Source organism: Oenanthe melanoleuca, chromosome 1A (assembly GCF_029582105.1).
Source record: "Oenanthe melanoleuca isolate GR-GAL-2019-014 chromosome 1A, OMel1.0, whole genome shotgun sequence".
Lineage (NCBI taxonomy): Eukaryota > Metazoa > Chordata > Aves > Passeriformes > Muscicapidae > Oenanthe > Oenanthe melanoleuca.
Window position 1 is genome coordinate 58465722 of NC_079334.1, and position 1100323 is coordinate 59566044.

The following is a 1100323-nucleotide window of genomic DNA, read 5'->3' on the forward strand; positions in this document are numbered from 1 at the left end:
CTGGAGTTGCTGCTGGAGGGCAGGGGATGGTGTGTGCTCTCCTCTCCCAAGCACCAGCCCAGGCATTTTACTTAAATAAATTAATTATCTTCAGAAATGTAATCACTAAATATTCTTTCTTGCTGTCCCCAGGACTTGCAGAGCTTTGTCATGTTTGATAGTTCATCTTTTTCAGTTTTTAAGCTTGAAGAAGTTGAAAATAGAGCAGGTCAGCAGGTGGCCATATCACAGAAAGTCTCATCACTCCTCTTTCTTCCTGCACCATTTCTCGTTTTTTTTCTGTTTGGTTTGGGGTTTTTTTTTTTTTTTTTCTTTTTTTTCCAGTTTAAATGTCTTTACACATACAGGAGTTGGTCTCTGGATGAGCAATGGCTTTTGGGATTAGTCTGCATTCCTATGTGCTTTTTTTTTTTTCCTGAGGGGCAGCCATCCAACTCAAACATGGCTATTTGGGCAGATCCTGAGTGGGAATGGAAGATGGTGTTCCAGGCCCCTGTGTGTGAGTGGGTCTTTGTGCATTGGTGCTCCCCCAGCTGTTTAAAGGATATATATTTGTACCTTGTAAGCAAAACTCTCCTTATCGATTAATTGAACTGGCAGAGTGATTTACTGCCATAGAGGCACTAAAGACAGGAAGGGCACAACATAATTTTTAGATTGGCTATAATTCAGATATATTGCTTATGTTACTGTGTCTTGACAAGACATTTAAAAAAAAAAATTGCTCTAAGCTGAGGTGCCAGCTATGGAGATAAATGTATGATCATGTCATTGCTGTTAGAAATACTGAGAAAAATATTCCAGAACCCTCGAGGCTGGACTGAGCATGTGTGCCTTGGCTCCAGGAGGGTGGGGGCTATGTAGAGCCTGCAGGTACATATTTGGGTGGTGGGGAAGGGCTGTTCTGGGTGTCCCTCTCCAAGGGAGAGGACAGCTCTGGGTGCTGAGCAGGGGACCTGTGAGGGGCTTGGGGTGCTGGTGATGTGTGAATCCTGGCTGAAACACAGCTCTTTCTGTTCAATAATGCACAGGCTTTCCCTTTGGGAGTGATGGCTAGTTAATCACTCACTGTTTGGATGACAGGTGTGAAGGTAAAGGTGTAGGTGTCCACTTTTCTGGGGCCCTCCACTGACAAGGTGAAGGAGCCTGGGGGATCCTGGAGTCTGATGGCTGTGGAGGGTGGGAGTCCTGTGGGACACAGCCATGAGTTCTCTCCCAGCCCCTTAGCAGTCAGGAGAGTAGGCAGCCTGCCATGCTTGTAGGGCCTTTTTAGCAGCAATTAGAGAAAATATCCTAGTTTCCAGGGGACAGGAGAGGGCTCTTTTGGTTACTTATGTGAAGTCAGTTCCTAATAGAATTAGACATCTCTGGGCAAGTCCAAAGCCCTCTCTAGCTTTGAGCTCCATGGCAGTGTACCAAGAAACTTTTCCACTTCACAGCAAAGCTTCCTTCCAAGCAAGGCAAAACCTGGAGGGTGGCATCCTCTTTTGCTGAGGTGTGCTCTTCCTCTTTTGCCTTTGCAGTTCTGGCCCCAGGTTTCCGTGGCAGCAGTGATGTACAAAAAGAGCATAGTGGCTAAGACAGAAATGTGCCTGCAGCTTTGCCTGTTCTAGCCTTTGTAAAATGAATTTGGAGACCTCCAGTAGAGATCTTGGTATGTTGCATCCATTTGAATCATTATTGGTACAGACTTTCAGCAAAGATTAAACATTCTTTGTATTTGCAAAAGTAGTTACTGGCTGCATGTAGATTTAGTATGCCTAATAAGTAAGCACTGGTGGTGTCTGGAGGACAAGGGAGGTGATTTGGACTTCAGTGCAAGGTGTCTGGTATGTCTTTGCATTAATGGCCCCCAGGAGTGGATTAATGACTTGGTGTGTAAATGGTCATGACACCTCTTAGAAGAGGAATCTCTTGTTGAGCTGCTGATACACATGAGGTAGAGGCTGAGAGATGCCACATGGTGACAGAGGGCCAAAAGAATGAGGGAAAAAGAGAAAGGCAAGTTCTGAGGGACAGAAGGAGAAAATGGAGAATTGAAAATTTGATTTACTGAAAGGCAGCAGCACTTATCTCAGAGGTAGCATTAAGAACTAGAGGGGAGCTGAGGAGGAAGAGAAGAGATTCAGAATAAATCTGGTGGTGATGAAAGCACATGGGATGTAGAGAGGGCTAAACATGAGATGTTTGTGTTTAGCAGAGAAATCAGATGGTATCTCATCTTTGGTGGAGATGAGAAGATTTTGGCAGTGGTGGCTGGCTACACGTTTAGATGAAAAGTATCAGGGAAGAAATGGGTACATGTTTGTACTTCTGCATCAATTCCTAGCAGGCAGCTATCCACACCAGGGCAAAATTTTTGGTAGTCTAATCACTGAGGCCATGGAATAAATAGATATATGGGCTACAAATGCCCCTCCTGTTGACGGGAGCACAGTGTAGTGAAACCAGTGCAACATAAGCTCTGTTGTAACTAAAGGAAGAGTTCTCTCTGTCCAGCAGCTTTCTGGAAGATAATATGGCATCTCTGGTGAGATCCTGTGGGAGCTATTAAATTTCCTGGCTTTTAAATTAAATTTGTTCCGAAATTCTGTTCTTCCAGGCTCTGGAGCTTGTGTGAATGGCCTAAGGCAGAGAAGTACTGGAGAAGGAGTGAACTCCAGAGCCCACATTTGCCACTGGTTAAGAAAATGGCTACTCTGACATCTGTCTGTGGTGTTTTTTGTCAAAATTCCTGCCCAAATGTGCATTAGTGAACACAGGCTCACAGCCTTACTTACACTGTTGCACGGCAGTTTGGACCAGAGAATTTGCATCAAAGAAGGCATCTATATCCTTGTTTTGTTGCTTACATATGAAAAAGAGATATTAATAGGTGTTATAATAACAGCAGTGCAATCCAAATGCTGTAATACTATGTTTAAAAGACAAGCAACATGTTATTAATTGAAAAAGTTAGACTGGATGAAGCCATATGGCTTCATCCCTGTGATACCTCTGGGTCTGAACCAGGCACACACCCAGATTTCCAACCATGGAAATAGTGGCTATTTAAACAGCAGCAAATTATTTTTGAGTATTAAAGATGCTTCATGTTTTCTATATGTTTATTGTAATGCAAAATGATGTAATTAGTTCAGCTAACCGAAATTTTCTATGGGGAACATTAATCTGAAAAAACAAGGTTCTTCAGAAGTTGACTCAGGCTGTATGAAGATAAATTATTATTTTTTTAAGAAAATTGTATTTTAAGGAAACAGGAAATACTTATTTTAAAAAATGTCATATTTGTGTGAAAAATATTGCTTGTTTTTCATGTAGACATCTCACGGTGTCTAGAGTCTAAAAACTGATGATTTGTTTTGTCTAACTGGAGGTAAGGAGCATTTAATGAGGAGTGGACTTGGTCCCAAAATAGGCTGGCTGGTTACCAATATTTTTACACCATTATGATGTTTTTTGAGACATTTTTCTTCTGTAAAATAAATTGAAAATGTAATTATGCCCCCTTCCCGCAGCTTGTCAACAAAACCTTTCTAGGGCTAGTCAGAACTGCCTGATTTCTGAGGCAAACATGGTTTATGCTCAGGTTAATTCTGTATATGTTGTGTACTCTCAGAGGTTGTCTCTCAGTGCTGGGAGTCTGGCCACTCTGATTCTGTGTCTCCTGGCACAATAAGGATTTAGGCTTCTCCCCCAAGGACATAATTTCCCTATGTCTGTGTTGCCTTATAAGCCTTAACTTGCCATTATAAAATTTGTTTGGTGACCTACATGTTTATTCATAAATTGGAGTAAGAAATTAAAATTGCCTATTTTCTTTTTTATAAGGCTCGTAATTAACTCTACTCGTATGCAAGAAAATGATTGTTTCTCAGGGTAACACTGAAACCTGTTATTCAAAATTAACACAAACTATATACAATTGAAAAAATGAAAGCTTTTTGGATATATATTTTATTTGACAGTGGTTTAGAATATCATACAGTAAACAAGATTTCTGTAAAAGTTAATTTATCCATAGTGGTGCGTTTCATAAAAATAGTTGCTCACTTACAGCCTTTCTGTGACTATTAATACATGGAATTATATTTATAGAGATAGAGCTGTACAAGGTAAATTCACAGCTAACACTACACAGAAATATTATTTGGAATGGGGTTTAGATGATGTGCTGTCTTCACAGGTTATCGATTACAGCCGCATAAAGCAATTACTGCACAAGGAGTAGCTGTGAACTGTGCAAATTAGAGTTTATGCAAGCATAATCTCAACTGTTTTTCAGATTTCATTGTTTGCTTTCTTTATACATAAAAATAAGATACTGGGACGTGCATCTACACTACAGAAGCATTGTCCAAAATCAGATTCAATAAATTAATGGCAAATTATATTGGATTCTAGTTCAGGGGATAAAGATTTTTTTTTTCCGTTAAATAAGAGTTTTATAAACAGCTACATGGATTTGTGCTTTTTTAAAAATTATAAATGGATTTTTTTTTCTAAAAAAAAAAATAAATTTTGAAAGCTGCAAAATCCTTGACTTGAGGCTTTTCAAATAATTGGACAGGAAGTAACACGTCTATAAATTTCGCAGTCCAGTGCAATGTTTGAGACATACAGTAATGTGCTAATTTCTTGGAACAAAGCCAATCTCAATCTAGTTTTTCAGCAGAGCATGTGAGGAACTAAGATTGCTAGTGAACAATAATTTTTAAATATGAATTTTTGACAGTACTTTATGATTTCTTTTTATAATTACCAATGTATTATTGCCCAGGATTTTGTTTTAATTTTGACAGACAAATAAGCATACGCACATTTACACAGACACACACACATCTTTTTGAAACAAGATAATGACTGATTGACTAAACTTGGATTTATTTCCTGTGAAGGCAGACTGGAATGTTTACCTGGCACTTAAGGCTTAAAATTCAAAACAGACAAGCAAGAAAGATAAAAACCAAAAAGAAAAAAAATAAAGGAGATGGGGGAAAAAATGGAAAAATGGAAATCATTCTAAAAATGGAAAAATACTGAATTTATTGAATGAGGACACCAACAACTGTATTTCAGAAACCAGTCTAATTATTGTTGACGTGTGCCTGAAAGGCACCTGCTCTGCCAAACTGAGGGGATGAGAGGTGAGAGTGTCCTAAGTAAATGGGGATGGGTATGAAACATAGCACTGTTGATAAGTGATGCTATCATCTTCTGCAGGAAGGAAAGGCCTTTCCTTAAGGAAACTGCAGCTTTTTCTCTGTAGCACTCCTCCTTTCATTGCAAGGGCCTTGCAATGCCTGGGGTTTGAGCCTGACCAATTGGTTTGTGTGCTACCTCGCAGGACTTGGGGAACCTGTAATAAATCACTTTTGAGAATAATTTGCAAATACAACTCCACCTTAACTCCTTTCCAATGTACAGAAACATGGTTTGTTCACAAAAATGGCAGTAGAAATGGTATCACAGAAACTAATCCACTGGATTCCCCACTCCTCCCGTAGCGCCCAGTGGACTATGCTACAGGGTACCACGTGGACTATCCCAAAGTGTTAACAGTGGAGACGTGTCATGGGTGTACAGTTCCAAACAATGCTTTAAAGAAACCCTTTAACCCCTGTCTAGATATGTCGAGAACAATTTATTTACAACATTTTAGCTCCATGAAAAGATCCTCTCTCGGTTTCAGCTTGCTCCGTGCAGTTTTATTTAAGGCGATGTTCCAGTTTGTGATTGCTCTAACTTGTTCCAGTTTCTTGATATAAAGTTTGAATGAAATCCAAGTCCTTCATGCAGTGGGAAAAAAATGCTAAAGCTACACTGCACTATCCTTCTCTGATGTACTGTCCTTCATATTGTTTTGGTTTCTTCCATAGCTGCCAAAGTCCCTAAAATGGAACTGGGACTTTAGGGTCGATTTTAAATCTCTGTGTTGACTATATGCTTTTGAATTATTAGATACTGTGCACATTGTCATGGAATTACACACTAATGTTTTCATTCCTCAATGCTTTGTGTATATGTGTGATAGTTAAAATAAATTAAAACAAACCAATGTGAGACAAAAAACTAAGAAGAATGTTCTGCGTCAGTTTGAGACAGTTAGAGGGCAACAGTCCCTTGCTTATCTGCTCATGGCAGAAGTACCAGACTTCAGGACGCTGGGTAGCTTATCTGAGCCAGGGATTTTCCAGGGCCCTGGAGAGACCGTTGCCTTTCGAACTGTGGTGTTGGTGCTGCGAGTGCTAATGGAGTGGAGATGTCCCTTCCTGGGGAACTCGCTGGGTTTCCCATCAGGGTCCCTCTGGCTGTGGTCCATATCACTTCCAGGCGAGCTGCAGCGGTTGCTACTGTATGCCTTGGTAGCTCCTGTATCGATCTTGACATGGTCAGGTGCTGCAGCTGTCTTCTCACTGGTGTTTGTGGATCTGTGATCTTTTTTGCCAAGAGATCCTCCTCTCTTGCTTTCTGGCTTCCTCAGCCTCCCGAACTGTTCCTCACTGGTTCCAGCACACACGTGCTCTCTCATGCCAGCCTCGATCATAACGCTGTGTCCCACCACTTTGCTTTCTGAGGTGGGCCTGCCACCATCACTGGTCTTATTTTTGCCTTCTGAATATCCTTTCCAAGAAGCCTCTTCGTGCTTTGACCTGTCTACCTTTTTAGGACTTGCTGACCTTTCTCTTTGTTCTCCTAACCTTTTCTTTTTGTGACCGTTCACCGAAAGCTCCTTTGGTTTCCTTACATCGTGTTCCCTCTTGATATCCCATGTTGGCTCTGGGCTTATCTGGTGAGAAGGGTCAGAGGGTGGGGCTATGTGTGATGAAGATAATGGTGAGATTATGTCTTCGAGGGAAAGAGCTACTTCCGGCAGACCTGGGGAGGTGGCAGAGGGAGCACTCCAGGAGTTTGGTTCGTCTGTTTTAACAACAGAGAGAAGAGAGTTAGGGGCATATTCAGCAGCACAGAGTGTATTGTACAGGCACATGTATTCTGAGCAACACTGACACCCAAACCATTCACCATCCTTAAACCCCTCTGTTTCAGGTGAACTCCCTCAATTGTGGAACCAATAGGGAGAAAACAAATAATAATCTCTGCACAAAAAACTCAAAAACCAAAAAAAAAAAAAACCCCAAAACAAACCAAAAAGCACAGGAGACACAAGAATCACAAAGGTGGTAACTGCAAGTGCTAGAAACTCCAGTCTTTTTTTCATACAGATTCTGCTTTCCTCTGCCTATGCTAAATTATTCTTAAAATAATAAAGGCACATGCTCCTGAAATCAAATAGCCACTTTTGTAGCTGTATAATGGATTTCTTAGCTGGGCAATATCAGTGCTGTCTCTGAGGACAAATGAGAAGGAATTTCTGCCATCTATTAAACATGTCCCTACAAGCATGTAATAATTGACAAGAATTTGTAGCTCAGATAAAGTCATCATTGAATTCTGTCTCATATTTTTTCTAAACAGATATAGTATTGCAGTGTTTATGGCCCCACAATTCTTACAGGGTACTTACACAGCTCTGCCTTTATATCACAGTGTCAGCTGCTGAGTCTCCTGGTTGTGCATTTTGAATTTCTCCTGGTTACTTAGCCTCAACACAATATGGTTGGATTGTGCAGATCCTGTTTAATTTAGCTAAGTAAATGTCTCCTTTGCTAAATCACAATGATTTTTCTAATCCAAACCAGAATATTCTGGGATGCCTTTCTCTTGCATATACATCCTCATTTCTTATGATTAACCTCCTGGCAGAAAACAAATCCATCATGATTAATGACAGCATGGCTCCTATTCTTACCTGTCTACTTAGAGGTTAGAGAAATCACTGAACTTGGCTAATGCCATTCCCTATTTAGCACCATTGCCTGGCTTTGAACAGTATGAGGAATAATCTGTCAGAGATGAAGGACTGTCTCAGGAATCCATGGAAATGAGGAAGAACTTGGTAAGAGCTGCATATTTTATGGGGGAGAAAATGTAACCTTCTAGCTGAAACACAAGCGTGGACATCTTCAGGTCAGGACTAGTATCTCTCAGTTGTATCAACTGCCCTTTAAAAAGTAACATGCGTTTTTCTCAGTGCTATGGCTGCTTTCAAATTATCCTGGAGATGCACATCATCTCGAAAAATGGAATAGATTCTACTGCTCAGCCTGGGATCTGCAGCTTGCCTGACTAAAACAGCACTTTTAAGTTAATAGCAGGATTGAGTGATTGCTGTCTTGCAGATAAAAATAGGAGAGACAATAGTGAGGTGGGTGACGTAAAGGGAGGGAGCAGCACAGTTAGCTGAGGAGCTATTTATTTTCCCAGATGGTGTTTGTCATATGCTTTTGCATAATGAGCATATGTGTGGAGAGGATTAGCATTTGAGAGGGGTAGAAAGTACAAGTTCTGTGTAAGACAAATAAACATTGAGCTGGGAATTTAAATGGGCTGAGGGTCTCAACTGAATTTAAAAAAAAAGAAATCACACTTTCTTACCCTCCAGTTAAGGGTGACTAATGTACCATCTGCTCCCAGCTTGGCACTCAAGCAAGAAAAAATAAGAGGAAGACTCGTGCATGTAGAGTGATCAGCTCCTAGGAGTTTGCCTACAAAAAGCATTGACTTTGATGGGCTTGTTCTTTACTTCTGTTCTTCTGCACCACCAGCCTGCTACAGGACCACTGCCTGTGCCTGAAGCACAGACTCCACCCTGGCTCTTCTTCAATCTGAAATCCAGGGGATCTCATTTAATTTAATACTTTAGCCAGGGACCAAATGCAGGAGTCCAAATCACTAAAACTCAGCATAAAACTGCCTATATGCACCAGCAACGTACCTGAGCAAATCCTGAAGAAGCCACCCTGAGCTTTGAAAAAATTAAGTTTATACTTTTCATGGCATTGTCACTCCTACCCAGGGTAGATGTGGTGCCAAGGGTTGGACCAGCATCTTTGTCTGAACTACAACCCTCTTTCCTAGTTGTCCATGAGATGTTGTTTTTCACAGTTTTTTCAGTGGCAGTGAAGAGCAGTGGGCCATTATCCAATCTCGTGAGAGATTGAGCTGTGAGAGCTTCTGATCACAGAAATAGCCTGTTACTTTGAGTAGTGTCAGCTGCACACCAGTAAAAACACCAAAGAGCCTGGAGCAGCAAGATGCTTTTGGGTAACAACACTACCTCTGTGGAAAATGGACCACTATGCTCAAATCAGCTGCTTCTCCTCCAGGAGGACAAACCAGGGGGCACCATTCAAAATCAAGGCTGCAAACACCTCCTGTGGCTCCTCTGAGGCACATAGGATAATATGGTACCAGTTATTTGTGGGATGCTCTGGAGAGGAGACCTGGGGGTTTGTGGCCTACTGCTTTATTCCTTGGAGATGACAGAATTTCTTCTGCTTTCTTTTTAAAAGGGGATGAAAAACCAACCAAATGCAGTAGTGAGAAATCACAGTGGGTTAGAATGTACTTCCAAAAAAGTGAATCAGCATATCTCTTACATATACTGATATATGAGTATAGGTGTCTAGAAACTGGGACATGCCATAGTATATGCATTACTGGATTTTATCTCTCACCCAGAAAACCCTAATGTAAAAGACAGCTTGGCCAACTAAGCAAGAAAACTTGTAGCCACAGCTTTTTAAGTTTGGCTATGTGACAGCCCCAGGTGGGTGACTGGCTGCACTATGTTTGAAGTACTTGCTGGGAAAGCACCTATACATAGGCTGTATTTCCAGTGGTTATGGAGCAATGTTGCCATGGAACAAAACTATAATTTATATTCTTTGGCAATACAGCATTTGCAAGTAAGAAAAAATTACTTTTTTTTAAGGTTTAAGTACCATCAGTCTGAGACAGCCAAACCCAACCTAACCTGCTTTTCTTTCAAATGGAATGACAATATATAGAAAGTTGTCCTCAGCCTTGGTAGATGTTAATGTCAACAAGCCATTGTTGCAATAAGTCACAGGCCAGTGAGGAGAATACTCATGTGAGGGTATTAGAGCCAACTTCCCACTAATGTTTGAACATTATGGAAAAATATAAAAATTACTAGAGTAGAGCAAAGTGAAGGAATGTAAGTAATTTCTTGCTCAGAAAAAAAAGCTTTTAAAGAGCTGTGTTGAAACCATAAGGGTTCATTTGGATTTGTTCAACCAGCACTAAAATGATTGCTTCTCCATAACAAATATAAACAGGAGAAAAATGTAAAATTTTATCCTGCAGAGCAGTTAAACTAGTTATTTATTTTCATGATTATACTCAGTTTCTAGCTACATTTGTGAGAGAGTTATTAATATTTCTGAATATTTTTTATTCTGTTGGTCTAAGGCTTTTTATAAAACCTTTGTGTTAATTGGGAACATAATCTGCTTTTACTGACTATTATTCCAACGTATCTCAAAGCATTTTGTAAACATACTTAAACCCGAGGCAGAGCACTGATTTTACTTTTTTTCTTCCTTCACCTCTGGGAGGAACAGAAAACAGTATTTGCTTAACAGAGCATGAACTACTAGTGCCCAAACAACTTGCAAGAAGATGAGAAGGATATTGCATTCAGTGGCAACTGCTGGAGAGATTCAGGGACAACATAGTTTTAAATTTGTTTCTGACTTTGTCACCATTGATAACACCCTTACTGTAAGAGAAATTGTTTTTCAAAAGTATACCTCTCACTGAACGTTAATAGATGCCTTCCTTCTTCCTTTGAAGGGAGAAAATCTCCCTTGACCTACTAGTTTAGACAAGACAAAGGAGCTGGGAGCAGCACTATAATCTGTCAGTGTGATGGCAATTCATTTGGTGTCATTTAGTAGGTGTTTACTTTGTGGCTTTTAGTTTCCACAAGCTGCTATAACACAAGTTGGGGGCACTTCTCCACGGGATGCGTAAGAATAACTCACCTACAACCAGCTTTGCAAACTCCCAGGCAAAGGAGTAAATTGCTCACTGAGTAAGAGCCACCACAGACACCAGATCTGCAGTGTGTGGGAGGACAAGTGGGAGATGAACATAGCCATTTTGGGGGAAGAGTGACACAGGGAAAAAACCATCAGGAGCAGAAATTTTCTGTCTAAAGGCTTTTTTGTTTGAGGTAGAGCTGCCACATCCATGAATTGTTTGTTTTGCTCTGTCAGCTCTCACACATTCAATGAAGTGGAAATGAGGGTACTACTCTCATGAGTCTATTTGCTCCTGTCTTAACTGCACTACCTGCATCCAGTGCTTGTTGATGGCTGAACCATGAAAAAAGAACCCTGGCTTTAATCCTAATAGAGAGGAGAGCTCATGGACCTCTGATCTATGGCTCTGATTTGTCGCATCAAAATATTTTAGATAATTGTATAGTAATTTATCAAGAATGTGTGATTTTTTCATCAGATATAATTATCAATAAAGTACTAATATTAATTTAATTGAATATTTAGTAGCAAGAGTAGAAATTACATCACATTTTTTTACTTTAGTACAATAAAATCCCAAAGCTTTTTAAATTTTTGACTATTATGAATAATGTACAATATATTAAAGCTTTGAACACTTTCATTATTCTGAATGAAGTGTCTTCTGAAATGTCTAAGCAGCTGTTCTCATATCTTCCAGAATTATATTTCTAGGGAATCAAAGAGGGTTTGATTGAATAAAAAGTATGGTGTTTTATTTTTTTCCCCCCATTTTTTTGTCTGAAATTATGTATTGCCAGGAGGTGGCAAGCATTCTTACAGATGCTGCTATTAACAAAAATGGGACAAATTGTCCCCTGGTGAGTATCCACTAATGTTGGCAGTGCTACATCAGGAGTGCATTCGGGTCTTTCTCATTATAGCTTGACATGTCTTTGATGTTCCTGATTGCATTGGTCTCCTGAAGCTTTTCTTTAATGCTCTGTAAGGAGGGATATTTCAAAATATATAAAGAATCTTTAATATTTTATCCTGACATTTCCACAACCCAAACACACAGCACCTTTTGTCCCCTGAAATCAATGATTCTCTGAAGATTTCATGGTTAGAAAAGCTCTTGGTACTTTCTGTTCAGCTATCAGCCTTATGGAAATGTGACACAATATGCCACCTTTTCCCCCAGCCTCTTCCAGAAAGTGAGTGGCAATGGGCTTTGCCCCCACCTTATGGCCTGCCTGTACTTCTAGGTATAAGTTGTAATTCCTGTTAATTATTCAATATGCTATGCAAATGTTTTCTCACAAATTGCACTTGGCTTAAAATTACACTTTGCTTGTCTCGCCTTCCACTGAACTAATCCACATTCAGATCCCTGAACACCAAGAAGCCCTGGAAGCAAACACCCATGTGTTCAGGGGCCTTGTGCTGTGTTGTGCTACTTCCAGGTGGGATAGCCTTTCCATCATTAATACTGCTCTTATGCTTTACAAAGGTATGGATGGCAATGTGCTGTGGCTGCAAAATGTTAATTCTATGTATAGGGATTACATACATGCCATATACATTTATAAAAATAAACCCAGGTTATACTCAGTTATTTTGGTATATGAACTACTTCTCCTTTCTCACACATGCAGTTGAGTGATCAGCTTAGTATTCTGAAGTCTTGTTTCTGATGTAATGAAAACCTAACCTAATTATTTGCCATCTTAACATGGCCATACTTGTTAAACCACTTGCCTGTTTGTACTTAACAATATCATGGTGACTCTGAATGTTTAGAGTACATTATAAATGTAACTTTAAATATAGCTTTGCTCAATAGTGGAATCTTTCTACTTTTTAGTAATTAGTTTTTTTGGCTTCACACATTTGTTTTTCCAAAGTTTGAGGATGGTTGCTCAGGGTAATCAGTTAATTTACAAGTCACAAAAGCCCTGACATCTTTCACTTCTAAATTTTGTGCTTGGCATTTTCAAAAGAGCAGAATGATTCATTAAGAAAGACTTATATTTGGGGTACAAAACAATGCCAGACCTAGTTTTTCTGTCCCCAAAGTTGTGCGTTTTTGTTTCTGTCACTATCACATGGAGCTGAACTCAAGAATCACAAGAAGAGATATGAATGTAAGTGTAACATAAGTGATGAATACTTCTATCTCCTTCATAAACTTGAAATGTTTAATTTTACATCCAGAAAATTCAGCCACTGTCCTATTCCAACACTGGGAAGCACAGCTCTACATCCTGCTTGGCTCAGATCCTACTGCAATTGATACTCAGATGCCCTACTTCTTTTCATGTTCTTGGTCATTACTGATAAGCAACTATTTCGTTCCTTTGGGTTAATTATATCCATCTACCATTGTGTACTTTATTTAGATATTAAATGGAAGATGCCCTAAATATTTTTGCAGCAGACACAGTGTTCATAAAGTTCTTGCAAGGGCCATTTAATGCGACTTTGAATGATCTCATCTCAGGTAAAATTCATTTTCATCACCTTTTCTGTACTCTGCTTAGAGGTTTGTTAGAAAAGTGCTTTCATGTTCAGAGATCTAATTTTAGAATTATTGCAACACTTCAGAAAGAACAGATTGCTAGTTATGCTTGAAGACCAAATCTACAGAAGCTCAGGTCATGATCTTGCTTGGTATTGGAGCTAAGGGAACAGAGAGAAATGGAAAATATAAACTTCAGTAAGAGAGGGAAAAACTGTATATTGCAAGAAAATGAATTTTAAAAATTCATTAGAAAAATGCTGAATGTTTTCTGGAAACAAGAAAGCCACACACATTGATTTGTGTTTGCTTTAATCTATAGCAAGCACTATAGATGAAAGCACTTCTCAATTTTTTATGTAATGTAGTCTTTTAAATAGGGTTAACAAAGAAACATGGGAAGCAACTGATCTGACTTGGAGGGTTCCTATTATTATTCTGCACTGGTTTTGATCCTACATTATTATACCCAGGGCATCATCAGTAAATCCCTTTCCTGAGTTAGTTCTTTAATTATGGCACTGTTTCACCAGTATTTTACTTCCCTTGCCACTTGAGATAATAATTTAATTGACTCACAGAGTCAGAGAGAGAGGTGTCTCAAAAGACCTCTGAAAATAGATGTCTGCTCTTTTGTTGAACATGTACACAACCAGTTTTGGGGAGTTCCTTACAGAAAACCCTTTTGGAGGCTGTGGATCAAAGCTGAGTGGATGAACACAAGAACTTTACACCCATCATCCCACATCAGGTCCTTTTAGAAGACACAGGGCATTGCAAGTAAGTGGCCTGAGACCTTTCAGGCTGACACAGGAGATAACTAATGAATTCAGAAAGACTCAGACTTTCTGCAACAGAGCAGGTGGCCTGGATTCTCTTGGATGATCTTGGGGTGCTGCTTTAGCCCTTTCCTGGTTATTCTGCCATTGTTCACCCCTTAAATATAAATCACATCCATAAACAATTCACTGTGATTTTGTAACAGTGCCTAAGCTCTGCATCAATTGGCTCTCTCCAACATCACTCACATCGTACAACAGGGTTGAGACTTTGACACTGCCCTTAAAATAGCAAGAATAAGAAAGGGTCATTTTCCTATGCAGAAAAAAGCTATCCACAGCACAGGATGGGAGAGGGGGAAAAATAAGCAGCCACACCTACAAGCAGGTGGTATTTCAGGAGCAGGTACATTAATTTAGTAAATCAGTTTACTAATTGAAGGCCAGGTAATTATGGGTACACAGTTTACCTCTCATTCCAAGACCCAGTTCAGTTCATTCTATAGATATGAGTTTAATAATCAGTCCTATCAACTAAATATTTAAATCATTGTGATCACCAATCTGGGCAGACGTGGTGTGAGAGACTGAAATGTTAATGGCTCAAACAATTATCCATTTGCATAAGCAGCAGGTGCAAGGTCAGAGCCCAGGAGCAGAGCAGGTGTGCATGAACTTTTGTTTAGGGATAACCTGGGTTTTGAGCCAGATAGGAGAAGAGGCTGGTATGAGGCAGATCCTGTGAGGTGGGTTAATACTTTTTATCATCCCAATGTCCTCCCTTAAACAACTGGCTTAGCTGTAAAACTCCTCTGGGGAAGGTATCAGGACATTCACGTTATTCATCCCTTCTGATGGGGCATAACTGGCTCAACTACAATGACATAAGGTGGCTGTCATGTCTTAGAACCAACCTTCCTTCCTTCCTTCCTTCCTTCCTTCCTTCCTTCCTTCCTTCCTTCCTTCCTTCCTTCCTTCCTTCCTTCCTTCCTTCCTTCCTTCCTTCCTTCCTTCCTTCCTTCCTTCCTTCCTTCCTTCCTTCCTTCCTTCCTTCCCTCTCTCCCTCCCTCTCCTTATATATTTTCTTGAGTGATATTTTAATGCATTTATATTGTTACATTATTATAGGTAATAATAAGCAAAATGGCTACAAGCCTGCTTTCCATTTCAACCAAGTTGTTATAGAATAAACCCTTTACATACATATATACATATATATATATACATATATACATATATATATTTTTTTTAAACACGGATCATTCAGTGTTCATTCACACTAATCCCCCCCCAAGGCATCTATTAACAAGAACTGCAGTTACCCTTGCCTCCAGAAAAAGGAGGTAAATCAATTTTTCCTTGAATCAGCCTAATCCATCTGCATAAATGTTGCAGCACTATTAATACTGAAAGAGCTGAAGTGAAGAGTAGCAGCCTGCATGGGGCCTTTGCCCTCCACAGGAAGCTCCTCACTGTTATGTCAATGTTAAGTCTGTGGACAGCTTAAGTACCAGTCGTGAATGATGCTGCTCTAACCACACATTATCATTCAATAGTCCTCCAAGAGGTTTGGTGCCCTTTTTGAAGTGCTGAGCATCTCACGTATTTATCAGATCAGAGCCACTCAGGCAATACTGGTCCTGTCAATAAAGAAGGTTTTATTTTTTCCTGTGTGGTCAGGCAGAGGAGTAGAACTGCAGAAACCTCATCAGTTCTCTCCCAGAGCAATGCTGGAGCTGAAAAAACTACATTGGAAGTTACTGTATAATTAAAAAAGATAATGACTTTCAAATTAGTTTTTATTAATAGAATTAAGCCACATTAAGTCATAAAAGGTGTTCATAAATATGTTAATAAAATGTGTGGCATTAATGAAAAACATTCTGCAGAGACTGAATAATTTAAGAGTTGGATATTACACACTTAATTAAAGTTAAATATTAAAATTATTAATTACCACAGCTAAAAATGGGCGTTAACAGTAGGCATCACATTCAATCAGGTCAACAAATAGCTGTCATTATTAAAACCACGTAGATAATAAATTAAATTTTCCTAATAAGTTAGGAATTCAGAGCATTTTGACTGTATGAAATGCTCCTAGAAAGTTGTTTCTGGTTGGCACTGAGTGGTTTGAACTCAGTCACAGAGCTCATGAATAAGTAGTCCTGGTCTGCTTAGGCAGAAGCTGAAGAAGCAGTTTAGTATTGCTTCAGCAAACTCTTTTCAGTCTGGGGGCCTTTGGGCAATGAAGGTGCAGAGCTGACTCTGGGACCACCCCCTGGGCTGTTGTACTATCTGATCTCTTTGGGATGCTGAGACAAATTTATGTGAAAATTCTATAATGAGATGGAAGTGCGCCAATAAATGATTTTTACACTGTAATATTCAGCTCCTAATAAGTAAACACAAACTACATGTTCTTAGAAAACCCAGATGTTCAAAATTCTGGGTTGCATATCTGTGTTGCTCTTGCTCAACAAAAGTCAACACTCTCTATAGTGATGTCAAGCATTGGTTGGAGAGCCACGGTTACCTCATATTGTCAAAGTGAAAAAACCCCAATATTTTTTTCCTTTTTTTTTCCCTCCAAGCTAGGAATAAGGAGCTCTAAGAAATCTGACAAAAGCCATGACATCTTCTAACCTTTCCCTGTGGCTGGGCCACAAAGCATCATCCAGGAGTTGCACCATGGGATGGTGGAGCCAGGACAGAGGCAGGACCTGCAAGTTCCTCTGGATGGGTGATACAGGAATATTCCTGTGTGCCCTCACACTGTTCCCTTTGGTACACAGCTCCCTGTGGCAAGGACACCATCACAGACACGTGGGGAAGCTAACTCTGAGTAAGAACAAGCTGCAGCAATGCTGTCTTGCTATTAATTGGGTTCTGTGGCAAATGAAAGGGACTGTGAGATGAGCAGCAGGAAAGGGATTTTCTGGGATATTATGCTGCAACAGCAGAAGACTGGACTTAGTCCTATGGCAAACTGCAGAGACACAGTAAGTATTATTGAATTCCTATTTTACCTATGTATCTGGACTAACTGAGGAATGGAAAAACTGATGTTGTGGAGACAGAGGTATGGCTGCATTCTTTTAGGTCTTGTATTTTGGGTACTTATCTTCCAATAAGGTCAACTGGATGGAAATACAGGAAGCCATGAAAATAAATGTTAGAAAGACATCTGCAGGTGGGACTTTCCCCTTCTTTGAGAAGTCTGCTTGCCAGTTTATGTGACCCAAACCTGGGATACTGTTTGTTCATCTGTTTTATTCACTGTAGTCTAGCTGTAATTATCTACACTTTACACCATATTAGTAAATCTACTCCAGAATATTATATTAGAATAATTAAGCTTTAATTATAAGTGAACTTGCTCAATAACCTTATTAATAAATTTTGCTCAGATGTGGAGGGACACTGCCAATTTTGGTGTGGATTAGTAAGGTTCTGCTTTAGTAATAGTACTGAGTAGTCAAATAGGAATTTTAATCTTTAAAGTGCTTCTCAAGCACTAAATAATTAATCCACATAACACTCCCAGGAGATAGGTAAGTAAATATTACTATCCCTGTTATAGAGATGGGGTTAGACTATTAAGCTAGACTGGCCTGAATCCACTGGGAGTGTAATTACCAAAGCAATGTTTAGGATTCAGTATTTTTGCATTTAAAAAGTGAGGAAAAGGTATTGCCTTCCTGGAAGCTCAAAGTCATTGCCACAGAACTGAGAGTGTCATCTCATGTGTCCCTGTTTCTTTCAAGACCATGTTTTCTGTTTCCATACCAGGGGATAAAAGGTCTGCATATCTTTTGAAATAGAAATTTGCTATAAGACAGAAATAACTGTATGTTCCCACTTACACATCCACATCCACTGCTACTTAATAGAAGGATGTTCTACTTTTCTGCTAGCTGCCACATATTTATTAAATACTAAAGACATGTTTGGAAAGCAGTTTTAATATTCAATTTTGCCCTTGAATAGTTTTTACCCATAGCAATAAAACATTCTAGAACCTTTGGGAGCCCATATTCAAATTGCCTGCTGGTTTTAGACCAATTTTATTAACCAGTATATTGGTTCATTTAGTTAGTATTTTTTTTTTTTCTTTTTACACACCACAGGTTCCTCAAATTAAGTTGGTATTGCTAGAAATAAGGAGGTGGTGCTGGGAATGCAGCAGGAATATGAATGAATGTTTGCAGTTCCACCAAGGTGGTCACAGGCAGAAAGGGCACTTTTCCAAAATGACTATTGATTTTTGCACTTATATCAGATAAATGATATATGGGGTAATTCAAGTTTCAAATAACACTCAACCTCAGCTCTGGAGATTTATAAAATGAGCATTAAAAATAGGATGAACTGGATTATCTGATCAGTACTCTGAACAGATAGAAGTATCTGGCTTCAAAGTATAGGCCAAATGCTTTAGCCATTTATTAGACAAATGTAAAAGCTTCAGACATTGTAATAAATAGAACTAGAAAAATCAGTTTGCAGCAGACTGCAAACTGGAGACTTCTGAAGGATATAACAATATTCAAACAATAACCTCACAGTATAAGCTCCCAATTTTTAATCTATTTTTTGCAAATATGCATGCAGTGGTCACTAGTAAGGGCTACCAAACCCATGGTGCAAGGAAGCACAGGAATGTATCACTTGATCTGGAGGCACCTTTCAAACTACCTTCAGCTCTCCTGTGCTGTGTCTAAGTTCAAGTAAGCTGCTGATCATCTTCCAGAAGTGATTATTTATCACTTCTTTATATATCACAAACAATTCCTTTGGGTGAGATGTGGTCTTATGGCAGACTGCTCTATGATGCTATGGTATCTCCTAAGGCACCCTAGAATGGTCAGTTTATCTGTTCTGCTTCAGGAAATTTGACTCCTTGCTCAGTGCTCTAATGAACGGTACCACAGCCACATTTATGACTGGGATAAGCCCCATCAAAATGGGCTCTTTAGGAAATCTCTTCTCCTCCAAACTCTTTCATTAAAAACACCTCAAATAGAGACATTTTATACCAAACATGTTTTCATTTGACATGACACTGCATTTTTTATCAAGCAAGTATTTCAGTTTTGGTCTTCACCAGAACTCAAGTTCTTTTGATTTTCTGGATACATTATACTGAGAAAAAAATTCTGTTGCAACACTTCCTGTCAAATAAATGAGAACCATTCACAGCTGGGTGACTCTGCAAAACTAACTTTAGCTATATTTACAGAGCATTTACATTTCTACTTATTTCAGGAAAATGACTTATTTCCTGTGTATGTTTTTCTGTAGGAGCAAAAGTAAGATGATGCCTGGAAAGTTGAGGTTATAAATATGTAGAATTTATGTTGGACCTGCAGTTCATTGAGCTGAACACTGAGACTTGTGACATGGCCTTAATGGCAGCCTGGATATCCAACCTCCTGAGCTATGTTTAGTGAAGAACAAAACAGAGGTGAGGGGACAATACAAGGAATGGTGGGATTTACATTTCTATATGATGCAGGAACTTTGCAGCTAGGAGGTCTCTGATGGTGACATACACACTTGAAATACATAGGAACATTTCCATATAGCCTCTAAATGTGTCCAGCTCTGCAGCAGCAAAGTATATGGATGTGTCTGTGTTAAAAAAAAAACACCTTATTTATAAATTGAAGGGAAATAAGCTCTAACTGGAAACACACTGGTTAGATTACCTGGATCTGCATGCACAAGACTGGTAACTTAAGTCCAGTTTAGTGCCTGGTTGCTGGGGGCAGGAATTCTGTGAGCATCACGCTGGAGGAGCTACTTGAATCTCAGAGGCTGGAAGATATCTCTGGATATTTCTCCCTTTCTATTTCCAATCTGTCCACTTCAATGTGTGAAACTGTCCTTATAATTGTATAAAATGTATTACATTGTGCAAAGCCAGCAGCAGACAGAGCTGAATGCATCTGGACACTGCTGTGTTTTCTGTGATGACAGCAATCAATAGGAAAATAGAAAAAATAAGTTTTTCTTTTCCTTTGCTTTCCAGGCATCATATCTGGGCCCTGACTCTGTATTACAAATTAGATGCATCTGAACAATCTGTGCAGTTGGATCTGATTCTGTAAAGAAAATTGCTTGAAATCAAGAGCAAAGAGCTTTGTGTAAATTCAGCATAACCACAGGGTTTAATAAATGAGTATTGCCTTACAGCACATTTCAAAATGTGTTCCATTTTACATTTGTTATTTCTTCAAGAGGCTGCACATAAATATTGTTTGAGATCAGCACCTAACCTCTACCGTCATATTTTTAATATTTTTGCAAGCCAAGTGCCATAAAGAAGAGGAAAAAAGTGTAAGACTTTCTACCTGAAAGGTCATATTCAGAATATAAAGTTTTGTCATGAGAAAAAGTGGATACATAGCAGACCTTTGCATTAGCAGCAATGTAACATGCAAACCTCATTATTTAGGATATTAAAATACATTTGTAGAATGCTTAGCTGCTTTGATGTCTTAGATAATCAGTTACGAAAGAAAAGTTGAATACTGTAGAAACTATTAAGTGAGCTAGCATGTAAGCAAAAGTTGGAAAATACTCTATCAACAGTTGTGAGAAACAAAATGTAGTAGAAAGATAATATACATGCAGAGTTTACAAACCGTGTCTTTAGGGTGGCCCAATAAGTAGAAATATGGGGACCCATGCTTGTCACTTTTCATGCACATGGAGAGACTGGAAGGTACCATTCCTAAAGGAAGGGGAGGAACAGCCTAGGACCAATCATTAGAATTAACAGAACCAGTGACATACAGACATTTTACTATTGTTAGAGCAGAGAATTCTTAGTAAGTTTAGAAAAACTGAGTGAAAAGCTTATATGTAACAGGAAAGAAGTATTTCTGTAAAGCTAGGACAAATAAGCATGCTGTAAGTCTAAATATTAGTGGATTATTGAAACTACTGTACATATATATTCAGGACATAGATTCACCTGGTCTATGGATATGGAGTACATCTTGAGGTGCTTCCTGAAGGAGTCACAACAAATCAAAAGCAAAGGGTTTAATGCATTTAAGAACTGTGCCAATTTACTTGTATGAAATATCCTTGTATTGGTATCAACTCTGACATTTTTGTGGGTTGTTTTGTTTGTTTGTTTGTTTGTTTTTTTGAGGGTAGTGCTGAAGCAGGAAATTTCTTTGAGATCCTTCAAAAATGACTTATTGCTAAGTAACTTGTCACTTTTATCTCTTAACCAGCAATTTGCATATACTGAAACTTCAATCTTTCTCCCTTAAACAGCCCAAATTGAATCTGACCTCTAGTTTTGTAAAACCACCTGTGTGTAATGAACCCATGGGGTGAGCTGTGTACACAATTTGGCATTGTGTGAAGGAACAGAGATTCCAAAACCACACAGTGCAACCCCAGGAAATATCTTCTAATAAAGCCAAACAAAGCAGGGGAAGAGAGGGGAAGGGACCATCATTGTGTAGATCCATAAAGCACCAACCATCACCACATGATGCAAATTCCTTTTTCTCCAAACCTCAGTGATTGCACTTCCCACAGCCCTGTGTACCTGTGAGTATCACAGTGTGACCTAGAATGCTCAGGGCCATATCCAGATCTCCAAGATAGGGCAATGGAAAGGTTTTCCAAATCTCAGTGTAATTGGGCTGGAGTCTCTAAAACTTGTAACTTCCTGCAGGAGTTATTCAGCAACTTAAAACTAAGTGAAACTTAATAGAAACCTTATATCAAACAGACTGATGATTTTATAGTCGTAAAAGTAGGAAGGGAAACAAATTAGTTTGTTCCAGATGTTCCTTACAGGTGAAAATCAGTGTTTTTGCTCCCTCTGCACCAGCAGACACAAAGCAGCTTGGGCAGGAGGTTATGCCTTGCTGGAGGGATGAAGTCCACCAGGTGCTAACCTGCCCCATCCTCCACCTTTACACCCTGTTGGCAGTCATCTGATTATAAGACTCATTGCTTTCAGAAACTTCTAGGAACTTATATTTTAATGTACTGTGAGTAATAAAATCTCCAGTCAGGAAAGGCCAGGAGCAGTAAGCCAGAAAAAAACAAGCTGCCAGGACTGCTGGGACTGAGAGTGAAACATCACAGGCTTTCCTAGGGAGCTTCCTCCAAAGACATCTAGAGAAAGGACTTGGTGTTCTCACAAAAAACTGTAGTTTCCTGGGGCTGATCAATCATTAGAGATAACTTGCTTCTTGTAGAACTCACAGCTGGGTAGAGAGACTGATTTGTCAGCTTTACTTCCTCTTGAAAGTTACTATTTTGTGAACAGTTTTCCTGCATTTTGCCTCTAAGGATGATACTTCATCCCAGTGTTTGGCTATGCAAAGCACATGTCCTTCTCATGGTGTTTCTATAGCTATGGCTAAGGCCTGAAACACATAAACATCTCCAATGAGGCTCCCATTCAGTGAACAGAGATTTTGAGAACTGCTGCACACCCAGTAGCTCCTGCTGAAGTCAGTAACCCCTTAGGTAGGTGCACACATAGGAAATTAGGCAACCACTGCAAGAAACGTCCTGATCCATGACTTTATTAAAATTGTTTTTAATGCTGGTGGGAGAAGTGCTCAGTTCTGCAGTGATGACTCTGGGTTTTGTGTCCAGTGACATGAATGAAACCTCACACTCTGCAGCCAGACTTCCCAGGCATTAAGTGCTTTTTGGGATCAGGATTCCCAGCAGTATCTCTAGTCTCTCTTGCACATTAATATGATTTCTTACTATGACTTGTTTCTCTGGAGAACTCAGCTGGCAGGCTATCTCCTATGAAACACGATGCTGATGTTCTTTGGGTTTGGATGAGCTGTGATAATTCACCTCCTGTGGAACACAGTTCCTCTGGCTATCCTTATCCTCAGCAAACATGTTCTGAGCTGCTGGGTGATAAAACACCTGTTTTCAATGCTTCTTTGGCTGCACCCTGCTGTGAAATCAGCTATAGTTTTGAGGCATTAATCATATCTGAGCTCCTTTGCTTACATTCTGATGGTAGTGTGCCTGCTACAAGGGGATTTCTGCCTCTGAAATGATCTGGGATCTTTAGCACTTGTTTTCAAGTAAAATCAGCAGCTGGAATGGAGGGAAATGATGCATTTGCAGCACACTTTATTTCTTACCCTGGGTTTGAACAGTGCTTCAGCTCAGCCAGAATTCTCCAAGATGAAAATGGACAGATTTCCAGGCAGTGTAAAATGACATAACTCATTCAGGAGATTTACACCCTCGCAGCAGCTCGTTCTTTGTTTCTTCACTAAGTGCTTTCTTCTTTTCAGTACACATTCTTTTCTTCCACAAATAATTTCCTTATTATTGATTAATTTTCCTTAACCCTGCTTTTACAGATGTCAATCACATCATCATTCAAACACTGACATTTCTTGCACATAAGTACATACCAGCATATTTTGTACTAAGAGAAACATTGCACTGGGGTTTAAAACACAAGTTAAATCAAGAAGCTGAAGACCGAGGACAATAATGTGATAGTTTTGGCTGGCTGATTTAGGTAGCTCTAGGTAAGTTTTCTCCTTTTTAGTGCTGTGAATCTGAGGTTGTTGCTGTTGGAAAGGTCTTTAATCACAGCATTACTAAACCTGACTTGGGAAGTCTCTGACCATTTTGCCTGTCAGGGACATATATTTATCCCTAAGCTTCTGCTGCACACCACCATTGCAGTCCCAATGTACTCTAGCCCTGCATTTTTATACTCAACTAAGTCTTATTTCCCACTGATGCTCTCCACAGCTGGACCCTGATGAGTATAAGAAATATTTTTGGCATGTACTTGCTTAAAGAACTCTGATTATTTAAGTAAAAGAGCTCCAATTAATCTTGTTACATCTCAGCTGTGAAATTCTGCTTGAAGGAAGGGGGAGCTATTAATATTGACTAGTTTATCTGCTGTCCTCAGGACCACTCTGTCTTCAAGCCTACTGTTGCAATCTTCTCTGCATTCAGTTTTACATCAATTGGAAAAGCTATTTCTGGGGGTTTCTGGCACATGTTCTTTGCAGCATGATGACTTAACCTTGAGATCTGGCCTGCTTGAGATGGGGCCTCCCATTTTAATTGGTTCTGTTTGTTAATTTCTGTTTTTAACTTCCTTGGCAGGCTGCTGTTGGAACTTAGGTGCACCTTCTGCTTCTTTTAGACTACTTCTTACACCTTTGGGAAATGACCTAGGGAGGACTTTAATTATTTCAGTTAATTTCAACAGGCATCTTCTTATTTTGCTTCCATTCTGCCCCCAGACTGGATGCAATTCTAACAGTTCTCTGCCTGCATAAAGCACAGATTAAGAACTGCAGACATGCAGATGTTTTCCTTTGCTGTGATGCTTTCTGCAGCTTGTGTGTGCACTATGAAGTAACTCCTGAACACTTTTACTCCTTTGTCAGTGCAGTAGAAAAAAGGGGCCTTCAAGCACAGACACTTAGTTCTTCTCCTGTATGGAGCTGTATGCTGGAGATGCAGCTTGGAAAATGGTCTGATTAAACAGCACTTCTTAGCAGCAACTTTTATTTCTCACTAATCTGCACTTTTAAACAACTAATGCTAAGTATTCCAAATGCCTTCACAAATGGTGAACTTGGCTTTAAACAACACTGTGAAGTCACCTTGTTGCTTTCTGTTAGCACTAAAAGCTGTGTCTGGATTTCTAGTAGTTCATATGTATTTTCTGATCAACATCTTCTGTGGAACGGAAGACCAGTGCACATTTTGGAAGATTTGGTTTCCCTAAATCAGTGATACTTACACTGAAGATTTTTTTGTGTTTGTGGTTTTATTACTGTTATTTTTTATTAATATTTTTATTTTTACTGGAATAATGTACAATTTTATAAGATTATATAAATAACAGAAATTTATTTTAGATTTAAGTGCCATTTGGAACTGGGACCTTAAGAAATTCAGATTTAGAATGGGTTTGAACTGCTACTGATTCTTTGCTCATCATAAACCCCTGGACCTACCTTAGATTAAATTGTTTTCTGAGGAGCCAGAGAACTGCTGGTATATAGTTCTGCTATTAGAGAAGGATTACTACCACTATATCAGTCCTGGATGTTTGTTTATTCTTTCATTAAAAATGATGCACCTCACCCCAGAAAAAAAACTTTCGGAGGTGATCTGAATTTCTGTTGGAAGTCTCTCTGAAAGGATTGTACACTAGTTAAAATTGATATTAAATATCTTAGTATGATTTTATCAGAGCCCCTGGAAGCCATTTTGGCTTTGTCTCTACTCACTAAAAGTATAAATCACTAAATTTATTACCAGATGAGTGGGCTATGGCCCATCTTTTCTGCCTTTATTCAGAAGCTCTTGAAGGTTGTAAAAATGCAGCACACACTGAGTATTGGCTTAGCCATAGAATTAGCTCTAATTTAGAGAAGAAAATAGTGCAATTACCATGTGTATTGACAGCTGGGAAAGAACACTTTCAGTGCAGCTGACTTTAACAGAGGTATTGAATTTATGTTGGCAACAAAGGCTCACCTGAACCTATATTAAAGCCTAAGTATTTGAATTTTTATGTGACTCTAATTTCTGATTGTAATGGGAAAGCATTCTGGAACTTCAAAAGTAAAAGTAAAAATGTTTAATAGAGTTTTGGACCTCCTAGCATAAAGAAGTTAAGAACTTTTTATTAAAAAATAGCCCTTTTCCCAAGAGATTTAAGGCCCAGAGGGGCACATGATAGAACTTTTATAAATACATGAAATTGTTGCACCATACTATATAGTAAGCCCTGATTTCAGTTAAAAAAAAAACCTCTTTGTCTTTGAAATTACCTTTGGTAATTTTTTTTTTTTTTGCTTTTTGTAATTTCAGTTATGAAATAAGGTTTCTATATTGTCTAAATGATTCACACTTCTTGAAATACTTAAAAAGTCCCAGAAGTCCCTCTGAAAGAAAACATAAGAAGAATGGATCCTGTTTTCTCACCACAATGAGCAAAATTTCATTTTTTAAATTCAGAACTGGCTTCTAATTGATCACCCATGTATTTTGTCAGAGAGAATACAATGGGTGAAGCTGTCAAAGAGAGGAGTGCATTTTTGATAATGCTTAGAGTTTCAACCTGAGCCACTCCACTGCATGGCAATAAGATCATCTGCTGTGACTCAAAATGTGCAGAGAAGTACCAATAAGGAAGAAATTCCAATAAAGGATGAAAAGGAGAGTTTATGGGCAAATCAGCAACTCCCAGCACGCTCAGAGATGTCCCCTAGGAGGTTCATAGTGCTTCCTCCAATGCACATCTTAAAAGCCACTGCCTGTGCCAGGAGGGCAGCAGATGACAGCTATGTACACACCGTGAGTTAGTCCACCTCTGCTCAGGTAAGCACTTAAGCTGATACTTAATGTGCTCCAGAAATTACAATATGGAAATATCTGCAATTGCTACTGAATTCAAAAGCAATAGAATTAATTTACATAGAGTCATGCACATATAAAAATATAAAGATGAAAACCCACCATATTCTGGGACCTGGCCTGTTCCACGTTTCAACAACAGTCGCACTCTCCTGCCACCAGACTTGATTAGCTCTATTGCTCTGGCATGTGTCATGTCCCTTGTGCTTTCTCCATTGATTTCAATTATTTGATCTCCTACCTGTCAGGTAAGAAGAATATTGAGTCAGACAGAATTGCAGTAAAATGAGTGTTTCAGGAAGAGACATATTCAATGGATCACAGGTTACCCGAATGACAGACAGACACGTCAAGGTAAATTTGTTCTTGTCTATCTGAGGAATATTACTGGCAGATCAAATAATCTCCAAAGTGGATTCTGAATATGGTGTATCAAATGCTGCTTGTCTTCTGCTGAAATCAGTGCAATGCCTTTGTAACTTGCTCATCACATCTTCTGCATGTAAGAGGCTTTGTTGAATCGCTTGATATGGTGGAGTCACTGGAACATTTTCTGTGCTACTCTGTAACATGCAGTGTTGTGTGAGCCTGAGAAGAACTTTGTTGCATTCACAGTTTTCATAGAGAAAAAAGAGAGGTTCAAAGCACAAATATAAACTTCCATAATTTGAACTTCCAAACGTTGGTAGTAAAGTTTCACACCAAATTAAGAGTCGTTAGGAAGCTATTAAACAAAGAAAGGTTAGTGCTATGACACAGGAGTTCAAAGAGCATGCCTCGAACCATTTACCACAGGAGCTTTTTGCTGGGAGAAAGAATGCTAGTAGAAGTACTATGGCAGTGCTCCTCAATAGGAATCCATAGAATTCATACTTTCTCAATAGGAGCTGCATCCTCCCAGGATCCTGTATGCAATCTGTGCTGCTGCTTTGCATAGCTAAAAAGCCATTGATCCAAATAGAACCTATTAGCCCTGCTACTACACTTTGTAAATGCTGCAGTATTAGCAGTGGGGGAAAAAATTCAGAATTATCTTGTGCAGGATTATTTTTGCAGTGCAAATTTCTTCCTCAGCAGATTTTCTCTCCTATAAAGAATGCATTTGGTTTTACGATGCAGTGCAAAATTTAAAATATTTCTGACAGCCTTCAGGCCACACTGACACACAACACAGGTGCTCTCAGGATCATGCTGAGATCTCCCCCAGATCTGGCCATACAGGGCTTTCTGCACCCCCCTGCATTTTGGAGAATGCAGTTGCTGCACACACTTGGAGCAAAAAGAGGAAATCTGTGTTACCACTCCTATAACACAGACAGAAGACAGATTTGTAGCATATCCACAAGGATATTAGTCAGGCCAAACACAGAAAAAATTCAATGAGTTTGGGAGCACCTGTTTCTAAATGTTATGAAACAATTAACCCCACAGAAATCCTGTAAAAGTAAAGTCAGATTTTCAGAAGGCTTGAGGACAGCTCTTTTTCTTTTGTGCTACATTGCCTGGGTAGACCATATTTTGCAGAAGGTATTTAAAATGTTCTTGTTAGCATATCTTGAGAGAAGTGCCAGATTAGATCAAATGAAAGAGGTGTTTTTAACACTCCTTGATGAATAGCTTTTAAAATTAGTACTGAAAGTTGTGCAGAGAATGTACAGTCCTTCAAATAAAATCCTCTACACTCCAGAGCAGTAGGACAGAAATATTTTAATATAGTTTAATATGTAAAAAGGTTAAGTTAATGTCACATTTTTCCCTTGCTGTTTCCCCTCCTGTTTTCACTGGTCACTATGCAGGAACTATCTTGTATTAATGTAACCTTTTCTTATTTCTGTGAATTCAAATTTTTTTCTCTGTAGGCAGCACATAGCTCATTTGGTATTTTCTTTCATTATAAAATATTGTAGTTGATTTGATATTTCCTTTTCTTATAAAATATTCTGTGCAAATAACTTGAGAAAGCTTAAAAAAGAGGCCAGAATCTTGGGTATGTGACTGAAGGAGGGGAGAGAAACAAGTTGGCAAAAATTAGGTGCTCTGAAATCTACATCAGAAAGGGTAAGACCAGAGGTATAATGAATAGTTGCAGGAGCAGTGGGTTAATTGTGTTCCTTGCTTTTGTGTCTTGTGGTTGACTGATGTACAGCTGAATTATGCTGCCCTTGCAGCACAAGCCCAGCTCTGATTAGATGAGAAAACAACAAGGAAGAGAAAAGTTGTCTGCACTCTTACTTTGAGAATAGCTTCAATTAGACTTTACACTCATATCTGGAAATTCATACAAAAGAGAAAACCTTGGCTGAGGAGTGGTTCCCCATGTGTCAGTAAGGTACAATTCTTGTTTTCTTCCTGCAGTTAAACCTTGACAACCTTCCCTTCCTTTCCCTCCACATTTTCTTATGGGAGGAAACCCTGCTGTATGTTTTCTCTTTGTCCAGGCATTCAAATATGCTTTCTCCCTCAACTTTTGTATTGTGGAATCAATGTTTAGATTTGTGGAGCTATTTCTGTCTTTTCTAAATCCAGTGATTTTTCAAGAGGATCTTAGATATACCCACATACTGAAGATACACCAAGGTGAGGCCAGAGGTACTTGCAAGCATAAAATCAGTCTCTGTTACATGGAATCCTCATTTCTCTTTTAGGGTCAAAAGCTGATTCCTGCAGTTTATACCACATGGAATTTCTCTACACTTCTCTTCTGGATGCTTCCATGTCTGTTCACAGTGTCCAATCTGGAGACATTATGTAGGGGGTAGGTAGAACAGATCAAAATGATAACATTCTTTCCACATTTACTAATAATTTTCACATAACAAATTCTTTGCCTTTTTGTAACATGTCAGATTTATAATCCATGGTCAGTTTGGATTCTAAGCAGTTATCTCACATTTTTCATTGTGCATTTGATTTCTCTGCCCTAAACTGAGCACTGTGCACCTTGGTGAATTTTATCAGATTGACTGCTTTAGTCCAAAATTTTTATTTTGAAGAGTTTCTCAAACTTCCTATGAATAGTAACATAATGGCATCAGCAAATTTCATTTTATTATTTATCATAGGTCTCCAGTTATTAATGGAATATTGAACTGAGTTGGTTTCATCCCAGACACCTCAGAACCACACTTTTAATTACTATTAAGGAGCAAATCATTCAGAGCAGCCTTTGAAAGGAATTATTGCCAGTAACCATGTTAAAAGGGATTCCACCTAGAGCCTTTTTCCTCAACCTTTTATGTGAATTTCATAAAAGGTAGCGTTGAAAGATGAAAGGAAGATTGTACATTCTCCTCCCCCTTTTTTCACATAGAAATAAGAATGAAAATCAGACATAAGAAAGGATAATTAAACTGGCGTGACAAGATTTGCTTTCCACAGTTCATATGTCAGTGAACTTTCTCAACTCTTTGACAACTTGTCAGAGATTATTTCTGATTACAAAAGTTAAAGGAGATTTTCTTTATTTGACTTTAAAAATAGGGTATATGTTTTGCCTCTTCTAATTTAACTTTCTTGTTCTCCATGAATTCTTAGATATAATTATTAATAGTCTATAAATTTACTTACCTTAGTCATTGAACATACATGAACATCAGCAAGTTCTGCAAACCTGAACCTAAGTATGCTTTAAACAGTTTTCTCCTTATTCTGTTTTATTAATTTCTCTTTGTTTATGTTTCTTCTGAACATCTCAATGGAGACTGAGACAAAGAAAACACTGAATATTTCAGCCATCTCCACATTCTCATGAGGCAGTAGACCTCTTTTTCTTCTTCATGTTTCTTTAAGCACATGAAACAGATGGATATACCCTTTCCCAGCCCCAACAGGCAAGCCCTGCATCCCCAAACTGGCATCAGCTCTGGCTTTTAATCCTTCCTGGCAGCCTTCAGCAAAGACTACAAAGCAGGAGTGATCTAACTCTATGTCCTCCAGATGTTCTCAGCAGCTTAAGGGTGAAGCATGTTGGCAAGACAGCCTGGGAAGCTTGCCTGGCTGCTGCCTGAGCTGGATTTGTTCTGAAGAAATGTGCTCTTTGCAGCTATTAATCTGGAAATTTTATACACATTGATTTTGCATTGTGTTTCTTTCTTCCTGAAGAATATGACCATTGCTGAATTTGCATGCTGTTTGGGATAAATACCTATGCAAGCCCACTGGTTCTCCTCCTAACCCAATGCCACCTGGTAAGCAGAATAGTCCTCTATTGTATTCTCACAATGTGCAAGCACAAAGCAAACACTGAATTCTTCACCCTCTCAATGTTTTGAAATTTGAATATTAGTGCTTAAAATGTAATCATGAAAGTAGTTCTGTGTACAGAAAGTGTTTCTTTAAAAAATCTGTTTCAGTTCAAGTTAATTCAGATGCTTCATCCATGTGTAAGAACAACTGAGCTATAAAATTGGGCAACATGTTTTCTGGCAATAATGAGAAGATAATATTCCTAAGGAATGTTTAAGTGACATCACTATTGATAGGTTAATTAGAAAGAAAATTGTAAAGCTTCTCCAAATCATTAGAATAAAGTGCCTGAAGCACACGTGGGTTTATCTGCAGAGCCTTTGTTCTTGCCTTATTTTAAAGCAATTATTACTGGTCTTGTTAAAAAAAGCCAACTATACACACAAACAGAGTTTCAGAAACAGGGTGAACCAGAAAGGAAACAAATATAGCTTTAGTATAGCAAAGAGGTTTTTCCTTGCTTGAATGTGCTTTTAAACTATGGATGAGAGCCTTGTGCATGTTGCCTCCATTGGCGTGTAAGGAACAGTCTCTAAGCAGGTGTATGGCTCCTAGTTGCATGAAATTAAATTAATTGTGTATGCACATTTTCAGTCTGTGTTAAATCTAATGATAAAAGCAGCCTCAAATGATTTGTGTGGAGGGCATTGCTATCTGACATTTTATTAATGCATTTTATAATTACACCTCAGGAAAGAGACTAATCACATTTAATTATTTTTTATATGGGCATTCTATTTTTATAACTGAAACATTCTGACATGTTATTTGTTGTGGTTGTTATTGTCAGTTGGTCCAAAAGGCTGAAAAATTGTCTGTACTTGAAGACTAAAAGGCAACTCCAGAGTATCTATTTTGGTGAATTTCCAAGTACTGTCAAGCTCTAGTGTAATAGCCTGGAGTTAGGCACAGGCTGGATGTGTGCTGTGCAAATTTCCTCACAGCAGAGAACCTGTACTGCCTGGAAATCCCAGGTGTGATACACAGCCTGAGCAAAGCTGTGGGGTTTTGGTAATCTTGGACTCCCTCCAGTGCATTTTAGATCCGTGAGCTTGGATGCCTCAGCAGGAGACCTGGTATTTCTCTTTGGGGGAATTACAATAACATGTCTTGTGCTAGTTTTGAACAACCACATAAAAGTTTGGAGTGAAAAAGTATTTTTTTTTCTGTGGCCAACCAGCTATTTAAGCAGCTAAGGCTTCTCACCCCTTGAAATTCCAGACCCTTTGTTCCCACAGGGAGACAGTCTTGACTCCTGCCCAAAAGAAGGGGGAAAGAGGGGACATAGGACATGGTGCAGAGCAAGAAAAGGCCTTCACACCATTCCTCAGCAGGAGTTCTAGCTTCTTTCTTTTTCCTTTTTCATGCTTTCCTGAGAGAGAGAGAAACAGCAGTGCTATTTGAGAAAGAGAGCTTGGAAAGAGGAAAATGTGCATGTTTGCATGGGGAGTGTGAGAGGAAAAATGAAATTTTCAGGGCTGAAAAGACAGCAAAGTGGATTTCTGGTACACTTGATGCCTTTCACAACATTGCTGCAAAAAAATCCATATATATGTGAAATAAAGGTGTCAAAGATAAAAGGAAAATGCATTGTCCTACTGTATTTGTTAGACTATTACTTTTTGAAAACAGAGGTGGGATAACTCATTGTAGCATAATGTAGTATTAAAAACATGTACTTCACCTTTACAATCAGGGATGAGAACCAATAGAGACTAGGAAAAGGAAGAAAATTTTCTGGTATCTTCCTGATGCTCTCAGGCAGTTCTAATCAGGCAAAAGCAAAGCAAATTCAAGATCTGACCAGCTGGTTTTATAGATCCTACAGAGAAACCTGAGCATGGAGACTCCTTCATCCAAAGTTGCATCCATGTAGCAAAAGAGAAAAGAACAAAAACTCCAACAAGATAAAGATGAAACCACAAAAAGATTTTGACGAGGAAAAATGCTGAAATGTAAGATCTAAAAAGACATTTTCAAGCGTACTAGAGGCATGGAGTCTGTCAGATCTCAAAAGAGAATTTTGAGAGGTAGAAAAGACTGCAGAAAACAGATTAATTCTTTGCATCAATGTTCACTGAAGAGGAGGGCAGCAAAACTCCTGCAGAGGGTCTGCTCACTGCAGGGTTGAGTGAGGAACTGACTCCAACAGCAGGGTTAGTGGCAAAGATTTTATAACAGACTGATGAAATGGACAGAGAGAAACCACCAGAAGCAGATGACTTTTAGCCTCAGTTCTAAAGGAATTTGGATATGAAGCTGTTCAGCCAGTAGCTATAGGATATAATCTACTGCTTAAATCAGTAAATTGCTGAATTTCAAAGGAATGGGAAGTGGCAAGTGTGACACCAGTCTTTAAGAATGGTCTTGGAAAGTAACCAAGCAAGTCTCATGTTCAATTGAGCAGATGGAAGGAAGCAGTAAGGATGGTGAGGCTTAGCTGGCACGTGAATAATGATGATATAGTGGGAAAGGGTCAGTGTGGCTATTGTAGAGGGAAGCCATTCCTCACAGATCTATTGCAGGTCACTGGACCTCTCAATGACTATATATATTAATGTGATCTGGTTAGTATACTGACATTTTCAGAAAGCTTTTTACAGTAAAGTCTTCAATAGAGGCTTTGCTGTGGGATGAAAAAGAATATGGTCTTCTAGGCAGGAGATTAAATTCTAGGAAAAAATGCTTTAAATAAGTGGTCAATTTTCACAATCAAAAGACTTTACCACAGTGATTATTCTGCTCAGCCTACTTGCAAATGGTGTGGGGAAGAAGTGATAGGATTTGCAGACAGCACATTACCATGCAGTATTGTCATATCTAAACTTAAAAGCTCTAAAAAAAGATAGCACAATCCTGTGTGCTAAAGCAGCATGTGAAATCCAGTGGTGCTGAGGGCCAAGCACCAAGTATAGTACATGTGGAAAACTACCTACTCCATCACTCTGAATCAGCCATCACCCCTGAAAAGAGATCCCACAGTTCTTGTGCTTAACTCCCTAAGCTGAAAATGTCAGCACAGCCAAAAATCCAGACTGTTAGGGGGATACACCTGCTGTACAGTGATAATTGTTAGAGGGAAAGTGAAGAATAAAGGAGAAGCCATTGTTGAGTCATTTAGGAGTACCAGTATCCTCAAAACTGCAAAATGTTCTGGTGATTCCACCTCCAAATGAGTCTGATTCATTGAGAAATGGTTTGGAGGAGGCCAGTGAGGCTGGTCAGAGGTAGCAGCTCCCTTTTGATGCAAGATGCAATAGACTGGTAAAGTTCAGAGGGGAAAAAGTGCATATGATACAGATCAATAGAATAAAGAATGATATTGAGAATGATGAAGTAAGGTTATTATATTGTAACTATAAACAAAATAAAAGGAGTTTTTTTCCCAAACAATGCAGGCACCTAGACTTGGCATCCATTGACACATTCTATCTGAAATGTCAAAAGCATGAGTACATTCAAATAAATGGTTAAAAATAGTCCTAACACTGAGTCCTAGAATAGAAAAATCTATAAACTTATGACTGCCAGGGTCTTGGATGTTATATGCAGTTAAGAATAATTTCATACTTGTCCTACATTCCTTTTCTAAGCATCCTTTACTTGTCCTTGTTAGAATGAGGATGCCAGGTTGGTGGGCCAGAGCAATGGGCCTCATGTCTATCCTTTTACTTTCAGAGAGGACCTCTCCCAGTTTCCACTTGGGAGATTTGGGAAGACACAGATGACAAGTTGATACCTGTTGCTGGATAAAGTGTTTTAGGTAACAGAGCAGCATTACGTGTTGTGCTAATTTTTTTTTCCAGCATTTGATTCTTAATTTTTAAGTTAGGGTTAATTATGAAAACCCTCATAAATATTCCATAAACTCCAGATTTAAATACGATGCCTGCCTGCCAACTATTTTAATCTTAAAATTTAATACTCAACTATTTTTATCAAGATTATTAACTTGATTCTTTTTTTCACAGCTGGCTTGAAAGATTTTGCTACTAGGCATAGAGTTAGAAGGATGCTTTGAATGTGCCAAGCTGGATACATTTTTGTAAGAAGGATGTTAATTAAATGTGTGAGAGGAATACTCCTTTCTCCTTACCTTTCTGCAAACAAATTCTAAAAAGCACACACAGATTTTTTGAGAAATGCTGAATAATAGTTCACCTACAGTTAATGTGCTCTTGATTTATTAAGTTTTTATACTGTCAAAATATATTCAGGATCCCTGAGGGCCTCAGTTTGCATTTCTTTGTTGTGCAGACAGTAGAATGTTGATCAGCTTTATGTCTGCATGTCAATATATTCTTCCTTGAGTTCTGCCAATTACACTAACCCAGCATTGAGCTCCTCTTGCCACAGGCTGGCATCCAGCTCATGTGCTTGAGCATCCCAGTTGAATTCTCTGAGTTCAGATCAATCACACCTAGCCTCACTACAAGTGAGGTTGGACAGTGATGTATGTAGTAGGGAATTGGAGTGTGAGTTAGATTACCCCAAAGGGACATGCAATTCGGTGGGAAAGCATAGCTAACATCTTCCTGCTCAGATGGATCACAAATCACAGAATAAATGGATGGGACTAGGAATATCTTTGTCTTTTTGTTCCATTGCAATGACAGCATTGACATTCACTGAATGCTTATTATGAAGGTAAGATTTATATTACTGCATAAAGTAAGCCAGGTATGCTGCAGGATTTAAGAGTAAGTGCTACTTGTGTAGAAAAGATGGGCTACTTAACTGGCATGAATCACTCTGTGGGCATTTGTCTTCCAGATGTGTGCACAAAACCTTAGTTAAGCTGCTGCTGGTGGAGCACTGTATGCTCCTGGAGTGTAGTTCTGCCCCTGAAGTGTGGGATTATTCCAAATATTAGTGACTTTTCAGTGGGGTTTCTGACAGCCTTCTCCAGCTCTCACTCGTGTCAAGGGTTCAGCAGGTGAATCCCTGCTGTGCCAGCACACCTTGTGGAGAAGATCTTTCTGGCTCTTAGGACCTATCACTGCTCCTCCTACCTTTGTGTTTGCTGTGATTAGAGTAAACTTGCAAAGAGCCTTCCCAGCAGCAATAGCCACTTTCCTCCAATATTCTGAACATAAACTTCACTGCTTTTTAAGACCTGGAGAACCTCAGGATTTTTATGAGTCACTCAGCAGTATGTCAGTCTTGTGCTTTCTCTTCAATCTAAAATGGGATTGCAAAGTATGCTATAACAGAAATTAAAGATTAATCTGGTAAATCTTTCATTAATTTTTGGATACTGGGATTGACTTAAATGTTTGTAAAAACTCATGACTGATCAAGCTATTCCTGTATTCTTCCTATTTCTCTGCTGCAGCTTTCTTGATTGGATAAAGAAATGTCTGTATCTGTCAACTACTCTCTTTACCATGTGACAACTGTTCCTCTCTATTTTTAATGCTTTTTGTTCTAATCACCCTCAAGCTGAGCTGAACTACTTCTTGCTAACTGCACTTACTGATTGCAACCTTAGGTGTTTTCCACTGCAGACTGTAGGAAATCATCCTTTAATGTGGGGCTAATCACTGATGGAGCATCCCAAATAGCTGCTCTGTCCTTCATTAACAAGAAAACTTGGAGAGGCTTTACACAAGTGAGGAGTCAGTGCAGATTGTGGAGTCTGCATGGCAAAGTGCTTTCAAGGATTTTCATTTACTGTAGACTAAGAAATTGTTCATTCTTTCTTTTAAGATTTGATTTGATTTGATGGTCACTGACAGAAAACAATCAGTGCTGTTGATGATCAGTGGTTTTTCATATTTACCCATTTTCCATATTCCTTTAGCAACAGGGCTACAAACAGCTGAGATAACCCTGCTAAGACTTTGTTCTGGACAGACTGAAGAAATACAACATAATGTATGGAGACCAGAAAATGCTAGAAGGTTCCTATGGATAAAATTACAGAAAGTGCATATGGTTTCTGGTGCAATATTTGGTTGTGCAATAGGAATCCAGGAAAATGGTATGTGGTAGTTCAGGTATTTCTGTTGGATTTTGTCATGTGCAAGATGCAAGACAACAGCAACTGAAAAATAATTTTAAAAAAGAATGAAGATATTTTGCACATGTCAGTATGGACTTAAAAAAAAACATGTCTATGAAAGCTGTATGATGTAATAGCCTCAGAAAGGGAATGATTCCTTATTTGGTGGAAACAGACGACTGATCTCATAAGAACCTAAAAATCAAGGGCTGCAAAAAAGAGATACAGTGATTAAGTGGCTAGATGACCACCAAGCTAAATGTATGCAACACCTAGCAATAAAGAAAGGTGAAATGGAAAAATCATCATGATGAAACAAGAGAGAGATTTCTGTTTTGGATGGCATAAAAAGACTTTCCAAACACTGTAGGGTCCTAATTAACTCATCTCTGACTATCTATTCACTGAACCCAGAACAACTTAAGTGATTTCACGGTGCCCTGACTTGAGGTGTTTGGAAATGTCAAATTCCAGGGAGACAGGTTTATGTTACCTTGTTAAACTCCACAGTTGCACAGCATCTAGAGAGCCCAGATGGTTGCATACCAGCTGCTCCTTTGAGAAGCCTTAAAAGTCTTCATGGTAGCAAACTTATTCTGTGACACATAGTTAGCAATAGCCAGCTATTACATGCCACCCTACTGCTCAGAAGCCTGCACTCCAGACTTTTCAGAGGAGCTTAAAGCTATTTCTCCCATGGCTCAAGAGAGGGTTTTAATATCAGATTATGAGTTGGATAGGAGCCGTGCAACTCTTTTTCAAATATGATTTAGGACACATACAAAGAGGAAAATGTCAGTTTTGCATGTTGCTGAATGCTCATACCTGGGTTTGACAGCAGTTTTCAATATAATTTAAAAAAAATTATGTACTCTGTGATTTGAAACCTTAATTCTGTTTCCTTCCAAATAAGAGACAGAATCCTTCTTTCTGCCTGATTTTTTGACCCTTGGCTCTTGAACATCCAACTCCTTTTGCTAGAAATAATTCTTGGTGTGGGCGGATGAAGGTTTCCAAATAACCACAAATAAGATTAGTGTGAACTGTATTATTATGGGGAAATTATTAAATACACAAACTGTTTTGCAGAATACCATGAACCTGATCACAGCATTTTGGTTACTGGTGTGAGCATCACTGTGCTGCTCACTCAGCAAGCTGGAACAACCAAGCAAGGGCACACAGGCTCTTATGCAACCACACAGAAGCTCATAATTCACACTATAGGAGTAGGAGCCTCCTGTCCATTGTTTTATCTCCAGCAGGGTATGACTGAAAGAAAAAGAGAAATGCAAACTACAGAAATGCAACAAACAGGAAAAAAGGAGAAGGAAAAGCAGAACTGCAGAGCATGAAAGATATAGAATTCTGCTGTGTCTGGATTTCAGATGTCTGTCCTGCCAAAATATAAGAAAAATATACATTAAAATGAGAAAAATAATGTAGCATAAGGAGATATGAGGAAGCTGCAGATAGGGCTAAATGGTACATGAGGACTGAGAAAAATGAGTTGACAAGACAATGAAACTAGAGATGTCAGAGATGAAATGTATGGCTTTGTGGAAGATGTGAAAAAAAGGATGCAGCTCACGACACTGTCTATAAAAAAGCACATTTCACCCTCATTCTTCAAGAATTTCATGTTATTATGTACCTTTTCAGCCCTCAGCCACAGGCTCTTTGTTTGACACTGATTTCAATAAACATGCTGGCTGCTGGAGATATCATTCAAGGCAATAAGAGATCTGTTGATCATATCTCATGTCTAGCAAACACTATGACCATGTTTAACAATCCCCCTGAGAGCAGTAAGGAACTTATCCCTTCCTTCTAAGAGAGGAAGGGATAGAGATCTGCAAGCAGAACTCTGCCAATCATTGTCCTCAGCATAAGGCTAGCATAAAATCCAAAGTTAGCATGAGCCTTATCTAAATAGACCTGTAAAATTGTTCCCAGTAGTGTCTGAATCTTCAAAGGCTGTGGGGACTGTGCTCCACATTGTCTGTGTTTTGTCCCTCATCTCTGGTGACAGATTCAACTCACTGTGACTGTCACTGACAATGTGTGTGCCATGTTCTTGCCCTACTCTGAGACTGCAGCTTTATTCTTAATATTGTCATCACCAACTAATTTCCCTGATGTTAGGATTGCTTGAGAAATGGAATCCTGATGTGCTGAGACATCTGCCAGTCTAGGAATTGATAACAAAGCCACTAACAGTTCTCTGAACTTTTTTATGGTTATTTTAATACATCCTTGCTTATGGAGCACAGGCAGATAGGTTTTCCAGAATTCACCACTGTAGCTTGCTCTCTGCTCAGCTGTCAGAATTAAGTCAGTATTTACATGCATTAGATACATTTTATACATCTATACACTGTCAGTATTTAATTCCAGTGTAGTGATGAGGTTCTTCCTTACAGCAGTCTCCTGTAAGGAGCTGCCATATATCTTATTCATAAATTGCAATAAAATCTTGCCACAGTTAATTGGGGTGTATGACCTGACATATGATTTTATACAAAGCTGCACTCATGGCTGTGGGTGCACTTATGGCTGTTGAGGATAGTTTAACAACCATGTGGGCAGAGGATGCAGGAGAAGAATCAGTTTCCTGTAGACCTCTGGGCATTTCCTTCCCATGTCTAGTGATAGATGAATCCAAGTTAAACCAGGATATATGCTTGGGCTTTCTTCAGAGTCTATGGGCTCAAATAAAAGTCTCAATGTATGTGAAGGTGCCATGACAAAGTGCAACAAGATTATGAAAGTTTAAACCTGCTTTTAAGGAAATAATTTGTTGAACCTCAAGAACTTAATGCAGTGTCCATCCAGGCTGAAGAAAGGGATCCCTGAGCAGAAGAGCAATAGGATTGGAAAACTGATGAACTCTGTATGACATCAAATCACTGCTCTTCCACCTTTCTAGTTCCCAGAAATATTCAGCAGAAAATCAAAGTAGAAAGCTTTGTCTGTCATGAAGTGCAATTAAGGACTACTTTAGATCTTGTAATCCTAAAATGGGGTGTTCCTTGGTGAATTTGCTTCCAACAAAAACATAACAGGGTTGTGTGGATGGCCTAGCATGCCATCCCAGTGGGGAGACCAGAATAATAAACCAATTATGATTGGAAATGGTGATGTGATAATAAACTTCATAAAATGTTTTTCCTTCTTGCATCAATATTTACAATCCAGACAGTTTTGGCAGGGGCAGTGGAAGATCATCACTTCCTGGGCTTGTTCTATGAGTCTGTTCTTTGCCTGCTCCCAAGTCTCACTGAAGAGCAAACTGAAATTTTCATAAGGATGTCCTGATTTTGATGTCACTTTCTTCATTTTGTTTCATCATTGCTTTGTTTAACTTCTCTTTGCTATTATTAGCATATTGTACTTCTTCCATACTTACCTTTCTCTGAAATGGATCTACTTTTCTTTTCTTTTACAAGAGATGGCTCCATTCCAGTTCTTTATTTACATCTATTTTCCTGTAATCATAGCTTTTACTTTATTATAGTCTCCATTTGTAATGCCTAACACTTTTACATGTATTTAGACCTTAGAACCTTTTGAATGTGTTGTGGTGGACTCAGATTATTGCAGTGCCCACTAATAGAGTAAACATACAGACTTTGGTTTCCCTACCCAAAGCTGTTTTCAGTTAGAGATTTCATTAATTCAATTATACTATTTTATAAAACCACTAGTATAGTTTCAGCTCTATTACTTTAAGGTAATTATTGTATTTATTTCTGCAAAATAGGGAGCTTTGTATCAATATGGATAAGTCTCTATCAGGGCTTTTCCTGGCTATATGTAGATTGAAAACAAAATGTTATTTGTGGAATATGTTTGCTTACTACATCTAAGTGCCCTACAGGTAACATGTTTATTTAATGATCTATTTTTTGCAACAGTCTATCTGTTTTTATTTTTCTTTTCTTGGTTTCATGAGTGGGAATAGGGCTGGAGTTATGTGCATTATTTCTTTTCATAAGCATGATTTGCACCATGCTTAACATTTGTCGGTAAAGCTTAAATTAAAGATGGGTGTTCAAGCAGGAGGAAACAGAAAGAAAAAACAATAATGGAGACAAGTAGGTCATCAGAATGACTCTTAGCTGGAAAGTGTTCTGATAAGATCCCACCACAAAAGCATGGATTGCTATCCTCAGTGCTGAAAGCCTAGGATCAGAGAATTGTGCAAGTAGCACTGCCCTGGTTTTTGCATCTTTTGCTGTAGAGATGCACCTGTGAAACAGAGAGATAGAGATGCAACAACCAGCCAAGAAGTGTGAATGAACCTGCATTGCTAACAGCTGATCTAAACTTAGGAAAGGAGATGTGGATACAGAACTCTGCTTCCTTTGCCCACCTTCTTATGTAATATATTTCTTTTGACAATTTTTTTGTTTGTTTCTATTTTTCTATTTTTATTTTGAAGCTGTTTCTGGAGCTTTTGCTGTCCATCAGTTACAGGTCACTGAATATAAGAATCTTTCACGTTGCAAACCCATTTGTCAGGTTAAAATGTCTGTGAGATAGGAGAATAAAAGAGAAGACTCAGTGACAAGGATGCACGGTAGAACTGGTTACAAAAAATGATGCTTTTAAAAGGGAGAAAAAACTCCACCTATCTGGTCAGAATAACACCTGAGTATATGTTGTGGCCATACAATGAAAAAGCTTTAAACCAAATTATTTTAGAATCTATATTAGCAGTATTCATTAAAGCACACAGAACTTTTCCTAATGCAATTGAAAAAAGCCCCCATATTCACATGAATAACCTTCTATATATTGGCCATTCACAAAGTGAATAGTCTAACTTCATTCATTAGTACTAGTTTGTTTAAATGATGCACAGATTTTAATGTTCATTTTCTACCTAAAAAATACAGGCTATTATTTGAAATGAACCCTCTTCAAAGGTGTCATTTTATTTTTTTTTTCTGTATTCTTAGCCATATGCTTTCAAATATGTGATTCCAGAGCTTATTAAAAGCACAGCTTTTTCTCCATCTTTAATCACATTATAGCTACTAATGATAGATGTACTAATGCACATCTTGCATATGGCTTCTCATTAAGAGCAACTGACAATGATAATACTAAAGTAAAGGAAAGAATGAAGACTGGAGAAGAAATTCTTAAGCTAAAGTTCTAGCTGCAGCATGAAATCACCTATATTTCACACAAAAAAATGCAGTGGGAGTATATCTCAATTGCCAGTTGCCTGCCTGAGTGCCCCACTGGCTTTCCTGACACAGGGACTGCTTCTGCCACCACTGCCAGTGCCAAGGCTTGCACTCCATGATACAACTGAGGACTAAACTGAATTGAGCAATTCTTCCAAGTGGCCAAGTTAAGAGTCATTTGAAGCACAGCAGAACTCCTGAGCTATACACAGAAAGACAGTGCTCTTTCAGCAAGACATCAAATTTGATCAGATTGTTTAGACTGTGAAACAGAATAAGTAACAACCATGACATTTGTAATCTACTCTTACCACTATACATAACATTATTTTCAATGCCCATCTTTGAAATTAAATATTGGTTGAACATGACTGCACTAATTAGATACATAACCAACTTTTTATGTTGACTCTTGCTAGTCTTGCCTATGTTATTTTCTTCTCCTTTTTGTGTACTTACAACTCTGCAAAGTATCAGCAGGCCTGGATGAGTTTATGTTTATCTTCATCACAACTGGGCAGATTAAATGTCTCTATTTTTGATTAGGTTTTTTCTATCTAGACCATGTGTTAGGTTTTTTTAAAATCATGATCCCTACAAACAAGATTAAGATCAATAAATAAATTTATCAAGCACTACAAAGGTGACTGGCTTAAATTAGTAAAATAACACAGATGAAGTCTTTGGTTTCATAGTTATCTAGGACATGCCATACAGTGATCACTTCGCTTTTGTGATTAGAGACCCAAATGTTAATTATGTTATTATTATCAAAGAAACATCAAACTTTGTCTGAGATTTTTAAGTTACTTAATAAGACTGAAAATAATAATGACAAATTTTTTTAACAAGGTAAAAGGTATTATCAGAAGTAATACATTTATTTGTGAAGAAACTAAAGGGATCTATGATATGTATCAACTAATTTCTTGAACTCCTATGCAATGTATTTTATTTTAGTTTAGTTTAGTTTAGTTTAGTTTAGTCTATTTCATAAGAGGTATTTGCCATTATCTCTTTAAAACATGCTCAGAGGTGAAAAAAGAGCTTTCTCCTTGACCCCATCACCAAACATATCTGTAAATGTTGAAAAAAATTGCACAATGCATTTTACTCACCCTCATCCTTCCATTTCTTATTGCTGGTCCATCTTCTGCTAACCTCAACACATACAAATCCATTTTGTATTCCCTTCCTCCTCGAATACTAAACCCAAATCCTTTGGCTCCTTTCTCCAAATCAACGGTGAAATAATCAAAGTCCTGTACAGACAAACACAAAATGAAAGACAATTAATTATATGCATATTGTGGTATGCATTCAAGAAAACTTCAAAATAGATCTCTTCAAAAATGTTTTGATCCACTTGATGTAAGCATAGGTCCATAGAGGGCCTGGGAGGGAAATGGCATTGTAGCTTCTGATCCAGTGTCAGCCAAGAGTGCAAGATCCATGGCAGCAGGAGAAAAGAAAGAGCAAGCTCAGGTTGTGCAGTCTAGTGGTTACAGAATTAAAACTGGAGATGCTGGGAAACAGCCAACCCAAGAATCTCTCTAGATGCTGAGAAGTGTCTTAAAAGGTGTGCACACATAGAGATTTGCTATTTAGACACTGAAAAGCACAATATTTTCATAGGATTCTCTGGATCCCATTTAGGAATTTCAGTATTTTTCTTGATATGGTTTACGTGTCTGGTTTTGAATATATGGACGTACAAACCACCTATCTGTCGTTCCAGCATATAGTGTCCAGAAGTTCACAGTCTCTTATTTAATAATTTTTGATCTCTGTTTTTCCTGCCTTTATGTAAGGGAAAGGAAGATCTTTTTCAAACTCTGAACTTTGAGCTAAATCCTCAACCTTCAAAACTGTCAGTAAATATCTGTCATCAGAGGAGACCTGTCCAAGATACCATAACTCTTCACCATACTCATCATCTCTTTGAATTTGTCAGACCATGCTTGATGTCAAAGAAATTACTCATCCAGACCAACAGAAATTTAATTTTATCAGTCGGGCTTTTAATTCTAATCACCACATTCCTTTATTTATTTATTCTAATTTGATAAAATCTTAATTTTCAAGAATACGGTAGAAATGCAGTCTGACCTTAGTATATCCACTGTTTGATGACTATGTGCTAAGAATGAAAAAAATTCCTCTGCAGATGAAAAGGCTTTTTATGTTGGAATTTTTATTTCATCTCTCCAGTACCTCAAAAATGGCATTTATTTAACACTGCAGTCGCACGATTATAAATGTAATGTTAATTTACAGATCACACAGTTATACAATAATAGTAATGGTTTGGAAGTAATTTCCTCTACAGAGTACTAGTAACTCAGAGTAAAACCCTTTGATGTGTCTTTTCCTTCCATAGTGGCATCTTCCTGACCCATCCCCACGACCTGTCCCTGCAGACCCTGCTGCCCTCTGTGCAGGGTGCTCTGCTGTACCTGGGGCTGCCTGTACTCAGACAGGGGGTACTGCCTGGTGTCAGGGGAGTGCTGCCTGTAGTCCATCAGGGGGGGCTGCCTGTAGTCCAGGGGTGGTGGCTGCTGGTAGTCCATCACCGGCGGGTGCCGGTAGTCCAGCGGGGGCTGCCGGTAGTCCGTGGAGGATTGCCTGTAGTCTGTGAACGGGGGCTGCCGGATATCAGGCTTCACGTCCTGCCTGGCTTTTACTTCTGACCTGTAGCTGAGGAAGGCACAATGGCTTAGTTTCAGAGCAGCAAACCATTAAGAATATGCATTGCATGCAATACTGAGGAGTGAAGCTGCCTGGCTGCAAAATTGCATGGAAGAAATTTTGGCGGAGAAGCAAAACTCTCAAGGGTAAATAGTCGAGGCATGCAAAAACAGTGAGTGCTTTTGAAACATGGGCATAAGCAATTTTCCATCAGGTCATACAATGCAATTTTCCAGCTTGAATCAGTGAGATCAGGATTAGACTGAAAGGGACAGGAACATAAAAAGCATCTTGATTCCCACTTACTTTGCCTATTTCAAAGATGAATCTGCATGTGATAACACCCACTATACTCACTACAAAATATTTCAGAATTTATAAAGTACGTTTTCCCAAAATTATTGTTTCTATGAATAAGTGGAATATCAGTGCAGTTTGTATCCCTTTTCATTGACGAAAAATATTATTGTGAGCTTCTTAGGGCTAAAAAAGGATAAATTATTTGTCTTAGCTGTTACCTTTTTAATGAAAGATATTCTTTGATATAACATCTGTCAATATAGTGTGTATTACTTTTATTATACACTCCCTATGATGCTCTCTGGCTAAAAGCTATGTCAGTAAAATCACGTCAGCAGTTATGCACAGGAACAACACAAGGCAAAAAGAAAATAAATTTGGTTATGAGGAATTAATAACAAGTAAAATATTGCTTTAGCTGGTAAATGGTTACAGGGAGATGGGTCCTAAAATTTGAAAGAAATTGTGACTTTCTGAGGTACAGGGACTAGTTATTTACTTTATTCAGACTGGAATTTCCCTTAGCATATGGAAATTAGCACTTCAGGGTGAAGTAAAGAACATGTGCTAAAGAGACACAAAAAAATCCTGAACTCTTCTAGCAATTAATTCTGTAATGGTGGTTTGGGTAATATTTTAACAATAGTGTCCACAGAGTGGACTCTTCCCTAGGTGCCAAAGGAAATATTTCTTTCCTGTATGGGAAATAGACATTCCAAATTCTGCTTTAATAATGGACTGGAAGTTTTCAGTCAATCAAGTGATGTGTCAGTTCATTGTCACATACAGATACAAAGACACAAAAAGACTTTGAAAGGGATTTTGAAATGTACTTATTGATTACAAAAATTACTGAAAAACTGACAGCATTGCTTTTTATTATGTTGGTTTATATATAAAAAGGTATTTTGAATCTAAATGTTTCAAATTGTCTGATATGTTTCAAAACTTCATTATTTTATTAATGTAGCTACAGTGACATTATGGCTAATCTTCCTACACAGTAGTTTTAATAATCTGAATGTCTAACCAGACACAAAAAAATCAGAATTTTGGCTTTTCTGAAAATATTAAAACAGACTGCTACCACACTTAATAAGACCTGCATTCATACATGCAAGCCTCTTACTTTCTTTACTCAGTATTATGATCCTGTAAAAAGAAGAGAGGACAAACTCACTGTGAAGCTTACTGTGATACTGAGCCTTAATATTGGAAGTAAAAAACTAGTTAATATTCCTAAGAGTTTTAAAATCTTATTTTAGTAAAGAAACAATGTATGTGGTTATACAAACAAGCTGTAACTGAAGCTTATAAAATGTGAAAAATAATACTATATGAACTAGCAATAGTTGACCTTTTTCTGAAATGAGTCATCTTTAGGCAGGTTCCCAATATATGGCCACAGCTGCATATCAGAAGATGATGTTCTAATTCACAGATGGAGGCACTGTAATTTTTGTTGAATTTGTAAATGGTGACATGAGCAATTAGAGCTTATAGTTTTCAGTAAAATTATTACAGAATTACTTTCTGGAACTTTAATTAATATCATTTGCTGGTCCCATCTGAAAATTCCCAATTTACCAGACATTTGATACTGACTTCCAACAGCACAGAATGACTTTTGTGAAAACTTTGTACTGAATTTTGTCAGAAACATATAGGGTTGTGATAGGAGGTGATCACATTTGGAAAAAGTATTCAATGAAATATAAGGCAAAGTAATTTTCCTAGTATGACTAATTGAAAGAAAATAATTCTGGGCAAGTGAAAGTACTACATCTGTTAAGCAAGGAGAATTAGAGGGTGTAGTGTCTGAATCACAAGTGACTTGAAGTATTTTCAGAAGGGAAAAGTTACAATCCTGCAAGCAGCATCATTTGGGGAAGAGGGTCTTGATGATATGTGTTAGTTACTGAAGATTAGCATGAAGACAGTCAGTGTAATCAGGCTTGTTTAACACACTAAATAATAATACAAAGACTAAATAGTGTTGATTGGAGGTCACAGAAAGTTGTATCATCCCACAGCCTGTGTGTGCTTTTTATATAAACAGCTTTTAATACAGCTGGCCACAAAATTTCTGTCCCCCTACCATTCGATTTCCATTATAGATAAATTCTCTAATGTACATGCATAAATTACACATGAGAAATTGACCTGTAAATGATACACCAGACATTAAATGAACCATAAAAAAAAATCTTCCTGACTCCAGACTAACACACAAGGGGAAAAAAGAAAAAGAAGAGCATTGAGGAAACGCCAAACCTGTTCTCGTGCCCCTGTGGCTGGAGGGGCTGTGGAGGTGGAGGCTGGGCCACGGGGCTGTGCTGGGCCACGGGGCTCTGCTGTGCCAGGGGACTCTGCTGGGCCATGGGGCTGTGCTGCTGGGCCATGGGGCTCTGCTTCTCCGAGCTGGGAGCTGAGGCTGGGCTGTTCAGCTCTGCATCGTGGGGAGATGGAGGTTACAGACCTGTCACAGTGCAGCACTTCGTAAAGGGCAAAGGTACACAATGATCATTTTTGGTCACACACTACCTCTGCAAATTTGTGCTTTGTTGCTTTTATTCCTTCAGGTTACAATTCGATTTTAAGACATTTGAACCTAATGATACTAAAGATACTCTTTTTGATACTCTGTAGGGTCCAAAATCTTGGTCACTCCTACAATTCTGGTTGACACTATCATTTAAAACAAAATTGAACAAGGAAAATTGATTCTAGGTTTCAAGTATTCTTTCAAAGCATAAAAATACTGATTTTGGACTGTTCCAACAGGTCCAGAGGACCCCACAGCTGGATTCAGGACTCCAGGTCGGGTCTCATGAGAGAAGAGCAGAGGAGCAGAACTACCTCCCTCAACCTGCTCATCCATTGAACAGTCCCCACACCAAATTTATCTCTCTCCAATTTAGAGAGAAGGATGCTGTGGGGTCCAGACAGGTAAGATCTAGAGCTCCTCCCTTGTCCATTGTTGTCCACTGGTGTAGTTACTCCATTGTAGAAAGCAACTAGGTTGGTCAGGCAGGACTTACTCTTGGTAAAGCTGAGCTGGCTGTCCTGAATCATCTCCCTGTCCTGCATGTGCCTTAGCACAGTTACAAGATATTTGAAATGCTTTCCATTTAGAAAAAAAAAAATCATTTTGAGAGAATGAATATATTACTGCTTTCTCCACTGTTTGGGATGATAGACCTGTCACAAAAACTAAAACACTGGTGTCCTTACATTAGCTCCTGCTATCTTTGAGCTTATCAAGAATTTCTTGTATTTAAAAATTTTTGGGGACTGTGAACAGTAAAACAGTAAACCCAATCTCAATAAATTATGACTATCCACTTAAATCAACGTTTTATTTCACTGTATTATGTCAAATGACTAAGGTTTCACATAGGAACAGTGCAGAAAAACAGAATCATTCTTTCCAAACAGGCCAAAATTAAAAAAGACAGCGAGATTGGCATATGAAATATGGCTTTGTTGCTTTGTTATAAATAAAAGACGCCAATCTTCATTTAGGCTTCCTGCTGGACTTGAGGGGAGACACACTTGGTACTGAGCCATATCAAGCATATTTTTCCCAACACACTAGCACAGTCCTGTTCACCATTTACCTATTAGGAAGCATAAATGAGAGAGACTCTGCCCACAGGAGGACGGAGCACAGCAGAAGTTCCTGCATTATCAACAGCAAAGGCAAATATTATATTTTTTCTATTCCTGCTTGGAACAGAAGGAATGAGAGCAGTGTGGCATGGTGCAGAACAAACAAAATGGACTGTCTGAGCATCCCCAACAGCAACAGCTACACATGATATAGATCTTGCCTAGTTTTATATTTGAATCTAGTTTTAATTTTTATGTGTTTTATTTTTAAAATTTTAAACGTGAGTTTTTTCCTATGGGTGCATATCCTCTACTAATCTATTTTATGCTCACAATTATTATAAAAATTTTGGCTACTTTATAAAAAATATTTTCAATGTAGGATTAATTGTCAAAAAAAATTTGTATATTTGCACTTAAAACACTCCTCACACAGGCATAAGCAATACTTGTCTGTGTAATTACTATGCTTAAGGCTGTAATTGCCCATTTTCCATCTGTGAGTGTCTTTTGTATAGCAAGTTTTAGAGAGGAAGATTGGAAATGTTGTCCCTCATTTCTACATTACTCTCATAACTATGGATGAACGGGTCAAATCATGAGCTGCTTCTAAAACTGCTTTGCATTTATATGGTATTTTTTACCTGAAAGTATATTATAGAGGTATTAGATTTTTTACCAATTTTTATAAGCTGGGAAGGCAATATCAGAAGGCAAATGAGCTGTCCAGTGTCACACAGCCACACAGGGAAGCTGTGCCTTAGGCACAGATCATTTCTCACCACTAGCACCTGAGAACATCTTGTAGTACTACAGCTCAGCTGCACCTCTGCTTTCCTTCTAATTTAATGTACCCATCTCTAACACTGAACTATTAATGATGTTATTTAATCTGGGTACCAGCGAGGCTTAAACAAACTTCATGGACTGTATGAAGGATCACACTTGTTTTACAGGCTTGCAAAGCTGACCTTCAGCAATTACACGGGTGTTAATTGATGTGAATTCTAAATCTGTGTATGTTTGTGTTTTTCCCTTCACTGAACTCATTTAACAAAGTAGATGAGTTCCCTCAGTTGCAGTCTATGACCAGTGCCAGACTATTTCCCTGTCCCATTACTGGATGCAGCAGCATAAGGTGAAGGTCATCTAACTGGGCTATGGATCATTAAGTAATTCCATTACTTTCTGTGTGTCATTCCCAGATCTACTGGTATTTGTTGCTGAGATATAAAAACAGAGTCTCATTAATGGGGTACAATTCATGCAGCAGTGCAGCACATTGTTAAACAGAAAAAAGCCCTGAAATCAACCCCAGACCCCATGGAACCAACATCAAAAGATCTTCCCCGATTAGATGTGGAGTAATGACCAGAATAATGAGTCTATCCCCTTATCCTGACCCTAGAAATGAGGTAATTCAGGGTTCAGTTCTTTCCTGCATTTACAGTGATATATCACTATATGATAGTGATGGAGGAAACTGCCAAATCTGAACACTTCCTTCACATTGCAGTCTCTTGTGAATCACTTTGTCAAACTTTGGCTTGGCTTATAGCAAGATAAAAGGGAACAAACTCAAAACTTGGCTCTATTGTAGAGTGCTTTTCCATGTAGAAGACAATTCTTGCAAAAGACCTTAACATCCTTTTTCTCTCCCTCTGTCAAGTTTCTCCAGGTTTGCTTTAAATACTCCTTTCATAACTTGAAACCTTTTCAAGAATTCAAATCCTATCTGAGCTAGTTCTAAGCTCGTAATTCTGGTGTGCTGCACGTTACAGCAGAGGAAGGAGAACAAAAGATGCTCTTTCAAGTGGTGACATAATTTAAGCTAATTGGAGGCTACTTAAAATTTTCTTCCTGTTTTTAAGGGCCATTGACTTACCCTCCTGAGGAATGATGCGAAGAGTTACACTGAGACCTGCATCTTTAATTAGCTTCACAATATCTGCATGAGGCATGTTAATAATAGACTGGCCATTCACAGCTAAGATCCGGTCTCCAACTTTAAGTTTTGCACAGCGATCCGCAGGACTTCCATCAATTATCCGCCCTATTTTATGGGGTACAGCTAGACAAGAAACAATAGACACAGTTAACAGATGCTGAAACAAGTGGTGGTGCTCACAAAGAAAGAAAATGAGTTCATTTTGGAAGAAGGTTCTATACAAATTAAAAAACAGCTTGTGTAAAAGCATATAACAATATAAATTCATATGCAATGTCATTTTCAGTAACACAGTACTGTGCTTTTTCACTAAAAATTTAGAATCCAGATGAATATATACACATGGCATATACATATATGAAGCCCAAAATAAGTTTATCATTCACTTATTTTGCAAGTTTGGAATGAAACAACTTAATAAGAAGATCAGGAAAACAAAAAGGCATTAAAACAGGGAAAGGGGATAAATTTGCAGAATAAGTATCAGTCATAAATTGTGTCCCATCTCCTGGTTTACAAAACTTCTTTATTTATATGTTGCCATAGAGGCACCAAAAACATTATTTATTTTATATACAAAAATGGTTACTGAATATGCCCACGGTACATGAAATTGTTCTTCTTCATTCAAATTTGTTTATTGATAAGTAGAAATAATAATGAAGATTCATTGAGATATGCATCTCTATGATTAGATCTTAATAATAAATGAATGGAATAGAATTGATAGTTAGCTATGAGTACATAGATATGTACTACATCAAAACATCTCACCCCTCTTCTCAAAACATTACAGAACAAAGTTTCTGCTTTTGCTCTTCTCTTTTCTGTTTACTCCATCCATGCTCTTGTTCTGTCTCTTCCCTCATTTTCCATTAAATTTTCTAAATATTGCTTTTGATTTTTTTAGCAGTGTTTCTACTCTATTATCCTCTGGTTTTTAATTAAGTGCATATGCTATAGCTGAGTTGTTTCCCCAAAGAGCATAATACTTTTCTTTCTCCCAACTACTCATAAATATGCTTATCCCAATTAAATGACTATATAGTCTATTAATAGCTTAATGGTGTTTGAATGTTCCTCCACAGTCCCATACTTCAATCCTGGAAAACTTAGCACAAGACAGCTCAGCCTCACTATCCACCTTTAAGCTGGTGTTTAAAACCAGTGTGTTTCTTTTTTCAAAAATAATACAACCTTAATATTTAATTATATAACTTTGAAAAATGAAAGAAAAGATTGTTCAAACACTTTTTGGGAAATATCTAGGCTATCAGTGCTCACATATAAACCAAAGCTCTAACAGTAGATGTGCTCAGAATACATTGCTGCAGAACAAATTTCTCAGCCCCCTGATAAACATTTACTGAAGGTTTTGGTAACTAATACAGACGGCACATCTGATATAAAGTCCTAACAGACATACCTCAAAGTGACTTTTGTTTCTAGTATGGATATAAGTGTTGTTTACAGCGTTAAAAATTAATTTTTGATACACTTAAAATATAAGTGAATACGCAGAAGTGCAAGCCATAATCAAACTGCATTCTTCTTTACCACTATGGCTCAGGCAAGAATATAAATTAAAACACAGCTTTAGTAGTACAGAAACAATGAATGTCTTCAGAAATGTCTCGTTGCTTAGGAAATAAGCACCTAATTTATGTTAGAAATGTCTAAACATTCCTATGCTTTAAAATATTCTAAATATGTAGGGCCACACTTTCTACAAAAATTATGTTTATTTTGCCCTTAATGCGGACATATAACTGCCATGCATACATATCATTGAGCAAACAAATAAAAGAGTAACTTGCCTCTTAAACAGTTTATGTTTACAAAGGACTTTTTACATCAAATCAGTTCTTAAAGCATCAAGAAGAATCTTAAACTAATACTAAAATGTGCCTGTTTCTGCATATGTAATAAAGTATCTGTCTAAAATTGTCATGCCTTTACTATATATTAGTGGTGATCTGAAAAGAAGACTGTCTTATGTAAAAAAGTAAGAAATTTGGTAGTAAGAAAGAAGGGGAAATGTGGTAGAAATGCCACAACTAAAATTTCTACACTTGCCATTTCTAACACTAAAGAAGTTTTTGCTAGCCTAAATATTTAGATAGAGACATCATTTCAGTAGTAAGGGATGTGGGAGGGTGGAGGTGGGAAGTCCTATTAATTTGCCAGAGAAATTTTTTGTTGGACTTCTTGTACCTGACAAGTGAATACAGCAGATGTCTGCATGTTTGAGATGTCTGCTGAAATCAGAGCTGGAGGTGGGAGAGCCACGAGAGTCTAACTCAGATCCAAATCCTGAGAAAAGGGAAGGGAGGGAGAAAGAAGAGGAACTTGGTGTTCTTTTTGTCCTCCCTGTAAGCCTAATGGTCTTCACCTTCCTGATAAAGGTACCTACTCTAAATATTTTGGTATCCCTGAACTCCCTTCATTCTATTGTGTTATGAAAGAATCAACAGTTGGTGACCATCAGAAAAAAGCTTGTGTGTGTCAAGGTACCTTTTCTACTCCACTTTGCTATCTGAGCATTTAATGCTCCTCTTCTCAGGTTGTATAGATGCCATATGTTGCCATTTGATCTTGCTGCAAAGCAGGGTGTGGGGAAATTTCGCAGAACGAATCTGAATCTCTGTTGGATTCAATGTTACACTGTTATTCTCTAAAGGGTTTCGTGGCCAAATCTAGTGACTTACTAGAGGAGCTCATGGCCACTCAGCAGAAACTGCTTTATGCACATTTCTGCATAATATAAGGAGAAGTTTATCTTCTGGCTCCTTCCCTCTCAGTAATATTATCCTGAGGAGTTTCTGTTCTTTGCTTCTCTTCCCAGTGGAACTTTGCCTAAAGCCCTCCTAAGCCACAATATCCTGGCTGCCATGGTCCCAAATGCTTCGTTGGGAAGGGAGGATTTATTTAGTGCATTATCTGATGTATAGGTTGTTCACAGAAAAACAACCATGTTAAAATATGTTAGAAAACTTCCAATTTTTGGAGAGAGCCTTTGGTGGTGAAATACTTACTTTGAAGGTTTAAGAAGGAGTTACTCTCATAGGGTATTAATTAGGCAAAAGCTAAGGAACAAAGGTAGAAATTAACTGTGAATTTCCCTAATGCAGAATTTTTATTGTTCAGAATGGTCACATCTAAAACAAGTGTGGATGAGCTGTAAAACTGTCAGTAGGGAGTGGGTTGACTGAAGTGGCAGACGAGATCTCATGAAAAGAAATGCAAGATGATGCAAGCAAGGAAAAAATAACCCTGTCTAACATTAAGCAGAGATGAGCCCGAAATTAATAATTATCACTCAAGAGACCTTGAAATGTGTGACTACTTCTCTAAAAACATAAACTCATTAAAACAGTCAATATGACACTAAGAGTTTGAAAAATAATAACAAGCGAAACAAACTATTGCTAGTTACTGCTGTGCAGTGTCTGAGTATTGCTGATTGTTTCAGTATCCTCATCTCAAAAATCACAGCAATGAACTCACAAAGATCAGAGAAGGGAAGCAATGAAGTCAGAAGCAGAAAACAGCCTCTGCTCAAAGGAGTTGTCCATGAACTCAGTGTCTACACCTTGAGAAAGAGAATTTGGGGCAACATTCTGGAGGGGCAGAAGAATAAAAGGATTCAGAAAGGGATTAGACCAACTTATGGGGGTGGACTCATTGCTAATTAAATCAGAAAATCTTGTCTGTGAAAGCTGGCACAATGCCTGGGAAAGGTCTTGTCTGCTGAAGGTTCTGTCCTCTCTGCTGCTGGTCACAGTAAAGGGACAGCAAGGAGCTGTGTGCCTACCTGTGTCTCTCTGTGGCTACTTGGTCTCCCTCAGCATGGCAGGTCTCTCGGAAAGAAACTTCTCATATCTGGCATTTAACTAATGTTTTGCTAACATACACTATTTTTTTTTTTCTAAATTGCATCTTCAGTGTTTTATTTTTATCAAAGCAGAGCATTTAATGATGTAACCTTTCAATGCAAGTCCCAGATCACCCAACTAGTGGTAAATGTTTCCTATAACCCTTAAAATTTTTTTACCAATCTATTCATGCCTCTTTTAACAATTTGCCACAAGCTGATCTCCAAACACATGTATATATTGAAGAGTGACAGCATGTGCCTGGATGAGACTGCAGAGGATCTGATCCACTTATTTCAAAATACTGAGTTATCTGAGCAGCATTTAATATTTGCAGACTATACAAAAATCACTTGGATTTGTGACCTTTTTTCTTTTCCAAGAAACCCATTAATTTTGCTAAAAGTGAATGCAGAAAACAAGTTGCCCCTTTGCAGAGCAATTAATTTCTTGGCTCTTAGACTACACAATGAATGAGACTGCAAGGGAAAAATTACTGTAAACAAGGATTAATGCATATTTTTTAACTGTTGAAAATATGGGAAATTAGTAAGATTTAAGTTATATGCATACAAACCACACAGCCCTGCAAAACACATATGCAGGGTCTTTTTCTCCAGTACTATCAAGTCATGCAGAATGGGATACTCATGAGTGATATAGTTGAAAATCTTAAGATAAAAGAAATCCAAGACAGAAGGCATAGTCCTAGACCCAAAATAATCTAGCAGAGAGTAGCAATGCTGCAGAAACCCTATCTAGGAAAAGATCTTACAATGGAATGTAACTTTTCTGCAGTATTTTTTCAAGTTTCTTGACTTGGAAAAGATTTGAATCCTGAGAGCATCAAAGCTTCTGTGATATCTTCTGTTAATCTGTTAATCTCTCCTCCTATATCTCACTCAGATATTTACAACATTACAATACAAACTGACCCAGAGTTGGCATGTAGCAGCTGAGGCTTTCTCAGAACATATTTAATTGTGCAATGATCAGCTCTCAGCTCATTAAAGGAAAATTATATTAAAAAAATAAAAGACAAAATGATTCAAAGGAATTCTTTGCATTTAGAAAGTGGATAACATCTGCTTTCAGAGACCTACTGATAACTATAAATTTACATTTTTCTCTATATTAATATTTTAATTTGGTACAAATCACCCACTTTTGCTCTCCGTGATTCAAATTAATATCCTTAACACACCTGCATGTCACAGAATAGAGAACAAATTTTGTGTTATTATACCTGAGTGACCATATGGGTGGGTCAGCTGTACACAAACCCAGAGTATCTGCTGAATACAGATACTGCTGAATACACAGAATATCACAGAAACACAGAAGGGTGGGGTTTGAAGGGAACTTTGGAGATCACAAAATTCAATCTTCTGCTACAGCAGGTTCACTTGGAGCAAATTGCACAGGATTGAGTCATATGGACTTTGAATATCTCCAGAGAAGGAGACTTCACCATCTTTTGGGGGGTCCAAAAGTAGGCAGTCACCCTCAAAGGAAAGAAGATTTTCAGAATGAACTTTCTGTGTTTCAGTCTGCCCCAAATGCCCATTGTCTGCCTCTACTCTCTTGACACACACCCTTAAGATATTTGTATGCAATAAGAGCCCCTGTCAGTCACCTCTTCTCAAGGAGGAGCAGGCACAGCTCTCTCAGCCTTTCCTCTAATGGAGATGTTCCTGTTCCCTGCTCACCCTCTGAGTCCTCCACTGGGCCCTCCCCAGTCATTTCATGTCTTTCATGGCTGAGGAAGTGGACACAGCACCCACTCCAGATGTGGCTTCACTAGGGCTGAGTAGGGCCAGGATCACCTTCCTCAGCCTGCTGGCCATGCTCTTCCTAATGCTCCCCAGGACACCACTGCCCTCTTGGCCACAAGGACACAGTGCCAGCTCATGGACAGCTTGTTGTCCAGCAGGACCCTCAGCTCCTTGTCACAGAGCTCCAAGTCAGCCCCAGGCTGTGCTGGTGCCTGGAATTATTCCTCCCTTAATGCAGGACCTTGAATTTCCTGTTTGATCTTCATTAAGTTCCTCTCCCCCAGCTCTCCAGACTGCCCAGGTGTGGCCAGCAGAGCTTTCAGGTGTATCAGCCTCTCCTCCCAGTTTTGTAACATCAGCTAACTTGCTGAGGGTACACTCTGTCCTTTCCATTGATGAATAACTTAAACAAGGTATTCCTATCAGCTTCTTGCTTTTTGAATATGAAAAAATTTCTCCTCATTTGAAAGACCCACAAGCTAAAAAGAGTGAATTCTAAGAAATCATTACTATATATAAGGCTTTTCTGATTTACATGTAACTGTTGAGACTATGATTTTAGACAGCAACTTTGTTGTCTTTGCTTTTTCCTCTCTATATAGTAGCTAAATATAAAAAAATATCAATTAAGGGGAAAAAAAAATCAAACCTCTGCTTTATCTATTAAAACCTTCTGGCAGATAAATTCTTGCAATGTTTTCTGATGTTAATAGATATCGACAGTAAGCCAAGCAAATCAGCCTTCCTGAGCCAGCTGTCCTTTTCAATGTTATACAGTGATCAAATGAGTATTTATTATATTCTCAATTCTCTAAACATGCAAGAGTTGTCTTTCAACTGGCAGTCTCCAGCATATCAGATTTTAATTGGAAGAATATATAAAATATAAACACCTGTAATTTCATTGCTATGGAAAAATCTAAATTTTGGAAAATTTGAGTATGGTGGACTTTCTATCAGGGCTAAAAAATATTTTCCTGATATTGATTGGATATTTTATGTGACACTTACTTGGAATATAGAAATCTGTGACATGCTGTATACGTGCATGTGAAAATAATCCCTTTTCTTCATAAGATTAATGAATCTATGAATGGAAACATCCCATTTTGTGCTGACATGGAGCATATTTGTTTGCATAGCACAGGCAAAAGAAGCTAAATGGGAAGGAGTGCTCATACCTTAGAAAGCTGAAGATCTAAGAAAAAATAATATAACAAACTTTAATTCACACTTCTAATGAAAGCAAGTGGGCCCTGTGGAATTACTAGAAAAACCTTGGTTCCTTTGATGGGTTTGTGCTACGAAAACTCACAGTGTTTGTTCCTTGAAAACACATGAGCAGCACCTATAGGTCCAAATTATGTATTCAGAAATACACTGGAGGACAGAAATCATCTAGAGAGGGGAGTAATGCAGTTAAGATCCTTCCTCATTTATCTGCAAAAAATATCAAATAGACAATTGAGTATTTCATGCGAGAAAACTGCAGCAATGTATTTTGATTACATGAAAAACCTTTTTTATCTCTTAAGGTTATTTCACTATGATTAATTGCTTACGTTGATTCGAAAAAACTAAATCATATAGAAATTTCTTTCAGCTGCAAGTTTCACTATCACTTAAACATAAGTAGAAAGTGTGCTTTTGTAGCTGAAGAGACAGAACAGCTCAAACCTGAATATCAAAGCTGCATAAAAATGTGAATCCAGATTCCTTGCCCACAAGTTGCAAATATCTTCCATTGGGGATGCACACTGTGGGTGGGTTTTCACTGCTATGCTCCAAAAATATCCTAAGTGGGGTAGACAGACATCCTGATTCCCAAAGCTCTGTATCATATAGAATTTGAAGAATGGTCACTTAAAATTATGTCCCTAAGCACCATCCTTCCCAGGAAAAGCACAGGTGAAATGGCTGCACAAACAACTCAGATCACACAGTTATCACTGATTGATAAATTGGTTTTTATCTCTAAATTGTAAGGAGTTCAAAGAAACTCTGGGTTGAATGGGACTTATACAGAATGCTGTTTTCTGCAGTCAGCAGAGGCTTATCTTGGATTTATGTCTTTTAGTTAAAACTGCATGTTTCGAGAAATGAAAGAAACTTCTTTCATTAGACTCTGTTTTATCACGTTTTCAAAATCCAGCAGGCACTGGCATATGTAGTGTAGGGGGAAATTAAATCTACAACTCTTTTGTGAAGCAGGAGGAAGATCATAACAAGTATGCAGAGTCTTTAATTTTTTGAAAATTGTTTATTGATTAGGCCTGTATTTTCAGTTTGTTTGCACTTTGTAACTGTGCTAATTGACAGTACCTGCTACAGCAAAATTCCTGGAAATATTGACAATTTTCCAATCTTATTGGAAGTTGCAAGTTAACAAGGTCTGTTTACAAGACATGGTTTCTCTCTAAAAAAATTACGATGTAAAGAGATTTACAGGGGATTTACAAACCCTTATTCTAGATGAAGCTGCATCCCAAACACAGAAAGTAGAAGTGTCAGGAAGATATGAAGCAGGACAAGTTCACTCCATAAAACTCTGGGACACTTCATGCAGAAATCTCATTCTGGCCACCTCCAGAAGTCTACAAGTGTTTTTCCATAGGCTGCAGATAGTGAAATCGTCTTGATATGCTAAAAAAACTTCCCTAAATGCAATGCAAAGTGTAGATTAATTACTTAAATTCAAGTATTTTAGCTGTAATTTCTCATGTATGGAGAAGGGATGAGAGCCACATACCCCTTTAATGTTGGAACAGGATCTGGGGGAAGGCACAATAATATATTTTAGAGGCATGGAAGTTAATCCTTGCATTGGAAATAGGTCAGGAGCCTGGACAGGTGTATTTTCTTTTCTTAATCTCTTAGCACTCTAAGATCCTCTGCGTGCTGCACTAGGCAAAATGACTTGCTCCTGGATATACCACTCAAGCACAGCTCTTTATTTATCCACTTTATCTCCTTTTACTGATACAATTTTGAAGCATGGCTGACCTTTTCTATGCCCCTGCTTTGCCCTGTAAAATCTCTTCATTCAATCCTTGTCATTCGTTTTCCACTCCTGATCTCCTCACATCAGAACTGTAGTTCAGTGCAAGATAATCCCCTGTGCTGGATTACAGAACATCCCAAGCAATGCTTCAACAAAGGGGAAACAAAATTTCTACCATTATAGACACAGGAAAATAAGTATGCCACAAAAATTGGATGCTTAAGCAAGTACCAGCAAGACAAAATGACATTCAGATCTAAAAGCTGGCTCCAAAGTACTTAACGTTAATTTATCAAAATGACAGCTATTACAGCGCTGCCCATCCAAAAATGTGAAAAACAGTGTTTCCGAATTATGGCTATAGTCTGCCCTCACTCTGTGTCTACATTAATACTGAAAAAAAAGCATTTAGTATTTTGAAAATTTCTGCATGGCAAAGGCAGGCCCATAAATCAATGGTAACAACAAACCCCTTGCAAACCATACTGAGAGAAAAGCTGACCAAGACCCTAAAGCTCTTGGAAAAAGAGTTTCATCTCTAATTTTGGGAGCTCCTGAGCCTTTCATGGCTTATGCTCAGGTCAGAAGGAGCATGAAGCCCTCCTAAGGAGCTGTGTGGGAGCAGTGTAGCCCACATCCCACCAGAGAGTGGAAAAGGGATTTGAGACTCAGCAGGAGCACTGCTACTGTGACTTCATGGGATTGTCCTACAGCTTCACAGACAGAGCAAACTCTCCTGGCAAACAGAAGGTCAGCTTGCACACACACCTAGTGAACAAAGTGCTTGCTCCTGTACTCAGCAAGAACTGTTGTAACCTGTTGGACTGTAAAATAGAGTTTGTAAGTGTGATTTCAACAACAAGGAAAATACTTTCAGTGCATAATTAATTGCCTTCCTGAGTAAAAGTGGTGATGATACTTATTCTTCCAAGACCTCAAGTCTCTTGCTTTTGCAAGAAAGTAGAGGAGGGAATAGAGTTATTGAAATAAATATTCTTAAATCAAAGGAACCTTTCTTTACTTTGCCATGAGGATGCTCCCAGTGAGACAACTTCCTGGGCACTGCTCTTCCTAACAGTCTGCCACTACATGATACTCCCTTTTTTGACCTATTTTGCCCATTTTGATTTTTTTCAGAATTGCTTGGCAATTACAACAATAACACTTAACTGTGCATGCATGTCTGCATAACATCATTCTGTTGCACGTGGGGATACAGGAGCTGGCAACAGGTGCCTCTGAAACAAAGGAGCACTGGAACCAGAGCACAACATTTCCCTCAATTAACACATTGCTGCTATGAGAAGGAGTAACTACCAAGGTGTTAGCATGGTGCTGTGCAGGTTCATTCACATTTTGACAGTGATGTAGCATATATTTTGGACATTGCACTTCCTATATCCATTTGATATTTTCCTACAATTGTTATGCTTTCTACCCCTGAATGTGAATTTCAAGAAAAGGATTTTATGTTGTTTCAAGCTAGGAGGTACCTCAGGAGAGTTTCTCTGTTCTGTTTTCTACCAAAGGGCCCAAAACTTAGAGGCTGTATTCTGAATGGATGACAGTGAGTGCTGAGTAAAAGGGGACAATAATTTCCCTTAATCTACTGGCTCTGCTTCTGCTAATAAAGCTCAAATTACTTCACCCAAATAAATATTAATTAAAGGAATAACCTCTAATACCCTAGAAAGAGTCAATAACTTTTAGAGTGTTTTCATTACTGATAACAGATGATGTAATTTTCAGGATATTTTTTCTACTACAGTTTTGCAGAAAATTCATATAGAAAGGATATTTTCTTCTCTTTTCTGTCAGTCTATAGCAACTGTAATTTTTTGTTCACTGCTGTTCTTGTAAACTTAGGATTTGGTACTTTTTGGGATCACTGAAATTCAATGCAGTTATTATTTGAATAAATTCTCTTGTCACTTCCACAGCAGGCTGTCTTTACCTTTACTACTGGAGATGTTCAACTGAGCATCAAAAATGACTGCTTACATAGTTGCTTGTGGAGAAAGAAAAGTACTGAAAGAACATGTTGGAGGGTAGGAAGCATAGCTGGATCTTGAACCTGAATCCTTAGTCTTCAAGAGACTATTCCAGTCACAGAATTTTTGGTTGCTTGAACATTTTCTCTTCCTCTCCCCTTTCCCTCTCCATCTGCCCCAACAAAAAACCCTGTCTATAAAATAATTTTCTTGAAAAAATCATGACTGACTTAACTGATTAACATGTATCTACCTCAATGGACTATTTTTTTCTTTTCTGATCTTCTCCAAAGAACTTACAGTTCTTTGGCTATTATATTCAGCAATGTGAAAACTCAGAGTCCCAAGAGGCTAATTAGCTATGGTTTTGTTACAATATTAATTCCAGCAATCATGGAGTTTCAAAATTCAGCTGAGGTAGCATGAAAAGCAACTCTTTTAATAACTGCATGATCATGAAATACTGCAAAAAAGTTTTCTGAGATAACTTGCTATTGTGAGATAAGATTTTCCCAGAACTCTTTTAGCTGCTTTTCAGGTAAGAATTTAGAAGAGTGATGTTTGGCTCTGAAGTTGAAATTGTAATTTTATTTTGTAATTTTATTTTATTTTATCAGGAACCGGTTTCAGGCAAAAGAACAGTTCCTTCAAAACATATTTTGCTGTAGGGAAAGCATTGCATTAGGATACAACTTGCAAAATGATAAATGAAAAACCAGCTTCTCTTGGTTTTTCAGCTGTGGTTAGTATTATTTGATGGGACATGTGGATGCCTCTCAATACAAAGCCTTTTTTCCCTCCTTCTTCCAGAGGGCTCAGCTCTCATTGAGTCAAATGTCATTGGAAAATCCCAAAGGTGCACCTGTGCCTCCAGCTGCCACTGGGTTTGAGTCTTCTGTAGCTCCTATGTCACATGTCTGGCCTCTCCCTAGATGTACCCAGGACAGCACAAGTGGCACCAGATGTCTGCATTAAAGCAATAAAATTGACCCACAGAAAAAATTAGTTTTCTGAACAGAAAGTGGCAGATCTTGCCACCTGAGTACTACTGAGTACAGAGAGATATACCTATGCCCTGTACTCAGCTGTAATTTTCATGCTGTCAATACTACACCCAGTTAAATCAGCCTATCTGCATCTAACAGGTTCTCCCAATTTCCAGTTGCTTTTGCAGTCCTATAATTGGACAGCTGTTGTCATAGGGCTTCCTGTGATCTAAGCTTTTTTTCAATTTGCTGAACTTCATCTTGGTTTATTAAAAAAAAGTCTAATTCAGTTGCATGTTTATTCACATAACCCTACTTGTTACTTACAGCATCTCTCAGACATAGTAACAGAAAATCTACTTTGTGGGTGAATACTCTACTACTCTGATAGTCAAAGAAGTGTGGGAAGCACAGAGCTCAAGAGGCCAGAACAATTTCTGGTTTGTCCAAGACAAAACAGACAAACAGTGCCCTTGAATAAACATTGAGAGTTATCTTCAGTTTAAATCTCTGCAGTGATAAATTATTAGCAGACAGGTTTAAATTCTTTTTTTTTTTTTTTTTTTTTTTTTTTTTTTAAATTTGGGGCAAACTTAGAGAAATATGAACTGAAAAACACGATCTCCTTACTTATTGTGGAGCCAGACTCGGGCCTGTTGAGGGAGCTGATGATGACAAAGCCGAAGCCCTCGTTCTCCTTGCGGTGGATCACCACGTCGCTGGTTTGCAGGCTGTGGCTCTCGGGGGGCGTCGCGTTGCTGCTGGAGACGGCGTGATTGCTGTTGGCATAAGTCGTGTAGTCACTTCTGGGAGAACTGTGGTGCGTAGACACCGAGCCTGGGCTTCTGCCATTCTCTGGGCAGGGCTCTCCTACAACAGAAATCACACTAGTGTCACAGCCTGACTCGCTCAGTGGCTCTGTGCCTTACAGTACATTTACTAATGCAACATGAATACAGCTGTCTACAGACCAGACTACCCCAAGTATTAAACTAGGAGCTGTAATAGATGCAGAGAGACAGGAATCTACACAATTATGCAGAACATTCAAGGGCAATCAGATAAAGCAAGCATGAACTGTGTGAACACTGACTGCTACGCTAGCTACAGGAAAGGAGAGGAAAGTAAGAAGTGGTGTCTATCTGGATTGTAAAAACATTACCAAGTGCTATTCCCTTGTCTGCTGGTGGATCTGTCATCAAGAGGAAAATGTGATCGTCTAATCCAATAAAAATTATTTGTGTTTGGATTACAAGAATTTAAGCAGGGAGCTAACAGAGTAATTAGGATTAGCTGCATAATGTTCTTCTTACAAGTTGCTTAGAATGTTCAAAAGATGTTCAAAGAGCAGAGCTGTTATACAATGAAAAATGATCACACGTAGTTTTCCGTGGCAGAAGCAGCGGTCATTTAAAGGTTTGGAGATGCTCTTGTTTGGCAAGTTCAAGAGAAGTGAAAATGGAGTCCATGCACATTTCAGTATTGCTTTACAGTAACAACAACAGGAAACAAGTTAAATCTTGTGGGATTACACATTTTTTAGTGTGAGCATTTTGGCAATTGAAAACAGTAAATCTACACTTCCAGATGGGGAAAAAAGATTTATATTCTTTGCAGATCTAAGTTGTTTACACAAATCAGCATTTATTGACAGTTTTAATACAGAACTTTCAGATAAATGTAAGTATTATGTTTTCTGTTTGGAACAACAAGAGTGGCAGAGTAATTTTACTGAACACGTGAGGAGCTCCCACGTATACACATACATCCTAGGTAGAGAGCTTGCAAATTAGACCTTCAGTATGTGTATATATTAATAAAATAAACAGCATCCAAGGACAAGCTGTTGTTTTCTCAGTCAGGTGTGTCCTTTAGCAGTCCTTCTGCAACTATGAAATAAAGTAATTAGAGAGTATAAAGAGGAAGAAAAACAAACAATTATCATACTCCTGAAAATCTCTAAGAGTTATTGAACCAAATCTGCAACTAAATGCCATAGTCAGTGACAAGAAAGTTCTCATTTTCAGGCTGTCGTGTTTCAGAAAGCTGAATATTGTTTATGTCAGTATGGCTGCAACAGAAAGGAAATTCTCTTACCCTGCAGAATGACCAAGAGCTGTCTTGGCCGTTAAAAAATGCAATTGAATGCCATTAAATATAGGAGAAAGAATGATAAAGGAGGAAAAGCTTAAGTGGCTATTCGACTGTCAACTGTGCAATAGATATAAATCAGAAAAATTGCATTTTGCTCCTGCCTGAGAAAAAACTATATTTTAATCCATGTGGTTCCACAAATCACATTTTCCTAATAAATTGTTTTCCAGATTTTGTGAACTGTGATTTTCTGTTCCGGATCTGGGTAAGTACATATACAAAATGGTAATACCAGGTGAGGGCTAAGATATGTATATCAGCTACAGACAGGTAAGGAAAAACCCAGATCCCTCTGTTGTATACATTCATGCTAGTGAGAAATTCCCATGAAATCAATTGGCCTGATGTATTAGTACAGCATTTTTCAGTCACGCCCAACATCGGTTGTTTTAAATGTTGTAACACACCACATTAAAACCCTGTCCAGCTCCTGAAATGCTTAAACATTAATGAGCTACATGCTACATTCCCTGGTGTGGCACTCTCAAGGCCGGAGAGTAACGTCAGTTGTTTTACCAGCGTGCTTATTGTGTGCACCAGGAGCCCAGCAGACCCTTTGATATTTAACGAGCAGCACGAAGGCGGCAGCTCTGCGCCGGCTCTGCCTGCGGTGCGCAGGCTGACGCGGGAGCGGCCAGGAGCTGGCATTACCTTGGGTATTGGCCATTTTCCTCGCGCCGGGGGAGCTGCGAGGGGGCGTCGCACCAGGCGCGGGGGCACCTTTCTGGCTGGAGGAGTCTGGAGTCAGTAACAGAAGAAAGTCAGTCCTGCAGGAGCACGGCTGGCAGGGAGCTGCGGTGCCGCGGTGGGAGGGGGACTGCGAAGACGAAGGTGAGTGGGTGGGCGGCTTTGTGGCACGGGAGCGAAGGGGAACGGCGCAGGCAGCGACAGTGGATCTGGGGCACGGGCAGGCAGAAGACAGGACAGGCTGGGAATGTGGTTTTGCTCATTTCTGGTACCTCAGTGAAGTGTACTCACCAACAATGTCTTAAAAGTTCTTAAAGAAACTTCTTTCCTCACGTAAGCAATGGAAGGCCATCAAATTCTCCCATTAAAGCGTTTTTCAAGGTTCCGATGTTTTTCAGCAATTGGGACTGAGCTAGTCTAAACATCTAATTTACTGCATATACTTCATATTGGTTTAGATTCCTTTTCTGAATCTGTCTGCTTGACAGAAGAATCTGGCCCTATTCATATGAGCCACTTGTTCCCTACAGAAGATTTTCAGCCACCTTGCATTGCGGTTCAGTGGGAAATTCCAGATGACATCAGTGGGACCAGAAATGGGCTTTTAACACATACAAGAGTGAAATGAGTTCCTGCCCTGGACAGTTAACAGTCTTTGAGCCTTTCTCTTATTGACATAGTCAGCTCAAATGGCTTTAACTCAGGTGAATGTTTAGTCCCAAAAGTGGACAAACGGAGACAGCACAAACCAAGACAGCATGGAACAAACCCAGAGCACTTATGATCACCACACCAGGGTTGCCAGTATGTTTCCACTTCTGAAGGAAACAGCACTCAGTTGTAGTATTTTTGCCAGAGAAACAAGGGATACATATTTACAATTCTTTCCTAAAAATGACACAATCACTTTGATTTCCTCTATTTTTTTTAAAACAGCACGAGTTCGTGCTGCCAGCATTGGGATCTCTTTGTCCTTTCACCCTTCCCAGCCTTCACTCACCCGTGGGTAGCACCTTTCTCCTCACAGTAAGATTCACCTGCCCGTTTCGGGCGGCGTTATGCATCAGATCAATCACGTATCGGTGGGTTTTCCCGGCCACTGGAATCCCATCCACGTACACCAGCTCATCCCCAGGATGCAGGCGACCATCTCGGTCTGCTGAGCCCATGGCAATTACTGCTCCGATGAGAATCTAGGCAGCAAAGAAACAAAGTCCTGTCAGATATTACACTGAGCCCCCAGTTTAGTCACATGAATATTGCAGTGATTTTCCCTTTCTTCTGAAATTAGGCTAGTGATAGAGCACAGGTGAAGGGTGTGTCTGAAAGCTGTGCTTGTCCTCTCATGGGTATGACTGAAGATGCTTTCTCGCCTTTGGTAAGAGGGTAAGGTGTTTCCTACCTGCAAATGAGAGATACACCAGAGAATCCTAATCTGAGTTGTGCTTGATATGTTCAAACCAAGATAATCTGTCTCTAAGGAGTTTTGAGTTTCTACAGACTACATTATACAGAAGACTTAAAAAGATTAATTCCATGTAGGGATCTTTTTAATTTAAAATTAGCGAGCCTGTGTATTTCCTGTCAAAAGTTCTTCACTGCTGTGTGATTTAAGCACCTGGAGTCATATACCTGAGGTCAGCACTGGAAGTGACCCCACCACACAGAGTTCGCTTTGGGACTCTTTAGGGGAAAAGAAGTACTACGTTAAATGCTATTGCTCTTAATGAATGATTGCTCAGGCAGTGCTTGATTAAAATGGAAAAAAGAGGAAAAAAATGTCAGCTTGTTCTGGGCAGATGTTGTTTTCCCAAATCCACAATAAAATGTAGTTTGAATTGGACATAAAAACTAAAAAATCTGTCCAAAACCTTTTAATGACTTTCTCCATTTTCTATGCAGAGAATTTGACATCATTTATTAGAAGAAGATGTATATATTTTCCCCGTGGAATAACTTGTAGAACAGTCGAGATTAATTCAAACAAAAGCTGCTTTCTTGGAAAGAATATTAAAGCACAGAGCGTGTTCCAAATTTTCTGTTCTCTTTTTCAGTGTGAGACTGAGCACAAAATGATGGATATGAAATGCCATGTGGCAATCTGCTTTAAAAAATAAAAGATAAAAGCTATGAAGCATTGCTTTTCACGATGAATTGCAAAGGCTAGATGTGGTAGTCACACAGGTGGGCCTGTGGTTTTTTTGTGGTCTTAGCTGCAGAGTTGCAAGTATCTCAGCATAGTGTTTGAATGAAATCCCCTGTGGAGCCCGGAGAATTTTCCCCAGTTTTTAGCCTCCCTTTGGCTTACTTTTGCTTTCAAAACTTTGCAAAGAGAGAACATGATGTGGCTTTTTCCTGCTTTCTGGTGTTCCTGGGATCCTGTTAAGCAGTGCCAGGCTGAGTGGCTAGAGAGGCTGTTTCAGGTTCTCCATTCTGTTTTTCAAATGGTGAAAAAATATACCTCAAAGCTTTGGAAAATACTTTGTGCAAAATTCAACTATGAAATATGTATTTATGCTTCTTTACAGATGGAAGTAAAGCTCTCCAAGGCTACGTTTAGTTAGACATCCACAAAGTATTCTCAAAACATTTGAGAATTAGGCATCTCACATGACTAAGAATTTCTTCCTAGTTATTTTGAGAAGAGATGGGTGATAACCCTCTGTAGCTTGGGAAATTGTAGGGACTGGCTTCCTTCTCTGGTTTTGTTGATCATCTGTAGTTTTTTCATATTTTTCTGACAAAATATTAAACAATTTAGCATCTTTAACCTTTGGAAAAACAAAGTGCAGATCACAGCATGGTGGGTCATCAGCATACACAGCAAACTTGAAAACCTCTTTCTAGTTCTGACTGAGTAACTATTGCTGGTATTTCACATGTACACCATGCACTGTGATTGTGTTACTCATCTCAGTGTTGGACTCCTAACAAGCAGCAGAGTCATACTTTAAACACTTCAGCTAGGTGTGTTTGTCAAGATGATATCTGTTATTTGGTATATTTAATAGACAAAATAACTTAATTTCCCTACTTTTTCATTTTCTGCGTCTGAATTTGTTTCTTATGCACTATCTGCTCTCATTTCATGGCTGAGAAGTTGCCATAATAGTTATCAATTCTACACGTAAAGCACAAATTGGAAAAATATACATCAGGATTATATTACCTCTTAAATGTGGTTTCATACTGGCATGAGATTGCTTTGAATGCGTGAGAAGAAGGATGATGGCATGTAAGCAATAAAGAGTGTGTTGTACAGAAAAAAATTCTCCTATTGTTTGAATTTAAACAGGACAAATTCTGAGATTAGGATGACTGTGGCAGAGCCTAATCTGAAATTAAAGCCTGTGTCTATTAATTTATACAGGTTAATCTGCTTTGATACTGACTTTCTTTGTGATTCCTGGTAATTATCTGAATTTGCATTTTAGTTTCTATGAATATAACACAGTAGCTTGACAGGCACATAGCAAAATTTAAGTACAGACACATAAAAGGTGATTCACGTAATTTTAAGTGTCAGTGATGTCTAAATCTGAACTCTGTCTAATCACTGCTAAAGTAGGACTTCCTAAGCCATGTACCCAATTTAGCATTTTGCTCTATGAATATCTATGTCTTAGAAATGTAGAAAGATACTTACAATGTATCCTGGCATTGATAATAAAAAGAATACCAACACATATCTTGAGGACATTTTTAAGAAAAATACCAGTCCCCCTGTGTTGAAAAGGTAAAACTCTTAGAGAAATTATGTATATGTACCTGTGATTCTGAGTTTGAGCTGCGCAAATGTATGCAAAATACATCTCCCCTTTGAGACAGCAATTTGCAACTTCAGTAAAGTTCCAATTTATGTGTTTTTTGCAACCTTTCAGTAATATTATAATTCACCATAACAGTCAGATAATCTCTAAATCCTCAAGTTACTGGGAGATGTTATTAATAGCTGTTGTAGTGCAATATTGTAAGATTTGAGAGATCATTTAACCTGGCACAACTCACAGTCTTGATATTAGAAATTTCTCAATAATTTTAAGCATTTCCTTTCAAAAGCATTTTTACGCTTTCAAATATGGAAAGTAGAGCAGTACAGCAGAATTTTCTCCTTCTAAGGTGCCAGGTAGCTGATATAACCAGAAGGAAACTAAGTTACAGTCCTTCTATAGTGTCAGTTATTATCCTTCCAAAATAACTTTATTTGGATTCTGCTTCTTTGAAAAAGTTATTGTGTTATGCAGTAGAATCCATATTCCTTTTCAGAAATCAAACCACAAAGACAAAAGCTGCCTTTTGTTCTCTGTTACCTGACTGCACAGCAGGAGAGCTGAAATAAAAATTTCAAAGTGTCTCAGTTCTTGTTTCATAGGAAAAGCAGGGGTTTGGAGAACAGGCAAAAACTGCTTCTCCTTTTCTGGAGGTGAAAGGAATGGGAGGCTGCAGGTGGGCTGCCCATGGGGGAGCAGGGAAGCAGTGGAGGAGAGAGAACAGAGCTAAGAATTAAGAAGTCTTGTACTTTGAATACAAAATAGAGGGACGCTTAAAAGAGTACATCTGTCCTGTTTATTGATGTTGAATTTGAGCAGTGAAAACAAGATGGGCAACAATAAGGGAGTGAGAATTGAAAACATTAGCACTGCAACACAATTTTTTGCCTTGTACAATTATCAGTTTCGAGTTAGGCTCTTCTTAACTACTGAGGACTTTGAGAATTTTTGCAAAGATACACAGAGCCCATTGGATTGATAAGTCTTGGAAAAAACCACTTTTTTACATGCAAACCATGGAACAGAGATAGGAACCTTGAGGCTAAAGGCAGGCTGAGAGCAATTGTTCAAGAAGACAGAACAATGTGTTAGAGGGTGGTTCACAGAAGGCAGCGTTTTTGGTGCTGCTCTCCAAAAATAGCAAGGTGCTTATCTCTGCACTTAATATCCAACTATGGCTCTGGGACTTCAGACAGTAAAGTCAGGTCAGTCCTTTGCTGAAGAGACACTAGAAAGAGCTGATTCTCTGTAATACTCCAGTGCATAATGCATGTAGCTGCAGGGCACAAGGCTTGTTTCAAAATTTCTTTTCTACTGGATTGTTGAGCAGAGACTCCAGTCTCTCACAACTCTGGCATGTATTATGGATATGAGCTACCAGAATATCAGATATTCTACATGAGTTTTCTCTTAGTCCTTTATGTTGAAATTGTTCAGTTTTATATAAATGATCATCTTTTAGATGAGGAGTTTGAGCTGCACTTTTCCCCATGAGATTGTCATAAACCTCCAACAAGCAGAGCCAGTCAGATGATTTGTGACTGCTTAATTATCCATTTGTAATGAAAAAAACACTAACAGAGACACCAAGAGAGCCTCTCACAAAATATTGAGCAGCTCTGTAACCAGGGACACTTTCCTGGGAGATAGGAAATGCCATTAGACATTACTGTCCAGACCTGGTAGGAGATTTCCAAATCTTCATAGAATCACAGAATGGTTTGGGATGTAAAGGACATTAAAAATGCTTTAGTTCCAATCTCCATGACATGGACAGGTTACTCCTTCCACTACACCATATTGCTCAAAGCTCCATCCAACGTGGTCTTAAAGCTTGTGCCTTTCTAGTGCCATTTCCTAACAGTTCAAAAAAGATAAAATGGAACATTTCCACTAACACCTCACAGATTTCCTTTTCAGCATCACCCAGTAGGTGTACTCTGAGAACTTATACTGGCTGGGCTGCCCACAAAGGACAGGAAAACTTAGCTGGAGAGTGTGCAGAGCATGGCTCAGTGGCCTCATTTTATGTGCACTAGGACCTGTTCCACAGAAGGAAGTTATATATCAGAGGGGCTTCAGGGACACTGCAAGTGTAGGGGATGAAGCAGAGTTGTCTTGGAGTCCTTCTGAGCAGCTACACTTTATATTTGGAAAACCATTGAAAACACTTATTCTAAATTAGATTGAATTTCAAACAGCATTTGAAGCATCTTTTTTAGAACACTGCATTCTTTTCTTTTTATGGGAGACATCAGTAAACTGTTAAGATTTATCAGTACTTTGACAGAGTTGACAATTTTAAAATCTAAGAGCTTCCTTGTTTTTCAAAGCCATGTGCTGGTTAACCTTAAGGCTTGAATGAAAAATACACTATTCTGTATTAATTTGAATATGGAATATATAAATTATTGACTAGGGCATATACACATCTAATACTTAATTATACATTATCTCAGCCATGTGGTTACACAAGACTCAGACTGTGCTTAAATATGGATAGTAAAGCACTATCATTATTGACTTGAGATTAGTCCTAGCTGTCAGACTATAGTTACACCATTGAGTTTTTTCTGAAAGGGTACTAATTCTGCCTGCTCTCAAAATTACAGTATTTAGATAGATCAGTAATTTATCAAAATGTGTGCACATTTGTTGTGTGCCATGCACATTTGACTTTTATTTTCTAGGTTTCTACACTGCTTCTTTTAAATATTGTGCATATGGTTTCTTTGATATTATATTTTATTAGCAAACCATCAATGTTAATTTTGTAACCTGTTCTTTGGTTACAGGGGTGCCTCCCTCCTGATGGTATAAAGCTATCATTTTTTTGCCTGTTGCCTCACATGATGTTGCCATTTAACCTGGAATATTGACTATCACTCCCTGGGGAGGTCTTCTGTTTCTGGAAATAAACTGCATTATTGACCATGTCTTTTAACCACATGAGCACACTTTGCATACAAGTTACCTACTCTGAACATGGTTATGGACAGTCTAAAATAATTGGATTTTTGGAATCTTCTGCTTAAACTCGATTTTGGAAAGTCCAGTTTTAGAGATGCCAGGTTACACTCTGCAGTAATGGGATGAGTGATGCTCTGTTTCCACCTTAAGGCTTTCTTATTCTAACTTAATTCTCTGTGACACCTTTTAGATGTGAACAACTGAGAGTTCTACCTTTTTCTATGGATGAATAAAAGTCATTTTACTTGTAGCCTTAACATGATGTTCATTTGGGTTCAGTTATGTAGTAATATTTTTCTGACCTTTACACAGATATAGAACATGGAAGGAAAAGAAAGATCAGGAAGAAATAACTCACAGGCTGCCCAGGCTCATCTCCTCCCAGGATCCTGAAGCCAAACCCAGACTCCATCCTCCGAAGGTGAACATCCAGCTCCTTGTAATCAGGACCTGGTTTAAAGAGAAATCCCATTGAGCAAAGGATTTTGGTCTTATCTTGAGAATTTGCACCAGCTTCCCTCCCACCTTGTGTTTATTGCATGTGACTAATGGCATCCTGGCTGGACCTGGTGGAAACGAGCGGGCCACAGACAAGGAGGAGGATTGAAAATGTAGGTGTCTCTTGGAAGATGGTTATGTTCAGTAGAATACACTAAACCAAACTAGAATACATTCACAGAAGAACAGTATGGAAAAATCTGTCCAAAATAGAGGTTAAAAATGTGCCTTCTTCCTAAAACTGACTGTATAATGGATTGCTGTTCATCTACTTCTGGTCTTTAATTTGTATTTCCCTTGAAGTTCATTACACCCTACAAAGAATAAACTGAAATGGGAGACAGAGATACATCAGTCCAACTCACAAAATATGAAAATCCTTACAGACCATTTAAGTTCCAAATACGGATATATAAATATAAATATAAATATAAATATAAATATAAATATAAATAATATAAATATAAATATAAATATAAATATAAATATAAATATAAATATAAATATAAATATGTCTTTTTATGTAATGTAGCTTTTAAGAATTCCACTTCCAGGTAATACCCTCAATAAGGAGTTTTGATGAAAATTATCATTATAAACCTCTTAGTCTCAGAGTTTAAATTGAAAGCTAACATCATTAACTTGAACTCCTTAATGCTACTCAATTAAAGTCTCAACAGCTTTATGAATCAATAAGGTTGCATTTCCATATGCCTGCCTAACTTGACTTTAGACATATATTATGTTCAGTAATATATCAGTTGAGGAATATAGTCTTTTAAAAGTCAGTTTCTTATAAAAGACTACAGTTTAAAAAGTCTTTAGTTTTACTTGAAAGAACACAGTGTTCTGGGATATTATCATTATTATTATTATTATTATTAATAATAATAATAATGACAATAAAATATTATAAAGTGAACATAAGCACTTAGAGGACTAAGAAGTTGTCTGCTGTCTGTTGTGACTCTTGCTTTGTCTGCACGCTCAGAGGAGCTTTAGGCTCATCATCTAAAGCAGTGATTGGTAGGAATGGCATTTCCTATGGATTGCACTCAGGTCTATACATTTTAACACAAAAGCTTTTGGTCAATGTCAGCTTGTTGCTGACTCCAATAGAAAAAAGGAATGATCAGGTTTATTCCAGCAAACTGCTCAGAAGTGTCTCCAGTTGTGCCTTGCTCCCTCAGGATGGGAGGGATTACAGATGGCTGAAATATGGTACTTCAGCACTCTCACTTATAGATCTCCCCTCAGAGCCATCAGTGGACACCTCATAAACTGGAATTTGGCACATACCAGGTGTAGTCAGGAATTAAAGCTTGATTTGTTTCAGTCAGGTATTATTGCAAAGACAGATACAGAATGACATGCACTGGCTTTACACTATGACTGTGCAATAAAAATCCTCTGTAAACAGCAGCATAATGCATTATTTCAACAATCTGTATTAGTGAAAGTGAGACTAAATTACAAATATTTCAATTGGTAAAATAAAACTATTACCTTTCCCTATGAACTTGCTTCTCATATATTGAGAAGACAAAGCCAAACAGAACCAAACAGCTTATTGTACTGACTTTTTCCATTTATTTGATGTGTCTCAACACTAATTCTGGGTGTATGCAGCATGTTGGCTTAATGCAAATCATTTAAAAGTTGTGAGAGGCAAAGGAATTTCAGATGAAAGCAATACTTTACCTGGTTTGCTGTGCCTACAAGGATGGGGCTTAGCACTAGGGAGATGGTTTTGTAGACAGACAGTGTGATCACCATTTGTAACCCAGGTTTAGCACTCAAAGGCACTGTCTCCAGCAGTCTGTCACAAACTGAGCAGTGCCTTTATTGTGCACAAGTGAATGAATATGCACAGTTGGGAATACAATGAGAAAATATAAGAATGTCAGGTTCTGAAGAATACTTGCTCTGGCAAACTGAGATGAAAATGTCCCTCAGATACATTGACAAAGCTGAGCTAAACCAGAGCTGGTAAAAGACTCTAAAATAAGTCATATAATTTATTTTTTAAAACCTGTTTTTCTACCCCATTTAGAATGATATAGATAAGCCAGGTTGACCATGAAAAAGTTAGGGTAAAAAAAAATGCATAGGGGCATACTTTTCTATGAGCCCTAACACAATTTGGAAGCCTTTGGATTAACTGACTGGGCTATAATGTTCATTAATAAGAGCCTTCCTTCCCAAAGACTTGGAATTCTGTGGAGCCCATTGTCTGCCAACAGGTCACTGAAAACTGCTTTTAAAAAATAATGTTCTTCTCTGTCGCGCTTGATGACCCTGGCTGATCAAGTCTAGCTTCCTGTTATTGCAAACCTCTGCAGGCAAACAGCACACAGACCTTACCAGTAAAGACACAGGCAAAGAAGGCATTGGCAACTGAGCTTGTTCGTGGCCTTTTTCACTGGGTCACCTGCCTTGCAGCAATATCATAATCTCACAGTATCTCCAGTGACTGACTGGTACCCAAACCTGTGTGCTGTTTCAGCTTCCATGCTGGCTGTGATCTGACTCCACTGGCTGCAGTGATCACCTTTCCATTGCTCTGGAGACAGCTACATCATAGATTCCTGAATTTACATCTCTGGAAGTGGACCTGACTTCTACCCTTGGTTTTTGTGCTTAAGTGATTCATGAAATAAGACAGAAGACTTATTGCAAGACTCTCCAATAATATTAATGTTTCAGTCCAGATTCTTCTAGTAGAATGCCTTAGCTGCTTGCTGCTTTCAAGCCATTTGTCTTTACCTTTCATGCTAAGCACTGTCTTTTCCAGGCTAACATGGAAGTGTTACAGTTATAACTGGCATTTCGTAAAATGTAAAGTATAGATTAATTAAGCATATATCACTTGTTTGGTGTAAAAAATCAGTTACCAGGTTATTTGACCAATCAACTTTTGCTAAACTCCCTTTGCACTGTTCTCAGTGTATCTCCATATTTGCAGTTAGTCTTTGATCAAAAACATGTTCTAAAGCCTTGTTGTTGTTGAAATCCTTTTTTCTTGTTTCTGAAAGAGAGGTAAGTTGTTCACTACTTTGTGCTTTTCCAAAGGAGCTCATGTTTGGTAGATTTACTAAAAGCCCCCATGATTATGTAGCAGCAGTTTAAATATTCCTGAATATACATTGATTAAGTATTCTTACACATGCAAATGATTACATTTCATCTGATATTCCTCTAGTGCTTGCTTTTCCAATACTCTGGCACTTTTTTGTTCCTCACAAAGGATTGTTAGACCAAATTTTGCTGTAATAATTTTAGTCTTTCTGGGTATACTAGCTACCTACTGAAACGAAAAACTAATTTGGACTCCTTTGCTGAAGATAGTGAAGATTTTTGTATCATACAAATAATTATAAATTGTGAATTGTGATCGACACAAAACTACAATAACTTCATCTGAGTTTCAGATGTTCTTGAAAGATGTGAAAAGCTTGAAAACAGTAATGGATTTGCTGCTCTGCAATGTTAGTAGCTTTTTAAAAAGCATACATACTCCCTCTTGATATTTACAGAGAGGAAAGCTGGCAAATAAAAACTTCAGTACAAAAATCACAAAAGAAAAGAAAAAAGAACTGGTGTGCTAACAGTTATTCAATGTATAAACCCTACTGGGTTATGCAAAAACAGTCCAATGTTATATTTAATTTAGGATCTCTGTCCAACTCGTGAAGGACTAGAAAGACTTTGATAGGATTGTCAAAATAGCCCTTTTTTTTTTTTTCTTTTTTTTTTTTTAGTATGGGATGCCTGTTTTAGCTGTTCATATAGCATGATAACACTGGGAAATCAAATATTGCTATTTTATAAAAAAAGTCCACTGCCATTTTACAAGACCAGTGCTGACTCAAATATCCCAAAAATCTCCTGATTGTGAAAGTTTTTGCTTTTACATTTTTGCAGCAGAAGTATGGAAGAAAGGAATTGGTGATAGGATTAAGATAGAATTAAATTCAGATTTTAAAAAATGCTTAAGCTTAGATTTGGGCATGAGCTATAGAGATACACTTTCATACTAAAGAGTGAAAACTAATATGAAAGTACACATAAAACACAGTAAAACAGAAAAGAAAACTGGCTGAGGAAAAAGAAATAGCTTTCCTTGCTCACATTGCAAATCTATTATAAAAAGATTTGGATAAGCATTCTACAACCCCACAAAGATCATACACAATAAAATGGTGACTGGGCAGTCATGACTGTCCATCATCTTTAGAAATGATTAAAAAAAAGAGAATAGCTAAAACATAAAATGAAGGACAACTAGTTTACAGAAAACAAAGGCTGAAGAATACTTGCCAGAGGAATCCGCTCGAAAACCAGTCCTGGGCAGCACTTGTTCTGAATAGGAAAATGGGGAATTAAAGGTGAAATACATTTCTCAAGTTATTTAAAGATGCAGCATCAATTTCTCTGATGTCTTTTTAATTACTAAAATGCATTTCTATTTTTTGTTGAAGTTTTGCTTTCTCCTCCCCTCCTTCTTTGCTTTCTATGTGGAACATGTACATATTCCTGCTAGATTAAGACCTCCCAGGCCACTTTTGTGCAAATGAAGGATATGGTGAGGTGGTAATGTTTCTTTAACACAATGTAGGTTCTGATGAAGGTAAAATTTTTAGTTTGATTAAAACTGTGAAAAATAGTGACAATATTTGAGCTTATTCAAGTACAGCAATAAAAGGGGAAGTTTAATGGGTGTATTTGGGTGACTTGACCTCAGATGACTTGACCCCTGCTTTTATACAAATCAATTGCAAAATGTCACCATCAAGAAGAGGAAGATTTTTCTAGAGGGATGTATATTGCCAATAAGAACAACAGATTCTACATGAAGGTAAATCCCTTTAACATAATGCTTATTCTGGTAGCTTCAAATTATTTGTATTTCACTATATGAAGTGCAGGAAATAACTGTGTTGTTTTCATATAAAGATACTTTACATGCATTAGAGAAATCTGGATGACTCCACAGCTGAATTCAGTCTCCTGAAGAAGAATGCCTCCTCTGCTAATTTTGAAATGTTCTAAACAAGAATTTCTGTTTTATTATTTTGGCAGCACCCAGAATGAATGGCAAAACATTTCAAACCAGAGGTGATTTCTATCAGCCTATACACAACAAAAGAGCAAATAAGGTATCCCATTTATGTGACTTTAAGCCACATATCATACCATGCATATCTATGCTATAAAGGAGTTAAGGTCTTTCACAAGAGCATTTGTAGGACAATTGTGCACCTTTTGAGTACATACTATCTTCCTAAGATAGAAGGGTATAGTGGGAGACATAATACAGCATTTCCTCTGTGGGAAGCTGTGTCCCACTTTGAAAGGCCACCTGCCTTCTGGTGGAAAGGCAGCATGGGCTGCAATGGCAGCAGCTGTGTGATTCCCAGTTCACTTGAGGTAATACTGAATTGGTTGTTGCAGGGCAAAGATATATTCCAAAAATCTCCCCAGAATGAAGATGTCTTAAATTTTTTTTGGTAAGGGTATTTAGATAACAGCCTTGACCTGTTCAAATCCAGGTCCACTGAACGGGGACATCCATTTGGATTTGGTGTTCCTGTTGCATTTCTGTTTACTGTCTGTGTTGAGTTGTGTCATGTGGGCTTTGCTGTTTGACTTCATAGGTGGCTGCATGTTTTTGATAGCTAAAGGAGACAATTCCTTCACACACTTCAGATTTTGTACAGTGATTTGGGATTCTTCAGGAGAAAAGTGCTATCTAAATGTAAAATATTCCACCAGCACAGCTCCTAAAACCCAAAACCTTTGAAACTGATGCTGCTCCACTGCAAACTTGGAGAAATGATTTTTTTTTTTTTGCTCACAGCCTTTCAAGATTTTAATGGAACTCTTAAAAGAGACAAAATGATTTTAATGTAGAGAAAGCAATTTCATCTTGATAGTCTCAATAAGCTTTTAGGTTTGAAGGTACATAAGCTCTTTTTTTTTCCTTGGTCACTCAGCTGGAATTGCTCTTTGGAGCTGCTGTAAGATGGGTTCATTCTGTTTCCATTTCTGCTTGCAGTCACTCTAATATCACCCAGAACCAGCCTCAAGCAGCAAAGTGAAAGAATCCCCACCATTCTCAAATTGTGACCAATTAGAGAACAACTTGCTCTTTTAAGACAGATAGCCCTACATTTTAAGTAAGATAGCAGTATCCTTTTTTGGGAACTGTTATTTGTGGTCAAGCAAAAGTGCCTGTCAATGAGGTGGTTTCCCTCAAAGCTAATCTCATGAAGTCTCATGTGGATTTTATTCCTTTGCCTTGCAGAACTTCATGTAGATTCTCACAGAGTTAATTACCATCTTGTAATCAATCATTCAACACCTAGCATGTGTTTTCACTGAAGTTTAGGAATTCACACATGAAAATTTGAACTGTTCTATGCTGAAGATGTTGAATCAGGCCCTAAAGTTTTTAAATGTCTGATCACCAGAAGGATAAACCCAGGTGCAAATTTGTGGTTTTGGTAACCATAGGAAAGCAATGTTCATATTAGGAGGAGTCTGCTGCCAGCAGGATGGGTCTCTGTGCAGTACACATAATTGTGATAATGTCACTGACACTTTGGAAAACAAAATATATCCTCTAAATAGCTGTGCTTATGTGACAAGCAAACTGTTAGCAAATAGTAGAAAACTTCAAAACAAGAAAGATCTGTAAAGAACCTTTAACATAGAGGAAGTGACTGAATTAGCACTGTCTCCATCTGTCAAATGCAGAGATAAGTAGTTTTTTCCCAAACTAATTTTGTGCTCAAAGACCCTACAGAAAAGCAACTTCCAATAGAGGAGGAAGGACTGCTGAGCCTGGTCCTCAGCTGAGCAGAACATTTGTGCACTCCCTAATGCCTCTATGTGCTAATGACAAATTGAATTCATAATTTTACCAGAATACTGAGAGACTCTAGTGAGCTTTGTTTTATGGAAATCTGCCAATTAGGTTTATAGGAAACTAACCTTACACAATGCAATTTGAAACTTTCCATTAATTTATTATTTAATTAATTTGGGCATTTTCTAAACATTTAATATTTTTTCCCAATATATTAGATATCCTGCTCCACCTCATAGGAAATTACATAGAAGAATGAAATTTGTCAGGACAAAGATACAAGTCTACCCAACACTGCCACCATGAAGAGGCATTCAAAGTGCTGAAAGTTTTAAAATTATGACATAAGATTTCTGTATTCTCCCTACGATGCCTTTTTGGTTGAACCTCTGAAACTGCATTGCCATGAGTAGTTGTAGTCTTTCATGTGAAATAGGAATGAAGTACTTACAAAGTAGAGCTTGCAAATATAATAAAATACTTGCTAAATTCACTGATTTAATTTTTTTTATTTCACCTAACCTGTCCTAGAAACAAGAATCAGGAAAGTAAAACTAAGAAATCATCTGAAGTGTTATTTGTATAAAACTACAATTAAAATAAATCTCCACCATGGTGATGTCTCCCTGTGCTCTGGAGAATGAGGATGCAGCTGTGTATTTTTAGAAGTCTTGCCATACATCAAGATTTAGAAGAAGTAGATGCCTTCCAACCCAAACCACTCTATGGAAATCATTCTGTGATTCTTTGCATATCAGATGAATGCAAAGCCAAGATTAATTTTGCTATTAGAAGGTAGAACAATAAAAATCTTGAATACTGCCTTCTTGTTTAGTCTAAAATAAATTGCTCTCATAGATTTATTTAATTTTCCCTCATCCATTTTAAGCTGAAAACTGCAAAATATTTCTGAAAACAGATAAGCAATAAACAAGACCTGGGACATAATCCTGATTTATATGAAATCAATGGTGAAAACAGAAGGATTCTTTGCTTGCAAGATACAGCCATAGGAGCACAATTCACCCACAACGTGGCACAAGGGTATTTTTATTTACACCAGCAGAGCCAGTGGTATTCTCTGGAGGAATTATTATGCTCATGAAAGGCAGGGACAATATTTGATATTTGTTTTTCATATTCTGTTGTTTTCTGGATCAGTCTTTGTTGAATGCTAAATACATGGAACAAAACCAGCACAAGGGAACATCTATATTTCAGCACCTCAGTACTAGCCATGCTTTAGGTAAACAGGAGTTTCACAAGTGAGAAGAACGAGTGTGATTATGGTGCAATGTCTTTTCCAGAGCTGTGCAAGCAGCACTTTGACACAGCTCAATGCAGCACCCACCTGTCTCATGCACCTGTGGCCAACTCCCCTATGCCTACAAGTCAGCTCTTAAATCTTTACTTTGACTCTTAAGTACATGCTGCCACTTTGCAGATCAAAATCTCTGTATACCTTTTAGTAAAGTGTAAGTCATTAAAGAGAAAGAAATACTGCATCTTTAGCACTGCCATCAGCTGTAAAACTGACACTTCATATTAGCAGAGGTCATTAGGGACCTACTTTGCAATCCAGCAATCAAAATCATTTCACATCCATGGTACTGTGATGACTATACACTCATAATTCCATCTGAAAATGCTTTTGGTTTCACTGTCATTTCATATAAGCAACAAATCTATTTTGCCATGGTAATTCTTTCTGCAGTGATGAACAATACAAAAAACCATTTGACATTAGTCTGCTAAATTTCCTCTCCTTTTATTGTATAGCATCTCTTATTAACAAGGGTTATATTAATTTAGTAATATAAGTTCTTAGACCACCTCCATGCTGTTGCTTAGGGTAGCAATAGATGCACAGAAAACACCAACATGGACTGTTTGGCAATTGCTTTGAGAAATTACCTTCCTATACCTTAGTTGTTCATTCTCTAGGTGAAAAAGTAATTTGATGATAATAGACCTTAATTAGCAATTTCTCGATACTTTTATTTACTAAGTGAAGGCAGGCATGACTTACTGACATAAAGGGCACTAACTGGTGAATAAAAATATTGAAAGATATGGTAAACTGAGTGCAAGGAAGGTTTGAAACTAAAACCTGATTTTCTGGTTTACAGTCCCAAACCCTTTACTTGTACAAACCCTCTTTTATACAATACTTCAGAATATTATGTATTTAGTGCTATCATAGCTCAGCATATATATGTATCTGTACACAGATGTGTATATAGATATGTGAAAGCACCATAATCAAAATGTGATTTCTTTTTAGACTAGAAATGAGAAAAATGGGAAAAAATATTAGAGGAATTTTTTTTTTTGGTCAGGAAAATACTGTCTGGAAAAAGTGGTAGTACCAATTACGTGAAACATTTCCTTCAATTTTTAATATTTTCAATCTTTAATTTTTAGCTGTAGCTCTTCAGCCAACAAGCACTGGCAGGAAAATTCTGCTTAGCTGTAGACTATGTCATAAAACCCCCTCAGGTGGTAATGCATTCAGTGCTAGATACCTAACATTTTATTTTTATGTTCCATGAGTATCAAGTTTAGGAAACCCTGATTGCCTTAGTATTTTTCTGCAAGACTGGTATTCTTGTAGTTACACATTATGGATCAGTATAATGCTGTCTGACAAATCTTTCCTACTTTAATGCATATCTGTGCTGGAAACCTGGAGGGATGCTCCAGAGGAAAGGCAGCCTGTGAATATGAATTGAAGTGCTTATCTGTGACCCTTACAGAAAGGTATTTATAAGTCTGCCTAAGAAAACACCTTATTTTGTGGAAGCTAATTAAGCAAATGCATTTGCTATTTACATGTTTCACAGGTGTTGGTGAACTTTGCTTTTTGGTTATTTTCCAATCTTTTAAAATATCTCGCAGTAAAAAAAATAAATTATAAAACAGCTAATATATTTGAAAGGGACTTGAGAAATTCAAAATACTGTGGTCAGAGGAGAAAATAACATGGGTGATTTTGAAGAAAGTAACCTTTGTCCTTCCAGCTAAAGTGGAACTCTAACTGTTCAGATTTCACTTTTAATGAGAGCTTATCACTGGATCATCTCATTCTTCCTACTGGCATTTCTGTGTCACATCACCAGCCTTGGCTATCACACTAACTGAAGGATGAATGCAACCCAATAAATATAAAAAATGTTTTATTTTACCTCTTTCCTTAGAGGTAAATTATAATTCATTCATATAATTCATTATAATTCATATATTCAAAATATAATTTCAATTATAACTGGAGAAATATTATGGGATTATGATTCTCAACAGTTTTTGTGACTCCTGGTTGATTAATGTCTGCCTACAGGGGTGTCTGAACAAAGTTTTTTATAAACTGTGAATCTACAATAAATAGTGCTCAATATAAAATATAAGATAGGATAAGGAGAACTTACGAAAGCAAAAATTTAAAATTCAGGTGAATGAGGTCTCCTAATGATAACTCCAGGGCTCCAGTTACAGCTGTAACAATCTTCTGAATATGAAGTAATAATTTTTTCATTAATAGGAAATTCCTGATCTGATGTTCCATTTTCTACCTTCTGTACCTAACTTGGTTATCAGGAGAGTCACACTGTCACTTACAATCTAACAGTTTTTGTGAGGAGAAAGGAGTTATAGGTTTTGCTTTGGATGAATAGTAGGAGAGAAAAAAGAAAAATGTATCCAGTTGAGAAAATTATGTCACAGCAGAAAGTCAGGTAGGTATTTTTCACCATGAAGAAGAAATAAGAGGGGGGGAAGAGGGTAAAAAAACCCCAACAATCCCAAAACCCAGGGCAAAAAGCAAAGAAAATCCCAAAACCCAGAGAGCCACAGTAAAGAAAGAAAGCATTGAACCAATTTCCCATCTTTTGTTTTTAAGCAGTTGTTTTAGATGATGTGGTAGTCCTCCTCAGTTTTTGGAAACCCCTCATGCTCCTTTTTTATCTACTTTGCTCTGAGCAAAGGTGACAGGAGAGGCTGGTGACAGCTAAGAGGGAAGAGCTGAGAGATAGCAGCTAACTCACAAAAAACAATTTTCAAGGGTACTATATTTCCAAAACAGAGTTGCATTCTGTTTTTATACTAATGCATCATTTGATTGCCTCTATGAAACTATTTCCCAGCAGAAGTGATAGTGCTTTGTAATTCATATGTAATCATTACAAACTGAAATCTTCCCATCACACAAGGTCTTGCAGGTTCTTCATGTTCTTTAGGTGGAAAAACATTCCTGAAGAATGAAACTCCTACCTTTTCATTCAGACTTCCAGCTTGAAACCCTGTTCTTGCTATCATTAGATAGGGATGAGATAAAGGCAGCACATTGGTCCAGTTCTTGCCCTACTTTTAGTCATGTTGCTTGTGCTCCCCACAGAACTACCCTGCTCTTCACAACCTGCTTCACTCCTTCTCTGACTGGGAAGCAGGAGGCTTTTATGAGGTCCTGGTGAGTGCTGACTTTGGGGAAACCCTATGATAAAAGGCTCTGTAGAAATCCAGAGCTACAGAGGTACAAAAATGAGCTGTTTAGTAACAGAGTCTCACAGTGAGAGAAACAAAATTTTTGCACTATCTCTTTCATTTTTACTTTTCTGGGTCACGAGTGTTCACTTCTTTGCCCTACTTTTAGAAGATGAAGTTGAAAAGAAGGTTTTGCCAGAAGATAAGGCAATCTTGCTTTGAGATAAGAAGTATTTAAAAAAAACAACTAGCTGAACTTTTCCTGTGCACTTTTAGGGTATGTTCTTCCCAAAGATAACCAACCTGACACTGCCATATGGTAGGAAAGAGTGTTGTCTTGAAACTCTCCCTCCTATATACTCAAATTAGATGACAATTACTTGACTCAGTAATGGATTTCCTTGCTGCTGTTTCTGTCTTCAGGAAACAGGCCAACTATGTGGTGCTAAGGCTTGACAATGTGTGCTTATGGCATTCATGAAACAAAAATGTCAGGGAGAATAGAGATCTTTGAGGCAGCTATTTATAAATAAGGAATATGAATGAATGCAGACAAAATCTGTTTTGGAACTGTGGAATCAAATATTAGAGAAAATGTTGAGGGGATGGTGGTGAAAGAAGATTAAAAATTTAAGTTTCCCAGATCAGCTGGAAGATGGGATACTGCTAGAAATCTAGGATAAAATTACTGTAGTCTTATTTTTCATTCCTCACTTTCTTGTTTTTGGCCTAGCTGTATCACAATTTTTAATTCTTCATTTTTCTAGGCAGCTGGCTGAAAACATCTCACATAGTCTCCAGTTGCCTTTTGCACAGAACTAAAATGCAATTATATTATTTAAACACAGGCTTTAGCATAACTCCAACCCATGTGGTAGATGCTCATCCTGTGGTAAAGCATATACTCCTTAACACAATAGATCATATAAGTAAAAGACAAGAGTTCATGTTGGTCAAAGACACGCTCAGAAAACTTGAAGAAAGCACCCATGAATATTGAATGGTGTAACATATCTTGTAATGCAGTATATAATCTTCTGGGGAGTAAGTGTATCTTTGTAGTTGATGTCAGATCTACATTCCCACAGTTTTGTGAAAGGCACACATGGATCAAGTCTATATTGCCATATAAATATGTATGTCATATATCTGTACGGAATTTACAATATTTTCTTACTTGTCTCACAGAGGTATTTGTTTCAATGCAGGAAGTTTGCACTCTTGGCCTGATGACTTTAACTACAGAAGATGGTTCTGACTGTTGAGTGGAAAGATTTTTGTTAAACTACATCACTTCTAAAAGCTGTTGATAGGAGAAATGATTATTTGCAAAGGGTTTTCTGTTTGTTAGAGCTCTATACAAAGCCAAGAGTTTTTTCAGTAGAGTTGCTGAACTAAATAAAATCCTTTCTAACTATGGAAGGGATTCTTTTCCTTTTAATTTATCATAGAACAAATTCTATCACTTTGGGGAATAACATTTCAGTTCAAGCAAATGTTTTTATCTATATATTAATCTAGCCCTTAATGCACATGAGAAAGTGAAAGCGAGAGGGGAGATGCCTGAAAACTATTTCCAATCTTTACTCAAAACTAGCACTACTTCTTTCAAAGCAATTTGGCCTACTACTACACAAAATGGATCCTGACCTGTATTTCAATGAGTTTTTAAATTTCAAAAATTACGATCTTTTTTTGCACATTGTCTTGGGACTACCAGGCAACATGTTTGTAAATATACTGGAAAGTTTAGCTTCTATGCCTAATGGTTTATAATTGAAGATTAAATACATTTTTTTTACAGGGGTCTAAGTAAGTTCTCAAATACGTATTTAGGGTGAGTAAGATACCATGTATTCCTTAAAAAAAGCCAGCAATTTATTTAAGTACATAGGGCTAAATTTAGGATCTTAATTTCAGGCACTTGGTAAATAAATAGGAAACCTCAACATCTGTCTTCCAAAAAAAAAAAAAAAAATCTGGATTATGGAGACTAGTTTTAGGGTGACAATCTATACTGAAAAGTGTTCCAGTACCAGGATCAGTGTGACAGAAGATGGTGGCACTGGCCACAGTAGGAAAGAACTGAGGAATATGAAATGCAGCTTTGAGACTGGATCAGGGTTTGTTTGGAGTTGACGTAAATTGAACTCTGGTGTTCCTCCAGCATTTCCATTCTTGAGAGGACCAAAGCCAAAGATGAGATGCTGATGCTGTAACTAATGTAAAGGCCAAGGCAGCTAAGAATGGTCTGAACCCAGTGCTGGGGACAACAATGTATTTCCTTCAGATTATCCCTTTGCATGCTGAAGAAATGTGAATATTCCAGGTCTCTGGGCCAACTAATATTAATGGGTTGGTCAGAATCAGCACCAATATTTTATATGTAATTTATAGCATATTTTGATCTATAGGCTCAAGAATTTCAAAAAATGAATTGAAAGGTGGCATGTGCAACTAATGGCAGTGATGAAGAAGCTTTCAGTAAAAAAGTAAACTTTTTAAAATAATTTATCTTAATAAGTGGAAAAGCTGCAGAAAATTTAGAACAATATTTTTTAGCTACAATGTTCTTTACAAAAGGAGTAAATAAGTCTAAGCTCTTTTATTTTTGTTGTCAAAATTATGGGATGCATTCCCAAAAACATGAGAAATTAAATCAAGATGAGCATCTTGATAGCTCAGTACCTTTTCCTTAGGTCTTCAAATAGTACTTTATGGTATGGGTTACTTTCTAACTAGCAAGGACAATGTGAAAACCTAAAGACATTTTTATAAAAAAAAAATACATTTGAAATTTCTTAAACAAATGTCACTTTGAAGTGAAAGTAGGTGAAACTCTTCTTTTCATTGATAAATTCTCATCTTCCTATTAGCTGACAATGAAGAAAAGAAACACAGTAAAATGTGGTGGTACATATACTGTGCTTCACCTAGGATTTAACAGTCAAAATGGGGAGATCAAAAATATAGAGAAAAAAGCAGCGATAAAAAGTCAAATATGAGAATCTAGGCAGGATCTAAGAAAATATGTAAGTGTACAATTTTCCAAACATTTACAATGGCCTCTATTTACTGGAAAGGAATGTAATTTCTTTCTATAAACTACAAAAGATAATTACAGAAAATTATGCTAACAGTGACACATGCATAGGCAAAAGTTTAAATACTAAATGGTCAGCAGGGTCAAGAGAGCTTTCACTTACGCCTACTTTCATAAATAGCTCTTGATTTCTCATACAGCTCATATGGGTCCGGTTTTCGTGGATCAAAGGCCTCTGTTGAATCAGGAAATGAACTCCTGTGAAGAGTGGGTGGATAGGGAATATTCTGTGGCATAGCTGGAGCAGACACACTTGTTTGAGGGCTGCCTTGATTCTCCCATCGTTCCATCATCTGGAATAAAGACACGCAGAGAATAAAAGAGAAGTTTTGTAAAAACTGTGGCTTGCACAATGAAACCAAAGACAGTGATTTCTGTTGAAGATGTATTTCGTAAAATTAGTAAATCTATTTGCTGCCTTTTTAAATGAAAAGTGTGTTGTGCTGTTTATAAAATGACTTGTCTAAAAATTTACTTCTTAATTTGTTGCTCATGGCAAAATGTGACCTTTCTCAGGTTAGATTAGGCCCAGCATTACCTCTGAAGCATGTGGAGTGCCTCTCACAGAGTGTGCTGAGCTACTGGAAATTATTTGCTAAAGGTGGAATCTGTGGGTGTGTAAAGACACAATTATCAGATTCATCAAAGTACATAATATACATGAAGGTAGTGCTTAACAAAGAAGGGACAGACTGTGCAGTAAGTGAATGACCTTAACTCTGTATCTTCTGAGAATACATGAAAATAACTAGCTGCCCAGGGAGAAGTAGGTAACTGTAACTGGGAGCCGAATTTGAAGCTCCAACGAAGATTTAAAAAACCAAAATCAAAACCAAAAGAAAATCAAAACAATTCAAAACTGAAGAGCAAATTATTACAGCACATATTCAAGCATCTAGTGTTCAAATAAACCAAATAAAGTGGTGTTATGCAACCAAGTTTCCAAGCACAGGATAAGGCTTTCAACTCTTCCAGGCCATTTATAGGAAAGAAGCCTACAGCAGCCTATTGTCTATATGAAAGACACCTCAGTTCACACTTTTTTCAAGCCTGTCTTTAGCAGTCTTACACATACATCAAGCTTAAAGATATGATAGGCTGTGCAAAAGAAGACTTGAGGATCTGCCTGCTTTTTTGGTTTTTTTTAAAGAAGCTGGCTACTAATCAAATTGCATTAGCAGATTTCTTTGAAGACACTAAATTAAACAAAACACAAATGTTTATCCCAGGAAATGAGTACTTGGCTATTCCTATAACCCCTCCTGAGGACAAGGGTGGTAAAGCCTCCAGAACAGTGTGTTCTCACACTTAACCAAACAATGGTAATTACACAAAAAATGCCTCTTGGAAACAAACTGATCTGTAATTAAATTTCACTGACTTCTATTGCTGTATCAGAGAAGCTCTATCAAAGATGATTGCAGGTTTACAGTGAGCTTGCTCTACAAATTCTGTGACTATCGTTTGCCTTTAGTTCCTTGATTTCAGAAGGTGTTTGGGTCACCAGGCAGGCTTTACTCTTTGTTCTGATGATTAATTGCACTAGGCTTTTTTCACACCAAGAATGTGTGGACTACAGATGTTTTAGTGTCCTCCTGGTGAATATGCTGAATAACTACCCTGCTGCATCTCCCAGGTGATCTGACCTTCTTAGGTTCATACTTAAGAACAAATGGATTATAGATATTGGCCATTTTTAGTTGTTGAGGACCTCATTCTTTTACAAAGTATTATTATAATTCAAGCTGTGTTTCTGTCAGAATTTCAGCAGTGAGTAGGGCTGGTTCATTCAAAACTATAAGTATGTGCTTTCTGTGCAATACAGTGGCATATGGAAATATATGAGCTGCCATTGAAAGAGCACATACTGGAATGTACCTTGGGTACCTTCAGGTACTCCTTACACCAAGATAAATTTATCCTCTGCAAATAAATGCCCTTTGGGTAAATTAACCTATGAGGTAAGTCATATGAATAGTACAATACTACTTCTGACAGCCCTAAAGAAATTAGGGCTACCTCCAGTAGCTATAAACACATATACAGTATATAATTGCATTATGGAAGTGCAAATTCAAAGGTCTCTAGAAACACACCTGATACGACCCCTATGTCTAAATAGGAGAGAAGAACTAAGCTTAGTTCAAGCTTCTTATGATAGAGGAAATTACCAGAAAAATATATTTAGGCTTTACCTTCGCTTAGGAATCTAAAAGAAGAACACAAGCCAGTGAAACCAAACTATCTAATCATTATGAAGATGAAAGACATGCAGGGCCATGTCTGCCTAGAGGTGAAAGATGCCTAATTTTTTGGAAAGTATTGGGGAAATAGATCACTTACCTCTTTCAAAAGGCAAAACTGGACAAAATTAAAATACTTGAAAGATTTTAAAAAAAAAGGAAAATATAATTATCTTTGATGAGCAAACTTTACCCTGGAGAAAGGACAGGAAACTGGAGATCAATTGGCAAAACCCTACTGGGTCCCATATGTCTAATTCTTGCTTGCTGGTTAGCCCTAAATCTTCAAGTGTGAAGTTCAACCAGCTAAATAAGCAGATAAACAGAAGGGGAATTATATCTCCCAAACCCATACCTTCTAATTAAACAGTCACCTAGTGTTCAGTGATGGAAGTTATCATAAAGCTACTTCAGAAAAGAAGGCATTCTTGAAAGTGAGGAAGCACAGTAGTGAGTACAGGGCATCAAATCCAAATTGGGGCAATGGTGTGGAGACATTGCTGATTATTGGGAAGTGCTATTTGAGCATGAACTACCATACTGCTTATATAATGAAATGTTGCAGAAAATGATCAACAATAAATATACTGATATTTATATATTTGATGTGTACATGAAAAGGTTGAGTAGGGACAGGAGGAGGTCTTCAAATGTGGATTTTCAACAAGTGAGATCCAAGCTATCTATATCCTCACTTTTTATCTGAGATTAAAGGTGGAACACTCCAGCCATTCAGGAGTCTTAAACTGGTGAGAGCAAGCCAGCCTTTAATAATCTGATTTGTTTTCACAAATGTCCTGCTACATAGATGAACAAAGTAATTTATGCAATACTTATTTCAATATATTATATGCAGGCTCCATCCTTTTACAGCAGAACCACCATAAGCTGAAGCAGTCAGACACAGTTGTATCAGCTGATTAATTGCTATTTGTACTTGGCAGGGTACAAAAATCCTTTTGGCAAAATTTACCCATGCCATACTCCAATATAAGAGTATGTAAAGTTGTTCAGATTTAATGTACTTCCCCTGCCTGCTCTCCAATAAGAAGGCTCTAAGTCCTTTACAAGGTACTGCTGTTGTTATTCCTATTGCTCTTAGGAATCTTCAGGATCTATTTTCCTCTACACACTCCTGATGTGAGTTAAGAATTGCTCCAAGGTCTGCAAAATCTCAATAAAAAAGCCAAATTAAAAAAAAAAAAAAAAAACAAACACAAAAAACCCCCAAACAAGCAACACCCTACAACAATAAAACAAACCAGGCAACCAAAAATAGTAGCCTACAAATTCTTTTTATACTGTGAATGCTGTCACAAATCTAAAAGAAATATATTGTGTTTTGTCAACAGAATAAATACAGACATTGCTTACAGTCTTACAGCAGGAAGTCTTTACACTTTGGGTTTTACTATCAAAATCATAGAAACACAGAGAAGTTGATTAAAAGGCACCTCAGTTACCTAGCTCAAGCTCTTATTTGAAGTGTGACTATTTGCAGCTCTGATGTCCTAATGCAAGAAAGAATAAAAATCTTTTTCAGGGTGTTAAACTCAAGCTACTTGTAACCCAGAAAAAGTGCATGTTGTCCATTGCAAAGAATTTGCCAAGTAGAAGATTGGCCTCATTTCTGCTGCCTTCTCTTCCAGACCTTTTATTTTCAAGCCACCACATTTCCAGTTCTTGGCACCCATTTTTACAACAAGGTTTTCCTTTTTCCAAACCACTTCTGGCAGACTCCAAGTCAACAGACCTTCAGAGCTTATCAGTGGGGCCACCCCTGGTGCTGTGCCACTTGGAGCTGGGCTCTGCTGAGAGGTGTCTCATGAGCTGGGGACACGATGAGGAGATGAAAATCTACCAAAATTTGCTTTGCATGATAGTCATCTTATCAACTCAATGTGTACAATTTTGAAATGGAACTTACAGGCTTTGGAGTTTTCCATGGAGAAAAGAAACCTGAAATAAACAAAAAATAATGTTAGCAGCTTTTTCTGAAGCATAAAGAATGGAGGCTAAGTGGTGTCTATGCTCCCATTCTCATTCAGGTCTGCAGATAATATTGATAGATATGAAAATTCTCTACACAAAAGGGGTGAAAACACAAAACACAAGGGATAATTTCTAAGAAAAAACAGATAGAAATATATATATATATACATACATATACATATAAATATACATATACATATATATATATGCAAGTGGAGCTATTGAGATCATTGCCATACTTTACAAACAGCATGGGATTAGGTTGAAATTAAAAGAACTAATCAAAAGGACTTCCAAATGTCTTGGTGGACATTGGATAAGACACCAAATGACCTGGTATTGATGTGTCAAATGCAGTCGCACCTTTAGGAAGAAGCATTCAGAACATCCCATCAACAAAACCTAATAATACAAGAGATTTTTTTAGAAGAAAAGCCTGAAGAAAAATAACTGTTTCATCAGTCTAGATAAGGTGACCAAGTCTAGAGAGGATTGCTTATTTTGATACCGTCTTGGTTTTTGGTCTCAGCAAGAAGTCATGACTACCTCTTTTACACAAGTGGTTATCTCATTTTCCTTAGTTATTGACTGATTGATAACTTGCCTCAGTGACTTTCCTAGATTTCAACTCTCATAGCTTACAAATGTTTAAAACTCCAGATATGTCTTTTTCATAAAAGGAAATAATTTGAAACACTCTTTGTAAACACTGTTCCTATTTTATGCAGTACAATGTTAAAAACCTTTGCAAAGTATTAAATAAAAAGAAGCCTTACAAAGGGTATTGGGCCAGGTTTCTTAAAATACCAGCTTTCAATACAGCTTTCATTGATAAACACATTCTCTGTTTAATAGCAGGTAAAGAAAGTCTGTGGACCTTCCTAGGTAAGATTAAAAGCCAATAACAAAGAGCTCTTTTCTTTTGCCAGAAACAGAAATGGGGCTTTAACTGAGATATTTAATAGTAGAGCTGCTCTTTCAGTCAAAAAATGAATTCAGCTGAAAGAGTAGTACTGACTTCATTATTTCTTTTTCTAAAGTGAGTCTAAAAAGAAAATTTAAATTATGAGAGCATTGGGATAGTATCTTGCTATAGACAAATCACAACAGGAATTATACTTGCACATATATTTAAAGTTTGTAGAATTCTGTGATAATGAGGTAATCTTTTCTGCCCTGATACCTAATTAATTTCAACTGAAATATCTTGCAGTGCAAAAGCACTTGAGCCATTTGTAGAGAAACACTGGCAATTCAGTAATGCTGATCTGTAAGCTGATAGTGCTCTTTTTTTTACAAAAAGGGTATTGGAAAAAGTAATCCTGGAAAGGTTATGTTTATTGACTCTACAGTGCCTGGATAAAAAGTGCTTTATTAACAAGTGGACAGATTTCTTTCCATCTGCAAACTCAAGCTGAGATAACAGGCATCATTGACAGATCTGGCTTGTACACCACTTCCAGTATTAAAGAATCTGTAGCAGAAACTTATTAAATAACTTATTGGATGGCAGATGGCTATCTTTTTATTGCTCACTATGTTTCTGTACTGCTAATAAGAGTGAAAGCTAAAAAGTATTTTCTGCTCTAATAGATAATAGAAATTTGCTCAAATCAACTTATTACCCTGATTTATTGATCAGAAAATATTGGTAGAGGTAACACTCCTTACCCATTGCTACTGGTGCACCTCTCATAACTTACTGTCATCAAAAATTACTACTGATTAAACTGAAAGATTTTTTCCCCCTATTTATTTACTGTCTCCACCTAAAAATAAGTTATGTTGGTAATATAATAAAAAACTTGCTATCAATTAAAAATATAATAAGTATTTAAAAATCAAATAAACAGTGACATATATCAAGTCAAGATTTTTTAAACAAAGCCCCTCAATTAAAAAAAATAAATTATTCACCCAAAAAAAGAGAATATTATATTTAGTTTGGAGGTTATGGGCACAGACTGCAACACACAAATGACAACATCTACACTCAAAAAAAATAAAAGGCAATATTTATTCACACAGCATGAAATTATGTTAAGAAAAATAACGGATATAGGATGCCAGAGAAGTAAAAAATCCAAAGGAAAATTAAAAACAAAAGAAAAATTGGAGATCCATATGTGTACAGAACAATGCTATAGAAGCAACAGTCTCTAAAGGTAACAAACCTTGGGACTAATAGTGAAATCTATTCTTCTGATTTAATTTCATCTGTTACACCTTGACCTCATGGAAGATGAGAATCTCTCACCTCTCTCAAAGACTACGTGCTAGGCTAAAGGAGTGAAGCCTAATTCCATTAAGCAAACTTTACATTACATCTTTTACATATTTCTTGATAATTTTAATGTTGTCTCACATAAGACCTACACTCACAGCTGAATTAAACATCCTTTTCCCCACCTATATAAAACTGACTTGTATAGAATATATGGCATTATCAGTTATTCAATATGAGACTGATCGTGGATAATTGTTGTGCACCAAACATCCAGAATTATCACGGGTATTCAAACACATGCAACAAATCCTGGAAATCCAAGAATTCAAGAGAATATTGCATATGTAGCACACTGCAAGCATAAAAGAAATTTCACATGAAAAGACATAAAAGCAAAATGCACTTTCTTGGGCATGCTGCCCCCCTCCTTCTAATTTTCACTTTTAAATAGTACTCTGCATGAGTACAGGAACAAATTCTCTACATGTAGTAAGCTGAGGCTTCAAATCTCACCTGAAGGATATACCTTAATAATGTATATTCAGTGTCACTCAACAGATGGTTGACTGCAGCCACATGTGCAGCAGGCAATGAGCAGAAGTGGACTTTCATTTAGTTGGACCTCATTTCACACCACATTTTCCCTGGACTTTCTGGTGCTCCTTACATGCTGTGTGGGCATTCCCCAGGGACAGGGAGATCCCACCTGAATGACAGCCACCAGCAGACTGGCATCAGCTCATATACAGATACTGATTTATCAACAGGGCTGAAATTTGTTCTCCAAGAAATGCAGCTTTTGAGTACTAATACAATAATAATACTGCTCAACCTTCTAATCAACTCACATCTAACTAGAAACATACATTGGATAAGCTCTTACAACCTCATTCCACCTCCAGATTTCTGCTTCTCCCTCCCCAAACTCCAGCCCCCTGCTGTCCAACTTGCAATGTCTTCATAAAAACTTGAGCAGCTGAGTATTATATACATTTACATATAAACACACCTCACCTCCATATCCACATATACATTTTAAAATTTGAACTAATAAAAGTCAGCTTAGATTCACCTAAAAATACTTGCATGCAGCCTGTTCTTACCATGAGTGGCTTTAGGCTCACCCATGTGCCTGACAGCCACCCCTTCTCACAGCAACCTCACCACACCAGCTGCAGCCCATCTTTTGAAGATTTCTGTACCTTTTTTATTAGCATCCCTTGTAAAGGCAGCCAGTCTGCACCAGTTTCAGAAAGGAGAGTGGAGCTCCTGGCTTTTGTTAAAGAGCAACCACCAATACTCAGCCAGGTGCTAGCAGGAGAATACATGTAAGCATGCAACAGGAAAAGCATATAACCTCATATGCTTCTGCAAAATTAGTTTTGTGAATATAATGATTTCATATTCAAAGTTGGCTATTTAAACTGTAATAAGGTACAGCAGCTGGTGGCCAAAACATATGAACATTTATATTTATTTAACTTCAAAAAAATAGGCTGAAAATATAACCACATTTTCTAAAAATCAGAATTACATTTTCTCATAAAGCAGTGTTACAAAAATTCTTTTCGAAATTGCTCTTTAAGTTGTATTTACCACCTTCCAAACTGAGCTTCCCTGGAAATCAGAGCTGTGATGGTTTCTATGTTGTGACTTAACTAAAAAAAAACACTGTGAGCTGAAAACAGATTTTGGATTTAAATATATTAGGAAGAAAAACTTTTTTTCCTTTTTTTTTTTTTTTTTTTTTTTTTTTTTTTTTTTTTTTCAGATCAAGGCAAATTCCAGCTTCAGTTTACTGTACTTCTCCTTTTTGATGAAGATGTCCTGCAACAAAAGACAAATCACATCATACTCATTGTATCTACTCCTTCTTATATCCAAGGTTAAGTATGCTTTTGTAGTAAAATATTCTTACAGATATTATATGCCTTCCACTTCAGCAAGGATTTATTGTTGAAAAGTTTAGTTTTCTAAAAGCAGCTTATCTGGCAGGACTTAGAGCATTTGCAAGACAGAGTTCTGATTTGTTTCCTTTTCAGTTGTTTTTTTTTCCAGTAAAAATCATGAATTTGGCAAATTCCATAATGTCAGTAATACAAAACCAGCCCTTGGTTATTAGTCTGCTCCTTGGTGATGATTTTTGTTTCATTTCCATTTTCATTATTCTCACTTTTTTGCATTGTTTCCTGGAAAAGTTCTTCACACCTTGTAGAATCATAAGTAACACAGCTATTCTAAGTCTTTTCTAAGACTTTTAAGGATGTTCACCTCTGTGGCAGATGTGCATGGATAATTAAACTGGGAGCAGTTGGATTTCTGCAGTGATGGTGTGTGCTGCAGGGAGGAACTCAACAGCATCAAACACAAAGCCTTTAATCTAAAGCAATGTTCAGGGTAAATCAACATCCCTCCACATCACTTGTCTCACTTTCACTTTTAATGGGTGAAAGCCCACCAGCTTTCACCAGGCTGCTTGGGAGTTTTTTTGTTCTTTAATATCCTTGTTGCATATGGCTTCCTGAGTAAAGCTGTCTTAAGCACTGAACAGACCTTTCTCCTTCCTAGATGCTTGGAAGTCACTGAACAGATGGCTGATGAGCATTCCCAGAGCATTAACTGACTCCATGGGCATCTTATCAACATCCACCTGACAACACTTCAAGCAAAAGTTTTTCTTTCTAGAAAAGTTACTTTATAAATTTACTTTAACAGTAGATTTTTCCCCTGTGCTTTTTTTCTTTCTCTTACTGGAATCCCTGAGATGTCTATCAGTTGTCTATGTGGGCCTAATTTCCAAAGGTATCAAATACTCATTAACTTCAAATGGGTGTGTCAGGGGAGAACACTGAGAGCTCAGACTCAGGGGTTCACCTTTAGCAGGGTTCAGGGAACTGTTCCTTACCATTCACAGTACACCTGGTTTCTCTCTGTATGTTTACCTGTTGTTGAGCTATGTTAGCTATGGTCAGATTGTGTTCATAGAACTAATGCTACCATTGAGCTGATTCATTGAGATCCTACAGCTAAAATTCTGAAAATACTTGCGGGAGAGGTAATTTTTTGTGTGTATATAGAACAAAAACATAACATTAATTCCATTACTCTTCACATATTTTCCCCTTTTAAGGAAAAGAAACACGATCAATGAGAAGTAGTACATTCAATTAATTTATATACTGTAGCAAACAAAATCTAAAAGGAGGCAATGAATGAAAATAAATGGAAATAATACTTATGAAAAAAGCAGGTAATAAAAAGTTTCAGTTGATCATGTAATATTTAAAGCATCAGATGATGTATAGGGAATGGCAATTAGTAGTTCCATTTCTAATGAAATCAATCATAGTTACATAATATTTTTTCAAAGGCCCATATTTTTCAAACAGCTCTAAATATTGAGCTCTTACTCTAGCAACAACAAAAAGTTGATTTACCTTGAAATAAAGAGTAGGTGTAAGAAGGCTGGGAGCTCTAGCTCTTCAAGCATAGTTAGCTAGTCCTGCTGTCAGCTGTCCTTCAGTGATGGTGCCATGCTGTGGAGGATCCATTGGGTCTTTAGCTGGGATGGCACCTGATGCAATGGGTCGAAAATCAACACATCCCACATCAGAGTGGGATGAATGACCCACTACCTCTGATCAGGCCACAACATTCCATCTGTTTAGGGCCAGTGCCTTTTCCCTTGCAGCAGGCTGCACACAAGCAGCACGGCAAGCAAGAATACAGCACTGTGTTGCACTAAGATGAAGGCTGGTTACAGTCATCAGTTGTTGTATCAAATGCAGGTTCACATTAATAACAGTGAGAAACACATCTGTCTTCTTTATGACTATAAACATATGCTCAGATGCTGCTGAACTCAGTTTTTCCTGAAAAAAGACTCACAACTATACAAAGCAGTTGCTTGTGCTGGCATTTTGCTTCATGCTCCACTACTTGATTGCTCTCAGTCTCAACCCAAGTGAAACTGCAACAGGAGTACTGCTCCAGTTTAAATCATCACTGGTTTTCACTCTATGGCCTACTACACCTATGAAAAGTGATCCCAAAGAATGAATACATTCCTGCCTACAGACAATCTATGAAGGTACAGGCAAAAAGCAGGGACTGTTCCAAGGAAGGTCAGTTAGATCCTTACCCCATGGGGGTACCACCCTGCCTGGCTTATCTCTACTGCAGATGACTTGGGGGCATCGTGAGTCCAAGTCTTTATTTCAGCTTTTCAGAGTTTCAGCCTTCTTGACACACAGCATAAGGTGTGAGACAAAAGCTTATTAGAAATTATGTAGAGGTAGAGGAGCACCTTAGGAAAATGTACCTGATCTCATTGTCCTGAGGTTGCTGAGGTGAGTGGTCTGTGCTGTGGATGCTCTGGTGAGGTGCACGGGGCAGGGGTCTGAACTCGGGAAGCTCAGAGGAGAGCCAGCAGCAGCCTACAGTGGCTGACAGGACCAGGAGCCTGTAAGGATCTCTAGGGCCAGGAGCACCACCAGCAGGGTGGGCACACAGGGCATGGGGTGGCATCAGGGGCATGGTGTGTCAGTCTGGTGGCAGCTGGCACAGAAGGGCACACAGGAAAGGTGCTGAAACCTGCCAGCTACAGGAAGAAAGACATGGCCTCTCTAACTCTGCACCCACCATGAGGGACACAGCTGCCCAGGTGGAGCTCCAGAGGGAACACACTTGTCCAGGGGTCTGACCCCAGGCCCTGAAAGCCACACAGGCTGCCAGCCTGGGGCCAGGATTTGTCCTTGTGCCAGGACTGCTGGCACAGTGAGGAGCTCCTGTGCTCAATGACACCTCTGGGATGAAGTGAGTAATCAGGGGGAGTGCAAGAGGATCAGACTGCTGGAATCAGAATATTGTGAGTTGGAACAGACCCACAGGGACCATCGAGTCCAGCTCTTAAGTGAATGGCCTATCCAGAGACTGAGCCCATGACCTTGGTGTTATTAGCACTGTGCTCTAACCTTCATTGCCTGCCTGCCCTGAGGCTCCCCAGACAGACAAGACACGTGATAGAATTTGTTATCCTCTTCCCCAGGCTGAACACTGAGACTTAAGGGATTGGTGGCAGTGGTGACAAGTGCCTGCCAGTGCATGTCTCCTCTGGGACTGCCTCAACTCCCCAGGTGTCCCCAGGGCATGGCAGGCATGAGGCTCTGCTAGTGGAACCAAACACAACAAGGGTGGTGCTTCTCCCAGCATGGGCATGATGCTGTCCTCAAGTTGGCCTGGTCCCTGTGCCAAAGCTGCCTTCCAAAACAGAGATGGGTCATTGTCACAGGAAACTCCTTCTGAAGGGAACAGAAGACCCAATATGCAAGCCAGACCCACTTCTCATGGAAGCCTGCTGCTCCCTGCAGCCTTGGTTAAAGGTATGAAGAGAAAGCTTCCTACCCTGACACAGCCCTACTATTCATTTCTCAGGCAGGCAGTGATGAAGTTGCAAGAGGTTAGAGGGAAATTAGGAGAGACTTCAGGGCCTTGGGATGAGTGGGTAAGGGATCAGAAGCACAGGTCATGTTGTCCTCTATTTTTGCAGTTGTGGATGATTATGGCATAAGAAACAGGAAGAACCAGCAGATCAATCCTTGGCTCTGAGCCTGGTGCCACCAGCACAAGTGTGGGTTTTGTTTTTTTGATTGTGGGTTAGTTTAGAGAACACCAGGACTTCAGGGAACAGATAGGGTAGAGTTGTCTCATAGTAGGGAATCTATGCACAGGCGTCAGCAGGACTCATTGAAACAGACTTAAACCAGATTTGAGAGGGGTAAGGGATAAAACCAGGCTTGCTAGAGGTAACCCTGGGGCTGCATGTCACTGTTTGAGGGACAGTGTGCTAGCAGTGTCCTCTGGCCTGCTGTCTCATTGAGGTAAGGGGATGGAGATCCATGCAGCAGCAGAGACATGAGGGCTGTTGATGTGCTAGAAACCATGAAAGCACCTGGCAATGGTCACACATGAATTAGGGCCTCTTCCCCCCAGAAAGGTGGCAGGATCAACAGCCCAGCTGGGGCATGTCTCCACTACTGCACACAGCACAGGCAACAAACAGGAAGAGCTGGAAGCACAGTTCTTGGTACTGCTGGAAAGCTGTGATACAGCTGCCATCAGAAGAGTGGTGGATGGCTCACATGACTGGACTGCTGCAGTGGATGAGTATAAACTCTGCAGAAGAGACAGGCAGTGAAGGAGAAATGGTGGAACAGCTCTGTATGTTAGGGGCTGTCTTGACTGTAGCTTAGTGATGTGATGACAGGGTTGAACGTTTAAGAATCAGGGGAAAGGCCAACATGAAATATTCTGTAAGCAGCTGGGAGAAGTCTTACAGTCACTAGCATCAGGCTTGTATCAGCAAGAGTGTGGCAGCAGGGCCAGGGCAGTGACCTTCCCCTGTACTCAGCAATGGTGAGGCCACACCTTGAATCAATTTTGGACCTCTCAGGACAAGAATGATATTGAGGTGCTGGAATGAGAGAAGGACCTGTGAAGGACCTGGAGCCCAAGTCTGATAAGAAACAGCTGAGGAGCTGGGAGTGTTTAACCTGGAGAAAGGGAGGCTCAGGGGGGACCATTTTGCTCTTCAGGTAGGAGGTTGTGGTGAAGTGATCTCTTTTCCTAAGTAACAAGAGACATAACAAGAGAAAATGTTGCACAGGGGATGTTTAGATTGTATATTTTGAAAAATTTCTTCACATAAAGGATTGCCAAGCAGTGGAACATGCTACCCAGGGAGTTGGTTGCATCACTATCCCTGGAGGTATTTAAAAGATATGTAAATGTGGCACTTCAGGACATGGTTTAGTGATGGACTTAGTAGTGCTGGGTTAATGGTTTGCCTTGATGATCTTAAGGTATTTTCCAACTGAAACCTTTTTATGATTCTGTGATTCTAAGTTTCTATGTTTATAGAGCTGATACAAAAGCTTAAATAACTGTGAGATCAGGTACTATCAATATTCAGCTTTTTAAACACAGGAGCACTTTTTGTGCAGTTCCTGAAGTTTCACTGACCTAGTTTGCTTAAGCAACAAATTTTCTGCAATATTCAAATCTTCACAAATAATTAGAAAAAGGATAACTATTCAAAGTCATGAATACTAGAAGTATTTGCTGTTCAAGCTGGAACCCTCACCGGTCACCTGAGTCTATCAGAATGTAATCTAAAATACACCAGAGAATCTCAAGCTACCATTAAATTTCACTTTCATGAATAGCAAAGAGTCTTTGTTAGCAAGAATACAGCCATCAGAAAAGGTCAGAAGCTGGCATAGTAATGAGTTAATTTGCATTCTAATGGACATACAGGTACTTATTTTCCTTGGCTGCTACAGCTCTGTGAATTGCTTGAGTTGGAGATTTAAAATAATTTATGAAACCAGGAAAAAAACCTGACAAGTACCATGTCCTTCTAATTAATCTGGATGTGAGGCAGAGAATTTTTGTATCATATCTAAAATAGTGCAGAGGCAAATGTAACAGTTAGTGACAGTTTCTGATGCGTAAATGTACTAGAGGTTGAAAAAAAGAATAAAAATCTCAATTTGCGGAAATGAAAAAGACATTTTTGGAACAAACCTTGTATGTGGTCAGCAAGAATGAATTATTTTCCAAGGGCAAAGTTAGATATTAAACACCTATAGAATGTCTCATTTTTACACAAACTGTCTTTTCAGACACCAATTACCAGAACAGCGTTACTCTGTCACAGATTTATTTCCTTGCTGATAGCAAACTATATTATCTGAAGGACAATCATGGCTTGGAATAGAGATAATGCTGCTGCAGAACAGATTTTACTGGGACAACTTGACCTGGAGTAGAAAAAATTATCTTATGGAATTGAAGAGCTTCGTCTCTTTTTATGACAGAAGTTTCTACTAAAAGTTCAAATCCTTAGCTTCATATCCTAGTTTTTGACTTGGAGATGCAGGTAGTCTTGGATGAACTGTTATTTTGTCTCTGAAGTCTAAGAATATGTATTTTCATTTAAATACAAACCCAAGTAGCAAAAGTCTGCATGCATAGGTACTCATACATGATGAGCAAGATATTTTATATGTTTGCTCTCAGGTTGTTGATTCTATCAACATTTTGAAAAGGTCAAGGGTATATTTTTGTACAGACATGAAAAAGAACCTTTTGTTTGGCTGAAGGGAAATTTTCCCTGAAGAATCTCCAGGTTTGCTCACATGTGTTGTCCAATGACTGCTGCTAAAAACAGTGTCACTGTTCTCTTTCCACATTAGCAATTACAGTCTTGACTGTACTGCTCTAATGCTGAGGGAACTGGTAATGAAAGCAATGCCTTGTCTTGGGCAAAAAAGTATTATTGAATGCAATTCCCCCTGAGCAGAGCAAACCCAGCAAGGTGAAAAGCCTGGTATGTGTCATATGCACATAACCAGCAACATCATTTGGAATATAAATTGAGACTTCAGAACCCTGACAGCTTGTGGCTGTTGCTTCTAGAAGGGCCTGCAAGTGCTGCCATACCCATAAAGACTTTGTATGCTTGCTAAGAACACGTCTGACAACTCAGCCTGGCTTTAGCAAAAGCTAATTTAAGCCTCAAAAACTTTTCAGGAATACTGCATCAATTTTCGGAGCTCTCTGACAGTCAGAAACTCTGTCTAACTCTCTCTGCTCTTTCATGTGCTTAGATTCTGCTCCCATTTAAGCTTTAACACTTTCTAAGCCCAATAAAGAAATCTCACATTGCATTATAGTATGTCACGTTGATGCATATCAAGGCATGTTCCAAATATTTTCTGTTAAAATGTAGATGGCACATAAGTTGTTTTCATACAGTGTCCTAAAATCCTCTTCCTGAAAATACATTCACAAAATGTCATTGGCAAGTGTGGGGGAAAAGTACACAATAATAAATCCATTCTTTTGCTTGCATGTGTATCCTCCTAGTGTTTCCAGCTGTGACAAAAGGACCTTCAGTGGGAAGTGAGATGGAATATCCACAGGTATCTCAATAGAATAGGATATCTGTATGTCAGCAGTTAATTAAAGACCCCATCAGTTATAACAGACACACAAGCACATATGCCAGATTTTGATATTGATATTCAGACAAGTAAATTTTCATGTCATAGTCTGTGAATTAGGAACTTAACACAGATGCAGAAACATAGGTCTAGTATCCAGGGTGCCATACCTAATGTTATTCAGAAACCTGTCCTAGATTGGCAGATATGACACAGACTCTATGGAAAACTTCAGAGCTTCAGCTGTCATCCTTACTCTGCCATTCCAGGGAAGATTTCTTGGTATGCCAATGCATCTCAGATGGCCCTGGATGTTGCTAATGAGCTCAGAGTCTCCCTCCTCCTGATTTCTCTGAGATTTGGGAGCACTAGACAAAAGTTCATCATAAAGCAACAAATAAGTGTAATTACAGAGACTTAGAGAACCTCCTGGCTTCCTCTGACTGTTGTCAATATTAAATTACACAGCAGTAACTTCACTATTTGGTGTTTAATATACATCAATCTGTCTGCATGGTTCTAAATTTTATTAATTTGCTTTTGAAATCTGTTCTGTGGAAATGGGGAGCTCAGGTGTTAATCATAATAGACTCATTTTAATACCACATGGTGGAATGACAAACACTCAATGACAACATAATAAAAAGGTAATCATGCCACTTGGCCACAGTGGTGAAACCTGGGATAAGCAATAGCATGATTATTTGATGCTTTGGATCCAGATATTATTCAAAGGAATAATTAATTTCCAATTTCCTGCTCCTTCACACCAGCTTGACAGATAAGTTTATTCCTGGCTATAAGGATTCAGGTAGAACAGAAAGATTGACAAACAGTTGGAGACTGTGAAAGAGAATACAAACTGGAGAACCAAAACTTATCACAAGACCAAGGTTTCCATGGTTAAGTCTTAGATGTGAAAATACAACATTTAGTGTTGAAAAGCAGAGTATTTGGCAAGGGATGTTAATGAAAGGCCTGTGTACAAAGTGTAACTAAACAGCTAAGAACAGCTAAGCTCTAAATTTGCAGTTGCCTGGTTGAACCTCCAGGTAAGACACTTTGCTTTGAGCTACTGAAGATTTGATATTGTCCATTCTGACATATACCTAGTAGAGATAAATGTCTTTGCTTTCACATTCCCACTCAGGAGGTAATTCTCAGTATACAACTTGCTTATCAAGAAGAACATAACTCTGCTGATCATTTTAGTGATTTAGATTATACTGGTTAAAATGACATGAAGTTCAGATGGTTAAGCATAAGACCACAGGAGCCTGAAAGAAAAAAAATTGAGAGAGTAATAATGATCGATGGGCAGGATATTATTACAGTACAGAATACTGAAGGGTATAAAGAATGATAAATTGACCAAGATGACCTGGCTTGCAAAAAAAACCATTAAGGAATGTCATATCTTTATGAATTCCTGAAAGTTTGGAGTTGAACAATTAACATAAAGAACAGCTGCGTCCTGAAGTCTAGTGAGAGAGGAACAGCATTGATGTGAATTTTATGATGTTTAGATTATGTGCTGGTCACATGTAATCCTGCACAGTACTTTAAAAATTTAATGAACAGAACACTAAAAAATGATGCTGAACAAGGATCCTGACAAGACAGTTGGGAAGTGACAAGTATTAAATGAATGTATTACAAGGAAAAGGAAGAAAAACTGTGAATAATTTTTTTTTTTTTTTTTTCCCCTTGTGACATTGCTGTGTCTCTCACAGGAATGCAAATAGGTTTCAGACTTGAGTTAGATGACATGTCCAACATAATGGAAATAAACCCCTCAATACTGAGAAAATTGGAACAGTACATAAACATGACAAGTTAAACAGAGGAGATTATGGTGCTGACAACCGTGAAGCACTTTGTGGACCTTAAAAATTACCATTTTCAGAAAGACATGCTAGGGTACATTGCATGTATGTCCTTCCTTATTTAAAATCAGAATTACTGTTTAAGGAAACAAACTTGGATGTAGCCTTTAGATCCATAAACCATCTTCTTTCTCAGTCTACCCTCATATCTCAGTATCCCCATTTGATCACAAGACAAAATTTGAATTTATGCCTGAAGAACATAGCTGGCTGAAGGAATTGGGATGAACAGCACAATTAATCTATGATGGTCATGATATTTTCTCCTTGGGTGTTCCCAAAGAACAGATAAATAAAATGACACTAAGGGTAGATCTGTATGCTCTTTGCCCAGTCACCATACAGGTTTACTGGTGTATAATCCCAATCTGATAGGATTGGAAATAGCTTGCAGAGGAAAAAAAAAAATTAATTTGAATGAGCTAATTTAAAGAGTCTAATTCATGTCCCAGGGATCAACAACAAAGGGTCTACTTCAGAGGAAAGGGAAGGAGAAGGTTAATTCAAATTAGAGCCTGTCCTGGGGTGATTTTATCAAAGGGGAACCTTTTTTTAAAAGGTGTTTTCATTGGCTAATGGCAATTCTCTAACACCATTTTTGTGAAAAGCAGCTGCATTTCCAGAATGCATTGAACACTTAATGGTTAAAAAAACATAATAAATCAGATCTCAGATGAATTTCTATTCACGTTCTAGACAAAATACCTACTGACCATCTAACATTTAGCAGACTCATCTAATATTTAGCAAGCACTAAATATTAGATGTCCCTTATAACATGGAGCCTGAAGTAATTTACCCTGTTATAAGCAGGCCTTTGCTTTTCATACCATCAAAAAGTTTTTGATCTATCAGGCAACCAGGAGTTCTAGATGAAGTTGCTCTACTTCTCAGCGGATATTCTCTTTGGTGATTTTTTTTAAAAGCTTAAAGACTCATAAGATAGAGGGAACAAATTACAAATCCATTCTAATTAAAAAAATTACATTTCCATCTACTCAGACGTTAGTAATTCAGAAATAATTACTGCAATTTGAAAATAAAATCATTATGCAAGAGAAAACAAAAAGAATTGTTTTCAGACTCTCCACAGAACAATTTTTTCCCTGAAGAATGTTCTGAAAATTGTGTGTTCTGCCATACAGGGAGACCTTAAATGGGAGACCTGGCAAATACCTGTAATTCTCCTTAATCTGGTAAAGTTTATTTACTGTTGAGGCAAATAGAAAAATAAAACCAACAAACCAGTGTGCAAGTAGCTATCACATATTAATGAATAAAAATGGGTAGCTCTGTAGCAACGCAAGTAATTAATTTTTATTCAGCCCTTTCCTAGTAAATGTAACTGAATTGTAATTCTATACCAGTAATCTGCAATAGATGCATCTATATTTAGTGACAAAAGTATATGTTATTATACTGCAATTCTTTGTCATTTAGACAATGGAGAGGAGCAAAAAATACAAAGCTTTTGGGTACTTCAGAATTAATACTCACTCTCAAGAGACTAGGCCTGATCCCCCATCTGCAAAATTTCAGAGGCATTAATTTTTCTTTTCTAAATTTTTCTTTTTTTTTTTAAATTCCAAAATTATTTTCAATACACAAAATTATTATTTTCATATTATACTGCATTCTAAACCATTATTTTTTATTTCTATGATATCTCTGCCTTTTTTCCCCAAATATAAATTTCATAGCTTTAAGATGCAAAAGAGAAAGTCATAGCAGCGTATTTCAATTTGAGTCTCTTTGTTTCTGACTTTATAATTATATTAATGCATATTATTTTTGGCTTTATCACCTCAAATTGTAGAACTAGTGCAGTAGAACTTTCCTTTTCTGTAAAAATCTCTGAAATCCCTAGAATTTCTGTGTGATTTTTGTTTTTCATTATTAACAATTAAAAAGCCACAGAAATTATTATCAATTCAGAAGTAAAAGCAACATCAGTTCTCAGTTCCAGAATTCAAACCTTTAATCTGCAAGGCAAAGGATATACTAAAGCAGTGAAGAAATTACCTTCTGTTCTGTGGCAATATAGTAGGTTTTGATTTGGTGTTTTCTTCCCACATAAGCTTGATCCCAGGCTGGCCAAAGATTTTACCTAGACTTGCCTAGACTCCTTCTTATAACAGGTCCAAAGGCTTGGTTATATATATAACCAAACAAAAACCCAGACCACTGAGCTTTATCAGAATATAACTAAAATACATATGTTTTCAAATAGGGAAGATGTGAAATCATCAACTGGAGAACACAGAAATCAAAAAAACTTTGGAACAGCGTGTCCTGCTCATGATGTCCCTACATTAGAGGGGTGAAATCAATGACTCTTCACTAGCTGATTTCTATTCTTTCAGTTCTGTTTTAGACTATTTTTCCCAAGCAAAGTCCTTTAATTTTTACAAGCTTTTAATGAACAACAACTTGCAAGATTCCTCACAGGAAATAAATCCTGAAATTACATGCCTGATTGTCTGCACAGGAAATGAGATCTATTATAGGAGTCAGGTAGTAAGGAAATATCTTTCCATCTATCTTTCACATGGACATTTTGCTAATGAATCACTGTATGGAAAATCCTATAGAAGTCCCATATTTCAGGTCAAAAAAAAAGAAAGAAACTTTAGTGAAAGATAAGACATCTACAAGATGGTTGACCTTTGTGTAGTACATGGAAGAGTCACAAAGTAACTTTGAAGTAAAGGGGAAAAAAAATGGAAAAATAAGTATGAAGAAGCAGGGAAAGACAATATGGAACAAGATCTCATTGATTTTCCTAACATTAATAATAAGTGCAATAAAATAGGTTACCAATGGCATCTTACTGAAAAAAATATAAACAAAACTTTTAGTTTTAAGAAGCTCTGCTGAATCTGCCTTTTTTCATTGTGATGTTATACTCAGAAAATCATAATGATTATATGTAATGATACAAAAGCATTTTTACAAGTTTGAGTGGCATTCCTTGCTCTCTTTCAGGAATTAATTTGTAATGACTGGATACAAACACTTCTTGTCTGCTGATGCTTAATTTATTAAGCATTCCATATTGCTCTTTATCAGTAATGTCTTATCTGTTCAATCTTATGGACCAGACTCTCTGCCAACTGCAAAGTTTATCAGTATTGATTTTATGTTTATGTTTTCTACAGGATTTTCAAAGAAAGTGCATTAAGTCAGAAGCCAAGAGCTTTTCCTAGAGATAGTTCATTGAAAATAAATTCTCTCACTGATTTCCTACTTATAGTTATGTTAAAAGTAAAACAATTTTTCAATCCAATGCAAGCCATACTAATTTTAATTGTTTCCATTTTTAGGTAAGGAGTGGAGTTGTTGCATGTAAAGACTTACAAAAGTCCATTATATAAAAACAAATAAATGTTATAAAAAACCTTGAAATATTCATAAATATAGTAGTATATATTTAATATGCAATATTGTATGCAGTCTACATTTTTAACATCACTTTTAAAAGAAATCTAGACTCTTTTCTATAGTAGTATGAATGAGATTCCAGATTTAGCCTCAATGCATGAGATAGCTTTCAGCTTTTGTGGTAATACAGGGGTTTTAAAATAACTTTGATTATTACCTATGCTTGCCTCTGGTGTGTGGGCAGGACCCTTCCCATATTCAATATGGTCTAATAAGGAGACAAGATTAAAAAGCTTCTCTTTCTCTCTGAGAAGTACTGTGGAATAAGTTTAAATTATCCAGATGATGATTTGTTCAGAGACCCTCTCTTTTGGCGTCCTGGGGCTAAAAGTGGGAAATATGGAGAACCACAGAATATTCTAAGTGTTTAGCTTGGAAGGGACAGTTGGAGTTCAGCTAGGCCAATTCTTGCTCAAAGCAAGGTTAAGTTCAAAGGCTGGGCTGACATTCAAGAATGGCAGCTTTTATGAATTTCCAAACAAAGAAAAATGGAGCCAGAATGACAAGCAATAAACATGCAGACTGTGGAAGGACTGGGTAAAACATGGAAAAAGCTAGTGAAGAATAGCAGAAATTGTTGGAGCTGACTATCTTTGCCACAATTGCTGGCTCTCACTGGCCACAGACCAAAGCCCTGTGGACTCTCCCCAGAATTCTCTCTGGGCTGCTCTAGGGCCTTCCATTGGTGTAATCATCCTGCATTTTGGCTAAACAGCTAAATCATCTGCCAGAACCTTTCCATTTTCACTAAGTACTTATTCCAGAGAACATCAGATGTTAAAGCATGTGAGGCTTAAGAGTGATGCAAAAGACAACCTGGTCTCCTGATCCTATTCCACTAGGACCATATTTACAGCTCCTCACCTGGTCATTCTTTTTTTCCCCTGAAGGAACAGATTAAGGTGTCTTTTGCTGTATTTCAGAGATATCACAGTGTTTATATTGCAGTAGAGAGGCACTGCTTGGCCCCAGATGCCTAAAATAAATATATTTATTGAGAACAAATTAAAATACAGAAGTTATGCAGGGGTTGTAAGAAAAAGATATTGGCTTTATATTGATGAGTGAATTTAGTGAAACTATTAAAATAAAGATAATACTGAGGTATTTCCATAATCAGCAAACCTTTCCTATGATGTGAAACAGTCCCTGAAGTATTACTTAATGATTTTAAAAAATTATTTAAGAAAAATGGTATTCTTATTAGTATTATTATTACTACTACTACTATTATTCTCATCATCATAATTTATTAACTTAAAATATTAGCAAATTTTCTGCTATGAAAAAACCCTAATTATAAAAATAGAAATGAATTGATAAAATGGATGTAAAGATCATTAAAATATTTTATCATTCAAAGATTTTGCATCCATGCTTGTCTTCATGCATAGAGATTATTTTTTTAATTATCTGAGAATTTTTAGAAGTGCTCAATCTAGAACACATGAAATACAATTAAAAATGCTCACATTATAGAAAAATATTCTAAAAAGTCCATTGAGTATGATTTGAAATATACATGAAAAATAAGGTGACCCTGGGAACATGTGTGAAGAAAGCTTGCCTTCTTTTAGCTTATGGCAATAGAAGATACCAAACAAATAAAAGTCAAGGTTTTTATCATTTACCAAACAGGAGCACTGCGCAGTATGTTTCTTCTGTGCTGAAATACTGTTCCAACTTATAAAAAATTTGGCTTTGGAAAAGAATTTGGCTTTTTCCTTTAGAAAATCTGTTTGGACATACTTGGGAGTCAACTTCCAGAATTTGTGCCTGGCAGCTTTGACTACCATGTCCTTTTTTTTAACTGTAAACTGAAGGTGGCACAACAAAAGTATATGTAACCTGCTGCTGGTTTTAATTGTGTTTTAATTATGAGTCACCCAAAGAGAAGGCAGTGTTGTATTTAATAGATATTATAATCTTGGTTTATAAAAAATAAATCTAAATGTTGAGCATGAATCATAGAGGGCAAGCACAGCCATTGTTAAAGCCTTCCTTTCCTTTTTAAGAATGTAAATGAAAATTGCTCAAAGAATTGTACAGGGATTGATACCTCATTTAGAAGACTAATTTAGTTCCTGCATTTTTACTAGATATGTAAACCATAGGGGCCAAGAGGGTTTTTTGGTTTAGGAAGTGCCTGAAAAGCACACCTTCCCATCTCCCCAGTGCTGTGTCTCAAGTCTGTAGCACAATAGATAATGTAGTCACTTGTTTCATAGTGTATTAGCTTACTTTATTACTATAAAATATTGCACTATTTTACAAATCACCACATCACAACGTCTACACAATGTACTTTGACAACAGATTTGGAAGCCCAACAAATGCTGTTTAATAGGACATTACATTATACTGAACCAACAAAAACATTGTTCAACACATTTAGACTAAACTTTAGACATGCCTCAGTACACAAGCACAGATTGTATGGTACTTTTAAAGAGTTCAGCTCTGTAGTTCTCCATCCTTAGGCTGAGATCTCCCAAATCTCCTCTGAAGAAGGTGAGATTCACTCAGAAACTAACCTATGGGTGACTGGGAAAAAAACCCAAGTTTCTTCATGCCCCAGTATTGCAGTAGGCACTCCCATGTACCATGCTTGGGAGGAATTTGACTTCAAAAGATGTCATCTTTCACTGAGATGCACAGTCCAAGACAATACCATTAAGTTTTCTCGTAATACTGCTTGCAAATGCAGAGGAGAAACTTCTCTGGCCTGGCCAGATTCCAAGGTAGACAAACCAAAATCTCTGTTTTCTCAAACAAACTGTTCCTCAGTTGGTGTGAATTCATTCACTTGCACCAGTAAGACTGCAGGCAGTCTGCAGCACTGCCAGTGGAGCTCCTGGGCTCCAGCAGGGACGTGGGCTGTAGCCATCGGACAGTAGCGTGCCCTGTCCTCCCCAGGAGAGACAAGCAGCTGCCTGTCCTGAAGGCAGAGTTCCTGCAGCTCTGCACAAATCCTCTGTGCACAGTAAGTCTCTTTGTAGCCCAAATAACTCTGTCTGACTGCTCACTGTTGTAGCCTCTTGGGTGTACGAAGTGGCAGAATAGCCACTGGAGCAAGGGTAGTTATCTCTTTATGGCATGCAGTGATGACAGTATATGTCTGTACACTTGTGTTTCTTCTTGCTAAAAGATTTTCTACAGGGACTTATTTCTCCAGTGTGCAAACCAATTCCTCCCAATGTCAGCAGGAGTTAGGCACACACATCCCTAGGAGAAGTGTCCCCAAGTTTTAATAGAAGCACTGTTCAAATTTCACACAGACCATATAAGCCTGTGTTAGAAAACAGTTTCAACAGTGATAAAAGCAATTTTGAAACAAAATGCTTTCTAATAGTCATTAAAAAGCTTCTGTGTAATATATGTAAAACATATATCTAATGCTTTGCAAAATTATCCACAAATGTACCACACAGTGCACAAACATTAATAAGAAGCAAAACCATAACACTATCACTTTGAAACACAATGCATTAATACTACTTCCAATAATACAGTGTAAGAACTACTAACTATTATTAATGTCTATTTTTCCAAGAATCCATATTCATTGAGGACATCTATGGTTTCTTTATCTTTTATTCAGAAATATGGAAGCAATTGCACACTGTTTCAATGCTAATCAGAGCTACCCAAGAAAAGATATGAAAGTTTCATTAGTGCAAATTTTAGGATAACTGGTCTCCTTCCCTAACTCCTCCTATTCAAATTTGCCATTCCCTGTGCTACTGAAAGGTTACAGTTTCTCTCAGTAAAAAGATTTAGACTGAATCCCTTCATAAACAAGGCTCTATATGTAACTTTTTTTTTGTTTACTTGCTATAACGTGCAATATTTATTGAAATAGATTTTTTACCAGAGAATTAAGAAGATGCTTAAAAAGTATTCTATGTGAATCCAAAGTATTAAACAGTCTCAATGTGTAGGGCAAAAATGATGTAAATAATTGGAAGTTTACTAGGAGAGTACATATCTTACAGTTAAAAATATGATACTCTGCAAAGTGAACATACCTTGTAAAAACAAGTCAGGAAAGCAGTGCTTCAGGAATTTTGTTAATGTAACAGCAGGTTGTTTTTTTTTTTTGTTTTGTTTTTTTTTTGGTTTTTTTTTTTTTTTTTATGTTAACAGTATTTTCTAAAAATCCTTCAACAATTTTATTTCTGGAATTAACAAAGGAAAGACAGCTGTTCTTCTCACTAGGCTGTTAGGAAACTATTTTGCACAAAATACTGATTTCTATGTAGGAAAGGTAGGAAGGGACAAGTGTCCACAGCTGGGAAAAGGGCAACATGACATCTAACAGAAAAGTCAGTGAAGTGAATATTATAGCATGACTCACAATATTTTTGATCATTAAATGGTTTTGGCTTTACTAGCTAAAAACAGCAACAAAAAAGAACATGAAAAAAAGGGAAACAACTCAAAAGCCAGCATGAAAAGAACATGTTCACAGAGAAATCATGTTGAGGAAACTGTAGAATTTATGATGTCATTAAAAAATGCTCATAATTTTGAGATGGAAAGGAAAAAGGTCAGCTATGAACCTTTGTTTTCCATCATTTTTAAAGCAGATGGATCCAGGAACAACAGAGCATGTAGAGAGATGACAAGGCAAAACAGTGTGGCAAAGTGGAAAGAGAAAATTGTGAGAGGATGCTGTCAGCAGCATGTTCAACAGAAGGCATTTATGTCTCCAGTTTCTAGGTATCAATGGATCATGTGGTACCTTCAAATGGGTCAGTGGTTCAGTGTCAGGTTCATTTGCACACTCCCTTTGCATGATCAAATGTCCCTTAAGCTCATAAACAAGAGATACGTGACATTTAAGGATACAGGAGGCTAAAAATGCAGATATTGCCAAATATCCCTCTCAACATTAGACTATTTTCAGGAAATAGGAGGAAATGGATCAGGAGCAAATGTACAGTTGAAGTAAGCATATGGAGGGGAGGAAGCATATCAGGAAACAGGAGAGATATGAGACCCTGTCTGTCTCTCAGAAAATCTCCTCTCAGAAACAATGAAAGAAGCAGAACTTTGTGAAAACGACGAGTAGGAAAAGACTACTCTTAATTCAGAGTACTCATAGAATGCAACTAAACCAAGATTGGGTTCCTTTAGGAAGTGACTGGAAAGGAAAAATTTGCCAATGACTCAGGGATGTAAAACAGTAGGGACAGCAGAATGATGGAAAACCTCTGTAAGTCCCAAATCAAAAACCTACAACATACTTCCAAGAATTTAATTTCTTTAAATCCTCAGGACTGTTGAGTAGAAAGTCCTGAACTGGGGATGAGCAAGCCATGAGATACAGGGTCTCCAGTTTGCAACAGGTATTCTGTTAATATTTTGAATGAAGAACTGCAGAATGAGAATAAAAGCCATAGACCTCAGTGGTGGGATGAGCTTATGGAACCAAGAGATCAGAATTTCCTGGGCAAGACTAGTGCTAGCAGGGTGACAATGCTGCCTCAGCTTTATCATGTGCAGATAAACTCTTCCAAAAGACAACAACCTGGAGATAAAGAAGAATGAGCTTTCCTGACCAGAGGAATTGAAACACATGGCAATCCTGGCAAAAAACCAAACCAAACCAACAAAAAACCCAAAAACCCCTAAAAAACCAAAAAACCAAAGAAAACCCAAACCCCCAAACCAAACCAAACCAAACCAAACCAAACCAAACCAAACCAAACCAAACCAAACCAAACCAAACCAAAACCCTCACCTCTATGGGAGAAAGGCAAAACTGGCAAATTTGAAATAAGTCCATGGGAAGGGTACTGAGGATGGAAGGTTCCTTCCACTGAAGTCTGCTTATTTTGAGGGATTTATGTTTTTCACTACAATATTCAGAGATTTTTTTTGGTGAAATTTCTGCCTGTTTTTGAAATTGCTAATGCTGTGTGTGATTTACTGGTATCTGTTAGTGGTTTTAAGGAGTTACACACTTCTACTAAGATATATCTAAGAAAGATACTTTGCCTATCTTTTATTCACACAATTTACATTAAATTCTCCCTCCTCACCTTGCCTGTGTGTGCACTGCATGTGGCCCTCACTATTTCCCACAGTGTCATGGTGACTCTGGCTGCTGCCAGCCATCCCACATCAGGACTGGGCTGACAATTCAACAGTGCCAACACTGGGTCAGTTCTCTGGCTCAATTTCGTACCAATATTCTCAGTTCCTCAGAGCCAGTTTGGATTCTACCATTCTCTGATTCCATGATTATAAAATAGCCATCTGATGTAGGAATTTTGTCAGCCTCCCACTATTTGCATTTAATGTTTCACTCTCAAAACCTGTTATGAGTTGCCACAACTTCATGAATCAGTTCTGGGCTGTCTGCAGGTTTCCTTAACAACAGCATTTCAGAATAAGCCTTGATGGATCTAGATTTGAATCTATCAGTTCTTATTTAGACAGGAAAAAAAAGGTCTTTTAGAAGACCACTTCTGGAGCTGGCTATAGGTTAATATAATTCAAAGGTACTTTCCAAAAGAGATGGCATATGTCAAATACTTGGATAGCTCAATTAGTAGAACATGCCAAACCTAGTTTTTGAAGTCCTCATTACTGAATATTTTGCTCTACATGAATTTGCTACATACCACTTCAAACACTAAGTGCTGTTTTTCAGCAGTACTGGACTAATTCAGAATTTATGCTCTGTCTACACTCAGAAAGACTGATTTTTGAGAGCTCTTTCACACGATTTCAGTAGCCTATACTCAATGAAATCTACATTGATTGCATAAGCTGAAATAAAATGTAAAGGCTGAAGCAAAGCTGGAAAGGAGTAAATCTCTAATCTCTTTGGGTATTATTTTCTTTCTTTTATATCAATTTTTTATTTTCGTCTTTTTTTTTCCTCTTTTTTTTTTCTTTTTCTTTTTGCAACATATTTCCAATAACTATACCATTAATTTTAGTTTTTGTTTTTCAGTAAAAACACATCTCTCAGCTCACAGTAATCAATGAAAACAATATGGCTGTTCAGCAAAAACAGATATAAAGGTACTGAACTATTATGGTGCATCTAGTTAGCAAAGAACTTGTCCAATAAACAAGAAGAAGACAGTAAGATGTCTACCCATTGCTACAGAGATGCTTTCCTTTGATAGATAATTATATTATTTCCATTACTATTCTTTAAATAAGCAGATACATTGCTACTTCTGCTTTAGAAATCTTAAAAGGAATAGACTATGAGTTGTGGGACTTCCTCCAGCTGCATTGTACCCCATGGCAAGTCTCTGTTTGGTGATGGAGAGAGAGATATTAGTGGCCTCTTTAAATTTGAGTACTGCTATTCCCTCATCCTTTTGAAACATGCAGCCCTTTCCTTCTCCTGCATACTTTGTCTGTTGACCTTTTCAACTTGAGGGACAATGGTTTTTAAAGGCTGTAGCATGCATACTATGTGCATCCAAGGGAGTATTTTTTCCAGTATGAGATACTTCTTCCAAGAGTGAGAATAAATATCAGTCAATGTCAATCTGTTTCTTGTCTGCAATGTAAATAAGATTGCTGAATGAGAGAGAGAAATCAAATCACTTACAGAAATGGATTTGCCACAATCAGGTGTGCAGTTAGGCCATATTCATATCAGAGACAGAAACATTACAAGGCAACACACAACCCTATGCAAAACACAGCCTTCCTCCACAGGCTGGAACATCCTTTTGGTCTTAATCTTAAAAATGAGACATTAAAGACAGGATGCATAGGGAAATGATGGAAAAGGATGGCATAATTCTAGTGTCATTATACATCAAAGTTAATAAATTAAAAATTGGATCCATGAGTAATGAGAAAGGATGCTGTGCTTTACTGGTGTCACTGACTAAATATTTTAGAACCAAAGAAATTTTCTCTAAGTATTTGGTTTTGTATTCAGATTATCTCACATGACCAAATCTTATCACCTGTTTATTATTCATAACATGTCAGATAGACACATACACCTGAATCAGTCATCCTCTACTCCCTTTATAATCAATCAAGCAGCAAATATAGTTTTAAGGTATACCTAGATATACCTGACTTATTTCAAACATCTAGAGTGGAATTACATTAATTACATAATAGAAAAACCTATTTCTGCCCAGGGACTATAAAAAGAGACATTACTACTACCATAGACATAAAACCCCAAATTCTAGGTGTATATTTAGTCACATAGATTCCCTTTTCCTATGAATAGATGAGAAAAAAAATAAACAAAACCCTGGTTTTCATCTTAAAACGGTTTTTGTATTTGTGTTAAGATTTGATTTAGCCATTTCTTAGGTAGGGTAGGTTTGATTAATACACTATTTTTTCAGTTCTTTTGAATCACTCAAAGAAGTGAACTTTTTTTTAAATTTTAATTTAATCTCACAACCTTAAGATATTTCTTAAGTATAAGTTATTTCTGAAGTACAAAAATTTATGGTAGAAAACTTAATCACACTAATCATACTGCAGTACTTCCAAACATTTGCTTTAGTCCTGGTCTTATCACAAAGAAAATCTGCTCTCTTTCTCTTCTTTGCATTCTCTAAAGCAGCCAAGCACTTCCTGGCCCAGCAAGGGTTAAATGTTACTGCATTTGGACCAGCACGTTGTGTCAGCTGAGCCTGGGAACGAACTGAGCCTCGGTGTTTGGCCTGAGCTGAGAGCAGATGGTGTAAACTCACAGCGCTTTTATCGAGCCTGCAGCTCCCTGTACTGTCTCCTACCTGCCACAGAGATGTGCAGAAAATAACCACAGCTCAGTTAATGTACCAGAACGTGTTAAACTGTCATGCTGATCAATGTTAAACTATCATATTTTGATCATGAATCAATGATCTAAGACGAAATTCTCCTCAGACAGAGCAATTATCCTCAAGGGTTTGAGTATGTTGCTGCTTCAGTTTTTTTTTTTTTTTTTTTTTTTTTTTTTTTTTTTTTTTTTTTTTTTTTTTTTTTTTGCTGCTGTCCTGCACTGATTGCTGAAATATCTATTTTGTTGTCTGTTATCACTCAGGCTTGTTCAGCATACTGGATTTCATACTCCACTTCTCTCTGAAGACTGGTGTCCTAAATTGTTTTCCTCTAGAGGGTGATTATCTTGCCTTTTTCAAAATAAAATTCCACCTTTTTGGGGTTACACTAACCCTTCTAATCCTCTTTATGCTCTTTTTTGGTTATGAAATTCTCCTTAATTTGTCAACTTCTTAATAAAAAAAGTGTTGTTTACTCCATTGGCATTTAAGTTGAACCAGATTTAATACCAATGAATACAGCTTCTCTGCAACCATTAATTTTATCCAAGTTCATATACTATAGTGACTCCAATTTAATTATCATCCCAATTTGGTTTCATTCCAAAGAAATATCAGATTCTGTCTCTTGTAAATAATTCTTTTATATATATACAAAAAAATCCCTTTATTGACTATGGATCATCTATAATCACCTTATGTTTATTACTTCTGCAGTTTGATGTAATGTTAATAAATTCCTTATTCTAAGTATTTTCAGGTATTCTAATGATAAACATTTGGCATATGCAAACACTAAAGCTTCACTTCCCAATTTCTATTCTTCAGAAGGAAAGTAGACAGTATTTTTGCATCTTTGTGCATAGAATACGTTTCTTTTTGAGCACAGAATGATGTACATTAAGTGACATATGAATGCCTTTAGAGAAACAAAGATTTTTAATCTAAAAAATCCAATCATTATTTATTTCAGGTGATAATAAATTAGGATGGATGCTCACCTCAAATGACCAAAGAAATTTTGTTTGGTTAAAATAATAAAAGCTATGAAATAACTTATTCCTGTCAAATTTTTAAGTCTTTTTCTGTTCTTCCCCTTCCAATGGTGAACATTCAAACTTACTGTGTCAGGCTGGTGAGAAAAAAACAAGTTGCTAGAAGCTATTTTTTAAAAAATTAGAAAAATAAATACCATGGATCTCTGTTCAGGAAAGAAAATAACCCCAAAAATATTGCACAAATTTTTTACCATGAATAAAAAGGAGGCAAAATGGCTTAGGAAAACCAGTAATCTTGTAAAGGGCAAATAGATTGCTCTGATTTTGATCTACATTAATGAGCCAATACATACAGCTATATCTAAAGCTTGCAGCACTGCTTTGGGACTACATGAGTTTGCTGCAGACAACACAGAAACTATTATGGGGTGAAAAGTCCAGAACTGCCCTAGTTTTCCTCTTATACAGAGATAGGACCATTGACACTCAAAACACATAAAGAATGTACAACAAACTGTAAGATTTTGCCTAGGATACTTAATTACAGACACACTTTTCCAGAACCAATGTTACTTCCCACAACATGGAAATTAATTTCCAATCTAGCAAACAAGGATGTAGTGAGTATATGTATGTCTTATGGTTTAGAACCTTTTACACACATTTTTGTAATTGTACAGACTTTCCAAACTTACCTCCTCTATGGATAATCAAAGAAGTTTCACTTCCAACAGGACATTCTTTAAGTATATCCACTACTTCTGCATGGCTCAGGTTCTGTACATTCTGCTGGTTGATCTCAACAATGAGGTCACCTTCACACAAACCAGGACATCCCTGAATGTCTAGAATTTGCTTCACCCTCTGTCCTGTAGGACTGTCTGCTATAGTGAAGCCAAAGCCCTGGGCCCCTTTCACAATGGTTAAGGTCATGAGTTCAGCTTGGGTGGCCCCAGAAGAAGCCATTGATACATTATCATCATGGGCAGGTGGTGGGAATGTGCTATCAAGCTGACTATCTGCTGGAATGGAGTGCAAGGAGTGTGGTGGTCGATCTGTTACGTCTGGAACAGACTGAGAAGTCCTAGAAATGTATTCCAAATAAGTTTCATAGTTATGTCTTCCATTTACCACTACCGGAGGCCTCTCCATTACTGCAAGGGGTGGCACCATGCTGTTGGCAGGATCTTCAGGATCAAAGGGCAAAGGGTATCCACGACATAGCACCAAGTTGACACTCTGACCAATAGGAACAGACTGGAAGAGTTTGACTACATCTGCGTGAGTATGTCCAAGGACACAAACTTCATTAATATAGACAATCACATCACCTAGAACGAGAAGAACAAACAGCGACAACATGAGACAACTTCAATTGCTGTATATGCAGTGCAGTTGTTAATAAAATGAGAATAGAAGTCTAATTAAAAAAATAGGAGAAATTCAATCAACATATTGACTCGTATAGGAGAGACAAAAAAGTAAAGTTTGTCTGGCAGCAAATGCAATACAAAGACACAACGACAATACCAGTTATCTTCTGTGGAAGCTCACAGATGGAAAATTAAGATGAATCCAGACATTCACCTTTTCTTAACATTTCCTCCCTATTTTTCCAACTCCTTTCAGTGTAGTCTCCCTAGATTACCTTTTTTATAAGGTAAAATAGATGATTATTTGGAGAGTGTGTTGTCAAGAAATACCATTGTTTGGTGAAGAGTAAAAGAAAAAAAAAATATTCCTGGACTTAAGAATCAATGAATAGCAATGCAAGACTGTGTATGCATGTGCATAAGGAAACACTTTTTGCATTGATCATGATATTGACACTTTTCTGTTAAATGTGATTACTTGCCATCAGCCATTCAGAGGTGCTACTGTCATTTCTTATTCTAGGCATGAATTATCTATCTTACATAACATAGAGATGTTTCATGGCATTTTGTTGTAGCCAAAAGACTCAAGGACAATGACACAACAAATTTGGTTTTTGTAGGTTCAATAGCTTTACATTACAACAATCTAGGCAAATATATGAAACTCAGTGTAATATTTTCACCTAGGCAGCTGGTCAAATAAAACCAAATATACTAGCTTTATCTTAAAATCTTGTCTCATATATAGCAGACCTTCCAGTCTGAGAATATGGGAACAGAATACTTTAAGTCAACAGGCTGTTTATGGGTCTCCTATTGCCCATGCACCAACGACCTGCTGTTACTGAAAAGTTCAGAAATAAGTTCAAGATTCTTCTTGGTGTTAGAATAGATCTATATATTTATAGCCATAAATAATTTTTAGTGCATATTTTTAAGGTGCATATTAAAATAAAAAGGAGTTATCAATGCAAACAATATTCAGAATAGTTTGATGACCCACAGTCAATTTTCACTTTCATAAAAATGACTGCATCTTTATAGAAAAAGAAAAGGATATTTGGTTAGAGAACTCTAGAAGCTAAAATATTTTTCTAAGTCAAGACTCTCTTATTATCCTATCATTAATCACCAGGATACTGTGAGATGTCTACAAGGTACACAATTCAGAAATTGATACATCATAACACAAAGGTTTTTAAAGGTATTTGAAAACTCAGCAATAAAATGAGAATGTTTTAGGGAGAATGAGGTGGTTTGGGTGGGATGGCTTTAACTGTATTTATAAAATTATGTCTTTCAAGTACTTCAATCAAAATATCTAATACAGCTAACTGAGGATCAGAGCATCATCAAGATGCCAGTGCTGTTTCTAAGTGAAGACAAAAGGCAAAGGCTGTTTCTATGTGAAAACGAAATGGTCAATTCCCACATGATCAGTCTGTGTAACAGCCCGTCAGTAATTAATTGCATATGCACAATGATTCAGAGGAATATTTCTTCAGAGGATGCCTAGGGAAAAAATGCTAAGGAAGTTTGTTTAAATGATTGTACTACACACATAAACCTTAGGAGCTGCAAATGCTTTCTTAAATGTGCATCATAAATAGATTCCAAAACAAGCACAAACAGTAATGTCACTTCATAGGCAGTGCTGAAAAAACTCCAATGCTTTTGTCTCAAGCAGCTGAAAATAAAGCAGTTTTCAAAAGCCAAAATTTAAAAGCAAATATGCACTGTACAAATTACTGTGTCAATGGCTGCGATTCATCATGATTTGCTCATGCCCTGGCATAGAAAGATCTTACCTGCATTCTCATCCCTGGCTCCCTCGTTAGCTGTGAGGTTGACATTGCTCACAAAAGGACTGCTTCTGCTGAACTGAGAGCTGCTCAGTGCATGCTGCTGTTTCAGTAGCTATGCTTTAACAGTAACCTTGCGACTTTTTAATCCATGCAGTCTTTATTTCCCTGAGTGCTGGCAATGCAGCTATGTGGTGGGAGGAGACCAATCTGTTTGTTCATCCTCTCTTACAATACATTAGCAGAGTGAAAAATGAAAAATGCAGTTTTTGTGTTGGGCAAGTAAATCATTGCCTGCTCAGAGCCCTTCACTTACAGTATTTGGACAGGACTAGCTGTGATATAAAACTTAAATCAATATGGTTTTGATAGATCAGAAAATGACATAAACTAGTTGACATTATATAGATGTCTAGTGAAAAGAAATTAGCTTTTGCAAAAGAAGAGCAGTCAGGAAATGTACAGGCCAAGCAGTCCCTTTCCCCAGTCACTAAACAGGCAAAACTGAGCACTAGAAGATCTTGGGTAAGAACTTCTTCAAATAAAAACCTTCCTTTATCCCTCACAGACTAGTAGAAAATCTTTGAGCTTTTCCTGAATCAATATCTTTAAAGCTTTTTGCTGTTTCTGAGGTATAACATGAACAGCATGCCTGGGCAGATGCTGAAGCTGTAACTCAGTTACAGTGGGACCATTTGGGACCCACCTGCTCTGCTGTCACCTGGAGAATGTACAGCCACAGGTTAAGGGCATGGGTTACTTAGTTCAGCTCAAAGAAAGGAGTTACAGTGGGGCTGCAGTGGGGAGAAACAGTTTCAGATCATGAGACAGGAAGGAGGTAAAAAAAGGGTTAATTTTAGAAATCCTTCAAATTAATCTCTCAGCTGTACTTTCTCCAAACCTAACTCATTTTTCCAGGCTGAGAGTTCCTCATTGCTGACACAGAGAGAAGTACTCAGCATTTGGTAGGAAGAGAGAGATAAGTTAAGAGCATTACAGAGCCAGTGCCATGATAATGCAAAGTTCAAAACCTCTCTTCTTTAGGAAACCTCACTTAAAGGTTCCTGTAGCATCTCTTCTGCCTGTTCTCTCCTGCTGCTTCTAATAATAATGGGTGCATATGGACAAGCATAATAGTGATCACTTTATAACTCCTGTCTGATTTTCTGAGCAAGCTATAGTCTGCCTCCAGAAATCACAGTTTCACAGTGAGTGGGTATCTTTGAAGCTAAGCAGAACATTTATATTAAGCATCAAACTTTGCCTGACTTTTAGAATTAAATTTACTAAAATGACTAGAGCTTGCTTATGGAATGATTGAGCTTGGCAGGGATTTCTAGAGGTCATTTTATCCAAACCCTGCTCAATCAGAATCCCTTAGAAGCAGTTGCCCAGGATCATGTCCAGGTGGCTTTTGAAAACCTCTAAGGAGGTAGATTCCACATCTTCTCTGGTCAACCTGTGTCAGTTCTCAGTCACTCTTCCAGCAGGAAAGTGTTTTCTGATGTTCAAAGGGAACCTGTGTTTGAGTGTTTGCCCATTGCCTCTTTTCTTGCCATTGGAAAGAACTTGGCTGCATCTTCTTTGTACAGGTATTTATTTTATCAATCCCCCTGAGCCTTCTCTTCTCCAGAGTGAACATCCTCTCTATCAGGTGCTCTCCAATTTCATCTTCCTCACTAGCCTGTACAAACTGTACACATGCCATACCAACCTCATCTTACTTGAGACTGCTCAGGGATGAGGGAGCTCAGAGGGGCTGGTCTATGGAGAAGGCATCTGAATCAGACTCTCTAGATGAACTGGCAGGTTTGATAGACACCCAGCAGACAACAGATACCCTGGTCTACATCTCAAAAATCTACACTGCCACAAAAACAGAATCCTCAACGTCTAAATTCAGCACTGAGTTGAAGAATCTTAAAGAATACTGACAGCAAGCAAATTTGTGAAACTGTCCTAAAGTTACCTCTGATATAGTTAAGGCTCTTGAATTTAACTGAAAAATTTAGGAAAATTGGTCTGGAGGGGACTTCCTGAATGGCTGAACTTAGTCTCCTGTTGTCAGATATAACACAGTATGTTACACTTGATGAAATTTGATGTCTTCTTCACAGAAACAACCATAAACCCCCATAATGTTTCATATATTTAACTAGCTTGTTTTGCTTATTAAAGTCTGCTGAGCATTACTTATTGTCATGTAATGTTAATTGACTCATTGCCTGAATGTTTGATTAGAGGTTACATTTTGTTACCTACATATTTCAAAGCAAAATCAGATCTATACTGTCATTATCTTTAGTTGGATTAGTGAAAGAAGAAATTTCTTCAACATTTTTAATGACAGATTCTGTTTTACATTCCTCTCTACAATAATGTTGTAGAATTAAATCTGACACCCTGGGGATCTTCCACAAGCAGTAATTCTGAAAAAAAACACCAACTTTCTTCATGCTTGAAGTGCTTGATCCAAACAGAATTTGTTTTATTGACATAACTACTTTCATCACAAATTAACTTACAGTTTCAGGCAATGTTACCAGCTCTATTTACCTCCTTTCTGAAGAACCTGTACTATTCAGTTGAATATTGTTTATTTAGTTTATTCAGTATTATTATATCCAGTTATTGTTTCTGATAGGTTTTTGTTACCCCTAGATTATTTGTGTAAACATCCTGCACATGTAGGTAAAGTTTTCTTACCTATGTTCCCACTGTTTATATACATTTTGCCTACTGCTTCTTATTATCTTTCTTGTGCACTAAGGTTTCTGTCTGTACTTCAGTGAACTGAATTGTCTACTAGACTGCCATTCTCATTATTAATTAGAATTCACTAAACTTTGAAGTATGAATACAGAGAAAAAGGTGCAGATCAGATCTTTGAACGAAATTTAGCAGAAATGTCTCCATCCTTTCTGACAGGTTTTTGATCATGCTCTTAGTGCTAAGTTTATGTGCTTAAAATATGACAGAATGCTGTGATTTGGGGTGGAGACAGCTCTGCTACCCCCCTGCAGCCTGTACAAGCCAATAGCAATGGAACTAAACCAGCTCATGGTTTGGCAAGTCAGCACAGGACACCAGCTCTGCAGGACTTGGGCTGCATAATTTTTTTCTGCATTTATAGCCCACATAAACTCTGCTAACTTCTCCAGCATTACATATTCCCACTTGCATTTCTCACCCATATAATCTAAATTCTGCATATGCATACTTTGCATCAGAACTAGCAATACATGATTACTTCATCCTTGAAGCTTTCCCTTCACCTGCCCACCCACACTCTCTACTGTCATTATCAGATATTTCTGTCACTTCTCAGCAGTGACCTTGTCTTCTCTTTCTGCAGAGTGCTGCAAGATTGCTGGCACTGGAGCCTATTAATAATAAATTCAGAGCACGTTTCCAGTATCAAAATACAAAACATGGGGGTAATTTTAATAACAACAGCATGTGATTGATGGTCATGAAAGAAGCAAAGATTGTAAGAAATGAGCCATTTTTACATTCACACATACACTTACAAGCAGCAGAACAGAGAACTAGTGTGTGAGGGATCCTTTAAACAGTAGCAGACAAACTACATTCTGAAACTTTGAAATTCAGCTTCCTTCCACTTGCCAGAGGTGTTAATCCAGTGTGTGAATAAATAATTTCCATTACAAATGGCTAGAAGAATTTTTTTGGCTGCAAAAGATTTCAAAAAGTTCTGCATAAACAGAAATTCCCTGATTTCTTGTGTTTGTGACTTGCCACAGAACCTTATAAAATCTAATTGGCTCTAGCTGCTAAGATCTGATGGCCTAATAAGACAAGAGATAAAACCTAGGGTCCTGTAGCCTAATTTGGTCATGGTAGCCTAATTTGTCTTAAAAAAAAGAAAAAAAAAAGAAAAAAAAAAAGCCCTAATTTTGTTAATACACAATATAAAATTACCCTTATTTTTAAATAAAAAATTTGGAATAAATACAACTTCTTAAAGGAGATTGCAGTATAAGATGACTATTGCATATTAGTACATATTAATACAATACTATTGCATATTAGTACTGAAATACTTAGAACACCTGCCACGAAAATACTTAGTTCTTCTAAAGGGGAATATTAGATTGACTGCTAAAATATATCAAAAAGGCAACCTGGGGAGAAGTACATGCATGCAATAACTCAATAACTACAGCTACTGATCAAAAGAGCTAAATTTAAAACTGACCACATTCTTATCAGCTTTATAACAACTTTCTCAGATAGACAGTACAGCAGCAGCCACAGTGAAATGAAAAGAGCTCCTGGGAGACATAATGGGCAGCTGCCTCTGCATCCAGAAAGGGTTTCAGGACCACTTGCTGGTATGTGGAACACTAAATAGTCCATTAAAATATCACTGCTCACACTGGCACGGAAGAACCATTTCCAGTCTTCATCACATACAGAAAGTTTTACCCCTGTGTGACAAACTTAGCAAAGCTGACAGGTAACCACTATCCACAGCTCCTTCTTTCACTCACTGAACTCTGGGAACTGAGGTTCAGGGGAGAAATCAGGGTAATACAAATGATTATTTATTTAATCAATCATTAATTATTATTATTATAATTTATTATTCCTTTAAATTGGACAAAAGGTCAAGCCAACATATACTCCTAGGCATTCAGGCACTCAAACTGGCATAAAACAGGTCTAGATTTTCCTCTTTCTGAAACCTGAGCAACAGATATAAGTCATCTGTTTGTCAGATTTGAGTCAGTACTTGTACAAACAGTTTTGTAGGGATGATAACTTGGGTTTAAATCTGTTCCCGTCTTTGGACTTCACCATTCACATCATGAAGGACTGAGCACTGGTTCTGAACTTTGCTTCAGGGGCCAACACAAATATGTGACACAGACACTTGTCTGCAACTTTACCCAAGACTCAGATCTGTTGAGTAAGCAAGTGCCATTTTTATACAATCAATTTTTGAGAACCCATTTTAATTCTACTGTGACCCAATGCATATGCCTAATTAAAAAGCTGTCTATTCAAAAATTTTGTGCTTAACCAGCATGTATCATGCAATTACACTCAAGCAGATGTGGATTAGTAGAAGAAACTATTTCCATTTTATTTGTATTTTGCATATATTGGTAAAAGCTATTTAAATAGAGGCATTTATTTGGGAGAGAAATAAAATACATTCCAGAAAAATCTAAAGATCTTGATTATTTGCTGATCTAGTAAACATGAAACATTGCAGCTTAAAAAATGTAAGTAATGCAATAGCAAAAGCATACTTAAATGAATGCTGGTCATAAAGCAGTAAAGAGTAGGCAAATTTTCTTCCCAGAAACAGTTTTTCACTTCTTCAAGCATCTGAAAGCATAGCATGGATGTTAAAACTGCTACTTTACAAAAAAAATAATTACTTAAAAGATGGTAAGTATACTGGAGGCAAGACCACATAAAAAGAAAAAGGTCCAATTTTTAAGGTAGCATTTTATTTACAAATTATGTAAGCTTGTTCTGTCTAAGCTTTGCTTGCAGGAACTACTTGTGCATCCCGAAATGCCTGGTGTGAATGAACTGCGTGACAGAGCGTCAGTGGATCTGAAGAGTGAGATAAAAAATGTGTGCCATGTTTGCATAGCTTTGGGATCACTTTGAAAGGTGTCATTGTGAGCAGAGGCTCATGAAGAAATGAAACCCTTCTTTTTCCTTAGAAAAAGGAGGTCAAAATTTACAACACATTTGCTTTTGTACGCACATTTTATTTCTGTAGGCAGAGCATCACATTTATCTAGGTAATGGCTCCCAGGAGGAGGAAAGTAGCCCAGCCAGTCTCCCAGCAGCCTAAAGGCATAGAGGTATGGAAAAGCATGATGTAAATACCAAGCAGCCCCTGTGCCCCACTGGGAATCCTGGCCATGTGCCACCTGTCCCTGGTGGAAGACACTTTCAGCAGCACTGTCAACTGCACACCATTGCCACTGCTGATTCCTGACATAAACTGCCAGGAAGAAAAAGAGAGATGGATGAGGTGAGGAATTAGATGGAGCATTTATAAAGATGCTGCAGCACAGTGACAAATACCTTCATATGTTGAAATATAAATATATATGTCACTGGGAATTTTTAGTAATAGGCAGTCATGTTGTGAACTGAAATGGTTAATAGTGCTATTTTATTTCTTTGAGTAATGCTAGCACCATGAGGACAAGAATAACTAGTCACATACTAAATTAGCAATTTGTGAAAGCAACAGCACTTTGTTGGACACTTAAAAAACATATACAAAGATAGATGTGTAGGATTCATCTCCATTTAAAATCTATAGAGGTACAATTTGAAAATTCATTTCTATTTTAGACATATTATGGTTTCCAAGGAGATTCCTTGTAACTGCAGTGGGCATTACTGCCAGAAGTGGGTCAGTTTTATAACTCTGTTATCTATATGGTAAAACTACAGTTTTCATAATTGTTTCATCAATACTTTGTTATTCCTGCTACACTCACACAGTGCCCATCCAGGTGCCTAATTCCCCAGCTGACTCTCTGAGACCAGTACAAATGTGATTTGACTATCAGCCAGCTTATTTATTTAATTTAGGACTAAGATGTAAAGCCTTGATTTATGGATGTTTTGTGTATTTGTTGCTCAAGTCCACATTCTGCTGACTGAGATCAGCGTGAGCTGCCAGCAGTCAGTGTGCTTATTCCAGATCCAAACCATGGATGTGGAGCCAAATCTGGAGGTGTTGCTCTGATGTATTGATTAGCAATGATAATCTACAATAACAATAATATGCACCCACATTCTCCCCAAAAGAAACATTTACTGTTGTCCCAGATGCTACCTATTATGCTACAAATTCACTACCAAACTTTGTGCTGAAGAATCTGATTGATTAACACCTTAATCATGCCATTAGTTGTAGTGAAATGTGTGCTCATTCACTGCTTCACCCTAGTTATTGGAACTTCTCCTGTCATGCCAAACCAGAAATTCAGAATATATATGTGCACTCCTAGTTGGGGATATATATATATATATATATATAAATTCTCAAATCTTGCTCTATCTTTAAAATAGTAAACTGGGTTTACAAGCACCTTTCAGAGACAGATATTTCAAAAGAGGTCTGGATCACTACAAATTAATGCTTTTAATCAAAATTAAAGACAGGAAGCATTTTATCAAGCAGAAATTAAATGTATCAAAACAGTGAAATAATTTCCAGCTAAATAAAGATATTTTTACTAATAGTCTACTACATATAAATACCTCACTGCATTTGAAATGGTATATTTGATTACCAATTCATTAAGAAATGCTTATACAAAAGTCTGGCTAGTATATAAGTAATTTTCTACTCATAAGTTTTATAAAGGCCATTCAAATTTTAGTTTAAATGTGCTGATCTTATGTATTACCTCTATATTTTCTTTTTTTTTTTTTTTAATAGAAAAATCATCTACAAAAATAATTACCTTAATTTTAGAGAGCTTCTCACATAATTTCTACAACAAAAGATCTACTAAATAGTTCTTCAGGCATGTATGAATATATTACTTGCTTTAAAATTGCATTGTAAAGATAAATAAAAGAGTTCCTTTGGGTTCTCTAAGGTTTTACAGTATTTTTCCAGGTTAATAGAGGGTAATGTATTATCAAACTGACCTTCCTTCCAAGCAAATGTTGGTTTCCCTATTATCTCTAGAGCCTCTTGCATTGCCAAGCACCCATTTTCAAGGACAATATATTTTTACTCTTTGCAAAACAAATTTAACACCTTCACCACTGAATAACTATTCTTTCAGTTCATTTCTGAATACTACACCGAGTATAAACTACGAAATTCAGCCTGCATTTTTTTTTTTGTAAGGAGGCAAAATCATTAACAAGGTCCCACCAAGTTCCTTTTTTAAAACTGCTTTATAACACACAGAAAACTCCAGCCTCATAATAGTTAGGAAAAGGTCACTTTCTACCCCTGTAGCTTTACGGCTAAGAATCACATTCCCCTCTTATGAGGATTATCCAGTCTCCCACTAGCTATTCTTCCTCTGTTTATGTCTCATCCACCGTTTCTATTTTCTGTTTTGGTTTCTGAGAGAGAATTTTTGGTGCTCTTATATGGTTATAGCACTGAAAAGTCACAATATTATTGGGACTTCATTTCCACTGTAGTAAATACATGACCAATAACACCACTGCAGGGCAAATATTCCATCATTTTCCACTGCACTGTTTTGGATCCCAATACTTGCCACAAACTGCTGCAATATGGATACATCAATTGCTGTTCAGTAGTCAAATACCAGATTTTACATATAAAGGAGCATTAACCCTGCTGTGCATGAGAACAAACATATCTTCCTCTTTAGAAAATAATTAATTTTCTGGATGCCTTTATTTATTAATTTTTTAATTAGCTAATGAATAAAAGTAAATTGAAATGTGTTATTATGAATGACTGTGATGCCACATCAGACTATTTGTTCAGACAATGAAAAAGCAGTCTCACACTGTGTCTGCCATCTCCCAATGTTCCCTGTGAATCATCCCATGGTGATTAAAAAGCCCTTCCCAAAATTATCATGTCTGATTTTTCCTCAAAAGGCTACCACTTAATGTCATTTGCTTCCACACAATATTTCTGTCCTGCTCCTGACAAAGTAGGTGGCACCATCTGTCCTGAGAATGTGCTGCTTCTATGTCCACCAAAAAGTGAGATGGAGTTGCAGCCTCCCACTGGAGATGGTAGCCATGGTGGTTAAAGGTGATTGATGGAAAAGTTCTCTGAAGCATTTTATATGCACAACTTCCTCCTTTTTTGGGAAGCCTGTAAAAATGGTGGGAAGTGGGACAGCCACTCCATCAACTTCCTTCTAAGAAATGCTGCCTGAAAAGTGCACAAAGAAGAGCAAGAGTGCCATGTGTTAATGGATACAGCATACTGCAGACAGGATAACTAAGGGTGAGCAATGCATGAGTGTGTGCTGTGGGCTGCAGAATGGAAGGAGCAGGAGGAATGTGGGGCTGGTATCCCAGAAGCAGAGTGAGAGAGAAAGCAGAAATTGCTGTGCACTGGTGCTTTGTTTTCCCTGTCTTTGAAAACCCCTAACTGCCTGCCTGTCTAGGAGCCCTGTCCTGCTCCAGGAAGGCACAGACAGACTGGAGTAGTGAATCCTGCTCCAAAAGCTGATGTTTTTAAAATGGAGGGCAACTTACATTAAAACTCCTGTTCTTTCTGCTTCCTATGCCATTTTAAGTATGAAATTATTTATTTTTCAGACTTGCATGCAAGCAATGCTCACATACAGGCACTGCCTGAAAATGGTTTCCAGACAAAAAATATAGTCAGGTGTCAAGAGCTTATATGTCAGCTGCAACTCTCAGAAATACAGTGAAATTACACAGTCATTATTTCCAATGGGGGTTATAATGAGAGAAATTCAGGTACCTAAGATCAAACTAAAAATCACAAACAACCCTGGGTATAAAAATGAAAGTATAGGTTCTTGTCCATTTTAGCTCTCTCTGCTTTTACTACAAACTACAAGCTCAGAAAAAACCTCAAGATTGTCTTTGTCAATCACTCAAACCTGAGTCTGCTGACACTAACAAGAGAGACACCACCATAAACAACACTGTCCTAACAGCAAAGTTAAATGTTGCTGGGTGACTGAAATCAGTATTTGTTTAGTGCATTTTGATTTCATGGATTTTATGATGATATATCAAAGAGACTTTATACCAGTTCAATACAATAAAATTCACAAAATAGAACAAGCTTTTACAATAATTGATAAAAATGTACTAAATGTTTTAAGAACAAAATATAATTTGCCCCTAATTTTATTCCATTAATAGTTGACACATTATGCTTTCAATTAATATTTAGAAGAATGAATTGCATAATTTTGAAACTGACAGTTCTTTAGCTGCTCTCAGCAAGGAATCCTCAAATTGCTTAGCCTTGAGAAATTTTACATACATAAAGATGAAACAATCAATCAATGCATTAAATGTCTAGTGAGCCTGTAATACTGTAAACTGATTTTGAAATATTTTCAAGGCTTTCAGCGTTAATGAGTAAGTGGAATTACAATTAAACACGTGAAGAAACAAATTCTGAAGAGTTCTATAATTTTTTTTAATTGACATTGAAACTATCCAGTCTTTTCACTATCACTACAAAAGTACATATATTTGTATCTGTTATGGCAAAACTATTGCAACAGCACTCCCATGGCAAGGAGTATTCTCATTAACTGGGACTGTGGAAGGGGTTTATGAAAAAAAAATTGATACCATGTTGTAATGTCCCTAAAGCACAATTTCTAACACTACTTCTATGAATTATTCAATATGCTTGGGATAACTAGTGTGAATGCTTCTCAGCGTGCTTATTTGTTATGTGACAGATGACATAAAAAGAGAGGACAGGAACTTTGATATTAGCAGTGACCACATTTTCCTTATCTGACTTCACTGTCCTCCCAGATTTATTGCAATGAGCTGGAACCTAAACACTGAATACCACAGCTCCACCTAGTAGAACTCATCTAAAAGGTACTTTTGGAAAACAGAAGAGCTAAATATTTTCTCAGTTCTCTCTTACCCACTCTGTACATTTCTTCTATCAAAAATCTCTTGCTTGCCCTCCCCCCAGCCATGAAAAGTAGAGTGAGCACTTGTCTGTATGGTTATTTTTGTGTAGTTCTAGGGAAACTGCAAAAGCAAGACTGCTTAAGATGAATGATAATATATTCCTCTTTTTCACTTGCACAAATAGAATCCTTTTGGGAAGGATGCTCTTGAGGCATAACAGGGATTTTGAATGCCTACGTAAGACCCAGATGTGCTTAGATACCAACAAGATGTGAGAGATGAAGAACTGTTGTCATTAAGAGAAAAATTAGTTACATGAGTATTCTGCAATTTCCTCAAACCTCTCACTCTCCCAAATTAAAAGACAGATGCACTGCCTAATTCAGACACAAAAATACGAGGTGTGCCTTTGTCTAATGGAAGGATAATACTGTCACATTAAATTGACTGAAATGCAAAGAAATGAAAGAAAAAGGAATGAAAATTGTATGAGCCTAATGTGATTTTTCTCTTTTAGAGATAAAATGGGATATAAAAGAATATCTAACTCCATCACTAATAGCAATAAAATAGTAAGACCATGGTGCATGAGAAATTTAAATTGCTCTGAAGGAGTAGGTTTGATATTTAGCCTGTGCCTAAACCCTGCTTTTGCAGAATGCAAACAGAGGCCACAAAAAAGTCATATCTCATGTAATTTCTAATACTTGGGAGAAGGACTTGCTGTCACTGCAAGAAAGAGTAAAAATCTTGCTGCAGTCTGTTGAAGTGGATGTAATTATACCACACAGGTATCATGCATCAATCTGCGTGTCAACAGGACAGGGCTGCTTGCATTGCCATGGGATGGCTGTCAGAAACTAAACACACTGACTTTCTCCCTCCAGTCTTGACTCTGAGAGAGGTTGCTTCCAGTGTCTTCTATAATTTCTATCATATACTCCAAATTTGAGGTAATCTTTTGGAAAATGACATATTAAAGGTTGTCTACATTGTCTCGATTGTGTCTGCATTGTGCAAACAGATTTTGATACAGTCTTTATTGAGATCACACTTTGTATTTTATTCTTTGCTATAGATTCTTTGTTCTAGCCCCTCCTTTTCCCCATATTGGCCTGGATGTTTCTCACAGCCAAGTTTTCCATTAAGTGAGAGAGTGAGTAAGAGAGAGAGAGAGAGCCAGCCCGATGTAATTGCTGTGGCCACTGCCAGTACTGCACAACTTCACTGCACACCCAACCAGGGAAAGCCTGGCCTTTTCTGTCAGCCCATGTTAAAGCATGTTCAACACAGAATTCATACTGGAGAAAAAATTAGCTCCTGATTCTGACACACACATGCAAAATGAGCCGAACATCTTAGTGTGGTTATATTTTTATGTAGTAAAAGATGAAATCTTATATACCTGGGACCAGGCTGATCACACCTAGCTTGGGGTTAGGTAGAAAACTTTCTCAGTCAGTGGCAATTTTTCTGGAATAGGTAAATTAAAAAACACTCTAAAAATTAGAAATATTGTGATTTTATTTTTTCACTGAATGTTTTTAAGGTCATAATATTTTCAATTTGAATTTTTTTTTTATATCCCCCAACATTTTTTGAAAAATATTACTTCCAGTTGATTTGAGAATACAAGTATTATGCCCTAGCAAAGATGAAATCATTATTCTTATAGCAAACAAAATGATTAAAGTATCACAATCCTGCTTTCAAAACTGAACGGACTATTGAAAGAAGTATTTACAACACTGCACAGTTTAAAAAAAAATCCATCCACTCAGCACCTTGGCTGGAGGGGAATTTTTGGCATAAACAATTGCTCAAGTACAATTCTTATTATCCCTATTTCCCCAAACAATACAGAACTATTTATTCAACTGTGCTAGTAACACTTGAATCTCTTACATAATAGTCAATGGCATTTTCTTTTGATGCAATCAAGTCTGGTCTAAAAAAATATACTCTTGTCTGATATGCAGAAAATAACTGGAACAAGACAGACTAAAGAGATTTAAAAAAAAAATCTGCCTAAAAAAGGAAGCTTTTTTTTTTAATTCTGGGTAATGATGCTGTCATTGTGTCCTGTCTAGAAAATGACCAGCGATTATATGAGTGTTTGTGACTTCTCCCATCTGTGTTAAACAACTCCCTCCCATTAAAATAAAACCTCCTAGAGTGATATTAAAAGAATAAACACACAAATGTGATCAATATTGCCATTCCACATGCAGCACTGCAGTGTTGCATGATTTTCCTGTGGAAGCTGACAGAGGAATCTACCCCCAATCCCACTTGCCAAATGAACAAGGTTAAACACACCTTGTGTGGTTTCCAGTGCAGGTACAAGGTCTGGCAGGAGGCAGTGTCCTGCTGTGGATGGATGTGCTCCTCCTCAGCTGCCTGAGAAACCTGCCTGAGCACACCAGGCTGCCAGAACTTTAGTGCAGGTTTCAGTGCAAGAGAGTCTACCAGAGTACAAGAAACAAGAGGCTGAGGCTCTGCCCAATATCAGGAGAATAATCCTGGTAACATGCTAGTGAGGGAGGTTTGATTAATGCTGCCCCACACATCTAGTGTGTCTTTCAGTCCCATGCAATGGTGTTTCTCCACTTCTCCCTTACCAGAAAGTACTGTTAGGTTCTCATCACTACCTCAATTTCCACATTATCCAGTTTCCCACCTCTTTCTGATGCCTTTTTTCATTACCTCAGTGCAAAACAACCAGTTTGGTTTTTTTTTTTTCAGTGCTCTTTCAGCCCTTCATCATGTTACAAGCTTAGCTCTGACAGCTTCTTCAGAACTGATAAGTTTGCAGGATTCAAAGGCATGATTTCAGGCCAATAATCACCAACTTCTGATAACCTTTGCTTACTGAGACTTGCTATTTTGCTAATGTAAAGGTGGAATAGAAGAGATCACAAATAACAGAGCAGCAGCATAATCCAACATGATTCATGACTGCCTTTTAACCTATGAATAAATTCTTAAGGAACACTATCAAGACAGGGTGTGCAATATTATCTGACTTTTTCCCAGCAGTATTACAGGTGATGCTCAGTATGGCAAAGAAGGTCTCAGTAAATACTGCATAAAATGATGTTGATTTTAATGCTGAAGAGATTAGTTTAATACAAAGAATTTTAATTTACTTCCATTTGGAGCTAAAGAAGAAAGCATTACATCAAAAGGAGTGAAACTGCCAGTGTTTAAAAGATCTATACTCACATCAGTGCTCTCAGACTTTTCTTGCAGAACTGCTTTCTTCTTTCCCTCAGAACCTTGCCCACCCCCTCCTGCCTCCTACACACTCACACATGCATAGAAACACCCACTCTCCAGCCATTTCTAGCATGAAATTACTGCCTTTTCTCCCTGCCTCCCTGCAGAACAAAAACAAATTATGTCATCCTCCAGCATATCCTAGTCCAGACAGTTTTCTCCCTGTTCTGCACCAATCTCTGGAGATGGGAGCCTCTTCTCCCCTCTCCACCAGCCAGTCACCCCTGACAGCCAGACCTGGCAGAACACCAGAGCTCCAGACACCAAGAATTTCTCCAAGCTCCTGTCCACAGCCCTCACTTACGTGGGCATGGCAGCAGAGCAGGGTTTAGGGCACCTGGCTCTGCCTCCCTCTGGCTCCTGCTCAGGAGGAGCTGAGGAGGAGCCCAGGCAGCTCCACTGCTGCACACACAGAGCTTTGGGGAGCAGCAGGCACCTCCAGCTGCACCCACCCACTCAGAGACATCATCACACTTATGTGACTGCTGGAGGGGAGAACACACTTGTGGGGCAGAGAGAGAAAAGGCTGAAGGATTTTTCCAGGGGCTTCTCGCTTTCCATCAGGATTCACTTCATGCCTGCCTGGTTGGAAAAGTGCTCCTTATGTCGTTGAGAAATTCTCATTACAGGTCTTTAAACAAACAAGCTATTTTTTAAATGTCAGAATCATCAATTACAAAGAGGCAGTGGCATAAGAGCTGGAATAAACTTTGCTCTTCTTATAAAGGCTATGTGAGCAGCTAAACAGGGTCAGAGGAGAGGTGCATCTGTGCTAATATCCTCATTCTGGCAACAGACAGTGAAAGATGCTTTTAGAAGTGAACTTCTAATAAAATTGCCTCTAATGTCTCTGTAACTCCCCATTAGCTAAAGGTTCTCAAAGCTCCTCAAATATAATTTATATGCCTGGAAATGTTTTGTCATCTCTAATGCAACTCTAGATAGTTTAACTTCATGCCATGCATCAAATGATAAAACTGAGAGCACTGACAAAAATATTGATCCATGTGAGATTGAGCGAAGATTTCTCTTTCAAGATAAATTTCACACTTGGAATTTGACAGTATTTGGCCTTAATATCTTAAGCTGAACTCCATTAGGCTTCTCTTTGCTTATGTTTTTAGCAGTTATGATGGGAGTTCCTAACTTCAAGAATTATTGGACTTTACTAAGTCTAAAATTACTCCTTTTGAATGGGGAAACTCAGGTGTACACAGATGTAAACTAATTTGTTCAAGCAAAATATTTGCTAACTGTCAAGACAGATATCTGCCATTCTAAATGTACAGCAGATATTGTATCTTAAAATTAATTTATTTATTCTTAAATTCTCGAAGAATTAAAAATTTGTTCTCAAAAGTGATTAAAGGCAAAAAATTAGTGGAATTTTTGAACACTCAGATTTTAATATAGGTACAGAGGTGCATATACATCAATCTATTAATTTTTTAATACAAAATTAAAATAAAAATCTAAAACTCAGCTATATATTTACTTTTTGTTTTGATAATTGAACGGTAAAATAAAGCCCTATATGCCAAAACAAAAGAAAATAAAACGTGGCATGGCTGGCAATATTGAAAAGTACAGTTCTAGATTATTCTAATCATGCAGTATGAAATTCTCACTTTCCCTGTCATCTTTCTATATAGTGAGAATCTCTTTCTGACCTCACAGATCATTCTTAAGTAACAAAATATCATTATTTATTGAATGAAATGGAGAACATGAGAAGATTATAACTATTATTTTCTATGTATATTTTTGTCTGTTCATACAAATAGCCAAATCATGAGAGAGAGATGTTAATTACATTTGATTGGAAAAAAGTCATTTCTGCAACTGCAGCATTTTTGGCAGCCACTGAGTTCAGTGCACACTGCTTACTCAAGTGGCAACTTGCAAAACTTACAAAAACTGTCCTAATACATGTGAGGATTATGACAATATATTTATAATTTCTTGTTCTATGTTAAATGTCCTAGTAGCATAATCTGAAGATTTCACATGATGAATTTCAGATTGAAAAATGAATTTATGAGCTTCCTAAAACTTCCATACACAAAACAAGTATTTATTTCAATATGAACACTCAAATTGGATAAAGATGCATTAGGATGTGACAGTGGACAGAATAAATAATTTAACATTTTTTCTGCCTTTGTATTTTACATACTGAAATAAGTGTAACATAGTTTTAGTATCCTTGTCTATGCTTTTGGCCTTTGTGGCCATTTCTCCAGAGTTAGACCCTGAGTTAATAGGAATATGAGACTGCACATACTTGACTAATTTGTGTCCAAACAGTCCCTTTGCTTTTTTACCTTTACTCTTTCACATTTTCTTTACCATATTTCTTGACTTCTGTATGATCTCATTTTCTGCTAAAGATATAGAACCTTTGAGCACAAGAATGTCTCTTTCTTAAAGAGACTGAGGCTGGTGTCTTAGGTTAAACAGGGTGTGTATGCCTTGTTGTTTACAGTTTGTGTTGCATTTGTCTATAAGAGACAGGATTTTTATATTTTCATAGATCATTTTCCATTATGGCCTCTCTTCAGCCATTGGTTTCTGGGTTAGGCAAAAGCACAACTGCAGGGAGAATCTGGTCCAAGGTGAAACAGCAGGATTAAAGTAAGTGCTGTACATGTGGAGTCTGGCATGGCTGGGCATGTTCAGACCTCAGCCATCTAATAAAATATCTTCAGCTTTCTATAGCTGGTGCTGGGAGAGCTGCTCTGATGGCTTAAATATTAGAAAAAATGCACCACATATAAGCACACCTGCTCATATACTGTCTCCTGCAGAAGAACATGTGGCACACTTACATAACCCAGAAATTCACCTATATACATGTCCAGAATTTTGCTGTTTCAGGTAACAAGCATGTGCTATCATTCTAGGGACTGATAATCATAAATCAAAATAGAGTTGTCATCATGTGTGAATTTCTTTCAAAATGAGGTAAGTACCATAAACCATGAGTATTGAGAGTTGTTGTCTGTGTATAAATATGGATTTTATCAAAGCAAAATGAAAGAATGTCAAGATTGAAAAGCTACCACCAGAAATAAAACAAGTTACATATACAATATTCAATCCCAATTTTGGCATATTCTTTATGCGCACCAATAATATATGAAGCAAAATATTTTAAGTGCTGGAGGTGAAAATTAATTTATAATCTCCAGTATATGGTTGAAGTCAATCATCAAACTTCTTATAATGTTGTTGTTTGAAAAGTTAAATGGGAGAGAATTAAGCCTATTAATTAAAAATGGCTTTCGTTGCTTTTTTAAAGCACAAATGTGAGTTTTGAATTAGGCTAGGGGAAACAAACATCCTTAAAATTGTCAGAAAAGGATTATTATTACAGAAATTAATCAGTCACTGCTAGCTCTAATAGATGATAAGGAAAACCAAAAGAGTCTATTAACACACTCCTTGCTGAAGGAGGAATGAGGCTGTTTAAGAAGGTGTCTAATGTCATTTGCAACAGCCTTTGGCATTTGAGATATTTCTATGTGACCTGCAGGTACCACACAGGACTTACAGGAGGACTTTCCTCCTGGAAAGGCAGGAGGAGGTTTGCTGGATCCCTGGAACTTTAATGGCACTGGACTCCTCTGTTTATGCAACAATTGCACCCACATACTGGCAGTCTCAGTCATCTCCCTTTTCCTCCCTATTGTCTCCCTATCAGGCAGAACAGATAGTGACACATGGATTTTTTGCAACTCAGAGAGAACACAAGGATATTGAATATCACACCAGCCAACTGAAAAATCTGACAAGGTGCACACAAAGATCTCAGATATAGACAATAATACTGTGTGGTATAAAAAAATATGGATTTTTTTTTTTCTAGTCTAGGCTAGTCCCTGTCCTGGTTATCATTCAATGAGTACCTCACAATATAGTGAATATCATAATAAGGAAAATATGAAGAAAACACTAAAATAAGAACCTCATGGAGATTAAAATTCAGTAGCTTTGTGACAAAAGTATACAATTTTCCTAGCCCTTTGGTCAACACAAGGAAAAATTTACAAATACTAATGTGATCACTGTACCAAGTTATCCAAAATCCATAGAAACACAAAAAATACGATGGAAAATTAATCTTAGAAAAAAGTACCACAAGTACAAAAAATTTCTGTCAACCTAAATACCTTTTTGTCTTCCTATTTGGATACAGAAATTAATTGCATGTCTTAAAATTTGAAAGAACAAGGGATAGAAAAAGAATATCTTAATTGCTTTTAATATTCCTAAGACACAAGTATTTTACTGTTCACCATCACACATCAAAAACCACAATTCATATCTCTTTCCCCAGCTAAATTGAGTCTTAATATATGATATCAAATAAATAGTAAAACAGGCATTTTTTCCTTTGCTTTGTGTTTGAAACCCCTTAAATATAATGTGGTCATACTTCAGCACTTTCCTCTGTGACAGGGGAACAGAAGACTTATCCTGTAAAATTCAAATAAGATTCAGATTCAGTCCCCTTTAAACAACAACAAAAAAGATTAAGATTTTTTCTTTAAATAATTCTGGTTACATAGAGACTCAGGATAAAATTGTGAAGGCTAGCAATATTGATAGATTGTTAAAACAGGGTTAATTTAAAGTCTACACCCCTTCCATAGTTTTGGCATTAATTCTATGATGTGCAAGTTTTTATGGTGAAGAATATAAAGTGGATTAAATTAAATGGGATGCTGTGTACTGCAAAAAGAAAAAAAAATAGGGTTATATCAGTTTGGCTCAGCTATGAACTAGCAAGGCATCTATTAAGAGTGCCTCATGTCTGGTGCAAAGACCACAGCACTCACGTTGTGGTTCCAGTCTCCAGATCCTCATAATCTCCTTAAAAAGTCAAATTGACTTGTGAAATGAAAGAAGACTGGAAGTGCAAAACCAGGCTGAGGTTTTAGCAAATAGTTACTCTTTGTATGTCTCACAAACAAGAAAATGCAACCAGCACTGCTGGTGGAAGGAACTAGAGGTTTTTGTTGCACCTGATGCAAATATAGAGCTTCTGCTGTGCTTTGCACCATTTCATCACCAACCTGGAGGATGCTGGAATACAAGCAGTAAATATAACATAAATTCACACTGACTGGCCTAGTATGTGTGGGAGAAATCATTCTCCATGATGCCTGGAGGAATTTCTGTTATTGCTGTTAGTTACTTTCCAAACAGTTAGTTTTCTTTCTCTGAACTCCATGGGATGATTAGCAACATATGGAGACAGAGAGGGAGACGTGAAGTCTCAGCTAGACTGAAGCAACACATGAAACATCCTAGCTTCCAAATAAAGCAGGGGTAGTAAGGGAAGCAGAAAATACAAGCTGGTTTTATATGTGCTGCTCCTCTCTCACAGTCCTGCTTCACCTGGCATCAGTTTCCAGCTGCCAGACTGACACTTCATGAGGCCTTGGTGCATATAAAAAGAGTGTTTTAGCAAGGAGATGCATAAGACAAATTAAAAGATAGTCCTCCCTCAGCAGTCCAACTAATAGCACAGATTCTCACTTTCCTAACACTATGCCTTAACTTTGGGAGGTGTTTTCCTGGAGCCACTGGCTGAGAAGGCGTCAGGAGGTGAGATAACTAAATTTCAGCCAGCTTCAGGTACTGTGGAAATCCAGCCCTACATGTATGTGACCAGCTGCTGTAAGTGCACCTCCTGAGATGGCAATTGTGGTAAACAGTTAGCTAGCAAGGCAAGGGAATGTTGTAAAAGAGAAGATTATCAATTGGGTTTTGACTGAGAGCACTTAAGAAAGCCATGACCTGTTTGAAAAAGAGCATAGGTGCTGTGGTGTGTGGTCATGATACACTGAGTGATGTTCTCAAAGTGTTAACATTTCCAGATGACTGCCAAAATATAGATTTTAATTTTAACACATTTGCTTCTTTGTATTGAAGGCATTCTTTGTGCATACATGGTTCATCTTTTCTGTTGCTCAAACTAGACAGCTTGTATCTCAGCTGAGCTCACATTAGGTGAGATGATGGTTTGTTCACATGATCTGACAATGGATAATCAGGGAACAGAATGAGGCATCTGTTTGAACTTGTAAAAATGCATCCTTTTGCAGATATCCTCAATTCCTTCTATTTGAGTACTCCACTTTTTATAAAGGTTGCAAGATATTAGCCTTACTGTGAAAAAATATGCTTTAATGAAACTAGATAATTACTTCCTAAGCCTAGTGACATTGTAGGATCAACCACCTGATAATGGCTTTGGGTTTGCTCTTATTCACTTAAATAAAAACATTCATGGTTTTGTAGATCAGCAAGTATGGTTTTTCCAATTTTCTTGCATTTAAAGTAATCTCAGCTTCCTGAAAATTTCATCATATGCAGAAGACTGTTATGGGTCTTGATGGTATGTCCATGGAGAGAAGCAAAACCATGGGTCACTCCTTCCTGCCTTTCTAACAGCTCATTCCCTTTGGATATCTCTAAGGTGCAGTAGTAATACCAAGTGGTAGATGTGGGACCAATCTAGTCTTCTCTATTACAGTCATACAAAAATAACAGATGTCTGTTTATACAGTGGGTGTAGACATCTGTATTGTAGACAAGTGTACTTCTTAGCTGAAGTCTTATCTTTAATTTATTAATTTCTATCTCTAGACTACACCAACCAATATAGAAAAGCTACCATCCCTGAGAGAACAACGTCTAAAAAAGCCCAAGTTTGCATTGTTTACAGATGATTTAGCATCTTAAAGCTGGCCAAGTGCATGTTCAGCAGCTGAAATGAAAGAACATATTTCCCCTTTCTTGATTCACACTGTTGAGCTATGACATTTCCCCACAGATTTATGTTTCTGGAAAGTTCAACCTGCAGTGACCAAAGATATTCATCAGTCAGAAGGGTCATCACCAGACTCCAAGAACCACTTCTGCACCACTTCTGTCTTTGAGCTGTTTCCTGGAAACTTTCACCAAAGGAAATGGAGCTTGCTGAAATGCAAAGAGTGAGAATCTTTCCCTGAGCTTGATTATGTGGGAGTGTTTCAGTTTATCCAGTCCATTGAATAACCTTGAGAACTGTAGGAGAGTTTTTGCCTTTGCAGCTTGAGCTTTTATCTGACTCAGCCGCAGGCCTAAATCTTTGTTTGCCTTAGAACAGCAGTCAGTCAAAATCACTCACTGTATAAAAATCTTTTCATGTAGATGCAGTCTTTTACCAGTGATGTTCACTCAGCATTTTAATCGAATGCAGGGGCATCTTAAATACAGACAGTTTTCTGTTGGCTGCATGAGGCTTCAGACAAGACAAAGCTATGTAACCTCCCAGAAAAGAATGTGGTGTCAGCTCCTAGGCTGTCCTGAGACAGACAGAGATGCTGTGGAGTGTAACGTTCATATCCAGCAGCTTGATTGAGCTCCAAATGCTAAAACATGTCCTGGAAAGGCATTTTCAGGATTATTAACAATGATTAGCACACAGATGCTAGATTTACATGAGGGCATAATAGCCCCTATGAATTGTGAAACATCTGGCAAATGGGATCAGGAATGTAATTTTGGTTGTTTTTGACTCATCCACTGAGATTTGGTTCCCCTGAGTCTGCTTGTGAGGTTTATTGTGGGTCTAGGACAAATAAAAATACCTCTGAGTGCCCAGCACTGGGCACCAAGTGGTTCTGATAGCTTGTCAGGATCTCAGATATCTCTTGTTGCATCTCAGTGCACTCGGTTTGCCTCATTGCTTTGTTTCACATCAATGCCAAGCCGCAGTCAGGCAGCTCCTTCTGTGTTCCCAGTGGCTTCCAGGCTTCCAGCAGTGTTCCTCAGGGGTCAGGACTGGGACAGGCACCATTTAACATCTTTGTTGGTGATTTGGACACAGGGGTTGACTGTACCCTCAGCAAGCTTGCTGATGACATCAAGCTGTGAGCTGGATGTATAGTGGTATAGTGGAAGGTTCACTTCTTTCTGACATGGGAGGTGGGACTGGGTCATCTTGGAGGCCCTTTCCAAACCATTCTATGGCTCTATGCTCCAAAGGATGAAATCCAAAATTGCTCCAATTTGAAACCTTCAGGTCAAACTGCTTTGTTGTGATCATACTGAAGGGTGACAATGTCTTACACAGACTCACTCTTTGAACAGCATTTGTATCTGACCCCTATATTAGATTTTGAGTGGAGAAATAAACCAAAGTTACAAAGGTAGTTTTCTATGAGCTTGTTTCTCTAACAATTAGCTTCAAGTACAGTTTTGGTGTCTTCAGCTTGTGGCCAAAGTTTATGTAAGACAAACAAGATGATGTCTTTTCTTCATATTTCCCCCAAATCTGATGCAGGTCTGAAGTTTGAAGATTTAAATAACCACTTGGCCAAAAATAGTATCAGCTTTGTAAGGGACAGGGTCCAGAATCATATTAGAGCTGGGGGCACCAGTGCTGTGGTTATGCCTTACACTCAAGCTACTTCACATTGTCACTGCTCTCAGACTTTCTACTGTGATGCCCTAGTGCCACAATATGATGTTTTGACCATTAACCAAAATTTCCCATTACTCTGATCAGACTTGGAGTGCACATAAATCTAACAACTACTACTACAAACTAATAGTTTGTATTAAAAGAATAAATAAAATCTATTTTAAAAGCTCTATTTATTATCCAGTGATGCTTAACTAACAAACAAAAAGAAACAGATGCAATTTCAAGTAGTTTTCCAACATAAGACTTTAACAGTTTTACGAACAAAAAGCTATTGATGGAATCTGGGAGGCTTTCATATCTTCAGTTGATTATATTGTAAAATAGCTTAATAGTGAGAGAAATTCTAATTCAGGAAATGTGAAAAGGATTTGATATCAGGAAATACAAGCACTTTATTGAACAGTGCTTTTATAAACATTCTGGCCTTAAATGTATTTTTTCAGTTTACCATTAACATATTTAAAAATTACTTTATTAATAGAAACCAAGTTAGATGCCACAATCACTAGTCTGAGATTCTCCAATTACTTTACATCAGAATCTGTCACTCTCTTTAAAAATTAAGACATTTGACACCAAAATTTGTTCTGAGATCTAATTTTATATGTTTTGGGGTCATGTAATTGTAGAGTAATTATATATTTGAGTGTACATTTCTTTTTTGCATTCCTAATGTAGTGGAATTAATTACCTGAGGAAAAAAAACAATGCTATTTCTGTGCATTTTAAAGAACATTTTTCTTACATGTTCTCATCACAATCCATGACTAGAATAATGACCATAAACAGTATTATGACAACTATATTCAATTTCAGCCTAAAAATTCAAGTAAATTGCCCTGTTTTCCAGAGAAAATAACTCCATATGACCAAGTTCACTAATAACCAGCCCACACTTCAGAGGGATTAGCAAGCAACTATATTTGAGTTCTGCATCTGAGAACGCTAAAACATGACAAACAAGGAAAAGTTCTCAAGCCATGTATTAGATAGTATGAAAATATTAGGAAAAAAATAAAGTCATAGAAAAATGAAGTAACTTATCACTGAAATCTTCTGAACGTCAGGAAGTCTGTTGTTCACCTAACCAGCTAATTAAATAAATTTTGCCTTTGGGAACTAAACTGCATTAAGTTAAAATGGCAACAAGAACTGAGAATTAAAAAGCTGTTAGACTCATGTTTTTTGTAATATCAGTGCCAAAAATCTATATTCTACTTCTTTCTGACATTTTGTTTCTTCATCTAAAATTTTTGTGTCTCTATTTGGCATTAGAAACATCATGCCAACTATAACGTTAGCTTTGAAGAAAATCCTTTTTGAGATTTTTTTAAAAGAATATTTCTCACAACCTTTACACTTCCTGCTTGGTGAGTCCTGGAGAATTCTACAAAATAAACTAGAATCCAGGGTGATTTATTCTGACATACGAAAATGACTATGATTAAAAAACTGACTACAATAACAGAAGGATGAAATGAAATTTCCAGAAAAATCAGTTCAGACTATTCCACTCAAGTAATTTGTGCCTGCATGTGTTTCTGTGACTGCCCTGTCTGCCTGTAACACAGTAAAAGGATCTTCCTCTGCTGCTATGATCCATCCACAATGATCTGTTATCAAAGTTTAGAAAATTATCTTCATAGTTACTCTGGCCACCATGAAATGGGGTTTCTACAGAGGCAACAAAAATCCCAAACTAGCATTTCTTTATTTCAATGTCTTAGTGAGAAATGGAAGGATCAGTGATGCTCATGGGATAAATTATGCTGGTGAGAGATTGTACAGAGTGACAGAGGGCTGCACAAACACAGCAACACAGGAATTCAGTCCCTAGTAACCAGCTTTAATTGTGGAAAGCTCAACTGGACCTAAAGAACAAATATCATAAAACAATAGAATGGTTTGTGTTGAAAAGGACTTTCAAGATCATCTACTGCCCTTGCCACCCACTAGACCAGGTTGCTTAGGGCCCTGTCCAATCTGGCCTTCAACATTTCAGGAATGAGGCATCCACAAATTCTGGGTAAAAATCTTCATCCTTAAGAGTGGAGAAATGCTGGGACAAGAGTCCAGAGGCTGTGGAATCTGTGTCTTACAAAATTTTCTCAAGACCCTGAGAAACCTGATCCAATCACAAAGTTAGCCTTGTTTTAAGCAGGGGGGTGGTGACTGAAGTTCTCTGTGAACTGAAATAATTCTATTGTCCTCTGACTGTCTTTTCCTAAAGAAGATAACAACTGCTTGGAAACTGAATTTATCTTCCTCCAAAAGAGTTTCATCCATATATAGACGTGGTGTAACCTTTCAGACAGTGGTTTGCAATCCTTATCAATCTGTGAACATGAAAATGTTTGCAGCAGTGGTCTACATCTTCAAAGAAGCTTTAAATCTCTTTAGAAGTTTATTTTATTTCATTATTTTTTCACAGATTCTTTTTTAATAGGACACAAATGCCTATGAGTCCATATGCCACACTGAAAACTCTTGTTATGATGGCTCTAATGAGAACAGTCTTGGATCAGACTCAACTGATTATTTTGCAAAACCATCCTTTCTAAAGAAAAAAAATAGCACTTAGTAGTTTGTGCTCTCTTTTTCTTTTCTTTCCATGTAGATTTCCCTTAAGTAACAGCCTATAAACCATATCCCATTTTTATGCAGGGAAATGCAGAGATATTTTCTCCCTCAAAATACTGTGAAATGGGAAAAATAAGCTACCTGGCTTTTTAAAAAATTAATTAATTAATTATTTTTTTATTAATTAATTTTTTTATTATCAAGAAATTTTTACCAAGAAACTTACCTTTTCTACATATCAACACAGAAAGTCATATGGAAAATGTATGCATTCATGGAGAGAGTGAGACTCAGAAATATATTTCTCATTCTATTTCTCATATAAAAGAACTGAGGAACATTATAATTACAGAGGAACATTATACAACAGAGGAACATTGATAATTACCTGTTTCCATTTTCCCATCTTGCGCTGCAGGCCCATCAGGAATTACACTCTTCACCTGGAGAAACTCATCTGGCTCGTCCCCACCAATGATGGTAAATCCAAAACCCATGTTGCTTTTCTTAAGAGTTGTGCTGAGGAAAGTCCCCTTCAGCTGTGATGCATCACGGGTGAAGAGTGGTTTTTCTACATCAGTCAACACAAACAGGAAAGACAAAAGTTCTGATCTAGTCACAACACAGCAGAGAGAGCAGATAACAATACTGGCTGACATCAAGTGGAAGTGAATCAAAGGCAAGAAAATAAAGAGTGCAGGCATTCCAGGAAAAAATATTTGTGGGTTCTTGTGCTAATACAAAGCTTAAAATGTATTTCTTATCTATGGCAGATCAGCCATAAATAACGAGATATAAATATCCTTTGATATTAGAAATCCACTTGAAAGTGGATATTGTGTAGCTAAAATAATTACAACAATAAAAATGATCTGTGAGGTAATTTAAAAACCTCTTTCCTAACCTATAAATTCAGCTTTGTCTGCAAAGTAATACATTCGTCATCATTTCCCTCCCAGCCGCAATGAGGAAAATCTCCCCTGTGAGTGTCTCATTCCATTTGTTCCAAGAGGAGATAGATATTAGATGAGTTTTCTCTCTGAACACGCAGGGTTTAGGCATCCAACAGGTGACACACACATGACAGCTGTGCAAACCCGTGTCCCCTCCCCGCGTGCCGCGGTGCAGTGCGGTGCCGGGGGTCCGGCGCCTCTCTCGGTGGTGCTCTGGGTGAGGAGGGGGTGGGTGTGCAGGGTTGGAGAGCCCAGTGGCCCCGGGCAGGCTGTCCCAGTGGCCCCGGGCAGGCTGTCCTTGCCCAGCTGGGCCGTACCGTGCAGCCCGCCGGCCCCGGCGTCGCGCCGGCTCTGCGACAGGTCGCTCACGCTGCGGGACCTCCTGGGAGCGGGGCGCACGCGGGCAAACTGGGGTCTAGGCAAGGTCGATGAGGAGCTTTCTACTGTTACAAAGGAGAAGAAGCCTCACTCTCTGACTATTTACATCAAAGTTCATTTGTCCACACCAGTACCGTTCGCTCTTACACAGATCCTTTGCAGCGCGTTAATTTTTATGTTACCGCGTGGCTGCATTCCTGTAAATTCCTGTAACATTGTGCTTGAGGCTTTTAACTTAAGTGATGCTTGCTAGATGAGCTAGCTTAGAAACATACCAAACATCAATTAGAGCAATTTAGAGAAAGTACAATTAAGTATTTCAGTGTTGCCAACCTTGGGAGCTCAAGAGAGAGTCGTACCTTCCCAGGAACAGAATTCCTGATTTTATTTAGAAAATGACTCTGGGAATCTTATTGTGCTTTCAGTTTCTCAGCCTTTAGGAAACCTTTTCTGCTTTATTTTCTGCACCTCTGAAAGTTTTAGTTGGCTGGCGAGTCCTTCAACTATTGGAACTCAGACATTTAAGGGAGAAAATTGCTAAGATGTAGGTGATAACGTTTTGAGCATTGGCAACACTACTCTTTTAACCATACTATGACAAAATCATTGTCACATAAACAGGAGAGCAGGATCTTTCATCTTAACTAAGACAGCTGACATGGTACTGTACCTCGGAAACCTTGGGCCTGCATAGGCTTTGTTCCAAGTTCTGCGTTGGGCATGTTATGCTGCTGTAGCTTCCTTTTTGCTTCTAGGACAGGGTTTTCAAACTGAGTTCTTCTATTTATGTGGCTGGAAAAAAATTGGCTTTGATTAAAAGCTGGGTTCAGTTGGGTAAAGTAATAATTTTCACAGTAGGGTGCTGTATGTGGCTAAGGTGTGTGGTTAGAGAATAAAACCGTGAGGAACCCCCAGTGGGTCTGAGCGTGTCCCTTACATTCCACACAGTTTTGCTGGGGATGAAAATATACAGCCAGTGCCCTGTGTAATGAACAGCACTGAGCACTTCAACATGCTGAACTCTGCTACAGACAAATTGTTTTTGATCTATGGGACATTAAACAGCAGCACTGCTGAAAGATGCTACAGCAACAGTTTTCATGTCTTCAGCATGACCACTGTTCTGTGTATGATTCAAAGGATCTCAACCAGTTTTGTACATTATTAGCAATTAGTTGTAATTGAATTTACTCAATCACTTACAGAAAAAGAAAAGCCTAGACAACAGAGTGCTTTTATGATGGTCATTTGCAAATAAATCTAACATATGTAATAAATTGAAGATGATTCCTTTTTAGTACTATGGTGTGTGTCTGCTCAGTTGCATATAAAAATGAGATGCAGAAACTAAATTAGATGGCAGGTTAGAACTACATAGATCATACATGAAATATAAGAAAAGTTAGTGCACACATTTTTTTCTTGGAGATTTACATTTCCTACTACAGGTCATTAAGTCCATCTCTGGCATTACACCATTATTTTTCTGCACTGTGTTTAGGACTATGATCTTTAACACTACTGTCACCATACCCTTGATTTTAATTCTTTAAAGCACACATTTTATCAATCACTGGGCCATCCTTCAACCCTGTCCTGGGATATGTTTTGCATGTTTTCTGAAGGAGTCAAAACAATGTAGTAGGCTGCATGGAACACAGCTGTAAGACAGAATCACAACAAAGGGAAGGGGCTTGTGCTTCAAACACTGTTCTGGGGAAACAAATACTTATACACAGAAGGGCAGGCTTATGTCACTCCTTGTTTGTTCTCACTGGGTTACTGTCTTCTGAGGTTTTCTGAAAATCTAATCTCAAACTTGGTTTTAAGCACTTGGACAGGTTACCTGGTAACTTTCACAATTCTAAGATCCTAAAGGGGTCTTTTTTTATTTACATTGCAATGACCTTTTGTGCCACATTAAGAACTTTTCAAGTCCTTTGAGATTTTGATCCTACCAAGTAAGTGGAGTTGCTATTAGGAAGTGAGGAGAGGCAGCAAGCCCTAAGGGACTGCAATACACTTGCAGAATAGGATTTAGTGGCCAGTGTTCAATGAAATGAAAAGACTTTCATTAATGTAAAAGAATATTTGATTTAATGAGATGAAGTAAATGTGATAAATCCTTAAGTTGCTACTTTGTTCACATGGCTATAACTCATTCAAGTGGCTGCTAGTTTACTCTCATACTCTAAAATTTTGACTAATAGCTTTCAGTAAATTTTGGTCTATGCTGCAGACAGAGAAAGTCCCTCTCTTTTCTTTCCTTCTTCAGACAGGCTGTTTAAGATTGCAGATGCTCCTTTCCTGGACTTTTGTTTTCTGTTATTTCTCATAAATAACAGTCAGGGTCTTCAGCACCTTACTATTGCAAACCTAGAAAATTATGATGAAAGGGAGAAAAACTTCACTAGTTAAAAATGGAGAAGGCAAGACTTATGTGCATTAACAAGGCAATCATGAACTACTAACATAAGCATGAAAATAGTAATTATGTGATGTGTTTATCATTTAATGTATTTTCATGTTGTAAAGGAAATACTGCTTTTGCCTTTACACAAGACAGTGATGAAACTCAAACACTACATAAAGTTCTGAGCACCCATGATCAAATGAAATTAATCTATATGAAAAGTTTTACAAGAAGACCAGTGAAATAGAGTATTCTATTATAGAAGATCAAAGGAATTTTAGCTTTTTATTCAAGCAGAATTAATTCTGATATATAATTGCCTTCTATGAATATATTTTGAAGTAAATACTAGAATGTATTTCAGACTTGAAGTCTGTAGGCTTCTCACAAGAGAAGTGTGAAGTTAGAAAGCAGCTTCCAGTAGGAGGTATAGAGTACAATATCTAGCTTGTTTCATGTTAGCATTTGATAGGATTGAAACCAGCATTGCTACACACATGGGTTAATTGCTTCAACATAGGGATCATCTCTCACTTTAGGGGCTCCAAAGTATCCTGCCCTGTTCTCCAGCTGCCCTCCACAAGAGCAGAGGTTTCCCATGGCTTTTGTGCCCTATCACGCAGATGTAATGGATATCCAAGGTTACACTCCAGACCTTCATTCAGGACCTTGCTTTAAGCTTAGGAGAGCCCCTGCAGACCTAAGATTCAACTTATATGTGGTTCTGTGATATAAAGAAGTTGGGGTTTTAGCTAATCTGTGTTCATGGCTGAAGAAATATTAACTACTGTGCTAGAATCCTTTTCTACTGCCTACCTACTGTTTCTAGGTAGAGTTTAAGTTGTGGTTTGGTCCTTTTATACAGAAACATCTTTGATAACAGCTATCTTGAAAATGACATTCTGTCCTATCAGATAAAATAGGAAGACTAACACAGGTTCTTGAAGCATCTCATGCTGTTGGTAAAATTTTAATAATTCTCAGTTCCAATTTATCCCCATATTTTAATTGTTTTTTGGTAGTGTGCAATCTTAAAAGCACAGTGGAAAATTTCCAACTAATTAAAAAAAACCTGCATTAAATATTGTATCTAAGAGGAGTCAAAGAAAATAAAATTATATTTATAATCAGTCATTTTTATCAGTCAGTAATATTGTATTATGCTTCTACACTGATGATACATGAAACACATCCTTGTTATGTAATTTTAAGTGCTATACAGCTTCATGGCTAAATCAGAAAAAGTGCTGATGAGTTTACTTGAGAAAGAAATGATTAAGCTGAGTAATTCTCTTGAAAGGACATTCTAGCTTTTCATCTAGCTATTTCAGCAGCACAGAAAATATATATTACTAGCCTAGGCCTTCATAAAACAAGCCAAATGTGAGTTTTAGAGTTGTTACAAGTAAGTGCTTTTGTGGTTAAAACAGATTTTGGATGGTAGCCAAAATGTATTGTTCATTGCCCATAGGATCTAATTCAGTGAACAATTCTAACTTCAATTTTCTTCCTTTATTTTACACAGTATATATGAAATCAAAAATCCTAATCCAAACCCTAATCCAACTGATTTTTTCTAGTGCCACTGTGGCTGTGCAGAGGAGTGGCTGATGCTGCTGCCCCCTGTCAGCTCATTGTATCTTCACTGGGGACAAACCCTCAGAGGGAGGATTTTCCATTGAGCTGTGTTTACCTGTGATGCCAAAATACGTCTCTGTGTGATGAGGGGGTGCCATCACCACCAGCCAGCCCGTCAGACACTGCACAGTTCTGCCCTCTCAGCAGCCAGTGGGACCAGGATGTTGTTTTTGTGATGAGTTTCAGGTTAGATGCACTTAAGACAAGTGAAACACGTGCTTAGGAGGTCTGCAGGCTGTAGTGCCTAATTTGCAGACTTTAGTTGGTGGCCAAGGCACTGAGCTCTGACAAAATGGCAGAAGGGTTTTAACCTATTTCCTTTTCTTAGCTATGTTAGTATATGAGGTGGGTTTTCTTTCAGGTTTTGCCTATAGCTTTTGAAAATGTTGCCTATTACCCAACAAAGTAATTCTGGGGATCAGGATGCCTATAAAATGGATATTCTAATGCATAACTTGTTAGTGTCTATCTACTCTTTATATTCACATTTGTTCGGTTGGTAACACTTTATACTGACAAAAAGACTGAGATAACGTTTTCTATTTGAGTAGTAACAGAGTGTTGTCAGAAGCTGTAAGTCAAGGAGGTTTATTTTTCCAGAATAAATACCTGTATGGCTAATTTAGCTGTTCTATTAGAGAGCCCATGTCTGGAAATTGAGCTCTGTGTTGTAGTTAATCATCCTTAAAGAGGGAAACAATCTTTTGGCAATTAGAAACCTGAAAGACCCAGTGCACACTAATGACTACTTTCTCTCCATAGTCCTGCACATCTCAGTGCTGTTAGCTCTTAGTTTACAGATTAAGATCAGATTGCATGAAAGTAAACATAATAAACACTTTTCATTTGTGTTAAATGTTTACACATTCCAAATGAAGTCTGGACCTGCATAACAAAGCAAATGAAAATTATAATATTATCTCACATCTACATTAATGCATGATTAAGACAGGTATTTATAGTGAAGAGTTGTTTTTTTTTTAACAGAATTTGAAAATATGTTGTGATTCATCTTTAGGAACTCAACTAGCAAAGAGGTTTAAGTTCCTTTGTTTTGGTTTGTTTTCTTTTTCAGCTTTTTCTCTGGTCTCAGAATATTTGACCTGTACATGGCTGCTCCTTGTAAGGTGAAATGGAGCTTGCCTGCCTCACTGCTCAACCTTACAAACTTCCCATGGGACACAAGTACCTCAGTGAGCAGAGAACAAGCCCTTCTTTCATGAGGATTTTGCAGGCCTGGAAGTAAACTTGGACTTCACCTGCATGTGTGGAAGTTTGTAATCTTGCTTTTCATAATTTACCTACTTTTATGACAAAATTAAGAGAGTTTATTGTAACCTGATTTTATCTAGTTAGAAATGAACTCATCTGTTGAATACTGGTAATAAAAAAGCTGTGGCTATTATATATTGTAGCAGGAAAAATTGAAAGCAGTCTTTGTTTCAAACTTACTGAGCTCAGACAGCAAATTAAACTACAGCTACATTTTACTGACTATAAAACTCCATGTGAATTTAGCAGGGCTGCAGTTTTAATGCCCTACCATGAGCATCCATTCCACTTCTAAAAACCTCAGAGACTGCAGTAGGTTTGATGTATCTGTCCACAAATCTTATCTGTGGTAGGATTAATAAATTTGGCACTAACAGCCTTAAAATATGTAATTGCACGATAACATCTGGCCCTGGTACCTTGCATCTGTTTACCTGTGGTTGGACATGAAATGCAGATAAATTCCTTTGACTGCAGTGGAGTGTGAGCCTTGCTGGTGCCAGAATGCCTCGGGTGCACCAACAACCAAGCACAGCTTCAGAAAGAGATTGATGCACAGAAATTGCACAGCACCTGTTACACCCCAAAATACACTAAAAACCACTGGGCAAAAGCTTTACTTACACTCAGCAGCTGCATAATTGCACGTGCAGAAATCTTTGGCAGGGGTTAAGTACAAAATGATGTGAGAACTGCAGCCCCTACCTCCTTGTGGAAATCATAAAAGAACTGAGGCATCACAAGGGGGAGTAATTTAATGGTGTTACACAGGAAATTCAAAACTTATCCTTTTGCTTGAATCTGGACTAAAGGGACTTGAGCTGAGCAGCAAAGTAGGTGGAGCTGCTGCCTCTTTCACCTGAGGGCAGGAAGCAAGCAGGGGACAAAGGAGAGCAGGTGCTCTGGCATTTGGAGAATGGGACAGAAGGAGTCAGCAGAACAGCAAGCAAATGCCATTTTCTGTTGATTGTTTGCTTTGGAGAAGGCTGAGGATCATGCATGGGCATCCACAAGCTGCTGTGGCAGCAGGTATGAAAGGGGCATTTTACATCTCCTAGACCTCCAGAAATCAGATGATTTTTTTATCTCCCTGCACACCTGCATAACAGAAGCATATCCTGAAGTCTGGAAAAGCTGCATCTCCAATACCAGGGCAATCCTGCAGTCAGTGTGTTGGTAAGGATTCAAGACACCAAGTGAAAAATGTGAGACAAAGGAAATTTTCTATTTGCTATGAAACAACTAGATAAATATACTGCTTGGGTGTCAGGACTTGAAATTGAGATTTTAGGTCAGGGGCCATATTCTCTAGAGATCTCTCTTGTTTAATAAAAGGCACTAATGGGTAGTTGTTTCTCAACCTTTCAAGTGCTACCTGCACTTGAAACCACAGGAGTGGTTTTCAGTCTCCTCTCCTGCATACTCTCAGTAGAAAGCAGAGTGAAAATTGACCCCTCCCAAACAAGTATCACAAACTGAATCTAGATTCATTTACCATAAATCTCATTCACTATGTTAAGCTAAAAAGCAGAGGAAATCATCTCTCAGATTTACTTATTTTATGTACAAACTGGCCAGGTTCTACCATTACTTCAAACAAAAGCATTTTGTTGGCCTTTGAACAGAGAAGAAGCTTTTTTCTTGTTTCATAACTAAAATAGAATCTGAAGAAAATGAAAGCAAGGATTGTGCTACAAAAATAGAATTTATATTGTTTCCAGCTGCACTTTTAAATACAAAATAAAACATAAAATTTTATATGCAGCATATAAATAACTTTACTTCTGGTACAACCAGTATAAACATCTGATTTGCAGCAAGTGAGGACTACCAAGAAAAGGATCTTAACTGAGCTAAACTGATTATGCTTTGCTCTTTTCATTGATTAACAAGATTTGTATCTCGTTGAATATCCAAAGCTTAGATAGAAAATGCAACATCTCTTTAGTGGATATGTTCTTTCTACAAGTGTCAGCCGGAATGGTACCATGAAACCAGGCCCTGGGTAAAGAGAGTGACTGAATGCCTGAATCACTGATTTGTGACACTTGGAATTTATCTGGATACATTAACTGCATTGATGACTGACAATTCCTGGTATACCCTAAGTTTAACATGCCAAGTAATTGTACCCATTCCTTGCCAAGCTGAGCATTGCAGAGGATACCAGTACTAGGTCATGACATATTAATAGCAACTTAATATTGAACATGGGAACTTACTCAACATAATAAGTGCCATAAATGGGATCATCAATTTTCTCCCAGCCATATGGAAGCTCTGAAAAACAAAGAGTTAATCCCTCTCAGTAAATGCAGCACAGAATGCAAAGATTTCTAATAACAAAATTGTGGATCTTTGCCAGGTGTTGAGGGAAATAATAGTGAAATTAGATACAGTGACTAAAGCAAATGCCAGATCTTGAACACACCCCATGGCAGCCACAAGTACTAGTAACTTGGAAATTTGCATATAAAACCAGCTCTCAGTTTCTAGAGCAACGCATTTTGGTTGAAATTCTTTATTGTTCCAGCAGTTGTACCAGCCAACAACTGTAGCTCATCTTATGTGACATCCGTGCCAGAGGAAGTGAGGGCATTCTATTTCCACAAATAGGTACACACAAAAATATTAATTTGCTTTTTGAGCTTTTTTTTTGTAGGAATCCTGGAAAAGTTGGTCTAGAAGGAATGAAAAGAGTTTGTCTCCTGCCATATAAGTACAGTTAGTATGCTGAAATGTTTGCATTATACTTCATACTGTGATGGCAATTCCACAATCTCCAAGTGCATCCTGTTCCAAAGGTTAGTTATATATCAGGAACACAGGAGCACAAAACTACATGAAAGTACAAACCAAAATAAGATATTGTAGCATCCTCTGGACATAAAGCTAACTACATTTTTCAGAAACAGAGATCCCTAAAACATTCTGGTCTCAACAATGAAACTGTTATAAATATTAATTCAATAATCTCGAAAATCTGCATTCATTTACACCCAAACTGCCACATATATATTTGTGTACATCCATACTTATTTTATTATCACTTACACTGAATCCTTCAAAAAATACTATACTGCTAATAGAATTTCATCTTGTGTTTAAAAGGCACCAGACAGAGGCAACAAGTATCTGAACAGAGCTGAACAGAGTAAAATCCTCAGTACCAGATGTGGTCACTTGGATGGAGGAGACTCACAAAGGGATGGGCATTCCCATTATGCACAGGTATTGATTTCTCTGCAGTTAAAGAATATGACACAATGTATGTGGTACTGAGATTCTAAACGTAAATTTGACTCTGGAATTCCTTATCTCAGATTTTTTTTTTATTTTTAAACTCTGTTGCACTATTTTAAAGTAACATTTTGAAGACCATGAGTACTGAACTAGACAGAACAGAACTGATGTAGATCATATTGAGCAGTCATTACACTGGTCATAAAGAAGTACTCATAGATGACTTGAGATTTTTTTTTTTTTTCACTGACAATATGAATAGATAATTATTGACTTGCTCAAAGGGTCAAATAGGAAAGTAGAGCCTGAGTGGCAAAATAAAGGCTAAAGGGTTAAAAGGCTACGTTAATCTCTGCTTGTTACTTCTCCTTTTAATGCATCTGTAGTAGCTGATCCTTTCTTGAGTGAACCTGTTTATACTGCTGTGATCTTCATGTCAGATTGTCCCCAGGGGATGTTCCTGCTCAGCCCATTCTAATCATGCAATGAAGGATACAACCCTGTGCCAGAGACAGGCACATGAGGAAATGCCACATTACTTTTTTTTTAACAGAAGGATTAATGTTGATACTCAATTTTTCCTATTATTCTTAGAATACTGTTAGTTTTGAAATCTTCCTAAGTCCACACTCTGAACTACTTTAGTCAGGGCTATCTTGTTATTGTGACTTCATAGGAATAAAGGCAGCTCACAGAATTACAGAATGGTTGATGTTGGAAGGGAACTTTGTAGGTTGTCTAGTCCAACCCCTCTGCTCATAGCAGGGTCCTCCAGATCAGATTGCTCAGGACCATCTTCAGTCAGTGCTTGAATATATCCAAGGATGGAGACTCCTCAACCTTTCTAGGTAACTCAGTTTGTACCCTTTTGCCTCCTGTCCTGTCACCAGACACCACTGCACTGGTTCTGTCCTTGCACCTCCCTTCATGTATTTATTTGGACTGACAAAAATCTCCCTTGAACCTTCACTTCTCCAGGCTAAACCATCCCAGTCCCTTGATCATCTCAGTGGCCAGTTACTGGACTCTTCTTTATGCCCATGCCTCCCCTGTGCTGGGAGCCCTGGATCCAGCCCTCAGCTGTGTCTCACCTGTGCTGAGCAGAGGGGCAGGATCATCTCCTTCATTGCCAACTCATGCATGATAAGCAAGGCAAAAATCTGCTATGAAAAATTATGCTCTTACCAAACACTATGTCATGGAATGAATATAAAATATTAGCTTAAGTACTATTAGTGCATTTTATTTTCATGTAACTTTGCAAAGTTTTCTTCTTCTAATTACCTTGATGTTGCTTTTGTATCTGTCCATCTAAAACTATATTTCCTTAGAGAAAACACAGACAGGTACCAGTAAGACCTGTACATAAAAATGCACACAAACTGCACACATCCCCCATATACATTCACACACAAGTATGCATAGGTTCCTCTCCCAAAGTCCATTAGTAGATGCATTTCTTTCCAAGTATGAAATAAATAAATAAATAAATAAATAAATAAATAGATAGATAGATATTTTGTCCAGCTTTGAAATTGGGTATATAAGTAAGTATATACACTACAAGTATATAGATGCAGATAACATATTTCATGTATTCATAAAAACCTCAAATAATTGAGGATTCACTATTAACCTATTGGCCCATTTTTTTCCTTAAGTAGTACTTAATCGTACTCATGAACTAGCACAACTACTGAGAAGGAAAAAAAAATCCAATTTACTAGTGTAAAAGTCTGTAAAAATTTAATGTATTTGCCTTACTAAGGAGAACCCACTTTTAAATGCATTAATTGAACGACTGAGTATTTAATATCATCAGAGGAAAGAAAAACAAGATTACCTTTGTGTAGCATAATACAATCTATGTAAGGTTATGCTCTGATTTTATTATTCCATTTAAGATTCGGCCTATAAGCTATGTTTAATTAAAATTCTGTGTTGACCAGTAAAACAGAATTGCTAGAACACAAACCCCAGGCCCTGCCTGTCAAGAGTGGCAGATAAGATCAGTAGAGTGTAGTTTACTACAGAGGTTCTCTAAGCAGAATCTTCTGCTACATTAGCTTTCAGGAGCACTGTGATTATTTTTCATTACATTAAATAGTGGCACCTATTCCTTTTTTCACTATTGAAATGAAAGATTAAAGGACAGAAATACTTTACTGCTGCATAAAACAGGAAGCTAAGCATTTGCCAGATTAGAAGTGAGGACATTACAGTTTCTCCTTTTGATTTCACTGTACTCAGGGATGATCATTAGGGATAAAAGTGAACAGTAAATATTTGTTAAAGAGAATTGTAAAACACTAGTGAAGGAGATTGCTGATGCCCACCACGATGTGAATAGGGAAAGGAGCTATATCTTACAGCTGATATTCATTTGGTAGCATCAGCATGCTCATTTGTGTGCAATTTTTGCAAGCACCAGTTGATGGATACTGTGTTGATGGATATGACAGATATCCTCATCTTTAGGAGCTCAACACTTCTACCACTCGTGTCCTCCAAGTCTATAGACTGATGAAGGCTTTTTCCCCATAGAAGGAAAAAAATTTAAAATCTACCTTTTATTTTTTAATCTTAAATATATAACTTCGTCCTATCATCCAGCACTGGGTCTGCTCAGGAATATTTACAAAATCACCTTTTAAAAATCAGTAATAGTTTATGCAGTGGTTGGCAATGCTGACGCCAGGAGTGGATGTAAGGGTGCTGGATAATCTGCATGGTATGTTTATATCCTCCAGTTTTGCAATGCATGCTTCATTCCTTACAAGAGAAGCAGCATCTAACCAACACCAGTCATCCAAAACAACCTTGGCTCAGTAAGCATCTGGGTGAGCTTTCATTTCAGAAGATACTGCCTTTCTAGAAGTTAAATGTCCAGTGGTAATGAGAGTCAGAAGAAAGCAAGAAAGTGAAATAAAGCAAGCAAGAAAGCAAGAAAACAAGCAAGCAAGAAAGAAAAAAATAAAAAGAGAAAAAGAGAAAGAAGGAAAAAAGGGAAAGTGTAATATGAATTGGAGTGGGTCACTTTAATAATCAATTGTAGTGCCTTCTCATCACAGACTGCTTATGCTAATGGTGCAGATGCTCTTACTCTGCCTTCTGAAAGCTGTTGCACTTCAGAATGATTTTTAATGGTGCTACTTAACATTCTCTGGGGATGGAGGAAAGAGTACATTTTGGATCTCAATGTGCCAAGATGAAAAAGCGTTCTACCAAGCCCGGAGATTAATTTTTCTGAACTTTATCATTTACTAACTGAGTTGAGGGGAGTCATCAAAACTTCTCAAGGTTTCAGAACAACAGACATTGTTCTTTCTAGCCTGCTGACAGGCTAGAAAGAAAGATGAGAGCATATTTCCTGATTCAGCTGCAAATCAAAATATTTGTATAGTTCAAAGGAATATAGCATTAGAGAGAAAAAGAAAATATAATGCCTGGTGTTGTTGAAAATATTGTCAATGAGCATGTGGAAGCTGTAGAAGTCCACAAAAGTTTGGTTCACCTGCCTTGTTAACATCCAAGCACAGGCCAGGAACAGTTTTCTAACCTAGCTAGGAAATTTTTCAGAAAAATTCTGTATCTTTCCATTCAAAAGCCTGTGTTTTTTTCGTCTCTTGCTTTCTCCCTTATCTTTCCTTTCTCCCTGTTTCAAATTCAGTTTTGCCTTTTCAAGTCAGGTACCCACTACAGCAGGTATCAAAATGGTTGGATTAAAAGTTCCAAAACAGAGCAGCCCCACAGTCCAATGCAGTGTCACAGTCTTCCAGTTTTTCTAAGAGATAAAGTCTTTGCAAATATTTGTCTGTCACTGCATAGCTTACACAAACATTGTTTGTAGTACCCTAAGGCTCAGCACACAGACTCCCAGGGGGTGGATGCTGCTCCAGGGATGCTGTGCTGCTCCCTCAGGAGCTCAGGGTTGGAGATATTTCGTTTGGTTGCTTTTTTCTGTGCAAGTCCACACTGATACATGAACCACATTGTGGTTGTGCTGCTGCTCCTGAAACCTCTGACACAGGCTGCCATAAGGAAAGAGAGGATAACACTACCCAGTGAAAATCAGGACTTAACCTACTACCCCACACCTACGTGAATTCTGCTAGGTCACCTATCTGCATTCCATCTGGAGCTCAAAAATTGAACCAAATCAACAGGTATATGCTATGGTAACAGTGAGTCAGTGGGGACAGAAAAAAAATTGATAAAAATTTGGAAGTTAGATTGTTCACTCTCTCAGTGAAAATAACAAAGGCAGGACTGACAATTCCACACTCACAAAAAAAAACCCCAAATTGATTATTCCTTTCATGGAAAATCTGGATAACCATCTCCAAATCAAGCCATGTAAGTTCAATTTCAATGAAACTCGTGCTGTTCAACTGCCATTCTCATATCAGCAAATTTCACAGAATCATGACTGTTTATGTTCTGTCTGAAATCAAAAAGCATTCATGTGAAATTTATTCTCACAAATAAAATGTCATTATGCAAAATTTCTCCTTGAAGAATGGAAAGAAATGTCTAAGTAATACATCTGATAAATCTTCTTCCTTCTGTGCAGCTTATTGTGACATGCTCCATCCTTAATTATGTAGAACATAGATTACTTAATATTGCTAAAAATGAAATAATAGTTTTCCCCCAGCGTTGTTACCAAGTGAAATACTGGCAGCAGTACAACATTTTTGAACATTAGGTGCACTTGACTCCTCTGACATGCAAAACTGTGCAACTGCTAATTAAGATTTACATTAACACAGTGAAAAAGTGTCAATGGAATTACTGGGTTTATTTTTGGTTTTTATTTATTTATTTATTTATTTATTTATTTATTTATTTATTTATTTATAAATAAAAAAGAGTTTATAAAGGGCTTGTTAGCTTTTCATTCAAATAAAAATTAAAACCCCCAAACAATTAGAAATAGATAAGGGGGAAAATAACTTATATGTTGAGAACTTAGCTAGATTACTGTAGGCAGTGCCTGAGATGGTTTCATTAATAAAGATTTAATAAGGAACTCTGCTCAAGAAGTAATCAGAAAATAGCTGAAGCTGGTCAAAAGTACTCTCCATTATCAAGAGAAAGCCAAGAGTTTCTGTTTAAAGATTTCAAATAAATTACAAAATCCTGTTTTCCACGTATTTATAAATAATAAAATAATAAATAAATAATTAGCTGCTGCTGATTCTTGCTGTTGGTTCATAACAGGTCCAGGCATGCATCACCACTCATTGGCTTATCCGGTCCCTGCAGCAAGATCCTATTCCCCAGAACTGTCAGAAAGCTTGTTGCCTGCTTATCTTCTCCCTTTTGCCCCTGCAGCAGGTGTCAGGGAGCTTAGAGCTCCCCATGGAAGCCAGAATCTGTGATCAGAGACCTACTTGAGTTGTTTCAAGTATGTTTTCTCACCCTGATCAGGGGATCTGTAGCAACAACTCAGCATGGTCTCCTTTACTGTCCTCTCCTCTGGTCCTGCCCCACGGGCTCTCCACCAGCAGATATATATTACTTAATTATAATTACTTAATATTACTTAATATTATTTGACAGGCCAGTGATGCAAATGGATAGATGTTTTATAAAAAAGAACAGAAAAATGTAGCATCTGTAGTGATAATGAAAAAAAAAAACCAAGTATTACTTTGAATGCTTACCATGAACTGATTATCTGTGGGTGCTCTAGAAATAAAAAGCTAATCTGTTCAGACTGTAAAATTTCAAAGGTGCATTATTTATTTGTGATGAGCTGCACCTGCCTCAGAATCACCAGATACTGACCCTGGATGTAAATCTGAAAGCAGGTTAAATAAACTAGTGCTCTGATCAAGTATAACTACATTTCTCTGTTTTATCTACAAGTGGCCAGTGAAGTTCTACACAATCAGACTAAAAAATCCTCCTCAAGGTACTTTCTATATGATGTTTCCATGACTACCATGCTTTTTAATAACATGTTCTTACAGTTCTGAACTTGGCTGCATATGCATAATACAGTAGTTGTTTAAATTTGATGAAATAGATAAATCAATACAATTGGGGAAAATTCATGTTGCTGAAGCAGCAGGTAATTCTTCATTTATACTAGTGAATAAGATTAGAGTCTGGTTCTTTCTTCTCAGTGGCTTCACTGCTTTGTTGAGGGTGAGAACTTTAAGGACCCATTTTTATTACTTTTTGCTTTACTGTACAATCAATAAAAAGCTGCTTGATTGCATGGAACTTCTTATGACTTATTCATCATTATACATTAGTGATATTTATGGGGAAACTCACTCCATGCTTTAAACATTATGTTAAAAAAACCCTTGGCATTTGAGTGACAAGCAAATGCATATGAATTTACAAGCTTATTTTTCTTTATTTGAATTGTAATGCCATCTGTCAAAACTCACTCTCAGTATGGTTCTGTGGCAGCTTCAGAAAGGAACTTTGCATGAGAAACAGGTGTGTGGTCCTTTGTTAATGTATCAGACACAATGTGCTTGCATTCATAAGGGTACTTTGCACTTTCAGTGTCAAATTAATACATCTATTTGTGTCAATGACAAACTAATTAGGTTTCTAAGTCACTTTTCCTTCAACAGTTTTAACTGTGTGGGATAATAATACAATAAAGATCTACCCATGTTTTCTTCATGTTTCAATGTTCATTGATGTTGGCATGTCCTAACACGGAAGAAAAGTTATAGAAAGAAAGAAAAATAAAAGGAAGGCAAAGGGAATGCCAAATATGTGCATTGTCACTTTTTATGACATTTCAGCACATAAAAATAAAAAATCATTACTATGAAAGAAGATGAAAGAGCTACTTTGCCTTCCTTTTATTTTTCTCTCTTCCTTCTCGATATAAAACTTCCCTCAGAGAGAATAGAGCCTAAACATTAGAGAGGGGACTGAGAGGACACTGTGCTAGTGGGATGGAGATGGAAATGGGGCAGAGAGATGGAAAAAACAGTTATCAGAAGAAGAGTGTCTGCTCACATTCTTCATGTGTGTGCAGCAATAATAATTTGCATGTCAGGGAACTCTCAGGTTACTCAGTCATGGCTGCCTTTATCATAAACACCAACCCAGAGAGATGAGGCATCTGCCTTTCACAACACTGATACATGCAATTTTGGAATCAGCAACTGATCTACTTAATTCCAACAGAATGTAACCTTTTCCTCAGTGTGTGCCCTGGCACGGGTATTATATAAATTGGCTATTTAAATTCAATTAATTAATTTTAATTGCATTTGTGCTAAATGGTTGAAGGTAAGTCTCCAAATTTAAGCTGTACCAACTCAGTGCAGAATAAACAAATATGATTTCCTTTTTCTGCCAGTCTTTTAATTTCTGCTCTTTACTGTACTCCAGTTCCTTCAGCTTCTTAAATATCAAGGTCACTACAAGTTCTTTAAATAAAAGAGACCTCCAGATTACTTCTCCTACAACTATCCCAAAAGATGTATGGTCTTATCCCAATGTTACTACAGAATATAGGAACATGAAACACAAAAATGGAACATATCTCCCACTGCACTATTTCATTTCAGCCTAGTTTTGACTATTTTATGCCTTTCTAATTGTTTTGAAAACCAGCTTAGAAGTAATCAGATAAAGGCACACAAAGACATGTCTTTTACAGACTAACCTAGTGACATTTGACTGAAATTTTTTGAGGATTTGTCCCTATGGCTGAGGAGAAAAATTCAGACAGAGTGATTAGGCTGAGTGCCCTCAATGTCAACATATCCTGTTCAGAAAGCCCAGTAAGAAAGAAAGCAGCATTACAGCCTCAGTTATTTACAAAAACACATGTATGAGGGCCCAAAAATAATATAAAAAAGTGCTGTTCAACATAGGCTGTCCTTAAATCACTAGAGAAGAGTCTGACTACATCAGACAAATAAACTGCAGAAACTGCAAGCAGAAGAAATGATAAGATTGATTTTGTTGTCATTGTGTGTGACTATGCATAGCTGTATTATAACTAGGGAAGAGCAAATAAGTACAGAACAGAACAACTTTTTGTGGCTGGTTATGTTTCTATTCAATCATTTGCAGTGTTCATGAAACTCAATAAACTGTGCTGACCATCTGCAGACAGAGGATGAAAATTTATTGAGACTTCTATATTGGACAGGTGTAGAGACTATAATCCTAAAGGCAAGCAGAGCTGGAAGAGACTTGATTTTACATTTTTATTGATAGGCACTCTACTGATACATAAAGTAAAGGTGGAATTATCAGCCATAGCTTTCAGATGCAGGAGAATGGGAAAAATTAATTTTCTTCATAATTTATGATATATCCACCCTGTGCACTTACCAAAAGCCAGTTAAGTTTGTCCTTGGCCAGCTTTAATTATTTTGAGCAAAATGTTATATGCCTACTGAATATGAGTGCTCAGTTCCTAAGTTTGCCATTTGGGCTAAGCTACAGTGAGGACTTGTGGATTTAAACTAGTGTCTACTTTCTTTCTCAATCTGTATTTAGGTGCTTGCATGTCACAGGCTTGGTTAACATCTGGTTCACTGGTCTGTGCTCACAGAAATAGATGATTTCTGTACCATGGGAAAAAAATAAGCCTCTAATCTTTTAACAGAAGCCTTGAAAATGCAGGGGAATTAATGCTACATGCATTTTAGGTGAATGTTTGTCTCTGCTCCACTGACAAAAATAGTTGTGCAGGTGCCATGTTTGTAAACTGGTTGGGTTGGAACACTTCTAACACCTGTGGCAATGGCAGGCTCTGCCAGCCTTTTAGCACACAGTGAAATGATAAAAATGTATTAGCTTTCCACTTTTCAGCTGCAGTGCTAATTAGACAAGGCAGCTGGTGCTGCAGGAAAATCTGCACTTTTAACAGTAAAGGAGTTTAAGTGGAAGGAGGGGACGTGGTGTTCTTCACAACTGTCTCGTTTTTGTCTTTAATCTCTTTTTTCCTTCCAGCATTTTAAAATGACTAGGTGATGAGAAAGGATTAAGGGACAGGAAGACTGGTGGAAATATTGGGGGAAACCAATGGTGTGCCTGTAAGGAGAGGAAGGCACGGCATGATACCTGGGCTAGAATTGCTTGGATTGGCCCTGAATTGCTCATTTCCCTCCATATATTATGTCTCTCCTTGAATTGTCAATCTCTTCTCATTTTTGAAATTGTCTGAGTCAGTAATAAGCAGGATACCCTTTGGTCTCCTAAAAGTGACAGAAGACTGGTGTCTGCTGCAAATTAAAATACGAACAACTGTTACTACAGTTTGTACATATAGCCTAAAGAAGAGAGAATGTCTACAACTTCTAAGTTTGAAGAAGCTGAGTCTGCATATCTGTACAAAGTCTAAAAGAAAAGGGAGGTTGTATAATATTTTAAAATCATGTGCTGGTTGTTCCTTTAAACACAAAGCCCCCAGTGATATGAACATATAACTCACCAGTGAGTGTTTAACATCCCAAGGATTTTATAAAATTAAAACTCATTTAGATGTCAGTCTGAGGTCCTCCTGAGAATATTTGCATTTCCTTGTCTTCCTATATATAATAAAGGCAATTAATGCCACTTAGTTTTCTTAGGATTACAACTGTGAACAGGATAAATATGGGCTGTATCAGGCCTGGCAGGTTTACATTGTCCCACAGTCTGATGTTCACACCACGTAATTGTTACGTGGTGGGATGACCCTGACTGGATGCCAGATGCCCACAAAAGCCATCCTCTCAATCTCCTCCTCAGCTGGACAGGGCAGAGAAAATATAATAAAGGTTCCTTATTCTAGCATGGATTCCTCCAGGGGCTGCAGGTGGATCTTTGCTCCCATGGACCTCCCTGGCTGCAGGGGCACAGCTGCCTCACCATGGGCTGCCCCAGGGGCTGCAGGGGAATCTGCACCTGGAACATCTCCTGCCCCTCCTGCTGCACTGACCTGGGTGTCTCCAGGGCTGTTTCTCCCAGATATTCTCACTCCCCTCTCTGGGTGATGTAGATGTTTTTTGGGTTTTTTTTCCCCTTTCCCCCTTGCTTCTTGACTGTGCTATCCCAGAGGTGATGCCACTGTCACGGATTGTCTTGGCCTTGGCCAGCAGTGGGTCCATTTTGTAGCCAACTGGCATTGGCTCCATTGGACATGAGGGAAGACATCTGCCACCAAAACCCTGCCATGCAAGCCCAACGCACCTTGTTTTCTCAGATTTCCAATATCCTGCACTCTTGTGTTAGGCATGATGATATCTAATTACCTGCAAAATTGGGGGTCTCCTGAGCAACTGCAATACTACAAACATCAAGGTCACTCTCATGTCCCTTCAGAACAGGGCAGTTAAAAGCAATTGGTGTCAGTGTCTCTGAGCTAAACTCTGCCAATTTGCAGGTCAGACTTCTGCTGTCCAGACATTACTAAGGTTCTGAAATAATTTAAAAAAGTGAACTAAGAAACCAGCTACTCATAGCAATCAATCCCAGGCATTGCCCTCCAACTTGGTGACAACATACTGAAATAGCCAATGAAAGTAATGAAAAACACTGTATTAGTATCAAGGTCCCAGAAATCATCAATTCTCAATTCAGTGTGTTCACACAGCCAAATTGGAAGTCTGGAGGCTGTTTTGCCCTAAAAATGGCAGGCAACAGCACCTTCTTTGCTGTAGCAAAAGTAATTCACTGCAACCAGACAGCAATTAAACCATTTCACAGATCCAATTATCCTTGACTGATGGGAGATTATATTCAGCCCTGCTCATGATTCTACATGGTTCTCTTTCTTATGAAAGTTTTTCCATAGCCTTTTGGGATTTTTCTCTTAACTGCTAATAGGAATAGGTTTATTTATTTTTATTACAAGGACTAACATTGAAAGATTTTTAAAAGACTGGAAATTTTCTGTGGGTCTATTGATGATTATGGGAAGCAGCACAGTTTAACCCCTGGTAACTGTCCATTATCCACTGTGGTATCTTAATAAACAGAAACTCTTTATGGAGGGTTTTCTTCTGTGTATTAGCTAATCTAATGGTCGGGGGAGATCACTCCCCAAGGGAAACTGCTGCTATTGCCTCACAAGGCCATTTATGTTTTAATTTGATAAATTGCTAAAAATTTCTGATATTAAGGACAATTAAAGACTGTGACAGTAAAGGAAGAAAATATAATAAAAAAAACCAAAACCAGGGACATCAGGACTCGATCTTGTGAGAATAAAATATTGGATTAAAGAATGGGAAAATTAATTCAGTTATTGCAATATAAATGATCTTGAGATGCCAACTATGAATAGAAAATTCAATTTTTAATCCATCTAAAAGTGTATGTCTGCAGTCTTTGATTTAAACTCATGTCTAATGCAAATCTTATTAAATAGATGAAAATGTTTGAAAGAAAAGAGAACAGAATCAACTGCATAACTTTTCCCCTTCTCTCTCAAAACAATATCTTGATCTCTTCAGGATAGCACACAAAGGCCTTTAATGTTTTCCCTAGACTAGTTTTTGCCCTTTTTATTTTTTTAAAAATCTTACTGGCTATTTTTGATAAACATTGTGTTATCTAGAGGCCAGAAAATGGGAATCTCTGCTAATAGTTCTACTTCTAGCACTTCATGTTCCTTTTCTAAGTGGTAGAACCTTATTAAATGAACAGAAATAAAACAAATGTGCTTAAGGAGATTTTGAAAACGTCAAAGTGCAATTTTCAGTAAGGATAGCCTCATTTCTGATGTCCATTCCAAACCATGTAGTAGACTGACAGCATCCACAGATGATTTTTCACATTTGCCAAAGGAAATGCCTTCTAACTCCATTTGTATGCAGTTAATGCAAGACAAAAAAGATGAAGATAACAAAACCAGACAGTGTTGCCATATGTTCCAGTATAGAAGGAAATTATAGTACACTAACACCCCATCACTATCATATAAAAATGCAGCAAAGATAAATGTATCCTAAAACATCTACTAAAGAATTAAAAGATGGGCAAATTAGCAGTTTTAAATTAAATGAATCAAATTAGCCCCTTTTCCCCTTCAACATTCCTATTTTTTTTTTAATTTTTCTTCCCATTATTAATATAGTTACATGTTCTTTCAGCACTTGCTCTCACTATCATTAGAGATCTTAATGTAATCTTTGACCAGCATCTTCATATTTACATTTTCTTACAATTAAATCTTCCAGGAACTATAGCTTGAATAGCTTAAGAATATGTAAGCTTCTTATGTCTGTTATATCAAAAAAATCTCAGCCCACACATTACTGATCCTCATAGCATCAAGTCATACTGTTATATATGCTGCTCTGTCAAATTACTTTTTTTTTAAACTTGAAACATGTAACTTGACTAGTTTAGTGTTTTAATACAAGTCTAGATCTTCTCATTTCAGCCCTCTTTCTTTTTCCCATCAAAATGTATTTCCCCTTGAAAGAAGTTTAGGATCAAGGTAGGCTGTGCTTTGCTTTTCTATAGTTATCTCTATGTGTGGGTATTGTTCTGGATGGAGGGTATCTTTTACTAGGTGAGCCTTCAGCTGAGTTCTGAACACTTCATGTACACCCAGGGATGGAGCTGGAAATATGACAAAAGATGGGAAATCCCTGTATTTAAGGTTCTGCTTCCCAAGTATATAGATTTACTGGATTCTTCAGTTTCCCTTTTATCTTTGGAAGAAGGAATAATTACCCATGGGATATAATCACATTAAAAACTCCAGTGGAATTGCAATCTTCAGGAGAAATGAGGAGGGCTTTGAGCAGCCTGGTCTGGTGAAAGTTGTCCCCATGCATGGCAGGAAGGTTGGACCAGATGATCTTTGAAGGTCCCTTCCAACACAAACCATTCTGTGATACAAAGGACAGTTGGCAATGTGCAATGTGGACAGTCTGTCTCCAGGAATGGCAATTTCTCTACAGACAAGCTACTTCTTTTGCTGCTCCTTCCACCCCCTCTCTTCTCTCTACAGCTTCCAAGCAGTCCCTGTTCAGAGAGACTTTTTCCAGATCCTCAGTTCTGTTTTCATATACCTTCTCACAAATGTGTTCCCTCTTAATAACTTTTTTTGCACTTTGCCACTAATAATTTGTGTTGATTCACCCTGAATTAGCATTTGAAATGAATCAGAAATCTAAAGAAGTGCTGTGACTTACACAAAATTTGTCAAAAAGTGGCTTTTCTCAGGGCTGCTGGCTCTTGATGATGGTGTAGGTGGGTTTCTCAGCCCAGCAAGGTGTCATTGCCACAACTTTTTTGAAGCAGACACAAGTCTAATAATAAATTAGTCATTCATATGGCATTCTTCCCCCAAAATAATCATCTTGGAGCATCTGAAGGTGTGTGAACTGATCCAGTGCAGTCTGCAAAACCTGACTGGCCTGACAAAAACCAATATTCTAGGTGGGGAAGGAAGGGTTCTTACAAACTCCTTGGGAAGCACAGGCTGGGAAGATGAGGAGGTAGAGTTGCCCTTTATGGGATAGAACAGCTGGAATGCATGGAGCTGTGCTGGGGCTGGATGAGGAGCCAACTGACACCTTGTGGATGAGGATTAAAGAGAGGTAAGGGTTGGTCTGTGTTTCCTATGGGCTGTCTGACCAGGAAGCACAAGTGGATTAGACCCTCAACAGAAGAACCAAATTAAACTCTTGACAGAAAGATGGAAGCAGCCCCACATCTGGAGGCTCTGGTCATCATGGGGTACTTCAACCAGCCCAGTATCTGCTGAAGGGACAACACAGCAGAGGTTCCTGGAGTGCAGCAGGAACTTTCCCATTCAAGTGAAGACAAAGAGATCTGAGGGATGCCACACTCACTCATTGGGGATGGGAAGGTCAAAGCCAGCCTTGGCTGCAGTGACCATGAGTTAGTGGAGCTCAGAGATCCCTCCCAACACCAAGAATTCTGTGATTCTGTTAGGGCAGAAGACACTGGCAGCATCTACAAGATCTGAGGTAGCCTAGATAACTGGATCATTATTTGCCAAAAGTATTTTAAAAAATGCTTAAATAACTGCATAGACACAGGCACAAGAAAGACAATGCAAGTGTAAAAAAAACCTTAAATGTACAATAGTATATAATGGGTGAAGTAAATTTAGACTCTGTATTTATTCCTCCATTTCAGCTTCAGCCTTTGATTCTTGTTCCAAGATATGTTTCAATACAGAGCCTACTCAGGAGGCTCACACCTTCTCAAAAAGCTTAGGTGTTTTTGAATGTTTGCTTTTGCTGCCTAGATATTTTAAATCTAAATCCTTTTCATTGAAATTAATTGAGTATTAAAGAGAAATTTGCTTTTCTGTTTCACAAAAGTATTCCTTTAATCCTTAATTGTACATGCTATACATTCCAATCTAAGCTGTAGGACTTTTAATCATAATTACATATCCAGCAGGTTCTCCCTAATCACACAGATAACATTTTATTGACCTATTTGAGTTCCAGCTCACTAAATACAGCTGTTCTGATGCTTAAGAAAAGGGCAGAATGTAAACAAACACCCCCCCCCCCCACTCCTCCCCAATTAAGTGCAAAGGTGTAAAATTCAGAAAAGCAAAATGGCTGATGTAGATTCTCTCATCTGAATTATCTTCTCAGGTCTAACCAAGCCATCACAATGAACTGAGGTGCAATTGCAGGATTTCCATGGAACAAAAGGGACTAAATGTTGCCCCCACTGCAGCCATTTACACAATTTAGGTCCCAGAAACAGTCTAGCAATAGACTTGGCAGCACAGAGCTGCAAGAAAACTAAATTTATCTTGCTACATCTCATGCAGAATAAGACCTATAAGAGCTAGTCAGGCATCCCCTCAACACGTTTTGAAAGCTGATTCCTAATTTGTTTGCTGCACTGGAGTTGTCAAGAGTTTTCATAGATTATAAGTTGTTCTGGGTTGAGATCAGCTAATACCCATTTGTTTGGTAAACTCAAAAAAAGACTCTCTTTTATTCCATGTGACAGTACATATTAATAATCATAAAGTCATAGTAGCAACAGGTCAAGGAATGGCAAAACACAGTGTTTTCAGACTAACTGCAAATTATTTATTCTGTAAAACTTCTAAACAAACAAAATAAGGGCAGGACTGTTGAAAAAGTTTTATCTGAGATATAGAACGAAAATGTTTTATCTATGATAAACAGCAAATTAGAAAAGAATTCTATATTCTTAGCAGGCTGAGATGGAAGCAGATGGAGAAATTGATAAAAAGGAATAGATGGCATTTTAACTTCTGAGCTATACTGTTGAGAATTTTTGCTTTTCTGAGATTTCCAGGATAACAGATATGTTTCTATTCAATTAAGCCTGAATTTGCCTCCAGTTACAACTCGGCATTTATTGAATCACAAGGATCCTTATATTCAAAAGTTTATGTGCTGACTTCAGGTAGATCATGATTCTCAGCAGCATCATCCACACTACTGAGGTATTTTATGTTTGTTCTTTAAATTACTTGCTCAAAGCAATACTTGCCTTCCCAATGTGTAGTTGAATAACTAATTCTCAACAGCTTAGCAGAATCTTTTCCATATGAAATGCTAAATTTGGTTTCTGGCTCAGCTTTCTTTTTTCACAAGACTACTGATATATGCTTACACACTACTCCAAAATATCAGCAAAGTACAATAATATTATGTTAAGAAGCATTTAGATAGTTTAAACTGGGCTTTTGATTCATGATATTTAAACCAAGAGATTAGCTGATCAAATCTGACAAAATAATGGCACCTGTTTCTGAATGTGGAGCTGTTATTACTGGTGGCATAGTTAAAGTTGCTTTGAGATTGGTAGCTACAGCTTGTACTGAATCCCTTGGACCCGGGCCAGCACACATTAAAGTCAATAGAAAGGAGATTTGCTTGAGCTGAAATTAATCAGAAATGAACTCATGACATTTAGAGCTAGCAAAATTGTATGTATTGTCTACTTAGTTTCCTGGATGCATGGTTGTTTTACCTACAGAAGCAATGGCTGTCATAATAACTTCTGGAATGCAGAAACAGGGATACTTTCAAAGGCACAATGTCAAGTCCTTTGCTCCTAATGAAATTATCTTTAAATACTCCCTTTAATAACATGTTTTGCTCAAGCAAGAGGCTAGAAATACTCAAAGGAAAAGATGAAAAAATTTTTTTCACAGGAACAGCATTAGCTTTATAATATATTTTCCTCAGAATATACCAATGTTTTTAAATCTCAGATAAATTATGCCAATACTATTATGCTCATTTTTGCAGATGGGGATGCTGAAACACAGACGCAGTTTCTCATAGTCACACATTAAATTCTTGGCAGTGCATGGGACAGAGTCCAGGACTGCTGATTCTCTGTAAACCACTAGACTACATTACTCTCAGCATGATTTAAAGAGCCACCTTCAGTCTCAGAAGACAGCTTTGTAAAATATAATTTTGCAAAAGATTCTCGGCTGGATTTAACATGCAGTACTTCTAAGTCCAACTTTTTCCACTCATCCTATTTCCCAGGTTTTTGAATTCACAATATGTTTTGGGATTAGCTTCTGAGAGCCTTGAGTTTCAGCCAAACATGGATTATGGATCAGATAATGCTAATTACAATTAATAATGTGGGCAATACTATTGTAAATTGAGAAATTATCATGGAATTAATTCTGTCACTGAAAGTTGGAGTGATGCTACAAGAACACAAATCCATAACTAGGGACCAAAGTATGATAAAGATTTATCTTTAAAATATTTATTCTGAATGGAGTTGGATAATAAGTAAATTTATCTACAGACCCATAACTATTCAGAAACTGTGTATAAGATTTGGAAATATTTGGCTGGTGCTATTTTTTCTGGATGAGATTAGTGAGAATAATACTTGTTTAATTTAAACACAGTGTGCAATTACTTCCCATCATGGCCTTCATGTTCAGAGAAGATTTGAAGGAAATTCACCCTTTCCCAGAAGTATAGCCTTACTGGCATCCTCAGTCTAAAAGCAACTGTTTTCATTTGCTTTTGCTTTTCCAGTTCTTGTGGTTATTTGTTTAACAGATTAGAACCTGGAGTTCACATATTTTCCTATAAAAGGAGCATCCTTCTCACTTGATTAAAAAATTACCCATACTCTGTATTTTTTACTGGTTGGCTGTGCACAAAATGGAAGGGATAAAGCACAGGATGGATTAAAAAAGAATTGACACATGAAGGTCTGGTGCATAAACCTGTAACTGGTAAACCTCTTCCCCAAATTATTATGACAATTATGTTACTTTCTAAAAAATTCCTGTAAAATATAATGTGATTTTTTTAAATTTGAGGTGAAATACTGACTAGTATAAATCTTTTAATGATGCTATCACAGATGTACTGTAGAGTGCATTGTGGAAGTAGAAAATGTTGCTGGATATAAAAATTGCAAATTTGAGCAAGGTTGACCAGCATGTTTAATAATCTCTTGCACATCAACATCTGAAAATACTGAATGGTGCAATAGACAGCAATGCCTTTGTGACAAGTTTTTTTAGCTCATCTGTAACTTTTAGCTATTGAAATGTTCTATTCTTGGATCAGGCATCATAAGTACAGAGCATCACAGAATGTTTCAAACCAGCAGTCGTGGTGGATGCTTTGAAAGCATAGTACAAATATAGTATTTCACTTCTTTTCAGTATCACAGTGACGTAATAAAGCACCAGTCAAAAAAAGAGCAGAGATTTTGGAAAATGGCAAGTGACCAAGGAAACTATGACAACAGTATTATAATAAATTCATCTCTCAAAGGGCTGTGACAACTGTGCAGGCACTTGGATTGTCAGTGTAGCATGTAAAATATGGAAAGAAGCCCCACATTTTCATACCCAAAGGATGGTGTATTAAGTGGGCTCACTGCCCCATAATGCTGTGACACAGCTCCAGGAGCAGACTGAAGAGCAGCCAGACTGGAGTCTGAACAGAGCAGGCACCCAAATATACAAATACACACATCCCATTTTGTGCATCTACAGGCACACTCTGCTCTGGAGGTCTCACTCTGGAACATTTAGACATATCAAGCATGATTTCATAATTCAGTGGATGTTTTCACAGTTATCTTTTTAACACTGACATAGTTTTTTCCTCTTGCAGAAATAACATGCTAGCAGAGAATGGCTCTAAAATAAATGGAAAACCAAGCCAAAAGGAAAAAAAAAATCTTTGTAAGGCAGTGATTGACTCTCTGCTATCTTACTGAAGAATATATCAAAGTTAAAGGTGCAACATTGCATTACCAACTTTAAAACCTTAAATAACCTCAGCTAAAAACAGCACTTCCTTTTTTGCAGGTTTTTTAAAATGAGAAACCATGCTGGAAAACAATCTGATTTAAAGAGTTTGAACTCAATAGTTTTAAACTTCTTTGATAAAGAACATAGAAAAAGCCAACAAAAGAAATAAAATCCTGCCAGGGTATCTGATGCTAACATCTCTATAATTCAGTTTCTCAGAAGACAGAAATCTACCTGATTTGTCTCTTTAAACTAAATTCAGCTAGATTTCCTCAAATACACTTAAAGCCTTAAGTGTGACTCACTTCAATTTAGGATCTAGAGAGCAAGGAGAAATAATTGATCTTGGAGAAAAAAAAACACACAAAAAAAATCAAAACAGAAACTTCAATGCAGAAAATCAGAGTTATAAAATGGGAGTTTCAGCCCATGATATTCTGGAGTGGAGGTCAGGTGAGTATGAATGATCACATGAAGGAAAGTGGGGATGGTATCTCCTGCTTGCAGCCAGGTCTGGTGAGTCTCAGATGTAACCAATTATTGTGGTTAGTAATTGTGGTACCAATGACTTCATCACTCTCTGATCAAGCAAAGAGAACTGTCCAGAAAACTTGTAATATGAAGAAGTATGTCCATTTTACCAAGGCCATATTTACTCTCACACAGCTGGCAACCATATTTTAAAGCAACTAGCCCATGATTCTGTAGCAATTGTGATTATTCAGATGTGTGCCCAGAAGCCAGGTGGTTTTCCTGGCTATGCTGGAGGCAAACAGGAGAACACTCCTGGGTCAGACATACAAGCTCTCCATGGAGTTGCTTTCTGGTGGATTCAGAGCAGGACCCTGATGTTGTGGGCAGTGCTGGTCACAATGATTGCCACAAGCTGCTGGAAAACTCCCCTCAAAACCTTCCTTCTACTTGAACTTCTCATAGAAAATTGAAATGAAAGTGGTCCAGCTATTTCCTAGATAATGCTCAGAAAAATATATTTGGGAGAATGATAAAAAAATCAATAGATCTTGATTTTGAAATGCTAGAAGAAAATTTCTGCTTGGGAACAGAACTTAAAGAGAATGTTTTTTACATCAAGCAGGGCCTTTTATAGATTAAAAAAAAAAAATCTCTAAATGTTTCAAACCCTGGTAAGGAATAATTTCTGCAGATCCTATCCTTTCTGAGCATGCATAAATGTGTCAGCTGATGAGATAGAAATGTGCACCTTTTTATCACATCTGCACTGCAAACATATCTGCATGAGATAACAAGTGACAATATCAGGCTTTGTAAGCACTTAGTACTTGTTCTTCCCAAGATCCTGTAATCCAAGATACTTGAATTGCACATCCCTTGTCTGCTGGGAGCACTTGTGTGCCCAGTCTGTCAATCCCCCTGCTAGCAGAAGGTCCTACAGACCTCACAGAGCAGTCTACAGCCACAGCCCAGCCACTCTGCTGTTTTCTCACATGAAGGAAAGTCTGTTATTGAAGCTGCTCTTTGCAAAGTTGCAGATAAACCACATGAACAGAAATAGCTCAGTGTCATTCCCCCCCACTTTTTAAAAATTATTTTCAATAAAATATATGGAAACTAATACTAGGATTTTATAATTAAAACTGAAAATTTGAGTTCCAGAGTCTTAAACCCACCACCCAAAAAATGAATACCACCAAATTGCAGTTTAAGAATGCAGGTCTTCAAAGCTAGATGCAGCAAGAGCAAGTTAAATCAAGATTCAAACTGCCCCACTAGGCAATTCTTCTGGCAATTCCTTAAATCAAGAACTTTACAAAAGAAGCAAAAACATCCCACAGTCACAAGTCTCTTCTACAGAGCTCTGACCCATGCCAAAGCACACAAAGTTCTGTCCTTTGTACTCAAGGAAGAAAGAGCCTAAGAAAGCTACTCATACCCACCTACCAAAACCACAATATCACAGTCTATATGAACAAAAGACCCAAAATCTCACAAACCTGAATTTTAATGTGTTTGGATTTTCAGGACTATGTTTCTATCATCTGAACAGTATTATTTAACTGTCTCTTTTTCTTTGTGTGTGTTCATGTATTGAAATATATTATCCAGGCCAAAGTTTTGTTCTGTCTCCACATGTATAATAAGATTCAGGAAGACAATTACCACATGGCAATTTTTTCATCCCTGAGGTTTATTTCACACTGACATGATCACAGAAAAACCAATCTACTTATAAACCTACTTATAAAAATCTTAGTTTTCCTCAAAGCTGAAATGGAATGCAGTGTGAGATTAAGATTTTAGTTTCTGGTTTTGATTACTTGGTGGCATAACAATAATGGTGTAAATTAATTTATATATCTACAGCAATATGCAAATCACATTATTCTGAGCTAGGACATGAATTTTCCAGGTAAGTGGAAGACCTGAAGGGTCTCTGAAGGGACCAGAATATGGAGTCAAAAGCAAAACAGCTTTAATATTCCTATGCACTGTGACAGAAAAGGAAACTGGACAACTTAATACCTTGTATGTGTATATTAAAACTGGCAATTGATGTTTAAACAGATTTAAACCAATTTGAACTACCACACTACTACAGAGTAGTTGAAACAGCTAAATAAAATCAATAAGCAGGTTGTAGATTGTAACTCTAGAGATTCCATCTGATAGTAAACCCAAATAAACCAGCTAAATAACAAGGTTTTACTACAAAAGGTGACCTGACCTGTGAGAAGGAATGCTGTTAAATTAACTCATTCTGCAATATGCTTAGCAGTTACACAGCAGCAAGCATTCAACCATATAAGTGGAGTTTGCAACTTTAGTATATATGTAGCTCCAGCCATAAATTATTATAATTCTTAATACTATTCCAGCTTCTTTTCTGCTACTGAAGAAATGTATAGGCTTAAATAGTGATTTCATAGTACAGTTAGCTAATAAAATATTTTTCTTGATATCATATTTACTACTCAGGATAGGTGCAAAAGTATACAATTGTTATAACAGTTTTCACAGCATTAAGGAGACAGTTTCCCTTGAGCTGTGGCAGTAATATTTGTGGTTATTTTTGGTTTTAGAACATTACAGAAAGATTTTTAGTTTACATTTTTGCAGAGGTTAGCAAAATCACTATGAAGAAAATCAAAATACCAAATGCTTTGGACAACAAAGTTTTTTTCTTTCCATCTTATCTAGACACATGGAAAAAAGCAACCCCAAGTGCAGCCAAACTTGTGGTCATTGGCACATGTACTTGGTTTTGGAAGCTGATCTGAATTTCTTTGAAAGCTTCATAGAACTTTTCTGTAACAAAAGTTACTAGGAAATCTGGCTTAGGCAAAATGTAATATTCTCAAACCCACACCACTTGTACTTTCAATGTAGTGTAAGAGCATGCTTCAGGCAAGGTCTGATACTGAATTCACCAGCCACCCATCTTGCCTCAGAAATGCTCTAAGTGACTGCTCTGAGGCAGCTCAGGGGGAGCTTCAGATACATCTCGTGCTTTTGAGCACTGCTGATGCTGTAACCCTTAGGAACAGGAGTTAAGAACAGGTCCAGGAGCCTCCAGCTGTTGAGGAGCCACCAGCCCTGGCACTGCAGCCCAAGCCAGCTGGGCAGGCACACTGCACACTGTCCTGGGGACACCAGACACAGCAAAGCCTCCCTCCTTCTGCTCCAGACTCCTGCCTCTCTCCTGTGTACACCATGCACCATGGCATCCACTATGACACTTCATCTGGGAAAAGCTCTCCTGGGAACCACTGGCTGCAGCTCAGCCAAGTGCAGCTCATCAGCTCTGGAAAGGGCACTCACCCTGAGGAAACTGCAGGTGCCCTCTTCCAACCTTTCTCCCACCAGCACCAGTGCTCCTGTAAGCAACATTCCTGTAAGAAACATCCTGAGAAGCTGGACTGGGAGCCAGCCAGAGGATGGTCCTGTCCCTGGAACACCTAAGCCTATCAACGAACCAAGTCTTTAAATAAAAAGGCAAATTAATTCTACAAAAGGGAGGTTGAAAAGATCAGAATGGTTTTAAATGTTTGTTTTGTTTTTTTTTTTTTACAAATTGAACATGGTTATCTTCTGTCCATTTAAATATGAAATCTAAAGCCAGTGAATTTAAGTAATGGAAATAAATTTTTTCTGTAAGACCTGATTAACTAAGCACCACAGAGTATCACCAAGACAGGATTTAAAACAGGCTTAGTAATTTGTAGGTATAATGAATATTTGGGATAATAACTGAAGGAAAAATGTCCTTCAGATTGAAGTTCTATCACAAGCTCACGAAGGTTAAGAGAAAACTTCCTCTAATTCAAATTAAACTTTAATTGCCACTCCTGGGCTTCCTGTGCTTCTCTCTGGAGCAGCTGACATTGTTAGGGCTGATCAGCAACAGGAATGCCTGTGTTCATAACATTCTGCAAAGCAACTAACTAAACCCTCCACAGATTTCTGTACAGGTGCTGTGATTTCTACTGCAAGAAACAGCCACTAAGAAAATTGTGTGTGTGTTTTTGTTAACTCAGTGATTTGGCAGCATGTTGTGGATTGTCTGTATCAGTCTTTTGCTGATGGATTCTCCCAGGCTGCAAAAAGAATATTCACCAGTATCACCCCACCAGTCACAGCAAGTGGGAAAAACAGAAAGGCAGCATACAGGGAGACAGGATACATCCCTGCAAATAAAACAATAAAACAAAATACAGAATTGTGGGCCTGATTTTTCTTTGATATACTGTCCTCAGATAGTCCCAAATGATTGTCTTTAACAGCAACAGTGCACTGGAAATCATCCTTTAATTTTCAGAATAAATTAGACAAACCAGGACATGCAGTTTAAAGGGTTCTATAGCAGAGTATTTGTTGTGTATGCAATTTTTAAATAATCACATTGAAGTTGCTCCCTGATAGCTGTCCTTTGCAAGTGACAGAAACTACATTCCAGAATCTTTTTCTTCAAACAAAATTTATATATCATATTTCAGTCACTGGAGATTGGCTGCTTGTAGTCTTATGACAACATGAATGCACATTATTCAGTGGAATTCCTAGTTTGGCAAAGGGAAAATTCACTGTTACCCCAAATTCCTCCTACCATTTCAGTAGATTAGCATTATTCTTTTAACTTCCTATTATAAAATGTTTCTTTATTAACATTTCATTTCAGTAAGATGTTCTAAAATACTTTACCTTCCAATATTCAACCAGAATCAAAATCTATTTTGTTTTATTAATCACTGCTAAAATATATAAAGCACCCAGATAAATGGTGCAACAAAACTACAAAAATAATATTATTAGTACCAATCAAATGCTGTAGTTATGACTAATAAATTCACAAACCACTTGCACTAAGAAGTTTGAGTGTGCCTGTTTATTTTCTCCTTTACAATGTTTTTCCAAAATCAGAATTTTAAAGCTTAAAATAATTTCTTCTATAAGAACAAATCAAGAAATTAGCAAATCCCAGTATATATCAGTGTTTCTATTTTTGAAACAGCTCACTAGAAGCTGATGTTTGTAGTTCCAGGATGTCAGAACAAGGTTTGTTTTTTTTTTTTTTTTTTTCCTTAGTGACAGTTTTACTTCCTGATAAAAAAATACATTTTATTACTTAAATAACTGCAAAACACATCATGTATTGACTCTAATCTGAAAGCTAAAAAAGAACATCCCATTCTTGGGAAAGCAGGGCTCATGTATCTTAGGATACTTTCAGCCAAACATTTTACAAGCAAGCCATTTGAGTTTGACTTATTACATACTGAACTGCTTTACAGGAGCTGAGCAGAAACTCCAGAGACAGGCACTAATCTATTAGTGTACACACACATCTTCTCCCACAAACTTTTATGCAATTAGGCCAGGCTATAACTTTAAATATAAGTGCTCATTATCTTAGCTACACAAATCTTTAGTTAATTTTCATACGCTATTACAGAATATGGGTCAACCTCATTATTTCCTGTCTACTGAGGATAATTCCTCTTCCTGTTCATAAAAGCTGAATGTCATAACCTATGAATTAAAATACTTGCCTTGTATCCTAGCTTTTATTATTATTACTGCTTATGCAAGTTCCACTAGAAACAGGACTTTTTGTTCCATGCCTACAGGAAAGCCCAAGGTGAAACTTCACACTAAAAATTATATGTGATTAAACTGGAGCCTGGCAGAGACACAAACCCAACATGAAGAGTTCAACTCATTAAAAAAACATCAGGCAGGCAGGTGCTTGGCAGTTCTGGTAGGACTGAGCCCCACAGCAGATGGGGGTGAATAGGAAGGGGCAGATCTTGGCTGGTGTGTGTTGCCTGAGCTCTGCTGGCTTCAACAGAGCTGCCACACTTCACACGAGGAGAGAGATGCCCTTGACTGCTGCACACAAAAAACCAGATACCCATCCATGCATGTGACTTAAAAGCAATGGTAAAAGGCACAATACTATAACATGAGGCACAAAATTCCACAGCATCTGAATATTTCATGAGGTAACTCAGTCAAATGCCAGAATTTTTAATTTCTGCTTTTTAATTTTAATTTCTTTTACATGTAGATTTTAATTAATAACTCCTTGTTTGGCTGGAAAAAGTAAAGACTTCAGGATATAAATGCATTAAAACCAGTGTCACTCCTCTGCTGTTACAAAGTTTTATTAATAATCAGAAGAAAACAGTGTTTACTACACACAGACGTGCAAGAACATTCCACCAAACCCTGGTACCTTTTTAGTGCAGTGTATGGGTGTGTGTAGGCATTTACAAAATGAGTCTTTTAACTCCTTTTCAAAGTAAAACCTAAATTTAAAAGCTAATTTTCTGCAGTTTTAGGACCAAACACATATTTTCCTTGATTTTCATAGGATTCTGTCAGCTATAACAATCCTATATACCCTCTGAGAGGGCTCTTGATTTTAAGATTTTGTCATCCTGGTAACAGCATGCATGCTTCATCTTCCCAAAGTGCAAATATTTGGGGTGCTAAGTGCCATATCCTGTGAATTTGGGCTCCCAATGTTAGGTAAGGGGGCACATGGGCACAGAATACTGGTCCTGTGAGGAGGGATGCAGTATAGCTGGTCACCAAAACACTGCCCAGGAGGACCCATGGCAGCACAGGGCTGTGTGTGACCCTGAACTCCTGGCTGCAGAGCATCTCCACAGCCCTTCCCTGTGCTGGGCTCTTGTGCATCCCAGATCCAGCAGCTGGGTGGGCTTCCCATGGGAACACGGTGGGGCTGAGCTGGGACAGCCAGAGAGAGGAGCTGAGGTTAGTAAATGCATGGCAAGAACATGTGAGACTCAGCACATCTAAAGCTGCTCACAGAGGAGAAATCCCCGCCCAGCCTGGGCTGTGCTGTTCTAATTGGAGTCACAGGGTGTCTGACAGGCAGAGCCTCCTGCAGCTAATGGCACTTGTAGATGAAATATGATGATTCAACTGTGAAATTTCATCACTGAGCAGGATCCTGCACCATACCAGTCCAAATGACAAACTCTGAAAAACCAGTAAAAGTCTTGGAATATGTCAAGTTTTCTTCTCAGTAGGGTAAATTGGCACTGCTCCTGGTCACAGTAAGCCAGAGCACTCTGGTCAGTATGATCTAAAAGCAGATACTGCTCATGGCCACATAATGAGCCAGGGCTGCTGTCACATTGAACTGATCTGCAGCAATTTTTATTTGTGCAATGATCTTGTCCTACAAATTGTCAATATTACAAGGATGAACACAAACCTGGACTGATTGTGAACATGGTGTTATGCAGCATTGGGCCCACTGTTTGTACTAACTGAACCTCTTCTCACTGACTTACTGTGCTTCTTAATTAACATGACCTTGTAGGTCATTATTTTCATTTAAGGGAAATGCTTAATGAGCACTCTCCTTAGTCGTTCAGAAATAATTGGAGCCACTTAAAAGCACAAGAGTTCTTAGAGAAATACCTGCCCTGCTGTGCCCTATAGGCCTGAAACACTAATACCTTTCCTGCAGGATCAGGGATTTGTTTTACTCTGACAAGAGAAAGGAGTTTGAAGCCTCAGATGTTACCTGTGGGGGCTAATTCCTGCCTCTCAAATGATGTTAAGGAAGCATCACTTAATCAGAGGCTGAGAGGTCCAAAGGCTCTCTGCTCACTCCCCTCATCTTTCCACGTACTCCTCTAGACTCTGTTTAGATCATTTTGTTGACAGCAGAATCGTGATGCCACTAAGTTCAGTCAAGAAAGCCTTTGGAACCCTGGCATCCACTGGGAATGAGTCTTATTTTCCCTAGCAAAGCTCCCAACAGCCCCACCAGCCCAGGTGTGGGATCTGCAGGCTGCCCTGACACTGACAACCTGCAGTGTCTGGAGCTTCCATGGCAATGCTGCTCCTCATGCCCAGCTCGCTCTTCCCTGCCTGACTCACAGACTGCCTCAGCAATACTCAGTCTACCACTTAATTAGTGGCTTTTCTTTGTTTTCTTCTGTCTTCACTCAGCGTCAGGATAAAAAACACGAAGGAGAAGAATTTCTCGTGTTTGGGTTCAGTGGCTTATTAAATATTATCTGAAGTACAGAGAGTTCTGCAACACTTCCAGCTACCAGCTAAAAGCAAGCAAAATGGAGATGAATCTAGCTAGTTACAAGGTCTTTTAAAGCTATGCAGTCCAATAAAGAACTAACACCTATATTATTTAATAACCAAATACCTGTAACCTGCACTGTGGGATTTTCTATCCAACCAGAAACTACTACCTGAAATCATGAAGAAGAACCTCCATCTTGTCCCATACCTGTTACTATATTCTAAAAACCCAAAATTCAAAACCCTTCACCATGTGAAAGCACACACTTATTTAACTACACACCTGTGACTTTAACTCTATCACTTAAATTTGGGAGCCTTCTCTAAGTCCTCAGGTCAAAAGCAGTGCTCTCCAGGGGGTCAGTGTCAGAAAGCACAAAAAGCTCAAAAATCTCAGGTTTCTGGGTTCCAACAGATTTTTAGTTCCATACAGCTTCCAGCTGCTGCACGTTTGCTGCCCTTCCTGGGAACTGCTGGTCCTGGTCACAAAACCCCACACAATTATGAAGAGGGATGCTGCCTTTCCAGCTCATTTAGCCCTCAGTACGAGGAATGCCAAGGCCAGAGGGTGGTCTACCCTAAGTGATTTCTTTCTCGGGAGCTCTCCAATTCACAAGTATACCCAGCCATGTGCAATTCACACAGTGGACACAGCAAGGCCAGGTGTGGGGTGTGCCTGTGGGGAAGGACTGGCCAGTGTGATTTTACCCTATGATATTTCAGCTGCAGCAAGGTAAATCACCTTTCATTCATAAGCTCTGCTTGTTTTGTCCATATTATGCAATTTCACATGGAAGTCCATGTCTTGTTTCTCACATTTAACCTCAGCTAATGCCTGTGCACACACAAGCAGGAACATCCTGCTTCCCTTCACCACAGCTGAGAGCAGCAAGGGGAGCCAGGAGAGCCCAGCTCAGACTGTGCTGGCAGGGCTGTAACAAATCATTACTTCCTTTATTCCCGCCCAAGCCATTTATTCTGTCACCAAATATACTCTGTTCTTTAGGTACCTCACCAAAACCATCCCATGGCTGTTCACATCTCTGACCCCAGCTCTGCTTCTTCTGCTGCTCCTCAAATTCTTACTGAAGAGGAGAGAGAATGCAACAAGTCACAGTCTTGGCTTTCTCTGAGAAGAGCAGCCTTACCTGAAACTGCACCTCCCAAGTGAATAAAGGAGAGGAAAGGACAATACTCCTCAATCAGAGCAGAATTTCCCCCTCCCAGAAAAGTTCATGTTCAGAGACCAACTCAATGGCAAGACATTTAAATTTTCAAGCTTTTAACAGGGAAACCTATCGGCATCCATCCTGTCTATGGTGATGACCACCATCATCTCAGCTACAAGATTCAAACAATGTGTTTTTATCCCTCGCAATTCCAACATCCTTCTACAGCCAAGAGACTAAAATGCTTTTTTCCATATATAACGCATTCATTCTTCCCGTCCCCATGAATCAGAGATGATGCCATGCTAATAGCCTCTGTTGGAACTGTAAGATTGAAATCAGACAGTCTGTGGGAGGAAAGGTTGAAGGGTCAAGCACATTACTCTCAAATGATTCCAAAATGGCTCCACCAGGTCAATTATTGCAAGCTATTATGGTACCTGTCTCCTCTGTTCGGTTAGAGTGCAAAGCCTCATTTAAATTATAGATTCAAACAGCACAGTAGCTACAGACTCTGCACAGAATTAATGACATACCACTATGCTTAAGTAAATGAGTTATTTTGTGTTCAATTATAAAAAGAAAAGAAGGAATCATCTAAGAATTAAGCTACTCAGTACCCTGAGCAAACAGATACTTCTCTTCTGAATGTTCAGCTAGTCTATACTTTCACTAGTTGAAAACCAGGCAGTACACACACTTCAACACTTATTTGAATCCTAAACAGAAGTATACTGCAGCCAGTCTGACAAAATGAAACAAAGCTGATAATTGCTTCCTGATAGCCTATTAAATGATAAACATGAGGCTGAAAAGGAACCGTCTGTACAGCATAAACAACAGCTCTGACCAATTAAAAATGTATATTACCATAGACACGGACTTTTATGTGGTGGAATAACTTAGTGGGTTTCTATCAAAGTCTGTCTCACTAGAGATCTGATCAGAGACAGAGATCTGATGAAGCTAGACAGAGAAATATGAGTATCCTGTGCCAAGACAGACCTTAAGAACATCAAGAACAACAAATATTAATTAGATGTCCATAATGAAATTTCAGCATTTTGCAGCCTTCCGCAGGTTGAACTTCAATACTGTGTATGCCAATTTGCATTTCTCACTTCATCTTTTTCACTTGCACTCTTTTCATGATATCCCTAACTTTTAGGCATGGTGATTTTTTCCAAATGTCTTTACAGCTAGTCAGTAAGGAAGACATCATATAATATTCCAAGGTGCATATTTTAAGGTAGCAGCTGACTTTGCTCTGTGGCTTAGCATTTCCATCTGCTGACATATTTCTCTTAAAAAAATATTATGAACTGAAAGAACAGAAAACCCCATCAAGGCAAAAAAACCTAATTCTGATCTTGCCTTCATGTTGACCTTGACTTCAGTGCAAGGTACCCAAACTCTCTGGTCATTTCATGCCCTCCAGCCTCACTAAACAGAGCTCTTGGTGGTGGAATCGCTTTCCTCTGCATTCTTGGCAAACAGTCAGACATGATTCTGCTTCCCTTCCTCGCTCAGATGCACTCTCAGAGGTGACACGAGCCTCCTGCAGGGTACTGGGTTTCTAGATGGCAGATAATTATTGACATTTCACTGAGATCTGGGTGGGGAAGGTTACTAATGTATTAGAGGAGTGATGTGAAGCTGTCTGAAGGGCAAAGAGATGAGATCAAATTTTACTGCTCTAAAGGATCACAGCCTTTGGAAGAATTTTTCCTTTGCAGGGGTAACCAGAACCATACATTAACTAGCATTACTAGCATTACTTACTTTTCAAAGAAAAGCAGTCCCTTGCCTTTGTTAAAAACAAAAGCAATTCTACAGCTTTTAGAGATTTAATGTAACCTTCCCTAAAAATGAACAGCTCCATGGAAAGGACTATGGACCATAGCTAATGGTTTCCAAATCTGGAATACAAAATATGCAATAGAGAAACAGCTTCCAGGGAAGTTGGATTCACTGTCAGGTGTAAATATCTTTAACTAGGAAGTATCTAATTGATGGGTTTGGAGAACATGGGATAGAGGTTACCAGGGATTGGGATAGGGGGATGGTGTGGGGTAGGGATGCCCAAGGGATCTGATTCTCATAAATATTTTTGCAACCCTTTCTGGGTATGTAAAGTACAAAAAAGTAGATCAAATAAGTTTCTCTGTAATTTTGGAAGTTTCATAATGGTGATTTTATTTTTGGCTATATAACCTCAATAGATAAAGGGTTGCATAACTTTTTCCATTTCTCCATTTTAGTAGCTGGTGTTTTATATTGGTGCTTCTGATGTGGCTTTGTTAAAGCTGTAAATATGGAGATGGAGGCACACTTTTCTTGAGCTACATTTATTAAATCTCAACTGAGACTTTCTCAAAGGATCAAATGGAACTCAGGAGCTGGGGAGACATGACCCTGCTAGAGCTGGAAGGCAGAAGGGAGACTTGGGAAATGGGAGAAGTCCCAGATGCACCCAATTAAAATTCACCCACCTCTCTGAAGGGAAAGCTGACATGAACTTATCTCTGAAGGGAATTATCCTCCCTTGGGATCCTGCATCCTCAATTCTGGGACTTCCAGGCTGAAGAAATAAACGCTGCCTGCCAATAAAACTGAGATTTGCTAAGAACTCTGCAAATGTTACTAATTTTGCCTTCAGAATGGGTACTTCAGAATAACATGAAAGTTGTCCAGCTCACATCAGTCAGACTATTGATGAGTAATGACAGCCTGGAGGAGTAAACCTGAAGATTAAGGACATAGCACTTCTTGATGATTTTTCATTTCTTCTCTTACAGTTTTGAAACTGACATTGACTTCAAAAGGCATTAAAGCCCCCCCCAAACAAACCCAACCAGAACTGATTTTATTTTGTAATTACATATTTACATATTAAGGTTTTGTCTTACATACTTTCAAAGTACATTCTCACTTAGGATCTTTCATTTTCTTCCTTATATTACTGCTTTCTTTTTCTATGCAAGACTGAAAATGCAAGCAATTGGCATATGAAGCCAAAATACTAGTGAAGGCACCTCAGTTCTATGACAAACTGCAATTAAGTGTTTTGAAAAACATGGTGCCTCCCAGTAGTGCCAGAAAGATGGGGCACACAGTACCAGGGAAAATGCTCCTCAATTGCTAGAACAATTTTAGTAGTGCTCTGAATCTCTGATAGGCTGACTAGAAGTTTAAAGAATTTAGAATTATCTTTCAACACGATTGCTGCTGTGGAAGTTTTGCCAGATGCTGAAGAAAAACTGCTTTCCTTTGACCATAACTCAGCTGTAAATTAACTCAAAGTCTATGATCTTCCTTTCAAATTACCTTGCAATATTTAGTCATTGCTCTCACATTGAGAATTCTTCCCTGTCTTTCAAATGAGCAAAACTTGTTCCCACATTCAAGGAAATGCTGTTAGGAAATTCATTTTCTTTCAAAGAAGTTGGACACATTAAAATGCACACATAAGTATTTGTTAAGATCATTATTTAACCTGTTAAATCCCAATTTCAGTGGTCACTTGAAGCTTAAATTTGAAGGAAGATTATTTGTAAAGAAGTGGGCTGAGCAAGTGATAGCACAAAGCACAACTTACTGAGCTTAAGACAGCCAATACATCCCATTTAAAAATAAACTTTAATTGCTTTTGTAAATCTTTAGCCACTTAACATAAAACTTATGTGCTGGGTGTCTGCCCTACTAAATGAGAACAGGAATTCTTTTTAAGAAACTCATGCAGTTAACACATATATTGATTCACACAAAAAAGATTGGACTAGAATGGGTAATGCTGCCTAAATTTTGGTGTTTCCTCATCCCTGGGTGTTTAATGTTGAAAAAATGTCTTTATTATTTGAATGCATTTATCTTGGGCACAGCTGAGAATTTAAGAGCTATATAAATTTACTAAGAGCTTTTAGAGACACATCTGCCAGAATTCTTCAAGGAACTGAAATTAATTTTGGGATACATGGTGTTCAGAACCTGCACTGGGATTTTACTCCAAACAGCAGCAAAGGGCCCAGGGTGCAGCCTGGAGAATAGAACGAGGCTTAAGAGCAGTTTTCAATTTTGTGAAGGGGTAGAGTCCATTGAATTTAAAGAAAACTGGGTTGTGCAAACTGGCTTCTCCCCCAGAGCACAGTTTCCCAAGGAGTGTGTGGGGTTTCAGCTGGCATCCAGCTGCCTGGGAGCTCCCATCCAACACCAACTCCTGGGACAGCCCTCAGCTCCTTAGAAATAAACAAGGTGCTCCCTCAATGTGAAAATGAAACAGATACTTTCCCCCTAGAATTAGAATTACTGAAAAGTTATTTGTAGTCTTTCTAAAAGACTTCTAATTTTCGTTAAAGTCACAGTAAATAACAGAAAAAATACATTTATAGATGATAAGATAATAGCACTGCAAAGAGACCCCAAACATCTGATAATTACAAAGCATTAAAAAGGCATGATGAAAACAGGAGTAGCCTTTCTAAAATCTGGGCATATGCCATAAGAGGCAGTTTTATTGGCCTCAAGAGGCATTTAGAACCATAGAATCATACAACTTCCAACTTTCCAATAAGTTGGAAAAGACCTTTAAATTCATCAAGTCCTAGCATTACCTCTGCACTGCCAAATCCACCACTAAAGTGTGTCTTTTAAATAACTTCAGGGATACCTCTCAAAATTTGTATCAAAAAAATTACAAAAAAGGAGAGAAGGAGAGAAGGAGAGAAGGAGAGAAGAGAAGGAGAGAAGAGTAGGAGAGAAGGAGAGAAGGAGAGAAGGAGAGAAGGCTCTAAGCACATGAAAAATAATTTATGGAAAACTTGGCTTTCTTTTAAATGCATAAATTTTACACTACTCTCTAACACCTATAGACTGGTTTTCTCCTTTTTTATTTGGTTTTACAAAAATTATTTCTTATTGTTCATATAAATTGAATTGTACAAAAGGAACATGCATGCAGTGAGGAAGACAGTTCATACCACACAAATGCTAAAACTGTCTCAGCTGTAAAAAAGAGAGTTCTTTTTCAAGAGCATGGTGCTACAGAGTGCATGAGAACTTGCACTGCTGACCTTCTGCACCTACAATTCTGTCTTCTGGAAGATGGAAATGGATTTTCTTTTTTTAAATGTATGAAGTACTAGAGTGCTGTTTGTTCTCTAGCTTGTAAGATTTACCAGAGCAAAAGAAATGAGAGCTTTAGTCAAATGGGAAGGCAGGTGTCCCTCTTGAGATTACAAAATCAATCAGCTCTTGTTTACTGTACAGTGACAGAGTCTCCTGCTGTGGCTGAGTTGCAGAGACTGTTAAAACACTGAACAACATTGCCACAAACCTTATCTAGTTTGCTGAGTGAATTCGGTTGTCCCTTGACACACGAGTTCCTTTCTCATTGCAATAGCTGAGCCATCAATATTTCAGTCTGGGCTGAGAAAGGAGATGATGGGAAGAAGTCCAGAAAGGCAAATGTGGATCCTTAAGGCATAGCACTGCTTTCCTCAGGTCTTTAAAATTCACTGCTTGGAGCCTGGAGGAATGAGGGCCCAACACAGACAAGGAGCTAGTGATGTCCATCAGTCATTCTACACTCTTTGCAGCCTCCTCTGAATAACTCCAGTTTTTAGGGAGTAACTGAAGATGTTGTAATGGGTGGAGAGCTCTTTCACACTTATCACTTCACCTGTACTGCAGTGGGTGGGCTTTGAGTGCAATGGTGTGCCTTTACCTGTACCATAAATGCTGTGGATTCAAGGGGAGTCTCATGTCTCTGTTACAATCTCAGCAGAAATTATCACTGGATCAGGAGTGCCTGAAAAAAAATCATGTGTCCTCTAACAAATCATCAGGATCACCTTTCACACTGAGATTAAAAACCCCTCACTGACCTATTTTATATGGCAAAAGTGGAGACCCCTGACTTAGAGATTTGTAGGGTTGCACGGCCAAGCAGCTCCATGCCAACTCTAATCAAGGTGTGTGTACTTCATAATGCTCTTATTTTTCATCAGCCCCTTTTAAACCCAAATTTAGCCAAAAATTCCACGGAGCATTTTTCTTGATTTAATTTTATTGTTTGGAACAGTAGATGAGTAATATTTTCTCAAAGACAATATTTTTGTGAGGAAAAACGGCTTCTATGCTCAGTGGATTAGCTAATGCAGAAACACTGGCATCTATCACTCAGGGAAAACTGTAATTCTTATTTGCTCTCTTAACTGGTTTTGGTCTACTAAGTGACAAGTTCAGGCAACATATAACAATTATCCTTTGTGAAGGGTATTAAGACTGAAAAACTCAATACAGCAAATCTACCAAAGCACAGCAGTAATGCTTGTAATGCATTTACTTAAATGTTTTTTTTTCCTATTATTGACAACATAGCATACCACCAAGTGCTAACAATCACAGTGAGGAACTAGACAGGATTTGTTTTCAATTTCCAGTTATTTCCAGTCATTTATTTCTCAAGGAAGACTCTAACCCCAGTGTTTTTAACAAATACACAGGTTTTTTTTTAAACACACTGAATTCTTCACTGAGAAGTCCACTGTATGTGCTTTTCAGATAGAAAATTTTCTGGTTTTGATGTCTGCTTAAACCAGAGCTGTTTATAATGCCAGAAGAATTCTCTTTTGTTATGATGTGTAACTAACCTAGAAGCATTGGTTATGAAATATCCCATATGCCTAGGCAAGGAGAGCTAGGTCCATAAAGCAGGATTTAAGAAAACATGTTGTTCAGGGATACAGAATCTAATAGTGTGCATATAGTGCTTAGAGCAGAATGCATAATGCAGTTTAAACACCTGGCATTGTCAATATTTCTGTGTTCAGTGTTCACTGGGCATTCCAAGGTGCTCTGCCCCAGAGAGAAAATCCAAACAGCAGGAACTACCAGCTGTCTGTCCTCTCAGTCCAGCCCAGGACAGCAGAACTAGAACAGTATCTGAAAAACTGAACGTGCATACAGAATTAAACTAGCTCAAAAAAAAAAAAAAAAAAAAAAAATTATGCAATTTCCAATTAAACATAAAACCTTTAAACCCACTAATTTTCAATCCCACAGAAAAAGGTAAATTATAATATATTTTCTATAAAATCAGCATTTTCAACAATATAATCAGGAACAAAAATGAGCTATTCAGAGTATTGTTTTGGTTTTATAAACCAAAAATAACTATTTTTTAACTTTTACTAAAAAAAAAGATGAAACTTTTTTTTTTTTTTTATTTAATCCAAAGTAAGCTTTTCCTGCACAATTAGACAAATAGCTTGATCATTTGTTTTGGCATACATAAACATAAATATTCTGTATCTATTTATGTATTATTTTATGTCTTTTTTTCCTTCAGTAGTCTAAATCACTGCATTCTGAACTGATCTACAGAAAAGTTATAAAGTCTTCTTTTCTACTTTGCAGACTCTGCAGGTTTCAAATTTCAAAATCTAAAATGAGCACTAGAAGAATCATAGTGGAAAGTCTGCTTTAATTTTTCTGAACTGGAGAAAGTCCTTCGATGTTTTTGCTCTAAAATTTCTTCCCAAAACTATTAACAAAGAAGACAGGAGGTCTTTTTAACTAATAAACTGTCCTTTACACAGTTGCTGTCCATCATCTTCCCTAGCATTACTGGATCCTGGCCTTTTCCCCAGGACTTCCACAACTTGATTAGATTGGGGGTTCTGAGACTGCAGAGGAAAAGGACATCTATCACCTCCAGACAGCCTATGCAACATGTATTTTAATGTTAACAAAGCTGGCTGTGGAAATGCTATCCACAGTTCAATGACAGCTATGCAGAGGAATAGATGAATTCTTTAGACAGAGGAAGCTGTAAGAGTGGTAAACAAAAAAACCCTCTAATTTTAAGAATAATGCCACTTTCCTTATTTCAAAACCATTGACAGTACCAGGATTTAGAAACACCTTGTAATTTTTCCCTATTTTCTTTTATTATAGAATGCATTTTGTCTCACCTAAGCTAAAGAACATGGAAGGAATTGTGAAGGGGCACCTTATACTCATAAATGCTTCTTTGATGAAGGAGGAGTGTAAGAAGTTAAGATTCTAAGTACTAAAACTATTCAAAGAAGCCTAGGGATTATTTATAAACCCTATGAAATAATCTGGAAAGACTATGAATATACTATGTAAATTTTTTATTTTTTTTCTGAAATCTAGTAGAAATAAACTGTATTTGCCACATGTAATCACTATGGTGTTTATCTTGATCATTATTAGCTACAATTTTGGCATAAATTAGTGGCTGTATATTGTGGTGAATGAGATACAAATAATATCCTTCTAATGCCCATGCTCATCTCTGAAATAGATTGTTTCAATGAAGTTTGTGTTTCCTACAGAGTTAAAACCTAGTGGAAAAAAATTTAGAGCCATTCCAAATATTGGGTGACCATGCAGTATAAAGTACCAGCTGGTCCAGAGGTAATTTAGAACCAGCTGGCATATATTGACATGATCTTGCTTGATCAAGGGTCAGATTATTCTCAAGGAATAAAGGGAAAAGCTACACATCTCCATTGAAAAGCTGGGTTTCAGTAGCAGAAGGTGAGGTGGAGGCTAACACTCCATGGGGTGTTAGCAGCAGGGTTAAGGGCAAACAGGCACATTAAATTCAAAAGCAATGATTATTTTTGTAGAATAGACTGCAAAAAACATATCAGACAGCCTCATTATATGTTCTGTATACAAGGTAAGCATTTGGGTTTACTGAGGCATTGATCAAGGATGAGGGAGTTAAAATACATGTTCCTTTTCCCAGTTTGGAGATCTGGGGTGAGACACTTCAGCTGAATTATAAGCTTATTTTTGGTCATTAAGTTTCTTAGCATTCATCTGGCACTAAATAGCCAGAATTTTAAAAGTCATAACAACAACATTGTCATCTGCTCTTTAAGTTTCATGCCTCCTTTCTTACTATTTCCCAGACCAAGGCCTTAGGTCCCACTCATGCTTTGCTTATCTGGATTTCCTTCCTTCCTCTGGACAGGCCCCTCTAAGTTTGTTTAGCCACTTCTCCATCCCATTTTCCTCCATCCCATTTTCCTTAAAAGAAGGGTGAAATTATGTGTCAAGTGTACAAGGAAATATATCTTAGTTTATATTTATTAATAATATTTGTTTCAGGTGTATTTCCATCAGGATTCCTTGATCTTTACTGAGATAAGTGACAGGGAAAGAAATCACTGATTTTGGGATTCTCTTTGCAATCCACATATAGAAAGCAGGCAGGATCCATTCAGATTGCCAGAAACTCTACAGATGCTTTTTTCCCTCCCATGTAAATACAACCAGACAGCCCATGACAACTTGAAGTTCACAGAAGAGAGCAGAGGGATAGGCTCATGCACATCCAGTCAGGCCAGGGTGAAAACTGAGGGTCATACCTCCTCTCTCTACTGAAGGCTTAATCCTGCTGTATCAGAGGTGCAGTGGGTACCAGGTAATGGATGAGATGAAGGTTAAGTGGTTTACACTTTGGAGCATACTGAAACCTTCCAAGAGAACTCACAGACATACTATTTCTTGTGGAGTATCAAATTTGGTGGCAATAAATTTATGCTACTAATTCCACCTTTTCCCACTAGGAGAAATAGAAGAAGGCTAGCATTTAAAGAGAAATAGGTTCAAAATGTTGCCATAGTGAAGCTCATTTTTGTGGCTTATGGAGAAAAAATTACTACAAGGTGAAACAATATTCTGTGTTTGTGGTATGCAAAAATCTATGCCTGAATGCACTGCAACTGAAATACACAGGATGTCTGATGATGATTTCAGCAGGAACACAGCAGCACTTTCTCTGGAATTCTGCCAGACCCTAGAAAAATATTTGGCATCAGAAAAAACCCAGCAAGGTGAAGGGTGACAGCTTCAGGAGCATGGTTACAGAATCAGAATGGGAACAGTCCCCATCTATATCAGTGAAAGAAATAATCACATTTCGACAGAAACTTCCTTGCTAGGCTTTATTCAAAGAATAAAAGCTGTCAGCATTATGGCATACCAGTAATAAAAAAGAAAAAAAACCTGACAGGAGTGTCACAAAGTTGACAGAAATGGTATGTCTATGGTTCCTGCTGGAAGCACGTGCATCTATTTTCAATGAGAAAATTGAAAAGTTCCCATTTCATTTAGGAAAAGGTCAGAATCATACAAAACAGATGATGAGAAAGTTCTAGTAATCAGTGAAACAGGTCTTCCTCCCCAGCATAAGCTTCAGTCTATCGACTCTTGAATGGGATTGTAACAGAAACTTACTGAATTGGGCTTTTATGTATCTTCCTGGGAATCCCTCCAAGCATCCCTTGTGTAGGTGCCTGCATAATTAAACTCCCCTGATTTCTGCCCCCCTTGAATGGCTGCAGCTTGTGGGGTCTCTCCAGCCCCAGCCCACAGGTGCAGTCTGCCCTTTGGGTTAATAACCCATCCCCAGGCTGATCCCATCCAGACCATGGAGAGCTGTGATACGAAATTATGAACTCATTGCCTTCTGATTTCAGTTTCTGCTTCCACTGAAGCCAAATAGCTGCTTCCATCTTGCACATCACTTACTTTTTAATATCTTAAAAGACCTCTAAACCCTTGCTGATTCTTTTCATTTTTTATAAGCGGGAGTAGATGGAATAAGGCTGCTTATCTACTTTCCTGTATCTGAAATACAGAAGTTCTGTTTGGCCTAAGTCAAGGAAAGGCCATGGCACACATATGGGTGATTTTGGATTGCCTGTGATTGGCATAGTGCAAATGTGCTTCAAGGCAATACTGATTACTACTGAGACATAAAAACTCTATTGCTTTTCTTCATTCTAATCCCAAAGGCAAATTGTTCATAAATAATATTTGAGGTTAATAAAGCTATGTGAATCTCTATACAAATATTTAATCAACCACCAATTCAACTACCAGATAGTGCTGGTTTAACTGCTGCTATTTGGGCACGACTGGAGACTTTCCCTTGAAAGTCATATTTTCATTAGATTTAATATAGAGATATAATTAATGGATAGTTGTCACAGCTGCTCTATCTGGTGATTCACTAGAAGATGTCTGAAAAATAAAATGTATTGCAGAAGATGCCAGCTGCAAGTGGCAAATGGGAAAAACGACACGTTACATTACTAAATGACAAATGATTGACTATCCATTGTAGTGTGCATTCAGATGAACATGAAGTTACTGAATTAGAGTTCATTGTGATAAAGAACCTGGTACAAGAGGCCTGGTTTTCCAAAGTGTCTGTACTTCCCTGTCAGAAGTTTTAAGGACAGGTCTGTGCTGCAAGTCTAGATGAGAGCCAACAAAATATGTTCTGTCTGTGCACATAATAAAGCTGTTTCCTTGTGCCAGGATGCCTTTATCAATCATCTGATGAAGTCCTTTCTCTCAGGAAGGTGACATCCTGCCTAACTGTATTTTTAGACACTCCCTAGAGAATAAAGCACTGGGCACTCCTGGTGAGCTAAGAAGAAACTCAAGGTACAGTCAAATCTTTGCTTGTGGACCAGCTTCAGACACGATTCTGCCAGCACTACAGTTTCCCACATCCAGGTGAAAAGTTTAGCAAGCTAACACTCACCATCTTTAGCAGGGAGTAGGACTTTGCACTTTTAAATGAATAAAAGCTGATTATTTACTGAGTAGCCCAAGTTAAAGTGACAGTGCAAAGGTTGATATTGCTGAACAGTGGTATTTGTAGTACCAAAAATATTTTGGAGCAGCTTTCTACTGCTAAATCCCTCCAAGGTCTGACAGTAGCCACAAGATGCATTCTGGAATAGCAAAGACAAAATCATATGTGGGTTCAGATACCTTGGGTGTGAGGAAACTCATGTAAGGGATTTCAAACTCCTGATACACATGAGCTTAAGGAAGGATGAGATGGTCAGGGCTAGAGTTTAGATCCACACAGCAAAGTAAATCTTTCCAGTAAAAAATGATAGTGCTTCCAAAATTAAATTTATGCAAAAAAAAAAAAAAAATTTAGAAGCAAAAAACATAATACAGACATCACTTCCCCCCTCCCCCCAGATTGCACAGCAAATTTACACACGTATTAGTGTATTGATTATCAGCACTGTAACAGGAAGGGTTTAATTTAACAGCTCAATAACTCTGGACATGTCATTGCAGAACAGCCAAGCAGGTGACTCACTTTTGCCAATTGCCAAGCTCTAAATTTAAATTTATATTGTTAATTTTGTAAAGTAATACTTTAAGTGCCTGAAAAGTTGATTTTAATAAGATGATGGATTTCTTAAATGATATTTCAAACTCCTAGGCTGACATGTGCCTTTTTCAGAGTGATGATTTTCAACATTTTAAACAAATAAAAGGTACTGGTAAGGATATCTTCATGCAGTAATGCATTAATCTATCTTTTGTTAGAGCAGGACTATAGGTTTTCTTTTCTTGGAAGGTGATAATCCTGAAACTAGAACATGTAGCTTGATAAACAATGGTAAAGTTTTTGGTTTTATACACCCTAAATCCAAAACATTTCCTTGAAATGATGGAATGGGAAGCTAGCAGAGCTAAAATCATGCTTTAATTTTTCATTTGGTCCACTGAATGGAAATCTACCCTATATGCCCAACACTGTAAACATGCAGCCTCCTTCCCTAAAGAAGGATTTTATGGCCTGTCTAGTGAAGACTCCTCTGTCTGAGGAACTCGATAAGGAAAAAATCCAGGATCTAGGGGAAAAAATAATTACAGAGAAATCAAAACAATTTACATACACACTAAATAATTGCAGAATAATGACATCTGCAATTCTTTATACCTCACTGGTTTGTGCCTAGGCAGAGGCACCTGCCTGCAGAAATCCAAGGGCAGACTACAAAAATAGGGTCTTAGATTCTTGGATAAAGTCCACAGAAAGAGGGATGATGGGAAAATGCCTAATTAAAAGACACACAAGAAGAAAAGGGGAATTTAACAAAGAAAAAAATTAAGGAAACGCATAGGCAGAAGCTATTAGAAAAAATGCAGGAGAAAATAGACCTGGTTTATGACATACAGCAAAAGGAAAATATGTAAATGTTAAACTGTTATAAAAACCACTGTTTCCTTCGTTTTTCATTCTGTCTAACATTTTTCTAACTATCTCAGGATTTGTGGCTTTCAGTTTTGTGCTTTTAAATGATTCATTTGTAGTGGGTTATCTGGGGCATTATGTGGTACAAATACTAAATAACCATGATTCTAATTGGTTAATAGCCCAAATGCCATCAAACATGGAACTTCTGACACAATGACAACATGCAGAGTAGCATACACCTGTTACATACTAATTCATCATCAGTGGTCAATCTGGAAATATTTCAGCAGTCACCACTGAGGAAGATAAAGAACATAGTGTATAGATTTTCCTTCTCTAAATAGGGGTCTGGGTAAAGTCCATGACAGATAATCTGTGATATAGGACTGGCATTGCTTACTCCTGAATTAACAACATCTGTAAAGTCTGATAAAGAGTCTGTATCTGCAGAGCTATCAGCCTGACATCTTTAGCATCTGCTAAGATCACTTAAAGGGTGAGGAGGGGAAGTGAGATGGAAAAGGAAATAGGATGAATAGAAATGAGGTAAAGGAAGGTTATGAGGATGATAAACAGTTTAAGAGTTGAAGTAGCCCTCTAGTCTAAAGGAAGAAAAGTTGGGCTTTTGGTACACATTAAATTACCTTAAAAGAGACAGGTTTAAACCCTGTTTCTGAAGATATATCTAATAATACTTAAAGAGAAAAAATATCCTAATAAATCCATGACTAAGAGTATCTGTAGGCACATAAAACTGTTAAAGCTGCAAAATCCTCTTTAAAAAGCCCCAAACCAGACGTATTAATAGCATGATGTAGTGTCCTTGTTGTTCCTGTAACCTTGTGATTGCAGTGACATTGCCAGAACATAAGCAAAGGCAGCTATAAACTTCTCCACGTTGAATAAATTTTACATTGTCTGTTGCCGTGGGGATTTCCCAGTCTGGAATCAGCAGGGTACAGGTGACCTGGTTTTGAGCAGGGGGTGGCTGAGCCTGCTGTGCTCAGCTGGCAGCACACAAACCTGGCTGCTGGAGCTGGCACAGCAGCTCCCATCTGCAGGGCAGGGAGAGCCTGCAATGGTCCAGCACTCCAGGAAAACAGGGGTCCCTCTGAGCCAGGCAGCCACACCTGGGACCCCAGAAGGAGCTCTTCTCCTCCATGGCTCCAGTGTGGGAGCAGTGCAGGTTACTGAACCTGGAGTCTGGGGTACATCCCTGGGAAAATACTCACAGAATTCACAGGATGTCTAGATTGGAAGAAACCTTCAAGATCATCGAGTCCAACCCATGCCCTAATACCTCTACTAGACCATGGCACCAAGTGCCACATCCAGCCTTTTTTAAAACACATCCAGGGATGGTGACTCCACCACCTCCCCAGGCAGACCATTCTAGTACTTTATCACTCTTTCTGTTAAAAACTTTTTCCTCATATCCAACCTGTATTTCCCCTGGCACAGCTTTAGACTGTGTCCTCTCGTTCTGTCAGTGCTACCTGGAGAAAGAAACCAACCCCCACCTCACTACAAACACCTTTCAGGGAGTTGTAGAGAGTGATAAGGTCACCCCTGTGTCTCCTTTTCTCCAGGCTAAACACCCCCAGCTCCCTCAGCCATTGCTCACAGGGTTTGTGTTCCAGCCCCTCACCAGCCTTGTTCCCTCCTCTGGATGCTCAAGCATCTCAAGGTCCTTCCTCACTGAAGGACAACTGAGAGGTGAGAGAAAAAAGACAGCTGGGAATAATCAGAAAGTGCTTCTTGAAAGACAGGACAGAATGGGAGCATCATCCACAGCTAAAGTGGGAATGGGGACTTTTAAGTATAAAAATCACTGAGATGTGTCCTTTAAGCTGAGAGCATCAGCCAGTCTGAAACACAGGAAATCTATTGCTTTTTCCATTTTTAACTATACCTCCTCTTCAGCAGTCAATATTCTACCTTGGAAGAGCACCAGCTCCTCTATGCCAACTTTCAAAGTGGCATATATTAAACCAATGGAGATAGGCATCTCCAGGAAATTGATTTTATAATGAAAGTAGTGCAGCGCTAGCTCTAGTGGAACTCCAGAATGGCATTCAAATTGATAATAAATAACTCAATTTTCAGCCCAGTGGTGATAGAGCATTTAACACTAATAATTCCAGGAGCCAGCAGACTATGTTGTATCTTTGTTTTGCCTTGCCTTTCCAGGGGAGGGAGTGGAAATCAGAGAATACTTAGAATCCAATTACTGGAAAAAGAGATAGTACAGAACAGTACCAATGGTGTGGTCCAGGAGGAAAACAAAACAGGCAAAAGCTCCTCAAACAGGAACCACTACAGCAGCTCTCTGCAGAATAGACAATGTGCTCTAACAGAGGTGTTGCAGAACCACTTACCAACCTCACCTTTCACAAAAGGGAAGTTGGCAGGGTACTTTGTGGTTCTTGGGACAGTGTGCTTAAAGCTCCTGTAAAAGTATTTATTCAAAATGTGTTATTGAGCTTTGTCCATCTATGCTAACTGGTAATTTGACAAATGAATTTCAAGATTTCAGTGGAGGTTTGAGTGTCACAATGTGCTTTTGATGGTTAGCTGATGTAAGCTCTCTTAAAAGGCTAATGGATGATATTCACAAGGCTAAATTAAAGCTCTCATCACAGATTTAGCAATTTAACTAGAATAATTAAAAATATGACATTCTAGAAATCACAAGAATGTGGACTTCACTACAAGTATCTATGTTCATGTAATCATGTCCAAAGCCTGTAGGTCAAATAAGATTTTGTAAGAGACTGCTTTTGTCCTTTTCATTTTGACTCAGTTATCCTTTATGACAAAAAAAACCCCAAAAGAATGAAAATAGTAAAATGCTTCCTTCATTCAGCCTGTAAATATTGTAAATTGCTTTTATGAACTGGTTTTCTTTTAATTTTGCCTTTCATCACTAAATTGTAAACAAGTTCACATACTGATGATGAACACTTCTGTACACATATGTGGAATGGGCCATTTCACATTAAGGTTAGGGAATTTGCTAATATTTATTCCTTTAGCAAGATATTAGCTAGCAAAATACAATAAATCATAAGAATGTTCCAATATACATTTGATGTTTTTATGATGTTTTTAGCAAACTGAATTTTAACAGAGAATCAGTAGGTCTTTGGATACCTAAAGATTCCACTTTGTCATTATTAATGTCTGTCAAACAGTGTTATCATTTGAAAATAATATTTTTATAAAATATCTTTCAGTGAAAAGAAACAAAAGCACTATCTCAATGTTATTTTATACAATTTAAGTGTCATTGCTTTTGTTAGTATATATAAGAGAATTGTTATGCAGCCCTCCCCTTTCAAATTCCTGTGTAATAATGATGCAATATACACATTTCATGTACTATAGAAGGGTCCTTTTCTTGCTTTCATATACTGCAGACACGTACCTAAATATATATTAAAAAATTTGCCTTTCCATGTGAACTGCTATAAAATTTTTCTGATTTTGGATCATATTTGAATTAACATATTAAAAATCTGTTATTGCAAATGAAAGTCTTTTTGGTTTATTTTCCTCCAAAAAAAGACTTGATTTAAGGTCAACATCACACGACAATGCATCCTTTAGAGAGTTCCCCACTGCAATGCAGAGTTTTGCTAAGATCAGACAGGCTGTGCCCTTGGCCATTTGGGAATCCCCAACTGGTAATTTGGCTTACAAGCCATTCTATTCATGCCTTTAATCAATGGCCTCTTTTTTCTCAGGCTAATGACAACCTTATGAAGCAGTATTTCTCCCATGTCTCTCAGAAAAAAACAATTAGCCATAGCTACAAAAGCCATTGACACAAATAGATCCTCAAATTGGTTTTGTGATTTCAAACTGTGGATCCAAAAGGTGTCATTGTTAAACCACTCTAAGATTTACTAGGAGACCAGGAGACAAGTTAGTAAAAGCAGTTAAAATGTTTAGAGCAGGGCTTGATCCTGAGAGATGCACACCAGCTGCAGCAACAGTTGACACTGCTGAAAATTCTGCAGGTCTGCCCTCTCAGTTCTGCACGTCACATTTCTGAATTCCTGATCAGCATCAGGCAGAGTGGGCACAAATGGCACTTTCAATAGACCTGCCTCATAAAAGCATCAATCTAATACTTAACAGAGCTGTGCATCTTTCCTTAGCAAATCTCTTTTGTCAGCCTCTCCTGGATCTTGTATTTGAAGCATTTACTTTTAGTGAGACTGTATAAAGCCTTTGGGAAACAACCCAAAGTTTCTGTTGGGCACAAAATGAGTCCTTAGATTTTGAGCCAATATTCATAAAGCTGACACAGAAAAATAAGTACATCTAGTACTCATCTCATACTTTATATATTTTTATGTCCATGCTGTATAAACAGGTGTGTGTATGTAGACATGCTTTTCTCTTCTAACACTACAAAGCTTTGTAAATAATGAACTTTCACAGATTTCACACTAATCAAATTACTTCTTGCTAATAGGTATCCACGGAGGCTGCTCCCCAGGTTTTCTAATTTTGCTCATTATGTTCTCTAATTTTTCCAGAGAGACATCTCCAGCAGCTATTTGATATACCACGGCTGTACCCAGCTGGCTTTCACTTGAGCAGTTGCTTTGATACAGCGTCACATGATGATACTCGTTACTTCAGATAAATTATTCACAAACTCCCAGATGCAGTATCCTGCAGTTTACCAAGCTATAGGAGAGTTCCACTAAACTGTGGTGCTGGCATATCATAGATGAATATGAATTTGTGAGTATTATATAAGCCAAAATAACCTGGGTACTGGATCACCAAGTTGCAATTAAACATTACATTATTTCTCAAAAGGTTCCCTTAATGCAAAGTTCTCTTTTTCCTCTTCTCTGAGCTGTGTAAAGTTACTTAGTAGATATAACACAGTAGCAAAATCTTCTAAAGCTACAAGTTTTATTTCCTGAAATTCTTAAAATTATTAATCTTGAAAAACAGTGTAACCTTTAAAATGATATTACAGCACTGATGCATCACATTTCAAAATTTGGATGAAATGAATTTAAACTTAGCCTCAAATTCTTATCCTTTCATTCAAGTTCTCCAAAGCCCTTAGATGGATAGATAATACCACAGAAAATTATTTTTAAAACTGAAAATTGCATGTGTTTATATATATATTTACAGAATTTCCCCTTTACCTGCAGTTTTTAACCAAACACAGTCTTGACACCATGCTCTATCCAAGCATAACTGTATTTCCTTTAAGAACAAAACACACAGTAGATTCTAGACAACATTCTCAAAGCAATGAAACCTATTCCCTAGCAAATCTGGCTGCTGTCCACCTCTTACACAGCACAGCACCATCAGGAGTTGCACAGGAATAAAGGACAAGTGTAAAAGGCTCGATGTGCCTTGCAGAAGAAAAGGAAGGTAATGCCTGCTGTTGCTGCTTTGTCAGACAAGTTTTGCTGGAGATCCCACACTAAATAAATTTCTCTGTCAATCCCCCAAAGTAGTTGCCTCAGAATCTATAAAGAGGAAGGCTTGTCCTGGAGTGTGCCAAGACTGAAGTGAAAAGCATCTCATGTGCTTCAAAGACCTCCATGTCCCTCTCACCCAGGTCAATCCCCTCTGATTCCCTTCAGCTCCACCTGGACAGACAGAGTGTCAGAAGGAAAGTCCACCTCACTTAGCATAAAAGCTAAGGGTGGGGTGAAACAGTCTTTGGGGGTGTCTACAGACACAAAGAGTCCCTGCTGTCCAGCTCTGGATTTCAATACCCCACTTTTCCATTCCTAACTTGGGCCATTTCATTTCTGTGAGTAATTAAATTCAGCTAATTAAATGGAGCTGCTGTTACCATGCATTCCTACAGCCTTCGTTTCAGAAACAAGAGGATTGTATTAACTCTCTTTCTGGCTCTTTTAGCACAGATTTAGTCCATTTTACTGGTGAATAAAATAATCATCTTAAGGGATCAAGCATAAAGAAGGCAAATAAAAATTGCCACACATTCCTTCTCACGATTTTTTCATTCTGAAGTCACTTTCCTGATTTTGAGATATTGATGAAAGACTCAGAAAGCTTTTTCTGGATAATCAAATTAAAACTGCTTGTGAGAACCTGAAGAACAATCTCATAACATTGAGTGTTAAAATGGACGATTAATTTTAATCTCCATAAATACAAAGAAATGTAGAAAGCAAATAAAGAATGCTAACTGTGCATACACACATATGTAATGATGGGCTCTAAAGTAGGCATTAACTCAGAAAAAAGATCTTCAAAACACCAGATTAAGCCCATGGGTAGTCAAAAAGAAAACACAATGCCAGCAATGTCAGGAAAGGAACTGAAGCTAAAACAGGAAACACCATTATGGCATCAACAGTGCAATTATACCCTGAGTACTGTGTGTAGTTCTGGTCATTCAACCTAAAAACAGGTAGCAGCACCTGCAGAGGTACAGAGGGGACAGACAATGCTGCCAGAGATTTGGAAAAGCTCATTTGACAATGTCAGATTTTGTGGGCTAGGGCTCTCCTGCTGGAGAAATATCACATAAAGACACATGATAATGGCATATGAAACCTCTCCCAGAGGGTGGAAAAGTTTAAGTGGCTCTAAAAAGGAATTAGACACATTTATAAAGGACAGTTAGAGCACAGTGATCCTGAAACCATCACCATCTCAAAGGTTCTGTAATATAGTGAGAGATAAAAAGTAGGAAGGTGCAAGAAGGAGATTATGACTGCATTGTTTCTTGTAGCCTTTACTCAACCAAGCAGTGCTTAGAGACAGGATACATGTTAGACAGAGAGCTATTCTGAGCCACTAAAACAGATTTTGTGCTCTTACTACTTGCAAAGTAGGAATTTATTCAGCATAAGATTCAACTTTCCTTCAGCTACAGAATTACAATAAAAGACTCCATTATTCTGTTTCTAAATCTAACATGCTAACATAATCAAATAGCCCTAATTCACTTAATAATGTATTTTTTTTTAAAACAACTTAAATAGTTGCTAAGATAGAAAGAAAACTACATTTCTTTTTTCCAGGAATAAAAATTGCTTTCAAATAATGGGAGTGTCTAGTTTTTCTGGTCAAACATCACACATAAATTTAGACCAAAAAGATTCCTACAGTTTGTAATCCAGATATTTAGCAAAACTTTTTGTATGCCTATGCTTTCCCAGTCCTGACCACAGTTCATGAAAAATTGAATATTCTTGAAAGAACTGCAATGTAGAGAATTGCTTTTAGACAACCCTAGTGCATTATTCTGGTGCTGAAGGTTTGAGGCAGTTGACTTCCTGTATCTTAAAAAAAAAAAAAAAAAAAAAAAAAATGTAAACACTTTGCAAAGAAAAAATACAACTTAAAACTATATTAAAGCCTAATAAAAAACAAGATTCTATACAATTCAAGCTGAGGTAGCCATACATGTTTTTAATTTTAACGATAGCAAAGTATTTCTCATCTCTCATCAGGGACTCTCATCACAGCATGACAAAAATCCCCATTGTATGAACTAAGCAGCCTAGGAACACCTGATCACAGCTCTCCTTTTAGTTTAACTCCTTTGATGAGCAACTCCCAAAGGCAATGTTTAAAGTTAGTGGAGAAAATAGATCTCTGGCATTAAACTCAAAGACTTACAGTGCTGGAAATACATTACACAGAAGGAGAAATTCCAAGCAGAAACCCAAAATTCTTTCAACCAGTTTAAAGCTTATCTTTCTTTGCTTGGTGTTGCAAAATCTGTGTGTATGAATATATGCAAAGCTGAAATAGAATTTGGCTACACATAATGTTTGAAAAATAAAAGCTGTGGCTCAGTTCTCAGAAGGATAAAATCCACAGTGGCATTATTTCAACCTCAAATTCAAATTTCTATGAAAACTCAGCTGATGGGCACTCAGTCATGTGAAAGGCAATGTACAACAGCAAAAGCTGATGGGCAATATTCCCCAGTTCAAACATCTCTCAGCTGCACATGATACTAATGAATATCAATATTCTTCTTATCTTATACAGCTCCCTGCAGCAACATCAGTGGGAGATCTGTACACATAAGGAGAGCAAGGCAGCAAAACACAGAACCTGCAGCTCAGAAGCCCTGGTGATTAGAATGGTAGAAACAGCTACATTATGACAATAGAATGAGATAAGCATGCCCTCACTATAGCCCAAAGTATAAATACTAAATGAACCACACCAACAACAGTGAATGCACTCTGAAGTTTGTGCAAATTCACTACCCCTCTGTAACTTGCATCAGGAACACAAAGCACAATTAACCTTCCTGGGAACACAGGTTTTATTCTGCAAAGAAGGACATTATATAAATATCAGCTTCACCTTTCCACCAGACAAACATTTAAAAGGTTTTCTTATTGATTTTTCAAAGCCTTCTCTATTTGTAACAACAATGCCTAACTTAATTACTCTGGCAATAATGAGGCATATTTACTATCCCAGGAAAGGAGTAAGAATCTGCCATTATGTCTCTTTCTTAGATTAAGAACTAGGCAACAAAAAATACCCTGACACACCAAATATTCTAGCTGGGCTCTTTATCAATCTGGTCATTACTAAAAATTATTCCAAGGAGAGAAAATTTATGAATTTTTTTCAAGCTCAAGAGCAAATGAAGGAAACATGAGCAGATCAGTTACTCAGAAATGATGATTTGTAGAGAGAAATGTGGGGGTGAGGGTGGTGTTAATTTTAGTTTTGCAAGTGTCCCAGTAATCATGGGAACAAAGCCAGGACTTATGCAATTTGCCCATCAGTCATTAATTGTCAGTGACCTCTGCCACGGTCATTCAAAAACAATTAGAAGTGAGAGAAGGAAAATGTATCACAAAGGCACAAACAATCCAGAATAACCACTGCTGGCACACACATTTTAAATGAGGATTTCACTGCCACAAGGATGCACATTGTTCTCTCTGGAATAAATATTCATGAGGGCATAATTACAATATTTGGTGTTGCATAAACAAAATCTCAAAAAGCACCCTCCTCATCTGAATAGGGAACCCTTCAAGTCAATCAATGACGGGAGCTTATGCTGAGAAAAAGGCAAATCCTCCTTCTTATAGATGTATTATCTTCCCACTTAATCCAACACTCTTCAACAGAAGCCATTCAGTGGATTTTGAAGAAGTCCCCTATCACCTTTCACTAACTGAGAGTTTGTTCAGGCTTCTCTAAATAAAAAATAAATCACTAGGGCTCTTTTAAAATTAATCTAAAAAAAATAGCAACAAGAGGATTTTCTGCCTTCTTCTCTTGTAGTAGTGTCACTTATAGTCTTACTTGTGCTTAAGTAAGAGATTAAAGTTTGTTTATTAATGTTCTTTATCCATAACAATTTATTCTAATTTGGCTTTTGCCTACCTAATGATAGTGAGGTAGAAAAAATTATTCAGTTCTTTACCAAGGCAAATATTCCTCAACCTCAGAACTGTATTTCTTGCATGATTAATATTGGGGGGGGAAAGATTATTTGCTTTTACTCCTTGCTAGACCAAACTGAACTTTTTAAACCATGTGTTAGATTCAGTTATTTAAACAATATAGAATTTAAGCTGGGCATAATGAAATTTTAATGAAATACCATTTATTGAAATAGATCTAAGGCTATATTTTTCTATCCAGCATTACCTGTCCAATTTATTTATAGAAATTTACATGTTAATAAATATATTCTAGTTACAATCAGGAATTTTATAAACAAAAATTGTTGTGCAAACTCCAGCAATCACTGTAGCAAGCAATACTGCAATTCTTGCCATGATCTTTTCACTAGACCAACAGAAGTCCAAAACTATAATTCAGGTTTTCAAAAATTAACACCCACATTTAATGAATAATCTAAACTACTCAGATGATGTTAAATATGGCAGTATGAGACCAGACAGTGTAGGGAAGTGTGAGAAGAAAAGGGTGGTGAGACAAAACTAAAGGCGATAAAATCCTTCAAGAATTTGAAAAACAGAGATTGGAAGGGCACTAGCCTCAGAAAGTTCAAATAAATGTGAAAGTCACCTATGCTGTGAACAGGTATTATCTGCCATATGTTTAATAGTTTGGAAGACACACTCTAAGGTTTTTCCATAACATTTTTCACTACTCATCAGAGCAACATTTTATAATCTTGTATTTTAATGCAGAACTTGCAAATACAGGCATATTCTTCAGTTATGAAGAGACCAAGTCAATAAAACAGTGATGGGGACACAAGGCCCAAGCAGAAATATCATGGCACAGAAAGTGACCATAGAGAATTGAAGGGTAGAAAGTATGAAAATATCTGTATCTTTGAACAAAGTGGACCACCAGAAAAAAATTGACAAGTTTAATGAATATCAATGGAGCTACAACTGGCAACAGCCCAATGGTCCCCACTAAACCCACTGAATAAATGATGAGACTGAAAACTCTGCAAAAACATCTGCACCCTAAACCACCAGTGAGGGCAGCCCTTTCCTACTTCCATAGCTAAAATAAATTGAATGATTCCTCTAGTCCAGTGGAAGAAAGTAGAGGAACAATTGAAGACAGAAACCCTTAAAATATGAAATATACAAAATATAACAGTCCCAAAATAGCTAATGATGAGTTTGTCCACCCTTTGTCCAAGGATGAAAATTTCTATAAAATTATTTATGCTGAAGATAATATGGTGGTCTAGCAAAAGCCACATTTTGAAAAGCATGAGGTCCATCCTGAGAGAGCAGTGGCAGACAGTTTCATATTCACTAATTGCACATGACCACAATGAATGCTGAAGTATCTAACTGTTTAATCATCAAAGTGATATTCACTCATTCCAGACACTTTTTTGAACAGAAGGAACAGGAATTTCAGATGCAGCTCAAATGTTTCTATTTCTGTCATTGGAAAAATGGAATGACTGAAATTTTGTTAAAGGAGTGAAAATTGTGAGAATTGAGTTTCTCTGTAAGGAGAAACCTTGCTCCCTCAAGTAAATATTCTGTCACAGAGAAGGTAAACTATAACTTTAAATTCTCCAGGCAAAGATTTTTCTTGTAAAAAGGAGAACTCACAGACTACTTAAAAGAAAATAGATAAGAGAAATCCAGCTGGGATTAAAAGAGGAAAAAGTATTTTAAAAATATAAATCCAACCTTCCTTTAACCTTTGCTCCCTCCTTGCAAAACAACAAAACTTTTGGACAGAGCAATTCATGTCTTTCATGGTGATGTTGGAGCTGAAAAATTAAATAAAAATTTCTATAATTAAAATATTTCTCAAATTTTTCAGTCTATTTGAGCAAAATTACACTAAAACAAGTCTAATGTCCAGTACATTTTAATATATAGACAAAAGAAGTTGTAGCTTCTGTTACCTCCAGAGTGAAGCAGAGCAATGTTATCACTGCAGGGTCAGTATAGGAGGGGTGCAGGTTATCAGTAGTGAGATGTTAACTAAACAAGGTAATTTCTCAGAAAAAATTGCTAGTTTGAGCTATTGTTAATAGTTTTGATAGTAAGATACGACTTCTTTCCCCTCATATGAATCTTCTCCCCTCCTCCATGCACCAGAAGGAAGAGGATCCAACAGAGGAGCTCTGTGCTTCATCTTTGTAGGGGAAGATCCCTGGGCAACCTCCCAGCCTCAGGAGTTACCAGAACCTGGCCTGGATGGCTGCAGAAATATGCACACATTGATGTGTAAGGCTCATTTGTGTTTATAGAAAGTGACTACATTCATCTGGAATCATTTTATGGCATTTTAATTTTTACAGTTGCATAAACAAAAAATCCAGTGCTTCACCAGAATGTGTAATCAGGAATTATTATTTTGATTAATCATTAGACTGTATTCTGTAATTACATATAAAGGTTTGATGTTTAACAGAAACAAATTCTACATTTCTTGTCAGGATTCCAAAATTCTGCCTGCTTGCCTTATCTATCCTTTTACCAGGTCTCAGGATTTCCTCATATCCAGAGATACTTTTCCCTCTTCATGTTTCTATGCTGAAATAATTCTAATGCTTAAAGACATCACAAAACCAAATATCTTTTTCTATAGGCAGCAACACATTCTCCACATCTCTGCTTTTTATACTTTCCATCTTTTATAGCCACTTATTATATTCCAAAGCCTTCTACTATGAATTCTGCAAATGCAGCTCCTCCCTTCTCGACAATTCTGCAGCATCTACCATCCACACACTAAATACTTGTGCCTTCCTCCCACTCAGACAGATACACTTCTCAAAAACTTGAAGTGTTGCCACGTTTTTTCCCCTGTCCCACAAACAGTGATTATCTGCCACTGGGTCTTTGAGGGTATTAGTCATGAAAGACAGAGGCTTTTTAAAGTGCTGCATTATCTGTCAAATCTTAAATACAGGATATCCGTGCTCAGACAGGATTTCCAAGTTCCACTTAACAGGGACTCCAGCACTCACTTTGAGGATTTTAGGCTGGAATCAAAGACCAAGTGCCACAAAAGGAAAATAACTGAGGCCTTTTTTAAAGCATACTGCAAAAGAAAAAGAAAAGGAAATCATAAATACAAGGAATTCACTTAATATTAAGACAAAACCCCGAGGTAACTGTATTTGTGAAGCTCAACTGCTAATGAAAAGGTTTGGATACTTCTTCTCTTTAACTGTAGCACCTTGTAAGCAAAAAACTGTCAAGGAATGTTTGGAATTAATGACAAATACCCTAAAGCTATCTGCAAAATAACAAGTGTTGCTAGAGATTTCAGCAAGTCATCGTATTTCTTATTTGGCAGCAATGGACTTCAAAATGATTGCCAGGAAATAGCCAACCACTCTTTGGAATAAGTAAAAATTTCCATCAAGAGCATGAAACTGGTCTTTGGCTTCCAAATTTGATAAAATTTCTGACTTTCTAGATGTAATTCAAAATGAGATGATTATGAGAAATAATTTTTAAAAATGAGAAGACTGACATTCCTTTTTCATTAATGACCTCTGTTAAAAACTGAAGCTTTCAAAGAAAATCTGAGGGAGGAGAATTATTAAAGCCAAAGGTAGCTGATATATTGTAATAAATATAATCCTACATGCCCCTCATAGTTAAATCTTAAATCAAGCTTTGTTGCCATTTAGAAGTCACAGACTGAAGGATAAAAGCTATAGAGAGAATTAAAAATCATGAATGTTGATTTCTACCTATGATTAAACAAGGTGCATATTTCAGAAGGAATTTCCACATTTTGCTCCTTACTGGCATCAAGGCAGTGATCTTTACATAATGTCGTGGTGTGAATACTTTTCTGTGTGAAAAGACAGGACCACTCCTTTCAACAGTCCTTGTAGGAATACTTCAGGACACCTCTGTTCTCATGCCACACGTTGTTTGCATTTTAGTGGCAAAAACCAACCTCGTGCTGTCAAGGAGAATTTTGCTACTTGCTTCAGTGGTGAGTGGAATCCAATTTATAACTCATTGAAGATGTGAATTGTTAAAACTCTGGTCCTGTTTCTCCTGATGAGTTTACAAAATCTCTCTCCCTCCCTTTCTAAATTTCATTACACATTCCAGCTGAAAACTACTTAAGCTTAGCCATTTATCTTGGCAGCAAAATGAAAAAGAGATGCTCTCAGAAACTAGATGTGAGTAGCTTCAGCAGCTCCAGTAGGAACTCAAGCTATCATAGCCATTCTGTGATGGTCATGTAGCCTTGGACCACCTTTCAGTAGTAGTGTAGTTTAAACTGTATTCTCATTTTAGCTCACATTTTAGTGTGCTGTCTCTCTATTGTGGTATGTCACTGGTGAATGTGTTTATTTTATTCTGAAATTAAATTATAATTTGAAAAAGTCTAACAAAATAATAGCAAACCTTTATTGCTGTTAGAAAATGCATTATTCACTGTATCTCACACCACTGAAGAACATGCTGTGTTCCTTATAGGGGGCATTTGTTATACATGTTATAATACTTTACACATAATGGGCTATTAGCAAAAATAATATTTCATATCTCTGTGAACCTTTTCAGCTGTGAATCTCAGTGCACTTTATAAGCAAATAAGCTTCACAGGCACATGAAAGGTGTGTTTACATGGCCCCCTTTCATAAAACTCAGAAATTTGAGGTGATTTGTTTTCATATCATCATGAAACAATTAAAAAGAAAGCCTGTGGTTTTACTCATGAAAGACCATGGGACAAGTTAGTAACTTCCTCAACCTGCACTTAGCAACCCTTAAAATCCTCAGGTTGCTGGAAGAGTCACTGTGGGCTGCCAACATCTCCAGAGACAGGGATCCTGCAGGCAGCTGTGGGGTGTCTCTGGGTCTGGGATCTCCCCATTTGAATCTGGGTGAGCAGGAGTGCAGTGAGTGCAAGAGAGACAAGTGCTAGCTAAATAAACAAGGAAAATATAATTTTTTTTCTCCACTTTTACTCCTTCTTTTCCTTCCAATTACCAACTCTATTTAAGATTAGTGTTAGCACTCTACAGGGATTTGTATGGCTGAGACTGTGAGAAACTGTAATGGTTCTGCAGGCAAAGTAATACTTAGTAGTCCATTACAGCTTAAAGGACTTATCCCTTACACTGATAAATGTCCTCCAAGGAAGCTTCACTGTATGCAAGACCTACCCCAGGAGATACTAGAATATTGCCCAGGGCACAGCCAGCCAAGGTGTGTACATGTGGACAGCTATTTTGTCTTAAAACTTATCCAAGGATGAAGCATTACTCTCAACCAGGTTGGCCAGAGAAGTGTCTTCTGAACTCCCAGAAAGAAAATTTAATGAGGTGACCCTTTTCTTATTTTTATTATCATTATTGTGAGTTTGGCATGGAAGGGTGTTTTGGTCAATAAAGGCCCAGATGGTATTGCCAGCTTGAAATGCCCTTCCAAAGGTCATAACAGTTCAAGATATTTTGTTGTGGTTTAATTAACCCAAAATTGAAAATGCAAGCTGGAAAAACCATGTTCAATATGTCAAAAAATGACAGGAAAAAAAAATTGTGATCAATATTATTACAAGTAATGCCAGCCCCATTACAAAACTGATTAAATAATACTTAAAATGGGGTTAATAATCTGAAAAAGGGAGTTCTAAGTAAAAACAAACAAATAAAAAACGATTTGTAGGCAAGTATTTACAGATTGCCATTAGCAGGCTTCAGAAAACACAAACAGATAATAACATACAAGATAAAAGTTTGCTACATGGCTTCCAGTGAGAAATATGTGTAAGGGAATCAAGAAGTAATGTTTTTTCCCATAAAACCAATATACCTATATGCCCAAATGCATCTATAAAACAGAAATATGCAAGGTTGGTACATCTTACTGCAGCACAGAAAGGAATCAGGAAACCAATGACAAATTCTGAAGAAGAGTTGTGTGGGGCAGTGAGAGCATCAAAGCTGTGATTGCAGGGATGGGAAATACACAACCCAGCAAAAGGGGGTGGGGAGGGGTGCAGTTCAACATGAAGAGACTGAAATGCAGCAGCCTGGCTGCATGCAGGTGTTCACACAGCTGAACCAGGTGTCCCCTAAGTGCCAAAGCAGGGCTGACATCTGCAGTCAATGAAGTATAAAGGCAACTCAGCTCACCCCACATAAACATCTATAATTTGCAGTCAAGTTGGTGGGTGGAGAGGAGATGGAAAGACAGATGATGGATGAATGCTAGGTGAAAGCAAAGTTTTATTTATAGTTGTAGGCCTACTTGTGTTTGAAAACTAGGGGATAGGAGAAAGGAAGTTGACATAAAAAGAAAGAGAGGGTTAAGAGTGATAGAGACCATGGCTTGGGATGGATTAGTAATGACGTTAGTGAAATTTGTAGAAGAAATCAGTGAAACTTGACATATCTGATCCTAGGAAATTTCAAGAGCTGTTTAATCCCCTAATTGGATATAGAAGAAATTGTTGATTTTTCTCCAGAATAAAAGATCTCTAAAATGAATTAAAGAATCTGAAAAAATTGCTGCACTTCTTAATGAAAAATGAACTTTTTAAAACCAGTGATATTTCATGTCATTACAGCTGATCTGCCTTTCAATATTAAACTGCATTTCTTACTGCTGTATGGGACTTAACATTCTTTTCCATATTCTCTCCTGAAGGACAGACTCAGTTTGAAGACCACTCACATAATATACCTGTAATCATGCAAAGCCTGTGAATCTGCTGTTATGTGTTATATGACTTTACAGGAAATTTATCAATGAGGGAATCTAGCTCACTGATGCAAAGGGGGCAGAACTATAACTTCTCTAGTACTCTACATATAATAATTGTTTAACCAATTCTGATGTGAAAAAAAAAACTTAAAACAGTATTTAAATTCAGAAAACAAAAATATTTAATTTATATTTTCAGCAGGGAAAACACAATTACTTCTATTAAGTTCAAGATTTTGTGGAGGAAATCAGAAATGTGTAAACAATTGCAGCTGTTATTGTAGACCTGTCAGCTATTTCTACTTATTGCTATTATGAAACTCGGATTGGCACCTTAAAAACAGAGAGTAAGAGGCAGTTCTTGCTTCAAAGTCCGGCTAGCTGAGAAGGTCTGACAGAGCAAAAGTCAAAGTAATTTGCTGAAGCTCACATAGAATTTCCACGACAGAGAGACAGAAATAAAGATCAGCACTTAAAATCTCCTGACCTACAAATGGATTTGGAGCAGCAGGTGTCATTAAAGACAACCAGACAGAGTCCACAGCATGCAGGTGAAGAAAGCTTGGCTTGGTAGAGCTTGTCAATCTCTTGGCAAAAGCATGTGCAAGTTTTGCAAGAGGAGGGATGTGCCGAAGGTTGATATGGATTTTGTGAAAGGAAATGAGCAAGCACTGGGATTTGCAGCTACAGAAGCCAGAGATAATGAAGAAATCATGTTTGTCAAAGGAGTGTTGAAGAGCAAAAAGTGGGAGAGAGAAATGCCTGGAGCAGAGGGGGCCCTCAATATGACCAGCCCAGAAGATCAGGACTCTGACATCGTGCTCTGCTGGGACAGGTCTGCTGTGGGACTGTGAGCTGGTGGCAGAATGAAGGAGGAGTTGGCAGGATTTGCACTGAAAGGAGAACATAAAAGTTGGGCTATTCACAATGAAAACCTGATAGCAGAATCTGGTAGATGATAAAGACATCATAATGTATCTCAGAGAATCAATACAAGTTTCAGATGGGACAAAATGAATGTCAATGAAAACCAAGAGTAATGCATGTGGTGATAAAGCACCAAGGTAAGTATCATTTCCTATCTAAACACTGATGTCTTTCTAAAATTTTGTATCTCTGAGTAAAATATGCCAGAATAAATCACAAAATGTAACAGAAAAGATGCTTGGCATAAAAGAAATCTACCAAGCCATAGCTGAAATTAATTCTTGAAGGTAGCTTAAATTTAAACAAAAATTCCAAATCCCTGTGTGCTATAGCAAAGTCCCTTGTATTGGACCTCCATAGGAAGGAACAGTCATTTTAAGGCATATAAGTGATTTTGAAGAACTTTTTTCTCTGCAGGTATTGGACAAAAAAAAAAAAAAAAAAAAAAAAAGATGAATGGCATTTTTGAAAAACAAGAACCTTAGAAAAAAAAGGATGTTGGAAGAGCAATCACTGTAAGAATAGAAAATCTCTCCCTAAAGTCTTTTATGCATCACTTCAAGTACTTTGCATTAATGAGCTGAGCAACCTTAAAAGAACAACATGACCCAGCATACTACAGTGATTCAGTATTCCAATACTCAAAAAACTATAAAATAATGTTTTTTCTTTAATGCACTGATCTTCACTTTAAATTGTTTCAGATACCTAGGTATTTTTTAATATCTCAGTGCTGTCCTGATCTCAGTATACAACAGTTAACAGAAAAAGAAAAAAAATCCCAAGACATATTTACTCCAAGTAACTCTGTGCAATGTTACTCCGTAGATATTGGAGGATTTTTTTCCTGCTTTTTCCATTAGTATTATATAAGGAGCAGATTAAGATATAGGTTCATATAAGTAATGTGAGAGATTCATGCCCTTGTTTTGTTTCAGTATCAGACCTCTGTTGTAATCACTGTAGAATTTAGTCTGGAAGCTTGTGCTGTCCGTGCTAGAATAAGCATCACAAAATCATTCACACATGTAATTTCTGATGTCAGAAGAGAACGTCAGAATCGCTGCTGAAATAAGGAAGCTATTTTTGGAGTATAGCAATCTCTCAAAAGAAAGCCATTTACAAAAAAATCCAACCCAGAAACATTTTTTAAGCAAACCACTGACCCTGCAATTCATACAGCCAGAGACTCCTCTGTGACCTCTTAATCAGCCTTGAGTTTTCTTTCTGTTAATACTATTCACATTAACCAAATGAATGTATTTTGGAAAATTTAAAATAAATCAGATGCAGTACATGACAACTTATGAATACATTTAAGATATTTAAAAATGCTTTGAATCAATGCACGTAGCATGCATGCATTTAATGCTCTGTATCTCACAACAATAAAAAAAGTAGCAGTCTTTAGAAATCATAACATCTTAACTGACTAACAGAACTGACATGGAAGCATAAAACAATGAAAAAAACCCCTTATCAGAAACAGATCGATTACAACATATTTTTGCCTTGACTTTATTAAATGATTTTAAATACTGATAAACTTTACCAGAGAAAAATTAGAAATTATACTGCTATGGTTTGTATTATTTCAAATCTCTGAATCTGTCAATATAATAATCTCTCCTGCACAACAGCTACAGCTCCTTTAAGCATCCTCAGCAGTATGTATGCTTTAAAATTTTAAAGCATTAGCAATGTAGTACCCCCCAAATCCAGCCTTGAACTCTGACAGACGCTGATATCTTTTCTCCCTCCCACACCCTGCTTTATCAGACACTATTTTGTTTAAATTGGCTACTAAATAGCATAGCACTGTACCTTTAAATACAAATCAAACAATATTCATATTCCCACGGTGCTGCTAGTTTCCCTTATGCATTGAATCGCCTGTAGATTAAAAGCTCAGAATCTGAAAAGGATTCTGTTCTGCAGACCAAAGTTCTCTGTAGGAGATGAGGGAGAGGGTCAGTCCCGGAGTCACACACACAACAGGCAGAAAACACACTTGTGATCCTCAGCTTTGGATAGCATCAGAAAGGGGAATAAAAAGCAGAAACACATGGCACACTGAGAACTGGTATCACTTATGGCTTCTAACCAAAGCAGCAATTAAACACCTTTCATCATTCCCCCAAACGCCTGATTTTTGTAAGAACTGAAAGACACACACACACACAAAGGAAAATCCCCTCTGAGCAGCAAGGAAAACTTAATCACCTACCATTTTCTTTGCACTCTTCTGGAGGTTTAGCCTTTTTCGCAAGTCGTGGATCCAGCCATGATGTTGTCTTTGTGTTATGGCTGAAAAGAAAAGAGATCACTCTGAGCAGACACATACTGAAAGGAATCAAGTTTATTCCTTAAGAAAAAAGGGTTAGTCCAACAAAATTGCAATCGATACACTTAATTTGCTTACTGGTTCTAAGTAGCCCTGAAGGAGGTGTAAGAGTAATTGTGCAAGGCAGTTGTAAATTTGGCAACCTCAGCTCCCTGTCCTCAAAGCAGCTATTTTTATTAAAATCAACTAGAATGTTGCCAAGTTAACCTCATTGAAAATGCAGAACTCATCCAGAGCAAAAGGAATTTATTACAAATACAGTGTTCTCCCGTTGATCGAGTGCAGGCGACAGGATTCTGTACCATTCTCGCAGTTTTCGGATAGAATTATTTTCGTCTTAAACCTGTCCTTTTCATAAATACAGGTTTGTTATTTCTCTCCAACAGCAGTGACAAGGCACAGCAAAAGTGATGCAAATTACAGCATGCTCCTGCAAAGTCTACATTTCCGGACAGGGTGATTAATGATACTTTGTTTAACAAACCTTTATCTCTCCATATATAATCCTTCCATAGAGATAAAATAGATATGCACAAGCTGAATGAATCATGTGGCTCCTTTCTATACTCAGAATAGATCTTTGAGAAATCAGCTATCAAAGAGCATTGAACTGGCACAAATTGTTTTCTGGGAGATTATTTTGCCAAATGAATTGATACTTAGCACAGCTAATGAGACTTAAAGCCAGATTCTTTCGATGTATACCTTACCCATAAGCAATTAAACTTGGAGCCAAATATTGTAAATATATTAAAGAAGACTGTAAACCAGAAAATGATGTGATCATTACTCCTCGATTTTTTGAGATGCCTTTCCTACAATACCATCATTCAGAGACACTTCTAACCCATGTTTTATTTATCTGATACACCCTGGGAGGAAGCTCATTCCATACAATACTGAATTATTTAGTTTATTATTAATTTGCTGTGTCATTTTAAAGTGTGCTTACGACTTCTCTTATAAACATTGGCATAAGGTGTACAAAAACAGGGGACCTGGCAATAAAATGGATTAGGATGTAATTGTTTGTGAGTTTGTTAGTTACTAATACAGTCCATGTGATCCCACCACCACTGGTTCCCCTAGGGAAAAATAAATAAATAGAATCAATTCCTTCTCCCACTTGTCTTCCATGGCAGATAAATTTTCCTCTGCCTTGATTTCTCTCTCTCAAAACAGTGACAGTGTCTGCTTCTCAGCATAACTGTCACCATGTTAAAGCTTCCTCCACATTTTGAATGGAAAAGAAGGTAGATCAGAGTAATGTATGGATAAAATAGCAACTAAAATGAAAATTGAGGCATTTAAATTACTTTTTCTTAAAAGCATTATCTAGTTTACAGCACCATTCATGACAGGTGAGGATGATAAACAAACCCTTTCCTTTGAGAGCTGAGCTATATTTGCAGCATATGAAGAACGATGAGCCAAAGGTAAGGTGAATGTGAAATCATGCCAGCAGCCTGTGCTTGATTGCAAGTGTAACTAAGACACTTTCTCAGAAGCTCTGGCTGCCTGTGCTCTCCTGTAGGGTGCATTTTTATGATGCAGTCACAGCCCAACCACAGCTTGTGCAGACATACTTGAGCTAGCTTTAAATTAACTGGGGGAGATGCTGCAACAGTGTCAGTGCTGCAGGATGGAGCTCATCACCCCAGCACCCATGCACAGAGCTGCTGGGGTGCATCCAGCAGCACATGCTGAGCTCCACACCACCAGGACACCCTGTCAGCAGTGCCAGAGCTCAGAGAGAGCTTGGACAGACCTGTGGGAGCTGCAGCAGCATCTCTGGAGTGTGGGCATGTCTGGACAACAGCCACTCTCTCCCAGCTCTTAATCCTGAATTATTTTAGGGACCCCACTGTCTGCAGGGACTAAATTAGAATCACAGATAGTTTCCTATGGCTTCAAAAGAGCAATAAATATGACTACTACTAGCAACGTTTGCTGTGGTGTAGAGCAAATCTCAAAGCATTTTATAAAGGAAATGAAAATAACCATCCCTGTTTTAGAGGCAAGAAAATGGAGTCACAGAGTCATGAAATTACTGTCCAGAGCCATCCAACAAGCCAGCTCTGTTGCAAGTCAACTGGCCAATGTCCACCCATCAGACCAGGACAATTTACCAGCCCTGAAAACACTCCTATAAAGTTTTTAGAATGAGTTTTCAAGTATCTGCAAAGACAAGTGCCAAGCTGAAAACAAGCCCAATTCAATAATATTTAAATATTTAAAATGTGAATTAGTTGAATTACAACCTTCAAGGCTTTTGGTGAAACTGAGAACAGGAAGCAGTTTCCCTTCCCTTTAAGTGTAAATGTGGCTTCTACAAACCCAGCAGGATTGATGTTCCAGTTTTGTGCAAGATGACCATATTGAACAAAACCATTAAAAACCTAAAAAGATCAACAGCTCTTCCATCAGAAGAGTGATCCTTCAGTCTGCAATGAAATTTCAGAGAATGGAGATGATATTGCATTTAGATCAGCTCTTAGTGCACTCAATCTCCTCTTCTAGGTGATACCTGTCAAACCTGTTCAGATACTTAGTAAAAGCAAAACTCATCCACAAGAACTTTTGTTTATAACAAATAATTGCAGGAGCAAAGAACCTTTTGAGATTCATCCCTCTTTTCCTTGCCTGTATCTGTGCCTTTTCTCTTGCCCTGCCTCTCCACTTTATAATCTATACCAAACACACAATGCAGTGGGACTAAACAACTCTTGCAATGGGACTTTAAAGGCTTCTAGACAAGTTCTTTAGTGGATAAAAAAATCCTTTCCTGCTCTGAAGGCAGGACTTGAAAGAAGGCAGAATCAGCCCTGCCCAACTTCTAACACCTCCACAGTACCATCCATGTCCTCTTATCCTCTCCCTAGTGCTGTTTGCTTGGATCATCTCAGCAAACAGGTACACAACACACAACACTCCTTCAAGGAGGACAGACACAACTACTGTCACATTGCTCTCAGTAAAAGAGGGAAATGAGTAGCCCTGGAGTACAGCATTGTGTTTTTCATGCATGCCTACTTCTGTTCTGCATAGGAGGTTTACCTGGCAGGGTATTCTTCCAGTCTCCCTTGTGTCAGCTATTTCCTCTTCAGCTGTGCAAAGGACTAGAACCTGTAAAAGCTTAAGGGACACTTTTATCTCCTAAACTGTTTTTAAGATAATTTAAAGGAAGTCTTGATAGGAAAGCTTCAGCTATGGAAGTGAAGACAGAAGGAACAGTAAATTGGTCAAATTAACACTAATGGCAAAAGTAACATGAACACATATCTGCTGCATAGGCTGTGCACACTGAATGCTTTTTAAGCACTAAAAATCTTGTAGGGGGCATCTGCCCACCTTACCACTAGGTCTAATCATGTGGGTCAATTTGGGAAATATTATAGAGAGCACAGAAGGAAAAGGGGATGGAGATTTACAAATTAGTTATGACTGAACTGCAGATGAATTGCATCAGCAGTTGTGGAGTAAATACTCAGACATTTGGAGTTGCCAATGAGAGTGAAGTGATGCAACAAGAGCATCCTGTGAGAAATACAGCCGTGGCTCCAGCAACATTTTACACTGACCAATGCTTCATTACTTGGCAATAACTGTACTTTATCACTAAAAACATGTCTAGAAAGCCCATTTTTACATAATTTCAATGACTTTCATTGCTAGTTACAACTACTGAGATAAGTGCTGGCAAATCAACAATGCATGTCTAAGAATCTCTCTAAAAATTGACTAAAATTCTAATTTCTGAAACTTTGAAAGAAAAGTTTTCTTAACAAAGGATCACTTTGGTCTTGCTTCAAGCAGGTGGAACATGGAAAGAGCATAAGTTTTTAAAACTAATCCAAATTCGTAACTTATGCACAAAATAGAAACTGCATATAGGCTTGAAATGTATTGCAGTGTTTTTTTTTTAAAGGTCATTCAGTAAAACTGAATATGGAGCTTAAAATATTAAGTGGAGCTTAAAATTTTAGCTAAAAGTCAATAAAATAATTATAACTGAACTAACTTAAATCCTCTCTCTTTGCCAAGTATTTGCACCTAGCAGAAAGTTTATAATAATCAGTCATCTGTGATTAGTTGCACACAATTTTAAATATATGTGGAAAAAAAATATGTGTTCTTCAACTGGTTTAAATGGACTGAAAGAAAGCACAGAATACTTCCCAGAAGCCTTGACTCAACCTCATGCTCTTCTCCAGATTTTCTTTGTAGCTCTGCTTTTAAGACTTCACAGAGAATGTTTAAATGCCTCTGTTCCCTGTTAATAGCTCTGGAGCTGGGTTCCAGGACAAGAGGACAAGAGGCTTTCTGGGAATCTCACTGCATAACACTAGATATCTTTATGAAGTAAAAAAACACTAGGAGTGAGGCTTTTATCTAAAAAAGGATTATCTTTTTTATTATAATTATTTGTTAGATAGTATATTATGTTACTTAAGATTTGAATATAATGGATTTGTGTTAACAATCTGTCAGTTTGAAACAGTTTGACAGAGAAAGTTTCTTGTACTAACAAAGCCTTCAGGCAATCTCTTGAAACGTTTTTGAAAGAAACATAGAAAGTACTTACTGACAGGAATAGCCTTAATGTCTTTTAAAAGCACTGCAAACCTAATCTAAATTGTGCATTTTGCAAGGTATGTAATCTGCATGATATTGTGAAAAGCATTTCAAATTGGGCATTTACCAGTGTGCTGTTTCAGTGTGTTTGGGGGCAGCACACATGGCTTTGTTTGGGTTTTTATTGACATTTAAGCTGGTCCTTGATGTAACAACTTGAGCAAAGGGAAGCATATGAGAAGGAAACCACAGTGCTCTGCAGCTCCCTAACTTCAACAATGCTAACTCCTCCCAAGTGGCACAACAATGACCTTCAGGTAATTTGTGTGTGCAGGGACATGGAAAGGAAAACAGAGCATTAAACCAGCAATTCTGCAATCCATCCAATTTAGGCAGTGTTGTGGGATGCTACCTAAACATTTTGCACACATGTAGAGCAGATACAAAAGGAAGTTGTCCTCTGGCAGTGGTTTGCACGGCAGCAGCTGTGACTGCCAGCTTGCCTTGCATTTCACAGTGTGCCCAGCTCAGGGTCCTTAAGAGACCCGTGTCTGGGAGTTCCTATCCTGTGAATCTTAGATGGCCTTGGGCAGTAGACAAGCACTTATCCACTCAGCCCAGAGACACTGGTGCTGCCTCTAGGCATTCACAGCAGCAGAAGATGCTTATGTAAGACTTTTTGGGGAACATATAAATGCCTAAAGTCTCCTATGGTGATTTCTGCTGTTGAAGTAATTCTCTTTGACTGAGGCAGTTTAATTTTTGACAAAGAATGGGCTTCATCTCATGTGACTACAAAAGTTACACAGCTAATTTTGTAGGATTTCTCTCCAAGAGAGAGACACATATACAGAATAATTTATCTTACCTATCATCCAGCAGAACCACCTAACCATATGCTCTTAAGTGACATAATGCTGGTATGTCATCTCCCAAATGGCCTCTGGCTGTCACTCCAGAAGGGTCCTGGTTTTGACAAGTTCTGTGTCATATCTGTCACAATAATGGAGATGTCTTGGACTGTTACTGTGCTTCTACAGTGGTGCTTTTGCTTAGATCAGGAGGTCACTTTTCAAATGAATCTCTCTCTCAGTTATATTCTTTTCCACACTATGTGCTCTCCAAGCTTTTCAATTGAAATTAAACCAAAAGATGCACAGCAGGAGCTCACCTACTGCACTACAGTCACAGGCATGCAGCCCAAGACACCTGAAAAGACCTAGGCGTTGTGCCTGATGGGTCATCAGCACCAAGAGTTTCACTCTGCAGTCTCCTGATATTGCTAATTTAGCTATGGAAATGCTTTAGATCAGAAGGAGCTCAGACTGGTTTTAATTCAAATCTGGTCTCATGGATGGAGTTCAGGATCCAGAGGTTGCAGAAAAGTAAGTGAACTCCCAGAGATCAACTTTCTTTTCCATTTCATCTGAAAGGAATTTAATGTGGGTACACTGAAATGTGAGCCAAATCAAAGTGTGTGAAGACAATCAAAAGATTTCCTTCAAAAGTGTACTCCTGACACAAATTACAGACTATTGCAGACACAGTTTTGGATATCTGGAGACATATTTACTGGTAGAAGCAGCTATATTATGGCAATTTTATTCTACCCTTATATAAGGACAGGATGAATCAGCCTCTAGAGGTAATTATCTCTGTCCATTGACCACAGAAGAAGTCTTGGCAACTGATTTATGTTAGATACCTAATGCTATATGGCAAGGCAGGTGAGCTGATTCTTCTAGTTCAATAAATACAGAGGAAAAAAGTTATAACAACACTACAAATATCAGAGGAAATGTGCTGGAAGATTAATTCTGCAGAGCAGAGACCTTTGGGGGAAATAAGAAAGTGAGGAAAGGCAACAGGAGTTAAGCTGGCAGTTTGACCTGGATGTCAGCACAGATAAAACCAGCAAGTGAGAGCAAGGGACAGCACACCACTAGTACAGACTGATAATATCTTTGTAACATCAAGAGACAAGAGAAAAAAAAAAAAAGAATTCAGCATTCCACATTCTTTCCAGTTCTACCATCTTCATGTTTCTAATTAACTTGTCATGAGACAAGGAAGGGGTCTCAGGAGAAAAGATCCCTCTTGGTTTCTTTCAGCTGCCTGTCTTGCTTTATGTCATGTTGCAATCCAAAGTGCATTAGAAATCTTGATTTGTTATGCTGACCAAAACTGACAGTTCCAATCCAACAAATAAACAAAGAAAACTAAGTACAGACAATTGTAATGGTATTCATAAGACCCCTGATGGATCAGAATTGTCTAACAATGTATCATACTGATACAAGATGGCTTGTTTCCCAAGGAAAAATCTCACCAGAAGTGAATATTATAACAGTGTGTGAAAAAAAAAAAAATAAAAAAAAATCCTTCATCCTAATTGCTGCTTAATTCAAGGAGCAGAAATGTCCAGACAACCAGAACATTTCATATTATGGACTGATACTCTGATGATGTAACATACTCACAGAAGTGCCAAACTAACTTTTAAAAGTTCCCGTAGTTCCTGCAGGGATGAAAGAAATCCTGAGCAGGTAAAGGGTATACTTCTACCCAGTACTTTTAGTATCTTCAAAATGTAATAATGGTGCATCCAGGCTTAACTAAAATATCCTGGTTTCTGATGGTGAACTGATGGAGCAATCAGGAACGACTAAATATATCATCATTCTTCAGGTAAAGAAGATGTTGGGATAAATGTTATTCCTACAGTCAAAAAACTTTCCCACCTTAAAAACTATTATGAAGAAAAACTGATCCCAGTGAAGTCCATAGCAATATTCTTGTAGCTGTACTCTTCAGATATCACCTGAAATTGCACCTGCTGTATTAAAAAACTTAATGGCTGTGTTTTACAGTGAAAAGGAGAGTCCTTGGGAAGGGACTACATTATAGCTGTTTTTCAGTCTTTTATGGTACTTTCATAAAGAAAAAAAAAAATTTAACAACTAGAAAAGGTACTGCAACAGGTCCAAAAAGCAATGCTGACTATGCTGTTTTAAGGAGTAGGTGTTGAAGTAGTAACAGACTGAATGTCTGCAAGAAGTACTGGAAAGTGGTTTGTTAAAACTTATGTTTAATCACATTTTCCTAAAATTCATCAGCTCAAGTCAAAAAAGATGATCCTTTAAAGATGTTCTGTGGTGGTTTGTGTTTATTCTAGAGTCTTCTCCACTAAGAAAACAATTAATGTAGTATAAGCAAAGGGAACCCATATATGCTTTTGAACAGTATAGAGCCAAACAGCTTTAGGTTTCATGTCCTGCTCTCCCTGCAGCCATTTCAGAGTTCTGCTGCCTCTGCATGGAGAGAAGGTTGGAGAGAGAGAGAAAACCAATTATGTCTTTAATAAAAAGTATTAAAATGTGTGTTCAGCTGTACAGGACAGTCTATGATGTAATAATGTATAGGCTGGAGCTGGATAGTTGGGTGAGAGCCACATTTAAGGCTGACTGCACATGAAAGCACATGCACCTAAAATCTTGGTCCTTTTTTATTCTCTGCAGCATTGCACTGGACCAACACAGCAAACACTGATTGCTTGGGATCTAACAACCAGCACCTGCTGACTTTGTGAGGACAACACAAACCTGGGTCGCTAGGATGTAGTTTGAGAGTTGATGGAAGGCAAGGTCTGAAAGCAATGGGGAATCACAGCCTTTCCTTAGCCCTGGGAGAGGGAAAAGCTAAAAATCAGTGAAGAATATGATTTATTTAAGCATGCCAAAATATGCCACATTTATCAGCCATATTTAAAGCAGGAAAGATGGAGCAAAACTGAAGAGTTTTTTCATGGCATTCCAATTTATATATAGTCTGTTAATTATTGCATGTTCTCATTAGCATATGTTCTCAGTGAAACCAAATGTAAGAGATGGAGTCCTATTTGTGTAGTATGTGCCTGTATTTGAAAATTCAGATTCATATGTAAGGAAGGCTGGAAACAGCCCAAGAAATGTGCTTAAGTAGCTCATCCTGAGAAACACTGGTAAGTATCATGTTGCAAGGAGAGATGCTCTTGTTCTGTCTGTAAATGCTAAAATAGGTAAACATAAGGTCATGCACCTATGTCAAAAAGGGAATGAAAGGAAGAAACAGACCAAGACATGCTCTAAAATACAACAGTCCTCTGAATCATTCAGTGAATCTGGTAGATGATTTTTTTTTTTTGTCTTTGTAGTCACTGAGGCAGAGGAAATTCCTTCCACTGTGCTTTACAAAATGCTAACTGAACCATTAATGATGAACAAATAAATAACCCTGTCTATAGACAATTATCTTTCCCCTTATGAAGTCACTTCCTCTCTCACTGTAAACCTGCCACACTATTCTGATGGCAGTTTTGATAAGTGAGAACACATTTGAATTTTAGAGGCTATTTTGAGGGGAATGAAAGAAAATGCTGTCATGAAATCTAAGACCTTTTGGTATACCTGTGACAACCTGGAACTTGAGATCATTTGCTCCTGGAAGGCTTTAGTGTTTAAAGGCACAATTCACATGAGCCTCAAATAAAGCAGTAAAAGATGCTGCCTAGTGTGACTTTTTTTTCCCCACTCATTGTGATGTACACTTTAAAAACGTTTGTTTTTCATCTATTATTTAATAATCTAGTACAATCTTTACTACTGTTCAGGGAGATGTTGTTAGACAAATAGGTTTTTGTTGTCTTTTTATCTTTCCGTTTTTCTGTGAAAGCAAATGGAGTCTCTTCATGCCATTAACCAAAGTGACTTGTAAACAAAGAGGCAATTTAACAGCATCCCCACAGCATTACATTCCTACTTAACCCTGCAAAGACTGTGCAATGTGAAAACTCAAATGATCAGAGAGTTGTTCCTTTTGCTAGGATTCTAGTAAATAATCTAGTATTTTTACAGATGTGTAATTGCACTTTTTTGCAATACATTGTTCAAGAATATAATCCCAAAAGCAAGAAGCCCTTACAACAGCCCTTCTATCTAGTCTGCACCTCTGATTGATTTCTTTGCTTTACATAACATTCATTTAGTGGAAGTGAATGATAAGCATTGTCAGAACTGCAGTGTGAACCAGGACATTTCCAGGAAAGGAAGCAAGCTGTAACATCAAAGGAATCTGAGGAGTGCAATGGTTGCTCTGTAGAGTGTCAGGGCTATTTGTGTTCACTGTATTTGTTACAAAATATGTATCCACTTTCTATTAAATTATCTCATGCAGTATTTACTACTCTTACAGTTTGCTCTGTTAGTCATCTACCCATCATCCCTTCCCCTGTCCCCTAAATGTACCACAGGTTTTTGCTACAAATAAAATAAAAGTGCCATATAATTCAGACTGCTTTCTGTCACAGCATACAATATGTACAGAAAAATGAAACATGGGAGAAAGGTAGAAAGGAAACAAAGGTTTCAACTAGCCCTGAGGTCATCCTAGTTCTTCTCTCTTTGCTTGAACAAAGTTATTATAATTATTCTTTTTCCAGAATAAGCATATTTTAGCTCTTTTCAGCAAACACGTTTTAATAGTTACTGCTATTTTCAGCCTTGTATATGCCAGAAGCTATAGTTGGTCATGCCAGTATTCATTAAAAAGTCACATGTACAAACTTTATTCTTATCATTTGCTTACACTTCATGTGATAGTCACAACATTTTAAATTAAATACAGGATTTAAAGCATAATTGACACCACCAAATGTTATTTTTACCTACTAATAATCAGAATAACAGATAATGCTTCAAACTGAGGCAGTTCCTTAAAGCAAACATAAATGCTCCTTCCACCTCTGTAGTAGAGTTCTACTTATGAAAATGTTGGTTTTTCCATTCTTTTTTTTCCTTTGAAGAAAAAAATGTTATGCCAGCTCAGAAACTTGCTGCATTTTTATCCTAGTATTGCATAGTAATCATAGAATCATAGAATGTGCTGAGTTGGAAGGGATCCATCAAGATCATCAAGTCCAACTCCTGGCCCTGTGCAGGACACTCCAACCACACCCTGTGCCTGAGAGCATTCTCCAAACTCTCTGAATTCTGTCAGCCCTGCTGCTGCGACCACTTTCCTGTTCCAGTGCCCAACCACCCTCTGTGGGGAATAACTTCTTCCTGATATCCAATCTAAACGCCCCTGACTCACCTTTAGGCCATTTCCTTGAGTCCTGTCCCTGGTCACAAGAGTGAAATCAATGTCTACCCCTCCTGCTCCCCTCAAAGGGAGCTGCAGACTGCAATGGGCTCTCCCTGCAGTCTCCCCTTCCCCAGGCCCTCAGCTGCACCTCATAAGGCTTCTCCTCCAGACCCTTCACATCCTCATGGCCCTCCTTTGGAAGCTCTCCAGTAGCATAAAGAACTTTCATATCCATTACTTCAACAAGTTTACTAATTAGTAACAGGTATGTATAGTATACCAACAGGGAAAAGTATCTACACACAGCTAATTCTCCTTATAGTCTACACATTTATTTTACTGTTTCTATATACAGCATGGTCTCCCTCTACTGTTCATTAACTTGTTTTTGGTCCACTCATTTTCCTTTCCTTTAACTGGCAAAAACCTTCATGCTCTCCACCTCTGTCCACATAAGGAAGGGCAAAACCAGTGATTGTGTTACTTTCCCAGAAAGTAACAGAAGAAAAAAAAGGCCTTGCTTTCAACAGAAGAAACAAAAGCTTTAATTCCTGCCATCAAAGTAAGCAGACCAGCTACCTATCTTAAAACCCAGCAGGCTTCCATCTAAATCACTATCGCAGGAATTGCCACTAGCCCTCAGGAGCCCTGACAGCCAGAACATTCCTGCTGCTTTAATGAGGAGGAGTTCAATGCTCCACTTCACCACACAAACCATTTTCCCACCCAGTTAAATAAAATACAGCTATTAAAAAAAGAAGAAATAAGACTTACTCTATAAAGTAGACCTCCCCCTTTTCTGTATAAGCCATTTCCCAGTTATCAGGCAGTGGGCCCAAGTCATCATTCTCTTCAGGTTTAGTTTGTTTTGTTACATCCATATCCTCCTTTGCTTCTTCAGGCTGACCATATCCTGTTGCAGGACAAGGCTGGCTGGTAGATGCTTCTCCTGACACAGCTGTACTCTTCTCTTCATGCTCACTTGATTCTACAAGAGAAGAAAAATTACAGGTTTTGGATATCCAAGCTAATGGTGAAGAATTTACTGGGTTCCAGTCTCTGTGAGCTGTAAGTCTTTAAGAGAAAAATTCTGTCTGGTTTACACAAGGGTTCCTCTGATGATGCATTTTATTTGGAACACAACAAAAGAAAACAAAGCAATAAAACCAATCTGAAACAAGAAACTAGTAAAGAGTTCTGGCTCATTCTGTCCCAGGAGTCCTTCCAGACTAGCAGTAAGCACTGACAGGAGGAAGCTTCATATCCAGCAGCTCTGCTGTCTCATGTCTTAACTTTTCAAACTACACTCATAAACACATACATATACATATAAAACACCTACCCTGCTGTTTTACTACAGACATCCATATATCAAAGGAACCAATGACATCCATCAACTCATAGCAGTATATTAACCATATAGAAAGTGGTTGTGACTTCATTGCTGATATGACCTGTGAGAGGCTTAATTTCCACAGCCAATACCAAATGTTTCAACGTGTCAACACTGTAGCCTACAGTAAAGTTCAAGAAGATGACAATTTATTAAATGATCTAACAGTGCACCCAGAACAAGGAACTGTGCAGATACCTGTGTGAAACATGTAGGAAGGTGGAAGACAGCTTGGGTGAAATGTTCTAATTAGTGATGCTCACAACAGCAAGAGAGAAGAGCAACAGAAAATTAATAAAAAACTGTTTATAAGGGCTTAGATTTTAATTAACCCACAGAATCAATAAAAGTGATATTATGGCAAGCAACGGTAAAGCGATAAAAAGTTTAGAAGAACTAGTAAAGATTGAGTAAGCAATACTCAGAATGCAAGTACAAATTGTTCTAATGAAATTAAATAATAAGTAAAATCAAAGATTATTTTAATTAAGTTATGAATTTACAATGGTCTGCTGCTCAAGAGAAAAGGTGAAAACTAGATTAAATTGTTAAGGATGGACACAGAAAAACAACATGGGCATCTAACAGCAAAACAGAACAGTCAGTCTAGAAAGTGGGATACAGCCAGGACATTAGGGCTAAGAAGAAAACTTTCTGTAAGTGTAATAATAATAATAACAATCATCATCATCATCCCAAAAGCAGATTCCTTCTACTATATGGGAAGATAGGAAAGCTAATAGTTTATGACACATAAAAATGCCAAGGCAATTAGTGCTCTTTTTGCCTCAGCCTACACTAGTAAAAAAAAAAAAAAAAAATCACTTGTGATTAAATTACTAACATAATTAATATCAGCAATAGGGCTAAAGAAGGTGGAGTGGGCAGAGAACAGGTCAGGTGAAACTTAGATGAACCAGCTGTTCTCACTGGCAGAGCTGGATGAAATGGAACCTGGGGTGCAGAGAACCACGTAAGCAGATTCATGGCAAGGAAGAGCAACACCTTCCAGAGCTCATGGGGTAAAGAAACTTGGCAAGGACAAACACAACCCTGGTTTCAGCAAAATATCTATGATTTATGTTTTTAGATAATTTTATATTCTTGATTTCTGAGTACCTGTTTCCTCTGAAATTATCTGCTCAATTAGGCCATTTTGTCTTTTTGTAAAAAAAAGAAAAGGGAGGAGGAAGACCCATGAAACTGTAACTGTACACCTTTCTAATTCCTAGGATTGGAATAGGAATCAAACTACCTACATGTAAACTCTTCAGAGGTCATAAATATTTGTCAAGACTTTTCAGAAAGAAATTGTGTGAAACTAATCTTTTTTCCTTTACACGACATAGTAAAAGGTGTTGCTTCTTGGGGATAAATGGTTTATACAACTTTCATGATCTTAAAAAATACTTTTGATTCTGACACATCAACCCTTCAGAACAGTATTAAAAACCACCAGATTCAACCTAGGAAAGAGTAATGATCTACAGCTCTACATCCACATGCAGCTCATGGTGCTAAAGCTTAACTCATGCTTGAACTATGTGGAACTACAATCATTTTATGCTGTTTGGAAACATGAATCTATCTGCTTCCTGCAAAGCAGAGATGCTATAAAGTCCCCACTTCCCCTGAGAATAAGGCAAGTAATAATTGTAATAATAATTCTTGGGGTGTTTTGTTGTTATCTCTGCAAAGCAAAAGTCCTCATCTGCTTCAGGCATTACTAACAGATCTGTGAGTTGCATTCCTGAGCCTGCCTGCAGCCTTGACCACTTTTCTACCACAGGAAGGAAGACATGCAGATTAAACTGAAGATAAGACAAAAGGTCACATGGCAGATATGAGCACAGTAGAACAAATTCATTTGGGGAACAGGTGCATCACACACTGACTACTGATCAGCCAATTCATCTGATAGAGCACAGATGTGATGACACTGCTGTGTCTTGGGATTTTACCATGGTATCTCTAATGTGTGTTCTTCCTCAAGATCTTATTTTCAACAGGACTGAAGATGCCAGATTCATGATTTTCAATAACTATATTAACAAATCTCAGCCATCATGATGACAGAAAGAAAAAGTGAAAATTGTTTCCATTATTTACAGTCTAATTCTTGAAATTTGCCATCTAAACATGTAAGATGATCTTGTCACATTATTCCTTTATTTTAGTGCTTCAGATTATTCATGAAAGTTCATGAACTTTCAGAGAAGTTCAAAAACTTAATCTCTTCATCCAAAAAAATCAACTATTATGACTCAAGTAGTATCAGCAAAGAATAAAAAATTAAATAGTAATTTATGGGGTGGTTTTGGAAGTTCTGAATAAAAATATTTCATATATTTATATTCTTATTGTATCAAATGGCTAATTTCTTAAATTCTGAAAAAGGAAAGAGTCCATCCTTTTAAAAGAACTGTTGGATACAGGAGTAGTTTAACTCATGCTTGCCAATCTATGTGTATGTATTCTCTTGTAAAGATATAACTTTGCAGCCTTGGAGTTCTTCCCTTTCCCATAGAGCTGGAGCCATATTCAGGGCTTGGTGCTTCTGTATGGAGGCTCCCACTCACTGACTCCTGATACAGAGAGAACCAGGAGCTGACCTGGGCAAGGACAGCAGGAGTCATGGAGACTGGGTGAGCACAGGGTATTCTCTGGGTCATAGGATGTGACTTAGCTGTGATAAATTGAGTTTAAAGAACACACCTAGAAAAATCAATGGCTACCAGTTTTTGTATGTTTTTAAAGCTCATGGCTCTTGGAAGCTTTGTATGTTGTTTTCATGCCTCTGGCTGTCTTTGCTGTGTAATAATAAAACAATCAACTCAACCTGTTGCCTGGGACTAGTGCATCTTGCATGGTGATTGATAGCATTGGGACTCTGGTCTTCTGTTCATTCCTAAGGCCAGGAATGATAATTTTGAAACTTTATGTCATATCTTCTGCCTCAATTAATTTGAGCCTGACAGTACTTCATTCTCCGGGTGGAACTTACCATTGCTCAAGTACTGTCAGAATAATGCACATACATTGTGCATTGAATAATGCTCTTTAACACTGAAAATATGCTTTCAATGTTAAAGTGATTCTTCTGGAGTTTGGATGATAAACTTCATCAGTCAGCAGGGGAAAGCAAATGTGACATGACCACCACAGTGTCAAATACTGATGCTGGTTGTGAAGGAGACTGACTCAAACTGTTGCAGACATAAACAGTGACAGCAGTAAAAACTGCTGAATGTCTGACAAGTTTCTGGTTGCAATTTGATCAAGACTCTTTTTACCTCTTTGGTCAAAGCATCAGTTTTGCAGGAATCATCGATTTCAACAATGTCCATCAGGAAAATCTTCTCAGGTGCAATATCTCTCACCCAGTAATGTGGACAATTGCATTAACTGTAAGAAACCCAATACTAAGTCTAGACTTGCCCATCTTAACAGTTAATCTACAGATTATGTCTCTCATAGGTTTCTTGGCAAATAGTAAGCTTCTTTATTTAAATTTAGCCATTTAGGCTCTTCTGTATCTGTAGGCTGAATTAATCAAAGTAAATTGTAGAGGTGATCCTCTAAAATGTGTACCTAAACCAGCTACGCTCTCTTACACTTCATTTTTTTTTTTTCTTCTTATTTTATATCAACAGGGCAGAGAAAAATAGCTCAAACAAAAAAGTAAGGCATTTAGGCATATAATTTACTAAAACTGGATGAGATAAATTCAGTCTCCCAAATCATACAATTTTGCCCTGAGAGAACTTGATCCAGGATGAAGGACTGAGAGTGCTCCATCCTAAAAGGGCCAAAAGCCCCATTCCCAGGCACTGAGAAGGATTCCTGGTGGCTTCTGGGCTGAGGACAGGTGACACAATTCAGAAAGAATAAACATATTGGGCAGAAAATTATGGTCACTTTGTCCATATACAACTGTGTCAGGGAAATCTGATGGACATGAAGCAAGGCATATGGAAGGTATTAAAGAAAAATTGCTAAAGCTCAACACTTGCACACATTTTGCCAACAGTCACTGAAAAGTTGCCTAAAAATTCAGACCAAAAGCACAAGGATCTCTGTAACCACAGATATCACTTAATTGGTCTGATAAGGACAGGTTTCTTTTCTTCAGAATCTTCAGATCTGTTACTATTTCAGCCTCGTGGTCTTATGTGCTAGAGCAGTCCTTTGAGTTGACAGGCTGGGATATGCAGTTAATAAACCATTAAATTGCTGAGCATCTATAAAAAATGAATCAATGTTTCAGATGTCCCAGGAGTCTTATAATTAATAAAAGCCTCCTCCTGGAACTGAAGTATTTAAAATGGAACACACTTTCTAAAAGAATTGGCAATAATACATGTCCAATCTTTGCTGTCTGTTTATGAAAACTAAAAGTCTCTCTCCACCAAGAGTTTAAAAGTAAATAAATTCATTAAAAACTCTGTTTTTCCTGATTGTTTAAAGACACAAGTACAAATGCACTGACATTTTAGAGGTGACTAAGCCTCTGTCAGCTCACAGAGAGAATGACTGCAGGAACAGAGTCTGTGGGAGCCACACTGCCCAACAAAGGCAACACAGCATGTACGCACAGAGCTGCTTTGCTACAATCCCCAAAGTCCTCAATCAGTGTAACTGAACAACAAAACCCTGCTTATAAAACCATGAGAGCCAACACAGGCACTGCTTGTTCTGCTGGCCACACCGACAGGATTTACTCTGGGGAGAGGAGGGGGAAGGGGGCTGTCTTACACCCATGCCCATGTATTTCATTTAGTTACACAGCACATGCCAGTGCCTGCTTCTTGGGTGCTGCCTGGTCATTGTTCACACAGAATTCGCCTGGGAGAAGCATATTATAGGTGTAGAATTCAAGGGAAAATGCAGGTAAATATTGCCTCTTGATCCACCTGGAGCTGAAACACATCATCCTGGAAATTGCTCCTCAGCAATGGTCTCTCCTGTGGCACATTTTGAATAACTACAAAGAATGATCTTCCTAACGATTTCTACAATGCACATCAGAGACCAAATCCTGCCTTTGCCTCTCTCACTGTGCCAGTATCCTGGCAACAGCAGCAGTGCTGATGTGAGGATCTCTGGGCTTCATCCTTTCCTGCTTAGCTGTGTAGGAGAGGCACTGAGTGCCAGAGCAATGCCAGCAGATGCAATCTTGTGTGGCAGGGATGAGCAGGGCTTGTGCAGCATGTGGTGGCAGTGGCAAGGCAGCAATAGTGCAGCCCTTTGGGGAGCCAAGGGAAGAACCAGACCCACTCTCACCCCACTGCTCCTTGACACCCCTGGTGAATGGGGATGGAACCTGCACAGGAATTTTACCTTAGACATAATGCTAGGGTACACCATGTGGCAAAATCATCCTGGATGGGAAGATATCAAATTCAGTATACTTTGTAATGAAGCAGGAATTAAAAGGGTATAGACGGACTTTGTAGCATAAAAATCCTTTTACAGAGCTCAGAAGATTAGATAATAGATCTTTTGTTTCACAGTAACCTGTACATTTCAAGAACTTGCAATATTTCGGTTTATATTCTCATCTGTGTGATTGTCACGAGACTTCTACTTCAACAATCTGTTTCTGAGTTTCTAAGTTTACCAAAAAGGATACACAGCACTATTCCTCAGAGATATAAAAATCTGAATTCTTTAATTTTCTACACGAACAGCAACAAAATAATTTCTTAAATTCTATTTCAGGATAAGAATTATTAAGTTCTGTAAAATATTGTCTTGCTGAGGGAGAAGCTGATTACCTGCTTCAGAACAGGCTGGAGTGCACTCACTCAAGATACCAGTCAGTACCAAGAACCCCATTTTTTCCTGAAGCACTGTGATCCAAGCAGGACAACAATTCTTTTAGGACTTGACATCTGAAGCCCTTATCAGCTTTATGCAGGCTCTGAAACATTCCTGAAAATGTCCCCCAGATAGTATTGCCAGCTGAATTTTAATGGCACTGCCACACCTTTGTTAATGTAGTGACTTTAGTCTTCCACTATATTGTTAAATCTTCATGGCAATTTACAAAAGTTCATTTCATAAAGCAATAAACAATCTCGTGAGTGTCACTATTTGAGAACAAGACTCAAAACACAGAGACTATTTATCTGAACAAATTGCAGTTCTCTAGACTCCCTCTATAGTCAGCGGAGAGGAACAGGCATTTGTGAATGATTTCCTAACCTAGAAATCTAAACCAGGCCACAATCCATGCTCAGAAAGAAGGTATTTTTCTCTTTGGTCTATAAAGAGGGTTCAAAGAGACTAGTTCAAAGACAAAGATCTTTACAGTAGCTGAGGTAAGTGAGATGGCTCCCAAAATAGAGGTTAAGTAATTTTTTTTAGGCTTTGCAGAAATCCTAATATTCAGGACTCCTGCCTTTCCCTCTTGCAAGAACACCCTCACCTGAGCGTGCATATTGTCACTGCAGAGGGAGGTAACTGAGGCTCTGAAAAACAGACACCCAAAGCAAGAAGGAAGAACAGACCTGGCGTTACTGTCACGTCATTCCCATTGACCACAGGTCTTTCTTCCTCTTCCTCCTCAGGTGGCTCAACGCCTGTCTTCTCCATATTGCTGACAGACTTGTTCCTTTTGCGCTTGCCTTCGGCCCCGGGAGCGGCGCCTGGGAGCAGCTGGTCGGTCACATTCAGCAGCAGCGGCGCCGGCTCTGCGGGCGGCTTCGGCGTGCCGTAGTAGTTGTCTGGGCAGGAAAGAAAAGGAATAGCACCTAAGAGTGCAGAAATACACAGGCTGCTGCTGCTGCTTCTTTTGTCTTGGATTAATGGATGTGTGAGGTAGGATCCGGCTCATCAGCTAAAACAAAAAAACAGTTCAAAATGTTTCCTGCAAAATGGAATGTTTACCTTTCCCGAAATGGTAATTGATTGTCTTGGTGGTAGCACAAGTGGTCCAATCATGCTCACAAACATGTATTTAATTACCAATTTCTGCAACTGTAACAGCTGAAGTTTGCATTCCTCTCACCCAAATACCTGACCAACTAGTAGCATGCCAGAGATGTTCTCTTATTGCAAATCATTAGTTAGGACAAATTAGTTTTGCAACATTTATGCCACAAAACAAGAACTTCTTAAGAATCAAAATGATGATAAGAATACTGATTATTTATTACAGTTTATCATTTTCATTCCCTCAAATTATCTCACCTGCTTAGAAAGCAAATAATCATCCAGTGATTCAGAGATTGCAGTTTTCAGTAACACTTTCACTATCTTGTTTTTCATATTTGTCTAATTTTTGCTGTTCATGACTTCAAAATTTGTAACAGTTAATGCTAATGTATTTTCAAAGAAAGTTGAAACCTTATGCTTTAGGGCTTAACATTATCTCAAAGTACTAAGGAATTCTGAGAAGACTTAAGGTGGCTGACAGATTACCCTCTATTGGTGTCTCCTGAAATTTCTGGCAACTTCCTCTGAGTCATCCTTTCTGTCAGAAGGATTATCAGATTAGATGGACCATGGTCCCTTCTTATCTATCAATATCCATATCTTTGCATTTTTAGTACATCTGATCTCAAAATTAGTGTCTTGCTGATACCACAAAATTTTCATAAAAATATGGTTACAAATAGATCAGTAACATAATTGAATAATATTTTTAATATTATATTTAATATTTTTAAAAGTGTGCACTTTCTAGAAAGAAACATAAATAGTGATATAAGATGTAAAGATGAAAATATGTATTTATGCAGCTATCTTTTTTTCATCTGTAAGCTGTACTGAAGGGCAAGGAAAAGGTTGCTTTATAAGGTTTAACAAGAATGGCAATGAGTTGTGGCTCTGTGGGTCACTGTGGGAGCTCTCTGACTGCCAGAGGAAAGCAGGGGAGCAGGACTTGGGGTCTAAGGGGGAAAAAGGAAATCTACATTGATCCACTCACAAAACTGTACCTCCAAAAAAATGTCAAGATCAGATCTGTTTGCAGTCCAATTTCTGTGCTCTGTACAGGATGTTTTGAGAGTAGCTGAAAACCAACTATGCACAGCTGGAAATCTACTTTTGTATTGCTCTAAGATCATGATACCTTTATTGCTGAGATTGTGTGTCTGAAATATCACATATTTTGAAAAAATTATTCTCAATTACAAAAAGCTCCCTGGCCTAAGCCATTTTACCAGTCTCAGTCAGTGCCTCAGAGGCCTAAAGCTTGACAAAACTTGTCAAATATGCACTGAATTCCACTGATTCCATAAATATCAGAAGATATATCCCAGGGATATCATACCAGTGTGACACAAACTGTGAAACTAAAGTGCAATACCCTGACTTTTTTCCCTTTTGTTCTTAGTTTTGTCAAAATTGAGTGCAGCAGTAATTAGCAGTAATGCTAATATCCTGAATAGTAGATGAGGTGTTCTAATTGAAGGACACTCTCATGCTATTTTAAAACATTAGACACTTTTTCACTTTGACTGACTGTATGCATTACTGAGAGACAGAGATAAAATTCACACACACAAAAAATCTATGAATATCACATATATAAAAAGATAAGAAAAAATTGCACATGAAAGATCAGGGGCCAAAGAGGATGTAACTCATCCAGTTTCAAACTGAAAATGCTGTAAAATTTCCAGCTTCTGTCCTATAACATAACACCTTATCTGCTTTATGATCCAGTAACCATTGATTTAAAAGTGAATTTTAAATTATTTATTGCTACCTACCTATTGATTTATACCTTTAATTCAAAAATATGCACAAACAATGCAAGTAAAAATAAGAAACTATATACATATTGATACAAACCAGAGTGTCATTAAAAAAAAAAAAGTTAAACTCCAATGGAAAAAATATATATGGTGAGAGATCCAGCCATTTCAATGAAGGAGCAATATTCCGTTACAGAAAGATTAGAATCAATGTAAACTTTATCTTTTATCAAGAAGAGATTCTGAGTGTCTTGAAATTCCTTACTTAAGACTTGGGACATTAGAAATAATGAGAGACTCTCATAAAGCCTTGGTAAATGTCATACCTAGGCATAACATAGAGGCAAATGTTTAAAAACCATAATTTTGTTGCTATTAAATTTTGAAAATCTCTGATCTATTTTTAATCTTCCCTGAGCAAGGCCAGGGCTGTTTCAATAGGTTATTGTTGAAACACTAATCACAAGGTACTGAAATTCATTTTCCAGTAGGTAAAAAAAGAACACCAAATAAACAATTTCAACTTCTGTTAGTTTTAAAAAAAGAATTATTAAAAAAAAAAAGAAATAAAGAAAAAAAAGAACATATACTAGAAAAAAACATAAATCCCATTCTTGTAGGCAGCTAGAAAAACCAACAGTTAAGAGTTTTTTTTAAAAATGAATGGAGCACAAAACAGACAACACCTTTATACAAATACTATACAAAACCACATAGTAGCCTCTCTTACATACTGCCTGCTGTTCTGGTACTTGCCTCTCAGAAATTACATGGGAGAACTAAAGAAGGGCAATTAAAGCTTGGAACTGCTTAAATTGATTTTGAGTTTTCAGCTTGGAAATGGGACAACTGAAGGGGGATATGGCAGATATGTATAAAACCAGGAAAACTCTGGGAAAGTGCCTAGAAAACCAATGAATGGATGCTTGGCTTCCCAGTGCTTGAGAACAAGAGGATACCCAATGAAATTAGCAGGTTTAAAACAAGCAAAAGAAATGGGTGTGGTTTTTACACAGCATGGGAGAATAGTGGTGTTCACTGTCAGATGCTGCCAGTATCAAATGCAGTCAAAAAAGCAATTATACAAAGTCATAGAAGAAAAAAAGAACCATGAAAGCCTATTAAAGGTAAAGGTACAAATTCTGAATCAAGAGTTCTATACAATCAGATTGGTAGAGTGCAGAATGTAACTTTGCATGTCTTCCCTGGTCTTGTATTTAACCTCTTACAGATCTCTTCCAATCCTGGTGATTCTGTGATCTACCAAGGGGCAATAGAGACATTTTCCTCCATTTGACTAAGTGCAGCTGCTCTATTACTCAGCTCCCTCCTTGTCCTACTCAAAAAAATGGGTGTATAGCCACCTGCACAGTCCAGAGGTCAGTTTAAGCCCAAGTGAAGTTCTTTGTGCTGGGCCTGAACCAAAGCCTCAGAGCAGACAGGCAGTGCAGAAAAAGCACTGCTGGAACCATCTGGCTGCTGCTCCTGATTGTTCAGTGCTCCCAGCTGCTTCTGAATGCAGCTCAATGCTGAAGATGTGGCCAAAGTGGCTTGGAAGCCATGGCACAGTGACAATTACCAAGTATCCCTTGCCACCCCTGAACTGCATGAGCCCTGATCAGCACCCTAAATCTGCAAGGAAGAGTCAGAGAAATTAATGGGAAGGCTTGGCTCTGATGACAGAGTCCAGATCAGGAAGTCAGAAAGTCACAAGAAGCAGAAAAACAGAAATAAGGAGTTCAAAACAGCTTACTTTCTTTCCCTTAACTTTAGTTCACCTATGTCAGGATGTAGTAAGACTTTTATTTTATCCATAAAGTGTTTGATGATGAAGCAATATCCTAACTTGCTTCCTGAGAAAAAGCAAGCCTTTGTGGAAGAATAAAAGAGCATTTGGGTGGTAGTAAATAAGCAGAGAAATCCTCATGCTGAAATGATAGCAGGACTCAGATAAACTGGCAGTGCCAATACTGGTGTGCTGGACACCCAGTGATCCTGGCACTGGGCACAGTTAAAAATGTGTCTCCCATGTTGAGCTCTGCTTTGTGCTCCACTGCAGGGACTGACCTGCATGCATTTCTACTGCCTCACATTCTGAGCCCAGAGCAGAGACACATTCCTTTTCACACTTATTTTTAGAGTGGGATGAAACAACACCCAGCTACAGATACACACCTGCCTCTGCTTATTCAGCACCCTCATTTAGATTGATCTGTCTTTTTTTTGTTTACACAGCTTTGAATTGCTGAAGTATCAGTCAAAATTGTGTGAGTCAGCCACAACTCTCGGCAATGAAAGACAAACCTTATTTCTCTGTTATAAGAACAATAACTGTAAATGTTATGATGAATGTTAAACCTCTATATATTTGTTTTTGTGATCACTGATTACTAATAATAAATTAAGGGGAAGTACTCTGAAGCCTAATTGTTTCCTAGATTTGAGTTACATTTGATATTTTAACAGTTCATAAACAAATCCATATGGAAATGCAATAGATTACAATGGTATAGAGAGTTTTAGGTAGGCAGAAATTAGCTTAATTTTCAATAAAATAATAATGTGAAAAAATATGAATATTTTATAATTTGATTAAAAGAAGATGGCTGAATTTATTTATGACTAGAAACCAACTGCACACAACAAGAAGCATCTGTTCATGATTTATGTTTGTTTATGATCAGTATCCAGATGAAGACTGGTGACAAGTGGTGTCCCTCAGGGGTCCATATTGGGAAAAACAGTGTTTAATATCTTCATCAGTGGCATCACCAGTGGGACTGTGTGTACTCAGCACGTTTGCAGATGACACCAAGCTGAGTGCTTTGGTTGATGCACCTGAAGAACAGGATGCCATGCAAAGGGAGCTGGACAAGCCCCAGAACGGGCCCATGGGAATCTCATGAGGTTTAACCAGACCAACTGCAAGGTGCTGCACCTGGGGTGGGGGACAAACAGATGGAGAGCAGCCCTGCCAAGAAGGACTTGGAGGTGCTGGTGGGGGGAAACCTGGACATGACCTGGCAATGGGCACTCACAGCCCAGAAAACAACTGTGTCCTGGGCTGCATCCAAAGCAGAGTGGCCAGCAGGGCATGGGAGGGGATTCTGCCCCTCTGCTCTGCTCTCCTGAAGTGCTGAATCCACCTCTGGAATTCTCGGCACAAGAAAGACAGGGACCTGTTGGAGCAAGTGCAGAGGAGAGACACAAAAATGATGCACCACTCCTATGAGGACAGGCTGAGAGTTGGGTCTGTTCAGCCTGGAGAAGAGAGGACTCCAGGGAGATCTTATTGTGGCCCATCAATACCTAAGGGAGGCTTAAAAGGATGACTTTTTAGAAAAACTTGTTGCGATAACAAGGGATAATGGTTTTAAAGAGGGTAGATACAGACTCGATAATGAGGAAGACATTTTTCTTATTGTAAAGATGTAGAAACTTTGGAAGTTTTTCAGAGATAACAGATGTCCCACACCTGGACACACTTAAGGTCAAGTTGGACAAGGCTCTGAAAAACCTGATCTAGCTGAAGATGTCCTTGATCATTGAAAAAGGTTGGACTAAGGGGACTGGACATTTGAAGGACCTTTCCAACTCAAACTATTCTATGATTCTATGAAAATCAATGATCTTTTTGTAACAAGTTATTTATTTTTTAACCAAAATTCCTGAACTATTATGGTCTATATTCACTCTATCTAGCTCTAAGTGTTTAACTGATGGAGTGTTTAATTGGTATTAAGTAAAGCAATCATCTTCCAGGAAGTGCCCAAAAAAAAAAAAAAAAAAAAAAAAATCTCCATCTGAAATGATCCCCAGCCTGCAACCCTAGGACATCAGGCTGATGTCTGCTGCTGTATGGAGTCCACAGCCTGTGCAATCTTGGGATGTAAGCCAAGTGTAGCTTTCTGTTAGCCTCCAGAAGAGAGCAAGAAAAGAAGCTCATGGTTTTGGTGCTGTTTAGGGCAGCCCCCACAGCAGCACAGCCAGCAGGGTGAGACCGGATGAGGTTGGTTGTCTTTCAAATTTTGTGTGAGGTTTTCCTGGACAACACATCCCAGGAATATGGGTTGCAGAAACCTTCTTTGAAGGATTTAGTATTAAAACCATGGAATTAAATTTTGCAGTTAAGACTGCAGAAGACCTCTAAGATCATCGATATAACTTTCAGCACAGCAGTGCCACAACTACAAATTTATTGAACGTTTTCAGGGATGGTGATTCAACCACTTTCCTGAGCATGATTTGTATGCAATGGATGTCAAAGACAGGGAGGAGCTCTCAAATGCAGGTTCTGTGGACTCCCATGAAGCACCCATGTGGTAATCACCATGCTCTCATTCACTGCGCCCACACATCACTTTGCTGTAGAAGTGTGTCCAATCAATTCTCATCTTCTTGTGAAATCACTTTATTCTAGCATTTCTGATCATCTGTATCTGTTACTTAGTGCATTTTTGTATGTTTGTTGTGTTCTGCAATAAAACCACACAAGTATAGAATATTCTAAAACTGAAAAATCCCCTTGTCTGTATTCTTACAACCATCTTATAACATTCCTAAAGAGGAAAAGAGTACATAGACTTTATTAAAATATAATTAGTGATGTATTTTAACAAAATTCAAGACAATTACCACCTCCTTGAGGAAGTCTAGCAAACTTCTTTTCACCCACTCACCCTGAGTAATTTATTTTGACGGGTGACTATACTATAATTAGAGGTTTTTTTTAATCATTGCTGTGAGGTTGGGTGAGTAGATTTTGTTCTTGGGTTCATACATTTTCATGACGGTTTTGCAAAGCTGCTTGATGGATTAAAGTTGCAGAACTCTTACTGTGACTCCAGAGAAAGTGGAATTAAAAAATGATGCCTTCTGAAGCCTTTTGATTTTAGGTTTATACTGGTATTATTTTTACTCATGAACTTGTGTCATTGAAATGGCAAAGAAATAGGAAAGGTTGTAGTCCAGATCTCCTAGAATTTAGAGAAAGAAAAAATTATTAAATATAGATTTGCAATTATGGTTTTGAACAACAGCTTTAAACTTATATTGTGTTCTCTAAATTTTCACAAGCAAACTTATACTTTTACTATGACCTTTGTGGCTACTTTTAGTTTCGTTTAGACAGAAGACTGATGGTCCCAGAGATTTCTTTGCTCTTCTTTTACTAACTAAACCTTTGAATCCAGATTTCTTCGTTCTCTGAGCCTTGTTGTTAAATTAAAGTCCAAATTAAAAATACAGATTAAAATTCATTTACTTTGGGAGTGCTGTCTGAATGAGTTACACATGATACACAGAACTAATTCCATACTCATTGGATATTGACATCCCCAGGGCTACTCGTTACAAAGTCTGTTTTTTCTCCCCTTTCTATTCCCTAACTGCATTGGGCTTCATCTATAAATCAAGTTATTCTAAAGAAATACTTTCTGAACAGCCCAGGACTCTGCCAGAACAGAGGGGTCAGAGTTATTGCCTGTGCATTCCCAACAAACACCTGAGTGTTTTCTGGCAGGGGCACTTGTGATGCCTCGTGTTGCTGTGCCTCTTCCCCAGGCAGAATTCTCATCTGGGTTGGTCTCTGCAGCTTCTGCTAACAGACACTGGGCAAATATGCTAACTTCTGTGTCAAGTAGTGACATTTTAATAACTGGCTTCAGGATTGTCTATTCATCTGCATTAAAACTAAGTCACTAATTATAGCTGTGGATTTTTGCCCAAGAGTGTTCTGGCCCCCAGTGAATGCAAGAGCAGAGGAAGTTTCTAAATTCACAAATACAGAGATGGAGACAAGACATGTTGGAAGGGCTGTCAAGCCTTCCAACATGACAAAACTGCTGCTCTCCTACTGTTGGACACCAAGTGCTCCCAAGAAGAACATCTCTTTTCCATCCATACAGACTGGGAAAGACTTTATAAGTGAGGATATACAAGTTTGCTTTTTATTTCTTAATTGGTATTTTTCAAGATAAATACCAGTAGCAAATGAATTTTCATAACAATAAGGTAATGATAGAGAACACCAGACATGCACAGGGCATGGTCTTATTTTGAAAATTTGAATACCCCCAAATTAAGGCACACATAAGTTAGTTCACATTTTTAAAAATATATTTTCATCGGAGATATCATTTCACACTTTAGTGTATTTCAGAGTGTTCAAACTTCTAAGTTTTCTTCAGCACTGTTTTCATAGTTCCATTTTACATAGCTGCTTTCCCTTTTAATTATTCTTTTTTTCTCCCACCTTTTTAAGTACTAGGGTGGCTTTATCCTATAAATACTCTGCAATCCTTAGGTTTTGGTAATTAATCTTTTAGCTGTTTGCCCATCTACATATTTAGGCACATATGCAAGACTAATCCCTAAAGCTCTGTGTAAGAGTACAAGAAGCAAGTAGAAAGAACAATTTCACCTTTACAAAATCAGGTACAGCCTGAGCTGTTTTCATCATCCCTTTAATTTCTTCCAAGACCAAACCATGTGAACAGGTACAGTTCTCTTGAGCACTAAATCTCTCACAGCTGGGAAATAACAGTTCTCATGTCAGGTGTGGGAATCCCACGGGTTGAAGGTGTAAATACCTTTCAGATAAAGTGACTATAAACCATCCTGTGTTAGGTTCCAGGTGGGAACTGTCTTGCTTTAAGATTCCTCTAAGATTAAGGTCCTGACCTTATTTCTCCCAAATATTCTTCAAGTTTGTATTTCTTTCTGACGAGCAGAACACATCAGTTTTAGATAATGGCCTAGAAGAGAGAGGATTGCTTATCAGATGCAGCAGAGTGCTGCACACACTGCACATCATCACACATCTCCCAAGCACCAGAAAAAATGAAATGACCTTTAACTTTCATAATTTGATCTTCTGCTACTACCAGAAGTGAAAAATCTAGATGGACCTCTTGAAAAGGCTACTCTTATATACTTAAGAAAAATCATGGACAAAGGGGCAGGATTGAATAATTAGTACAAAATGGAATTTGGACTTCAAAAGTAGGAATCACAAAGGTATGAATGCAGGCTATTGGACCAAGACTATGAACAAATAAATACATTAATAGCTGTTTTATAGTGTTCTGCACACTTTAAAGCAATTCTGTCCTCATTTTCTAAAAAGCAGTAATATAATCTGAAATCTCTGCTTTCCCAAAAAGAGACATGGTTCAATTCCTAAACAGTGTGTTCTTTGCTGCAGCTAAGCACAGATACCAAGATACTTCTTCCCACCCCATTTACTTTTTTAATTGTGACCTTGCTGTTGTTGTTTGTATAGGACCTGTCCCTAAATGTGTATGATTCCTAAGTGATATAGAGGGTGGGTTTTTAGCTAATTTAACTTTTCTTGTTTAGAAGTTCAGTATCTAAAATAATGAACTCTCTCTCCCCATCTGCCCTGGCAGTGATCTTAGATTAGGTTAATTGACCTCTGGAAGCATACTTGGGTTTGGGTTGTTACTTTACAAGAAGGTCCAGACACCTTTAAACTTGCTAATGATAGAGGACATGATTCAGACCCTTAATGGCCAAGGTCCCAACACACTAAATCATGCTATTACTTTCTTTCTTCATTTAAAGATTTAGCCTAAGCAAACGATAAGATTTTCTGCTTCCCCTTGTATATTTTATATATTATGGCTCAGATTCTTGTAGAAGTAAAAAATCCCTTGCCATATTAGAGAACAGCTTGCAGCAGAGTCCCTCCCTTTTGACAGTAGTGCCTACATGGTTTTACACCTTTACAAATTATCTGGAAAGATGAGAAAAGTCTGAGAACATTTCTAGGCAAAATTTTATCTAGTTCAGTCTGGGCCACAGAAATGAATGTTTCTGAAGCTTCAGAAGGCTTAAAACAAAGAAAAAAAATATAAGTGTAGGGGAAGTTATCATGCTAGATGAAATTTATTACTCGTTAATGCAAATCAGAGAGCCATTTTGTTGCAAATTACTATTCTTTCTAGAGTGATACTGGCATTACTGCAGACATCTCCCTGTATAGTAGCAGCTTCCTTCTGCTAAATAATAAGAAAAGCTAGAATCATTAACTGAACTGAAGGAATAGAATGTCAGGCAGTCTCATCCTGTGGTTAAGAATTTTATTGCATACAGCATTGGCCTAGACTTTTTTAAGGAAAAAAGGTTACAGAAATGAAAGATGTTCTAACAAAAGAAAGTAAAATGATAAAGTGCATTTCAGTTGTAGAAATTAACTATACTTCTATAAAAGGTGCTATGGAGGAAAGGATATGCTAAATTTTTCAGATGAAGTTTTGGTTAAAAAATGGAACAAATTTCAAGAACATAGAGTCACTACACCAGAAGTTTCTGAGAGATTACCATATGTTAAATCAATTCATAGTTGCTACAGATCTACCTGAAAATGCCATGTGTAGGAAAGCATGAGCCAGGTGAAGTTTATTCAAAAACTGATACTGCAGAGGTCTTACAGTCATGAGAATTGTCTGATCTGTCTTTTGCCTGGCATAAGAAGCTGGATGAATGCCCCCACCCCCGATTTGATCAGTACTATGTCTCCTTTTTCTTTTTTTTAATAGGACTTTAAGCTTATTTTAAAAGTTTCTTTATAGACGCCTTCTACAATTTCAGAGTGGCATTTTCTCTGTGTTATAGTTGGAAATCTGTCTCCAACTGCCTTGACAACCTCGTGAAGCCACTCTAGACTGTTAATATCATCTGACAGTTTCTTCAAACCTGAGGAAGAAAAGGGATCCCTGTAGTCAATCAGATTTTGTATTCATTTATTCAAGCTGCTACCAGAGAAAGTTATTTTGCCAATTGGAGGGTTGTGTAGGGAATCCTTCCCTTTTGTGACTGAAAGGGCATCTGCAGATTGTCCTGGATAGTCATCTTGCACAACATGAATAAATCAGATATTCCCTATTGGACTTCCCTTAAGGAGTTGTCAGAATAAATAAAAATACTTCTCAGAGACTCATAGTGATTCCAGGTACAAAAAATAAACAAACTTCCAAAAAACCACAAACCTCAGAGAAAAAACTACATAAATTCTGTTTTCACCAACAGATTGTTATTTTGCTATATTACTGTGAATCATCACTTTTTTAAGGTAATTTGGAATTATAAACCCAAAACAGTAAGCCATAACTAATATCTAATGGAGGCTCTGCATTCCCTGTTTTCCTTAAAGCCAGTGTGATAACTCTTTCTAAAGTGGCATTTTTTACCTCAGTATTCTGTCTACTACCTTGCTCCTGGGATGACTGAGATACAGAGCTTTACCTTTCTCATGTGAGTTTCAATCCCAATTCTACTGCCAATGAGGTCCTGTGCCACAAAAAGACATTTTAACTCCTCCAGAGCTCAGTTACTACATAATGATCTAAGATGAGGAGCCTGTCCTAAAACCTGCCCACACAACCTACCACTGTTAAAACACAACATTAGGCCAGGAAGAAAAAAGAAGGTTTAAAAACTAATTATTTTTGAATAATTCAGAAATTTTCTTATTAGAAACAAGCTAAGAGATACTGAGGAATGAAGTAATTGATATTGCCTGGGGTGAGTTAATCACATACTAGTAGAAAAAAAAAAATAGAGAAAAAAAAGAGTCCTGAAGTTTGTAAGAAAAAAATCTTGATCATGCTTGATGAGCCTTTTCTCCTAATTCTTGCTTCTAAGCTGTATAATGAGGCATTCTGGCATGCTCTTCTTCAGGACCCACAAATTACAAACTTCACACTGCCATTCTCCCAAAAGAAGGATGGAGACTCACCTTCATTCAGGAGCTAAGCCACTACTGGGAGGGCAAGGTGAGACATTAAATAAACTCTGACCTTCTGTCTATTCTTTTCTTTGGACATGAGGCAACCAAGAAAGTGACCAGAGGTTGTAAAGAAAATGTCATTACCACCATCACAGCTTGGGTGTTTTGCCATTTGGCCAACTTGTATTATTCAGTCTCTGAGTGTGGATAGGACTGCTGGGGAGGTGGGGTAAAAATAGGTGCTTTCCACTCACTTATTGACTCTGACAAGATTTAGGCACCAACAGACACTTTGGTGCCAAGGTCATGGAGGTTTCTATGTGCCTAGTACTGCAGAGGTGCAGCAGCTGCCAGTGCTGACTGAATCTAGGGTTATTGGAGTTGATGGTGGCAATGTTGCTCTTAATTTACACACTAGAGGAATACAATGGAAATGTTGTTTGAAACAGTGAGAGTTGTAGATCCATCTGACCAACAGCAGAAAGAACAGTTGTAAAAAGACAAAGACTTTTCATTTTGTCTCTCAACAATGATATCTGATAACTACCTGAAGGCCATTAAACAAATAATTAAAAACAGAGGTAAAGGAAGTAAGGTAAATTAATTGCTATTCACCAGGTTGACTGTGGGAAGAAAAAAAAAGGAAAAAAGAGAGGTAGCTGAAAAATCTGTGCTCTTTTCATTCTCTGTCAAGGACAGCCAAATATTTTTGATGTGTGGTCTGCACAGTCATTACAGATTGAAGCCAACATGCACAACTGTCCAAGTGTTTCTTATCTCTCTCTTTCTCATTGACACAGTGTGTTGCCCCAGGCTACCTTTTGTTGGCTGTCCTTGTTTTGCCTGCCTGCTTGTTTCATTTCTGATCCTAAAATCCCATTCTGGGGTAAAAGCCTTCTCTACTTTGTCATGGATAGCTCTTGACTCTGCCCAGTGAGCCAGCCAAAGCAATAAAAGAAATAAAATGCATCTGTCTTGTTTTGACTTTATTTTTTGAAAACTGCACCTAATAAAAATTCTCTGGTAATAATAAGCACTGGTCTGTTCCTAAGAAAAAGCTAAAGGGTTAGTGCTCCATGGAAAAAGAAAAATCAGTTTGGTATATGTATATTATTTAGGTAAACTATGCATCTGTGAGTAAAGGAATCTTCCAATCTGTAAAATTCTGGTACAACTATACAAATTCCTCATGTGAAATAAACACCTCATGATCTCAAATTCTAAGTTTATCAAATGTCCCAATGTTTTAATTATAGATAAATCTTCAGAGAAGACCTGTGATTTCCACAACTTTCATTCTACCCTGATACTACCCTACCCTCTCACAGATATCAGGGATCTGGTTCTCCTTTTGTGTGTGTAAATCAAGTATTTCCACTGAAGCTAATGGACTTACTGTGTTATGAAGGAAATGCAAAGTTCAAGCACTTAAGAAGTGCAATTCTGTGAAACAAAGGGGCCTTTTTGGTGATCTTTGTGTGATTACTTATGACAAGATTCACTATATTTACTCTTGTAAATGGCAAATAATTTCTCTTTAATTTTCATTCTGGACAGAAATGGTTGGGAAGAGTCACAAAGTAATAACAACCTTGAGCACTTACGCAACACTTCACATTTCAAAATGTAAAATGCTTCAGAAATGTAAACCAATTAGGCTGTCATTATGATTTATGCTAAGGGAGACAAGAAATATAGAAACAAAGTCAAATAGAAATGCAGGGCTCCAAACTGCAGTTCTCTGAATTCCAAATCACAGAAAGAGCCTTCCAGGGACTTCCTGGAAAATGGAAGATAAAACTCTGGAGTAGATTGAGTACCAGCTAAGACAGTGTAACCTAGTTAGTGTTGAATGGTCACGTCTCTCCATATTGGAACACAGAACACATAAGCACACCATTTGTCTAAATAAGCATCATCAGCTTCCTCTCACAAATAACTATAGTTCATCAGCTCATTAGTGAATTTCTTGAGATATCTGATTTACAAAGCAATTACCCCTGGCAGATCAGTCTAAGCTGATAACCAAAGGGCAATTAAAATCAGTACCCACGCCAGACCATTAGATGGTTTAAAGAGTAATATCTGTGCTACTGGTTCCTTTTACAAGTACATTGTTAACATCAGGAGCATAAATGTTAATTAGAGTAATGACTTCATTCACCAATTTCCTTTCTACGAGGCCATTTGGATCAGAATTCAGCTCCTCTGTTTGAAAGGGCAAGTTCTTTTTAATTAGGACAGCTACTCCATTGGTACTAGTAATAAATGAGAGGAGAGATGAAGGTCTCACCCACCAGGATTTTTCCATTTTTTTGTTTCTGAGTAGCATTCAGTACTTCAAAAAAAAACCTCCAGTTTTAGTCAGGAAAAAAATTAAAAAATAAAGTCCTCATTCTTATAACGTTAATGTAGATCTTTAACAAACATTTCTTTGCAGCCCAGATATATCATCATGCTTGAGATAAATTTTCCTCCCTGCATGTTTCAGTAGGTATACCAGTAGCTTTAGGTCATTGCTATTCCACTGGGTCACCCCCCTGACGCAGGGGTCTGTGCCAGAGTGAGACTAGTTAAGAAAAAGCTTCAAAGACTATTTAATTTCAAGCCTTCTCTGCTTTTGTGCCTCTCTCACTCTTCAGTCACGCTCTGACCCTGTCCAGGCTCGCACATGAACTGGAGAGGATGGGCTGCTCTGAGCAGCAGCAGTGCCCAGTGCTCTGCCTGGTGCTGACCCAAACTCCACAGCAAAGCCCCTGATCCCAACCTGCAGACATCCCAGCAGGAGCAGGCAGGCAGCAAACACAGCCAGGAGCCACTGCACTCACAGGGCAGGAAACATTTCTCACCATTCCTGCCCAGACTGGCAAAGCCTTATGGACTTTCACAAGACTGCTGCCACCTTTCCTTCCTTAAAAGTTTGGTACATTATTGCAGAATAGGTTGGATTCTTATGAGTTAATTTCTGGCAATATTTCTTAAATCAAGCCTTAAATCTGGCTGGGCATCTGCCTGCATATGCCCTTGCAGCAGTTGGTGGCCAAGGATGGTCTTGAGTCAAGAAGGGGCTGCAGTTACATGGTTAACACACATGCCAGAGCAGCAGAGTGCAAAGGCTGAACTTCATGTGCTCAGAGCCTCTGAAGCAGTATGTTTCTGCAGGTTCTGAGAACCACATTTCACATTCCTGTCCCCAAAAGAGCAAAGAATAAGAAGGAACAAACATAACTGGGAGTAGATATGGGTATCAGTCTTCAGCCAGTTCTGATGGGTACAAGTTCCTTCAGGACTCTAGTGCCAGTCTGTGAGCTTGTGGGAAAATTATGTGTACAGAATCATGAGGTACATTCCTCCACAGAAAGTAATAACTGGCAGATAAGATAATGATACTCAGTGGAGCAACCTGTACTGCCTTTCAGCATCTGTAAAGATGGCAAGCTGTGCAGCCAGAGATGTGCACAAGAATATACATTTACATGCACACTGGAGTAATATCATGCTCAGGCAAGGTTTCTCATACACTGATATGAGAGAGAGTCACATCTTAGCTTGACCCTGCCTAGGTCATTAGAAGCTAATAGTGGGCCTATGCAGAGGCCCTCAAAGAACAATTTATTTGGGCAATACCAACAGCCCCTTCCTAGAGATTAAACATAGTAAGGAACTGTCTTACTCTGATGCATACCCAGAACAGCATTGCTAAAACCAGTGTTTTTATTCCTATAAATGAAAGCAAATAAGATTAAATATTAAAATAATAATAATAATGATAATAATAATAATAATAATAATAATAATAATAATAACAACAACAACATTTCTTCCATATGTCTAAAAACAGTCTACTCCTTCTACATAGTTAACACTTGTTCCAACTTGTTCATACTAAACACCATTATAGCAGGCTAAAATTGCACAATTAATAATTATGTCAAAATCTCCTCAGTTCTAGAGTTTTGATGGTATTGTGGCCAGCTGATGCTGCTGAACTTAGTACATCTAAAGAGCAAAGTTTAAAAGACTGCAAATTTTGCCATGTTGAAGCTACATCACTGCAATGACAAGGTGATGCAGACATTTTCCCTGTTAGGGCACTACATGTATTATAATTGAAATTTATATTAAGTCAAAGGAATATGTAGTCACCACTACAAAAGAAGCTTGCTATTAATGGTTCACAGTGTCAGAAGATCAAAGGTGACCCAGGCATGGAGAATGCACAAGAATGAGATCCTCAGACAGAAGGCAAGATTAGATGATCACTGAGCAGGCTGCAAGGAAAAACTTACAGAGCTACTGACAGTTCTGAATTTTAAGCTGGATGTTCCACATTTAAAATGTCATTCAGAATGATCCTAAAACTTGCTGCTGTGTGCCATTAGTTCAAATGCTGTGTTAGCATAACAGTGCTGAGTTAACATAAGTACAAAGTTTTGTGTTTTCTTTGGAAATGCTGAATTTCCATGCACATTTTCTGTCCAGAATTAATGATGTCATTGTCACCATATTCACCAACCTTGCTGAGCAAGACCTATTTTTGTACAAAGTTCCCAAAATAGCTTTTAGACTGCAGCAGTGACTTGGAATAAATCTAAGACTTGTGAAAGTTGTACCTGATCCTCCTCATCACTGCCCTGTTATGGACCATCACCCTTACTGATAGCTCACTCTGGTGCTCCTAGGTGATTTTGTCTGAAGCAGATCAGAGGGCTGTTGAGTACAACCTGCTCTTCTGGCAGATAAATGGGAGCTACAGGACAGAGAGGGATGGGGGAAAGCAGTGAACAGCCACATTGGCCAGGTCTCCACCAGCTGGTGCTGGGTGGGATGTCTGTCAGCGCCCCAACAGAGGAGTGAAATCCAGCTGTCACACTGACATAACCAATCCAACTCAAACACTGCCCAATAAAGGATGTAAGGATCTTTTAACCCATTAAAAAACCCCTTTTCAGGCCCTAGCATTAGCTTAATATCCAACTCTCTTCTGTTCTATCTCTATATCTCCTTTAGTTTCATGTAAGCCTGGATTAAATACAGGTATTTAAAGCTAGTAATTAACTTTCCAGATGCAGAACTCAGTGTCCTTCAGATGACTGTAAAACAAAGACTGCTGTACCCTGAGTGCAGTGGAGAAATGACAAACTGGAAATTAAGAGCCCTGAATGGTAGTAAGTGGATGTAAAGTTGTATTAGGTAGATGAGAAAGCAAAACAATCATAACTGCTTCAGTCTGCCAGTACCTCTGCAATCTGGAAAGAGGTTTGGGTTTGACCAAAGGTCAAGCTGACCATAGGTCAGACTGTCTGTTCACAAAACAGCACGACTGTTTATGGGAGACAGTTTTAAAACATAATTACCTTGAACAAAATCCATTCACAGACTTTATTTGAAGAAAGTAATGTATGGATAGCCATGAATATGGATGCTTTTTTACCCAAGTGACATGTTTTATAAATTGCCATGCTGATTAATCACTTGACTCTCTTTTTCAGGAAAAATGAAGATAATTAATTACTTTAAAGATTACTTTCCCCTGCATTTTCTTTTTTTTTTTTTTCCTTTTTAGTTGTTGTTTGTTTTTTTCTTGCATAAGAATGTTCTTCACAGAAGTTTTTGAGCTAAATTTAACCTATCTGCAACCAGTGCAGATATCAGTCACCAACTGAAAAGCAGACACAGCCACATGTTAATTTCCCTTTTCTTACTACTCCTGACATACCATTTCCTTAAATCAAACTGGAAAGCTAACATGCCAAACTATTTACTCTGAGGAAAGCTAGAAGGTATTTGTCATTCAGCTGATTACATTTTGAGTCAAGCAAAAATTGTTGAACTGAAAATATTTTTTGAAAGTATAGAAAAACCGAAATGTGAATTATTTAGCCAAGCATTCCTTACGATTTCATATACTTGCATTCTGGTATTTTGTCTGTCTAATTTGGATTAGCTTCTTAGCAAATGTATTATAAAAGAAGACATCTGAGATTGAGAAACATATTTTTTAAGAACTGTGCATGCTTTGAAACTTACACTTTTCTATACACACTGTGAATGTTTAGTTTCCAAACCGTTGATACTTAATTCAACTGACTGAAAATGAAGCCAGTTCCTGGCTGATGATGCTCTCTGCAGAGTGGAACAGGACAGGAAGGACAGGAGGAAACTCAGATGGAGCTTTCCTGGATGGAGGGGTGAATGCCTTGTCCCAGTCTGACAGACACCTCTAGCAGTGCTGCTGTGCTGGGCAGTGCTGCTCTGACACTGCCAAACACCCTGGCATTATAAAAACAGGGTGCACTGCAGATTTACCATGGATACTGTACATTTATGGAGGAAGCAGACGGTGTGCTCTCCTGGGACAGCCCTGCTCTGCAGTTGCTAAGCAGCCAGAAGCTCACATGCACAAGGCCCAGGCAGAGCTGCAGCATCACACCTGCCTGTGAAGCACCTGCACAGCCCCTGGCACCCAGCACTGCTCCCAGAACCCGGCTGGGGGGCACACCTGCACCTCACAAACAGCCTTCTGGCAAAGCCACTAACCACACAATCCCCTAGGCACAGCCAGGGCATCTCTCTGGGCACAGATCTGCATCCCTCATAGTGCTCCAGCAGCAGTGCTGCAACTCTGGGAATGCCAAACTGTTAGATGGCCCCATCTGCTGTGAATGCACAGGATGCCAGAAAGAATTCACCTGGGATGATGTGCAACAGCACTGGCCCAGGAAAGGCTCAACCACAGCCTGAGACAGAAAAAGGACTCCTGCCTCAGGGTGACTCACACCCTGACCTCTCCAGCCTGGTGGCATTTGTCTGTGTTGGGAATGTACCAACAGAATCTTCTAGCAGCATTCTGCAAGAGCTAGTGTGATCCAAACCAAGCCTTCTTCCCTACAGGAACTTATTAATTGGTAAGAGGGGATAATATCCAGGTTCTCAGACTATAACATATGATGGTAACTTTGTGAACACATCCATCTCTGAATAAACTGACATTTGAATTGGTGACTGCAAAAAATAACCTGAGTTTTATACATTTAATACATGGTAAACCTGAGTACCTCATTATTTGCCTCCATTGCTAAAAAAGTGCTTCATTTCTAATCTGAACAGGTTCACTTTACAGCCAGGGCATTGTATTTTACTTCGGCTGCAAGACTGAAGAACTATCTATTACCTGATATCTGTTTCTACAAACACTGCAGAAATACTTGAAAAATGTGACAAAGTCACCTCTTCACCTTTATGGGTCTAAACCAAACAGATTCAAGTCTGCCTTCAATATTTCTTATTAATTCCTCTCCAACTTTTCATCTTCCTGCTTGCACTGCATGCATGCCAGCTGGACAGAGACAGCCAGGAGAACTTCAAGCAGCTTCATACACAAAGATGATGCAACCTCTCAGATCCTACAAGCCTACAGACACCTTATCTCTTTGCCCTAACACTGCAGCAGGAGCTCACACCCATTTAAAGTGGTTTGCTATGCTCTTTAGCTACCACCAATTATGAGAAAAAATGTCACGACCTGTATAAATATGTCCCTGAATAATCATCCCTTCATAAAAAAAACTTCATGTTTACAACCTACCATCATTTACCAAGCTCTTCTAATGCAGAACTGGTCATCTGCCTTTCAGCACCCAGCTCCCCACTCAGTAAAACATCTCTTCACACGTTTGGGTTTTGGTTTCTAAGACAGTGTAGCATACAACCACCCTGAAAGCTATGGTGTCTGCCTATCAGAAAAACAGATTTTATATACCATTTTTATACCTCCTGAAGCATAAGAAAGATGTCTGTGGGGCTGTTGCACAGATGGAGCTGTGAGAACAAAAAGAATTAAGCTTAACAGTGACAAGCTAACACAGACAGACAAATACTTTCTTGAAATAATTTGCTTCCCAATAAGTCGTTATGACTGAGAAGGCTTCAAGAGAGCTGGATATCCACAAGTTTACATAACAGGAGGACCTGTATTAAACCTTAGGAAACAAAGAAATGTGTGTATGTATAAAGGTATGGATTTCACCCTGTTACTGACAGAAACTCTGTGACAAACTGCTGGAGCAAAAATGATACATGAGAAGATATTATTTACCTCTACAGGTTTGGAACTAGAGAAGAAAGAGAATAGAGAATATACTATGCAGTGAATGCATCACAGACCACTGAAATGCTGTAACCTTGACCAAGCAAGCACAAAGCCAAATTTCAAATTATCTGGATTTTAACTAATGTAAATATGATTCTTCACTCTCGCTTTAGCAAACTTTTTTCAAGTGTTCAAGCAAGAGGCATATTCTTATCAAGACTTTAAAGATTATTTCACATTACAGAAGCTCCCTAGATATTTTGACCCCTAGTTAGGCTACCAAAACAATTAGCTGTTCATCATACATGATTTATTTAAAGAAACTAATAAAAATAGTAAAATATGCATATATCCGTAAGTTATACAGTAAATTATATCTAGTTTCCACTCATCCCAGGTCATAACATACTCATATTGGTTATAGCTATAGTATGTGCTGAGGTGGAAGAAAGATTTGAATTGGAATTTTAATCCTCTTGACTGGCTGCAAGCTACACTGATGTACAGTTTTTATCTGTTTAATGTGACTGGTTAAGGAACACACCCTCCTAGATGATGCTTAAAACACTCTGTGTCACTCACACATCAATAAATATGAAAAATGGCAAAAAACTGAAAAATGGCAGTTTTCTCAAAATGACTGAAGAAAATCTGAACATATAAAATTTTCTCAGACTGTAACCTGATTTTGATACTCATCCATGAAAAACTGGCTTCTACTTCTCATGAGTGGGAAACAGAAAGAAGAAATTTAAGAAGGAGATAAAACAAATGTGAAGACAGCAAACTTTGATGTTAGGAACATATTTAGTTTTATTTAGGATTCATTGCCATTCTCACTCTCTCTAAAAAGTTTTGTGATTTTTAGTGTTCCAAAAGATCAATCAAAACTTATTATTTATTTAGTACCATTCATCTCCCAGGTGCTTTAATGACTAGAACATCACAAATGAGTGGCAGAAAGAACACATAGTATTATCTACTTCAGCACCTACCAGCATAGATCTTTTTTTCTTGCCCTGCAGTTATATTGCTTTCCTGTGTCTATTTTAAATATAATTAAAGTATAAAATCAATCTTAATTAATTCCCTTTTTTAATCCAATGCCTTCCAAATAAGAAACGTATATAGTTAAGATGAATTCTTCTGAGAAAAAAGAAATCAGAATCTCACAAGTATTGCAATTTGAAAAGAGCACTTTACACATTATTTATCCAGCCACCAGCTGAATACTCCAATTCCTCAGAGGAGATGAGGGGATGTTGCAACTTTATTGTTGCACTGGTTCTTTGCTGTCAATGCTTTCTTCCTTTGAAGAATAAATATTAGTTTTAGAATAATTTTACTGGCACTTCTACAGTTTCTTTTTATGTATAGTTTAATTCTCAGGAAGATCTGACCAAAATGAAAATGTCAAATGAGTTTTAAATGACATAAGGCAATCCAGTGATGGAATTTTTCATTTTATATAGACTTCATAGCTATAGACTGTATTTGCATTTATTATGTTTTTTTATTTCCAAATTAATAATTATTGTACTTAAAAAATACCTATACAGTTTTTCTTAGAAGAAATGTGGCCTATTTAAATGATAGAATGGTTAAAGTCTGTTTAGATTAAATCAGGAAACCCTTCCAGGCATATGGGGGCACAAATGAGTTTGTACAGGTACCTGTGAGCAGAGGACAGTTCTGGAAACACTGAAATATTCCTTGTCATTCCAGACAGAAATTCACCATTCTGCTTAAATGGTGATGCACCACAATGATGGAAAGACACGGAATATTATCTAAGACATGTCTGCAGAGACCAAGAAGTCTCTCCTATCTGTCATTAACATTCCCTTCAAAATTCTAGTCAGATTGATAAAAAAATCCCCACACATTCAGGCCATTCAGGATGCTTCCAAAACAATTGGTATAAGTCTTTTTCTCTTTAAAATGAAAGTTTAGGATTGCTTTAGTTCTGTTTTACATCCCTGCCTTTTTCCTCTGAAATTGTCTTTCTGCAGCTCAAAGTGACACCAGTGTCCCATGCCCTGAAATAAAAAATGGTTCCCTGGCAACAAATCGACACAAAAGTTCTCCTGATTTTTCTGTCTTGCTCCTGTGTCTTAATGGATTGAATAATCTGAATAGCAGAGAAAATCAAAATGCATCTGATCTTAATGAACTGTAATAGCTAGAGACAGCATGAAAGCAAGTGAAGGTATTTGTGCTATTTATAAACTGCTGCATCAGCTGACTCAGCTTCACCAGCCTTTGGAATAATACACATTATATTCAGTGAGTCATTTAATGAGATACTTTAGTGTGTCAGGCCATGTGCAAAATATTCTTACACTTCATTTTTACCAGCAGTTTGATCTGATAGCTATAAATACATTGGAGATTAAGAGAAGCATAGGTTATACCTTCAATATGATCAAGAGATGGGGAAAAGACTGCAGTTAATTAACAGACCACAGAATGGAGTGGTCATTTGGATCCAGTGCTCTGAAGAAGGCTTCAATCAGTTTGTGACTGCTTAACCCTCAGATAAATTCTCCTCAGATGTTACCCTTCCCAGAATTACAGAATCAGTCAGGGTGGAAAAGACTTCTGACATAATTGAGTCCGACCTATGACTGAACACCACCACAACAACTTCACCAAGGCACAGTTTTAACCATTTTGAGTTTCTCTGGTCACTTCAGTTCACTCTACAATAGTCATTCATCAGCAAATGGATTTTTCCCATGGCTTTCAATGTAATGGAAAATAAAAGGGAAATAAAATGAGAAAACCAAACTGTAATTGTTTGGAAGGAGTCATTTTCAGTCTGCTTTTGTCAGGTAGCATTCACATCATCTATTCAGCATTTACATTTACAGATTAGTGTCACTATTTATAAGATGGCATATCCTACACAGTTTCATATATATGTATTTGATGTAAGGATAGGTCCTTCTCTTCCCCATATTACTGTGGGGATATGTACCACACTGGGGATGCTAACAGTGGATGTGGTCTTGTCTGCACAGCTACTTTTACACCAACCTGTTTTTCATTATTCTTTTTGAGAACATCCAACTAAAGAGAAAAAATGCTATAGTCTGTGTAAAGGAAGCTTTCCCATACTCCAGCCATGACTAACAAACAAAGTTCACTCCAGACTCTGGCTACTAGATGCTGAATAAAACAAAGTGCACAAGTTTACCAACTAAGGAAACTGGAAATATTTGTCTACAATAAAGCAGAAAACAGAGAACTTCCAAACCTTCCACAATTTAATTCTACAGTTGTGATCTAGAGGCATTTGACACACAGCCAAATACTTGTCTGAGATTTTATGTGATAAGCAATGTGTAATTTAGACAATTCTTTGCTGGTTCTTCTGGGACTGAGAAAACAACTAACTGTTCTTAGTATTCACTGGATGCCAAGACCAAAAGTATAAATATTACATTACTCAAACATGAATATAAATGAAAAATGAAGTGTGTGAAACTAGAGCATGAAGTGAACCTAGAAACAATTGGCAATGCCAGAAACATGGGGAAAAAAAAGATTCAGCTGCTGCAGTTGGAAGTTCATTGTCAACATTAGCAGAGACTGGCTCTGAATCTTGTAACTTCAGTCTATATCATTGTATGGAACTGGGCAATTGATAATAAATCCTCAACCCACATGTCCACCTTTAGTGTATAATCTTCCATGATATGGAGATCAGTTTTACAGGCCAGCTGATCAAGTACAAGTCCCTCTGCAGCTTTGGAGTCAGTAAGAGGTCTGGGGCATTCACATAGGACTGGGAACTTGAAACAGGACTCCTGGGAGACTTGTGCCCTTCTGGAGCAGCAGCTGAAGGTCCAGTGAGATACACCACGTCTGTACATACATCTGGGCATTTAAGTTTGGATCAGAAGTGCACATGGGATGCAACCCCCATTGTTCCTATTTCCCATGCATGGCTGTGCATGTGGAGCCATCTCAGAGGCCACAAGCTGTACCTTTTTCTGTTGGAGTTAACACACAAGATGTCCCCTGCCCCTAAGTGTGTTCACCTGCAGGACTAGGATAGAGCCTAACCTGCAGGACTAGGATAGAGCCTAACCTGCAGGATGCTCACAGTGACAGCTGGGACCAGAGCACGTGAATGGCTCTCCTGGCAGAGCTGCTCCCACATTCCTGCACTACCTTCCAGTGCAAAGGAGGCTACACTTTCCCAAATGATACTGAAGGCCTTTGCTTTAAGCAGCTGAAATCCCCTGGCCTGAAATTGGAGGGAATGGCTCATCCCAGCTGAAGCTGACATGCAGTGACTGATGGCTGAATCCAACCCCAGACTCCCCTTGGCTAATTAACTGGCTCTCATTAACAGACAGCAGTGGGACATCAGAATCCTAGACACAAGTGTCTTAGCATGGAACTGACTCCCACCATTTGTGTCAGAATCACAAAATTAGGGACTGCAATTTTGTTACCTAGAAAATTCAGCCTCCCTACAGACCCATCCTCTGCTGGGTGTGGCTGATCTTGGATATCTGGTAGGCAAGCAGAACTCTTTGATGCTCTTGTACCCATCCAACATCCTTCAAAACCTCTACACTAAACACCAAAAGAAAGCCTAAAAGTCAAGCACTACTAGCATCTTCAGTTAATAGAGAACAAATTGCAATTAATATATAAACAAGAGGCATGGGGGCAGGTTACTGCCTGTGAAAACAAAATTTTTGTTATCTGTAGACAGATGTTAGTTTCTGCTAATTCTGTGAGTTTTCCTTTCAGCTTTAAATAGGAATTTTAATTCATAGCACTAATCAAAAGCTGCTCCAATATTTTAAAAAATGTAAACCAGCAACACCTATTCACCATGTGAATACTAAGATGTGTCTTGGAAAATAAACACATAAAAATTAGCATTTTTCGTCAAAAGTACAGATGGGAAAGATTTATTTTGTTCTTAAAGCTGGATTACAGGGACACTTAGGATAAGAATTTTCCCCAAATAATTTTCAGTCTGTGCTTTACTTTACTTTTGATTTCCAGAAAGAGAACTTTGCTGCTGCTTCTTTTCAAAAACATTTTGCAACACAAAGGGTTTTGCTGTCAGAAATTAACCCTGAGAGCTAGATGAAATCCTTTCTTTTTAAATTTAATCTGGCTATTTTACTAATACTGCTCACAACATCCTAAACAACCTCTCTTCCCTGCTGACATTTACACATTTCAAATATTTGAGAGCATGTTTTGCAATCACTTTTTCACTGTAGTTATATAAGTCATTTAATCTTTTCATTATTCTGGTCTCTCTGTGCTTGATAAAAATTAAATTGAATAAATACATAAATACTTGGAGTAATCAGGTAAAAAATTCTAAATCTGCTTTATCCACACTATTTACAGCTTACTCCTTTGTCTAATTTTATTTCTCAAATAATATTATAAACCTTACCTGGAATGCAAACTTTAAACAGCATGCAACACACTTTAAACATCTAACTCACCTTGGCACTTCTAAGATTTTTGCCACAAGTATTTTCAATCTTCCTATATAATTTTCAGCCTAAAGTAACTGGATTCAAAAGTTAGATAAATCTTCAGAAATTATAGCATTATTTCAGCTAATGCTGAGATAATGGATAACAAAACTGCTTAATACCAGAGACGTGACTCCCAATACAGGGACCTGTTTATACAGGCTCCTGTAATAATGAAAAACTCTGAAGATATGCAATTAAATGTGAAAATTTATGAGCCCCATTAATTCTGTAGACAATAAAGACTTTCTCCTAAGCATTTTCAGAATGAGTTTTTTTACTCACTATGCTAATAGTTCATATGCATGTGAAGTAAAATAGAGAATGTGATTATAAAGATGTGCTTTTCTTTTCATTTTACAGTTTCTCAAATCTACTCATTCTTAATGCTTGAGCTCTGTCTGGGGGTAACTAGTTTGTGGATAGTTCATTTCAAGGATTATTAAAATTCTGGGCTGTGATTAGTCATTTGATTGGAACAGAGAAGTCACATGGTTTTGGTTATCACAGGAATAATAATATAAAAATCCTAAATGGAGAACAATCATGAAACAGCATCTTTATGGGAACACTGCAACTAATATTCACAGTGATTATTGATGTATCTGCTTAGATTCAAATAAGCTATAATAGAATCAGTAAAATGAGAGTAGAAACAAGCAGTGTACTAGAGAGATGGGGTATTTCAATTACCAAAGTAATAAACACTGAAAGAGATGTCATAGTATTTACTGCATTTTCATTTCTTAACACAACTCATCTCAAACCCATGGACTAAATAATATGCATTAAGATAATTTTTGATAACTAAAAGTGAAAACATAATTTTAAAAGATAATGGAACACAAATCAGGATCTTTAGATTTTGGCTTTTCCAGCTTCATCAGCTGACCTGGAGGAGTTCATCCTAACTTTATATTTGGATAGCATGGTGATTTATAAGCGACTTAAAGATGAGAAAATGAAGGCTTAGAATATAAAAACCACAAACTTCTAAATGTATCTCATAAGTAATTTTCATGTTTAACTACCTTCTTAGCCCTATTATTGCCTAGTGGAAATGCTTCTAATCCTGTATTTTTCACATTATTTCATGTAGACTGCATTCAGGTATATTTCTCAAAATGGTCAGCTATCTCATGGTTACAAAATTTACTTTTATAGTGTCATGGTATGTTCACCAAATATATATCCCATGATCTGATTTCTAAACTCAATCCATTCCTTGTTGGAATGTGCATGTTAAGCATAGGGCAACACAAAAAAACTTAAGTATTGGATTTGGAATTAATATTTTAAACATATATAGCAAAAAATTTAAATTAATGCAGGATGATTTTCAATTTCTTTTTATTGAGTGTATTGGCCAAATGATGTGTGACAATTTTGCCCCAGTAATAAGATAATAAGAGACACAATTGGGAAATGTTATTATGCTGGTGATGCAACTACACCTTACAATCAAACATGAAACTTTGAACATGAATCACCTGAGTGAGACTGTGAGTCTCCTGAGGACCAAACCCCACTTCCCACTCAGTCATCCAGTTGTCTTCACTATTACAAATTAATTTTCTTTGCTGATTTATAAAATTCATTATTTAATAAAAAGGCCTGCTAATTAGCCAGGACTTTAACCACTTTATTGAAATTGGTGACAATGAAATTATGAAAGGCAATACACAATTTTTCTAGCTTTAGATGTTGTACTCTATTCTTCCTAATCATCCAAAACATCAGAGATGCCCCTGTGCTCTCCTTAGAACAGACATGGGAAGATCATCAAGATTTCCAAATTTTGTCCTTAATTCTTAAATGGCTGAGAACTAGTCAGGATTTTTATCAGCAATTTCTTTGGAAGTGTGAAAAAAATATCCCTCACAGCCTCCTCAACTAACACGACTGCCTTGGCAAAAGCCTCAGAGTGGACATATTTATACTGGCAAAAAACGCCTCTTGTTGGGATAGTTCATCTTATTCATGGAACCAGTGGGAGTTCTGTCCTTACAAAACCTCTCTTGTTAACATAAGGCACATTTTCTCAGGAATGTTTTACTGATGTAAATATATCAGCAAATATGTCTTAGTGTAAGAACTCTTTAATTCAATTAGCAATTAATACTATTCAAGCCTTAATGCTTTTACTGGATAAATTAATTGATATTAACTTATATAATAATTATGATGGCTGATATGAAAATTTTACCTCATATTCAAACAAAGGTTTAATCACATTCCTGACATTTCCAAAGATATTGTATGTATCTCAGAACTGTCTTGAGATTTGGTATTTTTTATCTTGGCTTTTTTAGTAGACAATTTTTCTAATATTGAACGTCCTCACTAGACCTTTTAGAAACCTTCTAGGTTAGGTTTTCCTTTCTGTCTTTTGTTACTTTCTTGTCTTTTATCCTACTGATGTAATTTTAAATTAAAAAAATGATATTGCTTGGTGGCCAAAACAGAAGTATGTTTTCCTACTAAGGTAATTTTGCTTTACCTGGTGCCTACATGGATATCCTTGGATATCAGGAGACAAAGTGATCAGATATAGTTTCTTTTTCACACATACGTTTGAAATCTAATTTTACTGCTGTGCTTCAGAAGCAATATTATCTCAGCCTCATGCATGTCTATTTTTCTGAACTTATTGCTATCACAGTTAAGTGCAATTGCCATCCTTGCTTTCCAATTATAGGTGAAAGATACTCAGTTTCAGTTATTTACTCAGAGTTCATGTGGGACCATTCAGGAATGTACCCGTGGTGTAAAAAGACATCTTAAACACAGATCTTCAAAAACACTCATAATTTTTCTAAGGAAAAGATATCATTACTTAATATATCACAAAATGAACAGATATAAAATGCAGACTCTAGAAATTAACAATAATAATAAGTGTAATAAATAAATATCTGTCTTATTAGAAACTATGAAATAATCAATGACCTGACAAACACTGGAATATTGGGTGAAGATGATGATGAGTATTTCATTGCAATTATTAATAAATGGTTTCAATGAAGGCAAAAACAACTGTTGAGAAATAAATTCTTTGGTGATTTAAGTTCCTTATGGTTCTCCATAAGGCACCACTGAAACCTTTTACCCCAAATAATGGTGGGGAAGCTTAAAAGGTGCAGATAGGTAATGGGCACCAGCAAGCATCATCCCAGAGGGACTAACAAAAAGACAAGAAAGCTCCTTCAGGAACAATTTATATTTGCTGCCATGAAAAGAAGAGCAATAACGTGTCTAGGAAAGAGCCACAAGTAAGTGAAGCATTCAGGAAAAACAGCTCACTGGTGAAGGACAAAATGAACTAATTCTAGCTAAGAGAGAAAGCACATATGCTGTGCTTGGTCTGGCTTGAAAATACAATGTATCAGGGGAAAATTTCTGGCATAAAGCAAAACTATTAATAATTAATGATAGCTGGTACCCAAGCCCCACTAGAGGAACAAGGAGGTCCTAGTGGAGAGTGAGAAGCTTCCAGGCTGCCTCTAAGGACAGGAGCTCTTTCCCCAGCCTTTTTGAAGGGAAGGAGTGGAAGTCTTGCTGCAAGACCCCATTCCTCTGAGCAGCAGGGACCAGAGCATCATTCACTTGATTTTCCTCTGTACCACTGAAAATGAGGCTTTTCTAAACCAATTCTAGTGAACTAAAGCAAAGATGTTTTCTGTGCATTTTTCCTCTGAAAAAAAAAAATTGCTTTTTGCTGTAGTAAGAATTGTCCAGATTTCACTTTTTTACCCCTTATATTATATACTTAGCTTCCAGTCATTCTGCATAAATTTGTGGTACCTCAAATTTTAGTTTCCTCCAGGCTAATACCGTGCAATTTCCCATCTCTACTAAAGGATATTTAATTTTAATAGCACCTCACTCCCTCTCATTTAATCTGTAAATACTCGTTTCTTTCAGGCTTTCCACTTTCAGCTTGATTCCTCTTCTCCCTTCCTGTGATGAGGTCCCAGGTTAGACCTGCCAAACCCATCCAGGTGCTATTGAGGAAAGTGTAAAAGCAGTGAAGCTGGTGGAGAAACAACAGTGAACACTGACTGCAGGAGCTGCAGTGAAGTGGCATGTTGATAACTTACACCTTGGATCCAGAATTTGACACATTTCAATGCCAAAAAACAAGTGGGGAAAAAAAAAAACCATGAAAGAATAGTATCAGACTACATGCAATGGTTCTAGGAACAGTTAGAAAGTATTTAGGAATAGTTTAGTTAGACTGAACTAATTACAAGTCAGAATGCAGTGTGGGAAAAATCAGGGGGAAATATGATCATTACCTCTCTTAGGAGGGTCAAACCCAGAGGAAGAAGAAAAATGATTTTGAAAGTCCTCAGTGGATACAAGAAGGAACAGTGGATTAAACCTGTGCACTGTAAAACCTCCAGCCAAACATCAGGAAGCATTTTCTCCCTGTTAGGATGTCAGATCACAGAGATGCCTCCCAAGGGAGGTGGTGCAAGGAGCCTCACCATATGAGTCACTCAAAATTAGACTGAAACAAGGCACCTGCATATACCTCAGGCAACACAGCTTCATTGGCAGGCAGACAACCTCAATGACCTGACAAGACTTAACCAGCTCTCCTTTCTGTCATTCCATATATTAGTCTGTTCATATTAAGCAAAATGAGAAAAAATAGCATTCTGCATAGCACTCATATATTAGTTTCCTCAAGTGACTGATTACAAATGAAAAATACATAAATTGTCATAAATATTCAGCCATCTGATAGGTAAATCTAATGACTATTTCAAAACATTCCCCCTCTCCCCCCTACTGAAATGACAAATTTTCCTCGCCAGAAGGTGAACCAGCCAGGGGTAATCAAATACATAAACAGATTTAGTAATACCTGGGATGATTATAGTTAGAGCATTTATTTTTGGACTCCTACTGCTTGAAATATCTACCTTTTCAGACACTTCTTAAGAATGCCAAAGCAAAAATGGTAGCAGCAGAAAAGAAGACAGTGCTGAGAAAGAAAACATTCATATCTGAGCAGCAAGACATTCCAAATTTGCTCCCCTGAGTTTTTCAGCATGTATTTCAGAGGACTGAATACCTCATTTTCTTTTCTTTTTTTTCCAATTCCAGCCACCATGGGTTATCAGAGAAAGAAGATTTAGCCTTCAGCTTTGGGGGAATTTACAGGAAAAGAACACAGAGAAAAAAAATGACTAATTGATTCTTAATCCACTTCTGATATTGAAATTCACTTCACTCTCCTCTTTAATATTATTTACAGTTATTTTCCAAGACTGAAAAGGAATTAACATATCTGTAATTATACACTGCAGGATGTGTGGGAGAATGCAGAATGGCAAAGAAAATTTCAGTGCTCTCAAAAGAGGGATAACAGGTAACTTCCACTGCAGAAACCCAGTACCTGACCTCTTCGACTGGCAGTGAGGATATTAAATGTATATATCAAATTTTATGTTTGAAGAAAAGCAAATAAAATATCAGCATCAAGAAAAGAGGGGAAAATATCCAAGCAAACAGTGGTCTATTATTCTGACCTCAAAATTTGACACTCTGAAGTCAAAAAATAGGAACCTGATTTCTCTTCAGTTTGAGTTTTATATAAACCCTTGCATAGGAAGTGACTAAACCAACATGGGTTCATTCAGCTTAGCAGAACAAGAATGGGGTGGAACAAAGATTCTAGATTTGCAAGAAGTGATGTAAGAGTAAAATGAAAAATTAACTGGCACTTAGACATAATTTTTAATGTTTCACACATTGTAGCCTGTCCTGTGTAGCCTCTAGAAACTATTACAGAAAAATGCAATACTCACAGGTCATAGTAATATCTTCCAGTCCTACGTGGGAGCTATGTTGGATATCAGTCACACTCAAGGATATATCCAAAATGAAAAGGGCAATTATGTTTAGAGCATTGATTAGCTGCCAAAGTAAAGAGTTGTAAAAGAAATCCAGTACTGACATAAAAGTGAATGATCCTGGCTTATAAGGAACAAAATCCAGAAATTAGAGATAATTTTCTATGTCGATGAGGAGTGATGTTATAGAGTAATATTTTCCTATGAAATAAGAACAAGATATTCTATGACTGTGAGATAGAGCTTGGTAAGTTTACAGTAGCTGAAGTCTGGAATCCCTTTCTTAGTAAGAACAGAATGATGCAGAATGAGGGAGGAGGTTCTTATGTCCAAAGCAAATGACCAGAAGCACACAGTGCTGTCAAGGATGGCCAAGCTGAGAGCTTTAAACTGTAATTACAGGAGATTTGAAGATTCCTCAAAAAGCAAGTGAGCAAATTGAGGATGGAATAGGCAAGGTAAGAGCCAGGGGAGATGGGAAGTGACATAGAACAAAACCAATGATGAAGGGGAATCACTTTAAGCATAAAGAAGGTCCATGAAACAATCTTGAGACCATTCTGCTGCCTCTCTGAAATACTTGACAATGATGGATATGGCATGGGGAAACTAACAGGAGGAATCAGAAATCCACATGCTGTTACAGTCATTGAGCTAACAGGGACATGATGCAACTGCAACTAAATTTCTGAAATGGCTGGGTACAGACTCTCTTGGAAAGACAGGCTGGGAAGGTGAGGTGACATTTTTGTGAGACGGCAGCATGCCTGGAGCTCTGCCTGGGGACAATGCACTGGTGCTTTGGTTATTCTTCCCCAGTTTTGCTGAACTTCATGAGTTTACTCTCAGCCTAATTCTCCAGCCTGTTCATGTCCATTTGAATGATAACACAACTGTGTCAGTATCAGTCTCTCCCAGTTTTGTATCATCTATAAACTTGCAGAGAGTACACTGTCCCATTTTCTGGATCATTAATGAAGATGTTTGAGGAAGAGTGTTGGCCCCAGGATCAGTCCCTGGCATAACACCACCAGTGTCTTACCTCCAGATCTCAGCCCTCTGGACCTGTATGCTCAGCCACTTTTCAATCCATTTTACTGCTCTCTTGTCCATTTTTTTGCCAGCTTGTCCATGACAGTGTTGTTGGAAACAGTGTCAAAGGTCTTGTTAAGGCCCAGGTAGGAAACATTTGCTGCCCCCTCTCCATTCACAAAGATGATCACTAGATGATCTGAAGAGGCACCTTCCAGTCTGTGAGCCTGTGATCTTGAGGGTGACCATTTCTGTGTGCCAGACAAGAGGAGCAGACAGACTGTGGCAATCTGTGTGTCAGATCTGAGAAAACCACTGCAGCACCAAAGGGCTTGGCACTGAGTAATATCAGGTTTACTGATATGAGCAGACCTGGAACCTGACCCCCACCTGTCAGGCTTCTTTTGCAATCCTAGGGAATGTTAGAACTGACATCCTCTGAATTTATGCTCATCAAGGCTATGGATGGAAGTGGTACCTCATCTCTGTATCTGCAGAGATATCAATCAACAGATTGAAACACTGATGCATCTTCCTGTCCTCTGTTTGACCATCAGCCCTGGAATACAGTCCCTGTTCTGCTAAGGGCCTTTTCTGGGATCTTGAACAGGTCTTCAGCTGTTCAGGAGCATTCACCTCATCTCCTTAACTCCTTCAGCAAGTGCCCTGTAATTCAGTGCACCCAAAGTTAAGCACTGAAATTCTCAATACAGAGAATGCAGAGAATTGAATGCCTCTAGGGGATGATTAGGAGCACTGCAGTTAAAGACTTTAGGTTACATAAATAAGTAAATAACCTTTGAGTAACATGCAGTTTTTCCTAGTGAATTCCTGACTCATTCATACAACAAAAATAGACAGAATGAAATGAAAAGAGGATATCAAATATTTATTTTTATCTGAACACCATGTGCCTTCATAACATGTATCATGCAAACTTTTGCAGTTGATAAAGTGGAGGTGCTGTGAAGAATTTTTCCAATATCTAATCAAAAAATACATAGAAGGCATTGGAAGTAGCTGATTGTTTTACCTTCTTCTGCCTTGATGACTTATTTGGAATGTCACTTCTGAAAGTAAATGTTATCTCACAAACCAATGTGTTTCTGAGCATCTTTGGAATGAGGAATGGGAAGAATGAGATAAAGCAGCAAAGGAAAGTAATTATTTTGTAAATTGCTGGTCAGCTGCATGAAGACTGCTATAAAATATATCACTATGCTTTGCCCAACCCTTTTTTTACAAATAAAGATTATACTTTGAAGTTGAAAAGTTATGGCAGTGATGAAAACAGTGGAAACTGAAACCTGTGATTCAAGCAAAAAAACCAACAAACCCCATTCAATAAAACAACCCCCATTCAACAAAACAACCCCCTTCCCTCCTCTCCCCCTCCCTGCCCCAGTTTTTCTATACATTAACAGCATTTTGACAGGACAATGCATTTCTATGGGGAAAAAACCCATCTCAAAAAATTTACTGTCTGTGTGATGCATGTTTCTTCCTGAATCTTGCTTATCTAATTGGATTCCTACCCTCCAAAAAAAGGGTCTCTTGAGCTCATATAAGCAGTTTCACCATTAGAAGACACGTGCAAAAATTAGGCTCTGTATAAGCCATGTACCATTAAGATACACACTTCAAACACACTATCTATGTGCAATGAGGAGAAATGATGAAATTTTCAAAAACCAGAATGATTTTCCTTAGGAAAAGACACTGTCTTTTAATCTACTGCTTGGAAGGATTTTCTTTTTTCCCCATGTGACTTTCACTGATAAAAGCAGTAGTACTAAAGGTCAAAAATTGTTTAGGATGCAGGAAATTACTCATAACTGAAAAAACTAAAAAAGCATACAGAATTTGGGCAAAGACTGCTTAAAGTCCAGAAGGTCACAGATGCAAACTCTGCTCCAGTTGATTCAACCCAAGCCTCAGCATAGAAGATAATCCCAAATATTCACCTTAGAGTCCCTAAAAATATTTTTCTCTGAGCTTGCATTAAAGGTGAGGCAAGAGGGCTGTGTGCTGTGGTCAGCTCAGCCTCCTCACAGAGCACCTCCTGTTGACTGTGTTCCTGTTAGTGGTTTCTGCCTCACCCTCCAGTACAATCCCAGTAAAGAGATGGCAAAAGCAGCACCCCTCCTATGGGTGGCAAACCACACTTAAGCTTTACCCCAATCAGCCCTAATAACCCTGCCTTTGTCTCAAGGTTATTCCTTCAGGCAGAACCCTCCACTCTAGCACTGTTGGTAACCCCTTAATGTGGGGGATGCTGTGAGGCACTGAAGGCTGGGAGCTGATACTGGAAAGGCACTGCCAGGTGGGATTATGGAGGGAAATTGTTAAATAGTGCTATAGGGGCAGCTCCTTCATTTCTTTCACTTTGATTTCCTTCCTTTCTCTTTCCAGCTAAATTTTGCCACTGAGCATATAATCATGCACATCTTCATACCATCTGTCTTCTATCATATTTTTTACAGCTGAGTCAGTCAGGGTTTTAATTTCAATTTTCATCGATCAAGAGATTTTTATCCTGTCTCAGACAGAGAGGTAGAGGCTTTCCAAAGATAATAACAGTTTCAGTAGCCTGCAGAAGATTTTATTTCTATTTCTTTTAGCTGTGGAGTTTTCATGCTCAGCAGACTAGTATCCAAATACAAATGGGAACAATATGACAACAGAACATGTGCTAGGGATTACCAGCACAAGTACCTGCAACCAAAATCTCCCCAGGGAGGTGAGACAGAATTTTTCTCAAAGGACTCTCATTTATGAAGTTACAATAGCCAGAGGCTTTTGGTTAAGGCTAACTCGTAAAGAAAACTTATGTCTGACATATCCCAAGTGCCAGCTTGGGGAGGGGGATGCTCTTTCCCTTGTCACACTCAGTCTATCCACAGCAAATGAAGTGCTCCTCAAAACTGTGATAGTGCAGGATCTGCTCCAGAGCCTGAGCCCTCTGCCAGTCTCCAACAGGCCTGGCACACACTGGGCAAGGGAGGAGGAAAGACTTGCACATTCCTCCTTTGTCTCTGTGAAAAGCCTTTCAAAGCCTTATCATAGAAGACTGTTAATGAGATATTTTGTGATAGCATGCACCCTTTCCTGTCTACTGTAGTAGAAAATAGGAAACCAATTTGCTTTGGATAAATCCTTTGGAGTTATTATGAACCACACTGAATATAATTCTCTTTAACAAAATGTGTTAAAAATGTTGACAATAATATTGTTCATGCCAGAATCTGTGCTTTAAGGTTTTTCAGTTGTGAATTAACTTTCCTAGTGAAGCTTTAAATGATGAAGTCATTCAGCTGCTCTCATTTTAACATGTGGTTATTAAAATAATATAACATGTTTTTTATTAAATTAAGCAAGAAAGCAGCTGTGAGCTACACCAGTACCAGATCTTCCCAGCAGTGGGATCTTCCAGCTCCTCAGAGTGAGAGAACACTGCACTCCCAGCTGCAAGAGTTGCTCAATCCTCACTGTATTTACCCACCTTTTAAGCACTTTGTCATTTGTGAATAGTTTACCAGCAGCCTTTTATTCATCATAGCACCCATCTCTTTCCCTTCCTCACTTTTTTCCATATCAACATTATTTTCCCACTTGCATAACTCCTTACTCAACTCAGCATTTACCTTTTCTGTTCTTTTTAGCACTCTTACAAAATCTCTTTGTATCTCCTGCTGTTCCTGATGTGCCCTCAGGAAGAAATATTTATAGCCACACTATGATGTCACCATCTCAGGCAGATGAAGCTGGAAGGGACTTGCAGGGATCATTTTGTCCAACCTTAAGGAGGGTCACTCAGAGCAGGGTGCCCATGGCCAGATGGTTTTGAATTCCTGCAAAGATGGAGACTCCACAACCTCCTTGGGCAACCTGTGCCAGCACTTGGACACTTTCACAGTAAAAAGTGTTTTATGATATTCAGAATGGAACATGTGTTTCTATCTGTGCCCTTTGCCTCTTCAAGACGTCTGTATTTACCTCTTTCTCACTTCTTTCATCTCTAATGTTCCAATGTACAGCTGTGATAGCAGTCAAAGTGCTGGTCCATGGACATCCACTGCTTGCCATTCAGCTGGTTTCCTTACTGACTGCTTTCATCTATTGTTCTTTATGTTACAACATCCTCACAAATTCACAAAAGAAAATGCTTTCTCTGTTTTTTCTCTGCCTCTGAAGTACCTAGGCAATGATTTCCAGTCTATGCCTAGGGTTCTCTGACACCACATAAATACAGATAGCAGCAATTCTTTCATCTAGAGCTCCTGAAACCTCATTAGGGAAGAGCATTCATATGCCCAAAATATGAAGGAAGAACAAGAGTATAATTTCCCTAGAATTGACCTCAATGTTTCTGGAAGACCCCACAAATGTGTCTACCCATGGACAGTAAAAGTATTTGATTCCCAGCCACCAATTTGAAAGTTCAGTATTCTTATCAGGCACATTGTTATGCAGTTCAGAAGGCCTTCAAGATTATTTTTGTTTAAACTGTAGATTTTTTTCTCCCATAGTCCTGAATTCACTGATAGAGTATGCAACATAATTTGGTGGTGAACTGAGATCAAAGCAAGATTCTTTTTCTTTGCATTCCTCTGATCTTCAGCAGCCTTGAGGATGCTCTAAACTACCTCAGACACCAACCTGCCATGGTCATGGCTATCTTGCATCCTACCTCTTCTTAGACTTACCCTTGGCTGAGTCTAGAAACACAAATCCCTGAAGAGCCACTCATTTTGCACACTGTGACACCTCTCCTGCACCAGTTTCAGGGCTGGTGAATTGTCCTTATGCAGGAGGAGTTTTCTGCTGCATCAGTAATATATTTTAAAACTTATTCTATATTCCTGGCTATTTTTTTCTCTATGCACAAAATAAAATAACTGTAAATGTAGGTCATCACCTGTGCTTTATATTCAATTCTCCAGCAGCATATTTGACCTTGATTTCTGATTGCTTCCCAACTGTTTTTTTTTTTTTTTTGGAAATACAAGGAGAATCTTGCATTGGCCAAAATCCCCTGTAGTTCTATTTATGCTTTCATTTTCACACAGTAAAACATAGAGCCATTATTTTTTAAAACAGTATAAACCAAATATACAGATTTCCCTACACTTGAAAGGTTTTGTTCATTTGTTTTTAATATCTTCAGGGTTTTTTTTTGTTTTGTTTTTAATCAGAAACTCCTTGCTTTGAAACACAAACACTTCTTTTAGTGCTTGTGGTTTTTTGGTCTTTTATCTTGCTTTAATTAGCTCACTTGGGAAGTAATGTAACTCTATTGCAGAAAAAGCTGTATCAGTAGCTGAATCCTTCTTTTCAATTAACCATACAAATCCAGGCCTTCTTCCCACACTCATACTGCATTATTTTGTACTTGGCACAGCCTACTTCTCTCAAAGTCCTTCATTATTTTAAGGTCATCTTGACAGGATGCTTCCTGTCTTATTTTGTGCCAGCAGAAAGATGCACACTTTTTCTCACCTGTCTGGAGTCCACCATAGCAACCATGGCCAGGGCTGCATGCAGGACTGCAGTCTTACAATACCTTGCTATTGAAACAGAGTAATCAAAGTGAGATTTTAAAAAACCCCACAATTCCTTCCAAGGCCAAGGAATTTTTTATGTCTTACTGCAAAGCAATTTCTGCTGAAAGGTTAGAAGTACAGAAACTGCAATCCTTGATAATATAGAGAGGCCTTACACTGATTTTATACAACATTGTGCAAACAAGGGAAGACTTCAAGGGCCAGTTCTGCTTCCAGGAAACTCCTCACCACAGGTGTGTCAGGAAGGCAGAAGCAGGAACAGGCAAACAAGGAGAAATTTTTTCCTGGGTACACAGGGTGGAATTGGGAAGGCCAAAGACAAGGTGAAATTGAGATTGCTGAAGCACACCAAGAGCAACAGGAGAGGTTTCTACAGCCACAGCAGCACCCAAAGGAAGACTGGGGAGAACATGGACAGTGTGATAGGTGACCAAGAGATAGGGAGTGTAGGAAAGAATAACCTAAGGCAGGGAAGTGTGAAGGACTCAACATCTTCCTTTCCTCAGCCTTTACTGGCAAAGTCTCTGCTCACTCCCAGGCCATTCAGGTCTTTGCTTAGGGCCAAGGGATGGCAGAGACAGGTACAGAAGGATCAAATTAGGTACTAATTATGTCAGCTAATGTGCAAGGCATGTGTGAGTCCATAGGACTGGACAGGATGCATCTGAAAATGCCAGGGAACTGGCTTGTGGTTGCTTCAGGACCATTCTCTATCATGCTGGAAAAGTCATGACCAAGAGAGCAAAGACTAGAGAAGGCATTATTAGTCCTCAAAAGAGGCAAGAAGGATTTTGGAAACATACTTGGAAAAAACCATAATCTTTTGATTACTAGGAAAGGTATTGTGGAAGCTTCAGTATATCTTGAGTTTGGAAAAAACAACGGCTTCAATATTTTTTGAAAATTCCGAGATTGGGAGAAGCAGAAAGGGGATTTTCTGCATTTGTTTCCAAAAGAACCTCCTAAACACTTTTTGGATTGCAGTTTATGGTATTTAGCAGAATATTATTTGATACAGAAAGGTGAGCTGAAGCTTAATATTGAGGAATATCACAAATATGAATATGTAGTGTCTGAGAGGATATAAAATCTAAAGCAGCTTCACAAAAGCATAACAACATGAGAAATACATGTAAACTGCATATAACATAAATATATATAACAGATATCATGTCTTTCCAGTAATGTAGCAAAAAATGGAGATCTCTGTAACCGAGCATTGTAGATAATAAACATTTCCACAGAGTACATCATAATGATTTGCAATTTGAATGTTAAATTCTTTTATATCTTTTGTAATTCCTACAGGTACATGTGGCTTATCAGTGTGCTAGCCTGGTAAATCATGCTGTACAGTTTTATTTTTTTTTTTTCTAACACTGTTTGCATTTAAACTAAAGCTACACAATATATACTGCAGGCAAAGTTCACTTGGAAATGTAACTGAAATGCAAACATGAACTGGTTGTGACCTGTTTTATAAAAAACCCCCACAATCAAAACCTAATGTGTCACACAGCCAGCATTAATATATATTATACTGAAGCATACAATACTATACTGCAGCCTTTAATTAATCCTTCTGCTAGTGCAGGAATATTTCTACTAATAACTGCTTTTAAAATTTCTAAGAGATTAAACTCATCTACATCTCTGGAGGTTATTTTAGCTTTTAAATCACATCAGTTTGAGAAACTTTTTCCCAATATTAAATTGAAATGTTCATCTTTTCCAGCTTCATCACATTAGCCCTGGTTACTTATTTGCCCAACTTTGAATTATCTTTATTCATCCATTAGGTTCACACATTTAAAATTCTTTGAGCTTCTCAATCATTACTCAACAAAGTCCTATCTGATGAGTTCTCTAAATTTATTCCCTACAGTTCTCCTGGTAATTTGCATTACTTTTGCCTGGACACTTCAGTTTGTTAATACTTTTCTCGTAGTAACTGCACAGAATTCTAAATATTAGGGCTGAGGCCTTGGGCTGAGCTTATACATGTCAAGACAGCTTGGGAAAAGGCATGAAGCCAAAATTCCTTTCTAGATTTCCCCACAATTGGTGCTGATCTAGGTTTGATACAAAATAAAGTATGTTGAAAGCTGTTTCAGTGACCTGTTCAAGCAGACAGGGTTCCTGAAGCCTTCAGACCCTTATAATTTGTGATCTGACCTTCCTGGTCCTGCTTTACATTCTGGGAACACACATGATCAAAAAAGAGTGTTGTCTGCCTGGTGAACATACCTCCTTCTGATTTTCTTGGGAAAATTACCAACCAATAATATTTGAAGCAACTCTGAGCTGAGAATAAGTTTCTGCTTGTAGCAGTCACAGAATCTCAGCAAATCCCAAGTCAGATGAACTGAGTGTCCATGCAGCCTCTGCTGAGATACAGAGCCCCAGCCAGCAGAACTACGGGTTCTACCAAGCCACATGTGACAGTGGCTCGGTCTGGGACCTTGTGCCTGGCACGTGTGATTGAAAGGAGCACTGGACAGTGACTCAGGAGGAGCACAGCCAGCCCCTGGCATGGCCAGAAGGTGCTCTGGGGTCTGGCAGGCCAGGCTGGGAGCTCAGCTCTTAGCTGAGATGCTGACTGCACCTCATCTCAGTCAAGTGCATCCCACTCACAGCCTTCCACACTCACACGCTGATCAAGTGTGTCCATGGCTCTCTGCTGGGGGGGGATGGAGCTGACAGATGCTCCTGGAGACAGAGATAATCCAATGACTTTGTTTTCTTTCAGTTTAACCCTGTTGAAGCCATAGGGAAGCCAGTGATCTCCTGGATCCCCCTGGAAGCACAGGATGAAGGAGCTGTCAGATCTTTGGGTGAGGATGCTTTCTGTTTAAAGGCTGAATGGCTCCACTTTGAATTTTAATCATAAAAAACAGATTTCTTAAGCTTTTATTTCCTGGATGCCTGTGGGAATGGGCTTGACCTATACTGGCACTTGTAGCCCCCAGGTGACATTTTCTAATGTGCATCTGGATGTTATAGTTTCTTATTGGTTGCATTCTTGCAGTAGATCAAAACTGCCCATATCTTAAATCTTTATGGAATTACAGTATTTGTGTATTGACAGGATCTGCAGCCTCAGGTATCTGTGAGCTTCCCAGCAATGCCACCAGTGCTGTGAAGGATGATGACCTGCCCTGGACCCACACAGGGCAGGACCTTCTAACCAGAAACCTTGTTGCTAACCACACACACAGGAATATTGATTATCAAAATAATTAGCATTTATGCAGCCTCAGAGCAGACAAGTATAAATTCTGCAACACTACTCTCACCTTTCAAAGTTTAAAAAGACACTGTAGAAATTATGAAAGTCGCCCATTACAATGCAAAAGTAAAATTTTTAAAATCAGCTGTTTTCATACAAAAAGGAAATAATATGTATTCAATTTTGATTCCTTCCTTATCCCTTCCCTGTGAAAAAATGCTTAAAAATTTTAAAAATAATAAATGTTTTATGACTTAAAATGAGATAAAAATATAATACATTTTGATATATTTACTGCCATTACATTTTTGAGTGTCTGACCATTTACATTCTTTGCATTTCATATTTATTGTGAAATCCAACTCCTGCCTCTTCCCTAAGAGTAAAAGAAGAAATAAAGCCCATAAAATCTAACTAATAAACTAATAAAGAACAGGTGCAAGAACCCAATCAGATCAATAAGTCACTGCCTCTACCTAAGATTTCTTCTCCTATTTGTTGACCTAAATGTTGAAATATCCACAGTTACATGTTCTCTGAATATGGGGATGAAATGCTGACATCATATTAATATGAGATCTACCTCTTCAAGAGGCATTTTCAACAGGAATATGATTTTACTATCAAGTATCTCTTTTCATTCTTCTATGCCCTTGAAAACCCTTTCTGCTGTTAAAAGACATGGCTTTTGAAGGACTTCTATTTTTATCTCTATGCATCTATCCTCATGAATGCTTTGTTTTACATTTTAAACCAGAATATTTCATTAAGTACTGTGCTTAGGTCTTAGGAGGGTAGCATTTTATTATCTTTATGTTGATTAATTTCCTTTGTATCCATCTGCTGTGGAGTGCTCAGGATGTCCTGCACACAAGGGAACACTGCATACAGTAAGTGGGTGGAATTTTGAATACCTTACAATTTTTACAAGGAAGAATGGAATCAAAACTACTGGAATCAAACACCAGCACTTTATAAAACCATTATCACCACAAAGCAGTAATTAAAATCTCCATTGCCTACATGGAACAGTCCTTAACTCGTTTTTAAAATTTACAGATATTAAAATGAAATGTTAATTGAAAATGCATTAGCTGAACAGAAGGGTTTTGATCATTTAGGCTAAATTAGGCTTGAGAGAATAAATGAAAGCCTATGTAAAACTTAATGTCTTCAGGAGACAGTATGGGGAGTGTCTCCAGGTGAATGGAATCAGAGCACCTCCCAGTGCTGCTTATGTGCCAGTTGTTGGAGGGGTCACAGGCAAGACATTGGCTGTGACCCACATTCTCTTCCCCAGTGGAGCTCATTATAATGCTGATCCCTTAAAAATGTGCCTGCAACAACTCCAAGTTTTGTCCTTGAATAATCAATTAATACAAAACACTAAGGTTTCACCCATGGGATGTATTCAACCCGTTTTTCAAAGACTTAATAATCACAGATTTCTGGAATGCTAGGCAAATCCCAGTTAACTCTCACCCTTCTGCCAAATAATACTCCATCAGTGAAAAAAAACAGGGGTGAAGTTCTGTTTTCATTTAAGCCAGCTGGAAACTCACCATGGAATTCAGTGGGGTCAAAGAAAGTCCATGATCATGTAAGTGGTTAAATAGCTTCAGTAATCTTGGAATTTTCACCAGTGAATGAATTTGAGACAATTCCAAACAATCAAACAAATAATAAAAAGTGGATTTTTGACAAAACTAATGGCACAGTAACTAAAATAACTGTTTTTCATGAATAAATTGAGGACTGTTATATTAAAAGCAAACAAGATGTCTTTAACAAAACAACTATTATGGAGATTTTCTGAGGAAAACAAAAGTTTGATAGAAAAAAAGAGTTCTACTTAGTGCATTATTGGTATGTGTACTGGTCAAATTAATTTATGTTCTTATTTTTGCCAAATCTAACAGATATGAACAGGCTTTTCACATTTTAATTTGTTCTAGAGCTCCAAATTGCTAAAATACTTCTTGCTTTAATGTGTTTGAAATACATTTCCATCCTTATAGATTGCCAACAACATGTTTCTTTTTCTTACAGTATTTATACACTGAACATCTCTTTTTATTTCTGGTACTGCCACTACATATGTCACTTTTAAGAGGCAATTCTACCCAAAGCATGCATTGCACTTAAATTCTTACATTTTTAATACTTCATAATGATGATCTTTGATCATATGCCTTAACATATCTGGGTTTTGGAAATATTGAAACTGTTATATTCCTGCTAATGAGTGTTAAGCAATATACAGTTCAAGTAGATGTTAATTCTACTGATACATTGCACTGGCTAAGAATTTTGCTGATCTAATGTGGAGATGGGAGAAACATTTGATATCAGTGACCCATGAAGTCTCCATGCAAGTTTTGACATATTGGAGAGGTGACAGTGTGCTGAGCCAAACCTCCTACCAGAGAAGTTGTAAAAGCCTGTACACAGACAGACAATTTGTCTATTCATCCCAGATTTTGCTATTCTGCATATTATAGATTGACACATGATGTCAACTCAAGGACAATCTTTGGTCTTCACCCCAGAAACAAGGAAAGGAATATTTTTGCTGGGGCATGTCTTCCTGTGTTACAGGACTCTGCATGACAGTGGTTTTCATTCTGCACAGGAACACCTCCCCCTCTGGTTACAGAACCACAGTTATGTCATCTAAATAAGTGTGTTGGATAATGAAGTTATCATTTTGAGCCAATTCAGGATTCCTTTAATCAGTACAGTAAATTGAAATTCTACTAAAAAACAAAGGGAAACCTTTAGGATTTGATTGTGCTATTATACAAAGACCTTGAAATAAATGTTTGATGTGCTTCAGGCAAACAGCCCCTGCCTCAAAAAGCAATCTGATGGTGTATAATAAATTTTTAATTTCATACAAATGTGCATAATAAAATTTTTTTACAAATTCAAAACTCAATGACAATGTCATTGTAGTTAATGTGACTTCAACTGCTAATGTGAGTGAGAGTGGAACTGCCTCTTGTATTCTTCCTCTTGTTCTGCATTGAATAATGTTACCTGGATTGACAGGGAACTTAGCCACAGGTAAGCTGCAAAACACAGCAACTGTTTATGTAACATAATGTATGCTTAAAATAATTAATATTTATAAAGATAGCTTTCTTATCAGCAGTTCCTCAAAAAGACATAAGCAGAAAAGGTCAAAATAATAATGCATTTCTCCCTACAGAAATGAAATATTTTCATATTTTCAAAACTGCTAAAAAACAGATTTGTAGAGTTTTTATCATCAACACACCATTGCTTTTCTACAGCACTTTGGAATATTAAAGTCATTCACAGTGGTCACACAAGCAGTAGACAAAGAAAGGCATATCCAAAGCTTAAAGCAGTAAGGAGGTCACAGAGTATCCTATTTTTCATTCTAAAGAATTTATAATTTAAAAATCTACTGTAAAACTGAAAAAAAAGAAAAAAAAGAGTGCTTCAAAGAAGAGGAAAAAAATCAATTTTACAACTCTACCTTTCTAAGAATATATTTTGCTTTCATTTTTAGATTATATCCTGTCCAGGTTGTAATCACAACTTTTATTTACTGCAATAGAACAAAACATTTCTGATTGTTTCTAATGGTTTTGTCATTACTATAGGAAAACATCCCTCTCCCAACAATACCAGGTACTACAATGAACAATACAAACACTCAGTCTCAGGTAAGTCTGCACTTGACCTCCTTCTCCTCTGGCTTACCTGGATGTTCCTGATTCTCTTTGGAATTCACACAGTAGAAGGTAAATTGGCAGAAACAAACCTTCTACTCAAAAAGTAATGAAAAACAACACACGTGTACAGTCTGAATTTTTACCTCAGCTGAATGAGAAATCCATTCTTTAAAACATTTTTCTGGTAGAGATGAACTGGTTCATAGTTGTGGTTAGATAATCAGCATAGACTGACTCAGCTACTCTACATAGAAACTTAGCTAAATATTGAATTATTTTCTTAAAAAAAAAAAAAAAAAAGAAATAAAGAAATCTTCAAACTAATCTATTCACACTGAGAACTATTAAAAAGAAGGCTGATTTTTTCATAAATCTACTAAGTAGCATTGATAAGGAGAGAAAAATTCATCTCCCAGAGTATGTATGCTCAAATAAGTTGCTTGATATGTGCAAGAATTCCAAAATCATCTCCTCATGAGGGAAATTGAAAATTTCTTTGCTTTGGTTGGTGTCATTTCCACCAGTAAACTTAATCACTGAAGTTCTAATGTGCTCAGGAAAACTTGTGACAGGATGATCAGTAAAATTCTTCTCCAAAGGCATTACAGTCAAGAATTAACCAGGAAACTGGAGGTGTAACTTTGTATGGGTGTGTCCAAAAAACTTTGAATGGGAACAGGAGAAATAGCATCTGTGAAACAGTTATGTTTTCTCATGTGTTACCTGTTTTTTGTCATTAGGCATAAGCAGATAATATGTTATCTGTTTTTTGTCAGAATGCGCACCTGGTGATCAGAAAACCTGGGAATCAAAGACAGGATTTAGGCAGAATGGTCTGTTGAGTTTAGTTAGTTTAGTTATGCTTAGTTTCTGATTTCTTGGCCTCAGTGAACTTGTCACCTGTGATAAGCAGATGATGTGACAGACACAGTCACCACTTTGGACCTCCCTTCAGCTGCTCCTCAGCTGCTTTGAGGAGTTGTGCAGATTTCCTCAGCCACTATTTCACCTAGCTGTCCACTCAGCTCTGGTAGCTGCTGTTAAAAGACACATCTCAGTATCCCTCGAGGGACAGAAGTGCACTGTGAATTAATTTAACGTAGCAGTTCAATCTCTACAAACTTGCTGCAAACTAATGAAATTACATGGTCAAGCAATGACAGACTTGTGCTCCACTTAAGCTCCTCTAATGTTAGTTTCAAACACCTAAGGTAACAAAAAGACACTTCAAGAAAGGCTTGTTATTAAATTAACCTGTGATAAAAGTAAAATTGTGGTGTTGCATTAATGTTTGGGCAACTTCTACATGTCAGACCGTGAAAAAAGTAGAAACCTGAAAGATGACATACTTTCCTTTATTTGACCTTCTTTAATGGAAATCTTTGTTACAAGTCCTGTATTGATATAACTTAATGAAAATTTATTTACTGGACAATGGGTACTTGGTGCTGATTAGGTGGGGAAAATTACCTTCTTTGCTGCTATTTGTAACACAGCTAATGATTTTTGGGGTGAATAGCTTCTTATTTATCAGATGCTTTTCTTGGCAAGGACGAAGTAAGGACAAAAAGTCTTCATTGTTTTTTTGCAACAAGGTGAAAATGTGGGGCTGATTTCTGTAAAATGGATCTACTTGCCCAGGTTTTCTCATATATATAGGTCATATTTTTCCTATAAAGGGTGTTCCCTCTAAATCTGAATATTGCAGTAAAAAACCACTATCCATTACCCAGTTATTTTGAATACTAGTGTTTGAAAGAAACATCTGGTTTAAAATAGTGTATCATTATTCTGGTTTTATTAAAATACCTTGCTATGTAACTGCCCACCTCTTTACAACAGTTTCAGTTTCAGGACAGCTGAGTTTTGGAAGAGATTTAGAATCAGATGAATCATTGGTTCTACTGGGAAGCATAAGCTGCTGGCTCTTTGCCCCACAGACAGGCATTTCTAACAGAGCCATTAGGCACAGCCCCTATCCCTCTGCCATATCACAAAATTAATGAGTTCTTTGCAATAACTTTACAAAGCCCATTAGGTACAACACAGCAAATTCTTCCTCTGTTACTTAAGTAAACTTTAACTTCTGATTTTGATGGATAATTGCAGGATCCCACAAGCAAAGGAGAAGTTTCAGCCTTATACCTGGTTTCTGTTGTAGAACATATTTGTCCAATGTTAGAAAAGCACCTTTTTGCTGAAATTCTGTGGAAATGTCCTCAAGTATTTGATGTAAAGGACTAGTGTTTCTGTCCTGTAAAGGCAATGCAGTACCATGTTTCTCTTCACCACTATAATATACTAAAATTACAATGAACCCGTCTGCATTCAGCTCTTACAAATTAAATTATTTTCATAATGGTCTATGACTCTTCACAAATTTCTGATAACAGCAGCAATGACATATTTGTGACAGGATATCCCAATGCAATTCCATTGAATTAGAGAAGAGTACAATGGAAACATTACACAAATTTAGCAGTACAAGTGTGCTTACCTTCATACGTTCCACTTTCTAGGAGAGCACCACTTTTCTCCAATTCCATAAAATCTTCAACAGTGATGAAAATATAGTCCACACCAGGGACTTCCCCCTCCTTATGTGGCCTTGTGGTGCCTATTAATAAGATGAAAAACATACTGTCAAGCACATGGCCTAAATGTAGAATGATCTTTTTGAAAGCTTTGGAAAAGTCACAAAGTGAACCATTTACACAACATCTTACATAGCACATCTTCCTTGTGAGGATGCCTTTCAAAGCAATCCACCTGTATTTGCTGAAGCTGACAGAGGTATATGAGGTATATGTTTAATATCATGCCAGATACTATTTGGATCTACATTAATTCTCGCTAATGAAAAACTATCATACTGTTGTCCTTTTTACCTTACTAGTAAGACCCTTAGTGACACCAGGCATTCAGAGGTAACACAAAACAAAGTCTTTTCTACAATTAAACTGCTTCATTATATTTTAAACATTTATTTAGAACACAAAATAATAGTTCTTTAAATAAATGTGTAAGGGTTACATTCACATTGCTTGTTTCAGTGCCATAAGTGGACTTGACAAATGGTTAGGCCCTAGGGCCCATGGGATTAAAATCACCTGCTAACCATGCTGTCAAACTGCAAAGGTGTTTATATTTAGTTATTGCCTCTGTTGTCATCTCTGGATGTCAGAACTCTGTAAAAGCTGACAGTTAATATTACACACAGCCTGACAAGTGACTTGGCTCACCTAGCAGAAGTTGAGATGTTACTGGGGAAGAGTCTGAAACTGACCTGATTTCCTGGTGGTCCAGTTTATTGTGGCCAGACTACCCCTGCTTCGACTGACACCACGAATTAAGTCTCAAAATTCCATTTGGAAATCGAAGTGTTTTTGGTTCTCCTCAGTCTCAGAGTGTTTGAAACACCTTAATCAATTCTATATCAATACTGTACTGATTACATCACACTGGCAGGGTTTGGTTTAAAGACTGTTGACTTTGGGAAGTGGCTAGAAACCTGTCCAATCTTTTCTGGTTCTTGAAGACACAGAGACACAAAAGTGTTAGGTGAACTCGACTGCCTAGAGATCTTTTTCTCCTCAGACACAGCCTGAAGTCCATGGCAAAAACTGAAGGAGACTGTCAAGACAATATTTCAGTAGTTATCATAGGGAATATATTTTGATAAATCTATAAGACCTCTCCCTCTTTTTGTCTGATTCCAATTCCCTCCTCATCTCAACATTTAGAACTAAAACTGGCTGTTAAATTCTTGGAAATCTCATACTATTATCTGGAGTATTCTGTCCATCTGCAGTACTGTGTGCAATTCTGGGCTGCTCAGTACAAGAGATGTGAAGCTCTTGAAGTGGATACAAGGGAGGGCAACGAGGATGATTGGGGGATTTGAGAATTTCTGACGAGTAAAGGCTGAGGGAGTTGGACCTGTTCAGCCTTGAGAGAAGAAGGCTGAGAGGGGACATCATTAATGTGCATAAATATCCAAAGAGGGGATGCCAAGAGGATAAAGCAGGCTCTGCTCAGTGGTGCCAACCAGTAGGACACGAGGCAGTGTCTGATGCACAGGAAGGTCCATCTGAATATTTGGAAGAACTTCACTGTGCAGTGCCTGAGCACTGGAACAGGCGCCCAGAGAGGATGGGGAGTCTATCCTGGGAGGTATTTCAGAATCATTTGGATGCAATCCTGGGCTCTGGGATGACTCTGCTAGATTAGGAGGTTGGAACAGATGCCCCACTGTGGTCCCTTCCAACCTGACCCACTCTGATTTTGTGATTACTCTTGTGTTTTGGAGATGGTGTGGTTAAAGCTATCAGACACTTGGATTGTCCATAAGCTGAATTTATTTCCCATGGATTATCTGACCTCTGGGGATGCAGCAGCACGCCCCAAAATCTCCAGCCCTTTGTAAGAACTATATTGGAGCACAGGGGTTCTGGTGTGTCCCTGAGCTCCAGGGAGCTCTGCTAGCAGCACAGACATCAGATGTTTGTTCTGTATGCTCTCTACTGAGAAATTCTCAAAGAATATTGACAGAATATTGACAGAAACTGCATTTCCTCACAAAACACCCTGGCAAATCAAGGCTATTCCTCAACACAGCACAGGCAGGAAGCTGGCATATTAGATGAGTATCTCTAGCTTATTATTTCTTCAATTTTTTTTTAATGTAGACAAGCTTGGATTAACAAAAGTACAAGTTAAATAAAATATTAGCCCTGCTTTCAGTGAAAATTTGGACCAGATGATATAAAAAGCTCCCTCAAAACTGAAATTTTTAATTATTTTAGTTATTTGGTGTTAATACACCCCAGTTTGTTTAAAACACATAGATATTTAGCAGTCATTCATGATGAATGATGGCAAAGCCTCACAGGAGGTCCAAAACCAGACTTGGTTATTCCTGTGTTTCTCTACTTTGGCCAGTCTTCATTCAACTTGCTTAGAAAACTAATGTAATGGACTAAATTTCAGATTCTGAAGTTGGAAGCTAAGACCTAATCTTTCTGCCCTATATTACTTAGTCATGTTTTTTTCAGACATAATACGGATATGATATGATACAAATGTGATACCTTTGTATATGCCTTGCATTAATTAACAATTAAGTATTCTGTCTAATCTGATTAGACAACAGCAGGAGATGACACTTGGATGGTTCCACCCTCTTTGCTCCCAGAGCCCTGCACTGCACTGAGGGCTGTAGACCTACAAAAGATCAAGTAGTCACTTCCCACAAAAAAAGTGTAGAAAAGAGCAAACTATGATCAACAGCTGCTTGAATTCAGGGTGACTCTCACCCCAGGAACAGCAGCTTCCATCCCCAACAGAATTTTATTGCTCTTGATAAAATCTTGCTGAGTCCTATTTCCTTCCTGCATCTGTTCTCATTCCCTCAGGCTGGAAGACCTGAGATCTTGGAAATGGTTAAAGCAACTCCCTGGCTAATGGAATAATCAATGGTTATTGCCTCTTTTACTCTTCTACCCTGAAGGAACTGAGTTGTTGCTAATAATACTTCTGTCATCCTTCATAGTTTTTTGCAAGCACTATGAACTTTGCAATGTGCATGTTTACAGAGATGGACACAGTTACTGGAGCATCTTAAACATCCATCAAGTGCTGAACACTGAGATGTGTATATTGGAATCTTACACACCACAGGCAAATTCTTTCCTTGCTTTTAACTTAGAGCTACCTCTTAATAGATTTTGTCTTTAATTACATTCATGCAGACAGATAAACAGGCCTAAAACTTATGGTGATTCAAGACTTAAAACAAAGGACTAATTCCAAGCCTCATCTTTTGCAGAAAATAATCTTTTGTTATGCAGCACCAAGTTTTAATAGGACACAGTTGTTGCTACTTATCATATTTAGCCCTTTATTAATGCAAAAAGGAAAAAAGAACTCAGTTACAATTTTGTTACCAAGGTAACCTATGAAAAAATTATCTTTGAATTCCATAATGAAAGAATATTATACTTTTAGATCTTTCAGGACCAAAACCAACAAGGGGTATTTGCACTATGCATATTCCTGACAAATGCAATTTATTGGTGCTGTTGAAGACACAAAAATGAGAAGCTCTCAGGCAATCATGACCAGTCCAATCACACAACCTGTAGGTACCTTAGAAGTTACAGGACCTTGATCTATAAAATCTGGACTGGTGTTGACCTTCCTTGACTTCATGACCACTTATATCATTCACCAAACCATCTGCTCTCAAAACCAGTATTCAGGTCATGCAGTGAGCAACTATTTTGTTTGCATTTATCACTTCAAGGTGGATCCTTGGTAGAGTTTAGAGATATTTAAGGTATGTGATGCATCTTTTTATTATTATTTTGTTTTAAAAAGACCCTTTGCCTTTACAGCTGGTTTCTTCTCTTCTACAGGGGAATTATGGTATTTGCCATATTTGAGTCCAGGCTTTCCATGCTCATGTGTGTTGTAGGAGGGTGCTGTATTCCAGAAGAGAAATTAAGGGCTGTTTGCATAAATAGCCTCTGAAAGAGTATCTAAAAGATGAGTTTAAGACACCTGAGGGCAGGAGTTTAGATACGCAAGAAATCTTTACTTCTATAAAAAAAGAGGAGTGTGTTAATTTAATAGCAATAAACTATTTTTGAAACACTGTTTTTATGAGCTTGGAGAACAATAAATAAATGGCACTTTTATGTTGACTTCTAGTGCAGATTGGAAAAATGGTCAGTCCATATAGTGTTCAGTCCAGATTACCTTTATTAGTAAAAAAGTATAGAATTATTGATTCTAGAAGAGTTCCAGGGTTGGAAAACTCCACACCAGTTTGTAGAGGTAGGAGAACAACTAGGAATTTATGTCTCTTTTAAATCTCAGAATTCAATTACATACTTATAACATTTCAGTGCTTATTTGGGAGCAAAGTGCACAGTCTTGTTTCACTGAACATATTTCTACTACTTAGAGGCACTGAATCTTCACACTCTCTGTCCAACTCTGCTACTTTCAAAAGCAGGAAAAGTGCTCCCTCATTTTTTTTTCCTTGCTAACTCCATGTAGTTATGGAAAAGAAAAAGAGGCAAGTTTATTTATTTATTTGTCAGCATAGAAATATGAATACTAGTTAAAACTCCCAGAATTATGACAGGAAAGACTCACTCAGTACTTTAGGCATATTTTAAAACTTGCAGTAAATAATCTGTATTTTACAGTCTAGCAGCATCACAAGGCCTTACTCCCTGAATGGTCCAGTCCCAACTCACAGACTGGGTTCACAGGTTTCAGTGCTCCCATCTTACAGCCATGTTATAAATATTTAAATTATTACTTTTTTTCTTTTTTTTCGGTAAGTTAAGGGTAAACCTGGCACACCACTATCCAAAATCTTCACATGCATTTAGCTGATTTATATTTGGATTCACAGATTGATTCCTACTGCATGAGGTCATTTCAAAAGCAAAGGTGTGTCTTTGCCACAAGGATTTACAGTGTAAGTGAAGCACATGGGAATAACTTAAACATTTTCACATAAAGACCTACTTCTAGAGTAATTTTCCAAATGTATGGAAGCAAATAATGTCTTGTTTTGCTTATCTGTTCCAAATGTAACAAAATGCAAAGAGAAAAATGTCTTTAATATATGAAGCTGTTTTATTAGACATTCTACTGAGAATTTGTTCTGTAACTGCTCTGTACAACAGCTTGCTGTGGAACATGGTCTGCCAGGCTGTCATACATTACAGTAGCTGGAGGGATCCCTCCTGCAGAAACAGGCTGCTAATCTTTAATAAACTTCAGCTGAGCCCTTGCTCTGACCTTGAATACACTTTGCCTTAGAAAAATTCAACAATACTTAATTAGGTCTTTTGTTTGTTGCCAAATTACTCTGGAACACTCTTACTGTGAGGAACTGAAATGTATGGGAAATTATACCTATCTTGTCAAATTACTAACTGCATTAAGCAGAGAAGTACCACATTTGTCTTGATCTACTGAATTTCCAGCTGAAGAGAATAATAAACATAATTTTCAAGTAAAGTGATTTTAGATGTATTACAAAGCCAGAAGCTTCAAGTGTTTATGACAATTCTCATAACAACATAAACCATGATGGCATAAGTCCCTTCTTGCCAATGGTCATGAAGAATAAAAGTGTTTCCCTTTTCCAAGTGTGCAATACCAGCAATTTCTCTGATGTCTTTCTATTTAAAAAGAGCTGCAGAAGCAAAGGAATTAATTCCAGATTCCTGAAAATGGTTTTTTGGGGGTAATAGTTTCAAACTGCCCTAGTAGTTGGCAAATGTGATCCTGAAGAAGATCTGAATGTGAATCAGTTCAAATTTAGGAAAGGTGCTGAATGCTCTAGTGAGGCAAGAACACAGCTGAGAGGGGAATCTCATCAGTGCACACCAATATCTTAAGGGCAGGTTTAAGAGGGTGGGGTCAGATTCTTTTCTGTGCTGTCCAGTGACAGGACAAGGATCAATTAGCACGGATTGAACCACGGGAAATTCCATCTAAATATGAGGAAAAACTTCTTTACTGTGAGGGAGACAGAGCAGCTGCCCAGGAAGGCTGTGGAGTCTCCTCTGAAGATACTGAAAACCTGCCTGGACACAAGTGTGTGCAGCCTGGAGTGGTGAATCCCTCCCAACCTCAGTCATTCTGTGAAAGGAGGCATTTAGCAGCTGCTGAGCTCCGAGACTGCAGCATTGTTTACAAAGTTACTTGTACACAGAGGGAAAAATCAGATGCTCTTTTGAAGAAGCAGTGTGTTTTTACTATCTCCTGGATCATCTGATTAAATTTTAGTAAAAAGTTAAAAGAATTTAGACATGCTTCATCACAGAACTAAAAACTTCATGTACAGGTGCTTAATTCATGTGAACTAAAAAGGAAGTTCTGCAATCTCTGTGGATAATTAGCATCCACTGAGAGTAGCAGAAATAACACATGAACTACATGGCTCAATCTGCTGTCCACTGAACTTAGGTGGAGAATTTGATTCATATCAAAAGAAACCTTTAAAAAGAAAATAAAACCCTCACCCATGGTTTTCTAATACCAATACCCATGGTATTACAATTTATGATTCATGACATTGTTGGATAATTTTGATTTTTGCTGAAGAAGCAAAACATAAGATTGAGAGGCAGTCTTAAGGGACAGTGCACACATGCTACAACACCACATAATTCTTAGGACAAATATTTTATATTTTATAGTGTAAAATAGAAACAAAATCCTGAATTTGAGACTTGAAATGCACACAGAAACAGATAAGCATGTCCTTTATGGAATATGCATTATTTGAATAGTTCCTTAGATCTTCACTGTTTCCAAACTTGAGACATATGCTTTGGGTAAGCTAGATAAGCTCCTGCTTGGTGGTTAGAAGGATTATTAGATTCCAGATGCATACATCCTTTCAAATACCTTTTTGAAAATTATTTTTAGATTCAATATGCAGTCAGGAGCCTCTGATAAAGCACAGCTTGGGTTTTCTATTTGTTCTCTTGGTTTTGTGCAAGGTGACAGACAGTGAACAGCCCTAAGATAATTTATGCACTGTAAAATAAAGTCATATTGGAACTGAACAGAAAAGTAAAACTGAGAGATGCAAATGACAGTAGTTATAGCTAAGGACTGTGGGTAGGAACATTATATATTTGTTTATTTATTTGGTTAATTCTGAGAGGTCTATTGGAACCAGCAAGAAGAACCCAGAGAAGAAATGCAGCACAACAGCTGTGCTCTCAGACAGATATTGGAAACTTTTCTTTGAAATGTGGCATATCCAGAGTTACCCTTCCACAGTGCAAGGATTTGAATCTTGCACTTGTCCTGTACACTTGTCCTTTGTTAGGCACTGATTCACTGTCTGTTCCCTCTTCAAGGTATGTGACATTGCTAGTTCTTGTGGCATCAGCTGGGTCACTTTCCTGAAGAATTCTCATTAAGTACAAGGAACCTTCTTTTGAGAAGAACTCTGATCCAGCACTAAGCCAGATATCCAAGTTTCATTGCCAATACAGCATTTGAGCAAATAAAATAACTTCTTTTTCATTATCTTTGCCAATAGTAGTTTTCGCAATAAAAATCAAAGCTAATATCTAATAACAGAGAAGTATGAATACTTTGTGTAAAGTTTCCACACAGATTTACAAAAATCACCTGCTAGTGGGATCCAGACAGAAATTTTTGATGTTACTAATATCTCTCATACATCAATAACTTCTAGTCTTTTCTGGGAAATGTCTGATTTTTGCAGCTCTTCAAGAGGACAGATGATATAGTTAGAGAAGTATTTGCATAGTAGTCAGTTGGCATGGGAATCTCTACTAAATAGAGATATTACGGATGAATTTTTGTCCAGCATTAGCAAATTTTTTATTCCTGCTGACGGTTCAATAGGTTGGATCATCAGTGGAAATATTATTAAGTGAGATTTGGGATGATTTGTTTAATTGTGGTGCCAAAACATCTATTTATACTGCACATCATTCAAATATACCTCTATAAATCCTGGAAACACACCACTTCTAATGGAAAGGACAACATTTCTTCTATAAACAACAGAAGTTGCTTTTTTACCACTTGATTTTATTAATATTATACATAAACAGTTATGGATGACTTCTGTTATGCACTTTGCATTTATTATCATATAGAGCTGAAGAGTTCCCTTAAGTCATACACACACCACCTTCAAAGGCTGCAATAATAATTTTCAACTAAAAACACTAATATTCTTATTTGATTTTTATATTTTATTCAAACACAGGAAGCCAACCACTCTGTATAATGTCTATTTAATAGAACATTTTAAAAGGATTTGTGAAGTTGTTAGCTGTTGCTACTAAATCTCTGGAAATATTTAAAAATGGATTTTCTAAATCTGCAGTCTTACTTTCAGAGGCATTAAAAGAGGGACTGTGAAACAGGCTACCATAGAAACCATCCACACATGTATTCTTAACCAAACTCACTCAGCTGTTTAAATTTGTATCAGTGATACAGATCAATTAATAATGAATAAATAGTATGAAGCAATAATCGGATTTTAAGAGTATCAGGGCAGATGACTAACAGAAAAATGAGGGGAGTTTATGCTTAAAATAGGCAACTACTTCGTATGTGTGAATGAAAAAAAAATCTGTATTTAAAATGTAGCACCCCTCAGTTATGTCTATTCTCTCTCCATAGTCTTCAGATTTATTTTCTGATGCACCTCTGAACTGGCATGCCAGCAAGACCCAATCCAGAGCACTTCTTCTGAATCAAAAAGTACTTTCAAAAACTACAGTGGATGATGTCTGAATGGTAGAAGAGAGTTTCATTTTCCTTGGGCTTCCTATCTTCCTGTTCATAGCAGTTCCAATGATTGTGTTCTTTGGCTTTCACCCCAAAATTGATATACAGAGCCAAAACTCACCAGACACGGACTAGACCTTGGTCTGGTGACAGAAGGATGCTCAGATGTAACACCAGATAACTGTTGCAATAATTTTTAGTGAACAAGTTTGAAGAAGAGAATGAGTGGCTGTGCAGTACTGTGTGACTTTCCAGGAGATTCCCAGCTGAAATCCCTGGTGGCCAACAGACACAGGGAATGCCAGCCCTCACAGGGATCCCATCAGTGCTGGACAGGGTTTCCTGCTGTGGGATGCCCCACATGCCATGGAGGGTTTGAGCAGAAGGAGAGGTCAGGCTGTGGCACTGCTTCCCATGGCAGCACTGCTCTGTCCCTCTGCAAGCACATTTCCCATCTGAAGTCACAGACTGGGGAAGGCTGCACCTCTCAGGCACACTGGCAGAATAAGCACATGTTTTCTTCTCTGCTTCTAGAGTAAGACAAAACATCCTTTTTCCCTCTTTCCTCCTCTTGCTTTCCAGTACAAAGAGCAAAAGTAGGATATACACAATAATGGTATGGAACCCTGTGAGAGACTGAAATGTTATGATTAATAGCTTAAACATTGTTAAAAACACCTGAGGACTGAATTCTGTCCATTTTAGCAAACTGCTCACCTGTGCCCACCAAAGCCAAATCCCTCCCAGAACATGTCTCCTGACTGGAAGTGCAATGTGAGTTAAGCCAGCTGATGGGAACTCAAGACAAGATAAATCTGGTACTACTGGCCAGTTATCTCAAGTCTAAGGAGAAGTAAACAAGCCTGGAGAGAGAAGAATGTACCCACAAAGGAGCCTTTCTCAGTAGCTGTGTTGAAAAACATCTCTGGTGGGTTCAGTGGGGGGAGGCCAAAGCCCACAGACATTTGCTGAGGCCAGGTTTGCACCCTGAAGGAGAGCCTCAAACCCTGAGCCCAACATGGCTCTCTTTATAATGTTCATTGTCCTCTGCTCAGGTTCTCTTTGTAATGCTCATTTTCCTCTGCTCAGGCTCTGTTTATAATTCTCATTGTCCTCTGCTCAGTTTCTCTTTGTAATGCTCATTGTCACCTGCTCAGGTGTTTCAGGGGTTTCTTCCCCCATCCCCTTGGATCAAGACCATCACTTTGACCAATGGTAAACTACACTGCAACAAACAAATCTCTTCATGAGCTGTGTGGGTGGTTATCTCTTTCTTTTTCCTTATACATTTTCATAAGTGATATTTTTATGCTTTCATATTGCTTTACTGCTATAGACAATAATAGCCAGAATGGCCAGATACATGCTTTCCTTTATAACCAAATACAACCAATTTGTTCTAAAATAAACCCTATATATATACATACATATATATATATTTATTTTTTTTTACAAACACAAATCATTCAGTGTCGTTTCACTCTAGTCCACCCCAAGGGATCTACTAAGAAGAACATGGTTTACCCATGTCATGTGTGTAACAACCCCTAAAAAACCATTTTTGTTTCTCTTTTCCTTCCATTGCTCCTCATAGAGAATAAAGTTTTCATTGAACCAAGACCTTTGCAGTAAATTCCAAGGAAACACAGTGGGTTTTTTGACTGTGCTACCAAGTCCAGTTTAAAATAGTAGCAGAGAAAATCTATTCTTCTTTCACATCAATGAATGCATCATGGAACATTTCTACCATGGTATTCAGAAAATAAATCTACTATTTTGAAATCATCTCAGATTTATATTAAATTATTTTCCCTAAAAATATTACTTCCCATAAAACACAAGTATTTGAAACAGATTTTTTCCCATCTGTTTTTAGGAAAAAAAACCTATTTTCAGTTTAACTCACATTAATTAAAAAAAAAGCATTCCTCGATAACAAGTTGAATAAAGTATTTATACAGAAGTGATTATTTTATAGCATACTCACAAACTTAAAAGTGTATGATGTAAACTCAGATATAACAACTATCTTCAATTTTTAAAAATAAATATAGAACACCTGTTCATTCTTCTTTTGAAGGTAGATTAAAAAAAAGCTTAGATTTAACTTCAGATGAGTCAAATGTGGTGAAATTGGGAAGCCCATTGCTATTTTATCTCCAACAGGAATTATTTCTGAGGTGTAACTAAAGCACTGGTGAAGGTTGTTTCATGAGGACTACATGATCCAACTAATGGGAAAAATCCTTATTCCAGAAAAACATTAATGTGATGTCTGGATGTAGAAGGGCTAGTAACAATCTGAAGGATTTCAGTCCCAGGTGTGACCTTGATGTTTTTCTTGTATTTGACAAAGCTTAAAAAAAAGTTGCTGGTGAGTAGCAAGTGTTACTCTGGTTGGATAACAAAACCGATGCTTTTCATCTACAGTGAGACTTCCTTTCCTGATATGATGAGTTCTAATAATCAACCTTGCAACACTCAATTCAGTGGTCACTAGAGAGCAGTTATTTTAGCTCCAAACAGCAAAAACTAGCATCTGTTCCTTCTGATGATAACTGAGCAAATAAAAGTACCTGTCTCAAACTGAGGCAGATCTAATTATCCTCTTCTTATTTTTATATATGCAATTAATTATTATTTCGTAATTTACGTTGTAATAATTAGTATTAGAAAACCAAATTCTCTGAAAAGGGTTGGTCAATGATTCTAGCTCCCCAGCTATCAGAGAATATAAGTATTCTGTATTTTTAGTGATACTCTTTCTTTCCTTCTAAGCATTTTAGGATTTCTGCTTCTTCAAAGTTCAATTCAAGAGTTCTGTATGCCTATGTAGAATACCAATATTGCTTTTTCACATTAACCATCTCTCTGATCCAAATACTGATCCGTTGTGGGTTAGTTTTTGTTTACTTGGAAGGGTTTTTTTTCTGGCACCACTTGCCATTCATACAGTAGTTCCATCATCCTAGTATGTAACAATGCCCCTTGCAGTTGATAGTTGTGAGATTTGAGATGAATTTATAACTTGTCAATTTACTTCAAGTAGTGTACATGGCACACATACATTGCCTGCTCCTTCACTTGCTCTGTGTTTGTCAAATCCACAAATTTGTGCTTGTCATGAAGCATGGCTCAAGTTCAGACTTCACTTCCAGGAGTCATCAGGCCACCCAAGCTTCTCCTTTTTGAGCAGTGGTCAGTCTCTCTAGCTGGGCAGGTTTTTATCTCAAATAAAGTGTAGGGGAGAGTTTTCTCCTTGGGACACTTTCAGCACTGTGACCCCTCTAGGAAAAGGTGGTGTCCCCACACTTGCACTGCCTTGCTGCCATGGTGTGGTGAACACCAAGCCAGGGAATTTGTTTTGGCTCCAGCTCCTTCCTTGTGTTTTTGCAGCACATGACATTTGTCACTGAGCTGTTCAAACATGAGTAGTGCTGTGCTCACTGGGTACTAGTCAGGACATACTGCTGTACTCAGACTTGCCAAGCCTCAGCTAATTCTGCTGCTACACTTATTTATGCAGGGGAGAGCAACTGTGAGCTCTGGAAGGACAAGCCATTGCTGCAGTTTTTATGGGAACACAGCACATGAACACATCGATAGTGCCATCATCAACCCCTGTGCCACAGTGCTCAGCAGAAGGAAGGACTCATCTGCACCATGGGAAGTGACTTTTCTCCTCATTTACCAACAAGCCTCAGGTTTGCCACTCAGTAGGACTTCTTCCATACAGCTGTAGAGCCAGCTCACAGGGAGTAACATTCAAATAATGAACTTTCTCTGATGGGTTACCACACTGAACTTCAACTCCCACTCTGTAGGACTAGTTTACCACAAACAGGAACTCAAGAAATTATGCAAACAAAACTATTAGCCCATGGGAAACACAGATGTACCACTGGTGGAGCATCTTTGTCAACCACTTGACAAAAACAGTGTAGTAAATACCAAGTAAATACAGCTCACATAAAGCTGTGACTTTAATGTCTAATCCCCACAGTTTAACACTAATTTTATTGATTTATTAACTATTTTCCTTGTTTTTAAAATGTTTGCTTGGTTCTATTTTTGTTTTAAAAGAATGTGTTTCAAAAATTTAATTTGAATTCCAGTATAAAAGGCTCCCTGAATGAAAAAATAATAAATCTAATACCACTTTTTTAGGTTTTGAAAACCTAGTCAAGAAAAAGTGGCTATATCAGTTGACCTTGAGGAAGAAAAATAATGAGAACCAAGGCCTCTTTTCTTTTAGCTATAGTAAACAGCTTTTGAAAGTAGAATAAAACAATGGCAGCCATAACAGAGTTTAATGTTTGCTGAACTCCATAGGAAGAAAACTTAAAAGAAAAAGAGAGCTTTCAATACACTCTGTTTGCTTAAGGCATGAAGCTGTCAAGGGCAGCAAGCATATTTTTATTAAAGTAGCAGATCCATTAAAGTAGTAGTAGTGTATCTAAGTTGTACTGGTTGGTTAAAATACATCTAATAGAAATAATAATTATAAATGAAATAATGCTATAATTACTGCATGAACCCACCCCCTTGCATATCCACTGAATCTAGTTTTTGTGATATGTACTGCTTGCACATCAATCTGTATAAGGAACATTGAATTTTAATGACACTTTATGAAGATTTAAGATGTTAGAATTATGAGTGCAAATTGGCCTATTTATTATTTAACTCACAGTTGTTCTTTATTTTTATCTTCATAGAGAAAATTAATTCACCACTGATAGATTCTGTGATTCACAGGAGCTTAAAAGAAAAAAAAAAGGAACTAATGATGATGATATATGTCCAGAAATCTTGCATTCAAGTACATCTAATGAAACATTTCAGCTTGTTGAGATATTTTTCAAAATACGTATGCAGTAAAGCATACATATATTCATACCATGTGCCACCAGAACATAAAAGATTGCTTACAAATTTTAATAGTCAACAAAATTTTAAATGTCATCTTACAAACTTGTGAAGATTTTGAAAATGATCTATTAATCACTAGAGGGAGTATGTTATATTTCTATCTGAAGTAATCTATTATTAATCTACCTAAAGTCTGTATCCCTTCCATAGTTTTCTCCTGTAATGTAAGCCAAGTTTTAAACAAATGCACACCCATCTCTTGTCTTTTCAGAGCAGACCCAACTGCCACTAGGTAAGAAGGCAGTGGCACAATACAGGCTGTTGAATTTTTGATCAGCTACAAATAAAGAACAATCAAGTTAAGTGGGTTCAGCTGATGCAAATCTCCCATGAGAAGCAATTCTTCAATTCCTGACAGTCTGTAAGTATGGTTGTGGGGCTTTTCTTGTGAAATACCTGAGGGAAAGAACTGAGTTATGAAGAAACTAACTATATATAATCATACCTGCAACTAGCATAAATAACAGCAATTTCATTGATTTATACCAGCCAAGAAGTCGATCTGTGGCTTTAAAAAATTGTATGTAATTGAAATCAAGCTTATAAATCACACATTACAATTTCCTCATACTTTAATATTAATTTAAATCTAAAATTTTGCCATAAATAACAATCTCTTACTGCTGCTTTTTCTATCTTAGACTCCAATAAAGTCAAGGAATTCTCTGCAGGTGAATTAGTTCTCTCATATCACAGAGCACCACTGTATCACCTGATAAACCTTCATGGATCCTTGTGTGGAGTATTTTGTGGGCTGTTGTTCTTTTAAAAACAATAGGTAAACTGTATGAGATCCATAAATGTGCCCTCTAATTAAAATGTAGACAAGACAAAGACACATTGCAAAGTTTGGAAAAGGAGAGGCCTTCACAGGGAAAATGGTAGGAAGATAAAGCAATTAGTATTGCAGAAGAAATTGGCCATCTCAATAGAAAATGTGTTTTGCTAAGTGCAAACACATTTTTCCCAATGAAGAAAAAGCTGAAAGAAAATCTCCTAAGGTGAAATGTAATGGATCCTAACCCCTTTCTAAAGTGCCTTTAGAGGAAGAGAGAAGAATGGAGGACAAATGTACAACCCCAAGTTCTCTGCTGTCACCCCACACTTCAACATCCCAGAAAACCTTGTTTTACAGCAATGTGGATATATCTTCATTCTTTGGTTCTCTAACCTGGGATGTTACCATGTCGATGTGGTTTTTTTCTGATACTCTTGAATTTATACTGCTCAGATATAATTACTATTGAACTGGGCATTTTAATAGTAATTATGACTGTCCTTCTAACAAAGTAAAACTGAGTGATATAAATGTCTCGTTTCTCTTTCTTGAAAGAGCTGAGACTCATAACGTTGCAAAAGCTGAAATGTGTGTCAGTCATACTTAAATTTGCTAACTGCATTTTGGTAATAGCAATACAGGTACAGGAAAACCCAATGAATAATTATGTACTAAAAATAAATGTATTAGCCATTAGGGAACAGAAAGAAAAATGCAAGAATTACATACACATTCTTTATCCAAATGATCCTAGAGTCCCTGAAGGTTTTGTGCTACTGCAGGAACACATTTAAACACACATAAAGCAAATGAACTCATAATATGTTGACTCTTACAGCAACCAGGGTATAAAGAGATAACAGGAATAGGAGTGAAATCAGATGCAGGTCCAAGGCATGTATGTTCTATGATCTCACAATGGAAGGATTTTAATAATTCAAATTTTACATTACGGAAGAGTGATTGATGTCTCCAATTATACAGTATTTTTAAAGCAGGAATTTGGTTTAATGAATAATTACGTGCTTCATAAAATGTTTAGTACCATGATCTATCCAGTAGCAAGAAGGTGAGTGCTCATGCACAGAGACTAGAAAAAGGTGCATGTTTTTAATACAGAGGCTAATTAACAATTTGAATTATCATCATGTAGTAGATTCTGTGTATATTTAAGGTTATTTTCATAGGAATTTTCTTAATTGTTAGAAATGGTTGAAGAACTCAATCCTTTATGTAACACAGGAGGTCAGACAAGGTGAACATAATGACCCCCTCTGGCTATAGAACTTATGACTCTATGAATTCAGCATGAAGTTAGTGATGATTTTAGCTACAGAAGTATTAGCACATTCATTTCTAGGTAGTGTACTCCTACTCTTCCTCAAGCTGCCTCTCATCAAAGGCAGGTAACTGGATGAGACAGCCACAGAAGCACCAGCTTCCAATAATATGGATAACATACCTCCATCCATCCAGAGATAAATTATAGTCTCTAGAAGAGATATAACACTTATATTGCATACTTAGATCCCAGGGATTTACAATCCCAGAGTTTAAAACCTTCTCAGTGCTGATCAAGAATTGGTGACCCATATCAAATATTTTATAGAAGCAGACTTCTCACTGTCACTCTCCAGCCACTCTTCCTTCACTTAAAAAAAAATATCCACTGCTTCCAACTGAAACTGGATCTACTAATACAGTGGTTTGATTAAGAGACATCCTAGAATATGTGGGAAATCAATTTTCTCAGCCTAAATTCTCCCCTAATTATTCTAAATACACAGAAAGAAAAAGTAGCAAACACTATCAATTAAAATATTAAGATGGGAAAAAAATTACATCAAAATTAATCAGGTGTCCCAGAAAGACTGCATATCATTGTAGATTCTCAAAGTTAGCTTAACAAAGTCTTGAGCTAGATGATCTACCATCCAAGATGGTTACAAATTTGCAGTTGTTCCAGCTGTGAGGGGAATGTTGGACCAAATGATCTCCAGAGAGACTTTCCAGGCTAATTATGAGATGATCTGTGATAAGTGAGTTTATCAATAAAAGAAGTGGCCACTGCAACTCAACTAGAAATGCCCAGGAGAGTGCTGCCTTTCTGAAAGCAAAGCTCAAATGCACCAGCAGCACCAGGTTTTGCTTGAGATTTGCTTTGTGCTTTTGGATCTAGAATAAAACCCACACTTAGCAGGGAACACTCCTATTCCCTTCAGTTCCAAACTTGAGAGTGTCTGACACAACTCCCAAAACATGTAGCAGTTGTCAGTACTAACTATGCCATGTGCCCTAGAGTCCATCCTGAATGTTCAATTGCATCTCTGCTTTCTTGTCCTCAGCTGGCCTGCAAACAGGAATACTTAAGAAAGTGTTACCTGATGTAAAAATGGAGCCAAGGAATATAATATATTTTGGTTACAGTAAACCAGTCACTTGGAATTAAAAATGGGAAGTTAAGTATTTTATGTTTTAAAGAATGATCTGTTTCTTTATGAAAAACAGTGTCTATTTTCCTTCTGCTAACAGATGTGTTGCTATAATAAAAAGCTAAATGTTACATAAAAGTAATGGCAGTAATGTTTATTGAACAAAGAAACATAAGATATTCAGCAGCTCGCTTTTCTAAAGCCCCACAGGAGCCCTGAAGGAACTCATCCTTGTTAATTGGAACTAACAGAAGGGATGTTTCCAACACAACAGGCTGTACACAATGCATAGCTCTGTGTTTTCTGAGGAATGGTGAAGTTACATGATCCTCATAGCAAGGAACAGGACACAGATGAACCTGAAATCTCACCCTGTAAAGCCATGTCCCTTGTGCTGTGCCATAATGATTCAGTTCTGTTTATCAGGAATACAAAACTAACATAAGCAGGTTTATTGAAGTACTATGATATTTTTTTTCTTTTTAGGAAAATTATTTTATGCTGTGAAAAAAACCTAATGACTGGATTTGTGTTTACCTGATATGGAACTACAGCAGACTGGCATGAAAAGACCTTAGAGGAAATTTGTAATTTCTTTATTTTCCTTAACCTGCATGATGGTACAGATGTGAAGGACACATAGATTTTCCCATCAGCAACACACTTTTTTTACTTTGCTTTAATTAACAGATTAGAAATTAACTTTTCATTCTCCACGGACCTTTTGATTCTGCAGCTTATTTAACGAGATACTTTGATGAAGAACTAAAGAAGGTTTGCAAAAGTTCATTATTGAGAAATCTATATTTCTGTTAAAAGATTTTGAATGAGATACCCATCATTATGTTACTTGTGAAAAAACTTCTAAAGAGCTGCTTTTGCATAAAAAACATATCCCATACATGAAGAGGTACTTTTTCAAGTGCACCACCTTGTTTATTTTTAAATGCTAATACATGGCTATTATGTATTTCCAAGTGAAAATATTTTTGCTGACATTTTATACTGGAAGAAAACAAATATAGTATGGCTAATCCTATAAAACTTAACATCATATTATATTTGTTTATTGAATTATTTTTATAGATTGGCAACTAGTGAGTGTACTATTTCTCTTCTGATTGGGAATTACATTCTACTTAAGAGAAAGGAGACCTTTTTAATTTCATCTTTCTTTCTATTTCACATTCCAGAGTTTTTAGCTGCCTGACACAAAGTGCCATAGAATGATTTTACTTCACATTGTCACATGAACAGCAGGCAAAAATGTAATTAATATCTATAACTTAATGTTTCACCACACCTGAGATTAAGATCCTTAATCATTTTATATAGCCCTGTTTATAGCTTTTAAAGTTAAATAAAGGCAATAAGCAGAAACCATGTTAAGTACACAGCGTAGATCTACCAGCAAAATCAGAAAGCAGAAAATGGCACAAAGTTGGCAACAGAAATTCCAGTGCAGGTGATAGTTCATATAAAATATGGAGAGTACAACCAAAGTAACTGTGTTCTTAGCAATGCAATATTGAATGTAAGAAGTTATTTTAAATGTAGCACCTAAACCATTTAAACTCCAGAGTCCAGAGGAGTGTAGTTAAAGTAGTAGAAGTTTTTCAGCCTTGAAAGGTGAACAATACAATACCACCTTATGCCTGAACTAAAAACCTTTCCTCTACTGTGTTTAGAGGTACCCAGTGTTCTTCCTTGATATACTGGGCTGTTTCATATCATGAGTATTTTTTCCCTTAACATCTATTCCTTCAGAAACATAATGGCTATTCATTGTATAAAATTCCTAGGCCAGTTGCAATATGATCTCCTATACTTGGTTCACAGCATGAAGGGAAATCATTGCACCTTCATGAAATAAAATGCACGATTACACCAATTTATGTCATGGAATCAAGAATATTCCAGACTTCAGATTGCTTACCAATATACAAAAAGAGGTAAAATTAACTCCAGCTTTTAATCTAGTTTATTTTAAGATAATTTATGGTAAAATGAATAATGAAATGTTGCTTCTGATACTTCAATTTTTTTAATTATTGTTTTTACAATACTTTGATAAAATATAAAAAATACTGGGTACAAATTCCTTCAATTAAGAGTTCAAAAGTGTTCTTAAAAAGTCATCCTACAGTGCACCTTGACCTGAAATAAATGCAAGGTAGGAAATTATGCACATACTGCAGCTGTTATGGAATTACTATTTTTACCCTGTTTTCTTATAAAAATCTCTCCTTATTTAATACCTGCCCTGAAAACTACAAATGCAATGCTCTTTGACACATAAGAAAACAGGAAAATGAAAATTGCAGAAGAAATGTCTTGTGGCTTTCTGCTCACATGTCCCTGAAAGATCCAACTCTTTATATATGGAGAGAATTCAGTCTCCTCTCACTGATGTGTTGATTTGTTGCTCCAAAAGTGATGCTCTATGTCCATCCAACAGGAGCTGGAATGAGCTCACCCATGTCAATCCAATGCACACTCACTGTGTCTCTCTAATTAGTGAAGTGCTGACCCAGAGGTGGCATCCTCATTTTGGATTAGTGAAACAGTTAGAATGTGCCACCTAGAGCCACCACTGCAGATTTCAGCTGAGTCTGAGAAACAGGATAAAGTCTGAAACAAAGTACTCAAAAATCCTGTTTTTTGTATTTTAAAGTTGTATTTTGAAAACACAGTCCATAACAGTCACTGATTCAGGGACCTAATACCTAAATATAGCACAAATACAGCAAAACTTCGAACTTTACTGAGATATTGCCCCACACTTCAAATGCACAAAGCTAAGTTAAGGTTTCAGGTAATCTTTAGGATTTAGGACCCTCACATCTGAAAAATCTTTTGAAATTCTGTTATATTGTATTCTTCTCTAGTTTTGTTCATCTTTATACAATGTCAGTAACAGTGGCAAAATTAATAATTCAGTACTTATTCCCACAGCATGAAAGTGCTTGGATACATGGAAAAATTATTCAAGCTAAAAATTAACAATAATGAATTCTTGATATCTTCATGTTATCATGCAGTGATAGAGAAATGATGGGTGAGAGGTAGCAAGCACAGAAGCTGGAGTATTATCATGAGAAACATCACAAAAACCATTCTTTCAGCTCCAGAAGCATTCTCACCTGTTTATGTGCATTGTGATGTCCAGTCTGCACCCAACATTTAAGAAATGCATTTTTTTAATTGTCTAGAGTGACTCTGCTCATGTTAAACTGACAGATCAAGTTCCACCTGCTGCCTAACTGTGCAAATAATTTGGGGCTGGCTAAGTTTTGTTCAGATTACTTTTCCCAAGAATATGGGAGAAAAAAATGAGCTCAGGATAACCATGAGGTCTGACAGCAGAGTAAAAGATGAATATTGAGGACAAACACAATGTCCACAAGACAGGCTAACAATTTTCTAAATAAAGTACGAAGAGGTGGAAAGGGTGCAACAATTCTTTTTGGGCACTTTTGCAGAACAAGCAGAAGAAAGGTTCAAAGCATTTTTTAGTAAAACTTAACAGTTGGACTACACATCTCATCCCCAAGACACCTCAGCATTGTCTGCTCACTCCACAGCAGCATATTAATTCATTAAGGATAATTTAGAGAGACAATTTGGAAGAATATTGTTACTTCTGTCACCCTTTGCAAAAATGTATACAGATTTTTTTCATTCACTGTCATCAATTACATGAGAGAGTCTGGTGAAATAGCTGTTTTTGCATTTTGCATATTATTGCTGGTTTTACTGGACATATTTTTATGCAATTCACAAATGCACACACATATGAGTATTTACTAAGTGTGCATGTTATAAAAATATGTAACATATAACAACCTTTCCTTATTCTTGATTTGGTTTAAAACACAAACTCTGCTGCTCTGTCCTGAACCTTTCCCACTGTGTACATGATTGTCTGCTCTCATCAGGTTGGATTTTAAATATTTAATCAATTGAAACATACATGAATCACCCTGAAGGCAATTCCATTTAGGGACTCTTCATTTGCTATGTAAAAATATTTCTCCTGAGACTTTTTGACTGCTCTGAAAATAATTCCACCTACTCAGGAAGAGAAGGAGGAGTGACCATGTCTATGGTCAGCTAGAGCAGCAATAAATACACTGGTTTAAGGCACAAATAGCTCACACTCCTGAGGAGGGGTGTCTTGAGCATGCTGTAAGGAGAAAAGAGTTCTCTCTCCTCTAGTGCAGTTCTGCTGACATTTACTGTCATTGCTGTAATTTTTAAGGCAGTGCTGCTTCACCTCCTGTCTGTGACCTCTTTCTTCTGAAGGAATTAAGTATCCACGTGCTTGTACATTCTCCAGCTCACAGAAATGAGAAATTTAAAACACTGACATTATCTTCTTCTGCAGAAAATGTTCTGGGGTCAAAATCAGAAACATTTCAAGCTAGAGATAGAAGACAAGCATGGGACAGTAAAAATAGCAATAACAAGAGAGACTGTGCATTTACAGGGTTCTCATTCTCAATTATCACTCAGATCTTTGCAGACTAGCCAGGAAACTGCTCCAAAGGTGCAGCTTGGGCAGAACCCTACTTTCATCCTGCTTGTTTGCATAAAATAACATTTTAGAGTTTGAGATGTCTTCATGTAGCCACAGACTATTACAACTGCCTTGGTCCTAAATATTTGTGCTACCAGTTCTAATAGACTTGGGCAAACAGCCTAAAGAAATGGCAATACAGAAAATTCCTCTCTAAATAGTGATGGACAATTAAATCTTTGTAGATCATGTTGTCTGGGTTAGACTAATGTTGAGTCTCTGTGTCAGCAACTCACTTTTACTTATAACAATCTCAACCCAAATATCCTACACCCCTACTTACCCCATTTCTTCACAATCCCCTCCTCCTCCCTCTCTCACTTAATTCTTATGGCCTTATCATTTTAATTTGTAAAGCATCTGGGGAAATAGTGTGCAATAAAGACCATCAACAACTTTGTTTTGTTTTACACTTACATGAGTTCTTACAAAATTTGCACACTCATTTTTAAACACCCATTCTGTAATTCCAAAAGCACACAAACATTTCATAAACAGTCTTCAGGAGATGAATAATTGCAAAACATTGATGGATTACTGCAGAATAAGAACTCAGTAAAGGCTAATACGATACTGCTAAGAGCAGTACCTAAAACATTTACACCAAAATTAACTGAGCAGGCACATATTCAGTTTCATCATTCCTACTGCTCTCTTATCCCTTAATAGAGTCTCTGAGACATACAAATATCACTCACAGTGGCTCAGATTTCTTTTCTTTACATTGGCAGTGTCAGAACCATTTTAGAGACTTGCAGAAGCTCAGCTCTTTAGCTTTAGCTCTTTCCTGTCTTGTGATGCTATTTCCATTTATTTACTACTGACTGAGGAATTTACAAATCTATTTAATCTACTTGCTAAAAAGAAAGAAGTAACAATTATGCCATTCCCCCTGCAGAACCAAAGACATTTTCCTAGATGTACTGAAGTGCTGATTCATGCCTTTATATATTGGCCTTATCCTATATAGCAGACATAAGGTTTTTTATTTCCTGGAGAGGCAGGAAATCAAACTCACAGTCTGGTATGGAAGAGATTACATGGTTTGTGGGAACCTATTGCTCTGGAAGTAGAATCTAAGGGCTGTGACAGCTTCTAAATGATAATGTATAAAGGCCAAATCCACTCCAATGTAAATCCACTAGGTTCAAAACAACAAAAATTATTTAGTCTGTCAATCGTGGTTTCCTTAAATATAAATTATATTTCACATTTCAAACAACTGCAGTAAGTCCTCCTGTGAGTTCAGCTCAGTGCTTTCAAAAGCATTTGCCATTCACTGAGATTCAGGCAGGCCAGATTTTCACAGAAGGCAATATATATATATATACATATATATAGTTTCAAACACCTGACAATATTTTACATTAATTACAGACTGCATCTGCAGACCTCAGCAGAAGACATGACAACAAAAAACTTCAAAACCACTTTTTCCCAAACAGGTGCATGTATATCTTTAGGTTTTATTCTCAAGGAAGCCCAGTGTTCTTCTGCTCAGAAAACATTGTGTATAAACCACTGCAGAAGAGAAGATACCAGTATCACAGATCCATGTGCAGGGTACAAAGCAAGGCATTAAAGGGTATTGAAGAAAGGCAGAAGTCCTTTGGGACAGGTTTGACTTCTCCATCTCCCACACAGAGTCCCATCCCAGCCACTGTGGTGACCCAGTCTGGGCTCTGTGTTCATATGGTCCGAAAAGCTTTGGAGCTCTTATGTCCACTAGCACCTGTCTGTGCAGCTTGTGGCTGTGTAGGACTGGAAAGCATCTCTGGAAAGGTTTCTGAAGGAGTAAGCACTTCAGTTTGAGCTGTGGAGAGACAGTCAAGTTGGCAGCACTGTGAATTTCCCAACTGAATTCTTTCACCTTCTCTCATTAGAGATGTATGTTGATATTGATAGCTGTGGGTCAGACCCCTGCAGCGCAGAGCAGAGAGCACAGGCAACAGAAAACAGGAACTCCATTCCAGAACTGAAAAAATTCCCCTCTTGGACCTCAGCACATGTTATGCCCCAAATGCTGGGACTTGCTTACAGCTGCTTCCATGAAGGAAAAGTTCAGCAATTCAGGAAATGAATGCAGGTGCAAACACACACCCTGCATACAGACACACCTTTCTTCTCCATCCTTCTCTATTCTTTTCTCTTTACCCCACACACTTAAGACACCTTACAATGTCTAGGTCTAACAGCTGGAATGTAGGCAGGAATAAAATACCATCATCCCTCCTGTCACCCAGCAGCTCAGGGAGACTGCATGGAGAACAAGGACTCTGAGCCCCTGCTAGAGCTTACAGGACTCTTTTACAGCTGTTACCTATGGCTAGATTTGAGTTCCTACACTTGGAATTTTCAAAGCTGGATATGTCTTGTCATGATGAAACTTCTTCTACACATGTATTACAAAGCTCAGCTTTAAATACCTCCTGTACCAAAAATTAAACAATTTCCACTGGCAGAATATTTCATAGTAGAATTGTGTTCTATAAAGTCTATTTCTACCATTTAAGCTTAAAAGACTAAGCCCATTACTCATAGTTATGTGTTTATTAATTAAGAAAAATAATCAATCATTTTTATGGTATTTTTATATATTGGTAGGTAATTTTTATGATTCTCTGCATTTTCCTCCAGTGAAAATGGTCAGATCTATAACCATCCTTGTTAGTTCCTACTTTTCAAATCCATTCTTCTACATAATGTTTTTCTAATTTACACTCCTTCACCCTCTTCTATTTTTTGAAAACATTTTAAGTATATTTTTTAAAAAATACAACAAATACTCTTAGTCAAAATAGTTACAAAAACAGTTATATGCACAGGATAGTATTTTAAACAGGTCATTACTGCATTTCATTTCAGGGCTTGAATTAAAATAAAGACCCCTGCATGCTATTTTGTGGGCTTATTTAAATAATGGATTAGGATAGCATTTAAAAAAATATCTGCTCCACACACATGTATGTATTTTTATAAATCCTGCAACAGAAAGTTCAGCTAAAACTATGTCTAGAGCTCATTGACACAGCAACTGAGTTCTCTTCCTGAAAAAAGGAAGAAGAAACAAAGAGAACTGTTGCACAATCATAAAGTAACCTGGCAAAACCAAAGACTTAACTTCTGTTTGTTTTTTAAAGTCCTCAATATAATGGATGTCCTAAGGGAACAGACAGGACTTTACTATCCATGCAAGCCTACTGATTCCAAACAAAAGGGAAATTTGAACTCAGGATGCACAAAGACAACTCAAATGATCTCATCTGACCAGACAGGATGTCAGACCATGGCTCAGTCTAGATTACTCACAGATTCTGTCAAATATTCGAATGTCATTTATTCATTTGTTAATTATTGTTGGATGATTGAAATGCAGGGTCACCCTCCATGCTAAGATAACAAGACAATAAAATCCATATACAATACCAATTGAATCTGCAACTAGAAAATTGCCATCGTCTCTCTAAAAAGAAAGGCTGTGTTTACAAAAAACTTGTTTTTCTCTGATATTATAGTGATTAAATATATGAATGCACACTTTGACATTTATGATGTATTCTTTCTGATCTATTTGTGAAAAAAAAAAATGCACAGAAGATGTAATATAATTTTTAAGCTTTAAAAAGTCTGCACAGAAATGCAGTGAATACCTGGTATTAGAAGTAACAGATCCCTCAAAGAAATTAATACAATTTATCAGATGGCTTCAGTCTCCATAAGATTTTGCACTGGATATGAATACTTTCTTTGGAATGAGTTTAAATTAATTTCTCCCTGTTTTCATTTAAATCCCATTTAGATTTGATCCATACTGTTAGTGACATTAAAATAGACCTCACAATTGTGTTTTATAAGTAAATGGAAAAGAGAAACAAATTCAGTCCATTCAGTTGTAGATTCTAATTCCCTAGACATAATTCACCTCGATATGGTTGGAATAATGTACAGACTGGCAGACCTAAAATACAGGCAATTCTGTCATTCCCATACTCCATATGATTATTTCTTATCCATAACATTCATTACAGACTATGCTCTTACTCTACACCTCATTCAGCACTCTCCAGGATGGGTTAAGATCTATTCCTTCTATTCCCAGAACTGCTATATAAAGGCACAGACAGATGAAACGAGCTGCCCAGTGTTATTCATTCTCTGAGCAGCTAGAAATAGTCTGAAGCCTGTGGCAGAAATAAAAAGAGAATTTGTGCTTTTGATAAGCGGGTTTTGCACCGGAACTGGAAGGACAGAGATTTCTCAAACATGATGAGAAGGAGGGGAAGAACAGGAGGTAACAGCTACTTTGTTGATGGGTTAAGCTAATTTAAAAAATGCTAGCATTTGTTGCAGAGGAATATTTCTGAAATATTGTGGTGGAATGGCTGATTTTTTAGAAAGAGATGTTTCTATTAGCAGCAGGACAAGGCAGGCTCTAATGCACTGGTGAACCCAGCTGACAAAACAGCCAATTAAACTCACATCACATATTTCACTTACTCAAACCGTGAGCATACAGCCATAATAAATCTAATTACAATGTGATGATGTAACAGACAAAGGCTATTGTTTATATAGGAGGCCAGAGACTCTCTCTTTTTTCTTTTTACTTTTTTTTCTTTTTTTTTAATTTTTTTTTTTTTTAAATTTCCTCAATTTCATTTAGGCAACTGTCATTTTACAGCTTTGTTTATAAAACAAAAACTGTCTATTCTCACACACTATATTTCTTTCTGTGGAAGCAAAAATATAACTGGAATAAAAGAATCTTTTAATTTGTAAGCTATATCACGCTTCTTTCTAGTATAATCTCCTAAAACAGGTTAGTCCTCTTAAATCCAAATTGTCTTTCAAATTAAACTTTCAATGATCAAATAAAACTTTCCCACAAATGACAAAGCTAGCATTGGGACAGAGCACTGCCTGTTAATATTGCAGAAATTATATTTTAATCTCCTTTGTGAGCTTTTCCCAAGAACACTAATAAGGGAAAAGAAAATGCTAGCATTCTCTCTTGAAGTTCCATTTCGGGAACAGAGTGAAAAATTTGTTAAACCAGTGAAGAAATAAAATGTAGTTCCTTCAGTTTAAGTGGTGGTACTCAGTTCCATCTATTTTCAATATTTCTATTTCTCTGTTATGAAAAAATATTAGAAAAGAAACATGGATAAGTGTAAATCAGGGTATCATAGTTTGCAAATTTTCACAGCTAAAGCAGCTAGTGTGTGGATGGCAAATTGTTTTACAGTCAGATGATTGAATGAAGTATATAAAGGTCTTAAGATTTAGTTTAAAATTTTCTTTAAAAACTCTCAACAATAGAACTCTCCAGTCTCAAGTTTCTCTCATGCTCCAATAATATTTCTGGAAGGATGTTGATAAGGTGAGAACAGTTTATGTTTTGGATTTATTTATTTGGGTTTCTGGTGATTTCTTTGGGGTTTTCTTTGCTTTGTTCTGTTTTTTACTAAGAGCCATTAGGAAATCATCCTGATTTCATCAAAGAATTACTGATCCCAAGTTATATTTAAGACAGAAAAACCTTTTTTTTTAAAAAAAAAAACTATTATTAGGCTTTTTGCTTGTTTGTTAAGTTTTTTGGGGTTTGTTTTGCTTTTCTCTGACTAAGAAACATTTTGAAAGAATAAACAATTCTCTAGAGTACTTTAACTGGAAAACTAAGAGAATCTTAATTACTACAGTGGAAGATTCTTCAACTGGAAAGACAGCTTCATTTTAATCAAAGTACATTGTCAGAACATGTCAATTTAAGAAATTGTAACAAATGTGTGTAAATGAGGCATCAGGATTTTACTATTTCATCCTTATTAATTTTTGCTTATGCCTTATAATATTATGTACTTAATACTCTATATTTGCTGTTGAAATATTCCCAAATACAACCCACAAACTCATCAACTTTGACTATTCAGTCCAACTGGAATGAATAAAAACATCAGTATCTTTAGTTTTACATGTGAAAACTTCTGTGACTTGCTGTGCACTAGCACTAACAAATAATTAGCTCTCAATTTTAATGAATATGTTTTCATCTCCAACTTATATGTGATTATGTAAAAATCCAAATGATCCATTGATTAGTTTAATTCATTTAAATGAGCACTGTGCCACCTGCAGATTGCTCCCACCAGATGGGAGGCAGATTGGTGTTTGCACAATCCTGATTCAGAGCCCTGCTTGGAGTCCAGCAGGATTTTGAGCAGGCTTCCTAATGCATTCCCAAAAATCCTGTGAGAAGAGAGCAATAAAATATATGGCAACAAAGTGGGAGTGCCCTGTCCCTGAAGGAGGATATTAACCACCTCCACTTTCTTTAAAAACTAGTAAGGTGCTGAGTATTGCTCTGGGAGAGCTTCTGGCATGGCTAAGGCAGGAATTCTTGAACCTGAAATCAACTTCACTATTTACAAATGGTGTTTTTCTCAACAGAACATCTTTACTTCAGAAGCTTGCATGGTGCCCTGATATCACTCAGTCCATGGAGCACAAAAGAATGTCTTTATGGTAATAAACACTGTCTGATCTTTCTGTCTCTTCCTCTCCTCTATTTTTCTACACTGACATCCATCCTTGGGTACTTGCTTTCATATGTCTAAGATTAATGAGGCATTTACATTCAGCTTAGATGCTAAGGAAGTTAACATTGTTCCTCTTGGTATGGAACAGAAATGAGCTAATTAGTGACCTTCAGATTTTGGATTAAAAGTGATTTTTTTTTTCTTTTGTAATTGTAAAAATAACAGAGCACACAGAGCCAGCAACAAAAAAAAATGTTTAAAAATTAATTGATGTATAACAAAACTGTAGCACAGTTCTCTGGGAGGAAAGAAAGGAAGGAGGGGAAACTGAGAAAGGAATTAAAGACAGAATTCTATTAGAGCTATGAAAATAAATTGACTTTTCATGGGTGAATTTGAAAAATAAATATAAAATAATCCATTTTAACATTGTGTGGATTGAGTACTTATTGTTAATCAAAATTAAATACATAATTTTGCCTTCTAACTTTATAATAGTTTTAAGAATATCACTGTGATTAACTTATTTTCCTTTCAGTTAAGCATAATTTTGGAACAGAATCCTTCAAATATTTTAGTTAAAATTGTTGATTTTTTCCCTATTAGGCTAAAAGCTTTCTGTATCATTTCATAAATGGCTAGTTTCAAATTAAGAACTATGTAAGTTAAGTTTCTATGTAGAACTAAGCCATAGGACAGCTAAAACCAACCAAACAACTGACATAGATAGAGAAAGCAAAAGAGATGGTGAAAGTAAGAGAGATGGAAAGAAAAAGAAGAGATGAAAGAAAAAAAGAAAAAGGGGGAAAGAGAGCAAAGAAAGTCAGGAAGGAGAAAGACAAGGAAGGAGAAAAAGAAAAATCCACTCCAACCTCCTCTTCAGAGCTTGTTGCACTGTTTGTCCCTGTGCTGTGTAGAATGTGTGAGAACTGCCAAAGCAAGACCTGCAGTGTCCAAGGCAGCTTCAGAAGCACTACTAAAGAATGTGTTTTGATTTCCTCTCTATGGACAATTGTCTGAGTAAATTTGATGAAGAGCTACAGATTTTAAAAATGATTATTGTGTGGCTTTCCAAATTCCTCCTTTTGTGTAAACAGCATTTCCAAGGACAGCATTCTGTTTTTTAAAAAGTTATATAATTTTCTTAGCGTATTTAATTTTTTTCTTTTTTTTTGCAATATTTTTTTATAAGCAATAAAGTGAAAAGCAATTTTATGGCTTATAAAGTCCCATGTGAAAGAAGTTTTGAATACAAGTTGATAGAAAGTTATACACCTCCTATGTGCACTGCAGGGATGAATAATTTCAGAATCTACAAAACAGTGCATAAATCTTCTAATATTACTGAGACTAATTGGGTTAGCTGAGATGTCTTAGTCTGACTCTGCCAGGCTGAAAACCACAAGGATTATTGACCAGTATCTTCAAACCACAGGACTCATAGACTGAAAACAGCAAAACTGTTTGCAAAAGGAAAATTATAGAAGTCTTGGAGAACCTCTGCTGGACCTGTTCCCTTCTTACAATCTCTGGTTTTTATTTTGTGGGTCACTGGTTCTTTCATTAGTTTGCTCTGGGTGAGATTGGAGGAGAGAAGCATTCAAATTTGGGGGAAATCTCTGGCTCAGCCTGCAGATCTGAGCACATTTGTGTTGGGTGTTACTGGCACCTGAAACAGTGACACTCCAGCAATCTCCTCTGTGGTCATTGAGCAACTTTGGAGACAGTCAACCAGGTGAGGTTACAGTAATTCTGGAGGAAAAAATCCCAAAAGCAAAGCTTGAGAGCTCAGCCAGGTGCTAATAAAATAGAACTGCAAATATATAGGACCAGTTCAGCCTGCACAGAACCAGGTTATATGTACCTCACAATCTTCAGGCTTCTGAGGTCTTGCTTTAGGGATTCAGCTAATAACTGAGTGCTTCATTCAATGATTTATCACCTTTACATCAATTTCAGTAGACTTGAATGAAAATTTAAATAGCCTGGTATTACAGGAAAAGTCAGATGGCATCACATAACTAATTTCTGTCTTCAACAGGCTCCAACAGTCTATTTTTTCTTCAAGAAAAAACTCACTTCAATATTGCTATACTAATGGCATTTTTTGTGACAAATTAGCTTACTATTTTTGTTATAACTGAAATGGGCAAAAATCAGTAAATGTGCAGCATTAATCTAAATTTACTTCAAGGGTGAAAAATCAAAAATCCAGGGCAGAAAGGCCAAGTTTCATGTTGGAGGCTTTCTCTGATATGAAGCCTTTAAAATGAAATTAGGACGTAATACTATGAGAAGATGAGAGTTTCAGGCAAGAAACATTTGTAGAAGTCTTGGTTTTGTGTCATGGCAGTCATTACTGACTACATGATGCTTAAAATGACCACTTCTGGTTTGCAGATCAGTGAAGAGTGGGTCTATGAAAATTTGTAGCAAATGGACTTAATCACAGAAAAAGATCCAAGAGAGGATCCAACAAGCGTGAATGACAAGGACTGCCACTGCCTGTCTGAACTATCTTAAGTATCAGATATGCCAAATATCTCAGACTATTAAAACCAAAGCAAACCAAACCAAACCAAACCCACCCTCACAATTTTTCTATAATTTCAATGTATCTCTTTCTTATTCAATAGCACTGTTAAACACTTCAGTTATTTCTGCCAATGTTGAGGGAAATACAGGAGATAGATCAATTCAAAGTTCCAGGAACTAACTTAGTTGGTTAATTTTAACTTTGAGTTGATGTTACATGCTCACTTCTGTTTCTTATTTCCAAAATGCCATTGCTTCTCCTTGAGTAACAAGAGTAAAACATGCAATTGTGTGAATTTATCCAACAGGTTCTGCTTTCATGGTTTCAAGGAGCAGGGTTAGCTCATCTTAAGAAATTACAGCTTTTAGATGAAAACTGCCAGTGCTTGGATGACATGCATCAGCTGAACATCTGGGTGTTCCCAGCCTGTTGCAGTAAAAGAAGAGGGGTTAACTTAAGCCATTGGTGTGCTCAGTACTGATAAGCGACATTTATTTCCTCCCACATAGAAATTTCTCAATCACACTCTTGCATCATGATTAAATTCTAATAATAATGCATTTCATTCCCATGAATATACTTTAAACTTACTTTAATATCCCAGTTCCCTTAATTACCACAGCAAAGCAAAACCTTCTCTCTTAACTAGGACTGAAAATAATTTCTTGCTTAAAGGTCAACCATTCTAAGCAGTCTAAAATCTGCAATTATTACTTTGCCATGGTTTGGAGAAGGGAGAAAGGGACAAAATTACTGATCCTGATGTGATATCTTTTGAGAAAGTAAAACTGAATCAATATATTCTAAGAACCCTCATTCCCACCTTCAGTCTGACCTTAGACATTAAAAAAAGATCTTACACAGAGAAGAAATATCAAGAGTACTATCAAAGGAAGATACAGGTTTTCTGAACTGCTTCAGGATAGCCTGTCCTCACCCCACAAATCCCACATTTTCAGAAAAAAATATTCAATTTAAAATTTGAGAAGCTAGGACCTTCCACCTCTGCTACATCCAGTCACACTCTGTTTGCCATCACACCTGGCATGTGTTAGAGAAAACCCTGAGCATTTTGTTACTATTCAGTCAGGGGAAACAGAAGATCAACACACTGGGGTGTGTAGAAACTAGGGAGACATATATTCTATAGACTTTAATTGAGTTGCTCATTTTGCACGTCAGAACAGCCACATAAAATTGAGAGACTAGATACATAAGAGTGAAATTATATATATATTTCCATATCTTGACTTGTTTAGAAGTTTTTTCCATGTATCCAGTGACCTGTGTGGCTCAGCAAGGAACTCCTAGTACAATATTCAGATGAATGCCTTCTCTCTCAAGAACTATTACAATCAACCCAAACAATTAGTTCAATTATCCCAGCTCTATTTATTTTTTAAAGACAAAAAATAATAGTTTTGTCTATACGTGCTGTAAATGGATTCTGAAGGTAAATGGAGAAAGAAATAGTGAATAAAGAAACAGGTTTAAAGCAGAACTTAAAACCTCATTGTAATGCTAATCTGTTCTGAAGTGCTCACCAGTGACCCTTAGGGAAGTTTAACTCTGCAAATAAATGACATGTGGTGTTAAATAGCCACTTACATCCTTGATGGCAAATATGAATTCATACTCCTATCATTCTGCACTGAAAGACTCACAGAGGTATGAAGAAAAACTTTCCACTCTGTAAGTATTTAACATGCTTTTTTTGGGTTCTGAAAAGTGACTAACTCCCACAAGTTGCTCTCAGGCATGGTTCTCTCTTCCAGGAGAATCAATACCCTGGTGCCTCTGTAACAAGTGTTTGTACAGAGGAGAGCTTTGTTTACTTGGGGACCTCACACCATCAGACACTACCCTGCCTCTTCTCAGGCTACACCAGTCCCAACTAATAAAATAATTCGAGTTCACAAACTGTGAAAATAATTTTAAAAAATGACTTTTAAAAATAAATCCACAGTACTTTAGCTTGCATTTTAGACTTTGAAATTTAAAAGTCTTCATTTTTGTTATATGAGGAGAATTATCAATCTTTCCTCATAATCTAAATTTATGAATAATAATGATAAATAGAATAAAGTCACATTTGCCTAAATCACAGGACCTGGGAATCTGGGGAAAAAAACCCCTGTTATTCAGCATATTCTTTGAATTTAAATTTGAGGAAATGTATATTTGACCATCTGTTTAGTCTGGAAAAAGTCACATGTAATAACAGACTAAAATTCCTTCTTCAATGCAGTTCATGAAATTAATGCTACCTAATTTTTAGAATTAACAACTTGTATATATTAGTGCTTTGTCTTGTCCATACTTTCACAAAAACTAGACTCTATATTGCTTTTAATTGTTTTGCTGCTGATTATAAATCATTCCCCATTAGTCTTTTCTATGTTTAGAGCCTGAAACAGGATTCACAATCACTTGTGGCTTAATAGAAGAGCCCAGTATGTGAAATTTGAAAATAGATGAAGTGTTATTACTACTCAATGTTTCATTTTTACTGGATAACTACTTTTTGTCCAAATAAAGTTAGGGTAGTCTTCTGAGCCCCACAACCAGAAGAATACCAACTTCAGAGAGCTGCTAGAATAGAAACATTGCTTCAGAAGATGCTACACAGGCATGGGCAAGATTCCAAATTAATATCCTCTGGTGTAAAATTCAAATAGGCCCATTGTCTTATCCTAACTCCACTGGAGCTTCCTGCTGGAGTGAAACCAGGGTGAGGTCAGAATCTGGCAGCTCCCTATTGAGTGCAATCCATGCCACATGCTGACAATTTCTAAAAGTAACCCCACTGTAATATGGTCAGCAGTGTCTAGTACAAAATATAAATACAAAATTCTGTCTGTCTACAGTAAGCTTTGTGATGGAGCTGGTTTGTAACTTCAGACTCAAGATTTGAAGTGAGGCTTAAAGGTGCTTTTGAACATTTGCCACCCAGAAAAATAATCTCAAATATTCATTTTAATTGTCATTATGCTCTCTAGTCCCCAAAAATTAAGAAATATGTTGCCAGGCCTTTTCACGTGGTCTCACTATTTTTTTACTGTGAAGCATCTCCCCACCTCCACCTGCATATCACTAGAACAAGATCAGATTACAGCAACAGATCAAGCTGATTGCAAGACATCTAGATGTTACCATGATTTAAAAACTGACTAAAAACCAAACTGACCTAAGTGTGAAGCAATGTAGTTTAAAGAATGACTTAAGATCAATTAATGTAAAAGGAGTGCAAGAATTGTTCTGCTGTTTACCAGCTGCTCTGTTTTGCCTTGTGCCAAACCCCCAAGAAGTCTTCTTTAAAACTAATAACTAAGGGAAAGTAGCAGAAGGGAAGGGAAAGATAAAAAGATTTGCACCTGACATTTCTCTTCTACATCATTTATTCCCTTTTTGCTGAAAAAGTGCTATTGAGGGTGATCTCCAGGCCAGGACTAGCCAGCATGTCTGGGAAACAAAGTCAGAGCAAGAGTCACCATCCTGCAGGAACCTGGGCCATTGTTAAATGCTCAGTTTGCAGTCATACTAACAACTGAAACAAGTGCTAAACACTCTCACTGCCTGCTTTCCCCCTGGAGCCCTCCACAGAATGATACCACACACAGTATCCAGTGAGTGAATAACACTTCATAGTGCTTATTTCCTATTTCCTTTGACTGTCTGCAGTTAAGAGTGGAGCTGCACATACCCTTTCATTGATTCTTTGGATACAAAGGGTTAAAGCCCAGCAAACACCTTCTTGTACCTTATTCTTACATATTGTCTGTATATAATAGAAACTTACTCAGGGACAGTAATTGCTCTTACACATCCTAACCCACTCATTCCATTTTCCAGTATGCTTTATAAGTTTCCATGCCAAATGTGTTTTCTACAGAAAAGACAAATAAAACCCACCAAGCCAGAATGGACTGCTGGAGAGGGATTGTCCATATGGCTGTAGGACACAAGCCTCAAATTTGACACAAAGACACTACCAGCCTTTGGGGAGAGATACACAGGACATTTTCCAGCACTGAAATATTCTGACAGTCATCCTAAAATACTAATTAAGTAAGATCTATGATAGTCATAAAGGGATGTTCAAAGTAGCCAGTTTTTCCAGTACTGCAATATTATTTGCATAAGAAGAACAGATGGATTTCTAAAACCAGTATGATGGCTCTTTCTGCACTTCACTGCCCAGATTCTGGCCAGATCATATCATTTTGGCATGGTTCCTACTACCAAAGCTTGATAGAGACAGATAAAGGGAGAATAATGGACACTGACTAAACAAGAAATCTCCAACTGATCTGTAGTTATCCATAAGTTCTTTAATATTCTACAGATGAACTGTTCAGCAAAATACTTTCAAGTGCATACACGTAAATAGGTACAGAGCATCTGAGAAGCTGCAGACATGTTAAATGTGAAATTTTGATTCCACACATCATACAAAGTTTGACATTTTCCACTGAATCTTTGCATAAAAGAAAATATTTCCATACATATTCATTAATTCAGAAGCCTTTGAAGTATATCTATTTCGAAATTGTGATTTCAATACAAATACTTTAACAGATTGTATTTTATGTATATATCTTTTTATGACATAAGGAACTACATTCAAATGTGGAAAAACTCTGCTCTGGGTAATTTGCATCCTTATGTTCCATTATAGATTTTCCTATTTGGAGTTCCATCTGGTCTTCAATATCCTTCTGAGTTTATTACTTTAATGAGATCATCTTGGGTTTACATACCTATAATTTTATTACTATTTGGAATTAGTGTTGCCTGCTTACCTATCCACAGACTCTTTAGTCTTACCTTCTAAGCATAACAATGAGCAATGCTTGGGTAATGGTGATACAGAATGAACAAAAGGACTATAAGTGAAATAATCTTGTTTTGAAGAACCCCTAATTAGGAAAAAAGAGTTCAAGCCAACCTCTTTCTTAACCATTCATACCCTGTTCTGGAAAAGTAATGACACTTTAGGGTTTACAACTAAAAACTGCCATTTCTGTCTAATGGATCTCCACTGTGATCTTTGCCCTGGGCTTTTAGTATAACCTTGAGGAAGCTAATGTGTTTGGGAAACTGTTGGAATGTCAGAAATATCAACAGAATACTTTGAAAACCTAAGCATTATATAGCTACCGTGCATAAATAATTTTAGGAATAATTTAATGCTTCTGCTTTGCCAAGTTCAAAGCAATTTGGAATAAAAACACTGGCAAGGCATACAATCAAGGCAGACAATATCCATCTGCATTTATGGTTGCATATGTAAAACAAGAAAAACGACTGCAAGTGTTACCAAATCCACACCACTCTTCCTGGAACACAGGTCCTATTTTCACTACCAATTTCATTTCAAAGGAAGGTTTTACCCTTACACTTCCCCCAGAAAAACTGGTCAGGCACCTTTGAGTAAAAAGACCTATCTTCCAATTTTCAGCCAACATCTGTTCATGGCCAATTTATTCCCATTTATCCGTGTGCCAAGATTGCACTTACAGTAAAGTACCTTTTACCACCTTTGTGTTTGCACCTTGGAACAAAGTGATCATTTATCAACACATATTTTTTTTCTCTGTATTAAGCTCTTTCTCTTTCCTGTCATGAAACAGGCTCTCATTGGAACTGGTAGAACAATATCCTTTTCTGTTTCTAACACAATTTCAATTTGTCTTCTCAAAAATTCGTTGTCACAACTATGCATAAAATTCTAGACGTGGTCACATCAGTTCAATTAATCTGTGCTGTTTTACCTCCATCAACATTTCATGTTATGAGTCTCCAAATTATAGCAGAAATATTTAGTGCAAAGCTATGTGATTTTTTAATAAAATATTCTTAGGTTTCATTTTACTGGTACTCTTCTATGATATTCAATTCATCCTTTGTACTGAAAATTCATCCATATTCTGGATTTCACACTAACACCACTGAAGGAATCATTACATACAATTTGTTCTAATAATGATCCTTGTAAGTTCTATTTATAAAATCCATTTCTGACCAATAGTGGCCTTTTAGCAAAGCCTGCTGCTAGCTAGATTCCTTTATGGTCAACTACCCCATAATTCTTTTATTAATTCTCATTTTCTAATTTACCTAATAATTTCCTATGGGACACCATATTAAATGCTTTTCTGAGATGCTGACAGATTAAATTTAACTTTGTTTGTAGTATGTTATTTTCTCTTGTTTTTCAGAAATATCAGTTATCTTGCAAAAAAGACAACCTTAGCATGATCAACATGAAAAAATCCATGATGCATTTCTCATTTAACCACTATATCCCTAATTATTCCTTCTTTTCAAAATTTGTTCATAGTTTTTGTATGCACTCTAGGTCAGCTTTCTCTACATTCCAGATCTTGTCTATATTAAAATTCTTAGCTCTTCATTCCAGTTGACTTCCCTAATTAATTTTCTTAATCTCTCAGTCTTCCCTATTCAAAATTAGAGTGTTTAACTGCAGACCTATTTTGTTTGTCCTTCCATTCAAGTTAAAATGAAAAAACTCATGAACATTCAGTCTGTTTCCTATAGGAACGTCTGTAACAATTTTCTTTAAGTAAAATCAAAGACAATAACTTCTTCATGGCTTGTTGACTATTTGTTGACAAAAGGGGTGTAACTGGAGTTTATTGCTGTTAGTAAGGACATGTTATAGCCGGACATTTACCATATTCCATTGTAATCAATATTTTTGCAGTTTTCACCCCCATATTGCATGACAGAACTTCTGCTCTGTGCACATTTTGTTTCCTAAAAAAAAAGTAGGGATTTCCTCTCCAAACATATGTACATTTCAGAGCAACTACTGTAAGTATAATAATATTCTGATGTGTGTGGGCATCTCTAAACAATACTGGTATAGGAGGGAATAAGCAACTCCTGAAATAGATATATTTTTCAAAGAATGTTATAAAGAAATCAATATAAAATAAACAGTACAGAGTGACTACAAAGCATCATGAGATTCACAGGAAACTTGGATTTTTCTCCCTTTTCTCAAAAAAAAAAAAAAGATTTCTTATTAAACGCTCATTGAAGTCACTGAAGGAAGTTTGCTGTTTGATAGGATAAATTATCTTTGCTGATAACTTCATTTCAATAAATAAGCATATGACACTTGGACTTAGATCCTTTTTTTACTGATACTGTAGTGTCATTTCACTAGATTCTTTTACAAATTGCATTAAAATGTGGACTGTTACAATTGGAGATACTAAATTACTGTTTTGAACCATAGTCTCAAATAATTTTGCTTTCAATGCGCATATTTCTAAAAAAAATAGATAGTAACTGCAAATAAGCTACTTTTGTTGTGCTCAGAAAGCCTGTGCCCTGAATTGTCATCTGCCACACTGCATCCTACAGTACATCAGCATGAAAAGGAACCATCTAACCAAAATAACTCCAAGATGTCTTTGTTTTCAACAAAAAGCTGTCCTGACTCTCTGCAGCTGTTCTTCAAGGACTCCGTAGAAGCTGCTTCTTAAGACTCCCCTGAATTGTATAGGGCTTATTATAGAGTGCAGTGAAAAGTAAATATAAGATTGTGCTGCTGAACCCTGCATTAAACAGAATGTTACAATTTTATGGAATCTTTGTCAGGTAAATCAGCTGAGAAATGAGTTTATGGAAGAGAGAAATGTGCTTGTGCACCCCATCCCTCCAGTTGCTCTTCCATGAGTCCCCTCAGGAAGAAGTTCAGACTCCTGGGGGAATCTGATGGGGGTGGACTGCCCTCCGTGCTGAGACCCCCAAGGACCTGCCCACCACTCCAGAACCAAGGACAAAATTCTATTTCTGGGAGAAAAATCTACTTGGAAATCCTGTGGCCTTACTGATCCACAATACAGGTAAATGGAAGGGAAAAAGAAAGGCAAGGGTCCTGGAAAATGTGCCTGACAATGTGTAATCTTATCAGTTGTAAATTTTATAGGAAAAATGACACTTCCATGCATGTCTTTCACTCCAGTCCTCAACCTCTTACAAAGATCTTCAGAGAGAGAATTTGCTGTTCCCGTCTTTCCTAAAAAGAAGGGGGGGAAAAAAAAAGAAAAAAAAAAAAAAAAAAAAAAAAAAAAAGCCTTGCAGGCTTTACTATATACTAGTGCCTCTTGCTGTATTTAGTACTTCAGCTTTTCCAGAGGAGCTTGTGTTTCCCAGTCCACCATAAAGTGGTTTCAATATTAAATCGAAATAAGCTAAGTACAGAATTAAAGTGTAAGGATGGTAAGGAAATGTGAGCTTTCAGGCTTTCAGGAACATTTCTTGAAGCAGCTAAGGTTTATTTTGGGGGATTGTCATACAGCAAATATATTCAGAATGGCTTCCATTGTTTCAGACAGCACAAATGAAGGGGGATAAAAATGAGTCTATGAGTTCACATCATTCAGCCTTGCAATGTGAACTGCAAATAGCAGATTATTTGTTACTAGGCACAAGACCAATTACTGTGTGAACTTGGCAAGGATCCAAGTTTCTAAAATAGAATAAAATCTTCTGAAATAGGTATAAAATCTACTTTAAACAGATTTTAGAAATCCTTAGGGGATAACACTCAAAAGACAAATTCAAAAATAGCTGAAATGTACTGCATTAGGATCACTGATTTAATTATGTTACTAAGTTGATAGGAAATACTTAGCATGATCTATTAAAATATCTTCTAAAAGTATCTTGCTATTGTTAAAAACAAAAACATAGAATAAAAATGCAATATACCTTAAAAACAGGGAATAATTTAATTCTAGATAGAATTATTGGCACATGGAAGTGCCCATTTTTTTTTTTTTCAGAAGATGCTCTCTTCTAAATGCATCTTTGTCTCAGGCAAATCTTTTGGAATATTGATAAAAGCAAATCTTGGTAAAGAGCTGAATGCTAAAATAGGGGGGAAACCATATAAAAAATAGCAACAGAAGTAACAGAGTAGAGGATTGCAGAAGCATGAAGTATGAAAGATGGTAGGGGTGAGATAAGCTTTCATTCATCTGCCATAATGTATTTTATTTAAGATCATTACATTCTTGAAAGAGCAAATTAGTGTTGATAAAGTATTCAGATACAAAACAAGTACCTCATAAAAATATTTCTGAGAATTTACTGAAAACCTGAAGCATCAAGGTCTGAGACACCACTTACACTAAATAAAATATACAACTTGCATTACTTGGCATATTATAATCTTCATACTGGTATTGAATTTTACTCATCTTCAGTGAACTCCTTTGTACTTTGCAAATGTCACCAAGGACATGAGACTATTCTCAAGAGGAAAGTCTGTACTGATAAGGAATTGATTAGCAGTACAATAATTTCATAATTGCTAGGCCATTTATCTAGTCAACCAAAACAGATCTGCAAACAAGAAAAAAACCTCCCCAAATAGTGTTATTTTATTTTTCAATAAAAAAGTTTCCACTCAATTATTACAGCAACTTTGGATATTCTGTTTTTTGTTGGTTTGGTGTTTGCTTTTTTTTTACCTCCTGCAAAATTAAGGATAATAAATCGTGACATGAAAACAACTTTTGAACTCTTATGTAGATAAATTAATTAAAGTCTTTCCATTAGTGACTCATGTTTTTCAACAGAAGAAAAATAGGTTGGAAACCTGTTGTGAAGATTATTTTTTTATACCAGGAAAAGAAATATTTGTTATAAAGAAACTTCAGAAATGTGCTCCAGGTACATTACTGCTGTATTTCATTCTAAATAACCTTTTCTACATTTCTGTACCCCCATATCACCTTACCAAAGCACAACCAGAAAATAATAAGAAAAAAAATCAATATTTTGGCTGTTTGAAGAACACATCATTCCCTGCAAGACACCTATTCAAGAATAAGAGCCTCAGGGCAGGTGTTGATCTCAGTTCACCAGTATAAATGAAGTGTCCCTTTCTTGACTTTGGCAGATTTGCAGTTAACTGTGATCAGAATAAGACCTTTAAAATTCTCTTTTGGACTGGGATGAGCAGCTGCTGCAGTTCTCCCTGCAGACAGTGTTTGAGCACTAGCACAGGTGGCCCAGGGAGGCTGTGGAGTCTCCATCCTTGCAGGAAAGGAAAGAGTGCACTGGAAATCACACTGGGGTGTGATTCCCAATCCAGAGGGCTGGAAGAACTAATGGTATTGAAAGAGTGAATGTGGACTAAGGGAGACAGGGGTTGTTCATATTTAGGGTAGACTGAGTGGGAAAGCAGGATAAACATCCAGATCAAATAAGATTTTTATACTCTGTCTCCCAGTTGAACAACTTGTTTAATTTTTTTCTCCTTGGCAGCAGAGACATGTACTGATCCATGCTAGTTCCCCATAAGAGCTAATATTTCCTGAGGGTTGTGCCTTGAAAGGAAGAATAGCTCTTAATGACAGTACCTATTATCCAATACTGCAGTACAGACTGTTGTATTGAACACACTGAGTAAAGGAAAAGCTTCAGAGATCAGTCATTTCTTTAACACTTACTTGCCTGTCCTTGCTTACCTCCTGCCATTTACCAATCCTTTTCTAATGTGCAACTCAAATGTGGCCTTGGTCACTGCTGTCCCTGTTAGCATGTGGATGGAATGTCTGGCTGGTCTGGGGGAAGTAGCAGACTCCAGGGATATAAACCCCAGGATTTTAGGTGGTTAAGGTCTTTTTGTATGTGGAGAAAGTGAGATAATGCTGATAAATGTAAATCTAAATCTCAAAGACACATGCCAGAAAAGATTTTTAAAATGTTGTCACCTATAATGAAAGTATAGAAAAAGGAGTTACATGTAAACACTAAAGTTCCCAAGATATATCTCACCCTGCCCCAGCTCCCCTTCCCTTGGTCCAATTCAAATAGCTGTATAGAGGAGAGAAAAAGGAAAAAAGAAGGGAGAGAATTAATCAAAGAAACTCAGAAAAGCAAGGACATTCCCATAAGCTTCTGCTTTTATCCCTGGAGATACCTTCTCAACCATTCATCCATCCAAGTGTTAAAAGAATTTTCTTTAATGCTTTGCTATTTACAATCAGCTTTTCTATCATAATTTGGGTTTTTTACTTGTTTGTTTTCTCAGCACGAAACCACAGCAAGGTTTATGCTGGTCTTACAATTGACCTACCCTCTTTGAACATGCCCAGACAACAGAAAACTGGTTTCTTTGGAAACAGGAGCTATGTGAAATCCTTTAGTATTTGTATTCATTTCAAGCTGTTCACACATATGTAATAATAAGGCTCCAGATCTTTAGCACGTGATTCAACTTCTCCAGGCAAGGCAATTAAGGGGAACACCACAGTGGCACCCCTGGCTGATAAAACAAATTGGTGCAATTTGTATAGGAGCAAAACAAAAATCCCATCACCTAAACGACTTTTTCTATGTATGAGGGTTCTTAGTGGTCATAACAATACAGACAGCATCAGAAGCAATCTGGGTGACATTTGTATTGTGCAATGTGAAGATGTTACATCACCTTTCTGATGACCTGGAGGCAGCATGGACACAATTACTGAAAGCTGATTTATGGAGAACAACACATTAGTCACTGTTGGGTCTAATAAAGCTGGTTTAAAAATATTCAAGCCAAACAGAAGACTTCCTAATTTCCCATTAATTCTGCTTTTGACTTTTAAAGGCTGCAGCTGGACACTGACAGTCTGTCTTGGGTACAGCTGGGACAGGGAAGGTGATACCAGTACTTTCAGTCCCCTTTGTGCTCCGAAAGCAATTACTAGTCTCAAAACTGTCATGTCAGAAGAACTACATACTGGTTTCCCAGGCACTGCCATTCATAGGGTGGTATTAACCAAAATCTCAGCTTAAGGTGCTTTAAAACGAAGTATAGGACTGTGAATAGCAGTGACTGAGGAATCAGCACAAGAATACTGCTCCTCCTTCAATTGCTGCTGGAACTATAACCTTTAACAAAGCTGTGGGCAGAAAGCAAAGATAGAAACATCTTATTTTATGTCTCCTAAATTTAAACCCCCCCATCTCTCAGAGCTCATTTTCCTCACTTCCAAATAACTTTTCAGCTGATAGCAGGTTTCCTGAATTTGCTGACATTTCCCACAAAATTCCACCACATTTGGATGTGCATAAATCAAATTGTTCCTGAATTGTCTTTGGTCAAGAATGCATAGAGATTCTTCATGGTGTCTTCACACTTACATTAGATCAGCAGGACTATGCACAGCAGGTAAAAAGGAGATTGTAAAGTCATCCTTCCCCATGCTTTCCCATTGAGGGATTCCAGGAGGGAAGGAAAGTTAGAGATTTTGAATGAACCTAGCAGAAATAATCACATTTCAATCAGTGAAGACCAAAACCAAAGCATTTAGTGATGAGATATTTTAATTATGACGACAGAACTGGATTTTGAGAGGTTGCAATTATTTAAGTGTTGAGATACAAGGGCGGAGAGGGACGACAACTAAGGAGAAAATAGGAAAACAATCAAAAGTTATGTCCACACATTTGGTACAGAGAAACAGAGACAGTCAGTATTCAGACACACACATACATTCATGATATTTAGAAAAAAATGGTAAACAACCATGGTTCCAAATTCACAGGTGAATACTGCTTAAGAAGAATGAACTTTTTTTTTTCCAGTAATACTGCCTGGGTTTCTATTTCAGGGTAGGATTCTGTTACAATGGATGAATACTTCAGAAAAATGGGACCTGGTAAAGGGACACTGACATGAGAATGCCTGGCAAGAGGAAACAACCACTCATCTCAATAAGAAGAGATAACATAATCAGCTCAATTAGCTTTGTTTCCGAGCTCCTCTAAGCATTTTAACATCTCTTGATGAACCAGGGTGAAATCTGCTGTAGACCTAAAAGAATATATATTTTTCCTTAATTGTTAAAAGAATACACGTTAGTCTAATTAAAATATATTCAAAAGGTTCTTGATTTTTTGAGGGAAAAGCAAGGCAGCTACCTTACTGAAGTAGAAAAGATTAGAACTAGGATAACAGTTGGCAAGACTACTAGTTTAGAGTGATATTTTCTTGAGCCATGGCCAGATTCTAGACTGTTTTAGCATTGTCAGTAGGTTGCCAACATTGAAGGAGGTGTTGACAATCACAGCTGATTGGAGTCTCAGTTACTTTTCACCATTTTTTCATTAACTAAGGAAGCCATGTAATCACTGGCAATTTCTCCATTGCTTTCAGGGCATATGTTTGCAAAATGTCTCAATATAGTCAAAGCACAGGTACAAATCTGAAATGAGGCAGTGGCTTGGGGACTCAAAAAAGCTAATGACAACTGGGAAACAAAGTCAGGTATGCCCATTGAAAAAATGCACTGCTCTGCAAAACTACCTCTGACAGGAGCTGCTGTGGTGTATCTGTGGTGTATTATCTGTGGTGCAGCTACCACAGAAAATAGCCACCACAGAGCAGAGAGTTCTGCCAGTCTGTTCTTGGAGACAGGGTTTGTTAGTGCAAAAATCCTTTCTTACCAGGACAAAAGGCAGAGCATTAAATCTTACTGAAAAATCCCTTCACCTGATTTCCTCCACTATACAAGAGTGTAAATCTTGTGACCACAAAGGATCTTTACACAGAACCAGGAAAGATTTGGAGGTATATAAAACCAACCAGAAAGAGACATAAACCTCATTAATTAATGGTGCTTTTTCTTGATTTGGTGACAACTGCAACCCCAGGAATTTTATACCAAAATGTACTTATAGCCTGAGGCTTTATTTTTGCCAATGTGAGTACATCTAGGGAGGTTCTTTCAGGCAGCCACAGGGAAAGGATCATGACAGCATTTTTCTACCATATCCTAATGCAGGGACTCCAGAATTTCGTCAAGAGGCCTTCAGTCAGACCAACTGCTACTGAAGGAGAAATTGCTTATGTCCTTATTGCCTCCTGCCAAATAACCCTGAACATCCAGTGATCAAGCCTTCAGATGAAAGCTAGCAAGTTCTTGACCCTTATATTGGAAGCTTATTTCAGATCCTCATTCTTTGAATAATTAAAACCACTTTCTAATCCTTTTAATCCTCTGACTAAACTTCATTCTTCCTAAGTGTCAGCAGCAACTCCTGATCAGTGCTTAGATGAGTCAAGAATTCAAGGAGCATGATGCTTGCAACACAATTACCTGGAAAAAAAATCTTGATGAGAGCAAAGCTGGAGTATTTACTTTGCATTAAGGACATACTAGTTAGTGGGGGATAATCTAGGCCATAGGTGTTCACCAAATCCTATTTTATACTATGCACTTAACTCCCTGGTTCATTTTCTGCTACTTGTAAGACCTGTCTTCCCTAAGTCACTCAGTCTTCTCCTTTACAGACTGTTAATTTTATAAGCACAATTATATTAATGTACTCCTGTCAATAAACTGGAAGGTTGACTTGTCTTTGAACAATGATTACTTGACATTAATGACAATATGTACTGTTTTTTTCTTCTTTGTTTTAGATGGCACCATAGTTTGCCATCATGGTCCAGAATATTCTAAGGATTATGCTTTGCATGCCTTTTATTAATGAGCTCTCATTTTTTGAGGATTTAGGAGCTAAATCCAGGAAGACATTAAGAGACAAAGCCCAAGAAGGGTGGGGGACATATGGCAAACGTGATCAGTCCTGAGTTATGGGCAACTGCAACACACAGAAGATAATTCTCATTGTTTTAGACAATGATTAGATAGCAACAGGAACTGAAAGATCTTAATTGAGTTACTACTACAAGGAAATGTAATCTTTAAATCTTCATCCTCTGGGTGACTTTATCCACAGTAAATCAAACAAAAAATCACTAATGATGAAGAAGAAATAATTAGTTTTTAATAAAACATTCAGCAGTTAAATAGGACGTAATGACAACACCTCGTGTGCAAAAAGTCTGTATCAGCACACAGATTCTGCTCATGCAAGATGTTTTATGAATAAAGCTTAAAAAAGATCATTACTAAATCATAGAGCTCTGAAGAAGGCAGAATATGACATTTATTTTTTTAATTATTTCTTGTATTTCTGAAATAGAAATGTTCATGGATGTCCAGAGAGACATGAAATTGGATTATTTAATTTCTCCAAAAGTATCATCCTTGAATTTATTCTCTAAGAGAAAAAGCAAATTGTTGTTTTGTGTTTGCATTTTATTCCATAGTAAACTGATCCCTTTTTAATTTACCTTGTACATATAGGATCCTTCTGAAAGTATATGGAGTCTATTCTTCTCTGTTATATAAGAGTACACTAAGTCTCTGAAATTTAGTGGAATGGGTATCATTGGAAAAAAGTGTTCTTGAAATGTGATCAGGAAGTAGAAATTAATAAATTTATAAACTAATCAAAGGTTCTATATCTTTGTATGACATTTCTTCTCATAAAAATTAAGACTGAATTATTTCTGCAACAGAAACTATGCCTGATGTTTCCAGTACTATTTGTTCTGAGCTTAATGAATTTGTGAGATTTTAATAAAACACAAGAGAGACATTTCTACTGTACGCCCCAAGAACTCCACATACAAAACAGAATAACTACAAAACAAGACATTTTGAAAATGAAAATGAAAACCAGGGTGAGATTTGCCGTATCCTCATTTTCATGATACAAATTTGATGAGAAGTTTGCATTTGTTCTGAGAAATGCAGCTGTACTTTGAAACAGAAGTCTGCCACTGATTCCTGCAGTGCCCATGACTGGCAAAATGTCAGAGGCTTTCATGCATTCTCCCATGTTTGATCCTGACTCAAATGCTTAATTCTGCACCCTTGACTAGCCCCAATACTTTAATGGTGGATATGGAGTTAAGCTCACAGATGGATCCTTGTGGAATTGCATATTTTTGTGCTATAGATATTTCATCTGAAGCATGGGAGATGTTAACTGCCAGCTTTGCAGTGCTCCCAGGGTGGCCATACTAATATCAGTTTGCATGTTTGAACTTGCAATGTAGCTATGGCAAAAATCCTTACAGCAAACAATCCCTGCAATGAATTAAAATTCCAGTCCTGTGCAGCAAAAATTGTCCAGCAGCTCTATAAATTTTAGTCTAGGTAACAAAAAACCCTCTACTTATTAAATCTCAACAAAACACTAAACCATTACTTATCTGTTCTTTCTTTTACTCTTACTTCACAGTATATATCAGAAATCTCTGCAATACTTAAGAGCAAACAATTTCATTTTCTGAATCCTGAGAAATATTATAAAACAGGCAGGAATACGAGTAGAAATTATTTAGGTTTTTAATCTCCTTAATAATTCTAAAATCAGACATTTAAGATTTGGAATAAATTAAAATATAGTGTAAATATGGTATAATATAGAACAGACTTAAATTTATTTCATTATTGATAATTTTTTCTTATTTATCTGCTCCAGCTGGCTTTTGCTCAGAAAAAAGAAGTTTCATGAGCCCTCCAGTCAAGGCTTGAGCTGATCACTGGCAGTCATTCAGTTCACCTTTAAAGTCTGAGGCGTGTGCAGCAAGGCCACACAAAGCTCAGAGGCTGTCTGGAGGCCAGAAAGCTAAATTCCCATTTTCCAGGCTGATTTCAGTGTGTCTGCTGTAATTCTGCCCCAAACCTTGCACTGCGCTGCCTCCCCGGGATGAATTCTCTGCTCCTCGACATTATGCAGCCCTTCAATCCACTCTCCTTTCCACTGTGCTATATTTGACACAAAATGTTTAATCAGGTTCATTTATCATGACTGGAACAGCATGACTCATTCCCCATTTATAATTAGAAAGGATTTCATCTAATAAATGTTGAGTGCTCTCAGCTACCAAAGTCAGTGAATGAAGAGTTTGCTCACCACCATGCAAGACCAAGGGTACATAAACCTTTTTTACATGGAATTAGAAGATTCATAGATTTCTTCAGAAAATTTTCAAACTTTGAGGCAGTAAAATGCTGCATATGTTCTATGTAAAAGGCCTCAGCCTGGAAATATGGAGGTAGCAGGTAACTTGCTCATCCTTCTGCCTTGGTCAGTCTCTCCATAAAATGGTGCCAGTGAGGGCTTTCTTCCTTTGTTAAGTACTTCCAGGGAAGCCTAATTACTCATTCTATATCTGCAGAATATTTAATAACAATTTATTTCCTAAGCAGCTAATATCTTGAACTCATAAGAAAAAAACTGTAATAATAAATTTAATGCAAACTTAACTTAAAAGGACAAAGTAAAAATGCCCAACCTGTGGCAAAAAGTTCTAAATAAAGTGAAAGATTAAAATGTTTGAAGATATTGAGGCAGACACATAGAAATCTGCCCTTCTTTGTATCTGCAGTCTAAAGCCACTTTGCATTTTTTTGTACTTTTATGGTGCTGTGTTTGCCCTATATAATAACACTGAGCAGTGCTGATTGCTTTGACCCAACTGAGAAAAGGTAGATCATAAACCATTGCCAATTAATTTAAACACTGCATGGCCAGCCTTGAAAAGACATGCCTTGATTCCCTAAAACGGAGAATCCTCATCAGCTCCCATTGTAAAATAAGAGAAAGAGAACTAGAGTGGAAAAAGAAAAGCATAAAAGAATAATGCAAGGAACAATGGGTGAATAATAATGAGTAAAATGTCCCCACTGCTGTATTCTCTCTGCCTGAAGGCCTTTACTAGGGAGGGAAAGAACTTGAAATGCATGTGCTAAATTTTGACAGCTAAAGCTGGTTAAATGAGCTGAACTTCTTTGCTAGTAGGTATTTAACATATATGGGGCCATAACTTTAGCAATGAATCTTATGAAACAGGAAACATTTAGTAAGAATTCATATAATGAAAAGACAAATTTATAGAATATGAATACCTAGTAAGACAATAAAAATGAAATACATATGCTGGGAGGGAAAATTCTTCCTGCTAAGACATTCATTTCTTGGATACTTTTAAGGAGTTTAGGCACTTCTTGGAATATGATTGCTTTACTAAATACCAATTCATTATTTAATTTTGGCATTTGACCTAACTTAATGCATCAGTTAAATGCTTAAAGCTAGGTAGGGTGAATATAGGCTATATTACTTCAGATTTCAAAATATTTAAAGTTAAATAATAAATACCTTGTTATTAAAAAACACTGATCTTTGTAGAATCATACAATAATTTGGGTCAGAAGGAACATTTAAAGGTCACCTAGTCCTCTGCACAATAAGCAGGGACATCTTCAACTAGATCAGGTTTCTCAGAGCCCAAACATTCAGCCTGGCCTGGAATGTTTCCAGCAGTGGGACATCTACCACCTCTCAGGGCACACTGAACCAGCATTTCACCACCCTCATTGTGAAACAGTTCTTCCTTTTCTCAAATCTGAACTGACCTTATTTCAGTTTAAAATGATTAACTTTTGTCCTATCACAAATGTGTATCCCTATCCTTCTAGAAGGCTTTCTTGTGGTTTCACCCCAGATGGCAACCAAGCACCACACAGCTATTCATTCACTGCCCCCACCCCTCACAGTGGGATGGGGATGAGAATCAGAAAAACGTAAAACCTTGAGATAAGAACAGCTTAATAATTGAAAAAAAAAAAATTAAAATTTAATAATAAAAGTGTCAATAGTAATAGTAATGAAAAGGGAGATAACAAAAACAGAAGATACTTGTTTCTAAGAGAAACAAGTGACACACAGATGTGATCATCCCCTTCCAGCCAACTCCACCCAGTTTATACACTGGACATGGTATAGTATGGTGTAGATCTTTGTATCCCTTTGGCCAGTTGGGGTCACCTGTCCTGGCCATGCTCTCTCTGGGCTTCTTGTGCACCTGCATGTTGGCACAGCCTGGGAAATTGAAAAGCCCTTGACTTAGAACAAACAGCACTGAGCAATAACTAAACCATCAGTGTGTTATCAAAATTATTTGCATACTACATGTAAAACACAGCACTGTGACAGATAAAGGCAGAAAATTAACTATTCCACCAAAAAGGAAGACTCCAGTGTTTCAATGGCACAATAAGGTCTCCCTGGAGCCTTCTTTTCAGGGGAATCAGCCAAAACAGTGTCAGCCTGTCCTGATAGGAGAGGTGATCCAGACCTGACCCCTTTGGTGGCCCCTCTCTGAAAGGTGGGGTAGTGAAATTGGACCTATCCCAAAAGGTCCATGTCTTTCCTGTGCTGAGTACTCCAGAGCTGGGTGCAGCACTCCAGGCAGAGTTGTACCAGGGAGGAGCAGAGGCAGAATCCCCTCTCTTGACCTGCAGCCCATGCTGCTTTTGATGCAGCCCAAAACAGGGTTTGCTTTCTGGGATGTGAGTTCATTGCTGCCTCATGTGCACCTTTCAATCCAGCCCCCAAGTCCTTCTCCATAGGGCTGCTCTGAATCCCCTCATCCCAAACCTGTATTGGTACCAGGAGCTGCCCTGACCCAGGTGCAGCACCAGCACCCAGCCTTGTTCAACACCACAGAGCTCCATGGGCCATTCCTCAGGCTTGTCCAGGTGCCCCTGAGTGGCATCCCTTCCTTCAGGCTGGTCAGCTACCACTCAGCTTGGGGTCATTTGCAAATGTCTATTTCATTGATGAAGATATTAAATGTTCTGATCCCAATATGGATTCCTGAGGGACACCACTTGTCACCAATGTCCACTGGGACATGGAGCCATTGATGGATACAACCATCCAGCTGTTTCCACTGAACTTATCAAGTTCATATCCCTCCACTTTAGAGAGAAGGATGTGGAGGATTGTGCCAAAGGCCTTACAGAAGTCCAGATAGAATAGAGAGCTCTTCTCTTGTCCACTGATGTAGTTAAAGATATTTAAGTCTGCTATTCAACCAATTTGTTTTATAAACTTAATGCAATATTATATAGTTATTTTCACTGACTGGTATTCTAACAAGGCAATTATACCCTGCTCTTAAGTTGATGCAGTTATGTCCCCTACTTTAACTGACTCTTTGACCATAATAACTTCTTCCCCACCTATGGCTTCTTACAGGTTCCTGATCTTCACTTCAAAAGATCAGTGTTTCATTATTGCCTCCACCCAGGAAAATTATCTATCCTTTCCTGACCTCACTTCTCCCACTTTTTCTTCCCTTTGCTTTTTTCCAGCTATTATGCATTGAACACATTTCCTGCCCTCCTTCACTGCTGGCTCTTGTCTCACCAAAGTCAGACAGACCTCTTTTCTAATTCTCAGTAAAAATCTTTCATCCCCATTGCACTGAATTCAGGAGGCAAAGAACAGAATCAAAACCCAACAGCCAGACAGGTTATGGTGTCTGCCAACCATTGTGCTACTTCCCAGCTCAGTGCTGCCCTGTGTTTGAACAGTGATTTCCGTAAGTGACACCACCCAGAGGGCCAGCTGAATCTAACTCATCACATCCCAGGGCATGCAGGAGTGCACAGCTCTTCCCAGGCTCTGCAGTGCTGATCTGCCTTGACCCCTGTCCTGGGAGGGTCAGTGCAGATGGGGACCAAGAAGGCTTCTTTCTGCCATCCCAAATCTTTAACACAGAGCAAACCACAATAAAAACTTGCCATGTATGCTGCATACAGTTGCTGCAAAGCAGATTATTCAAGAAGAGTATAGAATAGTTATCTAAATATTTCATTTTTGTGGAGTAAAATAATCCATGCAATTCATAATTAATACAGCTATGAATTATATACTGCAGGTCATTCCAGTTGACAAAGAGGATTTTAAATAATTTAAGACAACAAATCTATGTATAGCCACTAGAATACACAAATTAGCCCTTCATTTGAATGTATTGCTTAGCATTATAAAGCTATGCAAAACATTTTTAAATAAATAGAAGTACAAAAACTTGCACATTTTGCTTTGCAATAAGCACCAAACAAGCAGAGACCAGAATTATAAGTGAGAGCAGTGACATATTCTAATGGATTTGTCATCAGGAGATAATGCAATGCCATTAACTCAACTCATTTCAGATTCTAGCAACTGCATGTCACGGTAGGTAACACAAGCTGCCTCAAGAGCTCAGAAAAAGAATTCAGAAGGAGAAAAAGAATTTGCAAGACTATGGCTCACGGGTATATTGCACCCATGGTCAGCAATGTCTATTTTAACTTTGTTGGATTTCATGTTTAATGAGCATCATATTAAAGAATGAGTAACTTGACTCACTAAGTCCTCTTAACTCTATTGAAAATGAATAGGATTAGCTGAATCCCATTATTTTTTGTATAATAAATATGCACCAGGAGGAAAGAATGCTTATTTTTAAGTGTAGAAACTCAAAGCTGTCAGGATTACAACAAAACTTGAAAAAAAATTGCCTTTCATACAGCCTACACAATCTATCCTTTAGGCTGAATCTAATAAAAGCAGTTCTGACAAACATTTAAGGAAAAGAATAACTGAATTCATACACATTCTCACTAAAATCAATAGTATTAAGCACAGGTAAAGATCTGCTCTTCACACAATAAAATTAAAGATAATTTCCTCTTTAGTATTTGCCTTAATGGCATTATTATTCATTTAACACAAGTAGTACAACAGTCTAGACCATAAATACATGCATAATATTGATTAAAACTTAAGCTACTATAAATGTTCTCCACAGAAATTTGTGACAATTTACAGCAGCTAAAGACCTTCCTCACTGATACCTCTACTATATGTTTATCTCTGTCTCTTAAATAATGTAAGCAATTATGTACTTATCCAATGTACTGGCATGACTTGCAGCAGTTCTAGCCTGCTGGATCTCAGTTCAGTTCAGTTTAATATATGATAAATATAGGTTCTATAAATTCCTTTACTTACTGTGTAAATGTGTTAAAATCAGCTATTAGAAAACAAAGGTTGCTGGCATTGCAAGTGGAAAAAAAGCCACAGATGTCAGTGTCTTTGTCTGGGTTTTCAAACAGAAAACTCCCATGTGGATGATTCTGCTGACTCCCAGATGAGGTTCAGTGATAAAGTAAATCCAGCTTTAGAGTTCCTACCACCAGATCAAAGATACCATAACCATATGCCACAGAATACTGATTCTGTTCTAACACTTTATAACACAGTTGTATTTGAAACATGTCAAAATATTTTTGATAGTTAATTATAATGGGATGCACTCCCCCCCCCCTCCCCAGGTCAGGCATTGGCAGTCTGGGTATCTCTCTGCAAGTCTAACCTGTTTTAAAAGCAGCATAAACTCTGTAGTGATTGCTCTTGCTAAACAAGCATAAATGCAGTTGTGTAGCTCCTCTGGATCAAATATGAGTTGTCAAATGACCTGAGAAAGCACAAATCTGACAGCAGGTAGCAAGTGACTCTTCCTCTTAATTGAGCCATCCCAATTGTCTCCACTGAGTTATTGACACCAAGCACCAGCAGGCTGAGGTCTCACTGCATGAACAATGGCCAGCCTCAAAAGGATCTCATAAAGAAAAAGCAGTTTTCAATAACTAGTTTAAGCCATCATTTTCAAAAAATGTCTCCAATTCTGCATGATTGGCAAAACATGGGATTTGGAGACTTTATCTGATTGTAACATATTTGGACATATTTAAATACAACCATAGGTTTTCAGACACCTGAGCCTGTATGCAGGAATACTAAATTGAGCCTTGATTTCAGGGTGTTTATCATAACTCAGACTCTATTTTTCCAATGTCTCAAAATTTTAGTCCTAGCGATTTTAAAATAGTAAAATGAAGTCTATCAGACTAAAAATGTCGTGGAGTTTCCATTCCCATTTCAGGTTTTACTCATTTCAAACCAATGCAATTAGGAGAATATTGCTGAAAATCAACACAAGAAACTATGTTCATTTTTAATTAATTAATACTTGGTTAAACATGGGTATCTGAAGGCACAAATATGGAACTGTATTTAGCTGCTAATTATTGAAATCAGTCACTAGTGAAAGCAGATGCGCAGAAACCTTTTCAGCATATTTTTCTAATGCAATTTTCTTGGTTTTATTTGTAAATGCCTTGTTTTTAGATTCAGTATGAGGAATAGTAACTTGATACCAATGTCCAGGTCAAATAATAGCATGACAAGAAATTATCTCCTTCCTCAGCAATCTTCCAAGAACTCATTTCTTTGGAAGAGGTCTATGAGAGCTGACATATAGAACAGTGAATTAAAACCCAGACCCACCTGAAGCCAGGGTGTGTCTAAAGCCTGGATAAGGATATAATTCTGTGCATCAACACAGATGCAGAAAGCTTTGGAAGAATGTTTGAGATCTGTGTAACTCAAGCCCAGCAGCCAGCAAGAAACAGCCACAGCCACTCCAAGTATGAAACTCTGGCATCTGGCATCCAGGCAAGGTGAACCCAGCACAGCTGCTGAAGACAGACAAATGTGGGCTAAAAACACACAGGCAGCTAACACAAGGAAGAAAATACCAGTTTTGCTTTATGGGCATCTGAAGAACAGGACAGTGGAGTCTGGAGCTTGCAATGGGCATGTAGGAAATGGTTTGTGCTGGAAAGCTGAGAGGTAACTGGTCCAAGGGCACAGAGAAACTTTATGCCCCTGCTTGGTTTGTAGTGCCCTTCTCCTACACAAAGTTACATGAATCTTCTAACTCTAACTCATGCAACTGACACAAAAATTGTCAGACTTTTCCAAACACTCAGTTCCTATCATTTAATCAGGTATTTTTAGCTGGAAATAATATTGCTGCTACATGGAACCTCTTTCATATCCTTTGCCTATGTTTTTTTAAAAGTCACTTAATGTGTAAAAACATGCTGCTTGAACTGATGCAGGAAGAGGAAAAAGCTCTATTTTGGGTTTTTTTTTAATAGTTGAGACTATATTACTTTCTCATATACAAGTAATTACATAATCAATATTATGTCATGGTATAGGAGTTATGATCCTGAGTAATTAAGCATAAATTTTTTCATACTAACACATGGAAGTCTCTGTGGAATCAGAACATTTGGTTCCCTGCTCACATTTTACTTGTTTCTATTATAAAAGCCCAAATCCCCTAAGTAAGTAATGAAGAGCAAGGAATAACTTCTTATGTGGCAGTAAAAAGGAGACATAAATGGTAGGTGTCCAAGTAGACCTTCAGATCTTTAGAGTCCTTTAATGGTTATTACTGAAGTGCTTATCTAGGTCCTTACAATTTTCATATCTTACAGGTTACAGAAGAAATGCTTCTAATGCCACAAGGACTCAATAACAAATGCAGTATCATTTTCCAATTTATTATGAAGTTGTATTTTAACAGTGCTGTAAACACAATGTGTAAGTTCAAACCTATAGGAAAAATGAAAAGAAGGTGATGTTTTAAAGATCAGGTCAGCAATAGGTAATATTCTTGAAAAAACAACTTACTAAAGACAGGGAATGTAGAGTAGATAATACACAAAAATAATTATAAATAACAATTCTGTGCAGCAAACTGAAGACAATCTCCTCCTTAGTGTTCTCAACTACAAATGCCACAAATATATGCCATTAGAAAATCCTCAAATTGTTAAATACAATTAAAAAATAATTTGATTTCATTTAAGCCCTGGGTTTGTTCAACAAGGCCCTGGTTCTGCATTTGCACACAGCTGGACAGGCTTCTGGACCTGTGAGCACTCCCTAAGTCTTTAAAAAGGGATCTGATAGGTGTAGGTGTCCTTCCAAATAACCATCACTTGGAAGACTGAAGCCCAAACAGGAATAAAACACAACCACTGAAAATAGTGTGAATGTCATAATGCTGTGAGATTATTCCAACAGTACTTTTATTGCTGCTACACAAAATATGCTCTAAAAACCAAGATACTATTTTATTACACAGCCCCTGCAATCACAGGCTTATTGAGACTACTATGATTTCATGCTACATGCACCTGAGCTCAAAAAGACTGATAGAACATAATTTAAGTAAGCAGTAGATACACTGAATTGCAGTAAACACCAAAAACATTGAGATTGATTAGTCCTTAAGTCTACACAGAGATGTTGAATCATCTCACATAAGTTATTGAATATCTCTGTGCCATTATTTGATGTATGATTGTATATTTTAAGTGTATAAGCACTTTTCATTATTAGTTTCTGTGGATCTAATTGTGAAATGTTGACCTAAACATCAAATTTATTTCTCAGTCTTTCTTCATAAAAGTTATCAGGTTCCCTCATCAATTAGCACTTTTATTTAAATAATGCTGTGATGTAATAAATAGATTTCCTGTAAGAACAAAAATTTATTGAAAAATAAACTGGAAATTATGAGAATGGGTATACCTGTGGGAATTTTTGGTACTTCATAATATATTTTATTAATTAAACACTTTTTTTCAAGGAAAAATACTACTAATAATAGTAGTAGTAGTAGTAGTAATAATGATTTTATTATTATTCTAAATACAACATAGGACACCAAAAAATAGAATAAGCAGTTAATTGCAGAAAATGGACCCAACAATCTGGATTTGCTAATGACAGCACTGTAGAACACCGTAATGGGTCTCACTTAATTATGAATGAGTTCAATAATGAAAGGAGACAATTTAAATAATTACATGGAAAATGAATAAAATCCTAATTTTAAAACACACACCCTGCACACCAGAGCAAAACAGAAGCACTTCACTGAAGAAAAAGTTGAATGAAGTCAAAGAATTTTTAATACAGCTTTTCCTTTTGCAGCTGAACTGAATGTCTTAACAAATCTTTCAAACACCCATTCAAATGTTTTTGTCACAAATAGGAATGGTACATCATAATTCTGTTAAAAATATCCTTCAGAAAGAGAAGGAACAAAAGTTTCATTTAGGATGACTGTGGTGCATATCTTTCTTGAGAAACTACCATTGGAAAGCTTTCAGAATCATTCTATTTAGACTAAACAATGTCTGAGTCATTTTCCCTGTCTATTTATGCTTCTTGTTCTCCTAGTACATTATTTGGGACATTTTTATCTCGAGGAATATTGAATAAAAAGGTTTAATTCTGAAAGAGTGTCTCTCTCCTGTAGCTTGCCTGTAGTTCATTTCCCACATGATAAGATTTTCTTTTTGAAGGAAATACTAAATTCTGTTTTATATAATGTGATGATCTAAATATTGCTGCGAAATTTGGTAAGGAGGAAGATTTATTCTCATTAAAACATTATCATTAGCCAGAAAAAAATATATATTGAGAAAGAAGATAATACTACTGGGTTTTTTCCTGACTCCCCAGAAGATAAGGAACATTTTTGTCTCTATTTACAGTCAGGGTTTTGGTGTTGCAGTGGGGGCCCTGGCCCACAAAGAGACACGTTAGCTGCTATGATCAGACACAGAATGCATGCAGACACACTCTGCCCACATTCTCCTCAAAGCACTGTGTATTCTGCTGTTAACAGCCTCCCCTGACTCTCAGGTTTGTGAACCACACTGTATGATTTTGTTGACATGAATTCTTTAATCCAACTCAGTCATCCCTACACCACGGGTTTTTGTGATGGACGTGGCTTTAAGCACAAGGAACAGCATTTTCACCTTTAAAAGACTGCAAACTGATGGAAAACCATTCCTTCTTCACCTTGTCTTGTTAACAGGGGATGAGTCAGAAAAAAAGATAGAACAGGCTACCAAGTTGGAAATTATTTTGTCACAGCACTTTCCAAGTTTTCCACATGGTGTCAGTGGCTCCTCTCACTTTTTTGAAAGGAAGAAGTTAGATTAACATTCCAAACTCATCTATGGTGTCACATTTTCAGTTATATATTGATTGTGCAAAATCTGCTCAGGTAATACATTTATCACTGATGCCATGCACCTTAAAAATTGCTATGTTTGCACTCTAAATTAAGAATTTGTTATTATGTGTTTGACTAATCACTTCCCTTTAGTGCCTAAAACACTTCTCTTTAGTGCCTTCCTCTTAACCAAATTTCCTTATTTCCTAAGATAGGCAAACATGCAAAATAACAAATATCCTTCTTTAATAATACCAGCCTAGAACTGAACTAACCTTTTATACAAAAGACAATCCATTGACAAAAGCACTACTCTTTTCATGTACCCAAGAAGTCCAAAATAGAAGTTTTACTTTAATTGCACTAAATCAATAGACTGTCTTGCAGAACACACTTATTGATTTATGACTCATGACATATATTACAGCCACAGCTATTTTTAGTGTCTCAGTAAAAAGGAATTATGACTTTGTTCAGAAGACAAGTAGTACAAGAATATGTGCATTGCAAATGTTAAACTTGAATTTTAGATTTATTTCTTATTGGAAATTAATCACCCTTGTTTACTTTATATTAAAAAAAAACACAAGTTGCCTTTTAAAACTAGCATTTAGAGTGTCATTCAGTAAATATATTGCACCTTTATTATTACTTGAACTTTCAAGAACTCGTATGACATGAAAGACAAGAGGATTGCAATATCATTTACTGCTCCACCTGCACAGACACACTGAGCCACATAAGCAGTGTCCTGCTGCCATATTTTCCTGCTGGTGATGACCAAGTGATACCTGTAGCTGCATCAAGGATCTACCTGGCTATGTAGATGGACAGCAAAACTAGTTTTAACCACCACAGTTTTAATATGTCCTCCAAAAGGCAGTTCAGGCACATATTAATAGCCCATATTCCCTGTTTATACAGTCCTTACTAATATTAAAAGTATTACTATTACTAAAATGCTCTTTATTCTTCCCTTTAGTCACAGGCACTGGTGAAAGAAGAACAATGGTCACCAGACAGCACAGGGAGGAGGGAGAATGTCCTTTCCCATAGATAAAATCTTTAACAGACTCAAGAGCTTCCTGTGAAGAAAGATTACAGATACACTTCCTAAGGCTTTTTATTTTATTTCCCTCACTTTTTTCTCCTCTAAGGCAGCTTTCAGTGAAATCTCTGAAATCAAATATGTACAGTCACACTTGCCCAGATTGACAAGAAAAACCTTAGCCATAATGTCCTTTGGTTTGGAAAGCTCTGCCTAGCCAGTCATCACTACCATAACACATGAAATACATCTCCTCTCAGGTGTCTGAGGATTTCTCATGGGAAGTGAAGAGCACAGAAAATGTAGACAAAGTGCAGGTGTCACACTGGCACCCTGCCAGTCACATTGAAACCTTCAGGTTGTTCTTCCAGGAACTAGAAGTTCCAACTGGCTGCAACAGATAGACATTTGTTGTTGATTTTTTTTTTTTTTTGTCACATCCTCATGTCAAGTGGCTTCTGGTCCCTTCAGGAAATCAAATACTGACTGTCACATACCAAAGTCATGCACCCCCATAGCAGCAGCTACTCCAACAGACACAGACAGCCCCAGCTGCACCACAATGAGCTACAGGCTGGCACTGAACCATCAGAGAAGCTTTCAGAAGTCTGTACTACCACTAATTTTGGTTTTTCAAAGGCGAATGCACTCTGATTAGAGTCTTCTTCTGTGCATAATATGTTTTAAATAAAACACATATCTTTGCAGTTTCTGCAGCTGGAAATTATAACAGGGGAATCATTAGTACTACTTTTAGTGTACAGAATGTTCTATTATGAAGTATAAATATAACCTACACCTTTGATACTGTATGCAGTACATCACTTTTTACATTATTTTTTTAAATAGACTATCTGTCACTTTTTGAGAACTAAAAGACATAGATTTATGAATTGATAACAGATCACAGAGTATTTTTCTTCTAGGGTAGTGCTGGAAAATCACTTCTATTCATAGCCTGCATGAAAGGAATTAGTGACCTCAATAAGTTACTGAAAAATCCATCCAGTGCTGAAAAGTCACTACTGCATCTATTATTATAATTAGCCTCACCATTACAACACATCAGCACTGGCACATGAAGAGATATGAAGAGCATGATCTAAAGCCAGTAAAGGAAATATAACAATGCTGATATCAATGACCAGTATTTACAAACAGTGGACATATTTTTCAGAAGTAAGCACCTAAAGGAAGGCATCTTAGTCTGTATTCACATTTTTCTATAATTCTGAGCATTTTCAACTACTGAACCTGAAGAGATTTAGTATAAGGGAAAATCAGGGGTTCATTGAGGAAGGACTACTGATATTCAATTCAAAATAACTATTACTGAATGGACAGAATGTTTTAGTATCTTTTACTTCAGATTTTTTTTTTTTTTAAGAAAGGAAATTTCTGAAAATAAAAATGTGTACAGTATAAATTAACATCTTCAGTAATACCATGGAAGGTGAGCTGTACTCTGTATTTCACTGCAATGTTACCTACTTTTAGACATTATTTTACTCAGTTTCTCAGGTATATAGCTTGACTTTCATTTTATAACAGAAAATAATTACAAAGCAAATCCCCAGAGGTATAGATATTCCCAAAGGTTTTTGATGAAAGGAATAACTTTATGAAAATTGAGCTGACACTGTAGCCTTGCAACCTTTAAATCCATAACACAGATCAATTAGTCAGAAGGTGGATACCACTGCTATCAGTACAGCTTTCCAACAAAACTGCTACTAGCAGTGGCATGAAATTTCCTGCAAAGAGGGAAATGCAAAGTGAGTGTAAAAGGATGGATTAACTGTCTAAAGTAAAGTTAGTCTCTCATTTACTTCCTATACATAGTTACATATATTTCACTATGGATATGATGATGATAACATAGAAGAACTGTACCAAAGCATGGATAAGACAAGAGAAGTCACTGCCTTGGAGTACTCTCAGTTATGAATCCAGCATGACTGCAGAGTGAGGAAAAGGGCAACAGGAACACAGTGAGAGGACACATCACACAGATCAGAGTTCCATGAGAAAATACGTGGGCACCACAGTTTCCAATTTGCTCTCTGCAGCAAATGTGGAGCAATTGGAAAAAAATCCTCATTCCAGGAATTAGGAGAGGCTGTGCAATCACAGTGCAGATCATCCCCTTTAACCAGAAATGTCCATGTAAAGAAAAAAATAATCTAAAGCTTTTCAAAGGACGCTGCAATATTCTTATTTCCCCACCTTTTCTGAGGGTGAATGTACAGAAAACAATTTGAATTAAAATAAAATAATATTCAGTAGCTTTTTCATCTCATTATGCACTGAAAGTGCACTAGAATAACAAAGAAGAAATCTACATTATTTTAATCTCATTTTTTTTGTGTGTGCAGCTCTGCACACTCATGTGTACAGCAGAAAAAACATCATTTTGGAGTGTGTCCTGAACCAGCATCAATTTAGAACTGCACATTCATAGGATGTATAATTTTACATTCATCCTGTGTTTGCAAATGGAAGCAAAAGAAACAAACCAAAGAAGAAAATGTGATTCACTAAAACCAGATGCTGGTCTTAAAGAGCTCACAATTTACACAGTAGGTCTTCCAGGCAGTGAAGGCTATAATCTACCCCAGGATCTTGGGAAAGGAATAAAAATCAAGGTCTCAGCAAAGAGAGCTTCACATCTTTGGAATGTATTTTCCAATTTTAACAAGCTCAAATTCACTGCAGAAAATACAACAGGGCAGCACAAGTTTTCATACAGTGAAAATATGAACAAAATAGAAAAACTAGCATGCTAGATTATTGAAGTGGCTGGATCTGCATTAAAAATAGTTTCTCTGAAGCTGGGGAAAAAAAGGCATGTTTCAGTCCATTTCTGCTATAAACCAGAGTACTCAGAAGCAATAATACAATGTGCTACTGCAGGTTGTGCAATCAGATTATGACTGCCCCTTATGCATGGCTGGGCTGTTTCTCTCACTGGTACTTCTCCACAAGCAAAGATGGACAGCTTGGAAAGACTCTAGGCTTTGTGTTTATCTCAAATGAGTGGAAATCAGGAAAAACTGCTGCAAAGTCAGTGGGATTATTGCACTGTAAAATGGATGGGAGAGCAGAACACAGCTTCCTGCCTGCCACACACAAAGCAGCATCTTAAAGCAACACTTTTAATTCAGCAATTCCTTTTGCTAATCTGGGATCATTTAAAGATTTTTTTCCCTGCCCTCCCCTAAGCCTGACTGTGTGACACCTTACTTCCTTGCTTTAAAGTCTGGTTGAGCATCACTGAAGCTTCATTACTCATCATCTCCACTGAGCCACTCTGCCTGCGAGGTGCCACACGCTCCCACTGGCACTCCAGATGTGACCTAACAGCACCAGCAGTGCACAGAAGTGTTTCTGTGCCTGGTCCCAGCACAGCAGCAAGGTCAGGGAGTGGCAGAGGACCCTGTCGTGTCCTGGAGGTCCCTGCACCTGGATGTGTTCCTCTCTTCTGCTGATCTTACAGGGGCTGGGGAAAAACAAACAATGTAGAGATTTTAGTGAAGAGCATGGAGTGGCAAGAGGGCAACGACACAACTGGCATTGCAAGTGCAGTGAACAAGGAAAAATTGCATTTTCATATTAATGACATTTTAAGGAAAAAGAAACAGGCAAGAGAGACAAAGAAAAGGGCATATTTTTGCCTGTTTTTGAGCTTCTAGAAGACACTCTTCCATTTAAAGATGTGACACAAAAAAGAAAGGACCATTGTATTTTCTACTAATGATCCTACGTGCCCACTATTCTGCTGCCTGCAGCACTGGGATGGGCTGGCACCAGGAATGCATCCTCATCTTTAAATCATCCTTAAATCATCTTTAAATCAGGATACAAAGCCTTTCATAAGGATATGCTCAAATTCTACCAGAGGTTCTTAAAAAGTTAACGTGTGAAGTGCCCCTGGGACCTCATCCTGTATGGGCACATGCAGTGGTTGCTGGTTTTAGTGATTTTCCTGCTTTCCCTTCCCTGTGCTACCAGCAATGGCTCAGGTGGCATCTTGGCCAGGGAGCTGGAGGAGTGTGGAGGCTGCTGTGCCTGCCAAGCCCCAAACATGCTGGAGAGCAGGGCAGTGGGGCCAGCCAGCCCTCTGGGGTCTGCAGGCACAGGTGGGCACAGCCAAAAGAGGAACAGCTGATGGGGACTGGGCTGTGTCCTGTGAGGGAACGTGCGACAGGGCAGGAGCTGTGCTGCAATAAAAGGGTTTGTTTGTGTTTAGATAAGGACAACATATGGCTTGGTAATTGCCTTCAAATCCAGTCCTGACTTGGCAGAGTTTAGCTAAACCAAATCAGTCTTTTGGAGGTTAGGCCAAGAGCTGCTTCAATTTCACAGGCCATGTTGCATTTCATATGATACCTATTTATAAAATCCTAGCTACATTTGTAAAGTTGGTGTAGAAACAAAACTTCTGGAGAAAAACCAGCTTTACAGGAGCCATCTGTGTCCCTTCCCCCTTTTAAACTCAGATCACAATATCAGCAAGTTTCTTAGCTCAGTGTGAACCATCATGAAACTCCAAAGTTGAAGGCCTCCAAACTTTTGTTGACATTTTGTCTAATGAGAAAAGACAAATTCTGAAATTTTTACTACAAATATGTAGATTTTTTGAAGCAATGTTATTTCATGCCATCCTATTGGCCCACAGAGTTTGCTCTGTAATTATTCAAATAAAACTTGTCCTGGTGTATCTGATATAAAAGTAAGAAACATTTATTCATCCAAACCCATTCTTGTCTACAGGCTAGGAGCTGTGAGCAGAGCTGAATGCTGTTACCAGAGGTACTGAGCTGAAGTCATTGCTCTCAGAAGATCTGACCAAGCAGTTCTGTTTTAGTCTGGGATTTATGTACACATCATGCTCTTCCCATCCATATTTGTCTGCTCTGTTTTCTTATTATGATGATGAGGTGAAATGTTTCAACATTCTGTCTTTGTGAGAACTTCACAGGACACGACTGTAGGATTTTTGCATATCCCACTTAGCTGTCTGCCTGCAGTAACAAAGGTAGAGGGCAGCAAGGGAGCAGAACTGCTTATGTGCATGCACTTGCTGTCATTAAAACAGTCAAGCAGTTTTCTGCAGAGAGAACTTTAGAAAAACAAATAAACCATAACTCTATCTAAAATTGAGCTCATGCCATTTCTGCACACTGCTTGTGAGATCCCTGATGAACCCTCTCAGCAGTTTTTGGATATGCTGTGACCCCTCTTTTAGGAAAAGGCAATTGAGGCAACTGCTTAGAGCTTGTCTGATAGCTACATGATTTTCCACTAAATAGAATGACCACCCCAGCTTGAGGATGTCATCTCTATGATGCTGTTGACATCAGCATCGGATCTTTTTGAAGCCTGTATGAATTCTATCACTCAAATTCTCTGCTGAAAGGACTAGCTCTCTCAAGAACAAGAGGCTAGAAGTGGGAATAGACTGCCTTCCCCATTGGCCATCAAAAATGAACAGGAAGTTCTTACCTTCTGACAGCTCTGAGCAGTTAAATAACTAGACTGATTTGTTATTACTGCTGCTATTCCTTCAAAAAATAAAGCCCTTTGCCTCTTGAACCTTTTCCCTTTTCTTTCTCCATTTAAGTAAGTAAAAAAATGAGGAAAATAAGGCTTAAGTAGGAATGCCTGATCTACAGTGTCAATAGTACTAGGAGCACATATTTATCTCCTGCATTGTCCTGGCATTTATCCATTAGAGAACATTAAGGAAGAGATCTGTGGAAGCCTGGGGAATATTAAGTCCTCAGGCAGCCAGACCTGTTCAGCCACAGACTGGCAGTGGCAATGGCAGAGCTGCCTCAGGTGAGGAGCTCCCTGAGCCCTGAGTGCAGCTTCACACGGATCTCTGGACACTGAGCATCTCCTCACCACGCCCATGCAGGTGGCAGCTGCTAAAACAACCATGAAATGCCCTTTCTCCCTGTGGCCTCTTGGCATTCTTGTTCCATGAGTCCTCTTCCCCTTGATTATGCCTTAAACCTAAAGCTAAGCTCTCCTTGGGATCTCCAAAGCACACCTGATGCTGGCAGCTGCTGCTCAGTGGAAGAGCTGCCTCAGAACTGCCAGCAGAGAGGGGTAGATGTGTGCACAATGGATAGAATACCAACCAATTTCCAAGGTTTTGCAGCTTCAGGATTGTTTTGCTTACTAAATAAGAGTAATATTCTCAGCTTCAGAGCTTGCATGAACTGTCAATCACTGGCTAATGCAAATTTCCTCTTGCCCAGTGCCCTTCCTTTCCAATACTTCTCCATGCCTATGAATAGCTAATGTATTTCACAGGAGCAGCCACAGGAAGACAAATTAATTTTAACACTAGCAAGTATTCCAAAGAAAGAAATATAGTCAACAAGGCAGAAATTCACACCTCAGTCTTCTGTTTCCCAGCACTGCATGCTCACCCCTGAGTTTACCCCAGCATCCCACCAGCAGTGCCCTGGCAGCCAGGAGGAACAGCCCTGTCCTGGGGGATTCAGGGAGAGCATCACAGCTGGGCAGGGGAGGGGACTGTCCCCTCTGCTCTGAGCTGGGACACCCTCACCTTGAGTGCTGGGGGCAGTTCTGGGCACTACAATATAAAAAAGGCAATAAAAAAATTAAACTATTAGAGAGTTCCAAAGAAGGGCAACAAAGATGATGAAGAACCTTGAGGAGGAGCCATATGAGGAGTGGCTGAGGCCACTTGGTCTGTTCAGCCTGGAGGAGACTGAGGAGAGACCTCACTGCAGTTACAGCTGCCTCATGGGGAGAACAGGAGAGGCAGGCACTGATCTCTGCTCTGTGTGACAGTGACAGGACCTGAGGGCATGGCCTGAAGTTGTGTCAGGGAAGGTTTAGGTTCAGTATTAAGAAAAAGTTCTTCCCCAGAGGGTGGTTGGGCACTGAACAGGCTCCTCAGGGCAGTGGCCACAGCACCAGCCCAGCAGAGTTCTAGAAGTGCTTGGGCAGTGCTCTCAGCACAGGGTGTGACTCTTGGGATTGCTGCTGTGCAGGGCCAGGAGCTGGACTCGATGATCCTGATGGGTCCCTTCCAACTCAGCTTGTTCTATGATTCAGTGTGATTTCTTCCAGCTCTCCTTTCATCCTAACCTAGTATGAATCGTTTCAACTCCTTGCTCTAGCATAATTCTGTCATATAAAAATCTGTTTCCTGTTATTTAAAGTTTTCACACAGGGAAGAGTGTGCAGAAATATTCCCTATTTTTTTCACAATTACAATTTTTGAGTCAGTATTTCATTAAGAGTGCCTTTAAAAATTATTTTGCATTTTCCAATCTTGCTGACTTGCTGAGTTTTTCAGCCTGAGATGTGATGAATCAATACTACTAGCACCTACAAAAACATAATTAGAATGCTAAATATTATTTCAATGCTTTGGAAACATCATATCCATTTCCATCAGCTGCCAGCTCATGAGAAGGGGGTGGTGACTTATTGGGAGAGCAGAAAGGGCAGCAAATTTCTCAGAGTGGCTTGGAATGATTCACAGGAGAGCAATAGTGGGAATTGCAGGGCTCACAAATGATGATCAATAGACAATCTTGAGAGTGAAGTCCTTTGTGCAGCCACAAGATATCTGTATCAGCTGTGGGAGTGCTCTGTGTGAGGCCATGAAGCAGAGTGTGAACACTGGGTCACGGGCTGAAAGGGGTGTGAGCCCAGAGTGTGTGTCCTGTGGACACACTGTGCCAGAAAGCAGCATGGATGGGCTGAGTAAAGCTTGCTGTGCTCCTCAGTTAGTTTGGAGTATCTAGACAGGTAGGCTAGATTTGAGGCATCCAAAGAAAGTGTGCTGATGGCCCTGTGTGCTTTTGCAGCTGTATCTGGACAACCTGCACAAACCGAACTCCCAAAGATACTAAAAAAATGATTGGAAGATTTTGCAGGAGCTACAGACCCATTTCCTCAGCCATTTGTCCCTCTTTAAAGTTTGAATGCCTGTAAAAACAGTCAGTTAGCACTGATTTGTCTCAGTGCAGCCTGTCAGAGTCCCTGCAGCCAGGGCATGGCAAGGAGTGTTTGCTCTGGGTATCTCCATCTCCAACTGCACACAGGAAACTGTGTGAGCTGCTGTGAGTTTAATTCCCCCTCTGTTTCCACATGCCTGAAGATGAGTGGGATGGTGGCCTCCTTTCCACATTGCTGGAAAGGAGATGATAATCCTTCTTCCTCTGGCCAAATATAAACTGACACTGCTTGAAAAGCCTCCCCTCTAGCACCAAGCATCCCTCAATGCACTAAATTAAGAGCCTGGCCCTAAACAGACAGTGTTGACCTTTCAATGCTCTCATACTGTCTTGCCTTTAAGAAATATGACTCTCCCCCTTTCTCTGTACTCTTTTTTTTTTTTTTTTTTTTTTTTTTTTTTCCCTAATCTTTCTGGTTTCTTTCTCCCTAAGCAGCTTTTTGCAGGTACACTGAGGTAGTGAGTGCTACTGCCTGCTCCAGATGCAGCTTCTGTTTCAGGCAGAGGAGCTTCAGGCAAAGGTTCAGCCTCCTAATAAAGCAAGTATATTCTAAGATAAGTGCTGCATTAGGAATTGTGGATTTTCTCTTTCTCAAAGTTGATGGTTAATACAGAAATTCTGTGGGGTTTTTTTTCCAGCTAACTTTGGAGAGAAAATGCTGGGGAAGTTTTGGGTTTGGTTCTGAAGCCTGAATCTTCCTAATCCTACACCACAGGTCCTTGAATATTTTGTCAGGCTTAAATATTAATTTCAGATAGCAGCAAACTGTGCCAGGGCCTCATGTGGATCCCTGAGTGTGGGACTATCTGACTTAACAGACTTTAGAGAGAGGGAAGAAGTTCCCTAATCACCGAGACCAGACCAGCACAGTGGATCACAGCTGGCTGAAGGATGGAAATGCTTTATAGAAGTTATTTATAAATGCTGCAAGGACAGAGCTGGGCCAAAAATTACATACAATTTATTAAAGTTGAAGGACATTTCCATACCAGAACATAGGAATAAACAAGTAGAGACTCCAAAGTGAGTCTGGGAGCTTTGGGAAGCATCAAGAAAGGGAAGGCTGAACACCTGCTTATCTCCATTGCAGCCCTGTGAAGTGCAGAAAGAGTTCATCTCAGGGCAGCAAGGAGACAGCAAGGGCAGGTTTCACATGCCAGTGCACTCAAAGAAGGCATTTTTGTGCATGTTTTGTCTGTGGCAACACTGAAGGGATACAGTGATTTATCTTTGCAATACAGACATTTTCTCAATTACAACCTAATTTGTAGCAGCATCCCTAGAAAAGGGACACTGGTTCAGGAACAATGTTTCTAGTGATCCCTGCTTGCTGCAATTTTAAAATGCCTAGTCTTTGAAATGCTTGCTTGACTGCAATATCTGTATATGGGGAAAAAATTGTAGGATTGGCTTGTGTGTTTTTAGGAGTTCAGATTCCTGGTCTGTCAGGCTGGCAAAAGTCCCTTTAATGAACTCATGTCATCACACCTACACAAGTATTTGCACTGGATGGGTAAAAGACAAGCAGAACATTTTCAGAGCTCCTCCAAGACTGCCATTTCTATAGGCTGTAATTGTTATTTTAATAGGCATCCTACCAAGACATTCTCTTTTAAAATAAATCTCTTCCTTCTTTTAACAAATAGGCTTCTGTCAAACATTAATCCAGGCACTTTTGTGAGCTGAGATGGTGACTGGTGACTAGACACTTCTGACTGCATCTTACTGCTTTGTTCCTCATAGGATCTTTTCCCAAGCTGAAAAGTGGGATGCCAGATTTAGTTTCTAAAGCCAGAAGAATAACACTAATAGACAGTAAATGGGTGTGAGTTGTCACACACCAGCATCACAGAGTTAGTGCTATGTCTCAATTAGCAGCAGACTGAAAATCAGTGGGAGCAGGCAGAATTCTTTCTGGTTTCTGTTGAGATTCTTGAGCTGTAGAGAAACTAAAAAAAGGGAGTGTATGTTTACTGGTGAGGAGAGAAAAAAAAGAGAAGCCTGTGACTGCAGTGCAGCAGTGAGCAGTGTCCCTGACCTGCCTGCTTGGCATTTCTGGATACTTGCAAGGATCAGTTTATCCACACACAAATCTGAACACAAACATGTAGATAACTGACAAAGGCCTGTTTTCTAATGGGAAAAGCCAGTGTAATTCCTGCTGGATAACAAATGTTAGGTGTGGGCAAAGTATCACTTCTGGATATTCCTAAACTTATCAGATGTTGCAGCTTCTGCTGGTCCTGTTTCATATGTGTAGGAGTGTGTCAGTCACAACTCTAGAAATCATCTGAAGTTTTACTACTGATTTCTGGGGAACAGAATTATATTTTCTCAGTAGTGCACTGTTTTCCAAAGTACACAATGAACTCATTTGCCTGTTAAGTCGAAGCAACAACTACCAGAGATTACAGGGAAAGTGAAATTACAACAGTTTGCTGGTTCACCCTTGTACAGTGCATTGGCAAGGACCTTCCAGGAGGGATGCTCTAATTCATAAACTGCTGTTCCTTTAAATGTACCTGAAACACATTTTCATATAGTTTACACAGGCAGATTGCTACATATAAAGATGAAATAACCTGTTCTATAACTGAACTATCATCTTAATATTAATACAAGACTTGAAATCAGTAAAACCATCAAGTACTAAGAAAATATGTACCTCACCCAAGAACAATATTTAAATATACTTCTACTGAGTCTGGGTTAATAGAAATGTTTTTAAAATTTCAATATTTAATTACTTTTAATCACAGTCTCCATAGTTCAAAAACTCCTATCAGCCACACAGCATTTCTGTTGACTAAAGTCCAGCAATATCAGACAGGGAATTGATAGTCATTCTGTTTAATACATTTCACAATTTCTAAACATCCCTTTTATTCTCTGAAGCAAGCCATGGATAAAAGTGCATTTCCTTTGAGAAGCACATGCATGTCACTGGCAAAGCTGATAAAAGGGCCTCCAACAGCTGAAAAGTTCACTCACATCATCCAAGAACAAAAGCTGAATGGCTGAAGTTAATAACAGTGAAAATAAAAATAATTCTACAAAAATATTTAATTATTATTTGTTTATTTGACCCTTATCTGAGACACTGAGGATGTATATTCATGAGAATGAAAAGCAATGAGTTAAACAGGCAGCTGCTATGTATTGCCTATGCATATGTGTCCTCTTAGGCACTTTTAAATGCATTGATACACTCCAAGATAAGCAGAGTAAGCATTAGTGAACATCTTTCACATCACATATCCATGCAATATGACCTGAAAATGAAGAGAAGCAATTATATTAACAGAAAAAAGATTCATGGACCAGCAATCTGTGGTTAAGTGGAACAGTCACTCCCAAGTCTGGCTTTGTCCTCACTTAACTCAGTTTTAATTAAGCACACTAGAAATAACTGTTCAAATTATTCTTAAACTTAGACACTTTATGGCTTTGTGTAAAAACTGGTAACAACACCAAGTAAAAAAATAGCATACTTTCAGGTTTTGGGGCTAAAGTGAGAGCTAAACAGACCTCACACAGAAAAATTCTTTTAGCAGGCTTCATCCACAACTCAAAACTTCAAAGGAAAGATGCCCAGAGCCTTTGCTATATCCTTCATACCATGCCTTTGAAGCACCTATGTTTACATGACTACTGTAAATATTCACATGCACTGGTGGCATCAGCCAGGGCTGAGGGGTAACGTGCCATTTGTGTCTGCTGGATAGATGCTGTCCCTGAGGCTGGGAGGAGATGAAAAAACCATCCACAGTGGCTTTCACAACAGCTTTCCTTCACCAGCTCAGGTGCATGAGCACACCAGGGATGCCCCAGTGCAGCCCTGAGCCTGACCTGGCTGGGGAGGGACAGCACCACTCAGCCCTTCCTGAGTGCTGCCTTAACAATCCCCAGGGATCCTGCTCTGGGTCCTGCTCTGGATCCCCAGGGATCCTGCTCTGGACCCTGCTCTGGATCCCCAGGGATCCTGCTCTGGACCCAGCTCTGGATCCTGCTCTGGATCCCCAGGGATCCTGCTCTGGACCCTGCTCTGGATCCCCAGGGACCCTGCTCTGGATCTGCTCCCAGCCCCAGGGTCCCTGCAGGCTGTGCCATGGTGGTGCAGACACCCCCAGCTACCAGCACAGTTATCAGCCAGTGCTGCTCTACAAGTCCTCTGGACCAGCCCTGAAAAGCTTTTCTGGACTCACTCCATCCTGCAGCTGTGGGGAATCTTGCTGGGCACAATTTGGCTCTATAAAGAAGTACCTCAGTGTCTCACTTGCTGTTGAAATTTGACCATATGTATAATTTTAAAAACTGGAAGGAAATATAATTTTCCAACTATTTTAATGTGACATATAAATGATCTTTGCTGATTTTTTTTAGCAGATGCAAACATCATTATGATGTTACTCCAGTTAAAAGTCCATCTAGGACATATAAATACTACCACTTAGTACCCTAAATACTAAATGTTTTATTGGTGTTTGGATGAACTAAAATACATTTTAGAGGAAAATTAACTGGTTACATTTTCCCCAGTTTTCTTTGTAACTATATCTAATTGTATTATCACCTCTTTTTACAACTTACTCATGTCAGCTTGCACAGCATGAAGAAACCAAATGAGTGCTGCCAATATAATATGCCAGCTTATCTGGTGTAGTCCTAAATCTTTCTCAGTTTTGAGAAAAGTTCATCTTTCAGTTCATAAAGGAAAAATAACACTTTTTTCATATAAGAATCCCAAAGTATGCTCTTTCTTTGGAGTTAGAAATTGGAGACTCACTACTATCTCACTGATTTCTTTAGTTGGTGCCTGTACTCTTAGGGCACTGAAACATAACATAACTTTCCCCTTGATAAGGTGTAGCAACATTACCAACACCACAATAATCACACAGTAATGGAACATGAAGTAAGAAACATAAAAAAGTGACATCCAATTGGAGATGTTTGAGTTTAGAGAGATTTGAAAGTTATTAACAGTAGGACTTCACATTTTTAATTCAGTATAAATTGATTTTAAAAAAAACCCTGTGAACATTACTTCATAAACATAATTATCTTTATATTACTGATACACAGAAAAAAAATAATGTCCCATGACCTTCCCCAAGTTAATTGGAGTCAAGGAAAGTCTTCTAGAGAATTCTGATCCACTAATTCAGCATGTGGTTTGAACTCTTCAGACAGTTTGAAAAGCAATCAGTGCATTTGTGATACTGGATTTACTTGTTTTGATTTAAAGTTTTAGGGCAGTATCTTGAAAGAAGAAAGACACTGCAAGGAAATGAACACCTTGGTACGATGCTTTACAGACATATGTTAGGTAATTCCTCACTTTGAATATGAATTCAGATACATCAATTAGCTCTAAGTTCTCTTCTGAGTATCTTCAACACATTGAGTTTAGGCATAATTGGATTTTTTACCCCTGAAACACTTAATCAAGGCTAAATCAAAGAAAAAGTTCGCTTTCAGAAGAATTCTGCATTATACAAAGGAAATACTTCTCTATTTGCAAAAGATCTGCCAGCTTTATTAGGTTTCCTTCATTTAGAGACTTACTTGTTTTTCCTTTTATCCAATTAATGCATTAAATCACTTTGATGTGTTGCTTTTTAAATATGCAGTATCTGCAGTTATAAAAAAGTACTAGACACATCAGCACCATTCATTTTCCCAAACTGAGACAACACTGTGCTCATCTCAAGTACAGAGATGATTTTAAGGTGACTTGATTATTCCCCCAGTGTTTAAACAAACCTTTCATCAGTTTTAAAGCTACACAGCTGAAGTGTTTTCTTCCCTATAGAGCAAGGATTTCTGTCATCAAGTTAGCATGAGTCAAAGAGATCCTGAGGAAAAATCAATGGAGAGCAAGTCTCATAAGATGAGTGTATTTGAGAAGTGTAATCCTTTTCTTCCATCTTACACATGTTTTCCAATACCTTCCAATGCAGAAGAAGCTAACATATGTGAAATCTGAGTGCAATTTTGTTATAAGTAAGCTGTCTTCTCTCTAGCCTTGCACACCCAGAGGTGGATATAAATGGAACTTGTTATGCACCTGACAGAAGTGCCAACATTCTCAGGAAAGATATAGACAAAAATAAGCTGTCAAAAGAGTATTCAGCAAGAAGCCCTTAAAAATGAGTTTATCAGTATTTATTTAAAGTAGACATCAAATATAATCTATAAGAAGCTGTAATTATTATTATTGATAATGAAAACCAGGTCACTTAGGAAAAATGCATAGTGCATAATCACCCAAAATCACATCCCTAACTGTAGGCATGTTGCATAGAAGGATGGCATGGTTATTAAGCTCTGTATTTCATTGTCAAGAGATCAAAAAGATTAGGGACTTAGGTATGAATAAAGACTAGACCACTATTAAAAAGAAATCCAGTACTCCTTGGAATCCCAGCCCAATCTCCAGTGTTGTCTTTGCTTCTAGGAAGCCAAGTCACAGTTTATTCTGCCCAGCAGTGCTCAGCCAAGTCACATCTGTCAGGGACACAATGAAAGGACTTGTCTCAAGTGCCCAACTTTGCCACAAATATCTGTATCTGTATCTGTATTGGTGTATTTGAGATCAGTAATAACAATAATCCCCAGATTCAGGAGAATACATTTAGCATAGCATAACCTATTTGCATGGAAAGCTGGTGAATTCTGCTATCCAGAGCCTATGTGAACACATGCTGTCAGTTTTTTACTGATATAACTTCACAGGACACACACACACAGATTCCACAACCCATCTCTACCAAAAGTAGTTTATGAAGAGTCCAAAATCGGATGCAGTGCTCAACCCGTGTTTGGCACCTTTTGGGAGCTGCCCTGGGTGGAGGAGGCTCAGCTGGGAGAACCTGTTGCCTGTCACTGCCATGGCAATGGGGACGTGGCTCCCAGGATGATGCAATCTGATCCCCCAACTGCTCCGTGAGCTCCTGTTCTGCCTGGAACTAAAAGCCATGCTGAGAAGGATTAGTACTTTCATTTCTTCAACTGCATGGTTGAAGAAATGAAATGGGAAAAGCTGGGACAGCCTTAATTCTTCATGAGAGGCTTTAGCCTTAAGTAAAACCCCTAGCTAAGGTTATATGAAAGGTTCAAGAGCAAATATTGGATGCTTCACAATGAATCTGAAAACAATGTATCTCTAGAGTTATAACATTTCTGTCACAGGCTATGGTTAAGTCTTAAAGGAAAACAAATAAAAGGTTTATATGAAAACCAGCATTTTTTCTAGGCTAATAAAATGTATTTTGAATCTTTTTCTGTCTTTCTGAGATATGCTTCCACCTTTTGTAAGCTTTTTAGTGCATTCTGCACTTGATGTATTTGAAAAATAAACTTGCTTTATGAGTGACTCTCAGCTTGTGTCAGCACTTTCACACTGTAAACACAGAAAGCTTTATATAATGTAGATTATGTTTAAAGTAAAAGTGTCTTTCTCAAACTCCCAAGCATGCCTTTTTTTTTTTTTCATTAACTATATGAATCTTAATGAGATCAGAATCACTGTGTAAAACAGCAATAACAATGAGCTGAGCCATCCCAGTGCCTGCTGCTTCTTCCCACTCTCAGTTTGGACTGAGCTCTGTTTCAGTTGACACAGTCATACACCCAAATATACTGCCCCAGTAAGGGCTTGGCAATCACAGTGTAAAGTGCTGGCCACTGAATCCTTTCCTTGTAATTTCTAAAATACTGAGTTAATCTTTAGGGTTTTTTTCCTGATTTCAGCCTGTTTAGAAATGTATGTCAACAGGAGGAGCAATTTCCACTCATTCCTCCAGTTGCTTAACAACCTTTTTCAGATTTTGTTTTCACAATAATAATTCCTTTTCAGATTTTGTTTCTGTACTAACCTATCATCAGGTTAATGTGAAAAAATAATAATATCCTTCTTTTAGCAATTACACAGCTTCCTACTATGTCAATCCCTTTGTTATTTCCTAAGCAAATGCACAACATTTTTCTTTATTATTTCTCCATTTACCACAAGCTGTTTCACAAGTCCTAACACTTTTCTTGGAATGACTTTGTACCTCTTTGATTTCTTTTAGTTTTGAATCAGCACTCATAAATGTGGGTGTAAAATCCTTGGGTTATTGTGTTTTGGTTTCTCAGCAAGGCACACACTCCTCCTACTGTATGTTACATGTATGAATAATTTTTCAAACTTATTTTTAATTTCTATTTCTAATGTCAGCTACAGAAACCTCCCAGTAATATTTTGTGTGTGTTTACCAAAATAGCAGCTTTCCAGGGCTTATCAAGCTATTCTGTTTTGAAATTCTTATGTGAAAATGTATTTCTCATGAAGAATTCACTGGTCATACTGCTACTTCTACTCCTCAGTAATCTCTTTACAGGTCATACAACATCTCTCACAGGAAAAAAAAAAAAAAAAAAGTAAAAAAATAAAAGTGTTTCAGGAAGCTAAATATCTTCACCAACCAAATGGGAAATAAATTAATTTTCACTGTGATTATCTTAAGCATTGTGGCCAATAAAAGTTTGTCATCTGCTTTTATGTATAAATAAGTCACTCATCTCTGTCATGAAAGGCTAGAGAAGCCAGTCCCCCATCTGTGGCCATTTCTTTCTTCTGTTGTACCTGATTTTAGCCTGCTCTCCCATCTGTCAGTCTCTTCTTGTCACTTCAAAAGCAGAATCTCAAAGCATTCTGGAACGTGGCTTTTTCTCAAGTGACATCTCAGGGTTGAGAGACACTTGTGAATATAGCTGAAAGTTACCACTTCACTGCTGAGTTCAGTCTCTAATTTCTCTGCAGGTGATGCTGCCTGTAAACCGACAAGTGGTTTGAATCCTCCTTGACAGAAGAGTCTAGAAATGGAACAGCCCAGAGCCACAGCAGCTCATCATGGCCAAAGTAAAGAGCTAGAGAAATCTTCAAGAAACAAAAGCCACCTCACCTACACTGAATAGTTTGTTTATGTAATAAGATTCATGTCACAAATTGCTATTTTAAGAGCAGGAAATACTATTTTTTTTACCACAGGATTGTGTTAGCACAGTACCTTTTACCTGCTGTCTAGAAATCCAGATTTTGTTTTCTGCCTGTCTGGATCTTTAGCTGGGCAAGTCCCATATTGATGTAAAACATGCTTTTGCAATTATCTCTCTCTTTTTTTTTTTTTTTTTTTTTTATTAGAAGAAATAAACCCTGAAAATTACCAATTTGCTTCCTTTCTTGTCAGCTCCAGGAGGAGATCAAAGAATGACTATTAATATAAAGTGTTGGGTGCTCTACAGACAAAAAATTGTTTCTTCATTGATGTTTACCAATACTCAAGAATTTATTCTAGCAGTCTCATGGAATATTAATTTCAATTATCAACTAAGATTATTTGAGATCCTTACAACACAACAGTGTAGAATAAATGGCCTGTATTATTTTCTAAGGAAGTCCCTTATTGAAAGTCTGGACCAAGCAAGGTCACAGGAAGAATGATTTAAGATAATGTTGAAATGTGGAAGTACAAAAAATAAAATAAATAAATGGGATGTGATTAAAGGGGTGTGACATTTTCCCTTTAAAGTCATGTAAGATTTAATAAGGACAGCAAAACTCACAATTAAAGGAGCCATACCTAGTGATATGTCTGACATCCAGAACTGAGAGTGCAGCAAATACAGCAATCATGTTTATACATGAAGGTTGTTTCACTGATCCATCATTACCACACATACAACCAGGAGTTCAGAAGAACATTTGGCATAATGGAAGTCTCACCATCAAGCATTTTTAGCAGCTTCATGATCTCCTCTTCTGTGTATTACATGCTTTGATTCAAGCACCAAGGACAATGCTTGTTTGTGTTACTAGATTTGTGCTATTAGATTTGTTTGACACAAACTGGATCTGCACTGTGGCAACAAAAGTTAAACCAATCTCTATTGTGAGCAAAATTTAAAAATAAATTTATTTTTGAAGCATAAATCAGAAATTATTCTCCCCTGAACTGACTGACACATCTAAAAATCACCCATTACTTAATATTATGACTATGACTTTAAAGTAACAAATAAAAAGGAAAAGAATTCAGTAGAAAAAACTATGATCACAATGCAGCTAGACAGGTGGAAGAGTATAAAGCAGCAAATCTGGCTGCTGGATGAGAGATTATTCTGCAAAATGTCTGTATTTGGGTCAGTGAAGGTGATATGCCCAGTTAATTGGTGAATAGAGCAGAGCACTGAAATCAATGAAGAACACTGATAACTGATGAGAACATAGTTTGTGCTCCACACATTGAGTACAGAAAAACTGATTTGCTTATCTAGGAGATTTTATGATGCAGCTGCCCATCATTATTGGGGAAAACTGAAATCAATAGCTGAGAGGTCTCCAGTTCTACATTTCTGAAGAAATGGTACAGGTATCCTAAATGAAAAGAAAATATGCAATCTCTGATACAGGGTTATAACTCTACTAATTTCAACAGGTAGTCACTATTTTGCTTCTCATTAGCAGGAAATTGTAAAATAATATAATTTGTATGCAGAAAGGCTTCAGGTTTGGTCCTTCCTAGGCAAAAAATCAGTGTAAATCTCTAATCTTGTATATGAACCTCTTAGTGTCTATTATGGATGGATGTATGAGTGAGTTCTTTGAAATGCTTTAATACTGCATGGTTTACACTTCTAAAAATAACCTTTGTAAAATGTGCTTTTATGTTAAGAATTCTGAAATCCTTGAACAGTAGAACACAGTTGTACAGCTACAGAACATGTCAAATGTAGAAGTGCATGTTCACACTCCCTTTAAGGCAGACACTGAATTTCTGTTTATAAATGTGTACAAATGATACTGATCAAGATCTGTAGTACCCATTGCATCAGAGGCAATCACTAATAAGTTAATAGTCATCTTAATGTGGAGAAAAAGGAATTATTTGTGAAGGGTGAGTAAAGGGGACTAAAATAGTGCATGATATTAGTGTTTAAAAAAAAAAAAGCTGATGAGAGGATTAGGACTAATGGTCCTAGGAAAGAACTCTTTTAATTATTTCCTGGAATATCCTCTCAGTTTGACACTACCACCTGGAATGCAGAATACAGTGTCTAAGCAAATGAAATTATTCACCTCTCTTGTGCATATTCAATCTTTGCCTCTTGCCACTTTAATATAAATTGCAACACTGACTCCTCATTAACCACCATCTACACCTCTTCTCTGATAAACACAGCACTTCTGTCAATATTACAAACTGACAAACCTTGGACCATCGTGACATTTGATGCATCTCTACCAAATACTGGTAGCAACATTTCAGAGACAACTAGCTCTCCATGTTTTTATTATGCATTCCCATGTTTTGGGAAACACCCCTGGGCATAGAATTTAAAGTAAAATAATAAGTATGAGTTTTAGCAGAAGTGAGTTTTCTACAGTGCAACAGAAGGTTTAAAACATAATGATTTAACTTAATTTGCTATAATTATAAAATGAAGGTGATACTTAATTCTAATCTTCCAGCTGAAAGTAAGTGCCAGCACTGTATCAGAAGTTTACAGTGCCAACGATTTAAAAGAAATTTATCCACCTGCTTGGGAGGAAGGGGTGAACTTCCTCTCTTCCCCTGCTAGGAAAATACCACTGATTTTGAGCAAGTAATTGCAGATTTACCCCACAGTGCCTCAGATCAGAGTATGGTTTGTAATAAAGCTTCAGTGTGTTTCAGAAGTGAAGACACTTCTTCAAAGGCTTTAAGATAAAGAACATGCTTTAGAGTTTTATTTAACCAGGTTTCATTCAGGCTGAGCTTCAAGGAACCTGAGTGTCAAAGTGCTAGAAGGTGACTTTCTGTCAAAAAGCACAGTTTTCTCTTGCTCTCATATCACAAAGCTCCCAGGATTTTGGACTGTTTCTCTCACATTACTTCCTCTGCCACAATGACTGGGTTTCTCCATCCTTCCACCCTCTTCTTCTTCAACAGCCTATGGTTCACCAGGATGCTGAAAACCTGCATAAGACTTTTTGCCCCACTGAAAGCTCTGACATCAGCCCTTCCCCAAACTGCAATGGTGGAGAGGAGCCTGGTACAACACACCAGACACTGGGTCCTTCTGGAGGGAGGAAATTGTGATGGTGGGATGTGGATGCTTTAGAGCAAGAGGGGAATGGCATGAACACCAGGAGCAAGGAAGGAGAAGAGCCTGGAGTGGAAGTGAAGCCCCCCACTGCCCTGAAAACCTTACCACCTGGGGAAGGACACTTTTATCACTGGTTTAAGTCTCCTTGGACACAATCCAGCTCACAATTATTTTTCTTTTCAAAGACATTTTTCTCCTTACTCCCCAGGTTCCAAAAGGCAAAACCATCAATTTCTGTTAAGTAGCATGGTGTGTCAGTTTTCTGGCATTTGAGTTAAACAGCAACCATAAAGAACACTTATGAGAGACAATATCTGTTCTTATGTCAAGTCTTTCCACAATGGGGAACTGCTTTTAAATAACTTCTTTGAAGAATAAAATAGAATAGTTTTCTGATAATTGGTTTATTTCCATGGAGAAGTGAAGGAAAAGTTGTTGGGCTTATATTCTTTACCATGACAGCTTGAGGATGTGCATAAGAATTCCTGTTTCTGCCATCATTCATTTTATTTTTTCTTTCTCATTTCTCTTAATTTTGTTTTTGGTTGCTTTCTCTGTTTCTCTGTGAATTGTTTGATTTATTTGAAGATTTATTCCAAGCCCTCTGCTTCCAGCTCCTCTCCATGCCCTGTTTTCCTCTGTGCCACTCACTCAGCTTGTTAAACACTCTCCTTCCCACTGACTTCTTGGTTATAAACCTTTGTGACAATGGCCAAAACCTTTGACAGTGGCCAATTCTCTCTGTCAGTGTAAGATGTTCAAGCCAAGGATCAAGGATGGCCATTTTCAGACAGAGGGTCAGTAATTTCAAGGGCAAACAGAGGCTCTCACAGACAACTGTACTGCACTCAAAGACAAAAATGCATTTGTTCTTCAACATCTATTTCAATCCAGTCTCCCTTCACACCTTTGGGGAAGGGTGGTAGAACCCTAAAAAGGAGGAATAGGCAAACAAAATTCATATGCAAAGTGATAAGATGAACTGGCATTTCAAAGGCATTCCTGTTAAAAAAAAAGGGGGGAAATATTCCAGTAACAGAGAAGAGGGGATTTGATGGAGAATACTATGATCCCAGAAGTGGAGGCACATCCTATATCAAATACTTTCTTAGATTTTTTGATAGTAATTTCCTAAAAAAGAGTTTATTCTGATTCCATTTATTTTCTTCTATTTTTTTCTTTTTGGATTACTGTACTTTGCCTTTGCCAGGCATGACTCATATGCACAGAAATGTCTTTATCACAAATGAAACACATTTTCAGATTTACATGCTGACTTAGCCAAAACTCAAAGCTTTTGACTTTTAAAGTTTTAAAGTATTTCTAATGATGGCAGGAAGGTCTGATGTGCTTGAAGATATAAGGCTCATCACCAAGGCAGCAGCAAGCTCAGTGAAGGCATAACAAACCAATTTTCCTCCCTGACTGGGTCACCCTGTACTGAGGTGCAAAGGTCTGGTTACATACACACCACTGAGTGTGTATCCATGGGACCAACGCTGGAAATGACATTTCTTCTGCATTGTGTGGCCACATAAATATCAATTTGTGCTTTAGAACAAGAATGTCATATCACTTGGAAAATATCCTAGTATCTTGGCAAGTTATACTGGAAACTGGGAGGCATAAAAGGAAATTATTACCCCACATGGCCTGGTGCAGCTACTCTTTCTCAGTTTGAAAAGCAGAATGCTGGACCAAATAATCTGCTGTTACTCCAGCTGAGGAAGCAAATTCCATATCAAACATTTAAGATATTTTGACAGTAATTTTCGTATTTGCTGTTGAGGTGGAATCTGGACTGCCTGATCACATATAATTCATGTATACTAAGCTTTATACACAGAAGTGATGGAAAAACACAGAGTCCATCAAAAAATAATGTTTGGTAGGAGGTAAGGGTGTGTCCTCTGCCTTCAAGAGTTATCACACCTGAGTGGGTGGGTCTGATGCACCAACATTTGTAGCAATTGTCACAGACTCTATCATCTGATGTGGGATGAGAACCTCAGACTGAGAGCATCAGTGCTTCTTTAAAGCCATGGTCATTCCCCTGAGAGACTGTGGGGCCATGTGGAACTTCCCTATCAAAATGAAAGTGGGAAGAAGAAATGAACAGGACAAGAACATATTCAAGAGCTGGTCACAGTGCAGTGTGCCTCCACCAAAGACAGTCTGCACCTTATCTCCTGGAGGTACAGAGCAACAAAAACTTTCTCCTTGCTCTTAGGGCAGCTGTAAGCTACACAGCTTTCTCCATGGACTGCTGTGGCAAGAGAACAAGAGCTGTGGCAAAAGAAGCACACTAGTAATGCTGAACTAGCAGACAATACCAAAACACCTACTTTTCCTTGTGCTCTCTCTCCTTTTATTTCTTTCCTGCTTGTTATCATAACTATGCCATGGAGAGTTTTCTTTGAAGCATTCTTCGAAACACAATAGACAGCATACATTATTTATCCTAATGGAATAGTGTGCAAGGCATCCCCCTCCCCATATCTTACTTCCTCTGAATAACTCTAGGAGAGAACAGAGCAAGATAAAAACAGGCTACATTTTTTTAAGCCAGAAAGTGATGAAACCTAGCAGAGGGCAATTTTTATGTGGATGAGGTTGCAAAAGTAGGAGCAGCAGGAGACAGAAAACCAACTTTGTTTTCTCTTGTGCTGCTGAGTCACTGGAGGAGCCAGGTGCTGGTACTTAGAGACTGACCCACACAGAAGTCCAAGAGCAATGTGTAATTGAGACAACTCATTGGGAAGGGCCCTGAGAGCCTGAATATCTCTACAAAGACAACCAAAAGTTACTTCTGTTAAAAATGTTGTGTACTTTCTCTGTCTCAGCCTCCCAATTTATTTTCACACGTACAAAGGGGTGAACCTCTATGAATTTTTTTATAAAATAAACTATACAAGTGTAAACTAGGAGATAACTGTAAACACTTTACTTATCAGCAACAAGGTATTTTTATACAGGTTCCACCATTTAAGGGGCAGAGAGCATTGACTAGTGTAAATGAACAGTACTATAAATGAACACTGCCATTATTCTGCTGGCATGAAACAGCAGCAAACATGCTTCCTCAGTTTAGTTTTGAATTCTGAGCAGACCTCGTATTTCACACAGTAATAGTCAGTAACTTCCATGGACAGGGAACATAATTACAGTGTCCTAGCTCCAAATGGCTGAAGGTTGTAAAGGATAATATATAGCACCTGCTGAATCTGCAGAAGGGAAAAAACCTAACACAATAAAGAGCTCCCTACTGGCACACTCCTCCTTTTTCAGAAGGACTTTCCAATAGGCACACAGGCAGGTGTTTTTTGATGGTTATGTCACTGCAGTTCATTCGACAACAGCCTCTGACGGCTGCAATGACAGAATGGGAACAGAATATCCCCTCAATTATTCCAGGTTTTAAAATCCAGCCATGCAAAAGCTAGGAAAGTTTGGAGTTACCCTTTCTTTTTGTGCAGCAAATTCCTCCTAGTGCTGTCTGAGGGATAGCTACCACTAATCCCAAAAGGATTTCTGGGGTGCAATGACACTCGCATTTCCACAAACTGTTTGCTTGTGTTTTCCAGAACCTCTTTCACATCATGAAGAAGAAACACCAAACTGCAGTCTCCTCCTGTCAGTCAGGGGCTGCAGAGCTCTGAAGACAGAGGCACACACAGTTCTAGTTTCCCCAATCAATTATGTGATCAAACAGTGGACAATTATGATCTGATCATGCTCTTTATTCAGCCATCTGCAATTCTCCCCAGATGTTCTAGACTGATGGAATATTCCAGTGGCTGGTGTCATAATCAAGCTTTGTTTTTAGATGTTCTTGATCCCAACCATGTGATAGAGAACCTTAATTTAGTAAAAAAAAGGCACTGTTCCTCACACCTCTTTGGGTTATGAGCACTGTTAAAATACAACATGCTGGATTGTATCTGACTGCACAGCATTACAGGGCAATGCCAAGTTATCTTTCAGAATTTCTTCCAAGACACTGATTCTGAAGGTGAAAAATCCTTTAATGAAAGAGAACTCTGCCCTGAAGGTCCTGTCCCTGCAGAGGCTCTGCTCACCAATGTTTCATTGCAAATGTTATCACTCCTGGACTCACCGTGGCTTCTGCATCACAGAGATGAGGATAATCACTCCAATAACTTTGGCCAATGTCATGAGCAATCCTGAAATTTTAAGCCAGGACCTTGGAAGAGGAGACAGGTGGAGAGCAGGAGCAGCATAGGAGTGCCAAGGCTTTGTGCTCCCATCAGAGCAGGTTTCTCAGCAGATGACCAAGACTGAAGTTACACAATCCATATCCAGTTAGCCTGCTTGAATCAATCCAGACTCTAAGAGTTCCTAAATATTTACAAATTTCCAGAAATCTTGAATTTCTGTTATCTAGGACAGACTTATAGTTTACATCATCTCTTTCATCAGAAGAGCACTCTGGTGGCAATAATTCTTCACACTGTACTTCACTGCAATTTATTTATTTGACTGAAAAGGAAAGGATAACTGAGAAAGAGAGCTTTTATTGTGATGTGCTCTCTATTGCAATGCTTCCCACATCCATGCCCATTTGTATTCCATCACCTCTGGGTTATGAGCAATTCTGTCAATGGGGATTGTCATGGCTGTAAAGACTTAACTCCTAATACCTTCAGATTAAAGAACTTTTCACAGACACTTTTTTTCTGTTTTTCATAATTTCATAATGTATAACAGTTAGGGGATTTAGAGGTTCAGTGATCGCCCACTGTCAATCCTATTTGCTTGTTTTCTTTGCCAGGAAGGTGATAAAATGTATTTTCCCTGAGCCCCTCTGCAAGATCAGATTTTCTCCACTAAATGTTCTCTTGTCTCATCTCTAGAGTGAAACTTGGCACCAATTTCAGCAGAGGCAGAACTGAACCATAAATCCCACTCTCCTTTAGTACCATTCATATGATCATACAGGTATTCAGGACACACAAATTGTCCCAAGAAGGCCACTAGCTTTCATTGCTCCCTTCAGCAGTTTGAACCACGGGAACATTGGCTAAATTCTTTATGGTATACTTGGCTGATGTTGGGATGAAAAATAATTTCCTTTTTGTTGTAGAAGACTGGTGAGATTGAGAGTATTGTGTTCTGTAGGCATCTGGATATGCACCTCTCTATAACCCAGTTCCCCAGCACCAAATTCTGGCTTCACTAAAGAAAGGCCTGGTGGCAGAAACTGCTTCTCACTGGCCCAGAACATGGAGTTGAGACAGATGGGAAAAGTCATAGATGGTTGGTAAGGTTAAATCAAAGAAGGTTTACATCAATAAAGAAGTTTGTGGAGAGTCAGAAAGAAAAGTATGAGAGAAGAAATACAAAGAAACTAGAAGAGTGACAGGGAAAAGATTGTAATGTTGGGTTAGAAGCATCTGGCACATTTCCAGGTAAGAGTGGTTTTCTTTATTTAGTTGAAAAAGTCAACCTAACCTTCCATGGTTAGAGAAAGAACAAACCCAGCCAGCTTTCAGCTTACAGTTTTCAGCTAACTCTACTATTGATGTTTCATTTTCTACAAAATAGTGGGCAGTCTAAACATAGGTATGCTTTGTAGACAAACACCAAAGGTCACTTAAAGAACCATCCTCCTCTTTATCTTACAGCATAATGTAGTCAGAAAACAGCTGCTACTGTGATCAGAGAGATGTCTCTGAAATTTTTGTCTGGTGCTTTTATCAGATATGTGGGTCTGGGGTATGCTATATACATGAGGAAGCAAGGAGAGAGGAATAGGAATAGGAATAGGAATAGGAATAGGAATAGGAATAGGAATAGGAATAGGAATAGGAATAGGAATAGGAATAGGAATAGGAATAGGAATAGGAGGGATGTTCTTACAGTGGGGAAAAAAAATAATTATGCTGACCATACTCTTTTCTTGGCCCTATGGGCTACAATCAATTCTGCTATAGTGACATCATTTACAACAAACTGGATTTAAACTGGTTGCATTGGGGCAACTGGGAATAATATATGGCCTTTAATGTTCTTAAGCTTATTTTGCAGTGAGAGCATGATGGTTTCTGTATAGGCATTTGCTACAGAAATGGGAAATAGGTGGGCTGTTTGATGAGTCTGTCAGCTGGAACACTGGCAATTCTACTTGGACTGCTTCAATGTAAATATGATTTTCTCAGACTTCAATACTCTGGCTCTGAGGCTTTTTTCCTGTTAGTATATACTAATCTATCTAATTCTTGTTATTATTTATTTTCACCACAGCCAGAAGACAATCTTGACTTTTATCCTTATCCACAGGATGTATTACACAGCTTTCAGAAAGTGATGGTGAAAAATTCTCGTAGTTCCACCATTTTATTTCTGTTCCCCTCCCCCTTTACAGAGGTCCAGTGTGTCAGTGCTGCACCACAAGAAAATGTGCATTTCCAAGCAAAGTCCCTGAGCAATTTTCATTTTGACAATAAAAGTCAAAAGCCATGCTTAATTTCTTAAATCATATTTTCATTGTTAGATCCCACTTTAAATAATGTTGAAGTTAATAAACACATAATCAATGGACAATGCTACTAGTTGGATGTGTGTGCTTCTTTAGGGTTAAATTTGCTCATTTAATTTCTTCTGGAAACTTTTCTGCCTATAGTGATCTTCAATCCAGTTTTTCTTAATGTTTAAAGTTCTGAAATCTAATTTGTTCCTGCTCAGTATTAGACTCCTTTTTTATTCGGATTATCTATGTACACACCTGAAAATCAGCCTGGTTTGGTTCACCTTCCAAATGCAGCTGCATTCCAGTGCTTTGTAACTACGGTCAGTATGAATAAGGTATCTTGAATTTCCATCACTCAAAGCTTTTAAACTCTATTTATTTGAACATCTCTCATTGACATTTCTGCTTGTCTGATGGTTTGCAAGATATTTGTTTTCTTTTTCACAATCCCACTGTGCAATTGTGTCACTTTCCATGAAGCAAGTGTTTACTACTGTCAAATTATCTACCTGTGCAGAAGGAGCAATGGGATCTGCATGCAGTGTGAAAGTTCCTTTTTTGCTCCTTCCCGGTGGTAGTGGAAGCATTTAGGTCTATGAAAATGAATCTCAAAAGACTGCTACTAGTCTGGCAAGTGACATTTGGGGGTTTTATAAGTACTGCACACGACATACTTTCTAAGCACCAACAAAAATAGTAAACACTATTAAACAGCCACAAAAACACTGGCCACAATTTCTGGAGGAGATCCATACTACTGACAACTTCTCACAGCTACTCTTCTGCCTCCTGCTTGCTCTCCTGTTGTGCTATGGAGCCACCTTATCCGAGGGAACATTTAAAGAAGCAGTTTTCACTGGAGTGAAATTCCCAGTGGCCCCATGAATCCCCTGGCACAGACCCCACTGGAGAAACAGGGTCCCCATCCTCACTCCCCTGCAATCACCCCAAATGTGGACAGACAGGCTGCTCCCATGTCTGGGCTGCAGCTGCTGCTCAGAAGGCTGGAGCAGAGCTGTGGAATCAGACTGAATGGCCATTCCTTGCGGGGCTCTTTCCACCCAGCACACTCATAGTACAATTAAAGCAGTGCCTCCCCTGCTCCTCCTCCCCCTGCTCTTGTAGTATCTGAATGTGAACTTCTCCCTTGGATAAACAAACACTTGTACCCATACATATACTTCTGGCCTTTAAGGACTTTATTCCAGTGCCTTTTGTTAGGATTTTCAGTTTTACCTGACAATTGCACTCACCACCAGCTGGCATTTCTTTCTCACCTGTATTGTGGGTGGCACATTATTAAAGACACATGTTTTTCAACCCACTTACCTAATTCCAGCAGAACTGGCAGAATCTGCTTTATTAGCAGTATTTAAACAACACATTTGCAATACACACTTTTTAAGATTATTTCTTTTTTGTAAGCAGTAGTATTGGCATGAGGTTCTGATTTCGAGTAAAACAACCACAGCCACTCAGCCAGTCAAACAGTCAAAGAAAGCAAAGCAAAACAAGCCAGTCAGACATTACCAGAGAGAATGGTGATTATAAGTAACAATACAAGGGGAGAAGGCATGGCTATTCAGAAACTGTCTTTTGGGGACTGAAGAAGAGATCTGGAGCCATTTTTCACTAGGTTCACAAGAAAATGTCAGCACACAGATGCTACTGTACTGTCAGATTGCATCTTAATTTGGCCAAAGGGGACCCAGGCAGTCACCCCTCACAGACATTTTTAAAGGCCCATTACAAATCTGATTTATTGGTTGCTAAGAGTCTCCCTGCTATAGTCTGCAGATTTTGCATGACATGGAGCTGAAATCCAGTTACAGATAAATGTCTGCTTCTCTGTATGATCTAAATCCATCTGAATTCAGTATTTCTTGGGCATCGGTCAAGCCTCTCCCGGTTTGCCCACCCCCTCTCCTCCTAATACCTTAAGGCAGTTTACTTCAGAATGAAGCAGAGCATTAACCTGTATAAAATTGCTAATTTGTACATAACTCTCTGTCTGCCATTAAAAAAAAAAAGAATAAAAGGAAATGCCTTTTGTTCTAAAGAGGCAGGGAAAAAATTTCAGGAACAAAAGAAATGCATCTGCCCAGCAAAAGAAATGAGAAATTGCTAGGATATATTTTAGATGTTAAGGCATGCTGGTGTTAACAAGCACCATTCAAATAAAAATGCTAATTTGCTCCTGTTCTTTGATATTTTTAAAAAATCTGTTGGCTTTTTCCTCAAAGAAAAAAAAAGAAATTCCTTGCCTTCTGTGAAAAGCCAAAGATCATACGAGCGAAATGCATTTGGTATCGCTGAAGAAACACCATTCAAACTTGCTCTACTTGAACTGCCCATTGTTACAATTCAGACAATGTACAACAACAAGCACAGCTCAACTTCTATCCATGCCCACATCACAAGGAATTCAAAGTCAACAGCTCTTCCTATTTCCATAAACTCACCTCCAAAGCCTTCATTTGCAGCTTCTCTGGCAAAAATCTCCTAGCATTGGAACAGTCATCTGACAATTTGCTACAGAGGCATGCAGCTCGTCCTAAAGCCTCGTATTTCGCAAAGGAACTATTCTAAACAAAGACAACATCAAAAGCTACACAGAGATCGCTCACAGCGAGTCGAACTCAGCCCAAGTTTGGGTTCAACATCTGTCTGAACACAGTAGTGCCTCCCATTTTGGCTTTTGTTTTGTGGGATTAAACCCCATCTAATCCCTTTAAGTGACCCTGACTCAGGTTCCAGCTATACCTCTTTACAAATCCAGAGAGAGGGAAGGAAAAAAGGCAAGAAAGAGAAGGCAGCGCCTTATCCCACCTTTGCATGGCTCTCAGCCCGTCTGTCTTCGCATGATCCGCAAACCACCTGTACTGGATCCAGCCCATCCTGGGGACGGAAATTATCTTCCCGGTAGATGTAGTCTCAGCTGCGCTTTCATTTTTCGGCACGAATGTCTAGAATCTTCTGCTTAAGCCAGACACAGCCACACAAAACTGCAGCTGAGCTCTTTTGTTTTCCCTCTGTGCGGGCTGAGGCAGCGGCGCTCCCGGTGCTCCCGCTCCGCTCCCGCTCCCTCCGCCCCCGGCAGCGCCCGGCGCAGCCCCCGCAAACACCGCCGGCCCCGCAAACAAATAAATACTGCCGGCCCCGCAAACAAATAAATACTGCCGGCCCCGCAAACAGCGCCGGCACCGCACACAAATATTGCCGGCACCGCACACAAATACCGCCGGCACCGCAAATACCGGCGGCCCCGCTCACAAACCCCGCAGCCCCCGCGGCCCCGCACACGCCGCCGCGGTGCCCCCGGCGAGCGGCAGCCCCGGGGGGCGGTCAGGTGATCTTCCGGTTAAAAACCGAGAGGATGCTCGCGGATGGAGCGCACGGATCCGCGGTGGGATTCGAACTGGCCATTTACATTACAAAGCAGGGAGGGGAATAGGGCTCGGAGGAGATCGTCAGGCATCCTCCTGCTTTCCAGCTCTGCGCTGGCAATCCAGAAGGCACAGCGCAAAGATATGCAATTAAACTTTTCGGTGGCAGTAATCATACATAGCTTGGATACCATGACACTCCTAAATATTCAAAATTAGGGCTTATTCCTAAATAAACAATATATTTTTTAGATGCTATGCTGGTTCTGTATCCCTCACAGATTCTTCCCAATAGTACATTTTTTACAATACAATCTTTAAATATTTATGCTGAAGCCATATTTAATTTCTCATCAGCAAATGGACCGTACTCAACTAAAAACAATTATTAGTTCTTTATTCATATTATTATATTGCAATACAAAGTGTCTTTGATGTAAGGGCCGTTATATTTAAAACTGACTTTCTGAATTGTAGGCTATCCAATGGCCCTGCTCCCTGGAATTACCCTGATTAAAGCTACCATATGGTGCGGGGCTTTGCAATTTAGGCTCTAAAAGACTGAAAGAATTCAGATTCTGTGAGAAACCTAGTTATTGCCAAGTAATAAGAAATACCCAAATATTGTTGCAGAAGTCAGAATTACTTGAAAACAACAGGTTATAAGAAAATCATAAAGGAAACAGACTGTGAGTCTTGACAAAATACTGCAGTTTTAAACCCAGTTTCCATTAAATTTTTTCTCTCATGTTTGATGAGACCACAATTTCACCCAAAATGCATTCATTATAAAATGATAACAAAGAGGAAACATCTGCAGAACTAGGCACAAAGGGTAAAGTAGGCATCCCCATTTAATCAGCCTTTCTGAGAAACTAAATGTGTAGATGTAATGTATCATCCATTCCAGAAGAAATCTAAACCCATTTTCCTATGATCATGTTCTTAAAGACTCAGGTTAAAACCAGAGAGCCTACTCATCCATGAACCATCCAACACAGACACTTCTAATATTTCCAACAGTACAACAAACAACCACCTACTTGTGTTGTATTAACAGTGGATCTGTCCACAGACACCTCAGTTCCTCTGGCACTACACACAGAACGCAGATTTCCATTTTTTACTTTCCATACTATCAATCTTATGATGTAAGGTAATTCTTTTGATAAGTACACAATGGGGCAACCTAGATTTCTTTCTGAGGGGAAAGAGTTATATGAGAGATAATGGATTAACTTCACTATATTATTAGGCTACTATTACATCTTCTAGATTGATGCTCTATCTTGCTCTGTCTTTCAGAGTTAAGGTTTCTAACCCTGACATATTCTTTCCATGCTCTAGTAAGAGTGCTTCATATCAGTCTTATCATAGCCAAAATTTTTGCCACGGTCCATGAGCTTTTGGCAAAAGCCAAGATCGATTCCAAGGGGCTGGTAAAATTCTCATAACTATTATACATACATACATATATATATATATATATATATATGAGGCATTATTTCAAACCAATTTTCAAGGGAAAAAAAAATCACTGGACTTTTTCTTTGCTATATTTAATTTCATTATATATTGAAAAAAAAGTCACGAAGTGGGACACTTGTCATGCCCAGGTAAGCATATCCTTGTAGAAAGATATCTAACAACTCCTGCACATTTAACACTAGAACACATTTAAGAAGACCTCAACAATGAAGGCCATAGGAGCCCACACAAGACAGGAACTAAACTTCACCACAGTTGTCAAAGTTTCTGGTTGCAGGTGGAATTCTGCATTCTTTTGGGCACTCTGTGTAGCCACATGTAGTTACTTTATTAATAGTTTTTTCATTTCACCCTTCTGAAGCCACAATGTTGTAAGCAGAGTAGTGACATTTACAGGCAGCAATGGCTCAATTTGAGTAAGTCACCTGGAGAGACGAGCAGGGCCAGCCAAGCTACATCTTTAGAACTCAGAATTGCATATACATCAGTGTTTCCTAACTTAGATACTGTCAACCTTTTTATTATGTTATGAAGTCAACATAAAACTTCTTTTTAGTAAAAAATAGGCCTAAACCATCATTGCTGAAAAGGAAAATAGACACAAATTACCCTGCCTGGTACTTAGAAGTAGTTACAATAGTGTGTAAATCATGGGACTGTTCAACAAAAATTCCAATGTAGTCAACTGCTAGAATGCAGTTGTGTCATTCTGCACAGGACTCCCACTGAACACGATGATAAAAGCAAGAGGATCACATCTTATGCACACTTATTACAGTCATCAAAATGTTCACTTTAGCAAAGCTGACTACAGTAGAGCTTTTCAGCAATGAAATGCTGTGGTCACCCATCTGTTGCAAAGTATGGTTTGACTCTCAAAAGAAAGTAATTTCGTTTCTAAGAAATAGAGCAATGATTTTAGGCTTCCAAAAAAAAGCCTTTTATAATGTCTGGACTGCCATACACATTGACAGAAACAAGATATTCAGACTTTACATGTTGATGCTGTGAAAGGTACAGGTCAAATCCACTGGAAGAAACTGGAGGTGAATCTTCCATCTAAAGGCTGTATGCATACATGCAAGTAGGTATGTACATAATGTGTACAGACATGTATACATAATTAATAAAACCATGCAATAAATATGGATGAAAACCTGTCTCAGCCATGCAGATAACAATTATGTTTTGGAAATTGTGTGCAGTAATATTTATCAAAATAAAAATTAGTACAAACTGATAATTTACACAAGAAATAAATACATGTTTTTTAATCATTAAGTTTATCTCCTGTATTCTTTAGAGAGGAATTTGAGAGTTTCCCAGAAGAATCGCTAGTTTTAAATCATACTCTTAAAAATTAGAGCTTAAATTCAAACAACAACACAGACATAATCAAATTATTGAGGCATGACAAAAATAAATTAATGGTCTACTTTGTGATAGAAACAGTCTCAATATTTGCAATGTTAATTTCAAAACAGTAAAAAAATGCATACATCTACATAAAACAACAATAAAAATCCCTATTTTAGTTATAATAATATCAGCCTTAAGGCTGGATTTATTCCTGAAAAAGCCATAGAAATAGGTTGCATCTTTTTTAAAGTTCATTTATATGCAAGACAAAAAGTTATATCCTTAAAAATGAAACTATATTCAATCAGTAAGAAAACAGGTATTTTATGTATTTATAAAGTCTTTTTGAATTTGTGCAGCAAACAGGCACAAATAGCTTCTTTTTCCATTAATCTTCAGATGTAGAATTTGCAAAGTGGTGCTTCAAAATAGTGCTAAAGGAAGAAAACAGCTATTGACTTCAGATCCTTTACATCAGTATTATTGATGAGTGAAAATAGCTGCATACAAGTTACACATGTAATTCATACAATGGGGCAAACCACAAAAAATGGCATTTACAGTATTTTGAGTATCTTCCACCCTTTAAAATAATGTAAATTATAATCAGTAATTTTAGCAATTTTGAGGTAGATTTGGTTTGGGTTTTGTCTTTACCTACCTTTATCTTTGTCATCACAGGTTAAAGATTGCAAAGAAGTGAAAGAAGGCTGAGATAGAGATGTGGTCTGAATGCAGTTACATTATAAATAAGCCATTTGATGGGTGGTCTGTGACTTGTTCTAGAGAAAGCCCCTATAGAAGGCCTTTCCATGGATTAGTCACTATCTTTGACTTTAAAACAGGATTAGTTGTTATCTTTGACTTTAAAACAGACAGAAAGAACTGAGAGATGACTAGCTGCATTAGCACAAGTATCCTTTGGAACTCATGACCTTTCCTTCTCAAATTATGGGAAGACACAAGAAGAAATTATGGAAACTTTCCAGTCTTTAAAAAGCAGGTGAATGATAAAAATAGAAGTAACAAAATTCCTTTGACAGTGAGGAGGAGATTCACCATCAAGTCTGCTGGAATGTCCATGCTTTTTTTCCTTTGTGGGTATGCTGCACATTGCACAGGATTGCATCCAGATTTTTTTTTAGTATTTCCAGTGAGGGAGACTCCACAGCCTCTCTGGGCAATCTGTTCCAGTCTTTGGTCACCTACACAGGGAAGAAGCTCTTCCTTGTGCTCAGGTGGAACTTGCTTCTGCCCATTCCTCTTTTCCAGTTGCTTAGCACCACTGAAAAGAGCCTGGTCCATCCTGCTGACACTCTCCCTTCAGATACAGACATTCTTAAGGTCCTTCTCAGTCATCTCTTCTCAAGACTGAACAGGCCCAGCTCCCTCAGCTTTTACTTTCCTTGTAAGAGAGATGCTCCTGTCCCCCAGTCATCTTCACAGAAGTGCACTGGACCCTCTCCAGCAGCACCAGCTCTCTCTTTTACTGACACAGCACACCAGAGGCAGCCTCACTAGGGCTCAGTAGAGAGGAGACTTATTCCTTTATACAAAATTTGTACAGGGTTCAATTAAATTCCCTAAAATTCAACTAGTGGAGTATTTGGGGAATGGAATGTACAGCTTCCAGAAAAAAAAACTTTAACAAAACTACTTTGCCAAGCAGTTCTGAGACTTGTATTTCAGAGAAGACTAAGTGCCTTCATCTAACTGCTAAACACAGTAGCCTTAATAACTTTGGCAGAAGCCAGCAGATAGCAATGGGAAAAAAAGCCCCATAAAAATGTCTGGTTACTTTTTTGATGGTATCAATTTAACTTTCTTGGGACAGTTCAACTGTTTCTCCTTGAGCTTGTAATATTGCCTGTTCAGGCTCATGATGAGAAGGAGAAGATAATTATAGTCCTCTTCAGACAGTGTGTTCATTAAGTGTGTTCTTTTGGATAAGTAAGTTTTTTAATTGGTTTCCAGTGCCTGCCAGTAGGATGGTCTATGGTAGCATGGCAGTGAGGATCTGTGCCCCTACTGCTTTTGCCTGTTGGAATTCAATACAGTTTAATTGAATTACAATAGGTGTAACCACGAGATGTCAATTACTGGTTTATTCACAGTGTTCACTCTTCTTCCAATGGCACTTGATTGACTCACTCAGCACACTTCCCTTATTAGAGGACCTCTTCCCCTCTTCCCAGAGAATAAGTATTGTACTAAGATGCCACATTCTTTATTAAACAGCAGCATAATCACACAACTCTTATGGTACTGACTGCAAAAATTAAAGCTCTACCTAGTCTGAGTTTATAGCATGTGCCCTACTTTATTTGAAGCTAGAGCTGTGATGTCTCCCTGCACCTATGACTTGGCCCATGTGTTGGTAGCTTCCCTCTCTGGAAAGGGGAAGATGCAATTTTCTAATTATGCAAAGCTTTCTTTTGTCCAATTAGAAAAAAAATAAATTTTCTTTTTCATTTGAGAAAACAGACAGAATATTTTGGAAAGAATCTTTCTAGATTTTAAAGGATTAAGTTATGTTAAAGAATAAAAACCTATCTTAACCTTTCTTTCTGACTGCTTCCTAGTCTCTGTCACCAAATTTAAGACCTTAAACCATAGACACCAAATGTTCTTGCTAGAAGTACTTAGTATTTTTTCCTCTATTAAATCACCAAGCATAATAATTTTTGTAAAACTTTTTCACAGAGAGAAAGAATTTCCTGATCTGTAAATGTCATTTAAAGTGTAAATTTGAAAAATTATTGTGGTTGTATCAACATTAATATGACATGACTGTGTTTTTACTCAAATTTTATTTCACTATGATTTAAGAAGAGTTAAATTACGTTTTAGCAAACACTCTTTAATCCTGTGTACTACTACTAGTAGGAATGAAACAGAAAGAATAAGAAAATTTAAATTTGCAGGAGGAATGGATGTAATATTACAAAATAACAAGACTCTTGACTGAGCTTTTTTGAACTAGGTTATTGCAGTGTGCTTCCAAGTCATTACCTGCTAGAGATTATTTGTTCAACTGCATGTTTGCTCAGTCCTCCCTAGTCTCTGTATATGATACAACCCTCTTCTAAACCACTTCTCAAAATTTCTATTGCAAATTTTGGATTAAGATAATGCTAAAAACAAATTTAAAAAAACAACTTTTAAAGTCTTAAGTCTACTAATTTATAATATTAATTTTAACTATAAAAATGTTCTTTCTTTACTTAACATCATATTAAAATAAAGAAACCAAAAGAAAAAAAAAACCAAAATATATTTTAGTATTCTGCTTGTATATGCTTGTTTAAAATAAGTCATGTTTTTATGGAGTTGCTATAACACCTTTGCAAAAGAAAATGGAAGGTCTATACTTTTTTCACAAATAGTCCAACTCCACAGCTTGGTATTTCCAGAAAGGGAACACATTCACTATTGTAACTCCTAATGGTTACCGACCAAAGACTATAATACTCCTCTGAAGGCAACAATATTTTGCTGGGAAGTAGCTGATTTTAAATTTCATATATGATTTTTCTGGGGAAATTCAACATTTGGAAATCATGACATATTTTTCCATCCCCCCCTCCTGCTGTGTTGTATGGGAAGAGGAGGTAAGTATTTTTCATACAATTGCTCTTCCACTCTGAAACTTCAAATGTGGGGAACTCATTGGGGCTTCCATAGGCTAGGAGTTTAAAATGAAATTCTGGATTTTATGTTTCCTATTAACAAAAGATAATAATTAAATTACTCAGAATACATATCAAAGAATTGTATCTATATATGTAAGTATGATAACTGTAATTTTAATTATTTTATTTCATGTTTATTTTACTTTCATTATTTTTACTAGGTGTGATAATATTTTCTCATTAATAAGAATCTGCTATTATTCTTAGTAGTATCCACCTCTGTATTCATGCAGTGTTTTAAATGTTATGCTTGCATGTTATGTGCATTTTAAAAGTCCAAAGAATTATATCACTTAATTCCTATATGCAGACATAAAACTGATAGTTTTGTATTTAAATCAATTATTTGACAAGTGTGTATAAGACTTTTCTGGTACCATTTTGATTTTTTTTCTTTCTAGATTTTGCCTAAAAAAAGAAAGAAAACCTCATATTCATAGTGTGCTTAGTAATATTCCATCTAGTCATTAATAGTCAAACACTCACACAGTGGCACATCTGACACAGGCAGCTGAGTTGGGAATTGAAACCATAATAATTAACAGTAGATTTCCTGATCTCACCATGACAAGTAAATGAAACACTCTGTGGTGTGCTTGCCCACTGGAAGAGGGAATTAACTCAGTATGAAAAGCAGAATGGAAGCATATCTCTGATTAGATCTAATGCACAAGGAATGCAACAATGGGAAGCTCGTGTCAGCAGAACACATCAAACTCTTTTCTAAATATTGTGTATGAGTATGCAAAAACATGCACATTCCCCATAAGAACTATAGTGAAATGCACAGGATGTACAAAACACAATCCCTACTGCAACCAGTAAATGGATAAATACATGGATAAATAAATTAATTAATAAATAAAATTGCTGGATTTTCTCAAGCAACCGATTTAATCCAACATTAAAATTTCTTCAGTAATTTTGGCCCCATTCACGTCAAATTTTCTATTTAAAGCACTCCTTTCGCTGTTGCTCCTGCCCGCCCCGGCGCTCTCAGCGTTCAGGACCCTGGAGAGCAGCAGCCCCGAGCCCCGCCGGCCGCTCCCGCGGACGGGCACAGCCCGGCCCTCCCACGCTCTGCATCATTCCCCTCTCCTCATTCCCTGTCCCTTATGGCTGCTCCATGCTTCCCTTCTTCTTCCTCAAACTGTCTTTTTCTCTTATAGTGACATTTACATTACAACAACTTTTTGTCTGAAACAAAATGCTCTCCCTTCCATTCTTCAAAGTGCGGGGGTTTATCAGTTTTGTTTTTTGGCAGTTTTGACTGGTTTTGTTTGTTTGTTTGTTTGTTTGTTTGTTTTTGTTTCTTTGCTTGCTTGGGTTTTGTTTTTTTTTTTTTCTTTTTGGTTTGGTTTGGGTTGGGTTTTTTATTGTTTTTGTTTTTGTTTTTGTAAGGCCGCCTTACCTTTAATGTTGACAATATCATCAAGGGACATTTGATATCATTATTGTATCAAACATTACAGTTTTGTTGTTTTAATATGTACATGGCTGAATTCACTGCATTCTTTTACACTGTGTATCGTCAGAAAATTACTTTATAGATATCCTGAATCAGAAATTACTGTGTTTGTAGTAATATAAAGTAGTGCAGCCATAACAATGCAGTTATAGTTACTAATCTTCTTGCATGTATTAAACACATTTTATTATTTCAGATTCTCTTCAAAACTTGAAAGAAAACCTAAAATTTAAAATTAGAACTAAGAACCTGATTCTGCAAAAACTTACAAGGGTGAATAGTCCCAGTCCATTCACTGGACCTATTCACCTGCACAAAGCCACATGATATGTCCTTGCAGATCTATTCCTAAATGATGTCATTAAGCCTCAGAGTTTAATTAACTCTCAGAGAGATATAAATCGAGACTGATTTCCAAAAGTCACTACAGACTCATTGGTGTAACTTAGTGAAATTTCTTTTATTTTTGTTCCTGAAAGAGAATCAAGTTTCTGTAATGGCATTATGTGACCAAGGTGAGAAGAAAGGAGAGGATGTGGATATGGCACATGCTTTTGTCTGTGTGTCCTTCAGTCTCCCTGACTATGTTGGAGAACAATGGCCAATTTCAAATGATTTTTATAATGCAAGAGTCATCTTCAACCTATCACGCTTTTGGAATTTTTGCAAAGATACAAAGGGCTAGGGGGAATCAGGAAGGCTTAAATAATGAGCCGTTCTGGAGATCAACCACAAGATTCATAAGAGACCCTTTTTGTGGATTTGGCATTATGGAAGCATTCTTTCTTTCTAAAACCATGAGAGTTCAGACAGGATATTTCATGTCTCTCAATATGTGGCTTTGTAGGTTTACTCTGCTATATGGAATTCAGAATGCATCCTCAGCACTGGCCCCTCCATCAGAATAAGAAATAGCTCCTTTTTCCTCACAATAAACAAAAACACTCAGGCAATGTGCTTTGGAAGATTCAGACACACACAAAAAAAATCCTCAAAACAAAAGAGTCAAACTGCTGGCATGCCACAATGGACTGTTTATCATGGCTCCAAGGCACCTTTTACCAAAGATCCACTTTCAGTCAAAGCACTTATCAATACATAGTAGAAAAATCAGGTGATATGAAGTGGAGGTCTCAAGGGTAAACCCCAGATATTTGCCAGAATAAGGACATGTATCCTTTAGAGAAGAATAAGTCGAAGGTGCCTACAAATGCAGTCACATTCAAACACCATTAACGAATCATGGCCTTACTCTGGATCACTCAGAACTCAATTTGGCTAACATACAGGTCATTACATAACCTGGCAACTGAGGATAAAGAACAGTGTGTCTGGCAGACAAACTTCATAGGACTGAAGTGAATTTTAGTCTCCACAAAGCTCATTGGGCTGAAGAAGCTCTTTCTTCAGCACAAAATCACAGGTCCTACTTCCATATGCAGTGAAAGAGGAAGGCAAACCATCCTCATAGCAAGGCAGGAGCTGTTATTATTGCTGAGATCCCATGCCTTCAAATTTGGAATCAGAGCAAATTATGCCGTTCACTCGGTAGGCACTGAGTGAATGTCAAACGGAAACCAAAACCGGTACAGTATGTTCTTAATAAATAATATTTTACTTCTAAAGGTTTGTTTTTTTTTTTTCCTAGCACAAAAGAAAATCTTTTCTGTAGAAGAATCTTTGATAGACTCTCATGGACATCGCAACTTGTTTAACATCCTAAAAAAGTGGGAGTTTTTTCAGTAAGGATTCTGGAATTAAGAAGTCTCACATTTGGCAAAATAAAGTTTAGAAGTAAAGATTTTAAAGGAAATCTGTGAATTCAGTTGTGAGCTAAAAGTTAGAACTGGCAATAGGTAGTGACTATTATCAAAAGGAATTCCTAATGTACAACTACAAAAAAAAGGTTTCCTCAGTCTTATATCCTATGAAGTGACAATATTAGAAACAGCTAAAATACAGACAAACAATTGCAGTTGCTATATGTGAAAGTCTAAACACCTAATCTTTAATGATACTTTAGGTGTATGATTTACAGTTATGAGCAGGCATCCCAAGCACACAGCTTACAGTCTCCTTAGCAGGTAGGTTACTGCAACAACTCATCTTCCAGAGTGTCAGGCCTGGATCCAGTTGTCAGAATCAACACCAAGAGCCTAATCTTACTTCTTCTTCTACTGTATTTTTCTGTATTCTGTGCAACACCTTCACACATGAAGAGAAATCCATTTTTGACATACATGTCAAGATTTCTGATATCAGAGTTTCCCTCACTGTTCTCCACTGACAAAAAAATTCTTGTGAACAGATTACACATACCAAAATTCAGTGGATATTCATCCAACCCTTTCAGTTTCTTATATGGAATTTGATAAAATAAGAACTAACTTTTAAGTATTGTCAAAACCTTGTAGCCTAGCAAGCAAAAAATCCAAACAGAATACTGTATTGCAAATATCTCTAGCTTGCTACTCCATTAAAATGTGATACAGAAAGATTTTTCATTTCATTGAAATAGCAGAATAGGAGCAACTTATACATGGCTCTTCCAAAACAAGGGCTGAAACTTTGACTAGATTATAGACCTTTGTTGCTGGTCTCATGTTCCCTAGAGGAGTCATAAGAGGACTTGTGGAATTTTGCCTTGCATCTGATTCCAGTGATGGTACAGGCAACAATTTTCATTTGTAGAATATTAAGGGTATTTATAACTGTGAATAAAGATGAATAGTTATTCATCAGTACTGAGATGTACTGCAGATGCTACACTGAGCTTTTGGAATTATTTTTCTGCAATTCAACTTTTCCACATCACAGCAAAATATTCTATTTTACAGATAGTCCTAGATAAGGAAGAATTCCTTAATCAATACAATGATCTTATTGCCAGTAGCACCGGCCATTGAGTGCTATTGGCATTTCATCACAACAGCAAAAACTGATTACTGAAATGGGGAGAGCTCATTTCTTTTAAACCAGGCTACTGTCAGATACAGTGCATTCTGAATTGAAAACTAGGTAATGAATGGCTGGATTGCTTCTGTCCTCTCTTCCAGAAGAGATATGTGCAGGACGTATCAGGAGGAAATGCCCTCCTACTTAGGGCAGGGTTAAAACTTCATCTATGCATCTCATTTCATGAGATATGTATTCCAGAGGGAAGGAAAAGAACAGTCAGAGATGAGTGATGAGCTGGACCATCACTTCTAGAGAAGTGACAGAAAGTATCACAACAAGGCTTTTCTGAAAACTGTGGATCTGTACATCGAAAATATGCACATCTCATGATTCTGTGGTTAGGATTTTCAAAGTATGCACTGAGGAGCAATAGAAAATCCATGAGACAAATCATAAGAAAAAATTTCCTCAAGTATATACTAAGAGTAAAAAATAATCCTATTTATTTTTGCTCACATTCTGGACAGGTTCTTCTCAGTTCCTTCCTTTAGAAACCTACTTTCCTTGAAATCTGATCACCATGCATGCTTCTACTACAAAATGTATTTATATTAATAATTTAATGATAACTGAGCCGCACAAGGTCATTTGTGTTCTGTGAGGTAGAGGTTATTTTACTAGATTTAAAAATGAAGGATAAAAGAAGCATGACATGACTCAGTAAAAAGGCTTCTTTTACTTTAGGACCTAAATATTCTAATCAATAACACTGTGGAATCATTGTTCCCTGAGGAAAGAAACAAATTAATAAATACATTTATTTAATTGGCATAATAATCCCTTAGACTGTTACAATTTCAAGACAGAGTTTCTTTGGCATAATTGGTCTTCCTTGTTTTCATTCTCTGACTTTAATGTCCATCTTTCTCCCTTTCTGGAGTATTACCAACAGATTAATAATTTTGAAAGCCAGCCAAGCTAACAGTGGTGGTGGTGACAGTAGATTTTTGTATTTCTTCAGACCATTGAATTGTGAAGCTAGTTAAACTGATTTGAGAGATTATAAAATAATCTAATGGTCTGTAGTCACTGTAGTTTCTGATATCTATATCCTCTCTGAAAGTAAACAGAAATAAAAACATATTCCTGTCAGAATATACAAAATAGTGTCAGGAAATGTCTCAGGAAATAGTTAAAAGTCTGTGTAAACAACAACAACAACAACAACAAAAATCTATCAAATAAAATGATTATATCTTTTAGGTATTCAAATCTCAAAGCAGAGCACCTAAGCCCCAACAGTCTAATAACTGAAGTACTGACAGCATAAAAAAGAGAACACCCCTTCCTCCCATCAAATGAATTCAGATTCAGGGATTGCAATTACTAATTCCAAAATTAAACATTACAAAATGAAGTAGACATTTGGACCTCAGTTAGAAAATGTACAGCAGAACAGACAACAGTATTAGGCATGACTGGAAATAACAGACCTGACATAATTACAACAGAAAAAAATAAAGAAATAAAAAGCACTCATGTACCATGGAATTTATGCTTCAGCAAGTATGAGATCGATGGATTATGTGGCTTTCGAAGGCTTTCATTTACAGTTAAATCCAAACTGAAACACCAGAGCATTAAAGCCAGAAAAATCCGAAGGTCAGCATTTTTTTCAATGAACAAAGTATTAAAAGTACTCTCTAAGTGAGCACTTCTTTTGTTATATAAAACCCTGTTCACTGAAGCGATTTCCTGTTAGTAGACTGAACCATGGATTAGGTACATTTGATTTGAAGAATGTCACTAATGAAACAAATCATCAAGAAAGGAAAGAATTCTAAAGTGTGCTTAGCACACTGCAGGGTCAGTGATGAGGTTTTGCAGAGCAGGGTGGAAACTCAATGGAAAGAAATAAGGGAAAAATTTGAGTATAAAAAGGGATTCATGATGTGGCTTTAGAAAGCTGAACCTTCTGAAAAAGATACTTGGAAATGTGTAGCTGATGAAATATAAATGTCAACAATCATTATAACTTAATGCAAGTGAATCATTTGTAGTACAAAGTTATAAAGAAGTGTGGCTGTAGTTGAAGTTGGTCTGGGTTAATGCATGCTGTATGTTCTTACAATTCAGATCAAACAATTGCTAGTCAGAGTTCCTAGCTTGCACCAATAATGTTAGCATTAAAATGGTGCAATTTTAAGCAAGTCATGACTGCAATACCTAAGTTACCTGTTTATGAAGCCAGAATGGCATTTAACTGTGCTGCAAGGCCTAATTGTGCTCATAAGGTACAGGGGATCATTGTAGGAGACATCTGCATGCAAATTTTTATGAGCATAACCTCTGTATCAACAGTTCTTTGGATAATAAAAGACATGTAATCTGCAGGATTGGAGGTGTAAAGATGGTGCTCCTTTCCATCATTGGGTAGTAAATTTCACATAATTAGAAAAAAACACAAAACTTTGATAAAATAGGACAACTTTGAGCATTCAACACTTATCATCTCACATGGAAAAATCCATAACATTTTAGGACATTTTTCTGATATTTGTCTGGAAGAGAGTCAAGGTTGTGCACCAAAATCTAAAAGCCCATAGTTCATAGTGGTGCCAGACACAAACCCTGAATGGATCCTTGTTCCTATGCCAAATGATAGCTTTAATAATTTTATTATCACATATACACATTTACATTACCATCAGGACAAAACAGTTCAGCAAACTATTTCACTATTGACCATAAAAAGTTCAAAACACTGCTAGATATATCTTTTTCTGAATACTGTCATGCTGAAGAGGCAACTGCATCCTCAGAACCTTTCTAAATGTCCTTGCCTCTCCAGATAGGGAGAAATTTGCATGTGAGGTGCTTTTGACTTGCCAAGCAGTCCTAATTCAGTTCTAATATCTTTGTTTTTTATTTTTTATCTTTTAGTTTAGGTTAATTTTTGGGGTTTGTTTTGTGGGGATTTTTTGGTTAGGTTTTTCTTTGTTTTGTTGCTGTTGCTGTTGGAGGATCCTATGCTTTAGTTAGGCTTTCAATCTTAAGACATTATTCCTGAATGGCAGAAATCAGATATAAATCTATAAATCTATAATTCCTCCTACATTAGGAAATTACATTCTCGGTAAAAAAACAACAACTTTGTTAACACACATTTAAGACTCTCCCTAGTATCTTTTACAGAGCATCACTTCACAAAAATTAAACCTTCTGAAAAGCATAAAATAAAGAGTTACAGTACATGACAGCTCAGTCTAACTCACTCCAATTTTACCTCTGCAAAAGCCACTGGGAATATCTGTGACAGCCCATCTCCAAAAGCAGTGCATGACAGGGCAGAGTGGTAAAATATAGAGTGAGTTAAAGGGGGGGAAAAGAAGTGTTTCTGTGAAGTAAGCCAAGTGCTTTTTCCATGACTCTTTTATATTATCTGCAAAAATAGAATGCAAAATATATATGGCAGGTCATAGATTACCAAGGGCAGAGCTAAGGTTAATTTTATATTTCCTCATTTCCCACAGTTTAAATTTGACAGGTCAAAGCAGTGGTGGTTAGATTGTGAATCAGGCTACAGAGGAAAATTTAGAGATGTGTAGGTAAGTCATATATTTCAATTAATACATTGGACTACTTTCCATAAACATAAATTTTGTTTTTGTGAAGATCTGTGGATGCTAAAATATAAAAGCAAATCCATTTTTATACAAGATTTGAAGCTGATTTAGGTGGATATAGCTATTGCAGAAGTTGAAAGCTGAGTAACTGTTGCAATTAGGCAGGAGGAAGTTGGTTTTTTTCCCCACTCCTGACTACATTACTACAGCAGAAGAGCAATCATCGTTCCCATTATTCCTATAATTCCCATCACTGGATGCTGGAGTTACTAAGATATAAGAGAGATGGATTGTTGGTTTTTCTCAAACCTAAATAGCATCAATCTCTCCGTGTTACACTGCCTCTAAGTACAAAAAAAGAAGGCAGATGTTTTACAGATCTCTAGTTTTCAAAGAATATGTGCAGGGCCAAAATTTCCTGACCTCAGGCTCCTTGCAGGGCTCTTAATGATCAGCATGAAGCCTGGATGGTGAAGGAGTGAGCTGGGTTGCTGATTCTTTGTGAAAGAACGTGCCTCATCCCTGAACAGGGAAAAATGAACTGCTTGTTATTTAAGTTGGAACCTGAGCTGGATGTTACAAAGCAGTGAAAAATATAAATGTTACTTGATTTCCCCCCACCCCTTGCATTCATGACTGAACTGCTTAGTTTCTTTTCACTGATTTTATGTGCCTGCCCCTGGCCATCCCTAAATCATTGAACTTACCTTTTAATTGCAGCTAAAACAAATAAAAAAAGATCATCAGACATAATATAGACAGAGGTTGGAAAAGAAACTTCTGGACAAAATTTAAAATAAATGGGCAAAATGTATAGCATTTACGTAGCAAAAAATTCCTGTATTTTATGAGAGCTATCTCAAAATGCTTCATCCTGTTAGTTTTTTACCTAAAGACAGATAGTGCAGAAGTACTGTACTCTTGAAAGAAGAGATAAAAACTACAGAAAAATGTACTGGGGGGGACAGATATGTTCTCACTATTGTCAGTTTCTGCAGTCATGAAAGGAAATGGGGAGTACTCAGAAGGAGACAATTTCTCTAAGAAAATTGTTTTTACCATAATAGCAACCAGTTAAGAGTTTGTCTTTTAGAAAGTCAGCTCTGAGTTCACTCCCAACTTTTGCTGGATTTAGGGATAAGATTATTTGGAATAAATGACATAATGCAAATTGAAACACAGGATCTAGGCTTTAAAACCCATACAACTTAAGATGGAAACCAGCAAATCATTATGGGCCTTCTGAATTAAAGACAGAGCTACATGTCTATATGTACTCACAAGAGCACTCAATTAGAAGTACCTAGTCTACAGGAATTTTAGAAGAAGAAATTCAAGTATTTGAGTTTATCTAAAGAGGTCTTCAATCACAGTATTTGGGTTGCTATATTCAGCAAACTGGGAGATGATTTGAAATGGAAATATATATCTTTAGAGTAAAAGGAATGTGCAGATGGTCTTGGATGACTGAGAAACAAAATGAGTACTAGCACAAAATGAGCACAAACTGTTCATTTTATGAGTTGTCATGGAGAGAATTATGAATGGAAAATATTCTTACACACTAATGAAGGCAGGAGAGCCCTGAAAGCTGCATTAATTATACTGTAACTGCATTACTCCAGTATGGACAATTTGTTGTACAGTATTTCTTGTTTCAAGTGCTGAAAAACTCCTGTGTTAAATTTCATGCAAACACATCAGTTTTCTGAAGAGCAAAACAAAACATTTAGATTTGAAGGAAGAAACTGGCTATATGGAAAAAAGTTTGCTCATTCAGCAGAACTGAACATGCCAAACCTGAGAAAAGATAAGAAAGAAAAGGAGTGCATTTAATTTTCATTCCAGGGCAAGAGTCTAAAGGACAAACAGAGATCTCTGTGTTTCTTTCTGTAAAGACAGAGGTGGAGAGGTGATGAAGAGTAAGTTAACAAATGCAAGTACTTACAAAAGTGACCAACTGAGTGTAGTTTGGGAGGTTGGGTGAACTAGCAGTTCAGGTATGATATCAATATATTTCTGATTAAGGAGGATTCAGTGATTGAATAAGTTGCTAAAGTTACTACTAAGTAAATTTATAATGTGTCACATTTCCAAATTTATCACTAGAGGACTTGCAGAAGATGATTTGGGATTAGGATTTTGTAATTCCTTCCATAACTAGGAAGGCAAATGCCACAGGAAACCAACCTTTGAAGTGCTCTGTTACCTACTCACTGCAACAAAAAGTGAAAAATTACATATTTAAACACTTGAGATACCATTTAAAATGAGGCACCTTCAGCATCCATTAAGATCAGTAGGAAGAGATGATGTCAAATTGAATATAGCAGCTTATGTCTGAGACAATACTGAAGTTAAGGTAAACAAAAAAATCCAAATCAACCTTGCATTTCAGTCACCAACTGTGAGCACCAAAATCACACTTTTACTGGTCATCTACATCTCAAGATGTTCCTCACCTTCTGTCACTGGGCTGGCAGGAGAATAGGAGTACAGGAAATAAAGTCTGATTCTCATTTGATAGTAAAAATACACCAAACCACTTGGGATGCAGCATAATGCTGGTTCCAGAGGCAGTTCTCACATGTAAGGTGGTTTGCAGATTTTAAAATAATTCTGTTTAAAGCAAATTCCTTTCAGATTGCCACAGTCTATAGTCATAATTTGATGGATGCAAAAATAAAAATTCAGAATCTACTTTAATTAATGATACTGCCATCAAGAGAGGTGTAAAAACAGGTGTGTATATTGGGAGCATGCATTTTCTTTATTAGAATCAATTCACTGAGAGGTTTGGAGCTTCAAAAATAGTGTAACATATAATATAGTGTTATTTCTGAACAAGGAATAATGCTTGATTTTCTTACTCTCCAAGCACCTTCAGAAGCAGCTTATTTCTCTAGATAAACTTGAATAAAGTCATATACACAATAAAATTAAAATTCATGCCCCAAGATTATCTTTCTGCATCATTTTCTTCAGCTACTTTATTCAGCCTGAATAAAATTCAGTATTTTCTTTCTTTCTCACCCTGTATATGAGAGGTTGTTATTTGCAGTGTCTGCACCAAAAGAGAGATCAGAATTCTTAGATGCATATATGTGGTATACAGACAATACAGCATGAATTTAATCTCAGTATTTGTAAAACCTTTCTTGTTCACAAAAGAAATGTTTTTTCTTTCCTTTCTCAGTCTGCAGTTTTCATGGCAAGTAGCCAGCCAGTAACACACAGTGGGTTTTACTGGTTAAACTCACCAGGAGCAGGTGCTTTATTTATGTCCATATTTGCAATAAGTCCCTGTTTTGTGATATGAAAACATAAAATAATTTCTTTTGATTCTAGCAAATGTAAAATGTTTATAATTGTTGTATATATAAATGCAAAAATATAGGTATTTGTGAGATAACTAAAGGACTGATTTTGAAAGTTCTGGTTTACTATACTTCACACCACAAAATTATTTCTCTTTTTTGTAGTTTTTCTTTCCTTCCCCCCCCCACCCCATTAATTATTTTTAGGAATTTATACAAAATTTGTAATGTTTTTTATGAAGTTCTTTCAAACCTACTTGCTTATATTTAATTACCAGTCTTCACAGGTCTCCTTTTTGTGGCTCACTGGAGGAAGGAAGCAGGTGTTTTGGCCTTACATTTGTTTTTTTTTAAACCCAAGAAGTCTGAGTGAGGCTCTCTCACCCACTGCCTGATCAAGGCCTCTTCAGTTGTTCTATGAGTGGTTGAGCAATAATGCTTTCCTCTGACTTTAGCTGACACTTTGGATGCTCAGTTTTGGTTTACAAAAGCAAAATTAAGCATTCACTGCTTTTTTGTTTCTTTGGAATTTTTTTTTGTTTTGTTTTGTTTCGGGGTTTTTTTTTTTTTTTTTTCTTTGTTTTTTGTTTTGTTTCTTTTGGCAAATGTGCCAAGTGATTCATACCATCACATAATGAATAAAGCCCAAAAGAATTGCATGGTTCCTCACAACATTCCCCCAGACTGGCTCCTATCTGGTCAGAGAACTGCTTGACAAAAAGTGGAAGTGCAGCTCAGCTTCCACACCAGGTTTAAAATTTCACAATATCTTCATATTGCCAGTCCACATGAGTGCCAATGACTGATTATCCAGCATGATTGTAATTTAAGAGTGATAACTGAGAATAAAGAATTGAGATTTAATTTTTGCTCTGGTATCTTTGTAAACAAATGTAGAAATCTCCCCTTTAAGCAAATTTTTCTAGAAAAATGAATGGATAAGGTTTACAAAGATACTGACATTCTTTAAAGAACAAGCATTACAGTAATAATAGTACATTACAATATGATGACTCTATCCTGATTACTCTTCCAATTTTTTTAGGGGACCTGTACTTTATTCAATTATTTTCATTCACCTACCTCCAAAAAAGACCAATTCTCAGAATGCAAATGAATGCCTAAACCCAGTATCCCACTACTTAAAATTCTAAGGAATATGTCAGGTAGAAACACCTGCATTACAATCTTAGCTTTCATCCAGAATGTACTACATGACAGGGGCAAAGTCAAGTAAATTCTGGACATCTGTGTCTCTTCTAGCATGAATAGTTCTTATTTTTTGTGATACTTAATTGAGTTATGTTCCTTTGCATCCACGTAACATCATCACCACCAAGTCTGAGGTAACCTCAAAACAAAATATTTTTTCTCCAGTGCATTTAACAAAAAAACAAAAAAAAAACCCAAAAAAACAAAACCTCACTTTTATACCCAATGTTATACTTTAGAATAAAAAGCTGCAATATTTAGTTTCAAAAAAGTTGAAGGAGATATTTCCTTCCCCTCTCTCTTAAAGCAAAGATCACATGGAGTTTAATCCCTGAACCACATTTTTCAGGAAACATACTATTATTCATAAAAAAGTCTCCAAAAGCAAAGCCTATTACTATCACTGCCTTAACATTGCCCTGTGTTATGGATGTGCACATTTAAGTGAAAAAGAAGAAAACAAAAAGATTTTGTGCTCTTACAGTTTTATGTCTATACTTGAAGATTTGTGGTTTTTTTCTAAGTCACAAATTTTAAAAATATGTATTCTAAAATCCTAAATTATAGTATGCAGGAAATTGTAAGCAAAAGTAATACCTAACTGCTCTGAATTGCTCTCTTCAATCAAAGATTTGCTTCATTTTGTTAAAAAAAAATCCATTCTTTCTGAGAAGTGTTCTAATTAACAGCTTAGCCACAGTTAGAAAATACTTTCCATGCCAGTTGCTTTTCTCTGGAACAAGACAGATAAGGAAATAAATAGGTTTGCCCTTCCAGAAATGCAGTTAACCCTTTTAAGTCAGCTGATCCATTCCAAAGCAATTTCCCTTGATATAGCTAGTATCCAACAAAAGAAAAACAAACCAAATTCATTTGAACATTAATATAGGTTTCCTCCTAGCTACAACTCTAATTAATCACACAATCGATAATGAAATATTTCTAACCATGTTTGTAACAAAATATAGATCTATACACACTACTTCAAGGGGAATATTTCTCTGCTCAGTAAAATTTAAAACTGATATGCAAAAAGTAAAGCTAATGGGAACATTTCAAAGCAGTCCCATTTCCATGTGAGAAGTGTGACTTTGCCTAAACTGCTGCTCCTTTCAACATTATTGTATAGTGTCAAATGATTTATACAGTGAAAGATAATCACTCTATAAATACATGAAAGATAATTTAGGGTGTCTTTGCAGTAGGAAAAAATCTTCTTTGCAACTGTGCCCACATACAGGTCTAGTTCCTGAAATCCTGCTCTTTGATTTATTCCTATTGTTTCACATTGAGAAAGGGACAGCAGTTTATGTCAGGACAAGGCAAATTTGCCATGGCTTCATCCTCTCTCTCTCCCTCCATTCATTGTGCTAGTGCAAGATGCTGATTTGTCCCAAAGCTGACCAAGGTACTTTTACAGGAAAAACCTTGTCCCACAACCAGTTCCCAAGCTTGCTTACAAGCCACAGAGCCCCCATGCCAGCACAAAAGAGTAGGTGCTCTTTAAGATCTGACTACTCAGAACTTAAGTGCAGCTGAAAAGTCTATTCTGTATTGCAGCAGCCTGTCCATAAAGTGTGCTTTGAATTTCACAGACACCTGCTAAGCAGGATGCTTTTGTTGCTTCATTATTACCCTGCACATTACAGATTTACCTCAAAGGCTGGACTTTGGGTGGCTTATCACAACTCTGCACCAGCAGTTTGAGAAATCTTCAATCCACCTTGCAGTCCATTTCTCTAACCTCTACTTTATCAGTTAGTCTATGAGATAATACAGGAACCTTGCTAAAGTCAAGATGTACATCATCTCCTGCTCTCCTCTCATTCACCAAGCTAGTTATTTTACTGCACCAAAGGATGATCAGGCCTGATTTCTGCTCCATAAATTCACACTGATTATTTCCAGTAACCTTCTTGTCCTTAGTGCATCTAGTAATGGCTGCCAAGATTTTTCACTCCAGCCCCTTCTCAAGGACTAAAGTGAGGCAGACAAGCCTGAGGTTCCCTTGATCCTCCTCCTTTCTCTTAGATAGAGGAGTAATGTCTTCCAGTCCTTAGGAATCTTCCAGACAGCTGTGACCTTTCAAATACAACCAGCAGAGGCCTTTGGTGACTGGCCAGCTCCCTCAGTGCTAGTGGGTAAAACCCTTCAGGGATGCACTCATACTTCTGTATGTCCTATCCTGCCCTACCTGTTTGAGTGTTCCCTTATCTGGTCCTTCTTCCCTAAGGGTAATCCCTCCTCTCCAGATTTCTCCTACTGGAAATCTTTCCTTCAGGGACCCAGAATTGCTGAAAGCAGTCTTACCAGTAAAGACCAAAGCAAAGAAGATACTGGGCATCTCATCCTTTCCCACATCCTCCATCACCAGGTACTCTGCACAGTTCAGCAGCATTTGCCCTATTTTTGTTTTTTTTCTACAGATGTACCTGCAGAATCCTTCTTACTGCCCATCATGTTCCCTACTGGATTCAAATCCAGAAGGATTTTGACATTTCCTGTTCCCACATGTTTGCACAGTGTTTCTATACTGCTCCCAGATCACATGTCCCTGCATTTACCGGTAAGCACTGGTTTGGTGCAAACTGTGTACACATAAACTTTAATTCTGAGTGTACGTAAACTTTAACTTATTTTATATTTAGTACTTTAGTACAGTCTTTTTCCTGATGTTGAAAACATTGTTGTTTTGAAATCCACTCTCTTGGAGAGTTTTACATTTCTAAAAAAATAATAATTGCAAAATTCATAACTCATTATAATTGCCAAGTTAATTCTGACTACAAAGCAAAATGCCTCATTGCCAAATCATGGCTTTCCTTCATCCAATATAATAATTTGATTAGGCATTCTGTTCCATATTTCCCTAATGGTTTTAATTTTTTCCTCTGGAGACTGAATTTTTAGTCTTGTTTTTCAGATGAATGTCATAGCTGATAAAGAATCAACTTACTTCTAACTTGTTCACAGATAATGATAATAAAATGGGGAAACATCAAGGATGATTTATTATACCACATCGAGCAGTGAAGGAAAAAAATGTCAGTTGTGCTCACTTAGTTTTATTTAAATAAATGTGATAATATCTTCCTTCTCCATCTTTTCCACAGTAATGTTTATTTGCATCTGATTTCCCAACAATACATCACATAAAGGAAAAAGAAAAGACATTTCTGAAAGCAGAGTTGGTAGACTGAGTATGCAGTGGTGTTTGCAAGTTAACTGTCTTAAACCCCTTGTTTGCTATATTTCTAGACACCATTGATATTGCTCTTTAAGTGCCTTCTAAAGTGTGGTGTACACTGTCAGGAGAAATTAAATTGCTGGGGACTGATAAGCAGTAACAGCACGTGCCAGCAGGAGAGATGTAGCTCTGCAGGGAGCAGAGCACCTCTGCTCTGCCTGGTGCACTGCTTTGGCACCAGCTTCTACTGTGACTCTCCATGGTTTCCACAGCAAATGTGTTCAGGATTCCCACTGAATCCAGTAGAAACTGCATCCACACTTTCCCCCCATGTTTCTGCAATCCTTTGCTGGACTGACCAAGGGATACTGGCTTAGGGTCTAGTTGTTGCACAAAAGGAATAGCATCCAGTTCCATTTCTCATACCTGCAACATCTCTGTAGGTCTTGGGATAGTTTTTATAAAAGCCAAAACAATCCTGCAAATTGAATACTACTTTCCTTACTAAATTCAGCCAATGTAAATTAGTAGTATAAAAATACTTTCACAATAGATTTATATTTCACTAACATAGGCATTTACTTCTATTCTTACACATTATAGTATAAAAGAAATAAAATACTGGGTAAATAACAATTTTTTCTTTATTTTTTTTCCAGAAAAGTAGATTTCCAGTGACATATGGGACCCATTTCTATTTTTGCTGCTTTACAAGATACTGCAGTGACCTCTAAGACCAGGCAAACCCACCTCCTGTTCAGCAGAATCTGAAGATGGCCCTTCCTGTCCTGTCATCCAGAAATATCAATTGTGGGAGGAAACATTGTGTTAGTCCTTGAAAATGTCTTGATAATGAGCATAAGATTAATGATATAGGGGGGAAAAAGGAACACCTGACAGGCTTACAGCTCTGTCCCTTAAAGTGTGGCCAGTTGCCAGATCTCCGTGGCATGGGGGTGGCCATGAATGATATTCATGATTCTGTGTGAGCTGCATCCCTCTTTCCTCGTGCTTCCAACAGACTTCTGGTGAATGAATAGCAAGCAGGAGAGGAGACTTCACCCTCTGCCAAGCTTGGAAGCTCTCTTTGCCTGAATTGTCACTGGTGTAATAGGACATCAAGAGCTTACAATTAGGATGACACACTATTGTCTGTTTTTAGGAGACAAAGTGGCAGAAACTGCCAAGAGTGAGTCCCTTGTGTGTCTGTGTGTGTAAGGTGAGAAAAAAGGGAGCCTGGAATAAAAGCTTTATTTAGAAGCAGCATGTGCATTGCTTGCAGGCTCATGGATCTTTTAGACTGAGAGAATTTAAAAGGAAATTTAATACATTTTAAAAAAATTAGAATTTGTCCACATTCTCAAGCCTGAGATTATGAGTGGAAACAATGAATTGCACACTTCCCAGAAGAGGACATGTGGTTTTATTGTGGATTAGGAGAACAACACAAACTCCTCACAAACAATCTAAGTGATTCTAGGACTGAATCCTACCTAGTGGAATTTCAGAATATATTTATAGAGAACATAGATAAATGGCCATCTTTAGTATTTCTTAATAACTTGCAAAAACCTCTCAGCTCAGCTTTTACCCAGAATGTTGAGCTGATTATCCAGTTTATCTGTCAATGACAAAGATAAATATTTCAGAGACTCTGTGATGGCATGGATATGATTTTAGACTGGTCAAGGTAAAAAGCTCCCAATTAACAAGACTTTAACTGCAAACAATGGGAATCAGTAGTTTAAATGCTTACATGATCAGGACCAATCTCTGGGTTCTAAATCAGATTAAGGACATTTTGAAGTTGCTTCAGTCTCTGAAAAGGTAAAAATTCAGAATTTATACTCATTTCTGAATACTGGCCCTCATTTTTTAAGTTTTAAATATGATGACAAAAGTATAATGATGAATCACATGAAACAGAACAGAGGATTTAAAAGAATATTAAGGGGAAGAACTTACCTGCTTCACATTGAGAAACACTTTTACTTCACAGAAATTGATATGTCAATTTGCAGACTAGATGGGGCTATAATTTTGGCTAATTTTAGCAACAGAAATGATAGATTTCAAATATAACCTAATCATCTAGTCTGCCTTACAAAAAGATACAGGAATGTCCACAGGGCAATGTTTTCCACTTAGCTTTAGTACTTATCTTAGGGGGAATTAGCCTCCAGCATCACCTATCTCTTTCTGCAGACTGGCAGGAAATCCTAGGCAACTATCTCAGATTTATATGCTTAGCAGATTATTGCACCTTGCTTGTGAACATTTTGAATGCACCTCAGGAAAGGAAGATGTCTGCAGATAATTGACTGAAAAATCTGAATATTTTTTTTTAAATTCTATCTCCCTATTTTTGTTTGTTTGTTTGGATTTTTTTAAAATTTCCTTGTCCATGTGCATAATTTAGTGAACCAGAGAGGAATTTGGAAGTCAGAGCATCAATGTTTCCTAAAAATGAGTACATCAGTGGACTGAAAAGGAACCTTTGTTGCTCATACTTACAAAAGTATAACAGACATGCTCTCATATGCTTGCAAAGATACATGGAGACTTTTAAAAATGCTTTGTTACTTAACACCCAAGGTTTCCATACATGAAAATCCCTGTTAGGTATTTGACATTTTATTGGATGTTCAAATACCACCACAATTGCCTTTAAATAAGTTTGAAAATCTGGACTGCTCAAAAGTCACAGATTGCACAGCCATCCACATCTATCATGTGTGTTTACACATCCTCTAGCACCAAAGCAATTGAATGATTAATGAAAGACAACAGTAAGATCTGACATCACTGGAACTAATAAAACAATTTGTTATAGAAGTGTCTTGTGACTGATTGACCTTGGTGTCCAACGGAAACATTTCTAAATCTGTGGAAATCAAATTATTTAATTAATTAGACTCCTCTACTTCTGTCACATTCAGTTTAAATGCACCAAGTTCAAAAGTTTTTGAAGGGAACTCAAAGACACAGACACATGCAGGCAGGGGGGTTCTGTGTTCCTTCCCTTCTGTACAAATGATGCTACAAAGAAAAATCTCTTCTGTGCTGGCAGAAACTTTGAGCTATTCAACCTAAAGCTCTAATTGATCTCATTCAATTTTTTTCTATCTTATTCAGCTTGTTTCCAGTCTTATTCAACTTGTTGAAGATCAATGACCTGGATGAAGGGATAGAATGCACCTGAGGAAATGAATATGGGGTGAGTGACTGATACACCTGAAGGCTGCACAGCCATTTCACCAGACCTGGCCAGGCTGGAGAGCTGGGTGGAGAGAGCAACGAGGTTCAACAAGGGCCAGTGATGGGTCTGGCACCTGGGGAGGAATAACCCTGAGTACCACAAAAACCTGTGACCAGCAAGCCGAGCGTGGTGATCCTGGCCCTCCACTCTGCCCTAGTATTGAGCTCAATTCTGGTCTCCACAGCTCAGGAAAGACAAGGAGCTGCTGGAGTGGGTCCAGTGGAGGGCCACAAAGTCCATTAGAAATCTGGAACATCTCTCTTATGAGGAGATACTGTGGGAGCTGGGCGTGTTTTGTCTGGAGAAGAGAAGACATTCATGCATATAAATATCTCAGAGTGCCAAGGGGCTTGTGCCAGACTCTTTTCATTGGTGCCCAGCAACAGAAAAAGGAACAATGGCTGTAATCTTAAAGACAAGAAATTCCACCTCAACATAAGGAAGAACCTCTTCACACTGAGGGTGGCAGAGCATTGGATAAGGTTGACCACAGTGGTTGTAGAGCCTCTCTCTTTGGAGACTTTCCAAACCCACTTGGATGCATTCCTGTGTCACCTGCTCTGGGTGACCCTGCCCTGGCAAGGGATTGGACTGGATGATCTCTAGAGGTGATTCCATGATCACAAGACAGAGAACATACAATAAATATATCTAAAACAGGACTTTGCACCTTTCTTTAGGTACTCTCCAGGTAAAGGTTACAAAAGAAAAGTGTGGAGCTTTGGGCAGGTGTGAGGAGTTACCAATGGAAATGGACACATAAAAGCAGAAGCAAGACCACAGCTATTGAAGTCTCCTGCTGTGAGACTCCTACAAACAATGGCATTATGTACTCTGTCTGTGGCAGTTATGTCAACTTATCCAATAACAAAAGAAGAAATTCGTCAGGAGGCAAAGAAATGTAAACATGTGGCTCAAAAAATATATATATTTATCCTGCTGGGTAAAATATTTTTCATGGTTTTTCACATATAAAGTAAAAAAAAAAAAAAAAAAAAAAAAAAAAGAAAAAAAAAAAAAAAGAAAAAGACTGTTCCAACAAGAAAAACTGTGCCTGTGCAAGTGACAAATTTCTGATGTGACCTCTTTCAGCTGAAGAATTACTGTGCTTGGCCATATAAAGTGAAGAAAGGTGATGTCAAGTTCAAATGAATTTAGAAATGGTTGATATAAGGGATGTCTAAATCCTCTGTCAGAAATACTCTGGGAGTATCTCTAAAGAGTCCTCATAGCAGTGTATGGGTACTGAGAACATCAGAAGTCTCCTCACCCAGCTTCCCTGAACATTTCCAGGTACTAAAGCTGTCTCTGAGGTACACAGCATGGTAACCACACAGCCTATTCCTCTGCTCCATTATATAACAGCAAATCAGCAGGTCTAAGAAAAACAATCCTTTTCTCAGTGCTTTTCAGGTCAAGCACTAAAACCAATCACTGGTGATCCATGGGGTATCATTCTGTGCCTTTTTCAAACAGGCATAACAGGTAATACCTGGCCACAAAAATCCCCTAAGTAGAATTGTGAGAGAGAAACTGATGTGAAAGTGATGGACAGTAGCCAAGCTGTATGGGAATGCTTCTCAGTACCCACTGTGTCTGTGTCATTGTTACTGGCTCCTCCAGATCTATCTCAATTACACCTCAGCTGCAGCAAGTTGATAAAGTGATACATTAATGGGTAAGATGGCATTCTAATAGCAAGGGCACAAGAAGGCAACAAACCTCCAACTAAGCACAGGCACAAAGAACAGACAGTGAAATCCAAGCTCTGTTAGGAACTTCACCAACAAATCAGAATAAAGAATGTAAGAAAACTGTGCACTGAAAGAAGGATCTCAGACATGAGGCTAAATAAATTCTAGTCTACCCCCATCCACCCCTCCAATTAATTTATAATTTAAAAAGAAAGATGTAAGAATTCCTGGAGTAATCCTTTATAAAGATAAGTAGCTTTGGCTGTGGTCTAGGAACTCTATCCCTTTTCAGTGAGGCCTGATCACTTGGACATCTAGCCAAGCACATCCAGGGATTTCTGATTTGTACCAGGGCACCAACACAACCCCATCCAACACAAATGAGATTTTGCTCCATTTTCCCTTCTTGTCCTGACTACCTATGTTTTTTTCCTCCCTTCCCATCTCTCAGTTTGAGTGACCCTGAGCCTCCCTACACTCCACAGCACTGGCACAACAGGCTGCAGCAGCTCCTGCTGAGAAGGAAACAACTTGCCTGGTGGCGCCTTAAGCTGTGAAATAATCGAAAATAAAAAGAGGTGTTGTAGAGGACAGATTGCAGCAGTGTTGACTACAACTGTGGGTACCACATTAGGGTGCCTGTATGTGGCTGTCACAGCCATTTACACTGAGAAGGTATTCTGCTCTTACTACTATGGGTAGCTTTGACAAAATTGGAAAAATAGCCATTATTCACACTTGCCCACTCAAAATTCAGAGACAGGAGTATTCTATTCAGACTTCCACATGTGCATGTCTAAAACAGAAACTCTAACCAATAATTTCAGTCTGAAAAAGAGATTTATATAATTTTTGCATTTATCTATTTTGCTTTTGCATTTTGATTTTCACCTTTTTCCCTTTCATCCTACATAGCTATAGCATGGGACTAAACTGTCTAAGATCTCTGTACTTAAAGACAGAAACTACTGAAATGTTGAAAAGCATATTGGTATACTGAAATATTTCTATTATCCTGGGTAGAGTTACATTACAGATATGGCCAATGCCAAATGGTCAATGGTCTAAATTAATATTGTGTCATATTGCCTTTTTCTTTTCTGTATTCAAACAAATTGAAATAAATTCAACTATCAGCTAAGAAACTGGTCAGCATTATACAGATAAAAAAATACAGCCCCTCATCTTTCAGAGGTTATTCAATGCAATGCTCTTTAAAAATAAAATGCAGTAATTATTTATGTAACATCCTCAATCATCATACAAGTTTTTTTTTTCTACTTTGATTCATGAAAATATGAGTGACTTTCACATTGGCTTGTGGGGTGCATACAGTAACAAAGTAAGATGAGTTCAAAATGGTGTAGAAGGTAAAGGATCAAATTATCTGGTAGCAAATATCTACTTGGCTCCATGGATTTTGTTGTCAGACAACTTTGCTGCATTCACAGTTTGAAATGCAGTTTGGAATAGAACCATGTAGGAAATGGGGACAGAATAAAATCAAATTACAGCAGGATGCTAATGTATATCTCTCCTGTAATCAGGTAACACCAAACTGGGTTATTATGCCAAAAATATACCAAATCACAAATACATGCCCATGAACATATTTCAGATTTTTTTTTCTCTTCCTTCTATGAATCCAGATGGACAATGCAAATTAAATAGAAACTGGATGAAAAAGAAAAAAGATGGTCTCCCTGTTTAATCATAAAAGTCAATTAAATTAAAGTGCCTACTGATCATTCAAATATCCAGCTGAAAAGACTGCATAGCTACTTGCAGGAAAGACAATCTAAATACAAGGTTACTACCATATCCTCTGTTATCTCAAACTTTTAGTAGGTTTTTAAACCTTTTTTTTTTTTTTTTTAATGCATTGACAGCAAGAATGCCTTTAAATAAAAATTACTCTATTTCAAGATAACACCTATTCAACCAGATGTCTGTTCACTACCACTGAAAGAAACCCAAGTTCAAAGAACAGGTTGAAAACAGCTGGTTTTCCCAATGTATAAAAAACACAAGTGGAGATTAACTTTGTTAAGTGCTCACAGCAAGATTTGATTTGGCTGTTTAAGTAAATTAGATTTAAAATATCATTCAGTTTTTCATTTGAAAATTGGGAATGCTAACTAAACTACCAACCAATTTTTAGAGATGTTTAATTTTACTCCAAATGGTCAAATAATTAAGGGCTTAATGTTGTAATTCAGTTTATTCTCAACTTAAACAATAAACCTATTACATGTTCACTCAGAAAGAAAATAGAGCAGACAAAAGCACTTTACGAGCTCTGCTATAACTAAGGAATTGCAGTGTTTACATTAGTTTTGTAACTTAATTACCAAAGATATCATTAACTTTGTAGACTGGGACACTTTTCTTTTATAGTTGCTGTAATTTTATTTGTCAGGCACAAGCTTTCATTGCAGGATAAACTACTGTATATTTTAAAATTTTGGCTTTAGTAACTTACCCCACTGAATCTCTTTCTTTTTGACAAAACTAAAGGTAGTTAGAGCTCATACAAATGTAGGATGAGAGTTTGTAGAGGTCAGTGACAGCAGTGGTCCAAGAGGTCATGGGACATAAGCAGTCTCAGAGTGGTGGGTTTCAGGAAGATATTTCCCAGGCCCACATTTAGGACATTAACTCTTGAACTTGTAAAGAAAAATTAGATGCTCCTTTCTGTCTCTGCCTGAGGGAAAAGCATCAGGCCACTTATACCGGTGTGCTAATTAAACACTGAAAATTAAATAGTTCAAATTATATTCACTCTCTATAATCCAGGAATATAGAAAAGAGAAGAGATTAAACAAGAGTAAAGGAGAGTAGTAATGACTATGTATACCCTGCAAAAATGCCAGTTCATGTTTGCAGCTGTCTCCAAAGTCTCTGAGGAATCCCTGAAGTAGAGTCCCAAGAGAAGAGAGCCTTCTGACTCAGTTTTTTTCCTACAGCCAAATGACACTTGTGGACAAGCCTTGTTAACATGATTTTCATGTTTCAGACAAGGACATTTTCTTTAAAATCAGAAGCTAAATGAGGCTGCCCATAATGAATAAATCCCATCTATCCACATAAAAACTTTCTTTCATGATGAGATTTATTCATACAATTTCTTTGAGCTCTCAGAAAGATTAGCTCCTGAGCCTACAGCTCCACAATGATGCCTCAACCTTGACTGTGTGATGATGACAGCTTTAGCATTCAGTGTTTTCATGTTTAATGTAAGAAGAAAAACCTGCAGTTTACCAGCTGATCTTACTGGCTCCAATCTCCTTAAATATGTATCTGGACATATAAATCTAAATCCATTTAAGTGAGTACTCAAATAAAAAAAAAGAGTGATGAATCAAACTGTACCTATTGCACTATGAACATGGCCAGAATTCAGAGCCTATAGATAGGATACATGTAACATTTCAGAGCTTACCTAGATGGAAGAAAATAAAGAGGAAAATAATGCTGACTGGACTGTTCCTCTACTCAAGCCGTTTTTTCACACTGGGTATTTGGTACAGCTGCAATGACATCCCCTTCAACTCCTTAGCACCTCCCAGACTGAGTTTCAGTCATGGATCAACTTGTCCATTTACCACTTGCTCACCCTTGTCATCCTTCTGCTTTGTTTCTCTCTCGTGTCGATGGATGCATCTGACCTCCTTCAGAATCATCTCTTGTCCTCCATCCCTCTCTGTAAACCCATGATCCATCAATGTCCAGTACTTATTTACTGTTTCCAACCTCATTTTTGCCCATCTTCTGCTTTAGCAGCTCAGGTTTATTTGTCCACCCATCACAAAACAACCTTTACTCCATTATTCTCTATTACGACTCTTCAACATTCAAATGACATCTCTTACCTTTCTAAAATTAGAACATTGTTGAAAATCTTGTAAACTTGTGAAACAAGATCACAAACAAAAAATCCCAAATAATATTTTAAGCTGTTACAAGTGATTGAAAAATGATATTTCAATGCTTTGAATGCACGAACTGTAGGTAATTCTCAAAACTCAGATTATAGAGAGATATCTTGGAAATAAATATATTCTCCAGTCTCCTTATCCAGTCTAAGCATTTGTTGTCTGACTGGGGCATTTAATAATTGACAAAGATTTCTTCCTTTCTGAGAATGTCTAATAAAGCAAGAAAACAAAACTGTATAGCCTAAAGGTTGTATTACTGGTAAGCCTGTGCTTGTCCAGGATTACTCATTACTGTCTGCCACATGAAACTGTTTACTCCATGTTTTGGTCCACAGTTTAAAGCATCATATTTGTGCAATGTGCATCAGTCAACCTTAATACCAGCACTTGCAACCAAGGATAATGAAAAATACAGAATCAGCCATTTATCATGATTGTATCTTTTCCTAAAAATGCAAGAAAAACATGCTATCATCGTTTGAAAAATGGGCATTTAGCTACATTGACATAAACACCTTTTTATTTTTTCTAGTCCTATTAATATTTGCAAGATTAAATACAGTTCATTCATTTAGAATAAATCTAAATCTTGTCACATGAAGACTTTATTATCTCAGAGAATCCTGGGGCAGCATCATGGTACAAGTTGAACAACTTCTAATTGCAAATACTAGATTTTTAACATTTACCTATGGATGTTGTGTGACTCAGACACAAAAGATATGTATACAACTATATGTAAAGTAGATATATAATTCAGTCTATGCATGAAATGCCATTTTTGGTTACCCAGTTGGTCTGATCTGCTGTTTGACCATCCCTGCACTAAGACATGTAGGGGAGTCTGTGGAACTGTTACATTTGATAAATTCATTTGTCTGAAAAGCTGAGGCTCATCTGGTTGCTGTGTGGGGCAGGGAGTGGTACCAAGCTATGGACACAGTATGTTCTCTTAGGTAATGCACCTTTTCATGGCAATTTCCTCTTGTGTGAGTATGTGCCAGGCACAGCTGGCCACCCACGCAAGCTCAGCCAGCCAGCTGCTCCTCACACCTGGGACCACAAAATGAGCAAGGCTGCATAAGAAAGGACTTAATTATGAAACTGTGGAAATCAGTTTTTCACTCAGTGCCTGACATTTGAATTGCCACTTTCAACTGCATGAGCTAAGCAGCCTTCCATATCACTGCAATTCCTGCTCAAAGTTTCCCAGAAAAACCCATGCACTTAATGGAAGAATATGAGCAATCAACAGGAAGATTTGTTTCAATCACTAGCACTATAAAGTCAGAAAACTCTAAAAATAAATCACTGAGAAATGAGTGCATTAAATGAGTCCAAGACACCTTTGTGTAGGGAGCTATTGGCATATTTTGTACTTACATTTCTTCTTGGAACTGACTGTACTTTGGGTATTGGAAAATAATTCCAGAGAAGCTACATCTTGAGCAAAGCAAAGCAAAACACTACCATCTTCTTGCTTAGAGGACTCTTTACCATTTTAACTTTTGTAGATACACTATTTAGCTGAAGATATGACATAAACAACTAACCAAAGTGCTAGAAAAACAAAAACCAGCAGACTTTACATAAAGAAGATGGGAAACCCAATGCATAAAATTTACTCCATCACTCTTGCATGCCATGCAATATTCTCAGACTTCACTGAACACAAGAAAATCCATCTAACGTGTTTCTGATTTCACTGGTCCCCCAGCAGGACTGTTGCTTGTCAGCTGACCAAAGAGCTGATTCAGTGGACCCTGTCTGACACCCTGGACAACTTGTATAACTTAGATGTGGTTTAAAGATGCCCCAGGTGCCCCATGGCCCCAAGAAGCACAGGGCTGAAAGGGCCATCACACAGCTATCCACAAAAATGCACACAAGAAATTGATGGCTTGCCCAAGATCTCACTACATGTCTGGCATTAGTGATTAGGAGCTAAGTGCTGCTCTGAAAGCTACTGCTGTAAATTCATGGTGGTCAAGACCATTTGACCTCATAGTTCTACAGTCTCACTCCTCTTCTTCTGCTGCTTGACAAGCAGCCTCTCCAGAAAATGTTGTTTTTCTGTTATTTTTCCGCAGCAGTCTTTTACTAACCAAATCGCACTGGAAATTTTAGAAATAGTCTAAAGTAGCTAATCAACCTCTATCAAAAGGGTAACACTAGAAGAGTGCAGAACTCACAATATTACTCATTACTGAAAACATGAGATACATTGTTTTGAGAATGAGTCTTATCATTTTTTTTACCCATACATTTTTTTCCTTGCAGAAACACTGTCTCCTTTTCTGTTTCTAAGCTTCCTTCATCTTGTGATCAGCATTTTGTCCTTCCAGTGACCACAGATGCCCCAAACAGCTCGAAAACAGACACAAAAAAAGCAACAGAAAATGGAAGAAAAACAAAATGTTCTCTATGTTCTGATGTACTTGTTTAGCAATAGAGATTGCATGGAGGAAAAGTTTGTTGTTGCATTCATTAAATATAACTCAGGGTTGTTTGTGCATACTCTCCTTGAAAGCCAAAAGCAAGACAAGAAGGAAGGAAAGGACTCTTTCTTTCAAGCACCCTTCAACATGAAAAGAACTGCTCCTGCTATTTCTCTAATGAAGAGATGACTTCATTATACAGATCTGGTAATCATGTAGATATTGAAAGGTAGCTACATCTATTTTTATCTTGTCAATCTAATGGACCCAAAAGGCTTAAAATGCCTGTAGCTGGTCTAAGTGGCCTGTGATGTTTGTTCCACAAGGATAAGTACTCACAGCAGAACATGGGATCCCACACATATATTTCAATGGTCAAAGGCAAGCATGCTCATTTTGGTGCATTTTGCCTGGGTGAATGAGGCTTGCAGCATAGCAAAGAACATTACCACAGGCAGAAAGCCATGCTCATACAGCTGTAAACCTTTTCCAAAACTTAAATTAGCACAACCTAATTCTGCAAGGAATTGCATTTTGGAGCAATCTCCAGAAATTCTCACTTCAGTGTTATTTAGGTGTAGCAGAAATGCTTGCAAGAATCAGCCTCCCCACATAACCCCACCACACTAGACAGTTGCTTTCATCTTCAGACAAAAGTATGAGCATGATTTTCTTCTCCTTTACTTTGAGTTTACATAGAATCATTTGACCTGTCATGAGGAATCAGACCAATTATCCATCTAATCCACTATCCCATCTTTGACAGGGGCCATCACCTCATGCTTCAAATGAAGGTGAAGGGAACTCTGCAGTTGACAATTATGAAACCATCAGCCCACAGGCAAAAAAATGCCATTAGTTGATGTTTTGTCCTATACTCAGAAATTTGTGAGTCTGTAGCCCTTCTCAAAAGGACATGCTTTATCTGATATGACTATGGGTATTCTTCAGTCACATGTATCTCTTTTTGTGTTTTTCAATACTTTCAACTCTGAAACTCAATTTATTCAAAGACAAATTAAGTGTCATACAAAGGAAAAAGCAATAGAAAATAATTAATCATTTTATCATTCAATATTAGTGACTATCTTCAATTTTAATAAGTACTCCTTCTGTTTGGTATAAAGGTAAAAGAAACAATAGGGGCTATGGTTACATTGCCAGTACTTCCAATTTATTACATTTTACTATTAAATCTTACTTGTGTACACAAGTTAGTATCAGATAACTCAAGCTCTCTTCATTATTTTCAAAGTCTTCTGCTCCCATTTATTTTGCTCTTCAAAATTCTTTCAATTTTTCTTAAATGAGGTGATTAAAATTTAGCATGGGAAATTTAAACTGATAAGACGATGCTGAATGCTCTGCATTTTATTTTCTACTTAGCCTTTGATCTCTTAAACATCATTGTCTATCTGAAAGTTCCTGTGATCTAAACAGAATTATTAGAAAAACTCCCTGAAATGGTACCTTGTTCCTCAGCAGGAGCAATTTCCATATCTTTAGGCTCAGTGAGGTATATATATATTTTAGTATTCTTTAGTTTGCATCTGCCATCTCCTAATTTCTTCTGCTATCATGCCAACTATGTAATAAAGGTTCATTAAGTCTCTCAGAAGATAAGTATGTCTAACCCTTAACTATTGTGATTTAATTTGCAAACCCCTCTGCTGCTTTTGATCTTTCCTGGAGAGTGTTTGAAAAATTTTGCTCAAGCAGTATGACAGACATTGTCAAATCAAACAAAATCACTGTTTCTATAGCCTTCTGATCCAGAAGTTGTGTGATTTTGAAACAGGTAAATAACCTCAGGCTCAGCACTCTAATACAGCTCCTTGGCACCTGGACCACAGCTGACCCATGACCAGGATTGCAGGCAGAGTGAACAGATGACTGATTGTCTCTACTCATTAAAAGATACCTGAATCAGTGGAATTTCAGTGCAATTATTTCTGATTTACAGTATACCAAGGTAAGAATCACAGTAAGTGTCTAGTGGAACTTCAGTGTCTGATTGTAGAGATTGGATCTTTTGATTACAAAGATAGTATATATGCTTGTGTCAATCAGACTTTATCACAAAATGCCAATGAACTTCTGACTTGGAAGCTCTCACAGGAACTCAAGACCTGTGAAAACTGCAAGTTAAATGAAAGCAGCAACACATGTCTGGTATATATTGTGATTACAGGAACACGGGGCTTATCCAAAATACATTCTTGTTTGACTCCTATGAGCTCTCACACCAACTTCCACACAAATATCTTTCCAGGCATATCAGGTTTCTCTTGTCCTATCTTTTGCAACACTGAACATTGCTATCTGAAGTTATTTAAGGACAGGTTTACATTTGCTTAGCAGAATATAGGGATTTTAAGAGTGATGCATTAACTTCAGTGATAACATTTCCATTAAAATAATTAATACCACAATTCCAAAAAATCTCCAAGAAACAAGCCAGGGAGAAATACCACTTCCAAGTTTTCATTTCCAGTGTGACTTAGGGTTTACAATACAGCCTCTAATGCAATTCCCAGGCAATAGGTTGTACTGAAATCTAAAGCAAAGAATTTCCAGCAAAAGGTAAAACTTTCTATTGCTTGAAAAGACAGCTGACACAAAACCAGAGAGATCAGTTAGGAAATACTGAACAAACATCATCTTCTTAGAGTGGCCAAAATGTATTGTCATTTCTACTTCATGTTCTATACTTAATCCAGAATGATTTTAATCTACTGCTCATGTGTTCGAATCATGTCAGATGCGTGGGCGTCCTGTAATTCTTTATGAATAATAAGAAATGCAAATAGTGCTATCTTCACACTCACAGTTAACTGCACTCTGTTGGCTCCCCATCAGCACCTAATTTATCAGCTACTAATTTTCAGAGAGATAATGTCTAAGGCTAGAAGAGTATCTTTGTGCACATAGCATTACATTGCTGAGGAAGAATGTTAGAAGCATCTAACCAATTACGTGTGCATTAAGACAGTCTTATTTGATGGATGCAATTTTCTAAAGTTTCCTTACCTTATTTATCAAGATTTTTTTATTACTATAATCAACAGAAACTAACAATGATTTTTTCCAGTCTCACAAAATATTCAGTTTCCTCCCAGTTAATACAGATTTTTTTTAGGTGATTATATATTGAAGTGTGAATGGCAACAGCCTGTAAAAGAGGACTGTAGAAATAAATGCCTAATATGATCTGAAATTATTAGTAAACAATTCATAAATCTAATATGAAAAGAATTTATGAGAGTACTAGTAGTATCATCAAGCAATGTTAGATGACTGAGATATAATGCATTTTCCACTATTTTCCATTTCCTTCTTTTCCTACATCACATAGACATTTCTGCAGAGTTAAATTGGAATTTAAGTTTACCTTCCTTGAGAAAATTGATTTAAAACTTTTGATGCAATAAATAAATGTTTATGCTTGCAGTTTTTAGATTCTATAATGGATGAAGAATAACATAATTAAATACAAGTTTCATTTTGTCAATAAGCTTCTACCTTTCTTCACAAGGATTTTTCCATCCAACTCGTTTCATATACAAATAGCATTTCCTCACAGAAAATAAATTTTGAAATAACTTAGGGAGTTACAGAACCTAATCATTCAGGTTGCATTAGCAAGTTTCCATGCTCATAGATTTGAGCCCTGGAGGAAATTTGATACACAATTCATCTCTATGTTTATTTGTTTGGATGTCATATTCCAAGACACTGCTCTCATTTTCTTATATGCCTTACTAGAAATTAGTTTTTTTGGGTCAAAAGGTTTCTATGCTTTGATAAAAAACAACAAAATAGATTTTAAAATCTTACTGGAACTTTATTACTCTTCAAATATTGGATTATTAATACCTCAACTGACACTTAATGAACTAACAAAAATAAAACCTAAAATCTGTCAGCCCATGAACCATAGAAAGTCTTTTCTAGTATTTAGATTCCTTTAAATTGCTGATAGTGACATGCAAACTACTTTAACCTTCTAGGATCCAAGAATTTCTATGATGCTACAAAAATCTTCATGTCTCATTAAAAAAAGAAGAGACTTTTGGAAAGTCATAAATTGCACTGAAATTACTTTCCCATCTACATAGAAAATAATTTCTTTCACAAAAACTGGGGGAAATCCTATATCTAATGAGCTTAAAATGAATTTCTGGTTGCCATTAATTTATGAACAAAATGTGTGGTCTGCTCCTAAGTCTTTGACTAGCTTTTCATGTGTCCTCAGGAAATTTATGTGACTTATTACATTTTCAGGCTCACATCTTCACAAAGGAATCCTGTTTTAAGTATTTTTACAGTATTTTGATTGCTTAAGAAGAAAATATTCTATAGATACTTGAAAAATATTATTTAAGCCTTATCTTTGGAGATGAAAATACTCTGGTTAAAAGTAAAAACTTTCTAATACTATGAATGACTATCATTTTTTGCCATTTTATTCTCACAGAAGTTTTGGGGGGTGTTTACTTGTTTGCTTTTGTTTGTTTGTTTGCTGTTTGAGGTATTTTTTCAGTACAACAGTAGGTTTTAGGTAACTGAAACATACTGGAAGAAAATAGGGCGTCAGAAATATATATCAATATATACTGAATATGAGGATTCATTTTAGTCTACTTATGGATAGATAGTAAAAGAAAAAATAATTAACAGCATTCAGGGACAACATGGAACACTATTCTGTGATGCACCTTTCCCATTATTGGAAAATCATTGCAGTGATGCTTTGAACTTTAGCAAAAATTGTTGGTTCTGATTGGTTTTGACACATTAATGATTTATCAAACCATTTTTTCATCATGGTGTCTTTCCTATGATGGTCAAAGAAAGGGTGATATTTTCCATGCTCTCTTTGGTGTCAATACTCAATTATGCCCTGTCCAAACTCTGCCTGGCTGCTGCCAATCCAGGCACTGTCAGTCCTGGGGTTTTTGCAAGACTGCATGAAGCCCATCCTTCATGTAACTTATCTGAAGAGAAATTATGCAATGCCTATAGTTCTTTTTTTCCCTTAAGCTTTCCCTGAGTGGAGCATGCCATTTCAGTCTAGTCTGTAATGGTTTTGTTATATAAACCAAGCCACTGACAAAATCTGATGTCAAATCCTATTCACTGGGGACTGTACATAGCCAAAAGATCAGAATGACTTTCAACCCATTTTGTCAGGACTCACTGTCTGGCCTCCCTTATAGAGTTAGCTGAGGTTCATATCACTTTTTCCTGTTGTTATAATTCTAAAAGAGTTCTTTCCAAAAAAAACCCATGAACAGCACTGGAATTTTAATTTTATTCTTTGTACCACAAACAGATATTTTAATATGGGATCACTGAATCTGAATTTTTGTTGTTCCATGTTTCAGTTGATTTCAAATGATACTTGCAAATATTTTTCATTCTGTATTTAGTTACAATAAAACGACAGAAAATTAAGAGGTATTTTCCCTACTAACTTCAAGTTTATAGTACTGTAGTTGCATTAATTATGTAATTTCTTGTTAATTTTTAACAGCCTCTTATGCCAAGTAAGATGTTATAGAAAAATTATAAGACAGGGTTTTGGGGCTGGATTATTTTCTGTCTGCATGCCTTGTCTGTGGAACCCACTGATTAAATCAATCAAACTGCTGGGCAGAATGTCATTAATCTTTGGGGAGAAAAAAAAGCTATTATTTACTCCTCTCTGAGAAATACAGATATAATAAAATGTGATCAGTAAACACTCGCTCTTACAACTAAATTATGTGTATAGATATTTTAAAAACATCATTATCTTGGATTTAAGCTCTACTTCTTTGCTTACCTGGTTTTGCTTGAATGGGAACTACTGAGTGGATTATTCAAGACCTAGAGACACAAATTCATCATACAGGAATCAATAGAAATTTTAAATTTTAATGAATTAACTTGGAATTTTTTTAAAGCACAACTTTTTAGGTGTTTTAAATGGGTACTCAAGCTTTGGTAAATAAAAATCTTTTTCCTTATAACTCTGGGTAAGGAAGATACAGATGAATGGTACTCAAGCAAGGGAATTCACAGTTAACCAAAATCTAGTTGGATGATGCTCCAAATACAGAGTAGAAAATTATGACCAGGAAAAAAAAAAATCTTACAAATTTACCTCTGATCTCTAAGTTATATAAAAAACATTCAAAATTGCCATCTTTTAATGACCTTTAAAATGCTAGATTCATTTCTCAGATTGCAGGAAGGTATGAAATTTAGTTATCTGTTTTGCTGTTATTTCACAGGGGCTTGGCTCCAGAGAGTGAACTCCTACAGGCAGATCCCCCTGGACACTGGCACAGGAACAGCAGCTGGTGCTTGGCCAGTGGTTTTGCCCTCCTACAGTTTGCTCTCAATCTGTCACAGCCAAGGGTCAGCATTTACACTGATCACAGAGACATTTCCAAAAAAACATGGCTAACACTTTCATCCAGTTCTGACATTACATCACTGGAAGAGTAATTTCCACTCACCTTCCTTTCAGGGAACACATGAACACACCTGCACATGCAATTATAAATATATGCAAATATCTGCACAAAATGCGAATTTTGATGCTTATTCTTACCTATAGTACAGTTTTGCAAGACTTACAGGAGGAGAAGTTAAACTTCACATGGACTTTCCTGGTCTTTATTAAGAAAAAAACCAACTGAGTTATGAATATGCAAGTCTAATGGAATGTACTCATCCATTTTAAAGTATTTTTAAAATTTTATTCCAGAATGTTGGAATACCTGATGAAAAACTTATGGGAAATAGATGGGTCCTTCCTGTTAGGTTTCATATTATAGTCCACATTTAATTAATTAGTTATGATAATGAAAACTTACATTTTTTAATTGACTCCCAATTCAGTTAATAAATTTTCTTCAGCACTAATTTTCTGCTTGGAAAATTTACTCCTATCTTTGTATCCTTGGTTAGCAAAAGATCTTGAGTTTTAGCAAAGGACAGAGTTTGTATCCCTTACCAATACAGAAATATATAACTATGCCAGATAAACATGAAATCTATCTTCTTTTCTATTCATATTGCAACTCATTTTATTCTGAGAGATAAAAATATAAGTGTTTATATTCTCCCACACTTACATATGTCTAAGTTAAAAAATGAAAACACTTTGCAGTGATGTATTGCATAGCTTAACAATGGAGAGCAATTCTTTTAGCACAACTATGTGTGGTTGCTTCAAAAACTGCTGAAATTCAAGGGACAAGCTTATGATGACTTCAAAAGGTTTCAAAGGTTTTTGAACAGGCCCCCTAGTGTCTCATCCACTCTAATTTTTAACACTCCAAGCAATAAAACTCCCTCTAGTCTTCTTTAATTAGCTCACACAGTAATTTTGTGAATTATTTTAAATACGGAATCTATTTCACATCCTTGTTGATTTCACAGTTACTTGTGTAGAGCTCTCCTATTAGTGCATTCTCAGAGAATTTAATTTTTTTTTTATTTTTTTAATCTGTTCATAATGCCTTTCTTCCAGATGTAATCTCAGTTTCCACAATCACAAGGATAGCTCTTTTATAACCTAGGAAATCCTTTGATGTCTGTTTGTGTGACTGTGGTGTACCAGCAGATACCTAGACCATTAATATTTCATTTGACTTGGATAGACCGCACTTTAAAGCATCTTGGAAACATTTTTTCCTCTTTTTCCAGTAGACCTAAAGGTTTTCAGTAGATGTTTTTAGTGCTTCTATTCAAGACAAGATAAAACAAAATAAAATGAACCACCTTATTTGTCAAAAAAACAGTTTGCTGGATTTGTGATTATTTTTGATAAACTGTTGACATATTATTGCTATTTCCTTGTAAGAAGAAAATACTTTGCCAATATATAGTCATTGATGTTCCATCTATAAGAAACATTACGCAAAACTTATATTGGACCATTTGGTCTTTGTACATTGTAATTTGCATTATATGTTAATTCCTATTCAGAGGTAGTGATAAAAGAGTATATTGCCATCATCTTAAACCCTCTAGCCTTTGGTACTTTTGGCAGTGGTTTCCTACTTTGATACCAAGCCCTATGAGTCAAATTCACAAAAAATAATTTCTCAGTAAAGTTAGATAAGAGAAATATATCGATTTTTTTATAAGTGCAATACTAAGGATGTAAACCACTTCCACACCAACTAAAAGGAAAAATCTATGCTTTAAAGATTACAGGATTGGATTGGATTGGATAAAGGATTGGATTTGAAGGGACCTTAATGATCACCTCATTCAACCCCCCTGCCATGGGCCACTGGACCAGGTTGTTCAGAGCTCCATCCAACCTGGCCTTGAACACTTCCAGGGATGGGGCAACTGCAACTCCTCTGGGCAACCTGTCTCAGTATCTCCAGTCATTTTTTACCCTCATAGCGAAGAATTTCTTTCTTATATCTAATCTAAACCTGCTCTCTTTCAGTTTAAAGCAATTGCTCCTTGTCCTATCCCTTGTAAAATGTTCCTCTCCACCCTTTTTGAAGTCCTCTTTAAGTATTGGTAGGTGCTCTGAGGTCACCCCAGAACTTTCTCTTACCCAGACTGGACAGATCCATCATTCTCAGCCTCTCTTCATAGGAGAGGTTCTCCAGACCTCTGATCATCTTTGCTTTCTCCTCTGGATTCACTCTTAGAGGTTCATGCCCTTCTTAGGTTGACGACCCCAAACTGGATGCAGAACTCCAGGGAAGGTTTCACGAGAGCAGACTACAGGGAGAAAATCACCTCCCTAGACCTGTCAGTCATGCTGTTTTTGATGCAACCCAGGATGGATGCAGTTGGTTTTCACGGCTGCAAGTGCACATTGCTGGTTCACGCCAAGCTTGCCAACCAACACCCTTAAATCCTTCTCCTGGGAAATGCTCTCAATCTGTTCTCCACTCAGCCTATATTTGTGCTTGTGGTGGCTTCAACTCACCTGCAGGACCTTGCAATTGGCCTTGTTGAACCTCAAGGGGTTCACTCAGGCCCACCTCTCAAGCCTGCCAAGGTCCCCTGGATGACATCCCTTCCTTCCAACGCGCCGACAACATCGCGCAGCTTGGCACGGTCGGCCAGACTGCTGAGGGTGCACTCACAAAAGATGACTAGATTCTTCCTGACTATGAATGACAAATTCTCTCACACAAGTAAGCAGTATTTCTTTAACATCTATGTTCAAAACTATTGTTCTGGGTGATGGATAAAAAAAACCTAGAAAGAACTCTGCCTCCCATAGTCTCATGCCCTTAGTGGACCAATATAATGAGTGGCTCACAGAGACACATCTTCTCATGTTTGGTGTGTTCCACTGCCCACTTATTTAATGATTTATTTTTAGATTTTAGACACATGATACCCATGCCAGGATTTAGTAAGACTCCTGTGGTGTAGCAGTTGGTGTTCAAAGAGTCATAGTTTTTTATTGTAATCTCTGAGTACCAGAGCAAGATTTGATTTGCCTAAGAAGCATATGCATAAAGTCTTCAGTGATGTCTATGCAATAACAAAAGAAGTTAGAAATCACAAGACACTTTTTCTAGATGTCTTTAAGACATCATAGTCTGAAAATACAGAGGAAAATATTATTATCCTTTTGGTATCTTATTTATAAAGGCAGTTATTTATTTCTTAAGAACATAAAAAAAACCCAAACCCCAAGGAGTTAATATCCTGTCTTAAATTGTTATTTGATTTGAACTGATCTAAATAGGAAATTTTTCATAGTCTTGTTGGAATGCTCCTCTCAAACAGACCAATATATTCCTGAAAAAGAATCCTCAGCCCTCTTCTCCTCCCTATACGACTGAGATAAGATTTGTTGTAGCACCTACATCTTCCAACAGCTGTCATACTATTTAGACATTTATATCATACCACATACCGAAAATACTTTACCCTTAGTTGCAGGTTTTTTATTGACAGTCCTTTTCACTCTCACTTAAAACTGCCTCTAAGACTAGCCAAATTCCCATTAACTTTAGAGGAAGATTTTGGTGATACAAACAATATTCTTTCACTTCTTGAAAAGAAATTATTTTTAATTTCTCTTCACTAAAATACCTTTAAAAAATCTGATATAAACTTACTGCTTGGAAAGAGAGAAATTGCAGTTGTTTTCGCTGTTGAATATAGAACCTAGAAGACATGGTACATATAGTTGGTGGCAGTTTACAGAAAAAAATCTGCTTTTTAGACACCAAAACTTCTCAAGAAACTTCTCTCACCTTTCTGACATTATTGAGTTTTCACCAGATGATTGACGCATGAGTCCAAAGAGAGGTTGAGAAAATGCAGTCTTAATCAGCACCCTTAATGACTACAGAAAACTGAAGTTGCTCATGTGTTTTATTAAGACTTCTCTTATGTGAGATGCTCTATTTCCTGTTCTATTTAAAATACAGGTGAGGTTCAACATCAGAAGAAAATGTTATCTGAAATCATGTTTAAAACAAAAAAAGTGAAAAACATTATGTTCTACACAAATAATGACTGTCCAGAGGAAAGCAGTCTGTACAGGGTTGTACTGCTCTCTGATCAGTAACTACAGAATCTTGTTATTGGGGTGGGGTTGGGGGTGATGTTTGTGCATGCATGTTTACTGCCCTTTTTCTTTTTTTCCTTTTTTATTGTTTTAATGTCAGGGCAGATAAACAGCCCTTCCTCATCTTCTATCCTTATCTGGAATAGAAATGGTGAATCTGACTTGGAGCAATTCCCAGGCATATACCAGCCTTTTTAAACAGCTTGCCTTTGATGTTCATTGCCTTCACTGCACCAACTTATATGAGTTATATGAGCTGTGCCATACACAAACTGGAACTCCCTGCCTCCACAAAAGCCTCTCATGATTTCTCAGCTGCCTTTGGACACTCCAGTGTATATGGCACAGCATTTTTACCCATCCATCTTGTCCTTAACATACCTCATTAAAACCCATTGCTCTGCTTACACTGGGTCTGGAAAAAGAGACCAGAAGATCCCAGGGTAGTTGTACATTTTGAAGCCTCATCCAAGCTGGCTCATCTCATGGTTTAGCCTACTCTGAAAAGGTTTAACCTACTCTGGAAAATATAACAGTCTTCTTTTGGTGGTGGTGTTTTATTAAGAAAGAGACTGAAGTCTAGGGTCCCAAAATACATTTGCTTACCTAGAAGAAAAACTTTTGAGAAGCTGTGTTCTGCAAAAAAACCCCATCCCACTTGTGAAGATGCAGTGGAACATTACGTGACTGCCAATCCACTACATGGTCTTTTAATGAAAGCCTTGTAGCTAATGAGTCACCTCTACTGACACTTGACTTGCAAACCACAATCTCAAAACTACAGCACAGTCAGTGGTATTCAGTCAAAATGTTGGATGCTATTTTGTGTCCTTGACAGCTTTAACATCACAATGGTACACTAGAGTAGCTCTGCTAAGAGTGACTCCTGTTTTTAAAGCCCTTTCAATAAAGAGTAAAATAAAATCCTTAAAAAAGGAATAAAACAGCCAACAGTTTACTTAGCAGGAATCTGTAACTTCAAAATGGTAAAAAAGTGATTAATATAATGAGAAAAACGATGCCATGACATTATCAGTTTTTCAGCTTCTGCAGTCAGTTGCATGCAGCTCTATGTATTTGGACCACAGCTGTGCATGCTCTGCACTGCAGTTTGTAACAAGGCCATTTGCCATGTAAGAAGAGATCTGCTCAGATGGAACCTCAAAATATTTACTTAAAACAACAGGGCTCATTACAATCAGTGTTTCACCACAGCAAGCTCCAAACATTCAAAGGAAAATAGACGACTGTGTATATTTTATGGAAATACCATATTTTTGATCCATGCACAAGAACACTTCCACATAACACTGGGAAAATGTCCAGAAGATGAGCACAACATCATCTTTAGCGTGGTACTGTGAGAAGCACACAAATTGAATACAGGTACAAATGTTCAGGACAGCTTCTGCAAAACTGCTGCAAACCTGTCCAAAACTAGTCACCATGTGAAAGCAAACAATAAGCAATCTGTAGTCATCTATCAGAAAAAGCTGCATTTCTATGTGGTGTTCTACATTTGATATTTTTTTCTGTTCTATTTTTACACAATTTTCAGAAACATCTAAAGACATTTTGTTTGTTGAAAAATTCATACTGGAAGATATTTTTAACTTTACTATGCTATTCAGCAGAGCATACAAAATATGGAAATATAAATCCTCCACAAAATATTCTTCTTTTTAAAAAAAAAAAAAAATACATCATATTCAGACTCCTCATAAACTTATATGAAATAGCATTTGAAGCATAGACCAGCAAGAGCTGTGGGTAACAGTGAGAAAACAAAGGCAGAACAAAGGAGATTCTTGAATTATTCCATATCTGAATTACAAAAAGACAACAAGTCATGTTTTGTGAAAAAAATTTGAAACTCTTCCTGTTGGCAGACCAGAGTTTTACTTTGACCCTCATTCCTATGACAAAGAATATAACTGATTTGCCATGTCTGAGGGATCTAAAAGTTAAACCTATTACTCTAGGTCAGTCACAATCACTTCTCTTCATTGTTGTCAAAGAGAAACAAGCACCTCCAAAAGATAATATTTTTGATCCTAAAATAGCTTCTAAAGTAGGCCAGATTATTTATCTTTCAGCTATGCCTATTTATTCCATTTACTGGAAAGGAACCCTTTGTGACTAGCATGAAATTAGACAACTCACTTTAACAGGACTGAAGTTACATAAAAATAAACCTGTTCAAATAATCTGTCTTTTATTTAAGGATTGGCATGGGGATATGTGCATTTAATACTGTATTTATTTTTATATCTGCTAGTATTTTTAGACAGTAGTTAATGTTTAACATGATGTTAACAGTAATGCACAGATCCTCTACCTGGGTGTAAATTCATAGATCAAGTAAATGTTGAGCCTGCAAACAAGGTCTATTAACAGAACTTTGCATTGGATCAATGTCCATTACTTTCAGTTAAACATTCATTCACCATCATGCTGGTTATTTACTTAGTTTAAGTTTTTCCTCATTTCTCTGCAAGGAAAATTTTGAAGTATCTCCACTAAAAGCTTGAGGAGTGCTCTACAGCCTTTATTTATCAAGGGCCCCTGGCAAGAGAGATCATCTAAAGAAAAAATGTCACCACACCAACTGAGCCTGGGCTACCAAGCAAATGTTGTCTTCATAGCATGGCTCTGCAAAAGTTGTACATTGATAAAGGTACTCTAGCTTTCTGTACTATGTCAAGCAATTTATTAGATTTTTTTTAAGCTAACATATATTGACTTTCTGTAAAACACAAACTATCTTTATTACTTTACCCCATCTCTTTTTTCCTTCTTTCTGCATTTTGTCTATAAAGCTTTCCTTCTTTCTCTTAATTTTTTTTGGTTTTGATTTTGCTTTTTTTTTTCTGCAACTGTCTTCAAACTTTCTGCTTGTTCTCTTTGCCCAGTCTTTTAGAAGAGTGGGCCATTCCCATAGTTCTTAACATGGTATATAAACAATTCACCACCCAAACCAATTACATCACACAGAAAAGCCATATGTTAAAAGCTACAGGTCTTCAGGTCCTGAAGGTAACCTCCAATGCTCTCCCTACCTCTCCTCTTCCCTTTCACAATTAAGCTCACACTTTTATTAATAGACTATCCTGTATGGGTGAGTTTTTCACACCACAACTGTATTTAGTGACTAGCTGTATTTCAAAAGTCTATTGAGGCACCCATCATCTTCAGTACAACCCAGTGGCAGGGTGTAATTTCTGAAGATTTATTCTGGTGATATTTTCTGCAGCAGCTAGCAGTGTTGTAGAAGCAGAGAAACAGGCCAGGGAAGCATTTATAAGGCTTGACAGTTTTCTAAGGACAACTGAATGTGCATCTAAAGCAGCTTCCAACCCTCTGAGCTTGGCCAGTCATACAGCATTTCCATCTCTCTCCATTTCCACCCACGATTAAGTTTTCTACGGGCAGCATAATTTCTACAATGAATGGATGTCTTTAACTGATTTTCATCTGATGTTTCTGTCTTCCAGCCTGATAGGGCCTCCTGCCTCTAATGCAAAAAAATAAAAACCCACTCATGCTGGAAGAAAATGGCACAGGCACTTGGATTTTAGTTGTTGCAACTGTATGAAGCATTCTGGGTATATTTGTTGGCAAAACACTTTCTGATGCTCAAAATTATTTTTCTTTATGGTCAAATAAAGAAAACTGCCTTAGGAAATAAGTGATTTCATTCAGCCTGGCTTTGAAAAAGGCAAAACCCTGTGGTTTTCTAAGTTTTTCTGCAGGAAAAAACAAGTTGCTTTTTTAAGATTCTGTTGTGCAACAATTTAAGGGGAGATTATGTTTATCATATTAGTACAATCATTTAAGGCTAATTCTACCTTTAAAATATACAGCACAAAGCTAGATTGACATCTAAATGAAAACATAGATCACTGGTCTTGCAGCAAGACAATTCTCCTGGTGAATGGGTTAAACTGTTGCTGTCAGATTGAATACAATTAGTACAAGTGATATGCAAAGAATTGCTCTGTCAGGAAATGTCACTGTCATTGAGCACTGTTCCCAGGCTGCCTTCCATTTTTTGTCTGGCTCAGAAAATTTTAATAACAGGTCAGAATTCAAATGGAAAAATTTAACCAAAGTTCATAGCTTCTCCCAAATTTCTGTTTCAATTTCCATTTTCTGCTTTGTGCTTCACAAATTTTTTTTGTTACCAGGAAACTATTCTTAAATGTCCATTTTCTGGTTTACTAAACTCTTCCTCTCTAGATATTGTTAAGTGAAACTACGAGTCTTTGTTGATACTGCTTAAACAACTTTGGCTTTTGATTATTTTTTTCAAATAACCAATAAGACAGTGAAAGATAAGTGCAGAAGAAAAAAAATAAATGTTTTCTGTAGAATATCACTTGGAAGCTATTCACTGTAATGCCTACCCATACCCTGTGATCATTCCTTTTCCCACCCTTTCTTTATTGCAGTCCTCCAAAGGTTGCTTTTTCTGCTAAGCTTTTTTTCTCTCTACATTTTTGCCCTCAGTGAGGGATTTTAGGACCTTGTACTTCTGTGCTAACTCCTCCAGATCCTCCTTTCTATTTTGGAGAAAACAGCCACCTTTTCAGTGCTTTCCTGTTATTTTTCAGCAGGTCACAGATTCCTGCTGGTGCTATGCATGACACTCTGTGCAAAATCTTTAAGTGAGTTTGCAGAGTTCTAATCTTGCAAGGCTGGTGGCTGGGGAATAATACAGTGGGAGCAAAAGTGCCCTCAGGAAACTGGGTTGGGGATGGGTCAAAGGGGAGGCTGAGTGCCTGTTCCTGGAGTCACACCCTTCCACAAGCCAATGAAGCAGGAGGGTGAAATGCTGCAGTGATGGCAGGTAACTAATTATTGGCTTAAGGAAATGGGCCATCAACAGGGTACTCAGCTTGACCTGTCTGGGAATTGTCTTTGGGTAACTAAAGGACAGCAGTGCCAGAGCCCAACCCACGGGATTTTGGGAATTCCTTTTTCCACCCTTGCTAAAGAGCATCTTTTTCTATGTAAGGTGCTGTCCCTCATGACCCCAGGAGGCTCAGAAAGGGGCTGACTTGCAACTTGTCCAGCATCTGTGACCCTTGTGCCCCTGCAGATGGGAAGAGCAAGGGCACCTTTCCTGCCAGCCCCCAGAGGCTTTGCTGACCCGTGGGGCTGGGTGCTGCTGAGCTGAGCCCTGGCACCTCAGCTCCTCCTGCCTTATGTGACCTCTAGAGACCCAAAATTGTCACTTCCCATCTCCTCCCTCTTCCCACCGCTCTGAGCAAAGGCATTTCCTCCTGTCTGACTCAAACACACAAGTTTGCCAAGGTCTGTAACTCCATTTTATTATCAGTTTGTTGTGAAATTACAGATCCTGACCCTTTAGCCAGAATCCTGCTCCAGGTAAGAGCTGGGAGCTCCAGGCTGCTGGGGGTGTTTAGCCTGGAGAAAAGGAGACTCAGAGTGACCTTCTCACTCTCTACAAATCCCTGAAAGGTGGCTGTAGCCAGGTGGGGTTGGTCTCTTTCTCCAGGCAGCACTGACAGAACGAGAGGACACAGTCTAAAGCTGTGCCAGGGGAAATACAGGTTGGATATTAGGAAAAAGTTTTTAACAGAAAGAGTGATAAAGTACTGGAATGGTCTGCCCAGGGAGGTGGTGGAGTCACCATCCCTGGATGTGTTTAAAAAAAGACTGAATGTGGCACTCAGTGCCATGGTCTAGTTGAGGTGTTAGGGCATGGGTTGGGCTTGATGATCTTGAAGGTCTCTTCTAACGCAGTAATTCTGTGATTCTGTAAATTGCCTCTCTTTAGGGAAAACATCACAATGCAAGAATTAACCCTACTTAAATTTGCCTCCTGGTGTGCTGAGGCAATTCTTTGTGCAGGTTCTTTTAGCTGAAGATACATTACCTTTCTTACTTTTAGCTTCTTGTAATAATTAAAAGAGTTTTTTAAACACTGATTTCTACCAAAAAATGTGATGACAGCATTATTTCATCTCATATCCCTGCATACAGTCATCCTGAGAAACATCCCTTTTCTTTCTTCCCTCATCTAATTTTCATCTTCTCAAATCTCTTCAATTTTCTTAACTCAGGAAGTTTAAAGTTCACCTACTGTTCACTGAAACCATTATCTCCTTTTTGCTTGAGAGCCTTGTATGTCCAGAAAAACACAAGGCAAGATGAGGGAGCGTTATTGTAGTGTCATTGCCATCTAATTAAAAAAGATACACTGCAAAGAAGTGTCTAAAATTTCAATTAACTCACTAAAATATATATCTCCAGCTCTTTTGTAGGTGAAGAAAACACTAAAACTGACTACAATGTCTTTCTGAGAGTACTGGCTTCCTGAAATAAGAAGTCAGAGGCAAGCAAATTGTTCTAATCAAAACTGCTACTTTCACTTACACTATTGCCAACCATAATACTCACAGCATTTTAGTGGAATGATTGAACTGATGCTTTGTAAGTGGATGTAATGGCAGATAACAGGGCATGGTCTAGGGAAACCAGCTGTCATGAAAATCTGCAGGAGCTGGGGAATGAGGTAATCCTTCTTCCCAGAATAAAGAAAATTGCTTCCCCTTTCTCAAGATGGGACAGAAAATTCATCTTTTCCTCAATATTAAATGTTTCAATAAGCTCTAGATGTGTGAAATACACATCCTTCATGCCAGAAGTCCCAGCTGTCCACTAATCACTTGCCAATATCTCTTTTTAAAATATGCTGCCATATTCATATGGAAAGTGCTAAAAAGCATAGTATAACATGATATACACATTATATATATATATGATCATATATATGTAATTATAGATAATTAAATGTTGTAGGTTAATTTTAATTAAACAATAACATGCTCATTTCTTTTTTTTGTCTTTCTAGAACTTTTATTTCTGTTTCACCAGCTCACCAAAATTTGAGTAAATCAGATTGCTAACTATACTAAATCCATACAAGCCACTCACTCCTTTATAATATTTAGACCAAATGTTTTTCTTCATGAGCCATTGTAAGATCTGACTACATGGAGAAGGTGAAATTTTCAAATTCAGTTTTCTCATTCAGATAAAGGACTCCAAAGTAGTTGTCCACAAAGAAAAAAGCACTAAATTTGTATTTTTTTAGAAGCATGTATTTTTCCCTCATGTTTGACTGTGTTTGAGAAGGAGACCTTCCATTTCTACCTTATTCATCATCCAGTCAGCGACAGGTAAGTAAATTAAGAGCAAAATCATATGTATAAACTGATTTTCTCATTAAAATTATAGGCCTTGATATCTTTTCAGAAGCAGACTCCTCTGAGTAAGTAAAAAGTGTTAATGATATTGCATGAATTTGTTTTGGAAAAATTATTCTTACTAATATTAAATATTAGATGCTAAAAGGAGAGTGAGTAATTCTGCATATTCTAAATGTTTTCTTATTTATGTATAATCCATCTTTAGTAAGGAGCCAAGAGGCTTTTGCTGGTGGATTGCTATGAATCAAAACATCTTATTAACAATGTTCTTATTTTCAGGACTATCACCTAAAATAATAAGCAGATTTCATTTCTTTTTAAAGAAGAATACGATCACTCCTTAAATATATTCTCAGTATTTTTGATAGCCTTAGATTTTGAATGCTAATTTCCTTGTAGATAATTTAAAACCTGGAGATTGATTTGTTTAAGTGCAACAACCACTCCAGCCTAGGACAAAGAAAATATGATTGCTTAAATCTCATATATGCATCTTCCCATAGGAGTAGAATACAGATGAGCTGCAAATGAAACACTCTCATCACCACACTGCCCAAAGCAATTTTCCAGCATGCCCCCTCCCCTCAGGACATATTTTACTCCACCTTTACCATGTTTATAACATGATTTACATGTTAATGAGAAGTGACAGGGACTAAGTAATTAGGAAGCAAGACTGTAGCTCGTCATGCATTTTAAATACCGTAGACTGCAATTCTGAAATAAATATTCAGCCCCTTTCCTCATTTTCTTCTTAATTAGAAAACACAATCAATTTAGTCTTTATAACCCAAATATACCTTCCAAAGGTAAATAATAGAAAAAAAATGCATTGCTACAGTAAGCATGTCTGATCAGTCTAGTTCTTGTATATTTGGGAATTTTTCTTATTACATTCTGATTATTAAGCTTGGACGCTACAGTGAGAACAACATAAAATCTGGAGAACAGTCCTTCCTCTGAGGCTGTGACCTCTGTAAGGCTACAGTGGTTTGCACTGGATGGATGTGCAGCTGTGTGTCTTACCTGGGTAATTCTGTGGGTAAAGAACTTTGTGACTGGGGAGAACATCTCTGCATGGGGCTGTCGAGGCCCTACAACAGTCTGAAGGCTTCTGTGCTTGGACAGAATGTCTTTCTGATGATGCACAGGAGGGAAAGTGAAGAAATTCTGGACAGCTGACAATCCCCGTGCATGTGTAGAAGGCAAGGAGTGGGAAATCCCTATCAGGACAACCATTTCCACAAGAAAGTGGTGCCAATCAACCACAACCTCTTTCACCTGCTTCATCTCCTTCCACACCCCTTCCCCACACACAGTGACTTTGCTCTTTCCAAGTTTTTACATGGTGCTCTTTGTAAGATCAGGACCTCAGAAAATAATGCTTACCATTTCAATACTCATTGTCTATGGTGCTGAGGGAATTAAATTTCAGAATACACTTCTGAGCTATGAACACATTACCATTCTAATTATTCAGGTCAGGAGAAAACTCAGAGCAAAAAAAGTAACTTGCTTCAAAGTATTCTAATTGAAAAAAAAAAAAAAAATCAAATCATTCTCCTTGCTGATCTTCACTGTTCTTTGTGCCAAATATATAACAAAGTTTGAAGACCTCTGAAGCTAAAAACTCTGTTAAGTTTGTTACCATTCTATGCATTTTGCTTTCAAACATGAAATGCTTGAGTACATCATAGCAATGTGGTGCTTTTTTTAGTAACAGATGCTGCAGGAAACAGGATGCATATTTAGTAATCCTTATTTTATTACTTAAAAACAGTTATAAAAGGTGCAGGCACGATGGAGATTTCTTGGTAGAGAATTGACCAAAATGGAGCTGATAACTAGTAGATATGTGGTGATAGGCATAGTACCCTTTCTCTGAACAAGAAATACTTTCTGTCAGCCCCATTTACAGTTCCTGACTGCCTGGTAAACTCTGTTCATTCACAGGACTTTCAGGTTTCCAGATGTGTGCTGCTTTTGGTTCAGATAAAATTTTCTTGATAGTATCTGTTATGGGCTATCTTTTGGATTTGTGCTAGAAAGAGTGTAGATGACTCAAGGATATTTTAGTTATTGCTAAGCAGAGGTCACACACAGTCAAGGTCTTCCCTGCTCCTCTCCCCACACCACCAGCAATGGGGCAGGGGCTGCCCAAAGCTGGGAGGGCACAGAGCTGGGACAGCTGACCCCAAAAAACACCATGGCCTCGTGCTCAGCACAAAGAGGGGAAGAAAGAGAAAGCAGGAGGCTCTCACTGTGGTGGAATTTCTCTTCCCAAGCCACCACTGTGCATGATGGAGCCCTGCTTTCAAGGAGGCTGCTGAACACCTGCCTGCCCATGGGAAATGGAATGAATTCCTTGTTTTGCTTTGCCTGCACACACTGATTTTGCCTCACCTACCAAACTGTGTCTCTCCCAGCCCATGAGTTTTCTGACTCCTGCTCTTCTGATGCTCTCCCCATCCCCTCCAGGGGCACTGAGTGAGCAGCTGAATGCAGCTCAGTTGCCAGCTGGGGTTAAACCATGACAAGATGCTTACATAGTACTAAGAAATCTAAGTGTTCTCTAGGGGCATATTATGTATAATTGCTATACATGCAAGGTCTTTACAACCATTACCATGGAAAGGATCTTGTTGATACAGGATTTGAGAACTAATCATGCATATACTATAAAGATTGCAGTATAAATAGATTATACCCAAACTGAAGTGCTGACAGACCACAATGACACATGCAAAGAAACCCCAAACTAGTGTGAATAGTTAATTTTTGTCTCTTTTTCCAAAGAAATATGTTCACAAATTTTCTCTCAGTAAGACAATTTACACTCTAGTTATTGTGATATATTTGAATGTCCATTCATACAAATATTTAAATATGAACATTCATGTCAATTTGAGAGCTACCCAAAGGTAAGCAAAACATGGCAGTGATTGTTTTTTGTTAGCAATTTTCGTGGGAATACACTCTAAATATCTCAGCTTGAGGTACTTGTCTCCCTCATCTATAAAATATGCAAAATAGTTAATTAAAAAGGGACAGCCAAATTATTTCCATTTCTATGTTACCTGTATTGAATACATATGGAAATAAAAGAGCCAGAACCCAACACTGAAAGGTAACTGGCAAGTACAGGATTTCCTTGTAATTCCCTCTGAACTCAGCTAGCCAGATAAGCATAAATTGCAGTCTGTCTAGCCAATGAATATAGGAAGATAAAAGGTGAATTATTCCTTTGAAATAATTTTTGACAGGTGAGGTGCTGGCAGTATAGTGAGACAGACTTTCTCATCTTATTAAAAAAATAATTAATAAGCCAACTTGACCATCTGTTTACATACTGTATTGCCACTACTGTATCTGAAGAAGTGTGAAAGATGAGACAGAAAAATGCCCCTCCCTAGTAATCTGTTTAGTAAATTAGTTTTTTAAAAATGAAGGACAGTTTGAAATGCAGAGATTGTAAAGGGGCAAAATAAGTTCTGAAAGCTGAAGCAGGTATAGTCAACAAAGAAAGGTGGATTTACTCAGCACTGGTGCAGGAGCATTTCTATAAATTAACCCAAGGCCCATGTCTCATAATTCACTTGACAGTTTATCAGCCCTGAAAATGAATTCAGGCAATTTAGATGAAGGATGGAAGCAGTGGTTTCAAAGCTCTATGAGGCAGCTCAGAAATATTCCCTGAGCTTAAGCTTTTTGTGTTCTAAAGGTTAATGGTCCCCAATCATGCCTTCCACTGGGTTTTATTAGTCTAAAAACCAGCCTGCAGGATACTCTGGGTGCAGCATAAGAAAGGTAAATAGCATGAAAGACAGTTGTTTTCAAATCAAGTTGCCTTATGTTTGGCTAAGGGAGGATGGGTTTATGAGTCCTCAAAGACACCCTGAGGAACAGCCAGGACTACAAGAAAAGCCACACATTGTAGATGGGCTTTTACCATGGTTTGCTAGGTCCTATTGCTGTCTAGGTGGTTGTATTTGGAACAGGACTTTTCAAACATGCAGTAGACATGTTTAAGTCTTCTAACCAATCCATAATACTGATGAAATCTGGCATATGGTCATTTACAATTAGTTAAAGTTATTCTCAAATATTATGCTTATTATGCTGATCCTCTCTGCACACATCTGCAGTTTAGGAGTCAGAGGTCACAAACCTATCTTTCATGAATTGAGCAGCTAGATGCACAATGGACACTTTTGTTGGCACTGTGGTTTTCATATACACAAAAACTAAAAAAGAGGATTCTTTAATTCATGTACTCATAGCATTAAAGGGACAGATCACACTTTTGTGAAATAAAATTCTGTCAGTAAAAGAGGTTTACTAATTGTAAGCAAAACTGACAATGTTCCTGTTATCTTTTTTTCCTTAGTTCCCATCATGTTATGAAAAAGGCTGTCTCAAGAAGGAAACACAGACTCTTAAGCCTGATAAACATGACGTTGGATGATTCTTAAAATTATTAAATACTTATTATAATGATATGGATTTTCAACTTCTATGTTGTTTGTTTTTTTTCTGTCTATCATGCAGTGGTGGTCTTTTTGCCTTGGTTCCTATTCTACAGCAAAATTCTGGCTAGAATTTAATGTAATTAGGGCAGTCTTTATTCCTGCTCCAAATGGGTTTATAGTATTGCTATGCCCTATTAAACTGCCTTATGCCATGCTGAGAGAGTGCATGAATTGATTCCTGGCTGTGGGTTCAAAGATGTAACACAGCAGTCATAGTGCTTTGTGAATGTCACTGCATGGTTCTGCTAGACAAGCCATAAAAGTTACTGCACTTAATCTGTTTAGTTAATCTTCCTGGCAGAGTCCTTCTGTCCAAGCTGGGGGGAAGTTCCCTGACTTCACTGCTGTGCAAGAAACTGAACTGGAAGGAGCTGTTGTGAGCACCAAAGTTGATCACCTGTTGCCTTGGTCTTCCAAGAAGAAAGAAACTGAAACTGAAGTTTCAGTTAAAGAAACTGAAGTTTCTTTAATCAGGAGAAACTCATTCTGAGAGTCAGGTTAGACTGAGAGATCTCTGGAAGGGAAGATGTACCTGTCCCAATCCTACAAGAACCTGGAGGACTGTTGGGAAAGAAAAATGTAAAGAAGTCTCAACAAATTAGAGTTCCTTAACACTACTCTTCTTTTATTCACTAAAATGATTTACAGGTCCTTGATATTTTTTACCTTTCCTCAGAAGGACAATAGCAGCACTGTCAAAGCCACAATACGGGCTTTGCTTTCAGTTCAGCTTCACATGTTGCCTTCTGTATGAAACACAAAGAATGTGAAGGAAACAACAGGTACTCTTTGTATTTTAGATGGCTGAGGAAAGTTTGCATAGCTTAACCTTTTAAAAATGTAGCTAGATTTAATATTGCTGCAATCGAGGAAAGTGTTGGTATCTTTAATTTTAATCAGGGTATCTATTTTAAACCAACAAAACCTAGAAGCTTCCTGATAAAAAAATGAATGAATGAAAAACCCTACACTGTGAAGTAGCATTTAAAATATATATGCCCATCTTCCTTGTAAAGTTAAGCCTGTAGCCTAAGTTTTAGAGCATTCACAGCTCGTCTGAGAGAAGGGTTCAACACTTCAGCTAAGTAACGGGGTAGCCACTTCTAAATTTTTAATCCAGGTAAATTTTAATCATCTGATAATATCTTGTGATAAGATTTTTGACTATATTTTTCAGGCTTCAGATTCTGAATAAATACTAGTAATTTCACAGTAGACAACAGAGGTTATAGCTTGAGGATGTTTTTCCTCCTGCTGTAAAAACATGTTATATAAATGATTAGTGAGCACTACAATGGTTTTCTTTAAAATTAGGAGAAATATATTAAAGTAAACACAATATTGATGAAATTATTCACTTGCCCTCCTAAAACAGAATAAGTAAAATTCAAAGAGATGAATACATAGACCTCATAAGTGAAAAGAGAACGGCAATTTCTCTCTAACTTTATTAGAAACAAACAAAAAACCCCACACCCATGCAATACTTTTCAAATACTAAACTAGTGTTTATCTTTTCCCTTATCCACAGAAAACTGCTAGTTATTTAGTCTTAGATTTTTTTTATGGCCCAAGGGAACCATTGTGATTAGGCAGTCTGACCTCCTTGATAATCTTTGGAACAACTTAGGAAATGTGTGCATAGAATTACACATAACAGAATATAACTTTTTAAAAACATTTCTTTAATACTTAACACATTTCAAAGCATTTTACACAGTACTAAACAAAAACTGATCAAGCAGTTTCCAGAAAATATCCACCACTGCTTTGGTGGTCTACAAACCTTTAGTGCTCCAGTGGAATTGATTACATATCTCAGAGAGAGATGATATGCAACTTTAAAAGGTGATAAGCTTCTTAACAAATGTAAAATTTAGTGCTCATTTACAATCTGAAATATTTTACAGCCTTGCAGAAAACACATTCAATATTTATTTGACCCTAAATTGTTTTTTTTATAATATTCAGTACTTTTTACAGAACACTCTAAGTTTTAAGCACCTAAGTTTTACTTATGAATAGAAAAAAATATTTGTTTTGATACCAGGAAGAATATAAGTGCACTCTGGCATGACCAAACTAGAGCGACAAATTTTGAAGTTTACTGCAAGTCATCTATAAGAAAATAATATTATTCACAGATAGTGAAAATGGCATAGCACTGCATTAATATGAAAGAATATGCACCATTACTTTTAAAGTAATTAGAAATATTTAGATATGTAATTCTCTGATTACTTGGCATATTGAAATCAGCATTTGCATAGTGCAAAAAATATAAATGCAATGGCTTCTTTACTGTTTTTTATTTTATTTTTTAACCTTTTAAAAGAAGGATTTTTTTATTCAGGTTAATGAGCAGATGTGAATTATGGGATATATATTTTATACCTAAATTTCTTCCTATCTCTTCACTTGCCTTTATTCAGCTGCATTTTAGATGCTAACCTCTAATGCAGAAGCAACCTTGACCACTTCTGATTGGCTTGCAAACTCTTGTCATTGTGTTTGACTTGCCCACATCATCCAGGACTCCAAGTGGAACATCAGAGCAGCTTGTGGCTTCTACACAATCTCATGGGATGCATCAGCACTCAGGAGTCCAGCAGGTCCTTAGAACTACCCTGTGCATTCCCCTGTGTGTGCAGCCCCTGGGGGATACACACCAGGCACCTGATCAGGAGATGCCTGAATCGAGTGCAAGGTTCAGTATTTAACCACAGGATAAACCAAGAATTTTCTTTCTTTAACATAACTGCAGAAACACATGATCATTACCAAAACCATCCAGAAATACACAGAATAACCTGAAAGCTCTGTTGATATATTGGACAAAGCATCTAGAATATTCTTTATTATTTCTACTACTGATGTAGGCACAGCAAGCAATTAAGGAAAGCTCCAGGCTGTAAGAAAATGCTTTTCACAGGGTGATGTGATAGATTAATCTGACCTTTCCAAAGGCATGGCCCACACAGGATTTCACACAGTGAATCCTGTCTCAATCTTGTCTCATTGACCTTGAGACTTTCAAGAAAAACATGAAGGGAATGACTTGCTTTTAAGAAACCTGAGCAGAGGTGTCTCCACTTGAACCCAGTGCTTTAACTACCATTATGTTCCACAATCAATTCAACACCAGAAAAGTTTAGAAGTCTGAGCAACCAAGTGAACCATCACTGATCTCCAGAGTGAGCTGCAGCACCACTTGCTCTGCTTTTCTTTTCAGATGTCTCCACATCCAGTCCCCAGCTATGGCTTTTATTAGTCTTTGTCTTCTAAAGTAAAATGCTTCTGCTCTCAGAAACTACTTTTTCCATAACTATCTCATAAGTACTTTCTTGCATGATCAAGTGAGATCTTAATTTCTCTTTTTTTCTTTATACTATATATGTTCAGATTATTTGGATTCTCTCAGCTTATCTAGAATTAGAATCAGTCTTGTCTTACTGTTATTTGCTGAATACTTTCCAAATATGCAGATTTTACTGAACAGGATATATCTCTTACTTCTGTCATGAAACTTCTATTCTCTACATTACTGAAAACTCAGAATGATGCTTTTCAAGTAACTCCAGATGACAACTATTATAGGCATTGGAAAATGTAGTGGCATAAAGAAGCATGGTTAACTCTTCTATTTTGCTTCAGGTAGCTTACAAGCCTCATTAAACTGTTTTTCAGTTTTGAATTAAAGGCATAGACTGGGAAAACAAAAAGCCATATGTTTAATTCTCTGTAAAGTTAACTTCAACAATTTCAGCAGGGCCACTCATGCCCTAAACCCAGCAGGTACACAGACCTATGGTAAGGATATAGTTTTGAATCACCACCTCAAAATCAAAACAAAACTAAATTGTGTTGTCAGTATTTAGCATTTAATTCCTACATATATGTTTAGGAGTATTGATTCTAACCTGAAACCTTCTGGCACTGGATATTTAGGCTAAAAACTTCAGTTAGGCCCTTTCATAAAAAACAGAAGATTTAAATTCCCCAACTAATCACTAGTCAGTAATGAACAGGATGGATTATGACTCAGAATGAGTGAACTGGGTCAGATGGGCAATTGCTCTGCTGGCAATTCCTGGTTGGTTTCTCTCCACTGCTGAATTTTCATGGAGAAACAGGACAGGAAAGGGAAAGAGGAAAGAGATATTCATTGAGAGAGCTTAAACTGAAAATTTTTTAAAGTTTCACTAATTTGAGTTGAAGAATGAAAAAAAAAACTCTCTTAAAAAAATGTTTGATGGAATAATTTAGTTAATATGGAAAAGAAATAATTCATGCAATCTGTTCATTTGGCTTGAATACAAAAAATGAAAGGTAATAAATTATTATAGTGGAAGAGGTTACCAACAGAAACCCATGAAATAATGTTGAGTCAAGTTGGGTGAAAATAGAACAAATCCTATAAAATATGCTATTAAAAAAATATAGCTAATATTGCAAGGAAAGCTCTTTTAAAGTTCTTACGGATCAGTTGGTGACTTTTTATGTTAGAGAAAGATACGAAAAATTCAATGTTGCACATAACATTAATGCTTGAATATTGTATTGCATATCACTTCCATTTTCCATCAATTTTCAGTCCAAGACTATGAAACTGAAAGCTAAAAGGTAAAAGCTATTAATATCTTGTAAATACATGTATTTCCTTTGAAGTAAAGAATCAATTAATGAAACATCTATGTCATTACTACTTAAAATATGGCAAAGTGTTCTGCCATGAATATTATCATTTTGTTAAGTGAATCTATCAAAAACAATAGTGCAGCAGCAGCTCAGAGGAGTACATGCTACAACTATTCTCATAGACCTAGTTGTATCACTAATAACTGTTTAATAAGCAAATGTTTCTCATTTACCACATATGAACATAGATTTTATTTGAAGACACTCTTGTTATACAACTTAGGTCAGACAAAAGAGAAGTAAACAGTTTGGAAAGAAATTTCCTCTGACTTCATGAAACCAAAAATATTATCTCAGAGTGTATCAGTAAGGACATGCTACATACATGCTGAAAAATAATCCCCTATAAAATGACAGAAGTTGAAAAATAGAAAACAAAAAGACTGAAAATTCACATGAATGTGTACTGACTCAAACAAGGGATAATGTTGATGTGGGTATTTTCATCCTCCTCATCCATCAAACTCACCAAGTATTTCTCATCAGATCTCTGGTAGTAGAGTGGCTATAGAATGTTTGACTAAATATGTCATTGACATATCCTGACTAGTCTTTTCATCCAAGTTGAACTGAGTCATTTGCTTGTGGTTCTTCTATCACCTGGCCATGTAAAATATTGCTGTCATACTGTCCTATCAGCTCTGTGAGCACAGGTAATTTGACAGCTCTAATGAGTTCCATACACATAGTCCTGAGAATTCAGGAGAATTTCTATTCTAATTCATTCAAAGAAAAGGTCAGTTTGCATATTCTGTCTCATTGCTGTATAAAAAGTGTATAGTACATAATGACTAAAGGCCAATTCCCTCAATCATGAAAAATACAGCATTCATAGTGTTAATATCATGGTTAAAAATGTATATTTATGGACATTTTTCCATCACATTTATTTCCTAACAACCACCTCATCAATAGAAACATCGAACAGCTTCTTATAAGTTTTCTCTAACTGTTCATTATTTGAAGTTAAGAGGCCTTGCTTTGACAGAAACAAATTTTGTGTTCACTAAGGCACTGATATAATTCCTGGATAGCTAAAAGCACAGAATTCTCAGGGGCAGGGAACATACTTATGTCCAGACTTAAATATATGTCTCAATATATTTTCTCATGCTGTAACTCTATATTTTTGAAAAAATGCACTATTTCTTCTTTAATATTTAGAGAACTTTTTTGAAGAACCATATTTTTTGTTGTAAAATATGTCAGAGAGAAATTACTGGAATATCCTGAAAATATGAAAAAAAGGTTGATGATATATTCTCATGAATAAATGGGCCTTTATTCCCTAAACAGTAAATTACTCAATGACATCATTGACAGAAGCTCTGACTATGTTGGAAAGTATTGATTCCTGTTACTCTACAGTATCTGATTAATTTGGTGGATTTCAAACCATTACAGAACTGACTGAGAGATGAAAATGACCCAGTTGAATGGGGGAAAAAAAAGAAACCTTTGCACACACAGCTGCAGCAGAGCTGACCAGGAGCAAACACTGCACAACCACAGACATGCAGGGAGCTTTTGCAGGAGCCCTTCCAGTGCATTTGGACATTATAACATTCCAAATCCAACCCTATGTTCTCTAAACACTTATTTCTTCTATCAAAAACCCCCAAGCTGCAAAATATTATTAAAGTTAACAGTTTGCAAGGAAAGCATTCAGAACTGAGTTCTGTGAAAAGAACTTTCTAGTAAATGGTTGAAGCATAGTACAAAACCACAAAAAGATTGCAAAAAACAAGTGTCCAAAAACAGTAAAAAAAGGCTTCTTTTTATTCCTTATGTAATGGCTTATCAAGTAAACCTGTATTCAGTGTCCTCTCCACAGGTTTTTGAAAAGGGAAAATGTCGCTATAAACTGACCTTTTCCTGAAGCATTTGCTAAAACTCTGCAAATGTCAAAACAGCAGTTCAAAATGAAGACAGCATCATCAGGAAGGAAAACTCCAGGGGTACTTGTGCATGTAATTTGACAAAGTAACTCAATGTATAAACTGTTTTTAGTTTGACTCATAAGATCCCCATGAAACTAGTAGACTTCGAGCTTATGTGAGAAAAAAATGTAGCAGCTTTCTTGGCATTAAAAAAATGCAGTTAAAAAACATAATGAGAAAAGCAAACTAATAAGGTTTATTTGCCACTGAATAGCATGCAGGAACAAATAACATGATGAAATTTCAGGGCAATCAGGCAATAGTACACATTGTCCAGGTCTTTTTTATCCTTTTTCATGTTCTATTGCATCACAGTCAGTATTACCACATTTCTCTGTCACCACAGTAAATGAATCCTCATTTTGCTTTTGATTGAGTATTCACCATGCACCAGGAAGACCAACCAGTTGAACTGAAAGGCTGAGAAACAAAAATGATTAGGAGTGAATACCTAATGTTTAATCCAATCTTACTTTCTAAAAATTGCATGACCCTAGGATTATGACTAAGATTATAGTTTTGTTTTGTTTTTTTTTTTAATTTGACTATCAAAATGTCAGAGAGCTAGAACAGAGAACAATATAACTGTATTTGAACCTAACAAAAATGCCACTGCCTTTGGGATTACTGGGTAGCTTTGAAAAACAACTGTCGTGAGAGATTCTCACAAACATCATTGATTGAATGAATCAAACAAAAAACCTCAGTGTTAATCCTAACCTCATTCTTCTGGACACTTATCCATCTCTTGCCTTTTAAATCTGTTGCCACATGCTTGAGGTTCACCAGCCATTACAACCACACATTCTTCTGTGTTATTGCAGGAAAAGGACCCATCCCACCTCATTCAGGAAAGCCTCTAAAATCACTGAAGTTAATCAATCCACTTAAGATGCAGGAATAAACCACATGAATGAAAGCCAGTCTTAATGACTGAGCCTTGCAGACAAGGCAGCAGACAGCACAGCAGTCTCAAAATTACTAATGCTAGTGAGTAGAAGCACATCTATGCAAATGATTTTGTGCAGTGAGTTTGTGGAAGGTACTGTTTAAGAGCATTTATCTCACTATTACTCTAAAAGATTAATTTACTGCAGAGATGTAACTAGTAAAATAAAATACCCAGTACCTAGAACAACAATGATCCTTATGGGTTCCTTCCAGTTTGAGAATGTTCAATGACATTCTACTCTATATCACAGATTTTTTGTAGACCATTGGAGGTGAAAGTAGGTATTCCTAGGATAGCAGTAAAGATTTTGTGACTGGTGGATGCCCAAGTTTGACTATTGAATTTTTTTCCTAATGACTCCAAGGAAAAAAATATATTTTCTGCAAAGCATTTATAGACCCCCATCATTTTCCTCATGTTCCCTTTTACTTGGGCCTAACTAAAATTAAATTATTGACCTGCAGCCAAACTTCCTGAAGTTGCTGGGTTGAAAAAAATGTTGCAGAAAGCCAAGTATGACCTTCAAGCAAACTGAGAGCATGAAATAAAATAATTTCTTGTTATGGAAATTGAGAGGGTAGTTGATAAAGTACAGATTGATGGGAACTGATAAATCCTCACAGTATAACATAAAGAAAGATATCCAAACTGGTAAATGATTCTATTAGAAATATATCTTGTACAAAAGTGTGAAACACTGGAAATCTGTAGAGCATCACACTGAGCTGGATAATCAAGAAACACACTGGATGCTATATCCTGGTGGAAGAATTATGGCTGCTGCTCAGCTTTATGGCTGTCTAGAAACCATTAAAGTGCATTTAACTGGAAGTGAAACAATATTTTTCAGTGTTCAAATGTGGCAGTTTTGAGTGTGAGACAGAAGACAATCGAGGAACACTCGTTGGTGTAACAGCAGCGATCCATCCTCCCGAAGCAGCAGCTGATGCTTTAGTTTTCTCCTCCCTTTAACTGGCAAAGTGCTCACATGAGCTCTTGTTAAACCCTGCTTTTGACCCAGCTGGCTTTGCTGGTCATGACTCTTAGGATTTTTGGAGGCTCACCTGCTTTGCACAGCGCTTCATCCCCTTAATTCATGCATTAAAAAGCATTTCCTCTGCCTCATAAACAAAGTGGGAGTCTGTTTCCATAGAAACTACAAAAAACCTGGAGCTGTTTCTGTTTCCACAAGTGTGAGGCCCTGGTTTTATTCCTTAGGAAAATTTTGCACAAGGATCCCACACCATGCCCCTCTGTAAAGGGGATACAAGACCAGCACCTGCCCAGATAAAGTACAGTTCTCTCAACTCTGAAATGTAAACTGACCTCGCTACTCTTCTGTTTATTGAGATGTAAGCCACAAATGTGGTATTTCCCAAAGCTATTATCACCCCATCACTGTAATGTAGCTTTTGATTCCAGCTAACATTTTAATATCATTGCATGCTATTTAGATCTGGACCGTATTATATTATTTCCTTAGCCAAATAAAAAAAATCATTCAATTTTTACCAACATTTGGCACAAAACAATGTCAGAACCATGAGGTTTCCATGTAATATAGAAGGTGACCTAAATAAAAGGAACGGTAATTTTTATACAGCTGTTTTCATTTTCTTTTGCTTTTTTCTCCCCATACTACACATATGAAATATCAATTTCTGTTTGCTGCAGCTTCACTAGTATTGCAGTAAAGCAAATAGTGAACACTTTAACTCCTTTGAGTCCTCAACAGTCAGCATTTGGTTCAGATTGGAATTTTCTAAGGGCTACAAGATTCAAGTTCTTCACTCAAGTTTCTGATAATTTCATATTTAGTGGCTAGCAAAACTTTTTTTTTTTAAACCATATATTTGCCCTATCAACTCCTTATTATGGAGCTTCTACCAGTGACCAAAGTTCTGAATTCTTTCCTTCCCTTTCCCATATGCACCCAACATGTATGTACCTTGTTTCTAACACAGACCTAATTGCTTGTACAGCTAGATTGTTCTGACAACTGTATTCATTAGAAACACAGATATTCTGTGTCTTCATCAGCAAGTGACAAGAAAAAGTACAAAGAAAAGGGAAATCCTTAAGGCTTTGAATATAAATATTACAGCACAGCTTGCAAATTTCATTTTTTTCTTTGACTTTCTTTATAAAATAGCTATTTTGATAACAGCATTAGGCTTATTCTCAAAATGAGCAAAAGCATCATCATTCCTGATCCCATTCCCTTCCTTTTTAACTCTTCTGTTGTTTTTAATATCATTCTCTCTTTAGGGGTTTTTTTTTTTTTTATTTATTTCCTTGCAATAATTACTCTTTCATTTCTACTCACTGGTATTATAACTTACCTGAGTTCCCTGTAATGTCTGTCCTGTTGACATCTGTTCTTCTGAAAGTTTACACTATTACTCAGCTGAGAGGTTTCACTGACTTCAGAGGGCAAAAAGAGTAGGGGTGATTAATAAGCACTCAAAAGAAACCCCAGGTGCAGAAAAATCACTCCACTTATCATTGTTTTCTTGTCCCCTTCCAAACTAAAAATATTTCCAAACCTTTATGAGCTGTCTTTGTTATTCTCTTCACAGAGGTTAAAAAAATAGGCAGTCTGAAATAAAAAAGCAGGTCATATCTCAACATTTCCAAGCCTCAGAATTTGCAGTGAGACTCAGAGATAGAAATGGGATGCAGAGAAAGAATTCTGCTCTTTTTAGGGCTTGAATGAATGAAAAGGATACTCAACCCAAAATCTCTTTGTTGGTTTATATGTTGAGTCACATAAAAGTGTACAAGACTAGCCTTTACTAAGTTGTAAATCTCAGCCAACCAGAGGCTTCCCAGAGATATTCCCAATCACATGATTCATCACTTTGGTTGACCTAAGGTCCTTCATGAAATACAAAATCTCTTGTCTCAAGACTTCAATATGATTTCTAGAACTACAAATAAAGAAAAGAAAAACAACTTGGCATCATGTTGAGCAGATTCTCTAGAAAGGAGCACAAAAACTATAAAACCTACCTGTCTATCAGATTTACATAGAATTTACTTTCAAAGTACAGAGCATGAAGTAAAAAAATTCTGGTAAGAAAGCAGAGAACATTCTGTATTCTACAGACCTAATTTTATTGGATAAATTAGGATAATCATGTCAAGAGTACATGAAATTCTGCTTCTTTCAAGTTACATCAGGAATATAGATCCTGGTTGTCAATAACTTCATCCCAGTGCTTCAATTGCACATAAAGAACAGAACCTGTGACATCTAAGACATTGATAATAACAAGAATGTAGTCTGAAAGTATGATATGTATAAAACCCATACACAAATGCTTTTCCACAGCAACTACTATTCTCAGGAAGAAAGAATGGGATCAAATCCCAAACAGTGGCATCAATAGAAAGCTGAAAAAATCATGCCATGAGACTCTTGCTCAATTTTTTTCTGGATATTTGAAATTAATTAGTGTTGGGTGTTTTTTCTCCCAAATGTCTGGTTTCTCACTTGCCTTCATCTGTTCTTTATGAAATGAACATTTTGTGGCTACAAAAGCTCAAACTCTTTGACAATGAGAACCTGCCAACATTCACTTTTTTAGATAATCCTCTAATCTCCAAAGACAGTCAACAGAATAAGTACCCCAATGACACATTTTTAATAAGCAGAGCCTAAAGGGAGTAGTACTTGTACTGGTGTCCACATCATAGGCTTAGGAAATTCAGTGGGAGGAATTTCACTGTATAATTTGTGGCTGTACAGTGACAAGTACTAAGCCCAGGAGATAAGAAGGCAATCAAGGTCATGGAAAGACAGATTGTGTCAGAGGGTAGGACACAGACCTAGGAATGGTGAAATACTACTGCAGCTTCCTGTTCTGATCTTATGTGGTCTTGCCCAAGTTATCTAGCTGCTTTAAGTTAGATTTAGATTAATTGGTCATCTTCTCTGTAGATACCACAGCTAGTTATCCATTGGTTAATAAGACACAATGACTCATGCCCTCAACACCCAGCTCCTGCTGAGGGCCCACAACATGAGTTTAGCAACTAGTTCAAATGCAAAATTTGCATTATAAAAGTACAAATGTAGGTGAGAGCAATCTTGTTCTGCATTAGAGATCTGGCTAGACTACACAGACTAGATATAAAAAAGTTTCCAGTTTATCTGAATTTTAAAGCCATTGCAAAAAATGTTAGAAAAGGGAAAAAAAACACTTTGAAGCATGCTAGATCCACTATTATTTCCTTCACCTTTCCCCAATGGTGTGCATAAGTTCCTAATTGAATAATGGGTCCAATTACATTTTCTTGCTTGCAAAGATGCCATAAATGTACAGAATAAAATTTGCGAAATGCAATTTTTACAATTACAATAACACAATAATGGAATTATGTAAGTACCTGGGAGAGATGTATACAGCACTACCAGTATATGATCTTGTAAGGGTGCAAAATGAAATTAAACAAATCCCCTCTACTATATCATGCTGAGGCTAAACATAGTAAACATTTAAGGTCGGAAATTGAAAAAAGGAAAAATTTAAATTTTCTTCATGCATATTTTTGCTTCCGGCTAAGGCACAAGTCTGCAGATACATGTCTAGAAAATTCACTGTCTATTTATCATCTTCCATGAAGCAAACATTTGGGAACAAGCAGACTGGCAAGCAGATAAAGTGAATGTAATCAGCTATTTTTAAAAAGGCCCTTTTGATTTTCACAATTCATTGATCAAATGCTGATTTTCTTCTTCCTATTTTTTATATAGGAAATTTGCACACCTCTTTAGGCTGCTTGGTTAAACCAGCTGGCATAGATTAAAGATTACTGAATCCTCTCTCATCTGTTATTCAAAAGAGTAATCCCATTGCACACTGAAGAAAATAATTTTACAGTAATGGTTAGACACAGACTTGAAATCAGCTGGGGATTCTGGAACATCATGCTAATGCATTCCCCATGAGCTGTACTTGCAGAGTTCTAGACCCACTGATCCTGGGGCTATGGTGCCTTTCTTCAAGGGCCAAAGGGAGAAGATATGTCCCTTGGATTTTCTATTTGAGCAGGTCCATTGCTCAAGGCATCACAAGCTCTAAAAATTTACCTTGTGGTTTTAGTGCATCTTCCTGGCTCATGTTGTATAGGGGAGCATTCAAAGTGAAGATTAACTATGGCTGCAAATGGATACCAAACACCGAGAACTGCTTTTGAGCTGCTGCTTGGAACACTTAGCCCACACTCTCCAAGAGAGGTCAGTAAACCACAGGCAAAATTGTTCCCTAATCAGGAAATTCAGTCACTCAGGTTTTGGTTCTGCAGTCACCAAGGTGAGAGGCCAGACAAGCACTTGGTTTACCTCTTACATTGCTCTTCAAGAAGATAAGAATTGTGGACCTGTTCTTTGGTCAGCATCAGTTATCTTTTGATGCAGAAGATTCAATGAATATTATGTTACAAATATAACGTAGAATATAAACTCCTTCAAGGCAGTCATGATACATTTAATAAACTATGATATTGTGGGTTAATGCACTGGATTTAATTTTAGCTTCAGTGACAAATCTGCTAAGAATATCAGCTTTAAAAAAATGCTTTTTGAATATTTTCCAATAAATCAGTCCATCCATCCTGCTGTCTGTATCACTGACAATCATTGCATATTAGGTATAGTACAATCTACTAATTAATAAACAACTCAAGATAGCAAAAATTTTTAAAACATATAAATGTTTCCTTCAAATATAGCATATTGATGTCCTGAAAACATTAATTAAAGGAATCTGTCATTCCTGAGGTTCTGCTAGCACTGTATATGACAGAAGTACTACCAATAAAAAAAGGAAATAGAATGTTTTAGCAACTGTCCTTTTGCCTTTTTACACATGTTTGCACTGGAGACCTAAACATCAACTCTCATTTCAATATACAGAATATAAAATTATCTGTTTACAAGAGAAACCCTGCAAACTTGCTGAAATGTAATCACCCATGTGAAATCTTTCATACAAATCCATAAGTCAATGTGCAAATCTTCACCTGGTTGCTTATCATTAGCTCCTTACTTAAATGGAAATATGTTCTAAATAATTTAACAGAGATAAAATTACCTTCCTGTCTTATACATGTGTCCCTCTACATATTTTATTTAATATTGTATGATATGTTCTGCATTTACTTTAGGAAATTATTATCCATTCCATCACTTAGAGTAATGTATTAACAACCCAGATCAATTTCTAACATGCTAAATGAGAAATATTTTAGATTTCAGCAGTATCATGAAAACTAGAACATAAACTGGCAATGTATTTGCACAGACCTGCCTTGCACTGTATATAGAGAAATATTTATCTCAAAAAAAAAAAAAAAAAAAAAAAAAAGAGCTAAAGCTTTCTATGCATTCAGTGTAAATGCCAAGAAAAGGGAAATTTTATAAAAATGTAAGAGCATATAAGCAATCTTGCATCCTTATAATACCACTCTTACAAAGAAAAATCAATTTTTAACAATTAATGAAAATAAGTCATCATACCTTTTACCTCTGTCAATACCAATTAGCATTTACATTGCACAGCATCTTGGGGAAGGGACAAAATTCAAGGTAGTTCTTTTCCTGCAGAAAAAACCTGCTTATTTGATCAAAAAAATCCTATGTAGATGTTTAGCACTTGTTAATTGCCTCTAGATATAGATCAGAAAACAGAGGGCAAAAAAAATCAGTAAAACCTATTCTGAACCAACTCCAAAAGTAAACACACACAAGACATGGTGTGTCAAGGTTCTGCAAGTATTATCATCTAGAATTTGTTCTTCAGCAGCTAGAGATATCTGATTCAGATTGCTTAGGTGGATAAATATGCATTTACAGTTTTCTATTTTTGAAACTGTTTTCCTAAACAAAGCAAGCTATCCTGCTCTGCCATCCTGAATGACCAGAGAATAGAAAACCCAACCTGAGAGGAACATATGGCACAAGTATCCTGAATAAGGGCATATTCTGACTGTCCACTTTATGCCTCATTTAGACATGTAATTTATATAATGAAATAGCTGGCATTAGTGTGATTATTCACAGAGCCCAAGTGATGTTCTCGAGTCTGACACCACTGCAGAATTCTGATTAATTGAGGCACCTATTTCTCCCCCTTGTGTTTAGACACATTTCAAGGAAGACTTGATGCATTTAATGCAGGATACATTGCATAGGAGGATTGTCTACAGGAAGTTAATACAAAATACTAAACAGGGAATTTATGCAGGCACACAGCCTGGAGCTTCAGAGATATCTTTTTCTGTATCTGATATCAAAACATATTCAAGAGTGACCATGAATTAAAAGGTAAAAATGAAGTTAATTCCTCCTTATTTTTGGCATCCTCAGGATATTCTGAATAGATCTCTGGAATGCATGGCTTCATTTTCTCCTAGGTTTTGTGCTACAACTTAGAATTAGCATTTTAGACTTATTCCTAGGGATGCAGGAAAAGATTTGAGTAATGAGAACGACTAGATATCTATATTTTATTTTGCTCCACTTTTCTTGAAAATTTATATTCCCCCAAAACTACAAAATATTACTGGTAAAAATTGCGAGCATTCCTGCAACTTTTTGCCTCTTGGTTCTGCAGAAGCTAGAAAATAGCTTTGTATTGACTTTAATAGTATTAAAGATCAGGCTTTTCACAGAATCACAGAATATTCTGAGTTGGAAGGGACCTAAAAAGGTAATTGGGTCCAACTCTTAAGTGAGTCTCCCAAATAGAGAGAGAAGCCACAAACTTGGCATTATTGACATGATGCTCTAACCAACTGAGATAATCTCTTTTTGTAGGTATGTAACTGAAATAAATTCAGTATCCTAAAACTTCCTTTATTAACAATCATTTCTAGATGATCCATAATGATTCCCTCTCAAAAAAAGCTACTACTTAAATATAGTGAAAAGTTGAGTTTCATCTGAAAACCACAATAGTCAGGGCACTTAATGGGAAAGGCAGATTAGTTAGCTAATGAGCCTGTCCTTCTGCAAGTTTAATTCTGGAAATGCATCAAGCAGAGCAGAGGCCACTGTTCTGTGCTTGAGAAGCCACAGTTGAGCCACTTGTCGAGTCCAGAGCAGATGCTGGGGTAGATTTTTGCTCTGTTTCACAGCTGTACTGGATCTGAAATGCTGCCACTGGAAATGCCAACACATCATATGTGCAGGGATATTTTCCTTTCCATAAGAACAAATACTTGTTAAAACCATAGGATTCAATCCCTTTCCATGTGAATACTGAATACCCAACTCTAAGTGCACATATTTTGAAAAAGCTTTGAAAAATATTCAGTGATGTAGGAGGTTTTGCATTTTTTAATCTTTTCTTTATCTTTTATAGAAGATCACGGAACACCTCAATGTAGTGTAGGAGAAAAACTAAGGCTCTTTGGAGAAATCAGATCTGGGAAGGATCTTAAGTTAAAATTGCAACAGAGAAATGTTACATCCATTTCTGACTTTTAGCAGTTTGGAATAAAATAAGAAACAATTTTCCCTAAGAAGCCTATTTGGTGATCAATTTTGTCTCTAAGGACAACAACAACAAGAAGAAAGCAGTAAATGACAGATTGATGACTGAAGACACCAAGCCTTAAAAACAATGAAACAGTGACACAACAGCTGAAAGCATATTCAGGTGATAAAGGTCAAAAAGAAAGGAAAAAAAAAAAAGAAAGTGAGTGAATTCCTTTTTGGGACTTTCTATAGAAAGGCATCTTAATACAACATTGGGGTTTTCTGGTGACTGTGTCTTAGGGTAGTAAACTGCTCCTCTCTCCTGATGTGTGCAAGGATGTATGCCAGTCATTCCAAGAGAAACTACCATCTGCCACTTTGACATATAATTGTGGGATCTTAAAAAACTAACAATTTTTTTTTTTCTGGCCAAATTTCAACTAAATGGTCAATGGTACATAATCTGTAATATTTAGGAATTTACTGTCATTGGCAATTCATCCCTTAAATCTGGCAGACATATATGAACTTTTACCACAGAATATGAGGAAAAGAAGGAAAGGAAATAAACAAACTGGAATAAGCTTACTAAAAATAAAATGGCACATATGAAGTAGGTACTTTGCTTTATACATGATATATAGCATAAATAGATTTTGCACTTTGCCTTGTATTTGTGATCTACTCTCCTGCAGCCCCAGGTCACCTGCATGTACTGTATTAGAGTTCCCTCTACTGGATGAGTGACTGAAGATGTTCCTTAAGAATTTGCAAAGTAAACTTTCAATTTACTTTTACTCAGTTTGTTTACTGACCTGAAGTTATCATGCTGAAAAACAGAAGTCTTCTCTGGGTGACATATTGAACTAGAAGACCAAACCACATATAAACAATGATAGATTTCCATGATGACTTGTCTTAGAAGGAACTTAGTGTTCAGTTCAGTAAGTGTTCACAGCTCAATACAAATAGTATTGTCCAGGGAATGTAGTCCACAGAACAAGCTTAAGGAAATTTCATAATCTGAAAGCCTCAGGAAAGTGTTAGGATTTGAAATGGAAACAGCATCCTTAATGTCAGTGATGTATAGGTTGTCTATGCACAGATAATTGCTTAGTCAACAATGTAGAAAGTTATGTTGGTTTTAGTTTTTGCATAAGAATTCATTGAGGTAAAGGAAGATTTAAAATCTTATTTCCTCAAATAAATCTGCAAGTTTAATTAGACCTAGTCTAGATGCATTATAATATGAAGAGTAACTTCTTGGCCATGGTATTTTGCTTTTACAGCTGAAGGTTTCAGATCCTCTGCTATTACTCATCTCTTTGATCTTTAGTAGCAATTCACCACTTTCAGAACATATTGTGACAATTGCTTAACTGGAACTCAAAATAAAGAGTGAGCCAGATGACACTCACAAGCTTTGCAGTATTCATCACTTCCTCAATCACAGTTCATTGTGCCTTATGATAGTGGATGAATTACTAAACTTGTTGGAACTTCATCTGGTACCTGAATGTTGACACAGAAATACATGAGCATGCTTATAATTTCCAAAGGCATATGAGAACCACTGCCACATTAGCAGGAAAAATCCACTTATTAAACAATGACAAAAGAAATATCCTGCTTTGAATATTAACTACTGGAAAACTGTGAAATACCAGGCAGTCATAAGGCCCTTTTAAATCTCATTCTGCTGCTAATTTTTCATTCAGCACAGAAATTAGACAATGAAATTGAAACTAGGCTCAATTTCTATTTCATATACTAGTTGAAATCTACTGCCTTATCTTTGGGAGTTTGAACATCATGGCCTAATTTTAGAGCTTTATGCATTTCCATGCCCAACTCCTCTATAGGAGGACATTCACACAGTTTGAATGTCAAATGTGGAGCAGCAGAGGTGAGAAGGAACTGCACAGGAATTACACACCAGCAAAGGACCAGCTGAGAGCACCAAGGAGGCTGTGCCATTCCTGTGGCCTTAATGAAGAAAGGATAGATGGCTAGAGATGCACATATAAAGGTTTTTCCTCAGACTGGGTGTGCTCTTAAAATAAACATGCTGCAGCAGATTTCCAACTCCATTTGAGCTGCATGTCCAAACACTGCCAAAGTAACACATTATGCTTGTACCTGCAACTGAGTCAATCTCTCCTGACTGGTTATGTCACATGTGACAGTTCATATCTTAAGAACAATTAATGAAGATATTTTGTAGTATTTTGCATTTTTAAGATCTTAAATGCAGTCCTTGTTGATAGCATGGCGGTTGTATACCTTACACGTGACCATTTACAGATTTTATCCATGAAAACTATTTAAAAACTATCCATGAAAACTATTCTCCATGTACTTATCTATGGTTTCATTAATATCAATAGGACAACTCACAGATTTCCACTGAACTGTTTCTCTTACATTAAGATCTTAACTAGTATTTTTAAAGGATTGATGTATTTTCTCAGGGTTTGGTTCACCTTAACATTAGTACAGCATGAATTAAACAACCCAATGTTAATCTTAGCAGCTGAATCGATTCTACTTAGATATGCCTATCCATTCAGGTGGATTTAAATTCACACAGTCCTCTGTGGAGGCAATCATTTTAACATTAAACAAAAATGCTTTATGCCTAATTAATCTTGATGCTTAGATTTCTGAAATAAAAGTGTTGTCTAAAGCTAAATTTGCTGTGTGTGATAAATGGCAAAAAAAGCACTAGAGAAAAAGCAGAGGCACATCTAAGTTAATTGCCATATACAGGGATTCAGATGTTTTAGTCTAAACATTTAAACAGTAGAAAATTTGAAAAAAAAGAAAAATAAAAAAGAAATTGAATGGCTGAACCAGATGCCCACTTTCACTCAATTTGCTTCTGACCTGCAGTGGAGACAGTCCTAAAATATTTGGCAATCTAGTACATGCATTGTCTTTGAGTCTAGTGGCTGTGGGAGAAGGAACTACAACTGCATTGAAATCTCCCTTGCTCCTGGAAAATCTATGTTGTATATAACCACAATGAGTAAATTTAATGTCATGGATTTTTTTGGTAGTGTTTTATGAAACGTGACTATTTTTGACATTTATTCAAAACAAGTGTTGATGTATGACCTTCTGCAGTATCAGCATGAGTTTATACCTCCTAAATGAAATATAATACCCTATAGTCCTCAAAATGCTTTTCTTTTTCCCTGTGCAGTTCTAGAGAATCATTATGATGTATGATATACTGGGTTTCAATTAGACCAAGATGTGCTAGTACAGCATTAACATTTCATAGAACAACCAGATTTGGCTAATTTATTTCACACCAAACTTCCTAGCTTTAATTAGCAAAAGGAAAATAGCCATTCAATTTGATTAAAGATCCCCAGGTACTCCCATGTCCGTCTGAGGAAACTCTTGTGAAGATTATGATAATGAGTAATTACCTTAGGGTAAAAGCTGTTTTTATTCCATTATCTGGAATGAAGAACTTGAACTGTTTCCTCTCAGGAAATAAAAAAAAGAATGAAATATTAAATTATATTCAAACTCTGGTTGGATAGTTAAATTTACCTCTGCATTTTCCCTCTAACAGTTTTCATTTAAAAAAACACTTTTCCATAATACGTGCTCATATCCTTTTTGGTGTATGACAGAACCTCTCTCCTGTTTAAGACTGTCAGTGATGGCATCCCTGGAAGTATTCACACTCTGCAGTGATTTTTTTTTCCTTTTTTTTTATTTTTAATTTTTTTCTTTTACAGGCTTCAACTCTTTGATAGGTACTGACATTTTTGACCTAGATCTAAAAGGAAAAAAAATGCAACTGCACCCTTAACTTCTCAGGAAACATGAATACATTTTTCAGATATTAAATTTCGTGGCACTGAGCTCTTACACCAAGTCAGATGCTTTATTTGAGGTTTTGTATAACTGAGAAGTAAAGTCATTAAAAGGCTCTTTCAGATGACCTTAGTTTAATCTCAAAGATTTTTAATCCCTCATTACTTAGAACAAAAAGATGAGAGAAGCTCTCACAGAAGCAAGGGTACACTGGAGGCAGGCTTGCCATCCAACACAGCCCATGGAGGAAAGGACACCCTGGCTAGCACAGATTGTCTTCACACAGGCTGAAATACAGATGCACTCCATGGTCAGCCCTGGTGTCTTGTCCATCCCAACCAGAGATCAATAATTCCCTTCTAGGTTATGCTTTTGGGCATCCTCCACCCCAAAAATTAGGGGAGGAATGTCTGCCTAGGCCTTGCCCTAGTGTGGTATTTTGACAACATTAAGTTCCCACCTGGATTTAGGAATGCCAAAAGGGACATTGTTTCATCAGTCCAGACAAAATCTGAGTGCTACCCATAATTCTATTCTTATTTTCTAAAGGGAATATTCTTTACCTTCCCAGCAGAGCTGGCCAGGAGGCTGGAATGAGTGTGAGTGTGTGCAGCCAGGAAGAGCAGACAAAAGGCATTATCCAAAGTGCTCTTCTCACAGACATTCACTTTATCTGTCACTTTGGTGGCATGAAGAGTTAGTCCCCAGCTTTAACACACATTGTTTGTACTAATGTCCTAACTGGTTCCATGATTTCTTACTACCATTCCTTATTACCAAGGCTGTACTCTCACAGTTGAACCACTTTACCTTAAAATGGATCATGTCATCCTTAGGGAAAATATCTAGCAAGTACTTTAAGTGAAAAGAAGATATGTGGACACTGGAATATTCATTTTTAATGAGTTTTTCACATCATGCCAACTGAAATTATTCTGGGATGCACAGCATGTGTTAGATAGGATAGCAGTGGGGAAAGAGCTGAATGAGAAGTGGGGAGAGGATTGTTTCTTAAAACTACTTGCTTTCAGAACTTCAATTCTTTGAAACTGTAAAGTATATCTAAAGTTAAGGAGTCATTAAAGACACGCACCCTTCACTGCACTGTGCAAGCACTATATACATTAGCACATTTTTAAGATATGTGCTATCAATGGGACAGATAGAAAAAAAAATTTGCTAACTATAGACCCACCTTCTCTTTGTATTGGTTTTAATTTACTTGTGATTTAAGGAGCAAATTATATTTTAATGTTATCAGGTCACTATCAATGTCACTTAGCTTTGCATCAGGATAAAAAATGTTCATTACGGAAACTGCTGTTTCCTCAAATGAAAATACCCTCCCTGGAGAGATATCCTGCTGTGTCTAGTTTCCTTGAGAGCACAGAGGCTGATGAAAACACTGCTCTATCCACAAAGGCACTTTCTGATCATCAACAGCCAAACTCTTGCTCATGGTGCTGAGTTTGATCACAAATAAGTGCCCATGACAACTGTGCTGCAGGGCTCAGAACAGCTGTGGCCAAAATCCTTCTATGGAAGGGCATTTTTAACGACATTTTAAATTATAATAATTACAGGATTTTAATTTTTCTGAGGTGAAATGCTGGTGTATTGGCTTCGATGAAGCTGACGTCTCTGGTTACATTGATTTATTTAGAGTAGACTCGTGCCTGAGTTGCCAAAATCTGCAGCTGTTTTACCCAAAGAAAAAACTCCTGTGGAAGACTGGAATTTGCAGGTTTAGTTATTCAGTCAAGTGGATATAGAACTTTTCAGAATTCTTCAGGCAGATCCCTATAAACACAGAAAACCAAAAAGCAGCATTGCCATGGACACAGAGACCTTAGTGCACAACAGACGTGTCCATGGAATCAACACTTTCAACCCCAAAAAATCCTGTGTTGATTTGCCTTCTTCTGATCTAAAGGCCTCCCACTGTGCACTGCTATCTCTTATCAAACAGACATTCTTTCCAAATAAAAATAATCCAGTTCAATTCTGAACACTAATTTAAAACCATTTCTTTGAAAGAAGCGAGATTTTCCCACCTAAGCTGGTGAGAAAGAGGAAAATTATCTGAGTAAAGGCATTATATCAAAGGCATTATATCCAAAGAACTGTGCACTTTATTCCCCACTTGGTTCTCTGAAGGGATCACTTGCTGCTGGTACCAGACTATAACAGAACAGCATTTCACTTGGGAAAAAAAGAATTGGTGATTGCCATGGCAGCAAACTCCTTACAATCAACCTATGAGGAACTTTAAGGTGTCTAGCAATTGCCTGGCTTCCTGCAGGAGGAATCATTTGTAGTTGCTGAATTCTAAGCTCTTTTAAGAAACTCTCTAAGTAACTTTACTTCATTGAGTTAAAATGGTTCCCTGGTCAAAGAATGGGCATAGTTTCTGCAAGTCACAACCCTTCAACTCATTGGAGGTGATCAGAATCTATTGGGCTAAACTGGGTACCTGCCAGGTAAACTGGAATGGGAAGCTCATTAAAAAGCTTTTTGTAAAATACTCTGTCTAATTACAGCCATTGAATGAAGACAGCAGGAAAACCCAAAAACCAATGCTTTGGGTAATTACCCAGAGACTTCTCATAATCTCCCTGCACCTGTGGTTTTGTTGCTCTTTGGATTATGGATTTTTACTGCACAGACTATACACATGTACAGAAAAAAAACACAACAGAACAGCCCAGCTTGGACTGTTCTTCTTTTGTATCATTGCCCTGACTGGAATACAGCTTTAGCAAAGGAGTAGAGAAGTTTTGGGTTGTTTTGCTGAGGGATTTTAGGGGAGGAAGGTTGTAGGGGACTTTTACTTGGTTTGTGGGTTGTTTTTTTTGGGTTTTTTTGTAAGAATTTGGCCTTTTTTTCACTTTCTTTTTCACAGGAATACTAAACTGATCTTAGCAATTTTCTAAAAAGGGCAAGCGATGCAAGAGAAGAGATGGACAAGAGCAGAACACCTCGGCTCCCCTGAATAGACCATTAGTGGTTATTACAGGGCATTCACTGTTGAGCAAGTTCATGTCCTTCATGACCTTCATGGGTCAGTTAGCAAACTCTCTGAGTGCAGCTTGGGCTATGCAGGTCACTCTGAGGAACAGTTTCTGTGGTTCAATATTCTCAGCTGGCCTCTCAAACAGCTAACTACTTTCTACAGGAAAAGAAAAACATGCAGATATTACTCAGAAATTGCCAGGATATTTCATCTGATAGACAAACAGCAAAGAGCAAAAAAATTATGAATGTAATAAGTTCAGTGAAGACACAGTATCACACATAATTGCTTTTTCACCAAATACTTTTTCTTACCCATACTATAAATAAACTGTTCCTTCCACTTTCACATTAGTAAAGATCAAATGACAAGCAATCCTTGTGAATGAATTACCAGAAGGTACTGCTGCAGCCATGAAGCAATGTGTTCTGCAGGAAATGAGTTGTTCTAAGGATGTCCAGATATAGCAGACCAATTGGGTATGCAAAAAACTTGATTAAAATTAGCAATAATTCCTTAGGTCATTTTCTCTTAAGTAAATATTCTGCATCTTTCACATTCCTGCATGATCTACTCTGACAGTTTTGGAAGAGCTGCTCTTTTTAACAGATTGCAATCTAACCTCAAAATAAACATTTATTAAAAAACCATTTTTAACGGAATATTTCATTTCATCTTCTAGTGGAGCTTATTAAAAACATGTTCAGTTTAAAACCAAATAAAAGGACATTACTGAAGGCTTTATCTTAGGAATTAAAATTTTTCAATAATTTTTCTTTAAAAAAAATGTAGTTATTCCATTTGCTTTAATTAAAGTATTTTTGGTACAAACCTGTGGGTTTTTTCTATTCCTCACAAGTTTTATAATTCTTTTTACTGCTTGTTTTTTTCTGCACTACTTTATGCACAGTGATTATGATAGTACTGGGTCTTATCAAGAGGATGGTAGGCACCAGCTTGCATAACTTTTTTCTTACTATCTGGGTACAAAAAGAAAGGACCTGCAAACTGTCTAGTGGCATCAGTATTCTGTGGTATTTCATCCAGAAGGCACTGCTATTCCCTTTAACTCAGGAGATACCCTTTATCTCACTTTTCTCTAGCAGTCTGGCCAGGGTAACCAAGGGAGCACTTTTACAATGGAAACACTTTACCTTAAGAGACATTTTAAATGGGAAAACATAAAAAGTACTATATTCTACAATTCTGTACCTCAGACATTTCTAGAAAACAGTACTTTTAACACAATTTTCATACAAATATTGTTGAGATAATGGTGTTTCCATTTAGGAATTATTGAGAGAAGACAGTTGCCACACATGTAATTGCCCCTATGAATAGAGCTTTCTCAGAGATAGCTGAAAGCAGAATTCAAGCTGTTAAAAGCTCCTTAGAAATGTCATAGGCACACAAGAAAAGAATAAAGGCAAAGTGCTCTCTGAGAGGAACTGTGTGTTTCTGTGAGGAAAAAAGCATCTTGAATTGCATGAGCACATCTGGAGTGGACAGAGACACTGCAGCCTCCTTTCAAGTACCATTGTCAGACCTAAGAGTGGGTCTGGGTCTTTTTGGAAGGGATCCCTGCCCAGAGCACCATGGAATGCCCACATCCACTGCTTCTGACTATCATCTCCCTAGATAATATCACTGCTTGTGTGACCCCATGTCCCTTAAATGAAGCTTCATGCTACCTTTGAAGGGGAAGAGTCACTTTACTCATCAGTATACATCTCAGTGATGTGAGTTGAGAAGGACTAAAAGGACCAGGAAGCCTTAAAAAATATTATTAAACTACATGTCCCACTACCATAAATATGGAAAATTCTAAATAAGACTTCACCACAGATATTTGTCCAAGTAGCTCTAACTTTGCAGAAATGCAAGAACAAAAAACTGTCAGACATGTCAGAAAAGACATTTTAACATCTCGAAACTGTGAAACATTTTGTTCACTTTCCTAAGGAAGCAACTTAAAATGAGAAATCACTCAGTGTAGATGAGTTTATTTAGAGTTTATTAAGTTCTTTAAACTTAGGAGAAAGCAAATAATGTCCCCACTCAAAACAATGTTGTTCTTTCCACATGGATATGTTCCTGTCTTACCTTCGTGACCATTTTAAAGTTTGCTCACTTGTGACATTTCTATGACTATGATTAACTAAACACTGAGTTCTCATTTCTAGTATAATTTTTAACTCTTCCCCCATTTCCTTGACATCCCTATTTTTAAAAATGAGGCGACAGATAGGAAGTTTTAACTTGTGATTCATCATAAAGGGAAGTTAATTATTTTATGGATACTATGCCTCACACTCAATTATTTTTCAAGGCCTGTATTTTTATTAGGATTAAGTCAATACTAATTTTTCTTCTGATGTATTGTAGAAATCAGGTGTTTTAAGTCACTTAAGGCATGACAGAACTGCATTTTTACAAACTCAATAATCTCTTTACTATCCTGCACCACACTGTCCTTGCTCCTATTAGTATGCAACTGGGGTACTTGGAGCACATATTCCTCTGGTTTGAGAATTTTATGCACATAGGCACAGATACACCACACCAAGAAATTTCATTTCTTTACAACAAGGAGACTCTCAGTATTGCTTTTCTTGTGTTTCTGCAGCTCAGTTCATAATAAAGGTTACATCACACACACAGGTTGATCATTAAACCCATTGCAGGATTGCTCATTTCATCTCCCAGGGCACCTATTTAACTCACCTTCTTTGCTCCAAGGCCAGGTTACATGCCAATGCAAAGTCAGGAAAAGATGAACTGTTGTATCACAAGGACTGGGAGAACTGTTTGACATGCAGTTATCTCAGATAATGCCCTTACTGCACTTCTGAGTTGCTTTCTCTCTCAAGTAGAATAACTGAATTTTACAAGTTTGTCTTTTTAACTTCATCATTTACCTAGCCTCTCACTGCTCTTACATGCAATTCAATTTCAAACTGTCCTGCTGCCCATTCAGTTCATATTTATTTTTCACTTTCCTGGTGACAGGATTATCTTTATACATGTTTAGTGGACATCTTTCACTGACCTGGAAGAGCCATAGCTGTTGTTGAAATCCAGTTCCTCACTCAAAAAATTGTCATTCCCTCTGCCAGGCACTCTGTTGCATTTCAACTAGGGTTCAGATTAGAAAGCAGAATACTAGTTTTCTTGCAATTACTGTTCAGGTCAGTAATGGGGTCACCAGTAATTAAGATTTAGAATGCTTCTGATCATTTCTGTTTTCATTAAAACAGCTAAACCTGACATCCTTCTGTTTCAGGGAGGATTACATGTTCTTACATACTTAAAATCAGAAGACTACTTTTACACTACTTCTAAACTAAGTGTAAATCATAATTTTCTGCTTTTAGAATGAGAGCTTCCATGCATTGCCTTCAACCCTTCCAGTCTCCTGGAAGGAAAAAGACAGGGTAGCATATCATTAATTTCCATCTGATGGATACATTTTAATGAAAATTGAAATTTTAAAAGTAAGACCATGTGTCAACTGTAATAGGAGTATTTACTTATTTCGTGAGATATAATTAACATAATAAAAAAGTTGAAACCTAGTTTATTTTTTTAACATTTTTCTATAAACAGTTTGTTTATAATGATAATCCATTTAATGCTTACCAACCATTTAAAACTTAGCAATACCTAACCATCTGGTCATTATTGTTCTGCCTTGAACTACATGATATTAAATGACAAACTAATTTAGAGATTTAGATGGTAATATCTACTTGATCTATTTTTTGAACATGAATGAAAAGTAAATCAGAATAGTACTAAAATGCAGTCATGTTTCTAAATCTCATCTTACTCTTGCTGATTCATTTTGGGCATCTCACATTTTTGGCATTTAATACTAATCTTGTACTGACAAACCTACACAGTGCACCCTCAGCACCCTGCCTTGCCTGAGCAGGGGCTCTGGAGGAGATGAACTCCATGAAGTCACTCCCAACCTCAGCCATCCTGTGATTCTGCTGCTACTGACTGTGAGTAAAGACAGATTTCTCATTTTCTCTGATCAGTTATTCTAAGAAATCACAGAGGCATGTTGCCCTTATTGTTAGGGAACAGCATTTTATTTCCAGTCTGAATATTTCAGATTTCTATTTCAAGCAGTTGGATCTTCAACTATTTCTTTTTGTACAGACACAAAGACGAGTTACTTGGGTTTCTCTCCAGGAAAAGAGAAAACTAATTAGTGTTATTACTGATTCTGAAATGCTCATATAATAAATCTGTTCCCTAATTGTGTTTGCTGGCACAGAGATGCCAGCCACCACACTGAACAGATGAATGACCAATCATCTCTTTATTTTCTTCCTTAGAAACAGTGAAAATTACAGAGAAAATTAATGCTCTTAACTTTTTTTTCCAAGGAGATTATTTTGAAATTATTCCTAAATTGAAATCATAAGCAGAAGTAATTTGAAATTTCTCCAGTTGTGCCATAAAAGAGTCCAAATAAGGATAATTTTACATTTTTCAGGTTCAGAGATGTAAAGAATAAGCCTCCCAGAGTGGTGACATCTTCCACACAGTATATAAGGACTGGGGTATCAATGGAGTGATTCCTTCCTCACCATTATTACACTGCAAGTTGTCCAGCAATTACCTTTGACAATGTATAAAGCAGAAGGATCTCACCCTCCAGTGTTCCTAGTACTGGGGTTATGATGAAAAACAGTATCTAAAATATGCAGAGACTATGCCAGGTTGTCATTCACTCACAAACATTTTCTATATGGCTCTAACTCACATTTTTTAAGGACCACTGAAACATCATTGAATTAAAAGCTTTCTCATCAGATTCCTTTACCATGACAACAGCTTGAAGAAGATTTCAGAACAATTTTATGATACAATTTTTGTGCTGTGCTATATTATTTTCAACTCCCATCATGGCCAGTTAACAAAGAGTAGAAAGTCCATAACAGACCCAATTGTCTAAACACCTCATAACCAAATGAGTTCTTCACAAAAAAAACCACCACTGTATGTAAAAATGCAAGTTGTCAAAAAAGGTCCCAAAACTATGGAATTTCTTACTTGAGAAAAGTATGAACAATTTCCATATATGACAACATGGATGTTATAGACCATTGTATTTATTTTTGATATTTCAAATTAAAGCAGTAAATATATTTATGCTATTATTCTAGCTCTACAGGAACTTATTGGAGATATCACTTAAACTTACTGGCAGCAAACTGGGCATCCTGCTTCACACTTGTGAAAGACAAGGGGTTATTCCATACACATCAGTTTAGGAGCTATGACCCAATGACTCTGGGCATTTTGTGTGTTTGGTAATTGCACGATCCATTTCATAGCAGGATACCATTTTTGACCATTGAAAATATTAGGAAAACAAAGCAGAGTTTGCTGTTGTTAAAACAACAAGCTGTGTTTTCTTTTTCTATGCTCTGAATTCTTCTGCACCTGTATGTTTGATAAGTAGATGCAATGTCAGATAATTTGCTCCTTAGTTCAATAGGAGTTCTCATACTACCCAAACTTACCAAGTCACATAGACTAATGGGAAATCACCATGCTTTCCAGCCAGAGAAAAGTGATGCTCTCAGATTTCTTATTATGAACATATTTCATCAAAATTTTATTTGTGGCTCACAGCAAAGTAATTCTGAGTTGCAGCATGTGCTTTTTAAAATTATAAGAAGTACTATGAGACTGTCAAGCTTCAACTGCTTGCTTTGAGGGAAGTGTTAAGTCACTATTTTAACTGTACTGTCAGGATACAGCCCTAGTGCATGATAAAAAAAAAAAAAAAGTAAAAAAAATCAGACTGCAAGAGTTCATAAAACTAAGACAACAAAATTTGAGAACTCCATGGGTAGAAATAGAAGCATTCACTGTTACACAGCTGTCAGCAGTTAATATAGGACCTTAACAAGGGGATATCTGTGGGGGACTGTCAAGGTGTTTTCTCAAAATTATCTTAAAGAAGAAGATGACTAGTAGCTGGAATAAACTGAAATGGGGAGTTAAAGGGACTTTCAAAACAACAAAAAGAAAAGCATCAGATTTAAAGAAGTGCAAAACTAAAGTGGAAAATGGCACTCCCTGTCTAATTTAGGTTCAAGTATTCAAGTGGACATGGTTTTTCTCATCCAATTTAACATCCAGTTTAACCTTACCTGAGATCCTTTTGCTTTCTGTCTTGACAAAAGGCACCCACAGGACTGAGATTCAAGTAGGGTACATGTAAAAGTCAACTGGCTTTTCACCTAAGGTTAGGTGAAATGAATGAAGGTCTTAGTGCAGAGAATGTCTAAAATAATTCTAATGCTACAATCTTATTTAGTGGGAAGTTGCCCAATGAATGCCAACAGCTTCTGATTTTAGTGAAATCATTGGCTTCAATTTAATGGAAGGCTTTGTTTTTGAGGCATTTGCTTTCAGTGAGCAACTGAGAAGACTGCAAAAATGCCAGTGAAAAATATAAAAACTGTGTATATAGTCTGCTGATGTGACTTGGTAAGACAAAGCCAAGTGTGTTACACTTGAAGCAGCACCTGCTCTCCCACCTCATACACTTCAGTCTGTATATCAGAATTTCACATGGATGTTGTTAAGTCCTGAGACAGTGGAGATCTTCCTCAGAAAACCTGACAGGCACTTAATTATATATGTCCTGGAGTACACTGGTACAATACCAATTTAGTTTCCTTGGTTACTAACTCATGTAATAGCAATGCATATATTTTACCACAGCCTTATTATGACATGCCAAAGAAAGCATGTCATTATTCAGGCTGGCAAACATTTAATAAAAAACAGCTGTACATAACCTTAGATTATTTAAATTATTTCAAGCATTCTCTTTTCTTTTGACTCAAAGAAAATGGCAGCAGTAAATCAGGGTAAGCACAGAAGAAATCAGGATTATATTAATTATAATTTTGGCAGTGTAATCTTTATGATCAGCTGTATACAGTGGACTTGGGAAGATGTAATAAATGTCAATGTCTTGTTTTGAGTTCTGTATGAGCACAAAAGGGATTTGGTTGGACAGAAGCAGCTTGCTGTGTTCTTCAGGTCCTCTCTAGGAAAGAAAAAAGTGTCTCAGAGTCGGAACTGAAACATTTGCAATCTCAGGCTATCATTAGATACAATAAGATACTTAACTCAGCTTTTCCCCCTGTTCATTTCTACCTCACGGTAAAAGGATGACAATTTCTTTTTACTTGAATATGACAAATGGATTTTGTCAATGTCTCTTTAGCTATAGGGTGTTTTCTGACACCCAAACTAAATATCTCTGCAAAGGGCGTATCTCAGAAAAGCCAGACTTAAAGGGAGAGCTTACCTCAGGTTTTATAGCTTTGTAACTTTATCACATTTGGGGAGCTATGAAGAAGTGTAAAATGAGTTAAGGGTTAAGTATGAGCCATGGACTTTGAGTGCGTGCATGTGAGAGCAGACAAACTCCATTAATTTCTACTGCAAGCAGTTTCCATTGAACAAGAGTCACGGGAAAACAGCACTAGTGAGGGTTTTTGCATTTTTTCCAATTTTTTTCCACCTTATTGGGGCAGGGAAGCAGTGGTGAGTTGTTCACCTGAGGAATTGTCCACAAAATAGCTCTGCCTGGTCTCTTGTGCATTTGGCAGTGCTGCATGCAGTTCAGTCCTTGCCTGATTTTCAACATCAGCTCTGCTCCTTTCCATAGGTTTCCCTCAGCTCCCTTTGGAATTAAGTTAGAAACAGTTGAAGATCACTCACATAATATATACAAAAGGTGCCATATCAAATGCTGAATGCAAAAATCACTACAAGTAAGGCACTGCTTTGCTGCAGGGTTTCTTTTTTGTGTCCAGCCTCACCTTAGAGAAAAATGTCCTGAAAAGGAATCAATTGTAATGCAGTTTTCTTCGTATGTTCTTCAAAGTGAATTAAGTTTCCTTGATAATTTAGTGGATAAAAGATTTTAACTTTTGAAAAAACTACCTTTGTCAAAGATTTTAAAATACCAGCAGAAGGAAAAGATCAAAATTTACAAATGAAAAGTGAAATTAGCATCACGAATGCAAGAGGTGAATAAATAGAATAGTGATTTTGGAAGGAAACTCTGATTTTACCTAGACATCTGTGTTTAAAATGCTTACTTGGCCAGTGTGTATAAATGTTGAAAAGAAAAGAACATTTTTTCCCAGGGTAGATGTCGGAATAGATCAAATGCATGGCTTGGAATATGCTCAGAAATAGATCAAAGCAAAACCACAGCTCTGCAGTGGTGCAGCCTCGTTGGCCACAAGTGAGACCAAAGCAACATCAGGGCTCCCATCACTGTTTAATGGGATGTGACCAAGGAAATATTTTGGTATATTTTGGTACTCCATACATATCATATCAGCACATAAACACTCAGCTCACAGAGATATTTACACCTCTGATACTATAAAATTTGGTTTATATCATGGGTTAACATCAGCACTGTTTTGTTGGCTGACATGAACTGATGACAATCATGAAGCTGTGAAATAGGTCAGAGGAAAAGCTTTTTTTTATAAGAAGAGCTGAGAAATCTTTCAACATTTCTCAGAGCTTGCAGAGTTAAAATTCTGTCTTTAGTGGAGTTATCTATATCCAGGCTTAAACAAAATAAAAATAAAAAAAAGGCAGTTTCATTCTTTGAGTATTGTTCTAGAGATGTATGTTTTAGTAATTAAATTCAATAACTCATGACTTCACTGGCACTGAAGCACATACTGACATGCTTTGCTAATCTGTACTAAAACATAATCTCACATCAAGAATTCCAGTCCTGCCAATGGGGCTGCAGCACACAAACCCATCACTGAAAGTGAATGGCTGTATCACATACAGGATAGGAATGATTAGCTAAAAAGATATTCCTTTTATAATCTAATTCAGTTTACAATCCCAGTGAAAATACAACCTAGCTTCATTCACATATTTAAAATTAGTTTCAATTTCCTCCCTTAAAACCAAAAGCCATCAGATTTTCCAAAGTGCCATTAATTTCCAGTCTTAATAGATTAATATTCAGGTTTTATCCCTTTCTTCACTTCTTTAATCTTAAAATTTCTTTTTATGACTCTAGTATTCATTCCTGAGACTTTCTATAGAGGTTGAATAAAACTCCTCCTATGTATTGATCTTTACTTTGCTAAAGTAATTAGGCAAATCTATTCCAGTAAGACAAGAACTTTGCTCTGCTGAGCAGCTTTTTATGCTTTCTAAGTTCTTCTTCCAATTTTACATTCCTCTTGGATGTGCAAAATAACACAGAAAATTTCAGGTGAGAAAATTTCCAATCTACTATACAGCAGCTTTGCTCTTTCTCATCCCTCCATACGAAACATCAGAATGAATTATAGAGTGATTAATTCTGTGGTGCACTTCTTCAGCTGATAAAATCAAAAATTCCATTGAAGAACTATCAGATTAGCTTGACCTTTTAAACCCTTTTTTCTGTATTTTTTCTCATTTTCTATTTATCTCTCTGACTTTCCTTTCTCAACACTACAAAATTATTTTTAATTTTGATGTCTAAAGAGGTGAGCCAATAAAGAAATAGTTTCCAGAAAGGTGTTTTTCTCCTAAAATAACCTATATTTGCTATTATTTTATGTATTTGCTATTATTAATGTCACTTGTGATGTTATAAATAAACCAAACATTCTGGATGTCAAACTTCTAATTTAATATTAAAATTCTATAGATATTCTGTTTTGGAGGTAATCTGCTCCCCTACAGCCCAAGTAAAGTTCCTGGGTTTGCCCATATCTCAGATGCAATAAGGTTTTTTTAATTAATAAACAAAACCAAAACCACTCACAAAACCCAACAAACCAAACAAAAACCCCTAAAAACACCCACCCCCCCCAAATTTACACTTTCCTCATTTGCCATTTCTCCTCTATATCTAGGTTCTAATGATCCCTACTGATTTTTATTTGTGTGAAATATAGCAAATCCTAGTCACACCCCCCAAGGAGTCATCTCTCCTCTTTCCTTATTCAATTTCTATTTATGTGGTCAAATAATTAAGTTTTTTGTTTAGTTAATCTGGAGGTCTAATTAATCTTTATTTTTCTCAGTCTTACTTTTCAACCACTAGAACAGAGCTTACTTTCTTGTCCAATAAATATCTTTGCTGTTCCTTGTGAATTCTTCACTTTCTACTAATATTTTTTATTTTTTGTTGTTAGCTAAGCATTGAATCTCTTTCTGATTTTCTTTTCCCTTTGCCTGGAAGAACATTCTGGATGGATTTACATATTCATCTTACAGAAACTTTACCCCAGTTATGAAATTTCCCAAGGTAACTGGCTCAGTACAGCTCATCACTTTTTCCAGAAAGAACATTTTTTCCATAAAACCTGTAAATAATAAAATAATAAATAATACACTTTTGTAATTGAACATACACTACTTGTTTCTGTGCTTGTTAAAGCATCCTTCAGCCTGGCTTTGCTTTCTAGTTTCTTGTTTGCATCAACCTGTTTTAGCTTTACTTGTTGTTGAGTCATGCACTCCTCTTAACAAAGGAGAAAATAAAACTGGAAAAATATGAAAGGCAAACTTCCTTTGTGGAATTGACTGGCATTTTTCTTACCCCATTGATCAAAACACTATTATCTCAGTGCTTGCTGAATGGAGAGCTAAGAGACATTATCTGAAAATGGATGTTTTGAGCTTAATTCACATATATGTTGTACCCTGCTGAAATGATATGTCATATTTTGCTCAGCTGTTACTTTCTCCTAGAATATAAAAGTATAATTGAGGGCCTTGACTAAGTCACTGAGTTACCTCTAATGCTTTTTTTTCCATAGTCCAACTGGAGATGTTTTTATCTACACATTAAGCATTATTTTCAACACAAATTACCAAAATGAAAGAGGAATGCTTTTTGTTCATATAAATTGTGTTTGCATGTGCAAGTGACAATAACTGGATACTTCATGAAATATTTCTCAGGGCAATGAACACACAATAAATCCATAACACTTCTTACAGTTCCATCCACCTCTGTTTACATATATAAAATTATAAACAAGAAATTAAATGAATAATAATCAGAGATGCTCTCAAATGACGCAGAAATCTACTAAGGTCTGTAATAAACTCACAATCACCAAATTTAATTTCATATCTTTAACTCAGAATTGTGCAAGAGACAGGAACTAGACCTTGGTCAAATATAATGCAGGACTTCCATTTAAGTGAACTTCTATAACCCAAAACTAATATTGAGCTATGGATTATTCATGGACCAAGATCTGTATTGAAAGCAAGTCTGAAATTTTGATATATTTTTCTTTTTATCTATCTGGGTTTTTTTTTAACCATCCTTCTATGAAAAATAATCAAAATCAACCACCTAATATAGGCCTGAAATACCTCCTCCCCAGAGCTCTCCTCATGGCATTAGAACACCATGAAGCTGAAGAATTTACTCATATAAAGAATGTTTTAGCATTTATCTCCATAAATGTTCCCCCTCTTGAAAGATATGAAATCATATGTTTATTAGCTATAACCATTAAAGTAAAAATCATGGTTTTAATTCAAAAATAATGAAAAAAGTCCTCCCACAGTATTATGAAGTCTTACAAATTTAGGGTTTAACAAAAATACCCTGTTCAAGGATTGTAGTGCGTATGTATTGTGACTTAAATTAAAACACATAGCAAGAAGTTGTTACAGAAAGAGGGTGGAAACAAAACCTAAAACAACTGGGTGTTGTAATATGTCATTATCTGAATTCTATATGGATATGGGGTTCTTTTCTCAGATTTGAGCAATTTCTTAGACTTTGATTTTGACAATACTAACTAAACACATTTTACTTGATAGTATGTTCCATTTCACACAACACTTGGTGATAGGAAATCATTTAATGAGTCTTCATTATTCTGCCTTCACAAGAAATTTAAGAAGTCTGTTATTTCTCTTGGTCTGCATATAAAGAAAATGATTTTGAAGTAAAAGTTTAGTGCCTTAATTAAGTTTGCACAGGAAGAAAGAGACATGCTAAATGAAAGCAAATACTTTTTAACCCTAAATAACTTTCCCTTCTAACTACAGGATGACCCTAATTTTCTATAGCACATATCTCTAGATTCAGCATAAAATTCTTGGTCAAATTTGGTTTTCATTTTTGGCATCTGAAATCAGAATATTTCAATTTGCTCCTACTTTATCTGTCTTTCTTGCACTAAACTGATGCTTGCATTTTGTCAATAGCAGAAACCACTTTCATGATCACTTATTTGTGTTCAAATTAAATTAAATAGGTTTAAGTCTTCTCACTATTCATTAATTTCCAGACTCTTGGTACATCAGTCATTCTGTGACTAAAATGAACACAAAATACCTTCCAAGAACATTCTTCTATTGGGTCTTCTGACATATCATTAACAGGAAGCTGTTCCAGCTCCTGGCTGTAACTTGTGAAGGTGAGACTAAAAATACTTATTGAAAAAAAAAACAACAAAAAAAAAATCCCCAAACCAAGAAATTATTCACATGTATGTTCTTATTTTGCTCAAATGCTGATATATTCAGTGAAGAAAAATAGAGACACGTATATTAGAACCAAATGTAAATGCCAACTAATGAACAAGATTCAAGATTGATTTTGTTGTAAATATTTTGCCAATGTAGAAAGTTTTAAGCCTCTAAAGATACAATAAATACTGCAATAATTTGGTCAAAACCATCTCATTTCTCAAGGAACATCTCCTATACCCCACTTCTTTCCTTCCTCCAGCGTCTGGAGTATTCCTGGTTCCTCACAAGAGCCATGCAGAGCCAGGACATGTCTGAGCATCTCTGGCTGTGAGTTCATTCCTTGGGCAGGAGCACTGTGTAGTATTGCTGCTTGCAGAAAACTCCTTGAAAGATCAGTTCACATCATCATTTAGACAAAAACGTCTCTCATTTTAAAAAGGATATCACTGCAATGTATTTCTGAGCTACCCCAGCACTCACAATGCACCTCAAATGCTTCTGAGTTTAAGAGAAACCCTGGAGAAATGTTTGGGAACAAAAGAGCATAATCTACATCAGCTGACAGAAAAAAATTTAATTTTTTTCTTCTCCTTTGACATAGCTTCACTGTTAAAGAATGCAGCTGACTTTTCCAGCTGATACCTAAATGCCTGCTTGGCACAAAGACCAGGAACTAGTTCTCTCATATGTTATTAATTATTTCATGACTCACATAAACTTAACAGAACTGCTGTAAATAAATAAATAAATAACATAATCTCAATTTTATGAACACTGGGCTAGATACAATCTTAGCAAGCTTTCATATTTCCAGAACCTTTATTTATCTTTGTTTTCTGTATCACTCAAGGTTTCTAGCTGCAACTGCCAACACGTATTTTAATATTTTTCTTTCCTCCAACAACATCAGAATGATTGCATAAAACTAATTAACGATTTGAAAAAGTGTAAATTTATGGGAAGTCTCTCTGAGAATGCCAACTAAATTTTTTCTTTTAATATTTAAAGCAATTCTGAATTTTCCATCAAGAAATTGTTTCAGTCTTCAAATTTACTGTAGTTATTTTACATTAAAACGAGCTTGAAAACTTCTTTTTTTCCCAGAGTACTTTTTAGCAGAAACAATAAGACAAAAATAAACAGAAGCAAAGTAAGATAAAAGTCTATTTTTTAAAAAAAACCCTTAATATGTTATTATTTCCTGCAAGGAAAAAAATGAAAAAATGTTTTATGGCTATCTCTGCACTGTAAATTAAAACACAAGAAAATTACTACACTTATAAACCACAGCACTAAAAATTAGAAAATGTCATACTTTAGCAGTTTTAATTCATGTTCTTTCTTATTTCTATCATAATGAAATCTTTAATAACCCTGTCACACATTACTTTCCCCACAACTCTTCCATTTCAATCACTCTTGTGAAAAATATAGCATCTTTTTTTCATTTACCACAGAGAACCCTGTGCTCCCCTTGTCCATCTTCCCTGCTGCTGTCTCTGGACCCATGATCACTGTGCAGCCTCATCTCATACATTCCTTGTCCTTAGTCCTTATGCAGAAGCCCAACATGAACGAGCATAAAAAAAAAAAAAACAACAACAACAACAACAAACCCACAAAAAAAAACAAAAAACAAAAAACCAAAACAAAACAAAAACAAAACAAAACAAAACAAAAAAAATAAAACCAGCAAAAACCAGTGTTCACTCCAATATCTACTGTTCTTTCTTTCAAGGTACCTCTTGCCTACATGAACAGTGCTGGCCCAGGGTTTTACTGCTCTGCTTCTATTTTCAGAAGCACATGTAGGCTAAAATAGCCCCATCAAAATAATGTTTATGAAAATGAGACCACACAGAATTTCAGTTTTCCCAATTGGCCCCAATTGTGAGCAGAGCACTGGCTTTAGCTGTGAAGCCTGCACCAATTTTGCAAAGGGAAGAACAGGCAGATCCTCAATAACAGCTGCACTCAGGCATGCTGTTGCTTACAACAGTGCTCAGGCCACAACATGACATTTATTTTCAGAGGTAAAGGTCAAAGAAACAAATAAGGAGAAGTGACAGAAACAACCTTGGCAAAGGTGTCCCCTCCTAGGCACCAATTATGACAATCTTCACCATGCTGCAAAATTAGCCTGCAAAGTGAATTATTTCACAAACATAAAAATGAATGAAAACAGTTCTCTTAATTGGGTTAACTGGGTTTTGGGATTTCTTTCTTTGTTTTTAAACTATGCAAATGGCAATAACAGTACGTTATTTAAAGAAAAAAATAAAGCTGCTCCTGCTTTTCAGATTTGCAACCTTTTACAGTTCTGTGATCAAACTTTCAGCTAATATCTTTTTTAATTCAGGAGAACAAGGCAATTTACAAGTCTCTACAGAAAAATGCTACAAAACCTTAATTATTTTGATATTTCAGGAACATATTTAGCTCAGCATTGAACAAAGCTAGTTGTGCCAAACTACATAAGTAACATCCAGAGAGCTGTTAGCATTCAGTACTCATTTGGAAAAGAAATTTGATGTTTCCTGGCTATCATAGCAAGGGTAAAACATAAAACTGTGCTAATTCCTGAAAATCTTCAATAGTAATGAAGTTATACTGATTGACATCAGCAGAGAAATTGCTGCTGCTGTGTGTTCAGACTACTGGAAACTTAGGATTAACAACTTAAAATTCATTGTACAGAGTAAGTTGCAGAAGAGGATGAGGAGAGTTCCACTTGCAGATCTAATTCAGCTGTTACATCAGTAAGGCAAAGCTTTAGATCCTGCCAAGTCCCCTGCCCCACCAAAGTCCTTGTGAGCACCACACTTCAGACTTTAGACTTGATCTCACAGGGTGCTGTGAGTGGCCCACCAAGGACATATGGATCCCTTCACATCTGCAATCCAGGCAGGCACTGCATGGTCTCAACATGCATGAATATAACAACTGCATAACTCCTGGCAGTATCAACAGGAGCAGCATCTATCATCATTAATATAACATTTTCATAGATTGAGGCACCAGGGGATGCATAGAAAATTCAGCCTTTTTAAAAAGAAATACAATTGTTACACATGCTTTAGCTGCCATGCACTGAATTTTCATTTGAATAATACAATTTAGGAGGAAAAAAAAAACCAGATTAAACGAAAAAGAATATTAAGAAGTTAAGAAGGAGTTTATCTGATTGCCAATCCCTTAATTTACATTAATGTTAAACAGGCTGCTTCCTCAAATCACCAAACTGCTCTAGTAACAATTATTTTTACTTTCCTGGCATTACCCATCTAAAACATCTTAAAGGATCCTGACCCATCATTCAAGTGTAAGCCATGAACAATGTATAATAGCAGGATTCTCCCCAATCAACAGTATTATTGCAGCATTACTGGATACAGTGACATTTAGACAATTAATCCTTGGCTCTGTGGAAAGCAAACAAGCTCAAATTTGTAGCAGAGTGGCACTGGTACCTGCAGGGAATGAACAGGGAAGTCCTGCCCATGTACTCCTGGCCTTGATGAGGGAACCCATGAAGTGAGAGCAGACTGATCATCAATACTCATCTCTCCCCCATGCTAGTGCAGAATTTATGGAGGAGCTGGAGGGCGAGGGGAAGGTGAGGGCAGTGGGCCAGGATCCCAAATCTAACAAGGACAATGAGAACAAAACCAAAACTCCCGACTCCTAAAATTTTAAATAATGTTACACAGAAGACGCAAAAAGCCCCAAGAACAAAAAAAAAGAAAAAAACAACCCCCCGCCAAACCCACCCCCCCCCAAAAAAAACCTAAAAAAAAAAAAAAAAACCAAAAAACAAACAAAAAAAAAAAAAAAAAAAAAAAAAAAAAAAAAAAAAACCCCACAATACCCACCAGAAAACTAACAAAACACCCCAGTAAAAACCCCAAACAATTCCAAAACGGACAACCACAACAAAAACCTAAACAGACATATCCCACCCAAACTCCCAAAACCACTTCAAAAAATCTGAGTGCTAACAGACACAGATTAACTATTGCCCTGATACAATAGCACAGAATAGTCTTTTCCAAGTTGCTGTAGTATTCTCCAACTTCCAGAAGTGAAAATTGGGCTGTATCATTCAGAATCAGTTTTCCTATCTTAAACTTGGAAGCACATGTCATTGGTAGATAAGCTTGAAGTACACTCCTGCAGGAGAATGATGGAGTAATGCTGACAAACACATGGAACATTTAACTACATCATATGTTTATATAAGTGGAGGTGAAGGGAAAGGAATCCCTCCACTGATTTTTCTGGCACAGACACAGCCCTCCCCTTGAAATGCTCAGGACTCTGCATTGTCAATCAGGACACTCCACACTGGCCAAGGAAACTGTGTTCCCACATTTTCTCTATGTCTCTTTGGGTTATGAAAAGAGAGCTGGGATGTGAAGGGAGACTAGCAGCATATGGAGTATTGCTGGAGACAGATTTCTCTGTCACATGCTGCAGTACTGCACAATTCTGTCTGAACAGGGACAGAACACAACCATGGGAACTGAGCAGCTCTGCACAGTGAGGAACACACATGGTTTGAGCCAAAAAACCAGAGCAACACCTTTTAAATGTTCCTCTCTCACTAAAATCCCTCTTCTCATATGGCACTAAATTAGAAGCAGTTTCTGTGAACTCATTTAAAACACCTCTGCTGGATCACATAATGGGAATAAAAGATATTTTTGATCCTGTGCCATAATCTGCACCAGAATAAAAGTGGAGTGGAAGAATACAGAGTCTCCTGTGAATTACTTCTGGAATAATCAGGTTGAGTCTAGTTTCCATAATTATTCACTGATTTCTTATTTTTGTGTACTCTTACACCTTTATTAATCCTTCTGTCCAGGAACGTGGTGCACTTTGTAGTTGAGTTTAATGGACCTGAAGACATTGATTTGTTCAAGCTTTAGCTGTGAAGGATTGTTAGTGTTGTGCAGATTACATCTTTATAGGTCCTACATGGAATCATATAATGAAATAAATTTAAGCTGCTATAAACCTCACTGTATTATCTGGGGAAGAGGTGCATTATTTTCTAACCTGCAGAATGCTAAGACCTGCAATAATTTAACAAAATTCTACAAGAGACTTAGAGAACTAAATAATTAAATTAATCCTCACTTCAACTCAATGAAACTTCATGATGATATTTCACTTGAACAGTAAAAACTCCAAGTTATGAGTGTTCCTCTGTACACTTCTAAATAATTTTCCTTATGTTCTTACCCAGTGGGTTAAAACCATCCCCCAAGTGACTTACAGTTTATTTTCACTGCTTAAGCCAAGATAAGGTAGTAGTTTTCTAGTTGGTCAGAGCAGAAATGGGTAAATAAATAGTAACCACATCAGAAAAGAATTCAAGAAATGAAATACAAAGCTTTTCTTTTGAACTACGTGTATATTTTTAACTGGATTTAAGATGATCTTCTGTTTCAAACAATGATCTGGTTTCAGACTATTAACAAAAGTCAGGAAACTGTAGAAAGTTTTCTATTTATCAAATTGAAATGCCTATAAGTTTACCTTCTACAGTTGCCTGTGGTATTCCCTCCACCACACAAATGGCTTCAGAGGTGACTGCCTCATGTACCCTGAGACCTGTGAGGTGTCAGTCCATGGGAGGACAGGAATTTTTGGTCAGAGATTACTTTCTCTCCAAATCCATCATTATCCTTTTACAATTCTTAAAACTTCTGCCTAGTCTTTAGAAGGGTGCAGTGACTAATGAGCTGACTCAGGTGTAACTTTGCATCGACCAGGACCACAGGTCCTTTCTGTGGCACTGCTTTCCATCATCTTGCTCCCCAGCCTGTCTGTACATCCAAGGTTTCCCCATCCCTTGTGCAGATTCCATCACTTTCCCTCGCTGAAAAAACCTTCTGCTTTGCTTTGAAATTTTCCTTTATGTTCGTCTTTCAAGCCTCCTCGCTTTGTAGAAGAGAAAACTTAAATTGGAAGCCTTTGTCTTTTTAAGAAATAAACCTTTATTCTTTATTCAGAATTCTCTTTTATGATGGTAATGGAGGATTATACAAGAACTAACATTTTCTCATGTTTATTATTGTTGCTCAAATCTTCCACATTTAATAAAGAGGGACAAAGAGAGACAATATAATTGCATCGTGCAGAAGCATTCTCTTTTAGATTTTGCTGCTTTTTCACAGTTTTAGAAGAATTTAAATAGAGTAGGAAGTACTTAACAGAAATAAATTTTTCAAAGCTCAGAGCTTGGTTACTTTCCTCAACTGTGTAGTGAAAAATGCTCTTAGAAACACAGTGCCACATGGACTTCGAATATTTTTTTTTAAACGTGTAACCTGGTGGAAGCAAGGTCACAATGGAATCCCTCAAATATCCTAGGGTTTTCTCCACTTGATTTCTCCAGTTCAGACTGAAGATATTTGATTCAGGACAGAAATAACCCCATATCTTACTCAGAAAATTCTGAAAACTAAAACTCTGTGCAAAAACCTACCAGACATGCCAGAGCTGGGCAATGCAAATTGAGCATAATGACAGGAAAGGAGCAATTAGATGCTTTCCTTTTGTGAAGATGACAAAAGAAAAGATTTTCTCCAAAATTCATCACTTTCTTCCAGGCCATTGCACTATAAAGTACAAAAACAGAACAACAACTATTCTCTGACAATTTGCAATCCAGATTACTAAATTGCTTCTGGCTCCAAGTGCCATATTTCTGAATCAGTGCAATGTTAACTGTCTATTTAAATAGCAGTTTGTTGGTGCCCAACTCTTAATACAAGTACAGATGCATTTGCATTGTAGATAAAAGTGATTGATGATCTCATGGCAAATTTTGAAGCTTTATAGGAAATACTCATTATTTTTGAAGTACAATAAGATAAACTAAAGATTAGATAATATATATTACAGTTAGCCTCATTCTGTATGATACACAAGGGGGAATAATGTTTGTTAATTGATGGGGACTTTACATTTCCCATATTTGTCTGAATAGTAGAATGACTCACTACTCAGCTGTACCTTTCTCCATGTCCTCACAGGACTCAAAAGAGAGAAAGAGAGAAAGATGAAACCAGCCTGATTTTTATCCCATTCTTGAGAAGGTAGCTGCACTAGCTTATCTAGGGAAATAAAACTTGAAGTATATTTGGGAATGAGCCTTGCTTATTGAATGAACTAAATTTACAAAGGTCCATGCCCAGACCAGCTTTGGTTACAACCACTTTCTGCAAGCTGTGTAAAACCTGAACTCATAAGCTTCCTTTCCCTGACCTAGACACCAAACCAGGAGCTCTCTGAGCAGCCAGGGCTTAGAAATATGGAGCCAACAACGTGCAGAGGCTCAGAACTACTCAGCTTTTTAGTGAAAGTCAAAGCAGGACATCTCTAAGGAAACAAGAGAATTTTTTTACAGGTTCTGCTACTATGAGGATATTGTATATAAAAGTGACTTCTAAATTTATGTAAGAAAGGAAATTTTGAGTGCTCCCTAGCCTATAATTCCCAATGAATTAAAGGTAATTAAACAACAGCCTTTTCTCTGGGTTCTAAGAGCTCTTCAGAAGGAGCACAATGCAATGTGCATTTCCCAATTAAATGAAGTGTTTTGTGAAATGAATGAATCATAGAGGGCAGAGCTTTACCACAAGATTTCTGACACACCTGCAGTCAGGAAAATTCTTCTGCAGAAAAAAAATTAATTTTTGCAAGAAGGCGTATAATGGTTTTGATTTAAAGCTTAAAAAAAAACCAAACAAAACATTTCTGGGTTTCTCTGTATTAGCAAATGGAAAATTAAATAACTGGTCAAGCATCTATGCAAGTCAGTACCAATGAGGTGAAGAAATCATAGCAGTACCTAGGTGAAAAAGAAATCTCAATAACCAGTCAAAATCAAAAACAGGAATTACAGATGAGTTAAACTGAGTGCTGGTGTGCATTTTGTCACTAGCAAAAGGCCACTACAGCACAGGTGGAGACCACACCTATTTTTCTGAGCAATGTGAAAATATCTGAGTAATGTATAACAGGTATTAATGATTAGTTTTGACAGACACATTGATAAAATAATAGCAAATGTAATTTATTGTGAAATTTAGTACTAAAAAATCTGGTCTCTTAACTGAAAAGCATAGTGTTTTCTAGACCCTGTAATACATGTCAATGCAAGCTTTTAAAATTCAAAGACAAGAACTTAAAAGCTGAAATTACAACACTGTTCTTTTAAATCCAGATTCCTGCTTTCATTTTAAATACAGAGGTCTGGAACCTCTGCATTATTCTAATTATTTTTCCCTAATCAAAATATATTTCTGCCATCCCCAAGTAAGAAATTTTCTCTATTCAGACTCTTGAAATAAATTTGACAGAATTATTTGAATAATCCATAATAGATTGATAGCTAGGCAAGAGGTTGATGTGCTAATAACAGTAATACATTAGAAAAAGAAAAATGCATTAGGTAGAATCAAAACCTGGAGATAAATCAGAAATATAAAGTTTTGACAAACTGTCATGGGTCAAAACCAGGACAGCAATATCCTCAGGACACAGAAAAATAAAAAGAAAAGGACTTGCAGGAAAGGAGTTTCCTCATATCATTGTTTCAGCCAGTAAATTAAAATAAATCTCACCCCTATTGATGAAACCCAAGTTTGATTCACTCTTCAGGTCTTAAGTACCTCTTCAGGTGTTACAGCACCTCTGTATCTTCATTTTCTAATGATTTTTCTTCTCAAAGGGATTTATTCTAGCTGTACTTTTGAATCTAAAAGATGGCAACAGTAGCACACTTGTCCACCGAGCTGGGCTTATCATGCACAGAAGGTTGAAATTCTTTCTTTTGTAAGACACAGAAAATATGCAAAAAGGTGTGCCTTCTTTTCTACAGGTGGGAACATCTTAAATCTTGGAAGAATTTCTAAAGTTGTACAGTCTCATTAATATAATTAGTGACCTTTTGAAATGAAGGGAATGGTGGCACAGAGCACAGTGTCCAAATAAACCAATTCACATAAATTTCTCAGTATGCACCAGATTTCTATTATTCATGAGGACATCCATCATCACTACCATTGATTTGCTTTTGTTATGGTTGTAGATGGAAGTCACAGAAGAAAGGAAAAAACAACAACAAAAAAAAAAACCCCCAAAACATAACAAAAGAAAACAAACAAACAAAAAAAAACCCCAAAAACCAAAACAAAATAAAATAAATAAAATAAAAAAAAACCAAAAAACAAACAAACAAACAAACAAAAACCCACAAAAAAACCCCCAAAACAAACAAAAGAAGCACATCCTCCCAAAATTGATATTGGGCCTTTTTATTCAATGATGCTAATATAGATTTAGTAGTTTAACTGGCCATTCAATTCAGAATATTGATTATTTTTACACAACTCTTTTTTTTGTTGATATTGTTCTGAATTTCTAAGGACAGCTGTTGGTGTTCCATGTTCACTATTCAGTTGTTCTTCAGTTAAAAATCACCAGGTAAAGATTATCCACTGTCTCTTACAGTTTATCTTCTTGACTGAGAGAACATAGATATTTAGAGTATCTCAGATTACCTTAAGAAAAAAAAAATCAAATTTTGACTGCAGATGGAGGCCAAATTTATCTAGAGGATATATTTAAAAATATTTTAAAATCAAAATGCAATTTGGAAAGATCATGTAGGAAATAAAAAATGCTTTAGGAATCATAGGAGTGCTTACACTCAACAATGCTGCAAAAGATTTGTTCATCATATTTGTAATTCTTAAATTTCTAAAACACTTTGGTTATTTAAGGAGAAAGGTCAGTAGTATATCTAAGACCTTCAGGCTTGAAAAGCCTACTGTCAGAGAGATACAGGCTCTGCAGAAACTTCAAGCTGCTTTAGGCTACTCAAGAACTATGACTTGTACTTGTGAAATAAGTTATTTGTGGCCTCTTCTATTGTATGCTGTTCTTGCTCTGCTGAGGCAAGGTATTTCATCAGAGTCATGCTACTGCCCTTCTAGTTTGCTGCTAGTAATCAGTAAAAATTAGGGCTATCATCAAAATTCATTTAAAACTGCCACTATCCTTTATCCTTTTAGCATCCCCCTGAATTAGAAAACACATTTTGCAGCACTAGAGAACCTCCCCAAAGTTTAAATAAACATATACTGACTCCTGGGGACAATCAGCACAAATATTGCAACTAAACTCTCATCTGGAATTATGCATTTACTATATTACATATTAGTAATTCCAGGCAGATGTGATGAGAAACCCAAGATGCTTGACATTAATCTTTAAATCACATGCCAGGTAACATCAGTTAAGGAAGATGTTTGATACACTTTTGTAGGAAAATCACTTTAGAAAGATTGGGTTTGCAATTTCAGAACATTTTCTTATACTTTTTTCACTGCTAAAACTTTTAGTGACTTTAGTGGTACTATATCAACTTTCCAGTTGGCATCAGGGCATCAGATTACCTGTTAGAAAAATAATTTATATTGGCATTGCTTTCTAAAAAAAAAAAAAAAAAATTATTTTGGATTATTTGGTTTTTAAAATGGGAGAAAAGCATGATATTTAAAACAGCAGAAAGGAGGGAAAAAGGAGTGGGAAGAATGGGAGTAGGGGACAGAATGTTCAGCCTCAGTGTCTTGCAGATGTGATTTGGGTGCAAAGATCTCTGAGAAGCAGAACTGTTGTAACTGTACAGTCAATTAAAGCATCTTCATGTCTTGATACAACCTTTGTGAAACATTCAAGTTGCAGTATCAGAAGTGGTGCACAATTACTGCTCTTCATTTTGTTACCACTGTTCTCATTTCCTACTACAGTTATACCACATCAGACACATTCCTTTCCCTCTTCTTGAGCTGTATTTATTTTCTTTGCATACATGTTATTTTAAGGTAAGTCCTTAGTCACTGAATACCTGGAAGCTGATGTCCCCAATATGTAGAACTGAGAAATTTCTGAAGAAAAGCAACAGAAACGATTTACATTTTTTCCAGTTGTTCCAACTAGTGTTGTTATTTGTAGATATAGTTTGGACATCTGTTTACCCTAGCCCTTAATTAAAACTGGGGTTCACTTTGATAGATAAGTTTTAAAAATTGGTTTTTATCCACTTCCTGCTGAAGGCAATGCTGTCCCTGCAGCCTGAAGATGCACAGGGCACAGGCAAAGCTCTGTACAAACTGATGGAGAAGAAGCACAAGTACCAACTCCAACCTTTACTACCCTGCTGTGAAACAGACAAAAGGTCTCATAAAATAACATGAAAAGTCAATACAAAGATGCATAAGCCAAACTCTTTTGACAGTGTCCTCAGAAAAACAGGTCATTTTCCTGTGTGCATTTTCAGTGGATAATTAGAAATAGTGAATGCAGCAGTGGAAAAAAAGGCAAAGTCCACAGGCAACAGTTTAACCATTGCTCCACCTCACACAGGACAACTTAGGCACTGTTGGTGCTCTGTGGTTTTTTGCCAGCTGCTCTTTTCCTCTTCCCTTTAGGCTGCTGGTTATTGGAAGCAGTGACGTCTTTCTCATCTTCTGGGGCTGCACTGCAAGCAGCACAGTGGGGCCCTCATCTCACATAAGTACCTCATTTTACTTGAAATGTCAGTGATTTCACTTTAAGTACACTTTGGAGGTGTGCTCCATGAGATACACAACAACAAGAACATTTTTTTAAGAGCTCTGCATTGCTCTATTCTGAATCAAAGTCTAAGCAATAGCTAACACAGGAAGAATGAAGTAGTCACTAAAGTTAGGTACTGTTATTTCCAGTGATGCAGACATTTCTTGGCAGTATGGCATGCTAAGCACAGCTTATTTTATCCTACAATGGTTCCATATGACGTCAAACTGGCAGCTCTTTCACTGACAATACCTCTTGTAAGAGACTTCTGACATGAACAAACTCATAAGAAAATGTATTATATCATTGGCAAGTCTGTTTCACACATTTCCCTTCGAATTTTCTTGGCTATATATTTTTTGCAAGAAAGGTATTTTTCAATGTGATGGTGTTCTTATTATCTGACTATGAAAAATCATTTAGCTAACCACAAATCACCCTGTCTGCATTTGAGCATTTCTTTTTTTTTTCTAAATACCCACTTTTAAGAAGGATTACTTTCATAGAATTTTTCAAGAACATTTTGAAGAAAATATATCAATTAGTCACTATGGAGTTTTTTCTGGTTCCCTTTTTTTTTTTTAATTTTTCTTCCTACCACTACTACTGAAAAGAGTCCTCCACTCTCCAAGAACATTTGCCAGCTTGCCTGGCAAATCAACACCTGCCATCTGTAATGCTATATCATATTTCAAAATGTAGTTTTTACTTAGTCAAATATGCTCACTACATAATACAATAATCACCTAAGAATTTAACCAACTAAAGTGACACAGAAGATGGAGAATCCACAGCAGAAAGAAAAGACTGTATTGTCTATAGATTCCAATTTTTAGTCTTTGTGGTTGCAGTGTTACATTTTGAATGACAAATTTGATTTGGTGAGTAGTGTATTTTACTTGACACATGAGAACACTTTATTATTGCCTTGAATGAAAGCAAAACAACCTCAAAAAATACTTATTGTGCCCATATTTCTGACAGATAGTGTCTGTCATACACAACCTGTGTACAGTAGTTGCAATATTGTATTTTCCTTCTTTAACCTGGACCTGTGGCACTAATGAGCACAGACTGGGGCTATAAGAAGAATATATTTAGGCTAATGATGCTCCCTGACATCCTTAGAAGTGGGATTTAGTCTCAAAACTTTTTTTGTACTTGCATTTCCACTTCAGCTGTAACGTTTCTCAGCTTTTTCAGACAAACCTAATTCATCACAAATCTCACAAATATAACATTTTTTGTTTTCTGCATACAGGTAATTTTAATTTTTTTTCTCCACCTTCCTTTCTGATCAGTTGCAAATGGAACATCAGAAATTAGGAATTTATATTTATTTTTTTAAGAGGAGCTTTTCAGAGCTCTATTCTTTAATATTATGAAAGAAAAAATATACAGTAGCATTCACAACAACTCAGCTTTCAAAAAGCATTCACTCATTACCACACAAATAGCACAGCCACTTACTCAGCAGACTTTCCTCTGCCTATCATTCCAGTGTCAAGACTGTAAGTTCAAAAGTGCACCTGTTTTTTGCCAAAACCAGAAGACCCATTTTATGTCTGCTAAGCAATTATTTTATGAGGGAAGAATAATGGAACTTCAGTCCATTTTAAATGATATATTGTCTGTCAGCCAAGTAGATCTGTCCTGAAAGGCATGGCCCTGACAGCCTGACACAGCTGGTGTGACTCTGCTCAGTTTTGTGTCTACTGTCAAAATAGCTGGATATTGTCAACAAAACAAAAATTGTTTTAGAGGTTTCAGAATATTTTGAATATTGACATACATGGTAACAAGCACATACTCAAGACAGTACAAACTTTCATTGCCATGCCTGTTGCAGTTAAACAAAATTGAGTTTATACATTTCTTCTGTTGTCCTATTATTTTCTAAATCCAATGGCATTATTACACGTGAAACATGAGGCAGATCAAACCTCTCTGTTAGACATCCACTGAACCAGCCCTTTTTCTGTTTAAATCTGTGCTTTCTGAAGCTACAGAAGAAACAAGATTATTACTATTCTAGAGACAGACTTAATGGAATTACAACTTTGCAAACATCAGCATTGCACAGCAGAATTTCTCAGCAGTAACATGGAAGAACCCAGGCACAAATCTCTTTACAGGAAGGCTGTTTCACTGAGACCATGCATTGCAAAGGGCCCACCCAGAGAGTCCATGTCCCCCAGAAAGGCAGGCTTGCCCAGCTGCTCCCCACTCACATGGCACGGTGCGGAGGTAGAGGTTGTCTCGTATGATCTGCTGGAGCTCGTGGTCCACCGAGCCCTTCTGGAACCGCAGGTTGAGGTAGTGACGAAGGTCCTTATCAACGATGCCTCCTGCCAGGGAAAGACAAATGCAAGAACACTTTAAAATTATACTGCATAGATGGAAGCAATGAATCACTTGTGAAGTCTTTGTGGCTCGTTTTCCTTCGTGTTTCTGTCATGATGGAGAACAAAACACACAGTGATTTCTGGTTAAAGCATGTGCTTGGTACAGTATTTTTTACTATTGGTAATTGTAAAGCTTAAAAATAGCTAATGGCAAATAACTGACTAAATCTGGACAGGTCAGAAAAGAGATATAGAATTATAGACAGAGCTGTCAATTTTTTTTTTTTGCACAAAACTTGAACATATTGGTATTACACAACTACTTACCTAAATAATAAAGTGTTAGGTATTATGTTTCCAATGACCTTGTACCAATTCTCCATTTCTTATTAAACCAAAAAGCTTGGTTCAAAATCTCTCTGCAGTGCTCAGTATTTTTAGCCCATGTGTAACCAGAATAAAATGTGGCTGTTCTTAGCAATCAAACAAATGTTATATGTTTTATTTATTTCTGATAGAACTCACAATTGAAAGAGACACTATCAAAAACAAAGGTTCATTTTATTTCCACCACCAAAAATGTCACTACAACATTTCAGCAAAGCAATGCAAGTGTGGAAAATAACTATGTAAAAAACCTTGTATTTGCCACTTTTACTATAACTTTAGGACAAAACAATTTAAACTACTGTTTAGCCACTGGTGTATCATTTTCCACTATGAAAGGCATATCTATAAATCTAATCTAACATGATTAATAAGCATTTCCCAATACAGTTTACCCCATTTCTTTTAACTTTAGATAGGGATCACATTTATAATTATGGAGCAATCCATAAATAACTCAATTTCTTCTCTGAAATTCTGACATAGGAAAAAAATAGAAAATATTTACTTCATTGAGTTCTGACATGTATTCCCAAGATGAAAAATTGCAAGTAGATAGGTCCCTAACTTGTTACTTCACACATGCAACCTTAAAACATTTTTTCAAGTGGCATTTGCTATTGAACCCTCTGCCAAAAGTCTTATTGACTTAGACTATATTAAGATTTTCCTGTAAATAGGAACATATCATATCCCTATCCAATTTTTGAAAGTCACTGCAGAGCACAAATGGTTATAAATTAAAATATATTTATTCTTGCAGCTATTCCTATTTATCTGCCTGTTATAAGTCCATAATGTTATTACTGTTACTCTTTGTCAGTAACTTAATAAGTTACAAAATACCTGTATGCCTGGTTCCCTGAGGCTGAGAACGTCCACATGATCTCTGCTCTTCCAGGATCCCCAAGCTCTAATTGATCCGCTTTGTACCACTAACCCTGTTTCTTGCAATAGGTTCAGTCTGCAGACAAGACCATCCTTATTTCTAATTCCTTGTGAGATTGCTGAGGAGGCTGTAGAGGAATTCTGAGCCTGCTGTCCTTCATGATCAGCTGCAGAGAGTAAAGGTCCTGCAGCTCTTGCTCTTCTCACTCTATTATACAGAACCTGCCCAGTGATGCAGATGCTTTTTGGCAGCCTGAGAAAATGTCAGCTCGAGACCAGCAGCTGCAGCCTGCCCACTGACACAAACCCAAACCATTCCACTCAGAACATCAGTAACTTCAGGAACCCACACAGGTTTCTGACCCTCAAAGGGCATTTTTTATTTACAGGCTCTTGTTTCAAACACAGCCATTTAGTTCAACATGTGTAATGAATGCACTAAAACCTCCTAAGCACATCATAAAAACAGTCACCTGATATTTTTGGTAAATTGCACATTCCAAACTAGATATAAAAACATGTATTTACAGGAAGAGATGCCTACAGCCTTGCATTTGTTGCATGCAATTCAAAAGCAAATTTCTAACAGAAATAAACAGAAATAAAATCATGGTGCAGAGGAAATAAAATTTAGCAGCTTCTAAGCACAATGGAAACAATTAACCTTTTCCTCAATATCTGAGTATATGCAGTCAGATTACCTACAGTCAACTCAAATACAATTGCAAATTTTCTTCTTCAAAAAAAAAAAATCATTCTGTTGTCTGAAATAATTCATGTTTTTCAATTCTTTGGGAATAAGGTACCTTTTTTTTTAAAATATGGCATAACAATTTTTCCTCCTGGAAATTGTAAAAAATAAAATAGTTCTAAGAGCCCTGAAAAACAGATGCAGTAAATTTTTAGTTCATCCTTTCAATTGTCATTCTTCTGCTTTTCTCCCCTAAAAAGTTTTTTTTTACCTGATGCTTTTTAAAAGCATATTGACTGCAGACATGCTTTTGAGGTATTTATAGTACCTGAGCTTTGGAGCAGCCTGATCATTTTGAAATACAATTAGTAATTCACTATATAACATCTTGTGTGTGCAGTTATGGGTCCATAAGACTTTTTGCAAGACAAATATAGTGAATTGTAAACATGTAAACCAGCCTTGATTCAGCAGCAGCGAATTACATTTTGTGTTACAGACTATATAAATCAAGAATAACATGAGTAATAATAATAGGTCTGTGTCCTCCAAAAGGCTGGAAATAAGACAGAGGAACTGTTATCATTTGGTTTGCTTTGGAGGGAAAGAAGAACAGTGACATTGACAGTAAGTTCATAGAAGAAGAAGAAACAGGGAAAAAGCCTTTTTACAGTCAGTAACTACTATTTAATGGCCCTATCCAGCCCAGTTAGACAAGTGACTGACTTGGTTTCTGTAGAACTCAACTTCCATTTATTTTCTCTTTTTGTAGTACACTACAAAAAAATTCAGAAAAAACTCAGAATATTACTGAGATGTTGAAAAACTCCTGACATGAACCTACCCCCTCCTTTTCTCTCATTCCCAGGCCACCCACAGTGGAGGAGTTTGGGACTGTGCTCAGGGACCACCGTGCCCACCCCAACTTTCCCAAATCCCCAGCACCGCCCTGGGCTCCCAGGCTGGAGCTCCCCAGGCACATCCTGCACATCACTGCTTGTGCCAGCAGCAGGAAGCACTGCTGAGTGTCACAGGCACTGCAAGCTCAGGCTTTACACAGACCATAACTTAAAGGGCTCCTTGGCCACTGCCACAGGAGGAGGCTGGCAGCTGCAGGATGGAGCATCCACTGGCTTGCAGCCATGCTCTGCTTTTAGGGATTTTTGCTTTTCCTTTTTGCTGGCTTGAGGCCTGTGCTCTGTTTCAGTTTCATTTCACTCCAATGAATCCCTCTGCTTGAAAGCTGAGAAACATAGGATGTGGATTAAATAGTCCCAGTAATGATCTCTTGCATAATGTGTATGTGGTTTAGGTACAGCTACCAATCATGACAGCAAACTCATAACCATGGCTGAAGTTGATTCCAGACATTATGAAACAGGACACACTTGGCCAAACTAAATCTGCTCTGCTTGCATGTTATACTTATGAATTTAATGAGCAAAGTATAACTTTTTAGCGTTCTCTCATGTTTGCTTGTCTTTATAAAATCTAGTAGAAAAGAACTAGAAAAGAACTTCAATAAAGAACACACAGACAAAAGGGTACTGAATAGTTTTTGTTCATTACAAGATTCAAACCTGAAAATAATTGCCATTTCCAAGAAAATGGCAGGGATAAAGGCTTATAATTTCCTATAATTCTGAAAATTGCAACAGTTTTTTTGTAACTTCCTATGTGGTAACTCACTGATGCTCCAGCTGAATTCTACACTTGCCTTGTATTTTCCATGAAGTACATGTAAACATGAACAGCCCTCTTGTTCCTGCAATGGCAGCTCTAAATAATTTGTTTTATCCTTAACACATTTTTAGTGGTGCAAATTTTCAACACTTCAAGTATTCACCCATTAATATTTGCTCATCCTGTATCTAATCCTTCACTGAACTGATTTCTCAAAATGTGGTGTGGTATATTATTTGGATTTTTTTAACAGCAAAATCAGTTGCCTCTCATCTGAGAATAATTTGCCTTAGATATTTTATTTGCTGGGATTAACATTTAAAATATTTTAGTTTTCCTGGCTTCTATAAATAGTCCTGGTTAGAAATATCTATGTGCAAGAAAGACTTTTAAATCTGTATTTGCATCTGTACATGATCTGTGTCTGTGGAAACTAAAGGAAATGTCTTAGTATTGTTCCTCTGTGAAAGCAAACAAGCTCATAAACTTTCAGTATAAATTGCCCCCTCTCTTCTACTGCCTTACTTTAATCAGATTGGCTCTCCCTTTGTTTTTAACAAGCTTCTGACTGTATAAGCCATATATTTGGCAAAATCAAATGCCTTCAATGACATGGATTTCACCAGCTTCAGCAGGAGTATTCCACTAGAGAGCCTCATGCAAATTATTTATTCAGGTGGTATCTGGAGCTTTATAGCAATACCATGGCATGGGTCCACAGCTATCTGACAACAGCTAAAGTTTCTTCTGCACCTCTTCAGTAGAATACATGCAGTTTAGTGCCTGCTAGATTAATTTATCCTTTGCTGTTCACAGTAATTTAATTGACCTTTTTATAAGTAGCCTAAATGATGACCTAAATTCTTTAAATCAGCTATATCAGAAATATCTGATGTATTACTTCTTTTCTCTACCAATGAGATAAAAAATTATTTTACCCAGAAAGTTGAGTGCAACAATATTTCTCTTGTGACTCTCTTTGGGATATATCAAGAAAATCACAGTGATCACAGGTAAAAAGTTGTGTGCATGGTCTAACTGCTCATTTCTGAATGTCTTTTTAAATGGCTGGATAAGAATCCAGAATACCTGAAATTACCCTGTAGAACCCACCTTCTTAGCCACTGCAATCATTTTAGTGACACCATTACCACTTATCTTTAAGCATCTCTATCACTTTTTTCATTCTGTCACATAAAACCTAATGTGAGGTGACCTGCAATTTCCCTCTTCCTGTCCTGTTCTCCAGACCCACACACCTCTGGCTGATGCACAAAAATCAATGAGCAGCAGTGAGGGATGGGCTCCACATACCTGTGAGAAATCCCAGGTCAGCCACAGCTCCCAAACACTCCCTGTCTTACATCCTGAAAGATTTTAAGCATAAACCAAAATTTCCTTCTGTATCCCCAAGCTTTTTTCCCCAGATGATCCTCTCAGAAGAGCACCATAATTCCTTTTCCCCTCCCACAAGTTCAGTGATATTTTATTGTAATAAACTTAAAAAAAAAAAATCTTAATTAAAGAAAAAAATTTATGATTACCACCTTTCATATGAATTCCTTCCATTTGTAGTTCAAATAGTACATTTTAAACAAATGAAATAGGTCTTATTTTAGTCCTTGATTAATAAAGATCTCAGGCACTTAAAACTTTTATGTCAGTATAAGATGATTTACTTTAATAGTTTCTTTAACTGGCAATAGTTAACCAGAAAAATCACTTTTGAGAATATGAAAATTCCAGGTAGAATGAAAACTCTTGGTTGGATTTTATAAGGATTCATTATTAAAATACAGCCTGTAGTTAAGCCTATTATTCAAGGGAAATTATTCTCAACAAACCTATCTAGTGCTCAGTTTAGTATAATGTGGAGTGTTGGCATTTCACCAGTTATGGTATAATGGGCATATTCAACAAGAGATGTTCCTTCAGGTCTCCATGTAAAAACCATAACAGTAAGAAAAAAATTTGGGGTTATTCCAATAAAGAGTATTCCACAATCCTTTAATGGATATCTAAACAAATTGTAAGGCTTTGGAAAAAATTAGATCTTGGTATTCTTCTATGTACTATATACAATGAAAAACATTTTAAGATATAATTTATTGATGGGAAATTACCTTCTCTTTCATACCCTGCTATTTTGAAGTCTTGCTCTTTGGGTATGAATTATATTATTAACCTTGTTGCTTATGGATCTTTTATACTATGTATCATACACATGTATCATATTTATAACACCTGGACTTGCTCCTTAGCTTTATCCTTTGATTTCTTCTTCCTGGCATTTTATATCCAAAATTTTCAAAATTTTAAAATATAGGATTGTAGGACTTACAAGTTGAACTGCATGGGGATGACACTACATACAGACAGTATTAAAAAACCTGCAATAAATTCTAGGCAATGGCTGATTTTTCTCCAATATGAAAATTTATATTTGGATGTATGTCTGTACAAATGTGTAATTCCCTAATCTGTACAGCTGATATATTCCACCTGCTCTCCTCAGACCGAGTGACAGGCTGAGGTTTGCACTCTTTGATTTTCTCAGTGGAGAAAGTTTCCATTTTGTTTCTGGGAGCAGAGGAGTCCTCCCTGCCTAAGGACACCCTGGGTTCAATCCATCCCTGTTACACCTGCCTTGGTGGTACCTTCTGGGGCAGTCTGAGGACCAGATGAACAGGACACCCTGTGTTCAATCCATCCCTGTTACACCTGCCTTGGTGGTACCTTCTGGGGCAGTCTGAGGACCAGATGAACAGGACACCCTGTGTTCAATCCATCCCTGTTACACCTGCCTTGGTGGTACCTTCTGGGGCAGTCTGAGGACCAGATGAACAGGACACCCTGTGTTCAATCCATCCCTGTTACACCTGCCTTGGTGGTACCTTCTGGGGCAGTCTGAGGACCAGATGAACAGGACACCCTGGAGCAGCCACAAATGAGACCAGCACCACAGGAAGGCTGACTCTAGGAACAGTGTAAAAGCACATCATTCCCTGGGTTTATTTTCTTAGTTTTTGTGGCTAGCCTCAAGCCTCTGTTTGAAATGTGAAGACAAGTGTGCACTGCCCTGGAAGCAAAAATGTGGTTTGTAATGATACAGAGAGGCTGTGTCAGCAGGAGAATCAACTGAGCCAAACACATCTGTATTTTGTACTTTACCTCAGATTGCTGAACTTCAGCTCTTATTACAATCCAGACCTCCACTCTGGCTACAGAGACAGGCTCCCACTGCAAAGCCAGCAGCAGCACCTTCCAAAGGCTGCTAGCAGCCTGAAACATGCACCTCCTAATCCCAAAGTCAGCCCCAAAAACGGACATTTACCCAGTAAAATCATTTTGTACCTTTGCTATTTAGAGGTACTTTGTTTTCCTCAGTTAATTTACTACTCAGCACAGTTCTAGATAGAAGTTGGTGGGAAGTGCCATGATTTAACTGGTTGGTAAAAAAGCCAGCTAGCTGTCATTCCTGTAATAGAGAAGACAGTTGGGGGCACTCTGCTTTCAGAATACTCATCTTTTATGGGGTTTTCCATTTAATAGGTGAATAAATAAAGTGATGTTCAAACAATGCTGCTGCTCTCTACAAAGCCTGTCTGGAAACAAACTGTGTTGTACTCCAGTTTTGCAAATTTGCTAAAGCTAATTACAAACCAGGTGTTTGTAGATGCCTCCGGTTTATCAATGATTTGGTTTTTTAACTTATATAAACTTTAATGACTGCTACTGAGATTTTTTTAGACTCATATTGTTCCTACAAGACTTGCTACAAGGCAAATAATTATATTTACAGATGTTTTTGACAAACATTAAATTGTAAGAGATGACACATTTACTTACAAAATGAGAATGTCAAAGCCCACGCTCATCCTGTGCAGTCATACAGAAGCCAGCAATGTTTGCACAGATAGGTTTCTCTTGAAATTTGTACATATTTACAGAAGTCTTTGCTAGCAGTCATAGCACCTGGCATTCAGATGCTCCCACTTGGAGAAATCTCCTGTTTGGTCAAAGGGTGTCACAACAGAGTATGAAATTTGCTAACACCAATGTTTATGTAACTGAGCTCTCAGATACAGCTCCCAAAGAAAGTTCTAAAAACTGACTTCAATAACTCAGTTGGCAAAGGGAAATAATACATTTTATTGGTATTCTTCTGAAGACAAAGCTTCTTCAAAAACTGATGGCACATAAAGATGAAAACCCACAGAGACTGACTGTATCATGCTAAAAACATTTGAACAGGCTAGTAAGGCTGGTTTTAGCTTCAGAACAACATTTATATTGTTATTTGAGTTGGATATATTTCCAGGAAGATATTATGTATTCTGGGAAAAATCTATATTAGTCAGAAATGCCCAACAGACAAATTTAATTGAGGAAAAAAATCATAAAGCAGTAAGAATTTTATTTTTTATTAAAGTGTAGCAAAATGGTTATTATGTGTATACTTGGAACAAAAAACCACCCACGTGCTGCTTACTGACATGTTTATTGGAAAAAAAGAGACAAATTGACTTCTCTGAAAAATGCAGCATTAATCAGCAATACACAGTAATGGTGATAATGGGAACCTCATTTGTTCTGGCTGGATACAAATTATGCCTCAGTGTAATTCTCTGTGCTTTAAGGGTGACTCACCCAGCTCTGAAACCCTGCAAGCTCTCCTGGGTCAGCTGGTGGATGCCCAGAACCCCTGGAAGAAAGGCTGCTCAGGCAATATTCCTCAGGAGCAGCCACACAGAGCTCACCTGCCCCAAAGCCTCCTCTGCTGCCACAGCCAGAGCCTCTGCAGCCCCTCTGAGCCACTGCCCCAAAAAATCTGTGCTGGGACCTACATGGGCAGACTGTCAGAATCTTCATGAAGATTCTGCTACAAGTTGTATTATTCAAGCAAAAGCAGAATTATGTTCAAATTTCTTTTTCCATAGACAAACATTCTCCTGTCCCTGCTTTGCAATGGGTAAAGCCAACTCCTCACAAAAGCAGACAGAAATCCCCCCTCACATTTAATGGAAAAGTTCCTGCTCTGTTTAATACTCTTTTTCTATTAACATCAGTACAACTGTTCATCTGCAAGGGACACAAATATTCTTTTTCTCTAATACTCTTTTCATTTTATCTCTGTGGAAGACAACTGTGATGGAACTTTGAGGTCTGACACGTATTTAAATAAAATATGAAAGACTGAATTGGAATGGTGGCATAATTTTACCAGACTTGAATTATTTGAAAGGTATTTTACTTAAATCATAGCTGCACAATTTTAATTGCTTGAGATAGAGACTTATTTTCCTTACTTCTGGAAATAATATTGCCATATTAATAGGCTGTGAATTATGTGCTGACACTTTGTAAAAAGAAAAAATTAATCTGGGTAAAAGAATCCCAGTAATACACAATTTATGAGGGAAGTAAGCTCACAGAGGTTACCATTGTAAGGGTTCTAATAATAGTTTAAAAATATGATTTAGGTTGGTATCTGAATCATGGCAGCCCAGTTTTTTAAAGTCTTTGTAGCATCTCAGTCTGAACTCATAATTTGCCACAAAAAAATCACTACCATAATACATTACTTTCTTGCACTCTGATAGTCATAAATACCACAACAGCATTTTGCAGACTTTGTACTCAAGAAGTTTGTCAATTACAAACTCAATTTTGCAATAGAGAATGGTTTTTTCAGAGGTCACAAAATTACTGATAATCTCTGAGACTGAATTGCATATAAGTTATTAAATGTGTCTCCTTCCCTGAAAATGCTATTTTCCTGAATCAAGTGTCATGGCATTCATATCAAGTCAAAACAAGAGTAAAACTGATAAAAATTAAAAGGGGAGATGCTTTGCAGCTATTTTTCAGCAATGAGAAGTTAAGGCAACACAACACATGGAACTAAGCCTGAGGCTGAGAAGGTACCCTGCAGTTTTATGAGCAGCACAGTACTCAGCACCAGTTAAGTGTCACAGCTCTCCGTATTCCATCTGGGTGGGGTGTTCCTCTCAGCCTGCAGCCCACAGTGGCACCACCTCACAGCCATCACACAAGCTATCCAGGACAGCCAGAAAATTTCTCAGCACACAAAACCAAAATAAGTCATGCTGGCAATTGAGCAAGTGGCACTTCTGCCCCCAAGCCAAGTGCAAGTGAGCACCTGGGCATGTTGATGTTGCAATGATGTCAAGATGGGCTGGACTGGCATCACCACCTGTCCTTTATTAAAGCTTCTCATGCCTTCTTTCAGTGAACTTCTCTCAAGCAACTCTGACTCCTTTCCTCATAGGCAGCTCCACACAGCACTGACTCCTCCTCTCCTCTCTGCAAGTTTCCTTCTTCCTCCTGCACCACTGGCTAACCCCAAGCTGTCCCTTTCCCAGCCACCCAGCCCTGTCTGTCCCTCACACAGCATCTTCTTACCTTGTCTGCCCCTTGCATGGCTGCATGTCCCTTATCTCCACAGAGCACAGCCAGCTGACTCCATCCCAAACTGCACCTTACTCCAGACCAGCTAGCCCACTCTTTTATAGCCCCCATCCTCACTGGGCAGGCACAGATATTTCCAGTCCCTGGCAATCACTACAGCTGTAATTCATAGGGAAAAACTTCCTTCTGCACTAAATTTACAAACTACCTTCCCTCATGCTAAGAGGCCACTGGACCAGTGGATGCCCTGTTTAGCCCTTGCAGGGTAACACTGAAGTGGTGATTCCTGCACCCTTAGAAACCTGCATTTCAGTCAAGAAGGGAGTGAAGACAGTGAAATGCTTGAGGTCACCTCTAACAAATTCTCCCCTACTAGCAGAACAGGTCATTATTAGGCTTGAAAACAAATCAAACAAAACATAACTAGACTAGCAGTAGATGTAATATTTAGAGATTTACAAGACAAACATACTGTTAATTCCACTGAAAGGGAATTAACTCCCTACTTAGATGTTAATTAAATGTAACAATATTTGTCATAAAAGCACTCAGCTCCAGGTACCAGAACATTTCACATCAGAGAACTATTGCTCTGGATCACACTCTGGGTCATTATGTTTGGTGGTCTCTGACAAACATTAAATCAAGGCAAAAAAAAGAATCACCAGAGTCTGGGTGTTGTGGCTGCTGCAATGTGTCAGGGCAGACACCCTCTAATTCTGCCTCTGAATCACTCCCACTGAGGATACAATTCCTACAGTCACTCCTTTTTGCACATTTGGAAAGGAAAATCTTCCTACTTGTCTCAGAGATAAGCTGACAGGATGAAATGAAAGCAAATAAAGAGCCACAAAATACAACAGAGTGATTTGTAGATGACAAAGCAAACGATTGCCATGTACTTACTGCTGACAGAGTTTTCCAAGCAGTGCAACACTGTCCTTCACTTCTGGGCACAGCCAGACTGCATCAGCCCATGTCTCTGGGTCAGACAAAAATAGTAGATCCCCAGCACACAAACACAATGTAGCTTCAAATTAGCCTGTTCTCAAAAACCTACAAAAATGGGACTGATCTTTTAAAACAAAAAAAAATTGAAGTCTTTTTAATGCCACTCAATAAACACTTCAAAATTACTGTACGTGTAGCCAATAGAGGAATGTCTTTATGCCATCAAAGGTACTTTTTGTGTAGAATGGTACTTTAGCATGAAAGGCAGCACTTGGTCTTGGAGCACTGAACCAGCTGCTCAGTACATGAAGAGGATGTTATATTCTGGGACAGTCTCAGTTGGTTAGCTGAGTCCCCTCGTGCTGATTTAATTAGCACTGCTGGAAAATGCAAATGACCAAGAGAGACACTGTGTATTGTGGAAAATTAGATTGTGAAAAATATGTGTGCTTACATAATATGTTTCAGCAGAGAAATAAAAAGCTCCTGCTCCCAGGAGCTGCAGGCAGGCAGATGGTGGGGACTGCAGCAAGATCCTGCACTCTGCCTGCAGAGACACGGTGCCCTGCACCTCTGGGGAAGAGACTGCTGCTGCCTTTCTCCAGTGCCCCAGTCTGAGCCACAGAACAAAACACACAACTACAGCTGGGGTAGAACTGCTCACTCTGCATCCCCAGAAGCAGAAAGGTGTCACATCAGGGGAGAAAAGTGAGATGACAGAGCTGTGGGTTCACTTTATCACCCTTCAGGCACATTGTCCCCATGGCTATGATCTACTGGACTGAAATCAATACACTCTGTAGTTCAGGAGTATGCTTAGTTGTTATACAGAGAATTTATTACATTTTCACAGTTGTTACTTAATTAAAAGAGAAAACTAGAGGGCTAAAATCATAAAGAATTTGGCAAGCCACTGAGGTGTGGATTAATAGTTACATATTTCCAGTTTTATCTGTGCATGTTAAGGTCAATATCAGCCTGCATATGGCACAAAGCCATTAAAAGGAACTCAAACAGGAACATTATCAAGCAGGATGTGCCTGTAATTTCACCTGCCTTTCTTTGTTAAGATTTTGATGCATACCCCATAAAATATTAGATCTGTAGTTTCCCAATGTCATTTCCTTCATTTAATGCTACAGGCCAAATATACTGTAAGTAAATTTTATACCTTTCTTTACATATAAGAAATGCCAGCAGTCAATTTACCTTTTTCTGTTTCTGATATGCTTGTCAGTATTAAATGAGCATGCAAAGATAATGGAGAGATTTATGGTTTTAAATCAGGAAGCTAGTAAAAAATTTCTGTTTCTCTAAGACTGCAATAAAAAAGGAAATTAAAACAATAAAAGGCTGGATTCTTGGATGCAGCTACAGTAAAGAAGATTTCTGTTCATCTCCTGTATTCTCTTCTACGTACTTGAAGACTGAAAGGAAACAGAGTAACTTCAGTACTTGGCTTGAAGTATTTTACCTTTATCCATTTTGAAACACTACTGTGAGACCTCTTGGACAAATACTGGTGAACTTGGGGCTCATATGCAGAGCAATGCTAGTGTGCAAGTCAGATTCTTTTACTCATCCTATACTAACAAGCTCAAATGCTAATGCCAGACTAGGTCTGCATTCAGATTTTGCAGTATAAGGTGTCAGAGCAGAAAAAAACAGATGGTTACATTTAGGGACTCTGCAAATGTCTCTTGCTTTAGGAAGACAGGCAAAGCATGATGGCACAGGATGAAACAATGACTTTAAAATGCATATTTCATGCAATCAATAAACCATATCATCCACTGCACATTTGGAAAAAGGTTTTTTATTTCAGGAGTCCCGTCAAACTAAAACATGCTAAGGGCTCAATCTGAATGCTGAGGTTGCTTCTGAAGGCTCCTTGAGCTGCCAAGTGATGCCACAAAACTGTTAGTTAGTTTACATGACAGAAGAACTAAAGGTTGGACTTGCTCAATGTGAAGTTCTCAGAAACTGCATGGATAGCTGAAAAAATAATGCAGCTTGGGGATCAGTATTAACAGAGAGCAGTAGAGATCACTGTTACTTATTGGGGATCAGTATTAACAGAGAGCAGTAGAGATCAGTGTTACTTATTGGGGATCAGTATTAACAGAGAGCAGTAGAGATCAGTGTTACTTACTGGGGATCAGTATTAACAGAGAGCAGGAGAGTTCAGTGTTATTTATTGGGGATCAGTATTAACAGAGAGCAGTAGAGATCAGTGTTACTTACTGGGGATCAGTATTAACAGAGACCAGGAGAGTTCAGTGTTATTTATTGGGGATCAGTATTAACAGAGAGCAGGAGAGTTCTGTGTTATTTATTGGGGATCAGTATTAACAGAGAGCAGGAGAGTTCTGTGTTATTTATTGGGGATCAGTATTAACAGAGAGCAGGAGAGTTCAGTGTTATTTATTGGGGATCAGTATTAACAGAGAGCAGGTCCTATGGCCCTGCCAGCCACACTGAGTCTTCAGAGGAAGTGAACCCCACAGGACCAAGGCTCTTGATCTCTCAAACAAGCAAGTATTTGGTCTTTATAAATCTGCCTGAACCTAACACCTCTGTATCTTTATCACTCTTTCTTGCAACAGACATTAGATCTGTATCTTTATCACTCTTTCTTGCAATAGATATCAGATCTAAAAAAATACCTCATAAAAATGGGAGTAACTATATGAGTCTGTATCAGTATAGCACAAGTCCTAAGGACCTTCAGATTCTAATATTGAGGGGAAGAAATATTTTTGCTTGCAGCCAAAGAACATTACAAACAAAAAATAATTTAGACCCCCTGCTAATGATCAGCTTTCTTTGCACAAATAACAAGTTGCAATGCTGTCAGAATGTCAGTTTAACTCAGATTCAGAATTATTTTCTACATTAAAATAGTGGACTCCTGAGAGGGGACATCTAGAGCAGGGGAATTCTCTTGTTTTAACTGAGACAGTGAGAGGAGTGAAAATCATGTTCATCCCAGCAAAATGAAACCGAAACATTTCAAAAAAGTTATGAATGTGTGATGTTGGCTGAAGCTTGGAGCAGAGCATCCATGGCTGGCTGACTTCAGTTGAAGCTATGATCTTACTCCTGAGGTGAATTCAGAGGTATTCCACAAAGGCATCTGATTTTTAGTCCTTTAATTAAACAAATGGAGGAGAGACATTTCAAAGAAAATTGAGTAGAGCAGTCTGCTCTGTATTGCAGTCTGGAGGCATCTTTTAATCAGCAATAGACCAAAGACACCTTGAAAAGGGGATCTGGGTTTTGTTCTTAAGGAACATATAAAAGATGTACTAGTTCACCAGTTGTCAAAGAAGAGCTGGCAGATGCCCTTATTCAGAAAGGGAATAGTCAGTGCATGGAGATATCAACTTCTTTTGGCTGGAGATATTTCAACAACAAAGGAATGCCACACATCAAGGAAAACCAAGAGGAAAGCTAACTTCTGAGGATGCTTCCAGCACTATAGAAACTCCTAAAAAGTCCTAAACTAGTCTAAGCCCATGGACTCATGGTGGTCCCCTGAGAGCTGGCACTATCTGGTTTGTCTTCAACCAAAATGAATCCAGCCTACATCTTGTGATACTGATCTGGAGGATGAACTCAGGTATAAAATTAAATTCTCACTGCAAGTATGTTTCTCATACTAGAAACTCTTTCTTTTCATGCTATGCTAACTTATGCTATGTGTTTTGTTTTTGCTTCTGTTCTGCAAGCATAATGGTTATCTGTTGCCCCAACAAGTAGCCAAAAAAATACTCATTACTATTGAAACTTTCAGTACTCAATATTACTGCTACTTTCATCATCATCATCATTATTAATATTAATATTAATGTCTGTATTAATCTGTGCTAAAAATAGAACACCACAAAGGGAAAAAGATGCATTTTGGGATAGCAGCCAACTATTACACCACAAACAAGAAAAAAATGTTACTGAAAAAATAACCTAGGTATTAGAAATAATTTATTCAGAGTTTCAGATTCAAACTAGCCAGGCTGCCAAAGGCTGCTGAAACAATGACTGGGTTAGAAAAATGTCACTGAGCAATATTTACATCTCTAAACATGGAACCGAGCATGAGATGGATTTAAGATTACTTCTTTTCTGTTGTAAGAAAAAAAATTACATTTTCTGAATTTCTGCATCAAAAATGTGGGGAATTTAAAAGCATAACACAGAGGAGTCATATCTGTCATTTGGTGGCTGCTGACTTGGAGAGATCAAAACCCACTGCAAACACAAGCACAGGTATGCAGCTATATATTCAGATTACAGATACTAATGCTTGATGTTCAAGGTCAGAAAAAACTCTCTAAATCCTTTAGTCCAACTTCTATGCTATTTCAACCCATAAAGGGACCCCTATACTAAAACTATTAATTTATGCTGCTACAGCTGTTCCTAGAAACTTCTACAGGCTTGAAGATGAGAAAAGCTGGAGACCCTTCCCTCTTTGTGTGGTGATTTCATTGTCCTTACTCATACCTTAATTTTAATTTTAATGTCTCTGACTTCTGTTTCTAGTTCTTGGCTTACAGTAACGCTCTCTCCCTTCAAGAATGAAATACCCATAGCTGCTCTGTGAAAAAAAGTTTATGTTGCAAATTAAATCACTTTCTCTTTGGTCCTCTTCCTTTTCCTGTTTGGTTTTTTTTCCCCATTAATGTTGAGCTGAATAAACTGAGGGAAAAAAATTCTCTGTTTTCACAAAACAAACTCTGAATTTTACAGCAAAAAGATGCTATGGTAGATAAAATTTATTGCTATTACTGAAAAAAACATTTTCTTAAATCTTTGAAATTTAGGAAAATAAGAAACTGCAATTTGATGAAAAAAAAAATATTTTTAGCTGTGCTGATCACTGATATTCCCCATCCCTAATTTGTTGTTTTTTTTTTTTTTTTTTTTCTGTAGTAGATATTTGAACAAATTTTAAATGAGAGTAAAAAATATTTAAAGTCTTACTCACTTTCAGCTGTATACATATGGGAAGGCCAACAGAAAATTATCTCCTTTTTAGTATTAACAATTCCTCGATTATTGCCCATGTTTAATAACAGACAGGTCTGGTGCTGCAGATGAAAAATATGTGAGATTATACAATATTGAGTGATAAACTAAACAATTATACCTCTAAAAATACCAGGAGGTACCTGTGCACAAGGGACAGTTAAGACTATTCAATAGTTAATATGCAATATAAAGTGGCATTTCACTGCTTCTGAAGGCTTAATTGTCTGACATTAACATTTTTCTTGCACTCCAGGGACGTTTTTACACCACTCCTTTAGCTAAGGCAAATGTTATTGCAGCTAGCTAGCTTGCTCCTCCCTCTCCCCAAAGCACTCTGTCCATGGCTAAACAGCTGCTGCACTTAAAAAGCAAAATATGTATTGCTCATGAGCAGGACAAAATAATGAGAAAATTATTCTGATGAACACAAGATGTATGTTGAAATTTCCAAACCACTTTTGGTGCACCGCAGAAGACAGGACACCATTTTGCTGGACAGGATTATATTATTCCTTCTACTTAAAATGATTTTTCAAATGAAGTATAATTTCATTTTCACATTTATTTTCCTGTAGATACAAGTCCCTCAAAAATTGAAGATACAGCAGACAGTGTCCACAGACCACTGACTATCCAATGTGATAATTCTTAGTTTTCTCTCAAATTCTCTCAGTTTACAGTAACAATAACCTTTCTCTGCTTTTCCTAGATCATGCCCTAAGCTATGGCACATTTCTATAATGATGGGTATGGCACATCACTCAGGGCTCCTCCATAACTAAGATATTTTTCATAACCAAGCTCTTCTAGGATAAACAGGTGCTCTGATGTCTTCCTGCATCTGGAAGGCTCTGACCTGCCCAACTAAAGTGTCACTTCTCTGATTCCTATGGCAAAACATGTAAAAAATGTAAAACTCATTATACTCCAGCTTTGTTTTGTACAGCTGTAAGCTTGTCTTGCTTGTACACACTGTGGTTAAAATTTTCCTCACTCAAAGCCTCAAGATGCCTTCCTCCATCCTCCAGAAGTTTCAGTGCAAAATGAATCAATTTTCACCCTGACCTTCACAAACAGGTTGAATCCTTTGTGACTGGTATGATAATTTTTACATTCCAAACTAGATACAACACAAAATACTCTTAGCTGCAAATAATTGTCTGCATTTTAAAGACAAGCATTTTGACAGGTTCTTTCTCCAAGAAATGTGAACTGTCATTCCCTTAGAAAAAGCTTGTAAGGGAGACAGATGTTTTAGGACTTTTTGAGCCTGTTTCTCAACAAGGAATTTTTGTTTGTTTCCAGCACTGGTATGCCAAAGAGAGGAAATACCAAATTTCAGTTCTAGCTGTTGCATTTAAAATTCTCAAGAAGGAAAGGGTAAATATGGCTTCCTTGCTTTAACTACTTAAAAATTTTACAATCTTTATTTTAAAAGAAATTTATGTTTGTGTATAAAGGGTATTTTTACTTGGTAACAATTGCCAATTTATTCCAATGCCATATTGTTATATTCCAGTGTCATATCTTCATTTGAAAGTTATTTTGGAAGATGCTTTTCTCAGAATAAATTATCCCTTTACAGGATATTTTCATTAAAGGATACAGAGTGAAATGTGTAACAGGTTCCTTCTGAAGAGTAGGATTTCACATATTGTGGTGCTGCAGCTGGCATTAGACTTTGAAAATAATTGTTTAACCAGGGTTTCCTGGAACAGACTCATTACAGACACCAGATTTGCTGCTGCAGTGCATGTCAAGTGCATCAGAGGTGGAAGAGAGCAGCTGAGAAGTGGTGGAACTTCTCTTTCCTCACTGTAATATGACTGACTTGGAGAACAAACATCTATCAGGGGATAAAAGTCTATAAAAAGCCCAATAGAGCTCTTCACTTAATATTTAGGCTACCTTAAAAATGTTAGATGCACCAGAAAGCTGAAGTATCTGGTAAAGAATATACACATTTAAAATAAAGCCTTGTTCTTTTTCCGTGGTTTATTAAGTGGTCTAAAAACCTACTTTGATTTTATGTGCCAAGAGTCAATCAGAATAATGCTGTCCTCCTGTTAATAGACTGGAAGCAGTTTGAGTACACACCTCCAGGCTAATAAACTCTGCTGGGGTGCTGTTGTAGAAGATCATTCAGCAGCCTCTGCCTTTGAAACCACCATTTGAAACCCATTTGTAAAACCAGCAGATCTATGAAGTTGCATTCTGGATCAGACAACTACTAAATTTACTGTGTTTGGAAATTCTAATTCTACATACCTACAGAAAATGAGTAAAATCAGATTTCACAGCTAATCTGCTGTTGTGCTTCACTACCTGCAATTTGTACATAAACATCTTTGCAGAAAAATATCTCAGTAGTGTTTTCACATCAGTAGGTTTTAGCCACAGCAAAAATCAAATTATTGCACTGGTAGAGAAGGACTTTTAAAAATGTATTGATAAGTCTTGCAAAATGCTTGAGATTGCTTCCAATAGGATTTTTACTATGATTACAGAAAAACAGTACTTGGTTTTAAAGGAAAAAAATGCTTAACAAACTCATAGATTCAACTGCATGAAATAGAGGTATTATGTTGTTACTACTTATTCCCATCCATTGATTTGCCTCTCCCCATACTCTTTTTCCTGACACAAGGCAGCAGTGTAGCTCTTACACTGCATAATCCTGAATAAAAATACTGCACTTACAAAACAAGGGAGTTGCAGTGACAGAGGAAAGGAATGCCACTAAGTCAAATTCTTTATATTTAACTTATCCATCTGCTTTTGTCCCCACTTCCTCTATATTTCTCATCTTTCACTTCTCTACTAATACTATGAAGCAGAACTCTGTGTGTCTAGTATCTGCAAGGGTATAAATTTCAGACTCCCCTCAAAAATCCCTTTAGGTCAGTTGCAAAACTGAAGGCAATTTTTTTTTAATGCAAAGGAAAATACCTGTGTCTGATCTTCTGAACTTGCAAACTCCAAAGAGGCCACAGAGGGAGAGAGCTGGCCATGTCTGGCTGCCCTCAGGTACCCTGGGGCACCACCTGGGCTGCTCACAATTCTTACAGAGGTCCTTACTCCTCATCCATTTTCACCACCAAACACTGCTTGCTTCCACTGGCTTTCAGATTTTAACTTCTTAAAGGCCTCCCTGATGCTGTTTTGAATTGTCAGGGAATTAATGCTACAGATACCGGAACATGAAAATTAAAGTTGAAAGCACCCAAACCACTGAAGCTGAAAGATTCATGACTCTCACTGCTCTGCTCATTTCCCATTCCTCACTTACTGGGGATAAATTAAATGATACCAGAGAACAAATATGATTCATCTTTAGCTGTCTAAGAATCAGATATCCAGTCAGAACTAGTCATTTGCTCTCCCTTGGCAGTTAATACAATGACTAACAATGTAGACATGACTTAGAGAGGGCAAAACAGAAGTAGAATCATTAAGGAGAAAGAGGAAAAAAATTATCCTAGACTGGTTCAGGAAAACATGACACTAGCTTTGAGAACACAGTGTCTCATAAAACTTCCTGTTCACCTGCAATCTTTCCACCAAAAGCCTTGTCACTCTTTGCCATGCATTTCCCTCCAACCCAAACATTTTGGCATAATTCTTAATTAGATTATTCCTAGGCAAACTAACAACCAAAATTTGCTCAAGTATCTATCAAGCTTCATTGTAAACTTTGTTTTACGATGCCATATCGAAAGTGAATAAGCTTACAAAGTTTGTTTTTTTTTTGCATTGTACTAAGAATATCACTTTGATTCCTTGTCTGACTAAGGACACAACATTGATTAAGCTACATAGAAAACAGGATCTTTTCATTCATTCTTTTCAGACACTTATTGAAATGTCAAATCTGCACATTATATAGCAGTGCAACCAGAATTAGAATTTAGGGCTAAATCTGTATGGACTGGTCTTCCAAAATGTTTAATTGAAAAAAAAATAAATGGCAAAAAAGTATTGCTGTCAACAGAAGAACTATTTTCCAGAGAGCACTAGAAACATTCAATAAAGCAGACATATTGATGCACTTTATTATATAAAAAAATAATATTAAAAATCATCTCTAAAGACTTGAGAATCCATTAGAAGCTGTCTTGGTAGGGTGAAAAGTGAGGTATTAAAAGAAATAAAATATGTATGAGTTCTAGTAAGTCATCTCTCCAGTTCCTTAACTTCTAACCTCTTCCTCAAATCTTAAATCCAGATTTTTTTCTACAGAAGTCTCTGGCAGAAAGAATTACTTTCAGATCAAGGTGTTCAGCATTGCTATGATTAGCTGGTAATATTTTTCAGAAGTGTTTCTGTAGTGACCCATGTGTGACACAACCATAGTTCCTTGATTGCAAACCTGCTTTCAGGGCTGTGTGAGGCTCAGGGTGCCCAGCACAGGAGGGTCCTGAGGTGGTCCAGGGGCTGCAGCCCCTCTGCTTTCCAAACAGGCTCAGAGAGCTGAGGCTGCCCAGCCTGCAGCAGAGGGCTCAGGGCAGAGGGGGGATGCAGATTGGAGATAAGGAATTCTGTCCTGTGAGGATGCTGAGGCACTGGGAACAGGGAAATTGGGGACTCTCCTTCCCCAGGGAGTGTTCAAGGCCAGGTTGGATGGGGCTTTGAGAAAACTGGTCCAGTGAAAAGTGTCCCTACCCATGGCAGAGGGATTGGAATGAGATGATCTTTAATTTCCCTTCCAACCCAAACCATTCTGTGGATCTCTGAGTATTGCAGTGTCCTTCTGCAGGAGTATGCTGAGTTAGATGACCCAGTTTAAGTTAACAGGAACAACTTCAGTCCATGGTCTGCTGCACTAGGAAGACTTATTCAGATTACATATCAGCACACAGAAAACCTGCTGAAGATTTACTAAAAATCCTTGCCTGAATCGTTGCTTTCTACTTTCTGAACAAACACCCAAAATAGCTATATCCTTTATATTAGGCTTTTTATTTATATCCTTTATATTTTATGGGTGCACAGCATGACCTGTGGGTACACAGTGCTTAACTACATTCTAATCGTTTCTTTCAGCAAGTACTTAACACAGGAAGCATTCTTAACTGAATGCCTTACAAAAAAAATCTTAATTTTTATGCACAAGCACAAAACACTAGTAACTTCCTTAAACTGTCAAAAAAATGAATGACTACTTGCAAAGCATTTCCAAGCCAGACAGAAATACGTGAGACTATGCATTAATGCATAAAACACAGTCCTGTGAATGGACTGACTGATGCTATCATCACTTGACCCTTCTCCTGGTGTCCCTTTTTCTAGCAGGTGCTACCAGAACACCTACACAGCACTACATTAAACTACATACAGGTCCTTGTTCTCTTAGCAACTGCATATGATGTGCTGGGAGCCCAATGCAAGAGAAAGATGTCACACACCTCAGTCTGCTGCACTTTAGGTCCAAAAAACCCCCAAATGAGATTCTGGCTTCATGGTTTGAAAATTCCTCAGACACATACATTTGCTTAATGACCAGTGTGGCTGTGGCTGAGCAGAGGACCCCGAGATTCTGGCCAAACTACATCTAAATCTAGAAATTGGATGAGACTAAAAACCCTTACTCAGGTGTGCCTGATCCACACCTTCACCTGTCACCTTTTAGAGATTAAAAGGAGGACCACTTGAAGTAGTTCTTCCTTTTTACACTTACTCATCTTTCTTATACAATTTGGTTTCTCAACTTTGTCCTCAGATTCCCCTATTGGGATCCAGGGCCTAAAGCTGTTCTCAATCTGCAACTACTTAAAGCCTTTAATGAATATAAAAATACAAATAATATAATGAAGTTTGGTCATGCAAAAGGAAGACAGACCTACTGAGATTTTTCAGTAACTTCTTACGTTGTATCTGTAAGACCTTCTATTTCAATCACCTGTTTATGAGTGACTTTCCTTTTTTGTTTTGTCCCCAACACATTACCAACAGGCTAGTTTTATTCCAGGGTTGCATTTAAACAACTAATTGCAACAGACATTCCTCACCATCATCCTGTCATTAACAAGAAGCATCAAGCTTTCTGCTTGCCCAGACTTCTACCAGTGATTTTTTTTCCTGGAAGGAAGGTCCTCTTGATAGGATTCCTCACTCCTCCCAGAAGATATTCTGCTGACAATATTGTATTTTCTAAGGTTTATGCAAGAGCTGGAAAAGTGTCATTTGAATTCCAGCACAAAGAAAAATGAACTCACACAGTTTGCACCCAGGACAGTCCACTCTTTATCAAAAATAATTCCACTAAAGTCAACTAAACTGCTCAGATGCTGTGTAAGTAGGTAATAGGAACTGGAAAATATGGATAATGCACATTTCAAAAAGAAAAATTCAATATAGGTACTGCAGGATATTCTCAAATTGATATCATAAGTGGACAGTACAGCACAAAGCCTGCAAGAAGAGGTTTTTCCCAGATATTTTTACAAGAAATTAAGCGAGGATTGGTTCTTACAATTTTTTTTTTCAAATTTAAGAAACTTTCTGTGCATTGTTTTGGTAGCAGTACATTGTGCAGAAGCAGATAACTTACAAGATGAGATTTTTAATAGTGATTTTTACCACTCAGTGACCTGACATGTGGTCATAAAACTTTTTAATTTTTTCTTCTGAATTAGAGTTTTAATTACAATGCTGAAACATATAAGAAAATTTGATCTAGGAATTTGTAAATAATTTGAACTACATTTTGTAACTAAAAAGCAAACAAAATTACCTATTTGCAAAAGTGTTAAAATAAAAAAATATATTCATCTTATGCATGAATTAAAGTGTACCTAGAGGGTGCATGTAGAATTAAAAATCAGATGGTAATAAAAAGCAATTATACAATAATTATATGTTAAACAGAGACAAAAAGACAAGGGATAGCTTCCTATCTCAGCTGTGGAATAGCTGCTCAGGGTAAATGAACTGAACACAGACTCCCCCACACAGCACATTCAAACTCATCTTTTGTTGAGCTGTGTAATTACTGAAGATCTCAGCAGCTGCTCAGAGAAGCTAAAAAAAAAAAAAAAAAAACAAAGCTGCTGTTGGCTAAGCAGTTTATTCATGGCTGTGCATGGCAGTCCTTTAGCTCTGCTAAGGAGGTGGGTTCAGTTTTATCTCTGTGTCTCAGTCAAAAGGCTTCCAAGGGGGCTCAAGAGTGGATGCCAAGGACTCTCTATTAGGGCTGATAAACTGGAAAATTTGGATGCTGCAAAGACAAACCCATTGCTGCCCTTCTTCCCCAGCCACTGCCAGGTCACAGCTCTTCTGCAGGGCCCTGGCTGCCCTGGGCATCCCATGTGGGCACAAAATCAATGCAGAGAAGGAAAATCTGAGCAAGAAAAGGTCTGACCCAGAGGAACAGGTCTTCGCTGCCTTCCTAGAAACTCTCCTGGAATCTACACTGGGAACAACCACATTTAAATGGTGAAGAAACCATTATTCCACATACCAGTTGTACTTCCATTGCAAAATGGTGTGTTTAGTCTTTTTATTGGTTTTCTGCTTGCACTCAGGTTCTGGTTTTGTGTTTTAGTGGGTTGTCTTTGTGGTTTGGTTTTTTAGTTTTTACTTATAGACTTGGTTAAAGGAATCATAAGAAAAGCAAAATCTAGAAGCTATTTTATCTAAGCTACTTAGAAATTGCAAGAAACAGTTTGGAGAGGCATAATTTCCTGGGAAAAAAAAAATGTTCCCACACCAGTGGAGTTATAATTTTGCTTGCAATGGGTTCACCCCAACTGAGATGTCTGTGCATTTATGAAAGTGAATAAACTCTAATGATTCATTATAAGAATATTTATATTTTGCACATTATACATATTCTTATCCTAATTGTTTGCCTAAGGATTTGGTAATTTCTTCTTTACTCATAAATTCTTTTACAAAACAGTGATTTCTCTCACCAAGACAGAAGTTTCAGGTAAGACCTGGAGTAGTGTGGGCACTGTGTAGAATGGCAGTTTATTTTTTCTCCATTTTTAAATAAGGTTTTGACCTAATTGTCAAGAGTCCAATGTGTAATAATTATTTCTACTTAAACAAGTCTGCTAGCACACATGATAAATTTGATTTGACAACTGGATATTCTCATGGCATCTTGGTGACTCATGTGTCCTCTAATCCACAAGACAACATTTCATTACTGTTCTTTAGAGAGAGAAAAAAAACATTTCATACAGCAAATGTTCAGGTCTTAGCTATACACACATAATTTAGAGTTAAGTTTTATCAGCATTTTATGTTCTAAATTTCCATGTGAATAAAGTATGGTGTAGAAACCATCACTTTTGTTCAGTGCAGAAGAATGAGTCTTTGCAAGGCACTGTTCCAAAAGGTAATAATTAATATCATTTTAACCCACTGGACAGGCAATTGTGTCTTTCAGCGTGGCTCAGGAAGTTCCACAGTCTGTGTTATAAACACCAAATGTTTATTTACCCTGGCAGGTCCCAAAACACCTGAGAAAGACTGTTTGGGTTTTTTTCTGTACAGCCTCATAACACTCAATAGCAAAATGTGATGATTCATGGGTGGCTCATTGTAAACTCCATTTACAAGGGTCTGTGCAGCCTGAAATAAGTGCCAGCTAATGAAGAGATATTTTTTCGTATTCTGTTCCAAATGACACCATAATTACAACGATTTCTGAGAAAACAGTAAATGATTACAAATAACAAATGCTTCTAGATGGAATTAATTCATTTTCCTTTTTTTCTTTAATTCAGGTTACATAGAAAATATATAGAAGCTTCAACAAGCACTCTAAGGAAATATTTCTTTTTCTTATGGTGCATGCATTATCAAAGCTTATTAATAGGAAAAACAGTAATTAAAAATTAAAATAATTCTTTCCAGAAAACATCAAAAAATGAGGTTGCTTTTGGAGTTCCAGTTCACTGGGTCTAAGTGGCTGTAGCTAATCTAGATGTTTCAAAGGAAAGTGAAATAAAGACAGCATAGATATTAGACATTACCTGATTTTATGTTTGCCTAAATTTCATAGGTATGTATTAAGCTGTAATTCACACATGAAGCATGACAGACTGCAATTCCTTTTGGAAATACATAAAAAATCTAGTAGGAGAATTCTTAAAAAAGAGAATCTTGTCAATTTTAAAAAGTATAACTTAAAATTTACATTATTCAATAAATAAAGCATCTGAAATTTTTAGCCTCATCTTTAGTGTTATCCTTGATTGTTTCTGGGTTTCCTTACTGATTGGTTCATTGCAGCAATAAATGAAAGCATCTAATTTAACACCTGTGTGAAAATAACATGCATATTTTTATTATGCTAAACTTCAGCATTAAAAAAAAAATCAATGGTAATGTCTCCTTATGAAAGTACACTCATTCATATGGCAAACTGGAAATCAATAAAGCAAAGTGGCAGCATTTGAAACTGATGTGCTACTTTATTAGTCCATTTATTCAAATTAAACAAACATAAAAAATCATCAAAAAGTAATAAGGAATAAATTCCAGTGTCTGGAAAAGTTTGGTTTGGGTCAGGTGATTCCTACTCTCTCACTGTTCTGTGTCTCATTGTTTGAAGGTGGCACATGAACTCAGTGTCTCTTTACAGACCATATATAGATTCTTCAAAATGCAAATTTCTATCTAATCATAGGATCTTACTATCAAGCATATTCTAGACTGAACAGAGTAAAATTATGCTATTTTTTTGTCAAGTGCATTGGTGCACTGGAAGTGTCTAAGTTTACTTATTTATATTTTTAATTTTTTTTTAGCTATAGCATCAGCACTATTGCATAGACTATAGTACACTATATGAGGGTACACTATATGCCTGAAAGATGAAACAGATCTCACACAGGGAGCACACTAAGCAATGAAAAGAATATAAGGGAAGAAAACATTTGGAGCTGTCTTTTGCTCTGTGAAAAAGTAATTTGCACACATGCTTACTCTATTTCCATTTATTTAATAACCTTCAGACTTTCAGCTGAGATTGAAATGCTTCTGTGAGCCAACAGAAGGTGTGTCCTTTATGGTTCAACAGGTCTGGTCATCCAGGAAGAGGGCTGGAGAGAGCACTAAAGGAACTAAATACACAGATTTTTCCTGTTTCCCAGACAGAGCCCACAGCACTGAAAGAGGCTGATGGCAATGCTGAGAAGAGTTGGACTGCACAAAATAAAAGGAGTTTGCAATAGATCTGCTGCATGTGAAATTCCACAAGGTAAGGAATAGGAAACCCCACCTGAAAACCAGCCTGTGCTCTACAACACGCACAGTGACACCTTTTGGTGCAACATTTGCAAATAGGAGCATGAGCAGGTCCTTCAGAAGTCAGGGGGAAATGATGCTGTCCTTCAAAACCCTGCTGAAGGGAATGAATGGTGATTGCTCCCCAGTGGTGCTTCTCTGCCTTTCAGCTTTGAAGGAACATGCTCAGAAATGTGTGAGGACACCTGCATGCAAATCCTTCTGCAAAGGTGATTCAAACTCATCCGGGTTCAGCCCAACCAACACAGTTTGCCAAGCACAAGTCTGAGGAATTCCAGGGACCTTGCAGGGACCTTTAAATCGTTCCTCATTTCCATTTTGCATAAATATTTGCTGGGTAAGAAACAGATTCATCACAAGGCTTAGTTTTAGGGCATTTATCTGCGATATTAGTTCTGACTTCCAGTCCTCATTGCACCTTTTTGCTCTGCACTTCCTGAAACCAGAACTAGTGTTCCTCTGTGGTATGGCTAATGAACTGTGACAACCAAATTCTCTTTCTGATTTTTTTTTAATGTTAGCATTCATTAACATTTTTTTTTTTTTTTGGTAATTGATGATTCTTAATTGTTTAGGCCAAGTGAAGCAGCCTTATGAGAAGAATTTAGACTACATCCTTCATCACAGAAAATGCTGATGGCCTAATTATTGTCCTACACAGAAAACTGAGACATTTACTTAAGGGGTAGTTACACACACTTTCCTTACAGTAAATGGGGAGGAAAGAGCATTTTTAGACATGATTGATCTCACCCTAAAGCAGCTGCTTCAGTACATGCCACACCAACCAGACTCTACAAATGCCTGCAGAAATCTAAAATTAGGTGAACATAATTACACCATAATTACCATAAAGTGCCTCTAAACACAACAAAAGAAATGGGCAACTTCCCCAGGGAAATCAGTGAGACGAATTTCCATCTGGAATTGCCCTCCTCTGTTTCACAGTGGGGAGCTGATGCACTTCAGATACAACTGTGTGTGGGTGTGATCAAACAAGCCATGAGCCTCCAAGGGCAGGAACCTCAGAAATCAGTTTTCTGTGCAGGCCTGTGGAGTAGGCAACAGATGAACCTTCAGTGTTTACCTCCTTTGCCAGGGTAATCCCAGGCACATCAGCAAGGGGGAAACAGCAACTGCAAAATTTAAAATGTTCATAATTTATATTTTTTGGTTTTTTTTAATAGAGAACCACAATGCACTAATATGATTTCCTACTATAATACAAAGCCCATAAGGCATTTTACAATGCAAGTTAAAAACAGAATATCCACTGATCCCATTGCTGAGGAACTTAACATGAAGAGTAATGAAGTCTTCAAAATACTCATGGCCATTGCTGCATTTCAAGTGCATTGTACTGAGCTACTAAAAAACAACAAATATTCAGCTTAGTACTAAAGGGATTATTTGGATAGCAACATTAATTCCTTGGAGAATCAGAAAGACTGAAACTAAGATTATCTAACAGAACAGATTTATTTTTATGAATGGAGGATGCAAAACTACAGATACTGAAAGTGCTCACAGATTGACAGTCTTGGTTTGGAGACAGCAGTGAGCCACTGACTGATGTGAGTTTATCATAACCAGAAGGAAATTCAGTTCTGTTACTACACAAATTGTTAGTTGGCTCTTGTATCTTGTTCCTAGCAGTGACAGATGTTTCAGAACAGTGCAAGAAGCCCATATCATATCTATGTCAGGAACACTTGATCAATATCTATTTCTAACAGCAGAGATTAGGACAAGCCTTGATGTGGACATCTTCACAATCTTTTAAAAAAATTGAAATTAATTATGATAAAAAATTATGAAGATGAATATGCTATTTTTCATATTATTAGGTCAACTCCTATATAAATTTACTACTATTTCTCTCAAAAAAATTAAAAAGAAAGAAAGAAAAAAAAGATAAGTAATCAACGCTTTTTTCCTCCCCCCCCATGAGAATTGCTTCCTAGAAGTCCCTGATCATTTACTTTGCTTTTCTGGGAAACTCCTCTCTTCTTTCTTGGTGGGAGATCATCAGCACTGAGTCAATTTTCTTCAGATTGTGAACCATTCCCTTTCTTATATAACCTAATTTTGTTTAGTGCTACAAGTTGCAGGTGATGCAAAGGTCTTCACTTGCCTATTAATAATTTCATTTTGGGGTGGATATTGGGGCAGCTAGCTTAAAACTATGTAAATTGTATTGACTACATAAGTATTTCAGAGTGGACCTCATAAAAGATACTGTAGCTCATTCTTTGCCTAAAAATGGTATTATTTGTATCTAAGCATATATTTTTATATGTTTGTTATTAGCAAATCTTTTTGCTGTCATGAAGAGTCACAATTCTGTTTTATTATCAAATTACCTATTCTAAACATATTTCTGATACTCTGTGACAATGTAAGTATCAATTTGTTTTACAATGTTTTTTTAATTTTAAAGAAATGAGAGGGTTTTAATAAAACATTTCAGAGGGCTAAAGAAAGTGGACTGGTTTTCTGTAATTTAGTTAAGGGTTTTTTTCAATAAAAATTAGAAACTCATCACTATAGAAAAATGAGTGAAATATTTTCTTGCTCCATTTCTTAATTAACACGGACATGAAGTATTGCTTATCATAGCTACACAGTGTTCTGCCTTGCTCAATAATTCTTTTTCATCAGACTTATTTGTTATAAATTGCCTGAGCATGGTCATAAAAACTTTTAATAATACACTTTGGAAGATGTGAACCTTTGTGGCACAGAAATAAAGACAGTTCAAAATATATCTTTTTAACAGAGGACCTTGGCTATCCCTCCAGCTCTGTTCAGCTCCACTATTTTGACATTTTTGTTTCCACATATATTTATATTGGGGGTTTTACATGCACTCAGAAACACAGAAGAGAAAAAGCAGAACTGTCATATCTGATATTTAAGAATAGTGCAAAATCTAAAAAACAGTAACTATACAACAAACTCCCTGGATATCACACGATTAAATTTTCATCCATGAGAATAACTGGCTTTAGCCTGAGGTACTCTGGACTGGACCTGCTTTGTCAGGGTAATTGCAGATGAATTTTGCCCTTTCCTGTGCTTTGGCAAATTGGCTGGTAAAATCCTGCAGAGCCTCTTGGGCTGGTGCTGGTAACAAGGGTTATCAGGGAACATCTGCCAGCAAAGGGGATCCACAATCCCCAGACATCCTCCCTGACCTTTGGTGAAGCCTGCCAACTCTTCCAGCTGAAAGCTTGACAGGTGTGCAGCAGTCTAACCAGCCCCTGCTGCTTTTCTTTCCAAGCAGAATTATACATCTATTTTCATATTTAAAGATGAAAAGTAGCAAAACTGTTGCCTTTACTGTTCAGACCCAAACGTTTTGCATACACCACATATGATTTGTTCTGCACTGTACAATTACCATATGTGAAAATGAGATATTAGTCGAATTTTGGTTTAAGAATGGAAGTCCTGCCTTAGACATACTGAAAAATATTAAATAAAACATAACATGCCAAAGAAATTGCTTTGATTTTTATCCATTTGAACAGCACCTTCAGATACCTACAGTGAAAGGTACAGCCTTCTTAATATAAATTATTTGCACTTTTGTGAATCTTGTATGAAGTTTCTAAACATGAAGTCACTTACTAATACTGTAACAGATGAACATTTAGATAAAAGAAGTTCCAAATACCAAAAGAGAGTCCTGAAAGAAAAAGAAAACCTCACATCTGCTTTTTCATAAAGCTTCTTTAAAGCACACCATGGAATCAGGAAAGCAATTCTATTGTAAGTCTAGTACCTGGGGTCTTTGAATATATTTCATACTGGATGTCACCTCCTAAACTACTGAGAATTGAAGGAAATGTCAAATGCAATTTGAAAGTAACTTCTTAAAAATATATAATAAAGGCTAGTATTTTCCTAAAACCTCAATACAATACTCATTTAGGCACTCACAGAATACATGTTCTCCAGACCATACCTTGGCTGATGCTTACCCCAGAAAATAAATGCAATGAAAATACTAAAAAAAGCCATTCTAATTCCTCTCCAAAAAGTGCATAAAATTTATATTATACAAAAATACAGCTAATGCATTGGAAATAGATGTATATAAACACAAAGCAATACTTTACTCAGACAACAGTATTGTATTGATTAAGGAAAAACTTCTTGCTGTGGTTCAAAGGTGAAGCCATGACTTTCTTATGAGCATTTTTTCCTGCAGAAATACTTTGACAACCTTATTAGCTGAAGACCACAGAAACATTGGACATGTTTGCATATAGACCACTACCAAACAGCAGCTAAAACTGATCTACACAGTTTGCTGTCCAAAACACACTGCTGGGTAAATAAGTGTGAAACTTAAGAAACACCCTATCTCCCCCTCCAGAAACCAGCTATTTGAGGATAATTTTTGCAGTAGTGTAGGAACAGGTATTTGTTTTTGGAATCTTGCTGGATGAGTTGAACACCAAGTGCACTAAACCATCAGACATTGGTTCTCTCTTTCTTCTTCTTCTTCTTCTTCTTCTTCTTCTTCTTCTTCATAATAATAATAATAATAATAATAATAATAATAATAATAATAATAATAATAATAATAATTCTGAAATGCTTAGGTTTTGCTTGTGACTGCTGTCTCTGAGAGCTCAAAGTTCACTTGTGTACAAACCTGAATTCCCTTGTCATCTTTTATAGATTTTCCTGACAGCAGGAAAGTTCAAATGGCTAAGAGCAAAGCAAGAAACAGATTCCATAAGACAGTTTTAAATGTTAGTCAGGTACAAGAGATTGCTTATGTACTTTAAGATCTGATTGCTGCCCCTTACATGAAAATAGTTTTTCACCAAACCAGCGCATAACCACAGAAATAAGGATTTCACCTGTACAAATATTCTTCCAAGGTACCTGAAGACCTATTTATATAAATGTACATATTTTAAATCAATTGTGCCACATTATCAGTTAGAAAAATAACCTACTAGATTAGTTCCACATTTTACACAGCTGTTTGACAAGTTGCAAAGCAATAGACTTTATTTCCCTGTGCTGTAATCAGCACACCAAACATTGGAATATTGCCCTGCTATTTTGTGTCACTAACTGATGCATAACAGTAGTGACAAACAGGGTCTCACTCTTTTGGTTACAACATTCATGTGTTTCAGTAAATGAGCTTTAATATTTTCCCATTTGCTACCACTTCTAAGTTCTACATAACTGCCATGGTATTTATCAATGCCAAGCAATTTCATTTGTTTACAGGTGACTTCTCCCACAGCTGTTTTCCTATACAACTGCCAGGCATAGCTGGAAAGCATCATCCCTCCCACCATGCCACTCCTGACAGCAGCTTTGTCTCTGCTAGCAAACTTTTAATATTCACAACAATAAAAGTTATGCATGAAAACAGTCAGACTATTTTATTTCTCTGGCAACTAATATATCAGATGCACTGCAAAAACATGAATGAAATTGTTCCACAGAGAGACTGGTCCTTAGCAGTTAACAGTGAAGAAAACTACCCTGAGCTTTCTTCACTTAAGATACTACAGATTCCTTCCCACTCCAGGATCCTTAGGGCAAAAGAATGCTGAATTAATATAGCTATAGCTCCAGTCCTAAAGTGTTTGAGTCCTCTTTAGTGGTTTTAAAGAGAGAAATCATGTCCTAAGCTCTGGAAGAGCTTAAACTGGGGAGGTAGCAGCTATTTCTGCACTACATGGGACTTTCTCATGGGAAGTGATTCCCAGCTCCCTCTGCACAGGTGAGGGCACACCTGGAGCCCTGGGGTATGATCTGGGCTCTCCAGCATGAGCCAGACACCCCCAGGCCAGAGAGGGACACAAAGGCAATCTGAGAGCTGGAGCACACAGCAAGTGCATCAAGGACTGTGGCAAAGCAGAGCACATTTGACATTTTAATTCTCCACTCCTGACAGCACATAATAGCTGCTGTTTTCTGTTAGCTACTCAGAAGGTACATTTCCCTGAAACACATGTGATTTTATTGATATTTTAATCACAAGTATCTTTCCTTTGCCATACTACCTTCTCCTTGCAGATTATCCAGCAGAATTTCTGTTTTCCAGCCCCCTGTGAGATATTGAAGTATTCATTGTCATCCACAGTTCTCAGAGAAGAAAGGTAAAGTGACTTGCCCGGGGCTGTGAAGAAGCTGTTAGAAAGTGAGGGTCAGCACACAGATCTTGGCATCTTTAAGCCACAGCCAGTCTTCTTACATAAAAAATAGCACTTCACATTGAACAAGACCTCATGTTAACAGGCCACCTTTTTTTGTTTGTTTTTAATATAATCACAAGAACCAACAAATTCATAGCAAAGAACGGAGAGACTATTAAACCCCCATGGCAAAAGAACATAACCAGAGAGAAAACTGTGTTTGTTCTAATGACCTGCCATGAAGATCATGTAGGGCATCAGAGCTGACCTCCCTGGGTGGCACAGGATAAAACAGGAAAGATTCTGAAAGAAATGGGTCTGGTCTATTCAAGCTGCTTGGAGCGTTTATGCCAAAGTTTCATAGCTCGCCTAACTAGATTATCCATTCCTTAGAATAAAAAGAATAATTGAAATAAAGAGTTTAATGCATTTTAAATCAGATAACTCCAGAGTCATAAGTAGAGACACTGAATAACTAGACACAGTCTAAAAATCATAGAAAAGCTTACCTTTGCCCAAGGCCTGAAGGAGATGTACCCCACAACCTTTCTGCCCAGATGCAAAAATACAACAAAACAAAATGAAATCCTACTCAAAACCCCAATTTGAGCATTCCAGTCCAAAGGATAAGGCACTGGACTGTTACCTGCAGCAGGAAACGAAGAACTGATACTCCCAAAGTGAGCTACTTAGACCATAATCCAGTTCTTCTAAAAGGCAATGTTCTTGTGGTTTTCTGCTGCTGATGTCATTCAGACCAATTATTATATTAATTGAATTGTGGTTTTTGTGCAATACCATTTACATAAGCATGAGATATACAGAAAAATGGGGATTCTGTTCTTCTAGAATATGAAAAAACTCTAGTTCTGGAGATTATTATAACTTGGCTTCAGTGATCTTCTAAACTCCTGAATAAAGACAACAGAAAGAATAGGAAGAATGAGAAAAAAGTAATCTGCAGTTGCTTCAATGTAATGTTGTTTCTCTTATTTGAAACAACCTTCATGTTGCTTCTCCTCTGTGGTAACCAGAAAGAGCAGTAAGAATTGAAGACACTCACTTTGCCCAAGTGAGTGGGCAAAGAAATTAATAAATGCTGTAACACACCACATGACTGGAGATACATTAATTGTAATACCCAATTTTAAGGTACCTTTCTTCTTTCTTATTCCCAGAGTCTTAGAGTGCTTTCTTTACACTGCTACAGAAGGATAAGACTTATAGGAAGCACAGTAGATATATAATCTAATATTCCCTATACTTTCTAAATTTTATCCTGACTCTTTATTTTCTCATAAGCTTCAATAAATACAGCAAGAGGCAGGGGACTTCCATATGAAGAGGGCTCAAGATACTGGATAGAGAAATAGAAATAGTAAGATTCAAATATCAAAGAAGGTGCAAACCACTCCAACCTCTGTGTGACTGAGGATGCAGGTAAATGACCAAACAGCATCAAGTCACAGCAGTGAATAAAGTCACTTCAGGAAGCATCACCAGCTGCCAGGACTCACCTGCCTTTCCAGAAAGGATGATGAAGCACATTGCTATGACCTCATGACTGAAGAGGTTAAAAATATGTGCATTGTTCAGCAGCTTCTCAACATTAGTTTATTATATAATTAATAACTCATTGCTTTCAAACATCAACTCTCATCTTTTAGACACCACCACCCTTCTCCTGCCCTGCCTATCCAGAGAGCAAGCTCTTCTGGTAAGAACTGTTGTGGGAGGACACTTGGTATGGATGGTGCAGAAGTCAATCTCCCTGATGAATTACAGTTGCACTAATTACCAAAGAGTGGAAACAGCCATGCCTGTGCAATGAGGATGGGTGCTAGAAAAGAGTGGGGGATGGCCCAGAGGAGTTTGCTGGAATTAGAGTCTGCTGGCTGTGCTGTGAGGAGGAAGGGACATGCAAGGGACAGGCAGGGTTAGGTGGTCATGTGGAAGGAAGAGTAAGACAGAAGGAGTCAATACTGTGTGGAGCTGCCCATGGGAAGGATACTGAGAAAAGGTGTAAGAAGCTTTCAAGATAATAAGGGACTGATGATGGTATCAGTCATGCCTCCACTGTCAAACTCTCTTCTGTCACACACTTCTGCAATGCATGCCAAAGTTTGGTGTCTACTTATTTTGTGGAATTCCAGCTGTTGATGAAATCAAAAAACAACAAAGTACAATAGTGCTTCATATTTACTAATATTTTTTATGCCTGCATTTTTCATGCATATTCAATTGTGTTTTCATGCGATGGTAAAAATCTTTATCTCAAAGACACCTTTCCTTTTTGAAACTATTACTCCTGCATTCACATCTTCTGGTTAGTCCATAAAAACAAACATCTATTTTGCAGAGAACTCATACCAATGCATCATTTGTATAGATCACAGTGACAGCATTCAGACACAAAAAATAACTCTAATGCATTTGTACCTGTAGTTCTGGTGAGTTCTGCATTCAGGGCACATCTCTACCATAGTTCATTGCTCAGTAAAACACTTTGAGCCATAGTATATGAAAAGCACTAAATAATCCGTAACAGAATATAAAGTGAACCACCTTATATTTAAAGATTAATGTTTCCTCCAGCTGAAAAACTGCCTTTTGGAGCTACCTGTGCTCCTGTGTAGGGGCTGAGTTTAAATTGTGTGAATTGAAAATAAGGAGAAAAGGTTCATGCAACATTTTGCCTTGTAACTACTTACCTACACTTTAGACATGCTCAATGGGGAAAATGATGAATTTTATAAGTCCTTAATTTCATTAATCCTCTGCTAGAAACAGTTTTAATTTTAATGCTGGTTTTTCTCCACCTGTTCAACATCATTTTAGCTTGTTTTTTATAATATTTTTATATGAGACTTCTCACACCTTATCTCTAGACTGGTCCTGCAGGTTTGTCCACACAGCAAAAGAATCTGCAAGGTAAAATCAAGCCTGGGATGGACACAAGGGAGGTGCACATTCCTGTTCACTGCTGCCATCCCTAGCTCAGTTTTATGAAAGTTATTAACTACATGACTGACAATTGCTGAAAGAAACACAGACCAAAATTTCAAAGTATCAGATGTAAGAAGGAAATAATTCTATCACTTTTGCCACCAAAATATCAGCAGAGGTGAAACCACGTCCTTTACTGCATTACTCTCCAATATCAAAGAAACATTAAATACAAACTAATAATCTTGTAAACTGTTGAACCCCACAATCTGAAGCCCTATGCATTGATTCAAAATGAAAGTTATGGCAGAAAGGATTAGCAGCTTCTGGGTTTTGAAATGGGAAAGAGTAAAACATCCTCTTGCAGTACAAACATGGAATAATATTGTCAACACTCTCAGGAAAACCCCAGCTCTACCCAAGTTCATTGGCAACAGCAGGAAGAGCATGTTCTGAGGTTAAATAAACATTTTTTTTAATTGAAGTATTTTCTATTACAATAATGCTCCCAGATGTGCAAAAGTAGTGTTTTTCAAAACATACAGACACAACCAGAAATATCAAGAACAAATTAAACATTGCTTAGCAGACTGAAATTATCAATGAAATCACAGAAGCAAAATGCAAGCAAACTTATACCACACAGTTCCAAATATCAGCAGTGATTTCAGGCTTTTCTGTAAGTTCCAATTTAATTGAGTATTGTCTTTTCAGTTTCTGAATCACATAATACTTTGGTTTTTCTATTCAGTTCCTAGTGTACTGACCAGGCACACGCTTTTCAATTCTCTGCTACTGCAGTACCAGCAGCTGTGGCAAGTGAGCAGAGCACTGTAGCAGAAAAAGGCTCAGCCCTGAAAGGCTGAAAACCTTCACAAAAACTGCAAGAAGGACAACAGAAAGACAACATCACAGAACTTTGGGATTAAAAGGAGCTTCCAGCCAATGATGTGATGACAGGACAGTACTTCTGACACAGACAAGCTTGCTCTGCCTAATCAGCTAGGGCTTCTCTTACATTTTTAAATAGCATGTTTCATTACTGAATATCTATTAGCAACTCTTTTTCTTTTAGTAATACAGAATTTTCACTTTCCGTGATTTACAGGATTCAGAAAATTCCTTCCCATTCAGATCTTTCACTCCAATGCTGATGCATGATTTTATGATGCATCATAAATGCACCTATGAATGATTTTAATGTATTTGTGGTGGAGAAATTCAAAGCAAGGCACTTACCAAGCCGTAGCTTTGTCCTACACACATTGCATTACAAGTGGAAATGATCTACAGCAACGTTTAGACCAGAACCCCATGGCTTAACGTTTTTATGTTACTGAGAACTTTTGCCTTTGGCCCTCTGAGCTTAAAAATCAATTTGCCACTTTAAACTTTATGCTGCTGATGTCATTTTTATTGTTGAAATCAATGATCTGAGAACTTCAAAGAACAAGATCATGAAAAATTGCTTCCCATTTACCACAGTTTGAGCAAAAGGTTCAAGTCTTCAGTTTCTTTGCTCCTGTGTAGCATGAAACTCTGCAGGATCACTCTGTGATTAGCAGAACCAAATTTGAATCTACAGCTAAAGAGTTTGGCTCTCACACATTATGTTCATATTCTTTTCCACTTTAACAAACTCCTAATACCTCTCTCTATTTTGAGTTTTATGACTGACTTTTATTGATCTATTTCTGCTCTCAGCTATGTTTACTACCAGTTTATAGCAATATAATCAAGATCAGATTTCACTTTAGTGCCCATGAAGCTATTTTCCTAAACAAAATAAAAACTGTACCCCTGTATCTATGATTCTTTAATAATCCTTGGTGATATTTTGGCACTGGATCTGATTTTCTTAATGTCTCACTCTCCTTTGTGTCTCAGAACCAAGACAGATTGCATAAACCTGACATGTTAAATGCCTGATGAAAAATCATTCATTTCTACCTAGGTTCCACTAGTCTCATTTTCCTCACTCCTTCAGCAGAGGGGAAGACTTAGCTGCATCACCAGTGACATGAACAAGCAGAAAGTGGAGGTTTTTACATTTTCCATCCCCTGGCTCGTGCTGTTCCCCACTGAGCCCCCCAGCCCTCCCCTTCTCTGCAGGTTCCCAGCCAGGGCTGCAGTTCCATGTAGGAGCCCCTCACCCTTACCCAGGTGTTCATCTCTGCCTTCCCTCCTCTGCTGCTGCCAGCCCATCAAAGGGCACATCATCACTGCCTTGATGTGAGAGGACACAGAGCGACTTTTGCTAATTGACAGCATTTTCACCATTTGCTGACAACCAGAACACTAGGTTTGGCCTGAAGCCCTGGATGCTGGCTTATAGTTTCCATTCCTCATGGTGCTAAACTGAAATGACTGCACATTATAAACAGATATTTGGAGAGAACCTCTCCATCACTCCATTTTTATTGGAGCTTTCTTCTGTAGACAGGCTTTTTATTTGTTTCCTTCCATTATCAAACCCTTTTTTTTTCCTCTGTACCTTTATTTATGCAACAGATGATTTTGTGTTTATCTGAATGTTTTCTGTCATTTGTAAACTGATTGCTTATGACTTTGCAATTTGGTGTCTGAAATCAAAGCTCTGAAAATGTCAGTGTGTAAGCTATAAGGTCTTTACTTTTATCAGGCCACAGAGTCACTGCTCACATTCTTGTTTTCTTAAATGTGTTTGAATGGAGCAATAAAACAAATCTCCTGCAGGAAGCAGTCGGTCAGTGAATGGTTATTGCTTTAGCAGGAGCAATCACACAGTGCCACCGAACTGTCAGATGGGCAGAGTTAATTCTTTGGTGCTTGGCTGGTAATTACAGAGCATGGGAAAATGCCTCTCAACCTGGAGGCAGTGGCCACAAATGCTGACACACTGTTAGTGGCAACTCTGGTACCATGAACAAGCTGGCAGGGAGATTAGTGCTCCCAAGGCCAATACTTGCCAGCAGTTATTGAGGCTTGTGTAGTGAGATACTGTGGAAAGTTACAATAAGGAGTAGCTGATACTGCAGCTCTGTTTATTGGATTGCAACTCCTGTTCCAGGGGCAAAAAACCCTCTGTGCAGACTCTGCAACAGGAATGGCTCTGTAATTTTGGTCTGAACGATCCATTTGATTATTTCTAACTGGGGATTTGGTCTCAAGAACAGGACTTTTTGATTGACAAATTCACAAAAGAATCATAGAATGGTTTGTGTTGGAAGAGACCACAGAGATCACCTCATTCCAACCCCCTGTGCCATGGGCAGGGACACCTTCCATGAGACCAGGTCGCTCAGAGTTCCATCCAACCTGGCCAGCTTCCAGGGATGGAGCATCCACAACTTTCCTGGGCAAAAAGCAAACTTTTCCAGTGCCTCACCACCTTCAGAGCAGAAGATTTCTTTCTAGTGACTAATCTAAACCTACACTCTTTCAGTTTGAAGCCATTCCTGCTTGTCCTGTTACTATAGACCCATGTGAAAAGTTTCTCTCCATTTTTCTTGTAGGCTCCCTTCAGGCACTGGAAGGCTGCAATTTGGTCACCCTGGAGCCTCTTCTCCTCCAGGCTGAACAATCCCAATTCTCTCAGCCTTTCCTTGCAGGAGAGGCTCCATCTCTATACTCATCCTAGTGCCCTTCCTCTGGAGCTGTTCCCACAGGTGGATGTCCCTGCTGGGATCCCAGAGCTGGACACAGCTGGGGTGGGGGGAAAGCAGAGCAGAGGGGCAGAATCCCCTCCTGCTGCTTTGGATGCAGATGGGACAGGACTGGCTTTGCACACTGCTGGATCATGTCCAGCAGCATCCAGCAGCACCCCCACTGCCCCTGAAGACTGAGGGACAGAAGTTGTTGAACACCTCAACCTCCTCCTCATCCACTGCAGTTTGCCTGTTTACTGGGGGCAGGGTGGGATGAAGGGGAGAGCACCTTCTCGACCATTCTTTTGTGCTTAACATACCACAGAAACCTTCTGGCTCTAACACAGTTCCTAAGCTAAGGAGGAGAGGCAGATGTAAGCTGTTTTCAACCAATTTCTCTTCCCCTTTCAAACACAAGATGAGCATAACTTCAGTCTACCCAATTGCTTCAACTTGCAGGAGACACAGCTGTGAGAATGAGATCAGCTGATGGGACAGCTTTGGGCAAGCCAAAAGCAAAAGCTGAGCTCTGGCTGGGACCACAGCACACACCCACAGCCAGCTCAGCACCCAGCTCCATTCTCAGGGTAAAACCATGATGTTTATCAGAAAAATTACAAGTTTTTTCTTATTTTTTTTTAAGGTAATAACCCTTTTTCTCTCCATTCCCAGCAATGACATCACCAGGAAGTTTATTAATGTTCTGAAGAGTTTTAAGGACAGTGTTATTTGATAAGGTGCATTTAAAACACAATCTGCAGCGAAGTGAGAAGTTACTAGACATCTGTCATGTAAGTGCACTGTCATTAATTAATTCTATCAAAATGCTACTGCTTTTATAATATTGCTGGAAAGTTTATTTTAAACTAGTATGACAGGAAATGTTTTTTGCATTACCACCAGCTGTTATGGAAACTTTTGAACTCTGCTCAAAATAAAACTGGATATGAAATATTCTTGTTTCCCCTTCTGATGTTGCTAAAATTAGTTAAAATAAAAGACATGGATGGTTGATGTTATGATTAAGAACAGGAGAAAAACAGCAACAAGGAAAAGAAAGAAGGCATGCCATGTTCTGGCTAGCCTTGGATAGTTGGTAAGAATTCTTAGGTAAGAATCCTCAGCACATATTAGAGTCAGTTTTTTTTTAAATCCTTCTGTACATAGTAAGATTTTTTTAGATAAATTCAGCACCATGGATGCCTGATGCTCAGCCTCCCAATTGAAACAGCTGGCCTAACCAAGGCATAAGAAGCTTTGTGTCTCTAAGCCCCTGACCGAGTTCAGCAATGATCACAGACTTACCATATGGCTGATGTTAAAAAGAAATATTGAGTAGTTACTCCTTCAGTGATCACCACTTATCCCTTGCTCTGACTGAGACAACGATTTTGTGGAGAAAACAAGGGTTCAGGGGCACTGAGGAAAAAAAAGGAGGAGGTAGGAAACTGTAAGTAATTTCATGTATTTGAAAAAAACAAATAAAATAAATTTTGTAGTACTATTTAGGGACATGGCCCAGGCTGAGACAGCTTGCTCAAGAAGAAAGAGCAGGGGCTGGCAGCAAGAGGACATTCTTTCTATGTGCTCTTACCACCCAGAGAGGAACACAAGGCCAGCTTCAGGCAGGGCCAAAGCAAGTCAGTAAGGATGCTCTGGCTGTCTTCTCTCCTCCATGGCACAGTCCCAGGTGCTGACCCTCTGCTGTTACTCCACCAGCAGCAGCCTGTGCCCTGGGACAGGCAGAGGAACAGAGGGAATGTTCCTCTCTTGCCACACACTGCAGCAGCCAGAGAGATTTTTCTCCTGTACTTAGAGCCAAAAATGCTCAGTTTTGTCAGAATTAACAAGCAGCATTGAGCTGGTTCTGATGATGAGCATTTTTCATTACCAGTAGTGCTGGGAAGTGACAGATCCCAGCCCAGGGATCACAGTAAGCCTGGACTATACACAGCACACAACTGGATCACCTCTGGCTTTTCCTTACCCCAGGTTTGTGAATCTTCCAGCCTTTCTCCAAATTCCCTTCTCACTCTGTTTTGGCTCCTTCTTTTCTTCTCCACCTCTGCTAAACCTTCCCTTTCATCATATCTTGAAGAACTTATTTCCTTTTCCATTGGGTCTTCTGATGCATTTCCTCCTGCCTCCACTGCCCTCTGCCAATCCCCAAGCACTGCTTCCCCACAGACCCTGAACTCCCAAGTGGGTCGTGTTTGAAGCTATTATTATAGTTCAGCAAGCTAAAAGCAGTTCTGTAATAATAGGCAGTACTTTGCTGAACTCAAATCCAAAGCACAGATAATACTCTGCTGATTCTTACTTATTTCTAAGGTAACTCAACAATACATATGTTGTCAGAACTTTAGTTGCCTGTAGTCCCTTCTACCTTTATATCAAATAATCCCTTTGTTCTTTCCAGAGCCTGTTGAATAAGAATTTTTCATGTTCATTTCAGCCTCTAGACATTAATCTTCTGAACATTCATCAATAATTGCAGGATCCTGTAATAAATGATGCATCAATGACTTACAATTCATGAGAATAGTTTCTTAAAAGACACTGTGGAAGGGGGGCTACCAATGGGTTTCCATTCTTACAAAATAAGCATACTTGTGGATGCTGCCTTAAATATTCTTGTGATTTCAATAATTTAACTTACAATTCTGCTTGTTTGGATTTTATTAACAAAAGCTATATATCAAAAGCTGCAGCTGAAATCATGAATGTGACTGAATCTATGCTCTCTGTGAGCCAAAAGAACCTGGTTCTCAGAGATATAATGTGAATGAATGTGTAGATGATTTTTTTATTTTGTGGACAAAGTCTAGGTGTTATTATCAAAAAAATCCCAACCTTCCACCCAAAAAGACCTCAAAAAACAAAACAAAAAAGCCCAATTCTTTTGGTTTTCCAGCTCATTTGGTTTAACTGTTTGGGACCTGTGTGGAGTAGGCAGCACTCAGAGATGACCAGGATATTTATAAAAAAGTATTAGATGCAGCTCCTGTTGACATCTAGAAAAACAAGCATGGCTCTAATCTTTAAATAGCAGGCTAGCATCTTGGGAACAAAGTGGATTCCAAAGTAAACCAGAATGAAAATTTAACTGAATTCTCACAGGGAATTGTATAAACCACTCTTAAAGCTGCCTGCAAACATATGCAAGAAGGTGCAGATTACTGACTTAAAAATCTTCTCAAGGCCCAAAATAAGGATTAAATTTGTGAAAAACATATCTGAAGTGAAGAAATTTTCCAGTAGAAAAAGTGTAAGGGATAAGAAAATGAAGTTTCCTGCAGTGCTCCTGCCACTGTCTCTGACTGGAAAAGAGGGGATGTGAGCCAGACTCTGCCAGCTGCTCCAGGGCCAGAGGACAATCTGAGCTCCATCTTATGCTCTACAAGTCTTTGAACTTGACTGAGCATCATGCAGGTCTTCTTCAATTCCTAATCAATTAATCAATTGGAATTATTCCTATCCCACTGAGAAGAACATGGTTCAAGGCTATTTGGAAAGTGGCTTTACAAAAGAACTTGAATAATAGTAGAGAAGGTTTCTACAGATTTACCCCTATATTTAATTATTGTGATCCTGATATGCCCCACAAACTCAAAACTTTATTATTGATTTAGGAAGTATGTAAATGTCACATGCATTATATTTAATACTAGCATTTTCCTTCTTTGATCTTCTCAGCTTGACAACAACAGGTAATTTTTATAAAGCTGTGCAAATATTCAAATATTAAAAGGATGTTATCTCAGCAACCAAATCACCTAATGTTTCTAATTCTTTTGTTGCAGTCTCAAGTTGGCAGTAAACTGAGCTGCTTTTTCCTCAAGACTTTGTGCAGAACAAAATATGTGCACAACAGACATAAAGAAATGGTAAAGGAACATCAAAACATTGTCATTTAGACCTAATGACACTATCTGATCTAACAAAAGATACAAAAAGTTATGTAAAATTTCTGATTTTATTAGACAATGAGGTACCTTCTAGCAACATGAAAGACAACTGATCCCAAGATCTGTGGAGCCTACACTTCACCAGTATCACCTCCACATTCAAAATGGGTTGGAGTGGATTACAGAACTCACAAAAGAAAAGAAGCTGGTGGCTTATTCATCTCCAGACATTATTCAGCAGTGGAAAAGCTTTAATCTTAACAAAAGAGATGAAATTGTGGTGTGTGCTTCTGTTGTGCTGAATAACTGCAGTGGAATACACTCTCTGATGATGAATGGGTTTTATGTGGTTCATCTTCTCTGATTCTGAAGTTTGAATTGAAATGACCAAGAAGCAAGAAGGCTACCAATTATAGAATATCCTTTCTCAGTGCCAGTGGCACCCCAACACCAATGAAATCTAATGAATTCTCACTTTTCACTTCAGTAGCAATGGTTAATATCCTTAAAAGAATGGAAATAGATATTTTCAGGTTTAACAGAGACACTGACTAGACAATAATGTAATTACAGGTCTGAAATATGTGTATGTTGTATTTCAAAGTACTTAGATCGTGTCTTCAAAAAACCAAAATAATTCAAATTTTAATATAGCTTTGGTTTTGTCACACACATAAGAAATGTGACTCTAATGTCACATGTGAGTCAGTTCAGCATACCCATAAAAAAGACCTGTAATGGAGCACAAAGGTTAGCTCCTAAAAGGCAAAGGAACATGTTGTACATTTGTATTCAGAGGAAATATGTTGGGTTTTCTTCTGTTTCCTAAGGCAGTGATTTCAGTAATTTGAAAGCACTACAAAAATATGTCACATACTACTCCAAACAATGGCACCTCAATCCTGAAAATTAATCCATCAGGAGCAATCTTGAGGAGCACAAATATTTGCCAAGCACATCAACAATGAATCGATTTTCTCATTCAAAGATAATGTATTCATCCAATAAAAACTTTAAGGGGTTTTTGTCTAGTCTAAGGCTGCTACATTTTTCCACCTAAATAGAAAATAAGTTTGTAAAAAAAAAAATTCGGAGTTTGTTTTGGCTTTTTTTTTTTTTTTTTATTTTTTAATTTAAGTTTTCTACTTGATGGTTTGATCCCCTTTTCCTCAAATTTTTGTCCAAACATCCCCTTTTTATCCACCTCTGCCTTCACAAGCCCCATGTTGCAGGTCTGGAAACTTTAAGATTAAACAAACTATCAATCTTGACCCAGGAATCCTGATCCTGTTCCTCTGGCAATTCATCTTGCAGACAACTTTGACTTGTATTCAATCTCTGAATTTGTCTGTTCAGCACCTACAGTGTCTAAAATTCATAATTTCTTAACTCTTTTTCACCATAGTTGTTTAAAGAAAAATATAAAATATATCTTATATATAACAGGTGCCCAAACCAATCTGCTCTCCTGGTGACTGGAAGAACAGGAAGGCAAGAATTATTTTTGAGAGATTATTTTATTTTCCACCATTTGTTTCATCCCCATGTGCAAAGAATCTCCAAGACAACAGGGGCAAATGAAAACTGCAAGAAAGCAGAGTGGTAGATTCATAATCAACATTTTTTTCTCCATTAAGCAATTTTTAAACTTTTTTTTAAATTTCATGAAGCCAACTCGACCAAATATAAGAGCAGCTTATGCCTCAGTTGAGGAATTACAACCATTAGACCTACTAAAGGCATACAGAAATTGGTTTATTGAAAGAGATGTCTGGCATAGTTCTATAATGAAAAAAACGATTTTTTAAATGCTCAGAAGCATTTCCTAGCCAGCAAGTATCAATGTGGTTTTCTAACTGGGAATGTTTAAGTACTTATGGTCACATCACACCATCTCTGTCCTTCAGGCTTATCAAAGTAATCAGCAGCTTCCCTTCTGTTAATTGGGAAGGTTTTCTACAGTAGAAGTGCTAAACTCCCAGGAACTCAGAGCAGCATCAATTCATGTTTACATTATCTTTATAGCAATAAATATGGAGCAATTCATTTATGAAGCATCAAATCCCTCTGAGCAATTTTTACACTTGAAAGTGCAAACAATTCCTAAGCCCCAGCAATTTCAATAGGGCATCAAAAATGCTGAATAATGATATTCTGTAAGCTTCAGTAATGAAATTAATCTCAAGACCTTTTAAATACAGGCCTTTAATTTAGTGGATTTCAATAAGAGTTTTTTGTCTATTTCTGATAAAAGAAAAATAAAGGAAAAATAAGAGGGCATTAATAAAGCTTTATTATGGAGAGGTCTTTGTCCTCCAAAGACAGAGCATTCCTGCAGCCATTATTAATTCTAGGAAAGGCTACCCTGCCCAGCTATGAAGGTGATGGTGATGCTTGTGCCACTGGCAGGGGCTGGGGCTGGATCAGCACAGCACCAGAGCTAACCTGAGCCCGTGGGCATTTGCCACTTCTGCCCTGGGGCCAAAGCTCTCCCCACTTCCACAGCAAGATTTTTTATGGACAAATAAATTAACTGTTGTCAGGTTTTTGAATTTACTACAATGATTCAGTCATGTGTGATTCATTTTCCACTTCCAAACACTTGAACCGACCTCACAAGGAGGGTGGGGGCTCTGAAGGCACCTGCAGGGGTGTGCAGGTGGCCCAGAAAGAACCACTCTCAAGCAGGAGGATGGAAGAGCAAGTGACACCATGTGGAACATTAGGTATCAAAACAACCCCCTAACATTCTTACACAAGTTGGATAGACTCAAGGACAAGTTTGATATTAAAATAATAATAAAGCATCTCTTAGGCAGATAATTTTAAAAGAAATTTCCCTGTCCCTCTCTGCAGGCATGTGCTGCTGCAAACACTCATAAGCATTTTCTATTTCACCTGCAGGTTGGCTAGGGGCTGTAATAAATACCTCAGTTATGCAGATTTGTGTTTCACAACCTTGCAGAGCTCTCTGGGATATGTTATGATGAAGAGTGCTGGATCTCTATTATTATAAAAATACACTCAAACCCTACTCTCTGGATATCCACAAAATATTGTCTCTATATTCCAGATCTTTTAAACAAACTGCTGTATTCCCCCCTCCAGGGAAATGATGTTAAATGCCAAGAGGATGCATGCACTCATAAACACAGTCTTTCTCTAACTGAAAAGGAAAATATTAATACAGCAGCTCTGCCACTAAAAACCTGCACTAAAAAACACATACTTGTTTCTAAAACAACTTCCAATCTGCCCTGAGCTGCTGTTTGAATAAATCTTTATCACCATGATTTTATTTCAGCACATAAATGGAATCAGTTATGCTTCAATGAGCTCCTTTTTTCTCCCTCTTCTTTTCTTTCTTTATTTAGTGGAACTGTCTCAAATTAATAGGTTGGTTTCCGTATCTTATGAATTTTGACTGCCTTTTAAATACAGAAGCATATTCATTGCAGTTTAAATTTGTTTGGACCTAGTATATATGCAGTTCCAAAAACTCATATACAAATAGAAATGGCATACTTCTATTCCAAAATTCCACTTAATGGTCTTTTGCTACTGCACCCCTTCACAATGTCAAATACAAAGCTCCCAATCTGATTAACAAGGTCTGCTTCCAACACTCCACCTGGATGACCAATCTAAGTTTCATTCTTATTAAACTTAGCAGTATTTGCTCTTTATTACAGTTCATTCCAAGTGAATGCAAATGAAAGAAAAAGTTACATTTTAATTAAGAAGATGTGATTTAGGTTTGCTTAGGAATGACAAGAGCTGGTGACAGTCCATCTGGTTTTTACATTCTGGATGGCTTCTTAAACATGCAAGATTTGATATCACATGTAAAAAGCATCCTCATTTGCTTTAACAACAAAATGATGAACCCTTGTCACAAATTATGTAGAAAAGATGTTAATGAGATTGGTCCAAACATAAAATTGTACAAAGATGTGGTGGTTTAACCCTTTCTGGATAACAGGTGCCCACTAAAGCTGTTCTACCCCTCTTCTCCTCAGCTGAACAGAAAGAAAATACAGTGAGAGGGTCAGGGGCTGATATTTGGTCAGAGAGAGATCAGTCACCAGTTACCATCCTTAGCAAAACAAATCTGACTCAGGGAAATGAGTTTAATTTATTACCAATCAAATCTGAATAGGGTAATGAGAAATAAAAACCAATCTTAAAAATTTCTTCCCTCCATCTTTCCATTCTTCCTGGGCTGGACTCCACTGGGAATTCTCTGCCTCCTCTCCTCAGCAGCACAGGGGGATGGAGAATGGGGGTGAGGTCAGTTCATCCCACATTGTCTCTGCCACAGTTTCCTTCCCAGGTGGAGAACTCCTCTCCCTCTTTCCCTGCTCCAGTGTTGGGTCCCTCATTCTTCAGTAACTTCTCCTGGGCCAGTTCTTCCCACAGGCTGTCAGTCATGAAGTCCTCCAGTGTGGGTGCCTTCCATGGGATGCAGGGCTCACAATTCCTGCCAGGAAAGCTCTCCAGCATGGAGCATGCCATGTCTCCATGGCACCACAGGTTCTGCCAGAAGCCTGCTCCAGCAAAGGCTTCCCACAGGGTCACAGCCTCCCTTGGACATCCACCTGCCCCAGGGTGGATTCCACCAGGGGTTGCAAGGGAATCTGCAATCTCTGCTCCCCATGGACCTCCCTGGCTGCAGGGGCACAGCTGCCTCACCATGGGCTGCCCCAGGGGCTGCAGGGGAATCTGCTCCAGCACCTGGAGCACCTCCTGCCCCTCCTGCTGCACTGACCTGGGTGCCTGCAGGGCTCCTTCCCCTGCTTATCCTCACCACCTGTAAGAAAACCAGAGCTAACTGAGCAAAAAGAACCAGGCACTTTCATTCTCCTTCGAACAAGCTCTCCCCCAGGGTACAACTCGAGCAAGTGTGGGCTCATAGGAACACCTGTTGGCCTCAGCTTCTCTCTCTGGGTACATTCACAGGTTTAACACATACAGGCATGACAAAGGGTGGGCAGAACTCAAATTTACATTGTAGTAAGTGCAAATCAACTATCACAGTAAGATATGAAGCATTGTGACAATAAGCCAGAGTCCCAGTGTCCCTTGTGAAATGGAAGGAATAAGACAGCAGGAAAAATCACATCACACATGGTGACACAAGGAGCTGGTAGGCGATTGCTTGCAGCACGTCTTGTAAAATTATCTACACCAAGAGAAATGTATGTGTAAAAAATTCCCTGGTTATTGGACCACTACAGAATGCATTCAATTGCTTAAATGGTTCTTTCAAGTGCTTAGCATACTTCTGTGGGCAATAAAAATAATTAATAATAATGCCAGGAGCAGGTGAAATACTTCTCATTTATCACAGTCAGTAATGTCCCTACTAAACATATCTCTGTTTACCAGACAGAAATACACCATCTAATGACAGAATGACCTACTGTGTAACCATTGGATTAAATAATGGAGAAAAAAGATTCATGCATGCCCCAAGTCAGAGAATTATTTGTTGTATATATACTGCATTGCCAAAGGTCATCAAGTGCTATAAATCGACACAATTCCTAAAAGAAATGTAAATTATGTATTTTACCAGAAACATATAACCTTCATGTTAGAATGTACAGGGACTGTATCACTTAAATCATATAAATATTCCAGATAGAGTAGGCTGTCTATCAATATTTCATGCAACCAGGAAAATCTTGTTCATATTCCTGTTGACTCCTTGCAGTTCCCATGAATCAGGAACCCAAATGGTCCTATGCCTTCAGATTCAATGACTAATGAAATCCCATTTACCCTGCACACCCTCCCTTTCATCAACAGCAGCCTCACTTACCTTACAGGTAATTTTCCATAGGTGAAACACAAAACAAAATATAAACCCCTATTTTTCTAGGAGTCAGATGTCAGTCTTTGTGAAAAATGAGCATGATCATTAGTTTTGGGATGGGGGGGGGGGGAGAGAGCCCACTTTTATTTTAATCTGAGCTATTGGGGGAAAAAACAAGTACAAACTGTAATTTTGTGGTTTTGAAAGTCCACAAATCATAACAACTCCAGTGGAACACGGGGCAGAGTGGGAGCATTTCAGGTCATTAGCTGAAATGTCAGCAGTGGATGCCTATGTCACTTGCTGGAAAGTGAAAACATTACATTGCTCCAATTACAGTCACAATGTAGGAAACAAGTAAGCAGCTGTGTTTACACTCCCTGTAACTCAACGTGAAAATCTTGTGGAGAGCTACCAAAGTCACCACCAGCTATGAGTGTCCATCCACATATTTGCAACTGAGAAAAAAGGGACATAATTTAGTCTCACTCATGGGTCCCACAGCACGAACTTGCCTGTTTGACCAGCTCCTGACAGCTCAGAGATGCTGCAGGAACCAGGCCTGCTGAGAAATCTCTGAGCTGTCATGTCAAAGCACTGACGTGATACACACTCAGTTAATTTGAACATTAAAATCTTCATGGCTTTCACTTGAGATTTCTGTTAGTAATTTATTAATGAAAGAACTTTTGTGCCTCGTTTGGGTAGAGCCAGTAATTATGAAGTAATAAAAGCATGAAGGCAAGGCTTGTGTGGGCTGCCCTTGCCTGTGATAAGATCTGCTGCCTCTGCAGATGACCAGAGGACCGGCACAAAAATAGATCCCTGGTGTGTGTGTCAGCAGGTGGATGTTCAGTTCTTGTCCTGCTCCAAAAAGGATGTGTTTTAATGCATCCTACATTAAAATGTCTATTTGAAAGCAGGCTGAAGGAACTCGACACTTCCTTGTAGAGTTGATGTTTTAAGGATTAAAACACAGGAAGTATAAAGGTATGCATCTCAATTTCTTGAAATGAACACACAATCATAATGGACCCTATTGACTGAAAATGCAATTGTGGATTCAAATAATTTCAGACAGACATTGTCTATGACTAATCTTTATTAGCTATAAGCCAAGCCATTTGCTTAGTTATAGCTTTGAAAAGACATTCAAATTTGTAATGAATAATGCTAAAAATTATCTGACCTCAGGAAAAACACAGCAGAATATGCAATTAATGATGTGCTCTGCAGCTAAAGACACTGTAGGTATAACAGGACATCTATAATTCCACAAGCATGGTCTAAGGGATCAGGGGTTTTTTACATCCAGAGAAAAGAAGGCTTCAGGGACAGCTGCTTCATCCTGCCAATAAATATGAAAAGGGTGATCAAGAAGAGAGCTCTCTACTGCAGTGCAGAAGAGAGGTGATGGGCAGGACTTGGAACAGAGGGATCCTACTGGGTATAAGAAATACAATTACACCGCTGTGAGGATAATTAAGCACTGGAACAGGATTCCCAGAGGCTGCAGGTTCCCATTCTTGGACTTTCCAAGACCCATTTGGACAAAGCCTTGAGCAACCTGCTCTGAATTCAGTGCTGCTTCTGCTTTGAGCACAGGGACTCACGAGACCTTTCCCACCCAGGTGAATATATGCTGCTATAATTGCCTGAAGTTACAGTTTTCAGCTAAGAACTGCAATCTGTTCAATGGCTGGCCAGAAGAATACACTTACACTTTTGAGAAAAGTGCAGGTATGGCTTTTCTATCGTGCCTTTTGCAAAGGCAAAAGAAGATAACATGTATATTAGTTTCTATTTAAAGAAAAGTAATGTGTTATAAAGACTGCTTTCCTCCCAAGGCTTTAAAAATTCCCTAAGGAAACAAGGCAAGGATTTAGATAAATGGCTGAAAAAAGAGACATGCAGCAACTGTAATTCAGGATAAAGGTTGGCATTCAGTCCCTGGGAGACTTTGTTGATCAGGACCACATTATAGAAAGACAGCTGCCAGGAATTGTCACATAATGCATTTGAGATCTATATACAAGATCTAGTGAACATAACTGCTTTCCAAGATTATAATAACTATATTTCAAGCTCAGTGGAGAGTTAAAGCTAAAACTATGGTACAGACCAGGAACATGTGTTTGTAGACAACCTGATCTAAAAATAAAAACCCAAAGTATGCCTGGTTAAATTGAGTTTTTTCAGCTTGTTTTTTTAGTTACAGGATGCTTTTGTATTGGACTCAGGTCTGCTTCCATGTAAGTCACTGACAAAAGTTTTGTTGACTTTATGGGACCAGACTGAGTCCTCATTTACTGAATCATTTTTCATGAATCTTAAAATATGTGGAAAGGAGACACATCTGTTAATCTAAAATGGAAGACTCCAGAGCTGCTGTCCTGGAGATCCAGGAATCTCAGGCAATGCAGATGCTGTGAAGAAGCAGTTCTGCCCAGCCCACTATTTGTCTGTTGATTTATAATTTAGGTCTCAAATTCAGGGACACCTACACTGGGCCATAGCTGCTGGAGGTTTGACTCTGGTTACAAGGTCTGAGCTCACAACATAACTGGCTAAATGGGACATAAAATCACCCCTCCAGGTCGATGGCTACAGTTTTAAACTCCAGGTACTGCAGTGTAAACTCAATTGCTTTCTGGATAACATGATGACAGTGACTGAAATGGACTGGGACAGAGAATGTGTCACCATGCTGCTCATGCACTTAGGTGCTAATGTATTTGCTTCCCCAGTCCTGAAAAGCAGATTCAAAAGTGAACATAAGATTTGCAGGTAAGTACTAGGGAAGATTTATTTCATATTTGTGATAGTTTTCAACACGATTTTCAACAATTGATTCATATCATACAGCTATTCTTCTATCTTTCACTGGGTCAGAGAAGGTGAGAAAATTAATCAGTTCAGATACTTAGGGTAAAGCACAACTGCTTAGTGGTATTAAATTTTTGGCAAAATCCATCAAGGTATTTTCCTGAATGACCACATGGTCACCAGGGTCCTTGCTAAAGCACCCACACAAGAAGTCTCTGTTCCCTTCAGTCCTGGCCTGAAGAACAAAGTTGAACATCAGGTTTGGTGCCCATGCCCTGAGAAAAGGAGCTGCAACTCACTCCTGCTTTGAACCAGGAATGGATGTGTTCAGCTGCTGCAGGACTTTCCTCTGCTTGACTAGAGACAGAGTCAGAAAGAACTTAGTCCCGTCCTTCCCACAGCTGCTTCCTTTTCAAACCTTCTGTAATAATAACAGACATTTGCCAGGGGCAGGGACATGCCTTAAGAGGCCAGAGATTATAATGAAAATTTAACAGGCTAGCTTCCAATACCAGCATAATTTGGTACTCTATTGATTTAGAGAAATTGTGCAAAAATACCCTTGCTGCAAAACCCTCTGGTTTTCCTTCTCAGTGCTTTTTTTTTGAGAAAAGAGCAGCTCAATTCAGATCCAATTTAAAATTTTTTCCACTCTATTGCTTCAAAATTTTACAGATAATGTTATCAGTGTTCAGTTACATATTATGGACCTGGATTTGTTTGAAATTGCAAAAGTTAGGGACAGCATGGGTTCATATCTACCCCACAATAAGGTGGGATTTTTAAGTATATTTTTAGGTGGGATATTACAAATATAAATATTTTTAATGAAAAAATTATCCATTCTGTTCTTATCCCTGCCTCAAAATTTTAAAAATTCCTATTCCCATGATATTCTCCTTTTATCTTTCCATAATGGTAATAACATACTTACTGCTTGAGATGGCTTTTGTAGCTCCAGCTGCACTTTGGCATTTAATAAACCATAAATGCCATTTATTGCTTCATGGACTTCATCTCCAGGAACATTATCACTTAACTATATGATTGCCCAAAGCAACAAAAGGAAAGATGTCTATACAGTAGATATATGCCCCCTTCATCTTTTTGTGTAGTTCCAGTATCCAAAAGCAAATTATGGCTGTTTTGTACCACTAGTAATGTACCTTTACAAAATCAGTGAAAGAAAATGCACATACTGTGCTCACACTAAAATTATTTTTAGGGAAAACCACCAGCTGGTAACTTCAGCTCTCGAATTACCAAAAAGTTTAAAAAAAAAAAAAAAAAAAAAGAAAAAAAAAAAAAAAAAAAAAAAAAAAAGAAAGAAAAGCAAAAGCAACCTGGATGCTTTTATAAAGAAAACCAGAACAGGGCTATCCCAGTGCTCACTGCTGAGCCAAAAGAAGGAAATGTTTCTCTCTCATTTGCATCATTTTTTTGTCTATACTGAACATCCTGTACTCTGTCATTGCATTTCTCAATTATTCAGTGCAGCTTTTTAAGTTGACATGTCTTGGCTATACAGAATAATTCACTATCATCAGCAAGTTTCACTGTAATTTTCCAGATGATTCATGACCAGGTAAAAAAACATAATTTAAAAAAAATCTACCCCTGAATACCCTCCAATATGAAAATCATATTCCTGTCCTGTTTCCTGAATGCTTTTAGCCAGTGCAAGAATGTTCTCCTGTATCTTATTCTTTCCTTATTTTTCAATAACATTGCCTACTGTCACCTCAACTTGAAGCACATCCCCTGAGTCTGTGAAGAAGGCCATTAAAAAAAAAACTCATTTAATTACCTCATTAGTCTTATCAACCTTGCACACTGCTTTAACTGCTACAAAATAAGGCTCTAGAACACAAGGGCTGTATCCTGTACCCCTTCCCCACTGGCATCCTCTCTGAGGACCTTGCAGGTTCAGTCTTGCAGCACCTTCCAAACACTGTTCACCTCTGCACAACACAAGCAGAACCTTTGCTTCTCTTTCCTGCTTACTCAGCTTCCACATGTGTACTGTGTTTCATAAGCCTTTTGATGCTAATGAAATAACCTGACTCGTACTAAATAATTAACTGCATGATCCTTTTGGGACCTCCAAGTTCTAATGAAAAATTTCAGTTTTCTTGAATGTTAAAAAAAGGAAGTTTTCTCTCTAAAGAAGCCCAAAGAAAGTCCTTTAGTACAATAACTCAATTTTTGCTTACCCCACTCTGAACATATTCCTCTTGATAACTTTTCACGAGTTCTCACTAATCACCTACTGAATCTCAGTGATCAAAAAAATTCAAAGCAACTGTTCAGCTTTTGACAAAAGGGATCTAAACCATCCACTTGACACATGGCACCTTCATGTCATATTTGGTCATTTCTCTACAAAATTTAAATTTTCTTTCAAAAGCTGATTAAAAGCAATGCAGTCTTTAACATTTGTGAAAAATGGTGAATAGTCTTATAAATCAAAATACTTATTTTTATCATGCAGAATTCAATAAATCTGAATAACCACTCATCAGAATAAAACTATCAAAAGAAAAAAACAAAAAAGCTCAACATATTTCCCTTATTTTTTCACACAGCAGTAGTGTGGTTTGCTTGGTTGGTTGAGGTGTGAGGTTTTTTTCTGGTTTTGGTGGGTTTTTTTCCTCTTAACAGTATTTGTATAGCGTTTCATTCCTGCTCCTTCCATAAATGCACTAAAAATGATATATAAACTGACAGGAAGCACTCTGCCTATTGCTGAAATTCGCTGTGATAAAAGGCAACAGATGTTGAATAGCACAAATCAGCCACTGAAGACAGGACAAAAAAAAGAAAAAAAAAAGGAAGAAAAATTCATTTACAAAGGCATCCCAGGACACAGGATATTTGTACATCTACATCAGCAGAGCCTCTGAAATCAATGGAAATGAAACCCAGCATCTAAACTACATTATATAAACCATCAGGGCACAGTGTGCTCATCTCTTAGAGAACAGAGATTCTTATTAAGACAGAAGCAGCAGCATTTTCTCAAACATCAGAAGAAATCAAATTCCCCTTCCTTGCTGTTGTATCACCCAGCCAGTGTCACTTCCCTGCAGAGGAGGCTGAGAGGGGAGGAAAAGGCAGGAAAGAAAGGCACATTTCAGCTCTCCTTTTATCAGCTCCTGACTGCCAGAACATAGGACAGAATACAGTCCCACCTGAAAGCTCAGTGGCTTTCCTATATTAATTTCAGAATGAACTGAAATTTGATAAAAGCAGCACATACTCTCTACCAACTGATCATCTCAGTTCAACACCAGCTTTCTTTCACATAACTTACAGTTTTAGCACGTTCTCCCCCAAATCACTCTACTTCAAAACTGGAGAAGAACAGACTCAACATACTTTGTATAATAAATCAAGAAATCTGCAAGAAGCCTGGGACAATTGTGTTTAAAATCACTTATATCTATTAACTAATGGGCATATACAAGGCAGCAATTACTCCAGTATCTGGTAAAGGCACATTTCCAAGCAGTGGAAGATGGTGAGGAGATCCTTGGTTGGAGACCTTGCTGGGGCCACTCCAAGGAAACCTGTAACTACAGCAGCTGTACATGACTAGGGGTGTTATTCCTAAGTACTGACAGTGAGATTTTCCAGGCTACATAATTGATTAAACCCAAAAGATCTATGCTCTTGTAGTGTCCTGATGAACTTCCACAATCTACAGCTAGCTAATGAGCTAACAACACTCCTACTATTAAAATAACAGGATTTTTTCAGAGGTTTTTGGGACCAGGGTTTGAAAGAGTGGTGATCACATTTCTTGTAGCAAGAATTATCTTTCTTCAGCTTCCTGCAATGATTCACAGCATATTAGTCTTGTCACCAGGTAGGAAGTGACAAAAAAAGGGGTTTTTACATCGATATTCCCAATCATTCAAGCTGTCCTGCCCACAGCATCCCCCAGTGGGGCAGAAAGAGATGTAGCAGAGGAAAAGCAATGGGACATTGCACAGGGCTGGGCAGCTGAAAGCCATCAAAGCAAGGGGGAGATTGCAGCATGGGCAAGGATAGGGTGTGCTCTGGGTCTGGGATAAGGAGATTTGAGAGCAAATAGATAAAGGGGATGCAGAGAGATAAACACATGTGCAGGAAAGATTATGGAGGACACAAAGCTGACTGGGCACAGGAAAAAATGGAGAGCTGGAATGGGGAATCAGGACTGAGAAATGTTTTCAGGGGATTACAGAGCTAAGGGAGGTGCAACATAGGGATAAAAGTAATGACAGGGAAAGAGAAAAGAAAGTGAGAAGTCTAGACTTTGGGCGCTTAATTTCTGTATGTAATAAAAATGGAATTTTAGAGTAAGCAAGCAACAATTCTGCTGTTTTCTGCATCCTCATCCACAGCCAGGAGCACTGATATCTTAGTATCTTATGTATAGTTGTGTGGGGCTTTTTTCTTATGTGGTTATGACTATTTTTATTATATTTACATGCCATTCATTTTTACCATTTTTAAAAAATATTTTACCAAATAGCAAAGATATATTTTAAATTTACAAAACATATCAGCTGAATTATTTGGTATTTAAAGAGATACCAGATTAACCATGTCAACAACAAATCAGCCACACTTAACATATTTTCAATTTCTTAAGGAATAAACACAATCTTTTCAATAGGAGCCAGAGAAGATATTCCTGTTTATATTCCTATTACTCATCCAGTTGCATCTATACCAACTATGCCAAATACTGATTTTGTCTATGATCTCCATTTCCCTTAAAATTTAAATGCAAACAAGAGTAAGTGTAGAGTCCCTGTTCAACACACATATTGGGAAATATTTCTATTTTGATGAATCATGGGCAGTTCTTGACATGTAATTCAGCACAGGTTCACTAGGGAGGTCCCCATCTTCTGCATTAGGTTAGGTAATGGGATGAGTAATGGAGGTCCAGGCTAGGCAATCTTCAATGAGAATAATAATTTTTAAGAACAGAACACTATGTTTAACTTTTGATCTAGAACACTTATATAATATTATCACAATAGAGAAAAGAATGAGCTCAAATTATGTTTTACTTTCATTTGAACAAGTTTCTGTGAGTATTTGCTTTACATTTTTCTCAGAACTTTTCTGAATAGAAGGAAACTTGGAGATAGCTGTAGATAAAAACCATGGATAGTTGCCAATTTTCTATCATTACAATGCCAGTCAGGAATAAAAAAAAAATCCTATCTGCTGTAAGTGGTTAATACTACTTTCTCATACAAATAGAAATCATGAAACACTAGACTCTTTAAAAGGTGCTTGACTAAAGCAGTGAATGAAGTTTAAATTGGAAGAGAAAGGACAAAGCTGTCAGTATTAATGCTTTTCACGTGACATTGTCTTTATATTTCTAACCTGTCACACAAAAAAAGTCTCGTAAAAGAAAGGGTTTTCAACAGTTATGCCTTCTGGGAAGAAAGACTGTGATGCAGAAAATTGTCTTCACAGAAAATACAATTGCATCACAGGAACAAACTCCAGAACATACAGCCTAATTTGGCCTAATTTAATCCAGCTCACAGAAAAGAAAATATTCCCTCGTATAATTTCCAGTGCTCAGTACTTGGGCAGCATCAAGTAGTTAATGCAAATAGATTCATTCATCTTATATGCACGACTAAAAGTGAAGGAAATTTAAGGGATAATAAAAACAGGCTGTAGGACAGTAGTATCCATTTTCTTAGAGACTGTATTTTGATTTCCATTACATTTTTTCTGAGATAACTGCAAGACTTTTGAGTTCAAGATTTCATCAACAACACACCCTGGCATTTCCATCTCAAATGCTGAAAACTGAAATCTTTGTGAAAGCTTTCGAGGGTTTTTCAGATTGTGGAGAGTACAGAAGGTTCTTGGTGGATGGAGGCTTTGGAGTCAGGGGCTGCTCTGGAGGCTCTCACAGCTCCCAGCTGCCCAGACAGACAAAGGGATGGCAGCTCGTTTATCTCTGGGCTGAAAGCCACCACCCAGCTCCTGAGACTAACCAAGATACTGGCTGTCAGCTCCAGTCACCACGTGTGTGTTTACAGCCAAATGTGAACAGGAGATTTCACTCAGTTTTGAGCCAACACCCTCTGTCTTCCTGCACCCATGACAGCAGATCAGCCACATGTGAGCTGCATGACAAGGAGATACCTGCAGTAACCATTGCTCAGATAAGGGAGAGGCCACCTTGATCATCTCTCCTTTTATGAGCATACTTTTATTATATATATATATATATATATACAGAGCCTCAGAAAACAGATTCTCCTCACCCACTGCTCTGAACAATAATGTTTTAGCCTTTCTGCCATTCTGTTTCTTTATAAAATGAGAACTGACTTCTCTCAAGGGGATTAGAGCTGACACCCACTAAAACGGCTGCAGTGATGAGTTGGATAATTCTGCCTAGGAAGAATGAAATGTAAGTTGTACATGACATTTTCAACCTTCCTTGAACTTCCTGCAATTAAACACATTAAAATTTTAAGTTCTAATATTTTTTACAGCTGCTTAGAGATCTTCTTTATAGTGTGAGAATACCCTGATGCTCTGCAAGGAGTGAGTGCCAAAATTTGCTGTGTTCCCATCTTGAATCCCCAGGATCTTCCAAACTGGATCAGAAGGTACAATTAAAATGATCCTGCTTCTCTGTGTCTGCAGGGTTTACAGTCTTTCCCCATCCACTCAGAACTGCTCTGCTAGCCAGATGTTGGGCACTATTTGTGTTCACCAGACTCATCACAGGTATTTCCATGCCTCCTTTCTAGCACAAAAAGCCAAAAACTGACATAATGCAGTGTGGTTTCATGGCCTTCACTCCTCATCAAGACCCTAAGAATTAAGTTCTGAATAACTTTTTGTTGATCCTAAACATTTCAAATGCATGCACTTAAGCCTGCTGTAGGAGATTTCATCTGACAGAGATTTCAATAGGGCACAGCTCCTTTGGGCACTAAATACAGCTTATGACACAGTTAATCCTCTGAATTCAGTGAGCTTGAGATGAGTTTGGCTGTCCCAATATCTCAGCACCCACAGATGCTACAACAGCACTGCTGCATTCAATGTGCTGAACTTCTCTGCACAAAGCCTTACATCACCTCTGCAGGAAGGGTGTGGGTGTGAGATCCCACATGTAGGGTAAGGAGTCCATATCTAGGCTCCTGAAACTTAATATAATCCATATATACAAATGAATGCATAAAAGTAGCTTAAATTTTACATGGTCTGAAAATATTCCCTTACAAATGGCTTCCAGACTGGCAGTACTTCTGTGTGGGGAAAAAAAAACCCAAAACAACCAAACAAAACCCACTCATAAAGGGACAATATGCAGGGAAAAAGAAGTGAAATAAAGACAGCAAAACATCTGGGATACACCCCTCACTGCAAGACTGTTGTGCTGTCCTAGAGTGCAGAACCAGCTTTTTATTGCCTACCAAAATAAAGAAGACATCTGGGGCTACTTTCCATGGTTTTGGACACTTGGCTACCAAGCAGATCTTCATTAGCTCCTGTGCCATGCCAATACATGCTCTGCAAATACCTCACATTGCAGGACACCTAAAATTGCATTAGGTGTCCATTGCAAGCAGTTGAGTCCTACTCCAGATGGAACATCCTGGTTATTTGGTGGTCTCTGAGTCTGTGGGATTATTCAGATTTTTTCCACTATTCCCCCCAAATATCAACTAACATAAGCTACTCCTGTGTGTCATTTTTCCCTTCAAACAAACAGAGTAAACTCCTAAAATTGCAGGTGCCTCAACTCTGTAGCAGATAAAATAACCATCATCTTTAGTGCACATGTACTTCTGTAAAGCAGCACCACTGAGTTGGACTGAACAGTGGGTTTATAAAACAGAATATTTGTAGTAAAGGGTAAGAAAAGACAACACACTGCATGTAAGACAATACATTAAGACAATCATTGTGTAAGTTATGTATTCCCACTCAGCTCATTTCAGCCCCCCTGAAAACCTAAGCAACAAAATGGGGACAAATCTGTACAGGAAAAGGTCCTAAGATTTTATTGAGTCTAATGAAGATTTGAATAAAATAAGACACTCCTCAGAAGAAAAAGAAGTCAAAGCTTTTTAAAAAAAAAAAAAAAAAGCAAAGGAGGGAACAGATCAATGAGACTAATACCTCTGATAGACCAGAATTAGGATTTCTTGTCAAAATCATATAAAAAATAAAATGGAAACTATGGTTATTTTAAGAAATATATGGCTGAGTAACAACTCCACAGGGATCTACCCTGGCATTAAATTCCATTGCAGCTCTAGATTACATTTCTGCTGCTTGAGAACAAGAAAGGCAGAATAAACTCAGACAACACTATCTGCATTGCAACTTGCTCCAAGTCAAGCCCTTTGTTCTGCTCAAACGAGCAATGGACAGGATATCACTGCTCTCTGACAGCACCTCCCCAGGCTGGCCTAATAATTAAAAATAAATCCAACTGTACCATGACAGTGTTTACACAACATTAGTCACTGGGGGAGCTTTGGTGACTGTTTTCTTTCCTTTTAATAATAGTTCATCTCAAAATGCATGCTTGTGGCTTTGTGGAATCCCATCAAGAAGGGAAAAAAGGGGATAATTATAATTGCAGGAAACACTTACTTGCAGAACCATCCAGAATACATTACTGGCAACTCAGTGGTACTAGGGATGTATTTGAAAGCCAGGAAAACATAGCTGGCTCCAAATCTGCAGGTATTAAATTTGGGCAGTGACAAATGTTTTTTGTTGTTGTTGTGTCATCAGGGCATATTCTCTCCTCTAAACTTTTCTATGACATTCATTTTCCTCAATCCTTGACTGCCTATCACTGCCTGAGATCTGTCACCTACAAAGTAGGACTCATAAAGCCTAGAGGGAGATTTATTGGTATTTTATGCAGCATTAAACAAGGAAGTTTAAAAAAAAATTATCTGAGATTGAAGCAATCTTTATTTCATAATGTCTGTTCCCCTCTGGTTTCTTAGCTGTTTCTTTGTCAGAAAAAGGGTCAAAACAATTTTTTTGAGAGAGTTTAGACATCACACGAAAAATAGCTCTCATTCAGAACAAAAAGTTATCATTCTCTTAAGTCTCTTGAGTTTCTTCTGGAATCCTTTATCTTCAATTAATTTTTTTTCTGCATGGCAAGAATAAATACTCAGGAAGGTTTGAGTTGGTTTTCTTAATACAGTGTTTCACTCTGATTTCCTTTAGGCATAGGTGTTCTAATTCATTAAAATTGAGTTATTTTCAAACAAACTGAAACAAACAGAACTGTGAACAGCTAATGTTTTAAAAATCACTTTCAACACCAATAAGCCCACTGATATCAGCAAACTTAACCCACTCATTTCTTGGCTTGTCTTCTGCCGTTTAAGGACATAACAATACATAACCTGAATTTTGCTCCTAGGCCTGGTCTTTAAATAAGGTTGAAGCTTAAAGTTCAGCTACTTCTCTCTCACTACTACCCAATTTCTTTTCTCTTCTATCTCAGGAATGGAGCTGATGAGATCAGGCTGACCTGGCTGCCCAGGGAGGCAGCAGATTTTTCCCTTCTCTGACACCCTTGCCCTGCAGAAACATGTCACCATTTCAGGCACCTCAGCAGGTCAGTGACCTGCAACTCCCCCCCAGTCTGTCTTCTCCAAGCAAACCACAACAATACAGGCACTTTTGTGACTCTACTCATCAAGCAGACACATGGAAAAAATTCACAGCATATAATGGTGGATCTACCCACCATCTTTCAAAATAGAAATTTCCACACCCAGTAATAGATTTTAATGTAAATAAGACACTCTCAGTCATACTGTTTGGGTATTTGGGATAGAAATAAGGATGATGATGAAGAAAGGACAGCTACACAGATGGCACATGATCTGTACATTCTCTCCATACATGGAAATTTATGGATTTGTATATTCTCTGGTCAACATTACTTCTTTCCCTTTCTTAAAAATAACAATCACCAGAAGCAGCAAAGACCTTGGCAATAGACCACAAAGTAAATTTTCAGGAAAACTGGGAGGAACTGCCAGCACCCTGAAGAGCATCATTAAATCTTAACAAACTAGAAGTACACTTCTAAAAAAAAATGCTTTTACTCAAGTTGATCAAAAGAGGGAATTTGAGGCAGGAAAATGATCTGTAATGAAGAATAGAGTTCCTTATACATTTTCTTAAGCAAAATAAATAATTGAATTGATAGTAGAGAAGGGCTCAGGTATTGGTTCCACCATCTACTTTTCAAATACTTGTCAAAAGTGTCTCAGGCTATTGGAGAGAGGGCAAACATCTTACCAGGAGGACACAGTGAGCCACATCTCCTTTCAATCCATTCAGCCCAGGTAAACTGTCACAACTGGACAGCTGTGATCAGCATTAACCAGTCTAAAACAGTACATTAACTCCTTAGGAACACAAAAGAGCAGCTTTTCCTCTCTGCAAATGTGCACCACAAGGGCCAGGATCTCCCTTCCAGCTTTAGGGCTTGAAAAAGCACCCAAGTTAAGATAGGGAACAGCTCTTTGAAGTGCCCTGTTTTGAACAAAAAAATGCATATACTTCAAAGCTGCAACTGTGAATTGTAGCAGTCTCTTCTGGCTGGCAGACAGGATGGCTGGTGTGTGCCCACACATCACAAGAGACATTAACCACTGGACAGAGTCCACGTGGCAGCAATGAGAATAAACAGACAGACAGGGGAACCCCAAACCAACAAACCATCATGACAGTTTAGTCTGAAAAAAAGACGACCAGTGGAGAGACAGAGCATGAAAACAGTCTTCAATTACTCAAAAGGCTGCTGCCAAGAGTAAGAAAGTAATGTCTGGTAGAGATTATTAGCAAATGACAGACCAAACATCTAAGAATGATTAATACGAGATGAGATTCCTAAAGAGCTCACTTGAAAAGTTCCTCTGATGCCAAGCAGCATGCTGTGGCTGTTTCTGAATTGGTTTTGTTTCTCTCTGCCAGATACTCTTGGAATGTTCCACAAAGCATCCAGGGGAGATTTTAGGGCATTTTTAAAAAAATAATGATTATTTTAAGTATTGTTCCATGAGTAGGAATGTTCTCATTCTACAGCACTGAGGCTGTAAGAGTGATGTAAGAAATTAATGCATTGACTTTCAGAAATGTCCAGTTATGACTACCAAAAATTCAGTCATTATTTTGCCACAGTTCCATGAAAGCTTCATTTTATTTCTTAGTCAAAATGTCACAACATTTATAAAACAAACAGAATAAGAAAAAGCATGCCCACTTTTTTTATATCTTTGACGTATATCCATCATAATTTATATTTTATTTCTGCTCAGGACTTTTAAATGACATTTGAAGTTCAAAAACTTTATAATGGAAGGAAGATTATCAAATGGAATATTTAAAGGGAATTTATACAGCACTGCAGACATTAGAAAAAAATCTTTTCTGGAAATCAGACAGCAGGATAAGATAATATTTTAAACAGATACTGCACAACACATTCTAAAAAGAGTGCATTCAGTTATTGAGATTACTAGGGAAAAGAATCAAACCAATTTACAATGATAGATAATTTTTATATTTAAATAAACATTTCATGCAGCTTTAACTGTATTGTCACACCTGTAGACTGTTTTCCATCAGATAAGAAGAACTACTTGGGAAATCCCAGAATGGCTGAGGTAGGCAGGGAACTCCAGATATTCTCCCACCCAACCCCTCTGCTGAAAGCAAGGTCACCTACAGCCATTTGCTCTGGGTCATGAACAGTTCTTGGATATCTCCATGAGAGGTGATTCCACAAGAATCTGAGCTATCCATGCCAATTTTCCATCTATCCCAACAGTTCAAGCAACACCAACAAAACAATATTTTTTATGCATTAATAGATTTTCCTATATTTTTTGTGCCTGTTGCCTTTTGCTCTGTCACTGAGCAGTCTGAGTTTGCCTTCTATAGAACTCATCTGATATCTGTACACATAAATAACATCCCACTGATCCCCCTCCCTCAGGTAATTCCCACTTAAAGAAGATACAAATCCTTCTTTCAAGAGGGATGTTATGGAAATCAGTTCTAATCAGTGCACGAGGTCAGGGCCAGCACTTTGCCTGTCTAAAGAATCAAAGTACATGAGTGGCATGCTCCAGTGAAAAGAGAGCCCTTTTAGGTTCCAGAATATGTGAAAAATACAACTGGTATAGAACCATGGCTTGTTCAGGCTGACAGGTATAATTGCACACACAAAATGTACAAGCTGGTAATCAGGGTGGCTGTGAACATGATATATTCCAGCCATGCTGTGGATGAGCACAGGGGAACACTGGACATGCAGTAAGGTAATTCTGCTAACCTCAGATGCCAGTCTTCCTGAAATTAGTGGCAAAATTCCCACTAACTCATTTAGGACAAAAATTTGTACCTAAGCCAGGCAGCTGGGAATAATGAACAGTGGAGGGAAAGTTCAGATGTTTTAAGTGTCAGGACTTCAGAGTAGTGTCTGTTCTTACATCTCTGCTCCAAAGGAGTCATCTCTGTTGAACCCACTGAAATCCACTCCTTTTCCTTTAATGATGTGACATTCAGGGATTTGCCCTCCAAATATCCCATGGATCACCTCCCTTCCTTGACTTTCAAAGACTCATCCCCTCTGCCAGCAGTTCATCTGCTCCTGCAGTGTTTGCATGAGGGAGCTTTCCTTTTGAAAACCACTGAAACCAGTGAATTTCACTTCAATGTCTGCTTGGATACACATCCAGCCTGCTCTTTCAAGGCAATGCATTTGACATTGAATAGGTTTCCAGAACTTTAATAAAAATTCTCTTTCTAATATCCTAAATTACCTGGAGGCACTGAGACTGATAAAGTGAACTTAGGTTGTGATTATGAGACGCTGCCTTGATTTGCCAACATCCTTTGCCTGTGGTCAAGTTATTAATTCTGACCATTCCATCTCATAACTTAGAGCTACCCCCAAAAAACTTGGAGTCAGAAAACCAAGAAGCACTTTGAAAATATCTTCATGATGAGTTATTTTACAGCTGTAATCAAAGAAAAAGCATACAGGGCATGTTACCTGCTGCAGAAGTTTCAAACTGCAGCTCTTTGCTGCCCTCTCTAGATACAAGCAAAAACTGGAAATTTGGGACAATGAAAATGGAATTGCAATTCCTTTGTAACTTTTACACCCTGGGTTATTCACTAAAGGACATTCAGCATTACATTGTTTTCAGTACATTAAATAATCTCAAGCACTGGATTTCCCTCTCACCTCACTAAAAGACACATTTACCTTGTGCTTGTGTAAGAGTGATACTGAAATCATACAGAAAAGTGTCAAATCTCTGCACACAATGAGCTGTGAAGGTGAGAAGTCCATCAAAAAATCCAAATCTGAAAATCTTCTCCCTAGGTTTTGGTCAGCACTTCAGCATTAAATTGTGTATTTTGGAAAAGGAGAAGAAAAAGAGGAACCCACAGGAATTAAAGAATTGTTGTAGAGTTTTCCTAAAAATATTTATCTCCATACATATCCTTCTTCTTTTCACTTTAAGCCTAGTGATGGTGGTGACTCCCTTCATTGCCTTGGGCAAATGAAATACTTTCTATATCACTGGGGTGTTGTGAAATTGTAATTTGTAAGGCATTTTGAAGCTGTAAAGTGGTAAGTGTTATTATTATTATTATTACTACATATGAAAGGCCTGTTAAAACAAATGTGCAAAGCTTCTCTTATCCTAAAACATAAGACAAAAGTCTAGAATCCTGTAGGAGTAAGTACTTTATAGGCAGCCTTTCACTGCAACTGTTCTCATCGTTGTGAAAACTGCCAAGGAAACAGCCACTTTCCTACAACTCAAACTGGATGCAAACAACCATCAGACTGATGGCACTGAAAATAAACAAAGTGAATCTGGACATGTTCTTACCCAGTCAGATGGATGTACTTCTGACAGCAGCACTTTTAATACTAATTAATTGCTTTTTGGATGTGTCATCCACTCTTGCCCAATCAACACTTAATGACCCATGACCAGATGAAGAAGAAAGAAGAAGGAGCTCTGATTCTAGGGCATGTGCACTGTGAAGGTGTGAAAACAAATAGCCATTAAATCTATTTCTGGAACAACAGAGCATTTCCAAGAAAACATCAGTCTCTTGTAGCCTTCTGCACAGCAAGAGGAAAACATCCCCTACAGCCACAAAGTGCAGCAAACACATGGAGCCCTGGAACTTCTCAGAGGGCTCATGTGCCCTTGGTGTGAGAGGCAATACTGGCAGAAATTTCTTTCAGTGCAAGTTCGCTTGAAGAAGAAAACACAGTTACCCATTTCTTGTCACACAGGTGTTAGACTTGCCAAACGATGGGGATCATCTTGGGAAAGGGTGACTTTTATTATTTAATATTTGGATTTTTCTTTGGTGTCTGAGGGACAGAATTTCCAAATTCTAAGCTTCATGCAAATCTATTACTGTAATACATACACTTAAAGCTTAATCCTATACACATGACTGAATCCTAGAGAATGCAGAAGACTTTTCCTCAGACTGCCTTTGCTGTGAATTGCTCTGGCAGTTTTAGAGGGAAACACAAAGAGCTTTCTGCCCCTCTCACCAGTGCCCCTCACACACCACATGCCTCTGCCCTCTTTACAAACCTACCTCAGAGTAGGTACACAATCCCTCTATTACAATATTTTAAGAGGGTAAATTTATACATTAGATATATAAAAGATACCCCATAAAAGACATTTTTCTTAAGAAACATTCTTGCTACCACTGAGACAGAAGAACTGTAGTGCTAATTAACACAATTCACTCACTGCTCTCTACAAAATTAAAATATCAAACACTCCTGACAAAGGTTTAACAGATACTCAGTGCACAACAGCTTCTCTAAACTTCTGGAACATGACTAAATAAAAATGTAAGCTTGAAGGGCAACTACAGCTAGAACTGTACCTTAACAGCACCATACTGCTGTGTGATGCTTCACTGCCTTTCCACAAGAAAACACTAAAAAATGGGAAGTGCCTTTTAAAACAGACTTCTCCCACCTGCAAGCTGAGCTGTACCAGCCTGTCACATGAAATTCAGTACTGGGTTTGATCTTATTTTGAAATCAGTGCAGGGGTACTCATCACTATGAAACTGTACAGTCATTGAGACACTGAGAAGTCTAATTTGTAAAATTATTGTGAGAATCAGATAAACCAGTCCAAGTTGAAAATGAAGTCTTTCAGATTTTCATACTCTACTATCTGAAGCTTTTTAAGACTGATTACTCAAATTAAAAAAAAAAAAGGAAGTGGGAGAGTGACTTTTCTCTCTTAATTTTAATTTTTTTAAATAGTAAATAGTAAATAGTGAATTTCTCCTGCAATTATTTATTACCTATTTTTTTCCCCCAGAAAATAATATCAATGTAAAGCTTCTTATGGAAAAAAAAAAAGAAAAAAAAAAACCAAACCAAAATCAGAAAAGACAGTACTTTGGTCATTAGCACATGCCTAGCACAGTCACAGAATACCTCAGGAGGCAGGATTAAACTAGACACTTTGAAAGTCCTTATCATGATGATAAAGTATGATTAGTTGCACCCATAGTGATCTGGTGAATAGAGATCATTAGCTATTAATGCAAAATTTAAAAGAATTCTTGAAATAGCTGGATATTTCACTCATCAGATACCAGTTAGTCAAGGATGCAGCCCATGAAAAAAGAATGCCAGATTTCCTGCTTTGGTGGTACTTTTCTCATTGCAATGTAGCCACTGGGCTGTGCTCACAGAGGCTCTTACACTGCTCTGGGTCATTCTTATCCCTATTAAACCTATTTGCAGAAAGCTCCAGAAAGGCAGACATGGCACAGTGCCTGCAGGGAGATGGGGAGGCAGGTACCTCCCTCTGGGAGATCTGGTTTTCCAAAGCAGAGGCAGCCAGCCCAGCACGGAGTCAGTGCTGCTCAACTCTGCTTCTGATGCTCACATCAGTCTGGATCTAAGTCCTGGGTCTCTTTCAGCATTGTTCTCTGCCTCACTCAAACCTGTCCCTACCCTCCTGTCTGGCTCCACTTGCTGCACAAGTTTTGTGTGCCAGACCTTGTGCCTTGCCTCACCCACAGCAAATCTTTCTGATCTCTGCTCCTCATTATCCTGCCCAAAGCCTAAACCTAAGGTTTCACTGTGAGTGGCCTCATCATTAGAGTTTCACTAGCTTAGATTACTTGGCTGGAAAAATCTTCAGGATATAGCAAGAGCACGAATAATCATGGTCTATAAAGAATTTTGATACAGTTAAATTCAGCTTGCTACAAATGAGATATATTTGATTTAGTAGGCACTGGCAAAGGTTTGATTGCTAGGAAAGCCAAGAAATATGAAACATTTCTCTGGAAGTCCAACTGACCTTTGAAATGCTTCTTCTCAATAGAAATTTCAGTAGGGAACAGCCAGATCAGCATTTTCCTTTTCAAAAAGAATGTCCTGCACGTTTTAGGACTACATGACAATGGGATAGTTTTAGATCTGAAGGAATCCCAAGGGTTTAGAAACTTCTCAGTCTGTCTCTGGCAGCTCTAAGACAGAATAAGAAAAAAAAAAAAATCTCAGAATCACAGAATGATTTTCCTATCTAGACATGTATTGTTGTCCTGATGTATATAAACAATTGTATAATTTACCCAAAGGGACATGGAATTTCCTGAGCCTTATTATTCATCCTCTTGGTGCTCTTTCCTATGTTTCTCTGGAGAGAATTAAATAAGAAAATCCCAAACTATTTTAGGCCTGATTCTCTGAAATTTTGAGCCTAATGTAGCAATTGAAGCCTGTTCCCTACATCTGCTCCCACTGGTTTGATGATTACAGAATGTTTACATGGAGAATCTTCATGCTCTTTCAGGCTGCACTTACAGCCCATGCACACTCTGCCACGATGTAAAAACCTGTTTCTTAGATATTTATTTCCTTCAATTGCCCTCTCCACACAGGGAAGTCATTAAGGTCTGAAATTCCAGTACAGTACTCTAAGCAGCAAAATCCTAGAAATTATTAAAAATTCATTTTTACAGTTAATTTTTAAAGCAAATATTCCTTTCAAAAATAATTCCAAACCAAGGTTTCTTCTAAAAAGCACACACTAAGCATCACTTTACCTACTGCATGCACTCCACAGGGCTGTGTACACTGTCACAGAGCTAACCACAAGCCCTCTCTCTGATAAAAGCAAACTTGGAAATGAAACCTACATTTACTGTATGCACTTCTCAAAGATCCAAAGAATGGCCTTATAAAAGTCTTATCTTGGGGATGAGGCCTCAGTAGGAGCTAGAATGTCTTAATACTTGCATTTGTCAGTGCAGGTGGCTTTAGGCTATGAACTGATCCAAGACATTACTGTTATTACAAAAGCAAATAAAATTATGTCTCTGAGTACAGATATCAGAAAGATGATGCAAAGTATGTGAATATAGAAAGTGAAATATAGTGAACATAAAAGTGAAATATAGAATTGCAGAATGGCTTGGGTTGGAAGGGATCCCAAAGATCATGTTGTTCCACCCTCCTGCCACAGGCAGGGACACCTTCCATGAGCCCCAGCTGCTTCAAGCCCCAGCCAACCTGGCCTGGAACACTTCCAGGGATGGGGCAGCCACAGCTCCTCTGGACAGCCTGTGCCAGCCTCTTCCACCATCACAGGAAAGAGTTTCTCCCCAATATCTAACCTAAACCTTGGCACACTGGCCACACTTGATGCAGTCCAGGATCCCTTTGGCTTTCTGCGCTGCCTGTGCACACTGCCAGGTCATCCTGAGCTTCCCATCAACCAGAAAGAGCCTTAAAAAGTGACAAGAGCAAATGCAAGGAAAATGACATTGTGGCATTGACTTCTACGGGGGAACGGACAGAATATTTGGCACAGTTAAATATCTTCCCCAATTTAAATTTTATGTTGTGGCTTCAAAACCAATTAGACTATACTACAGTCTGATGACCTGCCAGATTATCCTTTCTAAAACAAAAGTAGTTTTTGACCAACAGAGGCAAAGAAAAACAGCAATTATGGCATTTATTTTCTTTTTTATAGTGTAGTATGTCTAGAGCTGCGCCTCAATAAAACCATTTAAGCATTTTTGTAAATTCATAACACAAGAGGCCCCTACTAATCACTATTCCAAGATAATGGCTTTTCCTTTGACTTACCTGAGACTGAAAATTAACTTGTGTATGACAAGAAACTTGTCATGTACTTGCATGACAAGAAACACACACACACACATATTTAGATATATATGCTCAAATTTTTGTCATTTTGTTACAAAACTTCCTGAATTAAATCAAACATAAGTTCATATCTCCCAGGGGAGGAAAACAGCAGTGCCACAACATCAGCATATAGTGGGAATAAGCCAATAGAGGTCAGCAGTACATAACAGAAATAACTTTTTATGAGCAGCCCATCAAATAGACTTAGCCACAGTCATAAAAAAATCTTAATTGATATTTGGTGTATTCAGTGGATTTTTTTCTGAAAAAATTAAGCTTTTTTCGTAACAAAAATCATTTTCCTGTTTTGGAAATTGTCAGTATTCTTCACTCACAATGCCAAACACCAAATTTCCCAGTTTGACTCATCCTCCTTTTGCAAGCTCTTATACTGCACCATTCCTTGGATGTTGGCCATACACAGGTTAAATTTTTAGTCACATATCTGAGAACTTCATTGTAAGAAAGCTTAGTCTGGTATAGAAACAGTTACTAACTCAGGCAGCTCAGACTTCATTTCCTTTACTTAAAAAAAAATAATGTCTTCCAACCAGAGAAATCTGACTTTTCCTTCTTTGGTAAATTTGGTACTTTTTATGTATATTTCTAACTATGTCATACATTAGATTTTTCAAAATTAAAGTAATTTTTATTCTTCATCTCGATTTTCACTGTGCATGTCTGCTCCTTGCAGATAGGGTTTTAGGATACACATCTGAGCTCCAACTATGAAGGTTTCGGGATTTTTAAAATTTTTTAAATAATTTTGAGGCAAAATAAGGTTTTAAAATATTCAGAGATCCTTATGAGCAACAATAATTCTGCTTTAATTAGACTGTAATGCTCATTTATATCCTATGAATAGCAAAATTGGGAGAGACAAATCCCTTTTAATGGGAAACTACTTGAAAAATACTACATTCTATTTGTCCAAACAAGAGGCTGCCTTTAGTCTGGCAATCCCAAATCACAGTTAACAAAAGGAGTATTAAGCTTGGAAATAATCAAGACAGCATAAAAAGCAACAGCTAAAAACAAAACCTTTTAATAAGGCACAGAAATAATTACTTTTTTGGTGGGCAAGATTGTTAGGAACTAATTTGCCACCTGCTATCATAGAACAAGTCTTGTTTGTCTTAATAAGGATGTAGTTAGATATGTGACTGTACAAGTTAGCACATATTTTAAATTGATGAGGGATAAGAGTACCCAGTGAAGCAACTGCAGAATGAAAGCTTTCTGCTTCCTAATTTACTGAATTTGCTACACACACATTACCTGCTAATGTTTCTGAAATAAAGCAGGGGATGTTTACTTAAAAACCAGGATCCAAGAATTAATGAAACAATTTTGTACTTTTTACAGAATCTAAATTTCAAAGTTTTATTTATCCAGATGAAAACTAAACTTACACTAATTTCAGTGATTGATTTCACTAGTGTTTTTAACAAAAACTGCAAGATTGGTTACTAGAGTACAAAACTTTTCTTTTCTAAATTGAATATAGGCAACAGAATTCAGCAGTACATGAAAATATCCGAACATCTTTTGCTTATTAGCAGGACTCCTGGTTCTCTGTGCTTACAGTGTAAGTACCACAGCCATTTAATCTTGGCTATATTCATTCAAATAGGTCCTTAGGATAATTACATTCAGTTATAGCACTGAATTTGAACTAGACAGCTACCCTCTAGAGTTTCAAGTATATTACCCTTCATTTCTTTGGAATTTGGAGAGTGACTTCATAGTCTGGGTTGTGGGGGAATAAAAAACAAAATATAAAAGCTTTTAACTTTCCCTGGTAGTCAGCAGAATAAAGTTTTGTGGATTTTGTTGTTCATTGGTTTGCTTTGATTTTTTCCAGAAAACCTTTCACTGTATGGTCAAAAATTTTGTCAGCCTATCAGCAGGGAAATTACATTTAAAATTCTAGTTTAATCAGAGTATATATTTAGTTTAGCCAAATATTTCATTAATGATGAGAAGAGTATTGAAGTATTAACTTCCTATATGTCATGCACAGTGTTATCTCCAACCCAGAAAGATGAAATTAGCTTTTTTTTTTTTTTGAGTTTATAGAGAATTAAATAGCCAGGTCTTTGCACACATAAATATGCAGGTACAGTGAAATGCTGTTGAATTAAATGTAGTATTTTGAGACCACCTCAACTATCAGAGCCCATTTTTCAGGGAGAGGTAATACCTTTCATGAGATACACTCATAAAGCACATACATTACCTCTAAGTGTGCAGGTTGTCCTTGATTCCCAAGTGCTCCCAAATGAACACAAACCCCCTGAACTGGGAAATCCTCCCCCATGTCCAGAGCCACAGGACTTTGAGGCAGTGACTGCATCCCCTGTCACACCACAGGCTCTCTCCAGCTGTGGCTGCTCACATCTCCAGCTCCTCCAGCCTGATGCCACTTGTCCCCAAACTCTTCTTTCCCAGCAGCAAACAGTGACCTTTGAGATGTTTGCTCCATGTTGTCTTAGAAGGAAGATCCCCCTCTTCTGGGGGACCCTCTGTACCTAAACAGCCCTTCCTGCTGCTCTGACCAGTGACCAGAATAAACAAGAAGGAAAACCAACACAGATATACAAGGCAGGAGAATTTTAGCACAAACATCATAAAACAGATTCTACTGATATTTGTGTCTACAGTCACAATCCTGACAGAGATCTGTTTACTTTTATGGATCACCCATACACAGGCAGTTCTAGTCTTTAAGTACTAGACCTTGACACAAAAGCTTGGCAAAGGTTTGGGTATAATGAACTTCAGAGACTCTAAACTGAAAACATTCAAGGCCAGGTTGGACAGTAAGTTGAAGATGTCCCTGTTCATGGCAGGGGCATTGGACTAGATGGCCCTTTATAGATCCCTTCCAACCCAAACCATTCTGTGGTTCTATAAACACTGTTCACAAAACACAATTTGCAAAGTTTAGCAAAGCCCTGAGATGTGAGCTGGGCCATGGGGGGGTTGCTGGACCAGAGAACACTCTGACACCTCCCAGAGCTGAGTGCTGGGTTTGAATTGCTAAGAGCAAATGCACTTACATTCCTTGGGTCTCTGCAAAATATTCAAGGAGCACAGTAAATACCAGGTCTGAGAAACAGCATTCATTTCCTCTTCCTCCTCCTCCGCAAATAAATTGCAAGTAATAAAAATCAATATAATTTTGATTTGATTTCTTCCTCTTCCCCTGCACTGCCACAGAGCTGTTTTCCAGGCACCTATAGGAGGGTATATCCTCATTTGGATTGCAGGGAATGCCATAATCTCACAGGTGAATGCATCCTAATGAAGTAGAAAGATCTACATAATCCTTGCCTGCAGAGCAGCATCATTTATAACACAGAAAATTCCTATTGTAATTTTCTTCTTGACATGTTACAGTCTCACTTCACATTTCTTGAATTCAAAGAGGGCTTTTGTTTTGTTTTTACCATAACTATTTATTTTAACTTTGACTAATTTTTTTTTTCTTAACAGTTACTCCAGTATATCATGCTCTGTTTGAGAGAAGTAATTGGTTCATTCCTTGAGGGAAAAAAACAAAACACAAGCAAATACAGTTTTTGCACACAACATGCACACACATTTTTGCTTTAAAGAAAAAAGAAATAGCCTTTACACCCTGTAAATATTAAAACCACAAAAGTCTTTTCCCAAGTGAATGTAATGCTAATTGTTTTAGATTTATGGAATTCTTATAGAACAGTTTAATAGTGTTTCTTACCAACCAAGCAAGAAAGCTCAGCTACACTAAGTAAATAATAACAGCTGCTGCAAGGCAAGAAAATGCTGTTCTGGTTACAGCAGTGCACTAAGATTAATAACGTCTTAAATTCCAGATTCTGTCAGTGTCTTACTATGTGACATTAAAAAGATATATCTTCATGCTCTGCCTTTAGTTCCCTTCTATAAAACAGAAAAGCAAGAACTGTAAAACTATTGGACAGAAGAACATTCTGGTTTTGTGCTGAATCACTGGCTTGTATAGTGGGGCCATAATTGGTTAGGGCTTATCTGCCATACTGTAACAATTAATAAATGATAGCAATCTATGCCTGCATGGACAGAAATACCTCCACAAAGACCAAACAGCCCCACTGCACATTATTTAAGAAACTGAGTGCCAATACAAAGAAATGCAAGAAGCAGAGTAGCAGCCCAAGAATGAAGGGAGGCAGGGCAGAGAACACCACTGACCACAATGGCTGAGAATTTCAGCCAGGTCACTAAAACATCTGTATCCCTTCCCATGCTGCTGCTGGCTGGGAGGGAGGATTTTGCTGCCCCAGGAAGGAACTCATGCACACTCTCAGTTACTCATCACCCTGACCCCACCAGACCCCACTGACATCCCTGGGGCAGCAGCAGCAATTCAGGTGGGACCTTCATGGGCTTGAACTTCTCCATGTTTCCTCCACTTCCTGCACCATCTCTGAGCAGTTTCTACTAAAACTGATTCCTTCACTCTTCAGAGGTGCACTCAAAGAGCAGGAAATGCACTGATCTCTCACACATGTAGTCTACAGGCACTGTGTGAAATCACAGTGGGTGAAATTCACTGGGTGAAACCCACTGTTGTGGGTTTAATGTAAACTGAGAAATGCTATCCAAATAAAATTAGCCATGTACAAAATCCCAGCCATGCTTTGCACCTTTTTTACTCTTCATAAAAAGGTAGATAAATCACTGTAAATGCTTTCTATATTGTTTGCTTATGAATTTGTATTTCCAGATAAAATTGCACTCAACTGCTGCCACATGTAAGATAGCACATCTGATGTGGAGGGAAAAGGCTAATAGCCATTTCATTTTCTTTACAATGTGTTTTACTAATCTCACACAATCTGGAGGGAGAGAAGACTATAATGGATTTGAGTGCCACAGATTATATTTGTTAGGTAATTTTTCAAAAGTGCTTAAATACGCACAAGAGTTCATAAAAGCTTCAGAGAAGATAATAGCACTCCAAAGTATTAAAAGGAGCAAGAGAACAAGCAGTGAAATGCATACAGTGCAATTAATTAATTGCTTTGCACTCTTTCTCACTGCTCCTGCTAGCAAAATCTCCAGCAGTAGCCAGGATGAGTACAGTAATTAATCTCTTTTATCATCTGAGATCAGCATGATTACTGGGCACACCTTTTAAGTGGAAATCTAGTCTGACATCCTGACCCTAATTACTCACAGCCATGATTAAAGTTGATGATAGAAAAAAGAGTAATTGCACTACAGAGATTTGCAAAATTCCTCTCAATAAAGGGATTAAAACTAGAGATCATCATCAACACTTCAGTCATTGTCATCATCATCATCCTCTGTGTAAAGTCAGCCAAAAGTTAGATCTGACAGAATTCAAGGCAACACTGAAGGAACAAGACATCAGATAGGCTTCCAGCCACATGGAAGGTATATCACATCTCTTACACATTGCAGAAACTGAGAGACCAAAATGAAAACATTTAGGAAAGCAATTGACTGAGATGTATTTCACACATCTCTATATTTTAATGACTCATTTTTAGAGTCAGGTGGTGTGACAGGCCATCACAGAAGTACATGAATGAATCATAAGCAAATTATTTTATTGAATCACTGACTAAGGAATATTGTCAACCTTTAATTTATTAGTTGTGTTATTTATTTGGATGGTTGTATCATTTATTTTGACACAGGTAAATCAATTTTCAGTGTTAATGTAACAAAAGCTATCACACAGAATGCATGATGCTGCATGTGCTAAAAGGAGCACAGCTGGGCACTGGTGCTTAAAGGGGTCACGTACAACAAAATTTCAAATTACTTCACCTTAAAACCAGGAACTTGTGAAAATCCACTCACTATTCCACTACTGTGAAGTACCTCCCAATCCTGAGTTTTCAAAGATTATAAACATTATTTTTTTACTGAATAAGAAGGAAGCAGGTGAGGTTTATGCAAATCAACTGATTTGAAATATAAACAGCTTAAGACAACCTTAAGAGGTGTTGCCTTAAATTTTCTGACTTACTCATAATAGTATACATTTTATAACAATAAGTGAAACAGAAATCTGAGAGCTTGATCATGCAACATATTAATGTGATTCAAAATGGAATAACAAGACTCAGAATGTGGAAAAGACTTCCAAGTCTAGGTAGGCTTACTTGGTAAATACTCAGTTTTATGATGACACAGACAGATTGGTCAATGGCAAAATTTTTCATGTGTTCATCAAACTTAATTCTTAATTCAGAAACTTACAGTCACATGGCTAAGTTTCAATAAATTCACTTCTATATTATTACTGTCATAGCAATATGGGTCTGAATTTCAAGGTAGCACTGACTGCCCAGCCTGGACTGACCATTCCTGACCCTTGAAAAGCTGTCTTCATTTCTATAATTTAAATATAATGAACCAAAACAAAACCAAAACCAAACTCCCCCAAAAAACCACCATGTCCCAACCATTACAGTGTTCTCCACAATTCACCATACCTTAAGGAAATTAAAAAACAAGAGGCACAGGAAATCCAGACACCAGTCATTAACCCCTATCTCATAATTCTCCCTAAAATTGTGGTAATAAGAAACTACACTTACATGCATACCAAAAAAAAAAAAAATTAGAACTATTCTGAATAAGAATATTCAGAATAATTCTGAATAAGAAGTAACACAAAATTAATTTTCCAGACGAGCTCAGATGATTTGTACAATACTAGACAGAGTAAGCTTGGAAAATAGATGAGAAATTTGTTAAAAGCCATGAATGCAAAATTTTACATTTTGCTTCTCATAACCATCATTCGAATAAGTATTAATAACAATATCAGACACTTTACCACACAAGCTCTAGCAAAAAGGCTCTGAATGTAGGTGAAGGGAAGGGTAAAGAATAGCCATTATAGCCACTAGAAAACATTTTTAGGGAACCATTATTAAGGGGTGTTCTGGTATGGTACAACAATACACTTCCCACTCATCTAGGACATGTCTGGAAGCATTTGTTCTTTGGCAGTGCACAGATGCTTAGAATTGGGATCCCACTGTGAAAGGTAACAGGTACACAAAGGGAAAGATGTTAGGCTGGTAAAATGTGCATTTTGCTCCCCATATTAAAAGACAAGAGAGACAGAAAAGCAGAGGAAAACAGCAAGTGGTTCTGCAGTTAACCCTTCACTGTGCACTATAGTTATTCCATATACAAGTGGATTTGGAACAAATGAGGGCTCCATGATCCTATGCTTGGAAAGCATGAATGTGTCAGCACTGGGACTGGTAACACACAGACTGACAGAGCTGCAAAATAAATGTCAAAGCCACGTGGAAAGCAAGAATGTACATGAGTGCACAAGCCACCTCATCCTGACAGTTTTTGTGGTGGCAGCAGAAGGGCAAGGACAGCTCTGCCTGTCTCTGAAACCAGCACCATTCTCCCTTGCTCCCTGAAGCCACTTGGGCTCCAGTTCACGGGCCCTGGTTCCAGTCAAACAGCTGTTCTTGCAGAATCAACAGAATAAATCAGAGTGCAGAGTCATCCATCTGTGCAGACAGTTTACTCTGTTTTCTTTGCTAGCAACCATGTTTAGATGTCCGTGTAAGAAGACTAAGTGAATTGTTTGGGACAGCACTGGGAGCAAGCAGCCAGTGCTGGTCTGTAATGGGGTTAGATGTGCTGAGCTGAGGCTGGGACAGATGTGGCTCCCCAAAACACTCAGAGAGTCACTGCTGCTCTTCCCAGGTGCTCAGGCAGTTGGGAAGAAGAGTGTCCTACATTTTCTGGTGAAATAAGAAAAAAGAAAGTTAGAAATTAAGTAAGCTAAGCAACATTTAGGTTAAATTAATTTAAATTAACCCCTGTTTTGGAAAATTCTCGTATCTATTCCCATAGACTTGGGAATTTCTTAATTTTAAAAGTCATCACTTTTCCAAAGGTTTTCCAAAACATTTTCAAGTATTTTACCATAATTATTTGTTGAGTTCAGGTTAAACTTGCACATGATTTGTATTTCCACAATAAAAATTCCCATTTTCCAAACAAGATTAAAAAATCCCACATTTCCAAATGGTATTCTCATCTCTCAGAATTGTGTTATTAGTCATTGCTGAAAGTTTATCCAATATCCTTTATGAAAATCTTACAAAACTAAGATGACAGATTGGTTTAGATGTAACATCCTCAAATTTGTTTTTCTTTTGACTGAGTTATTATTTCTAAGCCTCACTTGTTATTATCAGAATCTAAGCCAATGTCTTCTGTTTTCATTACAGAGGTTTGAACACTTCATATGAAATACCAAAGCTTAAATCTGCTAATACAGATCTCAAAGAAAACTTGGAAGGAGTATTCAAGCCTGAATTTGTGCCATTCTCTTATCCATCTGTTAGGAAAATTGCAAGGCCAGATGTTTCTGTGTGAATTTATCCCACATTCATAAAGTTCAGTGAGTCAACCACTATAGCTGTATTTCTGCAGATTTGCTAACACTCTGACACAATTTTGTTTCCTGAAATAAAAAGACATGAAACTATTATTTTACTGAATTTTATGTGACACCAATGGTTTCTTTTTTTACTTAGAGCAGTCTGTGCTTTGAGCACGTTATGGAGAAGCAGCTCAGTGTTGAGCTGTTTCCTCCTGCCTGCCAGCTCCTGGCCTGTGAACCAGACACCAAACCACTCAGTGGTGCCCCTTCAAACACCCAAAAGATTGTCCTCAGCTTTCCCAAGACTTTCCCCACAATAAACTACTGCTCCATATTTCCCTTTCTCTATTTTCACCACGGCTTCACCTCCTTCCTCACATCTGTATTGTCCTTTTTGTCCAGCACAACTTGGGGAAGGGCAATGCTGAGCAGCAAAACTTCCAGCCACAGAAAACCCCATCCCTGATAAATCCACACCCAATATTCCCACTGGTTTTGAGCCTGAGAATTGAGCCAAGTAGTTCAGGCTGTGCCTTGAAAAGGTTTCACCAAAGCAAAGAAGGGGAAGAAGGTCAGGATTTGGACAACTGGGTTCTGGAAGTAAAAGGAGAGGCAGGGAAGGACTATTAAATTAATGTTTTGGCCTTCTAAGAATATTGCTTTCATGCAATAATCATGCAAATGAGAGGATATTTTATCTATGTAGCCAAACACAGCCACATAAGGTAATAAACATGTCTGGGCTAAGATATTCTCCTGATTAGTCAATGTAATAAAAGAGGAGAAACACTAATCTATGTAAATTAAAACATGCAGCAGAGCCTTTGTAATATCCAAAGCTGCTTAGTCAGGCTTCAGAAAGACAACACACATTTTATGGTTGACACACAAAGCAGCACAGCTGGGAATTGCCTGCTGGGAGCTAAATGCTACCTGTAGGCTTTGGTACCTCTTCTGCCTGTCACCTGTGCACAGCCCCAGCAGTGTGCTCCAGGAACACCTCGGGCTGCTGCCAGCAGTCCTGCCAGACACTGCTTAAGTTTTGCTGGGAAAACTGGGTATGTGCTCTCTTCTGGTTTTAGGTGCAAACAGGGCAGGATTTCGACCCTTAAAAACTGAAGATATATTTAGTACAGTTTAATTTACTAATTTTAAAGGCATTACTGAATAAGACAAATATAAATAATTTTGAAGAATGAATAAATACTGGAAAATATATAAAAGCATCAATGGTCTCAAAGAGTCCACTGTGGATGCTAAACTACTGCCCTGGTTAAGAAGCTCAAATTCTCCTTCTGTTCTGGCACACAGGATTAATTAACAGGCTTTATTTTACAAACTTTGCTGTAGTTTTTGTAGATTATTAACTTGAGTAATCAATCTTGTCATAATATTCTGATTTTTCATATTTATAGGATTATTGCTAATAGTAAAAAAGTCACCACCAGCATTTAGGGAATTTGAACTGTCCAGATTCTTGTAGAAGAAAGCAACAATTTTAAACTGAACCTCCTGGATATGACAGAGAAAAATTATCAGAATAGTTTGAGCAACAGAAGATCATGGCCTGCTGGACTCTAAGGCTTTGTGACAAGTAAGTATGGGAGGCATCCACCAAAATTAAAGCCTGCTGATTTTCTTTTACTTAAATTTACTAAAGATTCTCTTTCAGATTGAATTGCTTTGGGTATCTTAAGAAAAACAAACATACAAAAAAACAAAACAAAGAAAGCAAGAAACCAACCCACAAAGAAGAGACCTTGAATGGAAAACTAAATTGCTCTATTGTTTTCCCATGATAACAATACTTTCAATTATATGCAAAGGACAGCTGCTGTACTTGATGACAGATCCTTTCTAAATTCTCAGCTAAGTCAAACCACTACACTGTGCATATTCCAAATTCACAGAGTGTTTGGCTTCCTTTGGGATAAAGGAATAGGGGTCTTTATCTACTTAAAAATAACATTTTATATTTAGCCAAATACAGCCTAAGTTATTCAAAACTGTCCAGATAAGCACATAATTAATAATATTAATTAAAGCAAATTATATACTAATGTTTATTTTGGGAAGCAAAAGGACTTGAACTCCCACTGGAAGGGGGCTTGGTACTGGATAATTTTTATGGTCCCTTTCAACCCAAACCATTCTATGATGTTTCTATGGTGTTTCTTGAACTGAACCTGAAAATGAACAGTCAAATGCTTAATCAGTAAATTCACTGTCAAGCCAAACATTGCTTTAAATTTTATCTTCTGTAGAAATATAAATTCTGCTGGTCCTTTAGAAAAGTAAATTACACAAATAATATCTGGACAAGAAATAGTTGGTTGTTCTTTGTGAATGGGAAACAGGCATATGAAAATTTCTGACTCCAATGCACTGGATTTCTATCATTCCTCACAGTACACAATGTCCATTTGGTGAGCAAGCTGGAAACAGCAGAGGTCCTCCTAATATTTCTTTAAAAAGCACATTGGTGGCTATTTTGTTAACAGAGAAAACAAACCCTTTAGGGCATGAGCACTAGTTTAATACCAGAAGGATGTATTATGAATGACAAAATAAGTCATAGTTGTATAGCCACAGGTGTGCTTAATGAACTGTACCTAGAGTCTGGAAGTGGAAAAAAAAAAGAGCAAACATCATGACATAAAATGTGACTGCATTAATCATATCTTTCAAGTGGTTTCAAATGGTCAAACTGAAACTGTTTTCCACACTCTTAATAATAATTTTCTCTAAAAGAATCATGGTCTGGGTAATGAATTTACAGACACTGATCTATAAACTGTCAGTTCATAGTTCATTTTTAGAAACCCCTGCTATTCCTTGGAGGATAACCACCACCACCACAGTTTAGCAAGAAGCCAGGGCCTCTGAGATCCTCAAAACCTTTCAAAGACACACTGTAAAAACTGAGATCACTGTGGCTCAGCAGGATCTGGAGGAAAAGCCAGGTCTGACTGCTCTGAGTTATCCTGGCTGTGTTTCCCCAGCCCTCTCCACCTCCACCTAAGTTTGTGGCATCTGCCTCTTCTGTGCTTTCTGATGTGAATACCTCTTGTGCTAAATGCCCCTGCAGTGCCTGCTCTTGTCTGTGCTGTGCCTCCTCCAGGCAGAGTTTATCTTAGTTGGGCAGGTGGAATAGCCTGTCACTGATAGGAGAAGTTAAAGCTGTTATTTTTAGAGCTGTTAAGGTTTACCCACAGGCTTGAGTCAAATTTGCATGAAGCTTTAGGAAACCTCTTGAAGACTGAGAGAGACCTTAATTTTATTTTCTCTTGCATATTTAAAGCCAGAGTAGCAAAAAAGAAAGGAAAAGAAAATAGGAAAAGGGCAAGTTCTGTTTGGATGAGGGAATGAACAGCAGCAGCAAATGTGAGGGATAACATAAACTATTCCATGGAGTAAAGACAAAGGGCAACTCAATATGCTGCAGAAGAGCTTCAAGGCACTGAGTGGAAAGAAAGACAAAATGAAATATAAATTAAAACCAAGTGACATATGTAAGGAAAGAAACTATATGCTGTGGTTGAGTCTGAAATAGTTATCACCACAAAGGAATGAGATCTCAAGGTTAGGGTTTCAGAGAAAGAAACTCATTGACCATATCGACTGCTATGAAGTACTGATGGAATGAATGCAAAGTCCATTAGGCACAGCAACTCAAACTGAAATAAAGCAAAATAGGAAATATTACAGCAGAGGACACAGACTGTATACAATGGGACTTTTGAACCTGGAAAAGATACAATTGGAGTGGGACAGGAAAGAAATCTAAGAGATCTGGAAGGATGAAGGAATAGGTAATATTTGTTCACTGCCTTCTTCAACAAGGATTAGGGGGCATCTAAAAACAGCATCACATAGCAGGTTGGAACAAAAGATATTTCTCTATATATCTCACTATAAAGATGTTATGAGATTACTTTCCAGAGAATTTCCAAAGTTTATCTCAGTTCACAAAAAGGCTGGACAACTTTATGGAAGGAAAATCCATTGACAACTATTGAGTAGCAAGTCCTCTCCTAAACTTTATGAAATCTGTGATTATGATGTGGTGGAGATCACTGAAGTATTCTAGAGAAGTCTCACAACCAGACAATCCTGTCCTAAAGGCCTTCTTAAACACAGGCACTGCTGAGGGTGTGGACAGATCTCAGGTCTGGGTTTAGTACAACCAAAATCAGATTACTCAGGTAAAAATCCCCTACTTGTGGCACTTGTTCAATGGATGTGGTAATTAAGTCTTTGCAAGATTGGAGAAAAACTTGCACTGAAAGAACAAGAAGTGTTTCTGCAACTGAAATACTGGAGGTGTGGAACTGGAATTAGAGATTTGCATGGTCATACAAATCAAAATTCAAAACATGGAAAACCATGCTCTACCCAACACAGGACTTGACAAAATTCAAAAACCCTGGTGAACAAATTAATTGTAAGTCTGCAGTAACCCAGGCTTTCTACCATTGCAACATTGTCTTACTAGAAATAGCTGTCCACAAATGAGGTTTGCCATCCAACAATCCCTGTTTATTTGTGGTATCTCCAACTACCTGCCAACTACTTTTCTATGAAAGCAGCATCTTACTTAGATAACATGCTGAATGTGCCTGTAATTGAATGGTAACAGTTCAGCATAGCAAACTACATCCAGCCCAGGGCATGGAGGGCATCTCAGACCTTTAACTGTATCAATTGCAGTCTATACAAACCAAAAGTTAAAATTCCCATTTACATACTCAAGCTCTTGATTGAGACATCAAGCTGTCTGACACCACTTCCAAGCATATTCCACATGTGGATGTATAAAGAACCCACTGGCAGGTTTGCTCATATCCTTGCTGGAAGCACTGGAGCAGCACAGGGTTTGCTGTGAGAGCCCTCCAGCTTTTCCCTGGCTGCAAGCACTGGAGATCTATGGGATCAAACCTGGGGCCACGTCCTCAGTTTCAGCAGTGCTCCCACAAAGAACTTTGTTTGGGCTTTCTTCAGGGTGGAGGTGGGGCAAATGTTTCCATTGTGCCAGAGATCGAGGGGAAAAAAAAAAAAAAAAAAAAAAAAAAAAAAAAAAAAAAAAAAAAAAAAGGAAAGAAAAAAGTAAAAAACCAAAACTATCCAACACCTCACAAACTAACCCCATCCCCCCAAGCCCCTCAGATCTGATCAAACTGTGATCACTGGTACTTAACTCTGACCCTCATGTTAAATTTTAGAGATAATGCAGATCAAGATACAACAGTAATTGTAACACCCCATGGCACCCACATAAAATCTAGACTCAATTTTGCAGAGTGAAGGGGAAAGAAGGAAAAACTGCAGAGTCTCCAGAAAAGAACCACAGGAGAGCTACAGGATGACCTGGGAAAAGAAAGAAAGAGCTAAGAAAGTAGTTTAAAATGCATCTTCAATTCAGCTAAACAACAGCTTGTGAAGGGACTTGGAAACAGTTTTCGAAGGAACAAAAGCTAATACTGAACGAGTTGTTTCTCATTAGCCCATGTCTGTGCAATTAACTGAGTGAAAGACAAAGACCAAAGCTCAGCTCAGAAGTTATCTTCACAGCTTTCTTAAACTGAAATAATTGCTTGAGGGGAGTTGTGGGAACTCTACCACTTCTGGGATATTAAAAGAACTACAGGGGGCATAATCCTAGAAACAGTATTTTTAAGAAGGATTTTTACTAGCAAGTACTTAACAGAGCAGTTCCGTTAATTGCTTGTAGCTTTTAATTTATTAAAACTCAAAATTGCTGGGGTTGTCCAGTAAATTACTTCTGTTGTAATCGTTCCCTGAAAGTAGCAATTTTTACAAGATTAAATAATATTAGTGCCACCAGATTAACACAGTATTTGAGAAAATGCACATGCAACATTCAAAGTTTATAAAGAATCAACTGCTAAAGACAGCAGTTTATCCCAACTCTGGATTATATTTCCTTATTGCTTTTATTCCCCATTTAGCCACTTAAAACTCAATTTCATCTTATTTCAAATCTTAAAATAATTTTTTTCTTCATCTTTCTGTTGCTCTTTTATTCCACTTTTTCTTTTGTTCCTTTTAATCTCTATTACCTTCACTTTTCTTGTCATCTCCTGCACATAACTGTTCCATTCTGTATTTTTGCCTCATTGGTGTCAGATAAGCCCTGCCAGAATCGACCATTTTGATTTTTTTTTTGTTTTTACCTCATGTGCCCTTTCTCTTTTTCCAGTTATTCTCCAGTCTTTGTGGCTCCCTTTAGCATTTTTCATTCAACACAATATTTGCATTTGTTTATGCAGTGCAAAAGAAAATCACAGCTCAAACAATTTTACACAAATGTGCTTCTCCTTATGGCTGTCCTTTCTTGTGGCTTTTGTTCAGATAATATACACATTTTGTTCCATTTTATTTAAATGCCACAAGGTCAGGATGAGGAATAGTCATTTTAAGACAGAAAGCAAATTGAAAGGAAATAAAATATTTCAGTAGGAAATAAGATGGCTCTTTAACTCTTATTTGTTAGAAAATAAAGATAAAAAAGAAATGTCAAAAATAGGCTTAGAGGCCAGCTTCCAAGGACTTCTTTCTTAATGAAATTGTAATTTTTTTAATTCTAGCAGGTAAGTAATGATCAGAAGATATTACCCCTCATGCATTTCATCTTTCCACCATATACATTTTTTTTATTTTTATCTAGACCCAATACAACGCAGGTTTCTTCAATGAGCTGTTTCTTTCTCTAAATATTCTGGTGATCAACCCCTCATAAAAAGGGAATTCAGAGGCATTACACATTTTTCTCTCTACTCAGATGTTCAGCATTATTCCTTAACCCACCAGATCTTTTCTTGTCTCAGTCATCTCAGGTACCTGAGAATTTAATACAGTAGACAAGCAAAAAACATTGTCCCTTTTCTGAGTTTTGATTGGGTTTTTCTTTTTCCTTTTTTTTTTTTTTTTTTTTTTTGGTTTTTTTGTGGGGTTTTTTTTGTTTTTTTGGTTTTTTTTTGTTTTGGTTTTTTTTTTGGGTTTTTTTTTTTGGGGGGGGGGTTTTTGTTTTTTGTTTTTTGTTTTTGGGGTTTTTGTTTTGTTTTGTTTTGTTTTGTTTTTGTTTTTGTTTGTTTGTTTGTTTGTTTGTTTGTTTGTTTGTTTGTTTGTTTGTTTGTTTTTCCCCAGAATGGGATCAATGCATTCCTGGCTTCATTTGAGCATCGAAAATACATTAAAAATGCCTTCAAGAGCAGCAGACTAGAACACCTGTATAGAAAATAATTTAATCTCTCCCTGGCACGGAGTAACTCTTCTTATTTAGGCAGCTGTAGTTGTATCTGCACAGATTGCTCCTGAGAGAAGCTTGGGTGTCTCTGGCTGGGTGCAAGAGGCAGCTGAGGGATGCAGTGAGTCCCTTGGCTGCTGCATCCTTCACTCTTTTTACATTTGCACCCTCAAGTGCTACTTCAGCCTTAATTTCCCTGCTTGGGATAAAGATTTGGACAGGAGAGTGTTTCTTTCAAATGCTAGGATTCCTCAACAATCTCTGATCTATCAGAGCAGCACAAACTTTGCCACTTTTAAAAGCATAATACATTACAAATAGTCAATTTTTTAATGCACATGGGGATAGCTAAAATAAGAACATCCTAGAAGAAGATACATAATAGAAGTAAAAGGAGGAAGGAACACATCTAATTAGCTACTCTTTAAAAGAAGAAGAGAAGAACCCCATCTTAAAAATGGTTTTCACACACTGATTTTCAGTCTCATTTTTATGCTGTTCTCTGATCAGTAACAGAGGCATGCATAATATTTCAAATACACCCAGGTACATTTACTTAGCTGATGTGCTTTAGAAGGTTCTTCATTTAAATAAGAAACTAGCCCCAGGCAAGTGCCTCACAAGAAGTACTTGCTAATAGATGTTCAGCCCTATATCTCAGCTAGTAAAATTAAGTTGCTGTCGAAACAGATTAATCAGCTATCTTGCAGAAAAAATACAGTGGCACTGTGAAGACAAATTTCTAAACAAATTTTATGCCTAGATAATTCTCTATTTTTAATTCAATTATTTATTAATTTCACTGCCTTTATTCATATGGCAAATACCAGTTTCTACTTTCTTAAAACTAGCTGCAAATAAGAAATGAAAGACATTTAGTGTACAGCTCACATTCTCCAGCAAAGACAAAGGTGGAAGATACAGAGGGTTATATTGTGAAATGCCTTATGGTAAGAGTTTATGATGTCTAGAATAAGCACAGACAACTACTGTTACAGATTACTTTAAAATCACTTACAACAGACCTGAATTTTTACCATTATCCTTGTCCATTGTATTTAACAAGCAGCAGATATTATTATTATTTAACAAGCATGGCAGACATCATTTTCCTGCTATCACCCCAGGATTCAGTGGTCCTGAGCAGTGACCTGTGTGTACGTGAAGGGAATTTTTCATTTGCTTCTTTCTGCATGCTACAGCATGGCAGGATAACCACATTTTGCACCACTCTTGATGGATTTGCAAACTGCCACTGAATTAGACCTGTTTGCTGTAATTGGAACAGTGGAAACTGTTGCTCATGTTCAATGAAGCGAGGGACTTAGTGTGTAACATCTCTCCAGACATAATTACATCAAAGCTGGGTCAAATTAAGAACTAAAGTCTTTAAATAGAGATTCTAAAGCTCTGTAAGTCCTACTAATGGTTTGTCTGGGTTTTTAAAACAGACTCTTTAAAAAATACAAAGTGTTCAGCAAAATCTAGGACATGTTTTCACAAAGGAATAGAATTCTTTTCAATGATTATTTTGTGTCAAAAGCAGACTGAGATGACCTATATCATATGGCAAAATATTTCTGAGATCATAAGAAATACACCACCAGTTCCTGCCCCCCAAAAAATTCGTAATAAATTTTATTTTTTCCTCCAAATCTGTTTCCAAATAATACATTTCTGTCTTTTATGTGAGGAAAAGTCACTGAATTATCTTTTGTCCAGAAATTTCCATGACCTCTTCTTCTAAATTTTTATATGTTGTTGCAGCTCATAAAGAGAAGCTACTGGAGACTCTGCTGTTTTCTACAAGGACCTAACTAGCCTTGAATCTTATCAAGGAAATATATAAGCTTCCTTGTTTAGCATTTTCAATATGATTAGCACAAATATTGAGATGGCTTCTGAAAGTATGTTCTAGAAAGAGGTCAAATGGAGTCCCAGAAGGATATGAATTTTTTTGCTGCTCACTCTAATGGGGTAACAGTCTAATGATTGATTTCCCATATGATAGGCTCTGTGCTTATTTGCCTCTGCATATGAACAGTTTCTACTTTTTAAAGTAGTAGTACTTTTAAAGTATAGAGACAGAACTGGTAAAGCCTTTTTTCTTTCTGTGTTCTGCTGACCTAGTGAAATCACTCAAGGTTAATACAATTAGGTGACGGATAAAGTTCTTGATGGACAGGACTGTGGTGACACTGAAAAATGTGGTGCTCATTCTATTAAGGGAGATTTCTGCATCCAATGCAATTAAGGGAGGTACAGACGTGAATATGGGAGTAGTTGGAAGAAGAAAAAGAAAAAAAAGAAATGGCTTCATACATCTGTAAACCTCTATAAAAGACATTTGAATTGAGACAAATATTGGTGAAGAGATCATCTTTCTCCTTTTGATGAAGGTCAGCTCAAGGGACAGCACTCATAGATTCTGTCAAAGCCTGTGAAATCCTTGAGTGTTCCTTAGGTGGGGTTTTCCTGGAATATGCCTGTCTTCCTTGCTGCAGAAACTGAGAGGCATGGAAGATGAGGCAGTGCATACTGTAAAATCAACCTACTCTCAGGCTGGAACAAGACTCCCAAGATGCTTTTAAAATGACACACCTTTTAAAAAAATTTAGGGACAATATAAAGGTAAAAGGTATTTCTTGGCTTGATTTTACTGCATGAGCCTTAAGTCAAATAAGCATTTAAAAAAATGAGCCTCTATTTTTTTCCTCAAAAAATCTACAAACAACAGGAATGATATTTACAAACATCAGAAGCAATGTTAGAAATGAATTTATGCTCTGAAAAAAGCCAAGCAGAACATGATGCTGCATGCAGCTCTTTTACTGGCTCCCTGTGCCAATGTGAACACTCCTAGAACTAGATCACATGTAGGAACAAAACAGAAGTTGATGAGGTTGTTCTGATCTTCATTTGACAGCCTTTTATTTACAAGAAACAGAATGAGAAAAGTATTGGTAAATGCACCAATCCAGCATGGGCCCTTTCTACCAGCTCTTTCCCATGTGAATTCTTTAATTCTTATATTCCTGTGCTCAAACTGAACTATGTCTGACTTCCCCTTTTCATTCAGTACCACAATCACTGGAATTTCATTTTTCTGTCAAACCTGGCTTAAATTGGACAACTGATTTTGAAACTATCATCTGCATCCCACTACCTGCATTCAGAGATCCTATGACTGCAAAAGTCTCATTTCCCTTAGGGAGATGAATGGAAATAAGCCACTAATGCTCATTAACCTTTCAGCATCAAAAAAAGGCCAAATTATCAGAAAACCTCTGAAGGTTTTTCCTCTGAGGAAACAATATTTATTTTTTCTTGTGAAAATAGTGCTGGCAAATCCACAGTACTATACATTCTTTCTGCTTGGAAGTCTTTGTCAGCAGTCAAAGCTTCACAAAATACAAGACTAAAACATCGACCCTACCCCAGATGTTTTTCTTCTTATGCTCTCTAATAATGTGTGCAGATCCATTAAAATGGATGGCAGCTTTCCATCACAACAATAACTGTCACATCTTTTTGATAACAATAAGCACCCCTGGAAATTAATCTGCTGGTACAACTTTTACAACCATTATTTCACTCTGTTTTCCTCAATTACAGAGGAATTATGCCTACCTGGTGTTTTTTCTTAGTGTCTCTTATCACAGATCACAGGCACACCAGGTCTCCAATTCAATATAATGAAAACTTCTGATAGAAAATTACATTTTTAAACCTGGAAAATATTCTCTGTGATGACCAAGCAAATACATCTTGCTGGATCAAAGAAGGGAAAGGAAAGAGAAAAGCAGAGGGAGAAGGGGAGGGAAATTTACAATTCTTTATTGTAATGATTCTACGAGAATTATCAAAAGAGGATTTTTGCTGCATTATCAACTCCAGTGTATGAAAGGTAATTACTCTTTGAATATGGATAGCTCAGAATTAAGAACAACATGTTTTTATTTAATTATGACCACTGAAAAAGACATCTGCTTAAATCTGCCACCAAGTGACCATCATAAATTATTTGGCAAAAGCCCATATTAATGCTTTCAGTACATCACAACATTTTAACAAGCAGATTTCATTAGAGGACATACAATTTCCTCACCTTTGTTGCAACAGTAAAAGTACAAAAGTTCTTATTGTTTATGCTTGAAAGGAAAAATAAGATTTATCATATTTACTGAGGAAAATTTTGGTTATGGCTATTAGGAGCACTTTTCCAAAGTACAAGTATCATTCTGGGTCTCACCCAAGAAGGCTTCCAACTCAACAAATGACCAAAATAATCAATGCTTTAGTTTAGGACCATCTGTATATCCACCTAGCTAACACTGCCACAATGGTTTCCACTGGGATGTACCTTTCAGGCAGATTCTGTTCCCTCAGACTTACTTAAAATCATCATTTTAATAAACGTAAGAAAAATGCACCAAAGGCAGCAACAGAACCAAAACATAAAAGTACTAAAATACTAGACACAATAAATTCACAGTCATGCTTTGACTTCAAGAGAAGAATTAGCCATGTTTTCCAGCTTTGCCATGAAGGAAAGTGACCACACTTTCATTCTGGTATCTACTGGAGTTGCTACAACCTGAGAGCTGAATTTGATAACTTGAACCATCCTAATGAAGATTGAAGTTTAAAATCCTCCTCTTATGCTAATCAGCATTGCCAAGCCTTATTGACAAAAAAGAACAAACATTGTTTCTGTTGCTTCCTTCAGGTATTTTATGTGTCTCTGAAGAGCTCTGTGAAGATACATAGCAGCAACCTGTCCAGTCTGTGAGACACCATTAATCACCCACTCAGACAAATTCTGATGCTTGAAGAGACTACGAGGTGTTTCATAACTGGTATCTAGTAAAAAAAAAATTAAAAGAAAAATATATATATATACACAACAGACAAGAATATTTATTCTAGGGACAGGTTTTTTTCCACGCTACTGACCCTGTAACCTGGGGCTGAGTTTTCTCCTTGGTACTGCTACCTAGTCCACAAAAGGTGCTGATTTTTTTTCAGCTGCAAGGTGCTGTTATATACCTTCCAATTTCTTTGCACAAAGTCTGCCATGAACACTGGTTGTCCTAGCAGGAACAAAGCAGTTATTCATGAGAGATGACAATGGTCCTTTGAGATTCAGGGGATATTACACCTTCTCTATTAGCTATGCAGTCCCCAAACTATTTCACTTTGCTATTCTTGATGCACATAGTTATGGATCATTCACCAGCTAAACAGGTGAATCCCTTATAAATTAATGAAATTTAGGATTTTGACTGCTGCCAGTAGGGTGACATGATGCAATATGGAGAAATTACTGGAGAGGATTAACATGAACACCAAGTCACTGAAGCACACCTGCAAATGAAATCACAGCTCCCAGATGATTTCCCTAGCAGCTACAGTTTCTTTTTTCTAACACAGACATGTCTTTAATGACTATTTTTGCAAGATCAGCTAACATCCTTCCAAAATCAGTTTCTACTAAATGAGGCTGCATATTCCATCCAGACTCCCTAGTACAGCACTTATTACACCAGGTCTGTTTTATGATACTGCATAATTAAAAAAAAAAAAAAAAACTGTATTTTTTTATATCTCTGGAGGCAATGATCAGCAAAACACATTTCTATCTTCTTTTTCTCTAAACACTGACTTTAGTATTTCTTTAACCCAGGAGACTTTTCAATATTTAGAAATGTTTGTAAGATAAAATGAAACATATTTATATTTAGCAAAAAAACCAATGTCTTTAATAAAATCACCTGTGTACTGCAGGAGATGTGGACAGTGAGTGGGGATCTAACAGCACCTGCTTTGGAGGTATTCATAGAAGGAATCTATAAATTGCTTTTCATGGCTTTATCCAAAGCCTCAAGATCCTACATCATTATAATCCAACATCCACATTTCATGGTTTCTAGTCCACAGACAACTTTGCAGCAAGGTTCTTGTACAGCTCCACTGGTTTCCCCCTCTGGACAATGCCTATTTTTCTCCTTTTGTCTGAAGCTATAGCTGGCTGCCATTTCCCAGACTGAAAGCTCCTTGCTAATTGCAAGGACCCAGTCCAGGAAGGGTGGGTTAGGAGCCATGCAGCTTGTTCTGAGCTCTGGAGTTATTCCAGAAACCACTTGCAAAGTGATACTCCCTCTTGTTTTGCTTTGGGGACTGCCTCACACTTGCCACTCAACACTTAGTCCTTTCTGTGGATCCTGACAGGAAAAAAGAAATGAAAAAGCTCACAAAAAAAAGGCTGCGATGGATTCTGGTCAGTCTCAAGCTTTCAGCACAATTTTCTGCTCTGGCACTAAGAGCTGGGATTTTCCAAGGCATCTAATTTCAGTGCCCATGTATCACTTTCACAGATAAACCTCTGGAAGAGGGGATGCAGAGGACTGTGAAACATGCTGACACAGCTGTATCTCACTCCTATTAAAGTGGTTTGGTTTATTTAATCTAAAATGAGCAGAAATCATACACTGAGCAACAGTGTTAGACCACTGGTGAAAGCAAGGGCAAAGTGTTACATGACTTGTCAGGCTTTTATCTACCTTGGTATTAAGTAACAAAAATTTGGTTTTGAAGCTTTTTTTAACGTGCAGACATGGAAGCTGAAGTTACACCTTTGATTTGCAGTCTGGAAAGGGTTGACAAGAAAAAGGACAAACATCTCAAAGTTTAAAACAAGGGACAAACTCTTTACAGACAGTCAGGTACATCAGACCATTAGTAGGAATGATTAATTCCAGAGCCTCACAAAATATAGGCAAGATTTTGTCTCTGGGGGTTGAAGCAGGCAGGACAGTAGGCCAATGTTAGCAAGAGGGCATTTCTTTGTCTGTGTTAGGTTTTTTCCCTTTAATCATGGGAAGAAAGAAGCAGAAATAAAACATTGTTATCTGAAGCAGGACTAAAACACTGTAATCTGCAGTGGCAGACAGAAGGGCACAGAAACTCACAGTGGTTTGTACTTTGTGGAAACACACTCATACTGGTTTGCATTTCCACAAGTGGAAGAAAGTCTTCCTTAAATTCCAGTTTCCCAAGCAGCATTAAACACAGGAATGGCTATTGCTTTTCTGAAGCAGCTATACTCACAGACCTTCTAATACATTCAACACTCTGTGAAATTCCACTACTTACACACAAATGTTTCTAACTAATCTCCCAGTTCAGATAGGTGGCTTTTTTCCCCTGTAGAAGGGAAAAAAACAACAAAATCCAAAAATCTCTTGGCAAATCAGCTTAGATCTGTGCCTTATTCTTTCTCCTCCATCATTCATTGAGGGCAAAAGGGGAACTTAAGGCCAAAAGATCAGCCCTCCCTACTAGATTGCAAAAATAAGAAAAAATGGTGCCAAAAGATTATCTTTTAGGCACCTGCTTATATACTTTGGGGAATCTGTTCTTACAATTCTCTCGTGGAAAGATGAGCAAAACTGAATGCAGACATTTCATAGAATTTATTTTATTTTATTTGTCTCTCAAGGGAAGGGAAGCAGGGAACCTGTCACATGTGGGCCAACAGCTGCCAAATTGTGTTCTTCCTCTCCTGGCCCAAGGCTACTCTGTGTGCTGTAAAAAGCTACTGAAGTAGGTATCTGCTGTTCCTTCTGGCTCTCTCTCTTCCATTTCAAAACAGTGCTGTCAGCATCCAGGCAGAAAGACTCAGGGAAAAGGAAGAGCTAGACTTGGATGACTAATCAAAATTATTAGCCAAAGTGTTAGAACTTTTGAAGCTGACCCACTGGGAGAGCTTTCATCAACACTTCCCTAATGGTAATGATTAGTAGCTCTGATCCATCTTCCTGTCTGCTGTCCTGCTCACACTGCATCTCTCCAGCCATGAAATACATCAAATTTTTCCTTTTAAACAGGCTGTAGACCTTCATGCACCGAAGAACAGCATGTGTTATTTAAGATTACAGGTTTTATACAAATATTAAGCAAAATACATAGTATATGCATCAAGCTGTGATGAAAAGAAACAGTGTAGTACAATTACAGTAATTACCTCTCCAATGGCTCTGAGGCCAAAAGGTCACCTGCTTTTATATTACTTGAACATTCTCTAATGTTCTACAAAAGCTCCACTATTCATCTTTAATGAATACAAATATCATAGGACAGAATATCTGCTTCATTGTGAGATAATTTTATAGAAAACTTTGTTAGCATATTCAGAGTTGAGATTTTGCCTATCATATACCTCCATCTAGAATATAAGAACATAAGATAAAAGGGGCTCTGGCTCAGTACAGACATTCTTATGAAGATTCACATCATCTGAGACCCAGCCTTCTACAGGCACCAACACTGGATATAAAAACAACAATGTGAAAGAAGTGTACCTGCTTAGCATACTCTGTATTTCAAAACGGGTTGCAGCTGAGGGAAAACTTGGGTTTTTTTATAAACTGATATGGTTTCCTGTGAGGACAGGAAAATTAACTGAAAGACCTCTGAACAAGAACAAGACCAAATCCATTCAGCAGGACAGACCCTGTTAGAGCTACCAGTGGGAGGGACTGCACACAGCCAAACCTGTGATTGATGAACACTCTGTAATCAGGATATTTTAGGCAAACAATGCAGCTCTTGAACTCTGTTCCCAGTGGGATTCCAAAGGGAATCAGGCCCATGAGTTCAGCGTGCCAGCAAGGAGGCATTGAGCAATAAATCAATAGCCAAACTTTACCATTGCACAGCTTGGGGCCACAAATTCCAGTGGACTGAGATGAGATAAAGGAATAAATAAAGAGACAATGCAGTGTTATATTTAGAATAATTTGGAGAACACTGCAAGAACATCTCTCCAATGATGAGAAGGATTTCAATAGCAGTATAACAACTCTAACTAATGACAAAGTACATTTGTAATACACATAGAACAAGAGAGTTGTGTATATTTTTAAGCAACTATCAATGTCACTATATTAGAATAATGAGACATTTTTTAAAATCTATTCAATTTATTTTCACTACTCTTACTTTACATTTTGCATAATGTATCCTGTGGACTGTTTTCTTTCTTAGACACCCTGAGAGACATAAAGCAGATTCCATCAATGGAATGTCAACTGAGATGTCACTGATCTTCAGAGCACAGATTTTCTTCTCAGATCAAATTCTTCCAGCCAGTGTCTGCCTTGTAGTCCAGTCAACTTCCAGACACTGTTGGTTTGTTTTCCTGTTGCACAGGAAGAAGCACAGACTGTGTCTAATGGGCTGTTCTGTCCAAGAACTGCTGGACAAGACAGTCTACTCAAGCACAGCAATCTCAAGGAAGAGACTAACCCCAGGTTTTTTAAAGCAAGCTCTCTGAGATTGATATTAATCACAGTGCTCAGTAAGACAATACAGAACATTTATAGTAATTCCATATCTTAGAAGACACTGTGGAGCTCAAATTAGGAAGGTATAAATTATAAATGACTAAATAAGGGGTTTTTCCCACCTGTTGTTTTAGTCAAGTGTTTTTGTATTTAGAAATCAATGATCTATAGAGACTAAAATGATGCTATTTAGACAAATACACAGTTTAAGGAGCTAGCAGAGATAATCAAGAGACTGTAATAAACCATCTGAAATAAACATTCAAACCTAAAAGGCACTGTAACACATTCTTCAACTTTCAATATAAATTTAAGTGAATAGACTTAGCACTCAGCTCTTCTGAGAGAGCAAGAGCACATAAGCCTCTTCTTTTCAACTCAGCATAGCTGGAACCCAACTGAGAGCTTTGTTACTTGAGCAGCAAAAAGAAAACTTCCAGTCCATGCTCAGCAGTCACTGCCAGAGCTACTGAAGGGACACAGCCAAGTTTCTCTCACTCAGTTGTCCTCCAAAGCCTCCCCTTCTCTGTGACACCCCTCAAGTGCTTCAAAGAAAAGGAACTGCACATTTGTGAGCCACTGGGCACATTTACTGTCAATAATTTCCATAGCAGATAAAATGGTGTTGTATGGAGCTGGCCTCAGCTCCTAAAACTCATCTTAAGCTTTTGTGGTGCACCATGCCAGCTAATGGCTCTGAGTTAATTGTGTCACATTTCACAGGTCAATGGCAGGAATGAAGATGTCAGCTTGCAAATCCCACCCCACCAAACCAGACCCTGTGCTGGCCCATCCCTGTCCCCACAGCCTTGCCCACCCACTCTTGGCTGGGTCTGATTGCTGCTGCTCTCTCTGGGTCTGATCCTGTTCCCACCCACAGCTCCCTGACCACTGGTCCCAGGAGATTTTCTGTACCTAAATTTTGAGTGTGTGTAAGTAATCCTCACTTGGAGAACATCATATTTGAACGTGGGAGCCCAGAAGTGCCAGCCCACATATAAAACTAAGCCCATCTCATTTCTCTTTTGTTTGGAAAAAGAATTGGAAACAGCTTCCTAACAGTCAAAAAGAGCAGGGGGGCAGTGGCCTGATCTGCTCCCAAATGATTCTGTTTGCCAGTAAGTGAAAATGTTCCAAACTTAGAGCTAAATTTAAGAGTTATATGTCATAAGGTGCTCTAATTGATTATTTGACCTTTCCTTTGGTCATCTCACCAATAAGTAACCACCATGTTGTCTGTTTTATTACAGTATTCTACTTTGAAAAAAAGGCAAAAATGAAATCACTGGCTGATCATTTTTCATCAATACTTTTAAAAACTTAACCTTGTATGTAGTAAACAGATCACTCATGAGAACTCATGAGCAAAGGCAGAAACTGCTTTACCAAGATGACTCCAGAAACAGATGGTTTCTAAGAGGGTAGTTAATATCATAGAATAATAGGTCTTACTCAGTTCTTTATCCTAAAGCTTTTAAAATTACATTTGAATAAATAATTTACCAGACCAACATAATTACTTGCAGTATCACCTGCTTCCTTTACCATGCAGACAGTGATGGTTGGAACAACTCTGCTATTATTCTGGCAATGAAGAGTGAGAAAATTTTGACTTTAAGAAAAGATTAACATGCTTAATTTCAGTCTCTGCATTTAAAGTAATATTTTTAAATTGAGGAGTCCAAAATATATCTCTTCCATCTACTTCCTTCATTTACATTTTCCCTTTTAAAAATGCACCATTAAGCTCTCAAAAGAAAAAAATAATATAAAATCACTAACCTGAGCACGATCACAGAGAGGGAAGGATCTGAACAGTGCTCAAACACTGCTAAAGAAATATCCCTGCACTGGCAAGGTCACTGCTGTTTCATGGCTGAGACTCTGCTGACTGGACACTGCTAAAATAACCCAGTGGCAGGCTGATCTTCTGAGGAAAAGAAACACTTAAAAAATACCAAGCCCACTAAGCACATTTTCTTTTTGCATATGTTTGAGATGTTAGCTGAAGTTCTCATAAATTAAGTGTCCTGCAGCCTCCTCTGCTTTCTCTCTCCCTTCCCCAATTTTTTCCAGTGAAAAATCAATGCTCATGAAAGCTGCAGAATGAGAACTTTAGAGACTAAAGGCCTCTAATTATCTAGAAAAGTGCAAAAATCTATCCTTCCCCATTTACTCCCAGGAATGCCTCAACCCCTCTGCAAGGATCACATCCCTGGGAGAGGAAATAAGAAACAGTGCAAGGAAACAGTCTGACCTTGAGCTTTCTGCTAAGCCTCCAGTGATGCTAATTATTGCCAAATGTGACAAATCTCCTCGTGGCAGTGTCACCTTGCTGCTGGAAAAGACACTGACAGCCAAGTCACTGAGAGTGGTCACTGCCAGGAACAGCTCGTTCACCAGGGGTCTGGGTACCACACTGTCTAAATTCACTTTGCTTTGAATAAAAACAACAACAACAACATATTGTAAAGCTTAAATTGATCTTTTCCTCCCCCATGCCACCAGAACAAATTTCTATTGATTGAGAAAGAAAAATTGCTTAACAAAAAGCAAAGAAGCATCCTGCAACAAAAGACTCCCTGAACCAGAAGGCCAGAAGTGTTTATGTTCTGATGGGATCTGAAACTCAAATGCAAAGCCTTAATAAACCACATTGAATACACTAAAATGAAACCTAGATATTTTGATTTTAAATTATTTCACTCAAGTTAGACCAGAATAGAAATAACTTGAGAAAGCTACATTGAAAAAAATATATGCACTGACTCTGGCTGCTGCTATCTCAATTCCAGAGTTTTAAATATGCATATCTACTATAATAACTTAAAACTGACAGATTCCAGAGCTCTCATACTTGAGAAAAATGGTTGCTATTTAAATGTGTAGCCAGATGCAGTCACCAGAACAGCAAAGGAACCTTCTCCTGACAGAAAGAGAAGGGATGCAAATTTACATTATTGATATTTAGAAGAGCTGGATCTAGAATAGATTTTTTATCAATGTTATAATATAATAAAGCTGTAATTTAAATTCCCAAACTGATGCAAACCCATACATTATTGTGATGTGCTTAGTTAGTGCCCCTACTGGCAAAGAACCTTTAACATAATTAGGGTAAAAATGACTTAAGTTTCCAATTCTACCCATCTGGCTCACACATCATCATGAAGTTTGTATGGCAACATCTCAAAAGGAAAGCCTGGTAATATATTACATCTGAGACTTTTCATAACCAACAAGGAGTGGTTAAATTCTAAACCACTAAAGAATTCAAAATGTGTTTTAAAAAAGGGTAAACCTGAACTTTGCCCAGGGACAAAGCAGTGCACCTGCAGTCATCCTGCTCATTTAGGGATATCTGCTGAAGACTTTAACCTGGACTCATGCCAAGTTTTAACCTTCACACAGACTTCTCCCTCTGACCCATCCAGGTTTAGAGATGCTATCAAATCATTGAGCCATACTGTAGAAATCACTTTTTACTTCAATCAAGGCTGAGAGCCATCTACTTTGAAGGGAAGACACTGGCACAAATCACTTATTCAGAGTCTGTACAATATGCTTCTGAAAATACCTCTCATCTCCCCAAGGACAAACAAGTACTTCTGCAGCAGACAATAGACTGACTAATCCTAAAGCATTAACACACAAAACCAAAATGAAACAAAACAATATGCACCCCTGAACAGGAAAAAAAAATCATAATCAAATAACCCCTCCCCCCCAAAAAAATACAAATAAACACCAAAAAAGCAGCCCAAGAGGAAGCAGGTCCCTACCCATACACACAGATCAGTGCTGTGCCTTTGCACCACCACAGCTTTACAGCAGTGCTGCAGCATTAATCTAACACTAAAAAAACTGAGCAATAGCTAAGGCTAGCAATGTTCAAACAAAAACCATACACATGCAGCACAGAAAAGCTTTTGTTGCAACATATACCAAAACTAAAGCATGCACAGCACAAAGATTAATCCAGCTGTTTTATCTGCATTACCAAAGTCCTAGGTGGGAGTTAATCAATCTGTGGGAAAACCTTGAAATGTAGCAAGAAGGTACAATGCTGTTGTTCAGATTTTACACATAGGTGAAAACATATTTAATACTCAATATTTTAAGTAGTGGAGACCTTGGATGGGCTGAGCAATTTCATAAATGAGAGACATCTATGTGGTGATTTGTACTTCTGGCACAGACTTAAAATATATCTGATCATCATTTACCTGGACAAGGAAAACATACATAGTGTAAGATATTTAATTTTTCTCCTAGGTTTGCCTTGAGTCATTTTAAGATGTAGTTTCAGTCTATACACATTGATATGTATTGATTCACTCTTGAATCAGCAGTTTAACAGAGAACAGTGTTTGCAAAGGAGCTACAACATAAAACATACACAAACTAAATGGGTCAGGGCTGTAAAAGCAAAAGGTCAGGATACATTAAAAAAAAACCAGTTGCTTACAGCAACTTCAGCTATATCTTAATAAACACTCAAACAACTGACAGAAAGCCATACTTCAGGGATAGCCTTCCATATGTCTGCAATATGATGTCATTCTTATCTGTATAACCCTATCCAACTCTTCTGCAAGACCTTTGCCCATTTTAATGTAAAAGATGGATGGCAAAGTTCATTCAGTCAACAGATACTTAAAATCTGGCTTTCTCCTCAGAGTTCACTCTGTGACCATATGCTTTACTTTACCATGCCCCATTCAAACATGCCTTGGAAACAGAAGTAATTAATTTGCTAGTGGAATATTTCTTGCATTCCTTGATATGATCTCAAACATCAGAAATGTTAGTTCATTTCCATCAGACTCCTTCTAGGAAGAGAATTATATTATCTGAAATTTTCAGATGAAGAACTTTAAAACAGAAAAAAAAAAAAAACATTTTTAGTGATTTGGTGCCCAGTTAACAAGGAATACAATCTATTATTTTCTAGAACTCTTCATATTACTTGGGCTTTACATATCCAAAGCATTCAACTTCTCTGCAAATTCTGAGTCCTCAGCATGCCAATAACTGCAACCCCAGCTTCTATTGTCTGTGAAAATTCACATTTAAACAAATTATTTAGAGCAATATAGGAGTTCAGTGGCATTGCTATAATCCAGTCCTTCAGGGCAGCACTGAACCTTTTCAAACAGAAGGCTGTCCCTTCTCTTCCTACCTTCCAGTTTGATTCACTCCATGTGTGAAGTTTGAAATGAAACTAAATGAAGCAAAGTAGCAAAAATCATTCATGGTGAATCACAGGAACCATGAGTCTCACTGTTTTCTAGGTATAAAGAGCGATTTTGGACCTCCTTGGCTGTAAGTGTTCTCAAACCTCCAACTTCCTTCTCTCCCTATGTGCAGGAACCCTTCTGCCTAAATCCCTCCATCCTTTCCTCCAGTGCCACCATAAGAAGTGGACAAACCCCTCTGTCTGGCATTTCAGGCAGGAGAGGATCAGCTCTGCACTGGGTACATTAACTGCAAGAAGACTGTGAAGGTCACTGACACTGATGACTGTGAAGGTATTATTGCAAGCTCCAACACCTGCACATAGCCCAGCTCCTTCTGGCAGGCAAGCCCAGCTTGCTGTGCCACAGACCAGCTCCTTGACTCTGGCAATGAGGCAACACAAGACCAGTGGCACTGCAGGGGCTTTGCTCCCTTCCAGGGAAGTGGCAGTGCTGGTAACCACATGGCTGCAACATGACTTGCATAAGGGGTCTGGGCACCTCAGGACAGGTGTCTGTCCCGACCCAAATGCCCTGACCTCATTCCCTAGGCTGCACCACAGCCCTTTTCAGCAGGTAGCTTAAGATTTGGGAGAGTGATGCTCCTCACCCTGAGAGGGCACAGCCACAGCTCTGGAGTTTGAAACCCTTGAATTCCTTTATGTGAGAAGTTTTCATCATTCCCTTTCTCCACTCAGTGAAGGACACTGGTCCCCACAGCTCATCTGTACCATTTCTATGAACCATGTTCACTGCATGTGCCTTGAGTCACTCTGGAGCATTTCAAATCCTCCCTCAGGAGCCAGGGAACAGAACACCCAGCAGTTCTTAGCTCCAGACACAGCTTTCCAGACCAGCAACCAGGGCTGCTTCATTCCCACCCCCAGTCTCCAAAGGAGCTTGAACAGCAGCTCACACTTCAGATTCTGCTTTGCTGGGGAGCTGTCCTGAATTCAAGTCATGTATGAACTATGAGAGAGCAAGTTTACATTTTTTAGGGGTTTTTTTTGTTTTGTTTTGTTTTTTTCCCACCTGAAATAAAATGAAGTCTTCAAGGTTTTCCTAAAACAGATCCAATGCATTACCTATGTGTTTCTGTGTGGTATTTCTGTTTCATCAGTGGTGTTTAAAGTCCTTTTGAGTTTTACAGGCAAGCTCCTAGCAACATGAAGGAAAAATATTTGACCTCTAAATTAGTATTTCAACCTGGCTACTGACAGAGTAGTCACCTACTTGACCCTAAACTTTAAATAAAATCCTAGTCACATTAAGTGTCATCTCACATGTTCCAAAGGTACACTGGAAGGGAACAACAGCTTACAATCCAGGGCATGGTTCTGTCCAGGAGATGGACAAGTTTCTTATTTCAGGGTCACTTGTGGGTAAAATTCTACCTTGGCTAAAGTAATCAAGATGGTTGATGTTGATTTCAATGAAAACAGGGTTTAGTTTTAAAAGGGAAAAAAACACCCAGCCCAGCCCATAATGAGAGACATGAGATCTCCAGCAGGAGAGCCCTCCAGGCTCTCTGCACACAAGCAGAAATCTTGTGCTTGCCTCTGCACTGCTTCAAGATCACTTGGAAAGCACAAGCAGTGGAATTTCTGAAATTCCTAGCATGTTTTCTTATGCTGAGAGACTTGTCCTTTACTGTTGTTTTTATTATGAAAAACTTGAATTATTTCTATTGCAGCTATCCTTTTGATCTCCGTGCTATTTTTGCTGAAACTTTTGAAACTACTCCATTTATCTACTTCCTTAGAAGCCAAAGAAGGAAATTTACTCCTGACAAGCAGGAAAAGGGGTGGGGGTGGGGGGGAGAGCATTCCTCAGAGTCATGTTTTAGTATGGCATTTCAACACTAACATTAATTAAACAACACCTGTTTGGACAAGCTGAAGAACTGACCCCATTAGATTTAAAAGCTCAAGAAAAACAGGATAAAGTTATCAAGACATGCCCCAATCCCAAAATAGCTGAATTGCACATATCTGGTTCTGGCTTTCCTCAGTGAGCAATCATGGAGTTTGAGGGATGTAAAAAGGCTGACATTTTCAAATACAGTCTCACTTATTTCTTTTCTATCCGTGGTAAGAACTCAGAAACATGAAAAACTAATCTGACCTTTCTATCATGTTTTCCTTCAGTCGGATAGTAAAGAGTGGAATTATTTGACCTCTCTTCTCTTATGCTCATTTTAACTCTTTTAACATCTTTCTGTCATATCTATTTTGCCAACAGTAGATGGCACCAGTAAATTCTATATTCACTACAATACCAAGGGGTTTTGTTGCTGGTTTAACTTCTGTGGTTAAATTTTCTTGACTATATTCTATGGGTTTTTTTAAATTAGTCACCATAAAAAATTCTACTTGTAAAAGTATCTTCATTTATTGGCATATATTTTATATGCTTGTTATTCACATGTTTAGGATAATGCCACCTAGAACTATAGCTTGATACAATGCCAAAAGACTAATTTTCTGCTTTAACTTTAATTACTTCACTAAAATTGCATTAATTGAAAAACTGAAGCTTGGATTTCTAATTACATTCTTGAAACTGCATTAATTTAATAACAGTAACTTGAATTTCTGCTAGCAATATTCTTGTTTTCAAAGAAGAAATTATTTTTGCCACGTAACTCAATTTAAATGTTTCACCGTCATGTTAGCTTGTTTACTTAGCTTATATGTTTAAAATGCAGAAACTGGGCAGCAGCTCTCTGGCCTTTGGGTCAACACATTTTTTTATCCTTGTATTTATCTACAGGCTCATACTTATTTGTGCTACTTAGATCTCAGCTTAATTGTACAAACATAGTTGCATCAGAATTTTATATATATTTATATATATATACACACACACATATAATATATATACATATATATATACACATATATATACATATATATATATATATACATAAATATATATTTACAAATGAAAATATATACATATAAAAATAAAAACACACACTTCTACACATGAAATCAATTACAGTAAGATTTAGAGAACATTCTATTCGCCCCCCAAACACCCCAAAGCAAACCAAAACTAAAATCTCAATCAAGTATACATATATTTAGTTCACAAGTTCCTTTCATCTTCTGCAGGAATATAAAAACACTTTTAGGATCTCTTTAGCTGAATACATTTGGTCAGATGAATTCCACCTTTAATTTCATATTTTTCAAAAGAAATTTATCATTAATTTAGCGAAATATTTAATTAATTTTTTGCAACAACCTTCACTTTACCAGAGATGAAATTGCAATTAGGGTTACTACATACATTCGTATCTATAACATTTATATCTGTATCTATCTCTGTATATATATGTATCTATGTATGTTTATTTAAACATAAATAGCAAGGAACAATGGTCACAAACAGGAAAGACTGGAAAGAGATGATCCTTTGGAATCATCATTCAAAAACTCATCGTGAAAAAACATTACAGTGCCTTGGATAAAAGTATCACAAATCTAAAAGGAAGGCTGTCCCCCTGACCTACAGTAATGGATTGCTGCCCTATTGAGTTCAGAGATCAATAGGCTTCCTGCCTCTCAAGAACACATCCAAGCAGCACTTAACAGTGCTCAGATCAATGGTTTCCTTTCTCTGTGATCCACAGCATCCAATATCTGTACAAAGTGATGTTCAGCCCCACTCCCACCCTAAACTAATGATCCCCAGGCTCCTCTTGGTGTGAGAATGACTTGTGTCCAGATCTTCATGAGAAGAACCTGCCACCACCACAGAAAAGAGAAAAATGTGTTTGCAAACAGTCATGGGCACTGAAATACCACAAAATTACAGTGAAATAGATAAAAGGCAGCTGAATACCAGAGCTGTGAAGCTCATGAGGTTTTCAAAAACCTGCATAGACCAGAAGTTAAAGTAGATGTTTTCTGTTTGCTATTGGCCTATACCTTCAGAGCAAAGAAGGCAGAAGGGAAAAAAAAAAAAAAAAAAAAAAAAAAAAAAAAGGTTTTCTTTTAAAACATTAAGAATAAGAGCACAGAGATGGTGGGTAATGTGGGTCATAAGCTATCAGCCCTTATTGGTGAGTAACTGAACTGTGTATCAGCCCACTCCAACAGGCTGACCTCAAAGGCAGGAGAGCATGAGGAAGTTGCTTGTGGCTGTTCTGCTCTCAGAACTAAATTAACCAAAATCCATCTCACATCTAGACAAATGCTGCTTTAAACACTGAGTGATTTACAGAGAATCTAACCCAGCTGGTGCTCCAGGTGATGTCTGGGGGAGGGGTGGCTGTATTTAATGCTCAGTGGCATGGACAGCCCCCTCACCCTTTTCCCTCTCCTTTGTTCCAATCATGGCCTTCCCTAGCCCTGCATTTGGCAGAAAAAATAACATGTTTGCACACACATTTCCCATTTAGAACAAGCTCAAGGGAATTTTTTGCCACTCTTTTGGTTTGGTTTTTTTTTCCCATATAAACCAATCTTCAAGCTGATCAAGTCTCCATTGTTAGAACCCTTCCTGGGATACTCTGCAGAACATCACTGTTGGAAATCTTTCTGCTTCCATCTTATACTCTATTTGTGCTCCCTCATTTCAATAATATATATTTTTGAGGATCATTCTCCTTTCATTCCCTGATGAAAACAAAAGAAAACATAACCAATCAAGCAGCCAAACACAAATGCAAATTCGAGGCATTCAAAATAATTCAGAACATCTAACTTCAAGCTGCAATTTCCTCTGCATTTTAAAAAAAAGGAAAAATGAAATTTTCTGGCTTTTGGAATTGCAGCATTACCAAAAGAAATGAAATCAAGACCAGTAAGAGCTAGAAAAGTCTGCCTAGTGCTTGCAATTCATTACAAATAAATCTTAATGTTTGCTGCAATCTTAACTGAATCCCCTCCAACCTCCTAACACAGTCCTTATAATTTTACATTTAAACAATAAAATTTCCCATCACTCACATTGTTTCTATAACAAAATTGCCCATATTAATATAATTGATACAATTAACATAATTTTGTATTTGTAGCCTCTGCTTTGTTTCAATATTATACTAGAAAACTTGTAACAGCAATACAAAATCCAGAGTAGTGGCACAGAGTAGTACAGAAATGCCATGTTAACAAAATTCTACAATTACAACCACAAACCAAAAGGTAAAAAGCTCATGATATTCTACACAGTTTCTGTCCTTGCCATTCAGGCATGACAATCATTGGTGGCATCCCAGCTATCTGCTGGAATAAGCAGGTATAATTAAGAGCTGTAATTAAAGTACTACAAATCAGTCTCTCTAAGTGCAGTTATATCCCCTACACTCCAGATTCTAGATTCTGATATAATCCTGGGATAAATGTTAAGTGAAGAATAAATTGTGTTTAACTTACAGAAGAGGTGGAAGGATAATGATAACTCTTTAAACAAATATATGGAAGTTGCTGCTACAAATAAAAGAATCTCTTCTCCTTGTCTACAGAATGATCTTAAACTGCAGTAAGGCACATTCAGGTAAGAGAGCTGGAAAAAAACATTTCTGGTATAAGAGAGGCACCAGAAGGGACTGCCTGGCTACAAACACTATGGAATTTCCATTACTGCAAGTCTTTAAGAAAGAGCCAGATAAACATCTGTCAGGAAGTACACAGGTATAGCTGATCCAGCCTCCAGATAACAGAGGAGCTGGATGAGTTCTCAAGTCCCCAGGCAACCCCCTATTTATTTTAATTCTAAGTAACAAAGATACAATTTCTATATTTTTAGTAATTACCAAAATGATAAAGTAACTCTATTATTCATTCTAAATATTTTTTGCAGAAACTTCTGGTACGCTCTCACTGAAGAATTCAAAAAGACACCAAATTTTCTTTTTCTACCCCTCAAAATAAATAAAGAAATGCAAACCTCCAATAAACTCTTACAATCAATTTTTCTACAATAACTTTTATCAGTTAACATTTTAATCATAAATACTATTTGCAGAATATAGCTACTAAGCTACAAGCCAAAATTAAGTATATTATAAATAAAATAGGATTGATTTGATCTTTGATGTTAATGTAACATGGCAAAAAGCTAGTGAAGGAGATCCCATTTTACAGATAATTTTATCTAATAGACTGGAACTTTATAGCGTGGATGATCTAATATATGCCAAAACAGAGAATGTGTTTCCTTTGCCAAACAACATATACATGTGCACATGCACTCATACCACTGCATGGTTTAGACTGTGACTTGTGCCTGGAACTTGTCCTTAGACTGAATTTTAGGGGGTACCCACGTAGCTGGTTTCTGCCCAGTGCTGCTCACCTTATCACCCATGGGAGTGAAAATAGAGCACCTGATTTTAACATTACAGTGCCTCAGTAAGCTCAAGCATCTGAAAAATCCTATTAGGTAAACACTCCTTGTGTTTGTGGAAGTTAGGCACACAAGAGTCCTGGTGGATCACAACCTCTATGAAATATGTGTGAGAGTCAGTCAGTAGCTCCTTGTGTCCATAGCACAAATATAGGACTAAGGAGTGAGATCCATCAATTATCTACACATTTAAACTATTTCTCTTTGGTTACCTTGCATTAGACCTTTATCACCCTCTCTCAACAACAGCACACTTACACATTGACTTTTTATCATTTTTATCATGCATTTATGTGGAAAATCTGCTATGTCTGCCCCCAATATATCATTTAGAACATCATCAAAAACAAAAGGCATTTGCTGATGTGAAATGTCTGTGGGGTTTGTGGATTTGGACTCTTCCCAACATTCCTTTTCTTTTTTTTCTTTTTTTTTTTTTTTTTCCTTCTCTCATTTCTCTGATTCCAAGAAGTTGGGGGTTTTTTAAGAGCAAAAAATAAAACAGCCCTTTATTTCCCAAACCATACATTCCTGATAACATTCAAATCTTTATGCCTCTTTCCCTCTTCCAAAAGGGGAAAAGCAAGCCACAGCTGAACCAACTTTCAGAGGAATGTGGAGACTTCTTAAAGTTTTATTTCACAGAAATGTGCTTAAATTCAACTGTCCAAACCAGGTGTAGATTGGCCAATCACCAGAATTGCTGAGATGCAGTCGGAATTCCATTCCAGAATAAAAGTCATTTATTAAATTAGAGAGGTGAAGGAGTCCCGTCACCAGTCAATCCTTTAATTTGCCTTTTACCTCAGGTGACACGGCTGTTCCTGTTCAGTATGACACATGGCAGTAGGTCTGGGAAGTGCACTGTTCTGAAAAACTGACTTTGGCATGGAAGCTCCGTAGCAGAAGCTCCCCTAGTCCTAGAGAAGAACTTTTGCTTCCAGCTTCCTCCTCTCCAACATGAGACCTTGTAAGCATCGTTCTCCAAGACCTGGGTCCCCCAGCAAAGGTTTTACTGCGACTACCTGATCCCAGCTAACTCTTCCCTGCTCTCAGCCACAATTAAATTAATGCAGTCAGGCCAAAGCTCTTTCTGCTTTATGAAAATAACCTACAGAAACCCTCTGAAACTGAGAGCAATGGGCAGCAGCTCTTCTCATTCTTTTGTAACACATAGTACCTGCAGCATTACAGACACTGAATTAATTCTTCTGGGAAATTGCCAGATCTTAAAGCACATAGAAATAAAAAGACCATTGTGCATCCTATCAATTACCACAGCACCAAAATTAAGATTCTCAAATTATTTTATTTACTAGAACACCTTTGCTCACAACATAAGAGTGTACCTTATCAGAGCTACTCTGACTGAGGAATCCATTTCAGGTTCTTGCTCTATACTATATTTAAAAGAAATTCCTTCCAGCAATCATCAAAATGACAAGCTTGTGCTCTCATTCAAGAAAGTAGTTATGAACACTCGAGAAGTTTTACATAAGAATTTTAATGAGGTTTTAGTGATTTTGCTATCAGAGTATAGTTAATGCAACCCAGATTTTTACCCTAAATTTGTCATATTTTTGCCAAATTTGGGGGAAAACTACCTAGTGAGAATCCATAACTGTATTTGGCATCAACAAAGATGTTCATTTGATTGTTCTCATTCCCATTGTATTTAAGTGCATTTTGCTTATTTATTTTGTTTCTGCAGACTTGTGGAAGGAAATAAGGTGGGATATGGCCTTTCTGCTTACACATAAATCCTTTTTAATCTCCAGGTCGACATGAGATACCTCAGTTGTGACTTTGCATTCAGGATGGTCACCCATTGTGACTGACCTGTGCTCCAGCCTGGCTTCCTTGGGATGAGGCAAACCAGAACTAACTGATAAAGGAAAATGTCTATGGGAAGGATTTGGGAAACACGGAGAAAAACCTGTAATAGCTCACTCAGTCTTCACAGAGCTTTACCCCACCCCACCCACGGGGATTTTTGTGAAATTGCAAAGGAAGTAAAACTGCAGTGAAAACTTGAAGAACTGCTCCTGCTTAACTGAGAGACTGATAATATTTTTCTATGCAATTCTGATATGAAAGACATTAACAGTGCTGCTGCTTCCCTGAAGCACAACAGGTTCAGCCAGTTCAGTCCTACAATTCTTGGGAATGATATCCCATTGAGTCTCTGGGACCTATGTCTGATTTGCATTCCAGGATTTTAAGTGAACAATACATTTGTATTCAGTGTGCAGAGGGAATCTGGAGTCAATTAAATCTGTAAAACAGAAATGGACCAACACTGAGGAAGATCCAAGAGCTCAGTCATGCCTGGCACTCTTCTCCTCCAAAAGTATGTGACCAAATTACAAGTCAAATAAAATGAAGCATGAATATTTCATTATGAAGCATTTAAAAAATAATTTCAAAAAAATTAAAATAAAAAAACACTCTTAAAAACAGAACACATATTCTTGCTGAAATGCTGAATTTTCTCCTTCAGCCTGCCTTATTTTATAACTAACCTTTCTCACCCAACTTACTTGAGAAAGGGCAAGATCAGAATTTTAGAGACTGGTAACACTCTCAGACTGACACCTTCATTTGAGTAAAAAGCTCATGTGAAGATTTTATTTCTAGAAAGCAGTTTAGGCCTTTTGAAACTTATAAGCAAGCATTTAATAATCACAACCAAAATTTAAAAGAAAGTGAATATTTTGAATGCAAACCATTTTATGAAATCCTGAGCCGTCAATGAGCCATTTCACTAATTTTAAAAATGTAAGTAAAAAGTAAGGAAAGCTATAACTTATTTTTGCTTTTTTCAGTGACCAAAATACAAAATGGTGATTAACATCATGACAGAAGTGCCTCATTCTTCATGATTTCTTGTTAGACGTGGCAAGCAATCCCTCATCCAGAAGAGAGCACTTCCAAATTTTCCATGAAGAAGAAGTATTTATAAAAGAACCTTTATAATTTATTCTGCTTTGCATGCTGAGTTCTTCATGACCACTCAGGGTTATATATTGGCAGACCTTAGCTCTTGGGAAGAGAAGAGCTCAGCAGCACCACTGAAGCCTTTGGTTAATCAGAGATGGCTGAGATGAGGAGTGAGCCTGAAGAACACTCAAATTGTTGAGAATTAAGGACTGGAACAACAACATCAGAGATTTTCTGCTTCACATGCACCCACAATTCCTTGTATGTGTGCTTCAGAGGAGCTTCTTGAACGGGTGTTTGGTGGGAGCAGCTGGCAGGCAGCAAGAGGCAGGCGTGGGAAGCAGAGGGAAAAGAGGATCTCCTTGCCTGACAGGACACTTAGAAATGTCAGGTTGATTTACTAAAATAAGAGTATTGGTCTAATACTGATACTCAACTGTGATGGACAAAAGACTCTCCAACAATTTAAAGTCACAAAGTGTGTGTTTATTCAGGGCTGGGCAGCAGCTTGAGGTAACCCTCTGACACACACTGCAAAATCACAGGTGATCACAGAGTCTATTTACTGACAAAGGATTCAAACAAACACACATTCATAATAACAGCCCCTCCCATCCCCTGCTTCCTATGGTAATTAGCTTGAATAGCCATTAAGCATTGATTGACTTAAAGTCTGGGGTTGCTTTTTGTGGGGAGGGGTCTTAAAAGCAGGAAGTAAGGGGATAGTCCAGTTTTTCAAAGAATGGGTTTCTGGTTGCATTGTCTATGTTTCTTTGGGTCTGCTTACTAGTTTCATCTTTTCCCATTGTAAGCACAGCTGAGCAAACATAAAATGACAGACAATTATTTAAGATAACTACCTCAAGCCCAGTTTTCTAATTTATAATTATTTTCAGCAAGGTCTATCTATCCATTTGCTTTTTAATTAATTCTAGTAAATAACTAACTTTAAACTAAAATCCGAATTTTTCTACGATTAGTGTTTCAAGATGGGGACCTCTGCCAGCACACTGTCCTCCTGCACTCCTGGCAGCCAAAAGGGATGAGATGACAGCACAGCAGAACAGCCCAGACAGACCTGGCAGGACAGTGGGTATGGTGATTCATGCACCCCAACATGTTCTGGCAGTGCATATCAGGTGAGCAGCCCCACAAAGCCAATGCAAGTGCCAGACAAGGATCAACAGCTCCACTCACAAGTGCAAAGTGCAGTTGGCAAAAGCCAAAGGTGCAGGCTCGATGCAGTGTGGCACAGAAGAGGCAGCAGTACAGAGTGACAGACTGTGGGAGTCAGCACAGTTTGTTACTCATTCAGTAAGATGTTACCCAAAACAGAAGAACCAAAAAAGTGTCTGAAGAGCAATGTTTTGGTTTAGAGCCATACAAGCGTGGGGAACTTTCCCCTTATATTTCAGAATTCATAAATATACTAGAAGTCCTATAAATATATTTCCCTAACTAGATTTTATTAAAAGCAAAATAATAAAATTTTGATGAAGTGTTAAAAAGCTTTTTGCCACTCTCCTCTTCTTTCTGCTTGTCTGATGTGTGAGTCTATTAAAGCTTCGGTGACAACTATTCCAACCCAGTTATAGAAGGTACAGAAATAGGCCTAGTAATAAATCCAGCCTTTACAGATAAGGATGCACTGAAATGGCAAGTTCCTACAAGTCTGATATTTTCACATTGTTATTGAAGTAGTCAGCTTACAGCCACCATCAATGGATAGAAGTTCCAGTGATTCCAATGTCCTCTACCATGACATAAAAAATTTAAGGATTTGCTTTTCCTTTCAGAAAATGGTAAAAGACAGATGTTACACATCAAAGCTGCACTTTTGAGAATTAGAGAGTTCAGGCAATCAGTCCCAGAAAATATTCATTGTCATATAGTTGAGTTTGGGGTTTTTAATCTCTCCACTTCTGCTATGCATTTAACATATTACTGTCCCCTGCACTTCTTTTGACAAACGAAACATCTTTAAACTAAACACAGTAGAATTTCATGCAGCATAGATGTGCACATGTGTTTGCTGAAATAAGACTTCATCTATATGACATCCCATGCCCTGGAAAAGGCCCTGTTCCAGACACTTCAGCAGGACAAGGTGCCCTGAAAGCCACAGCCCAGGTTCTGCAGCAGCCTCTGCTGTGAGGATGGCAGAGCAGACCCCAGGCTGTGCATGTCTGCAAAAGCCTGCCTCAAACATGTCATTCAGTGACTTCTGCTAGTTCTTTCTGTGTCCTGAAAGCTGTCTGAAGGAATATTGTGTCACATCTTTGTGTGCAAAAATTTTGGCTTTTCCTTGAAACACACATGAATAGCTTCTCCTCAAGTAATGATTTATTTGGTGGTTGGCTCAAAATTTATTCTGAGGACAAGTCTTAATATTTTCATGCTGGCAAAGTCCATCTTAGCAAGAGTAAAAATAGCAAGAGAGGTCATGTGAGGCACACTTTTCCTTTCCTCATTTTTAAAATAATTTTTCTTCTAGATTAAAAACCCTTGGTATGTTATGGCCTGCTACAGGGTGCCTGCAAGCCTCAGTCACTAAGTAGTACTAGCTGGCTATAAATTTTGCATTGCAGGCTCAGTACATGCACTTAAAAATAGCCCTGTGGTAAATAACACCATTTGTAACTTTTCCATTGTGCATCACACAGCCAAATGAAAATTGCAGATGAGTTATTTCTGTTTCTGCAGTAGTTCACTGAAATCCTAGTCCTGTGCAAAGGTTGTCTTTAAACTAATTTATCATCATTTGCTATTATAAGAGTGCTCCAAATCCACAGTTTCATCACATTCCAGTGCACCTTAGCAAGGGAAAGATGCTATTTGATCCCTTGGTCTAATGTTCCACCTGGTTTACAGTCTCTACAAACAACTCCCTGGAAGCAGCAAATGCTGCCACAGGAAATCAGCAAGCACAAAGCCTTGAACAGCCCTGAAGGATCAATCTATCTGATGCACTTCTATTTTAATCCATTCTTTGGTAACAGAGGATGGTAAAATACCTCCAAGTCTCCCATTATCTGCACCATGGAGAAAACAGCAGAAAAGACATATTTTGCATCTTCAAACTGTGACTTGTCATCTCATTGATCTTACAGTGTCTCCTAGTCCAGTTATTGCATGCAGAGATAGGATCTCATTTCTCTCTTGTATTCCTTTGTTTTCTCTCTTGTATTTTCCTCTCTTCAACTTTAATGATCTACTAGTGGAAACAGGATGCATCACCATTCTCTCTTGCCATCTTTAAATGACCTTAAAATGCTGGACTCTCAAATTCTTGTGTCAGGAATGCTGGAGGATTTGTAGCTTTTTGCCTTTTTCCATGGTGCAAATGTTCAAAGAATAATCACCATAGAGTAAAATTTCCACAAAGCATCCTCTACACACACTGCTACCTAGATATAAACAAAACTGTCACAGTCCAAAGTTTAACTCTCTGGAAAGGACACATCAGAGGCAATGATTAATACCTGCTTTTTAAAAAACAGAGTCCTGGGGTGACTTTGTCATGTTGAATTATATCCCCATTCACCTGTTTAGCCCAGAAATAAGTTTTGTACCTTCAATGCTGGATTTGAGAGTGAAGTGGGGGGAAGGAGGAGTAGTGGAATGTCTGAGGTGGTTGTTTCCAAAACAGAGATAGAAGTTCCATTGCTTCATCTCCTGGATGGTCACTGTGGTGGACACCAGGACAGAGCTCTCTTTGCTTTTAGTTTTTTGACTAACTGAAGCAGAGAAGTTCCCCAGAAAGTTTTGGGGTTTTTTCCCTTTTTTTCCTGGAATTATTTGCACCTGCTCAGGGTTGGGGACCCAGGGGAGCACCAGGTGCTTGCACCTGTGGCCATTGACCTGGCCAGCAGCATTTTGCAGCACCAGAGGGACTGATAACAGACTGAGCCAAGCTACCACCCACAGGAGAGATATTCTGAATTTGAAATCTCTTCTGAGCAGTGAGAGGCTTTGTTGTTTGGTATTGGGGTTTTTTTGTGCTGGACAGTTGTTGGATATTGCTGGGAACCAGAGAAAAAGCAGCTGTGAAGCCTTGGGTTTTTCAGCCTGCTCAAGGACAAGAAATTATAACAATGATTAACACCTGTTGATCACAGAACCATACATGTCCTATGTGATGTTTTGCAGAAAGCATGTTTTCAGAGAGGTGTTGCCTTCTTGGACCAATGAGTCTTTTCTATTTTGTTTTGCATTAACTACCCTATATAAGTGTAGTGTTTCTTTAAATAAAGCTCTCCTTCTCCATCACACAAAGGAGTAAGCTGCATTATCCTTTTCACTGTTCTCCTATAGCCTCAAATGCAACAGGGCAGTGATTTTAGAATAAACAGATTTTTTTCCACTTCTCTCTGAGCCTGAACTGGCTGGGTTTGCTTCCTGGGGGAGCCCTTTGGAGGTTTTCTCCCAAATTTGCCCTAAACTGGGACACAAAGAACAAAAACATCCATCTCTTCAGGGAAGTGGTCACAGCACCAAGCTTGTCAGAGTACAAGAAGCATTTGGACAATGCTCTTAGACATGGTGTGACTCTTGGGGTGACCTGTGCAGGCCCAGGAGCTGGACTTAATGGTCATAATAGGTCCCTTCCAACTCAGCTTATTCTATGACTCTATGAAAAAAAAAATAAAAAAATAAAAAATTAAAAAAAAAAGCCAAAAAAGGTCTATCAGGAAGCCTTACCCAATTTTTCAAAATTTGAAATATTTGGCAAGAATTTTCTAATTCTAGCTACCTCAGGTTTGCTGAGAAGAAAGTAAAAATCTCACTGACCCTTTCAAGACTTATGTTTGTGGTACATCCCTTTTGTCTCATTATGATTTGCTTCTTTCATAAGAAAAAAAAACCCAAAAAACAAGTAGGAAACAACCAATCAACCACATAGCCCCAGGAAAGCACAGGGAGCTCTTCATCCATTCCTTGAATCAGACAATACTTCACATCTACAGCTGAGACTCAATTATCCTAATGATCTTTTCCAACCTGAATATGCACTTAATATATGCTAAATAGCCATTTTTAATGTTGATAACATTAAATTAACATATGAACATTGGTCCCTGGAGAAGAGTGGGTCAGGTGTTCCACTACCAACTGTCTTACAGATGTTTTATCCATTTTCCAGAGTGAGAGTAAAATAACACCACAATGGTCTGGTCTCATGTCATGGCTGTAAATGCACACATTTCAAGACAGACAGAAGTACCAGTTACTTTCACTTTGGGATCAAAAGAGCCACAAAATTTTTTCTCCTAGATTATTTTGCCAGAATGACAAAGAGTCAATCAGGATAAATGCCTCCAAAATACAGGCAGCCTGAAAGTGCTAAATCCACAGGCAATTCACAAATGTCAAATCCCTCTTTTCATTTCACTGTTATGAGGCTGAAAAACTGGATAAGGAAATTTTATGTCTTGTTTTCTCCCTTCCTTGCCTTTTTGATAACTAGTTTGTGATGTAAGATTTCACAGGATAGGACTAGGAAAACTGGTGGAAATTACTCATTTTTCTGCTTGCTTCTGTGTCTTTATTGCCTGGGATTAACATCCATGGTTTTCTCCTTGAATTTACCATCAAGGAAGCAGGAAAAATCTAAGATGAAAGGGAGTAGTAGAAGAAAGGACTCATTGTAATGCCTTAATTATGGAAAAATATACTCTTAGATATTAATTGGGCTCAACACTGGTCATGACACCTCTACCAGAGGAAGAAACACAGATTACATCACATCCCCTGCACCAAGTTCCTTCTCACCTTTCTAGGCATAGCACGACAGTTTTTAATGAGGAAAACCACCACTGACATCAGCACACATTCTTAGGATTCCCTCTTATTCTTCAGAGCTATTTCCTAAAACAGTGCAAGTGACAGCAGCATCTTCCAAGAGGGGCCTCACAACCTTCCCCACCACCCAAAACTTTTACCATATTGATCCCCAGGGATTGGATGGCCCCTCTGGAGCATGACACATTGATCTATTTCTCCTTTATGTTATGTTATGTATGTAGTTACATTACAGCACCGTGGAACTTAAGGGTTTTAATTCACATTAAAGAGAAAAAGTTAAAAAAGCAAATCAAAAATATTTCAAAGCTATTTATTTTGGCTGAGTTCTCAACTGTGTGGAAAATATCCCACTCCCATTATAGTATTCAGATGACAGCCAGGACAGCCACATCATTATCATTTTCTGGAGTGGAATAGAATTGATAAATAGTTCAGGGAAAAAAAATAATTCAGCCTTGCATGTAATTTGATTTATTTTCCCAGACAGATTTACATAGGCAATACCCATAGCAGTGAAATAAAAATTCACATCCCAGAGGAGTTTCATAAAAATATGAACTACTGAAACTGAACTTTCATGGCAGTTTTCAGGATTACACTGATTGTAGAAGAATGAGTGAACATAAGTTTTGCTCTTAACAGGTCATGTAAACAAAGTGAAGAGATGTTAAAGTGTACTAGCTGTAAATACTATGTGTAAACCACATATTCCTGGACAGGTGATAGCTCTTTTATAAATGACTGAAAGATCTTGCAATGCAGATCTCTGAATTCCAGATTGTTTTAAAGTATAATTTAACATGGATCCTTCTGGAAGAACAGAACAAAATTCACTCCTCAGCTGGAGATCATTTTAGCTGCAATGTCTTACAGACTAAAGAATCTGCAAGTAAAAATTAAATAAAGAGGCCCAAAACAAAAGACAAAGAAAAAAACTCTCACCAAAATAAACACTCAAAAAATCTGCAGAACAATCTGAATCCATGTGGAGACAGGCCCATCATCTTTAAAACATGACATTTGGTGGTGTTTGGCAGGCAAACAAAACAAACACAAGTCTGGCAGAAGTAGCTCGCTTGGGAGAATAAGGAATAAAATATGATTGCCCATTCTGGTAGAGGTGGGGAGAAGGATGGTCATAGCATGGAATTTTGGAGCTGATCATAGAGCTGGGTAAGAATGAAAACATTTGGAGATGTGAAATGCAACACATTAAAATAAATAAGAGAAAGATAGGCTCAAGTCAAATTGGGTTCTGCTAAGTGAAGAAGTTACTTCCATCTGGCCCAATGATGGAAAGATGCTTGTGTCTATTTAAGACTTAGTTCAAAACTGTGAAGAAAGAGTCAAGTGATTGAGCTATGCATCCAGTCATGTCCCTTTCCTCAATTTAATATCTCAAATGCAAGACAGCATTTCCTCAGTAGTACATGGCATAAATAGGTGTGTATTTTGAATCCTGAGATGGTTAGAAATGAAACCATACATACTGAATCATAGAATCATAAAATTGTCTAATGCATTGTTCCCAGGAGAAAAAAAAAACAAAAAAAAAAAAAACATTCCACAAGGTGCTTGAGCACATCACAAAGGAAAAGTCATAATTTTTCTCTTGATGGAAAGACAAGCAGAAAATACAATTACTGTTACATAGATATATCCAAATCCTTCAGATTTTCCTCTGCAGTTTCCTACCAGTGTTTACTTCTGCCCACCTTAAGCACCTGAATAAATTACTTTGCATAGTATGAACTACAAAACCAACATTTGTTAACTCTCTATTTTTACTGGACCTAATTCTGCAAACACTGAAGGGTGTGTATTCTCAAGGTTCAATGGATTTATGAAACTACTATTGATCACTCTCCTATATATGAGCCTAAAACCAAAAGGGTGATGAATATGGAAAAAATACACACTTGAGTACTAACATAAAATGAGAAAGAGAGTCACAGGAATGTCTGCAAAATTTAATACAGATACCTTTACAGCCACAAGCTGTACTAGAACCTGCAGCACATACCAGAACTTTAATCTTCACTAAAGAGTTCCTGTTCAACAAGTTACATTTTTCACTTAAATAGTGTTTTGGTTTTTGTTTTATAAATGAAAACAACAATCCAAATTTAGAGTGAACTGTGAAATAAAAACAACTATTTATGAGCAATTAGGGATGCAAACAATTTTGGTAAGTATAAGACTATTTAAATTACTATTTTTTTTTTTTTAAGAACAGCTCTCTCTGATCATATTTCTGAGGGGATGAAAATTTAAGTGAATTTCTTTCCAAGCACAAATCCTAATTTCTCAGTTCACACAAGCTTTTGGATACCATCTTGCAAGAGATGTACACCTTTACTATGTATGCAGCTATTCTCAACTTTAAGCATGCTGGATAATTTATTCTGTTTATGTCAATTTTTTTAATTCAGGGTACTGTAAATGGAACAATAGGAAACATAAAAACCAGCCTTTAAATCCAGTTCCAAATAAAAAAAATATTTATAATCGTGAACAATTTTTAATTCTACATAGAGTAACAAGTTAAATATTTTAGCACAGGAAAAGGGTTATTTTTAATTGAAAGAAATTAGCAGTCATTAAGCAAAAAACAAAATGGTATTCGAAAAGGAGGGGAATTAAAGGTGACTGACCAAAGCATTAAAAATCCATGCAGTGTTGCTGTGTGGCCAAACAAATAATATTGAATATTTGGCACATGTAACCAAAAAAAGTGCCAACCCAGACAGAAGAAGCCAATAACATGTTGACAGAAAAGGCTGATAGTCTCCCCCCAGACTCCTATTGCCTTGTTTTGTCACAGAAGTAGCAGGGTTATTATAATGAATATTGATTCAATTACTATATTAAAAAAACAAAATAAACCCTACCCACTCCACCTCCAAAAACCAGTGTTTTTCTACACCACCAAGGCAAAGAAAACAGGTCTCCAGATATTTGATGAACTTTTACCCAGGTTTTTTTAGCCCTAATTCTCTTTCTTACAAGCCTTCTGCTCTTACTGACTCTCCCACCACTTGCTCATTTCAGGAAAAACAAGAATTGGCATATGCATGTCCCTGCTTTTTGTTTTTTCTCTATATTTTGTAATTTTTATTACTTCATGCCCGCAGTGGTTAGTAGAAATACAACTAATAATAATGCTCTTTGTTGAGATTAGAGTGATACATAATTGTACTAATTTAATGTTGCTTCCTACAGAGTTCTCATATTTTTTTACTTATTTTAGCCCTTTTTATACCACATACTGCAGAAAAATCACTGCATCTGAACATCAGTTCTCCATTCTATAAACCATAGATACAAACCCTTGCAAGGGAAACAAATGCAGATATTTAGTCTAGACTGTGGTTTGTGATCATCTGGAAGCTACAGCAATGGACATTTTGGCTTGAAATAATAAACTGATTGGAACTGAAGCACTAGAGTAGCTGATGATAAGGAGGTTCATTGGCAGTGCTCTGGAAAGAAACTCATGCTCTGCATAAGCAAAAGGGCAGTTTTAGCTAAAGCACATTGTTGGAGTGAGTAAATGAAATCAGGAATTGCTTATCTCTGAAGGAAAACTTGGAGTCAAACAACACCCACACAACTAATTATTAAATAGATATCTGTAAGTATTTAAGCCCAACTGCTTAACTGCTGAAAATTAGGGACACAAAACATTTGGTGCCAGGGCCAAACAATGCTCTCTTTCACCCAGCCAATGGATGCAGCAGCAAATGCTCAACACTAAAAAGCAGCAGCTGCCTCCTGCTGTGGCCAATGCACTGGCAGATCCTCCTCTGGTTTGGACTGATCTAACCTAGCAGTTTTGCAATCTGCATCTCTTATCCTTCCATGCCCAACATCCAAGTCCTTTGTGGGGTGTCAAACAAGATCCTCATGTAGCATCAACTGAGATCTGGACCAAGTCGAGCAAACAGCCTTAGACCTTGATAAAGGCAGAAGAGTAGAAATAGGAATCAGTATGGTCACAATAAAAAACCTTTCCAAAAAATTGTAAGAGGAAAGTTGTTAGCATTATGACACAGCCCACTACCATCTCCTTACTAAAGGACTGTCCTGCTTTCAGAAATTTGCTTTGCATAAAGGAAGGTGGGTCAACTTCCTTGAAGAAAACTCACTATACACAGTGATATTAACAGTCCCAACAGATTTACAGGACAATATTTAAAACTAATGTTTCTGAAATTACCTGTTTTCCTAAATGTTTAGAAGATGACACTTTGACAAGTTTAAGAAACTTGTGTTCTCTTATCTCATTTCAGGGCCACCTCACATCAGCATTGAAATCAGGAAAGAAATGCAATTTTTTTAATGTGTTTTAGCTCTTCAATGCTATGCTTTTAGATTTTAAAATATGAGTGAAGTGACATATAAATTAGATCTTGGATTTCTTTGATTTAAAAAATAAATAAATATTTTCTGATTTTCTAATCAATGCTGTACTTTCATTTCTATGTATATGACAATGAAATTGTCAGAAAACCATCTGGGTATGATTTACCTAATTTTTAGTCTATATACTGATTTACAGAAATGAAAAATGTTGCCTTTAAAGGAAAATATAAGTAATCCAGAAATATACCAAACATCCAGGAGCCAAAACAGAAGTAAGCTTCAGAAAGGCATTACTTAGAACTGGCAGTACAGAATCATCCAGGTAAATGCAATTTGCTTCCCAACAAGCTAACTGTAAATTTGAAAGATAGAAGCCATTCAGGTGAGAGCTAGAGCCTACATGCAGATATACTGCAGAGTGTGAAATGCACATCTGGAGTTGGGAACTATTCCAAATTTATTCCAGCAGGGCAAGAGGAAAGCTGGGCAGAGTCTACTAATGTCCTCTTCTTTCCTAGGATGGATGACGGAGCAAAATAAGAAGCTAACCCCTCAAAGGTTTGTAAGCAACATGTCCATTGTCCCATGGGATGTCCTGCCCAGAGCTTGGATGGGGCCACCAGCACGAAACAGCTCTGCCACAGCCCAGCACTGGCACCACCACGTCCTCTCCAGCTTTGGATCTACTCCCATGGAGCAGCACTGCTCAGCAGCATTTAAATGCTTCAGGTAAAGCAAGGAGACAGGTCCACATTTCTCCTACTAGGATGGAAGGAGCTTTGCTCCACTGCCTCCAGACAGTGCTTGGTCAGAGTTTTGTAACATTTCTTGGGACCTTTTGTAGCACCTCAGCTCCAACTGTGAGTGAATCAGCTATTTCATTATATGTTTCCATATGAACATGGACTTTCCCTTATTTCCCCTTTTTCTGTAACACAGCAGTGTGCACTAAAACTAAGGAATGCAAGTCCTCTTTAAGCCTTTGCGTTTCTAATGCTTCATCCAAAAAAAAAAAAAAAAACCCTGAAGCAGGCAATAAACTCTTCTCCCTCTGTGCCACTGCTCGTAATGGTAATCTGTTACAAGAAATTGTCTGCTGCTGCTGAAATCACAATAACCATCTCATCTGCAGCAATGCAGTCATATTCAAACAAAATGCAGCAGAATGTAACCTCTTGAGACAGTACTATATTAAAGTTACTAATAAAGGCCCCAACTCTTTTTCCATTAAATGTACAGCAACTTTCCACTCAACTCAATGCAATTTGAATTGTGTCTAATTACTGTTTTTAAACATGAGGTTAAACTCTCATTATGTGCCCTGGAAGAAGCCTAATAATTATACCCTGGGTCTCCATTCTGTTGGGCATTAACTGATTTTACACTACATCCATCTCCAAAGAATTTTGCTGCATAGCTATAAACCATTTTTTCTTCCAAAACATATAGAACACATTATAATCAGGAAAAAGTAAGCAACTACAGAAAGCTGTACAGTTTTGAATCTTTACTTAATTTTCTTGTCTTGACCAGGATAAAATAAATCTGAACATCTAAGTAATTCAGTAGTTCATGGCTCTCTTTCCCATTTCCTTTGAAGCAAGCAGTTGAATGTTATTAGAAAAGGGGATACCCCATAATTCTATATCAAGATTTTTTGGTAAGGCACTGCAATATCATCCTATTTTTTTAAGAAATTCCTGTCATAGTTGAAAAGTCATCACTTAACACAGAAATCAGGCTTTGCTGTACTTTGGCTGTTCTACCTTCCAGAATGGTATAATTCAATTGACATTCAGAAGGAAGATACTGAGTCAAAAAAAGAAAAAAAACAACAAAACATTCTTGCTTCAGACTATGAACTTCCATGCAAGGTGCAGCTGTAGGTGCACAGAGCTGTTTTTAGAGAAGCTTCCTCTGACTGGGGACCTCCTCAACTACACATGGGACAAAAATACTGATGCTGATCCATAGAGGAAAAAGTCTACTTCCATAAGTCATGAAATGGTTTTTCTTTCTCAAGCTGCATAGTGAGACGCAAAGGAGATATTTGTTTAATGCTTACTTTGCCATGTTTTTGCTTGAAACAATTACACTGAGCTGCATCAATCAGCTTCAGCTCAGTGGGTCAGGGCACAGAAATTATTTCAGGAGGTTTCAGGTTCTGCTGAGACACTATCTGATCTTCACTTCTGCCATACAGTTGTTTTTTTTTCTTTACGCAAAGACAGGAAGAAATAAAAGACCTATAAAACCTGTACACTTACAGAGAGCTTAAAAAAAAAAAAAGATGAGAATTTGTTCTTGCTGAGTGACTACAGGAGGAATGCTGAAATTATGTGAAAGTCACTCTTGTCTTGTAGAGGATATCAACAGGTCAAGAAAACACTAAGCAACTACAGCAGTGTTCCAAATAAAATTGAAGCTACTGAGGGTTACCATACCCTGGACCTCAGGCAGAAGAGCAAAAGCAGGCATTAGTCTCCACTTACAGTAGACAGAATGCTTGACAGAGCTAAATCAAATAATAAATCAGATAAACAAATTCCTTTTTTAAACCTTGGAAACTCAAATTCTGCTGTATAAAGCTACTCTACTGACACCAAGGACAACCTACTGGCTCTTCTCTGATTGCAGGTAGTAAATGTAGTCAGAATTTATTGAAAAACAATTCCAGGATCTTTATCAACAGAAGGATTTTTCACAATGCAAAACAAAAACAAAAAACAAAAAAAAAAGATGGTCTAGCAAAAAAAATGGAGGAGAGAGTGAGCACAAAAATCTTGGCTATAAGAGGCAGCCAACATAACTGAATGATTGAGAAGCTCTAGATCAACACAGGCTAGTATTGTTGGGGAACACTGGATTCATCCATATTTGCATTTTAATGCATTAATTGTGTAATAAAATTTTTTCATTGCACCTGTCCTTGGTGTCACATGGTTTGTTTCTCAAGCACACATCTTGTACACTTGAAGGACTTGATCTCCTGGAAGACCTCAGGCTGAAGTCACACAGGAGATTTCATCCAGCACATCCATCTCTCTCATTTACCACACCAGGGCCATCCCACCCAGGCTCTCTCCTCCCTGAGGTTTATCTCCAAGTGCAGCATAATCTCTTCATGCAAAGTCCAGCAATCCAACCACCAGTTCATCCCTTGTCCCTTGGTCAGCCAGAGCTCCTTGCCATGATCCTCATCTTATCTTAGTCCTGTCCCCACTCCTGTTTAGCCATGCAAATACAACATTTTTAATTACCACTTAATAATCCCTCCCATCCACCTGCCCAAGTTCCTGTCCCTTCTGAAGTTTAATCCTCAATGTTTAATTCATATTGCTGTGCTAACTGATCATAACAGGAGACTCACTAGAAAACATGACAGGCAAATTCCTCAGCCTCAGTTGCTCTGGTTGTACTGGTTTGACCTGTTCAACTCAGAGCAGCAATTTCAAGGAAAGTCCCTACTTAAGGGAGGCAAACATCCAATACATATGTAATCTTTTGGAAATGCAGCTGCTAAAAAAATCTAATAAAACTTGACCAAGAAAGCATGAAATGCAATTTTTCAAATGTTCATAACTTTGCCAAACGTGGGTGGATTTTTACAGGCGTCGTAAAAAAGCATATCCAGGCTATAAACTTCAAATCCCTCCACTACACAAAGAAAAACCTAGATGCTCAGAAAGAAAAATGTACCTAGACATATAATGTCAGCAAAAAAAAAACCCTAATATTGCAAGATATTCACTGGAAGCCCAGCAGTTCCATCCAAACAGTAAACTGACAATCTAAGTGTTTCAAGTACTAATCCAAAAATCATCCCCAACCATACAGAATGAAAAACTTTTGCAATCCTCAGACAAACTTAAAAATTTTCTATTAGAGGAACTGAAAAACTTTGATTTTTTTTTTTTTAATGTCCCTGATGAAGTAAAATTAAAATATGCTTTAATTCCAAGCAGACACCCCACCAGATCTACCACACCATCTGGTACCATGGAAATTACATAGCTGATTTTAAGAAAGGCCTGGGATTTTATCTTTTTCACCAGCTGATGCACATTACTATCACATTATATACACTACCTAATAAAAACTGAAGAAGAAATGAAAAATGAAAGAAGTCACAGATATTTAATGAGACAGGCAAGACAGTACAAGTATTTTAAACAAGTCCTACAGTGAGAGCACAAATGGATTTTCTACAAGTCCCCTGAGCTCTTCTTTGGGCAAAACATAAAAGGCTGTGTGCCCTCCTTGGCTGGATAACCCTACAGACAACTGCCATGCTAATATTTCTCTAAGTTGTCCTTGTTTTAAAACCCATTGCTACCCATTAATGAATTCCACTTTAGGTCATCATTTCAAGAGGAAACAGACTCTAGAAGAGGAGTGGAATCCTTTAAAGCATCAAGATGCGTTAATATAGAAATTAAAACATGGCTGCTCAGTGGCCCCATTAATAAAAAACAGCCTACAGTGAAGAACATCTTGTAGGAAGTCCTTCTCTCCAGCATAAATGGTGCAGTGTAGCATGGACCAAAAGAACAAGTCCATGCCAGCAGGAGTTGCCATTTGAACAATATTGCACACACTGTGTAAAAAAATGGCCCTACTGTGCAAAGATAATTAATCTTGTTGGTTTTATTTCCTAATTAGATAATCCTAATAATTTATTCTTTTCTATTACTTTCAAGATATTTTTGGTGAGCAAATAGCTTGCACAGATGCAAAGCAAGATTATAATTTAGCAAGCAACAGGCATCTTTCCTTAACCTTACCCCTCACTGAAGCTACTCCTTCCTGTAGGAAGAACAGCCAAAATCCCAATAATTCAATTTCCCATATATGCCGTTCCTATAACTGCTAGGCAATCCCTCAGGGTGTCTGGCTGGTTTTTTTGTTTGTTTTCCTATTAAGAGCATAAATTCAAACTTGCTCTTTATATCCAAAGCTCCCCTCTGAATTGAAATTTCTCTTAAAAAAAGAAAAAAGGGAAAAAAAAAAGGTATTTGAAGCTTATGGAATATATTTATCTGATCTCCAGTACTGCCCACGTAAAAACAATAGATCTTAAAAATACCTCTGGAAAAAAAAAAAAAAAGACACACAAGATTTGTGTAAATAATCTGGACAAGCTCAGGCCTCTTCAGATTAACATTAAAGATATATCAATCTTGGGAGAGACCAGTGAGAATAACTGTTAGTAAACTAAACTGAAAAGGTTCAGTTAAGCTTTGATGACAAAAGATTTGTTGTGATCAATTACAGAGAAACCTGGAGGCATTAATGCTGAGGTTTATAACTAACAGCAGCAGCTAGGAGGGAGCAATTAGTTAAGTATGGGGAAAGCCAAGGCAAATGGTCTCTCCAGAGCTGCCTTTTGTACAGTGTTGCACAATAACTTTAATGCACAAATCCAACTTCTCTGTTTATGAATTAGACTCCTGTCTTTGCCAGTCTTTCACTCCATGTGCTGCTAATCTTATATTCACTGCTACTGAGCACAGCCTGCATCAGAGGATATCTGGCTGCATTCCTAGTACGTTGTACCAATAAATATTAACTCCCCTACTCCTCTAACTCCCACAAAATAACTCTGCATGAATTGTTTATACATGCTTATGACTAGCATTTATGAGAAATTAGGTTTTATTCTCTAAAGTTCTGATATACATCTAGAAAAACTAAGATTAAGTAGCATTCTGCCAGCTAGCACAACCAGTTAATTTCATTTAAAGGGAATTCTTGGCACATTTTTCTTTGGCCAAGAGCTACAAGATTACTGTGATGAGCAAGTATATTTTCTGGCATTAACTGCTTAGTCATGTAGTAGAATCTGAGAATGGGTTGTAAGTGATCTCAGAGATCATCTCAGAGTTCCAACCCCTCTGCCATGGGAAAGGATATCTTCCACTACACCAGGCTGGTCTTGAACACTTCCAGGGGCACCCACAGCTTTTCTGGGCAACCTGGTCCAGCACCTCACCACCCTCACAGTAAAGAATTTCTTCTTGACTGTGACTAATCTAAACCTACTCTTTTTCAGCTCAAAGCCCCCATGCCCTTGCTAAACTTCCTCTCCAGCTCTTTTAGGTCTGTTTCAGAAACTGTATGGTTGCTGCAAGATCTTTCCAGAACCTTCTTTCCTCCAGACTCATGAACCCCAGTTCTCTCAGTCTGTCTTCACAGGAGAGGTGGTCCAGCCCTCTGATCATCTCCACAGACTCTGAGCTCACTCCAACAGGTTTGATTCCTTCTGATGTTGGTGACCCCAGAACTGGACACAGAACTCCAGGTGATGTTTAAAATGAGTGACACAGAAGAGGAGAATCATCCCCTCAACCTTCTGGCCACACTGCTTGTGACAGAGCTGCTTTTCAGGACTGTGAGCACCAACAGAAATATTAAACCAGCACCAGAGGATGCCACTTGATATACTTGATTACCTCTACTTACAGACATGTGCTGTTAAGATGAACTTAATCTCCATCTGTCTACAAAGTCACATTTCCTCCCTTTACAGACAGGCTTTTTTTTTGTAGGCTAGATTTCCCTCAGTTGTCATTTGAGTAAAATCTTTGCCTGATCTGAAATAATATGATTTTGAAAACTGCAAAACCTTTTAGTGACAGTCTCAACTGGGCAAAGCAGAAAATTTCACCTAAAAAATCGTAGGCTTGGTCCAGCATTTAAGAACATAACTACTACTTTTTAGTGAGACAAAGAAAATGAGATCTTAAAATCAGGCTAATTTTATTGATCAAACCATTCTAAGAAAACCTCTTGTCCTTATTAGCAGGATTATCTATCAGAAAGTGGCTGTTTGGCCAACTCCTTATCCCTGTTCTCTAGTTAAACTAATTAGAGTAATATGTACAATAACTATTAAGATCAGGTAATAATAAACAGGAACCTATTTAAAAGGGGAAAAAGCACAAATGCACCTACAAAAAAAATTAAATGACCTAAAGTATATTCCTAATCATGTTATTAACAGTACCATTAGATAACAATTCTGGGCAAAAGTTAATGTAATAGTATAACTAACTTTAATTAAACTAGCATTATGTAAGTTTTACACAAAACATGGAAAAGAGTAAAAGATATTATATATTGTGTTGGTAAGTAAAAAAAGGAAGGGCCATTCACAAACTCTGAGACATTTAAGCAACATGTCTTCCATTTAGCAGAAAGAGAGGAGATTAATACTTTTCAGCTCTAGGAAGCTAAAATTCAGGTATCTAAATCAAAGCTGGTCACCTTGAGATCAACTTCTCACTGGGAAGAGAATCAAGGAATTCTAAAAGGTTAGCAAAAGTTGTCTTAACTTCTTATGTTAGTATCTCCAGGGGCTGAGGTGGCAGAGAGACAAAACCAGCTGAACAGGGAGGTGTTTATTTAAGTTACTACAACAGGGAGAAGATAGAGGTGCAGCTTTAATGCTAATCAGAGTCTAGGAATTCTTTTCTATACTGATAGATCTGCACCAGACACTCCAGTCTCCTTTCAGGGAAGGCCAGGAGTCATCACTTTGTTTGAAGTTGAAGCTAGCTGCCCCAGTTTTATCCAACAGTTTCTCAGGGCACTATAGCACAGGTTAACTTCAAATGTGATAAGTTCCTCATTTCAAGGGACCCAAATTCCTCCTTTACAGACAGTCTAAATCCTGTGGTATAGAGAAGTCTGGCCCAGGCTCTACCTCACTCTCAAGTGCTCTTGCAGAGGGGCCATACATTGTGAAGTGCTGGCACAAGAAGGCAGCAAGCTCAGACCGAGTCTGTGGCCAACTTCATGGAACATTTGGGTGAACATGGGAAGGTTGGGTTTGCAGCCTCTCCAAGGACTGCTGGACATGTCAGTAGCTGAAAATCATAAGTAGGAAATATTTCCTACCCAACAAAATTCAGAGTTTAGTTAGTGCTAATTTTGAGTTAACAAATATCACAGAGTATTGTGTGCCATAAGCCCTTGAGAAGGTCTGCACCATGGCTGACTATAAAGACATGACCCTAAACATCAGGCCTCTGGAAAATTATGAGGATTAATTTTAAAAGAACAAAGCAATCCAAACACTCATCTAAAAAAATAAATTTGAATTAATGTGTTTCCATATTCTTCTGTTTGCTTCCATCATAACAATGGCATTTCAAGGTTTTTGAAGGCTCAGTGACAGCCCTGGCTTTAATACCATGTTAGTTTGGGACTTGGGCCAAAGGCAACTTTAAGAAGACTCCTTTCCATGTGCATTGGAAGCATTTGTCTTGGTGAAACAGATTTTCTTCTCCACAGTCTCCCAAAGAATCACACTTTTGATAATGAAAATTCTCTTAACAAAAAAAATACTGTGATACTTGTAAGATGAAAAAAATACACATGCCAATCCTCCATGGAAAGCAGTCTGACTATAAAGCTGTAGTCTGCTCCCAGCCTTTCCAGTATTTCAGAATAACAAATTCCAACTCACAGATTCTAGTTTTGTGCATTACCATTGGGTAGCTAAAAAAGCAAGAAGTTAAAGCAAAAGCAGAGGTGAAAGGGAATACAACTCCAAAATAAAATAAAAAAAAGTGAGGAAAAAACCCCAAAACCCAGCACCCAAAAAAATTGGCTCAAAAAATCTGTTCAACCAGCATGAGCAGAGACAACCTTGGAGAGCTGACAGGTTGCAAAGCAGATTGCTGGCTCTGTGTTTTGACTTTCCAGAGAGAATACAACAGTCTTCCTGCAAATATTGCAAGTAAGGATAAGAGACTTTAAAACAGACTTTAGCAAGTCCCAAGGTGTAGTCAAGTCAGGGAGTGAGGCAGGAATACATTCAATGCACTCTGAAGCCTCACTTTTCTCAAAATAACTTTATTTTACTTTAAAAAGGCATAAAGAAAGCTTCCCTCAGATCACAGAATCTGACAGCTTGGAAGGAACCCACAAGTATCACAGGGTTCAACTCCCAGCCCTGCACAGCACCATTCCCAAAATCACACCCTGTGCCTTAGAGCATTGTTCAAACACTTCCAGAACTCTGCCAGGCTGCTGCTGTGACCACTGCCCTGTGGAGCCTCTTCAGTGCCAAAACACCCTCTGGGGGAAGAACCTTCTCATGATATCCAACCTAAACATCCCCCAACACAACTTCAGGCCACTCAGGTCCTGCCACTGTCACCACAGAGCAGAGATCAGTGCCTGCCCCTCCTGTAATTGCAGTGGGGTCTCCCCTCAGGCTGAACAGACCAAGTGACCTCATGCAGCTCTTCACCATCCCCATGGCCCTCAAAGAAAAGCTCCTCTGTAAGAGGATGGGTGTCTACATGTCTGTCTGACAGCACAGTAACTTATTTGAAAGTTTCAGTCATAATGAGCTTCATCTCACCCTCTCTGTTCCATTTCAAGAGTGTTTCTTTCCCTCTAATTCCTAAACTTTACCATGTTTAAAATAAGACAAGTGACCAGAAATTTTATCCATGTCAACAGTCAGGACAACAAAGTAGAGTAGCAGGAATTAAGCTGCTGCAGCATGCACACACATCTCAACAAGAGGCTTTTAAGATGTTATGAACTCATTTAAATATCATGCCAATGAGCACAAGCCAAAAATTCATTGTGTTCACTTAACAAACACACATGCATCAGTTGTGTCAGTGCCCAAGCTGTTGTGTGTGATTCCACTTTGAATCAGGCAAGTGTAATTGCTTCAAAGCATGCTCATTCCTTAAGGTACATATGTGGTAAGCACAAGGAATTAGAAAAAGACCAGGGCACCCTGTACTTCCAAATGAAGCTTTATGATAGTAAAACCTGCAATCACAGTGCCATAATAACAATTAATGCCATAGCCTGTGCCCCTGAGACTGCTCCCAGTTTGTTCCTCAAGCCTCGAGTGCTGGCCCTTGCACTTTCACACAATGACTTTAACTGCAGCAGAACTACCCAGCCTCCCTGCCTGGGAGAAGTTATCTTCATCTGGAGAGGCTTCCCACCATCCCAAGTCAGCCTAAAGCATCAATATATTTAGATAAGCTTTCTAATCAGGATTTATTATGCTCATGCCAGAAACACAAAGTAAAAGCTGGTATATCATCCAATAACACTGTTAAGTGCTTGTTTCCAGGATGCAAAGAAAGACAAATTTCCTACTATAGTATAATATTTTAATTTTGCAATAGAAAGGAAAGACAAATTTATAAAGGGAGGAGAAAAAAAAACAAACACAGTGGGTAGAAAGGGAAAGACAAACTAACATTAGTGAAAATTCCACAAGTCCTTAAGCTCATACAAAGTGTGTGGCAATAATATATTTTATTATGCTAATTTATGCACATAAATTTATGCACTCTATCACCCCGATCTCTGAAATATTTACATTCAAATTAAAGTTGCAGGACTACAGTGTTTTCACAGAAGAATCAAATGCCATTTTAGAATATTTTCCCCCAGGTAAATCAAATAATTGAAGTTCAGTGAACACATTCTTGAGATACCTCAAATAAAAACAGATCTTCTGTCAAATACACAAAGGCAACATGGAAAATAAATTAAAATAGAATACAAGTTCAAAGAGATAATAAAAACAACAACAGATAATGCTCTCTACCAATTGTCAAAGATGATAAAGTGGAAGTTTGGTGGGAACCCTTTGCCAGACCCAAATATTAAGACCCATAAAAGGAATAGTGATCTCTCAGGAGTAAAATCATTATTATACATGTTTCAGGGAAAAAAAGCCCCAAGCAATACAAAGTGTGCTCAGAAAACAAGAAGTGTACCCAGCACCAACCTAATTGTCTCTCAGTGGACGCAGCACACTAATCCTTGTAGCAGCAGCATCCCAGCTGATCTCAAAGTGCTGAGAAGGGAACACAGTCCCAAATTTCTGCTGTAAAAATGCAATACACTTGTGACTCTTATGACCTCAGAGGGAAATCTGTGGCCAGCTTAAGCAGAAGAAAAGCTGTTTTTCTGTTCTCACCTTGTGTGAAGGTAATTGCTTTCAGCAACAGTGGAGACTGCATTAAAAGTGGAAGAACACTTGATTTGAAAGGACAGCTTTGCAAGAGAAATATTAATGAGAGAGACTGACATGGGGTGCAGCACACCCTAGAGAACTGATGACAGCACCAGGGCAGACAATGGCACTCTACACAGAGAGCATACCCTTAGCTATAAAGAAAAGTTTTGGGATATATAAGGGAACCAACTGGTTTCTCAATGAGCTTCTAAGCACCTCACACAGGAAAGGTTTTCAATAAAAGTTATTCTGGAGGGCTAAATATAATTTCTATCATTAAAGTAGACCTATGGAGAACAGCTGAAGCATTTTATGTGGGATAGGGCAGCTCTACACATGAAAGCAAGTCCATCCAGGAAACATGACAATTTAACTCTAAAGATAGCAAGTATAAATCTTGTCTAGATTATTTTGACTAAAGATAAGGGAGATTTATTGGATAACATGATCTGTGCATGCTTTCTGTATTAGGATCTACTCCTGATCAATTTTAGAGATTTCCTTTAAGTTTGCACTACAGGTCTGATGAGTCTCTCTGGTTTCTTCTGAGGGTTAATCTGTCACTTACATAGGTAATTAAGGGATTTTAAATGGGAATTTTATTGACCTAATTACTAATAAAAGTCTTAGTGCTGCAGATGTACATGGTCCTTTATATACAAAAGTATGTTCCAGTCTAATGGTACTGAAAGAAAAATATATTTAGAAGAATAGCACTATTTGTTAGCTATGTAGCAATGTTTGTGCAGAAGACTCAATCTTTTCTAGTTATTAGATCACTCCTTTAATACAAAGATCTGCAAAAATTGCAGTTTCTAGCAGCCAATTTCTGTTGCATACATGCAGTCTATTTCCTTAAGATTTTTATAAGCATTTTGTTGCAGGGGAAAACAGTTTAAAGAATTTATTTGAACTGATTTGTAAGCAGAATAACCTAATTACTTCCATAGCATAAATTCCATGTCATAAATTTAATGTATTGCTTGCACTTCTCTATTCCAGTTCTTTATTTAAATTATCATGAACAAGTTTGCTATTCCAAAAGGACTGGAGCAAATTCAATTTGACATATTCTACAGAAGCCTTTTATTTATCCTTAAAGTTTTATTTGCTGTAGTGCTCTGAGCACTACACAATAGTGTTGTTTGTCATTTGGCACAACTTAAAACAGAATAATAAGAAATAATATTGCTGCTAAGGAACACTATTATTTACTTTTTCATAATCACAACAATTTATGATATGCATACTCCGTGAATACAAAAAACACACCAGTAAGATTAATTACTGTGAGATATGAGAAAATTAAATTAAAAACTGTAACCCTTTACCAGCATGTTCTATATAAAAAGTAAAATTAAATTTAAAATAGTGAGTTTGACCTGGTAACCAAAGTATTCAGATTCACAAGCATCCATAGCTATCCCTAAAATACACAATGAAACAAAGTTCATGAGATTATACCAATTTACTTATGTCTCTAGGGAGAAATATGTTTCTAGAACAGAACAGCTTCATTTCAAATCTATATATCAGAGTCAACAGCTAGACCACGTTACACATGCATACATAAGCACTGAGACAAAGAAGTTTTGCACTTTCTTGCAAATTTTAAATTGGCACTTTCTGGCTTATAAACTATTCACAATAGAAATATCCCAGCTGAATGCTCAGTGATCAAACATTCAATTTCTGTATGTCAGATGTATACACCACTTCATGTTATATACAGCAGCAATTCCTGGGAGTGATTTAGTTCCTGGGAGAGGACAGTTCTGGTGTAGAAGGAGGACTTAGAAGTTTATTTGATTCAAGGACTGTAGAGGCAGCACAGGAAGGAGTCAGGTTCAAGGAAATAGATTGAGAACTAGTCAATATTTGCATCCTTTTGAGTATGTTTTCTTCTCTATTGAAAATTAATTAATAATCAAGAATGAAAGGCAAAAACTGCTTTCAAAATATTTTGGTAATTTTGATAATTTTTATGTATCTCTTTAAGTGGCTTACAACTCTTAGCAATTTAAAAAAATCTTAAAAGCACTGCATGTCAAAATATGGAGAAGCAGCAAAGCAGTAGCAAGAGTTGCAATTGTGGCTTGAGAAACACTAAAACCTCAAACTGTGGCAAAACAAAGTTTTAAACCTTAGAATTTGCCACATGATATTTAGGGATGTTGAAGTTTATGCTGCTCTTCAGGGACTGACATACTGTGGGGAGATAATTAACAGTATTTCTTACCTTAAGTTTCTCAGCCAAGGAGTATTATTCATTCAGCAAGGGCAGCAATCATTTATGAGATGAGTCCAAGAATACACTTAATTCTTTATGAAATGTTACACAACAACAGATTTAAGACTGAATAAGGACTTTACTGAACAGTTTCTGCAGGAAGAGCAATAAAATTAAGACATTTTATTCTTCTTGTTGTCATCCCATACTAATGTCCTTAGGCCTCAGCAAGATCAGGAGACTTCCAGTACAAGTTACGATTTTAGTACAAGAACTTGTACTCCTTTAGTAAAAGTAAAAGGACTTTCAGTGCAAGACTTCCTTACAAGTTAAACTGGTTCCTGCTTTGAAAAACTTTTAGTCCAACTGAACTAAGATGAGCAAGAACATTTAAGGAAAGTGAATAGAGAAAAGAATTCTCCATTCCTTAAGCACAAAAGATTTTTTAGCACATTGCAGAAAAACACTATGACAAGAAAATGGATTTCACAAAGTCTGTTATGTAACACAACTGTCTTTCCCATCTGTAAGCAAAAACTGCATCTAATTAAAAGTACAGTGCTTTAAAGAACGAAAAAAAAAAAGGGGGCAGGGGGAAGAAGAAAAATCTAAGCACTGACACTAGGTCTGAAGAAAAATGGGATTACTACAACCTAGAATCATTCCAGGAGATGGATTCCCCTGGTCTTCTTATCAGAGCCCTGGTACATGCCTGCAAAGGAGCCTGTGTACAGTAAATCAATCTGTCAGGCAGTATCAGAGTGCATATTTAAGAATTCATGGGCTTTTCATGATGGGCATTATGTAACACAGACTACATTTCAACTCAAGTGGCTCAAATGTGACTCGTGTTTTACCTCCCTATAGTTTTCTAGTCCATTCTTCAACAGAAAAATAATGATTTAAAGTTTTTTCACCAATCAAATCTTTACACATTGACAAGTCTATTACAAAAATGAGTAGCAGCATGCTCGGGGGAAAAAAAAAAAAAAGTGTAAGAAGACACCATGCTTAGTTCCTTGAAATGTTTTTCATAGTTTTCCAGTTCTTCCAGACTGAACACAGGGACAGGACCTGGAACTCACAGCAACTACCTAATCTTTTCTTTGGAACCTGAGTTTGCGCAGGGTTTGAACATTCATAATCACACTTGTCTCCAAGCTAAGGGTAGCCCTTCCAAATGAGTACAGCACCCAAACCTGCTAACTGCTTCCCCACCACAGACAGATCAAGCCCCAAAGCCATCTCTGACTGCTCTGTTGCCACCAGGAGCACCTCCAAGCTGCACACATTCTATATGATTAAGAATCCAATTTATTTCTTAGAAGAGTAGCAGATTCCTGTCTGTTTCATTTTCCTGTCCTACAACAGAGACAGGCATTTCCCTGGCTCTGATACATCAAGGGAATCACGAGGGGAACCAGGACCACTCCTGGTCCAAACAATTGAAGTTAATAGGATGTGCACTATGATCTCAGGTAAATAATTCAATAGCAGCTCACACCAGTGTCATCTCTCAAGTATACACAAAGATACAGGTAGTGTTAGTGAGCTCATGTTACAATTATGTCAAGACAGACACAGCTGGTATCACCACCAGCCCTTTAACTGGATTCCCCACCAGCCCTTTATTAGCAAACTCTACATGCTTTATTTCATAGGCCTCTCTCTCATGCAAATCTGACTCCTTCTTTCAATGGCAACTTCCCACAGTACTGATTCCTTTCTTCACAGGCAGCTCCACACAGCAGTGATATCTTTCATTCTGCATGACTGGCTAACCCCAACCCATCCCTTTCCCACCCCCCTAACCCTGTCTGTTCCTCACACAGCATCCTCAAACAACATCCTCTCACCATATCTGCCCCTTGCACAGCCTCATGTCCCTCACCTCTCACAGCACAACCAGCACTCTCCTGCTCTTACTCCAGCAGACTCCTGGTCTCATGCTCCAACCCCAGGTGCCTGTGACTGCTGGCCAGCTATCCCACCCCTTTATATGCCCCACACTGAATGGGCAGGCATAGATGTTTCCACTCCTTGGTGACCAGTACAGCTGCAAGTCATTGGGGAAGATTCCCTCTGCACTATCCTTCCAGCCTGGCTTCCCACAGGTTTGGCTAAGCAGCTAATTCCTTTGTCACCTTGGCCACTGTCTGGTCCTTCTGGCCCTGAGCTGGAGCTGGGGGAGGTACAGCACTCCTGAATCTTGCCAGGGAACGAGGGAGCATCCTGGGGCAGATGGGGGGAGAGCTCATGTGTGTCTGTGAAACAGCAGAGGCTGCAGAGTGGGCTTTGTGGGATGGTTGGTGGTGGAGTTTATTCATGAGCACTGCAGCTCTGTGAAGAACTTGGGGCCAGAGGATGTGGAATCAATTATTTCTTTGGTATTTTTGGGTGGAGGGAGAGGAGAGATGCATAACTTGTGTCAGAAGGCCTGATGTTTTCCAAAAGTATGTAATTTCATGCCAACTGAAAAATGTTTTAGGTTTTTTTATTAAGTCTACTGCCAGATGGAGAAGGTCCAGTGGAGGGCTACAGAGATGTTTAGGGGCCTGGAGCAGCTCTCATACAAGGAAAGGACTGGGGAGCTGGGACTGTTTAGTCTGAATAAGATAAAAGTGAGACAGAATCTGATCAATGCATACAAAGGATGGGGCCAGATTGTTGTCAGTGCTGCCCAGTGGCAGGAGAAGGGTCAATGGGCACAGACCAAACACAGGGAATTCCATCAGAATATGAGCTAAAGCTTTACTGTGAGGGAGGCAGGGCAGTGCAATAGGCTGTGGAGTCTCATTCTCTGGAAATACTCAAAACCACAATCCTGTGGAACCTGCTCTAGTGGATCTGCTCCAGCAGGAGGTTGGACAAGGTGATTTCCAGAGGCCCTTCCAACCCCAACTGTTCTGTGATTCTGTGAGGCTGTGGGCACTTAGTGCAGGGAAATTATGTTCTTGTTGCTCCTGGGGTAGCACCAAATGCTGAAATAGTTACCCAAATGAGTATTTGATGAAATGCATGTAAAAATTTACCGAGAGTGTCTCAGCATTGCTATTTATGGAAATATTAATTGGAATGGGTAAAGTAATAAAAGCTGCCTTTGCTAGTGAGTTAAAAATAATATAAATACTGAAACAAAAAACCCAAATAAACCAGAAACATCTTAAAGCTTAGCCAAAAAAGGAATATCCTCTTCTATTTTACTCTCTTTGAAGAGAAAGTTTTGTCCTTTGCTCTGTGGCAGTCGTGAGACTTGTATATTGCATATGTCTCCAAAACAAAGTTAAGAAGAAATAAAGTCTCGAATAGTTCATAAATAAATTATTCCTAGTCAGGTTATGACTACATCCAAGTTTGATTATTCTAAGGACATGCTCACAAGTATGTAAAAACTTTTGGTTTTAAAAAAGCATACAAAATTAATACTGAAGAGTAAGTCCTGTAGTAATTACTCTTTCTTCTTTGATATAAGCAAAAATATTTCTCCCCTAGAAGAAAAAGTAATGGGAAATTTTGATCTACAGATGTGTGTATTAATATTACAGGCTCAACTGAGGCTGATCCCTGTGTAGACAGGCAGTAGATCAAATTCTCTGCTCAGTATCTCATTCTGGAAATTGGGTTTATTGAGACTAGTCACAGATGTAAGAAAAGGACTGATTTTGTTGAAGGATCAAAACTTTGATTTGCAAGTTACATGTATTTTAAATAGATCTCATTCAGAAATGGTACACTTAGGCAAAAATCTGTTCTGAGGGTTTCTGCTTCTATTCCTCTTATTCCTACCTGCCTCCTGCCCAGAAGTACAACAGAAAAGTCAAACCTTTAGCCACAGTGTGGGCTTTACACCCTAATTAAGGTGTTAATGAAGGTAGCTAAGGTGCATATTATGTCAATGTCAGCTTTCAGATAATCTCCTGACCTTCCTTGGTGTCAAGTTCAGAAGGCCAGCTTGAAACTTGCAATGCCATTTGCACAAATCTATTTCTATTAAAGGGCAAGCCAAGGGAAGTTTCTATCTGAGTAGGGAGGTGGGCCTATACAGCCCACTCAAATTTCTACATGTTGGTCCACTGCCTGCTTTCCAGAAAATTTAATTAGGACTTTCCCAGTTAGTCTGAAAATTCCTTGTCTGCCTTAATTTAATCAACCAAGTATGAGGTGATTAAATGATATTAATTTTTTTTCTGTATTTGCAAATTGGGACAGAATTTTACGCAGCCAGACACTGCCTGAGCACCCACTCCTGGAATCCTGAGCCATGAGCAGGCAGCTACCCCAGAGGTGAGTGCTGAAGTCTGGTGTCATTGAAAAGGGGGAGTTCTAAGCATTGCTTCTTGGACCAGCATGAGGTTTTTACACAACAGTAATATAATATAAAACACAAAAGTTCAGTGGAAAAATGACTAAAAACCTTCACTCATACAGAAGGGCAGGGTTCTGCAAAGTGATTTTAAGATAACCAGAATAATCTGTCTTGTCCTCATTCCTTTCACTGGTTTCTAATGTGCCCATGGATCCCCATGGTTTGTAAAGTGTCCTTATCAACATGCATAGGGTGGCTGCTGGCATGCTACTACACACTGCCAAAAAAGGCTGGGCTGACTGGATGTCAAATCTATTTCTCTAACATTTGTACTGTTTCTCTCCATTTTTGTGAAGGTACTTGGCACTAAATCTGAATAAGTCTCTCAAGGTATTGAAAAACCACACACAGTCAAAGGAGAGCAGTGAGTATTTAAATGAGGCAGACTGGATCCTGTTCATCTTCAGAAGTTCCTCTGTTGAATACAAAGGAGAAAAAACAAAATTATGGTTGGCAGACTGAACCATATGAATATGGAATCAGGCACTTGTGCTCCTTGTGAAGAAACTGGTTACTTAAAATAGCAGACTGGATTCTGAATTGCATTAGGGATTAACAGGTTTATCAGTGACTCATTTAAAAGAATGAATCTTAAAAATGAAAATAAAGAATAATTATTTTGAATTATCTCTTAAGGTAATCAAGTATCAAAATGTAAAAAATCTGAATACAAAGTAATTTACTGTAATAAAAAATAGTGTTTGCATCAGATCTGTCACACTTTTTTGGCAAGTGAGATATCTAAGATGAAATGATTATACAGGAAAATCAAATCATTGTATCTTGTAACTGATGATAATCGCTCAAACATTGCATAAATTAAAGATTACTTTAGTGCTGAAGGTGGCTTTTTTATGCATCACAGGAACAGGGTTTTACTGATTAATGTCAGAGGACACAGAAAACATTTCTTGGCTGAGATGATCTGGAAAAAAAATGAAAGTCATTTTTATCAAGACCTTCATATTAATGAAGCTGGAAAAGGTATGCATGTGACAAAGGAAAACATCCTTCTGGCCTAGAGAAAAAAATGTCAACAGGGAAAGTTAGATGCTATGGTGCCTGAGGTTAAAAAGAAATTCTCCTCCAAGGCTTGTAGTTGTATAAGTTGCCTACTGAGGGAGAGTAGCACATTTCTGAGCAGCATTTGGAAGTGATTGTTGCAGGATGTTGTAGGAGATGAATGGTTGAACTGATGCACTGTGGCAGTGGTTGGTGATCTTGGGAGCTGTGAATGAGTGTCAGGCAGTTCAGCCACTCTCCTGCCTCTAGAATAAAAGTGGGAGGGAGGTCTGGCTGCCAAGAAGTTGTGGGTACATGTGTGCAGAGAGAGGGGACAGATGAGGACACGTTCTGGTATGTAACTGCTGGGAAACCTAATATACTACTGCTAAAGAAATGATGTGATTTTATCACGTACCCGTGTTCTACCATGCTCAGTTGTCTGGATATTTCCCCATTCCTGACAGCCTCATTCACTTCAGGCATGCCAGGAAGGGTGGTCCAGTGTCCTGCAGGTCTGCTGGGGAGGCATCCCCTGTGCTGGTATGGGAATGGGAATCCACACAAGGCAGAGAAAGCAAAGTGCCTGTGAAGCCTGACCTCACTGGCAGCACAGACCAGGTGGGTGGATGAGTCAGTCTGACAGGGAGCTTGGTGTAAACTCATCATAGTAGCTTTCCATCTGTTGGTAGTGCTCTCACATTCACAAGTTTTCTAGGTACCACAGCAAGATGATGCACTCGAGAGTCTGTGTGCTATAAAATGAATTTTACAAGCAGACAACACAAGCCATCAATTTATTCATGAGCATTTCTGTTCCTCTCCCCTTAATTTATGGCTTTGTGCATATTTTGGTCCTTTGGGCACAGTTGTTGGTTCCCTCTGCAGTCAGTTCCTTCAGTTGCTCACTGTCTCTCCAAGGGCACATCAAACCAGCCTGCCCGAGCTGTGCTCTGCCACATGCAGCCTGGGCTGGCTGACTTAAAGATAATGCCAATGTCTCTACTGAGAGCAGCCTCTGCAGTGCTGATATGAGAGTGCTGGTGTGTAGGGGTGTCCCCACAGCAGCTCCAGGCAGTCCATCACACAACACAGCTGCAGCTTTGCAGCTTTCCACAGCACTCTGAGCCTTGCAGCCACCTCTAGAGCTTCAAAGTCTGCACCCAAAGTTGGTGGCAATGCCTTTCACAGCAGTGAGTCAGTGATCAAACCCTGGCACAGCCAGGGAAAAGTAGGGGGAAAAAAATCTTAAAAAGAAACAGGGAAACTGGCTGGGGGGTTATTAGCTGGTGTTGGAAGTTATTTCCCTTTTAACTGTTTGTAAAATGGATTAGATTTCCAACTGGTGACGTTCCTTTAATCCAAACTGGCAAAATAGACCACCAGCTGTGGCTAAAGAACTTACAAGCTTAAAATATCTAAAATATTTATAATGATGTTTGTGTATTTACAGATCAACAAAATAATACAAATGAAATGTAAACAATATGTGAATCCATTAACATAAAACATTCAGCTTTTGCCTTATGCTGCACTAAAATAAGGGTAGTGCATGCTTTTCTGTGTAAAATTTATAACCCCCTATTTTCCATTTAAAAGCATGAAGTTACTCACATAAGCTACTAAATAATTTAAGCATTTTATTCAGATATAACTCAGATCCAGCTTGAGCAGTTTCCTGGTGGGCTCACCCTGTCCTTGCCAAGAAGAGGCCAGGAGGATGCTCTTCCCCCTGCACTGCACTGGAACCTGAGCTGCATGCTCAAGTTCTCTGTAAGGCCCAAGCAAGAAAGATCTCCAGTGTGGGATTCAGTCAATATGAGGAATTTCCCAAATCACCACCTCCATTATGGGTCACGTGCCTGGAAATGTGCATGGAGGTTGTTTTACCAGCTGAGAAAAAAGCTCTGATCTACACAAAAGAACCCTCTCCTGGGATGAAGATGACTTTGGACCAAACTCCTCCTTAGCTTGAGGTGAACAAAAGCCACAATGCCAAAAATGTGTGAACCAGCAGGCTGCAGGCTGGCCCAAGTGGAGGAATACCCTTGTGCTGTTGAAACAGAGGCATTGTGTGGGCAGGAAACCAAGCACTGTGGGGACACAGGGACACAAGGCATGGAGGAACAGGCTCTACTTAAGTACATGGGAAAATCAGCTAGAAGGGAGAGTTTTAATCCATGGTGCCTGGTCTCTGGAGAGTTTCTGCATTTTTACCAGAGACTACTGTGACCTGCCTATGTCAGGCTCTGTTTCACCCCTCAGTTCAGTCACACCCCTGTGTTTGCTGGGCTGGGCAGAGTCCCCACCTCTGGGGCACTCAGGGGCTGGTTGTTTGGGAGACACCTGAGTGCAGGCTGCAGAAGGCTTTCTCCTGCTTCCTGGGAAGTGTCCACCCACTGACCATACATGCTACTCTATTTCCTTACAATGACAGCAGCAGGTTCTGTTCACTTGTTCCATAAAAATAAATCTGGAAGTGGCCAGACTCCAAACTGCATCCCTTTGCAGGACCCAAGGACAGAGATTAGCTCTTGCCATTGGGTAGGAATTCAGATACCATTCTTGCACATTAACAGTTATCTTCTAGTGGCTTCTCACTCAGCTTCAGGTTTTTTCAAGTTGCCACTTTGAGCTTCCAGTTTTACCCATTCAGTTTCCTGTGGCCTAGGCACCCAGTTCCCATGGCAGCATTTTCAGGGGTTGCTATGTCTACAGCAACCACTGGCTTGTGTCTTTTGTAACACCTAGTCCTAACTCTATTCAGCAACAACTTTCTGAAATGTATAGTGTGTTCATCAAACTGTTTTAATGTGGTTATGCCCTTCATGTAAATAAACACTTTCCTCTTCCTTTTTTCTTGGGAAAAAATTGGACTTTTTATCATCTTGTTACAACATCTGTTTAACAGAGTCAAGTCCAATACAGTTCTCAGGTCAGTTCCTGCAGCCTGAGAAAACAGAAGATGCTATTATCCTAATTTATCTGTGATAAAGCACAGAGGTCAGCAGTTCATGTTCAACATTCCCTGACATGCTCCAAATTCTTTGATTTTGGATAGTTCCAGAGCCAAGGAATGATGTTCAGTAGTGGGAAATTCATACAGATTACAAATAATTTGGTTTTGGAGGATTCATGCTAGCATGAGGGAATTATTATGGGATCAGTTTCATCTACAGCCTTCTAACATAATTTAGGCTCTTACCTTGAAAACAATTATGTATGTGCTGAACTTTAATTATGCAGCTGTTAAAAGAGCCACAAAAATAATATGCTGGAATCCTGGTAACATTATATACCAAATAAATTGCTAATTATGTGAGAACAAAGCTATATATTCATGAGCACCATCTACTGGCATATTCCCATTAGCTCAAAATTTGCTTATAAGGAAATATCACACAGAGCCACAGACAGGCTGAGGTTGGAAGGAACCTCTGGAGACCACCTGGACCAACCCCTCTGCTCAAGCAGGGTCACTACAGCAGAATTCACAGGACTGTGTCCAGATGGCTTTTGGGTGTCTCCAAGGATGAGAGATCTCATATGTATACCAAGACCAATGCACTACGTGTGACTATTCATTTACAATTAAATAAATATATATAATACATATATTCATAATAAATATATATATATACATTTACAATTAAATATATATCATATATATATAATATATGGATGAATAATAAATATATATTCATATCAATATTCATTTACAGTTAAATAGATATATATATATATAAATATATAAGAACACATTTCAAGTAGAGAATGTGGTTAGAAGGCAGTATTGTGTGCTTTTACTCAACTCCTTTACACTGAGTAAAGGCATTCAGATCCAGAATAAGGATCTAGGTTTAGGTGTTTACACATAACCTGAGCCCAGAGTTTAACTGCCTAAAAGGTTTCCAGCAAGAGTTGAGATGTTTTGGGTATCCTTCCTGTGGTCCCAAGAGTGCAGGAGCTCTCTCATCCTATGTTCTACCATACTTCTTTCCTAGACATTCCATTCCACAGACTATGCCATCTGGCATGGCACTAGAGATACATGTGTAAGCAAATTTTTGAGTACTCAAGAGACAACCTCAATACATGGAGGAAAATTTCTCCTTAATCAGACTAGAAACTGCAGAAGCCTTAATTTTAACTTTCAAAAGTATCTCCATAGGGCAAAACATACCTACCTCAGGAAATTACTTAGGAATAAACAACATTATAACCAAGTTTTCAACATTCAACTAATGTACAGGAAAAAGAAAATCAATTTAAGGCAACAGCAAAGTTTTATTTGAATAAACAATGCTAGGGATTTTTTTGTCCAAGTATTTAAAGTCCCATGCTATAAGCACACATTGAGATTTTTACATCATATTGAGTTCTATGTCTTATGAAACAAAGTCTGTCCAGAAGACTCTGAACAGCATGTAGCTCCTTGTGTTTGCATGTTGAAGGGTATCAGAGTGAACAATCATGACTCTGACTGACCATTCAGCAGTGCTCAGGCAAGCAGCTGTGCTTTAGAGTACCTTCCCTTACCACAGGCACAATACCTTCACTGACCCCACATGCATGATTATACTTAAAAACCTTAAAAATCAAAATTAAGCATATATCTGAGGCTCTTTGTGCTATTAGAATTTAGAAACTTATAAAATAATAATACTATTATTTTTTATACATATGCCAACTGCATTTAACAAAGATTTTGCCTTATTGTTTCACTGTAGTAAATCATGAAGGGGTTTGGTTGGTTGGTTGGTTGGCTGGTTGGTTGGTTGGTTGGTTGGCTGGTTGGTTGGTTGGTTGGTTGGTTGGTTGGTTGGTTGGTTGGTTGGTTGGCTGGTTGGTTGGTTGGTTGGTTGGTTGGTTGGTTGGTTGGCTGGCAGGTTGGTTGGTTGGTTGGTTGGTTGGCTGGTTGGCTGGTTGGTTGGTTGGTTGGTTGGCTGGTTGGTTGGTTGGTTGGCTGGTTGGCTGGTTGGTTGGTTGGCTGGTTGGTTGGTTGGTTGGTTGGTTGGTTGGTTGGTTGGTGGGCTGGTTGGTTGGTTGGTTGGTTGGTTGGTTGGTTGGCTGGTTGGTTGGTTGGTTGGTTGGTTGGTTGGTTGGTTGGTTGGTTGGTTGGTTGGTTGGCTGGTTGGTTGGTTGGCTGGTTGGCTGGTTGGTTGGTTGGTTGGTTGGTTGGTTGGTTGGTTGGTTGGTTGGCTGGTTGGTTGGTTGGTTGGTTGGTTGGTTGGTTGGTTGGTGGGCTGGCAGGTTGGTTGGTTGGTTGGTTGGTTGGTTGGCTGGTTGGTTGGTTGGTTGGTTGGCTGGTTGGTTGGTTGGTTGGTTGGCTGGTTGGCTGGTTGGTTGGTTGGTTGGTTGGCTGGCAGGTTGGTTGGTTGGTTGGTTGGTTGGCTGGTTGGTTGGTTGGCTGGTTGGTTGGTTGGTTGGTTGGTTGGCTGGTTGGCTGGTTGGTTGGTTGGCTGGTTGGTTGGTTGGTTGGTTGGTTGGTTGGCTGGTTGGCTGGTTGGTTGGTTGGTTGGTTGGTTGGTTGGTTGGTTGGTTGGTTGGTTGGCTGGTTGGTTGGTTGGCTGGTTGGTTGGCTGGTTGGTTGGTTGGTTGGTTGGTTGGTTGGTTGGTTGGTTGGTTGGCTGGTTGGTTGGCTGGTTGGTTGGTTGGTTGGTTGGTTGGCTGGTTGGCTGGTTGGTTGGCTGGTTTTACATCTGCAGTAGCAGCTGTATTATTTCCAAGTACATCACCTCCCAGCTGGACAAAGCATTGCTTTTCCCATGAGACTGTCACACTGTAATGGATGTGACCCTGCATGAGCAAGTCTGGGAAAACCTGATGGCTCTTCTTATGTGAATGTCAAGAAATGGAACAAAGATTAAGTTTCCAATGAGGACAGTCCTTCATCATTTTCAGCCAACTTTATCTTTGATTCCTATATTTATACAGTTCATTACTTTTTCACAGGAAGCAAAATGTTCTTGTTCCACAGCTGAATCAAGAGGATTTAGCAGCATATATATTAATCATTGCATTCTCTTCATTTTCTTAAAGAGAATATATATAACACAAAGGAATACAACAAGAATTATTCTCCAAGAAAATGCAACAGCTCAGCTTCACAACATTAACTTTGACAAATATTCATGATACCGTAACTTAACAGGTCCAAAAAAGGAAATAGCTCATATTTAAATGAATTCATTTTCACAACTATTCTCATTAATCTCTTCTTATGTAGGCTCATATTTTAAACATAAAAGAATCCCTTGGTCCCATTTCCTATGCTATTTTAGTTTCATGCTTTCTTTGAACAGCTGCACCCAACTTCATATTTATGCAAACATCTTCTTCACACTATTTTCCAGCTCCTTTTCCACGAGTTTATAGAAATGTATATTGTTAGACATAGAAAGTACCCTTTTTGAAAGCACCTGTGGGACTTGGGATCTTGGGTTTTATTAAATTTCAATTGCAGCTGTGATTTCACCTTTATGGGTCGCTCAAAAACCAATTATTTGACAGAACAAGAACAAACTTGTTCTCTACAATGTCAGCTTAACAATAAGTTATTAGTTTTAACTTCTGATACATTTAATATAATCACTAGAATTTCCTTAGTACAAAACTTACTGTATAACAGAATGTAATTTTCAATTAATGCAATGGAATCTTAAATCAGTCTAGAAATTACAACTTCTAGATAGGTTTCTATTTCTGTGTATGACACCGTGTTACTACAATTTACTCATTTGCAAAATAAATACTAAAAAAGTAATTATTTCATGTAGAAATTCTGAGCATCCAGACAGAATAAAACAGGCTATCATTCTGCAGATATTTACCTGAACCAGCATTACACAGTCTTTCAAAAATATCTCTCTTTTTTCAAAGTGAACTCTTGTTCAGAGTGTTTTTCACTCTCTGAAAAGTATTTTCTTCTTTGCAAATATTTTATGGTCCTTCAGACCCCTTTAGTCTAGGGAAGAACAACAACGTTTTTCTTTGAAAAAAGATCCATGGATATGACCACGAAAAAGGTGTTTCTCCTATACATACCTTAAAAAATCTATACAATTAATCTACCTTGCAGAAGCTAGAGAAAATCTGAGCTCCTAGAAAACTTTTCCTGACAATAAGAAAACTGCCCAGTGTGACAGAATTGCACAATCAGAGCAGGGAGGAGGTTGGCACACATCTCTGGAGACCTTCTCATTGATTCTCCTGCTCACAAACGAGTCAGAGCTGTTTGCTCAGGGCAGTCCATTGCATTATCTCCAGGGATGAGTACTCCACAACCTCCCTGGGCAACCTGTCCTGGTTTCTGTCCACTCTAACAGGAAAAGTGTTTTTTCCAATACTTAAATGGAATTTTTTTCTCTCTCATCCTTTCATTTCAGAGCCTGGCTCTGTCTTCTCTACCCCCTTCCTTCATGCACTGCTGAGATCCACGTGGCATTTCTCTCTTCCCAGCTCCCTAAGAAACTCCTTAAATAGGAGATTCTCCAGGTTCTGTGTTTCTGTGTCCCTTCCTTGGACTTCCTGCATGTCCATGTACTGGGCAGCCCAGCTCTGGACACATCATGTGCCAATATAATGTACTCGTTCCCAAATGAGGATCTTAAGTGATTTGAAATGGTATGGTTATACCTTCATTTATCCTCTTCAACTGAATTTTCATGAAAATCTATATTTTTACCACCCTTTTACGGATGAAACACCTTGTAAAAATCAATGAGTGTTTAAGGAGTGGATCAATGTTATAGTATGGCATTTAGTCTTTATGTGAGAACAACCTGCTTTAATTGGCTACTCATTTAAACTTAGGGTCTTTTCTTGCAGGTTGATTAATACAGATTCTTTGTCCTTCTTCTCTGTACATCATACTCTTTGACTTTGTGAACAGTTTTCTCTGCTGCCTGCTCAGCTTTGCCCATTGTATCTAATTTAACAACACTTCAAGCCAATAACGAAAAATATTATTGTAGATTTAATATTTAACATCTTATCTTAAAATTGCTCTATATGGAAAATTCAGATGGAGTCAATGGGTATTGTGGGATCAGACAGACAGCAGATTATTTAGGCTTGTGGTAAGGAAAATATTGCTAGGAAAGGATTTAGATAAGAAGGAAATTGCAAGCCAAAAAATAGCTCAAAATATAAAAATGAATGTGTAGTAACAATAAAAAGACCCTCTAAAATCCCTACTTGCATTCTCAAAAGTGATGGTTAGCCCAGAAGAGAAAGGAACATAAGTTTCAATGAGTTTAGACTATTTTACTTACACTAACTTGCATTGAGCTGAATGCTCCTCATGTATAATACCATGCTAGTCTCACAGACAATTGCCTGATAATTTTTTTTTTCATGGAAAAAATCCTCTTTCTGAATAAAGCTCCACTTCTCTACCAATTTAGTGGTGAAAACACCAATACTGAGAATAGTTTTCAGTCCTTTGAAGAATCCTAGGAAAAACCATACACATTTATAAAAATAATTCCAAATTACTGCTAACTGAAAATCAAAGTTCAGACTGTTCTATCTTTGACTGGGACAGAAGGGATAAGGAGGCCATAAAACTAGAGAGAGGGAAAGTCCCACTTCTACATGTCCATGGGAATTCTTCAGGCAGACAATGATCTGTTTGTCCCCTCAAGGTAGAGAATAATCTCAAGTTTATTTACACAGAGCCTGCTCTCTTATCTAAAGTATATCTCCTGAATAGCCTGAGGGGATGGATAGGTAAATATTTCCTGTGAATGAAACCAACAGCTCTCCATAGATTAAATCTTCTTGCAGCAAGCTGTAGATTTATTAAATGTTATTCACTTGAATTATGTATGCACCAATACATACTAAGTACTATGGACTCAGATAGGAAAAAAGCTTAAAACAATGATTTTGCAATCATATTAACTGTATGAAAGGAAACAATTAATGGAAACCACAAATACTTGTGAAAGGAGTACAGGAGGATAAATTTGTGATTAGCTTGATAAGATTGCTGGCTGCTACTGAAGTCTGTGAATGTGCAGCAGCATGGTGGGAAATTCTGAGGAAGGGTTTGAATGAGCACAACATAGCAGCTAGACAGACATTTGTCAACAGAATGGTGCTTTCTGTCAAAGTTATTCAGTTTATTTTTTTTTTCTTCCCTCAGGCAGTGGAATTTTGGGTGTGAAGCAAAGGAATCCTTAATCAGTTTCTGATTCAGCAACATTTTCCTTAACTAAGAACAGGTGCCATATGTTGCCTCCCGTGAAGTGTTCCAGAGTATTGGACAAACACTGGGCATATGTTTCATAAATAAGCAATAGGCAAATAGCAAATATATTTGCAATATGCTGTAGTCACCAGGTACAGAGACTATCATGAGATTTTATGACAACTGTATTTTGACCGGACAGGAAAATATAAGTATTAAACTTCTAAGTGTGAAAATAAAAAGAAGTCAGATATGGCATAACAGAAACTTTTATATGGTTTAGGAATTATTGGAACATGCAATAGGAATTTCTGTTAAAAATCTGAGGACACCAGATGATGCAGCTACAAACAACAGCAAACTTGTTTGAATTTGGGTTTCAAACAGTACCAGATGCCCAGCTATCAAGATGGAAAAACCAAAATAATTATGAGCACCCTAGAGCTGGATTCAATTTGTACACGTTAAAAGTCTTCCTGTTATTATCAACACCTATCAGAAGCACAGATAAAGCAAGCTATGGAACTGGAGAGATTCTTCTTCAGCTCAGTGTACAATGCCAAGCATCTTTTTTGAAAGAATGTCCAGGCAATACTGGAAAGATTCATCTCAGCTCTCCAGAAAACACAGAAGTGTACAAAGATTAAATATGAAAAAAAAAAAAAATTTAGAATATTCTTTTGAGTTTATATTACTGAGAATGATACTAGCTGGACATTGCAGTAAAAAATCATATTTGGAATATTCTGAAGTCTACTTTTAAAACTAGATTAAGAGAGGGAAAGTTGTAAAAAATTCAACTGGTTTGTGAGGTAGAGAATGTCATACAACATGATCAGATGGGCCACATTATCTTTAAACCTCTTATCACTATAAGCATAAATATTCCTGACATGTCTTTTGTTTTTCCTGAGATTTAAAGAATTCATTTGGACAATATATCATCTCTTAAATCTCCTAATGACATCTATGGAGAAGGAATAAAAAATTAAACAAACAGGGTTGGCAACTGGACTGAGCAACAGGATAGGGGGAAAGGATCAGGACTGAGTAAGATAAGCTGACCCAGGAGAGTTGGGTCAGACCCAAGGGAGTCAGAGTATGTGAAAGAACATCACAGATGGATTGGTGCATGTCCACTCAAACCAATGGAAGATGTCTTGTGCAGAAGCAAAAAACAGCGTGGCAACAGGACTATTTGGCCACCAGCCTGAAATGAGAGAGACATGAGGACCACACTCCTAGAGCAGGCTAGACTTATTTTCACAAATCACACAACAGAAATGAATAACAGGGAAGAAGTAGCCTGTGTGAAAACTGACAGGAACTCAGGGTAACCTGAGCCTATAAAAAGACATTACAAACTCCCAGTCTCTCACCAAATGAACAGTCTTAGTGGAATCTGTAGTCACTCTCTAAGTAGCATCACTTAACTAGGCAGTTTGCCCTTGCAGACAGAGAAAGTGCTCACTTTGCCACTCAGCATACTCACAGAGAACACCTTACACTGGCAAAATTACAACTTCCTTGGGTTTAAAAACAATATCAATGAGAAAAACTCCATCAATAGCAGATTATTTCCCACATGATAAATGGCAAACTCTGTAGTAGCAGTGATGTCAAAGAAGTCACTGTACTTTCTGACTATACTCTTATTTTCAAGTTGTGGTTGAAATAAAACCTTCAATTAAAATTATTAAAATCTCAAATCAAGGTTGTGGCACTGCATAAATAAACATCACAATGGTAGTTATTAGAGAGTTGCCTATATTTAAAAGTATTAAAGTCCAATAGTCTATTTTTCCTTGAGAAAGAATTAGTCTACTACACTGCACACACCCGAGACCCAAAGCACTCAGAGAGAAGCATAGCCTTAGAAACTTGTACAGCAGACCTCAGTATTTAAATTATCACTTGCAGAGTTAAGCAATTAAAATTGCTGTATTTTCATTACAGCTGCTTGTGAGTCAAAAGAACACTGTCACATGGCATGCTGCATCCACCAAAATGAATACAAATCTTTACTCATGCTGGGTGTGTCTCCACTAGATCTCAAGGCAGGAGGATTTCCTCACCTGAACCCTTCTGTCCTCCTTGAGCCATCTAAGTACTGTTCAGATACTTTCTCATTAACCAATACTTTTCCATTACCCAACACAGAGTTATATCCATGCCACTACAGTCTTGCAGCAGTTCTTTTACATGTATTGGTACAGACAGAAATTAGCTTTGCACCTGGCTTGCCAGGAAATCAATTAGATCCCAATACCTACATTCTTAAGAGAACTCCATCTGACTCAGCTGAAGACAGGACTTTAACCAAGGTCTCTAAATGGCTCCCAGTGTATGAAGTTCTAGTAGTCAATAAAATTGTGTGGATGAAGTGAATCATACATTGTTAAATAAACTACTGAGAACAATCCTGTTTGCTATTTACAAAGGAACCATTAAGAGCTGCAAGAGCTGCTCAAGAATGGCACAAACCACTTAATACTCCCCTGCCTTTGTGAGGGACATCATTACCCCATTCATTTCAGCACTGAAAACCAGAAATGCCAACTAAGAGACAGCAAGTAATGGTGAAGAATGATTCAAAGAAGACTTTGTGGACAGGCATGTCTAGATAAATAGATTTATAAATCATTACTTATTTTTGTATTTTAGAAACAATAGCAAGGTCAGGGTTAAAAAAACCCTTCTTTTGGACATAAATTTCCAATGGTAGCTCTGATTTACAAATGCAAAATCAAAATCTATTTTATTCCTCTGGTGAAGCACACTGGTGATTATTAAGCTGTGAATAAAGAGAGCTTGCACATAACCAAACAGGGACTTCATTCTCTCATTTGCATCCACAGCCTGATTTAAAAAATCAACAGAATATTGAAACCTCCTCAGTGAGGTGGTTAAGGTTTATAGTATTCTTGTCATCTCAAATAGTATTAAACCCAGAGAAATTCAAAAGCTCAAATGCAAAATTTGGCTTTTTTTATGAGAATATATAGGGACAGTCTTCACACTTCTGGAAACAGACAATCTGCCCCAAAATACTATTTTCACATTCATCATAACAATTTCTGAGATCTGGTGAAATATATTTTTCATTTCCTACTTCTGAAAAATCAGGAGTGTGCAACAGAAGGCATAACATTCTGATCTTATTAAATAAAAATACGTGATTTTAATATGTAGTAGACTTCCAGTAAATCTTCCATAGTGGAAAAGAAATGTGAGCTCTCAAACCCATGCCTTTAGGGTACCAAGGTGCCATTAAACAAATGAAAGAAGCCCCAGGCACGTCTTTCTTCTTTTTTCCTTCTGCATCTCATGCTCTATGCTTCATGAAACAGTGTTACTATAAAAGAGATTTAGAGGGGAGTTGCATGTTTCCTTCAACCACAATTTTAAAGAATTACTCTCAACACCTCAGTTACAGAATATTACTCCATCAGGAGACAGTTCTCTTCCATCTAGGCTCTGGTTCCCCTCTGACAAGACAAATAATCAAACTTTAACATTTTTAATTTTTTTTTTCTGTGTTCTGAAGAAAGTAAGGGAAGAACGAAAGCAGAGAAAGAATAACAGCACAGTGTACGAGGAAAAACAACAACTAAACAGTGTTAAATGTCATTAGCATTCTGGAAATATTTGTGGCCTTTCATACTCAGAAAAAAATGAATCTACATAAGCAGTATTTCCTCCTGAGAACAATACCAACAGCCTTTGATTTAGCAGGGGGATGGTCATAAATGTGACATTAAAGTGGAATTAACTTTGCTGGATCAAGATTCATGTTCAAGATTCATGAACTTGTGGTTCAATACCACAATCACATTTTTCTCTTACACAACAAATAATGTAATCTTCTGATGATTCCAGGGAAAACTGTTGATCATCCAGAATGTTTACTCTCCAATTTCAAAGCATGTCTGAAGGTCATACGGTTTTTCACTGCCATGGATTTAAATAAAGTAGTGCAATATCATTAACTGAAAGCCAGGCACAGTCAGAGCAACAGATGCACTATAAATTCTTGGAGAACCAATACAAAAGGAATTTACAATGCAAAGGAAAGACAGAGAACAGGATTACCCAGAGGATGATAAGAATCTAATAAATGAAGGAATAAACAGGGTTTATTGCCAAAAGTATAAGTCTGAAGCTTAAGCATAAAGTGACGATTCAGAAACAAATAAGAAAATACAAGATTGTCAAAATCTTTCACAAATAGTGAAGTTTATTTTGTGGCAGCAGATAACATGTAAAAATACATGTGAGATAAAATGTGTTCGGTGCTGCCAGAGGAGGTAACAAATGAACTGAGAGAATATGATAAGGGAATGTACAGGTCATAAGTGGTGCAGTTGGCATGAGGAAAAATGAGAAAGAAAAGAGTGGAAATAGAAGCAAGAGAAGCAAATTAATGTTTGAATAAAACTCAGAAAGTTTATTAGAATTCATTTTTCCCCTGCAGATCTTTTCCCAGAATACAAAGTTTCATTCTCATTAGATTTTTCACTGAAAAATATTGACTCTTTGTCGCAGAAAACAGAAACTTCCCTTAGACAGCATTTTTCCACCATTTTCTGATGATCCTTACAGAAAACTCTTGCCAGCCTCAGGACACATCTATTCAACTTGTACAGATGAACTTTCAGCTTTGTGCCAGTGAGGGCTGTGGGACTCAGGGCAGACTGTCAGACCTGGGTTAAGCTCTGTGTGCCCACACCAAGCTCTGCATGGCCCAAAATATCCATAACAGCTAAGGATTTACTTGTGCAGGCCAGGTCTGCCTCTAAACTGCAACTAAAATTTGCATTTGCAGTTTGATTTGAGCGATTTGCTGCAGATTTCTTAGAGCCTAAAATGCTGCCCCATTCCTCTGCATCCTGCTGGCTTCATCAGAAGGACTTGGGACATCAGGAGCAGCAGGACAGCAGGGTGACAGGCACTGGGGAAGCACAAAAAGCTGGAGCTGTGAGAATTTGCAGGTATTAAGAAATCAAAAGGACACCTCAGTGGATTGAGAGTCCATCAAACTGACGTCAAGGATCCAAGGCTGGGACAGTGGCTTCAGGAAACAAAGCTGAAAAGCAGGGATGGAGGGAATGGAAGGCTCTTTCCACATCTTGCAAATAGTACCTTTAAAAAATATGTTCCACAGAAATCCTTTATAGAAGGATAAAAAACATTCAGATCTAGAATTCAGAAACTAGGATTTTATAAGAAATGTTAAACTAATTTTGCTCAAAACATATAATCACTAGATCGAAATGGTTTTGAGCCAAACTTATCTACTGGAACAGCCAATGAATCATCTATTGTGTTGCAAATCTCTCATTCTCCACAATGTTTTACATCAGGAATCACTGCTAATACAGTCAGAAGAAATAACATCTCTTTTCAGAGAAGTTATTATCAGAGTACAATTACTCAGTAGAATTTAAATGTTAAAGGAAAAAATAAAAGAAAAAAAAAAACAGATAAAAGAACTTTAAAATAAAGGAACTTGAGCCAAATGCCTCCAATCTGAGAAACAATTACTCTCAAGGGAATATATACGGTCAGCCTCTTGAATTCTTCCTCAGTCTGCTTTTAGTCTGTACTGAGTAGCATAAAAAGAAGGAAACCAAAACCTCTGCCTTCTGGAATGAATAGATCTAGACAAAATACATTGCCTTCTAGGCCATTAAGTAACTTCAACATTCAATAAGAACATGAAATACAAATTAAAAAGCCCAACCAACTATTCATTAGGATGAGGACTAAGTCTTCATTCTTGGCTGTGACAGTCAACAAAGTGATATGAAGTAAATTCAGAAGTCCCTTAATAATCCCATGATGATTCTCCAGACCCCATAAATCATTAGCAATTACCAATACTGTTATTTGTTTGGTATGTTGGGATAGCAAGTGACTGAAGGGCTCTGTGCTACATAGAGAGTAAGAAACTAATAAAAAGTCACCTGCTCACTTGTTCACTGTAAGAAGGATTTTTCATTGTACATAGGGTTTTAGAGGGTCCATCAGGGAAGGTGGAGTCTCTGCAATGATACTTCAACATCAAAGAAACCTAGTGACTGTAGTTAATTTGGAACAGTCATTAATTTCAATGTGTTGCTAGCAGAGGATCCAGAGCATGGAGAATGGAATATGAAGTCCAGAAGTGTGGAAGAAGCCCAGAACTGCAGCTGGAGTCCCAAAGTCAAGTACAGCTACTGTGACTTTTCTGCATCCAAAGAAATTCCTGAAATAAGCCTGTGTAATATTGACTACACTGCTAGTAACTAAATCCAGAGAATTGTTGTCAGGTACTAGCAATATTGCCCCAGGTCATTCATACAAAATAAAGGACTCCTTTGGAATTAGAAATCAAGGAGCCAGACTTGTTTAGCAATTCAAACAGTGTGAAATAGCCAGAAGGTGTGATTTCTTTAGATTAATAAAGAATAACCCAAAGGACTCTGAAGTCAAAGCACAACTAAAGAACCAGTCAGAGCTGCAGCACTTCATCTCATCAGACTTTTGACAGCATGTCCTGAGAGGGATTATTTTATCTTCAAAGTGACACAGACTCTTAAGTTTTGTTCACTGAACCAGGAATGTGGTGCAGACCCAGCTTCAGTCACATTACCAATACTGAAATCCATTTCAAACACTGACAGTATTATACTGACCCTCAAAGGGAGCAGTATCTTTCAAGCTGGTTTTCTTTTGCTTTCCATCAGAGGAGACATTTCTGACTAACTAAACCTCCACGTGCCAAAGCTCTCTTGTAACTCCCCTGACTTAAATAAGCTCTGACTAGTCATAGACTTGACCCTAGAGAGTTACTTCAGTCCTGTGCACAGCTTATTTACAATTACAGATAAAACTATGTCAAGGGAGCTGTTTACCTAAAAAAAACCAAAACAAACCAACAAACACAAACAAAAACATGACAAAAAAAAAACAACTTAGGAAAATCATGTCACATCCCACTTCTGCAACTGTCTTTTCTCTCCCATCAGTCTGTGAATGCTTTCTTCCTCTTTTTTAGTCTGTACTTCCTTCTTTCAACATTCTGGTTGTGGGACAACGCTGTGTTTTAGTGATGATGGAAAATGCTGCCATAAGAAAATGCCTCAAAACTTTAGTTACTCCTTGGGTGGTACACAGTGGAATCATTGCAAAGCTGAGTGTTCCACTTCTGCTGAGACTTTTATCCTGTGCTTGTTAGTAAATAAAGTACAAATTAATGGGTAATGGCTGATGCTATAGGAAGTGATTTACAAATCCTAATTGAATGTTATAGCATTCCAAAAGTTCAGTTTTAAACAACTCTTGCCTTAATTCAGTAATGCAATTAAACAAACTAAGGCTTTAAAGATCAAAATTTTAAGCTAGAATCAATGAGAATCCACACATTAAACTATGCATATGTGTAGGTAATTTGCTGAACTACAGTTTTTGCGTGGGAAAAATTAAAGCATTTGTAAAATTCACAGATGCCCTACCCTGAAGAAAATAAGATCTGTATTACTCAAAATTTGACATTCAGTATCACTATTCACTACTTAGAGAGCACAAACATTAAATATTTATATTAAAATTATGCATTTGCCACTCTCCATTGAGGTATATGACTAATCAAAAATAAACTGAGCAGCTCACATTCTTAAATTTTGGACAGTGAATGAAGTGCTGACTCACATCACTTATTACATTTGTTTGTCTGAGAGTTGCTTAGTATGAGAGAAGGAATGTCTTCCTTCAGCTCTTTGCAAAATGGCTGTTATAGGGACATGCAGGTGCAAAACAGAGACATCAGAGTAACTTTAGTAACTGTAGAAAGTTCATTTCTTTCACTTTATAATTTTCTCTTTCACTAGTTCATTTTCCTTTAATGATTTGTTTATTAATATTTTTTCTACTAACCATGCTTTTCACTTCACAATATTGATCATAATTATTTATCATCATAAATAATCCAGTTATTTTATCAGGAGATTTGCCCAACAGAGGTGCCCTTTGTCCTTGTAAATTCACTAATCTGTTTTTTTTTTCACCTGGGGAATCAAATATCACCTTGCAGGGCTCTGCCCTTCATCCAAGGGCAATGAAAAAAGCCATTTCAGGACCTCTGCCTCAGTGCTGAGATGGAACAAGTACCACAAGAAAGAATCTGCATGCTGAGGACATGGCTCTTGGTTTGAGTTCTGTCACTTAAACTCATTCTACACATCACTAACTTCTCCTGATGAAACAAGGCCTTTCATTTTTTAAAGTCATACTCTTGCCTTTTGTTTTAATTAAGCTGTCCTTCTATCCCAGAAAACTCAGACTCTGTTTCTAATCAGCAGAAAAGAGAACAAGGCATGAAGAAGAAAGCAGCACATCATACTAGACTACCCTGAAAACCTTGTATAGATTGTCTCCTTTAATGAATAATGAATCACAAGCACAAGCCTATTTGGAAATTCTCCAGCAGGTCATTCCTGTACCCTCAATGACAATACTACTGGGATAAGAAGTTACAGCCAACAGTGTCATGGAGATCAAAACAGCCTTAAATAATGTTGACTTCTGTATTTTCAGCTTAGACATCAGCTTCTGATGATAGACCTGTTACAGGATACCACACTGTTTTGTGGGCAAACAACTTCTTCAATAAAAAACATAAAATAACTCCACTCTAGCTAAACCTTTTAAATGAACAGTCCCCCATTCTTACCATGTGTGAAACTGCCAAGCATGTAACTCAAACAAGATGCTTCATGCAGGACAACCACAGCAAATCTAAGAAATTAGCAACAATTTCAGGGAAACATGAAAATTCATGTCATCATGCCAAGTGTTACCATAAGATATGGCTGGCCTGACTATTTGCCTCCCACAAGAATCTTATTTAAAAAAAAATAAAAAATCCATCCCTCCTAGGCTTCAGTAAACAATATTGTCCTGCATCCCTAGGAATGGAGAAGGACTGAATCTCTGATCCTTTCGTGTGACTGCAACATCCACTGAAGAGTTACTTTGGACTGCTTTTTTTTTTAAAAAGTGGTTCTGCTCAGGATTTATAACATTACCTTTATCTAGTTACCTATCTTTGACTTGCTGGTATTCCTGAAGCACAGTTCACTGTGAAGTAAGGAATTCATACAAAGTAGGCTGAAAATGTTGTTGGCAAAATAATAGCAGTAGGTAGGAATTTAAATTACAAACTTGTCCCTATATATATCATCTCAACATCCCATGACCATTGGAAGATTTCTCAGCTTTAACTTAATGGGTTTCAATATCTCCCTTTAACATGAAAAACCTTTAAAATCTGTGGACTTTTTCTCCCTTCACTTTCAGAGATCAGATAATAAGTAGAGCTCTAAATAAGGCCATCTCTGCCTTTTAGCCAGATAATGCCTTTTACAGCTTGTGTGGCATAAAGAATCCTGGCAATGGAGCTGCATTGTATTAAATCATCCATCGGCAACACACACAGAATACATTTGAAGATAATGAATCCTATCTTATGATCCTACTGAATAGCTGTGCTTTCACATCCTTCTCTATTTAGACAATATCATTCCATGCCATGGAAATAAATAAATTTACTCCGCACATGAATTATGTATTAAACTTCTTAGACTGATTTGCACATATAGAAAGAAAATTATGGTTGATGCCCACAGTATAAATTGCCTTTTTTGAGATTTTATGCTAAGCTTTAGAGATTTATCACTTGTAAACTGGCTCTTTTGGTTATATTTATTGATCCTAACCTAGGAAAAATAACTTTCTCTTAAAGATTTTTTTGCTTCTTAGTAATTTGAGCAGCCACATAAAAAGGCAAAGTTCCTTCTCTTTGTCCTCATTTTGGGTGATGATGGCTATCTTTGTCCTGCACTGCAGTGAGGTAAGGAAGTATTTATTCCTTTTGATTATCCACTGTTGAATAAAAGCTCAAATCTGTTGCTGGAAATTTACTAGAGTGCTCATAAATGATCTGCATATTTTACAACCTATACAGCTGAAGAAAGTGTGTATAGAAGGGAGAAAGAATAATTTCCATGTCTTTAAAGGATTCTCCAGGTACAAAATAAAAGGCATTTGTCTCTGTAGCGCAGTGCTTCTTTCCCACAATATCTACAGACCACACCAGCTTCACAAAAAATGGAAAGAAGATGGAAACATGGACTTGAAGATTTCTTTTTTTCTTGTCTAAGATTTTCTAAAACCCCCACAAAAAAATTTGCAGTCTTGGAATCAGAGCTCCTGTATTTTAAGTGGCATAAGTTTGGAAATAAACTGAAGCCTAATGTGACACAAGTAGCTGGGGTGCATGATGTGTGGTCAAACATTTCTGGATCTTGAATAATTTTTCAATCTGCAGAGGCAAAAACAATCCAGCCTCTTTGGAACAAACCTACTGACAAGAATCTCTCCTTCCATTCTTCCATTACCATTTCCATTCCTCTGCATCTTGCTTGTCTCACCACTGCTCTTTATTCACACAAATGTAACTACATTGTACTATGATTTTGTTATTTTATTTAAATTCTCAGCAGTATGCCTTCTGGTGTTTTGTCCCAACTAATTATTCACCTTTTATACATCATTATTCTTTGTCAGTTTATCACCTATACATCATGCTCCTCAGTTACAGGTGGTAATCTCTTTGGGAGGATCAAACCAAAGCTGAGGTTCATGTTCTCCTTTCAGAATCTGGTCAATCTTAACAGGTCTTGGACTGGATTTCTGTAAACTCTAGTGTTTCACAATTTCTTCCAGTCACTGGGTAAATTCTTAGGTTAAAGATTTTTGAGTTTCAATAAAAAAGGACAATGTCTTCCCTATGTGCTCATAAAACAGAAAGTTCTACTTTCCATTGAGTTATTCTTACTAAGATGCAGTTCTTGGGAACAATTTATTGACATCTTTTTGTATACTGGCCTAGGTCTCTGGCAGTTTCTGCATCCCTTTACACAGACCCTGTTACAAAGATGTAACTCAGCCATCTGAACATTTAATTCTTTCCATGTACATGGTATATTACTTTTACAAACACTTCACAGTTGCAATTCATGAACTCTGGAGGTTTTCTGGAGTTCTCATGGATTGTGAAAAGATAATTAGGAGAAACTTGCAAGGTGCTAGATATTGAAGTCCAATATAAATACCTGAACAGTTTATTCCATAACACTTCCATCCTTCAAGGCTGAATATTATGCATTATCTTTTCAAAACACAGACACTTATAATGTACACAGGTTTATCATTGTTAATATTTCTTCTTTTTTTGTCCTTAATTTAATATTAAATCTAGAAGAGTGTGAAAATTCTTTACTTTGAATAGAGGTCACCAAGCTGGAAATGTTGATACACAGAGTGAGAGATGAGACAGACAAAATCTAGTTGGCCAGATTCCATTGCAACATTCCAATAATGCTGTATTTCTTCACATAGATTTAAATGAGGGGTAAAATTTATAATGGCAACTATTTCATAAGGTGTTCAATAAAGATTCCTTCAAGGTAGTGAAGGTCATTTACACTAGAAACCAAAATATCTATAATAAAATTAGAAAATAATGTACTTATTGAGGCAACCTTTAAAAATAACTGTTAGTGCTGCATATTGTTTTAATTCTTGAGTTTCATAAAATAAATTATGAAAGCAAGCATAATTTGAAGTTTTTTTATGATAAACCATTTCTTTCACAAACAAGCTATACCCTTTCTATCAGCTGTTCAAGATGCAAAATGAAACTGCTTTTAATTGTGTATGTCACATCCTGTATGTGACAAGATACTACATCAGGTCAAGCTAAACCAAATAATGGAAGGTAAGCATGAAAAAAAACCAAATTATCATGTCACCTATGGCTGTTTGCAATTATATTCAGCAGGAGGTGCTCTGATTTCCAAGTGTTCCAAATAGTCTTTCCCAGAAAAAATTAAGAGTAAATTCGTATTTCTTTGTACAATTCCCTAAAAATCAATGCAAGAGTTTACCACTTCATTTCTCAAGTACATCGAGCATGACTAGCCAAGTATGAACAGTGAAAATTCAAGTTCAGAACACTCTTATGGTTTTTTGCTGTTACAGTGGGAAAGTGTTAAAATTGGAATTGCATTTCATGGGCCTTTCAGTCTAGAGTGTCAAAAATAATTATGACAAGGATTTTATATATCTTAAGGACACAGGACCAGATCTCCCTTACCAGTTCAGCAACTGAGAATCTCATGTAAGTTGAAAACAAGAATAATAGTTAATTATAGACTGCTAAAGAAAACAACTGTTAAAGCTAAATTAAACAAGAAGTCAATGAAGTGCTAAGTTTTGCTGTAAATGAAGGTAAATTTGGAAGAGGCATTTTTATAATTTGTGTGGGGTTTTTTTTATTTATATGGTAGAAAATTGAATGCATGATATTGAATAGCATGAAGACCACAAAGCAGCCCTTCTGTCTATATTTTTTTTGATTAAAAGAAATTCTATGCATGTGTATTCTTCCCACTTCTGTTGATTGTGCTTTAATATGACCATTATTTTTTCCATCTATAGAGGTGTTTGTATCTGTGCTTTTAAAGCCCTGTGCTTTGTGAAGTGCTTTGAGCTGAAATGTATTATAGTAATGCAACCATCATTCTTATAATGATGGGCATTCTCAGAGCACTTCCTTTTATCTAGATGAAAACAGCCAAATGACAGCCAAATTGACTTCAGCAATGACAGAAATATAACTCTTTTTTTGCATTTGTTAGGCACCAGCTGATGCCTGTGTGCAATACTGAACTAAAATGGGTACTGACAAAACTTCTGCTCTTCCTCTTGCCTTCTTTGTCCCCAAGCACCTGGGAGGACTCACACCACCTCCTTTGGGGAGGCCATGCAAGTTCCTGGATTTGGGAGATGCAGAGCATAGATTGCAGGCTTTCAGCATACTGACAGTGGTAATCAGATAACTTCTTCCTGTTCTTTCCTGGTTTGGTGCTGTTGACAAAACAGAAAGGGTAAATGGAAGTTCTCTTTCCTTTCCACCAAGTCTCAAAAGCTTGACAAGCACAGTTCCATGGACCTGAGTCTTTCACTATTATCAAACTCCATGAAGTGATGGGGTCATGTCATGGAACTGGTTCATCCTCACCTGTTGTAAAACTGGTTCCAACAGCTTTCATTTCCTGACACACTTCTGTCTAAGGAAAGAAACTCCACACTACTCAAAATTTCCATTAAAAATTGAAAATGCGTGCTTTCCAAATTTAGAGTAGATTCCACTGAGCACTGCAGGAATGAACTCTTCACTCTCACACACCTGACTAAAGGAATGAAGCCTAAGTAACAGAGTTGTCACTTTTTAAATACCTTTAAATCTACCAGTTAATTTAAATAAAATTTAAAGGAGGGAGAAAATCTTTGAGATCTCGTTCTGAAAGTACTGACTACATGAGATAGAAAAAAATCACTGCAATAGAAAACATAATGCATATCAATGCCAAGTATGAAAAGCTGCTCAACTACTTTCTCTGACAACAACCAAAATATCTGGGAGGTAGCCATTATGAACTCCTAAACTACTCAAAAAAAGTTTTAATTAAAATTGCCACTTTATGAAAGATATAACAATGAAAATACAAGAGAAAACTGCATGGTACACCAGGCAGAGGTCTCCCACTATTTTAAAGACTGTTGTGTTGTTTTCTGCCTTCATTCAGATAAACTTTAATTGTCCCATCAAATGAGTATTTAGAAGAAGAAGGAAGATGATAATAAATAGAAGCAGAAAATTTCCATAAGGATGTGTGACAATTAAAACATGCCTGTGTACACTTTATACCCTGAAAACTCAAGGCTGAAACATTATTAGATATTGGTAGTAGCAATTCTGAAAATCTTGGAAAAAACTAAAAATCCAAAGAGCCTCTCAGCCTTAAGAAACACAACAAAAAAGACAAGGCAAGGCTTGACACAGAACCCGATGTGTGAAGGATGTAAAGCCGATTCCAAACCATCAGTTCCTAATCCCAAAACAGGAGCAGCTCTGTAGGCACTGGCAAAGTAACTCAAGTGCTGTTATTGTTGAACTCCTCCATGGTACAACATAGGGAACAATTCTTGAAGGTTGTGTGTGAAGAAGACAGTGCCCTGATATCTGGAGGGCTTTTGTCAGATCTTAATGATCTATAAATGTAGGAAAAAAAGAGAAAAAGTAAAATCCTTTTTTTGTTCTGATTCCTGTAATTTTCACTGTTAAACTCTTCTAATCTCACTTTCTTGAGGAATTTGACCATATTTTTTTTAAGCTATTTTCTTTATGTCTTCAGTTTCTTCTAGCATTTACAGAAAGGTTCTACTGAGGTCCAGTTCAAGGGAGAATTTAACTCTATGGGCCTTCTTATCTTCTTATTCTGATCCAGGCTGGTTGTCTTCACCCATTACTCCCTTGGGTATGTATTATGCCTTAAAAAAAAATAGGTGAAAATGGGGAAAAGAGCAGAGTTTTAAGACAGCTTCCTTTATTTGTATCTAATAAATAAGCAGTTTTAGCTCATCTATCTTAACACCTCTCAGATCTGTGATTTGTTTTCAGATCTCACAAGCAGGACAGATGTTTACTGGCAACAGCTGAGATTTGCAAGGATACTGAGGATGCAGAGTGCACTTTGTGTACGTGTGCTCACTGTGGGTCCTGCTGTCTCCTCTTGAATCTTTCAGATGAATTTCCCAAGAGGAAAGAAAAATTCAACTAAAGCCTGCCTTTTTTGGTACTATTTTCTGCCATCTCTGTGTGTCTCTGTTGAGCCTAGGAAGAAGGGCTGATGAATAAAGAATCAGAGCTGAGGCAGGACACGTAACACCACAGCTGAGTTCTGCAGATGATGGTGGGAATGGGCTAAGATGCTGTTCAGGCACCACATGTGCTGTTTTGGAGAAAAGCCATCAGTGACAGATGACTGCATGGGAAGATCATTGCATCTTTGTGTCTGTGTGGTACCTTTGTTCAGCACTGCTGCTGCAGTGACACCCTGACTACTGCAGACACCACTGTGGGTGACAGAATCCCTGGTCAGAAAAAACGCCATTAAACTATTTCTGCAATTTTTGTACCTAGTGAGCTTGTAACAACAGGCTTGTGTTATAAAGGATATTGTGAACTGACAATTGCTTAATGATTATGGCAAAATGCTGTCTTGTAGACAAAGTTCCAGAAGCCAGAGTCATGATCATCATACACACCAAACACTAGAAAAGAGTCCCTGACAGTCCAAAGAGTTCTGGGGAGGGTATAAAAAGTAAGGAGACACAACCCACTGAATATGGTGGGTGCAACAGAATCCTAAAATTTCATGTTCCCTGAGTAACTTTGAAGATGCTAGAGCACAGTATTCAGAGCAACAGCCTGAATTGTGATACTGCTACTGCAGACTTTACTTCCAATCCTGGTGTTCAAAAGTCATGTAGATGTGGCACTAAGGGACATGTTTTCATGATGGACTTCACAGTGCAGCTAATGGCTGGATTCAAAGGTCCTTTCCAACCTAAATAATTATATGATTCTATAAAGCAAACTGAGAAGTTTCCAATAGTCCTAGAGGAAGAGAAACTTATTTCTGAGTCAAGGCTGATTGCTTTTTCATTCTTGTTGTTTTTCCCTGATTTTTTCTTTTTCCCTCTGCCACTACAGAACTCCCAAAGGCACACAAACTCCCAGAAGACTCAGCTGCAGATTAGGTTAATTTTTAATACCTAGTGAAGGCATGTCTGGTGCAGATGACAAGAAATGTCAAGAACTTCTGCTGCTTGTGATGCAAAGAGCTAAGTCCCTGTCACCAATTTTTTATAGCTAGCATGACTCCTGCCAGAGGCTCTCTAACAACAAAACCAGAAAGCATGTGAGAAAACAGTACTTCACACGAGCAGAGTAGTTTCTGCTCTCTTTTAGACTCAGTATTAGTCTCAGAAGTGGCATTCCTCAGTATATACCATGCAGCCTCCTTTCTAGCCTTGCCAACAGTAGAAGCAATGGGTGCCATGCATTGTCTCATGACATATTCTATTTACAGAAATTTTTTCTGCTCACTCAGGAATATACTTTACTCATGGGAGAATACATGGACTAAATATATAAACCATGCTATATCCTCTTGCTTTTCTTTAAAAATACATTCTTTTCTTATTGAGTTTTGCACCCCGTTTCTGTGTGCCTTCATTAATTTATAGAACTTCCCGCTTGTAGGGATTCTCTTGAAATATTGCTACAGTGAACTTAGGATATATTAAATGATCTAATTTGTCACTGTCAAGCATGCAGAATTTTGGACTGACTATCTCCAATGTAATCTCAGTTTTTTACATGATTCTTCTTTTAACAAGAATTTATAATGCCTTTGCCTGTAAAAACCACAATTCACCAGAAATAATGTCAGAGATTATTCTGTTACATGGTTCAGCAAATATTCTGAAGAGATAAATAGCTTTACCTTTTGTAGGTACAGTTCTAACTCCTTAGGAGCTGATGGAAAATTCAGGGAACCAATCCAAACCCAAGCATTTCCTCTCAAAGTCCCTGGCTGTGCCTGTGCAGCTGCAAAGAAGCAGTCACAAAGAGCAGCTCCTGCCTGTTAACTCATGGATGTCTTGGGACCAGTAGCAGTTTTTTATGTTCCAAGCACATCATGAGTTCTGTATGTACCTGGAGGGTTGGTCCTGGCTAGACACACAGACACAAATAATGCTTCAAGAGCTGCTGCCTAATCCAAGCAACACAAGAGCTGCAGGAATATGCAGGGAGCAGGTGGGAATCTGAGAAACTCTGACACAGTCTGCACAGGCTTTTGCATATGCCTCTGCTTACACCTAAATGAAAAGCTTGTGCCATTCAAATGCTAACCTGTATCTTCAGTGATGAAGCAGATACACAAATGACAAATAAAATTATAAAGCAGTATGACTTTGACCAGAGAAAAAAAGTATTTTCCTATTCTTCTGCTCTGTACATTAAGATGCACATGTACTATAAAACACATACAGTAGTAAAATTTGTATTAAATATCTGTATCCTGTTCTTAAATTAATATTGCTTTGGGATCTCTTCTGGGATGCAGTTCCAAGGCCCAAGATCTACTGCAGAAGATGTCCTAGCCCTCCTCCTACATCATCTGGCTTCAACCCCACTATAACATAGTTTCTTTCCAAGTACCTGCAGAAGGCTGATAAAGGTGTATTTGAGATATAATGGCAGATTTTTACTGATGTGACTGAAGGTGTGGGCATATGCAATTCACATTTATATTATAGGGTTGACTGTACCCTTTAAGTGCAGCTGCTATTTGCTGCATAAGCATGAGTCAGCTCTCCTTGACTTGGTGGGTATAGATCATCATTTACTTAGAACTTTAGCAGCTGCAGGGATCTCAGTGTAGTTTCTAATGGTGTATGAGCTAAAATTGTGTATTTGTCTCCATTTTCTTATGCTAGAATGCACATGGCAATGATGAAGAGGATATATATTTCTTTCCAATGCACTTTTCAAACTGCCATAATTAGTGTCCATAAAAAGGACTAAAGTAGCAATTAGCTAAATAATGCATGTTGCTCATAAAAAAAAAATCCCTGAAGTTTTCTAAAAGCAAGTTGAATTAAAGCCTTTTTCACCAGTTATTTTATCATCCTGCAGGTTACTCATCTATCAAGCACAAATCATCATGTACTACCCCAGACACCTTCCTGTTGAGAACTGGAGCACTATCTTATACAATGAGATCTGACCACTCAAACATTGCTCAGCTTTACTCTGCTAAATAGCTGATGGGATGTCTTGATTAATTCATGCCAGGTCAATCTAGTTAATTCAGTGCTTTCAACTTCATTAAAGTTTCTGGAAGATAAGGGTACTCAGCACTTTGAGAACATTGCTCAGTTGGATGAAATCTTTCTAATATTTTACTAAAGTAACAGTAAGGTCTAGTTCCCAGCTGGTTTTGTTAGCATTACATACATGTGCCACCAGACTTAAAGCAGTTTTATTAAGAACATTTGGAAGTACAGTGATGAAAAAAACCTCTTTTCCATCTTTTGTAGGAGAGATGTATCTGACAACACTGCATATGTTAAATACAAATATAAAAGGCTTTATGTTGCCAATTTGTAGATGGGATATCTTGAATTAATACACTGCACTGCACTGCAGATGTAGCAGAACTCCTGGTCTCAAATTGCAGAGGCACCACAGACTATTTCCATCACTTCAGGAACTGGGTTCAATGCTCATGGTCAGGCCAACAATTAAACACTCACAGTAAAGGAGATGAAATACTAGGAAAATAAAAAATTCTGATGAATTAGGAATGGATTGTGGTATGTTGTACACAGGGATTAATCAGTGACAATACTAGCAGCAAGAAAAAGGATAAGAAGCTTGGCATAGTGCTCTTCTTGAAGCTCTATCACATAATCACTCCTATGTACAAATTGTGTGGTACATTGCTTGGCAGCTACAGGAAATACAGAATTGGACTCCACTAGCTGTTCATGCTCAGATTTTTCAGAGGTTCTCAGGAATACTGGTGATTAACAGGAAAAAGGCAGAAACATCTCAGTTCCACATTGCCCCCTCTCCCAACAGGACAATTCAAACCTAAAGGATCACATCTGAAATGTTCACCCAGACTCTGACAACAACACTCTGTCCCCATTTCACATCTGGTGAAACTTCCTCCATGAACAGCAGCCTGGAGAGGAGGGATTCATGGCTAATATCATTCCATCAGGAGCTATTTTTAGGGATGTACCAAAAGAAATGCTAATTTATCATGGCATCAGCCTTCACACAGCCCTCACCCTCACACTTCACGGGAGCTGAGCACTGGGCAGTGTTTAGAGAGCATGGAAAGATGGGCAGGAATTCAGCCTGAAACAGTAATTTAGATTCTGGACTTTCTGGGCCTTCTCAAGGGACCCAGCTGAGGTATAAATTATTCCCTCCTTAAATGCAATTGCAAATACAGTCTAGGCAGGAGTTAAGTGCTTATCTCCTCATAACAGGAATCCTGGAAGCTTTCAGGTAAGGAAAGGAAATGTTTACAAGGTTATGCAGTCCTGGAAAATAAATTTGCTGGATTGCTGTCTGGGTTGGTGGATTTTCAGCCTCCAAGGATTTTAGTGCACTGGATTTTACTTTGGATCCTAGCATCTGAATACCAGACAGTTTTTTAAGGTTGAGGAAATCAAATTCCCTGACAGAGAGGAAAGGTAACCTCAGTCAAATTAACATTCAGCAAACCTGAGATGAGTTTTTCAATTTAACCTTGCAGTTCAGAAAACTCCATTTAGTTTAATTTCTAAACAAGAAAAGGTAATCACAGGCAGCACACAAAAAAAGTATTTCTGATAGTATTATTTTGTTTCAAGTTCTGTATTTCTTATACTATACTATACTATACAAATCTATAATTCTATATTATTATTCTATGGACAGAAAGAGGCCTTACAATAAATCTTTTCAATTTCACATAGCAACCTGTTCTCCTATCACAGAATAATTATATTTGCAACTTCTCCCACAAAACAGGAAAAGTTCCAGCATTATAAATACGTCAAGTTCCATAAAGCTAAATTTCATTTCTCTGTAAAAAAAAATAAAAATAATTTTAAAAAAGAAAAAGAATAGAGGAACATAGACCATAAGGTAAGAAATTTCAGAACTGAAAAGAAATCAAAGACCATGTGCACAACAAGGCACTGCCTCCATATGGAAAGGCATTAAGGCTTTCTGAAAGGCTGTCTTTTCCATTTAATTCTGAAAGACCATGAAATGCATGCATCAATGCAAGTAACATTCTTGTTTGAGTTCAAGACACATGAAAACATTTCATGTAGAGGTCCACACTTAGCCAATAAAACTACAATCATGTTAGTTGCCATCCAGATGTACATCTTGTTTCCAGTAACACAATTTGTGATGGGTTAAAAAAAAAAGGCAACTCCAAATTTAACCAAAATACATGTAGTGTAGGTTCTATGATTATGTAAATGCACAGGCATACTCAGCACAGAAAATACCAAAGGGGAAAAAAACCATGCCATTTATCTTTTTAAGTACACTCTCCCTTGAGAAAAGCCTCAGTAGTTCCGTAGGATTTGTTTAAAGTCACTGAATTAGTAATAGGAATTGCCACACTTACTGATCATCCAGAAGAAAATACCTTAGCAGAGAAATCTCCAGCAGATCAGTGCTGAGGACAGTGACTACACGCACTGCCAACACCTCTAGCCCATTTTGGGCTCTGGTAGCCTGGGCAAGCTGGGGAGGCTGAGCCCAGCAGGGTCTGGTGGTCAGGGCAGCCTGTGGGCTCTGGGCTCTGCAGGGAGCTGGGGGTCACAGCACTGGGGGTATGCAGGCTGGGAAATCCTTCTGAGAGAAGAAGAGATGCAGGGAGGTGTCTCCAGTCTCCAAGAGATTACCACCTGTACTAGTAACTCAGCTGCAAGCTAGAAAATGTTAACAACACACAGAAGCAGAAAGCCATAAATATTAGCATGGAATCTCAAAAATAAATACCAAGAAGCTTTAAAGTTCTTCTTACCCTGTAAGCAAAGCAACTGCTCCTTCAGCTTCCATCACGAGTTCTTCCAGGAGACCTGCAGCGCCAGCCTGGTGCCAGCCCCGAGCACCCATCCCACTGCACACAGTGCAGCATGAGTGTGCAAATACTGCAGGCCAAGGGCCTGACCTGGAGCTGTGCAGGTCTTTTCCCACTGACAGCAAAGGACCTGAAGCACTCAGCACCTGGCAGCATCAGGGTCACTGAGCAGCGAGATGGAAGCTCTGTGCCTGAGTGCGCCCCGGGAACGATCTCCCACCGAGCCCTAACTTCAGACAGCTTTTCCTTTTAGCACAAACCATCCTCTGTAGTGCCCTTTATGGATGTGCTTTAAAAGCAAATATAACTCCATACCTGAGGCAGATCCCACTGCATGCTGTGCCATGAGGCTGCCTGAAGTGGCTTTAGTTGGGGCATCTTAAAGAAGGGAAAAAAGTCACACTTTTAAGTGTTCTTATTTATAGATTCTGATTAAGATAGTATTATAGCTCACAAACTTCTACAAACTACACATATGAACTTCCTGCTACCTAATTCTACATGGTTGCAGCCAAAGTACCCTGTATGGAAATTTCCAGACACAGAATATTCACCCAGAAAATTATCAGAACTATTGTAGTAAATGATCTGAACTTTATTTAGGTACTTTTGAAAGGGCACTTACAAGGGAAATACAGTAAATCCACACTACTGTATTACTTAACATAATGTGGGATTGTAGGAATTTTAATCTAAAAGTTCATTTTTGGTTTACATGCACCAATGTCCAGGACTGAGTCTAAATTTTTATTAGAAAAATAGCCATAAAGAACAGTCATTAGCACTATAAAATATAGCTATCCTTGTACTTAGGGCCAAGAATTCGCATTCTGTTCTCATGGTAATTATCTTGTACAAATTTGGCCAGATTTTTTCCCTTTTCTTCTAAAAAATCTATTGATCCAATTCTACAGCCACACTAAAAGATGTCAGAGTTGCCCCACTACCAATATTTTCTGTAAGTTTTATTTTAAGTTTTTAATTATTTTAATAATAATTGACAAATCCCAAGTATTTGGACACTCTTAGATTTCAGAAAACATTCACAAGGAAGACTCTGTAGAAATACTCAACAGTTATTAACAGTCTGTCCTCAAATTCCCTTTGTCAAGTACAGATGTCCTACTACCCACTCGCTACAAACAGGCAGTTTAATAAATCCACATGAACAAGCCATGGAAATCCAATTTGACTGCACAGCTTCCTGACATCTCACGGGCATCTTACCACAGGAAAACCAGAAAAGCATCCAGAAGTCTCTGTGCTAATGTGTATTCTGGCAATAGCTGCTGACACCCCCGTAGGTGTGCAGTTTGTTAGGTTGCTCTAATGTCACCTACTATGACACAAAAACACCATCTTCAGTCCAGCTGGAAAGAGAGAGCCATATTCTTTCAAAGGAAGAAAAGACTTGGCCATTACCCATCTTTAACTCATAAGTAAGTGTTAAATATTTAACATAAAGTAATGTTTAAGCCATTTAAGCAGAAACTGGAAGAATTGGGTCTAAGTGAACACCTTGAGAACATTAAGCTGACATCTCCCTCCATCACAGATGAAGCTCCTAGGCTCCCCTTAGGCCCCCTGCACCTCTTACTCTCAAAACTTAAAGACTTGTGACTGTAAACTCCCACTTTGCCTTATCTGACACAGAATAAAAACCTACTATTTACCTAATTCTCTAAAATTTCTACCACCCTTACAAAACCTAAAATATTGAAGAGTCCAATAAAGCACCAGGAGCCAACTGCCTGGACCTGCCCTGCACAGGTAGGTGCAACCTCCCCAGGACCTCAGGGGAGAGCTGTGAGTCCCCACTGCCACCAGTGTCCAAATTGCTGACCTTGTGTCTGGGGCCTCAGTACTCCATCAAAGAGGAGAGACTTTCCCAATCTCCAGATACTCCAGCATGCTCCTCCCAGCTCTCTTGGCTTCTGCCTGTTTCACAGGTGATCAGTTCTGCACTCATTTTGTCAGAGGTCTCCTGCCTTCACACTGATCCTGCTGCAAACCCTGCTATGACAGGTGAACACTGCAAGAGCAGGAGGGAGCTGAAGGCTCCATGGAGGGCCAGGCAAATGGAAAAGTGCAATCACCAGTGCTGCAGCAGCAGGCACTGGGTTTATTTTAAGGGCTTCTTAACTCTTCCACTGTCAGCAGATTTGTCGGGCTGGCAAGGCCATTGCTGTACTGATTGTAATTCCCCACTGAAGATGTGCAAAGCCAAGGGATGTAGGGGTCAAATGTGATATATTTTCCCCTTCAACAGTGCAGGAGGAAATATATGATCATTATGATGACAAGGAATATACACCCACCACATGCTCAGGCTTCAGAAACCTCCATGGTGATGTACAAAGTCCACAGGTAAACCCAGGTACCCCTGACACACAATCAGAGCTCCAGCATGTACTTCTTGGGACATGCTGCTATCCTGCTTTGCCAAAGAACAGAAACTCCCACTGGCAAAGCTATCCATCCATTCCCTAGTGCCATAAGCAGCGTGTTTGATCCCTTCAACACCCCAGTGTCCAGGAGCTCCAAACAGTCACTAGCTTCTGCTGTGGGGCATTCCCAGGGAGATGGTACTGAGGCAGTTATGTGCAAAGACAACAGGGAGCCCTTAAAAACCCTGCTGGGCTGTCTGAGGATGAGACCCTGCAGCCTGAACACAGCCCCAGTAACACTGCAACTGCAGGCACAGGTGACATGCAGAGACTCCCACGCACTACCAATGCCCTCCTATGCCTGCATGTTGCTTCAGCTTGATTTTGCAACTTCAGGCTCACCTCTTTCTCCTGTTCTGATCTTTAAAAAAGTTTCCCCCTGTTTGGGTTTTTCTTCACATTTTTCTTTCTGATACAACAGACACAGACTGTTGACTGGAGAAGGCTTGGAGACAACAGATCCTTCTTCCTCTGCCATGAAAATGGACAGGAGCTTTGTTAAGAGTTAGATAATGTCAAACTTCCCTGAACTCACCCAAAACACATTTTTAATGTAGGAATATTCTTGTCTAAACTCTATATGCACAATTCAGGGACACTTGCTCCATCACAAGGGTCGTGGGAACCCACAAGGTTACTCAGCAGTCAACAGAAGGAAGAGCAGCAAAGGTCCCAGGTGCCTGCCAAGCCCACAGGTTTGCCCAGAAAATACTAGTCATGCATGTGCCAGCATTCATTCTTTCCTCAGCACAGCATCTTTGCTGCAGGATCAGATCCCCTCAGACCATGCCAAATTCCCCATTTCCCTCTGTAAGAAACTAAATAGTTCATCCCAAAACTGCCCCCCAACCCTGGGACAAGTGGCAATTAAACTCCACAGGAGGCTGAGGCATCATAAAGCTCAGAATCTTCCCAAAGGACACTGAGTACAGAGAACAGTGACATACTGTACAGTGCAAAATAAGCTTTAATTGTTAACACATTTGTTTTCCTGTTTGACAAGTGCAAGGCAACTGTATTAACCTTATATAGAAGTGCTGCTGGCAAGGAGCAGACCTGAAAGCAAACCAATATCTAACTCTGTGGATTACCTACCACAATGGGACTCCAGTGACCACACAGAGAAGACATTTCAAAGGGAGGCAGCTGTTCTTGCAGCCAGCACTCACAGCCCAGCAGTTGAACTGCCCATACATATTTTCTTACAGGCCACCCTTGTTTACTAGGACCAGATCAGATCAGGCACAGTCTTGCCACACACGACTTTGAAACTGGCCATCCTTAGCAAGTGAAGTTCAGAGAAATTACATGCACCAAGGAACACTCTTAGGGCTTTATCCCTCTGAATGAGATGACAGAGAAAAAGAGAACTAAAATATTCTGTGATCTTAAGGGCAATCTGATAAAAAAGCATCTACAGTACCAACATCTGTCTGTTGAAATGTGAGGATTTCTAAAAATATGAAGATTTCTAGTGTTTTCTGCCCCTTTATTATGGTTCAGTCTGTTCCCTTCCTCATTAAATCAATTTATCCAATTTTATTTAGAGTTACTAGCCTGTGACAGGGCATATTCAAATGTCAAAGTCAAAGCCAACACCAATAACATTTTAAAAGACAAAGAATACTGTGAGCAGAAGTCCCATCACAGGCTGTGAACATTCCACTACTGGCATTGCTGAGTTTGCAGGTGTGCCCTCCAAAGCTGCATCACTCACTGACCAGCCATGTGAGTGGAATTCCTGGACTTGAGAACTGACCTAGACTTGTCTCACTCAAAAGTGAGCCAGCAGACCAGTCACTGTAAACACTTTCTCTGCCTGGCTGTCTCCATTTGACAGTCATTATGGAATTTTCCAGGAAATCTGCAGTCAAACTCTCGTATCTGATGTGAGAAGTGCCAGGAACTCCTCACACCCCACCAACTTCTTCCATGTTATGGGCTCACAGCTGCACAGACCTCCACCCTACACGATCCTGCTGCAGCTGCTCTTGCTCATCTACACTCTTGGTAAGCTTTGGAATGGCCTGGTGGCATCACAGAGGTCTACTGGAGCCAGAAGATGTGGGATGTCACACAGCTGGTGTGCCCTCTGCAGCCTGGACTTCTGTGGAGAGGCAGGGGCACAGGGAACCCATCCCACCCAGACACTGCCTGGTGACTCTGTGAAGAAAGCAAGGGACAAGGCTGTCACTCCTACCTGACCATCCTGACCAGAGGGTCAGACTCACACAGGCAGTGGCTGAGCAGGAACATTTCTTTCTGGGCAGTCTGAACAACCTGCTCTTCCTCTGAGCCAAAGAAGCTGCAAGGTGCTAAGCCCAGTTCCTCAGAGGCATGCTTGTGCTCATCTTCACGTGGCTATAGCCACAGAGCTGTGCCCTTAAAATTACCTGAAGGTACCTCAGCCTGTCCTCCCTCTCCCAAACATGAGCCTAACCCAGACCCAGCAATGTCCTAATCCTGCCTGCTGTCCAGCAGGAGTGAGGAGCAACTTTCTCCTGCACAGTCTGTGCTGGGTGCCCAGGACAAGCCCTCCTCCACATCTACTGGCAAATGTGTGCAGTCCAGCCAGAGGGCTCTCAGGAAACTTTCAGGTGGTGATAGCCTGAAGATAAATAGCTGAGTCGTGTCTGTGAGCTGGAGCCTGCTGGCAAAAGGAGGAAGGGAGGACTGGCTGTCCCAATGCAAAGACTACAGACTGTGTTTCAAGCAGAAGTGGTGCCTGCTGCATTATGAGGACCATGCCAACAAAGATCAGACAATGTTTCTGGAAAGGGGCTGATCTCTCACATTGCTGGCACAACCTTGACTATCACACTGCAAGCCTAGCAAAGGTGAAGCCTGAACCCACATGGACACTTCCACCAAAGGTGAAACCTGAACCTACTCTGTCCTCTCCAGAGAGATGAGAATTGTCCTTCTCCATCCCACAGACAAGTCTCACCTAAGAACAAGAACTGAATGGCAAAACCAGCAAGCTGCATACACCTTACCTATGTAGAAGCAGGTATCAGCCATAAGCAAGGGCAGCTGTACTCAACCACCTAACTTCCTCCAGTTTTCTGCCCTGATGTAGTACTGGTGACCCATTTGCTGGAAAATTCCCAAGTAATGAGTTCATTACACAAGTGAGGCTTTGGCAAAGTCATGGTGCCAACTGCACTCTTCTCATGGGAAGAACAGACACAGATGTCCTCTGAGACCAGTTGATACTGGGTCATTAGTGCCAAGCAAAGTTTTGAAAAAAACCAACAGGAGAGTGTAAAGACACAGAGGGAAAGGTTATGACATTTGTCTTTCAGCCTCACGAAAATCAGGCTCTTTCTGCCATTTTCAGTCATTCAAACCTCGACTTGGTCCAAAATTATCACTCATGGCACTTCATCTGGGACTGCTAATAGCTCAGAGAAATCGGTTAATCTTAAAGACCACACGGTAGCTTTCTCATAAAACAGTGCAGACAGAGCTGTTGCTCTGTTCTGTACAATCTCACAACAGTGACATGTCCCATCCCTGCAGTGTGCTTATCTACCTTCTGAATCCCTGAAAACAAATGCCAGAATCTGAGCTTGTTTTTGTTACCTTCTGCTGCTATTTCTATATTTTTAAAATGGCTAATCGCAGCTGTCATTGTTGCTGAATGAACATTTGCCGCCTCGCTGTAGCCTTTAGAAATACATTTATCATGCAAATGCTGAGAGAATTTTAAGTATAGCTGGAATAATGGCTAGTTCTGTAATAGCCTTCCCTAAGAGATATTGTGCCACAGTTGGCCATAACAGTCCAAAAATAGAATGATTGTTCTCAAAGTCAGTAGCACACCCAATACGCGTTGTTCATCTCTCATCACAAAGGACACTTCTGTTTTGTACAGCTGTACTCTTTCTTGTCTAGATTTGACTGGTCACATGCCATGCTAAATTAGTGTGGTTTTTCAATTTTTTTTTTTGTTTGGTTATTTGTATCACTCCTTTCATTGTATTTTTTCACTATTTATATTTACCTAATAGTAAAACACCACTTATACCAAATCATATCAATTGTCTGTACCACCTGGAATCCTGCTTCCAGCAGGAACCAAATGGGATTTTTTAGAGGGAAGCAATTAAAAAGTGAATATCAAGGTACTACTGCAATGCAGGTGCAGAGAGAGCAGTGGGAATTCTCTCCAGAGACTATCCCCGTGGTCAGCTTACACAGCAACTCATTGGCAGCTCTTTCATTCCCTTGAATTGCTAAATATTTTCTTCATTTTTTACAGATTATAAATCTCTTGAAGTGCAAACATGCTGCCTCTTTGGATGACTTTATATTGCAATAAGTTTCACTGTATGAGACTAAAAGCTGTCAAGCCTTATCCAGCCCTGAGAAACTGAGAACTCTCAGGACCCTCTGGCATGTGAATTTTAGGAAGGGATGGGTATTTTTATTTGCACACTGGCTTGTTTGCTTTTAGTGAGTATGAGGTTCTCATTTCACAGGCTGAAGAAGAAACTGAAAAGACAAACCTTGTATTTTTGCTTCTTTTTTTGGCTAGACACACTCTAGACACTGAAGTTAAGTGAGTGACCCCTCTTAGTTTGATGGGAGCAAGAAAAATCCCTACAGACAAGACACTGGAGAACTATTTTTAAACTCTATCAATTTTCCCATGTGATGCCCAAAACTAGACACCACGTGCTAGAGAACCAGAGGTGAGATACCTGCTGCAAAGCAGAACATTACCAGAACTTCATACTCCATGAACTATGCATCTGTGATTGCTTAAGCATGGATTGCACATTGTAAGGCTTACTGACTGAATAGAAACCACAGAGGGTGTCTAAGTAGAAATAAATTAATTTCATCTGCCTCAATATTTTTACATCCAAAACAACATCAGCAGATTTAAAAGAAACTATGCAACCCTTATTTTTAACTTTTTTGATATATATTACATTAAAATGTAAGTTATATATTAAGAAATTGCCATACGTTACAAATCAACCAAATCAGCAAAGTTTCACAGTAATGCAGTCTATCCAAGAATACAACTTTGGATATAAAAACCTCTAATTAGAGACCAGTTCTCAAATATTCAATATTACACTTAACTCCCACAACTTTCATAAAATGCTGGGTGTTCAGATTAGGAGTATATTCTTTTGATTCATTGACTTAGTAAGTTTAAAGTTGACAGGCATTTTTGGCTGCAGACAGCCTTCATGAGCAGATTTATTTTTTCTTTCTAGAAGAATGCTTTGATGTGCAGCTCATAAAGTAGCAATTTAGAAAACTGCATTTTAGAAATAGCATAGATAATTAGCCATCCCTTTTAGCATCCTACCTCTCTTATATTCTATATAATTTCTGGTATATAGTCAAGAATCAATTACTGAATTGCAAAATGTAATTAAACAGTTACAGTAAGTTTCCAAAATGAATGTATGTTTCAAAAAAAAAATTGGCATAGGAAAAAATGTCTAAATCAACCAGGTCTAAGCCAATCAGGTGCATTCCAACTGTAAAGAAAATAAATGGGGACACTCCACACCCACACAAGGCAGTTTCTGAACTCATTTTTAAACACTTCATAGTTCTATACATAGAAGACTTCCAGCAAAAAATACTTCATGGTGTCATAGAAAGGAGTTTCACTAAGTGGCAAGGCTATTCAGGTATTATTATGTGCAGAGCTCTGCACAAAACAGCCCTGAGATCAAGGCCCACAATGATTGCTGCTGTGTGAAGAAAAAGCCTCTGTGTTAAGGAGCTTATTGCCTATGGTGTGAACTCAGTCTGCATGGCATTCAAGCTATTAATTGTTTTTATAAGGTATTCTACCCATAAGAAAGATGTGGGCATGAAACAGCACCTAAGTCTCAACAGCCAGATAATTCTTCATGTGTTGTCTTTCAGTTTGCAGCAGCAGTAGAAAACACAGCTTTGTCCAGTAAGGCTCAATTTTTCTGGAACTTTAAGTTCCTTCGATGCTGTTTATTTCCCACAGTGAAAGACACTACATTCCAAAATCTGACCTAATATAAGCCTGAGCACTTAGCAGAGTTACAAGAGAATTCAAATTTCCCAATAAATGAAAAAAATTCAGAACTGTATTTATATAATCCTTTGTGCTACTTGGGAATAATTTGGTGCTTAAACAGAAGTCATAACTTTGGAGTAAGAACTAAATTACTTGCTATTAGTTACATAAGTATGGCATGCCTGGTAAACTGTGCAAAGAGTGCACATATGCAGTGCAAATATGGCACTGATTTCCCCACCCCAAAAGTTCACCAGGCAGCTCTACACTGACCATCCCCTATGGACAGTGGCTTCTGTGCCACTCTCTAGAGATCTGTTTACATAAACCCCAACTATAGCAAATGTACAGCATGGTCAGTGAGCTTACTGTAAATCTTAATCCAGGTATGGAATGCTAATAGGAGTCATGTGCTGTCCCCAGGCTGATTATTTACTGGATTCAGGAGATATCAGCTATAGATCAAGGCTAATTCACCACCCTGGCCAGCTCCCCAGCATTCCTGACCACATCAAATGGAGCAGATGGTGATTTATCACTTCATTCAGTAAGGACTCCGCAGGTAAAACCAGAGGGATTAAAAGGTCCCTGAGACATTTGGCCACAATGGCCAAGGTTCTGTGTAACTCATCTGACCTTACAGTCAGAGAGGAACTCACCAAGTGAATGACAATTCACACAGAACAAGAGGAATGGAGCTGACAGTAATTCCGACATATCTCAGAGGAAAAAGGATTGCTGAATGATTTCACTCCAATTGTGTAAGACAAAAAAACTGATTCACTAATCAGAATTAAATTTTGCAATCTTTGCTAACACCCAAAAAGGTTTAATCTTAAACATGCACTTCTGATACTTCTTTAGTGATATGCTAAAATAAAAATATAATAAAGAGAAGAAACAAGAACCACAATTTAGGTTTCCTCACAGATATTGCATTATTGCTGTCCATGACAAATTACGTTCAGCAAATTTTGACCTATTGCCAGATAACAGAAGAGTAACCACCTACCAGGCTCAATTTAGTAAAACACTCTTATGTTGATTTACATATAGAACAGTGGGTTGGATGGTGTTAAACATTTAAGTTTAGGCTTTTGATAAGTTCATGTACCAAACAAATTAAACTGCCTGAATAAATGATTCAGAGCCTGAACATCTCAAATGGGATGACGCCCCCATTGTATGCAATGAACAACTGTAGGAGACTCAATGACTTCACTCTCTAAGGGCAAAATTAAATAAAAGTACACAATGAGAATTCAGACCAGCCTGCATTCAGTTTTTCACAGCTAATTTAAAAAGGACTGGGTAGAATGGTCTTTATACCATGTAAGCATACAGGTAAACTTGGCATCTGGGGTGAAGACATCTACTCAGAAGATAGCAAATTACATTTTAGATCTCATCAGGGAGAAGAGAATTTTCATCTTGTGCCTCCCACTTCCTGGCAAGGGATCTAGTCATTAGGCTGTTACATATAAATAATACAGGCTAACGTATATATATATATACAAATACACACATATATGTAAATGCCACCTTTTTTTAGGTATCTTTTGAAAGGACTGGGGTTCCTAAGTCCCCCTTTGCAATGTAGATAATAAAGTTCAGTCTCAAGGACCAGTAAACCCAAGACAATAAAACAGACTACTCCCGAACTGAAGGAGAAAGCAGGGAAATAGGAACAATCAGACATGTTCCAGCAGGGCCCTGCTGAGCCAATTTTGTATCTTATCTGCAAAGTCAGAGGAAAAAACCCCACACTATCTGAAGCCCTAGTTATTTATAGTTTATGTTTACTCTTTGCTCAGTAGAATAAATGTGCTGAGTATTACTGTGGTAAGACATAAAAACATTACTTGTTGTACTGACACATGCTCTAGTAAAACCTTTAGAAATGCAAATAATGCTGCTAAGTTGCTCTTATTTATGTTTCTAAGTCACTGTACTCCTTCCTATCTGCCAGATCATCCTTCATGCTCTAAGCACCTTCTGAATAGCCTGCTTCTTAAATTGCTTTTTATAGATTAAATCACTTTTCCCAGAAGATCACATCCTTTTGGTACATAAGCCATGCAAATGATGCCCAAGGCAGGTAGGGTGCTGATGAGATGGAGTTGGAATTTAATGACTGCAGTTTAGCAACACTGAAGTTCACACTCCCACCTTCTGCCACTACACCCTGTGTCTCATCAACCCTCTCCCCACTCATCAGTCCACATGTCCTTTTTGCCCTCTGCAAATCCCCACCATTCTTTAAATCTATCCCTACTACCCACTGTATTCTTCCAAATATTCCTTTGGCCACATTTTCTCTTCTTCATCTCTTCAGTCCTACCCATTCATACTCATTATGAGTGAGTGGCAGACCCATCTACTTGTTCCCTTAACTTGTGTCCCCTTCTGTATTATTTGATCTTGGGAAGTTAATCAAGACCTGCTCTCTACACAGCTGCCCCCAGAGCTGGCCAGAGAGAAGGTGCATCTGTGTGAGCTATGATATCAGACCAGATCTCACATTAACTCCCAGGATAGCTAAAACCTGCCCAAAATGATCAGACACATCTAAGGAGGGAAAAGGGCAGCTCAGAGCATCCTACTTTATCCAGCTGAGACCAAGCTTGACCTGTGAGGCTGAAGTCCAAGACATCATCACCACTAACCCAAGAATTACAGCATGGGTTTCCAAGTGGTCTGATAGCTGTATTCCCTTCACTTGTCTGAGTGGTTATTGCCAGATACACTCTGTCCTTTAGGGAAGAACATGGGCTTTGTCTTTTCTTTTTTTTCCTTTTACCAGCTGTGGAATTTGAATGTAACACAGCAAACTGACTGCTTCACTACCCTCTCAGAATTGTAACTGGGGAACTGTGATTAAGAGCCCTACCTAATCTTGTTGACTCATTAATTATTTAACTTTCTAACATTTTTTCTTCCTTTCCCACCATACCTCACAGAATTACCTATGCCTAAGAGTACCTTCAGTCTCTGCTAATGGTTGGGTTACTGACAAAGGGCATCACTTAGCAATGACATAATTCTGTTTTCTGATAGATGCCTCTTAATATGGAATTTTTTTTTTTTCACTGCAAAAAAATGTTACATATTTGACCTATGCCCTTTTTTCCATTGCAACTGTCAGAATGGTTACTTTCACATGTCACATTGAAAGCAATTGCAAGATACACACTCACACATTCTGAAGCATGCAAGTAAGGAGACAAAGTCTAGTTTCACAATTCATAGCTCTGCTCACACAGATTTATTGCCTAATAGAGCATAAATCCTATATCTTGCTGTGTCTCAGAAGAGGAAACGTTATAGTTATACTAAGTGATGGATTTTAAAAGGTGATCTAATGTGGAAAAGGTCACTGCATGGATAACAAGGTGAGCATTCAAACAGTGCTCAGAACTGGCAGTACCATTGTGGCTTCATAAAATCATTAGTGGAATACTGGTCTCAGCTTTGGTGTCTGTATTTTAAACTGTTGATAAATTAGAAAGAGTTCAAAAGGAGCTACAGATACAACTGGAAAGCTGGAAAATGGATATTACTCAATAAACTTCAGGTGTGTAGTTTACACATAGAAGGTTAAGAAGCAATTTAGTTTTCCTCTCCAGATTTAAGTACAAGAGTATTTTTGAGTTAATTTTCATTCAAATGCCTAACAAAGTTCAACAACTGGAAGCTGAAACTAGAAATATATACTAAAATAATTAAGATTTTTTTTAAGAGTTTGAATAATTAGCTATGGAACATTTCACCTATCACGAATTTCTCATCCCTTAAGGTCCTTAAATCAAGAGGGTGCATATTTGTAAGAGATATGCTTGAGCTATAAAAACAGCATACAAAACTTATTACTCCAAAACTTATGGTCTTCATTAAAAACCCATCTAGAAATTACATGGTGAGTATGAGGCAGAGTCAATTGTTGTGATGGTAATGGTCTTGCTAGACTGAAAAACTGCAAATCCTGCAATGAAACACAGCAGAAGATGTAATGCAAGTAAAGCCACACTCAGCTGAACCTTCCCTGATAAATCCACATGTGCAGACTAGATGCCTCTGTGACTCCAGGCATGAGGTGGCAGTCACCCATCCCATTACTGAGTAAAAGCAACCTTCACCCATAAATTAGTATTGTTTCTGTACATCCTATACAGTCCTGGAATAAAGTGAAGGAAATGAGAAAGTAATTTAAATGTAGCTCTGAAATCATGTAATTGGTCAGAAAAATTAAAGCTTTTTCTGTTAAAGGTGGACCATATATTTTCCATACATTTCTTTGGAGGGGAATGGAAAAACTGCCCACTCCAGTAGCTTCTCCATCCCAGACTCAAGCAACAATTTTCATGTCTCCCCTGGCAACCAAGACTTATTGGCTAGAGCTGAACAAGCCAGGACTGCAGCCAGGTGCCTTGAGAGCACAGGAGCTCCCTCTGCCCAGCAATGTGACTTTGCAGACCTAGGCTCCTACCAAAGCAGTCCCTGCAGCAGGGACACCCAGGCAACTCTGCCTGCAACAGCATTTGTCTCAATCTACTGCTGACATAATGCCATACTCCAGTAAGCAGAAAGTCATGGTTATCTCCCTTTCCTCAACTAGACAATCCTGCCAAAATACCACCACAGTGAAGGTTTGTGCTACAACACAGGGCTCAGGGCACCTGACTGTACCTGCAGATGTAGCTGCTTGTCACCTGTCAGGGGAGAGGGCTTGTCCAGGAGACAAAACTCACAGGAGCCCCAAGTGGATCACAAACACAAACCAGGACAGCAGCTGACTTTATCACATGCTGAACCAAAGACATACCTACTTTCTCTGTTTTAACTTTCCCACCATAATCTTATAGCATGGCTCAAATATCAGGAGGTTTTTAAAGTAAAGACAAGTGCCTGAGTATTGTCACCCTTTCCCATATTTATGGGGGAGACATTCAGACAATAACTCAAAATCTTCCTCCCCTTTTCCTCCAAGTACAAATGATTCTCTTCTGAGCCATCCTGCTCTAACATAAACTTAAAGCAGCATGTATACAGCTAAAAAAAAATCCAAACCCAAGCAACAACAAAGGTCTTACAAAAATATAACACTGCAGGCATGGTTCTTCCCTGGGGAGAGGATGAAAGAGCAACATGTGACAGATGTTTGTCATGTCATTTTATATAGTATTCAAATCCACTCAGAAACAATAGTGATGAGAATGGTATAAAAACCTAAACAGACCAAACTGAAAAGAAGTTTTACAAAAAATAACTCTTGAATGAGAACAAAAGAAATTAAATATAGAAATATGAAGAAAGTGGTTTTAGGAAGCTTTGTTTGTATCTTATGTCAATTTAAAGAAAAGAATAAAGTCTCTTTTAAGGACTTTCTCAAATCCCAAATTTGTCTCCATTATCTGCTGACTCAGAGACTTCATAAGACACTCTGGCTGGGAAACTGCAGGGGTTGCTTCCAATTTAATATAGTATTGATGTACCCCTGAAGGATGTAACAGCACCATGAAACAGATCATCCTCTTTGCCTGCAGGGTTTCTAGCTATTCTCTTAGGCTCCTTATTTCCTCCCTACAGCCAAATCCTCATTTCTCTTACGTAAAACTCCTTCCCATATCAGTTTTTTAAGTAAGCAGATAAAAAGAATAAATAAATTATCCTCTGGGAAAGTGACTTGGCAGTGAAATGTCATAGTGTAATGGATACCTGATCATACAGGAATAAATTTCAACTATGAAGTGCAAGGAGAAGCAAGACACTCTAATCATTCATTCATTCATATAAATATGTATGGAGGCAACCTACAAAACTATTCACTCAGTTTGGGCAATATGTATTTTATCATGCAAACTACTGCACAGTGGTTGCACATGCTCCTATGGGGAAGGTGGCACAGATGCTTTGATTTTTCAGGCTGCTGCTGTTCACCAAAAGACAGTGGAAGCACCATTCTTTAGTTTGAACTCATTATTGGTATTCTATTCTAGAACTGAGATGCTTCAATCATTCTTCAAACATAAGCTGTTAAGCAGCCTAAGCAAAGAAAAATCCTGTATAGATTTTTTTTATTTATGTTCAGGTATTCAGATTCTGCAATAATTTGATTATAATAAGGAGTTATCTTCAAAATACTTCAAATACTTCGTCCACAAATGCTAAAAAATATAAAGCTAAAATTCAGCTTACCTACAGTTCCTAGAAAAAACCCAAAACTGCCACCACCAACCTTTCTTCCTCACAGGGGCTCAATATCCATGAATATCCTCTCTTCACACAATAGCCTGTGTGCTTTGATCTCAACGGAACTATTTTCCACATCCTGTTCCCTGGCTTAGGAAGCACAAATTTCCCCATTTGTGCAAATATAACAGAAGTTTTACAATGTAAACAAAAGTTTTATGTACAGCATTTCCTAAAACAGTGGGACACAGCACCTGGAGAACAGGACAGAGGAACAAGAAGTGAGCTAAAGAACTGAGGTGGGTTCATGGCCAGACCAGTGAGAGCAGAGACAGAGACCACGAAGCCCAAATCCCCTCCCCACGCCCTGGCCTGGTCACAGGTGTCTGCAGGGAGGAAGGAACTGTGGAGAGCCACAACATTGCCTGGGGTGGTGAACTGAACATCACAGATACTGCAAACTACTGCAACAGCTCTTCAACACAGAGAATTGGCATTTTCTCTTTGGCAACAGGTACATAGGTAGGGAAGCAAAACCACCAAAAAAAAATCAAACCCTTTATCAGTCATCTTTAGGGGTAGGGCTGCTCCAACCAACAAACCAAAAAGCTGGAAGTTGGCTGAGTAACAGCTTTTTGCTCTCTCCTCATCCATACAGCCTCAGTGAACAAGCCAAAGAGGGGAGAGGACACCCAGTCAAACCACTGAACAAGAAATCCCCTCTGCTTTTTAAGGAGGAGGTCCATGCCACTTTTCTTTAATCCATCTAGGAATTAAAACTGGCTGCTCTACATTCTGACATTTAATCAAGAGCATGTTTAGGCTAGAATAAAATAAGGGTTCCCATTCATAATCCCATATTAAAACATAAAGGTCTGTGAGTGTATAAAGATCCAGCTGGTAAATAAAGTTTTCCTAAGTTCCTCAACTGCCTGAAAACCCCCCTAGCTGCTTTTATACCTCTCAACACACATTTTTAAAAACAGGGATATGGTCTTTGGTCAAGCAATCAAGTAATTGAGGACTGCAAGATCATACCCTGATTTTGGAACACTTCCTTAAGCTCCAAGGGGATTATCTGTTCCAGTTACTACCTGAAGTGATTAAGTCACATGTTTCTGAGCACATCACAAATAAGAGACCAAATCTGCTTTTCTTTTGTACAAAAGATTTTTCCAGCATGTGAATCAACATGCAGAGATAAATTTTATCCTGTCATAAAACCTGAGTTCAGAGAAAGGTATTTTTACCACCCAGTAAAAAAAATTTAATAAATTCAGTAAGACATAAATTGAGTCTCTGCTTCTGTGTTCTCTTTACTGAAACTCACTTGAAATATACTTTTTAGAAAGCATCCTTTTGAATTCATTTGTATTTTTAAAACTCCAATAATTTTAAAATTGTCAAAGTTAGAGAATTATGGGCAACAATTCTGATAAAGTGAATTTCCTGCAAATTTCACCACGGAGTTATAAACGTAGATAATTTGAATTCTGACACAACTTTGGCATTACTTCTCTGATTTATCCTTATGTATTAAAACCTAGATACTTACTGATTGTAGTTAACAGAGTGATTTTACTTTTCTCCTCCACTAGTTTTATATTGTTTCAGTGAATACTATAATCAGCTATGGCCAAACAAAATAATGAATCTTATAGCCTGGATCTGACCAATATAATAAAACAGTGTTAAATTACATGGAGACAACAATTTATTGAGGCATCTCACTATGCTACTGAAGAAAATAATTTTGTTCTTCCCCCCACTAATACATAATAAAACCAATTTTAGCTAATTTAAACTCCTTTTTTTTTCATACTAGGAAAGTATGCAAATTCTGAAACACAAACTACTCTTTGGGTTGTGATGAAAACTCTTACATATTTCATTTTCACAGACTATTCCTAGTAATTCCAGAAATAGAATACAGATTTTTTTAAAACCCCAAACTTCTCTTTCTTTATCAGGTGTCGTAACCTCACAGTCAGGTGGTGAAATGCAGCCTACAGTGCTCAGGAGTGCAAGTTACTGGAAATTGCAGTAAATTTACATGACACCTGTCACTGATACCTCCCAATCTATCATATATACACCAGTAATCTGCTTTTTTACAAGGCATCCACAATGATTTTGAACTCTTATGGCAACAGGAATATAGAGAAATTGTGCAGGAATGGCTGCAGGAGCTGGAAAGAACAACCCTACTGTACATGGCACCAGCACATGCAGCCCAGGCTCCTCAGAGCTGCCACCCTGGGCACTGCCCAGATGTGACACACACATCTCCAGGCACTGCCCTACCCAAAAAGCATTTTTTCTATTTCATTCCTAGTTCCCACAGAGCAGAATCCACACCATGAAAGCCACCAGGAGACCTTCCCAGAAGGAGGTGAGCCATTATGTTCTTGGTATGAAGGGATTCATGCTGCTCCATAAGTGTGGCATTACAGGTACCTCCCAAGTCAGCACCTCTCAGGTGCTGCTTGCCTTGGGAAAATCAGTATGTTTTATCAAGAGCAAAAGCACTTGGCTCCACCATGGTCACTAAATTATTTATTGGGAATGTATGAAATGCCAGTAGGAAAAAAAAAGGCAAACCAACACAAATTCTCACTTCCTCTTCACATCATCTACTTACTTGTCTCTTCCACATAAATTAAAAAGATAATCAATTATTGTCTTCAAGGTATATGAATACTTCCTTTTTCCTTTCTGTAAATACTCATTCTTATTTTCTATGTGTATACAATGAAGGAATAAGATGTTTCCTCCCTTGAATAATGGACTCTGCAGAAATGAAGACCTGTATATTACTGAGTGGAATTAGGCAGCAGCAAATGCAATCAATGGCTAAAATGATCAGATGGCTCTTTTAAACAAATTACTTAACTAAATCATGCACTACAGGACAGCAGAAGCCAGACTCACTAACAACCCTACCAGATTTAGTTCCTACACTGGAAACCAGGAGAACAAAAGCCAGCTGTGATATTGACTGAGGTCAAGTTGCATTTATTGTCAATACAGGACAAGCTTTGGTATCAATCCCCAGTGATCATCAAAGCTCAACACATCTCTCCAGGGTCCCTGAGATCATAAAATTATTCAAGGAAACCAACACTGTATTGCAACCTTCCTCTCTTAGAGAAGTTTCATGAGGGCTATTCCATTTCAGTGATTCCCTGCTCCCTTGTGTCCTTTTGAAATCCCAGTCTTGGCATGGTTTTCTCTAGGCTTACATACTCTAGTATCCCAACAGTGAATATTCTACCTCAAAACCTATTTTTTTTCAATTTTCCATGGTCTGTGCTGCCCAAAATTGTAATATGACTTTCCAAAAATCATTACATGTCCATATTTCCTAGTGAGATTAATGATGATTCAGAGAGGCTATGAAAAGCTATAATAATTTAAAAAATAAATTTGGGAAGTATCTACCTTTGTTGATATCAGATATTGCCCCTATAAGTGGAGTAATGGCAGTCTCCAGTACCTTAAAACACAAGAAACGAAGTGAAGAGCATTGTGTTTTTATTTTTTCCATGAACACAGGGCAATTCCACAACAGATATAATCAAGGTGTACAATATCTTAACAGACAACAGATTTTGTCCCTAGATTTTACAAAAAAATCTCAAATAGAAATAAACTAATTTAGTCTGTCTACATCTTGTATTTGTTTTTGCAGATTAATTCTTTTCTTTTAAAAGAATTGCCCTTTTCAAAGATCCAAATAAACTAACTATAATTTTGTAAGATCATTTTGAGGCAAAAGAAAAGAAGATGATACACTCTTTTACTTGACATCTGAGAACAATAAACAGCCCCAGGCCTGGCATGTAGGATACCTGACAAGCTACCTAAAAAATCCCAAACATTTCAGAAGTGCATAGAAGAAACAGTATGTTCAGAAAAAAAGAAAAAAAAACAACCCTGAATTTCAATTTCTTTAATATCAAACAGATATCAAAGGAATAACTCTTTTTTTTTTTTTTTCTTTTCCAAACCATCTTCATTTGGAATCAAGTTTAATACTTGTTTGTCAAGTGTGCCCTTTTCCTTATTTTTTTATGCACCTAGGGCTCCCAAATCTTACTGAAATATTGCAACCAGCCTGTAGGATTTGGGCAATTAGAATTCAGCAAATACAAATAAAGGCTTCAGTCTAGTTACCTTTAGTATTCACTCTGAAACTGTGAGTTTTCTCACTCTCTTCACTTTCAATGGTGCATCTACAACCAACATGAGAATGACTACAAATATGATTTTAGATGAAAATGAAGTGCAAAATGTTAGAAAAGAAAATAAATATAATGTAGATGCTTGGAGACTGGAGACTCTGGAACAGGCTGCTCAGAACAGTTGTGGATGCCCCCAATGCCCCTAATGAGGATTTCAGCCACCTGGTCTGGTAAAAGGTGTCCCTGCCCACAGCAGAGGGCTTGGAACAAGATCTTTCCTGGGTTGCTTCCAACCCAAACCATTCTGTGATTCTCTGACAGCAACAACATACTTCATAGTCCTTGTCTCAGAGGTATTCAAGAAACTACTGGAGTGGCACTGAGCACTGAAAGTGGTGATCAGTTAAAGGCTGGACTCCACCTCAGCAGCATTTTCCAAACTATTTCTATGTTTCTATGTATAGAGTGTTGCACTGTTAGAGCTATATAATAAAACATATTTAAAACACAGGGTAGAAGTGTGAAAATAACCAAGAGAGCCAGGATGTTTGAAACACAGTGAAATTATGCACACAACTCCTATCAAATCACAGGATCAAAGACTGTGATAGGGAATAGTGTTTATCTGATGGATGCTGAACATGCTCCAAAAACACCAGTAAGGATTCAAACAGATGGGATCAGTTTGCTGCTCTGGATCTGCTCTAATGCAGCACAGAAAAACTGAACCTCGTCCACTGATAACAAGAAAAAAAGCATGTCCCAAAAAGAGGATCTATTACTTACTCAACACACTTAACAAAATTTTTATGAAAAGACAGATATTTAGTTTTATGAGAAATCCTTGAATCTGTTGTTTTAAACCATATCCTCAATGCTACTGTACCTTAACCACTTATGCATTAACATGCAGCTTTTCCACAGGTTCTTATTAGAATGTTTTTAGAACAAGTACATTCATTTTCTCTGTTGATCTGAACTCTACAGTGAAGGACAACAAACAGCTCTAATGATCTGTTACACTCAGACCCTTCCACTTCATGTCTGCATGGGGATTCATGCCTGCCAAGGGCACTGCTTCTGCCCCATGCACAAAGCCCAACTAAAAGCACAACTCCCTTGGTCTCCCATTGTTTCCAGCAAGCACAAGGGGCCTGAGCTTGTCTCACTGGGGAGAGCAGCCTCTCTCCCTTCTCCACTCCTGTGGTCAGTCAGGGCACCAGCTCCAGGCTCTTCCACTTCCCAGGCTGAGCAGCACAACTGTCCTTCCTGCACGTCACAGCCAGGGCTCCCAAGGCAGGACATCTCCAGCTCCCAGTGAAACTTCCCAGCTCTTAATCAGATACTATCTTCCTTTAAAAGGCAAGAATGTCATCTGAGAAGATGGAAATTCTCAGGCAGTAGCATCAGCCCTACAGACTGACAAATCTTTGTAGCCTCTTAGGAAATTGGATGGGATAGAATTACTCAGCAGCCCTTCCACTCCTACTTTTTTTACCCCTTCCCTCACTTTGCTGATCAGATTATTCCTTGTATGTATAATAAATGATTATAGAAATACTTTGCAATCATCTCTGAAAAACAATCAGAAATTTCCTGGTTTGAGAAACAGTCGTAAGACAGAAACAAATTACAGGCATTGCTTACAGACAGTTTTAGTAACCAAAACTCAATTACAGACCTTTAAAGCACAGCTCCAATATACAGAAACACAATATCTGAAAACAGTTGATTGGGAATTCTCCTATAAGAGAAATATGAAATAGTCCATGATGTACTGTGAACTTGATAAAACTGATAGGAAATTTCCCTGAGTAGTTGATATTGGCACGTAAAAATAAAGCAAAGCTCAGCAGGACACATTAAATTCATGCATTTCCAGTGCCATTCCAAACAGTATAGCATAAATCAGCATGGGCATGTAATTCTTGGATCTCATTTGACATAAGCAAAGCAGAAATTATGCGTTGTTGCAGGTGTTTTGCAAGCAAACACGACACCCAGCTGATTGTTAACAGAGCAACTTTTTCCAAAGGAAAATGAGCTGAAGGGAGATCTCAAAGCTCAATGCAGAAACCCAGGTGGAAATAGCTATGCCCACTCCTGTGCTGGAGCAGTCAGGACTGTTGTTTGTGCTAGGATGGCACTGGGAACAGGCTGCTCCCAGGGCAAGCAGGAGCTGCCTCCAGCAGGCTTGAGAGGCATTTTGGGGGATGACAGCCACTTCCAGCTGGGCTGCTCAGCATGGGCAGCTCCATTTGGCTCAGAGATTGCAAGAAATGTGCACCTCATGCTGCAAGCTACAGAACACCTGCAATTTATGTTCTCTGAGAAAACTACAGTTTCTAGCCACTCAAAGACAAATTTTAAAGTTAGATGACTTAAAATACTGTTAAATCATAACAAAGATCATCTGGCTCCAATCATCTGCCATGGGCAGGGACACCTTTCACTATACCACCTCTGAAACCCACCCAACCTGGCCTTGAACACTTCTAGGGATGGAGCAACCTGTTCCAAAACCTCACAGGAAGCAATTTCTCCCTAATTTCTAATCTTCTTTCAGTTTGAAACTTTTACTCCTCGTCCTATCACTACATGCTCTTGTAAAAAATTCCTCTCCAGGAATTTCTTTGTTTTTTATATATAACCCCATATGTGTAAAATACTTTTAGGTGCTAAAAATCGAGACTCTGCTACAGGTCCCATTTACTACTGAAGATGTATTTTACATACAATTCAAAGGCTGAACACACAGACTTTGCAGTGTGCTGGTTAGGGTGATAAAGGGAAAAAAAGAGTCAGGAAAAAAAAAGTCTGATATTTGTAAAGCCATTTCTACATTATAATAAAATTTAAATATTTTATTTACAAAATAATTGCTGCAAACTCAACGGATACGCTCTTTGTAATAGAAAAATATGTTTAAAAAATCTAAAATAAAAAGAGGGATCCTTGACTTGCCAATCTGGGTGAAACATCTTGCTAGGGGCTTTTTCCCCTTTCTATTCCGCTGCCCTTCTGAAAAACTCTTGATAAATCATACTCTGCAGGTTCACCCCCCTAAATGCAGGATGTTTTCAAGAGACAGCAGTCATCTGTAGCTAGCAGCCAGAGGGGGAAAAAAAATTAAAAAGTCTATAGACTCACAGAGGCCTGGCTGCTCCTGGATTTAATCAGAAATCACTTCTCAGCAGTGACACATAATACTGTTTTCAGGCAAAACATGAATAAACATGTGCATAAACTTTCAATTCAGAGCAATGCCACACTGGTTCTGTGATCCATCAGATCTTAGAAGATAAACATGATGTGATGGGCTCATCTCTTGCTAGAAAGGCTTCCAAACAGCAAATGGAAAGCTGCAACTAGCTGGTGATTGAGTGGATAGGACACTTCTCAGTGTGCCTAACATGTGGCCAGGCAAAGCAGCAGGAAGCACTTGCTCTTGAGTTAAACAGATAAAAAAACACACACTGAGAAAGACTGGTCAGAAAACCAGGATTCTGCTTTAAAAAAAAAAAAAAAAAAAAGCATTGACATTTGGTTTCATTTTATGCTTTTAAAAAATTAAATGGAGGAGAAAGAAGGCAATCTTTCAAACATTAGTTGAGGAATTTATACCAAAATGTAGTCCCACACCAAGGACATTATTGTACAGACCTGCTCCAGGTCAAACTGGAGCCCATCCAGATCACCTGCTTGCAAGTGTGTCTTCAGCAACAGCTCTATGGTGCCCACACAACATTCCCAGAGGGCAAGCTCAGGTTCCCTCTCATCCAGATAGCAATGCACTATTCCACTGCCTGTTTTGGAATGTGGTTGGGCCCAGCACTCTATGCAGTTTCAGGTATCCCATCCTTCCGAGTACAGTGGGAGACACATACAGAGGAATAAGAAAAGGAACATTCACCAGTGCAGAATGACCCAGCAGCCTTCAAACACAGATGTTTTTACCTTCTGCTGTGAGGACACCTGGCATGCCTGAACAGCCTGATCCTGGGCTGAATTCAGGACACCTGGTCCAGGCAGGGTGATGGTGCCAGTGCTATTCCATCAAGGACTGCTTGGACCTTTGCTTCACAGGAGCACAGACTGCTGAGTCTGGTGCCTGAGCCAAAGTCTAGCTCATCTCACCTGTCCCCTGGTGATATTGGCCACACAGAACATTACACATTTTCTGCAGCAAACTGTTGAGCAGTTTAACCCTGCACTATGAACCAGATGGAGACATCAGCTTTTCAGGGTGTCCTCTATCCTCAGAGCTACCAGTGACTGCACCTGTAAAAAGTCTGATGAATTAATAATGCAAACAAGACAACAGTGTGCTCATTATCAACTTCAGGACCAAAGTCCTATCAGGCTAACTATATAATAATGGGTGCTGCAGATTGAGCAGGACTGCATGGCTGTCAAAAGGACACAAGAGTGCTTCAACAGAACAAAAAACCAGGAATGTGCTTCATTGGCTTGTGCCAGCTCTATTTAAAGGATCCAGAAGTACTGTGGTACATAGAAGGGGAAGGATTAAAAGAAGGATTGCAGAACCTCAGCTAGATGTCATCTTAATGTTATGCAACTCCTTTCTCCTGAAAACAAAGGGTGGATTCAGCAAGACCTAAGCAGCCTTGCTTGTGCAAAGCTAAATCCTACCCTGACCTCTCAGTGATCACTGTTTTAACTCCACACCAGCCCCAGGCACTGAAAGAGGAGAACAGAGACCTCCTAGACAGTGAAACCTACTCCTGCAGGGCAGGCAACACATTCCTTTGTACCAGCCTCTCCTAGAGGAGTGGGAGCAAAGAGTTTCCAGAGATAAACGAGGAACTGATGCCAAAGAGGAGGTGAAAGCACAAAGAGGCACCAACAGCTCCTCACAGAGGGACAGCAGCACAGAGGCACAAAGGAAACCTCTGGAGTAACCACAGCACCAACAGAGCCCTGCCTGGCATTACCAGGGGTCCTGGTGACATCAGGACAGGCTCACCCCCACAATTCTCATTAACGTGGTGGGATGTCAAGCTGGCCTAAATCTAAGATTCTGCCAATAATGCCATCCGGTTTGGATCCAAAGGGGGCAACACCAGGGCTCTGAAAGGAGCCACCACCCAGGGAAGCCAAGCTGAAGCCCCCACCACTGTGAAAAGCTACAGGCTCCCACTGGGCTTTCAATTAGTATTTTGTACCTTTCACTCTTTAATAAGACAAAGGGGGTGGATGGAGGAATAAGCACCCCAAGAGAAACCCCACACAAATTACTCATAATTTGTTACTTGTCAAACAGTGGTTTTAACAGGCTGAAAGAATTTTAGTAAATGTCTCATATAATGTGACTGATGTACCTACTTGTCCAATCAGCAGTGCAAACAAACATAAGTATCTCATTAAAATATATAAATGTATATAACTTTGGTTTCCTACACTTTACCACTTCCAGTATATTTCTGAAATGCATTTCACTTTAGGAGAAAATACTGCATCACACTCTCTCATCTGCAGATACCTCTGCATGCTTGTGCTTTGTTATTAAAAAGCTTCTGCTTTATGTGGGATTTGTCATGTAAAATGTAAAATAAATACCTTAAAAACTGTTTTACTCGAGCAATCAATGAAAACTCTCATTGAACAGGAGAGGGGGTTTTGTGTGGTTTGTGTCTTTACTTGGATGTAGTTCTGCTTGCACAGACTTTTAAATTACACTGCAGTGTTCTCCACTCTGTTATTGATTGAGCTGAGATTTTTGGCAAGTCATTTCACCACTCTGGGGTTCTGTCAATTCCTACCTATCCTCTGTGTCTAATTTGCCTTTATAAACCCTTTGGGGCAGCAGGTGTTTTTCACTGCCAGCTTGTAGTACCTGTCACCATGGGATCTTATTGCAGTTGGCTTGATAGGCTAATAACAACATTCATGTTGTAAGAGATTAATTTTTTAAAGAATAAAAGGAAAAAAACTAAGCAATTGGAGAAATACAGAAATACCAGTTCTATGGGCAAACCATACATATTTAGAAAGATCCTTTTTCCTAAAAAGCTGAACAGGCTTTAATAATGAAATAAATTTCATTTAAAAAAATTACAAACAAATAAAACCATAAAAAGACAGCACAGAGGACAAAAATCATTATGATTGTGAAACTCAGTAATTCCCAGTGGTTTCTAAGAATTCTATCTCATAGCCCAGGTCAGGAGACCAAGGAGGGAAAAAGTTTTTCACAGTCCCAGCTTCACTCCTCACACTGGAATTCACAGAGGCAGCTGAGGACATCAAGAATAACTCCCTCTCTGGGGACTCTGAGTAAGTTTTTTTGAAAATGATTTCTAGAATCTGGAAGCTATTCAGACAGTCTAATAACAAGGCCAATATTAGTGTCTAAAGGGATACAAGTGAAGACTTCTGGTTTAATGTCCCAGCTGCAAATCTTTCTCAGCAGCAGCATCCTCACTGGCTGGCCAGTAGTGCACAGATACAGAGGGAGGAATTCTGCAGCTCATGCAACCTGCTCCTACAGCAATTGGTGAGAAAGTTGCTTACTACTTAGCAGAAATCTTAATATTGACCCAAAAGAATACTCCTTGGATTTACTGCTTTTCTAGAACTGGTACTGCTCTCGTCACCTGCAGGTAGTGCTTTCTCACATATGCAAAAAAACCAAAACCAAAACCAAACCTTCATCTTTTCTGACTTTCACACTCAGAAACATTGGTTTCACTACCCTTAAAGCACAGACATGAATCCCTACCAAGGCAAAGCAGCTGTTACACTTCTGCAAGTCAGATGAGCTGTACACAAACCCATACAATATTTCACACATATTTAAAAGCGCCATATTTAAGATTTATGTGTTCATCTGTTCTGAAAACTATTTCAATACATAAGTATCACAGGCTTAACATAAAAACTCCACATAAATATGAATCCAGAAGACCATTTAATTGATATTTCAATTACCAAACCCAAGATCTTGATTTTACTTTATTTTCTTAACAAAACCTCCAGTACTGTGATGGATTCTTTTCCTGAAATCTTTTATGGCATTTTTACTGGAAGATGACCAAATAGAGTGAGTGTTGAAAAAGCTCTTTTTACTGGCTTATCAGAAATTCCAGTAATTCTTCTAGAGGTTTACAGGGCAGAAATGTTCTTCTGCATCTGTAATCAAGTAGATAAAATTAAAAACCGAATTCTTCAGGAAACATATTCTCTGTACACAGTATAACAAGGATTTTTTAATAGGCTTTACTAGCAGTAGCTATAATAGAAAAACCATGAGACAAAAGACCAGCACTACCAATAATAGAAGCTCCACATTAGTAATGACTATGATATTCTCTTAAATCCAAAAATATTGCTCAACTTTTATCCACTTTAAGGCTTCTATCACCAAGACTGAACTATGATCAATTTGATAAAATGATAAAATTATACAGAATATTTCCAGCAATTAATTCCAGGAAATTCATTATGCTAGACTCTGAATTTAATGTGAATACTTCCTTACATTGCCATAGAAACGAGAGACTCTCAACTTGAAATTGCCATGCTAGTTGCTACAACAAAAAGGCAAGAGTTTCTCTCAGCAAGAGTTTTCAGATTCCATGCATGAGACAACAGGCAGATATAACAAACCCACAAGGAAACAGAAATTAGAAATAACCAGTTAAAAAATTACTATATAATTACTATATATACACATATATATGTATCTATGTGAAATGAAGAGGGTCAGAGCAAACCACCTATTATCCTCAAGTGCAGAACAGGCATCCCAGTGGGCCTGAGCTTCGAGGGGAGTTTTCCAAATGAGTGGTGTAGTGACTGAACAGGGAATTTGGGGGCAATTGCACTTTACCTAAGCAAAGCACTCAACAGTTTAATCTGCAGAAGTGTTCAGCTCCTCCATCAGTCAACAAGAGTTCAGCAGCTGCTCCCTTTCCCACTTCAGAAGGATTTCAATTCCATGATAGGAGCACCTGCATGACATTTTAGCTTTCTAAGCTAGCAACAGAACTCTGCAGCACTTTGAAATATAAACTGCTGTTCCCATTAAAAAACCAAGGACAGAGAATTAAAATATAATGGGATTAATACTTGTTTATACTAACACACCATTTTGGAAGCATGTGAGAGGCTTATGTGACATTTATTAATGCAGATTTAGCACAAAGAAGGACTTACTAAGGGAATAACAAAAATTAACACAACCATTCCATTTCCTACTAGTAAAAGAATCAGCTGTGGGAATGTAACATGATAGATATTCAGTATAACTCATATGGGGTACAAATAAGACTGTTCATCACTTTTCAGTCTAAGTTTAAGTAGAAAAAATGGTGTGTGTTCTAAGAACTTACATAAGAAATGGATGTCCTGGAATGAGACTGATGCTCCAATTTTGTTTCCTTTCAGCTTCTGTAGGACAGGTTAGGTGTTATTTTATGAAATGGCAATGTTTTATCATAAATATGCAGATTAATTCATGATTGGCATGACAAAAACAATGGTGGAAGATTTTTTTTTAATACTACAAAAAGAACCTTAAAATGTGCAATTTAAAAATAATTTTGCACATTTCATTTTGAAAAATGCAAGGGCAATGTTGAGATACAAAGATACCAATAACTAGGTAAGTAATAAAAGACGAATTGTACCTGTTTGCAGGAAGGATTTCCACTCTGGAATACTAATGTAACATTAACACAGCTACATAATGTACTTGCTAGTATAGTGTAGAAAATTTTGCTCATTATACCCTAGACTGTTTTCCATAGTTCTGCTATGTAAAGTGGATCTATGAGCACTACTCATAATAATGAAATCTATTTCTAGGGGTTTTTTCCTTTATTTCCTGCATAATGAGGACACAATATTTCTTCAGCGTTTTTAAAAACAAGCACATTATGACTCTGCAGAGAGTGAGTGATCTCAGGTCCCTCAGTGAGTCTCTCAGTGTCTGACCTAACACACTGTCAAAGAAGAACCCTGGCCAGTATAGTAATCTGGGAACTCTGTGTGCAATTCAATAATTCTGGATAATTCAATGAAATGACTGCCATCACTGGCCACAGAGACTACCAGAGACTATCTTCAGACCAGGCACAATGGGAGATTGTCACACCAGGCTTTCTCCCAGTAGAACACCCATGATCTGGAATCATAGAATACCAGAATTCTGTGTCAAAACAAGTTTCTGCTTCGTGCTTTCTGAAATGAACTCAAGCAAGAGAGGGTGGAAATATCCTACTGGCAGGATAAACTAGTTGGTGCTAATGCCAGACCTGAAAGATGCACTACCTGAGAGGTTCAAGATGAATTCCAGCAACACAGGAAGGTGCTTTACTAGCACAAAAGGCTTGGAGCAGGCAAGACAGAAGAATGTTGGTGGCAGATAGGGCTCCATGGTTTGCAACTGTATGGGGAACCTCCATGAAGTACACTGATCTGAACGAAGGATGGCTCAAGGAAGTAACAAAAATATTCCACAGAAACATACATAGAAAGGTGTTATTTCACCTATGGATGTGGCAGCAGACAGCCAACCTGTCTTGTCTGAAAAGCATGAAATACATGCACATTTGGTATTTTAATTCCATTTTCACATGGTGTTGAATACCTGGACTGTTGTCCTTGCTTCCCAAGGTCAGAGGCCAGAAAAGAAAGGCACAGTAATGCCTTAGTGTTCATGGTCCTGCACTACCACTACTTGGTGTTTATGGTCAGGACACCAAGACTCTGTCTGTCCATCCTTCAGAGAAGGATGCAGAAACAGAGCCAGGGAGGTGCTGCCTTAGCAGGAAGGAACCCAGCATGCAGCTCTGTCCATAACAAAACACTACCTGGTAAATCTCTTTTCTTGCAGGAACATCACACACATAGGAAACTCATCCTACACAAATATGTGTTTCTCCCCCACTTCTCATTGTTTCACCCTACTTTCATGAGAACTTGGGACAGAAACACAGACATGTTAACAATAACTCATGATTTCATCTGAGGAAGGAGGAATGCTGTTTTTTCCTTTGGAATGAGTTAACTGTGCATATTTTAGAGGGACAGCTTTACACCAGCATTCTTCTGGAGAAACCAGCTGGTCATAGCTTGGACTAGTGCACTGTTTGCTGTACACAAAACTGACTGGATGGCTGGGTCAAGAGAGTGGGGGGAATGGAGTTACATCCTCTGGTGGGCAGTCACAGTGGGGCTCCTCTGGGCTCAGGATTTGGGCCAGGCCCGATTAATATCTTTATCAATGATCTTGTGTTTTCAGTTCTGGGCCACTCATTTAAAGACAGACATTGAGGTGCTGGAGCATGTCCAGAGAAGGGCAGTGGAGCTGGGGAAGGGTCTGGAGCACAGGTCTGATGAGGAGCAGCTGAGGGTGTACAGCCTGAGAAAAGGAGGCTCAGAGGAGACCTCATCACTCTCTGAACTGCCTGACAGGAGGTGAACTGGTGGGGGCTCAGCCTCCTCTCAAGAACAAATAACACAACAAGAAGAAATGGCTGCAGGTTGCACAAGGGAGGTTTAGATTGGATATTAGGAAAAGTTTATTCCCTAAAAGCGTTGTCAAACATTGGAACAAGCTGCCCAGGGAAGTGGTTGAGCCACCCAACCCTGGAGATCTCAACTGGCTCTTGGGGTTACAGTCTAATGGTGGATTTGGCAGTGCTGGATGAACGGCTGGAGTCAATGATCTTAAAGGTCTCTTCCAAACTAAATGATTCTACAATTTCAACGTGTTTTGAGAAACTAAGACAGACCCAGGAAACACATGTTCCTTATGCTGACTTTTTCCTGTGCTGGAGGCACAGGGACCTACACTCTCTTGAATATGACAGAACATGTAAATTCTAAAACCAGTAATGTACTTTAATAATCTCAATTTTTTTTTTTCCTGGAGCTTTTGCACTGTTTTACTTTCTCCATTTTGTTCCTTGTCTTACTTTCCTTCATCTCAAATTCGTGTGCTGTAGAAATAATCAAAGACACCCAGGAGAAACAGCTGAAGCTGATAAGCAGAGCAAAACAGCATTATTCATATATTACTAATCATAATGTATGTATGAATGAGAAGACACCTGGTAGTGCTGTGTTGACAGCAAGCTACCTTCTGATTAAGCTTTCTGAATTCTAGCAATCTGAAGGTACTGACTAGGAGTTCAAGAATAATGTAAAAAGGATAAATACATGGCAGGTACACACAAACAACAGCTTTCTTTCAGCTCAGCTTCTAGTGAAGTCTCCAAATTGTGGATAGCAAGTTTGAATAAATGAGAGATTTTAGGTTAACATTAAAAAAACATTCAAACTATACTGTTTTTGAGATTATCATTTACCAATGAGGATTTTTGTCCAGTTTAGGAATGTTAAATAATTTTTGTTAAAGCCCTAAAGTATGTTCCTTTTCTCTCACTTCTGCCCACCACTCCACTTTTCATTGGTTAGTTTCATCCTGCAGTTAGAAAGCAAAACAAATGGCCAGAAAACTATGACACCTTCTTACTGGATAGATTTCTAGGAGATTGAAGAAAAGCTGATTTGTAACAAATTAGGTGTGCTGTTGGGATCACAGCCCCTGTGGTTTTAGAAAATTCAGTTAAGGCCAGCATTGCAATGGCATTCATCAACAAAACCCAATGACAGGCACTTTGCCACTGAAATCAATACCTTCCAACACTCTGCTCTAGACTGCACCTACTTGGACAGGCATCTAGTCAATCTTATTCTAAAGTTTATGGTTATTTTATTTCCTACTGCAGAATCCTGTGCCATTCTGTACTTTGCTTGGCCACCAGAGTGAATGGGTTCATTGTAACTATCATATCTGTATTTGCACCAACACTTGAATGAAAAAAATTCTAGAGTAGTACCATAGCAATACTTTTACAGCAATGCTATACAAATTCTTACACAATCTCAATCTACAGATGAAAATTCCTACCAGTCTCAAAAACCCCCAAAACTGTATAAATATTTATGTAAATTCTTGTATTTATAAACACCTAGGTACATAAGCAAAAAACTTAGTTCCAGAATGTTAACACAAAGAATATCACTGTTCTCTGAACTTTGCCTTGATGTTTCCTAGTTAAAAAAAAAAATCATCCTTTATTTTCTTATGTTTATAGCACCATGAGGAAGAGAAGAACAAGAAGCATCTGCTTCTACAACTACTGCAGCACTTTCCATCACCCTTTCTAAGTCACAGTTGTGACCACCTTGTCCCATAAATCCCTTTTGAAGGAGTACTTTTTCCATGTATACACCACTTCTTGTATACAAAATATGTAGATGAATAATTTATAGAATCTTTCATGTCATGAAAGGAGCTCCTCATCTATAAAGAGCAAGGAGAAGATCAAGAACACTGAAAGCAAAAGCTCAGAATTCGTATCTTTCATGCAATGCTGAATTAATGCAGGTGAGGTTATAGGATGCATAAAGGAAGTCAGACACAGTTCTACCCCCTCACACCAGTACTTTCCTTTGATGTCAACAGTATCAACAGATGGACAAGTCTTACTGTAAAATTAACTTTATCTTATGTGACTAAACAGAACTAAGCAGAGCACTCTCAATTATTTAATTTCTTCAAGGAAATGATGCACTAACAAAGTCATGGCCCCATCCTTTAATGGCACATTTGTAATTCTCAGGGAAGGAAAAAGACTGATGAATATAATTCTACTGCCAGTGAACAGAGTCCCTGACATGAAGCATCACAAGCTCCCTGGAGGAGCTGAAGAATAAATCACAAGCTACATGAGTCAGAAGTCAGCTTCAATGGTCTTTAAATTAAGATGGACAAGCACAAGAATAACATAAAGTAATGGTTAAAAAAAGAACTCTGAATTTAATTTCAGGAGTTAGTAGAATCCTAAGGAGCACAAACTAGGAAAAAGGAGTAAGTTTATTTTCAAATACTATCTATGCAAAAGTCATAGAGAAAAGTACAACCACACAGGTTTTCAGGATTCTTTGGGTCTGGTTTTTGAATGACCCTTGTGATTTTTTTTTTAATTCTGGAAAATCATGCAGCTTTCTGTTAGAATATATTGTTCTTCTTGTGAAGATAACTATATCCAACATTCCCATCTTGGAATATACTATATAGTGATATCCAGGAATAAAATATCACCAAAAGACTATCTATATGCACAGTGTGTTATAATGAATGTAGAAGAGAATTATTTATAAATTTAAATAACAGGAAAAATCTAAAAAAAAAAACAAACTATACACTGGGATTTAAGTATGAAAAAGTCTGTAGTAAAATACTAACATTAAATTTACACGTGCAGGCAAAACTTTGGAAAATCACAACAGTCCTGCATGTCTCTGTCAAAAGGCTTGTCACAGACTTTTAAAGGAATTTTAAAAGTTAAGCCAGGTTTTAATTGCAAAGCTTATGGATGAACCCATTATGAAAAAACACTACAAGGCTACTAAACCCCATAGCCACAAGTCAGTGGGTGCTGGGACAGTACCATCCTGTCCTTTTAGTCTTCACTTGGCAACCACAGTCACAGCCACCAGGAATAGGATGTGGAGGATGCAGTCTGCCCAAACTTGGCTTCTCTGTCATCCATCCTAATGAGGGTCCAAACCTTTTCCTGACTGGGAAAGCATTTGAAAATATGCCCAAGTACATCTACAGTCAGCAAAACATTCTAGCATATGCTTATTATTAAGCAAATATTTGGACTGAGAAAATTAAACTGGTTTTTAGTTCCTCCTTACATTATGTGTACTAATTGCCTTTTTTGCATAAGGAGCTAAAGAATTAAGGGTTGACGCTTAAAGTCTGATTATTTAGAGTCAGATAAGAGCCATTACAAAGTATCCATATTAAGTGCCTGTTTTATTCATATTTCATATATTTATACCACTACATACTTCTAAAAATACATTAAATTGCTCAGTTGGTCAGATCACCTGGTTACTTAATACACCCAAACCATTTTCCTTGAGAAAGAGATGCATCAGGCAGGAGCTCCAGGACAAAATCTGTTGCAAAGCTCCTGAGTTCTGACATCCATGTTTTCACTGTTCACTGGGATCCTGCTGAGGGCATCTGTGGAAGTTTACAAATCTATGTAAAGAATAAAGATCCTGGTTTCTGCAGTACAACCAAGTGGGCTGTTCGTGCAACCCTTCAAGGAGTGAGTGTGCACAGTACAGACCTGTACCACTGGTGGGAATTACTGTGGATCTGAGACAGCAGTGATGAACAGAGAATGGAACTGGAGGCAACACTGCTCCAGTGTGACTCTTCCCCATGTGATTAGTTATCCAAATTAAGATGCCTTTCCTTAACACACTGCTACTTCTACAACTACGCATCTGTACCTGTGTGGGAAGAAGACAGCACTTAATCCAAACTGTTCTGCATGTAAAAACAAACACATTTGAAATTCAGAAGTATTCCTTTAAGAAACAGTACAAGGCTCTTATCCTCACCCCAGAGAGCAGAAGGTCAGAATGTACATTTGCAATGCGCCCAACTAATCTAACTGCTGTAAACAATTCTCTCATTGGAAGGATATATATCCAAAAAAGCATGGAGTTTTGCAGAGGAAACCCTGCCTTTTTTATTTGATGTTAAGGCATTGCCTTTGACTTCAACTGGGCCAAGATTTCATCCCGTGTGTTTTTAGAGATTCTCTGTGATTCTGCCAACAGCAGCACAAGTGGCTCGCAAAATAAAAAAAAAACCAAACTAACAAAAAACTCAAACAGGAAGTACTCTCCAAGGAATATTTCTTTGTGAACTCTTACATTTAAGACTTAGTAGTAATAATAATAATAATAATAATAATAATAATAACAATAATAATAATAATAATAATAACAATTATTACCGTTTTCTCCCCATGCAAACACAATGTCCTGCATTAAAACCCTATTTATCAGGCGTCATACCTAGGAGAATTCATGTTGAATCACATCAGGCCAATCAGTTTCTCATGATGTTTACTCCTCCTCATAACATGCAGCAACTCCTACGTTATATGTTTGGGGGTTTTATAACTCAAGCAACATTCCATCTAACTTTTCAAAATAAGTATTTCATCTAGTAATATGATAAATGATGAAGTATTTAATTATTTCAGAGAGGGAGGTATTTAATCAAACATAAGAAAAAATCCTGAAAGCACCTTTTCTATGCTTCAAAACAGCATGTTCCTGAATTAGCCATTCCCTGATTTCATCTACAAGTGAATTTTCGCTGCTGAATTGTCAAAACTTTCAAACAAGAGAAATACTCACAGTCTCCTAAAGATCACATTATAAATAGTCGTGTCCTACCTCCACATTTCTCTCTCTGACTTCATTCCTAGGCAGCACTGAAGAAGCAGCTACAGTCACATGGTGCATTCAAGGTCATGCTATTCTAATTGACAGAGATAGCATTGATAAATTATGCGGAAACAACGATAATGGAGCCATTAACCTTGTTCCAGCACACTAAAGGTGCTTTATAATTAAAAGGAGCACAGAAGTTACAAAAACATATAAAGATTTTATTGCTCAGCCTTTCCTCTCCTACACAGAGCTGCAAAGCACTGTTAGGGAATAGTAACATTGCTGTCAGGTGGCTGCCTGTGCTTTGTCACCGAGGGGCGCGGGCAAACACCGGCTCACACTCAAAGGAGGAGGCAGGTAGTGAAATGCACAAACCATTGACTTTTTTTTTTTTTTCCCTAAATAGGAAGTTGGATCCAGAAGGCCTTTCTGGCATAAAGGAGCACATGAAAGATCATTCCAGCCAGGAAGTCTTTCTCAGTCCAAGAATCTATGCTGAGCTGTCATTTCCAAACACACAGTCATGTGGCCAGCGCTTTGAGAATTGCATTAAAACTGTAGTGAGTTAGCATACTGAACTGAAACTCCTCAGATATGCACAGATACAGGTACAGATATATATCATTAGGTAGAATTCAGAATTTATCCCTTATGTCTCATACAGAAGCTTGCAGTAATTCCCAGACTAAAAGCCTGACTAATGTCCCTAATTCATGTATGACAGGTAATTTATTAAGGGTGCACACATTAATGAATCACCAGTGGTTGTTTTGACTTAAAGAGAAATATTAGAAAAACAGTGAAGAGATAGGACATATGTTTCACATAGCAACACAAAGTAACCTTAAATTTCCCTTACTGTAAAGAATCTATAGCGTTTCTGGGAAAAAAATTAAAAATTGGATTACAGACAATCTACCATTATCTTCTTGACACTTCAACTGCTGCTTCTTTTTGAATCCCATCAGAGTAAGACCACTCACACTACAATTATTAATAAAAAGAGAACAGTACAGAGCAGGCTTCCTGGAGTTCAAATGCCCAGAGATGACACTACACTGCCAGGACAGAATCCATTATACTAACTTTTAATCTTAACTTATCTCATGAACTACTGTGTCTCCCTGCATAGCCCGACTGTCAAGATATGATCTACAGCATATTGCACAACTTACTCATGAGGACAAGTAAAACAGTCCCAGATCATATCTGTATACAGAGGCTTGACCTCATGGAGATAACTGAATATAAAATCAAGTACATTCTGAAGGCCTGAGTGGAAATCAGATTCTTTCTACTGGTTCTGTCATGTTTGGATAAACGAAAAATTAGCATATTCTTCAGGCATTCAGAAATATCACAAACTATACTTTAAACAATAAACCATCAATTGCAAAGAGGAAGCAGAATTGCCAAATTATACGCAGTTTCAGAGAGATTCTTCTCTGTGTCCTCTGAGCACAGGCTGATGGCTATAGTTGCAGAGCACAAGCGCCTCTGATGCATGGTATCTAAAAACTTCCCACCGCAGAAATTCCCAAGTTTTCAATGGCTGGGCTCACTGCCCGGCTGGAATGCGTACTTAGCGATACGCCTACAGCCGCTGCACCACCCAGAGCCAGGAGCACCTACAGACTGGGCTCCCAGAGCAGCTCCTGTGCTCCAGAAATGCTGCTGGGGTAGCACGAACCTCCTCGCAAGCGCTCAGATGCAGAGAACTCAGCATAGTTGAAAGAGGACAGAAACAAACATGTAAACAGCATCTGTGCCGTCTCTTCTCTATTGACTTTCCTGGAAACGCATTAACCTATTACGGTACTTCAAAATAAACAAGCGAAACAGACGCGAGGCAAGAGTACACCGTTCTCTCACAAAAGTTTCTTTCTGTCTGTCCTCCCACTTGCTCCGAGCTCCCCATTCCCTGCGATCGTTTTCACCAGGGATCAAATGAATGACTTTTCCGCTAACGACACAGAAGAGATGCCGAAGCCACGCTGGGCGCCCCCCGGCGCGCTCCGCAGCCGCTGTCCCCGCAGCCGCTGTCCCCGCAGCCGCTGTCCCCGCAGCCGCTGTCCCCGCAGCCGCTGTCCCCGCTGCAGGGCGCCCGGAGCGAGGCGAAGGGAAGCCGAGGGCGAGCCCCGCTCCGCAGCCGCTGTCCCCGCTCCGGGCCCGGCGGCGGCAGCTCCGGAGGGCGGCGGGGCCGGGCCGGGGGTCGGGCGGGGAGCCGGCCCCTCGGAGCGGGGCTGCAGGGGATGCTGCCGCCGCCCCCCCCGGCATGGCGAAGCGCTGTCACTGACGCACATTTAATTCGCCCGGCTGCGGGTACCGCGCAGCGCCGCTCGCATCCTCCCCCCGCCGCCGGGGAGGGGGCGGCTCCGCCGGGGAGGGGGAAAGTCAAACTGCGGCAACAAAGTTGCTCCCCCTCCGCTCCCCCAGACCTGCGGCGGCCCCCAGGGGGTGGGCGGAGAGGGGGGCCCACGCCCGCCTTACCTTGCTTGACGCACTTGAGGCGGATGGGGTCCTTGCAGTGCTTGATCACGGCCAGCACATCCCTGATGGTGAGCCCGGCCACGGGGGTCTCGTTCACCTCCAGCAGCAGCTCCTCCGGCACCAACTTGCTGCCGCCCTCATAGGCCACCTTGCCGGGCTTCACTTCCCCCAGGTAGGGGAACTGCCCATTCTCGGCGCCCCCCTTCAGCTCGAAGCCCAGCTGTCCCTCCGGGTTCCTCACGATCACGATCTCGTGGACTCTGCTCGTCCAGTGGCTTTTCTTCTTCAAGCCCTTGGACATTGCCGTGGGGATGCTCTGCCCGACTCCCTCCCTGCAGTCCGTGCTTCGTGCCCCGGTCCCTGTGTGCCCCGTCCGGGGCAGCCGCGGGCAGGTCGGGCGGGGAGCGGCCCCGCGGGCTGCGCTGGCTCGGGGAGCGCCTGTGTGCCCGCTGCTCCCGGCTTTAGCTGATATCCATGGCAGACGCGGCGGCCGGACCCTGCCTGCGCGGGGATGCACTAGTTGTAGAGAAACTGGCAGGAGGGAGGAGGGAGGAGGGAGGGAGGCGGCGGGAGGGAGGGGACGGCCGCGGCGCGGGGAGGAGGAGGAGGGCTGGCGGTGTCGGTGCCGGAGCGAGGCGGGCGCTGTTTCGCCGCTCCCGCCTCGCCTGACCCGGTAGTGAAGGCCGAGAGAGAGGCTGCCTGGCACGGCCGGCAGAAGGCGGAGAGCGGCCCGGGCGGGGGGGCGAGGGCGCTGGGCGGGCAGGAAGGAGCGGAGACCCCGGCCGGGACGGGCACTCGGGGAGCGATGGAGCCGGTCCCGCCCCGGCTGCGCCCGGCTAGACACTGCCTGGCACCGGCCCGGCTCCGGCCCAACACTGCCCGGCTCCGGCCCGGACACTGCCGGGCACCGGCACCGGCTCCGGCCCGGACACTGCCCGGCACCGGCACCGGCCCCGATCCGGCTCGGACAACGCCCAGGACCGGCCCTGCTCTGGCTCGGACACTGCCCAGCTCCAGCCCGGACACTGCCGGGCACCGACCCAGCTCCCGTCCGGACACTGCCCGGCACCGACCCAGCTCCGGCCCGGACACTGCCCAGCACTGCCCCGGACACTGCCCAGCTCCCGTCCGGACACTGCCCAGCACTGCCCCGGACACTGCCCAGCTCCCGTCCGGACACTGCCCAGCACTGCCCCGGACACTTCCCGGCCGCGCCCCGACCCGTGCGGGCATCGCGGCGCTGGGGGAGCTGCCCGAGCCCGAGCGGAGAAAGGTCCGGCCCCGCGGTCCAGGAGCTCTGCTCGCGGCCGGGAAGGACCGAAGGCAGCTGGGCTTCGGCTGTGGCACCAAACCGAGCGACGCCTGTTCGCTCCGAGGATCTCCGTGTCACGGGCATTGCAGAGTGGTTTCTCTCCACGAGGTCTCAGTTTATTGAGTTGCTCATGGGTATTATAACTTACGCTGGGTGCTGTGGCCAGAGCCGAGGGCTCAGGTGGCTGCCACACCTGAAGAGGGTATGACAGAGAGAGAGGTGGCAGTTCTTGCCATGAGATTTACTGTCACCCGGCAGGTGTTCACCACCCTCGTGCAGGCTGCCTTCTGCCACTTGTCCTTAGTGGCCGAAATCCCACACTCCGACCTGCAGATCTTCCCTACAGCCCCAGCAGCGGGTTACACTGTTCAGCAGGTGATACTGCAGCTCGCTCCTCCTGCGAGCTCTCTTTAATAAGTTCTGTCATATGCCTCACATGTGTGAGAGCCATGCAGTATAGCAATTGGCATGTCTTTCTGGGAAACTTGCCTTGACAAAAAAATAGTTTCCATCCGAAGTGGAGGTTGACAAAAAACACTCAGAACAACATCCTGACTTTAAGAAGCATAGTTTTTGTGCCTGCAGGGTATAGGGGAGTGGGATACATTAAGGCAGGGGTCCGCAGACAGGGTACTGAATGGGATAAGGCAGGAGAAATGTACTTTGTGTTATGGCATGTGATTTAAAGATGGTCAAATATTTTTAATATTTCAATTAAAGTGACTCTGCAATGAAATTTTTCAAACTGTGCTGCTGTTTTTCCTCTTGGTTTCCATGGAAACAGGCCTTTATGCGATCATGCTTGGCTGTGTCTCCTTTACTTCTCCAATAACTTTTGAAGCTGTTGGGCAGTTTCACCCAAATCTATCTCAAATATAATTAAGCTATTCCATGAAAACAGGCAGCTGGGTAGGGCTGAGAGATCCTGTAAATGTCCCAAAGGCTGTAACATGAACTTGCCTCTTATTAAACAGTGATTCACATGGTTGAGAGACCATATAAATGTCTTGGTAATGAGAAAAGTTTCAATTACAGCTCATTATCAGCCTCACTATAAGTCTGTGGGAAACCAGGGTTCTTCAGTTAATTTTCCCTCAGAATTACTTGTGTTCCACAGGTGGAACAGACACATGCAGAGGGGAAGAAAACATTGAGAAAGTACTGACATCTGTATTCTGCAAGTCATTTCACTTGCTTTGCTGAGGGCGCCTGGCCAGAAGTGCAAAACTCTGTGTATGAGTGGCTTCACAAAAGTGATAAAAGGATAAACCAAGACCCCACACGTTTGGAAACATGAGATGCATAAGTACAGATAGCTGATGATGGGAGGGAAGAGGTACCTTGACTGGAAGGTACTAGGATGTTTTCACTGGTGGGACAAGGGTTATGTGATGGGCTCCTTTTCCAAAGACCATCACGAGTGTCTTTTTGTCACTAGGGAGCAGGGGCTCTGGTCTGGAGAAAAAGAGGCTAAGGCATTTGGAAAGAGACCAAGAGAATCAGTAGGTTTGTTTCTGTAGCCCTGACTTTTCAATTTGTCTTGGTTATTAGTTCAGAAATGGGGTAGGAAGCAAATGGCTAAAAAGAGGAATAGAAGACATAACATCCCCATTATTCTTCAGTTTCACATGCTCTACCAAAATCACTTCTTTGCTGAGTCATCTGCTCTACTGAAGTCCACTCTATTAAGGTGGTCACCATTTCTTCATTTGGAGTTTGTAATCATTCTGCTGGTATAGTATTGTGGTTGTTGATTTGTCTTATAATTAAAATAAATTTTTAAGTAGCTCTATGTTTAGCACAATATATGTATAATACTAGGACATGTGCCAAAAATGCAGCTTTTAATAAATATGTCAAGAAATATTGGAAGTGTCCCTAGATGGGGGAAGGGCATCCTGTGGATGTTACTTTTCTATTTCTTAGGAGTCTCTAGTAATTTATTGATCAGAGTTTTTTAAGTGCTCATTACCATTTTAAGACAGATGGCATTAACAGTAGGTAATGGATAGAGCACTTCTGATTTCACATGTGCTATGGACAAATCCAGCTGAATAAACTCTTCTTATCTAATGCAGTTGTATTAATCTGAGATAATACCATGTAGAGGTGATGGAAGTGGTGTTCCTGGGGCACTAACTTTGCCTGCTGGAGGTGGGCAGCAATATGAGCCTGCCAGACCCCAGCACAGGCATCTCCAGTTTGGCAGAGATGTGGGAGATTAGATGAAAAGAGCCTTAACAGTTTTCCCAAAGCAGATCTGTGTGTTATCAGATCATGAGATCAGTTGATCCTCATGTCAGGAAAGCATGGCAGTTTTCAGGTTCAGAGACCAAGAAAACTTGGTGACTAGAAGAGCAGGTCAGGTCATACCTGTTAAGATCAGGAGAGGGTGAAGGATGGCTGAAGAATACTGTGCTTCTCTGCAGCATTGTCTTTCAGGGGGCATAAGATTTTAGAGTTTTGAGTTGACTGTGTATGGGTAAAATTTTGCCATCATATCATAACTGACTTATGTGCTTTGGGCCTAGAGCAGTAATACCTGAAATGCATTGTTTGCTTTGCACCATTTCAGGTAATTTTGTTTAATGTTTACAGGGGTAGAGGGGTATCTCTATAACAAGATTATTCTTGTCCCTGACAGAGCAAGTGTCCCAGCATGTGGCTGAGGGGGTGCATGAGCAGATTTACTGTCTGGCCCCTGAAGAGCTTGAAAAGGACTTTGTGATTTGCCAAGATCTTCTGTTAGTCCCTTCCATTGGTTCATCCCAGGAGGATGTGTGAAGTGGGATGTGAATGTAAGGGTATCTAACACAAGGGATTCCCTGTGAGCAAAAGTAACAACAGCACATAATGAAACACATTCACCAAACAACATGAATGCCTTTATTATTCCTTTAATTCTGAGCCTGTAAACACAGGAACCAGCAAGTCACTGTACATTTGGGAGTAAAGTTGAGCACATGAGTAAGCTGAAGTGTGAGACTTCATAAATAATTATATTTGGTAGCTGGAAAGGAAACCTTCCTACTGTAACATTACAGATTCAGTAAAAAAGTAACTGAATTCTGGTTTTATTTTCAATATGCCATGTTTTTAGATAAGTGAATTCCTCAAACAGAAAATGATGTATTGCACATGCCAAAGGGGATAAAAAGAAAATACATCCATTACCTTATATTATTTATGCAGGAATGGAGTTCTCTGCCTGTAATTGTGTTTGTAATGTTGGACTTGGACTCAGAAGACATTAAATTTCCCTCTTCAGCACATGCTTCCTGTGTGACTGGATGATAACTGCATGCTATTGCTATTTCTTATTTTTCCCATTTTAGTATGGCATAATTCCTCTTTTCTCTACAGTTTTCTATTTAGCATGTCAGCCACCCAACAGTTATTCATAAATAAGCTTCTCAACAATACAATATAGATTCACCACAGGACATGTATTCATCTAGGGCTAGAAATTCAGATGATTAAATCCAAAATCACAAATATTTTCTGTATACCCTTAGTTGCCTGAAAAGTTTGCAATAGATAATCTTCCCATCAGTGGAGCTCCATAGTGTCTTACTTGATTTCTTCTGCTTGGAGTTCTAAATGTTCTCCTTGGGATTCTGAGAAAATTCCAATTCCTTTATTTCTTTGGATAAAAGTTTAAAATTCCTAACCTTCTCTGCTGCAAATTTCACCAAAAAAACACAATAAATTTTTTACCACATTTACTACATTCACACATGTCTTCTATGGGCTTACTTTTACTAGTTTGAGCCTAGAGTTATTTCTATTATAATCTTTTCCCATTCCTGGCTTCAGCTTTTGAGAACACTTCCTTCAGAAAGGCTTAAACCTCAGGCTATTTATCTAAAAACTCTTTTTTCAAGTCCTCCAAATCCTCAAGTTTGATAAAAAATACATGTTTTATTATACTACAGAGCAAAAGAAGCATTATTGTGTATGTTTGGTTGGATTTTTATTTGTCTTAGACCAAAATGGATTTTGGCCATTGCTGCTCCAAAATAATTTGTTATTTAATTTTAAACTTCAAGATTTTGTAAATCATACATCTGGCAAAAATAGAAAGTAATAGGTAATACTCAAATGTCTCGACTCATTGGAGGATTTCTGTTTTGGCAACAGCTGTTGCAGAGGGTAAATCTGATCACTTCTGCATGTGAAGAAAATAGTCTCTATTTCTGTACTGAAACATAAATGCAACTTTTGGGAGCAGAGAAAAATCAAAGACTGAAGTTCATCTAAATAGTATTGTTTACAACAGGTTCATAAGATTGCAGGAAATGTTTTGTTCTGTCCTGCTCATCTCTGTATTGGCTTTTGTTTTAAATGTTATCTTTCCCAGTTACCTTTCTCTTTTGCTATCAGATTTTGGTATTGTATACTTCCTGTCAAACCTTGGTAATGTATACTTCCCATGCTACTCTTGCTAGCTGCTCATGAGTTGATTAAGGTGAGATATAGAAAATTTGTTGGAGGTCAAAAACTTCCCCAGGGGCAAAGTTCTGGAGACAGTCTGTCAAAATAAATTTGGAAAGAGCCATTGAAATCAAGAAATGATAGCCTCTTTCTACAGTAATGCAAGTTTAAATTGCATCCCAGTAAATATCCACAGTAGAAGACAGAATAAGACAGAAACAAAACTGCACACAGCACCCTATCAGAAAATAATCCTTTAAATTTGACCTGACAGTAGAAAGATAGCAAACCTACAAGTATCTGTTACAGTGAAGTGAAAGAGAAGTGTGAGGCTCACTGTGAATTACTGCTGCTGAGTGGTTGCTGGTATTCTGAAAAATAGCAGATAAAGTGGCTCAGTACGAGCCTGGGTTTGAATTGATGACTTCTCTACCACATGGCACCAGTTTGTGCACTTGCTAGTTGCAGTTATCCTGTATCTAGTCTCTTTATATACCCACTTTAATATTTAGTATTCAGTGATCTACCCTACCATTAAAATATCCATAAACATTTGGTTATTTCTGGTATGTGATGATATCTTAGATTAGTAAACTACCATGGACCTATTCTCTGAATTCTTTTCTGCTTGCCTTATTTTCATTTCCCTTGGATTAGACAAAATGAGACTTTCCTCTTTCATGTTTATAATCGGTTTCATTTTACATTTCATATGAACTAGCAGTGCTGCTGAGATTGATCTCACAGCGTGGCTGGGAAAGGAGATGAATATTTTATGAACTTATAAAAGATAAAATGAAAGCATATTATTCTAGGGATGTATTGTTGATGTTCCATGTAAAATTGTGACAGCATGTCCATTCAGAACCTTATTTGCACATCTCTCTCATCTCTTTGAGGGGAATAACTTTTCTGTGTCAAAATTCTAGCACTTAATGTGATTGCAAAGCCTTTTTGTCATGAAAATTAACAAACACTTCTGAAGTTAGAAGTATTCACACAGACATCACCATGGAAATTTATAAGAGGTTACATGTTTTGTAGATGCATTTCCATAAATATTAAAGCATGGTGCAATGAGGAGTTTGGAGAAAATGACTCTAAAATAATACCTGCAGAAACTCAAAACTCACCCAAGGCTTGTCACTGCTCAGTGCATGAGCCCAAGTGAGCAGGAAGGAAACCTCAGTCAATTGCTTCGAGGCAGGTGGTGCTGAAGCTGAACTGGCCAAATTCTCAATGTTTTGACCTTAGTAAGCTGAAACTTTAATGAGTTCAGTTGGTGAGGATGGTGTCTGATTTCCATTGCTCTACCACATTTTAAATTCAACTGAGTTCCTGATTTGTGCTGCCTCTTGGCAGCTGAAGGACAGGGTATCCCTTGTATGTTCAGGGGGTGCTGAGGATCAGGATCCAGCTAGTCTTCACTCCCTGCTGCCCATGCTTTTCACAACTGCAGAAACATTTGGATTGCTTTCACTGGCTGGTTGGATTGCAAGATTATCTGGTGATGGAGACATATTTAAGTAAAAGTATCATCACACTGAGGTTAGTGGCAAAAATGGTTCTGAATTATCAGGGCTTAATTTCAGACTGCTATATATAAATACTCAAAAACTTGAATACTAGGGTAAACCTAGAGCCCTTGTCTGTGCCCCACAACCAGTGTGTGTGTGCTCCAGATGATGTGACATGAGGGCATTTGCACAACTTGCACTCCCTGAGGTTTTATTCAATTTTGTTTATGGAGTCCTGGGATTACTCCACGCACGCTTAGAAGCACAAGATGGGCTTTGCTGTGTTTTTGGGATGATAAACAAAAGAGCTTTCAAGGAAGCTGCATTACGTTGCTGTGCAGTTTTGGTGTTATTCTCAGAATATGGCTCCTTGCTCTGTCACACTAGGGCTGTACATTATTCTCAATAACAACATTTCTGCACAGGTGCTTCCATCAATAGCAGCTCACTGATGGGACTGCACTGTACTGTCAGGTCACTGATGCTGTTCTTGGATGACGTTTTCAGGGGAAAAAAAAGCTTCAGCTGATGTAATGACCTAAATCTAATGATTTGAAGACAGAACCCTCAATCAAGACTTCAATTCAAGGTTTTTGCTCCTATAAATTGTAGGTCAAGGTGACAGTCTCCAGGAATATTTGATGCCTGACCAGAAATCCAGCTTATCCTGGGGAAGACTCCCAGACAGACACCTCCAGTGAATTTGAAGAAGGAAGCATGCTTGCCCTTGTGGAGCAGGAGAGGTGCAAGTTAGCCCTTACTGCTCTGAGTTGAGATATGTGTTGAACACATAGCATATAAAAATAGACTGTAAGAGTTTCAGAAGTCAAATTATTCTTGTTTTGACTTTGGAAATGTGTTTTCTTGAGCTGAGAAGAAAAGATACCGTACTTTATCATTGCCTTGTTATATAAAGGCTGGAAATGAAATAAATACTGCATTTGCTAGGTGTTGAATTTTTTATCACTATTCAAAGGAAAAAAATCTTCTCAGTCACTGTGTAGTTAGAAACACATATGAAGAAGAAACTCTTTATGGGCAATTAGATTATTTTTGCAATTTCCTGCAGATTATTTAATTAATCTGAGAGACTTTAGTCAAGGACATGTTTGTTAATTTTCTTCTATCTAAATAGTATTGGAGGTCTCACAACCTTCATATCATCATGACATTTTATTCTCGTAAGGATTCTTTATTTTTAAGTCTTGTTCCTTTCTGTCATAGCCAGTGTCTGGGTTGTTGTGTCTGAAGCCAGTAACACTTGCCCTTTTGTCCCTTTCAGTTAATGCTGTGGGCAGTGGTGACTCTAACCCACAGTTCTGCTGCTGCAGTCCTTCACTCCATTCTTTTTCACCCCAAGGTTAATAATGAAGTAGTAGAATAATGAACATACCATGGGTAAATAAGAAGACTAACACAAGTGCTGAGATTTATTTAAAAAGAGGTTTTAAAAGGTGGAGAGGAAGAAAAAAAGAACTGCAATTAGAAAGAACTTTTAAAATAATTAAATTTCTTCCTGAAGTCTTTGTGATATAAATTGGTTTAGGATGTGTCTTGTTTTCACTTTAGATTTTAAATTCAATGAACTTCTTGTCAGATACCATTACTTGCAATTCTCATAGGACTCCTACAATCACTATGAGCTTTGTGCTATGAATTTACATCATAAATCAGTGTTTATGCTCTGGATAGTTTTTACAACAGATATCATGGGTAATAGAGGTAAAAGCAGGCAAGATCACCTAGTTCCAACATCACTTTCTGAGCATATGATAGATGTTGAGGGTGGCTGAACACTAGAAAAGCTCTGCTGAGAGGTTGACTCAGATCCAAGGGGGCTCAGCCCTGAGCAGCTTGCTGTACTTGGCCCTGCTCTGGGCACAGGGCTGGGCTTGGTGACCTCCAGAGGTCCTGTCTAACCTCAACAATTCAGTGATTCTGTGTGGCTGTGAGCCAGCCAGACCCAAGTCTGTGGAGATTTCTGACACAGCTGGTCTTTGAGCCACATCATCTTTGCCATAAAGTTGTACAAAAGCAATATTGTGGTGGATGGGGACCAGTTCTGCAATTATTAGATTGAGCAGTACTCCTTCATAGCAATTGTCCCATTGACTTTTATATTAAATTGGCTTCTGAGCACCTCTTGACCTGAAGGTTAAACTTGTAGTATGCAATTCAATTTAAAAATTAATTGACACTATTAAGACACTTCTTCCAAACCCAGATTAATAACCCTCTTAATTTACAAACCTAGGAGCCCTGAATGAATTAATAATGTATTTACTGGGTTTATGTATTGGCATTCCTACAATAATAAATGGGTGCAATTGGTGTTAGTTTGGCTGGTCTCAGATTGAAACTGGTTTCTCCCAGTGAGGAGAGAAAATGACAAATTGTTCATTTGACAGGGTTTTATCTCTTGTGGGGTACACTTTAGAAAGGAATGGTGGAAGTAGAGGAAAATATTGCATTATCCCACAGAGAGAAACCAATAATGACTTATTTTTTACTTGAAACCAAATTTTCAGTGGGACCCACATACTGCTGCATTTATTGTGTGATTTAATTTTTGGGTATGTATTTTTAAGTGTCATTGGAACAAATCTTTTGTCCTTGCTGCTTGCACTTACAAAATGAGTGCTGCACTGGCAGCTGTTTGCCTGCAGTATTAGTACAAAAAAAGTCTGACCTACTCAGTTAATAATATTATTTTCTGAAGTACTTAATTGTTTTCCTGATATTGCTCCTTTAGTTTTGGTATTCAGTAACCTCAGGATGCCCTTCTCTCAGAAAGTACACAAGTTTTCACCTGCAGATTTTGTTTATGTAATTATCTTCCTAAAGCAGATCTGCACACTGTTGTACCTTGGCATCTACTGAAGTCCATGACCTTAGCATTTTCTTCAAAAGAAATAAAGTTAATCAGATTCTCTTAAATTATTTTTGTACTTAAAAAAATATTGAAAGTTGTTGCTTTTGGATTGTAACGTTGCAAAATCTGAAAGACAATTTTGAAACTGTCTTCTCAAGCTAGCCAGTTTATTGTCTGAAAAAAATCCACAGCAAAGGAAGAATTCAACTAGAACTTTCAGCATCTTTTACAGAAGTCTTCCTGAAGAACAAGTTTTCAGTCATTGCAAGAGAGCAATAAGTCACCTTGTTTCTTAGCAATAACCAGTCAGATAAAAAATAGGCCAATATTCAACCTTTTCAAGGTTTGTTTGTTTTCTGTCCATTTAAGGGAAATAAGTCAGTTTTGTGATTTAGAAGTAGCAAGTCTATTCCAGACAAAAAGAACAAGTAATTTACACTTCTTCTAGGTGTAAATATGATGGCATTAAACTCCATTGAATTGATTTGCATATATGTATGTTATAATTAATTATCAAAACAAAGTCTGTGTGAATATTAAAAGAGACTCACTTTAATCCTAGTGTGAAAAAGAGTTAAAAATAAACTTGAATTTCTGCTCTTAATGATTTATTTTGAACTTTAGTATTCTACTATATGTACATATACCCCACAGTTTATCTTTAGTTTGTCATTTATATGTCATCATTGAGTAATTATAAGTCTAGTTTTTCATTTGAAAAGTGGATTATTTTCCAGGATAATTGCTGGAGATGGAGAAGGCAACATAAATTTTTTACAGAGAATGTAGCTGCTTGTATTTTCTATTCTGAATCAGAGGCACTTTTTATGATCCTGGAAATTGTGATTCTAGCAGCGATTTTGACTGTTCTGAGTGTTACACTTTGGGAGTTCACTCCTCCCTGCAAAAGCATGGCACTTGACAGTGTTTGTTACTACTAACACTTGGCTTTCTGCAGTGATAAGAGGATGGCAGTAGGCAGGTGTTACTCTGTGACTACTACTTAGCAGGAGAAACTTGCTCCTTATCCCAGCCCTTATCCTCCCATCTGCTTGCTTCACTCACTGTTGTGGCTGGCTGGAATCCAGATTTGTAAACTCTTTTGGGGACTTGGATTTATGTTTTTTTATATATTCCATGCTTCTAGATGACTTAACACAGAAAGCACTATAATCATCCCTTCTTCTAAGACTGCTCTACAGTCTTGCCTCCTGACCATCAGAACTTTACAAACTCTAGGACTGCACTGGGGCTCTGTCCCTCACAGTGCAGCTCTCTTTTCTTGTGATAGGAATAAGCATTCTAAAGTGCCCTTATTTGGCCTAACAAATAAAAATAATTGGTGTATCTACTACACCAGACTAAATCAGTAAATAAATTAAGCCATTTATTGTAATAGTATCTTGTTGGTGGTAAATTGAATTTAATTGACCATTATTAGTTAGAACAAAGCGTACTGCAACAGTTCCTTGTTATCTTAAATTCCTAAATTAATCACTAAGCTAATACTTGGGTAAAGTATAATCATACTTTTATGTTATTTTACATTTGGGTTGGGGATTTTTTTTTTCCCAAAAGTTGGTTAGAGTATTGTGCTAATAACACCCATGTTGTGGGTTCAATCCTCATATGAGCAATTCACTTAAGAGTTGGACTTGATGATCCTTGTGAGTCCATTCCAATTCAAAATATTCTATGAAAAATTATTGTAGCTTGTTTTAAAAGTGTATTTATAGCAATGCAAAACAATACCTCAGTGCTGGGGAAGGTCAGGTCCCTCTGTACTCAGCACTGGTGAGGTCACATCTCAAATCCTGTGTCCAGTTTTGGGTCCCTCACTAAAGGGAGGACATTGGGGAGGACATTATTAAGGTAATTCCCTCTCAAGTCAGGGCTTGGCAAGATTTACATTCATTTTTTTTCCTAAAAGGGATCTCTAAGGACATTGCTGGAGTGAGTCCAGAGAATGGCAACAGGGCTGATGAAGTCTCTGGAACATTATGAGGTGTGGCTGAGGGAGTCAGGGTTCTTTAACCTGGAGTAAAGGAAGTTCAGAGGGGATCCTATCACTCTACAACTGCATGAAAGGAGGTTGTAGCAAGCTGGGAGTCTTCTCTGAGGTAACAAATGGCAGGACAAGAGGAAATGGCCTCAAGTTGTGCCAGAAAAGGTTTAGATTTAGAAGAAATGTCTTCTCTGAAGCAGTTGTCAAGCACTTGAACAGGCTGCTCGGTGGAGTGACCATCCCTGAAGGAATTTAAAGGATGTGTAGATGTTGCACTGAGACATGGTTTAAAGGTGGAGTTGGTAGTGCTGTGTTAACAGCTGGACTCAACAGTCCTAGAGGTCTTTTCCAACCTAAATGAATTATGTGATTCTGTTCTATAATGCAATGGTTTTAGACTCTGAATGCACACATTTTTAAATATGCTTTGAACTTTAAACAAATAAGCAGTTTCTTTACAGGCATAGCTCATTAACAAAGTACAAAATTCCTGCAGGTGATTCTAAGATCAGTGCCCTGCATAGTAATGTTGACACAGAAAATGAGGTTGGTATGGCCTTGAAGAAGCCAAAGGGAAGAAGAGGATTTGTAATTATGTTCAGAGTATTCAAAATTATTTGAAAGCCACTTTATCTGCAGGGTTTACAAACTTTTCTCAGGTTCTCCCATGTTTTCTTCAGATGAGCTCTAAAATAATTCTCTGCTTACATTTCCTAGCTTTAGGTTCACCTTGCCTGGAAAAATTAATGAGTGCAGATGAATTTGCAACAAGTACAGTGAGCTATCAATCTATTATTCCATTTTATTAGAACAGTAATGAAAATCTGATGCTCAACTGCTTAAACTTAAATGATATATGTCTGAATTTGTGGGCTGCACACTTGGGAAAGAATCATCTGGGCAGAATGCTGTCCCCATGCAGTGCTCTTTGCAGAGTAACATTCTTTATTATGTTGCTGTTTATTTATTATCCCTCTAAAGCATTACTGCACTCAAGATGTACTTATGTAACAGGACATAAAAATAATTTGCAGAGTAGTAGATGGAAGTTAAAACATGCTGCTGTCTATATTAGACAGGATTTAGCTAGAAAGCTAAGAGGAAAGTCGTGGAAAATGTAATCTTCTCTAGTTTTTCCTTGTCTTAATCTTTGCTATTCCTTCTCTGTACATGGCATATTTAATCAGATGCAACTGCTTGAAGAGTCTTGCATCTTTAGAGATTCCTTTTTGGAAAAATTAATGTAAATCTAGCCAAGCCCTGATTTGAGAGGGAATTATCTTAAAACTGATTTTGAATGACAGTCATATTTTACTTTTTTTTTTTTTTTTTTACTTAGAAATGTTAATATATCTCTCATAGTAAACAGCTATTAATAGTGAATTAGAAATTATCCTGTTTCCCAAGGATGACACTTGAGTAACCTGTATATACAAAAGTGAGAAAATATAATTATTATTTAGAATAAATTTTTACTACTGTGTCCAAATACAAGTAATTTTAGAAGTTCAATAATTATGATTATTTCCAGAATCTGGTAACAAATGTGTTCATGCAAACATGATCAAACTATACTTCGACATATGGTATGATATTTATAATGGAACATGATAATCTGATGAATAAAAGAGATGCAGATTTTCTCAAAACCAGCAGCCTGGGAGTTTTGAGCTTTCTGTGCTTTCTGACACTGACACCCAGGAGAACACTACTTTTGACTTGAGGCCATGGAAAAGGCTTCCAAATTTGAGTGATAAAGTCACGAGTGTGTAGTTAAATAGAAGTATGTGGTGTCACACAGTGAAGGGTTTAGAATCTGGGGTTTTTGAAATATAGTAAGTACAAGACAAGATGAAGGTTCTTAAGCATTGTCTGTTTCTTCTTTTCTGCTCCTTCTTCTTCCTTCTTCTTCATGCTTTCAAGCAGTAGTTTTTAGTTAGTGCTGCACTGCAGGTCACCGGTGTTTAGTTATTTGGTCCAAAGTGTAAATAATATAGATCTTAACTCTGAACTGAATAGTTTAGCTTTAAGAGACCTTGTAACTAGCTAGATTTCCCTCCATTTTACTCCCTTTTAGCTGGAAGTGTTGCAGAACTCTGTACTTTAGATAACATTTAATAAACAACCAAGTCTGAACGAGAAATGCGTCTCCTTCACGTTTTAATCCTAACTCAGAGTGAGGGCAGAGAGAATGAAAACAAGGCACTAATAAAAAGGTACTAACCAGTTACACAGATTGATACTGTGTAATATTTTAGGAAAGTGGGCTTGATTTCCTGACTATGTGTCTCGTGTCTTCTCTGAAGTGCTGGATACAAGGTTCAGAACCATTTTTGGAAGGTGCTGGTGGTGCTGCTGATTTTTCCTGCTGAATGAAGAGGTGCAGAAATTAATTTTATTGTCTGGAGTTTTCTTTGATAACGAGTTAAAAGCTGAGTCTACTCAGTGGAATCCACCCTATCCAGACTCCTCTGAGGTATCTTTAACAAGGCTCAGAGAAGTAATTGAGCTGCCAACAGACAAGAAGTGGGTGGAATCCCCTGGCTGTGGAGTTCCAGAGCCTTCTGAACTTTTGGGTTATGTCAGAGAGGTGAGATCTTTCCCTGCTCTGAGGATCTCAAACAGAAGGGCCCTACCAGCACCCACAATTGTGTGGTTGAGCCAGGGGTGTCTCTGGATCAGAGAGGCACAAACTTAGGTCAGCAGGAGCAGGGTGGACTCCTGTGGTGGGAAAAAGGATATTTATTTAGGGAATAGCACTGCAAGAGATGCCAGAAACAGCATGGAAAAAACAAAGGAGAGGCAGGACTTGGGTATTGCTAAAAGCTGTAAAATGCTTTGAAAATTAAACTTGCTGAATATTATTCCTTTATTCTTGTTGTATATTCCTGCATAAATGGGCCTAATGGATGTATATAGGTGAAGTATGGCTATATTTTTGTGGCCTTGGTTGTATGGGAACTCCAAATATTAAAATAAATGTATATAACAGTTTTCTTCAGACAAATCAACATTAGTAGCTGCAGGAAGCATAGGCATAATTCTTTAGACACATAAATTCTTCTTTCTTAATACCCATAAAACTTTGCTGTTGTGTGGGCAAGGCTCCAAATGCTGTATTTCTGTAAAACACTACCAAAATCAGCTACTGTTCATTTAAAGTGTCATTTGGAAACCATGGGAATAAGAAAACTTAATTGGGGAAAAAAGCCCATTTCTATCTATATACTTTGTAAAATATGTAACAACTCCAGAACCTGCAGATAGCTGCTGTGGTGACACTTTTCATGCAGATTAAACAGGTGGAGTCCAAAGTCCCCAGTTAGAATAGTAAATTGTCACCTTGGTTTCTAAAATCTCCTGCAGAAGAGAACAATTGACTAATCAGTGCTGGATCTGGGTAAGCATCTCTCAAAGATACATTTCACTGGTTTCAGATGTAGGACTCCAGAAGGAGTTGGGTCTCGCAGAATTATGGTATTGCAGAGTTGATTTTTAGTAGTCAGGGAAAACTTGGAGCTATAAACCTGGCTAAGTATAAATTATACATTAATAATTAATGTTCATCTGGTGTATAGATCAGGCCCAAGGAAGAGATCCACTGGTATCTTCAGTTTGACTGTAAAAATTCTTACAACATTCTTATGCCCTATGTTAAATTGTAGGAAAGGACATTTATGTACACAAACCATGTTTTATAGCTATTTTTCCCACCATCTAATGGTTAATCTCCATTCAGTAAGCAAAAATTCTACAATCAACTCCCTTTGGCAGCCTGATGATACAGCACCTGCATTTCTCAATTTCTCAAATTGCAATTTTTTTTTACAAAAAGTACATAACTATATGTGTTCAAGGGAGAGGGGGGATGGCATTTTATCCCACAGTCAGAACACAAGGAGCTCACATGGAGCATTGTACTGCCTGATTAAATTGTCCTTGGAGCAAGAACTGAAATTTATGTAACTTTCCAGCAGGAATTGATCACCCTTATGTTTGTAATGTGTTTGTAATGTCCTACATAATCTCTGTCTTTGGAGTCATCAAGTGGCTATTTCTGTATGACATGCACAGTGGAACAGTTTAGAGGACTGAGAAGTTCCAGTACTTGTGCTTAAATGCATTGACATGAAGAACATGTAGCAGGTTGAAAGCTCTGGACAGAAAATAGATGCTTGTTCTTCTCATCACACAAGCACTGTGCTGGCTTCTAGCTAAGATGAAGGGTGTCTTCATCAGCTCTCAATCTGGGGGCTGAAAGGTGGGAGAAGTTTGGCTGTTAGAGTTGTTTGCAGGGAAAAGATTTTGGGGAGCCTAGCACATGGTTTTCAACAGGAGCTAGGCATGGGGCTGAAAAAGGAGGAACGACCACACCCTGCCCAAACCTGTTCAGTCAGAGAGCAGCTGAGATCCAATCGAGTTTAGTGGCAGCTGCAAAACTTATCCAGGATTTTTGTACGTCCCACGACAGACATCAGGTTGGAAGGAACACCTGGGGGAGGTCTAAAGGTGTAGGAATGAAAAATGAAATCTTCACTAAACAAAAACCGGATGAGTGGGTAGATGTGAGAAAGGAGGGGAAATTACGGTTTTACAACAAGAAAGAAAACTCCCATTTATTTATTTATTTTTTGAACAATCAGTCTAATTTTCACTCATGATAGGAGCACATGCATGAAATTATTTTAATGAGCAGTTACATAAAGGAAGCATAATCAGGGAGATTAGGGAGTTCTGTACTTTTTCAGCTTTTATGTCTGTATCTAAATGCACAAAAAAATTTCAAGAATTAATCTTTTACTTTCAACAAAGCTTTGGGCCTTTCAAGTAATTTTTTTTTGAGCATTGATGCAGCCCCATATTTTTCCACTGATGGGTCAGAAATACAATTTTCTGGTTATTTTTTTTCAAAGTCAGTGTAGATAATAAGGTATTCATGACAAAGTAACCAAGTTACTGCTCTGCAAAACAGTGTTGCAAATGTGTGTGTAAAATGTTCAACTGTTTCATTACTTCCTAGAGCTCTCTGCCTGGAAAACTTCTGCGTGCTATTTCAGGAGCTTTAGCTCTGTATCTCTGTTTATCTCAATAGAGAAATATTTAAATAAAAGGTTTTAAAGTTACTGATGTCGCCACATATAATGATGATTTAGGGCATTGCTATAGTGACTGACTGAACTGAAAAGAAAATATAGGAGAATTTTTAAAGGATCAGAACACAGACATCCTGATTGGAATAAAAATACTTCTGATAGCAGGTTTTATTATTTAAATAATGAAATTTGTATTTTAAATATGTCAGAATTGCTTTCCATATTTTTGTTATTGCCATCAATAGTTTTAGCCTAGCCAAATCAGCCATTCCTAATAAAGAACAAAGGCGCACGAGTGACTTCCTACCAGGAACACAAACATCTGCTAAGCAGTTGCAAGTACCATAGGCTGACATGAAGGGCAAAATGCTGCAAATAGGGAATAAGGGTCTGGAACCTGCCATTATGATCAAAGATAATTAAAAGTCCTTGTGAAATTACAGTGGGCAGGAGGATATACTGAAAATTAAGAATAAATTAGTGCAAAGCAGTTCCCCTCAAAAAAAAAATTCTTTTTAGTCCATTTGTTGTTTTACTTACATTTTGCTCTTTTTGCTTTTATCCCCTTTCCTCTTTTCATTTTATCACAAACTCCCACAAAACAACCCCTTTAATAGTACTGCTAGAAGCAGAGAAGTCAAAGTTCATCCTTGGAAATAAAGGCATATGGAGGAGTATCCATTTTAACTGCTGCTAAGGTTTCAGAAAGTCTCGCCCATGCCTGTGCTTGTTTATGCTGTACAAATGGGAAGGCATTTCTCTCTCAGAGGAATGCAGAAAGCAGCGTTTCTGAAAGCAATCGGGAAATTCTTGCTGATGTGGGAGTTGCCAACACTCTCCCAAACTAATGAAAAGTCCGAGACTGGGATTAGGCTCGAAAGAAAAGTGTCTGCTAATTGATTTTTGTTATGTGAAATAAGAATGGCTCGAGGCAGAGCGGTCTCCCTCCTGAAAGGCCAGACACTGCTCTGGCTCCGGGGCTTTATCATCACTCCCAGCCCCGGGTCCTCAGCCTCCCTGGCAGGGATTGCAGCTCTGGCGTCCCGCTTGTTCTCCTCACTCACTCCTGAACTCCATCTAGTCGCTGCTTGGGCAGTTTGCTGGAGCTCTGCACGCCCAGTCAGGGTGATTCGGGTAATTTAAACCCAGCTCTGGCAGCGTGGCCGGGCTGCTGCGGGGCACCGAGCGAGGCATTTCCACCCCGCAGCAATCTGTGCCTGGCCACATCCCACAGACATTCCTGCGTGGGAGCATTTCCGGCAGTTCAGCTGTCCCGCTGGAGCCCTGGCTCCCTGGTGGGAGTACCTGCGCTGCCGGGCACCGCTGGGGTGATGCCGAGCCCCGCTGGGATGCTGCCGGGCACCGCAGGGGTGATGCCGAGCACCGCTGAGGTGATGCTGAGCACCCTGGGATGCTGCCGGGCACCGCTGGGGTGATGCTGAGCACCGCTGGGGTGATGCCGAGCACCGCTGGGGTGATGCCGAGCCCCACTGGGGTGATGCCGAGCACCCTGGGGTGATGCCGAGCACCCTGGGGTGATGCTGAGCACCGCTGGGGTGATGCCGAGCACCCTGGGGTGATGCTGAGCACCCTGGGGTGATGCTGAGCATCGCTGGGGTGATGCCGAGCACCGCTGGGGTGATGCCGAGCCCCGCTGGGGTGATGCTGAGCACCCTGGGGTGATGCCGAGCCCCGCTGGGGTGATGCCGAGCCCCGCTGGGGTGATGCTGAGCATCGCTGGGGTGATGCCGAGCCCCGCTGGGGTGATGCTGAGCATCGCTGGGGTGATGCCGAGCACCCTGGGATGCTGCCGAGCACCGCTGGGGTGATGCTGAGCACCCTGGGGTGATGCCGAGCCCCGCTGGGGTGATGCCGAGCACCCTGGGGTGATGCTGAGCACCGCTGGGGTGATGCCGAGCACCCTGGGGTGATGCTGAGCACCCTGGGGTGATGCTGAGCACCGCTGGGGTGATGCTGAGCACCGCTGGGATGCTGCCGGGCACCGCTGGGGTGATACCGAGCACCGCTGAGGTGATGCCGAGCCCCGCTGGGGTGATGCTGAGCATCGCTGGGGTGATGCTGAGCGCCCTGGGATGCTGCCGGGCACCGCTGGGGTGATGCCGAGCACCGCTGGGGTGATGCTGAGCACCGCTGGGGTGATGCTGAGCACCGCTGGGGTGATGCCGAGCACCGCTGGGGTGATGCTGAGCACCGCTGGGGTGATGCTGAGCACCCTGGGGTGATGCTGAGCACCCTGGGATGCTGCCGGGCACCCTGGACGCTGCCGAGCATCCCGGAGTGCCATCTGGTGGCACCGCATCCTGCGCCGGCTGCGTGAGCAGCGACCTCCCGTGCCAGGGGACTGGTGGGTGGGTGGATGGATGGATGGATGGATGGATGGATGGATGGATGGATGGATGGATGGAGGGTAAGCACCAGCACGGGTGAGCACTGTAAAATGCTCCAGCCCGGGGTAAGGACGGAGCTATCACAATGATCAGTAATGTGCCTTCCAGTTCTCCTCCTTCCTAAGAGCAAGGAGACACTAGGGCCTGCATTTTTCCTGACTATGTATTATAAGCATTAGTTACATTAGCTTTACAAGCACTACAAGTCTTTTCCCAGAGATTTCTGTTTGACATGACACGTTTACAAACAGTTTGGTTACTCCTGCTTCGTTCAGAGCACTGATTTGAAGAGATTGAATCTATATTTCCATTTCTATGGAAACAGCTAACTGTCTTCTAATATAGCTGTTTTGTAACTGCTGGGTCTGATTCTGTTCTCATGTGGGCTGTTTTTAATCCAGTTTAGTGCTGTCGATCCCACCTGAGTGGTTTGAAGCTGACATTTATAACTGAGAGCATTTAGATCTGCTGCTCTCCCAGCACACTGCAGAGAAATGGACTTACATGCAAAATGTAAGCAGGTTTGCAGCAGATACTGTAAAACACCCCTTACCATCCATCATTTCAACAGCCCTGGCTCTAACTCCAGAGCGAGAGCAGCCACAAATTTCTGTTATATGGCTCACACCAACCTGCCAACTGTGAAGAATCAGCCTTTTTGTATTCATTAGGAATATTGAGTTAGATTTGATATTCTTCCAAAAACTTCTGTATACATGATCAGCATTGCATTTGGCTTTGCTGGGAGTTTTTTTCCCCATTTGTGTGAACACTCATAATGCTATGTGTTTCATAAAAGGTATTCATAATTGTTCACTCTCTTATGCACTGGCCTGGTACAGAAGCAGGAGTGCTCATTCTCCCACCCCTGACTGTGGGAGAATGTTGTTTGATTTAATGCTATCTGCCTATCTTCAGAAAAGTGCAGTAGTTTTTCTTGGGAGCTGCAGTCTTAATTATATTTTGAAATGAGATTGATATCAAATGGGTTTGATCCTCATATCAGAGGGTTGTGGCTCTGGAAAAATCATAAATGATGCATTGATATCTGGTCCTATTGCAATAACAAATTCCGTGTTTCTAACAAGTGAAACCACATGAAAAGCTAGGAGAAGCATGAATACTTCCCTAAGACAGTGTATTTGGAAACTGGATGCAAAGATGCTCTCTCAGCTGTGCAACAGCCAGAGCAGGAGTGACCAATACCTCCACAGGCTTCTTGCAGCTCACACTCATGCCCTGCTCTCCCCATTTCAGAGAACTTGCTTCTGAGCTGGCAACAGCCCCCAGCAAGGCTGCACACATTTACCTCTTGGGAACATTTATATTCCTCTTGCTGTGGCTGTGAAAAGAGTTAAAATGTGTACATGAGGCAGGCTTTGTATTTCACTGTGTCTGGCACCGTGGGGCAAACAGCTTTGAGTCATATTTGCACAGTTCCCTGATGGGTAAAGTAGACGCTCTGGGTTTTTGTTGGTTCTTGCTCTCTTGGATTGAATCAACCCACAATACAGTTCTTCTCTGTGGTACTTAAATGTTATGGCAGTAAATATGGTTTTTAATTTATCACTCACAATAGCTTAAAACCAGAGCTGTATTATGGAAAAATCTGTTCTTGGCCTATAACTTTTACTATTTTGTGGAAGACATAAAATATATATAACACTAAAAAGAGACAATTTATATGCTAAATAAACTAAAGGGAAAAATAAGATCAACATATTTAAACATCCACTGAAGCATATGAAATATATATATTATATATAATTTCACTTCTTTTGACTAAATTATCCTACAGATATAGCAATCTATGGCTTAAACAGCTTGGAGTAGGGGTTGGAGTAGGAATAGGGGATATTTGGCTTTGTTGATGCTTTGGATGTTGTTTTGCTTATTTAATGTATTAAATTACTTATTTATTTTAATATCCCTTGAACACTGTCATATTCACTTTGTGGATATATTTGTGGAGAGATTTGACAAGGTTGATACTTTCACTGGGCAACTTTGTAATGCTGAGCATCAACCCACTTATCAAATAAAAAGAAATATATGTGCCTGGTGTTGTGCTCTCTGTTACTGACATGGAGGTGTTGAGTCTGAATGAGCTCATCTTCCTGCTCAGGGGGTACTCTCTGAACAGGCATATTCACTCTCTGAACATATTTTGCCTGGCAAAATATGCAGAGGTGTGTTCAGACCATCTGCTTTCCTGGTTAAACATGGGAGGTTCCTGCCCTGGGCCAGGCAGCAGGGGCACAGTTTGTGTGGTGTGATGTAAAGAGCCCCTCTGGGGCTGCAGGAGGAGGGAGAGCTGCTGGCCGTGGTCTCTGGTACAAAGGGCATTTGTCAGGCCCTCTTTGGGTGCAGGAGCTTGGGCAGGGAGCCTCAGTCCCAGCTGCTGCCCAGGGAGGCTGACTGCCCTGCCATGCCCCTCCAGCCTCATTCATGCAGAGAAGGTGTAGGAGAAATTGCAGGTGATAAGTCACAGTTGTACTAATTACCAAAGAAGAGGAACTGCCTTGCCCTTAAAGGGTCACATGTGACTTTATGTGACTAATAAAGATAAGTGTGATAAAAGGGGTGGGTTGGTTGCTCAGGAGGACCTTGGAGGTAGAGGAGCCCTGAGGAAGAAGGAACAATCTAGAGAGATACAAAGAAGAACAAACCAAGGAAGAGAGTTGCTTCAGGTCTGCTACGAGATCAATCTGTGTCTCATGGAACCAGAGCCTGCTGTTGGAGCTTACAGTCATAGCTGAGCTGGGAAAGCTGTGTTCAATCTGCAGACCAATGCTTGCAGTCATTCCAGCAGGAAATAGCCAGCAGTCAGTCTGCCCTACAGTAGGAGCTTGCTGTAGTCAGAGTCAGGATGAATAATCTGTAAAGAATAAACCAGGACCCTTTCCATGTCGTTGAATGAGGGTCTGTGTCTTGGCTCATTTGTCCCCCTAACAAAGGGTGTGCTGCAGCAATACAGCACGTGTCACTGGGCAGGCAGCTCCTGGTGCCAGCACCAGGCATGCAATGTGGTGATGTCCTGTGAGGGACAGTATGGACATTAACTGTTCAATTGTGTCATTCCACAAGTTAATCTCACCACTATCTTGGCATCGTGGGGGTTATGCCCTAGTACACTGCAGCCTTGGATTCTGGAAGTGAAAAACCTTTTACTTGGTGTGAGTGTGTGAGGAAATCCAGGCAGCCTTGCACAGGCTGGGCCAAGCACACATCAGGCTTGAGCCCAGGACCATACATATATCCCATGTGCACTTGTCTTGGTGCTACCATGATAAAATAGAAAAACAGCACAAGGCAGTTTCCAATAAGAAGTTATCGCTGCAATTCTGAAAAATTGTGCTTGGAGATTTAGAAATTCATTTCTAAGGTCTGTAAGTCTTTCTGCCTTGAGCCTATCTTTTACCATTTTATCTCAGTCTCTTAAATGTAATTCAGGTTTAGTGCTAAGGTGCTAGTATGTGGTGAGAACAGTAAAATCTCTCCTGGTACTGAGCATTTATTGGTTTTAAGCTGTGTAGGACTGAATGTTATTACTTAAAAGCCTATATTTTGTTTTTACTTTGCAGAAATGATGTCTTTATGAACCTCTGTTCTTAGTGACACAACATATTTGCCTTCAATTATGCAGAAGTTGTCACAGGCACCCATGTTATCTCTTCCAACAGCTAGGTTACTTCGTTATATTAAGTGTTATTTAGTTAGTTAGCATATAATTTCAGGATCTAAAATGTAATTTAGTGCAGTGATTCCAATGCTGTGATGTGGGAATGACTTACACTTGCACAGCCTAGAAAATGCTTGATGGTACAGAGAGCTGTGCTTATGGATGTGATCCTTTTCTTCAGATGGCCAATGGCCAAATCACAGGGAACCTCTAATAAATGCAGAAACTTCATGTGATTCTTTAGGGCAGATCCTGGGATCTCATAAATTGCCAGCATCCTCAGACTGTGACCCTTTGTCATATGTATAAATGGTGTGTAAATATATAGAAGGTGTATCCATAGCTGATCTAAATCTGCCTGCATCTTAAATACCTTAATAATTGCCTAGAATTTATGCATCACACAGCTTCAGAAATCAAACAACCATCAGTCAGGAGACAGAGTTAAGCTTGAAAGCACAATTGCAAGTGTTCTTCCTAAAGACTTTTTCAATGTAGCAGTATAAATAATTGCTTACAATCAGTTAATATCTAATTTAATGCAAAATGGAATTTCTTATGCATGCTGGCATAGAACAATGCTCAGTGTGCCTCACTGGTTTATAGGAGTGAAGGCATGGTTTCAGCTTCTTTAGGTGATGCATCTCAGTTATAATGGTAAAACACCACAGCTCAGGGGAGGCTGCACCTCTAAGCACCAGAGCCTGGATGTGCAGTCTGGAGTTGGTTTGATTCTGTTTCAAGGAGATCTAGAACTCATCTGAGGACAGCTGTCATTGAGAGAGATCTCTGCAAGTCACTTCCTCATCTTTTTCCAGATATGTCCAGACTTTGGTGAATTCCCAGACTCGGGTCTTCATTGTGTCACTGTGGATCCATGTCAGGAATGTATTTCTTATGTCTGCTTTCTTCCTTTCATATGTTGCCAATTTTTCTTTCTTCATTTGAACAAGAAAGGCAGACCATTATGCTAAAGCTTACTTGGAAAAACAAAATGCCTTGAACTAGTACAGCTGCTTTGCTATAAATAAAGTTAAATATACTGGCATTTTAACCTTGCTGTTTCACTACATTAGATTTAGAATAGCCTCACTAGAAACAAGCCCACTGCATAATATCCTTGAAGAACCCATGTTTTATGTGCATTTCTGTTCTTGTGAGCAGAACAACACAGGAACAGTTTGTTATAAACTGTTATTTATAAAACATGACTGCAGGTACACAGCAGATAGGTACTCCAGTGTCTATACAGTGCAAACACTGGGAAAAGCAGAGATGGACTTGTAGCAGTGTTTTATCTGAGTGACTGTGAGCTGCTTAGATCCAAAATCTTGAAGGGTGTGTCCTTTGAAATAACTACTTTTCCATTTTTATACACTTTTCAATAATATATATTTTTATACAGCATAATAAAAAGTCAATAATATATAATTCAAATAATCTAGATCTATAAATAAATATTACAATAAGAAATATTTTCAGTCTCACTTCAAGGCCCAGTAAAATAATGGAAAGCATTATTCTGGTTGGTACTGAAAAGCACCTGGAGAACAATGCAGTCATTGGTGACAGCCAGCGTGGCTTCCTGAAGGGAAAGTCATTCCTGTTGAAACTGATTTTCTTCTATGACAAGGTAACCCCCCTAGCTGATCTAGGAAAGCCAGTACATGTCATCTTTTGGGACTTCAGCAGAGCTTTTGATACTTTCTCTTGCAGGATCCTTCTGTATAAAATGTCCAGCTGACAGCAGGATAACCGAGTTACACGGTGGGAGAGCAGCTGGCTCACAGGTCAGGCACTAAGGTTACAGGGAATGGGGGCACAGCAGGCTGGGCTCCTGTCACTGCTGGGGCTCCACTGGGCTCCATCCTCAGCCTGGTTCTCTTCAGCAGCTTCTTAAATGACTTGGGTGCAGGACTTGAAGGAATACTGAGGAAATTTCTCAACAGAACTAAATTTGGACAAGTTGTTTATTCCTTCCTGGACGGAGAGACCTCAACAAATTAGAGGGATGGGCAATCACCAACCAGATGAAGTTCAACCAGGGAAAGTGCTGGATTCTGCACCTGGGATTGGGGAACCTGGTTCTGTGCACAAACTGGGGAATGAGAGGCTGGAGAGCAGTGCTGGGGAAGGGGCCTGGGGGTCCTGGTCAGGGGAAAGCTGAACATGAGCCAGCAGTGCCCTGGCAGCTGGGAGGAACAGCCCTGTCCTGGGGATTCAGGCACAGCATCACCAGGGGATGGGATTGTCCTGCTCCTCTGAGCTGGGGCAGCCTTATCTCCAGTGCTGGGGCAGTTTTGGGTGCCACAATATAAAAAAGACTTTCAGCTATTAGTGAGTGTCCAAAGGAGGGTCAGGAGGATGGTGAATGGTCTGGAGGAGGATCCTTATGTGGAGTGGGTGAGGTCACTTGTTCAGCTTAGCCTGGACAAGAGGAGGCCAAGGGGAGACCTCACTGCAGGTACAGCTCCTTGAGAGGGCAAGAAGAGGGGCAGGCACTGATCTCTTCACTCTTGTCACTGGTGACAGGACTCAAGGAAGCAACATGAAGCTCACTCAGGGAAAGTTTTGATTTCCTGATGAGGAAAATTTTTCATTCAGAGGGTGGTTGGGCACTGAACAGACTCCCCAGGGAAGTGGTCACAGCACCAACCTGAGAGAGCTCAAGAAGTGTTTGGACAACACTCACAGGCACAGGATGGGATGGGTGGGGTGACCTGTGCAGGGCAGGATCTGGACTTGATGATTCTGGTGGGTCCCTTCCTACTCAGCTTATTCTGTGATCCTGCAATTGTTTTTTGTTCTTGGTGCAGAACACGTGAAATAATTTTACATAAATAATCAGGCACAACTGAGGCACCCAGTGTTTTGAAATGGATTCTGATTCCTGCCAAAGCAAGAACTCACGAGTAAAACAATTAGTGAATGCCATTCCTCACTTTCCAGCATAATTAAAGGAAAATACAGACAAACTCTGTATGCTTTTGAATGTATATATCTGTGTGGCAAAATGTAGCAAAGATCCTATCTGTTCTGTCTGTGATGTTTTAACTCAATTAAGAACACTGACTTTTTTTTTATAAGAATGAATACAGATTGAAAAAATAATATTAAAGTTTATAGAGCTTCATATTTCCTGATTTAGAGTGATGACAAGAGGTAATGAGAGCTTGTTGGATATTCTCACTGAAGCTGGGACACTGTGAGATTGAGTCACAGTCTGAAGTTGTCCAACACTTGTAGCTGACTCCCTTCTGTCTGATACATGAGGTGAAATTCAAGAGTTTCAACATTTTGGGGCTGGGAGGCTTGAAGGGGTGTGAGAGGATGGAGTAGAGCTCTTGAGTTTTATTGCATATACAGTCCAAACTATTCCTCAAAATTCAAGAGAACAGATATTGCCCATGGGATTATGACCTTTACCCTGATGCTCAGGTTTTTCTCTGTTTACACCAGGGATAAGCTAAAATAAATATATTTACTTCAGACTGCCTGGGGCCCAAATGGTCTAAAAATATTGAAGCTTACTGCAGCATCTCAGCAGTGAGTTTATTTGAATAGAATCAGCATTATTTTTATAGAACACAAAATTTTTTTATGTAATTCTGAGTAACAGAGTTTGTTATTAAAAAGCCAGTCTCAGCTCCCCTCAAAACTGTGTAGCCTCATGTGTGGAGAAACAATTATCTACAGCTAAAACCTTGAAACAGTGTCTTTCCACTTTCAAAACACTCTTTGAAAAGCTCTGAGGAATGACCAAAAAAAAAAAGCTGCTACTAGCCAAGCACAGAGCAAAAGTTTTAGTTTGAATATCAGTGACCTCCACTGACAGTAGTCCTTGAGCTCTCATAATCAGGTATCTGGCACAGATGAGACATCCCCACTCAGTACTACATAATACTGCAAGTATTTTCCTTCTAGACCTGGCCAAGCTTTAACAAATACAAAACATTGGAGGTGCTTAGCACTTTTGCCTCTTGGACTCCAGGCATAGGGCATTGATTCCTGGAACAGTTGATTTTTCGTCAGCAAGGGGCTGACAGGGTGCTGTGCTTGTGTCCAACTTTATTATTCATTCTCCAGAGTGTGTCCAATCTCCTTGTTTTTTGTCTTTCACTGCTTGTTCCTCCTGGAATCTAAAGGCATGGCATTCAGAGAGCACTTTTTTAATATTCCTACTTACAATCTCGGTGGCTGCTTTCCCTACCTGTTGGCAAGGGCCTGGTAGGGATTTTCAGAACACAGTGTGTTTCAGCAGCATGTTTTTCTTTTTCTTTTTTTTTTTTTTTTTCTTATTCATTCCCTACTCTTACAGATGGATGAAAAAAAAATCCCACAAGAATGAAAAACAGAATTGTGTTGAGGCAGAGGCAATCAGATTATTAGGATGGTCAGTGTAGGAGTGTCCTTAGGCAAATTCCTTATGTGATGGATGGATAACCTTCAATTCACATACTCACTTTTACCTGAGAAATCTTGGACGTAATATCCAAGGAGGCCAAGGGTTGTCTTCTTTAGCTGAAAATGGTGGAAGATTCAGACATTGCATTTTTTGATGAAGCAGAAGGTAAATGAAATTGATTGCCTGAGTTTTATTACACTCAGATCAGAGGAAAAAACCTCTCTGTACTTGAGATTTCCTGTCAAAAAGGGAGAGGTCATAATCTTTTTCTGCTAGTAAGGGGTGAGATCTTGCTTCCCTGTAAGCCAGCCCTTCAATACCTTTGTAAATTTGTGAAGAGGGTTGTGGTCTACTTGTGTGGTATAGTTACATATTTTATTCATGTTTCTTTTCAAGCAACATTGAACATAAACATTTTTTACATATTTTTCTCAGTAATTTTTCCTTGTGGTAAATTCTTAGACTCTGACATACTTTGAGCTTGCCTTCAGCAATCTGTACAGATGTTTCTTATTATGATCTCCCTTGTTACATCATTTATTAGAACACTGTTTTGCCAAATGTTTGAATTGGGAAAGGCATGCCACTTTTACATTATTCAGAGATTTTTCAGGGAAGTAAGGTAAGATATAGATGATACTCTGTTTTGAGCACATAAGCACAGACGTTTCTGATTAGAGTTTTCAGCAGCTTATAAAACCAAATGGGATTTGATAGAAGCTGGCTCTAAAGGAAGTTTTGCAAAACTTCTTAGAAAGATTTGAATCCTTAATTTGTATGTATTCCCAGCTGAAGTTTCATTGTGTAGGAAAATGAATATGGAGAGCTGTTGCATAACTAGCAAACTCCAATTTGTATTTCAGAGAAACATAATAAATTGAAAATAAATTACATGGTAATAATTGTTTTGGACTGCAGGGCTAGTGCAACTTCCAGGGAGAAAAACAAAACCTATGATTTGCCATGGTATTACTCCATTTTTGTACTGATTTATGTGTATTGCATACAAGGAAAACACTGGAAAAAGAGCAGAATAAGGACAAAGATGACTCAGGTCCCCACAGTGGTGATGAATTTCTTATTATAACAGAGCACATACAAGGAACCTATAAAAAGCGAGTACACCTCATTCACTTGACGTTTTTCAGTGATAAAGTACCATCCATCTGAACAAGTTTTCTTTTTAATATATGGCAGATTGTTCAATTGTACCCATCAGCACAATATCAGGATGACAGTGTCCCACAGTGAGGCAGGAAAATATTATTACTCCATTACAGACTGAGACACAGAGAGACTTAGAGGCTTGTTCAAGTTCAGGCAGGAGGAGTAAAGCAGAGATGGGAATGGAAATCACATCTACCATTTCCCAGCCTGGTGCCAGGGTTTGCCTGATTTATTAAAGATGTCCTTCCCCCATACTTATGGGGCCAGTGGACCACAGCCTCTGCCTGTTCAGCCAAGTGCAGTTACTAATTTATTTTGATGTATGTGTCTTCCATAAGAACATGCTGGTTCTTTCCAGTGCCCACTGTGGCAAAACTGCTTGTGCAGAAGTGCAGCCTCAATTTCAGGGTTTTTTTGTTCCATACCTATGCTATAAGAACAGTCAGAACAGATGAATAATGATGAAAGGGATTGAAAAGCCTTCTCAGTTTTGTGCATTTTTTTGTGCATTGCCAGGGGTTTTCCTGCCATTATCCCTCTCACCCTGCTTGTCAGACTCAGTGACTTCTCAAGAAGAGGAGCACAGTGGAATTCCTCACTCTGGAAGCTGAACTGCTTGAAACTGTATTTTTTAGCATCTAAACCCGCTATTCTGTTAATCATGTCACTATTCAATGTTTACAGGCAAGTTTTTATTACTGTTTCTGTGTTCCAGCATCCACATGCTTTATTTCCCTTTCCAAGCAGTAGCTTTTCAGCCCCATGTGGTTCTGCATACCAACTACATCCTTTCCAGTGCCATCTGCAAACTCCCAGGCACATACAGGTGCTGCTCACCCAATAAAACAAATCCAGTTCTCCCAGGCTGACAGACCTCTGAGCTGGCCCTATTTCCATCCTTGTGTCTGCAGCTATCCCAGTATGACAGCAGAGACACCCAGCAATCAGCTCTGGGAAACTGTACCCACACCAAATCCTGTTGAGATCCTCAGAAGGAGAATATTTTAGAGGAAAAGCATTATGCAATGTCAGATGAGGAAAGAAATACATAGGTTGATCACTGGGAGAAATAACTTTGATCTCTCCCATGGCTCATCTTTCCAATTAAAATTTTTGTTCCTTCCCTTTATGGAGAGTCTGACAGTGGTATTGAAGACTAAACCAGTGCTGGTTTTGGAAAATCTCAGATTTTCAGTCTGCTCACCCAACACTAATATTTATTTGCTCTGTTGTGCTGTGAGAGAATATTGAAAATAGATATCTCTCTATATTCAGACTCACATACAGACAACATCTTCAAAACTTGATTATATTATCAGATGCCAGAACACACTTTGCTTTGTCTGTGTCCAAAGGATCACTTGATGGTTGCAGGCTATCACCATACTAGAAATACATTGACTTTTACCATTATTTCAATGAAGATAGTTACAACAGTTTTATTAATTAAAAAATTAAAAAACATTGTTCTCACAGTTTCCCAGAGCTTTGTGTATAACCTAATCCAATTATTGTCAGAACTGAGTGCTATGTGATATTGAGTGCTTTGACAATTTATAAAAAGCATCCCAGGAGGAGGCTGGGAGGCCATGGGGGCTGTCCCCAGGGGAGTGCAGTGGAAATTCTGCCCTTGTGGCAGGCAGCTGTGGAGCCCCCAGCAACTTCTCAGCAGTGAAATTGCTGTACTTTGTCTTCCCAGCCAAACTAACAAGGGCATCAGAGTCCCTGGCCACCTGCCATGTCTAGGGAGCTGCTGCTTTGGTGCAAACTTTGTTCAGATTTGCAGCTTATTTTGATCCAAACCATAATCACTTGTGAAAAAACAAGCCTGCAAAGTGGAAACTGGATTTGTATCCAGATTTACTCTGAATTTTTTGAAAATTTGGGCCTTTTAGATTCTTAATCTGAATTAAAACTATACAATAACATAAGTAGCCAAACATGAAAACTTAAATAAATAAATAATCAATTACCACAGATTATGAGAAAAGCCAGTATCACAAATTTCAAAAAAAAGGTACACATCAAAAATCTAGATATGAAAAGTAATTATAATTTTGGGGATTTCTGATTCTCTTGTCTGTTTCCAATCTTTCCATTAACATTGTAAGAAGTAGGAAGTTTCCATTAAAATAAAATGGAAAAATACCCCACACATCTCATGACATTTCCTGAGGACTTAGGAAAAGTGCCAAATATGAGGTTGTGATAAAGGCAGGGGTGTTAGCAACATCAAGAGCAAGAATAGCTTTCTGCAGGCACTGCTGTTCTGACAAAGCAGTTAGATCTGTCTTGAAGAACTCCCTTTCCTATGCTTGCATGCTGCACTGACACTTCTAAAATTTTCTGATTTGCATTATACTCACTATTTTTGCACATTATTCAGTCTGTACCTCATTGTTTTCAATTGTGCAAAGTAAAAATATCCATGTGTGATGTAAAATTCAACAGTATGGTGTAAACAAATGCTGCATAGTCACTTATACATTGCATTAGTGTGCTTGTAGCTTGCAACTGAAAGGCTTGATAAAATGTAAGGAATGATGATTGTATATTGTGTGTTTCTCAGGTACCACTTATCAGACTGAGAAATTGAGCCACTGCTGAAGATGTCTTACACCCAGCCTAGGCTTTGCCATCTATATTTCACAATATTAATGCTTAAAATGGTTTGATGTGTTTGATGCATGAGCAAATATTGCATGTGATCCAGCAGCACTTGCTTGGTCCCAGCTCTGCTGGCACTTTAGTCAGAACAAACCTGTGTGTGCATGAGCTGTGTCCTTTTGGTGTGGTGTTTGTGTCTAAGCAGGTCCTTGTCCTGGAACAACATATATTTGCCAGAAATAAAATAATCTTCAGAGGAAGGTCCTGTACCCATGTCCTGGACATGGTGCAGATCTTCAAGGCTTTTCTATTTTCTTCTGCAGACTTATCACTAAAGATTAAACTGACAAGTATAATTATTCTGGAAGATCAACTATGGTTTAATTTGTTTTATTATTCCAGACAAATAAGGCCTGGAAATTGATGTCTGCATGGAGAAGCTACTGTGGAATAGTTGTTACAGAGCAATTTATTTCATGGGAGTAGTTATGGCCATTAACATCCCTGGTCAGAGAAGACTCACCCTATCAGCAGCCACCACCTGAACTTCCTTGGTGAGTAAGAGCAGCCAGACAGTTCTTGACTGGTACCAGCCCCTTGGGAAATTATTTATTGGAATAGCACAAAACTTGTTGCTTCTTATTTTTTGCTGGGAAGAGGAACCTAACTCTCATTTCAACATCTTTATTTTTGTTTCTGTGGGAGTCTCCAAACAATACTGTGTTGTATTTATCTGTCTAACAGTTGGAGCCTGCACTTTCTCTTCAGTGATGCTCAGGAAGCTGGATATTGTATAACAACTAATAAGTCATGTCCTAGACCAAATGATAAGTCAGGATCTGTTAGGTGGATCTGAGAATTCTATAGCTTTTTATTTAAATAAAAGCTAGATGTGAAATGTATTGTTGCATGTTGAAGAACTTTACATAAATCTATTAATGCAACTGCCTACTTACATTTCCCATATTCCAAAAATAAACTCCCTCAGTGCTGGCCTTGGCTCATATACCTAAATTAAAATATATGGACTAAAAATTGAAAGCAGCCTAATCCTTTTACCATCCATCCTCATGGGAAAAGCTCAGCTCAAGTCAATGGGAAAGACTCAGGTGTACAAGATTAATTTTCACTCTAATCAGACATATAAGGTTATCAAAATAAGCTGCTGGTTAAACAAAGGTGGATATTTTAATTGTAGCAAAAAAAGGTGAAATTCAGTTTGATAAAAACAATGTATATTATGTATTTGAGGGTTTGCTTGATTTCTTGGGCATTTTAGTGCTGGACTTGATGCTAGAGACCATGATAATATGGACAAGGAAAATAATAAAATCTTTACACTTCTTTTGAAAATTCATTGTACTTTCAAGTGTTTTTGATATGATTTCCAAAAAATGTTACTTGTGAAATCATCCCCTGAAAATGATAACACAGTTGAGAATTTTTTGTTGAAAAGTTAATATTCTGTAGCAGCTAGGCAACTGGCATATCTTGGATCTCTCCATGTAGGGATTTGTTTACTTTTTTTAGCAAGTAATGTAGTCATCAACAACAATCTTGGCTATGCAATCAGCAGCAACTTGTGTCTTCTGCTACCTTATTGATGCACATTATTATTCACAACCTCCTGCAGATCTAAAACACTACTTGCTTCTGAAAACTTATAAATTATGGGGGAATATTAATGCTCAGACTAAGAAAAGGACACTAGTGTCTGAAGACCTAAGATTCTGCACTGTCCTGTGTTTTGCATTAGTGTCATCTTATACAGCAGATGTGCTACACTAATGTTCAGATTCAGCAATGTTTCATGGGAATTCTGTTTACATTTTAGAGAATTTCATGATAAATCAAAGTGCAAGTGGGCATCACACCTGTGAAACTTCAGTTATAGAACCAAAAGACAAATTGCACACCCAAGGAGAAAATACACCAAGGGAGAAAATACAGTTTGTTTGAATTGTATAGATGCAGCTAAATTATTAAGATGAATTTAGTTTAACATCTGCTTTTACATAATAGATGCTTAGAAGTAGATGGTTTAAAAGCTGTTGACAAAAATCTATCTGCACAGATTACTGGCAAGACATACATTTTGCCCTTCAAAACTTCTCTTAGCTGGAAGGAGAAAATGAACACTCATTTGCTGCTTTTGTAGGAAAGTGGCTTGTCTATTAAACTAATAAGTGGGCATGAGGAGAGAGGCAAAAAAGGTATTGGCAACTTTACTGCATTTTTCTGTTTCATTTCAAGAAGTCAACTGGTTGCTGTACATAGAAGATGGCAAGGTCCAAGTTTCCTGGGAATTAAACACAAAACTCCTGTCTGTGTGGCACACTGGGGACAAGTGCTCAGGTGCTCAGCAGTTTGAGATGGGCCCAAAGTAAAGCAGCATCTGGGGAAATGTAAGGCAAATAATGTGGCAACCCTGAAGTGCAGGTGTCTGCTGGGCTGCTTTCAGCTCTCCATTAGATTCAAATGTTCATTGATTTGTATTTATATTTACATTTTGCCACGCTGAGGTGGCCAAGCCCTTCACTGTCTCTGCACCTTGGTTCTGCTGCTCTCCCAACAGCACACGGTGACCCCTCCAGAGCAAAAGTGCCCCAGTGATCTTCATGTGTTTCATTCTAGTTGACTGCAAATCTTTTGTTGTGCACAGCAACCCACTCAGCCTGGTTAGCTGTTATCCAGTCAACCTGAGAAACTTCAAAATTAACTGTGTGCTCTAAACTCTCTGTGGAAACCAGTAGGTTCCTCGAAGAGTTAGCTCATTGCTCTCAGGTTAATAATGGAGGATGACATGAATGCTGACCTGTCTCCACCTACAAAGTGAATCTAGATGACCAGCTTAGATTGGATATCTGACTTCAGATGGATAAACTTAGCATAAATATCACCTGTATTTGGGAATGTTGTCCCTTGAACATTTCTAATTGTTCAAGCCACTCGTCTTCAAGCTTAGGAAAAAAGGAAAAACTTCTTCAGGATTACTCATTTTTCCTATGTGCTTTTCTCTGAACCTGTCTTGGGGGTTTTAACTACATGCTGACATAAAACTTAAAGTCTGGGAATTATAATATTATTTGAAGTCTTTAAAACTTTATCCAAAGCACTAGATTTACATAGCTTGTTATTCTGGTTCTCAGGTTCCTTCCAGAATTCCTCTGACCAGATACTGGCAGATTCTTTTATCATCCAGGTATGAACAAGTTATAATGACCCTAAGTCCTACATTCTAATTGGAAGTATCAGCAAATTAAAAGTATTTCTCTTCATTATCCTGGGTATCTATAGCAGTGATATTTAGAAAATGCAGCTGACTGTAAAAAGTCAAATAATTTGTCATTTTATAGTTACAGAAATCTTTGGATTCCCATTGTGAGCCGTTTTCAATTTACAGAGAGACTGAAGTTATGTTCTCCACATACAATTGATCACAACAGCAACAGTGAATTTTCTGCCTCTTTCTTCCTCCATCTGTCTGCCTCCCTCTACCCCCATAATGAACCAGCTGGTCATTAAAACTTGCAGCCAAGTACACAAGGAGTGAATTACTGCCCTCTGTTTTGGAAAGCCAAAAATACCCACAGGTTTGTTGATCAGCTTGTATGCCTGTCCATCAGCGTGTTCCCAGCTCGGAAGCTGACAATGCCCGTGCTGCTCCGAGGGGCTGACAGGGATGGGGTGTGGAAACTTGGAACAGAAGACACTTGTTGAGGGGGAAAGGGGCATGTGAGGTACTTGACTACAATAACTAGCCCTTCTACTGCTCATGTTGTTTTTCTCTTGCTAGTGAAGGTGAGGGATGAGAATCAAAGCAGCCAGAATAAGAGAAGTGTTGGGTTTTATGTACTTGAAGTTGTGATGGAGAGTGTATGTGAGCACATAATGTCATACACCTGAGAACCATAAATCAGAGGAGAAAAGGAGTGTTACACACTAAAAGGCAATGTTTCATATTAAGTAGAGAAGTAAGGTGAGGATTTTTATTCAAGAAGTCTCTGTTCTGTTAACCTTTACATTTGGAAGGGAATCAGAATGTGGAACGAAAATGCGATGGCAGCAGAGTGTAAATAAAAACTGATAACATTACACTACAGGCACAGTCAAGGGTTCAGCTGCACAAAGCAGACAAGACCAGCTTTCCTCTGCCATTTTATTTAGTTTTTTAGTTTTAGTGTATTTTAGTTTTGTAGCAAGACAGGTTAGGAGACCTTAAACTTCATTTTTAATTGCTTATCCCTCTTATACTAAAATAACCTCATCATTCAGTGCCATGACATCTTACCTGCTCCATCTTCAGGCATGGGTCAAATTGTGTGTTTCTGGAGAGAATAAGTGTTTACAGAGCTGTTCAACAATCAGACAAAGTGATATGCACAATTCTATATGCAGTTCCTATTCTGAACAGTAGCCAGGTTAGCTGAAATATTTAATGTGGTTCTATGCTGGATCTGGGCACTGATGGGAAGCTGTCAGGAATTACTGTGGTCCTCAGGGTACCACAGGATCTCTGGCAGGGATGACATGCTGAAGATACCTGTCTATTATACATTGTGGGGCTTTGCCATCTTATCTCTAGAAAATGGCTTTCAAGGGTTCAGTTCTTTTAAATCTCTGTCTGCTGAAATAGATCCAGATTTGGAAGGTGAAGGAATCTCTAGAGGTTCCTCTCTGAACAATAAGTGTTATAACCAGAACAGAGATTTGGGAAAGAAACTAAGGGACAAGGCTGTTCAAAATACAGTCCTTCTAGAACTGTGACCTTAACATTTCTGGAGACTAAATTTATGGTTACTGGCCTCATTCTGGCCAACCCCTAATTTTTTTCATTGTCCTTGAGATGAATCTCCTCTACCAATGGAAAATACTTCTGTATGCCTTGACATCAAGGGCCTCAAGTTAGAAGCCTACAATTTCATTATTTTTCCATGAGTTGTAATATTACAAAGCATGTTATTAATTCTCTATGCTAGTGCTTATAAAGAATAAAATATCCATGGCAATACAAATAAAAATGCAAGGAAATTTGAAGTTCATTATCAGCACAATTTCCATAGTGATTGTGCTCTGACAAGATCTAGAGAGATAAATATCAGAAAGTCCATTGCCTTGTCCTTTTGTTTTTAAATGAAGCCCAGGGGAAATGAGGGAAGGAATGGAGACTCAAAAACTTAAATGTGAATGAGCAGTTATTATCAATGTATATTCCAAATAATAAGTATTTTCACAGACTGACCTATAGGTCTGCAAATCTGTCTTCTAAATGTTAATCTGTTAAACTGCTTCTATCACTAAAAGTCTGGAGTGCTTGTGTGGTGTGTTTTCCATTTGTATTTGTCCACCATGAATCACAGATAATTTAAATTGAAAAAAACAAATTACAACAAACTGATTCATCTTAAGTCACATCAGGATTGTTTCCTGCAACCTTTTATTTCATATTTTTTTCCAGTGTGCTTATACCTATCCCCAGAGGTAGAGTTCTATTATTTCCCTTTAAAGACTATTCCATGGTCCAATAGACCTTATCATTATTAAGACACTTTTCCTCCTATTCATTCTGAACTCTTCTGTCTGTATCTTGTTGTTATAATCTCCTGACACATCTCCCTCCTTGATATTTATACACATCAACTGCTTAGAGATAGCAATTGTGTCTTCTCTTCTTGGTTTCCATTTAACACATACATGAATGTGACATATGTTAAGTACAAAAAGTGCATCTTTAAAGAATGGATTTTACACTTAGGGGGAGTTGTGTTAGCTCAGCTACAGCTAGGAGACCTTTAGCACTTTTAGTGGGAGACAATGTAGCTCTTCAAAGTAATTAATGTGATGTCATTAGTGCTTTTGGCCAATGCAGCTACATTACTATGGTATGTTATATACATAAACAAAATTTAATCTCATTCTTTCTCTTGCAGAGCACTTGTGGAAACAGCAGCTTTGCTCAAAGGATTTGTTCTGAAGATTTATACACTTATAAACATTTTAGGCATAATGTTCAAAGTGTATTTGCTATAATTGTTCTTTATGATGAATGTCTCAGCACTGGTGCAGTGTTCTTTTGCAAACATCTCTGTGTAATTTATTCATCTTGATACATTAAGCCTGAAAACATTTTTATGTGTACAAATTTTAAAATTATTAGATTAGAAGCTTCCACTGATATAAAAGGGAAGCTGAGGCACAGGGGAGAACATTATTTCCTCACAGGGACACACACTGAGTGTGTGCTACTTGCCAAATTGAGTGAGACAAATTTGGGACTGGAGAGTAAAATGCGTAGATTAATGTTTATGTGTATGCTCACATTTATGAGAGAGAATTTAATAATGGAATCTGTCTCTGATTGTCAGAACTCCTTCTGAAATCATTGTTCCTCATTCTTTTTAACAAAAACCACAGAAGATTTACATATATTTATCTTAGATCTTTGTGTAGTGAAAAATGGTCTTCCTGGCACACTTCCAGAGGACTAAACTTTTGAATTGTTTCACATTTACATATGATGCTCATTTGGGTAATTTCTCTCTTTTGGCCAGAGCACATTCCCTAGATATCAGGTGCTGCAGGTGACATCAGAAATTCAGGCCAGAATCTGCCCACAACCCAGCCTTGCTCTGGGTGACACCTGCAGGCTCGTTGGAAAGGGACCCTCCAGCAATGCTCAGGGTCATGAGCAAATTAACACTTTGCCCTTGCAAGCAGGGCAGTTTCAGTCACATGGCAAAGAAATGTTGGGAACACAGCTGGGTTTAGCCAGTGGCCAAGACCACTGTCCAGAGTGTGCTGTGCTCACAAGTCCCTAAGCCCCAAGGTGCAGGTGCTTCTCAGCTTCCAAGGTGCTCAGTTACCTCTGTAAATCCGTCTTTTTGTGCATCTCTTCCTTTATGGCATTTTATGGTAAAAATAGAGCTTCTATCACTGGGCACTATCCAAAAACAGCCTATAGAAATGATAAACATCAGCAGGACACAAAACTACCTTATAGCATTAAGAGTTGTTGATTCCAAACTGGGTAAGCAGCTCCCACTGTGAGAAACCTACAGAGACGTGTTACAGGTTCTAAATCATATTCAAACTGCAACCTACTACATGCTGTATTTACAGCATGTATTTACTGTAAAGTAAATTCATGTGCTAATATTAAAAATAATTATTATGGAAGTACAGCATTAAGCAAAACTCTTTTTGCTTTGTTGTCAGAAAGGTTATACCCTTGGCATTTTTAATGCACAGTCTTTTCATCTTATTATTTGCCTTTCATTTCCTGCTCACAGTATGGCATCTTAAGTGCAGTGTTTCTGACACACTATGAGGACTCTGGCAATATTCAAAGTCCTAAACAAAGTCTCAGTCCTAACACCAAAAGCATTTATTACCCCAGTAAGTATTGCCAGGAGTGTGTTATCACTCAATGTAAGTGTAAATGGCAATATTAAATAATATTTAGATAAATCTGAAGAATATTTATTATCTATAAGCTCAGGTTAAGTTGTTACTGTGCTATGTTCATGCCAGATGGGATGTAAAACCTGGTTGGTGACAGCACTTTATTAGTTGGAGAGAAAAGATGCAGGGTATGTAAACAGGCATTGCAAGGATTCACAGAATGTATGTAGGTGGGAGCTTTCACCAGGGTAAAATGATCTTAAGTGAAAGATAATAAAAAAGAATCTTTCCTGATGATAATGAAGAAAGAGCAGATAAATTTAGCTAAGTACACTCAGACAGTACAGGAATGGGAGGAGGGACAGAGACACTGTCCAGAAAATTAAAAATGTGTGATGAAAAAGAAATTGGATTTCACCCAGGGTCAGTGCTGTGACTCTTTTGATGGACTTTCAAGGTTTGAATGCAAGAGTTAGACAGGAGTTTAGTCTCCATTTGATTACATTGCAATAATATTCATCTCTGTATGAATTCATGCAGTACATTCTCCACCCCAGCTCAGCTGAGGAATGGATGAGTGGCCAGTTCTGGGCTATATGGAACAATTTTTCCTGTTCCTTCAGGAACTTCATGCAGCATTGCTCTGTGATGTGGGCATTTCCTCCTATCCTCTCATCCTTTTTTCCCAGAACCAGACAGCTACTGGTACAATTCTGTATGTGGAGATTGTACATACAATCATTACATACAATATTGTACATACACATACAATTCTGTATGTGGAGACCACCAACATGCAATTCATTCCTTGTCATTTGAAGTGCATCTGGAGAAGATAAGAGAGAGGATTTTTGCTTCTTTACTTTGAACTATTTCTCATACCACAGAAAAGTTTGTGTTAGAAATTTTAATATGGCCATTTTGATTGGGTTGAATGGGAAAGAGCTCTGTCTATTAGAGTACAATGCTTGTTTTGCTAAGAAGCCATTAGAAAACAGATCTTTGAACTTTGTGACAATATTGATATGAAAATTAAAGTGAAAGGCTTCTGAAGGAAAAGAGAATCAAGAATCCCATCTGTTTTCCTAGGTCTTATCACCTCTTTGATTATATAATATTACACATCAGGTTGTCTTGTTTCACAATCCACAAGTTGTAGGTAATGCAATAATGGCATGCAGAAAGATGTGCCAAAAGCATCAAGCACAAATAGTGTTACAATATCACCAAAACTCTCTCAAACCAAAGCCTATTTTATTTTCCCCATGGAAACTGAAGCCATATAAGGGTGTGAGACTTCTCTGGAGCACTGCATGTAGCTTTATGTGCCTTGCTCAGGAGTCTCCATGGCATGGACAGTCTTTGTGGCATCTTTCTTCAGACACAGGAGAAGGATGGGCACCCCTGGGGAGGACTCAGCCCACCCAAGCCACCAATGGCTTGTAGGAGTGGTTTGTCTTTCTCCATTGATTTTATAAACTCCATTTATTTAATTTTATTTATATTAGATATCTAAATGTAGATGAGATGAATCTGAGCCAAAGAATCAAATGGGCAACTCAGGGAAATAATCTGGAAGAAGAGGTAGCAAAATAATCAGAACTACTAGAAATTCATAACTGTGTCTCCTCGAGGCCTGAGATGATCTGTAGACTTTTTGAAAGGTTTGGTGAGGAGTGCCAGAGAATGTCTTGGAGGGTGGATGTGCTCAGAGTGTCCAACAAATATGAGTAAGATTTCATGAATTCAAGGACACAATGCATATTCTGTGTTGAGTAGGTGATTTTCCTGTGGCAAAGATTTGAACCAAACAAGCACAAAAAAATTACAGTATCACAAAGCCATGATTTCTTCTCTGTTGAATATTTAGCATTTACCCATTCTCTTTTTGGGTCACTATAATCTCACTAGTGCTGAACCAGAAATATATATTGTTTTATTCCAAATACTCTATCATAAGGCTTGAAGAGTGTTCCTGGATTTGCACCAGGTAAGGACAGTTCAGGGAGAGCTGTAGCACAGAGTAAGTGCACAAAAAAAATGAAACTCAGCTTGGAGCTACCTTCAGAAAAACAACACCAGGTTCCTGAGTTGCTAAAACAACAGAAGCTAACAGGCTTGTTGAGTTCACACAAATTAATTCTGGTATGAATTTTATTTTGAGATAAAACCTCATGGGTCTGACAGAATTAAAATCTTTCCTGTTAGCTCAGTATAATTTTGAATCATTAACTAAGTTGTAATAAAAATCTAATGAAAACACTCTTAACTGTTTCATTTTGGATTGCTTTAAAGTGAAAAAGAGCTACTCTTTTGGTGGACTGGCAAGTGATGGGTGAGTACCAGATGTGGTTAGAAAGTGGATAACTGCTAAAGTAATAATGCCTGAAATTCCATTTAAAACTGCTTCAAGATCTATCTGCCCAAAGGGGTGAAAAGATTCCTTTTGCAGTTATAAATTTCTCATTCTTTCTCCCTGGAGTATCATAGAAGTGATGGAGAACATAATATAGCAATTAAGTTCTGCAGCAAAATTCCTCAGCAGAGATGTGTATTGTAGCAGGCAAAAAATATGTTTTCCTACAGTTGTAAAAGAAAGTATAGAAAAGTACTGACAAAACCCTGCACTGACTGTGAATGATCCCTGTAATGATACAAGAAATGCTGGCAGAAATGCATATAAACCCTGATTACTACAAATATCCTTCAGTATTTTACATCAGTTCAGATGATTTTCAGCTGTGTTTGTCTGGAGAGCCACCATTCCAGGGTAATGCATTGTAAAGCTTTTTGAAAATATAATCAGTTGTTTGTCATGTTATGGCAGGTGACAAGAAGAATTGCATTTAATTACATAAATCAAATGTTGCAATGTGGTTGATAAGGAAGTATCACAGAATTGTTTAGGTTGGAAAAGACCTTTAAAATCATTGAGTCCAACTCTTAACCCAGCACTATCAAGTTCAGACCTAAATCATGTCTGTAAGTTCCACTTCTACACATCTTTTAAATACCTCCAGGGATGTGACTCCCACTTACAACTGTAGTGTGTTATGATGCTGGACAACCCTATTGGGCAAGAAATTTTTCTTAGTGTGCAATCTAAACCTATTTTCCACACTTGAGGCAATTTTTTCTAATTCTATTACTTGTTGGGACAAGAGACTGACACCCACCTGGTTATAACCTCCTTTCAAGGAGTTTTAGGGTGTGATAAGATCACCCCTGAGCCTTCTTTTCTCCTGGTCAAAACCCCCAGCTCCCTCAGCTGCTCCTCAGACTTCTGCTCCAGACTCTTCCCCAGCTTTGTTACCCTTCCCTGGGCATATTCCAACACCTCAATGTCCTTATTGTAGTGAGTGGCCTAAAGCTGACCACAGGATGTGAGATGTGGCCTCAGCAGTTCCTCATCCAGCCAGGGTGCCATTGTCCTTCCCTGCCCTGGGCACATCTGGCTCATGTTCAGCTGCTGTCACCAGCACCCCCAGGTTCTTTTCCACCCAGCAGCTTTGCAGCCACTCTGCCCCAGCCTGTGGCACTGCCTGGGGTTGTTGTGACCCAAATGCAGGACCTGGTGCTTGGTCTTGTTGGACCTCACACAACTGACCCCAGCCCATCAATCCAGCCTGTTCACATCTGTCTGCAGAGCCCTCCTGCCCAGCTTGGTGTCATCTGCACAATGGCTGAGGAAGCACTTGGTCCCCATGACCTCAGGCTTATCTCTAACAAGTGTGGTTTTATCCCTTTCCCCTTCAAACCCAGTTGAGAAGCTGTATCTGACAAGGAGCTACTTGAGAGTCTTGCCTAATTGTTGTGTCAATCTGACTTTTTGTTAGGCAGCCAGCTTCATCCAACAAATGCATTCTGTATCTGTTTTCAATTGCCAGTTTCTGAGCTGTATCTCAGGAGGGCCAAGCTCTCTTTAAAACACAAACCACACTCCATGAGTTGATTAATTCAGATGAATGGCATTATGGAAAGTTAAGAAAAAATGAGCTCTGACTGACAAAGCTTGATATGATTACTACTTCAGTATTCGCATTCTTTATTTCATTCTGTTTTCTACCTCTTTTTGGAAAAGGGCCAGAAGAAAAAAATGAAAAATACCAAAAGCAAGTAAACCCTGATTTGCCCCAATAGATTATTTTGCATTTGTTTTGGACTTTAAAAACTATATTTTTATAACAAATTTATGGCTTTCCTTTCACCTGATCATTTAATGTCAAGGTTACAATGCAGCATTTCATGACCACCAAGAGAGAATAACCAAGATTCTGTGAAGCAGTTAACTTGAAGTAAAGTGAGCAAGGCATTCAGACAATGAAGCTTTCATTTGGAAATAGCTGGCTTGTGAATATTCCTGACACAAATTAGTTAAGGCACAGTAAAAGTGTCTCCAGGTGTCTGGCCTTCTATTTTAAGTTGAAAGCATAACAAAGTAGAAATGTGGTGACTCTTTCTTGTACTGGTGTTCCTGTAAAGTGCAGTGACTATAAAATGTGTTCTCTGCAGGAATAGAGAATCCCTCTGACACAATGACAGCAGTACTGGTAACTCTGCATTGATCCCAATAACCTCTCAAGTCATGTTTATTTAGGCTGTTGCTAGACTTCATCTTTTCATTCATAGAGACAATAAAGCTTGCAAAATATTCACGTAAGTCATAATCCCCTTTAGAGGTCTCACAAAGCATTATTTCCTTTAAAAAAAGACTTAATACCACGAGGGTTGTCCTGTATTAAAATAGTATAAAACCTTTTTTTTATAGTAACATACCATATTTTTCCTCTCTAAAGGAAATACTGCTCTTAGGTCAGTTTTGAGAAGGAACTCTAATCTTCCCTGATTTAGACCCAACTGACTCATGTAATTGTGTTCTTAGAAACAGTTCCTTTGCAAAACACCATCAGTGAACCCCAAGAGTCTTGAGCCTATCAGCTAAATTAGTGGTGTGGGACCAAGAAAGAGTGCTGCAGAGAAGAAAAATGAAAAGAACACGACATTTGAAAGTTGCATATTTCAGTTCAATAGTTCATCTTTATTAGCATTGTATTTTAATAAGCACTTGACTAGCCAGGCATTTATTTTCTCATGACAAGCTCACCTAAGGATAAAAATGGATGAAAGATTAGAGTTTATCTTCAAAGAAACTGGCACAATATTATCATATGGATTGAAATCTAATCCATGTTTTAGATTACTGAAGAAAACAAGGAAATGTGCAGTGCTTGAGTGATAATGGGCTCCAAAAATACATTGATGTGGCCCAAGAAACTGGAAATGGACAGCAAATGTTTAGGATTTAAAGATGATTAAAAAAAAAAAAAAAGTGTTATTTTAATTCCCAAAAATATGAAATGCATATATTAAAATTTCCATGTATTCCTAGGGAGGGACATTTAGCACATGTCCAAAATAAAATCCTGATTCTTCTTGTTCTACTTTAGACATTGGAAGAACACCATAAGAGTAAAATTTAACTGATTTGGGATGGCAGAGACCTTACAAGGTAAGCCTGGAGAATGGGATCATTGAAACCACACCTACATAACTCAGGTCTAGACTTTGAAGCCTCATCTTCAACTCACTCATTTTAAATCTGACCTGAACACAATCACTGCCCATCTATCTATATTAGATATAATGAAAACAGATAGGAAACCTCTCTCTTACACAAACCATACAATTCACCAGTGACCTATTACCACTGCAGCTGAAATTCCTAATAAGATTCAATTCAACATCATTGGCACTCAGAAAATGCCATCTAAACCCTGAATGTGGCTGATAAGCACTCTGACCTGCCCAGTGAAATGCTTTATACTGTTGCCAGTTCCTACAACATCTGAACAAATTCCTGAGAAAACAGACTGGCACTACCATAAAACATGCAGTGGAAGTATTAAGATTCTAACTTTTCCCCTGCTCTACATGATTAAAATATTTAATGAATTTGAGGCAATTCAGAAAAGGAATGATTATAACTTCCTTTTAAAGTAATTTTCTGGGGAAAAAATATTGTAGAAAATTCATGAAGCATTGTCTTTTGATTGTCAGATTCTGGTTTTATCCAAGCCCTTTAAGGTCTAGTTCCCTAGCTAAAGAATGCTGCAGCATATTTCATAAGCTATTCTTCTTCAAAGAAATAATGAAATGATTGTCTGCTACTCAGCTCTTCATTACATAAAAAATAAATTAGCAATTGGGCAACAAATGGAAAATATTAAAATTTGGGTTTTTAGTATTCATTTTTTCAAAATACATGTGTTTAACTGAGAGCAAAACCAAGGTCTAAAGCATAAGTTTATACTGTGTAAAAGAAAATTACTGACAGCTCTTTCAGTGTGACTAAAATCACATTAAAAAGGATCATTTTTTCTGAGTTACTTTATTTGCAAGTCTGTTACAATCTTACAGGAGTCAGGGAAGATACTCTGGTTTTGAAACAGCAAAAGCTGGAGAAAAACCTGCCCCCAGAGGACCAGCTTAATAGAAACATTTCTGCCAAGAAACTTCCAGTGTGTCACAGGTGGATCATCCCTAGCTCTCCAGCTAATCCTACAACTGAACTAATAATCCATACACGAAGATGAAGTGGTAATACACTCTCAAATTTCCTTTTTCATATTTAAATAAAATGATGCTTTTGCTAGAAGAACCAGGCTGAAAAGTTTATCACTGAACTTACAGGAGAAAGAAGCTGATGGAAGGATTTTGAATAACATTTGAGGATTTACTCTGGCCATAGGCAGAAATACTGACCTTACAAAGAATAACCCCATACAAGCTAATGATAAAAAAAAGCCAGCCCTGTCCAGGGGTCAGCACTCTGCTCAGCTGCAAGGCTCTGTGTGCAATAAGCCAGGAATAGCAGTGAAGAATGAAACTCTCTGGGGGGGACTTAACAGCGTTACACTGACAAGAATATCTGCTTAGAAAGGTACTGAAGTTTAAGCAATGGAAAATATAAAAAGAAAGAAAACAACCTAAAGATATAATTAGAAGAAATGAGGGGCACTCAACTCTAGTATTGACCCCCTGAACAGCCAATTCTGAGCTGAAACCAGTTCTTCAGCTTGAAGGAACTCAGGACAAAGCTGAGGCCTGGGTCTAAACACAAATGTATAACTTTAAGCATACTGACAGCTCATTAAATAAATAAGTATAAACCTTGGAGGCTTGATTTAGTGGCACTGCTTTTATACTGAAGTTACTCATGTGCTTAAATGGCTCTCCTGTACTGAGGTCTGAACCTGACAGGTCGTGAGGGAGAGAAGTTTGTCAAAATCTCTTGGCAGTTTTGTGATCTGCAAGAACAAACCCCAATAGGCTCTGAGAAGACCACAGCAGTCAGGTACCCTTCTCAGAAAGTTACCAAAGCATTTATTCCCCTTTGACAGAGCCCCAGAGTGGCTGAACTTTGAAGGGATCTCTGGTGGTCACCTGGCCCAACAGCCCCACTGGAGCAGGGCCACCTTATGGAAACCCACATCACACAAAAACCCATCAGGAAGGTCTGTTAATGTAGAAGGGCATTTATGGGGCTATGCACTGAAAGCTGCTTTATGGCTGTTTTCATTTTTCTCAACATAGAAAAATTTTGCTGATTTTCCATGATTTTCCAATAAATTAAAAGGATAAAATCAGCAGCAAATACTTAAGGCCAGTATTTATTTCCTAAGTCTGTGTTGTCAGTAATAAGAAGAATAGTCCTTTTAGTTTTCTCTACAGTTTTCCTAAACATTTTATAAAACAATCTGGCAATACTCCCAAGAATCTATCATCAGGCTCATGCCCTTGTGCATGTTATTGCTAGTATATTTTCCATCTTGCAAGTGTTCAGAAATGTCAGTTCCAATAAAATTTTCTCACTAAAAATTGAAATTCAGTTATTGAAATTCAGTTATTCCTAAGTTTAAAAGTGAACCAAACTGTTTTCATGGCTTTGTATCTCTGCTCAGTCTTACAATTTTGGACTTTAGCACAAGGGGAAAAAAAAAAAAAGGTGTGACTATGAGACCTTTGCCTGCTGTTCATCTCCTACATTTTCTGAAATATTTAACTTCAAAATTGCCTTTGATCCCTCCCCCTAGCACAATATTGTTTGAGATTCAGTCTTCTGAATACCTAATATGTCCATATTTTCTGTTTGACATTTTCTCTCTATCAATACAGGATAGGATTTTCTTATTATAATGGTTTGAACTTTAGAAACACATTGATATATATAAACAAATCTTCTGATTATTTTCCAGTTTCCAGCAGCATGAGACTTGAAATGTAGATGAATGGCTCTACCAGTTGAGAGAAGAGAATGTTTACTACTGCACATCTTAGAGCAGGCTTGAGGGAATTTGCCTCCAGGAATTAAAAAAAGACAGTTCACAGATAGTAAAGCAGAAGGAATGAGAGATACAAGAAAGACAAGGTTCAGAGAGATAAGAATAACAATCCAGCTAACAGTAAGTAATTTGCATTTAAATATCAGAAGCTAGAGTGAGCAAGTAAGAAAAATTTCACATTCTTTCCCCCCCCAAGATTAGTGTCAAGCAGTGTAAAAATAAATGATGAGATGTATTCTTAACATTGCACATACATAGGAGAAAATAGAGAATACAAGTAAAATTTGAAAATTCCATTAACTGCTATTGGATCATGCACTTTAACATATAGGTTGTAAATGCCACTCAGGTAAAAAAAATGTGTTTATCTCCATTTAGGTTATAGCCTTTTTTCTAAGGAAATTGTATGGAAAAATAATGGATTAATGAACACACATGAAAAAACAAAATACCCTCTCCCAAAAAGCACACTTGTTTGTGGAAGGGTGAATCTTACCCCAAGTTGAAAAACTTTATTTGGGTGAAACATTTGCAGTGAGTCTTGTTAGACCTATATTAAAGCTCATAAAACTGCTAGTTAAGGTAAGTACACACAGCCTTTTGAATGCAATCTTCCTCTTCTTGGAATGGGATTTCCCATCCTGCTAACATGTTTACTTAAACTATTTATCCTTCCATTCTTACATTCTCCACCCTTGCATCCATATGCCAAACACAGCTTTCAGTCCATGCACTGAAATAAATTGGGTCACAATTTTCCATGATTTAGGTCATTTGCTCCTAAAGAATAATTATGAGCAGGATCATTTTCCTGCTCTCTTAGAGCCTGATGCTTAACATGGTAACACAATTTATCTGTGGAAGTATCTACTTACCATGCTTAATCAATCAAATAAAGATATGTTAATCACTTTGCTTTGCACAGTGCAGTTGGGTTGACAGCTTTGATCTCATAACAGTAACAAAGAAAGCTGCTTTAGGGCTGTTTTGACTTAAAACAAGGTTTTGTTTTGCCTTTTAATTCTGACCTGGAGTAAGAGTTAAACTCAATGCTTAATATACTCTTTTAATGGACATCTTATAACAGCAGCAATTATTTTTTTATGCTATACATTAAACAAATTCATGATTATGTATTCCACCTATGAGACTGGAAACCATCCTGATTTAGTTTCTGCCCTTCCTTCTGATCTGCTGACTGAGTATGTGAGTTGTTCAGGCCCTAAACTGTGTTTCTTGTTGTTGGTTTGGATGTTTTCCTCACAGAAAATCCTATTAAGTTTGTAAGAACAGTAGCTGGGCAATAATTAACTGCTACCAAGACCACATGTGCAGAAAATTCAGATGATTGAAATATAAATAGTAACATCTAATAGACTAACTTCAACATTTCTAACTGCAAAGCAAATGCACTAATGGATCACGTAGCAAAATTTAATTTTCCTTGTTTGGAGCATTTATTGAAACAGCTTTTTTTTTTTTAATTAAAAAAAGCAGGAGATATTTGCATCAGAAATTTTTGTCTTATCTAAGTCCATATATTCCCATGAATGTTCTTCATAGGAAATTTCTGTCAATTCAGTTGATCCTCAAATGAAGCTGAGATAGGTTCCCTTCTCACTGGTGTAAGAGGTAAATCTAATTCTCTCCATGGTTTCACCTAAATTTGGATGAAGGCTCAGAGTTAGAGAATATGAAACTGGAAGAGATAAGCAGCCATGCTCTCTCCATGTTGTGCTGATTACAGATGGAAACTTTTCCTGGCATATTTTAGAACAATGGACACCTTATTTTAAAGTATACAATGAAATATGGGTCTGGAAGCTGGATTACTGCACCTTTTGCTCGTTACTCACACCTATAACAAAGATTTCCCTCTTTCCTGAGCATCCTTTATTTGGTTAGTAGAGAGATTGGGGCATCCAGGCAACAGATTTTAGTGTATGTGGTATTTGGGGCATCCTTTTCATTGTGAAGAACATTAAGATTTAATAGTGTTCTGGGAGAATATTGACCTTGGAATCTTCTCAGTTAATATTTAACTCTTAGGTCAATAGATCTGGATAGTCACTTACTCAGAAGCCACTATCAACTTAATTGTTATTGGCAGTACATACTGTAAAAACTTTTGGAGGCTGATAACTGAGTATTTGTTACTAGAAGCTATGAAGAATTTCACATTAAAACCTGATATAGTGATGACAAAAACTATCTTGTGGTCACAAAATTTTTATGTATAGCAAAATGAGTTGTGTTTGAATGCAAAAGTACAAAACCAGATATCAGTTGTTAGTCTGTGTTTCGTTCTTTCATTTCTTCTCTTTGTTTAGATCAGCAGTACCAGAATTGTTGTCAGCAACTAAGAATAACCCAAATTTCTGATTCTCATTAAAAGTGATTTAATGGTAATTAAATGAGCACATAGCCAGTATTTCAAGGGAGTACAAGCTTCTTTGTCTGCCTGCCTGGAAATCTGTTAAGGATAATCAAATTCTGAAATATTTTGGGTTTTATGTTTGCACAGGCATTATGTACCAAGCTTGCTGAGGGCATTGATCCCCATCTGCAGACAGCACAGTAAGGCACCTGACAGGAGCAGTATCCACTTCTGCTGTAGCTCCATGCCATGGTCCCACACACAGGGAAAGCAGTGGGATCTGACTGCCAGCTCTCACCATTCCCAGCACCAGAACTCCCAGCTGATGGATCCCACTTTTTTGGCTGTGCTGGATTTATCTGAGCTCTCTATAGTGGATCACCTGCCAGCTGCTTTCAGCAGTGGAGGGGCACTGGGCTGGGGTACAGAAATAGTTCTTCATACCCAGCTTTTCATTTTTTCCCTCAAACCCAGTATTGAATTTTGCTGCTCCTCTTGGTCACTGAGGCTCTTCACAGGAGCACTGCAGATGCCTTGTGATTGCAAGGCCCCAGAACTTCCTCACTAAGTTCCTTAGAGAGGCTTATAGTCTTTATATGTACCCTGAGTTGGACACAAGCACAAACACCAACAAGATATTTTCAAGAAGAAAAACAACAACTGGCAAGCTTTAGAAAATCAGGTAACTTTTGCTAAAGTTTAAAGCAACACCCAATCAACACGAAGCCTTTCACAAAGCATTAGTTTAACAAAGGGAAGCCCCCTCAACTTAGCAAACTCCAGCCCACCCACCTTTAAGTTACTCATACTCTGAGAGGAAGAAATTAGAGGGAAAAGATAAGAGATATAGAAAACAAAAAATATAGCTACCACACCTGCTTCCAGCAGTGCTCTAGCTGATAAAAGAGCTATGAGAAAATATTGCATTCTGGTTTAAGTCCAACTTGGCTTTCCTGGGCCCTCCCCTGAGGAGGGACTTTTGGTTTGGTGGCCACTCAAGAGCTGGGTTAGGGATGTCAGAGGTGGGATGTGCTAAGCAGAGCGCTGCCTTGCAGGGGAAGGTTTGATTTGCCCCTTTCCCCACACATGCACCTGAAATATTTTGAGCCTGCAATCTTTCTGGTCTCTCACAATGAATAATGATTTAAATAAAAGTATGTATTTTGTACTCTCCAGTTGTGGCTCATCAATAGGATTAATTTTAAGTTCTGCTTCTTGGAAATGTCTTTCAGTCAGGATTTTTTTCTTAACATGCTGCAAAGACAGGCATGCCCCTTGTGAGATTGCTGGAATTAGTGTTCTGCAAGAACCCAGTAGGGTCTGCTTGGCTCTTCTGAAGAGCCACTCTGCAGCAGAGACAGGCTGATCTCTCTGTGAGTAACAAGAACATCATTTGCCTTACACAGAAAGAGAGAAGGAGGGCAGCAAGTTCTTCTGTTTTCATTTGGGCACTCTTGTGTGTCTTGTGGCTTGATGCTCATAACTTCCTGTGTAGTCCTATGATGGACAGGAAATAAAAATGAAGAATTAACTTTTCTGGGGCTTAGAATCACTCCCTTCTGCTGGTCAGATACCTGGTATATTATCATACATTGCTAACTCCTACACAGTAGAATAAATACCAATCCTGGCATGGCTTTTGCACCAGCTTCATGATTAAATAGTCCTCAGGATAAAGATACAAATAATTAAACAGGTGGCAACAGGCTGATTCAAGAAAAATAAAGATTTTGTGATATATATATATATATATATATTTATATATATATATATATATGTATATATAAAAGCTAATATATATATTAAGGCACAAAAATATCTTTACAAATATAAATCAATTAGTGTTCCAAGATGCCTTCTGATACTTTATTCATTAGTATAAATATCATACATATGAGTAATTATTTGAATATATGAGAATGAAGGTATTTAAATAATTTACTTTTGAGATTACACAACATTTCTGAATTCAAGCTGTATTGATGCCAAACCTACTATGATACTGGCCAAGTCAAGCTCGGACAGCATTGGAGCCCTAATTATGTGGTTAATGCTGAAGTGATGTAAATGATGTAAAATCTGAAAAATAAAATAGGGTATTTCAAGGATCAAGACAAAATACAGATAGGTAAATTTCACAAATGAAAAGGTGCTTAAAACATCTGTGGAGATAAAGAAGCAGGACTGAGAGACAAGTTTTCCTTCAGTTCTTTGTTTTAAATTATCTTGGTTTTTTGGTTTTTGTAAAAATTTCCATCCAGAAAAGAAGGCTTAGAGTATAAAGGAAATAGTCTTTATAATGTGTTTTTTCTCCATTAAACCTCAGTTTTAAAGACATTTTAGCACTTAAATCTTGCCTAAATATAGATTAAGAATCTCAAAAACTAAAAACCAATCTAGCCTACCTATTCTCCAAGAGAATTTTCCCTGTAAGTGCTTATAATCATAAGCACGTCTGTTCAGCCTAAATCTCTCTGGATGCCTAACTATTGTATGGAATAATAGAAGTGAGATGAGCTCCCATATCTTCCCTAAGGGTGCTTTGTTATCCTAAGGGCACCCGTCTGTGTCACAATTCCTGGAGAAATTTAAACATTAGAAATTGACAGTACTGATGCTCTCCCATTACCTTTTGAATTTTTGCTAAACAATTTAATGATGAAAATTTTTCCACCAAAAACTTGAGGTTTTGCCCATGCTTCATGGAATCTTGAACTTACAATACTGGATAGTTTATTTTTTGCTTCTGTCGGGAAAAAATATTCTTGCAATAACTGACAGCTTTCTGTGACTGCTGGGATGAACTTAATTAAAGAATGGGTATTTACCTGGCTTATCTTTAATAGTCAAAGAAAAGGCTTATGCAGCATGATAAAGAAAAGAAAGGTAGCTGCTTTGAAGAATAGGGATGACAAGTTTCCTTCATCAGCCTCTAAACAGTTCAACAGCTGTAGCTTGCAAGGACCCAGCAGACATTTTAAAATGAGGTAGAACAATAAGTGATGACTAAAATGACATCAGACAGCTGATGGGGTTAAAAAGCCCCATATAGTTGTAGTTACCCCGAGTGGTGGCACTTGATGAGATTGCCCTTGCACATCTGAAGCCACATTTCAGCGCCTGATGTAGAGCACCTGTGCTGCTCTTCTCCCTCTCCTAATACTCACCTGGCTCAGCAATGGTCCTGAGCAGAAGCCTCTCTCAACTGGGCTGGCACAGTGTTCTTGCAGGTGGATGTAATTACATCTGCTCATGTTGGACAGGATTCCTAACAATGTTACAGCTCTATTTATTAAAATCTGACATTCTAACTTTAGGAGAGGGAAGTGTTCTTGCACTCCAGCTGGCAGTGTGATATGTCCAAGGAGTTTCTCCAGCTGGCTGACATGGGAACCAGCACTGACAGCAGAGCAGGTCTGCCTGCAGCAGTGGAAGATCACAGTTACCTGGGACCTCAGCAGCTCACACTGCATTAGTCTGCCAGACTTGTCATTTGTGATACAAGACTTTCATACTTAGAGGGCTCAATTCAGATTTAGTTATATAAACAGGCTTCATAGTTTCAGAAAATCCATTCAAACAGGAAGAGCAGGTACCCAGATGCCTGGTCTCCTAGACATTTAGGTCCTGCTTTCTTGGACCTAAAAGTGGTTTGCCTTTAACAGGAGGGGAACAAAGCATGCTGATGCAAGAGGCTGCCAGGAATAATAGTCAGTGTTGTTTTTCCAGGATTTTCACTTCTTGAGTCTCTGCTTTAATTTCTGAACTAAAATATAAAATACAAAGCACAGCAGCCCTGACACAATATGTTCTCATCCTCAGAAGATGGCTGAGTAATTTGGACGACAAGTGAATGAAAACCTTGATATTTCCTAGTGATTTCTTCTATGCTGCATGGACACTTGACTGTAGGCCAAGTGACTTTCCCTCTTGCTGTTTTCAACAGCACTGTGAGAGCACAGAAATCTCAAGCAGATATTTTAAGCATCCTGGGCTGCCCCCTGAAGCCAAGTATTTACTTTTTGGTGAGATAATCTTATGTTTGGAACTTCTGTGGGTGAGTGGGGTTCTGCTTGGAAGGGATGTGACCAGCAGGCAAGTATATATGTGTATATATATGTATATGTACATCCCAGGAAGCAAAGCTTCAGTCCCATTTCAAGAAGGACAGCCCATTGCAGGACCCTGATGATGGAACAAACCAGTTTGGATCTTGGCATTTCACTCCTCACAGCACAGAAAGCAGATGGAGCTCGGGAAATCTCCCAGTCCTCATAATCCTCTCTCCTCTAAAGCCTGCAGGAGTCCTTGGGTACTGCTGGGATGTTTCTGTCTAAAACAGCAGTGTCAATATCCTGCTCTGGTTGTGTATGCTCACACCACAGCACTAATAAACCCTTGTGAAACTGTTGTAAGTAACATGATCATCCAGCATCATGAGCAGCTCTTTTCTTTCCCCAAGGAGAAACTTTTCATTTGTCTTTGAAGGCCATTTGATAAATAATATGCATACTGTGAGATCTGTGATTGGTAAAAATGCTGAAGGTGTGTTCAGAAGGAAAAAGGAGTGGGGTTCCTGGCAGTGCCAATGGATGGCTGTGCTGGGTCTGAGCCTGCCTCTGGATATCCTGCCTTCCCAGGCAGAGGGCATCCAGTGTTCCCAGCTCTATGGTGCAGTCCCTCTCAAGATTTGGGATGTGCTAGATATAGGGAACTCTTAGATGCAAAGATGATTTTGCAGTGTTGAGTACATTAAGAATTGCTTCAATAGGAGCAGAGAGCTTTGAAGCTATTCCCAAACAAGATTCTCTCTCTAGTTTTAGGTATGGAAGATGCCCTCAATCTGAAAACAGCCTCTCACAGGGTGGTCTGTCAGGAACTTCTTAGTGGAAGCTGAACTTTCCAGGAACCAAAATGATGAAATGTTGCAATAACACTGTGTTTCAGAACCTCTTCTGTACCATCCTGAGTACCTGGCTTGGGAAGGTAACAGCTGCTCCCCAGAGATTTGAGAAGATCTTTGGTTGTAGTCTTCCCTTATGGAGGAGTGAAAAGAGTGTGATAGTGTCAGTTTTTAAATTTGTAGTGAAGTGTGTTCTTGTGAAAAGCACCTGATCAGCAGAGCAGAAGACACACGTCTCTTTGAGGAAAACTGTACAGCTTTGTTGCTGAGGCAACAGTGGAACATGGGAAACAGACTCAGCGTTTGCAACCAGGACAGACTTTCTGTGCATCCTTAGGATCCTTGGGCATTGACTCAGTAAAGCAGCTTGGTTTTCCAATGATGCCATTATAATGTGTATTTGAAGATGTGGTCAGAAGAGGACTTTCCTTCTGTTCACATACTTTGACAATTTTATTTGTTAGACACTTTAGATCCTTAGAACCAGAAGTGTGTCTCACTGTGTGTTTGTTCAAATGCCCAAACCAAAAATAGATCTGTGGTCAGGCCCCCAGGTGCCAGCATAGCCCATAAATTAATGGCTGTAGTAAACACATGGAAAGCTCATTTGAGTTAATTGAAAAACCTCTTTATCATTTTGTGTGTTTGTATTTTCCATTGAAAAGCCAAATCTAATACTAAGAAGCCCCACTGTACATAAGTTCAAACAAAATTTAATGCCTAGAATGTCAGCAGATCCAATGGATCATATGCTTCTGCTGCCAGGGCTTTGCCTGTCATGGCTGGGAGTAGTCATGTGCTTGAGGGGGCTGGAAGTTGTGTTTCCATGGTTATGTAGCTCCCGACTTTCTTTTAATAACCCAGACGAGATTTGTTAATGTTCACTACTGATAATGGGAAATTAGAGAAAAAAATTTTCCCAAGAGCTTTTTTTTCCGTTCTGCACTGTACAGAGTATGAGGTGAAAAAAATAATAATTTATCCACATAACTAGGAGCTACTTAAAACCAGCAAAATGTGACTTTTTTGCCATTGCTTGTGAGCAGCTCAAAAATGAGGGCACAGTTGGCCTGTTCCAGTTGTAAAGGAACCTATCTCAGGTGAGAATATTTACCCTTGGTGACAAATCTGTGAAGAGCATCATGATACAGCAAAGGTTACTCTTGCAATGAATGGCCCATTCTTTTCTTGTGATTGCATCACATTCCAAGAATTCTAATAGAAGTAGACACTACACTGATGAATAATATGTTGAGAGAGGCTTTTATTCATCTTTATTTTCTGTGGTCAATTGAACAGTAATTGATGCTAATGATAGAACATGAGGTTACCAATAAGGATCTCAGGGTTTTTAAAAGTAGTGCAGTTTGGTGAGTATTCAATATTAATATCCATTATATTTTCAGTGTTGAAAGGGTAGTTACAAAGGAAATAGATTGGCTTTTTTCATACTCTGAAGTTTGCAATTTTTTGGGGAAAGATGTAGTCTCAAGATCTGAATACCTATTTGAAAATAAGAAAAAACCCAAATTCATACAAAGAAATTAGCAGCTTTTATTATTCCAGTTCAGAAATGTTCTAATGAATGTGAAAATGTATTCTGAAAAAGTAATATTGAAAAACTGAATGCAGTCAGTGCCTGTTGAAGTTCCTGAGAACTGATGGCAAAAACAGAATTGGGAACTTCTGGACTGTACTATCAACACCATTACATACTCTGGTGACCTTTAGATTGTCATTTAAGTGAAAATATTTACAATTTTCATCTTGTTTTTTCAGAGGAATTAAAAAAAAGTGTAATGTTCTTTGGGAACCTAGCTTCACAAGGAGCTAGAAATCATATTTGAAAATAATAGTTAATGTATCTGATTTTAGACCCATATGTCATAATTTTCTAAAAGAATAATGAATAATGATGGACAATAATAGAGAATTTCCAATTTATTTTCCCTCTGGCTCACTTCAGGGTTTCTATACAAGGAGTCACAGATTGGCAAAATAATATTTAATATTATAACTTTCGAATTACTGTCATAATTAAAGGAATTCAAGAAATGCAGATCCAGCTACTCTTTTCTGTCTTGATTTCATTAGACACTTGAGGAAGAGCCTGATTTATAGTCTAGGAGCTGGATCATTAAAATTAGTGGGTTTAGCAAAAGCCTTAAGTATTAGTGACCATCCACAGCAATTACAGGAGTGGTGCAAATACTTGACTGCAGGTGTACCATATTAAATCCATATTGCAGTAGTGATATAAAAGGAAATTTGTCAGAGCCTGGCTTAAAAATTGCTGAAACTGTTTTCAGTAGAAATAGAAATTTTTTCATTACCTTGAGGAGATTAAAAGAGGTAGATCTTCCAAAGTTATTTAATAGATAGCTACTTGTGGCTCAGAATTGTGTCTTAAAACTTTTAAAAGTAAGATTATCCTTTTTCTGAAAGACAGTGATCATATGTGATCATTGAAAATATTTAGGAACTTTCTTAGAATGATTAAGTTTATTAGTCTTCAGGACAAAACGAATATTATTATTCCTGTATTGTACTGTGACCTTACGTATCATGTGCAAATATTTATAATTTTAAAAGCTGTTACTTCCAGACCTCAGTGCCATCTGATTTAGTGCAGAATTTAAATACAATGTCTCAGGTTAGGACCTGTATTAATTTTCTGCCATCTGGGCATGTCAAATCAATAACTGCAAACTTACATCTGTCACATTTTAATCCATGTGTCAGCAGTGAGTTTGTGAAACCTTAAATATACTATAACATTATTTCCACAAATTAAAAAAAATTAGAAACAATTTTGAATTTTAAAATGTGTGTTCCTCTTTGTGTTTAGTGAACTTAAGAGTGCAAAAATGATAATTTAAAATGTAGAAATGGCTATGTGCCATGTTACACGATAAAGATGCTACCAAGTGTCACAACATCTTCTGAGGTTAGGATGGGTCAAGAGGTAAGGAAAGGAATAAAGGTATCTCTAGGCTGCAGTTTCAGGTAGATAAATGGATATGTTTACAGAAAAATTTGCTTTTGAGTCCAACCACTAATGTGTACTTTCTAGAAGAACAGACAGAAATTGTGTCTAGGGCTGATGCATAGCTACATTATAGAAGCAGAGATTTAAGAGTTACTCTAGTCTGAAAGAAGGATTACCCTAAAAAGTAAAGATGTGCTTGAAGACACGTGGGAGCTGCAGAGAAGGATACAGCAGAGGTGATATTTGAGCTGACCTGTGGGTCCCCCATCGAGCCTCATTAACCTGCTCGTGATGAATGGAATTCATTGATGTGATAGATCTGATCTTGGGAGAAACCTTCCTTTTGCTTGTGTCTGAAAGTCACATTAGAGTTGGTAAATCTCACAGATTAAAGCATATGATCTGTTAGAATTTCAACAGGTGGGGCAGAATTTGTTCCCCACCTCAGACTATTTGCAGTTTTGAATTATTTTTTTTCCACAAGAGACAGAGCTTGTAGTTTTGGCTCCTCTCAGCATGTGGGTGGATTTGTAAGTGGTTCTTCTCTGGTCATAAACCCCATATCCAAAAGCCAGTCTTTATTTCCTGGGTTCACACTAGTTTCAGGACTCAGTGCACACATGGATGTTTCCCCAGGGCCAAGGCTGAAGGAGGAACAGGTGAGTATGGTGGGGAGAGCAACTGCCCTGACCAGAAGGGCAAAGCATGGGAGCTTCTTCCTCCCTGGGTGATTTAGGAGAAGTAAGAGACAGTAGGAATGGCTCTGTCAGTGCAGATCCAAGTGCCACATGCCCAGGGCAGTATTTGAGAGTGGATAATTCTTAATTTTCTGTATGTTCTTTAGAGCCAGGACAGTGTATGCTCACTCAATCCATCAGGCTTTGGTTCAGGCATTTCACCAGCTCAGGTTGACACGTGTTTGTTGGTACACAGAGAGTAGCTCTGTCTGGAGGTGAGTTTACAGTTCAAGCAGGGGATGGGATTTAGGAGATACCCTTGTCTCCTGTGGGTCATATTGTGCTTAGGTGTGTTTTTGCTGGCACAATCCTTGTGGTTGGCACCTCTTTGAATTCCTTTCAGGACAAGGAGCCAAGGAACATAAACATTAGGACATTAGAGTGCTCAGTGTTACACTGTCTATTTGATTTTACTTTTTATTGGAACAAGCTGTACCTCTAATGAAACAAGTTAAACCTGATAATAAATATCCCAGCTCCTGACACAGACATTAATTACTTCTACAAATGAGCAGGTTTTTTAGTCCAAGTACTGAGACCTGGTTCTAAATCAAAAGATAGCACTCTTCTCTTTGAAGAGGACCAGAAGTAGGGTAATCAGTGACAAGGACATAATTTACTAAGAGAGAAGTTTTGTTTAAACTGCTCTGAGAGAAGAAACATTCTCCAAGGCCAGATTCACCCAAACTTTTAAGTCCTGATCAACACTGAAGAATTGTGTTTAATGAAACATTTCACATCCCTAACCTGAGAACTTTTCAATTACCTACTTGAGTCAAGAATACTCTGCAATGAACAGGGTAATGAAGAATTTAAAAAAAAACCTAAGAAACCTACTGTTCAAGGAGGATCTTGAACACCAGATGCAGAAATACGTGTAAAGTCCTGAAATCCAAAGAAACAATGGTCTAAATTACAGTCTGGAAAGAATTATATGATCTTGACAAAGAAATGTATTAATTTTTAATTGGTAAAAATTAATGGGTATTTCAGAACTAATAAACAGCAATTTGTAAGATAATGATTCACTCATCTCAGTCACAATAGACTTAATCAAGCTGTTCAGTGAGCTCATGCAGTTCACAAAGCTCTGGGTTTTGCTCCTGAAAAAGCTGATTCTGGCATTTTTACATAAGAGAAGATATTGAAAAAATAAAAAATATTTAATGTGGAAAAATAATAAAAATATACAATACACAATTTGAAATATAAAATATTTTTATATTGGAAAATTTCACAAAAAATATCTCTAAAGAATTAAAAAATTCTGATTGAATAAAAAATAAGGAAGTTTTTTTTTAAATTAATCGTTATCTTGCAAAAATATCTAAATATAAAGTTTGTAAAAAAGCCCATTTTTTCTGTTGATGTTTGCTTGCAGAAAATGCTTCTCTTATACAGGGAGCTAATTCAATATTAAAGCAATTTAAGCATCTTCACTCTTCCAGACATAAAACTATTCACAACCTGTACATCTTTATGTCCCTTTATCAGCTGTACAACATTATTTATTTCATAGCACAGCGCTCTCTCCTTCCTACAGACCACAGCTATCCATAGACCCCTTGGTGTTTGTTTCATAGGTCACACAGTCAAATTGAGAGCTGTGTTTAATACAGAAGAAATCTGGATAGAAATTTTAAATTAGCCATTGTTAGTTCTTTATTTGCTTAACCTCTGTGTGCTGATTTGAAAGATGATTTTTGATGTCTCCAATATTTGTGTCTCCAGGGTAGATATTTTTCTCTTGTTGTTTTACATATGCAAAATCGAATTGAATAATTTGGTTTACATCATAGTTAGCTTCTCATTCACAAAGAAAAGAGATACAGAGATATGATTTCACAAATAACAAAATTAAATTGCACACATCTTATCTTCAACCTTTTGCTGGAGCACTTGGAGACTGTAAGTCTTGCCACCTCTCTTCTGAAGCCAGGGCAGCCCCTTTGGCTGCTGTGCCTGTGGTGACAGAGTTGATTTAAATAATTCTGATCCCTGCTTGTTCTGTGTCTGCACTGCCCTTTTCATGGCAGCACAGCTTTTGTGGGGCTGTGGTGGACAAGATCAGGAGCTGATAACCAGTAACAAAAAGAGTGGTTTTGTTTGGAGGATTGCTGGATTTTCTTTCAGTTATTTTGACAGTGAGCCCACTCCATCAGAAGGGCCACTGCACTTTTCAAACTACAGTTGCTGTTCCCAAACTAGTAAACAAGTGCAGCTGAGGGGGAGGTGGTATTTCAAAGTGTTGTTTATGGGCAAGGGGGAAGCACTCTGCATACACATTAATCCAGTGCTTTATTGTTAGCATGATGGAAATCTCAGCAGCCTAATTCAAATATAGTTATTACTCTGGACCTATTTCTGACCTTAAAAAGAAACTAATTATGCAATTAGAGTGCTTCTCTACAGAAAAGGTCTCAAGAATAGTGATACAATTGAAATATTAGCACTCAGTTCTTGGTTTTTTATGCTTTTCTTGAGGAATGCTTACCCTTATATTTCTCCTCTGAGCTAACAGTCAGCAGATTTGTGCTGCTGGAGAGGGTAAGATCATAAGCCATCAGCATCTGATCCTTCAATGGGAAGGATCCAATCTTGGTCTTGCTGGTTTCTTTTCCTTTGCCCATTTTTATACATTTTTTTACCATACACTTTTTTTTTACCATATGCCTTTGCCTTCATTCATGGATTTACAGTTCCATATTAAATCCATACTTACTCTCTAATGCTCACTTTGTGGAAGATACTGCTGTTCTCTTTGTTGCCATCAAACCCAGCTCCTGGTCTGCAATCCTTTGCCTGCTGCTGGCTGGTTTATATCTCTGGACACCTCAGTTCCAGCCTGGGCCCACCTCTTACCATTCCACACAGGCATTTTGCTGTGCTGCATCCTGCCTCTCCACTTCCCAAGGTTTTCTGGTATTGTATTTCTCTATTATATTGTGTTCTCTATTTCTCTATTATATTGTGTTTGAGGTGTATCTCAATCTGCACAGAATATTGGCTTTTTACAGTTGTCTGTAGAAAACCATGGTTGTACCACATAAAGAGAAGCAAAAATAGAACAAATTATAGAGCTGGAGGCAAGTCAAGAAGAGAACAGGCAGAGCAGCCCTGGCAAGCCTCAGTCCTTGTGGGCTCTCATTTGGCAGTGGCAGAGTGGTGCTGCAGGGCTATGGGCTGCAGTGCTGGGGAGGCAATGAATGGGAAAGTACCTGGTTAGGAACTGGTGAAGTCAGCTCTGTGCAAGAAAATATTGCCATGATAGCTTGGTTTTAAATCTAAGGCTATCTGTTATAAAACCTAGTAGATGGTCTGTAAGTGCTAGTGTTTCTGCATCAGCTCATACAGGATGAATATGTTCTAATTTCTTACCAGAAAAGCATTCAACACACCTGTTAAAAGTGTGAATCCCTTGGCTGATCAGACTGAAGAACTTATTTCAAAATTCTCTGCCTGAGGTGCCCATTGCCTCTCTCCATGTGACAGTGCCAGCAGGTCCCCAGCCAACAGGTCAGGGCTGATCCCATCAAGGTGAGGGACTAGGCTGAGTCTAGACCCAGCCTGGTTCTGCCTCAGTTACAAAAGCTTGGGTGATCACAGATGAGGTAGTTTGAGTAATTCACCAGGGCCAGGGCAATGATAGGAATTCTTGTTCTGGCAGATTCTCAAAATGCTGTGGCATTCCTCCCAAAGCCTTACGAGAAGGTATTGAGGGTGGCTTTTTGGCTACCACTACAACAGTTTACCTGGAAGCTTATGGGCATTTTCAGCTGAGTTTCTTTATCCTATATGTGTTAAGTAGATATAAATACTCAGCTATGTCTCCTTGGTACTGTTTCTCTACTCTTTTTTTCAGGACATGGCATATTAAAGTTGGCTTGAGGCCTGTTAGCAACAGATCAAAATATAGTATCTAGATGAGGGAATAACTAATCTTGTCTAAAAATAGCCTGACAGTTCAAAAATGCTGAAAAAAATGTTGTATACACTTTGCATTAACTAGGGATTCTCCATAGCACGAATCAAAGACAAATGTGATATGAAATGTAGGCATTAAAAATGCTCTGGGTGTATTCTAAAAATAAATTATCATCTTAAGATATAACTATATATGGATGCTATTTTGAACCACACTGTAAGTGCTAGGGGAATATTACTCAAAATTCATGCTTCCATGTGGTGAATCAAATATTCTTTAAACGGCTCTTGTGGTCTAAGCAGAGGACTAACATGTGAGGAAGGCATGTCTCCAAGAAAGGTGATTCTGAGTCAGCAGCTCACTGAGCCTTCAGCACTAAGAAAAACCCAGTCCTGCTCTCTGTCTGCTGGGTGTAATGCACAGCCTGTGGGAGAGCCTGAATTTCAGAAAGAAGAATGACATAATGACTGTCTATTATTTCTTTTAGAGACTGGAAATGTGAAGTAGTGCTATTAGCAAATGAAATGTGGGTTTGTGGTTCACATGAAAACTGTTCTGTGGTAAAAGCCCTTCAGCTCTTGCTCTTCATAAGCAAACACTAGGAACACACTTCAAAACAACTGCATTAAAAAGATCTGTTGTCTGGAACCTTGGCAATGAGGGGTCAATGTACCAGCTCTGCCCAGTATCCTGCTTTAGGAGACACATGAGAAACAGTCCTTGGTGGAAAAGCTGGCTTTGAAAGTTCCTGCTCCACTCTGCCAAAGCCAGGTGTGACAATTTATCATGCTGTCCTGGCACAATCAGCTGTGTTTTCTGTAGTGCCAGTTTAACACAGGTGCATGGATACTTGTCTGTAATAACCCAAGAAACCTTTTATTCCTGGAATGTTGTCTTTGACCAACCCCCCTGATCTACTTCAGGTGGGGTTTGTGTGTGTTTTTTTATCATTAAATTTGGTGTAAAGAAAGAATTTTTAATATAATGAAAAGCAACAATGAAATCAAGCCAGTGGCAAAATACTTGTGGATTAAATAAACTCAGATTTCCACTCAGAATAGGTGTTAGTCCTGTATTAATATTATCACCATCACAATTATCTATTCTGCACTCTTGAATAATACATGTCATGAGGCTTTCCTGAATAAATTTGCTTGAATTAAATATTTATTAATTTTAAAAAAAGCAAAAAACCAAATCAACAATACACCTCACATTAATATTGTTTGGTTATCTTGGTAGTTGCTTATAACTCTTCTAAAAGTTTTCACCTTGTTTTATTTCTCAGTCTGAAGTCTCCTTGCTTCAATTTTCAGTCCCTGAATCTTCTTTTATCTTTATTTATGAGGTTGATGAGCCAGCTACAATCAGATTGTTACCCAAATTAGAATTAACAGCCCATAATCAAATCACCTTGTTTTTTTTTTTTTTAAACATAATGGATTCAGACCTTTGAAAATTTTGTTGCAGGCAATGTTTTTCAAACCGTCAATCATCCTGAATCCTCTCCATTCCTTAGTTCTTCTTCAATCTCTGTGGCAGCAATATAATATTCTAGTGTGAGGGTTAACTGCTCCTAAACCTCTGATGTCATGTCCCTACACAAATTCCATATTTTCTTCTTGTGTGTGGGAGAACCATATTAATCTGTTCACCCAATGCAGCCTTGAAGGAGATCAGGCAGTTGGGTAAGTGATTGCTCCTAACTTGCTGTTATTTGTTGGGCCAGGAAGATGCAACATTTTCTGCCCATTCAACTTGGTCTCTAACTTCTCTGTGAGCACACTATCCCATCCATGAGCCAGGTCCAAACTGGGTAATTCTTGAAAAGTCACCCTGCACTACAAAAGTGCTATTATCTCCAAAGCTTATTTTCAAAGCATAACATCTTGAGAAAAAGAAGAAAGGGAGAGAAAACACAACACAACAAAACAAAACAAAACAAAACAAAACAAAGAGGAAAGGAAGAGCAAAACTTATTTTTGTGGCACTTCATAAACCCACATGGAGAATGTATAACTTCCCTGTAACTTCTCTTTTACTCCTTTTCACACTGCAGACTGCAGCCTGTCTAGTATATTCTGGGCATGACTTTCTCTAGATTTCATTTCTACACTGCTTTTGACTATCAGAAAAACCAGAGATGAACATAAATCCTTATCCTCTCATGCTCTTTTCAAATGTCTCACATGGCGAAGTATTACGTGCTCGTGTTCCCTTCCAGTCCAGCGTGGAATAAACAGACATCAACACTCAAATGCAGACTAGGAGTAATATATTTCATAATTATCTGAAGACCATTAGCATTTCAATTTTCTACACCTAAAGCTTCAGTGTTGAGATGCTGGCAGGTTGGATTAGTATGCCCTTCTGCTCTGGGGACAAGTCAGTTTTTAATGCTGTGGTGTTTGACTGCTCAGCTCCTGGGAATAGCCTGCTCCAGCCACGGGGATAAGGCATGGGCTGTTTCATTCTGGAGCCTTCCACTGGCCTGGGCTTGAGTTAAAAGTGACAGTCAGATATGACTGAAGAGACAGTGGAAGGCTGGAGTTTCTCATTTTGAAGACAGTTTTTTTCCTTTATTTGGCTATTCATGTTGTATTGCATATTATTTCATGCAATCATTCTGAGTTTCCAATACAAGTTATTCCAGGCCTGATCAAGACTCTACTTGTTGGACTGTTCATATACTTAACATGGTACATTCACTGGAATAAAATTGGACAAGGCCTGTGAAGTCATAGTTTTCCACTTTTCCAGGTGAAAGTCCCAGCCACCAATCTGCTTATTTTAATTTTATTCCTGATTGTACAGCAGCCTGGTCTTGACAAAACAGAGTATATCCTGACTCAGTGTAAGCAGCCTGGTAAGGCAAATAGAGGCTTAACATTTATTAAAATTTTATTTCATCTGCTAGAATAAATTGTTAATGATTATGTTAAGCTGGGTGACTTGATCAGATTTCAATGGTTTATGCAAAATATGACAGGACCTTGCACCATTTCAACAGTTTTTTAAACTTGAAGTTCAATTCCTCCTCTGCTCAAATAAAGTCCAACATAGGATTTTTCTATACACAGTGTTGGAAGTTCTGATTTAGGAAATTGCCATCTGCTGTAGATTTAAAGAGTGTGCACCCATTAATTGAGATGCAGTGTGCTGTGATAACCTGTCCTTTTGCCTGCTCCTAGAGAAAATCATCTTCTCCCTGTTAGCATGGAGGTCACAAGCAGAGACCAGTAAGTGTGACAGTCTTCTGCTCCATCTGGTGTATTGGCATAAACTGGGCAGCAAAGAGGTCAAATTAGTCAAGAAAGATATCATCCTGGAAATGAGCTGTGGCAGAGCTTCATGTGCTTGGGAACTTAACAAATTAAAACCTGAAGTATTATGGAGCTTTGGCAATTGCAGAGTTAGGGAGCCATTAAGTGCAGAATTCTCAAATCATAAATTGGATGCTGTGCTCTTAAATCATCTCTAAATCTATTTTCAGGCCCTGCATCCTTTGTGGGGCCAAAACCTTGGCTGTTAAAAGCTCACAGAAAGTTACTGGATCTTGTGTATGAGTCAAATAGGATTTTGGACCCAATGTCTAAAAGCATATATTGTCACTAAACCCTGAATCTATTATTTCTGACTGTTGTTTTGAAAGCAAACAATAAATTCATTACTGCATCTGTATGTATAAATCAATATTTTTTCAAAATTTCAATAACTGCCTGTTAAAAATATACAAGGAGATTAAACATCTGTCTAGCTCAGACAAAAATGAAAAATATGCTATATGTGCTATTAGTGCTGTAGAGTTACATGCAAAAAATTACTAGTGACATGCTGTATTTCAATTAGGTATTAGAATGAGTACAATTCATGATCTTGTATGCATAGAGAGGGAAGTTGTAGTAAATCAAGCACAGCAGTGGCTGGGAAAATTTCAGTTTGCTTTGTGGAATAAAATTTGTGCATGATTAACCCAGAAATTGGGAATTATAGAAGAAGTTAGTACTAGGATTGTAGGGCTCAAGCAGCAGAGGACAGTAAGCACTGCATAATCTGTTTTTTCTTGAAGAAAATTTCTTCCAAGATGTGAACAGAGGTTTTAGAGGGGAGAATACTCTCAGTATTATGCATGAACTGTGTTTTGGCAGGAAATTCTTCAGTAAGGTATATTTTAAGTGAGGGAAGTCAAAATATTTTGGAAGTGTTAAAAGAGATGACTGCAGTAATGTATATTATAAACGAAGATGATGCAGAGCAAAGAAAGAACAAGGACAAGGGAGTGACAAAGCCCCCAGGCTGTGTTACCCTGGGCAGGTGAGTACCAGCAGGATAGAGCCTCCACTTCTGGGGGCTGATCAGCCTGCAAGAGGCCATGGACATGAGCCTTGACAAACTGGATTTTCTGGAACAAAAGGAAACCTGATTAGTGCTGAGTGTGGACTGAGGTCATGTCTGGAGGAGTCAGAGAACAGGTAGGAGAAGCATGGCCTTGAAGGGAAGGCAGACACCAGCATCTGTCATCTCCCCTGCAGTTTTAAGAGAGTGAGTGATGAATGTGCCTGTCCATTTTAGGTGGAAGGAAAGTTCCTATGCTCAGCCAGAAGGGAAAGAATAATGTACATGGCATAATACTGGAGAGAGCTAGTACATTAAGTTTTAAAGTTGGCAGCAAGGCATTATATTGAATCTGTCAAACTGGAGATGGTACAAGAGCGAGAGCAGCATTATGGTAATGATATTTGAGGGAAGAAAAAAAATGTGATCTTGAAAACTAGATATATGTCAGTTTGACCTAAGTATAATGAAAACCTTTTGAACAAATTTGGAAGAGAAGAATAATTAAGACATGGAGATAAATGGAAAATGGGATTAAATGCAATATCAGTTTATGAAATCAGATCAGTCCAAACTAATTTGCCATATTTCATCTAAGATGTGCCTAATTTTCTAGAAAGAGAAAATACAGTGCATATCATCTGTTAAGATTTCTGCAGAATGTTTGAAGTTTCTAGGTCAGCTAGGAAACTTAATACATGCCCAGCCTCCTCTTTAAATAAGTACTTCTGAGAAGAATGAAAAACAGATCAGACAAGTTTAGGACTACACATAACATTTTAAGAGTAGACCATAGGTAAAAGCCAATTTGAAATCAAATTTTCAAAGGATTATTCATTCATCTTGAACTTAGTACTCGTTCTTATTTAATTACATTAAGGAACATCATGCTACATAATGTCAGAAGCCTCATTAAAATAAAGCTACATAATGTTTCTCTTTCTCTGTTCTTATCTAATAAGCTATTTAATGAAACTAGAGTGGTTTCATATTAATTTTCTTGACAAAATCATGTTGCTCGTTGTTTATCATTTAATTATCTTTGGACATTCACAAAATGAACCTGTAATAAGTTTTCCAGTGTATTCCAAGATTTGGAACTAGGATGATTAGATCTGTACTTCCCTGAGTCCTCTTTTCTACAAATTAAATTTGAGATAGAGAATTTGGTAGTCCTTTTCCAGTCCTCAAGGTATTATCTGTCTCTCACAGCTTTTAAAAGATAGTAATCAGAGCTTATTTTGTCTATATCCTTAATCATCCAAGGAGGAATTACATCTGACCATGCCTAGCTGAATACATCTATATATTCTGTAAGCTGCTTTTCTTAGTCTGACTTGTAGTCTATTTCCTTGAAAAAATATTTTAGTTACGTTCATTAAAAATTAACTTTTTTTTTTTTTTTTTTTTTTTTGTTAAGAGACAGAGAACAGCAAGCATTAATGTGTTACTCTTGTTTGAATTACCTGCATTCTTCCAATTTAATGTGTAATTTCAATGTGGAGTGTGATTTTGTATATAATTTGCCCTATCTATCTATCTATCTATCTATCTATCTATCTATCTATCTATCTATCTATTTCTCATTATCTAGCTTTAAAAGCAACTCCTATGCTCTCCTATGGCTTGCCAAGTTTCAGCAGTTACAACAAATAATGTCCTCTGAATATTGAACTTTATATACGACTATGATTTTTTTTATCCTCAAATTAGGCAGTTTGATCTGCAGTTATGTTACCTGGCTGGTATTTTGTGGGTATTTGCATTTATTTGAATTTAGCAAGTATTTCAAAAACATGTATTTTCCTTATGGCAAATATGAAGAGGCAGAGAGAAATTATTTTTGACTTGTGTTTTGTTTCTTTGTCAGTGCCATATCTCCTCTGGATTTGCTTGGCAGGTAATGCAGCATTTTTGGGTGCTACAGTAAGTCTCTCTCACTTTTGCATGCTCTGATGGCTGCTTACTCTGTACAAATTTGAATTTCACTATTGTAGCCAGCTCCACAAGGTTACTGAGGCAGATTAGCTCAAAAGAGTTTTCCTAAATACAATCATTTTATATCAATGCTGACTCCATTTCCCCCCCTGGGATTTGTATCATGAACTTTCCTTCTTTATTTTGTGAATTTTCAAGGGCATTACTTCTGTGCATAATGCCTTTTAGAAATTAATCTTGGCTTTCAGCATCCTTGATGTTGATTTATCCTAGGTGACAATCATGAAGAGTTTGGAGGCCCTGCATGTGCCTCATGTAAAGATTTCAGCTTCTCCAGCTGTGTAGTTCAGTAGTTCATCATTTCCCACCATTTCACATCCTGTGGCTGTACTGTGAAACTCCTATTTTCACATTTTTTACAAATCACACTGCCACTTGCAGATGTTCAAAATGCAGATGTTCTCACACCCGTGTGTCTCTCCTACCTAGATGCCTTAGTTACCTCTGTGACAACTCTGGAAATTCTATTTGTACTTAGATTTCTTAGCAAAATCTTGTACCAGCAGACTAAGCAGGCAGTGCAGGCAATTTACATGAATTTAGAGCAGACACCTGAAAAACACAGACGATGGAATAATATCAGACTTGCAAATGTAAATATTCAGCAGCTAACAATGGAACAGGAATAGATTTCAACCTTTTCCAAACGAGATGTCACTGCCTGAATATAAAACCAGAGTGTGTATGCAGAACATGCACCAAGAGGAGTGATTTATATCATAGTGACTTTAAGCACCATTTAAATCAACAAGGATTAATTTAAATAATTTTTATCCTTTCCTCAAAGATATTTTGCAAAATAGTCTGTTCTAATTAGCTGAAATAATTTGATAAATTTAATGAAGTTATTTGCTCATTGAAAAATGAATGTCTGCTGCATATTTGTCTGAGTTGTAGTAAAACTACGTGCTTTTATTAAGCTACTTAGTACTTATAGTTTTATTATGCTGGAAATCAATGAATGGTGAATTTGTTATTTAGTGGATAATTTGTCTTTTTAATTATTATTTGTGTGAAGTTGCATTTGAATGAAAATTCATTTTAGTTGATGCCCAGTTAAAGATTAATGGTATTTTGATATTATTTATTTGGGACTTAAAACTACAAAAAATGCATTAAAAGGTTCCTCAAAACAAGCTTTAATGCAATTTAAGTTATTAAATGAAAATATTAGTCATCACTAGTCAACGGGATTTTTTTTCCTTGCTATGTACTTCAAATTTTTAAAATGGGTAGATCTCATCATCTCATACCTCATCATTCATTTATGAACTGAAACTGGAAAATTAGCTTTCCTCCTTTTTCAACATGCTCTGGTTCTCACAGCTTTGCTTCAGCTCAGCACTAGGCTAAAGTAGAGAATTAAACTGAGATGGAATATATTCTTGCGTATCTTCATGAAACACAACTGCTGTCAAAAATTAGCTCAACAGAACATAGTTTTAGTTTTTTGACTGATAAAATCTAGCTTTTCCTGCTCTGATTGTTTTTAAACTGTGATGGAAAACTGGCTCTGCTTAATTGAATATAAAAGATGTTAAAGGGGTATTAAAGACAACACAAATTGTATTTTCTTTTAAAGGTAAAAATATTAAATTTATACTGGACAGTATGCATCTTCTAAAGTGTTATCTGTACTGATCTGGTACAAAACAACAGGCTCATGCCATGCAAATATGTGTAAATAAACTCTGACTACTTATGCTTTTATGATATAATTTAGAATTTATTCTATTCAATAGCTACTACATTCCTTAAATGGAGGGTGGGCAGTCATGGGGGTAGAACTGTAGTAAGGAAAAGCAAATGCACAACCAAAGGGATGCACATAATGGCAATGGGAAGGGGTAGAAATGGACTGTGGATTTGGAGGTTAGAAGAATAAAAGGAAATCCTGCAGTAGACAGTGGACTTCATCTCGGGAGTCAGTTGAGTATGGGACAGTATCTCAAAATTATTTACATGTTTGGGTCAGAAAAATAGTTCTCCTCCTTGACATATAGATATCTCTGATATTTTGCCTAAATTTGATGACTGGAGTGCAGCTTTCTGTATCCAAGATAATTATCTAGGCTCCTTTTATGGTTACTGGAAGAAAGGTGTTTTGGTTACAACTCTTTTTGTGCATGTATAAAATGATCTGTTTTACATGCTGAAAATATTTTTCTGGTGAGTATAAAAGAAGTCCAGTCAGATAACTCCAGTACAGACACAATGTAGACATTTAAAGTTAAACAAAATGGATCTTATGCCCTGTTGATAAGACTTCCAACTGTGCAGAGACAGATTCCAAAATCTATTTGGTCAAACTCTCCAATCCCTTGCATTATTGTTTGTTAGTGATGCTGAGCATGGACGAAGACTGATTTTTTTGCACTGATTGAATTATTGTTGAGCAGTCCATCCCTCTCCTTACTCTCAGTGATCAGTGTGATTTTGTAATCTGTGTCACACCTCTCACTCCTATGTTTTTCAAACTGACGAGCGTGGCATGGGTGAGTTGTGAATTTACACAGCAGTAAAGAGGGGCTCTCTTTGTTACCTGTTTCTTGTCCTACATGTTCCTATCAGGTGCTGAATTTTTAATTTTTTTTTAAACACTGACCAGTCTAGAGCTGGTATTTTCTTAGAACCAACCATCATACCCCAAGTTCTTGCTCCCAAGCAGTAAAAGCCAGCTCAGGATAAACCACTTTGTCTGAAGGTACAATTGGCTTTCACAGGTGCATCACTTTGCATTTGTCTACACTAAATTTCATCTGACATTTTATTGCCCTCAGTTCTTCTACAACACTTCACAGTTGGCTCTCATCTTCCTATTTTTAATAACATGGAACCATCAGCAAACCTTATCATTGATTACTGTCTTTTCTAGGTCATTTATGAATACATTAACCAGCAGAGGTCTCAGAAAGATCCTTATAGAAACCACTGCTGACATCCTTGATATGTAAAAACTATTTCATTGCTCCTTCTCAAAGTTTTTTATATTTTATAAAATATTTTTTACATGACAGGACCTTCTTTCTTAAGTCATTGCTCAGTTTCCTTTAAAATGTCTTTGGAAATCAGGTTAGATGAAACCCTTCAAATAATTATTATTCTCATAACTTTTTACTCCTTTAGAACCTGCTAAGACAATTTCAAAGCAGAACTTGCCCTTAAAGAGGCAATGTTGAATTTTTAATCTAACAGTATTTATTCACAAGTCTACTAATACCTTTTTTGTGTAGTTACACCACAATCTTTTCCACAGTTATTTTGGTTTCAAACAGATTCTCTGTGGACACCCTTGATCCTTTTCTCCTTGCTGCCAAGGAAAGATTTTCATGTAAGAATGCCCCAATTTTTTACTAAAGTTAATGACTTTTTGAAGAATTAATTTGCCTTCTTCAGTGGACTTGCCTTTCCTGAGCTCTCCTTTATACTTTGGGCTCTTCAGGTTTCTTTTTTAAAATATTGTAAATACTGACACTCCTCCACCATTTATTAAAAAAATTCCCTCCAACTGTTTTGATTTTAGATGCCAGCTGACTTTTTTCTCCTCTTAGAGTTTGCCTCTCCTGTTCAAGTCACTTTTATTCACAATGAACCTGGAGTAAATTTTTTTTCCATAACAGAATCATAAAATTGTCAAGGTTGGAAAAAACCTCCAAGATCATTGAGTTGAGTTCTTAACCCAGCCCTTCCAAGTCCTCACTAAACCATGGCCCTTAGTGCAAATCCACACACCTTTTAAACTCTTCTAGGGGTGATGATTTCACCACCTCCCAGGGCAGCCTATTCCAATGTCAGACCACCCCTTTTCAGTGAAGAAAATGTTCCTAATAAACAACCTAAACCTCCTCTTGTGCAACTTGAGGCCATTCCCTCTCACCCTGTCACTCGACACCTGAGAGGAGAGCCCAACCTCCACCTGGCTACAGCCTCCTTTCAGGTGGTATTGGAGAGAAATTAGGTCCTCCCTGAGCCTCCTTTTCTCCAGGCTGAACACCCCAGGGGAGTTCTCAACCACCCCTCATCAGACTTGTGCTCCAGACCCTTCCCCAGCTTCATTGCCCTTCATTGCAAACAAAATGTCTCAACAAGCATTTTCCTCCCCTTTCCTTTGTCTGCTTGGGTTGTAATTCCTTATGATGTCTATCACATTCATGATGAGCAAAAGTCTTTGCATAAAAATCCCCAAAGCAGCAAACGTTTGTCTTTTTGCCTGATGATTACATGTTCCACTCTTCCAAACATTTTCCCTTCTTCCAGTGTGAATTCCTAATTTCAGAGGAGCATCCTTAGTGCTGGATAATACACTGATATTATCTGATAGGGAAAACACATCACTTGTAATATTTTAATCTTTCCCATCTTTTGTGATATTTCTGAATTTCTTAATGAGCAGCTCCATCTCCTTAGGTAGGACTCATGCCCCTTTCAAGATTAGATGGCTCCAACATGTTGGTTAAAGTGCTTAATTGAAGTGATTAATTTTTCTGTCTCTCTCAGTTCTTCTTATGCAGCCTTCCAAGTCTCATGGGCTTGAATTCTCTCTCTGCAGCTTCCATGTTGCTGATACAATTGCTGTGTGACATTTCCCCACAGGGCAGGTACTCAGCATTTGGCATATCAGAGGGTAAACTGAGAAACTGTTTCCCTTTTGGCTGAGTTTCCCCTTCATTTCTTCTCCACATAATGCAAAGGTGACTTCCAAAGCAGTTCTGTATGTCCACATGACTTACCTCATTGTACTTCCTTAAAATGAAAGCCACAAAGCATGAACAAGCATTCCTACATTAAATGCTGTAGTAAATATATGAGTAAATATGTTTATAAAGCAGCAAGAGGGAAAATAATTTCTTTATGTTCTTATATTTAATCACAGAATCATATAAGCCTCTTTAGGGATGGAAAAAAATATAATCTTGCTTCAGCAGAATTTTTAAATACATCTCAAAGTCAATTTCTGGAAAAAAAATTAAAAGGGCAACTTCTCATCTCATATATATTCTTAAAATTCTGAGAAATTCAGGATCACATGGGAGTTTTCCATACATATTCCCCAAAAAGAAAGATTAAAAAAACATTCTAGTCAATCTCTGTGCAAAAAATAGAATTAGGCTGTTCTGTACGTCATTCTCTGAGACTGACATTTAACACAAATTCCTTCAGTGGTTCTTTCATCTTGTAACAACTAACAGAATACAAAAGGAAGATCAGACTATCCTGAAAACTGCACCATCAGACTGCTATTCATCAGGCAGTGCATGGGCATATTAAAAAAATACTACTAAATTTACAAGATGGTGGTGTTCAACACTGAAACTGCAGCACCTCTAGAAGGCACAAACCAAAATAATCAGTGTAAGGTGGATAAACAGTTCTACAGCAGGGTTCTAGGACTGGAAGTTCCTGTCCTAAGCAAGCACTAAACCCCAGAACTGTTTTCTGTCTGAAAACTCAGTGTTTAATGTGAGACAGAGAGTCAAAAGTGAGACTCAGTGCTTCTATTTACAAAATATCTGAAATTTTAAAACCCCAACTGTTCAGCAAGATAGGTTTCTTGGCATTGAGATCTTGCTTTTAATCTGACAGAACTTGATTTTGTGAAGAAAAAAGTCTTTTTTTTTTTTTTTTTTTTTTTTTTTTTTTTTGTGCAAGTTCAGACCTTGAAAATACTGCCCTGCTGTGTGTTGGCCTTGGATGGATTTTATTATTTCACATGATTTTTCCCTAGACTAGTTCATCTAAGAAAACCTATATGAATTTCTAGGAATGTATATAACAGACAAAAGCAGGTGTAACTCCAAAATCTGCTATGTAAGAATCATCTTAAAGTCAATACAAATGAAAGCTGCTGTTATGAAGCAACATGGATAGATCTGTTATATTTGAAACTGTACAGTTGAAATTGGAGCCTTGCTGTGAAATAGCTGCTAAAGGGATCCATGGATAGAGAGCTTACAGGACATTCTAATTGCTTCCTATAGCAGAGATTAAATGCACAGCTCTGGTTTTACCAGGATACCTGAACAAGGCACAAATGCACCAGTTCAATTTTCTCCTGAGCTAGCTTGGTGGCAGTTTTCACAGAATCACAGACTGGCTGAGGTTGGAAGGGTCCAAACCCTGCTCATTAGGGCTGCCTAGACCCAGCTAACCACAACCTTGTCCAGAATCTTTTACATCTTTATCTCCCCATCCCCTTTGGGTGACCTGTTCTACCTGGAGATTCTACCTGGGGCTTTCCCTAGAGTTATTTCTTGATCATCTGAGATGAACTTTTTTTTTTCTAATTTTTTTTTTTTTTTAAGTATATCCCTTGAGATGTCAGCATGTATCCTTGGGCTGCAACAAAAGCATTGTGGGCAGCAGATCAGGAGAGGTGATTCTTTGCCTCTGCCCTGCTCTTGTGAGATCCCACCTGGAGTACTGCACCCAGCTCTGGAGTCCCCAGCACAGGAAGGACATGGACCTGTTACAGTGAGTCCAGAGGAGGGCACCAAGTTAACTTGAGTGCCTATTTCATGAGAAAAGGCTAAGAAAATTGGCTTTGTTCTGCCTGGAAAAGAGAGGACTTCAGGGCAACCTATTTTTGGCCTTCCAGTGCCTAAAGGCAGCCTACAAAAAAAAAATGGAGAGGGACTTTTTACAAGAGCATGTAGAGATAGGACAAGGGGGAATGAGTTCAAACTAGAAGAGAGTAGGTTTAGACCAGATATTAGAAAAGAAATCTTTACCCTGAGGATGTGGATACTCCATTCCTAGAAGTGTTCAAGGCCAGGTTGGCTGTGGCTCTGAGCAGCCTGGCTGGTGGAAGGCATCCTGTCCCTGCCCATGGGAGCTGGGTTAGCACTAAATGGTCTCGAAGGTCCCTTCCAACCCAAACCACTCTATGGTTTTATGATTCTGTGTCCCTGTTATGATGGGAATGAATGTGAAGCAGAGAAGGGATCCTGGTCACTGCCCTTAGTCCTACACTGATTTCATGGCTGCAGACCAGAACTCCCCTGTACCAGACCGGCCTGAAGCAGGTGTGCAACTCTGGGCATCTGCACTGCTGTGCCTTTGGCTCATCATGTAGGGTTTGGTACATGCAGTTGGAAGAGAAGAGCTCAAGGTGAGCTGAGGAACCACTTCAGTGCATGGGAATTAGGCAACAATGACAATGGATCTCACAGGAATCCATTGCAGGCTTTCTGGAATAACCTGACGTGTAGAGAAGTATCTGATTTTCAGACAGTGTTCATGAACACTCTTTTACTCTCCCTCTCTCCATTACTATCATAGGCCAGGCCACAGAGGACTAATAAGCAATCAGGAAGCAGCTATACAATTTTGGTCTGCTGTCCTTTGGTAACTGGAAAGGTGTTTGTCCAAGAGATACTCCGACATGGTGACATGGTGTGGCAGGGAAGGTTTACACAGAAAGACCTGTTTTCTAAGTGCATGCTAGTTGCCAAAGGCTCTGCTAAAAAAATGCTTCACTGGACAAATTTGGTTTAAATTGTGTGTTATTTCTCAAAATTATGAGCTGTGGGAGTGACTCAGCTGACTCTGGTCGGGCTCTATTTGATCTGGTCACTCCTGGCTCCCTTTGCAGTCAATAAAGGGAAAGAGGCACTTTAAGTCATAACTCATCTACACTTAGATGCCATTTATGCCCTAATACAGAAAAGCCTGTAATTAGCTGTAGGAAGAGTTGAGTCTGGCTGCTTCAAGTGTAGAATGCAAAGTCAGGTGAGATGATTCCCACCCTGAGGCACTGTTGTGCCAGCATGGCTCTTCCCTCAATTCAGCCACAATGATGAGATGTACAATTCAACAGAGAAAATGTGTGATTGATACTTTTTCTATTAGTGGTGCAAAACTATAGATGTGGAGTGTGTCATTTGTTAAAGGAGGTCACTCAATTACTAACCAGCAAGAAACAAGAATCCAAGGACAGATCTGTAAGACCAGAGTGAATATGTAATTTGACAGAAACCATGCTGGGCAAAATGCATTATGTTTACATTACTGTCCACTGCTACACATCAATACTAATAGAGCTGAATTTCCCTTACTTTGAGCTTTATTTTACTCTCACAGCACTCTTTCACAAGTGTAGCTGCATGGTTTGCAATGAAGTTACTCCTGGTTTAGTCAGTGTACGTGGCAGTGTCATTAGTCTTCTATTGTAATTTGCCTCTGTTCTATCTATTTGTTCTTAGTAAAAAAAGATTTCCTGTCAGTTCCTACAATGCAGTTTTGTGCTGTGCTTTGCACAGTTATTTCAGAATTATTAATTCCAATGGAACATTGTCACTCAGACTTCATTTCATTACTGAAAATTGACATTACCCTTTTGATCTCCTAAGTATCTTCTAATAATTAAAAAGCCTATGTTTTTGCTCTTGAACCTTTATCTTCATCTATTTTCCTTCCTTGCTGTTCTCCAGGCTGTGCTCTGCAGAGTGACATGACTGACTCAGATGCTTTGATACTATGGAGACTCAGATATTATGGTAATGAGCATGATAGGTACATTAGACTCCAAGAAGGACTTCAGGGTCATCACAGATAATTACCTTAACAGGAGATGCCTGCAGTGCTGTGACTAAAAGGGATAATGTGAACTGCAGAATTACATTAAGGGGAAGTTACACCAAGCAGAGGTAGGAAAATAATCTGAAGTTTGTGTGTTTGTGCATCTTTGCCTGGAGCATTGCTTATGGGGCACAGCTGGAGGCAGATCATCTGCACAGCTCTGGCAGTGCTCTAGTGATTTGCAGGGAATCCATGTCCTTAGATGTGCTGCAAGTGTAAAACAATCACACATTCATGATCAAGCTGTTTATCAGAGTTTGGAAGAGCACTTTTCCTTGGCTTTTTTTTTTTTTTTTTTTTTTTGTTTTTTTGTTTTTTGTTTTTTGTTTTGTTTTGTTTTGTTTTGTTTTGTTTTGTTTGGCTTTTGCAGTATGAGATAAGGGATATATAAGTTGTATTTCCCCTTCTCAGTGTCTTGACTAACCAGCCCTCAGACTGGTGATACATCACCATTTTCCTCTCCCCTTGTTCACACTCATAAGATTGAGGGACTGAGACCTTACAGGCCTAGGTGGCCTCATTGTTTCTTCTCTTTTCATTGATATGTCCATGCTGGAGGCAGGTGTGCTCTGCATCATGTCCCATAGCCTCAATCCCCAGGTGGTGGTTACCAGCACTCCTACTTCCCTTGGTTTTCTCTGGAAGTAAACCCATTGGAAAGCAGAAAGGCATCCTGTGCATCCTGATAAAAGCTATATGAGCAGCCTGGGGAGAAGGGTGGTGCTGCAGGCACTCAGATGGTTTCTAGGGAATATTTACATTTTGCCTGCTACCTGTAATGTGTAAACTACTTGAGTGACTCCTAGGGGAGGATCCCTAAGAGCCTGACCTTCTGTTTCTGTAAGAGTGTCACAAGAAAAATTATATCCCTGGAAGAAAAAATTATTTAAATTTTGCCAGTAATGTATGTGCTCACCAAAAGGCCTAATATCATGCCTGTGATTGTGAATACAGGCAGCATCAGAAGAAGCCTTGGATTTCAGGAAAGCATGTTTGAATTTATACTGCAAAGTTGGACAATTCATATTCACCCAACAATATTCTAGTTACACTTTTAGCTGAAAAACAGTTTTGCACTATGACTGTATTTAATTAAATGCTCAGTATTTGCCCCTTTAGTACAGAGAGGATGAATACAGTATTTGTTTTTTGCAGAACAGAGCACTGCTTTAATGAGACCCATGAAATCAATCAAAAACTTTCCCCCAAGTTTCCTGAGATTTCCAATCACATAGAGAAAAAAATGAATGCTTCTAGCCTCTGGTGTAAAAGCTTTTGGAAATTGTATGATATTTCTTTGAACTTATGTCTGAACTTTCTTAAAACTAATTTAATGAAAGAGGAAAGTTTTTATATTAAGCTTGCAAGTCAGGGCTGGAGAGGGAACCTGCCTAGTGTATGACCTCAAAGATTAACACTGTAGCATTATCATGAGATCACAGGGTAGAAAAAAGTCAGATAAATGTTTTAAATGGCATGTCAGACTAACACTAAGGACTTTAACAAATGAAACTTTGCTGTTAACAAGGTGACATTATTGTGTTTAAAGGTCAGCTGAGAAAGGCTGTGACTCCCAGGCAATCTCTCCCAGCAGCGAGCAGAACCTCCCTGGGGAGACACTGACCTTTTCCAGGGGAGGAGCAATCAAGGCTGATAAAAGCCAGTCATTTCCAAAAGAAATATAACAATAATTATGCACTGAGCTAGGAGTGGACTTCCAATAGCTGCATGGTTATTCTTGGGCAGAAGAGACTCTATGGGATTCATTGATTCATGGTGGCTGCATGCAGGGGGCTGATGGGTGCAATGAGTGTATAGAATCAGCTTCTGCAGCTCAAATGAGAAATGGTCTTGCCATGGAGGCTGGTTGAAAAGTTCTTTCCAGGTATTTTTGGAATATTTTGGAATTCTTCCATTATGGGAGTTTTTGATGACACTATCCCCATTGGTGACAACTGATTTTCTTGAAGATTTCTTGACTTCAGTAAATTAAATGATTCTGCATCAGCTGAGGAATGAGTCTTGTTGCTTGAAGGAATGTTAAGATGAAATGAGTGTTAGCTGAATGATTGCAAGCTCCTTGCACCAAACAAATGGTGCCACAGTGAGCTTGACACAGCTAAAGGCAGATTTACTGAACACCCACAGGACACTACTTTAGATCCATCTTGTATGTTCCAACATTTCTGTACCCAGATGCACAAATTCAGATTAACTACATAAAATAAAAGGGGTAATACAGAGCAGGGTCCAAAAAGAGGCTGGTCATGTACACTGATCATTAATACAAACCTTCAGTGCAGAAGTGCATCCATGGTGCCGGTTATGTCTTGGGTCTTGTGTTTGTCAGAGTTGATATTTCCACAAATTGTCAGTGACTTTGTCATGTAGCAAAGCTCAGTAACCAAGTTCATTCTAAGTAATTAAAAATAAGGTATGGGAAAATGCTGAAAAAATGTTTTAAAACAAAGTTTTAGAAGTGTGAGGTTATTTATATTTCCTCAGTGCCTTTCTAGTAGGGAAGCTGATGTAGAACATTACAGAATGTACTAGGCTGCCCTACATCATCATTATGGAAAAATTCCAATCATTCTCAGGGTATGTACTCTAATTCAACTGTAAATTACTGGATTTGACACTGAAATCACTTGTGGGAAATTCTATAACCTGAGCTATGCAGGAAGGAATAAATGTTCATAATAATCTTTTGCCTCCAAATCTGTGAATCTATGTTCATTGCAGACTGTTTTTTCTCTGTCAGGGATACATCTTTGAGTCTGTAAATCTTCAGGGGAAAGTAGCACTGCAATGAGATTTTATCTTTTTTCTCCCTACTGAAGACCTGTGGTTAAGTGAAAAGACAGCTGAAATCCACTGAGCTACCTGGGAGAAAAAATAATTCCAGCAGTAGAAAAATGAGAGCTTGAAATTTGACCACTTAAACTATTAATTAAATTGCAATTAATTAATTATTAAGTTATTAATTAATTAGGATGTATACTGAGACACAATAGCTTGAGAAGAGTTCTTAATGTATGGCAACCAGAAACTTGTCACCCATGTCCTTTATGCTGCTCAGACTGGAGACCCTCAGTTTGTTGCATGGAACTCACAATTGGTGAGGTTCTGTTTTGTCTGACAAACAATACTGGCCATGTTTAGGGACTCTGGTTGAGGCTGTTTTGGCATTTAGACTCATGAAACAACTTTGGTGACAAATGAGTGGTCAGAGGCTGCTGCATTAGTCTGGAGTCTCTGAGCAGCACTAACAGTCACTGCAGCTGCACCCTGGAGTCCTTACCTGCCTTTTTGTTGGGACAGGACTTCTGGAAATTTTATTCCTGAGTTGTCAGCTATATGTTTAAACCTATTTCCTGCCTGAGTCTGTGGCTGTCCTGTTGGAAATGCCATGGATTATCCATGAGTGCTGTTTCCTGACACTCCTTCTGCTCATCCACCACAGAGGTCATCTTGTCCAGGATCTCCTTTCCAGCCCAAGCATATCCACTTCTTGCTGCTCTCATACTTTGTTAGAAATAGAGACCATATCATCTGCCTTAGAGTCATTGACAGGGACTTCATACTTAGCTCTGGAGCCTGGTGCAAATTACTCAAAACCCTCACCTAGCTATCAGTAAAGCCATCCATCTGAAACTCCTACCAAATTCAAAGGAAGTGAAAGTGTCCAGCAGCTACTAAAAATTTCAGCTCTCGATTTTTGAGGCAGGCTTACTTCCCTAGTTCTCTTTCTCCCCTATCTTTTCCTTTTTCCTATAATTAACTATCTCTTCTGACCAATCCCATTTCCTTAATGCTTGAACAGGACCCTTCCTCTGTGGCATGCCTACTGTATGGGTGAGAGCTCCTTGTTCTTTAATTTTATGGTCTTGTTACTCTAAAATGTCTTTTCTATTAGAGCTTGTTGTTCCATGTGCACCCTCTACAACATTCAGGGGCTCCTGTTTGTGTCAATGGCAGTATTCATCTGAAGATTATGTTGAATAGGGATCCTGCTGTGCAAGAAAAAAGATGTACTTATAAAAGCTTTCACAAGAGATTTGCTGTGTGGGGTTAGGTGGCTTGTCAGCCCCTCTCTGCTAAAGAATAGAGTGCTACCTTCAGTGAGGCTGCATGTATTGTCATCATGGTTAAGCACAGAGGTTTTATATAAAGGTATCTGAAACACCATTATTTGGGTTGCTTGCTGCATAACATGGGTTGCATGACAATTCCCAATATCCAGCTGGAGTTTCCACATTCACAAGAATTTCCACCATTTTTGGGAGCAATGGAAAATCAATTTACTGTCATTCTTCCTCCTCTTGAAGGAGAAGAACTTAGAAATAAATCCCTCTAAGTTATGTTCCTGCAGCAGAATATGTTCCTTTTTGCAGAATATCAGTGAATCATGATTCCCTGAAAAACCTGCATGACTTCAGGTGAGGCAGACTGAAGAGAGAACTTCAGGCAGAAAAAAAGTGCCTAGGTCTGTGCCACTAAATTGAATGAAATATTTATGATTGATTTCAGTAAATACAGAAAACCATTCCTGGATTCTTTTTTAATCTTATAAGAGAACTGACTCATGTCTTTCCTTTTATACATTGCAGCTGTATCAGTGCTGCTTCAAATGCCACAATTTGTTTAAAATAAATAATATATATATGTTGTTCAACATATCTCTGTGCTTCATATATGGTAACTGGGAATTACTACTAATGTTGATGTCTTCACAAGTCATGGCAAACCCCTAATGTGTATATATCCTCTCCTAGGATTACAAGGGCAAAATAAGTCCATCATTCATGTGTTTAAAAATTCATAACATTTGAAGTTGTAGCTATCCTTTTCCCATATATCTCTCAAAAAGCTACAGAAGCCAAGACTTAAAGTTTATACTTAAGTTTTTGTCCTTGCTGTGGAGACAGTTCTACTAAATTACATCAGCAAGCTCTTCCTACGTATTCAAATATTTACAGTAAGTCAACCAATTTTGCTTAAGGGTCTGAATCCACTTCTCTTTTTGAGAACAAATTAGGGTACAATTCCAGGAAATGGAATTTTTTTGACTTATAATTGTAAGCACTTAAAAATATGGACGAGTCTCTAAACAAAAGACCTTTCCTGCTTAGCTATAATCATTACTGTAATTTTCTTTAGAAGTGTTTGTTTGTTTTCTCTAGCTGTTGAAAACATAACACTATATGCCTAGAAAAGATTTCCCCTGCGTGGGAAAAGAGATCTTTTCTGTTGAGTTCTTAATTGACTTCATTTTTGAAACCAGAATATTTTGACAAGGGCATGTTTTCCTTCTGTTCTATTCCACTCTGCCCTTTTCTCCTATACTCTACCTCCACCATCATAATTCATTAATTCCTTAATCTGGAAATGATTAAATGCTAAAATAAGAAAGAAAAGAGGTTTCTTCCCTCCCCCCCCAAGTATTTTCTCTGCTAATCTGTTGAATTTGGTTAGAGCAACAGATAGCTCCAGAATAACTGGGAATAGTTCAGTGGACACAATTTAAGCATTTAAAATTTAAATTTAATTTCAGATCATTTGAGAACTTGAAGACCTCCTACACTGAAACATGATTCCATCAATGTTATTGATACCAGAATGCAAATAAGTAACTTAATTTATTGTCCATTTGTGATGTTAGAGTTGAATGAATCTGTTTACTGAAGAATGGATCCACGTGGATTAGAATCCTGCCCTGATTCAAGTTCTGTTCTTATCAGGTTCTTTGAAGTAAGGAGGTGTATCAACAACACTTCTTCCTCTTTCTGATTTGCCACTACTACAGAGTGATAGATCTTGACATCTTCAGCAAAAATGCATTAGCTCCCAAGCCTGAGACAGAAGCTGTCAGTAAAGGTAGGGCTCATACTCTCATACCAAATTTGATTAAGTTACCACAGAGCTCTTTTTTGAATAACTAAGTCTTTAATTACTTCAGTTATGGGGTTGCAGTTGAATGATTTTGCTTATTATAGCATGCAGTGGTTCCCTGCAAGGTTGTATTGGTTTTATAATTTGAGCAAGGGCAGGTGCAGGATTGCTTTAGATTACTTGAGGTTAGGAAGACACTGATTTGCATAGCTTCAGGGCTACTGGGATCCTTTGGGAAGTGAAAGTAATTTTCTTTTATTTACTCTCATTTCTACAGTTCCTTCTGTTCCTTACTCTCACTGGGTCAGCCTTTCCTTTTTCCAATGTTTATGTCAGGCTATTGTACCAGAACTACACAGATAGATTTCACCTGAGCTTATGGAAGGATAACACCAATATTTCGTGAATTCAAAATTTTGCCTCTTCTGCCAGAAAGCAGCCAACAAAACTTCTGTTTTGTCAGAAGAAGAAAAATTAAATTTTCTTTTTATTTTCTGTCAGAATTTTTGGTGGATTCTAGCACCTTTTTGCCTTCCCCTAGTTACCTTTTCCTCAGTGCTGCCACTGTTTCTACATCTGTACCCATGTTTAGTATTTCCAGCACTTACTCAGGCATTGTATTAACAAATCAGATTAATAACCATCTCTGCACCTGAATGTTCTCCTTCTTGAGTAGAGGCAACAAAAACTGCATACAGAATTTCATTTGATGTCTTACACAATCAGGGGTTTATTGCTTTTCCCCAAGACAGTATAGATGTACATGGGACCCCTCTAGCTGAAAAACAGTGTTTCCAGGACTGGTTGGACTGGCTAGACCTTCTTCACTGCAGAAATGGGCCTGATTATACAAAACTCAGAACCCACAGAAATGTTAAAATTGAAGGTGGAGAGGGGAGGTGTTGCAGATGTTTTGTGTTGATCTACAAAAGGAAGCTGTGCTAATAGTGATAAAATTAGCATACCTGAGTAAGTGCCAAGAGGAGCTAGGAGCAACATTATCAGTGATTAAACTGGGGTGCTTAGGCTGGAGCTTATCAAAACCACGTGTGTAGTAACCAGAACAGGTACATGTCAGAAACCTTGGCTGGGAGCAAGGGCATGGGAGAGCTGTGTACCAAGCTGCTGCTGAGCAATACTGTGCCATTCCAAGGCTCTTGCATCCAGCAGGAGCCATCAGTGCCTGGCTGCCAGCTGGATGTAGCTCCATTCCCCACCACCTCTGGACACCTGGCCAGATTTCACCCAGTAAAGAGTACACTCATCCAAGCCACGACCAGCCAGTTTCTCCAGGAGAATGTTGAAGGAATTGGTGTCAAAGATGATCTGCTCCATGCCCTTCCCTGGCACTGAGGTCAGCCAATGGTTCCCTGTATCCTCCTCCTGGCTGTTCTTGTAGATGGTGTGGTGTTGGTTAATCTCCACTTACCTGGGATGTCTCTGGTTAACCAGGATTGCTGGTGAATGATTAAAAATGGCTTGGTGAGCTCTTTAGTCACCTGCCTCGTTACTCTCAGGTGCATCCCATCTGGGCCCATGGATTTGTGGATGTCTAATTAGCACAGCATGGCACCATTTCCTCCTGGATTGTGGGGGCTTTACTCCCCTCCCCATCACTAGCTTCCAGCTCTGCTAGCTGGCTATCCTGGGGAAGAGGTTTTGTCGCCCTCAAGGTTGGTGCTATTTGTCCCATTCTCTGCTGCAAGTTTATCTTTGGTGTCTCTGTGTATATTGTGCTGTATTTTGTATTTCATCCTTTTTCTACTGTGCACAAACTGTGGCTGTCTTACTCTTTCCTGCTGCTATCCCAGTCCCTCTGTGTGCTGACTGTGCCCTATTTAGCAGCACACCACTACCCTTAGTGCTTGGGCTGTCAAAAACATTTTAAAAGATCAATGGTAGAGAATGGTGAACTCTACCCAGATTGGTGTTTTCCCCTCCAGCATGGCCAGGTGTCATTTTCCATAAGTCATTTCCTTTTCCCATCAGAATTCATTTACTAATTCCCATGCAGTTAGGCTTTGCCAACTGTTTTCCATAAAGCACCATATTTGAAAGTCAGATAGAAAATACCTTCTATATTTAAATTTTTCTCTAAAAATAGTTTCTTACTGAGAAATCAGGCAAACCTTTGGCAATCTGTTGTTTGGATAATGGAGATCATCTCATTTCTGATTTATCTGTGTGTTTTCAATACTGATTTTTATTACAAAAATTTGTTCTCAAGTCTTGCATAATTTTAAGATTTGATAAAAGTGGTTTTGTAGCTATTGATGTCTGTTTTCCCATATGTTTTTTATCTTCATTATTTTTAATGATGTATTTTTAGCATTTAAATTTTCTCAAAAACATTTTTTTTATTTATCATGGATGTTGCCCTGATTTTAATTATTTATTTATTGTGCAGTTGAAATTGCCCTGTCTTCCTTAAACTCTAAATAAACCTTATTGCTTTCACCTCAGATGATAAATTCACTATCCTATACTTACTTGGATTTTCAATTACTTTTTCAGCATTTATTTGACACATCTGTCCTTGTCCTATACTACTTTAAAAATCTCTTTCTTATATTGCTCCCTATTTCTCTTTTCTTCTGTGTCTTTTTATGGATAAAAATAATTTGGGTTTTTCATTTGTTATTTCCCATAATCTTTTTCAAGATTTCTCTCAGCATTTCACGTGGCAAGTCTCACTTTATTGCAGTATCACTTTATTTCTAATACCTTAAATATAGAATCAGAAGGTTTAAAGAGCCATGAGAGGTCACGTAGTTCATTTTCCTGTCCTGAGCCATGAACACTGCAACATGGTTGTCTAACCTGCTCTTAGACATGTCCAGGTACACAGGTTATCCTACCTGCTAGAGCTCAGTATTTCACCATTATTTATATCAAAACAATTTCAGTTGTTTAATTTAAATGTTTCTTACTTGAATTTAAGCCGATTACTGCTTGTCTTTTTCACCAATAACATGAATAACAGGTTGTTTCCTTTATCTCTGCAGCAACCTTCTGCAATTTTGGGTAATTATGGAATTGCAAATCAGCTGCCTCCTTCTCTGGGCAGCCAGTCTCACTTTATCCTCACAGTGAACTTGTGAGATTTACTGATCTTGTTACTCTTCTCCAAACTCTGTCCCACTGATTCTTACCCTACTTGAGCCCAACAAGGTCCATCAGCTGAGTCTTCCAGGATGTTGATTCAAGTACTTTGGAAAATGTTCCTGCATGTACATCTTGGATGGTATTTGTATTTTTTTTTTTTTTTTTAATCAGGAAAGTTTGATTCAAGTTCATTTTGTGAATTTCTCTAAGGGATACACTGGTTCAGAACTACTCCCTAATCCATTGTCCCCTTCCCATGTCCTGTAGCTGATTTCTCCTTCCCTATAATCAGTATCTTGCTCTGGTTCCTGTTTCACAGACAGCCTTTTTTTTGTTCTCATCAATTATCAAAGATTGTTTGAATTCCAGGTGAATGTACTTGCAGTTTCATCCAGGGTGATGTCACTAGCAAATGTGAGAAACATGCTCAATTCCATGTGGAATTCTTTTCTAGAGAATTCACTTAGATAGTCTTTGCATGATTGACTTGTGGTATTCCAGGCAGAATGATCAGAACACCTTGTCTCTAACTTGTTGCTTTTTTGGTTGTTTTTTTCTTCTTTCTTTTTTTTTAATTCGACATCACACCCTTTCTTAAAAATGGAGCTACAACAGCTTATGCTTCTTCTCTGTGTTCCACTGCAGAATTAGACAAGAGTAATTTTTTGCACAACATCACAGAATCCATTAATTCAGATAGAGAGAAAAGTCACACCTGGGTAACCCCAGAGGAAGGGTAAACACCAGTTTAAAGACAAGAGCACACAGCAATAGAAACAAAGCATATTTACCATTCATTGCCTTACATACTTGTTGGTGTAAATTGATTATTCTTGTGTGCAAACCTACATTTGCAAAGATTATTTGCTGTAGTGTGTATTCTGCAAAATTGATTTCTTGCATTTTTTTAATGATATTTAACATGATTTCTAGAAAATGTCATGATGAATGGAAAATATAATATACCATCAATTTTTTTAAAGGCCATGGTCACCTATTTCTAGCCTCCTTCCTTTTGCTTTGCCTTGTGTATTTTAAGTGAGTGCCTTTCAGCTATAGGCTCATTTGTGCAGTAGTTTTCTTAGAGGGAAATTTAGTGTGGCATTAAAGCACACCATGGTAGACAACTATCAAGGTCTCAAGTGACCTCAAGCCAAGCAAAGTCAAATTTAGGCACTGCACTAATGTCCCTGGCTGGACTTTTGCACTCCTTTTGTGGATCTGAACTCTGGGTTTCATGCAATCTTTTAAGAAGAATTTTTTCTAAAGCACTTTCCTGAATTGAGTCCCTTCATATATTACAGGCAATTTCTATTTGCAGCCATTCTACCAGATGCAATGGGTTTTATAGCTATGCTTCAGTAAACAATGCACTCCACAGAAGGTTGTTTTTATTCTTAAGGCCAGTGCACTTTTTTCCCCCCATTTTTTCCATTTCTTTTTATAGTGCAGCACATTTTCAGTTAATCCAGGTGGTGTAAAAATTTAGTACCAGCTATTCTCTCATATCACTACAGCAGGATTTGCACAGTTACTGAAGGTTGGCCATATGACCAATTATGAATTAGTTTGCAGTAACTCTGTATTATAATTTTACATGATACCTAATAAAAAGTATTTTTGCATGCATATTTAGAATGGGTGCTGGTGCACTTCTCTTATGACACAAAAAATTATGATCTTAAGCTTTATTGATTCTTCTCTCCTCTGCCATTCTGTCTTTTCCAACTCAGATGTATTCACAGGCTGATAGTTAAACACTTCATGGTTTCAAACTTATGAAATTTGTCTACTGAATTCTACCAGTAATTCATTTCCAGAATATTTTGTTAAAATTTTTCTCAGTGTTTCAATTATTTTGTTGGTATTTCTCAAGCTGAACTGTATGCATACATCAGTGATTTTTGGTCCATTTATCTTTTATGATATTGTCGTTTTTATAATAATTATTTTTGTCAGTAATCAAACTGCCATTTCATTCCAAGGGTCCTTTTGACTCTACTGCTGTCATATATTTTCAAATGTTTCAGTTTTTTCAGCAAATGCTGAAAATCCTGGTTTTTAACCAATGGAGGTTGGGAGGGTTATTTATTTTAAGCCAACTACAAATTTTTTCTGGAGAAAAAAGGAAGCAATGCTTCCCAAAAGAAAGACCTAAAAGATAGTCACTTTATGAATTTTTATCTTTCATTAGTCCACATGGTTATTTTAATTTCTGTTAGCATGTTTTGGGGCTACACTCAGAGATACACAAATTTTACATTCAGATTATGATCATATAGCCTGATTTCTGCCCTAACATATGAGGCATGAAATTCCTGGTAGGAATTCTTACCAGAGGCCCAGCAGCTTGTGCTTGAAAGGCACTATCCATCCATCTGTCAGACAATTGGTTTGATCAGTACAATAGATTTTCTTCAGGGGATAAAGTGGTTAAAGGCAATTTGACCCCAGTACACATCTCAGCCTTTGAAAAGATCATCCTTCTGCCCTCCCAGCATATGAAATGACAGGTAACATTTCTTCAGGCTCAGTCACAGTGAAGATGCTGGCATATAAAACATGTATTAAAGGCACACAAAGTTTTCCCTGGAGGCTGTATATTGTTTTGTCCTTAAAGTTTATTGGGATTTTGAATGCCGTTGTGTGGAATGAAAAGAGTGAATTACATTGCCTGATTAAAGTGATAGATGGTGCTAGATCAAAATAGTCAATATACAGCAAATGGTGGTATAAACCCTGAAGGAAAAGTTTGTCCTCCTTTAGAATCTAATGGATTTCACTTCTATTATATTTATTATATACAGAAATCCAGCAGATATTCACAAATTTAATTAGAGAAATGCATCCAAGTTACTTTTTATCTCCTGTTTTAAATTTAGAATGCTATAAAAAACCCACCTAAGATTATTAAGTAGAATAATGTCCTGTATTGGCAGGATAAACTGACTTCTCTCTGGCCTTTCTTTGGCTGGGTGAATGTAGGTTTCTCCACTTGCACACTTGAGCACAAGTCCAAGCCCCTACACTGATTAATATACTTGCTGCAGCATCTTTTTTCTTCCCTTGACTCTGGCTGCCTTGTAAATGTTGCTTTTGTGGAAGAAAATGTCTCTGACCAAAAAGTGCTTTGCACTCAGTTTATGTCCCCCTCAGAAAGTCTTTAATGCTGAATTGACTATAATATTTTAATGCACTGGTGACAGAACAATGTTTCTGCTCTACTCTTAACCTGAATCTCTCTCTCTCTCTTTTTTTCTTTTTTTTTTTTTTTTTTTTTTTAATTAATTTTCCTAAGAACCTGAGGATCCCGTGCATATTAACAGTAAATTATTATACATGATCACTCCATTGGCCTCTCTGTTGGAAAGTGAGGGGAAGTCTTCCTTTGACACAGGGAATCTCACAGGAAATTATTCTGGACAGATATAATTCAGTCTAATAATGCAAATACAAAGAAAGATACAAAGGGAGAATCATAGTAGTGGTGTTGTGACTTGTCAAAGGTTATACTGAAAGAGAATAAGCTGTTTTTTTACATGGCTAAAGTAAATAGGAAAGTGAATTAACTTTGGACATTGAAGAATTTAAATGCAATATTAGGAAACACTTTCTAATTAAATCCAATTAAGGCAGATAAGGTCTATTTAAGAGAAAAAAAACCTCAAAATCTCTTTACAGGCTCTTATGAACATATCAAACAAGGATTTTTTTGTGAGTACCACAAGGTACTGGAGGAGATAATCTCTAGTGGTTCTTTTTATATTTTCAGTCTAAACCCTCATTTCAAGATTATTCCTTGGAAGATTGTTTTCCTCATCTTGAGTGTAACAGTTGTGGTTGGTGAGCACACTGTACACAAGTGAATTGTTCAAGAAATTTCCTTTTTTCTGTATTGTCTATTAAAATTGTATGTGCCCAGTGTGCTCCCAGCTGTCAAACATGAGGGAAATGGTTGTATTATTTCTCTTTTACTTTCTATTTCAACAACTTGAAGGCCAAAAGCCTTCAGGCTTCTGCTGGCAGCAGATTGTTGATAAGTGAGTACTACATTGTATTGTGGAAAGCACTATTTAAGGGCACAGAGCTCCCTCTTTTCAAGCCATCAGTAAAATCTGCTGTTTCACAATCTTCCTTTCACCTTGCTTATTTTTTATTACTTTTTTTCCTTATTATTTATTTCCTTATTATTTTCTTATTATTTATTCCTTTATTTCCTTATTATTTATTCCTTTCACCTCCTCTTTTTGATCCACATAAAAATGACAGTATTTACATACAGAAATCGTTTTTTTATCATCCTTTCTCTTCCACCTCTGCTCTTAAATGTATGAGTTCCACAACTTCATTTTGCTTCTGATGTTCTGAGACTAAAAACTCAGGAGAATTTCAATATTAGATTTTTTTTTCTCTTCATGAAAATATGCACATATAATTAAAAATTTGTGAGTGAGGCATCCAGCAAAAGGTGAAATAAAATTGTCACCTGTCTCAATCCTTCTAGTATAGTTAGGAGTTAATTAATATTGATAGAAAAATGTCCAAAAATAGAATTACTGTATGCTAATAAGACATCATGAAAGCATGAAAATCTGAAGTATTCTTCAATCAATATGATAGGAAGCATTTGCCAGAAGAGGTTTTACAAAAAGATCCAAATGAGATGTAGTGTTGCCTCATAAAAGTGGTTTGTATTTTAGTGTAGCCGTGTACTGCAACATCACTCACAGAAAATTCCCTTTCTAAATTCCAAAACATTAGATCATTGAATCAAGAGCTGTTTTATGATTTGCATACAGATTTTTGCATGTGCAAGCTGCAATGAAGATTGCAGGAGGTTTTGTTACAATTTATGTTTTAAAGAATTAATTTATGTGGAATTACATTTAATGGAGAGCAGAAAGGTTTTCTGGGGTTTGTTTTTTCTTCTGACTGTAGTCTACATTGTTTCTAAGATCTTAGGTTCAATTCTGGAAATCCCTGCAGGACAAACGCAGGTAATTCCAATCTGTATGAGAAATGTATGCCTGCATATCACCTGCATGTAAATTTTGATACTTAGGCTATAATAATTTATAATTATTTAGTGATTTCAGCAACTAAAATCTCAATCCCCTTTATTATTTTTACTCAAAACCTCAAAAATAGCTGTAGCTTTATGAAGTTTTTCTGTGTGCAAAGCTGGAGGCACAGAGGAGTATTCATTGAAATGAAGACTCCCATCTAAAAACATGCAAAAACCTTTTGGTAGTGAGCCCTTGAGGCCAGTGACTGCAGTCACTGCACTGTGCATCTGGCCCCTTGTACATTGTGGCTTGTAGCAGAGGATTAGTGAGCTAAATGCTTTCCAAAAATCACCTCTTGTTAGTAACACTGCACCTGAGCCCTGGACATGTGTGTGTTTCCAGATACACGTCCAACCTTGGTGAAATATCTGACCCCTGAGCACCTCACCCCTGGTGATATTTATTCAGAAATGTCCTAACATTTACCAGGAATAAGGGAGGCTTGTGGCTGGATCCTCTAAATCCACTTGGAATTAGGAAAATTCTGCTTAGTAACTAGGTAACTCTATTAGTTCTGTAATTTCTTTAATCCCATGGAATCAAAGTAACTGCTGTGGTACTGAGTTATGTTCCCTTGCCCCCACTATAGCCAAATTATCTGTTGAACAGCATCATCAGAAAGAGTGGAGAATGCTCCCACCCCCTAATTGCAGACTCTGGTACCCCACTTTCAAAACAGCATCTAGGGGCAAATGCCTCCTGCAGGTCTATTTTGGAGGGATGCAGCTGAATTACAACTTTAGAGAAACAAAATCTTTGTGGAGTCTCTTGGGCTTCCAGTCCTGCTCCCAGCTGAGTGGAAGGTTGGTGGGCACTGATGTGACCCTGGATATGCCTGAAAGCAGAAATTCAGGTGTCTGGGAATCTTTGGAGTAAGATGTCCATGCACATGTTGACTTTAGTGCTTCTATAATGGGTGGTCAACACCAATGATTTCCTTCAATCACAACATTTGATTTATTCATTTGCATCCTGCCCAGCTTTGAGTAATTTGTCTCATCAAGGAACTCAAGATCTTGCATGATCTCTTATATACACAGTGTGAAAATGCATATATGTTTTCAGACTGGCTGCATGAGCAAATGTGCAATGGGTCTGTGATAGGAATGTGCCTCTCTGAGGACGTAATTTTTTAAATAAATAATTTCCTGCTCATACTATCAGTTTAGTAACTGAATCCCATATCATTTAAAAAGTAGAGGATTATCTCAAAAAATACAGTACCCCCCCCCCCCCCACAAAAATTTTCCATTCACCTCAAATCTTCCTGTCAACTCTCATTTAACTTTATGTGCACTCTGAACTTTTCATTTATTTAATGTTCTGAAAGACACAGTGACCTTGCCTTGTCTTCCTCCATTCTCCTTTCTCTTGGAAGTATTTTCAGTTGTTGCTTATTTAGGCTAGAAATGTCCTGCTAGAGATTTAAAACTATCAAATGACAGATCAATAGTTGAGCTGTGTGCTGTGATATTTTCCCTCTCCAGATAACTTTCCTTCTCATAAGATATGCATCTTATGGCTAATTCAGTGGAAAAGGGTTTCAAAGCCTGAATTGCTGAATAGTGATCTAATTAGCAGAACTTCTGCTGTTAAAATTAGATATTAGCCAAGCTGGTGTGCAAATCTGTTCAACAAATTTCAACTGAACATGGAGCTCCAGCATTTAGCTGTGATAGTTTAGATTTAGATATATATTCCCAGATGATTAGCTCTGTGCCTGGTGTTTTACACATCAAGGTCATCTAAACCCACTTTCCCAGTTGCTCCAGACAGAGGTCTGCCTGGAGCTAGTGAATTTTTAGAGCAAAAGATTAACCTATGCTGTTTGTACATGGCCAGTCACTTGTTATGGAATGCACTGCAGTAGCCTCTGTGGGAACAAGGGGATGCAGCATGCAGAGATGATGCCTAAATGACTTGAGTTCTCCTTCCCATTTGGAAAGTAACAGTTTTGAACAGTATTCACTAGTGGGCACTTTCTGAAACTCTATTTATATTAACTCTACTGACCTATCAAATTTGGAGTTTGGTTAATTTTGCCAATTTAAAAAGCATGTCCCAGCTCCACCTGGCATATTTCATTTCCTGTAATAAAATACTGTTTAAAATTGATTCATGCTGGGAAAAAAAGTTGTATTTCATTCTAGATCAACTTCTTTAAAGGGAAAATAAATATTTTAGTGTTTTTGGCTGGTGGTACCTTGAAGTAATTTTGAAGCTTTAACATTAGGAGCTCAGGACCAGATCCAAATCTTGAGGTATAAGAGGAGCATTTGATCTAGGTAAAGGTGGCAGGGAGTTGCTGTGCCCAGGTCTGAGACTGCTCCCAGCCCAAAGGGGTACCAGACCCTACTGATGGTGAACCTGAGCAGCTGTTTAAATTCATTTCTTACATGGGTGTATCCTCCTGTTAAAACAAAACTTGTTCTAAAAAAACTGATGAAACTCAGTTTTCTATGGCTTTGTAGCCTAGATTTTATATCTAGGTCTCTAAATCCTTCCTGCCTTAATTCTTCTCCTTTCTCCAGGCCTTCTCAATAGGCCCAGAGTCCTTCTCAGTTCATTACCCACAGCCTTCCTGAAAAGCACTTGAGGTAAGGCTATGGCATCATAATTTACATCTGCAATGCTAGAATAGGAAAAGAGCTTTTTGTGTGTCTTAAAATTTAGAGGCTTGGAGGCTAATAGTAAGAGTTGTAAAATGCAAACAATCAAATTTAAAATTAAAATTAGCATGACTAAAGGATTTCATTTGCAGAACAGGATTTTAGCTGTAATTTGGCATTTGACTCTCAGTGAAGATGACAGGTTACAGACTCAAGAATAATAAAAACTGCCTCTGGAATTAATTTTCTTTTACATCTTGTTGCAACACATTAGACACATACATTATTTATCATCACGTGCATCTCATCTTAAAAAACTCCAGAGCCTTGACCCAGTCACACACTCTACTCTGATTGGACTGCAGCAGGAGATAATTATTCCAGGAATATCTCTGTGTTGGGGTTTCACAGCTGTTGCAAACTTGCAACAATTGAGATAACATAAACATTGACAATAAACAAAACCAAGAGATCTTCGCGTTTTACAATTTCTTGCAGGAGATACACCACATAGCTAAGAAAGGCACAGCCTATCTTTTTTTTTTTAGATTGTTTTGGTATCTTCACATAAATACAACCAAGCTGACTCTAGTGGGGAATGAGAGGAACACTTCTTAGATCCCCTTGAGAAGAAATGCATCTTGCTTCCAGAATTTGTTTGTGCCAGGAACAAAACTGGATTCTGCACAAACTTGTTTTACATGACCACAGCCTAGTGGGAGCAGAGCTGTTACAGGGGCTGACAGAAAGTGGGCTGAATGGCAAAAAAGGATAACACAACCACGGATTGCAAAAAGAGCTCTGGATTTTCTCTAGTTGGGAGACAGTCGTGATTCTGGCACCACTTCCCTGCCAAACACAAGAAATGAAAAGTAAAGGTGACTTCTACTGTTGAAACATAACTGTTCAATATTCAATTTCAGTTTCACTTTGGTTAGAGAGGCAAGAATAATATTGCAGTCATTTTATAAACCCCAGTTCTCATTCTCAACAAATACAAATTTCTCACAGGAAGAGAGAAGAAAAGGTGTGAAGAAGTGGATGAGGAGAGGGGGTTTTCTATTCACATTGTTACATCAATCTTGCTCTGGGGTAGCTCCATGGGTTCAGTGGCATCAAGCTGACAGACCAAGCCAAGAGCCAGGCTTTGGTCAACAAGCTCTCATGGAATTGCTTGATGGGTGAAATTTTTGGGACAAGAACATGAGGTATTTGAATACATGCAATATTCTCTCTATTCTGCTGTTCCCCTTGGAGCTACTTCTAATGTAAACAAGATGAGAGACAGAAAAGCTTTGTAAAGAGGGTATAGACCATACCTGCCAAGAAAGTCAAAGGACTCATCTGGCTAAAAACTGATGATAGAATCAGAGAATAATCTATTTTCATCTATTGAATATTCCCCCTATTCCTGATAGAGCTCAAATAATAAGAGATATTCTAAAAAAAAAAAAAAAAAAGTATGAGGATTAAGATTTTATTTTAATTTAGGAAGTAAATTTCCTGAATTCCTGACAGAAAGCAAGGATCTTAGAGATTTTGGAGATTTTGGTTGTTTCTAATAACTTAATCTCTTTCAAAATTCTAGGGAATCACAGTATAAATAGGAATGCATTACACACTGAGAAATAGATGGAACTTGATATTTTGATGAGAGGCAAACAGCTTGGTAAAAAGAATGTTCTTCCTTTCTTTATCCCAAGTACCTTCTGGATCATTCAACATCCTGTGGTTGAAAGAAAGGAAAAAGACATGCAAAACTGAAGAGTCTGTGAGAATAGAATAGAATAGAATAGAATAGAATAGAATAGAATAGAATAGAATAGAATAGAAATATTTCAGATGGAAAGGACTTGCAATGACCATCTAATCCAACTGCCCAGCCACTTCAGGGATGACCAAAACTTAAAGCATAATATTAAGGGCATTGTCCAAATGCCTCTTAAACACTGACAGGCTTGGGGCATTGACCATCCATTTCTCTAAGAAGCCTGATCCAGTTCTGAACCACTCTCTCTGCAAAAAATGTGCTTCCTAATGTCCAGTTTAACCTTTCCCTGGGACAGCCTGGAACCACTCCCACAAATCCTTTGGCTGAATACCAGCAAGAAGAGCCCAGCATCTCCCTCTCCACCTCTCAGGAAGCTGTAGAGAGCAAGGATGTGCTTTATTTCCCTGGCAGTGACCCTCCTGGTGGGGACCAGGCTGCCCATGCAGCTCTTTGCTCTGCTCCCATCACTGTGAGTGCATCAGGAAAAGGAGTCTGCTGGATCCTGCTCTTGCTTCATCAGGACTCAGCCCTGCTCCTTTTAAACCAATGACAGAAGTGCACATCTCATTTCCCCTCAAAGGCTTCAGACATGTCTTTTCCATTTGGAGGACCTGGACATTTGTGTACAAACCTCCTCTGCAGTCACCAGCTCTGTGTTTGTTTCTCAACAAAATTTCTAAAAGTCCCTCAAAGCAGTGCATGGGTGGACAATATTTTGACACATATCTTAATTAAAAATAAGTAAATTCCCATGGGTGAAAAAAGAATACTGTGCCAATAATTTCATATAATAAAAATTTCACTGAGCTTAAACACACAGTGTTTGTGAGGGAGAAAAAGTTTCCTTTGGCAGTCTGAGTGCAAAAAATTTCTTTACTGTCTCAAATAGATTACAAGACGGTGGCTTGCAAAAACCCCTATTAATTGCTTTTAAAATTCTCCCTTTTAACAGCTTTAATTTGGCTCTAACATATTCTTTTAATGCTTAGCTTTGTAAAATAGCCTAAAGAAAGTGCTATTTTTGCTGTTTTAAATAAGATAAAAACTTTTGGTTGGAAATCATTAGCTGCCACAAAATTTGCTATCAGTTGTAAATATTTGGTCTGCTGGGCAGGATACAAAATTGTAATGTTGATAATCATTTTCCAACTGATTTCAACAGCTTCTGCATCTTGACACTTGTACACTCCAAGTGTCTATCTGCTGTTGATAGGCGTGAAAATTGTTTTCTGGCTCTTTTATTTTAGCAAATGCTTCTGCTCAGTGCTGAATTTTTTAAGGAGAAATAGATGAGGAATTAAATGCAACCCCAGAAAACCTTGTCTCAAATATCTAATGTACTGTGGAATGGCATCATACACAGTTCAAAGGCTAAAATTACACAATCTTAACTTAAGCGGTGGAGTTAAATGTGGAACACTGAAAACTGTATATGAGCATGTATGTATGTATTTCAGTCCAATAATGTGTTTATTTGTGTGTATTGATTCAGAATATTTAAATTACATTCATTTAATCCAAAACAATAATGTTCACACAAAGAGCTCACACTTATTTAATTAAAGTGATTGAACAGATCAGATTTTCTTAACTGTATTAGTTAACCAAAAATAATAGTAAGGAGGATGAAAATTTCCTTAATACCCATGGGCAATAGAAACACTGTTATGGATGTGAGGCACTGTCTCTACCTCTGGAAATCTTGAAATGATTGAGGATATTTTTTGCATTCCAGGAGGTTTAAAGACATTTTAAAACTAATATGCATGCTTCTTCTAGTCCAAGTCAGGTTTTAAACCAGGGTAACTTTGCCCCTGGCAGGCTGTGCTCTTTTGGGAAAGGGCTGTGACCCTTTGGTGCCCTGAACATCTTCACACATCCCCTGCCAAACACGTGTGAAAGTTGACACAGAAGCACAAAATGCTTTACTGCCAAGCACAAAGATATTACTCCCCAAACTCCAGATTTTTTCCCCTCTATCTTTTGCTAGAATCAACAGGGCCATGTGGGTGAGATTTGTACTTGCAATATCACGTCAATGACCAGGAGGAAAATACAAAAGAATATTTTGCACCCACAACACTGCTCATCTGTTAATTGTTTTCTTATTTTCTTTTTTTTTCCTTTTTTTTTTTTCTTTTTTTTTTTTTTTATTATTTATTTTTGTTTCGTTTAGTTGTTTTTTTTAAGCAGGGCGTGGAGTGGTGGAGGGCTGGCACAGATGCTGATTTATCTCCTTCATTCTCTTAGTTATAAAAGTATCACATTTCTTCCATAATACCTCAGATGTTCAAACACCAGAATGGTGGGAAAATATTCTGGAAAAATCATTATGTGCTTACCCTTCTCCCACATGCCCAGGATATTTGTTTTGGCTGTTGTCAGTCACACAATTCCAGGCTGGGTGGACTTCTGTCCTTATCTTAAAGGACATTTCCACTTGCAATAATGTTTTTACCAAGGTGGTTTGGTAACATCTCTCTTGAAGGAAACTAACAAAAAACTTTTTGAAGTTGCTTTGTGTTGCAAAAATACAATTAATCCATGAATTTCATGGGTTGGAGCATCTGTGTACATTTGTAATTCACTCTCCTACTTGACTGTGATCTTCAGAGTGAAGAAAAAGTAAAGCTTCCAGTAAGGTCAAATGTATTTATGAATATTTCAGTTTTCCAATGTTTCAGGGCTGTCTTCTTAAAAAATCATGCACACACACACAATAGAAAAGGTATGATTTATTGAATTATGAAGAGTTTTTCTGAACAGTTTGATTAAATAGCTATTGAGTGACTTGGAAACTTAATTTTATGAATGTCTTCCTCTGCAGTTTTCAAATAAGTACCATGATCAAGACTTTTAAGTGGTTTTCACAGAAAATATTAGAGTAACACAAAAGAAAATGATGTTCATTTAATTTCTTTTAATACTTGTCATTTCATCTCAGATATCCAGGTTCAAAAGCATTTAAAGTTTTGTTTTTTGTAAAACTTTCTAATGAATTCTTTGGGCCAAATACCCTCCTCTCTTCACAATCTGAAATTCATAAATTCTGGGGTTTAAGCATATTCTGATCAAATGAATAACTTTGCTGTGTCATAAAGATACTGAAGGACTTAGACAAGTGTCAGCCCTGAGTTCTCATTAATGAGGTGACATCAGAATATTTTAATTCAGTCTTTCATTCCAAGAATAAGGTATTGATCTAAAGTAAGAAACAAAAGGAGAAGATTTTTTATTGTAGATGATTTTGTTTGTCTGTGGAATTTTTTCCAAATTACAGTACCAGACACCAACCCTTAGCAGAGTTGAATAAAATAGAAGAAATACATCAGGAACAAGAAACATAAATACATTCATACCAAGTATATACACTCTGAAAAATACTAGACCTGTCCATACTATATTAATGAATACAATGATCTTCTTCTTTATACATAGTTAAAAACAGAAACAAAAAATATCAAACAAAAATGCATTTCTATGCTTGTGTCAATTTGCTGTTGCTACAGTAAACTAATTTGCTAATTTCAATCCCAGCTGGAGACTCCCACTTAGTGCCTGGAGGAGTAGATGGGTTTTTGAAATGACTGAGATACATACCAGTGACAGCAAAAGACTCCCAGGACTTTATTACTCCCCCATCTCATGGAAGTTGGAGTTGAGCTTGCTGTCATTGCTTTCCATCAGGGGAGTAAAAAACTAGGTGATTGTCTGAAACACCAGCCACCTTGAAAATTAAATATTTTACTGATTGTTGCAAGAGCTCTCCTGAGGGGAATTTTAGACAGCCCTAAAGATTCCACTGGGCTGCTCCTGCTGTGTCAAGTCCAATTTATTTGCTTACACCTATTGATTAATGTTGTGGGTGGAGTGTCACAGAGATTCTTGCTGCAGGATCAGTCAAATCGTACGTGGGCAAAAGGTGGAAGCAGCCAATAGAATAAATTCCTACAGATGGGAAATGGGCACGTAGGACAGCTCTTGGGTTGGGTATTCCTGAGCTGTTTTGGATGTAGTGGAGACAATCAATAACATGTTATCACACACAAGCTGAAGTGGGCACGGACACCCACGGGCAGGCAGACTGTGTGAAATGAGCACAAGAGCCTCTCAGGGAGTCTCAATCCAGCTGGAGATGCTGCTGTGACAACCCTTGAAACTGGGACTCCTGGTGGGTCCATGAGACAGTCCAATTGTGCCCTGATCCTAAGCCACAATCCAAACACTTAATTTCAGCACGAAGATTTCTGTCTCTGACAGTCTGTGCAGCACCAGCAGCCAGGTGATGTAACCTGAAGACAATAAAGTATGTGGATTTTCCATGGTAGGTGGGCATTAGAGAAAAGCTGCACTCCACAAGAGCACTCCTGAGGGTGTTGAGACTGAGATTCACAGGAACAGCCCAGCACAAGGTGAGGCTTTCAGAGAGGCTTCAGATTTTCCTTCTGTGAAGGTTTTTAAGATGCAGCTGCATGAAGCCCTGAGCAGCCTGATCTGACTGCAGAGCTGACCCTGATTTGAGCAGCAGATCAGACTAGAGATGGCCTGTTGTCCTCACTTCCAAAATTTCATATGATCCTTTGATAAGTATGTGACAGAAATAACAGGAGATTTGCATCTCTATCAGAGGTGGAAGCTGCCCACAGGAGTAAAATGGGGGTTCCTCAGAATAAAGGTGCTCTGAATGCAACTGAATGAAGGTTGCTCAGTGACAGTGTGTGGCAGGGAAAGAGCAGCAGGTGGTGACTGAACCCTCTGGGACACATACAGACACCTGAATGACCATCACAAGGCCATACCCTGAAAGCTGATAGCAAGAAACAATTCAAAAATACGAGTAGATAACATAGTCCTCAAGAAGGAGTGGCTGAGATTGAATATTTGCTTTTTAAAAAGCTGTTATGAAACAATTTGACATGAGTTTGTTTATTGGAGAGCCATGGGCAGATGTCTTTGAAGAGGATTTCTTAGTGCAGAAAGAAACACCACAGCTGTAATCAATGTGTATGAAGTATTTGACAATGAAAGTAAGTTCTTAGGGGAGTAAGTTCTTAGAGAGGGAAGAATGTTTCAGAGGCTCAGGTCACCAGGAGAGGAAGATTCTGTGTAGAAGGAAACGAGTAAGAGAGGGATAAAATGATGAAATGAGGAGGAAGGAAGACAATCAGGACACATTCTAGAATACCTCTCCTGGGTTTCTAGCCATCTAGTCAAGGTTGCTTCAAAGGAAGAGGGGTCTAATATCTTTGTAGAACATCATAAAAGTCCTTTGACTTAATACAGAATTTTCATTCACATTAAGAAAGCTTTTTCTATTTAGGTATTGACTTAAAATACAAAAGAGTTCCCAGCAGTGCCTGGGAAAAGTTTCAGGTCTGTTTTATAGCCTTAGCTGTACTAAAGCCAAAAGAGGATATTAGAAAAGAGCTAATTATAATTATTACTCAGAGAGAAAATGATCATATCAAAGGCATTTCAATGTTCTGCCATTTCAGAGGACCTCATAAAGTTCAGGAAAAAGTCTGGTTCAGTTCATAATGGGAAACCTTTTCAAAAGTACCAGTCTTTATGGAACCTGAGTCCCCTGTATAGCCAGAAGGAGAACTGACTTAAAGGATGCAAAGTCATCCTTACAGAGCATGGATGAGTGCATTAGGAACTTGGGAACAAACATTTATTAGTATTTTACAGAGTATTAATATTTGTTCCACCATTCATCTGCTTCTGTGAACAATATTTTGGACAGTCACAGAATTGATTTGTGCTTGTAATTTATTCCTGCAAGGACTACCATGGAACCCTCAATAAAAGAGTGGCTGTGGCACAATTGGTCTGCAAGTAGGAAAAGGAAGTAGGAAAAATAGGAAAAACATTGGACTTGCAGTACAGGAGGTTTAGAGTGCCAGGCCTAGTCCCTGAACAGTGTGACACAAGACATAAAGTCTTTTCCTGTGGTCTCTTTTCTCCTCCCATGCTTTCCCATGTAGGAGTCTGCACTCATTCAGTGGGGGAAGGAGAAAAGAAGGAGAGATAGTGGCAGCAGATTGCTGGGACCATGCAAAAAGTACTTGCTCCTTCTGCTAAATCCTCTGCTTTCTTCCCAAAAAAACTTTCCCCCTGCACTTTTAAGAACCTGCTGAACTGAAGGCATTGTCTCAGAGACATCCTGGAGTCACCAAGCAATGTGCATTCCACTTAGGTATACCTAGACTGACATGGGAAAGGGAATATTTTCTGCAAAGGGCCACCTGTGCAATGATTTTCTAATTATTGTTATGTGCTCTAAACAAGTGTCAGTACACTTTTTTTAATTTTTTTTTTTTTTTCTAGAAAAGATGCTCATAACAGTGGCTTTGCCTAGAATTTTTCTGGGCTGGCTGTCCTGGGCACATGGAGAAAGAAGCAGTATAGTTATCTAAGTACAATCATAATGATTTGCCCCATGTCCTCCTTAATGTGAAGCCAATGGAGATAGGAGCAACATTAAATCATCCCAATCTGAATTTAGACAAAGAGGCAGCACCTAGAGAGCTCTGAACTGGATCTTATTGAGTTTTTTTTGTTGGTTTGTTTGGCTTTTTTTTTTGTTTTGTTTTGTTTTGTTTTGTTTTGTTTTGTTTTGTTTTTTTAAGTAGTAAGTTATTTTCAGCTTCAGTGAATTTCTATTCTGATTTTAAAGAGTGAAAATTTTAAAAAGTGGTTGTTGGCCATTTCTAATGCATTCATAATTGTGAATTGGTTTCAGAAATTCAATCAAACACACCTGTGATGTTTGTGGAGCAAAAGTCACAAATTCTCTAAGTATCTGTTTGTCTGAATAAAACATTTTAAACTGTTCTCCCCAAGCTATTTTCCACCTTGAAGTAGCACTGATTGAAGTAATGGAATTGGCATCAAAGCAAGCATTACTGTGACTTGTTCCATCAACTGGTTTACACACTTTACCTGTGTAGAAATTGGTTGGGTTTTTTTTAATACTGGGGAATGAAAATATCTATCTGTAAGCACCATTTACTATGTAGAAAAATTCTTTTTTGATGTTTTCTAATGCAGAGAATTTTTTTTTTCTTTTAACAGCCACATAGTAACCAACAAGGCAGTATGTAGGATAGGGGATATCTTCAGAACATATTACAGCAAGTCTGACAGAAGACAGGCTGATGGTTCTTGTCAGTCTAATTTTGGACATCTTTTAATTAAGATGATGATTATGACCAGCTTTCCAGAGGCATTACCAGGCAAGGAAGCTTACTGAAATTGTATATTAAGTTCTCATGAGAGATCTTGAGCAGTTTTACTGGCAGTGGGTGTTTCAGTCATCCTAGTCTGTTAGAATAGCAAGATAAATCTTCATTTTCCTGCTTTGCATTTGAATTTTCCAAGTGGGCTAAACCTAAAGTAGGATGTGGAATTTTAGAAAGTTCATATGCAATACATTATTCCAAAGCACTCTAATGGACTGGTGGCTTGCACATGTGGCTGGGTGGCATCAAAACCTGGTTGTATCAAAGGTCAAGAAAATAATTATTTTCCCCTGGCATAAAAAGAAAAAGGTTGATATTCTAAATTCTCCTGTTATGAAGCATATAGCTAGCATACAAAAGTGGCATATGTGCTAGAAGGTTTAAGGCTCTGGAAAATATTTGAGACACAAAAGTTCTACTCTGAGCTGTTGAGGAGTTGTTGAGGAAGTTTGGTCACATCTGTGAAGAAATGCTGTATTTACAAGTTTCAGGTAAATGAACTCAATCCAGTTTCTCTGTATAAATTTTGTTGCAAACCAGACTCCACAGGGCTAGTGCAGTCTTGCATGAAATAGTTTCCTTCTCTAGTCCTAAAATAAACTGTTCCTTTCCACACATACAACAGCATTACTTGCTTGATGGACAAGATACTCATCTCTGAATCTGCATGTCTCTGTGGAGTTTAACAAGATGCAACCATGTATAAAATCTGCAAATCTGTTCTGTGAACTGCAGTCTGGCAGAAATCTGTATTTGTGTCTTCATACCTTCTTAGCTCAGCCTGAATGAGGAAAATTAAAAAACTTGTGAAACGAGTCTTATACTTCATGGATTGGTTGGAAACACTGTTGAGTTTTATAGGTTTTTATAGACCATTTAAGACATCACTTCAGCTGGATGGAGCTGCCATTCACCCCCCCAGCACACAACACGAGTCCTGAACAGCCTATCTTCCTTCAATTAATTTTGTTTTTAAATAAATTGAAAAAAGCCCTAAGAAGGAACTTCATATTTATCCTTCACTGTCTTGAGAGGTGATGCCATTATGTCTGCAATGTCATGAGTGAATCAAAAGTTGCTGATTAAAATCACTCTTTTGATTTTCCATTTGAGGTGAAGAATATTGTTCTTTTTATGTATATCTGTTCAGTTCTGTGATAAATGGCCCTTATGATTCTATGTTTACTGGTTAGTGACCCGATGCATGTTTATTTTTGAGTCCTTTGAGCTCTGTGACCATTATTTTTTATTTAGACACATTTTCTTTTGTCCCTTTGTTTCTCCTGCCTTTAATAGACTGCTATCATTACCTTTAAATGGATGTCAGATGAGCTCCTCTCTACAGGAAAAGTGCTTTTAATCTTCATTGCACATTGCAACCTCTAGCTCTTTCTTATCCACCCTTCAAAGACAACAATACTGGAAGGCTGCTAGGCTCATGTCTCTTTTAAGGGCACTGATGGACTCTGTACTCTGTTAGGATGCTTTTTCATGCTTCTGTCATCCTTTCCAGCTGAAAAATTGACATGATAAGGATTTATAAGAACTGTGGTATTTTAACAGACTCTTTATCTCTTATATTCTATAAATCCCTGTGGAGTTTCAGAAATGGTTGGGCTGTGATGAAACACACCTAGGCAGAAGCTGAATAACTAAATGATCTGAGTAACATTCTACCATCCACTAAGTAAAACTGAGCATCTTTTCATCCATATAAAATGAAAAAATAAAATTTGACTGGCATGTGATTGATATTCCCTTGATCTGGACAGCTGCACAAATACCGTGAAATTTGAAGGGATCTGACCTTTGAATCCTTCAAAAGCTCTTAGTAAGCTAGGAGGTGAAAATGTGTCCTTAAATCCAAAGTTAAAGGATGTGACCCATAAAACCATTGTGTTCCCTTCCAGTGTGACATTACTTTATACATTCAGGCTGAGAAATAGGATCAAACACAAGATTATTACATGATTAATCCCTTGTTGTGGTTTAAACCAAGCAGGCAGCTCATAGTCACTTGGTCACTCCCTCCACAGTAGGATGAGGGAGAGAATCAAAGGGCAGAACTTAGAAAACTTGTGGGTCTGATAGATAAAGCAACAGCAGAGTGTGGAAGCAAGGTACAACAAGGACTTAATTCACAGCTTCTCAAGGACAGGCAGGTGTTCAGCCATCTCCAGGAAAACAGGACTCCATCTTGGCTAATGCTGAGCTGGGAGCACAAACATTGTAATTTTGAATATCCCTGGCTTTGTCCTTCTTTCTGCAGCTTTTATTGCTGAGCACATTGCACAGTGTGGAATATCCCTTGGTCAGTTGGGGTCAGCTGTCCTGGCTCTGTCCCCTCCTAAGCCCTTGTGCACCCCAGGCTCCTCTCTGGTGAGGTGGGGTGAGCAGCTGAAAAGAACCTGGCTCTGTGTGAGCTCTGCTCCACAAAAATTACTGTGTTAGCCACACTGCTGTCATGACAGCCCCATGCAGCCACTATGAAGGAAATTAACTGCATCCCAGCTAAAGCCAGTGCATCCCTGATCACTGAGATCCTCTGATGCAGCATGCATTGGCACCATCAAGGACTTCCACAACCTCTGCCAGGTGTCTGCTAGAGCTGTGTTGGCTGGCAGCAGTGCCAAACATGGGCAAACTCGTGTGGGCATGACAGGGAGTGCCCTCCTGCTGCTGGGGAGAGACAAGGGATGCAGAGGGGCTGCCATGTGTCAGGACACCTCTAACTCTGCCTTCATCACTGAGATGGTGATGTGAGCTCTGCCTTTGGAACAGCCTGTCTGTGGTCCTTCCTTACTGATCCTTCCCACCTGTCACCTTTATGTGAGCAGACTGGTGAATGGGAAAGCTCAATTCTCTGTTTTTGTGGAGATTGTTAAGATTCACTCACGCCTTCACCCTTCCCCTCTGCTTTGGTCTCAATTATCTTGTCATGTGGGAAGGCTGGAGCAGAAAACACACACACAGAGCACACTTGCACTCTCAGGGGTCCTTGCTGAGTGTGCAGGGCTTGGAATGGGAGCACATGGCTGTGGGATGCACAGTGCTGGACCTCAGGTCTGCATGCAGGTGTAGGACCTCACGCCAGGTGATGCAACCTACAGGGAAGCTGTCTGTGTAAGGCAGGGAGCAGCAGAATGTACAGCAACACAGGCTTCATCCAGAAAGCAGAAGAAGTGATTTATTGCAGGAGACACATTTTATAGACTGGTTCACAGAACCAAGGATAGAATTAAGCTCATTGGTCCAAGGAAGGCAACACCTCTTGTAAATGTGCCTTTACCAAAACATGACATTCCTGACACATTCCTCCTGTCCACAACACCAGGTGCTGAACTTTGTTATTAATTCTTTTCTTTCTGGTTTCTTCTGAGTAGCTTGGGAAAACTCAAAGTGCTTTTTTTCCCTGGCTCTCATCAGCATCCACAGGAAACAGTCCTAGGATCACCCCTACAGCCTGGTGCATACCAACATTTCCTCAAAACCATGACACATTTAGATGACCAAGGACCTTGTCCTGAAAACTGTTGCACATGTTGTTTTCACAGCATCAAGAAGACCATAAAGTATAGGAAATATCCACTGCAGAGCAGCAAATAGTGAAATGAAAGAGTGATCCCATTTCCTACAGTGCAATATCACACCTACCCTGGTGATCACCACCAAAACTGTGCTGAAGAAGTCAAATCACAGAAAGAAGCCTTTCTCCTGCATTTTTTACTCTGATTTCATCATCTTTCTGGGCAGTTTACTAATTCTCTTTACTAATTCTGCATTTTTCTACTGCTTAAAAACTCTAATATTTCCTTTGCAGAAATATTTTTTTAAAATTAAATGCCTGGTCTAACAATTGTAGTAAATGAACTTTACAGCTTATTTTTATTTTAAAAGTGCAATCTGCACTGGCAAGAGTCAGTAGCTCTAACCCAGGTTCTCAAAGGCATAAATTCAAGTGGAAAAATGTAAATTCTTTAATTCTTTAAGTCCATAACCTGCCCAGAGTGGGTTTTTCTAACTGGTTTTCCCTCACTGTTGAATTGATTAGATGATTATATTACAATTTCATGAATAATGTGGCATAATCCAGATTGAAAATCAGATGAGAGCTTTTTAGAGAACTGTTGCATTGAAAGCCTAAGAGGAAAAAAACCTGTTTTCTGAAAGAGGTTTCTCTGTTCAAATAAATAGAAGTTTAGATCTGACATTCCTGGAGATGTAAAGGAGCACAGGACTGCTGAGATGTGCACTGCCATTTTCATCTCACTCTGTGATTTAGTTTATAAGAATGCATTGCACTCACAAACATAATTCTTGGTTGTCTCTCCACAAATATTTCAAGCATGTATATTATTTGCTTCTGTGTCCCTAATAATTAATGTGAGGTTTCTTTTGAGCCTGGAAATTAGCTGCAGTGTTAGAGGATTTCTGTGCCTAGCAAGTAGTGAGTGGTACACAAATCTTACTGCTCTGCTGCATGTCCTCCAAAATGGAATGGTACTGGGATTGCTCTTTTTTTTTTTTTTTTTTTTTTTTTTTTTTTGTGTTATATATTATTTTGTAGGGGAGGGAAGGTGGTTAAAGACTGTATTTTGCTTGTTTTCTCCATGTTTGGGGGCAAGGATCCTTCCTAGTATTTCCCATGCAATGCCACCAGCAATGTCTGCATGCAGCCCTTGAAAGGTTCATTTAAACTGAGAGTATTGCATGAGAGAAAGAGCTCAGGCACATGGCAATGCAAAACACTTCTGACTTGAAATTCTAGCCAGTAACAACATTGTTTGAGGCTTAGTGTTATGGTCAAAAAGCCACAAAATCTCTCATGTGAGTACAGGCAGGCATTATACAATTGTTAATTTTATTTGTATTTACTGAACCAAACAAAGGATGACCTTGTTGGTTGACATGAAAAACAGATTTGAGCATATGAAAACACTGGGGATATGTGGCTGCAAGACTTAAAAGATATCATTTGAATTTTTTCTTCCTTGAAGTGTTTGGCTTTGGGAGAGATTTCAATCAATAAGTGTCCCATGACCTCCAAGAGATAAACTGTAGTTTTCATGAGGAATATTTTAATAACAGGTTCATCCTTACATTCATATAAGGTCTTAAAACCTGAGAGCAAGAAATGTAATTTTAAAGTTTATTGCCAAAGAAAACGTTGTTCTTTAAATTAATGATTTAGGAAAAACCTGAAATTACACTATTTTTATTTTTCCTAGGGCCAGGCTGAAAAATATATATATATATATATATATGTAAAAACTAAGCTAGGCAATCTGTGTGTAATGAATATAAATTTTATCCTAAAGCAGAAGAATAAAATTAAATATTGTAACATTTAGCACTTCTGCAAAGATATATGCCATCAAATTTACAGTGCAATATAAATGTTCATAAAGAAGATTATTCATCCAATTTTGAAATCCAGAAATAAAAATTAAAATTAAATGAGCCTAAAATGGACATTGATTACAGTGTTTCTTCTGCCCCACTTAATTCATCCTGGTAAAACTACCTAGGGTCCTTAGGACTCTTATTTCAGCAGGAAAAGTTGCTTCTTCTGTACTACTTTAAAATTGTTGGGCCTGCACAAAACAGATTCTCAAAGTTAAGGGTGCTTATGTGTACAAAAAAAAGAGCAGATTTGATCTACATCTCATATACCTTGGATCAATGTATCATTTATATCTTCTTTTATTAAAAGAAAAAAACCAACAAACCAAAGCAAAAAAACACTGGATAACCACATGTCCTCATTACCAGGTACAAATGTTCAGGCAGTGAATTGCTCCCCAGGCACCAATGTTTCCTTTACAATTTTCAATTTATACTGAAGAGATGGCTTTTCTACTTGTTGAAAAAAAACCCCTTCTTTTGACTTTAAACTTGACCTGGTACTCTAAAATGAACTCAGGAAAAGAGGCTGAATTTGAAGTGATTTTACCTCTTTGGGGATAATGAATCCAAACAAAACAAAATTTTGTCCATGCCAAAATCATGAGAGAAGCTGGGGGTCCCCTGGCACCCCTTCCTGTCCCAGAGGAAGGGACAATTGCCACATGAAGGGGAAGCTCTTCCTGAGACACACAGATCTGCTCCTTTCAGACAAACTTTCAGAACTGGGAAGACAGTGGCAAATTCATGTGAGCAGAATGTGGTGGCAAGAACTGCAGCCACATGTTCAGTGTCAATTCAGGTGTCCCTTCTGAGATGCAGGACGTAGTCTCATGATTGAAATAAAAATATACATGGACCCTGTTGCCCTGAGCTTGTTTTATCACTTACACAAATGGAAATTACTACTATTTTCACTTTACTACCTTATTTATGTCTTGCAAATCACTAAAAAAATGGAGTATTGCAGCATTAGACCCAGAGATTTTTTTTTTTTTTTCACGGCACCACTTTTGTGATAATTATTTGGCTGGATTAAAGCAGAATTTTTCCACAGACAATGAAATGCTCAATGTGGCTGCCTGACAAGGTCATGCATAGAGTAATAATTTGCATGGAGCTGGAAGAAGCAGATGCCTTTCTAGGGCATAAACAAGCTTCCAGAATGCCAAAAATGATACGAGAAAAATAATTATAACTTGAATCAAACCAGCTTGTTTCTTTTAACCTTCCCCCAGACTCAGCTAATTTATTGAACTCTGGGCATTGCAGTCAGAGCTCCAAAGAGCTTTTCTGTTCCATTTTGCTGCACTCCACTGCATGAATGATCAGGGAATGTAGCAGTGCCCTTGATTCTGATATTTACAAATCACAGACCTGTGGTATTTGACTGTCTTATCAGCACACATGATGCAGATAGGAACCTGTTCAGAGTCATGGCAGCACAAAGAGATATTGCCTGAATTACATTACTTCACAATTTGCAGGGCTGTCTTTCAAAAACCAGAAGATATTGCTTTTTTTTTTTTCTTTTCTTTTCTACCACCTGCATGCTAACATAAAATTTCTAGTACTTCTGATCATAAAGGTACATTATTATCCTTTACATGAGAAAGCAAATATAAATCAATCTTTTAACTAACAGTTAAAGGCACCAAAAATATTTCATCTGACCTGGTAAGACATTGCAGCAAATATTGTGTGAGGATGGCAAAGAATTATTGTTCTATTTTCTGTAGAATGAGATAATGAATTAGATGCCAGGGTGGTATTTTGATGTCCAGGGATCTATGATTGACTCTGCTCTATGACTATTTCAATGAGTTGTTTGATGTTGTTTTATTTGTGTGAATGTGTTAGTTTTCTTGTGTCTTTTTTTTTTTTTTTTTTAATATACTTAGGCATCCTTGAATCCCAAAAAACGAGAATTATGTGGTATGTTTGTAAAATACATGCCATATACAGCATTTTGATAATATTATAGATATATCCTTCATAGGCAGTCCTGTCTGATTTGACTCACACATCAACCTGGTGAAATGTTGGCCAAATCTGCAATGAAGGTGTTGTCCTGGGACTGGCATGGTGGAAGAGATGCTGGAACACACTCCTGTGCCAGTGAAATCACGTGTGCCTTGCATAATTTGGTCTGTTTGGGCTGGGGTGGTGGTGAACTGGCAGGACTCAGCTTCCCCCTGCCTGCTGTGAGTCCCTGATGGATGGCAGGAAGAGAAAAATGGACTTGAGGCTCCTCTGAGGCTTTCAGTGCCTGATGTGATATACATTCAGCTGCTGGCAATGGCCTAGGTCACATGGTCAGAACAGTGTCTCTAACCCTGTGTCATGTAAATAAAACTAATGGAATCTCTAACAAGGTCTTGAACAAAGAAAATACACCTTAGGTTAGGTCTGCCAAACAGGCAAGGTATTAAAATTCTGTTCTGACATTGTAGAAAGTATGTGACAGTGCTGGATGAAATGAAGGAGTCCAGGCCTCAGCATGAATTTTGCAGAGTTTTCTGCTTATTATTAGTACATGCATCTTCTTCCAAAATGTAAACTTTTCCCATTATGGAGAAAATGTTCTGTATACATCTGCAGACAGGGAAGAGAAATTAAGGAAGAGAAAGCTTGATTGCCTCTACTACCCAGCAGAGACAAAGGCTGAAGCATTCAACCATTAAAATAGTTCTGTGGTATAAAGGAGATTAGTGTGAAATCTCCTGTCAATAGACATATACATACAGGAAAGCAATTTAATGTGTCCTCATTTGCTAGCATATTGAATTAGACAGGGAATTTTGGCATTCACTCAGAGCAAGTAAATACTTTCCATGGCCTGATGAGAGTATATTATTGATCAATTGGACACATTTGTCTATAAAACAGTGGTCCCAATCCTTTTGCAGAGGCAGATGAATTTAATGTGAACATGCAGAATCAAGTAAAAAATGTGACAATCTGTCAATGTGATAAGGAATTATTTTCAGTTTAGACTTTGACTGGCAAAGCATGATGTGTAGGGGGGACAAAGGAAAAAAAAAAGCCAATCAGTTGCTTATGAAAGGTCGTTGAGGGCAGGTTTGCTGTGAAACCATGGTAGGGCTCTGCTGCAGAGCTGGCTGGGCAGCAGTTATTAAAATCCCTGCTAGGGAAGAGGGAATTTTTGGAACTTAGAAATACTTCATACTTGATTGAAAAATAATGTACATGTAACCAAAGTGTTGTGGTTTTTTTGTTTTGTTTTGTTTTTTTTTCTAGGAGTGTTTATGGATCTAAAAACATCAAGAATTTTACCTAAAATAAAAATATTTGAAATGCCACATCTCTGATAATTTGATATTATTTTCAATGCTTTATTTTAAATGTTCTTTTTCAGAGAGAGAGTTTGACATTAGGTAAAAATGACTTTTCACTTTTGGCTTCCTTGACTAAAGATTGATTGATTGATGACCTTTCCAATGGATTATTTTCAATCTTCACAAAGAAATATTTCCCTCTGCATAGTACAAATATAAAATGTACATGCACAGATCAGAATTTTCTGGACATCTAGATCTTTTTGAAGCCCCTACCATATTCCAGGCAGCATTTGTGTGAGCAGCTACTAAGACTGAACTGTATGCCTAAAAGAAAATTTGACTTCACATACAGATATTTCATGGAGATTTTTGTCCTATCTATGTGTATATTTATATCTATATCATTTCAAGAATCCATTTTTATACATATGTATGTATTCCTGAGAGCCAGCATGAATATGGAGGCTTGTGTGCATACATCACTCTGATGAGCTGAACATATTGTATGGAGAACATAAGTCTCCAAGTAGAGACACAGTAATTGTAATAGAGGGTAGAGCAGGTCAGGGTAAGATTTAAATTTTGTATGAGTCAGCTTCAGCTGCTGCTCTCCAAATAAAGAGGAGCTGGTAACTGCTTGGTCCTGTTGGCAATCCAAGAGAATCCCTGTTACCCTTTTACCCAACAAGTTATTGAATCTCCTGGGGGGCTGTGATTTGCTCCCCTGTGTCTGCTGTGCCAGGGATGAGGGCAGAGCTGGCTGGGGGCTCCCAGCCTGGGGATGGACCAGCCCCAGCCGTGGACAGCAGGGACAGGGCTGGAGACGTGTCCTGTGGCCTCCCTGGGGCTGGCACTGATGGTCCCAGGGCTGGAATGGGGTGCTAGGCTGTGGAGAGCCCATGTGAGCACTGTGGCACTGACAGAAAATGTGATAATAAAAATAATAAATAATAAAATAATAAAAATGATATTTTGGGCCAGTATCTGCTACCTGGGTTCCATGGAAATCCTGGTCTGCATAGCAGTGCAAAGGAAGTCTCTCAGGTTCTTACTTGAAATAAGAAGCTTATTCTGAGCAAAAAATATCTCTGGGGTGGAAGGAAAACAAGTGGGAAATAAATACAGTGATATCTCACCTAAAGAGCTGATTGAAAAACAACCATGCTCCCCAAATCTATCTTTCCTCTGTTGCCTGACCAAGCTCTCCCTGAGTTTCCCTGCTTCTCATCTGAAAGGGATTCTCCTAATAAATGCATTAAAAATTATTGATTTGATCTCATGATTCTTTGGCACAAAAAGATCCTGATATGTTCAGCTACTATTACTTTTTTATTATCTACATCTGGATTAATATGAAAAATTCTTTGGAGGCTTTATATAGCTTTTTTTTTAAAAAAAAAAAAATCTGTCCATTTTACTACAGCTTCACACTTTGGAAAAAACTGGATTTAGAATGAGTAAACAGACTTAGGATTTCTTTGTGTGAGGACTCTCAGGGCCATTAATCCAATTTAAAAACATGATTTTAAGGAAAATAAAAGCTATGAATCCATGGTTGAGCATCTTTATTCAGAATTCAAGTGTTGGCAATTTTTTTCATTACTTTTAGTTTGAAAGTGAACTAAATTACTCACCTAAGTTTAATGCCTTTTAACTAAAAAATGTTCAACCCAAGTTCATATTAACTTTTAGAGTGTCTGCGTCTCAAACAAACAAAACAAAGGCAATATTTTTTGTAGATACAGGTCGATTTCACCATATACAGTAGGAAAACTCCATCTTAGTCAATTTTTTGGTGCTTCAGTCATAGAAAAAAAATTACAGTTATTTTTTTCTGGGAAACTGAACATATTTCCAGTAAAATTTATTTACTAACTGAAAGCTCAAGTTAAAGAATATCTATGAGATTTTTTCCAAATAAAAGAAAGGAAAGTCCAAATCATATATATATATATATTTAGAAACTCCTGTTGCCAACCCTCTCCTTTAATTCATTCTGTGTTAGCCTGACTTTGTATATCTTAAGATTTTTAATTTGTTTCACTTCCTATAGTGTCACACAAGCAAACAGGGTACTTGCTGAATTCCTACCTGTGAGAACTCTCTGCAGTTCTTTACTCTTTTCAAGGATTGTCCTATTTAAAGGATACAATAATCCAGACATTACAGAGTCTTATATATAATTTTTACTCTTTTTCCTCAGCATGATGCATTTCTCTGTATGGCTAACTATATAAAATGTTGCCCTTAGAAACTCAGTGAAATTTAGCATAGATAAATTTCATATCATTTTAGTGGACCAAAAGTGTACATAGGGGGGTTGTTTTCTGCTGAAGCACACAAGAAAGCTGAAATGAACTTGAAAGTGATATGGGCTCTTGGCTTCATGAAAGAAAATGAAACGAGATGTTTAGATTGGTCCCTCCTGAATTGCTGGGTGTCATACTTGGGTCAATAAAGCTCACAGCCTGAGTTTTTTACAGCAGTCATGAATTTAAGATTAGGTCAGCAATGAGGTAGAGTGTAACATTTTGTGGGTCTGAGCAAAAGAGTGTTCATTTTCAGATCCCATTACCCATCCACCCCTCTAGGAGGAAAAAATTAGACCACCACTTAAATTGCACTCTGTGACCTAATACTTTTATGAGGGACAATTCCCTTGGATTTATTTCAGTAATTTCTTGTTTTGATAGGTGTGACACATATTTCTCTTCCACCTAGGAGACTGACAAAAGCAGAATATTATAGAAGCTGATGAACACAAGAGCTATTATTACAGCTATTCAATTACCAGTTTCAGGTGGCTTCTCATGGATGTGGCTGCCTGTGACTTATCTGTCCACAGAGCATCTTCAGGAGCACTGGGCTCAGCCAGCCTTGGAGCAGAGTCATGCTGGCCTTGGGATGGGCTGGGATTCATGATTTACTGAGCATGCAGCACCTTGTGCACAGAGCTCAGCAGGTCTCTGACTGAGCACCCTGCTCCTCAGCAGAAGCTGGCATGCTTGGAGTTCACTGGAAAAAATATGGGGTTTGGCATGACCTTCACCTCAAATATTTTTTAGCTCATACTCATTGACCACAGTACAGCTGTGTGGAGTATCTGACATAAAACCCAAAAAGTGTAATGGGTAAGCAGATATGATTAGGACTGAGATTTTAACAGGTCTCACAAGCAAACAGGTGTTAAGATTCTGACTGAAGATTAAAGGAATTCACATGCTTAGTTAGTTAGTGTAGAGACTCTTACACCACCATGAGGTGTTTTTTAGCAGTAGCATTTCATAAAATGAGAAAAGGCTTTACTTCTGGTTTGGTATAACTCTGTGCTAATAGCCAGTTTTAGCATTTTAAATATATCAAAAGAATTCAAAAATCCCACAAACACTTAATCAGACTCACAATGGAAGAGAAGACAGAAACACCTATAAACATGTCTTAGATGTTTGAGTTTCTGTCTGATAGGCTTGGACAGCTGTGACCTTCCCTGCTTGTGTTGCAAACTGAGGGAGCAAGATGAGTTCTAATTCCTGAAGCCAAAGATCTACATTAATATGTCAGTATCCCAAGGTACCTTCCCCTTTTACCATGGCTAGTGGTAATGATTGGCATCCAGCCATGAGCAAAGGTTTCCCTCTATGAGCCCCATCCAAACATCCCACCATCACTCATTGAAGTGTTTCCATGAATGGTGCTGAAGTATCACCCCCTCCTCAGCTCTGCTGGACAGGCTGTGTCACACACAGGGTGTGACAGACTGGTGTGGCCATGGTCACACACAGGGTGTGACAGACTGGTGTGACCATAGTCACACACAGGGTGTGACAGACTGGTGTGACAGTGGTCACACACACAGGGTGTGACAGACTGGTGTGACCATGGTCACACACACAGGGTGTGACAGACTGGTGTGGCCATGGTCACACACAGGGTCTGACAGACTGCTGTGACAGACTGGTGTGGCCGTGCTCACACACTGGGTGTGACAGACTGGTGTGACAGACTGGTGTGGCCATGGTCACACACGGTGTGACAGACTGGTGTGGCCATGGTCACACACAGAGTGTGACAGACTGGTGTGACCATGGTCACACACACAGGGTGTGGCAGACTGGTGTGGCCATGGTCACACACTGGGTGTACAGCAGAAGTGTTCCCCAAGGCCATCCTTCCTCCTGGAGGTCCTCACACTTTGATGTCACACAGCTACACTCCTTTGCAAGACTTTGGGAAAATGCATGTGAACTTCACTTGTCCTGAGTATCAGCAGACTGTCCCAGAGAGCCAGGCTGCCATCCTGAATAAGTTCAAGAAATGCCACAGAAATTTCACTTATAAGTATTCCAAGAAATCCAAGTGGTTTTCATAACAGCTGAAACAGTAATTCTGGTTCTTTAGTGTGTGACAAGGAAAAATTGGCTAAAGATGTGTGACAGCTGCTGGCAAACCCATTCAAACTGACAAAGCTCTTAAAGTAACTGAAGAGGTTCACTGCAAAAGCAATCACTTTTAATTGTAAGACTTTCCCTGGCTCATAATTTTGTTCTGTTCTGAGTCAGATTTCTTAAATCAAGGACCCATTATATTTTACACTGTAAAGGTGTGTCAGATCTATCCCAGTTTTTAAGCAGAAATATTTTATGGCAAAATTATTTTTCCAGTTGCAGTGTTCTTATAAAATGTAAGGGGGAAAAAAAAAAGAAAAAAGAGAAGAAAACAAAAGGGTGAATGATTTTATCTCTCTGACCTATTCTTTATACTCAGTCCATCTGCTTAAGTTTTGAAATTTGCATTTTTACATGTGTCTTAAGTGGCCAGAGTCACATGTCACAGAGTTTAAAGAAAGCTTGATGCCTGAGAGTATTTCTCCATTGTTTTTCCTTTACACAACAAATTTTTAATTTGCTTTCTCTGAGACAGGTGTGTTGTTGCCTCATTGTGTCATTTGTCAAAGTCCATCTGCTCTACCCAAAACACCAGGTAGATTTTTCAGTTTGAACTCTGCATTCCTACTCTATGGAACTTATCTGAGATTTTGAGAATTCATCTAAAGGGTCTGTAATTATATCTTTAAAGTCTGTACTGATAGTTATAAGGTCTTTAAGAGTTGTTTGAAAATCTTGGATCTTGGTTAATCATTGCTAACAGACTGTGAAGTCATCTCAACAAAGTTCAGGATCTGAACAAAAGCATAAGATAGTATTTCTTTGGATTCTCACTATTCGATTGACATAAAGTTGAATTATCCATAAGTCAAATGCAGAGACAGATACTCTGCAGAATAACAGATGTTCTGCATTTATTTTTGTGATTAATCACAGCAGAAGTGTTAGTGATTTTAGAAAATGCACAAATGTACACATACAAACCAGTAGGTAGAGAAAGTGTAGGGAACAGCAGTGTCTGGCACACACCAGTCAATGCATGAAACACCATAAATAACAAAGAAAAAATCAAATGCAATATTGTGATGTAACAGGTGGATCATATAATCATTAAGGATTATTCAAGATGCTGGAGAAAAACCTATCTAAAATATTATTTTTTAAGAAGTTGAACCAAAATCTGGATCAGAAATATAACAGTTACTGGGATGATCAGTAGAATGGAGAGGCTTTTCATAAAAAGTTGCTAAAAAAGCTTTGCTTGTTGAGTCCATCAGATGAAGTCTCAGGGAGAGGATATGATTGCTCTATAAAGATCCTTGATGGGTAAGCATCAGGAAGGAGAAAAACTATTTATGGTAAAGGACAGTGCTGACACAAGAATAAATGCATATAAACTAGCTATGGAGGCAATTACACTGGATATGAGGAGATTTTTAACCATGAGAGAAACAAGAATTGGGAACAGATTTCCAATTAGAAGGATATAAAACCTAATTGACTCTAAGACAAAGAGCCATATTGGTTTCTGAAAAGAATAATACAGTATGTGTCATCAACCAACTACCCTTCAGGAGTCAGTCTTGTTCCCTCATTGCTATGCATAGGTACATGTGTGGTTTACAAACTGTGTAGAGAACTAATGTTTCTGCATTTACAAAATTTGAAAGTCATTATCCACATATAATTTTAATCCATTACTACTGTGTCTGTACAGTACCTTTCAAGCTGAGTAGGATTCATTTTGACATGGTAAAAGTGATTAGTCATCAAAATAGTTTTGTGAAATAACTAATGAAATGGGATGATGTGACTAGCACATTATCACCTTCCATTTGAAACTCAAAGTTCATCTGTCACAACAGATAAAACTGTGAAACACAGAGACAGGAACATTTGAGCAAGAGAAACCATCTTCTGATCAATGTTATGGTGAAAGATGAGATACTCATGCAATTAACATGTAACACGTTAGTTTAACATGAAAATATTTTGGATACTAAAAAATTACACTGTACTTTTTGTAGACCTAATGGTAAATTTCTGAATGTACATCAGGACAAGTAAATTCAGATTTTTTTTTTCCTGAAATCTGTGATAATTAGGTGGAGAGTCGAGAAGGCAGGAAGAATGAGACTGTGGTCAACAACCCCATGTGCTTTTCTGTCATCAAGGACATCAGTGTTCCCACCTTTGACTTTGTACAAATGGACTTTCATGCTCCTGTTTATTATGTATTTGTTGAAATCTAAGACTGAATCAAATCCCTCTTTAAAGCTTTTAATTAAACTCTAATTTTTTTCTGGAAGTTAAAAACTCCCTTTCAGTATTGTGGTCTGCAACGTTCTTCCTTGAAGTCTCACCCCAGTAATCCTACTTCATTACAGAAAGTAAAAAAAATCATTATTGGAACATATCTGGATTTTACACTCATCTGTGCTGTTAAAAAAAGACACAGACCTGCATTTTTTTGATTTAAACAGCAATAAAAAGATCAATACAAAACCTCCATGGACTTTAATTTAATAGATTTGTAATTACACTTGTTTACACAGACTCAAACAAACAAAAAACCCCTAGGCATAAGTAAAGGCTTCAGACATCCAACCAATAAGAAAAATCAACAGAAAAAACTCTACTTTGCCTCTCTTTCTGACCAAATTTGTAGGATTTCCCCCAGAGCTGCCAGATCAATAACCTCTGCATGCATGGGAGGATCTTGTAGCAGCTCTGTGAAATCAGTTCCATGCTTTATGGGAAATGCCCTTCTGGTGATGCTCTCTCCTTTAAACAAGAGGCAATCAGTCACTCAGCTCATTCCACCCCTGTAACTACACCCACAGCAAATAAAACTTCTTCAGACAGCTGTGCTCTGTGCTGTCCAAGGCATGGCTCCCAGCTCCACACCCTGGGGACAGGCTGGAGTCCTTGAGGCAGATCAGCACTGGGTTTTTCCTGCACCTCAGAACCAGGTGTTTTGGTATCCAACCTGAAAGTGTTCTGGTATCTAATCTGAAGGTGTTCAAGGATGGAGTAGACAAGGCAAGTCACATCTGTAATAAATACCTGAGTGCTGCCTATGCCAAAACAGCCAAATGGACTCTGTGTCCAGACTGAGCACCAGCATGTGCTAAGGCCATCCCTCTGCTGCTCATCCTCCTGTGTTTTAGGGCCACAAACTTTAAGTCAGAGTCTAGGACTGCATCACCATTTTCTCTGCTTATCCCAATACACTCAGATGAGTTTCAGCCTGTTCTCTAACTCTTGCCCATTTCTTGCACAGACATTGGCTAAGGCCTTACTCACTTCAATGAAATGAAATGGAACCAAAACTTCAGTGAGTGCAGACTTTAGAGCAGATGCTGCACCTTAAGGCTGATGCTTGGCCCCCATAGCCATTACAAGTACAGCAGCAGCTGAGTTACCCTGCCTGCAGTTTTCTGGTGAGATGATCAGTGTATTTACAAGCCTGTTGAGATCAAGAGATTTTACAGAAACTCTGGTTTCAAAAATATTTAGTGCTTTCTATTAATTGTCTCATTTTCCATATTATTAACTGTTTCTCAATATCAATTTTTTCCCCTGTAAATTATCTGATAGAAGTGAACGAGTTCTTGTAAAAGCCTCCATTGGGTGAAAGCCTGAAAGAACAACACATTATATTTTAATTGTTGTCTTAGCTGAATATTCAGCAGCACTGGTTTCCATTAATAGCATCTGTACCTGGTGTCATTTCACATAGTCTTGGCATCTGAATGTGTTTTTATTTTTAATCAGAATAGACTTGTGATCATTATTAATTTATTGATAGAATCAAGACTCAGAAAACACTTTAGAGACAGATACAGTAAAGTAAAGCTGATTTTAAAGATTCTTTAATCAAAATGGGTCCAATTTTAAGACTGTGTTAGCTTTCCATAGTTAAAGCTTCACTGATTGCATTAAAATGGCTTTAGACATGTGATGTCAGACCAGACAGAGCCAGAAGCTAACCAGTTTTCTCCATCAGAAAACAAATTTCATGAAATTTTCAGGACATCATTCATTATACATTTCCTTTTGGTGCCTCCTTGAAATGCTCCACTTCAGACACTTAAAACACAATCAAGATCACATAATCTCAGAAGTATTTTCTTCCTAAGTGTACAGTCCCTGATTGTGCCCCAAGTAATGGGTATATCAGTTTTATCTATTGCTGCGGTGATGAAATGTGTAAGTAAAGTTATAAATGATACTGAAAAGCACTGACACAGGGGATGTAGAAACCCATGGTTATTTTACCAACCCTAAATTCTAAACATTTAAGTTGTCTTGCTGTGCCCCAGATTGAATCTGTTTTATAATCTTGGAGTTGGGGAATTCAGTGGGTTGGAGCAGAGTAGCTGCTTTAGTAAAACATTAGAGTCAGGTTTTTTTCTCATCAGAAGTGTTCTTTGTCTGTTGTGTAACTGCCAGGTTTCCACCTTACTGAAGAAGGCATTGTTCATGCATCAACCTGGCCAGCATTTTTTATTTTTCACTTCTTCCCAATATTTTGTGCAGGTAAATCAGAAGCAGATGAAACACTAAACACTTCTAGCTGCCTTCAATTAGGCATTATTTCAGATTTCTCAGCACTTTGCAGGATCAAGAACACAGAGCATCATCGAAGCTGGTTCTGGCATGAAGACTGAGAAATGGCCACCATGTAAATCTCCATGGAAGGATTTTCTGTCTCAAGACCCTTCTGCAGTTATTTGAATCTGCCATAGCAGTGTGAGATTGAATCTTGACTTGTCAAGGATTTCTGGTCTCATTGTTGAGGTCTGTAGCTAGCTAATCTCCATTATGTAATAGATAAAATACATGCCTCTCCTCCCAAAAAATAACATCAGTTACAGTATTGATTTTAATCTAGCACTTTTGTATTGATAAAACACAACGTTTTTAAACAGGCTTAAATTGGTGTATGGAACCAAAATCTTTGAATTAGAGTTCACTAAAGGCAGTCAATTGTTTCTGAACTGCAATAATGGAAGTTTATTTTTTTAAAAAAAGTTATTTACACTACAGGCTCAAACTCAGAAAGGCAATAATTTCTTACACATTGCAGCCTCTATATATCAACTAGAAGATTATTAGTAATTACATTATGTGCACCAGATTATCTGCTAATACTTAGAAGTCTTTGGAATTACAGTTCAGGCTGTGTCACAGTGAAAGGCTTTATCCCTGCTCTGGATAAGGATCATCCTCTGCACAGATTTCAGTATGGCAGATGAAGGTATTAGGTGATTCCTATACTTTATCTGGTCTGGTATGATTTGGTTGTGTATCAATAAACTTACTGCAGACACCTCTTTCCTTTAGAAATGATTGTTAAGTAGCAGGTTGTTGGCATTTGATTCTTTTGGGTTGGGTGTTTTTAATCTTCTGAGAAGCCCACATTGCTTTGGCATAAAGATTGTCACCAAGTAATAAAGTTTTTTGGCAATGTATGACAATGATTATTGTTCTACTTGTGCCAGTTGAAACCCTGTGAATTAAACTTGTCTCTAAACCAAGGTATATGAGCTAAACATATATATGTTTGTGTTCATATGACATTATGGCATCTAAGCTCCCTTATAATGGTTATAACCGTCAGAGAAATACTTAATTCTGGGAACAGAGCTCCTTCAGCAGTTTATCTTCAAAGAAAAGTGGCTTGATTCAGTTTCCCAAATTGAGTAGGAGGTTGCAGGGTCCCTCTGTTGTGTCTGCTCCCACTGTGGGGATGTCTCAGATGCCCCAGGGTATCTCATCACTAGACACTTATGCTTGGGCAGCTGAACACCTCTGACAGTCACTGGGTTAGTTTTATAACCTTCCCCATCACTAGAGCTATCATGAGCACAGAAATTGTTCAGGTGAAGCTGTTCAGAGCTGGAATCTAAAAATCTGAGATAATATCCATGAAAAAGCCATTACTGAATTATATTAGAACATGACATTCTATTCAGTGGAAATGTTATTTGAAAAAAAAAAAGATGTCCATCTATCTTAAGAGCAGAAGGGTGTTTATATTCTTATGTAAGGGTTAAGATGGGAGAAATGGGAGGAGGGGAGAGAGAGACTGGAGGACACCATGTGAGAATAAAGGAAAACAGAATGGGAAAAAAAAGTGACTGAAAATTACTCAAATGACCCTACAAAGAAACAAAGCTGCTTTCCCCCTCATTTTGCTTTTTACATAGGTTGTGATTGTTCACTAAATATTTCAGGCAGATGGATTCTGCTATAGTTTGTTCCTGTTTTTCCAGTTCTAACTTGGAGTTACAAAAATAATATTGTAAATCATGATAAAGTTTTCAAAATACAATGCCATAAACATACCACTGACTTTATTGTATATATGAAAGCTAAGTTCTGGGAAAAAGCCTGGACTTGAATGCAATATCCCAGTGCCACTGCAATCAATTCTGAATCTCCTCTAGATTTCACTAGAAACAGATTTTGACCTTGAAAAAATAGCTCTGTGTGAAAAAAAAGTCCATCACTTAATAGAGTATTCTGAGTTATTTTATTTGAAAAATGTGTGCTGTATTCATACCCCCAAAAGAAAAGCAAACATTTTTTTCCTTGTCATACTGTTTCAAATGTATATCTACACTGGAAAAAAAATCACATAGGAGCTGTGAATCACATTTTGTATGAAAGGCTTTAAAAGGTGGGGGAAGGCTGAGCCTTCCTGGATCTGCTGCTAGCAGCTCTCATTTTCTGTGAAGAGTAATCAGTTGTGGCACCAGCAGCATGAGAGCAGGATGTCAGTGCTGGCAAAGGAGCTCCTGTTGTGCCTTATGACTGGCTAAGCATCTGAAGGGCAAAAGGAATCCTTTAAATATCCAATATTTATTTTAAAATTTAAGCAGAGAAGCTGTTCTTCTGAGAAAGGTACTAAAACTGGTAGAAGTGTGGTTTATGGTCTGTCACTGGGGATCCATGTTACTTTCCTGTAGTATGGTACATTCAGGATTAATAAGAATGCTTTGCTATTTCAGGTCTTGTGAAGCAATTTTTTAGGGCCATAAATTTTCTTGGTGATATTTTGTTTGTGCTGTCTGTAAGAAAAAGAGTACCTTTGCACAAAATACTGCATGGCCAAAGGCAACCCACAAAATGAAATCCAGGGGCTGAGAGGATTTGAAGAAGGGTGCAGAAAGGGAAATCTGTGTATTTAACTTAATAGGTGATGAAACATTCATCTGATTTATAAATATTTGATGAGTGGACTTTTGAGGTAGATAAGGAGCGTGCAGGACAGCACTGAGCAGAACAGCTGAGAGCAGATAAGAGTCATGCAGAGAAAGAAAAGGCTGTGATAATACACAAGGAAAGAAAACTCCCTTTGATAGACTTCTACCTCCTTTGAGTGTTGGTCTACAGAATAGTCTTCAAGGACAGCAACAGAAGTATTACTATTTTGAACTCATTATTAACATTACTTTATATTAAAGTAGTGAGCAGACTCTAAATGAGATCAAGGTCCTTTTTACTGAGCCATAGCTGAGAGCAAAATATGTCATGAGATTATCCCTGACTTGGAAATCTAATGAGATTGATAAAACATAAAAATGAGAAGAAAAGTCAAGGCAGGAAATAATTCCTAAGGTTATAACCCAAGTAAATGATGGATTTATTTATTACTAATTTATCTACTGAAATAAGGCCATGTACATAGACTTTAAAATTACAGCTGTGTACTAAGAGGGATGAGCCAAACAACCCTTTCTTCTGGAAAACTCTCCCATTTGCTATAATTATCTCACATAAGCAAAGTACACAGTAGCATTGAGTGCATTTTAGGTTATTTGCATTTACCTCGTAATAAGATCTGTGTTAGACATTTAGACTGAATATTTTAAGCTCCTCTTAACAACTTACAGCTAGTAAATACATTTCCCTCATTGTTTTCCACTGCTGAAAAATGCATGAAATTGGAGTTAAAAGTCCCTCTAGCGAGGATTGCATAACTCTAGTCAAGGCACTGCAATAACCCCTGGTTTTATGAAGAATATCTTTTCTTTAATAAGCATACACTTTTTTGGGAAGATCTTATGATGCCTACAGTTTTTAGGAAGCCTGGGAAGCCTTGGGAATCCTGCAGTTTTCTATGACTGCTGAGAAAAAAGTTCTGACTGGCAGGGGGGCCATGTTTGGCAATTAGAATTACCAAAAGCATCCTATTTATGTGCTGACTCTGGACTCTTAGGAGAAAGATAATTGCCAAAAAATGTATTTTACCATATGTCAGAAAATGCTACTGATGTTCCTAGTTTTCTTTTTAATGTTTTCTTTTGAAAGTGCAGGATCGAGGTTCTAGCAGTATAAGTAAAAATGTCAAAACTCACAATTTGCTGCTTTTTGCACTGATTGGAAAGAACAAGATAAAAAATATTTAAGACAAGATTTTCTTAGTAGAGATTGAGCATTTGCAGACTTATATAGACTTCTGGCAGAATTGAACAATAGCAGTTTATATTTTTATGGAAAGAAATATTGTGCAATTTGCTTTAAAAACTTAATGTTTCTTAGGGTATGCTTAACTTTATGGAGATAGTTCTTTCTGGTCTTGGTCTTCATTTCTATTTCTTTACATTTTACCTCCTTTTTCTCTCTTTTCTGTATCTAATTTTCTATTATCTTTTCTGTCCTTTTAAAGAGTATTTATTTCCTGCATCTTTCTTCTGAATTTTACAGCTTGTATCTGTATGATTCTTCCCAGAAAACTGTAAAGAAAATCTGCACAACAGAAAATCAGTGAGTTTTAAATAAAGTAGGGTGCTGGTAGGACATTCATGACACATTTATATAACTCTATAATACATGCCAACAAAAAAAACCCAAAAACCCACAAACAAAACAAACAAATAAAAAAATCCAACAAACCAACCCAAACTAAAAAACTGTGTTCCATAAAATCACCTTTCAGGTTTTAAGAACATATTTTTTGAATGAAACCCTTAAACACTGATAAATTATCATTCAGTAGGGTTATCCTGAGTTTCTTGGGAACAAAAAATTTGTGAACAAAAAAGCTAGTTTCTTCTAGCACTGTATTTCCTTTTCATTTGAGTGCAGCTCTTGAAATGTGCTTGACATTGTGCAGACACAGAGACACAGATTCTGTTGCAGTGCATGTGCAGTATAAACAGAAGAGAGAAGCAATACTCCCTGTAAACCATTGTCAACGTTTCCTTCCTTCTCCCAGAGGATTTCTCCTGACTGTTCTGCAAGTGCAAAATGTGCCTGGGCAGGTGTTTAAGGGTATGTTCACCTCAGATCACCATCTGGCAGATCCAGTTCAGCAGGAGTGCACAGCAGAGGATGAGCCCTCAGATGGGAGCTGGCACTCTGATGGCTCTGCCTGAGAATGGGACTTTCCCACATTTCTCCTCTGTGCTCCTCCCTCCCTGCTTCCTCTCCTTGCAGACACCTCCATTCTTTGCTTACACTCCCCCATTTCTCAGAGCATCTATAGATTTGTCATTTTCCCCTTTCCTTTGGTACTTTAAACACCTGATGAAGTGGTTTTGTTTCTAATTTTGATTACTTTTTGTTTCCTCCTTTATCCACTTGCAGATCCCTGTAATGCTGGTGAGTCCTTCAGCTCCTTTGCTCAGAGGAGACCAGGATTCAGGATGAGGAGACTCAGACAATCCTGCAGTTGGGCAGCTGACAGTAACCACAGCATGTGCTGCTTGCCAAAGTTGTCTCCAGTTCTGATTGGGGGCTACATTTAGCAGTGATCAACTTTTGGTAATTGTAATTGAGGCTTTTAAAAACCATGTGGCATTAGTAATTATAGATGTTAGTCTTTCCTTTCCAGTACTTGTGTCTGTAAATGAAACATTTTCCACAAGAAAAAAGTCACGTGAAAAAATTAAAGTCACAGGAGAACTAGAACTTTCAGAAAAATCCCCAAAGAATAAAAAGCTGCATGATAAAAACTTATGAGCTGATGACACAGAGCAGGGTGCTGAAGAAATGTCAGCCAGTACTGCAGCTCCAGCTGCATGTACTTGAGAACTGGAGTTCAGGGAGATTAATCCCTCATCAGAAACACAGACCCATTATGAGCGGTTGGGCCTAAAAAGAGATACTGACATCTCTGAAAAGACAGCAAATGTACAGAAAACAAGTTAAAGAGCACTTGCTGTGCATAAGGGGTGCAGCTGATCTGCCTGCAGTACCTTAAGTCCATTGGCTTAGATACACAGAATACTCACAGCAGCACAGCCTTTGGCAAATGGTTGTGTAGCTGCAGTGAAGGCTCAGGCATCATTGCTCATGGTACCTCAGACAGCCACCTTCCAGCTAATTATCTCTCTCTGTGCTGCTGTCTGCTCTCTGAAAGAAGCCATCCATCAGCAGCTGCTCTGTGTGCCACATGAATCTTCAGTGGACTCTTCAAGGTGCTGCTCTCCAGACGCCTGCTCCTCCTCAGTCTCTGAGCAAGGAGAGGTGGAGGCTGAGCTGGGACAGCCTCCTGCCCTGTTTGGGGTGGCAGCTGCACTTTGCTGTGGGATGGTTCGTGGGGCAGTGCTGTGCCACTGAGGGAGCACTGCGAGGATGGGCAGCAATTCCAGCACAGTATCCTTTGCAACTCAGCTGTGCAGAAACTGCCCTTCCTGCATGGCTCACCAAAATGTGGAGAATTTGTAAAATATGGTCCTGCCTCAAGATTATTTATGTGCAAGCTCAGAAGGAAAGTGATGAGCTCCACTCTGAAAGAGAAAAACCAGGTGAGCAGGAAACACCACTGAGGATGAAGCTGAACCTTGACAAGCACAATATAAAGCACTTTGAAAGGAGTTATTTAAGTTTTAAGTACACACAGATGGTCCCTGAATTAGCTGCAGTCTCATGCAATAAAGAATTGGATTTTGTAGCAAACAGCTCCCAGTCTGCTCAGAGATTGGGAAAGCAAAAGCATTTAGCTGCCTTAAGGATGAGTGAAAATTACATGTTCAGAATCAGGGCTAGTACACACATGTTGACATACAGCAGAGATTTCCAAAGTGTTTAAATAACTCAGATTGGCAATCAGACTTTATTTCTTTTCATGTAAAGGGAGATAAGAAAGTCTGAAGGTAATTAATTTCATGGAAATAAGAAGGAACTTTTCAACATCTGTAAGCACCAGTCTGCTTGCTCCTAGCCCTCATCAGTGGAAAATGAATTGAAAATCAGATTGCCTCTTAGAGGTAATCATTGTTACTTCTGTCTCCCATGACTGGGGAAAACCAATCTAAAGTAATAGACTGGTATAGCAAGTCTGGATTTCAGGCTGCCCTGTGCAGGGTATAGTTCAGACCATTCCCTTTTTGAGCTCCCTATCCCACTGGTTCTGGGCAGCTCCTCACTGGGTTTGGGAATATTTCCTATTAGGAAGTATTTGCTTTATAAAGACTAGAGAGACAGGTGTCATCTTGAGAACTTTGAGAATTTCATTCTGAGAAGTACCTCCCTGTTAGACAGGGAACTTGAGTATTTAAGGCAGATGTAATGAGTCAATCTCTTGGATCAAATACTTGTTTGTACATCTGCAGACAGTAATTTGAACACTACAGAATTCATGTGCTACTGGATCAGCAATATGTGTCTCAGTATCCCTAAGGATCTGAACACTGAGAAAACCCTGAGTCATGAGTTTTAACTAGAGAATTTTAAGACTGGAATTCTCCTCAAGGAAACACATTTCAAATGATCAGAGCTACTGTGAAGGCAGAAAAGTTGTGGCCAGTGAATGACTGCAGACACTGATGACCTAGATATAGATGAAATATTAAGACCTTTATGGCACAAGACTAAATGTCAAATATGACTCATTATGACCAAGAGATCAACTTCAAGCAAAAATCTATTCAAATCAATAATCAAAACTAAAACTAGAGAGGGAATGTATGGAAATAATTTCTGCTATTCAATACATGCATTAAAAAAGTGGTGTGCTTCCCTTCTGAAATCACAAGTTTATTTTCACAAGTGCTTCAAACCTACAAGGTTAATCTGCAGCCAAGGATGACTAATAACCTTCAAAAAGGAGTAATTAGACAAAAATAATAGTTGCACCATAGGCCATTACTGGAAAAATAATATAAAACCCCACATCTAAATTCCCTAACTAGTGCATTTACTACCCAGTAATTCTGAAGTTACCTGAGTTAATGTTCCAATAAAACATTCAGGCATGGTGAAGCTGAAAAGCACAAAGCCTTTTTTAGATAGCCAAAAACTCTATTGCATACAATTAAAAATGGGAGATGTAATTTAACTCTACATATAGATGTAGGATCTGGTAGCAGATGCCTGATTTGTACAGATAAAATTCAGGAAGGCCTACAAACCACAAAGAACAGCATTTGGCATGGCAGCTCCCCACTATCATGGGTGGAAATCATCATCATTGTCAGAGTCCTGTCCTGCTTTTCAGTAAACTCACATTTTGATGGCTTTATCATGTTACTTCGCAGGAGCTTCAATGATTTTGCTTTGATATTTTAATGAGATTATACATTAGGATTGCTATTTGCTTTCCAGAAATAATTATTATACTGCTTTATGCCCACAAAATAGTGCCTTCATACCTCCTCATTCGCAGTAAAACTTCTTTCCTATGTAATCTCAAGGAACAATGATTTTATATTAACTTAAATGGGGCCTGCTAAATATATATGAATATTGTTTTGCCTCCTCAAGACTGTGTGTTATCTGCAGCATGACTGCAAACACATCTCAAGAAATAAAAACATAAAGTTGTATGTTGAATGGGGAGAACAAGGTTCCTATATATTACTCAGTAACTTCACACTGTAAGTCAGCTGGCTAGCCTCAAAAAAACCAAATAGTTGAAAATAGTATGAACCTGAATTTTCTTTTATTAATGAACACAACCCTGAAAAAAAAATTAAAAGCATATGTCCAAACCTAAGATATTGATAGAAACAGGAAAAATGAATACAAAAAAAGCCAAAGGTGAGCTCAATTTGCTTGCTGGTGAGCTCAGCAATTCAGGTACTTGAATACACTCCTGCTTCCAAGAATTCCCACTGAGCTTTTGGTTACCTTCATGCCTCCCAGGGAGAAAAGGGACTCAGCCATGATCCCACTTGCTGCCCTTGAAACCACAGTGCTACAGGAAAGAGACGTTCCCTTATGGCTCCAGTATTCCTGGGCCATGCACAGACCAGTTCCAGAGATTAATTCTGCTGGTTAAATGAAGTGTTACCAAAAAGCAAAATGTGTTATCTGACATGCTAAAAAAATTAAGTGGGACTTTAACTTTGGTTAAATGGGGGACTATCTGCATTAAATACACAGATGGGTCTATGAGGAATTGCAGGACAGAGAGTTTTGACAATCTGTATAAATGCTTTCATCTAAAAATGAGAATCTGTGACTGCAGATATTTGGCTGAGCATAAAAACTCAGGAGCACAGCACTTATAGTGGCACTTAAAGACAAAACACCATACCTGAAAGAGAAAACTGCCTAAAATAGATTTACCTGTATGAGCTAGAACGTGTCAATCTGGGGAGAAAAATGAAAACACAAACCAACTCAACACAATGTTAATATAAATATAATTTAAAATATGTTTTAGAAGAATAAATGCAACAATTGATACTTTGATCCAAAGTAGCATGTAGAAAATACAATTCATAATAATGTTACCTAAATAGGTCTCTGTCTTTAAAATTGCATAATGAATGAGTGAAAGCATGCATTGCTCAGAATCTACTTTACTGCCTTTCAGTAGGACTGTGTAAGTCATCAAAAAAGTTTGTAATAATAAGGAAGCCATGTCCAGCTACAGGGTGTGGATGAAAAAACTCTTATCCTCTTTGTCTTCTGTTGGTGACCCTGGATTTTCTTCTCTGGATGCTTCCAGATTACTGCCTTCAGTACTGATGATATTTAATACATTCAGCTGCCAGCAGATCTTGGTGCTTTCCATGCCAAGTCAAATAAATTCAGTTACTATGCCCAAAAGATAAAACTACTTGTACATTTGTCATCAAACAGCACTTCTGGGATCTATTAATATGGAATATGGGTCTCTTCTTCATTAATGCTGAAGAGCTTAGAAGAAATTGGACTCATACTGTAGCAGATATCAACCTTTTCCTTTCAAAAATAAATTTTATTGTTAAGACCTTAACATTAGAAGCTAAAAGTATTAATAATATACTTTGGGCTTGCTCTTTTATAATATTTTCCTAATGGCTGATACAGAAATTAAAATAAAATTCATGTTTGTTTTATAAGACATGACTTTTAATTGCTGATCACTTTTGGATTTCCTTTTCCCTGATATTATTTATGTTTTGAATTTAGTTACATTTAATAAAGTTTTGAGGTTTGGGGTTTTTTTCCCCAGGTTGACTTTTGAATAATCAATAAGTTTCTGTACATATAAAATTGGAAGGAAACCTCTGACTTTTACAGACAGTTCATCAAAATTCTGAGACAAAAAGTCTAAACTTTGTTTCTGTGACATAATATGAAGACAATGAAGCAGAACAGTTGATACATACTCATAAAAATGAGGGGACTTTCAAAAAAGGCTTTAGAAATCTCACAGAGAATAGAGAATGAACTTAAATAATTGCAATGATGACACATTCCCAACAAAGCCAGCAGTGATTCTTTAATGTAATATGAATTATGGCTGAATGGCCTAAACTTGAATATATGGTATTGCTGATATTAGCTGAATTCAGCTTCTTCCAGGATTATCCCAGATTTGATTGATGAACATAGGAAAAGTAATATTTATCATGTAAAATAAAATTAATGAGGTGTTTGAATTGAAGAGCTGAGTTCTGCTGTAATGTTCAAGAAAATGGTCCATGTAGAAATGTAAAGACCATGGAACTCCACCTGACTAAACACTAAGATGCAGAAGTTTTTTCCAAGGTGCTGGCTTAGAAGTAGCCAATAAACTTTCTTTAACATCTGTGAGTAGTCTTTTGGTAGCTCTGTGAAGTTTTGATATCTTAGTGAAACCAATGGGAAAGCCTTCTACAGTACCCTCCACACACACAAATAATATTTTTTGTTGTGAAATTCTGGGATATGTGAGTGAACTGCAAAGTTTAATTGTCCTTATTTTTACATTGAATGTTTACTTTCATGATACACTGTTTCAGGGAAGGCAGCCTGTATTGCAAATATTCCATATATATGTCTATTCTCAATTAAAAAAAAAAATCTTTACATTGATCACATTACTTTCTTTCCTATGTCTTGAAACAGGTTATTTATATGGTCAGAATATTAGAATAAAAATATGCACCTTTTGCAAAAATAAAATATATTGCTGTATATCTGAAATATTTGTATTTGAGTGCTGAACACACAGATGTATTTATAGGAATTCTTTAAACAGTTACAAAAGCAATTTCCATAACAGGGATCCTCTACAGACAAATTTTCTGTGAAAATGAGGTAGATGCATTTTCCTGTGAGTAGACAGTGAAATCAGTGACAATATAAGTTATGATGGAATTAGGGTTCTTGAAAGGATCCAAGGGGGAAGGAAATCCTCAAGTCTGAGGCTGTCTGTTCTTTCAAGGCATCATCCAACTCAGAGCATTGCTATTCAAATCAAATCTCTATAAAGAGAAAAATGGGCTAATGGGGAGCTCTCTTCAGAAAGTTACAGTAATGGCACAGCCACAGACAGTGCAAGGGCTGAGGATGAAATGCAGGAAGAGATTTCTGTGGCAACACGGGAAGGAAGTCTGGAGATGCCAAATTGAGCCAGGGACAGGTAAGTAGAGAAAAGTATTCGAGGACAATAGCAGAAAGCACAAAATGAGTATAAAATGAGGTACAGCTTGCAAGGGTTGTTAAGATGAACAAGAAAATATTCTGTAAGTGCCTTCAGAAAGATAGAAAGAGCCCAGGGAAGAGCTGGTCAGCTACAGAGTAGAGAAGTTTTTAACAATATCTTCACAAAACATAGTCAGCTGTGGTCAGGCAGCTAAGGCAATTAGGGCAGAAAAAATGTGAACTCAAGGTTTATCAAAAATATATAAATAAGTCAAGAATACTTATATTTAATAGATATTTGAAATTGTTTGAACTGTGGAAGATGAAATGGGAAGCATAACACTCAGTAAAGTTTCACACCAATTTTTTGTTTTTATATTTCAAACAGAGTAAAAGGAAAACCAAAGTATTTTCTAACAATAATATTTACTTTAGCATTTGGAAAAATAGAAAATCACATAAAAAAGCTATGTATTTTCTGTGAAAATAGCAAGGCAAGTAGCACTCAATTTGTCATGTCCAGCCATGGATGGTTTGTGGACTTCTGGTCACTTCACCTCAGAGGGGATTTAATAGAACAAAGCTGATCAAAAGTTTGAACAGCTTTGATAAAATAGGATGATTAACAGAGCAGAACAAATAGATTGGAAAATAGATGATTTAGGCAGTTTGGGTAAAAGCCTATAAATTCCTGAAGAAAGTGAATAGGCATTGATTATTCACTGTTTTTCACAATTCAACAACAGCAGGGCAGCCAAGAAAATAATGTTTAATAGGCTTAAAACAATAAAAGGAAAGTCTTTTTTAGGGAGTACATCACTGAACTGTGGAACATATCGACATAATACACAGTGGAGACCAAATGGGACTAAATTCATAGAGGGTTTACATATCAGTGACTATAAAACATAATGAATAGTAAGGGAAGCTGTAGAGAATCTAGAGAAGGAAAACAAACATAACCAGGGATCATAAAAAGCTGGCCTAAGAAAAATTGGAGAAATTACTGTTGTACATGCTGCTATTTTTCTTGTTTTGTAAGAAATGCCTGATCAAACATGCAGTTATTTCAGAGAACCCTTTTTAAAACAGTATTTTTCAAATAGTTTTTGTGTCCTTCTAATTCACTGGAAAGTAAGATAGTGGACTCAATATACAGTCACAATGGACTTTGCTAAGGTTTTTTAAAAATTTTATACTTTTGGTTTTGTTTCCTATCCAATTCTTAATCCATGAAAAGTTATTTGTCTTTTAATCTATTTTTTCTTATTATATTAAATATAAACCTTGAATCCTTTATATCAAACACTTAAATTACTTGTTATTAATTTGTTTCTCACTAAAAAAAAAAAAAAAACAACACCAAAAAGCAAAAAGCTTTTTTTAGGATCCATATATGTTAGCAGCTTCTTTTAAATTGATAAAACTCATAATGTTCTAGGACACTGCACATACTCAGCTCTTCACCTCTGCTAGAGAGTGTAGCAAAAGTGTGAGAGAAATAGGTAGAAATGTGAGCAATTATAGATCCAGGACACAGAGCCTGCAAAGAGATGCTGAATTAAGTAGAACTACTTTAGCATTATGGAGATATAATGAAAATATGGTAAAAACAATTGAGATCCTGGTAATAATCTTTAAATCCATGAAAAGGTGCTGCAAAGAGAAAAGCTGTCCTCCATGTCCCAGATGAATAAGAATAACTTGTAGGTTGGGTTTTAAGGCAAGGCTTTTCATGGTAATATAGTGAAAATTGCAATACATTGCTTGAAGAAGTTCAGACTTTTCTACCACTGGAGATGTGGCTTTGGGAGAGGATTGGACTCTCTGCTGATGGAGAGGGCACAGACCCACTCCTAAAGATCTCTCTGGGATTTTGTAGGCAAAAATTCATTAAAGCTTCCCAGCAGCCTTCCTTCATTAAGCCCTGAGGGGAGTTCTGTGATTTCTTTTACTCTTTCTTTAGAGGATTTTTTAAAAAGGCCTTCTGGCTATTCTCTTTTCAGAGTAAAGAGAAAACACTGATAAGTGATCACTTGGGTCATGATCATTTTTCTATGGAAGTTAATGGGATTTTTGTTTCTTTGGAGGAAGTTGAACCAGAAGCTGAGATAGCAAATTTTGAACTTACAACTACAATAAGTGAAGATTATCTAAAAGAAAACTGGAATGTATTTGAGGGTCAAGTGGACAGGTTAAAATCAAATTAATTCCCCTTTATTTTTCTGTTTCTGGTCCTGCAATGGGTTCTGCTGTTTCTTTTGTTGCACTGCCTCAGCTTTCTTGAGCAATAGGGAAGATTCAGAGGCACATTTGGATCAGGACAGAAACTTTCCAGCCAGACCAACCTGAAACCCTGGGTAGGAACAGTAGATGCTGTTGGCCAGGGCATTGTGCTCTGTATTAGACAGAGGAAGTTTAGAGCTTTATCTATTGATTTTGGAAATTGTTCAAAAGGACTCATTAATCATAAACAATCCCTTTTTTCTGACTCTAATTGATAAAATGCTTTTAATATTATTTCATTAATTAATCAGGGTCCAACCTTATTTATTATTAATAACCAAGAGGATTATTTTTGTAACAGCAGGCTCATTATCATGTTATTTGATATGAATTTCTAGTATAGCTTTGTCAGAAGCAGCAAGTAGTGATGAAGAAGTTTTCCTAAGTCATGGGTCTGAAGTCACATTTCAGCTAAAATTTTATTGTTTTAACAAGCACCATTCTTCTAATGAATAAAGTAGGCAGAGGCTACAGCTGGTGTTATGACAAGATTTTAAATTAGAATAACCAAATCACTAGGAAAAATATAATTTCTAGCCTGTTTTCCAGATTAAAATTCAAAATGCATGGCTTTTAAAGTCTTGTAAAGCTAGGATTCTCTTTAGAGTTCTTATGTTTTGCTTTTGAATGTGCAGAAGTTAGAGGTCAGAAGCATCCCAGGATACTGCCAGGGAGACTGCTGCAAACTTTTCAGGTGTGACCTGACTCTGTTGTTGTTGCAACAAACATTTAGACAGTCCAGGATAGAGATTTGTGCAGTTGCCATTCTAAAAAAAGGTAGTCACACAGTATAATATTTCACTGTGATGCAAACCATTTGTTGAAGAAGGAACAGGTGAATTGCTTTGCTGCAGGAGTTATGCAAACTACTATGTAAACTTAATGCAGATACATATTCTAAAGTTGTCAGCATTTAATTCCAAACTTGCCTTTTGTTTGAATTGCCAGTTGATTGAATGCCTCCATTGTCTCAGAAATCCCTATTCTAATGATACAGAAGATACAAGCAAATGAATTTCTACTTAGACAAAAGTTAGTAAATTATTGGTCACCCTCAAAGAGATACATCACTTTTCCTGTGTGCAGGATACCTGCAGTATAAGTGTTCATGGACACTACTCACCTAGATTTCCTTACAAGTGGTGGGGAGAAGAAGGCAGCATGTCTGTTGGGTGTTTGGGGTCATCAGGATCATCTATGTCACACTAACCTCTCCCTCAGAAATAGAAATGGAGTTTTCACAAGCTCCTCAATCAATGAGTGTTTTACTTGTTTTTGTCACTACATGTAAGTGTCATTTATGTCTCATGCTTACACACATGATTTCTTGTCTTACACAGCTAGTTTGAGGTCTAAAGACCAAAAGTCCAAAATTCAAACCTGCAGGCATAAGTAGAAGTGAGAACTGTGTGTAGGGGCAAGTCAGAGTGGCAGCTGTACCCAAGGGTGTGTGTGCAATGCACCCATTCCTGCCTCTAGGATGTGTGTGCTAATACAGGTAAGGGCCATGACCTTGATTCTGAAAGGCTCTGCATAGAATACAGAAAAGCCCCAAGGTTTTCCTGCAGAGACAGACCAGATTGCCCAGGTGATGGTAAATGCTCACACTAAATGGTAAATGCTCTCTGCCACAGGCAGTCTGTGCCCTCTGCTTGCTGTGCAGCTCACCTGCAGGAACAGCACTGGGCAGAGATGACCAAAGCAGTTTTTAACTCTGTTGGCTTGTGCTTCAATCCTCAGTGTGGTGATGAGGCACTGAGTGATGTGTAATTTCCCCTTGTGGTGCTTGGTTCTTACTAACTCAAGATCAGTAATTCTCTTTCATTTCTCTTGTGCTTCTCAACTTTTATCTGGTATGTGCATGCAGTGTTTTGATTTCTGCACTCTTCAGATAAAAACAAATGCTTTTATGTCTATAATGAATCACAGTCACATGAGCAGCCTTATGGGAACAGTCTATTAAAATAAAACAACATTATTAAGAAAACATGTGGATGTTAATGGCAAGAAGTACTAATTATTTGCAGTACATTACTGAGCATTGACCAGAAATTCTGGCAATTAAATTGCTTTAGCCATAAGATGTGATGCTTTCCACCAGTTGTCATAGTTTCCATTGTATTTGTATCTCAAACAACATTTATTTATAAACAGTCAAAATATTCTGCCTGCAAAGGTTGCAGGGTGACCTCTCAGGTAAGACATGGCTAATGGCTCTCTGACTGGCTCAGTAATCCCCCACTCAAAGCCTTTGATAGTACTCTAAGGCTTTCCTGTAGCTTTACTAGATACCCCAAAGATGGACACAAATAAATGCTTCTGCATCATTTAACTCAGCTTCAAAATAGACATGCTAATGTTGGAGAGCTGCCTACCAAAAGAATGGTTGCAAAACAGCAAAGGCAGTTAATCAACCCTGAAATCCCATCTTGAAATATAAACTGTTTTAAAAAAAAAATATCTGAAAATAAATTACTGGCAACAGTTTCTGAGTCTCTCTGCTGCTTGTTTTCAATATTGTGCATTACATCATTTTTTGAAATCCAGAGACTGAGGAAGAAGGTGATAATTCTCAGAAATAAACAGAGCTCAGCAACTGATCCAAGACAGACAAAGAAAAAACAAAGAGGTGAAATAAAAAATTGCCCTGAATGTTGGTCTCACTCTTCCAAATTCTGCAGATTTTCCAATCCATTAAATAAATATGAGCCTGAGACAACCCACTCCTGCCAGGACCTCCACTGTGTCTACCTTTCCTGGGGATGAGGAGAGCAAAGCCCTCCAAAAGGAGGCAGCAATTGTGCCCTTAGCCAGCTCTGGAGAGCTTCCCTGTTCTTTGTAAATAAACTACTGAAGGGCTAAGAGAGGCTGAAGTGGGTGGTTCAAATGCTGCACAATGTACCTCTTTTCATGCCTTCACTACTGATAAATATGGATTGTTGCTTCCCAGAAGAGCATCCATGGAAGTTCTCATCAGAATGGAGGCATGTAAACCAGAATATATTTCAGTTACTGTCAGTGTGGGGTAGGAGCAGTGAAGCAGTGAGCACACAAGAATTATGGTGCATTCTTGCAGTGATATCTGTTGGGGCCCAAGGGCAAAGTGGAGCTGTGAGGACACTTGTGTGACTCAGGCAGGGTCTGAAGGTGAGGCCATCCCATGTGCAGGGACACTGGGCAGATCTGCAGCTCATGTCCACTGGTGAGACATCAGCCAACTTCAGTGGGGCTAGGCTGGTTTATAGCTGAAGATTTAGATAAAAAGTGTTTTTCTGCATCACTGTCTGTTTCAGCAGGTGATGTCAGCTGTGCTCTGCTCTTACCCCTTTTGTTGCACACACAGCAGCAGCAGCAGCAGTTTGCTCTCCCTTTCAGGAAAGGCTGGGTGTGACAGAACTGTGGCTCCTCTGCTGCTGGGAGCAGTAGCTGACCATCACCCTCTGCCAAACACTGTAACTCACCAGCTCTGGAGGAGAGCTGAGCCTGGAAAAACAGCCACCTCCTAAGGTTGGAATGGGGTCAAGACTCTGAATAGGGGATTTTATATTTTCTTTGGGGAACAGTCTTTATTCTTCACCTCTTCCAGGTATTTGGTGGGAATAAGAAAAGATGTCAAATCAGTAATTTAGAAAAAAGTAAAATACTGTGAAACACATGCTTATTCCTGGCAATATTGTGCCATGTATTTTAAAAACCAGGGGACTCATTTATAGTTGGCTTAAATTAGTAGAATCACAGGACTAAGTCAGCCCTCATTAAAATGAATACAAGCCTTTCTGTGGAATTCATTGGAGGCTGGAGCAGGCTATTACGAGGTGTATATGATCCTTTTGAAAGAAGAAGAAAGAAAATGGCTCAAATTATTTTCACTTCATGTTCTTAAACAATTTGCTTATTACTTTAATGCAATGGGTCAATGCATCAAAGGAAAGTGTTTTGTGAAAGCATGAGCAATTTGAATTTCAGGATTGCAGTGTATTAGATTAATTAACTGGAAAATTACTGTGGTAATCATAATGGAACTGGAATCAAACCTGCTAAGAAGACTCCCATGCTATTTCTTATTTCTAATGTAGGGTTGTTATTCAATGTTGGTAAAGCTGTTCCTCATTTCCATTGCATTAGCTGGGAAACACTGACAGTGCAGCTAATAATTTACCTCAGAGATACAAAGTTTAAAGTTTGCAGAAGGCTATGAAGATTTGTGAGGGAATATTTCATCCTGTGACAAAGACACTGTACTTAGCCACGCTGATTTATTCTATCAGTTCTTAGTACATAGGTTTCTGGACCAAGGTCAGAAAAGTCAATGATCCACAAAGTTCTCATCCTATCTTTGTGCCATTTGCATCAATCACCCATTTTGAGTCTTCTGATGGTGCTCAGAATTACTCTAAATGATTGTCCTTTACCTCTTCTTTATACTTGTTCCTAGGCTGCTCTTTCTTGGGACTGGAACCAGGCATTATATGTCAATGTCTTATGTCATTTGGAGTCACAAACTCATATAAAAGATCCTTATCTCAAGAGATTTACAATTTAGAAGGCTCAAGGAAAAATGAATGCTTCTAAGGCATGATTTATCCCTTCCAGTTGTCCAAAATAGACTTTCAAAGTGCCTATTTCTCTCCCTTGACTAGAGAGGTGGGGCTGACTAGTTCAGATTTAAGTATTGCAGAGGTCCCAAGTTAGCATGAATTGCTTTCTGCTCCTGTATCTTTCCAAGATATCCATGCTGGTTGTATAATATCAAAAGGTGATTGTTCAAGTAAATGGAAGCTTCATTGTCACTGTGTGAAACATTTGCCCTCAGAACTAGGTGTTTATGCCTCAAGAGTTTTTGCTTGTGCTTTGCACATAACACCAAATAGTTAATCTTAGGACTGCAGTGTGCTCATTATGCACCTTTCCTGTGTGTTCTCAAATGGTGAAAACCTTCTGATCCTCATAGAATAGTGTAGCTGCTAACACCAGAAATACAGCAGTTTCCTTCTCTTTTCCTATTGTTGCAAAATTTTGTTAGTAAACTTTGTTAGTACATTTGTCTTATTGTCCAAATAATATAAAAAACCTCATGCAATGATTAAAAAAAATAAACAAAGGATTTCTTAAAAGATGCTCAAGTGTTAGCATGTGTTGTTGGAATGGTATCACACTATATTACAGGTTTAGAGGAATAATTTACTTTTCTTTGTTTGTTGAACTGCTAATAGTAGAAAAGGACATTTTTGTGCCATTCAAGTGTGGCTTTCTGCACTGGGTTTTGGCAGCCTTTCTGACCTGTTCTCATGCATGTGCACATGTATGTGAGGAGCTGCTGGCACCAGCATCAGCCCCTTGTGCTGCACTTGCTGAGCCAGCACCTCAGGGATGAGGTTCCCTCTGCCTTACTGCTGTTCTCAATAAAAACACTGAAACAGCTCAGACCCTTTTGTCTCACAGCCTCCTGCTGCAGGAAGCTGTGATTTCTCCATGATCAGGGTGCTTATAATATGTTATTGCTTCATTTCCCGAGCTCTGTGTTGCATCTGCAAAAATAATTGACACAGAACCCCCCGAAAGTAATTTTAAAAGAAATAATAGCTAAGAAATAATGTTTGGAAAGTGGAATTCTGAAAATTTAATTGTTTGTTTTATGTGTTGCAGATATGTGGTATATTCTTATCTAATCTGGACTTTGGGACAGTAAAGGTTAAGAAAAAAATGAGCAGAGCTCTGTCAGAGAAAGCAAGTGCATGTCCAGACACATCACTGAAGAAAAGTTATATCAAAGTATTCTATTTCTCTCTATGAATCTTTCATCTCACATTGTCTTCTATTAAAGCAGTCTTTTTATGCTGCAGTAAAGGAGTAAGGTTCAATAAATCCAAATTAGCTAATCTATATATATTTCATTTGCTGCATTTCTTTTTATTATTATTTTTCTTTGTTCTACACCAGCAAAATATGCTGGAACAGCAGACAAGAATTTCCAGTTGTTCATCAAAATTCAATTTGATTTCTGTCTCTTCATTTCTTTTTCAAGAGGCTGGAAAAAAGTAGACTTTCCATGAAAAACTATTTGTTTGCAGCCTGGCTACAGCATGAGATATTTTTTCATGAACAAGTATCTTCTTTGTGATACATTTTAAAACTTCATTAAAGTCACATGCCACGCACATCCTTTAGTAGATTTGAAATCCTCTGTTGGAATTAAAGGAACTTTGATTTCTAATTTCAGCTCTGTCACTGACAAAGCCATTTGACTGCTTTGTACCTGTATTTATCTCCCCATTCACAGTCTTTGCTGCCTGGATTGCAAGCTCTTCAGGATAAATAAAGTTTCTACCTGTCTGTTTTAATAAGTTGCCTTACAGAACCTGCATTTGTTCCATTTGGAGAAGCCAAAAGCCCTCTGTGGTGACTGAACCCCCATTTCTTCTTGCCCTAGATTGAAATAGGCTCTAGCTATGGAAATCAGAGATTTCAGCAGTTTCTCTGGGTATTTTTTTATGCTGCTGGGGGATTGAGACATGTGATCTTGGTCAAAGTTATTATCACATGGATTCTTCATCAAAAAACATCCTCTTTCCAAGTGATTTCTTAGGATTTTTGGGTATTATAAATCTGAGGGAAGTAATCCTATGGAAAAATACTTGAATTAGGATGAGAGTTCAAAAAGTATTTTCATTGAGTTTAGTGGGGTTTAGGAAATGGGCATTGAGTGAAAAATCAGAAATGTGGTAAGATGCTTATATAGATTAATTATCCAAGTTCTGTGGCAGTAGTGGAAGTGTGTCTAAAAATGAATTTTGATTTTACTTCTTTGCCATAGCTTTTCACTTCCAGTGTTAATTTCAAGAAAATTGTTAGCTTCATATTGCAATCATCCACATTGATATGAAACTTAATGGCTTATTTCTCCATAGTGAAAACTCCAAGGCAATAATTTCAAGCATTCATTCACTGAACATGTCACAAAGCCACAGAACAAGAAATGAAAATTCTCAGGAATAAATAGATGATCAATTCTTTTTTTTTGTTGATGGGGAAAGAATCAGAATCAGAATCAGAATCAGAATCAGAATCAGAATCAGAATCAGAATCAGATTGACTACTGAATTTTCCCTTAATGTGATTTTGATCCCTAAATGAAATTGAGATTTTTAGAAATTTGCCTCTACATTCTTCCTGATTATAAATTTTTAAAATAAAATTTTGTCTTAAAAAAATGGAAATCAATCAGCTTTCCTGGTTTGTTCAGCTACATTACTATTGTTGCTTTTCCATAGCTAACAAATTGACCAGAGGAACACAGAAAAGAGAAAGGGAAAGTTTCCATTCTCAGTTTGCCCTTCAGGGATAATAAGCAAATCTTATACTGCATATTTCAGATTTCTGTCCTCATGGCCTCCAACTCCTTCCACAGACCATGCAGACAGCTGGCTTGCTCTAGCACCTCTCCTCCTAAGGCTCTGTTTTCAGGGACTTAGTCCCTAAAATCTTTATGGAGACCTTGGAATGTTAAGTGGTTTTTATGTGCTTATAATTAATATCCATTTACCAACTGCTAATAGGAAAATTAAAAAAGATGAGGCAGGAATAAATGGTAAGTGTGCAGGAACATAAGAACTAGTACTGTCAAAAAACAGTCCAAAGAATCCAGAAACCACTGTGCCTCAGCAGATTCCTAATATTATCTACTTTGTCTGCTCTTTCTAATAGTCCAAGATACATTTACAGCCTGAAGATTTAGAGAATATTGCTCAATTTGAAAGCAAAGTTATTGTAACTGAAACGACAAAATGGAAAATTCCTCAGGGAACTGACCTTTCCTATTCTAAAAAAGGAGTCTAGTTGCCTTGCTAAAATGTTTGGTAATGATGCACCAAATTTAAACATTTCTTTCTAGACCAAGAAATCTCCTGTTCATTACTGCACAAATCTGAGACTGCAGAAATGTTTTATGAATTTGACTTGCAAGAATATTTTGCTTCTATAATTTTATGTGCATAAAACACAACAGTTTTTGTAGATTGAGGATGCACCTTTGAATATGTTTGTGTAGCCCAAAGAAATATTAATCTTCAGTGAAACTTCCACCTAATCAGTAGTGTTATAGCATCCTTCAGCACAACACATTGCAAAAATTATGTTCACAGGTTAAATTTCTTCTTAAAATATATTACCCAGTACTACTTATGAGATATTTAAGATATAATTCTTCCCTCCAAAATGTTTAGGTTTTAGTAGAACAGAAGGTGAGGGAATGGGTTGAAAAAACCATTCCTTTAATTTCCTCTTCCCTGCCTGGATGAAACCAATGCCTTAGAAGTTTCACAGAGAAATACAACCAAACACCCACCCAGTTTGGAACAGCAGGACAGAGGACTTCTGCTCACAGCTTCTTGGAGCTGCCTTTGATATCTCCAGTTCAGACTCCTTCTTTCCCCTTTCCTGCTGCAGAGACGAAGGTTTGAACCACAAAAGTACTGTAGGTTAAGGGTCCTCTTTTTAATCCTGTGCCTGATGAAGAGTTCCAGTTTTAAATCCAGTAACTCTACCCTGAGAGAGCTGTATAGAATTTACAGTCTTGCTTTGCAAAGCTCTTTGGAAAATCAGGACTAATATCCACGGACCAGTGATTCTGTTATAAGTTGTATTGAATCCAAAGAATGTATTTTTCCAATTTTACCAGACTTTGCTCAAGAAATAAAGTGCACAGTGTAGTCCAATTCTAATAAATTTTCATAATAATAGATTAATTCACAATAGATTAGGTAGGTGAAGGACCTACCTAAGAATCATAATAAAGCTATAGCAACCTCAGATAGTAGGTGGAACACATAATCAGCTGCACAGTGCATGGGAAACCAGTTCAAATTAGAAACTAAACTGCAAAATGCTACAATCTTTTATTAAAAAATTTATGCAGCAGAGCATAGATAGTCATCCAGATGAAGGAGAAAAATTAACACATTTTAAATAATTGATATCTTAATAATATTCAGGGAACAACAAATAGTTCTTTTTCATATACCTATGTTACACATCACACTCTAATAAATATAGAATTCTCTTTAGGGCTGACCTCTGAGCTAAGAGAGTTGCTGCTGACTATATTGACTGGTTTTAATATGTCCAGTTTCTGGAAAAAATTTCAGTATTGGAGAATTTAAGGAGCTGATCCACTTTAAATATCTTACAGGCATAATGAGGAACTTTCTTTTTTTCCTGTTACTTTACTCAGTTTTCACTATTTGGATATATAATTCTTATTGTTGATAAAACCCAGTGTTACCAATAGTCAATATAGAGTGGAATCCATTATTCCATTGCCCTCAATAGCTGTGGAGATTCATTTAACAGCATGGTGGGTTGTGGATGGTTTTCCCCTTAAATGCTTAGATGAAAGGTAGAACTGTTACATCTAAAACTTATAGACAAATAGCAAATGTTAGTGAAGCTTAGAATGTGCTTTCAGTTATTTTGAAATCACTCTTATGTCACGATACAGAAAAGCAAAATATTAATTTCAATAACAGGTTTTTTTCTCTTTGGTTACACAAAGAAATCATTATTTCTTTCAATCTTGCACATTAGGATACATTACAGTTCAAAGGAGATAGAATTCTTAACTGATTTTTTAGGTAAAAGATTTCAGACACATCATTCTTCTTACAATTTAACTTGCTCTATTTTAGCAAAAAAAACCCCACAAATATTGAAATATTTGACATGGTCCAGAGATCAGAAAACAACGTCATATTCAGAACATTATAGCTCTGTTCTGTAGGAAACCAGCATAAAACCCAGTCAAATGAACCTTTTTCTAAAGAATGATGATCCTGCTTTCCTTTTCTTCAGGACCCTTTCCATCTAAATTAATCCATAAACCTCTAAGATATTCTGTCACTCACCCATCAGAACCAAAATTATCAATTAGTTCTTTTAAATCTAGAGTGGATGCATTTCTTTGATCCATAATACTGTGAATGTAAAAAGGCAGTAATCATCTAGATGTCCCTATAACTATATATCTCAGTGGAAAACACTTTTTGGCAACCTGTGATGGATAATGTAACAGCAAACTTTTCAGTCTGGAATGAGGAGGGAGCTCTGTGTTGCAAATATTAACATTTTTCCCTTCTTTTATTTTTGACAGCTCTATTTCATACATTGTCTTACTAGGAAGTACATCAATGCTGCACATAAATAATTAATGTGTCATTTTAATAATTCAATATAGAAAATTCAATATAAACACTTAGAATTAATGCAGCTATTTTTCAATGCAGCACACTTGTGTATTGCAGAATATTAGAGAAACTTAATATTCTGGTGTTTACTTGAGGAAAGATCTTTGGTATTTTATTATGTGTGAGAGGTAAAGACAATAAGATAGAAAAATAGAAGATGGTGCAATTGTGGTAGCAAACTAATCCTAATGTGTTCATGTTCCATCACAGTAGTTTCAGAAGCACCTCATTAATTATAATTAGCAAATGGCAGACTACTTATATCAGAAGAGTGCAATAAAAAAGGTGTTTGTTGAATGTCATTATGGGGAGAATGCAGACACTGGGTTTACAGCTGGAAGTTTGGTTAGACTCAGCCTAAGGAACGAGAATGAAAACATTCCCCAGGTATCCCCATCAGGTCCCTACACCTTTGGGGTAGGTTTTTGTATTGCAGCTCCTGAGATGCAGACACGAGGAAGGGTTTACACTCAGTTTCTGTTTCCCTGGGAGCTCAGGCACTGGCAAGCAGCCAGGACAGCTGATGTGCTCCTCTTTGACTCATCCCAGCACAAATAATGGAACGCATGAGCCCAGAACGTGCTCACCAACAGCCCAGCCACAGGGAGACATTCTGACCAGGACAGGCTGGAAAACTTCTGCTTCTGCCTTAAAAAATGAGCCTTAAGGACTCTGATGCATGACTGGGGATGACAGTGGTGACAGTGGGTGACAGTGGGTGACAGTGGGTGACAGTGGGTGATGGTGGGTGACAGTGGGTGACAGTGGGTGACAGTGGGTGACAGTGGGTGACAGTGGAGTGACAGTGGGTGATGGTGACAGTGGGTGAACAGTGAGTGACAGTGGGTGACAGTGGGTGACAGTGGGTGACAGTGGGTGACAGTGGGTGACAGTAGGTGACAGTGGTGACAGTGGGTGACAGTGGGTGACAGTGGGTGACAGTGGGTGATAATGGGTGACAGTGGGTGACAGTGGGTGACAGTGGGTGACAGTGGGTGACAGTGGGTGACAGTGAGTGATGGTGGGTGACAGTGGGGTGACAGTGGGTGACAGAGGGTCACTGTGGTTGTGTACAGTGAGTGCTCAGGAAGGCAGAGCAGAGGGGCAGCCTGGTGGGAGAGGGCCAGGTTTCAACAGCACCTCAGGGACATGAACTGCTCAGCAACCTCCTGGGAGAGTCATCAGGGCACTCTGACCCTCCCTGGACCAGATTTCCCCTGCCTTTTGTCCCCAGGAATTCAAAACTGGAGGAATGCAAATTTATATTGCCTAATGTTACACGTGGTGATTCTCATCACCCCTGGGCTGGCCAAGGGGTTGGACCTCAGGTTAAATATGTGATTAGGAGTAGTGTGGGTGGTCATGGCTAGAACAGCCTGAAGATTGATTGAACTTCAGTGTTGATATCTGTCTTTGCCACTGTGCACGAAGTAAAAACTTCCCATCTGTCTATAATACTTTATATGCAGCTGGGAAACATAAGGAATAAGGTCATTTGCAATAATAATAATAACACCTCACTTCACCCATTACAAAAATTTGGATTAATGAAAGCAGAATGTTAATAGGAGGAGTGGTACTCCAAATCTGTAATGACTACAGCAATTGAATGTCCACTTTAATAGCATTGCCTCTTAGGCAGCAAATCTCCAGATACTAGGAATAAAAAATGGAACTATGAAAATTATTAAGGTGTTGCTATGATTTTTTTTTTCACATCCAGCTTGCTTGAACATTTAGGTTCTAACAGTTCATATATCTATATGAATACAGCTTTATTTGTTACTTTTTAAGACTGCAGCACAATTTATTTAGCTCTGCTCATTCAGCACTTCCTCGATATTTTGTGCTTGTGATGTCCCCAGACAGGACATGATGCTGCAATATACCATCTTGGTGATTATAAGAACAGCATTTTTGCCTTTTCCTTGGCACTGATAAACCCTCACATAGTGTATCATGGTAGTTGTCACCTTTTAGATTTGTCACAAACTATAGATTTTGGCTTTATGATTATTAAAGAGGCAAAGCTATTTTATGGGATGTAAAACCATTAAAGCTCAACTTCTGGATTTGTATTTCAGCCTAGATCCACCTGCTGGGCTTCTCTCCTTCTGTCTCTGTTCATTTTAACAAGAAATAGGGGGTGTTTTCCTGCTTTTTGAATATTATCTTCTTTCTCAATAAATTTTTAGATGTCTTCACCTGAGTTATTTCCTAGCTACTGTCTGAATCTGACTTGTTTTTCTATATGGACAGTGATCACACTTCTTTATTTTAATAAAGTTGATAAGCAAAATCCTGGGAGATTTTAGCAGTATCCTAAGGAAAGAAGCAAGTTCTTCAGAAGCCTGAGGTTTACAGAATATGTGATTTTGTCTATTTTATCACTTGAGGAATATGTTTGAAATGTTATATATACACAAAAAAATAAGATACATCAAAGGGAGATCTCACATTCTTATCTCAGATAAGAACAGCAGCCAAAAGAAATGACAGAAAACCCTGATGGTTCTGGAGTGATAGGAGGAGTCTGATTATGAGATAAAATAATATCTTGCATGTAAGATGAGACTTAATGATTTATGTTATTTCATATAAACAGATTGTTTGAAGGACATCAGACAAATCATATACATCAAATGGATCTGGAAAAGTAGAAAAGTCAGCTCATAATCAGAATTCTGAGGGAAATGGTATTGGCATCAACTTTGTATTGCTATGAGTGTCAGTACTGAATCAATTAAAAGAAGGAAGGCAACATGTCTTGTACATGTAATCAGATATGAAGGACATTGAAGGAGTCAATAATTTAAACATATCTGAGGGAGAAAAAAGGACCCTTGGTAGAACATGGAAAAACCACAGTAGACTGAATGGAATTTGAGATTTAGGATTAAGTTGATAACAGGCAGCTGTGGAGATGAATCCACTATTTAGTTAAGAGTGTACAATTTGCATATTAATTGATAAGTATGAATTTACAAGTGTTGAAATTTGCTAACATTCCTTATTTAACTTGCTGTAGTTTCCATCCTGTCTGTTAAAAAATGTGAGAAAATAAATAAAAAATAGATAAAAATCAAGCACCATAATATATGTCCTTGTTTTATGTCTTTTATAATGCACAAAGCACTCCAGTATTCTGCCTTCAGCTTTGACAAATATTTTTATTGCAATAAAGCTTACATGAAAATTCATCTAGATGTTATGGGAAATTCATCTTTGGTTTCATCCCACCATATCAAATATCTTTGTGAAGTCAATGACGGGGAAAATGATTTCTCTATAGAAAGATTTTGAAAATCCTGGTGGATGGAAGTAGTTATGTACTTCTGTGAAATATTAAAACACGTCTTTAAACGATCAGTTTTTAGTCCTTTTGTCCTTCAGTTTTCAGGCATAAAGATGTGAATCTGCTCTGGAGTTATTTGATAGTCATGACCTCACCATGTGTTCAGAGTAAATCATGGTAATGCTGCTTGGAATGTAAATGTTGTCCAGCTGGCCAGGCACCTCACCCAGTCTGCTCTTATGGTTTGTTTCTCTGCTGAGCTTTGATTTCATGTTCATTTCTATCACTACATTTTGTGCAAACACATATCCTCCTGATGCTCTTTCTTTCCTGGAGAGGAAACCAAGATTCTTACTTTTAAGTATTGTTATTGCTGCTGTTATTAACCATACTATAATTTTTATTTTATGATACCAGTAATTAATTCACGCATCATCAAGGTATGCACAACACTGTGCAAATATTTGTGCACAATAACAATTTATAAGTCAGAAGAGCTTGTAAAATTCCTGGCTGCTTGGAACATCAGAGATTTGGAGACATTCTTCAGGTGAGAAAAAAGCCCCAAGCTCTTTCTATAACAATATTTCTTCCCTCCTTTTATACCTGTAGAGAATGATTGCCTGACTGCTTGCACCATGTAGAAGGGTGAGGCAAAAGCTCATTGTTTCTTCACACAGTGCATGTGGAGGTTATTTTATCTTTTTCATAAATTATATATAATTTTACAGTGGGGTTGTGAGCTCCATCCCTCTCCCATGTCACTGTAGTGATGACAATTGCCATTATGTCCTAGAAAAGACAAGAACTCTTTTCCCTGCCCTGTCAGACCTGGGGGAGAGGTGTGCTCTTCTGTTCCATCACAGAGCAGCTGGATATATATAAAATGTTGGTGCTGTTTTACTTTCATCATAGAGATTTTCAGCAAGGAGGAGATTTCTTCAGCTCACAAGAAACCAGAACTGATATCAGGACTAGGAGAAGCTATTACTTGAAGGAAATAAAGAATAAAGTTTATGCATCTGCACTGCTAATGCAGCTGCTGTGTAGATTTTTTCCTCGTGTACTCAGTGTCATGTGGAGCACAGAACAAAGTTTGAAAAGGAACACTCTGAGGAGACGAAAAAAATCTAGATTGGTGAAACTTTTTCTTTTGAGTACATTCCTGCTCATAAAAAAAATACAGTTCACAGAGAGTGAACTCAAGAATTCACTTTGAGCCTTCATCTTTGATCTTGTTTTGTAATATTTAACTCCATGACGGCATCATGACATCTTTATAGAAAAATTGGATATTTTGACTATTTCCTGCCAAGTCTGAATGACAAGTATGTTCTCCATTTCCAGTTCTTTCTCATGAGAAACATGCAGGGCAGCTGATGCATTGCTCAGAAGTTTCAGCAAGGTCCTCTCATGTGGCTTCATTGTTACATCACAAAAAAAATCATGAATTCTTCCTTCTGTACAGGATGCTCTATTACCCAAACTAAAACAGATGTAGACCTTTGCATTGCTGATCTCCTTTTCTTTAGATTGAGAAATATTAAGGCATAAGGGAATATGACTTCATTTTTTATTCAAGTGAAGCAAGCACTTCTTATAAACTAATACAAACAACACTGGCATATTCAGAAAAGAATGCTTTACAGCATTTTTTGAGAAGTTCAAGCAGAGAAAGATCCATATAATCAGCATGAAGAAACCTTAGCAGCTATTTGGACACAGAATTTTTGGAATTGACATTTAAGATAATTTTTTTGCCCCTCGTTTGCTAAATTGGACAGTATAAAATTTAAAATAGTATTGGCCCTTCAAAAATTCCCGATGTTATTAAAGTTCTCAAAGAAGAGGATAACTGTTTAAGTAACTTTTGAAAGCAGTGCAAATACTTGTGCAAATACATGCACTGAGCAAATGGCATGTCCTACTAGGAAGCAGAAATGGCAGATTGTGTATATAACATGCCAGCTGCACACACAGCCCAATGCTGCCGGGTACAAAGGGGTAGGATTTTCTGAAGAATTCAAATCAAGGATTGGTAATAGTCCTAATTCCTTTTTGTTCAGGTTACAGGTCACATAATGATGGTAACTGACCTTTGCTTTGCTTGCTGTGTTTCTTTAACCAGCCCCATCCTCCACGTTGTTGAGGTTCTGGGGAAGAGAGCAGTGAGTGGTCCTACATCTCTGCCATTGTACTGGGAGGGCATCACCAGAAAACACTTCCCAATTCTTCTCTCAACCTTTTGCTCTGTTTCACCTTTCCTTCCCCTCACTTCTCATTTTCTGTTTCATGAGCTAAATTGTACATCTGGATAAACTCTATCAATCTCAGCTCAGCTATCCAAATTTACATCCTCTACAGAGGTGTACCCAGGCCAGCACCTACAAACCTGGTGAAAAACATCTGTCTCATGTTATTTGACTGTTACCTTGTTTTTCTTTGTTTCTGCAGTTCTCTTGTTCAATATTGAATACTCCAGATCCATTATAGCTTATTCTTTTCTAATCATAGAAGAATTTTGAAGGGATCCTTGAGGTCATCCAGTCCCACACACCTGCAATGAACAGGCACAGCTTCCACTAGGTCAGATTGCTCAGAATCCCACCCACCCTGACCAAGTATATTTCCAGGGATGGGGCATTGATCATCCCTGTGAGAAACCTGTTCCAAAGCATCACCACACTCATCACAAAAAATTTCTTCCTTTTACTAGTCTAACTCAACCCTGTTTGCATTTAGAGCTATTATCCCTCATCCTATAGCAGTAGACTGCTAAAAAATTCTGTCCTCATCTTTCTTGTAGTCCCCTTCAAGTACTGCAACAAGGTCTGCCCTTATATAACATGTCAGTTATGGTAAATATGATGCATGATTACTCTGCTTTGTTTTTTCCAGGCACTGATCTCATTATGAAGACAACAAGCTACTGCTTCACAATGACATTAGTAAATGAGAACATAATGGCAAGAGTAGTTAGTCATGTCACACTGTAAAGAAAGAACTAAAGGAAAAGCTGTGCATAGCAGTGACAGTGAATGATTAAATATTTACTATATTGTGAGCAAGAACAAAATATTTCTGGTGCTGGGACTTATTGCTTGGAAAAAAAAAATAGAAAATAGTTTGATACAATAAAAATATTGTCCTGCCAAAATACTTGTATTGCTTTACTCATTAAATAAATGTAACATTTTAAATTATCTTGTAATGGAGCATAAAAATAAAATAATCTTGCTTCAATCACAAGACTAATTACTATACAAGGAAAAAATTCTCTTTTCAAGCACTATATTTATTCTATGATACATTAAAGTGTCATTGGAGCCACCACTTCCTTTGTTCTAGTCTGGTCAGAAATATGTTGATTTGAAAAGGAACATCCTTATCATTAAGAAAAAAAATGTCAAGAATTCAAATAATAATAAGTTGAAGTTACTTGAGTCAAAAAGCCAGAGCACTGTTGGTTTCAAAGTGCATTAAAAACAATGAGGATAGTTTTTATGATAAAAGGAAAAATAAGAAAAATCTAAAGTGCTGAATCTGTGAAAAATGGAATATGCATGTGCCATGTCTTTTAAAATAATTTTTAGAAACTTTGTAGAGAAAAACAGGCAGATTCTTAAATTGGATCATAGTGTACTCAAACTGGTCACCCACCAAAGCAAACCATGTCCTTTGAGCCCTCTTACATCTGTACTGAGAACAAAGACACTGCTCTGCTATAGATAACTCTGAAAACAAAAAGCATGAACTGCCCTTGTTGAGCAATAATAGGAGATAATAAGAGATAATAATAGAGACAGTGCCTTTTGATATATGTGTGTGTGCAGGCTTTAGGAGCACTGGCTTTAAACTGATAGCAAGTAGATTTAAATCAGATATCAGGATGAAATTGTTTACTGAGAGGGTGGCGAGACACTGGAACAGGTTGCCCACAGAAGCTGTAAAAGACCCATTCCCTGGAAATTTTCAAGGCCAGGATGGATGAGGCTTGGAGCCACCTGGGACAGTGGAAAGTGTCCCTGTCTATGCCAGGGTGTTGGAATTACATAACCTATAAAGTTCCTTCCAACACAAACCATTATATGATTAAAAGATATAGCTAATCCAAATGATCTTTCCACCTACAAGGTTCCTAGTTTTGAACCAGGACCTGCAGCATAGAAAGGAAATTTGCTAATCAAAGTGACTGTACTATGGCCCAGGCAGGGTTAACACATGCTGCAGGTCTCTGTGTATGAATGTTTAGGGCAGTTCCAGCACCTACATACAACATCCTTCTATTTGGATGGAATGTTCATGGCCTCCCTCCTAAGACTGAATGTGTTTCTCAGCAGGAACTTGAGAAAAAAAACAAACAAAAACAAAACAAGTATGGCTGGTTTAGCCACTATTTATGAGGAGTTTTATGAGGAGCAGCTAAGGGAAGTGGGGGTGTTCAGCCTGGAGTAAAGGCAGCTCAGGGGACACCTTATTGCTGTTATAACTACCTGAAAGGAGGGTGCAAATAGGTGGGGGTTGGTCTTCTCTCACAAGTAAAAGGTAATGGGAGAAGAGGAAATGGCATCAAGTTGCACCAGGGAAGGTTTAGATTGGATATTTGGAAAATGTCTTCACTGAAAGCATTGCTAAGCATTGGAACAGACTGTCCAGGGAAGTGCTGGAGTCACCATACCTGGAGGAATATAAAAGATGTGTAGATGTGGCATTAGGGACATGGTTTGGTGGGGGACTTGTGGTGATGGACATGGTGGCAGTGCTGAGCTGTATTCCATAATCTTAGAGTTGTTTTCCAGCCCAAATGTTTCTGTAATTCTGTTGCTTTTCAGTGAGTTATATACCCAAGAGCTATAAATATTCCCTTTGTTCTCCAGCCTTTATCCAAGCAGGCTATGCTTGAACTGTAAGCCCAAAATGAAATTCAAGACTCCAGATAAGTAAAGTAAGAAAATCACTTCATGTGACAGTGCTGTTTTGGATTCAAGTACAATGTTTGGATTCAAGTACAAGGATTCCTTTTGCAACCTCAAAGCTCTTATATTTCTCCCCAGTTTGAAAGTCACTACTGTATCTCAACCTGATACTGCAGTAGTTCATTAATAATTTCACATCCTGTGTTCCTACTGTTGTTATTCTTCTCGAAGGATAAAGCTTGGTTATTAAATTGCATCCTTGTTTTCCAAAATATTTATTAAATATTTCAGATTCATTTGGGCTGTCTCAAAACATACTTTCAGTCCCTCTAAACTGGATAATGTTTAAAAATCTAATAAACTCACTCTGTTTCATCATCCAAATAATTAATGAAAATATGGAATAGTATTCTACCCAAACCAGAATTGTGTGGACTGTAATTTGATATGTTTTCCATTTTGCCAGCACGCTGATTATTATTCATGCAATACTGCCATCTGACCCATCTGACTGACCCTGTGTCAGCTGCCTCTGGTCAACACCCTCCTAACATGCTTTAAGCGACAAGATGTGACAAGATCTCTGACATCCTCTGCCCCTGCTTCAAGCACACTGAAAAATTTACTTATGACACTCTGTGTTCTTCAAACAGGTGTTTTCCTGCTATACTGAGGAAGATACAGAAGCCCCATGAGCAGTAGCTTGAATATGAACCAGCAGGCTCCTGTGTGTCCTGTGACACAGACAAGGCATCGGTGTTAGTGAAGGGTTAAAGAAACAAAATCACCTTTACAAACCCACCTGACTCATAAAATAGAATAAATCTTGTGCCCTCAGAAGTGTTCATCAGCCATGAGCAGCTTGGACCTTTTGAACACATTGCAAACTGGAGAAATTTACTCTGCACAGGAACCTAAAAATGGCTACAGCCATGAGATCAGGCAGATGTCTTTCAATGACCTAAGGTGAGTTATCCATCACATCAGGAATTTCTCTATAATTTTTAGTAAAATAAGAAGAACTCAGTACAACACAGATAAGCAAGTAAGTTCAAGATGGGGGAAAAAGCCTCTGTATTCATACAAAGATCAATTCGAATGGTATTTCTGTAAAAAAATATTGTTTTCTTGAAATGTTTGCACTAATGTGTTTACAAAAATGAGGTAGTGGTAACAATTTTTTCTTCTTAATTGCCAAATATTTTTTAAAAGATAATTAAGTTTTCCAAAAGAAAGAAAAAAAAAAAAAAAGGGGAAAAAAGAAAAAAAATGAATTAATGGACAATTTTAAGAGTTTGTTGTTACTCTGTGTAGAAGCCTTAATGGAAGCCTTCCTTTTTTCCTTCCACTTGTGCCATTTATTTAGATCAGGTGGACTATTTTACAAGTTACTTCTGTCAAGATTTCCAGGTTACAAAACCAAACTAAAGAAATTCAGGTCATCCATCATGCAGTGCACATATATGACCACCCAAATAAAAGCATAAGTGACACAAATAAAAGCATAAGTGACAGTTGCTGAGGGATGTCAAAACAATGATGTGAACCTTTCCTGCAGTAAAAATACCACTAGACAGACAGGCATACTTCTGATTATAAAGCTGAAGGACAGTAGTAGAGGATACTTTAGGTTTTTTTAATAGGGCTTTAGAAATGTCATTGCCCAACAGTGAATCCAATTCCCTTGGTGCAAGCAAAGAGACAAAAAATAAGAAGGTTTACCCATAATGACTGAAAGAACCATTTTTTTTTCAATTCCTTCCAGTTAAGTTGGGAATGGAGACAGGCACAGGTTTAGCACATTACAGACACTGCTCTTCAACAGATAAAGAAAATTGGGAAAAGAGAGAAAATGTGACTAGATTAACAAAAGAGAGATTAGCAGGGGATTTTCTCCTGGGTGTAATTTTGTACTGATTACTGTAATGACCAGCCAGGGGACAGTGATTGTGATTTGTAATACAAAGCAAGTGCCATAAATAGTTCAGCTCTGAGACACCAGGACACATCCAGAGTACTTGACAGCCTGTCTGTTCCACAGACAGTCAGGGTGATGCTAAGCATTAGCTGCAGAGATTTACTATCCATTTACTGGTTTTAGAATATTTGCATCCTGTAACTTTAGGAGAGATGGTTAAGGACTCTCTGGCTCCTCCACCCTGAATCTCAAGTCTTGGAGCATGAAGGGTCTGGAGCACTAAAAGGAGGTAGATGGTGCAGCAATGTAAACAGGGTTAGATGCACGTCAACAATAATTTTTAAACAAATAATGTCAAATTGAAAAACAATTAATAAACTACTTAAAAGTGGATGAGGTGCAATTAATCTTAAAATTTAATTTTCTACTTTTAAGTTAGAGCAAACACAAGTTTTCAAATTTAGAATTCTGTATTTACACCAAGATTTAAAACAATTTTCACTGAAAATCTGCAACCTACTCTAAGAACAAGGCAACTGCTATATCTCAATATGCCACTGTAGGTTGGATTTTTATCAGGGTTTTTAGAGATTGGTACTTGACTTTGTGTATTCCACACTGTACTGCTGATCTGGAAGAATATTGAAAATTGCTGCTGACAAAGTTCACGGAAGACAAGTAATGAGAATGATAAGTAATGGTGAGGATATATTACAGAAAGAAACCAATCACAATAATTACTTGATAAACCAGGCTGCAAGCAATTAATTTGACCTTCAATAAAATTGACTCTAAAATTACATATTTAGGAAGGAAGAATACAGAATCTGATTACAGCATGGGGAGATCTATCCACATTAGAAATGGCTTTAAAACAGGCATACTGAGACAACAGTGATAATCAGCTGAACCTTGGCTCCAATACAATTATTTGGCCAAGGGACTAATGAAATCTTGGTTGTGTACAAAGGAGTTTATCAAAAAGGAAGTTACAAGCAGTGATCCAATTGCCTTTTTAAATACCTACATGTGGAACAAAAATCTGATAAAGCCAAATGCACCTCTGCTCCACAGAGACATGTGGAAGAAGCTACAAGTGCTTGAAATTAAACCTAGAGAAGCCTAGTCAATAACTAGAGTACATACTATTAGCAGCAAAGGCCATTAATCATTAGTGCAGTTTAACCAGAGCTGTAGTAGGTAACTTTTCCATTGCTGGAGGAATTTAAAAATGTCTGGCTACTCTTCTAGTTTGTGCTGTAAGCAGAACTTAATCAGGAAAATTAAGTTTTTGTTTTATGGGGGCCTACAGGTTATAGTGGTCTTTTCTGTCTTTGCCATGTGCAAGTCTATAACAGAGCTTTATAATTTTATAACTATCATTATGCTCTAAATCTTCATTATAATACCAGACTTCAAGACCTCTGCTGTGAAAAAAGGAAATAATTTTGATGTTCAGTTGATGCAATATAAACATGGCTTTGACTAAAGTATCTCTGCTCATAATGGGAAAATATATCTTCCTGTTGAAATACCAGAGAGCTCAATCATGGCCTTTGTTCCTCAATTTACACATAAATGTACAAGTATGACCCAAAATATGTCCTAATGAGCCTTTGGAAACTTGTACATTAATGTGGTCAGGGCTGTGAACAAGACTGGAGTTTTTAAAAGTATTTTTACATAAAAAAGAGTAATGGCTGAAAAAATCTGTGGTTTTGCTTTCTTTTGTGTACATCTGGGATCTCTCTTGTTAATAATATTAATGCTGTATTAAACTAGTGTGTCTGTTTAGAATAGGAACCTGTTGACAGCTAGGTAGTTTTCTAGGGTAGTAATCTATAGTGAGTGGTACTAGAGCTGTATTTCATCTGAGGCAGTAGTGAGTTTGGGGATAAACTAATCAGAAGAATTGCACTGTCAGCAGCAGCACCCATTCATAAGAACATTTTTGGAAAATTTTGAGAAAATCGTCTCTGTTCTCTCAGAAAGTTTTCTCATAAGGAAGATTAGTTCCGAACTTCTGATGTTAATTATTGTGATATGGCTAGGAGATGTTTTTACTCTATGGGATTAAGATGCCTCTTCTGAGTGAGACAATTTAAAAATGTGCCATAAAAAGAAGAGAATCTTTCAGAAAAGGAATGAGTGCCCAACATCTTAGGAGCTTGCTTTCATGGTCCATAATGCCAGCAGTCTGCTTTCAGGGGACAAACAACTCACATCACTCAGTATAGCTACTGAGTACTTTTACTAATTCTAGTCCAAAACTCAAAGAAGGCAAAAAGGTAGTAAAACTTGATTTCATTGTCCCTGAAGGCATTGTAAACACAGACTGCTCTCATCCAGAATATCTGTCACAAAAATATGAGCCAGGATACATCACCTATTTCATCACGTTTCCTTTGTTATCATTTGAAACCTGTGGCTTATTATAGAGAATTGAGGATATTTTAGAGTGTACCAGCTAGATGATTTTTAGTAAATTGAAAAATTTGAAGACCTTTTAATTATGAAAGGAAAAGACAGTTGCCATGCTAACAGATAACTAACTAACAGACTTGTGCAGTGTGCCAGAAGCTTGCTGAATATATGTAAATATATGATAATTAGCCAATGTTCATGGTAAAACATTTTCAAGTGTTAGCAAGGCATTTCTTCATCTGATTAAGCAGTGAATATGCAACAGTAAAAGGTTAGCTCAATGTGAGTCTGTCATGTGATGTTCTAATAGCATCATGCTGATTTAAGTGGGTGGGCATCATTTAAAGTAGAAACTAATTTTCTCGGTCATCATTTTCTTTAATGTCTCACAACATGAGAGACACGTTCAGGGAGTAGAAAAAAATGTAAGATGTGATTTCAAGGCAGTTTTAATTTCTGATATAGTGAAATGCTGAGAAAAGTCTGATCAGACACTTTCAATCTCTTTGCTGGCTCTCTGAGTGACCTTGGAATAATCCAGGATGAAGCATATGTAACTAAGGGCTATTTGAGTTCCTAATTTGTAATTAAATACTACTTTTATTGCTGAAGAAGCTTCTGCAGCTAAATGACATGGCTACATTGACCCAATGCCTTAAAACCAGGCTACGGAAGCTGAAAAAATCTTGACTTCCAGATATTTACCCAAGACTGTATTTTTCCTATCTTTCAGTATCATCCCATACTGACAATAGATTTCTCAGGGCAATATGAAAGATGATGTCTCAGTATTGTCCTTTGCCTGCAACTTGCATAGAAAGTGCCTTACTTATCCCTGCCTGAAAGGGACAATTTCTGTAAAGTAGCTGTTATAGAGTAAATAACTGCAGTTTGAACCAAGGTGCAGACAAATAAGAGTCATACTTACATTAACCTACCTTTCTTCACAAGGCTGCTCCTGATCCCAGTAACCAAGATTTATATTTTACTCTTTATTTTTAATTAGTGTTACACTTATTCCACTTCTAGATCTACTTTCTGTTTCCTTCTGCATCCTATTTCCCTGTTCACCCTCCTTCTGCTCCTGTTTGCCAGGTCAAATATTGAAAATGGTCTGGAACTGTAAATCCTTTCAGCTTTCTCTATCAGAAGACACATTTCCCAGAGTTGTCTCCCAGGAACTGCCAGGCCTACCTCTGCTAGTGTATGTGTCCAGCCTCTTTGGAACCTGTTCTTGACATTTAAATTCTATCCAGATAGTTCCTAAAGTGAGTTATAGTTGCCTGATATTGGAAAGTCATTGTTCATATCAGCAGTGCTCACAGGGATGGGCTTAAACATATAACTTTTGCCTTCTGGAGTCAGGTGTTAATAAAATAAAGCATGATTTATACCTCACACTGAAGCTGGGTATTAGGGAGTTGCAGTGAAGTGTTCTGTTGTTGGCTGTGCTGTTAAGCTGAGCTCTGTGCATGTGTGCAATGCAGCACTGCAGTTTAAATGAGAAACTCTCTGAAAGTTATTACTGAGAAGCAAAGTATTGCTGTGCAGTTTTATTGCCAGATCACAGAATTCATTTTTTTCCCTTAGCCTGAGCTAAGCACAAAAGAGAACAAGCCCCCTTGCAAAAAATCTAAACAAAAACAAAAAAACCTTCACCCTTCTGGTTCCTGCAACATCTTTGAAATAGATTTTATTATCTTCAAGGTGCTTTTGATCTATTTCTACACCTGTCTGATTTAGGGGTTCCATGGGCATGGATCTATCCCACCTGTACAGGATCTTGCCCCCAACCCTCCCCAGCATGGCACACACTGTCAGGTGCCAGCTCTGTCAGATGCTGTGGTCCCTGCTCTGGCAATTCCATGGCACAAAGAAAATTCAGGAGCAGAACAGCAGGTAACTGCTTTGGAGGTCATGGCTGTTGTCCAAATAATTTAGAGTTAACCATTTGTGTTCTGTTTCTTGAGATGCTGCCACAGTATGGAAATCAGCATCTTTTTCTGCAGTGGCAACTGATGGGTGATGAGGGGGAGGCTGGCAGGAGATGCAGCTGATGAAGAGCCCAGAATGAAGAAACAAAAATATGGCAAAATTGATAGGGAAGAAAGAATGCAGATGCTGCTGTTTTGATTGATGAAGTAAAAGCCGTTAGAGATGCTCTCATTAAAGACTGCTGAACAATCTTCAGCAAATCCCATACTCAGCAGCCTGGGTTTAGTGTGAGTGTGACTTGAGCAGCTCCTCTTATACAGGCCTGCAGAAAGGGAATTGCAGAGTAAATGGACAATAAATAGCCAAGACCTCTGCCAGTGTAACTGATAACTAACATAATTCTCTGTCTCATTTCTTCCCCTTGGGACAAGGGTTGGGGGATTCTCAGTGTCTGTGTCTCCAGCAGTGCTGAAGTTCTCTCTTAGGGACTGTGCTACTCTGAATTCCTGTGCTCCTGACTCATTGTGTGTTCTGGAGCAAGAAAAGCAATCTGAGTGTTTCAGCTTCCCCCACACCATTATCATTACTGTGCTTTATTGGAATGTATGCAGCATTCATGGGTACTGTGACAAGCCATTAATGAATATTTGACCAGAACTCTGACAATATCCAGTGTGGTTTAAATATTCAACTTTTCACTGACCTTCTGACAGAAGGAGGAGGGTCAAGCAAGACAAGCCATTTTCTGTGGCTGGAATCTCCTTCGTGACCTGTCTCCCTTTTCATAAGCACTGCAGCTGTGGCCAGATAATCAACTATAATTAAGTTCATGGTAGTTTATACCAGGAAGTATCTGCCCCAAATCCTTTTTTTTTGAGGATAATTTGCCAAGGAAAAAAGGACCCCTTCTGCAACACTTGGTGGGCTCTATGTTCCCTACCACCCTTACAAGATCTCTGTTTTCCAACATGTCCCATAAAGCACACTCAGGGTTTGCCAATGGTCTCTGTTCAGCAGTTCACACTTGAACCTACACGTCTTGACCAACGGGCTGCTATGGGGGTCTACAATGCTACCAAATAATCCAGATTTTCCACCAGAAGGGTGCTGATTTGGATATTTCTCCCCTGAAAACCACCATGTAGAAATCTCCCCATGTAGAACCACCATGAAGTTTATGTGAATGTATTACTTTTGGGCTATAGACACCAAATATGTTTGAAATTGGTCAACTGGTTCAAAAATTCTCAGGGACTGACAGATATATTGTCAAAGACAGAAAGAGATGTAATTTCAGGAGCAAAGGAACCCTTATTTTATTTCATGTTATGTCATGGAACATGATTTTGATTGATATAATTTTTAATGACACAAAAGTCTGACTAAACACCTTTCCCACCTTAAAAAGTGATATGTGAGTTAAAGTTTTCTTATATATCTAATACTTCTCTGAGTGATTCCAGAAGATTCCCACAAAACAGGAAAGTACACTCAATACTCACAATAGAGGAAATAATTTTTAGCAGAAACTTTCTAGTCTTTCTTTACTCCTCATAAGACCAAAGAAGAGTCTACTTCTTCTTTTTCTCTTTTTAAGTCACCTTAAAATTTGCATCCGTAAATTAAAAAAAAATTCTGTGATATAGCTAATAATCCTTAGGGAATTCATGCACTGCTGAAGAAGATTTTCTCTCACAAGAACAGTCCTTGGAATGATAAATACTTCTGTTAGTGAGATATTAGGAAAAAGTAAATTGTTTTTTTCCATACCTGCACAATCATGGTGGCTGAGCTGCCTGGATTAGATCCATGTGGGAGTTAGTACAGGGCCCAAATAACAACAAAGAGGGGAAAATGTCCAAAAGCATGGATCAGAGCAGCTTCTTTCAAAACAAGATGCTCAGCTCAGAAAGCAGTGGTAGATAAAATAAGGGTTTGATCCTGTGATGTATTTCAGCATTCACATGCTGAGGACTCTGGGGGAAATATATTTGACCTCTATGGCTGCTATGAAAAATGGCATTATAATGAATTCTCTGCTTACAAATAAATGGCTCTCTTTTCCAATCAGACTGGCCACAAAAGCCTGTTCCATTATAGAAATACAGGTTCTTTCAGCAGCCTCTCTGCTGGTGGGAATAACACTCACAACTCCTATTGAGTTAATAAATGTACTTTCAACAACTGAAAGAAGGAGGTTTCAAAGTAAACTCTGTTTCAGCAGCTAATAACAGACCTTTGATTAGTATATGTGCCTGTGTTTACATATGAGGGATTCCTGCCCTGCAAAGCTATCCAGGGTTGGTCCAGCAGGGCTTGCTCACTGGAGCAATTATTCACATCATGCCAGTCTCTCTGGTGCCCAACATGTAACCTTGGTTTATATACAGAACTTTATGGCAACTTTGGCAGCATCAACACAGTGCTGAGACCTTTGAAATGAACCCAAAGAGGTCAAGGCTTCTGTGTCTCTAACTGCTGCCCACTGGAGACCTGGCCAAGCCGCGTGGCAGCTGAAGTGTGATAATTGACCAAGGAAACTTTTAGGTGAAAATGCCTTTAGCAGCAGAAAAACCACAACTTTCCTCATCTGGACTACAACTTCACTGCCTTCAAAGTCTAATCATGGGTTTGAGAACAGGTTGTCACATCAGCAGGGTGTAAGGAGATATGTGAAGCTTGAGGCCAGAGTTATCACAAACTGTGTCAGTGAAGCTAAATGTGGTTTCAGAGGGGGAGGTTCATCCTCAAGAGCTTGTGTGAGCCCTGCCTGGGGCCAGGAAGGACGAGCTCCTCCCCATGTTCCCAGCACCCTGTCTCCACTCAGGGACAGCCATGAGGCAGAAGGAAGCCTGAGCCTTTTTCTGAGTGAGGCTGGAGCCTGTGCTGGAGACATGCCTGGTGCCACAATGCTCCTCCCCTGCTCTGCCAAGCCAAAATTCACTCAGGCAGTTTCATCTTGTAGCCACTATGTTCTTCTGGCCCTGAAATTTACTGCTTGACTGAATCTTGTACTGTAGCCAAAAGAAATTTTAGCACAGGGAAAAGAATATGGGCCCAAGGCTACACAGATGTATTTATTATACATCCAAGATTTATAATTGAATTGGACATTCTGGCAATGTGATAATGATCTGATTACAATTTTTATCACTTGTTTCTCAGAGTATCCAAATGTACAAGTTATCTCCTCCCTTCCCATTCCATTGCAAAGCCTGCCAAGGCATGTAAGCCCCTGTGTGCCATTTCTGAGGTCTTGCTGTGGGAAGCTTCTGTGTTATCTCTGCCTGGTGCCTGGGCCAAGAGATCTCCTGGCTATTAGCCCAAAACAGACCCAGTGCAAGGCAGACTCCTCTAAGCTTGCCAGGTACCCATGTAATGTCTGTGCAGCCTTGTAACCTATCAACACCTGCTTGAGGCATCTGCTGCAGATGGGGTTTTTTCCTGTGAAAAATGAAAGGACAATATTTTAACCAGATGGTTGTCAGAGATGTTCTAGGTGACAAAAGCAAGAGTAAAAGGGAATTAAATAGGGGAAAGGTATGAAATTACCTGCATTAGTTCAAGAGGACTATGAATATAAGTGTGTTCTACATTGGCTCTATTAATATTTGATAGCTTGGATTGGTTACTGTGTCTTTTCACCTGACACCAAATCTCCATTTTTGATAGAAGATGTAATTTGGATTCCTCTAAGTGGTTTTTCTATTTTTTTTTTCCTTTCAAGTTTGCCTGTCTGAAGTATCTGTAAATAAGAGGGTTTAATAGCACTTTATTTTACAGTTCTTATTGAATAAAATAAGTGTATTTCCTTTTCCTAACTTCCAACAGATGCAAAAAACCCCATTAAACTGAGTTGAAAAAAGAACTCCTGAAAAGATCTTCTACCCATTACTTTTAATCACAAACTCAGCATTTTATAAGTTTAAAATTATATTTTTCTTGCTTATCTGATAAAGTGAACTCAAATACATGGGGGAAGAGTCCAGTTTTTTGAGATAAATTGGAATTCTTTGCCTTTTTTTTTTATCAGCACATTGCCAGAGGGAACTCAAAGTACCTGATAATCCATTTCCTGTTACAGTGACAATTTTATGACAGTGACATTTTCATCTTTCTGTATACAAGTGATCAGATTTTCCTGTTATCTGTCTCATGTTTTAATGGGAGGTTGTAACTCTCCACGGGAAAGGGATGAAACGGTTTCAGCTTGAGCTTCCTCAGTTCTGCCTCTGGCTCACTCCAAAGAGGGACAGGGATGTCAGCTCTGGATTCAGAAGTGTTCAATAATGCAGAGAAGGCTTTAATCTGTACAGCAAACCTTGCTCAGAACTACTCCTCAGCTTTGCCTTAGATAAACCTGCCAGTGGCTACACATAAATGGACAATTAATTCCAGATCCAAGCTGGCTTTACACACTCCTCTGGTTACTAACTTGGGCCCATGCTGCCTTGAATCTCTGCACACTGCTGTACTGCATGAAACAGATTTGTCCTTAGTGATAGTGACTGATAAATTTAATTTGACATATATCAGGTCATTTGCCTCTGGAACTGGGATTAGGCAGATTAGTTTTGCAGGTGTGAGTCAAAGTGCAAAAGTCCACAAAATCAGGAGTTTCAAAGGGAGGCTGCAGCAAAGCTTGCCACGTTTTTACCCCTCATTCACAAACTTGCAAATTCTTTATTTTACAAATTTTTCATCCTGGAATCATCCCTTGAAAATCAGTATTTGGGAAAGTCTGGGAAAAAATATGTTTGTGTTCCAAAAATTAATTTCTGGAGATGAGGTAGTCCTTTGGAAAACAGTAGTAGCTCTGTGCCTGAGCTATGCATAGGCTGGAACATCCAGTACATGATTCTGTGTCTTTTTGGTTGTGGTAAATGAGCCTCCAGATTTAGACACTAAATTTAGGTGTTACAGAGTTGTATGACACCTGTGTGTATGGTAAGTTTAGGAAATTATAGACAACTGAAATTTAATAAACAATGAATTCAGAGAGATTTTTGGAGTCCCAATATAGATGCCTATTCTCAGAAATGAAAAATTAATATCAATATTCAGATGCCAAATCATCATTGCCTAGTGCCAGTTAGATGCTGTGGGCTAACCTGTGCATCCTCCTGCTGCAGCTGCAGGACCTGGTTTCCCTCTGGGATGGGGTCACAGCCCAAACCCGCAGAGATGTATGACATCCTCCAGGGCATCTCAAATGGCATCCACCATCCCTATTCAGGCAACTGAGTTCTTCCTCACTGACCTCACTGGCCAGATGTTCATTCACTGTGCTGAGGGCTGATAAATCTGACTGGTCTGCAAACACCTGCACTGCAGACACTTAAAAAAATTATGTGGAGTCAGTTACCAGCCTTGGTTTGTATTTGCTTCTCATGAGTGTGTCAGCTACAGTCAAAACAGTACAGCAATCTTACTGGGTCTGACAGCTGCCCAGCAGAGTGAGTGATGCTGGCTGGGAGCTTGTGCTGGTGCACCAGGACTGGATCATTCATCTCAATCTTCACTACGTTGAGCAGAAGTCACAGAACACAGATAATATTTCATCAGTTTTCTCTAATGTTGTGTACAAGAGCAGAGAGCTGTCTTTTTTTTTTTTTGCAAGGCTTGTTTTCCTGTGGGTTTTTCCTGGCACAGTTCAGGGCTGTGTCACCTCTCAGCAGGACCTACCAGTCTTACGTGGAGCACTGCCCTGAGACAGACTTGATGCTTCCAGCTCTGAATGATAGCTCAAGCATGCCTTAATGGGCAGACAGCCCTACATGTCCATACATCCAAAGACTGTATTAGCTACTACATCACACTGAGAACATATGCCATTTTGATGATAAAAATGTTTTTCTGATTCACTGTCTTTTACAATTCAATCCTTCCTCCTGCAGGTGTGAATGAAATGTGAATTTTCAGGTGAATATGTCGTATGCTTATATTGCTCTACAGAACTGGCATTATCTGCCAGGTCCCCATATAGTGACATTAAGGACTGAAATGCTAGCATCACTTCCAGAAGCAGAGGATTTTTCATTGGTGATCTGACAGCCTTACAGGCATGACTCTGCTCAACTTATAAAGACTGACAGCAGCTCTGAGTTGGTAAGATTGAATCTTGCTTCTTTATTCTTTAATTAACTTATCCTCTGCTGCACTGTCTAGTTAATATTAATGTGCTATCCTTGAGCTCCACTACTTACCCATGTCACTATCTAAGAATCATAGAATATCAGATTAGAAGGGGCCTCAGGGATCCTCTGGTCCAAGACATTAACCAGTGTTGGACTCAATATTGATCCCTGGGGCCCCAAATGTGACAGGTTGCCAATCTGAAGGAAGCTATTTACCACCACACTCTGGGTGCAGCCCATCAGCCAATTCCCCTTCTGCTGCACAGACCTCTTGTCCAGACCATTACATGGGAGCAGACCTTGGGAAACCAGATCAAAAGCCTTGGAGAAATCTATGCTGACAATGTCCATTGCTGGTCCCCCATCAGCTGAGAAAACTTCTACTTTGTCATAGGAGGTTATCAGGTTTATTAAGCATGACTTTTCCTGGGTGAATCCATGCTGGCTTTTCCCAATCACATGCTTCATTTGGCTTCTCATGGCTCCCAGGAGGCTTTGTTCCATAACTATCCCAGGGACTGAGCAAGACTGATGTGCCTGTCATTCCCTGGATCCTCCTTTAGGCCCTTCTTGTAGGTGGATTCAACATTGGCTTTCTTCCAGCCTTCTGGGACATCACCAGGCTCCATGAGTTCTCAGAGATTATGGAAAGTGGCTGTGCCAAGGTGCCAGAGAGCTCTCTCAACACCTCAGCAGACATTGCCAGGGCCTGTGGATCTGTGGGGCTCAGGCTCCTGCATTAGCTCAGACACCAATCCTTCCTTCTCTGGCAGAGGCTCTGTGCTCCCATCAACCTGGATTTCTGCTCTGTGATGGAAAGTCAGAGGTGAGGAAAATGTGGATAATCTTGAACTTTTGAGCTCTGGGCTCAGTGTTCCCTGGAGCTGTCTCAGTCCCCTGGCAGGGCTGTCTGCCCCACCTCAGGAGCTCTGGCTCTGGAATCCTGCTGTGACTCCATCCACCACTCAGACTCAGGCAGTACCACGTCCACCATCCTCCCCAGCAAGTCATCTCTGTGATCTTCCATTGTCAAACAATCCCTTTCTCCTTTCTCCTGCTTCTAGCTGGCTTACTTACTAAATCTCATGAAATGGGGATTATTCTGTTTTACAAAATCTCTAAGTATTTGAATTTATGAATGTGGTGAAAGTGAGTGAGTACTTGGAATGCAAATATGCTCTGTGGTTGTTCAGATAGAAAACACAAATATTTGCTTAGCTCTAAAATTAATTAACAGCAATTGGATAGTTTGCCTTCTGCTACTTATACTAAATGTTTCTGACAGATGAATGAAAACTGAAGAGAAATCATATGCTTCATTTTAAATTAATAGTTAATGGAAAAGCAGCCAACAATAAAAATTCTAATCTGAGTCAATTTTTTTCTCAACTTCTTTCTAAATAAAACTAAAAAAGGTATCCTCAAAATTTTACTTTACAAATTTTTACAAAAAATGGATAAATATTTCTTAAAATGTATTACAGACTATTCAGAAAGAATGAAATATCAATTTCAATCATCACAGAATAGAAATAACTTTTACATCTAAAATTTTTCTATGACCAAGGTGACTGGTTTTTTCAACACATGCCTAAATAGTTGTTTTTATTCTAACTTGTCTTTGTTGTGCTTAATAACCATCTATAAATTAAAAATCCAAATATTTCTCATAATTTAATACATTTAACAATCTACCTGAAAAGACTGAAAAGTCATTAAAACTTTATAGACAATGAAATGAATTTGGAATGCAAAGATGCATAAAAATGCAAAGGAGAATAAATCAAATGTTCTAGAGCTTTGCTGCATATAAGATGTTATTAAAAATATCGTCACCCTTAATCACATGCTCCAAAGACACTGAATAAATACATTATCTGACCATGAAAGTAAAGCTTAATCTACTAGACTTTTTGTGGAGTAGGATCTTTGCTTAATGGCTATTGACAATTTCATACCTTGTAAATAAATTAATCAATGTAATTTTTTTAGCTGTATAAAGCTTGGTATTAAAGCAAAATTTGAATTATGTGCAAATCAAAGTATTTAGGCTGTGCCAGACGATGAAGCACAGGCACAGCATAAGACAAAAGGTGGTAGGATTCAATATGTTTGTTGCCATGTTAGGGCTGCAGCTACAGAGACCCCAGCCAGCCTGCACTGTGCAGCCACTGACACTCTGCTGTCTGGGCAGACCTGGGCAGCCCAGTGCACCCAATTTCTGCTGTGATTGCAATGTCAGGCCCTTGGATGCCTGCTGCTTCTCAGAGCATCTGACCCAGCACTGACTCTTAGGGAAATGGCTGGAATAACTGAAAAACTTGTTCTTACTGGATTGTGCTTATTATGGACAGGATGCAGGAGCTAAATGAAGTTCAGCCCCTGAACTTTATCCAGTCCAGCTCTGGTTTTAATCTCATCATTGAGTTGCTTTATGACAGATTCGGTGGAAAGGTGATGTCAGAACTTTACATTTCATTTATTGGTAGGCAGAAGCTGAGGTGGAAGCACAGAGTAAATCCTCACAGGATTTACTCACACAAGGCCACTGACTGAATGGCAGGTGAAGCTTACATTGCACTAATTTTCAACCCAATTGACTGGGAAATAGAGCTCTCCCTTTTGCAGGAGTTCTATGCATTTTTAGTTCTGCCATCTCAAAGTTCTGAGCTGTTTTATCTTTGTGCATCTTCACAAAGCCTGTGGAGTTACTCTAGGGATTCTCAAAATCGTCTCTGTACATGAGATTGAGAAGGAGACAAGAAATTTGAAAAGGGAAATATGAAATGTAAAATATACAATGTGAAATGAGAAGTAGGTCTCCTCTCATTGATCGTTTTCTATTCATAGAATCCAGCTCCTGGTTTATGATATGCTTCAATAACAACCAGAAGATTTGATTTCTACCTGTGATAGTCAGTATTCATCAATAATTCTGTCATGAGAAGTTCTTATTGTGATACCTTTGTCTGCAAGCTGGTGGGACTCTTCACCCAGTTTGGCTTTACTTGTCCCTTTGCTTATAATTAATGATTGCCTCACTGTAGTCCACTAAAGCTGTGTAAGACTTCAATATACAGCTTGGATCTCATTATATTACCACTGGACAAGTTGTACCCTACAAAGCAAAAATGTAACTGCTGGTTTTACAGATAATTGAACTCAACATTATCACTAATTCATATAACTTGCTGCAGAAAGCAGTTCAGTAGTGTAGTAATATGAAGAGTGTGGTTTTGGATGAACTTCAATTCTGGTTGGAAATGTCCGAATTCAGAATGAATTTCTAGGTTTACCTGTGCCTTTCCGCTTCCAGTTTCAAGCCACTTTTTCCAAGCAACAGACTTGCCCCTAGATATCTATTGGGGTAAAAAATCTATTGTCTCTCTCACATTTGAAAAGCAAAATCACAGGAATTTTCTCCACTATTACAGATTTCTCCACAGGCACCAGCTGACTGCACTTCTTGTCATCCAAGGCAATCCCTTGGATCAAAGAAAATCTCAGGAAAAGATTTGAAAAATCTTTTAAAAAGAGAGGGAAGAAATGAAGACAGAAGAAAATATCTTCACAGCTGAATTTCATTCTTCCCTTGGAAATCTTGGAAATCTCATTTTTGACCCACTTGCTCCCCTGGGACCCGGACAGAGCATAAGAGAAATTCTTTGAGTATTCAGTTGAATTCTCAGATGTTGGCTGTACACTGCCTGGTGCAATCTGGGCTGCACATCCTTTTCCAGGCTAGAGAAATTGTACTGGGGCTATTGTACAGCTGTTGGCTTCATGAAAGCTGAAACTGAAATGTGTAATTACATGACACAGTTTGATACAAGCTTAACATTCCCTACCTGACACTGTTTTTAAAGGGGACTTAGTCGTGCCAAGGTGATTAATATATTAATCAGGGACTTGAGAACTTACCAGGGCTGTCTAATTAAAACAGCAAAAGTCATCCAAAGGCAAAAGGCAGATACATGCAGAACTGAGAATAAAACTATTCAGTGTTAAGCAGACCAGATGTTGCCATCATTCCAATCAAGCAGGCTGATTGAATTGCTCAAATTTAATAGGTGAAATACTGTGGTAGATGTATTTGCCCAAAGCATGTATGCCCTGGAAAACACTACTTTTCTTTACCAGTTTACTGTGGAAATCACAAAAGGCTGTTTTAAATTTAATTTAGTTTTAACAGGAACATTGTTTTAAAGGTTGTTATTATGGAAAATGTTTTCTCTTTGCGATTTTCTAAAAAGAAACAAAAGAGTAAACTCATTGCAAGTGCAGATACCTGTTTTTTATACAAGATGTCTTCTACTCTTTCCAGCTACTTCTTCCCATTTTAATGATATGTAAGTTTTATTCCTGTCCTCCCCTGACACTTTTGGAAGACTCTTGCAAGTCATAACAAATGACACTTCAAACAAATCACCATTATTAAAAGATTTGTTTTCTGGGAAGGAAGCAAGTGCGGAGAAGGCAAAGGAGAAAAAAAATAATTTTTCAGTGAATTCTATATCTCCAAGTATTTCATAACTAACACTAATAATATTTGTTGTCTCTATGAATCTATGCACATACATTTTTCAGTGTTACCTTGAACCTAAAAAAACCTGTTCATCTTCTCTCTGGTGATTTGTTTTTAAAACTCTGAAACATGTTTGCAATGGCTGTGCAATTATATTGTTAGAATCTGTTGAAAACTGGCTTAAAGAAACAACATCTGATTGTTCAAGCACCATTGCCAAATCACAGAGCCTGGATCCTAAAACAGTGTGTGCTGCTTTGGACCATGCTTCCCTTTAGGCATGAAGCATTGCCTCAGACCACCATAAATTTACTGAATGCAAACTGAAGATGTTGTCACTGATAGTTATGATCTACAACACAAGATAAGGCAATATTTTTCCTGGTGAAGTCTCAAGGCAACTGGTAAATATTCACCTGTATTTATTTGTATGCCCAAGTCTACATTGCCTGGAACTGGGTAGAGAACATACAGATCCTTTATCTACCAATCCCTAATATGTATCATCCTTTGGATATTTCCACAGATACCATTTGCCACTAAACACTGTTCTTTTCAACTCAAATACCCATTCAAAAATTTTGTTGAAGTTATCCATATGCAAAGCTTTGCAGTTCACACTCGATTCCCCCTCTGATATCACTGGAGGTATCTATAAATATTTCTGCTGTTTCCTGTAGCAGATAAGTGATTATAGTAGATTTTGTTTTAAAAATTTAAATGTTGCACCAGACCTGTATTTATTTTTTTTTTTAATATTAGGTATAATCTGATACGTCTTGGGAAGAGATGTTTTATGAGAAGTTTTACGGGAAAAAATGCAAGAGAAACTTGCAGTGAGGGGTGGTTATGTTGAAGTTTTGCTTTCTGAAGGCTCTGGAAACCAATCCAACTGACAAAACTGCACAATTTGTTTATGAAAAATAGCTACCACACACGTCTCTCACATTTTCTCCATAGGGGACTGGCTAGGATAAAGGGAAAATAAAAGCCATCTTGTGCAGCTCTAGGAAGACTTCAAATGCAAGTTATGAAAAGATGTGGGAATATTGGGACAGGAGTTCTGCACTGACACACTGTTCTGAATCATACCACACTGATTTGTAACTACTGAGTTCAGTGGCTAATCCTCCAGATATTTCAAGAAAATTCTGAAGAGGAGATATGGATACAGATGGATGGTCCATCACTGTGTGTGACACCAAGATATTTCAAAACTAGACAAAGATCACCCCACATCACATTTTGAAATAACATATAGAGCTGGAAGACATCTTAAACTACTGATTTTGAAACGTGTTAGTCTGTGAATTTCCCCATAATGTTTGTAAATTGCTGGAAGAAGCCAGGAACTGCTTGTCATGTTTCTGCCTGGGATTTCCTGGATTGAAATACACACACACACACACACACACACACGTTGCACAGCTGCCTTCTGTGTGAGAGTGAGCCAGATGTGCTCTAGACATGTTGAACTCACAATGCAGGAGTAGATTGATAAATTCTGTACAAATAGCCCAAATCTTGTTCTCTTGCTTAGAGAAAATTTCCAGGGGTAGAGGGGCTTCTTGCCTCTTAGTCCCACCCAGGAATCAGGACTTCACCCAACCATCACCTCACTCTCAAGTTGAGCATGGAATAAAGATTTCCCAAGCTTTCTTTTCTCAGGCATGCTGGCAATATGAGCATTATCCCTGCATGGTGAAAGAGGCAGGAATACCTACCCACTTTCAGCAGTTTGCATGTTTGGATTCCTCTGCAAAAATGATTAATATGAGCTCCTATGATTGGACTGTATTTTAATACTGGAATGCTCACGTTTCTCCCATTTTACTTTCTGAAGTGAATATACCTTCTTTTTAGTTTGTTTTTTTTATTATTACTATTATTTTTATTTCAATGGATAAGTAATTTGAAATCCTTTAACAGACTTTGTCAAAGCAGAGGATTCCACAAAATAATTTGAAGAGAGGTTATTAAGAAGCTAAGTGGAAACTATGGTATAGAATTGTATTGTTCACAAAAGATAACATCAAGTATTCATTTTACAAAAAGCAATGAGGAAATAATTCCCTATATTTTGACACCTTTGTTGTAATAGTGATACTTAATCTAGTAAGTAGCTACTTCAGAAGACATGGAAGTAAGTTTAGAGATCTCACTGTAAAAAGAAGTGACAGGCTTTGAACTCAATTTGTGAAATTTTTGGACAACATGGATCAATAAATGATAATCTTATAAATCATTGTTTAATCAGTACTTTGGCTCTTTGAAGAAGTAGTTCAATCCCAAGATCAACACATGGATGAAAAAAATTAGAGTTTAAGCAACTAGGGTAATATATTGGCCATTTAAAATCTATGTGGATAAAATTAATGATTTATAATGAACCATAAAAATCTCTGATTGGAATATTAACTAAAGGAATACAGGTTTAAAATGGGTATTTTTCCAGAACCTACTTTAACAAAGAATATGCCAGTGATTTGTTAGATGTCATAAGCCTGTCTCCAGAATTACTAGGGAGGTCTTACATAAGAGTCAGAATTGATTTGGGATATTTTTTTCTTTCTTTATTTGGGATATTTGGGGGGTTAAAGCTAAAAATGCCATCTATATCTGGGACTGAGACCTCCAAACACCTCTCATGAACCCTGTTGAACAATCATACTGAGCAACCACACACAGCTATTGACACAGCTTAGATTTAAGAAAAAGATTTGGGTAGACTCAGTTGTCTTTTGGGCAATAATTTTTTTAATATTGACTCTACAGAAAATTTGGATTCCAACTTTATCTGCTCTTGATTTCATCTAAGGTAGGTGTCTGAACTGGCATCAACTTCCCTCCCTAAGTGGCATAAATATACATAAGGAACTATCTGTATCTATGACCAAGATGTAATATTTACTCTGAGCTATTCTTCCTGCTTTTAGAATGACAGGCTTTCATTATATTTTAAGTTTATTTTCTAGGTTATAGCACATGGTTACAACAAAACCTTTGTTGGAGCCTATCTTGTAGTAACCAGTGACTGCAGAATGAAGCACTGGAGATGTTTAAGAAGGGTCAAAATTATTTGAGACAACCGGTGATTTTGTACATAATTTTTAGTCTTGATTGTTCAAGTTTAAGTTCTTCAGTGCCTATATAGGAACTGTAGTATAAATGACTTTGCTATCAAAGGAAAGGATACAACCACCTTGGAATCTCCTTCAAGAAGAGATTTTTTTTTATGTGTGAGATCCCAATTTTTATCTAGGTGTGTGTATCTTGACAACCCCAATGAAAGCTTTTCTTGGCCCACTGGCTTTGACCACAGAGATGCCTTCCTTCAGTCAGAAAACTTGTCTCAGATCTAATTAGGCTCATATCAAACCAGCAAAACCCATCTCTTTGTCTCACTCTTCCCACAACACTAACAATAAATACATTTTGTCTCTTCCCCCAGAGCTCAGTAGGGACTGTGACTGTAGGACTGAGCTTCCCACTAAACCACAAGGGGGGAGGAAACTTTGTGAACAATTCCTCTGCCTGAAAATGAAGGTGACTAGTGCAGCAAAGCCATGGTATATCTAGTGATTACATTTCTGCTAGGATGGCTCTATTTCTCCTTAGAACCCAAAGGAATTGCTGTGACATAGATTGCTATGTACAACACTGAGGAACTTCTCCACACTGATCAATCTAAGGGCAATTTATGTGCAAGAGCCATGAAATGAAGCTAAGTTACTCTGGCACCTAATAAGGGAGTGAGATGACATTTTTCTCTGATTGAAAGCCCACAACTCTTTAATTATAAAGCATTGTGCCAAACCCATCTTAATTTCATGCATTTTTGGGTTGACTATAATGGGGATTCATGTTCTTATAAGAATTAAATTTTTAGCTTGCTTTTTCATTCAGAGCCCCTTGCAAAGATTTTAACAACCAATCTGCCAGAACAACCACTCCTGGTTTCCTCTTAAAAAGCACAGCAGAAAGCAGCACCACTTCTCTCTGATCAGTGGGGAGGGCTGATGTTACTAACCAAAAGGGAGAGTAAATGATTTAAATTGTTTGTTATGTTATGTCAATGTCTAAATCTTGGATGCTAATGGAACATAATTTGCTGATGTGCATCAATGTCACCATATACGTTGCTGCTTCTCTTCTCCTAAAAATTTTTCAAATGCAGAAACTAGTGTGGGTCTTCAGAGGTAAGTCCTAAATTATTCAGTTAAATTACTGTTCTGCCAATTAGCTTGGTATTTCCAGAAGTCCTTGCACAAATGGGTATTTAAACCCACCACCCACAATCAGTTTTCTTCCACTACCCATGACAACACCATTCAGTGAATCTCCTTGCTCCTTTTGTCTGCAGAATGTTGATCCCTGACAAGCTGTCAGTATCCCCCCAGCCATTTCACAGTGTTGACAGATTTTCTTTTGATGCACAGCACAGGACACTGAATGAATCAAAACAATTGGGGAGTGTGACAATGACATCAGGGAGATTCAGTCTGGACAGCCTAACTGAGGTGATACACTTTACTCATCAGGGTAACAATATGTTTTTTGACAAGAAGAGAATTGCTATAAGAACATATTCTTTACTGCAGGTCAGATTGTACTTGAAGTGTGAAATGGTCCAAGTTAAGGATGGACCATTCATCTTTAATAATTTATCTCCTAATTTAAAAGCAAAAGTTTGCTATACTCATACCAGCATTTTTCCTTTCTTTTTAAAATTATTTCCTTTTTTTTTTTTTTTTTTTTTTTTTTTAATTGAAGTATGCTTTCATAGTTCTTATTACTGGAGACTACCTGGCTTCTCAACAGCAATATTGACTCAATTTTTATTCCCTTATAAAGGTGCTAACATTTCATCCAGAAGCAGTTTAGAAAGAAAGTAAATCTTCCACTGGATTTTAGATTGGTTTACTTACACAATTAAAAATAAATGAAAACATTTAGAGTCCAATTTGAAGTCTGCTCTCAATAAAATGCCCAGGGATCCATGCTGGCAACTTCTATTAATACTAATGGAAGTTATTAGGTATTCCTTCTCCAGGCCTTGACGGGAGAATTTCCTGCTCATTTGTAAAGCAAGTGGAAAGTGAATGATCCACTTCTCTGTTATGCTCCTGGAAATGTGCATTAGGTGTGGTTATGGACATTATAAAGCAGATTTAAAAAATCTGTTTTCAGAGGATTCTGTGGAAAGGTAGTAGAATTTAGAAAATCAATGGATGTGTCAGTGTACTAGATCAAAAAATTACCTTGGCTGATATTTGTGTTGCAGCCAGTGTCATCTTTGATAAATGACTCTTGTAAATCCATGGGATTGTTGTATATCCCATCTGAGGTAAAAAAGTTTAAGTGCTTCTGATGAACTTTCTAAAATGCCAGCCAGCAGATGCACTTGGGAGCTATTAACTTTTGTACACTTACAAATGGCAAAACATAAATACAAATGAAATATAGGAATCAAACTAGTAGAACTCCTGATGAGAGGAGCACCAGCCTCCACTGCCTGCTAAAGGAAGACATATGTCTGAAATATTAATCAGAGCTAGCTTAAATAAATTGTATAAGAAATGTCAGAGGAAAGTTATTTTGTGTATTGTCTGCAGATTTAGAGGAATGACTTGTGTTCAGCTGCTCAGGAAGTTCATTTGTTTACAGGTTTTCAAACACCTGATTTGATTTTTATTAACTTACAGACACAGAGGTTTATTAATTTTACCAAACCAGAAGTTCATACATGCTGTGTTGATCCTATGACCTGAATTCCCAGATGATTCCAGTTGCATTGTGTCCCTGTCCTGGACAGATCAATATTGATATGGGAAAGAATAGCAGTGATGTGGGCATTTGCTCCTCCATAGATCAGTTCATGTTTCCAGAATCTGGTACATCAGAATGACACCTGAACTCTTTCTTCTTTACTTACACATTTGGCTATGGACAAGATATCACTGCTAGAAAATATCTATAAATGCATATTAATTTTATGCAAAATGGCAGACCCATATTTTAAATCCTCCACTGTTCATTGAGGATTTACACTGGCCCTGTGTTCACACTACAGCTGAAGTCTTAAAGACTGATTGCCTGCAATGTTCTAGAAGAGATAAAAATGAAGTATCATACTTACCCATGAAGTCCTACAAGCTGACAAATTCAGAGCTGCAATTAATTGTTCTCATCCAGAAAGAACCAGCTTGCAGAGAAAAAAAGGACAATTTGGTAGGATTTTAATGAATACAACAGAAAACTTCTCTTTTAAGCACGAGCTAGAAGAATATGAATGCAAATAACTTCCATGGAAATAAATTAGGATTTTGAAGACTGAGATACTTTGGAATAAACATGATCAGTGTAATTGTTTAGACATGCTGAAAAATGCAAACTCTTCTGCAACTTTAAGCTATGGAGACAAAAAAAAGAAATTAAATAATTTTAAAATCACGTTTTTATACTTCCCAGCAGGAGACAGCACATGTATGATACAGATTCTTCTGATAGAGCTATCACAGAAACAATTTGTCTTGATATTTTCTTTAATGGCCTCTCCCTGTCTGGTTGGAAATATTCCATTTCTTTAATATTTTATACTTCTACAATGAGTATTTATATTACTTAATAAATATGGAAAACAGAGTCTATTTTTCTGAAGATTCTACTCTTTGTGTTAATGCCTTAGAGACTTCCCTGTTTCCTTGCCAATTGGAACAGCATTGAAAATGCCCATTCATATTACAAACTTTGCATAGAGATTTTCTGTGAGCAAGAACTCTAAAAAAAAATTTTGGTTTGGAAAGCTTTCAGGATTTTCCATTTCAGAATCATAAACAGCTTTCACTTCCCACCTAAACAGAAATGAAGCAATAAAAGATTTAAAAGAAAAAAAAAATTTAAATACATCGAGAGCTTAAAGCTCTGTAATCACAGGATGTTTCTCCTTTTCTATAGCTTTACTGAAACTTGCATTTATTTGAATCTCATTCCAACATTATAAATGGAGATGTTCACATGGTGGTGCCACAACACGAGGGTGTCATGGTTAAGGATTTCTGTTAGGAAAGCTTGAGGATGAGCTAGGATCATAGATGTGGTAGAGAATGAAGCAATACAAATTATTAAAGAAAAATGAAACTTCTAGTGAGGCCAAAATGCTTGGGTTTTGGCCATATATAGGAAAGATTTGTTCTTATTAAAGAACATAAACCATACACTGAGTCTGAAGTTTATTGTGTGAGTAAGTCAAGCCCAAATCAATATAGCAGAGTAAACCTACTCAAAATTTCCTGCACACTGAAAGAAATGATGGCTATGCAGTCAGAGCACAGACAGAGGAGAATGTACTTGAGATTCTTTTCTTACCTGTAAGACATGGGGCAAATGCAAATCTTTAGTTAAACATGGACACAAACCCCTTAATTGAAGAATCTTGTGCTCAGGCACAGGGAGTTCATACGATTATTCATCTCATTTTCTGCTTAAATGTTCATCATGCCAAAATCTGCTCTGAATTTCAAGCTCAAACAATCCCTTCTTCTGGAATTCACTTGAGTTATGTATCAACATAAATATGTCTTTTATTTGTTGCAAGGACTGATAGTATTGGTCTACATCCCACGTAGGAAGTGAGATCCCCTGGTACCTGACACATCCTTTGTACTCTCTGCACTTCAGCAGGTTTTTAGTCGTGATCTTCTAGAAACAAAGTATGGCTCAGCACAATAAATCAAAGCAAATCAGGAGTTATAGCTCATCTTCACCAGATTGCAATGGCAATGAAAGTTAAAGTGCTGCAGTGAAACAGCACTGCTGTGTCTGAATGCAGCACTGCAAAGAAAATAAATGCCATAGAGCGGGTGTGTGTGAGTGTGTGTGTGTATGCTGATAAATACTGCATTACCTGTCTAGCCTTTTCTCTGACTCCTGGCAGCAGCAGTCCTAAAATGCATAAGAACAAATGCATAAGGGCAAATAAACCCCAGACACTAGTAATCTGTACCTCAGGAATCTCCAGGTGCCTTTGTATTTCCCAGTGGATTTCTTTACTTTTTTCTAATGGTTTTCTGAGCATGTGAAAATATTTAGTAAACAACAACATCCTAGTTGAAGAAAAATAATAGCATGCTCATTATATGAAGAAAAAGGGAGCAGTGTAATACTGCAGCAGTAGGATTATTTACTTACAAATAATAGTGGTTGCTTAAGCTGGGCTAGGTGAACATGAGTATCTCCCTCTTCTGGGGATTTTCAGCTGTTTCTACTGTCTAGATCTTAAGCAGCAAATCCAATGTGAATTCTTTCTCTACTACAAAACAAAAAAAATAGAAAATGCAGACCCCAGTTTACACCCAGGACTCTGTGTCCCTGCCCTGGAAATCAAGCCAAACAATTTAATATAATTCTCTGATCTGAACATGCTTTCTTCACGCAACTGGAAAGTTTCATTACCATTGGACTTCAGAAATTGAGTTTCTTCTTGGCACAGTTGTAATCTGTGCAAAACACATCAATGTTCAGCTAAAGCTAGCTCTGCAGTTCAAGTATATCCAATGAAGAATGAAAGCTGGGGACTAGGACATGTTTCTTATTTTTCCTGTCTTGAGCTGGGGTTGGAAAGCAAATAACACAGAGCAACCACAGAGTGTTAATAAAGGCTTCCATTAACTGAGGTGGGGCATCCTGGGTTAGCCCACAGACACTGTGGATGAAGAAGAAAGCAATGCTGTTGACAGCAGTAATTTCAGCAATTAGTCTGTTGCTGGAACAACTAATAGAGACAGATAGGGACAAGATTTCCAAAGTAAAAATAAGCAAGTTAAGGCTTTAGGAAAAATTGTTGAGACAACTGAATAATGGGAGTGTTTATCTTACACTACAAAGCTGCCAAGGGCTGCTCCTGGAGCACAGACTGGGAAGAGCCAAGAGGCAGAGCTGGACAGTGCAGCTGGGGATGGAGCTGTAGGGCACAGCCCAGAGTGCAGCTGGTGGTGCCAGGTACCTGTGGGAGCCCCATGCCCAGCACCCACAGTGGCTGCTGAGCAGGACTGCAACACAGACAGCTGTCTTAGTCTGCAATGCAGGATGTGACCAAAAGTGTGTATTCTATCACCATCTGCTGAAACCAGGTGGGGCAGTGATCCTTATCTCCTTGGGAGATATCCTCTGCTAATGGGCCAGCTGTTAAAAACCAGGTGGGGCAATCATCTTTATCTTTTCCACGACCCATCCTTCCTCCAGGAATATATTATCTGTTAATGGGCCACTGAGTCCCACTGTATGACTGATAAAATTGCATCATCCCATTGGGAGATGCTCCAGCCAGGGGGAGAAGCCAATCATTTCCTAGCTAGATAAAATCTGAGATCTGGAACACCAAGGCAGACCTTTCCACTGGATTCCAGAGGAAAATCAGACCTTTCTACATCATCACTGGACCTTCAGAGGAAAACTGCACCCTTATACAGGAGCACTGCTTCAACTGAGCCCCATCTGCCACTGCAGGAGGATGCAGCCACCATTGAATGGGACTGCTGCCAACACCCTGACTGACTGATGGGTGTCAGGTTGTATTCTGACTCTGTCAGTGTTTTGGGATTGTTCTTTGTAATACTGTTTCTATTTTAATTTTTCCTAGTAAAGAACTGTTATTCCTATTCCTAGATCTTTGTCTGAGAGCCCTTTAATTTCAGAATTATAATAATTTGGAGGGAAGGGATTTACATTTTCCATTTCAAGAGAGGCTCCTGCCTTTCTTACCTGTCCTTCAAACCATATTTTCTCATGAATATGATTGGCCAGTTGCCATTTTTTGAAACCAATTGATTGGCTCCATGTTTCCTTTTGTCCAAGAAGTAATCCTATGTAAAAAACAACTATATGTATCTACTACTCCTTGCAGAGATAAATAGATATTTTTATATGTATAATGTATTACATATAAAGTTATATACAAAAATTGTACAAATATATGTAAATAAATATTTTATTTGTGTATACACAGCTGCATGTAAAATATGCTTACATGTTTATATATAAACACCTATATTTGAACATATTTAAACTGAATACATGTCCTTAAATATATAGGTGAGTCACAAAAAACAGCTTTAATAAGAGAAAGTGAAATAGGTCCTCACATCTCAGATGGGGTAGTGATGGGCACAAACAAGATGAAAAATGTGGCATCAGAGGTCAGAGTGCCTCCCCAGCCCATCCTTTTCTGCCCCACAGCATGTCCTACTTCTGCTGAAAACCTCTCCTGAGCTGGAGAGGACCATGAGCATCCATTTTTGAACCTTCCCCACAGCTACCAGGATCTTAGGAGAATGCTGGTTTTGGATGTGTCTCATTGAACCCTTTGGAAGCTGGGGGTGATCAGCCTTTCCACTGTGTCCTATTGCTGTGAGCCATTAGCATTTAGCCAGTGTCTGATTCATACCTGTTTGTTCAGAGAAGTCACAGTGAGTGCTGGGATATTGATTACCTGCTGCTGGAGGCCTCACCAACACCTGTAATTTCTATAATCCTTCTCCTGCTGGTATTTTTCATCCATGTGTTCACATTCTCTCTCCACTCATATCGATATAAAAATGTTTCCAACAGCTTTCCACAGCCCTAGATTTCCAGGCTTCTATCTCCTAATACTTACTGTATGCTGATAAAAAATGACAGCTGCTTCTAGTGGTTTGTAACTTTTCTTATGTCACCAGGCCTGTGATGTTGCCTCTCAAAATATAGCAGTGTACTATGAAAAAATTTCAATTTTTCTCCTGTAGAATTGCATATTAATAATGAAATTAATTTTCTTCTATGCAGTCATTGTCTATAAATTCTGTCCTATCCTGCTATCATAAATATCTGTTTTATTGGATTCTCATAAGCTTTATTCTGTGCTGTGCTTTCTCGTTGTACATTACTCACCTTATATTATCCCTTCTTATCCAAGAAAAACTGAGGAAAAATTTTGAGAAGTGGAAGAAACACTGAGTTATAATACACTTTCACAAACTCTCCTGTTATGTATTATCAAGGGCTACACCATGGCTAATCAGAAATTCATTGGCAGTAATAGAGATGTCATTTGATATCAGATATAGATTTTGATCCAGATTCAAATGCCACCTTTACAGATGGGAGCAGCAACTGACTCTCCTGACATTAGCAATGGAGTATTTAGATAGGCAATATGGAATTCAGTTTCAGAATCTATTGTTAGAAAAGTCAGGAGGTGAGCAAGAACAGGGCAGACATTTTTTAGGGCTTTTTTTTAGTAAGAGGAAGCTTATTTTCTCCACAATTCCATCACAGAGCTAGTCTCATACAATGCAAAACATTGAAATCCAATTTTAAACAGCTACATGAGGTCTGTACCTTCAGTCTCACATTCTGTTAGTAAGAGCTAGAGGAATAATATTTCACAACATGAAGAAAGTAACTGTTCCAGTATTTTATCATCAAACTCTTTAAATAATTTGGAAAGCTGCTCCATGGACTAAATGGACTAAAGGGTGAAGGATCTTTCTTTTGGTTAGGGTTGATGTTCTCCATAACAGCCCTGGTGTGGCATCCAGCTCCAGGTACTAGAGCTAGCACAAAGATAACATAAATAAATACTTAAAATGTGATTCAATTAGGATGTATGTCCCTATTACATCTCTTGCACCCTGGCAGACTGGGAAAAAACTCGAGACCAACAATGTCTGCCAGATCAATAAGAGAATTCTGCTTTGCAGGACTGTGGCACCTCAGTATAATTTCATGAATCAAGCACACAGATAAAGGAAAATGCTGCCTGAGCATCAATATGAAAAAAAAAAAAAAAAACCAATGTAAAGTTAATTTCCTTATTGACATCCCACAGGTTCCTCTGCTGTTGGCATTGCCCTGGATTTTCATTTTGATGGGTCTGTGTTGCCCATGCAGGGCAATCCTGAGCAGAGCCCTGAGGCTTCTCCAGCAGCACAGCAGAGTCCTGTTAATGGCCTTTCCTCATTCATGTATGTTATGGTACACATGTATAAGTATATATGTATGAGGTGTATCTATGGATAAATAATAATGCATATTTGTATACTTTTTACATATATTTATACAGGCAAATGTGAATAATTACACATCTAAAGCAATACGTCTCCTTTTAATTAATTTTCTTAAGAAGTTGAAGGTGTTTTTCAATTAAGAACCCAAATTTAGTGTTTCTGCTGTCACAGTCCTTGAGGGTGAGAGTAAGAAGACATTTAGGAGCCCTATGTCTTAGTCATTACTTTATAAATTGAGGACAAAGCTTTCCCTTGAAAATGAAGATTATAGCTTCAGAAGACTGGTATCTCTTACAAGGAACAAAACATCCTCTAGAAAAAAAGTTCATGATCAATTAGGATTTCTAGGAGCTGCAATAAAGAATAGCAGCACATAGTACTTTGGGATCAAATTGTATAAAAGAACAATTATAGCCCAATCTCTGTGCTGTAACAGTTCACATCTATCTATGCTCTGAAAGCAGAGAAAACTAAGAATCATTGTCTAAGGTGAGCAAAGTCATCTGGGTTTGCTTTGTTCAAAAAGAAAAATAAACCCCACACTGATGAGGACACACTGGTAATTAGTTAGCAGAACTCAATTTCTTTAGAAAACAGAAAGGTGGTGACATTTTTCTTGCATTGATGCCCAGAAGTGTTAATGTGCTTCAGAATATCTAAAGATGAAGATGGGCTGCAAGAGAGAATTGCTGTAGTGGGAAAATAAATGCAGCAGGATGAGGGAGTAAGTCCTGCCCTTGCTAAGACAACAATTAGCTAATGGAAGTGCTCATTCCAGGATAGACACAACTTGTGGTGTCTCTTCATACAGCTGAGCACTGGGGCAGGTTTCCACACCCTCACATCCCCTGACCAGCTGCATAACCAACAGGTGCTAAGATAGAGTACACAGCCTCCTCAAGATAGATGTAGCTTAAAAATGAAATGATGTGAGGGGTTCACCATCCCTGACATAAATTGGAACACAGAATTTCTGTGACTTGGGAAACTGGGCTCTGTTTACCTTTTAAATTTTCTCTAACTGGGGCTTGCATTAGATAATTAAGTTATCCAGACTGAGGAACTCAGTGCTTTTTTTTTCTTTTAGGATAGGAAGAACAAGAGCTGCTGGGGATCAGCTGTGAATGTACTATTGATTTCTCTCCTACTGTTACCACGAATGACAAATGCCTTGCAAGGCATTCTAATTTAGCCAGAAACAAGAGCTTTTCCAGCAAAGTGCAACAGCACCCCCACAATGCTTCCAGCGTGAGGGGAGGGTACATTCTGCCAGGGATTGCTTTTGGTTAACCATACTGGTGAAGTGATACAGAGATTTGTGCTTTCCAGCCCTACCTGGACTAAATCCCTGGCTTTGCAGTCAGTAATATTAATCATGCTTTATGTGTATCACCATCAGTGTGGAGCCAAGCCACAGATGAGTAGCATTTGTCTGCTGTGGCACGTGGCAGTGGCCCATGCCAGGCTTCTCACTGGCAGCCTCAAACAGGATGTGTTTGCTTGGTGATTCCCAGGAGGTCAAAAACCAGGCTGGAGATAGTCAAACCAAGTTTTATCCGTGCCTGTTATCCAGCATCTTGAAGTATTTTAAATCTAATTTTGTAGATTTGGGGAAGGATGAGGTTGTGTTTTCTCCAAATAGTAAAATATTTGATGGAATGGAAAATGAAGAACTTATTTTGTGGTCTGCACTACTTTTTCCACTTCTGGGCAAACAAAGGTATGGGTGTTCAATGGTTTGGACACTGGTGATTTTATAATTACAAGGGAGTATGTCAAAAGAAGAAATAAAGTCTTATTGTTCCAGTACATCTCAAAACCAGAAACTAATGTGCTTTAAGATTTAAATACAGAGTTTTACATCAAATTTGTATTATGGCTGAGCTACCTTGGTTGAATTTTAGTATAAACTTTCCTGGGACCTCCTCTTAATAAAGAATTCCATGCTTTTGCCTGTGTAATTGTACTAGACTTATTAAAAAACATTCATCTTGCCCTTTTACCAGTACCAGATCAAAGAGGGGAGTAACTGACCAGATATTGCTTCATATGGGTCTGTTTGTTAATCTGCTTATTTTAAAGTACTTTAAAGAAAAACTAAGTAAAATAGAGTAATAGTAGAAATAGGAAACTGGGAATAATGCAACATAGCATTTTTATTCTTAAGAGATTTAAATAAATAACTGAGTATATCTACTTTGAAAATGTGAAGTCCGTGCCTAAATAAAAATTATTTCTCTCATCTGCTTGTGAAAAAAGCACATCAAAATTTATTCTCCCTTTTCTTGCTGCTTGTATACTCAGCTGTGATATTAGGTCAGTGTTTAATAGGATGCATAGCTATGAAAGTGTTTCCAATTCTTATCTGAATATGCTAAAGAAATCTAAAGTTACAGTGCAGTGCCCTGGACCTCACTGTGCTTTAAATGTAACAGTAATTTTTACAGAGGAAATGATTCAGTAATCCCATTTTTTGTTGCATTTCTTAAGTTACAGAATAAAATACATTACAGCTAAAATGTAACCATTTCAATAAATGTAAAGTGTCTGAAAGTCTCTGTAATTATACACACATGACTGGGAGGATACTTGACCTGCTTCAATCCTAGAATTCTAACAGAATTCGGGGGCTCGGGGAATATTTCCATGAGGATGAAATAATTCTGATCAGAAGTAGCTGCTTTTGAATGGAGCCTTGTCTATTTAGAGAAATCCAGACAAAACCCTATTTATGACAACCCTGCAGGAATGAAACCAAGAACCCTCTCTCTTCCATGTGGTTCTTCACTCTGTTTGTGCCCAAAGTGCCTACACAGCAGAGTCAAAACTTTTCAGATTTGTTGTGCTTTGGTTTCATAGTTTTCCCACAGGCTTTTGGTCTCTGTCTCCAGCAGAAACACACAGCCATGATCTAAGTTCCTTCTCTCCACTAACCATGTGGGCACTCATTTACTCCCTTCCATCAGATTGAGCTAAAAATGTTTCAGCAGAACAAAAGTTCTATATTCCCATGTAAATTGTGCTAAATTGTGCCCTTCTATTTTGTATACAGTTCTGGTGGTTTTCAATGAATCAATCTCTAACATTTTGCTCTTTCTGGCAGCCCCACCTTCCAAGTTAAAATTCTTTGCAGTTGTCACCATCCTAAAAGAGGAGCACAGCATCTTCTTATCATAGGAAGCAGGTTTTGTTCTGCCTGACCAGCTGGGAACATATTGGTCATGTTGGCATCTGTGCCCTTCAAAGTACACCTGGAATATGAGCAGCCCTCAGGAAATGTCTGTTACTCTCCCAAGAAACAGAAAATTGGACAATTTCTTTCCTACTGTCATTACTTGAAATAAAGAGGAATGACTCCAAGTTGGTATCAGCTGAATCCAAGACAGAGTTTGCAATTAGGAATCTTATGTTGCTTACTTATTTCAGGGATTCTGGAGGTCTATAAAACCTCCCCCCCCCACCCCCAACCCATGTAATTTCAAATTTCAAGAAAATAAACAGAAATTGTTCTTCTAAGCATTTAGGTTATGCATTTAAATTTAATTTCTGATGCAGCTCTGCAGGGTATGGATTTGGGAAATACTGGAGTTTCAGATTAAAATCATTAGTGTTTATCTTGCTGTAACTGGATCACCTGGAGCCACTAACTGTGAATGAAAAGTCCTTGGTTAAAATGCATGGGATCTGTCTTTAAAAATTTAGAGTGTGAAATAAATGTGGAAGGTATCTCGTGTCCTACAGGTAGAATAGGATCTAACTGCTACAGGATGAGTTTTGTACTGCCTACATTTGCACTGTAGCAAGCAGAAACTCTTTAGTTCTGCCCTCAAAAACCTGCAAGTATAACAACATTTTTCCTATGAGAATGATTAGGCAACCTGGACAAATGGAAAAATATATTTAAGGATCTTTCATAGAAAATTTGTTTTCCCCATTGCATCAAAAAAGGGCTTTACTTAGAAAGAGTCTGCAAGTGCAGAATAATGTGGGAGGAAGCTGAGTCTGAAAAAGAATTCTCCACCAGAAAGGAATGGATTAACAGAATTGATCAGAAGTTTTATGAGGGTTTGTTTCATTCATAGATTTTTTTTTTTTTTTGGGGAGGGGGAGGTTCTTATTTGTCAAAACTGAAACCTTTACAAATTTGTGGAAAGTTAAGGTGATGGTGCATTTTGCTCTCAAAATTCTACTGAATTAATTAGTTCAGCAGTACTTGAAAAAAGCCAAAAAGTCACATTTTAAGATTCAAAAAATGGATTTATTTTCTATCTAGTGTTAAAAAAAAAAATCTGAATTATCAAAACATGAGATCTAGGAAACAATCTAGTGTTTTAACTCTTCTGCAGTCAATTCCCCTTCAGGGTTTGGCTAATATAAATGCGTGCAATTTTTAATTTTCATACCTTTTTGCAGTAATTATTTTCTAATATCTTGATTTTTTTCTTTAATGGGAAAGCTAATTCACACTCACAGCTTCTAATTAACTCAGTTATTCTTGCTCTTTGGAAATGAGTGATTGCCTCATGGATCTCAACTATGTTATCTATGCCAGAAACAGTCAACTAATCCTGTGAACCTAAAAACCCCAAAAAAGCATTAGAGGATATTAAAATTCATTTATCATTATATTTTTATATAAAATTCTGTGCCTTACTTTTATGTAGGCTCATTCTCTATTGGATCACATGTGTATGAACTGCTGATGTCAGATAAAATGCTGAGTTTTGGCAAAGCTAATCTCATGTTTCCAAGAAGGATGTTGGAGATTAAATTCTTAAGTTGGAAGTTAAGTTCTATTTTCTATTTAAGTTCTATTTTAACCACAAACATATTGCAAAAACTGAAACATTTCTAGGTACAAATTGTATTTAAACCTATTCTATTTTCTTATCCTATGACTGCAAATCTGTGTTGCAGAGTTAATCTGTGTTCCAGCCTATGTTGGAATTTACAGGTCTGCAGCCCTGCTGCAAAAAACAAGCTCTGCTAATGACTGCAGAAATGCTCCCCCATTCAAAATATAATGTGTTTTAAAAATTACAATGCCAGAATCGTGCTAAGTGCACATGTTCTACCATTTCTTAACTGTTGTGAGTCACTTTTGAGTGGTTCACTGCAGAAATATATGTGTAATTTTCAGTAGATGGAAATACCACTGCCATGTTACATAAATTAAAAGTATTTTAGAATTCAGATCTGACTAGGACATGTTGGCCTCCTATACATTTGCTGATAAAATTTATGTTTTCCTGTAAAGCATATTGGAGCAATCAAGGAGGAGCTCTAAAATATTAAGTATTCTCCATCCAGAACTGTGAAAAGGAAGTATTAGAGTAGCACAATAAAAAAGTCTTAAATCAGAGGGCACTAATGTAAAGGTTGCAAATATTAACATTGCATCCTTATATACATGTTTTCCAGATAGTTTCCAATTATGTCATGGAAGTAATAAAACATACTATTTCTGTATTTACATTGTGGTAATGGAAATTCTATATCAATGTTTTATGCTGATTAAATTTAGCTATTTTTCTAAAGTATTTTTTCATGGGAAGTTTTACTCTTTTTTTGCCAATAAAGTTTTTTATTTTGAAGAAAACATATTAAGCAAAACTTTCAGTGATTTTTTTTTTTCCCCCAATTATTTATGGCAGCCATTTTCTTTAATTTCTAATTACTACTTGTTATAAATTAAAAAAATTGAAGTAACTGTAAATACTCATTTGGTTGAGCCAAAGTATATTCCTGTAAAATTGTTGTTACATAATATAACATCTTTTCATATATTTCCATACATTAAAATTTTATTTTCCTAATTACTAGAAGTACTTTTTCTTAAAGTAAAGGGGAAAAAATGTTTGACAATAAAAGGCCTGGGGGACAAAGTGTGCACTGTCCACAGATGTTTAAAGGCCTGCTTAGTCTCTTCAGCATGAACAGCATGACTGATGTATATTAGCTTAACTCCTCATATGTTAAATTATTCACAGGCTTAAGTATTTTCAGTACTGGGCCATGATTCTGTTAAATGACATGAGTTTTTAAATACCTGGGGTTTGTTTCACTTTAATTTGATATGTGATGTCCATAAATGCAGCTCTCATGTTTCTTTAACATATTATGGCACAGAGTTTTACCAAAATGTCTCTCTACATTCTGTGTCTTGGAATTCATATTAAATTGTACTGAATAATGCAAACATACAGACTTCTGTTGCAAACTGATTAAAAGTCTATCCAAATCTGCACTGTCTGATGCATTCAAAATTTCCCTGCTAAATCTGGTTCCCTCCCAAAGCTATTTATACTTTTGCTAATGCCTCACTTTGTGTTACACCAGATAAGTCACTTTGCATTACAGTTGTGGAGTGTAACATGTCATAAATGCCATAAGCAGGTGTGACATAGTGGAAAGCAGTAACTGGAACATGATATTCTGAAAAGTTATGCCAAAACACTCTGCAATCAAATTCCTGCCATTATTTTTCTTCAATGCATACATATATTTAATATACAATCCTCAGCAGAACCCTTTGAAAATTAATGAAGACCTGATTTTGATTGCTGATACAAAGATTGTCAGAAACAAGCAGTATTTCAAGCCTGGTATACATGGTGAAAGTTGTTAAAATGTATGATGGATTAGCCATGTTATTTTTACCATATTTTTGCCATAGGCCTGGTAGGAAATATCTTGGATCTTACACTGCTTTACTTTATTTCCCATCACAGCCTAAGACACATGCCTGTATAAATCCTTGTATACTGGTGTAACAGGATTTCTCCTTACACAGACAATAACTCTTAGCACAATTTCTTATTGCAAACAAGTTGTATGTCAATGAGATTTTTTGTGTGTGTGTAGGGGCTACATGGCAATGAAGCCCTCATGGACTTCTCTGCATAGCCATGTGGATTGTCACAGAAAGAATTTCCATTTCCTCTTGCTGTAATTAACTTAATTAAAATTAATTCACTTGGAAAAGAATTCTGGAGCTCGTGGTATGGCCTGAAGCAATGTAATTACCCAGACTAATGATGGTGGGGCACCTCAAACCCAGCAGGAAGATGCCTGCAGGACACACATCTCTCTAGCCCTTGTCTCCCTGGCCTGCCTTCATGGGTAGAGTCCCACACTGGTCTGGTTGTGCCCAGTATGAACTGGGTGGTTTGTGGTTCTCACAGGGAAAACAGATTAAGGTTATCAGGTAGGGAACATCCTGGGTTTAGTAATAATCTCATTAAAACAATATTTATTTATTTATATCCAGAACAAAGACCTCTATTTTTACATGTTTCTACATGAAAGTTTTTTTTCAGTTGTATAAAATACATTAGTGTTGCTTTAAAGGTTTGTTCACATTGAATGGGACCAGAGAAGAAATTTTAAAAGGGAGTTCTGCACTCTTCTGTGAAATGCAATTGTTTGTATCTTAAAACTGAACACCTGAAAGATCTGATTTTGTTAGAATGGAAAACTGAACTACTTAATGTGGAAGATGTTAATTACTGATCAGAAAGCAGGAGACTAGGACAGAGATAGCAAATTAGTTAAGTCATATCTGATATTAGATATGTAATTGCATCAATTGAGAAACACAATGTGATTGGCAAATGTAAGAAAAATGAAAGGTCATATCATTATATTGATAGAATAATCTTGAAATTATGAAAATGCATACATTATTCACCTACTTTTTTTGTCTGATTATGCTGATTATAACACCCCATTAAGACCATGAAAAATATGCTTTTATTGCTTAGATGTGAAATGTTTTATATTGTTTTTTAAAAGCTCTAAGGGGGAAAAAATTTGGCAAAAAAAAATTTTTATACAACACAGCTTTTAATATCCAGTTGCAAAGGTATCTGATTTTTTTTTCTTTCAGAAATGATAGAGCTTTAGGAAATTTTAATGAGTCATAGGATTAAAAATTGCTTAAAATAAGGTAATAGATGTGACAATCAAGTAGTTCTCTTTGTACCACATTCTCCCTCAACAAACATTTTAGGCCTTTGGAGTAAGAGAAAGGAAAAGAAAAGAAGAGAGACAAATAATATATATTGCTTCATGGAAGAAGCTATAAATATAGATAAAATATCATTACAGGCTACAGGGAATATGCAATCCAATGGAGATATGATAGCTGCTATATTTATCAGTATTCTCTAGTGTTTTAAAATTTCTTAGCAAAATCAGTGCTTATGAAAGGTGCAAGACTGACAGCACAAGAATTTGAAGTTCTTTGTCTGTCTCCTGGAAAAGTACTGAGTAGGCAGCAAAATCCTGGTTCTCTTTTCCTTTAAAATTATTTGTCATTTGTGTGAGTGTTGAATTTACTGCGTGGTTTGCCTTTGATTGACAACAACAATTCAGAGTATATGCCTTGCTGCACTGTAGTCACATTATATGCCAAATCAGCAAGGAAGGTGACATTAAAATAAAAAAGTGCCTGGTTTCTGTAGCTGTTTTGTCTTCCAGCACTGACCAGAGAAGGAACCTGATGTTCTGAGGAACTCAGTGAGCAAGCACAAACCAGTTCCCAGCCCGTGGGCAGTGACAGGGACAGGGGTCCTGGCTGGAATCTCAGGAGGGCAGGCTGGCTCTGGAATTCTGCAAGCCAGCAGAGTGCTTACCAAAATGGAGTGGAAGTGGTGGCAGCAGTTAGAGATGCTATTTAGTCCTTGGAGTCTATCCAGATACTTCCTCAGGATCCTACTGCACCCCCAGCTTTGTCATGTGGATGTTTTTCTCCAAGGAAATAGGGCTGGAACTGCAAAGAGATCCCATAGATCAGGAGAGAGATGATAACAGTCCCCATGGCCTATGCCAAAAGTTTAATAGGCATCCTAAATATTCCTGTGATAGGTGCTGATCTCCTGCCAGCTGGTGCACGGAGTGCAGCGTGTGCCAGCTGGGCTGGGTGCAACAGACACTTCCCTCCCAGCAGATATATATATATATATATGTATATTTTTTTTTTTACCCACTTCATGGTATTTTCTCTCAGTTGCCAACATTTTTGGAGCACACGATTCGTCTGCCAGCGTTCCTGCTCCTTTGTGTGGTGTGAAGAAAAGATTCACACTTTTGTTAATATTCTAATTTCACACTCCAGAAGCACATTCTTGTCACTAGTGGTGCCCTAAAGGTTAAAAGCAATTGTGAGGAGTTGATGAGGTTTTGTTTCAAACCTGTGGAGAAGAATGCCAAATTCAGAAAAAGGGGAGTAAAAAGCATTGGGCTGTGGGTTAGCCAGTGCCAGAAGTGATGGGCTGCAGTTGTCAACCAAACCCTATAGATGCTTAGAGTGGAGCAGATGGCAAATTTCAATACATTCCACATTATGAGGAATGTGCTCTTTTTTTTTAATGAGTTGCTAAAATCTGCAATGAAAAATGGCAATAAGCAAATAAATCATCTGCCTGGATTGTCTGTCACCAGAGGAGCAGGAATGATTTGGCTGCACACTGAGGCAGCCCAGTGGTTGTGCAGACTATTGATATTTATTGATAAGAGTTCAGAATGGACCACATGTCTTAAAAGTTCAACTAAGCTTGAATGAAATCCCAAGATGTAAACTATACTTAGGCAGAATTTTCTTGCCTCAGGGACTCTTCAACATGCTGATTGCTCCTGCAGCCTCTGACACTGCTCCATCTGCTCCATCTGCTGTCGTCCAGTTAACACTGGGGGAGGTTACAGCTGTGCTTTAGTCTGCTAAAAGTGCTTTCCTAACCTGATTATAAGACTACTCAGAGGCACATGCAGCAGAATGCTCATTCTGCTCCTTCTGTGTTAAGCATCAGAAAAAAAAAAAAAAAAAAAAAAAAGAAAAAAAGAGAAAATACCTAGAAAAAACAAGCGATCAATCAAACAAAAACAAATAGTAGTTGCTCCCTGGACCTCTTTCCCTGTCAGGTGAAGATCATGACATTTTCTGAAATCATAAAGTTTTATCTGATTGCTGGGAGAAATATAAACTGAGATGGTAACCATTCTTTCTTTTAAGTTAGGAGCTTACACCCTCTAATTCTTCAACATTACCAAAAAAACCCACTTCCACCCTGTGTTTATTTCTTGGGAGAGGGGCATGGAGAGGTAAAGTCTTACTCTGGTTTCTGCTTTTAATGTTCCATTCAGAACAGGACCAGACAGGTGATTAGATTAAGGGCTGAATTTGTTTGAAGGCAGGGTCGAGGCAGTGGCATCCTGCCCCTCTCTCTGGTGTGAGGAGTGTTCTGCTGTCTGTCACTGCCGATCCACTTCTTTCCTGAGCCACTGGGTGAGAAGATTGTCCAAACCCAGTGCAAAAAATAAACTGGAAGTTCAGGGTGAACTGTGTGCTGAGACTGCTTAACTTCCAGACACAGAGACAACCAATGTTTTAAAAATATTACTTCTGGGTTTTGTAATAGACCCTAAATCCTTTGGACTCCCAGCTCTGTACCAAAGTGTCTGAACAGCCACTGAATGTCAGTAAATTTGGAATACAACCACATCTCACAGCCTATCAAACCAGTCCAGCCCCATTCACTGCAGAAACATTGGGTGGGCTGTTTCAAACCAATATTCCTTAAGCATTTGCTAATACTTCAATATTGTGATGTGCTTAAATGATCTTTACACACTGATCCTAAATGCTTGTGCAACATTCTGCACTTCTGTAAACTCTCTGGTATTTTAAGATGTACACTCAGCATGTTTTCTGAACCCACAGATAATGACTTATCTCCAGCCCTTCCTCTCACTTAGAGGAAATATCCTTTCCAGCTGATGTTTTTCATTTCATCTGCCAAAAGAAAAGGAAAACATAACAAAATGCTTTGGTTTTGTCTATATTTTAACCTGCTTTTAAAGGGTCTGAAGAAGGTGAATGGTCAAGTGAGGGGGAAAAGAGAGTTAATTGAAATATGGAGGTTTTAAACCAAATTTAAATCTTACAACCATGACACTGGCTTAGTTGAAAGCATAAAAGCATACTTGAGTCTCTTTTTAATGTCATTGCAAAAAAATATCTCCAGAAAGAAAAATAGCTTTTAGTTACTCCAGACTGTCATGGGTGAGATTATAGTGAATTAGAAAATATGACAGGAAAAAAAATCTCTTTTATGCAAAATTTCACATTGAAGAAATTTAGTGAGTGAGTGAGTGAAGATTCTTGCAAAGGTGCATTGAGGTCTTTTGCATGAGTCTGCAGTCTTGAGAGTGGATAGCTGAGAGATAGTAATCACAGATATGAGTACATGTTAAGACTATCTTCATGATGCCAAAAGTTTAAGTGAGATTAAAATCAGTCCTTTTAGGTTGAAAGCATTTTGCTGAGCAGTTTTGGATCAGACCATATAGACTTATACCTTAATAAAAATCCACATATGGTATCTAACTCTTCAGGAGGAAGCACAGATATGTGATAAAACCAGAGCTACAGCATTACAGGCTGCTAAATACATTCCCTGAATCTGGAGGAGTTTAGTTCACAAGAAAAAAAGCTTTGCATTCCAAGTAAATGAGATCCTGCAGCTCTGTAGGGAATAGCTTTAATTGGAAAGTCACATTCCTTGCCTCCCATGTAAATAAATCAAGGGACTTGAATTTGGTCATGGCCTTTGTCTGGTTTGAGGCCAACCTTGCCAGTCCAAGGTAATGCTGTGAAGGTTAGGAATGGCACAGTGGAATGAATCAATCTTCACATTAATACATATGTACCACCATAGGTAACACAGAGGGGTCTCAAGCTGGGGTTGAAGTGAACACCTTTATCTGTAGAACATATTAATACAGCAAAATAAATGCACTGGATATGCTGTATTTTATTGGGAGTAAAATTCTCATAGGTTATAAAATAAGCTACAAGCAAGCTAGGAGAAAAATCACCTCTCTCAGCTAAACTAAAAATGTGCTAAGGCAATTTTTATTATTTCTTAATGAATTGCATTTTAACATGCAGTTACAAAAACATCACCTGTCCCCATTGAAAGGAATGGTGATGTTCCTGTTGTCCTGGGTATTTTCTCACTCCATTAAAACATGCAGCTGGTAGCTCTCCAATCACTTTAGAAAACAAGGACTAATGTCTTTAAATTATTATTGTACATGGAAATATATTGTTCTTATTTACTGCTTGCAATGCTTGGGTTCTACAATATAAAGTGCTGTACAAAGGCAGCAAAATACATTCCCTAGTTTAAGATAAGCAGCAAAGTAGGGACTAGAATAGTTTTTCTTTTTAATCATTCTCTTGAAACATGGAAGAAGATATCTAAATTCCCACAGATACTCTCCTTTATCATTCCAGCTGTTTTGCTGTTTGCTATGTTGATGTGTCCTTGGTGACACCATGGGGAAATATATGATTTTGCTGTATCTTCATTCCCAAAATATCCTAAATACATTAGGGAAAATCATTAATAAAGTGACACTTTGAAGCTTCTGTATTACATTAATGAGAGGAGCTTAGTTAATCTACTGTATCAAACTAGTTTAGACACTAGAAAATGTCATGCTTTTCATAGTCAGTTACATTTTCTTTTTGAGTCCCCATGGCTATACATTGACATATAAATGTTTTACTTAAAGAAACATTTAGAGAGGTTTATGTTACACTTTCCAGGAACATGAGCTTTCCTATCAAATCATGACTCATTTAACTTAGCTTTATAAACTTTAGGCATGAAGCCTAAATGAGTGCTCCAATCTTCATAGCCCACAGACAGAGGCTGAATCCATCAAGGTGTGCAGAACTTTTATAGGAACTTGCACCTAAATCTCACATATCTAAATACAGATTAGCATCATCCCTGTTATTAGTGTAATGGAATACTCTGTGTCTGGTTTAAGAACAAGAAACCTTCTTCTGTAAGATGACAGCAAACATTTCCCTTGAACCTAAGGAACACAGCCACCTGAGTTTTTTGCAATCAGAAATTATTTCTCTGAGGAACCCTCAATAAGCAGCATTTCCCCACTCATAAGCACTGAGTCTATGTGTGAAAGAACAAGAACTTTAGTATGGAAATTAGAAAAACTACATTAATTATAAGTAAGTGTACCCTGTGGTAGTTTTGTCAGCAGCTCATAACCATTCCATTCTGGTGATCATGTAACTGGTAATTACAGGGAAAACACCCTTACCTGTCATTTGTTTCCTTTTTGGGGTTCATCTACACTACCAGATAATTTTGTTCCTGAGTCCATGGCAGACACTGGATCCTGCATTTTGTGGATGTTAGTTTGCATTTGGGATTTCTTTGGCAGGAAGCCAAGCAGAGCAAGTGACACAACATGTATTCTGTGTCAGGGATCCCAACACACTACAGGGCTGAACCTTTATCCTCAATGGTCTTTAGAGACAGAAAGTCCTACAGGCTGCAGGACTTGCAAAATGTACCAATGCAATATAAAAATCAGATAAGTGCCCTGCAACACAACTCAATCCCTGTTCAAACTGAATTTCATTTAAAAACCCCACAACAGCTCTCTGAAAAAAAAATTAAATCACAGTGTCTCAAGGCAATGTGGTTACTCCCTAGACAACAATACCCCTAAGCCAATTTGCAAGGGACTAGCTCAGATCAGCAAAAGTGTTTTCAACTCTTTACCAGCGAGCTTAGGGCTGTGGTTAACTCCTTGGATGGGATGCATTTAGCAGCAGGGGTGCAACCTAAGGATAGTAAACCCTGTGTGCAATGTTGGTAGTGTGCTTCCAGTGTCCTGAGGTGCAGACAGACAGATCTGCCCTCAATTCTTCACACTGTGCTGCTCGATGGTGTCAGTTTTACTGCTTGGCTACATAAAAAAGCTGAGGAATTCAACAAGCAATGGTGCTCATTCTACTTCAAATTATCATTTTGGCAATCAAAATCCTTGCAGATAGCATAGAAGACTTTTACAGGAGGTAATAAGGATGTACTGCTTCTCAAAAGCAAAAATAATTCTCACTTTCTCTTATTGCACTTATGATGCCTAATTAGTTCTGAATTGCACCCTGTTTATGAGAATTTCCATAGTGTCTTGGAGATGATCAGGAAGAAAATTCCTCAAAACAAGATCTGTTTGGAAGCTGTTCAAAGTCTCTCCTTCATACTGGGATGTGGCAGAAAACACCTACTATATGGAGTTCTAAGAGGAGCTATGTTGATAAAAAACCTGATGAACAAGGTTTTTTTTGCTGAAAAATTCTGTTTCAGAAACACTGGGATGTTTTAGATAAAACATTTAATTTCAACGACATTTCTAAGAGAGTTTTAAATAGTTTAAATTTTCTTTGTTTTTGTTTCAACAGAATCATAGAATGGTTTGGCCTGGAAGGGACCTTAAAGCTCATGGGCAAGGACATGTCCTACTTAGACCATTGCTCAAAGTCCCAACCAACCTGGCCTTGAACACTTCCAGAGGTGGGGCATCCACCAGATCTCTAGAAAAACTGCTCTGGTGTTTCATCATCCACTGAGTAAAACCATTTTTTAAGTGCAGATGGCTTTAAAATAAGTTTTCCAGAGAAGAGAAACCTCACACTATGCCAATCCTATCAGTTTATGCTAGTGCCTATTTCTAGTTGGCTTTCTTTTAATCATTATATTTTAATTTCACTGAAACTTCAATTATTTACATTTTTAAAGGTTAATTTTAAACTATTACTGCATGCTACATTTACAATAAAAATATGAACCATCTTGGCATCAACAAAATAAAACATTCTGATGTGTAGAATTCTCTAAAATGAAATGTTTTCAAATGCTTCTTCCTCATAAATTTAGAAATTGATGTAGTCTACTGAGTTTTAGGAGAAGTATGAACATGTCAGACTCTTTCACTGTAAGAAAAATTGTTAACAATTATCTTAATAGGCAGAGAAAGCAGTTTGCTATCTGTCCACCCACTGGTGTGAGTTCATTGCCTTGCAGAGGGCACTGCTGCCCAGCCTCAGCTGGGAGAGAATTGAGTTGCCTTGCTGAAGTCAGGGCTGTGCAATATTCCAGTGTCCCAGTGCACATTCTTGTCACTCTCAATGGATCTGTAGCCAGAAGGTTCAATGTAGTGTAACTGAAGGGTACAGCACCTTCTTTGGCAATATCTGGGCTGGGAAGGCTGAAGGGAGGTGAGGTTTGCATACAAACTGCAAGTGAGAAATTATCCCTGCAACCATTGGGATGGGAAGCATTTTAGAAGCATAATCAAAACAGTTAAATGATAGTGAGTTTTTGGAGGACATTCAGCTCTGTGCTGAGGCATCACATTATGCTTAAAATTGTCTCTTAGGTTTTATAAGCCACATAGACTGAACAGAAAAAAGGTAGCCAGGAGTAGGAACTTCTGGGATGGGAGTTGGAAACACAGGGAGATGGAGGTTATTTCTGAGGCTCTTTCAGCAATACAAACTGTTATGACTCGCCTCAGAAGGAGCTGAAGGGAGCAGCCAGCCCTGTGTCCCCTGGCACCGAGGCACAGAACGACCCTCAGTGCAGCAGGCAGGTGCACATCTGGGCAGGAGTGCTGCCCTTGGGCTCAAGGACACTGCAGCTCATTAGGTGTCTGTAGAGACTGATGAGCCATCAGGAACGCTGCACTACAGCTTCTCTTAACCAGTTTTAGGCAGAGAAGATATTTCTCAGTGTAATTATCCCATTAGTGAAAGATGCTGCTGCCTGAGTTAAGGTGCAAAGAGACCATGTGCCAAAGTCAGTAATACAGATTTTATCTAACAGCAAGTGGGGGTAGAGAGGTAGGTGGAAATAGACAAGAGGGACAGGGAGATCAGGCAGGAGATGGTGACTCCTTGTGAATCCAGCAGTGTTCTGCCAGTCCTTCTTCACCCTGGGCTTCTTGGTGTGGGGATGGAGGCTGGAGCTGTTCTTCTGCAGGTTCATGCAGCCCAGGCTCCAGGGATCCACAGAACAGATGGCATTCCCATAACTTGGGGTGATATGTGTATGGATTAGCAGCTGCCTCCTTTCCACAGTGTGTCACAGAGGGCATTTTTATCTGCATGCCTTAGCTCAGTTGGTCAGAGCAGGGCCCTGACAATGCCAAGGCTGTGGCTTTGGTCCCCATGTGGACCATTCCTCTAAGAGTTAGATTGGTGATACTTGTGGGTCCTTTCCAACTCAGAATATTCTGTGATTCTTTGATTAACCAGGATGTGCTAACCAGATCTTATCATCAGGGCTTAAATTAGCACTTCCCTGTTTGAAATTCCTCCCTTCCTTGCTTATCTCAAGCAACTAAGCTGTCATGGCTGAATTACTTCTAACCAAGCTGGCAAGTTACTTCTGTGGCCTTGACTCTGCTTTGAGACAGACAGGTGTGTTTTCAAAGTCCTTACACTCAACTCCTGTGATAAATCTTATATGTTGCTACTAAGTGTAGGAAAACCTCTGCTTGGCTCCACCTCAGAGGAGGCAGCATTCCAGGTGGTCCCTGGGGCAAGTCTGATGGCTTGTAAAGTGCTCTAGAATTTCTTCAGAGGAAAAAATGGATATTTAAGTGGAAAACAGTGATTATTTCTCCCATCTTTCCTTTTTTACCTAATGTAAGCCTTCTGAAAAAGAAAAAAGTAATTTCATAAATCTTGATTAAAATTATATCTAAAATGTTTCTCGTGCTAGTTAGTCACTTTAGGCAATAGAAAAAAAGGTGTTCTAGTCTCTCCAAAGAAAGTGCACTTGCTTCACAATTCTTATTGCTCCTGCCTGAAAGAATCCTACTAATCTTAAAATAAAGCACATTGGGGATCCATAAACCTTCAAAGTATGTAATATATTTCAGAAATACTGTTCATAAGCTCTGTTTTTTTGAAAAGCAATATTTGTAAGCATGAGATCATTCTGCACATAGCTCCTTACTCCCTCTAGCACTCACAACAAAATCCAAAGGAAGAATCTAAAAATCTGCACAAACAGCAGCCTAGGATTGATCTCTGCCATGAATTCTGCAGAACCAGAAATACTGCAATTCCTTTTTCTTCTATTCCTGTAGCTCAGTGATCCAATTTATGTAGCCTATTTTAAGAAGACCAGCAAATGAAGTTTTTCTTCTGGTTTTTGAGAAAATTCATGGCAGAATACAGTAACAACTGTGTAGATACAAGCCATGGCTGTTTCAAAAGTGCATGGGCTATAAAGAAGACTGTAAATTTTGCCTACTGGTTATATCATGGGAAAAGGCTAGAAAATTGGAAACACTTCATTGTGAGTTTATTCTGTAGAAATATTCCTTTGCTGGGCAGTGAGGCTTCTCCCCTGCTTTGAGATCTCTATAAACACAAAGCCTCTTCTACTGTGCTCATTTTTAAATAAGACCCTGATGATTTCTGCCTCATTTGCTGTACCACAGGAGAATGTGCTAAAGAGGTTCAGGAAGAGGCCAGTCCCTGCTTGACTTCAGTGTGATGGTTTTATTCTCTTCTGCTTTGCCCTTTGGAATGTGACATGTTGTGGCACGGCGTGCTCCCTCAGGGATCCTCTTTGTGAACCTGCCTGGGTGGGAAATGATGCTGAGAAAATTTCACTTTCATAGGGAAATTCCATAGAAGCAGAGAGAGAATAGAGATCTCTAGTTGGAGGTGTCAATCCACAACTTTGAATTCTGCAGCAGGAATACCCTGGATGTGTAGGACCTCTGTTAGCCATCACATGCAGTATTTTCTGCAGAGCAGTGAGGGAGTTCCAGAGTCTCTGGGTCAGGACCAGGGGCTGCCTGCACACCATGGCAGCTCCTGCATCCTCTACTGCAAAGGATTCTGTCTGCTTAAGGATACAGTCCTGTTGCTATTCATTTCCAGGATTCCTGCTGAATCCAGCACTGAATTTTGAACTGTGATGGAAATAACCATCACAGAAAAAATATTCATTTCTTCCTGGAATTTAATCAGCTCAGTCATAATTACAGTACATCTGTTGTTACTAGATTATTTGCTAATGCTCACATGCCTGCACACTCTCTGATAGAGTAAGGACATGCTGGCATTTCTCTGAGATGTTGACAGAGAGACAATGTGTGCAGGCTGAGACATTCTAACTACATTGTTGTTTTAGCTCCCTGCATTATCATCAAGGATTGAGAACAGAGGAGGTCAAACCCACAGGTTATTCAGCCTTATGGCTGCTCAGATTTAGAATGTTCTTTTAATGCTTCATTGCAGAAACAAAAGGAAATTCCTGCAATAGTGTTGAACTGGCCACAGTGTATAATTTTGTCTATTCGAAATGCTGATTTAATTCAAAACGTTAGATGTGATTGCTCACTGATGAATTTTATTCCTATATACCTCATCCTAAGGCTTCTGCTCTGTGTATAATTTCAGTGAGCAGGCAGATTACCTTTTATTACTGACTTATTACTTACTCTAAGTCATAGGCCAGTGTGGCTTGCTTGTTTTATGTTTTACACAAATACTGAAATAATTCAGCATGAAAATTCAATCAAAGTGTAATTTCACCAAGAAAACTTCTCTAATGTTAGCCTTGGCTTATATTATTCACTTATTTTATTATATACTATAAATATACAACCACCAACAGATCAGTAAGATTGGGAAATCCTTAGAAATTCTAATTCTGAATGCCCCTGGTTTTCTATGTCAGGCTTTTGAAAACAAATAATACTCAATTCTAGCAAAAAAAAATTGTTTGAGACAAAAATGTCAAGTACCACAATTTGTTGTAAATGTTCCCTGCAAGTCATTTCTGTATAGCACTTTCAGTCAGGAGCCTGAGGAGGCCAATTTAGACTCAACTGAATGTTAAAGGAGTGGATAGAAAATTGCCAACCTCTCATTAATCTGCTGTGCTTACTTTCCCACTGGAACCATCTTCCAGATTCTGCATATGCTCACAACTTAAAATAGATCTGGAAACAGTAAAATACTACAAGTCCAGTGATGAATGTGTTCCCAGGTGTGCTCAGATCATCTGAACTTCTCTGTTTACAAAGAAGTCAGCAGCATTGCTTAACAAAATATAAATCAGTGCTGCCTTTCCCCTTGATATCTCTAAAAAGACAAAGCCTGTTTTGTACAACCACCACAATCATGAGCTTATTACTTATGGAAAATAAATGCTTGGCCTATGCTTGGCACTGATCCCTTTCCAAGGTGATAAAGGGTAAAGCTACTTAAGGGATTGATCTACTAGACAGAAAATCAGCTCTTGCCTGCATGCCAGGAGAAGTTCTGTTAGCAAAACTCTGCACATCCTAGCTGGAGGCAATGTTTCAGAATTAAACCTGCATAAATAATAGAAGATTCATTGTGGAATTAACCAGAATGTGTTGCTTAATCTCAGAATAAAGTAGGAAATTCTTCATTTTTGGGTTATAAAGCCTTAATATAGACCTTCTTTTTTTTCTAATTGATGATAATTTAAAATTGAAAAATTATGTTTAAAAAAGTAATTTCATAAAAAATCATAAGATCATAAAAATCACTTTATATATGTAAAAAAAATTCTTACACGAAATTAATTTTAACACTTTTCATTTTCTATTGTTCAAACACTCCCTATCCACTGAAGTATTCAAAATAGTATTTCTGCTGAATGCATTATTTGGTGGAGAAAATATATTGTCACCTACCCTGATTTACTGCTGGCAAAAAGCTTACACTGGCAGAGGAGAGAGGGAGATCTCAGTGGGGTTTTTCTTCTCTTAGCTTTCAAGGATCTGAGGTTGCCTGAAGTGGCCAAGCTGGGTGGCAGAGAGCTCATTCTGCCTCTCAGAGCTCTGGCTTTATCCTGCTCCCAGGCATTTCCAAGGAGCATCATCCTCAGGTGCCATTGACTGGCTGTGCTGAGTCCAGCATGGACAATTCACCTGGAACTGCAGAGTGGCTGGTAACCTGTCAGAAAAGCAGTATTTTAATCCCAGTTCTGCTACAATCCAACTGTAACAATACAAGAACTGACACTGGTAATAACCTTTTCCAGCTGTAGAACCAGCTGGTGATATCACTCCCATTATTTCCTGTGTGGTATTGTTGCTTTCCTGAATGATAGTTTATAAGCTTCAGTTAAAAAAAAAAAAATTAAAAAATGGTCAGAACAGCCTGATTTTTCAGCCAAATTTTTCCTGTGACAACATTGTTTGTGCTAGTATATCTTTAATTTGAAAATTTTTAATGTTCCACTATATTCAGTTACTGTTTTTCACAGCCTAATGAATTAGGCTTTGACACACATCCTGATACTGTCCAACACATCATCTTTCCTCTTTATATCCCATTACTCCTAATTACTGTTTTGTGCATCAAATACTCAACATCTCTGTGATTTAATAAGGCAATTAATATTACACATTACTGCCAACACTTTTTTTTAAAACTTTTAGTCTCTGTATATATCTGAAAGCATTTCTGTTACTGTGTGTCACTGTATGAGCATTTGCACTACTGAACACCAACAGAAAGGACAAGGCAATGGTAATTCAACAGAACACATCAAGTTCTCTGCCAGCCTGTTGTGGGACTTCAGGCTTTCCTAATAAAACAAAATCCACAAATTTTACACCTGCATTCATACCTGAGCATAAGGTGTGAGTGTAAAGTGTGATACAGCAGTCTGGACTTTTAAAATTCATTGAAACCAGCTGAGTTCTCTAATACAAACCAGCTGAGCATTTGTTCATGCCCTGTGTTACAGAGGAAAAGAATCAATTTTTTATGGAGACTAATTAAGTTCCCAGGACACTCTTGAAATTGCTTAATGTTTAATAAGATTAGCATTTTGTTTATTGAATATTTATATCAATATTTGCACTAATTATATTTAACAGTTATTAAATAACCTTTGAACAATTATTTGTACAGCTAGTAGGTAGAGTTCTTTTAATAACCTGGGAAGGAGCAAGGTATGGAGCTTTGTACATTATTGCTCCCACAGCAGAGACATGGTGTAAAAAGTGCAGTTTATTGCTGCAAGAAATCTCTTTGGTCAAATGTAGAATGCAGTTTTCATTAAAGCCAGAAATGAAACTTCTAACACCAGGTCCTGGGTAGCATCCTCTGTGAATTGGTATTGATCTTGGATCATGACTGGCTGTCTCTGGATAGGCTGTAATGTACAGGCCATTTTCAGGATCTAAATATAAATCTAAATCTAGCCATGAGAGAACAGTGGGAGCAGAATTTGGGGGCGGGGATGCTACCAGCCCTTGAGACAGGGGTTCCTCTGGCCAGCAGGACCTTGCTGCTTTTCCAGCTAAGCTGGGGACCCAAAACAATGAATATGGATGGTAATTCTGGTTTCCATAACTACCCCTTGTAAGCCCCTCAGTAACCATTCATAGATATTCTGGGTTTGGAGACACAGCTAAAACAAACGAACCAGAAAACAAAACCTTTAAAAACCCTACACTAACAAAGCCCTAAGACTGATGCAGCCAACAGCTGAAAGGAAGCTGGCTTGGGCTGGGGCTAGAGATGCAGAGCTGCAAACCACACAAGCCTGCCTTGGAGACAGGGATTGTCCCAGACAGGGAGACACTGAACCCCTTAGCAGGGTCCTGAAGCCCTGCTTGGCCTCCAGCTCTCCATCCCCTCATTGCACACTCACAGAATGTCCCAGGGGCAGGGGGGCTCCCACAGGTCTGCTCTCTTGAGAACTGTGTGTCATCAATGCTGTCAGCATTGGAAAACCAAATTACAGATGTGACACATGGGAAAAGTCAAATCCTTGTTGTCCAGGGAGATCTGGGAAGGAGGGAGGCTGCCCAAGCAGGGCATTCACTGGCAGAAGTTGGAGGAGTAAATCACAAACTCTCTAGAACTGCTCCTGTTATCTGCATTTGCTGCATCTGGTACCTCAGGTCCAGCTCAGGGGCTGCAGCAGTTGAGAGCTAATGCAGAAATGATGAAGTGCAGACAAGGCTGGATAAGCAGAAGTTGTTTTGGATGGTGGGAGCACACTCTGCTTATGCCCACAAGCAGGTTTGATGACAGGCTACTGTGATGGAATGCTCATCAGCATTTTTGTTTCTGTAATATTTGCAAAAGCATCCAACACATTTCTTCTTTATTGACCTGTCATTTCCAGCATCCAATGCAAATTGAGAATGGTTATATTAATACAAACTGAGCTCAAGACAATATGATGCATTCACTGAATTTCTACATAGCAATTAACTGATATCTTTTGGTAATAGACAGCATACATTTTAACATCCTTGGCTACTATCCATCATTGCCCTATATATTTCTTTAATATGAGACTATTTGAATTTGCCAGTTAGATATTTTTCTGTACTTGCACAGACTATGTCAGTTCCTAGAATAATAGGAGCATTGTTCCCCATGGTGTGATGCTTGTCTCTGTCTGTGACAAAAAATTAGAAATATGTTTGCACTTACATATTTAAGCAACTCAGAATAAAACAAAACTCCCAATGGTAATTTGAGTAACAGTGACAAGGTGGCTGATTGATACATAAATTAATTATGTGAACCTAGCTGTGGTATGTCAATTAACAGCTCATCATTTAAACTTTAAAAATTTAAATCTTCTTACTTTCTCTAATCAGTTAAATAAGGGATATAGAGATGAAATTCTGCATGAATGGTCATGAATAATTGCAAAAACTATATTCCAATTAAAAAGTCAGTAACCAAATGAATCTGACAGATACCAATCAAGCAGTGGTAGCTCTTTTCTATCAATTTTGTTCCTTAGTGGTCTTCAGGCATGTTAAATTTACATTAAATCCATGCAAGTCATAAAGAATTGGGAGGAATACATTAAGAAAAACCAATAAAAAGTTAATCAAATAATAAATTCTGAAGGCTGAACAAAACAGCAGTTATGCACCTGTGTGCTTCTAACAGTGTGTCTACAAGGAGCTGCTATTGCAAAGGCACAGTTAGAATTACACATTAGAACTCGATTATTATTTTGTGTTATCTTCCTATCTTCCACTGGAGCTCAGAGCTGTAGGCAGAAACAGAAAAGTGCATCTGATCCCTGCTTATGATTTTGGTCACTGCTGCTAAACTGCTCTGGAAGCAGAGTGGAGTGGTCAGGGAGGGACAGATGGAAGGGACAGTGGCCATCAGAACGACCACATTCAAAAGGAGCAGATCTGGCATCCTCTGTCTGCAGTGCTGATGTCCTGCACACTGAAACATTGTCATGCACAGTACACCTGCCTGATTTAAACCCAAGTTGAGTGAATACTGAAGTTCAGAGTTTAAATATTTTCTCACTCTTTTTAAAATTTTTTTTTTGTTTATTTGGTTTTTGTTTTTATTCTGGTATCTTTAAAACTTGGTTTCTTCTAAAAATAAACACGATCTGTATGATACTGGATTTAGAGTTTTACGACCTCAGAATTCTTTGAAGTTATGTGAAAAATGATATCAAGCTAAATTTTTCTCCCCATAATGAGTAACTATATTACAAAATCTACTTTTTTTTTTTTTTTTTTTTTTTTCTTCACAGAATTAGTACTATAATGGGGTGCAGGAAAAAATAAAGAGAATAATTTTGAAGTTCTGCCTGTGTCTGAAGCATCTTGAAAGTCAGGTACTAGCAGACCAATGAAGTATGTCTTCTCTAATGCCTGTGCTTCTTCCTGCCAGAGTGCTTGATAAAGCACCAATAAAGTTAATTGCCTTTGCATAGCACTGATACAAAGAACAGAGATTATGTGCCCAAGTATTGCTCCCATTTTGCAGTGAGTTACTTATGCATTCTTCTTCATTCTGTATTCTGTATAATCAGGAGCTGCATCTTGGAATTCACAGCAACTCTCCTCTCTGTGCTGAACATCTATGAGATTTATTACTATTTTTATAGATATGGTAAGTAAATATAAACTGGGAAAGCATCATAAAGTATAAAACTCATCAAGAGACCTGATTAAGGAGAATTGTTATATAAGCCATATATATTTTTGCATTTAAACTTTGGCTTTGCTAAAAGAAAAAATGAAAAGTTAAGCCCTTTTATTAGAAAAGAGTTCATATAAGAAAGATATGACATGGGAAACAGTGGCAGAAGGAATTGTGCACACCAATGGAAAAACATACTTTGAAAAACCTTTACATCCTACCATTGTTCCCTAGAAAAGGGAGTACTTCAAAAATTTGTTTCATTTGACCTACCATGTTATGAATAACACTTTTACTATAGCCAAATCTGTGACCAGGCTCATTGGAAGTGATCTTTTTCATGGTATCATAGAATGGTTTGGATTGGAAAACACCTCAAGGATCATCTTGTTCCAAGCCCGCTGCAGTTTTCTCAAAGCCCTCTCCAATTGGACTTGAACATTTCCAGGCTGGGGTATCCACAGCTCCCCTGGGCAACCTGTTCCAAGGTTTCAGCAGCCAGGAAACTGAACTTCATTTGGTTACTTCAACTTTATACAGCTCTTTGCTTTGTCATCCTGCAATATGTCAGGAGCTGAAGGATGCAGCAGACTCTCACATCATGAGAATGATGGAGACTTTCAGAAGGGAGAATGGGAGATGCTTTTGAAGGTACCAGGCTTTGTGCCCAGGGCCAAAGGGAGCCATAGATGGATTTTTCAATTGTGTTTATCCACCAGGTTTTCCTATTGCAAATATCAGCCTTCAAAGATGAACAGTTCAAGGAGGAGATGCTGCTCCTGGAACTTTCATTTGCAGAGCTGAATGCCTGTTTCCTGCCTTCACCTGCAAAATATGGGGACTGAGGAAGGGTGGCTGTGACCCAAAATGAGGAGCAGGGTTCAGGGCAGGAAAATTCAGATAGCACATTCCTGTCCCTGAGCTTTGGTGAGCTGAGCTGCCACAGAACATGTCTGCCTGTGCAGACACTGCAATAGAATCCCTGTGTCTCCAGAATGAGCCTGTGTTTCTGCAGCTGAGCTGTGGCTGCCAAGGGCAGTGGGTTTGCTGCATTAAGAGCTACACACTCAGCTATAAAAGTAACCTAATTGCTGTTGAACAGAAGCATTAAATACACAGTGAGTTCATTTCCTGCAGAAGCAAATAATTGCTGTGTGCAATTTTACACTTAGAGGGTCAGATTTTGCTGTGTTAAAATCACTCAGCTCAAAAGCAATTGGCTTTCTTCTAACACAGAGCAATTTGGTTCTGGTGTGGGATAACATAACCAGCATCCCTTGACTGCAGCACTGACTCAGCTGCAGTATTGCTCAGGTACTGGTCAGTATAAATCTACAGCTCAGGGCTCGATCCAAAGCCATGTTTCTGTCTCTGCTTCCAGCAGGCTCTAACTCAGGACCTAAAAAAGAAACCCATTGTGGAAAACCAGAGAGCTGAACGTATGTCCTACACGATCCAGCTGACAATTCCCCTGCTCAGCAGCTGATAGTTTAGGGCTGCAGTATTGATTTGTGCTACTGTACTTTATAGCTAGTATGTTACAAGATTAATTTTGTGCTGCTCAGCATCTGCTTTCTCCTTGGGAAGTTTTATAAAGAATTTTGCTGACTATAAAGAATTTACTTTTTCATTTTTTTTTTCAAACCAGCTGAACACATTCTTTATACCCTGCCCTTCCAAAGCATAGCATGACAGATACAGTTAAGATGATTATACTGTACACTTACATGTTTTTCTGTGAACAGCTGAAGTCATATTAGTACAGCTCAGCATCCTTGTTCACTTACTTCCAGCCAACATTACTGTGATAGATTATTATTCTGCAAGGGTAGGCTATGATTTGTTTCCTGTCCAAAAAATGACATAAATCTATGCACTTTTACAGATGATTATTATTTTCTTCTTGCATTTAATTTTACTTTTAAATAGGGAATAACAGGGGCTGGCTATAAGTAAAAAGGTAGATATTTAGTTCAATAAATAAATGTATGAGTAGCTCAAAAATAAAAAATGTTAGGTATTACTGTGAATAAAACTTCAGATTTCACGTGGAGTTTGTTGATTAAGTTGTCTATAAATATCAGTGAAGTGATATCTAATACTGACATCTAATACCTTTTCACCAGATCAATACAGGCAGGATTTTGAGTACCTACGATTTGGCTGTGCCTCCCTTTGGGGGTCATTTAGGAGCAGGCAGTGTGTGATGGATGGCAGGCAACCAGATGGGTCTTTACACAGGTTAACACCAGCCACTGCAATGCACAAGGCTAATTCCAGGGAAGAATGGGAGAAATAAGTTGCATCATTTCAAGTCCTGGCATAAATCCTTTTCCTTTGCTTCAGAGGAAAGGAGCTCTGACCCCATTTGTTTCTGGACTGAGCAGTTTTGTGCTGGCTTTGAGTGAGACTGTGCTTCATTGCACCTTGCTTTGTACACTGTGTCTGCAGTATGCAGCAAGACATAAACCCCATCCTCCAGCTTAGGGGCTGAATTAAAGTGATAGAGATGTGAAAAGTTTGTGCTCAGTCCAAATGAGAGGGGGAAATGGAAGCATGGATGCTTCATACAGGTTAACTCAGGCTGTGTTTCAGAGGAAGGGGCAATAAAAAATGCTTTTTTATGAATCCTAAATACATTACTCATGAAGGTTCTTATAAAAGTATTTCATCTATCTTGTTCCAGATTTGTTCTTACTGAGTTTTATGGCAGCAAAAGGCTGTTTCTTTTCTTCAGAAAGTGCCATGTGATGGTAGGCCTGAAAGAAGGGCAGAATTATGGTGCCAAAGATTACAAAGCCTAAATCAGATCATTTCTGAGTATGAACTCTCATGCCTGAGGTTTCTGCAGTAGAAACTTGCAGACTTAAGCCAAGGGGAGTTCTGTCCCTTTTATCTGGCAATATGTCCAAAGGCTAGGACAGAATGGCAAATATTTTTGTTGAGTTTTCTGTAGAAATCTGGAAGCATTCAAGTTTTAGTCCAGAGAAAACAGAATAACTACTCTCCTCCATCAAAAATCCATGTCTTTCTCATAGCACAGGCTGTACACCCTGACACAGAGAACAATTCAATAAAGTTAGCAGTGTGTGAACAAAATTGTCAGGGTCCTTATCTCCAATAACCAAAATGTACATGTAAGTAATCCTTCAACCCTAGACACCATAAATAAAAAAAGGTCAAGAAACCTTGGCAAAGGATCTATGGCAGTGTGCTATCATCTGGGTAAAGGCAGCTGTAAATCACTTTGTATGGCACATGCTCACAAGCAGAAATGGTTTAAAATCAGTAAGAATAAACTTGGGAAAACTGGCTGCAAACAACCAGCAGATGGTGGTAAATCTTGGGGGATGAGTACAATATGTTTATTGCTGCACCATAAATGAACATGGTTCTGTGGATGTAAATAGATCATAAATCTGATTCTGCCCTCAGCTAACAGGGTCTTTAGTGCTGACCAGAGATAGAGCCACTACAGCTGTGGAGTTCTCCCTCAGAGATAATCTCTATCCATTTTGCCATCCTCAACAACTCTACAACAGAAAGAAAACCAGTTTAGTTCTCCTGGAGCATTTTTCCAAATTTTCTTTGGTGTTATCTTCTTGTAGCACCTTAACTTTCCAAATAATAAAGGCAAATAGATTCACTCTGCTTCACCTTAGATGTCAAAAACTCAGTGTGAGCACATCTCCATGGGTTCCAGGACATGGCCTTGAAGAGGGCAATTCACCTGACAAATTTAAGTGAACAGACCCTTTTGTGCTCAGAGCTGAATATAGGTCAGAGTCGAGTCCAGACTAAACTTCTAAATTAAGGTTTCTGTCACACAGGTGTTTACATGTGAACAGGTTTAGTCAGGTCCCCTGCTAGTCCTCAGAAGTGAATTCAGTGCAGCCAGTGGAGCCACAAGGCAGGTCAGTTCAGTTCACCCCAAAATAGACACAGCCTGATAAGATACCCAAAATGGGAACCTGACATTTAAGACTTGGGATATATGGGAAACATATGTCCTTTTGGAGGAGCAGTAAGAAATCATGTGGAATAACCTCAGGCACCTCAAACAGCAGAAGATCCTAATGTTTAGACAACTGAATTGTACCCTTTTATGTAGATCATTTCATATGAACTTAAACTGAATCCAATCCCTAACTGCTTGTGTTAGGACAAATCAATCCCACCTGCTATATTACCTTCTATCTATGAAATCTACAGTCCTTATATTTTGAAAAAAATACTAGGCTTTTTTTGTGGCATTAGTCCTTATTTCTGTATCTTTTCCATTCTTTAAATTGTTGAAGACTTTTAGCTGTAATCAAAAAGGCCTGAATTGAATTTTGGCATGTAGGAGGCCAGGGTTGCTACATTCTTCTCTGTCATTTATCACCAACAGATTGATATGCATCACTCAGAAATTCAAACTTTTATAAACTTATCTACAAGGCTTACAGTTCCAACAGGCTCTGTTAGAAACCATCCAAAATTCTCTTCCCTAATCCATGTTGTGTCTCCCTTTTGTTGCATTAATCATTCATGCTGTGTACAAATCTCCTGAAAACATATAGGGAAAAATATGAAGTATGTAAAAGAAGATGAGTTCAAATATATAATTTTAAGACATTAAAACAGCAGGATCCTTAAATCAACATGAAAGAAGATTTACTATCAGAATAAAAGAAAACTGAATGGTGACAGAGCACTTTTTACTGGAGTTTTTTGAAAGCATATTTGTTAGATAATTCCCTGATACATTCAGGGCCAGACCCTGAGTACATTTGTCATTACAGAAACAGTCTGAAGAGCAAGAGTGTACTATTAACCATACTGTATTTCCTTCTTTCACTCAAGTTTCCAACACTGAGATGCATCAGGAAACATCTGAGGGATTGCACAGGAGATGAAGAAACCCAGAGCAGAGAAAAACTACAAGGATGTCAATGGGATAACCTCTGCAGGTTTCAGCATTTTGGACAAGACTTGATTTCTACCATAATATGTTTAAAAGAGTAGATATCAGCACTCAGCATGAGTTTCAATCTCACAATACTTTTAGAGAACAGGTTGCTAGTGAACAGAATTCCCAGCAAGTATTAATGTTGCTTTCTGAAAGATAAATCTCAATTACATCCCTAATTACCTGTAATTATGAAGGTCAAAGTCATAATGTCAAATACTGAGATGCATTTTCTCCATTATGATAAAGTCATCTTGGAGAAAATCCTTTATTTTTTGGTCCATAGACAAGAAAAACAAATGTTAATGAACCATTGCAGAATATCTTTTCATCTTAACTCTGCCCTTGTTTCCTTTGATATTAATATTAGCAGTTAATAATGAGACAGGTATTAATTGCATTTTTAAGTACTGGGATAGATGTACAGAGGTGAGACAAACTGGTACTTATGCCAAGCACTGCTGGCAATTATACATAACCCTCTTTTAATCCTAATTTCATCCATTATAAAATATAGTATTAGTGTGGAGACAATAAATCACTTACAGAGAGTAGAAAGGTTCATTTATCTTTGTAGAAATTCTGTAAAGAAGCCACATCTGAGTTACTGCAATGAAAAGTGGATTTTTAGACACTTGTGAAAGTACATTGTACAAATGTTTGTTTTTCAAGATGTTACCTTTTACACGTTTTCACTTAAAATTTCTCGAGATTTTTGAAACAAATATCGTTCTGCTTTTAAACAATAAGTCATTTCCTCAAGGAACATGATACCTGATACAGAAGGCAACCTGCAATGATGCAGTCATGATAGCACAGACAGCTTAGAGTTAGAATAAACAGGGAGCAGTGCTGGTTCCACTGCAAAATAATTCTGAATGAATGGATCTCTGAATAAACAGCACTGGCAGCAAACCACTCCATTTTCCCTATCCCTAATGGTGTGTCCAGTTACAGTCCCAGAAAAGGACAGGCTGGATATTTTGGCAGATGGAGCTGTCTAGCACACCTGGTACACACTGTGGACCAGCACCTTTCTATTCTTCTCACATCACCTACCACCACTTCTGCCTTTTTGCTCCCCCAGGAGCCTGCTCCTCACTGCTGGCCTCACCAGGCATGCCCACAGCAATCCCTCCTGCAGGCTCTGTCCCTGTGCCACAGATGCTCCTTAGCCCATGGCCTCTGATTTTATTCTCTCTCTGGATGTCTGAGGATGACTGAGGGCACTGGGGATGTGCATCCTCTGAAGTTTGCCATCCTGGCAAGTAATTAAGGGTAAGATAATTAGCTAGACTGAAACCCATGGCAAAGTCACTCCAGGTTCTTTCATTTTAGTAAGTATTTTGGGATGAAGAGATGCTTCCCTGATACTTTCCACCCTTTATTTGTTAGTATTTTTTAATTTTGGGCTGCTTTTTTCTCTCTGATACTGCTTTTCCCTGTAACTGGCTCTGGCTCTGCCAGTGAACGGGTGTTTTCACAGCATCATAGAATGGTTTGGGTTGGAAGGGAACTTAAATATCATTTGTTTCAAACCTCCTGCTATGAGCAGGGGCATTGTAAGACTGAAATGTTAATGGTTGATGACTGAAAACAACTGCCCATTTGTGGAGGGGCAGGTGCTATGCTGAGGCCAGGTTTGCACCCCCCAAGGGGGACCAGGTGAGTTTTTGGTGCAATGGCAAGATTCTGCTCTGTGTAAGAGAGGGGGTGAACAGTCACCACCAGAGGTTACAAGGGCTTTAAGGGTAATAAGAGGAAGATCCTATGACCTGGCATGGTGTTTTTTATCATGCCAATGGCCCTCCCCACACAACTCAGTTGTAAAACTCCCTCTCTCCTTCATGGAAGGTCCTGAGTATGCTCATCCCTCTGATGGGACATAACTGGCTCAACTGGACTGGTGTGAGAGCCAGCTGTCCTGTTTTAGAAGGCACCATAAGGCATCAAAGACCCCCAAAATACCCCTCAATGCATTTCTGAGACCTTCCACCAGAGAACTGAAAGCTCCCCCTGCTCAGGGGAAGTACCTGGGTGCTCCCATCTCAGTAACTCCCACCAGTTACTGAGGTTTCATCAGACTTTGTGCTTTTTCCCCAATCTGATGTATCAAGGTAGTGACCATCACTTCAACAACCATGACTTTGACAAATGCTATCTAAATTGCAACAATCACGTCTTGTTGTGAGATCCATGGGTGGTATGTTTTTACTTTTATAATTCTTTCTTTCTTTCTTTCTTTCTTTCTTTCTTTCTTTCTTTCTTTCTTTCTTTCTTTCTTTCTTTTCTTTCTTTCTTTCTTTCTTTCTTTCTTTCTTTCTTTTCTTTCTTTCTTTCTTCTCTCTCTCTCTTTCTCTCTTTCTTTCTCTCTCTTTTTTTCTCTCTTTCTCTCTTCCTTCCTTCCTTCCTTCCTTCCTTCCTTCCTTCCTTCCTTCCTTCCTTCCTTCCTTCCTTCCTTCCTTCCTTCTTTCTTCTCTTATAGACTTGCTTAAGTGATAACTTTATGATTTCATTCTGCTATATTACGATAGCTAATAACCAAAATGACTACTTTCCATTGCAACCAAATTGTTCTGAAGTAAACCCTACATACCTGTATTTATAAACACTGATTGTTCAATGTTGTTCCACTTTAATTCCCTCCCCACTGCCCCCAGGGATCTATTACCAAGAAGCTGTGTTACCCTTGTCTTTAGGGGAGGTTTGTAACAACACTTCCCACCAGACCTGCTTGGTGAAAGGTCCAACCAATCCAGCCTTGAACTCTTTCCCATTTTCACATAGAAACTTCTCTGCTCTGAACCTGAGTCTGGCACGTGCTGAGTGAGCAGGTTCAGTTGCTGTTGTGAATCAGATTTGTGGTCCCTACTTGGTCTTATTTGTCTGGCTAATGTGTGTGTTTTTATCTTTTGGTTCCTTGTTATTCAGATTTGTTTGTTAGTGGTAAGGATTTGTGTATCAGTCATATAATTGCAGTAGAAGAGAAGCTCTCTAGTGGAACACAGCAGCTGTTTAACAGTTTGCATCAGCAGTACCCCAACTGCAACAATGCAGAGCAAAGAATGAAATTTAGCTTCACTAAAAATCCTGGAGAACAGAATGAAAACTACTACTCGAGGCCATACAAATCTCTGCTTTCTGAAAACTGTTGTAGAAACTCTAAAGTCCCTCAATGAATCATGATTTTACAGACATAATGGCAGTGCCTCTTGGATACCTGTGCCAGAGCTGAGCTTGTGTCACAGAATGGTGCATGAGGTGCAAAGCCACAGATAACAAAATTAAAATTACCAAGAGTTTTCTCTTGAGGGCCCTCATTTGAATAAAGCAGGATTTTTTCTTTGTTTGTGGATAGCTGTCCAGATTGGAGTTTGCACTGGCTTGGTTTAATTTCCTCTGCACACAGTATAATTGCTGGAATAACTGAACTGGATGCAATTATTGGCCGTGCAATTTCATGCATCCGTGACAATTTATTGAAGTACAAATCCTTGCATTTGCTCTAATTTGTGCTAATGAAGGGCCTTGGCACGTTTGCTAGTAAGTCTTATAAGGAGGAAGATTCAGAGGGAATTCAAAGGGAATCACTGTAATGATTTCAAATTAGAGTAATAAATTTGACTTTATCACATTAAAATTAATAAAACTGTTGGTAGTGATTTGATTTTTCCCACTACTGTGCACCTAGTATGGAATATAAAGATGGATCATTTTTTCAAGAAGTTTCTGGCCATCCACAGTTGAAACTTTTGATCAAAGCAAAGCTATAGATTTACATCTCAGCATATTTCTCATTAAGAAGTTTATCTCTGAAGGAATTATTAGAAACCACAAGAAAGAGTGGGCTACAGAAACACAAAGGCTATCCAGCTGCAGAATGAGAACAAAGTTTAATGAATATTTAGTTTACAATTTGACTTATGAGCTGAGTAATTATACAAAGTTATATTTTTTTCCTCCCCATGACAGTATAATCTGAAAAGCAATAGGCAGTAGCAGTATGAATGTGACATCTTTATTTTTCATGCCTAAACACTATTTGCCTCAGGAGCAAACATATTGTTCCTGTGCTGGTTGAAGCTGGTCTACAGCAAACATACACATTATGCTTAGCCATGGAAATTCATATCTTTGTCTGTGATGTTGTACTTCTTTACAGAGAAAGCAAAAGCTTTCAAATGCATTTTTTCCTTCTGTATTCACAAAAATAATAAGTTTCCACATGAAGAAAGATGAAGGAGTTGAGGAGAAAAAGCAACAAACCCATTCAGCTGTCTGTTGAAATTCAGCTGTGCTGTGTCCTCCTGCACAGAATGGCCCCATTTGTACCCAAAGTGGGAATCACCAGCCCATGCCCTGCCAGAAGGGGGCTGAGGGCTCTGCTCTGAGCATCTCCCTCTCAGTGGGGCTGCTTACTCTGCTGTGCAGTTATAAACAGTGCCAGTAATGAAGTAGTGCACAGATCACAGTGCAAAATTCATTCTGACTGCAATCACAAGAGGAGTGATCTTTCTTTGGCACAAGGTAGGAATGTAGAGGAGGATGGGTCTTAGGATTGTCTTTAAGGAACAGGCAGAAGAGGATGGAAAGAGAAGACTATTACTGATACTGATCCTGTTTCCTCATCTTCTCTCTCCTTCTTATTAACCTCCAAATTCTCCCTTCCTTAATCTTTTTTCCATCTGACCTTAGATATCCCTTCATCTTGTCATCTCTTTCTAAGTCTCTCCTCTGGTCAGATGGGTAACTGAGGATCCACCTTGTTGTACCTGTGCTGTCCCAGGAGTACAGTGGCAGCAATCTGAAAGTACTGGCAGGATAATCTTTGTGCCAATAAATTATAGTTAGAAGAGCAAAGCCCCTGGTCCCAAGGGCATTTCCCCAACCTGGCCCCTGACCCTGCTAGCACAGCTGGTGCCAAAAACACCTTAGGGAAGAGGTTTTTTGGTACAGGGTACTATTTGTAAGAAAAAACACACAGTCCTAGCCCTTTTCCCAGGGAAACACAGGAGAGTTCTACATCATCATGATCTTCAGCCAGCTCTTGGTGTAGGAAACCATTACTTGGCATTGGATACCCAGGTTCATGTCAGGATTCCTGGAATAAAGGACTTGCCTGGGTGTCTTTAATGGCTATTTATGTTCAGGTGGAGTACATAATGGCAATAAACTATTTACAGTATTAAAGCTATCCTACAATCGATTCCTTCTGTGAGAAACTGATTTGCAACACCCAGCTGTTCTCTGTTTTATAGGAGATATCATGGTAACACCCATTATACATGTGTAGGGAAACCAGTCTCATGCCTATGACCCTAATGGTGCTGCAGACAGCTGTGGATCTGCTCAAGCAGCTGACTAAGGCCCTCTCTTTATTTTGTTTTCATTGGAGAATGTTATCATGTTATCACCAAAGTTATCACATTGAAAGGCAACACTCTGTCATTACTTTCCTCATCAGTAAGGCACTAAGTTGGAATTAATTCCTTTCTTTTTGAAGATTTTCACCTGCTTGGCATTAGCCTTAACTAAACAGCATTCATGTGTGCCATAAAATGACACACATGTGGGTGTGTAGTGATTTAGTGCTAGAGTTATGGAAATGAAAGTCACTCAGCCTGAGTTCTGTAAAATTTTGCCTTACATACAGCCTAAGCTATGTCTACTTCTTTTATTAACTATATATTGCAAACACAGACTTCAATGAGATAAAAGGGTAGGGAAAAAATGTTTGCCTGAAAACAGAATTACTCCTGGGTTTTGGAGATGTTTATGAGAGGGCTCTCTTTGCAGGGTTTAGAGTTGCTTGTTTTCCTAGAAGCCAGTGTAAAACTGCTGTCCAATATCTGTCACAAATTGATTAATTGTTCAATTTTTCACTCCAAGATCCTGACAATCTGAATCAAGCAGCTAAGTAGCAATTAAAAACTTTTATGGATGGCTGATGCAAAATAGACATTGACTACAAGGTGATCCCTCTGCTCTGCTTGGCTCTTGGATTTGCTTGCAGGCAGAGCAGAAAGAGGCAATGAGCAACTTTTACAGAGAACAGGATGTACAGGGAGAGCACCATCCTCTGACAGTGTTCTGAACCAATTTGAAAAACTAGCCCAGTGTTGTAGGAGTTATTTTCTTTTTTTTTTTTTTCATTTTAAACATTTGCTTTTGTTTTAAAAATAAACTTTCTCATATTACAGATCCTATAAATAAGAATTTCCTTTGAGATACAACAGTTCAGTAGTTGAAAGGGACAAGTATGAAAGTTAAGCTCTCTGAATGGATGTAATGGCACTTTTTTGAGCATTGTAAGACTCAAGAATTTCTATCTAGAAGTTACTTTTTCTTTTTTTTTTCTTGGCTTCCTGTTCACAGAGCAAAAGCAGTTATGCAACACACTCATCTAGGGGAAGGTATTATGATAGCATGTATTGTTTATCATGAGGTGCACCAGAAATTTAAAACAAATATTCTGCTTTTGGGGTTTCTAAAAGAGCTGCTTGAAACAGGTAATTTCTAACTCTTCTCTTACAAAGCTATATGCCTCCCTCACCAGGAATTCAACAGCATAAAGAAGTGAAAACCAGCTTACAAGAACCCAAAAAAGAATGCAAAGAAGATTTAAGTTATCAGAGCTTTAACAGATGTTTTTTCAAGGTTTTCTGGGACTCAAAGTGAGAAGCTGAAAAAAATCTATATTCTGAAGAGGTGTAGGTCCTACTTGTAGGTTTTCAGAACAACAAAACAATATCTCTGGGAATTTTTTTTTATTCCCAATGTCAGATTTGAGTGGTTCAGATTCATGGTGTGCTTTAGTTTCAATAAATTTGGACAGAACATCTTACGTTTGCAGGGGACAAGAATTTATTCTTATCTACCCTGCATTCCACTTACCTATCTGCTTGGTGGATTAAAATTAGAGTAACTCCTGTGGGAGAATGATTAGTGAGCAGAGAAGAAGGAAGAGGCTAAGGTACTTTATAAATAAATTTATCACCTAACTGCACTTTATGGCTTACATATTCTCTGCTAGCAGCAACTAGAGTGCTGCAAATTACTTTGTTACTAAAGAAATAAATATCCATGTCTGCCCACATCAATCTCCTGCTTCATATTCTCCAAGGCAGGGATACTGCTTAAAATAATACATACAGTCTGATTGCAAAATAAGGTTGAAATTATTTGAAATTGTTGAAATTATTATTTTAATTGTTTAATGGATTTGTTTCAAGAAACTGGGGTTGAGAACTCTTTTTCTGATAACTGCATCTCAACAACCTCTTACAACAAAATTCATAGACTGACTTTAGTTCACATTGAGCTTTGACAAAATTTATTCTGGGCTGTAGTACAGTTCCATATTGGTCATAATGGCCATGCCTTGCTTCTTCTTGCTGTGGTTTACTCCTAATAAAGAAGAGAGAGGGAGCAGGGAAGGAGTTGTTCCCACCCAGCAGTCCTCTTGGGGTACCCTTGGTACAGGGGTCCCCCCAACCTGGGTCTCCTGCTGGGAGGGTGTGATGGAGTGACAGAGGGTGGTTGTCCCACTTCCACCCTCCACACTTCAGCAGAACAAGGGTCCCAGATCAGATTTCTATTTGTGGCCATTGAAGAAAATAGTTTGCCTCCATTTTTTATGGATGTGCAAGGTGAACTCCAACAGGAAATGCAGACTTTCTCAGCTCCATCGTTCCAGGAGGTCCAGCCCTAATGATGCTGTTGCTATAATTATCATGCCCTGTTTGATGTTTGCAAGAAGACTGAACAATGATCACTTACAACATCAAGCAGAAGTGCTTATGAAGATCAAACTGATGTGTGACTTAGAGACATCCAATTTCACATATTTCATTTGCAAATTGTTCCCTGAAGTTTTTTCTTTTTTTTAATAAAATCCTTCAGCTTTATAGAAAATCAATTCTCTGTCATCTAAATGTTGTCTTATAGCTCAGCATGCCCTCAATTTATTTTTGTATTGCTCCCTATTAATGGGAGTGTATATTTGAAATAGCTGTAAAATATAAGCTGTGCTTTTTTGATGGGGACAGTTTCAGAGAAGTATGATGAAATTATATATTTAAAGTGAGTGTTCTAGATTTTAAATTAGTATAATTTATATGTCCAGGGTGACAGATTAATCATAGGTGCCTGTGTAACTTAAACAAAAATTAACTTATTGGAATTGTCATGTATGCAAGAAATTAGTTTGAGTAATAAAGGAAGATTTTAAGCCAACTTTTCCTTTTCAATGTTCCCAGCCTGGAGTTAGTGGGATTGATGGACTGCACTTTACCAAAGGCAGCTATGTGTTTCAGAAGGGACTGATGTAGACAAAAAATAATGATGGCTGCATGAAGAATCCATAGAAGTGACCTGCAAAAGAGAAGAGCAATTTTGTGGACTTAATGGTTTGTGCTTGTATAAACACTGATGGAAGATCAGAGTGACACTGACAGTCTGCAGAGGCCATGTTAAACTGTATTGAAACATATGACAGGAAAATTTGGGGTTGGGTGGAAGTCATTGCTACTGAAAATCAGCTATTAAAATAAACATCTATTTTTGATCACTGGACTTTGTCTGACAAACTATAATCTTCAATTGATACTGGTTTCCATGTCTTTATTGCAAACTACTAAAATAGAGTCTTTTCCTGCACTCTCCAATTACAATTTCTCATCAGCTCTAGCATCCCCAGCTCCCCCGAAGAGGGGAAGAGAAGCATTGAGAGTGAAGGAGATGATGGTCAGCCTGGAATTGACTACCAGCAATTTTGGGGGAAGCAAAATAGGAATCAGGGCGAAATAAATAGACAAGAAAGTACATGGCCACTGAACATAGAGGAGAGAAGTAGCCTTGAAAAAAATCACATCTGTGAACTTAACCAATTAAAACTGAAACTAGCTAAACCAAATTACAAAAGACACCTCCATTATAAAAATCACCATATTGCATCATATTCTTTTAATAAATAAGATAATCTTGGGAATTTAAAACATTTACTACCAGTAAACCCTGGATTTAAAAGAATACTGTATATGAAAGCAGGAGTAAGAGTCTGAATGTTGCCCTTATTTTTAACAATAAAATTAGTGTCTAAACTTGGCTCCTGCAGATAAGTGAAAGCACTAACAGGACAAACCAACCTTCTCTCACCCATTTATCCCCAAGTAAATGTGTAAAAATAAACACACAGCTGTTAGTCAAAACCTAATGACCTTGATGTATTGAAATCCCACCTCAATGTGTCTAGCTGTGACATGTAAGTATTTTGCAAATGGGAATTTTCAGACCACAAATGCAAATGATGAAATTACAATGAAGATAGAAATTGAACAAAGCAAGAACTGTTTTATTCATGATAAAAAAAGCTCTCTTAAGTCTGGCAGACCATGAGCATCTTGTTAGCAGACCAAGAGTATCTAAGTAAAATCCTAGCAATGGTCCAAAAATATTTTCAGTCCAAATGATTCTTATTTAAAGACTGTACTTACATCTCCATAGGAAAAGTAAAAAATAAGTATATTATCAACCTGTGCAAAATGGCTAACTAATGATCACATCTTAAAATTTGAACCAATGTTGTGATAGATTAATCATGGCCATGGAATATGAAAGAGCTCAAATGGGAATACTCTGACAGCCCATAATAAATAACTAAGAGCAACACTCAGAGCTAGTAAATAAGCTCAGAACCAAATATAGAGCATATGAGTCAGGCACAGAGCTAGAACAGCAAATAATATAAATAAATATGGAAACTGTAAGAAGGATGTTTAATTTGCTACAAAAGGATGCAGAAATACATAGATAAGAGGAAAATAAAATGAAAAATAAAATCTAAGCACTATTGGCACTTTAAGAAGGGCAAAAATATTTCCAAGTGTTTAATCTATGAAACAATACTGACATAAATTGAATGGGGAGGTATTTATTGCTGGAAGAAGGGACAAATTCTCCAAGGCAGGCTTTGAATGGAGCAGTAGAAAAGCCCAAAAACAACCCAGAGCCCAGGTGGGAGGCAGCAGCATCAGCCTCTTCAAATAGGCAATTAGCATATCTGGATCTGGATAAATATGAAATGTTGATTATTTGTGGAAATATTGGGGTACAGACCCTGGAAGGGAAAAATCATTACAAACCCTAAGTAAACATAAGAAATCAATTCAGAAATACTGTAACCAATCTCCAAACCTCAAAACATCTCCCAGAAATCACATTGCAAAATCTGAGTCCTTGACTGACCAGTGAATGAAACAACCATGGTCTCTTCCTCTTGATACTTTTGTCCCATATGTCAGAGAACTAATGACCTATTCTAAAACACTTAGGATGTAATGAAAAGGTAAAGTGATGGGGAAAGAGTTAAGCACCTTTTTGTGAAAAGGGCATCCTTAACTTCTTCTCAGTGACACTAACATGAATGGAGTAATGATAGACAAAAATTAAAAGAAATGTCTTGCAGTGATGTTTGTGCATGAAAGGTTCACCCAACTCTTTTAGAGCAGAAAGCCATTCAAGTAGAACATGGCCATAAATCACTGGAGGGCATTTCTTAAAAGCAGGCTGCTCCAGAGTACTTTCAGCCTGTGCTCCAAGGGAACAGCACTATTATTTTATACATATGCTGCAAGAGATGGACTGCAATTACTGACAACTTTTCCAGGCAGGAATTGTAGCATTAAATAAAAGACAAGTGAATAAGAATACAAAATTGCAGTCTTCCAGAAATATAAAAGATGGGAGAACACTGAGACAGACCATTAGAAAATACATTTTCATATCTCTTTTAAGAAACTTCATAACATTTTTCCTTCTGTCTGTCTGGGAAACAGAAAGAAATCTCATTTCTACTGGAGTGTACTAGGAAGACTGACATGAGACAAATATCTGTGGGGTTTATTGTAGGGTGGATGGTTGTCAGGACAGACTCAGGAGCTCTCTATATTCTGGTCTTGAAGTTTGTAGTTTATTATTAGGGTGTGGGTGTAAGAGAGAATAAGAGAGTAGAGAGAATAGAGCATAGAGAGAATAAGAGAGAATAGAGGATGAGAGGCATAAAGAGAGTGATTTCCCATTTACAATACAATAAGTATTCTTCTATCATGAATATTCTAATTTCCATTAACCAATCTAATACAAAATACTAATTTCCTAATATTTGCATGCGACCTATAGGAATTGTTCTATTACCATGTTTTATGGCTTTCTTATCTATAAACCTTATCTTCAAGCCTTTCCTGCCATACTTGGAACACGATGTCTGCTGGTTCTTTGGTATTTGTGGCATTTGGCATTATCTAAACAAAGGAAGAGGCCCTAAACCTTCACATGGTTGCTTCCAGCCTCACAATCAAAAATTGCTATCATTTCTACCTCACTTATAGTTTCAGAACATTTCACTAAGCACTCGTATCTATAAGGTTTTTCTGCCTCTTCTCCAACAAATATCCAAGAATGCATCAAAATGTACTTTGCAGTCAAAACTGCAGTGTCCAGACTACTGAGAAAAGAAATTCTCCATTCCAGAACACAGGCCTGTAGCAGAAAGCCTAGGCATCCTGTGATCCTGTGTATCAGCAAACAGCCCTGAAGACTCCTAAGGTCTAATAAGATGTGATAGATGCAGGAGGAGTCCAGGCAAGCCTCACAAAAAAAAAAAAGAAAAAAAAAAAAAGGTACAGTCTTAGAGCAGAAGAAAAATAGATCACTTGAACACAAACCACTCATGGCAGTGATTCCTTGACTGTCTCAGTGACAGATGAAGCAATGTGTTTGTTAAGTACACTCATTATCACAAAGTATTATTTGAGAGAATGAGAGAATGAACAAATAAACAACGAAGGAACACAGGAACCATTCAGGGTGAGACGGAATGTTCATCTAGGAAGAGGGAATACTTGGGGTAGTGTAAAAGAAAAGATTGAGCACAGAGGTAATTCTGCAAGATATTTCTTCACCTTAGTATGGCCTGGGACTTCTTAAACCAAAAGTGTTGGGTTTGTTTATTAGTCCCCAGGGAATGATTCTTTCCATGGAATATTCTCTACAGCCAAAGGATTCAGTCCTTTCAGTATCTTTCATTATGCAGTATGCCTGTGTGTAACTGAAATGTACTATCATCTCATTTCTCCATCTTCTCTTCTAAAAGCTCTCTCTAAAAGTACTTCAGTGTTCTCTCTGGTAATTGCTGTTGATCTCACGTGAGCCTTCTCATGTGTTCTCAAACATTTTTTAAGTACCATGACTCATACAAACATCTCTTTTCACATGAGGCTTTGCTCATGTGACACAGACCAGAAAATTAACCCAGTACATTTTACAGGTGAAATATGCATTTCTAGAAACCCAGAATAGCATAGAGGCAGAATAGCTGGAGTTTTGTTGGCTATGATGCTGTTTCTGTGAGAACAAAAGCACATTTGTTCCTCTTGTGCCAAAGTACTGCTGGGATGCTATCCAGAGCAGGCCTGTTTTCACTGGAAGTTTTCACTGGAGGTTATACCTTTGCTGTCTTTTATCTACTTACAGTGAAGAAAACTGTTCATGCATATTGCAAGGTATGAGCAACAGTGCAAAGTATGAGCAGCATTGCAGAGTCATTCCCTACTTATCTGCATGACTGTTCCAAGCTGTCTGTTGCATAAGGCATGAACACTGAAGAGTCAGTGCCTAGATGTCAACATAATAGACAATTAAGAAATATCTTGTATGAAGGGAAAGATTTTGCACATCAGTGAAGAACAACGAGCTAATGAGTCATGGATGTCCTGCATGAAATGTCTTAAACCTATTATAAGGCTTATCCCATTCTAACCCAAAATTATCTCACTAGGTCTGACTGGGAAAGGGGGAGATGTTTGCATATTCATCCTATAAGAATTTTCCATCTATGTGATGCTTAAGTGTGTTTGCTGGGAAAAGAAAATTAAAAGAAATTGCCTAATTTGGAGCTGTAGCATACAAGGATGCAATGCTGGTTTCTCCTGCAGCAGAAAGCACACCCAGCATCCTCCTGCAAGGCTCTTCAGACTCATTGGGACCTCTGTCCTGGTTCTCCTCAGCACTCCTTGTCAGCTGGACAGGAACAGCAGCAGGAAACCACAGCAGCAAGAGAGGAGCTGCTGGTGGCATCTCCCAGACCTTCACCAGGTCATTCCCAACTCAAGTCACAATCCATCTGAGGGTGATGGGGATTTGCAGCCCAAAACATCCCCCAGATCCTGCAGACATCTCTGCTGCACACTGAGCTGACTTGGGAAATGATAGAAATTAGGAAATTTCTCCAGGGCAGGGAGAAAATTGCTCCTCTATTGAAGTCCTGAAGCACTTCCAGTGTCACAACAGTTCCATACCAGCTTCTTAAATGCTAAGTACTGCAGAAACATGAATCCTTTTATCAGTTTTGCCATGTTTGCAGTTCTTATGAAGGCTTTAGTATCTCTTAGCAGTTAAAGTGAATTCCATGTTTCTTAAACATTTTTTACTCATTTTTTTCAGATGAAGATAACTTTACTTGTATATCTTCCCTGAAAACTCAGATTTTCATAACACACTATAAGCACATAAATGTCAAATTAGCACAAGAAAAGTCCCAAATAAATTTGAATTAATTCCCTGTACTAAGTACCATGGTGCTCTGATACTTCCACCTGTCCCTCTTGATATCTTCAACAAACCTCATTTAAAACCTATATGAGGTATATATAAAGTCCAAGGTTGCTATCAATGACAAGCACATATTCATTGTAACATCAGTCACTCAGGTTTTAGAGTTCCATTGCCCTCAATCTGACTTGTGATTGGCACAAGTGAGTGGAGCTACAGCTCCCTGAACATATTATTAACTAAAGCATGGACAGTGAAGATCTTAGTTATCATGATGGATGAAGCCCTGTCACTGCCTGTATAATTTAGAAAGCACAGCTGACCCTCTGTTCTCTCCTTACTCATCAGCTATAATTGCTTAATGACTGAAATGAGAAACTAAATCATACATTTATCAGCATGTTGTATATGTATATGAATATGTATATGTATATGTATATGTGTATGATGTATATGTATATGTACCCATCTACAGTCAAAAGTTCTCCATCTTTTGTCCTGTTTATTGCTCTATGATAGCTTCTTGCCATTTTTAGAATATAGAATGTTAACAAACAATCTTAATAAATTTAAGCTGTTATTAAACAATCTTCACTCCTCTTTTCTTATAGGGAGTGATCTCTGAAGAGCAGCAACACTGCAGCAGTATTTCCATCCTATATTAAAGTCATCCACGAGGCATCTGAAAAGGGAGCCTGATTTTTTGAGCCAATCTCGAAAATACTGAAGTTCAAAAAATTGCACAAACAAATAAGAATTAACTATACAAGGAAGGCAGAAAATCTGATCTCAAATTCAGGCTGGACATAGCTATAAATTCCTAAGAATATACAGAAGTCCACAGAAAAAAATGCAACAGGAACATCCTCCCTCCTCCCCACCTCACCCCCAAAACCCCACTGCTTTCAAGGACACTGGATTTTTATTTAATTCACCCTCCTCAATTTCTTCCACAGCTAATGCAGCCAGGCAAGCACTTCTGCAGCCAAACACCTGATGAGACTGTCATGAGTAGGAATAACATTTGAGCTGTGTGAAGCTAAGGAACCAGGAAAGAATCTGCACCCTAAGGAAAGTTTGTTATTCCTGCTTGCCCTCAGCTGGAAAACCCCATCCCTTTGGTGGCTAAAACAATTTAATTAGCCCCAACTTGAGCTGCTCTGTTATTACACTGGTTCTTGATGAAAACGTTTCACAGCATTTCCCCCTCAGTGTTTACTTTAGCACATCACTATAAGGAGGGGTATTTTTAAAGCACTTGGGGTCAGCTGCCTTTTCCTCCTCTCCAGCCTGTGAGGAATGCTGAGTAAGTTGTTCTTACCTGCTAAACCAATATTATTGCCTCCAGGTTACAGCAGCTAGTGGGTAAACTAACAGACCCACTCAGGCAACTCAGGCTCATATTTTACACATGCCCATCAGATCTAATGAGGGATCAAAATATCTGCCAGAATGCAATTTTAATTTTAAAAATCTGTCTGCCATCAGAAGCTTATAAGTGAGGAAACTGGTCTAGGGGAGAACCATGAAGATGTTCAGCTCCAGGATGTGGGTGCTGCCTGTACCATCATCCAGCTGCTCCCTGGCAATTACTGTTCAACAGTCCCTGAAAATATGTGGCCAGGCCAAAATCAGTGGAAAACAGCCTTGGCATGCAGGTTAAAGAATTAATCTCTTCACCAAAATATTCGGCCAATCAGAGTTCAAATTTTGAGTTCAAATTTATTGGGAAGAAGTTGAGAACTGGATAAAAGGTTTCTGTGGATTTAATTTAATCCAAAGAGGGGATTTAATTTCCAAATATTGTTAATTTCCTCCTTTTACTTAGTGTCTGTGTACTTTCATTTGTACCAGTTCAGAAATATTTATTATACCAATTTGTACTGCAATATAGTGCTGGACATAGTGAAGCCCCCAGACTGCTTTGTTTTGTTTTTTTTTTTTTTTTTTTTTTTTTTTTTTTTTTTTTTTTTTTGTTGTTTTGTTTTTTTTTGTTGTTGGTTTTTTTTTTTTTTTTTTTTTTTTTTTTTTTGTTTTTTTTTTTTTAAAGCCATAGTTGCTGTAAATTTAGCATCTCATATGGAAAAATGGTCAGTCAGTCAAAATGCACTGTATTTAGAGGTAGGTACCCTTAACAAGGGTTACAAGGCAGTGAATTCCTGCTTTGTTCAGCTTAGTTGTCTATAAAGTGCTTTGGTATTTTGAGAGGAAAAGCAATGCATTGGCCCTAAAATTGTATGTGCTCTCTAAATTAGCAGAGCACATACATCACTTTCAGCAAAAGTTCTACACTTTAGAAAATGGTATCTTTATTTTTAAAAGTAGAGGTTAAAGATGAGCTGGAGCTAAAGGTTATAGCTCCAGAGGGCCTGAGCTTCAGGGTCAAGCAGCCAGTACATAGCCACCCATGGTAATTTAGTTATGGGGCAGCTGGTGTTACCTAAACTTGGGCCTTTGATACCAGCTTAAATAAAAACCTAAGCTTTTTATAGCATTCAGCTACTGACATACTCAATTCCATCTTTACAATAGAAGAATGGACAGATTTTTTACAAAAAAAACCAGGAAAATAGTCAGAGTGTGACATTTTCAATAGACTTTTTTCAGAGATAAGATAAGGGAACATGACGTAGATCATCACTCACCCTGTAGTCTGGGCAGTGAGGTAGTCAAGAAACCTATAATTCTAATATTAACATCTCTCAGAGAGATCCTGGAAACTACAGTCAAGGCTGGAAGCAGTCCTGAGCAGCCCATCAGCCTTTGAATGCATCCAATGTCCAGGGACTCTATTTTGCAGGTTGTTTACATTTGTCACCTATCCAGGATCTGTCTTTTTATTAAAATGCTAGTTAAAACTTTCTTACTGATGAATGTTAGCAGATATTGCTAGACACAACAACACAAGAACATTGTGTTGATTTTTGACAAATTATTTTATGTATAAATTATATATGTTACAAAACTGAGATAAATTTTTGTCTTTTCTGCACAGCAGGAGAAAAGAAGCAAGAGTTATTAAGAGCATTTATTTCAAAAAGTCTGCAATGGAAAAGGAAACTGCTCAGTGCCATATTTCAGAAACCTTGATGGGCCTTATTCTTCTAAAATTCCACGTTGAAACATCATTGTTCACAACCATTATGACTTTACTGAGTTTTGTAAGACAGCTATTTCTGCCACAGGGCTCAGTCTGGCAGTTGTTCACTGCTTGGTACCCACAACCTGTTGTCTTGGGGATTGAAATTATGATGATGCTGCTGCTTTGTTGGTAGGGCATATAGTCAATACTGAAGCCCAGAAAAGCACTAGCTATAACCCATGTTTTGGCAGCTTGTCAATAATCCTGGTGTTGTCATCAAAAGGGCTTTAGTAGGACTCATAACCTGTGTCAGGTGAGCAGAGAGATTGACCTTATTGAGAGTAGGGTGAAAAACAACCAAACAAACCAGTTAGTTTTATTGCCAGGAAATAAAAAAAAATCAACAGATTGCTTGGCAAAAACACACTAAAAAAGGGCAAAGTGGACAGATCTTCTGAACTGTACAGTTAATCAATTATTAATGGGAGAAATAATCAGTCATTAGGTAATGGTGTTTTCTCACTTGATCACTTTTAAAGAAATGTGAAAATAAAATCTCCAGAGATTTTTTAAATATTTCATTTTAACTGCTCTGTCTTGTCTTTTAACACTATCACATCCCACAAGTCTTTAAGGAATACACACAGCAAAGCTTTATTAAAAAATGATCTATATTTTGTACTTTTATATTAAAAGTTAAGCCGATTTCAGTCAGCACTGAAGAAATATCAGCCCAAGTAGACAGGGTATCATGAGTTCAAAATGTCTCACAGAAACAAGAGGATTTATGGAGGCAAGGCACAGGAATACCTGAAATGCTTTAATATCCACATTATTTTATATTATATTTGAAGCCCATAAGCCCTTGTGTTCCTCTGGGTGGAAAACACTTCTTTAATTTCACAGAAGATGAACTTTGTGCTAGTTTGGAGCCAGTGCTGCTCCATGGTGGGCACCAGGGAGAGGACTGGAATGTAGTCTACTCGAGGCACCAGCATGCCTAACTGAGCCCCTCAAAAGTGCCTGTTTGTTTTCATGGCCTTCACAGAGCACAGCCTTTCAAATCACACTCCTGTAGTCGTTCAAATCGCAGTTTAATTAAGATGCCCAAGTAGCCTGAGTAGACAGGACCAATGCTACCTTATACCTCACCATAATTCCTTGGAGTATTACTGCAATTTAATTACAGTTTGCCCCACCCTTGTTAAACTTGGCTAACAAACAATTTTTCTTTCATGAATAAGAGAATACACATGATTTTTTTTGGGGGTGTGTGTGTTTGGTTAAGGTTTGTGGGTTTTTGGAGGTGAATATGTGTGATACTTGAGAACTCAGCCTATTTCAGCAAAGTGCTTGAAAGGAGTAGTAATTAGTCAAGCAGAAATCACACAAAAGGAAATTAAATAAGACATAAACAGAACAGCATTATTAAGGAATTGTTTCTCACGTGAGAAGAAGGATGATTAAGAGGAAAAGGCAAACCTAGGCTGGATCAAACAAGGTGATTTCAGTGAAGATGAGGAAGCAGTGGTGACAATATCCATAACACTAAGAAAATGTTATTTGTTATATTATATAACACTTTGATCAGATTGACCTAAGGGGGGAAAAACCACACCGCCAATAATGGAAAAGGTGCAGAGAAATGCTGCTAGGGAGCTCAGAATATGTCTTGCAAAAGTAAAGGCAATTCCTTCTTACTCTTAAGAAAAAGTCTTAGGGCAGAAGGATTTTGCTCTGTAAATATTCTAACACAAACAGAAAAAGGGAAGAAGTGGAATTCAAGCTCCAAAACCAGCCCTCTTGGGAGATCAGGGCAGGTGGGATCTGGTACTCCACATTGTGTGCTTTACCTGACAAAAATTAAACAGCCCAAATATTTCTGACAGCAGCAGTGCTAACCATTCTGCATTTGTGAACTTTGCATGCTATAAACTGACCTCTGAAATCCACATAAATATATTCAGACATAGGAGTGCAGTTCATGAGCCTAGGAGAGACAGTACATAAGAATCTTTAAAAGGAAAACATCACCAAGAAAAGTAAAGTAATTTAAGTATGGCTTTGAATGTTCTGGGATAGGAATGAGTTAAAAAAAATCTTCCATGAAAGAAACTATTTATGTGAAAGCACAATCTTTGATCTTGCTTATGCTGGAGCTTTCTGGAAAATGGAAATACAGGAAACCTTGCAATTGAACAAATATTTGAGATTGATGGCACATTCCAGATGAAGAGGGAATCAATAATTTAATCATTCCATCATCCTTGGCTGAATTTCCTCTCTACCTGTAATAACTCTAATGCTAATCCAGCACATGCAAGCAGCAGCAGAACAGACATTGTGAGAGGAAGGACTATGCAACCCCATCCTGGGAGTTATGCCTGTCTGAATTTCCATTCCTTAACCTGGCAGTTCTACACAGGAATAAAACCAGATCAGCCTTATACATAAGTCTTCAAGGAAAGGATTTCCAACATTTTCTGTAGCAAATGCAATTTCATCATCAGTATCCAGGGCTGAATTACTCAATGTCAATACAGCTGCTGAGAGAAGACTTTTAGATGTGAACCTTGAGGTTTAACTAAAATGTAAAACCAGAAACTAAAATAAATTTCTGCCCTAGGAATTGTTTTTACACGTGAAAAATTCCTTAGGCATATATAGATGTATACATAGGTATGTTCATCCTCCATAATACAATTGAAAAAAGTTTAAATTTCATTAGATTAATTTGAATTTTTATAGGTTGTCTGAAGGCAGTAAACTGAGATAATCTTATTTTACTCCATCCTTATTGGTCTCTCACTCCTTATAGGAAGTAAAAGTGCATTTGCAGGGGATGCATTGCAGGTGATGATACAGGGAACAAACAGCAAGAGGGAGCTTAGGCACTGAAGGACAAAGTGGCTCATGCACTGAATTAGAAAGAGAGATAGAGAAAGAACCCCATTTTCTTTATTCCTATTCTAGCATCTTTCTTGATAGAAAATCTTGAAACCTTTCTCTCCTCTACTGGAGTGGTCATCCCTGAGAGCAGTGAGTGGATTTAGAGAGAAATGTTTAAGCACTCTTTTATTTAAGTCTAAAATATATCTATAAAATGGTTTTGTTTGAGTTTTTGGTTTTTAAAAAATTATTATAAACTTGTGGAGAAATATGGATCTCCAACAAAAGACTCCCATAATTTAAGTCTTAAATTCTCCAAAACTCTGTCCTGTGATAGCTACACTTGCTCTTATGCTTGGCTATTAAATGTCAGGAGTCAGACTTTACAAGATACAGCCATTTTTTGTTTTCCTTTGAGGGAGCAGGCTAACCCCATTGTGTGATATATAGTTCTAGAAACTGGTAAAGTAGTATGAACATGTAGTAGCAGTAACAAAGAATGGCTTCTAGTAATTTTATCTTTTCTTCTGTAGTAAGTGTTAAAACCCCCAAACAACAGAGATTCATCAGCTATCTCAAACATCACTTAATTTACATGAAAATCTGTCTGTTTACACAAATATATTGGGAGAGCAGTGATTAATTCTAGTAAGCTAGGCAGGTAATTTAATTAGCTGGTAAGAATTCTGTCTTGAAATGTCTCATTAATTTGTTGTGAGAAGCTATCTCCAAAGTGCATCTATTAACCCTACACAAGGATATATTCAAATGTGACACACACACAAACCCAAGACAGTTACAGATGGAAAACTGCTTTCAATAACTCCATTTGAGCTGTAAAATGCTTTTCCTCAGTCCTTGACATCCAGTGTGTTCAGTCCTTGGCTGCCCAGTGTGTTTGGCATCTTTTAGATGTCAGCAACTCAGCAGAGACCAGGAGAGGAGCAGCTCCTGGGGGGTCATCTCTGAGCAGGGCTGCAGGTAGGAGCCTTGGATATCCTGCAGGAGACTCACAAAGATCTCCCCCTGCCTCTGAAATCACTCCTGGAAAGAAATTCATCACAGCAGTGCCAAAAAATCCTACTGCAGAGGGCAAGGGTGTTGACAGGTAGAGAGAAAAGGACAGAGTTTTCCTCATGGTCTGGGATTCCCAAAAGAGGCCAGCAAAGACAGCAGACACTTTCTTGGATCTAATCTATTCCCTGCACCAAAAGGAAACTGCTTCTCAGTGCCTAAGCTTCAGAACACAGACAGGTACTGAGATGATGGGGTCACCCAGCTGACAGCTCACTCCCACTCTCTTTTCCCTTCCTTCTAAGTTACTGCAGAAACTATTTCACTGTCTCTTCCCTTGAATGAAGAACACTTTGAATACCAGGAAAAAGTAAAGAAGCTTTATGGGCTGCTTTAAGTGAACTAAGCTTGTCCTGAAAGGAAAATAAACATATTTTGAGCTGACAAAACCAGCTTTAATGGATCAAGGGATATAGAGATTTAGGCCATGTCAAAATCATTAGGCAGGTAGCTGCTGCAGCTGCAGCCTGTGCACCAGCTCTCCTCCCTGGAGGAGCAGATGGAGTGGGGTGATGTCTGCCTGGCTCCCCTGGGTACAGCTGTGTGCCAGAAGGCACCTGTGGGCTCTGTGGGTAAGCTGCCATCTCCAGACAGCCCCAGAGGGGCAGATGAGACACTGCAGCCCCTTGGAGCACTCCCTGCACCTCAGGGCTGTCCCTGCTCCTCTCCTGGGCAGTGACAGGGTGCTGGGTGGCCTCATCCTCCCCTGCTCAGCAGGATTAGTGTGGAAACACAATCACAGGATGATCATATACAGGTGCTCTTATTGAAGAGCTCTGGGAATCAGGGGTACAAACCCAAATCTGACTCCCTCATGGATTTGACATGGACAAGTTTTTATACCCTTTTCCTTATATAACTATATATTAATTATTAAACCCATATTGTTCTATTGAATACATTGATCTTATCCAAGCATGTATTCTTGCAGTTTTCATCACCCACAAACATCCTTTCTCATTATTCTTGTTGCAATTACATGGTTTCTCATGATTCCTAATACAATTAAACAATAATTCTATTCAATTAACAGATAATCATTATATTTAACAATTGTATTATTTATCATATGATGATTGTGCAGGTGCAGGCAAAGCTCAATGTTTGTTCCCAAGGCTTAGTTTCCTTTCCCAGGCCTAGCAGACCCAACTTTTCTTTCCACCCCCTGAATCCATTGTATAAAATTCCCATGTTTTAGAAGCATTTTAACCCTTCCACAAGCTCTGCATGAGCCACACACAGGAGGCAGCTGAGCTCCCCCTAATCCTGCTCTGCTGTGCCAGGGGACACTGACTGCCACCAGGCAAAGCAATTATAACTGCCTGGCATTAAAAATCTGATCTAACAGTGGGTGCCTTTAATTAAGGAGCTAAATCAGCAGGAACAGAGCTAGGTTTGATTGTCTCCTCAGCCTGGGGGGTTTCAATTATGTGATTTTTGAGATTCCTGCAAATGTATCATTGTACATGACCTGTCTCTTCTGTAGCTGCAGGTGCTCTCCCTCTGGGTTCCCCTTCAGACACAATGTCCAGAATTAACACAGCCAGGAAGAATTTTATTAATCACAGAAGCCTGCCTGTGCCACCAAGCCACACCTATCCAACAGGCACCAGTGGGATACTGAGCCTGAAAACCATCCACTTTATTTAGGAACAGCTAGAAACACTTCTGGATTATTTAGGAAATGCTTCACCCCATCTTGGTCTAGGAATTCTAGGAATTTCTCAGTTCACAGACACTCCAGAGAACAACCAAACTGTTGGACTTCCATCACTGCCAACATCACACACAGCCAGGGACACATTCTGGACTGCCTGTTCTCACAGCAGTAGGAACATTGAACATAAAATTTAAACATTACTCTTTCCTGTACAACCACATTTAAAAGATTATACTCATAGCAACACAGCAATAGTTGGGAAACCCAATTCAGACCAGCCTTGCTCCCAAGTGGAAACAACACAGGTGACAAGGAATGAGGCATCAGCTCTGATAGCAAGGCTGGGAACAGGCTAGGTGCTTCTTTCTGAGAAGTGTAAAATGAGAATCCTCTAAATTATGTCAACCAGAGACAAACATGCCTCCAGCAATTATAAATTTTATGGCAGAACTCCCTTCTCAGTTGCCTCAGGCTGTTACAAATACAGCTAAATAGGATAATTTGTCCCATCTTTAAAGAGGCACATATAACACAGTCTAGAGCCAAGGCAGATGTGCCATATTGTATAATATCTGATTTATCTGACAGGTTAATACAGCCAAAACTGTCAACTCCTCCTCCACAGATACATGTACAAAGGGAAGGATACTGCTAATGCAAATCTTTGCTTTTAGATCTACAGTACACATAATTTAAACTAATTCCCAGCACTGTGGCTAGACATGCCATATTTACTTCTCTCTCACCTTAGGTCTTGAGCAAAAGTCATTGATGCCATGAAAATCCTTGACTAAAGCTGATGCTGGCAATTTTTCACAATTGCTACATTCAGTTTTAGGAAGCCAAGGGTTGTGTCCTGCTCTGCAGTAGTTGTGTACTTGAGTAGAACCGTACAGAGCTCCAAGGGTCTGTGCTGTAAAGAGTATTTGTTTCTATATTACCTGGTCATTGTCTAATTTACCTCTGTGATACCTCAAAAGGAAACAAAGCAGGGAAAAATAGCAAGCTATTAAATATCTGTGACTTTTCAGAATAATTTATAAAGTCCAGTGCACAGGTTAAGCTCTCTAGGAATATTTAACTACTGGGAACATACTCAGGTGCTGAGTATATCTATATATATATATAGATATACTCAGAACTGATTCCTCTTTTCACTCTTTTCCCTCAAAATAGCCTAACCAGCTTTGGATGTCCAGCATTGCCCAGGTTTAGCTCTACTTCAGGCAGGTGAATAGTTCAGCTCATAAAATGAGATGAACTCTACCTGTTAGTAATAGAATACTGTTTTATTTTCATTTTCCCCCAGAAAAGGAAATTTTGCCAAATAAAGTTAACAATGTTGGAACTCAGGTAAATAGAGGTGTAACACATTTCAGATACAAGGAGAAAATGTACTTTCCTTTTAAAAAAAAGTAAATTGTGTGCATGGGATAAAGGTAGAAAGAAAGCAGAAAGCATGAAATGATTCAGAGACAAATAAGCATCTCTATGACAGGGTCATGAAATAGTGGCAACTGCAGCATGGTCTACATGCCAGGAGCTGGGACAGGGCTGGTGCTTCTAGACTGGATTTGGGAGGTGTGCTGTGTACAGTGTGGTGGTCAGCTGTGAAAAAAGGAGCAAGGCCAAGTTGGTGCTGGAAGGTTCAGGCTTTGGGCAGGGCCTGGAGCAAAGCTGTGACCCTGTGGTAGGTTTTAGTGCCATGTGAGGCTCTGTGTGCTCCAGCACTGGACTTTTTGGAGCTGTGATGGCTGTTTTGCCATCCCTGTTTTCCATTTCCCTAACACTGCACCAGACAGGTTTTTTCCTATGGAAGAAAAGGGAAAAACAAGGAAGAAACTATGCTCTGTGAATTTTTCTAAAGCTCTCAAAGTTACTTAAGTTTAATGACTTGCTGCACAAAAAAACTCATTTATAAACTTCAGTCCTAAAGTGCTTGTGATATGTGGCATTTAAGCTGCAACAAAAGCAGTTGTGTCTTGTAGTTAAACAGAGAACAACCAAAAAGCAACTGATAATAAAAAGAACCAAACTCTAGAGTCATCAGTGAACTGTAGATCAGGAGCTGAGGCCAAAACAGTGCAAATATCCAAGGGAAGGGGCAATGAGATTCCAGCCTGGATTGAGGTAGCTCATTTGTAGCACCACCATGAGGAAGTCTGTCCAGCAGACATTTCAGAGATCCATGTGTCTGAGGTTATGACACACTTCTGCAATGCTCTGCAAAGAGCACTCACACTTCTGATCACTGCAGTAAAAGTGCCTTCATCAAATCTGCCCCAGCCCCTGACTCTCCTCACCAGCTCCCAAAGGGTCTGAGCTCTGCTGTGCTGCATTCCACACCCTGGTGACCCGAGGAGGATGATGGCTGCTGGCACTCTCACTGTCAATTTTGCAGTAAGCAATGTCCTGAGAGCCACCTGACTGAGAGTCAATAGTTCCATTCCTTATGTTGCACAATGCACAGGGCTCCTCAGCAGTCAGGGGAGCTCAGGTACCAGCCCTGCCTCTTCCCATCACACCTGAAGTGCATCTCCACACTTCCATGGCTCCCACCAGGTTTCCAGAACCACAAAATTGCCCCTGGTCCAAACCAGGTCTGCCAGCAGCACCTCCCAGGGAAAAGAGACGAGAACAGTCTGAGCCATGATGGTTCTGTAGTTGATACAAAAATAAAACGCATGGAAGAATAATTTCTGGCTGAGATTTTCAAAGGTTCCTAAGAGGGTTAGGATTCAATTCAATAGTGGGTTGGAGTTACTTTGAAAATCACAGTCTTAATCACTGAGCTACTGCTGTGAGAACTCAGCAATGTGCTGTTGAGTAAAGGATCATTTTACCACAGTCTTTTCTCACAACAGAATTGTCCTGCACTGACAGTGATTAATAAGCAAGAGCTAGTAATTAAGCTCATATTTACAGAAAACACACAGATGAAAATGATGACTAAGGAAATGGTGTTACAAACTGACCCTTCTCACTTCAAAGAATGTGAAAGGTGCAGCAGGCTTTGCACTCACTCCAAGCTAAATATCTAATTACACTTATCTGCTCATCCTGGAAGCTGTAATGAGATTGCACATCCAAGAAGTGAGAAAACTAGCAACTACCCTTCTTGAGGGTTTCTACAGGAAAGAGTTAAATTTACCTCACAGAAAAGTGAGGAAATGCTGTCTCTGCTTACCCTGTGCATCTTTCAGGGCTCACCCTTTACTGAGAAACAGAGAATCACTTTGTAGAAGACACCAGTTAGACCAGAGACAATCTGGTTTTTTGGGCCATGTCTAACACTTCTGCAGGACAAGGCAGATCCTCCTCCCAGCCTGTCACACTGGAGACATCTTTCTGACCTTTCCCTATGGGCTCCCAGCCCCAGATCAGCCCAGGGGAGCACATTTGCACGTTTCTGTGTGGGACTGCAGCTGTGGATGGTGGTGGATTTATCAGCGTGGTCCATGGCTGCTGTGGACCATTGGCTCACCCAAGCAAGGAGTCACTGTCTGAGCTACAGCACGGAGCAGGCTGGAGAGGAGGAGCAGAGGAGACACTCACAGACAATAAAGTCTCTCAACTCTGCCATCATTTCAGAGGAGAAGAGGTGGGCATAATGCCAGTCTTCCTCAGCACTGCAGCAGGAACACACTGCATGGCAGATCCAGGGAAGTCTATGGGGTAAAATCAACATCTTTGCATTTCTGGGGATCAAAATGCAAGTTCACAGGGCAGGTGTGAAAAGGATTCATTTCATGTGTGTTGAGATAAATTGCTGCCCAATCTCAGGTTTCCAAAGCAGTGGAAAGTATCTATTTGAAGTTATGAATCATGCTGGGCAGCATACTCCATCTCAAGAGTGAGTAAACCATAGATCTGATAGGCTTTGTATTACTTTGTAAAACTTGAATCAGGCCCTGGGGTGTTTCCTTACATTAGAGTATTTAAGATTAATAAATCTAGATGTGGTATAGTTCAGAGATTTGGGGGGCAAGTCCTATGTTTGGCAGAAAAGATAGATGAAACAGATACTTTGTGAAATAAATATTTTATAAAAGAAATAAAAAAAAAATAAAAATTCAGAATTTGTATCTCAAAGGACTAATGTATTTTAACATTTATGCTGAAATGATTCTGAGGCCTCCAATGTTTCATTTCCCTTGCCTTTAAGCAACATGATTAATTTAAATAGACAAAGAACCAAATGGTAAATCACAATTCCTTTGAAGTTTACAGCTAAGTCTGCTGAATCAGTATTAAGCTGTTCCTGCTTTTCAATTAACTCTTTGAGAAACTACTGCTTCATGGAGACCTTCTGTAATTACTGATGTGAATGAGTGGAATTCCAGAGGTGATGAAGACCTTTCAGTTAATTGATTTTGAGGCTCCAGCTAGACAAGCCATGAAAAAAAAGGAGAACATAGCCCTGAAAGTGGTGATAAGTAGCTTAATCTTCAAGGCTTTTTGGTTTTATTTTTAAAAAGAATGCAGTGAATAAGAATGTTTATTCTCAGAGTTCTTTTGAGGAGCAGCTTCTGTGGTTGAAACAAATGTGTTAGTAGCAAAATATAAAATCAATTACCTCAGAAGCCTCCTCTAGATACAATCCTAAACCAGTGCTGACCTGAGTCTTTTTATTTGCAGAATTTTAATTATATAAAGACTGCCTCTTTCTTATTCTGCCATCAGGACAATGGAACAAAGCTACTAGGAACCTTTTTTCTATAGTGGATTAGGGTCATTTTTCCTAAATTCAGGAGACAACAACTTTGTGGATGAGTTACAGTTATGAGTGATCTTGCCAAGTAAGTACCAGAACATGTTTTATGGTGTGGCAAGAGCACTTATCTCCTTTCATGAAATCAAGGCTGGACAAGAGCAAGGTTCATCTCCTCTCCAGGTCATCTGGGTTTTATTGCTTCTACATATGTTGGCAGTGTATTGAAGCATTGACTAATATACTACAGCATGCATTTGTATTATTTTTACAGTTCCTTCTGTCTTTCTTATTTCCATGCTTTCCTAAGGTAAAAATGTGATAGAATTTCAAGAGAGCTTAAAGTACAAATTTTTTACAAATTCCTTGGGATGTAGACAACTTATACTTTAAAACTCAGTTTTTAAATTCTCAGATCTGGTTTAGATACACCAAATCTTGGGTAAATGGTGAGAGGTAGGAACTGTCACAAATCAGTTACTCCAAGTAAAAAACATTTTTGAGAATATTATTCTCACACAGATAAATAAAACCATAATTGGCAGGTTGCTCCTTTTGCACTAGACATTGCAGATCTACATCTACTGCTGTAGTTGGGATTGCTGAAATCACCAAATAAATTTATGCTGTGTGCTGGCAGAACTGCCCCCTTGGGTTCTAGGACTCCAATACCACATCCACCTCTAGACCCTGACAATTGTGTTGCTTTGAGCCTTGCCATGCTCCTTCATACACCTGCAGGGTACTTTTGCTCCTGGAGATATTGGCAGCTGTTTCCATGGATTTGATCAGATGCTCACTCAGACCCAAGGAGCGTCCTGCCCCCAGGACACACCCCATGAGATCTGATTGCTCAAGGCTGCTCCCCATTGTACTAAAAACCTGCATTCTGTAGCTGAGCAGGTCCCTGATGGCACCTTCAGTGTGAGCTGAATTTCCAGCTGGGCAGTTCCAGGTGGCTGCTGCCCCGAGCACACAGGGACAGCTGCCAGTGCCCACTTGGTGCCTCTGCACAAATCCAGACCTGGATCCTCCTTCCACCTTCAGTCCCAACATGAAACTGGCCACTTTCAGCTTTATTGCTCTTTCTTGCCCTTCTCCTCCTTCTGGCTTTCTATTTCTTTTTTTTGCTTTGGAGAACAAAACATTTTATGCTGGAACTGGAATACAGGAATCTAAAATTCTGTTTTGACCAAGCAATCAATTTATGAAAAAAAGAAAAGGTTTTTTTCAGATTTTCTCCATCAGTTTTGGTTAAAAGTATAAAATACCATCACAAACTCTTGCCTTGAAGCCAGTCCATACTAACCTGCTTCATAAAGATACAAGCTGAGACTATAAACGACATGGTGAAAAGATAAAATTTGGGGTATTTTTTGAGACAAACCTATGGTTTGATTTATTTTTTAATTCATTAAAATGAACTGTTTATTTTAGTCCTCGATGAACTAAAGTGACTAACATTTTTATCAGAACTGTTTATCAAAATCAGTGATAAATAGTGTTATTTGACTTAATATTCCAGCCTCATTTGCTTTTCACACAGAAATTAATAACAGCCAATAAAACACAGCTGTGTAATAATATTGTGCTAAAGCCATAAACACTGTATTTGTAAAGTTGACATGCAATAAAAACGGACAAAAACTAACTTCTAAGTAAAGAAGATTGCAGCCAGACTCTATAAATGCTGAGTTTGGGCTCTTTATAATGCAAAACTGTGAAAAAAATAAACTTTTTTTTTTTTTTAAATATTGTTTTAATGAAATGAGAAAATTAATAAGAATTGTTTATTTCTTCCCTGTGTGCCCCTTCTTTCTCCCTCCCTACATTGCTACCACTTTAAGGAGGCAGTGGAAAGGGGGAAGGAAGGAAGGAAGGAAGGAAGGAAGGAAGGAAGGAAGGAAGGAAGGAAGGAAGGAAGGAAGGAAGGAAGGAAGGAAGGAAGGAAGGAAGGAAGGAAGGAAGGAAGGAAGGAAGGAAGGAAGGAAAAAGTAATGTATACAAATCTAAAATCTGTAAATTACTTTGAAGAAATAAAAGTACATGTTTTAAGCCTACAAATGAAAGTTACCTCATTTTTGTGTGTGATTTTTTTATTTCAATATTCTGATGTTTTCCAGCTTCTACTTGTTTGGATATCAGCTAATTAAGTATCTCATACCATGGTCAGATTTGTTCTTTTGTTGAGTGGTTTATTCAATAACTGGAGACAGTTCATATGATGCAAGTTAATTTTATTACTATTACCAAGTCAGAGGCTTCACTAGGAAGAAAAGAGCATGAGGAAATATGAAGGATAACTTCCAGTTCCTTTCCAATCTCCCTGCCCCATTTCCCTCCTGGGTTCACAGAGCACAGCCTGATGCACCCATCTGTTTCCAGCTAAGTGTTTCAGGCTCTTTTATAGAGGCTTTTTGCTACAAGACCAGAAACATCCTAAATATCTGACTCAAACCAGACTTGTGCTGCTCTCCCATGAAAATACAAATTCCAGGCAGAGAAGGAAATTTCTTTTGCCCCTTTCAGAGCTGGCTGGTGCTCAGAGATACCCAAACACCACTGACAACACTTTAAATGTGTCAGTATTACCAAATACTGGTCCACTGACCTTGATATCAGCCATGAGCAGAGGCCATGCAGCCACAACATTTTACAACATGTCAGTCTGAGTGCTGCAAAAGGTGGTATCAAAGGCAGGCAGGAGGTGAACACTCGTTATTCCTTCTGAAAAGAAGCTGCTCCCAGAGCCCAGAGCCCAGCACAGCCACCTCAGCTGGGCTCAGGCACAAATTCACAGACATCAGCTCCCATTAGCTCTGCCACCAGCAGGGCAATGGGGCTGCTGGAAAACCCAGCCCAGGAGATGGATGGAAACAACCATAAGCTATGTAATGTTCCTAATGTCTTCCAAATCTCATTAATATATCTCAAATTGCATGGAGTGGTTTGAGTTTAGATAAGATTTGATTTCTTATGATCAGTGACATAAGCAATCCCCAAACTGTACTGGCTGAGATTTCCCTTGGAATTACAAACTCACATTTTTCTAGAAGTGTCTTTTCAGCAATTCCAGATGCATAATATTTATAGTTGTGTAGAGTATATATAGTCATTGTTTTTTACTGACTTGTTTAATTGCTTATAACTAGAATGCAGTTTCAAAGTGAATTTATTGGGCTGATTGGAAGCTGCACAGCTTTCAAGTGTGTATGGAGCCTTCCCAGATTCCATTTTACTGCTTTTGTTGCCAGAGGCCACTTTTCTGCCTGTTTAGTTTGGTGCCTTTGTAAAATAATGCCATCAATATATTCAGACTGGAATGAGGAGGCACACATTGACCTTCTTTTTGCCAGTACCTCTGGGCTGTTTTTATTATGTTAAAGATCTATAGGTCAATAAAAAAGCTTATTAAGGTGAGGTTACTAAATGGAAACAGGACAGACAGTGGGGTCAGTTGCCATGTGCAGCTCAAAGAAATATAAATACACACTTCTCTCCTTATTTCCCTCTTTTTTAGAAGTGACTTCAGTGCTTTTAATTTCAGCCTCAGTTAAATGGGTTGTGTGAAATATTCTCAACTTATTTCAGGTGTACAGAATCAAAATAGCTCAATCTTACTCTATAGATTCCCTGCTGCTAGAAATTATTGATTCTGCTGATATAGTAAAATATGAATTCTCAGAAATTATTGTGATTTTTTTTTTCCCTTTAATTCTTTTGTCTTTGAAGATAGGTGCAGATCTCTACTGTTTGCCTATCAACACCCCCTCAACAAAACAGCCCTCCAAAACCACCAGAAAAACAGAAGGAAAAAACCCTCTGAAAAATCAAAACCCTTGAAAAATGGAAGCAGTAAATGACATGATTTTCACTTATTTTGGCCAGCTCTTGTTAAAGCACTCTGTAGTGCAGTGTAGCATTCTGAGCTGAAATAAATGACCTACCTGAAGTTCACATTTATCTGTTCATTTCAATGCAATTTAAGTAGCCCATCTGACCTAGATAAACTATATAGGTTCATTGCATAACACAGGTATGATGAAAGAACAGCTTCCTGAGAATATTTTTCATTATTACATCAAGAGAGTAACTAAGAAAAAATAATGTTCCAAAGAGCATAGAAAGAGAGCAAATAGGGAGAAAAGAGCTATTTGAGTAGATGGCAACAGGTCACATATTAAAACTTCAAAAGAGCTGGTCACAAGGGAAATTAGGAGACACATTTCAGAGAGCATATGATTTAGATGTGTATAGAAGCACTGCAGTCAGCAGTGGAATCTGTGCTCTTGCTTCTCCTTTGACTTATATCACCCTCATTTCAACAGCACTAGGGTGTCATCAGACAAAAAATGAAAATGTGAATGCAGTGGACTACTCTTAGTCTGAAATTACCAGAGATTAAGGAGCCTGGACTCAAAGCACAAGTTCCCATTTGTATTGCACAGTGACTTAACCAACATTATTGTTTGAAATATGGATTTAAACTGCTACTGGTGATTCCCCTGGTTCCCTGCTCAAGGGAGAAATTTCCATCCATAGTGGTGACTGTCAGTTCTGACCCCAGGTACTTCCTCCAGCTGATCCCATAAATGACTGTGGGGTGGGGGAACACAACATTTATGTAGTCAATGGCAAATAAAAGCTTATTCCCTGGAGGGGAATAAACATCTTCCCTCAGAAGAATCCTCAGGAAACTCAGAAAAAGAAGCTGCAGATCTGCTCTTGCGGGATGCAATTTATCCCAGGAAGGACAATATCAGTGGCAGCACTAGTTCTTTTTCTCAGTCTCTCTCTAACATCTATAAGTTTTCCATTGTACATTTTTTGATCCTCTTTTTTAGAACAATATCCTTACATTAGATCCAGTCAAACTTGAGAACTAATTGTGCCCTGCCTTCAGGCTTATGCTTCCCTAGAGAGCATCATTCTGGCCTGTCAAAATAAAACTCCAATGAACACAAAAATAAAAATCCCCAAGCATTTATATTTACCCTCATATTCAAGTGTTTAAAACTATTCAGCTACTTTGAACTCCCAAGGCACCAAAAAAGGGAGACACCAAATAATCAACTCCATGTTGTATTTTTTCTCCAAAGTAAGAGAGAAGGCAGTTTTACTGGCTGCTCTAATTGGCAAAGATTCCCATGAAGTTATCTTATTTTCTCCTCCTTTATCCTCCTTTCTTCCTCCCTTTCCTTCCCTGCAGCCAAGTCACTGATCTGGTTCCTGAGGTCCTCCCTGCAGAAGCTTACCCATCTGCTCAGCAATGGCTCTTTGTAATGGTGCTGGCATTATTTTTTTCCTGCGTTTTGCTTTAATGGTGTTCATCAGAAACGTGCAATCTTTGAATTGCAGCCAACTTCTCATCAGAGGGATAACTTGTTTGAGTAAAGCTCTGGAAGGCAGAGATCCTTAATTTTACTTTAACAAGCATTTCAGAGATGGGCAGAGATGGGAAGTGGGAAAGCAAACCTGAGTCACCTCCTAGCTGATGGCTTTGTTTTTACTTCCATATGCATTAAACAGGAAAGGTTTACTTAAAAATACTTCTAAGAACAGAGAGAGTGAACTGCTGAAGTCAATTAAATCCAATTATTCAACATGTTGTAATGGACTGACAGTAATTTTTTTTAAGCAAAATGCTCATTATCTCAGTGTTATCCCAGCTTTCAGAGGAATAGGGCATTAAATACAGCAGGTGAGTATAAACAACCTTGCTCTCTCTTCAACCTCTGACAGGTACATTTTACTTTCTAAGAAGGCTCAGAAATTCATAGACTTTTGGGACATATTTTCCTCCCACTATACTAATATAAATCAGAGGAATTCCATTTTAACCAATTGATTTTCTGTGAGCCAGCACAAATGGAACATCACAAGGTCTGCACCTTTTTCGTCTTTTATATTTTGAAGCTCATAATTTTAATCAAAAATTAGTGACTAGCAGCTAATAATACTTTATATATTTAGCATATGCTATTCTATAACCCTTTCCACAAATCCTGCATCACCCTTGAGGAGAAATTTAAATGAATACTAATAGACAAAGAGAGATCTATAGTTTGTGTGAAGTATGTAAACTCAGAAGGCATAGACTGCTCTCTAGTGGCAAGAGCTGAAAGTTTTTATACACTGCAGCCCATAACCACACATAGTTTAAAATACAGGATTTTTTTACTTGTTGCTTCTTTTCTTTAATAGAGAAAAGCAAGGTCAGTGCCCTACCAGTGTTTCTGATGTCAAATCTCAACAGCCAGTGCTTGTAACTGGCAGTAGGGTCTGCATTTTAATTATGAATCTGTAAAAAGTGACTGCAGCATTTTCAATGTTAAAGTGTTTTCATAAAGTATGAAAAAAACATTTTTATATTTAGAAACAAATATTTTTGATAGAAGCTAAACCAAAACGTCTAAACCAAGACACTACTGCACATCTTCTAAAAATTGGTTAAAGTAACTCCTGTCAAATCAACTCAGTCCAATTTCCTAAGCTTACAGGTCAACTAAGTATTTTCCAATTTTTGCAACAGTTTCTAATGATAAGTTCTGAGAACACTTAGGGGACTTACTTGTAAAGGGGTATATGAAGTTGTTTTCAGGGTCCAAAAGCGTCTAAATAAATGTTCCACTTCCTAATTCAGCCCAAAGTCTAAGGAACAATGTTTATTTCCAACTCTCCAGCACCCAGTGTTGATTCATCATTCCCTGCTTTATGGGAGGGAATTTTTGTCAGCAGGAACAGCAAATTGGACCCTGGGTTTGTATTTCAGCCTATTTATCCTGCTGCCTGTAATGAGAAGCTGTATTACTTATCTGATTCCCATGGCTGCAGACATCAGTTGAAGGTGTTATGAAGTTAATCTCCCCAGTGTTTCTGAAAAAAGCTCTCAGGATCTGATAATGATTGGTATTTGATTAACAGCTTTGGCAGTTTGTAAAAGTCATTTTATTATATTTATGAAAGATAAATCCTACATGGTGTGACCCATAGACAACAAGCCCTGTGTTGAGAACCAGTTTAAATGAACTCATATATGTCTTTTTACATATGGTTCTGAAATAAATCTGTGCCTGTAGGGAAGTTATTAAGGGAGAGTCACTGGATAGGAACTCCTATTTCACTTATAGTCAATGGAGAGAAATTTATGCTTCCCAGAAGGAAAGTAGAGGCAGAAATTTGTTTGACCTCTTTCAAATAACTTCTCTGGGCTGAGATGAATAACAGCCAGAAACCTCCATTTCTTTGCATTGGTTGTACAGGGACCAGGAAAACCAGCTTAGAGATGAATTTGCCCAAAGGAAACTTTCTGAGGTCCTCAGGACTGAGCAGATTGACCAGTCATGGATCTTGGACACTGAGCCAAGGCCCTCACACAGCTGGGATGTCCATCCAGTACAACAAAGGCAGAATGCAAGTAGTGATGCAAGAGAGATGCTGTTTAGTAACAGGTCTGCTCTGGTGATTCACTCTTCTGACTTGGTCATGAGGAAGTGCAAGTCATGCTCCAGCTCACAGGGTATCATTTATGTGATGTACCTTCCATTTGTGTAATGGAACTGCATGTTATCCAAGGAATGAGGCAGTTTATTAAGTTTTATAAGCAGGAATCTCCATAAATGTACTACATTAGCTTAAAAGCAGCACAAAGATCTGTTTTAAAGATACTTTAACTCTTTTTTAAACAGCCATTCACAAAACAAATTATCAAGATTTCAAAGGAAAAAATGTAGTAACACATTAACACAGAAAAATAGCCCTGCAGGGAGGTGTAACCCAACTATTTCATAAGTCCATAAATTAGCTGTATATTCTGAATTTGTTCCCCATGACTTTTCTTCAGGCAGTGGGAAGGGATAGGCACTTTAAAGATGACCAGCATTAGAAGATACATTTTTGTGAGGAATCTTAAAACCACCTTCTGGTGGTGCCCATCTCTCTCCTTTACCTGCAAAGAGCCAACACAGGTAGCTATCCTTGTACTTCCATGAGCAAATAGGAAGAGGTGCTCCAGCCTTTGTCTCTGCCTCTTCACTTTCTTTCCTCTCTCCCCTCTTGCTCTTGTTTTTGGGCAATATGAGAACCTTCTAGGCCATAACTGTCAAATAACTGTCAAAAAAAAAAAAAGATAACTTTAAACTGAATCCCTTCTGCAAACCACACTGCTGTGGCCAGTTTCTGCCAGCATCAGAGGAGAAAAGCACACAGTAAGGAAGGAATAACCAATTCCAGAGTTTAATGCTCAGCAGATGTGGCAAAAGTGGAAATCCTGTGATGACCACAGGAAATTAACTGAAATCTTCAGTGATTCCTTATCACAAGATGATTAGCACCAGTGTACTATTTTATTTACATCCAGTGTGGTGTTTGTCTTTCTCACATTGGACTCCTGGCTGAGAAACTCCAGTCACACTTGGCATGTGTGAGCCTGGCTGCCTGGGGTGCCATGGGTAGGGGGGTGGCTGTCACCCTGAAGGGCACAGCAGTGAGTCCAGAACAGTGTCTACAGCAGTGAAAATAAACAACAATTATTGTATCTTTTGCAGTTTGGTTTCAACAACAACATGGACAGTGGATGTATTCACCTTCAGCCTACATTCACAGCTTCATTCTACAGAAAAGTTTCCACCAGCTCATCCCAAACACACCTCTACCCTTCTGAATCAAACAACATTTTTCAGAGGTTCAGAGGCAAGAATTGCACATACCTTAGAAACCTCTAGTGTTGATTTATCTTGAACTTAACAATTCTGGGTTTAAAGATTTCATTTGCAGTTTACTGAGTTCTAGATTTACTCTGGAGTGTATTTTCACAAAAAATACTCCTTTCAACATTTTCCTTCTTATCTCAATTGTAACCAGAAAGGTTTTGGATCAGTATTCACTAAATATGCAAACAAGCTGGTGGGTGGGATTTTGTCTGTTTACAACATGCCATTAGAATCCTGCATTGTGAGTCAGCTGTGACATTCTGCAGCTGATCCCGGGGCAGAACTTTAAAAGGGTTGCTAATGTTTGCACTGTTGAACAAACATTCTAAGATACTTGAAATCTCATCTCTGAATTCCAGTGCAGTGTATACTGAACAATTGTGCCAACTCTGCTGTTAATAACAAGGAGGCAGTTTTCATATATCAAGGTAGAAATACAGGTTCCCAAAAATCAAAATTATCCTGAGATGCAATACTGTGTTGAGGGCTACAGGGCAGTGCCAGGATGGTACCAAGCCTGAGGACTTTGACATTTGCAGGCTTTTCAGTGCCAGAGGTGTGCAGAGCCCAAGAACCTGCTCAATCCATTTCCTTGAGAGTTCAGAAACCCAGATCTGAGATATGACATAAAATAACAGAAACAAGTGAGAGGGCAAAGCTGGGCTCCAAACACATCACAGAAAGTTGCAATTCAAACACACAGACTGCTCTGAGGAAGCTGCTTTAGTGCTCTGAAGCAGCTGTCTTGAATTTCATTGGACATAAACTCCTCTTGCAAATATGGGGAAATGCTCTCTTCTGGCATCCATCTTGGTTTGAGAGAGATTATCTTCAATAGCTGGTGAGAGCTGTGTGCTGAGGACAGAAGGCAAAACAATCTTTTGCAATTTTTCAAGAGTATTTTGGAATGATCCAGACTATTTGAAATTGAGATACATTGGCCTCTTTCCTCCCTTACTCTGAGTGAGGGGTCCCCAGTTTCTGTTTTCCTTTTATTCTGCAGTTTCAAATAGATACCCACACTTATATGTCTCTGCAAGTAAACATTCACAGCTGTCTTTAAAGGACTACAGGAGAGAAAAATATCCTGCTTGCAAGTAGAACTGTTGCTAAACTAAAAACATGAGAGAGGGTAAGTCCCAAAAGACTGATACTTTATGGCTCAGTTGTGAAGCAAATCTCATGAAATACAAGGGGTGTTGAAAGCTTATGGGATATTTCCTGCCTTAGTGTGGTTGTCTCTTGAGATAACCCTTCCAATAGCATCCACGTTTTACATTAAATAGAAAAATATATTTACACCTATTTCTGCACTCACTTTTAAGCACAGTTCTTTTTATGAGTTTTTCTTCAATCCAATAAACTTCTAACTTCCAAACAAGCATGTAATCTATAAAATCAGTATTTTGATGTGGAGTTGAGCTGTGTGTGCTCAGTTTGGTAAATGAAAAAAAAAGAAGCAGTTTTATTCATGTATTGTACTAAAGGGAAGGGAATATTCTGAGTGATGAAGGTTCTTCAGTGCAGGGCATCTGTGAAATTGTTATATGAGATGAGCTGTTCTCTAAGACATACCTGTGACTTTAACACAGACAGTTGTAATATAGATACTATATTATACATGGCAATATAAACAGTTCATCATTTACAGTCACATTTCTACCTGCAATTAGGCAGGAATTCAGGGAGCCAAAAGGGACACTTCCCTTCTGTTTCTATCTCACCAAAATAACCTAATCCAACTGAATAACTGAATTTCCCATACTGCTTCTCATTCCAGTAACCAGAGGGTTTGGAACTTCTTTTGACTTGTTTGGTTTTAGGGGTTTTGTTTGTTTGTTTTTGTTTTTTAAAAGGAAATACAAAGCACATGCACACACACACAAAGATGGTGAAGTATTTCTTAAATTACCAACTTGCCTGCTCAGATTATTTTTCCCCCATAACTCAATGTATTTTCAAAATGTTACTATTCTTGTTTTGCTGTGAGATTTCAAAGCTATAGGGACTGAACAAGCAAAAGGAAAGTAATGCCACATGAGCTGATACTTCTGCATGCAGATACAAACACTGAAGATAAACTTTAGTAAATACACACTTCTGACACAGTGTTTCTATAAAATTTTTTATTTGTTTATTGAGAGGGTGGATTTACATCTAAGTATCGTGGAGAGTTTTTACATATATAACATCTGTATAACTATCCTGGTTTATTTAATCATCTCTGGGGCTATAATTTAGGAAACAGAGTTCAGAAGCACTGTAAACATCCCACTGCAGGGCACAGCTCACTTCTCTCTGAGATGAGCAAGCAGGAGTCAGTGTGAGGTTTTAAAGACACATATCTACTACAGGTGTTTACTTCATGAGAGATAAGAGATCTGGGTGCAAAGATTATAGCAACACCTTAAGAATGCTGCTTTCTTGTTCAAAAGGAGCTGCTGGATCCCAAACATTTCCTGCTTTGCTGATTAAAACAAGCCTGTGCTGCCTCTAGTAGCTGCAGAGTGAATGGGGAACTGCAGATGTGATGTTTGGAAAAAAGTGGTGCAGAGGATGAACAAACAGGCCATATGATGTTTAACTTGGTCACAGCTTGAGACCTTCTATGCTCAAATAAATCCTTGGTCTTCCAACTGCTTTTCCTTATGTAGCATAATCCTGTTTTAGTGTTCTCTGCTGCTCAGCATTTTAAGTTGCTTTTCATAAGGCTTGCATACTAAGAATTCTTAGGCAATTCTACTCATGAAAAATTATTCCTTTTAAAGCACAGGGCAAAGGCAACATTTTCCAAGGTTGCTGGCTGTTAGAAGGACAGCCATTAAAACAAAGCAGTCCTACTGTGATACTGCTTTTTAAATTAAAAAATTCTTTCAAACTGCTACTCTTGCAGTTTGATGACTGAGGCCTAAAACAAGAAGTTTAATCAGAGCTTAAGGAGTCCAGTGACAACATATAGTGAAGGCAGAGGAGAATGTCTGGAGAACATTCTGGACTGGAGAATGGAAAAAGCTACCAAGCAACCCCAAGAGTCTTTTTTACCTTCCTATTTTACTGCTAGTGAAGACATGCACATGAATCAGACCCCCAAGCCATAGAGCTGAGAGCTGAGACATGGGAGGTGTAAGCAGGAGCTGTGTTTGCATGAGCATCCCAACATCAACAACCAACATCAAGTAGAGATCATTACTGCTCGACTTCAGGAATATACAATTCTCTAAATTTAAATTTCATTCACACTCCCAAAAAACCAGAACTGCTACTGCAATCCTGCTAGCAGAGGATGAGATAAAATTGCTCCTGAAGCAAGCACAGTCTTTTCTGCCCTGAAAAGAGAACAAACTATTCCTGCTTGCTCATACAGGCTTCTCTAAATCTCCTCACCTTCAGAGCAGGTTGTTTCTCCTACTGATCCTTTCTCTGTCTGCACAAGAATTTCTCATCTCCAACCAGACAGGTCTGAGTCAGGTCCAGCTGATTACTGCTTTTCTGGAGCACCAAATTTGTTTCATTTTAGATCAACAAGTGATCTATGTATAAGAAAAAGTGTTCCCCCATTTCTGCATTCATTTTGTGTGCTTGCAGAGGGGGCAGGCAAGATGCACACACTTTCCATTGCATTTAAGGTGTCACACACACAGTTGTGCCCAACTTAACTCCTTTCTGGGCAGAGAGCCCCCTTCTGTGCTATTACACAAATTAAACTACTTCTCAATTGTGAATATAATTATTTATTTATTGTGAAATCTGTTTCCAGCCTTATACAGGCAGAGATTTGCCCCTGGAATTTTATTCACTTGTTATTGCTAGGTGGATCCATATGTGCTTTTGCATTAAGTGATGAGCTGGTAGAAGAAAAACACACTTTTTAATTTCTTTTTCTATTATTTAATATCTCCCACATATTAATATGAAATTAATGTTTTACAGAAGAATATGTAGTTTGTTCTATGCTAGACACCCTTGTTACTTTGCTAACTTTTTACCATATGGTTTTCTAAACATAAAACCTACAAAGATAAATGTTCATTTCATAACTTGGAATTCATATGAAATATTCTGTATAAATACTGAACAACAACAACAACAAAAATAAGCTGTTCTGCATGTTTTGGAACAGTGTAAAAAACTGTAATAATGCAAAATAAGAAGCATAGTGTTTTATTCAAGGCTGTAAAATCAACAGGCATTTTGTAGCTGAGATTTCATTCCATTTGTGCAGACAATGAATGTTTGTGAGTTTTAAGCTAGACTTGACAATGTGACCATTTTAACAGCAGAAGTAATTAGAGAAAAGAGGTAAAATACAGAGAACAAATGCAGTTGTAAAAAACTGAGAACAAATGCTGTTGTAAAAAACCCACTCACTACTGAAGTTAATGGGAAGCTGAGACACTATTAAATGGCACTGCAGAGGTGTTTTGAAATCATAGAATTAATTTGTTAGCAAATGAAAACTGTATTTTAAGACAGAAAACATGAAGTGTTATGTCAGGAGGAGCTGAGGATTTCTTCGAGAAGTTTTTTCAAGATCCAATAAAAGAAGCGAGCTCCAATGGAAACATTTAACTTTCCTGTTGAATATTCTCAACCATGGCAGCCAATTTTTCCTAGATTCTTGAAGGAATGGATATTTCAGCAGCAGGAAGTAATTTCTTATGAGGAGATTTCTCTACTTTGTAGAAATACAGAATTCTACAAACAAATCACTGGAAAAGATTATAGGTATATAGAGATATATAGACTTTTCTGATCTGTAGTCTACAGGGATAGCTGAAGTATTATCCCTAACATAAAAAAAAAAAAAAAAAAAAAAATCAAAAAATAATAGTGATAAAGATTAATGTCTTGATGGAAATTCAAAGGATTTCTATGATTGTAGCTATTTATAAGCAATTGATTTTCCAAGATTCAATGCTTGATCCAAGAGAAGACTATCTAATAGCATGAAATTAAAATTACTGTGTGCTTAAGAGAATCTAGACTCAGTATGTTTCAGGTGCAAACACCTAATTTCACCATGAAAAAGGCTGCCTCTCTTGCTGACAGGTGGTCAGGAGTGGCTCCAGGCATGGGGGTGAAGGGCAGGGCCCAGGTGGGGCATCCTCAGTCTCACTGGTGAAGGGGAAACTCATGAGAAGGAGCAGATGGTCCTGCAAATCAACACCCAGCTGTGCAACTGGTGTCATCAAAAGGGATTTGGCTTTTAAAAACACAGGATCTTTTGTGAGGATTGAGGACTGTTAGAGAGATGGGATCCACCTGACAAACCAGACGAGAGGGTTTGTTTGCTCACATGCTGGCTCACCTGGAGAGGGGTGCTTTAACCTGGGAATTGTGATGGATGGAAATAATGACCATGGGAGACAGCACTGAACGGGCTGGAAAGCAAAGGGGGAGGGTGGCAGGGACAAGAGACACCTCAGAATCAATTAGAAGGTAAAGAGACATCAACTTTAAGAGTACACAAAAACCTTAAAACCAGTGGAGGAAGCAGGAGAAAGCAGAGCTCTGCATGGAGTCACAAAAGTATTGTACTAACTGAGACATGGTGGAACAGCTTGCACAGCTGGAGGGAGCAAGAAGATGGAGCAAGTTCTTCAGAAAACATGGGCAGGGAAGACAAGGAGGAGGGGCAGCACACTGTGTGAAGCTTGGATTTACAGAGCTCTTCTGTGGGATGAATGCCCAGCTGGTGGAGAGCCTGTGGGGCAGGAACAGAGAGGAGGCTGGGAAGGCAGACAGTGTGATGGGTTGTTGTAACAGACCCTGTGGCTATGGTGAAGAAATGGACAGAGATTTCTTTAAACTTGAGGTTATTTCTGGTCACACACCCTGGTTCTATGGGGAACTCCACCCAAGATCTGCTGGATGGGTGGCTGTGGAACACAACCAGTCAGTGGTTTCTGAGCAATCTCAGGGGTAACTTCTCCATACAGATGGTAGATGGGGATGACCAGGTCTCCCAGACATCTGTTCTTGGTCAAAATGTTCAGGGAAGACCATCAAGCAGCACAGAGCTTCACTGTCCATTCTGGGAGAGTTCCAAGACCTGACTGGGCAAAGCCCTGAGCAACCTGCTCTGACCCTACAGCTAATCCTGCTTGGAGTAGGAGGTTAAACCAGAGACTTCCTGAGGTCTCTCCCTACCTGAATTGTCCTATGAGCCTATAACTTGCTGAAAAACTTGCACAGATGGATCATTAAAGCCAGTTCACAAATACCCAGTTCACTCAGCCAAACCAAATACCATCTGTTTACCAAAGAGGTGAAGCTGACAGAAATAAGGGTCAGAGTTTCAGGTTTCTACACCAGACAACCTGGGTCAAAGGCACAGTAAAACAGTGGGTTATATCAATTAATTGGCACATGATGACATACATACAAGGAAGAAACCATTGTTCAACAGTTTACAGATGTCACGAAATAATTCATTTGAAGAAACATAAACACCCTTACTGGGGATGGCTAAAAATCTGTATTACTCTTACCAAGGTTAAAACATCAGTTAAATAAGTATTTTTGTGTAAGGTCTGCTAGTAATAAAGTGACTTTGACTTTATCTATAAAGGTAATTCTTTAATTTTTAGGAGAGAGGAGATATAATAGAAGTTGAACAATAAATCCTTTTAAGATTCATATTTGCCAGCATGAGTTAAAAGGATTTTCTGAGGATATATATTTTTTTTTATTTTACTTTGAAATTTATTGTGAAATTTGAAAAAATTAAGTTCTGCTTGTGCCAATTCACATCCAGTTCTGAACTTTGTCTCCTTGCCCTCTGAATTTTGCCTTAACCCTTTGAATAAAGCTTTTCCACTTCAGATGGATTTTTATGGGAATTCATAAGCAGTCACTTGCTTTCACTCAGAAACTCTCATCAGTCTGTCTGCAAAGGAATATTGGCAAGGATGCCACCATGTAAATGAACGAGGTGATCAGAAATGAGGACTGAGTGTTTGTGTGTAGTGGGTGATTCTCACTCTCCTGATGGCTCTGACACACTGAGTGCCCTTTGCTGAGGGTGCCCTCAGCCCCTCCAGCCAGTGCACAGGCTGACACTGACACAGTGCTGCAATCTGTGCACAATTCTGACTTCTCATCAGCTCATGCAGCAGTGCCACTGACTGAGAAAACCTAGAAACAGGCCATTTTCTTGGGAAGAAGTGTACATCATTTCCTTAGCATTTTAGGTCTTGGATGATTTTCCTTTCTATTTGGTGCTTTGTTTTAGCAGCACCATACTGTTCTTGTGAAGGTGTAATTTCACCAGCAATAATGAGCTAGCCCTCTCCAGTAAGACAAGAGCCTTTTTAGTAAAAGAAAAGGTGACTGGAATTCTGGCACACATTCAGAGGTTGAAATGAAAAAAAAAAAAATTGTTTGGCAAAACATTCAGGAAGTGAGTTCCATGCAACCTCCCAAGAAGACAACATCAAAATCAAACCACATTAACTAAAATAATGCACCATAATATACCTTCATTTTATTTCTCATTTTTGTTCTCTGGCTTATGGACAAACACAGCTGTTTCTGTGATGCTAAACAAAAGACAGCTTTGTTATAACTAAAGACATCCCAGGTGGGAGTGTCTCCTTGCTGTAAATCACACACTTGGTGCATGGCTTTGAAGAGACTTCTTTCAGAGATCCTGCTCTTTCAGAGGGGTTTATCTCTGGGCTGTAGAGCAGCAAACTGCCTCCCTCAAAATAAAAGTGCACCTACAGCCTTGTTCCTGCAGCCCAACAAGTGCTAAAACACTGTGTTTGGCAGGGAATGCTGCTCAGCTGTATTACAGAGTTAAGTCCTCTTTCTACTCCGAAAATCACAGGGGATGGAAACTTTGGAAAATTCCATTTAACTAAAACTTTGAACAGAACTAAAAGAGCAATTATTTTAATTCTTAACAAAGTAATGCAAATCTGGAACATACAGAAACTTCCCAAACCAGGTAATACTTTAAAGAAGTTGGCTAATTCATCCCAACAAACTTTCAGTTTCTACTGAACATGCAGCTACTTTTCTGGAAAATGACTATGTGCTTTCTTGGAAGAATTGCCTGCCTGAACAATACACAGTTCACAGCACGGTAAGATGCAAGAGACATAAAGAGAGAAACCACCACTAGGTGGCAAAATGGTGTTTTCAATGTAATAATTCGGGATCCAGGTTCATTGATGCGGATTTTAGAAACTTGTTTGCCCAAGCAGGGGTGGTTAGATATAAATAGAGCATTGTAATGCCGCAGTGTGTTTCAGTTTGCTGAAAACAACCATGGGTTTGTAGCCTGACATCACACTGCTGCTGGTAGGATTCCTCCTGCTGGGTAGCCATTCTTTGGCAGAAGTCAGTAGTCAGTGCCTGCTCATATGCAAGCCTGACTTACAGTTCCATTTCTGACATACCAAGTGTGATGAGACAGCTAACCACTCACAGCAGAGCATTCAGACCGAAGAATTTTCTTACATTATTCCTTGTCTGGCACACAGCAGGATAGGAGCCACTCTGATCTCATTTATAATCATGTGAGAATGAACCAGGTGAGAGGGAGAGAAGAGTCAGTTCCCATTTAAGGGTAAAGCCCAGGTAACATTTTAAAGATGCTGTGAAATAAAATATAAGAAGTTTTGGTTCTACCAGATAGATAACACAGATTTCCTCTGCCAGCTGGGATGGGCTATGGTGCTGTGAGCTGCCAACTTGATCTCCATGGGCTCTGAGCATCCATCAGCCCACGGAAACAGGCTGTACTGTGCAAACATTGCACTGCAGGAAAGGGATGGAACCACTGCAGTTAATATCTAATCTGAAAGGCAAATGAAATAGGCATTGTGGGCCATCCTTGAATACACATCCTTGTGTAAGGCCACAGGACTCATCGCTGCCTCTTGGCTTTTCTCTTGGCTTTTAGTTGCCGTGGTGATGGAATAACTTTTTCTCTGCAGCCTGTTGTCCAGCAACACTCAATCTGTTCCCACCTCATCCTTTACAGCGTGCTCTGTCCACTTCACATTTATCTGTTCTCTTCTTCTCAGTCTGTACTGGTCTTGAACCACTTCTTTGTCTGTTCTGCAAACTGAATTTGCCCGTATAAATCTGCCTTTGCTGCAGAGCACCTGGCTCCCCAAAGAAATACAGGATTTAACAGACCCACAGCCTGCAGAGTAACTGCAAAGGGAAAAGTGTACTACAACTGTGGCAAATCAAACAGAGGCTAAGCCCAGCTTGCTTTGCCTCTGAACCTTTTTTCATTCCCCAAGAAGTTAATATTTAAAGTAAACAGCATGATTTGAGTGTGCTCCAGTATGGGACATTCCCTGGCTGTCAGTGAGCCAGAGATGTGCAGCAGCTGGGACCAACCCAGCCCAGTCTCAAAGGCAACTTCAGTCTCAGACAATAAAAACTCCACATCTTGTCTACATTATTTCCATCCTGCTGTACCCTGTCAAATCAACACAATGTGCTCAAGTGAGGAAAGAAAATGAAGATTGTGGTCCCTAAGGGCATTTCACAATAACACCCTCAGGTCTGCAGTGCAGCCTTCACAGGGACTGCTGGTCAGCCCTGAGTGCACTCACATCCAACATGTAGCTCATGAAGTCATGAAATTAGGTTATTAATGGATGAACAGATGTAAAAAAGATGCTGAAAAGCAGGAATATGAAATCAACATGAACTGCAGGAAAATGGAAAAAAAAAAATCAAACCTCTAAATACTTCCCTATACCTACTATTTAAATTTGCTATTGGAAGATCATAAATTTTCAGATTCTCACAAAGGTATCATAATTATGTGTTGGCTGATTTTTGTGCCTTTGGTTTATACTATAAGTCTCTCACAATTAACTTTATTATTAATATTTGATTCTATAATTAGAAGTTTCAGAGGAAAGTTCACTTTCTATTTACAATAGAAAATAGATGCTGTTTGGGAGGGGGAAATGTCTGTTGGGCTGAGGCTATAGGTTCTCTTACTGTCTAGCAGGTATGATACACTGTACCTGTCTCAATTTGAGGTAAAGCCTCATTCAGAGACCATTTTCATAGATTCAGAGTGGTTTCAGTTAAAATGGACCTTAAAGACCATCTAATTCCAAACCCCCTGCCATGGGCAGGGACACCTTCCACTAGACAAGATTTCTCAGAGCTCCATCCAACCTGGCCTTGAACACTGCCAGGGATGGGGCAGCTGCAGCTTTTCTGGGCAAAACTTTCTGAACAAAATATTAATGGATCTAAAAGTAACACTCTACAAGCTTTTGTTGATTTTTGTTTTTTGTTTTGTTTTGTTTTGTTTTCATATAATTCTTATATTTTGTAACTCCAAAACTTCTTTTTACAGAAGAGAAACAAGAACCATACTTGGTCTTTTGAAAAAAAGTCAGAGGACAGGACCTAGATGAGTAACATTCAGCTTCTGGCTTGATAAATGCACAATATTTCTGCAGAAATGCAATCAATATTGTAGGATTCACAGTTCAATATACACTCAAAAGCCTTTCCAAGAAGATGAAGAGAGGTTCCATGATTGTGTCGAGTGGGTAAATTATTTTCATCAGATCTGCCACACTTGCCAGTGTGCTTAGGCCAGTGAGTTTCTGAGAAAACAACCCAAACACTGATAAACTCAACAAGCCTCAGGCAGGTCTGTTCCCTCTCAGGAACAAAAGGACTGGTGCTATTTGCAGAAGTACTCACATTACAGAAAATTAAGGGAATGAGAGTGCAGTAAAGACTGCACTGGCAGATGCAGAGCTGAATCAGTCAATATTATTGTACATAATTCAGCTTAAAAAGTCCCATTTGGAATCTACTAGAAAACCTTAATTAGGACATGCTAATGGCAAGTCTGTTCTCTCTTGAGTGGGCATACTGAATAAAAACCTGTTTTCTAATAATGCCTAACAGAAAACATTGAATTAAATTCAATAGCATAAGATAACATAGCATAACATAAAAATTCGAATTAAATAAAATACTGACCTTCTTGAAAAAATTACCACCTACAATTAAGAGTATTATTTTTTTGATTCCTGTAATACCAATTAGGCCATATCTTCACAAGGCTGAAAATGCAGGTTTCATTCTTCTGACCTGACATCACCTGACCTCTTGGTGCCAGAAGAACATACGTGCATTTATTATGCTAATATAAATAAAATTATTTTATTTAAAAAAACCAGTGGCTGTGGTGCATTCTGAGCACTTCAGGGTCTCATGTAATGCATCATGATCATCACTAGGTGATTTTAGAAGTTGTCTGAGTTTTAGCCCTCTGTCAGAGCAGGTTTACAGTACACAGGTGCCACCAGCACTGCAGAGGTGAAAAGGTTCCAACCCTTGCAGCCAAAACTGGAGCTGTCAGGACAAGAGCAACCATAGGCAGGTTTTGTGAAAAAACAGAGCTGGTCAAAGAGCAAGAAAGAATCCTGAAATCACAAATCCAGTATGTGGTGGAAGTGAAGCCAGAAATAACTAGCTAGCTGCAGCTGAAAAGCTTCCCCTTTAGGTGTGCTGCATTTTTTATGTGCCACAATGCATCCTGCTTCAGCACAGTAATGGAAAACTTGGTTGCCCTTCAGACAGCACATCTGTTAGTACAGACTTCCCATGAATCTGAAAGTGACTCATAGGCTGAATTATCACAACAAATCATTTTAATAGATACACTCGTGTTAATAACTAAATGCATATAGCTAATGTAACATTGTATGTTACTTAAAATATTGCTCCTCAGTGTTTTATTAAACAGTTGAATGCTTTCAAAAATTGGAATGTCAGACTGTGTCATATTGCACCATTTCATAGTTATTTTTAATTGAGTACTCTGACAGCAGTGAGTATTTACTCATTTAAAATAAGTCAAATTTATACTTAGACATATCACAGGCTCAGCATTTCTTACAGAACTGATGGGAAACAAGCTCTGGCAGCTGTTGGTTTGTCCAGAGCACCAAGGTCACGAGCAGAACCTGTTGTTGATCCTGTCAGTTTACTGTAAACCCAGCACACCTTCCAGGCCATACCTTGTTCATGTGGTTTTTGTGAAGATGATTCATCTGCAGCCTTTTACAATGCAGTGTTTGGATTCCTTGTCCCTGTGACTGAAGAGGAACATTACCAAAAGAATTAATGTTAACTCTGATACTTGAATTGAGATTTACCAAAAGAATTTTGCCTATTCACACACTTCTGTACTAAATAGAATTGCTTTGAGCAAATGCTTTTTTAATATAACTTGACAAACATGATTTGTTTGACCAAACTATTTCACATTTCACAGAAACACAGAATTAACTAGGTTGCAAAAGATCTTTGAAGTCATCCAGCCTATGATCTAACACCACTTTATCAACTAAGCCATGGCACTGAGTGCCACATCCAGTCTTTTTTTAAACACCTCCAGAGAGGATGATTCCACCACCTCCCTGGGCAGCAGAGGAAGTCAGTGACCTGTAACTATAATGCATGAGAAAGGAAAGTCCAGCAGTCCTTAATATTCTACTCTACTGTCAGTAGCATTTCAAACTAGCTGCCTCTCACACATTTGGTACAAGCATGTAAGCATGATAGAAACCTTAAAATATCCACAGCCTGATACAATCAGGCTTCTTGAGTGCATTTTATTTCCATAGTTTTCTTTTGGAATTGATGCTCCCTGAGCTCACAGAGCTGTGTGTTCACATGAATTCATGCCAAACCCCAGAGCCTGGTCCCTGGTCACTGCACTGCAGTCTGCACCTTGCCACTGCTCTGGTGCAGACCCACAGTCTCACCTGGGGAGTCTGGGGATTGGGTCATGCCTACTGCTCTCAGAGATGAAACACAGGACTGAGTCAGCCACTCCAGCTGTATGAACAGTTTTCATGCTATTTCAGATGAGCAGTGAGGTTCAACCAGCACTCCACTCATTTCTCTGAGATCTCCTTGTCCTCCCTGTAGGATCACGAGCTTGAACAATGCACGCACAATGAAAGAAACACTGTGTTCCTAATTTAAAAGATGTATCTATATGAGCACCTAGTTCACAGAAAAAGCACATTTTCTGCTGTAAAGCTGAAACATTTCTTTGGGCATGCTGTCAAGATCATCTATTTGAAGTAGTGTCAGCCACTATTCAAAGCTACACAATATGCTGTTTGTTTACTGTGTGCTATAAATAAGAATGCACAAAAGAAGAAAAGATGCAATTGTGTTTCATCTTGGACAGTTAAATGGAGCAATTATTTCTGTTTCCAGATTTCTCTTTACACCTTTTAAATAATGAAATTATTTTTTCAAAGCTTTCCATCAAAATACATAGTTTCACAATCACAGTTGGCATAAATCAGTTTTGCTGCGCTCAGAGGAATTCTGTTTATTTGTAAAGTTGATAATTTGCTCACAAAGCTGTTGTGCCTAGACATATTCATAGCTCAACTCCATTAAAATACTGTCAAACATTTCCAGTGAATATAAAAAATACAAAATACATTAACACAATAATTAAAATATTAATAATTAACAATAAAATTAATTAACTTTGAGGATCTTTTTTCAGTGGAAACATAAAAGTTTTAACACACCACATCTCCACTTTTGAGGTATGTAGTAAAGGCATTTTGTAAAAAGCTTCATTGCACTACAAACTCATTTACAATGCTTTACTACAATGATATGTGGATCTATTGTTTTAGTACCTCAATTGCTTTTCTGTTACTTTCTATGCTGCCCTGTATTTCTGCTTCCTTCACTGAAACACTCTTTCAACCAATTTCTCTGTCATTCAGGTTAGGTGGAATTCCTGTGTTCAAGCTTTAACATCCAGCATCCTAAAAGTGTTGCAATCTAGGTTAGTCATACAGGTTTCCTTTGTAATCACTGTAAAGGCTCTGATAAATCTGAGGAGTGACTCATCTAATCCCCAAATGATTGAATACAATAGGAGACACAATCTCTTTCAGAAGTGTCTCTTCCACATTGCTTATATCCAGGTAACATGACTAGATAAATTGCTTGGATCAGACACCTCATTTCTACACAGTTAAAGTGAGAAGGAAAAAATGTCATGACCCATTAGTAATGGGAGGGGAGTTTGGAGAACCTTTGACCACTATGGCAGCACAGACACCAGCATGCACTGTGAACCCACCTGAGACAAAAAGAAGGGTAACCTGTGGGCAGCTCCAGGGAGCTCTCTCTGTGCTCCCACAGGTACCAAGCACAGCCCATGTGCTGCTGCAATGTCCTTTGTCCAGCCAAGTGTAGAGGTGAGAGAGATGGAAAGTGTACACTGAGATAGACAGGTCAGAGAACAGTGAGAGAACTACTGCACATCAGTGCTCACTGACTGAGCACATCTAGCTTTTATTGTCCTGGAAGTATTTGAGGATTCTTTTTATTTCTCTGTATAGAAAATTCTACATTGCATGTTCACATCTACTACATACCAATGCACTGTAAAAGACATTTTGAGTAATATAGCTCCTCTTGATACCTTCTGCATTAAAATGAAGATGTGTTAGCAGTATGAGCCCAGGCTCCCTCCTACTTCCTCCTTCAACCTCACACACCCACTTCCTCACTTCCACCAATTATGGCAGTAAATAAAGTGAAGGGCTCACAAGTCTCCCTGGTTAGTAGCACTTATTGGATCGAGTCATCTCAGCCTATTACTGCCCTGGGCAGTCACTACATTTTATTTGCAGCAGGTTATTGCATCTGCAATAGGAGGAGCAAAAGTCAATGTATATCAGCTTCTCAACTACTACAGGTCACTGCCAGCCACGTTTTGACAGGGAGAAAAATGAGCTGAACACAATCTTCTAACCATAGTTCTGTCAGATTTATTTTCAAATTATTAAAAGGTTTGTATTATTTTACATAGGAGTAACAAGAAACTCGAACTCTGAGAACTCAGTCTCTGTGCTAATAAAAAGCACAAAGCTAATTTCTTACAAATAACACCAAAAACTGACAAAGTTGTCAGGCTGATTAGTTACTGTTTGGGTGAATAACTAGGACAGAAGAAATGTGGAGAAAGAGATGTGTTGAAAATTGGAGGCTCTAGGAAAAAAACTTCAACAACCCTTCAACCTTTCCATCCTTCTCTTCCTGCCCACCAAAATGATCCTTCTCCTTCCCTGAGATGTGAGATGTGGCCAGAAAAAAACAGAGCCAGGTTGTGAGTCTGAGGAAAGGCAATGTAAAAGTGCACAGGATAATGATTGAAAAACATCTGATTGAAAGAGGGAAAAGTCACTGAAGGAAAAATATTTATGACCTGGCTGTGCAATGAAAGATGTGAAGCCAGAGCAGGTACCCAGAAAGTCAACTGGAAGGTAATGACTGCAGTCAGAGCTTTCCTTTCCCACCATCAAAATATTTCTGCTGATCAACAGTTAATAATACACTGTGGGCAGGAGCTCTATACAGGGCAGAAATACAGAAAAAAAACCCCAGATTAAGCTTTTGTTATATTTAATTCTAATTGACAGAAGAACAATGACAGGCATTTCTCCAGTATTTCATAATTAATTGAGAAGCAGAACTAATGAGGTTTTCTGGAATCAATAGTGGCAGTCAACAGAACCAGCCCCTTCTGAGCATGTTTTTCACACTAACCATGGTAACAGTGTTAAGTGTTTCCATTAACATGACTCTATGTCACCTGCCATACTATGCATTATTTAATGACCTTTCTCAGACATATAATTGCCTTTTAAGATTAGCAGGTGATTTGTAATATTGTTTGATTGTATCCCTTAGAGTCAGCTGTCATACCAGCCCAGCTTTTTGCTGGTTTTAAGAGCACAGGAAGAAATGAACTGGCTAAATAGAGAGAGCAAGTGTTCACACAATGCCCAGACTGAAAACCCAGGGGGATTTCATAGTAATCTGATGTTCAGAGAATGTAATAATATAAATGACCCATTCAAAGCCATAGAAACAGCTGTAGAGCTTAGCAAAAGGTCCTATGATTCTCTGCTACCTTCTCATTTTGAATACTAGATCAATCCCTGATGTTTTTCCCAGGTTTATTCAACAGCTTTATCAGCTTCTAGTGACAGCATTTGATTTCTACATCCTTTTCAAATTTTCAATACAAAATCAGAAGCTTTTTGTCAGACTTGGTTGTCATCCCTCATTCCTTCTTTTCAGCTGTGACTGTTTATTTATTGAATTTATTCCACCTACCCTCCAGCTATTAGCTATATATTGTCTCCATAGCAATCCCTCTCTTCTCCTCAGCACAAAAGCAAAAGAAGAGGCCTGGTAATTGTGATTTGAGATGCAAGGTGTTATTTTAATGCTTTCAGCAGTGCAAACAGCAGGGAATACAGCACTTCTGACACTTTTGGACATCACTGTGCACATTATTTTTTCCATATTCATGTTTCATCAACCATTTGCAAGTTCTCATTTATCTTGACTGACTTTAACATTGGCTTTGCTCACATTTTATAATAATATAAATTTAATGATACTCTGTTCTCATAGGCTGCTTTCCTCATATAATTTTATATTTACACTATATGTCTTAAGAAGCCTTTACAGATTTTTCTTCCCATGGTGTGGGGAGAAATTACTTGGTTAAATTCTCTGGATAATAGGGGAATAAGGACTCCTTCTCCCACAAGCTTTTGCTATAGATTTTCTGCTTCTTTTGTGTGTTTCTTTTACAACAAAACAGCATTGTTAAAATCAAGGAAGTTCACTTTCTCTCCTCAGCTGACAACAGTTGTATACATCTATTTTCTTGAATTCTTCACAACTCATCCTATACTTGTGAGAAAATAATACATTTTTGTATGGTATGTTAAGAACATCATCCAAGGATTGGATGTTCTGTTTCTGCTTCATCCAAGGTTCTGCTTCCATGTGGAAACACTCTTTGTGTATTAACAGAAATAGCAACCTATATTTAGAATTTACTACAAAGAACTAAGCTGAGTAATGTGCACATTTACCATGGATTGCAACTGTGCTAGATAGAAGCTAGAACAGAAAAATGACATCTCTGTCACCAAGAGGTGTTTTGTGTTTTGCATTTTGTATTACTACTTATAGCCTGAACTAAGTGTGGATGGTTCTCTGGAACACAGTGGGCTTTAGCCTCTGCCTTGTTTAGTTTCCTGTCCAGCACGAGCCTTGAGTGAACTTTATGTAACCATACTACACTAGGAGTGGACAGCTTTACATAAAATAATGGAGTGGAGCAGCAAAGTCAAAAAAAGTGCTGGCAGAAAACTGATAGAAAAGTTAGTTACATTTAATGTGGAAGAATCAAGCTGAGCCCCCAAAGAGGTTAGTGAAATATAACATTTTCAGCTGTGAAGAACCACAGGGAAAATTTAAATGGAGGATAATGACCCAAAGTGAGTTCAGGCAGCATTGTAATATCTGCTTTTGAAAAATAGAGCAAAGGGTAGCATGTTATTAAAAACTATACTTATACAGATTAATTCACCCAAATGAAATGAAAAGGATTAAATATTTGTAAGTCTGTACTTTTGCTTTGACTTGAAGTAGATGAAGGTCACTATTAAATACTCTGTGCAACAAGAGCATTATCAGAAGTTCTCTGCAATTCTCTTATAAGTTCATTGGGATCAAGATAAAAGTCTAAATAAGATTTTCATACCCTTTCTGTTGTAAAGCATTACAGTCCACGTAATCTTGTTCCTGTACCCTTTATAAAAATCCCTTTTAGGCTTTTTGGTAGCCCCTTTAGCTGCTGGAAGACTGAACAAGGTCTCCCAGAGGTCTCCCTCCTCCAGAGGGAATGACCCCAGCTCTCTCAGGCTGCCCCCCAGCAGAGGGGTCCAGCCCCCTGAACCCCTCTGTGCTCAGCCTGTCTCCCAGCCCCAGCAGGTCCCTGTGCTTCAGGTGCTGGAGCCCCCAGGGCAGGACACAGCACTCCAGGTGGGGGTGACAGGAGCAGAGCAGAGGGGCAGCATCCCTGCTCTCCCTGCTGCCCACGCTGCTCTGGGCTCAGCCCAGCACACCACTGGATTTGGGGGCTCCAAAAGCACATTGCTGGGTCAGGTCATGACCTCATCAACACCCTCCCCTCAGGACTGCTCTCAATCCATTTTCCACCCTGAATTCTGCTTATTGCCCTGACTCCATGGCTCTACAGTGAAATGCAGAGATGATGCACTGCTTCAGCTCAGGACCACAGCTCTGAACAAAGATGTAACTCTTGTTGTGCTCTTTCCCTTTCTGCCCAAGGAGTCCACAAGGAGGAAATAAATTTCAGAGAGCAGAAAGAGGTTTTTGAACAAGCCATTCTTAGTAAGAAAATAAAATTATTATTCCTCTTTGCTGTTACTTAATAGTAAGGAAGGCTCCATGAAAGAATTAAAGTTTAAATCTCTGCAAATTTACTGTGTTGAGAGATAGAAGCATTTTGGGGTTATTCTCTACCTAACTAGGCTTTAGAAAGAAAAGCTCTGACAACAACAGCCTCAAGACATTAATTAGTATCAAATTCAGGACAATCATATTGGTAAGAAGCACTGATTCATTTTGTATTAACCAAAACTTCTTCAATATTCAGTGTCGCTTTGAATCAAATTTAATTTTCACTTTCCTTTTGTATCCTTGTTCCAGATTGACAGCACACATCTTGCCAAAAAGCAGTAGCAATACAAACTAGCTAGCCTTGAAGCAGAAGACTGCATGACAAGGAGTAGAGGCCTTTTTTATGATTTAACATAAAACCCCACTTCTTGATAAAATTCACCACTCTAATTCAGTTTATACATATTAAAATAAAAAACGAAAGGCAGATATGGAAATCTTGTTTTCACTTGAACTTATAATTCACTTCTTCACTACCATAAAGTAGTTTCATGACTGTAAGAAGGTTTAAGGAGGGGGAAAACAGAGTGAATAATAAAATATTGTCTTTAGTCACACAAAATCAAGATAGTAATATTTGCAGCACCTATTGGTATAAATAAACCATTTAGTATTCTCAGCTACAAAAAGGTTGATATGTTCTCATCTGATTGTCCATTACAGTATTTTGGAATACTTACTGGGCTACATTAAGAGCCAGCTATTCTCAAGGAAGGAATGCCACAAAAATATAATTAATTTGAGATAATATTACAATTGCTACACATTAGTAACTGACATTCTTGGTCTCATCCTGGAAGAGAAAGAGAGAATGCAAAGGAAGATCATAAATTATCCTTCAGCATCAACAGATTTGTCTTCAGGCTATAGTGAAAAAATAATAGCATAAATATCAAAGAAGCTTGTGCTATAATTTCCCTGCAGAAAATGTATAAATATACCTATAAGACTTTTTACTGCAGTTTATTTTATTTATATATTCATATTTATGTATCTATATATCTATATCTGTGTGTAAAGCCTTTAGCTTACACAGTACAAATTGCATACACTATGTAGTTTAAGACCTCAGTACCACTGGGAGAAAACTTATGCTGCTGCCATGTGATGCAAGTGCAGTTTTTCAGATATTTTGTGGATATTTTTCTGTGAAATTGCTGTTCTGGCATCAGAAAGAACAAATAAGCATTAACACAAAGACCTAAGCACTATTTTTTGCAGTGGAAGAAGCAGGAAGAAAAGCAGGGGTGGCAGGATGATTTAGCAGTGAGCTAAATTACCTGGATTTGTAAATTCTGGAATTCAGTTCTGTAACTAAATCAGTCTGTGGCTATTTTAGAGTCAGAATAAAATATCTCTAAATCAAGATATATGTATTTCATAGAGATCAATAGCAGATATGATCAGTCATCTGTAGCTTCACAAACCATTTACAACATATTGAATATGTTTTTGCAAACAGGTGTGTCAAAGGTTGAAGACCTCCCAGATTTTTTATTTGAATATTTTCCAGTCTTCCTACCAGTATTTAGATTTCAAACAACAAACAAATTAAATTTCAAAAGTTGGACTCGATCTTGGGAGTCTTTTCAATCTTAATGACTCCATGATTCTAAATATTTCTAAATTTGAGTATTATTAATTAGAAAATTGATCAGCATACTGAAAATGAAAGGGTTTTTGTCCTTTATTTTTGTTTCAACTTTGTCAAATGTGATTCTCATTTTGCACAATGCTGAACATTTCTGAGTTGGCTGATCATGACCCATCTGCATTATGTAACTGTCAAAAGCCTGTCTTGGCCTTGGATAATGTTGAAAGCAAGTATTGTACACAGGGTCACTAGCCATTTTTATGTAATTTTCCAGAGAATGTCCTAGTTCACATTTAAATGACTCTACGATACAAAATTTCTCCCAGCATTCAATCAGCCTTTTGTCTTGCTCTGAATAGATCCTATTAAAAAGCAGAAATGTATGAATAGAGATACCCCACTGCCTGCTTCAACCCACTGGAAGCTGTGACGTGCTTGTGAATAAACAATATATTAACATACATAAAGAGGAAGTTACAATTAAAACGTTTGATGTGAAAAATAACATTTATGTTTGGATGGGCAAGGCATCTGTGGCCAAGGCATTACTGAAGAATACCTAATCCTAAGAAAAAGGCCATGGTTCTATGACACCTTTATAGCTCCTCATCCCTGAAATCCAGCTTGCTTGGTGTCTTATTAAGTAGGACACAGCAAGCCATGAGCATTCATTCATTGCTGTTTGTACTGTGGACACTAGCAGAGGGTGTCCAGGTCACACAGACACTGCCAAACTGTGCAGAGGGGCCAGGGAGCCAGTTCTGCAGGGCAGCCCAGGTATGCAGCACTGCCTGGCCTCACAAGCCCTCCTGGAGAACAAGAATGAAAAGTGTTTTCCTCTCACAGCCCCATTAGCTCAGAACTCGCCTTGCTCCTGCCCTGCAAAGTGTGGGGACCTGTGCAAAGCTCCCTGTCAGTGCTGGGGCCATCTGCACCTGTAATCACCACAGTCACCACACCTTCACCCAGGCTGGCACAGCTGCAGAGCCCTCCCTCTCCTCTCCCCAGTGTCACCTGTACTCAGGCACACACGTTATCCTGTTTGGACAGCAGATGAGAGGCTGAGGAGCTGGACTACTCTGCACAATAGCACCACTACCAAAGTGGGTTTTTAGTGCCAGCACCAGCTTCTTTTTCCTGCCACTCACCAAGATCTGAAATGAGTAAGAATCAAAACTCAGCAGCCAGATGCAGTAAAAGGCTCAGTAAAGCTGGTGGACAGCCCTATACTGCATTATTAGGTGCCCACACTTCTCTTTTCCAGAGGCTTTTACATGATTTTTAATCAGTAACATAAATCAGGCTTTGAACTGTTCCTGCAAGGCCCAGCAGCCACTTGGTAGCAATGAGCTAAAAGGGAGTTCAAAGGAACATCAGAATTGTCAGGTGTCTCCACCACATTTCAGAATGGACTAAATGATTCCTTCTATTCAAATTACAGAATTCTGTATCACAGCTCTCTGTGGCAAGTCACACAGCTTTATTTTCACTAGGGGACAATCATGCTGCTTTGAGAGTCTGCTTCACTTGGAGGATCTTCCTTTTGCAAGAATATATTGAATCAATTTCTAATCTCTAATCAGAGATTTGGTTCAGTTTATTCCTAAATTATTTTACTTATTGTTTATAAGCATACTGACATTAAGGAAGTATAAGAAGCAAATTATCTAGTTCAATATTCCATCTCTCACTGACCCTTAAATTGTGTATTTGTCATTTGAGAAAGTTTCAGTGGCCTCCTCAGTGCCCTGCCTGGCATGAGGCAGCCACTTCACATCCCTCCCTGCCTGTCCCCTGGTGCCACTTGGATGTGAGACACCTTCTGAGAGCCTGTCCAAGCTGCTGCCAGATCCTTCTGCTGCTGCTCACATTCCTCATTTTTATTAGAGAATTCTCCCGGGCATTTTAATGATGATTTATATTGTAAAATTTCAATTTCCTTTTTTTTTTTTTTTTTTTTTGGTGCATTCACATTAGTTCTCTAGGTAGTATTTCAATATTGGTCTCATTAAAACCTCAAGGAGAGCTAAAATTGCTTCTTCCTACACTTACTCTTTGTTTAGATATATATAAACAACTTTTACCCCCCCTCTGAGGGCCCTGCAGAACAAGAATTTTAGGATATGGCAAATAACTGCTTTAGCCTCATCATTACGTAATGTTTTGCTGGCCTGTGTGTCATATGCAAATTTTATCAGATATGGAAACTAATTTGAAGTTATCACACAGCACGTTGAACAGAAAAGAATCTGCTTTCTGTAGAACCCTTCTACAAATTCCATCCCTTTATGAAAATTTGGACAAGCTATTTACACATATGTCACAAACAATAAAAATACATACCTATATAAAGACACGGAATTTCACATACATTTTAAAAATCTGCCAGCTCACTTCTCTGCAATCACTCTAAGGTCTGAATCATGGAAAATGCATTTTGGTGCATTATAATTCTGAATGTCATGGAATACTTAGTCAAAAAACCTTACATATTTTCATCACAAAAGTAAAAAGATTCATTTTTGGAAAACAAAATTCAGTAAAATGTTGGTTGGAATGGATTTTATTCCCACCTTTTACTTCATAAAGAAGTTAATTGTGTATCTCTTTTCTGTTATTTTTGGTCAGACCAGCCTACTGTAGCAGGGGATATCTTAGCAGCACTATAGCAATGTTATTATAATAATTTTCTTAAAAAATAACTTTTCTATATGTATAATGTCATTGCTGCTTTTATAATAGATAATACAATAACATCAGATCTGGTTTTGTAGGAACAGATGCTTGTAGAGGCCTATTGTTTTTACATTAATTGAAAATACTTCACAAATGGAAAAGAGCAATGTAGCCCAAACTCATGCCAGCTTTGCCTAGCTAAACTAAGAACTGGGCTGGGACTTACTCTTCTTTTGCTCCAATATACAAAGGATGCATAGGTCAGCGAGTGAGTAGGCTGATCTGGAGTGCCTACACTTGGACAGAGTGTCTGTCAAAGCCCTCATAGTCAGGGCAATGCTCATTCTCACACAGAATTAGCATTATGCAGTAACAAACAGTACTCAGCCTTTCCTGTTTAAATTCCTGATAGCTCTTTCTCATCTAAAAACATTTCCTGTTTTTGTTCCCTTAGACAGTTTTATCAATACATAGTTTTCTTAATCTGGGTTCTCCAAATTCTTGCAGCAGAGGCTCACAACTCTGTTTTATAGTTCTGCTCATCCAGGGAAATATCTGGATCTTCCAAATATCCCTCCTGAGGGAAGCTTGAAAGCAGCATCTATTTTCTTGGGAACAAATCCTAGATGTACTAGCCAGAACTCAACATGATGGAGTAAACTGTGTAGGGTAGTTTGCCAGATTCTTCAATCAGGTGACAGACAAGGAAGAATTATTTTTGCACACAGGAGAGAATAAGCTATTTTGTTAAAGAGGGTTTTTATTTCTAGCTTCTTTTACCACTGTCTCCAACACTGTTTAATGCAAAGCTACAATCAAGTCTTATGGATATTGATGACAGTGATCATCTTTACAGTGCATCTGGGATTTGGTATTAATGATGTTTACAGTGTTTAGCTAATGTATTTTATTTATATTGTTAATAATAATATTTCTAAGACAAAATATTTCTGGACATATTTTCATGTTTTTTTAACAAATAGATGTCATGACTGTTTCACCTTTGCATTTTTATTAAAAAAAACAATGCTTGTGTTGCTTCATTTTATTTTGCTCACACAACTGATTCTACAAACTTTACTCAAGAAAAGGAAACCCTTCAGGATCCTTCTCTGGCACATGTAGGTTTTTTGGAGGAGTTGAGGGGTGAGGTTTAAACAGATAAACAGAGTACTCCAAGGCAAAACTGCTTAGCTTTCAAAGTAAATATTATGTTCAAAATGTAACTTATAACCCTAGGCACCATTAGACATAATGTATTATTCAGCTGAACACCATAAAAGTATCCAATTCACAATAAAAATTAAAAATTAATACTTTGCAACCATTGATTTTCTGTATTCTGTATAGATATTAGAAAAGTGAACTAGTCTACTTGAGAAAAAAAAAGTATCAGCCCATTATTTCTACAAGCTTTAAGGACATTGGACATGTAAACAAATAATAGAATGAAAAACATTACCCAAGGAACTCCTACTAATTTATATAAAAGCAAAGCAAATGCCAAAACAAACAAAGGGGCACTGGAATATAACCAAATATGTGCTGGGTTTACGTTCCTGTTTGCAAGACAAAGGAAGTAACATTCAAAACCACTATTTCCTGCAATAAGGCTCATACCTGCTTTGCTCTGGGAAATTATTACTTTCAGATAAATAAACAAGATATAACCAGTCCTGTCACTGCATTAGAGAATACCCTGCATATTTATCTAGGTCTTTGTGATAACATTAAGTGCTCTGCCTTTTTAAAGCCACTTAAGGAGAATTAAACTAGAAAAGTACTCAGCCAACAAAACCACAACATTTTGAATGGAAATAAACTTAGATGTAATATTTCAAGTTCTGAACGTTGTTTCTTTCCTACCATATAACTTAGGATCGAATTTTAGACAAAAGGTATAGAAACCTTTTCATTCACCCAGTACAGACAATGTTTTTGCAACACAGTGTCAGCATAATTTGTTTAACTACAAAACAATTTCGAAAGATGCTGAGGAGTCTGGCTGTAAATCAGGAATGCACTTAAACATGTGGAACTTGAAGCACTTGAGCAGCTCCAAAAGAGAAATTCTGGCTGGATCTGCATAAAGGAAGGATAAAGTAATAGTAATAGTCTCATTTCCATTTACTCCAATGTACCCAGAACCACTTCCATTGCTTCTAATAAAATGTACAAAACTAAGGCTTGCTGGTTTGTTTGCATTAACTGGTGTAGCTAAGGAAAAAACCCAAGATTTGGGGTATAGAAGCTGCTTCAGAAGCTGCAGAACTCAGAGCTAATTACAAGCTGAGAGTAAAAGAAAGCATAGGTCTAAGTGTAACTCTGGATTGACTCTGGGACCTGGTATGACTGAGAATGAGGAGGAACATTCTGAAGATTCAGCAGCCATGTAAACATAAAACCACAGCAAAGACCTTCATTCAGACCTGCTTCATGCCACTGCTCTACAATCATGGAAGGAGGCAGGCAGTTTAAGCACTATGTTTCTTATTCATCTTTTGTAATCAGGAGAATATTTTAGAGTTATAGAACAAAAATCTCAGGGTCTAGTATAAGAGCCTCTGTCATCGTGCCTAGAGAGAAGGACAAATCCACTTTGATAGACATTTCAAAGTTATTTTACTTGATATTTATAGATCAGCACTCACAGTTGTTCAGCATTCTAAAATGGAGAGACTACTGCCATAGTCCACACATAAAGAGTTGCAAAAATAAAAAGGACAGCTTATTTAAAAAGAACTTTTCCTTTCCATGTAAATATTGTTCAACTTTCATTTGAAACAAAGAATTTTTATGGATAACAGAGTCAAAATTTACTCCTTTCAGTCAATACACTTTACTTAAAATTTATTTTAAGATTCCAATTATTGAAAAATTCTCTGAATTTCTGTAAGTAATCAGTCCTATTCCTTGGTTTGTTGATATGCTTTGTCAGCAAAATAATTGCTGGATTTATACTACATTTATAACTGGAACTAAATACTTGTATTAACACAGTGTAAAATTAATTTGTCATAATAAGTAATGTTCACATATTTTCATATGCAGTAAGAGAAAGCTGATTATTCAAGGTATCTACTGTATGAGCTGCCTTTTACAGCATGTGTGAAGACACTTCTATATGACAATCAAAATATTGTTGTATTGTCTTCTAGTTATGTTGTGCTTATGTGAGATAAAAATTGACCATTCTTGCAGCAATTTTCCTGAATATCCCATTTAGTGTAACATCTTATGCAGTTGTTTCATTTACTGTATTTTATGAATAAACATATTATTGTAAAGTCATTTAAAAAGACACCAATTTATGAAGACCTATTGTAATAAGAAATATTATACCGGTTGATAATTTTGCTCATATTATGCTGATGTTTACTTCCTACAACTCAAAATTGATACAGTAAACCATAAAAAAAAGAGTTTACAGGAATTAAATTATTTCTGTTTTATAATTTTAATTTTTGCTGGTGTGACAATTGCACATGAATGTACCTATTTATGTATCTAATTTTTATTAACATGCAATAACATTTACAAATACAACACTTAGTGCTTCAGGGCTGTCTCACACTAACTGGGAAATAATTTCAATTTACCAATATGTACAAAGGAATGAAAAATAATGTAAATGCCTGGATCACACCCCGAAAAGCCATGTATTTCATAATGTGACAGCTTTACCTGATTTTTTGTGGTTTAATTTATGTATAATTCATTTCTGTTATGGATATACTAAAGACATTATGTCCTGAAATTCTGTAGGATTTTGTGCTGGCCTGTTAGCACTATGGAAAATGTCTATCAGTGTGTGGGGGTCTCTTTCTTTATAAATTGTGATAAAAGTGATCAAATTTTCTATGAAGTCTTTGTTGTTCTTGTGGTATATTTATACTATGAAGTCTGTATCATGATTAGTTCTTTTGCAGGTAGAACAGACAGTAGATTATGTAGTTTCTTCTGTTATAACTACTCAGAACTAAATCTAACATGGTAATATTTTAAAAACATGCCAACTGCACAAAAAAGAAATCACCTTTGCTGAACGTTTATTCCTGGTTCTATGATATTCTAGGAGAAGACCTATCTACAGTGTTTTGAACACTGAAATCATCAACTTAGATACTTGCACAACTCGTTGGAAATCTGTTCTCTTGGAAATGTTGACATAAAATGAATGAAGAGTCAAATTCCCCTCTTCCCCACTGCTCAGCCTTCTCCTAGCAAAATACATGCAGTCCACCTCCAAGGACCTCTGGATTACACAGCATGCATACACAAAGCTGATTTTCTTCCCACATCCCTGTAATTACACTGCCTTCATTAAAATTAACAGAATTCTCACTGTTTATTTCAAGGCAACAGCGAGCACTAGGATGTGCATAGCACTCACTGGCATGCACAGCACACGTCTCCTCTCCCTGCTAACAGCACCTCCCTCTCACAAAATACACCTTGGAATCTCCCAAGGCACTGACAATAATTATTTGCATCCATATTAACAAGCACTATAGGTGTTAACATGCTACTGAGCTACAGCTTAATCCATTCAGTATTGCTCAGCTACAGCGTTGGGAAACTTTAAAGCCAAACTTGTTTAGTGGTTCCAAGAAAAATTTCATTTTGAATTAAGCATATAAAATCTCTTAGTCAGAAAGGGCCCTCACAGAGGTGTTGCATGAGCTCTGCCCTGTCATTAGTGACATTGCTGAACAGGGACATTATCCTGGCTAATTAATATGTAAAGTATCCACTGTCCATTAATTAATCACAGTAACGTGAGAGAGGAATCAGCGTTGTGTATGCATCAGTGTAATCCAGAGGTTCTTGAAGGTGGACTGCAAGCACTTTGCCAGAAGACTCAGCAATGGAGCAGAGGGGGGCCTTTGACATTCAATTCACATGGAGGGTTTGTATTTGCTCTGTTTAATTATGTTTTCCTCTGTTTAAGTTTCAAATGGTGTAATACCTCTGTTGTTTTAGATTCAGACAGCCAACCTCATCCTGGGCTGCACCTGGAGCAGGGTGGGCAGCAGGTCAGGAGGGGATTCTGCCCACCTTGAGCACTGCATCCAGGTCTGGGGGCCCCAGCACAGCAGCACCAATGGACCTGTTGGAGTGAGCTCAGAGGAGGGACACCAAGCTGACTGGATGGATGGAGCACTGCTCCTATGAGGAAAGGCTGAGAGAACTGGGTTTGTTCAGCCTGGAAAAGAAAAGGCTCTTGACCTTCTCTTGGGGTGACCCACTGTGGCCTTTCAGCACCTGAAGGGAGCCTACAAGGAAGATGGAGAAAGACTTTTCCCAAGAGCATGTAGTGACAGAGAGTAGGTTTTGATTAGATATTAGGAAGAAATTCTTTACTGTGAGGGTGGTGAAGCACTGGAACAACATGCCCCATCCCTGGCAGTGTTCAAGGTCAGGCTGGATGGAGTTTTGAGCAACCTGATCTAGTGGAAGGTGTTCCTGCCCATGGCAGAAGGGTTGGAATGAGCTGTATGGAAGAAGATACCTTGCACCATACTTTGGGAACATTTCATTTTATTAGCACAAAAGGAAATTAAATAGCTTAAGTAAAAATATTGTAGTTCAGGCGTTGAGATAAAATTATTCATATAGTAATATGATTTATTCAGAAAGTATTTTACCTTACTCTATTTCCTTTTCCAAAGCCAGAAATTAAAATTCTTGCCCACTTGCCTCTATTTCTTTTGTAACAACTGTATTCAATTTCTTATACATGTTTTTGTGTACTGTGTCTGATTAAAGACAAGAGCAAAGAAGATGACTAAATCAGATAATTTAAATTAAAATCCAAAAACCAGCAAAATAGAAGGCTGAAGGCTGATCATTATCCCCATAAAACACTGTGTATCCCACACCAAACACAAAAAGTTTATCTATTAAGCCCATGCAGCAGCAGCTAAAGATAATCTTACAGAAAAATGAGCCCAAGAGCTGGTGATGCAGACTCAAAAGGAGGTCATATCAAACAACAGCTATTTGTTGTTAAACCAGGCAAAACAACAAAATCTCTTGCAATAATCGCCTTTCAGAATGAGGCCATGAAACACACAGCTCCTGAGCAATCTCCCAACTTGTCAGAGGAAGGTAAAGGCTGTACAGTTCTAAGTGCAGGATGAAATACACTGTTCACACAACCATACTGCTGTGAGGCAACACCAATCAAGGAGTTAGTGCTTGCACATTCCCTCTGCTTTGGAATGAAGGGATCATTGGTGTACTGTCCAAATACAGACTAGATTTATCTATTTAACTATAGTTTCTTTCACTGTCTAGCAGATTATCTTAGAAGAAAATACTTTTGGGTATCAGCTACAGATCTGTGGTAGCTCCAGATAGTGATTCAAGCCTACACTCCTCTGCAGCACCAGTAAGGCATTATTTGTTATAAAGCACTGCACTGACAACCTTTGTTCTGAATATTGGGAGTTTCCTGGCCACAACAGAGTTAGCACAATCATTCCTCAGCCTTCTTGGGCACTGTAAAAAGAGTTTCTGCTATTCCATGATTCTGAGAGCTGCTATGTGTGTGAAGTAACTAGAATACAATGATTTATCCCCTGGGCCATTATTGCATAAGTAGAACCAAACAACTGACATTGCTGAACCCTGTTGAAAAGATCACTTACTGTTTCAAAGAAGACTGCATAAGGAAATAATATTGGTGAATCTGTACCATGTAGTACTTCCACTTCTGAAAAATTAAAAATCAATACAAATTGGTTTCAAATTTCAAATGAATGCATGCTAGATACTCAGGAATTGCCTTGGTTTTTGTAACAGTGTCCATATACAACAAGGTAAAATTTATCCACGGGGTTGCAATAGGAAAAGGTAGTAGAAAAGTCCTAATTACAAAATAAAGTGGGCTTGGGTTAAATAGAACTGAGAAGAATATTCAACCTTTATTCTTCAGACTAAGCTATATGTGCAAAAGAGAAGATACCATAGAGTTCTATTTCCAGATACAGGGTGATAAACAGAAAAGAAACTTGGGTATATTTCATGTTTTTTGTCTATGAATGTAGTGACAGCGTTAAAGCGGAAAAAAGGACAGAGAGAACACTCCAGCAAATACTCCTGGTCAAAAGTATAGAAATGTGTGCTCTATGCACATGATTAAATAAAACAAAATCCATGCAAAGTTGAGGTGTCCTACTTGTAGGCTCTCCATCTTTGTAACATCTGCCACTCTCATTATCACATTATTTCCACCTACTATAATCTCTGTTTACTACTTTCTTATCCCTTAATCTGTACTTTCACTTGCAAATATCCTAACCACGTGTTGTTTATCTCAGAAATCATTCTTTATCCTTGATTTCCAAATCAGAAAAGTATCCCTAAGCTTATTAATTTTCATCTCCGCTAACTCTGTTCTTCCCCGAGCAGCAGTTGACATTGCTCCCTCCACCACAGGAGAGGCCAGGAATCCTAAAACAAGACTAGGTTTCCATATATGAGATGAACTGCTTTGTAAAACCTTTTATCCCATGCAGTACCAGTGTGGAAGTCTGCCCAAGAGAGCACAAAATGGATTAAGCACCTGAACAACTCAGGAGGGCAGAGAAGCAACAGACACTTCTCAGGTGCCCTGGCCTTCTCCATAGCAGTGGGACAATGAAGATGGCCAAATAAAATGTCTCAGAGGTCTTAGAAAGTCTTGAGAACGGATGTTTTCCGGGGCTTCTTTAAGAAAGGATTCTATATCATCCTTTGCTAGGGCTGAGAGCATGCCTACCAACAAGAAGATGTGAAAAATACTTAAGTTAGAGTTTGAGTGTTATGCACTTCACTTTTACAGCATTACTTGTGGTTTACTCATTGTCAGCATCCAAAGACCCCTGCAAAGAAGAAAATCCAACACATCCAGTAAAAATAGAGCTAATGATTTTTATGATACACTTTTCCATTGAGTATTACAGGCAACAAGCCTTTTAATTTGCTAAGTATGGTAATAGCTGAGTCTGACTTAAAGCCTTTGCGCTGTAATGCTAAAACACCTTCTGTGCTGTAAAATGCTGCTCTTTTTGAGCTCATTCTGGGGGCAGAAGTTCTTGAGATTCTCTGGAAACAAGAAATCCTAAGGACTCACTGGAATGATGAATCTTAATTTAACAGACTTGCCTTGTAGGTTTTGCGCCTTATGTTTTGACTGAAGTTTTTCCTGAGATTCACAAAGTTTTATCGGCTGTGCACAGTTTTGTGCACCAGTTTCGGTGAAATCTCTGCTCAACCCTGTCAGTGCTCACCAGCCGGGCTGGTGGGTCACAGTCACACAGCAGCTCAGCTGCTCTGGGGCTGGATTATCCCCAGCTCCCTTCAACCCCATTTGCTCTGTGATCCCATTATCGGGCAACGGGATCTTTCTTTTGCAATCCAGACAGCGCAACATGTGCGTGGTGAGGAAAGACTTGTAAACATTGCATAGTTTTCTTAGGGTTTTTATATTAAAAGAGCAAAACAAGTCATAAAACAGCCTGTGACAGGTCACGGACGTGCAGACAGCCCCGTGCCCGGGCTCTGAGATGGGGCAGGGAATGCCGGAGCGGGTCGGGCTGGAGGGAGCACAGCAGGACATGTGCTCCAGCCTCCCTCGGGCAGGGTCATCCCGGAGCACGCCAGCCGGACTGCCCGCACATGGCTCTGGGGTATCTGCAGCGGGGAGAGCTCCACAGCCTCTCTGGGCAACCTGCCCCAGGGCTCAGCGAATCTTTCTCATGTGCGCACCAATTTCCCTGTTACCTCTCCATCCTACTGCATGGTACCACCGGGAACAGCCCCTGGCACCCCCTCCCCGTTTAAATACTTATATACATGGATGAAGTAAGGTCCGTAGGAAAAGGGAGCGGGACGAGCAGCTTTGAGCCGCGAGGCGGGGATGGCTCGTTTGGCTTTGGGTGCGTGGGGTAACGCACTGATGATTGACGAGTTCAGATACTGCCGCTGCCGAGGGCCGACCGCCAGCGCCCAGCGCCGGGGGCTGGACCCCGAGGTGCTTCCCTGGATCCCGGCAGCAGAAACAGCGGGACAAGGGGACAGCGCGGGACAGGGGACGAGGAGCTCGGCTCTACACCCCCCCACCCCGGGTACCCCATTGGTACAGCCCGGCCCGGCGCTGTCCCCCCGCCCCGCCGAGCAATGGAACGTCCCGCGCGGGAGCAGTTTAAATTCGAGCCCCGCCCCGGCGGCTGCCCGGAGCTCGCGGGCGGTAAGGGCAGAGCCGCCTCGCGGGCACTGCCCCTCCAGCCCTGTTCGCGTTCCGCTCCAGCCGTGCCCCCATTTCCAGCCCCAGCCCCGTTCGCATCCCGCCGTGCCCCGTTTCCAGCCCCGCTCTCCCCATCCCGCCCCCCGCCCCAAAACGCTCCGTCTCCGCTGTGCGCACGCGCGGCCGCGCCCGCAGCTCTCCCCGCCGTGCACGCGCTCCCCGCCGTGCACGCGCTGCCCGCGCCCGCGCCCCTCCTCTCTCCCCTCCCGGCGTGGGCGGTGCGCGCGGTCGCGCGCCTCCGGCGGGGCGGGGGCGGTGCCGCGCGCGCAGCAGCCTGAGGGCCGGCGGCGGGAGCGGCGGCCCCGGTGCGAGGCCTCGGTCCGCCCGTCCGCAGCCCCGCGGTGCCCGCTCCGCGCTCCCCCGGCCGAGCCTCCCGCGCCCATCCCGCTCTCTGCCTCCCCTCTTGGCCGTGAGGCGAGCCCGGCGCGCCGTATCCGCGACTCCGCTGCGCCCCAGGTGAGGGAGCGGGAGAAGGAGAGAGCGAGCGGGGAGCGCTCGCTCCCCTCCCTCCTCAGCGCCTCCCCGCCGCTCCCGGCGCCGAACCCCGCCGCTCCCTGCTTCAGTTCTCCCGGCGGAGCCCAGCAGCCCCTTCCCAAGATGGGCTGCACGCTGAGCGCCGAGGACAAGGCGGCGGTGGAGAGGAGCAAGATGATCGACAGGAACCTGCGGGAGGACGGCGAGAAGGCGGCCAGGGAGGTGAAGCTGCTCCTCTTGGGTAAGGGATGCCGTGAGGGGAGGCTCCTCTTGAGGCAGCCGCCCCCCGAATCTCGCTCGCCTACCGAGGGGAATAGTTTTATAGGATCCCGCCGGGCTGGGCGGGGGGCGGTGCTGCCTTCGGACCCCGGGGTGCGTGCCCGGGGCCCCTCAGGAGTTTTGGGGTCGCGGGAGGCACAGCAGCTTCTTGGAGCAGGTGGGCGCCTCGGCTGCGTGAGGGAGTCGAGGCAGCGCCCCGGCGAGCGGCACGGCGTGGGCTGTCCGGGCCCTGACTTCCACAGGAGAGGGATAACGCCTCAAACTTTTGACCTGGCTCCTGTGATCCCCTGTTGAAAGGAAGGAAATGTTACGTTGGGGGGATATTTAAGCTTCATGTTTCTTGTAGACCTGAACAAATCCTAAACTGTTGCTACGAGAGTAAAGTGTCGAAAGAACAAAAGGCAAAGCACCATTTAACTTTCTGGTGGTTTTTTTGTGGTTTTTTTTTGTTGGTTTTTTTTTTTGTTTTTCATTATGTGGAGCTTAAGTTTCTGAGATCTTACAACGAGAAATGCACCTTGATGAAGCTACTACATGTGTAACATGTGTGACTTGTACTGTGCCATCATATGTTCTTCAGTTTTGCTCATAAGTACTTGAAGCTTGCCTTTTTGTTTATTTTAAGATATCCTTGTGTGTAAAGATAAGGTTATTTTCAAAATTACGAGAAAAAAGGAAGTGAAGATTTTAATTAGAATACATTTGTTTAGGATTGAAACTACTGTAGATTGGGGACAGCTGAATGCTGCAAGATTTTATTTGAAATAATGTTATAGGAAGTTTCAGAGTATGTTCTGTATAGCTAACCACACTGAATACTTCTAATAGCGAATTGAAATAGCTGCTGAGTTGCAGCTTCTCTCTCAGAGGTGAAGTTCCGGGCAAACTTTTTAAATGATGCACAATTTCTCACTCCCCTCGACATTGATTTTGCTCTCCTGCAGCGCTCAAACAATTCACTACAGACATAGTAGAGACCTCTTCAGTAACTTTCCGTTGCTAAATTCTAAGATGGCTTCAGAAAGGGACAAAAGACTGAGCAACTTGTAGATGAAGAAATGGAGCAAACCTAAAATGCGAAAAACAAAGATCCTAAAATTTTTTTTTAGATTTAAAATTTAACTTGTGAGATAAGCCAGAAACAAAAGCTTTATTTGTTTTCCAGGCAATGGAAGTGGAAGCCTATTAGTGAAAACATAAATCTGTTGGGTTTTGGGCTAGTACTGTGCCTAGTCGTGAACACCTTTGGAATCCTTAAATTGTTGTATGGAAAGGTTTTCCTGAATGTGATAATAACAATACTGCAGATGTTACTGCCTTTTTTAAAAGTGGCAAGGTAACACTTTGTGTCATCTGACAAGGCGTTTGAAATTAATTTTCAGTGTTTTGCTGTTCTGTATGTAACTTGTAGCGCCTGTAGTTTGGTACTTGTTTTCTATTTTTCATCATAATTCCTAGATACAGATGACATCTGTTTAAAGATGCTTTAAACTTGAGAGTGGATTTTGTCACTATTTTAATGCTCTTACGTATTAAGTCCTGTATTATGAGCTTCAGTTTCGTAAGTTCTCTGTTTCTAATGCTGGAAAGCCTTTTCTGCTGGGCTCTCATGAGATTTAAGACCACAACAAAACAAATGGTCAAATACATGTGGGTTCTCACGGTGTTGTGAGCGGCAGCTCACTTGGGTTAGCATTTCCCCCTCCCCTACTAAAAAGAGGCGTGAAGGCAGCCTGGCTTCTCCTGGGACCAGTGTTGGGATGATTGTTTAAACAGTGATTACCTAAATGTTTACTCAACTCTGGATGAGGTTTTGTGCATACACCCATGGATGCATATATGTATTTCACATGTTTTGGATTGAAAGTTTTTTCCCTTCCTCTTGCTTGCAAGGCTGTCAGATGTCTTGAATGTGATGTGAATGCTTTATCTGATGACAAAACTATTTAAAGTTATTTCCACTAGAGTCACTTTCTTCTCACCACTCACTTTTCCAATTGCTTGTTCAGCCCACATGTCATAGTTTATCATCTACTCGGTTGTACTCCTGTATCTATTTATGGGTTTGTTCTGCTAAAAAGACACTGAAATAAAAAGAAAAGTACAAATTGTGGTCTGCTGCCAGGAAAATGCAATGTGCGAGTGGCATCTGAAGCACCTTGTTTATGTAGAAAAAGGTCATGTAGCTGTACACCTATTATTATTATTGACCCAATAAATTGGATTTATTCCAACATAGATAAAAATTTTATTTTCACATGGTGATTAGAGAAGCCTAGTGAAGTTTGAGCTAGACTGCTTAACTGAGGGATGATGTGTTCATAAAATCAGTCTATTTCTAGACTGGAAATTTAATTTATTCCACTATATGCTTTTCTATTTTTTTTCCTAAAGCAGGAAATTGCAGGGATTTAATTGAGAGAGTTTTGATATTGCTGTACCTGAACCAGCACTGTGAACAATATCACTGAACCCTGTTAGATTGATATTTTGTTGTCCTGTCTCTGTGAATAAGCAGATAAATTAAATCTGTGCAAAATACCATTGAACTGAATTATCTAAGTTCTTTTGTCATATCTGTAAATTGGTTCATCACTTCATAAAATTTTGAATGCCAGTATTAGGCATAGATTCTAAACATTATCCATGTGTAGCTATTTTAACCTTGTAATTCTGTGCATTTCAATGTGCTCTCCCAGCAACAGGAGAGTCTTTCCTGGAGAATTTCTGAGAACCATCGTTATTAGAAGTAAGCTGAATTTTGATCTTGTAGTTGGTAAGCCAGATAGAAAATGCTTGTTTTTACATGGGATTTGATGATTTTGTGTTTTAAAACCATTACATAAACAAGCTTATTTACTTTAATACTATTTTCAGTCAACGTGTAACAAAGAAATGCTTAAGTTTCATGAGTTCTCAACAATAATATAAGTGCAATATAGTAAATTGGCCAACACTATAAGTTCAGCATACAAAAGGATATACTTTTTGTTAAGCAGTTTGTGAGAAGTTGATAGTTCCTAAACTTCTGTGTCTTAGTTGAAGTAAGATGCTCTTTTCTTATACTTTCTATTGTTTTTTTCTTTAAGGGATACACTAAGTATATGAGTTTAAGATTTTTTTGAAAAGCCGTTGTTATTTTGGTTGGCTTCCAGGCAGAGAGAGTAATAGATCTAAGTTGGCTTTCTCTTCCATGGTTCCTCATCTTAACTTTTAATATTCAACAAATAAAAATTCTAGTGATGCTTGCAGAATGAATGTAATTCTACTCAGGTTGGGAGGTGGTGGTTCTGAGTGACCGATCTGTGGGCTGCATTAATAGACATGTGATCCCTGTCAGGTGTGCATCTGCAAGCACATTTCTGTTGAATTAGCTAGAGCACATAATACTGAATTTATGCCAACTGCAGGAGAACAGGCAGTACCTCATTTAGTAGAATGCCTTCTGGTATAAGGTTAAACTCATTGGGTTTTATGAATACGTTCAAATTGGCACCATGAGTTTATAGGATTAGCAGTTTGTCTTTTGAATTATCACACTCTTCACCTAATATTGCAAATTTGGTGTTAAGGTTCTTCATATCTTGGATGGAAAAGGCAATAGATATGTCTTAGACATTCTTTAGGAGTGGGTCCTGGGATCCAGGAAGTCACAGGCCATGTGTTTGACAGCTGCTATTGTGTCTCTCCTTGCTGCATAATCACTGTTGTAGATGTAAGTTCAATGGATACCTTCATCCTCATGACTAGCAGAACCACTTTTCTGTTCCTGAATAGACTCTTGTGATTCATACTGGAATGTGTGCATGTCATATTCTTAAAGATAAGTGACATTTAACTTCAAGCAGTGCTGCATTTAATCTTTTCCATTTCAGCTTCCTGTTCCTTAAGATGGTAACTAGAACAATTCTAGTGAATTGCTTTTCTAATTCTTCATGTCTTGGGCATTTTTTGGTCTGGTTTATTTTTTTTTGGGTTTTTTTTGGGGTTTTTTTGGGTTTTTTTTGGGGTTTTTTTGGGTTTTTTTTTGTTTTTTTGTTTTTTTGTTTTTTTGTTTTTTGTTTTTTGTTTTTTGTTTTTTGTTTTTTGTTTTTTGTTTTTTGTTTTTTGTTTTTTGTTTTTTGTTTTTTGTTTTTTGTTTTTTGTTTTCCCCAGACCTGCATCTTTCTGTCTGCTCAGCCAAACTGACTCCTGCTGCATACTCATTTTTTCAGCAGCATGATCCTTACAGTGCTTGGCAATACCTCAGGCCCCATTGCACATTGGACTGAAAAAATACATTTATGCTATTTGTACCATTACTTCTCTTGTCTTTCCTCCAAAATTTTATTTTTCTCCACTCTTGCAGACAAGAAAGACTTTAGAAGTCTGAACTTATGGGTACTCTCAAAAAAGCCTTAGTCTCACAAACAAGTATTGCACATTTCAGAGATGTTGACCTTATCTTCATAAATTATGTCAGCCTAGTCTAAAACATTTCTAACAAACTGTTTCCTGTCATGCCTTCAGAGACAACTATCTACAGATGCTCATGAAGTTTACCTCTTATATAAAAGCTGATTTGTGATTCCTAAATTAAGTGCTTAATGTTTGGGTTTGGTTTTTTGCTTGTTGGTCTTGTGTGTGTTAGTGTGAGCACCCCTGCCTCCCCATTCCTGTCTGTCTCCTTAGATTTAGCAGGAGTTCTGAACTAGGAGCTCTGTTGCATTTTAATATGGTACAGTTGGACTCTGCCAGTCAGGATGTTACCTATGTGGAGTGACTGGGTTCTCTTAGTGTAATAATCCCCCTTGCTTTTGTGAAAGGAGACTCAGGGATGTGCAGAAAGCACACACATTTAGTTATGGTTGTGTTTGTACAATTGCAGTGTGAGTTCTTTTACGCTGTCTCCATCTCTTTGAATGTTAGTGTAAAAGTTTAAACATCATAATATTGGTCTTAACTTGTACTGAAGTTTATACACACATTAATCTTTAGTGATTTCAGGTCTTCTGTTGCATTATTGTATTTCTTCTTTTTAGAAGTTACTATATAAATTTACTATTCATGATTGTCATGATTTTAGTTCTTTAATATTCCTAAGAAAAAAATTGTCAGTATATGTTGCTTTAGAAATGGTTAAATAGCATTATGTGCTAGCTTATGATACCAGCAGCAGCAACTTTGCTTTTATAAAATCTTGATTAAAAAATATAGCTATGGATACATAAAAATGTGTTGTATCAGGTATTAGGGATTATTTTAATATTTTAAGAATTAGAAAGCATTTTAAGCTTGAGACGTGGTTTTTCTCCAGCTTTTCAGTCAAAACCAATGTTAAGCTGCTGCTGTTTTTCTTTGTTTTTCCCTTTCTGAATTGGAGGCTCTAGTAAGGTACTTTTTGGTAAGCTGTCCACTCCTAGCAGCAGTGGTACCTCAAGACCACTCATAAACTTTGGAATACACTATGCTGTAATTAGTGTCTTCCTACTTTTTTTTTGGCAGCACAGTTTATTGTATCATCATTGCCATATATGACAGTTTATTCTGCCCTATGGATTATATTACCAAACTGGTTGTGTATTTCAGCTAACCTCCTTTTGTGAAGTTATTTTTAACTCTCATCAGAACCAGACTTTACAGTACAGCTCCCTGCATAGTTGTGTTGGCACAACTTGAACTTGGGGCTTTGTGCTATAGTTAGTCTGCAGTGATTTCTATACACATATTGCCAAAGTGGGTTGTTCTTTTGCTGCCACATTTTACCCTTGAGTTGTTTTGGTCCTCTGAGAAGGAATAATTGAGTAGCCAGCACATCCTAAAGTAAAATAATAAATAATTTGAAACCATGCCATGACTCTGGCTCAGAGGGCATAAAATTCTGAAGTCAGTTTTGCTGTCTAACTGATGGATGTCTGCAGTGTTTCCTGTAACATGCTATCTGGCAAATATGGTACAGCAAAACTGGATGTAGAGAAGAGGTATTTATGATGTTCTGTTAAGTGTGAGGGGGGAGTTTTTTAAAGATCTTAATCGACTTGATAATTAACTCTTAAAAATTAGAGGTTTTTTTTCCCAAGACATGTGTAGGAGAACCTGTACTAAAAAAACTTCTTATTCTTTTAGTCCAGCTTTTACCTAGGTTTGCTTTTCTGTTTATTCCCCTTGTTTGCTCACTGCCCTCAGGCTTTGTCTAAGTTACACAATTATCCTGCAAATGCAACTTGGTTGGCTTTACCTGAGATGTTTTGTATCCACAAAGTATTGAAACTGGTAATACATAGAAGTATATAAAGTATTCGGAAAAATCAAAACTTTGGATTTTTCTCACTCAAAACTTTTCGCTCTCACAAGTCCAATTTAAGTGTCTTAACTTGGTGACATTTCTGAGTGGAAGGATGACTAAGATCTTGAAATTAGACTAGGACAGAAATAAACTGCTTTTGCTGAGACACTTGTGTACCAGGACTGTATGCTTCTGCAATAAGACATTTGAACTCTTAATGCTAAACATTTTGTTCTCCTTGGCCTGCTCCTACTTGACCATTAAGTAGGAGTAGGCAAGACAAAATAAGATTTCTTAGCAAGGATGGGAAGTAAAGGAGTGATTTTGTAGACTAATTACCCATATTTGTGATTGCTCATAGTCTCTTTACAGTACAGGTGTAAATAGTATTAGAGTTGGGGACTTGGAAGATGCTTCCCATCATCACAACTTTGCCCTTAGAGTTTGCAAAGCTGTGGAGCCAACTTCAAGGTCTCTGGAATTATCCATAGCTTAAAGCTTATAGGCCTAAGTATCACCTCCAGTCACAGATACCCATATGGACCAATACTTGATTTGAAAGTGTTACCTGTTGAGGTTAGATTTTGACTTAGTTTCCTTTTGGTTCAGTTATTGACTACCCCTTCATTTGAAATATATTTCTATGTTATTTTTTAAATGTTACTTTTGGTATAATTCTTTCAGGATCTCAACAGGTGGGGCTAATGGACATAAAGCAATTAAGAACCAATTCTTTAAATAAGAGACTTGTTAAATGTGTGATAAGCAAGTAATTTGTTTTTTTTTGGCTTTGGAAATGGAAAGGTCAGTAAAGTTTTAAATAAGACCACCTCTGGTGTGTTTTGGTAAATACTTGATAATCAAGTTGCTATGTTTAGTTATAGATGTATATTTACATCTATTTGGTGTTTATATTTACCAGTACATGTAAATTCAATATTGTATATACCTATAAAATTGATACTGAAATTAGAAAATTCATTTTGTGAAGCAACTTATTTAAAGGAATCAATGCCATTCAAATATACTGTGCTTCAATTTCTGAAATAGACCAGACCTCCTTACTTCTACTTAGAAACATAGTGAGTAATATACTTAGCAAAGGTACCTGATTTAATCTTTTGTGAAATATAACAATATCTATACAACCCGAATGGATGGGAAGTCTTTACAATCATTGCTCTAAGCAGATTGTTTTTATAGAAGTAATCAATGTACTGTTATTAAAATTTGTGTTGAAACTGTAAAGCGGGTTTATAATTAAGTCTAGAATTTAATATGGCCTGTTTCTTGAATTGAAAGTACTGTTGCAATCAAATGGCTACCTGTAATCCCATTTTCCTTTTGCAAAGTTTCTAAAATATTTTTTTTGCATATGACTTTTGATTTTTTACATATACAGAGCTGTTGTAGTTCTTTGAATCATACTACAAGTTTTTATTGATCACAGTTGTGAGGATAGTCTGAATTTTGGCAGGTTTTTAATAGCCTCAAGTAAAACTCAAGGGGTTCTTGCCTGATTTCTAAATCTGTATTGGAATGCTGGAAATAAGCAATGGATGTTGCTTTACAAGCTGCAGAGCTATTCTAGATGCTCTGTCTTGCTAAAAAGGAATACACTCTTGCAGCATCTGGCTTTGCCCTCTCCCTGTCACTTTTAATGCTTAATTCAGTTCTTTTGCTGGTTGAGTAGTCAAACTGGCTGTCCTGATTGGACTTAGTTTGCTGCTAGAGTGGTCAATTCAATTGGTATTTCATAATGGTCTGATGAGGACCTGACTAAAAGCATGATGAGGAGCAGAGGTATGTGCTGAATGCAGATGGAGTGCTGGAAATGCAGAGTAGCAGGTGGAGAGGAAAGTGGATGCAGAATAGGATGCTTTCAATTTCTGTATTTCTGTGGCACAGTTCACTGCAGGATTGGATTAGGAATAATGTGAAATTGAGTTCACCTGTAAGGTTCACTTGGTAGACATTAAACTCTATTCCAAACTCATTTTTTTAAGACATCTTTGCTTCAGTAGGAGATAGAGACAGCCTATGTTAATGAATGTGCTGTGACTGCAAGTTAGAGATAGGACTTTCTTTTTGTTCCAAATCCAGGGAGCATCAGATCTGTGCTTCTTGGGGCTCTTCTATTTTGTAGGTTGTAGGCTTGACTAAGAATTCTTTTCTACCTAGCACTTCTTGGTGAAGAATGCAAGATGGTAGTGGGCAAGTACACCTGCCAGCCCAGTGTCCAACAGTAGAGAAGAGAATGGAGGCAACAGTAAAGTTGTAGTAATATTAAAATAGAATACAGTGTGAATGCAGTATTGGAATGCAATTTTAAATCTTGCTAGAGATATGGATCTTGCAATAAACAAATTAGGAGTAAACCAGACAATTAGTTTGAGTGTTTAAAGATTTTATTTAAAGAAATGTTATTTCAAATCTTGTTGATTTCATGTCTGCCAGTAATGTTTTATACAGTGGTGGACTGAAAATAAATTGCTAAGTCTCATTGAAGTGCTGTCTGTATTCTTGATGCATTAGTATTTCTTGAAACATTTTGAAAGTGGATTTCTCAGCTGTATGCAGATCCTCAATCTGGCAAAACTGTTATATACTTTCTAAAGCATATAAATGCTTAGGCATAATGCTCTTAAATCATTGACATGGATGCCTTCTAATATGCTTTGGGGCTGCAGTGTTAGTTAGCAAAAGCTGTCATCTAATTCCTAGATGAGGGTCTATTTACATTTTCTTTATCTACTTTTCTGGAGCATAGAAGTGTTTGGGGTTAGGGTAGATCAGCCTTTGATTATATACTTGTTGGAAGCCTAGCAGGCTGCTATTTATGTAGGTGTCTGTCTTACTCCTTGCTTCTGGGGTTATTGGGTGCAGTGTGTCTTGGAGGGGGTTGAAATTTTTGTATACTTCAAAGCTATCTCACAAAACCCCAAAAAAAGACATTTTTTTTAAGTGCTGTTGCCCCCTACTTGAGGGTAGTTTTGTGCAAAATGTATGTGCACGTAACAAAAAATAAGGTTGACTATGCTTATGAATTTTATTTCTTGCTTCAAATTCAAATAGGAGTTATGAAAATGTTTGTATTTGAAAGAAATTGTTCACTGAGATCTAGGATCTTTTTATATTTTAATCTGTCACTTTAAGTTCTTCCAGATTCTGGTGGAGTTGAAGACTTTGAAGTGAGCTTAGGCCATCTATCAATATGCTTATTCTCCTTATTTTTGTAGATCTTAGTCCTTGAGCTACAAGGTAAAAAATATTTTTAAGTTAGGTGTGGGTGATTGCTGAAAATTTACATGAACTGAAGTTTATTGCTTTGTTTCTACAATAATGGGACAGCTTTTAGTGTAATTGCATTTTCCCTGGTATAAACTTTGACAGTACCCGTTTTTCACATTTGCAATGCTTTGGTGTTATGTAACAAGTAGAGCTTTGAATAAAATCAGTTGAGGTTTACGTGCGAGATCTTTTTCTTGTTTTGATAGAAATGCACACACAGTTTTCTGATTGTCCCAGCTCTGCACAGTTACATAGTTATATAAGGTAGCTGGGACAGTAGATTTCCTCAAAATTGTATGTAGAACAATAGTAATGTTGTACTAAATTGTAAGGGGGGGACCTGCAATGAAGTTACATTGTTATTCCAAGTTATTTTTTTTGTATCTCTCTGCCGGACCGACCTCCATGCCTTTGTTGCAGGGGAGGGGATTTTATAAAGCATTTTTGATTGTGATTAATGATAGCCTGCTTAGAAAGTTTGCTCTGATATCTCTGAACCTGCCATCTTTGCACACCATATTTATAGCAGGGTGCACTGCAAAAGGCCATGAAGGCCAACCACACTATGGAGAGCAATGTCAAGGCACAATGGATTTTTGGGAGGTTTATTAGATAAATATTTGAAAGTCTGGATGAGGCATGCTGTACTGTGTTGGCAGAAATTGATGGTAACTCTCTTGATAGACACTGTAAGAATAAAGGATTTGGTTTTTGCTGTTGGAGCAGTCAGCATTTATCTCCTAGATTGGGTTCATATACAATAACCACTGAAACTCATGTTCAAGGAGGTCTTTAATAATATTTTCATTATTTTAAATTATGTAGTAATTGTTTCTGAGCATACTACTTTGTATGGAAGAAGAAAGCCACTTGAATTTTTTTAAGTAGCAAATTTAAATCTTACTTCAGTTTTGTAGAGGAGATAGTTACTTGCTGTGTTGAAGTTCCATTTGAAATGCTAGCAAGTTTTTGGGCTTTGAATTTTGAAGAGATTCCCAAGTATTTTAGGTGCCAATAGTGTGGTTGCTGGCTTCTGATAAATTTAAGTAGCCAACTGCTAATCTTCTCAAGCTGATGTCAGTATTGACATCTTAGATAAACCTGATGCCACAAATATCTGGCTGCTGGTGGTATGCCATGTAGTTGTTGGGCAGCAAGCATGATTACCAAGTCATCTCCAAAGGTGCATTAGCCCCTGTATTTAATTCCTGGCATAAGTGAAAGGTTTGTTTCCAAACCTTTGGTTCTCAGCTTGTTGTGGTCCTGCTGGGTTTGGCACTTCACTCAAAGGAAGCTACGCCTGTCTTAATTGAAGGAAGAACTACAATGGCACTGCCCCTGTCTAAGGCAGTGATACAGGTGTTTTAGATATCTCTTGTGCATTCTGAACAGATACATCTTTTAAATGTAGCTTCAATTCCAAGGTACCACATTTTCTTTTTTCTTGTTTCACAGTTTCTGAAATACGACACTTGGCATTGTACTGGTGCTCCTTTAGAATGAGATGACTCCCCAGTACAGTTATGCTATAAGTGATGCACATAATGAAAAGGGTCCCTACTATGTAGCAGTAGCAGGAGCTAGTAATTTAAAACAGCTGAGGAGTATAGAAATGTTTTTGAAGAGCTAGGTAGAATTTGTATGCAAAAAAAATTTGTATGCAAAAGCATGTGTTTAATTTTGTGTGGTGCATGAAATTGCACATAATTTCTGCTAAGAGGTCTTCTTATCATATGATTGAATTCTTAGCAAAAAGAACACTTTTCATAACAAGTTCATAACACTTTTGTCATAAAAAGATATGAAGCACTAATTCAAGATTACAAGTAGCTCAAAACTCAATTCATACTTTTAAAGATAAAGATGTGAATAGCAGTTACCTTAAGGTTTTCAAAATGGAGTCTGTGCCTTCCTTGTCTCACCATAAGATTTATCTTTAGAATTCATTGGGTTCCAGAGGTTATAATGAATATAAACCCTTATTTTCTCTTTGTTGCTAAACTATTAACACTGTCTTTATCACTTGCTTGAGTTTGCTCTAATAACAGCCTAGGTATTTAAGAAACTCAGAGCAGTCTATTAGACATCTAGACCTGAATAAACATATGGGATGCTACCATGAGTTTATACTTGATTGCTTCTTAAGGTGACATTTTATCATAAGTTTTCTTAAATTATATTTTATGTATAATAGTTTGACTATTCTGTTTTATACAGTTGATCTCAAACATCTACTAAGACCAATACTGAAGACCTAGGAAAGAAATAATTAATTGTAATTAATTTTTGATTTGTTAGGGTGCTTACAAAAGTGACAGTGATGTATGGGTGTAAGTGATAATACTTCTGTAGGGCTAAGCATGCAGCTACTGAAACCTTGAGAATTATCTCAGATCTTTTATCTGAGTCACTGTCATAATTTTAGAATCTGTCACTATTCTGGTTTAAATCAGTAATGTAATCTAGGATTCACACTAATACTACATGGCTAATTTACTGAAATATTTTCTCCCAGATACTAATCATACAGATTCTTAATTCGTTGAAAGATTCCTGGCATGTTCAAATTCCAGTAGCTGTGGAAATTCCAAGACTAATGCCACCTTAGAACTAATGAGTACTGTCTACCTTTGGTCGACTGCATAAAAGCAGTTGGGAAGGGGAAAAGAGGCATAAACTGCCAGGGCCAGAAGCTGCCCCTGAATAAGAATACCAGATGGTGGTAATAACTGTTTCTTTTGCTTCAAAAAGGAGGAGTGGACAAAATAAGAAAATTCTGGCAGATAAATGAGAGCGTGGGGTTTCAGAGAATGTTTCATTTGGTGTTCACTCTCCAGAATGTGTTGTGGCAAAGTTTTCACTGTGGGTTTCTTGTACTAGCATTGATGCATTTTGAGTATAGTAGCACTGATTAGCAGCTTGCATACAAATTTTAATCTCATGTCTGATAATGTGTCATGAGGTGATGAATTTAAGAGATTATACTTTCAAGCTACAAAGCTATGTGTTTTTGTAAGAGATTACTGACCCTGTAAACAGAAATCACTGGGTGTTTAGCTTGTGCTGTGACCAGTGGCAGCTGAGAAACAGTCACCATTTAGCATTCTGCTGTGAAATTCAAGTGTCAGACAGAATTGGATAGGAAAGTTGTGGGGAGAACTTTACAGTACCTGAATCCAAAAATTTGCAAGTCCATGTGTTTTACTTTAAATTTCACATGTCTTTATGCTTAAGTTAATCTGATCTAAGTGTCCTATTCTACAGGCTGAAAAGCTGGCAAGCATCTCTTGAAAGCTTTAAATTAATTACTCTTGTCCATACTTGAACTATCTTCTGGCAACATACTGGCTGTTCTACTTTTTTGTGGGTTCTATTCCTTAGTCTGACTTACTTGGTGTTATTTCAAAACTGGCCCAGTTTTTTTCTCTTTAGCTTTTATCTAAAGCTTAAGTTATTTTAACTTAGTCTGCATTTTTTTCCATGTTAGTATTACAAGGAGTATATTTATATTTATATTTATATTTATATTTATATTTATATTTATATTTATATTTATATTTATATTTATATTTATATTTATATTTATATTTATATTTATATTTATATTTATATTTATATTTATATTTATATTTATATTTATATTTATATTTATATTTATATTTATATTTATATTTATATTTATATTTATTTCTTTTAGAAATAGTTGTACTTGACAGTTGATTCAGTCCTAAGAGGGATACTCTGGACTTAAAGTTTGCCTTGCTTTTTGCTTTGGTATTTGATTGGTTTCTTCACTAACCAATTAGTAAATATGTCACAAGTAAGAAATGTTACTATTAAGATCTCAGCCCTTCCAAGCAGTAAGATCTCAGCCCTTCCAAGCAGTGTTTTTGCTACTTGGATGCATAAAACATTTGTTCCAGAAATTTGTAGTTCTGGAATGCTTGCTATGTAGGCAGTGTGTGGGATAATAAATCATGAGACGTTCTAAGTAGTTTAAAGTAACATTTTTGCTTACCTGTTAATCAAATTATTAAATGCTTCAATTCATTTTAAACAGATTTGCTCCATTTGGAAAGAATATTAAATCTAAGATGGAGTTTGCTACAATTTCATAGTAATGAGTCATAGGGTTCTTTTCTTAAGGAAAAGAACCTTGAGTCCAACTCAGGACTCAAGATTAATTTTTTAATTTTTTTTTCCTGTAATTGACCAAGTCACAGCTTGGAGAATCAAATATTGCTTTAACTGTTTCTTAAATTTATTTGAGCTCTGCTTGTCATACTTAGTACCTTCAAGGGGAAGATTCATTGAGGCCTATCTCAACAGCTTTTTGATTGTTAAATGGTTTTTTGATTGTTTAGGGGGTTTTTTTGAACATCAAGGTGCTTTGATTTTTTTTCCTATTTCCAAAGTAGAGAGCTGGCTTTGAAAAAAAAATCATAATATGATCTTAGTCCTTATTTGGCTGAGCGTCAGCTTCACTACATGCTGCAGGTGGTGAGGTATGTTAGTCACAGGATGGGTTTATGTGCTGGCTCTGAATTCATGGAGTGATGTCAGAATTCATGCTGGATCCAGGTAAATGACTGCTTTGCATAGCACAATACTAGCTGGGAAATGATGACATGTGACAGTAGAACCTGAGTATTAAACTTTAATGCAGAAGACCCTTCAGACTATAGTAGAACCTATGGGGAAAATGTGAAAATGTGCTTTGCTCCCATACTTTGGCAGTCTGCATAATGAAGTGTAAGGATCTACCTGCTTTCTGGCAAGTAGATGTAGGAGTAGTATTAGATTTAACTCAAGTTATATTCTTACACAACTATATGAACAAGTTTTAAAATTCTTTACTTTAAATTAAATTTTTATAGATTGTGTTGCACTCTTTTTGAGGAGCAAATGGAGGACCTAAAGTGTGCAAAGGGAAGAAAGGACTAATCAGTTATTAGAACTTCCATTAATGTAATGATCTAACAGTTAACTTAGACACAAACAAAAAATACTCACTACTCTTTTAAATTCAGAAGTTACATGCTGCTGTTCTTCTAGTCTAAGCAGAACTGTCATGTCTTTAATAATACTTTTGTTATAAATAAATAGTAATAGAGCTGGTAAGACTGGTCAAATTATTGACAGTAGTGATCTGAAATCAAGTATCACACTTAAATAGCAAGCAATAAATAGCATCATTTACTAGATGATTGAGGAATATACAATGAAGTCTGTCTAAATTTAGATAGTGTTTGGTTCTGACAGTATAGCTAGCTCTGAAATGTTATATGCAGCTGTCACATGTAATATTTAATACTGCTTGCTTCTGTCTAAAGCTTTCTAAAGCAGAGTTAGTTCTCATTTTGCTGTATGAGCAACTTATTTATGCTGAGATAAAGGAGAAAAGCTTACAAAGTATATCTGTCAGAAAACCTGGCGGAGCTCTGCATTCAGGAGTGCAAAAATAATGAATTTCCTTTCAGTATGGGACAATGAGTAAGGTGAAATTTTCCCATCTACTTTTCAAAGATTATTAGGAAGGCTGCAGTTACTTCAGTGTGCAATTAAAGGAAAAACCCAAACCAAGCACAACCATTTCTGTTTTCCATTTAATAACATAGGGCAATGCACCTTCCAGGAACTCACTGCTGAAGTTAGGTACTCTGTAATAAATGACTTCAATATTCTTTATGTATATTATGGGAATTTGTAGTTATGTTACTGAGAATGCTTTTATGATAATTGTAGGTATTTGGTACATGTGAATTCTAACACCATAGAGAAACATGCATGTCTGCCTCAAATAATGGAGTACAAGGCATATGAGAAAAATAATTAATTTTTTACACCATAACTAGCCCTGACACTGACATGCTTGGTTAGTCAAATGTGGTAAATTTTTAACAGAACATTTTATGAGGTTACGTAAGTTAAATGCTGTAGTGTATTTCTTAATATCTCCAGAATTGCTGTTGAGTGCAGGGAATAGACCATCTTCAAATTACTTGAATAAAAATATTAATCTAAAGCAGATTATAGTAATTTTGTTAATAAAGCTAATCTTTAAACTTTTGTCACCTATTTGTGCTTAAGTGCATAATTTGCTATTTGGAGATTGTTATTTAGACACCTGAAGCATTTATTAAATTAACAATTGACTTCTATACTGGTGTCTGATTTTTGTTTATATTAATGTAATTCCATGGCCACTGAGACTCTTGAGATCTATTGCTGCTCTCTAAAAAAACTTGCGGATTTATAAAAAATGAAGTCTTTTGCTTTGCCATGAGCTAAAGATGGTATTAAGCAATCCAAATTGATGCTGACAGGCCTGCTCTACTCCTTAGCTCTATTCCTCTGAGCTCAATGTCTTCTCTTGGTGCCAGCACTCATTCTGTTGTGTTGGAGGAAGAGAAGAGTAGCCACATCAGTAGCAGTGCTGGGGAGGAGGTGGGACAGCGTTTGACAGCCAGCCTTAAATTGGGCTGAGCCTGTCCTGAAGCTATGTATTTGGTTTAATAAGGAGAATATCCTAAAAGCATCACTTAACAGTATTTAAATATAGCAATACTCTCTTCTACAGGAATTAAATGCTTAAGAAACCTCTTAGAGGTCATCTAGTTTAGCCCTTGGCTCAAAGCCAGACTAACATCAAAATAGATAAGGTCGCTCAGAGCCTTGTCCAGTTTAATCTTGAAGATCTCCAAGGCTGTTTCTACTTTCTCTGTGTGCAGTACAACCTCTTCCATGGAATAGGTTCCCTGCACCTCCTTCCCTTACAGCTCTCTGACATTGGCTGTGCTAGAGGTTAATTGCCTCACATCTCTTTGTTGTGTAGGTCTGACAAGTTTACTTCTGCTTTAAGCTGTCTTAAGTGGGTGTTATGGGATGGACAGAAACTTAGACATTCCATCTTTACTCCCCACATCAGTCTTTCTAAGATTAAAATGCCCTGTTCCTTGTAGCTTTTCCTTGAATGACATGTGCTCTCTAGGCAACTAAGTGGCCTTTACTGCTTTTTGTCTGTCTCATTTAGTGGGTGCTGGGGGGGAGAATTGTATACAGTATGTGGATATAGCGTAATGAATTCTGACTGCTGGGGAAAAAGAGCATCCTTTGATTTGTCTGCACTTTTGCCACTGCAGCAGTGGAAGCTGTTGGCCGCAGTCAACCCAAACAATCACACTCTCCTCTCCTCTCCCTTAGGATAAGGAGAAAATAGAAGGAAGGCAAGAAGACTCATGGATCAAGATGATGTTTTAAGTTAAGGGAAAGTCACAGCTTGCACACACTAGCAAAGCAAAGAGAAGAATTAATTCTTTCCTTCTCACTGGGAGGCGTGTGTTTTGCTACTTCCTGGAAAGCAGGGCCTTGGCATGCATAATGGTTGTGTGGAAAGAAAATGGTTGTGTGGAAAGTGTTCCAGACCCTTTGCTGTAGCTTCATTAACAAAGGTTATAACAAAAAAAAGGCTCAGACAAACACTATAACAGCAAATGACTACCCCTCTTCCTCCCTTCCCTGAGTTTTTACTGCTGAGCATGGTATCATGTTGTATGGAATATCCCTTGGGTTGACTTTGGTCAGCTGCTCTGGCTGTGTCCCTTCTCAAGGCTTTGTCCATAGCCAGCCTATTCACTAGGGGTGGGGATGTGGTGCAAAGGGAAAAATTCCTTGGTGCTATGCATGCATTTTTCAGCTATCAGAGAGCCATTGGTTTCTGTTACTAGTAAGTGTTACCAGCACTGGTTTAGCTACAAACCCAAAATGCAGCACTGTAAGGGCTGCTGTGATGAGAGTTGGCTTTGTCCCAAACAGACCCAGTGCAGCAGCCTGGAATGTGATTCATCTTTACCACCACAAGGCCCCACTGCTGACTCCTCAGTTTCTTGAGCCCCACAGGTTTCCTAACCCATTAGTTCCAAATCTGGTGTTGGCTGTGTTATTCTGTGCTGCTTGCAGGACTTCACAATTGTGTTCGTTGTCGTGAGATTGCTCAGCTCAGTCCTCTATCATATTGAGGGCCCTCTCTGTTCTCTAGCATTGGCAACCACTTCCTGACTTCCCAGGCTCGTGTCGGCTGCAAACTTGATGCCAGTGCATTCTACTTTTGCTTTCAGGTCTTTGCTGAAGGTGCTAAACTGCATTAGCCCAGTATTGTTTCCTGGAGACAGCCTATATGCCTTACAGTTAGATTTTTGAACCATTGACAACAGCACTAGGCAGATTTTCAGACACCTCTAAGTTGGTACTTTTCCAGCTTGGTACAAGGGCTGCCATGGAAGGTAGCACTGGAAGCCTTATTAGAGTCAAAGTAAGTCACATCTGTTAGTTCTTCACCTCCAAAACTACCTGTTTCCTCATGAAAACTTGCTAAGTGCACTTTGTAGCTTGTAAACCTGTGTTGGCACTTCTCCAAAACTTGATTTTGTCGAAGGTGAGGTTGCCTGTCATGTGTGAGGTTCTTGCTCTTTTTTTGGAGATGAGTAAGTACAGCCTTTATCAATGCCTTTCTGTGGTCAGAGTTTTCTTTGTTATGTTGGAATTGGACAATGGGTTTTGCATTAGAAATGCCTGTAGACTCTATGAAAATTATACTCACTTCTGCATAGCTATATAGAGAAAGGCAAACTGAGACGGAGAATTCAGGACAAGTCACAGACCAACTGGAGCATGCTATCTAAAGGGATTACACTGTAAGAGTTCCATGTATTTTTTAGAGTAAGAAGCAGCTTAGAGATTGTTAAGACAGCAAAAACTATCTATGTCTTCCCCTGTCTGTTGACAGAGATAGTGTTTTTCTAAGTTTTGTATTTTAACATTTTTTTTGTTTGTTTTGTTGTTAAGCACTTAAAAGGATATCAGGTTGACTGGCAAACCTCATGCCATCTGTTCTAACAAAAAGTAGGCTGACTGTTGGTTTATTCATGCAAGGGTCAAAAGAGGGTTGTGAGGACTAAAGCCTTGAAAAACTTTAAGGGGTTCATTTGCAGCACGGAAGACCACTAATGCAGTGTGAAAACTGGGTTTTGATTTAAAAGGAAGTTAAAGGAATCAAGCTTTAGATCCCTTTGAAGCTGAGCAACTTATCTGTTTGCGTTAGAAACACCAGCAGACTGTATATAAAGACCATGCTCACTTTTGTAAAAAGAAAAGAGTTTTTAGAACTGAGATTTGTTCTCAAAATAATTTGATTTTGAAATTTCCAGCTGAAGATGCATTTTTATATTAAAAATCAGTTTGTAGCATGTTCTTTTACCTGTTGAAGGTTTTTATATTGGTTAGATACATGATGTGTAGAATCAAAATGTATTTTCAAAGATTAGTAAAAGCCTAATGTTGAATTTTCACTCATTTATTTTTCAGGAGCTGGTGAATCGGGGAAAAGCACAATTGTCAAGCAAATGAAGTAAGTGTGGTAAAGTGTGGTAAAGATAGAGAAATATTTTTAAATTTGAATAGAGAATTTATTATTTTCTTCTTCCATAGGATTATCCATGAAGCTGGTTATTCAGAAGAAGAGTGTAAACAGTACAAAGCTGTTGTCTACAGTAATACCATTCAGTCCATTATTGCTATCATTAGAGCAATGGGGAGGTTGAAGATAGACTTCGGTGATCCAATCAGGGCTGTGAGTATTGAAGTACACACACAGACAGCTGAAATATCCATACTATTTCCTTCAGAAAGCTTTGTGAGATACAGTGTTTGATAACTAAATGCCTTTAGTCTTTACATGGCAAGGTGACCTGTGGAGCAGTCAGCACTGGGTTGATTCACAACAACTATTTGGTTTAGGTACTGTTTCCTGAATTCTGTCTAAATTTGGAGAACTAAACATCTGAATCCTAGGGAGTCCACAGCCATACCTCTATTTGTGTGGACATGTGAGCTATTAGGTAGGTCATTTAAGTTAGACATCTTAAAAAAATACAGCTTAAATAGGGAGGCATCTAGCTACTTCTGTACAGTACTGCCTGCACTTCTCTATTAGGTCATAGACACAGAAGTGCCTGAAACATTGCCAGCCTCTGAGCTGGATCCTGTTTCATACTGATTTCCATTGTTAGGACTTTATTTTGCTCAAAGAGACATGGGCATGGGCCTGCTGCTGGGGTCCCATTTTTTTCATTATACTAGTCCTGGGATTTTTCCCAAGAAATGAGACCTTTTCCTAAGCTTTTCTGTACCTTTTCTGTCTTACTTTGTTCAATTGTCTCACATACAAAGCTATGAGTTTATTTGCCATCTCACCCATTGGTATCTCCAGTCCTAATCCTATGCTCTTACCTGTGGTGAACCTGATTTTGTCCACATTTGGTCAGGCAGGGAGATGTTTGGAATATCTCTTTAAAATGCTCAGTTTATATGTTTTTGCTTGTCCTCTCTTCACAAGACTCTTCACAGTCTGTGTTGCAGTGCTGAAGATGATCCCCAGAGTTGTCAGTCTGAGCAGTTAAGCTTGATTCAGGATGTATGCTTTTATCTCCTCCCCACAGAAATCAGTCACAGTGCAAAGTGCTCACCAATACTGGTTTTGAAGCTGGAACTTGCCACATTGTGGCTGTCTCACAGGAAAGATGGAGGAAGAATTTTGTTGTTCATGAACATGTTCATAAGTATATGTAAGGTAGTCAGAGGAATATTTTGTCATAAGTTCTTTCCACCACTTTAAGGTGGAATTACAATTTGGGAGGAGAGAAGGGTTTTTATAAGTAAGAAACAGTATGTAGATTCTTCATTCTTGACAGTCTTCAAGATTTTATTGGTTGTTTGAAGAGCAGTTTATAAATGTTAGGCAGTATTCATTCAGTAACCTTGTGAAATGCAGTTATGTATGGTTGTCATAGGGAAGACATTTGTAAAATTATGTATAGTGAGTCATAAAGTTGTATCTGAAGTCTAAATCTGAATGACTGCCAATTATAGCCATTATTTTATGTACACATGTTAATTCTACCTGTCTCTTCAGTTGTTAGCATAACTAGTAAAAGCTTCAATTTCATTGGTTATTCCTCTCTACATTTGCTCTCATGTTTGCTGTAGTCTGCCCTTAAGACCAAAGTTTTCCAGAGCACCGACAGTATTTCACTGCTTGTTAGTTCAGTGTTTGTGCAGTCCTCCCTGGAGTCTGGCAGTTAATGCTGGAAAGAGGCAGATGGTAGACTTATGTTACTAAATGCGTAGTAAGAGAAAACGGAGGAGGAGTAAATTTAAGTGTTAGCAGATAAAATGACTAACAAGAAGATTTGGTGGGCTATGTTATATATGATGTCAGTTTTAAGTCATCTGAGTTTCTTGACTGCAGAGAGCTGTATAAATGATGAGGCAAACTTCTGTCAGGAACAATCTTAAAATAGCTGTCCATCACTTGGTACTTAGTCAGGTGTTGGTGGTCCAAATTATTTTTTTTTTTTTCAGAGAAACATTGCTATGGAACGTTGGCATTAGATGCTAGTAGTAGTATGTTCATACCACAGTTATTTTCAATTTTGTTTTAATTTTGTTGTCTTTTACAGAAAAAATAGCTCAAAATTGTATCTCCTGTTGTAAACTGTTAAATTCAGATTATTTTTCTTAAATTTTTAATTGAATTTTTGAGGATTTTACTCTAAACTGGGTAAGGTTTCTTTGAAAAATCACGTACTCTTATTTCTGTCACAACGCTAATGGTAGAGCAGTGAGTTGAATGTTCTCTTTTTTCAAGATATTGAATCAAGGGAGCACAGGTAGGTCAGTTATAAATAGCACAGGTACACCAGCAGGTCAGTTATAAATCTGGTGTATCTTCCTCTGTGCTACAGGACAGTTCAAGTAGAAACTGTGTTTTGAGAAGTATTTAGTGGATGTGCTTCAAAGGACTTCCTGAATGTGAGATTTGCACTAGTTGGAGAGATGGTTAAATTAGTTTTTTTACATTTATTAGGTATGGAGTCTGGTTAAAAACATGACACCTGTGAGGAAGCTGCTGTATTTAAGTATGACTGAAGGAAAGTATCTAGCATTGATAATGAAAATAAGACTTGATCATTGCATACTGCCTCACTTGTGATGTCTGTGGTAGTTGCCATCTTAGCAAAAGGAAGATGGGGTAACAGACCATTTTTCATTTTAATGTTTGGCCTTTTAAAAGGCTGAAATCAATCCTCTTGCTCTATCTTCCCTTTCCCACTCCCCTATTTGAGAGCGTGATACATGAAAGTCAGACCATCTTTGGTATCAAATATCTTTTGTGACAGAACTGTCAGTTTCTAAGCTGTTTCCATCATGTGTCTTAGTATATTGTCTCTTCTTAAAGATTGGCTGCTTTTGTGAGTTGTGGGTCCTTGCATTTGCATCCACAAACAGTATTCAAGACCAGAACTGTCATTCCGGTTTCTTTTATGCAGCCATAGTGTTCAAAATAAAGCCCCTGAAATCTGATATCCAGCCCTTTGATATTTACAGCTCTGGGTTTTGTATGTAATTATTAGTGCAATCTATTACATTTTTATTATTTGTCCACAGTTTGTCCTGTCTACCTATAGTAATAAGTAGTTTTGTTTGACAAATGTTCTTTTAGATTTCTACCTACTCTAGCTTTCCAAAGACACTTTCAATTATACATGAACAACCTGTTCTTCATATGCATACCTACAAATGTATATATGTATGTTTAAATCTCTTCAAGTTTGGCTTGAATTCACTGAACTGCAAGCGTTTCATTTTTAACCTCTGAAATTCAGTTTTACCAAATCCATCTGTAAACAATTTTCCTGTTAGCTCACACAATCCTGATTAAGTCTACAGTGGACATTATCTTTAGAACAATCACTACTTTCTGTGCTTATCCTGAATTTTTTTTTTCTCTGCAGCTTAGTGTTGGAACAGCAACAAAGTGACAGATTTTTCTACAGATTTGCATATGTGTCTTCGCTTACTGTTTCGTGAGAATAATCTTATATGTTGCCTTTTTAAATCCTCCTCTTTCTTGAAACACTTTCAGTTATCAGCTGACATGTCTGAGTCTCCCTTTTTTCTTTCCTCCTTTCCAGATTCATTGTTCTCTTTATTTTAATTACTGGACAAACAGTACATGCTGTGGGTAGCAGTTACAAACTGATTTTTCTGGCTGATGTACCTTGGCATTGGATCATGTTCTGCTAATAACCAAGGTCAAGCAGTTACCCACAGGAGAGTACTAATGTGGATCTTCCCTATACCCATCTGCTGTCTTTCCTTCAGTGCCTTACAGGTCTAAATAGAATAGAAATGCTTTAGAAAATAAGTTACTAAGTTTTGTTGCTCAGTCAAAATTGTATGTTGCTGGTCAACTGCTGATAAAAGGGGAATGTTGTATTTACATCCTGTATTCCACTAGCCTCACTCTCAAAGCTGGTTATTATATATAATTTTAAAATCCAGGATTTGCTCTTGAAAGTCTTGATGTTTGCTTGATATTGCATTTCCAAGAGGACCTGATCTCTGTAATGTGTTTTTTTAATTCCTGATGCATGATTTGAGAAGAGGTGACTATTTGTCAAAGTTGCGTAGTTAATTAAAATCAGGCAATTAATGTGTTTTCTTCAGTTGTTCAATATACAGCTACTCTTCTGAAGTCTCTAGTCTGTATTGTAACCATTTCATCCAGTATGTGGTATTTTATGAGCAAATATGGTTAACTTTGGGTTTGAGCACAAAATGTTACTACTCCTGTTTATAAAAACCTCGTTCAAGTTGTAAACAGACTGGAAGTTTTTTCAGCTAATGATAAATTAGATTTGCTAGTCTTTTTCTGTTGCTGAAAAATGTGGGAGTTAATATCCAATGAGAAACACTCAAATTTTCTTTTACTTTTTTTTTTGTTTTTCAAAACACATATGAATGTGTTACATTCACATTTACCAGCTTAAGTAATGAATTTGCTGAATCTAGTTCTTAGATGATAATACTTCTGTTGTGTTTCTCAATATTTCTCTCTTCACCCTGTGTTTACATCCTAAAGGATGATGCTCGTCAGCTCTTTGTGTTGGCTGGAGCAGCAGAAGAAGGATTTATGACTTCAGAGCTTGCAGGAGTTATCAAGAGACTGTGGAAAGACACTGGGGTTCAAGCCTGTTTCAACAGATCTCGAGAGTACCAGCTCAATGACTCTGCTGCCTAGTAAGTAAAGTGGGACAGACAGACTTTGCTTCTAACTAGTAGCTAAAGCAGTATGAGGTGTCATCTTTTGACAAATTCTGCTCCCACAGGAATGGAAACCACAGAAGTATCTGGACAAAGATAGTGTCTGCTTGGGTAAAAATGCTGCAACAAGCTTTGAGGTTGGAAAGGAAAAGGTGTATTGTAATCATCAACTTGCCATGTTCTGACCATATGTTTCACTCCCTTAAAGAAGACAGAAATTGATTTAAGCTACTTTCAAAGGTTTTCTATTACAAAAGCATGACTAAAGTAGCTTTTTAGTATCTATATGTGTCCAAAAAATATACCATGATCTGTATCTGTATCACCAAGGATGCTACTTTCTTTCATTATAGAGTTTTTTCCTATTTCAACATTGCTATGTTTTCATTGCTCATTATTTATTGGTCTCTATTGGAAATGTGGTAAGCCAAGAAACAATTATAATGTATCTTTTATGCTAGGGCACTTCAGTAAAAAAAAATATTAAGCAACTAGGAAGACAAAAATAAGATGGTGTGGCAGTAAGTAATGGTAAGTCAGTCAAGGAAAAGAGTCCAGTGAAAGAGATACAAAATGGTAAAGAGTGGCAATAGCAGTGATACTGCCTTGTAGTGCAATATTATATGATTATGAAGTATTTTGTAGTGCTTGAAGTTGTTTCTCAGTTGTATAAACTTTTTTCCATATGGAGGGCTTTATTAGGAGATTCACATACTCACCTGTGGTAACCTCCTGTTCTATTTTGTTATTTTAGATAACTGCGACTCAGGTTTCATAAAAAACTGTTCTTCTGGCCATATAAATGTATTTGTAAAATTAACTTCTTGTTACATAGAAAATAGAACACAATGCCTTTTCTTATTTGCTAAGGGAAAAGTACTAGTAAGAGTCATAGTTGTGTGGAAACACTGGACTTGGCCTACATTGCAAGGATTTTGGCAATGAAAGCATACTAATTGTAAAAAAAAATGTGCAATTAGGAATTCTCAATAGGAAGTTAATTGTTATGTAATAGGCATTTTCTTAGACAGATTAATTCTGGCCAAAGCACTGAATGATTCTTTTCCTATCTGTTATCAAATATAGTGATTTTGGGCTTTGTTTATGGTTCAAAGTAATCTGCAGTTCAGTAGGCTGCAAAGACGAAGATATTATAATTAGTGCCAATAACATTGATGCTTATGGAACCACATTGGCATTTTGAAATTTCTAAAGAATAATTCTTTATAGTGGAATAAATTGTGTAAGTTTTCTTTCATCTGGAATGAAATGTTGTTGTGTCTGAAAAGTTTATTTTGAAAAAACTTGGAAATTTGAGTAGAATGTTGTGTCTTGTGTCTCAAAGAACTTCTAAAATTCAAGCACAGTGTACTGAATGGACTTAGAACTTCTGTAGTTCTTTGTAATTATTTTATTGCTGTTTCATGAATAACTGAAAGCAGTGTTTATTTTTACCTTTAGTTACTTGAATGACTTGGACAGGATAGCACAAACCAGCTACATTCCAACTCAACAGGACGTTCTCAGGACTAGAGTGAAAACCACAGGAATAGTGGAAACTCACTTTACTTTCAAAGATCTTCATTTTAAGTATGTAAATCATGCTGTGTGGTTCTGTCCATCAAAGTTCCTGTAAAATTATGGAATATGGCATTCAATGGTGTAATTGAACAGATTTGTCTAACCATAAGTTTGATTATTTCCCCTCACTTTTTATGGCAGGGAAAAAAAGAAAAAATATTCTTGTTCTTAACTCAATTTTCTGAAGGCTTATGAGTGTTGTTAGAGCTCCAGTAAATGTTTGTTATATTGAAAGTGTTTTACAAAAATACTTTTGATATAAATTAAATCTCAAAACAAAATATTGCATTTTCTGACTTGTTAAGTAGCTGGATTGTAATTGTATTTGATTCTTGTTTTAAATTCTGTTGGAGAACTGGAAGCTTATAGGAGTTTGGTGGTGTTGTATGAAAGAGTAAATCCATTTTCCTGAAGAACTGAATTCAAATATGTCCTATACTTTCAGGTAGTATTTCAGAGATGAAAGAATGTAACTTATATTTTCTGTGGTGTGAGATTTAGAAAATAATGATAACATTCTGAGCATTTTATGTCTAGTAACACAGAATCAGAGAATGGTTTGGGTTGGAAGGGACCTTAAAGATCTAGTTCTAACCCTACTGCAATGGACAGGGACACCTTCCACTAGACCAGTTTGCTTAAAGCCCCATTCAGCCTGGCCTTGAACACTCCCAGGAATGGGGCATCCATAACTTCCCTGAACAACTTGTTCTGGTGCCTCATTACCCTCACAAGAAAGGATTTCTTCCTAATACCTAATCTAAACCTACTCTCTTTCACTTTGAACTCATTCCCCCTTATCCTCTCACAATATATTCCTGTAAAAAGTTTGCCCTGATGCACGTGCAGCATTGAAGGTGAAAACCAGGATAGTGTTAGCCACCAGCATACTCTGCCTCCTACTGATGAGGAAGAATGAGAAGAAAATTCAGTAAAACACACATTAAATATGAATTTAGATTCTGCAGAAATTGTTCAGCATGTCTATATTATATATTTGCTTAGTGTTTTTGTGGAAAATATTTTCTCACGGAAATGCACAGCAAATGCTGAGATATGAATACTTCAGGACAGTCAGTACTGTGGAAATCTGTTTTGTTCCCTTGCTCTAGGATTTAAGAATGAAAAATTTGTATTAACCCACAAAAGAATAGCTGGAAAATGTGATGAGTCTCTTGCAAATCTAAAGACAGTAGTCCTTAGGCAAGCCTGAGGAGAGGACTTAAGTATTCTGAGGAGCTTTCCATCTTCACTTACTTTCCAGTGTTTCTTGTTCCCTACTAGAAGACGTCCAGTCTGTACAGATTATTGGGACTGTTACAAGGACCATATGGTTACACTTCTGTAAAATGTGTCTTTGAGCCAAGCCTGTGGAATTATTTAGCTGTAATGTTGTACATTCAACCACCTGTAGCTGTGCCTTAGGCAATAGGCTTAATGAGTTATTGGGATGGCTTGAAGTACACTCTTACATAACCCTGAAAAGGACTTTTGAGATCATGCAAACTCATGAAAGGCTTGATTATGCTAAGACAAGGGTACATAAGTATAACTTACTGCACAGGATCAATTTCTTTCATTATCTTCATTTCATTTTCTTTCCTGTTCTGCTGTGTGTATTTAGATTCCTTCAGGTTGAGATTCAATTCTGCCTTCTCTATAAAGCAATTAACATAGCTTTGATTATTGATTCAATCCAAAATGCAAATAACCAGTCATCTTCATCCTGTTTGCATAGACTAGTCCAAAAGTTGAGTCTGATAATTTACTATTTTTGTGTTCAAAACCACTTTTTTTGTAGAAGTGTTAACTCTTATGAAAAATCAGGTCTCAGTATAAAGTTATAAAGCATAGCATTAGAATTCACAGAAGTAAATACTAAAATTTAAGGGCTTAATTATTGAGATATACAAAATACATTCTATGGGTACAACCATTGCTAATTATTTGAGAACTAAATAGGACTAGTAGGCAGCTGGCTCAAATTTGTATAGAGTGCTATCCAAAGACTTCCCTTCAAAGATTTTTCTGAAGGTAAGGAGCACCTCTAAGGAATCCTTTTTTCGGCAGGAATAATCTTTCAAGTATTTTTAGTGTGCCATTATCTCAAGGTAGAACGTTAAAAGGGCAGTGAGCATTGTCGTTTCTGCAGTAGTTTACCCAAGTAGAAGACCTTGTTAGAGGTTATAGTGTTTCTCACAGTTTTTCATGAGAAAGCAAAGGGTGTTTCTTTTTCTTCTAATTTGCATCTTCTCTAATTATTTCTGTGTTGTTTTTTTTTTCCCCCCAAATTAAAACTTAGCAATTTGGAACACTTGAAAATATCTAAAAATAACAACTGTAATTGAATCCCTTCAACTGCAATTCAGTGTTTGTGTAGTGCACTAACATTAAATTGGTAGGGTTTTTTACCTGCCCTGTACTTGCAATCTTACAACTCAGAAAACAGGAAAGAGGGATAATAAGAAATACAAGTCAGCTTCAGTAAGTGTGTCATATGTGAGACTTAATTGCATTTCAAAAATGCATTTATTGAATAGGGAATGGGGGTTATTTTTAGTATATAATGCTTATTTGTCTTCTAATATAATCTCTTTAAAAATATCCCATTTAAACGTGGCCAGTCGGAGAAGAGATTTAAGTTGTAATTTAACTTAGAAGAGAGAGGAACTAAAACTCACCAGGACTTACAGTCCACTGTTTATCAGTATCTTTTATTATGATAAACTTTTTAGTAAAGCTAAGTGTATATTTTTATTTTATACAGATTACAGTTAGCTTTGTTAATGAAATATAATGTTGTAAATACTTAATTTTGTTTATTTTTCATTTCATACTTTATGTTCTCTAAAACGTATAGGAAGAATTTTAAGGCTTTATTAAAATAGAGGTGTACACTGAGAAAAATAGAAATTAATGATACAGAGCTTTTTGTCTTCTTTTAAAGATGTTGTTCTCAGACTTACGTAGCTGATAATTCCAGATTTTGTTGGTTGATATTCAGAAAGCTAAAAATTCTAGAGTTTGTTCATTGCTTTTTACTTCTGTTTTGCAGAATGTTTGATGTTGGAGGCCAAAGGTCAGAGCGGAAGAAGTGGATTCATTGTTTTGAGGGTGTTACAGCAATTATTTTTTGTGTGGCACTAAGTGATTATGACTTGGTCTTGGCTGAAGATGAGGAAATGGCAAGTACTGTAATGTTGAAATAGGGAGTAGTTGGACAGAAGCTAAGCTTGGAAGGAAAGCTATAAATTGGTCTTTTGAAGTATTGCTGTTTTATAAGATGTATGGGGTTTGTAAAAGAGGTCTTAGTGAAATGGTGAAATAATTCATGCTTTTGGGTTCTAAAGTATTTCCTCATATTCTCAGAAGGAATACTAAGACAAGTATTTTTAGGTACACTTTCGATGTTTTAAAGGACACATAAGTTAATGAGGATACATTGTCAATAATACACATTTTATTCTCTTTATGGATGCTAGAAGTACATAGTAAGAAATTTTACTTGCCTGTATCTGCTTTACCACATTTTGTTTTTCTTTCCTTCATCAGTCTTCAGTTTTTTGTTTCTTTCTAACTGTGTTTCTTCAATCTTTTGTCTTAGTTGCAGAAATGTTTCTCTTCCTTTTCCTTTCCAACACCCTCGGCTCCTTTCTCCTCTTTCAAGAGTTTACTCCTTCCGTGTCACTGTGCACAGGGTGCATTTTACTATCTTGAGTGGTCTGAAGTGATGCTTACCTCTGTATGTGAATCATTAACAGACTCTTGTGCTCTTCCTTGTGTTCTGCAACTTTCTATAAATTATAACTTGGGGAGGAAAGAGAAATAAGAAAACCTTTCAAGTCAAATAAAGTCAAAGAAGGTCATAGCTAGCATCCTGCTACTTAAATGACTGGAACTTGGCCAAAGTACTTACATTTTGGATAATTTTTCTACAGAGTTAAATATTATGGTAAGAGTGAAAATACCTGGTTACTTGATTCTCTAGCTTTGTAGAACTTTTTTCCTTATTCTGGATTATCAGCTAGGTGCAGAATTTATTTTCTATTTCCAGAAGATCTAATCAGTGTTAAGACAAATTCAGGTAACTCAGAAATTCTTGTGGAATATCTGTACTGCAAGATGTCAAAACACACAAAAAATTTCTGAAATATTAAAAACTTAAACCTGGAAATGAGAAAAAGTAGTTGCTTAAACCCTATTTGTGGAAGTGATCTTTGGTGGTAGTCTAGGCCTCTCTGTATTTCCCTGTGGTAAAATGTGGTTTAATTTGCTAAAAACTTAGTTTTGTAATTGGTTCATTTGTAAGTAATCAAAAATATGTATCCTTATTTTACTACTGAAGTCTGATAAAATAGAAAGTGATTTTTTTTTTTCAATTACAGAATCGGATGCATGAGAGCATGAAATTGTTTGACAGTATCTGCAACAATAAATGGTTCACAGACACTTCTATTATTCTATTCCTGAACAAGAAAGATCTTTTTGAAGAAAAAATCAAAAGAAGTCCTCTCACTATTTGCTACCCTGAATATGCAGGTATTGGAGGGGTGCAGATGTAAAAGGGTTTTTTTGTTAAAATACCTAATTTTTGATGCACAGATCACCAGGCGTTGTATAACTCTAGGCAACTAGAATATTTATATGACCTAAAATTTAAGACTAGGGTGGTTCTGATGGATCACAAATCAAACAATGCTTAAGTCTTTTTAACCAGATGAAATAATGCTGGTTCACTGATAGCATTTACATGTTACTGCTGCAAATCTTTAGGCTCATTTATTTAGCACATTCTTATTTCTGATGTTCTCCTACTTTTGTACTTCGATATAAGTAGGAATTCCTGAGATAGGAGAGTTTTTTGAACAGGGAGTGTACATACATTTTGACATTGTGGCTTGTTCAGGAAATACACAGCAAAAGAGCATGAATTCATTGAACAAGTCTTAGCTTTTTTATGTATCATTTTCATTGTAACTTCAGATAGAAAATAGCATGTTGGAGGTAAAAAGGCTTGGGAGAAATGTGTGTGCCAAGTGTCTTTAACTGAGTGCGGGAGAGCCCCAAACCTTTTAAAAACATAAAAATTGAAAGCAAGTAACTTAAATGAAGGAAACAAAATATCCTAAACTGGAAAAGTGATGGGTCATTAATGGCTACTTCTCTGGCACTGAAGTAAATGAAAGACTATTCCTGCAGCTGGAACTGAATTGAATACTAAGTTTTTATTATTACAAAATACATGCAAAAGGTCTCCTTCCAAGGCTTTTTTTAATGGTATATTAAAGCAATGGCTATGAAATTTCTTCTGTTTAGGTTAACTGTTGCCAAAAAACCCTTTCCTTCAAAGGTAATGTGGATTTTAATCTTCCTCTGCTGGAAACCTGCTTACTGAGCAATTTTCTTCTTCTAGGGTCAAACACTTACGAAGAAGCAGCTGCTTACATTCAGTGTCAGTTTGAAGATCTGAACAAGAGAAAAGACACAAAGGAAATCTATACTCACTTCACGTGTGCCACAGACACAAAAAATGTGCAGTTTGTTTTTGATGCTGTAACTGATGTCATTATTAAAAATAACCTTAAAGACTGTGGCCTCTTCTGAGAACAGACAAAAGATTGTTAAATGGTAATTTACATGCCTGAAAACAGGACTTAAACATTTGGAATATGCCCACGCTGTGTAAAACCTGCATAGATATACTTAATTCTCTTTTATTTTATTTTTAGGTTTGGAGATTGACTTCGCACAATTCTAATCTGATTCTTTTCAAGGTGAAAGAAGTACAAAATGCATTGTGCTCAATGATAGATCAGTACTGTACTTGCCTGTTTTAACAGCTTTATTTATGTTTGTCTTGTAAATTTAAGTAATTAGTTAACACTGAGATGTCAGTTGATTGTATGTAAACTTACAATTGTAGTAATGTATTTGTATAAACGTTGAACGGAATATTTTAGTAACTTGATGTCCTCTAAAACATTCCTCTAAAATTTTCCATGTTTTATGAAGATACTCTTAGAGGAGACAGACACTTTTTGCCTTTGGATTATTTAAACATCTTGTAAAATTAAATTTTCTTTTCATCTTAAGGGTGCATGCTGCCTTATTCTTTACTTTTGTTGGTAATACTGTATATGGCGTTAGCTTTTTTTGATATTTAAACAACCTCATACACTTTCTCAGACTTAAAGAAACATAACCAATAAACTTGTTTTTTGCCTTAAGTTTTGAAAAAAAAATCTTTTTTATAAATTCAGGAGAAATGCAAAGATTATGTAGAAATTTTAATGAAATCCACAGTTTATGAAATCTAGGCTTACAGTCTTTACAGTAGAAATGTGGCAACGTGTGGAAATTGATGTTTAAGGGTCAGCTACCACTGAAGCTGATTGAAATGCAAAAAGGGAGATGTTAAAACTATTCATACCAATAAAAATATTGATGCTGTGGTCTTTACTCAGTGGAGCGAATGGAAAAATAACCTGTGGGGTGTTTTAAATAGACAGCAAAAGCTGGACTTCAAAGTAATGTTTTTTCTGCTTACTTAAAAAAATCCATGTTCTTCTTAAACTTTTTGCTTTTTTCTGATCATAAAACTAGTTAGGTAGCTTAATAACCGTAGAAATATTGGATTGTCCCACAAGACAAGGGGGCTTCACAGATTAAAGCAAATTCCTGTTGCATATAAATCTTCAGTATTTTGGGTAGGGCGTTTTAGTAACTTACAAGTGCTGATTGTTTAATTTCCTCTTTAATTATAGCCTCGCAGTTTCTTATAAGTTAAAGATTATTTTCTTCTGGATATGCTTTCATTATGTGATTTGCTGTTTTGGGTACCTGTCATTCATTGCCTTAGGGATAGTGCCAAAACTGATTTTTTTTTTTTTTTTTTTAAATACAGATTTTGAAAAGATTAAGCTTCTAACTGTAAATAAGTTGATGGTTGTCTTGAATGTATGTTGTCATCTAGAAAACATGAACATACTAAACTTGGAGATACAGTTTTCTATAATTGTTAAAATACTTCAGGCAGCTACAGTACACCATAAGTTCTTTGAGAAGTAAAGAAGTCTTGGAGCCTGTGGCTATTTTTCTATATTATGTCAGTATTTATGTTCTTAGAAATGTTCTGGTCATTGTTCTGTTTAATTTTTGATTGTGTATGTGTTTAAGTTAGGCCTCTGCTTGAGTAAAACATAGCTGCCCTTCTCATTCTTTAATGTTTTCTTTGTTAGGTACAGAATTGCTAAGTGCATTTTAAATGAAAGATTAGAAAGGAGTTAATGCTGGAGTTTGTTAAATATGTTGATACATTATGAGCTCTTTCAGCAGTTATGGTAAGCAATCTGTATATCCTGGGCTGCTTTTAGTTGTGCTTTACGGTTCTGGATATGATTTTAAATCTCACTGAACTACTTTGTGGAATTGTATTTACACCTACGTTCCAGCTGGTTTTTGTACTTAATGTAAAACAAAAATTGGGATTAATCTAATTAAATAAATCTAAATTTTTGTGCCTTGCTTGAAAGAAATGTTTTTCATTAAATGTGCTGGTGGAAATCTTTTTGCATCCATTCTGTGAAGGTAAATAAGTAGTAAAAATGAGAAGATAGGAAGTCAAGAGTAAATGTAATAACTTTAAGCTAGAAGCATTATTTTATTTTTTTATTAATTAATACTTTTCTTAACACCTTCAGCTGGAGAATTTTTGGAATTTTTTAACTAGTGGTTTTTGAAATTCTCATACATTAATACGGAACAAAGTTGTGAACTACTTTGGCTTGCTAGTCTGCAGATAATCTTATTGTTTCTGACCTGATGCATGGCCAGTGGGGATGTTTCCTTGTAGAAGTGATGCTCTGGTGGATCTGCCTTTGTCCAGAGATAAAGTTGTCAGCCTAGGCCACTTCTCTAGGGAAAGCTACAAGAGGATTTGCATGCAGTTGTGGTGGGAGCTACGCACTTAGTTTTCACTGCAGCTGTAATGAAGCTCTACATCTCTGTTCCATCTCTGTCAGAGCACTGCAGAAAATGGAGGAAATGCTGCAGGTACACCACTAAAGGGGACAGTCTTGGCCCTCAGCAGCCTGAGGTCTGTTCTCTTCCAGGTCCCCATTTCTGTTTTCTTCATGCAGAGTGTGCAGGTGAACTGCTTTCTCTAGCATGACACAAAGAAGCCCCCTCTATTACCTAAGAAATTCCTTTAGGCTATTATAAATGTAGTGTATGTAAAAAAACCAGACCTTAGTGGGGACTTCTCTAGCCCTGTGGTCTTGTGCACATGTGTAGTTGAAGTCTCTCAGTAAAATGCAGCTGTCATTAAACATAGATATTTTTAAGAGGCTTAACACTGGGGAAGGGTCGTTTGGAAAATTTACTATTTGGCTTCATTATGCCACCTATGGAATCTGGAGATAATTTGATGGTAATATAGTAACCTCTCATTAACTAAAACAAGGTCCAGGATCACAGCATGGGAATAATGTAGATTTGCCGGATTGCTGTTTCTGGTTCCATGTAGGCAATTAGCAGCTTGTTGATTTAAAATCTAAATAAAACCTTAGGGAGCAAAAGAGATCCATCTGCAGCATGCTGAAACAGCATGGTGGCTGGTGTGCATTCAGAATTGGGGAAAAATTGAAGGATAATTGTCTGTTTCAAATCAAGCAAAAAGGAAACCCTGCCAAGATGCTGGCTATCCTACTGTGTGAATGTATCTTGAAGTTGTTATACTTCATATTAATAAATAAGAGCCTGTGGGTCAAAAAGTAATGTTAGGGTTGTAAGCTTTAAAGCCTTGACTATATTTCATGTTTTTAAAAAGTGCAGAAGGTGCAACAAGAGTCTTTAAGCACCTCATTCTTGAATAATTCATAGCCTGTGGAAGTGCACTCACGGGACAAGAATGTGGAAGATGGCTGGTAAAAGAGGAACTTAATCAGTCATGGACTATAATCAGTTTGTAGTTTTTGCAAAAGTGTCAAATTTTTGGACTTTGATGTACAGTAATATTGAAATTTCAGTTGTGGTTTTGTCTCTGGAGTTCTTGCAAAGAAGCTGGCTTAATATAGAGGAACCTAGGACCAGAGTTTTACTTGTTATATTTCCAAGTCATGGAAATATGCTGTACTTAAAAGACTACTAAAATGCTTTTATCAAGCTTTTTGTCCTTAGTTTTTATAGAAGCAGTGCTTTTCAAAGTTGGTCATGATTCCAGGCAAGGTGCTTCTGGATGGCTTGTGCTGCTGTGCTTGTATTTTCTTTTTTATGGTATTGAGGAGACTTTGACTGTTACCTGACACAACAGAGATCAGGATTATTGGGCAGTTTATTGTAGGAGTAATTTATTTGATCTAAGGCATAGTTAGGCTTACTTTTAAAAGTTCAGTCAATAGATTGAGATCTATATGGTGTAGTGTAATGCTTTACCATTTTTGGTCACTCCCTTCTGGGTATTAGGACAGGAAACATTGAGCCCACACTGTAGAAATACAGTTCTGTACTAGACCTCTATTTCTCTAGTGCTGTATGTCAATTCTGAAAGGAATTCCAGAGCATCTGTTACAAAAGAAAGATTTATGCATACAAGGATGTATTGATAAGAATATGCTATCCTGAAATTTGACTTTTTAATTGCAGTGGAACAAGAGGCATTTAAAACCAAATACATTGTCATTGGAATGCAGCTTCACAGAACTAGCTGTTCCCAGCTAGCATAGTCTTCCTCCTTTTCTGTCCTCCCACTAACACAAGTTTGGGGAGAGGTGGTGTCACTGCTTTCCCTCATGGGTTGTACTATTTGTGTCGACAGCTGAGGAGTACGTACCTTGAGTCCTGCAGAATATGCTGATCTGTACTTTCTTTTGCAGAAAAAGAATATGCAGATGCCTGATGTAAGATTATTATTATGATAATGTAAGAATGTGCAGATTGATTAGAAAATAAGTGTACTTTAAACTCCATGTGTATTGAAAAGCATGAAGAAAAGTCTAGGAAACCAGGAACCTGGGCAGGTGAAGATTTTTAGTTCTGTAGTTTACAGTGATCCACAGTCTGACCAGAAGTCCTTACAATATGACACCAAGCACATCTCAAATACCTCTTACAAGTATCTACAGAATCAGAATGCACTGTGAGACAGTACAAGTGACTGAGAGGGAAACACATTGCAAATAGAAATGTACTTCTAGGTTTTCTACATTTGTCAAAATAAAGGAAGAGTTTTCTAGACTAAATCAAATTAATAAACCATCTGTTTTGTACTTAGTTTCATAGTAATTTGTCTCGGGAACTATAACATCTTCCTGTGGGAAAAATATGGGGAGGTATGGTCACAAATTTTCACTCTTCCTCTGTTCCAGTGTTGTGATTCTCTTGAAATGTGATTTTTAAAAAAACCCAACCCACAAAATCTATTCTAAAAATGCTATGAAACTGTCACCCTGAGAATGTTGAATAGTTTTGATTAAAAAATGCTAATGCTTGTCCTGCGACTCAGGATTTTAAGTTTGATAGATTAAAACAAAGATGAAGCTATTCCTGTTTTGATTCTGTAAATCACAAACTTATAATACCTTGTCTAACTTTCATCAACACTTTATTAAAACACTTTTTTTTTTTTTTTTTTGTGAGAATACTGTTAACTTTGATGTGGTGTGAATTGCCAAAACTTATATTTCTATTCCTATATAATGACAATTAAAGGTGAATTTATTTAAAAAGATACAAACCTGTCATTATCAACTGCATAATTTAGAACATAAAACTGAACACAACAACCAGAAAAAAAATTACATTGTGATTTTATTGTTGTAAATATTAGAACGTGTGTTGAAGAGGTGAATTTGGCCCGTAGTCTGTTAGTCAGCAAGAATACTTCATTACATCCAATTTCTAATTATGACCTTTGTACTATTTTTGGCATTTAAGAGAAAAAATGTGATTTTAATCCTTCATAGTTCTAGACAGATTATTGAAAAAAAAATTGAATTTGTTAGGGTCTGCACATGGAGATGAGTACGTTTGATAAAATTCTGAAGTTATTGCATATAGATTCAGCCAGTATCTTTCATAGCCGAGTTATGTTAGTTTGGCTTAAATGTAGTTAGTTTGCCTTGTTTTTTCTGCCTACTAACTTAATTCTGTGTAAAGCTCTCAGTCTTTGGCCCTCTGACTCAATTTAAACTTAATTTAAAATGTAATGATACATTTTGTCTTCTACTGAGACAAAGCCTTTTCAAGGTGTTTAGTCAGTTGGACATAGGTGAGATTAATGTTCTGGGAAACCATTAAAGAAAACACCCAGCAATGATCTTCACAGCTACTGTCCAACATTTGAAGAAAGCAGCTTTGAAAGAGTGTTGTTTGACATGTTCTTGCCCGCTTTTGTCTGGAGCGCTAGTGAGACAGTAACAGTATGTGCAGTTGCTCAGCTGCTTATCCCTTTCCCAGGTGAGGCTGTTGATATCTGTGTTAAAGGCCCAAGCAGCCTGATCTGCCTTGTTGTGAGGGGAAGGATTCTGACCTACTCAGCAAAAAGAAATGGGCAGGAGGCACCCTGATCCTCCTGGAGAGAAGAGAGGGAGCACTCTCCAGGAGTGAAGACAGGTGGAGGAGGAAGGGGGGCACAGCTGCACTTCTGATGTCTATTGAACTTGTATATAAGCTATCAGGGCTTAATACAATTTTACAAGTAGAGATGATATTTTTTTGGTGCTGCTAGGAGACAGTTATTGGGATTTGTACACTTAAACTTGGAGCATGTTGTCCCATCCAGATTCTCAGTCCTTCAAGATCTTTCTTCCTCTGGTTAAAAGCTGTACCAGAAGGAAATGCTAGTAGAGCTGCAGAGTAATAGTTTGCTAGTCTTGAATGACTTTTGTCTTCACCACCAGAAATTTTAGTGTTGCAGCATTTCAAAGATGATCTGAAAGATAAATCATGAGGTTAAATGAGTTTTATAGTGTTTTAAATATTAAAAGTGCAGAAACAGCAACAAGCTATTTTATATCACTTCATTTTCCCCCCAGTAAATCTGTGAAATGAAGATGAATAGAGAACTCCAAGTTCTCGGTGTGAGTCTTCCCAAGACCAGTGTTGAAATACGCTTCCTTAGGCTGTGAGAGAAGCAGAATGAAGCAGTTTTGTCTCCTTTGGAAGTACAGCAAAGAACTGATAGCACTTCCTGATAGCATTGGTGTTTTTGATTCAGTACACTGGATTAATCCAGTACACTGATAGCTGACATCCTTGGCAAAGAGGAAAGAAGCACTGGAATGGTATCAATGGTGCAGGACCCTAAACTACAGGAGTACAAGAGTGCAGATTGGTTGTTTACACAAACTTTGAAAGCTTTGAAAGGAGTTAGCTGTTCCATCACCTTAAAAGGCCTGCAGAAAGCAATGAGCAGTCCTGCTAGAAATGCATCATTTGCTTTAATGTTCGGCTTTTCAAGTGAGCTAAAAGGTTTTTCAAGTGATTGCCTGTCAGCTGGCATGGGGTAATATGTTCTCTGAGCCTTTACCAAATGCAGTGTAGTTCACAGTATTTAAAACAACAAAGCTTGTACTTCTGAGAAGTCAGGAAGGCCAGATCACTAAGGAAATAATTTGCAAAATCAAAATTGCATATTAGGTAAGTAAGACTTGCATTCTTCCAGTAACACACGCATCACGATGTCATGCCAGCATTTCAGAAACTCAATTTTTGAAATAGGTCTTTGCCAACTAGCATTTCTTATTACCATACTTTCTACAGAAGTGAGGGGATGATGACACTAACAGTATTTCCTGTAGTCCAGTTGCAAGGATGTTCAGCTGGCAGTTGGGATACTAAGTCTCAAACTCAGTCTGATTTTTTAATTATATTTGGCGTGCTGAAATCTGGGAAAAATCTTCCTGACATGGTGGGTAAGTAAGTACTCTGTAATAGTTATTTTTACCTTGTCATGTTAATTTGATTTCATTTATATGATACTGACCTCGTGCAAGGACTAGAATCTGGGTCACAGTTACCAATGCTAATCATTGATTTCTTTGCAACAAATGTCTGTATCTTTTATTAAGTAATATAAGTGCAATAGATGGTGTCAGAGTGAGACCCTTTCTCAGCTCCTTGCTCTGAACTGAAGCTGAAATCTGTCAGTATCCTGAGGGAGGACCTGAGCCAGTGGTGCTGTGGTGTGTGAGAATATTGCTGTCCCTCCTCTTCAGCTTTGGATGCTAACAAAATCATCCCTACAGACTTCTTTTCCCTCCACGGTTACTGTAGTCTTTAGAATAATTCACACTGTCTAATTCAATTTGTAATTAATAATGTTTTGAGCTACCAGCTCACTTAAGACTGACTTGGTCATCCCTTAGCTGTTTCTCTTTTGAGCTGGATGGATTTGGCATGAGGAGACTTTCTGTACAATGAGTTTTTAGTCCATTCATTCTTACAGTTTTTTATTGCATCAGTTTCCATTTCTCCTTCTGTATCTTGAATTTCTTGAATTGTGAAGTTATTTATAAATGTAAGGGGTTTAAAAGTGGAAAGCTTTTTTTTTTTTTTTTTTTTAATTTCCTTTTGGTAGGATGGAATACAAAATGAGTGTCTTACTAAAAAATACCAGTTTGAATCATCTCAGCAAGCTCCAAAATTTTCCATTCCTAAGGATTAGACATTACTTGACAGGCTTGTAGATTGCTAAACAATTTAATATGCTTTTTAACAATAAAAAAAATAATCTGATTAAAAAAAAAACTGATAAAACACTAAAAATCCTTTTTGCCTCTGTCCTATTTCTGGTCAGACAAGAATAGTTAATTGATGGCTTCATTAACTCATGATGCCACTAGACCAGGGGGGAAAAGACAAAAATCAAAATACTGTGTTCATTCTGGAAGAATTCATGTAGCACACTGAAGAAAGGCTGAATGATGAAACGGGACTGTAGGAGTTTAACTGGATAATGGAACACTTTTAAATTCCTGAATGAAGGCATGCAGCTTCCTTGCAAGGTGTTTGTCCCTTGCCTGAATTGACTCTAACTAAAGGCTGCTGTGAAAGCATTTCTTTGCCTCATTGCCAACCACTGTTCTGCTTTAGAGCCATTAATCTTTGCTGTGTTCAAAAAGAGACTCTTAGGAAGTCAATTTTCCAATGACCCAGGCATAAGCTGGACTTCTAAGGCTGATCTTTCTTAGGAGCTTTGTTCTGGAAGGCAAAATTGCAGAGTTAATGTGTCTACAGAAGCTTCTGTGCTTTAAACACAGCAAAGTGATGTTTGTAGCATTTCATTATACCAAAATAAAGTACTTTGTTAGCTGTTCTATCAGCACACCTCTTCTCTTGTATTCTTAGTTAAGTGCCCAGTGGTGCTGAATTCTTTGAAAGAGAAAGGCCATGAGAAGTATGGTGAGAAGGTACAGTCATTTATCTTCCTATACTTATTGATATTTAATATCAGATTTGATATTTTATTGCTGTCAAACAACATGGAGGTCATGCCACAGAGGATTGCAATCATGAAACAGCATCATCAGAGTGTATTTTGTCACAAGGATGAATTTTTTTCTGATACCAAAGGCTGAGGAGCTAGAGCTAGGTGAGAGAACTCAGTAGTTCTGTGGGATATTTGGATAGCTTTGTTCAGTGGGTCTTTGCTTTAGATCTGAGATTTCTGCTGCTCTGTGGAGGCTTTTCAGCTCAAGATGTGGGTGGGTAATTTTGCGGCCTTGGTAGTTTGTAATGCTTTAAAAAAAATTTGTACTGTCTTTGTTGGAAAGTTTTCCCTCGTCAATATCCCTCTTCCAGAGCTACAATTTTATGCAATATATGGAAAATGCCTCAAATAACTATACTAAGCTTTCTCATTGTCTTGCTATGGGTTAAAATATTTAATGGGTCTAATTTAGAGGTGTTTTTGCCTTCTGTGGTTTCCTTTTTTTTATTTTCTTTCTGTTGTTGCACTCTTTTCTATGTTCTCTAGTACTGCAGCTGTGCTAAAGATACTGGTGAAAAAAACCCACAAGTACTTATAGTCTTGCTGATACATCAATTATCATGGACCACAATAATTGTTTCCTCTGCAGTTTAGAAATATCATGCATGTTTTCTTTTTCTGTTTTAGTATTTCACTTTAAGCTTCAAGTGCTTTTTAAAATTACTTTTTAGTTCAGACTGCCTGAAATCTCTCTGTAGTTTAGCTTGGGCCATTAGCTCACAAAATACACTTTGATAAAAGCTGAGTATGCCATAGAGCTGTGACCAGTGTTCCTTTCTCTTTACAGGGCTTTTTTGACCTCTCTCTTGTTATTTATCTATAACTACAATAAATGCACTTGCCAAATGATGAATTGATTTAAGGGGGATTTTTTATTAGAAGAGGGAGGTAACAGGAAATGCAGTGAGTGGATCTTGGGGAAAGAGGAAGCAGGTGGGGATGCCAATGGCTGTGGGATGTGTTATAGCTGAAAATAAGGTTTTAACATCTGTCTTGTGAATGCCATATTTAGTATTTTGGAAAGGAAGCACAGGGAAAGAGGCCATCAGATCTGCACACTGTGGAAAGATAAATAATAAGCACTTTTAAAGCAGTATGGAATCCTTACTTGTTTCCTCTTCTGTAACAGCTTCCACACGATGATTACATGGTCATTTACGCTGCCTCTGGCTGTCCTCCATGCAACTCCTGAGCTGCTCGTCTTATGTATGACTGAAGAAGGTTTTGGCACCTGTTTCTGAGCACTTGCTGTGCCGTGTTCTTCAGTGTTTTATGCCCCACTAGAAACTATAATCACGTGGCTTTATTGGGGTTGGTACTTGTAAAAGTGTTGTTTTCAGTCATTCTTACTCTGCTGGTGGAACAAAACTCCTGGCTGGCTGCTGTTTTAATGGTGGGAGACACAGCTGGTGAGTCTGACCCAAGGCAGTGGAGTGCAAGTGTGAAACCATGCTAAATCAGGGATGAAGTAGTGATGCTCTGAGATGAGTTAGAGGACTGCCAAAACCAGACTTTCTAGATCTTTCCCATTTAAAGTGAACAAACCTAGCCTGAATTGGAAGTTGCCTCATTTCCTACACAAATACCTGCTCTGACCACAAATGCAGAACTCTTTTTGCTTTATTCCTATAAATGATCATTTGAGGTGAATTATCTGGAATAGCATTTAATGAGAATAAGACATGGGTAATATTCAATCCCCCCCGTTATTCAGGACATGTAAGAATTCATTCCACAAAGTGAATCACAGCTGAAGGAGTCTGCAGCATGTGCAGGGGACATCATGATTTACCAGACAGAGTTTCAGTGTAGTAAATAAGCTGGAGATGTTAGCCTGGTCTGAAGAGGGATACAAATCCTCTTTAGGAAAAAAGCAAGCATCAGAACACATTTCATCCCTCAAGGCCAACATCAGAGGTTGGGAATTTCTCTCAAGACACAAGAAAAAGGTACTGTAACTGGAATACAATGCTAAAACCCACCTGACTGTGTTGCCTATTGCTTTGCTAGCAACATAGGTGGGAGTTTTGTGTTCAGCGTCGTCTGCCCCACACAGCAGAATTATTCTTCCACTAAGGTTAGAGGATGCCCAGCTAACCTAGTGCTAACTTACCTGTGATGACCACAAACCCCCATGCTTGGCCAGTAAGTCAAGTGAGCAGCCACCTTTTAACATGGCAGGACTTATAATGGATATTGGCTGATGTGTAATGGTTTCGTAGCAGAACTTTTTAGCACAGTATCCAGTGAGCATTTTAGAATGTCTCTGTTTAGTCTGATGCAATAAAATCCAAATGCTGTCATCATGTATTACCAACAACAGGATGCTTCTTCTGTATATTTTAGAATCTTCCTTTTATTCTAAGTTCAGTTGTTTTTGATTTATTATGTATGATTTTATAAACAATACCATGTGCAGTATAGGTGAGAGAGGTTCTTTTCCCTGTGAAACAGTCCCTTTTCATGCTGTCATGTGTTAAAGGTATTTTCTGTAAGAACAAACTGGAGCTTCTTTTCCACTGATGGAAATGGCATGATTGCTCTGTTATTGAAAATAGAAGCTAAAATTGACTTCTGTAGAATCTCTGAAAGACCATTTCCTGGCATATCTCACTCATTATAATAAATTTCTTACTTGAAGTTGCACATGAAGTCTGTGGCAGAGCAAGTGAATATGAGATAATCATATTCAGCATTACTCTTTAGATATCTCTCAAACTGCACTATTATTCTTCAGCCATTTCTGAGATATGGATCTCTGAGCTGCAGTGATGTAGTACAGATCATTTATTTAGTATTTAATTATCTTCATCTCCTGGAAAGGTACTGAGCATTTTTTTAAAGACAGGTTAGAAAAGCAGTCTAAACTTTCCAAAGAGACAGAGTAAAATACTACTTTAGAAACTAGATCTATAACATTTTTCTTGGAAAATGTGTGCTTATGTTCTTTTAGAAAAGATGTTTATCTGAACCTTATCTTAAATTAGTCAGTTTTATAATATTTTCTCTCTGATAATACCACTCTGCAGTCAGCTACTTTTTAACTTCTCCATAGGAGATGGATTTCATAGTTTCTCTTCAGATATAGTGTTCTCAAATCCAAATGCCAGGTCGTAAATGTTATGTACTAATGCTTTACAATATGATCTGTCAGCAACCCTGTTAAAGCAAAATTGAGCATCTTTTCAAGGATTCATAAAAGCTGGTACTAAAACCAGCTGGTAGCTGAAACCGAAATTGCCAGACCTGTTCCAGCACAATGTGCTTTTATATCCCCTTGAGGAAAACAGAACACTTGTAACATACCTTGCAAATAGAATCTCTGGAGAGTTACCTCTGCTAACTTTTGTAGCAATCATTGGGGAGGGCATTTAAGTCCTTCCAAGTATTGCAGGCTGACTTATCACCCTTGCTGTGCTCTACAGTGGCTTGCCTGGGCTGTACTGTGGTTCAGCTGCAACACCAACTCTGGTTTTTTGTGGAGTGTCTCTCACCCACCTGTGCTCATGGATCACTTGTGTCACACTCACCTTGGCTATACCTGATAGCAAGCAGCACAGACTGCAAGAAGCAGACTTGTCCAAGTAAAATGCCTGTTGCTAAGGGTGAAATGCCTAAGGTCTCTGTTTCACAGATGTCACTCTGAACCAGCTGCTCTTTTGGATGGAGTGCCCCTCAGGAACTCTAGGTGCACTCCTGGTACAGAACCAAATTTGCAGAAATTATTCACTTATTCAAACAATGAAGATGCATTTCCTTTAGAAGCACGTTCCTGGTGAAAACTAAACTTAATGTAGGCACACACACCTTGTTACTCACTTGAAGAAGACTGTGTAGAGATGCTCAGCCTTTGTGTATCACTGGTAGAGAAACAAAGAGCAGCCTGTCTAGAGTCACTGTGCCAAGTGCTCTTATTTCTGCTGAAGGCACAGTCTCCTGGGAGCTCATGCCTCTGGAAGGGAGCCTTGCCACTGCTCTCTGGATCTTGGGAATCTTTCACTTAAGATAACCATCTGCTGGTGGCCTAAGCTTGTGATGCCATATTTCACTTTTACTATAATTTGGTCTCCAACTGTTGCATACCCAGGGTTAATCAGTACTGGTCTGTTATTAGTGATCTCTCAAGTGAAAAGGATGATACATCCCTGTATGCAGTTTTCATAATAAAATGATGATTGTATTAAGTAGTAATTATCATTTTGTCATTTTACAGGCCCTGTGAGCTGTTGTGGAAGGTCAGTTGTATCTCTGAGTCTCTGCAACAACAACAGAGACCTGCTGACATCACAAATTGGCTTTTACACCTTGGCCTTTTCCCACTGAAGATGCATTTCTTCTCCTCAAGGAAAAACTTGTTCTCCATGCTCTTCATTGCCATTCAGCTCTACCTACAGGCTCGTGCCCTTGCTTTGAGAGTTTCCTAACTCTTCACTGTTGACATGCAGGGTGTTTTCTGTCATCTCACTAAGGAGAAGGAGGTGTAGAACAGCCTTTCTACAAGCAGTGTAAGGTGTTTGGAACCACTGTACAGGCAGAAGAGAGCTGTGAGCTGTGCCATACCATCCCAGTGAATTCTTCAGCAGGCTCAGCCTTGTCCAAGGCTGCCATTCTCCAAACTTCCCTGTCCCCCTTCTTGCCCAGCCAGACATTGGGCTCATCTATATTGTTTGTTTCCCTGCCTAGACCACTGATCTTTTCTCCATAGTGAAAGCCTGCTGCATGCACAAAATATGCCATAACCACAAGGGCACTTTATAAGGACACTTGGATAATGCAAGACATAATCAGTATGTTGCTGTTATTGACCATAAAGGTCATCCTTGTTCTACAAGGCTATGAAAGTTTTGTGAAACCTCTTAGGCTGCTGGAAGGGTGTTCTATAGCTATGACCAAACCTCTACAGGTTCTGGGTGTTCCTCCTTACTGCTTGCAGCCTTTTCTCTGTGAAGGTAAAGCATTCCTCCATCACAAATCTCCTGTTTAGCAACCTGGATTCCTGCATCAACCATCTATTTGGCAGAAAGCTTAATATTTTGTGAGAAGTGTAGGAGCAGAAAAGGCTTCCATCAAAACACTGAAAAAACCTTTTTTTTTTTTTTTTTTTTTTTTAAATAAGGAGCCAGCCAGCCTGTGGAGGGAGGAGACTGGGATGAGTTTGTCAGCTGTTTTAATGGCAGTCTACTTGACCTCTGCCTGGACACCTGCTACACCTGTAGAGCCAGAAGAGTGTCCGGCCATGGGTCCTTCTGGGTAGGAGACTCAGGTTAGAAAACACAACCAAGGAACTGCACTTTTCTCAGTGTCCATGACCACCTTTCTAACGCAGCCCTTCAGAAAATTTCTTTTTCTATTGCTCCCCTCTTCTCCTTCTTCTCCTTTTTTTTTTTTTTTTTTAACCCACACAGAATTGTATGTGCAAGCCTGGGGATAGGTGAGGCTAAAGACTCAGATCTTTTTGTGGTGAGGAACTGTTCTAGTCTGAAGATAATTCATTGTTGCCAGTATCTGTGCTTAGCTTACTGTGATCTCAAAAGTTTTAGTAAGACTATTCAGTTTGATGGAAATACAAAAAAAAAGCCTTCTTGGAGAAGGGTCTTTACTGAAATGATTTACTGGCTGCTGCTAAACATCCTTTGGTAGGGAGAGGGTGGCAGTGCCCTGTGTCCTGTCTGAATGATCTCCCTGTTTTCATGACAGCCTAGAGATGAGAACACGGAGTGAGTTTTTCTGTGAGAATCACAGCTGCTGTTGGCACATCCTCCTGCCCACACAAGCACAGCACAGTGCAGGGCTGCTCCTGCTCCTTGCCTGGCCATAAAGGGCTGGGGTGGCACTTTGTGACCGAGGCAGGAAGGTGGTGATGATGTGTTTATGTCCTTCAGGGGCCTCAGAGGTACCGGGTCCGTGCAGTTATAGCACATGGAATACTTCAGGTTCCCCAAAGCAGGGGAAAGCTAGCACAGAGGTGTGAATTCTGAGATGCCAAATGGCAAATCTGAGAACCTGCAACTCCTGTCTTTGTCTCAATTCCAGAAATACTGGTTCTGAACTGATAGGTGAAGAACACACTAGTGAAATAAAATGGAATTCCTTTCAGGAATCTCATGGAAGATGCCATGGCAGAACAGATGCTTTTGGTGTGGGAAGAGAGGGAAAAGGGCAGATTTGCTGCTGGAGGTTTTTGAAGTCAAATCTTCTGAAGCTGGTTTGCATCTTACCACAGGATTTGATTGCACAGTCTGAATTTTTTAATGTTTTCATAACTGTAGATGTGAATCATACCGTTTGGAAAAATAACTTGTGACCTCAATTTGGGTTTTTTGCTTTATTTTTTAGTTAAAAAGGTAATAAAAAAGAACATTAGATGACTGTTTTTTCTTTCCAACCATTGGTGCTTGATGGTGCTGTATAAATCCACCGTTTTATTCTATTTAACTTTGTTCTTCAATAACAAAAAAAAAAACAAAACAATGAGATTTAGCAATTGTCCTGTTTGCTTCTATATCTGCACACTGGTCGAAACATTCAAGGATGTTGCTAAAAATAAGCATCCTCTTCCTGCAAGGCAGTGAACTTGGACTGTAAAGTGCATCTTTCAGGGAGGTACACGAAGTAACAGGAAATCAGCTTGGTCTTATTTCAGTTTACTGGTGCTTGGCAATGATGTCACCCTTCTAGGACAAGGGTTAGGCCTGAGAGCAGCAGCAGTAACTCTGTTCCACAATCCTGTGTTTCAGAGAAATGACCTCTGGTAAGCTGTGAAGCTGAGCCAATATGCAGGGAAAATGGAAAGCAGGGTCATTTGAGCTTTCTTTGGAGACATCTGCTGTAATTTGGAAAGAAAAAAAACTCTACACATATAGGCTTTTTTCTTCAGTGATAAAGCTGGTGGTAAACCTCAGGTATGTAATGTTGTCAACAAAGCTAATATTATTTTTTGAGACCCTTATTCTCTTAATTTTTTAAGTTAATGAAATCACCTTGTAATCTAAGTGACAAATTTTGGGCTTTCAGAATTATTATTTGTTTCTAAAAATGGCAAAACCGAGCAAGCAACAAAAAGAAGAAGAAAAACTAGTCTATTGTCCCAATAAAGGAAGTTCAGTGTCTCTTTAATTAACCTCCTTTTTCGGAAAATAATGATAATTTAAATTTTAACAGATCAAAATTTACCTTTTGAAGTGTCTTGAGTCAAGTTAAAGGTATTTGTTTGAAATGAAATTTGTAACCCATGAGCTTGTTTAAGGAGATTGCTTTAACAGCAATGATATTTTTGTGTTAACAGAAAGATTATAAATTATGTTCTAAATTCTGGTGAGTTTTCTTACTTTTACTGGTTTGTTGGGGTTCTGGGGTTTTTCCCTCCTCCTCTGAGCAGATTGGTCAGGTCTGCTTGAATGTGTAATGGTTGTACACAAGACTCCCAACAGAAGTTTAATCTCAGAAATTATTAAATTTCAGCCCTGACAAATTCCATTCATTTTCTTATTTTCTTTTTTCCAAGCAATAGACATTTTTGGCACTCTTTGAAGTGTTTGAATTTTCATGTGTACTTGGCTCTAAGGGGAAGGACTGTCCTCATTGCACTGATTGTTTTCAGCTACCTTTTGCACTGTACATTTTAACACTATTGTGAAGTGTTTTACCTTAATGCAGACATTTAGTCAAGATTCATATGAATCTTATTAATCCTTAAGTTCTTAATAAATAAATACATTATGATATTTATGTAACAGACATTATTGGTAGTGCTGTGTTACAGAGTTTGTTCATGCTACAGAATTTATTCATGTAAGTATATTAATATTCATTGAAAGGACTTAATTTAAAGAAATAAATAGTTATTCCCTTCCTATGGGTGAAAAATTGAAGGGGAGTGAAAATGGTCACTGAGGCAATGCATCAGCTATTGTGAAAACCAGAAAGGTTGTCTTGTTTTCAGAATTCAGGGTCAATCTATCCCATATCATCCACATGGATGGTATATGTGCCCACCACACAGGGGGGATCCTGCATCCATAGACAAAAAATATATATTCAGAAATTAAGGGTTATCACTGTCCTACACAAAAGACAAAAATCCTGTAGATTATGGCAAGTTTGCTGACAAAGAAGAAAAACCTATATGTGTATGACTCCCTCTTCAGGAGGCCTTAAATCTATACTTCATCTTTTGTATAATTGTTCAGTTCACATGAGATATCTCTGTCCTGTCACATTGAACATGGATGGGTGAAGCTCTGACTTGGTTCTGCCCCACACCAGGATTCTCAGAGTTCCTGCATGTTTGATGCAGCTCATTCATCTTGTTTAATAAGCTACATGGCTCTGAGTGTCAAAAGCAAATGGAGATCTGCCCTTTTAGAAACTGCAAGAATGAAAGGGAAGAAGTTCCCAGGGTTTCAGCAAACAAGAGTTAGAGTGCAATAACGAGTATCCAGTGAAAGCCCCTTTCTGCTGGCAGACCTGAGCTGCACATGCTGCTGACTCAGGGTGATTGAGACTGACTCAATACTGGAGATTTGGGATCCAAAAACCCAAAGTGAAGATTGCACCCAGTCTGTTGGGAACTCTCTTCAGCCTTTGCAGTCTAAAACTTTCAACTACATTCAAAGGTGATGTAAATCACATCCACTGCACCCAGGCATCATTACTACTTCAAGGTAGGTCTGCTTATAATTCTGTCCTCAAAATATTGTATTGCTGCTTTCAGATGAGTCCAAGAGGGAATATGGCATAACTAAATCATGGAATTAAACAGGCAGCACAGCTGAAGTCTAGCAGGAAGGGTTCCCAACAATGTATTTCTGTTGCTTGAACACTGCAAGCTGGTGGTCTGCTGACAGTGTTTTACCTAAAGAAAACACTTCAGGGAAATTAAAAACCTCCCAAACTTTTAAAAATATTGTGAGAATTTCAGTGAAGGGGGATTCTAGTTAAACAACCTCTACATTGCATTGCTAATTATGACTGAGATCTGTGAGGTATTACATTTTTTAAAAGGTGAGTATATTAAATCACAGAGTTTTTAGAGTTTTTCATCTTATACTTCCTGTGAAAATGTAGATGATCCAGCAGAGAGAGGAAGACAAGTAAACAGCTCTTGATGTGGCTGAGCCAGTACCCAGACAGCTCCATTAACAGCTCAGGGAAAGTGCTGCAAACTCTAAAGAAAACAGCTGAATAACTCACATATCTTGTGTGCATGGTTTGCTGCACACAGACCTGACAGTGTCTTTGGGCTGCAATGTGTAACAGCAAGGGAGGTGAGGAGAAAATGATGAAGTGGCCTTCCAAGATGTCTTTGACTTTTATCTGGAGCTGAAAGTACAAAAAAATCATCCACTTATTCACAATGAATAAGTTCAATACTCTCAATCTAAAAATCCAGGCATACAGGGACATCTTTGTTCTCCCATAAATGACTTTAGGCCTGATGTTAAATGTACTAATGTTATTCAGAGCACTTGAATTGACTTTTGTATGCTTTGGATGTAACACTTTATAAACAGTGTAATTCAGACAAGATGAATCCCTTTTCTCTTAGGAAAATAAATACAGAAATCTCTTATGAACTTTTCACATATGTGACCAGGGACTTAAATATTCCTCAGTATTAGATTTCCCTCAGGAAGCAGAGAGAAATAGACCCTGAACAGCCAAAGCCATTACAGGAATCATTCCCCTGGTGTTTAAGCTCAATCATCAACAGATTTGGAAATGTGGTAAAAGTGACCTTTAGAAAACATGAACTACAATCATAGTGTATATTTTTTAAGATGTATCTCAAAGTTATAGCAAGGATGGAAATTACGTCAGAAGCAAAGACTCACATCTGCCATTTAAAGCTTAACATTTTAGGATGGCAAATTATCTATTACCAGTAGAAACAGATTTTCATGTCCATGCTGACTGATATATTCTCACTGTATTTTTTTCATTCTGTCCATACCAAGCAAGTGTAATTGGGTGTTTTTCAGCAAAGTTTATGGCCACTTTTCTTCTTTGGGGTAGAATAAAATAAGTACAGTATGTTAATGAATTTGGACCTATACTTTAACAAAATAAAAGTAAATACTCCAAGAAAATATGTAACATGCCTGATAATCCAAAATAAGAGGCATAAAGCAGCTTCTTCAATTAATCTTTTTTTTTTTCAAGTAAACTCTAGTTTTTCCAAACCTAGATTTACAGTTGTCTGTGAGTGAGAGGGAAAAGAAAAGAAGCAAAGATCAAATTCTCTTTGGAGTATTCTAGACTAGACATTCCCTAAAATTGACATGTTTAAACAACTTTGATATTTCAGGCTTTTCTGGACTCCTTGTTTTCTACTCTCTCCAATCAATTTCCTATTTCACAGCAGCAACAAACATATTGCTGAAGCAAAACAGCACAACTGCACCAATGAAGGAATAGAACATCTTTTTTATTTTCTTTCTTTTTTCTTTTATTTCTTTTTTTCTTTTCTTTCTTTTTTCTTTTCTTTCTTTTTTTCTGATCTGCTTTTATTCTTTACAGCAGCCTTCCTTTCTGCTCTGACTACTCCACACACCTGTAGAATAAAATCTTTTAAAAATTCTTCAAACCAACAAAGTGCTCACTTTGCTGCTCATTAATAAACCCCACTGGAGATGAGTGGGAGACTTACAAGCTCCAAAGATTATCCTGTAGGTCTAACCATACTGCTTCTGTAGGTCTAAACTCCTGATTCCTCTCGATGGTTCTTGGGATAAGCCAAGCTTTCTCCTCAATGTGGGTGATGTTACAGAAGAAATGTTTTCTGCCCTCATCCTCTGTCTTGTAGAAGAGGAGGTGGGATTCAATCCTTTCTGGCTTTCTGGTCATTTTGTCATGTAGAGTCTCCAGCAAACAGAGCTGCTGCACACAGACAGCAGGCTGCCTCTGCCTCTGATGCGTGGCCACACCTGGACATGCCAGAGCTTTGGAAAGCTGAGGGAGGATGGATGATGCTGGAGCATGGCAGGGTGCCCTGAAAGCACCTCAGACCCATGAGTCTGTGCTTCCCCTCCCTCTGGGCTCTCCCAAGCTGGATTTAACATAATGGAGAGTCTCTCCTTCTTCCCCTCTGTCAGCAGCTCTCACAGATGATTACCCACAGACAATAACATTATTGTTATGACTTGCTATGAATTACACAAGCCTAGCATGGCTGCTCCAGCTGAAGAACAGCATGGACAGCAGTAGCACATTTGATTGGCATTGCAATATCTGTTACAGGGTGCACGTAGAAAGTTTGGAATAGAAAGTTTGGAGTTTCCCGCAGAGAAAGGCTGAAATGAAAAACTGTTCCACAATGCTAAAGCAGAAGTGGCAGGCAGTGAAGACTAGTGAGTTGCATCTTTTCCTTTAGTTTAAACCAGTTTTGTCTCAGAAATAATATTTAAATGTGGTAATTATGCTGACAGCTTGCTTCTGGGGAGGCATGCACAACTGTGCCACAAGTATTAGTGTATGTTATAGCAAGGGATTAAAAATTACAAATTTAAACTTTATGTTCATTATTGTGGCTCTTTTAAACACGTGGAGAGCTCAGTTGTTCAGCCATGCCTGCTTGCATCAAATGAATGCATGTTTATTGGGTACAGTAAAATGAGAATTTTCTGAAAATCTATAATTGCATTGGCTCTTGCAGTATGATATTTTCTACGTGCTGTCATTTAAAGTAACACACATTGGAAGAAAGGCAGTGGAGAGGGTGCTGTCTCAAATAAATGGTTGAAAATAATACAGTCTGTAGTGAGTTTAATGGTTCTGGGTTCTTGCCTGCCTTTTGCCCTTTTGTGGCACATGATTTTCTTGTTTTTGCAGTATCTGTCAGAGCTGGCTCTGGAGCAGGTCAAATGTAGCACACTGAAGTGTAGTTTACAAGATCATTTCTAATATTGCCTTACTGCTCTGCCTCAGGAGGAGCAGCATTAAACTTCTTGGCCTTGTGAAATGATGCTGTAAAGTATAGACTGCAGATAGCTAAAATTCACTTTTGAATCACAATCTTCCTTTCATGTGAAAAATGCAGCCCACTCCAAAGGCACAGAAGAACTGACATGTTAAAGCATATAGAGAGATTGCAATTAAGTGAATTAGTCAGAAACAGAGCTACTGGGTCCTCTTGCAAAATAATAATGAGTCAAGGAGTTGCCTGAGACAGAATAGGAGCTGTCTTTTCACCCATGAGCATGCAGCCAGTGGAGCAGCTAGCTGACATGAATTAGTGTCATTGGGCTGTGGGACTAACCATGTGTGTGCTCACAGTCAAGGGTAAATGCAAAGTCAACTTTGAAGGTGTTTTCAGCTCATAAGCTTTACTTTACAATGGCATTGGAGCAGCACAGAGCCACCGTGCCTGGCTCTGCAGACAAGTGATGCTGCACTAAAATCCCATTGTTACAGTGTTTTCTCAGGCAGCACTTGTTATGAGTTCCTTAAAATCCTGCCTACATTTCTCACTTTTATCTGAACATTTATTCTGAACTGGAGGTATGAACATCCACTCAAGGACCTCTTTATATTAGGAAAGTATATTTGAAAACATCTTCAGTGCTTTTCTTCTTCTTCTTTCTAAATGTTAATGTACAAAAAGTTTCAGATAGCTTTAAATTTATTTGGAGACCCTCTCTCTTGTATGGTTTTTATGATTCAGAGTGCAATTTTACCACAAGTGTTCTTGAAGCATTTTGAAAGCTTCCTTGTGAATTATTTCTGGCCTTCTGGTATTTTGTGAAGCATCATATTTTGCAACTGAAATATTTTTAGCATGATTTTTATCACATCTGATTTTCCAAAATCATAGGGAGCCTCACTTGACACAGATGGAAAAGTGACAAACACCTGAAGGGGAGTCTGGAAATAAAAGAGACAAGTTAGGAGTGATATTCTCTGTTGGTTCCCCTTGTGTTAACTTCATTTCTTTTGATCTCAGATTCAGTCTGTGCAGAAAACTTGGAGCCTTTTTTTATGTTTTCCTTTTTTTTTTTGTTTTTTTTTGGGAGGCAGCATGGACTGAAAAGGGGAGGGAACATCCTTTGGGATTTATCAGGCATTCATCTTCAGCAGCTGAAGGCAGAAATAAAAATGTCTTCTGGCTTGGTTATTTCATAATTTAGCATTATTATAAGTTTCTTCCAACTCCTCTAAAATATTAAATACTCCTGCTATAGTCCTGGCAGCATGATTCTGTATGACTATCTTTGGGTTTTCCCCTACTTACAGCTGCTTTCAAATGTGTTTAATGACAGTAATTTGCTGAAACTGATTCACTAAATTTGTCCAGGAGGGAAAAAATACCATTTTAGATTCCATTTTCCCCAAAACACAAATCAGGGATGAATCTGAGTCCCCTTTCCCCAGCTAACCATGAGCTCTAATTTGTACATCAGGTTGCCATAGTGGGATTTTCCCCTCCTTGGAAGGATTTCTGCCAGTTGTGTTTACTTCCTCAGCACCTGGAAACAGCTGTGCTGCCTGGGCTTTGGGAGTGGGGCTTTGCATGGCCTGGCAGAGTCCTGGAGCATCCCTGGGCTGGGTACCAGCTGCTGCCCATCCAGTGGGCAGCTCTGGAAAGACTGGGGGAATTTGCACTCCAGTCTTCCCAAAAGATGCATTAGGATTAAAACCCCAGCCCTGTAATTTCTTTCTCATGGTGTTTTAATTCCCACTGATGTAAGTGAAAACAGGATCTGTCCAGACAACAGTAATTATTTCCCAATGATGGCAGTGGGCACAGTGGGAAAGTACTCTGGCAGCAAAGATTGTAGTGCATGAAGAAGCCAGTGGTTCTGGCTGCTGAGGGACTGCTTTAGTCCTTGGACCCCTCAGGGCTGGGGCTGTCTGTCATGCTCTGTCACTGCAGACAGCTGGTGCACAGCAGGCAACGACTGTGGGGCTGTAGGCTTTTGTGTTGCTTTAAGATTTTTATAATTAAATATGAAGCAGCAGTTAAGCACAATACAAACTCAACAGGATGTTTTCTCAGTAAATCAGCACAGTTCCATTGGCTTAGTTTATAATTGTCAACCCTGATGAACTGGGGTCCTGGCTGGTTGTGCTGATCAACACCAGTGTATGTGTAATCTCTTGATCCTTGCTTTGTGCTGAGACTACAGAACTTAGTCAAGGTTATGGGGCACCTTGTTGTGTGTTTTCAGAGTCGTGCTCTTCATGGTGTTTCATGGTGTTATGATAGCCCAAATAACAATAATGGAAGTTCCAGGGTAAATGACAAGTTGGATGCAGGGACTGAAGCCTGGTGCTTGTCAGGCTCCCTTCAGAGGGGCTGGAGCTCAGCTGGGGAGCTCAGAGTTTGAGGGTCTCCTGCTGCCCCCTCAGCCCTTCAGAGGGGGCTGCAGCCTGATTTGCTCCATACAGAACCAAAGATTTAGCAAAGTCTGCTTTATCTGATCCTACCAGTTTGAGCAGTTTTGGCTGAAATTTGCCCTTAAAATAACTTCTGCTTTTTCTCATAGGCTTCAGAAGTGTTTTCATTTTAGTGTCAGGCATAAATGTATATCCAAAACCCATGTATTAAATAAATGTTCTAGTATTTGTCATAGTGGGTGGCTCAATGGTTCCTGCCAGTATAATCACAGAAATGGGTGTCACAAATAAAATCATGTCACTGGAACTGAACTTTGCATAAGTCTCATGTTTGACTTCAGTATTTTCCAAAGAAAGCTGTTACACAACCCTTCCAGTTTCCTTTAGCATATACACACATACAATATTTTAACTAAATGTAGGACAAAATGTGTCCTAAGAATTTTCAGATTTCGTTTACTCAACTGGATTTTTATATAGTTTTTGGCAGGGAGGGTTGCAGGAGAAGCATTTGGTGTGTTCTACATTCCTTGCTTAGTTTTGCTGATTATATAACTTTTCATCTGAAAGTGTAAGACTGTTGTCTATCTTTATCCCAAAATCATGTTTTTTCTCCCATACTAGGGTGCTGTTCTTACTGTGGCAAAGCACACAGAGGTTTCAGCAGTACATCAAATATTTCTCTCCAGAGCTCCCACTCTCTTCTTAGCAGCTCTTACCCCATATTGCATTACTCAGCCACTGCCAGAAGTAGACACTTATATTCACTAAGTTACGTCCAAGAATTTGTGTCACTGGAACAATTTCATGTCTGCTATTGTTGTCTAAAAAACCTCCCCAAAACCTAAAACAAAACTTGCAACAGTGTTAAAATATTGAGAAAAAAGCAGGTCTTTAAGGGAAGCTTCCAGATGCCTCCATGGTTATGGGCACACCTGGCATCAGATTTCTACAATTTTTATAAGTTTAACAGATTTTCATTAGTCTAGCAAATACTTTCCAATTAGAAGAGCAGTTGGTTAGGCAATTTCCCCCAGGTTCTGCCCCACTGGAGTTGTTCCAGAGGCTTTTTTGTTATGTCTTCTAAGTTCTAATGGAAAAAAAAGTCTTTGTCAGGCTCCTTCTTCTTAAGAATAAGACTAAACAGAATTCCAAGTAGGCTTTAGAAGGGTTAGCTTATTATTCTAAAATCCAAGAGAAAGTGCAGGAAAAATACAAGGAGCTATATAACCATGCATTAACTCTACAAACTACAAAATATGAAAAATGTACAAAAACCTAAAACCTGTAGGTATCACTGTAAGCATGATGACAGTAGGAATTAATTAAAAGGCAATGTTTGGTCTGTTCCCCTGAGTGGGGTCACACAGGGACTTGCTCCCAGGAGACAGTGCTGGGGTTGGGAAAACAGGAAGGTGCTGGAGAATTCTCGTGGGTGGCTGTGTCACTGCTGAGGGCAGTGTCCAGGCTTTCAGCTGGGTGAGTGCTGTGCTCAGGACCTGGACCCACAGCACCAGCCTCCTCCTGTGCCCCTCTGCCACCAGAGCTGTGCTCCCACCATCTGCTTGGAGGGTGAGAGACAAACCTATGCAGGGGGAACGTGTCAGAGTGACTGTCTGACTCTGAAATGTGTGCATGTCTGTCAGAAACTCTGAGTGTGCTGTGCTTGCTCTGGAGTTCCTGGTAAGGCCAGTGGGAAGAGCCAAGAGTGTGTCCAATCAGGAAATGGTGAAGCTGGATAAGTTTTGGGCTTTTGCACTTGATTTTAATGGATCAATGAGTCCTCTGTTTATTTTTTTTTTAATTTTTTTTTTTCTACAGGTTTTTTATGAAAATAAGCAGGGATATTGAAACTCTTACATGCTTTTAAGGTATTTTTTTTTATGAGGACTTTCAGCCACTGCACAGAGTCTGATACCCTCTGACTCTATCCAGTGCATCCATCCTCAGTAACAAGGCAACAAAAGTTAAGTAGCTGCTACCTCGAACCTCTATCCCGAATTTTACTGGGGGTAGGACACTTACCACTCTGTTTTCACCATTTCTCATTTCATAACTCCTCATTTTCTCTCTAATAAACTTGGATGCTTTCACTCCCTATGGAAATGAGGGGAAGAATGCACCTTTGAATCCCAGCCTGGTTTCAATTTGGAAGGAAATGTAACAAGACTATAAAAAGCAGAGGACTGCAGTGTATGTAATCCACATGAGGCATTTTTCTACAAGTGAGGCATCATTACTAAAGCCTGCTTATGTCATTTTGATTTTTCTGAATACATTATGAAAAGGATAACATTGTCATGACACAGTGTCTGGTGGCTTTTATATTACTTTTCTGAGCCATTACTTGATGGCTGCTATTCTGGCTCCTACATTATGTAGTTTCCTGCTTTATTTTCAGTGTGATCCAGATTATTTGTTCACTAAAAACACTGTGCTAACCCTACAGAAATGCAAGAGATGCATCCTACCTCAGCTGCTGATTAACCAAGATGTCTGGTGGATGTAGCCATGATTGGTTTTGACATGTTGAATATTTCAATTTTTATAAGACTCTGATCAGCTACTTTGTGCAGATTTTCTTTTTCTTGTATGACTCTCTGCCTTTAAATGATAATCATGTCAGTTTAGATCATGCATTTATTTTTCAGTATGGAAAAATAACCAGACAGCCATGGCTACACTTAGGTCAGACACACATTAGAAACTAACTTACAGTAGCCTTTAGAAAAAAGAGATGTGGAAGAAGTGTTTGAATCCTTACAAAGAGAAGGATAGATTTTAGATTAAAGCAGCCCTCCTGCAAGTTGTGGTTGTGTTTTTTTCTCTCCAGAAGATGTTCCATAGTTGTAAAGGTGTATAATTTCAGAGCATGTCAGGGTTGTCATGGTGATTGCATTAATATTGCATGGGCATAAAGTGTGCAATAACATGGTGTCAGTTCCTCCTGCCCTGCGGCTGCCACCAGTTACTCATTTTCTCCTCGTGCTAATTTCCCCTATGAACATTCCTTTTGTGAGTATCAGCTCTTTAATTGTTCACTTTTAATTCTCACACAAGTTGCTGCTCTGTGCCCAGCCTGTGACAGTGAGAGCAGCGAGGGACAGCCTTGGGCTGAGCTCAGCACGACCCAGCAGTGTGCAGCTGGAGCCTGGAAAGGCAAACCTGTCCTGGGCAGCCTGGGCAGCAGGTGAGGGAGTGATTTCCTCTGCTCCCAAACCACCTGGAGCTGGGCATTCAGCTCTGGCACCTCAGCTCCAGAGGGATGTGAAACTGATGGATCCAGTCCACAGGAGAACACTGAGATGATCAGAGTACCTTTCCTATGAGACAGAATGAAAGAACTGGGATTGTTCAGCCTTGAGGAGACTCTGGGGAGACTTTAGAGCATCTTCCAACACCCAAAGAGGCTACAGGAAAAAGGAGAGGGACTTCTTACAAGGGCATACAAGGACAAGGAGAAATGGCTTCAAACTAAAAGAGGGTAGATTTAGATTAGATATTACAGAGAATTCTTCCCTGTGAGGGTGGTGAGGCACTGTAACAAAGCTGCCCAGGGAAGCTGTAGCTGACAAGCCCTGGAAGTACTCAAGGGCAGGCTGGATGAGTCCCTGAGAAACCTGGTCTAGTGAAAGGTGTCCCTGCCTGAGGCAGAGGAGTTTGTATTAGGTGTTGCTTTAGGTCCCTTCCAAGCCACCCATTCTATAATTCTACACTTTGCTGTAAGAAAGAGACTTCTATAGATGCAAATTCATGATTTGCTATTAGAATTGCTAAGCTAAGACGAGGAGGAAGAAAGAGTTGTGGATGTGGTAACTTAAAGTTAGGGCATGATTATTCTTTTATCTGCTACATTTATGTCCTTGCCCCTCATATTTTGGTCATTTTTCCTCGTCAGCTTTGAACTTGCCCCTTTTTGAGTCAATGAAATCTTGGTCAATGGCAATCAGGTAAACATCCAAATTATCTTTTAGGATTAAACAACAATAAGAACCAGAAAAACACAGAAATTCCCATTGTTTGTTGTTGCAGTTGTGAATGTTTTGCTGGCTCTGCTCCTCGATGCAAGTTGGAGTCTGTGGGATAGGGAAGGTCATGGAGGAGCCTTGCTCCTTCTCTTCAGCTAACTTCAGTGAGCTTTGCTAAACCTCCTAAGGATGCAAGAGGTGTTATTACTTCTGATTTCTGCATATATTGGGTCTCATCAAAAGTGGAAAATGCTGTGTTAACAGCTGACCCCAAAAGCATGTCCTCTGCTTGTGCACACCTGCAGTGTCTGTGCAGGGGTGAATCCCATTTTGTTGTGTTTTGATAAAACCCATTTTGAAATGGCAGCTGCTGCAGCACTGAGCTCCCTGCTTGTCAAGCTCTGTTGTCTGAGTCAATAACCTTCTGCTTCTCCATCTGTACTAGCTGTCTTTGATTTGGATGTTTAGTTTAGGACTTCAAAGCCCTAAGTAAAGCATGTCTGCCCAAGCATATGTTTGTTAAGTGGCTCAGGAAGATTAATTTCTCTCTTGTTTCTGTATGGTGACTACCCTGGCACCTTCAGTGCCTGCAGCAGAGTCCACAGAGCAAGTGGGAGAGGAAATCTCCTGCAATGCATTTACACTTTATATATGAGCAGTGCATTGTCTGCTCTCCTTCACATAAAAAGTGGTTTGATCGAATTTCCTGCCTGTGCAACAGCCAAGCTGATACACTCAGCATCTCAGAGGGGTTTGTTAGTTGTGCCTTTTCAATATTCATAAACATAAGGCTGTTTTTCCTCATGTAGCCTGCCGTGTCCATATTGCATAAACTTGTTTTCACCTTTCCCTTACACTCTGGCTGCTTTCTGCACAGCTTCAGCCCTGCTGGTAAGGAAGTGAGTGTGCCTGGCCAGAGCCTTTCCAGCCAGCACCCTTGGACTTGTCTCCTCCTTCCTCTGCACATGCTGGGCTTTGCAATCCTGCTGGCTCTGTTTGTCCTCAGCTCATGGAGAAGTTAGCAGCTGTCTGCTCCTGGTAGCTTTATAGTCCATTACATTCCTAATTTTTGGTACGAGCAACCTTGCCTGGAGGTTGGCATAGATAACTCTGCTGGATAGAGCCATAAATACTTCAGTTAGAGCTGCAGGTGTAATGCCTTAGATGATGAATAATGGGAGATTGCAATCAATTCACTTCTAAGAGCCTTATAACTAACACTCATAGGGGAAGGAATTTTTCTTCCAACTGTTTGGAGCATTAAATCCAAAGCTCAGCATCAGAGACCTAGGAGGGCCCATCAGCAGTGTCACATGCATTAAGCCCAGAGCAGAAAGCCTTTGCACAGCAAGCACCACAGTATTTAGGAAGATGCAGTGCCTGTGCTCCAGATCACTTACTCAGTATTAAAATTCAGCTCCTCAGCCTTCTTTTTCAGCACCTGAAATATTTCAGCTGCCGTTATTTTCTGTTCTCCTTCTATTTAAAGTAAATCAGGTTTATTTTTTAAGCGCTAGCTTATGAGTCACTGTTAATGGGAAGGTGGAGCAGGGCCAATAATGCATTTGATTGAGAAGATCTGTTCTGCTGGTGGTTTTTGTGAGGAAATGAAAACCACAAACTGCAATAAATTTACTTATTAAATAAGCATTAAAGTTTTTGCTGTAAAATAAGATTCTTCATTATTTTTTTCCCGAGTCAGCGAAGTCTTGTATTTCTAGAAATAAGAAAGTGACTCATTACATTTAGCAAAGAGTTTTTAACTGGCAATGCTATAAAGCAAAAGGAGCACGTGGTCTACCAACACAGGTCAATGTCACTGATTTAAGAGGCATCACCACAGATATATACAGAACTTCCCTTATCCTTTGTAAGGGCTGTGGGGTGTCCAATAGGTCTGTAGAACCAGAAAAATGAAAAACCCTTAAGGCTTTTAGTGAGTACTAGAAATGGAAATCGTCGGACATCAGGGAAGATGTAGGTGTCCAAGAAAGGACACCATTCTGCTATGCAGAATGATGCCTTGCTGACATCTTTCATTGGAAATGACTTCATCAGAATGAAATAAGAAGAGGTATTGCTGTCACTCTGCAATGGACCAGTAGAGCTTTTTTAAAGCATATGCACAATATGTGGAGAACTTCATTGCAAACGCTGCTCCCAAGCACATTTCCTGGAGGGTGGAAGGGCAGCCAGAGCCCTCTTCTTCATTGCTCATTCCTTTAGGTGTTTCTTGCTGCTGAATGTTGGACACAAACTGCAGCATGGCCTGTAGCCTGAAGGCTGTGAAAATCCAGCCTTGCCATCCTGTAGCAGTTCTTTTGTACACTGCACATGTCACATAAATCTCTTCTAAAAATCTGACAGTGCCGCTGGTTTTAAAGTGTGGCTTATTTCCATTCAACATAGTTTTGGTACTGTTGTGTTCATGTTTCATATAGAATAACCCCCACTTTTTAAGGTACTGTCAGCTATTTGTCACTCTGAGAGGCTTTCCAGGGTAACTGAGCTTAGCTATAGTCTTGGTGAGTTTTATCCCTGTGTGCCCTGCTGGTGTGTATTTACAATAACCATTTTATCAAGATCAAGCATACTAAGCACAGACAACTCCATAGTCTGAAAAAGGAGGCACTTTTCCTACTGAAGTGGCAAGTTTCTATATGTGAAATGGGCACCTGTCCTACTCTCACCATTGGTGTGCCCAAGGTCTTATTTGATTTTCCTGTAGTCAGTAGTAAATGACCTACTTGCTGTGAACAGATATAAAACATTGGCTGTAATTACTTTATCCTGTTCTGTAGATAAAGTCAATGTGTCCTAATCTAAACACTCCCAGCTCTCTCTGTGTATTCCCTACTTGACACTTTATCCACCTACATAACTTCTCAAAATGCCTCTCTTTGATTGTCTGATCAGCAAAAGGGCTGGCACTGTTTCATTCATCTCCACAAAACCAATGTTTTCATTGCACAGGCTGAGGGTCTGTGCTGTGTCAGTCTAGGGCAGCTGAACTAGCAGAGTCCTGGTAGCATCACTCTGGATGAAGTTTAAAATGTACATAAATCTCAAAACATTAAAATATCTTTGCTTTCCGTGCTATGTAGTTGTAAGTACAGCTGGAAAAAGATATTTTCCTCTTTGTCTCAGTATAAATATAAGCTAATGACAAATTTGTAACAGATTCTTAACCTGTGACAAAAACCCTGCTGTGTATTGATGAATAAATTGATTTAATTTCCCCAAAGGAAACCATAGGCTCAACATTATCTACTGGGGCAGCACTGCAGCAGAAGGTGATGCTGCATAGTAGTATATTTGGAATGAAATATTTTAGCATATTGTTTTATTGCTTACTTATCTTGAATAATGGTTCCCACACCATGACCCTGGATCAGGGTAATTGCAGAAATGATGAGAGGTCTGCCAGTGCTCCCCACAGACCTGATGAGCTTCTGCCATCAGTGCATTCTGCTTCAGTGCAGAGACAGTGTCTCACCCTTTGTGCTTGCTCCTGGCATGCCATGGGGAAGCATCAGGCCTTGCTGCTGGGAGGAGGGATGCTGGAAACCACAGCCACAGCTGGACCAACACATGGGACCAGATCCAGGGGCTGCTCCATTAAATCCCTTGGTCTGTCTGTTCTGTGAATTGCTGTCATTCTTCCCATGGAGAAAAGACACACCATCAAACTTGGCAGGGGGTAAAACCTTACTCCTGCATGCTGGCCTTGGCTCTGATATCCAGCACATGGAAAGGGTCAAAGTCCTGAAGGAATGGTTCAGTGAGCTGAGCAGATAGAAGGAGAAGATGCACATCCTGCTTTTCCCTGAACAGGGAGCTGTAATATAGTTTGCAAGTAAAACTGTGAAAAGTCCCTCCCACAAAGCATTTTCCAAGATAGCAACTGGGATATCTGGAGCTTGGAGGCGTGTCTGTGATGCAGGTTTCTGGAAGTGGTGGGATAGCTGAGCTTTGAGGAGAGATGCTGTGCTAGGAATGAACAGAGGAAGCAATGTTCTGCTTTGCACTCCAGCCAGCAATAATCTTTTCCTGCTGAATGCTGCATTTTTCCATTATAAAAACATTAATCTGTAGGGTATTGGGACATGGTCAGATCCTGCCAAGAACAAATTGTTAAGTAGTTGCTGTGCTCATTCCCTCTTAAAGCTGTAACTGTTGGTTTTCATTTTGCAAAATAAGTATCATGGGGCAAAAATGTATTGGCTGTGACATTATAACTATTTCCCAGAAAGATTAATTCTAAACTGAGAGACTTGGAAACAAATCATTCTTAGAAGGCTATGTTTGTTTAGCAGCTGTTGTTTATATACGAAACAAAGGCTATTTGGTTAAAATTGTATTATATACCCTTACGTTTCAAAACAAGGCTGACTTTAAAGTTGCTATTTTCAGTTGGCTTTAGGTCATGGTGCAATACATGAGTTTCAAACTAACAAAGAACTGGTCATTCCTTCACAGGCCCCTGGCCTTTGAGGGGTCAGGCTCAAACTGCACCATCCAGAGGTACCAAAGCAGCAACTCCACTCTTAAATTGTGCCCTCTGTTTTCTTTGGACTCTCCAAGTGGATTCAGAACCTCAAATTCCCACCTCTGTGACCCTGTGACTATGCAATCCTCCTAAGAGAAAGGAAGTTTCAGAGTGATGCACTTAAAGGCACTTTCTGGAATTGCCAAAGCAAGTGCAAGGGCTTCTGTCAAGAGTATTTCCAGAAGGTGCCTGTTCCGTGGGGCAGACCTAAATACATCACATGTACAAACCCATTCACTCAAATCAGTTGTCTATTGGATCTATCACAGCACAATAGCTTTCAATAAACAATTATAGAAATAATGATTATGCTGAGATAATGAAATATGCAATAAAGGGAAGAATCTGGAAATGCACAGGGTTAGTATAAGCTGGAACAACTCCTGCCAAGAGCAGTAAGAGTTAGAGTCTTCTAAACCAAGATCACTTTGACCTTGGACTTTATTGACAGCTATGATTTGTTGAAAAGTAGAAATACTGTCAAATACTACATCAGCTCATCAGACAGCTTGTTTTATCCCCCATAGTTGGATATTGAAGCTGGTGCCAGTCATGGTTTTGGAAGCTGTGTCATACTTCTCTTATTCCCAAGTTATCACAATTTGGGAGTGTTTATGTCTGTCTTCCTGTAATGACAAATATTGCTATTGTGTTCATGATAAATTCTGCAGTCATTTCAACAGTCTTTTTGCTGTAATTTATAGGCATTTGTAAGGCTGAGACAGCAGAAGGGATCATGGAAAACCTAATTTTTTGGGCCTGTATCTGTAAAAAGAGGAGGGTTGTAGCCTCTCCAAGACAGGAATCCTTTGAGCCCTTTCATATTTGGCTGGATGAACTTTTCAGTAATTCTAGTGCATTAGGAAAATTCTGGATTTAGTGACAAATTACTTAATAAATCCTTTCTTTAGGCTTTTGGTTGGTTTCCACCAGAGAGAGATATTTAATTTAATATGTCATTGACTACTCTCAGGTATGAGGCCACCTCCACAAATCTTTCTGTACTGTCACCTCTTGGCTGGTTATTAAATTAGTGCTGTCTACAAATTTATTTGGTCATAAATTATTTGGTAATTATTGAGAAGTTCCTTTCACCCTGTGTGTCAGATGGTTGTTGGGAAGTAAAATGGAAATGAATGGGTTTTTTCCATGGTGATTTAAAAGTGCTTGGGAATAAGTGGAATACAGGAGAAATTACTGTGTTAAATATCTGAATTTTGCTTTTAGTATGAACATCAAAGAAAATAAGGTCACTGGACTACATATCAAACCTTTTATTTATAAATCAGATTCTTAGGAACTGTTTCATTTGGTTCAAAATAACCTGATGAGAATTTTTATATACAATCAACTTAATTAATTGTTGCAGCGGTCCTCTTTCTTTTATTCTGAAATTGGAAATGAATGAGAGCCTAAATGCCCTCAAAATATGTTTGGCTCCAGAAATATTCTTCAGCTTCCAATGTTTACAAGCAACTGGCAGCACTGCCATGGGGATGTTGTCTTTGGCCCAGCAAACAGGGATGGTATTTCGGGTTTTCTTTCTCCAGGAACACTGTGAGTGCTTTGGACACTGAGCACACTGAGGTCTGCAGCTTGGCTCACCATGTCTGTGTGGGAGCTGAGCCTGCTGTGAACAGAAGGATTTTGAAGCTGGAGACAGTGTGGACTCCCATGTGTGGGGCTCCCAGCAGCACATGATGCTGAGATGGAGCTCACCTACTGCACTGCAGAGCAGATCAGAATATCCTGGGCTGGAAGGGATCCACAAGGATCCCTGAGTCCAGCCCAAGGTGCTGCTCTGCAGGATCTGCTGCCTTTACACTCCACTGGTGTTCCTCTCCTGAGGAAGATATCCACTCCCAGCAACCAGCCATCCCCTAATGTGAAATACAAGTCATCCAGTCATCATTATATTTATGATTTTATGTCTCATTTTTAGTGTTGCTTGACAAGAACCATTTACATGGTGGCATCAAGGAAAGAATGAAGGAGCATTAAGTAACTCACAAGCAGCAAATGAGTATCACAAGCACAGCAAAGCGTAAACCCAACTGCTGTATATTGATTTTCAAACAAGGTACTGTCCTGGTTCCAGCCAGGACAGGATTAATTTTTGCAGCAGCAAGGAGGGGTCATGGCTAGGATCTGGATGTTGTTCTAAACCCCCTCACAGTTTCTGGGGCTGGGGGTGCTCTCTTCCAGGGAGAAGGGGTCTCTTGCTGTTGAGTGCAGGTGCCTGAGGGTTTCCCTTGGGTAGCAGCAGCTCTGAGCATCACTCACTTTTCTCTTGTACACTTGAACCTTGAGAGGTGCTGATCAAAGAGATTATTTTCTGTGTGCAAATTTTATTTCTTTGGACCTGCTGTCCAATCTTAAATTTTCATTTTTGTCAGGCAGAACGTTCCTATTGAAATATGTATATAATTTTTAGTCTGAAAAGCTGATCTGGTTTCAACCCTTTTTCTTGCTATTCTACAATGTTTGAAGGGTTGTGTGCGAAGAGGGCTAAGTTGGCCCTGGTTTAGAGGAGAATTATGTCAGTCACAGAGTGAGATCAGGTTTTAAAGTACACACAGATGCATGTCTTTGCTGATAGGATCTGTCAGACCATATGAATGAACATAAATAAACCTATTCCTGCTTGTTAGACATGGCAGTGGAGGATAAGACCTGGAGCTTAATGAAGAGAAAACACAAGCTTCTCCTGTCAGCCTATGTGGAGATGGAAGCAGATAACCTGGAGGTTTAGCTGCACTTTCAGTTAATCCATATGAAGTTCAGCTCAGTTTCACATAGAGGTTGGCTACAGATTCTGTGCACTCTCCTTGCCCAATTCATTTTCACAGTATGACAGTTCCTGCAGTCAGGATATTGCCATTTACTTGCAACCAGGTTAATTTTTAGCCTGATCAATCTGGTCACGCAGACAAATTGACAGTTCTTTGTTCATGGTTTGTTTATTCTTCCCCTCCACCAAGTATAAAGCAAACAACCAAACCAATCAAAATAATAAAAAAAGAAATATTAAATATTAACCATTCGAAATTTGGATGTAGTTGGATAACCCTAAATAGCATAAAGTTCTTGGTCATTGTATGACTTTGATTTGAATTTCATGTCATTGTTAATGCCAGGCTGGATGGTGGAAGGTGTCCCTGCCCATGGCAGGGGGATTGAAACTAAACTGCCTTTAAGCTCCTTCCAGCCCAAACCATTCAGAGATGCCAAAACTCTATGTCCTGAAAATCTGGAGGATTTGCACAGAGCACTCCAGTACAGCTCACTAGGGGGGTGCCATCAGTTCAAATCAGTCAGTAACTCTCAGCATTTATCACTCTATGATGTCTGTCATCTAGAGTCACTAAGACTTTGCTCTGCTTTAGCTCTGATCTCTGGTAGCCCTTTATGCTGCAGCTACATTTGTGGCTTTTCAGGTTAGCTAGGGACAGGCCAGGCTTAAGGCTGGGCAGGTGTTGAGTGGCAGGGTCCAGCCTCACAGGTCTCAGCTCCAGGGACACTGTGCTCCCTGCTGAAGTTCCATTGCCAGGAACTGGGCAGGGGAAAGCAGAGTCAGATTCTGGGGGAGGCTGAAACACCCCCTCAATTTGATGAGAAAGGCACCACCCTGCTAACATTCTTTTAAATTCTTCAAGAGGCTCAGAATATGACCAAAATGCCAGATTTGTCTTAGAACTTAAATCCATTAATCTTGCATTTCTTGCCACCATGTTTTCCTGCCTTTTTAAAGTTAGATTTTCCAATGGAGATACTGAGCTTAAATGCTCAGTAGATGAGTGAGCAGGAAGGCTCAATCTGCACGTGTATTTCATATTTGGAGCCACAGCTCTGATGTCCTTTCTCATGCATTCAGGACTGAGACACTACCTGCAAGAACTGTTAGATGAAGTCCTCAGACTTTGGTAAACAAAGCAAAGCAAAACAAAACAAAACAAAACAAAACAAAACAAAACAAAACAAAACAAAACAAAACAAAACAAAACAAAACAAAACAAAACTTCTGATGCTTGCATCCTTCAAACTCACTTCACTGCACTCAGTTTTCTCTGAAGCCCATGTCCTCAGACAATTCTGCTGAATGTCACCATCCTGCCTCATGCCCTAAAAATGCATGTCTGACATTGGAACTCATTGTTTTATTCTGATCCTCCCACCTTAATCTGCAAAATTCTTATTATACTGGCATATTTAGCTAAGAAAGTGATAAAGCCTCTTGCATGGATGTCACTACTTGAGCACAGTGCTGCAATCTGCTTCAGAGAAATACTAAGTGATCTGGACCATAAAACTGGTATCTTCTATTTCATTGTTTTTCACTTTTCTGTCCTACTCTTTTCCTGATGAGCTGCTGATAAAGTAAATTTGTCATAGGTTTGTGAGACTATTGTTCTTTTACCATGGGAGTAAAAAGGGAATATTCTCAGGTACCTAAAACACTCTTGTCTCCAGAAGTTTCACCCAGACTAGGATTGTTCTATTGGAAAAATTCAGGAAAATATTCACCACAGATGTTTCACACTGATTAAAACAGGAGTGGTTTTGATTATACAACTTACAATTACTTTAAAAAAATCTCTCCTCTGTGCCTCTCTTTTGCTAGACCTCAGAAGGCTGTGGTTCCACCCAGCTTCTCTGGAGGGGAAGGTGGCAAGACTTGTGTATTCATCTCCCTTTCTTTTGTAGGATATTAAATTTTTTTAGTTTTTTTTAAAGACTTCTACAGCTTGTAATGACTCCTGTTCAGCACAAAAATCCATGTGAGAGAACAGGGAAGCAGACAAACATCCCTTTTGCTGCTTGCCATTTGCATAAATTTTTTGTGTATTTCTTTGGGAGAAACCTAGCCAAACCAAATTATTCCCAAGGCCCCTCAGCTGAAGAATGTCCTGAATTTCAGTGTTTCCAGGGAGTGAATTCTGCACCTCACATCACATGTGCAGCCCTGAGCTGGTGTCCATGGCTCCTGCAGGGTGCCCTGCTCTGGCTGTGACCAGCAGAACAGCTCCCAGCACCCAGGGTCATCCATTCATCTCTTTTGTTTCATCCCATCCTGTTCACCTCTTAAAACTCTTTGTTACCCTGAACTTAACCTCCTGCTTCTATGTCTCTCCTTTTAAGCCAGCTGTGAGTTTCTCAGCTGATTGAACTCATGCTGGGAGATAACTGCACATTGTTTTCATGATCAGCAAGGTCTCTCATCGACCAGCTTGCCTTACCAGAAAAAAAATCTGCAAAATATTCACGGTAGATTTAGCTCAAGCCACAGACTGGGCTTGAGGATAAAAACCATAATGAAAAGAGAGAACTTTTCTCTGTTGTCCCTGGACTGTAAGTGATGCCAGCCAGCTTTGCTGAATGAAAGCATGGCTTCAGAGCTTCCAGTGAACATTTCTGCCTTTGCAAATGCAGTAATGGAATTCTTCACATACAGTGTCAAATGTATTTGTCCTCTCACAACCTGAGTCTGCTTTGTCATCTGGCATCCTCTTGTGCAGGCCTGAGGAAGCAGAGTGCTTCTCTTCATCTGAACTGATAATTTTCTCTGGCTATTTTTAGAGACCTGAGGGTGGACTTTTGTTTTTTGCCATTTCTTTCGCAAATGAAATTTCAGAGTGCCTGACTGAGTTTTGACTGCTTGTTTTATTCCTTCTGTCTCTTCAGCTATCATTACTCCTGGGTGATTCACACTGCTTTCTAAATGCATATGTTTGGATGCCTATTGTGGGGAGCTTAGCAACTGCACCACGCTGAAAGCCCAGGCTGGCTGATGCTTAACCTTTACTTCTCTTTGCAGGAAAAAGGTCACTGCTGTGAGCTCATGGCTGAGCAATGTTCTGAAATGTTTGATTATCCTGCTTTGCACCTCTGCCTTCTTCCTCCCACACTCTTCTCCTTTCCTGGCCATGGTGACTTTTTTTTTTTACTATATTACCTGATTTCCTTCAAATGAGTTTTTGCAGCACTGACAGTCATAGACTGAGACACCACAGGCACTCAACAGAACCTTGGACACCAGTTCTTCATTTTAATTATGTAACAAGAAGTCACAGGCCAGACTTTCTTCTGTCACACCTCAAATTACTCTGTTATTTTTTATTGGATTTTCAATGAGTAAACTGAATGGAGAGTTTTCAAAACTCAGGACTTAAATCTCAAGCCTTGCCTACAAGCCACTTTGACACAGTGTTGGACTCTAGTAAAATTCAGCCATATCCTTTATTCATAACTTTGGTTTCTGACTTTCTTCTTAGATCTGCAGGCTAAAATAATTTCAGATAGAATATTTTATTTCTGGTGACTGACTGACTTATGATTTCTAGAAAATTAAAAAAAAATAAAAAGGAAAGAAAAGAAGAATTTAGCTTTTTAAAACTATGTCTGCCATCAGTGTATGCTTGTCAGCCTGCTCAAAAGTAAACAGTAATAGAGAATGGAAAACTGCTTGTTAGATTTTAGGCACAAGCAAGATCATAGTCTGACAAACCGCAAAGAGCTTCGTGTATTCAAGAAAAAAATGATCTTTTAGAGAAAAAATTTCCACCACAGTTTATATAGAGATAGAATAAAATCTGTGCAATGGACCAAATGGAGGCTCTGTTAAATGGGTATCAATGGAAACTGAGGCCCCATGTTTCCCTTGATTTGCATGGGAAACATGAATAAATGCTTCAAGAAAAGCTTCACACACTGTGTGCTTGGAAACTAAACTTAGAGCACGTATTCTTGAAGCAATTATATTCAGACATTTTCTGCAGCAAAGCCTGGGGACCTTTAGGACAGCAAGCTCTTTAGGCCATCGAGGTGCTGGTGCTGGACCCACCCTTGGTGACTCTTGGCTGATGCCAGAGCTCCCACCTGCTCCCATCCACACTGAAAACTGCTGCATCTGGTTCATCTTTCCACCTTCATCTTTCTTTATCTATCCACCCAAAGGTCAGCACTGAGACTGGGAGATTTGTTCCTCTTCACCAGTCCCTCAAAGCACCCACCTCAGCAGCCAAAAATTCCCTACATGGAAGATCTCTCACCTTGCTGAAAGCACAAATGGAAAAACTTGTGGCAAGGTAAAGCAGGGTAATGACTTTTGGAAGATGCTAGCCAGGTAAGAACCAATATCAGCATCAAATTTACTGAATTATGTGCAAAAACATTTCTTCATTTATAAAAGGAAAAAGGGTCTTCCCAACTTATTGTAAACACAGGAGAGTAAGTATAAAATTAGACACTAGATGTTAAAAAAATGAATGTGTTTATGATGAAATACATACAAATTATCATGGATAATGAGAAGTATAATTTAATTTATTTTTATTTTATTTTCTGAACAGACCACTGTGAATGATAGCAAATAAAATTCAAGCAGTAAAACCAGCAATGGCACATCAAGAATATTTCGTAGACTTCTGTTTCAAAATGGAATTGCTGATCTTTTTTCTAATGAAAGTAGAAATCACAGACCTGCTGTTCCTGCTCTTAATTGCAGCCTGGAAGTTAGGCAGTGTTCTGAGCTAAATTTTTCTGATGAAGGTGAATCCTTGCAATTAACAGTGTTAAATTCACTTTTTAAATGAATCAAGCAAAATAAATCTGCCATTTTGCATATGGCAGCAGATGTGATTGTTCAGCATGAGTGCTGCCCTCACATATCATAGTACAGTTAATTCAACTCTTAGTATAGTAAACCCAAATGCCAAAACCATGAAATTAGCTGGATTAAAAGAATCCTGTTATTTTTTTCTTTTCTTCCCCCCATTTTAAGATTTCTTATCTTGAACTCACTTTGTAGAAAATAAAGACAAAACTTCAATGAAATATGACTATGTCTTCTAATTAGCCCTTGATGGGTAATGAGTTTTGGTTTTGGGGGTTTTTCAGCTTCTGAATGAGGCAGCAGGCTGCAGGCTCCACTTCCCATCCAGGTGTCTTGATGGCTGGGTTACCCACTGCACAGGAATAAACTCCAGCCTCTCTGCTTGCTGTCTCCCTTACTCCCCCTTTCCACTCATATGTAGTTTGTTCTCTCCCCAGTCACATGTTTCTGCAAACTATTCTTTCTACATGCATTGGGTGTCACAAGATTATTTGGTTTAAGGTCATGAGACTTCAAGTTCTGCTTTTTTCCTACTTTTAATGGGCCTCTTGGAATTCACCCTGTTAATTTGAACTCTGCTGAGTAAAATAGAAGAGTTCAGTATTGGTCAGACCTCAAATCTCAAGTGAAGCTGGTGATGAAATGCAGCATTAAAAAACAATTGCTCCAGTGAGGCCCCAGAACTCCAGTGCTCACAACTCCACACAGCTCCATCCCAGGAGGGTTTGAGACATGACCCTTTCTTCTCCTGATCTGAGCCACTGATTTGAGTGGAATTGTTGCTTGAATTAGATGAGAGGATGGAGCTGAAGGCTTGTGCTTTCAACATTGTGTTAGCCAAACTGATAGCTGAACTGGTTCTTGTGCTGAACTGTGGCAACTGATTCTCACATGTTAAATTTATTTATGTCCTGGAATGAGAAGAAGGATCATGGTAAGACCCCCATGACAGTTTTGTTGTTTTGGGTAATACTTGTATTTATTAACTCATGCAATAGTCTTGTAAGGAGGAATTAGCCAATACAGCTGAAAACAGCAGGGATTTTAGCACTCAGGGTCTTTCTGTATCAGACAGTGATTTCTGAGGACATCCCCACCCTTCCTGTGCCTCCATGGGCTCTGGAGGTGATGCCAGTCTTGTCCCCTCACCAAGGGCACTGAGCTGCTGTGCTCAGCACTGCAGAAGCTGTGTGGGCCATCCCAGCCTCATTTAAAACTCTACTGGAATTCCAAAGCCTGAGTTGGTGGTTTTAGTCAGGATTTTTTAATTAGTAGAAGAACAATACATCTCCTTTCTTCTGTAAGTCCATTTGTGCAGCTCTGTTTCTGTTAGTGGATCTAAGCTCTCTGTTACTCATAGGCAGGGTCTGTTAAGGGCTTGAAAGGAAGTGGGATGTTTGCAAGGCAGTGCCTCCACCTGGGTTTGAAATTAAATCTTTCAATCTTTCAATTAATTTTCTGACTTTGCCTTTTGATTTTTAGCACTAATATTTCCAAAGTGTGTGAATAAACTATCCTGCAGCAGGCTATAAAAAGTTTAATAATGGAAATACAGATGCATTCTACTCTACTGAAAAGATGCCTCAGGATTTCCATTGGCAAGTCCCATTCTCTTTAATTTGTCAGTGCAAAACATGACACACCTTTTGTCGCTGTAAATATTTGTATTCATAAAACATTACAGGGGTGTTAAAAACTACACCAAACACAACAGCAGCCCTTGCCCCCTGTACAATGTTACCTGAGACCCTGGTGGATGGTCCAGGTCATTAACCCCATTGCTCAGAAAGCAGCTCTTGATTAGATTTCATTATTTTTGTTACTGAAGGACTCTGACATCAACTCAAAATTCCGTGCATGGCATTTGCTAAGAGCCTCTGTTTAGAATTGAGGACCACACAGGGGTTGGTTGTTTGGGGTTTTTTAAAATTGAGATCACTGATAATAAAACCCAGTATTTATCCTTGCTACAATTTATTACCTTGTATTTCCTTCATTTTGTTCTCTTATCTTGTATATTTGAGTTCTTCACTTCCAGTACTTAAAAGTTCAGCCTTCAGTGTGAACAGTTCTGTTTATCTTCATAATAGAATTAGTAACCAGATACATCAACAAGATAAACTTGTCTCACAGGAGAAAAATTCTCCCACTTTCTTACCCATGCAGGGAAGTAGTTGCTGGATCCTGCATATATTCTGGATGAGATCTTATCCCAAAATGTTTTTGTACTACCCTGATGCTCCAAGGGCTCGTTCAGAGGAGACATGCCACCAGGAAACAACGGGAGAGGGCTGTATTCTTGCCAAGCCTCAAATATTTGCTCTGAGACAGCTCTGGTCAGCTGCCAGCACTGGCTGCAGAGGGGCCAGCCCAAAACACTGCCCTGCAGGCTTGGCAGCCAGATTGGGGGGCTCTCAGGCATTTTTCAGACATGGCCACAAATATTTATTTTCTTTCTAGGGCAGTGGCTTGAGTGAAAATTGGTTCTGAATTCTGTAAAACCTCTTTTACCTTTTGCGGTCAGATGATTTTCAAGAAAATAAGAAAAAAAAAAAAAAAAAAAAAAAAAAAGGGTGGTTGAGCAAGTACAATAAATCTGGTGAGTAAGGATTACCACCCTGAGACACACAGCTGCTCCACTGTGTGGGAGAGGAGATGCTGGGCACAAATCTCCCTGACAGGGAGGTGGGAATCTCTCTTCTGCCACGGCATCCATCCTCCAGAGCACCCCAGGAGAAGCCACAAAAGGGCTCCTTGCTCATGGCATGTCTGGCAAAGGTTGAGGTCAGCTCTTGGTAGGAATGTTCCAGCTCTGAGCTCAGCAATGTCTGTGTGGGGGTGGTGTTTCTGTTAACATCAGCACAGCAAGCACAAACACAGGTTTCGTGGAAATTCGATGATCCTGATAAAATTATTCAGTCCAGAAGATAAACAGCAGCACATTTGGGTTCATTTAATCTACCTTTTTTTTTCCTTTTGACTATGAAAAAATGTGACTTGAAAGGAAAGAAACCTTCACACAACATTACAACTGATCTTGCAGCCTAACAACACATTTTGATCAAAAAATGGAAAATTTTGTTTAGAAAATTTCACGAGATGCTCTGAGATGTAGAGGCAGCTCATGCCCATGCTTTGTCTAAGGGATGAAACCCTCCCCACCATGGCTGCAGATCCTGGCATCTTGCTCCTCTGCACCAGAAGGGGCCTGAACCTGCAGCACCAGAAAGGTGAGTGCCCTGCTCTGCCATCCCCACAAAACACCACACCAACATTTCTGAACTCTGAGAGCACATAGCCTGCTATTTGATTTTAAATTTCATGGAAGGCAGTCACTTTTTACAGAGAAATATTTTATTTAAAGAGCAGATTCTGTATTTATTTTGATAGTTAGATTTTGTATGGGCAACAGTCTTAGTTACCCATGGATACTGAACTGCCAGTGAAGCTTTGTAGGAGTGAAGATACTGATGTTGAAATTCAGATTATGCTCCAATGCTGGTAATCACAAAGTGGGTATCAACACTCCTCTGCTATCTTATCTTTGAAGATGCCTTTGCAGCTTGTTTCAATGGGTGTGTGCTGGTGAAGAGCACAGTACCATGTCTCTTAGCAAAAGGAGTTTGTTTTCTGCAAAACAGTTATTCAATAGAGCATACTTTGAATGTAAAACACTCACATAATAATCAGGTTTCAGTCTATTTTGGAATATTAAAGTTATCTTGGACTGAGATAAAGTGATCAATGTAGACATAAGAATTTAATTTAATCTGGTAGCTAAACAGAGAAAATATCAAGTGCCAGATCCAGTTTGGGCCTGCAGCTCTGCAAAGCCTCTGTCCTGAAGCTGTATTTCAAAGTAGATTTTGGCTGAGAGATGGTGGGCTTTATTTTTGTGGGGAAGGTGACATTTCAGGCTATTTCTTTTTTGCTGAAATACTCTCAAGGTGAAATTCTACAGTAATAAGCAAATTAATCAAGTCTAATTTTTTTTTCTCCTGTGAAATTTACTGATTGATTCAGCTCTCCTTTTAGTCCCAAGACACATGAGGTAAATTGGAGGAGGCAGTAACTCTACTAACAAATAAAAGATATAGAGGATGGTCCCTTTAAGTAAAGGATGGTTTACTACCTTAATAAGAGCCATGGTGTGATGCTTCTGCCCTTGAGCACTCTTTTCCTTCTTTGATGTCTTCTATCTATTTATAAAGTGCTCTGAGATTACAAGGATGAAGCTCTCCATATAAAGTACAAGGTCGTTGTCTGTCTGCATTAAAAAAAGGCAGGACAATTTATGTTTTAAAAAGAGGGGGAAAGAATTCAGCAAAGAAATCAGCTTGCCACGTTTTGGTATAAGATCCAAGAAAAATTGATAAAGCTGACACACTTTTCCATTACAGCCTAAATTACACACATAGCTGCAGAGAGATTCATCTGGTTTTCTACTCAGAGCAAAAGAACCTGAAAAAATAGAAACTAAATCTTAGCAATAAAAAAAAAAAAATGCAGAAAGTTGAAATGGATGCAGAAATGTGGGTTCTGGGCTGTAATTACAGTCTAATTCAAGCAAACTGCAATTATACATAAATAATAAGTTGAAGTTACACTGCCCTGTGGAGATGAAGTACTGAAACCAATCTCTGCTTTAAGGGAAACTTGCTTTGCCAAGGTGGAATAAAACATGCTGAAACAACCATTAAAAATGTCTGTGCAGCAGACTTTATTTTATTAAACATATTGAAATTGATACACCTACAAATACCTAAAATAATGGTTCTTCTGGCTGGTGTCATGGATTTTTAGTTTTAAGAAGCAAATCAAAACACAGAAGATAACTCCAGGATCTGTCCAATACCATGTGACTTTTGGATGCTGTTTCCAAGGTATGTGAATCCACACAGGCAGGTAACCAGGGTGACCACAGCTGAAAGGCACAGGGTAGATTTATTTCATTACCTTATTAACAATGCTGGGAGGCAGAGACACATGGGGACATGGGCTCCATCAGGGTCAGCTCATGCCAGTGCCCACAGGGACATGGGGACACAGCTCAGCCCATCCCAGTGCCCAAAGGGACATGGGGACACAGCTCAGCCCATCCCAGTGCCACAGGGACATGGGGACACAGCTCAGCCCATCCCAGTGCCCAAAGGGACATGGGGACACAGCTCAGCCCATCCCAGTGCCCACAGGGACATGGGGACACAGCTCAGCCCATCCCAGTGCCCACAGGGACATGGGGACACAGCTCAGCCCATCCCTGTGCCCACAGGTACATGGGGACACAGCTCAGCCCATCCCAGTGCCCAAAGGGACATGGGGACACAGCTCAGCCCATCCCTGTGCCCACAGGGACATGGGGACACAGCTCAGCCCATCCCTGTGCCCACAGGTACATGGGGACACAGCTCAGCCCATCCCAGTGCCCAAAGGGACATGGGGACACAGCTCAGCCCATCCCAGAGCCCACAGGGACATGGGGACACAGCTCAGCCCATCCCAGAGCCCAAAGGGACATGGGGACACAGCTCAGCCCATCCCAGTGCCCAAAGGGACATGGGGACACAGCTCAGCCCATCCCTGTGCCCACAGGTACATGGGGACACAGCTCAGCCCATCCCAGTGCCCAAAGGGACATGGGGACACAGCTCAGCCCATCCCAGAGCCCACAGGGACATGGGGACACAGCTCAGCCCATCCCAGAGCCCAAAGGGACATGGGGACACAGCTCAGCCCATCCCTGTGCCCACAGGTACATGGGGACACAGCTCAGCCCATCCCAGTGCCCACAGGCACATGGGGACACAGCTCAGCCCATCCCTGTGCCCACAGGGACATGGGGACACAGCTCAGCCATCCCTGTGCCCACAGGGACATGGGGACACAGCTCAGCCCATCCCAGTGCCCAAAGGGACATGGGGACACAGCTCAGCCCATCCCAGTGCCCACAGGGACATGGGGACACAGGCTGCTGTAGGCTCAGCCCATCCCAGCAATGTGTGTGTTTGAGCCCCTGCCTGCCCCATTGTATCCAAGGGCTCCATGAATGTGCAGTTTATCAAGGCTGTGCTTTTATGGTCTCTGAGCTTTTGATTTCTCTCTCTCTCTGTCTATCAGGAGGCCCAGGTGTGTCTGGGAGAGTGTGTTATCTCTACACAGGAATTCTCCTTAAACAGGGAGAGGATGAACAACTCTAGGCATAATAACTGGGGTTTACCCACTCTGGCATTTTCAGCACTCTCAGCTGCAAGGTCACTTGGGTGAATTTACCTCTTTGACATCCTTGTGCTTTCAACCCTTTCCTCCCAACACAAGGTTTTGTTTTGTATTTCTAGGCTAGACCTACCATGGTTATGGTGCCCAGGCCCTCTCTGGCTGAGAAAGCTTTGGAGTTTAGGAACCCTACAAGGGCTGGCAGGAGTCCTGGCCTGTCTGAGTTGATGTGATCAGGCTCCCAACCCCAGCCCTGTGTGACTGAGGCTGGAGGCTGGATGCTCTGCTCTGGGGGCAGCAGGTCCTTGGGGGAGCCTCGTGCTGGAGACCATCCCATGCTGGATTCCATCTGCCAGGAGATCCATGAACCTCATCCTTCTCAGGGCAGTGCATCCTCTGGCAAGGCATCTGGAGCAGCCCAGCTTCACAAGGGCTTCAAGCACATGGGACTAAACTGTCCCAGCTCTGCCAAGCTGCCAAGCCATTCCTCACTGCCCTGCTGAATTCCCAGTGAGTTCAGCTGCCATGTTCATTGGTACACAGAGGCCACTGAGACTGTCACACTGCCTGCAGTGCCAGGTTAAAGGGATTTAAAATGACACTCTTTTTTGTGTCACACTGATAAGAGGTTTTCCAGTTCCTTTATTCTTAAGAGTTTGGGATCTGTTTGAGACTGGCTGTTACGAACAAATCCAGTTAGCTGATTATCTGCTGAAAAACCACCCTAATAAATACCAAAGATTTTTTTTTTTAAAACCCAGCCTCAAGCCCCTGTGTTGTCTTTCTTTATATCTGAGGTTAGCCATCAGTACCCTGGCTGACATATATATCACATCAAATAGCAGAAACGAGTGAATTATTGGACATGGTGTTAATTTATTTTTGCTAAACTCTGGGCCCTGTGTGAGGGCAGCTATTGTTCTGTACATGGCAGATATTTGATATGGTGTGTGCCCTGCTATTGTCACTCTAAAACTTCTGAGGATTAACAAAGAAAGGATGTAGATATATACTGCCTGAAATGTCAAACACAAGAGTGAAATAAAAAGAAATATATAGGAAAAATGGGCACATTAGTACCTAAACCTTTCAGGGAACAAGATAGTGTAGGTTCAATTTCTGATTCCACTATCAGTTTTTTATGTGACCTTGGGCAAATCATTTAACTTCCCACTCACTATTTCTCTTCTGTAATACTGAAACCAGACATTGTCAAAGGAAGGGGAAAGGGATAAGCCTTATTTCAGCACAGAGATCATCTCATGTGGACAATGGAAATATGAATCAACTTTTTTTAAGAAAACAATTTATAATATATGCTCCTCCTGATCTAGTCACACAGTACACAATGTGCAAATTTTCCCCCTTTTGTGTTGTAGATCTCATATCTGAATAAAATAGATTGTACTGAAAACTAACTGCCCAACCCTCCCCAAAGACATTCACTCATATGAAAGCAGATATTTGACCTCTTGAAGCATAAAAAATAAGCATTACACTCAATTTCTTCCCCCATTAACCTAATAGAGGTTTTTCCTAGAAGAATTACCTTTGGCAAAACATTAATTTGTTGTAAATCTTCAGAAGCTGTGGCAGAAATTGGATCAGAATAGTCTTACACATTTCAACAGCAGCTATAAAAATATTTAGAAGATTAAGGTGTATCTCTTGTCACCAGTAGAGTTTTGCAGGACCTCCCTTGGGCTGACAGCACTTTTAAACATTTACATGGCCTAGGATTTATATCCTCACTGTGTGCAAGTAAAAAATTACCCTAATTGGTATCAAAAAGTCTTAGTGAATGTATAATTTTGGAAATAATTTATTTTTGCTCAATTGAAATGAAATCTGCCTTGAAGAACTGCTTCTGTCCCACAGTTTACGTACAATGAGTAAATATTTAAATCACTGTTTCCTGTGAGCAAAGCTCCAAGGGGGAGCTTGGCCAGTCCTTGCTGAGGGGAGGGGAGGTGTGGTGCTGCCTGCTGGCTCCTGAGCTCCATCCTGGCCCCACCACGCTGTGCTCAGGGCAAGGCTTCCAGCCTGGGCTGCTCTGCAGAAATACCAGGGATCTGAGCTGCACAACAAAAAATGCCTCTGAGCAGAACCAAATTATTGCAAAGAAAACAGGCTTGTTTGGGCTCTTATAATGTGGCTATCTGGAATGTCTGTGGGGGGGAAAAAAGCATAGGATTATATAATTAAAATTATCTAACATTGCACATACATAAAGACATTGAACAGGGATATTTACCTATTTCTGTCACTTCCTAACTTTTCTGTGTTTAACTTGGCATCTTTGGTTGTATCCTTTAGTGTTCATGAGTAATCTGGGCAGCACATGCTCTCTGAATGAACAGATTTTAAAAACATCATTATTCATATTTTTATGAGCAAAACCTCCTTCTCAAACATCAGTATGTACAAAAATCACAGTCATCTGAGTGCTCGTGGGAAAGGGACTGGAATGGTATGAAATGCAGAATTATGCTTTATCTCACCTTGCATAAACTCATTAATTCTATCTACAGCTCTTTATTTGTGAGACCCAGGTCTCTCCAAAAACCTAATTCAGAGAAAGTACAGTTGCACTGTTTTCCAAACATTAATAAAAGAGATATTTTAATGTGTTCATCACAATAAAATGTATTCTATTTAATGATTTGACAGCCTCTTTCTTTACAAGAATTCTTTCTCTTAGAAGTTGTCTTTCAATGTGTCCCTGAATTCTTTAGCATTATGCACTGATGTGGTACAGGAATAAGGCTGAATTGAAGGCCTTTATTCTAGGAAAATACAAAAGGTATTGTCTCCTTTCTGTCTTGGTACTGTGTTTTTAAATTCCTTTCACATTTAAGGGTTAAGCCCTGAGGAATACTTAAGATAATATGCATTATGAATTGCACATGGCATGCTGACCTATTTTTCAATACACTGTATTTTTTAGCAGACAAATTCCTCTTTTCTTTTTTTGTATAAAGTTTGCATCCAGGCAAAGGATACAGCAGCACTTGGTGATCCAGGCCTATGAGTTATTCTGCCAGGTTCTGCCTTGTTAAATTTACACACACCACATCATCTTCTTGACCTCATTTACCTCTCAAGAAACAAGTGCCTGAGGCAAAGGATATTTAGTTTTAAAGCAGTTGTTTTTTCTTCATATGTTTAAACCTATTGAATAAATGTCTCTCTGTAAAAAGGTTTGTGTCCCTGCAGTGACTTGTACACAGAAAACACCAGAAAGTATTATACTCTACTGGAACAGCAGGTGGGCAGCCTTTGACAAATACATGAGGAGAAAACAGATATGTTAGTTACAAACATTCATGCTCTTAACCTTTTGTTTCATAAAGAAAAAAAACTTTTTTAAAGGATGGTTTCCTGAAGGCTGTGAGTCTAGGTATAGAGGTGGGTGCTGGCAGAGGTCTGCTCCCCCTGGAATGCAGATGATCCACTATTGGATTTGCAAATTCCTTGATGAAATGCATTGAACCCCTTTGGTCAGAGAGGGTTTGGTTACATGGACAAGGTGCCCAACAGTGTTTCAGCTTGAAAGGGGACCAGTACAAATAAACAGAGGGGTGTGGAGCTCTGAAATGCAGGTGAACTGCAAAAGAAACTGTGTAATCCAAAATAGCTGATGACACACAGCTTATTTCCCTATCACCAAATATTCAGTGTCTGCAGCAGCTTCTAGCTCCATCAGAAGGATTTAATCAGTCCAAGACTGTGGGCATCTGTATTAAAAAAATAGGTACAGAGAAGGTGGTGTCCACAGACATGGCTTATTTACATGAGAACACTTGTTTCTGATTCTGTGTGATACCAGGGCCACTCCTCAGCTCAAGGGAGAGACTGACACTGAGACTGGGGTGTGATCCTCCTGGAACTGCTCATTGGATGGGTATAAAATCATGTAGATTCTCTTTTTCTCTTTTCTTTTCTTTTTTTTCTTTTCTTTTCTTTTCTTTTCTTTTCTTTTCTTTTCTTTTCTTTTCTTTTCTTTTCTTTTCTTTTCTTTTCTTTTCTTTTCTTTTCTTTTCTTTTCTTTTCTTTTCTTTCCTTTCCTTTCCTTTCCTTTCCTTTCCTTTCCTTTCCTTTCCTTTCCTTTCCTTTCCTTTCCTTTCCTTTCCTTTCCTTTCCTTTCCTTTCCTTTCCTTTCCTTTCCTTTCCTTTCCTTTCCTTTCCTTTCCTTTCCTTTCCTTTCCTTTCCTTTCCTTTCCTTTCCTTTCCTTTCCTTTCCTTTCCTTTCCTTTCCTTTCCTTTCCTTTCCTTTCCTTTCCTTTCCTTTCCTTTCCTTTCCTTTCCTTTCCTTTCCTTTCCTTTCCTTTCCTTTCCTTTCCTTTCCTTTCCTTTCCTTTCCTTTCCTTTCCTTTCCTTTCCTTTCCTTTCCTTTCCTTTCCTTTCCTTTCCTTTCCTTTCCTTTCCTTTCCTTTCCTTTCCTTTCCTTTCCTTTCCTTTCCTTTCCTTTCCTTTCCTTTCCTTTCCTTTCCTTTCCTTTCCTTTCCTTTCCTTTCCTTTCCTTTCCTTTCCTTTCCTTTCCTTTCCTTTCCTTTCCTTTCCTTTCCTTTCCTTTCCTTTCCTTTCCTTTCCTTTCCTTTCCTTTCCTTTCCTTTCCTTTCCTTTCCTTTCCTTTCCTTTCCTTTCCTTTCCTTTCCTTTCCTTTCCTTTCCTTTCCTTTCCTTTCCTTTCCTTTCCTTTCCTTTCCTTTCCTTTCCTTTCCTTTCCTTTCCTTTCCTTTCCTTTCCTTTCCTTTCCTTTCCTTTCCTTTCCTTTCCTTTCCTTTCCTTTCCTTTCCTTTCCTTTCCTTTCCTTTCCTTTCCTTTCCTTTCCTTTCCTTTCCTTTCCTTTCCTTTCCTTTCCTTTCCTTTCCTTTCCTTTCCTTTCCTTTCCTTTCCTTTCCTTTCCTTTCCTTTCCTTTCCTTTCCTTTCCTTTCCTTTCCTTTCCTTTCCTTTCCTTTCCTTTCCTTTCCTTTCCTTTCCTTTCCTTTCCTTTCCTTTCCTTTCCTTTCCTTTCCTTTCCTTTCCTTTCCTTTCCTTTCCTTTCCTTTCCTTTCCTTTCCTTTCCTTTCCTTTCCTTTCCTTTCCTTTCCTTTCCTTTCCTTTCCTTTCCTTTCCTTTCCTTTCCTTTCCTTTCCTTTCCTTTCCTTTCCTTTCCTTTCCTTTCCTTTCCTTTCCTTTCCCTTTCCTTTCCCTTTCCTTTCCCTTCCCTTTCCTTCCCCTTTCCTTCCCCTTTCCTTCCCCTTTCCTTCCCCTTTTCTTCCCCTTTTCTTTCCCTTTTCTTTTCTTTTTCTTCTGAGAAAGGTGACGGTAGAAGTCACTCAACCTTTGTCCCTCCGTCTGAGGCAGAAGTTTGTCATGCACACTGTGACCCCTCAGGAGGACACACAAAAGTCAAATTCCTCTCAGCCAGTCTCTGAATGTCCTTCCTCAGCTTGGTGGCCTTTCTTTGCTCCCTGTGTCTTCTCTTAGGAATTACTGGGTCCAGGTATAGGAGAGGTGGGTGTTGAGTGTCCCACTCGTCAGCTCTGGGTTTCTTTAGGTCTGCTGTATTCTCAAACCTCACCTTCATTCTAGCACAGAATCCTGGCTATATACTCTGGAATTTCTTGCCTGCACCCTGATCTAGTGCAGGCTAATTCACAGATTTGAGGAGAACAAACCACATGCACTCAAATCTAATTCAGTCCTTCGCTATTTTCATAAAACCAGTGTGTGATTCATGGAATACTAACTGCATATTTTCTTTTGCAGCCACTCATTCTATGCTCACTTATGGAAGTAATTTCCACCTAAGACTTGCTTCCATGGCACTGAATTTCCTGGTTTCCCTGTCTGACCCTTTGTCTGTGGTCTCCCAACACTATAAAAGCCAGATTCACCAGCTAAAACACAAGCAAGCTCCCCATGAGCCAGCATCCACTCTTACACAGTGGAACAATGAAGAAATGGATAATGTTTATTACTGCACTGATGATCTGTCTTCAAGATCCTTTTACATTAAATTCTGCACAATTTAGTCTTTTATTGAAGCTCAGCTTCATTACATTTATCACATTTCTTCTAAATATTATTTCTGTTGAAGGAAAGAAGAAAGTCATGAGATCATCTGTGTAAAAGTATGACACTCTGGGGATGTCATTATTGCTTTGAGATTAAAAAATAACCACAAAGGGAACCAAAATGCTTCATATCCATACAGGTATTTCATCATAGTTTCATTCTCAGAGTCTCACAGTTCCCAAGATCTCTCCTTCCAGGGACGACCAATTATGAACTTGTCAGTGATATAGTGAATTTACTGCATTTCAAGAGCATTTCCAGAGATAAAAAGCTTATTGCTCCTTATGTAATTTTTTACTTGCTCTATAATAGCTTTTTTTCATGGACCTTTTTCCAAATTTCTGACCTGATGTTGGTTATTTTAATAGATGAGTGCCTTTAAGAAGATATGACATTGTTAATTATGTAGTTAATGATATTAAAAAGCAAGATTGTTAATAATAAGATAATTATAATGAGAAGATATTATTTATTTATTCTAAATGCACAAAAGTCTGAATTAAATCTTATTTGAAAGTATTAATTAATGATTCTGCTGTTGCTAATATCTAGCCTACAAAGAGGTATAATATTATGCAGTGTACAGGAAGTGATTAAATTAAAGGTATAAAATATTGATGTCTCCAGGCTCTGAGCTGGTACTGTAGGTTAGAAATAAAACATGAAATGTTGAGGCTGATAATTGTAACCCAGATAATTTTACAGAGAGATTTTTGTCCTTCTCTATGGCCTCCATTTTTCAGCCTGTTTTCTGATGTTTGCCTCAAGGATGTCAACACAAATGTGAAGGTGGCCATGAGTCAGTATGAGAGTGGGCTCCTGTCTTTTGCTGGAAGACACTTCCCAAACAGGCAAACACATCAGCAAGATCTCAGAGCCTTGCATTGGTGAGATTTTTAGGTAAATGGCAGGCAGTGACCAATTCAGTACTGAAATGATACAGCAGTGGTGCTCTGGGGGAAATGATGAAAAAGCTCATGATGCAGAAGTGTGGAGTAGGTATGATAATCACATTGACCTCTCCTGTACAGCACACTGAGATGCAAATGCCTGTGCCACAACTGGAGGAAACAAGATTTCTTTCCCAGCCCTCCATGACTGCAGCCCCAGCACAGCTCCGCACCCGGCACTCTCCCAAACCGTGGCTGCTTTGGCTGGCATTGCCTGAAATGAGGCTGGAAGGAAAAGATGAGAGGATTATTTTATTCACAGACATGTAGCAGGAGACCTTTAAATTACTGGGGCTCCTCATCTCCCTTCCAGAGCCCCTTTTTGGGTATTGGGATGGTCTTTATGATGTAAAGGGAGTCAAGATGTGATGTGAGGAAGCAGGTTAATTAAGACTTGCAGCACATCTGTATTTCAAAGGCATCTTTTGCCACTTTCAAGCTTAATGGAGTCCAGATTCTTAAAGATCAAGATATCAGTATTTTCCAGAATACAGGTTAAAGATTAAATCTTATCTTGATTTGTAAAAAAACATATAGATAACACAAACTTCACATATACACTTGGCCTCTTTCAAAATAAAGCATTTTATGAGCTTACCTGCAATATAGATGTGGTGTGTTTATGAAAACCAGATGTGGTACATGTGTCTGTGTTGAAACCTTCAGTCATGCATTTACAGGCACCAGTAAAGGGTGGACACTTTGTCACTGATGTCAGCAGAATACTTTTGCAGCTTACTTGAGATTCAGGCTTTCATGCTTGTGGGTCTCCTCCAACTGAGGATCTTCCATGTTTCTATGATTCCATGACTTACTAATGCCTGTGAGTGATGTGAGCCTAATGCACTGTACCTGTAAAAATATGGATGCTTGTACACACAAAATATCTGTTCCTTTACATGTTTCTTCAGTCTCATTTTCAAATTATTATATTGCATAGTGGCTTAGAAAGATAGCCAAAATTCTGTTATTACTCTTTGCACCTCATAGTTTTGTTACTGGGGGCTTTTGCTATGGAAATTCTGCTTTCAGACTTTGAGATATTGGCAGTGCTGCACAGACTTATTTTGATTCTTAAATAACTTTTAAAGATGAAACTGGAATTAATGGGTACACTTTGAGAGAGGGCTGAAATACCTTGATGCAAAAAGCTAGACTAACTACAGCAGCAAATTAACAAAATGGCAGTAAAATGAACTTCCAAGCATTTCATTATAAATCAGACTAACAGTCAGAAGGGAGAAAATCTGCTTTGGTAATTTGCTGGAGCAAGAATCAAATGCAAATTGATTTCTTGAAACTGGTGGTTCCTGAAAGACAATGTGGACATTGAAAGAACATGCAGAGTGTCCCCTAGATCAAGACCTGCACTAAACTTTCATGATCCTCTGTTTTATGCTTCCTTCCCCGTTTTTTTGGTGTTTTTTTTCCTGGTCTGTTACTGATTTCTTATATACCATGATGGGTTAAGAACTAAATCTCAAAGCTCAGCTTCTCTCTGATGTGCTTTGACTGTGTGACAGAACAGGAGCAGCAGCTTCAGAGCATCAAAACTGGAGCCCTGAGTTGCTGTAATCACAGAAGTCCAGGCAGATCTCCTGCTGTCCTTCAGCTGCTCTTGGGGGTCTGCAAAGGGCCATGAGCCAGTGGTCAGAGCAGAACTGTATGTGCTCCTCCTGGATCTCACTGGGCTGCCAAAGTCTCTCCCAGGATGCTGCCTTGGGACCCACAGTGCAGTTCTCTACTCCAACTGCTCTCTGCAGTGCCTTCTCCTTCTCCTTTGGAGGAATGAAACATTCAGTACAGAGGAAAGAACAGAGGTGAGGGCTATCACATTTTTTTCCCACATCCTTTCCTCAATATGTTCCCACAAAAAAGGTGTCTTGACTTTAGATACAGATCTTTTCCTAAGCCACTGTTCAAACTGAGCTGTCAAGTCATAGGTATTTGAGGGGATAGGAGAAAATAAGGAGTCATCTCAAATCTTCATGAAAAGCAATTTGATTAGTATCCTCTTATCATTGTTGTCTTCAGCATGGCTGCTTCCATCACAGCTAGTCACTCCTGGAGTTCCTGCAAAAACCAAACCAGGAAAATAGGCACCTTTATAGCTGTCACCTGGCCAATTTTAGCTTTTATCTTATCTATTACACTGCTTCAAAAGTGATTCTTTCTCTCCATGAACTAAACAGCCTAGATGACTGGCTCTATGCCCAGGATGCCTGCATTTCATGAGATAAATTCCAGTGTTTCTGACATTTTTTTGCTGTGTAATAAAGACTCTCCTGATGGAACAGAGACAGCAGTACCTGTTTGTCACCCACACTGCCATGAAGCATTGTGAGCAGGCAGTGGGAGGAAGTGATCACTCTCTGTGCTATTTCTGGATCAAAAAGGCATGTCTCACTAGGAAAAGTGCAGGGGGATTTTTATCTTAGTAAGGATGGATAGGGAGGGGGGAGTCAGCCAGCAATGCAGAAACAGAGGATTTGTATCTCTGACAGCATCAGTCTGACATCTCACACCTTCCTATGCCCATCAGAAAAACACATATGCAGAGAAGTCAAAATTGTAGAAAATTTAAAACACAGCATGAAAATAAACTGAATGGTTATGAGAATTTCTCAGAAACATGGTTTCCAGAATTAAGATGCTAGTTGTTACCTTTTCTTCCCTATACCTGACACTGTTCTCTGAAATACCAAATTACACTGTTTCTCACTAGGTTTTTTCTCATATTTGCTGGTTAGTTATCAACAAAATCCTGTTTCTGAGTGTAAGTAACAGGAAAGAAAGGTTTCCTTGAGGCTTTTGTTTCACAGCTCACAAGCTGGTTCCAGCTGCATGTGAATCATTACCTCCTGGCTGGACACAATCCATCCATGGCTTTTTTTTTTTTTTTTTTTTTTTTTTTTTTGTAATTCATTTGGGGAGGCAGATAGGAGAGATCCTGCCACCTACTTGTAGGCAGGAATTTTCCTGGAATTTAGTCAACCTGACAAAAGGTACTTCTAGGTTTTGTTTTGTCCAATGTAAAAGATGTCCTAGAGACTGCAGAGAGCTGCTGCACTAGCTAATTAACATTAAGTGGTGTATTTTTCATGGAATATCCCACAGCCTGTTTGCAGGGACAAGTCTTTAAAGTTAGTGGTCTTGATTTCCAGCTGGCCCTGACCTGGTTGCCACAACCAAAGGGAATGCTCCTGGCATACTGAAATCAGTATAATAATATTCCAATTTTCAGAGACTTTTTTTATTCCCAAGATTTTTCAGTCAGCCCCACATTCCAGTTTCACTAGTGGGCCATTGTGAATCAAGTGAAGCTTTCCTTCAGTGGAGAATTCCTCCTGGGTTTCAAATGAGGGTTTCGAAAACAAGAAGGTGAAATAGAAGCTTGGGAAAGAAGATATTTTACAAAAACCCTTTCTCTTTAGTGTCTTGAAAGTTGCAGCCAAAGTCTAACTTAACAGAGAAATATATGACTGGCTGATTGATCAATAGCCTGAAGATGCTTTTCCTGAAGTTAATTCATCCAGACAGATCTTCAGGGAATTGTCACTCTAAGAAAGTTCCTGGGAGGTAAATTGGATTGATGACTCTTCAAATGCTAGTCACATTAAAATGATCTAGTTTAAATTTGTCTTGTACTTGCTCTAATTGCCTACAGACAGTAAATTGGATGCCATATCTGAGCACTGGTATGGTGCATGTGTGTAATGTAGATAATGCAGAACAGATAGCATGGAAAACAGTCTGTGACTGGCACCCACATGCCAAGGCTAGAAGTACAGGGCTCAATTTAATAGGAATTGTGACAGTAAATTAGTGACAGCAGGGATATTGTTCTGTTTCACATGTAGGAATTCCTGGCCTGCTACCAAAGGACGAATTAATATTCAGGAAGAAGCAACAGAGAAAAGAAGTGGTGGTTTTATTTTGTTATTCTTGATTCCCTCAGCATGTAAATGTGAAAGAGGAGAATCCTGCAGCTCCCTCTCAGAGATGCTGAGCTCTGCTCTGGCTCTTGCTCCAGGCTGGGGTCATTAACAGGAGAAGGCAAGAGGAGCCATCAGGAGCTCAGACACAGCCCCAGGATGTGCTCAGTGGAGACAGGCAGGAGGAGCTATCTGAGCCACAAGGTTTGAACCAGATGAACCAGACCACTAAAAGTGAAATCTAACTGGAACCGTGTTTGCTTCTCTTGATCACAGGAAAACATGAGCTGAAGCAATACAGATATTTTCAGTTCTGTGTATGGACCAGCCACAGGTAACCAGCCATGATGAGAGGAACCCGAGTCTCTGAATCTCAGAGGTGGTCCCCCACTTTAAAAAGTTGTCTGGCTCTAGCTCTTAAGCTTCCCTTATGCACCAGTGAGGAATGAAACCTTGCCACATTCATGAGCAAACATCAAGGAATGCCAAGATCAGCTTCCCCAAACCAGAAGAGCAACATGAGGCAAGGGACTTGACAGGGCACTAGTGGCTGACAATAACATCCCTAAAGTGAGTTGTGATCAACTCCTGTTGTACTTCAATTAGGCTTTTAACAGAAGAGAGTTCCTGGCTGTGTGTTATTTTAGAACCTAGGAGTGCTAATCCTAGTGCTTTGTTCAGGGAATTCAAGTCCCTCATAAAGGACTGAAAATATTGGATTAGAAGTCCTGTTGAGAATATTTTGGCAGTGGTACATGTAAGTTCAAAAAGGATGTTGTCATTTCAGGTAAATTCCCATTTGCATTTCCCTTATGACTGAGCATAACCTGTGGAGGAGAACAGGGTGGAAAGCTTTACAGCTAATGACCCAAAGCAAACTGGCATCCTCTCCCTCCTCTGGGCAATCCCCTGAGGCTCACTCTCACAAGTGAATATCCCACTTGATATTTTATTTCAGTGCTCCTTTGCAAGCTTTTCCTCAGTGTGTGGACTTGGCAGCCTGGAAAGTAAAGAAGTTGAGGGGTGGGAAGGACTCAGTGAGTGGAGCAGAGGAACCAAAGTTAAAACATTGTTTTAAATTTACTTCCTGACAGCCATGGCCACATCAGGGGGCAGGCAGCAGTGACTTCAGTCCTGGTATAAGCATTTGATTTCCATGTGTTCTCACAGGGTGAATTTTGTTCCTCAGCAGATGTCTTGAGGGGATCTGGTTATATGTACATTTCTGAGAGGGTGTAGTGGACAAATGTGAAGCGTTTGGTGTGATATAAAGACAGCAAACTTTGGAAGCAGATGTGCAGTGGGGACAGTTGGTTTTAAAAATAATTGTGTCAACACCTGCTATCATTTCTGCACAGCTGCATGTGTAGGGGTTGGACCTACTCCTGCCCCCTTTCCAGTGCCCTAAAGAGGAGGCTGATGTGCAGAAACTGTTCACAGTCCCTACCTGCCAAAAGACACAACCAAAAAGCCTTTGTTATTATTTTTGTCTATTTTTTTTTTTTTTTTTTTTTCAGAAAAAGAAGGCAAATTTAGTAATGATAATTATTTTTGAGATTCTAATATTTTTGGACCCTGAATTTCAGAATGGGTAGGAAAGTAGCCGTTGTTGGCCATATGAAATGATGTACAAGGTAAATAAATAAAAATTGTCATGAGCCTGAAGTTGAGATTTATCACAATTTGAATTCCTTTGCAGTTCATGTGTACCACACTCCTGATAATAAAGATCTATTTCCTCTCTGTTTTTACATATCAGTAACATTCAAGCATCAAGCATCTTTCATTTTTCATGTTCAACCACCCATTAATATGGAATATGCTACTCAAGAAATTTGAAAGGATTCCCAAAACCAGCAGTAGATGTGTTGTAATACAGTACCAAAATCCAAATGAACTGTTCCTACAGCAGCTACTGTTTGTATCAAGTACTGTCACAACCCATTCAGTGATGCCTGAATCTGATACTGGTAACAATTATGACATTTTACATTAATTTAAAATCCTGATACATTCTCACCAAGGCTAAAATCACACACTAAGTGGACTATTACCAGACTGTTGCTGTGCTGAGGTGCATTTAAAAGATTGTATCTGTCTGTAGCAAGGATGTTGACTATTCCTTGTAATAGCATTTTGCAATTTATAATTGCTAAGTTCTTTCTGAATACCTTCTGTCATGTTCATGTAATCTCTATCAGAGATTTCCAAACAAAATGATTCATAAAGAGCCATAATTAATTGGAAGAGAGCCAGCTATCTAAAACAAACACTATCATTAGCATCTCTGGCAAGCCCAAAAATAGTCTCTAGAGACGCCACTGCCACAATGAAAAAGCTTTCAAAACATTATAAAGATGTATGCTGCATGTTAGAGGAATTATTCTGTCCAGTCCAAGACCTGGAGACCTCATATTAATGAAATTTAAGATGGACATGACCCTCTGGAGTGAGTCCAGAGGAAGCCACGATGACCAGAAGGCTGCAGCACCTGCTCAAGAGGAAGGGCTGAGACAGCTGGGGTTGCTCAGCTGGAGAAGAGACTCCAGGGAGACTTTAGAGAAGCTTCCAGTAATACAGGAGATACAAGGGAGCTGGAGCAGGTAATGACAGGACAAGGGGGAGTGCCTTTAAACTGAAAGAGAGAAGGTTTAGATTGGATATTAGAAAGAAATTCTTGACTGTGAGACTGGCAAAGCACTGGAATGAGTTGCCCAGAGAAATTGTGGATGCCCCACCCCTGAAAGTGTCCAATGCCAGGTTAAAAGGGGGTTTGAGCAGCCTGGTCCAGGGAAAGATGTTTCTGCCTGTGGCAGGGGGAGAGGAATGAGATGATCTTTAAGGTCCCTTCCAACCCAAACCATTCAATGAGTTTGTGACTTTATGATACTTAGAATATCATTTTGTGAAGCTAGGAGGACTACAACATTGCTGTTAGCTGTCTCTGATTTAAGGACCAGGTCACAAGACACATTTCCTTCCCATAGTTCAAATGGAACCCAAAATGCCACCTTAGCTCAGCTGAAAGCTTCAGCTTTGGAGCACAAGAAGAAGGGAGTTTTCACTCTTCTACCATTTGTCATCATCTCTGTGTGTGTGGGAAGGTGTGGAGTGTGAAAATTCAGCACTCAATATTTGGGTGTGAAAATCTTGGGGAGCACTGAAGAGCCTCTCATCAGCCTTACCATATTTTCCTGTGGTCTATCTGAATTATGGGAAAGGACATGCACCTTAGATAAGCACATGAGCATGTTACTGGTATTAATTCAGGAAAAAAAACCAAAAACAAGCCTTTCAGCAATCAAGAGAATATTTTATAGAAGAAACCCACAGGAAAGCAGTGCAGATAAATGAGATGGAGGGTGCTATTCAAGACTCCTTCAATTGAATCAAACATGCTTCATCAGTAACTTTTCTAATCAATAATGATCCCAAAAATGTACATAGTTCATCTTTTAGTATAATGGGCCAAATTTCTACTTCATCAGCAAAAGCCATAAGCAGAAAGTTATGGCTTCCTGGTCCTTTGCCCAACACTGGTTTGTGAGCTGGTCTGGGCAGCCTTGGCAGTGCCCATAAGTGCATCTGCTGGTCACAATTTCCACTGGGAAATTCAGAGCTGTGGGTTAGGTAAGTGCAGTTTTCTAACCACATTTTCTCTCTGTCCCTCCTTGTGCCCAACAGTGACCCTGCCTTTAGAGGGGATAAGAGGGAGTGGCAAAATCTAGCTTAACCTATTATACATAGAAGTGAAAAAGTCATCTTCATGTGGCTCACTTGTAATCTCCTTAGGGTAAAAGACTTTCAGGCCTTTTTATAGAGTATTTAGTCAGTTAAGATATATTAAGAATTTTGTAATATAAACAAATAAGACCCTTACTTTAACACAGTCTTGCAGAGAGATGCTTCCATGGCATGTTCTTTCTTTTCTAAAAACTTGAACAATATTTGCTATATTGAATATAAGGCAGTGAAAGGAGAAAGAGCTTTATTTTTAGTGTGCATGCTACTTATTAGAAATTTGAATTAAATAAATGCTTTCTTCTCTGTTAGATTGAATCTGAAATTCCTCCCAGACTCTATGTGTGTAGTAGAATTGAAGATATGTTTAAGATACTGATGGAAAATACTTTACTTCTCTCCAGTTTTCTGATGTACAAAACAAATGGAGTTTTATGGTGGATCTGCCTGCAGATATGTGATGTCATTTGGCATGGTGCAGAAAGAGCTGCATATAACTGACTGGCTAAAGAGGAAAGGAAGGTGATTATGGGAGCACTGTGAAGTGAAACATCCTGTCCTCAGTGAATTAAAAATGTGCAAGTCTGTGCTGGCCTATAGGTGTGCACCTCCCTCCTCAAACGGCAAGAGGAAGTGCCAGCAGCAGCCCAGGGTGATGCTGGAGGGGATGGATTAGGAAGCCTGTTCTTACCACTGCTGCCATTACATTTCTGGGAAATGCAGTCAGGCACCTCCCCTTCCCGTGTAAAAGGGATGCTGTATGAATGTGAGCGTGGCAGCCACCAAGGGGTGAGAGCTGCTGGGGGAATGATTTGTACATCAGTGGTGCTGATTAGCAGGCCTGTAAACAAAGGTTCATTAAAAGTCTGTTTTGTCTCTGTTAGTGCCAAGCTCTGCCACAGAACTAAGAAATGGAGTGAAAATCAAAGGGGGTTTTAAAATTTGTAAGATCTGTGTTTCATCTATTTCTGTACAGCTTTGAAGATACACTGTTTTGATAATGCAGGCAATAAAAGCAACACAGCTTTACCTCTGTGAACTGCTCCAAGGGAAGAGCTATTCACTACGTGTTCACTTTCTCTGCATGCAATAATTCATCAGCTGCAGACTCCTTGTTTTCCCAGCCAACTTTAACCATTTCCTTGCCTGCTCCCTGCATGCAATCACACTAAAGCTCTTCAGTAAAATCGTTGCTTCCTCCACAGGCACAACTAGAATATGCATGAATAATCTGTACACTGTGACCCAATCATTTCCAATTCAAAATAAAAGCATTTCAGAGTAGGTGGACAAGATTCCTTCAGCAGTTTCAAGCTGGGTGAATGTGAAAGTATCAGAGTTCACTAGAGTATACAACTGCACCTTTCCTGACCTCCAAACTCCTCATTGCAATCCTACACCATCGTATGATGGCATGAAAAGCCACGTGAAGATGACTGATTTGCTGAGATTCATTCCCAGCCTATACTGTGCTTTCTTCTTGGTAGTAAATTAAAAGTGGCTGCAAAAGTTAGAAGAAGTATATTCCATTCAACTCCTGGTTTTATCCTGAGTGATAATACTGTCCTTTTTACCCTGTTCTGCTTTGGAAACCACAGACTTAGTGATATTGCCATGTCTGGTTCACTGATATGTGGGCATTGGAGCTGCCTTCCAAAAGCACAGCTCACTTAGGTTTGCACTTGCAGAGTTACTGCTAGAATGTTGTCAGAGCAAACTAAGAGATCTGTACATTTTCCTGATGTTAGCAGGGGGAGATGGGCACATGGAGACTGAGAACTCATTAGCTTGATTATCTTAAATCTTAAGATGTGTCCCTCTCTCTCTCTCCTTCTTGAGACCTAAGAAGGCATAGAGTGTAACTCACCCAAAGATATAACTCCTTTAATTTTCATAAATTTGAGATGTATCTTCATAAGGGATCTGTGTGAAGGAGCTGCAGTTCACCACCTCTGCCAAGGAGTACATGGTACTGCTGAGAAATGTGGGATGGGGAGGTGTCTGTGGACAGAGCAGTACTTCCCACTAGCACAGTGTGATTTATACCACACTCTTACTGTCCCCCTTCATTACCTTGTTTGGTTTAGGGCTCTTCAGGATGACTGTCTTGCAAATGTTGCTGCACTGGTATCTTCTGCCAGAGTGAAAACCCTACTGTGTCTGAAAAGACTTTCCTTTTCTAGTGAGACATTGTGCTGAGCAAGTTATCTTTCCAACACCAGAAATTACAGGAGTCCTGTATGTTACAGGAGATCTGATGACTTAGTTTTGCTTTGCTCTAGAGGATTTTGCTTAGTCAATGAAAACATTGGGGTTGTGACCTTCCTCTGTGGAATATCTTGGTGTTTTGATTTTAGCCTACTGATAAGAATGAAAGGTCTCCATACCTTTATAGGCAGATGGGAAGTAAGAAACAGTTTAAACCCTGCTCTTACCAATAGAAGTTGAAAAGAGTGAGAATCTAATTCTTGTCGCAACTGAACCACTTTGCATCTGAACTACAGCAAAGTGAAATGATCAGTGCCTTATGTCATCTTTTCCCCTAGCTGAAACTGGTGAAGAATGATAAAGCAGCTGCATTCCTGCCCTGAAAGAGGAATTCAGCTCTTCAGATGGCCCTTTACATACTGGTATTGCTGCTTCTAATAGTGCCTGTACCACAGCTTGAAATTCTGGCCGTGACTGAAAACTACACATTAATGAACCTTTGATAAAAACTGTCACACAGATCCTGCCATGGATATTCAAAGAGCCAAAAACACGTCAGAAATTATTTAATGGCAGCAGCTCTTCAATAATTAGGAGAAAATGTTAAATACACTGGGTGAAAACTCATCTGGTAGGAAGTCACAGTCATGAAAGGCTTTTTTCAATAGTAGAATATAATAAAGATGTAAGACCCAAGTGAAATGTTACTAGAACTGTGATCTCTGATCTCTGTCTCCTGTGGCATCATTCACATCATTGTAGTTATTCTAGTGAAGTGGGCTTTGTTTCATTTTTATTTCTTTTCATCTACAGAGGAAAAAAACCCTAACTAAAAACCTCAGTTCTGTAATGAGAAATGAAGTGTGCTAGCCCTTGTACTCTGAGATCCAAATATATCAGACTGCAAACTGAATTCACCTTTAGAAAACCAATTTAAATTCAAATTAAGGTCACATCTTGTGAATTTAATATGCAATAGTAGTATTGTTTTCTATTGAAGTCTGCTAATAGTGAAAACATGCTTTCCAAATGAAAGTGGTTATAAAAGACAGAAAGCTGTTCCACTTTTTTTTTTAACATAGATCCATTTAGAACTTTGTTAAATATTTATATTAGCCCTACTTAAGTTCTTTTCTTTTCTTTTCTTTTCTTTTCTTTTCTTTTCTTTTCTTTTCTTTTCTTTTCTTTTCTTTTCTTTTCTTTTCTTTTCTTTTCTTTTCTTTTCTTTTCTCTTCTCTTCTCTTTTCTTTTCTTTTCTTTTCTTTTCTTTTCTTTTCTTTTCTTTTCTTTTCTTTTCTTTTCTTTTCTTTTCTTTTCTTTTCTTTTCTTTTCTTTTCTTTTCTTTTCTTTTCTTTTCTTTTCTTTTCTTTCCTTTCCTTTCCTTTCCTTTCCTTTCCTTTCCTTTCTTTTCTTTCCTTTCCTTTCCTTTCCTTTCCTTTCCTTTCCTTTCCTTTCCTTTCCTTTCCTTTCCTTTCCTTTCCTTTCCTTTCCTTTCCTTTCCTTTCCTTTCCTTTCCTTTCCTTTCCTTTCCTTTCCTTTCCTTTCCTTTCCTTTCCTTTCCTTTCCTTTCCTTTCCTTTCCTTTCCTTTCCTTTCCTTTCCTTTCCTTTCCTTTCCTTTCCTTTCCTTTCCTTTCCTTTCCTTTCCTTTCCTTTCCTTTCCTTTCCTTTCCTTTCCTTTCTTTTCTTTTTTTCTTTTCTTTTCTTTTCTTTTCTTTTCTTTTCTTTTCTTTTCTTTTCTTTTCTTTTCTTTTCTTTTCTTTTCTTTTCTTTTCTTTTCTTTTCTTTTCTTTTCTTTTCTTCTCTTTTCTTCTCTTTTCTTTTCTTTTCTTCTCTTTTCTTCTCTTTTCTTCTCTTTTCTTCTCTTTTCTTTTTCTCACTCATCTCTTCTTTTTTACATAACAGATAATGTGAATAGGAAGACATTCCATTATATGAACTCTAATGTTCACTCACTCATGAGCACTGGATTTTAGGAAATGTACCACAATAGAAAACAAAGCCCATAAAATCATGCTATAAGCAGATACTTGCATATAAAAATATGTATTTTCTATCTTCTCAGATACAGTAATTAGTGTTTGATGCATACACATTTATACTAATGAAAATTTTAATTCATATATATATGTATATATGCATATATAAATATATATGTACACTTGTTAATAAGAAACATGATAGTCATAACCCATCAGGCAGTTATGGCAGGTATCAATTTGCATTAGACTTTGCTCCTAGTGCTTTCTTGACTCATCATTAGATCAATTCCTTTCCCAGAAACATTTTGTCTTGTATCAGCGAGCAGGGCAATGGCACGAGGGATCAGCATCAACACGGAGCAGCAGAGGAGCCTCAGGCAAGGAACTTTTCAAAACCTGAAATTAGCACTGAAGCCTCATTCAGTGATTTCTGGCCTGTAGGAAGGACAGCAGAGTCAGTGGTTCCTGTGGGATGTCTACTCTGATAAGGCTGGGCTTAGCAAGGCTGGTTCCACTGACTGGACCAGGCTTCACACTGGGGGGTTCTGGCCACACCAGCCCCTCAATAAATTAGGAGCGTGGCTCCAATACTGATTTTCACCTTGAGAGAAGGTCAAAGAAGAGCTATAAAGGACAACAGCAGGACTAACATAGCCCATGGCATGCTTTCTCCTAGTCTTTCATGTTTGGAGGTGTCCCTAATGAGGCAGATCACAAAGCAGATTGGATCCTCCCCCAGACTTTGATTTTTTGAGGTTATGTCTTAAAAGTTATTTAAAAAACCCCATAATTAAGGATATTGTTTTTCAGAAAAACACAGAAATATTTTGACATGTAAGGTATATTCTTACATGCAGTTTCAGCTGACAGAACTCCCCCCCCCCCCATAAAACAGGCAGAAGCCAATTTCAAATCTGGAAACTTTGTGAATAGAAATAATTTGCTGAAGAGTGTGACCTAATTAGCCATGCCAGAGGGGCATTTTAGCAGGTGAATATTATCATTAGAGCCCAGAGTACAGATGACCCTTCTCCCTTGCACTCCTCCCACACAACCTCAGGGATGTCTGTGTGACTTTTGATCTCAAACACCCTGTGTGCCCACATTTTTTACATCATTTAAATGTTCCACTGTTTATTTTCAATGGAAGTTTTGCCAGTTTTGCCTGTGCTTCTGAGGACTCAGCTCTTTTTTCCCTTCTTATGAAACAGGCAGAGCAGCAGTTTTCACTTTGCTGTCTGTGACCTGTACTTTTCTGTGTGCATGTGTTTGCTTGTGCAGTTTGGAGGGCATGGAAAATATGAATGTGGAAAAATTCTATTATAGTGTACTTTCTCTAATTCATTCTGTTCCTTTGGTAGCCAGTATGACACTCTATACAAAAGTTATTTTAAAATAATATTTTCAAAGAATTCTGACGCAGAATTATGACACTTCTATGTGTTAAAGATAACAATAACAGATAACAACAACGTAGCAGAAGATTTTTTTTTTAAGTGCCCTGAACTGAAGTAAGGCTGGTCCACTTCTTCTGTTTCCATTGTTATTTTCTCAAGCTTCAAGTAGACTTAAACAAAACGACATACAAAAAAATCCTTTTACTCACAAAAGAGCTTTCAAAGTTCTTGAGGAAAGCAAGAAATAATTCATAGAAAGTCCTTGATGCTTACAGAAAACTTTGAAACCTCAGGATGATTGAAACTCTGATGGCTGAAATGGAAAAACAGAGGTTAAACCTTGAGATCTGCAGAAGCTTGGAAAGCATTTGGTTGCTAGGATGTCACATATTTTTTAGTTTACTATCTAAAAATACTTTGAAATATTTCAGATACTTTTATATAAAATATTTTATCAATTTACAATTAGTTGCCTGTTTTTGTTGATTTGAAATAATAGTGTCGGCTGCTTTCTGTCTTGCAAATATAAAGTTAAATATTTAACTATGCTTCTAATACATCAGAGATTATGCCTGCAAATGCATGTTCATTTATGTTTTTACATGTAGGCCAACCCATGAAAATCAGTGGGAAATATGTAAATATTATGCAAAGTATGTCCCCTGTTTCAGCTTTCCTCAGAAATCTATTTCCTTCACCCCTTTTTATACTAAAGGATAAGAACAATTGATCAGCAAACTCAGTGCAAATCCAAAATAAATCTCCCAAATCCACTGGAATCATCTGGGATTTAGCCACAGTGTTAAGGGAATGGCAGCACTTTGCCAGTGCCCATGGCAGGAGGAGCTCAGGGAAAATCCAGGAGTGAAGTGGGCAGAACTGGTGCCAGGTCTGGGATGGGTCTGTGCCTCCAGCACAGCCCTGCTGAGAAAAGGCAGCAGGCTGTGCCTAAGGAAAATACTGCAACAGCAAATTTCCCTGCTACACTGCATGAAAATAAAACCATCAATAAACCTGAAATACTTTGATGCAAGGTCAGCTTCACATTCTTTCTCCAGTCTGGCTCTGAAGTGACATCAGCAGTGAACTCAGACTTCATGGCTGCTCATTTGTCACCATGCCCAGAACACCCCTCCTAGGCAGGGTGGTTCATGCAGCACAAACTAGATCCCCAAGGTGATGGGTGACTGTGCATGATGGGTGACTATCTGACAAGTAATTCAGATAATAGTGTGAGATTGAGGAGAGGAAAAACAGAATCACATCCTAAAAATTTCTGCCCCAAGAAAGAGTCCAGGAAATAGTAATAGAGAGAAAAAAATTTTCAGTGATCTAATATTCATTTTATGTTATGATTATCTGCAGAGCTCGAGCTCTGCAGTCTTTCCCTCTTTCTCTTGCTCTAATCTATGTGGGCATTTCTATTATGCCTGTCAGCACAGCGTCTGAATGTCTTCTAAGCAAGATGAAATAGTAACTCTTTTTTCTTCAACCAACAAAATATGGACTTTATCTCAGCTAGCATGAAGTCTTCTAAAAATGTCAGTGTGTTGAGAAGGGGAGGATGGAAATTTATCATGGGTACAGCACCTCATTCCCCAGTCTGCTTTCTGCTCTAGTCATGCATTGCTCTGAGTCTCTCTGTGATGATGGGAAGAAGCTGATGGCTGTGATATTTATAGGGTATTTGTATAAGGAATGGCTCTTTAGCTACAGCAGCAAGGTTAAGTGTGATGTAGCAACTCAAGAAGTGCTTCTGACAGCTGAGTACCCCCTCCCACAAAAGCATTGTCTGCTCCATTTTTATTGCAATTGCAACTAAAATGTAAGACACAGCAATACTGCTTGCAGCACTAGGTCTGACACTGACCAGAATTAACAAAATCATCACAAATCCTTGTGTAACGGTTTCTTTAGTCATTTTTTTATGAGATGTAGAACTAATTTTTAAGTTGTTCACAATAAGTTATGCTGCCTTGACAGTGCTTTGATTGAAGTTTTACCTCAGTCAGCCCCTGCTCTGCTGCTGACCAGAATAAAGGATAGAGCCTTCTTACCTCCATTCACATTTCAGAATGAATGAAGCTACCAACAATATTTTGTTTGCATCCTCACTGAATAGAGAGAGAGAGAGACAGAGATAATGGGTAAAAGTCCTCATAATTCTAAGAAAATCTATTTTACACTCATACTTCATACTGTCATACTGTATAGTTTAGGAACAAGACAGGAAGGAGCTTGTTCACTTTGTGAGTTCTTTTTTCTCAGAACAGTCCTTTGAAACCTTATTTGCATTGAAAATAGTTATTGAAAAGCTGAGTGTCATGTCAGGGTTCCTATTCTACTCAGAGGATGTAATTTTGCTTTGAAAATTGGTCTCTCATCTTGAATGAGCAAATAAGCATCCTGGTGGATGCCAATTAGATGAACTTTTGTATCCCAAGTAGAACTGCTGAGAGCAATTTTGATGGACTGAATTTGCATCTGAATATGCTTTCAACTGGATCTAAAACACATTGTAAAATCAGATTGATCTCTCCAGAGTTCCTTCAATAGAAAAGATTCCAGTAATGTAATTTTATTTGGAAAGATTCAGAGCAAGGCATTTGGATTTCTGTTTAGATCCTAATACTTTTCTTTTTCTTTTAACTACTCAAATAACATAAAAAGTTAGTATAAAAGTATTTCAGTTTTTTCTAAAAGTAAACATTGAGAATGATTCCAGCGTTATGTTTCTGTGCTTTTGAGACTTATCTTCAAGGAAAAATCTGTAACACTGATTCCTGTTAGAATAACATCAAACATTGAAATCCTGAAATTCTTGTGAAAAACAACTTCCACTCTCAGACTTAATCTGTAGAGGGAGAAGCACTGATTGCTTAAAATGTTTCCAGCTGCAATAGTCTAAATCAGGAATTTTAAAATATTTTTGATAGATGCTGCCTTTGCTAATGGCAGCACTGTGTATAATCACTGACAGGAATAGCACTGATTACTGGTATCAGGCAAAAGCACTTCCAGCTCTGACTGTCTGTCTATCCTTCAGAGCTTCCACACCATTATCATTTATGCTGTGATCCCAGGACTGCTGAAATCTGTACCAGGGGTTTTGGGCACTAGAGTGTGTGCTAACCTGGACTTTCCTTGTCTGCCTTCATCTGAGGCTGATGTTGAGGGAATTCTAAGGAGATTCAGGGAAACTATTTTTGGGAGAAGCTGTTGATCACCCTCCTTCCATGAGCAGGCAGGATTGGTGTGCACTTTTAAAATCTGTTCCTCTGCATCCTAAACACTCCAGGCTACAGTAAAAGTGCATAATTACTTCATCTTGCCTTTAGACAAATGATATGCCAGTCTTTTGCAGTAAAAATACTTTTTTTCTCAGCTCCATGAAGCTACAGATTGGTGCTATTGATGTACTGCTGTCATTCTTGCTCATCTGGACTCACAAAAAATCTCCAATTTTTTTTCTTTTTTTTTTTTGGAAGCAACTATCAGGGAAGATGAAAGGAGCTGTAGTGCCTATGATACATCTTGTGAATTGTTGATTCTGCTTGGATTTAAAAGATCAGCTTCAGCAGGGGTGAGCATTCAACATAAGGACGGGTGGTGACCAGTGCTCTGTGATAAAGGATCACACCAATGGGACAAAGGTTACCCAAGACATCACTCTTATGTAGCTCCTGAAGTCTAAAATAAAATCCTGTGTTAGTGTGAGGCATTAATGCCAGCAATCTCTGAAGGAAGGACTTCTTAGTGAACATATAGAGAGTCTCCTGTTCTTAAAAGTAACAATGGTAAAATTACCATGATTCACTGAAAGAGGGAGAATGAGCAGGGGGTGCCTCTCTCCCTTCAGCAGTGTCCTCTGTGTCAAAGTTATTTTTCTAAGGAATTTCCAGCATGACTAACCTTATCCCAGTGCTGGACTTGAAGCTCTAATTAAGATATTTGGTGGATACTTTTGTTCAGTGTGTCAGAATAAACACAGCTGAATCAGTCCTTTAAAAGGATCCACCAGAGGCCAAGGTGCAGGAGTCATTCTGTGGAAGCCTTCTCCTGTGTTGGGCTGCACAGATCAGCTGAAGGACTGCTCTGCAGCCTGGATTTCCTGACACTGGCACCCTGAGATGGCCTCTGGCCCCCACAGCCTCCCTCCTCTGATGGATTTTTCAAGAGATGGATGTAACACTGCTCCTGAGGAGCTGAGCTGCTTTTACTGCCTCCCACTACACCTGTGTGCACTCAGGAAAAATGAGGAAGGAGAAATGTCTTCCCTAGGTTTTTGCTTTTTCTTTTGAAGGGAGATATTTCTTCATCACCACCTTTACTATTCCCCTGTGCTTCTGTGCTGAGAGCTGTCTCTTTGTACCAAAAGCAGCCTGAATTTATCAGATGCTCTGCTCAGCCAATAGATCTGTAGCTTGATGAATGTTGCTGTGGGCAGACAATGTAATGGCAGGGAACCTTTGAAGAGCCTGCAAGGGAGGGAGGAGGGAGAACAGTGTCATCTTGACATCCCAAAGCCCATCAGTTTCCAGGAATAAAGATCTCCCATTTCCATTCCCCCGTTCCAGACAAAGCCCTGGCCTGTGCTGCTGGCTGAAGGAGAACCCCACATCCCCCAGTGGTTACATAAAGACCTGATGCACACAAAGACAGGCCTGTATTTATAGTGGCAGCTAGACAAACTCATAAACAATACCTCTCCCAACAACACCAGCTGACACAAAATCCCAGTCTGTGTCTTTCTTTTAAATAGAAAGTTCTACAGCAAATGATGGCTTTATCACTTTAAATGCCTGCTTCACAATTTTTGGGGATAAAGTTTGAATCCTTATTATAGGTTAGTAGAAGCACAAGAAACACTTTGCTACAGCTAAGAAAAGCTTTCAGATGATTATGAGTTTAAAGCTTTGTGTTGTATGTGCTGCTGGGCTAGCAGCCTCCTAACTGTGCTGTATTTTTTGTAGCTGCAGAAAATGGCATGTTGCACTTGAAATGTTTGGGAAAAAAAAAAATATTACATACAGATGGAGAGATTGGGAATTCTTACCCCCAGAAGAGCTCTGTGGAATTGAATATATCAAAAGCAACCCTTAAAGTTTTCATATGCTCATATGAAAATGCTTGCATATATGCACACATGCACATTTTGGCACATCACTGTTCTGACTTATGTCCAGTGACAGAGCTTCATCTTTTGGGCCAAGATTGCTTCATCCATTTCTTTTCCAGAGAGACCAGGCTGAACATCTTCACCTGCCTTGTAGTCAGCTAGCAGAGAGGTCAGAGTTAGGGTTACATAAATTCCAGAGATCATATAATCAGTGCTAGATATAGCCAGCTATAAGAAGATGATTATAGTCAGCAAAACTATGAAAAATGGGAAAAATGAAATCCTTTCCAGAAGGTCCAAAAGCCTGTGGATTGCTTGTCACGAGGTATGAGGGTAAACATTATCCTAATGCTGTACTTGAGCTTCTTTTTGTGGGTGGTCAGCTGGTGTGGGTGACCTGGCCCTCTCCTCAGACAACAAAAAGGGTTACTGGAAAATGTTCATACTGATCTTTGGAAAAATGAGCTGTAGATGTGAATCAGTCTCACTGAAGGCTGCAAGCTTCTCTGGGAAATGCTGCAGGCAAGTTCGGCCCTCAGTACATGGCATTTTTTTCCTCTCATCAAACAGAATTGCCAAAGTAAAAAAGGTTTCCCTGCAAATCACTTTCCTCAGAGGAAGAAAGTGAAGCTAATGAACCTGGGAAAGGAAAACTCAGCGTTAGCAATACAGAATCTGTCCTATTTATGAGGAAGCTTCTGTTTCAGTCTGCCAGATTGAACAGTCATTATTCATCCCATTTCACAGCGCTGATTACATTAAAATTATTCTTTTGTATTGTACAGTATTATATAACACTGAAACCTTGAGAAGGTAGAAGCTAAACAGGGAGACTAACAAGAAGAATCCTTTCCTTTATAAGCTAAAAAAAAATCTGGCTTGTGGCAGCTTCAAGCTGAGCAGGAAAGATCCACTGCTAATAAACTATCCAGGGAGAGGGAGCAGGAGAGAGGGAACAGGGTGAACCTTCTACAAGATGCCAAGTGGAAGTTTTTTCCTGGCTAACATTTTTTCACTCATGACAACTCTCACTCAATTCCAGTTGAAAGCAGCTGCTTCCCCAGAATGGGCTGCAGCTTTCCCAGCTTTCCTCTCCTGGCCTCATGTCTGTCAGAATTTGATATAAAAACTTGCACTAAAAGCCTGTATGTAAGCCTTGTATTTGTTGGCTATGAAAATATTCTTGCAATAATCTTTAAAGATACCACATAATCTTTTGCCTCAGAAATGTGTTCTCTGTAATACCTTTTTTCAATGTTGTCTTTATGACCACTGAGGGTGCAGCTTTTTTATTTATTTTGATTGTATATATGAATTCCAAATTTGTTGCTATTCTCTGCCATTAGGAGGGTGTTATTTAGCATTCAGTTGATGGAAATGGAAGCATTGAGGTACATTCAGATTTTTGGCAATTTTGCTTTTTTTCACAAATTCTATTGTATACCATTCTTTTTGCAGAACCCATTTATGAAGAAAGTAACAGTTCAGATTCCAGTTCTATCAAGTGCTAAATACTCCCAGCAAAGTGCTTGAGTCCTTCCACAGAGGACCTACATAGCAAGGTCTTTTTTGGTATCAGGTTCTCCTTCAAAGAGGTGTCTGGATTCCCACTTATGTTTAGAAAAGTCAATCTCTGCAGCAAAAGCTTCTCTGCAGGATTTCCTATTGACTGCCCTGAGCTCCTTCTGCTGAATGCTGACTCTTGGTAGCTCTGCTCACTTGCTGAGCTCTTCCCTCTCACTTTGTAGGGAACTTTGCCACCATACTCAGGGGAGTATGCTTGTCTGTGTCTAAATCCCTTTACTCTGTGTAAACTGCAGCATTCCCCAGCACCCAGGTCTGCATGTCTGCCTGAAATACTTGGATATGAGAGCCCACACCTTATTTAAGTTCTTATGAACCAAGAAATGGAAAAGCAGAGGCTACCTCTGAATATGCCATACTTTAAAAATCAATGAGTCTCTTTTCATTTTGCTTTCTACTTCTTACTCCTTCCCAATCCATCTGTTGGATCTGTACCAGCAGACAGAACCACATGACTTGCACTACAGGATGAAATGACTTTAAATGGCAATGTGGCACTAGTACAGCAATAACATCTCAGCAGCAGGCAGTGTGTGATTAATGTCACAATTAGCAAGTGGAGGTTTGATATCTTAACCTCAAGGATTCATTGGGCTTGTAAATCTGTAGGGACTCAGCTGGGTTCTCAGTTGTTACAGATCACAGAAATAATGTAAATAGGCATTTACTGAGACCTCGTGGAACTGGAAAGTCAGTGTGTGCTTGAAGTCTTCATAAAAAGCAGGAATCTTATTATAGTATAAACATGAATGTATATGTATATAAACATTGCTTTATGGAAGAAAATATAATAAACCTAAATTCGGTAAGCAGAAGTTAAAAGCAACAGCATATTAAATATTGAAAGGAGAAAACAGCAGCTCCTTCATACTTGTGAGCTCAGAGATGGCAAGCAAATATTTTGGGGATAACTCCCCACTGTTCTTGTCAACCTGAACAAAAGTATAAAGGAGAACAGCAAAATACCTGTGCCTGTGTTCCCCTGAGCTGGGAGAGCTGAGGCACAGCAAACAGACCAGATTCTGAGAGTTTTCTGGGTGCCACTTGTCCCCACTGTGTCCCTAAATCAAACAAAAGCCACATCTGGCAGGGTCTGGCCCTTAATGATGGGGCTACTGCTGCTCTCTGCTGGTGCAGAGTCAGACTCAGGAAAACAAATGCTGCTGCCTAGAGCTGTGCAGAGTGAGCATTCCCATCAGGTAGGTTCTGACATTTTCAGCCTTTATTTTTCTTTCTGGTTTTATTAGATGCTGGAATATCTTCACACCTGACAAGGAGAATATTTTGGATCTATCACAGTATTCTATTTAAAAAAAAAACAAGCTGTTTTTACTGAACTATGAAACTCTTCTGTTATAATATGCAAAATAAAAAAAAAAAAACCCAAACAAACAAACACCAAAACAAACAACAAAAAACCCACAATGTTTTGAAAGGGAGAAAATAATTTTTTTATATGCAAACATACCTGTCTTTCATTTAATTCCCTTTCCTCTGAGTCTAGCCATTTCCACCTTCTTTCCATAGTTCCTATTCTCTGAAGCCCCAAAATAATTGTGCAAGTATTTTCTCTACCTCATGTGGCTTTTCAGAGAGATGTTTATTTAGAAATTCAGATTACTTATAGTATGAAAGACACTGGCTGAGAAAGAGCACTGATAAACAAATGATAGTTTGTTTATTGCAAAGAAAATGTCTAAAGTGTGTTATAAAGATCTAGATGTCATTTTACTTTCATGAAAGTTCTACTTGCTGTCTCTACCTAATGGCTTCTTTTTTTTCTGATGGAAGTACATTAGAGTAAACAACAAGACACATTAATCAACAGGGTCATTATTTTAAATTTTAGAAAAGGAAAGGGACAAGAAAATAAACGTAGTCATTTCCACACTCATATGCATAAAAATACAGTGGGAATTCTCAAAGAGCCAACATAAAACTAACTACTAATTGCTATTCTATGACAAATACAACATACAGTGAGCACCAGTTTTAAGCAGAACTCCTAAACAAGGCTATATTGGCTTTTCAAAAACAGCACAATAAGGTATAAAAAAATTATAAAATCAAAGTAATCATGAGGAAATGTATCACCTATAGTACACTGTGTTGTTGATGTTATGCAGAACAACCCAGTAAACACACTAACATTGAATTCAAGGTGAGCTCTGGCCAAAACTCAGGATCATGACATCTATATGGTAGCTGTAGCTCACAAGCCAAATAACTTCCTATTTACAGGGGAAAAATACACTTAAGAGAGACATTAAGGCTTCCTTTCTGCAAATCACTATTTCTAATTGGAATGAACATGATGTTCCTTCAAGCTGCAGCTCTTTACCACAGCTTCAATCAACACACACAACTTGTAAAAATATCCTCAGATCTAGTATGTTCTTGCCCCTCAAAAACTAAATAGAGTATCAGTCTGTCTCACTCCTCTCTACACATCTTGCTTTCACAAAACCACCCACTGAACAGTCCTGCTAGGTAGCAATTTGTAGTTTAGTATCTTTTGAGTAAGATCTCATGTGACTGCCTCTCGTAGCTGAATAATTTTATTTTACAGCTCCCTGCTCCTGTGTGGACAGGATTTGCACTCAAGGGAGAACAGAGCTAACAGGTTTGATCAATGCCTGTTCAGCATGTAAGTACCCTTTGATCTTAGGCCTCAGGGGATCCTCAGAATCTGTGATTTGTTTTTAATGGGCTGTAGCAAGGACAAGAAGCTTTCACAGTGCTGATCCTCAGAGTCTCACTGTCCCATGATTTATATGCCACTCCTATGGTTTTAGAATGTTACAGAAAAGGACTGCATTTATGGCAGGTTTTTCTATGATGTTACAGAAAGTGGTTTCAGGATATGCAATGCATCATGTAGGTACACATTTTAAAAAGGGTATGCTACGTTTTCTGAGTGTCTTGCTACTTTCATTCACATTAATCAGATTTATATGTCCCAGTGGATGAAAGAATGGACTGAACAGACTTTAATTCAATCTGTTAGGACAAGTGGCTGACTCAGAGTTGAGAGGGAGCATGACCTTGCCTCATCAGTTTTCTCTTAGCACCATTGTAGAAAATCATCTTGTAATCCTCAGTGAGGAAAAATAAACCTTTGGTGTTTCCTGAGTGGCCTTTTTGGCCATTTTGTCCCCAGTACAGCTGGTGTGCACAGGGCAGATTTTAGACTGTTGGAGACACCTTTTCCTCATCATTCTCAGCTTATGGGATAAGTTTCTAGCTAAGGCAAAAATTGCAGTTAGGGTCAGGGATTGGAACAATTCCTATTATTTAGTGCCTTTTCCAGTGCAGACACATCCCTGGGAAGATTTTCAGAAACCTCTGGCTATCTTTTCTCTGGAAGTCATATTTAATATTTCCACCTCATCTCAAAAATTTATTTTCCTTGTGAAAAATTCCCGTTTTCAGCAACAAGGTGTGTACAAAGAGAGAAAAGGATAAAAAGTCACCATGTACTAAACCCAGATATCACAATCTTCACTCTTCTTGCTGTGCTCCACTGCAGCCTGTTCACTGTAATCCTCCTCACCCTTCACTTTTTGGCCTTTCCAGGAAATTCAGGCCAAGTTCAGGCTCTGCAGGGCTGTACAGGGTCAGTGCTGGGTGTCAGTGCAGGTTTGGCACTGCTGACCATGTGTGTCTGAGTCAGGAACCCAGTGACTCCACAAGGGACATTCAGAAATACTTAATGGCTTAAGGGATAAGCCAGGATGGAGAAGAAAGTGATGCTGCTCTCTCTCTGGGGTGACTCAGCCCAGGCAGGCTCAGGGGACCAGGGTTTCACCCCACGCAGCAAGAGCTGCCCCTTTCCCTGCTCCCTCTGTGTCTGTGGGGATACTGCTGAAAGCCAGGGGAAAAGCAGCCTTGAAGCAGCCTTGGATTTTCTGAGGGTGCTCAAGGACAGCACAAGAGAAAATAATTATAACAATGATTCTGCACCTGTGGAGCACATGAGAGACATGATTGCTCTCATGAAAGCATCTTTACCAGGGTGTCACCTCTCTTGCACCAATGGAATCATTTCTACCCTTGCTACCATGAATACTCTATATTAGTGTATTAGTGTATTAGTGTAGTGTTTCTTTGGATAAAGGGCTTTTTGCTTTGTTGCTGTATTCCTTTTGCTGCTCCCAGAGCCCAAATGCAGGAAGAAATTAGGGACACCATGAGCCTGCACTCCAGGCATGTCTGTTCCTGTGGGTGGCAGCAGCAGCAGCCCCTGGGATGGGTTATTTGGGATACAGGCACAGGGTGAGCTGTGCACACAGCTCTGGGCACAGCCCCCAGCCCAGCCCAGCCCAGCCCCCTGTGTGTCACTGGAGATGGAGCTGCAGAGACCTGCCCTGTGTGTGCCCCAGCCTGTCCCCAGTGCCCTGGGCTCCCGGTGACACTGCCTGCAGCCCCTGCTCTCACATCACCAGCTGAAAGCTCACTCCTCTCACTGGGCACACTTAGGCCTCCCAAACTTCTTCCACAAGAGCAGGAAACCCAATCCAAGCACTCTGACCTGGATGAGCTTTGAGGCTCTGCTGTAAAGCCTGTTTGGCTTCTCAAGAACATGCTTGAAGAATATATTTGAGATGTGTTTATTCATGGATTTTTTTCTTAAAGACCTTGGCTTTTATTATGCCATCAAGGCATCAGGAATTAATGTTGATGTCACCATAGTTCAAATTATTCATTCCAAATTGGATTTATTGCTGGAAATGAATCCAGAATACTTACCATTAGAAATCCATTACTCTCAATGCAAACAAGAAATTAATCAAGTGAAGCACTACAAGTGAGGCAGCAGCAGAAATCCAGGCAATACAAAATGTATTTTGGCTCTTCACTTCTCACTTCTTTTGGGAGAGCTACTCACCCTGATGGCCCTGCTCATGCAGACAGATTGCAGGATGCTGCTCTTCAGTGGCCAATTCCCTGTTCTAATTAGATTAACCAGAACACAGGGAGTCTATGGTGAAAATTAGTTTGAAATGTATTTAAAAAAAAAAAATACCTAAGTGGAAAAAAACCTTACAACAATGATTCTATTTTAAAAGCACATGTTATTTCAAGGCCAAATTTCAAATTTCATTTGAATATTTTTAGAACTCTGTCATGCTCTATCTTCAGCTGGCAAATAAGTACCACACAGCTGCTTGCTCACACACACACCAAAACCTGCCATGGGATGGGGAAGGGAATGAGGAAAAGGTAAAGTCTGTGGGTTGATATTAGAACAGTTTAATAACTGGTAAAAAGTAAAATATTATAATAATAATAATAGCAACAATAGTGACAATAATAATAGTAAGGAGAATGAATAAGAGAGAGAGGAATAAAACCTAGGAAACCAAGGGATGCTCGATGCAGCTGCTCACTACCTGCTAACCCATTCCCAGCCCATCCCTGAGCAGTGACCAAACCCCCCTGCCAATCACCCCCAGTTTCCTTGCCTGGCATGATGTTCTGTGCTATGGAACATCCCTTTGGCAGCTCAGGTCAGCTGTCCTTGCCATGCATGCAGCTTGGGGCATCTCCCACTGGCAGAGCATGGGATGCTGAAAAGCCCTTGGTGTAGGATCAGCACTGCTGAGCAACAACTGAACCGTCAATGCTGTCATTATTCTTACACTAAATGCAAGACTCAGCACTGTGACAGCTACTAGGAAAAGAATTAACTCTATCCCAGCTGAAACCAGGACAAAGTCCCATTCTATTTAAAATAGTCAAATATCTCCTATAGGTAGTCACAACAAATCAACAGGAGTTAAAGGAGATCAGTTCTGCATTAGCAAGGTCTTTGTGTAGAGAAAGGTGCTCTGTGCCAAAGTCCCAAGGAAGTGCTTTTGCCATGAGAGCTGCTGGGTTTACATCTGCTCTGCAGGGGCAGAAGTTACTGCTGCCATTCCTGTTGAGTAGCAGGATTATTAATTGCATTTTAAGAAAGTATTATATTTCATTGTAAACCAAAAATGTTTCAACTTGCCTTTGTGGCTTATGCAGAAAATAACAGTCATTATAATTTTTTTTTTCTTCTTTGGGATTTACTAAACTTGCCTTTGTGGCTTATGCAGAAACTGACAGTTATTATGATTATTTTTTTTCTTCTTGGGGATTTATGAAACTTGCCTCCATTTTACAGTGTTTAATTTTTCTCAAACTGGAAATTTTTGTCAGTTTAGTATGTATGCAGTTTTTATGCATATGTCCCTCAGCTCTTCTAAGAAAACAGTATAATTAAACATTCAGATTTGCACTGCTCTTCATCATACACCATCTAAGTCTGGGGGCTTTTCTTTTGTTGAATTAATGGGATGTCACCTTCAGTTGTTTATGTAACATGAATACAAAACAGAAGGTAAATTATGTGTGATACTGTCTAAAACTGTATTTTTCCTTAGGTTTCAGTTATAAATAAGTCAGTTTTCTGCTATATATTATCTTTTTTCATCCTATCCCTAGAAGACAAAGGTGTCCCCAGTTTCCTGAGAAGTGCTGATTGCCTGGTCTAGTGGAAGATGTCCCTGCCTATGGCATGGGGCTTGGAACTAGGTTATCTTTAAGGTCTCTTCCAAACCAAAGAATTCTATGATTCTATGATTTTATGATATTGATTTAAATAGGAATGTAACTTTAATTCCAGTAGGGTTTATCTGCAGCTGTCATCTTTGTAGAACAGGAACAATTTTTCTAATCTTCTTGTGATACCTGGAAGTTTTTTGTTGGTCTGCAGTTGGGCTGTACCCAACACTTAACTGAATCTAACAGGTACCTAATTGATTTTGTTTCTTACCTAGAAATTTTTTTTTAATTTCAGTCAGCACATCAGATGAAGAGAGGAAAGTGGTCTGAAGATCTGAGCAAGGGAATGAATGGTTAGAAAAGCCCACAGTCTTTCAGATTTTCTTTGATTATTATGTCTGTGACTGCATCAAAAACAAATTTGACATTCTGGGTGTCTGTGGCACAGGTCAAGTGACAATATATCTCTTTATCTTGCTTCCTTATGTTCAAGTCTAGAAATTGTTTCTTGATGTAATTTGCAGCATCTTCAAATGTGTTTTGTCCTAATGGAAAGAAAAGTAAAAGCAAAAGAATACGCATTTCAACTGGTATGTCCTCACAACTGCAAAGAAACAAGAAATAATGTTTTCTACCCTTTTTTTTCTTTTCTGTCTATTTGAATTAACTTCATGCATTAGGTATGAAAATTTTGTATCTAAACTGGCTTTTCTCTGGCAATTTCTGACATGGCCTTATATATTCTCTTGCATCAACTGGGAACATCTGATGTTTTTTAATTTCCAGTAGACACTACTGTAGCATGAAAAAAGAGACAGACTTCCCTTATGGAAAGAGTTCTTAAAATAGGGACAAAAATCTTGGATGGAGTTTTGTGTGTGTGAGTGATAAGATACTGACTTGTACTGAAATGTTGGCTGAGTCCATCACAAAACCCTTCAGCCATCTGAAACTTTTAGATTGCTCATCTGCCTCTACCACCAATGGACAGAAATAAACATCTCCAGAGAGAGAAATGAACCCACCCAAGGATAAACAGGGTGAGTAGGTGAGATGAGTTGAATTCTGGCTGTGTCTGTCTCATATCATTCTTTCATGAGAAGATGCTTGGGTAAGGTATTTAGTATTTAAAGGGTTATATATAGGTGTTGTGAGTCAAAGTCTCAGTGTTTAATGAATGGCTTACACTAAACTTCTGAATGTGTTTTCTCCTGAACACTCCAAACTTACCATTATACTCAGGAAAGCAGATATTCAGGTGAACTTTTGTTATTTTCTCTTGAAAGAGGTCTTTTTTATTTAGGAACAGCACAATGGAAGTGGCTGCAAAGCACTTATGGTTGCAGATGCTGTTGAACAGATGAAGGCTTTCGTGCATTCTGTTCTGTTGAGGTGCAAAAGGTAAACATGAGACTGATAAATCTCATCCTCATATGTCATTTTTACTGCATTGTTCTTTACTGGAAAGAACCACTGCAGTGCAATAGCCTTTAAATAGTTATCAGAGAATGGGAATGTACCATCAGAGAGCACATTAAAACTTAGAAGCAAAAAGGGCTGTTTGTCTGTTCTGACTCACCACTTCTTTATCTTCCACCAGAACCATGTCATAGGCACTGAGTGCAGCACAGAATATGATGCAAGTGACTCCTTCAAAGCAGTGAATCCACTTTTTTCTCTCTGATCGTTGTCCACCCACATCAAACATCCTGTGCAGAAACAATCACATATGTACAATGTAAAGGACTAATAAGGATGTACTCATGCTTTTAATGCACAGAGATCAAGTGGACATGAATGACAAACATCCAGCTTTTCCAAATATTAGTCTGTTTCTACCCCAGCAGGTCGAGGAGTGCTGCATGTTGTTACTCATGGCTTTATACTGGATATAAGATGAAATAAAAAGCCTTATATCCCTGCATGTAGGATTAATACTCAGTGCTTTCATGTAGCACTTTGTGCTGAGGAAGTGGGGCTCAGTGCAGGCTGAGACTTGCAGGCTAGGATTTATTTAGGGCAGAGTTCTGAGACTGGATAAAAACCCCTCAAATTCAGTGTCCTTTGCTACTTCATGTTTTTGCTTGCAGTGACCTGACCTTGACCAGTAAGACATATGACTGAAGAACAGTCACATATCAGCCCCTGGCTGTGCCTGAGTAGATGCTGCCTCTGGTCCCTGCCCTGCAGTGTTCTCTGAGCTCCCCACATCACCTGCATCACACCTTTGGAGGGTCTCCTCCCTGCCCATCTCATCAGCTGCTCTTGAGCAACAACTCCTGGAGAGCAGGAATCCCTTCCTTTGTACACTGGGATTTGTAGGGCTGTCCTTCTCTGCCATAATTTCCTTCCACCTTTGCAGGAATTGCTGCTGCCTTTGGCCAGTGTCATATGAACCTTACAGGGACTCTCTAAGGGGTCCAATGCCAGCTGGGCACCTAGCTGAGCCCTTAGCCTGAGCTTCCAAAACTCCCACTTACATTTGCAGTTCTTCAGTGGTAAGGGCTAGGGGTTTGTTTTCACTGTTTTCCTGAAACAAAAGTGCATTAGAAAGCAGGGAAAACATAAAAAACCCTGCTTTATCCTGCCCTTAGATTTTATGTTTCCCAGTGTGCATGATGACTTTTCTGTGTACTGCCTGTTGTTGAACTTAATACTGTAAAATCTAATCCCCTGTTGGATTACCCCCTCCTTCAAGAATATGTGTTAGATCTCTGATCCTGCAGTATTTGAAAATTAAACACAATCCAATTCTTACAGCAACAAATATAACAGGATTCAGTAAGAAACAACCATGTCAATAGTGAACAGAGCAAGAATAATTTCTTACCAAAACATTGCTTTTTGCAGTATCTTAAACCCTTTGTTTCCTTCACCATCAACAGTGCAGTACATGGTAAAAAATAATATTTTTTATAATTTTTCAGACTTATTAGAAAAAAAAATGAAACCCTTTCCAATGCTTACAATGAACTGTTTCTGCAGCTGAGGAGTAATCAATTTTTTTTTTCTGCTACATTTCATCTTTTTTTTTATTGGGTGTCTATAAAAGTGAATTAGTTTGGAAATTGAGAAATTGTTGTGGAGCAAGTTTTTGATACAAATAATGGCATTCTTCCAAGCATATCTTCACTGAGTTCAGAAGGTCTACTGAAGAGTGGGGTCAGCACAAATAAAGTATCTTGACTTTTGTGTCTGATTAGTACTCAAAAGTCATGTATAATTACATGCCTTTCTTGATTTGTGGTGTATAGCTCTGAAATCAGAAGAGCACATGGAAACTAAATTGCACTGAACTAGCAAAGTAACCAGTAAGCAAGGAGCAAATAAAAATCAATGTTTTCTGTGCAACTGTAATTCAGTTCCCCGAAGCAGTACCAGTGTTTAGACTTTTACTGCACAGATACAAAATGTTTTCTGTCTCATTCGGTTCAGTAAAGGGTTTAGTAAATGAGGCATCTGTTCGTGGGTTTTTTGTATCCCTGTGTGGCTTGTGACCTGAAGCCCCATCAGTACATCAGCCAAGACTCACTCCGAATGTGTAAATGTCCCTCTCTTTATAGAGGTTTCTGTGGTACTTATCAAACTTGGTGCAGAGACATCAGGATCCTCCAGCTGTTCTGCATTTCTATGGCACTGCAAAGCAGCAGCACCTGGCTGGTTAACACGGATTTATAATTGTTCTGCAGCACTTTAGCAGCTCAAACCCCTCAGACTGCTTTGTAATGATTTTACCCAATATAACTCAGCTGCCTGAAACCACCAATGAGTTTACTCACATAACACCACTGTGATGCAGAGAGGGTGAAAACAGTGGGGTTTGTGTTTGTGGTGGCATTGAGAGCTTTCCTCTCTTTTGCAGACACTTGGATAACTAAATTCCCAGTTGTGCTGCATTTCAGCTAGACCCAAACACTAATGCTGATATTCTCATATCAGGATTTGTCAACGAGGATTTCCCTCTGGTGGTTTCTTTCTCCACCCTGAACTTATTTCTTACATGGACTGTGATTGCAACCAAAGGCATTCACATTTTCAGTGTACAAAGCTGTCTGGAAATACATTAATCAGAGAAAAAGTAGGTGATGTCCACACTGCACTGTAGCATTCGTGGGCAAGTAATGAATTTTCATGAGTGACCAGGATATTGATATATGATAATAATTTATTTGTGAGACATCTACTCAGAATCTCATTTTGTATGTGCAATCTCTGTTGTGTTAAAGCATATGTATGGTAGCATAAATAGTTTGGGGAATGCTTAATTGGCACATGAGGAGGAAGAAAGTAGCCAAATGAAAAATATAAAAGTTATAATCCTCATGCTTTAAAAATCTGTCTGTCTCTACAGGCAGTTTCTTGTCTAGACTCCATTCCTCAATATGCATCCCAGCCTTTAAATTAATAATTAAATAGGTTTCAGTCCTCAGAGAAAAGCATTATAGAGCTCTGAAATGATAATAATTCATTCAAATCCATTTTCATGAGCAATTAGATGTTTTTAATTGGTTCACCAAGCATAACTAGATCTTGGATATCTGAAAGTGTAAAACATTTCATTTGAATTTCTCAGAGGCATTATTTTCAAAATTTTTTTCTGAACATTTTGGTTTTCATCTTAAATGAGCATGAAGACATACTTGATAATGCTGAAATTTCCCACAGGTCAGAGTTGGTTTTGGTTTTGGTTTTGGTTTTTTTGTTGTTTTGGTTTGGTTTGGTTTGGGTTTTTTTGCCAAATGTAGAGCATTCCAGTGTTAAAAGCTGTTATTTCCATTCTCAAAAGAAGAGTGAGAGGTTGAGAGTGTGTGCAAATTGGTAGACATCAAATGTTTTTTGTGTGCTCCTAAAGACATTTAAGTAGGCAAAGTACTGATAATATCTTGCTTTTTCAGCTGTGTAAAAATATTAAATAAGCCTGGATTCAATGATATCACAATATCAACTGTGTTATAATAACTCAATATCACAATATCAACTGTGTTATAATAACTCAATAACTCAATAATAATTATAATAATAATTAAGAAAATACTTAACAAAGATAAACCCCAAGACAACTGTAAAAGTGGCTTTCATACCTGAAGTTTAAATCCTTGAAAGAAAACTGAGTCTCTATGATGCCAGTTGTCTGCACTCGGGAGTGCAGGACATCTTGTTCAGTAGGGACATAGTCTGGCATTGCCAGCCTGTCCAAATCGTTGAGGTAACTGGGGAGAGGAAGGAAGAAATGCTGGTTGGTGAATTCAAAAAGTGAAATATCCATTACATTATCACTCCCCACTGAGCCACTTTTAAATATGTTATTTATATTACACATTTAAATACAATACTCTTGGTTTTTGTACAACTGAGTTCCACAATTTAGAGCCTTTTTTTTTTTTTTTTCTTATATAGAAGTGTAAATGAGTTGCACATAATAAACATCTTTCTGAGAAATGCAGCTAAGGAAAATCCTTATTTTCCTTAGGGATGCTTGAAAACAACCTTGTCAGCAAAGGGATTTTGGCCATTTTCTCTCAGCAAGTGGGAACTGGTACCTCAGGGGAAGAACCACAAGCATCCTGCAGAAGCAGGTGCATAAGAAATCACCTCAGACTGGTTGCAACAGCACTTTTCTTCCTAAGTGAAAGGGAGGGCATCATATTTTGGAGGAATTCACTTGTTTTCCCTGTAGACCTCTCAATTTACAGCAAGAAGTTATATGGTCATTTAAAAAAATATATTTTTTAGTCAAAACCAAAATCTTCAATGAAGCTGAGGATCCCCTGGGTGAATATTCCAATGAACCCTTGAAAAACTCTGGATTATCTGCTTTTACTTCTGGTGTACAGAGACAAAATCTGCATTATATGAGAACCCTAACCAGATCTTTGAAGCCTGGTTTTGTCCAACCCTTCTCCTGTCACTTCACAGCTTTCTTTAAATTGTTGGGCAGAGCCTCTGAATCCTGGGGTGGGAATCTGTGTAGAGGGGTTAGGAGTTAACAAAGCAAAAGAAAAAGTGATGCCTGAGTAACTTCCTGCATTTTAGCTACTGATATTCAAATAAAGACCAAAGCCAAAGGCAAGAAACCACTCAACAGATGAAGGATTTTCAGTGTCCAGTTGGATCCATACATCCTACATGTAGCCTCGTGTCTCTGACAAACAAAACACTGTGTCTCTAATGTCTGTTAGGCTCCATGCCTTATTTTTTCTTTTCTACACTAAATCTGCCCAACAGGAAGTTCTGCTGCTCAGTTTAACCAGAATCTTTCAAAAAAAGCCTCACAGATCATCATCCTTATGTGCAATATTTAATAGGTCTGTAAGCTAAAAAAAAAAAAAAAATAGAAGAACAAAATAAAAAAGCCAAAATCTTTCATTTGGATATTTCCAAGTAATGTTTGGAAATGGGATTTTCTTATTTTAGTTTGAATAAACTGTATCCAGTCTGCAAAGGGTGTTGCACCTGATCTGAGTAATTCGATGATTTCCCATTATTTGAGGCCAGGAAACAATCTGTTGGGGAAAGAAAAAAATCCCCAAACAATATAACTCTGTTTCTCTGAGTAGGGCCTGAGGCAAACTCATCTCATCTCATCTCACCTTTGTGAAAGGCAGAAACAAAAGACATTTTGTTATTTATAAAGCATGTAAGCACTAAAATAAACATTCAAATATAAAATAAAGTTCTGATAGCTCTTAGCCACAAATGCCTAAATTAAATTCAACACAGCCAATTTTAATTGCATAAAAAATTAGACCAAGTCAATTATCTAGTTAAAGGAGCAGGAGGCAATTTCAGGCTCTTTCTAGAGCCCTAGGCAGCTCCAAGGGGACACTTAAGAGCATCTCTGCACTGGGAAGGGAGGGAATGGAAACTGGCAGCTCAGTAAATGCTGATCTTTCCTTGGCTTGGATGGGTGACAGGACTCCTGCTCTGAGAGGAAAATGACTGAGCTAGCAAGATGCATCATGTACTGCTGGTAGCTGCACAATGATGTGTAAAGTCACTTTATAATCCCAGTCTTTCCCTTTCCATACCCATCATTCCATTTTAAAACATAATTAGTTCCAGGTGAGTCTAATGGAGAAATTCCAGCCGAATTTGACAGAGAGGGAATTTTTCTATTATTCAGAAGATGTCATTTTTTTTTCTTCAATTGAAATACACAAAGGAAAAGCAGTGATAAAACTTCATTAGCATGAATTAATAATGAAAAATCTCAGAGAAGATAACCTCAGAAAGTCAGAGTTAACACACTATTAATCAATATTCTTTGTAGGAGCTGATTCACAGGCACTGAGAAACAGGGTTTTGGGTTTAAGGAAATTGAGCTGCAGCATTAGATGGTTGATTGACTGTAGCTGACTTTGAACAGGTCATTAGAAGCCCAGTAGCATGGGCAAAGAGTAAGTTGATTTTAATGGTTCAGAGCCAAAGGCTAGAATTTTAGAAGCATCAGTTATCAAAAGATGAAGACAGAGAAGTGGGATTTTCAAGAAATTAGCAGAAATGTTCAAGCAGATGAAAAACATATCACTGTAGTTGTTTTAATTTAGGTCTAGAAATAAACAATAACTACTGACACAATCTATATTAACCTCCTTAAATACTGAAATCTATTGCAAGTTTAAACAGGATAAAAACAATAACAATGAAAGGGAAATAATTTAGGTTCTGCTATCTTCTTTGTAGACAACGAAATCTAATTTGCCAGGCAGAGTGTACACAGGAGTGTTAACTGGTAAACAGGGTTTAATTTTTTTTTTTTTTCCATTTTAGTGGTAGTTTTCCTTTCACTTATTATTAGCTTGTTCTGGGTTTTTAGTGGGAATGGCAGCAGAACCTGTCAGAAGGGTTATGTTGGAAAAGAATTGCTCTGTACCATTATAATAAAAATACAATGCTGCTATAAAATAGTGTCAAATTAAGCACAAATCAACATAGGCAATATTTTCTTTGTTTAGGACTCTTGCAAAAGGTCTTCATTCTTGTTTGGAAGATATAAAGAGATGAATAATTTTTAATATTTTCTCTGCATATTCCCTGCAGTATATCTACAATTATTGAACTATGGATGCCTCCAGGTTGCTTCCTGAGGTCCAACACGCAGGAATGTCCTGGAGAAGGGACACCCAGTCCCTTGGAAGGCTCAGCCTGCAGGTGCCCTCAGCCTGCAGGAGGAGCTCCAGGAGTGGGGAAGGCTCCAGCTCCAGGTCTCAGAAGATGGAGCTCAGCTGGAGCAAACCTCTGCCCCAGGTCTGAGCACTCTGGAGGCTCCGACCCAGGGTCAGCTCCTCCACGCCCTGTGGAGCTGAGTGAGAAGGCAGCAAGCAGGACTGGAGCCTGCCAGCACAGCTGCAGGAGCAGCCAAGCCAGACTCCTGAGAAGTCTAAAGCACTGACTACATCTGAGGTGAGAGATGTGCCCAGCCGGACAGAGGTGGTGCTTTGTGGGGCTGGGTGAGCAGCCCCAGCCCTGCTTGTGTGTCTGGCAGCTGCCAGGGTCAGAGGGAGCTGTGCTGAGGCTGGGGAGCAGCTGCAGTGCCCAGTTCAGGATGGTGAGCACCAGGGAACGCCTGTCCTGCAGCCGGGTCAGTTCAGAGTGAGAGGAATGTCACATTGTCTTTACAAACAAGCTGCAGATCTGCTGGTAGATAGAGTTAGCACTAAGAGATAAAAGAAACAATGGGATGGATTCCACTGATTGATGAATGGAAAAAGAGATTTGCCTTTACAAACAAACTGCAGGTTCGCTGATAAATGAAATTGGAAATCGGAAGATGAAAGAAGCAACGGGGAAAAACTACGAATTCTATAAGAATTAAAAATTAAAAGGAAGGGTTATACATTAGAGGGGAATCCCAGGTGTCAGGTGTTCTGGGAAGTCTGTGCCTCTCAAGTACCTCAGCCAGTGGGGAAAGAGAGAGGGAAAAGCGGCCGGGAAATTGGGATAACAAGGGAGGTTGCGTCCTCCAAAACTTTGAGAGATCCCAGGGGAATGCCCCATGGCCTCTCCCTTTATTCGAATAAAGCAAATGTCCTTTTTGGACACAAACCTCTGGTGTTTGTGGATTAATTTTCCTGACAAGAGGAAAGCTTTCATTTTTCATTTGCATTTAGCATCTTGCAACATCTACAAAGCATCACTCTAGGTGAAACCTATTCAAGTAATCTTTCCCTAATTTTGTCAATCTTAGAAATACTCAGAGGGAGAATACACTTTTTTTTTAAACCATTCAAACAAACTCAAAGAAACAAACCATTTCTGAAACCGTTTCCTCCAGCTAAATATTTCTGATGTATTCTAAACCTTAGCCACAATCCCGTTTTCCCTGTGGGTGAGCAGTGCTGCCAGGCTGTTCTAGAAGGGACACAGCTGTTCTAGAGGGGGCACAGCTGTTCTGCAGTGTCCCCAAGCTGTTCTGCAGTGTCCCCAGGCTGTTCTAGAGGGGGCACAGCTGTTCTGCAGTGTCCCCAAGCTGTTCTGCAGTGTCCCCAGGCTGTTCTAGAGGGGGCACAGCTGTTCTAGAGGGGGCACAGCTGTTCTGCAGTGTCCCCAGGCTGTTCTAGAGGGGGCACAGCTGTTCTGCAGTGTCCCCAAGCTGTTCTGCAGTGTCCCCAGGCTGTTCTGCAGTGTCCCCAGGCTGTTCTAGAGGGGGCACAGCTGTTCTGCAGTGTCCCCAAGCTGTTCTGCAGTGTCCCCAGGCTGTTCTAGAGGGGGCACAGCTGTTCTGCAGTGTCCCCAGGCTGTTCTGCAGTGTTCCAGGCTGTTCTGCAGTGTCCCCAAGCTGTTCTGCAGTGTCCCCAGGCTGTTCTGCAGTGTCCCCAGGCTGTTCTGCAGTGTCCCAGGCTGTTCTAGAGGGGGCACAGCTGTTCTGCAGTGTCCCCAGGCTGTTCTGCAGTGTCCCCAAGCTGTTCTGCAGTGTCCCCAGGCTGTTCTGCAGTGTCCCCAGGCTGTTCTGCAGGGGGCACAGCTGTTCTGCAGTGTCCCCAGGCTGTTCTGCAGTGTTCCAGGCTGTTCTGCAGTGTCCCCAAGCTGTTCTGCAGTGTCCCCAGGCTGTTCTGCAGTGCCCCCAGGCTGTTCTAGAGGGGGCACAGCTGTTCTGCAGTGTCCCCAGGCTGTTCTGCAGTGTTCCCAAGCTGTTCTGCAGTGTTCCCAGGCTGTTCTGCAGGGGCACAGGTTGTTCTGCAGGGGGCACAGCTGTTCTGCAGTGTCCCCAGGCTGTTCTGCAGTGTCCCCAGGCTGTTCTGCAGGGGGCACAGCTGTTCTGCAGTGTCCCCAGGCTGTTCTGCAGTGTCCCCAGGCTGTTCTGCAGGGGGCACAGCTGTTCTGCAGTGTCCCCAGGCTGTTCTAGAGGGGGCACAGCTGTTCTGCAGTGCCCCCAGGCTGTTCTGCAGTGTCCCCAGGCTGTTCTGCAGTGTCCCCAGGCTGCTCTAGAGGGGGCACAGCTGTTCTGCAGTGTCCCCAGGCTGTTCTGCAGTGTCCCCAAGCTGTTCTGCAGGGGGCACAGCTGTTCTGCAGTGTCCCCAGGCTGTTCTGCAGGGGACACAGCTGTTCTGCAGTGTCCCCAGGCTGTTCTGCAGTGCCCCCAGGCTGTTCTGCAGTGTCCCCAGGCTGTTCTGCAGTGTTCCCAGGCTGTTCTAGAGGGGGCACAGCTGTTCTGCAGTGTCCCCAGGCTGTTCTGCAGGGGGCACAGCTGTTCTGCAGTGTCCCCAGGCTGTTCTGCAGTGTCCCCAGGCTGTTCTAGAAGGGGCACAGCTGTTCTGCAGTGTCCCCAGGCTGTTCTGCAGTGTCCCAGGCTGTTCTAGAGGGGGCACAGCTGTTCTGCAGTGTTCCCAGGCTGTTCTGCAGGGGCACAGCTGTTCTGCAGTGCCCCCAGGCTGTTTTAGAGGGGGCACAGCTGTTCTGCAGTGTTCCCCAGGCTGTTCTGCAGGGGCACAGCTGTTCTGCAGTGTCCCCAGGCTGTTCTGCAGTGTCCCCAGGCTGTTCTGCAGGGGGCACAGCTGTTCTGCAGTGTCCCAGGCTGTTCTAGAGGGGGCACAGCTGTTCTGCAGTGTCCCAGGCTGTTCTGCAGGGGGCACAGCTGTTCTGCAGTGCCCCCAGGCTGTTCTGCAGTGTCCCAGGCTGTTCTAGAGGGGGCACAGCTGTTCTGCAGTGTCCCCAGGCTGTTCTGCAGTGTCCCAGGCTGTTCTAGAGGGGGCACAGCTGTTCTGCAGTGTCCCCAGGCTGTTCTGCAGTGTCCCCAGGCTGTTCTGCAGTGCCCCCAGGCTGTTCTGCAGTGTCCCAGGCTGTTCTAGAGGGGGCACAGCTGTTCTGCAGTGCCCCCAGGCTGTTCTGCAGTGTCCCAGGCTGTTCTAGAGGGGGCACAGCTGTTCTGCAGTGTCCCAGGCTGTTCTGCAGTGTCCCCAGGCTGTTCTGCAGGGGGCACAGCTGTTCTGCAGTGTCCCCAGGCTGTTCTGCAGGGGGCACAGCTGTTCTGCAGTGCCCCCAGGCTGTTCTGCAGTGTCCCAGGCTGTTCTAGAGGGGGCACAGCTGTTCTGCAGTGTCCCCAGGCTGTTCTGCAGTGTCCCAGGCTGTTCTGCTGTCACCTACTATGCGGCCGAGTCGCTGAGCTGGAACTGAGCCGCCCTGGCCAGGCACGCCCGGGTCCCGCCGTCGCTCCACAGGCGCCTCACCAGCTCCACCAGCTCGCAGGACAGGCTGCCATCCTCCAGGCTGGCTGCCATGGCACACAGCTTCCTTTCGTCCTCCTAAAGAGACATTTCTGTAAATGTTGTGCGAGCTCTGCCCCTTCACCTCCTTGAAGCTGTGCTTGGTGTATCATGAGTTACAACAGCAAAATGTCTCGTTTTCATTGTTTTTTTCCAGGTTATTGTACTCGCCTGTGAGTGTAAACATCCTTTTATAAGCTTACTTCCCTTTAGGTAGTGCCAAGGTTAGGCTGAAATTGTGATACACAGTGTTTCCATCTTTTTATTTTATTTTGTTCATATAAGGGCTCAGTTTCACCTTGCCATAAGCATTCACAAATAGTCCAACTTGGATGGAAGGCTTTTATATTAAAAGAGAGTTATAGGGTACCAAAAATTAAATTAAAAGAAAACATTTAAAGTTAAACCTATTATAACTATGCCAATGAAGAAATCTATATCTAAAGGTGTTTTTGAATGTGTTTGTAAGAAAAGATTTCTAGCATTAGACCCCAGTAAGAAATGTGACAAAGTGAATATAACTAATGAATGCATTTCCCATATGTGAGGAAGAAGAAACCTGTACAGAATAAAAACCCAAATATTTAAAATATATTATTCTGTATTTTCTTCCTTTTGAAATCAAATAAAAATATTTTAAATAATCTATTTCATTACAAATATTTCTTTTCAGTAGTTAGCAGATTAGGAATTTACTGCAGATAAAAAGCATGATTTAAAAAATGTAATTTGATACACTGACACAGCAAGGGATAATTATAAAATATAATTCTTTCCTAGTTGCAGAAGTAGACAACTCAAGTGACTTGCAGTCAATAGTTGCAAAAGTACAAATTGGATTCTGACAGATACTGTTTTGGCAGGGAGTATGTTTCATTCAAAACCAGGAAGCATCTTTGCAAAAAAATTTAACAAATTTATTTTAGGAATATATCTTTACGTCTCAAGAGGAGCTGCAGTTTATGGAAACTTTATAAAAGTCAGAGACAGATCAAAAATTAAACACTACACTGCAATTTTTTCTGGAAGAGAATTTGAGTAGGCATGGAGGGAAAAAAAAAAGAAATTGAGTGGGCATGGAGAAAAAAAAAAAAGTGGGAAATAACCACTAGAAAATTGCCTTCAGAGGAAGGAGGGAGGAGGACAGCAGGATAATTGTCCTTCTGCATGAAACAGCAGCAGCTCCATTTCCATCTCGTGCCCTCCTGCAGTGCTGGGATCAGCAGGACGAGCCACCCTCTCGTGTGTGCCCTGTGCTCGTCTCCAGGGTGCACACTTGTTCAGCTGCAAGATAAGGCTTGGAACGTTCTCTGCCTCAAGATATGACATATCACGGAATGATTACAGCTATCCACCTACTAGGCTGCATTTGTAGGTTAATAACCTGCAGAGAGAAGCCTTGAGCTCAGAGTCTCCAGGTGGAGAGGGTAAATGTTCATTGATTGTTAGGCAAAAAAGGGCAAGTGTGGATTTTGGTGCTTACATAATAAAGGGAGATAGCAGCAGATTGAACTCATCACAAACCTGATTTGTACAATTTTTTTGTTTCTCTCTGGCATTTACAAAGACTTCAGATGGTTTCATACTAAAAATAGGTTGGAATGATGTTTTAGAAAGAAAAATCTACTTCACTTCCCAGAACAGATGATCTTTAAATTAAGTGCTAAGCCCCTTTCCATATCAGTAAGATGTATTTGCAAGCAGACCTGGAGCATGGATAAGCACATTGCCTTTGGGACCAAGATAATCCCAGTCCTTGAATTAGATGACTTTGAGCAGCTAAATCTGGACCAGAGCACACAGCAAGAACAAAGTCCAGCTGAAACCAAAGCTTATATCAAAACAACTCAAGCTTATTGATGACTTCTGATTTTATGGGAAATGCAAGCTAAGTTTTTGGAGGGTTTTGGAAAAAAGGGAAATGTTTAGTGTCAGTTCAAATAAATGTGATCAAAATTTCTATTTTCTCTAAAAAATCACATCCAGGTTGCTCTTGTGTCATTCTGGGGGAAAAGAGGACAGGCACTGCAAGCATTCCATAGAGCTGTATTCAAATGTTCTCCTAGAGGCCTATTCTACAATGTGTGCTGATTTTGGGCCTTGTTACACTTGTTTGAATGATTTGTGTTCGTGGAAAACATTTAATTTCTATTTTGTCCAATGCTGGTATGAGCTTTAGTAACCTCTGAAGATTTTGTTTATCATTTTTTAGGTCAAAGTATCACGTCATTATAATGAAATGTAGACTTCTGGAACAAGTAAAGCTCTTTCAGATAAGCAGATGTTATTCCCTCCAAGATAAACCTCTAGAGATTAAGCAGAATTTGCCAAAACTGGAATCAACTGATATTCTGACCAGCATTTGAGAAATTCTCAGCAAGAATTGAATTACAGACAGGCTAACAGACTAAATCATATCAGGGAGAAGAAAAGTCTTTGCTTTATTTCTGTCCTTGAAAATTCAGTGTGATTGACAGAAGATAACAGGGATTCTTCCTGTGGCTTTGCCTCCATCTACCTGTGCAGAGGGTTGGTGACTGTGTCAGGAATGTTGGACTCCACGTCCCTGTGGTGCCAGTACTGCCCCCACACAACAGGAGCAAAGACACACTGAAATAAATGCTCCCAACATGTCTGCATGACCTTTCCTTACATGGCTCAACCCCAAGGTTTGGTCATAAAAGGAAAATATTTTTTACATTTCTCAATAGCAATAAATAAGTGACTAAGCAGCTAAGAAAAGGGTCTTTTTTTTTTTTTTTTTTCTGTTTTTTTTTAATGTCTTTGCAACTTGAACATTTCTTTTGCAGCAATCAAAATGGTAGTTTAGACAAAGATTAGACCCCAGGGATCAATTAAAAATAAATAAGACATTTTGTCACATGTAACTCGAATGGCACTCAGTTTCCACTGTCATAAAGAAAATACTGGATCATCTTTGTTCTACTAGTCTCTAATATTATATTTAAACAAAAAAAAAAAAAAAAAAAAAAAAAAAAATGTGTTCCAGTGCCTATTTCAAGAGAAAGGGTGTCATACTCACAATTCTAGCAGGGTTTTCATAACTGATTCCCAGCTTAGTCATTGCTTTCACAATAGCAAGGATAGACTGCACTGTGTTACTGTAAATGATAGGTCTGAACTCCATGCGCTCCTGGTAGGTGAAACCATCTTTATGGATGATCCTGGTGAAAAAAACAACAAAAGAATTATGGGATACATTAAAAAATAATTTAAAAAAAGAAAATAACGAAAATTTAGGTCAGGTTCTTCTGTGGTCAATGTGAGAAAGAACTGAGTCCATTTGGCTCTTGGAAAAGCATTTCTCCATGGTTGATCTGCCTGTTCTGCTAGAACAGGAAAACAGCAGTTTCTGTCTGTGTGAGGTTAATTGTCTGCACCCAGTCTGAGTGAATAGGTGCTGGTTTTTCCTTCACAGGTTAATCTAAAACATGGTATGAGTCTAGAACAGGAGCCAGGCTCATCCCTGGAAATACAGGGCAAGATGTATTTCTGTACTTAGATCACAAACGTTTTATTGTTGGAAACCACAATATTAATAATGAATTGTCATTGCTTGTTCAGTCATTCTGATTTTTATCCAGAATCTTATGTAGATAGAAAAATTATCAGAAAAAATGTTTCAACACTGGGAGGCACTTATCAAGAAAACAAGAAAAAATAATTAATACTTCTTTGTTCATCAGCTACAGTTTCTAGTTATAGCAATGTCTTATTATCTCCAGGCTTTGGAGACATACATTTTACTTTGGAGGGAAAAGAATCTTAGTAATCAATTTCAGTAATCTAATTCTGACAGAGGAATTAGAATTTCATAATCTTCCTTGGCTGGAAAATTACATTGGTTAGAGCTCTCCAAATCAGTGTGCAGATTCTATCATGGCTCAGAGACATCTTTTTCCATGAGTTGTGAAAAAGGATGAAATCTTCACCCACTTTGGCCTGGTGTGCTCTCAATGGACAGACACAAAACTGTTTTGGGTGCTGGAACCAAGGCTCTATTCCTCCTCACCTCAGCTGGGCAGAGATTAAGACTATTAATACAGGATTTTAACCCCATCTTGCCTGAGATACACTCTGGGGAGAGCTGTCTAAGTGGCCAAGTCAGCCCTGTCAGAAAATAATCCACTCCTATACACACACACTAAACCCAGATGACAACTGATGTGTCTTAACACCTCTCTGATTTATGGATGTCAGAAAAATCAAAAGTTGCATTCCTGTGCCTGTAGGAATAGCATCTATAGGAAAAAAAGTCTCTCTAAAATATTTTCCCAATCATTTCTAGATCAGGAAACTCTATGAACTCTCTTTTGAAGCTTTATTTTGTTGGGGGTTTTTTTGTTTGTTTGTTTGTTTGTTTGTTTTTTCCTTTGATGCTGTTTTAATCATGAACTCAAATGAATTCTGTGAGATTCAAAGGAGTCCTATTGAACCTGGGAGAAAGAAAACAGAGGATCTCTTGGAGCAGAGACCCCCCCATATTAAGGATGCAGTCTTCTGAGGTTTTTATTCACAAAAACAGGTCTTCTCATCAGATAGGTTGATTCAGTCAAAACAGGCATGATGAGTTACCAAATATTTTGCTTTCTGCTTTTCATTCACTGAAATATTTGTAGAAGCTTCATACTGCTAAATAAGAGCACAGCACAGAGATACATAACTTGATTTTAAAAAAAGCTAGATTGCACATTGGAAATTATGCAGTTAGAAGCACAGAGCTCCAGAGATTTTTTTTTTTTCTTTTTAGTAACTCTTGTAACCATCCTTGTCTTTTTATGCTGCAAAGGCCTTGCAGCATATCTATATTTTGAGCATCAGAAAGTATTTTGTAAAGCTTAGTGGATGGATGTAACTTTGATTAAGACTGAAAATAAGGTGATTTATTAATTAGAAATTTATGTTATTAGTCATAAAATTACTATGATTTTGTTGGAAACTGTATTTTCAGCAAAATTATTTCTTTTGTAAGCAGTCATCAGTGTTCTTTAGCAAATATCATGCTTCATTGAAAAAAATTAACTAGTATTGAAGGTTTTAACAGAAAAAGGAATCCCCTAAAGTCCTTGGTTGTGACAGAAAGATGACATTTAATATGAAAAAATACAATTTTTATGAACAGTTTTCCCGTAAAATAATTCATATTTGTGATCAATTTGACATCTCATAAATGCACAAGTCTTTAACTCTCAGCTTTGCAGTGTTCTACCCCTCCTCCATTCTGTTAAAGATTATCAGCCTTCTTAAAGTTCTCAGTTCAGAGGAACATCTTTAATCTGCTCCTGCTTTGAGCACAATACACCTCAATAGTTTGCTGAATAGAAAGGGTCTCCTGAATGGAGCTCAAACCAGAAATAAATTCATCTACTATTTAACTGGGTAAAAAAAAAAAAAAAAGGTTAACAAAGCATTTGGTGGATGGTTCTGAATCTGCTTTATTACAGTATGAGCTGCTTAAATAGTGGAAATTTCTTCTTGCAACATAATGTTTTTTACTTTACTCTTCAAAATGCATTGGTGAAGATAATAGATTGGTGAGGGAACTTAAGTACAGAACAGTATTTCTGATTTCATAAACAGGTTGCTTGATTTTTACACAGGAAGAGATTGCTGCTTACAAAGTGGGATCAAATCTAAACAGCTGCAATCCCTGTGCAATTTTTTCTGTATTTGGATGGGTTTAGAAATCAGACCTGGACCTCTCTATGAAAATAAGACTAGACACAACGGCAATATTTTATCAGGTTGGGCATTAAGGGAGGACATTTACCCTCAGTGTAAGTATGATCCTTTGAATTTTGGTGGATTATTAATTTAAACCAGATACAAAATTAGCATTTTGGCTACTCTTAAAAGAAAAACGTATATGAATTTAGTTGTAACCTGTTTTACTATATGTGAAATTATTATCAAACTAAATTGTAAATCACACACACACATAGAGAGATTTGATCTTCCTCTGAAGCCAAGGAAAGTGAAATTCCTGACTTCAGTCCATGAGGCACCTTGTGCACTTTGAACAACAGCTACAAGTATTCCTGCAGTGGATTTATGATGCAACTCCCAATATCTCTGTAACCAGATAGTCAGTCCAAATTCAAACAGGGATTTCTGCATAGGAACTTGTACAGACTGTTTGTTTTTTCCCCCAGATTGATTATTGTATAAAAACTCTTTGTGTTGATATTTTCCTTACTAAAAGCAGTTCTTACACCATACCCATGGTGTCATGGGTAGCAGCTGCTCACTGTGCAGGCTGCTGGCTGCTCTCCCCTGCCCTATGGGAGACCTTTTTTTACCTTGGCAGGAGCTCTGGAGACCAAGGATGATATATAGAGGCCAAGTTGGGGGAAAAAGCCCCAATGAAACAAACAAAAAAACTCCACTGAAATAACCCCATCCCCCCAAAAAACCCAGGAGGAAATTCCTCTCTGCTGCATGGTGCAATGTGAATATTTTGATATTTGCTCTTGTAATACAGTGAAATCAAATGAAATTGATAGGGGAGAGGATTCATACCAGGTATAATTACACTGTGGAACTACTTCCTGTCGAATGCTGTGGATGTTTTTAGTTTACATTGGTTCAGCCAAAGATCTGGGAGGAATTATTGATGATGAGGTGAATTAACTGGGGGCTACTGGTGCTGTCTCTGGTTCAGGATGGCTCCAAGGCACAGATCATCAGATTCTGCCAGGGTATCCAGCACCAAGTGCTGGCTTGGCTGGTCTGATGATCTGCAGACATCCTTCACTGGCACCTGCCAGGTGGATCAGCCATCCCTGCTTGTCTCAGTGCTGTTCCCACCACCCTAACTCCCACCAAAGCCAAGGCAGCAAATTCCCTGTCTCCATGCAAGGGCCCAGTGCATGATTTGGCCATTCAGATTTGACTACCAATCCACCTGTGTCTCAGACACTTTGTGATTTTCTTTATAGCATGTTTGAATGGAAACTTGATTTGAATGTTGTTTCTTTGCATTTTATTCAAATAAGCGTAAACATTGTAACAAGACTTGAGCTAGACAGCTTATACTACAAATGCCAAATTCAACAGCTGATATGCATATTCAGATACTTACTTCATTTGCTTTACAATAGTGCTCTTTCCTGACTCTCCAGCACCTGCAGAAGGGGAATGTTGAGAAGGTATGATTGATAGATGAATAAGAAGCAAGTATTAAAAATAACTCTCTGGAACACAGAATTTTCTGTCTATGAAGAGAAGTAGAGATGTCTTAATTCCTCATTGTATTAAGTATAAACCCCCCATAATGTCCATTTGGGTTTAGAAAAAACGAAGTCTGGGTAAAAGTATTGATACTGAAAAGGAAAGAGACACTTGAAGTGAATATTAAGTCAATTAAAGAAAATTACAGAACTTTTAATTCTCAAGTATATAAAATATGGATAATATTTTGATTCCGTCTCTGGCAGATGGGCAGGAAAACATAAACTGAGTACAGCCTCCCATTTATTAACTGATTTGCAGCTGCTCTTTTAAAGTGTATTCTGACCTTTTGTAAGCCAAGTGATCCAGCTCCATGCCCTTTAGCCTGCTTCCATGAGCAACTGGAAAACCAGAGTGTAAGGACTGACTTGTGGTCCAGCTCATGATGCAAAAGCACACAATGAGCAAAAGACACTGTTTTTTGTCAGTTCCTCTGCCATGTGGTCTTCTGCCATGAAGTATTGTGGCTGGAAACAGGAAAGCTGCAGAGCAGTGCACCAGTTCACCTTGGGAATGGCTCTGCAGTAAAACCCACAGCTGCTGAGGACATGCAGGCATTTGCTTATACAGCCAGTTGAACAACTAGGGCAGAGGTTTGGCCAGATTATGTCCTGCTAATTGGCCTTCTTTTCTCATGGAAAGGGAGTAATCACAATGCAAAATGTCTCCATTGCAAACCAACACCAGTGGCTGTCATCTTTGGTCAATGAGGGTGATAAGGGCTGGCAAGAGCTGCCAAAGAGGAGATGGATTTTGGGAGCATCTGAAGAGCGGATTTAACTTTGTGAATCCATGAGACAGGATTCATAGAATCAGAGAATATGCTGGTACTCACAAGACACCCCAAGAATCACACCCAGTTCCTGAGAGCATTGGCCAAACATTTATTGAACTCTGCCAGGCTGGTGCTGTGACCCCTTCCCTGGAAACCTGTTCCAGTGACCAACCACCCTTTTGGGGAAGAACCTTTTCCCAATATCCAACCTAAACCTCCTCTGACACAATTCACACTCTTTCTTTGAGTCCTGCCACAGATCTTGAAGATCAGCACTTGACCATCTGTATCCCCTCAAGAGCATGTTGAACACTTCAATGAGACCTCCCCTCAGTCTTCTCCAGGCTGAACAGATCTCAGCTGCTTCACACAAAAATTCCTGACCCTTCATCCTCCTCCTGGCCCTCCTTTGGGTGCTCTCTAATAACTTAATGACTTTTTGTATTCTGCTGCCCAAAATTGCATGCAGGACTCAAGGTGACAAATATTTGTCATATTTTTAGGAAACTGAACTATTCATTACCAGAATTTGTGCTCTCTTTCCTGGCTGGTGATGTTGTGCCTCAATCTGTTCCTGAATCTCCCAGCTGCCAGGGCACTGCTGGCTCATGTTCAGCTTTCCCCTGACCAGGACCCCCAGGCCCCTTCCCCAGCACTGCTCTGCAGCCTCTCATTCCCCAGTTTGTGCACAGAACCAGGTTCCCCAATCCCAGGTGCAGAATCCAGCACTTTCCCTGGTTGAGCTGCATGTGGTTGGTGATTGCCCATCCCTCTAATTTGTTGAGGTCTCTCTGTCCAGGAAGGAATTGACAGCTCATCCAAATTTAGTTTTGCTGAGAAACTTAATGTTGAGAAACTTCCTTCAAGTCCTGCACCCAAGTCATTTAAGAAGCTGCTGAAGAGATCCAGGCTGAGGATGGAGCCCAGTGGAGCCCCAGCAGTGACAGGAGCCCAGCCTGCTGTGCCCCCATTCCCTGTAACCTTAGTGCCTGACCTGTGAGCCAGCTGCTCTCCCACCGTGTAACTCGGTTATCCTGCTGTCAGCTGGACATTTTATACAGAAGGATATTTTAAGAGAAAAGTATCAAAAGCCCTGCTGAAATACAAAAAGATTCATCACTGCTTTTCTCTTTGTAGATTACCTTTCCCCTCATGGTATGGTGTCAAATACTTCTGAAAAAACCAAAATCCAAGGCCTAGGTTTTTTAACCAAGGACTTCTCAGTGAATGGAACAAACTGATTACAGGCTTTTCTAACACATTCTGTAAAGGTAACAGTATTCAAAGGACAGGGATTAATTTACCCAAATGAATCACAAAAGACAGCAAACCATACTCAAAGCATTTTCTGAAACCCATGATGTGAATGGTGAAAAGTGCAAGAGAAAAACAAGCCCATGCAAAATGGGCTGATGCTGCCATCTGCCACAGTTTGGAAAAAATGCAAATTTGTTTTAGATCATTTATTATCCTTTCAGTGACCTTTCTGAAGAACTTGGTAAAGCCCTGTCAGCAAGGTAGGGTTTGCTGCACTTTTTGTAGGGAAGATGGAAAACCTCATGGAAAGATCCAGCAAACATAATACAGAAATTAACTTCTCTTCCAGATCTGAAAGGTGGTGTTAAAATAGAGTGAAAGGCATAATTTGGATATTTTGGGTGCATTTTTCTACCTCTGCTCATCTTAAATTTATGATCCAATAATGCTTTTATTTGAACAACAGATGACTTTCAGACTTTGACTTCACCATGGAGTGTCATCTTAGTTGTAGCAGCATTTTCACCCCAGAAGTGGGTCAGGAATAATTTTCTTTGCACCTGCTTTTTTAATTCCTTCCCTTCACCATGTAGCCTCCTCCTTTGGCCAGTCCCTGGGGTGGCAGACCAGGGATGGGGCTGCATTTCCACCTGCTGCAGTGGATTTCTGCTTGCAGAAATAGTGGCAAAAGTGCATCACAAAAGACACAGGGAGCTGAAGGCATCTTCTTCAAGCCCAGATTTTCTGAATTGTAGAAAAGAACTTAGGACAAACAGTCTTGTCCTGAAGCTCAGAAAGAACTTAGAGTTTTGAAAAACTCTGTCAGCTGTGAAGATTTATAGCTCTACCTGACAGGTACCAGTGATAATGTCATCACCATATTTTATATTTCACATATTTAAGATCTAGCTTATATTTCCTTCCCATTTCTGTCTCTATTTCCTTGACATGGATAAGTGCACAGAGAATACTGGCACAAAAGCCTCAGCCAAGACTTGAAACTCTGGGATTGGGAGCTGGAAGATGTCTCCACTGGCAGTAACACTGACATTTCTCCCCAGAGATCTCCTCCACCATGCCACAGGAGATGCCACGTTCACCTCCAGTGAGTGCTGAACTCTGGCTGCCTGTGACCTGCATCTCTTCTTGCTTTGGCAATTCCAGAACCGCCTCCCACCCTGTCCCAAGCCTGCCATGGTCCTGGGGCTGAAGAGCAGGCTCAGGGAGAAGGGTCGTGAGGAGCTGCCCCCAGCAGCTTCACACAAATCTCCCTCCTGCTCTGGGGGCACTCAGCCTCTTCCCTGCAGGACACTAAAGCATGTAGACAGAGCAGAAATAGAGAAAACACAGAGGTGTCTTGAAACACAGTGAGAATCTCACAAATTCAAGGGGAAGCAGAGCCCAGGCCCTCAGCTGTAATTTAACATTTTTGTTTTTCTAAGCAGAATTTGTTCAAATAGTTGTGAAGAGTAAAAACTTTAAAGATTAGCATCTGCTGAGACATTGAGGAAGGTTCTTATATATTATGGTGCTTTTGTGTCTCAGATAAAGAATTATTATCTCTTTATAGTTATTATTGCTGTGGAAGGAAAGGTTTAGTTTAGAAAATTTTCCAGAATTAAACATAAGGAAATAAAAACCCCCTGCTGAATACTTTAAAATCTGTCAGAAAACCCACTGACAATGACATAAATCAGCAAAAAGCAGGAAGAGAAAATATTCAAATAAAATCAGAAAACGTTTCACACCCCTGCCTGAACTTTGTCTGTGCCATTCAGAACTCTGGATATTGGGAGCTAGAATGGAAATCATATCTTCCTGGTCCTCATGAGACTCAACAAACAGTCTATGAGAGAAAGAAACTGGAGAAAAAAAATGTAAGATCTAACCCTCTTGAGAGAATAAAGTCCTCAAATACTGCCCTACCCCCCAAAAAAGAATATCAGTATATTCCCATCGATGAGATTATTGGGCTGTTTTTGTGCCCAAAGCCTATGTTTCCAGGTTAGGTGTTAATAACAAGAAGTTATGCTTCAGTATTACAGGAACTGATTAATTTAACTAGTATTAAGTCTCTATATTATAAATATCTGCATTCAGACTACTTACCAGAGACCTTTTATAGTCAGTGGAGAGAAACACTTACTACAAAAAAACTAAGCCAAACAGCTTCAATTTCTGTTTCCCTGAAGCAGATGTTTTAATTAAATTGTTTGTGTTGGGAAATGAGGATGACCAGTTCTGTTGAGGGTGGCTTTTGTCCTGACACTGAAAACTGTAGACAATGAGACATGGAGTAATACTTTGAAAATAAATAAGTTAAACTTTTAATGATTGTTTAAACTGAACCTAAGTTCTTATTTCTGTGAAGCATCACTGTGAGCATCAGCTATTTTGGCCTTATTTGGAACGTGCATTGTACTTTGCACAGCTATAAACTGAAAGTTGTCATCCTGCAAAGCAAACAAAACAAACTGCAGCTCATGTGGCAGGCCAGATACACCTGATAGAAAGGAAATAAAACTTTCACCTTGGAGTTTGTTCCAGACTCATAAAACATCCTGATCTTTTTGAAGTCTAAATAGGCAGAGACCAGATTTGTGGCAATGCTGGGGGATGGGATGGCTCTGCCAGCGTGGGAGCACCCAGCACAGAGGACTTGGTGCTCCTGGCTCCTGTGAGCTTGTGAGGAACAACAGAAAGTGGCACATTTCCCTCCTCCCCCTGTTTATATGTGCATACCATATGAACTGTCAATCATCTCAACCCAAATACTGTGTTTACCTGTGTTATAGAACTTCATATAAAAAAACATGGTGCCTTTTTTTCTGAATATAATTTCTATTTTTTGTAAAGGGATCTACTGGAGGCTGTAGGCACCACACTGATTTTACATAATCCTCTCAGAAAAGAGTCAGAATACACTGGGTTTTTTTTGTTTTTTTTGTTTTTTTTTTTTTTTTACATTTTAAGTGTAAGGGAAAGAAGTGATCACACTGAAAATCTCATGATATACATATAATTTTTTTTCTGAGTATCTTCTACCAACCTGCTTATTGCCAAAAGAAATTATGATATCTGGTCTGAAGTGTAAAGGTAACATAAAATCTATGAAAAAGAAAGCTAGGACTAGTTAGGACTAGGCTGGCTTGAATAGAGCTGCCCTTGATTTATGAAGCCTAAAATTTGTATAATTTCTGATATCACCTCAGAGGTATGGAAAGATAACAGGTACAAATCTGAGCACAGTGGATTTAACCCTTTCCTATCTGGCCATTTCATGCAGCCCCTGTGGAAGGCATGATGTGGTGTCCCTTCTGCTCATTGCTGCAGCATCTCTGCTTCCAGATGTTCCAGATGTTCCAGAGACACTTGCACTCTGGTGGCTCAGTAGGCTCCAAATACAGTTTATTCACCTCTCTTTTTTTAAGAACAAGAAAATTTAAGTTATTAAGTGTTTGTTTGTTTTGTTTTTTTTTTTTTTTTTGTCACTTTAATATGTTTTTCATGAAGACTTTCTGATCTGTTGTTCAGGAGGAAAAAATCCTTCCAAAGCACTACCCACTGACAAATTTGAATTTTTATCGTGTGTGATGTGAGTGAAGGAAGATATTGTAAAAACCTATAAAGAAGATCCAAATGAAGAGAGTGCTTGTGTAGCTAATGAAACTGAAATGTGTGCAGGTTGGAAATGAACATAATAGAAGTTTTTTCCATGTACTTACATTGAATTTCAAAGTGTTTTACTAAAAGTATCTCAAGGCTGATATTAATAGTGTCAGAAGAAGAAATGTTTATATACATTAGGAAACATTTAAAACTAAAGTCCTTAACACTAAATACATACATATGTTCAGTGTGGGGGGCAGGGAAATTTACTTGGTGTCCTGCTGTGAAAGAGCCTTCAGTAATACTGTAAGGGCATAAATGCTTGAAGATAAAACTGCTTAACTTATAAATTCCTCTTTATCTGGAAAATTCTTTATCTTATACATTCCTCTTAAAGGATTTCTTACTTTTTCCTCATGGATAAGGTTGGATAAGGTCAAAGACAAGATGCTGAATTAGATGGATCCTGGTTCTAATTCAGTGTCCCAATTTTTAATTTTTTTTAAACAATACATATAAATTACTTTAAATTTTTGGAATTTTAAATTAAAATATTATTCTGGGTATTTTTGACCAACTTAATTTTTCCTCATTCGGAGCAATATTTTATATTATTGTATCACAGAAAATCTTTGCATTCTTAACTGGCCTGAAAACCTTTGTAAGCCCCAATCCAAATACTGATGGTACATAAAGAATATCAAACTACTGCTTTCCTATTATTAGTTGAGAAACCTGCATGTTCTTATTTATTTTTGAATAATAAATGTTTGATTTTTACCTGGTATAAATAGACTTTTTTCATAAGATACAAAACAACAGAGTTGATTTACTTTATCTAAGGGATCTAGTTTTGTCTGAATAAATGTCAGTTTAGAAGCATTTTGAAGAACTGCAGTTACAAGAAAGGCAAAAAGAAACACTCCAATGATCAAAGACTGTTTTTCTATTCATTGGGAAAAACCACTGCTAACTTCTACAAGAGGCTGTTAGAAGTAAAATATTAAGACAATGGTGGTGTTAATGTGCTCTCAGATATTTCTTGTAAGCTGCACAGCACCATGGGAAAAAAAAAACCAAAAAAACCCAGAATAAAAAAAATCTGTGTCAAGAAAAAGAATGTCTTTTCTTTTGCCATTACAGCCTCTGTCTGCTAATAAATTGATCATAGTGGGGATTAGAAATAGTAGTTTGTGAGAATATTTATCTGTATTTGTCTGAGTATTTTTCATTCCACTCTCCATTACACATCAAAAAAAGCCATTCTAAATCCCTTTCTGCTTCTTTAAAAAATGGGATGAAACACTTTGCAAGATAAACAATATCAATATCTTGTGACACCTGGGGATTTTTTCCATAGCCACTTATCTTACTTAATTCTCCTGCAAATGAATGCATATAGATCCATGAAAAAAAGAGATAAGTGGACTATGTTCTGTCTAAGTTTGTATCATAGCATTTATTCTAACAGCAGGTTCTCATTTCTCAAACATATTCAAAGTTAAGGATTTATCCATTTAAAATTGAATACAGGGAGTGACATGGCCATTTCCAGCCCAGTCCTTGTGACTTCATGAGTGACCACAACCAGAAAATATTTTAAACATATATTACAGAATTGTCTTCAAATAAAATAGTGAGAGGTGAGAAATTCACTGTACTAAATTGTAATTCCAGAGAAAAACAACCCCTCAATGGAAAAGCATTATGAGCTATTTTTATTCTATTTACCCAACAGTAGAAGTTTGACTGTCCTGGCTTCCCTCTCTGCATCTTCCTGGAGTTTCTTTTCCAGTTCTCTGGATCTCCTGGCAGACTCCTTGCTCTCTGAACTGGCTCCACTGCCCATCTTGAGATGTTAAAAATTCTCTTTATGCAGCTGATTTACTTCTTATCAGACCAGTTGCTTTAGTTCAGAAGGACAACCATCAGTGCTTAAAGAAAATTTTAAAATCCCATTCGACCTCTCTGGTCAGCCTTCAAATCAAAAGGTCTTTTTTCTCCTGTCACATGACCTGGGGATGCTGTAATCAAGCATTTACATAGGAAAACAAAAAGGAAGTACTAATAATAATTCTAGAGTAAAATTTTCAGCTTGTGAAGCAGTATGCATTCCCTGAAGCAAAAAAAAAGCACAACATTCACATTTTTTGGTTTTCATCTTTCTCAGTGGTCATAGCTCTAAATATATGGATGCTATATTTTCAAATGGCAGAATTTGAATTTACATAGTAAAGACGTTCCTTATTTATTATTTTGATTTATTATTTTTTTGTTTATTAACTAGCATATGGAATGTTTGCTATATTTTCATATTATGGCAAGCACATTTATTTTCTTGGAATGGTAAAGGACACCTCACAGTAATTTGTAATGTCTTTGTAATAATTTTGTGCAAACATTCCTTGATATGTCAGAGTCTTTCCCATATTTCAAAATTATTTTATCAGCAGTTATCAGCTTTGGCTGAAAACACCATACCTTTTCTTAGGTAAAAAAGGACACAGGTCAGATTCTTCCCACTGGTGTAATACTTTCATCTTAGTTTCTTCATAGTGCAATAGTATTATAGAAATATTTTATGTGATATGATGGAAATATTACTTGGCATGTGGTGTCAGCAGTATATTGAGAAAATATATCTACTGTAATAGTGTGGCAGTGAAAAGATGCAGAATTGCTGTCAGAACTAAAAGATAAAAATACTTTTTTCTTTGCCCTTTCTTTTCAGATTAAGGATCTAAATTAAATAAATCTCACTAGTGTGAAAGACTATAATTCATTCTAAACTTATTCAGTTCATAAAGTATTTTGGTTATATAAAAAGCATAACCATGAAATGATATATACAATTCTCCAATTATTCACTAACACTAGTTAATAATACTCTAACTTCACAGTGTGTAAATATATAAGATTCAGCATGAAAATAATGTTTAAGGGCAAAATAGGCATGCAGGTTGGTTTGATTTACATTAGAAGCATTTTTAGGTCAGAGTGCAAACTTATCCCATTTTAGTGAAAAGAAATTTCCCCACAGCAGAGGTGTGTGGAGCTCAGGTGAGCAGGAAGCTGCTGCTGGGTGGGGAAGATGGGAGTGAGCAGAATAAATATCATTCTCATGAATTCTGAGCTGTCAGTGTAGGAGAGAGCTGTCTTCTGAAAAAAAGTGTATTCCTCAGTCAGCAGCACATGAAGCCATGCAGTTTTCAGTCTCCTTGCACTGAGTTGCCTGAAATGAACAATCAGTGCTTGTTCATGGCTGAATTTTTGCATATGCATTTACAATGCAAGAAAATTCTCTGGTTTGTTAAGCTTATATTCCTATTTTGTTTATTGTTTAAAATAGGCCATCATAAGGTCTTTACACAGCCATAGTAGTAACTGATTTGTTTAAAAAATGAAAATAAGCAGCTTTGTAAGTGTGATGTCACTGCCAGGTGTCGTTTATCAGACCTGTAGGCAAGTACAGTGTTCCAATGGATTTCAGGGGGCTTGAAAATCCAGCATTTCTGAAAACTAACAGAACTAAACATTAGCTGATATCACAAATCATGGAGATGAACATCATCTCCAAATTACAGTCCCAATTCACTACTGAGTTGTTCTACACATTTACTAGTATAACTATTAATTTTGCACTTAATTCCTGTGGTATCAAGCTGGAAGAGGGTAAGGGTACACCATCCATTTTACTGGATGGGTGTAAATGAATCCTCATTTACATAATTTTTCCTAGATGGAAAATAATGGAAAATCAATGTGCATCCCATAATAGAAGTTTCCTAATACTCCCTGTTATTATGGCTATGAACAAGAATTGGCTTTAAATAAGTAGGTGTCTAAAACAAGCAGACTGTAAAGAGAATGTGCATAAATAAAGATAAAACCAATTATTTCATAATATGCAGTCTCTATATTATACATTTTATTTGTTCAGTTCTATCTTCAAACTCTTAATAGTTTACTGAAAAAACCTCACAACAATCTGTTTCTATTTCTTTAGTGAATAAACAGGATTCTGTTTTGCATTAGGCATTCTCCTCCTTTTCCTCCTCATCATCACTCACAATGTTTTGATTGAGAAGATTTCTGCTGATGATTAAGCCAGAACTAACAGACAATGCCTTACAGGGTTCAGTTGATTCTAAAATGGTTTTTGATATCTTTTCTTGACCCCTTTTAGGTGCAATAATAAAAATATGGTCTCACCTTGCTTCTCTTCTATTGTTTCAACCAACTTTGTTTGGTATGGAAGTCTTTGAAGGTAAGTGTGGAAAATGCTCCTTTGAAATGAAGTTATGCTTTGTAAAGAATATTAGTTTTGGGGCTGGAGTTGTTTCTGGTGGTTCACTCTAGGTGGTGCTGATAATACAGAGTGTTCACTAAAGCATTCTGCAGCTGCACAAGCTCTCAGACTGTCTGAGAGGCTGTTTCAAGTGATCTCTTCAGAATTAATGGATGGGGCATTTCAGATTCCAGTTGCACATTTTTATTTTATATTGAAGTTGTACTGGTACATTTTTGGCAAATGATATAGATCGTCCTGGTAATAGACTTCCCAAGTTTCTTAGGTTTTCATTCTCAGCTTCATCTGAAAGTACTAAACATGTCCCAATCAAAGAAAGAGGAAAACAGGAAATTCATACCTTTTAAGTTTTGTGTCTTACTTTCTCTCTAGGTATTTGCATTTACAATTTGTTCATACTGGAATTTGGGCATCTTTTTATAAAAAATGTTTGGCCTTTTCCCTGATAAAATTTAGCAGAATGATATGGATGAAAAAGGAGAAAGTTTTAGAAAGAATAGATTTCTCTAAATTTAGGAACTTTTAATACAAATTTTTCAGTATGGTTCTAAATAAAGGAAGCTCAAAAAATCTTCAGTACAATGCCTTTTAGAATCAGAGGAAATTGTTCATCTCTTTTGTCTGGCTACTGAATTTCTCCCAGTTGCACACTGGCAGCATTTCAGTGTGAGAAAAAGAAACATTGACAAACCCATCCAGACTTCAATAATTGCCAGTGTGCAAAGACACCTGCTCAGGGACAGACATTTTAGCTTCTGAGACCTGTTAAGAGCCTTATCTGTGGCACTGGGCCACAGTCACAGTGCAGAGTGTTTGTGGGGCTGAGGCAGGGTCCCCAGCAGGGCTGAGCTGTGTCCCCTGTGCTGGATTGTCACCTGTGCAGGGGCAGGGACACTGCCTGGCTGCTGCCACCAAAGGCCAGGTGGATCTCAGTCCTCCTGTGAGCTTTGCACAAGAATGCAAGATGAAGGAAGCTTCAATAATTCTGCAATGAAAAGCCTTAAGAGGCTTTAAGTTTGAACTTATTTCTACTTTGAGCTGAGGGTTGGACTAGAGACCTCAGGAGGTCCCTCCCAACAAATATAGTTCTATAGCTTTGTTAGAGAAATTTCAACTAATTTGATCTTAGCTTTAGTTTATAAAGCTTGTCTATGAGTAACTAAGTTTCTTATCCTCAATATTAACAAAAATATAAAACTTGAACTATTTTCTTTTTATTTGCTCTTCCTCTTCTTAAGCTTTCTGTTTCCCTTTTCTGCACAGAATATAAATGTGACAGTCTATGTAAAATCTAAGATTTTTTTATCATTTTGGCCCCTTACCCCCCAGTTTGCCATCTTCTATCTAGGAAATCTTAACAAATAGCAGAAGAAAAAAGAAATCTTGGCCCTTAGTTCTATACAGTGCAGTAGTATTTGTAAAGCCATTTAGTTCTGTAAGGAAGGAAAAAGGAATTATGTGGTAATTTATTTTTAATGCTTACAGTGGTGGGGAAAAGAAAGGAAGAAGGATAGAAACAACATAACAGATGTCAAAATAAATTATTTCAAAAAGAGTAAAGAGTTCCCACATTTTCAATCCTGTCAAACATTTTTTCCACAAGTATTTATATAAGCAGCAATACTTTTCCCTTTTTGTGAAAATCTTAGTCCCACTATGACATAGGTGAGTTGTTCTGTTCTGCAGCTTATGCTGATTCAATGGAACATGTGAGAAAATATTATTGAGCATTAGGGGGGACTCACTGGCTGAGTTTTGGTCCAGGTAAGACCCTCTGAGTTCTGACAAGTTTGCCAGTACTTCAGCTGAAACATTGTCTGTGTTATTAGGAAACCTATGCCAATTTTTTGACAGTAGAGTGTGGCTGAGCTGCTGTGTTCAGATTAAGAACTAGTCATTCCAAAAGTCTGAAACTTCATATATATATATATATACATATATATATATATATATATATATATATATATATATATATATATTTGGCTGAACAGTGTAAAAAAAGCAACATCCACTGCAAAGCTCTAAAAGCCCAAACCCTTCAGTGTCTCCTGAACCAATACTCTTATTCCAGTCTGTGCTCAGAGGATGCCTGAGATGTGTTTGACAGAGCTGCTCTGAGCTTGGCAATTTCCCCTGATTTCTCACATAAGAACAGCAAATATTTCAGGCTCTGACCTTTCAACAAAGATTAACAAACAATCTCTCTGCTATGGTAAGTTTAATTTTTCTTGTGGTTTATTCCTGATTCACACAAGATAATGGAAAAGAACAGTCAGGATTTAGTGCATTATAAAATGGTTTGAGGTTTTTGAAGTCATGGAATTCCACTGCATTGTCTGAGACTCCCCTGCTGATTCCTAAGAGGTGCACCTGGTATTTTTTGCAGGGGGAGAAAAAGGAAAAAAAGGAAAAGGGAGTCTTAATGGGAAAATGGGTGATGCCTGCTATCTCTGACAAAAGGATTAAGTTTCTAGTACAAGGTGAACAGTCAACACGGTACATTAAAAAAAAAAAAAAAAAAAAAAAAAAAAAAGCTTAAAACAATGGGGAAATGTTTTGTCAACATCCCACTCTGAACAATTCCAACTCCCAGTAGAGCATGTATTTACTCATCAAGTCCCATTGTTCCTTGATAGCCAGAAATTAATGAAGAGTAAAAGCAAATACAATTCTGATTTGACTTGTAGAACGCTTTAAATAACAAATATTTTAACCTTTGTTTTTAGTGTC

The 1100323-nt window shown here is 38.2% G+C and overlaps 3 protein-coding genes and 1 long non-coding RNA gene across 7 annotated transcripts; 2 read left to right on the forward strand and 2 right to left on the reverse strand.

Moving 5' to 3' along the window:
- Window positions 1-3182: 3182 nt before the first annotated feature.
- Window positions 3183-680818, reverse strand: MAGI2 (membrane associated guanylate kinase, WW and PDZ domain containing 2). Of its 4 annotated transcripts, XM_056513283.1 has the most exons (24): window positions 680176-680818; window positions 475340-475456; window positions 281818-281937; window positions 234370-234585; window positions 227239-227452; window positions 215653-215732; window positions 154322-154379; window positions 147447-147568; window positions 145834-146016; window positions 118020-118655; window positions 90932-90963; window positions 86865-87054; window positions 76632-76673; window positions 72172-72263; window positions 66074-66266; window positions 65038-65124; window positions 62863-63102; window positions 50542-50727; window positions 47319-47493; window positions 44513-44753; window positions 43175-43318; window positions 26712-26850; window positions 20843-20931; window positions 3183-6921 (listed from the first exon to the last, which is right to left on the reverse strand). In XM_056513283.1, exons 1-24 carry the CDS (start codon window positions 680474-680476, stop codon window positions 6865-6867), a joined length of 3954 nt encoding a protein of 1317 aa, XP_056369258.1. In that variant the 5' UTR covers window positions 680477-680818; the 3' UTR covers window positions 3183-6864. The 4 variants fall into 4 exon arrangements, with proteins under 4 accessions (XP_056369258.1, XP_056369231.1, XP_056369241.1 ...); XM_056513256.1 differs by lacking the exon at window positions 20843-20931; XM_056513266.1 differs by lacking the exons at window positions 20843-20931; window positions 65038-65124 and having other exon boundaries at window positions 3184-6921; window positions 680176-680700.
- Window positions 680819-958215: 277397 nt separating this feature from the next.
- On the forward strand, window positions 958216-990242 carry LOC130262112 (guanine nucleotide-binding protein G(i) subunit alpha-1). Its single transcript, XM_056508916.1, has 9 exons — window positions 958216-958677; window positions 977635-977677; window positions 977758-977899; window positions 982253-982410; window positions 983896-984024; window positions 987071-987200; window positions 988401-988554; window positions 989429-989643; window positions 989745-990242. The coding sequence occupies exons 1-8, from the start codon at window positions 958560-958562 to the stop codon at window positions 989617-989619; spliced, it is 1065 nt and encodes a 354-aa protein (XP_056364891.1). The 5' UTR covers window positions 958216-958559; the 3' UTR covers window positions 989620-989643; window positions 989745-990242.
- Window positions 990243-1005350: 15108 nt separating this feature from the next.
- Window positions 1005351-1031496, forward strand: LOC130248558 (uncharacterized). Its single transcript, XR_008839650.1, has 3 exons — window positions 1005351-1007166; window positions 1028309-1028477; window positions 1028704-1031496. It is a non-coding gene; the product is annotated as an uncharacterized LOC130248558 (long non-coding RNA).
- Window positions 1031497-1066832: 35336 nt separating this feature from the next.
- LOC130248551 (guanine nucleotide-binding protein G(t) subunit alpha-3-like) lies at window positions 1066833-1087606 on the reverse strand. Its single transcript, XM_056482395.1, has 7 exons — window positions 1087495-1087606; window positions 1083436-1083577; window positions 1080274-1080431; window positions 1073772-1073900; window positions 1070270-1070399; window positions 1069921-1070074; window positions 1066833-1069235 (listed from the first exon to the last, which is right to left on the reverse strand). Exons 1-7 carry the CDS (start codon window positions 1087497-1087499, stop codon window positions 1069045-1069047), a joined length of 909 nt encoding a protein of 302 aa, XP_056338370.1. The 5' UTR covers window positions 1087500-1087606; the 3' UTR covers window positions 1066833-1069044.
- Between the last annotated feature and the right edge of the window lie 12717 nt (window positions 1087607-1100323).

Excerpts from the sequence above, each read along its gene's own strand:
- LOC130248551 (XM_056482395.1), bottom strand. Across the intron at positions 1,080,432-1,083,435 it reads ATGAAAACCCTGCTAGAATT|GAGGACGAAAGGAAGCTGTG; the intron begins GTGAGTATGACA and ends ATGTCTCTTTAG. Across the intron at positions 1,070,075-1,070,269 it reads TGGTGGAAGATAAAGAAGTG|AACAGAATGCACGAAAGCCT; the intron begins GTGAGTCAGAAC and ends GCACCTCAACAG.
- LOC130262112 (XM_056508916.1), top strand. The coding sequence starts at position 958,560 with ATGGGCTGCACGCTGAGCGCCGAGGACAAGGCGGCGGTGGAGAGGAGC. Across the intron at positions 958,678-977,634 it reads GGTGAAGCTGCTCCTCTTGG|GAGCTGGTGAATCGGGGAAA; the intron begins GTAAGGGATGCC and ends TTTATTTTTCAG. Across the intron at positions 982,411-983,895 it reads CTCAATGACTCTGCTGCCTA|TTACTTGAATGACTTGGACA; the intron begins GTAAGTAAAGTG and ends TTTTACCTTTAG.
- MAGI2 (XM_056513256.1), bottom strand. The coding sequence starts at position 680,476 with ATGTCCAAGGGCTTGAAGAAGAAAAGCCACTGGACGAGCAGAGTCCAC. Across the intron at positions 66,267-72,171 it reads GAGATGAGCCTGGGCAGCCT|ATTCTCATCGGAGCAGTAAT; the intron begins GTGAGTTATTTC and ends TTTGCTGCCTAG. Across the intron at positions 47,494-50,541 it reads TCGCATCATTCCTCAGGAGG|AGCTGAACAGCCCAGCCTCA; the intron begins GTAAGTCAATGG and ends CCCACGATGCAG.